Source organism: Narcine bancroftii, chromosome 6 (assembly GCF_036971445.1).
Source record: "Narcine bancroftii isolate sNarBan1 chromosome 6, sNarBan1.hap1, whole genome shotgun sequence".
Classification (NCBI taxonomy): Eukaryota; Metazoa; Chordata; class Chondrichthyes; order Torpediniformes; family Narcinidae; genus Narcine; species Narcine bancroftii.
The window spans coordinates 183,226,141-184,205,583 of NC_091474.1; the positions used below are offsets into that span (position 1 = coordinate 183,226,141).

At 40.3% G+C, this 979,443-nt stretch overlaps 4 protein-coding genes, 3 long non-coding RNA genes and 1 pseudogene across 27 annotated transcripts in view; 4 read left to right on the top strand and 4 right to left on the bottom strand.

Moving 5' to 3' along the window:
• The window catches only part of trdn (triadin), a 512,395-nt gene extending 380,017 nt beyond the window's left edge, over nt 1-132,378 (bottom strand). Inside the window, exons 1-11 of one of the 2 annotated variants that reach the window (XM_069886892.1) lie at nt 132,341-132,378; nt 118,523-118,618; nt 110,075-110,127; nt 94,842-94,945; nt 94,322-94,570; nt 28,947-29,153; nt 24,117-24,170; nt 16,669-16,722; nt 15,250-15,393; nt 6,560-6,595; nt 3,517-3,546 (exon numbers count right to left, since the gene is read on the bottom strand). In XM_069886892.1, the coding sequence (XP_069742993.1) occupies nt 3,517-3,546; nt 6,560-6,595; nt 15,250-15,393; nt 16,669-16,722; nt 24,117-24,170; nt 28,947-29,153; nt 94,322-94,343 (547 nt within the window). In that variant the 5' untranslated portion in view covers nt 94,344-94,570; nt 94,842-94,945; nt 110,075-110,127; nt 118,523-118,618; nt 132,341-132,378. Of the gene's footprint in view, nt 1-3,516; nt 3,547-6,559; nt 6,596-15,249; nt 15,394-16,668; nt 16,723-24,116; nt 24,171-28,946; nt 29,154-32,536; nt 32,633-94,321; nt 94,571-94,841; nt 94,946-110,074; nt 110,128-118,522; nt 118,619-132,340 lie in introns of those variants that run through there. The other variant, XM_069886891.1, reaches the window with a different exon arrangement.
• A 157-nt stretch (nt 132,379-132,535) lies between these two features.
• On the top strand, nt 132,536-138,751 carry LOC138737684 (uncharacterized). The gene is made up of 3 exons (XR_011341146.1): nt 132,536-132,628; nt 134,371-134,568; nt 138,545-138,751. It is a non-coding gene; the product is annotated as an uncharacterized lncRNA (long non-coding RNA).
• A 16,285-nt stretch (nt 138,752-155,036) lies between these two features.
• On the top strand, nt 155,037-700,002 carry nkain2 (sodium/potassium transporting ATPase interacting 2). Of its 8 annotated transcripts, XM_069886894.1 has the most exons (8): nt 155,037-155,541; nt 358,894-359,031; nt 376,096-376,176; nt 580,017-580,217; nt 612,208-612,381; nt 656,517-656,577; nt 683,872-683,953; nt 697,307-700,002. In XM_069886894.1, exons 1-8 carry the CDS (start codon nt 155,488-155,490, stop codon nt 697,314-697,316), a joined length of 801 nt encoding a protein of 266 aa, XP_069742995.1. In that variant the 5' UTR covers nt 155,037-155,487; the 3' UTR covers nt 697,317-700,002. The 8 variants fall into 8 exon arrangements, with proteins under 8 accessions (XP_069742995.1, XP_069742996.1, XP_069742998.1 ...); XM_069886895.1 differs by lacking the exon at nt 612,208-612,381; XM_069886898.1 differs by lacking the exons at nt 155,037-155,541; nt 358,894-359,031; nt 376,096-376,176 and adding exons at nt 487,481-487,630; nt 550,277-550,340.
• LOC138736899 (phosphoserine aminotransferase pseudogene) lies at nt 227,669-228,690 on the bottom strand (annotated as a pseudogene).
• A 7,926-nt stretch (nt 700,003-707,928) lies between the features above and the next one.
• LOC138736832 (uncharacterized) lies at nt 707,929-745,045 on the bottom strand. Its single transcript, XR_011340611.1, has 3 exons — nt 742,431-745,045; nt 736,092-736,328; nt 707,929-709,560 (listed from the first exon to the last, which is right to left on the bottom strand). It is a non-coding gene; the product is annotated as an uncharacterized lncRNA (long non-coding RNA).
• rnf217 (ring finger protein 217) lies at nt 743,859-893,128 on the top strand. Of its 4 annotated transcripts, none has more exons than XM_069886903.1 (7): nt 743,862-745,496; nt 800,112-800,345; nt 804,184-804,348; nt 806,595-806,796; nt 868,665-868,736; nt 889,030-889,089; nt 892,017-893,128. In XM_069886903.1, the coding sequence occupies exons 1-7, from the start codon at nt 744,744-744,746 to the stop codon at nt 892,079-892,081; spliced, it is 1,551 nt and encodes a 516-aa protein (XP_069743004.1). In that variant the 5' UTR covers nt 743,862-744,743; the 3' UTR covers nt 892,082-893,128. The 4 variants fall into 4 exon arrangements, 3 of the variants coding, with proteins under 3 accessions (XP_069743005.1, XP_069743007.1, XP_069743004.1); XR_011340606.1 differs by having other exon boundaries at nt 743,863-745,496; nt 889,030-889,173; nt 892,017-892,099; XM_069886906.1 differs by lacking the exon at nt 868,665-868,736 and having other exon boundaries at nt 743,861-745,496.
• On the bottom strand, nt 868,546-979,443 carry LOC138736831 (uncharacterized). 3 transcript variants are annotated; one of them, XR_011340610.1, is made up of 8 exons: nt 979,415-979,443; nt 962,805-962,857; nt 953,810-953,884; nt 935,865-935,943; nt 933,820-933,906; nt 877,867-877,940; nt 873,552-873,621; nt 868,546-870,024 (listed from the first exon to the last, which is right to left on the bottom strand). It is a non-coding gene; the product is annotated as an uncharacterized lncRNA (long non-coding RNA). The 3 variants fall into 3 exon arrangements; XR_011340609.1 differs by lacking the exons at nt 868,546-870,024; nt 873,552-873,621; nt 877,867-877,940 and adding exons at nt 927,762-927,852; nt 928,548-928,777; XR_011340608.1 differs by lacking the exons at nt 868,546-870,024; nt 873,552-873,621; nt 877,867-877,940 and adding an exon at nt 928,223-928,777.
• Nucleotides 907,614-974,955, top strand: LOC138736830 (uncharacterized). Of its 8 annotated transcripts, none has more exons than XM_069886912.1 (11): nt 907,614-907,682; nt 919,572-919,623; nt 919,901-919,993; nt 921,216-921,294; nt 922,923-923,037; nt 932,618-932,802; nt 949,920-950,074; nt 953,818-953,980; nt 958,683-958,841; nt 959,512-959,679; nt 970,295-972,681. In XM_069886912.1, exons 2-11 carry the CDS (start codon nt 919,598-919,600, stop codon nt 970,490-970,492), a joined length of 1,341 nt encoding a protein of 446 aa, XP_069743013.1. In that variant the 5' UTR covers nt 907,614-907,682; nt 919,572-919,597; the 3' UTR covers nt 970,493-972,681. The 8 variants fall into 8 exon arrangements, with proteins under 8 accessions (XP_069743013.1, XP_069743011.1, XP_069743010.1 ...); XM_069886910.1 differs by lacking the exon at nt 907,614-907,682 and adding an exon at nt 912,719-913,255; XM_069886909.1 differs by lacking the exon at nt 907,614-907,682 and adding an exon at nt 912,719-913,221.

Below are 979,443 nucleotides of genomic sequence, written 5' to 3' on the forward strand. Positions count from 1 at the left end.
TGACAATTTTGAAGAAGGGGGTGAATGTGGTGGTACACCACTGGCCTACTGCAGGGGGCAACCTCTGTACCTGCAGGAGTGTACTGCCGCCCTACTGCAGGGGGCAACCTTTGTACTTGCAGGAGTGTAAGGGGACAGGACAACACCTGGCTGTTTGTCAATCAGTTGGCGTGAATGGATCAAGCCCCACCCGGTCGGGAGTCAATCACCTCCAGGATATAAGGCTGTGCCAGCCTCCTGAGGCCTCACTCAGAGTTGCTGCAGCCACAGCCAGCCTGGCTCTGTGGAAGTCTTTGTGGATTAAAGCCTGTTGTACAATCTTTATCTTTGTGTGTGTTTGATTCTGGCTAACAGTGCACCACATTAGGCAATAGAACAGTGGAATGGAAAGCTGTTAAAACTTTGCAAACCAAAAGTACAGGCCATGAAATGACCAGGTTTACTGTGGTATTATCATCCATGGCTGAAGGGACGAAGTTAAGACATATGTGTGATTAATCTGTCATGCTGTCAGTCTTTCGCTGTGCTTAGTCTGCTCTCCTGACTTTGGATGTGCATTTTCTCTACCACTAAAGATACTCCCCTTGGTTATAACTGTGTATGCACCCATTATCATTCATTATTGTATTACTAAGTTTCTACTAATAAAAGCCATGATTTCTGGTTAACTACACAGCCTCCGGTTTCTTCATTAACTGGCACTTCAACATGATAATCTCAAAATGCAAAATTATACCAAAAATGAAAATCCCTGCAGGTATTTTTTCACATTTTCATTTAAAAAAAAAAAGGATGGATGGATGAAAATTGTATAAAACTATGGATAGACAATGTGTGGAACAAGCAGCCAGGTGATTTACGCGAAGAAGGAATTTTCTGGTCTGGGATATGTTTCGTAGAAACTTAACTGAGAACACTAAAAGTAGATTAGCACTACATAATACTTACATAGTGGTTATCCTGGGTGGTATATTGCAAGCTCTCAAATGCCTGCTTGAACAAGCCAATCAAAGATCACGTGCAGAGGAATGGAATACATGGATGTTGAATGCAGAAGTCGTTTACAAAAGGCAGGGCAATGAATGCTGCATCTCTTCATATGTTGTATAATTTTGTGCTCAAGGAATGGGACGAAGTTAAAGTAAAGACTGCGATAAAAATCAATTAAGAAGTGTGGTATCTCTTGTGCAATTGATGGCACAAAAGATGATTTATTTACTAACAATGAACCTGAAACCGCCTCATTAGATACAGACTAGGGCCCATATGATAAAATGTTTAAACAGTGAGAGTATTGACGTGCTTGTTGCCATCTTTGCTTCAGACAATATCGAGAGTGATTCGGAAGGATTCTAAATGTGCTGTTATTTTCAGGCAATGATAGTGATTTTGAAGGGTGGTAATTGGGTTGTTTTCAATAAAAATCTCAATGAAAATCTGTCACAGTCATTTTTTTTGTGGTTTTTCAAGGGTTAACTTAAATGCCGGATCAGTGTGGATTAGATTTTGAGCTGAATTTAAGGTCTCAAAAGTATATCTGGTGTATAAGTCGACCCCATTTTTTCAGAGATTTTTTGGGTTTCACGTCTCGACTTACACCAAAATATATGGTATATTGTAGATGACAATAAATTCTCATTACTTGTGACATAAAACTATGGGGAGGAAGAATGATTAATGCTTACATTTCAAGATAAAGAACTGAATAACTTGAATTCTGGAATTATAATTCCCAAATATTATCAATGTTTTGTAATAAACTCCATTCAATTGTATAGCAATTATGCCCAAAGATAAATAGAAAATGCTGGAAACACTCAGGTGGTCAGGCAGCATTTGGGGAAAGAAAAGCAGAGTTTCAGGTCAAATGCCCTTAATCAGAACTGGGGAAAAGAAAGAACAAGTTAGGTTTAAGTTGCAGATATTGTGATGACAGAGAGAGAGGGCAAAATAAATTCCTACTGCATCACCCATCAGATGAGTTCAAACATAATCGTATCCTCTGGAATTTCTGGCCAACATCTCTGGCCCAAGACAAGTCCTTTGTCTTTGGATGCCATAATGAGCTCTTCCTTCGAAGATTACCCGCAAGTAAAGTTGAACCAATTTTTTTTTCTCTTAAATATCCAAGCTATCTCAAAAGTCTAATGTCATGTTATAAGTTATGGATTTGGGTAATGAAATTGATGGCTTTGTGACAAAGTTTGCACATGATACAAATCTAGAGGAATTTCGGGCAGTGTTAAGGAAGCACAGAGTCTGCAGAAGGACCTAGGCAGGTTAGGAGATTGGGGAAGCAAACCACACATGCAATACAGTGTAGAGAAGTGTATGATCATGCACATAGATGGCAGGAATGAAAGCGTAGACTATTTTCTAAATGAGCAATGAGTTCAGAAATTGGAAGTGCAGAGAGAATTAGGATTCTGCATGCAAGATTACCCGATGGTTAACTTGCATGAGAGTCAGTGGTAAGGAAGGTAAATGCAATGCTTGCATTCATTTTGAGAGGAATAGAATATAAAAGAAGGAATGTAATGTTGAGGCACTGGTTACACCTCACAGTATTGTTGGTAGTCTGCGGCTCCTTATCTCAGGAAATGAAAGGGTTATCAATTGAAGAGCATTTGATGGGTCTGGGACAGTACTCACTGGACTTTAGAAAAATTAAGGGAATCTCATTGAAACTGTGTAAATACTGTGTAAAGTAGAAATGGAAAGGATGTTACCCATGGTGGTGGAGTCTGAACCAGACGGAACAGAATATAAACTCTTCCTGAGAATGGAGATGAGGAATTTCTTTAACCAGATGGTGTTGAATCTCTGGAATTCATTGTCAAGGGTGGCTGTGAAGGCCGAGTTATTGGGTATATTTAAGATTGAGGTAGATAGGTTCTTGATTCATAAGGGAATTAAAGGTTATGGGGAGAAGGCAGGTGAATGGGGTTGGAAAGGATAGTAAATCAGCAGACTTAATGGGCTGAGTGGGCTTATTCCACTCTTATGTTTTATGGTCTTATACAGATGTTTTTGGAAGCTCTTTCCAATAATGTTAGTGAATTAAATTTCATTTGACCAAGTTAGATATACATATTCTTGGTGAATTCATTGCAAAAAATATATATTTTTCTTGCTCAGATCATGTCAAAGTTTTAGGTCAAAGTTTAAATGATATGACTAAAGGAAGGACAATTTTTTACATTAAGAATATAAAGAAAAAAGGAGAAAAGGTACATTCCAATGTTTCACAGAAAATATCTGAACATGAGTTAGAGGTGCTGTAGTGTTATTTTGTTCTACAAATAATATTAATGTTACTTTGAATTAGTGTGCATTCACTTAAATTTAAGAAGTGACCAAAGATAGTTAAAATGGTACATTTGGCATAATTTCATCATTATTCAGTTTGTCCACATATGGCTTTCTTGTAGGAATTAATAACTAATATTTAAAATCACTCTATGTTGTAATCAAATTTTACCAATCATACAATATTTCAGCAGTGAGAATACCAACCTTTCCGTTTAACTGGGGGATGAAGAACTTCTATAATTTAAGGATTAAGGAAAAAGAGAAAAAATCCATTAAAATCACAAACAATTCTATTACATCATTACATCTTTAATAATTTCTAAAAATAAACTTTCAAAACTCTTCTATTAAACTTTATAAAGCAAAATAATTTTTACAACTGATTGCGATGTTGCAACTTGTAATTTGTGAAATTCAACTCAGGAGACTATTTTAAGGCAACTTTATTTCTAAACAAAATAAAGTTGGTAGAGGGAGCATCAAGGAATAGGATCTCAAATCAATATCAAAATAAACCCGATTTGTTCAAAAACTTTATGGAAATTGACAAGATTTAAATTAATTGTACAGTACAATCAAATTTTAATGTTAAACTTTACAAATGGAGAGCAAAAATATAAAGATGAAGACAAGCTTATATTAAGATTAATGTGCACAGTGCTGGGGATTGTACTTTTAAAAGATCTGGTACAGCAGAAATTTTTCAAGATCTCAGTACCTAGAAAATGAGAGAGAATTCAGAAGAGAGAAACAGAGGACAGAGAGAAACTAGTGACATGTTACCTAGAAAGTTAACAGATGAATCAATTATTTTTTTAGAATTTTGAGAGGAATTGAACAAGAAATGAGGAGCAACTATTTCCATTAGAAGAGCATGAGTTCAGAGAAAATTGCAAACCATGTCCTGCCTCTCAAGTGGGTACAAAACTGTCAACAACAACACACATAGGGAGGAGTCACGTGACGGAGTAGTGGCCGGACGGTGAACTCCAGCCCTCTCCAGAAAAGTCGGGAAAAACAAGAGAAAATACAAAGGCACAGAAATACAAGTTAAAGAAAAGTGAGTATAAAGGTGGAAAGAAGATGGAGACAAAAGGAGAAAAATCAAAATTAACGGAAAGAAGAGAGGAAGAGAAGACAACGGAGGAAAAAGGTGAAGGCCTTACCTGTCCGAAGAGGCCCGCTGTGGAGAGAGGAGCCCACTACCTCAGGTCGGTAGAAAAAGAACTACAACAATGGCTCACAGAGCCGAGTAAAAGTGCGCAACCGCGCATGCGCTACTCCTCGCGCATGCGCGATGCGCATGAAAAAAAACACACCGACGGGAGGGGGGACCAGCTGGGGAGTCGATCTCCACAGCCGGCAACGACAGCTGCAGAACACCTGCAGCAAGAAGAAACCACAGAAGACAATGGAAACAAGAAAGAAGAGGAGGAAAGGGCATCAAAGAAACAACAGATGGCCAACCCAGAGGAAGAAGAAGAGGAAGAATACAGTGAAATAGATAAAGGGAAAGGCAAGGTAAAGGATATATTTGCTCTTGTTAGAGGATACATGGAGTCATTTAAAGAATGGCAAACACAGGAATTCAATGATTTAAGAAGAAGAATAAACAACACAGAAAAGAAAATAAATAAAATGGATATGACCTTAACAGAAATGGGGAAAAAAATGGACAAGATGGAAGAACGGGCAATAGCAGCAGAAATGGAGGTAGAAGACTTAAAAAAGAAATTGGAGGAATCTAATAAAAAAACAACACACATAAATGCTGGAGGAACTCAGCCAGTTTCAAAGTGTCAATAGGAGGTAAAGATATATTACCAACATTTCAGGGCTGTGCCCTTCTTCAAAGAATAAGCAAAGAACAGGAATCTGTCAGAATAAAGACTAAAGACAGGCTGAGGGAGGGGTCCAAACCAACAAAAGGTGTTAATTTGAATCTGTCAGGTTGCAGATCTGACCTCCTCCAACTGGTATTTATGTGGCTAGTCCAGATTCTATTCAACAATATCCCCAGGATGTTGATGGTGGGGAACTCTACAATGCATTGGATTATTAATCCAAGGTCTCTCTTTTGTTGAAATTGGTCAGTATTTTCCCATGACTGTATGTTCTATAGACCTGCTTCTTTTGTTGAGGGATTAAGAATATAATTGTACAATTATCAATGACCAGCAAGCATGCCAACCTTCAAACTGAAGGATGAAGTAAGGTAATTGTTGAAGCAACTGGTGAAAGTTAATTCAGGACAATGTCATGATGAATTCCTACTGTCTTATCCTGACAGTACGAGTCCAACCATTGAAATATTTTCTCTCCAATGCCCATTGAATTTTTGTTTTGTTTTCATTACACTACATATGGTAAAATGTTGCCTTTATATCAAGGACCGTCATACTCACCTCATAATTCTTGGTGCCAATTCCCATTGAGCATTGTGCCATGTCCCTTTGTGTTAACTTGCAAAACCAAATCTATTTATTTAGAAAAGACTAAAAATAAGGGTTTGAAGAATTTATCTTTTTCTTCCACGCGATTCAATTGTTTGTAATTAAGGATGTATAAATAAGATTGTAACCTTTAAAAACGATTCTGGAATAGATTCCACAAACTTGAGAAAAAGTCAATAAATAATGCATGATGGGGTTGTGTTGAGGCAGTCACACCCAGCCTTAATCAAAGGCAGGATCAAGAGAATTACAAGACTCCTGTGAAAATGCCACATTTGATACCTCTATGTCTATGTTCCATCAGTGCTCATACAGACTATAGGTAATATTTTAATGAATGAGTCATAACTTTGGTATCTGCCTCTACTTTATGCAGATTGATATTTTGGCAACATTATTTTCCTATGATATAGTTGTTTTCATCTTGTCTCAGATACGAAGTATTAAAGATACAAAGACTTCAGCACCATTATTTAATATAATTAATCATATCCTGGAAATTTTCACTAACATTGCATGAAGAATATGGACTACCCATGCATTATAAAGCAGTGATTTAGGGATTCTGGGGTTTCTTCCGGCCTGTGAATGCATTATGTTTTATGGTTAGCATAGAATGAAGGACCTTTAACTAATTAATGCAAGTACAACATTGTTAAAATTGAACTGTCATATGAAGATCACAAATCACAGGCTTTGTAGAGCTGATTCTGATGTTAAAATTAAAACTGGCTGCACTAAGAATGTTCTTTACTTTTAATCAATATGTATATTTGATTCGATAAATCACTCACCTTTCTTTTTTGTCTGAGGTTCAATTTCAGCTAAACCTAAAAAATATCAAAATGAGCAGTAGAAGGCATATCGTGCAGACAGATACACACTTAAAGAACGGAATACTCTGCACAATCTACAGTATAATTATTCAACAAAATAATATTTAAAAAATAACAACTTGGAGCAGTTAAGAATAGAACACCAAGTTATTATTAAATGCTCTCCATTTTCTGTATTTCCACAGAATTGGGATGCAGCACAGAAACCCTCCTCAAAAATAATTAGTGAAAAGAATTACTTTTCCTGCCCAATTTGGATTCTTATAAAACAATAAGTTAGCTATTCTTCATAATACTATATTTTCTCCATTTTAAAAGTGGAATATATATGCACTGTGTACAACATAATTTATATCATTAATAGAACATTACATGCTCATTGTTTTAAAGTATATTTTTCCAAATATTCTAGAGTTGCAATACATAAATATGAACCAGTTAATGGATGTGGTTGTTATAATTCTCATGAATGTAATTTACATATTTTGGTCAATGCAACAGTCCAACTTGTGTGTAGTATCCCTACCTCCCTCCACAATAAACTGACAACAACCAATAGAGAGGCATCTTCAGTGGGAATCACATAAATCCTAGCCTTCCCAACTAATGTGAAGTATTTCCTGAGCACTCTTTATAAACAACATAGATGGTTCTTGAACTTTCTGGGAATTTTATACATTTGATTTAAAACCTTTTAATCTTTATTGAAAAAAAAGAATGTATGAGATATTCCATTGAAGTGCTTCTGAATTATGATGAGAGCTAATGTTGCACTCAGATACAATTGAAAGCTAATGGCTTACTGTTGAATAGAGTGGAATATAACCAGATACGAGTTCATTGTAGTCATGGGTTAACTAGTGAATAGAGTTACATCGAGTGCTATGTGAATAAGCAAGTCTGACAGAGATGATGAAACTGGTATGGTAGCAATGTCGATTATTGATGTGGAAATAAGTTTAAGAAACAATTTCCTAAATTAATATGTATTGTTAATACTAGTAAGTAGGGAGGACCATGGAAACAAAATGTTTACCAGAGTATTTAAAAAAGACAAAGTAAATTGAAATCAAAGATTAGCAGATAAAACTCCTTTCTGTTTTTTGAATTTTTCATAATCTGAGAATATGCTGCAAATGTAAACAAATCTTGTTTATCTATTTTCATTACACAGCAAAGGGATGTTCCATTTTATTTTATGGGGAAATTCAGATCAGATATTTTAAAAAATGGTGCCACTGCCGAAGCTGCTGTAACAGTAATCCTAGCCAGCTGCTGATACGCGGCTGGGCATCTGCACTCCCCCACAGGGCTCTACTGCCCAGTCTTACTGCTGATGGCTCCGTAAAAACTTTAAATAAGCCAACGGTGTTTTATTTAAAATCCTCTGACCGGGGAGTCTAGGCCCAAGATAGCAGTGCTTACTTTCAGCAGGTGGCCTCAATGGGTCACGGACCAGGGGAGCAGCAGACTGGGGAAGGGCATCAGTAACAGGAAGAACAACCCCATTGAGAAGGAGAGGCAGAGAAGATGACCCCCAAGGACAGTGACCATGGTGGAAGTCAACAAGGGGCTCTGTGGCTGAAGGACACAAAATTACAACAAGCGGTTGATGACTCGCGGGTGAGGAACTCAGACAGGCTGTGGGCAGCTGGTGACAAGGTCAAAGGATTCACATCAGGCTGTGGGCTGCAGAGACTGGCTCATGAGAACCAGGATTCAAGAAGATGCTGAGGGCAAGAAGAGCTCCCGAAGGGCCCTGGGTGCTGAAAGTTTTCTCATTGTTTCAGAGGTTTGGATCTGGGCCTGGGTTGTCAATGGTCTGAACTGAACTGGAGTCCTGTGTGGTTGCAGAGGCTGTGGGAGCACCAGAGGTGAATCCTTAGAAACTTGGTGATTTTGGGGCGTCTATGTTTTGCTTCTCTTTCTCTGACTGTAAGGGGCTCTGGCAATATTAATGGAAAATCTTTGCCTGCCTTATGGCAGACTAAAGGCAATCCATATAATATTTATCACATTTATTTTATTACATGACAATACATAGTATCTGATGTTTTCATGGTGTTTTCCATACATGTGTACACAAAGGTTATTTTTTCCATATCGATAGTGCCAGCAGCATAATTTGGAATTTCTTACAGGCAACAAATATTGGTCTAAAATGAAAATGTATTGCTAACAACAGCAAGAGAATAATATAGCTTTATGGTCTGTCTAACCACTTTTTAATGATTCCAACCTAATTAACCAATTGTGTCAGCCTCGTTCAGGCACTTTCAAATTTGGCAAAAATCCATTTATTTTTTATTGCTGATGTGGCCACAGGAATGGGAGTTACAGATATCCTGCGGCAGCAGAGCAGCAATGAGTAGTTTTACTGACTGCTTCAATCGGCTCAGTCAACCGATGCAGCTTAAACTTTCCCTTCTTTCACCGAAGCAATTAGTGATTTACAATCTCATGCTAACGTTTTGATATATTCAATAATGTCCTTCTAAGAGATCTGATCCATGTCATATTACATTTTCTACTACCAAACCCATCAAAGTGCTCTATAACAATAATCTGCAGTAATCTAAATACCAGCAGAGAAGCCAAGGGAAAATAAGGATTTTTTTTTTAAAGAGAAGGATTTTCCAGATATATGGCGTGCAGGGGTACTCATTTCTCCTGATTGAATAAACATCAAGCAGAGGGTGGTTTATGTGATACAGCTCATATTTTGCTTTTACCTTGGGAAAATTTTAACCAGAGCATAGGGTCATAGTGCCCAAAATCTTGGGGAGTGGGTCAATGGAAATAGAGACCAAAGACACATCAAATGAAGGATAGGATGGCATTGAGGGAAGGTTGGAAGATCAGGACTTAGGACCGAAGATCAAAGTGAGGGTATGCTGAGAGATTTTGGAGAGTGTAGAACTCAGCATAATGGGGAGCAAGATGGGGGTTCAAAATTTAATGAAGAGATATCCTTGGACTGGTTTCCCACAATGAATGAAGTCTTCTTCTAGGAAAGACCCCTTAAGCATACATTATTGCAGAATAGCAATGCTGTGAAAGCAGGTTTGCTCTGGGAGTTATCAGGAACAATGAGATTAAACTTCCCATTCTGGGTCCAAATTGCACAAGCAATAGGATCAATCAATGAAGGTGATCACATAATTAATATAGAGTGATTTGTGACATTTTATGCTGAGTTGAAAGTTTGCAGTAGTGTCTTTTTGATCCAGAAGTAGTTACAATTTCTTTCCACTATTTAATAGGTAACAGCCTAATATCACTAAAAACTAAGTATGAAACTCAATAAACTATTTTTTAGGCCATTGTCAGCTATGCAGAATTAATTGATCTCAGCTACACTTACAACAGGTCTTAATGGCTTTGAAATGAAGGAAAAGTCTCTGTGACTTGAAGTAAAATTCTGGATCGACCACACTTGGAATATTGTGTTCAGTTCTGGTCACCTCATTACAGGAAGGATGCAGAAGCTTTAGAGACAGTGTAGGGGTGATTTACCAGGACGTTGCCTGGATTAGAGAATGTGTCTCATGAGACAAGGTTAACAGAGTTACGGCTTTTCTCTTTGGAGTAAAGAAGGATGAGGGGTGACTTAACAGAGGTCAATAAGATTATTAGAGACATAGGTAGGGTGGACAGCTAACAACCTTTTCCTTTGACGAGAGTAACAAATATCAAAAACATCTGCTTAAGATGAGGGGAAGAAAGTTTAAAGGAGACATTAGGTGTAAGACTTTTTTTTTAAACAGTGTAGTGGGTGCCTGAAATGCATTGGATGCTGATAAAACAGAGATATTTAAAAGACTGTTAGACAGACACAAGGATGCAAGAAAAAATAGAGGGTTATGGGTGTGAGGTAGGGAAGGTTTTGATTGTTGTGTAGGCTTGTATAAGTAGGGCCGTCATCATGGGCCAAAGGACCTGTACTGGATGATGGCCTCTCCATCAAGAAGTTTGCCTATTTCCACTCCCACTCTAGCTCACCTGCACTGAAATTCTCATCTATGTTTTACTTGCATCTAGATTTGAATTTTTCAAGGCTCAACTATTTTCCATTCTCCACAACATTAGTTAATTCATGACTTTGCTGCCTATTACATATCAAATTTTCTTCTTTGCCAAAGCATTAAAATTAACTTCATTTTGTTAAAACTTATGTAAGAAGCTTTAGAATATTTTATTATTTTGGAAATTTGGAAGGGACTCTGCATATTCACTGAATCCTGTTGGAAAGAGTGAATGTATATTCATGTTCCAAATAGTAATTCTCTGTGCCAATAATAGTACAGTATTTGATTATCCAAAATATAATTCATATTGAATAATCAAATGAGCAAGTGAGGCCTTTGAATAATGCGAAATGAATGATATTATGGGGGAGAAAAACTTATTGGTGTGCTATATTTCTTCTGTGACTTTCACAATCACATCCAAAGATCTCATTTTAATTATTACACTCAGTGCAACACTTTAGCAATATTTTATTTTTTGAGGAGTTAGAATTCAAACTTCAATGTGCATGCTGCATTCACCATATAATTGTTACTGAATTTGACAAAGTATCAAAATAGACAAAATGCATTTGTTTATCATTTCCATTCAAAACACAGACAAAGCTGGCTATTGAGAAAGATCATCTGGCATTCAAAATGCAAAATGATAACTCTCATCAGCATCTTAAAAATGGCACAAATTGAGTGATTTAACCAAAAATCTATTCTCAGCATGTTTTGGATGGATTTTACTTTGCTTCCCAATTTTAAGGGATATTATGGAGGCGGGAGGGGGGGTGGGGGGAGAATAGGCTCTTGTGGTTTAAAAAAAATAGAATTATTGCTTATTTAGTATTGCAATCTCAGTAATCCAAACAAGTTAATATAAGTTTAACACAGGTGCACGTAACAGATGTGTGATTAGCCCACTGCTCTACTTACTCTATATGCATGACTATGTGGCTATGCACAATTAATATACTGTCTACACATTAGCCAAAGACACCATGGTCATTACAGGAGGGAGAGAGTTCAGCAAGTTGAGTGGTGTCACAACAACAACCTCGCACTCGATGTTAAAAACCAAGATGCTGATTGCAGACTTCAGGAGGAAATTGGGAGAAGAATCATCCTCATCGAGAGGCCAGCCGAGGAGGGGGGGTCAGCCGAGGAGGGGGGGTCAGCCGAGGAGGGGGGGTCAGCCGAGGAGGGGGGGTCAGCCGAGGAGGGGGGGTCAGCCGAGGAGGGGGGGTCAGCCGAGGAGGGGGGGTCAGCCGAGGAGGGGGGGTCAGCCGAGGAGGGGGGGTCAGCCGAGGAGGGGGGGTCAGCCGAGGAGGGGGGGTCAGCCGAGGAGGGGGGGTCAGCCGAGGAGGGGGGGTCAGCCGAGGAGGGGGGGTCAGCCGAGGAGGGGGGGTCAGCCGAGGAGGGGGGGTCAGCCGAGGAGGGGGGGTCAGCCGAGGAGGGGGGGTCAGCCGAGGAGGGGGGGTCAGCCGAGGAGGGGGGGTCAGCCGAGGAGGGGGGGTCAGCCGAGGAGGGGGGGTCAGCCGAGGAGGGGGGGTCAGCCGAGGAGGGGGGGTCAGCCGAGGAGGGGGGGTCAGCCGAGGAGGGGGGGTCAGCCGAGGAGGGGGGGTCAGCCGAGGAGGGGGGGTCAGCCGAGGAGGGGGGGTCAGCCGAGGAGGGGGGGTCAGCCGAGGAGGGGGGGTCAGCCGAGGAGGGGGGGTCAGCCGAGGAGGGGGGGTCAGCCGAGGAGGGGGGGTCAGCCGAGGAGGGGGGGTCAGCCGAGGAGGGGGGGTCAGCCGAGGAGGGGGGGTCAGCCGAGGAGGGGGGGTCAGCCGAGGAGGGGGGGTCAGCCGAGGAGGGGGGGTCAGCCGAGGAGGGGGGGTCAGCCGAGGAGGGGGGGTCAGCCGAGGAGGGGGGGTCAGCCGAGGAGGGGGGGTCAGCCGAGGAGGGGGGGTCAGCCGAGGAGGGGGGGTCAGCCGAGGAGGGGGGGTCAGCCGAGGAGGGGGGGTCAGCCGAGGAGGGGGGGTCAGCCGAGGAGGGGGGGTCAGCCGAGGAGGGGGGGTCAGCCGAGGAGGGGGGGTCAGCCGAGGAGGGGGGGTCAGCCGAGGAGGGGGGGTCAGCCGAGGAGGGGGGGTCAGCCGAGGAGGGGGGGTCAGCCGAGGAGGGGGGGTCAGCCGAGGAGGGGGGGTCAGCCGAGGAGGGGGGGTCAGCCGAGGAGGGGGGGTCAGCCGAGGAGGGGGGGTCAGCCGAGGAGGGGGGGTCAGCCGAGGAGGGGGGGTCAGCCGAGGAGGGGGGGTCAGCCGAGGAGGGGGGGTCAGCCGAGGAGGGGGGGTCAGCCGAGGAGGGGGGGTCAGCCGAGGAGGGGGGGTCAGCCGAGGAGGGGGGGTCAGCCGAGGAGGGGGGGTCAGCCGAGGAGGGGGGGTCAGCCGAGGAGGGGGGGTCAGCCGAGGAGGGGGGGTCAGCCGAGGAGGGGGGGTCAGCCGAGGAGGGGGGGTCAGCCGAGGAGGGGGGGTCAGCCGAGGAGGGGGGGTCAGCCGAGGAGGGGGGGTCAGCCGAGGAGGGGGGGTCAGCCGAGGAGGGGGGGTCAGCCGAGGAGGGGGGGTCAGCCGAGGAGGGGGGGTCAGCCGAGGAGGGGGGGTCAGCCGAGGAGGGGGGGTCAGCCGAGGAGGGGGGGTCAGCCGAGGAGGGGGGGTCAGCCGAGGAGGGGGGGTCAGCCGAGGAGGGGGGGTCAGCCGAGGAGGGGGGGTCAGCCGAGGAGGGGGGGTCAGCCGAGGAGGGGGGGTCAGCCGAGGAGGGGGGGTCAGCCGAGGAGGGGGGGTCAGCCGAGGAGGGGGGGTCAGCCGAGGAGGGGGGGTCAGCCGAGGAGGGGGGGTCAGCCGAGGAGGGGGGGTCAGCCGAGGAGGGGGGGTCAGCCGAGGAGGGGGGGTCAGCCGAGGAGGGGGGGTCAGCCACTTCAAATTCCTGGGTGTCAATATCCATGAGGATCTGTTCTGGGGCCTCCATGTCGTTAAAATCACAAAGAAGGCTCACCACCAGCTATACTTATGAGGAGTTTGAGGAGATTTGGTATGTCACCAAAAATGCTCAAAAACTTCTATAGATGTACCATGGAGAACATTTTGTTTGGTATAGAGGTGCCAATGCACAGTGCCAGATAAAACATTCGGTCAGTGACAACATGGGCACCAGTCTTCACTCCATCAAGGACATCTACATGAGTCAGTGTCTTAAGAAAGCAGCCTCTATCCTTAAGGACCCCCACTACCTAGGCCATGCCCTCTTCACACTGTTACCATCAGGAAAGAGGTGCAGGAACCTGAAGACGAGCACCCAGCAGAATAAGGACAGCGTTTACCCCTCGGTCATCAGATTTCTGAATGATCAGTGAACCACAGACACAAGCTGACTTTCTCCTATTTTCTTGCTCAATTTATTTATTTCAGAAATGTAATTTATATCAAGATTTGCTTTGCTGCTGCAAAACAATGACTTTTCATGACATGTTTGTGACAATAAATTCTGATTCTGACACTGATTCTAAACTGTCAAATTTGTTCAGGCACTTTCAGTAAATAAAGCATTGGGGGTCACTTTTTGCAAGTGTAATGGAAAGCAATTTATTAAAACATATTTTCGCAAGAACGATGTGCCGTATTCAATTTAAATTGGAACAAAACAATTAGAATTATCACATTTGGTTAATCCTGTGGCTATTTTCCACACAAAAAACGTGGCTTACCTTTATTTCAATAATCTATTACAGGCAGAAAAGGGTTGGCTAGAACTAATTAAAAATTAATGGGGCAATCTTATAAAATGTAGATTACTGACCTATACCTTTACTCATTGACAATATAAATCAAATCTCTTAATTTTTTTTTGTTGATGGAAATTAATGAATGGAAAATCATTGCAGACATTTGTCTGAATATATAAACATAGATTTGTTAGACACAGGAGAAAGGAAATTGTTTTATTTTGTATCACCCAGTTGTATCCAGGTTAAATGTTGCCTGAATGAAACACTTAATCAAGCTCACTGAAATATAATGGAACAATGTGCCAGGATTGTAGACCTTTCAGAGTCAATATTGCAAGATAAGTCATCTTCTGAACATCTGAATCAGAGTGATTGTTTGGTGTGAAATTATGGCTTTACTCTATTTAAGCTTACCAAGAGGGTTGTCATATACAAAGTAGCACAGAAGGAGAATTTCATCTCATCAGTCATCTTTGAAAATGAAAGGGCAGTTCCTAGCCCTTTGTTCCAAACAATTTATAATAATCAAAAACTGGCATTAGTGGTAGATTTTGGTATATTCAATAACAATTCAATTGGTAATTTTAAATTGTTTCTTTTACTGTAACAGTTTGTTTTAATTGAGAAAAGGACAGCCCTCCCTATACCTTGCAATACCTCGAAATGTACCACAGATTTTCAGTGCAGGGAAATTTTCATGAATAAAAGCTAAATATCTAACCAGAAAACTATAGAGTAAAAATACTGACATAATTTAAATAATGCAAAAATATGAAGTAATTGCTTTAAGCAGGTTGAAAACTGTTCTCATGCAATGTATTCATCCTAAAGTTATGCAGTGTACAATGTGAATCAGCAACTATTCAAGTTCCCAATACCTTCATCCACATCGTCATCAGGGTATTCTGTTGTTGATAATATGTCAGACAGTAAAGATATAAAGCCATAGATCCAATTTGAGGTATCCTCCACAGCCTCATCTATGACTTTCATAGGATCTGAGCTTAAATCTTTAAAGCCTCCTGAATGCATATAAGGAAAGAGCAATGAGAAATAAAGAACATGCTTCAGAGATTAAAGAGAAAAATGAAACATAAACATGATCATTTATTGTATTATTTTATAAAGAGTTGAATAATTTATTTATTTTTATCCATAAGAACTATGTACATTCTATAACTGTGCTGGGAAAATCTTTTTGAACTAGTTTACCAGATGCAATGGTAGAATTTAAAAGCATCAGGCACTTATTTTTATCTCCTATATCCAAGTATGAATATTCATTTAATATTCATAGTTTATGGTGTGAAACTTATTTAACAAGTGCAAATGTGGCACAAAATTTGAATTCTGGAAATACCAGTCATTCTCTCCAGTGCATTTTAGAAACAAATTGACTTGTATTGGAAATCAAAATAAAAACATGGAATCTCAATTGATTTGGTCACTGTTGCTTTTCACTGTGTGCTTCTCTAATTGGTTTAGTGATATTCTCAAAAAGTTTCTGGAAAATAAAAGAAGGATGAATCCTTGAATAAGAAAACAGACCCTGCAATTTGCTGCTTTAAGAATTAACACCATTTGCATTGTCCGATTTGCATTGTCACCATCTCCTGAAATTCTGTGTGAAGCCTGTACAATTTTGCCAGCAAGAAAAGGCACTGACTGCAAAGACAAAAGCAGCAGAGCAGATACCGAGATGCAATTAATTTGGAGAACAAGCGTTCGCAAAACTCAAAACATACTTGTTAGTTTCTAGATTTTTCAAAACCGGTTAGGAACAAAGCAAAAATCCCTCATCTCTCTAAAAGGAGTTTCCAACAAATTCAGCCTATTGGTTGTGTTAAATGCACTGTGAAGTAGAATCAGTGCATCATAACCTATTTTAATATTCATTATATTAATTTCATTGAATTTTTAGTTGATATAATCTGTTCCATTTCCAGTTGATGCAATTTCATGAAATGCAGGGTTATATAGTAACTTCCACACTGCCAAAATAACCATTCTGGAGAACACTTAACAATAAAATTAGACATAGATTGACAAGTAATATGCTTGCATGCCGGAATTGGCAAAACTTACATGACTTTTAATGCATATAATCCATGTTCAATCCACTACAAAAATAATTCCCTTCAAGGAATAGAAGTGTTTAGTGATATCATCCTTTTTTGTTATTAGTATGCCACAATACTTTACAGTTTACCATTTTGATTTGGGATGAATGTTGGAGTGTCAGAATTCCTTGAAGGCAATACCAAAATTCTAATGCACAACATGAAACCAGTCCTTGCCTCTTGGGCTCTGTGGTTCCTTTAGTACTTTGCCGACACCAACTTGCTGTTTTCCTGTTAGGACAAGATGTATTAAGAAATGGAGAGGAAAGAGCAATACAGACATGCACCACACAAAAAGTCAAGTGCGATCATTTAGTCTCCTCAGCACCATACATGTGGCATCAGTTACAGCAGCTGATAATGCAAAAAGTATCGAGCAAGCACATAGCCAACACTTTAGAGAAAATACTGAGTCAAAGGAAGATAAGATTCAGTTCGACTCAGTTAATCAATCATAGAGGCCTCACTCAATTATTCATTAAACTCATTCTGAGGCTTGCAAATAACTTTATTTTAAAAACATTGATAGATGCAACCATTTGTAGAACATGAGTTCTCAAGTTTAGATAGAACATGAAATTTTATTTGAGGAAGCAGATAATAAAATGTCAGATTTCACTATACATTGTCAATATTGTCTTTCAACTAAACAGTGAGATGTCAAACTTAGATTATTCATATGTTTAACTTTAATTGTAGAATAATTAGAGGATACATAGAAAATTACGTTATCACTTGCCATGTAAAATTGTTCAGTAATTTGTTAAAAATCAGTTAGTTTTCTGATGTTTATTAAAAAAAACATATAAGCATAAACAACAAGATGTAATCATGCATGGAATTGGGTTAAAATGGTGCATGTGTGATTAACACCCTTTGCTCCTAATTCTATTAGTCCAAGATGATTTTGTATACACCTAATTGTGATTTTTTTTTTTCCCAATCGTACAAACTCAAGTAATTTCAAGAATCTTGGGGATCACTAAACAAAAAAACCTATGCTAATTCCAATCTTGCTTGCATTTCTTAAAATAGAGATTAGCATTGAATCCAACCAATGCTGATGAGAGTTGAATGTTCCTGGTCAGTGAGAGGGACAGAAACACACTCAAGAGGCCAGAAAGACCTCTATTCTGTGGAAAAACAGAGGGACTTTGTGGTCCAAATCCATAGATCTCTTAAGGCCGCTGCACAGGTTGATAGGGTGGTTATGAAGGCCTATGGTAAGATGGGCTTCATTAATTGGGGGATTTAGTACAGGAATTATGAGGTAGTGATGCAGCTCTATACAGTGGCAGATTAACCATTAGACTGAGTAGGCTTAAGCCCAGGGGTCCAGAAGGTAGAGGGGTCCAAGAGCAGAAAATAAAGGGCTTAATTGAGTGTTCATGTGAGAATTTTGGATGATATTTCAGTACTTTTGCATTTTTTCATATCTGGAATATTGCAAATATTACAAATACTATTCTGTTTTCTAAATTAGGCTCCAAACATATAAACATTTAGAAGTAATGCTTTTAGCACTTTGTACTGCAGCCACGAGATTGTGTTTACCATGACGACATTATTATTTCACAAGTTGACGTTAACCTGGTTAAAAACAGGGAGCAAAGCCTGTTGGAACTTGAATGCTAGTATTATGAAATCTATAAAATATGATGGTAAACAGAAACATTACTTTAGTAAGTTCATGTTTTACTGCTCCCTTACAAATGGTGAGAAAATCAGAAGTTGGCTGTGCTATTCTTCAAGCACAGGTAAGGCATTCTATTTCAACTGAAAACTGTTTTCAAGTGAAGACAATGATTGATTACTCGACAACACCAGTCTGAATGTGATTACATGAAAGCATTTCTGGAAAGGATTATTGCTACAATTAAATTTATTGCTTTTACATATAGTATATTATACATAGTACAATGATATTATTAACATAACTTAATGTCACTTTATTCTATTCAATGAGAGTGGGGCGGGGTGGGGGGAAGGTCATGGGGGGCCTTACTAAAACTCAGCTTAGTGGTCCAGCTGGTAGTTCATCTGCTACTAACTCTATAAATCTCTGGTGAGACTTTGCAGAGTACCAGGATGTTGCCTGAATTAGAAGATATTGAGGCAAGCTTAGCAGAGTTAGTTAGGGCTTTTCTCTTTGGAGCGAAGAAGAATGAGAGGAGACTTAAATACGGTCTATAAGATTGAGAGGCATAGATAAGATAGACAGTCAGCATCTTTCCCCCAGAGTGGGAGTAGCAAACATGAGAGGACAACTGGACAAGGTGAAGGGAGGAAAGTTTAAAGGAGGCATCAGGAGTAAGTTCTTTACACAGAGAGTTGTGTGTGCCTGGATTGCATTTCCAGGGTTGGTGGTAGAAGCTGGAACAATAGGGGCATTTAAGAGACTCTTAGGCACATGGATGAAAGAAAAATAGAGGATTATAGGGTTGGGAGGATTTTGTTTTGTTTTGGTAGGTACATATGGATTGGCTGAAGATTGAAGGTTGAAGGGTCTGTAGTGTGCTGTAATGGTCTATGTTCTATGTCCTAAAAACACTGAGAGCCAAAATGAAACAACAAAAGGAAGTAGAAAAATTTTAAAATATGAATGCATATCTTCAACTTCTTTTAGAGAAGATACAGCCCTTTCTATATTTGGTCTATTTTGAGAATTTTTAAGATGAGTGAATTTTGTTCCATCAAGACGGGACTCTGAAAATTCAAGTTGGAATTCTTTGGCAAGATTGAAATGCAATAACTGGATACACAATAGCCTAGAATTTACCGGTGCTTGAAAAAGCATGCTAAACAGTTGTGGTTCAGCAGTCCATCTTTAAAGAAGTCAGTTGTGCACTACTTGAAGTGTGGTCTTTCTTTTAAGGCAATTTACTGTCACAGAAAACACAAAGGATTTGCAACACTTTGGGTCTGACCAGATTTGTCAAGTTGCAAGGGTTTGTGGGCCAGTATTTTGTGGAATCAGGCAAATTTTGTAGAGGTGTTGGACATTGTAGATTGTGGGATGGTATTGTTCCATTGGTGGGGTTGTTGATTTGGTAACAGAAAGGGGTTATGATTGGTCATTGGATAGTGGAGGCTTGTTGTAAGGGACCTAACTGTTAGAGAGGGCAACATAAATAATAGTACAAGATAAATTCTAGGCAAATCTCTCCTAAGTAATTTTGGAAATTATCCATGATCAGTTCTGATATTACCAAGTAAGATGGCTCAGATCAGAAAGAGATCAGAGGGGGGAGAAAATTGGGAGTTGGCAAATTTGAGAGCAAGTGGTGGGATAGGTAGCAAGTGAGCAAAGGAAACAAAGCTGCAATGAAAGGCCTTTAAGTCACACTGAAATAGGCTTTGCAGAGACCATTCAAATTTGCTCTTTTATAAGTAGCTCACAGAGGGAATGTAGCATGCAGGCAAAGCTGAAAATTACAGAAGAGGAATCCAGGCAAGAGCTGCACATCATTTGATTCCACTATGGATGTCCAGAGTCCTTGGTACACTTTGGTGACAAAAACATGGAAAACATGATAATATGTGGGTTTTGTCATCAACGTGGAAATAGTAATTTTCTCAGAATCTATCAACCAAATTGCTTCCCCCATTCTTTGTGATTTTTATAACTGACCTGGATGAAGAGGCGGAAGGATGGGTCAGTGGATGATATGAAGGTTGGAGGAGTTTTGAATGGATTCTGAAGGTTGACAAAAGTTACAAGAGGATATAGACAGGAGGCAGAGTTGGGTAGAAAAGTGGCAGATGGAGTTCCATCCAGATAGGTGTGAGATAATGCATTTGGAAGGACAAACCAGAAGGCTGAGTAGAGGGCTAATGGTTGGTTACTTAAGAGTGTGGATGAACGGAGGGACCTTGGGGTCCAAATCCATACATCCCTCTAGGTCACCGCACTGATTGATAGGATAGTTAAGAAGGCCTATGGGATGCTGGGCTTCATTAACAGGAAATTAAGTTTAAGAGTAGAGAGGTCCTGTTGCAAGTCTACAAATATCTGGTGAGACCACATTAGAGTATTGTATTCAGTTCTGGTCAGCTCATTATAGGAAGGATGTGGAAGCTATGGAGAGGGTGCAGAAGAGATTTACCAGGATGTTGACTGGATTGGAAAATAAGTCTTATGTGGTAAGATTAACAGAGCTGGGACTTTTTTCCTTGGAGCGCAAAAGGGTGAAGGGAGACTTGATAGAGGTCCACAAGATTATTAGAGGCATAGATAGGGTGGACAGCCAGCACCTGTTTCCCAGGGCAGAAATAGCAAAGGGCTTTGCTATGAAAGGCCTTTCATTGCAGCTTTGTTTCCTTTGCTCACTTGCTACCTATCCCACCACTTGCTCTCAAATTTGCCAACTCCCAATTTTCTCCCCCCTCTGATCTCTTTCTGATCTGAGTCATCTTGCTTGGTAATATCAGAACTGATCATGGATAATTTCCAAAATTACTTAGGAGAGATTTGCCTGGAATTTGCCTCTCATAATTTTGTAGACCTCTATCAAATCTCCTTTCACCCTTCTAGGCTCCAAGGAAAAAAGTCCCAGCTCTGCTAACCTTGCCACATAAGACTTCTTTTTCAATCCAGTCAACATCCTGGTAAATCTCCTCTGCACCCTCTCCATAGCTTCCACATCCTTCCTATAATGAGCTGACCAGAACCGAACACAATACTCTAAGTGTTGTCTTACCAAAGATTTATAGAGTTGTAACATGATCTCTCTACTCCTAAATTTAATCCCCCTATTAATGAATCCAAGCATCCCATAGACCTCCTTAATTCTCCTATCCTACAGCGTCACCCAGTATGCACTTGGTCTCACCAACATAAAGGAATCCACACTGGGTACACCGAATACAGTAGTTTTCATTTTTAACCTTTATACAACAAAATAAAGTCACTTGAAAAGATAAATAATAAGACACACAACTTTTATTTGAAATAGCTTTACTCATTTTTAATGAGAAGACTGAGTGCTTTCACACATAAGAAGAGCCGACAAAAGTTTCAAGAAACTCACAAACCATATGATTTCACGTGACTGCAAAGCACTGGACATAAATTCTGAAAACTGAATTAATTTATCTTACCACAAGGTCTGCCTAAAGGCTACCTTAAGCAATTGTATGATTTATCTCTGCCTTCCTATCTCCAATATCTGGTTTAGGTCACAAATGGGTACAAACTACATTAGTGGATTACTCAAGCAGATTATTCAAGAAGGGAGGTCTCCACAGGGAATGGTTGATGATAAAAGAGGAAAATTGGAATTAATGTCGGATTAGTGTAGGTGGGTGCTGATTGTTAGTATAATCACAGTTGGCTGTGCTGCATTTTAATTTTCTATTATATTACACTTTGATTTATATTTTTCTTATGATATTGAAGGGGACAATCAAATCTACGCCAGCTCTTAACGCAATCTCATCAGTCCCATTCCCACTACTTATTCTCCCAACAATACAGGAAGTCCCCAACTTACGACCGTAATGGGGAGCAAAGAACTGGTCATATCTCAGAATAGATAAGTCAGAATTTTGCCCATGGGCATGGAATACCAAAGTCTTAAAGCAAACTTTTTAATCAAATCATTTTTCATCATAGATTTGATGATAACAACTTAAAGCTTCCTGAATTTGTTGATCAACCTTGGTGAATCTTTCCACATTCTGGTCAATGCTTAACTTGTTAGTTGGCATTTCTGGGTTCTGGGGCTGGGCGCGGCCATCTTGATTCCTGTGTGCATTGCGAGTCTTCAGTTGGTGCATGCGTGAGCCTTCAGTGGGTTCGCATATTAGAGTTCGGTTGACACACGTGTGAGAGTTAAGTGCCCTGATGATATTGAAATTGTATCTTTAACTCTCATGCATGTGCCAACTGAACTCCAAAATGTAAACCCACACGTATGCGCCAACCAAGGTCTCACACATTTGCACAGGAATTAAGGTGGCCATGACCAGCCATGGGACCCTGGAACGCTGACTAACAAGGTAGGTATGGATAGTTTAGCTCTTACATACCCTGTATCCCTGTAATAGTTTGTGAAATACAACATAAGCCACATAAATTTCATGTTTTATATATATATTTTTTTAAATTCGATAAGATGTGTCAATGGTCGTAAGATGCATATGTTGTAAGTTGGGAACAAATTTGTACATTCTCTTTCATATACCCATAAATTCCACCTTTGATTTTCTTGCCCTCCAGGGCAATTTACAGTGATCAATTAAACGACCAACACACCTTTTGTGATGTGATAGGAAATTGGAGAAGTCAGAGGAAACCTTCACATCTACAGGAACAATTTCACACAAACAACACCAGGGTTGAGAATTGAGTACAGGTCACTAGACCTGTAAGGTAGCAGCTCTACTGGTTGCATTTCAGTGCTAAAGCAAGAGCTGCCCCATGACTCTATCAACCAATCCCTATTAAAAACTGATAATTGGAGAGAATGACACTATTTTTGCACAGGCCTGCTGGATTTGTAGACTTTTTTTTAATCAACCATTGACATTCAACATTAAATCTATAATTCTGAAATCTTATAGAAAGTCATACTTTAATAAAGAAATAATAATGTATAAATTTTTTATGCCCTGAAAACACTGATTTTCCAAGTTAGTTAAATGTATGATTCCATAGTCAATATTTTTTTTTAAACGATGATGGTTCACCTTTGACTTTGTAATACAAAAATATATAATTCTGGCAAAATCACGGCCTGAAACCTTTGAAAATGGAGCAATAGCACTTTGAAACTGTCTCTGCTTGGATTTTAGATGTGTCAGTAAGTGAATATCATTTTACTATATTTATATTCAGATGTGTAATTATTGTATCTAATGCAGATCTCTTGAACCTCCAGTATTATTTATTGTTTTAAATATTCATTTATTTTATTTACTGATGTACATTACATTATTTCAGTTCTTGGCTACATTTTATAAGCAATCTAGAACTAAATATTGATAGTTTTTAATAAAGAAACTGGGTGTTAACTACTGATATGCTGTATTTTTAAATATATACGATAAAGAGAACAGTGTTAAATATCAAAACACAATTGCCTCCACAACCTGGACAAGAAGTGACCTTTTAGCATATCATATCAATTTTTGAATGCAGTTTGCAGCATTTTGTATAATAACTTAGATACATTTAAGAAGTGATTATAATTTGACTTTTTCTCTACTTCTTCCAAATAAACTGTGGCTAAATTCAATATACAAACTATAATCAAAGTTCATGCTATGATTTGCCTTAAAAAAAACTTGGTAATTTGCTCCTTAATCTCAAGTTAAGTATGTTTCTGTGTTTCTGATTAGCCTGTTAAAGCTGTGTTGAGTTATATGTATTAACTATCTAGCCACAGGTATCTGGAGACATATTAAAAAAAACCATTCAGTACATTGCTGGCATTATACAAGTTAATTATTTATAGATCATCTCCATAATTGGTGAGGTAGAAAGGTTTGATTATTTTTGGATAAATCAAGCCTGTTGGATTAGGATCAATTCACTCTCTGAACCTAAATGTATCTTCAAACACTCCAGAATTAATGCAATCAAAGCAATTTCAACACCATCACTGCATGCAATATGTCTTTACCAGGTGGCAAACAGGGCTCGTCACAGTATAGAGAATAGGCAGGTTCTATGTCAGCTTTAGAAACCCAGAAGTCAACGAGATGAAGTGAATCATGATCAATCGAGAGAGGAGGAAAAGCATTAAAAATAATGAGGACCCAGGAATGTCTCAAATGCCAGTGGAATTCAGAGAAACAGTCATGACTTCAATAAATTACAGTAAAAATATTAGGAAGATACTGCATTGCCATGTGTCTGGAAGTGTATTCATTGTATCAAGTCATTGTCAACCTTTTTTGTTCTACTCGCATATCACTTTAAGTATTCCCTATGCCATAGGTGCTCTGTGATTAGTAAGGGATTGCTTAAGGTGGTATGTGGGTAGAAAGAAAAAGTTTGAAAACCACTGAGTTTTATTTTGCATACAAAATATGCTCAGTTGTACTTAATTGACTCGTTATGTGCACAGTTTCATAAATCCAAAGAAAATGGGCCAATGACAATTTTTCTCAAGCAAAATATTTCAGAAACAATTGGGTCTAGAGCAGTGAATCTCAACTTTCCCTTCCCACTCACATACCACCTTAAGCAATCCCTTAGTAATCACAGAGCACCGATGGCATAGGGATTACTTAAGGTGGCATGTGAGTGGGGGGGAGGGGGGAGAAAGGTTAAGAACCCCTGTACATTATTATTTACTGGTATCAGGTGTCCTTTTAGCATGTGAAGGTCTTTCTATACTACTCAGTGCAGTAATACTTTATAATCACTTGCAACTTGTTATTCTGACTAGCAACAGAAATTAAGATATTTAATATAAACTATAGATTTAGATTTAGTTTGGCAACAAGTCAAAATTTTGGATCTGGATTACTTAATGAGTAACTGAGATATACAATCTATGAATTAGTAGGCAAACCTGTGAAAACAGATAACTATAGCTATGGATTGAATTCTCTGAGCTTTTGACTCCAGTTCTGGTGATTTGGGTTCAATCCTGACCACCACTGCTGCCTGTGCAAGGGTTGTATTTTCTCTCTATGCCATGTGCGGATCCTCCAGATGCTTTACTTTCTTTCTATATCTCAATGACATACAGGTTGGCAGCCAATAGCATGTTGCTCAGGGGGTATATGGGAGACTGAATGAGAATGTGAGGAAAATAAAATGGGATTGGAAGTGAATGCTCAATGATCGGCCACTACCTGTTTTCATGCTTTACAGGTTCATGACGAAAGCATTTCAAGTGTATGCACACATTATTGAAAATGTGGGGCCTCACAATTCATCCCTGTTGTGAGTGCTACATATAATATAAAGTTGCATCTGCCAATCAAGTTCTAATTCCAAAATTAAATCCAATAACTTCAATGAATTTTAGCAGTAGTGTACAATGTCTTGATATTTCATCTTTTGTCCTTCTAACTAGCAATAAATTCCTAAGAAAAAAGAGATTAAAATATCTGATAAGTCTGCTTTCTCATTCAACTGTTTATCAATGGCAGCATTCACACGTGTGTTTGAAAAGTTGTTGTCATGGTAACAGTGATCTCCATGGTGCTCTTCTAAGCAAAATTACAAATTAAGGGGAAAATTCTTATTTTAAAAGACAAGAAAATAGGCCAGTGAAATAGAACTTCATTTGGTGTAATGAGATGGGGTTGATATAAAACTCCTTACATTAATGATAAATGAAAACAAATTTTCTTAATATGTGTTACTTTTTCAGACATATATTTTCATTCCTGCAGTATTTCAGAAGCAGTTAAAATCACCTGAGTATAGTCTAATTAGCTTAGTTTTTCAGAGTGTCTTCTAAACTCTCAAGCATAATAAATTGAAATTAAGCTCAATGTTTTCAATAAATAAATTGACTACACAGTTAATATGTAAATAGAAACATGTCAATTAGTAAGACAGCTTCCCTCAAACTCAATTATCCTATTAAGTGAAATGTGCTAATCTATTAAAGACAGTCTTATAATGAGCAGCAATGCCCTTTAAAGCATCATTGCCTGATAGCTGCATAAATTGTTAATTATACCTCCAAATCCCAGTTTGGCTCACTTCCATTTAAACATTCTCAAAAATCATTTTTCTGGGAAGACTGACACTGAATTATGCTAAAAGAAAAGACTTTCTGATTGCCATCTCTATCCCTATCAATGCTTTCAATGTATTTTCACTTATTTTAATTACAATTGATCATGTGGTACTGAAATTGACCTTGTGTACTCTGGATGTCATAAGAAAAGTACTGGTTTCTGTTAGGATTCTACATTTTCTAAATATATTCAATGAACATTGCATAATGTGTGTTCAAAATGGACCCTTTCTGACTCAGGCACAGAATCCTTCTTTTCAGCAGTATTGTTTTTGTAGATCCTGTTTTGGATAAGAAGACATTCTATCATGCATCTTAAAAAACTTTTTCTTATAAGCAGAAAAGGAGTTTCAATTTGTCATAAAATATTAATAACTCTTATTACCCTCTGTGCTGTTTTAAAATCAAAAAAAAGATAATAGTTTCAAAATTAAGATTTTTTGAGTTATAAACCCAATTTACTGATACTGAATTTTGGGTTAGGTCCCATAAATATAAATTAGAATTTGATGTGACTAAATAAACATTGATGTCACTGTACAGAATGATAGTCTTGATGTCAACCATTTTAGATAATGTTATACAACCTTAAACAAGATGGGGAGAACAATGATCTTTGACACAGAATATAGTCAAAGATGCATTTTGTTCCAAAGATTACTTCAATATGCACCAGGTACTTTCTTGTGAAATCTTGCATTTGCAATTGTTGTCTTTTTAATTAATTCTGTCTAAAATGTGATCTATCCAAGACATCTTTCCAACTATTGTAATACAAAATTTCAGAATAGTTTCAACCCTAATAAACCCATAATCTCTACTGTAGCAAGCTCCTGTTTTGGAAATAAAAGTGGATCAATTTGATTTCCTTGGAAATAGGTACAGAACTTTAAAACCAAATTATTCCTGTTTGCCAGCTAGTACAAAAGATTATTGGAAATATTTTTCTTTGCCAGACATTGCCTTGCAGTCTCTGCAGGCCTCTGCTTTTCTGACTCCTGATGTGATTGACATCAATATTTTGATTGCTATTGTTCACAGTGTGAATTTTTTTTTTAAAATTCAAAAAGAACTGATGATGATGTTGATTTCTGCATCAGATTAACATCATCCTGATGTTCATTAATTCTTAAGAAGTAAATTATAGGAAAGAGTTGAAGCCCTCTGTAAACATCTCACTAGAAGCACTTCCCAGCCAAGCAAGACAACCAGAAAGGGGGCTCAAAGTGATCCTGCAAGGTTAAAATGAGAAATGTGAAGAATCTCACTTACAGGTATATATGGTGTGTAACTCATCATGCGGGATTCAGGGTGTGCCTTTTTTGGGAGAGACAGCACCATTTTCAAATGTATTTTCTGACAGATGGGGGAATTTTTAAAAATACCTTCATGATTTCTTCTTGAATAGAGTTGGTAATCAGTAGTTCTGAACTATAGTTCAGAACTATATCAATATTGGATGCTCATTTGGTTCAACCCAGCTATAGGATATTGCTTTCAAAAATTACCAGATTGTGAACTCAATGAATGGGAAAAATAATTCCAATGCAGGGGTTTATGCAGGAAAACTCCAATTATTTTCGACTGCTTTTAGGAAATGGATGCTGTTATTAAGTACAGTAAATGTATTCTTTTGTGCAAAAACAATTTACAATGTCCGATTGAAAGTACATTGCAGGCAATGGTCACCCTATAATGATAAAAACATGTGAAAATAAGCTGCTGGTCTGTCTCATCTATCTTCTATTTGGAAAGCAGGCCCATGTGAAAGAATATTTCTGAAGCTAAGACTGAGGTTCTAGATCAAGTGAGTTTAAGAGGTCACATATCCTAACTGAACCAGATTACACCTCAGGCAATACAAGCGTCAGCAGAATACTCACCGTAAATTAAAAAAAATAGTGATGTTTCTCAATTTTATAACATGATATTCATGCAGCAAAATGTAAATTAATTTGCAGGATGAAGTTTCTATTTTTCTGCAGATATTTTGAAACATTAAAGATATTCTTTTTTTGGAATATTCATTTGCAGGTTTATTAATGGGTTAAAAGTTATAACTAATAAGTACCTATTTGCTCCAAATAAATTGAATTATGATTAAAAAAACAATGTCCATAACTGATGCTTTTGGTTCAGAGATTGGGGGGAGGGAATACATCTGCCATTGCATTAGCAAACTAGTAAAGCACAACCCAGAGTTATATGATTTGATATTCCCATTTTTATGCTTTTGAAAAAAATGTTTCAAGGATTTTCAATGAGAAAAATGTTGATTTTCCAATTTATTATTCCTGTAGAGAGACTCATCAGGCAAGAGTGCATATCATAAATATTAGCCTGAGTTTAGACTATCAATTTGAATTCCTAATATGCACTGTGGGCAAATGAGGGTCATCATCAGTACTACTGAATTGGAAAATTATCTTCTTTAATGAGCATCTGGTGAACTCCTGCACAATACTGAAAATAATCATCTCCACTACTGGGGAAAAAAAATCAATCCAAAATCTAGAATATAAATCTTGGTCTGTCAGTTTTTACCTGCTTTGGTGATATAATTGTATTCGAATTAACTCTGAATTTAAAACTATCTTTAAGAATTAAATGAACTCCCATCTTTAATAATGTTTAAAGAAATTGAAGATATTTGAACCCACCTCTGTCATAATGTGTAACCATGTTTAACAGTTTTTCCAATTTATCTGCAAATATGGTGCATTATTTCTTGTGGCTAATTTAACATACCGACTAGGCTCTTGTAGTCCATCAAATCAAACATCACAATAGCCACTGCTGACCAAGTTACAATCAAAGCCACGACCAGGAACCATGCTGCTGGAGAGCTGAAAGTTGTAGCCAGATCATCGGACACAGATTTTTTTGACATCTTTCCCATCGGTGTTGGAACAGTTCCATTCTTGTCATCATGAGTGTTGCTGTTTACTGGGTAATCTGCAAAATTAATGTTATGATCAAGATTATAGTTCATATTTTGGAATGAGATTTTACACTGTATTTTGATAACTTGAATTAAACTAAAATCCTTTAAATGTATTTCAGAATATATGCTCTTTATCATCATTCAACATCATTAATAAATGCCCAAACAAGAGATGACTCTAATCTATTCCCCATAGTGGGACTAGTGTAGAGAACCTTTTAAAAATTAATTATGGAGTCATAAAAAATAACGATACACAAGACAGTCATTCAGCCATCATGCCAAAAATGAACTATTACAGTTATTTTAATTTCCCAGCTGTGGTCTGCAACTTTATGGATTGTGATTGGTCTACTGCTCTTAAAAATACTTGTTAATTTTGGTAAAGTTTCTCCCTCCACTTTCCTTTAAGCAGAATGCAACAGATCTCACACCTCCCCACTACACCCCCACCCCCTTTCTCATTGAAAAAATATTTGCTTAACTCTTCTCATGCTATCACAAATGTCTTGCACTCAGTAACCGGAACTGCACTCAGACTTCTAGCTGTGTCCTTAACCAGTTCTCACATAATTTCTATGCTGTTGTTTTCAAAGCCTCATTGAAGAAATGCAATCTTCAAGAGTTGATGGATATGCCCTCCAACATCCCTTTAAACCCACTTCTCATGCACTACCATCTGTTGAGTTTTCCCTTGGAAAAATTATGCTGAATTTTTGCCACCATCATGTTGTTTGTGTATGCATATGGACTCCTATCAAATCGTAACGTGCGTACCTCTTTAAAAAAGTAGCAGCACAAAATCTATTACTTTGAAAGAGATTTTAGAACAAGGATTTGATATTGGAAATTCCCAAGCATTACTAAACTAAACCAAGAAAATGTCAGTCATAATATTCCCATCATGTCAGTTTATTCAGGCAAAATAAGGTGGCTTGGAAACTACTGGAGGCATTGGTAATATTAATGGATAAATACAATACCTAAACTGCTAAGCTTTTTCTTTACTTTTGAATATTTTATTTTGATTTTCATTGACTTGCAAAATTCAAACGAACAGTATAATCTTTCGACATTCTTACAATATACAGAGTCTGCGTTTATGCCCCCTCCCATCACCCCCCCCCCCACCCTTACCCGACTGAAAAAAAGTCAATTAAATTGTACCGATACAAATTCCGGTGGGTCAAAGAACCCAACAGGAGCCTAGGGAAAAAAAAAGCAACCAGGACAGCTAAATAACAAAGACTAAAGAAAATTAAAATGCAAAAAACAAACTTTAAACAAAAAAAAGCACATCGCCTGCACCATGTCCCACTTTCTTGGTCACTTTTATTTCCCTGCAAGGACAGATTGATATAGCAGTTTCATAGAAGTCCAACTCCTAACTAAATCCACACTATGGAGTGTGTGCATTCCATTCCCCTGGAGAAAATCACATACAATCTAAGGAAGAAACACGACACATTCATTAGAGTGTGGCAACCTTACTTGAAATATATTGGCACACAGATTGATTAGCCCCCTCACCCCTCCACTTTGAAATAAGGGTACAAAAGCTTTTTCTTCATTTTAACCTTAATTTCTCTTTCAGCCCATTAGGTTTTAAATACAAGAGATGGAAGATTCTGAAAACTGGAGCAAAAAAAAACAAACTGCTGAAGGTCGAGCAGCATCTGTGGTGGGAAAGGGATTGATGAGATTTTTTGGTTGAGACCCTGCATCAGGATTGGAAGTGTAGAGGGAAGATAGCTAATATAAAGGGGGGAGGAGGTGTGAGACCAGGGTTAGTGTGTGATAGATGGAATGAGAAGGGATAAAGGATGAAAGGTAAATGAAAGAAGATGGTGATGGTGGGTGAGGGTGGCCAGTTCTGCCCTTTATCTCTGCCTAATGGTTTCCATAAATACGTTTTTATTAAGATTTCAGCACCTTTATGTTACCACATCACTTTCCAGGAGCCACCTTCACATCCATCGTCCCACCATCTCCTTTTATCTGACTGTTTCCACCTGTCACCCACCTACATCTCTCTCCAAACTCCACCCCTCCTCCACCTTGCTCCATCTGGCCATCATCCTCATCCTTCCTTGCTCATCACCTGCTGACTCCTTGCTCATCCCTCACCCTCTCTTCTGTTTATACTGGCCATCTTCCCTCAGTACGTTTGATCTTCATGTAGTGTCTCAACTTGAAACATCAATAATTCCTCTCCCTCTCCCCACCCCCCCCCCCCCCACCCTCCCTTGGGGATCTTGCATGACCTTCTGAATTCTTCCATCATCAGTTTGTTTTTTTTTGGCCCAATTACATTGGCCATTTTTACTCCATCCACTACCTGCAAATGCCACTGAAGAGATTGGAATGATTTCCAGACAGGTTATGTTTCAGAGGTTGATTTAAGAGTTACGTTCCATTAGGCACAGAGAAAAAAGCCAACACAAAAAAAGTAGTAAATAGCAAATGCATTTAGGATACAAACAGTATTTGCACAGTATTTCTGCAGGGAATTGTAGATTAGAACAAAAGTTGAAGCAGGAACATAAGAAATTGAAGCAGGAACAGGCCATTTGGCCCTTTGAGCTTACTCCACCATTCATCAAAACTTTCCTCAGACCATGTTCTCACACTTTACTGATATCTCTTGATTTCCTTAATATCCAAAAATCGACTGATCTCTAGCTAAGCTTGTACAGGCATATGGTTTGAGAATTCTAATGATGTACCACCATGTATAGTGCACATCAGAGTCCGAAATGGGCTTCTCTGTTATCTGAGACTTCTGATCTTCTCAGTTAGGGGGGAAAAAATGCACCCTGCATCCAAGCTATTAACCACTCTGAAATTTTTATGACTCAGTGAGATCTCCTTTCATTATCTAAATTCTAAAAAAATGCTGACCTAATCCACTTGATGACTTTTTATGCCTCAAATGTTCAGTGAACATTATCGACAATCACATTTGAGTAACTGGACACACAATACTTCAAGAAAAGACTTAGAAACACCAAAATAATTGCTGAAAAATATCTTCACTCTGGTATTCTAATACTCTTGTAATAAAGGACAAAATACCATTTGCTGTCCTAATTGCTTGCTGCAACTAAAAAAAATTGGCTGTCACTGACATGTATAAAAAGGTCTGTTTAAACATTATTATCACACAATCTCTTGCCATATAAAAAGTACTTTGCCTTTTGAGGGGAGATACACAGAAATTCACCTATCTAGCATCCAATGCCCTAATATTATACTCTCCCAGATTCTTAATCTATTGAAATGCCCTGTACCCTTTTTAATCTCCTTTTTTAGTGAAGGACTTGCATTTCTCTGGCTTCTCTTGAAGGTTTTCTTCTGAACCCAAAATATTTGAAGCAGAAATATTTTGACTTACATAAAGTTGTCAAGGGATGCATACAGTGACATTTTTATAGCCATCTTCAATGCTTCATCTGTTAAATAGGTTCCACCATCACAGAAGACAAGCACAAAGAACATAACCAACTGCTGATCTATTTATAAATGGACATACAAGATTATTTCTGTCGATCCTACTATGGTATGTTTCCCTGGACACCAAGCACTCTGCCAGCACAAAGTTCACTGACTTCTGTAGGCTTACAGAGAAGTAACAAGATTGATATCTTTGACATTTCAGTATAGGCCATCTTTTCTTATTCTTGTGTCACTTTTCCAACAGATTTTCTTTTCCTATCAAGTTGCAGAATTAAGCTTCATTCGACAGAAGGAAACTGACTAAAATAGTGATTTCCAACTTCCTGTCAGCAAATTACAATCATATTGATGGATGTAGAGATGATGGCAGAAATGTGGGAAGATGGTTGGAGACCTCAGGATTTTCTTGGCTGGTATTTCTAGCTTTTCATTGCTTGTCATTGATTCACACATTTATTCCCTTATAGGGAGATTAGAGTCATGTGACTTTTTTTGCTCATGCATAGGTTTGTTTCCAGAATCTCTTAATACAAGCACTGCATTGTATGTTTATTTTTCTGATGCAGCATTACAATGTGAATCAATGTTATACAATAAGGAGCTACAGCCTTCACAAGGAATCTCACATCACCATGTAGCAAAGCAAGTATGAGTATTCTTTATGGTCACTGTTACCAGAACCATCTCCAATATCAAATATACAATGATTCAGGTTCCATTCGATATGAAGTGCCATAATAAATAGATGAGTTTATCTTGAAAATTGTAGTCAAAGCAATTTACGTAATATTCCAGGTGAAGAATCTGATGCTACTAGACTGAAACAAGGAAGGGATACATACTGTAATAGTATCTATTTATGGAGTGGTTCTGGTAAGTCAGCAACATAAAACATGACTGATATAAAAGAAGGTTGAACTTTCAGTATTGACGAAGAGAACTGGAAAGTGTAAACTACCCAATAAACAAGACGGGAGAAGCAGTACAAATGGAACATTGGAAAATTCATTAAATATAACAAAGTGCAAGGTACAGTTACCATGTACATTACAGATTGGATATGTTCTTCAAACAAAATTACATTAAAGGAAATACGGATGAAAATGTTGAGAAACTAATAGTGTGCTGTGAGTGAAAACTATGTCATACAATGAGTGGAAATGGGCTTGAATATTTATGGCATAGCTACAAACATTCTGGCTCAAAGAAAATGGTTGGTGTCCCAAAATACAAAATTATTCAGACATTGAAGGTGGATTTTGAACTGATTTCATCAGGTAAATCTAACTAAATACCAGTGTGGTGATACACCACTAGCCTACAGCAGGTGTCAACCTGTGTATCTGCAGAAGAGCACTGGAGGACAAGGCAACACCTCGCTGGCTGTCAATCAGCCGAACTGAATGGACAAAGCCCCACCCAGTTGGCCGCCAATCACCCTCTGGGATATAAGCTAGATCCAGACCTTCGAAGCCAGTCTCAGAGCTTGTAACAGCATTCTCACAGCCAGCTCTGTGGAAGTTTATTTTGAATAAAGCCTGTGGAAAAGACTTTATGTTTTGTGTGTTTGCTTCTCTTCGATAGCACACCACAATTTATTCAACATTAAATTAAAGCTGCTATGGAGAAGCTCCTGAGTGCCGGGAGCCTTGAAGTCGACTCACGCCATACGGAAGCGCAGGCATGGTTCGAAATCTGGAATCACACAGTCGAAGCAATTATCTAAGCACACGCCAGCAATATCCTGGACTCCGGCAGAAAAAGGCTCATTTTACTCCACTCATAGCTAGGTCCCTGAGCCTTCCAGGCACTCAAAGACTGGACCGGGTAATCACAAATGTGGTCTTCACAAGGTACCTTCTAAGTATTCATGCCCAGCTGCCCAGAGAGATGGCTGAGTCCTACTTGGGAACCCTATGTGAGTTAACCCAACTGTGTCTGGCAGAAGATTGATCAGAGACACCTACATCCAGGGTCTACGCATGAGAGCTGTCAGGCAGAAGCTGCTAGAGGACAATATATACTCCCTGGCCAAAACAATGGAGGTAGTCCGAACCTTGGAGGCAGCTGCCCTGCACACCGAAGCCTTCGTCTCCAAGCTTCCCCAAGCCTCCACATGGTCAGCACAGACAGCAGCTGTGGCCCAAGACCAGATGGTGGACAAACACATCATTGCTGTGGGCACCCAATGGCCCTGTAAGTACTGTGGGTCCCGGTGTGGGTCAGATCGTCGATCGTGCCAAAACTGCCCGACCAGAAATCAGCACTATTCTAGATGTGGCAACAAAGGCCACTTCGCCAAAGTATGTCTTTCAAAGCCTGCCGGCAGCTCGGTGGTCCTCTATGATTAGCCCCTCTTTCCCGGTCACCACCCCGTGAGATTGCCAGGCGACGCCATTGCCCCCGAAGCTATTCCAGCCTCCCCAACCTTGGCAGCCCTACTTCCAGCCTCGCTGGCCATGATCACTGCACCCGGATGAGCCCTCGCCCTCGCCAGCACCACCTCGCTAAAACATCACGTCCGCGGACTACAATGACGTCACTTCTGGTGTACGGAGTGACATGTTTTATGCCGCCTGTGATGACGTTACCAACACCGAAAGCTGATGGCGTGACATCACTTCCCCAAGCGCAACCAGCACAGATGGGGAGGAAGGCCAGCCATGCCATTGCCATGCACCCCCATGCAGTGTCGGCATCTTGGGCCGGTCAAGCGTAGGTGCCACTGCTATCTGGGCCTTCCCAGGCCTATAAGGTACACAGTACTGGCAACAATGATGACATGGCCAACATGGGTGCTGACCAGGCCACCCTACTGACGCACCCCACACCTCCAGATGCCACCGATCGCCACCCACCACACCCCACCACAGGTCAACACTCACCTCTCACGATGCATGCAGAGTATGCCGCCAGCCGCTACTAGCCTCTGCCATTGGAGAATGATGACTTGGACCCCAAGATGGTCCTAGCAGCCACCACTCTAACCAGGGACATCCCTCACAGCATCAGGCACTCCATGATGGACATCAAAATCAACGGGAAGGTAACAAAGTTCGTAATCAACTGTGGCAGCTCTGAGAGCTTTATTCACCCAAGTATGGCCTACTCACTAAAACTAAAAATCCACCGCACCATCTTCTCTATCGCCTTCACCACCAAGGACCGAACCACCAACGACCAAACTATCAATACCCTCAGGTGCTGCTCTGCTGATCTGACTGGGGGGGGAAGGGAGAGTCATACACTGGGTTCAGGCTCCTGGTCATGCCCAAGCTCTGCACCCCAGTCCTCCTGGGCTTAGACTTCCAATGTCACCTGCAGAGCATCTCCCTCACCTTCGGGGGGCCCCTACCCACACTCACGCTCCACACTGCACTGTCCAACCAGCCCCAGCCAACCTGCGGCCTCTCCATGCTATGCATCGCCCATCCTGCCCTCTTCTCACACCTCACGCTAGACTGCAAGCCGATAGCTGACAGAGTAGGCATTATTGCGCCGCAGACAGATACTTCATCAGGACAGAAATGCAGCGGCTTCTGGCGGAAGATGTCATAGAGCCCAGCAACAGCCCATGGAGAGCCCGTCCTGGTGGTCAAGGGGGGCATCAAGCCGAGGATGGTCAAGAATTACAGCCCAGACCATCAACCCATACGCCCAGATGGATGACTACTCCTTACCGAGGATAGCCGACATGGTCAATGAGATAGCCCACTATAGGGTCTTCTCCATGAATAATCTGAAGTTGGCCTATCACCAACTCCCCATCCACCCATGGGACAAGCCTTACATCACCTTTGAGGCAGATGGACGTCTTTACCATTTCCGCTGATTTACTTTCGGGATCACAAATGGGGTCTCCGTCTTCCAGCAGGAGATGGATCGCATGGTAGACCAGCACAAGCTAAAGGTGATTTTCCCGTACCTGGATAATGTCACCATCTGCGGCCACAATCAGCAGGACCATGATGCAAACCTGGAGGAATTTCTCCAGATGGCCAAGGAGCTGAACTTCACTTATAATAAAGAAAATGTGTGCTCAGCACCATCCACCTCATCATCCTGGGGTACATTGTGGCACATGGGGTCATCGGCCCAGATCCAGAATGGATGCGCCCATTAATAGAGCTGCCCTTCTCCCCCACGCTCAAAGCTTTCTGCAGGTTCCTTGGCTTATTTTCCTACTACTCACTGTGTGTCCCCTGATTTTCAGACAAGTTCTGCCAACTGGTCCAGGTCACAATTTTTTCTCTCCCACCCAAGGCACAGGCACCCTTCATGCGCATCAGGCAGGATATCACAGATGCCACGATGCATGCCGTGGACAAGAACTCCCCCTTCCAGGTGGAGAGCAATGCCTCCGATGTGGCCCTTGCCACTACCCTTAACCAGGAGGGGCATCCAGTTGCCTTCTTCTCCAGGACCCTCCACGGTTCCAAGCTAGGGCACTCTGCCATTGAAAAGGAGGCCCAGGTGATCGTGGAAGTGGTCTGCCATTGGCTCCACTACCTGGCTGGGAGGAAGTTCACCCACCTCACCGACCAGCAGGCTGTGACGTTCATGTTCAACGCCAGCCACAGAGGCAAGATCAAGGAAAATAAGGTCTTGCACTGGAGAGTCAAGCTGGCAATGTACAGCTATGACATCTGACATCCAGCATCATCCGGGGAAATTTAATGACTCCCCTGACGCCCTCTCCCGGACCTGTGTGTCACTCCACAGGGACCAACTGCAGGCACTGCACGAGTCCCTCTGCCACCCAGGTGTCACCTGCTTATACAATTTCATCAAGACTCGAAACCTCCCATAGACCGTTAGGGACAAGAGGACCATGATCGTGGTGCGCCAGGTCTGCACGGAATGCAAACCCTGCTTCTTCCACCTACCCCAGGCTCATTTCATAAAGGCCACAGCCCTTCAAGCGCCTCAGCATAGACTACAAGGGGCCCCTGCCTTGCACGAATTGGAATGTCTATTTCCTCGCAGTCATAGATGAATACTCCCGCTTCCCTTTTGCCATCCCATGCCCAGACACCTCCACAGCCACTGTCAACAAGACACTGACACAGATCTTCACCATGTTCGGCTACCCCCGCATTTATCCACAGTGACCAGGGGTTTAGCTTCATGAGTGAGGAACTGTGCCAGTACCTGACAGCAAAGAGCATCGCAACTAGTTGCACGACTAATTACAACCCAAGGGGTAATGGACAAGTGGAGTGCGAGAACGGGGAAATCTGGAAGGCAGTTCTCCTGGCCCTTAAGTCTAAGGGGTGCTACGTAAAGTACTGACAGGATGCCCTCCCCGAGCCTCCGCTTACTCTCACCGATCTGTGACCAGGAGCCAACCCTGCGATGGTCACAAAGACTCTGATGACCGCCGGATCATCTAAATTTGTAAATAATGTATGTATGTTTTGGGCCTCTGGTAGATCATAGACTGCAACCTCCCCCCGGGTAGAATTTTTAAAGAAGGGGGTGAATGTGGTGATACACCACTAGCCTACAGCAAAGGGCAACATGTGTACCTGCAGAAGAATACTGGAGGACAAGGCAACACCTGTCCAGTTGTCAATTAGCCGACCTGAATGGACCAAGCCCCACCCGGTCGGCTGCCCATTACCCTCCAGGATATAAGCTAGATCCGGCCCTTCGAAGCCAGTCTCAGAGCTTGCAACAGCATTCTCACAGTCAGCTCTGTGTAAGTTTATGTTTCATAAAGCCTGTGGAAAAGACTTTATGTTTTGTGTGTTTGCTTCTGTTCGATAGTGCACCATAACCAGTGAAAGAAATCAGTGTTAAGGGGGCTAATGAAGCCAATGGGGGAATCCCAGATTCTTCAACAGAGGGCACAGTTAGTGGCTAAATGAAGTGGTAGAGGCTGTGAGAGCAAGGTGGGGGGTGGGGGGCGGGGAAGGCTGCATGTATACTTTGTCAGATAATCCTCTTCTACAATAATTTAGAGATTACTTCTGTAAATCATAATTGAAGAACATACTGGCTTGTAAGTAACTGAAGAGTGGATTGGGTGGTTTTTAGGTACACTAGAGCTCTCTTGTTTTTCCTGGAGGAGAAGCCCAGTACCTCTTCAGTGGATTGCAGTATGGCCATTTTCAGCTGATCCCAGAGGGTTTCAGGACACGTGTCCGTGAGGCAGTTTGCATCCTCGAGCTTTGCTTGGAAGTTTGCCAAGAGGTACTGGGCTTCTCTTCCAGGAAAAACAAGGACTGGTTTAACAAAAACAACCAGGAAATCCAGGAGCTGCTGGCAAAGAAGCGATCTGCCCACCAGGTTCACCTTGCAAAGCCTTCCTGGCCAGAGAAAAAAATTAGCCTTCCGTCTCGCATGCAGCCATCTTCAGCGCAAACTCTGGGATTTCCAAAATGAGTGGTGGACTAGCCTCGCCAAACGAACCCAGCTTAGCGCCGACATTGACGACTTCAGGGGTTTTTATGAGACACTAAAGGCTGTGTACGGCCCCTCACCCCAAGTCCAAAGCCCTCTGCGCAGCTCAGATGGCGAAGTCCTCCTCAGCGACAAGATCTCCATCCTCAATCGATGGTCAGAACACTTCCAATCCCTTTTCAGTGCCAACCTTTCAGTCCAAGAATCTGCCCTGCTCCAGCTCCTTCAACAACCCTTGAGTCTAGAGCTGGATGAGGTCCTTACCCAGGAAGAGACATATAAGGCAATTGAACAACTGAGAAGTGGCAAAACAGCAGGTATGGATGGAATCCCCCCAGAGGTCTGGAAGGGTGGCGGCAAAATTCTGTATACCAAACTGCATGAGTTTTTCATGCTCTGCTGGGACCAAGCAAAGCTGCCTCAGGACCTTGTACAAAAACAAAGACAAGGAATCAGACTGCTCAAACTACAGGGAAGTCACACTGCTCTCCATTGAGGGCAAAATCTTCGCTAGGATTCTCCTTAATAGACAAATACCTAGTGTTTCCGAAAATGTCCTCCCAGAATCACAGTGTGGCTTTTGCACAAACAGAGGAACCACTGACATGGTCTTTGCCCTCAGACAGCTCCAAGAAAAGTGCAGAGAACAAAACAAAGGACTCTACATCACCTTTGTTGACCTCACCAAAGCCTTCGACACCGTGAGCAGGAAAGGGCTTTGGCAAATACTAGAATACCTCGGATGCCCCCCCAAGTTCCTCAACATGGTTATCCAACTGCACGAAAACCAACAAGGTCGGGTCAGATACAGCAATGAGCTCTCCGAACCCTTCTCCATTGACAACGGCGTGAAGCAAGGCTGCGTCCTCGCACCAACCCTCTTTACTATCTTCTTCAGCATGATGCTGAAACAAGCCATGAAAGACCTCAACATTGAAGACGCTGTTTACATCCGATACCGCACGGATGGCAGTCTCTTCAATCTGAGGCGCCTGAAAGCTCACATCAAGACACAAGAGCAACTTGTCCGTGAACTACTCTTTGCAGACGATGCCGCTTTAGTTGCCCATTCAGAGCCAGCTCTCCAGTGCTTGACATCCTGTTTTGCAGAAACTGCCAAAATGTTTGGCCTGGAAGTCAGCCTGAAGAAAACTGAGGTCCTCCATCAGCCAGCTCCCCACCATGACTACCAGCCCCCCCACATCTCCATTGGGCACACAGAACTCAAAACGGTCAACCAGTTTACCTACCTCGGCTGCACCATTTCATCTGATGCAAGGATCGACAACGAGATAGACAACAGACTCGACAAGGCAAATAGCACCTTTGGAAGACTACACAAAAGAGTCTGGAAAAACAACCACCTGAAGAAACATACAAAGATCAGCGTGTACAGAGCCATTGTCATACCCACACTTCTGTTCGTCTCCGAATCATGGGTCCTCTACCGGCATCACCTAAGGCTCCTAGAACGCTTCCATCAGCGCTGTCTCCGCTCCATTCTCAACATTCATTGGAGTGACTTCATCACCAACATCGAAGTACTCGAGCTGGCAGAGTCCACATGCATCGAATCAACGCTGCTGAAGACCTAATTGCGCTGGGTGGGTCACGTCTCCAGAATGGAGGACCATCGCCTTCCCAAGATCGTATTCTATGGCGAGCTCTCCACTGGATACCGAGACAGAGGTGCACCAAAGAAGAGGTACAAGGACTGCTTAAAGAAATCTCTTGGTGCCTGCCACATTGACCACCACCAGTGGGCTGATCTCGCCTCCAACCGTGCATCTTGGCGCCTCACAGTTCGGCGGGCAGCAACCTCCTTTGAAGAAGACCGCAGAGCTCACCTCACTGACAAAAGACAAAGGAGGAAAAACCCAACACCCATCTCCAACCAACCAATTTTCCGCTGCAACCATGCCTGCCTGTCCCGCATCGGACTTGTCAGTCACCAACGAGCCTACAGCAGACGTGGACATACCCCTCCATAAATCTTCGTCCGCGAAGCCAAGCCAAAGAAGAAAGAAGAAAGAAAGAAGAAAGAGCTCTCTTAGACAAAGCAGGATGATCGCTGATATAATTGAAATAAAACATGATAGAAAGCAAAGTAGAGGTTTCCTAAATGTAGAAGGCAACAAATTATAAAGAAAGGCATTTTCTTTACAGTATATTCTTCAATGGATCCTGGTTAAATTACCACAAAGGGCAGTTCTGGCAGGATCAGAGTAGGTCACATGGAAGGAAAGCCTGTTTTTATAATTTGATCCTAATATTATGAAGAGCTACAGAAAAATGTACACAATATATGGAACTTATGCAACAACTGTTGCTCAGTAGCTCTATCAGTACTAAATTTTCAAGTTAAAAGATTGTTATTGACACACAGCTATAGATTCCTCAATACTGAGAGGTGACACACACAAACAGAAATTTAACAATGTATTACTGGCCATAGCAACAACATATGGAAAACCCAGTCAGTTGTGGTATTGAAGACCTTGGGTGAAATAATGTGCATGGTTTTGCATGATGACAAAAGCAGTTTAGCAAACTATACACATCAAAGAACACTCCCAAATAGGGATTGGTAATGGGTACTTAAACACAATTTAGCATGCAGTGCAAAATGAATAATCTGTTAATGTCATATTTGAATTTGTTTAATAATTAACATAGTGAAATAGAACTGTAAAATATTTCAATAGAAACATATTCAATGGACAAGAGTAAGGGGAAATTATATTGAATATATACTTTTGTAACATTTTAAAATGTATATTTAAATATATAATCAAATATGCATTTGCCATGGCCTATTCCTTCAATTCATGTGCTAATATGGAAAATTCAGGATACTTAATTTGTTCAAAAGTGATATTTAGTCAGAGAACAATTGGATTTGATGCAGTGCTTAATGGAACATGTTCCAGGAAGAGGTTACACCACTGTCACATGGTTCAGGAGATTAGTAATTGTGTGGCTCTCTGAAGGAAAATGAGGACTCATGAAAAATGTGACATTTTCTCGCATCCTGTGACTTTTACTTGATTTTTTAAAAAAAACAATCTGAATGTTTAGTCAAATTGTTTGACGAGTTCTTGATATTGAGTTGGAATTTTGGTTCCATAATAAGGGAGCAGCATTGAAAGGTGCAAGAACATCTTGGCTTTTGATACCATTCAAGGGGATGCTCAAAACCAAAACATCAAAAAGCAACACATTTTATCCCTATCTCAAACCTTATGCTGATAATGCCATCAAAATTACCTTTGAAGCTTGTATTTAGATATCCCTTGGAGACTATATTGTGATTTTAAAATAAGAATCTGGGATAATGAATGGAGAACACTAATTAAAGTATTTCAAATTTCAGTCCAAAAACAATTGGAACAATGAAATTAATTTTATCTTTGTCTAACTAGCAAATCCAAGAACATAATTAGATTAAATTCCCAAATAAAGTAAAATACCCTGATTGTTAACATAGCCCACTTCTTTCAAAATATTTTCATTTGTGTTTGGTATCAGAATTAAAATCTACTGTCATGAACAAGTCATGAAATTCAGTGTTTTACAGCAGCATCCTAGTACCTTACAAAAATTAATAAAAATAGTACATCAAAAGTCAAATTAAGACACTGTTTTTGCTTTATTGATCATTCAACAACCTGAAGGCAGCAGGGAAGAAGCTGTCCTTGTGCCATTAAGTGTTCATCTTTAGGCTCCTGTACATTTTTGCCGATGGTAGCAGAGAAAAGAGGGCATGGCCTGGGAGCTGGGGATCCTTGAGGATAGAGGCTGCTTTCTTAAGACACCGCCTCTTGTCGATGTTCTCAGTAGAGTGATCTGATGCTCGTGATGTTGCAGGCTGAGTTAGCAACCCTCTAGAGATTTTTTTCTTGACCTGAGCATTGGCACCTCCGTACCAGACAATGATGCAACCAGCCAGAATGTTTACCACCGTACACCTGTATTTTTGAGTTTTCGGTGACATGCTGAATCTCCTCAAACACCTCACAAAGTATAGCTGCTAGCGAGCTTTCTTCATGATTGCATCAACATGGAGGCTCCAGGACATTTTTTTTGTCCAACATACTATAAATAATGTTTTTTTTTGTCATTCAACTATTTCACACCATTTTGCTATGAAATGTCCTTCAACAAAAAGGATAAAATGTTAATGCTGTATAATTTTGGCAACCAGTTCAACATGGAAGAACAAATCAAAAGCATCAAGTGGACCAGGCAGACTTGCTACAATGCAATAAATCTGCAACAGTTCTGTGAACAATTGCCTGTCTCTATATTCAGTCATCAACTCATTAATATCTTGCCTTCAGCTACTACAGGCAATCAGTGGCAATTATTCTTGTTAATGATTTTACTTCAACAGGTGGTGCAGAAATAAATATTTCTCACATTGCAGCTTATAAAAAGACATTAAAGTCAGAAAGAGAAAGATAATCTAGTGGGAAAAAACAGCAAATCAATGGTGCTTATAATTCCCACATCATTATCTCAAACAATGGTTTGGATGTGAGCGCGCAGCAGGTGTCCAGCAGCAACAGCCATAGTTATGTTAATTTTCTTGTCTAGAATATTTGTCAGCAAGTGAAGATTGGGAGCCTGTTAACTGTCCTTCAAGTAAAAAAAATGTCAACTTGGAAATCAGAAGAGAGCATGAGAGTACAGCAATGGTACATGGAAATGAATAAATATATTCCATTGGAAAAATTAACATATAATTTAAAAAATAAAGTCTCATTATTTGAACAAATTTGGGAACCGTTCATGGAACATAACAGAGAGGCCTTGCCTCAGACCTCCACCCCCTAAAATGATCTTGATCCAGTGTGTAAAATTAGATGACACAATTTTCTTGTTTATTTTCATTGTGTGATGACATTGTTTAATGGTTTTATTGTATTGTATATGTTAAACGTTTAATGGGTTTGGAGGGGGGTGGGAAGGGGGGAGGGATGGTGGTTGGGGGGGGGGAAGGGGAGAAAATGCCACTGTGTATATTTAAGAGAGAAATGTTTGTATGTATTTTGATTGATATGGTCCTTCTCTGTCCCTCTGAACAAATGTTGATCACAAGCAGGAAAGTAGAAAGATTTTATTTAAATGCTATCTTAGTTTTGGAGAAGTATTGGTCCCAATTTTATCAATGCATAATACTCCTGCATAACTTATGTGGCTGCTTCAAGTCCCTGCAATGAGTTTAACCAAGCCCATTCAATGAGAAAAAAAATGTGGTGAATGGCTAAGTTAATGAAGTGTTACTAATGTGCTCCATCCCACTGCACATACTAACGTGAGCATTTTGACCATCTGCCCCTCCGATGATCTTGGCACTGCTGGTGGAAAGCTGCTCATATTGAGAATCTTGGAGTTGCTTGTGGCCAGAACTTTCGAGGTACTCAGATCTGTGAGGGTTTGACTGCATGCACCTCCTGCTGTCTGAATAGTCTGACTAGCATAATGGTCAATATTAGAATGCCAGAAGAGCAGATGTGCTGAGAGAAACCAACACTCAAAGCTGCTTTAATGTCATTGCAATTTCTTCAGTGCTGCATTTTTCCACTTGCACTGCCATGCAGAAGATGAGTGAATCTTTGATAACCCCCAGCTATTTCTACTTCTGAAAGGTGTTGCCTTTTCAAGAGCCCATCATCTCCATGACAATAAGTGAAGCCTCTACCATATAAAATTATCATTGTGAGACATGGTGATACTTTGAAGTATTCTTGAAGATAGTCATTCTCTTAAGGGAAACATTTTTATTAATCAATTAAATTTAGGGCATATCCCTAAAAGGTTATTAACCCTCTTAATTTCCCTTGAGACAGTGGTCATAACCCACCTTCCTGAACCTCAGGAAATAAATTTTTTGGTGACAGTAACAGGAGCACAAACATTTAGCGCTTGTGATAATGACGGCTATATATTTCTACATAAGGGTAGTATGGAATTTGGAGGGAAACTGACCTGTAACAGAGTTCCCATATGCATGAAGCCCTTATCTTTCTTGATGTTTGGGAAGTGTTGATTGAGTAACCTTGGCAAGTAAAGATAAAGGTTCCATTATTGTCACATAATACTACATTTAGAATGCGACATACATGAATTCTTTAACTTTGTCTACTATAAGGAAGACAGAAGGTCACCACTTTGTCCAGCACCCCTCACAGAAATGAGGCCCCAGCGAGGTATGAACTCATGACTCCTGGTTACCAGTGCTCCAACACTGAGCTATCGGAGCCTATAAGTAGCTACAGTGTTCCATTTTTGTGAATGGAATTAATATTTATGGTCATGCTTAGGATAGCAATGAAGAATGTGTCAAGCTTCCTGAGCGTTTCTGCCACTGCATTCGTCTGGGCAAGTGGGAAGTTTTCCATCATACACCCAACTCATTCACAGTAGAGAGAGGAAAAGCAGGAGAGGAATCATATGCCGCAAGATATTCAACATGTGATTTACCCTTGAAGATGCAATATTGTCTGCTTTAAAGAGGTAGATTAATTGGAACAAGAAATAAAATATTGGAAAAAGATCTTCAGAAGCGAAGTTCCGAAAAAAAGTGTAGGCAATTAACTAATAAAAAAAACTTCAATATAATACATTACAAACCTATAGAACAGACAAAAATGATTACAAGAACTAAACAAATATTCTATGAATTAGGTGAGCAGGCACATAAAAGTATTTGCATGGCAATTGAAATTGGAACAGGCTTCAAGAATGATTAATGCGATTAAAAATGACTTGAATGTGATCAGTTATAAACCACGAGTAATAAATGAAACTTTAAAAAACTTTTATTCTAAACTATATAGTTCAGAGTCCTTAAAATATGATAATAAAATAGACAGATATTTATCTAGGAATAATTTACCTAGGAAGAACATATGGAATTGAGTGCATGTTTTACACAATTAGAGGTAAAGGAGGCAATAGGTTCATTACAAAGTAATAAATCTGCAGGGGGAGATGATTTCCCACCTGAAATTTTATAAAGAATTTAAAGATGAATTGATTCCTATTTTATATAGCAATGTTAGATCAAGTATCAATTACTCATATTCTTCCAGACTCATTTTCAACAGCAATAATTATTGTGATACAAAAAAAATGGAGATCCTTTAAAAGTTTCATTGTATTATCTAACTCAATATTAAATGAAGATTACAAAATACTTGCCAAAATATTGGTGAATAGATTTTCTAAGTTATTGCCCAAATTAATAAGCATGGATTGGACAGGATTTGTGAAAAAGAGACAGTGTGACTAGGTTAATTAGTATCAAACACTCAGAACAAAAAAGGAAAGATCTGAGAGAAACAGTCACCTTAATTGCAATTTTAAAAAAGTGCTTGATAGATTGGAGTGGGACTTCTTGTTTAACATGCTAACTAAATTTGGGTTTGGTCAAACTTGTATAAACTGGAGCAAGGCACTCTTTAATAAACACTAAAGCGAAAGTAGTAACTTATGGGCAAATGTCCGTCCATTTCAATTGGCGGGATCGAGCAGACAAAGCTGTCTCTTATCCCCATTTAAATTGAGAGCTACTGGCAGAAGTATTTAGGACAGACTTAGAAATTAAGGGGGGATCAAGGTTGGTCAGGAAGAATATAAAATTAGTTTATTGCAGATAACATGTTAATACATCTAATAGAACCAAAGACTTATTTATGGAAACTACACCTAAATCTTGAAGAATATAGTAAAATTTTAGGTTATAAATTTGGACAAAAATGAAATTATTCCCCTTACACAAGAAGATTATCATCTTTGTCAAAGAAATACTCAATTTAAATGGCCAAAAGAGATGATTAAATATTTAGGGATCCAGTTAGATAATAATTTAAACAATTTATATAACCTGAATTCCTCACTACTACTTCAAATTTTAAAAAAGTGGATGACCTTGCCAAAAATGTTAGGAGGAAGGGTTAATTGTATTAAGATGAATATTTTTCCATGAATACAATATATTTTTCAAACCATACCAATATTATTTCCACAATTTTTTTTCAAGAATTAAATAAGTACATAAGGACATTTCTTTGGAAAAGTAACATTTCATGAGTTTCTATAGAAAGATTAACATGGAAATATGAATTTGGAGGTTTACAGCATCCTAACTTTAAGAATTATTATCAAGTGGCTCAAATGAGATTTCTTACTTCTTTTTTTTGATGGGTCAGGAAAACCAGCATGGGCCAAAATAGAGTTGGATATTAATAGGAGAGAAAATAGCAGAGGAATTTATATACAAATGGGATTCAATGTTAATAACCAGTGTGAAAGATGCACCATTTGGAACAAGATAAATAATGAAATTGGAACAAAAGGAAGTACATGACCTAAGATACCTTTGATTCAAAATAATTTTATCCCTTTTACTAAAGATAATAATTTTTTAAATATTTGATTTAAAAAATGGCATTAAAATGTAGAAGATTATTATGAACAAGGTCAATTGATGTCATTTCAACAATTAAGGATTAAGTATGGAATAACCCGAAATACACTTTTTTGCTATCTTCAATAGAAAGGATATGTACGGGAAAAGGTAAGTCCAACAATGTTTTTAATGGCTTGTAGTGAGTTGGAAATTCTTATTAGGAGAGGTGATACTAAGAAATTTATTTCTGTAATGTACCTTTTATTACAAGCAGGCACTATTAAACAGGGAGTTCACAAATCTATACAGAAATAGGAGGCAGGTCTAAATATTACAAATGATGAGAAAAGATCATCAAAACTTTGTCGAGACTGTATGACAAACATTATAAATGTAAGGTATAGATTAATTCAATATAATTATCTGCATCAATTATATTTAATGCCGCAAAAATTGAATAAAATGAAATCAGATTTATCAGATGTTTTAGATGTGGTGAAGAGATAGGAACCTTTTTACATTCTACTTGGTTATGTTCTAAAGTAAGGTCTTTTTGGGTGGACTTAGGCAATTTTTTTTAGAATAAATTTTTGGTATTGTGTTTCCACAAATTCCAGACATTTTTATTGAGAAATATAGAAGGAACAAGACCTGAGTTAAAATGATCATTTTTTTCAAGTGAAATTTATTATAATAGCATTAGCAGTGGCAAGGAAGTGTATTGCAGTGATTTGGAAATCAGATATGGAGAGATGGAATGCAGAAATTCAAAGTTGTATACCTTTGCAGAAAATTACAGATAATTTAAGAAATAAATATGCTGCCTTTTTACAAATTTGGAGCCCATATATGCAAAGTTTAGGGATAAATATATAAAAATATACTTCTTGTCTCTTGTAATAACCTTCTTCCTGAAAACTATTGTACAAATTCTGTAGGATCCCAGTGTGCAATCTAGGAAACTATTTTTTTCTCTTTTATATATATAACTATATATCACATTTATATATATTTTTGTATAGTTTTTGAGTGGGATGGGGTTATATGGAGGGAGATAGGGGAAGGTAAGGGTGAGGAAAAACCAGAATGTAATAATTGAAATTTTAAATATAATTTAATTTAATTAAATATAATTTAAAATTTACATACTTTTGATTATGTAAAAGTTTATTAATTACATGTATGGAAAAGTTTAAGTAAAATATTCCAAAAAATTGTCTAGTTAAGTATCTTGTCAATGGTGAGCTCCAGGATGTTGATGGAGGTGAACGCCATGATGTTGATATCATGAGTATTAAAAGTAGATGTTTAGACATGTATTTGATTTCTGATAAAGTTATATTCAAAATAGTTTTCATTATTTTTAAGTCATAATTTAAAACATGGATATATTTTTTAATGCATTATCATTTTAAATTCTGCTTATTAATTTAAGCATAAACATATTGCCTTTTTTCTAATTAGAACACACATCCACTTCAAGAAGCTGGGACACTGGCTACTAAAGGGATTGCCCCAAACCTAATGGCCCCTGTCTTGGGCATAACTCTCACTCTATCTCCTACACTAACCCTATAACCCCCACAGTTCAAATGGCCTCTCTGCCATAGTTCTTCCAGAGGACAAGAGCAGGCATTACAGTGCCCTCCATAATGTTTGGGTCAAAGACATTTTTTTTAAACTTTATTTGTCCCTGTGCTCCACAGTTTTAAATTTGTAATCAAACATGTGATTAACATGCACATTTCAGATTTTATTCAAGTACATTTTTGTATGTCTTGTTTTGACCATGTAGAAATTACAGCACTTTTTATACATAGTCCCCTCATTTCTGGGCTCCATAATATTTGGGACATAGCAATGTTAGGTACGTTATAAGTAGTCATATTTAGGATGTTGTTGCATATCCCTTGCATGCAGTGACTGCTTAAAGTCTGAGATTCATAGACATCACCATGTGCTTAGTACATCCTCTGATGATGCTCTACCAGCCCTCTAATGTAGCCATCTTCAGCTCCTCCTTGTCCCCTTAAGTTTTCTTTTCAGCATGTTGAAGGCGTATTCAGTGGAATTTGACTGAGTGACTGACTTGGCCATTCAAGAATTTTCCAGTTTTTCAGCTTTAAAATACTGTTTTAGCAGTATATTTGGGATCATTGTCTTGCTGTAGGAATGAAGCGCTGACCAATGAGTTTGGAGGTATTTCCTTAAACTTGAGCAGTTAAGATTATTCTATAGACCTTCAAATTCATGTTGCTACTGCCTTCAACAGTTACATCATCAATGAAGACAAGTGCGTCAGTACCTGTGGCAGCCATATATGCCCAGTTCATAACACTCCCACCACCACGTTTCACAGATGAGGTGACATACTTTGGATCTTGGACATTTCTCCTATGCAGCCGCACTTTGCTCTTGCCATCACTTTGATACAGGTTAATTTTAATCTCATCTGTCCACAAGACCTTATTAATATTCTGCAGGCTCTTTTAAATACGTGTGGTAAAGAGTAATCTGGCCATCCTGCTTTGGTGGCTAACTTGTGGTTTGGATCTTGCAGTGTATTTCTGTTCATGAAATCTTCTGCAAACAGCCGTCATTGAACAATGTTTCTTCGTTATAAAGAGAATTCTTCTGTCATTTCCTACCTGTCCCTTTGCGATCACTGAGCTCAGGAGCACACACTTTCTTCTAAATGATGTTTTGTTAATCCTAAGGTCTTTTACTGTTTTATTCTTGTTTATCAGCCTCACAATGGCTATCTTTCCTTTCATTATCACAACTCTGGACCTCATTTTGAAAAATGGCAAATGCAGACTCCAAAGGTGATCAAAAGCTTAAAGGCAAACTGAGCTCTCTTATATCTGCAATAATGAAGCAATTAAATATATCTGAATACTCACAACACCTGTGAAGCTAAATGATGTCCTGAAATGAGGGGACTATGCACAAATAGTGCTGTGATTTCCACATGATTAAAACAAAATGTATACTAATAACCTTTCATAAAATCTGGAATGTGCCCTTTAATAAGATGTGCATTGTTTGATTACAAGTTTAAAACTGTAGAGCACTGGTCAAATAAAGAAAAAAAGGTGTTTTTGTCCCAAACATGGAGGGCACTGTATGCAGTGATCAGCTTTCAAGCAAAGGATCCTCAAGCCCAATCCTTAGATCTCCTATATCCTTTGACACTTAGTGTTATCAAAAGATTTTAACTGTTGCTGAATGTCTCTGGTAATTAAATGCATTTAAATAATCAGCAAAACTAAAAGTTATTTAAAGACTTAAATAATAAAATGAATAAATATCTTCAATAAAATAATGAACATTTTCATTGGTGGATCTTAATTTAAACCATTAATATTAAGTCAATAAATATGAATTGGAATCCTGCTACTTATGCCAGCCTTGGCTGATGCAAAGGTGTGCAGACTTTGGTAGATTGAAGAATATGTATTTTGAAGATCAAGACTCAGACAAAGCTGATGGCCTATTGGTCCATAGTAATCTGTGCCTTCCTATGTGCTTTTGAGATGTGAACTAACTATTGATAATGTTTCAATGTACTGGAGAGATACCATCAAACCCAACTCCAAAAAATCCACCAAATTCACTGGAAGAATAAGCAAAATAAAAATCTGTATCCTCTTCCAACCAACATGAAAGCCTTAATTACACTAGGTTGGCCCAATGTTTCTGGAAAAATTACCAATAAATAGTGTAAAAAGATTCAATGTGTAACAAAATCTTGCTTAATGAAATGTCTCACTTCCTCATAACTCAGTAATCCATTTGTCAGAAAATCACAGTTTGTTCTAATTTTCCTTCAGTTGACCTTAATTTTTTTTAGAATAACATCATGCAACGGGATGTAAATAAATAAATTATTTAACTGAGCTGTATGCTTTTGCTAATTTTCTTTTGCAGATCCATTATGTAACCAAAGTGTCACAGTGAACAATTTTTGCAAAGCTATCTCAAAACAATTTTTATCATTTTAATATCAATCTTAATACAATTACTATTTATTTCCATGTAATAAAACAGAAATGTAAAATTACACAAAATTGCCTTTAGTCTGCCATGAGGCAGACAAAAATTTGCCATTAGGATCACCCAGAGAAAGAGAGCAAAAGAAAGTCACCTCAGTGTTATTGAGTGTCCATGGATTCACCTCCAACGCTCCCACATACTCTGCAGCCACATGACTCAAGTTCAATTCAAACCATCAGCATCCCAGATCCAAGCCTTCAGTGCCCAGGTCCCTTTGGGAAGACCTTCTTGCTTGTCAGTATCCTCTCAAATCCCGATTCCAATCCCTGGCTCTCATGAGCCAGTCTCCAGCAGCCCACAGGCTGGTTTGAACCCTTTGACCTCAACATGCCAGCAACTTGCAACCTGTGTGAGTTCTTTGCCCACAAGTTGCTTGCTGCCTGTATGTGTCCTTCAGCTGCAGAATCCCTTGATAGTAGCTCACTGTGGTCACTATCCTTAGAGTCATTTACTCTGCTCCTCATTCTCAACGGGAGGCTGTTGCCCCATTTCCACTGCCCTGCCCCAGTCAGCAAACTCTCATGGCCACTGCCTTCTTGGGCCCAGACCCTACGGTCACAGGATTTTAAATAAAACACTGTTGTCTCCTTTAACAGTTCGTGTAAAGCTTATATGGAGTGGTCTGGGTGGTAGACCCACAGGGGTGTGCTGTGCTGTGCTCTCCCAAGGTCCGCACCAGCGGCAGCGCTGCTACTCCAGCAGCTCCAGCAGCGCCATCATTCTTAGATTTTAAAACCTTTTGGCAATATAAACCAGAGTTTTACTTTTCATACCTACAATAATGAAAGCAATGTTAAAGTATATTGACACTTTAACAAATATGTCAAACCAAGCAATTTGCAAATTGGTTTAAATTGTTGCTCAAAGAGCAGAAAAATATCATTTAATCAGGAGGGTAATTTTTTTTCGACTTCACAAAAGTTGCTGAATATGGCATCACAATGGCAGTGTGTTCGAAATTGGTCTGGGATAAGTTTCTATGTTAAAAATCAAATCTTCCACAAGTTGTGAAATAACATTTTAATCTTGATGAGAAGTTTTCATCAGGAGGCTTAACCTGAAAAGAATGAAAATATACAAATCCAGACAGACTATCAATAAACTCAGTTGAACAAAAATAGCAGGAAGGCTATAATGTAACTGCTGAGAGAAAGAGTGGAACAATTAGGATGTCCAGGCAAACAAGCTAGAAAATGACCATGTCCAAAAGACAGCCTTAATGATGAGCAGCATTTAAAGACACAAATATTCCCAAAAGATAAAATGACGGAAATGTACAATTGCTTGAGTTTGGCACAAATAAATATGACTTCTCTGATTAATTATTCTTACTTGGATAATATTTGTCATTGATCAGCCAGAATAACAAACACTCAGTGAGTGTTATCTGATGTATTTGTTCCACTTTCAAGAGGCGTCAATCAAAAGTAACTATCTGGGAACTCATTCCTGTTGAGCAGGGCTGAACGCACTACATGATAGAAACAGCGTGTTGCAGTATACCCAAAATTCAGTCTGTTATTGCACTCCTAATATAAGACAACGTTGTAGGCCAACATTTCTACTAGTATCCACTTCACAGATATTGGGGGCATATAGGATATTCAGGTGGAACAAGGGTACTGAAGTTAATATTATGGCCTGTGTCACTCAATTAATTAAAGAAGGATTTTGCATATATTCACAGAAATGCTCAGCTACTCACACAATTTCTTGTACTTTTGTCAGAATTAATAATATGTTCATTGATATTGGTTGTGAAGATTTTGTGCTATGTCGAGCAGAGAAGAATTAATTTCCCAGTTGCTGTGGCTGTCTAATAGTGGAAATTAAACTTTGTCTTCTGCTGAGATTTTCTGATGAGCATGAATGGACCTGCAATGAGACCATGTGATGGGAGAATTGTTTCCAAGGGAAAACATCTTAAACATGGAGGATGTTTCAAAAATGTAAGGACTGACACTTTAATAAGATTAGTCCTTATCTTTTGCTATTTTTGGTTTGTTCTTTTGACATCAAGACTTGGAATGGTTCCTTTTCTGGGTTTCAGCTTACTGCAGGACACCAGGGAGTCCAAAGCTCTCTGCCTGACTAGCTCTCCCAACTCTGTGAAATGTATCCCTTCTCCCAGCTCAGTCAAACTAAAACAATACAAGTGATCACATTCAGCCAGATCAAGAGAATTAAAACTTCTATTGAAGGGCAAAGATCTTTAGTCATATCATTTTAAAGTAATGTTCTTTTTTTTTTGTAAATTTTATTTTAAAATGTTTCCAATCATGTAATCATAATCAAATACAAAATACAGTAGTCAAATATTAGTATCAAATCCATTATACATGATGGCATAAAATCCCAACCCACCTCCCCCCCAAAAAAAAACCCAAGAAAAGAAAAAGCACAGAAAACCAAGAATAGAATCCTGGTTCCCAGAGGGCACCCCTCACCACACAGCTCTAACCATTTGTCTTTTAATAATACCAAGGAGTTGAACAAGGTTTGAAGCATTAAAGTAATATTTTTAATTGCAGAAAAGCTTAGAGTTAACAAATAGATGCTTCATCACCTAAAGGATAAAAATGATCAACATACTGAAAGTCAAACCTCCAACAGAATATAACTGATGACAGACCTGAAAGGTTAATCATCCCTTTTCTGTTTTGTTGACAAATTAGGTGTATTCTATTATGCACTGAAATGATGCTTTGATATTTGAGCCACCACATCAAAATGTATTTGTCACTGAGGGAGCCAGATATTTTAATGTTTGTCTCCCAAGACAAAGCTTCAGTTATTGGTAGCCTGAACATCAAGCTGTAGGGCTGTTAATGCCAAAAGAGGCACAAGGGTAGGGTTGGGGTGAGATATCAAGGAAGAGATCATACCCAAGATCAAGAAGTGGTGGGGGATTGAGGGGCACATTTGGTAGGTGAGGTTGAAGCTTGTTTTCATCAAAAAGGGATAACATCCAAGGTCAGAAGGCAGAAGCAAAAATCGTACTTTACACAGATATGCAGGTGGTGAAAGATGTGGTTAGGATGTCATCTATACATCAGGGATGAGATGAGTGGGCAACAGATTGGGAGAGCTATGTTGGATATGCTTTCCTTCTTCATTATGACCCAATGGAAATGGTCCTCTATGGATTTCCTGATGAAAAAGAAGATGGTTTGCATGTTTAGAGAGTTCAGGGATGGGGTGTGGGCCACACCTGTAGTCTCTGCCCTGCTCTTGAAGTCTCAGTAATTAAATGGCTGTTCTTAATCTACTCTTATTATTATATTTTGATAAATGAATGAATCATCCTTCTTGGATAGAAATGGAAATGATTTTTTCTTTTAAAAAGAGTCTATATTGGCAATTTTAGGTTCCTTTTTATCCTTTTCCTTTTCTAAATTGACACATAATCCAATAACAAAAAATAGGTTGAGAAAATTTAGAAAAAGTTTCTGTCTGTGTTAGACCCTGGCTTGAAGGAATGGTAATAGATTAGGTATCAAAAGTTATAAAGATCTTTTTATTCGAGATAACTTTGCCTCTTTTGAACAATTGACAGTTGCCAGCTAAATTTAATATTCCTAATGGACTTTTTTTTAGATATTCACAAGTTAGATATTTTGTTCTGTTCAAGCTTTCTGATTTTTCTCAAATCTCAGAAACAAATATTCTTGATTTACTTTTTGATTTGCAGTTCATTCACAATGGATTAATATCATGCATTTACAACAACATATTGGATTTAAGATCAGTATCAATGTTTGGGATCAACAGTGATTGGGAATATGATATGAACATAACATTTTCAGATGAAGATTGGTTCTCTACTCTCAGCTTGATTAATGATTCCTCATTTTGCGCAAGACATTGCTTATTACAATTTAAGGTGGTGCATAGAATACATGTGCCCAAACTCTATTTATCTCATGCACATGTTGATCAATGATGTGTAAAATATTTGGAGCTTCACTGATTAATATATTTTGGGAGTGCCACAATTTAGGAGGATTTTTGAAAATATTTTCCAAACTTTATCAATGATTTTTAAGATCAAAATAGGATCATGCCCTTTAATTGCTTAGTTTGTGTTTTTCTTGCAAACCAGATATACCTCTGTCTGCAACCCAAGAGAAAGTTTTAGCTTTTATTATATTGATAACCAGATGAGCAACTTTAATGAAATGGAAAGATGACTCTTCACCTACTCATACACAGTGGTTACATGATCCTATGTCTTATTTAAGTTTGAGAAAATTAGATATAACATTAAAACTAGCCCATTCATGGAATATTATCATAACTGAAAGTTTTAAGAAGCTTGGATGCTCCAGAGATTCTCTGTCTAGTGTCTGAGGGTTGCTCTTTGATCCATATCTTTACAATTTAAAAAAATTTTTACAATATAACTTGATAATAGGGAGAAAATACATTTTTTTTGTTTCCTTTTTATCTTTTTTAGATAAACTCGTTAAGTAAGGATTTAAGTATGGTTGTTATAGATTGTATTAAACATGACAAAATTTACCTTTTGTTTAGATCATTGGATTGTTTAATTTAGTCTTACTCTCTATCCAGAACTATTTTGGAACATATTAGGAGAAGACATAGATGGTTAATTACTATATTGACAGAATTTAATGTTTTAAAGGACTATTGATAATTATAAACAAATATGGATAGTTTTTATTTACATTTATATTTAATTTGTAATATGTATATGAATATGCTGTTGTTTGTTATATTAGAAGACTTTGTAGGATTTATATGTTAAACTCAATAAAAATATTATTAAAAAGAAAAAAAAGTGACTGATCCAACTGTGTTTTCTCGTGATTCCCAGAATGTCAATGCAGGATGGTTGGTTGTTTTGTGGAGGTACTCCAACACATTTACATCATGTCTTTTATCCAACACTTCATAGCCCAAGTCTGAATGTTATTTAAGTCTTATTGGATGAAAATGTGAACTACCTCTTCTGCTGAATGGTCGTGAACCATCTCCTTTGATGTAATATAAGGAAGTTTATTGATCAAACAATGGAAGGTCAGAAGCATTGTCATGAAGACATCCTATAAAATTTTGATTAACTATGTGGTACCTGTGATAAGATTTAGTGGGTTTAATTCATGCCTAGGTAAAGGGTCACAAACCAAAAAAAAAGACTGTTCATTTTCCTGCTGCCAGACCTGCCAGCTCTCCAGCTTCTAATCATTGGATCATAGATTCGATCATTTACAGTTCTTGTATTTCTCTTAATGCCTGATGTGCATGGTATGATATCATTACCAACTGTGAAATACTCTCAGCTGTGATTAAATTCCTGGTTTACATGCAAATAGCAGTTATGTCCACCATGGATTTAGAATGTGTAAGAAAACCTACAGATATTCAGTACCAGTCCTGAATGGTATGGATGCTCAATATTTCCCTTCTTTATGTGAGAAACAACCAACAAGACTGATATTGGCCTTCAGACGGAGTCACCAGCTCAATTCCTTGTCTTTACCCTCCTCTCTGCCAATTGTCTGAGAACAACCAGACTATTCATAACCCTAAATCTGAGTTGATCATCTGATTACATACTTCTCTCCCTTTCATGACACCACAAGCCACAAGCCTCATCACCTACTGAGATATTTACTTTCATTGCACTACTGACAGGTCACTTTATTCTGCTCTTTATAAATTGAAATTACCTGAAATTCTATTGCCTGCTTCCTAGCTCATGTTGCTCTTTGCCCATTATTTGAGGAATGTGCAAGCAATTGAAATACTCAAGTAAATCTTTCAGCCCTTTCATCATTGATAGGCCTTACAGAAATGTTTCTATGGAGAAATGCACTTGACCACAAATCCATCAATGAGTGGTCAGCATAAAATGTCCTGCAGGCCCTACATGAGCACAACATGGAAGATCCTGCAGGATGGAAAGTCCATATTCGTTGAAAAAATGTTTCATTGCCAATTCTCACAAACAATTGCGAAGAAGATCAAGAGCTTCAACCATAAACAAATACCACCAACTTCAAGGAATCATCTTGAAGTGGAAATGTATCACTGTCTTCATTATCTTCACAATCCAACTGTACTGCAAAGAACCTTCATTGGAGGGATAGGAATGGTTCAATCAGGTAGTTTACCACATGTAGGACCATTCAGGAAGGGCAATAAGTGCTGGAATTACAATTGATGCCAAATGCCCCAGTATGAATACTTTTCAAGAAGGATTATTTGGGTAACATGAATCCACATTGTGCAGCATTGGACACATCCCAGTCACTATTCCAAGGTCTCAAGTCAAATCAAGTCAAGTCAAGTTTATTGTCATCTGATTGTACAAGTACAACCCGAGTAAACAGCATTCTCCAGTTTTCTGGCTTGTTGTTTTCAAGTGTGAAGCTGATGTCTTGTGAACAAAGTGTTTTATGACATATCATAATAGGTTCTGAGGAGATTCAGTGCATCATGGTAGAAAGCTGTCTCCCTTACCACGGAATAGGATACTTCTCCAAGGAGAGCCACAAGATGGTCCATTTTCACTGCGTCTTGCACAACATTGTTCACTCGCATGTATGCTTCAAAACACTGGAGCCAGTGGTGAAAAATTTCTCCAGCTCGGGTGGCATCTTGATCTATCTCAAGTCTTCCAGGTTTTTGGGAAGTATCATGACTGAGAATCTATTAATAAAATTGATATGCCATAGATATGGACCAGACAAGTGTTATACTAATACAGGGCTTTTATTAACAGACTATAACCACCACTGGCTCTCCACTGGCCACCGTGACAGAGGTGCACCAAAGAAAAGGTACAAGGACTGCCTAAAGAAATCTCTTGGTGCCTGCCACATTGACCACCGCCAGTGGGCTGATATTGCCTCAAACCGTGCATCTTGGCGCCTCACAGTTTGGCGGGCAGCAACCTCCTTTGAAGAAGACCGCAGAGCCTACCTCACTGACAAAAGGCAAAGGAGGAAAAACCCAACACCCAACCCCAACCAACCAATTTTCCCTTGCAACCGCTGCAATCGTGTCTGCCTGTCCCGCATCGGACTTGTCAGCCACAAACGAGCCTGCAGCTGACGTGGACTTTTTACCCCCTCCATAAATCTTCGTCCGCGAAGCCAAGCCAAAGAAAAATAACCACCACTAAACTGGCCAGTGGGAAAGCATCTCCATCTGTTATACCAGTAGGGTGGTGTATCTCTACAGCCATGCCCAATAGCAAGCAATCAGTATAATACTCCCCCATTACATCATCACATAAAAATTATTTCCTATATATATATATGTGTGTGTGTGTGTGTGTGTGTGTGTGTGTATATATATATTTTTTTGGTGGACAGCGCTCATTTACATTCTACAGACACATATAGTTCTCTGCAGCTTCAGCACAAAGACAACACATTACATTGTAAACTCTCATAGTTCTTTGAGATGGACGATAGAGCCATTTCCTGAGACAGAATGACTGCTGATTGAAATTGAGGTCAAGAGCTGAAAGGAGTTATGATGGTTCTTGAGATATTGGAAACAATAGGTGTTATCTCACAAGCGCCTGTGTTAACACACAGTCATTTTGTGTCCATGTGGACAGACATCACGGAGGCATAAGTGGACTTAGATGCTTCCAGCACATCAGTGTCAAGAGACATTATGAACTTCAAAGAGAGAAATGATGTCACATACCATGTGACATGAGAAATTGGTAAAATATATTTTCAAATTCAGACATTTTGAATCAGTTTGGAATCACAGGAGTTAGAATCTTGTGAAAGACAAGGTTAAATTACAGTAACCAGAATAGGTGGTATTCTGTGTTACTCCTAATTAAAGGGGAATACAGAAAATAAGTGGATTTCAAAAGGGAACCCACTTTCTGACTCCTCTTTTGAAAATAAAGTGTGCAGCCTCATCGTGGAATAAAACTCTGTGATTCCTAAGAAGAAAACTGAAGAAGAAGAAAATTTGACCTCCTGGAAAGATAGGACTTGTATTATCCTATTCACAGGAGATACAACATAAATGGCTTTTAAATAAGTAAGTCCACTTTTCATTTGTGCCCAGAAAATGGTCAATCCTGTTTGAATAATATCTCTATGAAAGATAAGTGATTTGTGAGCTGAAAGAGATCTGAAGATATGATGTTTAAAAGGGCTTTATAATTATTTCTGAACTGAAAATTTAAGACCTTCAACAATACCAAAATGATGCTGAAGTTTTAAAATTGACTTTTTAGAGTTTGGGATTTGTGCTTAGTGGGGTTAAATTTAGAATTTAAGTTAAGAGTTTACATTAGAGATAAGTAAGAAATGTCATTATTATAGTTTAATAAAAACTATTATTTTGAATTAAGCAAAGTCTGATGAATTTTTGCCATTGCTGTTCCTTTGTTAGTGTTGACAAAGTCTCTTTAGTCCCTAACAAATTTAAGAGGGTTGTTAGATTGTGACACCGTACAATTCTTCTTTTGGAGCATTATCCAAGGGACATATCATAGGATGCTGTTCAAATATCATAGTGTTATGCCAAGAGAGACAATTTAACTTGCAAAAAGTAATATCTTTATTTGACCTACAACCTTCTGAGATAATTGCTTTCTTCCAATATTGGCCTCTTGAACAGCCTGAATTTAAACACTCCACTAGTGGCCACCATTGTGGAGATCCAGTCTTAAGCACTGTAATTCTCCAACATACCCACCCCACCAAACAGTCTCTGCCTCTTTCACCAAGCATCTGGTCATCTGCCTTAATATGTTCTGATGTAGCTGAATGTCAATTTGTAGTTAATTTTGTTCCTGTAATGCACATTGGAAAGCATATTTCAAACTTTAAAGGCACTGAAAAAAAAAACATAATTTCACCTAACTTTAGTATATTTTTTCTCTCACTTGTCCCTTCCATCATCTGCTGTTTATTATTTACTGGTAAATCTTCAGGCTGGGATAAATGCTTGTTCATATTCCTTGTCTTGGTGTTTAGACAAAAAGATAATTTTAACAATAACCTTTGAGGTCTACTTTATCAGTCATCTTAGTTTGTTAACACACAGATATTTTATGCTGCCCATCTGTACAGGTTTGTTCATTAAACTTTTTATTTGGCAAAGGATTACACTCAGAAGGAGATAATAATGGAATCTTTTTCTATTTTCAATGACCATCATTAAAGCTGTTGCCTGTCAACAATGGGTCAAACCTGCACATTTTTATCCATATCTCACTTAACTCACTGGTATGCTGAGATAACAATGCCCCTAGGAAGGTGTCACAATATTGCACAGTTCTCCAGTCCTGCAGACAGACAGGTTAGAGCTTATAAAGTTAATGATGGACTCAACTTTGCTTGCCCTTTGAAATAATAGCTGACCTGTGGCGTGTGACTCCACCATGCAATTCCCAAACTTCCTAACTGGAAACATTCAGTCACATTTTCTTACTTGGCAAAGATAAACATGGATGAACAGACAGGAGCAGACAATAGATTAGGATTTCTGTAGAGTTGTTTGCTGATCACAAGCACCTTTGCACACCAGCTCAACATACTCCTACACTGAGCACATATCTGACAAAAAAACTGCCTCATGGTAGCCATATCCAACCTGACTGACAAAACTCTGATCAGCCCCATTAATGAATAATTTTACAGAAATAATTTGACAGTCAGTGAAGCAAGGCTAAAACAGCTGTCAAAAAGTTGAGTATTTTTGTCACTAAATTGAAATGATAAAAAAACAATCAAGAGTTAATCAATAACTACTTATTGTAGTTACTGAGGTGAACACTGGTACACCTGTTCTTATCAACTCAGAAATGTTTTACCATGAAAAGCATATGGCAAGTAGTGTCCATGGTAATAGAGCAGATAAGACCATAAGACATAGCAGCAGAAATAGACCATTCAGCCCATCAAGCCCGGCTCACCATTTAATCATGAACTGATCCAATTTCCCACAGCCCCACTGCCCAGAGTCTTTGATGTCCTGGCTAATCAAAAACCTATAATTTTCTGCTTTAAATGCACCCAAATAATTGGCCTCCTCAACTACAGGTGGCAAAAAATTCCATAGATTTGCCACCCTCTGGCAGAAGAAATTCCTCTGCATCCCTGTTCTAAGCAGACACTCCAATCCTGAAGTTGTGCCCTCTTGTCCTCAACTCTTCCACAATGAGAAACAAATTTTCTTTTGATAGCTCTTGGCCTGTACTCGTTGGAATTTAGGAGAAAGAGGGAAGATCTAATTGAAACATTCTGAATGTTGAAAGGTATGGACAGAGTAGATACACTCCTCATATCCTTTCACAAGTAAGTAGTTGGAAGTAGGCCTATCCCATTCACATACAAGATCAACTTGTCCATTGCTGTGTGCAAGGAGACAAATTCTGATAGGAAGATTTAAATAAAAGTGGAATGAAGAAAATAGTGTTGCAACAAAATTCACATCAAAAGAACATCCTTTGTTTGAATTATAGGGGTACTGAGCAGTGCTTTACCCACAAGAATGTGGTAGAATATGTGCATAAGTCATTAAAGTATACAGTAAAGAAAATAATACTTATTTATATCTGGAGGACTGGAATATAAAGGGTAGGTTATGCTGGATCCATACATATACCTGGTTGAGCAACAGAAGAGTGTTGTGTGATTAGAAAACATCTGGATGTCACACCTTACAGCAATATTTTGGGCCAAATCCTTTGTTGCCTGGTAACCGATCACTTGCTCTTGAATTGTGCTATTTCTTCCAGGGGAGGCCAGCTCCCATCTGATCAGAGTATTTTGTATCAGTGTAGTGCTGAGCCTCCCTGAATATCGGAGGACGGATGCTCTCGCAGAATACTTTGATGCCAAATATATTGACAAATATTCTGTAAAAGTAGTGTTAATGAATCAATATTACATAAATCATTTATTTTAAAGAAGCCCTAAAACACCAGCTTGCATTTAAAACATTTAAATACACTTCAAATGTTGTCTCGTCATCATTTCTTCCCATTAAATTGTTGTTCTTATATCAGTTCTAACCTGAGTGTTGGTTTAGCAAAATTAGACCTAATTCTCTTCAATACTTGCCTGGAGACAAAAGATTTTACTGTATCTCAGCACATGTAAAAATAAACAATTCAACTCAATGTAATTCAGAATTATATTTCAAAGAAAAATTGCATATACAAGGGTCATTTTACTTAGGAGTTCAACATGTTCTGGGGTGATTGATACTAAATTGTTATGTGCAATAAAGAGGGCAGGAGAAAAGTATTCATGCTGGTAAACTATTTAGATTTGGGAATTTCTATCTAAACATCAGTCAGGCCTTTCAGAAGTAAAGATAGAGAGCGTTTCTGTGCACAAAATTTTCAGAATGTTGACACTTGCTTCCACAAATATCAACTGAAGAAATGATAAGATTTGGGTCACAGGTTAGCCACAATCTGATTGAATGTTAAAATAACTTTTAGGAGGTAAATTACTCCAGGTCCTAATCTTAACTCCAATGTTTTTTTTCTATTTGTGGCTATCTTACCAGACTGCTCCACTGGTTGTCCATGAATGAATAAAAGTTTGAATACAATAATTGGAAATAATAGTCTATCAGCTTATGGCTTTAAATTTCCTCCACTTCTTCCTATATTCCTGCCTATAATCTCAAAAATCATGTAATACATTATTAATGCCACATATTCTGTTAGTAACTAGTGACTCCTGTTCTGTACAGTTCTAATTCTACCAGAAATGGACGGGACAAATATTGAAAAGGGGACTGAGTATCAGAAATGTCAAGGTCAGTAGCTACTCAAACTGACTTCATGTACTTGCATTATTAATATCCTTATGCTGGCACAGATACTGGTATTTGTTACTTGACACATTTGACAGTTGACATGGTCAGCATTTTGATATGTCAAAATACTTGTGGCAATATAAGAACACGTACATGCATGTATATTTAAAAGGAGAATCATTTGTCTCTATTCACAGTATTTTGTATTAGTGATTGCACACAGTGCACAATGAAGAGCAAAAGATACTTGGCATGAAAACCACCTTGCTCACATGCCAGTATGCCTTGTGACTTCAAACATTATTGTCTTACTGCAGTCACTAAAATATAATGTTTCTCCCCTTCTTGCAAGTTTCTCTGTGCCTAGTCCTGTTTTTCACTTTTTAATAGCTGCTTGTGTCATAAATTTTGTTGCACACATCCTAAGTTTATTCTTAACATGCTATCAAGTTCAGCTAAAGACAACTTATAAGCATGGTGAGAAAAAAAATCAGTATAGAATACTCTGTTTATGGTTGTTTTCCCCCTCAGATTTAACCCCACATCAGCAGGCTGCATTTTTCTTCAGGAAAATCCAGCCCCTGAATATCTAGCCAGCTAATAAAATGTCCAATACTTAATTTCCAATTTAAAAAAGCACAACTTCTATACGTAATAAATATTGTGATCTCAAAATGTTATTTAGGATAAGGATTCTTTTTTTGCTGCTCTGTTGATCACTATCAATGATTGAGCGATATGTTAATGAGGTACTTTGATACTGGCAAACTCTGCATTCATAGTCAGTCAGTCGGCCAGATTCTGAGCAAGCAAATAATCAGCTGTCTAGGTGCTAGTCATTTGAGACTTGGAGGCATGAATAAACATTAATTTGGTGATGCCATCTGTATTAATGGCAATTGAAGCTATGACTGCAGTGAGATAGAAACTATATCTTCCATTAATTTAAGGAGTTTTATTTCTTATTTCAGCATTATTTTAAATACAATACAATTCTTGATTCATATGTAAATAAAGATGGAAAATAATTTAAAATGAGTGGTTAAGTGCCTTGGAAGTACCTCTGAAATGCTAAGGAATAAAAGGAATGATTATTTCCCCTGGAACTCATTCAGATTTGTTTTCATTTATCTGGGCCAAGCCCAGTATTATTGCCTGTCCCAAATTGCTATTGAGAAAATGGTCATGGCCCACCATCTCAAATGACTACAGTTCTTCTGCAGAATGTACGCCCACAGTGTTGATGAGGAAGGAGTTACGGGATTTAAACCTAGTGATAAAGGTCTAGTTAGAATCATATGCAACTTGAAGAGGAACCTTCAAGTGGTGATGTTCCCATGTGCCTGCTGCCTTTGCTCTTCCGAGTGGGAGAGGGCACATGTTTGAGCAATGCTATGGGAGTAGTCCAAGCAAGTAATTGCGATGTGTTTTGTAGATAACGCACACTGCAGTTGCTATGCATTAATGATGGATGAAAAGTATGTTGACAATGTTTGGTGGTGTATCAATCAAGTGGGCAATCTTGTCCAAGGTAGTGACAAGCTTCTTGAGATTGTTGACTCTGCCTTCCTACAGACAACTGGAGAGTATTCTATCATACTTTTCACTTGCAGCTTGTAGACAGTGAAAAGTCTTACAGTTTCAGAAGTTGAGACATTCACACCAAGATAACCAGCCTTTGATTTGCAGCCATGAAGATTATGTATCTCATCCAGTTGTAATTCTGATCAATGGTGATGTCCCAGGATTTTGATGGTGAGAATCTCAGTAATTATAAGAACACTGAATATCAAGAGTAAAGAGTTTGTTAGAAGTGGACATTGCCTGGCATTTTTGTGGTGTAAGTATTACCTGTCACTTATCAGCATATACCTGAATGGTTTCTGGGACTTATCAAGTGAAGATGTGGCCCATTTTATTTACTGAGAAATTGCAAATAAAATTGAACAATCATTAATCATCATCACTTTTATCCATACAATGGAAGGAGGCAGCTGAAATAGAATGTGCTAAGGACACTATCCAGTCCTAATTCTGGGATGATTGACTTCCAACTGTCTGACCGCTGGGTTGATTTCCCTTTGATGGCCATTGACTTTCCTTTTGATGCTCAATTTAATCAATATATCATGACTCCACATTTAGTCAAATTCTACCTTGATATCAAAACCTCACAATATACATTTTGGCAGAAAGTGCTCGAATTTCCCATGCAATTTAAACCTAATGTGATTTTAGGATGTAACTATATGATATGGAAAATATGTACTCTTTCTTTTAAATACTCCATGAGGATGTCCTCAAGAGTTTCACAGCTAAATGATAAGTATATTGTATAAAGTTTGATGAAAGTAGTACTGAAAAAAATATATTTTGAAGCTTTCAGCCAAAGCACAAGACAAAGAGTTGATTATTTTGAGCCAGTTCTATCATTTCACTAAATTGTGGCTATAAATTATCAATGAGCTGTAACATATTTATCACTGGTCAGTTATGGATATATAGTTTTTATATATTTCCCCAGCAATAGACTAATTCTGACCATATTTAAGCTGTAGAGAGTCCCCTGTAAATGTCAAATCTGATGTAACATAATGTTCTAGAAATGCTATTGCATTGAGAAATTTTGATCACAATACATGATTGAATTTCACATAGAAATCATTTATTAACTGAAATCAAGTACTTATCATCTGGAGCACGAGCTTTGTAATCTTCCATGAGGATCCTTCATAGAACTGATGGAAAGACGCACGAAGGTACCAACAATGCATAATTGTTCACATATACAGTAACTATAGCCTTTTATTGTAATCATTGGTGCAAATGTGGCATGCATGACATAAGCCACAGAACACTTAACAGAATAGATCTCAATGCATCAAATCCATCCATGATAATTGGCTTCATTGTAAAACCCAACAAAAGTGGAATTTTCCTATTGTAGTGGCTGATCAAATATAAGCCCCCCTCCTCAAATGCCCAAGCAACACGTCACACAATTCCACCTCTGTTCTCTTCTCCTATAGCATTGAAGGTGGTTTGCTTCTAATCCACCTGGGTGCAGCAATTCAACACCCAAGTTTATATCCCAGTGGTGGAATTTAAATTCAGTTCATCTGGAATTTGATAAAACAAAGGAGAAGATGGCCACAAAAACTACTGAATTATCAATAAAACCCATCTGTTTCATTGAGGAGAGGACATCTGCCATCCTTCCTTCGTCTGACCAATAATAAAATTCAAACCTACCCAATGTGATTAATAGCCCTCTGAAATCTCTGAGTGAGTTTCTCAGTTGTACTTTTTGAGAAGGCTGAAGTTGGCAAGTTATTGCCAACCTTCCACAGGAGCTCCATTGAGAGCGTCCTAACTGGCTGCATCACAATATGGTGTAGTTGCTGCAGAGAAATGGATTAGAGGTCTGTGAAAATGATTGGAATGGCAGAGAAGATTAGTCTCCCTCTCTTCCCCACCATGGACGTGAACTACTGTGGGATCGTTGTCTGAAGAGGGTGCACAAAATCATTAAGGACCCCTTCCACCCTGCCCACAGCATCTTTTAGTTGCTCCCATTGAGAGAGAGATACAGGAGAATCAAAGCCTGCATCACCAGGCTGAGGAGCAGCTTCTTCCCATGGGCAGTGAGAATGCTGAACAACCAAAGGAATTGCTCACACTAAGCATCCGAGACTCTCATATTCACAAAACAGTATTTATTCATTTATTTGTGTATATGAATACTTGTTCTGCATATGTATTGTATGTCTGTATGTGTGTGAAGTCCGGTTGTGTGTCTGCATGTTTTGCATTGAGCACCAGGGAACTTGTTTCATCAGGTTGTTCTTGTGCAATCAGATGACAATAAACTTGACTACTGCAACCACTACATTCAGCCAGAGAAGAAATAATGGGCCACTGGCATTAACCTAGCACTGAATTTAGATCCAGCAAAGTAATTTCTAGCTCATTTGTCCTGAAAAAAAATCCCTGAAAAATATCTGAGGATATTTTATATCTGTTTATATTGGGAGAGCTGACCCTTAGACTAAACAGCAGCAACTTGTCAGAATCAGACTCACAGAATCATAACTTATAAACAATATACCAAATTCCTCCATCACAATCTCTGGGTATATCCCATCCCAGCAGCAGGAGATACCCAGCAGAGATGCTGGCACAGTGGTGTCCAGAAAGAAGGTGTAGTTCTTGGGGGTCCTCAATGTTGACTCCAGATCCCATGAAGTCCCATGGTATAGTAGCGGTGCAATGGCGGCACTTCAACTCCCAGAAGGCATCAAAATGGCCATGTGACATCAGTGTATGATGATGTCAGCGTGGGTCGAGTGCACTATTTGGGCTTTTAAAAGGTTACGAGAGTGATGAAGAATAAATCTGTTTGATTCACTCTAAAAACATCTTGTGTGGTTATTTTGTCATGTCAACTGTCATTCCAGTGACCTCAATTGGTGACCCCGACATGTCCAAAAACATATTTTTGGACAAACATGGGCTCTGCAACTATTGCTGTGAAGCCATCACCATTCTGAACAGCTGAGCCTGAACTGTGGTTCCAACAGGCTGAAGCACAATTTCTCCTTCACAAAGCTGAATTGGTCACCACTTGTTATGACCATCTCATCAGTGCCCTGGACAAGGCTGTTACTAAGAGGGTTTGCAACTTCCAATGGGATCCACCACATGCCAGCACTTTAAAAGTACTTTTATTACGTGTATATGGTATGTCCCATAGGGACAGGGTAGCCAAACTACTACATTTCGATGGCTTTGGAGACAGCACCCCTTCAGAACTAGTGGATGAAATTCTGTTCCTGGCAGCTGGCAAAAGGCCCAAGCAGCTCTTTTTAGAGTGAATGCCAGATTATATTAGGCTCATGTTATTTAAGTGTTCATTGGAAAGACAAAGGTATGTGGTGGTGGAGGCAAACATTCTAAAAAACACAGCAAAGAAAGATAAGTCTGAACAGCCAACCCCTCAGATATTGACCTCGTATCACACTCTAGTGCTCTGAGCACATCAATCCCAACAAGCAGCCAATGCCTCAAGACAAGCAAGCAGCCTGTTATTACCACAGGCGTTGGGGAGTAAATGCACACAAGTGCCTTCCACCCTGCCTGTTTGCAGGAAACAGCCAGGCCAACTGCCAGTAAGGGCTGCAGTGGGTGTTGAGAAACTCACAAGTTTATTGTATGTAGGGGACCAGTTGTCCCAGCAAAAGTTTCTGGTGGACACAGGTTCAGAAGTTAGTGAATTTCCACCGGTTTTGATACATGCCTTCCTACCATGGACCTGCAAATAAGAGCAACTAACAGGTCCAACATTCTGAGCTTTTGCACCAGGAAGATGAATGTCAAGTTTGAGAATCATCTCTACACTTGGTCATTTATTACAGCAGCAGTATCCTGACCTTTGCTTGATGCAGATTTTCTTCAGACTCATTCATTCCTTGTCGACTTAAAAGGGTGTCACCTGATAGATGGCATTACTTTTCAGACTATTCCTCTGGCAGACACCTGTACCCCTGCTCTGTGCCTTCAAACATTAAGTAAACATTAAGTATCTAAGCCGTTGGAAGATTTCCCTGAGATTACTACTTGACAATTGTCTGCCTCCACCACAAAGCAGAATATTACTCACCACATTTGTACCAAGGGCCCTCCTATCCATGCTCCGCTTGCCTCCAGAGAAGTTGCTCTTAGCTAAGGAAGAGTTTGCAAGATGGAGGAACTAGGCATAATTCATAGGCCCAACAGTCCCTGGGCATCTCTGTTGCATGTGATCCCAAAACACAATGGAGGTTGGCGACCCTATGGAGATTACAGGTGACTTAACAACACCACCACCCAGAATCGTTATCTGATGCCTCATATTCAGGATTTCTCAGCTAATTTGCATGGAGCGAAGATCTTCTCCAAAATAGACTTTGTTCGTGGCCATCACCAAGTACCAGTAGTGCCAGAAGACATTCCAAAAATAGCAATTATTAACCCATTTGGGTTGTTCAATTTTTTTATGCATGGCATTCGGATTAAAGAATGCTGCTCAATCTTTTCAACAGGTGATGGATGCTTTAGGACCAATGTTTTCTTTTACCTCGTTGGCCAATGGGACTAAAGAAAAACATTTTTTACACCTTTTATTCATCTTCACAATTTTGGACTGACCATCATCCTGATAAATATGTTTTAGGACAAGAAATTATTAATTACTTGGGCCATAGGATTATTCAGGAAGGCATGACTCTACTGCCATCCAAAGTTGAGGCCATTACCAAATACTCAAGACTTGCTATGGTTAAAAGCCTGCAGAAATTCTTGGGAATGGTAAATTTTTACTGTCACTTCCTTCCGGGAGCAATTCATATCATGAAGCCTCTTTTCAATTTACTGCTCAAAACACCAGAACCATCCATTGGATTGAAGAGGAAAACAATGCCTTCTTGAAGACAAAAGATTTGCTAATTCATGACACGATGCTCAGCTATCCAGTTTTAAATGCAGCCACTGCCCTTTCTGCAGACGCTCTCAGTATGGCCATAGGAGGTGCAGTCCATCAATATGTCAATGGGCAATAGAAACCGTTAGCATTCTTCAGACGCCATCTTTATGAAGCAGAGAAGAAATACAGTGCTTTTGATTAGGAGCTTTTAGCCATTTAGTTGCCTTTTCAATGCTTCCATTATTTTTTGGAGGGCAGAGATTTTACTATGTACACTGACCATAAGCCCTTAACATTTCAATTTTCCAAGTTCGCAGATCCATGGTCAGCTCGACAACAATGGCAATTATCATTCATTTCAGGATTTTCCACAAAAATATTATATATTTCCAGAAAAGGCAATGTAGTAGCTGATGCACTTTCCCACTCTGCTCCAATTGTAGTTTCGTCTGTAGATCAATGTATTGACTACACAGCTTAGGCCACGGCCCAAGAACATGATCATGAGACAATTGCTTATTGGACTGCAATCACGAACCTGCAATTGAAAGGTGTTCAGTTTGGAGATAATGAATGGCAACTACTCCTCTGTGATATATCAACGGGACACCCACACCCAGTAGTTCTGGCATCATGGAAATGTTGAGTATTCAACTCTGTGCATGGTCTCTCACATCCACTGATTTCAGACAGGTTCATATGGCATAGTCTTAAAAAAGATGTTACACAAATAAATTTCCTTATTAATTAATTAATTTCAAATTAAGGTCCTTCATTACCTGCCAGAAAGTAAAAGTTCAGCGGCACATGAAGGCACCACTAGAGTCCTTCCCGGTAGTTAATTGGCATTTTGCTCATGTCCACGTGGACATTATTGGTCAACTTCCTGTTTCAAGAGGATACCATTACCTTTTTACAGTAATAGACAAGTTTATGCAGGGGCCTGAGGCCGTACCTATGGTAGATACTACTGCAGTCACTGGTGCTCGCGTATTCCTCAGTTCCTGAGTTTTTCGTTTTGGTTTATCGATGCATGTTACTTTGGATAGAGGACCACAATTTACTTCCTTGCTCTGGACGGCCTTGTCTCGCTTGCTCGGTACAACAATTCATCATACAAATGCCTATCATCCCAAGGCCAATGGAATGGTGGAAAGATTTCATCAGTCTTGATGGCTCGGTTAAAAGGCCCTAACTGAGCTGATGGGCTGCCCTGGGTATTATTGGGCATTAGAACAGCTCCAAAGGAGAACCTCAAGGCTTCATCTGCAGAGCTCATGTACAGTGCACCATTGGTGGTTCCAGAGTAGTTTGACCCTACCATTCCAACTCCAGCGATGATCCTAAGGAAATGTTGAGTAGGTTAAGGGTGACAGTAGGAAAATTGACTCCTATACCATCATCGTCACATGGAGAACACTCTTCCTTTGTACCTGAAGGTCTCAGAAACTGTGACGATGTCTTTATCCGAAGGGGAACACTTGCTCAACCTTTACAGATGCCCTACGAAGGACCTTATAGGATACTCAGACTAACTAGGTCAACCTGTATTTTTGACATTGGAAAGAAGCCACAGTCTTTCACTATTGACAGGCTTAAACCAGCTCATGTGCACAAGTCTTCCTCACTGCAGCAGCTAACAGTCCATCGAGAGGTCGACCACCTAAAAGACAGTCAAATCTTTCTGCCGGTTCTGGGAGGGGGGGGGGGGCATGTAGCGAGTCTACGGCGGCACTACAACTCCCAGAAGGCATCAAACGAGCCATGTGATATCAGTGCATGATGATATCAGTGTAGGTCGAGCACATGATTCAAGATTTTAAAAGATTACACGGTGATGAAATGTAAATCCGTTTGATGCACTCTAAAAACGTCTTGTGTGGTTATTTCATCATGTCCACTGCAATTCTAGTGGCCACAATATCATGTCTTACTTTACTGATGGAAATCTCCAAATTTCCATCTAGCTACTTCCCTCAACTGAAAAATCAGCACAACAGCATGTTGAATAACATTTGGAGGAATTATTGAAATTAGCAAGGAAACAGAATATGTAAGGCTTGGTCAAATCCTGAAGTTGCCAGTCTGAACATGCAGAAAACAGTAAAATAGTTAACGTGAAGCATGAGGGTTAAACCTGATTGATTATATGCCCATCAATCTTGTAATCATGACAAGATTGACTCAGATCAAATCTGGCAACTAAAAACTAGAAAATCTAATCTAAAAAGATCATATGACACAGTAGACTTCAGCAGTACCAGACATGTACACCACCACAATATGTAACTTGACAGCCCATCATATCTCTCATTCTAATGTTACTATCCAAACAGGGGCTCACTCAAATTATACAGAATCCACTTCTGCAGCAAGCAGTCATTGAACAAATCATATTCATTGCACATTTGCTGCATAGTCTTTCCAATTGCAAAATAATTTCTAGGTCAATGTTTTTCTATTTGCATCCTACATGACGGCACCTGCATTAAAGAAAAATACAACATCCATGAGAACCATCAGATTTGCTGGTGAAGTTAGAAGAACTCAGGATTCCCAGTCATCCCAACCAGGGATGGAATAGATTGGAGGTGTTGGATACAAAACATGAGAGGCAGAATTTCAATTGGAATCCATGCGAGTTATGTCTGGGAGTTTGAAAAAAAAGAGATATGGCTGTGAAGGCAAGTTTTGATAGGTACTGATCAAAAATTCAATGGAAACAGAAACTAATCAAGGTTAAAAAAAAATCTTCTTCAAGATGGAAAATTCTGTTAGAAAAGTGGCGGTAAACTTCACAAAAGTAAAACAAATCTATATGGATTGTTGCTTTTAAATTCAACCAGCAGAAATGCAAACTAGTTAAGAAAGAACTCATTAGAAGTAGGCTGTGCAAGATGCATTTTCTCGAGAGGTAGCATTTTCTGAACAACTTCATTGAAGATTTCAAATACAATAACCATTTTATTCTATGAGGAATAATCAGAGAATGATTGATGTATACCATCTTTATGTCCAACAATGTTTACACCATGCTTCAAATAAGCAAATAAATATACTGGGAAAGGAAGAAATGCCCTAATAATATTTCATTAAGTATTTTTCAATATTGTGTGGGGATCGTTAACGTCTGTTTTTATTCAAATTCAGCACGCCCCTATAAGGGCAGTATGAGCTCAGTCACCTGGTGCGTTGTGACATCATAATCACTGCCCAGGGTGCGCGCTGGAAGGGATGCTCGAGTCTGAGAGAAACCTCTGATGACGCCATTTCCCCTTGGCTGCCCCACCACATGGTGGTACAAGTGGGGCCGGTTCGGCATGAGGATGTGCGGCGACACAATTGATTCATATATAAATATATATATTATATATATATATATATATATATATACAAATATTGATATAGAAATATATGAATTTCCATGCTCTACAGTAGTGCCTCACTCATTTCTCTCTTTTTTTTAAAATTTTTTTATTTTTCACACCATAAATCACATTAGCCATGATATACACTTTTTCTTTTTCACACATATACAGTGACTTTTTCTACTGCCCCCCCCTCCCTCCTCCCAAGCCACCCCCCCACCCCCCCCCTCTCATCCATTTTAGGTATACAATCTAGGTTGCATTAAGCCAGTCAGACAATGTTGTCATTCAACAAAAATACACCAGAAATTCTACTGAGTCCATTCTTTTCTTTCCTTCTCCTTCCATCAACTTAGGTAATATTTGTCCCCGGTAGGTTTTCGCTATTGTATTTAATGTAAGGCTCCCATACTTGTTTGAATATTTCAATATTATTTCTTAAATTATATGTTATTTTTTCTAATGGAATACATTTATTCATTTCTATATACCATTGTTGTATTTTCAAATTATCTTCCAATTTCCAGGTTGACATAATACATTTTTTTGCTACGGCTAGGGCTATCTTAACAAATCTTTTTTGTGCATCCTCCAAATCAATTCCAAATTCTTTGTTTTTTATGTTGCTTAGGAGAAAGATCTCTGGATTCTTTGGTATATTGTTTTCTGTTATTTTATTTAATATCTGATTGAGATCATCCCAAAATTTTTCTACTCTCTCACATGTCCAGATTGCATGAATTGTTGTTCCCATTTCTTTTTTACATCGAAAACATCTATCAGATACTGTTGGGTCCCATTTATTTAACTTTTGCGGTGTAATGTATAGTCTGTGTAACCAATTATATTGTAGTGCCTCACTCATTTCTTGATGCTTTGGAATCCTGTATTGACTGAACATAGTGTCATTTGTTTTTTTAAAACATGATGGTATTATCTTTTCTGTTATTCATATTTTCAGGATGTGTGTCTCTAGACAGTAGCATTTATTGTTTGTGCATTATTACTTTTGAGAAATTAAGAGCAATCTTCTTAAACCACTGCTGTACATTTGAACCACAGATAGAGGCCAAGCCATGATAACAAAAGAAGTCTGCTTTATTGATCACCAGTAATCCCCAAGCAAACTTAAATTTCTAAATCAATACTTCCAGGAAATGGCTATGTATACTATATGAAATCAATTAGCTACTCACTGTTTGAAATGTGGTGATTGTATTGGAGAGAAGGTAGAGGAGTTTCACCAAAATGTTGCCTGGATTGGCACAGAAATGCCTTTGGTCACATTGGGTCCCAATACAAAATAGTTCAATCTCTAGTTTTCCTAACAATGGTAGCTTTGATTTAACAATTCAAATTCCAGTCACAAAACAAGAGCATCTTTCAGGTCTTTAGTTCCCAGTCAATTTCAAACCCTCCTTCTCCTTTATACTTTAATAAGATTTTTTTAAATTAAGGAACGTAAAAGCTATAGCATCACAGATAAATGACCTGGTCCATTTTGATAGAGTCAAAGAAAGCCTGTTGTCCTGTTCTGATCAATCTGTCTATTATATCCTGCACTGTTATAATGAGGCTCAACTTGAGAAACAGAATCTCATCTTTTCTCAGGGTACATTGCAACCTTTTAGATTCAATATTGAATTCAACATCTTTCAGTAACTCCATTTCACTGTCTGCATCAAAATGGATCAGGCCATCCATCAATGATATTGATTCAGTTTTAGTTCCACAACTTTAACATTCCTTTGTCTATGTTTACTCAACATTCACAAACTGCCTCCATTCATCAGATGCCTCAGTTACAGCTTTTATTTCAGGGCATCTTTGGCCTCAACCATCAGAGGTATTCCCTTTGTCTTATCTGTCCCCCCCCCTCCACCCCATTTACCCTCCCTGCAAGTTCATGCTAATTGCTCCCCTTTCCAATTCTAACAATAGGTCCATGATGTGGAACTTTAACTCGGTCCCTCTTTTCAGAGATTCTGCTTGACTTATTGAAAAATTTTCAGCATTTTCTGTTTTTTTTTTCCATGTTTCCATAATAGTAATGACTTAATTTTCATTCTAACAGCAAAGTCATACTGCTTTTCCCTGCATATTCTTCAAACACTACTCTTGTATTTACTTTCACTTCTATTCCAGCAGCTCTATTCCAGAGTACCTACCACTCTGTGTAAAAAAAATCTTGTCATGCACATCTTCTTTACACGCTTTGCGCTACTCCATCCTCTTAAATGCAAGGGTTTTAGTATGTGACATATTTAGCTTGCGATCAAGATTCTGACTGTCTACCCAATTAATGTCTCTCACAATTTTATCAATTTCCATTAGGTCACTACTCAGCCTCTGACACGCCAGAGAAAACAATCAAAGTTTGTCCAACCTCTCTTATAGTTCATATCCTCTAATCAAGGCAAGAATCTGGTAAACCTCTTCTGTACCATTTCCTATACTGGTGGAATCAGAACTGCACACAATACTCCAAGTACAGCCTAACCAAAGTTTTATGTAGCTGCAACATTTATACATTCAATATCTCACAAAACGATGACAAGCACCATATGCATTCTTACCACCCTTTCTCTTTGAGGGGCAACTTTCAAGAATCTATGGATGTACATCTTCAGATCCTGCTGCATATCATTGCTTTTAAGAATCATGCTCTTAACTGTATACATACCCCTTACATTTCACCTCTCAAAGTGCACTTGTCCAGATTAAATTGCATCTGCCCATAGTTGTAACTTATCTATATCCTTGGATGGTCCTTTACATTGTTCTTAGCTCTACCAATTTTAATGCCACCTACTTTTTCATCCAAGACATTCATATATAAAATTAACAACATCATTGGTCATATGCTTCCAGCCAGAATAATACTTTCACCAATACCCATTGTAAGGATTAAAACGTATTTCATGCTTGCAAGCAAATTCTGTTTGTGGCTTTCAAGATGTTGTTTACATATGGTAGAAACCAGCTAAATACATATTTTCATTTTTTCAGCAGAAAACTTGATCTGAAAATGGAAGGCATCTGATATCTAAAAAGTTCAAAGTGCTTTCTAACCCTTTCCAAACCTCACTGCTCCAGGGACCTGAATTCAACATTGACTTTGGATGCTGTCAGCACAGATGTTCCATCTTTCTCCCACATCTCAAAGATATTAAGTACCTGCAATAAATTACCCCTTACTGCAAGTTAATGACATAAGGAATCAAAGAGCTATTGACAGACATAAATGAGAGAAAACAAGTTGCAAAGATACAGGGAATTAAAATGCGGAGAAAAAAAATGAATGGGTTTGCTCCCATGGCTTGCTGACATGGTGTAGGAGCCAAAAGTGCTCTACCTACCTTTCCTGGGTTTGTTGTGGGCTTTGGCAGCACCCCGAGCTTGATGTTGCCATTTTCTAGCAACATGTTGCATCCACACATGCACAGTGGGTTTCAAGTAATAGGGCCATTTGGTGCAGATGTGGGATTTTTGTTAATGATTGCCCTCATTTGTTTGTCCACCAACTGGTGTGGCAGGTTAAAGACTAGAAGTGTGGGAGAGATTCAAATATTCACTGTTGACCGTTACCACAGATTATTACTATGCTACTACAGATGTTGTTATTTATAGATCGTTTCCACATAGAACTTTAAAGAAAATCGTTGCAACTGTCATTATTATTGGAATGTTACTTTGTTATAAATTGCTATAAGTCTTTTACATGTAACCATATAACCATATAACCATTTACAGCACGGAAACAGGCCATGTCGGCCCTTCAAGTCCGTACCGGTTCACCTGAACAACTCCACTAGCTCCTCCGCAAACTCCTGAGGAAGTAGAGGCTTTCTTCACGATGCCATTGGTGCGCTGGTTCCAGGAAAGATCCTCCGAGACAGTGACGCTGGAGGAACTCAGCCAGTCTTGCAGTGTCCATAGGAGATAACAATATATTTTTTTGGTGAGAATTAAACATTATTTTAATGCTTAAAAAGCCTTACCTTTTTGTTTAAATACTGTTACAAGTTTTTTTTTGTGTTAAACATCATATGACTAAGATTGCATTCTTCAGATCCCCTGAAGTATCATGAATCTGAATGTGAGCAGTTCCACAGGAACCTGCAGTCCTCATGCATCTGATCCAAATGGTACTAATCAAAACAAATTAATAATAATAAACCATTTAAATTAATCTGGAGGTGAATCAATTGAAACAAGACCCCCACCTAGCCTCCAAGCTACATTTAGTCAACAAAAAATATTGTTGGGGCAGAAAATAAAAAAAATAGAAGATATAAAATTATCTCTCTTTGGATCGGAGTGATAGTAAATACAATATGGTGGCCATATTGGAAATGCTGAGAGTAGGCGGCTGACAGTAATCTGCATCAATCAGTCCAAGTATTGGCCAGAGAGGGATTCAGAGCTTTTAATACTAGAGAAGAAAGTCCTATAAACACATTGGTAGAGCCATTTCCTGAGAATCGGCGATATTGTTGGTGGACGATGTGGTGAAAACTCATTTATTGACAACAGCTCATTGCAGCCATCAGAAGTGTTAGGTTTACTTTTGTGGATTCCTTCTGTGTATTTATTGCAGTTTGAACACAGTTTGAACTTGTTCATTGGGGACTATTGATTTGGCTTGTGTTGTGCATGCTTGGTGCTCAAGGTCGACGAATGGTGGATGGAGATGAGTTAAGTAGCCATTGCTGCAGTGGCGTCACCACTGAGGCATGATGTATTGAAGACATGCAAGTTGCGGATCTCAAAGCAGAACTGAAGTGATGGAATCTAGATACAAGTGGTGTCAAAAACTTTCACAGTGCGAGACTGAAGTTGGCAATAAAAGAAGAAGTGGCTTCAGTTCATGGGAATGAAGACCTTGTAAAAGCATTACAGAAGACATTGACAGAATTTGAAAACAGCAACTTGGAAATAGCTGAAAGTGCATCTCAAATGTTGGTGAAGAGGATGAAAATGCAAAGGATGTGCAATTCAGGCTGGAGAAAGAGTTAAATATTAAGGCATCATCTGACATGCAGGATGAAATAGATCCAGGTGACAGTGTGCCAATTGTTGGAAGCAGGAGAAGAAAACAAAGTTCTTCAAGATCAAGTTCCAGAGTTTCCCATTCTGCATCTACTCAATCTGCATGCAGAAGGGCTGAGGTTGAAGTTTCTGCTCTTGTTGCACAAAAAGAGTTGCTTATGAATAAGCATGCCTTAGAAGAACAGGAGCAGCTAAGGAGGAAAGAGGAACAGCTAAGAAGGCAAAAGGAGCATTTGGCTGCAAAACTAGTGAACACAGAAAATTGCACTGATGGAATTAAAGAGCATTTGGCGGCAAAACTGGTGCAACTGCCTTCAGAGAACAAAATATTAAAAAGGGATTTGAGAATATTGGATAATCACAAAAACAGAAATCAGAAGGATTTTAACTTTATACTTGGAAACAAAACTCATTTTCAGAAAAACAGGAATGAATCTAATGATTCTTCAGTTTTGAAAGGGACCAAGAGAAAAGTCCAAAGAGCAATTGACAAGAATGAAGATTTAATTGTAGATAGAATTTGCAGAGCTAAAGAGTGGAAGAAAAGAATAACTACTGAAGAAATTAATTTAGTTAGAACAGTGGTTTTCAAACTGTCGCCCTGTGGTGATACAACCACTACACTGGCTGCACTCCTACCAGCCTACTGCAGGGGGCATCCACTGTACCTATAGGTAGGCAATCTGGGAGGATGGCCCCACTTGCTGGCTGTCAATCTCCAGTCTGTATAAAGACTTGAGCCAGCCCCTTCGGGAGACAGTCAGACATATGTGGAGTCAGCAAAGATACTAAGAATGTATACACGTTTAAGCTAATTAAAGCCTGTTGTACAGTCTGTGGACTTTGCATCAGAATCATTCACATAGCAGCGCTCACACCCCTATACACACATTCCACCTTAAGCAATCCCTAGGCCACAAATGATCTGTGATTAGTAAGGGATTGCTTAAGGTGGTACGAAAGTGAGAAGGAAAGGTTGAGAAGCACTGCTCCAGACCCAATTTTTACTGAAATATTTTGTTTGAGAAAAATTGTCATTGGCCCATTTCCTTTGGAGATACAAAACCATACACATAATGAGTCAATTAAGTATGATTAAAACAGTGGTTTTCAAACTTTTTCTTTCCACTCACATACCACCTTCAGCAATCCCTTGCTTATCACAGAACACTTATGGCATAGGGATTGCTGAAGGTAGAAGGTAAGTTTCAGGGGGCATTTTGAAAACCACTGAAATAGAACCATAGAACACTAGAGCACAGAAAAGAGGCCTCTAGTCTGTGCTGAAATATTATTCCACTAATCCCATTGACCTATACCCAGTCCATAACCCTCCAGACCTCTCCCATCCATGTACCTATCCAATTTATTCTTAAAACTTAAGAGTGGGCCCACATTTACCACTTCAGATGACAGCTTGTTCCACACTCCCATCACTCTCTGAGTGAAGTTCCCCCTAATGTTCCCCATAAACCTTTCCCCTTTCACCCTAAAGCCATGCCCTCTTGTATTAATCTCTCCTAATCTAAGTGGAAAGAGCCTACTTGATTTTACTCTGTCTATACCTCTCACAATTTTGTAAACCTCTGACAAATCTTCTCTCATTCTTCTATGCTCTAAGGAATAAAGTCCTAACCTGTTTAATATTTCCCTGTAACTCAACTCCTGAAGATCCAGCAACATCCTAGTAAATCTTCCCTGCACTCTTTCAATCTTACTGATTTCTTTCTTGTAGTTAAGCGACCAGAACACACATAATACTCCAAATTTGGCCTCACCAATGTCTTAAACAATATCATCATTACATCCAAACTCCTATACTCAATACTTTGATTTATGAAAGCCAAGATGCCAAAAGCTTTCTTTACAACCCTCTCTACCTGTGATACCACTTTCAGGGAATTATGTATCTGTATTCCCAGATCCCTTTGTTTCTCCGCACTCCTCAGTGCCCTAGCATTTACTATGTATGTCTTACTTTGGTTTGTCCTTTTAAAATGCAACACTTCACACATGTCTGCATTAAATTTCATCTGCCATTTTTTGGCCCATTTTCCCAGCTGCTTTAGTTCCCTCAGCAAGCTTTGACAGCCTACCTCGCTGTCCACAACACCTTCAATCTTAGTGTCATCAGCAAACTTGCTGATCCAATTTCACACATTATCATTCAGATCATTAATATAGATAACAAACAACAATGGTCCCAGCAATAATCACAGATGGGCAGTCTGAGAAGCAATCATCCACTACCACCCTCCGTCTTCTGTAATGGATTATAAGTATTGGGAGGATTTTGGTAAGATTAGTGGGTTACATACATACACACATTTTAAAACAGATCTTATATGAAAGACTGAAGAATTCATATTCAGTAACATTGCAGAAAGAATGGAGAATACTAAGCACATTTCACAAGTAGGTGCTAATTGAAATGATGTCATGAAATTGATGGACTGGAGACACTCTGGCTGTTGGAAGCACTTTTCATGGGTTTTGACAGAGTGCACAAAAAGGTCACACCTGGGTTTTGTTTAATTAAGACAACATCTTGACTAAGGAGAAGAACTCCTGTTGTTTGCTGAAGGAGGTAAGGGTTTTGCAAGTGAGAGAGTCACATGGGCTTCCTGGCAGTTGGCAGTTGGAGAGAGAAAGAGACAAGTTAACAAGTTCTCTCAGCTAGTGTGTGTGACGCTAAAAAGCAGCTGAACAGTGCAAGCCAGGAAGCTGGTTGAAACTGATGAAAAGTTCAAGAGCAGTGGATGGCTGGGAGTGCTATCTGTCTGATGTTTCTCTTGGAATAAGAGCAACAAAAGGTACTCTGTAGTGGCCTGAAAGAAAGAAGTTACCATCTGGATAACCCTGATGGGGCAAGTTTCATCAGCGAGACATTGAGGTGACTAATGGTGGTACCTCAGTTGTGGAAATCCTGGAACAACAAATCTCTCTCTGCAAACCCCACAAGAACCTTTCTGAGCGGTAAACATTTACCTTTTGAGCACCAAAGCCTGGTGAACTTTATACATGTTAAATTCTGTGCACAGTATAAGAATTGCCTGCATCCAGAGAACTTGGAAGAAGGAGAAGTGAGATTGAACTGTGAACCAAAGAACTTTTCTTAAATTTATACACACATTACATACACGTGTGTTTAGAATTAGAAGGGGGTTAATTTGGGTTAGTTAAGTATAGAGATGTTAAAGTTTGATTCTGTTTTCATGTTTAAAGTTGATTAAGCATAACATTTGATATAGAACCACTTGCCTTGGTGAATGTCTATTGCTGCTGGGTTTTGAGGTCCTTTGGGCTTGTAATACTTCTCTCATTAGGGAATTTTGAATCCACATTGAGTAAAGGAATTCAACTTTATCAAGATGCATACAGTTGGAGGAGGAGTTTCATCTTTTGAAAGAGAATTCTTCTTTCTTTGGCTTGGCTTCACAGACGAAGATTAATGGAGGGGTAATGTCCACGTCAGCTGCAGGCTCATTTGTGGCTGACAAGTCCGATGCGGGACAGGCAGACACGGTTGCAGCGGTTGCAAGGGAAAATTGGTTGGTTGGGGTTGGGTGTTGGGTTTTTCCTCCTTTGTCTTTTGTCAGTGAGGTGGGCTCTGCGGTCTTCTTCAAAGGAGGTTGCTGCCCGCCGAACTGTGAGGCACCAAGATGCACGGTTTGAGGTGATATCAGCCCACTGGCGGTGGTCAATGTGGCAAGCACCAAGAGATTTCTTTAGGCAGTCCTTGTACCTCTTCTTTGGTGAACCTCTGTCTCGGTGGCCAGTGGAGAGCTCGCCATATAACACGATCTCGGGAAGGCGATGGTCCTCTATTCTGGAGACGTGACCTACCCAGCGCAGTTGGATCTTCAGCAGCGTGGATTCGATGCTGTCGGCCTCTGCCATCTCGAGTATTTCGATGTTGGTGATGAAATCGCTCCAATGAATGTTGAGGATGGAGTGGAGACAATGCTGGTGGAAGCGTTCTAGGAGCCGTAGGTGATGCCGGTAGAGGACCCATGATTCGGAGCCGAACAGGAGTGTGGGTATGACAACGGCTCAGTATACGCTAATCTTTGTGAGGTTTTTCAGTTGGTTGTTTTTCCAGACTCTTTTGTGTAGTCTTCCAAAGGCGCTATTTGTTTTGGTGAGTCTGTTGTCTATCTCGTTGTCGATCCTTGCATCAGATGAAATGGTACAGCCGAGATAGGTAAACTGGTTGACCGTTTTGAGTTTTGTGTGCCCGATAGAGATGTGGGGGGTTGGTAGTCATGGTGGGGAGCTGGCTGATGGAGGACCTCAGTTTTCTTCAGGCTGACTTCCAGGCCAAACATTTTGGCAGTTTCCGCAAAACAGGACGTCAAGCGCTGAAGAGCTGGCTCTGAATGGGCAACTAAAGTGGCATCGTCTGCAAAGAGTAGTTCACGGACAAGTTGCTCTTGTGTCTTGGTGTGAGCTTGCAGGCACCTCAGATTGAAGAGACTGCCATCCGTGCGGTACCAAATGTAAACAGTGTCTTCATTGTTGAGGTCTTTCATGGCTTGTTTCAGCATCATGCTGAAGAAGATTGAAAAGAGGGTTGGTGCGAGAACGCAGCCTTGCTTCACGCCATTGTTAATGGAGAAGCGTTCAGAGAGCTCATTGCTGTATCTGACCCGACCTTGTCGGTTTTCGTGCAGTTGGATAACCATGTTCAGGATCTTTGGGGGGCATCCGAGGCGCTCTACTATTTGCCAAAGCCATTTTCTACTCACGGTGTCGAAGGCTTTGGTGAGGTCAACAAAGGTGATGTAGAGTCCTTTGTTTTGTTCTCTGCACTTTTCTTGGAGCTGTCTGAGGGCAAATAACACAAGATAGATAACTACAGAAAACACTCAAGAATGTACTTTGAAGGCCCAGCTAATAATGATGCTTCAAGTTTACTAGAGCAAGGCTACAAGCTGAAGTACCAATACATCACAAGACCCTTTCACTCCACATCAAGTTACCAACTTCTCAGAAGATAACAGGAGAATTACTTTCCTAATGAAAGAATTGGAAGTTGCAAAATTGTATCTGGAATTGCAGGAAAAGGCAATAGAAGCCAGAGTGGCTGAAAAGGCTGCAGTTCTAATTGAAGAGTCTGTAGGAGCCATAAGTGAAGACAGCCTGCTTCTTTAGAGAAAGATTCTACAAATGCAATGGCTGTTGAAGAGTTTAAAGAGCCAATGTCGTTTGAATCTTACCTTATCTATGACCAACTCCAGAAAAGAAAGAAAAAGACGAGCAAGTCTGTTGCTGCGAAGGTTCAAGAGGATCAGATATAACCCGCCCCCCTCCCCCACTTCAAAATCCGGTTCTAAGATTGTTTATCTTGCAAAGATGATGTTGTTATTTGAACAGTACATTCAAATTCTTCAAAATAATGTGAACTCTATTCACGAAGTCGAATGAGTGCCTGTATTGGAGCGGTGCATCCCTGATCAGCTATATCGTATTGAGAACTGCAATTATAAACCGATGATTTGTGGTTAAGACACTGTCAGAAAGATTTTAAAACCCAGCACAGAAATGGTCTAACATCAGACACACAACAAAGTCTGCCTTTGACAGGAGACTGAGGAACCTTGACGTCCAAACTGACTTTATTTTATTGTGTTTTGTACCTTCCCACTTGACCATGACACAAACTACAGGCTTTACTGGTCCAGAGTGGTGGTAAAGATCATTCTTTTTCAAGGCTATGTGCTGGCAACCAGTGGCCTTAGGAAGAATGAAGAAGATCTACATAATATTGGAATATATTATGTTTGTTTGTTATTTAAGATTGATTGTATAATGGTGTAATTATTATTCAAGACATTTTGTCTCATTATAATAATTAGGGACTGGTATTGTAGGAGCCAAATGCACTCTACTTACTTTCTTGGGTGTGTTGTGGGCTTCGGCAGTGTGTCAAGGTCGATGCTGCTGTTTCCTTGCATCATGTTGCAGTGTGGTGGGTTTCGCATACTGGGGACGGGTTTGCGCATGCACGTGAGTTTGGGCATGATTGTTCTTAGTTCATTTGTCCACCAATTGGTGTAGTAAGTTAAAGACTAGGATGGTGAGGTAGACCTGAATATTTTTTGTTGACCACTACCACAGATCATTAACACGGATGTTGTTATTTATACATCGTTTCCACATAGGACATTAAAGAAGATTGTTACAACAGTCATTATTATTGGAATGTTACATTATTATGGGTTGCTACGTCTTTTTTATGCGTTAATAATAAACCATTTAAACTCCTCTGGACTTCGTGGTGAATCAATCGAAACGCATCACAAATAAGAGCCCCACCTCACCTCCAAGCATTTTTTATGGACAGTAGTTGCTACATATGGATTTGATGGGCTATATAGCCTCGTTCTTTACCATTAAGAGTATAAAAAGAGATGTTACAGCAAAGTTTTATTCCTTAATCACTCCACTAAATACTGCCTTGTGCTTTCTGTTCTATGTACGCAACAGAATCTGCTATTTGTACTAAAACTGCTACAATCAGGAGTTTCTTTTGGACAAAAATAAAACAGTAACTCATTATCTTACTGTGGATTGAACAACACAGTTTTAAACTTATTGATCTTTGCATATCATCAGGTTTACTATTTATTGTTTGGGCAATTTTCCTTGAGTATTTTTTTCTGTGTTTATTATGTCTAATGAGACAAACAATGCCAACTGGTCTTTAGATTTCCATTTCTGCAAACACTTTTTCCACAGAAAATGGATGAATAAAGCATTATTCCTGAATTTAGATGTATTTTCCAAAGGTATAAATTCTAAACGCTTCAAATTGATCTGTGAATTGGTCTCCCTACTCTAATTATATGTAGGAAGAAGTTAATCTTTAACAATAATTTGAGCCACGGAAATAATCTCTTTTTATTTCTTTTTCCATCAGATAGAACATGTGGAACAATATTCTATACATAAAATGTGTTGAGACACTAAAACTCTTCTACAAATTAGCACAGTAAAGTAACAAAGAGTGTACAGATGGCAAATGGATCTGAATTTTCATGGATTTTCAGTAAAATGTAACAGCATGGCACTCTAATACTGGATTAACGGAGACAGGAGATTACTCATGCACCAATAATTAAAACCATTTATTTTGTCAGATTGCCACATAAGGAATTAAGATACATTCAAAGCTTGTTCAGAGCAGTCATATACAAAATGTCATGACGCATTCTCGGCTCACACCACTCTATTTCCAAACTGTCTGCCACAAATAACTGATACAGTTTCAGGTAAATTTATTACAAATAGGAAATTGCAGTACAAATTATACAAGGTTGGCTTAGTGGTTAGCACAAGGCTTTTACAGCACAAGTGATCAGAACCAGGGTTCGAATTCCTGTGCTGTCTGTAAAGAATTTGGACATTCTCCCTGTCCCTGAGTGGGTTTTCCCTGGGGTCTCTGGTTTCTTCCCATCGTTCGAAATGTACTGGGGGTATAGGTTAATTGGGTGTAAGTTGGGTAGCATGGACTTGTGGGCCAAAATAGCCTGTTTCTATGCTGTTTGTCTATTTTTTTTTAATTGAGACCTTCTAGTAAAAACATGTCTTAAGGGCAAATATTTAATTTCATTTTCATATCTCAAGGTTTACGAACTAAAAGAATTTTGAATTCAGAACAGTTTTTGTCCAATCAATTGCCACCATATTTATAAATTTAAATATTTATGGTTTTGGTAGCATTTCTATAAAATTGTAAATTTTGAACAGCTGTCACTGAAACATCTCTCAATGAACATCCCCTAATCTGCCTTTGTTAAATGCCATGATTATGTTTGTAAGTGATAATAGATGCATTAAAGTAGGATTAGAATGTCTGAGCTGCAATTCTGAAAATTGGTAGACCAGTGGCAGATGAAAAATAGACAATTAGGTATTCAATTGAGCAAAATGTCAGCTCCCTTCAGTTCTGTCACTACCAATGTCAGTGTTCTTCTACAGCAACTTGAATGATACGCTACCAATGATTAAAGGTGTACATGCAGATAACCATGCTCTGACAATTAAACCAACTATATTCAATGGCATCAAGTTAATCTTGAACAAAAAGTTAAACATCATGGAAAAATATTGCCGGAAATTGAAGCCTGAGCCAAAGCTTCCCAAATAAATGTTGCATTTTGACAACAGGAACAATAAGCAACATTGTGCTACCTAACTCCATTTTGAATTACCAAAGAGTAAACCGGCACAAATTAACCTTTGATGGACACTTGAAAAACAGATGCAATACAGCTTATAGATGTCCAGTAGTTAGATCATAAATTGATCCCATACTAATGATACTGCTTCCCTAAAGAATAATGCTTTCAGTACAAATACAGAATGTCAACTCTGCATGCTCTGTGCTAAAGTTTCTCCCACCAAAAGAGACATAGATAGATGGATCTGTGATCCTAAATTGATGACATTGTGAGTTCTGCTCTTACGTTGGCTCAATTCCAGTGGTATCATTGGCCTACTCTTACTTCCTTCATCTAGAGCAGTGGTTTTCAAACTGGCCCCCAAACTCACATTCCACCTGAAGCAATCTATAGGCCATAAGAGCTCTGTGATTAGTAAGGGATTGTTTAAGGTGGTATGTGAGTGGGAAGGGAAGGTTGAGAATTACTGCTCTAGACCCAATTGTTACTGAAATATTTTGCTTGAGAAAAATTGTCATTAACCCACTTCCTTTGGAGTTATGATACTGTGCACATAATGAGTCAATTAAGTATGATTGAAACAGTGGTTTTCAAACTTTTTCTTTCTACTCACTTGCCACCTTCAGCAATCCCTTACTAATCACAGAACCTTAGGCCTAGGGATTGCTGAAGGTGGTATATGAGTTTGGGGGGGGCACAGTTTGAAATCCATTGATCTAGGCTATGCCTTGTGTATTTGTCACCCACAGTGCTACACTGAAGTTGTGTTCAACACGGGGAAGCGCTCTAATTGTCTTGGAAATCACAATTTTTCATTTTCAGGTTTGTAGTAATGTCATGAGACTAAACATATTTCCCCCTTTTATCCTTAAGTTGTGCCCTCTTGTCCTAGATTCCCCTACCATGGAAAACAACCTTGACACATCTACTCTATCCAGGCCTTTCAGCATTTGAAATGTCTGTGAAGTCCCCCTTATGCCTCTGTACTCCAATCAATCCAAGAGTTGACAAACCTTCCTCATATTCTAACCCTTTCATTCCTGGAATGATAATATCTTTAAACAAATTTGAAATAAAGTCAGTGTTATAATGTGACTATGAACTTTATATAGATATGAGTAACCAAACCTATCTAACCCAGTGTCACTTTAGATGAAATTGTCAATCATTTCCTAACCTTCAGGAGTCGCTGGGAAATTGGCCATTGATGAATACCTGCAAAGCACAGTTAACCTAGTGGTTAGTGCAACACTTCTACAGCACCAGCAATCGGTACTAGGGTTCGAATCCCACGCTGTCTTTTGTCTTTAAGGAATTTGTATGTTCTCCCCCATGTCTGCATGGGTTTTCGCAGGGGGCTGTGGTTTCTTCCCACCATTCAAAATGCACCAGGGGTATAGGTTAATTGGATATAAATTGGGTGGCACGGACTTGGGCTGAAATTGCCCATTACTATATTGTATGTTCTAATTTTTAATAAAACTTCAAAATCAAATGTTAATGTTCAGGATTCACGGAATCTTTCTCTCTTTAGTGTCTCCTCAAGTATGTCATGCTTTTTCTGGTGAATATGAGAATGTCACTTAGTAAGCTTCTGACAAAAATATCCAACCACTTACACAAAAAAAATTGCAGAAATTATTGTGCTTTGCAGGTATTCATCAATGGCCCACTTCTGTTCCTATATCTTGTGACCTGGTGATCATTTTTAATTCAGTTATCAAGGCATGATCTCCGACCCTAATGGATAATTAGCTTAGTGTAGTGTAAATAAAAGCTCTCACGACTGGAGGGAGAGCAAACGCTTTTATTAGCTTATAACTATGGGTAGGGTCTCACAGTAGTCTTTAGAAGGGTTCTGGGTTTAGGTGGGAAACCAGGGTTGTACATGAGCAGATGGGGGCCAGAGCCAGGAGGTGGGGCTAGCCATCAGCACAACACACAATCAGTGAATCCCAGTTCACTGCACCTAGTATCATAACCACTTTGCTACTCTGCTTTCATGATTCAACCAAGCTCGTTGAAGATACACTTCACTACTCCCAATTGCTTCAGGTTGAGCTTTTAAATGTTAAAATTTTAGTTGTTGCTCTACATTTAAATTAGCCATAGGAGAAAGAGAAATAAGGCATACAATGCACTGAGACTGATATTTTGGCAAAACTACAACTTTCTGAAACTTTCTCCAGATAGCATGACAGCTTGTTAATTTTACAATTTGGTTTGAGTAAATGGGCTTCACAATAGGAATCCACTTGCATTTTGGAACAGTAAGAAGAAGATGATGATGAGGTTAAGGACAGAACCAGATCGATAAAAATGATACTGATGCATCATCAAGTATATTAGCTCCAGCACACTGCTACCTGATCCATCGACTTTTCAAACCCATGATTTTTATGTGGATTTCTCTGTCCAGCAATGGTCCTGAGCTCTCCGAAACCTTCTCCATTGACAACGGCGTGAAGCAAGGCTGCATCCTCGCACCAACCCTCTTTGCTATCTTCTTCAGCATGATGCTAAAACAAGCCAATAAAGACCTCAACAATGAAGACGCTGTTTACATCTGGTACTGCACGGATGGCAGTCTCTTCAATCTGAGGCGCCTGCAAGCTCACATCAAGACACAAGAACAACTTGTCCATGAACTACTTTTTGCAGATGATGCCGCTTTAGTTGCCCATTCAGAGTCAGCTCTCCAGTGCATGACGTCCTGTTTTGCGGAAACTGCCAAAATGTTTGGCCTAGAAGTCAGCCTGAAGAAAACTGAAGTCCTCCATCAGCCAGCTCCCCACCATCACCACCAGCCCCCCCACATCTCCATCAGGCACACTGAACTCAAAACGGTCAACCAGTTTACCTACCTTGGCTGCACTATTTCATCTGATGCAAGGATCGACAAAGAGATAGACAACAGACTCGCCAAGGCAAATAGCGTCTTTGGAAGACTACACAAAAGAGTCTGGAAAAACAACCACCTGAAGAAACACACAAAGATCAACGTGTACAGAGCCGTTGTCATACCCACGCTCCTGTTCGGCTCCGAATCATGGGTCCTCTACCGGCATCACCTACGACTCCTAGAATGCTTCCAGCAGCGCTGTCTCCGCTCTATCCTCAACATTCATTGGAATGACTTCATCACCAACATTGAAGTACTCGAGCTGGCAGAGTCCGCAAGCATCGAATCCATGCTGCTGAAGACCCAATTGCACTGGGTGGGTCACGTCTCCAGAATGGAGGACCATCGCCTTCCCAAGATCGTGTTATATGGCGAGCTATCCATTGGCCACCGAGACAGTGGTGCACCAAAGAAGAGGTACAAGGACTGCTTAAAGAAATCTCTTGGTGCCTGCCACATTGACCACCGCCAGTGGGCTGATCTCACCTCCAACCGTGCATCTTGGTGCCTCATAGTTCGGCTGGCAGCAACCTCCTTTGAAGAAGACTGCAGAGCCTGCCTCACTGACAAAAGACAAAGGAGGAAAAAGCCAACACCCAATCCCAACCAACCAATTTTCCCTTGCAACTGCTGCAACCCTGCCTGCCTGTCCCGCATCGGACTTGTCAGTCACCAACGAGCCTGCAGCAGGCATGGAAATACCCCTCCATAAATCTTCTGTCCAAGCCAAAGAATGGTCCTGAGGACAGCACTTCTTTCACCGAGACAATTATGGCAGCACTCTCTCTAAATGGTGCAGTTCATTTCAGTAACAAATTCATTTATTTTCATCTGTGCAACTAATGCCTTAATATTTATGTCTGGAATGCTCCACACAGCCTCAGGAGATTTTTGTACAATAGCTTTATAACATTTCTCTACAATATAAACAGTTCAACTATGTTCTGGCAATTTAGTGGACCTATAAAACAAGTCAAATAATTTATTTAGGGTTTAAAATATTCACAGATCAAAGTTCACTGACAAAGGTTGTTGTGTATAAAATTATTAAGTTTCGCTCTTCCAATTCCAAGTAGATGTTTGATCTGATTGCTTCATTGAACTTAATAGTATTCCATGAATAGTCTGCTAGACCACTTCATATAGTCCTCTACACTTCCTCTACATACCCAAATATTATTCAATTCCAAATGCCCATTTGATTAACTTTTTAAGGCACTATACACAAGAGTACTGGAGGATCTCAGCAGGTCATAGAATCCTTAGCCCCAGCTGTATCCAGGCCCACAACCTTCAACATTTTGAAGACACTGATTGATTCTGCTTCCTAACCCTTAATGTCTGTAAATTCCAGATCATAACAACTCTACTTGTTTATTCCTACATTTCTTTTGTACCTTTCAAGCAAAATTTTAAATTTGTCTTCACTAATCCATGAACATCTAATATGAAAATCTTTCTTCCATCCAATCCATCACTAGCAGAGCAACTGCATCAAATCTCCTTTGAACAAAGGAGAAACACCCAGGTTCTCCACTATAATCTTATGCTAATATCCCTCATCTATGGATTCATGAGAGTAAAATTATTTCACATTCTCTCTGGGACTGGCACACTCTCCAAAAGCATCAGAGCTTAAATTGGGTGCAAAACTCCAGTTATGACATGATCATTGTTATGGGTCTAAAGTCACAAAAAGACAGCAAAGGGAAATCATTGAACAATTTTTAGTTTGTTTTTCATAAAGACTTGATCATCGTTTTTGATATTAACTTTACATTTAAGGTTAATTATAACATTAATTAGCTGATTTAAATTTCCCAGATGCCATGTTAGATATGAATTTGTCCATTGATTTATTGACTGGACCTTTGGATTTCTTATCCAAAACATATTTTTCTCTTCTGTAGTTATAGAAGGTCCATTCCCTTACTTTTTCTCATCACCAGTAGAAAACTGATACAGAGACTTTATCATTGATGTTAGTCATTAACTTTAAAGCAATTATTTTTGCGAAACAAGCTACAGCAGTTTCAGTTTAGCAGTGGTTCTCAACAATTTTCTTTCCACTCACTGACCACTTTAAGTAATTCCTATGCCACTGGTGCTCTGTGATTAGTAAGGAATTGCTTAGGGTGGTCTGTGAGTGGGAAGGGAAGTTTAAGAATCACTGCTCTAGGCCCAATTGTATTCAAAGTATTTTGCTTGATAAAAATTTTGGCCTGTTTCCTGTGGAGTTATAAAACAGTGCACATAACAAGTCAATTAGGTATGATAAAACAGTGGTTTTCAACCATTTTCTTTCCACCCACATACCATCTTCAGCAATCCCTTACTTATCACAGAGTACCTATGGGATTGGGAATACTTAAACTGGTATGTGAGTGGAAAGAAAAAGGTTGAGAATCGCTGCACAGGACTGCACTCCATATTGCCACATCAGCCTGTGAGATTACCTTGAAGTCATACCTAAGGCAAGAGAGAACCTGTTAAAGTGCAGCAATCAATTTCACTCCTATTTCCAACATTTAAATTTAATGCAATGAATAATGTGTTTCTTTTGAACCAACAGGTAACAGATGAAGCTTTCAGAAGTTCAATTTTCATAATTTATTTGGAATCACAGAGACATAAACTTTGGGCTTGGAATAAGAACATTTAGCCTAATTCATCCACGTTGATTAAGTGATCAGTCTAAGCTAATCCTATGTCCTCCAAGTGTATTTTAACTGTTGTAATTGTACTCCTCTCTACCACTTCCTCTGACAGCTTTTTCTTATGTCTTCTAATTTTATACTTTTCTTTCCTGGAGAAAAGACTTATCTATCCCCCCCCCCCCCAATGGATTTTGTACACCTCTATAACATCACCCCTCAGACTCCTATGCTCCAGTCCTGACCTACCCAGCCTCTTCTTAAAACTCAAGTCCTCCAGTCCTCCTGTATCATTCTTGTAAATCTGTTTGCATGCTTTCTAGTCTAAATGGCATCTTTTATATCACAAGGTGACCAGAACTATATATTGTATTCCAAATTTTGTCTTGTGCAGCAGTAACATAGGATCCCAATTCCATGACTTAGTACCCTGATCAATGAAGACATGCATGCCAAATGCTTTCTTCACCATTTTAAAGGAATGATGCACCTATATCTCTAGGTCCTATTTACTGTGCAAATCCTGTTTTGCTTTGACTTAACTGAATACAGCACCTTAAACTCCATCTGCCATTCCTCAACCCACTGATTCAGTTGATAGAGGTCAAAATTAGTGAACTGTTTTCATTATTCACTATACTACCAATTTTAGCATCTTTCAGATTGTCAATATATATTACATACAAGAATGGACTCAGCATAGATCACTGCAGAACAGCACTAGTCGCAAGGTTGAGAAACAACACTTCATTACCACCCTCTGGTTCCTACCACTTAAAAGCCAACTTTGTATCCAATTGCCTTACTTGCTATGGATCGTGGGCAATCTAACATTCTGAGCCAGACTATACTTTTTCAAAGCCTTGCTAAAGTCCATGTCAAAAATTTCTATCACCCTGACCTCATAATCACTCTTCTTGATCACCTCTTCAGAGACCTCAAATTCGTACGGCATGATATCTCTTGCACAAAGCCATACGGACTATTCCTGAATGGTTCTTGTCTCAGAATCTCCTCCAATAATCAGCATTGGTTTGTTCTCTTGTGGAGCAGCAGAAAACTTGGCTTCCAATGTTTATAGCCACTGCTCAGGAAAATCTGAACTTATTTTTCTGCAACTTCTATTATTAGCTTTGATATTGTGTCACTTGAGGAAACTCATCTTCATAAACCCAGATATTGAGAAAAAGCAGTTAAAAAAAACCAATAAACTGCTTTGCAAATTAGAAAACATATTTGTATCATTTCTAGAGGAACATTTGTAACAATAGAAGGTAATTATTCTCCGATCTGCTCATATATGCATTCATTATGCTGCAGAAAATTGAGCAAGGTTGAATAAATATTATAAATAGATCCAACAAACTAATGTTGTCCATTTATATGAATGAATGAAACACTAAGTGGAATCCTAGTTTGATCAACATGGTTGGTGCAGCAGTTAGCTCATGTTGTTACAGCACCAGCGATTGGGACTAGGGTCTACATGGAGTTGGAACATTCTCCCTGTGTCTGCATGGGTTTTCCCCAGGAGCTCCCACCATTTAAAACATACAAGGGGCTTGTAGACTAATGAATTTGAATTTTAAATTTAAAACATGTTACACTCAGGTGATTCTTCATGTCTCAATCTAATTTAAAGGAAATCCTGAACATAAAATTTTAGTAGATAAGTAAGGAGATTGAATTAACGGCTTTTCTTGTTTTGGAACAGAATAGTAGAATGCTTTCCATTTATGCTTATGCTGTCCAACATAATCATTTGAAGTTATACTTTGTCACATCTTGCTCTATTCAAGTACAACTCATTAATAATAAATCAGCAAAAAGCAGTTTTACTGCACTATTTACAACTATTAAAATTGCAGGAGTGCAATTTAAACAATGTTATTATTGTCAACCCTAGAGAATAGAAAAGACAAAAATTATTTGGACAATGAACTGAAGATTAAAATTAGTATTCCAGTCCAGAATACTTATTGAGTAAAAAATGATGGATTTTTTTTAATCAAAGTATCCTATATATTTCTCCAATGCTTATCAACCTGTCTCTTAGCCTTTAAAGATTTATAATAAACAAACAAATTGATAGAGTAAATATTAGCTATCTGTTTAAAGTTGCCATCCACATGAAATCTCAACAATGCTGCTGCAATCATTATTCTCTAATTAATTTGAAATTCATGCATCTTAAATTAATGCGCCATCTCCCTCATACACCAGCTATAACTCTCCTACATAATTTCTCAGACTGCGCAATCTGTGCTATTTTTAGAAAGCGATGGTAATCCAATTCTGCTGCTGACTGATGCAGGAACTTCCAACTTATACAGTAACTTGGAACATCTTTTAACAGCACCAGACAGATTTTATTTTTTCTTCAGAGCATGCAAATGCAGGATTTAAATAAGTAATAGATTAATTTTGCAGTTTTTCACAGTACCTTCAGTGGTGATTTCAGTCATAATGGTCAAGATTCCTATTTCCACTTTCCTGGCAATTCAACAAACTTCTTCAAGTATGCAGAATTTGTTTTCTTAGTACATTAATAATATTAAGAAGGGATGGGGTGAACTTTCATGCTTAGCAGTGGTACTGTGGAGATCGTCTGTGTCCTTTGCAGAGTTCTCCCCCCAGCAAGAGCCTTCACAACTGGATACTTGTTGCTGGCAATAAGGATATCAACTTCAATCTAAAATAGAAATGCCTCACAATGTATTTCTATGCTCCAGTTTTAGAATCATTAGTATCAGAAGGATTTCCACAGAAAGGGCCAACAAAGCAGGATAGGGCACTAAAATCCACAGTTATTCAGTTACAATGTTCAGTCTTTTGCAATGTTCCATCTGCTGCTGCCTAAGCTTTAAGTAAAAAATAATGAAATATTTTCTTAAAGGTAACCTTACCCATTATTACTCAATTTTATTATTAGAGCAGTTGATACTCCGTTCATTCAGTATTACCTTTTTTAGCCAGAGGAAGGTCATGACACAACTGGTGGCAGAAGCAATGAATCATGGGTACTGAGCTAAGTTTTTTTTAATGTTCCATCTGATTTAAATTCCAGCTGTCAATAAGATTTGTAGAAACAGAATATTAGTCCCATAATAAGACATTATATGCAATAAACATTCTTTTTTTTCTATCTTTGCTTTCAACATAAAGATTAATGTAAAAGTACTTGCCTGCATTTGCTTTCATTCACATAAGTGATTAATAATTTGTTCTCACTTTTCATAAGCAGTAAAATTTACCATCAAATCACACTTTCACCACAAGAAGAAATAATATATATTACACCTTCAACTTTCAAGGTTCCTTTATTGTCATGCACATAAATACCCAAAATTTGATGTTTTCTTTGCCCATAAAGGTACATAAAAATGAGAATGCCTTCAGCGATATCGAGTATCAATGGATCCCATCACCTCCTCCATTGCTAAAGTATCCTATGCTCCCGTAACCTCTGTGGCCTTGCAGCCTCCTGTCTGCATCAGCAAAGAATTCAAACTTCAGGCATCAAAGTTCAGGCTCCACAGCCTGTGGATCTGACCCTGATATAACTAGAAAGCTGTTAATGCCCAAGGCTTTTTGGAAGCCCTGCACACCATCAGCACCTTCACAAATCCCTGTCCAAATAACTGGTTCCCAAGAGTCAGTCTCTGAATGAAGCCTGGAGCCTGGTGTGAATTTTTCAGTCACTGGCCCCTTGCTGGTTTGTTCCTGTGGTCTAACCTGTAGGGTCTTCTTCGAAATTTCAGATTTCTTCTTCCCGGGGGGAGGGGGGTGGAGTGGTAAGGAGAATGTTCGCTCACTCTGACCATCTGCATTACTTCACTACTCTCCGCGAGCCCCCAACTATCATGGTCTAGGCTGCCAAGCATGGGCACCATCATTTTGGGCATGGGCATTTATGAGTTCTCTGATGTTATAAAAGACCACCATTCTACAGATGGTTTAAACCTGTAAAATGCCACTGATGTAATGACTGGGCAGTCAGACCCTGCAGAGGAGCACTGAAAGACGCGTCTCCTCTCTCCGTTCCTCTGAAGTTTGCATCAGCGTTCCTGTTACTGAGGCTGTGGCAGTGACACCATTTCACTGTAGTCATTCTTCACATTTCAAGCCCACTTCAGACCCACTTCAGTCAGATGAAGTATTTTTGAAATGTAGGCATTATTTTCAAGCAGGAGAGGCAGTGACTAATTTGAGAAGATTTTTCTTAGACAACAATTCAGATCTCTGCCAACTCTCACCCTCAGACAATTTCTGTAGGCCTGTAAAAAGTAAAATGCAAGGAGATGATAGGAGGAAGAGGGCTGAGGAAGATCCTCTCTGATAGGAGGTGAAGACTTCAATTCAATCTCTCTTACTAAAGAGGTAGTGCTGAGCACACTGGATCTAAAGGTAGATAAATTTCCTGGCCCTGATGGAATGTATCCCAGGTTACTGAAATTTTAATAGAGGTGTTTGTGATAATATACCAAAGTTCCCTAAACTCTATGCAGGTTCCAGCAGAAAGGAAGACAACAAATGTCTCACCACTGATTAAAAAATAACAGGTAGACAAAAGATGGCAGGTAGGAGTAGCCGAATCCATAGTTAGATCACCCATGATCTTATTGAATGATAGAACAGCCTACTCCTGCTCCTATTTCTCATGTTCTTGTGAATCCAGAAGAATCTACCAATCCAAAAGGAACTCAACATCATTCTTCTGCTCAACATCATTCTCCAGACAAAGGTTAGAATATTAAATTGAGCCATCAAAAAGTCACAGGGACCTCATGAAGATCAGATGCAGAAACTTCCTGGTATTAATCTTCTTTAAAGTTCATGAGCAATTATAAACTGCATTCATAATAAAATGGACACTTGTTATACAGAAGGAAAATTGAAATGTCTTAAGTGTGTGATAAAGGTCATCCAGAGAAGCAGATTGAACTAAAACTAGTTAAAAATATGAAGTAATTAACACAACAATAAACTATCCTATTTCTGAAAGGAATATCTGGTCTATCTGCCTGAATGGATATTATTCAATTTGTAGTTCAGTCAAAAGAAAGAAGAGGAAGTAAAACTTGAAGGTCTGCAGTGGTTGAAGTAAAATCACAATGCTGGAGCAACTCAGTAGGTCAAACAGTGTCCTTTATAATAGCTATGATAAAGATACATAAGCAAAGTTTCAGCCTTGAGCCCTTCAACAAGGTATTGATGATGATATAAGAAAGAGATATAGGATGGAGACTCAAGACACATGCTGGAATGTGAAGCAAAAGGCAATCTGCTGGAAAAACTCAGCAAGGTAAGGCCCATCCATGGAGTAAGTTGAAAGGAATATTATCTTGCATCTATAATTTTTAAATTTAGAGGTACAGCATGGTAACAGACCTTTCCAGCCCATGTCACTCAAATACACCCGCGTGACCAATTAATCCACTGGAATGTGGGAGGAAGCCAGAACATCCAGAGGAAGAAGGTACTAACTTCTCACAGACAGCACGGAATTCAAACCTGGGTTGATGATGCTATAATAGCATTGCATTAATGGCACACTAACCATACTGCCATGTTTTTATTTTCATTTAAAAACAGTTGCAATGTTTTTGAAGATTTACTATTTTTGCACTTTCAGAATTATGTTTTCACATGACACCAATTGTCCCCTTTGTTCAATGACCAGTTCAGCACTGGATCAGACTGTGTGGAAGAGAAAGGGAAGATCTAGATCACATCTGAGGTCAAGTTGTTCTACTTGACCTCAGGGCACTTTTGGTGTTAGAATATGGCTCTGGGTCCATGTGCCACATTGAAACAGATCACATTGAGCTACACCTTGCATTAGACAAAGTTTTTCACTTTATCTTGGTATATATGACGATTAACAGTTTGATTCAATTTAATCAACTTATCCATTCAGCCTGCAACTGTATGAAACTGTTGAAGTCACTTGCTTATCAAAGTACTGATGACATTACCATTGTCACCTTTATCTGAGACAACTGAATGGTAGCCACCAAGTTAATCTCAGATGGCAAGAACTGCCTTGACGGTCATCTTTTAAATATTCCCAAATGTCTCTGATGAGGAGGAACATTTGAAATCAGTTGAAGTATACAAGTGATAACATATAAAACTACTTGCAAATTAATTAAAAGTGTAAATGTACATTGACATACTAAAAAATAAACAAAACTCGAACAAGATCTTCCCATGAATGTGGCAGCCTTGGCAGGCATAAAGATAAGAGACCATATATGCAATGTATCCACCAAGATTGCTTAACCACTCATAGAATGGACTCAATGCCCAGGGTCTGCAGGTTTCTGACTTTTGTATTGCAATGAGCGGGCATGGAAGCCAGGATGTACTGATGCATGTCCTGTAGCTGGCTAGCAGATCTTTGCAAACTGCAAACTAGTTATCAGTACATGTTTGAGCATTATCATTTTCACATTGCAATATCTTGCCCCAGACTTTTCTTTAGTGCGTGTATCTTCTTACCAACAGGAAAATTTGAGAAGATAATGAGATATTCAAAGCGGTGACACAGTTATTGTAGCGATTAGTGTGATACTGTTACAGCACCAGCGATCAGGACGAGGGTTTGAATCCCACACTATTTGTAAGTATTTTGCATGTTCTTCCTTTGTCTGCGTGGATATCCTCCTGGGGCTTCAGTTTCCTCCCACTGTTTGAAGTGTATCGGCATTTGAAGGTTAATTTGATATAAATTGGGTAGCATGGCTCATGGGCCAAAATGTATCTCTAAATTTAATTTTAAAAAATAAAATTTAAATTTTTTAAAATTACATTTAAAAATGTTGACAGATTTTCACAGAGTTAAAAAAATACACTATATTTTGTGGCAGGATTTGGATTAATTAGTTAAAGAGTCATAAACAACATAAAGAAAAAATACTTAATTTGAGCAATGATTTGACAACTAGCACAGGTGTTGGAAACGAGAAAGAAATTAATTCTGAAATTAGAATAATCAACTGTTGATGCAACTTAAGAACACACAAATTTAAAGTTTCACCTGATTGAATATCAAATGTTACAGAAAAATATTGGTGAAAACAAATAAAATAATATATTAAGGGAATTAGATAAAATACTTAAAGGAATAAAATTATGGGTTCTATTATAAGAGCAATGAAGTGTAACTAAATAAATAGTTTTTTTTAATAAAAAGAGCCAATATAAACATGGACATTTCCAAGATGTCACGATGGAGTGGCATGTAGATTATGTTACTGTACTAGTATCTACAAAACAGGCCAAATGATCAAGATTCACAATCTTAAATCACATCATAACTGCTCGGAGAATATAAATTTGTTAATTATTAATCTGGGAAAAGCTATTATCAGTAAAAATGACCTTGATCCTACCAGACAGGTTAACTATGAAGGCACTCAATTTAAGGAAAAGCAAGGATGGACAAAGAATGTGTCCAGCGGTACCAAAATCTCTTTAAGTGAATATGAAAATTAAATATTAATTTTGTTTCTCTCTTTACAGTTGCTGCCTGACTAATTAATTTGCTGTTTTTAGTTTCAATTTTTAAAGTTAAAAGTTGTCAGAGCACAGACATGGCAACACATACAACCATGAGATTCTTTCTCCTCCAAGTGAGACAGAACTACCACTTACTGGTGGTGCAAAAAACTGTACTCAAGAAGATATGTATACATGTAAACAAATAAAGAGATATAAACAAACTGACAGAGCAATACTGAGAGAAAAAAATTACTTAAGTGCAAAGGTAAAAGTCCTTAAATGAGTCCCTGATTGAGTTTGTTGTTGAGGAGTCTGATGGTGGTGGAGGAGTAGCAGCTGTTCCTGAACCTGGTGATGCAAGTCTGGTGGCACCTCTACCTCTTTCCTGATGCGAAAACAGAGCTTACGCTGGGTGATGTGGATCCTTGATAATTGCTGCTGCTCACCGAATGTTCTCAATGGTGTGGAGGGTTTTGCCTGAGATGTCTTGGGCTGTGCCCATGACCTTTCATGGTGCTTTCCACTCAGGTTTATTGATGTTCCCATATCAGACTGTGATACAGTCAGTCAGCACACTTTCCACTACAGATCTGGAGAAATTATCCAGGATTTCTGATGTCATACCAAACTTTTGAAAACTCCTGAGGAAATGGAAGCACTGATTCGTTTTCTTCACAATTCCATTAGTGTGTTGGGTCCAGGAAAGATCCTCCAAGATACTGAGTCCAATAAACTTAAATTTTCTCACCTTCTCCATTTCTGATCCTCCAATAATAACTGGATCATACACCTCTGCTTCTCCCTTCCTGAAATCAACAATAGCTCTTTGGTTTTGGTGACATTGTGTGCATAGTTGTTGTTGGTTCATCATTCAGCCAAGTTTTCATTCTCCCTCCTCTGTGCTGACTCATTGCCCCTTTTTATACAACTCACTACCGATGTATCATTAGTAAATTTGTAGATGATATTGTTGTACTGAGCCACACAGTCAGAGATATATAGCAAGTAGAGCAGGGGGCAAAGAATGCAGTCCTGTGATGCTCCAGTACTGATGGCAATAGTAGACAATATGTTCTAACTAAACCTGATTGAATTACATGGGATCCAATTACACAGGACTTGGAATTTGATGATCAATTTTGAGGGGATGATGATGTTGAATGCCAAACTGTAGTCAATAAAGAGCATCCTGATGTATGCTTTGTGTAGAGCCAGTGAGATGGCATCCACCATAGTCCTGTTGCTATGGTAGGCAAATTGGAATGGATCCATGTCCCTGCTCAGACAGGACCTGATATGCTTCAACACCAGCCTTTCAAAATACTTCATCACTATTGATGTGAGTGCCATTGGTCAATAGTCACTTAGGCAAGTTACCACACTCTTCTTTGGCACCAGTATGATTAAGGCCAGAATGAGATATTAAAGCTATCCATTAATACATTGGCCAGTTGGTCAGCACAGATTCAGCTGGATATTCTGTCCTGACTAGATGCTTTTCTTGGATTCGCTCTCCTGAACATAGTTCCCATGTTATCTTCTGATACAGAGGGGTGAGGATCATCAGGGGACAAAGGGATGCTCCGTGGTGGTTCTTCCTTGTTCTTGTGGTTGAATCACCGATAGAAGGTAGAGTTCATCTGGAAGTGAAGCTTTGCCGTCTCCTACTGCACCAGATTTGTTTTTTTTTACAGGTTATGTCATTTAGGCCCTTCCACAGCTTTGGGTATCTCCGTTGTTTGCAATTTTGTCTGGAAACTCCACTTTTCCTAGGAGGTGGCTTTCTTTATTTCATTATAACTTACAGAACTGTTTGTGATGGCCCTTCATGTACTGGAGGAAAGCATTATATAATCATGGTGAATGCAAGTTGGAAACCTGGGAACACAGATTTCATCCTCTTTTGAATGTAGTCATTAGAAAATTACACATTTCAGAAATTGTTCCGCTCCTTTGGAAATATCAATGACTAATCTGCAAATAATATTCAATCATTTTTCCCTTTGTCATTGTAAAATGGGCCTTCAAACAGAGAGGGATTTAAGATTTGAAAGTGGCACGGTTGGCATAGTGACAACAATTGGGAAAGGGTTTCAAAACCCACGCTGTCTGTAAGGACTTTGTACATTCTACCTACGTCTGTGTAGGTTTTCCCAGAGGGCTCTGGTTTCCTCCCACCATTTGTAACATACTGGGGATGTAGGTTAATTGGACAACACTGATTTGTGGGACAAAATGGCCTGTTACCATGATGTATGTCTAAAGTTATTTTAAAAATTATACGTAATCAGTGGATTCATTATTCCTAAAGTTCAATGCAGAACATAAAGAATGATTAGTATAGCAGTTACCACAACATCATTATAGTGCCAGAAACCTGGATTTGAATCACACTGTCTGTAAGGAGTTTGAATGTTCTCCTTGTGATCTGTGTGAGTTTTCCCCAGGTGTTCCAGTTTCCTCCCGCTTTCCAAAATGTACAGATAAGTTAATAGGGTGTAATTGGGTCAAGTGTTTCCTTTGCAGGAATGAGTTTTTACAGTGCTGAATCATTAAAAAATGTACATTAAAATAAAATGAGTGCACATATTTAGAGGAGCTTCACTGATTGTTTCAGTCTAGTAAGCAATTAGTCACATGATACAAAGAGCAACCTTAAAGTAATAATTCTTGTCCATAGTCAAATTTAAATATGCTACAATTATTCACCTTAACAAGTTAGATAATGGATAAAATCATGCATTCATTTTTTTTTTATTTCTGCTTGACAAAATTTTCTTGATCCATTGATGACTTTGGGGAAGATTACCATGAAAATAAGCAAAAATAAAGATGGTCAACATAAGGGAAAATCCTCCAGTACAGTTATTGAATTAAACCTTGCCTTCCATGTAGAGTACATGCCTAAATTAAATCATCAGTCAAAGAAGGTAAATTATGTCTGTAGATGCTAGGTGATTTTGACAAATTACATGTAATGTAATTAAAATATAGCACTTGTTATCAAGTATGATTTAATTCTCAGAACCTTAAGGGCAACAAGCACTTTCAACTGTTTCTGTGAATTTTTCTTTTAAATGATGGGCAATTCACTTAAAAATTAATTTCAGGGGAATGTACATCACATACAAAAAGATCTTCTATTTTAAAAACTGCACAATTAATACAGCCAAATAAAACTGTCATCATTTGGGGTGGCATGGTTGGTATAGCAGTTAGCGCAATGCCTTTACAGTGCCAGCGATCAGGACCAGGATTCAAATCCTGCACTATTGTTAAGGAGTTTGTATGTTCTCCTTGTGTCTGCGTGGGTTTTCCCCGGGGACTCTGTTTTCCTCCCACTATTTGAAACATACCGAAGGTGTAGGTTAATTGGGTATAAATTGGGCGGCACAGACTTGTGGGCCGAAATGGCCTGTTCAGAATCAGAATCAGAATTTATTGTCATGAACAAGTCATGAAATTTGGTGTTTTGTGAAAGCATCACAGTCCAAACCTTCATATTATAACCATCTTACAACATTACTATAAATAAAATTAGCAGTGCAAGAAAAGTAAAGCAGTGTCTTTGGTTCATTGATTATTTGGGAATCTGATGGCAGCGGGGAAGAAGCTGTCCTTATGCCGTTGAGTGCTCATCTTTAGGCTTCTGTACCTTTTTCCTGATGGTAGCAGAGTGACGAGGGTGTGGCCTGGGTAGAGGGAGTCTTCCTCGATGGAGTAAAGTCTTATGCCTGTGATGTCGCAGACTGAGTTAACAACCCTCTGCAGTTTATTCTTGTCCTGAGGGTTGGTGCCTCCATACCAGCCAGAATCCTCTTCACCTGCAAATGTTTTTGAGAGTTTTCAGGGACCTACCGAATCTCCTCAGATACCTCACAAAGTATAGTCACTGGTAAGCTTTCTTTGTGATTGCATCATCATGGAGACTCCAGGACAGATCCTTGGAAATGTTGACACCCAGGAATTTGATGTTCTTGACCCACTCCTATAATGAGCCCTCAATGAGGAGTGGGTCATGTTCCCCTGACTTCCTTCTGAAGTCCACAATCATCTTCTTGTTTTTGCTAACGTAGAGCACAAATGTTGTTGTTGTTACACCATTCAATGAACTGACCTATCTCCCTCCAATACACTACCTCATTGCCGTTTGTAATTCTGTTCACAACTGTGGTGTCATCGGTAAACTTGTAGATAGCATTGGAATTGTGCCTGGTCACACAGTCGTGGGTGCATAATGAGTAGAGGAGTGAGTTAAGGATGCATCCTTGGGGTGCACCTGTATGCTACCATGCTGTATGTCTAATTTTTAAAAAAATCATAAGTAAAGAAGAAATTAGAAACTCAGTTCTGTCTGCCCCGCCTTATATTGAGTCCTTGATCAGATCACTCCTGTTGCATCTTTACGCTGGCTCACAATCCCATTTCTCTTACTTTCTTTTCTCATCCTTATCTGTTCAACACTCACTTCCACTCTACTATTTTTCCTGATTTGCTTCACTTCTGCTCATGCTTTTTTTTCCAGTCTCTTTCAATGTCTATTTTTCACAGTAAGTTCAGGGGTTACACTTTGTTTAGCTGCTCACTCATTGACTTTTGCTTTGCTCTTCTTCTATTCTGAACTATATTAGGATCACGGTAATATTCATTGGCAATGTCCTTCTGTTGCTGAAAATGAGGAGACAATTGCAGATTACAATTCCTCAGCTGCTCCCTGGCATAGCTGGCTTATATAGTGACAATGATATGGTAGTGAAGAAGACCACCTCTCCTCCAAATGATCAGGTGCTGTGTCTTATAGTGGCCAATGCAAGTATAGTGTTAGGCAAGGTCAACCCATGGAAAGCTGCTAGTCTGGGAGGAATTCCTGGTAGAGCGTCAGAGGATGTGCGGCTCAGCTGACAGATGTTATCACCAACATCTTTAACATCTCCCTGAGCAGCGTCATGGTTCCAATGTGCTTCAAGGCCACCACCATCATCCCCATGCCAAAAAAGTCATCAGTGTCCTGCCTCAATTACTACTACCCTGGCGCACTCACCTCTAATGTCATAAAGTGCTTCGAGAGTCTAGTCATGGAGCACATCATGCTCTTGCTGTCCCCTTTACTGGACCCCCTGCAGTTTGCATATAGATCCAACCACTCTACAGACAATGCCATCGCCACCACCCTCAATCTAGCCCTTACCCATCTGGAAAATAAGGACACACATGTTTGAATGCTGTTTATTGACTTCATTTTGGCATTCAACAGAATCATACCTGAGTACCTGATAGAGAAGTTGAGCCTGTTGGACCTAAACACCTCCCTCTTCAATTGGATTCTTGACTTCCTGATGGGGAGACCCCAGGCAGTCCAGATCAGAAACAGCACTTCCTAAACACATGACCTCTCAGGGCTGTGTGCTTAGTCCATTGCTGTTCACTCTGCTGATTCATGACCATACAGCAAAATACAGTTTGAACTACATCATCAAGATACGACCATGGTGGGCCTTATCAGCAAGAATGATGAGTCAGAGTACAGAGATGACGTGCAGTCGCTAACGGACTGGTGTATCTGAATGTTCGTAAAACAAAAGAGATCGTTGTCAACTTCAGGAGGGCCCAGGGATCACTCTCCACTGATGGTTCTACCGTTGAAGTCGTCAAGAGTACCAAGTTTGTTGATGTGCATGGCAGAGAATCTCAGCTGGTCCCTCAACACCAGCTCCATAGTCAAGAAAGCCCAGCAGTGCCTCTGCTTCCTGCGAAGGCTGAGGAAAGTTCATCTCCCACCCTCCATCCTCACTACATTCTAAAGAGGATGCATTGAGAGCATCCTGAGCAATTGCATCACCACCTGGTTTAGAAACTGTACCACCTTAGAACATGCAGAGGATAGTGGAGTCAGTGGAGAAGATCATTGGGGTCGCTCTTCCAACCATGACGGACATCTACAAGACATGATGAATACGGAAGGCAAATAACATTGTGAAGAACTTCACACACACTTTTGTAAACTTTTCTCCCCTTTGCCATCTGGAAGAAGGTATCGTAGCATTATGACCCACACATCCAAATTGTGCAACAGTTTTTATCTCCAATCCATCAGGCTCCTCAATTCGAAGAACATATGTTTACTAGTATATCATGATTTTTTTTATTGTATAATGACAAATTAGTTCATTTCTACTTGTAAATCTGTTTTATGGTTCTGGAGGAATGCTTCACTGTGCTATGACTGGTTATGGTATAAACGATAAATGAAGGTGACTTGACTTGGCTTGAGGTAATCAGTGAGGGAATGAGGAGGAAGCAAATGTGATGCTCTTCTGAAAGGTGAAAGTAAGTCTCTGCACCATGGCCATCATGTAAATTCAAATTCTTGCTGAGTTTGATTGTTAGTGAGTTTCTTCACTATTTCTAAGTAATCAGAGAGCAACTGTGGAGTTAGAAGCAAGCTGATAATCTCTATCATAATATGAATTACCAATAAATAACTTAAAGCATTGCAGCATGAGAGGAATGTATTGTTGAAAGGGATACCTTCTTAAGAGATATGAAACTCATACCTTTCCAGATTCCTCAGATGGACTGAAAAGCTCTTATGAGGTTGCTCTAAGAAAATGATTCCCACCTGCTATCCTGTATAGCAATAATCTCTCACCAAAAATCACTAAAACAGAATATTTAATGCTGTTTGTGATTTCTTGCTGGGTGTAAATTGGCTGCAGATTACTGCATTATAATAGTGAAACCACCAAGGAATTATTTAATTGGCTGTGAATTGCTTTTGGATACTTCGATGTGTTGAAAATTCTATCTTTGCTTTCACTTGAAAGAATGGTGCCTTTAACACAGCAAAACCAGGAAGGAAGCTGAATTTTGTTAAATAAATTTTGACCGTACACCGCATTCCAAACTACATGAGAGGTACTAAGATACATGAGCTTGGTTAAAGCTCTACAAGAGCTTGGTTAAAGTGTTTATTTTCAGGAGAGCCGAGTAAAGAAAGGAGAGGGAGGGGGTGGAGAAATTCCAGACGATAAGGTGTTGGTCCTGCTTGCATCACCAACTGATTCAGAACTGGATTGTGGAGTAAAGTTGCTCCTGAGAAATGTGCAAGTTTGAGAGGAAAATAATGGGTTTGATGCTCTGAGGAAGTTACAATCTGTCAATTCAGAATAAAGAGAAAAATTGCAAATACCGAAAATCAGAAACTAAATCAAAAGATGCTGGAATTACATAATAGATTATTCAACATCCATGAGGTGAAAAAGGTTAATTCATGATGTTTTGGAAGTATTTCCATGCTCAGAACTGAATGTATTTATCCAACTATATAAGAAAATGTTTTATTTAACATGCTAAACTCTTTTGATATCGTGTTGGTTAAATGCATCTCCTGTATAGTAATACATCATACAGCTAAGATTGAGCAAAATTCAATTCTTGATTTATTATTATCCTATTAGGTGACATTCAGGGTTTAATAGTAGATCTCTATACAAGAATAGTTAGCAATGGCATTAGTACTGACTGCTATCTCAAAATATCTATTGTAAAATGCATATAAGTGAATTTTGGTTGAGGGGAAAAAGAGAGAGAATCTGAAATGAAAATGACGATACATACGAGGTGTTCTCATCACCATTCTGTTTCCTTATTAGATTCAATGGTTACTGTTTCTAATAACATATGTTCATCTTTGATCTTTCAAAAGGATATTGTATGAAAAAATATTTCATAACTTATATTTAAATAGAAAAGGACAGAACAAACTAGCGAAAAAGGTGATAACTGAATTCAAATCACAAGTGTTTACATACTCTTCAAGACTATGTCAGTGGGCCTTCTGGTTGGGTGTGATATGGAGTAGTTGTCTCTCATGTCAGTTCAGTACTTTCAGTATTCCTTTAAAACTTTCAAAAAGGTGTTGAATTTCATGTTTGGCCTCTCATCTAAGTTAAAATGGATACAAGAAGTGGAAAGGTTGGAAAAAAATGAAAAGAAACAAGAAACTCTAACTAATCCACTGGCAAACCTGTTTACTAAGCTTGAGCAGGTCAAAGTATTTATCACTGCAGAATTTAAAGTTCTAAATGCTGGGTTTTTGGTATTGGAAAATACACAAGGCCTGTCGTTCTACAGAAGAACAAGGTGATTGTTTGACCTCAGCAGAATCTACTTTAAAGGATTTGAGCAATCAGGTTTGTCACCTGGAAGAGAATAATGAGAAGTAAATGGCGAGAATTATAAATTTAGAAAGTAAAAATAGACAGCAGAATTGTGGGCTTGGCTGAAGATACTGAAACTGGCACGCTTACTAAATTTTTCTCTGACCCGCTGCTCATGGTTTTTGGGGAAGAGATGTTCCCGACACCACTGGAGCTTGATAGAGCACATCATTCACTATTGCCTAAGCCTAAATTGCTGTCAAACAAAGGAACTGCTGATCCATGAAGCCCATCGTAAAGGTACATGGCAATATTATGGCAAACAGTTTAGAATCGCACAAGGTTACCCCCCGCCCCCCAGCAGATTGTCTACAGGGAAATTATGTCAGAGCTATTCAAGCATGGGTGTAAGCCTTCATTGCTGTTCCAAGCTGATCTTTGCATTTCTCTTCCCAGCAGAAACTAGAAATGGTTTTGTACAATGGATGACACTTGGGAATACACTCACAACCTTCACGCTCCAGGTCTTGAATGACATTTTCTTTTTCCTTTTTCTGTTGAATGGTTGTTTTGAAAGGCTTTTTCACAGAGAATGCATTGTTATTGCGAGTTGTTTTAAATTGGAGTGGTTGAAGGAAAAACTAAAAGCTTTATGAAAAGTTTTCAATCTTTTTTTGATGTGTTTTTTGATTAGTCTAAACATGATAACTTCTTTTGGTTTGGAATAAACAGCTGCAGGGGTAATGTTTATTATTTTGCTTTTGAGTGGGAACATCTAATCTCACTGGAAGAGAGTAGGTTTCTAGATTTAATTAGTACACTATTGGTCTATTTGACAGCCTTCGGGGAGTGGGAATGGAGAAGACAGGGATGGATTCCTGGGTGTTTTGTGTTGCCATGGTGCTTCATCATCATGATGTTTTTTTTAATTCTAGCTTTTGGAGTTGTACTTTCTGGTTTTACAGGGCCATCTTCAGGCTGGAGGTTGTTGCACATGCTGCACAAACTCAGATCTGCACCTGCTCACTGGAATTTTTGAAATTAATATTATTGCTATTATTTTCTTTTGATCACTGAGTAATCATGGCTAATCCTATTAAGTTCCTCAGTTGGAATGTGAAAGGCCTAAATCATCCAGTAAAATGAAGAAAATTGGCTTCACATTTAAAACAATGATTATAGCTTTACAGGAGACATATTTGTGGCAGTGATGTTTTGCACCTAATGTTGTGGCAGAAGGGGCAGCATTATCATTCTTCCTTTCAAGCTAAATCTAGAGGGGTATTGATTCTTATTCATCAGAATATTTATTTTAGTATGTATAATGTTGTTTTGAATTTTAACAGTTGCTTTGTTATTATTTCAGGAAAATATATTTAAAAGATTCTATTCCAAAGTATACTCTTTTGAATGTATGAATTGTAGCGGCGGCTACACTGCTAACTGAAGGATCACACAACCAGATGGGTTGAGTTCAGTGAGCAAAAACTGATTTATTTCAGGCTGCCTGGCTGGTCTTATACTCCCAGCCCGGACCTAACTGAGAACCATGCTGGGGGACCCCAACATCACTGGGGTGTCACGTGGGTCCCCAAGCGCAGGCTTCTGTGCCCGGTGCCGAGGTCAGGAGGAAACCCCCGAATGTGACATTTTGGCTGGCTGCCCCGCCACGTGTGTGACAAGCGGGGCTGGTTCACTTGCCTAATGGCATACTGCCAGAGAATGACGGTAATTTGATGAAGAATTTTCAAGACCAATTGAATATTCCCATGATTTCTTCAGTTAGTCAAATTTGACTGGATGAATTTATCTCACAAGAGGAAATAATGGTTGTTATTTCTTCATTACAATCTGAAAAGGCCCCTGGACTCAATGGATTTCCTGTGGATTTTTTCAAATTATTTTCTCAATTTTACACAACTTATTTGAGTTTGGTGTTTGTAGATTCATTTAAATAGGGTAAACTAGATTAATTTAGTAAGGCTTGCATGGCATTAATTATAAAGAAAGGTAAAGACACAATCAAATCTTCCTCTGAAAGACCAATTACTTTACTAAATGTTGATGCTAAATTTTGGATAAAATTTTAGCTAATGAAAACGTTCTACCATCAGTTAATTCTGAAGATCAGGTGGGATTTATTAAAAACTGATATTCTTATTTTAATATACGTCACTTAATGAATATGATGTATTTGCCCTCCGGGAAAACTCCTGAGTATATTCTTTCATCGAATGCAGAAAAATCTTTTGATTGAATAGAATGTTTACAACTCTTGAAAATTTTAATTTTGGTTCTGATTTTTTTTTTACATGGGTTAAATTATTGTATTTACGGCCATCTTACTAATTTACAACAATAGCCTTTCAATCTACAATGTTGCACTCATCAAGGATGTGTGAGAAGTCCTTTATTATCTGATCTGGCAATTAATCCATTAGCAATTGCTTTTCATGAGTCCAAAGATATCTTGGGGATACAGAGGAAAGGGATTGGATATAAAGTCTCCCTTTATGCAGATGATCTCATACCTTGACTTTTTAATTCAGATCCAGTTGCCTCCTTCCTCCATACAATGTCATTTCTTTCATAATTGAGTCAGTTTTCAGGATATAAATTGAAAAACATAAAAATTTATGAAAAATAAAACTGTTAATTTTTTGTTCCTAAATCTTTTTATGACTTACTTGATTTGGCTATATCATCTTATACATAGAAGGGTAAGCATTCTTGCCTTAATTATCTTCTACTACAGATGGTCAGCCATGATCAAAATCAATGGCAGTGTGGCTTGAAAGGCCAAATGATCTACTCCTGCACCTATTTTCTATGTTTCTCAGTATGACTCTGCCTAACTTTATATTTTACTATTGGGCAGTCAATATACGATGTCTTACATTTTGGTCTTTTTTTTTCAATAATCATTCTGACCACCCAATTATGGGTATCAATAGAGCTGAATTTAACCACCCCCAATTTTTCACCTTTCCACTTCTTGTATCCCAATTTTTTTTCCAATTTAGCACTTCTTGTCTCTTCACTTTCATTTTCAACTAAATTAATAGATAATCTCATTGTTAAACATTCTGTGAGAATTTGGGCAGTTTAGAAAACATTTGGTATTTCATAATTTTTCTCTTTCAGCCCTATCTTATCTAGTCATTTTTTAAAAACTTTCTTTGCATGATGCTATTTTTCAAAAATGGAATAGAGAGGGAATTCAAAATTTAAAGGATATGTTCATTGATGGATATTTTGCAGCTTTCTGAGAAATTTAACCTGCCCAAATCTCAATATTTTAGATATTTGCAAATCCAACATTTTCTTGAATTACAACTTTCTGATTTTCCAAGAGAGGCTGAATCAAATTTTGTAGTTGAGTTTTTTAGTTTTCTTCCTTCTTGTAAAAGTTTAATATCTACTATTTGCAAGAAATTGTTATGTTTAAAACAGACTTCTCTAGTTAAAATTAAAAATGGTTGGGAACAGGATTTAAATTTGACTATATCAGATGTGGATTGGGACACAATTGTTAAGTTGGTTAATAGTTCTTCATTATGTGCTCATTATTGTTTATTACAATTTAAGGTGGTACACAGAGCAAATATGTCTAAGGTTAAATTGTCGAATTTCTACTCTGATACGAGTCCCTGTTGTGACATGTGTAAGAATGGAGAAGCTTCATTAATTCATATGTTCTAAACTTGTCCTAGTCTAGAAAAATATTGAAAAGAGTTTTTCTGGACTTTAGTCTATAATTTTTAATATAGATTAAGTACCGAATCCTTTGGTGGCCCTCTTCTGTATAATGGGAGGGTTTGATTCTTCTTTGTCCTCAGTTCAGAGCCATGATATCTCTTTTGGTGAGTCATGCAATTTTACTTAAATGGAAGAATTCTGCCCTACCTACTCCTGATCAATGGTTGCATGTCTTCGTGTCTTATTTGAATATGGAAAAGATTCGTTATTCAGTTAATAATTTAGATACAAGATCTCAGATGCTGTGGGGTCATTTATGACTGACACTTATTTTTATAACTTCACAACAATGTAATTTATTTGCCCGACTATTATCTTTTCCATGTTGTTTTTTATTTTTTCTTTCTCCGATCGTTTTTCCTTTAATGTTAATCATACATAGCATCTGGCAACGCTGTAATGGAGGAGTATTGAATTTTTCTTTATGTTTTGTCTCCTTTTGTTATATTCCTCTTTTCTATTTTCTCTTTTTTTTAAATTTTTTCCCTTTTCCTATTATTAGTTTTCATTTTTAAAATAATTATTTGAATTATTAATATATTTTTAAATTTATATTTGCTTTTGACATACTGATTGTTTTATTAATTAAGTATAAGTATCAATATCATATTATATTGTATAAGCTCTTTATTAAAATTAATAAAAATATTAAAAGAAAGAAAGACTATGTCCACTTTCACTGTGCTATTTGTACCAGGAAAATATTCTACTTTTGAATATAAAATAATTATTTAGTAGACAATCAGATTATACCTGAGAAAATATCATACATGTTGATTTCACTGCTTCATTAAATTTCATTTATTTTGTATTCAACCACTCAAAATTCAAACCAAAGCAATGTCTCCATTCTGAAAATATGTAAGTATATTAAACCAATCATTGTCAAAGTATTCTTATGAGTAATACAATTATTGTAACAAAGTTGGTATGAATGTTGGAAGACGCAGTATTAGATTGGACAGAGTGTACATTTCTTTGGCTTGGCTTCGCGGACGAAGATTTATGGAGGGGGTAAAATGTCCACGTCAGCTGAAGGCTCGTTGGTGGCTCACAAGTCCGATGCGGGACAGGCAGACATGGTTGCAGCAGTTGCAGGGGAAAATTGGTTGGTTGGGGTTGGGTGTTGGCTTTTTCCTCCTTTGCCTTTTGTCAGTGAGGTGGGCTCTGCGGTCTTCTTCAAAGGAGGTTGCTGCCCGCCAAACTGTGAGGCGGCAAGATGCACGGTTTGAGGCGATATCAGCCCACTGGCGGTGGTCAATGTGGCAGGCACCAAGAGATTTCTTTAGGCAGTCCTTGTACCTTTTCTTTGGTGCACCTCTGTCACGGTGGCCAGTGGAGAGCTCGCCATATAACACGATCTTGGGAAGGCGATGGTCCTCCATTCTGGAGACGTGACCCACCCAGCGCACCTGGATCTTCAGCAGCGTGGACTCGATGCTGTCGACCTCTGCCATCTCGAGTACTTCGACGCTAGGGATGAAAGCGCTCCAATGAATGTTGAGGATGGAGCGGAGACAACGCTGGTGGAAGCGTTCTAGGAGCCGTAGGTGATGCCGGTAGAGGACCCATGATTCGGAGCCGAACAGGAGTGTGGGTATGACAACGGCTCTGTATACACTTATCTTTGTGAGGTTTTTCAGTTGGTTGTTTTTCCAGACTCTTTTGTGTAGTCTTCCAAAGGCGCTATTTGCCTTGGCGAGTCTGTTGTCTATCTCGTTGTCGATCCTTGCATCTGATGAAATGGTGCAGCCGAGATAGGTAAACTGGTTGACCGTTTTGAGTTTTGTGTGCCCGATGGAGATGTGGGGGGGCTGGTAGTCATGGTGGGGAGCTGGCTGATGGACACACACAAAAATAGAGTGAATTGTGTCACTATAAATAATCTGAACAAATATTTGCCAAAATAGAGGTCATAATTTGCAGAAGACTAATGTTATATTACTTACACTTCAAAGTGTTCATCTATTCAGAAGTTCATTTCAACCATCTTGTGTAGTTCTGTCATTTAAAAAAATGTTTTCTGACATCATCACATAAATAGCAAGTTTTGCAAGTGCAGAGTATACTTTTGAAAAGAGTACATTGAAAAGTAGTTATTATAACTGAATCATTCAAAACATGCACATAAGCATGCTCTAAAATGATTCCATCTTGCTCACACACGATTTTCATGCACAAATCTCAGTCATAGGCCTGAGCATTCAAGCAATGCCAATCAAAATATTTTACCTTTTTGGATAAACCAACCACAAGTAAATGCAAGGCTTCAATATTCTAACTGAAAGTGTGCTTTCAAAAAGGAAGTGATTGGCTTTATTCACTAATTACGATCAGTGTACTGCTTGTGAAAAATGTTGAGAAGAATTGTAGCACAAATTCAACAGAGGATAATCCTTTTCATTGATGCTGCTTTGCCTAAAGTGAACAAATCACTTCAATCTTGAAGAGAGCTGTCAGGCAGAACTACATGTAGAACTCTGGAGTTGCAAAAATTTTGGAATAATCTGAGCATTTTTGACATGAAGCTTTCAAAATAAAATGTGTATTTTGTAGCAGTCTCCTGGGATACCAATATTACCTGCAGTGGAAAGAAAAAGTAAACAAGTCCTCTTTTACAGAGAAGCGCACAGATGTTCAAAGGCACTTGGGTCATAGATCTGTCACCTTCTGTGGGTGGAATACCAGTTATTCACTAAGTCGGGACTGCTCTGCACCCCAGAAAATTATTTTGCATACTGACTTTCTTATTCTAAGGATCATTTACATTAGTGGAAATTACTACCTGCTACATGTCCTGGGTTGCAACTTAATTCTTTACACTAATTATACTTGAAGATCGAGGAGAAGGGAACACATCGCCTTGATTAAAGAGAAGCAACATCATGGGCAATTGGATTTTACCAGCTTGTGGGCTTCATAATGGTTCTGGGAGAGACACATTATATGCAGTTGAAGACCAGCTTTCACACAAAGCTGTCACTTTTCATCAAACAAAAAAGTAATTAGTCCTGTTTTTGTTATAGATAACATTATGACATTGCCATCACATCTTAGCTCTGATGCTGCATGATTAAGTGATTCTAGGAAGATGGACTTCATATATATTTCGAACTTGGTTATGAATGCAAGACATGATTGTGGTGGAATCATATACAATCACTATGCTTAACTGATTTTTATCCAGTTAAATAAGTAAGGTATTAAAAGATACAGCCTTAGAATGGAGTAAATAGGAATGGTGTAAATGGGAAAGAAAGTCAATTTGGATGTGGTGGGCTAAAGGACTCATTTCTATGACCATCTCCTCAATCCCCTGGGAGGTGCTGGGGATGCTCATAAGTGAGCTGCTACATTATTTTCAGCTGCATTATTCAAACTCCCACAAGCAACAGCTGTTTTAGAAGCATGGACAAGAAGAGGGAAAGTAAGAGTTGAGGACAGAGGAAAAAGAAGGAAGGAAAGAGAAAGGAGATGGAAGGGAGGAAGTGCCCTCTCTGAATGCACTTACATTATTATTTTTATTGCCCTAAGGTTATTCATGAAGACTCCATTCCACTATTTGAACTGAAATTCAACATTGCAAATTAACATCATGCCACATTCTTGAAAATATTATTCAATGAACACACGAGAGGCATTCCCCGGGTTAAATACATGTTCCATTACCTAGCTCTGTCTTTAACTCAAATTTGTATTCAAGTTTGAACAAGTACATACGGTTTTTAGTTAGCATCAGTTAGGCAATTGTTTATCTTAGTATATAGCATATTTAGGTCATATGCATAAAAACACTTACCAATACTAAAACATCTTAAACACATGTATTGGGAAGGGTTGTGGCTGTCACGTGACAGCACTGACCCTTACCTAGTCAGAGGGCACACCAGCTGCTAATCAATGTTTGATTCCGCCTCACCCACTACTGCACATCTTGTTGTTGGTCCATGTAAATTACCTGGACTGCACTCTCCAGCCTACCTGTACTTGGCCTTGGGCCATTGGCTGTTGTAATTGAATTAGCCCTCATGACACCGAGCCATTGGCCCCCGGTAAATGATGTGGAGTTGTCCCCCTAGCACTATAAAGGTGCCATGTGCTCTTTGTTCTCTCTTTTTGCCAGCTTGGGACCACCCTGCTTCACTCCAGGCCTAGAAATGTGGAAGGGTGCTGGAGAAACTGTTGGTAAGATGTGCACTGTTAAAAGAGTTGGGAGCATTTAATTAGTGTCCCTTGTAGCATAGAGCCGTGTCTGCACTGAGTCAAGGGGTGGTGGGGCATCATTAGTGATTTTTCCTTGGTAATTGTATGTACCAGTTCATTGTGTGTGTGTGTGTATTTTTCCCATGCTATTTTCCCCATGTTTTTTTTATTAATTGTCCGCTATTACTTTCCTATGGCTGTTGAAAATCCTTCCCTACAAAAACTGTGTGTCCAGAGTCCTTGCCTTTGAGACCTACCATCCCTGTTTCCTCACTTGCATAATACAGTACATAATAATACAGGTAATGACACAAGTACTGTACATAATAAAAAGTAATTCATTATCACTCCCTTCTTTGACCTGACCCGTTTCATGCATTGTAGGTAAAATGACAGTGGGAATGGCCTTTGTTGACTCACTGTGGTTTTTGTCTTCTCCATCCCACTCACTCACTTCCTCCCCTCCCCTCCCTCTCTCGGGTGTAACAAGCGAGAGGGAGGGAAGAAGGAGCAAGTGAGATGAAAGGGGGAGTGAGGATGGCTGCATCAGAGTGGACGGGGGACCTCGTTGGAGTGGGGTGACCGTGTCGGAGCAGTGGCATGGGGGACTGTGGAGTGGGCAGGGGGATTGTGTCAGAGCAAGCGGGGGGTGGCTATGATGGTGTGAGCAAGGTGGTGGCCATGATGGAGCGAGCGGGGAGGGGGGGGGGTTGCGAATCTTTTTAAAAAATAATTTAAATTATACTCAACCACATTCAAATGGGAATTTGATACCATTCTACTTGCCAGTTCAGTTCATAACTATGGGTTGTTAGTAAATTGGACATCTTCAACCAAGCGTTGTACATTATGGTGTCAATGAAAAGAAATGTTTTTGTAACCAATTGACTCCTCAATCTCTAGCTATTGTATACATGGCAAATTTGTGGTGGGATATGTTCTGGCTGTGTCATGGTCTGCTATGGGAATACCAATACCCCTGAGCGGAATGCCCTGTAAAAGGTAGTGGATACTATCAAGGACATTACAGGCAAACCCCTTCCCACCATCAAGAACATCAGTGAGGAACTGTGATGTTGGAGAGTAGCAGCAATCATCAAGGAGCCACACCACCCACCACAAGCTCTGTTCTCGCTGCTGCCATCAGGAAAGTGGTATAGGTGCCACAAGATTCGCTCCAGCAGGTTCAGCTGCTACCGCTCCACTATCAGAGTCTTTAACAACAAACTCAATCAAGGATTCATTTAAGGACTCTTACTTTTGCATGTTATTGTTTTTTTCTCCTCTGTTGTTTATTTGTTTACATGTGTACACTGTGCACAGTTTCTTTGCACTACAAATAAGTGGTAATTCTGCCTTGCCTGCAGGAAAAAGAATCTCAGGGTTGTATGTGATGTCATGTATGTACTTTGACAATAAATCTGAATCTCCTTAGATAAATGGTACTCAGTGCTGCTTGGAAAAAAAGTATTGCTTGTGTATTAAATTTAAATGGAGTGTCTCTGATAGTACATTCAATTTTGTATAATATCATTAAAAATAACTTTACCGCTCTAATGTTTCACTATTTGAATTAAAGGCCTAAATTTTGCATCCAGTTTATTTTGAAAAATTGAATAATGATGTGTACAAAAGTCTAATAACTTTCATATTTTCCGATGCTCATTGCCCTTAGGCATCAGTTCAAGAGCAATGATCCAAAGGTCAAGAGTAGTAATTATTCATTGGTGTTACAGCACTTAAAGTTGCCATGAAAAATGAAAAGTATAGATCAATAAATTGACTACAAAAAGAGCAAATCAGCTATATTTTGCTCAGATACATTACCTCTTTCTCTTGTTACCTTGTGAACATTATCACCAGCAATCAATAAGACCTCCGCCATTGGCAATAACTTAATAAGATAACCAGTTGTTTTCATATTTTCACCTTATCAGATTAAGCTGATCAATTAATCCATATTTTCCATTATCTGTAACAATCTTGGAATTATTATCTTAAATTCTAACACATGATCAGGTCATAACAATAATTTATCATCTTTGGGGGCATTAATTAAAAATAGTTTTAATGGACGTTGGTGGAAGTTTTAAATTACCAAGCTTAAAATTCAGAAGTTGAATGTTGTAGGTGAGAATGCTAATCATATTACAATAGTTGTTGGAATGATGGCAAAACTCTCAGCACTTTCTATTATCAATCTGCAAAACTGACAGTATTTTTTGGTGTCTGCATATGTGAAGATAAGCACATATAGTCAGAAGTTGATGTTGATGAAACAATAAATCACCCCAGTGTGTGCTGTTCAAGTCTTTGCAAAATCAATCAATACAAATGGGTAATAAATGCCATACGAACATATAATCCTGAACAACCTTCTTGACTGTTATAAAGTAACAAATATAAGGGTATATAAGTGTGAATATGTGTATTCCTAAAGAATAACACTTGTCAGTTTCAATTAGCTAAAATATATTTAGTTTTTGCATGTTTATGATATTTAAAGTTCTAGCATTATTATTTGCATTTCCATGAACTATTTAAAAATATTAGAACTTTAAAAATTTTTAGTATCTGCTTTTTGCAAGAATTCTTCCATCTGAATGGTTGCTTTGTCAAATTAAGAATGTCATTGTTTTTATGCCCTACTGAGGGCATCTGCTCAAAACTGTGTGTTTGTTGATTTATCAATCAATCATCAATATACAGTATCATCTCATCAACAAGCATTTGACCAGAAGAGACTGGCTCTTCATTGCACCTTACACAGAGCAATATTATAACTTTGATTGATGACTAATCTCATCCTTGGAGTTATAACATCAAAGAATATCCATCCATAAAGCAATTTTACAACTTTCCTTCAGCAAAATTAAACCCATCATCCATATCATTATAGATAAATATAGAAATGGAAAGACATCCAGCAGAGAAGACTGACTTGTTTGCCTGCATCTACATTGATTATTGAACAACTGAGCCTTTTCAAACCCAAAACATTAGTTATATATCTTTACCTCGTATGGAACGTTGTGAGGGCTGCTGAATTTGTCCAGCATTTCTGTGCTTCACAATCTCAACATCTGCAGATTTTCATGTTTCACTCCACCTAACTGAATGAACACAATTGAAAGAGATTTAAGAGTCAGTTGTGGTGGAAACAATTCACTGTTTTTTTTTCCCATCAGCAACATAACAGTGGTATATTGAGGAGCTGGTAGAACTGCTACTTTTCACTTCCAGTAATCTAAGTTTGATCTTGATCTGTAGTGTTTCCATGTTGAGATTCCATGTTCTCTCTATTACCATGTTCATTTCTTCCAAGTTCTCGCAGGAGACGTTGATACAATTGGTTATGTCTCTGTTACTTAGGAGGCTTCTTAAATAAAGTAGAGATGCAAGATTCAAATAACAAAAGAGATTTTACTTACTGGTCTTCCATCATCTTCGGAAACTGTTCACACACTCGTATACATAAGCTCCACAGTGGTGCACTACCACTACAGTTACTACAGCCGTATTCTTACGCGGTTACAAATTAGTTCAGATTATCCAGACTATATAACATCCCTCCTTCTCAAGATAAAGAAAATTTAGTGTTTTTTATCACTTTCTTTCCAGTGCAACTTAAGTAATTGAACTTGTACACTAGTTTAGTTACACAACTATTTTTAAATAATTCTTATCGATATCACACTGGCAGTAGTAGGTTGCTTTGCAATCTTGTGGATTTGTTTGCGACCGTTGTGCTCTGTGTTGCTGGTATACATGTAGGTGATGGACCTTGTTGTTCTTCACCTGACAACTGCTGTGTTGATGTTTCGGAATTAGTGGTTGTGGTCTTTTCACTTGATACCTCACTTGATATTGGTGTAGCAGACTTTGCTGGTATTAAAACTTTTTGCTTCATCACATCTTGTGTCAGCCGGATGTGAATTCTGTTCCTCCTCAGCAAATTGCCAGAGTCGGTCTCAACAATGTATATGATCGTGGTGTCTCAGCTTCTCTGATGCCCTTTGCTGGGGTCCATGTTGTCAACATCAGCTCTTGAATATGCACATGCTGCCCTTTGAAGAGTTCTGACAATGTTTGTGCATGTTTGTCATAATGCTGACGTCCTTCTTCTTGCGAGTCAGCCAGTTATCTTCTGGTTTCCTCCTGGTCTTCTGAAGGGTGTATTTTGCTTGGCAGAGTTGTTTTATGTCTCCTGCCATTTAGAAGTTCTGCCGGGGACTTCATGTCAGCCCTTAAAAGGTGTTGCTTGTAATGATGGAAGAGCTAGGTATGGGTCTTCTTTTGTTTTGCGACACTTAACTAGTGTGCGCTTCACAGTTTGCACTTGTCTTTCAATTAATGCATGTTTTTTGGGATGGTATGGGGATGATGTAGTGATAACCAACCCATACTCTGCAGCAAACTTTCTGAATTCTTGTGACGTAAACTGTTCTATTGTCACATATTACTTGCACGGGTATTCCTTGTTCAGCTAGGAGCGCTCTCATTTCTGAGTAGCATATCTAGGTAAAATAGCACCTATAGCAAGCACTGAAATTGTGTTTCTTTCCCCACCCCCTACCCTGTTTAAACAAAAAAAAACACAAAGTAGACATTTGGACAGTTTTCACATACAAATTGGGCTAGTTGTGAAGAGCAGCCACATATGTATTGGGCATTTTCTCAGATGTCATGAATTCCCATTCCCTAAATCAGCACCGTTCCTCGTAACTGAGTTCATTGTAACAGGGTTAGGAGTTGGACAGGCAAAAGTTTTTTTTAAAAAAAACGGGGAGAAGCAGTCAGTCTCGCTATCTCCTTCCCTCCCCCCTCAGCATTTCTCTGGCGCTGGCACTGAGAGAACAGTTCCAGCTGTGAGGGGGATTATGGGTAAGGAAGACAGCAATTTTTTCCATTGATCCCGCATTGGGTGAGGTGCTGGAATGGCCTAAAAATGACCCAAAAGCGGCCCAATGAGATACCAGTCCAGAGCAGCCTGGTGAGGTGCAGAGCAGTGCTCAAGTGAGCCCTGGCAGCACTGTACCCCTGGGTTGGAAATGTATTTGTGGTGGGATATGTTTTTTGTTGGGCATATTGGGCAGGCGAGGCGAGGACAGTGGCCAACCACCTGCAAGTAGTGCCCAGGGCTTAACTGCCATACCCTAGGTAAGCCTATGGATACCACATGCAGCCATATGCTGTCCTGATGTCCAGGGGAATCACTCTCTCACCCTGCAATGCAGCTCTTTGGTTCAAGTTTGGACTTGGCTGTGATGGCGCATGAAACTGAAATATCCTGGCAATACTATTTTGGTGATAATTGATAGCAGACTGACAGGTTGAAAATTAGCAGGATTGGACTTTTGAGAAAATGAACAAATTCAGGTAATTTTCCTCATTGGTTTGTATGGAATCTTACCAGAACAGCAGACAGTTTAGAAATGTAGTCTTCAGAATTACTGTTTTGATGCCATCTGATCCTATAGCCTTTTCTGCATTATGGCATTATACAGCACTGAAGTTGCCCTTGGGCCCATTTAATCCATGGCACTCTTGTTCCACTTACACACCTATTCAAATTTCTCTTAAATATTGAGATTGAATCCACATCCACCACTCATTCTACACTCTCATTACCTCTAGATAAAGAAGTTCCTCTTCATGTTCTCATCTTTCACCATTAATCTAAGTATTCCTGTTCTGGTTTTACACAACCCTGAAATCCTTTTGAAAGTAGTAAGGTGAACAGTTGAAAGTAGAGGTTTAAAAAAAGAGACTAAATGCAGTCAAAGTCCCTGTCAATTATGGAGGATGACAACTATGGTTAAGGAAGATATGAGCTCACTTTATCAAGCTCGACATGCTTTAACCCATTCCTTCCTTTCTCAACCTCTACAAGCTTTAATCCATTCCTTCCTTTCTCAACCTCTACAAGCTTTAAGCCATTCCTTCCTTTCTCAACCTCTACAAGCTTTAAGCCATTCCTTCCTTTCTCAACCTCTACAAGCTTTAAGCCATTCCTTCCTTTCTCAACCTCTACAAGCTTTAAGCCATTCCTTCCTTTCTCAACCTCTACAAGCTTTAACCCATTCCTTCCTTTCTCAACCTCTACAAGCTTTAACCCATTCCTTCCTTTCTCAACCTCTACAAGCTTTAACCCATTCCTTCCTTTCTCAACCTCTACAAGCTTTAACCCATTCCTACCTTTCTCAACCTCTACAAGCTTTAACCCATTCCTTCCTTTCTCACCTCTACAAGCTTTAACCCATTCTTTCCTTTCTCAAGCTCTACATGCTTTAACCCATTCCTTGCAAAAAGCACACTGAAATTTATCCCCAAAACAGGTTTATCAAATCATCTTCTATAATCCTTGAGAAGTAGAAAACCTTTTTCAAATTCTATTACGATAACCTGAGTCTGGACATATTCACATTGTCACTCTTTCAACAGGTACCAAGCTGAATACCGTGGAGTACATTTTGTCTGCTGAGATTATCAACTCTGCCTGAGTCAATATTTCTAATTTGGCTTTGTTCCTCCTTGAGAGTCACTGGAATGCAATTTAGTAGTACAGACAATTCCTCCTTCCTATTTAGGATTTGATAGCATTTGCAATTAAAACAGTGCTATAAGGACTCAGCAAGTCAGGGAGCATGTGTGGAAAGAGAAACAGATGCAACTTTTCAAGTCGAGAAACTGCATCTTCAGGAATTTTTTTTTTTAAATTCTCCAGATGGTATTTGTCTTGTAGTTCCACAGTTATCTGAAAAATATATCTTTATATGCATTTCTGAATTATTTGGGTAAAGTTAATGATTGCATTGAAACAATCTTCTTTACAGTGTGAAGTTATCAGTTCTATTTGCATTACTTCCAAGTATGAATATGGCATATTTCTGGACTAAAGGTAAAGGTTCCATTATTGGCACGTAAATCTACATACTACTACAATTTAAAAAGACACTACAAGTTTCTTGGCCATTTGGGTTTGCCATCTTCTGAGGAGATCTCCTGGCTGCATACAATGTAATTTTATTGTACATCAAAAACACGAAAGTCAAAGTTCTAATTTGTCGGAGCACATGTAATTTTGGCATGTCTCAAGGTTATAGCTCGTAAATAAGACACACACAACAAGGAGTGCAGTTGACACTGAATTAATGAACTGGCTGCTCTCTTATATATAGTTAGGCAGACCCTGGCTGCCATGTAACCGATGAGTGTGACCATCGTTCCTTCATGATCCGCCGTCGACAATTGGCTGGATCTTCTTGTTTTGCTGCAGTGTCATCGATGGGTGTGGTTTGTACCAGCCTGAGCACCAATTGGCCCTTTCGCAATCCATCGCTGGCGATTGGCTAGCAGTGGCCTATGGGAACAGGCCGCTGACACCATGTGCAGCCTGCTCGATTGCCATGTTTGAACGCCGTCTTCTGTGTTGGCCTGCGACGATATCATACAATATCATACACAACCCTAAAATTATTTTTCCTGCGGGCCAGGCAGAATTTATACTTAATAGTACTGCAAAAAAAAACTGTACTCATGATATATATGCAAAAGAGATAAATGTAAACAAGAAAGAAGTGCAAACAAATTGTGCAATACAGAAGAACAAATATTCAGAAATAAATAGTGCGCAAAGTAAGAGTCCTTAAATGGGTCTCTGATTCAGTTTGTTGTTTAGGAGTCTGATGGTGGAGGGGGAGAAACTGTTCCTGAACCTGGTTTTAATTTAGCGGGATTATTTGTTCCTCCACTTTCGTCTGGTTGGCCTTGCATCAACACTTTGGGATAGATAAATGAGTGAATGTTCCTTTGACAGAATTATCTTCTTTTTCCAACATTCAGCCATTCATCTCATATTTTGCAGAACTTGCTACATCCAAAGTTCCTTTTCCTATTTTACTTATTGTCCTGAATTTTCTTTCAGCTGCTGTTTGAGCATTTTAGACTTGTTAAGGATAGCTTCTCAGCTTTGCAGTCTGCATTCACTTCTCATGTTGTAGCCATCTCCTCAGGCAGGGCTCATGCATTCCACAAATAGCCTGATCTCTGATGGGCAAATCCTTCACATCTGCAGAGCTATAATTAGCTGTTAACAATCTTGGCTGCATTATGAATGTATCAAAGAATGGCTCCTACACCTGGTTGAATGTAAAGAATGGTATTGTCAACAGATTAATCTCTTGGATGGTAAAAGTCTGATTTTAATGCATTTACTGCACATTCTAGAAACCTATTTCAGTTGTGTAGTTAACTAGAATTGTCTGCCCTTTGGACAATGATTTTACACAAACAACTTCACTTCTTTCTTTTTCAATCTTTTTATTATTATTATAATTTATAAACACATACAGTTCAAAGAGATATAAAAAAATACATAGTAAGTAATGAATTAATACAGAGATATTAAACAATAATATTACAGAATAAAAATATATCATAAAAAAAATTAATCAGTTTAGGGTGTGAACTATCTCTAAAAAAAAAGAAAAAATTAATAACAATAAATGAAAAAAGAGAGAAAAAAAAACCCCAAAAAAGAAGAAAAAACAAATCTGAATTAAAAAAAACTTTTAAAAAAACTTTAAAAAAAACCTACAAATATACCTAAACCACGCCGATCACTCCGATCTCATCTTACAGCCCAATTATCATACATAACCATAGAAAGAAAACAGAGCCAGATCAACTCACCACAAATGAAAATATTGAATAAATGGTCACCAGGTTAACTCAAACTTAGAAGGGGATTCATAGACAGAGTTTCTAATTTTCTCTAAATTTAAACATAATATAGTTTGGGTAAACCATTGGAAAACAGTGGGAGGATTTACCTCTTTCCAATTTAATAGTATAGATCTTCTAGCCATTAGTGTAAGAAAAGCAATCATACGATCCGCAGGAAGAGATAAATAAGTCAAATCTATCATAGGTAATCCAAAAATTGCAGTAATGGGATGTGGTTGTAAATCAATATTCAAAACAGTAGATATAATGGAAAAAATTTCCTTCCAATAATTCTGTAAAGAGGAACAGGACCAAAACATATGTGTAAGGGAAGCTATTTCCAATTGACATTTATCACATATAGGATCGATATGAGAATAAAAGCGATGGAGTTTATCTTTAGACATATGAGCTCTATGAACAACTTTAAACTGTATTAGTGAATGTTTTGCACATAGAGAAGAGTTTACCAGTCGCAGAACTTTATTCCAATTTTCATTAGAAATATGAAGGTTGAGTTCTCTTTCCCAATCATTTTTAAACTTTTCAAAAGTCCCAGAATTTATTTTTGTAATTATATTATATAATTTAGATATCACACCTTTTGGAGGGAATTTTGAATATAGTATATCACAACTTCATTTCTGACTCATCAAAACAGACCACGCTGGAAACACTCAGTAGGGCCAGTAGCATTTATTAACAAAGAATCCGTGTCAACATTTCAGATCAAAACCTTTTTGTCAGTGTTTACTTTTATCTAGTCCGATTTGTCTGTAATACCCAGCTCAATATAAAGCACCAGCTCTTCCTTCCATTCTAGACAGTTTACCTGCCTAGAAACCCAGTGGCTTAGGCATTGTTATTTGGCTTCATTATGCATTCTATCTACTGAATCATGCAGTTCACTGATCCTTGATTTAGGCTCATGTCTTATCTTAATTAGAATGATGCTCCGTTGATGTTCAGTATGCTGATTCATGCATGGAGTCTAAATTTCATAATTTCTTCAACTTACTTATGACAGTATGTCAAAATATCTTTCCCTCATTCACGAACTAAGATATAGGAAGATAGTAGGCAAGTTAAACTAACAAAGTACTTCAAAAAAACAAGGACCCAAGTAACATTTCTTCAGCGTGCTCACTCAAATACTGCCTGGCAACATCTGCAACCTTTATAATTAATCACAGCCTTAACATCAAATAGAACAATTGGCAATTCCTAAAATGTACCAATGAATTATATAAATGATGCACTGGGCACCATGCGTTAGGAAAGATTTGATGGTTTTACTCAAATGATTCTAGGCTTGAGGGATGTTTGCATAAATCCTGAATCCAATCTTAATTTTCATGCAGACAGCTGCTAAAACCTACTTGTGACATTCATACTTAAATGCATTTTCCTCATCTATCTTCAATATTTTTCAACCTGATCAAGAATGGTCAGTTAACCTAATTAGCCATTGTAAGTAATTGTCTTGACTTTAGCCCAACACACAATCCATACATCTTGTATCCTAACAATCTCAGGGCCTTTATCCACAATTTTAAAGTGTCCCAATTCCTGTAACAGGATGTCGGAACTATCTATTACTTTATCATCACTGGCATTTAATGTGATCTCAAAGAGTAATTCCTCTATCTTTGGTTTTCCTGACTACTATCAATTTGATTTGCTATGCTCTGCTGAGCCTGCAGAGAGGGGCCCTGTATACTTGGTTGCAACAAGCAAGATGTGTTGCAGCTCTCAATTGACAAGCTAAAGATGGAAGATTTAATTGGCCATAGCAATATGGATTATTTTTTGTTATCACTATAATCAGGTATCAGTTGTGTTCACAGGACAGGATTCAATGTGGGGATGCCCACCATCTTTCCTACATTCGTCCGCACACAGTTACATAGAGTGATTGCAGAAGCAGAGGTTGTGCTGTTTAAAACTGAGGAAGTTGTAGAAAGATCTGAGAAAGGTATTTAAAATCAGGAAGGATCAAGATAGCAGCAAAAAAAAAATCTATTTTCACCGCCAAAATGGTCAAGAAACAGAAGGCATATAATGAAGCAGAATGACAAAAGAACTACAAGCAAGGAGATTTTTACTCAAGGATTAGTTAAAAGCTGAAAAGCAGTGTCAGGTGCAATGTTTCCATTTCAAATGTGTTTGAAAGGAAAAGCTTGCAGTTATAAGCCAAGAGCATTGTGTGAGATTAGCTGAACTATTCTTTCATAAAGCTTGCATCAAATTGTGGACCTAAAAGTGTCCGTCTGTGTTATGAAATACCTGAGATTCTCTTGCTTTCTGCATTGTCTACCACTTTTTTTACTTGACCATGGTAAAGCTAGACAAATTTGTTCAAATCCATATGTTAGTAGTAGCACCTTTCACACCGGTACTTGAAACGAGTAATTAACCAGCAATTTACCAGTTCACATACCAGTGTGAACGCTCCTGAACCGGTATAGGGGTCCAAATTGACCCAGGAATTAACCCCCTAGGGAGCTAGTATCACAGCTATCCATTTCGAATTGAGTCCAGTCTGAACAGGCGACTTGCTGTGCCCAGTCCCCTTAGTGACATGCTGATGACGTTCTTGCATGCATGGGAGGTTTTTAAAAAGGCAGGGAATGGAAAGGGCAAAGAGGTGAGATCACAGCTGAGAACACTGTTAACAAGCATATGGAAAGAGTGCAGAATGAGAACAACAACAGGAACTTGTCGGAATGACTACAAACAGTCCACATGCTGTTCATCAAATTGAGCATTTGTGGTATGGAGTAAAAAAAAATCCTCAATTACTTCCAGCAGATCTGATGGTTGGGTGGCAAACCACCAATTTTATGCAAGTGTTTCATTGCCAGTGTGATTTTCCCACGTTCATCCACTTTCTCACACTTGCTATAAATTGTGCATGTATGTCCTTTATTCCCAATACTACTTTCTCACACTCACTATAAACTGCATTTTTCTCACTCATTTCTCTCTCTCTCTCACACACATACACACACACACACATTCTTGCAACCCCTCCTCCCCAAACTGTACCCCTAGAAGGGCTGGAGTGAGGTATGCATAATCTCCTTCTAGAACAAAGCATTCACTGCCTGTGAGTACTCAAGAGTGTCACTGCTGGAGGTTGAGCTCCCCTTAGCTCCATGATACCAGGTTAGAAATTTGAAAGGGTGCACAGGACCGGTATTTCTTGGTACCATTTTTTTTCAAAACGGGTCATTCATATGCCAATTTAGCGGGTTGCCAATTTGAAAAGGTCTAATGATTCAGTTAAGCCTCTTTGTTGTTTCTTTGGGTGTTTAGCCTTCAAATATTTTCAATAAAGTCTGATCTCCAAATTTCCTGATTCCTCTTGCCACTTAAACAAGATCTCAATCCACTAAATTTGTCTAATAGCAAGTGTGCAATGGTTATTTCAAATTAAAAGAAGTTGCACTGTCAACTTCCACACACCCTTGCACCCCTTCACTCCTCAGTATGAACAGAAATTTGTCTTATTCTATGTTGTTGCTTCTTACTTGAACCAGGATTCATTTCTCTAATGACAAACAGAGCTACAAGACCATTAATGATTGATGTACAATTTTCTTGCTGTCATTCACAGGGCCCTTACATTGATCAGTTTTTCCAGACCCATATTTATATTTTATCTTACCTAGCTGGTGCATCATTATGGCACATCAGTTAATGCACTAACCATGGACTCAAGATTCCAAACCTAAAATTGCTGAGGTATGTGGGCATGTGTATGTCTGATCAGAACACACCTGTCCATTCTAGAGGCCTCTTATGCTTGTCTGAACACTGAAGATGGTGTAATTTGTATAGGCAGGATGGGTGTTGCATGTTCAACAGATACTGCAGCAACTTCCTTCCAAATTACTGATTGGGAATGTTAACAAGGTGACTTCCCACTCCACAGCTAAAATGGAACACTAATAGAGACTGAAGAAAACCCCTTTTCTTTATATCATCTGTTTAAATGGAGAAATCAGGTTTCTGAAGGCAGATTATCAATCTTCTCCAGATCAATGACTTTTTGTGGTAAGCCTTATGCATGGTTGGTCTTGGAGCATGCAAACTACTTTTAGTTGCCAGTAATCTATGGAGGCTTTTTAAGGGCTTTACAAAATCCTTACTGGGTGTAGACAGTCACTGCCATCAGCTGCTCTGCACCTGCTGCAATCGCATTGCAGCCACCGTACTCCCAAAAGTGCACTGTGCATGCATGAGCCCTGTGCGGGCACATTAGTTCAATTGAGTACTAGCAGGGAGCAGATTCCACATTGTAGGCTCTCTCTTTGATTGTGTACAGTTTAGTTGTTTTGTTCACCTCATTTGCCGACTCGTCTAATTATTCAGCATGCACTAATGAACATGATGTCAGAAGTGGGATCAAGAATGTCCCAAGCCTGAGGCCTTCCAATCGGTCACAGTGAGTAACCAGAATCACATTTGCAACAGTCGCCATAATGGCAGACATGTTTAGATGGCCTGACCCACTCACATTTGAAGGAAATGTAGCGGAGAACTGGTGTATTTTTGAGCAAGAGTATGACATATTTGTTGCGGCAGTGCCTAGCAACAAGCCTCCTTGCACCAGAACATACATTTTGTTAAATTTGGCTGGCCTGGAAGCCATTGAAAAGAAGAGGTAATTTGTGTTTGCAGATGAAGTGTGAGAAGAGGAACTCATTATCAGTCCAGCTGAATAGAAAGAGGACCCAGAATGTTTAAAATGAAAATTCATGGATATGTGCAATCCACAGAGAAACATGACAATGGAAAGGCACAAGTTTAATACTAGAGACCAAAAGCCTGGTGAGTCAAAGCAATTGTATGTCAGTGATTTGAAAATCAAGGCAAAGACCTGTTAACTTTGGAATACTCTATGAGGAATTAATTAAAGATAGGATGGTTTGTGGTATTTGTAATGACAGTATGCAGAAAGAACGTCTGTGTGACAGTAAGCAAAGGACATCTCTACTTATCTGATGTACGAAATTACCAAAGAAAACATCAAAAAGCTGGCCTCTCCACAACAGCAAGCCACAAGCATCGACGCAATCTAAGTGAGATCGGTGAACAGACAGTGGCTGGAGGCCAGGAGGAAAAGCTTGCCAGGCCACTCAACACCCACGTCGAGTGCAGGGTGCGCCAACTGCAAAGGTGATCACATGCCAAGAAGAGAATACGCCCAGCGTTTGGACAGCAGTGCAGAACCTGCAGGAAATGGAACCATTTCAGCAGATGCTGCAGATATCGGCATCAAACCAACACATGGACCAGACCCAGAAGGATGATCAACCAGTTGGAGCTGATGATGATGAGAACTAAGTTGATGGGCTGACCCTGCGGATAGCAGGAAACCCAGCAGAAACTTGGATCAGAGGAAACAACAAGGCATTCATATCCATGAAAGTCAATGGTAAGGCAGTGGAGATGAAGGTCGACACAGGAGCAAAGTGCAACATCATGTAACTAAAGATATTCAACCAGTTGAAAAAAGCAGAACAGGTTAAACCATGTGTCAGCACATAACGATCTGGTAGCATACAGAAGCAACAGAATCCAAACCGATGGCTACAGTGTTATGTACAGGGATGGTTACACATATTAATGGTCTTTGTGGTCCACGAGGATGTCATCCCTCTGCTAGGGCTGAGTATATACATGGAAATGGGACTCATTTCATTCAGTAGAGAGGTAACCATCGAACCCCTCTGAAGAAGACCTATCACAAAGAATATTTTTTTGCAAAAGCGGCGAGCTTTTCACAGACGAGCTGGGGATGCTGCCGGTGACATGCTCCATGCGGCTTGACCAGGAGGTAAAACCCGTGGTTAATCCTGCGCACCTCATACTGGTGGCGATGAAGGACAAGGTCAGGGCCAAGCTGGACAAAATGCAGGACTTTGGCATTATCTCTCCGGTTTTGGTACCGACCGAATGAATGTCCTCCATGGTGGCCACCAAGAAGAAAGACAGACAGGAGATCCAAATCTCCTTAAACCCACGAGACTGCAATGCAGCCCTGAAGAGACCATATCCCATGCGCAGCGTAGAAGAAGATGCTGCACAATGGTATTCTCGATTCTAGATGCGAAAAACTTGTTCTGGCATGTCTCACTTGACTATAACTCGGCACTACTGACCACATTCAGCATTGCATTTGATCAGCACAGGTTCTTGTGGATGCAATTTGGAATCATTTCAGCCAGTGAAGTATTCCAAAGATCCATGGAGCAAATTTTTCCTGTGCCATCATAGTCGATGATATACTGGCAGGCAGCAAGACTCAAGAGGAACATCATGAAAACTTAAAGAAGGTGCTCATCAAAGCACAGAAGATAAACTTGAGGTTCCACACCAGAAGTGCAGGTTCTGCCTAAACCAAATCAATTACGTAAGTCACGTGTTCACCACCAAAGGCCTGAAGGTGGACCTCTTCAAAACAAGGGCCATTAGTGAAAAGCTGGTGCCAAAGGACATGGCAGCCCTGCAAACATTCCTTGGCATGGTAAACTACCTAGGAAAATTTATCCCCAACTCGAGCGTGCTGACAGCCCCACTGAGGTAGCTGATGCACAGAGATGCAGAGTACATATGGCACGAACAGCAGCAGAATGCTTTAAAAAGATACATGTTGTGCCCACCAGACCTCTCCTACTACGACTTACAAAGACTGGTGATACTGACCTGTGACGCTTCACAATAAGGCCGAGGGGCAGCATGCCTGCAAGATGGAAAACCGGTGGCATATTCTTCAAGGTCACTCACTGACATGGAAACAAGGTATGCACAAATTGGAAAAGAACTATTAGCAGTTGTTTTTGCCTGCTCCAAGTTCAATGATTATGTCTATGGTAGGCCGATTATCATTGAAACGACCATCTACCCCTAGTGACAATACAGAACAAACCAAAACACACAGCACCAGTGAAACTACAGCGAATGATGCTCAGACTCTAGAAATACAACATCACTCTAGTGCACAAGTACGGTAATGAGATGCACTGAACCAATCTGCTATCGTTTGCCCCGAGAAAATGCACGGTCCAGCAGGTCGAAGAAGACAGTTCTGATGTTATGTCCATCATCAACATATCCTCAGCCCGGCTAGAGGAACTAAGAAAACAAATGGCAGAAGACAATACTTTAAACACCCTAGGCACTTTTATTAAGGGTGGCTGGCCAAACAAGCAGCGCAGTCTGCCACCAGTAGTACAACCCTACTTGCCTTTCATCGACAAGCTACTCATTGAAAAAGGGGTTGTGTTGAAGGGCCAAAGGCTGGTAATCCCGAATTCACTGCAGAAAACATATGTCGAAATCTTGCACAGAGGGCACCCGGATGCAGAGACGACAAAATGTAGGGACACTGTTTTCTGGACAGGCATGACAGAAAACATAGTCCAAGGGGTACAGGCCTGCTCAGTGTGCAGCAGCACCAAGCCATACCGGCAGAAAGAGCCACTGCAGCTCCACCCCATATCAGACTTACCCTGGTTGTCTGTGGCAACAGACTTTTTTTGAATGGCAGAAACAACAATACTTAGTACTAATTGACTCGTACTCAGTATGGTTCGAGATGGATCTGCTGCGCAACACAATCTGCTATGTGGTCATAACCAAGCTGAAACAACACTTCTCGGTTCATGGGGCTCCTCACACTCTGCTAAGAGACAATGGCAGCCAATGTCACCAGCAGCCACAGTCAAAGGGGTTGGCTGAGTGAGCTGTAAGAAACACAAAAGAGCTCATGGAAAAGTCTCACAGGGAAAAGACAGACATGTTCCTCAACCTGAGGAATGTCCCTTGTGACACCTCATTGGGCTTGGTGGCACAATGGTTAATGTCAAAACAGACCAGGAAGACGCTACTGGTGGCAAAAAAGCTTCCAGAGCCTCAATCAAGAAACCCGCAAGTCAAGATCCAGATGCAGAACAGAAGGCTGGCGCAAAAGAAATGTTATGACAGAACAAACCAACCACTCGAGCCATTGGTAGAAGGGCAGGACAAGAATGCAGACTCCACAGGGCTATGACCGCATGGGCATAGTCGAAAAGAGCTGCCAGCAACCTAGGTCTTACCTGGTGCGTTCAGAAGAAACAGATGGCACATCCTCCCAGTAAGGGAGCCACCCCCATCTCTCAAACAAACCCAGATGTGACTGTAATCCTGGACTTGGAATGTGAGCCTAAGATTGACGGGGGTCCCCTAGCAACCGCTAATGAGACAATGGACAGTACCCCTGAGAGAATGAACAATACACACCCTCAGAATGAGGCACCCCAAGCCTCCACCTCCACAGAGGGCTGTTACAGAACACGCGCTGGACGCATCTGTAAACCCAACCTGAAATAGCAGGACCGATCAGGGTTAGCTGTATGATATTTGAATGTTACCCATGCAATGTTTAAAATGTTAAAATTGGCGCAAACTGTGGTATGTGGAGGGTTGTTCAAGAAAGGGGACGTGGACACCCGCTGCCATCGGCTGCTCTGCACCCACTGCAATCGCATTGCAGCCACTGTACTTGCAACAGCACACTGCACATGCGCAAGTTCAATGAGGGCACATTAGTTGAATAGAGTACTAGCAGGAAGAAGACACCATGCTGTGGGTTCTCTCTCCCTCTCTCTTTGATTATGTACAGTAAAGTTGTTTGTTTCTGACAACTTGTCTAGTTATTCAGCATGCAATAACGAACACTGGGTACATTGAGAAGTGGCATAAGTATTGGTGGAGCCACTGATATCTGAAAAGCAATTCGTTATTCCATTATAATGGGACCTATTTAAGATGTATGCGACTTAGTACAAATGATTTCCTACTTTAAGTTAATTATCTTTCTCTGACCCAAGTATTTTTATCCATGTCAAGATACCTATCCATTGAACAGGTATTCATTGCCAGGGTGGGATTAGAGCACCGGTTAGAATCCAGTGGCTGTCTATAAGAAGCTTGAACATTCTCCTGTGTCAGCATGGGTTTTAACTGGATGTTTCAGTTTCCTCCTCCCCCCCTCCAAAACATATGGGGCTTAATTGGTTGTAATTGTGCAGCATGGGTTTAAATAGTTGGAATTGCCTTCTACCGTGTTGTAAATAAAATTTAAATTAAATTTATAACCCATTGTGTCATATACTTGCTGTGCAGTGAATTATTTTAGAGCTACTTTTATATATGTATTTTATTACAACCAAGAAAGAGGCCATTGCATTTATCTTTTCAGTACCTTCCTCTAGGCATTACTTATATAGCCAGACAAGCAAACAAATAAAATGGGAAGAATATATTTACTAAATATAATCAATACCAATATTATAACAAAGCACAAACTGGAATTCATCATGTATTCATGGCAAAGGCACTTGGCTATATATGTGCAATTAGGATGAGTACAGTTGGTAAAACAGATTTCTTTGTACATAATGCTCCCATTATGTTGTGAAGCTGAAGAGTACCTTGTACTAATTCAGATATATTGCTTTTCAGAGCTACCTAGATCCCATAACCAACTATGATAATGCAGAGTAAACAGATTTTGTTGAGTAATCTTCACTGTGATTCAGTCTAAAAGCCACTGTGTGATCATGTACCACAAAGCTTCATAGACAGTCAATGAGAAATAAAAATAAATAGAAGAAATGTAAATCATTTTAATGTGTTCCTCACAATATATACTCAATGTCATTGATGCTAAATCTGATTGCTAATTTCTTGCTACTGCATTTTACTTATTCATACAAAGATAAATGAAACTGTCATTATCACTGTTTAAAAACATAACATTTCAAATCCTTTTCTCCATGTTTGCCAACTGTATAGTTTTGAGTAACAAAAAGCAAAAGCAACAAACAAAGAACAAAAGTTTAAATTTTATGTCCTTAATTGTCTCAGTATGAAAGAAAACCAATTCCAACTAAAGTTGAAGTGCAAGATGCAAATTCAGGCACTAATGAGTTCACACAATAGAGCACCTTCCCTGGAGCTAGCAGATCAAAACAACTAAGAAGAAGGCATACCAATGAGGAGATTCTGAATGTAGTTGAATAGACTATAAAACTTCTACATGTACTATGGATGTATATGAACTAGCTATATTTCAAATGCCTAGGAATGCAGAAGGTTACAGAGAGAGACATACCTAGCCAAGTTTCCTATGGGGGCTGACCTCCCATCCATTGAAGACATCTATGTGAGACACTGCCTCAGAAGACAGTCAACATCATAAACGGTCTCCATCATCCTGACTACAACCTCTTCTCACTGCTACCTTCAGGCAGAAAGTACACATCTATGTCCGGAACCTAAAGTAAGTACAAGTAGGCCCTTTCCACTTAGATTAGCAGAGATAAATACAAAAGGACATGCAACTAGGATGAAAGGGGAAATGTTTAGGGGGAACGTTTTCATTCAGAGAGGTGTGGGAGTGTGGAACAAGTTGCCATATAAAGACTTTTAAAAATAAACTGTATAGACACATGGATAGGAGAGGTCTGGAGGGTTATAGAATGGAACAGGTCAGTGGGATTAGCGGTATGATGTTTTTGGCAGACTAGAAGGGCCGACTGTCATGTTTTCTGTGCTGTGTGTTCTATGGTTCAATAAAAGTTTTTATCCAATAGCTATCAGGCTCTTAAACCTCCAATACTAGCCCAACCTTAACCATGAATTAGTCTACAACCACCAAAAATCTGTTTGCACTATTAAAATATCTTGTTTCTTGCATTAACTGCAACTGTGAAGATTTATCATCTCTTTTTCTTTCTTGGAATTTTTTAGTAATTTGATGTATACTATGGTAGTTGGTATATTTTACATAGCTTTTTGACTGCAGCAAATAGGAATATTGGTGCATCTGTGTATTGCATTTCTACATATGACATTAAGATCGCATTACTCGTTATGAGAAACAATTTTGGCATTAAGTTAATTAGTACATACAGACAGAAAACCTAATGGAACAATGAGGCTGCCCATTCATACGGTTGTGCTTAGAGGAATACACAAGATTCATTTTCTTTAAATCCTTCATTATACATTCAAGTTAAATTTAAAATCAACAAGTAATGGATAAAAATTGAAACTTGTCACACCAATTTATAAGTTTGAGATGTGCTGTTGAATGGGAGAATGGAGATTTAGTGGTATCTTTATCAAGTATGAAGAATAATCTGAAAATAATTTTTAAAAAAGTTGCTGGACCTCAGAAATAAAAAAAACTAGAAACACTCAATAGTTGAGCAACATCTTTACAAGCAGAGTTCAAAGAGAAATTGAGATTTTAGGCTGGAGTCCGTTTGTCAGAACTGGGAAAGACAGAAAACAAGTTAATTTTCAGTGACAGAGAATGGGAGAAGATTAGGCAGGACTCGATGGGAGGAAAGACCCTTGGTTAGAATTGCTAAAGAATATCCTACTACCACTTTCTGCAATTTAAAACATTTTTTTCTATTTCTAACAATATGTTTTTGACATGCTACCTGACCTGCTGAAGTTTTTCAGCATTTTCTTTTTTTTATACTAAGAACATTCCAATGTATTGTAAAAGGTTTCTTTAATGAGATAATTCAATGTAGACATTTCCTTCTTTCTCATTCTATCAGTGGGTAAAACTGTGCTATTCAAATAGCTTTCCACTCCAAGTACAAGTAAGTGTGAGGCTTGTGCCAGAAAAATATAGGCTACAAGATTTTCATAAAGAAAACATTAGAAAAGGGATTACTGTCAGCTTAGTTATTTAAAATGTGATCTCAATGGATCCAGAGGAAATAAAGCAAAGAAGTTGAGGAGATTTCTCATATTTCCTTCTGATATAGAAAGAACTTATTCAGTCAATATTGCTCTCAGAGAAATCCCATCAATCCCATCCCCCTACCTATTTTCCTTTAACCTATTCTTTCTTAGGTGCCCATCAACTCCTCTTTATTCTCACCAACCACCTTTATCAGGTGTAATTAACAGTGGTCAATCACATGGAACTGCTCCTACCACAAGTAGAATCAAAACCAGATATCTGAAGCTGTGAGGCAGCAACGCAAACTGCTGCACCTCAGTGTTGCCCTTAATATATATGAACATACATTTTAAATTAAAAAAAAATGCAATAGAGCAATGGGCTAAGCACACATCCTTGAGAGGAGGAGACGTCACATATTCGCGCTGACTGTGGTCTTCAGATGTGGAAGTCAAGGATCCAGTTGCAGAGGGAGGTACAAGTTTTGAAGCTCGCTGACCAGCACTGAGGGAATGATGGTGTTGAAAGCTGAGCTGTAATTGATGAAAAGCAGCCTGATGTATGTATTGCTATTTCCAGGTGATCCAGGGCTGAGTGAAGAGCCAGTGAGATTGCATCTGCTGTGAAACCCTTGTAGCAATAGGTTAATTGCAGTGAGTCCAGGTCTTAGATGTGAGCTAATTCTGGACATGACCAATCTCATAAAGCATTTCATTACAGTAGATGTGAGTACTACTGGGCAATTAGACATCCTGCACTCCCTTCTTCCCTGTCACTTTATAACCTACTTGCTTTTTAGTTCTGATGAAGGGCTTATGAGTGCCATGAAAGGATATTGTCAAAATTTTGAACTAATTTTAATTCAGTACTTCAAAAATATATTCATGTGAAGCATAATAGGAATGTACAGCCAGAAACCAGAAGAAGTGATTGGCAGTCACATAATAACTTAAAGGACACTGGGGAAGAGGTGCAATTTGAAAACCTGTTAAGTTAAATTTAATTTTTTTTTAAATTTAAAAATATTTAGACACACAGCACAGTAACAGGCCATTTCGGCCACAAGCCTATGCTTTTTGCCCAGTTTGCACCTAATTAACCTACATCCTGTAAAAAAAAATTAGAACAGTGAGAGGAAACTGGAGCCCCTAGGGAAAACCCACACAGACTTGGGGAAAATATACAAACTCCTTACAGACAGCATGGGATTCAAACCCATCGGTGGTGCTGTAAAGGTATTGCACTAATCACTACTTCAACTGTGCCACCCCAAAATGCTGCAGAATTGATTGGTGTGGTGGTTGATGACAACATTCATTTGGAGCAGTTTGATATGGTGGCTTAATGTTCATGTGGGACAGGTGGGCTTGCCTGTATCATGAAAATCATGTTTAGAAACACGTGCTGCAATGTGGATGTCATCATGTAATAGTGAGAAACAATGGTGGGCTCCTTCTTTGTCTTCAGCATTCTATCGGGTGACAGAATATCCTTGGGTCACACAGGGTTGAAAAAGCCAGTGCTGCCATGGTGAAAGCTGCCACAAAGGGGCACTCTACAGCTGGAATATTGCAAGCAAACTCACCAGTCTCAGAAATTAATATACATTTACAGAGTTATACATAGCCTATTTACAAGTCTATAAGCAAGTAATTGCAAGATCCCTGTTAAAATAAAGGACTATTTTCTAAAGTTGGCGATTGACACAGGTCATTGATGGATCAGGTCCAACATGTTGGTGCAGTTATTTACTACAACCCCATTAAAAATTTCCAGTAATATCTCACAGGGATTTCAGAAATACTGTAGGTTCTGGGTGTGTAATTACACATCATTTTGTATAAGTGAGGACGTTCGTGAGAGTGTGCCCAATTACACAAGATGGCTGATTTTAGTGGGCAAGAACTGGCTAGAGGCACTATATATTGGTTGTTAAAAGATCTATAATTCTGCCATGATGTCAGTGGATCAACAGAAGCTCTGCAATGGGAAAATAAATTCACTAATTTGGCCTCAGTGAACGCTGATTCGCAAAGTATCAAGATAGTGTGATAACGTCTTGAACACAAGGGGAATTAACATGATGATTAAAATAGAGTAATAATTTCAAGAAACACTGGATCATCCCTTGAAAACAATAAAACTCATGTTGAAGTTGAATGTTATCTGCTGCCCGTATTGTTCATATATCAGCAGTTTCTCAATATTTTAAGGCATAAGTGTGCTGGAGAAACTCAACAGTTGACATCGCTTCCTAAGGAGCCATCGTGGATTATGGGTTGAATGACATCTTTTTATGACATTACAAGTATATGACATCCTCAAGTTGATGACGCAAAGCTTATAGGAGGAGTTAATTCATCAAAGACATTTTAGCAGTATGAGAAACACATTTCTGGTTGAAGCGATGACAGACCAATTATATAGCTTTATTAAACATACTTTTCTGAGTATATAAACATTTGAAAGATGCAAGGTTATTTTTTTTATCCTCCTGGGGATCCCCTCACTTCTGTCATTTATTGTCATTAATTTTCACTTGATTTTGTAGATTCTGCAGTGGTCAACACAAGAACCAAAGATCCTTTCACAGATGGAGGAGGAGAGTCCAAAAGAGATGACAAAAGGATACTTTGTGAGATGATGTGATTTTTGACTTCACCTTTGTTGAATGTCTGTATGCTACTGTAGAGTGTAATGCAGTTCATGTGAAAGATGTGGCCTGGCCGAAATTAAATGAAGTTTAAACTAATTTAAACTAGGTTTAATTGGGGCCTCATTGTGGTGGTGTTGTCCTGGGAGAAGAAACTGACATTGGTTTCCTAGTTCTGATATAGGCTGATCAACTGATATCATAATGTAGTGTCTATAGTCTTATCAATATTGTTGTTTATTAAACCTCATCTGTGGATGGAGTTTCTAACTAAACATCCTTTATTGAAGCATTCAACTAACTATACTGACTTGTACCAACCTACCAAAGATGCTGTACAATGTTTTTAAAGTATATGCGCACGAAAGAAATATAACACAGCTTTACTCTAAAGCAACACTCATTATCAAATAACAATTAATTAAATGCAGATAAAAAGAGAGCACTGGATCAGGAGTTTGGTGATCTTCAAATACCCTTTATCTTAAGTGATCAAAAATGGTGCTGGCACGTTGAAGATGGTAGTTAATTTTATCATTGATGTCACCCTTTGCCAAAAGGTGGCTTTCAAAATATGCGAAGAGAATTTCTAATATTTTGTGAGATGTCATACTGAGCATTTCCCAGTCAGGATAATGGATGCTGAATTAGTTAATTGGTACACCTCAGGGCACAACACAGTGTTTTCAATTGTAAGTGGTAAACTCTGATCCAGAATTGGTTTAGTCTATCCCCAGGTTTACCATCTGTTTAGATGATTGATTGGCTGTAAATGGCCTTGACATTTATTGTCATTCAAAAACTATTAGAAGAATTGTTCATCTTCCTGGTCAACTGAAATCAATAGGTTCTTTAGACCTGTGCCAGTTTACATTAGCACAAAATCAGCTGGCTTGCGTCTGATGCCAAGTTCTGGAAAATCTGTGGAAGTTTGCACTTCCCTGCTGGACTACACCAATTGCAGGGCAATCGTCCATCAGAAGCGATCATCTCAGTGAAAAGTTGGGATTTTATCTTTGCTTAAGAGTTAATTCTGTAATTTCACCCAATGAAATATGTCTGTATTACTGAACAATCAATTTATATAGAGAGAGAATCTGAAATGCTAAGATTTTACACTTGGTATCTTGTTTACAGCTTATCACAGTTCATGTAAAAGACACAGTTTTGAACCAAAATTCCACGAAAAAAAGTCTTCCTTGCTGGCATTCCAGTTTCCTTCCCCATGTTTTTTTGTTGCAGTCGAAAACTACTCCTTCTTGATCTACACTTCCCTAGTCCTTAAAGATTCTTGTCCACTTCCATATCTATTATTTCTTACCTTTTACCAATTGAACCAATCATTACTTCACTCCTGGTTGTGGTGTATTTGTTCTTTCCAGTAAACATCAGGATGATCTTTATTGACTACAGTTCAACATTCAACACCAGCATTCCCTCAAAACTGATCAGCGAACTCCAAGACCTGGAATTCAATACTCCACTGGATCCTAGATATCCTCACCTGAAGAGCACAATCAGTGAGGATTGTTAAGAACATCTCCTCCACAATCTCCATCAGTACTGGAGCATCCCCCTGTTCTACTCACTTTACACATGGCACATTACAATAACACCATTTACAAATGTGCTGATGATACCACAGTAGTGGGCTGTAGAAAAAGGAGTGATGAGTCAGCTTACAGGAGAGAGATTAAAAATTACTGAATGGTGTACTAACAAAAAGCTCTCACACCATGTCACCAAAACCAAGGAAAAGTTTGTAGACTTCAGGAAGCAAAAAACTAGTGGTGAACAATCCAGTGATCATTGGGCAACCAGAGGTGGAGAAGGTGAGCAAATTTAAAAATTTTTGAGTGATCTTGAAGGATCTTTCCTGGTCCCAACATATTAATGATGTAGTGAAAAAAGCACATCAGTTGTTCTACTTCCTCAGGAGTTTGTGGAGGTTCAGTATGATATTCAAAACAAAGGTAAACTTCTACAGATGTGTAGCGCAAAGTGTGCTGACCAGCTATATCATAGTTTATGTCTGTATTACTTGGGAGGCTTCTTAAATAACTTAGAGATGCAAGATTCAAATAACAGAAGAGACTTTTACTTACTGATGTCTTCCACCATCTCAGGAAACTGTTCACACACACCTATACATATACCCCACAGTATCGCACTACAGTTACTACAGCAAGAAGGGTGTATTCTTATGTGGTTACAAAGTAGTTTACATTATTATGACTATATAACATCCCTCCTTCTCAAGATAAAGAAAAAATTAGTGTTCTTTATCATTTTCTTTCCAGTGCAACTTAAGTAACTGAACTTCTATACTAATTTATTTACACAACTACTTTTAAATAGTTCTTAAAAAGTCTCTTCTGTTATTTGAATCTTGTGGATTTGGCTGTGACCTTTGGGCTCTGAGTTGCTGATACACATGTAGGTGATGTAGCTTGTTGTGCTTCACCTGACAACTGCTTTGTTAATGTTTCGGTATTAGTGGTTGTGGCTTCTTCACTTGATATTGGTGTTGCAGGCTTTGCAGATATTAAAGCTTTCTGCTTCATCACACCTTGCGTCAGCCGGATGTGAAATCTGTTCCTCCTCAGCAGATTGCCAGAGCTGGTCTCGACAATGTACAATCTTGGTGTCTCATCTTCTCTGATGACCTTTGCTGGGGTCCATGTTTTCAACATTGGGTCTTGAATATGCATATGCTGCCCTTTGAAGAGTTTTTGGCAAAGTTTGTGCATATTTGTTATAATGTTGGCGTCCTTCTTCTTGTGTGTCAGCTAGTCTTCTTCTGGTTTTCTCCTGGTCTTCTGGAGGGTGTATTTTGCTTAGCAGATTTGTTTTGTATCTCCTGCCATTTAGAAGTTCTGCCGGGGACTTCATGTCAGCACTTAAAGGTGTTGCTCGTAATGATAGAAGAGCTAGGTATGGGACACTTAACTAGTGTGCGTTCCACAGTTTGCACTTGTCTTTCAAATGAACCCATGACTTTTGTGGTAGTAGGGGATGATGTAGTAATAACAACCTCATACTCTGCAGCCAGCTTTCTGAATTCTCGTGACATGAACGGTGTTCCATTGTCATATATTACTTGCTTGGGTATTCCGTTTTCAGTTTCGAGGTGATAGTTGACACTATCAGGTCTTTCACCCTTTTGATGAATGTAAACTTAATAGTAACAGGCTTAATAGTAACATTAAATACCATTCTTGATTCTCGGTGAACATGTCTGCTCCCTCTGTGCCATGGCTTGGGAGGTACTTCTGTGGAAATTATTTCATCTTTTTTTCTTCTGTGTTTCTGTACTTTTGGCATGTCTTCTTTGTCTGGATCTCATAATTGACAGAGATCAACTGCAATTCCTGGCAGCTATCCAGACCTAGAACTGCTGGTCCATCTGCGTCTACCATGTAGAATGTACAAAGGATTTTCTTTTCCTTATGGCAGCCATTGATCTTATCTGTCCTTAGCTGATTCATCATGGGTCCACCATAGGCCGATAATGTGACACTTGCTGTTTCCAATGCACTGTCTTTTGGATATCCTTTTATTATGTTCTCTGGGAACATCTGGTGGTGGAGTCTGAGTGGAAGGATGTTGCTTTGTGATCCAGAATTCAGATTAATCTTTGGGTTAAACATGGTAGGCTTGTTCTGGATTGTCCTCTATGTGGATCCTTGTGTGCAACTTGCTTCCTTCTTTCATCTCACCCAACATCACGTGAAGGTGTATGTATTCTATGTCCAGAGTCTGGGTGTCAGAGTTCTCATTGTTGTTTCCTTTTATATGGTGGATCTTCTTCACTGGTATTACTGTTTTCTTCATACCATTCTTCACCCAGTGGTTTTCGTTACCACAAGCTCTACATCAATGGTTCTCAAACTTTTTCTTTCCACTCTCATACCACTTGGTGCTCTGTGATTACTAATGAATTGCTTAAGGTGGTATGCTGGTGGAAAGAGAAAGCTTGAAAACCACTGTTTTAATCATACCCAATTGACTTGTTATATGCATTGTTTCATAACTCCAAAGGGAAAGGGCCAATGACAATTTTTCTCAAGCAAAGTATTTCAGTAACAATTGGGTCTAGAGCAATGATTCTCAACCTCCCCTTCCCACTCATATTCCATCTTAAGCAATCCTTTACTAACCACAGAGCACCAATGGCATAGGGATTACTTAAAGTGGCATGTGAGTGGAAAGAAAAAGGTTAAGAACCACTGTTCTAAATTCAGAAATATATGTGGGGCATTTGTTTCAGTCATCGAAAGGGTGTTATCTGCCGTACTTCCTCAAGGACTTGGGGGTTTTAACTTTTCTGATTGTGTTCTTTATAGCATCAATCCTTCCTTCTCTTTGCTGTGCATAAATAGGGATTTCATTTGCATCCTCATGGCTTTGAAGGCTCTGGCTGTGTCTGTAGCTTTGGCCAGCTTCAAGCTATTCTTCCCTATAAGAGACTTTTGCACTTCAGGATGGGCACACCCCCATATTAGTTGATCACCTAATCTTTCCTCTATATCCTTAAATCTGCCTTTTGCAGCAACAACTTTTAGTCTAGAGAGGAAGTTATCAACAATTTCATCAGTCTCTTGCATTAAGCCTTGAAGTTCATAGCATTTCATTCTTTGATTAGACTTGGGTTCAAGGTGAGAAACAAACTTTTCAAATATCTGTTCTGCATCATTTTTTTCCACCTCTGTAAGCTCCCATCTATTAAACAAGTCAATGCCTCACTCACTTCCCTGTCCAGAGAAATCTATAACTGACTTTTTCCTCTGCTGTTGCATTTTTCAAATAGCTTTTGAATGATAATTTGCACTTCTGCTGAAACTTTTTTAAATCGATTCAACAATGTCTTCAGCCTCCCAGTCCATCAATGGGTGAACTGCTGTTCTCCAGCCATTTTTTTTTCAGTAATTTTTTTTTCTCTTCTTCCCTTCATACTTCAGTGACTTACAATCAATTGTATGGCTTTATTCCTGTTCTTTTGTACCAGTGCCGCCATGTTATGTCCCTGGAGTTACTTGGGAGGCTTCTCAAATAGCTTAGAGATGAAAGATTCAAGTAACAGAAGAGACATTACTTACTGATGTCTTCCACCATCTCAGGAAACTGTTCACACACACACTATACATATGCCCCACAGTGGTGCACTACAATGAGAAGGGTGTATTCTTCAGTGGTTACAAAATAGTTCACATTATCCTGAATATATAGCATCATGGTCTGTTATGGGGGCACCAATTCCTCTGAGCCAAAAGCCCTACAAAAGTTAGTAGACTTAGACCAGTCCATCACAGGTAAAACTCTTCCCATCATTGAGAAAATCTATGTGGAATGTGGCCATCAGAGAGCAGCATCAATCATCAAGGATGCATATCACCCAGGACATGCTCTGTTCTCACTGCTGCCATCAGGAAAGAGGTACAGGTGCCACATGACTCATTCCAACAGATTTAGGAACAGTTGCTACCTCTCCACCATCAGACCCCTAAACAACAGACTCAATCAGAGGCTCAATTAAGGACTCTTACTTTTCACATTATTAAATACTGCATATTATTTTTCTGTATTTGCACAGTTTGTTCACATTTCTTTCTTCATTTACATTTCTCTTTTGTATATGTATCTTTTTCTTAAATACATTTTGTGCTACTAATGATTAGAAATCTTGCCTGAACCACAGCAAAACAAAAAAGAATCTAAGGGTTGTATGTGATTTCATACATGTACTCTGACAATAAATTTCAACATGCTTTCATTTTACCTGAAATAAATGAGGAAGGCCTCAGTTATTTAGACTTAAATATTTGTAAACACTTGCTTAAAAGCTCCCATCTTTGTTTCCAGCTTTAAAAAGCTTTTTTTTGACTATTTTTTTCTACCCATGTCCTAACTTGCAGACCAAAATTCAGAATCTGATCTTTACTTCCTTTATGCAATATTTTTTCCAAAATAATGTACTACGGGGTATGTGTTTTTGCTAAAAGAAGTGTTTGATTGCATTGTCTTTTTCTGGTTGACAATTGGAAATGCTGTATGCTTTATCATGAGTATAATTCACAGTGTGTAAAGTGACAGTATATAGATAAGTTTTTGTGAGATAAATTGGGGCAGGTTTGTTAGTGTAGGTCACATACAAACACTTTAAAACAGATCTTATTTAAAATCTAGAGCTCTGTTAATGCTAGACATGTTGGCAGCAGAGCCTTTGCAAAAGGTTTGGAGAGTGCCCAAGAGACTTCACTAATGAATTGTTGTTTACAAAAAGGCAACAGATAAAAGAACATCGGAGCCACATTCTGTCTGGAGTGGAACTTGCTGTTCTAGGAGGGTCATGTGGTTTTGCAAGCAGAGAAAGGAGTCAAACAGGCTTTCTTGCTGAGAGAGAGAGAGAGAGAGAGAGAGAGAGAGATCAGTTCTACAGTGTTACAGCAGTAGTAGCAGCTAGGACTGGTATGGGATAAGCTGGCAAGCTTGTGGAAAGCCCCATTTGGAAGACAGGTTGTGAGAACTTGGTTCAGCCTAGTCAAAGCCCTTGTGGTTCATGCAAGAGAAGAGGACTGGCTGTCTAATGTTTCACTTGAAATAAGTGAAACAAAAAGGAACTCTGTGGTGACCTGAAAGAAAGAGGTTATCATCTGGAAATCCCCGAGAGAGCAAGTTTCATCTGCAAGACACTGAAGTGGCTGATGGAAGTAAATCAGTTGTGGGTGTCCAGCATACAACAAATCTCTTTCTGAAAACTGACAAGAACCTTCCTGAGTGGTAACCTTTCAAGCACCAAAGCATGATAATTTTATAAATGTTAAATTCTGTGCACAGTATAAGAATTGCATGCAACCAGTGAACTTGGAGGAATGAGAAGTGAGATTGGTCTGTGAATCAAAGAACTTTTCTGAACTGACACACACATTACATACACGTGCACTTAGAATTAGAAGGGGGTTAAGTTAGGTTAGTTAAGTCAATAGTGGTAAGTTAAAATGTGATTCTGTTTTCCTGTTTAAAAATAATTAAAAGCAACTTTTGTTTAAGTAACCATTTATCTTGGTGAATATCTATTGCTGCTGGGTTTTGGGGTCCTCTGGGCTCGTAACAGTGAGATGTCGCCCCAAGAAACAGAAAACATCACAAACGATCCCCACAACCCTGATCATAACCTCTTCACACTGCTACTTTAAAACAAAAGTTACAGAAGCTTGAGATCCTGTACCTCTAGGTTCAAGAAGAGGTTTTTTTAAATAGTTATCAGATTTTTGAACCTGCCTGTACTTTCAAAGCATTAGCAAAAGCTCTGTCTGAATTAATGAAATTTCAATTTTTCTTGCACTAACTAGAATAATGAATATATTTTATGTTCATTATCTCTCTCGGCACATTATTCATTTATTTCGACAATAACAGGCCCTTCCATGAGCCCATGCCACCCAACACCCAATTAAGCTACAACTCTCATACATTTAAAAGATCGGAGGAAACCAGTGCACCTAGAGGAAACCCATCATGCTAAATGCTATGCCATCCATAATACCCAGATGTATCTTCATTTATATTTTTTCAGCTGGTGTATCTTATGTATCTGTTTGCCTGTGGCAAGTAAGAATTTTGGTGCGTCTGTACATTATATTAATCTACATGACAATAAAATCTCATCTCATCTCCAAATTACACGTGCAATGCAAATTTCATTTTTAAATGCTCTTGGGCAATATTAACATACATACAAGAATGGCACTTAATTGAACACAACTTTACACCAACCTTTTGCCCATTTTGTCACTATACATTCACTTAAATTACACTTTATGCACTGTTTCACAAAATGAATGACTAGATTAATTGAGAAACAGAGCTAATGCTTAAGTTTTTTAACTGTTAATGTAACTGCTTTTTTCTCAACTGACTGGTCAAAATTTTCAGCATTTGCGATTACCTTTATCTACTGTAAATATTGCAGTGTGTCCCATAGGCAATTTCACAACAGTCAATGCATGAAGCTTATTTTAAGCTGACAAAACCAAACTTTTTATAAATGTCAGTAATGCTAAGTGCCTGATAAGCTTACATAACAGTGACTTAAGAAACAAGCCTGAAAATTTCAACACGGTGGCACAATATTTTCATGCTATTTTAATTGAGATGTTAATCTATTTTAAAAAAACTTAGTTATAAATATCTTTATAACTGAATATGGAGGAGCATTTTAGAAGTCCACACTATATTGGGGCAAAATTTCAAAATGATGATTTTATTCACCAGACAATTGCTCTTCAAGGTGCAGTGAGAAAAATATAGTTCAGTATTTTATATGAAGCAATCTAACTAATGGATTCTCATTAATACAGTAGCATATATTAAAATACATCTAATATTTCCTATCTCAAATTTTCAAGACAAAAATGCATTCATTTATTAAATACCATAAGACCAGAAGACATACAAGTATAAAAGGGCAATTCAGCCCATTGAGTCTGTCCTGCTATTGAATCATGAGCTGATCTATTCTTTCATTCTCCACACACCCAGGACTTATCCCCAAACCTTTGATACTTAGGCTAATCAAGAACCTATCAATTTCTACCTCAAATAGACCCAATAACTTGGCCTCCACAACTGCCTGTTGCAATATTGAGGGTGGCACAGTTAGCGAGGTAGTTAGAGCAATTTCTGTTACAGCACCAGCGATTGGGACTAGGGTTCGAATCCTGCACTGTCTGTAAGGAGTTTATACATTTTCTCCATGTCTGCATGGGTATTCCCTGGGGACTCTGGTTTCCTCCCAGCATTCAAAATTTGGATGTAATTGGGTGGTGTAAAGGAACTGCCCAAGATCCAAAGCATACCACCTTTGCCATGATTTGCACCTAGCTGTGTAGCCTCTATATTTCTGTTCATCGTGTCTTCTGCGGACAGTTGTCATTGACATATCCACATCAATGAGGCAGTTAAACATACCCGAGTACTCATAAACACCTGTGAAGCCAAATGTCCCAAACATTATGGTGCCCTGAAATGAGGGGACAAAGTATAAAAAGTGCTGTAATTTCTACATTGTCAAACTGAATTGTATACAAATAATCTTGAATAAAATCTGGAATATGCACTTTAATGACGTGAATTGTTTGATTACAAATTTAAAACTGTGGAACACAGGGGTAAATAAAGGAAAAAAGTGTTTTCATCCCAACCATTATGGAGGGCACTGTACATCTCCAATTATCTGCGTATCCTCTGCAAACCTGACCATAAACCATTTATTCTTCAATCAAAATCATGGATAGACAACATGAAAAGAACTGGCTCCAACACCAACCCCTGTGGAACATCACTAGTGACTGGCAGCCAACTAGAATACGATTCCTGTGTTCTGACTGCTTCCTGCCAATCAGCCAATGCCCTACCAACACGAGTATTCTTCCTGCACGAGTATTCTTCCTGTTATGCCATGGTGTCTTATCTGATGAAGTAGCCTCATGTGCAGCACCATGTCAAAGGCCTTTTGAAAATCCAAATACACCATATCTTCTGCCTCTCCTTCATCTAGCCTCTTGTTATTTCTTCAAAAAATTTGAATTGTTACGTCAAACATGATTTTCCCTTAAGGAAACTACGCTGACTTTGGCCCATCTTGTCATGTGCCTCCAAGTACTCCGTAACCTCATCTTTGACAATCAATTCCAACACCTTCCCTACCACTGATGTCAGGCTAACCGGTCTAATCCAGGCAACCAGTGTCAGGAGCTGTGCTTTGTTGCAGGGGGTTTTAAAGTGAAGTAGAACTAGGACTTGGCAACTGGTGAGTGTTGGAAGCTGTGCTTTGTTTCAGGGGAGCTTAAAAGTGGTGGAGTGGCAATTGGTGGGAGTCTGTGCTACAGATAGAGCCACTAGAAAATCAAATGAAGGGAAGCTCAAGTGGAGCAGCCAGTGAAGAACAGACAAGTGTCAGAATGGAGAATTAGAGGCTTTGGCTCAAGACGCTTTGGTGAACTGAGGCTGAGTAGGTGCTACAGGTACAGTTAAGGCAAGGCAAGATATTTTCATAGCAACCCAGAGGGGCAGAAATGGCAGTTAGGGTAGTGGAATGCGCCTCCTGCCAGATGTGGGAATTCAAGGAATGTGATGGTTTTCCTGATGACTATACCTGCGGTAAATGCAGAGAACCCTAGCTCCTAAAAGATCATGTTAAGGGATGGGAGCTGGAGTTGGATGAACTGAGGATCATCCAGGATGCTGAGTAAGTGATACATAAAACTTTTGAGCAGGTGTTTGCATCCAGAGTCCAGGATTCAACTGGTAGATGGGTGAACACCAAGAGAAGTAAGGAGAGAAAGCAGTCAGTGCAGGGTCACCCTATGGACATTCTCCTTTGGATACTGCTGAGAGGGATGACCCCTCTGGGCAAGGCAGCAGCCAGACCAACAGCACTTTGGTCAAGTCTGATTCTTAGAAGGGAAGGGTGAATTCAGGTACAGTGATAGTCACAGGGGACTCAATATTTAGGGGAACATGGAAAATGTTCTGCAGCTGCAAAAGAGAATCTAATGATAGTATGCTGACTCCCGAGTACTTGGATCCAGAATATCTCTAAGCTGATGCAGAACATTTTCCAAGGGGAGGGTGAACAGCCAGAGGTCATTGGTACCAATGTCATAGGCAGGAGTGGGATAGAGGTCCTGAAAATTAACTGTAGGGAGTTAGAAAAGAGGCTGAAGAGCTGGTCTTCCAAGGTGGTAATTTCTGGATTACTCCAGATGCCATGAGCTACAGAAGGTCCGAACAGAAGTTAGAACAGACAAATAAGTGGCTGAGGAGATGGTCCATGGGGCAGGGTTTCATGTACTTGGATCATTGGTCATCCCTTTTCTGGGGAAGTGAGATGGGGACAAGAGTGAAGAGGCAGAGGAAGAGGTGGATGCCACACAAGTAGGGACAGATGGTAAGGAGTTCGTGAAAGACAAGCAAATAGCGCAAAATTGCAACCAAAAAACACTTCAGGAGGGACAAAATAAAATTAGGCTAACAAATAATATCAAAGAGGATACAAAAAGCTTCTTCAAGGAAATAAAGAGTAAAAGACAGAAGAGAGTACAATATAGGACCACTAGAAAATAGCACCTGAGAAATAATAATGGCAGATGAGAAGATGGCAGACAAGCTACATTAGTATTTTGCTTCATTTTTTACTGTGGAAGATATTAGTAGTGTGCTGGATGTCCAAGGGCATCAGGGTAGGGAACTGTGTGCAGTTACTATTTCAACAGAAAACTGAATGGTTTCTAAGTGTAGATAACTCTCCCAGAGTAGATGGATCACACCCTCAGTTTCTGAATAAACTTGCAGTAGAGATTGTGGAGGCATTAGAAATTATCTTTCAGTCACCAATGGATTCTGGCATGTTCCCAGAAGATTGGAAAATCACAAATTTCACCCTACTATTAAAGAAGAGAGGGAAGCAGCAGAAATGAAATTATGGACTGATTAGCCTAACGTCAATAGTTGGAAAAATGAGACCCTCCACATGACCTGACACTACATCAAGTCATCAGCTCTCCTGCAAACAGTAACAAGTTGACTGAATAGATGAGATGCAGTTGATGTTGTATATTTGAATCTTTAGAAGCCACTTGATAAGGTGCCACACATTATTGAATGAAGATCTACCGGGACCAATGCCTGAAGAGGGCGCACAAAATCAGTGAACCAGTGCGGACTCGAAAGGCCAACATGGCCTGTTTCCGCTCCGTAAATGGTTATATGAAGCTACTTAACAAGATATGGCATAAAATGGAATAATAGGAAAAATACTAGCATGGGTAGTGATTTGGCTGATTGGCCAGAAGCAGAGAGCTGTAATACAGGGATCATATTTTAGTTGGCTGCTACTTGTTAGTGGTGTTCCACAATGGTTGATGTTAGAGCCAATTCTTTTAACCTTGTATATCAATTATATAGATTATAGAATGAATGGGTTTGTGGCCAAGTTTACAGATGATCAAAGGTAAGTGGAGGAGCAGTTAGTGTTGAGGAAACAAGGAGGCTGCTGAAGGTCTTAGACAGATTTGGAGAAAGGATGGAGAAGTGGTCATTGAAATATAATGTTGGAAAGTGTATGGTCATGAACTTTGGTGGTAAATGGGCAGAATTTATATTTTTTTAAATGGGGAGAAAATTGAAAATTCCCAGATCCAAAGGGACCTAGGAGTGCAGTGTAGCCGGAATACAGACTTGCTATTGAATCAGTGGTGAAGAAGGCAACGACAAATAGCATTTATTTCAAGAGGAATAGAAGGAATAGACTTTAAGAGCAGGGAGGCTTTAAGGCAATGGTTAGGCTTCACTTGGAGTATTGTGAGCAGTTTTAAGCTCCTCATTTAAGAAAGGGTGTGCTGACACTAGAGAGTGTTCAGAGGAGGTTCACGAGGATGATTCTGGGAATGAAAGGGTTATCATTTGATGAGTGTTTGACAGGTCTTGACCTGTATTCATTGGAATTTAGGTGAACAAAGAAGGATCTAATTGAATCATATTGAATAGATGTAGAAAAGCTGTTTCCCCATGGTGGGAGAGTCTAGGACAAAATGGCACAGCCTCAGGATTGAAGGGTGTACACTTGGGACAGAGGGGCAGAGGAACTTCTTTCATCAGAGATTTTGAATATATGGAATTTGTTGCCACAGGCAGTTGTGGGGGTGTATTTAAGAGAGAGATTGACAGGTTCTTGATTAGCCAGGGCATCAAAGGTTGAAGGCTGAGTGGGAAATTTGATCAGCTCATAATTGAATGCCGGGGCAGCCTCGATAAGATGAAAAGCTATTCCTGCTGTTATATCTTATGGTTTTATAATTTCCTTTCTGCTTCCCCCCTCCCTCCCTTCTTGAATTTCCAATCCTCCAGAATCATTCGAGAATCTATTGATTCCTGAAAGATCATTACCAATCCTTTCATAATCCCTGCAGCTACTTCTTTCAGGGTAAAATTCATCTGGTCTGGGAGATGTATTTACTATTAGACCATTCAGCCTTCTGAGCACCTTCTTTCTTGTAATTGTAAATGCATTCACTTCCCTTCCCTGATAACCTTAGACACACTGCTAATGTCTTCCACAGTGAAGAACAATGCAAAATGCTAATTTATCTCATCTGCCATCTCCTTGTCTCCCATTAATATTTCTCCAGTGTCATTTTCTAGTGGTCCTATATTTACTCTCACCTCTCTTTCTCTTTATGTACTTGAAGAAGTATTTTGATATTAAATTTAGAAGTCCATTTCAGCTGACAAGTTCGTGTCGGCCAATTTTCACCGAATTGACCTACACCCCTGGCACACTTTGAACAGTGGGAGGAAACAGGAGCCTCCATGAAAAACCCATGCAGACACAGAGAGATCACACAAACTCCTTCGAGATTTGAAACCCAGTCCCAATTTCTGGTGCCGTAAAGGTATCATGGTCACCACTTGGCCAACCATATTTGGTAGCCCACTTTCATACTTGAGTCTTTCCCCTCCTTATGCATTTTTAATTGCCTTTGACAAGTTGTTTTAAAACTTCTCATTCCTCTATGTTCTCACTCCACCCCCCCCCCCATCCATTTGCTTTCTTTTTTGCATTTTACGATGGTTTTGATTTTCCTTGTCAGCCAAAGTTGTGACATTTTACCGTCCAAATCTTTCCACTCTTTTGGGATGTATCTATCTCACTCCTTCATCATGTCTTGCAGAAATTGTATCCATTACTGATTTGCCATCTTCCCATCTAGTGCTCCCTTACAATCACTTTGGCCAGTTCTTCCCTCATGCCATTGTAATTCCCTTCACTCCATTTAATTATCAACACATCTGTCTTTAGTTTCTCCTTGTTAAATTTCAAACTGAACTCAATCATACTGTTAATCTTGATGGGCTCATCAACAAGCTGATCTAAAAAACAATTTTGTAGGCATTCTACAAATTCTCTCTCAAGATCCAGTCCCAAACCAATTTTCCCAATCCACTTGCATGTTAAAATCCACTATGACATTGCCCTTCTGACATACCCTTTCTCTTTGCTGTTGAAATTTGTGGTCCACATCCTGAAAACAGTTTAGTGGACTGCATAGAAATGGCAACTGTCATTTTACCCATGCCATTTTTAAAAATCTCAATTCACCGTGATTCTATATCTTCCGATCCTATGTCACCTCTTTATTATAATATCACCTCAAACCGTGCATCTTGGCACCTCACAGTTCGGCGGGCAGCAACCTCCTTTGAAGAAGACCGCAGAGCCCACCTCACTGACAAAAGAGGAAAAACCCAACACCCAACCCCAACCAACTGCTGCAACCGTGTCTGCCTGTCCCGCATCGGACTTGTCAGCCACAAAAGAGCCTGCAGCTGACGTGGACATTACCCCTTCATAAATCTTCATCCGTGAAACCAAGCCAAAGAGAAAGAGAAGATAATGATTTCATGTTATTCCTTACCAAAAGAGCCATGCCACCCTCCTCTGCTTTCCCGCCTCTCCTTTTGATAGCACTGTACTTTGAACATTCAACCCCCCAAGGTGGGGGGGGAGGTCTAAAAGACTTTGGATAAAAAATATTGATGGGATTTTTTTTTTCATTTACTAGTGTATAACCTTCAAATCTGTCTCAGTATGGTAATACTATCGCTTGATTGTTATTTTAGTGACAGCTAATTATCAAGCACTCACTATGGGTTTATGATCTTGTGTGGATTTGGGCGTAATTATTACCAGCAGTGATATTTTATTCACCACTGAACACCATCTTCCAAGAAATTGCGAATCCGATTAGAAGAAATTTGCATGACTAAACAACCATTTCTAGACCTCCACGATGAAGTTATCCATCAGAGTTTTTTTTAAACTATTAATTAAGCTGAAGTTCAAACTGCACCTGACCTGAGTGTAACTCCTACTTTAAAAAGGTTGTTCTTTATTACATTAGTTGATTTGCATTGCTTGATTTAAAATACAGTTGTAACAATGACATTGTCTGGTTTCCAGCCGCCATGATAAAAGGAGGGACTGTCCTGGAAATATGCGTGATGTTGACACATTGCAAAATAAAGTATTGAAAGGATGATACAATGAATTTAAAGAAGGTCCGGCGCCTTTGCTATTTACTGTACAGATTATGAATGAACTACATTGGGGAAGGGCGAGTAGACTGCAGACTCAACAGCAGCGTTTCCCATCATTGCCGGTGTCCAAACGGCCGTAAGAGGTCGCCGACAAAATCACAAATAACCCTCGGCTTCGACTAACAAATAGTTTCAACCTGAACCAATCGATATCTACAATTTTCATTCTTTGTGTCCAAATAAAAGTATTTTAACTAACGGATATCAATTGCAATTCCCTGCATTGCATTAGAATCGCGAAACAAATAGTGTACAGGTTGGGAAGTGCCCGATTTCTGCAGAGCTCGACTGGAAGGCAAGGTCCAATTTATATTTCGTTTAGTCATGAAGAGGCTGGAATGTATCAAATAATGTAATGATATTTAACAAGAAATACAGACGCCCTGTGATGGCAAGAAATGCATTGTTGGGATAGGGGAAAGACTCCTTCCCGCGCCGTCAAAGTGAAACTCCGCACGTTGGTCAATCGTCATGGAATGAGGTCGGCGCTAGGATCATTTCAAACGTTGATTTTTGTTCTTTCGAACTGAAAGATGGTGGAATACGAATTCGACAATTCACCAATACAGTATTAAAACGCAGGAATTAATGTCAGCTTACAGTTGATAAAAGTAGTACAACTTTTCAGCTGGGGCTTTCGAAATGTGGCAGGAATTTCTACATTGGGACTTAATGACTCAAGACAACAAAAATCACAAATATAATTACTAGATAAGCGGTTATTAAAATGTGGCCACAGGTTCCTCTCGAACATCTGCAAATGTTCTTCGATTGACATTCTGTCAATTATGGTGGAATGGCAGGCACAAGCGTGGAAAATATTGCACGAGGAGCTCACTCTTGAAAACTGAAGGCATTTTTAAAAAACCTTTCCTTTGAAATTCGAGCTATAATGCCAAGACTCCCATTTCCAGCATGTGCTCATGGCAGACGGTATATCTGCAGTTACTCCACGATACTCACTGATGCTTTCTCGATTCGGGCGAGAGCCAAGGGGAAATAACTGGAAGACAGCGGAGCGGCAGCTCCAACGGCGCAAGCAGCTTCGCGCCTGTCTGTCACCTCGGCAGGAGCGAGGCGGCAGCACCGAGCTCCATTTCAGCGCTCGCACCAAGCGAGTCCAACGCGGCCAGAGACCTGCAGCTGCGATCCGGGTTCGTTCAATCATCTCGCATCAGTCGTCCCACCCCCCCCCCCCCCCCCCAATCGCCTCCCTCTCCCGCCACCCCGAGTCGCGGCGTCAGCAAAGCTGTGAGCTGGGGAATTATTCACCTCACAACAACTGCCAGAGGATAGGATCAGAGATTTTTTTAATATTAAAAAAAAGGCCAGTCTTCTCACCAGTAAATGATCGAGTGGCGGCTCGGAAACCAGCATGGACGCTTAAACAACAACAGAAAGAGTTTGCACATCCCAACCGCCAGCCCCCTTTCCTCTTCGCCGTGGCAGAGGGTGCAAGATTGTCTGGCTGACTTGACACAGCGATGGTGAGCCGGGACTGCTGCGTGCCATAAGCGCGGAGAACGCCGGGCGCTGCCCAGTCCGGCTCTCGCTCACGGCCGTCAGGTGTTGCGGCGCTCAGCAATCAAAGCGGCGGGGAAGGTGCAGAGAGGAGAGAGCGAGGCACCGTCAGAGCGCGAGGGGATCAGGGGCTCCGGATCGGATCACAGCCCCTGCGAACCATGGGTTGCTGCAGCGGCAGGTGCACCCTCGTCGTCATCTCCAGCCTGCAACTAGTAAGTGGAACCAAAAACTTTTTTAAACAAAAATACACAAGCATTGGTGTCTGTACATTTGAAAGGAACGTCCGGGCTTTTATAGTCTAACAACATAATTGTTTATATCTGGTTCCAGGAAAGTGGATGGAATAAACATTGGAAACTTTTACGATTTATTTCTCACGAATTAAATGCCAGTAAATATGACATCGTTGTCACAAGCGATGGTCCGCATGTTTAGTGCATTTTGTGGGGTTTTTTTGTAATCAATCATGAACTCAAAGTAGGTGTGCAACAAAAAAAACTATGGCGTTTACAATCATTACAAATCAAACGTGAGATATCGTGTTCATGGCTCGAAGAGTTTTCTTGGGAGGCGAGTTTTTAATCCTTGATGTTCATGGTTTTTCTTAGGGCTATTTTATTTGCGCGAACCGCGATGTTATTCTTGTATAATAGTATGAATGATTTAGGAGTGGTCTTTTCATGGGTCACATTTTAAATGACAATATTCAGTTGTATAATGATAAGGTCGTAGAAATGGATCAATACTGGCAGTTATGCTGGCTTTTCAGTAGTATGTGTTTCAGAAATTCCCCAATTGTTTCAGTTTTGACTGGGGCAAGTTAACAGTCACATTGAACATCGTACACACTATCTTCAGCTTCAGTTTTCTGTCAACTGCAACGGTCCCATTGTGTTTGCTGAATGATGATGATGTCAAGTTGTACACAGCATTATATACCAACAAAGAATAACATGTCTCCAGCCATAGACTGGTCATGTTCAATCAGCTCTAGAGGGTACCCTGCATCATCTGCATGCCTGAGACCAAATTCTTGAAGCATGCAAGCTCCATCATGAGAAGAAGTGCCTCCATAAAGTAATATTCTTATGAACTCGTATGACTTTTTAAGCTTCCAATCACTTCAAATATCTACTTAGGAAGGAGCTGAACCACTTTTCAGGAACACATGCAAACAACAGGAGTGAACAACATCCCAAACTAGTCCACCCATCTGGAGTGCCAACCATCACCTGCTCTGTGGATTGTACATTGGAATCCTCAGTCACCACAAAACTAGAGCAGAAATCCGCATCCTTGACCTTGGTGGGCTGCTTAAGGAGGAGGAGAATAAAATGATGCAATCACAAGTAGTCTCATTTAATTTGGCCCTTCCTACATTAATTACATCATCTCTTATCTCTGAGGAAGATGATGTGCGTGAGGCCAGAAAGTTTTAATGGTCCTTTAAATTAGTTTGCATGTTGCTGACTGTTGAAATGGAAGATACACTCTGACAATTGAATCAAAACAGTGACAATGGATATTCATGTTCAGTGCCAGGATGCAATTGCTTATGCCAAAGGGGACCTGAATTGTTAAAAGCACTTACAGTTATATCGAAATACCCATCATCGTAAATCTAGACTTAAGTAGATGACCAGAAGTGCAATTTTCTTTTAAGCTGTCATTTGCTCACTGAACAAATTTATTCATCTAACTAGGCCTTGTTTTCTGTCAAAAGTTATTGCAATGGTGTCCTCTACGTTTAAAACAGCAGAAGCAGTATTCATGTTGAGCCACAGGGGGCCACTTTTGCTTTAAAACCTCTTCACCTGGAGTCTCCTGTAACAAGAGCACAATGGATAGCTGAGTGCACACATTCAATGTCTAAAATGTCTCAAGCCATCTTGCAAAAATGTCTGTACATAAAATCCTGCCAAATATTAAAAGTAGTTGTGTGAAACTATTGTTATTTATTGCAGATATGTTTGAATATGCCATTATGCCAAACTTTGCAATGTTTTGTGGTGAAATATTATTGCATCAAATGAAAGTTGAAGCAAAGCTGTTCTAGTTTATGTTCATCATATCGGACTTTTTATTCCAAGCTTTTTAAAAAAAAAACCCATGCTGCTGGAAAGAACTCATCCATAACATGTGTAAGAGGAAAGGAATTATCCATGTATCAAGTCTTAGAGTTGGGGAGGGAAGATGGTCAGTCTAAAGAGGAGAGGGGAGGCTTGAGCAGGGTGATTGGAGGTCTGAGATGAGGTGAAAAATGATGGACAGATGGAACAAGGAGGGGAGGGATGGAGTTGGGAGACAGGCAGATGGGTGATAGGTCGAAGTAGAGAAAAAGGACATATGGGGTTGACAAGAGGGTTAAAGGTGGAAGATAGCTGGTAGAGGCAGATAAGTGGGAACACAAGAGGGAGCTATTAGGTGAAAAGTGAAGGGCAAATGCAAGTGATGTTAATCATAAATAGAGAATTTTTTGAAGTTTCAAAAATTAAGATTAGAACCGAAGAAAACCATCAAAGAGAACCATAGAAAAACAATCTATGGTAACAATCTTAATATGTGGGATCAATTTTATTTTGGCAAAACTCACTGTGGATTGAATGGAATAGAGGTGAAGAAATTTTAAGTTACCTGAAATAAGAATGGCAGTGAAACTTCCAGAAAATGTGTACATTCAGTAGTGAAAATGAGAAACAAGCTGCTAGGAGATGCACAGAATATGTGATGCAGTGTAATTCTGTTACTGATGTCAGGAACAAAAATCTACATTAGCTTTGTGTCAAGTATTTTGTTGGGGCTATATATAGACATTTACATGCTGCATGGATTGTGTTCCCCATAAACAAATAGCATCTTTCTTCTGAAGGAATCCCTTGGGATTGACAATGATTTACTTCCATTCTCGATTTGTGACTTTTCTTGGGTGACGCTCAAGTTCATGTTCATTGTCACATGTACAATGATATGATGAGAACATTTGATTTGTGTACACAGCAATAAAAACACAGTGCAGAGAGTATAGTTACAGATAGAATATCGTTAGAGCAGGGAAGGCACCATTATTTCATTCAGGAGTTTCTAACGGCAGGAAATAAACTGTCCTTAAATTTGGTGGCACGTAATGTCACACTCATGAATTTTCTTTCTGATGGAAAGAGGGAGAAGTGAGTCTGGCCAGGGTGGGAGGCTACCCTTCCGAGGCAATGAGTAGTGTACATGGAGTTGGTGAGGAGGAAGGGGGTGCATGTGATGGTCTGAACTGCATTCACAACTCTGCATTTTCTCATTGTCTTGGGTGGGACAGTTCCCTGTGCCACACAATGCTTTCACAGGTGCTGTCACTGGTAGCTCCTGCGGTGGGTATGCAGGTCGTTTGCTCCTTCAGCTATTTGCACAGTGTCTCTATGGATACCCCAGTCATGGCCTTGAAGTTCTCAATGTGTTCCCAATTTTTTATCTCTCCCCCCCCCCCCCCCCCCCCTTTGTGTACCTGGGCCACAGATTTCCGGAATCAATGGCAAAATTATGTTTCTTCAAAAAGGCTCTGAACACAACTTCTTTTTTCTGTCTAGTAATCTCATGGGATTTGGTGTCAGGAATATGAATGATTTATGATTTGGCCTGTCTATTAGAGGCAACTGACTGCACCTACAACCTTGGTTCTGTGGATGTTGACCTGAGAAAGAATGCTGTCATTTGTTTATTTTTGCTCACCGTGAATTTCGAGGACTCTGTTCAGATAACTGGTGATAATTATATCTAGTCCAGATCCCAGTCATGGAGGTATTATATGTGGATTGTGAAGAAACATGTGGGCTTCTGCCTGGATGGAATATTGTGGATTGCAGGTGGTCACATGTCCTCCCAGTCTTAAACTTACTCAGAAGTCACATCACCTGTCAATCAAGGTTGGACTCTGGCCACCCATTCGTGCACACCTTGCCATTGGCTCATATATATTACCCAAGGTTGTTATTGGCTAGGTGCCCAGATTAGAACTGTAAATAGCACCAATGCATAGTACATTCTTTCTCTCTGCCTTGTGGACATCTCACCCTCGCTGGTACAGGGAATGTGTTTGAAAGTCCCTGTTTGTAGAGTGTGTACACATGCATAAGTGCAGTGAACTGAGATTCACTGGTGGTGTGTTATACTGATGACTGGCTCTGCCCCCAACTAACCATATTTAACCCCAGTTTCCCACCTAAACCCTGAGCCCTTCTGAAGACGACTTTAAGACCCTATCCTTAGTTTATAAGCTAATAAAAGCATATGTTCTCCTTCCAGTCATGAGAGCTTTTATTCACACAACAATTTTATTCGCTTATTCCCCAGAAGATGGAAGCACTGCTCAAGCTAGGTATGTTGCTGATAGACCCTCTGTCCCCCAATGCAGCTGACTGGCTAGACTGCTTTCAGGTCTACCTGAATGCAACCAGAGATATCTTCCATACCAATAAACTCAGGAGATCCACACTCATTTCGAGGGTAGGAATGAAAGGGTATGCATTCATCAAGGACTGCTTTACATATGATGCTGCTATTATGGCATTGAAGACTAGGTACCTGAAGTAGCAAAATGAGGTCCTAGCGAGGCACTGACACACTCTATGTTGCCAGTGTCCAGGAGAGACAATCGATATCTACCTGCTGGATCTGTGGACACTCACCAAGAAGTGCAAGTACGAAGTGGCTAAGGGTCGCATTTGTGAGGAAGAACAGACGGGGACATTCTAGTTGCGGATTTCCGCTTGAGGTATGTGAGGCTGCAACTGCTCAAGTCAGTTAAGAAGGACCTGGCTAGCCTCATTGAACTCGCCAAGTCGCTGGAATAGTCCAAGCACGAGAATAACGACCTTGAAGCTAGTGAGCACACTCACCAAGGTGAATCCTTCCAAGGACTGGCTGCTCCTGCTACCCCTGCCCTAATGGCTGCTGCTTTCCATGCAAGAGAGGGCTCCCATACAAGGGAATGCTTTTTCTGTGGCAAGAGCCAGCATCCCCGATCTTGTTGCCCGGCTAAAGACATGCTTTTCTCCAGCGATGGCAAGGGTTTGCCATGTGAGGGGAATCCTGGGGATGTTCACGGCCTGCACCACTCCTGGATCTGATTCCAGCCCCAAGTTATCGGCCTTGAATTTACCTGAACCTATTTGCAGCGCCACATGCTGGAGGAGGGTGGTTGTGAGAAAACAGCGCAAAAAGGCTCGGCGGCCATCTTGCCATGACTCAAAATCAAATTACGCCATCATTGTCAGATGAAGAAGGATTGTGGCCATCTTGCCACACCACAAGGTTGACGCCATCGTGCCCTTGTGCAACCCAGGATGGTGGGGGCCACTCAAGGAGTACGGAGCCTCCAGGGTCCTAGCCTCGATGGTCCTAGATCAGGACAGACCTCACCAGCTCAGCAACTCCATAATGACTGTGAAAGCAAATGGACATTCCACTAAATGTCGAATCGACACAGGCTCTACTGAAAGCTTCATAGACTCACGAACTGTGCATGAATACAATCTAAAGATGTATCCTTCTAATTATCGCATATTCCTCGTGTCTCATTTGCATTCTGTGCGTATTCAACAACATTGTATAGTACATTTGTCGTTTGAAGGGGGGACTTCTGTAAGATTCGACTTTATGTACTTGATGAATTGTGTGCTCTGGTTTTGTTGGGTCTGGACTTCCTGTGTCACCTTAAAAGCATGATTATGGAGTATTCTGGTCCCCTCCCCCTGTAATGGTTCGGAATGGAGGGCCACTAAAATCAGAACCCACATCATTGGAGAGTACAAGTGGTGGTGGTAAAAGTGGAAAATAGGTCCAGGCTGGTAATTGACTATAGCCAAACCATTAATCGGTACACTATCCTGGATGCATACCCCCTCCCTTGAATTGTGGACATGTATCAGGTTGATTGAACTATTGACCTGAAAGCTGCTTATCACCAGCTGCCAATCCGTTCCAAGGATTATCCATACACGGCATTTGAGGTATCATTTCCAGAGGGTCACTAACGAGTTTCTATCTTCCAGAGGCAAATGGACAGAATGGTTGATGAGCATGGATTGAAGGCTACCTTCTCCTACCTCAATAATATCACCATCAGTGGCCATACCCTGGAGGACTATGATGCCAACCTTCAGAGTTTTCTCCACAAAGCGAAAGCCCTAAACCTCACTTATAACTTGTGTGTGTTCAGAACTAAACGTTTGGCTATCCTTGGCTACGTGGTGGAGAATGGCATCATTGGCCCTGACCCCAATAGGATGCCTCCCCTGTTAGAGCTCCCCATTCCCCGGACCACAAAGGATTTGAGGAGATACCTGTGGTTTTTCTCATATTATGCCCAGTGGATCCTTCCATGTGCTGATAAGGTTCAACCTCTCTTAAAAGCCACTTCTCGTCCCCTCTCGGCTGAAGCCCAAACAGCTCTTAATTACCTCCAAAACCACATTGTGAAAGCTGCCATGCACGCGCTGGATAGAAATCTACCTTTCCAAGTGGAAAGTGACGCTTTGGACATGGACCTGGCCACTACCCTCAACCAGGCGGACAGGCCGGTTGCATTTTTTTCTCGGACATTGCACAGCCACGAGCTCCAAAATCCCTCTGTGGAAAAGGAGGCTCAAGCCATTGTAGAAGCTGTGAGACACTACCTGGCTGGTAAGAAATTTATGCTCCTCACTGACCAGCGCTCGGTTGCATTCATGTTTAATAACGTCAAGAGGGGAAAAATCAAAAATGACAAAATTGCTAGGTGGAGGATCAAGCTCCACACCTACAATTATGACATTGCCTATCGGCCAGGAGCCCTTAATGACCCTCCAGCTTCCTTATCCAGAGGAAGCTGTGCCTCTGCACATACCATTCATCTGCAGTCTCTACATAATGAGCTCTGCCATCCAGGGGTTACCTGCATGGCTTATTTTGTCATGGTGCACAATCTGCCCTACTCCATTGGAAGATGTCAGGGAAATGACCAGGTCTTGCCAGGTTTGCGCGGAGTGCAAGCCACACTTCTACCGCCCCACCAAAGCGCACCTGATTAAGTCATCCAGGCCCTTCAAACAGCTTAGTGTCAATTTTAAGGGATCTCTTCCCTCCACGAACTGGAACACTTTCTTCCTCTCTGTCATTGATGAGTACTCCCACTTCCTGTTTGCCATCCCATGTCCAGACATGTCCACTTTGTCACTCATAAAGTCCTAGATTCCATTTTCGCCCTGTTCAGGTATCTCAGCTATATACATAGCGACCGGGGCTCATCCTTTATGTGTGATGAGTTACGTCATTACCTGCTGGTAAGGGGCATCACGTCCAGCAGGACGACTAGCTACAACCCCTGGGGGAATGGGCAGGTTGAAAAGGAAAATGTCTGGAAGGCTGTCAAACTGGCCCTCAAATCAAGAGGCCTTCCAGACTCACGCTGGCAATAAGTTCTTCCTATGGCACTCCATTCCATCTGGACGCTACTATGTACACCGACCAATGCCATGAGCTCATGAGCTCCTATTCAATTTCAAGAGAAGGTCGGCACTGGGAACTACACTCCCAAACTGGCTCACCACTCCTGGTCCGGTCCTTCTCAGGAAGCACGTGAAGAGAAGCAAGACTGACCCCCTGGTGGAAAGGGTGAAACTGCTCCATCCCAGTCCCACATACGCCTATTAGAGTATCCGAATGACAGGGAGGACACTGTCTCCATCAGGGACCTTGCACCTGCCAGAACAAAGAGTCCGTTGCCTCAAGTGCCCTACAAGCCATGAAACTTATTCTTGCCACTCCCAGTCAGGGCCTCAGGTAATCCGGTTCAAGAGGAAAGTGCATCCCCCTCTACTGTAAAGCTGGAGACCCCATCTGCCACTCCTCCCTCACAAGGGGACCAAGAGACCCAAGGAGCCCAAGGCCCTCCCATGCTTATGCACTCCACCAGGATCTCCAGACCCCCGGACTGCTTAAATCTGTAAATTTGTAAATACCTGTATATTTTTTTGAATTTCTTTTTTAATCAGTGCTCTCTCTCTTCATTCATAGACCCTAAATTCTGCTGGAAGGGGTGAATGCAGTGAACTGAGATTCACTGGATGTGTTATACTGATGGCTGGCTCTGCCCCCATCTACCCATATATAACCCTGGTTTCCCACCTAAACCCTGAGCCCTTCTGAAAACCACTGTAAGACCCTATCCTTAGTTATAAGCTAATAAAAGCCTGTTCTCCTTCCAGTCTGAGGGCTTTTATTCATGTCACAATGCGTGTGTAGAAGATAGTCAGCCACTGGTATCTGAGTCAAACCTGGATCTGATGTGATTGTCTATATAGTTATTTAGTAGTAGAGTAATTAAGAAACATTTGATGTTCTCCACCTTTGTGTGTTCAATAAAGTTACCTATAATTGGAACACTTGGGTCCAATCTCACCTCTCTGTGAACCCACCGGACCTGATATATTCTTCCAAACACAATAGGAGGGCAAGTGCCCAGTGGACTATGTGTTTTGTGTTGGGTTTTCAGTCTTGATCTTGATACTCTTTTCCTCAATCAGTTAAAGGATGTGCTGGTTTCTTGTCGGCAGTGGGAAATTTCTTCACTGATGTGTAGCTTCCAAAGTATGCTAAGTGTTTGGATGATAATTTAGTTAGTATAATTAGTAGCTTTATGAATTATACTAATATAGGTTGAAAAGTGTACACTGAAGAAGATTATTGAGATTACAACAGGATCTATATTTAGTTGGGATTGGGAAAGAGGTCATAACAAATAGCAGATGGAAATCAAGGTGGATATATGCGAGGTGTTGATTTTTTGTAAATTAATTCAGGGCAGAATTTACATAGTAAATGGTAGGCCTTAAAAAAAAAAGTGCTGGAGAACAGAAAGACCCAAGGGTACATGTACATATTTCTATGAAAGCAATGACACCGGTAGACAGGAGTGACAGGATGGTTTGGCTCGCTTGTTAAACTATTAAGTTAAACTATTGAGTTAAAGTATTGTTTACAGGAGCTAGAATGTCATTAAACAAATGCACAAGATGTTGGTGAGAACATATTTGGAGCATTATGTGCAATTCTGGTTGCCCACTGATCAAAAATAGGATATTAAGGTGGAAAGGATTCAGTTCAGTTTCATGAAGATGCTACCAGAGAGTTTGAGTTATAAGGAGATACAGTGTAGGCTGAAGGATGACCTTGTATTGAGGTATACAAAAAGGCCATAGATAAGGTAAATGGTCACAGTCTTTTTCCCCTGGATAGGAGAGTTTAAAATTGGAGGCTAAAAATAAGGTGAGAGATACTTGAGGGGCAACTTTATCTACCTTATGGTGGATATGTGGAACAAGCTGCCAGAGAAATTAGCGAAGGTGGGTACAATTATAATGTTTAAAAGACATTGAGACACACACATGGAGAGGAAAGGTTTAAAGGTACCAGAAATAGGTTTAGATGGTAATTCTCCCAATTAAGGATCAAAAATAAAGCAGCTTTCAGAGAGAGAGGACTAGTTGGTTCAGTTCTCTGTGCCTTCTCTTTGTGGGAAGAATCACGCTAAGTGCATCATCAATAAATATGCACAGTGTCTTGTAAGCTGTGCATCCACTATAGCCTCTGGCAAAATTTTCAGTGTTCTAATAGCTCTCCAAAAAGAAATGACTTCTATCTTTTCTCATTGGTCTCTAATGGATAATTTGAATTTGATAATTGTTCATCTCTGACTTCAGGGAGAGTGGGAAAATGTATCAGTTCATGATTAAATGGCAGGGAAGACTCAATGGGCTGAATAACTGATTTCTGTTCCTGTCTTACGGTTACTTCAGTGCATTGTATATGTAATATCTCCACTCTTTCAGTTATTGGTATTTACAATAGAAGTTACCTGATCCAGGAAAGATTAAACTTTTAAGTTTTTTTTACATTGCTGTATCTGACCTGACCTTGTTGGTTTTGGTGCAGTTGGATAACCATGTTGAGGAACTCCATTGCCTCCAAACTCGTAAACCTCCCGACAGGCCACTCGGACTGGATCATGTCCATGCGACTCCCCCTTCAAAACAAGCGTTGCATCACCCTCATCAGTGTCTATGCTCCAACCCTCCAGGCGGAGCCAGCAGAAAAGGACAAGTTCTACACTGATCTGCGCAACCTCATTTAATGCACCCCTACAGCAGACAAGGTTGTCATCCTTGGCGACTTCAACGCTCGCGTCGTCAAAGACTCAGAAACCTGGCCAGGAATCCTGGGCAAGCATGGTGTCGGCAAGTTCAACGACAACGGGCGCCTCCTGTTGGAGCTCTGCGCAGAACAGCAGCTTGTCATTGCAAACACCCTTTCTCAGCAGAGGGACGGCCTGAAGACTACCTGGATGCATCCCCGATCCAAACACTGGCACCTCCTGGACTACTTCCTGGTGCGAGAAAGAGACAAATGAGATGTGCTCCACACCAGAGTCATGCCCAGCGCGGAATGCCACACTGACCACTGGCTGGTTCGCTGCTAGCTCGACCTTCACTTCAAGCCAAAGTCCAGGAACAGTAAAGCCCCCAGAAAGAGGTTCAATGTTGGAAACTTGCAGTCAGTCGAAGTGTGAGGAAACTTCCAGGTAAACCTCAAAGCAAAGCTCTAGGATGAAATCCGCCTCACAGACTCGTCCCCTGAAACCCTTTGGGATCAGCTGAAGACTGCCATACTGCAATCCACTGAAGAGGTACTGGGCTTCTCCTCCAGGAAAAACAAGGACTGGTTTGATGAAAACAACCAGGAAATCCAGGAGCTGCTGGCAAAGAAGCGAGCTGCCCACCAGGCTCACCTTGCAAAGCTGTCCTGGCCAAAGAAGAAACGAGCCTTCCGTCGTGCATGCAGCCATCTTCAGCGCAAACTCTGGGAGATCCAAAATGAGTGGTGGACTAGCCTTGCCAAATGAACCCAGCTCAGCGCGGACATTGGCGACTTCAGGGGTTTTTACGAGGCTCTAAAGGCTGTGTACGGCCCCTCACCCCAAGTCCAAAGGCTGCTGCGCAGCTCAGACGGCAAAGTCCTCCTCAGCGACAAGATCTCCATCCTCAACCGATGGTCAGAACACTTCCAATCTCTTTTCAGTGCCAACTGCTCAGTCCAAGAATCCGCCCTGCTCCAGCTCCCTCAACAGCCCTTAAGGCAAGAGCTGGATGAGGTCCTCACCCAGGAAGAGACATATAAGGCAATTGAACAACTGAAAAGTGGCAAAGCAGCAGGTATGGATGGAATCCCCCCAGATGTCTGGAAGGCTGGCGGCAAAACTCTGCATGCCAAACTGCAGGAGTTTTTCAAGCTCTGCTGGGACCAAGGAAAGCTGCCTCACGACCTTCGTGATGCCATCATCATCACCCTGTACAAAAACAAAGGCGAGAAATCAGACTGCTCAAACTACAGGAGAATCACGCTGCTCTCCATTGCAAGCAAAATCTTCACTAGGATTCTCCTAAATAGAATAATACCTAGTGTCGCCAAAAATGTTCTCCCAGCATCACAGTGCGGCTTTCGTGCAAACAGAGGAACCACTGACGTGGTCTTTGCCCTCAGACAGCTCCAAGAAAAGTTCAGAGAACAAAACAAAGGACTCTACATCACCTTTGTTGACCTCACCAAAGCCTTTGACACCATGGGTAGGTAAGGGCTTTGGCAAATACTAGAGTGCCACGGATGCCCCCCAAATTTCCTCAACAGTGTACTTTATATAGCAAAGGTGAAAAGCATAACCAACATTTTGGGCTTAAGTCCTTCATCAAGGCTCAAGCAATTGGTTAGGTATCTTTCCTATTGTTATTTAAAGGTTCCATTATTGTCACGTAATGCTACATTTAGAATGTAACATGACTTTTGTCTATTGTAAGGCAGACAGAGAGATTCCACTTTGTCCAGCACCCCTCACAGAAACCTACAGCACCTGGTATTCCTAGGTGGTCTTCCCTCCAAATACTGATGAGGCCTGAGTCTGCTTAACTTCTGAGATCAGACATTCTTATGTATATTCAGGCTATTACGCTTATAAAGTACTCTGTTTGACCTGCTGAGTTTCTCCAGCATTGTGTTTATACTTCAGCCATGATGTTTGCAGACCTTCGTGTTTTAATGCCGCCTACTTTAGTTTCCCCACAAATTTTTACATAGTATTGACTTGGCCTTGTATTGCTGTTCCTTTGCCTTTTGCAAAGTGTAGATCCTGGAATTTCCTCCTCAGGATGTGGAATACTTTGAACAGGTAGATCCTGGAATTTCCTCCTTCTCAGGATGTGGAATACTTTGAACAGGTACATCCTGGAATTTCCTCCTCCTCAGGATGTGGAATACTTTGAACAGAAATGCTCCAGTGCATCAAGAAAATAAGTCAATTTCATCTTCTCAAGGGCATTTAAGGAAAGGGGGACTAAATACTGACCTTTCCAGTGACACCCAAAGCATGAATGCTGAGCATATTCAGGACTATTGTATAATTCATAACAACACCAAAATAAGTGAGAAAATTGTAGATGGGATGATGAACATTGAATACTCATGTTATTTTGGCATTTGTTGCTACTCAGAGCAAAGCAAATGTTCATTGGATTTGCACTAATTTTCATGGATCTTCCATAATTACATAAAATGAGACTCTAATCTTGCAAAAGTTCATTTTCAGAAGCAGAGATGTTATTTAACTTTAGAATTGTCACATATTAACAGACTGCAATCTTGCTGAATTGTGTTTGTATCTACAGGGTGATAGCAAAACTTTACATTGTCAAACGTGCTTAAGGATGAGCAAACTGGTGAAGTGCAATTTAGGAGGAATTCTATGAGCAGTGAGCATGTCCATGGATTTCTGGATTAAACTACTGAATGTAATAACCCAACTTCTACACAGCAAATTGGGGCACTTTTTGCCTCCTACTGACACTTGCCAAAATATGGCCAATAAGTCAGATCCATATTAGTGTCATTCCAAAATGATAAATGTGACAGCAATTACTCATGTATCTTTTGACATCCTTCATCTTTTTAACTCAGAAATTTGACAGAACTGCGCTATGTCCATGTTTGTCTGGGTGCTTTCTGCTTTCATCTCGATCAAATGCTTGCTCACAATCCCATTGGAATTTTTTTCTTTTTCTTTAACTGCAGGCTGCCAGTTATGAGTGACAAACCAGAGAGTGAACTGTGCTGTTATTCATGTTGGCATTCAAACATAAAGAAATTTTACTGGAGTTGATTTTAAATTCTGAGAACAGTCAGAAAAAGCAACTTGTTGCCAATTACCGTAGAAAGATGTATAGTTCCAATATTATTTAAGTATGGATTGTACGATGCTTGATGAGTTGGTGAGTGAGTTTGGTGAATTTCATTGAGGAAGAAATGGGTCTTGGGACGATAAATAAAAGGGTTTAAACAAAGTTGGCACAAGAATGGGGACAAGAGTTTTAGGTCAGATAATGGAGCAGCTGGACAGGATGTTACCTTAGATTATACTATGGGTAGCAAGGAAATAGATTGCTCGGGTCTTTGCATCCTCATTGGTCACAGGAGGGATACCAGAGGACTGGAGAATAATAAATTCTAAGGACAGGATTTATGAGCATTTGGAGAGACGTAGTCTAATTCAGGATAATCAGCATAGCTTTGTGATAGGCAGGTCATTCCTCATTAACCAAAATTGAGCTTTTTGAGAAAGTGATAAAACAAGTTGATGAAGATATAGAAGTAGATGTGATGTATATGGATATTTTTTTCTTTTTAAATATTTTATTGATTTTCACAAATAAGCATGCATATATACAAAACATTAATGCATACTATTAATGACAAATTAAATAACTCACCAAATTATAAAACACATACAGTGCAAACATAATTCAAAATTACATCAAAAATAGAATTTCCACCTAAAGCATAATTCTAAACCCTATCCCCTAACCCAAGGTGTATGATTAAAAAAAAATCTACTTTGTTCATGAAATAAAACTACAAATAGTAACATTCAAAAATAATATTATGCCCAGAGGTTAAGAGGGTATTTCAGGAATGGTCCCCACAGCATTTGAAACCATATACTTGAATTATTAATAGATTAATAATTGATCTTTTCTAAATTTAAACAGGGCATAATGTCCCTCAGTCATTGAGCATGAGTGGGTGGGGAACCATCTAAACAGTATCGCATGTCTTGCCAAGAGAGAAGCAAAAGACAGAGTACAATCTTTAATTGGTGTGATAGATTATGTGATATTTTATATTGTATATAGATATGTTTTAAAGGAGACAAATTGTGGCAGGTTTTTTTCATGTAGGTCACAAACAAATACAAACAAATTCAAAACAGATCTCATTCAAAATGCCAGAGCTCTGCTCAAGCCAGAGGGTGCCTTTGAAGAATGCCTATAGAGACTTCACAAGTAGGTGTTAATTGCACATGCTGTGGAGTAATGGACTATTGTTTTGGAAAGGAACAGATGAATGGACTTGAAGATTAGATCTGGAGCCGCAGTCTGTCTGAATGAAGTTTGTTGTTTGAGGAAAGTCGAGCAGTGTGTTAAACAGGCTTTTCTCTGTGTGCTACCTTCGGTTCTACAGTTCAGTAGCAGCTGGGACTGGAACATTACCAAAGCCAGGTGAAATTCATAAATGTAAAATTTTGTGTACAGCTTAAGAATTGTTTGATAATGGTAAACTTGGAGGAGTGAGAAGTGAGATTTGACTGTGAATGAAATAATTTTTCTGAACTTATACACATATTACATATACATGCACTTAGAATTAGAAGGGGGATTAAGTTAATAGGAATAAGTTAAACTTTGATCCTGTTTTTATGTTTAAAAAAGATAATTAAAGCAAATTTTGTTTAAGTAACCGTTTGTTTTAATGAATTTCTATTTCTGCTGGGGTTTGGGGTCCTCTAGGCCCATTACATTGAAGTTAAAAGAATATCACCCTCTTCAGTTGTACCAAAAAAAGCAACAAAAGGATTAGGCTATAAATTTACATTAAGAATTAAAGATAAAGTTTGAAAAACCTCCCTCCAATATTTTCAAGGCTAGGACACAACCAAATCATACGAATTAAAGAAGTCGCTTCTCTCTTGCATTGATCACAACAAGAATTTTCATCTGCTTAGATTCAAGATCATTTAACTTAGATTTGTGGGCCCTATGTACAACTTTAAATTGTAACAAACAATGATGGGCACATAAGGATATAGTATTAACCATCTTAAGAATTAGATCCTAAACTCTGTCAATTAATTTTAACTAGAGGGGCATTTCTCAAACCCACCAACTTATCATAAATAGTGGATATTAAACCGATGCGAGAATGTTGGAGACAAAATAACGCATCAACAATGTTCTCATCAGATGCCTGAGGAAAATCAGCTATCTGAGATTTGAGAAAATGTCTGATTTGCAGATATCTGAAAAAAATTAGTATTTGGTAAATTGAACTTACCAGAAAGCTGTTCAAATGATGCAGAACTATTATCAATAAAAAGATCTTTGAAGCATTCAATACCTAATCTAAACCAGAAAAACAGGACTGTGTAAAGGTTGAAAAAGATGATTGAATAAAACAAGACTTGAAAGAAAAAAAACCATGAAGTCCAAAGTTTGTTTTTTATAAACTGCACCCAGACTCTTACAGTGTGCCTAACAACAGGATTATCAATTGATGCATTTAAAGAGAAAGGAAGTGAAGATCCAAAAAATGGAAACTTTTTTTGCAGAATTCAACTCCATTGCTACCCATGCTGATTATGAAAATGTAACCAAAAGATAAGGTTAGGTTATGTTACATTATGTTGACTGCCCAGTAATACAATCTGAAATTAGGTAGAGCCATGCCTCCGTTCCTTTTAGGTTTTTGAAGATGAACTTTGTTTAGACAAGGGCGCTTACCCTTCCACATTACAAGATGATATAATCAAATCAAGAGATCAAAAAAAACAATTTGGGAATGAAAATTGATGTAGACTGGAAAAAGGTATAAAAATCTAGGTAAGATATTCATTTTCATAGAATTAATACAACTGACCAGGGTTAAAGACAGGGGTGAACATTGTGTTTAAAAACTGTTTCACATGCTTTAATAACATTATATATGCAATACTTTATACATGATTTCCACCATAATAGTTTTTCCGCTCTCGCTCGTGGGCACTCTATCTCTCGCTCTTGATCACTCTCTCTCTCTCAAGCGCGCTCTCTCTTTCTCATCTCATCAATGATGGCATGAAGACGTTGATGGTCTAAAATGTTTGGGGACCCACTGATGTAGAGCGACTGTCAATCTGATTTCTAATTAGGAGCTCCTCATCATTTTTCAAGAGTTAGACAAATTGGAATAAAGAATGCATTATTATTATGTCAACGACATCATGATACAAGCAAGCAATAAATAACTGATGTAATAGAGGCTGCTTTAATGCTGATATTGTCTGCACAATGTTTACTGTTTGCAATTTTTTTTACAATGTGCCATTACACAGTCACAACAGAATAGGCTTTGTGTCTTTTGGCAAAGGCCAAAAGCAATGTCTGGAGCAAAATGGAGATAAATCTGCAGAAAAAGCTTCCAAGGGGATGCAAAAATTAGAGAGTCTGAGAAAATAAATATACAGAGGATCAAAGGAATTAATTTGATTTATTTATTTTAATTTAGCCATCCATCGTGATAACAAGCCCTTCTGGCCCTCCTGCCCATGTAGCCCAAATACGTTTTGAAGGGTGGGAGGAAATCGGAACAAGTGGAGGAAAACCATGCAGAGATGGGAAGAAGGTACAAACTCCTTACAGGCAGTGCCAGATTCAAACCTGGATTGCTGGTGTGACACTAACCATGCCACCCAATAGGAATAGAAGGATTTGAGGATATCAGTCAACTTTGGAATCTTGAGAGAAGACAACCAAACTAAAAGTGATAGATAAAGTTCACCCTGTAAATTGGGAGAGGTTTGTTATCCAAAATTAGCTGAGAAGATCAATAAATGTGTAACAGATGTGGCTCTGGATCACAATCAACTGCAAGATTTAGAGCAGTGAGAGATATGAGACAAAGAGTCAGCATGAACAGGTCACAGAAGAATAAGGGAACTGTAATGTCCTTTAATTTTTATTTATGTACTGTATACCAAGTTTATCATTTGGTGAAAACAGTAGGTCAAGCAGTGTCCTTTATATAGCAAAGGTAAAAATGCATAACCGACATTTCGAGCTAGAGCCCTTCATCAAAGTATGGAACAATGTCTGCAGGTGTGCCTGCAGATTTTTGTGCTTTACTTTTGCATTATGCCTAGGTTGTGTGTTTTGCATGTTTTTGCACAAAGGAAGGGAGGAGGATGTTTCGTTGGGTTTTAATTGTATAATCAGATGATAATAAGCTTGGAACTTAAGTTGTGGGTATGTAAATCTTGAATATCAGGAAGATCACAAGTGAAGTTTTTGAATCTAAGCATTCAGATGTAGTAGTTGACCTTTGTTTATCAGTGTATGTAATCCACCAATGTAAATATTCTTATTAACTATTTTTCAAACAAAGTTGGAGGGAGTTTATTAGCTGATAAGGAAACTGCTGCCTTATCAAACTTCAAAACAAAATCTGCAGTACTTTGGTACCACAATAAATATTTAATTGTTTTACTTGATTGGCCCGATAGTACAATTGATTATTGAATGACTCCACAAGTGAGTTGAAGCCACACTCAATTATACCTGTCCAGAACAAACCACAGTACTTGCAAGAGATAAAGCAACCAGGAATAATAACATGTATTCTGGGAAATTAGTTTTCATTACTATCCAATCATCAGTAATGTTGGAAAAAAGATCAGGAGCAAGCTGATCCCTCTCACAATGTCGCTATTTGTTGTAAATGAGGATTCAGTCTTTCGACAAGCATTTTTGATTCCGAGAAGCAGATGAAAATATTTGAGTACCGATGGTTAAGAGAATCAATCCAATTTATGGGTTGCAACAGAAAATTCTGAAGTTGTACAAATTCCAAAGTAAAAGTGGGCATGATGTGATTGTTTTTAGTTTATGAGCATTTAATAATTACCAACAAGATTTCGCCCTCTCTTTGGTTTTATTGCACAGCAGCAAAACATCAGAAATTTCCAATTCACTATCTGGGACACAATGAAAGCCTACTTATGTGGTCAAATTATATACAGCTAGTATAAACAAAAAGTCCAGGATAGAAAGAATGGATTTGATTAAACAGATTGATCTACAATTTGCCCAAAATAAAGACTCAGAATTATTTAAGAGAAGTACTGAACTCAAAACTAAATTTGATCTACTTTCCATCGTCCAATTGAACAACAAATATTGAGAACTAGATTTTACATCCATGGAGAATAATCTGATAAATTGCTAGCCAAACAATTGAAAGATACTTCAGTTTATTTTTAAAAAAAAAGCAAATTAACAGGATATGTCTCCCTGACGGTGCAACAGCCATCCATCACTCTAACATAAATTAAGTTTTTAGAGATTACTATTTCAAACTTTACTCTTCTGAATTTAACAATGAATATGATCTGATGAATAATTTCTTAGATCATTTAGATATACCGACGATATCTCAGAAAAAAACAACAAAGCTTGGACACATTATTACAGGGAAAACAGAGACAAAAGTGTCAAGGTGTGAGACCAGATCTAGCATCTGGCACCAAAATGCAACTCACAAAAGTACTGGAAAAACTCAGAAGGTTGCACAGGAAATAAAGTGTAACCAATGTTTTGGGCCTGAGCCCTTCATCAAGGAATGAGCATAAAGCTGACAGGCACCTCAATTAAAACGTGAGGAGAGGAGGGGGGGGGGGGAAGAGCACAGGCTAACTGTCCTAATTGGAATAGGTGGGTGGGTGAAAGAGAAAAAAGCTGAGAAGTGATGGGGAGAGGATAGCTCTGAATGGAGAAGGAAGGGGTGGGGCAGGAGGACGGGAAACAGAGGGATAGGGAAAGAGAAAAACTCAGGAGAGGAGCTTAACAGAAACTGGAGAAGTTTAGGTTCCAAATTGATTTAACTGCCACCAGTAGTAGTTTGTCCAGTGCTCTTTGTTGTGAAGAATTATATTTGTTTGTCATTGGGGTGGAAATGCTTTCATGAAACCTGCATTGATCTCTACACGATTGTTCCTTGGATGGTTTTAATGCTTAAACAACTTTATTTCTTGATCTGCTTGAACCAACAATGCACTTCTGTCTTGGTGACCATTTTGTTCCCATGTCAACTGTGCATATTTCCTACTGGGAAGTGTATTTATTTTAATTCACGCATAATAACACATCTTTCCCTTTTTAATCATGAAAAAAAAAACAAAGATATCTACATTCCATAACCAGCAGCTTTCAATTAGTCAGTCCTTTTTGGTCTGGTACGTGTTTCCACCAGTGTATTGCCTGCATTTGCTGCTTTAGTATTTGTCTCTTTCTGTGAACTCTGAACAAAATGTTCCTTTTCTACATGTGCTGGCGTCTTTTGTGTACTGATAGTGACAGGTCACAACTGGGGGTTGGAGCTTGTGGTCGTGGAGCCATGTGGTTCCTTCTCAGAGGTGTCCCTCCCTCTGTCTGGATCTGGTAGGAATGTGGATCTATTTCCTCTTGCATATATTGCTGCATGGACCATGTGCCAGAATTGTGATCACATTTGAACTCCAGGCTTCAGGACTAGTCGGCTTTTCGCAGTCTTATCATGATACTGTTTCTGTTTTACTTTCTCTTCCACTTTAGCCTGTTTGACCTTGTGTGCTCCTTTAGGTGTCCACAGATTTTCATGCATTGGAAGGTTGGTACATACTGTATGTGTCGACCCATCAGCATTTGGGCAGGAGAAAGTCCGTTCTGTAGTAGCGCACTTCTGTGCATCATTAGGGTTCAGTGGAAATCTCTCACCCATCATGCACTTTCTTCATGAGGCTCTTCACCACCTTGACAGAACTCTCTAGTAGACCATTAAACTTGGATGATGTGGGCTTGAAGTTACATGCCTAAACCCCCCCAAGTATTGGCAAAGGACTCCAAATTCACTGCTAGAGAATTGTGGACCATTGTCTGATACTACTTCACAAGGAACTCCATGCCTCTCAACAGACATTTTTCATGAACGTGACAACTGCTTTGTTGGATTTTGACCGCAGTGTTGCTACCTCTGGGTAATTGGAAAAAAAATTCTGTTACTACTCTATCACTCTTTCCATAACAGTCATACAAATCTACTTCATCTTTGAAATATAGCTTCTCTGGTACAGGATGTGGTGTAAGCGGTTCTGTTTGCTGCTTTGGTCTATAGGTAAGGCATATTTCGCATGAAGCAGTGGTCCGGTTTGTGTCTTGGTTCATTCTTGGTCAGTCCATCCCATCTCGAGCTCCATGTTTGCATTTTCCACACGAAGATGCCCTTTGTTTGTCTTCTGGAGCATTTCCTGGAATCACAAACCTGTTCCCTTTGAACACCATATCTTTCACAACTGACAGTTCATCTCTGCATGCCCAATAATCCCGAATACCTATTGGACAGTCATTCTTGGCTGTTGGCCATCTTTTCAGTATTATACCTTTGAGCTTTTTCATTGTTTCATCTGTCTCTATTGCTTTCCTGGTTGACCGTTTTTGAGTTTTGTGTGCCCGATGGAGATGTGGGGGGGCTGGTAGTCATGGTGGGGAGCTGGCTGATGGAGGACCTCAGTTTTCTTCAGGCTGACTTCCAGGCCAAACATTTTGGCAGTTTCTGCAAAATAGGACGTCAAGTGCTGAAGAGCTGGCTCTGAATGGGCAACTAAAGTGGCATCATCTGCAAAGAGTAGTTCACGGACAAGTTGAACCCCAACCAACAAATTTTCCCTTGCAACCGCTGCGACCGTGTCTGCCTGTCCCGTATCGGACTTGTCAGCCACAAACGAGTCTGCAGCTGACGTGGACATTACCCCTCCATAAATCTTCGTCCGCGAAGCCAAGCCAAAGAAGAAAGAAGATTGCTTTCCTGATCTGCTCTGTTCTATCCTGGGTTACTGGAAATGAGGTGATAATCATGTGATCATCAGTTTGTATCTCTGCATGAACCCCTTGGTCACTCTTTTCTTTCTTGACAACTGCTTAAGACCATGCAACAGGTGCAAATATATTTTCCTGGCATGTAGATTATTTTCATATTGTATTTCTGCAGCCTTATCCACATGTGCTGTACTCTCATGGGGCAGTTATTCAGTGATTTGGACATAATTGAGACCAGTTGTTTATGGTCTGTTTCCACTTCAAGAGCTTGTCCATAAATGCATTGATGGAACCTTTCACATTGCATAAGTCCTGGCAAGAAGCTCTTTCTCTATCTGTGCATAATTGGCTTCTGCACTTCTGATGCATAGGCCACAGGTTGCTATGTGTCCTCATGTTGCTGCAGTAGTACTGCTCCAAGGCCAAGTTGGGATGTATCAGCCGAGATCCTGGTGGAACACCTATCTGGATCATACAATTCTAGTAAAGACTCTTCTGTTCTGACTTTTTTGTGTTCCTGGTCATGCGACCAGATCCACTATTCTTTCTGCTCAAGGAGTGACCTAAGTGGAGCTGATACAGTCGACAGGTGAGGGATGAACTTAGCCAGGTAAGGCACAATTCCCAAGAAACCTCAGGTCAGTGTCTTTACACCAAACTCCCATTTCTCTTCATTAAATTTCAAATTGACATTCTTTGTCATGCTAAGCATTTGCCTTAGTCCCATATCATGTTCTTCCTTGGTGGACCCCCATGCAATGGTGTCATCAATCATGGTCTCAACTCCAGGTATATTTTCAAGAATTATGTGGATGGTTTTATGGTAGACTTCTAGTGGGGACAAGATCCATATGGGAGCCGAAGAAGACAGTTTCTTCTTTATGGTGTATTGAAAGTGCATAGTCTCGAACTTACCTCATCAAGCTTTATCTGTCAAAACCCCGATGACGCATCGAGCTTGCTAAACCACTTGGCACATGAAAATCAGGACATGATTTCCTCCCATTGCTGACAATTTAAAATGTTCCCTCTTGATAGCTTTATTGATATCTCTTGGATCCAAACAAAAAAAAACACAAGGCTCCATTTTTCTTTTGCATGATGACCAGTGAGCTGAACAATCTGTAGGTTCTTCAGTTTTCTGCATGACTTTCATCCATTCCATGCATGCTAGTTCTTATTTAAGTTAATCTCTAAGTGGAACAGAACTTTCCTGCATGCATGGGCAACAGGAGCCATTGTCTCATCTGTGTGGATCTTAAATCAACCAGGTAAACATCTAAGCCCCTCAAAGACATCTGCGTACTCTTCCATGAGTGTTGTGTGCTCATCTTTGCTCTGTGAAGCCACTATGAAAACTATTTTCACCAGTTTGAGTTCTTCACATGGACTCAGACCTAATATTAGCTGAACTCTTTTTCTGCAATTAGTAGCTGTGATGTTAGATGCTGCCCTTTGTGTTTGAAGATCACCATACAGCCGCCTTTTATTGGAACATTCTCTTCCATGTAGCCTGTCACTTTTAATTTCACTGGATAAATCCAGTGAGGGTTTTGTAATTGTCCATAGAAAACAGATTCACCTGGCTCTGGTGTCAAGCTTAAATGGAATTACTGTTTCATTCAGTCACTGGAATAATCCATTCCATTTTCCTAGCAGCAGTCTGTAGTGAATCCACGAAGAATTCCTCCATCTCCATTCACTGAGTGAACCTTTCTCTTGGCATCCCCTGCTTTGCAGCACTATGCAAAATAATTGTTCTTCCCACATCTATTGCATAATTTTCCATAGGCAGGGCACATCATGAAATATGTCTACCTCTGCACGTGCAGCATTTGCTGTTTGAGCTTACCTCTTTGCTTTGCTGTAGCTTTGGGAAACTCCTGGTGCTCTGCTTCTCTGTTTTCACCACATGCATTGTTGTGTCTATCCTATGCAATTCCTTAGCTTGTGCTCATTTGGTCACTGCTTCCCTACACTTGCATCCTTTTCCAGTGTCAAATCTTTTTCACGCAAGTTTTCCTCTAAGTCTATTATCTGGGATTCCGCGAATGTCTCTAATGAGTGAGTTTTTCCAATCTCCAAATTCACAGGACTTACTCAGCTAAGTATTGGTGGAACTTTGTACCTTGTTTCTGGTCACAGGAGAAGAAACTTGTATCTCTCAAGAATGTCCAAGGCATCTTCACCATTACATGTAGAAATATAGACATTTTTAATGTCTCTTCCGCTCCACCAGCCTCTAAATAAATGTTGAATTGCTATTTGAAGTGTTTCCAATTATTGGTTAGATTGCTGGTAAATTACATTAACTTATCCATGATGGGAACTATTGTCTTTTTTTTAAACTTATTCACACACTTCTGACACCTTGCGCGGTTTTCACGCTTCAGCAACTTTATTTCTTGATCTGCTTGAACCAACAATACACTTGACTTCTGTAATGATTTCCATTTTCTTCCCCTGCCAACTGCATACATTGCCTTCTGGGAAATGTAGTTCTTTTTTAATTTTTTTTATTTTTCACACTATAAACCACATTGATCAAGATACATACAGTTTCCTTTTCAAATATATACAGTGTCGTTTTCTCCCCTCCCCTCCCTCTTCCCATCCCACCCTCCTTACCTCCCCTCCCATTCATTTAAAGTTCAGAATCTAAGATCCATTAAACCTGTCAAACGATGTTGTCACTCAATAAAAATAAACAAGAAATTCCACTGAGTCAATTCTTTTCATTCCCTTCTCCTTCTGTCATTTTAGGTGGTAGATGTCCCCAGTAGGTTTTCTCTATTGTGTTTCATGTATGGCTCCCATATTTGTTCAAATATTGTAATATTATTTCTTAAATTATATGTTATTTTTTCTAATGGAATACATTTATTCATTTCTATATACCATTGTTGTATTCTCAAGTTATCTTATAATTTCCAGGCTGACATAATACATTTTTTTGCTACAGCTAGGGCTATCCTAACAAATCTTTTTTGTGCACCATCCAAATCAAGTCCAAATTCTTTGTTTTTTTATGTTACTTAGGAGGAAGATCTCTAGGTTTTTTGGTATATTGCTTTTTGTGATTTTTATTTAATATCTGGTTTAGATCTTCCCAAAATTTTTTCACTTTCTCACACGTCCAGATTGCATGAATTGTTGTTCCCATTTCCTTTTTACAGCGAAAACATCTGTCAGATACTGTTGGGCCCCATTTATTTAACTTTTGAGGTGTAATATATAGCCTGTGTATCCAGTTATATTGTATCATGCGTAACCTCGTATTTATTGTATTTCTCATAGTTCCTGAGCATAACTTCTCCCATGTTTCCTTCTTTATCTTTGTTTAAATCTTGTTCCCATTTTTGTTTAGTTTTACGATTTGTTTCCTCATTCTCCTTTTCTTGCAGTTTAATATACATGTTTGTTATAAATTTTTTGATTATCATTGTGTCTGTAATCACATATTCAAAATTACTTCCCTCTGATAACCTCAGACTGCTTCCCAATTTGTCCTTCAAGTAGGATTTCAGTTGGTAGTATGCCAACACTGTATCGTGAGTTGTATTATATTTATCCTTCATTTGTTCAAAGGATAATAGTTTATTTCCTGAAAAGCAATTTTCTATTCTTTTGATCCCTTTTTTCTCCCATTCTCAAAAGGAAAGGTTATCTATTGTAAAAGGGATTAGCTGATTTTGCGTCAGTATTAGTTTTGGTAGTTGGTAATTTGTTTTATTTCTTTCTACATGAATCTTCTTCCAAATATTGAGCAGATGATGTAATACTGGAGAATTTCTACGTTGTACCAATTTTTCATCCCATTTATATAATATATGTTCGGGTATCTTCTCCCCTATTTTATCTAGTTCTAATCTAGTCCAATCTGGCTTTTCCCTTGTTTGATAAAAATCTGATAGATATCTTAATTGTGCGGCTCTATAATAATTTTTAAAGTTTGGCAGTTGTAAGCCTCCTTGTTTATACCATTCTGTTAATTTATCTAGTGCTATCCTCGGTTTCCCCCCTTTCCATAAAAATTTCCTTATTATTTTCTTTAACTTCTTGAAGAATTTCTGCATCAAGTGTATTGGTAATGCCTGAAATAGGTATTGTATCCTTGGGAAAATGTTCATTTTAATACAGTTTATTCTTCCTATTAGTGTTAGAGGTAAGTCTTTCCAATGCTCTAAGTCGTCCTGTAATTTTTTCATTAGTGGATAATAATTGAGTTTATATAGATGGCCGAGGTTTTTATTTATTTGTATACCTAGGTATCGTATTGCTTGCATTTTCCATCTGAATGGTTATTCTTTCTTAAATTTTGAGAAATCCGCATTATTCATTGGCATTGCTTCACTTTTATTTGCATTAATCTTGTATCCCGACACTTCTCCATATTCCTTGAATTTCTTATGTAATTCTTTTATTGATATTTCTGGTTCTGTTAAGTATACTATAGCGTCATCTGCAAATAAACTGATTTTATATTCCTTGTCTTTTATTTTTATCCCTTTTATTTTATTTTCTGTTCTTATCAATTCTGCTAGTGGTTCTATGGCTAACGCGAACAATAAGGGCGATAGTGGGCATCCCTGCCTTGTTGATCTGCTTAAGTTAAATTGTTTTGATATATATCCATTTACTGTCACTTTTGCCAATGGCCCCTTATACAATGCTTTAATCCAATTAATATATTTCTCTGGTAAACTGAATTTTTGTAGTACTTTGAATAAATAATTCCTTTCTACTCTGTCAAAGGCCTTCTCTGCGTCTAAAGCAACCGCTACTGTTGGAGCTTTATTTCCTTCTACTGCATAAATTAAGTTAATAAATTTACAAATATTGTCTGTTGTTAGTCTTTTTTTAATAAATCCAGTTTGGTCTAGATTTATTATTTTTGGTACATAGTCGGCTAATCTGTTTGCTAATAGTTTAGCTATTATCTTATAATCTGTGTTAAGTAAAGATATTGGTCTATATGAAGCTGGTGCGAGTGGATTTTTCCCTGTCTTTGGTATTACTGTAATTATTGCTGTTTTGCATGAATCTGGTAAGCTTTGTGCTTTATCAATCTGGTTGATTACTTCCAGGAGGGGAGGAATTAATAAATCTTTAAATGTTTTATAGAATTCTATTGGGAATCCATCCTCTCCTGGTGTTTTATTATTCGGTAGTTTTTTTATTATCCCTTGTATTTCTACTATTTCAAATGGTTCTGTTAATTTATTTTGTTCCTCTATTTGTAATTTTGGTAGTTCAATTTTAGCTAAAAATTCATCTATTTTGTCTTCTTTCCCTTCGTTTTCAATTTGGTATAATTGTTCGTAGAATTCTCTGAAGTTTTACTTAATCTCTGTTGGATTATATGTGATTTGTTTGTCTTTTTTCCTTGATGCCAATACCATTCTCTTAGTTTGTTCTGTCTTAAGCTGCCATGCAAGAATTTTGTGTTTTTTCTCCTAGTTCATAATATTTCTGTTTTGTCTTCATTATGTTCTTCTCCACCTTATATGTTTGTAGTGTTTCATATTTTATTTTTTTATCTGCTAATTCTCTTCTTTTAGTTGTGTCTTCCTTCATTGCTAATTCTTTTTCTATATTTGCTATTTGCCTTTCCAACTGCTCTGTTTCCTGATTGTAGTCCTTCTTCATCTTGGTTACATAACTTATTATTTGCCCTCTGATGAACACTTTCATTGCGTCCCATAGTATAAACTTATCTTTCACTGATTCCGTATTTATTTCAAAGTACATTTTAATTTGTCTTTCAATTAATTCTCTAAAATCCTGCCTTTTAAGTAGCATGGAGTTTAATCTCCATTTATACATTCTTGGAGGGATGTCCTCTAACTCTATTGTCAATATGAAGGGGGAATGGTCCGATAATATTCTAGCTTTAGAGTTTTTCTTATTCTATCTTGCATACGAGTTGATAACAGAAATAGGTCTATTCTTGAGTATGTTTTATGTCTACCCGAATAATATGAATATTCCTTTTCCTGTTTCCTCCATATATCCAAAAGTTGCATTTCTTGCATCGATTTAATTATAAATTTGGTTACTTTGTTCTTTCTGTTAATTTTTTTCCCAGTTTTATCCATGTTTGAATCCAAATTAAGGTTGAAATCTCCTCCTATTAGTATGTTCCCTTGCGTGTCTGCTATCTTCAAAAAAATATCTTGCATAAATTTTTGATCTTCTTCATTAGGTGAATATACATTGAGTAAATTCCAAAACTCCGAATATATCTGACATTTTATCATTACATATCTCCCTGCTGGATCTATTATTTCCTCTTCTATTTTAATTGGTACATTTTTACTGATTAATATAGCTACTCCTCTAGCTTTTGAATTATATGACACTGCTGTTACATGTCCTATCCAATCTCTCTTTAATTTCTTGTGCTCCATTTCAGTTAAATGTGTTTCTTGCACGAATGCTATATCAATTTTTTCTTTTTTCAGTAAATTTAGAAGTTTCTTCCTTTTGATTTGGATATGTATTCCGTTAATATTTAAAGTCATATAGTTCAACATAGCCATTTCATACTTTGTTTACCTTTCCTTTCCGTTTCCTCATCATCACCTTTCCTTCTTATCCATTTCTGCTTTCTTGCTTTGAACACTTTCTAAGACAACATTTCTAAAACATCAAACATTTCCCTTATTCTCCTATCTAAAATTTCTTTAACCCCACTATCCCCTCCCCTTCCTGAGTTGCCCTCTATCCCTTGTCGGGCAACCACATCTCCCCTCTCCATTTGGATTTGCAAATTCACTCGCAAGCCTCAACTGATTTTGCAGTGACCGTAACTCCTCCCCTCCCAGCCCCCCCCAGAAAAGATTTCAATTTTCATATATAACAAAGGTCACTCTCTTAATTCCCCCTTACTTCCTCTCTTCCCTTTCTTTCCCTTATTAATTCTTATCTATACTCTATATATTTTCTTTTAAATACGGATACATTCATGTACACACATATATACATACACACACATACATACATGTATATGTATGTATATGTATGTATATGTATGTATATGTATGTATATGTATGTATATGTATGTATATGTATGTATATGTATGTATATGTATGTATATGTATGTATATGTATGTATATGTATATGTATGTATATGTATGTATATGTGTATATATGTATATGTATATGTATATGTATGTATATGTATATGTATATGTATGTATATGTATATATGTATATGTATATGTATGTGTATATGTATATGTGTATATGTATGTGTATGTGTATATGTATATGTGTATGTGTATATGTATATGTGTATATGTATATGTGTATATATATGTATATGTGTATATATATGTATATGTGTATATATGTATATGTGTATATGTGTATGTGTATATATGTGTATGTGTATATATGTGTATGTGTATATATGTGTATGTGTATATATGTGTATGTGTATATATGTGTATGTGTATGCGTATGTATGTGTATGCGTATGTATGTGTATGCGTATGTATGTGTATGCGTATGTATGTGTATGCGTATGTATGTGTATGCGTATGTATGTGTATGCGTGTGTATGTGTATGCGTGTGTATGTGTATGCGTGTGTATGTGTATGCGTGTGTATGTGTATGCGTGTGTATGTGTATGCGTGTGTATGTGTATGCGTGTGTATGTGTATGCGTGTGTATGTGTATGCGTGTGTATGTGTATGCGTGTGTATGTGTATGCGTGTGTATGTGTATGCGTGTGTATGTGTATGCGTGTGTATGTGTATGCGTGTGTATGTGTATGCGTGTGTATGTGTATGCGTGTGTATGTGTATGCGTGTGTATGTGTATGCGTGTGTATGTGTATGCGTGTGTATGTGTATGCGTGTGTATGTGTGTGTGTGTGTATGTATGTGTATGTATGTGTGTGTATGTATGTGTGTGTATGTATGTGTGTGTGTGTGTGTGTGTGTGTGTGTGTGTGTGTGTGTGTGTGTGTGTATGTATGTGTATACCCATATGCACACATACATATAGTTCATGGTCATTTTTGCTCTCGTTACATGTCTTCATCTCTCTGTCTGTTTTGTAGTTGTTCTGCAAATTTTCGTGCTTCCTCCGGATCCGAGAATAGTCTGTTTTGCTGCCCTGGAATAACTATTTTAAGTACCGCTGGGTACTTTACCATAAATTTATATCCTTTTTTCCATAGGATCGCTTTTGCTGTATTAAACTCCTTTCTCTTCTTCAGGAGTTCAAAACTTATGTCTGGATAGAAAAAAATTTTTTGACCTTTGTATTCCAGTGGCTTTTTGTCTTCTCTTATTCTCTTTATTGCTTTCTCCAATATATTTTCTCTTTTTGTATATCTTAGGAATTTTACTAAAATGGATCTTGGTTTTTGTTGTGGCTGTGGTTTAGGGGCTAGTGTTCTATGTGCCCTTTCTATTTCCATTTCTTCCTGTAATTCTGGTCTTCCTAGGACCCTGGGGATCCAATCTTTTATAAATTCTCTCATATTCTTGCCTTCTTCATCTTCCTTAAGGCCCACTATCTTTATATTATTTCTTCTATTATCATTTTCCATTATATCTACTGAGCTAACAGCTCTTGTGTCTCTTTAACTTTTTTATTAGATTCTTCTAATTTCTTTTTTAAGTCCTCTACTTCCATTTCTACGGCTGTTTCTCGTTCTTCCACCTTGTCCACTCTTTTTCCTATATCTGACATGACCATCTCTAATCTATTCATTTTTTCTTCTGTACTTTTAATTCTTCTTTTTATTTCACTAAATTCTTGTGATTGCCATTTTTTTACTGATTCCATATATTCTTTAAAAAAAAATATCCATTGTCTTGCCCTTCCCTTCTTCTTCCATTTCTCTATGTTCTTCTTCTTCTTCTTCCTCTAGGTTGGTCATCTGTTGTTTCCTTGATTTCTTTTTACTCTCTTTCTTGTTCTCGTTGTTTTCTATGTTCTCTTGTTGTTTTGTTGTAGCTGTCATTCTCAGCTGTGGAGATCGACTCCTTAGCTGGTCCCCCCTCCCGTCAGTGTTTTTTTTGTCATGCGCGGTTGCGCACTTTTGCTTGGCTCCACGAACCATTTTTGTAGTCCCGAGCTCGGGACTTCGACTGACCTGAGGGAGCGGGCTTCTCTCTCCGCGGCGGGCCCTCCTCGGACAGGTAAGGCCTTCACCTTCTTCTTCCGATGTCTTTTCTTCTTCTCTTCTTTCTGTTGCTGTCGACTTTTCTTTCTTCGCTGCCATTTTCTTCCCACCTTTACTTTCACTTTATTTTAATTTTTGTGTTTGTGCCTTTGTGTTTTCTGTGTTTTTTTTTAAACTTTTCCGGAGAGGGCTGGAGTTCCCCGACCGGCCACTACTCCATCACGTGACTCTTTAGTTCTTTATGATGCACACAGTCATAGTTTGTCCATTGCTCTTAGTCGTGGGGAATATGATATTTATTGTTCATCATTGGGGTGGTCATGCTCTCATGAAAACTTACATTGACTAAATACGATGACCTGACATGCATTACCATTCCTTTTAAGAGATGATGATCAATGCAAACATTTGGAGACATTCGCTCTATTCCAGATATATATAACAAGGAAGCTTCTTAATCCTTAGTTTTTTTTTGTAATCTACAGGAACCATTTTAGCAAAGGGAGTGACAGGAGTAAAGATTGGTTTGCAATCCACTGAAGGAAAGAGCACACTTTTTGTCAGAAAACACATCATTCCAAAATACTGCAAGATCTTAATTATATTTAAAATATCAATTTCCCTTTTGGAATTAAATTATTTCATCAAGATTGAAGTTGGAGAATTTTGTATCATCACAGCATTTATTACTGAGGGAGATGGTAAAGATTGGATTTCTTTGTTTGGCACCTTCTTGGTCACATTAAATTAATTTAATTGAATAAAATCAAGACAATCTTTTCAAAGGAATTAACTCATCAAATTAAAAGTGAAATATAACTATTATATGTGATGGTTTTACATATATATTATTAAAGCTCTCATCAATTAAGCAAATTAAAGTATCATGGGATTTTGTTTGGCCTTGAGCAGGAGGGTATTAAAATATATCAAAGCAACTTGCTGTACTGGATGTTCAATGAATTTTGAGGGCCAAATCTTGTTTATGTTAGGCTCTTTTCAAATCCTGCTCATTGACCTTTCAGCTACCTCTGGGTCATGCTGAAGGGCAGAGAGCAGGGAACTAACATAGCTAGACCAGTGACCCAGGTTTAGTTTGTGGAATTTTGGAGAACTCTCCTGTTTGTGCTCCCATAGTAAATGGAAGTAAATTTCACTTTTCTTTCCTCTTTGGCCATTAACTACTTGTATTAGCCAAATGATTCTCACCACATACTACATCCAAATCTATGCATTTTCCATGAGGGCAGCTGGTCTTCAAATATTTTTGTCAATTATATTCCAATATGCTTTTTAGAGAGCAAGTATTCACTTTTGGAAAAGAGAATGTAGGGGAACAAATGGTTAACGGTGAAAATATTCAAACCAATAAGCTTTTTTGCCTAAACAATTCTACCACACTGCATGATTAGTATGCTATGTCCATATTTATAAGATTAGCTGTTGATGTCAAGTTTCCTTGGTATTCATCATGCAGAAGTTAAAAAGCACCGTGAAAGGTAGGTGTTTGTCTGTTTCTTGTCGGGAACTGTGAGAGTGAGACTTGGAATGAGAAGTGTTTAAAAAGCATTGGGAAAGGTGGGTGCTTGTTTAAATTTCCCCATTGGCTAATTAGCTCTATCCAACAAAGGGAAGGGGAGCTTAAGTACAGCGACAGAATATGTGAACAGACTTTTTTTAAAATTGGTGAGAGGTGTATGTGGAGCAGACATCTTGTGAGTGGGCCAGAGATGGAGTAGGGAGTTGAGGTTTTGACCAAGAGCCTTTGGGGAGATGGGGCTGAGGCTAATGAAGCAGGTAAGAGGGGTAAACTTTACCTTTTGTTATTGCTGATTTGGTCTTGGTTGTCGGTAGTACAGTGTGGCATGTTGGCAGATCTGGAAGTGGAAATCTCCTCCTGTAGTATGTGAGAATTCATGGAATCTGATGGTTTCCCTGATGCCTACACATGAGGATAGTGTAGCCAATCTCTGCTCCTGAATTGGATCTGGAGTTAGATGAACTGAGGATCATCGGAGATGCTGAGCAAGTCCTAGATAACATACTGTATTTGGGTACAGAGTGCAGGATTCAGCTAGTAGATGGGTGAACACTGAGAGGTAAGGGAAGAAATAAATCAGTGGAGAGTCATCCTGTGGCCATTTCCCCAAGATGCTGTTGAGGGAGATGACTTATCTGAGCAAGGAAGTAATAAGACCAACAGCACTGTGGTTGGCTCTGAGCCTCAGAAGGAAAAGGTGCAGTTAGGTAAAGTGTTTGTCATAGGGGACAATAGTTAGGGGAACAAATAGGCCACAAGAGACTCCAGGATACTGAGTTGAGTCCAGGATGTTTCTGATCGATTACAGAATATTCTTAAAGGGGAGGGTGAAGAGCCAGAGGTCATGGTACATGTTGGTACCAATAACTCAGGCAGGAGTGGGGAAGAGGTCCTGCAAAATAATTTATAGAGTAAGCAAAGAGACTGAAGAGCAGGAGCTCCAAGGTGGTGATCTCTGGATTACTCCTGGTGCCACGAGGTACAGAAGGTCAGAAAAGGATAGTACAGCAGACAAATGAGTGGCTGAGGAGATGCTGCAGGGAGCAGAGTTTCAACATCAATGGAAAATTTTCGAGGGAATGGGTGACTTGTGCAAGTGGGATGGGTTTCACCTCAGCTGAAGAACTAATATCCTAGCAGGGAGATTTGCTAATGCTGCTTTTTTTTGTGGGGGGGGCGGGTGGTGGAACCAATGTGAAATGACAGAGGAATAGGCAGTTGGTGCACAAGAAGAGACCGCTTGTAGGAAGGACAGTTAGGGCAAAATTGGAGCATTGGGACGAGAGACAATTCCACAGTGATCCCCTCAAAAAAAAGTAACAAATGCAGGGCTAAAGGTTTTATATTTAAATGCATGGAGCAGAAGAAATAAAGTGGATGACTTTGAAGTACAGCTGCACATTGGCAGGTTTGATGTTGTGACATCATGGAGTTGTGACTAAAGGATCAATGTCATTGGGAGCTGACTATCCAAGGATACACAGTATAGTGAAGGATAGGCATCAAAGCAGAGGGGGAAAGGCTGTGTTGCTAAGGAATAACATTAAATTGTTAGAAAAAGGTGAAAGAGGATCAAAAGGTGTGTACTCATTCTGGGTTGAGTTAAGAAATGGCAAGGGTAACAGAAGACTGTTAGCAGTTATACACCAACATCCAAACAACAGTGGACAGCAAATAGAAGAGGCCTATCAGAAGGGTAATGTTATGGTAGTCATGGGGATATCAATATGCAAGTAGATTGGGAAAACCAGATTGGGACTGGATCTCAGAACAGAATTTGTAGAATGTCTACAAGATGGCTTTTTAGAGCAGCTTGTTGATGAGCCCACTAGGGGATCGGGTGTACCCAGATTGAATGTTGTGTCATGCACCAGAGGTGATTAGGGAACTAAAGGTAATGGAACCATTAGGAGCAGTGATCACAATATGATTGAGTTCAATTTGAAACTTAACAAGGGGAAACAAAAGTTAGATGGGTCAGTATTGAGCAAAGGGAATTGCAGTGGCATGAGAGAAACTGGCCACAGTAGATTGGAAGGTGTCACTATTAGGGACATGGCAGAGCAGTAATGGATCAAGTTACTGTAAGAAGTAAATCACAAAATTCTGAAGTAAAAGTACAAAATGCTGGAGAAGCTCAGCAGGTCAAACTGTGTCCTTTATGTAGCAAAAACAAAAATACATAACTGACATTTCAGGCTTGAGTCCTTTATCAAGGTATGAAAAAATGCCGGCATGCATCCGAACAAAAGAGTATGAGGGGGGGAAAGGATTTGGGGGGGGTGTGGGGTGTGGCAAAGGCAGGAGATGATGTTGCAGAACAGAAAAATCCCATAAAAGAGGAAATATTTGAATGATAAAATGTCACAACTGTAGCTATACATCAAAGCCAATGTAAAAGCAAAAGAGAGGGTATACAAGGAAGCAAAAATTAGTGGGAAGATAGAGGATTTGGAAGTTTTTATAAAGTTGCAGAAAGCAATTCAAAAAACTCATAAGGAGGAAAAAGATGAAGAATGAAAGTAGGCTAGCAAATAATGTTTAAAAAAAAAAGTGGTGTTGTTGCTACTGGTGTCGACTCGGGAAAAGCAGGACAAGGAGTCACCAAGAATGAATGCCAATGGCTCTGCACAGGTTTTAAATGGCCTGCTATAAAGGAGTTGATGTTTTATTTAAAATCTGTCTACCACGAGGTCTGGGCCCAAGATAGTGGGGCCTGGTGGATTGGAGGATAAACATAGGCAATAAGCTGTTGGTGACTTAAGTGTGAGAAGCCCACACAGGCTGTGGGCTGCTGGAGACTGGCTCATGAGAACCAGGTGTCGGAACTGGGATTCATGAGGATCCTGAGGGCAAGAAAACCTGCTGAAGGTGCCTGGGCACCACTGAAGGCTTCCTCATCATGTCAGAGGTTTGGGTGTGGGCTCAGGATGCTGATAATTTGAACTGAAGTCTTGTGCACTTGCAGTGGCTCCAGGAGTGCTGGAAGGAAGTATATGGACATTTGGTGACTCTAAGAGACTTCTTTTGCTTCACTTTCCTTGATTGTAAGGTGTGCTGGGCAAAGGTAATGGTGTATCTTTTTTCTGCCTTATGACAGACGAAAGGGAATTTTGTGTAATATATTTCTGTTTTATTACATGACAATAACTGATCTTAAAAAGTTTCAAGTATATAAAGAGTAAAAGAGAGGTCAGAATCCATATAGGATCACGAGAAAATGATGTTGAAGAAATAATAATGGGTGACGAGGTGATGGCAGAGGTACTAAATGACTATTTTGCATTAGTCTTCACAGTGGAAGAAGTTAGCAGGGTGCAGGATGGCCACGAGTATCAGAGTAAGGAAGTGAGTGCCGTTACTATTTCAAGGGCGAAGGTGCTCAGAAATCTGAATGATCTCATGCTAGATAAGTTTCCTGGACCAAGTAGATTGCACCCTTGGGTTCTGGAAGGAGCATCTGTAGAGATTGTCGAGGCATTGGTAATGATTTTTCAGGAATCAATAGATTCTCGTCTGGCAACAATGCAAATGTTACCCCCTATTCAAGAAGGAAGGGAGGCAGCAGAAAGGAAATTATAGGACCAGTTAGCCCCTAGTCAGTATTTGGGAAGATGTTGGAATCAATTGTCAAGGATGAGGTTACAGAGTACTTGGAGGCTCTTGACAAGATGAGCCAAAATCCAAAATGAGTATTGTTTCCTTGTTTGACAACCCTATTGGAATTCTTTGAAGAAGAGACAAGCAGGCTAGATTAAGGAGATGCTTTGGATGTTGTGCATTTGGATTTTCAGAAGGCTTTTGACATGGTGCCCCACATAAGGCAACTAAAAAGATGAGAGCCCATGGTATTTTAAATGTAGACCTATAAGCACAGTAACAGGCTATTTTGGCACGAGTCTGTCCTGCTCAATTTACATCAAATTAACATACACCACTGGTACACTTTGAATGGTGGAGGAAACTGGGGCCCATGGGGAAAACCCACACAGACACACAGAGAATGTACAAACTCCTTATAGCCAACATGGGATTTGAACCCTAGTCTTGATCACTGGCACTGTAAAGGTGTTGCGCTGCTACATCAACTGTGCCATATTACAGGAAACTTACCAGTGTGGGTAGAGCATTGGCAGGAAGTAAAGAATTAGAATACAGGGATCATAATCTGGTTGGCTGCTAATTACTTGTGGTGTTCCACAGGGGTCAGTGTTGGGGCCACTTCTGTTATGTTGTATATTATTTATTTAGATTAGGTAATGAATGACTTAGTGGCCAAGTTTATAGATGATTACAAAGGTAGGTGGAGGAGCAGGTAGTGTTGAGGAAACTAAGAGGTTGCAGAAGGACTTGGATAGATTAGGTAGATGTGTGGTCATGCACTTTGTTTAAAAAAAAACTAAATGGACAGATTATTTTCTAAATGGGGAGAAAATTGAAAATACCTAGATGCAAAGAGACCCGAGAGTGCTCGTGCAGGATAGTCTGAAGGCAAACTTGCATGATGAGTCAGTGAAGAAGGCATTCATTTCGAGAGGAATGGAATATCAAAGCAGGGATGTGATGTTGAGGCTTCATTTTGCACTCATGAGACCTCACTTGGAGTATTATGAGCAATTTTGGGCTTCTTAGTTAAGAAAGGACGTGGTGACTTTTGAGAGCATTCAGAGGAGGTTCACATGAAAGATTCTGGGAATCAAATGGTTATCAATGAGGTGTGTTTGATATCTCTAGGGCTGTATTTGTGGAATTTTAGAGAATGAGGGAGGATCTCATTGAAAGATTTTGAATGTTGAAAGGCATGTGCAGAGTTTCCCATGGTGGGAGATTCTTGGGCAAGAGGGCACAATTTCAGCATTGAAGGTTGTTGACGTTGAACAATTTCTTTTGTTGGTAGTGAATTTGTTGGTACTGTGGAGGCCAAATCATTAAGCCAAAGATTGATTCATTATTTATTAGCCAGTGAATCAAAAGTTATGGGGAGAAGGCTGGGCAGTGGGGCTGAGTGGGAAAACGGATTCGCTCATGTTTGAATGATGGGATAGATTCAATAGGCTGAATAGCCTATGTCTTATGATCTTAAAATCCTACTGCTGTACATGATCGATAGAAGATGTGTAATTCATTCTGTCTTCGGCAATTGTTTGAGCCAGTGCTGCTTGGCATTGCTGGTATTAAATGAACTAGCTTGTGCTAAGTAAGTTTAATGCCAATTCTCGGGGCTTTTGCAATCTTTATACCAGATTGTTGAAGAAATTTAAAGCCCTACAAGTAAATAGATTGGACAAAGAACACAACAAATAGAGATGCCCCATTCCAATTATCTGCCTGATTTTAGCATTTGAAATCTTGGCTGCAAATACTTGATTCTTGACAAATTGCATCTAACTTATTTCACCTGTGCAAGTTGGATGACCTTGGGAAATTGTTCCATATTTCTTGAGCATATTTTTCAATGGTTTGAATTGAATAAGATGCAAATCAGGAAAGACTTCAAATGTGTCTGAAGACGGCTCACCAAAAGGAGTACACTGTAAATGCATACTTTCAATTGTTTTTACAAGTGGTTCTGTGTCAATGAAGTCACCTGAGCTACTTCATTATCATTCTGCAGAGATAAGAATTGTGCCATCAAATAAAATAGAATTAAGAAAAATAAAAATCTGCACCATTCTTTATTGAAAGGTCAACATGAAAATGTGGGTTTTCTTTGGGTTGTATTTCTTAAAACTAATCTTGCAGCTTCTATTAACCAATTAAGCAAAATATTTAATAGTTACGTAATGCAACCTAATAAGTTGAGAAATGCAAACCACATTATTACAGGTGTATCGGCATTGGCTGCTTTGTCCTTTTATTGTTTGTGGTTTCTCATTGTAGACGTAACTTTGAAATTTGCACTCCCAAATTTAGTTTGGGTTTTTGTTTTCTAAAAGAGTTAATTAACTTGATTTGCTGAAGAAAAGGATATAGGCCCTTAGCAATTAAAAATTGTAAATGAGAATTTGTTTCCATCATTTCACCCTTGATAATTGAGCTAATTTACTCTTACCAGCTCTGGCAGTGGTCATTACTGTCAGTTATTCGACTGAATAGTACCCTGAACTAGCAGTAAATACCCTGTATAACATTTTACTGCATAGTGAAGATTATCACCAGTGAAATGCATTTGGATATGATTAATGTTAACAAAATTTGAGGTGGGTAAGTTCTGAATCATAATACCCCAAAATAATTATTAATTCCTGTCATCAAGTAGTTGGTTATTTTCTTTTGTTTAATTTACTTTTTGTATACACTGTATCAAGGATATTCATGGCTTTTTGAACACCTCTGTCAATTTTCATGCAAAGTACAATTTCAGCTTGTCTCCATTGTATTGAAATCCCTCATCATTAGCCTTGTTCTTGTTAACCCCTTCTGCCCTACTCGAATTTATATCATATTTGTGGTGTCAGAATTGCACAGAATACTCCAACTGCAGTTAGAAATAACAGAGCATGTAAAGGAATGTTTTAATTGATAATGAGTTTATTGTCATACGTGTAAGTACATATGCACCAAAATTCTTGCTTGCTGCAGCCAAAGGGACACTTTGTAAAGAAAAAAAATTACAGTAGTACACATTAAATAAAAACCATGATTTTCATTTGTGTAACACTGAACGGGAAGATTTTTTTTTAAAAAAAAGGACCAATCAAAAGCATTTTTCTGACAGAATGACTGAGTAAATTATAAACATCATTCCATTAACAATTCTACTGCAGCTCCCATCTTTCCTTATTTCAGGATCTCTTTAATCTTAATAATTAAAAACGTTAGCATTCCAAACCATAGTTACATGATTAACCAGGTCAAAATGGAGCAAAAGCCATGCACTCTAATAATTATTAGGCTTCTTTGAACCTTATGTCAAAGCTATCCTGGCAGTGTTCTCTTCCGTTGCTGTAATGTGGTTGGTGGAAGGATGTGTTACAGGAGAAGAGGCTGTAGGTATGAATGAGCACCCTCTTGCTATCTGTGACAGTCGGCTAGTTGGATAACAGGCTACACCACTAGCCAAGTGATGATAGTCAGATAGCAAATGCTGACAATCAAAGAAAGAGCAACAGCTTTGTATTCCCTAGAGCAGCTGCATCACATGCATACTTATCACCCCCCCAAATCCCTGTAACCTGTCAGAGGGCAGATTGTTCTGTGACACTATATTTGAACATAGGGGCCCAGAGCCACAATACCAGTGGTGTGATATCCACCCATGCTCTGTCATTTGATGATTTCCACTTGCACTTCAAAAGAAACTGAGAAATCAGTGGATGCAGTTCTATGGGTTCCGAGTGTTGAACTGGCCATTAACGGGTGAAATTCTTGGTCTAAGGTTAACTTGGAAATTTTATATACAAGCTTATCCTTCACAAATTTCATTCTTCTCAAAATGGATGTGCTGTTTAAAATACTTTAAGATCGTCAGTCTGTAACCCAAACTAGTACATCTTAAAAATGTGCCCATTACGACCAATAGGTTGGCCAAATCACTCTCCTAGCCTACTGACATTAGATCAGGCTAGGCTCAAGGAAGTTTGGGTCTAGAAATTATTGTAAAGCCTCTGCACCAACAAAATAGCATGCATTGCTAAGTGCTGAATTGTCTTCTCTGTGTATCTTGGGCTCGGTGGAAAGGAAGAACATTGTACATGTCCTTGCACAAGTGGCAGCTGTTATGCCACATACCCAAGACAATCATAGCAAATGTGATAAAGCTCTTCAGATGTTGTTTGCAATAGAACCATAAGATTTTAGCAAATAAACTGCTGGAGATACTCAATGTGTCAAGCAGTTTCTTTGCTGGGAGGGGAAGAATTATTGATGTTTCGAATTGAGACTCTACGTCAGGGCCCCAGCACCAGATTCTGTAAGCGTGACACGTTATTTTCTGAATATTTGGGAGAAATGTCATGGGAAATTTCAAATATTAGCACAAAATATTAAGCTTGTATTTGGTCACAGTTTGTCACAAGAACAACTAATTACCGGGTAGCTTAATTAATTTTATAAAAGAGAAATAAATCTCATTTGACCAGAGTGGGTATGAACCAATCAAAATCATCAGAATTTAGAATACCAATTACTGGTGTCTAAATGGTCACTGGTAATGGAGATCATGTGGGACTTGATGGAAATCAAGTTGGACTAGACGGAAATCAAGTTGGACTTGATGGAAGTCATGTTGGACTTGATGGAAGTCATGTTGGACTTGATGGAAATCATGTTGGACTTGATGGAAATCATGTTGGACTTGATGGAAATCATGTTGGACTTGATGGAAATCATGTGGGACGATGGAAATCATGTTGGACTTGATGGAAATCATGTTGGACTTGATGGAAATCATGTTGGACTTGATGGAAATCATGTTGGACTTGATGGAAATCATGTTGGACTTGATGGAAATCAAGTTGGACGATGGAAATCAAGTTAGTCTTGATGGAGATCTTGTTGGACTTGATGGAGATCTTGTTGGACTTGATGGAGATCTTGTTGGACTTGATGGAGATCTTGTTGGACTTGATGGAGATCTTGTTGGACTTGATGGAAATCTTGTTGGACTTGATGGAGATCTTGTTGGACTTGATGGAGATCTTGTTGGACTTGATGGAGATCTTGTTGGACTTGATGGAGATCTTGTTGGACTTGATGGAGATCTTGTTGGACTTGATGGAGATCTTGTTGGACTTGATGGAGATCTTGTTGGACGTGATGGAGATCTTGTTGGACGTGATGGAGATCTTGTTGGACGTGATGGAGATCTTGTTGGACGTGATGGAGATCTTGTTGGACGTGATGGAGATCTTGTTGGACGTGATGGAGATCTTGTTGGACGTGATGGAGATCTTGTTGGACGTGATGGAGATCTTGTTGGACGTGATGGAGATCTTGTTGGACGTGATGGAGATCTTGTTGGACGTGATGGAGATCTTGTTGGACGTGATGGAGATCTTGTTGGACGTGATGGAGATCTTGTTGGACGTGATGGAGATCTTGTTGGACGTGATGGAGATCTTGTTGGACGTGATGGAGATCTTGTTGGACGTGATGGAGATCTTGTTGGACGTGATGGAGATCTTGTTGGACGTGATGGAGATCTTGTTGGACGTGATGGAGATCTTGTTGGACGTGATGGAGATCTTGTTGGACGTGATGGAGATCTTGTTGGACGTGATGGAGATCTTGTTGGACGTGATGGAGATCTTGTTGGACGTGATGGAGATCTTGTTGGACGTGATGGAGATCTTGTTGGACGTGATGGAGATCTTGTTGGACGTGATGGAGATCTTGTTGGACGTGATGGAGATCTTGTTGGACGTGATGGAGATCTTGTTGGACGTGATGGAGATCATGTTGGACTTGGAGATCGAGTTGGACTTGGAGATCGAGTTGGACTCGGAGATCGAGTTGGACTCGGAGATCGAGTTGGACTCGGAGATCGAGTTGGACTCGGAGATCGAGTTGGACTCGGAGATCGAGTTGGACTCGGAGATCGAGTTGGACTCGGAGATCGAGTTGGGCTTGACGGAGATCGAGTTGGGCTTGACGGAGATCGAGTTGGGCTTGACGGAGATCGAGTTGGGCTTGACGGAGATCGAGTTGGGCTTGACGGAGATCGAGTTGGGCTTGACGGAGATCGAGTTGGGCTTGACGGAGATCGAGTTGGGCTTGACGGAGATCGAGTTGGGCTTGACGGAGATCGAGTTGGGCTTGACGGAGATCGAGTTGGGCTTGACGGAGATCGAGTTGGGCTTGACGGAGATCGAGTTGGGCTTGACGGAGATCGAGTTGGGCTTGACGGAGATCGAGTTGGGCTTGACGGAGATCGAGTTGGGCTTGAATCGCAGTTGCATTTTAAAACTAAAGGAATAAAGGAATGCGTAATTCTCTCCTCAAGGCATCATTAGCTCACAAATGAACCCTCTTTTCTTACTTTCCTGACAGATGATTAGACTTACATGGAGGCAAATTTTCAATCACAATTTCAGGGAGCTCAAATTCCATTGAAATGTGGCACAAGGTACAATGCAAGAAAATTGGTGGGTGTTATGATTTGGACAAAGAAGTTTATGCCTAAAATGAATGTTACTGATTACACAAGCAGTGTTTGAATTCCACCCATTTTCTTGAGCTGATAACTTTCAGAGTGTTCTTTGAATAAAGTTGGGATCTTAGTACATCCTAACATTTCTTTTTCATTCTGTTTGCTGTCTCTGATAATTGGAAGGCTGACAAATACTGCAGTGTTTTCACAACTTCTGGGAGTCCGAGTTTCCAATATGTGCTGCTTGGTTTCCACCTGGAGTGTAAAGTTGTGAAACCACTACTTCTATTTCCAGCAGGTCAGTGGTGCTAGTTCATCATGATTGTATTGAAATGCTTACAAATAAAAATTTAGAAATTTTGTTTCACTTTGAGTATTAATATAATACTTTAAGTGATTTTTTTTGTTCATTTTTGATTCTGCATTTCTTGCATTTGAGTTTAAGAAAATAATTAGATGTTTTAACTGCCTGGTGCACCACAAAGAAACTCTTGTACCCTGACCAATTCTACCCACTTTGCTTTCCATAAGTCTTCAGTATTGCTTTTAATTACAAATATAAATGTCACCTGGTTTTTCTCATAATGAGTCATATATTTCATATTATAAGATTTTACATTATTGAGACTCAAATACTGGCTCAAATAGTGATAACTCATTCTATTTTTATTATATTTTCTGTGTTATGCTGGTGGCCATTTGGGACTTGAATTCTGCCTGCAATCTGCTATTATTCTATGTTAACTGCAAAGGTTTGACCTTTATATTTTATGTACAGTCCCCATTGCTTATAATTGGTGCGTTGGTGTTGATATGAATTACTCACCATAGGAGGGGAATTGTGTAGCAAGTAGTAGGGAGGCAAGAGGTAGCTCTGAGACATCGTCAGCTCCTGGCAGCTGTGCAAATAGTTAGACCAGCCTGCTTGAATAATTCCACATAATAGATCCAAGTTTTTCCCTTCTTCACATCAAGAGTCTGTTCCAAGCAAACACTTGTTCAGGTATTGTTATTGGGGGAACATGGGTGAAGATTTTCATGTGTTTTCACCACAATTTCAAATGTACAAATGAATATGATGGTAAATTTCTGTTGATGATGTTTGTTGCTCTTACAAAAATTGAAGAATGTGAAATTATAGTGAGACTGTTTGGAGGAAATGGGAAGACTTCAAATACCTTTGCAATAGTTGAAGTATTGTCTAAAATTACAGTTAGAGATTTGGAGAATCCCACTAAGATCTGATATTTGCTACTAGTGGGAGAGGCATTACATATTTTGGCACCAATGAGATATTTCTTGGCTTTGATAGCATTAAGAAATATTCTGAAGTTTGTCTGAATCATGGAAGGGTTCTGGTGTCTGATGCTACTGCATTAATGATGTTAGATTTTCAGTAGTTTGGTGACAAAGGAAGTAGGAACAGAAGTTGGCCGAATGTTGCCTATTTTGGCAAAATGATGGAACCACAAGCCAACTCCATGTACTATTCTTTTCTCAAAGTTCAAATTTGTTGTCATAGGAACATAGGAAGTAGGAACAGGAGTAGGCCAAAAATGGCCCATCGAGTCTGCTCGCCATTCAATACGATCATGGCTGATCTAATTTATGACCTAACTCCACCTATCTGCCTTCTCATATCCCCTAATTCCTCTATCATGTAAAAATTTATCTAACCGAATTTTAAATATGTTTAATGAGGCAGCCTCAACCACTTCCCTGGTTAGAGAATTCCAAACATTCACTACTCTCTGGGAAAAACTATTTTTCCTCATCTCTGTCCTAAATCTACTCTCCCGAATCTTGAGACTGTGTCCTCTCATTTAAGTTTCCCTGGCCAGCTCAAAAAACCTTCCTACATCTATCCTATCCCTACCCTTCATAATCCTATATGTTTCTATAAGATCTCCTCTCATTCTTCTGAACTCGAGCGAATACAATCCTAGATGATTTAATCTTTCATCATAAGTCAACCCCTTCATCCCAGGGATCAACCTAGTAAACCTCCTCTGGACCGTATCCAAAGCCCCAGTATATCCTTCCTCAAATATGGAGACCAGAACTGGACACAGTACTCCAGGTGTGGTCTCACCAGTACCTTATACAGTTGCAACATTCCCTCCCTACTCCTGAATTCAATTCCTCTAGCGATGAAGGCCAACATTCCATTTGCCTTCTTAATAACCTGCTGCACCTGCAACCTAACCTTTTGCGATTCATGCACAAACCCTCCCAAGTCCCTCTTCACAACAGCATGCTGTAGTTTTTCACCCTTTAAATAATATTCAGCTCTTTTATTTTTCTTGCCAAAGTGGATAACCTCACACTTACTAACATTGTACTCCATCTGCTAGACCTTTGCCCTCTCATCCAGCGCATGCATGACATCAAATACAACCCTGAGATTTTTTTCCCTGTGGGCCAGGCAGAATTTCTACTTAATGGTAACTGTAAACTGTACTCAAGAAGAAAGACACAGACAGAGGAGAGAGAAACGCAAACAAAAAAAAGTAAGCTAACGGACTGTGAAAATATAGAAAAAATAAATATTCAATAATAAAGTACAAAGGAAGAGTCCTTCAATGAGTCTCTGATTGAGTTTTGTTATGGAGTCTTATGGTGGAGGGGTGGCAACTGTTCCTGAACCTGGTGGTGCCAGTCTTGGGGTACCTCTCCCTCTTTCCTTTTTAAAATTTTTTTTGAGTTTAATTATAAAATACACATACATAAATCCAATACATCAGCTGGAATATAAGAAAAGACAGATAATTTGTACATTTCAAATAAAACCTTGATCATATATAGTGCAAATTGTGGATACCCTTCCCAATCAAACCCATTATATCAAAATAGTAAAAAAATGAATTTTCTTTTTAAAAAAGGACCTCTACCTCTTTCTTCATGGCAACAGCAAGAACAGAGCATGATCTGGGTGGTGTGGATCCTTGATTGCTGCTGCTTTCCAGTAGTTTTGCCTTTGATGCACTGGGCTGAGTCCACTACCTTTTGCAGGGTTTTCCATTCAACGGTATTTGAGCCCCAAAACCAGGCCATGATGCAGCCAGTCAGCATTCTTTCTATTGCCATATCTGCAGAAGTTTGCCAAGGTGTCTGATGTCATACTGAACCTCTGCAAACTCCCTCACGAGAGGCGCTAATGTGTCTTATTCACTATGACATTGGCATATTGGGTCCAGGAAATGTTCTGCAAGATGGTAATTTCCAGGAATTTAAATTTGCACACCCTCTCCATCTCAAGTATGGATTTGGTGACATTGAGTGAAAGGTTAGTGTTAGTACACTATTCAACCAAGTTTTCTATCTCCCTCCTGTATGCTGACTCATTTGCAGCTTTTTTTTTCAGCCCACAACTGTAGGATAGTCACAAAATGTATAAATGGTGTCATTGTTATACCGAGTCACACAGTCATAGGTGTAAAGTGAGTAGAGCAGGGGGCTAAGTAAACAGCCCTGCGGTACTCCAGTTCTGATGGAGATTGTGGAGAAGATATTTCTGTCTGGAGGTGAGGGAATTCAGGATTCATTTGCACAATGGGGTGTTGAGGACCAGGTCTTGGAGGTCACTAATTACATTTGAGGAAATTATGATTTTGAATGTAGAGCATCCTGATTTGTGCATCTCCATATCAGTTATTCCATTGAATGCTGCAACATACTTTTAAATCATATTGTTTACAATCTTATACAGTACAGGTGCACAATATAATTTTCCGTAAACTGTTAAGTTTCAAAAGATTATAGGAAATAAGGCCCTGGTGACTTTAAAGGGAGCATAGGAATCTGAGTACCAGTGTGCAAGGGAAATTGTGGGATCCATGACCCTGGTGTGTGTTTGAGGGAGTAGATATACTAGGGCCACAGTATGATGGAGAGAGTGAGTGTGCAAGTAAGCCAGATTACAAGCAACTGAGATTTCTGAATGTTTTCTAGCCATTTTTCTTGTACTTTGAAACGTATTTGACCCAAAAAGTTAATTCTGTTTCTATCTCCATACAAGCTGTCTGACCTTTTGACTGTTTCCAGCATTCTCTGTTTTAATTTTCTACTATCAATGATTTGGTTTAATCTAACCAAGGCTTTGTGTCACTGTTGTCTAACATCTACCATGTGTTCTCCAGCCTTGCTGATTGTTTTCTATAGCTTTCTCTTAAACTTTAATTGTATATCTGCAAGGAACAACAAGCCCATCATTGTTTTGTCCTTCCTACCAGTGTGCTAGTTTTGGATCTAATAAGCCATTGTTCCATATTACACTTTATTAGCTTGCCACATGCAACCTTGTCAATAAACCTTTACTTTTGTGTTTGGTTGATCAGTGCATGAAATGGCTTGTTTAATGTAAATTTTTGGGTAGTGATTTGTGAATTCTGTAATACAGATTTCTGTTACCTGAATAATTTGAAAGAGGTTGGTTGTCAAGTCAAATAACAGAATGCATTTGAATTTTTATGTCTATTTTGAACTTGCTAGTTTTCAATTCTATTCTGGAGTCAAATGGACTGTATATTTAGCAATTTTCATCAATGAAAATTAAAAATCCATCTGTTTGATTCCAGTAATACAGTCTGTGAAATTTAAAGAGCACAAAAGCTACCAGAGGGGTGTGAAAAACATTTTATCAAACACATCCACCTATACCTAATTATCCATGTGTGTTTTTCAAAATACACAGGACCCATTTAGGCCACTGTATTTGTATGGCAATCCTGAGCTTCCAAATTATTAGAAGGATTAGTAGCTCTTTGATCAGTTTTCTATTGTGATATTGAAAGCTGTTAAAATAATTCCATTCAATTTATTACACAAAAACCTAATATATAAATGCCTGAATAACTAAATGTAGGAACTATATATAGACTTAATTTGATTGGTATCAATCTCACTTTGGTTTTCTGATTTATCAGTGAGTTCTGAAATCACAGATGGGTTTATCTAGTTCCTCGCTTAAATGCCAATCTGATCCTTATTGTGTGTTCATTTGAATCTAAAATCTCAGATTATGGAAGAGAAACAAAGTGCAAGAAATACAGGTCAGACCTCATCTGTGGAAAAAGATAGAATGAGCTAGAATGAGCATTTCATGCCAAAGGGACAAAAAAAAAATTAAAATTTGGGATTTCTGTAACTTAGTGAGGAACATGTATTTAGTGATGTTCCATGCAATTATTGTTCATGTCATTCAAGGAGGCAGTGTTCACACTTTTGGGAAGTGCACTCTTGGAAAAGCATCTCATGGAAGATGCACAGTTGATATACAATAAAACTCTGATATCCGTTCATTCAGAAATCCACATGGTTCAACATGTGGCTCACCAAATAATGTTTCCTCCCTTCCCCATCCACTCACCAGGGCTCTTATTCCCATGCTACCTTTCTACTCACCAGGGCCCAATTCCTGCATACCCTTCCACTCATTGTGCAGTCGTTCCAGCATTCCCACTCACTGCCCCTCTACTTAAGACTATGGCTCCTGAACTCCATTCAGACTCACCTAGTCCAATTGACCATGCAACACAGAAACATGCCTATTTGTTTCACAATCTCTTTTTAATGTCATTGGGTTCACTAAAATGCAATGGTATGATATCTTTTTATTAAAAAGTGAATGATAAATGTAATATTTAAGATAACATTTGATGTTTCAGAAAATATGCCACATCAACATCAGCAAAGTTCCGAGCACTGAATTTTATTGTCCAACTCTTCTCTTTGGCTTGGCTTCGCGGACGAAGATTTATGGAGGGGGTAAAATGTCCACGTCAGCTGCAGGCTCGTTGGTGGCTGACAAGTCCGATGCAGGACAGGCAGACACGGTTGCAGCAGTTGCAGGAGAAAATTGGTTGGTTGGGGTTGGGTGTTGGGTTTTTCCTCCTTTGCCTTTTGTCAGTGAGGTGGGCTCTGCGGTCTTCTTCAAAGGAGGTTGCTGCCCGCCAAAGTGTGAGGCGCCAAGATGCACGGTTTGAGGCGATATCAGCCCACTGGCGGTGGTCAATGTGGCCGGCACCAAGAGATTTCTTTAGGCAGTCCTTGTACCTTTTCTTTGGTGCACCTCTGTCACGGTGGCCAGTGGAGAGCTCGCCATATAACACGATGTTGGGAAGGCGATGGTCCTCCATTCTGGAGACGTGACCCACCCAGCGCAGCTGGATCTTCAGCAGCGTGGACTCGATGCTGTCGACCTCTGCCATCTCGAGTACTTCGACGTTAGGGATGAAAGCGGTCCAATGAATGTTGAGGATGGAGCGGAGACAACGCTGGTGGAAGCGTTCTAGGAGCCGTAGGTGATGTCGGTAGAGGACCCATAATTCGGAGCCGAACAGGAGTGTGGGTATGACAATGGCTCTGTATACGCTTATCTTTGTGAGGTTTTTCAGTTGGTTGTTTTTGTGGTAAAATACATTGAATGTTTAAGGTGATGGAATTCAGATTAAATGAAATCCTTTATTATTGGATGATATTCAGTTTCTTAAATATTAGTTTAATCTGCTTACATATAGACAAGTGCAGAGCGCTCTACTGAATTCACAACTTGTATCTTGTAGATGCTGGAAAAGCTATGGGGAATTGAAAATCATTTGTTACAATACCCAACCTTTGGCCTGTATGTAGGCACATTATTATAATGTCTAATCTAGTTAAGTCTCTTGTCACTGAGTGCATTGTTAATGATTTAGGAGTTTGGTGTTGGCAGTTTAAATGGAACCATACATTCCTAGTTCCATATCTCCATTTGTAACAAATGCCAAAGAGTCACCTGTCATGTTGATACTTCCTTTCTGATGATGTACCCCTTGACTCTTATCCCTAGCTATCTCCTATTGTTCATTTACATCCTGATCCTGAAAACAGAATGTCAATTTCTTTATGTAAACAACACCCATTTCTATCTCACCAGCCCATTTAAACCATGCGGTGTCTTTAAATGTTCAAATGATTGTCAGATATACAGTAAGGGATGAACATCTCTTTTTATTTGCTAAAATTGGGAAGACAAAAGCTATTGTTTTCTGCCTCCACTTACACACATTGCACCCTGTCGCCCTGACTCCATCTTTATTCCCAGAAAATCTTTGAGGTTGAAGTAGATTGTCACATTTGAGGTGTCGTATTTGAACTAGATTTGAGCATCTGATTGCAGAAAGGCTGCTTACAACTGAAATGTTACTTATACAAATGTCATGATTTCTGCTGAAACTCCTACAAATACTTTGATGCTCGTGACGTGATCTCCTCTATGTGATGTTTCTTTCTTTGTTATAAAGAAACTTGGGTTCTTTTGTATTAACAATATTTTATTAACAACTCCCAACTTCGTGGGACGTGCACTTTGCATCTAACCCAAAATGGAACATTCATCTCTGACTCCCTGTAGTATTCAGGAGGATCACCAACTTCCAATCAACACATCCCCTTTACTTAAAATGCTCAGCCTAGCAACATTACATGGTAATATGGTACTGTATTCATTTCGATTTAAAGTCACACACAAACATCAGCAACACAAACTTTTTAAGTGTGCAGTTCATTTTTCTTTTAGAGATTCAGCCTGTCAGGTGCTTTGATAATGCATGTGGATTTTCTCCACACAGGTACATGTGTAGCTCCACTGGTCCAGTACTGACTAGCACTGGTGGTGTTTCCTTTGTTGCGGTACAGGCTGGATCTTCTGCAGTTGTCTGTTTGTGTTGCATCACTTGAGTTTTCAGCAGATTCTTTCAAATCCTCCTCAGTATAGGACCAACATCTGTTCTGACAGTGTAGGATCTTGGATTTACTTTATCCAGAACAGTGACCTTCTTGTTCCATATGTTAGAATCTCCAAGTCTTACTGTGTCGTGTTGTGCCAGTGGCCGTAAGCTTCTTGTTGACGTGTCATAGTTTGCTTTTTGTCTGCTTTGCAGCTGCTTTTTCCATTTAACATCTCTGTTCTTGTTTGGGTCTGCAGACTAGGGAAGAGTGGTGCGCACTCTACTTCCGATCAAGAGCTCAGTAAGTGACATGCCAGGTTCAAGTGGTCAAGTTTGGTAACTCTACAGAGCTAGATAAAGATCTAAGCCACTGTCTCTTGCTTTCTTGAGCAGCTGTTTAACTATTGAACTCCTTTCTCTGCTTTACCATTTGACTGGAGAATGCAAAGGACTTGAAGTCAATATTGAAAATCATATTCTTCTGCAAAGTTCTGGAATTCTCTACAACTGTAGCATGGTCCATTGTCGCTGTAGACAATTTGAGGAATTCTATGTCTTGCAAATATCAATTTCATACATGTGGTCACACAGGCTGCAGACATATTAGGAAGCAGCACAATCTCAGGATAGTTCGATAGTCAATAACCAGCAGGTTATTTTTTTTCCATCCAGTTGAAACAGATCAGTCCCAACTTTTTGCTTTGGTAAGTCAGTTATAATCATGCATTCCTTTGCTTGGTTTCTGTAATATTTCAGACAGGTCTCACAGCTTGAGATCATTCTGTCAATTATAGCGTTTATCCCTGGCCAATAAACAGCAGTTCTGGCCCTCCTCTTGTACTTTTCCATTCCAAGGTGCCCCTCATGTAACCATTTCATCATCTCTTGTCGCAGTGTTTGAGGAATGATAATTCTGCTCTGTCTGAGTAGAAGCCCATTGACAACACTCAGCTCAGCTCTGGTGTTGCAGTATGGCTGACATTTACTTCTAGGCCATTCTTCATTCAAATTCTTGATGACCTTCTGTAGAACTGTGTCCTTTTCCATTTCAGCAGCAGTCTTTTAGGATTTCATGTCAGATACGCGAAGAGATTCAAGGATCAGGTTGACGTGGAGGTTCACATCAGCACCCTGTGGAACTCTCATTGTGTGCTTCACTCTGCATCGTTGCCCTGGACCAGCCAGCACAATAAGTTTCCCTGGTGTGCACACCAATTCAAAGTCATAATGTATCTTCGTCAATCTTTGGATTTGTGGTGACATCTCATTGAGAATTTTCTGGATTATGCCCATTAATGGCTGTCTCTTTCACAAATGTTGGTAGACAATACACATAGCTGTGGAATTTCTCGATTCCATAGACGAGACCTAGATGCCCTTTCTCTTTCTCCGCATATTGACATTCAGATGTTGTCATCATCCTTGAAGTGTATGCAACTGGCCTCCAATCATCTCCCACATCCTGAAGTAGTATGGCACCTATTCCATCTTTTGAAGCACCCTGTCGATATTTTTGTCCTTCTGAATGGGTCAAAGAATGACATAAGCACTGTTTCTGAAGTTAGAATGGTCTTCAGTCATGGTTGGCCGTCCACTTGAATTCACATTTGTCATGTTACAACTTCTTCAGGTACATTATATTTGAAGACAGATTTAGTATTAATTTACAAATTGATAATTTCCAGCACTCTCAATATTCCCTTTTTGTCTGTGGGTCTGGGCATTCCTAGAATTGCTTTCACCTTGCTCTTGTTTGGCTTCACATCTGCCTCTGAAAGCTGAAAAAATACACAAATGCTGGAGAAACTTATCAGGTCAAACACGCAGGTATTGCACCTTCCACTGTGGTCATAGGAGGTGCAATACTTGTGCCCACACCTCATCCCTCACTACAGTCTGAGGTCCCAAGCATCACTTCACCTGTACCTCAAAAGTACTAATTTACTGCATCTGGTGCACCCTCTACATCAGAGAGACCGGTTGCAGATTAGGAGAGAGCTTCCCCCCCAACACCTCCTTTCTGTCTGCAAAAAATGCGACCTCTCCATAGCCATCTATTTCAATTCTGAGTCACACTCTCAAGCTCACGTGTCTCTCCATGGCCTTTCATGCTACCCCACCCTGACCACCCTCAGATTGGAGGAACAACATCTAATTTTTCGTCTGGGCACACTCCAACCCCAGGGCATGAACATTGAGTTCACTGCATTCCACTGATCAGCTTGCCTCTTCCCTCCCCCCACCCCGTTAACTAGTTATTCCATTTCCTACTTCCTTTATCGCTCCACCCAGACCAGACTACTCTTCCCCCCTCCCCCTTCCTGTGGTCCTCCACCACCCCCCACCTATCATGTTCCACTCTCACCATCCCCTCTTCCCTACTTTTGTTTGGACATCTCTCCTCTTCCCCCACTCCTTGATGAAGAGGTCAAGCCTGAAATGTTGGTGATGTATCTTTACCTTTGCTACATAAAGGCAGTTCTTGACCTGTTGAGTTTCTCCAGCATTTGTGTGTTTTTTCACTTAATCATGGTATCAACAGAATCCTGTGTTTTACCTGCTTCTGACATCTTATCACTTAGAAAGGTGATTTCCTTCAGACTAAACTGACAGTTTGCTCAACTTTAATCATACTTTTGGATGCATTATAGACAACACTCTCCTTCTAAAATATCCTAATTTAAAAGTATTATCTTACAAAGCATGACCTGCGATATCCCAAATTTCAATCTCTTTACTCTAACAAATCAAACTCAGTGGCTGTTACTTTATGTAGTTTTAATTCATTGATAAAATGGATAAACATTTTGCATATCCTCGTGTTAAGACTTTCATAATAATGAATAATAAAGTATTTACTGTATAATAGAGATACAAAAGATATAAAAAGCTTTGAAAGAGATACAAAATGGTATTTAAAGTGATACAAAATCTCAAAGATAATTTCTCATCCTCACGCTTCCTTCACATCATGTTGAATAATAGCAAGCGGTTAGCCTGGGTGGATATTACAACATATTACATCATAGTCACTATGGTAACACTACAAACAATAATTCTCTTAAAATTAACTATGAGTTTAAAAATACAAGGTTTTAACCTTTACATGCACTGTAACATTTTGATGATCCTCTTGTTAGTTTCCTCCTGTGAGGATCCCCATAGGATCATGTCATCCATCCACAAACGTACCCCATTTATGCCTTCTATGTGAAGCACTTCAGGATCTGAGGAAATTCCAAAAGGCATCCTTAAACAGGAGTATCAGCCAAATGATGTATTTTGATGTGTCTCATGCAGTTTTAATTGCTAGAAATGCGATACATCCAGTTTGCACCAGCCATGACACTTGTAATTTTATCCCTGATTGGAATCTGATAATGTTCCCTCTTTATATTGGCATTCAAGTCTTTTGGGTCCATGCACATGTGTTGGTCACCATTATTCTTTTTAACACACACCATTGAATTCATCCATTCTGAGGGCTCCTCCACTTTCTTTGAATCCCAGAGACATTATTCAATCAAGTTCATACTTGAGCTTTTCTTTTAGTGTCACTAGAACCTGCCTTGGGGCATGCACTACTGCCTGTGTATCCTCCTTTAACTGTATCTTATTGGTGAATGTTAGAACACCAACTGCTTGAAGATGTCTACAAATTGATCCAGTATTTCTTCTATGCTGTTCTGTGCATTGGTGCTGTTAATACGGAACACTCTTTTGATTAGGGCTAAGTTTTCACATTCTTCGGTCACCAAGCAGTGAGTCATGTCCATTTAGGACTACTGCAAATGTGAGGTGGTGCTCTTTAACTTTCACCTTGAGGCTACAAGTGCTATTCGCGTCAATTCACTGTCTATTTTATGCCTTGGGCTGAACAGAATGTGGAAGGATGTATGGCTGTACCTTCATTGCACTGATGTTGTGCTCACAGATCAAATTGACTTTTCCCCTGCGTCCAGCTTGAAAGGAATATCTGCTCCATCTGCAAGCAATGGCATCGTCCACTTGTCCTGCTCAACTCTATTCACACTTGGCTGTTCAGTTTCTGTTTGTTTGAAACCTTACTGCTCTACTGTGCAAATGAAAAGTGTATCACTGAGGGCAGTTTCTATGCTATGCACAATTTCACTTCTGTTTGTTTTCCTTTGGAAAAATATTATTTTGCATTGTGTTTTTGCCATTTGTACTTGTTACAGATTGTTCAATAGTCTGGGCATTGTTTACATTATTTGCATAATTTTGTTCTTTCCTATGTCTCATTCTCTGTTTTTGTGTACGTCCAGACACTGTGGCTATGGCTGTGCCTTAATTTTCACCAGTCCTTGCACTCTCACTTAACTTTTTCATGTGCTGCAGATTCACTGGTGTGGCATATCTTCACAGCTCCAGTGAAGGCAAGCTCTGTCTCTTGCAGCAATCTCTCTCTCACTTTCTTGTCAGTAATTCCGAACCCAATTTGATCACAGATCCAAAATTGCATGTTCTTGCTTTCAATTCAAAGTCCATTTATATAAATAAGTATCAACGCTCTCTCCCTGCAGCTGCACGCTCAAGTGAAACGTGTACCTCATGAATGTTTCATTTTTTTATGAACAGTGTTCATTAAACATATTGATAACCTTGATGAACTTGACTTGAACATTCAACCTTGGAGAAACCAAGTGCATTTTGGGTGACTGTTTTGTGGAGAGCCTATGTTCAGTCAACCACAGAGATCCTAAGGTTCCATTGGTTAATGATATTAAGTTTCAGTTCAAACCCTTCGTATCTGTTGTGGCTTACTGCACGGTGCAACAAAGCCCAAGGTAAGCTTGGTGGACAGCGGCTCATCTTCTGTTTGGCATGCCACGTCCTTAAGATCCAGTGATCATTAGGGTATTAGAAGTGGAAAGAGTGAGCAAATTTAACTTCCTGGGAGTCACTATCTTGGAGGACCTTGCCTGGACCCAACACACAATTGTTATTGGGGGGAAAAAAAAACATGTCAGTGCCTCCACTTCCTCAGGTGTTTGCAGAAGTTTGCTATGACACGTCTCATGGAAAATGTGCTGACTGGTTGCATCATGGCCTGATATGGGGGTACCAATACCTCTGAGCAGAAAGCCCTTCAAAATGTAGTGGACATAGCTCAGTGCATCAGAGGCAAAAATCTCCCATCATCGAGAAAATCTACATGACATGTTGCCGATGAAGAGCAAAAACAATCATCAAGGATCCATACCACCCAGGGCATGCTCTGTTCTCACTGCTGCCATCAGGAAAGAGGAATAGCTGCCATGAAACTTGCACCACCAGGTTCAGGAACATTTGGCACCCCTGCACCATCAGACTCCAAAACAACAAACTCAATCAGAAACTTATTTAAGAATTTCTATTTTGTACATTTTTTTTATTACTGAATATTTATTTTTTTCTATATTTGCAGTCAGTCTGTTTACATTTCTACCTTTTGTATATCTATCTCTTCCTGGATATAGTGTTTTATATTTCTGTTAAGTAGAAATTCTGCCTAGCCCACAGGAAAAAGAATCTCAGGGTTGCATGTGATGTCATGCATGTACTCTGACAATAAATTTGAACTTTCAACAACATGGCAATTCTTGCCTTACCAATCAAAGATATTCCCTTTTTTTCCATCCTTTACCACCCTTTCTTCAACTTGAAGCTAATTTAGTTTCTCTTTCCCAGTTTGAATGATGGGATCTATACTGAAACATAAACACAGTTTTTTTCTTATGCAGGTGCTGTCTACAGTGTTGAGTGTTTACAGCATTTCTGGTTTGATTTATTTCTGATTTTTATTTTCACTTTTTTATAATTCTAGAATTAATGACTCCAATACACAACGACATGTCTCTCTTGAAGTGTGAGGTCTTTCACAGGTTTTCTCTATGAAGTTTAGTTATTACTGAATGATGATTAATAGCATAATGGCACACAACAGTCTGAGCCAATGCTGTCCGTCAAGCGAGAGAGACTAACCACCTACATTTAATGTGATGTTACTGTTGCAAAGTCCCCATAATTAATATTCTCGTCTCGCCATTGACTGGAAGCTCAAATGATTCAGCCATATTAATAGTAGGGCTTTGTGAGAAGGTCAGAAGCTAAGTACATTGCAATGAGTGGCTCACCTCGTGATATGCCAAAGCTTTTCAATCATCTACAAGAATATGATAAATACTCTCCACATCCATGGGTGAATGTTTTTTTTTATATTTTTAAATTCCACACATGTATTAATCCAAATACAGAATATATAAATCATATACCATATAATTATAATATGTCCTTTATATGTATAATCCTCCCCCCATATACCCTCCCTGATATGAGCCCAAAGGATGCCAAGAGACATTCACCAAGACATGAAATTACTTAAACAAAAGTTGTTTTTAATCAACTTTAAACATGAAAACAGAATCAAACTTTAACTTAATTCTATACTTAACTAACCCAACTTAACCCCCTTCAAATTTTAAATGCACATGTATGTAATGTGTGTGTAAATTTAAGAAAAGTTCTTTGGTTCACAGTTCAGTCTCACTTCTCATTCTTCCAAGTTCACTTGTTGTAGGCAGGCAATTCTTATACTGTGCACAGAATTTAACATTTATAAAAATCACCAGGCTTTGGTGCTCAAAAGATGAATGGCTACCACTCAGGAAGGTTCTTGTTGGTTTCAGAGAGAGATTAATTGTATGCTGGACACCCACAACTGATTTACTTCCATCAGCCACTTCAGTGTCTTGCTGATGAAACTTGCCCCCTCAGGGTTCTCCAGATGATAACCTCTTTCATTCAGACTATCACAGAGTTCCTTTCAGTTCCACTTATTCCAAGAGAAACATCAGACAGATGCCTCTCTGGAGCTTTTCTGTTTCCAACCAGCTTCTCCTGGCTAGCACTGTTCAGATGTGACTGTTCAGTCTCTTTCAGTGTCGTACACACTGGCTGAGAGAGCTTGTTGAGCTTATCTTCTCTCTTCAACTGCTAGAAAGCCCATGTGACTCTCTCACTTGCAAAAACCCCCACCTTCTTCAGCAAACAACAGGAGTTATCCTTTTGTGCCCATCTGTTGACTTAGATAAACAAAACCCAGGTGTGACCTTTCTGTGAGCATTCTGTCAGTACTTGCAAACAGCCAGTTTGTCTCCCTCTTCCAAACAATGGTCTATTCATTTCATGAAGTCATTTCAATTAGCACTTACTTGTGAAATGTACATAGCATTCTCCATAGTTTTTGCAATGTTACTGAATATGAATCCTTCAGTATTTCAAATAAGATCTGTTTTGAAATGTGTCAATGTATGTAACCTACTCTAATTTTACCAAATTCTCCCAAATATATATACTCCATTACACAGGCTACCACAGAGTTCCTTACTGTTCCTCTTATTCCAAGAGAAACATCAGACAGATAGTACTTCCAGCCATCTGCCACTCTCGAGCTTCTGTTTCAGTTCCAACAAGATTCTCCTGCTGACCCTGTTCATCTGTCTCTCTCTCTCTATCCATCTCTGAGATTCAAAATGCCAGCCACATGTCCTTCTCTCTCTTACTTGCAAAACCCCCTCCTTCTCCAGCAAACAATAGGAGCCAGTCTTCTGTTCCCATCTGTTGTTTTAGGTAAAAAAAATCCTCTCATTCACTTTTGAGTGAGCACTTTGCAGAGAGGTCAGAAATGTTCAACACAGCCGACCTGACTCACGTCCAAGACAATGGTCTATTCATTTCATGACTTCATTTCAATTAGCACCTACTAGTAAAACGTGCATATCATTCTTCATAATTTCTGTAAAGCCACTGAATATGAATTCTTCAGCATTTCAAATAAGATCTGTTTTAATTTGTGTATGTATGTAACCTACTCTAATTTTACTAATTTACCTCCCAAAAATATTCCCAAATATTACATCACACCCCCAAATAATAAACCCAAAAAGAAAGAAATTAAAAAGTAGAAAAGGATGAAAAACTAAAAAAAAGTAAGAAAATAAACATAGAAAACCTGGTTATTAAAATTTCCATAATTTCATTGAACTTGTACCTTGATATTTCAATCATACATTAATCAATTTACTCCAAGGAGCTGATAAGGTTCTCAGAGGATTAGGGATAGGTTTTATAAATTAATACCTACAGTTTGTAAGTATGGACACCAAATTTTCAAAATGAATCATATCTATTTCTTAAATTATATGTAATCTTCGAGAGGTATACAACTACTCATTTCAGCATGCCATCTTTCCAATCCTAAATGTGAATCAAATTTCTGTGTTACAGCTATATATTTTATTGCAACTGCTGATGCAATTTTCACAAATTCTTTTTAAAATAAATTTAGTATTTGGATTTATCCCAGATACATTACCTAATAGGAAATGCATTGGATCTTGAGGGAATTTAACTTTTGTAAATGTTCTAAAAATGCTCCTAGTTTCATCCCAAACTGTCTTAATTGTGAACATGATCATGAGGTGTATATTTTTTTGAAAAACTACCTGACTCCAAAACACATAACTGATAAATCTGATTTCAGTCTATGTAATTTCTGTGTAAGAAATTATACTGTACTAATATATATCTAACATTTATTGTACTTGTCATACTATTATGAAGAGCAGAAATAATTTTTTTAACAAATTTATTACCAATCAAAATTTCTATATCACTCCTTTCAGGGAATAAAATGGCTGAACCTAATTTATCACGTAAATATTCCTTTATTTGATTATAACAAAATATTATATTCTGTATTGCATACTTCTTCTTTGGCTTGGCTTCGCGGACGAAGATTTATGGAGGGGGTAAAAAGTCCACGTCAGCTGCAGGCTCGTTTGTGGCTGACAAGTCCGATGTGGGACAGGCAGCCACGGTTGCAGCGGTTGCAGGGGAAAATTGGTTGGTGGGGGTTGGGTGTTGGGTTTTTCCTCCTTTGCCTTTTGTCAGTGAGGTGGGCATACTTATTTTTAATTGATCAAATGCCATTAATTTTCCCTTTTCAAAATAGTCCATTATTTCTTTAATGTCTTTAGAAAACCAAAATGTCATACAACTGCTTATTCATTGTAAATGGTAAAAGTTTATTCTGTGCCAATGGAATTTTATGAATTAGATTATTCCTCGTTCCCATTTCAACATTTATTTTATCCCATACTGTAATCAAATGTTTCAGCACTGGAGTCTCCCTATTGCCGGTTATTACTCTTGCTTCCTATTTATAAATAAAATCTTCACATATTGTATCTCCTATTATATCTATCTCTGTTTTAATCCACGCTGTTTTCTCTCCTTCCTCAAAGAAAGATGAGAGAAATCTCATTTGTGTCTCTATATAATTTTAACATTTGGAAATTGTAACCCTCCCAATTTAAATTTCCATGATAATTTATCTAATGAAACCCTCTCTATTTTTCCCTTCCAAAGAAACTTTCTTATGTATTTATTCAATATTTATTAAAAAAAACTTTTTTTGGGACAGATGTTGGTAATGATTGAAAGAGATATTGTAACCTTGTAAAAATATTCATCTTGATACAATTAACTCTTCCTGGTAAAGTTATAGATAAATCCATCTTTTTTCAAATCCTCATCAATTTTCTTAAGTAAAGGATTTAATTCAAATTAAATGTTATTCAAATTATTATCTGTTTGAATCCCTAGATATTTTATTCCATTCTGTGGCCACTTAAATTGAGTAATTCTTTTGCATTGTGTAAGAGGCATAATCTTACTTTTATCTCAATTCACTTTATAACCAGATACTATACCATATTCTTTCAATCTAGAGTACAATTTTTGGAATGAATTTTCTGGTTCGGTTACATCATTGGCAAATAAATAAATGTTCTCTCTACCAATTCTGAACCCCTTAATTTCAGAATCTTACCTAATCAATTCCACTAATGATTCTGTTGGTAAAATAAACAAAGATGGAGACGATGGTTAATTTTTTCTACTAGATCTGGTTAATTGAAAAGAATCAGCAACTTGACCATTTGTTATTACTATAGCCCTCGGTCCATTATATGAGGCTTTAATCCAATTTATACATGTTTGTCCCAGAGCACATTTTTCAGGAACTTTAAATAAGAAATCCAATTCTAATCTTTCAAACACCTTTTCCACATCTAAAGCCACTGCTGCACTTAAATCTCCTCTTTTCTGTGGCAAATGAATGATGCTTAATAATATGCTAACATTATCTGCCAACTTTCTTTTCTTAACAAAACCAGTTTGATCCATATTTATTAACTTTGGTAAATATTTTGCCAACCAATTCATGAATATTTTTGATAATATTTTATAATCAATATTTAATAAAGATGTAGGCCTATATATTGGCATAAATGGGACAGTTAATATTGTTGTTTTAAAAGATTGGGGTAAAGTATGTATTTCCTCTGCCTGTCTTAACACTTCCATAAATTGAAGAATCAATAAATCTTTAAAATCTTTGTAAAATTCAGGAGGGAAGCCATCCTCTCCTAGAGATTTATTACTTTGTAATGAATTCAATACTTCTCTAACATCTTAGAGTGAAAGGAGCATCTACTTCTCTCTTGATCTTCCAAATTCAATTTAGGTCAACTAATTTGAGGTAGAAAATTGTCTATTATCATCTTTGACAGATTCTGACTGATATAATTTTGTATAAAATTGCTTAAATTTTCATGAGATTTATGAAAGTACATTTCAATCATTTTTAATTGAAGTAATTGTTCTGTTGCAGTAATTGTTCTGTCCTGTTTTTCACTGCCAAAGCAAGAACCTTATGTGCCCTTTCACCCAATTCATAGTACCTCTGCTTTGTTCTCATCATCGGATTCTCTATTCTGTTTATAAAGTATTGTATTGAAGTTCTTTATTAATAAGAGATCTTCATTTATCCTCATTAACTTGCCTCTGTAAATCCTTTTCCAAACCTGTTAGGTCCATCTCCAATTATCCTATTTCCTTTATATAATCCTTCTTAATTTTATTATTATTTGGCCATGTAAATACACCTTCATTGTATCCCATAAGCTAAACTTATTCATAACTAAATTAGAATTAGTTTCAAAAAAATTCTTGACTTTTAATAAATTCACAAAAATCATTCCTTTTTAAACCTCCATCTATAAATTGATTCTTCTCTATCCACTAATATTACCATCAATAGAGGAGAATAAGCAGATAAAATTCTTGCTTTAGGTTCTGATTGTTGGATTCTACTCTGAAGCTGTGCAGATACCAAAAAATAAATTGATCTTAGAATAGTAATCAAGTCAACAAATAATCTTAATATTGTTTCTTCTGCTAAAATTCTTTAATAAATCCACTTTATCAGATAATCATTTATTTTCAATAGCAAGTGCATCAGTTTTCAATTTTCTCTATTCTATCTTGCATCATTTCTACACTAAATGCCAAATTTTTAACTCTATCTTCCATATCTTCAAATCTTGTACATTCTATTTACAATTTCATAATATCACTTAATTTTCTCCTCTGATTTAAAAAAAAATATCCAATCAAATTTGTTTAAGCTCTTTCATTATGATAAATATCTCAGGACTTGCTCTTTGAGTTTCCATTCTGCTCTAAACTTTAATGCCTCCCCTAGCAACAGCTGTATCTTCTTCATCTTCTTCACTTTCTTCTTTATGTAGAATCTGTTTTTGGTTTAATTTGAAATCCAGCAAGAAATTCACCTTCAAAGACAGCAATTGAGTGTGTGTTTGTATGTGTACATGTATGTATACATACTATATATATATGATACATGTGTAATTTTTTTCTCTTGTAGTTTTACTGAATATGTTTACATGGATGTGGTTTTAAAATTCTTAAATAAAACTTAGAAAAAGACCCTCACCACCCAGCACACACTTTCTTGATGCTGCAATCAGGAAAGAGGAATAGGTGACACAAGACTCACACCACCAGGACCAGGAACAGCTGCTACCCCTCCACCATCAGACTCCTCAACTCAAACTCAGAGACTTGTTTAAGGATTCTTAGTTGTGCACTTTATTTATTTTCTTTTTGTTCTCTGTGAATGGCGCAGTCAGTTTGTTAACATTTGTTATCTGTTACAATTCTTTGTTTACATTTTACAGTGTGTACAGTTTTTTTTTCACTACCAATTCGTACTGATTCTGCTGTGCCCGCAGGAGAAAAGAATCTCAGGGTTGTATGTGATGTCATGTATTTACTCTGATAATAAATAAATCTGAAATCACTGTCCATATTATAAAGTGGTATTCTTTGGCTTGGCTTCGCGGATGAAGATTTATGGAGGGGGTAAAAAGTCCACGTTAGCTGCAAGCTCGTTTGTGGCTGACAAGTCCGATGCGGGACAGGCAGACACGATTGCAGCGGTTGCAAGGGAAAATTGGTTGGTTGGGGTTGGGTGTTGGGTTTTTCCTCCTTTGCCTTTTGTCAGTGAGGTGACCTCACTGACAATAAAGTGGTATTATTATAAAGCAAAAATGTTAGAGTCCTGAGGACCCCAAAAACCAGCAGCAATAGATATTGTTACAGAGTTCTGTGTTGTGTATTGGCCTATGTGATGTGTGGTTTTATGTTTAAAAAATGACAGTTTGCCTTAGAAAGCCAAGGTGAAGGTGGACTGCTGAGAGAGTGGGAGACAGACTGAGCATGTACACAAAATGATCTAAAAACTTCTGGACTTGGATGATGAACCACCACTGGGGGTGATCTGAAGTGGAAGAAAGTCCAGTGCATGTGTCATGGTCTTGAGAACAGTTTAGAATGTTGGGATTTCAAAAAGGATGAACATTCCGAAGGTAGCCAGAAGGATTCGGTCAAAGCCAATTGTTCCTCTCTCTGCAAGCAACACAAGAAGACCACTTTGAATTTTGTGCTCTCTCTCTCTCAAAGATCTTTTGGCTTCAGTTTACTAAACAAACTGAATTTTGTTTATGATCTTTTCTTCAGTTGAGATTGAATTCCACTTGAGAAAATAACTTCTAATTTATGTAATAATCATCAACATTTTTCAATGTGTGTTGTGGAGTCTTGTGTGTTTTGTGTTTATTTTGTGTCTAATTTTGTCTGTGGGCTGGTTGGAAATATAACTTAGACTTTAATTACATATGTTGTATTTAGGCTAGGGAATTTATTAGTTTTACACTTTTGTAGAAATTTGCATAGTAACCAGTGGGCATTGTTGTAAAAGTTGGGAGGGGGGGGGAGAATTTTGAATTAAAGTTCGAAGGTGAATTTTTTGTTAATAAAGTAATTGTTCATTTTTACCCCTGTGTGATATGCCTTCTTTGTGGTTGCTGGTTTGATCTTATAACAATATGCACCACAACACAGGGTTACTTGAATAAAAGTTGTTTTTAATTATATTTGAAGAAGAAAACAGAATTAAACTTTAATTTATTACTTAATCTACCTAACTACTTAATTTCCCCCCCCCCCCACTCTAATACTAAGTGCAGATGTGTGTAATGTATACTTAAGATTAGAAAAGTTATTTGTATCACAGGCAATTCTTGTACTGTGCATAGAAGTTAGCATTAATAAAGTTCACCAGTCTTTGGTGCTTAACAGGCAAACGGTTACCACTCAGGAAGGTTTTTGTTGGTTTTCAGAGAGAGATTTCTTTTCCAGGACATCCGCAACTGATTCTTCTCAATCAGTCTTGCTGACCAAACTTGCCCCCTTCAGTGTTCTCCAGATGATCCTCTTTCTTTCAGGTCACCTTTCACATCACCAGTCTTCTCCTTTGACCAGGCAGCCTTCTAAAGTTTGCCAGCTTGTCCCTCTGGAATGGATTTCTGTCTCTCTCTCCTCTCTGTTTCACACCCTCCCTCTCTGAGTGCAAAACTCTTCTCTTCTGCCTTCAAAGATCACATGCTCTCCTAGGCAAGCTGCTGTCGATACTTTGTTGCCTCCTGCAAAAAAGCATTCTGCAAAAGTCCTGCAAATATTTTGTGTGTGTGTGTGTGTGTGTGTGTGTGTGTGTGTGTGTGTGTGTGTGTGTGTGTGTGTGTGTGTGTGTGTGTGTGTGTGTGTGTGTGTGTGTGTGTGTGTGTGTGTGTGTGTGTGTGCAAGCCACTCTAACAATTCCTCCCAAACCACCTCTAAATACTCTGTCACAAAAAAGCTGCAGATGCTCACAATCAGAGCTAAAATCAGAAGCTACTGAAAAGATCAGCCAATATCTGTGGAAAAACAGAATTGACATTTTAGTGACTGTAGATGCTATCTAGTCTGCTGAGTATATCCAGCAGTTTAATTTATTAAAAGATGGCATGATTTTTCTTTGTGTTGTGTGGTGGGTTGGTTCTGGTGTTGTTTTATATATTTTTTTCTCATCTTTCATTGTGTTAATTTTAACTTCAGATGGTGGTGTAAAAAATACTTCAATTTGTTTTCTTATGAATGACAGTACAACATTCTGATATCACCCATTTTACCTCACGATTGTAAACTTAACTTTGCCCTCTATCTTCCCCTCTGGTTCTTGAGATTCAGATTTGTGTTCCTTAATCCTGTAGTAAGACTCTGCAAAATTCATGAGATTTTTTTTTTGTTTATAGAGCATGATCCACTTTGCTGCCCCAAAAATCAATTGATAGGATTTCCAATTTAATTTCTATCATGTTGTCACTGATAGGGACCTGCCTTTAGGAGTTGAGGATGAGTGAGTAGATTAAATACTGTAGAGCTTGTTTGGAAAAAAAATATTTGTTGTGGTTTTGTAGCTAAAGCAGCATGAAAAGCAAATGCATTTCCTTGGGCCCTGATGAAAACTTGGATTAGGATTTAAATTCTGATCCTTCTTGAAATTAAATTTCAACTTTTTTATAGAATATGGACATAGTTACAAGATTTTGTATTCTTCTATAGCTTCAGAAAACGCTCATTGTTTAACATACTAGTCCAGGGCTTTTGATCAATACCGTACATGTTTGGCATTTAAATGGATATTAATTTTGATTTCATTCATTGGAATGACCATCACCAACATCGAAGTACTCGATGCAGAGTCCGCAAGCATCGAATCCATGCTGCCGAAGACCCAACTGTGCTGGGTGGGTCACGTCTCCAGAATGGAGGACTATCGCCTTCCCAAGATCGTATTATATGGCGAGCTCTCCACTGGCCACCGAGACAGAGGTGCACCAAAGAAGAGGTACAAGGACTGCTTAAAGAATTCTCTTGGTGCCTGCCACATTAACCACCGCCAGTGCGCTGATATCGCCTCCAACTGTGCATCTTGGCGCCTCACAGTTCGGCGGGCAGCAACCTCCTTTGAAGAAGACCGCAGAGCCCACCTCACTGACAAAAGACAAAGGAGGAAAAACCCAACACCCAACCCCAACCCACCAATTTTCCCTTGCAACCGCTGCAACTGTGCCTGCCTGTCCCGCATCGGACTTGTCAGTCACCAACGAGCCTGCAGCAGATGTGGACATACCCTTCCATAAATCTTCGTCCGCGAAGCCAAGCCAAAGAAAGAATTTTGATTTTTACATTAGAATGGTAATTATCATTATGTTACCTGTTAGACTGTACAAATTGTTTTAACTATTATATGATCTGGATGCATGATCCCGTACCTCCTTCCTGATGGTAGCATTGTGAAGAGGGTGGTGAGGATCCTTGAGGATAGCGGCTGCTCTCTTGAGATCACAACTCATTGTAGTTTTTTTTTCCTGTCCCTGTGCATTGCCACCTCCATACCAGACAGTGATGCAACAAATCAGAATGTTCTCCACAGTATAGCTGTAGAAATTTGAAAGAGTATTTGGTGACATTCCAAATCTCCTCAAACTTGTCATGAAATATGTTGTTAAGAATGATGGAAGGCTACTGGGGAGTATCTCCTCTTGACATTTTTAGCTGAAAACCTTATAAACACTTAACGTTGCTTGTGCCTAGCACTGTGGAGCATTGGGAAGCTATGGAAAAGCTTGCTTTGTTTTTTTTCTGATTGTACGTGGGCATTGGCATCATAATCAATATTTTCTCTTGATTAAAGGTGGAAGGTTTGGTAAATATTTCGGAAGCATAGAGCCATTCTGGAATCTGGAAAGAATATTGCAGATAAACAGTGGGCAGCACTGTTGGTGAAGCTTAGTACAACACGTTTTCAATGCCAATGATTGGGACCTGGGTTCAAATCCCGCGCTGCCTGCAAGGAGTTTGTATGTCCTCAGATTTCCTCACACCCTTCAAAAATGTACTGTGGTGTAGCTTAATGGGGTGTAAATTGGGCAGCATGGACTTGTAGGGCTGAATTGGCTTGTTATATGTCTAAAGTTTTTAAGAAAAGCCAGGTGACTGATGAAATTGAAAGTAAGCAAGATGGGAAGTTAAATAATTTAGCAGGTTAAACAAGAAGTGGTTTTGAGTGAAGAGCAATAAATGTAAAGGCAAATAGCCAATGGAATTCTGGATGATAGATCAGATTAGTTTTACTTTCAAGGGATATTTGAGACAGTCTCTTTTAAGCGACTCTTCTGTCTGTATGTTGGATCTCCGCTTTTCTTCTTCTTTTGCTGGAATCACCCATTCAGATTTGAATGGAGTTTGTCAATTCTTCCTGTGACCACAGTGGTTTCTCCCAGGTGTGTTGGTTTTCTCCTACGCTTCAAATTCATGGAAGTTGTATAGTTAATTGCCTGTTACTTGTGGTAGAAAATGAGGGAAGTTATTGAGAATGTTGGAAAAATGGGATTAATCTAGGATTATATATTGGTGGTTGAAGATCAAGAAGAACTCAGACCAAAGGGCCTGTTTTGTGCTGTATCTTCTTATAACTTTGATCTTGATAATGGTAACATTGAAGGGAATATTATTGTGCACAATGTCTCCTTATATTATTCAGAATACTGTAATTTACATTGCTAAGATTTACAATCTCTAAGGATTGCAGGGGAGATGACATTTATACCTGTCATCCAATTACTGCACCGAGATTGTCAAGAAAAGTGGAAGTTAAATCTCATGTATTTAGTTCAGCCTGCCACTTGATTGTCAGTACTGGTGAGTCAGAATCAAAATCAGAATTGAACCCACATTTCAAAATAAATAAAATATAGGTAGTGCAAGAAAAAGACAAAGTGAGGTTGTGTCTGTAGTTCATTGTCATTCAGAAATTTGATGGTAGAGGGAGAAGAAGCTGTTCTTGTGCCACTGAGTGCTCATCCTCAGGTTCCTGTGGTATGTTTGGTGTAGCGGTTAGTGTAACACTGTTACAGCGCCAGTGATTGGAACCAGGGTTCGAATCCCGCGGTGTCTGGAAGGAGTTTGTATTTCTTCCCGCTCTGTGTGGGTTTTCCCTGGGCGTGGGGGTCTGGTTTCCTCCCACTGTTCAAAAACGTACCAGGGTGTAGGTTAATTGGTTGTAAATTGAACGTCATCGTCTTGTGGGCCAAAATGGCTTGTTATTGTGCTGTATGTCTAAAATCAGGAAACTATGGAACATAAATATTTGGCAGTTCAGTATGAGAATTAATATTGTCATGAAATTTGGTGTTTTGTAGCAGAATAATAGTGAAAACATTCATATTATAACCATTTTTCAACATTACTATAAATTAAAAAAATTAAAACAGTAGTGCACGAAAAGTAAGGAAGTGTCTTTAGTTCATTGATTATTCAGGAATCTGATGGCAGTGGAGAAGAAGCTGTCCTCGTGCCATTGAGTGCTCATCTTTAAGCTCCTGTACCTTTTTTCCCTATGGTAGCAGTGTGAAGAGGGCATGGCTTGGGTAGTGGGAGTTTTTGAGGATAGAGGCTGCTTTTTTAAGACACTGTCTCATGTAGATGTCCTCAATGGCCGAGCTAGCAACCCTCTGGAGTTTATTCTTGTCCTAAGAGTTGGCACCTCCATAAAAGGCAGTGATGCAACCAGCCAGAATCCTCTCCACAGTACACCTGTAGAAGCTTACAAGAGTTTTCAGTGATATATTGAATCTCGCAGACACCTCATCTTTATCTGTGATTGTATCAACATGGAGGCTCCAGGACAGATCCTTGGAGATGTTGACAACCAGGAATTTGAAGTTCATGATCCTCTCCACTTTTACTCCTCGTGAAGTCCACAATCATTCCCTTGGTTTTACTGACATTGAGCACAAGGTTTTGTCGTTACACCATTCAACGAGCTGACCTATCTCCCTCCTCCCTGCCCTTTGTCAGTCTGCCGACAACTGTGGTGTCGTCGGCAGACTTGTAGATAGCATTGGAATTGTGTCTGGCATACAGTCATGGATGTATAATGAATAGAGTTGAGTTAATGCCCAACAGTAAGTGAAGGAGTTTAGATTCAAAAATCATTCTACACAATCCTTGCTAAGCTGTTCAATATTATTTTCAGAACATGCTTGCATTACAAATAATGTCCATTGCCCTCAAACAATACATCACTGCAGTGTTAAAATCAGGGTGTGTAAATTCTCATGATTCTGAAGTTTTGCTATGTTATGTCATCCATTACTTTTAGATAAATGCAGTCATCGCAGTAGGACAAAATGAAGCTACAGCAAAACACTTCAGATACTGGAAATTGAAGCCAATAAGAAAATGATGTTCATACTCAGAATGCAAAATAGCATTTGTGGAGAAAGAAAAACAGTATTAACATTTTGGAACAATTACTTTTAATTATAATTATGTCCTGAAATATTTACCCATTTTTTAAGTATCTCCAACATTTTTTGTTTTTATGTCAAAACTTCTGTAAAGATATGGAATGTTACTGGCCCCCATCATAACAACCTTTTAAAAGTGCACAATTATGAGTGTTCCATCTGGCTGCGCCATTGTGTGGAATGGTAGCTGTGAAGCATCAGACCTAAAATAGAGAGAGAGAAAATCATTAAAACAGCCAAGAGGATCAACGGGGTCCCCTTTCCTCTATTTATAACATGTACTAGGAGCATTGTTTAAATAGGGATAACCCTTTCCATCTGGCACATAGTATCTTCAACCCAATACTATCAAGACAAAGGTACAGGAGCATCAACATCAGGGCTGGCCAAACTTTGTAATAGCTTCCTTCCACAGGCTGTGAGGCTGATGAATAATGAAACTATGAAAATTGTCTGAAATTTTTTTTAAATTTTGATTATGTGATCATTATGTATAATGTATTGTGTGTTTTTGTGTGTGCACCGTAGTCTGGAAAAATGCTGTATATTTGGGTTGTGTATGTGACAAAGTGGTGACTCTCTTGTCTTCTGTGCAGTAGATAAAGTTAAAGAATGTCATGTATGTTACATTCTAAAAAATGTAGTATTACATGACAATAATGGAATCTTTTTATCTTTCCAATTAGATTACAAAAAACTTGAAGTTGAAATCTGTTTGATATCAAAAACTTAATTAAAAGAAAGTGAATTTTTGAATGATTGATAGAAAGGCGCAATAAATCTAATTAAAATTTATTTGCTGTTATTTGGTCATTTAAATTTAATGCAAAAAGATACTGACTACATTATTATAGATTGTATTTTTCCCCACTAAATTTGGACCATTTTCCTTGGTGTAGTCAATGCATGGTAACATTTGTGATATCAGCTATGATATCTGATTTAAATAACATTTTTAAATGCAAGAAAGGTTAATTATTCAAACCAGAAATACGTATCTCCTTTTGTCCACAAGGAATTGAGTTGAAAGCTATTTGAGTATGTTCTCAGATGAGTACTTCACCAATCAGTTCAAAAGGATGTAAAATTAGCTGAATAATTGTATGTTTTACGGGCAAGGGAATTGGAAGTAATTTGCATTTGTTAATTGGTTCATTTTCTGTTTTCAAGTAAGCAAAGAATAGATTTATCAGCAGCTCTGAAATTTGATGATCTTTACAAGTTATGGTCAACACTTGTTGAAAATGTAAATGCATTGTGCCAAAATCTTATGATATTTGACCCTTTATGTACAGGGAAGAAATTAAGTAGTATGCAGTCCCAGACATGAATGCAATTCAGCAAAGTCCCTGCTTGCAAATTGTTTCTAGCTCCTAATTAATTATGCACAATGAGGTTGAGTCTGCACAGATGCTAGGAAGTCGTAAACATAAAAGCATTTCAAAACATTAATGCAGTAATATAAGGAATGGAGAACTGAAAATTTGATTGCCTAGCCACTCTATCATCATGTTAAAGTGCACTTGTACTTGTCTTTAAAACAATGAATTGTTGTAATTCTGGAACTGTAATGTTAGAGAATGGAGAATCTCAAAGATAATTTCTGAATTATTATTTCAGCCAGACATAAATTAGCATGGGATAAATAAGATTAGAGTAAAGAATATTTGGCTCATATTGTTAGTGAGACAGAAATTAAATCCACTTCATGGTCGCCAGTTCTGGGAAAACGAGAAGCTAAACTGTTGAGGCAGTTTATAAATGCATATGCTGAGACCATTGTTCCAACAAGCCATGAAGGTCAGGAATAAAACTACATTTTTTTACTTAAGTAGTTGGACTCGTGCATTTATAGTTCTCAAAATGTGGTAAGTAAATGATTAGAAACAAGGCAAGATGCAAATGTGGTAAATTTCCTGTGACAGGAAAATATGGAGCCTTCTGATGTACTTTCAAATTATCTGAATGCATTGAAAGTGCAGGAAAAAAAATCAGTGATCTGATAGTTATAACAGAGATGGCTGTAGCGTGATGGGACGTCACTATTGAAGGGAACATGAAATTTTGGAAAGACATGAAGTAAAAATCATATGAAGGAACAGCTTTGTGAACTTAAAGTAGTAAAAAAGGATGCCCTGTCTAGAAACCCAGATCCAGAAGCTTATTGAGTGGAGATAAGAAAAAATAAAGGCAAGAAGTCACTTTTGGGAATGATGTAAAATCACCTTTCCAGTAACCATGTGAAAGGACAGAGTATAAAAGGAAAAAAATCAAAAGAGGTTGTTTGAAAGATATGGTAATAAGCATAGGGAGGTTTGATTTGTGTATAGATTTAAAAAAGTTGGATGTGCAAAGGATGTGTCGCTGATGAGCATTATTAAAGCTAACCAAAGATCAAGCAATATTAGACCTGGCATAATGCAACAAGATAGGATTACTTAATGACCTCATCATAAAGGGAGAGATCATAACATTATTGATTTTTACATTCACTTAGATGAGTGAAGAATAGGTTCAAGGATAATAATTTAAACTTAAATAAGGGCAATTATGAGGTTACTAAAACAGCTAATTAAAATAAATTAGCTTAATTTTCGAATGTCTGTTAAAAAATGTTGCTATTAACGATATGATAGCAGGGCACTAAAAGATAGAGGCAATCGGGCAAAGTCAGCGTGATTTTGTGAAAGGAATATCATATTTGAGCAATTTATTGATGTTCTCAAACATATTCCTTGTATAAAAGATATATATCAGACAAGTGAGAACTGGTGTATGTACTGCTCATCTTTGAAAGAGATGTCATAATGTATCACATCAAAAGTTATGCAAAATAAAAGCTCAGGATGTAAGAGATAACATTTTGGCCTGGGTAGAAGATTAGCTGACTGATGTGAAACAAATGATAGATATAAAAAGATCATTTTGCAGTTGGCAAGTGTGAATAAATGTGCCATGGGGATTGGTGCTAGCACATAAACATTTTACTATTCATATTAACTACTTGAATAAAAGAATATGTGGTTGCTAAATTTATTAATGACACAAAAATAGGTTGGAAAGCAAATTGTGAAGAGACTAAATGAGTAGGCAAAGATCAAACAAATGGAATATTATGAGGAAAAATGTGAACTTGCTCATGTAGGCTTGAAAATGTTAAAAATGCTCCTCTGAATGGTAATGAGGAATATTTTGATTTATTTGTCTAATCCAAAAAAAAATTCTTTTTTTTGTGCTTGTATAGCTATTATACCTTTTCAAAAAGAATTTAAAAACAGCCAGCAATTGGGGCCAGGATTCGAATCCCACACTGTCTGTAAGGAGTTTGTATGTTCTCCCCATGTCTGCGTGGGTTTTCCCAGGGGCTCTGGTTTCCTCCCACCTTTTGAAATGAACTGGATGTAAATAGGATGGTATGGACTTCTGAGCTGAAATAGTCTGTTACCGTGCTGTATGTCTAAATTTATAGAACTTTGTGCCAAAAAGATATCTGGGTGCTTATGTGCATAATTCACAAAAAGCTAGGATGCAGGCAAAACAGAAAATTAGGAAAGCTAATAGAATGTATGAATGTTGTTGTCTATTATGGTATTTGTATTCAAATGCAGGGCAATTATCTTTCAATTACACTAGGTTTGAAGCACATCAGAAGTGTTATATAAAATCTAGCGACTACTATCCATTAAAAAAAAATCCACTCGGAGGGTACGTGAGCTTTTTACTGTGATGCATTCGAATAAATTCTTAACAAAGTCTAGATGAGTTTCAAATGGTTTATTAATTAACACAAAAAGACTTGTAACATCTGTTGTAATGTTCTTGAACGGGGTAACATTCGTGAACTTGGTAACTGTAACGTGTAATGATCAATCTTCTCAGTAACAATCAACAGAAAATATTGGAGCCTCACTCACCCTCCGTCTATCCTGCCTTATCAGTCAACATGCCCAAAACCCTTGCACACACGCCAACCCCCAGTGAATAGCACATGCGCACAAACAAATTGTGCAGCCTCCGGACCCTGGGACGCCACCAACGGCTACAGCCAAACGGACAACAGTAAACAATGAGCTCTTACACCGGCCCCTAATTATTATGTCTCAAATAATAATTGTACAATTATAAATAACAATCAAATACAGTAAATTCCAATATTATGTAGATCTTCTTTCTTCATTCTTTGTAGGCCAGAGGTTATCAGCACATATCCTTGAAAAGATTGATCTTTACCACCACTCTGGACCAGTAAAGTCTGTAGTGTGTGTACTGGGCAAGGAGCAAGGTCCAAAAAAAACCAACAAAATAAAGTTAGCCAGTTTTTGGGTTTCTTCCACTGTCACAGCATTAAATAAGGACATTTGAATTCCACTGACAGACCTGTGGCCCTTTAATGATATTATGTTACTTTTAGCAGCTTTGTCAAGAAACTCCCTTTCAAGAATACTGTCCCAATTTGCATTCCCAATGTGCACTGGAATATTCATTGTGCTTCTGCAGGTTGAAGCAGCCAGATACACATAGAATCCATTTTGATCTATCAATTTTGTGATAAATCAACTTTGATTTCACTGCACTGTTTTGGCCCATTGCTTCAGCACCCCAGAAATTTTGATCTATTGCAAGACCAATCCCATAATTTAAATACTGGAGGTTGCTGGAGTGTTGTACATAGAAGTGACTGGACATTCTTTCAGTGCATATCCCATAAAATCCTCTGTGATTAGTACCACAGTTATTCCAGCACATCTAATAATTTTCTGAGGACCAGCAAAATTCAAACCAACCCAAGTTTTGAAAGAAAACTTGAAGATCTGTCACAGACTGGCACAGTTCCCTTTATGTCTGGGATAAAGGGGAATTCCAGACCATAAACAGTCTTTTTGGCACAATAGAAAACATAGGAGGAATTTGGGTTCAAATTCCAATTGCTTGGATTAGGAATAGTTCTGTAAGTGTCAAGCTTGGGGTGCACAATATTACTTTTCCATATCTTTCTGCTTCACCGGTAGACTGGGCTCCAGTAACCACATAACCTGCTTTTAATCCAATAAAATTTAGTTCACCACTGAACTGTCCAGTTCCATCTCTCTGGAGAAAGATCACTGTAGTTTTCAGGAATTTTTAGTCGTTCTTGCAGGCCATTTTCTGCAGTGTTGACAATTTTGATGAAGGCTGCTGATCTGTGGCTCATTTCCAAAACATTAATTCCAAGCCCTTTGTAATGCAATAGCTCTTTCTGTGCTTGAAGCAGGACCGGTCACTGGAGATTTCCAGGACCAGCAGCAAAATTAAGTATTTGCTTCCTGCTACTTTCTATTGCAGCTGTGATTAACTTCCGATAAGTTAACATGTTTTCAAAAACAAGGACAACTTTCTCCATGTTCAGCCTCATGCAAGTCCTGATAAGATGTGTTGCTTCTGAAACTAGTTTGACTTTTTGGATATAGATTGCCTTTACCTTCACATTAGTTTCTTCTTCCTTCTTTTGAAGATTGATGGTATCCATCTCCATATTCTTGGGATTGTCATTCTTTGTACTGTCTTTATGTCATGGACCTCCATGATTTGGAAATTTATTTTTTTAGCATATTGATTTTTTTTTTCATTTCTGCACTCTGTGCAAGGCTTTCTTTATGCTTCTGTTTCCATTTCAAAGTTATACCATCTTGGGCAGCAAGCTCTTGTTTTACAGCTCACTTTGCAGAATCCATGTCTTTCTGGCTGTATTTTAAACTCCAATGATAACACCTTCAGCAGGAAAAGTAGATGCAAAACTGGCTTTTGGATCATTGAGGATAGATTGAGCATCAGGGATTAAGGGAGCCACATCCACCATTTCATGTTTAGGATGATGAAGAATAGATCCAGCTTTAAGATCCATAATGGTTCTAGTTGTTGGAACTTCCAGATCAGACTTTGGGTCCAAGGGGTTAACCAACTCCTTCACAGGGCTTTCCTTTAAAGAAATGCATAAGGATGCATTGTTGCATTTCCCTTCCTGGCCTTGACTTATACAGCACTATTGAGAGTTTGCAGTTCTTTTCACTGGCCCCAGTAAGACCACTTGTGAGAACAGAGGCTAAAGTACTGTTTTCAGCTGGTTCCTCTCTTTCTGCTTGCTCCTTTTCCATTGCCTTTCTTTGGTGGACATACAGCATTCTGGGATGCTTTAAACCACACGAGTTGCAGCTGAGCTGCTTCCTGTAATCTTCGCTGATGTGTGCTTTACAAAGACTGTGAAAACATGCACCATTTTCTCCTTATGTTCCCTCTATTCCAACTGTGGACACATCTTCAAAGCATGTTCTCCTCCACAGAACAAACAGCTCCTCACAGCAGACAAACTCTTATTTTCCTTAGTTCCTTCATTGTTTTCCTTATCTGCAACTGTCACGGTGGTGGTAAAGATGCTTCCTTTTATTCTTGGATAAGGCTCTGACTTGGACCTCCCCACATCTCTGCTCACTGTTGGAGCATCTTTGATATCGCTAAATACTGGCTCTGTTGCAATCCTCACTTTCCTTTCAAGGAAATCCACCATATCCTTAATGGCATTTAAATGGATTGTGTTTTTCCTGGAAATCAGAGGCCACAGTTCTCCATATATCCATCCCTCAGCTGGTAGGTCAACTCCTTATGATGACCAGCATATTAGCAGGCATGTCAAGTTCCTGGATGTAGTTGATATCTTCCATAGCATTACAACATCCTCTTAGAAAGAGGGTGTATGCTTGTAGAGCCTTTGGTGACATCTGGTTTTATTGTCGACCATGAAGGAGCTTTCATCATACAAGCTGTAGCAATTTTATGCTTGTCGCTAAAATGCTCCTGTAGTAAATACTTAGCCTTCCTGAATCCTTTGTCCAAGGCCATGTGTAGGCAACTCCTTACAAGTTTTCCTGGCTGTTTCATTGTGTATTTTTCTAGATAATAAAGACAATCTCTGGAGACTTTGTTCTTGCTGTCAGTACTGTGTTCAAAGGATTTAATGAACATTTGGTACAGAAGTGAGAACTTGAATCTCCTTCTTGGGCATGGCAGAGAGACACTGTAGCTGAATTAATGATGCAATGATTTTGTTTTGCCTTTCCATGACTGAGAATATGTTTTTCTAGTCACTGTTGCTGGTAGCTGGAGATGTCACATATGCATGTTCATTGGATTTCTGATGCTTGTCTGGAGTATCGAGGGAGCTGTGGTGAAAGATTTGATTTTAGCTACAGCTCTGTCTGTAGTTATTATTGGTGTTTGTGGATTGGTAACACTGCTCTGGAAGGATATGTCCAAGTGTATGGATGCCTTGTAATTGAGGTACAAAAGGATCTGCCTTAACATTAAATGTTTTCTTTTGCTGTCGACCTTTCTCAAGATATGACTCCATCCCATCAGACACCTCAGATAAGTTACTTTGAACACCGGATCCCTTTGAGGCTCCGAGTACCATCACTTTGGCCCCAGTAGCAGCAATGTTTGCTGCTGATCCTCTTTAGCTGCTCTTCCTGGCTCCTCCTGCTCTTCCAAAGCATGTTTATCCTTAGGCAATTTTTGTCGTATAACAAGGGCACCCATTTCAGCCTCGGCCTTTATACATGTAGATACAGTACTGGAAACTCTGGAGCTTGATCCAAAAGAACTTTGTTTTCTTCTCCTGCTTCCAACATTTGACACACTGTCACCTGGTTCTATTTCATCATGCATGTCAGATGTTGCCTTAACACCAGTTGGAATTGCGCATCCTTTGCATCCTCATCACCACCATTTTGTGACACTTCTTCAGCCATTTACAAGTTGCTGACTTTAAATTCAGTCTATGTCTTCTGCAGTGGTTTGAATTGCTCCTCAGTGATGTCGACAGCAGCACTGGCAGACATTTTTAAAAAAACTTTATTTATTCGTTCAAAAGACAAATAATATATGACATATACAGCAATTAAACAGAATATGAGCATTTATATAAATATATATATATATATATATATATATATATATATATATATATATTAAAAAAAGAACCTCCCCCCCTTCAGCCAACTCTCCTAAGGAGAGCCATAAAAGAAGAAAAAAGAAAGAATATTAAAGAAAAAGTTAAATATACATATTAAAATCTAATCAATATAAATTGAAATTAAATATTCTGAGTATAACAGCCACTTATTAATAAAAAATTATAATTATCATGTAAAACATACATAATTTTTTCCATTATTAAATAATATTTCATCTCATTATGCCATCTATTAATATCAATCATATTTGTATCTTTCGATGTACTAGCAATACATTTTTTCACTACGAATAAAGCTAAATATACAAAAGCAAGCTGGAACTTATCTAATCCCAAACCTTTCAAAGGTTGCAAACTACCCAATAAAAATACTGTTGGATCTAAAACTATTTTAATTTTATACAGGTATTCTAAAAAAGATTGAATTTTCTTCCAAAAAGATTGTATGTATATATATATATATATACATAATCAAATAGCATGAAAAAAAGTTCCAACCGTATCACCACATCTAAAACACAAATCTGATTCATTAAAACCATATTTTTAAAATTTTTCAGGTGTCAAATATAATTGATGTAAAAAAATTGTAATTCTTTTTTTCTTTGGCTTGGCTTTGCAGATGAAGATTTACGGAGGGGTATGTCCATGTCTGCTGCAGGCTCGTTGGTGACTGACAAGTCCGATGCGGGACAGGCAGGCACGATTGCAGTGGTTGCAAGGGAAAATTGGTTGGTTGGGGTTGGATGTTGGGTTTTTCCTCCTTTGTCTTTTGTCAGTGAGGTGGGCTCTGAGGTCTTCTTCAAAGGAGGTTGCTAACACCAAACTGTAAGGCGCCAAGATGCACGGTTGGAGGCAATATCAGACCACTGGAGGTGGTCAATGTGGCAGGCACCAAGAGATTTCTTTAAGCAGTCCTTGTACCTCTTCTTTGGTGCACCTCTGTCTCAGTATCCAGTGGAGAGCTCACCGTAGAACACAATCTTGGGAAGGCGATGGTCCTCCATTCTTGAGATGTGACCCACCCAGCGCAGTTGGGTCTTCAGCAGCATGGATTCGATGCTTGCGGACTCTGCCAGCTCGAGTACTTCGATGTTGGTGATGAAGTCATCCCAATGAATGTTGAGGATGGAGCGGAGACAGCGCTGATGGAAGCGTTCTAGGAGCTGTAGGTGATGCCGGTAGAGGACCCATGATTCTGAGCCGAACAGGAGCGTGGGTATGACAACGGCTCTGTACACTCTGATCTTTGTGTGTTTCTTCAGGTGGTTGTTTTTCCAGACTCTTTTGTGTAGTCTTCCAAAGGCACTATTTGCCTTGGCGAGTCTGTTGTCTATCTCTTTGTTGATCCTTGCATCAGATGAAATGGTGCAGCCGAGGTAGGTAAACTGGTTGACCTTTTTGAGTTCTGTGTGCCCGATGGAGATGTGGGGGGGCTGGTGGTCATGGTGGGGAGCTGGCTGATGGAGGACCTCAGTTTTCTTCAGGCTGACTTCCAGGCCAAACATTTTGGCAGTTTCCGCAAAACAGGACGTCATGCGCTGGAGAGCTGGCTCTGAATGGGCAACTAAAGCGGCATCATCTGCAAAGAGTAGTTCACGGACAAGTTGCTCTTGTGTCTTGGTGTGAGCTTGCAGGCGCCTCAGATTGAAGAGACTGCCATCCGTGCGGTACCGGATGTAAACAGCGATTTCATTGTTGAGGTCTTTCATGGCTTGTTTCAGCATCATGCTGAAGAAGATAGTAAAGAGGGTTGGTGCGAGGACGCAGCCTTGCTTCACGCCGTTGTCAATGGAGAAGGGTTTGGAGAGCTCATTGCTGTATCTGACCCGACCTTGTTGGTTTTCGTGCTGTTGGATAACCAAGTTGAGGAACTTGGGGGGGCATCCGAGGCACTCTAGTATTTGCCAAAGCCCTTTCCTGCTCACATTGTCAAAGACTTTGGTGAGATCAACAAAGGTGATGTAGAGTCCTTTGTTTTGTTCTCTGAACTTTTCTTGGAGCTGTCTGAGGGCAAAGACCATGTCAGTCGTTCCTCTGTTTGCGCGAAAGCCACACTGTGATTCTGGGAGGACATTTTCGGCAACACTAGGTATTAGTCTATTAAGGAGAATCCTAGCGAAGATTTTGCCTGCAATGGAGAGCAGCGTGATTCCCCTGTAGTTTGAGCAGTCTGATTTCTCGCCTTTGTTTTTGTACAGGGTGATGATGATGGCATCACGAAGGTCCTGAGGCATCTTTGCTTGGTCCCAGCAGAGCATGAAAAACTCATGCAGTTTGGTATGCAGAGCTTTTCCGCCAGCCTTCCAGACCTCTGGGTGGGTGGGGGGGGGTTCCATCCATACCTGCTGCTTTGCCACTTTTCAGTTGTTCAATTGCCTTATATGTCTCTTTCCGGTTAAGGACCTCATCCAGCTCTAGCCTCAAGGGTTGTTGAAGGAGCTGGAGCAGGGCGGATTCTTGGACTGAGCAGTTGGCACTGAAAAGGGATTGGAAGTGTTCTGACCATCGATTGAGGATGGAGATCTTGTCGCTGAGGAGGACTTCGCCATCTGAGCTGCGCAGAGGGCTTTGGACTTGGGGTGAGGGGCCGTACACAGCCTTTAGAGCCTCATAAAAACCCCTGACGTCGCCAATGTCAGTACTAAGCTGGGTTCGTTTGGCAAGGCTAGTCCACCACTCATTTTGGAATTTTGCAAAATATTTACATTTTGAAAAATTGTAATTAATCATTGCATAATGTGCATTTATCAATCTAGTTTCACTATCATAACAGATATCTAACCAATCATCTTCAGAAAAAATAAAACCAATATCCGCTTCCCATTTAATTTTAGATCTATCACAACCCTTTTTATCCATACCATCCTGTAATATTTGATACATAAATGAAATATAACTCTTCTCTGGTACCTTCATAAGAAAAGTCTCAAATTTAGTCATTTTAGGTAAAATCATATCTCTACCAAACATACATTTTACCAAAGATCGAATTTGATAATAAAGAAATAAAGAATTCTTATCAATACCAAAATCTTCCCTCATTTGATTAAAAGATACAAACTTACCTTCTTTAAAACAATCTCCCAAATTTTTCACACCTTTAAATCTCCAATGCAATAAACTTTGATTATGTATTGAAAAAGAAATGTTGATTATTATACAACAGAGTCAAATCCAATAATTTACCCCAAGAGCCTATCATTTTATTTTTCTTTATCCATAACTTCATTAAATGTTTTAGTATAGGCACATTATATTGTTGTAACAAATTTATATTCCACCTAAACAAAAATTGATGTATTTCAAATTCAGAAATACTTGCCATGTCAATTTTAGCCCAACTAGGAGGCCGTACCAAATCTATCAATGAACTAATATATTTAAGTTGGGCTGCCTCATAATAATTTTGAAAATGTGGTAAATGTAGCTTACCACATTTATGTGGCTAACTCATATTTCCAAGTTAATTTATTCAAAGCTACTCTAGAAACTTTACCCCTCCATAAAGACTCCCTAACCATTTTATTTAAATTTCAAAAAAAATTTTAACAAGTAAATACGGAATAGATTGAAACAAATATTGTATACGCGGAAAGATATTTATCTTATTCATATTTATCCTTCCCATTAAATTAATAGGTAAATCTTTCCATTTAATCAAATCAGTTTTAATTCTTTTCATCAACGGAGCATAATTTAATTTATATAAAGATTGATAATTAACATTCAAAATTATACCCAGATATTTAATTTGATCAGTCCACTTCAAATTAATAATATTCTTATAAACTGAATAATCTCCTTCACTTACCAGTAATATTTAACTTTTTCCCCAATTAACTTTATATCTAGAAAGACTTCCATATTGTATTAAAAATTCGTTCAAATGCAAAAGTGACTGAGCTGGGTTTATTAAATACACCAATACATCATCGGCAAATAAATTAATTTTATACTCCTCATCTAAAACTTTCATACCTTATATCTGTGTATTTTGTCTTATCAACTGTGCTAAAGGTTATTGAACCTAACGCAAACAAAGCTGGTGATGAAGGACAACCTTGACGAGTTGATCGAGTTAACTTAAAAGATTACGAAATCAAACCATTCATCAATTCTCTAGCTACCAGTTTACTATAGAGAGCCCTAATCCAACCAATAAAAGAAGGACCAAACTTAAATTTCTCCAAAACATTAAACAAAATTTCCATTTAACTCTACCAAATGCTTTTTCTGCATCTAAAGATGTCACCATTGGGTGATCTAAAGATTGTCAAAATCTATTAATCAAACTAATCACATGCAAAATGTTATGTGAAGCATGTCTATTCTTTAAAAAACCTGTTTGATCAATATGAATCAACTTTGGTAAAAATTTAGCCAATCTATTCGCTAATATTTTAGCTATTATTTTATAATCTATATTTAACAATGAAATTGGTCTATATGAAGATATTTTCAAAGGATCTATCTGTTTTAGGAATTACTGTAATTAAAGCACTAGAACAAGACTCAGGTAATTCATAATGTTCTCCAACTTGACATAATACATCCCCAAACATTGTAGATAAATCATCATAAAAAAATTTATAAAATTCAACCGAAAATCCATCATCACTAGGCGATTTACCATTTGGCATTTCCAGCATAACCATTTTAATTTCAGAATCAGTAAATGGTTCTTCTAACTCCTGTATATCTCCATCCTCTAATATCGGTAAATTCAACTGTGATTTTAATAAAAAAAGATCAATCGATCCAGTTTCCTGTTTTCCTTCAGATGTATAGAACTTTTTATAAAGTGAATAAAATTCATCATTAGTCTAATGAGGTTTATAAGTAATAAGAGAATTCCATCTAACAGCATTAATAGTCCTTGATATCTGTTCTTTCTTTAATTGCCATGCCAATACCTTATGTACTTTCTCACCCCATTCATAATACCGTTGTTTACTCCTATTTAATCACACATTCAAATTGATAAGATTGCAAAGTATTACATTTCAATTTCAGCCTAGATAATTCTATTTTCTGATCTTCTGTAGCATCTTTCTGAAATTCTTTTTCTAACTCATCGATCTGTTTCTTTAATTCAAGACTCTGATTTAATCGATTCTTTTTCTATTTTAGAAGTATAACTAATTATCTGTCCTCTCAAATAGGCTTTCATAGCATCCCATAATACAAACTTACTTTGAACAGAATTAGAATTTTCTTTAAAAAAAATTAATTTGTTTTTCAAAAAATCAATAAATTCAATATTTTTAACAACATTGTATTAAATCTCCAACGATAACGTATTTGAATTTTCTCAAGTTTCATATGTAAAATATAAAAGAGAATGATCTGAAATCACCCTACTTTTATATTCCACTTGTTGTATTTTCCATTGTAAATGTGCCAATACTAAAAAGAAGTCAATCCTTGAAAACGATTCATGTCTAGATGAATAAAAGGAAAAATCTTTCTCTGTCAGATTAAGACATCTTCAAATATCTACTAAATTAAGATCTTTCATTAACATTTGGACCTGAATTGCCATCTTGGATTTTTTAACTTTCTTCATAGATTTATCAAATAAAGGTTCCAAAACACAATTAAAATCACCACCAACTAAAATATTATCATTAGCCTGACCCAAAGATAAAAATGCATCCGAAATAAATATTTCATCATCTGCATTTGGGGCATAAATATTAAGTAAAGTCCAAAATTCACTAAAAATCTTACAATTCAATTAAAGAATACATCCTGCCTTTTCCTCCATTGATTGTAATCAAAAGATAAATTTTTATGTAACAAAATTGCTACACCTTTAGCTCTAGAATTAAATGAAGAAGAATATACATGTCCAACCCAGTCCCTTTTTAATTTCACACTTTCCTTCACATTCAAATGTGTTTCTTGTAAAAAGGCAATATCAATTTTCATTTTCTTAATATACGCCAAGACTCGCTTAGTTTAATCGTACTATTTAATCCTCAAACATTAAAAGTAGCAAACCTCAACTTTGACATATCTACTATTATTAAAACTAAAAAAAATAAAAATAAAAAATTAATAAAGAAAAAAAAGAAACCCCCCCTTCAAAAAAAAACTACCAAAAGGTAGTAATCCCCTAAACAAAAATTGGGTGTGGGTCACCTACCAGTGGCTGATGACTAGTAAAGAACTTAGTGCAGATCTCCTCCTCCCCAGCCAAACAGTCAGTAACATAATAACAAAAAAAATAGAATACAAAAATTCTTCTTTTCATCCAGAAGATTCCAATCTCGAAGATCCCATTTCAGAAGGAGGTGGACTCTTCCCATTCCGGTTTTTCCCATTTCTGCCATTTCTTCCGTTTCCAGAGCAACTAGATTTTTCTTTAGGAGATAATGGTGGACTACGTCTATGTCCTCTTATATCTGGAAATGAATCAGCAAAAATCATTGCTTCACGATCAGTTTCAAAAAACCGAAATTGATAGTCTCCATAAAACATCTTCAACACTGCAAGGTAACAAAAAGTAGACTTATAACCTTTACACCACAAAACTTCTTTAACTGGATTGAATCTTATCAATTTGAGCTGGCCAGGGAAACTAAAACGAGAGGACACAGTCTCAAGATTCGGGGGAGTAGATTTAGGACAGAGATGAGGAAAAATAGTTTTTTCCAGAGAGTAGTGAATGTTTGGAATTCTCTGACCAGGGAAGTGGTTGAGGCTGCCTCATTAAACATATTTAAAATTCAGTTAGATAAATTTTTACATGATAGAGGAATTAGGGGATATGGCGAGAAGGCAGGTAGGTGGAGTTAGGTCATAAATGAGATCAGCCATGATCGTATTGAATGGCGGAGCAGGCTCGATGGGCCATTTTTGGCCTACTCCTGTTCCTACTTCCTATGTTCCTATGAATCGACATGGATGTTGAATGACCTCTTGACTCAAATCAGGATTTAAAAAAAAGACTCCGCTATTCTGAATCAATAATGGGGTTTGTTGTTGTCTCGCATTTTGTACTGCAAGTGGAAGTATTGCTTCTCTGTCCAAATAACTCAAACATCGAATTATTACCAGTCTCGGTGGTTGACCAGCTGAGGGTGTTCTTCTTAAAGCTCTATGGGCTCTTTCCAGTGCCAATCCCCCAGAAAAATTCTTGCCCTAATATTTGCAGAATCCACTGGGAGCTGCATGGAATATGGTCACTGGGAGCTGCATCGAATATGGTCAATGGGAGCTGCATGGAATATGGTCAATGGGAGCTGCATGGAATATGGTCAATGGGAGCTGCATGGAATATGGTCAATGGGAGCTGCTTGGAATATGGTAACTCGGAGCTGCATGGAATATGGTCACTGGGAGCTGCATGGAATATGGTCACTGGGAGCTGCATGGAATATGGTCACTGGGAGCTGCATGGAATATGGTCAATGGGAGCTGCTTGGAATATGGTCACTGGGAGCTGCATGGAATATGGTCAATGGGAGCTGCATGGAATATGGTCACTGGGAGCTGCATGGAATATGGTCACTGGGAGCTGCATGGAATATGGTCACTGGGAGCTGCATGGAATATGGTCACTGGGAGCTGCATGGAATATGGTCACTGGGAGCTGCATGGAATATGGTCACTGGGAGCTGCATGGAATATGGTCACTGGGAGCTGCATGGAATATGGTCACTGGGAGCTGCATGGAATATGGTCAATGGGAACCTTCCCAGCTCATCGGTGAAAAAACTGCTCCTAAAAAATCATCTTCAGCCAGACTTGGCCTTGATGGACATCGGGGCCAAAGTAAACAAGTCCATGCACCCAGTGAGGCCAAGCAGGGCCTTGACATCCTTCTCCATTACAAAGAAAAGTAGTGCATGAGAATTCCCTTGTATCCGGCATTGCAACTGTACAGTGCCAGTGGAAGGAACTTTACTGCCTCCATAAGGCAGATTTGGCACATGGTTGTACTAGTTCCTTGACTTTTAGTTGTTGGAAAGTTTTTACTGTCATGACGTTGCACTTTGCACCGGTGTCTATTTTAATCTTGGCCATTTTTCCATTTACCTCCATGGACATAAATGCCTCATTATTGCTTCTGATGTGGGCCGTCGTTCCTCCTGACATGCCATTGACCTGGTATTCGTCATCTGGGTCACCCTCTCTGTCTCTGTAGCCTGGCTCCAGTAGATTGACCACCCTCCTGGGCCTGGTCCATGCAGAGGCTCGCTGCCTGGACCTACAACACCTGCTATAGTGGTTTCGTCTTCCGCAGTTTCGACGCAGCTGGCTACTCTGGGCACATCTCCCATTTTGGAAAGTGGTCTCCCCTGCAGTGGCCACACCCATTCCTGGGTCTGGAGCGGCCTGTCTGGGGAACTGAGCATCCTCTTTGATCCTCTGGCCACTGTCTGTTCGCCAGTCTGGCTTGTACCGTGTCAATACTTGCAGTAGGGTACTGTAAAGCAGTCAGTTTTCTGCTGTTCTCCTCAGTAGCTTCATAGGTAAAGCATGTTACAATGGCCATCTGCAAAGTTAGGTTGCCCTCTCGCAATAAGGTCATCACAGATTCCGCATATTATATGGTCTCTAATCAGTTCATCAATAAGCGTGCCAAAGTCGCAGGTTTTGGCTTTAATTTTTTAGGTTGCTCACATATGAGCATATGGACTCGTCAGGGTTCTGGTCCCTTTTATTAAATTTGTGTCTCTCCAATGTTACATTCTTCTGGGGGTTGCACATCTCCCTAAACCTTCGTTTAAGGCATTCGTGGTCCTCCCTCATTTCGGCTGCACGGATCATGAGATTCCCTTCACGCATTTCACCTGCGTAGACAAAGGGCCTCTCCCTTTCAATGGCTTCCGTGCCTGCCAAATTTAACAAGATGTATGCCCTGGTACTTGCAGGCTTGTCATTGTGCGCTGTTGCTATAAAAATATCATATTCCTGTTTGAATGTGCGTCAGTTCTCGCCATGTTTCCTTCGAACACCATGGGGTCAGGCCATCTAAACACGCCGGCCATATTGAGGTTTCACAAATGTGGTTTGAATTACTCACTGTGGTCCTGCTTCAGTAATGAGTAGAGTCAGTGGATGCAATGAACCACAACAAATGCTTTACTGAGCAAGGTAAACTTATTTACATTACTGGGAAGGGGGGAGAGTTTGCAGCTTGTGTCTACAGCCTTCTGTATACTCCCTACTTAGCAACCCAGTACTCTGCACATGCTCAGTACACCACTGTAAATACGGAGGCTGCAGCGTGATTGCAGCAGGAGTAGAACAGCCATAACAACAGCTGCCTACAACTAGGAGCTGTTCCATCAGTTGTTGAGTACGGAAGACCATTCCAAATTTTTACCACCCTCTGTGTGGAGGGAATGCTCCTTATCTTCAACTTCTCAAACAGCAGAGATTAGTTTATCATTGACAATTCCTCTTGAAATCATGAAAACCAATCTGATTATTCTTTTGGATTCAAAAATCTTGGAAGTATAACTTTAAATTTTGAAGTACCTTCTTGTGTCTAAATTTGTACTTCTTCAAATTTATTACAAAGGGTTCTTTCTCTATGCACCTTCCATTGGAGTCCTGCATTTATTACAAAGGGTTCTCTATGCAACTTCCATTGGAGTTCTGCATTTATTACAAAGGGTTCTCTATGCACCTTCCATTGGAGTCCTGCATTTATTACAAAGGGTTCTCTATGCACCTTCCATTGGAGTCCTGCATTTATTACAAAGGGTTCTCTATGCAACTTCCATTGGAGTTCTGCATTTATTACAAAGGGTTCTCTATGCACCTTCCATTGGAGTCCTGCATTTATTACAAAGGGTTCTCTATGCAACTTCCATTGGAGTCCTGCATTTATTACAAAGGGTTCTCTATGCAACTTCCATTGGAGTCCTGCATTTATTACAAAGGGTTCTCTGTGCAACTTCCATTGGAGTCCTCCACCTATTTCTTTTTTTTTAAATTCATCCCATTAAATTTCTTCCATATGCTTCAGGTGCATGGTGAGAAAAAAACTAGTGCCCATGACTAGAGTGCACAAAATAAATGAATACTCTAAGTTAGTTAATGTTTTTACTGCTTGTCCCTTTTCATGGTGATTTGCAGCTATCTGATATCATGGTACACAAACTTACATTTGGATTATGAATAATATTCTAGAATTGTACAGTCATTTACTGAATTACTGAATTCAATTACTGAACTCAGTGAGATTTGTAGGAACAGAACCATTGAGCAACTTCATTGTTTCATGTGATGAAAATAGGTAATCACTTCAGTGCTGTCACTCTTCAGTGTGTCGATGGATCAAGCAGTCATTACATTGAAATGCAAACCAACCATTGAGCACAATGGTTTGAAACTATTGAAGTCTCTTTTTTCCACTAGGAAAATACTAAAGATTTAAAATTTCACAGAACATGTGGACTTGATTGACAGGATGAGCGATTATGAAGGATCCTCAAATTTGGCTGTCCTAAAAAAAAATGTCATTGTTCTCTGAATCAACAATTGAATGAAATTAATTATGGAATTGTGGGACATTTTATTTTGAGAAATGCATTAATCATTGGAAATGTCAAGTCAATTGAAATATGTGTCTGACATCATCACTCTGCATCATTCTCTATCTAATCTATGATGACATACAAGTATGGTCCTCAACAATGGTTTCACCACAGATTTCATCCCCGTTCAGTTGATAGCAGTCTACCAACTCTCTTACTCTTCCTTGATGCAGTACTTCACCTTACATTTAATAAATCTGCTGGAGTGAAATAAATTTACATTGGGTCCTATCTTAATCTCTGCCCAGAACCAAAATCATTGCAATCTTAGTTATTTAGTTACAGTTTAAAGATAATAATTCAAACAATTCTTGGTTCATTCACTGAGGAAATGGGCATAAAACTACATATCGTGAAGAGGAAGGCCCTCCACTGACCAGCCTGTAGGACATGATCTACAATGAGGTTCTGTACAATGTGGTTCACTTCCCATATCTTGAGAACACCTTGCATTGGGGACAGAGATAAATAATAAAACCCAGCACCATCACCAATATTCAAGGTCAAAGAACTCAAATACAACTCCAAGCTCATTGTGTAGTGAACTGTACAAGTTCAAGTAATGCTACTCCAGGAATACTTTCTAAATTTACTGGATTACTAAATGAACCATTGTCAATTATCTTTCCCTGAAAAAATGAGTGTGTTTTGGAGCTTTCATACTCCTTTAACCAAGCTCTTCCAAAAGAAGTTACAATATAACACTGACCATCGCTGGGTGCTGCTGTACCTGCTCCTACCTGGTTCCCTGAGGTCACTATTGCTGCTCCTGCTTGGTAGGCATAGGTTCCTGCTCCTCCTGGGAGCTCGGTGTCGGCACTCCAACTCCATGGGCTGTCGCCTCTGCTGCCTCGTAGGCCAAGATTTCTGCTCTCGCCTGGAATATGGTGTCATTGTTCCAGCTCAGTGGGGCGTTGCTGCTCCTGCCTGGTAGGGCAAGGTTTTTTTTACTTACTGTCCTGGGTAAACTTGTACCTCTCACTTTGTTCGTTTTAGATTGGTCACAGTGTTTGAGCTACCGAAATAAAACAAAGACACACGCCAAGAGCACTTCAATTTATACAAATCTTTATTACTAAATCTAAAGCTGATTTCAAACTACAATATGCAAGCCCTTCCCAATTATACTTATCAATGCCTGGACTGGTCCCAACTGCCGAAGCAAGGCAACGACCGCACACTTGTAGTAGGTTGCCGGGGCGCCGATAGCAGCTTCTCCACCTCCCCCGACTGGGATGTTGGTTGGACTCTAGAAGTTGTTCTTCTTACTGAGAGATGTTGCCACTCCTCAGAGAGTCTGAAACTTCAGCAGCAGGACCATGGCTTATATTACCCAAAAGCTGCTTTCCCAAGCACCTATTCCCAGCACAAAAAAAAGATAACCAAGCAGCCTAGGCTTCTATCAAATACCACAACTTTCTAGCTTATCACTTTGAATACAATGATTTACTTAGCTTAAAGACATCTAGCTTATCACTTCGAATACAATGATCTACTTAGCTGCAAGGTCTCGCTTGACAGTCTGGGACCAACAAAATCCCATAAATCTCAAACAGCAACCGGCTAACAAGCAGGAAGATTAAACATTCTTGGTACCAGATGTCTTTTTGTCAGATAACTGCATCTCTGGGCCCCATGGTGGAATTTAGCTTATGTCTGTTGATTCTTACATTATTCCCAAAGTAGGTTACTAATACTCAGCCTTGCATAAGCAAAACCATGGTTTAAATCCTCCATTACACTTACTTAATTTGCAGCTTTGTTACTTGTGATTGGGGTGTTTTAAAATATTTTGAGTTGTTCCTGGGAGGCCTGGACAGCCCAAAAAATGGGTGTTGATTATAAGCTGGATATTCCATAAAACCTTTAAAATTAGGCTTACAAATGGGGTTGATGTATGCCGAAATATACAGCACCTTAAATGCTCTCTGAAGTGTCTGACCAAGCCACTCAGTTCAAAGGCAATTAGGAAAATCAATGAAAGCGAACCTTACCAAGAATCCTGAACAATGAATAATAAAACAGTTTGGGATGACAGCATTTAGATACTGGTCTGAAAATATTTACATAAGTGAATCTATTATAATCACCTGCAAAAGAAATTACCAGAGTATAAATCTGTAAGATCAATGGCTCTTTGGGGACACAGACAATACTGGTTTGTACACTTTTGATATTGCGGCTGCTTGACACAAAAAAAACTGGTGACTTTTTGTGTTCAAACTTGTAATCTCTTCCAACTAAGAATACTTTTTCTTCGTAACAATTGTTTGGTTTTCATGATTCTTCAAAAGAGAAGAAAACTGAAAGCCTTAATATCAGGGAAAATGTTAGAATTGCAAGACCAGGACAACTAGAAAAAGTCAAGGTAATTAAGCAAAGTGGTGAAATGAAAGGAAAATCACATATGTCTAAATTATTGGAATCGTTAGAGGAAATAACACCCACTGCATAAAAGAAAACTGATGGATTTATTAAATTGATGGACAAGTTTCAAGAGTAAACTTCTACCTGTAGTAGATGAATAATAGTTGTGTGATTTCTTATCAACTGGGTTTTCAAACAAGAAACCATAATAACATGGTTGAGCTTTTCACATTTGTTTTTTCTTAGCAGCATATTCCACTTTATGGCAATAACTGCCATAATAGCACTTCTAAAAGTTTTTATTATTTTAATGATGCTAATTATTTATCATATCCTGGTATTTAACTCTTCCTCTAATTCTGCTCACAGCAGTATCTTGTGTTCTTTCTGCACTTATTAGTCATGGAGTTTGAACAGCATTGATGCAAGTCCTTTGACCCACCGTATCAAAATTGACCATCACACCTAATTTCACTTGACTACATTAATTCCATATTCCTCTGTGCTCTGCTTGCTTTGAAAGTGAAAATGAACCAAGCAGCAGCTCATTTGATTTCACTCTCAAAGGCATTGAGGAAGCTTTGATCGGCAGTTGGCAGAGAGGCACAACAGTTAGTGCAGCTGCTTCACAACTCCAGAGACTTAGGTTTGATCCTGAACTTGGGTGCTACCTGTGTTCACTTTGGTATTTCTTCCCATGACTGTATGGTTTTCCACCATGTGCTTTAGTTTCTTTCACTTCTCAAAGTTAATTGACATTTATTTTATTTAGTGACTTTTGTTTTGAGCCCTGTCTTGATGCTCCTATAACAAATATGAGGTTCTGTGACCTTTTGTTTATGAATTATGGGGCAAAGAGGAGGTGTTTGGAGTCTCAAAGTGCATAAAGATGGATAAATCCTTGAGATCTTGACCAAATATATTTAAGGACACATGAAAAGCAAAATATTGAAAGATATTGATGGGGCTCTCGCAGAGATTTTTGTACCTTCCTCAGCCATGGGTGTGCAACAGGAATACTGGAGAGTAGCTAATGTGGTGCCTTTATTTGAGAAGGACTGCAATAACAAGACAGGGACATAAAAAGTAAGCCTAAAATCAGTGGTGGGAAAGTTACTGGAGGGGATTCGTTGAAATTGGTTCTATCTATATTTGGAAAGCAAGAACTGATTAGAGATGGTCAGCATGGCTTAATATGTGGGGAATTGTGTCTCACAAATTTAATTTAGTTATTTTGACCAAGAGGATTGACGAGGGCAGAGTGATAGACATTGTCTACATTAGAGGTTGCCGAACTACAGCCTCTGGGCCAACTGTCGCCCTTTGCCCATTTTTAAGTGGCCCGTTAGAATGTAGACTCTAACAATAAATTGCTCTGCATGTATATTACATTTCTTCAAAACCAGATGTCGCTGCCATTTGGAACAACGATGAGACAAACCATTGCAATGTTACTTGTCGATGAAAACATAAATCTCAGTTTAAAAAGGGGTTTACATCAGTTGATTTAACTGAAAAGACAGAAAATAGACATGGTAGGAAAATAAATATTTTTTCACAGAAGTCGAGAAGAGTGTTTGATTTACAAGGAATCTGTTACTCTTAATAGCCTGTTTTTAAGGGCCCATCTACAGATTTACACATTGCATCATAATCATTAAGGAGGACACTTGGACCATGAACTGCACTTGCTGAGAGTTGTGGAGGAATGTTGGAGACGGCCTTGTTCCTTTCTTGATCTTTTCTCCTGTTCTTATTTTGCATCCAGCTTTTTATTTTACACTGCATTTTGAATGAAAGTTTTTTTTTTGTTTTATTGTATTCATTTAAATTAAATTCAAGAGCAGCAGAAACAGAAATGCCTACTGTAATATGTGTGTACATCAATAAACTACTGTAATGTCAATAGTTAAACTGTTCAGTCATGTCATACAGTTAATTTGATAGAAAATGATTTTTCGATAGCACAGGGGTTTTTGATCTAAAAATACTATTTTTCTTGGAGTGTTACTGGTTGAAAACTGCTGAGCTTAATATTATTTGGCCCTTAACCCCTTATATTTTTCTGTATGTGGCCCACCACCAAAAATGTTTGATCACCCCTGGTCTACCTTGACTGCACCAAGACCTTTGACAATGTCCCACATGGTAGGCTGGTCTGGAATGTTAGATCACATGGGATCCAGTGTCAGCTGTCCAATTAGATATAAAATTAGATCAGCAGAAGGAGGAGGCAGAGGGTTGTTTACTGGAGTGATCAGTGATGAGTCCATGATTGTTTGTCATCTGTATTAACAGCAATAATGAAATTGAAGGTGCAATGATTGGCGAGTTTATGGATGACATAGGAAGTGGATAGTTAAGAAGGTGGTTTGAGGCTGCAGCAAGATTTGGATCAACTTGTAAAATGGTACAGAATGGCAGAAGGAATTTGAATGCTAGCTTTGCATTTTGGGAAGCTAAAGCAGAGCAGAACATACACAATGAATTCCAGGACTCTTGAGAAATTTGTGGAAGAAAGAGAACTATGGCTACAAGTACATAGTACTTTGAAAGTTGGGATACAGGCAAAGAAGGTAGCGGAGAACATAAATGGTATGCTTACCTTTATTTGGCAGGGAACTGAGTACAAGAGTTGGGATTTTGTTAAACCTGAACAAGCTGTTGGTGAAACTGCATTGTGAATATTATGTGCAATTCTTGTCATCTGTAGGAAGAATGTGATTAAGATGGAGAAAAGATTCACAAGCATGTCACTTGGATTAGTGGGCTCCAGTCATAAAGAGAGACTGGGCAGTCTGGGACAAATTTCTCCAGGGCACAAGAGGCTGAGGAACAATCATCAATGTTTATAAAGTCGTGAGTGGCATGGGTAAGGTGGATAAACATAGTTTTTTTTTCTCCTAGCGTCAGGGTGCTAAAAATACTAAAAGACATATGTAAAAGATGAGGGGGAAATAATTGAAGGGGAGTAGACGTGAGGGTCAAGAGATTAGTCAATATATGGAATGAGCTGCCAGAGGAAGTAGTAGAGGCAGGCACAATTCTTGTATTCAAAAGACATTTGGAGAGGTTTATGGATAGGATTTGTTTAGAGGAATATGGGTCAAATGCTGGCCAGTGTGACTAACTCAGATCTAAAATGAGTGGTGGGAAAGTCATCTTGGTTGGCACAGACTAGGTGGGCTGAAGAGCCTGCTTCCAAGCTGTTGAACTATGCCTCTCTCTTTGGCTTGGCTTCGCGGACGAAGATTTATGGAGGGGTAAATGTCCACGTCAGCTGCAGGCTCGTTTGTGGCTGACAAGTCCGATGCGGGACAGGCAGACATGGTTGCAGCGGTTGCAGGGGAAAATTTGTTGGTTGGGATTGGGTGTTGGGTTTTTCCTCCTTTGTCTTTTGTCAGTGAGGTGGGCTCTGTGGTCTTCTTCAAAGGAGGTTGCAGCCCGCCGAACTGTGAGGCGCCAAGATGCACGGTTTGAGGCGATATCAGCCCACTGGCGGTGGTCAATGGGGCAGGCACCAAGAGATTTCTTTAGGCAGTCTTTGTACCTCTTCTTTGGTGCACCTCGGACACGATGGCCAGTGGAGAGCTCGCCATATAACACGATGTTGGGAAGGCGATGGTCCTCCATTCTGGAGACGTGACCTACCCAGCGCAGTTGGATCTTCAACAGCGTGGATTTGATGCTGTCGGCCTCTGCCATCTCGAGTACTTCGATGTTAGGGATGAAGTTGCTCCAATGAATGTTGAGGATGGAGCGGAGACAACGCTGGTGGAAGCGTTCTAGGAGCCGTAGATGATGCCGGTAGAGGACTCATGATTCGGAGCCAAACAGGAGTGTGGGTATGACAACGGCTCTGTATACGCTTATTTTTGTGAGGTTTTTCAGTTGGTTGTTTTTCCAGACGCTTTTGTGTAGTCTTCCAAAGACGCTATTTGCCTTGGGGAGTCTGTTGTCTATCTCGTTGTCGATCCTTGCATCTGATGAAATGGTGCAGCCGAGATAGGTAAACTGGTTGACCGTTTTGAGTTTTGTGTGCCTGATGGAGATGTGGGGGGCTGGTAGTCATGGTGGGGAGCTGGCTGATGGAGGACCTCAGTTTTCTTCAGGCTGACTTCCAGGTCAAACATTTTGGCAGTTTCCGCAAAACAGGACGTCAAGAGCTGAAGGATTCTGTAAAATACCCCTTTGTGCATCAAAGTGGTAAAAGAATTAAAATGGTAGGTCATGTCCACATGATGGATGAAGTTTTATGGCTGCAGGAATTTCTAATTTTTGGGAAAGCTGACTTAAAATTTCTATAAATGATAAGTTGTTTTTTTTGCTTCATGCTTTGTGTAATTTTGAGTTGATGAGAATGTGGGAGGGAAAAATATGGGATTAAGTAATACACAAAAGTCTGCAGAGGCAGTGACTGAAGTAAAAACACAATGCTGGAAAAACAGCAGGTCAAACAGTGTACTTTACAGAGCAAAGAGAAAGATACATAAGTATCACTTCAGGCTTGAGCCCTTCATCAAGGTATGAGCAAAATGTAGACAGGTGCCTGAATAAAATGGTGGGATCAGGGGTAGGGGGATGCAGGCAAGAGGTTATAAGTGAATAAGAGAAAACTGGGATGGGGTAGCTCTGTAAATGGAAAGGGAAGGGGTTGGAGAGCTGGCAAAAAGAAAAAGGATATGGAAGAGAGGGAGAACAAGAAGTGGTCTAGCAGAAATCGGAGAAATCATTTTTAATGTCATCTGGTTGGAGAGTGCCCAGACAGAATAATAGGTGTTGCTCCCCAATTTATTGGTGACTTTGATTTGGCAGTGCATGAGGCCATGGACAGACATGTTGGCGCAGTGGGGCTCAGAACTGAAATGGTTGTTGTTATATAGTCAGGATAATGTGAACTATTTTGTGACTGTGTAAGAATACACCCTTCTCACTGTAGTGCCCCACTGTGGGGCATATGTATGAGTGTGTGAACAATTTCCTGAGAAGGTGGAAGACATCAGTAAGTAAAATCTCTTCTGTTATTTGAATCTTGCATCTCTAAGTTATTTAAGAAGCCTCCCAAGTAACACAGAGAAATAACATGGTGGCAGTGATATAAGAGAACAAGAATAATGTCAGACAATTGATTACAAGTCCCTGAAATACGAAGGGGAAGAAGAGAAAAAACATACTGAAAAAATTGGTTGGAGCAACAGCAGTTCACCCAGTGATGGACAGGGAGGCTGACAACATTGTTGAAACATTTAAAAAGTTTCATTAGAAGTGGAACTTAGTATTCAAGAGCTGTTTTAAAAATGCAACAGCAGAAGAGAAGGTCAGTTTTATACTTCTCTGGACAGGGGAGCGTGGCCTTGACTTATTTAATAGCTGGGAGCTTACAGAGGTGGAGAAAAATGATCTAGAGCAGATATTTGCAAAGTATGCTTCTCACCTTGAACCCAGGTCTAATCATAGAATTAAACACTATGAATGTCAAGAGACTGATGAAACTGTTGATAACTTCTTTTTGGGACTAAAATTTATTTAAGGATATAGAGGAAAAATTAGTTCATCAACTAATATGGGGAAGAGCCTATCCCGATGCAAAACTCTCTTATAGTCAAGGATAGGTGGAAGCTGGCCAGAGCTATAGACACAGCCAGAGCCTTTGAAGCCATGAGAACACAAATGAAATCCCTAGCTATGCAGACCCACCCACAGCAAAGAGAAGGAAGGGTTGATGCTATAAAGAACACAATCAGAAAAGTGCAAACTCCCAAGACCTGCAGGAGGAGCAGCAGATGCCCCTCATATGGTTCTGAATGCCCTTTTGATGACCAAAACAAATGCCCCTCATATGGTTCTGAATGTAGAGCCTGTAGTAAAGCAAACCACTGGGCGAAGATGTGCAAGGCTGGTATGAAGAAAACAGTGAAGAAAGAAGACAAGAAGAAGATTCATTACATAAAAGGAAGCTACAATGAGGATGCCGACTCCCAGATACTGGACATAGAATCCATGCACCTTCATAAGATGTTGGGTGAGATGAAAGAAGGAAACTAGTTGCACACAGGATCCAAATACAGAGGACAGTACAGAATAAGCCTATGATATTTAACCTAAAGATGAATCTGAATCACAAAGCAACATTCTTCTACTCGGACACTACTGCCAGATATTCCAAGAGAACATAATAAAAGGGTATCCAAAAGACAATACATTGGAAACAGCAAATGTCACATTAATGGCCTATGGTGGGAGAGGAATTAAATCCTTTGGCCTGGTGAATCTGCCCTGCCATTCCATCATGTTTTACCATCTTTTTCAACCCTATTTTCCTGTCTTCCCTGCATAACCCTTGATTCCCTTCCTGGTCAAGAATTTACCTACCTCTGACTTAAATATCCCCAATGTCTTGGCCTCCACAGCCATCCGTAGCAATGAATTCCACAAATTTGCCACCCTCAGCATAAAGAAATTCCTCCTCATCGCTGTTCGGAAGGGATTTTCTTGTATTCTGAAGCTGTGCCATCTGGTCTCACTCCTCCACCATCTTACCCTGTGTGTATTTGATTAATTTCAACAAAAACTGTAATTTTCAATGAGATCACTTCTCATTCTTCTGAAATAAATATTGTACCTGTCCCCTCAGTATCATGTGTAATAAATCTGCCATTCCAGCAAACAGTCTGGTGGATCCTTGTGACACTTCCCTTGTGACAAGTGTACCTTTTTGTCATATTGGCACACAAAACCTACACAATATTCATGTACTTTACCCAAATTTTCTTGTCCAAAGGCTAATATAAAAGTTGCCTTTCTAACCACTTGCTGCAATTGCACGTTAGTTTTCAGAGCCTTGTGCATAACATGTACGTTCCTCTGAACATCAAGATTTCCCAATCTTTCACCTTTTTGAAATCTGCTTCCTGTTATTTGCACTAGAGTGAATGACCTCACATTTTTTTTTCAATTTTGTTTTTAATTTTTAATTTGGGGATACAGCACAGTAATAAGCCCTTCTGGCCTACAAGCCTGCTCTTCCCAAATTCATCCAATTAACCTACCAACCCTGTACATCTTTGGAAAATAGGAGGAATCTGGAGCACCCCAGGAAAACCCATGTAGACAAGAGAAGAATATACAAATTTATTACAGACAATGCCAGATTTGAACCTGGGTCGCCGGGGCTCTAATAGTTTTGCAATCATTTTATGCTCAATCTACAATATTTTTACCTCTATTCATCTGTTGAATTCATCATTCCTACTCAAAAGCCCACCTCATTTTGTATTATCAGAGAGCTACAAAATGTGAATCTTTGTTCCCAAGCCTGATCTTTGATGTAAATTGTGAATAGTTTGTGATTAAGCATCATCTTGGAGAATGTCAAATCACAGTGTGCAAGCCTGAATGAAAGTTATCTATTTCCACTCAGTATCCATTCAATACCTCCAGTGCTCTAGTCTGGCAATAATTTTGTGTTTTCTGTGAAGACAAAGTATTTGCTCCTTTTCTCTGAAATTTCTTTATTCCCCTTTGAAACCTTCTAATTCTGTCTATGAAGTATCTTAAAGGTCTTGCACTTCATTTTTATTTTCCTCGTTGATTTAATTTTATATTCCAACTTCCCTGCCTTTTTCAATTCTTAGGTTTTTCCTTTATTCAGTTTTAAAATATTTTCAATGTTTAAGCCTATTGCTATTTCTGGTCCCTTCACAAGCCTCTTGTTTTAATTTTTATACAATCTTTAATCTCTCCTTTTTGGCCACATGCAGTATATTCCCTGTTGCATTTTATGTGCTTATAAAAAATTTTATTTGAAAATGGAGGAATATTTTTAAAATGCTCATCACTGCTTGACCATTATCATATATTTTTATGCATCAACTGCACCCCAATTTGACCCTTTAACATTCATAGTTTATGGTGCATTTTAAAGCAATTGGGTTATTGTTAAATATTATCTGGCTCTCTCATGTTCTTCTCCAGGGAAGAACATCTTCCATCCCTACCGTGTCAAGCTATGTAGGATCCCTGTCAGCCGATGTGGCTGACTCTTTGCTACCTTCTGAAGTAACCTAACAAGCCTCCTCTTTAAGAGGGTTTTTAAGCTTGAACAATAGAGTTGACCGTGCATGAATGAATAAATAAGAAAACACTGTTCCTTATTTTTTTTCCATTCCAACATAGAATAAGGGATTTCTCTAAAACTGCCAAACACTCCAATGCCAACCAACATTGGAAGTTAATTGATTTCATAGGAGATACAAGACAGAAAACACACCACCAAAGATAATTAGACTGACCTAGGAAATTTAAGACTTGCAGTGTGAGACCCACAAAATTAACCTGAGAGTTCAGAATTAAATGAACTGAGACAGAAGACATCAAGAATATGAGCAACTTATTGACAATAGGCCCTGCGTGCTATTGTTACTCTTTCAGCCATTTACTGGATGAAGGGATTATTACTTAGACCTCTTCCTCATTAATGCAGAGAATTGCACTGTTTCCTCAGGCCTGACAACACAATTTATGGGTGCACATCAGGCACATCCACAAAAGAAGCTAATAGACAAGAAATGGCCACTGGAATTTGCATGTAGCTGGTGGAATGTAGCAGCTGACAGTGCACCTAGGAGTGGGAGGAGCAGGGAAATTTGAAACCTGCTTCAATTTCCACCACTACTCAAATCAATTTTGCTGTTGTAATCTGTTGTAATAGGTTATTTGTGTAACCTACTCTATTTGGAGATTGAGTTGCAATTATTATTATTTTTGTCAGTGTGATACACAGTTTTTAATGTTTCCAGCTATTGCATTTCTTTGAACATTTTTACTGTGCACTTCATGCCTTGGAACGAGCCAATCAATTGTCTATATCACCATACTTATGGTGATGTCATTCTTTGAGCAATGTTCCTCCGAGTCAAAGAGTTGTGCACCACAGAAACAGGCATTTAGTCCATAACAACCATGGAGTCTTATAAATCTTTCCCATTCATGAACCTAACTAAATCTCATAAATGTTGTCATTGTATCTGCCTCTACACACCTCATCTGGCAGCTCATTCCAAATACCTTTCTTCCTCTGGCTGAAAAATGTACCTCTTAAGCCCCCTTCAGAATTTTCCTCACCTGTGTCTTCCAGTTGTATACTGTTAGGTCTGCTTTGTTCATGAATGAGTGAGACAAACACCAGGCTGAGTCGAAATCAGGGTTCTTTGTTCTTTATTACCGGATTGTAACACTTGCGACTAACAAGTTAGTCGGAGAATGCATTCTGCCGTTATCAGCAAAATGGTGATTTTTTATACCCTTGGATACATGCTTAGAACATCATCATATCATTACTTGTCCAATGACTAAAACTGTTGCTATCCTTTCCCTGCTAGCTTCCTGCCTCTCAATCCATCAATGTCTCTCACATCTTGTAAGTACAAGGATGCATTTACATCTTGTTACAGCCCTGTACATTCCCATCTCATGATGTTTTACCTAACAGGAGTACAAGGACACCTCCCCTTCTTGTTACTGCCCTGTACAGGGTAACTCCCTACACATTCCCATCTCATGATGTTTTACCTTACAATCCCTCCTTTGTCCTCTTTAGAGGACAATCTCGCCCTGACTATGCTACCACCGCGTTACATTAGTTCGCCTATTATTGCCAAGCTCTATACGGGTTCTGTTCACAGGGTAGTTCGGCTGGTGGGCGAGGGCTCCCCCAACCCTCCTTTGCGTACACCCCCCATCCGTCACCCCGATCCCATTGCCCGTTTACAAGTTTCATCCCATTTGCCCCCAAGCAAAAAACTAGCTAACCCCCCGTACATTAGTAAATTCCCAAGTTAACATATGGTCTACAATCTAATTCATAATACTTGTTCTACAATCTGATTAATAATGTTTGTGTTACAATCAATGTTATAATATTTAGGTTACAAGCAAGGTTAAAATTATATGTGTAACAATCTAATTCACAATCCCTCCTTTCCATCACATTCCCCTTCAGACTCCAGATCGATCTCAGCAACTTTCTCCGTCTCCTGTAATGTGAGATAGTCTTGCTCCACAGCCTGCACAGCTTGATATTTCGGAGGCAGTTCATCACGGTCAGCAAGGGCTGTCTCTATGGTCCTCGTGACCAGCGTTCGAATGCATGGAATACAACAACAGCCACAAGTGATAAAAATTGATACAGAAATGAACAAACCCAGCAAAAGTTGTCCTAACAATGTGCTCCATCTCCCAAACACTCCCTGTAATCAGGATAAAACAGGATTGGAGACTCCAGACTGGGCTTTTAATTCTTTCGCCAATGCCCTAAGTTTCGTTAACCCCTTAGTGAGTGATCCATCTGGCCCTGTGTTATTAGAGATAGAAGTGCAGCATAGATCTCCAAACATAGCACACACTCCACCTTTCTCTGCCAGGACCATATCAATCGCTATCCTATTCTGAAGTGTCATAAGGGAAGTTTCTGACAGTTGTTGATGTATTGCCTCAACAACGTCCCTGGTCAAATTTGCAAGGCGCTGGACATTATAGTGAATAAGGTTGATCCTATTAACATTCTTATTTACAGTGATGGGAAAAATTGCACTAAAAACAGGAAAGCTTTCAAACCCAGCTGCAATCTCATCGGCTAATTTAAATTCGTCCGGAATATTCCGGGCTTGGCCAATGGCATCAATCCATACCCCATCAGGGTTCCTTCCTCGCGGCCCCAAGAGTCCAACACTCCTCCTTTTTCTCCACAGCCAACTCTCTGTGTGGCACAATTCTAGGGAATCCTCGTCTCCCTCCTGCCTTTTGACAATCAGCACTGGCGCATTAAGGGTTACTAGAGCACACCGACCATCCCAGTTAGCAGGGAGCCAGTTGTACAGCACTCTTCCTCCACAAAACTCATCTGTGTAGTCATTCAATCTGCTACAAGTCTCCTTAGTTTCAGATTCATTTTTTTTGTTATGGGACCTCAAAATCATCTCCTGTATATGTTCATGATAACCAGTAACCTGTTTGGCTGCCCTGTCAGGCACCCATGTGGCGTTTTCCCTGCTAATAGTAGGTCGTCTACATACTGAATCAGTGTAACATCTTCCGGGAGCTTTAATTTCATTAGGATTTCGCTAAGGGCCTGATTGAACAGTCCTGGACTGTCCTTATAACCCTGAGGTAATCTAGTGTATGTGTACCGATGTGCTTGGTAAGTGAAAGTTAACCAGTCTTGCCATTCCTCAGCTAAATTCAAGCAGAAGAATGCGTTTGCCAGATCAATGACAGTATAGTATTCGTGCTCCGGACTCAGAGCCCTAAGTGCTACATATGGGTCTGGGACTGGTCTCCCGATGGTCTTGGTAGCCAAGTTAATCTCCCGGAGGTCGTGTACCATCCTCCAGTCTTTTCTACCCTGTTTGGGAACAGGCATGATGGGCGTGTTCCACATACTGTCAGGTGCCGCCCTTAAAACCCCTGACTCCATTAACCCTTCTATCGTTCCTTTAATACCCTCCTCCTGACTGGGCGACAAGCGGTATTGTTTTCTCCATATTGGTTTCTGCCCGGGGTTGGCCAATTCTAGAAATACCTCTCCTTTTATTACTCCCACATCATAGGGCCCCGTTGTCCATATATGTGGACTCAGATTAGAAAGATATTTGTCTGAGTCTCTGTGATCAATATTTTCTCCTTCTATGGCTCGGTCTCTTTCTACTTTCTCATTCACAACCTGGTCCCATGCTTCAATATTCAGTCTGACAAATTTTCCTCCCTCCGAGGTGGAATATCCCGGGATTTCTGTCTGCCTGTATTCACACCCTATCGCTTCCTTTACCATCGGACCCAGCTGTTGAGCGTGATGATCTTTGTCAATACCCAAGGTCACATGAGGCACACTTTCTACTCCTAAGCAGAACCACTCCATTTGTTCTTCTGTCATGACAACCATAGCAGCTATTCCCTCCTTACCTACAAAGATAAATGGACAATGTATCGTTTCTGTCTTCCCTTCTTTTAGAGAGTCCCACCTCTCCTCATATTCCTGGTCCGGGTGGATGGTGTAGTTTAATGTAACATGCATAGGATCTAGTGGATAATGGTAATCCCCATACCGAGGAATACTGGCCCTCCACTCAAAAAACTGTTTAATCAGCCCTGGGCCTGGTTCATCATACAGTAGCCGACTCCAGAAAATACTAACCTCCACAGAGTCTTCTGAAGCGTTAGATGGGGTCATTACTATAAACTGTCCTCCAATTGACTTCAGACTGTCCTGTATACTCTGATTGCTCGTTTTCCACTCTCTGTTTTCCCAAAGGGGTCTGAAAGTTAAATTACAACTAGAAAACCAAATATTTGGGCTATACTTTTGTCCTGTTTCCCTGTACCAATCTATGAATTTACGTAACTTTATCTCCTTGGTGATGTTGGGAATACCCTCATTTAACTTATCAAAAGTATTTCGAATAAACTGGATGTCTCTTAGGAGTTTGTCAACTTTTTCATTAATATCTCCTACCTGATCCGGACACAGCTGTCGCAGCCTTCTGTCGTCGTTCTTGTTCACCAGGCAGGCGTCCCTGAGTACTTTTTTTGTTGTCTCAAGGTCTCTAGTGTCTGCTGTGGTATTCCACCACGGCGAATTGGGGAAATAAATTCTTAACTTCTCAAGTGTACAGACATTATCATACCTACCGGACATTTATAAGTCAGTCTCTCAGATACAATTGAGGCCAATAAGCCTGAACCTTTGTTTTCTTTCAAAGCCCAACCTTCACGTGGGAGATTTCTCCTCTTAATAACCAGTTTAGGGCAGAAAACTCAGGTCCTCAATTGTTTATAGACCACCTTCTCACTCTATTGGACTTTGCAACGACACAATAAAGACTTTTAAACTCTAGTAGTTTCTTGCGAAGCACTTAATAAATGTCATTCAAACACCTTAAGGACTTTTATCTTGTCTGTAATCACTTACGTGTTACAATCCTGGCATGCGACCTTCAATTGTGGTCGTCTAATTTGTCCGATCTCCAGTTCTTACTGACAATCATAAAGATTTTTAAAAAAAAAAAAAAGAGAATTTTGTTAAAACAGGCTTCTCTGGACCTTTTTATCAGCCGGCTGAGATGATTGTCAGAAAAAACAGAAACCGTCGTCCAGTGTTCACTCACCCATCACGTCGGGGTCACCAAATTGTTAGGTCTGCTTTGTTCATGAATGAGTGAGACAAACACCAGGCTGAGTCGAAATCAGGGTTCTTTGTTCTTTATTACCGGATTGTAACACTTGCGACTAACAAGTTAGTCGGAGAATGCATTCTGCCGTTATCAGCAAAATGGTGATTTTTTATACCCTTGGATACATGCTTAGAACATCATCATATCATTACTTGTCCAATGACTAAAACTGTTGCTATCCTTTCCCTGCTAGCTTCCTGCCTCTCAATCCATCAATGTCTCTCTTATCTTGTAAGTACAAGGATGCATTTACATCTTGTTACAGCCCTGTACATTCCCATCTCATGATGTTTTACCTAACAGGAGTACAAGGACACCTCCCCTTCTTGTTACTGCCCTGTACAGGGTAACTCCCTACACATTCCCATCTCATGATGTTTTACCTTACAATACTCCCTACCCTGGGAAGAAGACTGTGACTATCCACTTATCTATGCCCTCATAATTTTAAAAACATCTATAAAATCACCCCTTAGACTCCTTTTACTTTAGGGAAAACAGTCTCCACTGACCCAGTATCTCCTCATAACTTAAGCCTGCCAGTCTCTGAAACATGATTGTGAATTCTTTCTGAACTCCTTCCAGCTTAATCACACCATTTCTATAATATGGAGAGTTGAATGGCATATGATATTTCAGGTGTGTATTTTGTAGAAGTTGGAGATGTTGATCTGAGTGTGGCTTTTGTTGGGCGCTTCCTCGAAAACTGTACATTGTCAATCCAAATCTCACCTCCATTGCAACTGCCCATTCTCTTAACCTAATCCTTGATGAATGACACTAATGTTCTTGCCCATCCTCTTTCCAAAAGCTGAGATCTTGTGCTGTCTTCCACCCTGGCCAAAGGTCTCCAAATCTTTGAACAGCCTCCTTAGTAAGGTTCAAGGTTCCTTTTATTGTCACGTAATAAGACATAAAAATGTAATATACCTGAGCATTGCCCAGAGCCCATAACAATAAGAGAAAGGGAAGCAAAGGAGAGTGCCTTCATAGACACTATGTGTCACCCTCAGCCCTCCCACAGCCTCTGTTTTCGCACAGATTTCTGTTCAAACCATTGGTAACCTGAGCTCCAGGTTCAAACATTTGATATGATCAGGAAGCCTTCAGCATCCGAGGCCCTTCAAGAGCCCTTCTTGCTCTCAGCACCATCTTGAATCCCATTTCTGATACCCATGAGCCAGTCTCCAACGGTCCACAGCTGTGTGGATCCTTCAGCCACTGCCCTGGTCACCTTCCCTCTCGGCCACACTAAGACCACAGTATGGACTCGGCAAAATATTTTCAACTTTGGTGCATTAGAATTTCTAGATGCAGTAAAACCCTTGGTATGTGGCACCTATGAGGATTGGTAAGATGCCGGATAAGTTAATTTTCTAGAAATTGCAAATGGGGAGGTGTGCCAATTTTAAACTCGTATGTTTTACCTATTTAGTTTCCATAATTATTTTTTTGCCTGTTGCTTGAATTCTGGATAGCAGGGATCTTACTGTACATGTATAGAAATTGTCAGAAAGTTTTTAAAAAATTTGATTTTAAAAAGTTAGAACAGTGGTTTTCAATCTTTCTTCATCCACAGACCACTTTGTATTCCTTTATTTATTGCAGACCACGTATAACAAACTCCAACCCCACCAATTGTAATGTGACTTGTGAGCTCAAGCCTTTTCCCAGATATTTAGATGCAGTAAAGGCCATCAATTTAATTTTTGTTTTTTAGTGGTGTAATTATTTTTAGAATTTCATTTTTTGTCATCAAATTTGCAACCTTATAATAAACATATTTTTGGGGTTATTTTATCAGTAATATTTGTCTTTATTGCATTGCAACAGAGCATCTATAACCAAACCAGAGACCACGAGAAGATTGAGAAATACTGATTTAGAGAATACTTTGCTTCAGTGATTTATGGGATGAGCTTCTGTGTTTCTTTTGTCTAGGAGAGTTTTATTGCACTAGTTTACCATGGTAAATTTCCTCATGCTGTCGAAATATAATGTGAAATGTTTCTTTTCATAGCTCTCTATCAAGGTTATTCTTCCTCAGTTGACCAATGTTCCAAAAGAATTATCATGCATTTATGCCAATTAGATATGAGGCTACATTTTCAGATGTTCACTGGCACAAATTCCTTTTTTAGGCTGCTACATTTAAGAAAGACTGAAATTTACTGCCTCTAAATGTCAGCACCTGCTGCATATGTGAGGTCTGTGGTTAACTAAATAATTTTAGGATGATATAATACTAAAAGATTTTATTGGAGTAAGTCAACCAGCTGTGAGACCTGGATTTCATCAATTTGATGGAAAGCTTTTTCTGTCTCTGAGCAGAATATTGGCTTCATGTGAGTTTATATTCATTAGCATTGCATTTTTAAAGTCTTGAACTTCATTTAAAAAATGTTTGCTGGCCAATATGATAAAATACAGTGGAACCTCAATAAAACATATGTATTTGAGGACAGTGTTAATACCTGCATTACAAATGTATTATGCACATGCACATAGACAGTTTGAACAACGTTTACCCCAATTTTCTCCATTAGATCTCCACTACTGTAGTCTACAGCTATAATGTGTGGAACAAATAACCAGCTTTGGATTGGTGATTATTTTCCAGAATATGCTGCTTCTTCTTCAATACTGTTGCTGTCAGAGGAATGTTCACAAATAAAGGTCTATTACAACCTTGGAAATATTACTGCTTCCTTGTGATCTGGAAAGAACTTAGATCAGTGGTTCTCAACCTTTTTCTTTCCACTCACATGCCACTTTAAGTAATCATGTGCTATAAGAGCACTGTGATTAGTAAGGGATTGCTTAAGGTGGAATATGAGTGGGAAAGGAAGGTTGAGAATCGCTGCTCTAGATCCAATTGTTACTGAAATGTTTTGCTTGAGAAAAATTGTCATTGGCCCATTTCCTTTGGAGTTATGAAACCATGCACATAGCAAGTCAATTAGGTATGATTAAATCAGTGGTTTTCGAACATTTTCTTTCTACACACATACCACCTTAAGCAATGCCTTACTAATCACAGAGCACCATTGGCATAGGGAATACTTAAAGTGGTAAGTGAATGGAAAGAAAAAGGTTGAGAACCACTGACTTGGATGCAGTGGAGTATAGAGATCACACTGAGAACATTGAAGCCCTAAAAGTTCATATATTAGAAAGACAGATCCAATTTATAGTTTTCCCTTGGGATAACAGGCCCCAGGTACAGTGCGTCTCCTGGGAAAATGCATTGAATACTACTGCGGTATGGATGTCACAGATACTGACTCTTACGGGAGTGCAGTTTCACATACTAAGATTTAATGACTGGTCCACAAATATCAACTCACTGGGATATGGGTTCCACAAACACTTCATGACATGAATGCACATTTGCTCTTTTGTTCTGCAACTCTGCACAGTCATTTAATCATATTCCCTTTGTGCTGCAACTATTTGCATTTTTTTAACCTAAATAACAATTTTTACTTTGATTCTTCCCTCCAAAAAGATCAACATATTTCCGAATTATACTCCATTTATTTGATTTATTCAAGGGATGTTGAATTCACAGGCTGAGCCAGCATTCAATTACTCTTCTTTTATTGCATGAGAAGGTGGTGATGAGTTGCCTTCTTGAACTGCTGAGGTGTGTGTATAAGCCACAATGCTGATGGGGGAGGGAGGGTGGCAGGTAGCTCCTGTTATGGCAAAGAAATAGTAATATATATCCAAGTCAAGATGATATGTGTCTTGATGAGCAACTACCAGGTGGTGCTGCTCCCATGGTTTTGCCATCCTTGTCCTTCAAGAGGTAATGATTTCATTGGTGCTACCCAAGGAGTCTTGGGTGAGTTGTCATAATGCATCCTGCTGAAGCTACAATACCACAGTTGTGAGCTGTATAAAAGGATTGATGAGTCAGCAAGAAGGAACAAGACTGAAAACTTGGCTGAATAGTGTACTAATAGAAACCTCAAACTCAATGTCACCAAGATCAAGGAGAAGATTGTAGACTTTAGGCAAGGAAAACCAGCAGTGTATGATCCAATGATCACATTGAGAGTGAGCATATTTAAATTCCTGGAAGTACCTATCTTTCCTGGACTTATCATTCTAATGCACATTAGCATCCCGACCTCCTCACGAGTTGCTGCGGTTCAGCAGGACACAGGAAACCTTGGTAAATATATATAGATTTAGAGTGGAAAGTGCACTGACCAGTTTCATCACAGCCTGAATTGGGGGCTCTAATACCCTTGACCATAAAGCCCTGCAAAAAGAAGTGGACACAGCCCAGTACAACCCTGCTCTCAATGGCAGCGTTCCATTTGATGTTGGAGCTCCTCCAGCAGGATGTGGAAATTAGGGGAATCAAGGAAAATTAATTCCCTGTTCATTATACCTGTCAGCTGCAGCACCAGACTGACCGCATTGAGTGCTTGGAGCTGCAGTTGAACTAGCTTGAGAACATCTGTAATGCTGAGAACATTGAAGACATAAGCTTTAGTGAGGGGATCAAGCTGAAGGTCCAGACAGTATGTACAGTATAACCCCCGTATCTGGCACCTATGGCAATTGTGGATGCTGGATATGTGTGTGGTGATATGTAATTACACCACTAGGTCACCAGGGGTCATCCTGGTGGCCTTGTATATAAAGCAGTCCAGAGCTACAGTCTCGCCTTCCAAGTTTGTCTTGCAGAGAGACAAGACCTCTTAGTGTACATGTTAGTTTATTAATACTCGCACTGCTGTTGTGGTTATTGTCAGTACAATGTGAATTTTCCCATTGTCGGAGACTCACTCTTACAATGCCTAACTAATGCACCTGCATTAAGTATCAAAACAATTTTTAAAAAAAACAAAAGTGTGCAAAATGTCAAGTAATTTGAAAAAAAAATCAATATAGTTGTCCTCAATGATGTAAAGTTCACATTAATTAGGTAATTCTCGCAACTAACAAAATGTAAATTTAAATTTGAACCCAGATCGCTCGTGCTGAAACAGTGTTGCGCTAACCATACCACTGTTATAATTAACCCTCTCCCCCAAGTTTCAGATCAAGTCTTTCTAATATACTTAATGATGAACTAATAAAGATAAAGGCTCTTACTAGGCAGGGAAAGGGAGACACAGTGAGCAGCATCAGCTGGCTCTTCATCTTGGGCAACACCAGTTTATTCAAACATGACCTGAAACTTTATTCAAATAACTGTGCGGGATGGGGATGACCGGGACTCTCCACTGGCTGAATGTTTGCTCCTGTCTTCACCAATGGGATGCGTGTTGTTTCGGCAAACATTTGCTTTTATAACTTTAAATTTATTTTAATTTACTTTATTTATTTCCTCCTTTTTTTTGGCTGGTTGCCAGTTGCTTGAATTCCAGATGATGCGAGATTTTACTGTAGTTGGTAACCACCAGAAGAGGTTGAGGGAGTAGTCAGGAAGTGCAAAATTCCACTGGATCATTATTATCCAAGACAAATATATTATTTAGGTACTATTGATGATGGATGGCTTTCCAGAAGAGAGCAGTGGCAACAGCCAGGTCTGTAGTATAATTGGCTATGAGGCAGGGAAAGGGTAGTCAAGGAAAACTGTAGTGATAGGACATATGATAGTTGGGGTACAGACAAAAATACAACTCCAGTTTGAATGTTGCTAGGGTTAGAAGCATTCTAAGGGTGGGGGGGGGGGGGGGTGGTGGGGGAAGGGGAAACAACCTGATGTTGTGTATCTTGATCCCAACGACATAGGTAGATAAAGGCATGAGGTCCTTCAGAGTGAAAAGGAGGCTAAGCAGCGCTTAAAAATCAAGACTTCAAATGTTTAATTTCTGAAGTACTCTGAGTGCCATGTGCTAGTGAAGGTAGGAATAGGAGGATTAGGTAGATGACTGCATGGGGAAGGAGCTGGAGCAGGAGGGAGTGATTAAGACTCTTGGACCAAAGTGATTCTTCTCAGCAGAGGTGATCTATACAAGAGGGACTGGCTGAAACTGAACTGGAGTGGGACACCAATATCCTGACAGGGATATTTGCTGGAGCTACTCAGGAGGATTAACTAGTTTGACAAGAGTGTTGGTCACCAAGTAGTAGTGCTCAGGTGAGAAACTTGAAGCAATGATAAAAATTATAACAGAAAGTCCAGTAGGCAAGACAGATGAAACAAGTAAGGTCTGATAGGCCGAATTACATTTATTTTAATGCAAGAAGGTAAGGTAGATGAGTTTAGGGCATGAAAATGCACATAGGATTGTGACTTTGCAGCTATTGCAGAAAAATGGTTGAGCAATGGACAGGAAATGTTTCGGGGTACAGATGCAACAGGTGTGATAGAGGTGAAGGTGAAAGAGCAGAGGGGGTGGTGCTTTTGATTAGTGAGAACATTATCAATGTACTTAGAGAGGATATTCCTGGGAAATGCCCAGTGAAGCTGTATGGGTAAAGCTTGGAAATAAGTGGGTTATTATTTTGATGGAACTATACATGATAATTTGGTTGTTAAACATACTTTAGAAAATCTTTTGGATATCTTTTTGGACATCATTGATTTTCACTTGCTAGCCCAATATTAATGGCTTTTAATGAAGGGTTTAAGTTGGGTATCCAGTCCTTTCAAGATTTATTTATTGATAAAAAATTTAGCTTCATTCGAACAACTATCTTCTAAATTCAAATTACCCAAGTACCACTACTTTCGATACCTTCAAATTAGGAATTTTTGAATTCTTTATTGTTAAGACTTCCTCAGAACATTTATAGAAATATTATAGGGATGATCTGTAAATTTAAACCAAATCAAAAAAAATGATATCAACTATATATAATTTTATTATTAAAGTCTAGTGACAATTCGCAAGACAAGATTAAAAAGCTATTGGAGCAAGATCTTCAGCTTTCATTTTCAGATATTGCATGGGATTCTAATTTATAAATTAGTAAACTCTTTTTGTGCCTGTCACTCACTTTTACAATTTGAGATAGTACATTGAGCCTACTTTTCTAAAGTTCTATTGGCTAAATTTTACTCCAATGTTTCTTCACAAGGTGACAGGTGCAGGACTGAAGAGGCGATACATGTTCTGGTTTTGAACTCTTTCCCTTTTTTTGGGAAGATATTTTTTGTACCTTATCTTTAATCCTTAATGTAAATTTGAGTCCTTAATTGCCATATTTAGATTAACTAAAACAACTGACTTGAATTTAGCAGTCTCTCAATCCCGTGTAATCTCCTTTACTTCCCTTATTGCTGGACATTCAAAGCTAATGAAATGGAAAGATGCTGTCCCTCCTACTCATACTCAATGGTTATCCAATATGATGGCATGTTTAACTTTGGAAAAAAATCAGATGCTCTACCAATGTAACAGGTTTGGTTTTTTTAAATTTATGGGGCCCTTTTATTAATTAATTTCATAATTTATAAGATTACTCTGATACCTAAATCTCTATAAAGTAGTAATTTATGTGCAGCTACCAACAACTTTGGAAGGGAAGGGGTAGATTTTGTAGAATAGTAATAGCTTTTTTTTTGTCTTTTCAATTAGCTATTTTATATTTGTTTCAGCATGATGCTGAAACAAGCCATGAAAGACCTCAGCAATGAAGACACTGTTTACATCCGGTACCGCACGGATGGCAGTCTCTTCAATCTGAGGCGCCTGCAAGCTCACACCAAGACACAAGAGCAACTCGTCCGTGAACTACTCTTTGCAGACGATGCCGCTTTAGTTGCCCATTCTGAGCCAGCTCTTCAGCGCTTGACGTCCTGTTTTGCGGAAACTGCCAAAATGTTTGGCCTGGAAGTCACCCTGAAGAAAACTGAAGTCCTCCATCAGCCAGCTCCCCACCATGACTACCAGCCCCCCCCACATCTCCATCGGGCACACAAAACTCAAAACGGTCAACCAGTTTACCTATCTCGGCTGCACCATTTCATCGGATGCAAGGATCGACAACGAGATAGACAACAGACTCGCCAAGGCAAATAGCGCCTTTGGAAGACTACACAAAAGAGTCTGGAAAAACAACCAACTGAAAAACCTCACAAAGATTAGCGTATACAGAGCTGATGTCATACCCATACTCCTGTTCGGCTCCGAATCATTGGTCCTCTACCGGCATCACCTATGGTTCCTAGAACGCTTCCACCAGCGTTGTCTCCGCTCCATCCTCAACATTCATTGGAGCGACTTCACACCAACATCGAAGTACTCGAGATGGCAGAGGCCAACAGCATCAAATCCACGCTGCTGAAGATCCAACTGTGCTGGGTAGGTCACGTCTCCAGAATGGAGGACCATTGCCTTCCCAAGATTGTGTTATATGGCAAGCTCTCCACTGGCCACCGAGACAGAGGTGCACCAAAGAAGAGGTACAAGAACTGCCTAAAGAAAGCTCTTGGTGCCTGCCACATTGACCACTGCCAGTGGGCTGATATCGCCTCAAACTGTGCATCTTGGCGCCTCGCAGTTCGGCGGGCAGCAACCTCCTTTGAAGAAGACCGCAGAGCCCACCTCACTGACAAAAGACAAAGGAGGAAAAACCCAACATCCAACCCCAACCAACTAATTTTCCCTTGTAACCGCTGCAACTGTGTCTGCCTGTTCCGCATCGGACTTGTCAGCCACAAACGAGCCTGCAGCTGACGTGGACATTACCCCTCCATAAATCTTCATCCGCGAACCGAAGCCAAAGAAAGAAGAAATGTGTAATATACTTTTTTGCCTTTCTTCTAGTCTGTTAAAGTACTTTGTTTATATATGATAGTTTTTTTTCTACATATAATTACTATACCTGTATAATTCTTTTTATGTGCTGACTTTGTTTAATGACTTTTACTTGTTTATTTTTATTGAAACTTGATAAAAAATATTGAAAGAGGAACTATACATGGGTCCACAAATTGTCAGAAGAGCAATTTCGCAGCGAGATCACAGATTGCTGTTGGAATTGTTAGCATGTAATAGATGGGTTTAGCTTCTTTAATCTTGTCCAGGTCAGACATAGTAATAAGGCATTACACAAGCCAGAAGGTATGTGTCCAGGAAAGTTTTCTCAAGCAACATGTCTTGATATTCCTATTAAAGAAGAAATACACTTAATCTCTTGGTACATGAAGCAGGGTAAATGACTAAGATGTCAGTGGGGACAGCACTTTGGAGCAGAGACCTTGATGTTTTTCGTTAAAATTAAATTTAAAAAAGTTCACAAATTAAAGTCTTAATTTGGGACAGGGTTGATTTAATGGCAAGAGACAGAAAAGGTTAATTGGGAGAAAGTGACATATGAAGTGGGAAGCTTTTCAAAAATGAAATAGAAGGAGTTCAAGGTCATGATGGACTTGATAGAGTGAAGAGCGAGGTTGGCAGAGTTAAGGAATCTTGGCTAATGAGGGATATTGAGGTCTCAGTTAGGAAAAGGAGGTGCATGCCATGTGTAGCTATGATCATACAGGAGTACAAGAGATGAAAGAGTACACTTAAAAAGGAAGTCATGAGACCAAAAAGGGAACATCTGATATCTTTGCCAGATGAGATAAAGGAGAATCCTTAGATATTCTGTAAGTATATGAAGAGCAAAAAGGAGAGAATAGGTCACCTTAAATTCAGAGTGGTTGCATAGGAGATTAGCAAGATCTTAAATTTATGTCTCATCTGTATTTACAATGGAGAAGGTTATTGAAACTATCGACATGAGGGAAGAGGACAGAGATATCCTTAAACATTACAAAAGAGGTGTTGGGATCCTTGAGGCACATTGAGGTGAATAAGGCAGATAAATCCATAGGCCCTTGACTCAGTGCATACTGTGAAGTTGTGGAAAGCAAGAAAAATAAATTACTGGAGAAATGGCAGAATTTTTTGATCTTCCATAACCACAGCTGAGCTACCGGAAGACTGGTGAGTACCTAATGTGCTTTAATTTAATGAGGAATGCAAGAGCAAGCCAGGGAACTTCAGGCCAATGAGACTAACATCAGTGTTGGGAAAATTACTGGGGAGGGTTCCAACAGATAAGATTTAAGTACTGATTAGGGATATATAACATAGCTTTATGAATCAGAAGTTATGTCTCATGAATTTGGGGAAGTAACCAAGAGGATTGACCATGTAAGGTGGTAGATATTGCCTGTATGGACTTTAGCAAGGCCATGATCATTTTGATGGTTAGTTCTAACTTTTATCACATTTCAAGCTGGTCATTTGAGGAGCTGGTCAATTTGAGACCCTGAAAATGTTGGTAGATGTAATGTGGAATGGAATATGGAAGAGAGTGAGTTCAGAGAAGAGATGACAATGTCCTGAAGTATCTCACTATTTCAAAAGATGAGGTGTTGGTGTTCTTGAAGTGCATTAAGTTGAATCAATCCCTGGGGCTTGACTAGATGTATCCTATGGCACTGTGGGAAGCAGTGAAGAAATTTTTGTATCTTTCTTAGCCGTGGGTAAGAACTGGAAGACTGGAAGGTGACTAATGTTACTTTATTTAAGAAGGGCTGCAAGAACAAACTAGGGAACTGCAAGCTAGTGAGCCTAACTTTAGTGATGGGAATATAACTGGAGAGGATTCCGAGAGGTAGGCAGGGATTGATGAGGGTTTCTCATCTCAGCAAATGGAAGATATAAAAGCCAGTCTTCAAACTCTGAATCCCTCTCTCCCATTCACCTTTCTGTCAGTGGTGGAATTGCTATTTGCCTAGGTTGTACTTACTGTAACTACACACCAACTTTTGCTTTCTTGTATTTAAAAGTTTTCTGAAATGCAAATCTTTCACATCATGCCTCCTTATTTAATTTCAGATAGATGTATCATGGTTCTACATTAATGTCCCCCAAACATTGGATTTCATTTGTTCTTTGGATGCAAGAGAAAGGAAAAATGTTCACTGATTCTTTGCGCTGATTTGTTTCCAAAGAGCAATCTAACCTTTTCCATAACATTTTGGCTTGGCTTGGCTTCGCGGACGAAGATTTATGGAGGGGGTAAAAAGTCCACGTCAGCTGCAGGCTCGTTTGTGGCTGACAAGTCCGATGCGGGACAGGCAGACACGATTGCAGCGGTTGCAGGGGAAAATTGGTGGGTTGGGGTTGGGTGTTGGGTTTTTCCTCCTTTGCCTTTTGTCAGTGAGGTAGGCTCTGCGGTCTTCTTCAAAGGAGGTTGCTGCCCGCCAAACTGTGAGGCGCCAAGATGCACGGTTTGAGGCGATATCAGCCCACTGGCAGTGGTCAATGTGGCAGGCACCAAGAGATTTCTTTAGGCAGTCCTTGTACCTTTTCTTTGGTGCACCTCTGTCACGGTGGCCAGTGGAGAGCTCGCCATATAACACGATCTTGGGAAGGCGATGGTCCTCCATTCTGGAGACGTGACCCATCCAGCGCAGCTGGATCTTCAGCAGCGTGGACTCGATGCTGTCGACCTCTGCCATCTCGAGTACTTCGACGTTAGGGATGTAAGCGCTCCAATGGATGTTGAGGATGGAGCGGAGACAACGCTGGTGGAAGCGTTCTAGGAGCCGTAGGTGGTGCCGGTAGAGGACCCATGATTCGGAGCCGAACAGGAGTGTGGGTATGACAACGGCTCTGTATACGCTTATCTTTGTGAGGTTTTTCAGTTGGTTGTTTTTCCAGACTCTTTTGTGTAGTCTTCCAAAGGCGCTATTTGCCTTGGCGAGTCTGTTGTCTATCTCATTGTCGATCCTTGCATCTGATGAAATGGTGCAGCCGAGATAGGTAAACTGGTTGACCGTTTTGAGTTTTGTGTGCCTGATGGAGATGTGGGGGGGCTGGTAATCATGGTGGGGAGCTGGCTGATGGAGGACCTCAGTTTTCTTCAGGCTGACTTCCAGGCCAAACATTTTGGCAGTTTCCGCAAAGCAGGACGTCAAGCGCTGAAGAGCTGGCTCTGAATGGGCAACTAAAGCGGCATCGTCTGCAAAGAGTAGTTCACGGACAAGTTTCTCTTGTGTCTTGGTGTGAGCTTGCAGGCGCTTCAGATTGAAGAGACTGCCATCCGTGCGGTACCGGATGTAAACAGCGTCTTCATTGTTGGGGTCTTTCATGGCTTGGTTCAGCATCATGCTGAAGAAGATTGAAAAGAGGGTTGGTGCCAGAATACAGCCTTGCTTCACGCCATTGTTAATGGAGAAGGGTTCAGAGAGCTCATTGCTGTATCTGACCTGACCTTGTTGGTTTTCGTGCAGTTGGATAATCATGTTGAGGAACTTTGGGGGACATCCGATGCGCTCTAGTATTTGCCAAAGCCCTTTCCTGCTCACGGTGTCGAAGGCTTTGGTGAGGTCAACAAAGGTGATGTAGAGTCCTTTGTTTTGTTCTCTGCATTTTTCTTGGAGCTGTCTGAGGGCAAAGACCATGTCAGTAGTTCCTCTGTTTGCGCGAAAGCCGCACTGTGATTCTGGGAGAATATTCTCGGCGACACTAGGTATTATTCTATTTAGTAGAATCCTAGCGAAGATTTTGCCTGCAATGGAGAGCAACGTGATTCCCCTGTAGTTTGAGCAGTCTGATTTCTCGCCTTTGTTTTTGTACAGGGTGATGATGGTGGCATCACGAAGATCCTGAGGCAGTTTACCTTGGTCCCAACAAAGCTTGAAAAACTCATGCAGTTTGGCATGCAGAGTTTTGCCGCCAGCCTTCCAGACTTCTGGGGGGATTCCATCCATACCTGCTGCTTTGCCACTTTTCAGTTGTTCGATTGCCTTATATGTCTCATCCAGGGTGGGAACCTCATCCAGCTCTAGCCTTAGGGGCTGTTGAGGGAGCTGGAGCAGGGCGGAATCTTGGACTGAGCGGTTGGCACTGAAAAGAGATTGGAAGTGTTCTGACCATCGGTTGAGGATGGAGATCTTGTCGCTGAGGAGGACTTTGCCGTCTGAGCTGCGCAGCGGGCTTTGGACTTGGGGTGAGGGGCCGTACACAGCCTTTAGAGCCTCGTAGAAACCCCTGAAGTCGCCAATGTCCACGCTGAGCTGGGTTCGTTTGGCGAGGCTAGTCCACCACTCGTTTTGGATCTCCCGGAGTTTGCGCTGAAGATGGCTACATGCGCGACGGAAGGCTTGTTTCTTCTCTGGACAGGACGGCTTTGTAAGGTGAGCCTGGTGGGCAGCTCGCTTCTTTGCCAGCAGCTCCTGGATTTCCTGGCTGTTTTCGTCAAACCAGTCCTTGTTTTTCCTGGAGGAGAAGCAATCAGTGGATTGCAGTATGGTAGTCTTCTACTGATCCCAGAGGATTTCAGGGGACGGGTCCGTGAGGCGGATTGCATCGTCGAGCTTTGCTTTGAGGTTTGCCTGGAAGTTTCTTCTCGCTTCGTCTGACTGCAGGTTTCCAACATTGAACCTCTTTCTGGGGGCTTTATTGTTCCTGGGCTTTGGTTTGAAGTGAAGGTTGAGCTTGCAGCGAACCAGCCGGTGGTCAGTGTGGCATTCCGCGCTAGGCATGACCCTGGTGTGGAGCACATTTCGTTTGTCACTTTCTCGCACCAGGATGTAGTCCAGGAGGTGCCAGTGTTTGGATCGGGGATGCATCCAGGTGGTCTTAAGGCTGTCCCTCTGCTGAAAAAGGGTGTTTGTAATGACAAGCCGCTGTTCTGCGCAGAGCTCCAACAGGAGGCGCCCGTTGTCGTTGCACTTGCCGACGCCATGCTTGCCCAGGATTCCTGGCCAGGTTTCTGAGTCTTTGCCGACACGAGCGTTGAAGTCGCCCAGGATGACAACCTTGTCGGCTGTAGGGGTGCGTTGGATGAGGTTGCGCAGTTCGGTGTAGAACTTGTCCTTTTCTGCTGGTTCCGCCTGGAGGGTTGGAGCATAGACACTGATGAGGGTGATGTGACGCTTGTTCTGAAGGGGGAGTCGCATGGACATGATTCGGTCCGAGAGGCCTGTCGGAAGGTTTTCGAGTTTGGAGGCAATGAAGCTCTTGACCATGAAGCCTACACCAGATAGGCATCGTTCATCCGAAGGCTTGCCAGACCAGTAGAGTGTGTAGCCCGCGCCGCGTTCTTGGAGGCTGCCTACATCTGCCAGGCGGACTTCACTGAGAGCGGCTATGTCGATGTCAAGTCTGAGGAGTTGATGTGCAATGAGGGCAGACCGACGTTCAGGTCGGTGGCTGTCAGCCTTGTCTAGCATGGTTCTGATGTTCCAGCATGCTAGCTTGAGTTTGTGAGCATCTTTTGAGGGGGAAGGCGTGGAGGGAGAGGACGTGGAGGGGAAGGACGTGGAGGGGGAGGACGTGGAGGGGGAGAACGTGGAGGGGGAGGACGTGGAGGGGGAGGACGTGGAGGGGGAGGACGTGGAGGGGGAGGACGTGGAGGGGGAGGACGTGGAGGGGGAGGACGTGGAGGGGGAGGACGTGGAGGGGGAGGACGTGGAGGGGGAGGACGTGGAGGGGGAGGACGTGGAGGGGGAGGACGTGGAGGGGGAGGACGTGGAGGGGGAGGACGTGGAGGGGGAGGACGTGGAGGGGGAGGACGTGGAGGGGGAGGACGTGGAGGGGGAGGACGTGGAGGGGGAGGACGTGGAGGGGGAGGACGTGGAGGGGGAGGACGTGGAGGGGGAGGACGTGGAGGGGGGAGGACGTGGACCTGTCCTCGGGCCTGCGCAAAGGAGCTTTTAGGTGGAGTGCAGTGCGCGCAGTACTGGCCCCACCCTTTACACCCATGGTGTACACCCAGTCCGGGCACAGGGAGAGCAGCAGCGGCCCCGGCCCCGGTCCGGGCGAAGGGTAGACGGCGGCGGCCCCGATACGGGCAGGAGCAAGGGGGAGACGGCGGCCCCGGCCTCGGTCGAGTGAGACAGGCGGAGGCCCCGGTCCGGACAGGGAGTGGGAGGCGGCGGCCCCAGTCCAGGCACAGGGAGAGCAGCAGCGGCCCCGGCCCCAGTCCGGGCGAAGGGTAGACGGCGGCGGCCTCGATCTGGGCAGGAGCAAGGGGGAGACGGCGGCCCCGGCCTCGGTCGAGTGGGGCAGGGGGAGGCCCTGATCCGGGCAGAGAGTGGGAGGCGGCGGCCCCAGTCCAGGCACAGGGTGAGCTGCGGCGGCCTCGGCCCCGGTCCGGGCAGTATGGACCGACCTAGGAGGGGAGGCAGGCCCCTCCAGCCCGGGTAAGAAACCTGCATAGGAGAAGGCCACTCCGATATAAAACCTACGACCCAAGGACCTCGCTGCCACGTCCCAGCTTGCTTGACCACGGCACACGAACCATAACATTTACAAGGAGACTAATTCAACATGTCTTTTCAATGAAAAATCACAATTGAAGGTCAGAATTTCTCTATAATATGTCCAACATCAGATTTTCATGGAAATGTGTTGTTTGCCATGTTGATTCAGGCAAAGCTTAGAGGTCACCTGTAACCACAGAAGGCTTTAAAATATTAAAATATGGCTGCATAGTGTGATCATTTTCAAACTGAAGCTTCTGACTGCTGTTTTTGTAAATTTTCAAACGTGTCTAAAAGTCATGGCATATTATTTAAAAACAAGGCTTCATTAATTATAGTTAAGGGGTACATGGCACTACTCAACTGTATTTGCCTAACTTGCTAGTTCTATATTTATGGTATTTTGGATTGGAAAGCTTGGGATCTTGGACTTTGTGAGCAGAACTTATGCTGGACATTTACAGAGTCCTGGTTAGGCCACAAAAAGTGTATTAAATCCAGATCTGGTCAGCAAGATTCAGTTTGGATGTAATGATCCTCAAGGGAAGATAAAGGAAATATACAACCTGATTAAGAGTATGATGGATTTTAGCTGAATGTTTAGTTAAGTGCAGCTGGGATTTAGTGTCATAGGTTGATAGTTTTGGGAGAAAGATGTGAATGGATGACATTAGCAATAAAGATCAAGCATATTTCCATTGAAGCTTATCACCAGCTTTCTCATGATTGGCCCTGTTGCAGTGATCATAGATCTAACAATAGGAGCAATGTTTTAATGGATTGCTTCCCTTCCATAAATACTTTACCTAAAGGGAATCATCTTGCGGTACCTAGCAGGGGTTGAGCAGGAGCAGAGGAACAGCAGTTCAAAGTAGCATCAATTTGTTGTGTTATCATAGAGATTCAAGTCAGGTGGTCAAATTCTATGCAGTATTTTTACCCTAGTTTTATTGTTTTTTTAATATGTGCATAACCACATCATCCCCAGAATATCTCTTGCTGCTTGATCTAATAGTCAGTGAGTCACCAATTTAAAACTACTTGTTTTGGATGTATAGACAGATGTCCTGCAAACATGCAGGTAAAAATAAAGTATATTAAGTTGGATCTTGGTGAAAAAGTTTCATAAAGTTTGTTGGAATGGTGAAAGATACCACAGTAGAAGGAAATGATGGTAGTCACTTTAAGTCAGGAGCAGGAATAGAATGCTGGTAGACGAAGTGTACTTGGAGAAACAGTAATTGGAAGAAAAGGTTTGTATGTGTAAGACTAAGAATAAAATAAGAGATGCTAGCAGGAATAGCACCACAGGATTTGGTCATTTATTTGAATTCCAGCCAAATTTAGTACTTTTGCATTGAAAGGTGATGACAGCTCCATTCACCTAGATATCTCCTTCATCTTTTCCAATACAGTTCCAGATCAACTGCAGAAAAGCAGAGGTCACAGCCTCTGAGCTTGTCATTTTGTTTGTACAAATTCAATTCAGTTGATATGAATCAAACTGTTCTTTTCAAAGGTGAATCACCACAGACAAATTATGAAGACAGAGTTTTTTTCTCCATCAATTGCGAATTCAGTGTTTAGGCAATGTTTTCACATACACTGGCATGATATTCCTTTCATCGATTTCATTGTGATTTTATTTGAAGCTAAACAATTTATCAATTATCAATAAAATATCATTCTGAAATACCTCACTCCTATATAACATAGGAGCATATGGTCTGAATCCAAAGTTTCAAATGTACCAAATACGTAAGTACTGAGAAATAATTTCATGTCAGGATCCACTCTGATTAAAAACAGACTTCAGCTTTGATAATGATCAAATTATTATCCATGGGGACAAAAGGCAACAATGATGTATGTGAATAAGTTCTTGAATAAGCTGATGCTGAGGAGTAGGTCACAATAAAGCTCTTTTGCCACTTTATTCATGATGAAAATAATTCTTTTTTAAATAAATGTTTTTAATTGAAAATCAATATAATTGTTGTACATGTTCACAGGAGTTTTCTGTACTCATAGACTATAAATTTTGCCATATAATCCAATAATTTTGTGTATTAGGTGATTGAATTTTAACAAAAGTCCATGATACATAAATCATAATCCAGCACTTTATGTGCCAGTAGCAGAGGTTGCAGTTTTGTGTTCAGATTTCTCTGCTTGTTCTTGACAAGCACATGACATCGACTTCTGAATGCAAATCCTTCCCTTTCCCCCTACAAAACCTATTCCTGGCTCCAACTGCTCTATTACTTTCCCTATGCCCTGCTCAAACTTGTGAGTGGGAATATGTGGAGAAACAAAAAAAATGACTATGTTCTTTTGGGATTTTCCAGCCTGGGTTTTCGGGCCAAATATGAAACCCAGTGCCAGTTATTTGTGTAAATTCTAGGTGTGCCATTATTCTGAACTCTTCATAATTATAAATATCACTAATAAACATCCATTTTCTAGAAAGATGACTCAGGTGGTCAAGCTTTTTCTCAAAAAAATACTCAGATCAACCATGTGATGATACAATGAACTTTTTAGTTGAAATAGCAACACAGTTAGATTATTCCACATAAGAACTTGCTGGATAAATGTATTTTAAAATTAATTTTCCTCTGTTTTTATGTGGTACTCTATGCATGTGTTGTAATAGTTTGAGGTCATTATAGTAATGCTTTCAGTAGTTTCCATGAAAGCCCTTTCTTGATCAGATTCACATTCACCAGAATGTTAATTATGCTTTTGTCAAATGTGTATTTTCTAGTATTAAATTGTGTTAGAAATTTCACAGCTGATTGCCACCTTAGAATTAGAATTATGAGAGACTGAAGTTCTTTCATTTTTTTTCAAAGACTTTTTCAGAGATTTTTAGAAGGGTAAGATTAATTGCTTATCCACAATTGACCTTGAAAAGTTAATGGTCTATCACTGCCTTGAAATACTGCCATCCTTCAAGTGAAGGCACACTGATAATCCCATTAGGGAGGAAGTTCCAAAATTCAAAGCAAACGATGATGACAGAAAAGCAATGTACAGTGTACTTCCAAGGCAGAATGGTGGTTGATTTGGAGGGAAACACATAAGTGGTGGTGTCCCTATGCACCTGAAGGCTTTGCCATTCTTTTTGGTAGTGGTTTTGGCAGGCGATCTTGGAAGAATCAAGACATGTAACTGGTATGTCATAGTATCTTGAACTTACTGCAGTCAGAGTAGACCAGTGATGGAGGGAATGAATATTTAGGGTGGTAAATTAAGTACCAGCATTACAGGTTGCTTTGACCTGGATGTGGTCATTTTTTTAAGTATTATTGGTTTGGCACACTTCTAGTCCAGTGGATATTTATTCCATTATTCTCTTAATTTGTACCTTGTAATTGCAAGAAAGGGTTTGGTGTAAAATGAGATGAGGCATTTACCACAGACCTACCCAGCCTCTGACCAGCTCTTGTAGCCACTATATTTATTTATTTGACTGACATGATTGGTTTTCTGGTCAGTAATATACCCCAGAATGTTGATGAATCTCTGCAAATAATGTGGTTAGAATCTTTTTCATCAGTGATGATCAGTGCCTGCTGTTATTTCATACAAATGTCCCTTGTCACCTAGCAGCCCATCTTAAAATTGCATTAAAGTTTTTAATTGATGCACAAGTCCTGAATCATTTGGAGAAATTGAATCTTTCATTATTTCATACCTTTTCTTTTCTAAATATTCAGACATCAAAGTCTGATAGGCTCTGCTCTCCTATCAAGAAAGAGAACATTAAAGATTCCCCTGGACTTAATTAGAACAAACCCTTCCTCCCACCCTTCAAAACATTTGGGAATTGTAGGTTAATTAGGGTATTTGGGTGGTCGGAAGGGCCTGTTACCATGCTTTGTATCTAAATTTTTAAATTTTAATCATTTTAAAATTTAAAAACTTATGAACAATCAAAATTAAGGAAACCCAATCTTGAATGGGAGGTATTGGTTTTCATAGAGCAAAAGTTCTAAATTTTGGTAAGATCAATTAATTCAATGGAAATTACATTGAATTAGAATATCCCAGGTCTGTCACAGTAAGCTTTAAACTATAGTATTACCTCATACATTTAAAATCGAAATTTTCATAACAACTCCAATGAGCTATATTAGAGTAGTAAAATTTTCTAATTTAACCTTGGCCTTATTGTGATAGTACAGATCTATCACCAATGTACATAGTGTATATAGTTACTGTATCTAGACTGTGCTTACAGCGATTGGCTGAGAGCTAAGCCACACCTATTGTCTGGGCCTTAAAGGGTTGTGTCCCTAGCCAGGTCGGATCATTCCGGACTGGTCGGCCACCTGTGAAGAGCTCCGGTCTTTTGCTAATAAAAGCCTTGGTTTGGATCAACAAGTCTTTGGTTCTTTCGACGAGCTCTACACTTATGAAACTACAAGCATTAATATGGATTATCTTTCCAGTTGATCTTTATCTAAATTCTTTTTTTTCTGTTTATAGAACAGTAAAATTCATGTTGTCCAGAATTCAAGCAATTGGCAACCCAATTAACCGGCCAAAAAAAAAAAAGAAATAATAAATAAATAAAATAAAAATAAATAAAAATGTAAATAATAGCTTAAAATCATAAAAGTAAATGCTCTCCGAAGCAACACACAACCCTTTGGTGAAGATGTGAGCAAACCTTCAACCAGTGGAGCACCCCGGTCGTGCTCAGCCTACAGCAGCTCTTTGTATAAAGTTTGAATAAAATTGTGTTTGAATAAAATGGTGATGCCCAGGATTAACAGCTGACTGATGCCACTTGCTGTTGGGGGTTAATTATGACGGTGGCATGCTTAGTGTAGCAGTTAACACAATGCTGTTACAGTACCAGCAACCCAGGTTCGAATTTAAATTTTGTAAGTTATTGGAATTATCTGATTAAAGTGAACTTTACATAATTAAGGAATAAAATTCTGATATTTTTCAAATTAATTTATATTTTACATGGTCTTTTGTCTTTTAAACTGCTTATTCTTAATGCAGGTGTATTAGTTAGACACTGTGTCTCTCAGGCACCAGAAAATTTGCATAGCCGGCATCCGCAGTCCCCTTAGATGATGGATACTGGGGATTTTACTGTATTTGTAATGCACAATGTGAATTATATACACTATTGGTTGACATTGAGGATCTGTGAAAATGGGGGAGGGGGTGAGATTTTATTTATTGATTATTTAATCACTGGTTGGAAAATTGAGAGTTGTAACCACCCAAATTTTGGATGTATATTCAGGTTATTGAAGTTCTTTGCTGGGAAAATAAATTTGATAGCTTATTTACAAATAAATATTTGCTCGTGGTCTTACCCTATTTATATTTTACTCTCTTCTCTCCCCTAATTTCACATTAACCTAATCTCACCCTGGTGATTGAAATTATATAAATTTTGCAAGGATAAATTTATCTGATGTAATATATTGCCTAAGCTCTACTTGCAGCAACAAAGACTGGATTATCTGGAAATAACTGAGCAAAATTTCCTTAAATCGTTAAAAACATAGAAGCACCATTGACACGGCTGTCAATAAAACGTGTTGGATTTGGCAAGATTATCTCAAAGATAGTGCAGACATGTAATCAAAAATAGAAAAGTAAATTATTTCAAATACTCAGAATCTGAAAGGAAGGAGAAAAGACTGGAAATGTACTGCAAATCGAGCAATCTGTCCGAAGAAGTAATATTTCAGGCCAGTGACCATAGGTAACAAAGCTTTTCCTGTTTGGGGAGAGGTAAAGGACTTGACAGCAAAGAGTACACCAATGGAAGTGCAGTCTTATTGTTGGCTTTAAAGAAAACAGGCTCCACCATACCAGATTTCTGATTTTAGTTATCCAGTTATTTAGTCTTTTTTACCTGACTCCAAACAAATATTGCGGTGAGGTCAAAAAGTGAACACTACAACTGTGCTCTTCACCATTGAGCAGAATTGTAGAAACTGAACTTGAGATCCAGCATGTATCTTGTGAACAGCCTTGTAGATATTTGGATACATTGCAAAATTTCATGTCCGCTGATAAGGCGGAAAACCAAATACATACTCGTGCTTCTCACCAAAAACTGACTCTGCTCTTTGGGTTCCACATGGGAACAGGTGCATTGAGGCAAACAATATCTGTGTTCCGAATGTGGTATCTCACAAACTATTGTTTTAAGGGATCTCTGTGGTCTTGCTATTGCTTGCATGATGACTTTTGAATGTTACCTAAATAATGGCACCTGCACAGTAATGTAATTATAGCATGGGTTAATTCATTTAACATAGACCGTAGATTTGAGATGTGAAATCCTGGAACGTGCATTGGTTCTGTTGTAACACCTAGTAGTCGGTCTGTGCCCTATCACCCAGTGAAAGCCCTCATTAGATAATGCCACCTTTCCACAAGAAAAGTAAATTAGATGTCATCTTTATTAAAACTGTCACTTATTTGACAATTCAATGCATGGTAAACTGTCATTACCCCCTTTTCCTGATTGTAGCTTGGAAATATATGATGCTATTATTGTTCAAAAGCTACCATAGAACCATAGATTATTACAGCTCAGGCCTTTCAGCCCTTCTTGTCCAAGCCAAACTATTATTCTGCCAAATCCCACTGACCTGCACCCATTCAATATCCCTCCATGTATCTGTCCAAATTTCATCACTTCAGCTGACAGCTCGTTCCACATTTTCATCATTCTCTGCGTGAAAAAATTCCCCTAATGTTCACCCTAAACCTCTGCTTTCACCATTAACGCATGCCTTCTGGTTTGTATCTTGCCTTACCTCAGTGAAAAAAGCCTTCTTGCATTTACTTGATCTATAGCCATCATATACTACTATTAAATCTCTCCTCATTCTTCTGTGCTCCGGGGAATAAAGTCTTAACCTGTTTAAGCATTCCCTGAAACTCAGTTACTTATGTCCCAACAACATCCTAATAAATCTTCTCTGCACTCTTTCAATTTTATTGATCCTTCCTGTAGTTAGGTGGCCAAAGCTCCAAATACTCCAAATTTGACCACTCTAAGGTCTTCTACAACTTCACTATAACATTCCAACTCCGATATTCAATGTTTTGATTTATGAAGACTATGTGCCAGCTTCACAGAGTAAATACAAATGTTAAAAAAAATTAAGATTTTTCCCATCTTTGTGGCTCCATACAAAGCCGACCACTTTGATCTTCAGATGACCACTTTGATCTTCAGATGACCAATTTTGTCCCTTACTATCCTTTTGCTCCTAGTATACCTGAAGAAGCCCTTATGGCTTCCTTCATATTGTCTGCTAAAGCAACCTCATGTCTTCTTTTAGCCCTCCTGATTTCCTTCTTAAATCATGTCTCAGATGTCTACAGATTATCAAGCAGAAGAGAGCGGATTAACATGACAACTTATTTTGTGAAATAGAAGTACTGAAAGCAGATCAAATCTGATGTGTCAGGGAAAATAAGATGGGGTCAATAAATGCATGTCCCAGGGCCGAAAGTATGTGCCTGTGGAGTCAAAGCACACACATTTATCTGGTCATTATGAACTGCTTCTTCTTTGACAGATTCAGTGGATTAATAAATGAAGAAATAGGATTTTTTTTTTGTTGAGAGTTTATTTGATACCATTGAAGAGCCTGCAGCAACTGGGAAAGGAAAACACTGAGTGTGTGAAATTGGCAGAGTTCCCAGCATAAATCTATTCAGAAAACAGAAGATACTGTCTGACCACAACTGTTGTTGGCCTATTGGGAACCTGTTTTACAAGTCCAGATCCAGAATTCCTGATAAATCCTTTTCAAACAGACAAAACAATACAGCAAGTTAATCTACCTATTCTTTCAGATGTTTGATGTGAATTCATATGCCTGTAATTCATTACTTCAAAAGCATCTTAATTTTAGCTTCTGAAATTAGTCCGCATGAAAAGAGGCATGTCTTGGATTGGATGCATGTGACTGGTTTTGATAATTTGTTTTGTGCTTGGAGGGACTCTTCTGCCATCTTTCTCTAATGAAAAAAATCAACACCTTTGCCTTCAGTTTGCATACAAACCTGGGTGATGGGAGGCGAGGGTGTGAAAAGGGAAGTCACCACAACACAGAAATTTCAATTTTTTTTGTACATAGGAAATGTGCATTGAACAACTTATGTTCCATTTGGAACCGGTGGCTTTTAAAATACAGAAAGTCCCCAAGTTACAAACGAGATCTGTCCCTAAGTCTGCTTTTAAGTCGAATTTGTAAGCAAGTCAGAACAAGTATATATGGTTCTTCTTTAGCGTCAGTTAGTCAAATGTTTATTTCAGTATATAATATATATTTGACCTTTCTAGGCATATAAAACTACTGGAGTCAATTTCTTGAAGTAGGTGTCAAAGGAGGTTTGTACAGAGCTTTTCTTTTTCTCGTCATAAAAGGCCTTGTAGCAGCTGAGGCCCTCGATAACTGTACAGTAAATGTTGGTGAACTTCTCAGTATTAGGATCTTGCTCCTCTAACTTTGCCATCCCTGCTTCAATGAGAGAAAAGGCTTCAGCTAACTCTTTCATCAAAAACCTTTACAATTCTAGAGTTTTTAGGTCCCAGTCTTCTTCCTCAAATGCTATCACTGACCAACTGTAGCCTAATGCTTTTCCACTGATTGATGGCATTTCCCCTCCCGATCATTTTTATTATTTCCACTTTATTTTCATTTGTGATCATTTTCCTTTTCTTTGATGTATCACCAGCACTTGCATCAGATTTATGCTTTGAAGGCATGGTTATGAGGATAAATAAAATAAAAATTTAAGCCAAATACAAAGTTACACATTCAACACAGTGTTAATAGCAGCGTGATCTGACTTAAAATGGCAGACAATGTTCTCCTTCCTTGAGATGATGAACCACTGAAGCCCCGTGTAGTCTGTTCGTAAGAACAAGTTGTCGAAGTTGGACTTTATAACCTGGGGACTGCCTATTCAGCAAAACACACAAACTGGACATAAGCCATCTGTAGCTTAAATGGATGGGCTCTCCTAAGTGTGCTTTTGGGAGGGAATCTGGAATTGGATTAAACTGTTCTGCACAGACATCTGCAGTGCAGTTCAAATCAATGGGTGGGGAACAGATAGCTTCCCCATCAAGTCAGGCAAGGCTGTCCACTGTCTCCACCTTTATTTGTGTGCTACATAGAGCCCTTTGCTGAATCCATCAAAAAGGATGAGGGCATAGGAGGAGTGATGTTGCCAGGCAATGGAAGCTCTCTGGTCAAAGTTGGCATCTTCTATACAGACACAGATTTTGAGTTCACATCAGGCATCAGGGTAAACCAGAATAGCAAGTCAATGCTCTTCGGTAGCTGGGTGATCCAGCCCTCCATCCCCGTCACTGTCAGTCTGATTGGCTGAAGGTGCTGGGGATCTGGTTTGGAGGGGCTGAGGTGTGCAACAAGAATTGGTTGGAGCAGATCGCAAAGGTCCACCAGAAATTTAGGTCTGTGGGCACATTGACCCCTCTCAATAATGAGGAAGAACCTGGACATCAGGTGCGAGGTGTTTTCGGTACTGCTGTATGTGACACAGGAATGGCCCATCCTCCACATCTTTGTCCTGGCAGTTTTCAGGATCATTTGGTGGTGCAAAATGGATAGGATCAGAAGGAGAGCAATGTGCAAGCCGGCAGACAGTGGGGAAAGGGCATACCCAATGTGTCCCTCATCCTGATGACCACCCTCATATGGCTGCATCAGTCTGTGTGTGGGAAAAAAAAAGTACGAGGGCACCAAGTGCCACAATGTGCTAAGTTTCTACCTGTCCCAGGTCTGGCCACCGAGCTGCATCATGTCCCAGTTAGCTGAACTTTGCCACATCACCTATCCTTCATAGAAAAGTTTTTCCAGAACAGCATCTTCAACCACAAGATCAGCACAGTGGTCAGCACAGAACATCCTGCAGAACCTGAGAGAGGAGGACTCGATAGATCAGGTGGGATAGTTCCCTGAGCAGACTGTCCAGGTCATCTGTCAGAATGCCTCATCCCCATGGCTCACAAACAAGAACCAGACTTGGCCTGGCTGGCAGTGAGAGGAGAGTTCCTATTGAGTTCCTTCCTGTACAACCAGAACATCACCCTCCTAACACATTGTACTCAGGATGGCTGTAGTGGAGTGGAGATTTGCAAAGAATATGTGGAGAAGGATGCAGGGGTCTTTGTCATGCTTCATCCCCTGTGGCAGCGTGAGAGAGGACCCTCTGATCTACAGGCTGTTCCCAGGGACAGACTCTGAGTCAGACATCCAGAACTACTGGAAAACTATCAACTTGGTGAAAGACACTGTTTGGTCTGCCTGAAGCCAGTCGGTCTTTCAGCATACTGAGATGTCAGTCCAGGAATGCTGTTAACTGGCATATTACTGGACAATGAGGGTCTGAGACTGAGGGAAGTCCCTCAACCAACAGAGGGGGGAGAAAAGACAAAATGTCACAATGTTGGTTACTGGGTATTGAGAGAACAAATGTAACAATGTATATTTGTTAAGAATATATAGATATGACTGACATTATGAGTGTAAAAAGAGACGTACACTTGTATGTAAATATTTTTTCTAGAAAAGGTATGTCTAATAAAAATGTGCCACAGTGGTGATAACGATGTTTTGAGAGAACAAAGTAAAATGTATATTGATGAGAATGCATAGACATGACTGACAATGTGAATGTAAGAAGTCTTGAATGGATTTCTTGTTTTGTAAATAATTTATTATGAATAAAGTATATTTTTGGAAAAAATATATAGCTTAAATTTATCTGTGATTTAAAATCTGAACACATGAAGCAATCTTTTCTATAAAAGACGCATGTTAAATTGGATTTGAAAGCATCTGTGAATTAGATAACGTCCCACACCATAAATAATATATGTTACCATTGAAAATGGGTATTTCCATCAATAAATTAACTAAATTCCAAATTTAATTTGTTAAAATATCCTTAGCAGTGGCTAAGAAATTATTGCAATTACTTGGAAACCCAACTCTCCTCTACATAGAGCATGATGGACTGCTGAGGTTAATAGTTGTATACCTACGGAAAAAATGACATATAACTTAAATATGACACATTTATCAAGATTTAGCAGCCATATTTTAATGATTTAGGGACCCAATTGTAATTATAAATACAATAATAAAAAGGACAATAAGAGATGGTGCTGTAGTTATAATTGCAATTGACTTCTCCATATGGAATTTTTATGGTCAATATAAATGTGAGGCCTGACAGTGTGTATATGGACACACACACACACACACACACTATGTATATTTACGGAAAAAAAAAACCCCAAAAAATAAAATGGATATTTCCAAAGCAATCTGGTAAGTGCAGAGCAGATTAAAAAAAAAGTAATGTAATTCAAACCATTCTCTGAGGTAGAATTGCAGCCAAATCTCAGTAAAAGGTGAAAATTAGTAGGATTTCATAATGGCACATACTCATTTCTAACACGAGTATTTTAATATGAGGTGTTTGATAATTAAATAATTCTGATCCAATATGGAAGTTCAACTGGGTGCTTCCACCTTAAATTGTACTCCATTCCTGATGCAATTTCTGTGGCTGATGTCTTTCAATTTAGTTCATTTCCCAATCATGTGTGCAAAATCGACCATGTTGTTCCAATGAGCCAAATCCATTCCCAGACTATTTTCAGTATGTTACATCTGGCTACGAACTCACAAAGTCCCATTACACATCTGCTTTAATTTGCCCTCCCCAATTCTGTGCTAGTATCATAATTTCTCTCCAACTCACAAATGCATGATCTCAGCTTGTCCTCAATTGAATGAGACCCCCCTAACCTGTCCTTTTCTGTCTATTGTTTATTTGTAATTGTTAACTTTCTCAGTCCTATCCCCTCCATGTCCCTTCATCTCTTTGCAGACCCCAATTGGGCCACTGATGACTTCACTTCTTTCAAACCTTCAATATCTCTGTCACCCATTCTCCCCACCACCACTGCCTCTGGGCTCCAATTGTCATCACTTTTCTCCGCCACCTTTCCTGCTCCCACCCCCTGCTCCCACCCTTACTCAGCCACTGGTCTGGACCGGTATTCTGGGCACTGGGTGTCACCAATATTTCATTCACCAGGCTAACAACAGAAGTGATCAAGGGTCACTGTACATTGATGGAAATAAGCATTTTCTTTAACTATTTCCAGGATTTCACCACTGGGTTCAAATCCTTTAGAGCCTGACATTCACTGGCTACTTTCATTAGGTGGTTTCCTTAAAGTTGAGTTATAAATTATTGAAGTCATTAAATTATAAAAAGATAACCAGAATGCCATTTAAGTAAATCAATGCAATTTGATGCTTTACCTTTTAAATAATGCATTAAATAAATAAAGGTATTTGACATGCAGAAACATCTTTTTAGTTTGGGAAATCATTTTTATTTTTTCTGAGCTAGCTCCATCCATCTTAGATTTTGGAAGAATGTTCATTTAACTATATGTTCATTCATTGTAATTGAGTGTTCGCTATAAGGAGCTATATTTCTGTTTCTCCCTTTTGTTAATTAACGAACAACATAAATTATATTAAATTCAACGTATTCACTTTGCATCAGGCTAGGATTTCCAGAAAACATTGCTGTACTGAATGTCAAAACATTATTGAGCAGCAGGGTTCAGAGCTGTGGGAGGAACAAAGCACAGATCTTAAATTAGCTGCTCATAATTTCAAGGAGAATAATGATAAGAGAATGAAGTTTTGTCTGCTTGCAGCAGTGGGATGCCAGAATTGCCATTATTAATGCAAAATTCACATGAGGTTACGCCTATCGAGCTATTTCAGAACCATTGTTAATAACCACAGTGAGCATCTCCAATGTCACTGTTACAAATGCAATCCTGCAAACAAGCACCCACTTCTACATGAAGTAAAACACAAAAATTTACAGACACTGTGGTTGAAGTAAAAACACTAAAGCTGGAGGAACTCAGCAAGTCAAGCAATGTCCTTTATAGAGCAAAGATAAAAATACAAAACCACGAGCCTAAAACACTGGAGTTTCTCCATCTTTGTGTTTTTACTTCTTGCATCCTGCAAAGTCGTGTGTACCCATTCATCATTATACATTGATTTACCACTTAACCTAAGAATGAAAAACAGGCAAGACAAGAACATTGCACAAACTAATACTTCCCTCTATTCTTTAAAAGAAAGGAAACTGTGATGTGTGGTGATACACCACTAGCCTACTGCAGTGTACCTGCAGGAAGAACACCGAAGGATAGACCACACCTGGCCAGCTGTCAATCAGCCGACCTGAATAGACCAAACTCCACCCGACCGGCCGTCAATCAACTGCCCGGGATATAATCCTGAGCCAGCCCCTCTCGAGGCAGTCACTCAGGAGTCACCAGTACAGCAACCACTGTAGCAGAGACTTTTAACTGAATAAAGCCTTTTGTAGTCTTTCTCAAGTTTTGTGTCTGCTTACTGCTGCAGCAGTGCATTACATGATGATATTAACTTACTACATGTTCTTTGCCTGAATTCCATGTATCTGCACGGCCCATTCATGCCACTTTCGTACAGCCACCTAATTATCCTGTGCTCATGTATATAATCACTGCTTCAGTTACCATCTTTTTAAGGTATTATATTTTAGGATGTGGCTAATATTTTTTTTAGGATCAGTGAGTTTATTTGATTAATGCAGCTCTGAATGACTGTATTTATCATGTTACTAATGATTGAGAATGGACTCACATTTGTCTTACCTTTTTAGCAAAGGATGTTCCTGGACCATTTTCCATTGCTGGGTTGATGACAGTTTTATAACTGAAATGGAATGGTTTGACTATGGATTCAACTAGTTCCAGAGTATGTCTTTTGTGGATTTCACAATCTCACTTGCAAATGTGAAATTGTTTTGCTTTAGTTGCATACCTGTCCTAGGTTTTGTTCATAAAGATAATTATCATGAAACAGGAACAAAGTAAATTAAAAACTGACATGCATTTCTAACATTAATCAATGCAAATTATTCTTGTCATGGAGGTCCACTTTGGATTAATGTTTTATTAACATTTAACATTCATATTTTCATAAAATTTCAACAGCATTTATTAATAATTATTGCATTTTACTTGTCTGTGGCATCAAATGATATTAGAAATAATAGTAAAAGAAGATATGGCTTCACTCTCTGTCGCAGTTTTCAGATATAGGAAAATGGTTTGTTATTTAAACTGAGAGCGAAGGTATTTCAATTAAATTATAGGAAATAAATTGTGACAGAAAGGCTCTCTAGCAAATTCCAGACTAAAGCAAAGTTTCAAAATCAATGAGAACACTTTCTCATACAATGCAGTTACAGTAGTTTAGTGGTACTAATATTAAAAATATTCCACTGTTTGAAATAATAGTTTATATCAAATAATTTTCAACAATAGATTCAAATGATAGATGCTAGCTATTAAAAATTTCCTATGAAGAAAAGCATTCACTCACTTTTTTAAAATTAAATTTTGACTAATTTCATAGAGTATTTATTTTATTTTGTGTTGAGATTAAAAAGAGTGCACTTATTAAGAGAGCTGAAAATATTCATCTGACTCCTTTTACAAGATGACAATGAATGTTTGAAGTTATGTGTGCGTCAGGTAAATTAGATTTTTCTCATTATTGTCAAGTCTTTTCATACATAATGAATGCTCAGTCTTTGTAAATGGTTTATGAAGGCCCAGGTATGACTAAAATAATTATTACAAAACTGTGTGTGTCCTCACTATGTACTTTTTTTGTCATCTGCCTATGAAATCAGATTTGTACAAAAGCACTCGTTTAATAAATGACTGAATTAAGCATTTTATTAGCAAGCTATGAATAATGCAGTAGAATAATGGATGATCAATGAATTTGAAGTAAAGATACGTAGGGGGTACTTTGAGATATAGCGCTGCAAGCCATAGTTGTTCACACAGGTATCAAATTTCACGATGTTACAGGTGCAACCCCATGATTTTCTGTCCATTAAAATTAATGGATAGAAAATTACAGAGTACGTGCATATATTTTCCTGATGTTTACTCACACAGCACTACTCCCTGTAAGTAATATTAAATTAATCATTGATTCTAACTGTTCATAAAAAAGATGCAGCATCAATCAGTTAAAAAGCATTCCACCAAGTTTCTTTGGCTGGTAACAGCATCCTTCTCTGGGGCATGGAGTAAAATACGAAAGTCTTCAGACACTGTGACTGAAGTAAAAACACAACACTGGAGAAACTCAGCATATCAAACTGTGTAAATATACAAAATTATACATTGATGAAGGGCTCGTCTGAAATTTTGGTTATGTATCTTTACCTTTGCTATATACATCACCTTTGTTGACCTCACCAAAGCCTTCGACACCGTGAGCAGGAAAGGGCTTTGGCAAATACTACAGCGCATCGGATGTCCCCCAAAGTTCCTCAACATGATTATCCAACTGCACGAAAACCAACAAGGTTGGGTCAGATACAGCAATGAGCTCTCTGAACCCTTCTCCATTAACAATGGCGTGAAGCAAGGCTGTGTTCTCGCACCAACCCTCTTTTCAATCTTCTTCAGCATGATGCTGAACCAAGCCATGAAAGACCCCAACAATGAAGACGCTGTTTACATCCGGTACCGCACGGATGGCAGTCTCTTCAATCTGAGGCGCCTGCAAGCTCACACCAAGACACAAGAGAAACTTGTCCGTGAACTACTCTTTGGAGACGATGCCGCTTTAGTTGCCCATTCAGAGCCAGCTCTTCAGCACTTGACGTCCTGCTTTGCGGAAACTGCCAAAATGTTTGGCCTGGAAGTCAACCTGAAGAAAACTGAGGTCCTCCATCAGCCAGCTCCCCACCATGACTACCAGCCCCCCCACATCTCCATCGGGCACACAAAACTCAAAACGGTCAACCAGTTTACCTATCTCGGCTGCACCATTTCATCAGATGCAAGGATCGACAATGATATAGACAACAGACTCGCCAAGGCAAATAGCGCCTTTGGAAGACTACACAAAAGAGTCTGGAAAAACAACCAACTGAAAAACCTCACAAAGATAAGCGTATACAGAGCCGTTGTCATACCCACACTCCTGTTCGGCTCCGAATCATGGGTCCTCTACCGGCACCACCTACGGCTCCTAGAACGCTTCCACCAGCGTTGTCTCCGCTCCATCCTCAACATCCATTGGAGCGCTTTCATCCCTAGCGTCGAGGTGCTCAAGATGGCAGAGGTCGACAGCATCGAGTCCACGCTGCTGAAGATCCAGCTGCGCTGGATGGGTCACGTCTCCAGAATGGAGGACCATCGCCTTCCCAAGATCGTGTTATATGGCGAGCTCTCCACTGGCCACCGTGACAGAGGTGCACCAAAGAAAAGGTACAAGGACTGCCTAAAGAAATCTCTTGGTGCCTGCCACATTGACCACCGCCAGTGGGCTGATAATGCCTCAAACCGTGCATCTTGGCACCTCACAGTTTGGCGGGCAGCAACCTCCTTTGAAGAAGACCGCAGAGCCCACCTCACTGACAAAAGGCAAAGGAGGAAAAACCCAACACCCAACCCCAACCAACCAACTTTCCCCTGCAACCGTGTCTGCCTGTCCCGCATCGGACTTGTCAGCCACAAACGAGCCTGCAGCTGACGTGGACTTTTTACCCCCTCCATAAATCTTCGTCCGCGAAGCCAAGCCAAAGAAGAAGAAGATAAAGTACACTGTTTGACCTGCTGAGTTTCTCAGTGGTGCCTGGCTGAAAATAATAAATCAATTCAGACTACTCTTGAGTTCACTATATTTTGGATATTTGTTCTTATTCAAGGGTTCGCTTGGGGTTGATTGGCACAGTTGCTGAAAGGAACAAGAGATCTCCACTTATGAGAGAATCAAAATGAATCAATTGTCAGAACCAGAGAGGGATGAACCTTCATGATTTTGTCCTTGGCCCACTCTTATTGCTGCTGATACATTTATCCATCGTTGATATTGTTACTACCACATCAACCATGTTCATAGGTCACATTTTCACTAAAGAGAGCTCTCCATGCTGTGTAGCAATACTGCTATGCAAAACACAATGAATTTATAACACATTTGACTGCTCAAAGTCCGACCATTCATGAGGCTCCATGGACCATCAGCAGTACAATTTATTCCAGTGAGTCTTATGAAATTGGTGGGCAAACGATTGAGGAGGATGTTTAGGGGCAGAATTTGCGAGTATAGAGAGAAGTATAGTCTTCTTAGGGATAGTCTGCATGCCTTTGTGAGGCGTGGGTCATTCCTCACAAGCCTAAATGAGTTTTTTGAGGAATTAAAAGAGAAACAGATGAAGGTTGGGAGGTATATGGATTTTAGTAAGGCATTCGACAAAGTCCCCCATGGTAGACATTTAGAAAGTCATGATGCATGGGATCCACGGAAAGAAAAGTTTTGAAAACCACTGTATTAATCGTACCTCATCGACTCGTTATGTGCACAGGTTCATAACTCCAAAGGAAATGGGCCAATGACAATTTTTCTCAAGCAAAATGTTTCAGTAACAATTAGGTCTAGAGTAGTGGTTCTCAACATTTTTCCCCCACTCACATTCTACCTGAAGTAATCCCTACACCTTAGGTGCTCTGTAATTAGTAAGGGATTGCTTCAGGTGGGATGTGAGTGGAAAGAAAAAGTTTGAAAGCCACTGGTTTAAATTGATAGACAATGTGCTCAAAATGATAGGCATGAATAATAAAATTTAGAAGCAGGAGTTAAAACCTTGCAAATTTTAACTAACATGCATGTGAAATAATACAGTATAGTATTTATGTTACAGGATAAGAAATGCAAGTTGCCTTATTTATTATATTATGTCAATTCACCAACTATAATACAGTGGACAGAAGTCATGGCAGCTGCCATATTAAATGCTGATACCACTCCATATTTTAAATAAATCACTGGTCTAGATCATGCAGGCACAAAAACATTGAAGCTATGAGAAGTAGGGATCTCTATTCCTTTGAGTCTGCTCTGTCATTCAATGTAATCACAGCTGGACATATGTCTCGATACCACACTCCTGCTTTCTTTGATGCCTTTGTGCTCCTTCCAATTTGTTTTAATTCATCTATAGTTTTATTCTACAAGAGAAAAGAAATAATATTAGCAGATGTCGTTCAGTCTTTTAGATGATATGACCTTCATTACTGCAGATTTGGCACTGTAAGATGTGTGTTTGAGTCTTGCACTAGTGGTCTAGGTGTGATGTGATTGAGCATGTCAATAGAGATTTTATTGTAGAGTTTCTGGGATGGGTGAATTGAATAATATTTGAAGCTAATGTTTGTTAGTGGGTAAATGCACGAAAAGATGTGTTTACTGTCCTCGAGGTTCATGAGAAAGTATTCAATTTTTAAAAAATTTATACATATAGCACAGTAACAGGCCATTTTGGCCTATGAGTCCCTGTCCCCCAATTTACACCCAATTAACCTACACCCCTGGTAGATTTTGAATGGTGGGAGGAAACCAGAGTCCTCCGAGAAAACCCACTCAGACAAGGGAAGAACATACAAATTCCTTACAGGGAGCAGAGGATTTGAACCCCAATCCCAATCGCTGGCACTGTAAAAGCATTGAGTTAACCATTATGCCAACTGTAGAGCATCCAGATTCTTTAGACTTAACTGTCTGGAAATGATTGTTGCAGCTATTTGCTTTTATTACCTCTTTTCCATGGTTCTGGTGAACATCCAATTGAAGAAATATCTCTCCCATTATCTACCTTTCCTACCATACACATGTTGATGCTAATTTCTCTGTACCAGTGTGACAAGTCAGATTCACTTCCTGCCAGACGACAATCACCTGCTCCAGTTGTATGAGCTTTTTTTTTGAGATATAGGTTAGCATTCAGCTATGGAGACCACACACATGCACCCCCACATGCACACACCCTTACCCATAAATGAAACTTCTAGCAGCAAAGTCATCTTACTTGCTCGAAAATGTGTATAGATATTATTCTGGCCCAATGATCAAATGAACTCTTTCAATAGAAGTAGGCTTGTATTAATTTCTGCACTTTCCATTTACAACACCAATTTCTGCAGAACACCTCTTGCCTCGAGTCCTCAACCAGAATAACATATTTTCACCTCACCTTCTGTCTTCCATGGGGCAGCCAATTTCAAATCCTAGCTATCAATTCACTATCAAAGGATCTATACGCCTGTATCTTTTGGATCAGACTGCCATGAGGATATCAATAAGTTTAAAGGATGCAGAGGAATTTCATCTGGATGTTTCTCTAGATTTTAGGAGGCTGACGGGCTGACCTTAGAGGTTTATATAATCTTGAGGGTCATGGGTAAAGTGAATATTCACAAACTTTTTCCAAGTGTAGACAATACTAGAACTTGAAGGTTTAAAATGAGAGCAGAGAGATTTAAGAGGGAAGTGATGGGCAAAAATTTAACTCAGAGATTCATCTGTATCTGGAACAAGCTGCCAGAAAACTATAAAAACAGGTGTAATTACATTGTTCAAAAGGAATTTGGACAGATAAATGGATGACTCTGCGATTCTTTTACATGCCATACTCCCAGTGGATAGTGGTTTTACAGCAGTATGATTGTTGAGTTCTTGTAATCCAAGTGCAACCAGTTCAATATGCAGGTAATAACCCATCCCACTGTGCCTGAATTATTGGCATTACGGATACATTTTGGTTCCCAATTCTTGAGGCTTATGTATGTCCTTTAAGAGGACTCTGAGCAATTTCTAACTTGTACTTCCATGAACTTTGTTCAACAAAGTTATATGACCAAGAAGGCTGTCCCTGTTTGGTTGAATAAACTTAATATCTTCCATATATCAATATTGATCTCAAATTGTTAAGACTGAGAAATGAACATATGTGAGCTGAGAGATGATGACAAAATAGGATATTGGCCATATTGTTAGGTTTTAGGTATGGGATTGGAATCAAAAAGTATACATGACATTTTGCAAGATTCCTGTGAGGTATAATTTTTGTCTATTGCATTATGAACTCTTCAGACTACTGTACCATTTATTCATATTTTTAATGCATATATTTGAGATTTTAACAATAGTTAGAAAACAAATGTGAACATAGAAAGCCATTCACTGTAATAGGCATTATTACTCCAAAAAAGCTCTCTGAAAAAAGGTTCCACCCCCCCCCCCCCCCCCCCACCCCCAGCAGTCTTTATTGAATGTCAGGAACTGAGAAATTAGTATCTTAATGGTTGGTGACAATGATCTTGAAAACTCGCTGGGAATGAGTGCAAAAATTGGTAATTCAGCAGTGAGTATTCGTGCTTATATTGACTGAGCCTTTGATATATTTGCTTTCTTTTCAATACTATTTTATTCATTGCATATTTTAAAGCAGTGCCATTGTAAATGCCTTATCAACTCACATTTTCTGTTTATTTAAGATTGCAATAATATTTTACCGCAATACGTTTGAGAATTTATTTCACAAGCGAGAGTACGTTTTTTTATTAAAAATATCCTTTGATACTGTGATTTGATTTGCCTTTCCATTTGCCTGGCCCCTTTAGTATTTTGATGGATGAGTGCAATTACAATGTAAACATTTGACCCAGCCTTTGTCCTGCACAACCTGGGCTTATCCAATGATGCACTCCACTGGTCAAGCTTTTGGTCTTCAGTTAGTTCTTCTCAACTACAAAAAGTCCAAATAATTATTCTTTTTTTCAGAACTGATACTCCAAATGCACTTTCCACTAGAGAAATGTGTGCCAGCTGTTCAAAGCTCAGTTGAAAAGTCCATAATAAAGTCTTGCATCACTACCAGAAATGATAAGAAACTGAGTGACAGAAAAATTCAGAACGGAGACATACTTTCATGTTCTGGTGAAATTTAACTGTTGGAAGATGATATAGAATGAGATACACTCTTCTCAACTGTCACATCCAGGTTGCAATTGACCTCTAAGTCAATGACTTATTTCCTTACAACTTATTCATGCTGAGAACTTGCTTGGAATCTGACCTGCAAAACCATTTTGAATTAAACGTTTTAGTTGTGTGTTTGATTACATTCAAAATGCTGTTTAACTGGACTGCGCTGGGCAGGTCACGTCTCTAGAATGGAGGACCACCGCCTTCCCAAGATCGTGTTATATGGCGAGCTCTCCACTGGCCACCGTGACAGAGGTGCACCAAAGAAGAGGTACAAGGACTGCCTAAAGAAATCTCTTGGTGCCTGCCACATTGACCATCGCCAGTGGGCTGATATCGCCTCAAACCGTGCATCTTGGCACTTCACAGTTCGGCGGGCAGCAACCTCCTTTGAAGAAGACCGCAGAGCCCACCTCACTGACAAAAGACAAAGGAGGAAAAACCCAACACCCAACCCCAACCAACCAATTTTCCCTTGCAACCGCTGCAACCGTGTCTGCCTGTCCGCATCGGACTTGTCAGCCACAAATGAGCCTGCAGCTGACGTGGACATTACCCCTCCATAAATCTTTGTCCGCGAAGCCAAGCCAAAGAAGATAATAATCAGAGTTATCAATTTGCCTGAAATAAATTTAGTGAAAGGACATATTTAAAATATATTCTAAACATCCATGACCTTTCAAATTTACAAGGTTTATGTTCTCTGTTCCACTATTAACATTGTGTTAACAATTTATATTGAAAATCATTGAAAAAAATAACAACCGAAGCAGAAGAACTAAGAGCAGGAGTAGGCCATCTGACACTTTGCATCATCAAGATCACAGCTAATCTTTTACCTCAGTTTCACTTTCATGGGCTATCTCTATTTCCCTTGATTCCATTAATATGGAGAAATCTATGGAATCTAGTTAAATTAATTCAATGGTTAAACCTCCACAAGCACCTAGGAAAGACAACTTTAAATATCCACATTACCTCAATCCTATCTGTCTTTTCCTTCATTCTGAAATTGTGATCCTTAATTCTAGAGTCCTCACACAGAGGAGGTTTCTTTCTCTGTCCAGGCATTTCTCTGATAAGGCATTTACAATGTTCACAACCTTTGTCTTTCCACTCACATACCACTTTAAATGACCCCATGCCATCGGTGCTCTGTGATTAGTAAGGTGGTCTGTGAGTGTGAAGGGAAGGTTGAGAATCACTGTTGCCTCAGTTCATTTTTTGAAGAAGTTCTACAGATGGAAATTTTCAAAGAACTTCCTTGAAACAAATTGGATAAACACACGCTTTTCATTTTTGTTCCTATTGTTCAAATACTAATTCTCTATGAAGAATAGATAGGGTGGTGAAGAAGGCTTTTAGAATGATGGCCTTTCTAAATCAAGGCATAGAATACAGGAGTTGGGAAGTGATGTTGAAACTGTTCAAGGCATTGGTGAGGCCAAATTTGGAATACTGTGTGCAGTTCGGGTCAGTAAATTACAGGAAGGATATCAACAAGGTCGAGAGAATGCAGAGAAGATTTACGAAAATGTTCCTGGGTTTCAGAATCTAGATTACAAAGAAAGATTGAGCAGATTAGGTCTTTATTCTTTGGATCATAGAAGGTTGAGAGGGGATTTGATAGAGGTATTTAAGATTATGAGGGTGGTAGATAGAGTTGATGTAGATAGGCTTTTTCCTTTGAGGTTAGGAGGGATTGAAACAAGAGGTCATGAGTTGAGAGTTAAGGGGCAAAAGTTCAGAAGTAACATGAGGGGGAACTTCTTCACTCTTGTGGCTTGTGTGGAATGAGCTTCCGGGAGAAGTAGTGGTAGCAGGGTCCATTTTTTCATTTAAGGAAAAATTGGATACTTATATGGATGGGAGGGGAATGGGCAAGGTGCAGGTTGGTGGGACTAGAGGAGAGTTCGGTGCAGACGAGAATGGCTAAAATGGCCTGTTTCTGTGCTGCAATTGTTATATGGTTATATAAAAATAATAAATAATAAAGTAGTTGTGATCTATCTATGCAAAAGCTTCTATGTCTCAAATATAAAGAAGTGATTCCTGTGTTCTCTAAATTGCTTTGATGTCATTATGAATGGAGTCACAATGAAACCTTGTATTATAAAGTGAAAGGTAGATTTTATGTATCTTTCGAACAGTGGTAGGAAACCAGAGCTCCCAGGGAAACCAATGCAGACGTGGGGAGAATATGCAAACACCTAACTGACAGCATGGGATTCGAACCCCAGTCCCAATTGCTGGTGCTATAAAGCCATTGTGCTAACCGCTACGACAATTGTGCCATCCATATGAAGAGATCATTGTAAATCTAGAAGCTGTGTTGCTTGTCAGCAGGGGACTGATGAGGTATATCAAAGTGATTTGGGGTAAAATTCATTAGGCTCTAATTTCACATAGTCAGCTGATATTGGATGTGTAATTTGAATATTAAATATAATATAACTTTACTGCTATGTTTTAAGTAAAAATCAACAAAGTGTATTATCTCATTATTCATTAATTTTCATGTACACCAATAAGATAAACAAAAATTGATGTCCCTTGCCTAAGAATGCTTGTACATGGAAATATTCACATTATCCTTGAGATACGGTCAAATTTGTTAGGTAATCAGCAATTATGCTCTAGCATAACATGATGAGAATGTTGATCTCTGAATACTGAGTTAATACTTAATTAGACTTGATCCTGATGGGAGAGATGGTGTAAGAACTTATGTGTTAATCCATCATTTTTATTCAATAATCTATTTGTAGTCTGGGCATCATTATCAAGACCAAATGTTATTGTTCATCCCAAATTGTTATTGAAAGGTGGTAAAATTTGATTTACAATAGAATACAGAACAAAGAAATTTATAGATTATAGGGCCTCAGCTCATAATATTGTGCTGATCTATATAAATCCACTCAACAAACTAAACCTTTCCTAGCTCACAACCATAACCCTCTATTTGTCTTACATCTGTGTGACTAAGAGTCTTTAAAATGTCCCTATTGTTACAGCAATCACCACTATCACTGGCAATGCATTCTCAGTGTCCACAATTCTCTGTGTTTTTAAAAAAAAATACCTTACCCTTATAATCTTCTCTAAACTTACCTTCCCTCATCTTGTACAGATTTCATCTGGTGTTTGCGTCTCTCACCTCGGGAAAAAGGGTCTGGCTATCCACCCTATCTATGCCTTTAATAACCTATTAAGTCACATCTCAAAGAGAAAATCCCTAGCTCTGTTAACCTTGCCTCATAAGACATATTTTCCAATTAAACACTTTAACATTTTGTCTACTCCTGCCCTTCCCAATAGCTATGCTGAAGTTCAGGGAGTTGTGGTCACTTTTACCGAAATACTCCTGACCAGGTTCATTACCCAGTACTAGATCCAGTATGGCCTCTCCTCTAGTTGGCTTGTCCATGTACTGTGTCAGGAATCCTTCTTGGACACACCTAACAAATTCTGCCCCATCTATCTCTCTTCCTGTAAGAATGTGCCAGTCAATATTTAGATTCGGTGATGATGAATAGCCAGCAATCTATTTTCAAGTCAGGATAGAAGGTCTCTTGCCCTTTTGATTGAAGATTGGGTTTTGGAGGAGTTAGCAATATAGCCCAAGTGAGTAAGCGAAGTGAATTTTGAGGATGCTACCTACTGCGTTCGCTCTGTGCCAGAGGTGGGGAAATGGAAAATTATGGTCATTGACGGACTGCAGTACTTAGGGGTGTCACGGTTGGTGTAGCAATTAGCACAATGCCTTTACAGCTCTAGTGATTGGGACCGGGGTTCAAATCCTGCACTGTCTGTGAGGAGTCTGTATGTTCTCCCCGTGACTGCGTGGGTTTTCCTGGGGGGCTCCGTTTCCTCCCACAGTTCAAAACATACCATGGGTATAGGTTAATTGGGTATAAATTGGCCTGTTACTGTGCTGTATTTCTAATTTTTTTTTAAAGTGAGCTCTTGTGTCCTGGATGCTGCTGAGCTTCCATCACTTGTCCACTTGTACTTTGCAGTTAGTGAAAATTGGATATTGGGAGGTGAATTACTCACCACAGGATATCTTGCCTCGAATCTATTTTGTGGTTTGAGTGTTTTTATGTGGCTAGTCCTGATGAGCTTCCAGTCAAACAATAACCCTGAGGATATTGATGATCAGGGATTCAATGATGGTCATGCCACTGAATGCTAAGAGCAATCGGTCAGTTTCCCTGGCACTACCTGGCACTTCTGTGGTTTGAATGTTACTTCACACTTATCACCCCATGCCTAAATATTGTTTAGTTTACTACATGCAGGTTTATTCATTTACTAAGCAGTTGTGAACAGAATTGTGGATGTCTAGGCTAAGCACCCCCAATGGCTGAATGCTATTCTGGACATACAAGGTACCTGTTTCTTCCATGACCGATCTTCTTCCTTTCTCGTCCTACCATTTAGTCTTAATTATACAATGCTAAATACAACATGGCGGCCACCAAGGCCGAGTCTCGCAAGGCTTCCTTGTTGCCGTTTTTGGTGAGCTCCGACACCTAAAAAAATTAGCACTGCACCCCTGGATGTGATGTGGTGGGGTTGAAATGATTGACCTCAACGAAAACCATAATCATTATGTATGCAAGATGTGATTTCAACAATTGGTCAGTTAACCCTTTGTGGCCATTAACATCTTACCCAAGATCTTTCGAAGCCGTGATTCATAAAAAAAACTGCCTTAATATCAAAGGCAGTTACTCTCACTTCACTTCTGGAATTCAGCTTTATTCCATATTTGGAGCTTGGCTGTGATGAGAACTAGAATGTAGAGGTCCAAGTTAGGCATCAATGAACAGGTTATTGGCAAATAAATGCCACTTAAAAGCACTCTCAATAAATCCTTCCATCATTTTACCAGATTAAATTTGTCCAGCTGTTTGTGAGCAGAGCATATCTGTACCTAAGCAATTTTCCATCCTGTCGGATAGATTCCAGTATTCTAACTGCACTGCAATAGCTTGGCTGTTCCAAAGTATTGATCTTCAGTACTAAGTCTACAAATTTGTCTGATCCCTTTGTATGTTCTAAGTTCCATTGCTCTTAGTTATTTCCTAACATCATGTGGAGTGAATCAGATTGGCTGAAGACCATCTTCTGTGATATTATACTGAAACATTTTAGTGTCCACACACCAAGGATACATTGATAGTGTTACTTTGTGCCTTATGCATAAAGAACAAGAGGAGCAATGGTCTTGCAAAAACCAGCAACTTCACATTCCATTTCTAACTTTCTCACCTTCTTGATTTAACCTCATACTGCTGTTCCCTCATTAAATGAGTTTCCTTGAAGACAAAATAGCCTTCAAGATCTTTAATGATTTTGTTAAGCTTGTTGGCTATTTTCACTTTTTAGTGCAAACCTTGTTCACATAAGAATCATATGCAAAGAAATCAAGTTTTATCACTCTTCATTTTCACACTAAAATCAGAAATGACAGATTAATTAAATTACTCATTGCCAATTATTTCACCTGAATTTGTTAACTGTGATTAAAAAGTAAGCTAATTTATTATGATTTTGCTTCTCTAAGCACGAAACCGATATTTTAAAAATTAATTTTATTTTACCATCCTGAGAATTTATACTTAATTGAAAATTTACTGCATCTGGCAGTGTTTCTAAGTAGCATTGTGTTTCAGTTGATAAAAAAGGAGTTGATATTATCTGTGTAGGTTTTCATTGTTCAAAAATTGATTAATTACATTTCATAACCCTTCATCAAAATGGTGTTTGATAAATGACCAATTTCATAGCATATATTTCAGCATAAAAGTCGAGTCATGAAACCCTGAAATTTTCTCAGAAAGTGTGGGTCAGCTTATAAATTGGATAAGCTTCTGAGACCACTGCTCATGGACCATGGCATTCATGTTTAACAACAAGCAGCAGGGTAAGATAAAGAATGACAAGATCCTGATAACAAGGGGAAGGTTTAGTTTGTTGAGTGGATCAAACTCTACACCTATAACTATGACATCTTGTACCGGCTGGGGAGCTCAAGAGCTCCCGGACAACCTGTCCCAAGGAACTTGTGCCAATGCACAGATGGACCACCTCAAAACCCTCCACAATGACCTCTGCCACCCTGGCGTCACGATATTTTTCCATTTCATTAGGGATGCCAGAGACTGACTTGGGACTGCCGAGACTGTGCAGAGTGCAAACCACATTTCTACCAACCAGATAGGGCACATCTGGTAAGGACCACACAGCCTTTCGAATGCCTGAGCATGGACTTCAAGGGCTCCATCCTTCCACCAACCATAACATGTATTTCCTCACGATTGTTGATGAGTACTCATGTTTCGCCTTTGCCACCCCAACACAGACGTGCCTGCCACCACAGTCATCAGGGCACTGCGCAAACTTTTCCCCCATTTGGGAATCTGTCATATATCCATAGTGACTCGGGGTCCTCGTTCATGAGCGAAGATCTGTTCCGATACCTGCTGGCCAGAGGTATAGCCACCAGCAGGACCACAAGTTATAACCCTGGAGGGAACGGGCAGGTGGAGAGGGAGAATGCCATCATGTGAAACACCATCCTCCTCGCCCTTAAGTCCAGATGATTACTGGTCTCTCACTGGCAGGAGATTCTCCCTGAAGCACTCCATTTGATCAGGTCACTTCTATGTACCGCCACCAATGCAATTCCTCATGAAAGAATTTTCTCCTTCCCCAGGAAGTCTGTGTTGGGGACCACCCTAGTTGACATCCCCAGGCCTGGTCCTGCCACGGAATCACACGAGGGGCCATAAAATTGACCCACTAATCAAAAGGGTCCAGCTCCTCCATGCAAACTGCCAATATGCATACATGGCCTACCTGGATGGGCTCAAGGACACTGTCTCCATCTGGGACCTTGCGCATGTGGGGGCCCTGAGGAGTTTGACCACCAAACAGCACCCTTTACCATCCCCACTCATGGACACATACTACCTACTATGGCACTCTAGCCCCACCCCACTCTGGTCAAGCCACCATGCATCCAGCAAGTCGATGCAGTGCTGGAGGTCCAGGACTCAACAGCGGTCCCAGCAACAGCCCAACAATCAATTCTCCGATGGTTGCAGCACAAAACGAGGCCACGTGGAAGACTTAACTTATAAGAACCTCTGCCTGACTTCACCTCGCTGGACAAATTTTAAAAAACTAGGGGTGAATGTGGTGATCTGTTGTTTACTCATTTATCTGGCTCCTCCCTTGCTGTGATTGTACCCATTGCTCTACCCACTTGACCTGATGTAAAGGATTCAATGCCTTAACCTCTCCCCAAAACTCAGGATCACAGCATGGGATACACTTCAGTATATATTAAGGCATTTGACTCATTCAAAAAGTCAGGAGGCACGGGAAATCTTGGCTGTGTAGATTCAGAATTGGCTTGCCTATAGAAAGAAGAGAGTGGTAATGGACAGATAATAATCTGCCTAGAGGTCATTCACTAATGGAGCGCCACAGGGATCTGTTCTGGGACCCCTGCTCTTTGTGATTTTTATAAATGACCTTGATGAAGAGGTAGAAGGATGAGTCAGTAAATATGGGGATCAGATGAAAGTTGTAGGTGTTATGCATAGTGTCGAAAGTTGTCATAGGTTATCAAAGGATATAGACAGGATGCAGAGTTGAGTGGAAAAGTGGCAGGTAGAGTTCAATCCAGATAAATGTGAGCTGATGCATTTGGACTTGAAGGCAATGTACAGAGTTAATGATAGGATGCTTAACTGTGGAAGATCAGAGGGGCCTTGGGGTCCAAATCCATAGATCTCTCAAGGTTACCGCGCAAGTTGATAGGATAGTTAAGAAGATCTACAGAATATTGGGCTTCATTAGTCGGGGGATTGAGTTAATGAGTCATGAGGTCATGTTGAGTTCTTTAAATCTTTGGTGAGACACACTTAGAATATTGAGTTCAGTTCTGGTCATCTCATTGCAGGAAAGATAGGGAAGGCCTTGAGAGGGTGCAGAGGAGATTTACTGGGATGATGCCTGGATTGGAAAATATATCTTATAAGGCAAGTTTAGCAGAGCTAGGGATTTTCTCTTTGAAGGATGAGAGGTGACTTAATAGAGATGTACAAGATTATGAGAAGCATAGAAAAGGTTGGCAGCCAGTACTTTTTTTCCCAGGGCAGAAGTAGCAAACAACAGAGTAAATCTGTACAAAGTGAAGGGAGGAAAGTTTGTGGAGATATTAGGGGTACATATGTTACACAGAGTTGAGGGACTCAAATGCATTGCCAGGGGTAGTGCTGAAGGCTGGAACAATGAGGGTGTTTAAGAGATTCAGGCACATGAATGAAAGAAAAATAGGGAGGTTTTTTCTTGGTAGGTCTCTATAGGTTAGCACAACATCATGGGCCGAAGGCCCTTTAATTTGCTGTAATATTCTAAGTTGTGAAGCTAGTTTCTAATCATAATTAATAGATAATTTAGGCATGGAAGATGTATGCTGTCACCTCCGGGCTTTCTTTAAATCAGCACTCTGGGAGAGCATGAGGGCAACCCAAGTGGAACTGAAAGGTATATGGTGTCTTGCTGCTCAACCAGACCAGAAGTTTGAGGGCAGCATAAGTGGATCTGAAACGGTCAAGGCAGCTTGATGCACAAGTGGACCTGAAAGAGTCAGCAAACTCAAAGGTAATACAGGAGCTTGATGACTCAGCAAACTTAAAGGGGTGAGTATAGTGCAAGCAGACCAGAGATGGTGAGGCCAGAGCAGGCTGGCCTGAAAGGAAAAGGCAGGTTGATGTGTCAGCTAACTTGTAAGGGTGAGTGCAGCGTAAGTGGATCTGAAAGGACACTGGTAGTTTGATGTTTAAGCAGACCTGAAAGGGCGAGTGCCGAGCCAGTAAACTTGGAAGTAATACTGGAGAGGTGTTGATGCAGACTTGAAAGGGAGAAAGGGCAACATAAGTGGACATTAAGGGATGACAGCAACATGATGTTTAAGAGGACCTGATCTTAGAGCCATTAGGAATTGCATTTTGAGAATGTGGTGAGATTTCAAGGATTTGTAGAAAGGGAATTGAACATAAAGTCTCACTGTATGCAGATAATCTTTTGCTTTATTTATCAAACCCAGACACTTGTTTTTTTTTCAAATCCACATTGTTAATACTTTCCCAATTTAGTAAGCTTTCAGGATATAGATTAAATCTGCATGAAAGTGAACTTTTCCTTTCAAAAACACACCTGCATCAGTGTGCACCAATTTCCTTTTCAAGATTATGGAAAAACAATTTAAATATCTTGGTATTATAGTTACAAACAATCATAAATACCCTTTTAAAAAAAACTTTATTATATTAACAAAACAAGTGCAACAGCCATTAACAAAATGGTCACCCCTCTCTGTATCCCTATTAATTCTGTTAAAATGAATATCTTACATAAATGTTTTTATACATTTTTCAGTCTATATCAATTTTTAATTTCTAAATCATTTTTTTGATTCACTTGATTCAATTATATTGTCTTGTATATTGAAGAGGTAAGCACCCTTGTCTAAACATGGTTCATCTTCAAAAACCTAAAAGGATCGGAGGTGCGGCTATACCTAATTTTAGATTTTATTACTGGGCAGTCAACATACATAACCTTGTGTTTTAGTTACACTTTGATAATCAGGTGGACAGTCCAGCATGGGTACAATGAAGTTGAATTCTGCAAAAGACATTTTCATTCTATCACTTCTTGGATCCTCACTTCTTTAAATAAATCATGTGATAATCTTATTATCAGGCAGGCCATTGGAATTTGATTGCCGTTTAGAAAACATTTTAGACTGTATTGCTTTAACAGGACACTTTAAGCCTTTCTGGTGATGTATCTTACCGGACAGAGATGCCAGGAAAGTGCAGAACCAGTGTTCAGGTCCTTGACTACCTCCCTGACGGGTAGGTTTGCTACTGCAGCCATCCTCATAAGACTCATATTTTGGGCCTGAGCTCTTTGTTGAGTTAAAGATATATAACTGACGTTTCAGCCCTGAGCCCTTCATAAAGATACATAACTAACAATTCAAGCCTGAGCCCTTTGTCAAGGTAACTCTTATGTCAAATTGACATTGTGCACTGACAGCACTTTCTTCTTGTTCTGAGTGTTGTGTACAGTCATGAATACAAACTCCTTCAGCAGTGGAGCAATGAAGTCCAATTTGCAAACCCACTTTGCTTTTCAGTTTTTTTTTTCTTTGCAATTTTAATTCCTGAAAAGTTAAGGAAGATAGGAAATGTGATATAATATTTTACAGCCTCAAATATTGATTTCATTTAAATTTTGTGTTTTTAGTCAATGAATATACAGTAAGCATGCACAAGGAAGTCCATTTCTCCATAAATAGTGAAATTAATTACAAACGCTGCTGTAATGGCAGCGCTGCCACCAGTGCGAACCTGCGGAGAGAGAGGAGCAGAAACACAGCACTCCTCCACAGGGTTCTACCACCCAATCCAACTATGAGAGAGGGGAGCAGAGACACAGCACTCCTCCACAGGGTTCTACCACCCAATCCAACTATGAGAGAGGGGAGCAGAAACACAGCACTCCTCCACAGGGTTCTACCATCCAATCCAACTATGAGAGAGGGGAGCAGAGACACAGCACTCCTCCACAGGGTTCTGCCGCCCAATCCAACTACGAGAGAGGGGAGTAGAGACACAGCACTCCTCTGCAGGGTTCTACCACCCAATCCAACTACCAATGACTCCAGACAGGCTGAAGAGGTAAAACACAGGATTTTGTTGACACAGTGGTTAAGTGAAAAAAACACACAAATGCTGGGGAAACTCAGCAGATCAAGCAGTGCCTTTATGTAGTAAAGGTGAAGATACATCACCAGAAAGGCTTAAAGTGTCCTGTTAAAGGAGCTAAAGGTGGTTTATTTTAAAATCTACAACAGTGGGATCTGGGACCAAGATGGTGGCACCTATGTTTGCCAGCAACCTTGAGAGGTTGAAGACTCCAGGGAAGCAGAGGATTGGCAGAAAATGGGGAGGCTACCCCTGTTTGAAAAAAGAGAAGCAGAGAAAGAGACCCTATGGGACGGTGACCACGGTGGTGGACCAGCGAATGTGTGGTAGACCAGCGAAGGGCTCTGCGGCTGAAGAACACACAGGAGACAGACGATTGGAGACTGCAGTGAGGAGACCACACAGGCTGCAGGCTGCTGGTGACCGTGGTCAAGGGACTCACACTAGGCTATGGTCTGCTGGAGACTAGCTCAACACTACTGAAGGGGTACCAGGTATCGGAACTGAGATGTGAGAGGGTTCCGGGGGTGCTGAGGGCTTTCTGATTGTATCAAAGGTTTGGATGTGGAGCTCAGATACAGCAGCACCAGAGGTGAATCCATGTACACCCAGTGACTCTGGGGTACTCTCTTTTGCTTCTTTTTCTTTAGCTGTGAGGGGTGCTGGATATTTTCTGCTGATAGTAAATCTTTGTCTGCCTTATATTAGACAAAATGAAATTTTATATTCTCTGTTTTATTACATGACAATTGTTATGAGCCCAGAGGACCCCAAAACCTAGCAGCAATAGATATTCACCAAGACAAATGGTTACATAAACAAAAGTTGTTTTTAATTATCTTTAAACATGAAAATAGAATCACACTTTAACTTATCATTATTGACTTAACTAACCTAACTTAACCCCCCTCTAATTCTAAGTGCACATATATGTAATGTGTATGTAAGTTCAGAAAAGTTCTTTGGTTTACAGTCCAATCTCACTTCTCATTCTTCCATGTTCACTGGTTGCAGGGAATTCTTTTACTGTGCACAGAATTTAACATTTATAAATTTCACCAGGCTTTGGTCCTTGAGAGGTAAATGATTACCTCTCAGGAAGGTTCTTGTTGGTTTTCAGCGAGAGATTTGTTGTATGCTGACACCTACAACTGATTCTTTTTTTAATCAGCCATTTCAATGTCTTGCCGAAGAAATTTGCCCTCTCAGGGTTCTCCAAATTATAATCTCTTTATTTCAGGTCACCACAGAGTGCCTTTTTGTTTCTCTTATTTCAGATAAAGCATTAGACAGCCAGTCCTCTCCACTTTAATGAACCACAAGGGCCTTGACCAGGCTGAACTAAGCACTCAGACCCATCTTCCAAATGGGGTTTTCCACAAGCTTGCCAGTTTGTCCTGTTCCAGTCCCACTCAGTTGCTGCTGCTGACTGTAATACTGCAGAACTGATCTCTCTCTCTCTCTCTCTCTGAGAAAGCTTATTTGACTCTCTCTGCTTGCAAAACCACATGACCCTCTTAGAACAGCAAGTTCCCCTCCAGACAGAAGGCAGCTCCTACAAGCTCTTTCATCTGTTGCCTTTTTGTAAAAAACAATCCATTAGTGAAGTCTCTTGAGCAATCTCCAAAGCTCTTGCAAAAGCTGTGGGGCCTTTATGTCTAGCATTAGCAGAGTTCCAGTATTTCAAATAAGATCTGTTTTAAAATGTTTATATGTGACCTACTCTAACAAACCTTTCCCAATTTGTCTCTCAAACACATATCTATATACTTTGTCACGCAATAAAAAAATCTTGAATCTTAAAATTCTATGAACTATTTCAAGCTACTAATATAAGCTTCTGTCTTTTCAATTATTTTAGGAAACAAATAATTTGCAACAAAATCTAGCACAATAAATCTGAATGAATTGTTCAGTTAATACTTTAATATAGTTTAATTATAAAATTTAGACAATTATAAAATGAGTATGGCAGAAAACTGTATCATTAAACTTAGCAGGCGAATGATATTTCATCCACTTATGTTTTTGATATCTGTTTGTATGTTATTTCAAAAACATATAGGAATATCAATGTTAAGAATATTTTAAATAATAAAGCTACCTTGGTACTCTACACAAAGAACCCAATCATGAGAATGGCTGCTTCTCAATTAAATTATCACATGTTCCAGGATTTTTTTTAATGTTTGAGTATGCCTGTCAGACTCAAGAAACAGAATCAGAGAGAGAATAGAAAACAGGACATATTTTCTCAGGGAGTGGAAAGCTGGGACAAAGTTGAAGGGTTATAACGTTGTGGAGAGTTCTGACCAAAAACCCCAAACAGAATGAAGGGTGATGCATTACAATGAGAAGAATAATTCTTTGGAAATGTACATGATAAAAGCAACCTGTTGCAATGAAAATCCATATCTAACAGGTTAAATATTGATGATCTATTATTTGTCTTTCTGTAGGGAGCGCAATGGTTTTTGTGGTGGGCCTAGGGGACAGCGAATCATGGTTGATGTGTTATTATATGAATATTTGGGGTTAGACAGTGAAATATTTCTGCAGGAGATGAGATGAGTGATGTGAGGGAAGATGTTTTGAATGTACTCTGAAAAAGGAGTGATTCTGTTGAGCCAGATGACATACAAAACAAAATAAAGTGGAATTTGAGAACTAGAAGCTATTTTGCCTTATTAGAGCTGTGAAATTTTTTAAATGTATTGAATGTGACTATGCCTTTAATCGTCTGAGGTAGGTTGATGAGGTCGGAACTCTAATTCTGAAACCATGTCATTGTTTTAAAAAATGGAGTAAAATTATTGATGAGCAGAGTGAATACTAAACTATGGATGATTTTAAGTATGAAGGATGTATGGCACGCAGTCTAAACAACGAGACATAATTGCTTTCAGCTTCATTTACTTTTCATAGCCCGCCAAGGATCAGATTCGATATTAAAACTCTATTGGATTTGAAGGATTGTATTAAAGTTGATTCAAATCAGAGTACTTAATGACTTTTGCTTACTGTCCAGGATGTTTTACTTAGCCAATTAATGAAGAATCTGGAGCAGTTTCTGTTCTGTAGACAAGCATCCACTGGGACCTAAGTGGAGTCTCTCACACTGATTTCACTTCCATCCCATCTGTCTGTTTTTTTATTCAAACTACCATCCCAGAGGTAAAAGGACAGTTCCTAATGGCATATTTGGCTAATCATTTTGCTAATTACATTTCTGAAAAGGTTAATCAATGCTGTCTGCTGAATATCTATTTAAATAGGACACATGTACATATTTTTGTTGAGTTTCAAGAAAGCTGGTAACCATAAAATAGGTCTAGAATGTGCACTACTAATTGCTTTTCCTTATCCCAGCCGATGATTAACATTTCTTTCCAAAAGACCAACAATATTGGGAAAAGGGAGACAGATTTATTGTATGGAATCATTTTAAAAATGCGAGACATCTAAAAATCTTAGAGAAAACAGTAGTAGGTTAAATAGGATCATGACACAAGCCAAATTGTCCACATATTTTGTTTCAGTGTCACTGGGTGGGTTGTAATATGTTTTGTTGCAAAAAAAACCTCTAATTTGAAGTTGTTCAAGGATGTTAAGGAACCAAAAACAGAGGAGTCCCTTCAGAAGTATAGGAACTGCAGGGAGAGTTACTTAAAAAGAGAAACTAGAAACCCAAAGAAAAAATTAAAGAAAATCCAAATCAATTTAAGGGCAAAAGGATAGCCAGAGAATGATTGAGGATCAAAATGATAAGCTGTGAATGAAACTAGAACACAGACGAGATCTGAAATGAACATAAGACCATAAGATATAGGAGCAGAAAGAGACTATTCAGCCATCAAGTCTTCCCCGTCACTTAATCATGAGCTGATCCTCTGCCCAGACTTCGCTCCATAACCTTTGATGCCCTGGCTAATCAAGAATCTCTCCATCTGTCTTAACTACACCAAATGACCTGGCCTCCTCAAGTAAATATTCCAAAGATTTACCACCTCTGCCTGAAGAAATTGCTATGCATTTCTGTCCTAAACTGACACCCTTCAATCCTGAAGTTGTGCTCTCTTGTCCTTGACTTTCCAACCATCTGTCTGCCTTTCCACATTCAAAATGTTTCAATGCAATCCCCATTCATTCTCCTAACTTCCAATGAATTCAGACCAAGAGCTGTCAAATGCTCCTCAAATGTGTGATAACCCTAATTCCCGAAATCATCCTAGTGAAGCTCCTTTGAAGCTTCTCCAATGTTAGCATAACTTTTCTTAGAAGAACCTAAAACTGCTCAAAATACTCCTCGTGAGATCTCCCCAGTGCCTTAGCTCAGAAAGGAAGGAGGAAAAAGAGGAGAGCAGTCATGATAGGGGATTCGATAGTTAGGGGGACAGATGAGAAATTCTGTGGGAGACATCGGGAATCCCGGATTATCTGTTGCCTCCCTGGTGCCAGTGAGCAGCCAGATTTTGTGATCCACATAGGGACCAATGATGTGGGTAGGAAGAATGAAGAGGTGGTGCAAAGAAAGTTTAGGGAGTTAGGTGCAAAATTCCAACAGTCAGAGAGAATTTGAGGTGCAAATCTGTGGAAAGATAGAAAGTTGTGATAGTAGGAAATTTTAATTTTCCACATATTGACTGGAACTCTCAGACAGTAAAAGGGCTGAATGGCTTTATGTTTGTCAAATATGTTCAGGAAAGTTTTCTAAATCAATATTTAGAGGTACCAACAAGAGAGAATGTAATACTTTTTAAAAATTATTTTAGTTATGAATTTTAAACCACAATAATAATTGCAATACATTTAATTCAAAAATTATTTCAAAAAATTATACATGCGGTACATAACCCCCATCCCTCAGACGATGCAATATTTGATCTCTTCTTAGGAAACCAGACAGATCAGGTGACAATAGTATGTACAGGCGAACATTTTGGGTCCAGTGACCATAATGTTATTGGTTTAATTATGGAGTTGAGTAAATATTCTAAATAGGAGAAAGGCAAATTTTGTGGAAATGAGAAAGGATCTAGAAAGTGTGGTTTTCTGACATGGGTGGGTTTGGGAAGTGGGGGGCCTTCAAAGGTGAAATGTTGAGAGTGTAGAGTCTGCATGTTCTTGTCAGGATTAAATGCAATGTTACCAGCTGTAGGGATATTAGCAATCTGGTAAAGAGGAAGAGAGGAGTGTATAGGCAAAAAGGAGCAAATGAGGTATTAGAGTATAGAAAATGTACGAAAATACTGAAGAAGGAGATCAGGAAGGCAAAAAAAAAAGACATGCGGTTGCATTGGCAGAAACCTGAAAGGTTTTTACAAATATATTAAGAATAGTAAGGGACAAATAGACAAGTATCTCATTAGTGAGGGCATCAGGGGATATGGGGAAAAGGCCAGAAATTGGAACTAGTTTAGAGTAGCTTAGTGAAGATTTATGGAACAGACTCAATGTGCCTAGTGGCCTGCTTCTGTTCCTTTACCTTGTGATCTTGTGAAAATTGGTCCCCTCGAAGATCAGAGCAGCCATCTATGTGTGGAGCCTCACAAAGTGGGGGAGATCTTAAACAGTTTTGTTTTTGCATCAGTATTTAATCAGGAAACTGGCATAGTGTATAAGGAAGGAAGGGAAACAAGCAGAGGTGGCATAAAACATAGAGATTGAAGAAGAGGAGATGTTTGCTGCCTTACAGCGAATTAAGGTAAATAAATTCCCTGCGTCTGACATGATATTCCCTCAGATCTTGAGGGATACTAGTGTAGAAATTACAGGGGCCCTGGCAGAAATATTTAAAATGTCCTTAGCCATGGGTGAGGTGCCAGAGGATTGGAGGGTAGCTCATTTTGTTCCATTGTTTAAAAAGGGCTCCAAAAGTAAACCAGGAAATTACAGGCAGGTGAGTCTGATGTTAGTGGTAAGTAAATTATTGAGGGAGTTCTGAGAGATGGGATATACAAGTATTTTGACAGCCAAGACTGATTAAGGATAGTCAGCATGGCTTTGTGCATAGCAGGTTGTGTTTAACAAATCTTATAGAGTTTTTCGAGGAGGTTACCAAGAAAGTAAATTAAAGAAAGGCTGTGGATATTGTCTACGTTGACTTTGACAATATGGGAGGTTAGTTCAGAAGTATCAAACACTAGGTATCCATGGAGAGGTTGTAAAGTGGATTCAAAATTGGCTGAATGGGAGAAGACAGAATGGTACTGGATGATTGATTCTTAGACTGGAGGCCTGTGACTAGTGGTGTGCCTCAGGGATTTGTATTGGGACCATTGTTGTTTGTTGTCTATATCAAATGATATAGATAATGTGGGAAATCAGATCACAAGTTTACAGATGACACTAAGATTGGAGGTGTTGTGAAATGCAAGGCAAGTTTTCAAAGCTTGCAGAGGGATCTGGACCAACTGGAAAAATGGTAATTAAAATGGCAGATGGAATTTAATGCAGACAAGTGCGAGGCATTGCATTTTGGAAGGACAAACCAAGGTCGAACATACATAGTAAAAGGTGGGGCACTGAGGAATGTGGAGGAACAAAGGGATGCATAATTCCCTGAAAATGGCATCTCAAGTAAACAGGGTTGTAAAGGAAGCTTTTAGCATCTTGGCCTTCATAAATCAAAGTATTGAGTATAGGAGTTGGGATGTTGAGGTGAAATTGATTAAGACATTTGTGAGGCCAAATTTGGAATATTGTGTGCAGTTCTGGTCACCAAACTACAGGAAGGATATCAATAAGATTGAAAGAATGCCAAGAATATTTACTAGGATGTTGCTGTCTCTTCCGGAGTTGAATTATAGGGAAAGATTAAACGGGATAGGACTTTATTCCCTGGAGCATAGAAGAATGAGGAGAGATTTGACAGAGGTTTACAAAATCATGAGGGGTTTAAATGCAAGTTGGCTCTTTCCATTTAAATTAGGAGAGATAAATATGGGAGAACGTGGCTTTATGGTGAAATTGAAAAAGTTTAGGGGGAACTTCTTCACTCAGAGAGTGATGGGAGTGGGTAATAAGCTGCTATCTGACATAAATGTGGGCTCATACATAAATCTTAAGAAAGAAATTGGATAGATACATGGATGGGAGAGGTCTGAAGGGTTATGGAATGGATGAAGGTCAGTGGGGCTAGCAGAATGATGTTTCAGCACACATTAGAAGGGCCAAATGCCTGCTTTCTGTGCTTTAGTCTTCAGTTATTCTAAGCCTCATGTGTGGTACCTTGTCCAATGCCATCTGAAAATCCAAATACACAACATCCACTACACCTCCAGCCTGTTTGTCACTTCGTCAGAATTTCATGAGGATTGTCAAGCAAGATTTTCTTCAAGGAAACCTTGTGGGCTTTGGCCTATCCTGTCATGTGCCTCCAAGTACTTCATCCTTTACAATCGACTCCAACAGCTTCCCAACCAGTCAGGCTAACCAGCCTACAATTTACTTTCTGCTGCCTTCTCCCTTCTTGAATAGTAGGTGAAATTTGTGATGTTCCATTCCTCCAGGACCATGCCATAAAATGTTTTATATGTATTTACTGAGAAGGAATTAACTGTTTGTAAATTAAGAGAGAGGGAATTAAGAAATTCTAAAACCTGTTATCATTAAAAAGGAGGTATTAAAAAAGAATCTCAGGGTTGTATGTGATGTCATGTATGTATTCATGACAATAAATTTGAACTTCGTATTAGATGTCTCAGAAGGCTTAAAGATAGACAAATATTTTGTGCATAATGAGATGTAACCCATGTGGTATGGGAGGTAAGGAAGGTGATTGTTGGGGTCTTGGCTTTTTTAACTAAGTGGCTGCAGGTGAAGGGTGAGCAAATGTGGTCATTTTCTTTTCAAAAAAGCAAATGGGATGTTATGAAATTGCAAGCCAATGAATCTAATGTCAGTCGGAGCATTATTGGATAAAAATTGAGAGAGAGGATTATTATGCAGTTAAGAATGGAGAGATTAATCAAGGATAGAATGTTTTTATTAGGGAAAATCATGTCTGACCATATTGATTTAAATTGTGTAAGTCCCATAGGGGAAAGGTCAAAAAATGAGATCACATGGGTTCCAGAGCAAGTTGACAATGGAATATAAACTGGGCTTGGTATTAGGAAGCAGAAAATGATGATGGGGGTTGTTTTTGTCATTGGAAGCTTGTTACTAATAATGTACCACAGGGTTCAGTGTTAGGATTCTTCCTGATTTTATATAGATTAATGGATGCAGTTTTTTTGTAATTAACAAAAAATGGCATTGATTGTGAAGAGGATTATCTTTAACTGCAGGATGATTTTGATTATTTGGTGAATGGTTAAATCAAAGGCATTTGGAATTTAATTCCGTTAAGTATGAAGTGACACATTTTGTGGGATTAATACATAGAGAAACACAAAATCAGCAGACAGTGAAATCTTAAGTAAACAAAGAGAAGTGGGAGGGACTAAGGTAAGGCAGTATCCAAGGTCAGCATAGTCAGTCAATGTTTCGAGCTGGGACTTTTGGTGGAGACTAAAGTGGGAAGGCACGTAGCAAGCTAAAGAAGGTGGGGTGAATGTTTGGAGAGGAAGCAGAAGGTGATAATACCCTGAACAAATGAAGGTGGAAGAGGGGGAAAGACAGGGGAGCAGGCCATTAGGGATGGGATTGACAAAAGTAGAATGGTCACTGATGAATGTACAGATGGAAACAGTGGAACCAGATTGAGATGAGAATAATTTTATCTTGGAAAACCCAACCTTCAAGCCAGGGTTATATCAAACATAAACTTGATGAATAACATGTTAGATTCTTTTAAATGATCCCCCCTTGATCTTGATCTTATGTCCTCTATCTTACACTCTCCCATCCTTGGGGAAAAATTGTGACTCCTTGCAGTGAACTGGGATTCACTGTCTATGTATAGATTAGATGGCTGACCCCTCCACTTGGCTCCGCCCCTGTTGGTCCCGATATAAACCCTGTTTTCCCACCTTACCTCCGATTTATCTGAAGACCATTGTAGATACCGGCCATTAGTTGTAAGCTAATAAAAGCATGTTTGTGCTCCACGCAAGTCTCCGAGTATTTTGATCACGTTACAATTTTATTAGCTTACTTTTGAAGACTGGATGGAAGCCCTATTGAAGCCAGGCATGCTCCCGGAAGACCCTCTGTCCCCAGAGGCCCCAGAACAATTCAGCTACTGGTTGGAGTGCTTCCAGTCCTACGTAGCGGCTGTACTGACAATAACCACACCAGCAGTGCGAGTATAAGACAACTTTAATAAACTAATATGTACACCAAGAGGTCTTGTCTCTCTGCAAGATGAACTTGGAAGGCTAGACTGTAGCTCTGGACTGCTTTATAAAGGTGACCCCTGGTGACCTAGTGGTGTAATTACATATCACCACATTCATCCCCCCTTAAAAAAATTATTTCCCCGCCCACCCCACCCCGCCCCCGTCCTCCTTCCCTTGTTTGTATGTTCATAAGTCCAAAATTTTTCATGGCTTCCATTGCCTTCTGGACCTCCTCGGTAGTGGTATAGGGGTGGGGAGTGCAGTCTGCCTTTCAGTCTTTCTTGGTGGAGGTGTGTGAGTGGGAAGTACTAGATGGCCGTGTGGACTGGGGAACCTCTTGTATGGGATTAGGTACTGCCATCAAGTCTAGGGTGGTGATATTTTGTGGGGCGGGCGTACCCAGGGTCCTGATTTCCGGAGTGGGTGGTATAGTCCTCTGGGGTGACTCGATGGACGACTGTTCTAGTGACTGCTGCTGCGCTCCTTGTTGATCCGTAGACATCTGTGTTTCCTCCGTGTTGTTCACACATCCGGCCGACGCGAGATCTCTGGTGGCCACCGAGTCTTCTCTTCCATCTAGGAATGAGACAAAGGCATACTGAGGGTTCGCTTGCCTCAACTCCACTTGATCCACCAGCGGGTCCGCTTTGTGGGGTCTGCAGTGCTTACGGAGGAGAACAGGTCCCGGTGTCATCATCCATTTAGGCAGCACTGTGCCCGTCGTGGCTTTCCTTGTGAAAGAAAAGATATGGTTATGTGGGGTCATGTTAGTGGCAGTACACAACAAAGAACGTATAGAGTGTAGGACTTCTGGCAACACTTCTTGCCATCTAGTAACAGGCAGGTCTATTGCTTTTAAGGTCAAGAGGACCATTTTCCAGATAGTGGCATTTTCCTTTTCGACTTGTCCATTCCTCCTGGGATTGAAACTTGTAGTGCGGCTGGTACCAATCCCTCTCTTGTGCAGGTACTGCTGTACATCTGCACTCATGAATGCAGCACCCCTGTCTGTGTGTATGTAGTTCAGGTACCCAAATATGCTGAAGATGGGTTGGAGGCATTTTATAACAGTGGCTGCTGATACATCAGGACACAGGAATGCGAAGGGGAAATGGGAGTATTTATCTATTACGCTTAGGAAATAGACATTTCTATTATTGGACAGGAGCGGGCCTTTAAAATCGAGGCTGAGGCGCTCAAAGGGTTTGGTAGTTTTTATCAGAGTGGCTTTATCTTGCCGGTAAAATTGCGGTTTGCATTCCGCACAGATGGGGCAGCTCTTGTTCACTGACCTCACTTCCTCTACCGAAAATGGGAGGTTTTGGGTTTTAATTAAGTGAAACATTCTAGCATCCCCCGGGTGGCCCAGCTCATTGTGCAAGCTCTGCAACTGGGACGTGTGGTTAAGAATGGCACAAATGCCTCTAGACAGTGCATCCAGAGGCTCGTTGAGTCTCCCAGGGCAGTATAGAATGTCGTAGTTAATGTCGTAGTTAAATGTAGACAATTCTATCTGCCAGCGCAGGATTTTGTCGTTCTTAATTCTCCCCCTGTTCTGGTTATCGAACATAAAAGCCACAGACTGTTGGTCCATGACGAGGGTGAAGTGTTTGCACACCAGATAATGTCACCAGTGCCTTACTACTTCCACAATGGCTAGGACCTCCTTCTCTACTGTTGAGTGTCTTACCTCGGACCCCTGTAAGGTTCACGAGAAAAAGGGCACCGGTTGTCCGTCTTGGTTTAGGGTGGCTGCCAGAGCCACATCGGATGCATCCATTTCTACTTGAAACGGGATCGACTCATCTATTGACTGCATGGTAGCTTTAGCGATATGGTCCCTAATGTCCCTGAATGCTCTAGTGGCTGCTGGGCACAGTGGGAAAACTGAGGCTTCTATAAGTGGGCAGGCCCTGTCGGCATAGTTGGGGACCCATTGGGCGTAGTAAATGAACAGTGCATGTGTGGCACTGGGAGGTCTAGAAGAAGGTGCATACGGGCTGGGTCTAGGCTGATTTCCCCGTCCTTCAGTATGTAGCCCAGGATTGGTAACTTCCTGACGCTAAAGACGCATTTGTCCCTGTTGTATGTTAGGTTCCTTTCTCAGCTGCCTGGAAGAAGTGTTTTAAATTCATGTCATGATCCTCCTGACTGTGGTCACAGATTGTCACGTTATCTAAGTAGTGGAACACCACTTTTAGTTGGAACTCATCTACTATTCGGTCCATTTCTCTCTGAAACAGGGACACTCCATTGGTGACACCGAAGGGGAGTTGCAGAAATTGATACAGCCTGCTGTCTGCCTCAAATGCCGTGTAAATGCGATCGCTGTTTCTAATGGGCAGTTGGTGGTATGCTGCCTTCAGGTCAATGGGGGAGAACACCTTATACTGCACAATGTTGTTGACCGTGTCTGCTATGCGTAGTAGGGGTAGGCATCCAGTTGTGTAAATCAGTAATCCACTACCATGTGCAGTTTTTCTCCTGACTTTACTACAACCACCTGTGCTCTCCAGGGGCTGGTGCTCTGCTCTATGATGCCCTCCTGTAGTAGCCTGCGGACCTCTGTCCTAATGAAGGCTCTGTCCCTCGGGCTGTACCTCCTGCTCTTTGTGGCTATTGGTGTGCATTCTGGGGTCAAGTGTATGAAGAGCGGAGGGACCTATGTTCAGGACAGATAGGCTGCAGTGTTGTTTCTTCGTAAGGCGTAGTGGGGGGTGAGGCCCGTTTGCATTATTGTAATGCTTTCTAACTGGCACTGAAAATCTAACCCCAATAGTACCGGGGCACAGAGGTGAGGGAGTATTAGTAATTTGAACCCTTCATATTTTGTGCCCTGGTTTTCTAGAGTAACCCTGCAAAACTGTTTTACCTCAGCCACAAGGCTGCTGGCTGCTAAAAGGATCCAGTGCTCACTTGGGCATGTGGGGAGGGCAAGGCGGTTGACTAACCCCTGGTCAATAAAACTTTCAGTACTTCCATTATCTATTAAGCAATTTACCCTCACATCATTAATTTTGATTCACACAGTGGCATAAGATAAATTGTGTGGATTCGCCTGATTCATGCATGGGGAAGCAATTCTGGCGTGTCTTTCGTGGCCTTCCATCCTATAGTACTCGGCGTCATATTCATCTCCTGAAGGCTGTGTCCTCTGCTCTGTAGCATTCGTCCAAGATGGCCGGCTGCACATGGCATTCTTCTTCTTCTTCTTCTGTTTGTCTGTGGAGAAAGAAGAGCTTTCCCGCCTCTCATTAGCATGAGAATGGGCCTTGGCTGTGGCCTTGGGGCTTCTGCAGACTTTTGCATAATGCCCACGTTTTCCACAGTTGGAACAGACATTTTCTCTGGCAGGGCAGAGGGCTCTGGGGTGCTTTCTTCGTCCACAGAAAAAGCACTTGGGACCCTCAAGGTGCTGCTGCTGCTGTGAATTCCTGTGAGGCAGCAAACTTTTCTTTTCGTGGGGCTAGAGAGTCCAACAGTGCGACGTTTGTCTCAGCCCCAGGGTCCTGTGAGTACTCCAATTCTTTCCTGGTGCTTTCTAAAGCTTCTGCAATAGTCTCTGCCTCATCTAGCCCCACCATTCCTTTCTCCAGCAATCAATGTGGACTGTATGCCTGCAACAATTATGTCCCTAATAAGGTCCTCCACATGCTCCTAAGCTGATACTGCTTTAAAGTTGCAGCCTTTCGCCAGGTCTTTCATAGAGAGTATAAAGTCTCTGGCAGACTCCCCTACTTGTTGTGGCCTGGTCATGAGCCTGTACCGGGAGTGGAGTTCGCTATGCCCCTTATTGTAATGCCTCTGTAAAGTACTTATTGCCTCTTGGCATCCTGTATAAGGGAGTAAGGGTGGTCTCCTAGCTGTGCTAATAGCAACATTAATAGCTCTTTATCCGATGCCTCAGCACCCTCCACTTAATTCAGAAAGCATCTCTGCCAACGGCTAAAGTGCGTGCTGGCTCCGGGATTTCTGGGGTCGAGCTCCAGCCTGTCTGGTTGCAGCACATGGCTAAGCCACAGTCTCTGGTCCCTTAGGTAATGTGGGAGCACCCCAGGGGTTATTTCCGGTTTCCACGTGGTCTCTGGGTCTAGGTGTAGCAAGGGTGGAACCTGGGGTACTGGGAGCTGCTGGTAGAGCCTCTGTGGGGCTTGTGACTTCTGGAGGAGTAACCTGGGTTTGGGATGTTTTCAGCGGGCTTAGGGGGATCCCAGCGGTAGTGTCAGGTCTCCGTGGTACTGTGGAAACTGCTGCTGGGGTAATGACGATAGCGGTGTCTGCTTTCCCTGGCTCTGGAGTGGTTGGGAATTCTGCACATATGTGGCGATCGGGAGCACGACTTGTGGAGATCCTTCGACCTGCGCTTGTAGTGGCCCATTTCTGATCAAACCGGGGTTTAGGGTTGGCAGCGCCTGTACCAGTGAACCCACAGGTAGGCAGGGCTCTTGGCCATTTCTTACCTGCCCTATCATACTTCTGTGGTCTTCCCCGCATTCCACCACGATTCCAGTACAGCGGTCCCTCACCGTCTCTGTCCTCGGATGCACGTGCGTGCTGGTCATCCCCGAATTCCATTCCTCAGGAAGAGTCTCCAGGTGGTCGGGAATACACGTTGGAGCAGAAGCAGCTTCCATCCTAGTGGCTATGATATTAGTTTATTAAATTGTACTGACAATAACCACACCAGCAGTGCGAGTATAAGCCAGCCTTAATAAACTAATATGTACACTAAGAGATCTTGTCTCTGCAAGATGAACCTGGAAGGCTAGACTGTAGCCCTGGATTGGTTTATATACAAGGTCACCGGGATAACCCCTGGTGACCTAGTGGTGTAATTATATATCACTACAGCAGCCACCCAAGAAGTTTCCCACACCGACAGCCTCCGGAGATTGGGCCTCCTTTCTCGAGTCGGCCCTAAGGGATATGCGGTCATTAGGGACTGCATGATGTACGAGACGGCCATTGAAGGCCTGAAGGCCCACTACATGAGGTGCCAGAATGATGTGCTGGTGAGACACTAACTCTCACAACGTCAGCAACGACCGGGTGAATCAGTAGATGGGTATATCCTGGAACTATGGATGCTGACAAGAAAGTGCCACTAGGAAATAGTCTCAGCCTTGGTGAGGGAAGAAGAAGTCTGGGATACACTCATGGTTGGAGTGAGTTCAAGGTACGTGAGACAGCGACTACTAGAATTGGAGAAGAAGGACCTTGCCAGTACCCTCGATCTGGCAAAATTCATTAAACAGGGCCAAATGGGAGTGGACCACCTCGTAAATGAAAGCAGTTCCTTCTCGGAAAGCCAGGCCTGCGGAGCACAGCTGTCCCAGGTACCGACTACCACAGCCACACGTGACTGGGAGTGCTACTTCTGTGGACAAGCCAAACACCCTCGCACCAGATGCCCTGCAAAAGTCTCTGTGTGTTCAGGATGTGATAAGAGGGGACGCTGGGTGTAAGTCTGCCAGGCAATGGGAAACCCCAGGAAGGCTACCGCGTGCACACCCACCCCCACAACAGTCATACACCCCATGCTCAAGCCCCTAGCTCTCCATGCTGTTCGCTGCTGCCATCTTGCTGCACCTCGTGGCAGGAACCAATATTGGAAGAGTCAAAACGGCAGGAACTGCGGCCGTCACCGCTACCAGAAGAGAAGTGTCGGGAACGACAGCCATCTTGTTGCTCCTCATGGTCAGTGCTGCCTTTCCAGCCTTCGGATCAAGACGACATCAACAGAGGGAGCAATGCAGCTTCCAGAGAGCTAGCATCAGTCATCCTTGACCAAGTGAAACTTAATGATGGAGGTGAGGGTAAACACATATCTGATGGACTGTTTAATAGATACTGGCTGAATGGAGAGTATATAAACTCTATGATGGCTTGGTGGTACAACTTAAACGTTTACCCCACAGACTACTGTTTCTATCAAGCACCCCAATCAGGGGTTTTGTACTGTTCAATTAACTGTAAAAGGGAGGGGAGTTTTGCAAGTTCCGACTGTATGTATTGAAACGTTTGTGTGCTTCTGTGTTGCTGAGCCTAGACTTCCTGTGTCACCTTAAAAGCGTGACCATGGAGAACTCAGGCTCACTTCCCCCAATCATGGTGCGGAACGGAAGGTCCCAAAATCCAGACACTACATGCGGTCCCTTCGCGTTGAATATCAACCCCCCCCCCTCCATTTCAGAACCTAACCCCCAACCGTAAGCCAATAGCCAGAAAGAGCAGGCGAGACAGTGCAGAGGACCAAGAATTTATTAGAGCTCAAACACAGTTGCTACTTAAGAAAAAAAATAATTGAACCAAGCAACAGCCCATGGAGAGCCCAGGTGGTAGTTGTGAGAGGGGGAGGAAAGCTCAGGCTAGTGATTGAACGATAGCCAAACTATTATTAATCACTTCACACTCCTGGACGCATAACCCCTTCCCCCGAATCTCAGACGTGGTGAATGAAATTGCGCAGTACCGGTCTATTCGAGCATTGACCTGAAAGCTGGATATCACCAGTTACCAATCATTCTGAGGACTGTCCCTACACTGTATTCAAGGCAGATGAAAATAATACTAATGGAAATTTGGTAATTAAGAGTAATGAAAGCCCAAATTTAGAAAATTCATTCTGGCCAAAACAGGCAGTAATTCATTTGTCAGAAAGTTGATAGCATGCAGATTTTAAAAGGTTCATTTTGTTCAGGAAATAACTTTGCTTGGCCAAAATCCCTATTTTATTGGAAGGTTCGAAATTGCATGTGTTAGTTTTATTATACAGTTAACCATGCATATGAGGATACAGTAGCACTGGTTATTTTACTGGTCTAACAACTTAGAGATCAGATCAGTCATCCAAAAACACTGGTTTGATTAACTATAGAAGAAATAAGAAAATAGTATTAGTGAATGCTTTTTGTGAAGTTAGTAAATTGTGTTTTATACAAAAAAACCTTCTAGTTCACCAACGTCCTTCAGATGAGAAAATGTGTTGTCCGATGTGTGATTAGGGACCCAGCAAAATGTGGTAAATTCTTAATTGCACTCTTGAATGCCTTAACAAGTCACTAAATTTAGAATCAACTAGGGATGAGAAATAATTGTTGATCTTGTGAGCTGTGTTTCATCCTGTAAATAAAGATAAATTGTTGGAACATCTCTGGACTCTCTGCCCTTTCATCAGCTTAAACTGAAGCTTATTAAGATAGATTGAAATTGAAACTCATTAAGATGGGTTGACAAAGAGCTAAGAAGAGGCTATAAATGTCATACAAACATCCTATCATCTCTGTACCCTTTCTCCCCACCATCTAAATTGCCATATACATATTGCCTCTTCCAGACAGGAAGGTTTAAAAGCAGGCTTGTGACAGATAAAAGGCTAAGTATAAAATGTTAGTCAATTTGAAGCTTTAACAAAATCTCAATTAAATTATTAAACTAGTATTTAACTCCAGAAAATACAAATTGTTAGAATTCTGTCTGACATGGAACTGCAGATATGAGAGATTAAATATCTTTGGATAATATTGTAAGTTGTTGTAAAGCATGATGGGGAAGGGCTTTCAGGCGAATGAGTCTACATCATATCTTACATGAAGATAGGGTGGTGAAGGAGACATCAAGCATGTTTGCCTTCAATGGTGAAGACTAAATTGGGACATCTTGTTGGTCCTGTACATTATATTTGTTAGGCTTTACATGTGTGCAGTTCTAATCGCACAATTACAGAAATGATGTGATTAAGCTTGAGAGGTTGCAGAAAATTTTCACAAGGATGTTGTCTTGATTGAAGGGCTTGAGTTATCAGGAATAATTAAATAGGCTGAAGCTATTTCCCTGGAGCGAAGGAGACTGAGATTAGTTATGACAGAGATATCATTATGAAAGATGTAGATAAGGTCCATTTCCCCAAAGCCCCGTATGATAGGTATGATGGCTTACATAGATGTGAAAGGCCAAACTGCCTGCTTCTATTCTTTACAAAACTATGACTTTATTTCATACCATTTGTTCCACTCTCTCAGCTTCTCTACATCTCTGCTATTTCAAATCTTCAACTATTTATTATTTTAATTTGAAAGCTCTATTAAGTCCCTTTGTCACCCTAAGTTCATCATGCCATATAAGATCATAAGAAATATAAGCAGCAATCAGCCATCCAGCCAGTGCTTAGTTTGATGGTGATCGATGTTCTTTTCCTGATCTGGACAGACTGTGGTCTTTCCTTTAGGAAGTTCAGAAACCAGTTCTAGTGAATGGTATTGAGTCCCAGTGAGGACAGCTTCTCCACCAGCCTCTGAGGAGTGATCATTTTAAATGCCGAGCAGTGGTCCATAAATGGCAGCTTGGCTTAAGAAGCATCATTCTCCAGGAGGGTCAGGATGGAATGGAGGGACAAGGCTAAAGCAACATCAGTGGAATGGTTCCATCTTTCGGCAAATTGAAATGGGTCTTGTATCTCTGGGAGGTGTGCTTTGATGTGTTCCAAAACCAGATGCTCAAAGCTTTTCATAATGGTTGAAGTCAGTGCCAGTGGTCGGTAATCATTGCCTCTTGTTACTGTCACCCTCTTTGGTATCAGGATGATGGTGGCTATTTTTAAATCTACAGGGACAGTGGACTGGTGCAGTGATGTGTTGAAGATGTCCGTAAGGACCTCTGTCAGTTGCCCTGTGCAGTCCTTCAGTACCCGACCAGGTATGTTGTCTGATCTCGCTGCCTTGTGTGGGTTCACTTTGATCACAAGATCACAGGATGAGGGGACAGAAGCAGGCCACTAGGCCCATTGGGTCTGTTCTGTGACTATGCACTGAGCTAAACTAAACTCACTCCTAGTTCCAATGACCAGCCTTTTCACCATATCTCTTGATGCCCTTACTAATGAGATACCTATCCATTTCCTGTTTAAATGCTCCCAGTGAACTGGCCTCCAATGCTTTGTGCAGCAGTAAGTTCCACAGATCCACGACCTACTGACTATAGAAGTTCTTCCTCATCTCTGTTTTGATTGGATAACATCTAATTTTAAGACTATAGTCCCTTGTCCTCAACTCAATCATCAAGGGAAACATCCACATTCACTCTGTCAAAACCTTTCAATATTCAAAATGTCTCTGAGATCCCCCCTCACTCTCCTCTACTCCAGTGAGTACAACCCCAGAGCTGCAAAACACCAGCCCCTGCATTCCAAGAATCATCCTGGTAAATCTTGTCTGCACCCTTTCCAACAACATCACATCTTTTCTAAGATAGGAGGCCCAAAACTGTACACAATACTCCAAATGGGGTCTCACTAGTGCCCCATCAAGCCTCATTAACACCTTTCTACTCTTAAACACTATACCTCTTGAAATGAATGCTAGCATAGCATTTGCCTTCATTACCAATCTTACCTGGGCATTAACTTTTAGATTACTCTGCACAAGGATGCCCAGGTCTCTTTGCACCTCCAAGAATTGAATTTTCTTCCCATCCAGATAGTACTCTGCAATTTTATTTCCACTGCCAAAATATAGAACCAAAGACTTCTCAACTTTGCACTTTGGATAAGGTTCTCCTCACTTTTGCTGCAGCTATACAGGGGGCCTGTTGATCAGGGTCCATCAATGTGGTACAAAGAGGAAGTAGGTGGATCTGATGGGGGATGGAGGGAAGAGCAGAAGAATCCAGATTGGAGAGGGGATGGAGGAAGATGAATATAATCAAGAGGAGGCAGGATGAGAAGTGGTACATTTCTGGATGGATGGGAAAGAGGCCAAAATAGGTGGTGGGGAAAGAGGACACATTCACTCTTCTCTCTTCATATTGTTAATTGCTACCAAAATACATGAATTAAGATTGCAAGCCTGGGACAGGTATATACTTCTTGAGAGAAATTAAGCACTGACAAATCTCTCCTAATGAAATATGAATTTAATCCATGACTAATGGGGAAAAAAAGCATTCACACACAGCCTGTTAAGTGGTTTCTGCTTCAGGGCCATCACATCTCAAGATGTCGTTTTCAGAATGTCACACCTCAGTTTATGACACATCTGTGCAACAAAAATTAATGGGTTGCTGAAATAATTGTATCATTTTTAAGTTAAAAAATCTAATTAATCAAATATGAACAGTCCAAAATGTTACAAAACATACTGAAAAAGGATGAATAGCCAGCAGAAAATAAAATAATCAAATCTTTAATTTCTTTCAGACCCACTGCTCAATGATTAACTAATTTTGAAGGCTCAAACAATCCACAGAATCTATGCTGACCATTCCTTCTTCACACAATTAAAAGATTACACTGAAAAAAAGATAATTCTTGCAACAAACTAAAGTGGCCAAAGGAAACTGCATCCAAAATTACACCCGTTTATGTGCATTTTCTCTTTGAGATAACAATTACTCTTTATGAATTGTAATACATTAATAGCTTTTATGAAGCAAAATCTTTATATTATATAAAAGAGCATAAACATGACTGCACTTATTTCTATTAGTTGCCATGGTCACATTTAAATCTTATACCAGCAACTACAAAATATATTCTTATGTTTTGATATCTTGAAAGGATTTCTGCAAAACGATGGTGCATACAATCTCAACTCGTTTTAAATTTGATGCATTTCAAATCACAAGGACACAATAGAATTTAATAATTGAGATAACTAAAAGTATATGAAGTAATTCCTAGCTTAATTTACATATGGGGATCTTTAACCTTGGATCTTTCAGGAATGCATTCAGAAGGGAACCAAATGTTTCCTGTTGAGTCGACTGTCCCTTTTCCTAGTTGTTATTTAAATACCTGGGAGAATATTCTCGGCGACACTAGGTATTATTCTATTTAGTAGAATCCTAGCGAAGATTTTGCCTGCAATGGAGAGCAACGTGATTCCCCTGTAGTTTGAGCAGTCTGATTTCTCGCCTTTGTTTTTGTACAGGGTGATGATGGTGGCATCACGAAGATCCTGATCAGAATCACAGTGCGGCTTTCGCGCAAACAGAGGAACTACTGACATGGTCTTTGCCCTCAGACAGCTCCAAGAAAAATGCAGAGAACAAAACAAAGGACTCTACATCACCTTTGTTGACCTCACCAAAGCCTTCGACACCGTGAGCAGGAAAGGGCTTTGGCAAATACTAGAGCGCATCGGATGTCCCCCAAAGTTCCTCAACATGATTATCCAACTGCACGAAAACCAACAAGGTCGGGTCAGATACAGCAATGAGCTCTCTGAACCCTTCTCCATTAACAATGGCGTGAAGCAAGGCTGTGTTCTGGCACCAACCCTCTTTTCAATCTTCTTCAGCATGATGCTGAACCAAGCCATGAAAGACCCCAACAATGAAGACGCTGTTTACATCCGGTACCGCACGGATGGCAGTCTCTTCAATCTGAGGCGCCTGCAAGCTCACACAAAGACACAAGAGAAACTTGTCCGTGAACTACTCTTTGCAGACGATGCCGCTTTAGTTGCCCATTCAGAGCCAGCTCTTCAGCGCTTGACGTCCTGCTTTGCGGAAACTGCCAAAATGTTTGGCCTGGAAGTCAGCCTGAAGAAAACTGAGGTCCTCCATCAGCCAGCTCCCCACCATGATTACCAGCCCCCCCACATCTCCATCGGGCACACAAAACTCAAAACGGTCAAGCAGTTTACCTATCTCGGCTGCACCATTTCATCAGATGCAAGGATCGACAATGAGATAGACAACAGACTCGCCAAGGCAAATAGCGCCTTTGGAAGACTACACAAAAGAGTCTGGAAAAACAACCAACTGAAAAACCTCACAAAGATAAGCGTATACAGAGCCGTTGTCATACCCACACTCCTGTTCGGCTCCGAATCATGGGTCCTCTACCGGCACCACCTACGGCTCCTAGAACGCTTCCACCAGCGTTGTCTCCGCTCCATCCTCAACATCCATTGGAGCGCTTACATCCCTAACGTCGAAGTACTCGAGATGGCAGAGGTCGACAGCATCGAGTCCACGCTGCTGAAGATCCAGCTGCGCTGGATGGGTCACGTCTCCAGAATGGAGGACCATCGCCTTCCCAAGATCGTGTTATATGGCGAGCTCTCCACTGGCCACCGTGACAGAGGTGCACCAAAGAAAAGGTACAAGGACTGCCTAAAGAAATCTCTTGGTGCCTGCCACATTGACCACCGCCAGTGGGCTGATATCGCCTCAAACCGTGCATCTTGGCGCCTCACAGTTTGGCGGGCAGCAACCTCCTTTGAAGAAGACCGCAGAGCCTACCTCACTGACAAAAGGCAAAGGAGGAAAAACCCAACACCCATCCCCAACCAACCAATTTTCCCCTGCAACCGCTGCAATCGTGTCTGCCTGTCCCGCATCGGACTTGTCAGCCACAAACAAGTCTGCAGCTGACGTGGACTTTTTACCCCCTCCATAAATCTTCGTCCGCGAAGCCAAGCCAAAGAAAAATTTAAATACCAATAATGGTTTGCATAAGAGAACAGCACAAGTGGATTTGCAGACTAATTAGGTAATCTCTAGTCAAAAGAAATACCTGTCATTGAAATAAATTTAAATTCTAATTAACTTGCACAGAATATCAAATATTCCTTTCTCATTCAGCTGATCAGTAGCCTTCAGCTTTCAATTGTGAAATTTAACATCAACAATATTGAAGAAACAAAGGTGCTTAACAGAAATATATGTGTTAATAGATTCTACATAGAAATGAAAAGGGAAGCATACAGACATAGACTATTCATTGGCGCACTTTATGCTCAATGGACTTTGGTGTGCAAGTCAGTACTGAGGCAAGAGGATAGTGAAGTTAGTATAAAATGTGGCAGTCGGAATGTTGACAGCTAATTTTCAATAACTGAGCATAAACTAGTTTCAATCCCATGATAATTGGAGAATGTAATTCTTACAGGAGTGCAAATGATCACATCAGACTTCCAACAGCAATACACAACAACAATTTACATTAATTCAATAAGATATGATAATATTCTCTACTGAAACTGGTGTTGCTTACTAGGTGTGTAGGTTGTTTGGAATGTTGTACAGTTGTTTTCATGTAATTGCCATGTGCTCCTCCGGTCTTTCAGATGCAATCTCCTCACACTTCTACCTTACTTTGAAAGATCATGGGATGGGGAATTCCTATTAGTCAGTGAGGAGTCTGTATATTTCAAGAAGAATTTGAAAGTGTATTTGAAGTATTTACTGTCTTTTTGGAAATGTTTTGGCATGTTGGAACTCAGTGCTTGTTTCAGGACTCTGATGTTGAATGTGCACATTATAAGAGCTGGCTGTGACTGATAGCTTGATGTGAACCTAGGAAATGACCCTAAACTTAATTTAGCTGTATTGCCAATGGATTTGCAGAATTTGGCAGTGACTGTATTGGTGGTGCTTTTCTAGTGATTAGCAGTATGAAACAAGTAAGTCTGCAGACCCTGTGATTGTATAGGAGTTAATATCGGAGCCGAACAGGAGTGTGGGTGACAACGGCTCTGTATACGCTTATCTTTGTGAGGTTTTTCAGTTGGTTGTTTTTCCAGACTCTTTTGTGTAGTCTTCCAAAGGCGCTATTTGCCTTGGCGAGTCTGTTGTCTATCTCGTTGTCGATCCTTGCATCTGATGAAATGGTGCAGCCGAGATAGGTAAACTGCTTGACCGTTTTCAGTTTTGTGTGCCCGATGGAGATGTGGGGGGGCTGGTAGTCATGGTGGGGAGCTGGCTGATGGAGGACTCAGTTTTCTTCAGGCTGACTTCCAGGCCAAACATTTTGGCAGTTTCCGCAAAACAGGACGTCAAGTGCTGAAGAGCTGGCTCTGAATGGGCAACTAAAGCGGCATTGTCTGCAAAGAGTTGCTCTTGTGTCTTGGTGTGAGCTTGCAGGCGCCTCAGATTGAAGAGACTGCCATCCGTGCGGTACCGGATGTAAACAGCGTCTTCATTGTTGAGGTCTTTCATGGCTTGGTTCAGCATCATGCTGAAGAAAATTGAAAAGAGGGTTGGTGCGAGAACGCAGCCTTGCTTCATGCCATTGTTAATGGAGAAGGGTTCAGAGAGCTCATTGCTGTATCTGACCCAACCTTGTTGGTTTTCGTGCAGTTGGATAACCATGTTGAGGAACTTTGGGGGGCATCCAAGGCGCTCTAGTATTTGCCAAAGCCCTTTCCTGCTCACGGTGTCGAAGGCTTTGGTGAGGTCAACAAAGGTGATGTAGAGTCCTTTGTTTTGTTCTCTGCACTTCTCTTGGAGCTGTCTGAGGGCAAAGACCATGTCAGTAGTTCCACTGTTTGCGTGAAAGCTGCACTGTGATTCTGGGAGAATATTCTCGGCGACACTAGGTATTATTCTATTACCAAATAATACCAAAATAGGAGTCAATATAGTACATAAAAGAGTAATACACTTTTGTGTATTAACTGGTGATTAGAGATGGCTACTTTGGGATCTCCTTGTCTCTAAGTTACAGGAAGGATGCCAGTTGTTGCTGATGAATCAATCATGAGTTTAAGCTGATGGCCTTCAATTTTGAGCGCACTTTTTCTCAATCATCTGAAGGTTGAGCAAGTACTTGAGAGGTGATGGTGAAAATGAAAAATAACATATCTCTCAGTTCCCATTGTGAATGTTGAATAGGAAAACACTATTATGCAAGATCGTGTTCTATGGCAAGCTCTCCACTGGCCACCGTGACAGAGGTGCACCAAAGAAGAGGTACAAGGACTGCCTAAAGAAATCTCTTGGTGCCTGCCACATTGACCACCGCCAGTGGGCTGATATCGCCTCAAACCGTGCATCTTGGCACCTCACAGTTTGGCGGGCAGCAACCTCCTTTGAAGAAGACTGCAGAGCCCACCTCACTGACAAAAGGCAAAGGAGGAAAAACCCAACACCCAACCTCAACCCACCAATTTTCCCTTGCGACCGCTGCAACCGTGCCTGCCTGTCCCGCATCGGACTTGTCAGTCACCAACGAGCCTGCAGCAGACGTGGACATTACCCCTCCATAAATCTTCGTCCGCGAAGCCAAGCCAAAGATTGTGCATATTGTTAGATTATCTTTGCCCTAGATCTTTAGTGATAGGGTTGTTCTCTCATATGTCCTTCAGAATTCCCTTGAAGAAGTTTGTCTGTATCCTCCTCAAAGCCCATTTTTTCCCATCTTTGTATCGTCAGCAAACTTGTATATACAATAAATCCCCATTTTCTGACACATACGGGAATCACGGATGCTGAAAATGCATATTTTCCAGTTGACTGAGACTCATTCTTACAACTAATACACCTGCATTAAGAATACACCGTGTAAAAGACAATAGACAGTGCAAAATATAAAGTTATTTGAACGATATCTCAATATTATGTTCTTTAATTGTGTAAAGTTCACTTAAATTTTGTAAGTTATGGAAATTACTTGATTAAAATTTAAATTTGAACCCCAGTCGCTGGCGCTATAACGCTCTTGGGCTAGCCACAAGCGAACATTGATGTCATCATAATTAGCCTCCTCTCTTAAGTTTACAGAAATACTAATATATCTTATTAGGCAAAGATAGGGAGAAGCTTTAGGAGAGACGCCTCAGTGGCAAGTGGCATTAACCAGCTCTTTATTTTCGTGTCCTGGTCAGAACCTTGCTGCAACTCAACTCACCTCCACACCAGTGTCCAGATCAGGCCCTTGGCACACCTTCCTTTGAATTCAAACTCCATTCATGAACACTGTAACAGCATTGCACTAGCTGCAACACTATCTGTGCCGCCATCATAATTAACTACCCCCCCCCCCCACAAGTTTACAGATAAAGCCTTACTAATATACAAGATTGAATTCATTTTCATCTAATCAAACAGTGTCATATTACACATAATTGCTTTTGCCTGCTGTAAGGCAGACAGATTTGTCATCAGCAGAAATTGCCTGAAGTGTCTCCTACAGAAAGAGAAGCAAAAGAGTTTTTCTCCCATAGTCACCAAGAATCCATAGATTCGGCTCCAGGCACTTCCGCAGAGTCCAGTCCAAACCATTGGCAACCCGAGACACCTAATAATAGACTAATAAAGATAAAGACTCTTACCAGGCAGGGAAAGGAAGACATTTGGGAGAGTCGCCCCAACAGCAAGAAGCATTGGCATCCTGTGCACTGCCATTTTGTTTAAACAAAACTTTATTGAAACTTTATTCATGCATGGCATGACCAGCATGGTCTGCTGACTGAATGATTGCTCCCAAGGGGTTGTGTGTTGCATCCGAGAACATTTACTTTTACAATTTTAAACTTTTATTTAAACTTTGTTTATACTTATTTATTTTTCAAAAAAAAAAATTCCTTAATTTTTCTTACTGGTTGGTTGAGTTTCTGGTTGACTGAATGCCAGATAATGGGATTTACACTGTAGTACCTAATCCCAACATCTTAATCATTGATGTAAACCAATAAGAGTGACCTTCACTCCACCTACTCATAGCATTTCTACTTGAAAATGATTCATTCATTTCTACTTTGTCTGATAACCAGTCTTCAATCCACACCAATACATTAGGCCAAATACCACTCCCCATTAGTCTCTTGTTTGGCACTTGATAAAAGACCATCTGAAAGTCCAAATGAATCATATTAATTTGTCATCCATATCCATTAGTTACAACCTCAAAAAATTTCAATCGATTTGTCAATCATGACTTCCCTTTCATTCATTCATATTGACATTGTCCAGAGGTTATTGTTATTTTGCTATGCACCAGTTACATTGGGGTTTTTTTTTCTAAAGGTTTGCTTCCTGAACAAATATGGGGATTATGACAAATAACTTCTTGCTGAACGCAAAGATAATTTCAGATTTGCTGTATTACATAGGAAGTTGCAATTTATCAAATTTAACGTTTAAACGCATAATGAGTTAGTTCTGACATAATGAGTTAGTTCAACTGACCTAAAAATGTTTGACACTGATTTTCATTGTACTCAGCATCTGATGCCTCACATGTCAGTGTCCAATAATAGTCAACTAGCTTTGATGGATTCCAGTTGCCCTTTTCTATGGTCAAAATTTCCTGGTTAGATTTTTCACCATGTTGGTCACTGACTGCATCAAGATCATCAGGGAAGAAGTCCAAGTGCAAATGCAGACAATGAATTTTCAATAACATGTTGCATTTCATGGTTTTGTATGCTTGAATTGAACTTAAAATATGATAAAAAATCACAAAAATAGGTTATATCTAAAATTGGTACGTAATGGGAAAAATTTTAGGTTATTTTCATGATCAGCACCCAAAATCTATAAAATATATCCAAAGTGTTCAAGAAGAAAAATCTTCATTGTCCATTGTTATCTCTTGATTAATAGTTTCAACATTTTCCCTATGAATAATATCAGGCTAACTACTTTGTCATTCAATGTTTTTTTCTCTTTCCCTTCTTCCTTAAAAAGTATGATTTAGATTTCTACCAACCAGTCTTTTGGAACTGTAAAAGAATTCATTAAATTTTGAGAAATGTTAACCATTCCACAGCCAACTTGGTCCAAAGCATCACAAGACCTTAAAGATTTTTAAATTTTCAGTTTCACAAATGTCTAATGCAAAATTTTTAAAGATACTTTTTTTTACTCTAGATCAGTCACCTCCATGATTTCCAGGAAAATATCCATGACTTCATGTGTAAAATATTTGTGAAATTTCTTTTCCATCTCATGTCCCAATCTAATTTCTCCTTGAATACATACAGGTACTAATATTTGTGTTCTTTTTTCAAGTTCATCTCTTGAAAGAGTGTCTTTTGAATTTCCTGCTGGCCTCATTTTTTTAGTTTTTATTTCCTTAACTGGCATACACCTTTTATTTGGAAACATTATATACCTTTTCCTTTGATCTAATACTATGTTTATTACCTTTAACCTTGGTTGGCCAGTTTTCCTGCTAAATTTGATAAATCTTAGCTATTACTGATTTATAACTTTAATTGTAGCTTCCCAATCTATCATATTTAACTGGCGTCACATATTTTTATAGTTTACTTTATTTTGAATTATGGTGTTCGTTCCAGATTAAATTAAAGAATTTTCAAACATTGGACAAAATTCCAACATATGATTGTATCTTAAAGGCCCTTTAACCAACTGATTGTCAATTAACTTCCCTCATTGCACAGTTCCAGCTTGTTCCCTCAATAGTTTTTCAACATATTTAGTGGAAAACCCATCTCTGTGAATTTATCCTTCATTTAATCATTGCTCATTTGGTTTGCCCAGTGTACAAGTAAATTAAGTCTCCCATGATTATTTTATTATCCTCGTTACATGTAATACCAATTTCCTACCGGTCATTTATATGATATGTGGCGTGCTATTACTGTTTAACGGCCACATGTTAATTTCACAGATATTTTCTGTACCTTGCTATATCATGTTTCTACCTAAAATGATGCCATTTTGCATTTTCTGAGTTAAGATCCTTCTGCTTCATTGTTTTAATATCTTGTGTCTATTAGATTGGAGACATTAATTCATTTCTCAATTTATCTACCTTGCTAATAATGCTATTAATATTCAGACAAGGACTCTTCAATTTTGTCTTTATACCTGATTTGATTAATTATAAGTATAGTTTCATGTTGGTATGCCTTATCCTTTGTTAACAGAATCTAGTTTTTGTGACCCTGCACTTTTGCTTTGTTCTCTCTTTAACTTTCTTGATTTTCTCTTATCAAAATCTTATATTGATTTGCCATTTAATCATGTTTACTAGGACTCTTGTCCCAGTTCAGTTCAATGGAACAACTCTCTCTTCCCCCAATATCTGTTTGTTGCATGAATTGAAGCTCATTTCTGCCACAGCGGTTTTGAGCCATCTATTAAATTCAATGGAATTGTTTACCTTTTGTCTGGGAGCTTGCTGATTTAGTCATCCAGGAATTATTGTGTATGGCATGTAATTGTGCCTGATCATTTAGTTCTTAACTGTTGTGTTTCCTTTAGCAGAATATCCTCCTTTAGCATGTCAATGGCAATCATCCACAGCAACTAGATCTTTCCCCTCTCACTTAAATTTCTGGTCCAATCCCAAGGAAATGTCGATGGCTCTGCACCAGGAAGGTAACATGACCTTCATGGATCAAGCACATGATTGCAGAGAACAGCATCTCCACATCTAATGTACTACAGCTTCTTATCACCATATTCCTTTTCATACCTTAATTGTACCTGCACCACCTACCATAATGCTAAGGTCATTTTATTCAGAAGTAAAACTTAAATACAAAAATTTCATCAGTTTGAAGTAAGACACGAAAGAACAGATTAATAACATATGGCATAATTCCCTTATTTGTAAATTACAATGAATTTCCATGTTTGAGCAGATATACTGCATGTACAATACCACTTTTGGAAACAGCAGTAAGCTGTCAGTTACCCTTGTGCTTTTAAATTTATTTTATGTTGAATTTCAACAATAGCCTGATTTGCAGAATTGTTACAACTCAGACAATGTAGGATTACTGCAGCCAAACCTCTTTTAGTTATTTTTATTACCCATTATTTTCTGGCTTCCACCTGGAAATAGGACAAAAGATAATTTCCATCTTTATTGAAATTTAGCTGGTAGAAAAGGAATTTCTCATTAATCTACAATGTACATTCCAACTTTAATGCTGTATATTCTAATACCAATTAACAAAACAGTTTTTGCATTTGATCTCAGAAATAGATAGCTTTCTCACACACTGTTTTATGGGTTCAATGCTTAAAGACCAAAAATGTAAGATCTGTTATGCCAAATCATTTTCAAAATATTGTTCTCATGACCTTCGTTCATTTTCTGATCAGACTCTAGAAGCAGATAACTTTATCACACATTAAAATAGGTAGTTTCACAAATTGAAATCCTAAATCTTTCAGACTTTAAGGAATTTAATTATTTTTGCAGAAGCGCCAATAATTTGAGGCTGTTGTTGCTTTGCATCTAGTTACACTGCATTAAGCTCTGGCTCAATTTTAAAAAATGTGCTATTTCAATCAGACTCGGGACTGAAGCATATAATTCTCATTGACAATCAACCAGATAGCCATATCTAACATCTAGATAATGTGTATGTTGTAACTAATCATTGTTATCAATAAGAAATAACAGTGCACGTTATAGATTGAAGTTAAAATTATAAATTCTTCGGCAATTTTTCACCTGTAAGAATATGACTGACTTCTCTAAAGATTGCTTAAACATTGATAATAAATTCAATAGAATACAAGAGTAATTGGTTAATAGGCACGTTCATTTCCTTTGAGACAGTGAATCAAGTAAATTATTGTAATCATTGTAGATAAACTGCATATAACTGAGGGAAAATATAGTGTAGTCAGTGATGTCTTTTTATTTTGTGTATCCACACTTCCTGTCACCTCTCCTGGCATGGCTTCCAACATTATTGTTTCCCAACCTCATACCAACTGTTCCTACCTTCTACCCAAGATCCATAAACCCAATTGTCTTGGCAGACCCATCGTGTTCGCGTGCTCTACCCCACTAAATTAGTCTCCTCTTACCTCGACTCTGTTTTGTCCCCCCTGGTCCAGTCCATCCCCACCTACACCAGAATATTTCACAAGCCCTCCATCACTTCAACAACTTCCAGTTCCCTGAACTTGATTGCCTCATGTTTACCATGGACATCCAATCCCTATATCTTCCCTCCCTTGTACTGAAGGCCTCAAAGCCCTTTGATTCTTGCTCGACAATAAACACAACCAGTCCCCCCTCCAACACCACACTCCTCTGGCTGGCAGAACATGTCTTCACCCTCAATAATTTCTCCTTTGCTTCATCCCACTTTCTCCATGTTAAAGGGGTAGCCATGGGTACCTGCATGAGCCCTATCTATGCCTGCCTTTTTGTTGACTACATGGAGCAATCTATGCTACAAGCCTACACAGGCAAGGACCCTCAACTCTTCCTCTGCATTCTCCTCTGCCATTTCCGCCACCTACTACGTGATCCACAGGGACTTCCACAGGGATTGCTCCCTCCACTCCTCCTTCCCCACTAATTGTCCCCTTGATACCAACCTCAGTGACTGCAGCAGATGCTCTACCTGTGCCAACACCTCTTCCCTCACCACCAGTCAAGGCCCTAAACAGTTATTCCAAGTGAAGCAACATTTCACATAAATCTGTAGGGGTTATCTACTGCAACCAGTGCTCCTGTTGTGGTCTGCTTCATCAGAGAGACTGGATGCAGATTGGGAGATTGCTTTGTTGAGCGCCTCAGCTCTGTCCACTGCTAAAGTGTGGATTTCCCAGTGGATATCCATTTCAATTCTCCATCCCATTCCCTTGCTGATATGTCTGTCCATGGTCTCATGCACTGCCAGACTGAGACCACTCACAAATTAGAGGAAAAACAACTGATCTACCCTCTGGGTACTCACCAACCATATGGGATTAATATCAACTTCTCTGGCTTTCATTAAAACTCCCCCCTCACTTCTTTCCCCCATCACCTTCCCTCAGCTCTGAATTTCCCTTACCTGTCTCCTTTCGCACAGACATGATTAATTCATACTTCTCCCCGTACCATTTCAAATTAATACCTTTAATTGATCCAAATTCCTCCCCCAGCCGGCATTTCTGAATTCTGAGACTTTCTAAGATTTCCTGTTTCTGGCTCATTCTGCTTATTCCTTGAAGAAGGGCTCAGGCTCAAAACATCAGCAATATATCTTTGCTATTTTTATGGATGCTGAACAGACTGGCTGAGTTCCTCCAGCATTTCAGTGTGTTTTTACTGCAATCTCAGCACCTGCAGACTTTGGAGTTCTACTTATTTTGAAGCTTTTACTTTTTTAAAGACATTGAAGTCCAAGATTACTAATAAATCATCAAAAATATTCATTATGTATATTTTTCTTTATTCTGTTCACAATGGGGTTTGTTTATGTTTTACTTTACGTGTGAATCTCTCATTGCTACAGTCAGAGGTTCCTACCTGCTTCAAAGGGTATTAAATAATCCCAGTGCGCAAGAAGAGATGCCTCAATGGCTATTGCCCAGTACCACTAACATCTACTGTGATGAAATGCTATGAGAGGTTGGTCATGGCCTGAATTAACACGTACCTAGGCAAATGACTGGACCCACTGCAATTCGCTTATCATCACAACTGCTCCACAGCAGACACAATATCTCTGACTCTCCTCTCAGCTCTGGATCACTTAGAAAACAGCAATTCATATATATAGCTGTTCTTCATAGACTACAGCTCAGCCTTCAACACCATTATTTCATCAGTGCTGGTCAATAAGCTCCAATACCTGGGCCTCTGCAACTGGATCCTTGTCTTCTTTATCAGAAGAGGCAGTGCCTTTAGAAAGCAGCATCTCTCCTCACCACCCAAGCCATGCCCTCTTCACTCTGCTATGACTGAGAAAAAGGTGCAGGAGCCTAAAGACAAACACTCAGCGGTACAAGGACGGCTTTTTCCCCGCTGCCATCAGATTTCTGAATGATCAATCAACCAAAGACACTGCCTCACTTTCACTTTCTGTGCACTATTTTTCTTTCTTCTTGTACGGTGGTTTATATATATGAATGTTTGTACTGTGATGCTGCCACAAAACAACAAATTTTGTGACTCGTTCCTGTCAATAGATTCTGATTCTAAATGACAATACACAATTTTTTTAAATCGCTCTTTCTATGCTGCATTTGATGCTTATCTATGCTTATCCTTTCACTCCTTTTCCAACAACTCAGTGCATCCCAAAGATTTATAGTTCACATAGTCATTGATATGATGAAAGAAGACAATCTTCACTTATTTTCTTGTCCAATCTATTATTTTACTGATGGTTACCCTTGTCATCAACTTTTTCTGACTGCATGCCCTTAGTTGTATAAATCTCCATTTGTTTTGCATTGCTGTGACTGATTGTTACAAGTTATCTTTTGCATGCTCTTTTCACAATTCCAACCAAGCAAGATGAGTTCTTATTTTGATGACTCTGTGCTTAGTACTTCCTTTACTGGCACCCTGTCCCAAGAATTTACTGAAACAGGTCCAGTGAAAAAGGAACACTGTCCGAACGCCGGCATCAAATGACATCATTTCAGGCCAGGGATTAACTGCCTTTACCTCTACTCATATCCCCAGTGTTTTCAGGCGTGCTGATAAAACCTGTGGAAAAGGTCAGCAGAAAGTCACCCGTTTCCAGTTGAAGGTAGAACACTGATCCCCAGGGATGAGTGTATTCAGTGGAAAAGCAATTAGTGTCCCAGTTAAGGGTGGCCTAATGGAAACGGTATAAAGGGCTTCCTATCCCAGGACACTGCACAGCCATTTAACTGGGATGCCAGTGGAAAAGGGGCTTTAGACTCTCACACCATGTTCTCTGATTTAACTTTCTTTTTTTTTGTCCAGTTGTCACTTTTTCTCTCTCTTAATTCCGAACTTTTAGATAAAACCTGCATCTGCCCTTCATTCAAAGATTGCTCCCAATCTTCAGAATTCTCCACAAGAAAATACATTATTTGAAAGGCAATCTTGATCAATTATGGCTACAACTTCTTTTAAAATTATCTTTATATAATTTTTCAGAGTATTCTTGACTGAATCTAACTCCAAATGCAGTGAAACTGTGATCAGTTAACAGGCTGTGAACAAAAACATAGTGGAAAAGGGGCTTTAGACTCTCACACCATGTTCTCTGATTTAACTTTCTTTTTTTTGTCCAGTTGTCACTTTTTCTCTCTCAAACATCTGGTACTTTATGTAGCAAAGATAAAGATACTTGACCAATATTTCAGGCTTGAGGCTTTCATCAAGGTATGAACAACTATAGGCAGGCGCCCAAAAAGAATGGTGTTGGGGGGAGGGAGGGGTGGGGTAGGAGCACAATCCCAAAGACAGCAGGTAATAGGTAGATAAGGGAGAGAGGGCAGACCAGCAAGTGGTGGAAGAGGGATGTCTCTGTGAAAGGACAAGAAAGAGGTTGGAGAGCTGGAGGAAAGAAGGGAAAGGGAAGGGTGGGAGAACGGAGAGTAGGCTAGCAGAAACTGGAGAAGTCAATGTTAATACCATCCAGTTGGATAGTACCCAGACAGAAGATCAAGTGTTGTTTCTCCAATTTACCGGTGGGATAGTGCATGACACCATGGACAGACATGTGGGGTGTGGAATTGAAATGGTTGGCTATTGGGAGATCTCTGTCACTGATGCAGACAGAGCGAAGGAGCTTAGCAAAGCAATCTCCCAGTCTGCGACCAGTCTCTCCAATGTAGAGAAAGCCACAAAGGGAGCACTGGATGTCATCAGATTCCTAAATGATCAATGAAGCAAAAACACTGCCTTTGATATTTTCATACACAATTTTAATTTATTTTTGTAAGATGTTTTATGATTGTTTGCACTGTGATACTGTCACAAAACAATTAATTTCGTGATTTTTCATGACAGTAAATTCTGATTCTGATTCAGTAGATAATTCCCACTGATACATTATCCCCCTACACTTCTCTCTTCTTCTTTCTTTGGCTTGGCTTCGCGGACGAAGATTTATGGAGGGGGTAAAAAGTCCACGTCAGCTGCAGGCTCGTTTGTGGCTGACCAGTCCGATGCGGGACAGGCAGACACGATTGCAGCGGTTGCAAGGGAAAATTGGTTGGTTGGGGTTGGGTGTTGGGTTTTTCCTCCTTTGCCTTTTGTCAGTGAGGTGGGCTCTGCGGTCTTCTTCAAAGGAGGCTGCTGCCCGCCAAACTGTGAGGCGCCAAGATGCACGGTTTGAGGCGTTATCAGCCCACTGGCGGTGGTCAATGTGGCAGGCACCAAGAGATTTCTTTAGGCAGTCCTTGTACCTTTTCTTTGGTGCACCTCTGTCACGGTGGCCAGTGGAGAGCTCGCCATATAATACGATCTTGGGAAGGCGATGGTCCTCCATTCTGGAGACGTGACCCATCCAGCGCAGCTGGATCTTCAGCAGCGTGGACTCGATGCTGTCGACCTCTGCCATCTCGAGTACCTCGACGTTAGGGGTGTGAGCGCTCCAATGGATGTTGAGGATGGAGCGGAGACAACGCTGGTGGAAGCGTTCTAGGAGCCGTAGGTGGTGCCGGTAGAGGACCCATGATTCGGAGCCGAACAGGAGTGTGGGTATGACAACGGCTCTGTATACGCTTATCTTTGTGAGGTTTTTCAGTTGGTTGTTTTTCCAGACTCTTTTGTGTAGTCTTCCAAAGGCGCTATTTGCCTTGGCGAGTCTGTTGTCTATCTCATTGTCGATCCTTGCATCTGATGAAATGGTGCAGCCGAGATAGGTAAACTGGTTGACCGTTTTGAGTTTTGTGTGCCCGATGGAGATGTGGGGGGGCTGGTAGTCATGGTGGGGAGCTGGCTGATGGAGGACCTCAGTTTTCTTCAGGCTGACTTCCAGGCCAAACATTTTGGCTGTTTCCGCAAAGCAGGACGTCAAGCGCTGAAGAGCTGGCTCTGAATGGGCAACTAAAGCGGCATCATCTGCAAAGAGTAGTTCACGGACAAGTTTCTCTTGTGTCTTGGTGTGAGCTTGCAGGCGCCTCAGATTGAAGAGACTGCCATCCGTGCGGTACCGGATGTAAACAGCGTCTTCATTGTTGGGATCTTTCATGGCTTGGTTCAGCATCATGCTGAAGAAGATTGAAAAGAGGGTTGGTGCGAGAACACAGCCTTGCTTCACGCCATTGTTAATGGAGAAGGGTTCAGAGAGCTCATTGCTGTATCTGACCCGACCTTGTTGGTTTTCGTGCAGTTGGATAATCATGTTGAGGAACTTCGGGGGACATCCGATGCGCTCTAGTATTTGCCAAAGCCCTTTCCTGCTCACGGTGTCGAAGGCTTTGGTGAGGTCAACAAAGGTGATGTAGAGTCCTTTGTTTTGTTCTCTGCACTTTTCTTGGAGCTGTCTGAGGGCAAAGACCATGTCAGTGGTTCCTCTGTTTGCGCGAAAGCCGCACTGTGATTCTGGGAGAATATTCTCGGCGACACTAGGTATTATTCTATTTAGTAGAACCCTGCTCCAGCTCCCTCAACAGCCCCTAAGGCTAGAGCTGGATGAGGTTCCCACCCTGGATGAGACATATAAGGCAATCGAACAACTGAAAAGTGGCAAAGCAGCAGGTATGGATGGAATCCCCCCAGAAGTCTGGAAGGCTGGCGGCAAAACTCTGCATGCCAAACTGCATGAGTTTTTCAAGCTTTGTTGGGACCAAGGTAAACTGCCTCAGGATCTTCGTGATGCCACCATCATCACCCTGTACAAAAACAAAGGCGAGAAATCAGACTGCTCAAACTACAGGGGAATCACGTTGCTCTCCATTGCAGGCAAAATCTTCGCTAGGATTCTAAAAATACACTTCTCTCTACTCTACCCTCATCTCCCCTTCTGAGATCCCCATTTCTTTCCAACCCCAATGCTCAGACACTCACCTGAATCTCCTCCATTTCTCGCTCATCTGCCCTGGACCCCCTCCGCCCCCAGATGCAACAAACACAGGATTTCCCTTGTCCTTACCTACTACTCCACTAGCCTCCGCATCCAACACATTTCCTTCTATAATTTCTGTCACCTACAACATGATCTCACTACTAGACACATCTTTCCTTATCCTCTCCGCCTTCCATATAGGGACCACTCCCTTTGTGACTCCCTCAACCACTCATCCCTCCCCAATAATCCCCCCCCGACACCTTCCATCATGGCCGCAGGAAGTGCCACACGTGCGGTCACACCTCCTCCATCACCACCATTTTGGGCCCCAAACAGTCCTTTCTAGTGAAGCAACACTCCGCTTGTGTGTCTGTGGGACCTATCAATTGCATCCAGTACTCCCTTTATTGGAGAGAATGGGCACAGAGTGGGAAATTGCTTTGCTGAGCTTCTTCGCTCTGTCTGGATCAATGACAGGGATTTCTCAGTGACCAACCACTTTACTTCAGCGCCCTAATCCCCTAGTCACATGTCTGTCCATAGTCTCATGTCCTGTCCCACCAAGATCACCCGAGAATTGGAGGAACAACACTTGATTTCCCATCTGGGCATTCTTCAACCAGATAACATTGACTTTGACTTTTGCAGTTTTTGCTAGCCTACTTTCCATTCTCCTTCCCTTCCCTTTCCGTTTGTCTTTTTTCCTCCAGCCTTCTACCCCCTTCCCTCTCGATTCACAAAGACATCCCTCTTTTCCATGCTTACTCATCCAACTATTACTTCCTGCCTTTGGGACCGTGCTTTTCCTCCAGCCCCTCCCCCCTCCCCCCACCAAACATCTATTTCAAGCATCTACCTATGGCTTTCCGTACCTTGATGAAGGGCTCAAGCCTGAAACGTTGGTTATGCACCTTTATCTTTGCTATAAAAGTTCACTGTTTAACCAGCCGAGTTTCTCCAGCATTCTGTTTTTACTTCAACCACGATGTCTTCAGAATTTCGTGTTTTACTTCTAATAGGCTTTGAACAATCAGTCTACTGAATACATTGTTAAATGTAAATAGCTTATAAATTTCTGGGTGCAATTTGCTGCCTGTGTTTGCTGCTGTTCTGTGTTTTAATAATGCACATGCCTTGTTTTAAACTTCACGCAGCAATGTCATTTCTGAAATTGGATAACAAGCCTGATCAATGAGGCTATGGACTATGTTGGGCCTTCCAACACCAAAAGATGATGAGAGGCATTGAGTGTGAGAGATGGCCAGAAGCTTTATCTAAGTGATGAAATGACTAACACTAGCAGGCATAGTTTTAAGGTGCTTGGAAGTAAGTACAGGGGAGATGTAAGAGTTACGTTCTTCACACAGAATGTGGCGGGAGCATGGAATGTGCAATGGTGGTGGAGGCAGGTACAATAGTATCAATTAAGAGATTGTTAGATAGATACAGTACATGGAACCAAGAAAAATGAAAAGTTAAGTGGTGGGGGAATTCTGGGCAATTGGTAGGTTATTATATTGGCATAACGCTTTGGGCCAAAAGGCTTGTATTGTGCTATAGATTTCTATGTTCCCTGTTCTAACTATTATGGAGGGGAGATAATTCAGAAGCACTGCTGTGGAAGGGTCATCATTAGAATAAATATAAGAGAGCAGGGGAATCTTTCACCATTCCCCTGACATGGAGTGGCAAAATCAAGATTTAGAAATGGACCAAGTGAAGTTAAGAACACAGGGGAATTTGGCAGCAAGGATGTTAATACTTTAGATTTTTTTACGAGAGTAGGAATTGGATCAAATAGAAGAGAGATTAGCAGAGGAATTTATTCATAAATGGGATTCAAAATCATTAACTGCTGTTAAAGAAGCAACATTGTTAAAGCATTTGATTACTATTTGGAACAAGATAGATGATGAAATTGGAACAAAAGGAATAATATTGCCTAAGATGCCTTTGAATCAAAATCATTTTGTTATGAAACTTTAGTGATCTGTTTAACTCTCCAAAGATACTGACAGACCTGATAAGTATTTCCAGCACTCTCTGTTTTTATTGCAAGATGAGAAAAATCTACTGTTGTGAGTACACAATTGTTAAAGGTGACAGGTGAATTGAAAATGCTGAAATAGTGCTTTAGAAGCATAGGAAGTTTAAAAATAGCAGTTTATTCTGAACCTTTGTAAATCGTTTATTTGATGCAAGCAAGAGAATTGTGCTCAGTTTTAGAGTGCCTATTTTAAGAGGATGGAGATAAGATTTACTGAATAGTCCAATCAAAGTGGGATTTTAATCATGTGTAGAAACTGAATGAAATTAAATTGTTCTCATTTGAGCAGAGAATAGCTAATAGAATTTCAAAGTCAGATGGAGTATCTCGGTGTCATTTTAAAATTTAGACAAACTGCACTGTAACAGGCCAATTCGGCCCTATGAGTCAGTGCTGCCAAATCTATACCCCATTAACCTAATCCCCGGTACATTTTTGAAGGATCGGAGGAAACCAGAGCCTCCGGAGAAAACCCATGCAGACACAGAGAGAACATATAAACTCCTTACAGACAGTGTGGGTTTCAAACCCAGCTTCGATCTCAAACCCAGCTTCGATCCTGATCGCTGGCGCTGTAAAGGCATTGGGCTAACAGCTATATCATTGTGCATGTACTCTCACAATAAATCTAAAATCTAAGTTTGGATGGTGTGTAAAAAAAAAGGAGAATAAGTTTTCAATGGCAGATGGTTCCCCCACCAGGAGATGAAGATTTGAGGCATTTCACACACACACACACACAAAATGGGAGTTGAGGAGCAATGGTTTATGCATTGCTCATACCAGAAGTCTATCGCATCAAGTGTCAATGTAAGCAGATACAATGACAGTATTTATCAATGAATTGAAAGAGAACATTTGGAAGGCAATAGAGGAAGAGGGATAATTAGTAACTCCTAAGAGAAAGCAGAGACAAAATGTTCCAACTTGCTGCCATTTGTGCTGAATCATTCTGTAATTCTTTTGACCCTTTGAGTTTTAGGCTTACAGTCAGATTTCTAGGCTTCAAGTGAAACACATGGGATTTGGTTCCATCCAATTATATCTGCTTTCCCAGTTCAGAATATGTTTCTCTTCTTTCAGATATGTAATTATATGCCTATCTTTGACCTGTGGAGTCCTTAATGTTTTCTGATCTGGAATTTTCAATTACTTTTGATTTTTTTTCAGCTTTTGTATTATTTTCCTGTCTTTTGTTTTCTCTTAATTGTGATTCACAAATAGGATAATTTGGTCATACTAAAACTACTGAGCTGTGGACAATGTAGAAGGCTATCCAGAACATTGAAGGATAGAGATATGGCTAGAAAAATGGGAGATGGAGTTTAATCAGACAAGTGTGAAGTGTTGCATTTTGGGAGGCCAAGTGTAAGGGGAACAGATTTGTTTATAGCAAAAATCCTAGATGTACAGAGGGATCTGGCGGTTCAGGTCCTTAGATCCTTTGAAGTAGCCATGCAAGTCGATTGGCTGGTAATGATGGTGTATGTTATGCTGTGTTTCATTGGCCAAGCTTTGAGTATGAAAGGAAAGTTCAGCCACAATTGGATTAATATGTGCAAATAGCATCCACGCATTACAGGAAAGTGTACAGGAGACATTTACTAGGGTTGCCTGGATTAGAGCTTGTGTGTTATGAGGAGAGGTTGGGTAAACTTATGTTCTTTCATCTGGAGCATCAGAAGCTGAAAGGAGACCTGATGCAACTTTATACACTTTTGAGAGCACTAATAGCATGTATTGTCAGAATCTTTTTCCCAAGATAAAAATGTCAAGAGGACAAATTTAAGATGAGGAGGTGAAAATTTAAGGGATGGCTAGGGAGGAAAGTTTTGCAGAGTGGTGGATGCTGCAGTGGAAGCAGATACAATAGTAGCATTTAAGAGGCTTCTAGATAGATACATGAAAATGCAGGGAATAGAAGGATATGTATCACATGCAAGCAGTAGAGTTTTACTTTAGCTTGGGCACCATGTTTGGTGCTTACACTTTGATCACTCGTAAAATAGACACAATTGTAAAACAATGCTTGACCTAGAATTTACAAAGGGGTCACAATAGAATGTCCAAATCCACTAATGGGAACCAAACTCAAAGGCCTTCTTTGATATTTTTAAATGTATCAGTTCTCGTTGAGCCTCCAAATCAGATCTACAACTTTTTGGATCTCCATCCTGCCAGCAACATATCATAGGATATTCCCAAGCTCTGTACTTTGGCCTCCATCTCCACTCACCTCTCCTTTCCATATACTGTCAACACTCATCCCTTCCATCATCCACTTTGGAATCCAATCAGATTCCAAGTCTCTGACATTCTGAATCTCTCAAACCTGACCTTTGCCTCAGACTCACCTTCTTTTCATTTTCATTGTCTGTTGTGGACAAAGTTAAAAAAATTCCACGTATGTTACATTCTCAATGTTGTATTACGCGACAATAATGGAACCTTTACCTTTTTTTAGTTAGTGATCAGATGCTCTTACAATCTTGCCAAATATTTTATTAAATTGGGAGACATTCAGCAAACAATACATTTCTTCATAGTCTATCATCAGCCAGTGACACATTGCAATAATGCACATTAATTCTCCTTCAATGGTCTGGAAATGGGCATTGTATACATAGTATAAAATATTCCTGTGTTTCCACAGATGAGAAATTACAGAGTCTTTTGAAACCCATTCTGGCAGTTGTCCCATTATTAAACTTTGGAAGTTCTGACCTGCTAAAATGTTGCCTCTGTTGTACTCATCCCAATATGTTTGTTGTATTTAAAGATACTCAGAAATATCAAGATAAATTTAAACCATTAATCTTTTCTGGTGTTGCCATTTCCAGGCACCAAGCATAGTTAATGAAATACTGAGGACTTTACCATGTTACTTGTGAAGTCCACATAAGAACACATATGGGTTTAGTACTTGAGGGTGAGTCTATTATTAATAAGTAGATCCCAAACAAGTGCTTAGAATCATATCTCTTCAGTTGCTTTCAATTATTTAGGAAACAGATGGAGGAACATTCATTTGCCTTATGTTTGTTGAAAGCAAGTGAAGACACAGGACTTGGACTATTAATTAGAGAAGGAGTAATATTAGTGACAGATTTAATTTCTAATTCTTTGGAAATTACTTGCATTGTGCTTTATTTGCAATTCAAATCTGTGGAGATTTTATGGTGGTTTTCATTTTAGATACAAAATCATACTGTGTGCAACAATCTATTTCGTCAAATTATGGCAATTTTTGCTAAGCTAATGAATGGATGAACAGACAAAGCAGCTGGTCTCATGCAATTAGTGTCCTCTTGAGCAGCCTGCGAAAATGGCACAAATATAATAGTGTGGCGGCCCACCGCCGCAGCAATCGAGCCGGTGCTCTGGGCAGTGAGCCCAACCAAAGGCCAGCAGCCCACGCACCAGCACTGGCCTCAATAAGCGAATTGGCAGGTGAACGGCAAGGGCAGCTTAAAGGCCAGTGACCCCAAAATGGTGCTGGTCTTGCTGCGCAGCCAACAGACAGGCATAGTGCGGGGGGGAGAAGGGCCTTATTATGCAGGAAAGTACTCGCATGCGGAAAACTTGCTTTTGTTATGCATGATGTGACGTCAGCCAAGGGAGGCCATGCCAGGAATGATGCAAGTATAAAAGTCGGGCCTGAACCCTAATAAAATTCAGAGCTTAACCTGACTACACTGCCTGTGTGTGTGTGTCTTCTTTTGAGTAGCACAGTTGGTGACCCCAACAGTTTAGACAGCATCTAAACCTAGCAATGAGCAAACAGGCAGCAGTCAACTTGATCACTGTCAAGCTACCGACCTTCTGGTTTGACCAGTCTGAGGCACAGTTCCAGATCTGGCAGATCACAGCAGAATTCACCTGGTACTACCACGTGGTGAGCGCTCTGGACCAGGGCACAGCAGGCCAGATGGCCTACTTTATCCAGGAGCCCCCATCGGAAGGTGTATACACAGCCTTCAAGGACTTCCTGATCAAGATCTTTGGACTCTCACAGCATGAGAGAGGGGCACGCTTGATCCACTTGGATGGGCTAGGGGACAGGCCGCCATTAGTCCATATGATCAATATGCTGACCCTCCTGGGCAAACACCAGTCTTGGATCATGTCCAAGGACATTCAACTGCTCCTAGCTGACACGGATTTCAGTGACCCATGGAAAGTCGCAGCACAACAAGCTAATGTTCTGTGGAAACAGAAGAGAGAGTGCTCGGCATCCGTGGGGCTCGTAACTAAACCCCACAACCAGACCCATGAAGAGCCACCGAGAGAACAACAGTATCCCAGAGGAGGTGATCCAGATGACCAGTGATGTTTCTACCACCAGAAATGAGGTGCCGGAGCCTGCTGGTTCAGGTCGCCATGCACGTTTCAGGGAAACACCTGGGCCAGTCGTTACTGATGGCCATGACGGTTGGCCACCAAGACAGCCTCCTGTACGTTTGGGACTGACATTCCAGACAATGCTTCCTTGTAGACACAGGGGCAGAAGTCAGCATCCTGCCCCCATTGGGACAGGACACCAGGAACAGGCAGCCAGGCCCTGCAGTGAGGGCTGCCAACAACAGAATGATTCAGACCTATAGTATCCGCAAGGTCCAACTGCAGTTGGAAGACAGCCTCTTCTCGTGGGTGTTCATGTTGGCTACAGTGGAACATCGTTCCTCGGGGCAGTCATCCTGCATGCCCACAGTCTGCTAGTGGATCTCAAGGGAAGGAGATTAGTCCATTCCAAGATTTTTCAAACCTTCCCCCTCAAAGACGCTAGGCTCCCAGCACTCCATCTGGACTCTGTACGAGATAGGACAACGAGTACGCAAGGTTCCTGGCTGAGTTCCCTGCAGAGGTCACCCCCCCCAATTTACCACTGTAATGCCCTGACATGGAATACAGCACCACATCCTGACCCAGGTCCCTTCATTCCACACAAGGGCAAGACGCCTTCCTCCAGGGAAGCTTCAGCTGGTGAAGGAGGAATTCAGGAAGCTGGAGGAGCTTGGCATTGTGCAGCAGTCAGACAGCCCATGGGCTTCTTCCTACATATGGTAGCCAAAGCAGCTGGGGGCTGGAGACCATGCGACAACTACTGATGGCTCAACAAGGCCACAACACTGGATTGGTACCCCATGCCACACATCCAGAACTTTGCGGCTAATGTGCAAGAGCAAGGATCTTCTCCAAGGTGGACCTCATGCCGGGATATCATCAGATATTGGTACACCATGATGATATCCCCAAGACCACCATCATCACCCCATTTGGCCTCTTTGAATTCCTCTGAATGCAGTTCGGGCTAAAGAACGCCACACAGATCTTCCAGCGACGCAGTGGGCCAAGACCTGGATGACACTTTTGTGTACCTGGACGACATCCTAGTGGTGAGTAGGAACCAACATGAACATACGGTGCACCTCCGCAACCTCTTTACCTGACTGAGCAAGTTCTGCCTGACGATCAACCTAGCTAAATGACAGTTCAGATAAGAGGCTATAGGATAACCAGAGAAGGAGCCACACCACTACCCAGTAGAGTAGAGGCCATTCAGAAGTTCCCCAGACCCAACACAAGGGACTACATGAGTTCATGGGGATGATCAATTTCTATCACAGGTTCTTCCCCTCAGCTGCCCAGATCATGCTGCCCTTGTTCACCCAGATGGCAAGCAAGGTGAAGGACATCACCTGGTACGAGGAGTCAGTGGAAACCTTTATGAAGGCCAAGGAAGCCCTGGACACCACTCTCCTGGCACATCCCAGGTAGATGCTCCAATGTCCCTGATGGTGGATGCCTCAGGAACGGCGATCGGTGGAGTTCTGGAGCAGTAGATCAAAAGAAGTTGCCAGCCGCTGGCTTTCTTCAGCAAACATCTGTTGCTTTCAGAACTGAATAACAGCGCTTTTGACAGAGAGCTACTTAGCCATCTGCCACTTCAGGTATTTCTTAGCAGGCAAGTCCTTCTCAGCTTTCACAAATCACAAGCCCCTTACTTTTTCCTTGGCTAAAATCTCACACCCTTAGCTGGCCCACCAGCAATGATACCTGCCTTACATCTCAGAGTACACCACAGATGTAATGCATGTCTCCGGCAAGGGCAATGTGGTGGCCGATGCACTGTGCAGGCAAAGTATCCACGCACTATCAAGGAGAGTGGACTTTGTGGCACTGGCAGAGGCACAGCAGAAAGATGAGAAGATGCCCCAATACAGGACTGCCATATCGGGACTGCAGTTCCAAGATATCCCAGTTGGTATAGGTAACACCACCCTCCTGGGCAACGTGGCCACTGGTCAGATCAGACCCATCGTCCCGTGGCTTGGAGATGACAGGTTTTAGACTCAGCTATCCATCAGGCCCATAGTCTGGCTGGTGGCCAGCAAATATGTGTGGCATGGATTGCGGAATCAGGTCAGCGGGTAGGCGAAGGAATGCACACAATGCCAAGGTCCAGCAACAGACCAAGTCCTTACTTCAGCACTTTGAGCCCGTGGAACGAAGGTCAATCACATCCACGTGGACATAGTAGGACCCTTGACAGTATCCCAGGGTTTTCGCTATCTGTTCATGATGGTCGACCGCTTCACCAGATTGCCAAAATCAGTCCTGCTGGCAGACATGTCCACAACCTCGTACACCAGGGTCCTCATCTCGTCCTGGGTGAAATGGTTCAGGTTACCATCCCATATCACATCCGACAGAGGGGCCCAGTTCATCTCCAGTCTGTGGTCTGACCTCGCCAGCCTGTGAGGTGCGCAGTTGCACCACACAACAGCTTACCACCCACAGGCCACAGGCACCTCAAAACTGTGCTCATGACCAAACTACAAGTACCCACTGGGCAGACAAGCTGCCATGGATGCTGTTGGGCATCTGCACGGCACCCAAAGAGGACCTCAATGCCTCATTGGCCGAATTCTACAGAGCTTCACTGGTGATCTTGGGAGAAATCATACCATCCCCAGGCAGACAGCAGGATGACTCATCAGTGTTCCTCAACAGGCCAAGGGAAAGAGTCGGCATCCTGGACCCGATTCCACCTTGCAGGCACAGACACAAGAGGACCAACATACCCAAAGAGTATGTTTTCATTTGCAGGGGTCCACATCATCCACCGCTTAAGAGGTCATACGAGGGTCTGTTCTGCATCACCTGCAACAATGGGGACATGTTCAAGCTGGAGGTTGGAGGCAAGATGGAGGTCATGCAGGGAACTACCCGCACGCAGGAAACCCGCTTTTGTTATGTATGTTGTGACATCAGCCAAGGGGGCCCCAGCGGGAATAGTGCAAATATAAAAGTTGGGCCTGAGCCCTAATAAAACTCAGAGCTTAAACTGACTACACTATGTGTGTGTCTTCTTTTGAGTGATGTGCGGCTACAATAATAAAATAAAATATAATATATAATATTTGTTAATTATTTTATAAAAATTTAAATTTGTTCTTTGTTCCATGCACATACATAAATATGAAAACCTTGAGAAAGTGTTGCATCTGCTTCAAAGAAATACTTCTTTACTCACTGATATAAGGGAAATCCTGAAATGGGACAAAAGATTTACTGTCAGAAACTTGGTTTCCAAATTACAGTTACTTCAGTAGCTTTGATACTAGATATATTACAGTATATTAAATTATTGATATTATTGTTTTGTTGAAATATGCAAGAAAATACAAATATTGTAATATGACCGAGCTGAACTTTGAAAATTTAACAAGTTTTTAGTAATGTTTTTAACAGCAATATTCAATACAGTATCCAAACATAAAATATACTAAGTTAAAATGCATTTTCCTGTCAATTAAATGACTCGCCTTGGTTCATCAAGTGTCAGGCTCATAGGCAGTGAGTTGCAGATGATAATTACTCCGTGGATGATTTTTCTGAAATAGGTTTTACTTACACACCCACCATCACAGCATTTTCACTTCTCCTTTGTATTTTTTGCCCAAACTTACAGGTTGATGCTTGTCTGTCTGCTTATTGGGATGTCTTGCATCTAATTAACCTAACTAAACAAATTATTATCTAATACACCTCTATCAAGTCTCCCTTCAACCTTGTCCAGTAGAAGCCTCTAGTCCTTTATTCTTGGGACTATTCAAGTAAATCTTCTCTTCATCCTGTTCAACACATTCATATCCACTCTAAATAATTGGATGCAGTTTCAAGTTGCAGTCTAACTACAGGTTCATCTGGTAGCTGTGGTTGAACCAAATTTTTAATGAACATTATCTGCAGTCCAAAGGGCAGTGCAGGGCATTTACTAGAAACATTAGAAATTTGCCCTGGACACCTTCCAGGATGCACTGCATCAGGTTTTTTTCTGCAGAAACTGAAAAGGAGAATCTTTCTTCTACTTACTTTTGGAAATTCCAAGCAAGAGCATCACCAAAACCTTAAACACAACAGACACAAGCGAGTGAGCTAATGTAATTGTCCCAAGTTTGTGAAAATGAAAAGATAGAGAAAAGCAAATAATTTTGAATTTTATTTTTACTTTAACTCTCATCACAGATGCAATTGTCCACTGCCACTCTGCAAAGGCTCCAGGCAATGTCCTTTATTCCAGTCAGAGCAAATGAATGAGCAATCTAATAATAACCCTCACTTGTACAATTTTAGAAATGTTTTTGCAAATTGTTTGATGATTGCCTTTGAACTTTTTCATATTCCTCATCTTAAGAGAAAATGAAACTGATTGATATTTGTCCATTGCTTATTATTTGGAAAAAAGATGAAAGTTATGAATATCACGTCATCTTCAGGTCATTAAGGGATCAAAGCTCAATGGCCTGGAATGATCTTTATGTTTACAACCTGACAGTGCATTGGATGGAAGCTAATAGTAGGCAGACTCAGTTAATTACAAGTTGAATATTATCAAGATTCATTGAAGAATTGTACAGATTTAGCTAATTGGCCTGGAAATGTTAAAGTGTGGTATAGGCTGGAAAGGAGCCAAAAAGACCATCTATCTTCATGGTACTTGTTAAAAGATTGGAGGCTCTAGTACAAACCAGAGAAAGGACTTCATGGGTGAAATAGGGCCTACAGACCATATGTTGTGCACTAGGTCACAGATCAATGTTTCTGAGCAAGTACTTGGAATATTACATCAATGGGCAGTATTCCATAAATTCAAAAGCCGAGAACATCCTTTTTCAGTGAAAATTGCTATGTTAATCCATAGCAGAATGTAATGGTGAGCAATTTCAAGTCAAACTGCCCCACTCCAGAAATTTGAATGAGCCATGCAAGCAGAAAATCACACTTGTCTTAATAAAGTTTGTCTCCTATCAGATATGCTCATAGTGGGATTGTTCATCAGGCCTGGAATATTAGTCCATGTTATTCTTATAATTGATGGACACTATCAAAGCAAGTTTTATTATCTTAACTATATCTGTGACAGTGCCATTTCCTGACATATATATGAGGCCCTGAAGAGGAAGTTAGGAAGGAAGCTTAAAAGCTGGACCATTGAGGGTAGGAATAGGAATTTGTGACAGATGAATGTGAGGCTAAAGAATTTGTGTTGGGGCCAGGGATTCAGAATTATGAATTATTGAGATATCTTCTGGGGAGGATATGACCTGTACAAAAAGGACAGGCTGCACCTGAGCTAGAGAATATCTTGGTGAGCAAGTTTGCTAGAGCTCTTGGGGAGGGTTTAAACTAGTTTGGCAGGCAGATGGGAATCAGAATGTGAGTGCAGAAATAAATCAAAAGAGGGAAATGCTGATGCAGTGTGTTAGGAAGGACAGGCAGGGGAGAAAGCATAAATGTAGTCAGCTGGAGGGTTTGAAATGTGTCTATTTCAATGCAAGTTATATGAGGAATAAAAGAGATGAACTTAGAGCATAGATTAGTTCAAGGAATTCAGATGTGGCCAATACAGAGACATGGCTGGAACAAGGACAGGTTTGCCTGATGCAGTTATGGGGTTTTAAATGTTTTAGATGTAAAAGAAGGGGTGGGGGGGGTGTCACATTATAGATCTGGATAATATCACTGCTGGAGAAAGAAAGGACAATATAGAGGGAGTTAATGTGGGTGGAAGTCAAAAATAGGAAGGGAGCAATCCTATTTGGGAGTAGTGTATAGGCTTCCAGAGCTCTTAGGACACTGAGGAACAGATAAGTAGACAGATTTTGGAATGGTACAGAAATAACAGGGTTGATGTTATGGGAAATTTCAGCTTCCCTAATATTGACTGGCACCTCCGTACTGCTAGAGGGTTAGATGGGGAAGAATTTGTTAGCTGAGTCCAAGAAGGATACCTGACACAGTATATGGACCAGGTGACTAGGAGAGAGGCTGTATGCATCAGGAACTGGTTAATGAACATGGTCAGGTGACAGACCTCTCAGTGGGGGAGCATTTGGGTGATAGTGACCACAACTCCCTAAGCTTTAGCATAGCTATGGACAAGGATAAAAGCAGATAAAATGCAGAATGGCTAATTATAATGGGATGAGGAAGAAACAAGAGAAAATAAAATAGGAACAGATATTCTTAGGAGAAAGCACAGGAGGAATGTGGAGAATGTTTAGGAATGACTTGCACAGGAGTCTGGATATGTGTGTCCCACTGAGATGGAAAAGATGGTAAGAAATGGGAACCCGTGGTTGACAATACAAGTGAGGCAATTAATTAAGAAGAAGATGGAAGCAAAAAAAAAACAGTAAGGGCTCATGACAATTATACGGTAGCCAGGAAAGTACCTAAGAAAGGACTTAAGAGAGCCAGAAAGCGGCAGGAGATGATAGGATTAAGGAAACCTCAAAGGTGTTCTATGCATAGGTAAAAAGGATGATGAGAGTGAAGGTAGGGCAACTTAAAGATAAAGGAAGCAATATGTGCCTGGAGGTGGCAAGTGTGGGCAAGGGGAATCCTAAATTAATACTTTGCTTCAATATTCACTGTACAAAAGGACCTTGGTCAAGGTGAGGTCAGAATAGAACAAGCTTATGTGTTGGACCATGTTGAGATGAAGAAAGAGGAAGTGCTGGACCTTCTTAAAAACATTATGATAAGTTCCCAGGCCTGGGTGAGATATACCCTAGGTTGCTATAGGAAGGGAGGGAAGATATAAATGGGACATTTGCCATGGTTTTTGGCCACAGGGGAAGTGCCATAGGATTGGAGAATAGCAAATGTGGTCTCCTTGTTTTTAAAAAAGGCATTCCTGGGAATTATAGACCAGTGAGTCTTACACCAGTGGTGGACAAATTATTGGAGAGGATTGTTTAGGACAGGATTTATGAGCATTTAGAAAAGTACAGCCTTCTCAGGGATAGTCAGCATGGCTTTGTGAGGGGAAGGTCATGTCTCATGAGCCTAAATGAATTTTTTCAGGAAGCAACAAAACAAATTGATGAAGGTAGGGCAGTAGATGTGGTGTATATGGCATTTGACAAGGTCCCCCCAGGAGACTCAACTCAGAAAGTTTTGAGGCATGGAATCTTGGCTATGTGGATTCAGAACTGCCTTACCTGTAGAAATCATAGTGTAGTAGTGGACAGAAAGTATTCTGTCTGTAGGTCAGTGGCTAATGAAGCTCCTCAGAGACTCACCTGCTCTTTGTGATTTTTATAAATTACCTGGATGAAGTAAAAGGATGAGTCTGTAAATTTGCAGATTATATGAATGTTGGAAGTGTTGTGGATAATGTTGAAGGTTACAACAGGATAGAGTCTGGATGCAGCTTTGGGTGGAAAAGCGGCAGATGGACATCAATCTGGATAAGTATGAGCTGTTGCATTTTGGAAAATCAAACTTGAAGACAGAGTACTATTTAATGGTCAGATACTTAACAATGTGGGTGAGCAGAGGGACTTTGGGGTTCCAAATGCATAGATCCCTCAAGATTGCCTTGCAGGTTGATAGGATAATTACAAGGCCTATAGAATGCTGGATGTCATTAGTCAGGGGTGGAGTGGGGGAGGAATTGACTTCAGTGGTCATGAAATAATGTTGCAGCTCTATAAATCTCTGGTGAGACTACACTTAGAATATTGAGTTTGTTTTGGTCACCATATTGAATGAAAGATGTGGAAGCTATGGAGGGAGCGATGTTACTTGGATTGAAAAATATGTTTTATGAGCAAGATTAGCAGAGCTATGGCTTTTATCTATGTAGTGAAGAAGAATGAGAGGAGATTTAATAGAGATCTACATGACTATGAGAGGTTTAGATACAGTAGGCAGCCAGCATATTTTTCCTAGTGCAGGAGTAGTGAACACCAGAGGGCATCTGTATAAAGTAAAGGGAGGTAAGTTTGGGGTAGACAACAGTGATGTTTCTTTTACACACAGAAAATTGTAGGTGGCTGGAATGCCTTGCCAGGGATGGTGGAGGCTGATACAATAGAGGCATTTAAGAGACTCTTAGACAGGGACAGGGGTGAAAGAAAAATAGAGGGTTATGAAGTAGGGAAGGTTAATCTTTTTTGGTATGTATATATAGGTCAGCACCACATCATGGACTGAAGGGCCTGTACTGTGCTGTAATGTTCTATGTTCTGAATAGAACCAAGCCTGCCAGTTTAGACCTGCACAACTCTCCCCCATCCTCTTGTTGAATTCACCCTTGGGTCTCACAACATGATCCTTTTAATCTCTCAGGCCACAATATAACAATGAACATCCATAAGATAGCTGAGAAATTCAGTAGCACCCTACACTGTGGGCCAGTACAGAATTTTTAAGGGTTTGCCCACAATTAAAATGTTTGAGGGTGCATTGCATAAGTGATTAATGTGTAACACTGGCCTGCACTGTGATGCCTTGATCTTCATGTATCTTTTGCTCTTCTCCCAAGCACTTGCCAAGTTCTGGTTCTTTGCAATCTGAAAGAAGAAAAGCACAAAGAAAGAGTTGTGGTGTGGAGTGTAAGTGAGGAGTTGGGAGGAAATGGATAGTACATATTTATACTATCTCCAGTTTGTGAATCAAAAAAGATTGTGGGATAAGACAAGAATTTGGTTTGGGGATATGATCCCAGCCTTCTGCTGGGTGCACACTCTAATAAAGACTTCGGACAGGGTCATTAGCACGTTTTCCACAGTAGCCTGGTGTTGTAGCTACATTTGTTCCTTATTCTTGTCCTGTTACTGATCCTAGTTTTATGCCACCAGTTCTGCAAGAGAGAAGTATGTCAATAAGTACCTTACAATGTTGTCTTGGTGATCTATCTTTAATGACTGAATATTTGACAGGGCAGCAAGTTGAATTTTAGAAATCAGAAAATTTTGTAACAATTGCATGGGATGTTGTTGAGGCCATACCTGGAGGTATTTTTGATCCACTTAACTAAAAGAATCACAGTAGCATTGGAGACTGGCCAAAGGAGATTTATCAAGCTAATTCCTGGGATGAGAGCAGTGTCCCATCAAGGGAGGCTATGAGGTTATATGGCCTGTGTCCATATAACCAAGTCATGGCTGATACATGTCACAACATATTGTTGCCAATTCCATATATCCTTACCACTACTGATTACCAAAAATTATCGATCTCGGAATAAAATTAGCAGTCGACCTGGTATCAGTTGCTGTTATTAAGGGACAATGCAAAGTATCTATCATTCTGTGCTTGACTCCTGAAAGGCCTGAACTCAGATTTTGACTGTACTGCTCCTTATCGCAAAAACTAGTAAAAATAGTTTATCTACCTTTCAATTTCTTTCACCAACTTTTATCTTAACCCTGGAAGTCCCAGGAATGATAACCTTGATTGTAATTTAATCCTTGGTATCCAGGAAAAAATCTGCAGAAACTGCAGGGTCCAGAATATTCTAAGAATCCTTAGCCACAGCTGAGATGCCAAAGGACTGGAGAGTACCCAATGTTCTGTTGCTTAAGAATTATTCTCAGAATAATCTGGGAAATTATGAGCCTGTGAACCTGACATCAGTGGAGGGGGGGAGTTACTGGAAGGTATATTAAGAGATGAGATATGTAAGCATTTGGACAGACAGGAACTGAATGGGGATAGTCAACATCACTTTGTATGAGGAAGGTCATATCTTGAGAGAGGTTGTAGATGATTGCCTCTCTGACTGGAGACCTGTGAATAGTGGTGTGCCTCAGGAATCAATGCCAGGTCCATAGTTGTTTTTTTATCTACATCAATGATCTGGACAATAATGGATCAACAAATTTACAGATGATACAGATTGGAGGTGTAGTGGATAGTGAGGATAGTTTTTGAAGCTTGCAGTGGGATCTGGACCAGCTGGAAAAATGGGCTGCAAAATGGCAGATGGAATTTAATGTGGGTAAGTAAGGAGTTGCAGTTTGAGAGACAAACCAGGGTAGGACCTGCACAGTAAAAGTAGGGCACTGCAAAGTATGATAAAACAGAGTGATCTAGAAATACAGATACATAATTCCTTTAAAATGGCATTATATGTAAATAGAATAGTTTAAAAAAAAAGAGTTGTTAGCACATTGGCCTTCATAAAGCAAAGTATTGAGAATAGGAGTAGGATATTTTGTTGAAGTTGCACACATTAATGAGACCAAATTTGGAGTATTGCGTGCAGTTTTGGTCACCTACTGTGCCTCAAAGAAGGACATGTATAAGATTGAAAGAGTACAGAGGATATTTATAAAGATGTTTCCAGCACTTGGGGAGCTGAACTAATGGGAAAATTGAGTGGGTTATGACTTTATTCCCTGGAGCATCAGAGAATGAGGGGAGATTTGATAGAGATGAACAAAATTATGAGGGTAATAACAAATAGACTGTTTCCACTGAAGTTGAATAAGACAAGAATGGGGGGACATGGGTGAGGGGTAAAACATAAAATGTTTAAAGGGAACTTTGGGGTGAACCTCACTCAGAGGGTGGTGAGAGTGTTGAACAAATTGCAGCGGAAGTGGTGGATGTGGATTCATTTTCAACACTTAAGAGAAAATTGGATGGGTACAATAATGGGAGGAGTATGGAGGGCTGTGGTCTATGTTCAGGTAAATGGACGGTGGAAAATAGTTAGGCATGAACAAGATAGCCTGCAAGGCCTGCTTCTGTGGTGTACTGTTCTATAGTTCTACAAGTCAAAGACGCACACACTCCATAGCCATTAAATCATTCCTAAAGTATGGGTATTAGAACTGCTCACAGTACTCAAGAGTTGGGCATTATCTAATCAGGGCATTATTTAACTATAACAAAAACTGCACCTCTTTTTATATTTTACTGTCCAGGAATAAAGTTAAATGGAACATAATGTGATAAATTTTCAAAATAGTGGTTAGATTGCACAGAATATTGTGAGCAGTTCTGGTCACCACATTGAAAGAAGGGTGTGGTTGCATTGGAGACAGTGCAGAGGAGGTTCACCAATATGTTTTCTGGATTGGAGGACTTTAGTTATTGAGAGAGATTGGATAGGGTGGGCTTGTTTTCCCTGGAACAGAAGAGGCTAATGGTTATAAAAGGAATATAAATTACAAGTGACATTGGTGGAAGATACAATCAGAATCTTTTGGCATGCTAGAGAAACTTAAAAAGAGAACCAAGATTTGAGGGGTAAGTTATTTCATGGACAGAACAGTTGATATCTGGAATTCACTGACAGAGTAGGTGATGGTGTTAGATATAATCATTATTATTAAGAGGCATTTATTCAAGGTTATTATATTGTCATGTAATATAACAGAGAATGTAATATTACTCAAAATTTCCTTTAGTCTGAAGATGAAGAGTTGCCATTAGTATTTCCCATTACCTCTTACAGTAAGAGAAATATAAGCAAAAGAGAGTCCCTTCGGAGTCACTGAGTTTCCATAGATTTGCCTCCAGTGCTCCCGCGGCCTCTGCAGCTACAGAGACCCCTGCTCTATCTTTTGGCAACCTGCGCTCCAAATCCAACCTCCAATATGATCAGGAAGCTTTCATCACCCAAGGCCCTTGGTGAGCTCTTCTTTCTCTCAGCACCCTCTTGAATCCTGATTCCAATACCTAGTTCCCATGAGCCAGTCGTCAGCATCCTGCAGCCTATGTGGGCACTTCAGTCACTGTGCCCCTTCTTGGTCCGCTGTCATGTTCACCATCCTGTTTGGTTGTATCTCCAGGCTTCTTCTCAATGGGGAATTGGGGTGTGTGTGTGGGGGTGGGGGGGCGGGGGGTGTTTCTTCATGTTTCTGGTGCCCTGCACCATTCTGCTGCTCTCCTCAAGTCTGCAACCTCTCAAAGATGCTGCCAGCACAGGCGTCGCCATCTTGGACATAGACCCTGTGGCTGCAGGATTTTAAATAAAAACACCATCAGCTCCTTTAGCAGGCTGTTTAAAGCCTGTATGGAGCCATCAGCATTAGGACTGGGCAGTTGGACACAGCAACTCTGCCAGCTGCTGTTATAGTCAACTCTGTCATTTTTTTTTTAAGACAGGTGAATAAAGTGTAGAAATATTCAGAAACAATGTAGGCAAATGAGATTATAGTGGCCTGAATAGGTAAATGGACCTTTTTGTACTGTACATCTCTTATGATATTCTGTAACTATTACGTCATGTTTCTTTTCTATGTTTTTTAAACAGGTGTTTGTGTTGGAGAGACAGATCTTTGATTTCCTTGGCTATCAATGGGCACCCATCCTGGCTAATTTTTTGCACATTATCACAATCATTTTTGGCCTATTTGGGACAATCCAGTTCAGACAGCGATATGTAATCAGGGTGAGTAGAGCATTTAAAGTTTTAAAGACTGTGAACTTGTCAAGAAATATAAAGGGAAATGTGTTTTATACAGATTTTTCATGCTACTTAATGAATGACTGAATCTTTAAACAAAAGCAGAGCATCACAAGTCGCTTGGTCATATTTGACATTTGAGCTAATCTTTTGAATTATTTTAAAGGTTTAATTTTCCATTATTTTAGTTTGAAAAGTACAGTAATTTAAATGTTAGTTACTTTCATAGATTAATTATCTTCATTTTTAAAGATTTGAATTACTGTATTATACCAGTCCATGAGATTACAAGTAAATGACAAATTGTTAATATAGAAACGTGTAATTTATAGTATCTGTCTAAACTTGCTAGAACTTGATACCTTGATTCAGTTAAGGAGAGGAGGGGGAAGGAGAGGTTGGAAGATGTGAATAGAAGTCCAACATCTGGAAATAATAGCAAGGTAGCACTTCATTAATGCAAGTGAATCATATTCAGTTAAGTGATTTGAAATAATTTCTCAGTAAATTAAATCAATTAATTCAAAGTCTAATAGATTAATTAGTCTGTAATGACATGGCTAAACTATATTTTTAATGTGATGTTCTTTTGACAGGAGAGGTAGAGTGAGGCAAGGATACCATTCATCCTATCATGCTATGCCTCAAAAAATCCATATTAGTTTATTTATCATTTCACATTTTTAAACATACATGTAGAATGAAACAATTTTAAGGAAATTTATTCAATATTTTTTGACATGTGGTGGGCTGGGGTAATCCATGTTCAATTTTGCTATTCTAATTTTGTGACAAATTGTACAACTAATTTTATTTTAACTAATTTTGCTTATTTCAGAATCAGAATTTCTTGTCATGAACAAGTCACAAAATTTGATGTTTCTAATTTACGTGTAAATAAAGATAGACACATACCAAAATAAGTTTATAAAAAATGAAGTATTTTTTTAAAAATTCATTAAAATTAGATCTGCTTTCATGATCTGAGGCCAACAAAATCTAGTAATGCATGGAGTTTGATTTACGTATTTTTGGTTTGACTTCACTGCAAAATGTTGACATTTTGTAAAGAATAAGTGAATAAAAAAGAATCAAACATTTCCATTCCCATGTGATTCTGTCCCTACTGCTAATCTTTCAACAATGGACCAAGACAACACAACTAAACAGAGGTACTGGGATCCACACCCATATCACCTCTTTCCACCTATTGGATTGTCACATCAAAGAGTAACTCTGAATGGTCAAGCCAATGTCTGTTATAGTTAAGTCAGGAATACACAAAAACAGGCGCTGAAATGTACAAGTCCCAGAATTGTTTGGAACCCTTAGCCCCTCCTGGCGAATAAACACAGGTGATCAAGAAAGTAGTCACCCAATCTGCATTTTGTTTCTCCAATGTAGAGGAGACTATATAGTGAATACTGAATGCAATCCAAATATACCACTTCACATGGAAGGATGTTTTTTTGTCTCTGGAAAGGGAAAAGATAAAGCAAGAGATTAACTATTTGGTTTGAGTCAGATCTCCATAAAAAGGAACTGTTCTCTTGCTCAGAGTTGCATAAGCACAGATCGATTTTAATTTTATGTCAGACCTGACTTCTAATTAAAACTGGACAGACTCCCACTGGACATATATAATACTTAATTCCTGGATGATGGCAACATGATTTTTGTTCACAGATTTCTAATTTTTTGCATTCTATATTCTTCACTTTCACTTTTTTTTTAATTTTGGTCTCGCGATAACATAAAGCAGTGATTAAAAAGACACAGGTTTCTCTTGTTCACCTGTGAATTGTATGCATTGCCAATTCGGCCAACTCCAATAACCATTGAAATATGCCGAAAAGTTGCACTTTGATTCACAATGGTTTGAGTGATGAAGACACAACTGAATAGGAAATATTTGGACCCAGAGATGAAAGAGGAGCAGTAATATATGTCTAAGTCTGAAAGTCTGGATGAATAGTTCACCAGAATGCTTCCAGGATGGCAGGTTCATTGAGGAAAGGTTAAGCAAACTATGCATGTATTCAGGAGAAGGTGAGGTGGCATCATTGATACCAAAATTTATTGTCATGCAACTTGTGTTTTTGCAGCTACATCACAGGGAAAACATTTGAATAAACCAAAGGTTCCCAACCTTTTTCTTCCCACCCACATCCCACTGTATTTCCTGTCCCATCGGTGCTCTGTGATTAGTAAGGGATTGCTTAAGGTGGTATACAGGTGGAAAAAAAAAGGTTTGAAAACCACTGTTTTAATCGTCCCTAATTGACTCGTTATGTGCATGTTTTCCTAACTCCAAAGGAAATGGACCAATGGCAATTGTTCTCAGCAAAATATTTCAGTAACAATTGGGTCTAGAACAGTGATTCTCAACCTTCCCTTCCCACTCACATCCCACCTTAAGCAATCCCTGACTAATCACAGAGCACCGATGGCATAAGGATTACTTAAGGTGGTATGTGAGTGGAAAGAGAAAGGATAAGGACACTGGTGTAAACCATCTTAAAAAATAAATAAAAATAGTGCAAGAGATAGAAAAAGACAAGTAAGGCAGTGTCTATAATTTATTGATTATTCAGGAATTTGATGGCAGTGGGGAAGAAGCTGCCCTTATGCTGCTGAGTGGTTGTCTTCAGGCTCATCTACCTTTTCCCCAATGGTAGCAGAGTGAAGATGCATGGCCTGAGTGGTGGGGGTCTTTGAAGATAGAGGCTGCTTTCTTAAGATACTACCTCTTGTAGATGTCCTTGATGTAGTGAAGACTGGTGCCCATGATGTTGCATATTATGTTAACAACCCTCTGGAGTTTTTTCTTGTCCTGAGTGTTGGAACTTTCATGCCAGTGATGCAACCACCAGAATGCTTTCCACAGTACACCTGTAGATGTTTCCCGGAGTCTTTGGTGACATGCCAAATCTCCTTGAACTCCTTACAAATTAAAGACAATGATGAATCTTCTTCGACAGAGGATCCAAGACATATCCTCAAAGATATTGACAGCCTGGAATTTGACCTTCCACTGCTGACCCCTCGATGAGGGCTATAAAATTTCTAAAGGATTAGATACTATTGGTGTATTTGATATTTTCCCCTGCTTGCAATATCTAGAATGAGGGGTTAGTTATTCAGGGCAGAATTAAAAAGCAATGCCTGCACTCAGAAATCAGGGAAACTATTAAGTTCACCACCAAGAAAGGCAATGGAAGCTCAGTTGAAGAGAATATTAAGACAGAGATTGATTTTTTTTATGTATTATGGAAATTGTTGATATGGAATTGGAGTAGGAAAGTGGAGTGAAAAATCAGTTATGATCTTATTGAATGGTGGAACATTCATGAAGTGTTTATTCGGCTACTGTTGCTTCTATTTTCTATGCTCTTGTGTAATTGTGCTCTCATAGATTAATTTTTATAATGCAAGCCATTTAAATACTAATGTTACATACAAGTTGAATGAAATATTTGAATCTAAAAGGGTTGTGTTGATTCAGGTTCAATTTGTTTGAATGAACTGTACTCTTTCCAATCTTGTGGAAGTCATGTCTATGGTGAGCATTGAATCTTCAGTTACACTCTTATCAATAAGAATCCTTTTGCACAACACTCTTGTCCAGGATGGGGTTAGTGTGAGAAGTTTGGTGGTTACAGAACTCTTCCTGTAGCTAAAAGGCAGGTAATCGATGCAGATTTAATACAGAGATCAACTGGATCAGCGTGGATCAGGGCTGACAGAAAACCAGTGTTCTACATGAACTGATGTTCCCCACTGTCAATTCTGCACAACTCCAGTGTTTCTGCCAGACCAGATAGTGTAGGTTGTACTAAAATTAGTGCTTCACAATTTACAAATGAGATTCAGAAGCACCTTGTTAAAAGGTTCCCAACTTTATAATCTATACCTCATTACATACACTATTGATTCTAAAATTTTGATAAATTCAAGCAATTAATTGTATTTGTTGTCGGTGTTTTTTTCTTTTTTCTGTGTATCTATGTTTCTTTTTTGACAAATGGCAGCAGCAATAAAGTAACTTAGAAAATTATTCATTTTAAAGGATGATTCCACTGATATTCTTAGCAGGTGATCTATTGACTACTTACAGTATTTTCCATTTTTATTAGAAGAGTTTTAAGTTGAACTAGGGATGACATTGGACAGACTCACAGCAGACTAAAGGTGCTGCATGTCCTCTTACACATAAATATTCCATCCAATTAACAGCCTGTGATTTAAAATAAAGAAACCAAAGATAATAGTGAGTTAATTTTTACATTGCAGCTCACTGGCTGAAGGAAACTAAATTATTTGCTAAATGCTTTGTTGATCTAAACAAACTTAATTTCCGTATATGTTTCTATGAACCCTCCACAGTTATTCTGTGTTATAACAATAACAGCAGGGGGAAGTGGAATAAAGTAATTGTAGGTTCTATATACCATTTATTTGAACTGATGACAGCAGTCCCTGAGCTGTCATACATTTCCACCTCTGCTGGATTATTTTTCTTCAGTGTGATTTCAGAAAGCTCAGCCTTGCAGGTTAATTCCCCATGGACATCCTATATCATTTATGGCTGGTACTTATGCTGATCTGCTTAATTATATAACTACATTGTTAGTGATGTTTTAAACATGCGTTATAGTAGAATATTAAATACATTTTTGATTCCATGATTGAAACTTAAATATAGATTTTAAAATAGTACTCCCTCCAACTATTTAGTTTAAAGTCTTCATTTTACACAGTTGTGGTACTACAGCCCTTTTAGTGTTTAGATACACACATGGTTTATTGATAAAATTCAGGGATAGTTGGTAAATTAATATAAGATTTGCTTATTTTAAGACATATCTTATAGACAACATTATTACAATTTGTAATTTTAAGAGATAAGACCATCAGTAGTAATTTTTATTGGCTTCTAAAATGGGAAGAGAGGCTTATGATCAAATGACGTGGTGAGGTTGGGGGATAGAGTGAGATAGGTTCATTGAGGTCATGATTTGGAAGGTGAAGGATGGTTATAGGCAATGGTGTTGCAGGTCCAAAAGAATGATCAATATTTTACTGAGAGGACACTTGGATTCAAAGTACTGGAATTCCACACGCTAAGAACAGCTTGGATAGATCCCCTTTCATATTTCTAAAGCAGATCTCACAGTGGCAGGGAATTCTGCTTGTGGTTGAGTTGACCACATCGTCCACAGGTTATTATGTTCCACTGAGTATCCCAGAAGTTGCATCAAAACACTTACTATATATTGTGCAGATCACTGCACGTCTTTCTTGCAGACAGATGGGGTTAGTTTACATTGACATCATGGTTAAACAGGTATCATGGGCTAATCTTCTCTGCCATATGTCCAAAGTCATCCATGTATTCCTCCTTCCCCAGTCGGTTTGGTAGAAACAATGGGACAGATGGCAATGCTCTGCTGCCTCTTAGATCCAGATATCTGAATTCAATCACAATCTTGGGCACTGTCTGCATGGTTTGCATTTTCTCATTGTGATGATGTGGATTTCACCCAAGTATTTGGTTTCCTCCATATTTTAAAGATGTGTTGATTGCCTCCTGATGGAAGTGGGTGGCTGGATGATCAGGGGAGAGCTGAAGGGATTTGTGAGAATGAATTAACTGCAAGGAGGAAGTGAGGGGATGGGATTTTAGGGAATGTTCCGAGATCTGGCACATCTGTGTGATAAATGACAAGACACAAGAGAAACTTGTCCGTGAACTACTCTTTGCAGATGATGCCGCTTTAGTTGCCCATTCAGAGCCAGCTCTTCAGCGCTTGACGTCCTGTTTTGCGGAAACTGCCAAAATGCTTGGCCTGGAAGTCAGCCTGAAGAAAACTGAGGTCCTCCATCAGCCAGCTCCCCACCATGACTACCAGCACCCCCACATCTCCATCGGGCACACAAAACTCAAAACGGTCAACCAGTTTACCTATCTCGGCTGCACCATTTCATCAGATGCAAGGATCGACAACGAGATAGACAACAGACTCGCCAAGGCAAATAGCGCCTTTGGAAGACTACACAAAAGAGTCTGGAAAAACAACCAACTGAAAAACCTCACAAAGATAAGCGTATACAGAGCCGTTGTCATACCCACACTCCTGTTCAGCTCCGAATCATGGGTCCTCTACCGGCATCACCTACGGCTCCTAGAACGCTTCCACCAGCGTTGTCTCTGCTCCATCCTCAACATTCATTGGAGCGCTTTCATCACTATCGTTGAAGTACTCGAGATGGCAGAGGTCGACAGCATCGAGTCCACGCTGCTGAAGATCAGCTGCGCTGGGTGGGTCACGTCTCCAGAATGGAGGACCATCGCCTTCCCAAGATCGTGTTATATGGCGAGCTCTCCACTGGCCACCGTGACAGAGGTGCACCAAAGAAGAGGTACAAGGACTGCCTAAAGAAATCTCTTGGTGCCTGCCACATTGACCACCGCCAGTGGGCTGATATCGCCTCAAACCGTGCATCTTGTTACCTCACAGTTCGGCGGGCAGCAACCTCCTTTGAAGAAGACCGCAGAGCCCACCTCACTGACAAAAGGCAAAGGAGAAAAAACCCAACACCCAACCCCAACCAACCAATTTTCCCCTGCAACCGCTGCAACCATGTCTGCCTGTCCCGCATCGGACTTGTCAGCCACAAACGAGCCTGCAGCTGACGTGGACATTTACCCCCTCCATAAATCTTCGTCCGCGAAGCCAAGCCAAAGAGAAGACAGTATAAATAAGAAATCAGAAATAATTTGTGAATTTTGGTTATAATGATTTATGTCTAAATGCAGTTAGTTTTTCCCTATACAATTGTCATGTCATACAAGCAAATGTAATGCAATAGAATTGGATAGTACAGATCTATCACCAATGTACATAGTGTATATAGCTACTGTATCTAGACTGTGCTTACAGCGATTGGCTGAGAGCTAAGCCACGCCTATTGTCTGGGCCTTAAAGGGTTGTGTCCCTAGCCAGGTCGGATCATTCCGGACTGGTCGGCCACCTGTGAAGAGCTCCTGTCTTTTGCTAATATAGCCTTGGTTTGGATCAACAAGTCTTTGGTTCTTTCGACGAGCTCTACAAGAATATCTCAGTAAAGCTATTTATTGACACCAATAATGAAAACAAGAGGGTCAGAATTACTCAGTAAGTCAGGCACCAGTTGTGAAGAGAAAAACAAATAACATTTCAAGTTAATGACCCCTCATCTGTTTATCTCTCCGCAATTGCTGCTTGGCCTATAGTGTTTCCAGCCCTTTTGGAGCATCTTTCCAATATCTCTTACATCCTCGTGTCAGTGAATAAATGGCAGAATGTGCAAAACAAGATTGATTTGATGCAAGAAGTCTATATTGCAGCACACTGCTTAACAAGTGGTCTATTTATGCAACAAGCAGGGATATAAATAGCAGGCTTTAAAACACAGAGCATGTGGATGTAAACTACAGTAATATCCTAATAACAGCAGAGTGATTCTGCATCAAAATATAGTTAATGGAAGATTAGTTACATAATGTAAATTCTGTGTGTAAAATCAATCTCTGGAGTTTAAGCCTCATGGATTTTAGATGTAATTTGCAGAGATTTATCTACATTAGCCATGAAGTCAGATATCACTATATTAGGTGTGAAATTATTTGGTTACAGATACTTTAAGAGGAAGGCATGCAGATGTTTATTCATTAATCCTACACCTGTTCACCCAGGAAATATTATCCCATAAATAACAGGTTGGGAAGATATCAAATGTTAAAGTGGATTGTGAAAGAGTGAAAATCTTCAAGATTTCTCAACACAGCAAATAGTATGGATAGTATCGTTTTGAAATTGTAGTAATTAACAACGTTTAAGATTCAGTTTATCGTTAAGTAGTCAAATGCACAAATATCTCTTTCTTGTTTTCCCTGCAAAGGCAAACAAAAAGTCCCCAATTAATCCGGCACAATTACTAAAACAAGAACAAGAAGCATAAGAGGGTCCCTTCTGAGACACTGAGCGGCCAGCGATCCTCTGATGCCATTGCCTCAAGCATCCTTGTAACCTACCCTGCTGCATAGCCTATGCTCAGCAATGAACCCAGGCTCAAGGTTCACTGCCATAAACTCTAGTTCCGAATCCCTGAAATATTAGAACTTAAGTCTTTTCAGGAGTCCTGTTTACATCGCACCCTCCTTAATCCTGAACCCAATTTGTGGTCTTCAAAAGCCAATCACAGTCAGTCTGCTGCTTGGCATGAAGCCTTCGCCTGCTAAACTTGAGCTTGCGCCTACCACTGCAGCCATATTTAGCTGTGTGCTCTAATGGAGCAACCCAATGTGGCTGCCAGATGTATTCCTATTCCACTGATCTGATCTGCTGCTTTGTTTTCATTCTCTTTTGGGTTCTCTTCTGAATTGCTCCTCTGACACAAGTGTGTGTGCATTAATCTTTTAATTACTGTCAGCAAGTCATCTAAATTGTAATGGAGAGGAACTGCCCTCATATATGCCAGACTTAAAATAATATGAATAGAACACCCATGTATCATAACATTATATTAAAGCTTTTTGAAGCATATAAAATGCCAGTCAAATGAGGAGTATATACAATTTGCAAAAAAGTTCAAAACAAAATATTAAATTCTAAAATAAATAATTTCTTTTTTTTCCCTTAAAGATGGCATGGATTGTATTAATGACTACTCAAGTCAGAAATACTATGTACTGTAAGAATAACAGATGCTTTGCAAAGTTCACAGTTCAAGTTATTGCCAGACTACATACATGATATCACATGCAATCCTGAGATTCATTTTCCTGCAGGCCAGGCAGAATCATTGGTAACTGTAAAGAAAGAAATGCAAACAAACTGCGCAAATACAGAAAGTAAATATTCAGTAATAAATAATACACAAAGAAAGCATCCTTGAATGAGACACTGACTGAATCTGCTGTTCAGGAGTATGGTGCCTGGGGGGGCAGCAACTTTTGCTGAACCTGGAGGTTCAAGTCCTGTGACACCTGTGCCTCCTTCCTGATGGCAGCAGTGAGAAGAGATCATGACCTGGGTGGTGTGGATCATTGTTGATTCCTACTGCTCCTAACATGTTCAATCTTTCCTGCAGTCCAGGCAACTTCCTTGTAAATATTCTCTGTGCTCTATCTTTCTTATTGATATCTTTCCTGTAGTTAGGTAACCAAAACTGCATATATCAAATTTTGCCTCACCAATGCCTTATACAATTTTACCATAAAATCCCAACTCCTATAATCAATACTTTGATTTATGAAGGCATATATGTCAAATGCTCTTTTTACAACCCTATCCACCTGTGAAGCCACTTTCAGGAATGATGTATCTGCATTCCCAGATCCCTCTGCTCTACCACACTCCTTAGTGCTCTACCATTTACCATGTTGATTTTGTCCTTCCAAAATGCAACACCTCACACTTGTCTGCATTAAATTCCATCTGCCATTTTTACAGCTGGTCCACAAGCTTTGAAAACCTTCTTTGCTGTCAACAACACCTCCAATCTGCAAACTTGCTGATCCAATTTACCACATTATCATCCAGATCATTGATACAGATGGCAAACAACAATAGTCCCAGCTCCAATCCATGAGGCACACCACTAGTCACAGGCCTCCAGTCTGAGAAGCAATCATCCACCACTTCTCTTTGGCTTCTCCCAACCAGCCATTGTCAAATTCAGTTTACTACTTCAGCATGAAAATCAATCATCTGAACCTTCCTGACTAACCTCCCACGTGGGACCCTGTCAGAAGCCATACTAAAGTTATTTAGACAACATTCATACCCTTTCCTTTTGAACCATAGAACACTACAACACTGCTGCAAAAGGCCCCTTTGGCCCTTCTAGTCTGTGCTGAACCTTTTTTCTCCTAATCCCACGGACATGACCATACCTCTCCCATCCATGTACCTGTACAAATTCTTCTTAAATGTTATAATTGAGCCTGCATTCACCACTTGAGATGGAACCTCATTCCACACTCCTACCACTCTCTGTGTGGAAGTTCCCCCTAAACTTTTCCCCTTTCACTCTTAACCCATGTTCTCTGGTTTGTGTCTCACCTATACTGAATGAAAAAAAACGATCTATATTTACTTGCCTTTCCCCCTCATATCTTTAAATACCTCTATCAAATGTCCCCTCATTCTTCTATGCTCCAGGGAATAAAGTCCTAACATCTTTAACCTTTCCTTGTAACTCAGTTTCTGAAGTCCGGGCAACATCCTAGTAAATCTTCTCTGCACTTTTTCTATCTTATTGATACCTTTCCTGCAATTATGTGACCAAAACTGCACACTATACTCCAAATTTGGCATTACCAATGTCCTATACAAATTTAAGATATCATCTGAGCTCCGAAACTCAATACTTTGATTTATAAAGGCCAATATGTCAAAAGCTCTCTTTACAAACCAATCCACTGTGACACCACTTTCAGGGAATTATGTATGTGCATTCTTAGGTCCTTCTGTTCTGCCAGACTCCTCAGTACCCGACCATTCATTGCGTCCTTCATCAACTTTCCTGGTAACTTCCTCAAAAACCTCCATAAGATTGGATAAACAAGACTACCATGCACAAAGCCATGTTGACTATCCCTAATCAGTCCATGGTGATTCAAATAATTGTATATCTGATCTCTTAGAACATCTTCCAATAATTTACCTACTACTGACAACAGGCTCACCAGCCTATAATTTCCAGGGTTACTTTTGAGCTTTTTTTTTTAACAACGGAACAATTTGAGCTACCTTCCATGTTCCATGTAGATGTTTTTGATGGTGGGGAGAGTTTTGCTTGTGATCTACTAGGCTGTGTACACTACCTTTCGCAGGGATTTCAGCTCAGTGGTATTGGTGTCCCCATACCAGGCCGTGACGCAATGGTCAGCACACTTTCCAATACACATCCGTAGAAGTTTGCCAAGGTTTCCATTGACATACCAAACCTCGCAAACTCCTGAGGAAATACAGAAATACTTTCTTCATGATGGCATTAGTACAATGATGGGTCTGAAATAGTGACTCTCAGAGCTATCCAGTCGCAGGTGTAAATCGAGTAGAGCAGGGGCATAAGTATGCAGCCCTGTGGTGCTCTGGTGTTGATGGAAATTGTGGAGGATATGTTCTTGCCAATCCACAATGATTGGAGTCTGGAGGTGAGGAAAGCAATGATCCATTTGCATAGTGCAGTACTGAGTCCCAGGTCCTGGAGTTTGTTGATTATCCCAGAGGGGGTGCTGGTGTGGAATGCCGAACTGTACATATATAAAAAAAAACACCCTGATTTGTGTAACTTCATTGTCAAGGTGTTCCAGGATTTCGTGTAGAACATTGAGATGGTATTCACTACAGACCAGTTGCTGTTTTAGGCAATTTGAAATGAACCCATGTGCATCATTTGCACTTCTAAATTTTGAATTTTTTCCACATATAAATAGTCTGCCCTTTTATTTGTTCTACCATATACTTGCAAACATTGTGTTTCATTTGCCACCTCTTTGCCCATTCTCCTAATCTAAAGCGCCTTTTACACAGCCTCTTCAAGACAGGAATATTGTGTGTTTATTGTGCCACGCTGTTCTGTGTAAAAGGTATGAACACAGAATGGGGTTCATTGTAGTCCTGCCTTTAAGCCAGATTGGAGGTATTCACAGCTCCAAATCTGCATCTGTATAAAAAGGTCAAGCTGTAACACAATACACTGACACCGTTACATTACACGTCATGCCTCTTTTGCTTCCGGAATGCCGGCATGCTTTGTAAAATGACACACTGGGGCAGCATTATGCTGAAGTTGTTTGGTTCAATGCAAAAAAGCAAAGCCAGCTTATTGACAGGTCTTCTTTACGGCAGTATTGTGGGATCTCTTGTAAAAAGAACTTGCATCTCTCTACAGCCTCTTCATTTCCTCATCACTACCTGCCCCTCCATATATCTTTGTATCATCTGCAAACTTAGCAAGAAAGCCATTTATTCCACAATCCAAATCATCAACATACAGCATAAAATAAAATGGCCCTCACACTGATCCCTGGGGAACAACAGAATAGGATTTCTTTATTCCCACTCTCTGATTCATACCGATCAGCAAATGCTATTCCAGTAACTCTTGATCCTCCAAAATCTTGAATCTTTTTAACTCAGTTTTTGTTAACAATTGATGCATCCAAAACTTTCAGGATGCCATGAACCTGCAAATGCTGGAAATTTGAAAAACAAAGTAATTCTTGAAACACTTTGCAAGTTACCAGAGAAACTGATTTAATGTTTTAAATTTTGAGACCTTTCATCAGATATGGGAAAAAGAAAAAAGAAGTTACTTTTCAGAGACAGTGAAAATGGCAGAGGAATTATAGAGTGTACAATTGAAAGTGGAGGAGATTAATTAAAATTGTCTCCTCTTCATTGTGGTCTCCTTCTTTTAGAGAAACTATCTGATGTAAGGAAATAGATGCTAGTATATGGTGAATGACAGTGACTCAAATTTTGAAAGTTGTATGCCTTCTTTCATTGGGTGTGCAGTATTTTTTGACTTCAGAAGCAGGACAGCTTGGATTCAATGTTCAAGATTCCTTTATTTCCATGTAATAGTAATGAACATGTAATATTACATAAAATTGCCTTCTTCCTGCCGCAAGAGTTGCTATTATTATTGTTACAGTAAGAGGGAAAGAGAAGCTTCAGAGTCGCTTCAGAGTCACTGAGTTCCCGTGGATTTTCCTCCAGTGCTCCTGCAGCCTCTGCAGGCACCCAAACTTCTGCTAAGATGTTTCTATACACATCAGAATTTTTTGGCTACTGCCACCAGCAGTTAAATAAGATAAGTGTGGTAATCCCTGTGTCAGTCAGACATGCCAAAGCCATAACACCCACACCATGTTTCACAGATAAGGTAGTATGATTTGGATCTTGGGCAGTTCCTTTATGCCTCCATGCTTTGCTCTTGCCATCACTCTGATCAGGGTTAATTTGGTCTCATCTGTCCACTAGACCTTTTTTTCCAGAATTCAGTAGGCTCTTTTAAATACTGTTTGGTAAACTGTAATCTGACCCTTCTGGTTCTGTGGCTATCTTGTGGTTTACATCTTGAAATGTAACCTCTGTATTTGTGTTCATGAAGTCTTCTGTGGACAGTGGTCATTGACACATCCATATGTGGCCCCAGAATAGTTTTTCTGATCTGTTGGACAAGTTTTGGGGATTTTTCTTCATTGCAATGCAAATTCTTCTGTCATCTGCAGTGGAGGACTTCTTTGGGACCAGTCCCTTTGTGATTACTGAGCTCATCAGTACACCTTTTCTTTTTAATGATGTTCCAATTGATTTTGGTAAAACTTTGGGCAATGTCTCTTATTCTTGGTTTTTTTTAGTCTCATAATGGCTTCTTTGACTTTTATTGGCACATCTCTGATTGTCATGTTGAAACCTGGCAACTTCATACTCCAAAGGTGATCAAAAGCTTAGAAGCAAGCCTAGCTCTCTTAAACCTGCACTATTGTAGTAATTAATCATACCTGAGCAACAAACACCTGTGAAGCCAAATGTCGCAAATATTCTGGTGCCCTAAAACGAGGGAACTATGTGTAAAAAGTGTTGGAATTACTAAATGGTCAAACCAAAATATATACAAATAACCTTTAATAACATCTGGAATGTGCACTTTAATCACATATGATCACAAATTTCAAACAGTGGAGAACAGGAGAAAATAAAGGAAAAATAAATGTGTCTGACCCAAACATTGTCCCAAACATATTATCCAGCTATTTATAATTCCTCCCAAAATTATTGTTGTCAGTGAATCCATAACTTTCTTGTTTATGTGCATAACAAAACATTGTATTTTGTCCAGGGCATTATTAACATGTCATCAGGATTATCAACAGACCCATTTCAGATTTCAGATTTATTTCATATTTGAAACTCTTTGATTAAGTATTTATTTGGTACATAACTGAGGATGATATAAATATGTTTTATTGATGGAAAATTATTTCTTCTGGTGCAGATAATTCTTTGTATATCTTAGTAAGATTTTAGAAGTTATCCAAATAGTTTAAAATTATATATTTTTTAACTGAAGTGGACAAAGCTATTCAATTCAAAACTGCTAATGTTACTGTAGGTCAAGTCCATATCAAAAAGGTTTTTAGTTTTAAAGCTGCTCATAACTATTTAAGAAATATATTTTTTGTATCCTTAAACTTCAAATGAATTGGAAAAATAAATTTCAGATAACTTTTTTTTCCCTCCAATTCATGAGTTTCAAGGCTATGGGAGAGAACGGGAAACCATAGACCTCATAAAAAGTCACAAAATGTATCAAAGGCAAAGCTTTGTAGATGATGGTGTCCTGGGTAAACTTGTACCTCTCACTTTGTTCGTTTTAGATTGGTCACAGTGTTTGAGCTACCGAAAGAAAATAGACACACACGCCGAGAGCACTTCAGTTTATACAAATCTTTATTATAAATTCTAAAGCTGGTATCAAACTACAATATGCAAGCCTTTCCCAGTTATACTTATCAATGCCCGGACAGGTCCCAACTGCTGAAGCGAGGCAACGACTGCATACTTGTAGTAGGTTGTTGCGGCGCCAGTAACAGCTTCTCCACTTCCCCCGACCGGGACGTTGGCTGGACTCTTGAAGTTCTGCTGAGAGATGTTGCCACCTCTCAGAGAGTCTTCCATTTCAGCAGCGGGACCATGGCTTATATTACCCAAAAATTGCTTACTCATAGCTTATCACTTCAAATAAATGGTTTATTTTGCGTCAAGGCTAGGCCTCTGACAGTCTGTGACCAAAACATTGCGTCAAGGTTAGGCCTCTGACAGTCTGTGACCAAAACAGGAAATGTTCTTGGTACACACATGTTCTTTTGTCAGATAACTTTATCTCTGGCCCCTCGGTGGAATTTAGCTTATGTCTGCTGATTCTAAAAAACAAGCAAAAGTAAAAGAACATGGTTTAAATCTGAAGCAAAAAGCATGGTTTAAATCCTCCAATACAGATGGAAATCTGAAAAAAATAACAATAACTGCAGGAAACACTGAATAGGTCAGGCACTGTCTGTGGCAAAAAACAAGAGTTAACATTTGAGATTGATGACCTTTCATCATAACTTAGAGGTTAGAGGACAGACAGTTTATGATAGTATTTTCAGAAAGAGAGGAAATGTGGACATGAGGGTAGGAAAACATAATAAAGGGGTAACTTTGTAATTGATTGACCAGCTTGAAAGATTAAATTACAAGCAGGGTTATAATGGAAGGCAAAAAGGAGAGGCAGTAAAGGAAATTAATTAAATTGGCTCAATAAAAAGTAGAATTGGCATCAGTAGAACTATTACCTGCATCTGCTCCAATGAAGTCACTGATAAAATTCTGAAGTTGTTGAAATGAAATAAAACAAAAATTTCTGCAAAATATTCAGCATGTCGGGCCGAAGTGACAAAATTAGATTAATGCACAGTGAATATTATAAAGTGTAGCTGGCAGGTGAAAATATGAGAAGACAGACAAAAGTCGAAATTAAGGTAAATTATAATGTTAAATATGGAGAGAATTTATTTTTAAAATTTAGACAGTACAGTAACAGGCCATTTCAGCCCACAAGTCCATGCCATCCAATTTACACCCAAGTAACCTTCACCCCCAATATGTTTTGGATGGTGAAAAGAAACTGGAGCCCTCAAGGAAAACCCACTCAGACATGCATCAACTCCTTACAGACAGCGTGGGATTTGAGTCCCTGTCCTGACTATGTCGACCATGCCACACTTAATACTTAATGCTCAACTGTACCAAGATTTGAAATTGAGGCAAAAATTCTTCAAAATTCACCTTCAATCTTTGTTATTTTTATGGACCTCATTATTGATAAATACACATACCTTTTTGCTACAATTTCCAAAGGTAGTATTTATTCCACTTCTTTTTCAATTCTATCAATTCCTACTAAAACATGATGTACACAGTCATTTAAGATTTTGATTAGAGTTTTCTATTTAACTGTTGATATTTGCACAGTTAAAATATTAGACAATTAGAATTAAGATGTTATTCTTCCAATATTTGTTAGTGTCCACAGTTTCTTAGTTTTATCTAATCCAAGTTTCCATTTTCACAATGGGATGTTTAAAGGTGATCATAACATCTGTAAAGTGTGAACTTAAAAAAGTAATAAAATTTCCAACATTCATAAATGCCAGTTCTGCAAGGAATTTGTTCTGCTGTGAAAAATACACTTTAAACCTGTGATGAGACGCTGCCAACACATTGCATGCAGAGGCCATCACCACCAATGTCCTATTGTGCATATGGCACAAAGTCTGGCAGGGAATATGTGCACAAGGCCTTTCCATTACTAGCTCAGTGTTTGTGGATCCAATGAAGGAACTTGGATAATTAAAGATCTTGGAATTTAGCTTGAGACTGTATTTTGGAGGAATTTTGTAAAGAAGTATCATAGTGGAGGGAAGAATTTCACTAAGAAGGAATTAGGAATACGCATATTGAATTGGGGCAGTGGGGTGAGAGAATCAGGAGTACTCTTGTGACTGGTCAGGGTGGTGGGTGTGGTTAGTGATGCTATTAAACCAGTGACCAGGAATATTAGTAGAAAGGATATTGTAGCAAGGGATATAAGGGACAAGCACAAATCTTAAAGGGGACCTACCTGTAGCAGGATAAATGTGCTGGATTTCATAGCAAAGACTGATCTTGTGGAGGCTAACTCTATACAAATGATCCACATATGTCACATGTTCCAATGCCTCCTTATGTACGCATATCACATACAAAGTAGACCTGAAGAAATTTAGCATTTTGTGTGATAACTGCATTTAACTGTTGGTTTCTGATTAATTTCTTTCTTGTTCAATAGCAGCTATTTTAGATCATTACACTTGTAAGCAGCATAATCTATTGTGTTCAATACAAGGCATCTTCAAATCAATGACTATATTTTCTTTCTCTCATTTTGTCCCCTTCCCCAAAGTATGCCATCTGGATGGTCCTCTGGGTCACATGGAATGTGTTTGTTATTTGCTTCTACTTGGAAGTTGGAGGCCTTGCAAAGGTAATTTACCACCCAATGTTTCAAAGCTGTTCACACTTGGTAATAATGGGAGCTATTAAATGCAATTTTTGATTTCTGTCAAACATTCTTTCTCCTGGGGTATTTCTAAAGATGATCATATCATTCTGAGTAGTTTATACAACTGTGCCTGGATGTGCTCTGTGCAGATTTTATTATGACAAGCAGTTATAAGATTTTGTAGGCCTGTTCCTGTATATGAGCCTGGAGGTGAACATTTGCCTTTAATGTCATTTGATGACTTGAATTCTCAATATCTCACTGTCATTCAATTGGAATTGTATGCATGCTCTTTCTTGACAGGGCAAAGGAATTCCTTTGGTTGCTCCATGTAAAGCTTCTATGTCATACTGGTAGATTAATGCTAGAGTAGGAACTGCCACAAGCAGTTGTGAGATATCGATGATGAAAACACAAGCCAGTACAAATGGGCAATGCAATTTTTCATTTAGTTCAAATGAGATGTTCATGAATAGATTGCAACATAAAGCAAGAAATTTGGAAAAAAAATCCACACAATTTAAATTTAGGTTCAGGGATATGATCTAGTGATGTGTTTTATGAAATTGATTGCCATAATGAAGACCATATTCTTTCAGACTGTGCATTTCTACTGGGGAGGTTAAGAATTTGATAAACTCACCCTGCTCCATACATTTCTTCTATTGCCAATAAAAAGAGTGCCCAAAAACTGAGGTCCTCCAATACTTCTGCAACTGGCAGAGTCATGGCTGATGACTGTGACTTAATACTAATTCAAAATGATTAAGCTGCAGTGGTCAATATTAAAGCTGATCGTTCACAGCATTTGGTTCTAAGACCTGCACATATAGACAAGTACAGCTCCAATGCAATCTATAAATTTGCTGATGTCGCCATCATGTGTGTTCCACTGACAATTGGAAATGATAAGTCAGAATACATGAGATCAAGAACCTGGTTGGGTGGTGTCAGGAGAGCAATCTTGCTCTCAATATTACCAACGTCAGGGAGCTTATTGGTGATTTGGGGAAATGGAGGCCAAGGAAGCATGCATCTGTCAACATTGATGAGATGGGGATGGAGAGGGTTGGAAACTTCAAGCTCCTGAACATCCATATTTCAGAAGACCTCTCCTGGTCTTAGCACATCAAATCAAGGGTATACTTACTATCGAAAGGACAGACAAGTGGGCAGAAGGTGTGGAGTGGCTATGTTGATGAGGAATGAAATTCAGTCCCTTGCAAGGAGTAACATAGAATCAAGAGCGGTAGAGTCAGTATGGATAGAGCTGAGAAATTGTAAGGGCAAAAAGACCCTAAAGAGAGTACCACATAATGAAAGCAAAGCAAAAGTATTACGAACTGGGAGAAAAAAACACATAAAATATTAGCCTGGCAACTTAAAACAGAACAAGCTAAAAGAACGATACTGGCATCAAGGGAAAAGGACAAACAAATTACATATAATCCAACAGAGATTAATGAAAATTTTAAGGAATTTTATGAACAATTGTATCAAACTGAGAACGAGGGGAAAGATGATAAAATAGAGGAATTTTTAGCTAAAATTGAACTGCCGAAATTGCAAGAAGAGGGACAAAACAAACTAATAAAACCATTTGAAATAGAGGAAGTACAGGATATATTAAAAAAAGCTGCCGAAAAATAAAACACCAGGAGAAGATGGATTTCCAATAGAATTTTATAAAACATTTAAAGAGTTATTAATTCCTCCTCTCCTGGAAGTAATGAACCAGAAAGAAGAAACATAAACCTTGCCAGATTCATGTAAGACAACAATAATTACAGTAATACCAAAGACAGGGAAGGATCCATTAACACCAGCATCATATAGACCAATACCTCTACGTAACTCAGACTATAAGATAATAGCAAAATTATTAGCAAACAGATTGGCTGATTATGTACCTAAAATAGTAAAAACAAGATCAAACTGGATTTATTAAGAAAAGACGAATGGCGGACAATGTCTGCAAACTTATTAATCTAATCCATGCAGTTCGAGGAAATAAGAAACCAACAGTGGCTGTTGCTCTAGATGCCGAAAAAGCCTTTGACAGAGTAGAGTGGAATTACTTATTTAAAGTATTAGAGAAGTTCAATCTACCAGAAAAATATATAAATTGGATTAAAGCATTATTAAGTAGGTCAACTAGACAGGGATGTCCACTATCCCCCTCATTGTTTACCTTAGCAATAGAACCTTTGGCAGAACTGATAAAAATAGAAAATAAAATAAAAGGGATAAAAATAAAGGAGGAGCATATAATCAGCTTATTTGCAGATGATATCATAGTATACCTAACAAAACCAAAGGTATCAGTAAAAGAATTACATACGAAATTAAAGGAATATGGAGAAATATTGGGGTACAAGATCAACGCAAATAAAAGTGAAGTGATGCCAATGAATAACGCAGACTATACAGAATTTTAAAAAGAATCACCATTTAAATGGCAGGCACAAGCAATCCAATACCTAGGGATCAGGTTAGATAATAACTTAAGCCACTTGTACAAACTAAATGATCAGCCACTAATAAAGAAATTGCAGGAAGACTTAGAACATTGGAAAGAATTACCGCTAATGTTGATAGGGAGGGTAAACTGCATTAAAATGAACGTGTTCCCAAGGATACAATACTTATTTCAAACATAAGGGTAGTGTTAGATAAATTAGCAGAGAGGTATAATCAAGGTGGTTTGCAGTTACCAACTTTTAGAAATTATTATAGAGCCGCACAATTAAAGTATTTATCAGATTTTTACCAGACAAGGGAAAAACCAAACTGGACTAAGATAGAACTAGATAAATTAGGGGAAAATGTACCAGAACATATACTTTATAAGTGGGATGAAAAGCTGGTACAATATTAAAACTCACCAGTACTACATCATTTACTTAATACATGTATCTTAGAAAGGAAAAAAATGAATGATCAAATACCAAAATTACTATTGACGCAAAATCCGCTCATCCCTTTAACAATAGACAACCTTTCCTTTAGAGAATGGGAGAGAAAAGAAATCAAAAGAATAGAAAATTGTTGTTTGGGAAATAATTTATTAACAATGTTTGCATATCATCAATTGAAAGCTTATTTAAAGGATAAATTTGGAAACAGCTTGAGATTACCTGAAGGAAGCAGCTTTGAATACATGATTACAGACACAATGATAATTAAAATATTTATAACCAATATGTCATTAAGCTGCAAGATAAGGAAAATGAAATAAACTATAAACCTAAGCAGAAGTGGGGAAAGGATCTAAAAAATGAAGTATGGGAAAAGTTATGTTCTGGAACTATGAAGAATACAATAAACACAAGGTTACGCATGATACAGTATAATTGGTTACACAAGGTATATATTACTCCTCAAAAATTAAAATAAATGGGATTCAACATTATAGGATAGATGTTTTCGCTGTAAGAAGGAAATGGGGACAACATTACATGCAACTTGGGCATGTACAAAAGTAAATACGTTTTGGAAAGAATTAAATCAGATACTAAATAAAATTACAAAAAATAACATAACCAAAAAATCCAGAGATATTTCTTTTAAGTAACATAAGAAGTAGTGAATTAGGCCTCAAATTGGATAAAATGCAAAAAAAAATTCATTATGATAGCCTTAGTGATAGCAAAAAATTGTATAATGTCAACTTGGAAAATGGAAGAGAGCATGAGTATACAGCAATGGTACATGGAAATGAATAAATGTATTCCATTGGGAAAAATAACATATAATTAAAAAAAATAAAGTCACAATGTTTGAACAAATTTGGGAACCAGACATGGAACATATCAGAGAGAGCTTGCCTATGACCTCCATCCCCTAAAATGAGAATGAAAATTATAAGACAAAACAACTAGATTCAGTGTGTAATAAATAGATGATGCATTTTTCCTGTTTATTTTCCTTTGTGTGATGATATTGTTTTATGGTTTTGTTGTATTGTATATGTTGAATGTTTATGGGTTTTGGAGGTGGGTGGGTAGAGGGGAGGGAGGGAGGGAAAGGGGAAAAAAGGGGTAGAAAAGACCACTGTGTAAATTTAATGAGAAATGTTTGAACATATTTTGCTTGATATGCTTCATAGTGTGAAAAATAAAAAAAATATTTAAAAAAAGTTATTTTGTCTGAAGGGCTCAGCCCAAAGCATTGGTTATGTAGCTTTAAATAAAGGACTATTTGACCTGCAAAAATAAAAGGGAGTTACCAAGAAATTGTAAGAACAAAAAGACCCTAAAGGGAGTTACCTAGAAATTGTAAGTACAAAAAGACCCTAAAGGGAGTTACCTAGAAATTGTAAGTACAAAAAGACCCTAAAGGGAGTTACCTGCAGAGCCTCAAATAGTAGCCTAAATATATAGGGTGCAAATTGAATCAAGAGTTAAAATTGGCATGTCGCAAAGGTAATACTACAGTTGTTATGGGGGATTTGAACATGGAGGTAGACTGGGAAAATCAAGTTGGTACTGGATCCCAAAAAAGGGAGTTTGTGGAGTACCTCCAACATGGATACTTAGAGCAGCTTATACTAGAGTTTACCAGGGAGAAGGCAATTCTGGATTTAGTGTTGTGTAATGAACCAGATTTGATAAGGGAACTCAAGGTAAAGGAGCCATTAGGAGGTAGTGACCATAATATGATGTTTTAATTTACAATTTGAGAAGGAGAAGGGAAAATCAGAAGTGTCAATATTACAGTTGAATAAAGGGGACTATGGAGCCATGAGGGAGGAGCTGGCCAAAGTTGACTGGAATGATACCCTAGCAGGGATGACAGTGGAACAACAATGGCAGGTATTTCTGGGAATAATACAGAAGTTGCAGGATTCATTTATTCCAAAGAGGAGGAAATATTCTAAGGGGAGTAAGGGGTGACAGAGGCTGAAAAGGGAAAGTCAAGGACAGTGTAAAAATAAAAGAGAAGAAGTAAAACATCGCAAAGATGAGCAAGAAACTGGAAGATTGGGAAACTTTTAAAGAGCAACAGAAGATAATTTAAAAGGCAACACGGGGAGAAAAGATGAGGTACAAAGGTAAACTAGCTAAGAACATAAAGGACCAGGAAAGTAAAAGCTTCTTTAGGTATGTGAAGAGGAAAAAAATAGTTAAATTCAAAGTTAAGTCCTTGAAGACAGAAGAGTTGAACAGGTACTTTGGATCTGTCTTCACTAGGGAAGACACAAACAATGTCTCAGATGTAATTGTGGACAGAGGACCAAGGGTAATGGAGGCAGAAAATGGCATTGGGTAGACTGATGGGATTGAAGGCTGGATCCCAGTGTACTTTTGTAACAACTGATTTTTTGCATGAAAGTGTAGAGGGTCCTTCTGTGGTGTCAGACCAATGATTAACAAGGGGAAGTTCAAAAGCAAGATAGCCATTGGGGAAAAAAAACTGCTCTTGAACTTGTTTTTTTTTAATTATCCATCTTTTGAGTTCATTATATATTTTTAACTTAATGTATACTATTGGAGTTGTTTATCTTCATGAAGTACCTGTTCAGCTGCAGCTATTAAGAATTTTGGGGCACACTTACATTGTACAATGTATATGACACTAGGTTGGTAATGATACTCTTGACCACTAGAGAAAGTCAGAGGTGAATGTTGCAGTTTGGGTTAGATGAAGAAAATCGTTGCACCACGAGGTTGTGAGTTGTTAACAAATATTTTTAATATCAAAAGAACCCAAGTTTCTTTATTACTTAAAGTAAACATCACATGTTACCAGGAGTGTGCATTAATAGGTATTAGTAGAAAACATGGGAAGTGTGAAGGCTCCTGACACTGTGAATTGGTCTGGGAACGTCGACCATGAATGGCAGTTGTTCAAGCAATGAATCACACTGTATCTGCAAGCCATTGGACTCAATAGCAAACCAATGCACAGAAGATTGCATTACTACTTACCGTGGTTGGACCTCAAGCAATGGAAATTTTCAATACATTTGTCTTTGCCGAGGCAGATGACCAGGGCAAGTTCGACTAGGTTATCTAGATACTTGATGAACGCTGCTCGCCAAAGAAAAATAAAACGTTCAAGATGTATGTGTTTCGTACTTGCACACAGATCCGGGCAGAGAGCTTTGATACTTTCTTAACAGACTCGAACATGCAATTTTGGATCGCTGCAAGATTCAGTTGATCTGTGATCAAATTGTGTTTGGAATTATTGATAAGAAAGTAAGAGAGAGGTCACTACGAGAGACAGAACTTACCTTAGCTGGAGATGTGATGATATACCACACCAGTGAATTAGTTCTTCAACACGCGTAAAAGTTCAGTGAGAGTGCAAAAATGGTTAAAATGAAGACATAGCCATAACCACAGTGTCTGGATGCACATATAAACAGAGAATGAGATACAGGAAACAACAAAAAGATGGAGAGACATTCAATTGTAAATGATGTGGCACTCAACATGAACCAAAACAATGCCCAGCCTATGGAAAAGTCTGTAATAAGTGCAAAAGGCAGAATCACTGTGCCACACAATATTTTTCCAAAGGGAAGCAAAACAGAAGTGAAACTACACACTATAAAAGAAATTGCCCTCGGTGATGCACTATTTGTTTCGGCATGGTAGTGCAGGAAGATTTTAAACCCACAGACAGTGAATAGCCAAGCATGAACAGAGGAGCAAGACAAGTGGATGGTGTCATTGCATGCAAATGGAGCAGATGTTCCTTTCAAGCTGTATATAGGGGCAAAGGCCAATTTGATCTGTGAGCATGAAATCAAAGCAATGAAGATAAAGTCATACATCCATTCAAATTCTATTTAACTTAAAGCCTACAATGGACAGTGTATTGACACGAAAGGTACACGTAGACTAAAAGTGAAAGTAAAAGATAACGAGCACCACTTTATGTTTGCAGGATCTCAACAAAATGACATCACTAGAGGTCAGAAAGAAAGTGGAGGAGTCACAAAATGGGTGAATTCAATGGCGTGTGTCAAAAACAAAAACTGTGACCGACATGTGTGCATGGACCCAAAAGACTTGAAAGCCAATATAAAGAGGGAACATTATCAGATTCCAAGCAGGGATGAAATGGCTGGTGCAAAGTTTTTTCCTAAATTTGATGCATCCCAGGGCTTCTGGCAAATAAAACTGCATGAAGATAGCACAAAATACTGTACATTTAATACACTGTTTGGCCAATACTCCTGTCTGAGGATACCTTTTAGAATTTCCTCAGCTCTGGAAATGTTCCCCAGGACAATGGAGCACATCATTCAAGGCATAAATGGGGTACGAATGTACATGGATGATATGATCCTATGAAGATCCACACAGGAACAACGCAGTGAGAGGCTCTTCAAAGTGTTACAATGCATCCAGAAGTACGAATTAAAGATAAATCAAAATAAATGTTAGTTTGGTGTAAAGGAAATCACATTTCTGGGAAATCACCTTTCTCGGAGGCAGGAATGGAGCAAGAGCAAAATGAAAACAATTCCAGAGATGCCCAGATCCACTGACAAAAAAGGTATATTGAGAATGCTGGGAATGATCAATTTCAATGGTAAATTCATACCAACCAGTCTTCCAAAACAATGTTCCTGAGGAAGTTGTTACATGACAAATGTGAATTCAAGTGGACAGACAACTACGAGGAAGAATGGGGCTACTGAAGACCATTTTAACTACAGAACCAATGCTTTTGACATTCTTTTACTCATCTACAAGGACAAAAATATCTACGGACGCTTCTAAAGATGGAATAGATGCTGTACTACTTCAGGCTGTGGGAGAAGATTGGAGGCCAGTTGCATATGCATCAAGGACAATGACCATATTTGAATGTCGATATGCACAGATTGAGAAAGAGTTTTTAGGTCTGGTCTATGGACTCAAGAAATTCCACAGTATGGTCTACCAACGTTCATGGCAAACCAGAACACAAGCCATTAATAGCCATAATCAAGAAAAATCTCAGTTCTGTAAATCCAATCCAAAGACTGATGAAGCTACAACGTTATGACTTTGAATTGGCATTAGCTAAGGCATTATCCAGGGCCACAACGCAGAGTGAAGCACACAATGAGAATTCCAGTAACAGATGTGAATCTCCACGTGAATCTGATCACTGAAACTCTTCCCGTATCTGACATGAAATCTAAGTAAATTGCAGCTGAAACAGAAATGGACATAGTTCTACAGAAGATCATCAAGAATCTGAATGAAAGATGGCCTAGAGGTGAATGTCAGCCATACTATTATCAGAGCTGAGCTGAGTGTTGTCAATGGGCTTCTACTCAGAGCAGAATTGTCATTCCTCAATCACTGCGGCAAGAGATGCTGAAAAGGTTGCATGAGGGGCACCTTGGAATGGAAAAACACAAGAGGAGGGCCAGAACTGCTGTTTATTGGCCAGGGATAAATGCTGACATTGACAGGATGGTTTCAGGCTGTGAGAACTGTTTGAAATATCACACAAAGCAGACAAAGGAATCCATGATCATAACTGATTTACCACCAGAACGTGGCAGACATTGGGAACTGATCTGTTCCACATGGAAGGAAAAAACATTACTTGCTGGTTATTGACTATCCATCCAATTATCCTGAAATTGTGCTGCTTCCTAACATGTCTGCTGCTAGTGTGATCAAATATATGAAATCGATCTTTGCAAGACATGGAATTTCTCAAATTGTCTACAGTGACACTGGGCCATGCTACAGTTGTAGAGAATTCCAGAACTTTGCAGTATGATTTTGACATGTGACCTCAAGGCCTATGCATCCCCAGTCAAATGATAAAGCAGAGAAAGGAGTTCATATACTTAAACAGCTGCTCAAGAAACCACAAGATAGTGGCTCAGATCCTTATCTAGCTCTGTTGAATTACCAAGCTTCACCTCTTGAACATGGCATCTCACTCACTGAGCTTCTGATGAGATGTAGACTATGCCCAACAGTTCCTTACTCAGCAGACCCAAATAAGAACAGAAATGTCTTATGGAAACAAAAGTATGCAAATCAGACATAAAGCAAACTATGACAAGTCATCAAGAAGCTTAGGGCCACTGGCCCAACACGACACAGTGAGACTCAGAGATTCCAATACCTGGGACAAGAAGGCCACTGTTCTGGAGGATGTAAATCCAAGATCCTACACGGTCAGAACAGAGGACAGTCAAATACTGATGAGGAATTGAAAGAGCCTGCTGAAAATGCAAGTGACGCTATAAGAACAGACAACTGCAGAAAATCCAGCCTGCACCACAACAGAGGAAACCCCACCAGTGCTAGACAGTAGTGGACCAGCAGTGCCAACACATGCGCCTGTGTTGAGAAGATCCACACACGTTATCAAAGTACCCGATAGTTGAATCTCTAAAAGAAAAAGAACTGCACACTTAAAAAGTTTGTGCTTTTAATGTTTGTATTTATGTTTGTGTTTAATACTGTCTAGATAGAGCATCTTAAGGAAAGGGTATGTGGTGATTGGGATTTGGTGATCCTTTTGACCACTAGAGGGAGTCAGATGAATGATGGAGTTTGGGGAAGATGAAGAAAATGGCTGCACCATGAGGTTGTGAGTTGTTAATAAAATATTGTTAATACCAAAAGAACACAAGTTTATTTATTACTTAAAAGAAACATCACAGAGAAAGGCTGATGGAGTTTAGATTGGACACTGGAGCTTGGCTTGGTTGAAGTCTCTGGCAGTAATTAATGTAATCTTTAGGTTAATTTGTTTTGAGGTTGTTTTTGGAGGTGAAACAGTTTCCTGTTTGCCTGGGGTGTGCAGTCGGTATAACTGATGTGAATATTCATGGTGAGTAGTAAGGGTGGCCCTTCATCATCAGGTATGTGTGCAGAAGCTTGCCAGGGCCACCAGATCTGAACACCATATAGTGGTGATCACCCAACAAAGACTTCATACAGCACAGTCAGAAGTGAACAAATTGAGCCATGCCTCAGTGAAGCAGAGCCTGATAATTTCATGACATGAGTGTTACTTGCCACTTATTAGCTATGCTTTCTACAGACTCATTCATTTGGTGAAGAGTTATGAAGGGGATTAAAGATTATGCCATTATCAGCAAGCATGTCCATTTGTGATGTTTTGAAAGAAGGAAAGTCATTAATCAAAGAAATCGAAGGTGATTGGCCCTAGGCCATTGCCCTTGAAGGACTCCTGTTGTGACTGGAATGATTGGTATCCAACAACCTCTTCCTTTGTGCAAGGCACCAATCCAATTAATGGAATCTTTTCTCTTTGATGTCCATTGACTAGTTTACCAATGCTCCTTGATCCCTTACTCCGTTATAAACAATTTTGATTCCAAGAATAATTGTATTCACCTCATCAATGATGGTCAACTTTTAAGACCACATTTGAATCAAGGCTGAGACAACAAGTCATACAGGTAAAATCCACACTGGGAATCAGAGAAAGTTAGTGGTGAGTATATGGTATGTGATGTCATTGTCACTGGGACCTGTTTCACTTATTAATGTCTTAGAGGCTTGGTTGGTAATGTGCATGATTTTATTTATCCTGCTTTTATGTGAACAGTATATACTTAGACACCAAGTCAATAGATGCAACGTTGAACCTGAGTTGGAATAGTTCAGTTAGAGACATGACTAGTTCTGAAGTCTTAGTTAGACAAAGAAGATATTGTATTCATTCCTAACGTCCAATATTGTTATTGGAAAGAGAATATGGCTTTCTAGAACAAAGAACATTATAGCACAGTGTGGGCCATTAGCCACAATGTTGTGCCAACCTATAGAAACCCACTCAGTAATCTAAAGCTTCCCTACCTCACACTCATAACCCTCCATTTATCTTGCTTCCATGTCCTAAGAGTTTTCAAATGTCCCTATTCTATCAGCCTCCACAATCACTCCTGGCATTGCATTCCAGATACCCAGTAAACTCAGTGGAAAAAAAATCATTTACCTCTGACATCTCATCTAAACTTTCCTCCCCTTAGCTTAAACATTGTCCTCTGGCATTTGTTACTATCGCCCCAGGAAAAGGGTGTTGACTGTCTAACCTATCTTTACCTCTTGCAATCTTGTGGACCTTTATTAAGTCACCTCTCATCCTTTTATGCTTCAAAGAGAAAAGCCCTAGCTCTGTTAAACTTGCCTCATGACACATTCCCCAGTCCAGGCACCCTTCCCAAAGCTTCCACATCCACATCCTTCCTGTAATGTAACCAGAACTGAACACAATATTCCAATATGGTCTAACCATTGTTTTATAGAACTGCTTCATTACTTTATGGCTCTTCAACTCGATTCTCCTAATAATGTAGGCCAGCATACCAGAAGCCTTCTTAACTGCCCTGTCATAATGCGAGGCAACCTTGAGAGATCTATGGATTTGGAGTCTATGTTCCCGCTGTTCTTCCACAATGTTAAGAATCCTGCTATTAGCCATGTACTCCCCCTTCAACTTTTCAAAATGCATCACCTCATACTTATCCGGATTGAACTCATCTACCACTTTTCTGCTCAACACTGCATTCTGTCAATAGCCTATGTAACAAACAACAACCTTCTCCACTATCCACACAACCCCCAACCTTCATGTAATCTGCAAACTACTGACTCAACCCTCTACTACTTTGTTCCAGTCATTGAAAAAAATCACGAAGAACTGGGGTCCCAGAACAGATACCTGCTTTTACCAATAATCACTAACCATCAGTCAGGAGAAACGCACAAAGTATTGGAGGAACTCAGCAGGTTAGGCAGCATTTTGAGTATTTCTCCAGTTTCCTGGTATCTGCAGTCTCCATAACCATTGTATTTGCTCAGTGGTAATTGCCTTTCAGCTGATCTAGTAGTCCTCTCAGCTGTAAAGTTTCTCTACTATTACTTCCTTGGAAACATTAAAGCTGCAGAATATGAAGCCTTGCCAATATTTATCGCATCCTGAGTTCCTCAAAAACTTTAGTCAGTATCATTTTATCTTTGTCATTATTTCCAGAACAGGTTTTAATGTCTATTTGAAGTGAGAAAAAAAGTCTGCAGACACTGTGTTTGTAGTTAATATTCAAAAGTGCTAGAGAAACTCAGCAGGTCCAGCAATGTCCATAGGAGGCAAAAATATATCACCAATATTTCAGGCCTGAGCCCTTAGTCAAGGTATAAGCAAAAGAAAACAGGCAAGGGCCTGAATAAAAAGGAGCAGGTAGGAGGGAAGAGGGTGCTTGGGGAAGAGCACAGGCCAACAGCCAAGAGGTCATCGGTGGACATGGATAGGAGGGCAGGAGAGAAAAGCTACGAGTTGATCAGAGGAGGAAGATATCTCCGTGAAGGCAGAGCTAAAGAAAAAACAGAGAGATAGGGAAATGGGAGACCGGGATTGGGCCTAATAGGAACCTGAGATTAATGCAATCTGGTTGAAGAATGTCTAAACTGAACATGAGGTGTTGCTCCTCCACTTAGTGGTGATCTCAATTTGGAAATGTATGAGACGATAGACGGACATGCTGGCCATTGGAAGATTCCAGTGAACAGAATGAAGGTGCAAAATGAAGCAATCCCACAGTCTGCATCCAGTTCCTCTCATGTAGTAGATGCCACAATGGGAGCACCGGATGCAGTAGATGACCCCTGTAGATTCACAAGTGACATGTCGCTTCACTTGGAAGGACTGTTTGGGGCCACAAATGGCGGTGACGGAAATGGTGAGGGCGCAAGTATAGCTTTTCCAGCAGTCACAGGGGTAGGTGCCAAGGGGGTGATTAGTGGGAAGGGAGGACTGGACAACGCAATCATGGAGGGAGAGGCCCCAGCAGAAGGCAGAGAGGAGAGAGCAGAGGAAGAAGTGCCTAGTGGTGGGATCTCATTGTAGGTGGTGGAAATTGCAGAAAATATGTTAAATGTGGAGACTGGTAGGGTGGTAGGTAAGGCAAGGGGAATCCTGTCCTAGTTACGTTTTGAGACAGAGGGGTCAGGGAACATGTGTGGAAAATGGAGGATATATGGGTGAGAACCAAGTTGATAGTACTAGAGGGGAAGCCAAGTTTTTTTTTAGTGAATTTGGATAACTTTGATGATCTCGCATGGAAGAGCTGGAGGAATTTGAAAAAAAGAATTGGATTTCACAGGCAACAGGATGTGAAGAGATATAGTTGAGGTATCTGTGGGAGTTGGGAGATTTGTAGAAACTGTCTGTGCCAAATTCGTCTCCTGAGATGGAGACAGAAAGGGGAGAGTGTTGCTAGGATGAACCAAATGAATTTGGGTCAGGGTAGAAGTTGGCAGCAAAGTAGATAAAGTTGATGAGCTCATCTTGGGCAGCACCAAAGTAGTCATCAATGTAGAGTTGAGAATCCTTGCTTGTATAGGCTTGCAACATGGAGTGCTCCATACAACCAACGAAAAGGCAGGCATAACTGTGGCCCACACTGATATTCATGATAAATTAGAATGAGTCAAAAGAGAAGTTATTGAAGCTGAAGGCAAGTGCTGCCAACTGGAGAAAGGTGATGGTAGAGGGGGACTGATTGGGTCTGTTGTTGAGAAAGAACTACTTTATAAACATAAAATGTGGTGTTCAAGGGCTCTCTTTTTGTTGCTTTTCATAAAGTAACTAGGATGGAACTACCAAGAGCTCACCTATTGTACAGCCATGTCAATCATATACAGCCCTGCAGCATACAAATTAGAACAGATCCTTGTTGCCAGTTAGACAGGAGCTGAAACACTTCCACACAAGCCTCTGAATCACTTCATCATTATGGATGTGAGTGCCACTCATTGCTAATCATTTATGCAGCTTACCACACTCTCTTTGGTCACTGGTACAAGTGAAGACTTTTTGAAACAAACTATGTGGCACTGTTGTAAAACATTAGTTAATAACAATGTTGTTTGATTTAATCAACATTCAAGAAAAGAGTTTCATAACACAGTTTACAATATTCTACATTTCACACCCCTTCTACTATCTCTGGCAAAAGTAAATGTAAGAGTCTTCATTAGACCTTAACTCTATTCAACTCGGGCTAGAATTGGAAGGCAAACTCTGCTCAATCAAACGGTTCTCCAAAGAAAACTGAAGAATGTTTTCATATCCCTTCTTCTGTTGCAAAAGCACAGCAACAGAACATGAAATCCTATCTTTTACGTCTGGTCCTTGGACACCACTCACATTCCAGTACAGTACATTTCTGGCTCTCTGAAAGCCACTTAATGGAAATTCTCAGTTATCCAAAATTTTGAAAGTTGAAAAAAATTATCTTTTCTTATGCATTTATCTTATTATTTATTTCTTATGCATTTATCTTATTTAGTCAGCATTGGTCACGCTTTTTGTTAAGAAACCAACATTGTTTCATGATTGGAAAATCTTCCATTGTTTCTTTCTTGTTGTTTAACCGCTGATACATTATTCCGCCGATGCTACTGGGCTGCTTAAAGCAATTTCACAGTTATCTGAAAAATATCCAGTTAACCGAAAAATGTCTGGACCCAAGCATTTCAGATAATCAGTAATGTACTGTACAAAGAAGTTCTGTTTTATTGTCATCTGATTGTAATTATACAAGCAGTCAAAACAGTTTTTCTCTGGAGCATGGGGCACACACATATATACACACACAGTACATAGCACATAATTATTACGTGTGTGTGTCTCTCTCTCTCTCTCTCACTCACTCACACACACGTAAAATAAAAATGATATTTTGGAATGATTCACTCAGTTTGACAATATCACAGCCTATGGGGATAAGCTATTTCTCAGCCTGGCATCTTGATATTGATGCTTCTGTACCTCTGTTCTATTGGTAGTGTTAGGTCTGCTTTGTTCATGAATGAGTGAGACAAACACCAGACTGAGTCGAAATCAGGGTTCTTTGTTCTTTATTACCGGATTGTAACACTTGCGACTAACAATGTTAGTCGGAGAATGCATTCTGCCGTTATCAGCAAAATGGTGATTTTTTATACCCTTGGATACATGCTTAGAACATCATCATATCATTACTTGTCCAATGACTAAAACTGTTGCTATCCTTTCCCTGCTAGCTTCCTGCCTCTCAATCCATCAATGTCTCTCTTATCTTGTAAGTACAAGGATGCATTCACATCTTGTTACAGCCCTGTACAGGGTAACTCCTTACACATTCCCATCTCATGATGTTTTACCTTACAGTAGTCAGTAAAAGATACTGTATGCTGAATAGATAGGGTCCTCAAAAATTATTTGAGGCCAATTTAAGCAACCAGTGAATGTCGTCAACGGAGGAAAAGAAGACCCTATAGTACATCGAATGACTCAAAGATTTATTGACTCCAACCAAGGCTTTTATTAACAAAAGTTGAAAGGGGTGTTTGGTTCGGTGTGGACTAGAAGGGCCTAATGGCCTGTTTCCGTGCTGTAATTGTTATGTTAAAAGACTGGAGTGTAGTACATTGAGGTCGACCAGTCCAGACTGACCTGGGTCTGGTTAGGAGCAGCCCTTTATGACCTGCCAGTAGGTGTGGCTACGGTCTCAGCCAATCACTATCGCTATATGCAAATATAGTGGTGAAAGGATCCCATACTATCACGGACCCCAGTAATGATCTCGGTTATTTGGACTACCACACCACACAATGATGCAGTTAGACAAGACACTTTTAATTATGCTCCTGTAAAATGTTGTCAAGATGCAGGCCAGTAGCCTTGTCCTCCTCAAACTCTTTTGGGAGTGTAGATGCTGCAGTGCCTTTCTGACTAATGTAGAGGTATTGTGGGTCCAGGATGGATCTCCTTTATATGCACATTTAAGAACTTTGTGGTCTTTCCATGACAGAACCATTAATGTGCAATGCACAGTCAACCTTCATCCTCCTGAAGTCCATTATTATGAACTTAGTCTCATGCACGTTGAGGCTCAGGTTGTTGGTCCCACACCTCCAACCTCCTTTCTGTAAACCAACTCATCCTTGTTGATGATGAGGCCAACGACTGTTGCGTAATCCACAAACTTGATGAATCTGTTTAAACTAAATCTCTCAGGGCAGTTGTGAGTCAGTGGCATGAACAGTAATGGGCTGAGCACATAGTCCTGAGGTGCACCCATGCTCAGCCTGATGGGACTTAAGATTTTGCTCCCTATCTGGACTGACTTTAGTCAAGAATTCCAAAATCCAGTTGCAGAGAGGAATGTTGAACCCCAGTGATCATGTATGACATGCCAAGCTGAAGTCAATGAACAAGAGCTAGGCATATGAGGCCTCATTCTCTTAGTATTTTAGGATGGAGTGAGGGGTCAAGGCTATAGAATTATCTGTGGGCTGGTTTGGATGGTAGGCAAAATTGAACAGGTCTAATACTTCTGGAAGGTGTGATTTGATGTATTCCATTAGCAGTCGCTCAAAGCACTTATTGATCGTATATGTCAATACCACTGGATGGTATAGTCATTTAGTCCAATTACTGTCATTCTCTTAGGCAGTAAGATGATGGTGGCTGCATTGAATTCTATGGGGACATTAGACTGTAGCAGTGAGATGTTGAAGATGAGGAAGGGGCACTGAGTGCAATAGAGGAAGGTTATTTTTAGTTATATAGGCATTGTTAAGCTATATATACTTCTATAAACACAAAGTTCTGGAGGAAATCATGGAAAGGCCATTGTTATTTCAGGCTTTAAACCCTTCATCCTTCAATAACAATATATTTTGTGTCCTTATCTGAAGAAGGGTGTTGTGTTGGAATCAGTTCAGACGAGATTAATACATGGAATAGATGGAATGTTTTATCATAAAAGGTTGGATTGTGACCATTCGAGTTGAGAAGAATGATAGGTAATGATTGAAAGATATCCAAACATATCTTGAGAGGGCAGAATCTATATATCAGGTCACTGTTTAACAATTAGTAGTCATCCATTTAAGACAGATGAGATTATTTTTTCCCCAAAGCGATGTGTAACTTTGGAACTCCTCGTCAAAGGACAATGGAAATGAGGTCTTTGAATAATTTTTTTTAATGAAGAGATGGATAGGTACTCGTCAAGCAAGAAAATGAAAGATTAATACAAGTAGATGGGAATGCAGAGTAAATCTTATCAGTCAGCACAACTTCATGGGCTGAAGGGCCTGTACTGTGCTGTAATATTCTATGTTAAGCAGAGGAGTAGATTTGGGAGGCTAAGTCATCAAATCCTGCTTCCCTTTTGTAATGTCGATATGGAAATTCAAGCACAAGAAGTAACATGAGGAAATCCTTTGTCAGAGGTTCAAGTCAGGAATTGTAGTTAGGAAAAAAATAATCACTCAGAATGAGGCCAGATATGTATGTAAATGGTAAACAATTCTCCGATTATGGGGAGAACATAGTAGATGGGTCAAGTTTGGTCTTACATTGAGCTAATTTGCACTCAATGTGATTTTAATGACCTCATTCTGCACTAACTGTTCTGTGATTCCATGCGTGTTGATGAGTCCTCATCTGGAGTACTGTGTGTAGTTTGGGTCAACTTGTATAAGGAGGCATGTACTTGTCTTAGAGGTAATTGGGAAATGGTATGTGAGATAGAAGGTGTCACACGGTCAGAGTAGCAGTTAGCACAACGCCTTACAGTGCCAGCGATCAGGACCAGTGTTTGAATCCCACGCTGTCTGTAAGGAGTTTGTACGTTCTCCCCATGTCTGCATGGGTTTCCCTCGGGGGCTCTGGTTTTCTCCCACTTTTTGAAACGTACTGGAGGTTGTGTTAATTGGGTGTAATTGGGCAGCACGGACTCATGGACCGAAATAGCCTGTTACCGTGCTATGTGTCTAAATTTTAAAGAAAATTTAAGAAGAAAGAAAGAGCATGTTGGATTAAAACTCTTTATACTTCAAATGAATGAGAGGTGATCCTCTGAGAGGTTCTGAAGATCGATAAGGCAGATGCTGCGAGGAAGTTTCCTAGCATGCTTGAATCTAGCACTATGGGACATTTTTTTTCACATGAGGAGGCTGAGTCATTGAATCTACTTAAGAGAGAGTGAGAGAATTTTGGTCTGAAAGAATCAGTTATGGAGAACAGATTGGAAAGTGAATTAAAGGTCAAAATAAGATCAGTTATTATCTCATTGAATGAGGTTTAAGGTTCTATATGGCTTCTCCTGAATTGAATTAAATTGTGTATTAGTAAGTGTCCCAAGATGCAGTGAAAAGCTTTGTTATAACGCTACCCAAGGCAAGTCAACTTACACAGCAAATAATCCAATAATAACAACTAAACAACAAATAAAAAATAAAATGACAGCAGTGTAGAGAGTACCACTGCAATCAGTTGAATAATATGGGATACAGAAAAAACTACAAAACATAGCGCAGGATGTAGAATAAAGTACAGTTACTACACAAGGAGCAGGTACGTTCTATGGAGAGTCATTTCTTGGGTGGTGGAGATTCCGGACAAGATTATGAACAACAAAGGTTACCTGGGAGCTGTGCCAGGTCCTAAATGGCATAACCTACTACAAAGCCACGCAATCTCTGATAGGATGTGGTACACACCTGTTTTATACAGGCGGCAATTGTACTGGTGCCCAAAAAGAATGTGGTAACCTGTCCAAATGGCTACCAACCAGTGGCACTCACATCTACAGTGAAATGTTTTGAGAGGCTGGTGTTGAAGTGTATCAGCTCCTGTCTGAGTGGTGACATGATTTTACCTACTGTAGCAACAGGTCTACAATAGATACCATCTTACTGGCTCTACACAAAGCACTGGAACACTTGAAAAGCAAAGATGCATACATCAGGATACTCTTTATTGACTACACTTTGGCATTCAATACCATCATCTGCTCAAAATTAATCTTCAGTTCCAAGATCTGAGCCTCAAAGCACCATTGTGCAATTAGATCCTGGATTTCCTCATCTCCAGACCCCAATCAGTGAGGACTGGCAAGAACATCTCCACAATCTCCATTGGCACCAGAGCACCATAGGGATGTGTACTCAGTCGTCTGCTATTTACACATATGACTGTGTGGCTTGGTACAACAACAATAGTATTTACAAATTTTTAGATGATACCACAGTGGTCTTTGGCTTGGCTTCGCGGACGAAGATTTTTGGAGGGGGTAAAAAGTCCACGTCAGCTGCAGGCTCGTTTGTGGCTGACAAGTCCGATGCGGGACAGGCAGACACGATTGCAGCGGTTGCAGGGGAAAATTGGTGGGTTGGGGTTGGGTGTTGGGTTTTTCCTCCTTTGCCTTTTGTCAGTGAGGTAGGCTCTGCGGTCTTCTTCAAAGGAGGTTGCTGCCCGCCAAACTGTGAGGCGCCAAGATGCACGGTTTGAGGCGATATCAGCCCACTTGCGGTGGTCAATGTGGCAGGCACCAAGAGATTTCTTTAGGCAGTCCTTGTACCTTTTCTTTGGTGCACCTCTGTCACGGTGGCCAGTGGAGAGCTCGCCATATAACACGATCTTGGGAAGGCGATGGTCCTCCATTCTGGAGACGTGACCCATCCAGCGCAGCTGGATCTTCAGCAGCGTGGACTCGATGCTGTCGACCTCTGCCATCTCGAGTACTTCGACGTTAGGGATGTAAGCGCTCCAATGGATGTTGAGGATGGAGCGGAGACAACGCTGGTGGAAGCGTTCTAGGAGCCGTAGGTGGTGCCGGTAGAGGACCCATGATTCGGAGCCGAACAGGAGTGTGGGTATGACAGCGGCTCTGTATACGCTTATCTTTGTGAGGTTTTTCAGTTGGTTGTTTTTCCAGACTCTTTTGTGTAGTCTTCCAAAGGCGCTATTTGCCTTGGCGAGTCTGTTGTCTATCTCATTGTCGATCCTTGCATCTGATGAAATGGTGCAGCCGAGATAGGTAAACTGGTTGACCGTTTTGAGTTTTGTGTGCCCGATGGAGATGTGGGGGGGCTGGTAATCATGGTGGGGAGCTGGCTGATGGAGGACCTCAGTTTTCTTCAGGCTGACTTCCAGGCCAAACATTTTGGCAGTTTCCGCAAAGCAGGACGTCAAGCGCTGAAGAGCTGGCTCTGAATGGGCAACTAAAGCGGCATAACACAGTGGTAGGCAGTATAAAAAGGGATGATGAATCAGCATTCAGGAGGGAGATTGAAAATCTGACTGAAAGGTGTACAAACACCAACTTCAGAGGTGGAGTGGGTCAACAAATTTAAATTCCTAGTATCACTATGTCAGAGGACCTCTCCTCAGCCCATCTTACATCGTGAATGCAGTCGTGAAGGAAGCACTTCCTCAGGTGTTTGCAAGGTGTTGCTATGACATTGGAAACCTCTACAGATGCATACTAGAAGGTGTGCTGACACAGGGACACCAATACCTCTGAGTGAAAAGCCCTGAAAAAGGTAGTGGACACAGCCCAGAACAAACCTTAGACTTCCTGGGGTTCCCCTTTGCCCAATAGACCTGCCCAATATCTCCTCTTACCACATCATGAGCACACGGAGTCTTTTGTGGGGTATTTAGTGTAGGGTTGTTTGGCCTGTCTAGAAGTAGCACTCCCAGTTGCATGTGACCATGGTAGTTGGTACCTGGGGCAGCTGTGCTCTGCAGGCATGGCTTTTCGAGAAGGCGCCGCTTTTGTTAATGAGGTGGTCCACTCCCAGTTGGGCCTGTTCAAGGGATTCTGCCAGGTCAAGGGTACTGGCAAGGTCCTTCTTCCCCAATTCTAGTTGTTGCTCTCTCACGTACCTCGAACTCACTCCAGCCATGAGTGTATCCTTGTCTTGTTCTTCTTCCCTCACCCAGGCTGAGACCGCCTCATAGTGGCACTTTCTCATCAACATCCATAGTTCCAAGATATAGTCATCCAGTGATTCACCTGGTCATTGCCGATGTTGTGAGAGTCACCAGCACATCATTCTGGGGCCTCATGTAGTGGTCCTACAGGCCTTCAGTGGCTGTCTCGTATGATGCGCAGTCCCTGATGACCTTGGGGCCAACTCGAGAGAGGATGGATGATCTCCAGAGGCCATTGTAGTGGAAGACTTCTGGAAGCACTCCAACCAGTAAATGAATTCCTCTGGGGCCTCTGGGGTCAGAGGGTCAACCTGTAGCTTCAAGATGGCTTCTATCCCCTCTTTAAAAGTATGCCAATAAAATTGTAACGTGGTCGATAGTACACTTTTATTGGCTTACAAACTAACGGCCAGTATTTTACAGAGGTTTTCAGGTAAATCTGAGGTAAATCAGGAAAATAGGGTTTATATTGGGACCAATGGAGGTGGAGCCAAGAGGAGGGGTTGGCTGTCCAGTTCACTGCACAGAGTCAGGGAGATGCTTTCAGCCCTGAACCTATTGTGACAGTAGGCAAATTGTAGTAGATCAAGGCTGGCTGGTAGATTGGAGTTAGTTGAGCATGACTAACATTTCAAAGCACTTCTTAATAAAGAACCTCAGAGCCAACAGTAATAATCGTGGAGTCATATAGTATTGCTTTGGAACTGAGATAATAGTGGAGTTCATTAAGTAGATAAGAACTTCAGCATGTGACAGGGAGAGGTTAAAGATGTCAGTGAATACTCCCATTAACAGGTTTGTTCAAGTTCTCACGATATGGCCAGTGACTCCATCTGGACCAAATATTTTGCATAGGTTCGTTCTCATTAAAACCAATCTGATGGCTACACAGATGACCTTGGGTACAGATACAGATGCACATGAGGCTGTCAAGAGCAATTTTGACATGGTGACTTTCTGTTAAAAGGAAGCATAGAATGCACTGAGCTCGATCGGGAGGGATATGTTGTTACCTGCAATTCTTCCTGACTTGGATTGTAACCCAACATAGTAGGCATATTTTACCACAGTCAGCAGCCCTGTTCCTATTTCTTATGTTCTTAATTTCTCCATGCAACTATAAAAAATTATATTTGAAAAAAAATAACATTTTCAGTGTAGACCAGATGGAGAGAATTTTTGTCTGATTGATGTGTGACATCAGCTGCTGTGGAGGCTCAAAGCAGACTGATGGATTTTTGTTGATGTTAAGGCGATCAAGGAAAATGGGGTTAGTACAGGAAAGTACTATGGATGTAAGAGCCATTATCTCATTGATTAGTGGGAAAGAACAAGGAGCTGTTGTCCTACTCCAGCTTCTACTTCTTAGGTTCTTAAAGTGGCAAGGCAGTGGTAACAAATGCACAGAATTCTGTAAAACCAGCAAATTATATTTTTTTTTCAGGTTTAGCATCAATATCCTTAGATAAATATTTATTCCTTGATGATTTTACTATGCTAAAGTACGTTGACATTTTTTATGTGGCTGTACACAAATGTCAGAGATGTCCTGAGGTCAGATTCATGCACATCTGGCTGTCCATGCTGTCATTAGACTCCCCACTGATCTACTGAAGAGAGGAGTGGGGCACGCTTTGCATTAGGCCCACAGTTGACAAGATTGGCATCAAACAGTAGCCCCATTCATTTAAAAAGTTACGTTCACCACCATGAAAAAAATCTCTCCTATTTTATTTTAGTTGAATGGTTATAATTATGATTTTTTGGATTGTGATTTAATCACAATTTTGGTAAATTTTTGTAAAGATTTTTATTTATCTTCAAGTACATTCATATATTTCCATTGCTTTTGAATACCTTTGATTATCATCAACATTTAAAACTGTTTTAAGGAATTTTATACCTGTCTTGGTGTTCTGGGAGCAGTGCCTTAGGATATATTGCCCAAAGCCTGATCACAGCTTCCCATCTCCTCCACCTCTTCTGACACTTTTAATATGCTAGAGGGCAGATCATCTTTGCACTTGAAAAATATGAGTGCTTGCAGGCAGATGGTTAGGACCATAGGAGGTGAGTCTGGGCAGATGTCAGTATTATAATGATCTGGTCCTCTTTTCAAATGAGAAGATAATTTTTTGACATGATATTAATTAACATAGAACAGAACATTACAGCACAGTACAAGCCCTTTGGCCCTTGAAGTTGTGGTGACCTATATATTCCTACCAAAAAACAAGTAAATCCTTCCTACCTTGTAACCCTCTATTTTTCATTCATCCATGTGCCTGTTTAAGAGTCTATTAAATGCCCCAAATGTTTTAGCCTCTACCACCATCCCTGCAAGGCATTCCAGGCACCCACAACTCTGTGTTTAAAAAAAACTTACCCCTGATGTCTCCCCTAAACTTCCCTCCCCTAAACTTCTCTCCACTTTGTAGAGATATCCCCTGGTGTTTGCTATTTCTCCCTTGGCTGCCGACCTTCGTTATGCCTCTCAGAATATTTTTTTTAAATTTTATTTATGACTTTTCCAATAAATCTCAGTACAACAATCACGTTCATCAAATATATTTACATTTCTTCTACTGAGTCTCTTTTATTTCCCCCCCCCCCGCCATAACACAAAATAACAAAATAGAACACATGAACCATTTAAATAAAGAACTTAACTTTCATGAAAAGGCAAAAATGCTTATTTAACATAAAAAAAGACCCACTGACCGAGGACAAATAACAAATTGAAATAGAAAAAAATAAACACATTAACCACAGGGTCTGTCAGAGCTCAACACTTGTCTTCCAGGTCTCTTACATTCATCTCGACTTAGACTGATTGGAAGGGACTCATCCAATCCCAGGAGAGGAAGGACAAGTGGGGGGAGGGGGCTGGGCAGGGTCCAGGCAGCGAAGCACAGGGAACTGCACTATATCCTTGCACCAATGTAGCGCAGGTAGGGTTGCCAGATTTTAAGAGAAGTTTCATATTTTTTTCCTTAGATTATAAGTAACTTTCTCCAAGGGACCGCAGCTCTGCATTTCCATATTCCAATACGCAATGCCCAGATGAGAGTCTGACTTCCAGGTACCTGCTATGCACTTCCTGGCCACTGCCAGAACAATGAATATAAATTGGATTTGAAACTTTGACAGCTTCATTGTAAGCCTTATGTTCATGATGTTTCCCAACAGGAATAATTCTGGATCCAATGGAAACTCTTTACCTGTGATTTTCTCTAGGGCTTGACCTAGCTCGATGGCTCTCAAAATCTTGTTGACCTCTGTTAAATTTCCTTTCATCCTTCTTCACTCCAAAGAGAAAAGTCCTAGCTCTGCTAACCTTGCTTCAGAAAACCAATTTTCCAATCCAGGCAAAATTCTGGTAAATCTCCTCTGCACTCTCTCCATCGCTACCACATACTTCCTATAATGAGGTGACCAGAACTGAACACAATACTCTAAGTGTGGTCCCACCAGAGATTTGTACAGTTGCAACATTACCTCCCTACTGCCAAACTCAATCCCCCTATTAATGAAGCCCAGTGTTCCACAGACCTTCTTAACTATCCTATCAACCTGTCCGACAACCTTGAGAGATGTATGGATTTGGATCCCAAGGTCCCTCTGATCCTCCACACTATTAAGTTTCCAACCATTAACCCTGTACTCAGCCTTCTGGTTTAACCTTCCAAAATGCATCACCTCACACTTAGACTCCATCTGCTACTTTTCTGCCCAACTCTACATCCTGTTTATACCCTTTTGAAACCTATAACAACCTTCAGTACCATCCACAACTCCTCCAAACTTGGTATCATCTGCAAACTTACTGTCCCATCCTTCGAAGGCAGATCCCTGCAGAACTCCAGTAGTCACTGACCTCCAGGCAGAATATTTTCTGTCCACTAATACTCTCTGCTTTCTACATGGAAGCCTATTTTTAATCCACATAGCCATGGTTCTGTGGATCCCATGCCTCATGACATTATGAACAAGACTCTCATGGGGGACTTTGTCAAATACCTTACTAAAATCCCAAATACACCACATATAACACCTTACCTTCATCAATTTCTGTTGTTACCTCCTCAAAAAACACAATTAGGCTTGTGAGGCATGACCTCCTTTCACAAAGCCATGCTGGTTATCCTTGAGTAGACGGTACTTTTCCAAATGCTCATAAATTCTATCCTTAAGAATTCTCTGCAATAGTTTGCTCACCACTAAAGTTAAACTCACCGGTCTATAATTCTCTATTTCCTTCTTTAAATAAGGGGTCCAATTCTCCAATCCTCTGGCACCTCCCCTGTGGCCAAGGAGAACTCAAAAATCTTAGCCAATGCCAATCTATCCCTTTTCTCCCTTCCCACAGCAACCTGGAGTATATTGCATCATTGAAAGGAACTTGTTATAACATGAATTTACAATAACACAAATCAGTAGCCCATTTCACAATCACAAAACAAAATTTCCTCTTCGTCATGAACATACTGAACCACCATTTCTGATCCAATGGCGGTCTGACTCTAAGTAACAATCAATTAAATTGTAGCTAAGACCACTTCAAATCTATATATTTTAAAATGAAAAGTCGCTTCAGGAGAATCAAGTGTGTTCCAATAGAGAATGAAGTAAAAGTCAAATGATGTCAGTTCTGATGATGGAGTCAAATATTCTCATTTTTCAAAAGTGTAAAACATCATACTTAAGAGTCACTTATTTCCAGTAAGAGCATTGGATATTGCCCTTCAAGTTCATGTTTAGAATCATCTGACTGTACAAATACAAGACAAAACAGTGTTTCTCCAGACCACAGTGCGAACACATATACAAAAATAAACCACACATAATTATCACATATAAATATATAATTAAAAATAAATATATAGAAATATTTTGGGATGATGTTTTCGGTCACCGGAGACTGTTCATCGATCTCACTGCCTGCGGGAAGAAGCTCTCTCCCAGCCTGGCAGTCCTGATTTTGATGCTCCTGTACCACCTCCTTCATATCAGTTGGCCAAAAATACTGTGTGCTGGATGGAAAGGGTCTTCTATTATTCTTTGAGTCCTATTTAAGCAATGCTCCCCGTGAATATTGTCAGTAGAGGAAAGGGAGGCTCCAATGATACCCTTGGCCATTTTGAGTGAGACTGCTCTTATGAGTCAACAGCTATCTATGATTCAAGGAACCCTTGAGCATGTGAATGATTCAACAGGACTCCAGGTTCAGGCTTCCCTAAGAATGAATATTGAGAACATAAGTAGAGCTGGTAATTAGATCCCTTAGTAAACTTGAGGAGGTACATAATTAAATTTGTAGCTTTGTCTCATACGTTCTCTGGCTTCCCACCAGATAGCCGCTGACCTATTTGGATTTGAGAACAAAATAATGTATCCAGCATGTATTAATTCAGCCTAGTTGGGTCACCCAAAAATTGTTCAGTGGAACCCCATTATAACTTGATAGTTGGGGTCCTAAAAAATTGCATTGCGACAAAAGCAGGGTCGCCCGAAATCGGGGTTCACTATGTACAACATCGATTGCGGCAGGATCTTTTTTCCCTCTCCCACATTCGCAGAAGCACACCCCCACCATTTGTAGCAACACACCACCCACCTCCCATTCGCAGCACACACTCCGTTGTTCACGGCAGCACTCACACCCCCTCCTTGTTCGTGGCAGCAATCACTCCCCCATCCCTCCCCATTTGTGGCTCCACTCACCCCCCACCTTGTCCACGGCGGACCCCCCCACCGCACCCCATTTGTGGCTCAACTCACCCCCCTTGTTCCGTGGCAGCACTCACCCCATCCCCGTTTGCGGCAGCCCTCACCATCCCCCCATCCCCCCCATTCACAGCACACTCAAGCCCCACTGTTCATGGCAGCACTCACCTCCTCCCCATTTGTGGCAGCCCGCATCGTCCCCCCCTCCCCATTTGCGGCAGCCCTCACCATCCCACCATCCCCCCCATTCACAGCACACTCATGCCCCACTGTTCATGGCAGCACTCACCTCCTCCCCATTTGTGGCAGCCCTCATCGTCCCCCCCTCCCCATTTGTGGTAGCCCTCATCATCCCACCATCCCCCCATTCACAGCACACTCATGCCCCACTGTTCATGGCAGCACTCACCTCCTCCCCATTTGTGGCAGCCCTCATCATCCCCCCCTCCCCATTTGTGGTAGCCCTCACTATCCCACCATCCCCCCTATTCGCAGCACACTCATGCCCCACTGTTCATGGCAACACTCACCTCCTCCCCATTTGTGGCAGCCCTCATTGTCCCCCCCTCCCCATTTGTGGTAGCCCTCACCATCCCACCATCCCCCCTATTCGCAGCACCCACGCCCCACTGTTTGTGGCAGCACTCACCCCCCCCACTCCGACAATGGCAGGACACCTCCTCCCCCCCCCATGAATGCGATGAATTCCCCACCAAGATAAACATTACTGTACTTACCTTAATCATTGAGATGTGTCATTTCTAAACATCCACTGCATCACAGGGTGGCCATCCCTGGTCCTGCATCTTTTAAAATAGGCTCACTTAATGTTCCATCTCAAAGAACGGAATGCAGACATTAAGCAGCACTTACCTTGTATATATATCGGGGTCCAATGACTTATCGTGTTATATCCGAATTTGTGTTAAATCAGGGTTCCACTGTATTCAGAGGGGATTAAGGCTGATGACAAAAAACTATCATAAAAACATTGAATGCCCAGATCCAGCTGCTTACTTTGATATAATCCCAGGGAATCGACCAATCGTAAGAGTCAAACCAAAGCAGAACTATCCTATAGCTGAAGAACACTGATTCTCCCAAACCAAGTCAGAGGAAAGTGAAGCCGAACAAATTTATCACTTTAAATGTTAACGAATTCACAAAAGATCCAAAAGGATGTACCGTTAAATTACTGAATTAGCAAATTTAGAATGTTATGTTGAAGAAACTGGGAAGGTCTGGTCTACATGAATTAAGTTTTCAGAAGAGAATGGGCTCATAATTCTAAAATGCAAATTACATACCGTATTTTGAAGGAATCATTAAAATTGATTTTATCGTTTTTTGTCGAAACAAAATAAATATTGTAATTTATTCCACCACCATCCATCCTCACATAATAATAACAGCATTTACCCTAGATCAGTTGTGCATACACACATTAGAAACAGGTTTTAGCTATTTTAACTGGACCTTTTTGTTTGTGATAGCTGACAGTTTGATACATTTGAGGTTGTGGAATGTATCTGTCAGGAATCTTCCAGGGTGTTTATCTGCCTGGATATGTAATGTCTGGGGCAGAGCTGTCAAATGATACTTTGCTTATTCTGAAAGTAAAATATGATTAGCGTGAAAGGAAACCTCAGGGGCCACAGCAACAGCAATATCCCCTCAGCTGTTTTCAGGTTTCAGCATGCATCAACGAATGAGACAGACATCAGAATATAGCTCTGTCGTTGAATCATGAAATTGGGCACATAGGGATTTAAGATTTAATAAAAACAGATTGTACCAAGATTTTATATTAGAAAATAAACTCCAGATTATTTATTGTAGTGGTAAATATATCACAAGTATTTTCTTTAAATTCCTTTTTTATTATTATTGATATACTTATTCTTAAGACTACATGTAGTGAAATATAATTAAGTTAGTTTAGTGACAAAATTAATGGTTTGAAAGCTAATTTCAAATGGTTAAAGTTCTGGTTCTCTGCCAGTTATGAAGAGTTTTGTAAGATCATCCTCCTAACAATATGTTGTATTAAATATTTTTAGATATATTTAATTAAATATGCAGGGAAAAAAGATACACCACTGCTCCACAGGGTCTTACCGCCTGGTCCTAATGCCGATAGCTCCGTACAGGCTTTCAACTGCCTGTCAAAGGAGCCAACAATTATTTTTAAAAATTCTGCCACTACTGGGTCTGTGCCCAACATGCCAGTATCTTTGCTTGGCAGCGCACCATAGGGTTTGCAGACTTGGCAGAGCAGTGGTCCAGCGCAGGGCCAAACTGGTATGGCGAGAACACCACCCATCTCACACAAGCCTCCCCCTGTTGAGAAAGAGAAGCATAAGTGGCAGTGGACCAATAAGGTGCTCAGTAGTTGAAGGACCTACACAGGCTGTGACTTGTATCAAAAGACCCACAAAAACTATGTGCTGCTTGAAACTGGCTCGTTAGAACCAGTATTCTGAGCGAGGGCAGAAAGTTTTCCTGAAAGGTCTCAGGAGCTGAAGACTTGCTGGGCATATTAGAGATTTGATTCTGGAGCTCAGGTTGCCAATCAGAGGTTTGGATTGGGTTGCCAGTGGTTTGAACCTCTGTGTTGCTGCAGAGGCTGTGAGAATTTTGGAGGCAAATCCATGGATACTCAGTGTCACTGAGGGCACTCTCTTTTGCTTCTCTTTCTCTTGTTGTTAGGGGCTTGTGGTGACTTTTTGTTTGCTTTATAGATAAAAGTTGAGGAATATCATGGATATTGCACCTTTAATGTATTATTACATTATACCTTTAATTTTTTAAATTTTATTTAATTTTTCATACATGTATTATCCAACTGCACGAAAACCAACAAGGTCGGGTCAGATACAGCAATGAGCTCTCTGAACCCTTCTCCATTAACAATGGCGTGAAGCAAGGCTGTGTTCTCGCACCAACCCTCTTTTCAATCTTCTTCAGCATGATGCTGAACCAAGCCATGAAAGACCTCAACAATGAAGACGCTGTTTACATCCGGTACCGCACGGATGGCAGTCTCTTCAATCTGAGGCGCCTGGAAGCTCACACCAAGACACAAGAGAAACTTGTCCGTGAACTACTCTTTGCAGACAATGCCACTTTAGTTGCCCATTCAGAGCCAGCTCTTCAGCGCTTGACGTCCTGTTTTGCGGAAACTGCCAAAATGTTTGGCCTGGAAGTCAGCCTGAAGAAAACGGAGGTCCTCCATCAGCCAGCTCCCCACCATGACTACCAGCCCCCCCACATCTCCATCGGGCACACAAAACTCAAAACAGTCAACCAGTTTACCTATCTCGGCTGCACCATTTCATCAGATGCAAGGATCGACAACGAGATAGACAACAGACTCTCCAAGGCAAATAGCACCTTTGGAAGACTACTCAAAAGAGTCTGGAAAAACAACCAACTGAAAAACCTCACAAAGATTAGCGTAAACAGAGCCGTTGTCATACCCACACTCCTGTTCGGCTCCGAATCGTGGGTCCTCTACCGGCATCAGCTACGGCTCCTAGAATGCTTCCACCAGCGTTGTCTCCGCTCCATCCTCAAAATTCATTGGAGCGACTTAATCCCTAACATCGAAGTACTCGAGATGGCAGAGGCCGACAGCATCGAGTCCACGCTGCTGAAGATCCAGCTGCGCTGGGTGGGTCACGTCTCCAGAATGGAGGACCATCGCCTTCCCAAGATCGTGTTATATGGCGAGCTCTCCACTGGCCACCGTGACAGAGGTGCACCAAAGAAGAGGTACAAGGACTGCCTAAAGAAATCTCTTGGTGCCTGACACATTGACCACCGCCAGTGGGCTGATATCGCCTCAAACCGTGCATCTTGGCGCCTCACAGTTCGGCGGGCAGCAACCTCCTTTGAAGAAGACCGCAGAGCCCACCTCACTGACAAAAGACAAAGGAGGAAAAACCCAACACCCAACCCCAACCAACCAATTTTCCCCTGCAACCGTGTCTGCCTGTCCCGCATCGGACTTGTCAGCCACAATCGAGCCTGCAGCTGACGTGGACCTTTACCCCCTCCATAAATCTTTGTCCGCGAAGCCAAGCCAAAGAAAGAAAAGAGATTAATATCAAGATACAAGATATAATCATATAACCATATCAAATCCATTATACCTGATGTATTATAGACCCCACAAAAAGCAAAAGAAAGAAAAAAGAAAATGAAAAGATGGAAGAAAAACAAATTATAACAAGAAGAAAAAAAAGAAAAAGAAAGAAAGATACCTGGTTACCAAAGTGTCACCACCATTCACTCATTTTTAGCCTTTTTAGTATTATTTATTTGTTTCAGGGAGTTAACGAGGTTTCTCAAGGTTTAGGGAAGATCCTTTATTTATTTGTACCTACAATATGCAAATATGGGTACAAAATTTTCAAAAAATATCTTATTTATTCCTTAAATTATATGTAATCTCAAGAGGTACACAACTACGTATTTCCACATGCCATCTTTCCATTCCCAAATGCGAATTTGATTTCCACGTCACTGCTATACATTTTCTTTCAACTACTAATACAATTTTTACAAATTCGTTTTGATAAAATTCAATTTCAATCTTGGTCTTATCGCTGAAATATTGCCCAGCAAAAATAACATTGGATCCTATGTCTTGCCCCCAATTCTATCCAAAATGGTCTCAATTTTGAACATGACCATGTAAAATGTAAAAAAGTACCAATCTCTTGGCTACATCTAAAACATTGATCTGAACGATCTAACTTCAATCGATTTAATTTTTGTGGAGTAAGATAGAGTTGATGTAAAAAGTTATGCTGAACCAATCAATATCTAACATTTATTGTATTTGTCATACTATGATGACATAATTCCAACCAATTTTTCTCCACAATAATTTCTTTCCCTATAACTCAGCTCTTCAAATCCCAGCAACATCCTTTTCTCTGCACTCTTTCAATGTTATTTATATTTTTCCTGGAGGTAGGTGATCAACTTCAAGATAACATCCCAACTTCTGTACTCAATACTTTGATTTATGAAGGGCAATGTGCCAAAATGTTTATTTACATCCCTATCTATTTGTGATGCCACTTTCAAGGAATTATGTATCTGGATTCCCTCTGTTCTGCTGCACTCCACAGTTCATAATTCACTCCACAGACCATAATGTCCACAGGGCCAGATGGTCTGCATCCCAGAGTGCTAAAGGAAGTAGCCCATGAAATAGTGGATGAATTGTTGATAATTTTTCAAAACTCTTTAGGTTCTGGAGTAGTTCCTGAGGACTGGAGGGTGGCTAACGTAACTCCACTTTTTAAAAAGGGAGGGAAAGAGAAATCAGGGAATTATAGACCGGTTAGCTTGACATCGGTAGTGGGGAAAATGTTAGAGTCAGTTATTAAAGATGTGATTGCGGCACATCTGGAAAGTGGTGAATTCATTGGTCAGAGCCAGCGTGGTTTTATGAAGGGAAAATCGTGTCTGACTAATCTTATTGAATTTTTTGAGGATGTAACTACTAGAGTGGATAGGGGAGAACCAGTAGATGTGGTTAACCTGGATTTTCAGAAGACTTTTGAGAAGGTCCCACACAGGAGATTACTATACAAACTTAAGGCACACGGTATTGGGGATATGGTATTGAGGTGGATAGGGAATTGGTTGACAGATAAGAAGCAAAGAGTAGGAATAAACAGGTACTTTTTGGAATGGCCATCAGTTACTAGTAGGGTACCACAAGGCTCAGTGCTGGGACCCCAGTTATTTACGATATATATTAATGATTTAGATGAGGAAATAGAAAACAGCACTTCCAAGTTTGCAGACGACACGAAGCTGGGTGGGATTGTAAGCTGTGTAGAGGCTGTTAAGAGTGTGCAGGGTGACTTGGACAGGTTGGGTGAGTGGGCAAATGCATGGCAGATGCAATATAATGTGGATAAGTGTGTGGTTGTCCACTTTAGAGGAAAGAATGGGAGGGCTGAATACTATCTTAATGGTATCCAATTAGGAAAAGGGGAGATGCAAAGAGACCTGTGCATCAGTCATTAAAAGTGGGCATGCAAGTGCAGCAAGCAGTAAAAAAGGTGAATGGTACGTTTGTGTTCATATCAAGAGGATTCGAGTACAGGAGGAAAGAGGTATTGATGCAGTTGTATAGGGCCTTGGTGAGACCTCACCTGGAGTATTGTGTTCAGTTTTGGTCTCCTTATCTGAGGAAGGACATCATTGCCATGGAGAGAGTGCAGAAAAGGTTTACCAGATTGATACCAGGGATGGTGGGACTTGCATATGAAGAAAGGCTAGAAACACTGGGCTTGTACTCGCTGGAGTTTAGACGATTAAGAGGAGATTTAATAGAAACGTTCAACATTTTTAAGGGATTTGACAGACTAGAAGCAGGAAGATTGTTCCCAACGTTGAGCAAGTCTAGAACCAGGGATCACAGTTTAAGGATAAAGGGGAAGTCCTTTAGGACTGAGATGAGGAAGAATTTTTTCACTCAGAGGGTGGTGAATTTATGGAATTCTCTGCCACAGGAAGTGATTGAGGCCGGTTCCATAGTACTTGTGACTCGGGGGATCAGGGGATATGGAGAGAGAGCTGGAACAGGGTACTGAGTGGATGATCAGCCATGATCAAAATGAATGGCGGTGTAGGCTTGAAGGGCCAAATGGCCTACTCCTACACCTATTTTCTATGTTTCTGTATTTCCCTACCATTTACCCTGGTATATCCGCTCAAGTTGCAACACCTCACGATTGACCGCATTAAATTCCACCTGCCTGGTCCAGATGCCATTGCAAGCATTGAGAGACTTCCTCACTGTCCAAGACTCCCCCAATCATAGTATTATCTGCAAATTTGCTGATCCAATTTACCACATTATCATCCATAGAACACTACAGCACAGAAAGAGACACTTTAGCCCATTTAATCTGTTTTGTGCCATTATTCTGCATGGCCCTAATGACCTACACCCAGACTATAGCCATCCATACCCCTCCCATTCTTATGTGTCAAAAGATCATTTGTCAAAAAATAGATGACAACCAGCAATAAACCAAACAGTACCAATTTCTGAGGCACACCATGAGACGCAGGCTTTCAGTCAGAGAGGTAATCCTCTACTACTGGCTTCTCCTGCAAGCTCTCAGTAACTTCTGAGGGGATAATTTGTTGACTACAGTCTATGACTGTGAAGGGGAAAAAATCTACTTTGAAAATGATAAGCTCTATTGTAGTAGAAACACATTTATCCAAGCTTATTCACTCACCAACTTGCATTCAGTTGTAATGTCAAACCTTGAAAAATCTTCGGATAGACAGAGATTTAATATTCTTCCAGTTTTACCAGAATACTGTAATTGAAAAATGCCCAAACATTTTATCAGTCTTTTGAAAATATTCAGTGACTTATGTACACTCTTCTTTATTATGCATATTTTTCTAGGTGTAGAATTCTAAAATCAGCCCAGCTGAATCTTAGAGCATTATCTGCCATTCAGATAATGCCATTCTGATGATGTGCCTCAACTCTATATACAATCCTTTTATCATCCGATTCACTTTGATTCCAAAAATTGATCAATCTCAGCATGAATATTCTTAACTAATGAGCATTCTTAGCCTCTGAAGTAGAGAATTTAAAGGATATGAGTCCAGTGCTTCACATCTTAAATGTCAGTTAATTATCCTTGGACAATGTCTTCTAATTAATGGCAACATGGATACATTCCAGTTAGCCTACCATAGCAACAGATCTATGGTGGATGCCATCTCACTGGCTTTACACAAAGGCCTAGTACACCGGGACAGCAAAGATATATACATTAGGATACACTTTATCGACTACAGTTTGGCGTTTAATACCATCATCCCCTCAAAATTTATCAGCAAACTCCAAGACCTGGGACTTAACACTGCCTGTGTAATTGGATCCTGTATTTCTTCACCTCCAGGATTAGTAAGAACATCTCCTCCACAATAACCATCAATACCAGAGCACCACAGGGTTGCATTCTTATTCCCCCTGCGCTTCTCACTTTAAACCAGTGGTTCTCAACATTTTTCATTCCACCCATGTAGTTGTATGTGATGTCATGTACGTTTTCTGACGATAAATCTGAAATCTAATTCTTTGCTCTTTTTATTTCCACTCACAAACAACTTTAAGTATTCCCTATGCCATTGGTGCTCTGTGATTAGTAAGGGGTTGCTTAAGGTGGTATGTGAGTGGGAAGGGAATGTTGTGAATCACTGCTCTCGACCCAATTGTTACTGAAATATTTTGCTTGAGAAAAATTATCCTTGGCCCATTTCCTTAGGAGTTATGAAACTGTGCACATAACAAGTCATTTTTAGATATGATTAAAACAGTGATTTTCAAACTTTTTCTTTCCATTCAGATACCACCTTAAGCAATCCCTTACTAATCACAGAGCACCTATGGCAAAGGGAATACTTAAAGTTGTTTGTGAGTGGAAATAAAAAGAGCAAAGAATTAGATTTCAGATTTATCGTCAGAAAACGTACATGACATCACATACAACTACACGGGTAGAGTTACCACTTATTGGTATGGAAAAAAATGTACACAATGAACACGTAAACAAATAAAGAAATGTAAACAGACAACAAATGTGAAGAAACTGACGGAGCAATATAGAGAGAATAAACCTACGATTGTGTGTCTCGGTACAACAATAAAACCATCTACAAATTTGTTGATGATACCATGGTAGTGGGTTGTATAAAGACAGCATTCAAGAGGGAGATGAAAACTTGGCCAAATGGTGCATCAACAACCACCTTGCAATCAATGTCACCAGCTGATTGTTTACTTCAGAAAGGGAAAAGCAGAGGTATACGATCCAGTGATCAGAGGTGGAGAGGGTGAGCAAATTTAAATTCTTGGGAGTCACTATCTTGGAGGATCATTCCTGGACCCACCACATTAATTGCATTGTGAAGAAAACACGAGACCGCTTCTTCTTCCTCAAGAGTTTGTGGAGGTTTGGCTTGATATCAGAAACCCTGGCAAATTTCTATAGAAGTGCAATGTAAAGTGTGCTGACTGGGTGCATCACAGTCAAATACCCCTGAGCGTAAAGCCTTCCAGAAGGAAATGGACACAGCCAAGGACATCACAAGCAAAAGCCTTCCCTCTGTTGAGAACATCTACAGGGAATGCTGCCATCGAAGAGCAGCAGCAATCATCATGGATCCACACCATCCTGTACCCACTCTGTTCTCACTAATGCCATCAGAAATTAGGTATAAATACCATAAGACTTGCACGACCGGGTTTAGGAACAGCTGCTACCCCTCCACCAACAGACCCCTCAACAACAAACTCAATTAGGGACTCATTTAAAGATTCTTACTTGTGCACTTTATTGATTTCTTTTATTCTCTCTATATTGCACCGTCAGTTTCTTCACATTTGTTATCTGTTTACATTTCTTTATTTGTTTACGTGTTCATTGTGTACATTTTTTTCCATACCAATAAGTGGTAACTCCACCCGTGTAGTTGTATGTGATGTCATGTATGTTTTCTGACAATAAATCTGAAATCTAATTCTTTGCTCTTTTCTAAGCAGAAACAGGCTCTTAACAACTACTCTATCTTTCAATGCTGTGTGTATACTTCAATAGATTATTGTTCATTCTTCTAAATTCTAATGAAAATTCAGTCTTATAAAATTCTGGTTAGACCACACTTGGAATATTGTGTTCAGTTCTAGTCATCTCACTATAGAAAGTATATAGAAGCTTTAGAGAGGGTACAGAGGAGATTTACTAGGATGCTGTCTGGTTTAGAAAACTTGTCTTATGAGGAAAGATTGAACATTTGGAGTGAGGAAGGATGAGAGGCAACTTAATAGAGGTGTATATGATTATGAGGATTATAATCTTGGCTAGTCACATAGACCTAAAGAGACTTGGATAATCACATGGAACAAGAAAAATGGATGCCTTACACTTGTGCCTCAAACCACTTGCAGTGTAGGGTTGCCAATAAACATTAATTTGGTTCCATATTGCTTGCTGACTCAGCATGTTAAATTTCTCTGCCTGAGAAACCAGTGCATAATTAATAAATATTTATCAGGTTCTTATTTTTGAATAAAATGGCTTTTTCTCACATGAAGCTCAACATTCCCATGTCATTCTCTATTCGCTATTTTCTTTCCATGTGGTGTGACCTTGTGTCCTCACAGATCTCTTTCCCTCTGAGTTTTGAATCGTAAGCAATCTTGCATAGGTTCCAAGCTGCCATGTCACCCACTTAATTTGTGTTGATTGTCAACTGCTGAAGGTACCTCTCTTTAATGAAGAATAACAGTTTTAACTGGCTAGATTTTTATGTACAGTTGCACAGCAACATGGGTAGTGGATTTTACTGTGCATAATTTCTTGCAAAACCATGTCAGCTGTTACTTCAATGCCTGTGATGCAGGACCAATAACTGTCACAGAATGTTTAATGCAGCCACTGTTATAACATGAAATTTATATTTTTTCTGACCAATAATTTGGCATCAGTGCATTTGATACAATTTCAGCTATTTAAGCAGATCTCAAACATTGAAGGCGATTTGAAGGTGGTCATGTGATATTTGCACTTCAGGAAGAGAAAGAAGTGGTGTCAAGATCAAATGTTGTGCCTTCCTCAGCTGTCAATCCTTGGATCTGCTACTGGGAGTGTTGAGGACTCAAGAGATAAAGTTGTTGCATTGAAACAAGATGAAGAAGTGAGTAGAGACACCTAGAAAGTATAACTGAAGTTTACGTAAAATGAGCACAGAAGGAGGTGTTTGAACTCTATGCAATAAGCAGTTCAAGGTGGGAAGGCAAAGTAGGAGTAGAGTGGCATTCATCTGCATCCTGATGTATGGACTGCAGTAAAGCAGTGGTTCTTAACCTTTTTCTTTCCACTCACATACCACTTTAAGTAATCCCTATGCCATCAGTGCTCTGTGATTAGTAAGGGATTACTTAAGGTGGTATGTAAGTGGGTCAACCAGTTTACCTACCTCGGCTGCACCATTTCATCTGATGCAAGGATCGACAAAGAGATAGACAACAGACTCGCCAAGGCAAATAGCGCCTTTGGAAGACTACACAAAAGAGTCTGGAAAAACAACCAACTGAAAAACCTCACAAAGATAAGCGTATACAGAGCCGTTGTCATACCCACACTCCTGTTCGGCTCCGAATCATGGGTCCTCTACCGGCATCACCTACGGCTCCTAGAACGCTTCCACCAGCGTTGTCTCCGCTCCATCCTCAACATTCATTGGAATGACTTCATCACCAACATCGAAGTACTCGAGCTGGCAGAGTCTGCAAGCATCGAATCCATGCTGCTGAAGACCCAACTGCGCTGGGTGGGTCACGTCTCCAGAATGGAGGACCATCGCCTTCCCAAGATCGTATTCTATGGTGAGCTCTCCACTGGCCACTGAGACAGAGGTGCACCAAAGAAGAGGTACAAGGACTGCTTAAAGAAATCTTTTGGTGCCTGCCACATTGACCACCGCCAGTGGGCTGATTTCGCCTCCAACTGTGCATCTTGGCGCCTCACAGTCCGGCGGGCAGCAACCTCCTTTGAAGAAGACCGCAGAGCCCACCTCACTGACAAAAGACAAAGGAGGAAAAACCCAATACCCAACCCCACCAACCAATTTTCCCTTGCAACCGCTGCCACCATGCCTGCCTGTCCCGCATTGGACTTGTCAGTCACCAACGAGCCTGCAGCAGACGTGGACATACCCCTCCAAAAATCTTTGTCCGTGAAGCCAAGCCAAAGAAAATAAAAAAATGTAGGTGGGAAGGGAAGGTTTTGAATCACTGCTCTAGACCCAATTGTTACTGAAATATTTTGCTTGAGAAAAATTCTCATTGGCCCATTTCCTTTGGAGTTATTAAACCATGCACATAACAAGTCAATTAGATATGATTAAAACAGTGGTTTCCACCCATATACCATGTTAAGCAATCCCTTACTAATCACAGAGCACATAAAGCATAGGGAATACTTAAAGTGGTATGTGAGTAGAAAGAAAAAGGTTGAGAACCATTGCACTGAAAGCTTGCTAAAAGTGAATCAGAGGAGGAGGAGCTTGCTGAAAGTGAGGAGAAGGTAAGCTATTAAAGTCGGGGGCTTACCAGGGCTTGCGCCTACTTGGTTCAGCTGGGAGTCGGAGGAGGAGCTTGGAGAGAGTTGGGCTGTGAATCAGAGGAGTAGGAGCTTGCTGAAAGTGACAGGGTTAATTGGTCAAGGGCCCAATAAAGGGAGTGAAAGGGGGAGGGAGTGGAGCAGTGAAGGAGTGGAGCAGTGAAGGAGTGGAGCAGTGAAGGAGTGGAGCAGTGAAGGAGTGGAGCAGTGAAGGAGTGGAGCAGTGAAGGAGTGGAGCAGTGAAGGAGTGGAGCAGTGGAGGAGTGGAGCAGTGAAGGAGTGGAGCAGTGAAGGAGTGGAGCAGTGAAGGAGTGGAGCAGTGAAGGAGTGGAGCAGTGAAGGAGTGGAGCAGTGAAGGAGTGGAGCAGTGAAGGAGTGGAGCAGTGAAGGAGTGGAGCAGTGAAGGAGTGGAGCAGTGAAGGAGTGGAGCAGTGAAGGAGTGGAGCAGTGAAGGAGTGGAGCAGTGAAGGAGTGGAGCAGTGAAGGAGTGGAGCAGTGAAGGAGTGGAGCAGTGAAGGAGTGGAGCAGTGAAGGAGTGGAGCAGTGAAGGAGTGGAGCAGTGAAGGAGTGGAGCAGTGAAGGAGTGGAGCAGTGAAGGAGTGGAGCAGTGAAGGAGTGGAGCAGTGAAGGAGTGGAGCAGTGAAGGAGTGGAGCAGTGAAGGAGTGGAGCAGTGAAGGAGTGGAGCAGTGAAGGAGTGGAGCAGTGAAGGAGTGGAGCAGTGAAGGAGTGGAGCAGTGAAGGAGTGGAGCAGTGAAGGAGTGAGACTTCCTGGCTTTGGCTTCTCAGGCTTCGGCAAAAGCAGGCAAGGAGAAAAGGTAAGCTGAGTTATTTGCCTTCATATTCAGAGTCATGCCAACAGGGTTAGTGCTCTGTACTGGGTGTCAGATGTGGGAACAATGGGTGACCTCCACCCTTCCAAATGGCCACATCTGCACCAGGTGTACCGAGATGCAGTTACTAAGGGAGCGAATTAGGGATATGGAGGTGCAGATTGATGACCTGCGGCTTGTAAGGGAGAGTGAGGAGTTAATCGACTCAAATTTCCGGGCGATAAATACTCCAGAACCCATGTCAGGTAAGTGGGAAAACGTCAGGGGGGGAAAGAAAAAAGCGAGAAAAATGGAGAGCACACCAGTGATTATCCCACTCAGCAACAGTTATGTTGTGTTGGATTCTGTTGAGTGAGATGACCAGACAGAAGATGGCCACGGGCACCAGGTCAATGGCAATGAGCCTGGCAGAGTGGTGCAAAAGAAAAGGAAAAGAAAGGAGAAATGCAGTAGTTATTGGGGACTCCATTGTCAGGGGTACAGACAGGAGGTTCTGTGAGCCAGATAAGTATACCCACATGGTGTGCTGCCTCCCTGGTGCAAAGGAACAAGATATCACAAATCGGGTCCAAAATATTCTGAGAGGAGAGGGAGAGCAGCCTGATGTCTTGGTACATGTGGGTACAAATGACATTGACAAGAAAAGGGAGGAGGTAATGAAAAGGGATTACAGTGAGCTGGGACGAAAGCTGAAAGATAGGAACGTTAGGGTGATGATCTCGGGATTACTACCTGTTCCAAATGCAAGTAATGAAAAGAATGTAAGGATAAGGAAAATGAATGTGTGGCTGAGGTGCTGGTGTACAAAGCAAGGATTTAGCTTCTTGGATCATTGGGATCTCTTTTGGGGAAGGCATGATCTTTACAAGAGGGACATTGTACCTAAATCCAAAAGGTGTCAACATTTTGGCAAGTATGTTTGGTACAGCAGTGAGGCAAGGTTTAAACTAATTTTCCAGGGGTATGGGAACCAGAGTGATAGGGAAAAGGGTAGGGAAGATAAAGTAATGGCCAGGAAAAGGAAAATAAGAAAAGTAATGTCGGGAGGAGAAAGTAAAAAATCAGATGGTGCAGTGAGTTTTCGGGTCAATGATGGTCTTAAGAAAATTACAAAGGAAAATAGTGGGCTGAAAAATCAAAAGAAAAGGTTACAGAAGTCACTAGATATTAAAAGGACAAAGAGGATAAGGGCACTTTATCTGAATGCCCGCAGTATTAGAAATGAGGTTAGTGAACTTGAGGCGCAAATCGGTACCCATGCCTATGATTTTGTAGCCATCATGGAAACATGGCTACAATGTGACCCTAAATGGGAATTAAACTTTCAAGGGTATCAGGTGGTGCAAAGAGATAGACAGGATGGTAAGGGAGGTGGTGTTACACTCTTAATCAAAGATGAGTTCCAGGCAGTAGTGAGGAATGATATAAGATCTAAAGAGCATAATGTTGAGTCCATTTGGGTAGAGATAAACAATAACAAAGGGAAAAAATTATTGGTGGGTGTTATCTATTGCACACCAAATAACAATAGTTTAGTGGCACAGGAAATAAATAGAGAGATAAGTGAGGCATGTAATAATGATACGGCAGTAGTCATGGGGGACTTTAACTTCCACATAGATTGGGAAAACCAAGTTGGTCGTGGGAGTCTAGAAGAGGACTTCATAGAATGCATCCGCGATAGCTTTCTTGAGCAGCATGTTAAGGAACCCACAAGAGAAAATGCTCTCCTGGATCTAATGTTGTGCAATGAGATAGGTAGAGTAAATGATGTAATAGTCAGAGACCATCTGGGAAATAGCGATCATAGTATGATTGAATTTCTCATTCAGATGGAAGGGGAAATAGTTAGATCTAAAACTAATATACTATGCTTAAACAGGGGTGACTACCATAGGATGAGGGAGGAATTGGGCAGAGTGTACTGGGAGCACAGGCTAATTGATGAAACAATTGAGGAACAGTGGAAGATTTTCAAAGAAATATTTTGTAATGATCAACAAAAATATATTCCGGTCAGGAAAAAGAGCAGCAAGAGAGGGAAAAATCAACCGTGGTTAACAAAGGAAATAAAGGAGAGTGTACAAAGCTGCAAAGAGCAGTGGGAAACTGGAAGATTGGGAAAACTTTAAGAGACAACAAGGGGTTACAAAGCGGGTAATAAGAAATGGGGAAAAAGGATTATGAAAGTAAATTGGCACAAAATATAAAAACAGAAAGCAAAAAATTTTATAAATATATAAAACGGAAGAGGGTGGCTAGAGTTAACATAGGACCCTTGGAGGATGAGAAAAGAAAACTGGTAGGAAAAAAATGAGGAAATGGCCGAGGCATTAAACAAATATTTTGTGTCAGTCTTCACGGTGGAAGACACGTCCAACATGCCCAAGTGCGGAGTTAAGGATGCGAATGTTGGGAAGGGCCTTGATAAAATAGTTGTTACAAAGGAAGTAGTGATGGAGAAACTAATGGAACTAAAGCCAGACAAATCACCTAGTCCTGATGATATGCATCCAAGGGTACTGAAGGAAATGGCAAAAGTTATAGTTGATGCATTGGTGGTCATATACCAAAATTCCTTGGATTCTGGGCAGGTCTCGGCAGACTGGAAGACAGCAAATGTCACGCCACTTTTTAAGAAGGGTTGTAGGCAGAAGACTGGAAATTATCGGCCAATTAGCATGACGTCTGTAGTTGGAAAAATGCTTGATGCTGTCATTAAAGATGAATAGTGAAACTTTTTGAACGTAAGGGTTCAATCAGGCAGACGCAGCATGGTTTTAGAAAGGGAAGATCTTGTTTGACAAACTTGTTAGGATTCTTTGAGGATATAATAGGTGCGGTGGATAGAGGGGAACAGGTTGATGTTGTATATTTGGATTTCAGAAAGTGTTTGATAAGGTGCTGCACAAGAGACTTATCAGTAAGTTACAGGAAAGTGGAGTCCGGGGAAGTATATTGGCCTGGATTGAAAATTGGTTGTCTGACAGGAGGGAGAGAGTCGGGATAAGTGGCAGTTTTTCAAGTTGGCAGAGAGTGGTAAGTGGGGTGTCGCAGGGGTCAGTGTTAGGCCTACAATTGTTCATCATTTACATTGATGACTTGGAGGAGGGGACAAAATGTGGTGTAGCCAAGTTTGCGGATGACACCAAATTGAGTGGAAGAGCAAATTGTAATGAGGATGTGGAGAGTCTGCAGAGGGATATAGTTAAGCTGGATGAGTGGGCAAAGGTCTGGCAGATGGAGTACAATGTTAGTAAGTGTGAGGTTATCCACTTTGGCAAGAAAAATAAAAGAGCTGAATATTATTTAAAGGGTGAAAAACTACAGCATGCTGTTGTGCAGAGGGACTTGGGAGTGCTTGTGCATGAATCGCAAAAAGTTAGGTTGCAGGTGCAGCAGGTTATTAAGAAGGCAACTGGAATGTTGGTCTTCATCGCTAGAGGAATTGAATTCAGGAGTAGGGAGGTAATGTTGCAACTGTATAAGGTACTGGTGAGTCCGCACCTGGAGTACTGTGTCCAGTTCTGGTCTCCATATTTGAGGAAGGATATACTGGCTTTGGAGACGGTCAAGAGGAGGTTTACTAGGTTGATCCCTGGGATGAAGTGGTTGACTTATGATGAAAGATTAAATCATCTAGGATTGTATTCGCTCGAGTTCAGAAGAATGAGAGGAGATCTTATAGAAACATATAGGATTATGAAGGGTAGGGATAGGATAGATGTAGGAAGGTGTTTTGAGCTGGCCAGGAAAACTAAAACCAGAGGACACAGTCTCAAGATTCGGGGGAGTAGATTTAGCACAGAGATGAGAAAAAATAGTTTTTCCCAGAGAGTAGTGAATGTTTGGAATTCTCTAACCAGGGAAGTGGTTGAGGCTGCCTCATTAAACATATTTAAAATTCAGTTAGATAAATTTTTACATGATAGAGGAATTATGGAGGGAGAAGGCAGGTAGGTCATAAATTAGATCATCCATGATCGTATTGAATGGCAGAGCAGGCTCGATGGGCCATTTTTGGCCTACTCCTGTTCCTACTTCCTATGTTCCTATGCACTAAATCTCTAATCCACATTCTGAAATCTAACCTGGAGGATCACTCCTCACTTTATGGTTCCACACATCCCTCTCATTCTATGCACTTCCTCACATTGCTATCTATCCACTTCTTCCCATTCCTATTTATCCAGTCACCACTGGCATCCACACTCATCCTTGTGCATTTTTACGGATCTTCTTTATTATCAACCTCAGCATATGCTCTCCATTCATCTAGTCAGCACATTACTTCACGTATTCATCAGTACCATCTTTTCCTTCTTACAGGAGAGCATTGAACATCATTAGAGTTGACAGTTGGCCTTGTTTCACCAGGTTGCAAATGTCTGCCAATACCTAACTTCATAACCTCAACTTTCTGATATTTTACATTCCACTTGTTCAACAGAGGTAGAAGAAGGCTTTTTAGGTCCTGCGCTGACTAGCATGATGGCCTTGGCCTTGGTCAATATCCTTTGAGACATTTGAAGTCTTTTTATGGACTTTTGTACCTGTAGTATGTTAAAACTGGTGGCTGAATATGGAATGTTGATTGGGAATGGGATTGGGAGCAACAGATTGGATGTGGGAAAACTGTGCCAGGAATGGCCTTCAGTGAATAGGACCTCTCTGCTGCACCATAAAACTGCAGGTCTATGATGACTGCAGCTGGTGTGGCTGCTTGTCATCTTACTCCAAAATAGCGCAGCATATCTTGCACCTGATTGAACCATATCCCGATCCAACCTGCAAACTTCTAAAATGTGATTGAAAACTGTAACCAAAAGTACATTAAGCATCTAGTCAGCACATAAACAGTGAACAAAATTTGTTGGTAAAAATATGCAAACAAGTGTGCTCAGTATTTCTGACATCATTTTCTGTGCTAATTTTAGTTCCATTCGGTTGCCCTGGTATTTCCACCTTATCTTCTCTGGTCACTTACAGGATCCCCAGAAGATACAGAAAGCTGATTTTAAATTTTAGCATCAACATCAATTTTGGACACATTGAGTGATATTGATACTGAAATTGACAACCTTCCTGTCTTGAGAGGTTGTGATAGGCAAACAGGAGTGAAACATGGAGGTTGAGAGTTAAAACGAGGCTTCTTGATGCTTTCATATTTTTCCAGGATTTTAACCCTCACCTACAACCAAACTCACAAGCCCACCCACAATTAGATTGTACCTGGTGAGTCAGAACCAAAAACCAATTAGATTTGTACAGCGTAGAACAGAAGTCCTTAGTATGCACGTTGTCCAGCCTGATATCTGAAATACATTTACTCAGGCCCTGGCATTGCCTAATCGGGTGTTTTTTGTGTGTCTTACAGAACAGCACATCAAGTTTATAAAGTGCATAATTATTTACTGATTTTCTGACTGTTTAAAAAAAATGTTTCTGTTCTTCCTTCCAAAGTGCATATTTTCTCAAACCACACTCCCATCTGCCAATTTCTTGCCAATGTGCTTGACTTACTAATAACTCTAATAACTAATAACTCTTGATTTTGCATGGTCTTTTCACCTATTTTCCCACATAGCATTGTATGGTCAACAAACTCTGTCTTTTGTACTAAAGTGTTAGCTGATAGAAAATGAAAGCTAAATTCTAGTGCGATTTGATCATTCGTTTTTGAAGTTGATGTTGAGAGCAATTCTATTTTCCAGTAAGATTAGCATTTATTTCAATTGATGCTTTCTTTATCTTTACTATGCAGTTGAATTTAAAAAAAAACAGCCAGGAGGTACTAAAAAGGGGTGGGGTAAAATAATTTGCAAGAGATATCCAAATCAATATTTTTTTTTTCTAATTTTGAAAGAATATGTCAGGACCAAAATGTGCCCCACAGTGACTGAATTCTGGATAGAAGTGAGGAAACAGCAGGAATGTTGCCGACTATGGAGGAAAAAAATAGTGTGTTAAATATTCCTTTTTCTAAATCAGTCAAAGAGCAAACGCAAGAGCACTGTGAAGAAGGACCACAGTCTAGAGTCTTCCCATTATCCGGCATTGAGGGCTAAACACTGAGGGGAAGACCCTCAAAGAAATGGGAAGTTGCCACAGTAGTGGTAACAGGGTATTAAAATGTACAATGGTGAGAATGATATGATTGAGAACAATGAATGTGAAAAGTCTTGAACAGTTTTCTTGTAGTAAATAACTTATTGTGAATAAAGTATACTTTGGCAAAATAAAATCAGTGAAAGAGATTCACCAAAATTACAGGGAAAATCATGACATTTTTGAGTATTATTTGCCAGGACATGCAAGTAATTAAGTAAGAATTTTGGAAGTTTTCTTGACAAAAGAACTCTTCTCCATGATTGAAAAGTTGAATTTGTCATTCTACTTTTGAAAGACATGAAAGAAAATACATGTTGAGAGAAATGTAGATCAGTTCAGATTTCAGATTTATTGTCAGAGCACATAAATAACATCACATACCACCCTGAGATTCTTTTTCCCTGTGGGCCAGGCAGAATTACCACTTATTGGTAGTGCAAAAAAAAACTGTACATAGCATATACATGCAAACAAATAAAGAACTGTAAACAAATTGTTTGTGCAATACAAAGAGGGAAAATAAACAAACAATAGGGTGCAAAAGTAAGAGTTTTCAAATGAACCCTTGATTGAGTTTGCTGTTGAGGAGTCTGATGGTAGAGGGGTGGCAGGGATGGTGGTGTGAATCTTGTGGCACCTATACTCTTCCCTGATGGTAACAGCAAGAATAGCACATGTGGTGGGTGATGTGGATCCTTGATAATTGCTGCTGCTCTCCATAGCAGCATTCCCTGTAGATGTTCTTGATGGTGAACAGGGTTTTGCCTGTGATGTCTTGGGCTGTGTCCACTACATTTGCTGGGCTTTACGCTGAGGGTATTGGTGTCCATATACCATACATCTGTAGAAATTTAGCCTTACATCTATATAACCATATAACCACTTACAGCACAGAACAGGCCAGTTCAGCCCTACTAGTTCATGCCGTAACAAATCCCCACCCTCCTAGTCCCACTGACCAGCACCCGGTCCATTCCCCTCCAGTCCTCTCCTCTCCATGTAACTATCCAGTCTATCCTTAAATGTAACCAATGATCCCGCCTCAACCACGTCTGCCGGAACCTCATTCCACATCCCTACCACCCTTTGCGTAAAGAAATTTCCCCTCATGTTCCCCTTATAATTTTCCCCCTTCAATCTTAAACCATGCCCTTTAGTTTGAATCTCCCCCACTCTTAATTGAAAAAGCCTATCCACATTTACTCTGTCTGTCCCTTTTAAAATCTTAAAGACCTCTATCAAGTCCCTCCTCAATCTTCTACGCTCCAGAGAAAAAAGCCCTAGTCTGCACAACCTTTCCATCTAACTCAAACCTTGAAATCCTGTCAACATTCTCGTGAACCTTCTCTGCACTCTCTCTATTTTGTTTATATCTTTCCTATAATTTGGTGACCAAAACTGTACACAGTACTCCAAATTTGGCCTCACCAATTTCATCATAACCTCCCTACTCTTGAATTCAATACTTCGATTTATGAAGGCCAACATTCCAAATGCCTTCTTCACCACACCATCTACCTGAGTATCAGCCTTGAGGGTACTATTTACCATCACTCCTAAATCCCTTTGTTGCTCTGTACATCTACCATTTCTGTTTAAAGGAAACTTTGGTTAGGCCGTACTTAGGAGTAATGTGTATGATTCTTGTTGCCCCATTACAGGAAGGATGTGAAGGCTTTGAAAAGAGTATAGAAGAGGTTGACCAGTGTGTTGACAGGATTAGAGAGTATAAGCTATAAGGAGAGTTTGTACAAACTTGGGTTGTTTTCTCTGCAGTGTTGGAAGCTATGAGGTAACCTGATGAAAGTTTGTAAAATTCTGAGAAGTATGGACAGGATGAACTGTTGGTATCTTTATACCAGGGTAAAAATATCATGTACTGAAGGACATGCATTTAAGATTTGGAGGGGGTGGGGTTAAAGGAGATGTGCAGGTCCAAATTTTTATACAGAGTGATAGGTGCATGGAATTGTTTGTCAGAGTGTCTTGGTGAAAGCAGATGCAATAGTGGTATTTAAGAAGCTTCTGAAAGATATGTGAATATGCAGGGAATAAAAGGACATACATCATGAACAAGCAGCAAAATTTCAGTGCAAGTAGGCATCATGTTCTGAGCAGATATATTAGTTGAAGAGTCTGTTCCTGTGCTGTGTTATATATTCTATTTTCTGTTTTTTCTTTGATTAAATACAAGATGCCAAGAAAGTTTAAATAGACTGAAGAATCTGTGTATGCAGCTCCCCACCATGACTACCGGCCCCCCCACATCTCCATCGGGCACACAAAACTCAAAACGGTCAACCAGTTTACCTATCTCGGCTGCACCATTTCATCAGATGCAAGGATCGACAATGAGATAGACAACAGACTCGCCAAGGCAAATAGCGCCTTTGGAAGACTACACAAAAGAGTCTGGAAAAACAACCAACTGAAAAACCTCACAAAGATAAGCGTATACAGAGCCGTTGTCATACCCACACTCCTGTTCGGCTCCGAATCATGGGTCCTCTACCGGCACCACCTACGGCTCCTAGAACGCTTCCACCAGCGTTGTCTCCGCTCCATCCTCAACATCCATTGGAGCGACTTCATCTCCAACATCGAAGTACTCGAGATGGCAGAGGCCGACAGCATCGAATCCATGCTGCTGAAGATTCAACTGCGTTGAGTTGGTCACGTCTCCAGAATGGAGGACCATCGCCTTCCCAAGATCGTGTTATATGGCGAGCTCTCCACTGGCCACCGTGACAGAGGTGCACCAAAGAAAAGGTACAAGGACTGCCTAAAGAAATCTCTTGGTGCCTGCCACATTGACCACCGCCAGTGGGCTGATAACGCCTCAAACCATGCATCTTGGCGCCTCACAGTTTGGCGGGCAGCAACCTCCTTTGAAGAAGACCGCAGAGCCCACCTCACTGACAAAAGGCAAAGGAGGAAAAACCCAACACCCAACCCCAACCAACCAATTTTCCCCTGCAACTGCTGCAATCGTGTCTGCCTGTCCCGCATCGGACTTGTCAGCCACAAACGAGCCTGCAGCTGACGTGGACTTTTTACCCCCTCCATAAATCTTCGTCCGCGAAGCCAAGCCAAAGAAAAGAAAGAATATTGAACAATACATAAACTAATCAACAAGGCTGGATTATAAATGGGTTGGAGTACAGCTCTCATTCTGCAAACACTAGTTGACCACTTCTGGGCACCACATTTTTGAGGGAGGTGAAGTGTGGAATGATGTCTGGGCTTCAGAGGTTAATTTATAAGTGAATTACATAAATTTACCCCCTCCATAAATCTTCGTCCGCGAAGCCAAGCCAAAGAAGAAGAACATAAACTATTGTAAAGAATTTATAAAATTTCATATGGGAATGACAAACATTAAGGAAAGGAACCACTGCCTTGTGTAGACTGATAAAAGATTTGCTAGCCTTGCTGATAGACAATTACCATTAAAGCTATTAATATCACACAGGAATGTCAAACATTAAGGGAAGTTTTCCCTGCTTTGTATGTGTGATAAAGATTTGATTAGCTCTGCAGTAAAGAATTAGCATTAGGCAATAAGACTCAAGGCTACATAAACACAAAGGTGTCTGATATATCTTAGAAACAAAACCTCAAGACATCACCTTAAATATGCAAGAACCAAAATTAAACAAGATTAACTGTTGATGTGAGTTAGTTTGACGTAATTAAATTTTCATTCCTAAGGAAAAAAACACAGACAGATGCTAATGAGAAACAGGAACAATCCACATCAAAATGACCTGTGTAAGAAACTTATGAAAAATGCACCACCAAAAAAAACATACAAGGTGTGTCAAAATACTGTGTACTGTGACAGAATATAGACATGTTTTGGGGAGATAAATTGGGGCAGGTATTGTTAGTGTAGGTCATATACAAACATTTTAAAACAGATCTTATTTAAAATACTGGAGCTCTGCTAATGCTAGACATATTGGGGACTCAGGGGCTTTGCAAAAGCTTTGGAGGGTGCCCAAGATTATTGTTTACAAAAAGGCAACAGATGAAAGAGCTTGTAGGAGCCACCTTTTGACTGGAGGGGAACTTGCTGTTCTAAGAGAGTCATGTGGTTTTGCATGCAGAGTGTCACACGGGCTTGCTCTCAGAGAGAGAGAGAGAGAGAGAGAGAGAGAGAGAGAGAGAGATCACTTCTACAGTGTTACAGTCAGTAATAGCAGCTGTGACAGGAACAGGACAAGTTGGCATGCTTGTTGAAAACCCCATTTGGAAGATGGGTTGTGAATTCTTATTTCAGCCTGTTCAAATCCCTTGTGGTTCATGCAAGAGGAGAGGACTGGCTATCTAATGTTTCACTTGGAATAAGAGAAACAAAAAGGCATTCTGTGGTGGCCTGAAAGAAAGAGGTTATCATCTGGAGAACCTTGAGGGGGGGGGGGGGGGGTCAAGTTTTGTCAGCAAGACAATGAAGTGGCTGATGGAAGTAAATGTACAACAAATCTCTCTCTGAAAACCGACAAGAACCTTCCTAAGCAGTAACCATTTACCTTTCAAGCACCAAAGATTGATGAACTTTATAAATGTTAAATTCTGTGCACAGTATAAGAATTGCCTACATCCAGTGAACTTGGAGGAAAGAGAAGTGAGATTGGACTGTGAAACAAAGAACTTTTCTGAACTTACACACACATTACATACACGGGCACTTAGAATTAGGGGGTTAAATTAGGTTAGTTAAGTCATTAGTGATAAGTTAAAGTGTGATTCTGTTTTCTGAGGACCCCAAAACCCAGCAGCAATAGCTATTCACCTAGACAAATAGTTACTTAAACAAAAGTTGTTTTTAATTTTCTTTAAACATGAAAATAGAATCAAGTTTTAACTTATCACTATTGAGTTACTTAACCTAACTTAACTTCACTGGTTGCAAGCAATTCTTATACTGTGCACAGAATTTAACATTTATAAAGTTCTCCAGGCTTGCTTGAAAAGTAAATGGTTACCGCTCAGGAAGGTTCTTGTCAGTTTTCAGAGAGAGATTTGTTTTACGATGGACATCCAGCCACCTCAGTATCTTACTGATGAAACTTGCCCCCTTCAGGGTTCTCCAGATGATAACCTCTTTCTTTCAGGTCACCACAGAGTCCCTTTTTATTTCACTTACTCTAAGTGAAACATTAGACAGCCAGTTCTCTCCTCTTGCATCAACCATAAGGGCTTTGACCAGGCTGAACTAAGCATTCACAACCCGTCTTCCAAAATGGGGTTTTCCACAAGCTTGCCAGCTTGTCCTGTTCCAATTCCAGTTGCTGCTGCTGACTGTAAAACTGTAGAACTGATCTCTGTCTGTCTGTCTGTCTGTCTGTCTGTCTGTCTGTCTGTCTGTGTCTCTCTCTCTCTCTCTCTCTCTCTCTCTGAGAAAGCTTGTTTGACTCTCTATTCTTGCAAAACCACACGACCCTCTTAGAACATCTCCAGACAATCTGCAGCTCCAACAAGATCTTTAATCTGTTTCCTTTTGTAAACAACAATTCATTAGTAAAGTCTCTTGAGCACTCTCCAAAGCATTGCAAAGGCTGTGGAGGCAATGTGTCTAGCTTTAGCAGAGCTCCAGTATTTTAAATAAGATCTGTTTTAAAGTGTTTGTATGTGACCTACTCTAACAAACCTTTCCCAATTTATCTCCCAAAAACATATCTATATACTCTGTCACAAGGGTAATATCTAAAATTTTAAAGAAAACTTTCAAGTGTGTGGTTGCTTCATATTATGACAAACTGATAAATATTTAGAATGTTCTTCCAAAAGAAACAACTGATGATGTCCATCGGTACTTATAAGAATGTGATATTTGGATATTTAATCAAAGCAGCTTTTGAGTGTGGGGTAATAACTGATGTATGAAATTCAGTCATTGTTGAGTGATAATCTCACTGAATTGCAGACCAACTCATGGTGATAAGTGATCTATTCCTAGTCCATAATCTTGTAATATATCCCTGGTCACCCACAAGAAAATTTTCTCCAGTAGCTTCATTAATACACTGGCAGTTTATTTGGAGTGCCTCCAATATTAGAAAAGTGAGTAGACATTATGATTTATTGAATGCTGAGAATAATGATGATGAATTAAAGTACACCTTAACAACTCTTTTGACTTGATCTTTTCTTCAGAGCTTTTATTTTTAGATATGCCTTCATGTAAAACTGTGTTATGTAATGTGAAAGGTCTTTTATGTTTAATTTAGGAATAAATAGACATGTGAAAGGGCTGTCCTATTTTAAATAATGATTAAAGCAAAGCAGTTCTATGTATGACTTTGTAGTTGTGTAGGTCACAAATCTTGGTGTTTTAGTGAGATTAAAATAACAAAAATTTAAAAATAGATGATATTTTAAAAAAGGAATAATATTGCAATTAACCATCTGCACCACATATATTTCTTGGAATAATTTAAATACATCTCCATCTGCCCTGAGAATTTAAATCAGGGACAATTATGTGAAACCAACTATTAGATATACTATTGTGTTGAATAGCGCCTGAATTTTAAAGCACCATAACTTGTAGCAATTAACTTATTATTGGTTTAATTGAAAATAATTTCGTGTATGAAGTGCCATTTTATTATTTATATTTTGAACAACTTTGCAATATAAATGTTGTTGTGCATTACTGTATTTCTTATTTTGCAATACGTACAACTGCTGGACAAAGTCAGCAGGTCAGGCAGCATCTGCAGGAAGTAAAAGGCAATCAACATTTCAGGCCTGAGCTGATTACTTCCAATGGATGCAATGTTTCTCCAGCACTTTTGTGTACTGCAATAGATATCGTGCTGGCTAGCATTTGCAGATTTTCTGGTTTACCTCTCTTTAAAATGTTGCTACGTTTTTCAGGCCTGATCCCTTCTTCAAGGTATAATTTTTTTAAAAAAGCAGACAGGTGCCCGAATGCTTTTTACTCATACATTGGAGAAGGGCTGAGGCCTGAAATGTTGGCTATATATCTTTACCTCCCATGGATGCTACAAGACCTGCCGAGTTCCTCCAGCATTTCTGTGTCTGACATTATGACAACAGGAAGTCCAGTGAATGACCAATCTTATGTACAATATCTTCATTTTACTTTTGTTCCTGAAATGTAGGAAATTAGGAAAACATTTTAATTTTAATGTTTACTTATCATTAATTAAGAATGTAAAACATGACTGGTGATGATATTATTCTCAGAATAACCATGCTTCTTTTATATATTGGATGCAATGACCTTCTATGGAAAAAGTTTCATGGTCATTTCCCAGTTTGCAAATAAGCTTCAAACAGAAATGTGCAGGAAATATATGACAAATAAAGTAGTTCAAATGTTAATATAAAACAAGTAAGATGAAGAAATAATGAATAACACTTGCCAATCTGATTTTAAATGCTGAAAATTATATGAAGGAATAAGAAAACAATAAATGTTAACAAACATTAATTGATGAAAAGGCTTTGTTTTCAGTGGCTGACACCTAGAATTGTCAAGAAAATAATAAAAATTCAATTCCTTGACTCATGACTATTACTTTCCACTACATGAGATTAAGTATACTTGATATTGGCAGCCATGCTCTCCTACTGGAAACATACAGTACTTGATTTGTCTCATGTTGTGAATTCTGACAGCTCAAATACCAGACTGCAATACCTGTCAAAAAAGCACATTCCCTTCAATATTCAATGCAGATATTGCAGTGTTTACAAGAGGTAATGATGTTGCGGAGGACTTGATTTAGGCAAGACAGCAGTGAATAATCCGGTAAAAATAGCATGCTATTTATTTTATTTGTAACTGATGTATAACTACTTGTTTGCAAGCAAATGCTGATCTACAACTGACTATAGGAAAGGTATTCAATGTGTTTCCCTGCATTCTTGCTACTTTTCATTAACATGTCACATACTCTGGCCTTCGAATTAGTTGGGAACACACATGACTCCATGTGATGACCTTGGATGTGAACAATGACCTGAAGGTAGTGGGAAGTACTGTTTAGAGTTTATTAATGGTCACTATGCTGGTGTTGACCTTACAATAACCACTTTATTAATATTGAGCTGGTTGCTTTGCAGTGGCTTTTAGGTTGCTTCATGAATGGAGAATTGTGTGGATGAGGGTTAAGATGGATGAGGTTTCCTTAAGCAAACTAAAGGACCACCATAATGTTTCTTTTTATCATATTTTATCACTTATATGTTGGTTATAATAGAGTCATGTTGCTCTTACTCCAAAGGCTTGAATGTAAAGACTGTAAGAAGATGAAGGTGCTATCTTTACAAGAACAGACATTTTTCTTCAAAGTTCACTGCCACTAAGTGTATAAAATGTATATTTGTAGAGTAATCATTGTTGAAATTGTAAAAGTTCTACAAAAGAATCATATGTATAATTTTCTCTATATTATGCCAGAAATCATAAAATTGAATTTTGCTAGCATCTTTTATAATATCAGAATGAGGCACATGGTGGATATAAAAGGTACCATATCAACATTTTAAAGAAGATTATCGAAGCTATGGTTGAATCACTCCATCACTCATGGGATCATACAGTATAGAAACAGGAACTTTGATCAATTGGATTCAAGCTGAACATCTGATATCCATTTACAGGTATCCCATTATCTTTTTTCACATCCCAATCAACCTCACCCCACCGATTTTTCTGTCACTGATTTACACCAAGGGAAGTTTATTGTAGCTAATCAATATACCAGCCAATCACTATCTCTATAACAAACTTTCTAATCATTATATGCTACTATTTTTGAAAATTTACTGTGTGTGATTTGGGACCCGTGTTTTTCACATGAGAACAATTACTAAATTTGAGAACATATTGCCTACAAAGCATTCTGCAAATATCTGATACTATGAAAGGTACTACCGAATTTCAGCATTTTTGACATAAATATATACACAATTTTTCCATTGTTCATATCATAATTTATCATAATTTCTGACATAAAATAATGAAGAAAATTATGCATCTCATGATAGAATTTTTATAATTTCAACCCATGAGTACACAAAAAATATAAATTTCACACTCTCATTGTAACAGCAAACTCTAAATAAAAACGTCCATTCTTGTAAAAATAGAACTCATCTGTAAAATTAACCAATAAATCCAGAAAGTTAAGTTTGATATGCAGATTTTGTAGGTTCTGCAATTTCAAAATTTAGTTTGTTTTGTACTAGTAAGGCAAAAGATCACTGAAATTTATAAAGATGATTCAATATTAACATTCTTTTATCATTTAACCATAGGTTACCATTTTTTTCACTGTATACAATTCTTTAAATGGCAATAGATACATATAGTGGTCATTTAGTTTGAACTAAATTTAAAGAAAATTCAAAGAACATTTGTGTTATTTTAGGATGAGCCAGCTGGATCTTTAAGGCTTTACAAGAGACATCCATCTTCTGTCAAATTTTTATTAAGTTGGGCATAGCTTGTATGTGGTCTGAGTCTTGATACTGAGCTTACAGAATTTGTTAATGTATACATTGAGAATTTTGGACAGTTAAATCCATTTGAGTGGTGTGACAATTGATCGGGTCAAGATCTTCTCTTGCTGGAAGGCTTTGATCAAACAAAGAGCAGGTCTGGAACTAGATTTACAAAGTTAAACTTCAATTGTTTCTGGACTTTTGAATTCTAATCATGAAGTTACTGAATGAGAATAATGGTTGTCTATCACATAACTGCAGAGCTGACATTTTGTTGCCTCAACACTAAATCTCACTGCACTGTGAAATAACGTATGTTTACATTGCTGTAATATGGTTTGATTCATTGAAGTGAATAATGTGCTATCCTCCTGGTAAAGGAAAGTAATTTAACTCCTGTAATTTTATTATGAATTGGATCAGCAATAACAAGTTTTCCTTCTACTATAGTTTGGAATGACTGGTAACCTTTTCTCATTAATGATTTAAAGGCAAGAATAAAACTGGACACAGGAATACTCGATAAGTTTAATGTTACAGATAAATGTTGTGAAGTTATACAGATGCAAATATAAAAGCTGTAAAAATGTAATATTCCACAAAAAATGTTTGCGACTCCTTGACAATCTAAGACTTTTTCCTGTTTTCCATTATTTAATTTGAATCTCTTGGAGTGGTGAGGGGGGGAGGGGGGAATGTAATTTTACAAAGGATAAAATTAAACAGCCAGTGAATAAATAGAAAGTTTCACCTCCATGAGAAATATTTAACTGAACACTCCCTCTGGCTTCATATTTGATGGCCAAATCCATCATCCCTATTTGATATCAAAATCAACATCGACGTATGCATTGTAATGGAGATATATTGTATCTCCATGATCAACATTTCTCACCATCATTATAATCAAAAATGAAATTCGGCACCCAGCCCTTTCTGAAACAAATAGAAAGCCTTCACACTTCAAATAAATAGTCTAATGCAATGATGAGACCTTATAAGGCACTTGTGAGGCTTCACAGAGTACGGGGTATAGTTTTGGGCTCATTATTTTAGAAAGGATGGCATTGGAGTGGGTTCAGATAATATTTACAAGAATAATTCCTGGAATGAAGGGATTAGCATATAAAGAACAATTGATGGCTCTTTGACTCTACCTCTTGGAGTTCAAAAGACTGAGAGGGGAACCTCATCGAAGCATTTTGAATGTTGAAAAGCCTGTACAGAGTAGATGTGGCAAAGTTGTTTCCCATGGTAGAGGAGTCAAGGACAAGATGGTACAAGTTCAGGATTGAAGGGTGCCCATTTAAAACAGAGATGTGAAGAAATCTCTTTAGCCAGAGACTGGTAAACCTCTGGAACCTATGGAGACCAGGTCGTTGGGTGTATTTAAGGTGGAGATCTGAAGAGTGAGGGTATCAAAGGTTATGGGGAGAAGGCAGGTGAGTGGGGCTGAGTGGGAGAATGGATCAGCTCATGATGGAATGGCAGAACAGACTTGATGGGCCAAATAGCCTATTTCTACTCCTATATCTTCTGGTCTGAAACACAAAATGGAGAGTTCTACAGCAATTCTGCTTGCCTTGACTCCAGTGTGATTAATTTATTTCCTTCACCAATTAAGTTTACCTGTCAGTCCTCCCTGTGGAGTCAAAACGTTATAACACTTGAGGAATCTTAAACTGCCAGGTTCCCTGACAAAAACTCTCACGTCAGTGACTTCGCCCATTCTTCCATTACATTTCATCCTGTCAGCAGAGTTTAGATCTGGTTTCCTAGCGCCATGATATTTTATTGGTTTTAATTTCCCACCTGCACTCATAACAATAGATTAACATTTATCTTCTTGATACTAATAATATTGTCCCTGTTATTGCATTCTGTTTATCCATGGAGTTTTCAAAACATTATTAACTAATGGGTTCTGCCAGGCATTTTGAGATTTCTGTTACAGCCTAATGCCCAGAACAAAACATTCTACTGTAAAAGATTGCTGCTCATCCTCCAAGGGGTAGAAATATTTTGTTTACCTGACTATAGAGAAATAAATACTTTGACCTTGAAAGAAAATCCACCTTGGAAATAATTCCATAAACATTATGAATTTTTCATGCACCTCCAGTTCTCTGCTTTGAGTGACTCTTCCCATGTTGAGGTGGTTTTAACACATCAATGATGCGAAGTTTCATCTAAATCAGCTAAAGAATTCGGGAAAGTTGCATTGAATTTTTGTTTCACTTTTAGCATATGTATTAAATAAGTCATGTGCTGCCCTGTGAGTTTCATATCTTTTATTTCTGTCCAACCATTTCACATGCCATGTTTCTTTTCTTTGGCTTGGCTTCGCGGACAAAGATTTATGGAGGGGGTAAATGTCCACGTCAGCTGCAGGCTCGTTTGTGGCTGACAAGTTCGATGCGAGACAGGCAGACACGGTTGCAGCGGTTGCAGGGGAAAATTGGTTGGTTGGGGTTGGGTGTTGGGTGTTTCCTCCTTTGTCTTTTGTCAGTGAGGTGGGCTCTGTGGTCTTCTTCAAAGGAGGTTGCTGCCCGCCGAACTGTGAGGTGCCAAGTTGTACGGTTTAAGGCAATATCAGCCCACTGGCAGTGGTCAATGTGGCAGGCACCAAGAGATTTCTTTAGGCAGTCCTTGTACCTCTTCTTTGGTGCACTTCTGTCACGGTGGCCAGTGGAGAGCTCGATCTTGGGAAGGCGATGGTCCTCCATTCTGGAGATGTGACCCACCCAGCGCAGCTGGATCTTCAGCAGCGTGGACTCGATGCTGTCGGCCTCTGCCATCTCGAGTACTTCGATGTTAGGGATGAAGGCGCTCCAATGAATGTTGAGGATGGAGCGGAGACAACGCTGGTGGAAGCGTTCTAGGAGCCGTAGGTGATGCCAGTAGAGGACCCATGATTCGGAGCCGAACAGGAGTGTGGGTATGACAACGGCTCTGTATACGCTAATCTTTGTGAGGTTTTTCAGTTGGTTGTTTTTCCAGACTCTTTTGTGTAGTCTTCCAAAGGCGCTATTTGCCTTGGCGAGTCTGTTGTCTATCTCGTTCTCGATCCTTGCATCTGATGAAATGGTGCAGCCGAGATAGGTAAACTGGTTGACCGTTTTGAGTTTTATGTGCCTGATAGAGATGTGGGGGGTGCTGGTAGTCAAGGTGGGGAGCTGGCTGATGGAGGACCTCCGTTTTCTTCAGGCTGACTTCCAGGCCAAACAATTTGGCAGTTTCCGCATAACAGGACGTCAAGTGCTGAAGAGCTGACTCTGAATGGGCAACTAAAGTGGCATCGTCTGCAAAGAGTAGTTCACGGACAAGTTTCTCTTGTGTCTTGGTGTGAGCTTGCAGGCGCCTCAGATTGAAGAGACTGCCATCCGTGCGGTACTGGATGTAAACAGCGTCTTCATTGTTGAGATCTTTCATGGCTTGTTTCAGCATCATGCTGAAGAAGATTGAAAAGAGGGTTGGTGCGAGAACACAGCCTTGCTTCATGCCATTGTTAATGGAGAAGGGTTCAGAGAGCTCATTGCTGTATCTGACCCGACCTTGTTGGTTTTCGTGCAGTTGGATAACCAATGTTGAGGAACTTTGGGGGGCATCCGATGCGCTCTAGTATTTGCCAAAGCCCTTTCCTGCTCACGGTGTCGAAGGCTTTGGTGAGGTCAACAAAGGTGATGTAGAGTCCTTTGTTTTGTTCTCTGCACTTTTCTTGGAGCTGTCTGAGGGCAAAGACCATGTCAATAGTTCCTCTGTTTACGCGAAAGCCGCACTGTTATTCTGGAAGAATATTCTCGGCGACACTAGGTATTATTCTATTTAGGAGAATCCTAGCAAAGATTTTGCCTGCAATGGAGAGCAGCGTGATTCCCCTGTAGTTTGAGCAATCAGATTTCTCGTCTTTGTTTTTGTACAGGGTGATGATGATGGCATCACGAAGGTCCTGAGGCAGTTTTCCTTGGTCCCAACAAAGCTTGAAAAACTCATGTAGTTTGACATGCAGAGTTTTGCCGCCAGCCTTCCAGACCTCTGGGGGGATTCCATCCATACCTGCTGCTTTGCCACTTTTCAGTTGTTCAATTGCCTTATATGTCTCATCCCGGGTGAGGACCTCATCCAGCTCTAGCCTTAGGGGCTGTTGAGGGAGCTGCAGCAGGGCGGAATCTTGGACTGAGCGGTTGGCACTGAAAAGAGATTGGAAGTGTTCTGACCATCGGTTGAGGATGGAGATCCTGTCGCTGAGGAGGACTTTGCCGTCTGAGCTGCGCAGCGGGCTTTGGACTTGGGGTGAGGGGCCGTACACAGCCTTTAGAGCCTCATAGAAACCCCTGAAGTCGCCAATGTCTGCGCTGAGCTGGGTTCGCTTGGCGAGGCTAGTCCACCACTCATTTTGGATCTCCCGGAGTTTGCACTGAAGATGGCTGCATGTGCGACGGTAGGCTTGTTTCTTCTCTGGACAGGACGGCTTTGTAAGGTGAGCCTGGTGGGCAGCTCGCTTCTTTGCCAGCAGCTCCTGCCATGTAGTAGCGGATTAACCACCACCTGGGTCCTAGGCTGAGCTTTCGTAAGGACCCCCGACCTTGCCCTGCCATGGGCCCAGGCTACCCCTGGTGCCCCTCCTCCCCAATAGGCCTGGCTATCCCTGCCGCCCTTTGGTCCCTACTGTGGCCCAGGCTGCCCCCACCGATCATCACTTCCTGCTGCGGACCAGGTCGCCTCTGTGCCCCAGCGTGGGCCCAGCCACCTGGCGCCACTCACTATTGGCCTCTCAATTAGCAGTACTGGCCACCGGTCAGTCACCGCTGGTCACACAGCCTTCCTATTGTTCACTTACTACCGCAGGTGACAGGCTGGAGACTGGTATTTCGGAGCCCCCCTCCTTGCTCACGCCACCAATCTTCATGCCACCGCTGCCAGTTCCCAGAAACAACCGCATGCATCACCCTGGCAGTGGTGTGGCGCCAACTCTGGCCCACAGACATCAGCTTCACCCATGCAAAGTCGGGATGTTAGAGAACATCACACATGCTGCTTAAGTCACTTCTAAGTCGCAACTGTGTCCTTGGCTCCTTCAGCAGAGATAAGGTGTATTCTCACGAGGGGGTTTCTGGGTATTTCTGGTGGCCATGAAACTGGCTGTTGCACTGTTTGGTGTCCTGTGATGTTTGCCCCAATCATTTTTCAAAAGACCAAGCTCCCCAGGTTTCCTTAGTTTTGTTTGGCATTTTGGAGCCTCGATTGACAGGTGGACCCAGGACTAACACAAGCCCGTATAAACAAGTAGTTACTTTGCTGTACCAGTGGTTATGACAGGTTCCCTTACCTTCTGGGCACCTAGACTTTAGCCTACTCAGCTTAATGGTTAATCCATCACTGGCTGCTGTAATTGGGAAAGTATCAGGTTCAGTGGGTTCACAGAAAGATGAGACTGGACACAAGTGTTACAATCAAAGGTACTTTATTGAACACATGAGAGACAAACAGGGGAAAATGTTCAATGATACTAAATTACTAAATAACTATATAGATATTCACATCAGACCCAGGTTAAACTCTGATACCAGTGGTTGTCTATCTTCTACTTGGTAGGAGACAAAAACTATAATGGTGCAAGCAGGCACATCAGACACAAGGAACTCCGAAGACAAAGCAAATCAAGTGGAACAACATATCACAAGTGCCTTCCTTATGATAGTTAAGCTGGAATTTCTTGTGATAATGTGGCCATGGCAACAGCTCTTGCCTGTCTCCTAAAGGTTTTCTGCATAGTTCATTACAACAGTTCTTTGCTGCTTAAACGAGCTGGTGCTGATAGCTGGAATCAGGGATTGCAGCAGTCTGTTTTGATGAGTGTTTTATAGACCCTCACATCAAGAAGAAGTCCAGCTTGAAATGTAGTCTTCTCCTCGATGGGGGGTGTGGGGATTCTTTGGGACAGCTCACAAGATAGATTAGCCAGGTGCCACTTCTGGTGGGGAGGACCGGAGGGGAGGCTGGTCCAAGTTAGAGTGGGTAGCACATAACCATACACAATCCACAATGTGCTAGACAGGGAAGCCACTTGTTCTCCACAGTCCACATATAACACATGCACACATTCACTTTATACTGTGTCAGGCCAATTATTATTTAGTGGAAGAAGAACAAGAAACATCACACAAGGCCTCTAATACAATGGAAAATAATCAATGTTAATTCAAGCAAATGATATTATGCAATTTTTCTACATTGGTGATGGGAGTCTACTTATGAATTAAGCATTTTTTCCTGTGAGAACAGTCAGAACATTAGAAGAAATACCATTTATTGTATGTACATCAAATCTAAAACACATTCTCACATTTACTTATGAAAGGTTCTTTGGTTCATTTAGTTGAATCTTGACTGTGTATGCAGGGTCGGAGAGGGAAAATGCTTGGAGTAAGATTTTTAGAATGTTAACAATTCTGACAGTTTAGGTTTCCATACATGTCATAAAATTTTATCTTCATGGCATGTGTACTTGTGGTTTGACAGATTCACTGCTTGATACTCAGTTTGATTGATGGTGTTAACTTCGGAAAAGGCCACAGCCAAAGGATAGGTACTTGTTGGGGGTGTTTGGGAAGAGAAGGGGAAGGGGTTGGGGACGTGGCCATGCTAAGGACCGAGGCAGGCGTGAGTTGGATAAGCTCTCCATGAGGATTGATTAGAAGCCTGATTTAAAGACATCAAATCAAAACTTTTACGTGTTTTAAAACAAAAGATTGTTGAGTAAGTAGAACAAGACCCAGAAAAATAAAACTGAAGAAGCTCAAAAGTTGCCGAGATCGTCGCCAGAAAGTCCACAAGGGAGTGGCGAAGAAGGTGCAACCACGAGGTCACTACAAACCCAAGGAGTTTGGGGATCGATGCAGGATTTCCAAAAATGATGGAATACATGGAGGTTCTGAGTGAATGATTCTCCAAGGTGGAAAATGTACTAAGAGAAGTGGCAGAAAAAAATAACAGTGATGGCAACAGCTATTGAAGTCCTGACTTCTCGGGTAGGTCAGGTTAAAAACTATCAGATAATGACTCAAAAACAATCGAAAGCCCTGGAGGAAAATACAAAGTGGGAATTGGATAAACAACTGCTGCTGGACAAAATTGACCACATGGAAAACTTCAGCAGAAGAAATAATGTCCAAATCGTCGGGCTAAGTAAGGGGACTGAGGGGAATGATCAGGTGAATTTCTTTGAAGAGTGGATCCCATGAGCACTGGGAGAGGGAAAATTTAAGGAAAAATTACTTGTAGAAAGAGCACATCAGATCTTCAGCCTCAGGAGAGCAGATGACCAAAGAATGCAACCAGTCCTGGTAAGGTTTTTGAGTTACCAGGATCGGGAGGCAATATTACAAGCAGCAGTGGAGTATGCCAGGAAAAACAGTGGCCCAGTTGAGAAGGAAGGAGGAAAGGCACTATTCTTTCAAGACTTGTTGGTAAAACATAATAAAAGAATTTGACAATGTTAAAAGATAATTAATAACATGTAATATAAAATATCCAATGCAGTACCCAGCAATGCTCAGGACGGATGTAACAAAGGGACCCTGAAGATTCTATAAAACAGTAAAAGAAATAGAGATATTTCTGCAAGAACTATAAAGGGGACCCAAGAATAGATGCCAGAAAGAAGAAAAGAAAAAAAGATAAAGAGAACTGTAAAAGTTGGATAAAAAGTAAAATTGAATATATGGAGAGCTAAACAGAAAGTGCATATTTAGCAAAATAGTAGCAGGGTAGATAGTCCGATTTAAGTGGGTTAATGGTGCCAAAGAGGGAGATATTTTTCAAAAATGACGCTGAAGCTAAGGGGAGGGGCTTTTCCTCAGACAGTACTATGTGGTTTTATCGCGAGTTTCTGGATTTTCTTGATTACGTTACTGTCAGAGCAGGGACAATACATGTGTTTGTCAATGGGAAAATCTCTTTACTGTATAAATCGGCAAAAGGGTCTAATGATAGAGCTGAATAAGTGCAAATGTAAAAACGAATAGAACGTTAAAATTTATCAGTTATAATAGTATCAGGTAAAATGAACCTATAAAGAGGAAAAGAGTTCCGGCTGCACCTGAACTGGAGGGGGAACCAATATTCCTGGCAGGCAGGTTTGCTAGATCTGTTGGACAGGGTTTAAACTAGTTTGGCAGTGGGGTGGGAATCAGAATGAGAGTACAGAGATTAGGGTAGAAGGACGACTAGATTTGAAGAATCAGATTGTTAAAATTAATGAAGAAGAGGGGATAGTCAAAGTAGATGGTAATCAAAGGTGTGAATGTGGGGGACATTCTCTCAAGTGTGTGTATATATCAATGCAAGGAGCATGGTGAATAAGCTTAGAGTATGGATTGATACATGGAATTATGATATTGTCATCAACAATGAAACTTAGTTGCAGGAAGGGCATAATTGGATGTTAATGTTCCAGGATTCTGATGCTTTAGGTGTGATAGAACAGGGGTGATAAAAGGTGGAGGAGTTGCATTGCTTGTTAAAGATAACATTACAGCAATGCTATGGTAGGATAGATTGGAGGACTCATCCAGTGAGACTATTTGGGTGGAAATGAGGAATGGGAAAGGCACAATAACACTATTGGGGGTGTATTATAGACCCCCTAATGGATAGAGCAAACTAGAAGAGTAAATTTGTAAGGAGATAAGATATATGTGTAGTAAACTAAGGTGGTGATTGTAGGACATTTTAACTTTCCACACATTGACTGGGACGCCTATACTGTAAAAGGGTTGGATGGATTTGTAGCTGGCTGAGCGACTGTGCAGTTAGCCAGGCCGAATCATCGCTCCATTTGTTCGACTCAAAATGGCGCGGGTTCCCCATCACTCCCGATATGTGTTGCCCAAGGGACATCGCCAAATCCAGGTAGTGTGCCACCAGTCAGGGAGTGACACCACGACGCGCTGATGTCACTTCTGGAAGACAGCACACACCTCACCGGAAGTGGGTGTTTCCCTGTGCACAGTGTGAGGAATTCCAACAATGAAGTCAGTTACTAGTTTACCCTCACACCAGGTGGATGTCTCTTGATTTTGTAGTGCTGCCGTAGCAGGCGCTACGTTGGTGACCTCGATGGATCCAATGTTTTTGGAACCCACCTCAAACATGACAGAATGCAGGATGCTGCTTCTGCTACATTTGCACAGCAGCCCAGGAATTGGCTGCAACTGGCCAAGTCATAGTTCCACATCAGAGGCATTGTCTCAGAGGACACCGAGTTCTGGCATGTCATCAGCGCCTTAGACGCCACCACCACAGCCAAAGTAAGCTCCTTCGTGGAGCTTAAAGACACACTTCTGGATGGTGCACCACTAGTCAGGGAGTGATCCTGTGACCCGCTGACATTGGAAACTGACGCACACATCACCGGAAATGTGTGTTTCCCTGCGTGCAGCACAAGGAATTCAAACAATAAAGTCAGTTACTCGTTCACCCTCACACCGTGTGGATGTCTCTTGACGCTACAGTTTGGAGTTTGTCAAATGTGAACAGCAAGGTTTTCTAAATCAATACATAGAACAACATAGAAGTATTGGATCTCCTATTAGGGAACAAGATATGTCAGGTGACAGTGGTTTGCGCTGGGGAACACTTTCGGTCTAGTGATCATATTACTTTTTTATGTTAATTATGGAGAAGGATAGGGCTGGGCCTAAGATTGAGATTCTTGTTTGGAACAAGGCTAATTTCGAGGAGATGTGAAGGGATTTAGAAGGTGAGAATTGAGATAATTTATTTTCAGTGATGGATACAAGGGATAAATGGAGCACATTCAAAGGGGAAATTTTGAGATTACACAGTTGGTATGTCACTGTGAGGATTAGAGGAAAGGTTAGAAAATATAGGGAGCCTTGGTTTTCAAGGGATATTGGGAGTTTGGTTCTGGGGAAGAGGGATGTGTACAATAGGTATAGACATATAGGAATAAATGTGGTGCTTGAGGAATATAAAGAGTGCAAAGAAAATCTTAAGGAAGAAATTAGAAAGGCTAAAAGGAGATATGAGGCTGCTTTGGCAGACAAGGTATAAAAAAAACATTCAAAGGGTTTCTACAGGTATATTAAAAATAAAAGAATAGTGAGAGAAAAATTGGGCCCCTGAGGATCAGAGGGGTAGTCGATGTGAGAACTCAGAAGAGATGGTGGAGATTTTAAATGATTTTCTTTCTTCAGTATTCACTAACGATAGAGTCAGGTGAAGTAAGAAAAATTAGTAGTGAGGTCATGGAAAATATATAGATTAATAAGGAAGTAGTACTGGCTATTTTAAAGAGAATCAAGATGGATAAATCTCCTCACCCTGACAAGATATTCCCTAGGACTTTGAGGGAGGTTAATGTAGAAATAGCGGGTGCTCTGACAAAGATATTTAAATGTCATTAGCCATGGGGGAGGTGAAGAAGGATTGGAGGGTAGCTCATGTTGTTCTATTGTTTAAAAAATATTCTAAAAGTAAACCAGGTAATTATAGGCCTGTGAGTCTGACGTCGGTGGTAGGTAAATTAATTGAGAGTGTTTCTTAGAGATGGAATATACAATTATTTGGATAGACAGGGACTGATTAGGAGTAGTCAACATGGTTTTGTGTGCTGTAGATCATGTTTAACAAATCTTATAGAATTTTTCAAGGAGGTTAATAAGAAGGTTGACGAAGGGAAGTCTGTGGATGTCACCTACATGGACTATAGTAAGCCCTTTGACAAGGTTCCACATAAAAGGTTGGTTAGGAAGGTTCAATCATTAGGCATTAATGTTATAGTAGTGAAGTGGATACATCAATGGTTGGATGGGAGATGCCAGGGAGTATTGGTGGAAAATATTTGGTCAAATAGGAGGCCGATGACTAGGGGAGTGCCTCAGGGATTGGTCCTGGGTCCATTGTTGTTTGTCATATATATTAATGATCTGGATGATGGGGTTGTAAATTGGATTAATAAGTATGCAGACGATATTAAGATTGATGGTATTGTGGACAATGAAGAAAGTTTTCAAAGCTTGCAGAGTGATATAGGCCAGTTAGAAAAGTGGCCTGAAAGATGGCAGATGGAGTTTAATGCTGATATGTTTGAGTTGCTACATTTTGGTAGGACTAATCAGCAAAGGTTATACACATTAAATCAGTGGTTTTCAACCTTTTCCTTTCCACTCACATATCACTTTAAGTAACCATATGCCATAAGTGCTCTGTGATTAGTAAGTGTCTTTGGTAATCTTGTGGCCCAGGAAATCACTGACATTTGGCCAGGTTGATCATGAAGCCGAACTCACTCAGGTGGGTATAGGGTTTGTGGAGGTGGGATAAATGTTCCTGGCGACTTTTGCTGGCTATCAGGATATCATCCATATAGATGAACGTAAAGTCCCAGTTGCGGCCTACCACATCCATTAGGTGCTAGAATGTCTGTGTGGCATTCTTCAAGCCGAACAGCATGCAGAGGAACTCAAATAAGCCAAATGGGGTAATGATGGCTGTCTTCAGGGTCTACCAGGATCTGATGGTATCCCCGGATGAGGTCTACTTTGGAAAAAATGCTTGCCCCATTCAGGTTCATTCCGAAATCCTGTAGGTGCGGCACGGAGTAGCGGTCTGGAGTTGTAGCCTCGTTCAGCTGGCGATAGTCCCCACATGATCTCCAGCCCTGGCTGCCTTAGGCACCATGTGCAGGGGGGAGGCCCATGGGCTGTTGGTTTGCCATATAATCACTAATTCCTCCATCCACTTGAACTCCTCTTTTGCTGTGCAGAGCTTGTCTGGCGGAAGACTCTGGCATGGAGTGGTGGTCCCTGTATCAACATGTGATGCTGCACTGAATGCTTGGGCATGGTTGTCGTGAACTGTGGGGCCAGCACCAATGGGAATTCTGCAAGAATCCTGGTGAAGTTGTCTTCTGCAAGTGTGATGGAGCCCAGATGTGGGACTGGTAACCTGGCTTCACCCATGGAGAATGTCTTGGCATGGTCGAGTCTTCTCCCCTGTAGATCGACCAGCAGGCTGTGCTGACCCCAGGAGTGGTTGGGCCACAGCAGCCAGTGTGAAATCCTTCATGAATTTGCTGTTGCCAAACTGCAGCTGGACTCTGAGGGTGTCATATGTCTGTATCGCACACTGTTTGCCACCTTCAGAGTTGATCCGGTCTTCCTGCTGCAGGTGTTGTGCCCTATCGGGGGAAGGATGATGGTCTCCGCTCCTGTATCGACCAGAAAGTGGTGTCTGGACTGTCCCAGACGTATGGGAGGCTGCTATAGCCATCAGCGACAGCCAGTCCTGGCATTTTCCTGGAGCGTGCAGGATGGGCGACAATGGTGACCTTCTGTGTCCCATCGCTCACTTGGTTGTGAGCGTTCTGTTGCTTGGCCCGATCTGGCCTATTGCTGCTTGTGGGGTCTCATAACTTGCCCAATGGCCACCGTGCTCTCCTTCTTGGCCCTCCACAGCACATTTCCCGGCTGCCACTTTCCGAGGGTTGCTGAAATCAGCATCAGCCAGTAGTAGATGTGTGTCTTCTGGTAGCTGCTCCAAGAACACCTGCTTGAACATGATACAGGACGTGTGTCCTTCAGCCAGGGTCAGCATCACATTCATCGATGCTGACAAGGGTCTCTCCCCCCAAGTATCCAAGTGGAGCAGGCATGCACCTTGCTCAAGCCGTGAGAGGCTGAAGGTCCTAATGAGCAGCTCTTTAAATGTTGCACATTTGCCCTCTTTTGGAGGTGATTGCATAATGTCTGCAACTTGGATTGCTATCTCCTGGTCCAGGGAGCTTACTACATAATAGTAGTGCGTCGAGTCTGAGGTTATTTGCTGGATTTAAACTGAGCTTCAGTTTGGTTGAACCACACACATGGCCGCAATGTCCAGAAGGTCAGTAGTTTCAACACGTCTGCATGTATAGATGAGACAGGTCATCATTGGTCCAAATAGCATCTGGACCATCGAGGTCTCCAATTGTAGCGACGTGCTACACACAGCGCTGAAATAACAACAATGTGCATCTTTGGAGTCATACTCAAGAATACTTTATATGGGCTGGCAGTTCAAAGTTTATACGCACTTCTGTTTCCACCGTTGCCAGCGGAAGTTATGTCACCGGCAAACACAAAGGGTTCTTTTCACTCATGGACCTTCTCTCCTCGATGAAGGAAACCCTGCACCATCTTGGAAGCTGCCTCTTTGCCAATGTATGGCTGCCATTTTGGGAGCCAAATCGCATTCATAGTGAGTGGGCCACGATGCAGTTGCCATCTACTGAAGACCACTTGTGACATTTCAGAGGGTAGTATGAAAATTGCACAATCTTGCTTATTGGCACCAAGACCCTGAGCTGAACTACAAATTGCATCCAGTTATTTACTGAAGCTATTTATTTTCACCTTCCAGATAATCTTTTCTAAACCAACTGCCTCTCTGAAAAGAGAAACTTGCACTCATACAGAACATCTCACAAACTGATATAAAGCCAAAAGAGAGATACAGCCAATGAAATAAATTGCAAATTTAGTCAGAGGTGTGAAAGGCATACAGTTAAATCACTCTGAAGAAAATCTCACAAACAGCAGGATGTCCCAAAGTGATACAATGGAATAATTTGGAAATTTAGTAATTGAAGCATAAAAGCTAATTTACTCAAAAGAAAACCCCATAAACAGCTGATTAATAGTGACCAGACAATCTTTAAAGTAATATTAATTGATTAATTATTGCCCAGGACATGTGGGAATTGCCCCTCCATGCTTCAGAAATTTTGTCTTGGATTATTTTTCTCCTTAGAAAGCAGTCAGGCTTCCGTTTAGCACAGTGGTTCTCAACCATTTTCTTTCCACTAACATACCACTTTAAGTAATCCCTATGCCATCAGTGCTCTGTGATTAGTAAGGGATTGCTTAAGGTGGTATATGAGTGGGAAGGTTGAAAATCACTGCTCTAGACCCAATTGTTAATGAAATATTTTGCTTGAGAAAAATTGTCATTGGCCCATTTCCTTTGGAGTTGTGAAATCGTGACCATAACGAGTCAATTAAGTATGATTAAAACAGTGGTTTTCAAACTTTTTCTTTCCACCCACATACCACCTTAAGCAATCCCTTACTAATCACAGAGCACCTATGGCATAGGAATACTTAAGCTGGTATGTGAGTGGAAAGAAATAGGTTGAGAACCACTGGTTTAGCATCTCATCTAAAAAAAATACTTTTTCAAAACAATACTTTTTCAAAATACTCCACAACCATATTGCGTTTCAAGTCCATTGAGTGGGACATTCCAGAACCATTTGATTTTTATATGAAAGTGTTACCAAATATGTTTGTAATGGGTAATTTTCCTACAATTTGGCATACTTGGTCTGCATTTACATTGATATGGATTTCCCCATGAGAACATTTTGGACATCCTAATCTTCAATGACAAGATTGTATTTAGCTATAGAAACTTCCAAGGAATAAATCTATAAAATCTATAAATGAGCACTGACTGCTAAAAAGCTCAGGAACAGAAGTTGGATTCTTCTAGTTAGAATTTCAGAAATTGTCAAAAATTTGAGCTGGAATATAATTGTAAAGGGGGAGGGGCAAAAGATATTCATCATAAACAAACCCAGTGATAATTTTACCTAGGTATTGCTAAAAGATGTGTTCTCTCATTATTCTTCACATCCTCGATATATGGTGATTGTCATATAAGTACTTGAGATACCAACTGCAATAATAACAATTAAATGACCACAATAAAGCTAGAAAAAGGGATAATAAATATATAATGTAATATTTCAATAGTGCAGACAGATATGTTGATGGTCCTAGAAAAATGGTTAAGATATCACCTGGAGGTTTTAAGAACCTGATGTTTGATGGAAAAGATGTGCTTAACTTTATGCTTCTTTACCTTCTCCCTGAAGATAACAGATTGTTACCAGAGTGATGTGGTTCCTTTACAATGTCACTGGTGTGATGGTGTTAAACAGCAACCTGTAATCAATGAATGGTAGCCTGACATAGATGTTCTTGTGGTCAATGGCAGTATGTAGCACAGCAAGATGGCATCTATCATAGATATGCTGTGACAATCGGTGGATGTACTTGAGGCCCAATTCTTCTTGAGACATTTTCCCAGATATTCAGTAGCAAATATAGCTTTCAGGTTTTTGATGAAATCCTTCATATAGTACACAAAAAATGATTTTGTATATAGAAGGATTTATAGGATGTAATCTTTCATTTCTCCTTAAAGTTTAGCCAAATTGGACCTGGAGGGTCACCAAAGGAGAAAACTCATGCATTTAGTGACCCAACACTATAAATGCCTTTAGGCTCTTCACCCTAATATTTGCAAATTAATTCAAATATTGAAAGTTACAATGGAATGTACACGTGTTTAAGGTAATAAGAATGCACTCACTCAACCAGAGCTTGAATCCTACAGTGGCAATTAGGGAACTTAAATAAACATCATTAGATAAATTCTGGAATAGTCCATAACAGTTCTGGAGACAGTCCAAAAATATTCACTCAGCTACTGGAATGAGAGTATTGTCCTCTCACAGATCATTAAAGAAGTTGAATCTATTTTCTGCTGGATTCAGAGGGGGTGATCTTATGAAAACATGATAGGATGGATGTTGAGATATTTTCAGTAGTGGGAGAGTGTCAAAAAAAGACTGATAAGAGTGGTAATTTAAGATTGAGCTGCATAGGAAGTTCTTCTCTCAGAAGACAGCGAACCTCTAGAATTCTCTACCCTCGAGTACTGTGTAGGCTAGATCTATGGTAGTAAAAGAGACAATAAGATTTTAAAAGATTGGGGAATTAACAGCTGACTAGAATAAGCACAGAAAAGGCAATACCATTGGGGCAGGTTAGCCATCATATTGCTTAGCAGGACAGGAATGAGGGGGCCTGGTGGTTTTATCCTACATCCATTTTCTGATGTTCTTGTGCACCATCCTGTTGTGGAAGAGCCATCTGTAATATTAATGTCCTTCAGGGAAGAGAATTAGCAATCCTTACTTATTTTTGTCCTGCAAGTGAAGCCACACCCACATCATTGTGGTTGACTTTAAACCACTTCCACATTTCAGTAGCTGTTTGGAGTAAACAATAAATGCTGTCATTGACAGTGCATCCTCATTCTGTGAACAAAGAAAGACATTTTAAAAAATCCCAGTTATTTACTTAATAAGTAGATTTTGTCAGCTAGCTGCAGTCAAGCAAAACCCATCATTAAAGCTCCAACATGAGTTGGTCCAATTGCCTGCTTTTACATTTATAAGAAAATTAACATTGTTTTGGCTAATGAGATTACCATCATTAAAGACTCTGGAGTTGATGAAGGCTTCAGACCCAAAACACTGACCTTTCCTGTTCTCCCACGAATGCTGCTCAACCTGCTGTGTTACTCCCGCAGAGTGTGTTTTGATCCAGATTGCAACATCTGCAGTCTCCTGTTTGTCTCCAGTCATTAAAAGATGATTAATGATAGAGATTGCAAAATAAAGGAATGAAGAGGCACCTCAGTTCATAGAGTGGACTGCCAATACATTAAAAATATATTTTTTTTTAATTTCTGGCAATTTGTAGAGTAGTAAAGCAAATTAAGGCAAATCTCTACCAATGGTATAGTGCATCTGTTTAAAGGTAAAATTCCCTATCATTTATTAATTAAAACCTTCTCTAAATTCAAGTGATTAAATCAAAGAAATAATTAAATTTAGGACAAAGCTGAACTCAATAATCCCTGTATCCTCATTAAATGCATTCCAGCTGTGACAAACTAAATTACAGTGAGATAATAAATTGCTTTATTTAAGTGGAGTCCACAAGCAAAAAGAATGATCTAAAACCTGACATTTTATGAGAGAAATTTTCAGAGTTGTTGCTTCGAGCTTGGATTTTCACCTATCAGATGTGATCATTGGAATCACGAGGTGGACACAAGACAGATGCTGCACAGAACTTTGGAACCATTAAGACAAAGATGCCTCCAAGAGTAGAAACGCAGAGCATTTATCCTGTTTCTGCTAATCTTAAAACAATAAATATATTGCAGACCAATTTGAAATGTTATGCCTCTGAACATATCCAGTGCTCCAGTAAATCACAAAAAATTGTTGACAAACTGAGGAAAAGAAAATGCCAATTTAACTCAACATAACAAATTGTAAAGGAGCAAAGTAAATATTTTTAGAAGGTCTTTGAACCCATCAAAATTCATACCCGAGTCTTGTGCATCAGAATGTACATGTCCTCACCGTCCAAACAAAATGAAATCTGCACTTTCCCTTCTTTCTACCTCAGTGCAGCCATATGTAAAAATTTAAATCAGCCTCTGTTTATCTTACCTCTAAGCCAATTTTTAAATGATGAACAGGGTCAGAATTTGAGCACATGGTTGGGAGAGTTAAATCAAGTGGCAGTGTGTGGTGCACTGTTAGACAGAATCAGACACACGCAAGGTAAAGACTGAACAACATGGTTTAATCTACAAAAACCTCCACACAGCCAGGCTGGCTGTGGCTGCAGCAACTCACTGTGAGGCCTCAGGAGGCCGGCACAAGCTTATATCCCGGAGGGTGATTGACACCTGACCAGGTGGGGCTTGATCCATTCAGGCCAACTGATTGGCAGGTGTCCTGTCCCTTTACACTCCTGCAGGTACAGAGGTTGCCCCCTGCAGTAGGCTGGTGGTGTACCACCACACAGTGACCCTTTGTTTTCATTCACCCCTTGCTCTTCATCACCTCCTGAGTATGTTGTCATTCACAGTGATCTCAAAGAGGAAAGGGACAAGTGTTGGGGTGAGAGGAGGTGGTCGCATTTCAATTCATCAAGCTCCAATTGTTTACCCACCAGCACCTCAGTCAATTAGGACATGGTTAATCTTGATGCATTTGAATAAACCATGCACACAGAAGCCCTGTAAGTTTCTCATCCCATTTGATAAACACTAACAGAGAGTCAGCCTAGACAGAAATATTTTATCAAAGCATATTGCGTGAAACTCACTGCTACCCATGCATTCTTCCTGCTTGACAAGGTATCACAGTGGCACATATTTCACAGTAACACAAATATGGGACTAACACTGACCTCCAGTGCTGTCTTTATGGAGTTTGCAGATTCTCTTCATGACTGCATGAATTTTCTCCCAGTTCTTAAAGACGTGTGGGTATAACTTAATTGGCCACTATTAGTTGCCCTGAATGAGCAAGTGAGTGGTAGAGTCTGGCGAGCTATGGGTATGTGGAGAGAGTAAAATAGCATTTGTGCACATGGGTTCTCAATGGTCGGCATGAACATTATGCCTAAAGGCCAGTTTCTGCTGGAGGAACTGAGTGGGTCAAGCAGCATCAGTGGGAGAAATAGAAGAATCAATGTTTTAACCTGAAATCCATAATCTCAATACAAGACCAAGCATCTTATTGTTGATTTTAGGAAGTAGAGCTCCATGAACCATGCAACTGTTTGCATTGATGGAATAGAAGTGGAGAGGGTTAGAACCCTCAAGTTACTGGGAGTCCATATTTTCAGAAGACCTCTGCTGGAGGTCACATCAAACAAACATGCAGAAGGCACACCAATGCTTCTACTTTTCAAGAGTCTGTGGAGATTTGGGATGATGTTGAATATTATTTTAAACTTCGACAGGTGCACTGTGGTAACTATACTGACTGGTTGAAAAAAAAGCCTGATTTGGGAATTCGACTGCCCAGGAATGCATAAGGTCACAAACATAGCCAGGTGTTTCACAAGCTCCAACTTTCTATCCATTGGACAGAAGGTACAGAAGCCTGAAGGCCTAGGTTAAAAAAACATTTTATTTCGAACCGTTATCAAAATCTTGAACCTCCTCTTGTTACACTAATCAGGGACTGCTCCAAGCACAAAAGAACTGTCTTCCCAATTGCTAAGTCACTCTTTTTGCATTAAGCTAACTTAATATTTATAATCTATATCTATTTTCATGTGTGTTCAGCTACAGCAAGTAAAAATTGTACAATGTACATGACAATAAATATTATCATTAAAGATGGCTAACTGATGTATGATCGTCTAGCTGAAACATGAATTTAGTTTTGCTCTCTCAAAAAGTTGACTTGATCTGCTGAATATTTTCAATATTGTCTTTTATTTCAGGTTTCTTCTGTGTTCTACGTCTCACAGTTCAATTATTGATTTTCCCTCAGTCCCTTCATCATTGATCTCCTATTACTCTTCTCCAGACAGCTGAGCGATGTTAACAAACATTCACCAGCCTCTCTTAGGTAATACTAACATCATTTGTGTCACCTGCACACTCATTCTTTTTGTTTTCTCCACTACTCCATTTTTACAACTTCAAGTTTCTCACTTCTCCTATCCGAATGAAACTTTATTGACCTGAAGCTTTACTTTTGCCGATGTTTCTGCCAAACCTGCTGAATATCTCCAACATTCCTTTTTTTAAAAAAAATCGTATTTGAAAGCAATTCTGATGATTAATGTTACTTTTAAGTCTGAAAGTGAATTTGAACAGCATTTTCTTTAATTAATTTTCAAGATTTTTTTCTGCCCCATGGTGGTGGAAATGCAGAAGTATTCATTACATTGAATTTTCAATCTTCAGTCAGTTGGTTTTGCAAGAACACTTAAGTGTTCTAAATGGCAAATCTACCTGTATATTAATTATGCTTTCAATTATATACCTTTGCTGCAAGCTAAATTTTTGAAGACTTTTGCCTGGACTACTGTAAAGTCAGGCCATCCTATGAGACATATTCAGTTTACTTTCTCATTTATTTTAAAACAGCATGAATACCACTTTATTTAATTTGATTCTCTCATCTCATGCTTAAAAATCAATTGATATAGTCCCACTCCAAGAGTTGTAGCCTGTCAAAAATTTATACAGGGTCACTGGGAAGGAAGCTTCTCCAAAGATAGCATGTCATGTTATTCTCCATAAGAGTTAATACAATGGGTTTCTCTTTCCCATAAGCTGACCGCACTTTAATTTCTTGGATGTACATTTACCAACTTTAACCAGTGATTCTACAATTTAAAAAAATATCTAATGTCCTATCTATTTAATTGCCTATCCTTCTTTATTTGTAAAAGAAAAAGTTTTTTTGTCATTTTTTGAAATATTGCAGCAACAACTGTTCTATTTAAATTGCGGTTGCCAAAGATTCCAAATGTTTAGTTCTTTATATGATAACCTGTGCCTATGATGTGACCTATTTGAGGCAAAATAAAATTAAGTCCCTATTTATTGGATGTAGAGAAAACTTCCCCTTAAATTTCCTTTTGCATTATGTGCAACATATCAACCAAACATATTTGTATGTAGATTCAGTTTGCATTATTTTTGTTTTGGTGGTTGAGCTGGATCTGTGTGAGCATGGTCGCAGCTGAACATAAATTTATCAAATAATTACATGACATTATAATGGGAACACATCATTAAAGTGCTATACAATGTTTTGCTTTCTGTCAAATCCTTTCATTACTCTATGTTGTATGAACCCTTGAATAAAGAGGTTTGGTGTGGAATAAGCTTGAAGCTGGAACAGTATGGCTTGACATTTAGACAGTTCTTAACTTGGTAGTTTGACAAACTAGCTTTGTAGCCAAAAAAAAATCAGGTTAACGATTCAAGGCAGCATTAATGCCATAAAGCACTCAAAAAAAGAAATTGCTATCTGTCTTCTCAAGACATCCTTTGTTTTCTGTACAATGTGTTTCTTAGATGACAGCCAAATAATAAATCACTGTTGCGTCCTTCAAATTTATATTATGGTGAAAATGAAAATGCATCTGGGGATGGCTATAAGATTTATTAAAATGTAAAAATATTAGTAACAGAAAATTGATATTGATTGTATACAACTTTAATCTAGAACTGTAACTAATTCTATTGTTATGGAATTATTGGATATATTTCAAAATAATGTCGGTGTCCAGCCAAGTTTTCATTTGTCTCTTTTACTGAACAATTGCAACTCAACAAAGAGCAGATGAAAAAGCAATTTCTATTTTAGTGGAGGAATGCATCATATATTCTTCAGGGACTGAGGATTATCCAGGCATCTTAGTTGAACTGCGAATCTGTCAGAAATCTTAAAGTAACCAGAGTCAACACAATACATACCAAAGAGACTAGTGGTAGCAATGGTTGCAGACTGCTCATGATGCAGCAATTTCCATAGGTATATAAAAGATGGCTAATGATCAAGCTATAATGAACCAAAAATATGAAAAAAAACTGTTTTATGTTGCCAATTAAATGCAGCACATGATAAAAACACACCAGGCATTCGTCAGGACATTGAGTACAAGAGAAAGGATGTCATGTTACAACTGCACAAGATGTGATGAGACCACACTTGTTGAATATTGTGGGCCACCTTGCTATTGCAGAAAAATTTTATTACAATATTATCAGGACTGGCAGACTTGAATTAGGAGAGGCTGGGACCTTTCTCCCTGTAGCACAGAAGGCTGAAAGAGATTTATAAACTCCATGAAGGCAATAGGCATCATTTTTTTTTATCCCAGGGTAGCAGAATCTAAAACTGAAGGATGTAAAATTAAGGTGAGGGGAAAGCTTTAAAAATAACCTGAGGAGCATCCTTTTCATACAAAGGGTGGTGGGTGCTTGGAATGAGTGTAATAGAGTAGAATTAGAATGTTTAAGACATTTAAATCAGTACATGGATGGCTATGGTTGAGGGATATGGGCTGAATGCAGCCAAATGGGACTAGGTCCAGAAGACAACTTGGGCAGAGACAATTCAAGCTAAAGGCCAATTTCCATAGAATATTACAAGACAGTGCAATCGATAAATATTGGGGGGATTTTGGTAAAATTAGAGTAGGTTACATACATACACACATTTTAAAACAGAACTTATTTGTTCCGACCAGATTCGAGACAGAGGGATTACATGACCCTCCACAATCCACACTACCGCTCCCTTCCTATTTGATTTCCACCCACACCAACTCAGTATACACTCACTTCATAGCAACTTCCCTTTCTGGAGCTATGATTCTATCCATGACAAGTAAGGCTACTTTTCCCCTTCACTCACCCCCCTGTAGCATTCTGGACTGGACCAAGAGGCAGAGAGAGAGAAATGTGGCATGTGTGGATATTTATACTGTTCTGAGCTGGGCGTCTGGCCAATGATGGCTCTGAGTCATTTAAATGAGCCAATGGTAAGGTGTGCACTAATGCCGGAGTCCAACTTTGATTGGCAGGTGATGTGACTTTCGAATAGATTTTAGACAATGAGGACACATGATCTTCTGGAATCCACAGTGTTCCAGACAGAAAGGCCATGTGTTCCTCCACAATCACATATAACAAATGTGTAGAATTTAAGTCATTTCTCAAGGAATAATTTAAATTTCTCATCCATTTTAATTAAAATATAAAAATGGATATATAAAAATTAGAAGCTAGGTCAGTGGTTCTCCACCTTTTTCTTTCCATCACATACCACTTAAAGCAATCCCTCTCCCATAGGTGCTCTGTGATTAGCAAGGGATTGCTTCAGGTGGCATGTGGGTGGAAAGAAAAAGGTTGAGAACCACTGAGCTAGGTGGTTGTCATTTCCACCCCATTATTCGACTTTCAAAACACATACTCTGTATCTACTCTCTAAAATTCAAATGCCACTTTAAAGAATTTTCAAATTCAGAAAAATGTGATCAGTTGTGCAATGTAGCTTGATCGATTTCTCCAGCCACATGCATACCATTGTAAAACTAGTCTCAGCAGTTCCAGTTTCAAGCTTCAGTACACCACTGCTCATGGAATAGTTTGATTCTGGCTGCTGTCCTGGAGTGTCTGGAAGTTTGGTAAGATGGGTCCCATTCATCTCATCCATACAAGAAACTGATGTTGGTGATTCCAAGTGCCAAGCTTGATCAAGCACAATTTCCTTCCTCAGGTACAGGGCGCAGAATGGAACATGATTCTCCTTTGACTTTATCTCTGCAGAACGGAAGATTACTTAGACCAGTGGTTCTCAACCTTTTTCTTTCCACTCACATACCACTTTAAGTAATCCCTATGCTCTGTAATTAGTAAGGGATTGCTTAAGGTGATATGTGGGTGGAAAGCAAAAGTTTGAAAACCATTGTTTTAATCGTACCTAATTGACTTGTTATTTGCACAGTTTCATAACTCCAAAGGAAATGGGCCAATGACAATTTTCCTCAATCAAAATATTTCAGTAACAATTGACTCTACAGCAATGGTCTCAGCCTTCCCTTCCCACTCACATACCACCTTAAGCAATCCCTTACTAATCACAGAGCACCGATGGCATAGGATTACTTAAAGTGGTATGTGAGTGGAAAAAAAAGATTGCAAACCACTAACTTCGACACACCACATTGCCATAAGAGTATATTCACTTTCTTTCCATTCTGCCGTTGTTCAACTGATTTCAAACTCATGAATTGGTGATCATCCAATTCAGTTCTGTAGGATCCTTCTTCAGAACTGGGGAAAGAAAGGATAGAAATTAGTGTTAAGTAGCAGAGTATTTGGAGAAGAATAGGTAGGACAAAGGGGACATTTTTTTTAGGCTGAAACCAGGATGAAGGGCCTTTGACGTAAAATATTGACTCTGTTTCTCTTCCCATACCTGCTGCCTGATATCTGCTGAGTGTTTCTAACACTTTCAGTTTATCTTTCAGATTGGAGTATTAATGTTTTTAGATCTTCACCTCTTTAAGAAGTAGAGAATCCTTATCCTTTGCTTCCTACTTACATTGATGCAATGTTCATTTTACTTCATGGTGACAACAGCCTTCAGCTGAGAGCATCAATCCCATTCCTTGAGACAGGTGTCTACTCTGTAAGCCTACTCTTTTGTTTCCTTTTCACAATGACACAACTAAAACAGCCAGGGAAGTCCCACTGAAACTAGAAAACAACTGCACACACTTAACATCAATTAAATTAAATTAAACTGTATTTATCCTAAATTAATTCAATCAAATAGAAAGCTCAATTTGACTTACCCTGGCAGTTCATTTATCCCATTATTTTGAATGGAACTGTTGCATTTCTATCAGCTCTAACTTGGTTCAGGTTCATTTGGCAAATTTTCCACTCAGACCTGGGAAGTCTGTGGAATTTTTGCTTTTGCAGTAAAGTCTCTGAAGTGCCATGCAGAGATAGCTAATGCCACAGGCTATACGAAGAAATATGTTGTCACCAATGTAGGCTATGTCAATGAGTAGATGGTAATTTCTGTTATTAATGCTGCTATCCCATAAGTTTTGGAAACCTTATCAAATAAACTTTATCCTCTGTGGTCCAAAGAAAAAATGTACAGTATTGTGTTCAAAGCCATCATACTGTATTACTGAAATTTATGAACATGATTGAAGGTGCAAATTATAAATGCCTTCCTCAGAATTGATCTATTTAACTGGAAAACCTAGCCTTCCTTGAAGCTAAATCTTGTATTACATAGAATTTGCAAAGTTGAAATGAGGCATTTAGTTCAACTGATTTCTGTCATTGCTCCACATGGTTCTTCTTCATAATCAATTATCTATTGTTATTCAATCTCGTATTTTGGTCTTCTCCTGTGTGCATTTCAATTATCTGCTTTAAATCTCCAGAACTTCAACTTCAGCTACTTTATGTATTTGCAATTTCTATGTTGTCATCTTTATATGAAAACAAATATTTTTTTAATCTGTCGGTCAACATTTTACTTATTCATTCTCATTTCTTGAACTATATAATTGCCATTTAATTGATATAATTTGTTGGTTTTTTTAAGATCCACCACAGTCTTCAATGTGATTAAACTAATTTTGAATACACCACAATTGCAGAACTGAATTTAACAATAATGTCTGGATTTATAATCTCAAACCTCAAATTGCGCACAGTAGTCCATTAGATTTATGAATGACTTCATGTTAATCAAATGCTTTCAGAGTTTGAAAGTGGATTGCTCACAAATTCTTTGAGACACAAGAGACTGCAGATGCTAGAATCGGAACCAAAAAAAATACAAACTGCTGGAGGAACTCGGCAGGTGAAGCAGCAGCTGTGGAGCTTCCAGAGGAGCTGCTTGACCTGCTAAGTTCCTTCAGCAGTTTGTTTATATTCTTTTCCTTTTTTACACCTCTGCCAACAGTATTTCAAAGCAGGATGTTAACCTTGAATAGATGAGAGTGTAAAGCTACTAATGGTGTTCACACTAGGATTTGCTGAATACTGCTGGTGTTTAACTGTTAAAACTATAGCTGATCTGGATTTCCCTGTATTTGCTGTCAAACATGCAAGATTTGCTCTTGCAGACACATGTGGAAGTCATAACCATTGATTCAGTCCACCACTTGCCATGTAATTCTGTGCTGGAACCTTATCATGCTTGGATTTGCTTAGATTTATTTCCTTGATCTTTTCTTCTGATCCAGGCTCCAAAATCATATTAATTTTAATGGAGAATAGAAGGCAGATATTTAGGAATCAAGGAGAAAGTCATTTACCTTACAGCACAATGCGGGCTCTTCAACCAAGGATGTTGTGCCATCTTGACAGCCATAACTCTCTATTTTACTTTTAAATGCCCATATAATACAAGCCTTCACCACACCACCTCCAGCAATACAATTCAGGCACCAATCGCTCTCTTTTGACGTTTTCCTCTCAACTTTCCTTCACTCACCTTGAACAGATGTCCACTAGTATTGGCTATTACCACCTTGATAATAAAAATTCTGGCTCTCCACCCAATCTATATCTCTCATAATCTTATACATCTCTATTAACTTGCCTCTCATCCTCCATTGCTGTAAAGAGAAAAGACCAAGCTCGGTTATCCTTTCTTCATATGATGCTCTCCAATTCAGACAACATCCAAGTAAATCCCCCTGCATCCTCTCTAAAGCTTTCACATCTTTCTTATAATAAGAGGACAAGAATTGAACACAATATTCTGTGGTCTAACTAGAGTTTTATAGAGATGCAACATTATGTCATGGATTTTGAAATCAATCCCCTGATTAATGATAGTCAGCATACCATACCTTCTTGACCACCTGTGAACTTGTGTGGCAATCTTGAAGAGTCTATGAACTTGGAGTTTCTTTTTATATATTTTGTGTTTAATAGTTTATAGATGTCCATAAATGTAAGAACATTAAGAAGTAATTAAAAATTAAAACACAGATTTTACAGTTGGCTCTGCACCATCCCCAGTTTGGCTGATGATCAAAGGGTCCCAGAGGCAATTGGGGGTGGACGGCTGAGATGTAACCACGCCATGTGAAGTCTAGCTATCACATGGATTACATTGTTGGATCTAGGATATGGAGACTATCAAGTTAATCATCCACATTCTAATTTGGATAAGGCCAGGGATGGATGGACTGTGGTGAACTGATCTAATCAACGCATTCAGTTCCACTGAAGTCACTAAGCTCAATGTTCAGAAGAAAAATAAACTAGCAACTGGTTTTTCTTTTACTGCTGATGAACTTCTGACCCCACAACTCTAAATTTTAAATCTTTTCCACTTGTCACTTATCTACAATAAATGTAAGCAAAATGCACTACTATAGCCTTGCGATACGTTCACTGATTGAATAAGTGGTATTTGCACACATATTCTCATGAGCATTTTTGTTTCCTTACTCCCAGAAAATAATTCCTCTTTCCACTTTCTGCTTTTGTTGCTAAGCACCTCTTCATTCTATTGTAACATTTTCTCCCCTGTTTTATGAGCATTGTCTTTTACTTCTCAACTTAATACAGTACAATGAACCAAAAAACCGATCAACTGAAATTCTGAATATCCGAAAGATTTTTTTGGGTGAGACATGACATCACAATTTGAAAATAACTTGCAAAACATTTACCCACCGTGCTCAAGTGGGGCTACAGGGAATCAGTTTTACAAAGGAGACATTTGTCCACATTGAAGGAAAGGATAGCACTGATTATTTATTTATAAATTTGTAGTGAGCGTGCTACAGTGAGTATGGAAGGAAGACACACACACATACAAGAAATTGAAATTAGAAGACTAATTTATTGCTCTTCTTATATGGGTCCCTGGCACTGACGTCAGGGCCCCGCATCATCGGAGCACTGACCTCGGGTTGACAGGCGTTCCCGCCAGAGTTCCCTGTCTTCCTTCTGTGACGAGGGTACCTGGGATGACAGCCAGTATCACCCGCAGGTCTGCACGGTCACCGTGTTCGTCGGCCATTTTGCAGGCCAGTTCATGTCTCTGTGTGTAGGCCGGTACACAACCACCCCCCCCCCACCCCCACCGAACTGACGACCAGACAATTGTTTGTAGCCTTGGGTGGTCTGCCCCTGAATCGCAGGGGTGGAGTGCAGACTGGCTCATTACAGTCCAAAAATGCTGGTTTCAGGCAATTGACGGTAAAGGTTTCCTCCTTTACCACCAACATCAAGGACGAAGGTGGAACCATTGTTTTTGATTACCTTGTAGGGCTCCTGATAGGGTCGTTGTAATGGTGGTCTGTGTGCATCACTCCTCTCAAACATGTACCGGCAAGTCCTTAGGTCATTCAGTGCACTTTGTTTGGTTTGGCTGTGTGGTGGGGGTTGCTGTGGGACCAAGGACTCCAACTTCCACGCAGGTTCTCAAAGTTCACCACACGGTCTTCTGGGCATTTATCAGGGGGCAGGAATTCGCCGGCGATGATTAAAGGCACAACTTAAACCATGCCTGCTGCCGAGGCATTGAAGTTCTCTTTCGCCACAATGCAGATTCCCAGCAGGACCCAAGGCAGTTCATCCACCCAGTTGGGACCCTTGAGCTGGGTCATCAAGGCAGCTCTGAGGTGCCTGTGGAAGTAGTCCACCAACCTGTTGGCCTGTGGGTGATATGCCATGGTATAGTGGAGTTGCATCCTCAGAAAGTTAGCCAGAGCCTGAAGGTAAATTGTGCCCCCTGTGCGAGGTGAAGTGCTCCGGGACCCCTAATCTGGACACCCACATGTCAACGAGTACCCTGGCACAGGTTTCTGTGGTGGTATCAACCAACAAGACTTTCTCTGGCCACCACGTGGAGCGGTCTACCATGGTCAAGAAGTGTCTTGCCCCACAGGATATAGGTAATGGCCCCACGAAGTCTATGTGCACATGGCTGAACCTGTGCTATTCCAGCTCAAATATCTGTGTGGGCGCTCTGAAGTGAGCCTGTACCTTGGAGGACTGACAGCTCATGCAGATCTTGGCCCACTGGCGGACCTGTTTATGGAGGCCATGCCAAACAAACTTGTTGGCCACCATTTTTACCATGGCATGGATGACAGGGTGCGCCAGGTGGTGGATAGCCTCGAAAACCTGGCACCTCCATGCAGCCAGGTCGATGGGGTGTGGCTACCAGTAGAAATGTCACACAGCAGGGTCAGATTACTTGGGCCGACAGGGATGTCCTCCACCCTGAGACCAGAAATGGCTGTTTTGTAACTGGGGATCTCAAGGTCTTGTTGCTATGCTTTGACGAGGGCCACGTAATTGACACCTTTGGACAGGTCGTGTACTGAATCGATCACAGGCGTGTTTTTCCCTGCAGTATGTTGAATGTTCATGATAAATTCAAACACATAGGACAAGTGGCTCTGTAGTCAGGCCAACCACGGGTCTGAGACCTTATGGAAAATGAAAATCAGTGGCTTGTGGTCGGTGAATATCCTGAATTATTGGATTTCTAAAAAGTTACAGCGCTAACAGCTCCCAGTTGAAAGTGCTGTATTTGAATTTTGATGGGCGGAGGTGCCCTCTGAAAAAAGTCCAGGGATTGCCACTGGCCTTCACTGAGTTGTTCTAGCACACCCCCTACCACTGTGCTGGAGGCATCAACTGTTAGAGTGGTAGGTGCCTCCGGACTGGGCTGGACCGGGAGAGTGGCATTGGCCAGCACATCTTTGGCACTCTGGAACGCCCTGGAGGATTCCTCATCCAAAGCAATGCCTTTTGCCTTGCTGGTAACCAGCACGAAGAGGGGCGCATGTGCAGGCCACTCCCTATATGAACCTGTGGTAAAAGTTTATCATACTAGAGAATTCCTGCAGTCCTTTTACCATGCATGACTTAGCAAGGAGCCAGACTGCCTCAACCTTCTCGAGAATGGTTCTGGCCCTGTGCCTGTTAATCCTGTGCCCCAGGAGCTCGATGGCATCCAGACTGTAGGGTGGATGGTCAGCCCAAACTCACTCAGTCGGGCACACAATTGTCTCAGGTGGATGGCATGGTCTTTGCGGGTGCTGCTGGCGATGAGGATATCATCCAAGTAGATGAATGCAAATGGAAGACCCGGCCCACTGCATCCATCAGCCTCTGGAAAGTTTGTTCTGCATTCTTCAAACTGAAGGGCATGTGGAGGAATTCAAACAAACAAAAGGGGGTTATGATTGCAGTCTTGGGATGTCCTGGGGGTGAACTGGGATTTGGTGATACCGCTGGATGAGGACCACCTAAGAGAACACCCTATGCAGGCTGGCAGCAAAGTCTTGGATATAGGGTATGGGATATCTGTCAGGTGTGGTGGCCTCATTGAGGCAATGGTGGTCCCCGCATGGTCTCCAACCCCCTGCTGATTTGGGCACCATGTGGAGGGAAGAGGCCCATGGACTGTCAGAGCGTTGCACAATCCCAAGCTCCTCCATCTTTTTGAACTCCTCCTTCGCCAGGCTCAGTTTCTTGGGCGCTAGTCGACGTGCCTGTCTTGGGTAAACTTATACCTCTCATTTTGTTCATTTAGATTGGTCACAGTGTTTGAGCTACCGAAAGAAAATAGACACACACACCGAGAGCAGTTCAGTTTATACAAATGTTTATTACTAATTCAAAAGCTGATTTCACACTACAATATGCAAGCCCTTCCCAACTATACTTATCAACGCTTGGACTGGTCCCAACTGCCGAAGCGAGGCAACGACTGCACACTTGTAGTAGGTTGTCAGGGCGCTGGTAGCAGCTTCTCCACCTCCCCCGACCGGGACGTTGCTCGGACTCTGGCTGTTCTTCCTTCTTGACAAGGGGTGTTCCCACCCCTCGGAGAGTCTAAACTTCAGCAGCAGGACCACAGGCTTATATACCCCAAAAACAATTAATCATGTGCCTACTCCTTCTAATATTTGTCAGTCAAAATCAAAACTGAACATTACATTCTACAATTTAGAAGATTAATTATTATGGAACCAGGATGTTATAACTTCCTGGTTTATCTCGTAGATACAAAGACTTATTAAAACTTCTCGAGCAAGACAGGTTGTGACCAATTCGTCAATTTCAGAGTGTTGCATTTGACAACTGCTTTCCCTGGGCCTCACAGTGGAATTCCATTTCAAAGTGTATCTTCAGATAAGTCCCCATGGCTGAGTTTAATTACATCTGCTAGTTCTGAAAGTAAGGTGACCTGCGTGTGGACCCAGTGTCGTCAGTTCCACATAAGCAAAAAGCATCTGGGTACATGGTTTTAATCCTCCATTACATTCCACCCCTTGGTCACAATCTGTCATTTGCGAGGCCTAACCAGTATTTGAGTACAGAGGGAGCGAAAAAAGAGAAATCAAAACAACAATTACAAAGATAAGCAATGACGCGAGCAACCAACGGAGGATAGTGTGGCCCACTCCCCCAAATGTAGCAGTTAGCCATGAGAAAGGATTCCAACCAAGGCTCAAATTATCCTTGTTGGCCACAATACCCAGATACTGGAGCTCACGAACAGATTTTGAAACATGCTGAACAATAACATATTTATATAAGCTGCACTTGAGGCTGGTGACTGAGGACTTCCTTGGTGTAATGCATCGGACCGTGTTTCCCACGGGGAACTCCCTTGGAACGTCCTCGACATTACAAATCCAATTGCTGGCATCAAAGCAGCTGTTAAGCCAGATCACCAGGAGTGTAAAATGGAGAACCTGGAACAAAGAAGCCTGACACATGTCACTCACGATACCATAAGCGTTCAGTGTTTAAACAGACTAAATCATCCTGTCCCTCAATAGCTACCCACCGAGTGTTACCCTGGGCAGGTGTCACTATTTCCCCTTTTACAGGAGGGCCACTACCTGGTGGTGCCACCCATACCTTTTGTCCAACATTCTCTAGTTCGGGGATGGGGGGGCAATGACTGTTATTCCTCTGGAATAGGCTGTAATTCAGGAGCGTGAAGAAGTCGGTGGAAAGGTGTACCTCCTTTTAAAGGGCGATGATTCAAATTGTCGACTGCCTGCTGCAGCACATGGCACCATCCCTTCTGGGTCCCCAGTGATGTTAACAAACGAATTTGTTCCTTCAGTAAGCCGTTCATTTGTTCAACTAACCCGGCAGCCTGCAGGTAATAAGGAATATGGTGGACCCATAAAATACTGTTGTCATTTGCCCAATCACAGATTGCTTTCCCGGAGAAGTGCGAGCCATTATCAGAGTGAATCTCCTCTGGAACATCATAACGATAAATCAAATGGTTTAATCCTTGGATAGTGCTAGCTTGGTCAGCTGTCTTGGTGGGAAAAGTAAAAACCAGGCCCGAAAAGGTGTCAACCATTACTAGGACGTAATAGTCTAGCATGGGGCCTATGTAATCAATTTGCCAGACCGCAGCTGAGTGAGCACCCCGTTTTATTTGGCCATACGGACCAGGTGGAACGGTATGGAACTTCACAAGCTGACATTCTGGGCATGTACGTACGACCATGCGGACATCATCCTGATGGACGGATAAAGCATGTGTACGGGACCACATAGCTGATCCCTTCTCCCCCAAATGACCACTCTGTTCATGTGCCCATCGAGCCAGGGGGACGGTATCAGCACAGCTGATAGTGGCAAGCTGATCTGCTACTGCATTATGTTGAGCCATGTTAGTCGCCATATTGGTATGGGCATCAACGTGATAAACGGTTATCTCACGATGGTGGGAAGCATCCCACAACAGCTGCCACAACTCTTTGCCCCATACTGGGCGGTCATGTATCATCCAGTTGTTCTTTTGCAAATCAGGCATCCATACCACAAGTCCATTAGCCAAAGCCCAGGAATCAGTAAACAGGCGAAGAGGGTGATCATGGGGATCTAGTGGTAAAGTGACTGCCTTCAACTCATCATACTGACTGGAGCCACCATCCCCCTCCTCCGATAAGTGAGTTCCTGACCTGGGATGGTAAGCCACCTGTTCGTGTACGCGGCCCACCCCTTCAGGCCCTCTGGTCGCACGACTCTGAATATACCACTTCCATTTAACAATAGAAGACTGCTGAGCCCGCCCGATCTTTAGATTAGCATCATTAGCCAGGACCCAATTCATTATAGGAAGTGCAGGTCGCAATTGAACATCTGCATCACCTGTCATTCTTTCAGTCTCTAGCAGGGCCCAGTAACAGGCTAGTAACTGTTGTTCAAAAGCAGAATAACGAGCGGCAGCCTCGGGCATGGTATGTGACCAGAATCCCAGTGGGACTCGGCGACCCTCTTGTTTCTGCCAGAGGCTCCAGGAGGCCACATCATCAATATAATGGTGAATTGAGAGGGAAGGCGATACTGGAAGGTGGGTGAAGGTATACTGGTGCCCCTTCCAGGTAAAGGCGAACTGATCCTGTGAGTCCTCAGCTATAAGAATACTGAAGAAGGTGTTAGCGAGATCAATGACAGCATACCATGTTCCTGAGTTCCCAGTAGCAATGTTTTCAATAAGGGTAACAATGTCCGGAACTGCTGAAGCAAGTGGTGGGGCATGTTTGTTCAAAAAACAATAATCAACTGTCATTCTCCAGGAGCCGTCCGGCTTCTGGACCGGCCAAACGGGGCTATTAAAGGGCGACGTTACGGGCCTCACTACCCCTTCTTCTTGCAGAGCATCGATGGTGGCAGTAATCTCTTCCTGCCCCCCAGGGAGACGATATTGTGGAATGCACACTGGTTTCATGGGGGCTGGCACCATCACAGGATCCCACTTAGCCTGACCCACTACTAGTTTTTTTGTAATAGTTCGAATTCCAAATTCAAATCCCCCTTGGCTAGTATTAAGGGCCATACCGGCCAACATATTAATACCCAGGATACACTCGTCAGTAGCAGCCACCAGGGCATGTAACCAGACAGGGGAAGGGCTATCACCCACCATGGCACAGACTTTTATTTCCTTTGCCAGGGTGACCGCTCCTCCCAACCCCTCTATTCGAAAGGCCGGTCCAGTCCAGAGGTCGGGATTACCAGGAATCACCGAGTGCTCTGCACCGGTGTGGACCAAAGCCAAGTATTGGCGATCATTACCCCCACCCCAGTGGATTGTTAACGGTATGTAGGGCCGCGGATCCCCGTGTGTGCGCCGTGTCTCGATGGAGTAGACACGGGAATCCTGCCCACACCTTCAGGCTTCAGAAGGGTTCGGGGGCTTCCAGGACCACATGCTATTGTTATCTTTAAGAGCCTGTTTAACCCATTGTTTTACCTCATCATGAGTAACTGGAGCAGGAGAAGCCAGCTCGATAGAAGCAGCAGTGGGAGCAGAAAGCACAGCTGGGCCAGGAGGACTCAGCAGCTGGGGATGATGTTCCCCTGCTTTTTGCCTAAATCGATCTCCAATGGCAGCCAGCTCTTTTACAGAGAAATCACGGATCATTGACTCCTTCTGACCCCTGTTCCCACTTTGGCTCACAGGGTCCTCCACCCAGTCTAGGGGAGGAGGTGGAGGCCATCCAACAGAGGGAGTAGGCCATAGAGCATAAGCAGGGGTTTGGGTATTTTCCCCTGGGTCCACATGGGAAACCGGGGTATCTATCCCTTCCATCTCTACCCTTACATCATCCCCCCTTCTGTCTGTTTGGGAAATCTGCTGCCTTATAGGGCGGGCGTGAACAGCAGATGGAGAGGGTAGTATGTTAGACACATGCTGAGGAGTATCTGCATTATTACCATTGTCATTCCAGATATTCCCATCCCAATCCTCAATTACATCAGGATCGTCACCATTCCTTATCATGGCATGAATACGATATGGATCGGGTTCTACTCCATGCCTTTCCTTATCTGCACAGAGCTGCTGCTGGAGTTTAATATTACGGCAAATCATTTGGACATGCTTATCTTCCCATTCTTTGGCTCTGTCCTGACTGGTGCGAACAATCTCGCTCATCATGGAACAGCATTGTCGCAGGACTTGTAGCTCCTCCTCTAATTGCTTTCTTTTGCACTGAGATTCTACTTCTCTTTGAATTAATTCTGCTTCACGCTGAACGGAGTGGCGTAATGCTGTGGCCAGCAACCAAAAACCATTCGACAGCGTTCCCTTTTTATCAGGAAATTTACTTTGTCGAAGGAGAGTGGCAACCCGCTCTCCCAGAGGTGCACTTGATGAGTCTAACTTCTCATCCCAACTAATGGGTGGTCCCAACAAAGACAGGGTATTGGCCAACATGCCAAACCCATCGTCTTTGGAAGTCCATCCAGGAATCAAGAACTGCTCAGGGCTCATCTGTTTCTTTCGGCGAAACATCTTGAGACCAACCCTGCTCGCAGCGCCAATTGTCTTGGGTAAACTTATACCTCTCATTTTGTTCATTTAGATTGGTCACAGTGTTTGAGCTACCGAAAGAAAATAGACACACACACCGAGAGCAGTTCAGTTTATACAAATGTTTATTACTAATTCAAAAGCTGATTTCACACTACAATATGCAAGCCCTTCCCAACTATACTTATCAACGCTTGGACTGGTCCCAACTGCCGAAGCGAGGCAACGACTGCACACTTGTAGTAGGTTGTCAGGGCGCTGGTAGCAGCTTCTCCACCTCCCCCGACCGGGACGTTGCTCGGACTCTGGCTGTTCTTCCTTCTTGACAAGGGGTGTTCCCACCCCTCGGAGAGTCTAAACTTCAGCAGCAGGACCACAGGCTTATATACCCCAAAAACAATTAATCATGTGCCTACTCCTTCTAATATTTGTCAGTCAAAATCAAAACTGAACATTACATTCTACAATTTAGAAGATTAATTATTATGGAACCAGGATGTTATAACTTCCTGGTTTATCTCGTAGATACAAAGACTTATTAAAACTTCTCGAGCAAGACAGGTTGTGACCAATTCGTCAATTTCAGAGTGTTGCATTTGACAACTGCTTTCCCTGGGCCTCACAGTGGAATTCCATTTCAAAGTGTATCTTCAGATAAGTCCCCATGGCTGAGTTTAATTACATCTGCTAGTTCTGAAAGTAAGGTGACCTGCGTGTGGACCCAGTGTCGTCAGTTCCACATAAGCAAAAAGCATCTGGGTACATGGTTTTAATCCTCCATTACAGTGCCCGAGCGTGGAGTGGGGAGTCCTCAGTCAGTATGCGATGCCTTATCCCATGCTTTGGCTCAGCCATGGAGAACAGTGGAGCCACTATCAAGGGGAACTCCACCAGGATGTGGGCGAACTTATTGTCCAAGAGTGTTATAGAGTCCAGGTGGGGAGCAGGTAGCTTGGCATTCCCCCAGAGGTAGAGTCTGTAAATTTCTCCCATGCACCAAGCGCCATCCCTTGAGGTCAACCAGAAAACAGTGGGCCCAAAGGAAGTCAGCCCCCCAGGGGAGGTTGCACCACTGCCACATCCATGTAAAGCAGCTGTTGCCAAAATAAAGGAGGGTAGTACAGGTCCCAAAAATTTAAATGTAGGAGCTATTGGCTGCCCTCATTGTTAGGCCCTGTTTGCTGCAATGGGTGTTGACCCTGCAAGGGGTAGGAGACTTATCTTGGTGCCTGTGTCGACCAGGGAATGACTGCCTGACAGTGAGTCCCGGACGTGAAGGAGGCTATCACATGGCCCGACCGCTGCATCTATCAATGACAATTAGCCAGGGCATTTCCCAAAAACCCACAGGGTGGGCAGCATTGATGGGCCTCCGTACCCCAGGGTGTTCACTTGCCTCTCCACTGGCCTTGATCTTGCTGGGTGCTGTTTGTGGGGCTTGCTGATGTGGTCTATGACAGCGCTGGCATCCTTTTTTGCTATCCAGAGCATGTCCGCCCTAGGGTCACTGATGTCCTTATTTGTAGCAAGAGCCATATGTCCTCAGACAGCTGCTCCAAGAAGATCTGCTCAAAGAGCAGGCAAGGCTTATGGCCCTTGGTTAACGCAAGCATCTCACTCATTAGAGCGGACGGGGCCCTGTCCTCCCAGTCCGTCCTTATGCAGCAATTGGGTGGCTCGGTCACATCAGGAAAGCTGAAAGTGCAGGTTAGCAGCTCTTTGAGGCCCAAGTATTTGCCTTGCTTCGGTGGCTGCTGTAGGAAATCTACAACCCTTGCCATTGTGTACTGATCAAGGGTGCTCACAACATAGAAGTAGCAAGTGTCATCGGCAGTGATGCAGCAAAGCTGGAACTGGGCCTCGGCCTGCAGCTCAGAGCATCGGGAGCCTGAGGGGGGCCACGTGGATGGTCGCTGGCTCCACTTGATGTGTCATCTTTGGATCTATCTGCTGGTTTGACCTGTTGGGGTCACCAAAGTAGCGTATGGGCTATGGTAAGTGTGGAAAGAAGCCACATACACAAGGAGTTGAAATTGAAGACTGATTTATTGCACCAGCAGCTCTACTTATATGGGCCCTGATGCTGATATCAGGGGACCGTGTCATCAAAGCACAGACCTCGGGTTGGCCGGTATTCCCACCAGAGTTTCCCATCTTTCTGCTGTGCGGAGGCCACGACAGCCGGTGTCATTCCCAGGTCTGCACAGTTATCACATTCATCGGACATTTTGCGGGTTGATTCGTGTCTCTGTGTGTGGGCTCCTACAATTTGTCATTTTTTTTGCCATGAGTTACTGCAACTATGTGATAAATTGCAGTATGGGATTCTCAGAATTTGAATTGAATACTACACTCTCTTCGTGCTCGCTCTCCAAGTCGTACTCTCTCCCCATTCACCCGCCTGAACCGCGCTCTCTCCCTGCTCTCTCGCCTGAACCATGCTCTCTCCCCACTCATCCGAGTTGATCTTTCTGTTAATACCCTTTATACCCTTTCAGTGGGGTCACTGAAATTCTGCTGGAGGACAATTCCTGTGCAATATCTTACCACTTACACGTGAAGTGAGACCTTAGGCTCCCAGGCAAGAGTGGGGACCTTGGGCTTCCGGGCAGGATTGGCAATTGTATGGGGAGGTGTCAGGGATTGGTGATTTGTGGGGATTGGCAACTGCCGATACAAGTATTCTCTGGATACTACTTAGCTGCTTTAGGGAAAATTCCCGAATATCCGAAAAATCCACTTAACCAAAATAGGTCCTGTCCCAAGCATTTCAGATTATCATTGTATGAATCATTATTGTTTGTATCATCACACCATATTCGTCCCAGACATGAGTTCAACATTCTATTAACATTTCTTTTGGCACAGTTAACAACTCAGTAAATAGATGGCAATGGAGCAGATGGTGCATAGTTTGCAACTCATCAGGTTTGCACATCAGTGACTTACTGCCACTGTAACTTAATTCCTGCTTCATTGCTTATCAACCACCACCACCAGTGTAAAAGTGATTTGAAGTATTTTCAGACACACCATGGTTCAAAGGCTCCAACTAAACAGTGTACAACCAGGCAGTGTGAATTACAATATAAAAGTATTCTTCACTATTTTATACACGAGATGAGTTGGTTCCTGGAGTATAAAAAGCTAAGTCATAACCAGTCAGCACTAGGCTGGATGGTACAGGAACAATAACTGGTGAACAATGTAATTACATCTGAAACATTGCACATGGACAATTTTCGAGGTTTGTGTTTTTCACTATAATGAACTGACTTCTCATTGCTTATGTTATAGTATTTCTGAATACACCTAAGGATATTTGGTTCTGTCATGTTTGACTCCATTGTTATTAGAAATCTGAAAAATATTAATAATATCTTTAATTTAATCCTTCAAATTTTAGAATCCGTTCCCACAAGTTCTAAAAGCAAGTTACTATTTTTATCATTCTGCATGTGTGGCAAAGATAAAAGCTCACACTCGACTGGAGGTAGAGCTAACGCTTTTATTAACTTACAGAACAGGTAGGGTTCATGAACAGGCTTCAGAGGGGTTCAGGGTTTAGGCAGGAAACCAGGGTTATAGACGGACCCCCGAGGGAGGAGTGGGAGGTGGGTCCAGTCATCAGTACAGGATACTTCTAGTGAATCCCAGTTCACTACACTCACCCCTTCCTTCAGAATTAAGGGTCTGTGGATGAAGAGAACAAGGATCAGAAGCCAGTAATTGACACAGAAGAGAAATATTTACAATACTATTTAGAGATTCAGGCAGTCCGGAGATCTGGAGATCCTGGTGGAGCGCCTTAGCACAGGGGGAGGGAGGAGCCTTGAGCCTCCTGGTCCACCTGTAGGGCTCTGGCTCGACATTAGAGGGGGGTTCACTCTCCTCCTGGATCGGGTCCCCCGAGGCCTTGGGCAGCAGTGGGGAAAAAGAGCTCGGTAGCTCGTGGGGAACCTGAGGCAACAGATCCTCAGTTCCAGGTCCCTGTTGGAGATAGTGTCCTCCCTGCCATCCGGGTACTCCACCTAGGCGTACGTGGGGTTGGCTTGGAGCAATTTCTCTTTTCCACTAGGGGGTCGGTCTTGCTTCTCCTCACTTGCTTCTTGAGAAGGTCCAGACCAGGACTAGTGAGCCAGGCTGGGAGTATAATCCCTGATGCCGACTTTCTGTCAAATGCAAACATGATCTCTTGAGGAGTGGCATTGGTCGCAGTGCAAAGTAGCGACCGAATTGACTGAAGCATGATCCGGAGGACATTCTGCCAGCACGAGTCTGGAAAGCTTCTGCTTCACAGCAAGTTTGACAGCCTTCCAGATCGTGACATTTTCTTTTTCAATCTGCCCGTTCCCCCGGCGATTGTAACTGGTAGTCCTGCTGGATGAGATGCCCCTCACCAGCAGGTACTGATGCAGCTTGTCACTCATGAAGGCTGAGCCCTGGTCACTTTGAATACAGCTGGGATACCTGAACAGGGTGAAAATAGGGTGTAGGGCCTTCATAGCAGTCTAGTGAACATGTCTGGGCAGGGGATGCCGAACGGGAAGCGGGAATACTCATCGATGACCGAGAGAAAGTAGGTTCCCATTCATGGAGGGGGAGAGGTCCCTTAAAATCGACGCTGAGCCATTCAAAGAGCCTGGATGATTTAATGAGGTGCACTTTCGCAGGAAGGAAAATGTGTGGCTTGCACTCACTGCAGACCTGGCATGACCTGGTTATTTCCCTGACGTCTTCTATTGAGAGGGGCATATTGTGGGACTTGACAATGTGAGCCATGCAGGTGACCCCTGGATAGCAGAGCTCATTGTGTATGGTCCGCAGTTGACCAGTGTGTGCGGAGGCACAGCATCCCCTGGACAAAGTATCTGGAGGGTTGTTAAGGGCTCCTAGCAGGTAGGCGTCAAAACTGTAGGTGGAGAGTTCGATCCTCCATCTTGTAATTTTGTCATTCTTGATTTTGTCCCTCTTAGCGTTGCTGAACATGAATGTGATGTCCATGAGGAATGTAAATCTTCTACCAGCCAGGTAGACCCTCCAGTGTTTTACAGCTTCTATAATGGCCTGAGCCTCCTTTTCCATGGACAGGTTCCGGAGCTTGTGGTCTTGAAGCGCACATAAGAAAAAGGCCATCGACCTGCCCACCTGATTGAGGGTGGCAGCCAGGGCTACGTTCAAAGCATCACTTCCCACTTGGAAAGGTACATTCTTGTCTGCTGCATGCATGGCGGCTTTCAGAATGTAACTTTGGAGATAATGAAAAAGCCGTCTGGGCTTCGGCCGAAAGGTAGAAAGTGATGACCTTTAAGATGGCATGAACCTTGTCGGCATATTGAGAGACCCACTGGGCATAATATGAGAAAAGCCCAAGGCATCTCCTCAAAGCCTTTGTGGTTCCGGGGAGGTGAAGCTCTAACAGGGGGCGCATCCTATCAGGGTCGGGGCCAATTATGGCATTCTCCACCATGTAGTCAAGGATAGCCAGTCATGTAGTCCTGAATACACATTTGTCATAATTGAAGGTAAGATTCAGGGCTCTCGCTGCATGGAAAAAACTCTGGAGATTAGCATCATGGTCTTCCACAGTCTGGCCATAGATGGCGATATTGTCGAGGAAGGAGAAGATAACCTTCAACCCACACTCATCCATCATCTTGTCCATCTGCTGCTGGAAAATAGACACCCCATTGGTAATATCGAAAGGGACCCTCCAGAACTGATAGAATCGACTGTTAGCCTCAAATGCTGTGTATGGACGGTCCTTGGAATGGATTGGCAGCTGATGATAGGCAGCTTTCAGGTCATTTAGTCAAATAGATCTGATACTGTGTGATATCGTTCACCATGACCGAAATGCGAGGGAGGGGGTATGCGTCCAGGAGTGTGAATCTGTTAATTGTTTGGCTATAGTCAATCACTAACTTGGACTTGTTTTCCCCCTTTACTACCACCACTTGCGCTCTCCACGGGCTGGTGCTGGGTTTGATGATCCCCTCCTCCAGCAGGCGCTAGGTCTCCATTTTTATGAACTCCCTGTCTGCCGCACTGTACCTCCTGTTCTTGGTGATGATGGAGGTACAGTGCGGCAGACAGGTTTGGGAGCAGAGGCAAGTGGGTCGTCGTTTTGAGGGCCATCTCGTTTGGAGCATTCATGTATCGGGCCTTGAGCCCCTTGATGGCGGCCACATAACTTATTACCAGGGGAAGGGGAGCAGAAAACTCCAAGGTCACACTTTTAAGGCGACACAGGAAGTCCAGACCAAACAATACTGGAGCATACAATTCATTTAAAATGTACATGCTAAATTTACAAAATTTTCCCCTTCAAATGACAGACGAATTATTCAATGTTTTTTGTACACACGCTGAATGGGACTGGGACTCTAGGAAGATTCGATAATTAGGGGGGTACATTCTTAATTTATATTTTTGCACAGTCCGTGAGTCTATCGAACTTTCCGTGGAGCTTGTGTCAGTCAGGCACTTGGTCAAATGTCCGTTTACCTTCACCACCACCATCGAGTTGCTGAGCTGGTGAGGTCTATTCTGGTCAAGGACCAGCCCGATGCCAGGTTGCCAAAAAAGCCGTGCTCTTCCCTTGTGTGGCCCCCTCCATCCTGAGTTGACTTGTGCAGGTAAGATGGTGCAGACCTTGTCGTGCAGCAAGATGGCCGCCCTCTTTCCACCTCTGATGATGATAATGGTGCTGAATTCAAAGTCAGACCACTGCAAGATGGCCGCTGAGCAATTTTTTGCCATTTCTGTAGGTGGCGGGTTGTGCAGCGGGTGATCTTGGGCAAGTCTGGTGCAGACGACGTGGCTGGAATCGAATCCAGGAGCGGTACAGGCCATGGACTTCACCTGACCTCCCTTTGTGTGGCAGACCCTCGCCCCATGTCCCTTTTTCCCACAGCTGGAGCACGCCAAGTCTTTTGCCGGGCAGCGGGCATGAAGGTGCTGTCCTTTCCCACAGTAAAAGTACTTCCGGGCTAGGGAAGCAGCAGCCATCAGACTGGGGGCTGCCGTAATGGGAGCAGCTGGTCCTTGGAGGTGCTCACTCGAGACTGCGTGTTTGCTGGCCTCCAGTTTGTCAGTGTCGAGATTGGCCTGCTCCAGTGATTTAGCCAGCTCAATGTTGCTAACGAGGTCCTTCCTTCCCAACTCGAGCAGTCGCTACCTCACATACCTCGAGCGAACCCTGCAACTAAGGCGTCCCAGATCTGTTCATCTTCCTGGACACGGCTTGAAGCAGCTTCATACCTGCCCTTCTTACGCAGATCCAGCAGGTAGTCGTCGATCGACTTTCTGGGCTGTTGGGAGCATAGGGCAAGCTGGTACCTTGCTAGGACCTCGTTTGGAGCCTTCATGTATCGGGCCTTGAGCCCCTTGATGGCGGCCACATAACTCAGGCAGTATCAGATGACTGCATACCCCTTCATCCCTACTCTTGTGATGAACACCAACCTTCGGAGCTCGTCTGTGTTGAAGATGTCCCTGGTCACGTTCAGGTAGGCCTGGAAGCCATCTAGCCAATATGCGAACTCAGCTGCGTTGGGGGACTGGGGGTCTATTAACAGTATGCTGGGCTTGAGCAATGCCTCCATCCTTACTTCTAAGCTAATAAAATTGTAGCATTGATTAAAAACTCACACTTGACTGGAGGGAGAACTAACGCTTTTATTAGCTTACAACACAGGTAGCATTCATGAACAGGCTTCGGAGGGGTTCAGGCAGGAAACCAGGGTTATAGACGGGCACCCAGGGGAGGAGCCGGGAGGTGGGATCAGTCGTCAGTACAGAACACTTCTAGTGAATCCCAGTTAAACTCTATGACCAATTTAGTCCATGATCTGTCCTTGTAATTTATCTCACAAATTGCATTAGCAAACAATTTCTGGTGATCTCCTTTGGTACAGTGACTCAGGTATTTCTAGTCAGGAAATCCTATCAACCTTGCACAGCAGATGCAATAAACTATTACTTTCCTTCTCATACGCAGTATGATTTTATTGTTTATTATTTATTTGATTTAAATTATCAAGTTATAAAGATTTTTATCAGAGAAATAAAATTCAAATTTGACAGGGATACAAAATGCATTGGTGAAAGATCTCTCACTTTTTTTTTAACTTCCTGTCTGATTTTCTTTCCTGTTACTTCAATTCTTAAAAAACATCTAAAACATGCAAATTGATTCATTACTTTTTATTTTGTACCTGGGGAAGAGTTGCTACCATCAGCTTTTGAGATACATTGTTAGTATCGTATCATTGCCATTATCATCTGAGGAATGCATGTATTTTTATTACTGTCATATTTAATTTCCTTTCTTTAAACCATTACAATGCAACTAGGGGGATAATAAAATTTCCTAAAAGCACCATTACGAGGCTCTTTACTCTTTTCTGGCATACAGCCAGCACTTAGACAAGCATAAGTGAATACTGACTCATTGGCATATGGGTGACAGTAAATCATTTTGAAATGGGAAGTGTGTTTACTTATTAGAAATGTTTAATGAAGTTTCAGAGCTCAAATCTTTCTCTATTTTATCAAAGCTACAGGTGTTTCTCTGCATGGCTATTGTCCTATTGATTTGTAATTGGCTGATGTAAATTTATATTACATAAGTTTTAATGTCATTGCAAGAAAATGTATATTTTATTTTCACCAAGTCTTTACATTGATTTTCTCCCTTTTTGTTCTCTCTTAAGACCATAGTTTCTTGTTGATTAAGGGGGCCTTCCCCACATCTAGAAAACTAAGAAAATAAGAGTACTTATAAGAGAGGGATGGAGAAAGCAAAGGGATTGTTTTTAGTTCCACCCAAAAGGTGAAGCTGATTTGTCTGGAGAAATTTCTATGAGGCAGTAAAGAGAGAAAGGAAAGCAGACAGTAGGTTTCTTTACTCAGAAATCCCACAAAAAATAACTTCCGTAAAGAAAACCCATCATTAAGCCAGCTTTGATCGTTTACACTAAACCAAACAACGCCAGCATCATGCCGGGCCTGTGTGTCATTTTGCAAGCCAGTATTCCAGGAGCAAATGAGGCGGGACGTGTAAAACAACATCATCGGCGTTGGCATAGAGTGTAAGGTATAGCATAGCGTATTGGATGGCATATAAGACCCTCTTTTTTTCCCCAAAAATATCTCAAAAATATCCACCGAGTCTTATATGCGAAGTTGAAATAGCTTGATAATGGTGAGTAACACCAACAGTGATTATAGTCACTGTGTGGCTCACAGGCATCACTACTATCATTGGGGACCGGTGGTGGGATCAATAGGAGAGCTGGTGGCGGGCTGGCAGGAGACTCTCCCGGCAACCTGCTGTTGGTCCTCACACTGGTCATTGTTGTGTTGAGAAAGTGTCAGGTTCAAAAGCAATGAGTCTCGACACAAGGGTTTGCAATCAAACGTAAATTTTATTAACACACAACAATTAATAGACAGGCATGGGAAAATTGTAACAGGAATAAAACACGTACAATTTATAACAGCGCATTGGAAAATATGCACACAATTTAATAAAACATACGCACATAATTTATAAAAGAGCATGGGAAAATCATAACGGGAAACAAACGAGAGAACGTTAAACAGTACATGCCTCTTACAATATTTCATTGTGTAGCAGATAGTTACACCCCAATTTTTCACAATCTTCCAGTTGCAAGTTAATCCGAAATTTCATGGGAATCCAATGCGCACACTTTGAGAAACAAAACATGATAAAGCAAAATGGAAATTAACAATGGATACCAGAAAACAGGATAGGAACTGCATAAGTTTTTCACTTTTTAATGCAAATTAATTGGATGGTGGCATCCACATGAAGATTCAAATAATACATTACAATATCAGCAAAGAGAAATGAAAATGAGTTCTTAAGCTAGACTATTAATTTAATTTGACCATAAGTAGCTTCAATGAAGGAAGTGATACAGTTTTGTACTTCATAAAATTCATGGAATATGGGACTAGTGCAAGAAATTGACACCAAGATATTGGCAACCACAGCTACATTGAATGGTGAAGCAGGCAAATGACAGACTCTGAGTTTTGCAAAATCATGTACCCTTGTGAGATAAAGTTGGGATTCCTATATATTTTATATAGATCTATTTATCTATATAAGTTGCTTTCAAACTTTTTCTTTCCACTCACATAAGTGGTGCTCTGTGATTGGTAAACAGATTGCTTAAGGTGGTATGCGAGAGGGGTAAAAAGGTTGAGAACCACTGTTCTAGACCCAATTGTTACTGAAATATTTTGCTTGAGAAAAATTGTCATTGGCCCATTTTCTTTGGAGTTATGAAACCATGCACATAACGAGTCAATTAGGCATAATTAAAACAGTGGTTTTCAACCTTTTTCATTCCACTCACATATCACCTTAAGTAATCCCTTACTAATCACAGAGGACCTATGGCATAGGGATTGCTTGAAGTGGAATGTGAGTGGAAAGAAAAAGGTTGAAAACCACTGATCTATAGCAATTTGATTTATACCAATATGTGATGGAATATTTGGAACTGTTTTTGGAAGATAAATTAGTAAAATTAGAGTAGGTTACATAGACTTTAAAATAGATCTTATTTGAAATACTGAAGAATTTATCTTCAATGCCTTTACAGGAACTGTGAGGAATGCTATGCACATTTCACAAGTAGGTGCTAATTGAAATGATGTCATGAAATGAATGGATTATTGACTTGAAGAACAACCAGAGCCAGGTTGTCTGTTTTGGACCTTTTTGCAAGGCTTTTGACCTCTCTGCAAACTCCTCACTCAGAGGTCATTGACAGGCTATTGTTTACCTAAAACAACAGATGGGAGCAGAAGTCTAACTCCTATTGTTTGCTAGACAAGGTCAGGCGTTTTGCAAGTGAGAGAGAGAAGGACATGCTGCTGGGAATTTGAATCTCAGATAGAGAGAGAGAGACAGAAGGGATATTAGCCTGTGTGTGAGACAGAAAACTGTTACAAGCCAGAAGAAGCTTGTTGGAACTGAAACAGAAGCTCCAGAGTGGCAGATGGCTGGACTCTGTGATAGCCTGAAAGAAAGAGGTTACCATCTGGTGAACCCTGATGGGGCAAGTTTCATCAGCAAGACATTGAGGTGGCTAATGGTGGTACCTCAGTTGTGGAAATCCTGGAACAACAAATCTCTCTCTGAGCACCAAAGCCTAGTGAACTTTATACATGTTAAATGCTGTTCACAGTATAAGAATTGCCTGCAACAGGTGAACTTGGAAGAATGAAAAATGAGATTGAACTATGAACCAAAGAACTTTTCTTAAATTTACACACACATTACATACATGTGTGCTTAAAATTAGAAGGGGGTTAAAATGTGTTTAGTTACGTTAATAGTGTTAAGTTAAAGTTTGATTCTGTTTTCATGTTTAAAGATGATTAAAAACAACTTTTGTTTAAGTAACCGTTTGTTGTGGTGAATATCTATTGCTGCTGGGTTTTTGGATCCTTTGGGCTCGTAACAAATACTACAGCTCAGCTTCAGTGCAGTGCACACCTTACCCGCGACCCTTCCAAGCAACGTCCACAGTAGCAAATTGGCATAGGGTGGTGTCCAGGGCTATCAACATGGGGGGGGGGAGGGGAGGTTTTTTATAAGCCTGTGGATCTTATATGCTTTCAAATCAGAACACTTACACATCCTTTCCTGTCCTGATCCCGGCTTGCCGGATCACCCTTTTTATACAGATGTCGATTTGGAACTATGCCAGCTTAAAGGCAGGACTGCAATGACTCCCCCCCCCCCCCCACACACACACACCATTCCATGTTTGTACCATTTACACAGAAGGTGTAGCGCAGTAAAAGTGCAACATTTCCATATTGAATGTCAGCTGTTTGACCTTACATTGGACCTGGGCCATTTATTCATCTCTTCCCACCATCTAGGAACCCAAACTGTCCTTTCAGGGGAAGCAGCAATTCATTTGTGCTGATAGTAATACAATGCATGTGATACTCATTAAATGGTTTCTTCTATACTGAACAAATCAAAGATTGGGTGACCACTTTGCAAGCATGTTCACAAGGGAGGCCCTGATCTTTTGGTCATTTTAATTCTCTATCTAACTCCCTCTCTCACCTCTCCATCTTTGATATCCTATATAGTTCAAACAAAGCCAAATGTAATTCCAAAAAGCACTGCCTCATCTACCATCTGGCCACTTCACATGTCACATTATTACGGTTTACATATCTCCATGATACTATTCAATGTTTTTTATCATTCTTGTTTAATTCAGGTTTCCAGAAACTTTTTTTGTATCTCACAGTTCCAGCATAATTTCTCTTTTTTTGTTTATTGCCTTCATTCATCTGGCTATACTGGGAACATCAACATGCATGCTAAGGCTTGAGGGTGGAATGTGTAAAATTAAGCAAGGTTGAGAATTTAAATATTACTGCATTGGATAATGGACAGCCAATGAAGATAGTCAACATCAAGGAGAACAAGTGAATAGTATGGTTGCAATAGGATGCATGTGATGGAAATCTTGATTAATTGTCCTAATGAAAGATGGAATTAAGAAGGCCAGCAAGAGAAACTTAGTATAGAGATGAAATAAAGCCTGGAGAGAGGTGAGCGATAAAGAAGTGCAATATTTTGGATGGGAATAATTGAGGACTGGAGGTCTCAAGGTGAGCCGTATCCCAATATCAAGTGTCCATTGAGTTTACTTTGTTTTTCAACTGCCTCTTTAAACTGTTTTACAACGTCAATATGGTCTTAGATTTAAACATTTACTCCAGTTATGTGTTCCACAGCCAAGTAAAACAGTTCTTCATCTTAACCATTTTAAGTGTTTTGTATTTAATCTTGTATTTATGTTCCCACATTCACTGTTCAGAATTACTAAGAAAAGTTTGCCTTTATCAACACATTTCCATCCATTATTATTTTAAACATTTTTATCAAATAATACCTGCTCCACTCCAACATTCAATATTAAAAACAAGCTAGTTCATACTGCTTAGCCTTCACACAGAAGACTTTGTGATTGCTGCCATGAATTTAAAAAAAGATGAGCCAATTGATCCAGTATCCAGCCTGGAATTTAGAACCAGTGACCACAGTTATTGAATTGCATCAGTGAAGACCCCATTCATTTCAAGCATTTATATTTTCCCAAGGGTAGGGTGTGCAGAATCAGAAACTGGAGGGGTTAATTTTTTTTTAGGATTGGAAATAAAACACGATCTTGACATTGCAATCGCTTAGGCACAGGATATGTGTAACATATTCAGAATCTGCAATTCTAATTATGTACATCTATTACCACTTCATCTTCACATTGAAATCAGCTTCTGTTCCACTTTCGGTATGGTTCAGTCAAAACAATTTAGCAGTCTTCTATTTACACTACTAATAAATATATTCCTGACACTGTTGTAAATTTTTCTGATACATTAGGCTAAAATGACATTTAGAGATTAATGTGGTTAGCCAAGAAATTCAATGGTGCAGTGTTGTATTTTTTTCAACACTGATGACCCAAGGGGAGCCTTACAGGGGTTTCCAAGATGGATCACCCACTCCAGAAATTCAACCTGGCATTTTCTCTTCTGAACTGCACTTGGCTCAGGCATTCTTTTTGCATATTAGGCGTGCTTGTAAATATGCCATTTCCGCAGGAAATCACTTCAATCCAGATAAGTGTGAGGTGATGCATTTTGGAAGGACAAACCAAAAGGCTGAGTACAGAGTTAATGGTCGGTTATTAAGAATGTGAATGAGCAGAGGGTCCTCGAGGTCCAAATCCATGCATCCCTCAAGGTCACTGCACAGGTTGATAGGATATTTAAGAAGGCTTATGAGATGCTGGGCTTCATTAATAGAGGGAATGAGTTCAAGAGAGGTCATGTTGCAACTCTACAAACCTCTTCAACCCATATTCATCCAACATCCTGTCCATCTGCCACTTGAAAATAGACATCCCATTGGTAATACTGAAAGGGACCCTCCAGAACTGATAGTCGACCGTTAGCCTCAAATGCTGTATAGGGGCGGTCCTCGGAACAGATTGGCAGCTGGTGATAGGCAGCTTTCAGGTCAATGGTCGAATAGACTCGACACTGCATGATATTGTTCACCATATCCGAAATGTGAGGGAGGGGGTATGTGTCCAGGAATGTGTATCTGTTAATTGTTTGGCTATAGTAATCACTTCACCACTTGCGCTCTCCATGGGCTGTTGCTGGGTTCGATGATGTGGATTGGCACCAATAGCTTGGTTATTGGGTGGGGGTGTGGGGTAAAGATAAACTGGGAGGGGGAAATATTGAGGTAATTTAATTGATGGTACTTTCATTTGTACGGGGGTAGGGGGTGGGGGGAGTGATAAATACAAACTGTATGTTATGTGAATGTTTAAAAAATATATAATGTTTGTTTCATGAGTCTATGAAAAATATTCAAAAAAACTGCCCCTATGTATCTTATTTTAAATGTATCCACCTATTATTAACTTTGATGCTTTTGAAGGAATTGGTGAATCATGTGATCAAATTGATCTTACACAGCTTTTAACCTTTAGCTTGCTTGGCAAACATCATTTTTGTTGAGCTCATATTGCAAAAAAAGTGAATAGTATTTAACTGTAAAACAAAATACATGAAATAAAGTTTTATACCTGTGAAATTACTCCATTATCTTAAAGCAACAGTAACAGTTTCTTTCAGATGGAAAACACTTGAACTAAAGCAGAAAATGTAGTGCAGTATTTTCACTGTTCAAACAAATGTAATTCATGCCACCACATTATTTTTATTGCCAAAATCAACACTTAAATACATCAGTAAACTAACCAGAGACCAAATATTCAAAGTGTGAAATCCAAATGGAAAAAAAATTGAAGCTTCACAGAGAGGAAACATATTTTTCTAAGGTTGACCAAGTTGGGATTCATTTTTTGCTTGAACCATCCTAAGTCCTTAATTTCATAATCACCAGTGGTCTGAGTACATGCATGTAATGGACTGATAATACATGCTGCCTTGGTTTACAGAGAAAACAATGAATGTCCTTGAGAATGAGGTTGCAGTCTGCAGTGCATGTTAGATATTAAAAAAAAACAAGTTTTCCACAAACTCATTTCATTTTAACCTCATTTACAGCAGATCCAAGCAGTACAGTAATTATGTAAAATGCTGAAAATACTCAGCAGATCAGGTTGCATTTATGGGAAGAGAAAAGGGGTGTTAACCTTTTTTTCTTGTTGGTTATAAAGTTCTTGATATTAAAAGTTGTTATTTTGATACTTTAATGTTGGGAGATTAGTCACTGATAAGCCTAATCTAATTTGGCAAAAGAAATATCAATGCTCAGTATTTGTAAGAGAAGTTTTTTTGTATGTATCCTGCTGCATTTTAACCAATTTAATAATGCATTTTCTATATATTTCAGATAAATCTATAATAAACCATGCAAATCTTAAATGGATATGAAAATAATTGGACAGACATCATTTTTAATGTTTGCTGATAATAAGAAATATAGAGAGTAGTAAATGGAGTAGATGGTAACAAAGTTCAGGAAGATGTGAGCAAATTAAGAGGTGCAAAGCACATAGCCCCTTTCACACATTCATCCCAGAGTTCTGGGATAGGAATGGGGGTTTGGTTTTTCACACTCGACCACTCCTAACTGGAACACTGAATGCTTTCACATTTGCAAGGACCCATTGCAGTGTTAGAACTGTTCTACCTTGTGATGGTGGACCTGCCCTAAATCCTGATCAATGTATTATGATCTTATATTTGAACAAAATTAATCAGTGACAGATGTGGTTCCAATTACAACATTTCAAAGACATTTGAACTGATACATGGATAGAAAAAGTATGTGGGATATGGCCAAACACAGGCGAATGAGACTAGCACAGGTAGACAACTCGGTAGGTATTGACAAGTTGGTCTGAAGGGCCTGTTTCTGTGCTGTAACATTCTGTGTCTCTAATACTCTCATTATACAATTCACCTCGATTTAGTCTCTCCTCAGACTCCTCAAAAAAACTTGAATCTTACGGCCTTGAGACTTTCTCATGACACCTATTTTGCACACTGTCTCCTGTGCAGAAACAAATTTGCACATGAGAGGCTCATTCCTTTCAGAGGTCACGCATGTTAAATCCAAATCCACAGGCAGCCCACTTGTATAGATTACATTGTTAATCCCCATATTCTCCTTCATTTATGGACTCCAAGATATTACATTAAAATTCAATGTCATAATGCTCAAAAATATGGTATTAGGTGATCTAATTTCTAGGTTCAGAAGTTGCCATCAATCTACAATCAGTTAGAATGTGAGTGCTGTAAATTGCAGCTCAATGTAATTTCTAGCAATAATGTTATTCTTCATTATCTGATATAATCATCTTTCCTTATATTACTCAGTTTTGTCTACCAGTCACATGGTATTCAAATTCATGAGAAGGAATATTAAGAGCACAGAATAAAGCAGTTCATAATAAATGAAGTACTCACCATGGCTCAGATAGTAACACTCTTATCTCATAAGTACAATGCTTGTGAGATCAAATCCAACTCTAGAGGTGAAGCATTAAAATAGAGGTGGATTCTGCAATGCGGTACTGAGAAGGTATGGGAGGGAGGTACCAATTTTTCTGAGAGAACAATAAGCTAAAGGTTTATCTGCACCTCTCAGATAAGGCTGTAGCTGATGTCCTTTGTGGCATTGAATACCCCATTGAAAGGAATTACCCCAGTGTTGCGGTTGGAGTCAAGGACAAAAGGGCACAACTTCAGGATGAAGGGTGCCCATTTAAAACAGAGATAAAGAGCAATTTCTTTAGCCAGAGAGTGATAACCCTCTGGAAATTGCTGTCACAAGTAGATGCCAGGTCGTTGGCTTTTTTTTGGCAGCAATTGATAGATATCTGAATAGTCAGTGTATCAAATGTTATGGGGAGAAGGCAGTGGAGTGGGGGAATGGATCAGCTCATAATGGAATAGGAAGCAGACTCAATGGGCCAAATGGCCTCCCGCTCCTATAGCATCTGATGTTATTGATTTTTATTCATCCCTAAATGGTGGCACAGTTAGTGCTACACTATTAATGCACCAGTGACCTGGGTTCAATTCCACCACTGTCTGCTAGTAGGTTGTATGTTCTCTTTATGACCATATGGGTTTTCTCTAGGTGCTCTGGTTTCCATCCAACCACCAAATCATACAGAATTTGTAGGATAATTGAGTGTAACTAGGTAGTGCAATTTTCATGGGCCAGTACGTCATCTATAGTGTTGTATCATTAAAACAAAATCAAAACAATTCAATGTAAAAAAAAAACTGATTGTCTGGTCACCTACAAGACTTTGCTGTGAATAAATTGATTTAGGACCAGATCATTCTATGGCTTGCCTATTTAAGTCTCCATCTAAGTACTGCTTAAACATCATAACTGTATCAATTTCACCACTTCTTCTGGGGGCATGTACCAGTTATTAACCACTCAATTGTAAAAATGTTTACCTTCAAATTTCCTTTAAACTTCCTTCCACTCACATTCAACCTACGTTCTCTAGTTTTTGATACCCACATCATGGGGAAAAGATTTTGTTTACCATGTCTGTTCCTCTCATGATCTTTAAAGTGGGGTAAGCAGATTGGTACATGAATTGAAAGGCTAGTCAACACTTACTGACTGATTGAGTCTATATTAAGGAGGTGCGTGTCGTGAGTTGCAACCAGTTTGCATAGGGAGGGCCCAAGAGAGAGTTATCCCAGTAGTAAGTATGAAACTTAAAGAAGATCTGCCCAAGCAGAAATACTAGTATCAGACTCTGGTCTTGCATCTGTTTAATACTGCATTGACGCAAGCACTGTGAAGATCTGCTCAAATTTAAGTGATCTTTATATATCATCCAAAACTGCAGAAGAGACATTCAAGGGTGCAGTACTTGCTATATGATGTTGATATCACAGTGTATGTCTAGTCATCTTTATGCATTCATATCCCAGACACACATTGTGTTTGGAGATATCACAATTAGTTTACAATTTTCTTCTATAATTTAATGTTCATAAAAATTGAATCACATGCCATATATAATGCATGGCATTGCACAAACCAATTTCTCAGTAAGTTTTGAAAGAAAACTAAATTGGAGAATCCTCACAGAGATGTAAAGAATCTGAAGCAGAATACTTAATTATCAGAAAAATCATGTACTAAAAGCAAATAAAGAGAGAAAGGAAGGAAGAATTGAGGAAGATCAGCAGTTTGACCCCCTCTGATTCAGAAGCAGATGTAAACAATTATTCTCAATTTTAAGTTCAGAATTGCTCCTTTAATAATAGTGAAAGCTTCAAAGTGATTTTTACATTGTGAGCTGCACCAATAATGGCTGTAAATTTTACTTGTGCTTGTAATCCCCTTCTGTGTAAAATAATACATAAACATGAAAAATCCTTCAAATGTAAAGAAAAAATAATTACGAATGTCTTTGTGCTTAATAATTCAGCAAGTTACACGTGGGCAGGTTGTTGTGCCACCACTACTACCTGATATATATGGTAGCCCAATCTGGTTCAAGACAAAATGCTGGTTACAGAGACATTTAAACATCACGGAACTGCTGAATTGGACATGAAGAGATAACAAAACCTGTTCATTATGTTGTAATGTCTTTGTGGGTGAGGGTTATGGAGCAGGAACAGGATAGGAAATCTTTGGAAAAATATTGAAACCTTGAATTAGAATTAATGAAACATTTTAGATTTCTCCTTGTGGCGGGTTCTTATTAGATGTACAGTTAATAAACTGAAATAGCCTCTTTGAGTACTTGAAATTATGTAGTCTTCTCATGATATCATGCCATCAAGCACTTTGTTTCCTATGAAATATTTTGCAGTATAACCATTATCATACTGAAAGTAATTTCCACAGACAATTAGTGTAATGCACACTCCCACAATATGCAATTAAGTTCCCATCTGATTTATTGATACAGGTTGGTTGTGGAGCCAAATTGTTGGCCAGATCACAAGGCAAGATCCCCTGCTTAATTTTGAAAACTGTCCAAAGAGGTTTGCATAAATAGTGCTCTGCTTTGATACTTCATTCAAACTGATTTCTGACAATGCTGCACTCTTTAAGTAGTATACATTCCTTGATTAATTTTATAAATTACAGATGTTTTGTTACGTCTGAAATAATGTGTAAGTTTTCATTTGTGGGTTAGAACAAAACAAGGTTAAGCATGTTTGTCAAAAAAAATGAAATGGGGGATTCAGAAGGAGCATCTTAACCAGAGAATGGTGAAAAATCAAGAGGCTGAGGAATCCTAGAAAATTAAAGGGATGCTGGAAAAGCACTGAGGAGACAAGAGACAAATTGGTAAGGCAAGATGATAAAAACAAATTGGCTGGTGAACCATTAACCAAACTGTGGTCTCGTCGGGATACATGGCATGCTTCTGTGTTGTATATTTTATTTGATATTGAAACGTCAGTCTAGATGATGTTCTCATGCTTCTAAGTGATGCCAGACTCCACAATCCACTGGTTCAGAGGTAATTTTGGGACTATTAATCCAAAGCTGAAGGCAATGAAATCAAATATGTGCCCCTGCAACTAACACATTTGCCCTACTGATAAGGAATCACATTAATGAAAACAACTGAAGATGTAATACCACTTAGTGCATACATTTTTTTGAAAAAACTTTATAGAAGAGACACAGCTGATGCTGCTTTCATTTCTTCCAATGGGACTTTTTTTTTCAGGTTCTCCTCAGGTGAGTAAATGGCAAAATTATAATTGTTGCCCATGACAAGTTGCCCTAAGGAGTTTGTATTGACTTTTCTCCAATCACTATGATGTTTGTGGTCAGGATAATTGTGATAGAGAATGATGAAGGAACTCCATCAAATCTCAAAGATAAAGTGGTTTAAAATTTAGAATAAATTTCATGATGCTTGTATTTGTGAGGAATATCTGCTCATTGTTCTTGTGGGTGGATAATGTGGCTACATTCCTCATCTTACTCAGTACAATGCAATGAAGAAGCAACTTTAAAACTCTTTTAAACTTTCAACTACCATCATTGTACACAAAATCTGACCAAGGAACTTCATTCCAGCTCTGATATTTCTTTAAAGGTTTCATATAGTGATATCACCATAGTCAATTAAAGAGTAGATGTTTGAGTAATTCTTCTATCATTTTAACTAGGTGATCACACATCTTGTAAATCATTGAGATTGATTTTAGTTCAAAGTTCAAATTTATTGTCAGAGTACATACATGACATCACATGCAACCCTGAGGTTCATTTTTCCTGCAGGCAAGGCGGAATTTCTACTTATCAATAACTAAACTGTACTGAAGAATAAAGCTATGTATACTAAAGAGAGAAATAGAAAAAAGAAAGAAATGTAAACAAACTGCAGTAGGGAAAAATAAATATTCATTTCTAGATAATAAGCAAAATAAATGTCCTTAAATGAGTCTCTGAATTTGTTGTTTAGGAGTCTAATGGTTAAGAGGTACCAACTTTTCCTGAGCCTTGTGATAGGAGTCCTGTGGGACCTCTTTCCTGATGGATAGTGAGAACAGAGCAGGTCCTGGGTGATGTGGATTCTTGATGATTGTTGCTGCTCTCTGACTGCCACATTCCATGCAGATTTTCTCAATGGTGAGGAGAGTTTTGCCTGTGATGTACTGTGTTGTGTCCTCTACTTTTTGCAGAGGTCGTTGTCAGTACACCTTTCAAGCAAGTTTTTAATCTCTTTCCTGTATGCTGACTATTGCCCCTTTTTATACACCCCACAGCGGTGGTATCGTCTGCAAATTTGTAAATTATGTTGTTGTACTGAGCCACATAGTCATCAGTGTAAAGCAGGGAGCGAAGTATACAACTCTGGGATGCTCTGGTGCTAATTGAGATTGTGGATGAGATATATAATTGATGTGTAATAAACCTCCACTCACTATATTTTTTCCAGAGAGGATTTTCTACGTTTTTGGAGCACAATGCCAATACACCATGTGTTGCCTTGTCCCCCACTTCATCTTCCAACTCATTTGCTGATGCATTGTTCTTTTATATAAGTTGCCCAGTGTGCACTTTATCTGCAGCTGTTGTGCTGCCTTTCAACATACAGTTTCTTTTGCTGCTATTTACATGGTATCTGGACTGCTAATTTTGAATAGAGATGCACTCTATGGTGCTGCTCTTTGAAAAGCATTTCAGTTATTTTTACATCAGTTCTATGCTGACCTTTGCAATTATTCTATGAGATGTGCCACAAATGATTGCCTACCTTTTATCAAACTTAGACATGGAATAATGGAACTGAACTACTTCCTTTTATAGTTCAGTTTAATCTCTTCAGAAAGAAATTCAGCCAAAAAGTGAAATAACCACTCCCATTGCACTAAGTAGTTATGACTTTCACAGCAGCATTGCAACATATTTGTTCTCAATCCCTCTGTCTCTGATGTCATGGTAACTTACCACTGATCCTTATTTTCCTTGACCTCGCTCGTGATGCAGCTCAGTCATTTAGCAACCAAAAATGGCACTTTGGCCCCGCTGGTTGATACTTTCCAGAGTTATTAATGGGAGAGGTTCAGATTTTAATGTCAGTTTGGATTTCCCTACCAGAAATCATAGTGTGAACAGAATCCAAATAGGTTTTACTGAATGGAAATACAGTTGGATAACTGAAAAGGACTATTTTAATGATATCGGGGAAGAGCAGGGTCTGATTAGATTGCTATTTCAGAAAGCTAGTGCTGGTCTAAGGGGGTGAGTAACCTATTTCTGTGCTGTAAAATTCACTGATTCTTTAAAAGTTCAGGTCATCAAGTGAATTGGCAAAGTGAAGACCAATAAATAAATAAGCTTTTAACTCTGAAACTGGCAACTTGATCACAGAGGCCTTGCAAAAGCTTTTTAGTGATCATTATATATTTCTGGTTACTTATCAGTTTGATGTTGAAGGAAAAAATGTCATTTTAAGCAGGTAATAAATACAAAAACTGTGATAAACAGTTACAATGGTTTTAATCTTGTGTAAGTTTTATTTGGTTGCAGTCCATTGATGAGTCGTTATCTTGCATGAATTGTTTTAAATTGTCTTCAGTCTAATTTGGCAAGAATATTATTCAGTGCTTTTGCTAAACAGCCAAAAGGATTAGATGGAATTCCCCTCAGAATTCAACCTTCTGCATAGAACATCCCTGACGTGCCTCGTTCATCAGTTGCCATGGTCACATTTGCAAGTGGTTGAATTAGAGATTTTCTGTTTCGAAGAACATTTGCTTGCAGAATATATTAACATATTTAGGTTTATACACAGTAAATAAATCAAATTAGACCTTTGTATCAGTAAGTTGATTGTTCTGCCGAGAACTGCAGATCCTTTCCTCACCAGAACTGTGGCCTATTGTACTCACAGGTTAAAAACTTTTCAGGATTATCCATTCTTGTACCTCAAGCAAAGGATAAGAATAAACACTGAAATACATAAAGATTTATTGTCTAACTGTTGGATGTCTGGTATTTTGAAAGAAATGGCATCAAAGATAGTGGATGCATTGGTTGTAATCATTCGATAGAATTTGATAAATTCTCGAAAGGTTCCAGTCAGTGAAAACTTGACAAATGTATCACCATTACTGAAAAAGAAGGGTGAGAAAAAGCAGAGAGCGACATCTCTGATATGAAAAATGCTGGAATCCATTATTAAATATTGAGCAATAGTACACTTGGAAAATCATAATACAGTTTGGCAAAATCAATGATTTATGAAAAGGATATTATGTTTGAAATGCCTGAGCTTTTAAATAGCAGGATTGGTAAAAGGGAACCAAAGGATATTCCAAGTTCAATTTTATTATCATCTGACTGTACAAATAGAATCCAACGAAACTGAATTTTCCTAAAACAGGTTGCACATTAAGTATCCATAAAGATATAATTTTATAATAAATATATATAATTTGGAACGAAGTATTCAGTTACAGGATACAATTCATCAATCTCACAGCCTGTGGGGAAAAAACTATTTCCCAGCCTGACAGTCCTAATTTTGATGCTCCTGGACCTCCCTCTTGATGGTCGTAGGTCAAAGGGTCTGTGTGCTGGATCTTTGATATTCTTTGAGCCCTATTTAAGCAATGCCCCCAGTAAATGGAGAAAAGGGAGATCCCAGTGATCCTCATGGGTTTTTTGATGATTCTCTGTATTGACTTCCGGACCAAGACTGTGCAGCTACCATTTCACACATTGATGCAGCCAGACAGGGCACTCTCAATTGTGGTCCTGTAAATGTGGTCAAGATGGGGTCCAGCAGCCTTGCCTTGTCAACCTTCCTGAGAAGTGTAGGTGTCTCTGCACATTCCTGACTAATGAGGGGGTGCTGTGAATCCAGGATAGGTTGTTCTTTATCTGCATATCAAGGAGCTCTTCACTCTCTCCAGAGCAGAACTATTGATATGTAATGGAGAATGGTCAACCTTCATCCAGCTGAAGTTCACAATTATCTACTTTGTCTTGTCTTGTCGATGTTGAAACTAAAATTGTTTTTCTCCCACCATTTTACAAGCCTTCCCCTCCCCCACTACCCCCAACCTCCTCTCTGTAAGTCGAAATATCATTGTTGCAGATGAAGCAACTACTGTTGTATCATCTGTAAACTTGATGACTCTGTTTGAATTGATCAAGCAAAGCAGTTGTGAGTCATTAGCCATGTGAACTTTAGCGAGCTGGGCACAATCCTGAGGCACATCATGGTGGGACATGAGATTTTGCTCCCAACCCTGACTGACTCTGCTCTTCCAGTCAACGAGTTCAGAATTCAATTGCAAAGGAAGATGTTGAGTCCCAGTAAGGACAGTTTATCCACCATCCTGCGTTGAATGCTGAACTGAAATCAATGAACAACAACAAACAGCCTGGTGTAGGAGGCATCGTTCCATAGGTGAGTCAGGAGTCTCAGGACAGAGGAGAGGGTCAAGGCCATAGCATCATCAGTGGAATGATTTGGATAGTAGGCAAACTGGATGTGTCCAATGTTTATGGAAGGGGTGAATTTAATGAATTCCATTACTAGTCAAACAAAGCACTTCATAATTGTAGACGTCAGTACCAATTCAAGTCAAATGTATTTATTATATTGTGGCCTTCACTACATGGGAGAGATTGGGCACAAATTGGGAGATCACTTTGTTCCATCCGCTACAGTAACAGAGACCTCTCAGTACCCAACCATTTCAGTTCTGTGTCACACTCCCACACTCGCATGTCTGTCCATGGCTGTTTGCATTGTCCCACAAGAATACCCAGATATTGAAGGAACGACACCTTTTTTTCCCATCTGGGCAGTCTCCAGCCAGATGGCGTTAACCAACTTTTCCGGTATCTGCTTCCCCTTCCTCCTTTTCTTCCCCTTTCTGGTTCTCCTCCCTCACTTTCCCCTCCCTTCACCTAGCCATCCCTCCTCCGCTCGATCTCTGCTGTTCCCTTCTCCACCCATCACCATCTGCCTTCTAACCACCCCTTCATCCCCCCTACTCTTCTGTTCAGATGCCTACCGACATTTTCCCTTGCCTTGGTGAAGGGCTCAAGCCCGAAACCTCAGTTATGTATTTTTACTTTTGCTGCACAATTGCTCAGCAAAAGGAGGTGTAAGGCTCTCCTTCTGTCCGATAGCCTACAGGTTACCCTTGGGCAAGTTGTAGTACCTGTTTAGCCTCCCAATCAGGGGGTCACGTGAAGCCATGGATTGCAGATAGTGAATGGTTTTTACAAGCAGATTCTACAAATGGGAATTTATAGTTGTAAAACTAAAAACTCAAAGCAGATGAATCTACTGATCAATGGCCAGGGTTACCCATCCAGTATGAACACTACAACTGAAAAAGGCAACAGTAAACCACTTTTCCTTTGAACTCAACATCTCAGCTCAAAAATGGAGCCTTCACCTAAGGAGAAGAGGCAACAACTACAATTTAGAGGGTCAGAGATCATGATGGATGGAGAAACTGGCCACTTACACCGAACGGCAAGGTACTGAATGAATGAATATAAAAGATACTCCTTGACCTGCTGCATTTCTCCATCTTTATGTGTTTTTACTTCAACACAGTGTCTACAGATTTTTGTGTTTTACTTCAAATTTATTATCATCTGATTGTACAAGTACAACCCAACAAAACAGCATTCTCCGGTCCTCAGTACAAAGCATGCAGAAATACAACCTGACATAACACACATACATACAAACAAACAATACATATGCAGGGGAAGTATTTCATCCATAGAAATAAATAAATATATGTTGTTTCATGAATATGACCATCTCGAATGGTTAGTGTGACAGTTCCTTTGGTTGCTCAGCATCTCACTGCCCATGGGAAGAAGCTGTTCCTCAGCCTGCTGGTATAATCTTGTATCTCTATCCCGTCGGGAGCAGCTAAAGGATGCCAGCCATGTGTAGGGTGGAAGGGGCCCTCAATTATGTTGCATGTCCTCTTCAGGCATCGATCCTGGTAGATCACGTTGATAGGGGGAGGGAGACTCCAGTGATCCTCTCTGATACTTTTATGGATCTGTGAATTGACCTGTGATCCATTTCTCTGCAGCAACCATACCACACTTTGATGCATCTGGCCAGGACGCTCTCGATTGAGCTCCTATAGAAGGTTGACATAATGGTGTCAGGTAGCCTTGCCCACTTCAGTCTTCTCAGGAAGTGCATTTGCTGTTGTGCTTTCTTGACAAGTGAGGAGACATCGAGATAGGTCATTACTTAACTGAACTCCAAGGAACTTTGTGTTCTCCACTCTCTCCACGACAGAGTTGTTGATGTGTAGTGGAGTGTGGTTGTTCCTGGTGCAATTCATCATTGTTGCAGATGAGGCCAACTACTGTTGCATCAACTTCACAACACTGTTGGAGCTGGGTCTGATGATGCAGTTGTGGGGTCAGTAGCATGAATTGGAGCAGGCAGAGCATAGAGCCCTAAGGTGTTCTGGTGCTCAGCGTGACAGTGCTTGAACTTTTGCTACCACAGATAGACTGTGGTCTTTCCATTGGGAAGTCCATAATCCAGTTACAGAGAGGGTTGTTGAGTCCCAGCAAGGACAACTTCTCCACCAGTCTCTGGGGAATGGTTGTATTAAATGCCAACCTGTAGCAATGAACAGAAGCCTGGCATATGAGGATTCGTTCTCCAGGTGGGGTCAGGGCGAAGTGAAGAGACAAGGCTTATAGTATCATCAGTGGAACTTTCTTCTCCTAGTGAATTGAAATATGCCAGGTGTCTGGGTGATATGCTTTATTTAACACGTTCCATCACCAGACCCTTGAAGCATTTCATACTGGTAGAGGTCAGTGCTACAGAGTAGTAGTCATTGAGGCCTGTTCTTGTCACCCTCTTGGATGCTGAGATGATGATGGCTCTCCTAATGGACTGCTGCAGAGAGATGTTGAAGTTGTCTGTAAACACCTCCGTCAGTTGGTCAACCATTGGGTGGTGGTCACTTTGTCCAGTTAACGTCATTGTCTTGATCACCAGGATGATGGTGATTGCCTTGAATCATGTAGGGACAATGGACAGTGCACAGTCCTTCAGCTCCTGACCAGATATGCTGCCTGGTCATGCAATTTTGAGTGGGTTCACCCTAGATAGGATGCTCCTCACCTCAGCCGTAGCTTTATAGGATATCCATTCTTCAGGGGGAGTTGAGGCTTTCATTAGTGTCGCATTCTTTTTCTCATCAAATTGTGTGTTGAAGGTATTCAACTTGTTAGGAAGGGAGGTATTATTGTCACTGACTCTTCGGGGTTGTCTTATGATCAGACTTGGTCCAGTAGCACTTACATCTACTGTAATGAAAAGCTTTGAGAGGTTGACCATGGACAGAATTAACATGTACCAAAGTAAAGATCTGGACCCATACCACCACAACTCCTCCACAGCAGATGCCATCTCACGGGCTCCCCACTCAGCTCTGGATCACTTCGTCAACACCAGCATGTACATCAGTCTACTTTTTATCAACTTCATTTCAGATTTCAACACTGTCAGATTCAGATTCCAGATTTATTGTCAGAGTACATACATGACATCAAATACAACCCTGTGGGTGAGGCAGAATTAACACTTATTGGTAGTGGAAAAAAAACTGTACATTCTGTATGCATGTAAACAAATAAAGAACTGTAAACAGATAACGAATGGAAACAGACTGTGCAATAAAGAGAAAATTTTTTTAAAAACTATAAAATGCACAATAGTGCATTATGATCCTCTGTCTGAGTTTGTTGTTGAGGAGTCTGATAGTGGAGGGGTAGCAGCTGTTTCTGAACTTGGTCATGCAAGTCTTGTGGCACCTCTACCTCTTTTCTGATGACAGCAGAGTGAACAGAGCAGGTGCTTGGTGGTGTGATGATTGCTGATGCTCTCCGACAGCAGCGTTCCCTGTAAATGTTCTCAATAGTTGGGAGGGTGCTGGCCATCATGTCCTGGGCTGTGTGTACTATATTTTGGTGGACTTTAAGCTCAGAGATATTGGTGTCCCCATACCAGACCATGATGCAGCCGGTCAGCACACTTTCCACCATACATCTGTAGAAATTTGCCATGGTTTCTGGTGTCTTACCAAACCTCCTGAGGAATAGTGATGCTGACGTGTTTTCTTCACAATGCCATTAGTGTGTTGGTCTATACCCTCAGTATAGGCCAACAAGCTTCAAATCTTGGGCCTCTGCCTCTCCCTGTGCAACTGGATCCTTAACTTCCTCAACGGAAGACCACAGTCAGTATAAATCGGAAACGTCTTCTCCTCACTGACAATCTACACAGATGCACCTCAAAGATGATTGGTGTTAGGGCTTGCTGCCGTCATTAAGTCATATTCACACACGTGATGATCTGGTCTCTGCCTATCGATAATTCCATACAATTCTTCTTTAATGTTAGTCCACAAGATGTGCCCTCATGGTTTACTAGCGATGCAAGAATACATAGTTGCTGAAATCTGGAGTGAAAAGCAAACTGCTGGAGGAACTCAGTGGGTAAAGAGTCAACTGTAGAAGCAGAAGGATGGTTGACATTTAGGGTCAAAACCCAGTGTCAAGATTCATGGTAATATATTATCATATATTAGAGCAGTGACAAGGGGAAATTTCTTCATTCAGTGGGTGGTGAAGCTGTTTGTTGCTAAAGATGGCTGTAAAGGTCAAGTCATTGGGAATATTTAAAGCAAAGGTTTGATAGGTTCTTGATTCATAAGGGCACCAACGGTTATGGGAGAAGGCTGGAAGAATGAGGTTGAAAGGGAAAAATACATCAGCCATGATTTGAATGGCAGACCAGATTCAACAGGCTGAATGGCTTAATTCTGTTCCAAAGTCTTATGGTCTTGACATAGATATTGTTTAACCAATGGACAAATGAGAAGTAAAACATTGATTATTTTTAGATTGACAAGCAATAAGTAGTGAGAAGTGACACTGCAGCTTTAACTTCTTGCAGTATTTATTTATGACTCAGATGAAAGAACCCGAGTATACTCTATCAACTTTGCTGATGAAATAAATATGCATGGAAATGGAAATTATGGGAAAGACACAACATTTGCAGAAGGATATTGATGGGCAAGTGAGTAGGAAAAATCATTCATGGTTGAGTAATTTATTTTGGAATGAAGACTAGAGAAATGTAGTGTTGTTGAATGGAAGAAACCATCACACATCATCACAATCGCTCCACAGCAGGCTCAGTATCACTGGCTCTCCACTCAGCTCTGGATCACCACAAAAACAGTAGCCTATACATACGGCTGCTCTTCATAGACTACAACTCAGCCTTCAACACCATTATTCCCTCAGCACTGGTCAAGAAGCTCCAAACCATGGGCCTCTGCAACTGGATTCTTGACTTCCTAATTGGAAGACCACAGTCAGTGTGAATTGGAAACAACGTCTTCTCCTCACTGACTATCATCACAGGTGCTCCTCAAGGATGCATGCTTAGCCCACTGCTCTACTCACTATACACCCACGACTGTGTGGCTGGGCACAATTCCAAATTTGTTGATGACACCACAATTTTTGGCAGAATCACAAACGGCAATAAGGAAAGGTACAGGAGGGAGATAGATCAGCTTGTTGAGTGGTGTGGCACTCAACAAGAGCAAAACCAAGGTGATGATTGTGGACTCAGGAGGAAGTATTGAGAACACGACTCAGTCCTCACCAAGGGCTCACAACTGGACAGGGTCAAGAACTTCAAATTCCTGGGTGTCAACATCTCAGATGGTCTGTCCTGGAGCCTCCATGTCAATGCAATCACAAAGAAGGCTCAGCAGCAGCTGTATTTTGTGAGGTGTTTGAGGAGATTCAGTATGTCACCGAAGACTCTCAGAAACTTCTACAGATGTACCGTGAAGAGCATTCTGGCTGGTTGCATCACTGTCTGGTATAGAGGTGCCAAAACTCAGAACAAGAAACAACTCCAGAGGTTAACTCAGCCTGCAATATCAAAGGCACCAGACTTCACTCCATTGAGGACATCAACAAGAGCCAAGGCCTTAAGGAAGCAGCCTCTATCCTCAAGGAACACCACAACCCAGACCATGGCATCTTCACTCTGCTACTATCAGGGAAAAGGTACAGGAGCCTAAAGACAAGCGCTCAGCAGCACAAGGACATCTTCTTTCCCGCTGCCATTAAATTGCTGAATGATCAATGAACCAAAGACACTGCCTTACTTTGACGTTTCGTGCATTATTTTTACTTATTTTTGTAAGGTGGTTTATGTAAATGTTTGCCCTGTGATGCAGATTCGAAACAATGAATTTTGTGACTTGCTCATTCAATAAATTCTGATTCTGCTGATCTGGGTATCTAAATATATATATTAAACACAAATTTCAAATGTGGGTACAACAATTAATTTAAAAGTCAAAATGAATGCTGCATCATTGCAAAGGGGATTATGTACAATTGGGGAGGGCTTGCTTCTAGTGTTCTAGGATAGGGTGTGATTACACTCTGCATAGTTCTTGTCTCCTCACTTCAGCATTTCTGCCTTTGAGATCTTGCACAATCTATGAAGTAGATTTAATCTTTCACCAGATAAATCTTCATCGAAAAGTCAGTGGATACAACCTATACTGTGGATTTTATAATAATAAAATGTGATCACATTGAAACATAAAAATCAGAGAATGGTTGATAAGTAAATATTGTGAGGATGGTTTTCATACGGAGGATTCTAGAAATCCTGATTTAACATGGACAGAATGAGGATTTTTTTTTCTCAGAGTTTGCGTATCTTTAGAATTTTCTGCACCTGATGTGGATGTTAATTTGGTATGTTTTAGATATATTTTGAGATTATTCTGGAAAAAAAGGTTGTAGGGATCAAACATGAGGTAAGCCCATGATTAAATGAACCCTGACTTATTAAATGGTTGGTTAAGTGCAAGGCATATCTCTTTTCAATTTCTTCCAGTCATCATTTCTCAGAAACAGCTTGAACCTTTGATTTTTTTCTGTAACTGATCCTATTTCCAAAAGTGAAGTTTCTATTGTACTCAGTTGCAAATGACTGCTCATTAGTAGAAATGTCTCAATAATCATTATGTCATGCCTCCTCAGAATGTTAAATGTTCCAGTAAGACTGCTTTTCATTCTTCTAAACACTAAAGACCACTGATGCCTTGCACAATTTAACTGTACCTTTTCTCTTTAACATTATATCCTGCCCTTTTGTTTTATGTGATAATATGCCTTGCATTTTTGGGGTTTTTTTTAAACACTATCCCCTGCACCTTTTATTTATTCTTACACTACCAACTATAGTATCTATAGGTTGACATTCCTGGATAACATGCAAGCAAAGAGTTTCACTGTATCTTGGTACACATGAAAAGAAATCAGTTTTGTAGATGTTTGTGGTAGGACAAGAATTAGCCTTGTGAATCTCTTTGAACTGGCTAGAATGCAAATCCATCCTTTTTCTATCAGGGAACCGAAACTGCACAGAACATCCAGTACAAATGTTACAATCTGTTCCTATTTCTCAACTCCAATGTCTGTGCAATAATGGTCAAGGTGCAATTTGCCTTCTTACCATTTGCAGCATTTTCCTGCTAACTTTGGATTCATTCACAAGAACAGTTAAATCTCTCTGAATTTGCAATCTCTTTCCATTCACCATCTCACTTTCTTTTGATTCCTCTTACCTCATTTGTTCCCTCATTGAACTTCATTTGCCAAGTTTTACCATTTCAATTAACCTATCCATAATCTGCTGCAGAGTCCAAATGCCACCATTGCAATTTGCCCTCCCACCTGATGTTGTGTCTTCAATAAGTTTGGATGCATCACACTATGCATCTCCCGTTCAGGTCATTAATAGAAATAGTAAATAATTAACGGCCATAAACTGAGTCCTGGAGCACTCTACTAGATAAATCCCTTCAATAAGAAATAGATTGTTTATTCTGACTTTGTCCCATGCGCTAATCAACCTCAAATCCATGCTAACACCTTTCTTGCAAGACTGTGAGCACTTATCTTGAACACCAGCCTTTTATGTGGTAGCCTGTCAAGTGCTAAAGAAAGAGATGGCAGCCCAGACATTTATATGATTACATTCCTGGCATTTGGGAATGGATTGAAAATGACAAATGAAACTTTCTACCTCCATGTTTATAAGACAAACATATTTGTAAAAATTGATCCATAATTCTATTTTTAACCATGTTGAAATATGTATATAACAACTTTTATTATTTCAGTCCTGTTACTTCTTGAAATACAACAAAAATTCTATTAATTCCATCAACCGGCATGAAGCCTCTACCTGCTTCTCTGCTGGCAAAGTCCTCTTCCTCCACCAGTAAGCCTTCAAACTGTCCCATAATGTTGGGACAGGGTTTTAACACACTTGGGTTGGATACTTCCAGTCTATTCACATCATGGATAATTAATGCTTCACTGACACACCCAAATTGTCTCTCTGGATTAATCCATCCTTTTTCCTTAGAGCCTTATCTATGACCATAAATATCCTAAGTGCAAATCTGCAAAGTAGAAATGCTTGTCCTTACCTCAGTGGCAGTGGAAAGCATTTTCCTGCAACTATTAAAATAATCAGCTGTCTGTCTCCAAGGTTGAATTTTGTCATCACCTTCCTAGTTATAGATGGAGTGGTCTGGATGGATGAAGTTTGTGAAGTCTGCATTTGAAAGAAAAGCTATATTACAGTTCAGATTAAACATATTTGTGTAGTTCAGATCTCCTCAGTAATGCTTTCATCTTTTGCTTGATTATTTTTCGGAAGTAAGAGATGCTTCATAAATCATGCCCCGTTCTCCTTGCTTTCATCATCTCCTGCTGCTCCAGCAACTGTGCACTTATGGACCAGATCATGGTGGATCCATGTACTATATAGATATGAAATCTTCTCACACAGGGTAACCTTTTCCAGAAGTAGAAGGACAAACAAACTCTTCTCCACACAAAGGAAAGAAGTCAAACAGGTTCCAAGAGGAAGATGGCTTCAAATGGCACACTGCTGAAATCTCACTTCCAGAACATCAAATTATAGGAAGTTGATGATTTTGATTTATGATTATTAAGCATAAGGAGACTCAGTGGCCAGATCTTTAGAAATATAGTCACTGCTGTTACAGAGTTCTGTGTGGTGTGGTTTTATATTAAAAAGTGACAGTTTGCCTTTAAGAGCCAAGGTGAAGGTGGACTGCTGAGAGAGTGGGAGATGGACTGAGGATGTGCAGAAAATGATCTAAAAATTTCTGGACTTGGTTGATAAACCACCACTAGGGGTGTTGTAAAGTGGAAGAAGGCCCAGAGCATGAGTCATGGTCTGGAAGACAGTTTAGAATGTTGGGATTTCAAAAAGGGATGAACATTCCAAAGGCAGCCAGAAGGATCCAGACCAAGCCATTGTTCCTCTCTCTGCAAGTAACACAAGAAGACAACTTCGAATTTTGTGCTATCTCACTCTCTCTCTCTCCCTCTCTCTCTCTCTCAAAGATCTTTTGGCTTCAGTTTACCAAACAAACTGAATTTTGTTTATGATCTTTGCTTCGGTTGAGATCAAAGTTTTGTGAGTCTTGTGTGTTTTGTGTTTGTTTTGTGTCTAAGTTTTTCTGTGGGCTGATTGGAAATATAACTTAGACTTTAATTACATATGTTATATTTAGGCTGGGGAATTTATTAGTTTTACACTGTTATAGAAATTTGCATAGTAACCAGTGGGCATTGTTATTAATTGTTATTAAAGTTTGAAGGTGAATTTTTGTTAATAAAGTAATTGTTCATCTTTACCCCTCAGTGCCTTCCTTGTGGTTGCTGGTTTGATCTTATAGCACTGCTAATGCAATAGAAACTGATGGCTCCGTCCCATGACTCTTTTAAGGGAATGGCCATGTCACAAAATAATCAAATTTTCATGCCTACTGGAGGAGCAGTAAAAAAAGGAAATGACACCAAGGTGTAACCTGGAAAAATCATGAAAAAAATCATGCACCAAATTTTGATTTAAAGGAGTTGTTGCAAAAGTTGCAGTTAGGTCCCCTCGTGAATAGCATTATTCCATTGAGTATTATTACCCATTACTCTTTATTTGTTTTTTTTTGTGCACCAGCCTTGAAACTCTGTGACAGTTCTGTCATTTCTAACTTCAGTGAGATTAAACAAGAACTACAAGGAACTACTAAAAATGTCAGTTTTCAGTCATTTATTTGACTTCCAGGAATGTTTCCAGATCCCTGCTGCAATTTTTGGCAGAAATGTGCTGGTATGAAAATGAAGAAGGCTCATAATTCCTTCTTACAATGTATGAAAAGAGTTGTGTCATTGAAATTTGGCCTCTGCCTATGTTCAACATTTGTTGTGAAAGTCAGAAAAATATATAGATGCTGAAAAGATCAACTAAAAACTGAAAATGCTGAAACTCCTCAGTATGTCAATCATCATCTCTGAAAATAAAAGTAGAGTTAATGTTTCAGAAGACCTTAAGACTTAGGAACAGAATTAGGTCATTTGGCCCATACACTCTGCTCCACCATTTAAATCATGGCTGATATATTTTCCCTTTCAAGCTCATTTTTCTGCCTTCTCCCCATAAATTTTGATTCTCTTACTAAACCTTTGCTTTAAATATAGCCAATGAGTTGGACTCCACAGCCATCTGTGGAAATGATCCACAACTCTTTGACTAAAGAACAGATTCACAACTCTCTGACTGAAGAAATTTCTCTTCATTACTGTTCAAATGGTCATACTTGTGGTGATATGTAATTACACCACTTGGTCACCAGGGGTCATCCCGGTGACCTTGTATATAAAGCAGTCCACAGCTATAGTCTCGCCTTCCAGGTTTGTCTTGCAGAGAGACAAGACCTTTTAGTGTACATATTAGTTTATTAAATTGTACTGACAATAACCCCAACAGCAGTGCGAGTATAAGACAGCTTTAATAAACTAATATGTACGCTAAGAGGGACCACACTCTCCTTGATGTCCTGGTCCACATATTCCTCCCTGCCGACCCCTTTCTGGTACTTTCCCCTGTAGGAAGTGCAACCTTGTTCCTACATTTCTCACACCACCATCCAGTGGTATGAACACCCTTCCTGGTGAGGCAGAGACTCATGGGAAACTTATTCCAACCTAGTCTGCATTCACTTTGACTTCATCAGTTACTCTAAGCACAGACTATATGATTTGTTGGCAGAGTATCTCATTTTGTTTATGGTGGTTGCACAAGGAATGCCCTTTCAACACCTTTTCCTATTCTACACCGACCTGGCCATCCTCAGCCTTCACAGCTTCCAGGGAGAGGGTGTATGTAAACACATTCCACCTTGGTAGTCTTCAACTCAATTGCATTAACATTAAATGTTCCTATTTCAATTAATCCTTATCTCCTGTTTTCCCCTCTCTCTTTATTTCTGATCCATCTCCTGAGTTCCCATTTTTGCTTCTTTTCCAATACTAACCCTCCAGTCTCTCATCACCCACTTTCATTTGTGTCCTCCCTTCTATTCTATCCTCCAACCCAGATATTTCACCCATTGGATCCCTTCCCTCATCAGCTCCATCTGCCCTTTATTTCTCTTCTAATATTTCCCATTGACCTCCTTAATTATCATATTCCAGCACTAGTAGTCTTATTGGCCTTGAGCAACTGTCTCTTCCTCCTTTCTTCTCCCCACCTTGCTCAATATGCCTTATTTATTGTTGTCACCTGGAAGCACACAAGGAACTGCAGGGTGAGTACCTCTGTAAGTCTGGTTCAAAAAACAATGGTGGAGGAACAACATTATTAGGAACAAAAGAATGGTTGATGCTTTGGATCTGAACCCTTTATCAACATCCAATAATCACCGGCCTGGATCTATCAACTAATCCTACCCTTCCACCTCCATTTGTCCATCATCTCTCACTCCTCAATTGACCACTCACCAACCCAGACACTGTCTCACCACTCCCTCTCTCCTCTTCTGGCTTGCTTCTTGCTTCCTTTTGCACTCTCAGTCACGATGCATCAATTTTTTCCACTCCACAGATACTGCCAAAGCCCCCACTGAGATCCTCAAGTGGTTTTTTTTTTGCTCCGTTCCAGCATTTGCAATCTCTTGTGTCTGTCACGTACACCAGTCATTACCTCATAGTTATTGATTGCTCCAACATGCACTTAAGAAGGCCTGCATTAATTTCAAAGTGATTTGTGATGTCCTTAAAAGAATGTGTCAAAGGAAAGAGCTGATAAAAGTGACTTTAATAGATGAGCTATGTGGTGTACCACCATTGCAAGCTTCCTCTTTGTAATGTGACGTGTATATGGATTTGTGCTGCTGGGCCAGGTGCCTGTTTTGGAGGGGAGCAAACCAGGGGTACATAGAGTTGGTTGTTGAAGACCCATCTGAGTTTCAAGGTAATCTTTAGTGGGAAAGATACTTGGCTAGGATGGGCATCAGGTGATTGAATATGAGAGAATCCATGAACATCAGTCTCCACTTGCAACATCAGAAGTTTGGGTGAGAAGGGCTATTGCAACATCAGAAAGTTGGATTCTTGTAGCCATCTTAAAGTCGGGGGATCAAAATCCTGGAAGATTTGAGATTTGGAGCCTCAAAGGGACCGGGGCATCAGAGGATTGAATCATTGATCTTATGGGAAATCACGGCATTGGAGGAGCATGAAAACAGAACTATTAAGATATTAAAGGATTAATTGGGATGTTTGGAGATTGAGCGTATTATTTTTATTGCATAAATGTTGCTTTTGGGGAATAAGACCATTGGAAGCTCAGGAAATTGAACCCAAGGCTTGGATAATCAGGGTCATTGAGACATCAATAGTAGTCATATCATCTAAGCTTTTGGAACAGTTAGATTTACCTTCATATTCATGAAGCAAATTGGTGGTTAACAAAATAATAAATGTTTTCTCTATCTATTTTTTCATATATTTTAGGATACAAATTCCTTCATGTTTCACTCCTGCTTTTTAACCATTTCTCACAGTGACATAGGCAGTATTTTAAATGAAAAGACATACCATTATTTTTTATCATTTGTCATCTTGTAAAGATTCAATTTTTCTATTAACATACAAGACATATTTGAAATTAGTATGTAACAGGTTTATGGATGAAGAAAAGATGATTTTTGGTTTAATCATATTGAAATAAAACCCAATTTATACAAGAGTATAGCAGATTCCCTTTTGATAATTCCTCACATGAAATGAGTAAAATAAATAGTTACATCGATAGATGCAGAACTGATGCTTTTTGTCTGTCAAATTTTGTCTTGAATCCTTGTTAAATTGAATATGAATTGTTTCCTAAATCAGTACTGCTCATGAAATCAAGAAGTAATCTGAACCTTGATAATATTTGAAAGTATCCATATATTTCTGGAAAATTGAAATGTTCTTTGTGCCAAACAGCATAAATGCAATTAAGTCACATGTTCAATCTGCTACTCCCAATTGTTCAAATGCAGTTTCTTTCATTGGGCCTAAAATTATGGCAGTGGAATACACCATTGTCTTAATGTGTGTGCTGTAATGATTTCCCCCACTTGCAACAATTAGTTTTCCAATACTAATTATCTCTATTAACATAAAACTGTTAACTAAATTAATGTTCCAATATGTTTCTAAACATGCATAGAAGCAGGAGCTGAAAGAGAGAAGTATTGAATAAATGAGCCAAACAATTTGGCTGAAAAGATGGATTTTTTAAATGGTGAGGCAGAGGATTTGAGAGGATCTACTGAGAGAAGAATTGAGGTTAAAGACTCTGCCATGAGCTGTGGTATGAGGTCTGGAGGATGCACAGAAAACTTGAATTGAAAGATCAAAGGTCAACCAGGAATAGAATAGTCACAATTTTAATTAAAAACAGAGAAAGACAAGTGAGCCAGTGAAAAATCAGCAGGGACAAGTATAATAGGCAAGAAGAACATGCTGCAGGAAAGAAAAGGAGGAACTGTGTTTTGAACATAGTGAGATATTTGGCAGTGAGGAATAAAAGGAGACAAAGGCTGGGATGGAACTAAGCTAGAACATATTTCCACTTATTTGAGATGTATTAAAATTCCAAGCGATTAAGACATGAATTCCACTCATTGATCTACCCCAATATCAATTAGGAGCTACATCACCAATCTTGCCAGAGAAATTAGTTTAAAGTTTAGGAAGGAGTGAAGTGAGCCTTCTGTTAAATAAATTGATTGATTTAATTCAAACTCTATCAGTGACACATTTAACATAAAACATTGCACATCTGCTTTTTGATCTGATCTGTTACAAAAACATAGAATATGAAGCCCATGCTGTTGTGCTGACTGATAGAAACTTACTCAACAAACTAAACCTTCCCTACCTTACACCCATGACCCTCTATTTTTCGTATCCATGTGCCTGTCTAAGTGTCTTTTGAAAGTCCTTATTTTATTAGCCTCTAGCTCCACCCCTACCAATGCATTCCAAACACCACTACTCTCTGTGTAAAAGAGTTACCCCTCTTGTCTCCACTAAATGTTCCTCCTCTCACCTTGTACAGATATCATCTGGTGTTTGCTACTCTTGCCCCAGGAAAGAGGTGCTTGTTGCCTCTTATAACCTTGTCAATCTCTATTAAATCACCCCTCATCCTTCTTCGCTCCAAATGTCTTCCAATGTGTAGAGCTCGTCGAAAGAACCAAAGACTTGTTGATCCAAACCAAGGCTTTTATTAGCAAAAGACAGGAGCTCTTCACAGGTGGCCGACCAGTCCGGAATGATCCGACCTGGCTAGGGACACAACCCTTTAAGGCCCAGACAATAGGTGTGGCTTAGCTCTCAGCCAATCGCTGTAAGCACAGTCTAGATACAGTAACTATATACACTATGTACATTGGTGATAGATCTGTACTATCACACATTGTGGGTAAAGCACTTTCCACTGGTGTTCATGTTTATATTGTTACATATCCTGACTCAAGGCCAATTCACATTAAACACAAAATTGTACCTTAACCAAACCAGTCCTGTCATATCAAAATAATTGTTTTCACGAAATGAGTCATTTGATCTTGATCAAAGACATATGAGTGATTTTGCAAGTATACACTCTGACTAGGGAACCTTTCAAGTAGGGACCACATGTTGGGAAGTAATGGGTGTGTTTCCCATGGTGTTCTGTCAATTACAGGTAGAAAATTCTGCAGTGCAGATATGATTCCTTGATGTGTTTTATTAGGCAAACCTCCCTGTGGGATTATACATTCATAAAAATTACCCTGTAAAGCAGTTAAAATAATTGAAAGAAAAATCCAAAGCTTACAATTCATGTGCCATATGTCAACATCTAATTTCCCTTAAAAACAACCTTGACAGTTTAAAACAAAACCAGAAAAATTTAGAAATACTCAGCAGATCAGACTGCTTTGGTGGGAGGAGAAACAGAATCAACATTACATCTTGGAGTGCCTACACTGGAACTGAAAAGGAGACTAAAATAACTTCTTGACTGCAGGGAGAGTGGGGAAGATATGACTTTGACTTTGTAAACCCAGGTGACCATAGGGATACAGGTTATCTGGTCAGTGTAGAGAGTGAGAAGATAGATAGACGCTCTAGCCTTCTGGCCTCAATAATGAATTCTATAACTTCAGGTAATTTGATTTCTCGAACTGTGTCAGTCATACCCCTGTAATATAAACTACCATAAGATTTCCCCCCCTTCCTTTTTTTCCTCTCTAGGAGTGGAGAACACCCTTAATGGGACCTGCTGGGCTTATCCTTTTCTGCATTTCACTACCCCCACCTTCTTTTCTTCAGGAAGAAAAGGAAACAGGTCTTTCATCCCATCCTGTGCTAAAGCTATCTAACTGCTGAATACGAGAAGCTAGGAAACAGATTTTAAGAGATAGTTTGAAGGTTGTTGTCCCAATGACCAGACAATATTTCCCTGGAATACAGAAGATTAAGCAGCTATTTGAATGAAAATATGAAGATAGAAGGGAATTAACAGGGTAGAAGCAGCAAAACCTTACCTGCTAGTTGAAAAGTCCAGCACTTCAGTGTTACCTTTCAAAAAGTAAGGCATGGTCTTTCTGGAGTGATGTTTGTGAACACTTCTAATTACCAAAGTGTTAAAGTTTGGGCTTCTATTAGGGTACAAAAGACACAGCAGAACCAAAAAGATACAAGACTCAGTTTTAGACCTCACTGATACCAGAGAACCTCATTCGAAGATACAAGGCAAAGTGTACAGTTCATAAGGTATTCTTTTGCATAATTATCAAATACAAATTTCCACTGACTCTTTGTTACAGGTAAAGATTAGCATTATACATTTGTTCATTTCAAAAGACAGGAAAAAGGGGGTTACTTCAGTCGGAGGTAACAAATGCATGTGGAAATTCATAAGTTGTACAGTGTTGATGGCTGTCTGGAAATGTTCGCATTAAATATACATTGATATCTGTTGTAGCCAATGGAATTGACAAGCTTATGGGCCAACAATAGTGACTGAAACTACCTGCGCAGGGAGAGTATCTGGCGCCGGTTTCTGGCAGCCTCCTTTGACAGTAGAGGCTGTGTCTATCACGTAATAGAACAGCACAGCTGAGTTTTGAGTGGCAAGCCTTCATGAATGGACTTACTTTGTCATGTGGATATGTTTAGCTGTTGATGGTTATGATCAACTGCAAAATGAAGGGCACCCTTCATGGGCATCAATTCTAATCAGTTGCATTAATTGTTTCTGGGAAGGGAGGAAGATGTTGCTAATGGCTTGGTGTGGAAGGTTCTCTGAGTATGTGGGATGTAGCTTCTGCTTGCTTTTTGGGTCTTTGAGCTACAGGCTGGAATTTGTCATTTTTCCAAGCCTGTGATATTTTCCTATATTTTTACTCTCTGGGCCCCCTAAAATCTCAAACTTCTATATTCAAAGCTTGTGGAAATGTTGGTGTTACGAGCTCAAAGTACCCCAAAACCCAGCAGCAATAGACATTCACTAAGACAGTAGTTACTTAAACAAAAGTTGTTTTTAATTATCTTTAACCATGAAAACAGAATCAAACTTTAACTTATCTCTGTACTTAACTAACCCAAATTAACCCCCTTCTAATTCTAAGTGCACATGTATGATGTGTGTGTAAATTTAAGAAAAGCTCTTTGATTCACAGTTCAATCTCACTTTTCCTTCTTCCAAGTTCTCTTGTTGCAGGCAATTCTTATACTGTGCACAGAATTTAACATGTATAAAGTTCACCAGGCTTTTGTGCTCAAAAGGCAAATGGTTACTGCTCAAGAAGGTTCTTGTGGGGTTTGTAGAGAGAGATTTGTTGTTCCAGGATGTCCACAACTGAGGTACCACCATTAGTCACTTCAGTGTCTCACTGATTAAACTTGCCCCATCAGGGTTTTCCAGATGGTAACCTCTTTCTTTCAGGCTATGTTCCTTTCTGTTCCACTTATTCGAAGAGAAAACCAGACAGATAGCACTTCCAACCATCTGCAACTCTGGAGTTTTCTGTTTCCCACCAGCTTTTCCTGGCTTGTTTCAGCCGTGACTGTTCAGTCTCTTTCAGTGTCGCACACACACTGGCTGAGAGAGCTTGTTGAGCTTGTCTTTTCTCTCTCTCTCTCTCTCTCTCTCTCTCTCTCTCTCTCTCTCTCTCTCTCTCTCTCTCTCTCTCTCTCTCTCTCTCTCTCTGTCTCCAACTGTCAACTGCCAGAAAGCCCATGTGAATCACTCCCTTGCAAAAAAACCCACCTTCTTCAGCAAACCACAGGAGTTCTCCCTCTTGGTCAAGCTGTTGTCTTCAGTAAACAAAACCCAGGAGTGACCTTTTTGTGAGCACTCTGTAGGGACTTGCAAACAGCCAGTTTGTCTCCTCCAAGACAATGGTCTATTCATTTCACGACATTATTTCATTTAGCACCTACTTGTGAAATGTGCATATCATTCTCCAAAGTTTCTGCAATGTTACTGAATATGAATTCAAATAAGATCTATTTTAAAATGTGTGTATGTATGTAACCCATTCTAATCTTACCAAATCCCTCCCAATATTTATCCATTACAGTCGGACACTTTTCTGCAAATGTAGAAAAGAAGCTAACATTTCAGAACATTTGAGAGTAGTCTTAAGCCAGTTTCATATTGATACAGATTCACAGCACAAACATGTTCCTGAATTGAATCATGTCATTCAGAAAAAAAAATCTGCATGATTACTGGGCCTGGATGCTCAGGTGTATCATTCTTGCATCCAAGGTGACATATGGGAGTTAAGCTGTGTTTACAGAGAATCATTTGGGCCGTGCTGAATCTGATATTGTACTGTCATAATTGAGGTGAAATCTGTTTTCTTGTACTGCAAAATTCTGTTAAATAGACTGCTGATGTGTTATGGCCAAAAGAAAGTGTTTCCATCATGTCTTAAGATCACCTACTCCAGCAGAAAAATATATACTTCAAGATCAATATCTCTCCAGTTCCAGGATGCATATTATGCTAAACCTATCTTTTACCCTCACTTCTAAATTACTGTATTGAGCAGCTGATGAAACTAGTTCATACAGTATCTGGCAAATTTCGACAGCTGTGTGGTGACTGGCGGCTTCACGGTCTGGTTTGGAACACCAATATCCCTGAGCATAAAGCCCTCCAAAAGGTAGTGGGCACACCCCAGGACATCACAGGAAAAACCCTCCATACTATCGAGAACATCTACAGGGAACACTGCTGTTGGAGAGCAGCAACAATCATCAAGGATCCACACCACCCAACGCACGCTCGGTTCTCACTGCTGCCATCAAGTAAGAGGTATAGATGCCACAAGACTCACATCACCAGATTCAGGAACAGCTGCTACTCCTCCACCATCAGACCCCTCAACAACAAATTCAATCAGGGTCTCATTTAAGGACTCTTACTGTGCACTTTGTTGATATTTTTTATTCTCTCTGTATTGCACAATTTGTTTACATTCATTATCTGTATATAGTTCTTTATCTGTTTATATGTATATACCTCATACAGTTTTTTAATTTATTTTGCACTACCTCGACCTGCAGAAAAAAAGAATCTCAGGGTTCTATGTAATGTCATGTATGTTCTCTGACCACAAATCTGAAATCTGAATCTATTTAAATAATATACCCTCTTAAGTACAGTATAGCTATTTTGAGCCCATGCATACAATTACATTACAGAACAATGTTAATAATGTGCTGAACTACTATGTTCTAATTTTAATGAAAATGAAAAGATCATGGACTATATTAGAGGACTTAATAACATGATTCATATGAGAGTGCTTCAGACCCTCTGGACTATAATTTCTCATTTTATATTTTACAAACAGTAATTATAACTGACCCCTCCTAGTATTTGATAATTACTACTGTGCTCTCTTTTCCCTTTACATGGACTCAAATTGTTGTAGAGAAACTCTAAGACATAACATTCAAGTCACTAAAAACAGACAATTTTTCAATGGTGAACTGACCTTGTGAGTGCTTCATGAATTTACATAAGGAAAGTGATTAATCCTGTCAGTTGTGACTTGGATTCCAACACCACTCTTTTTATCTGTCTTGACCTTATTCAGATGAAAGGAAATTCAACTGCTTTTGCAGAATCTATATATGGTGTTTATTGTACTCTCTCTTTGTCACCATTGGAAGTATAGATTAGTTTGTCACTTTGCAGCATCATATATTACAATCTCAAATTGGAAAGAGTTTTTTTTTAAAAATACTGTGGCAAGTTAGATTAAAACTTTAAATTTAGTTTTATTCATCACATTATAACACTTAAGGTTGGTGAGCTTTCAAAATTATTGACCTGAATTGCTTGCTTCTTTTCTATATAATTGGAAGAGTGTCTAACATTTCCCCAAGCTTTTACTTATAAAAGTGTTTATAAATTTTACTCCTGTGAGTCCAGTCTAATTTCTGAATGGTAACACTAAAGTGCTAAACTTCTCAACCATGATATGTGACAGATTATAGATACGTTTTTGGGAGATAAATTGGTGCAGGGTTTTTAGTGTAGGTCACAAACAAACACTTTAAAACAGATCTTATTTAAAATACTGGAGCTCTGCTAATGCTAGACATATTGGCCCCAGAGCCTTTCCAAAAGCTTTGGAGTGTGCCCAAGAGACTTCACAAATTGATATTGTTGTTTATGAAAAGGCAGCAGATGAAAGAACTTGTCGGAGCCACAGATTGTCTGCTGTGGAACTTGCTGTTCTAAGAGGGTCATGTGGTTTTGCAAGCATAGAGAGTCAAATAGGTTTTTTCTCTGCGAGAGACAGACAGACAGACAGAATTCAGTTCTGCAGTTTCACAATCAGCAGCAGCAGCTGGGACTGGAACAGGACAAGCTGGCAAGCTTATGGAAAACCCCATTTGGAAGACAGGTTGTGAGTGCTTGGTTCAGCCTGGTCAAAGCCCTTGTGGTTGATGCAAGATGAGAGGACTGGCTGTCTAATGTTTCACTTGAAATAAGAGAAACAAAAAGGAATTCTGTGGTGAGCTGAAAGAAAGAGGTTATCATCTGGAGAACCCTAAGGGAGCAAGTTTCTTCAGCAAGATGCTGAAGTGGCTGATTAAAAAGGAATCAGTTGTGGGTGTCCAACGTACAACAAATCTCTCTCTGAAAACCGACAAGAACCTTCCTGAGTGGTAACCATTTACCTTTCAAGCACCAAAGCCTGGTGAACTTTATAAATGTTAAATTTTGTGCACAGTATAAGAATTGCCTGTAACAGTGAACTTGGAGGAATGAGTAGTGAGATTGGACTGTGAACCAAATAACTTTTCTGAACTTACATATATGTGGACTTAGAATTAGAAGGGAGTTAAGTTAGATTAGTTAAGTCAATAGTGATAAGTTAAAGCGTGATTCTGTTTTCATGTTTAAAGATAATTAAAAGCAACTTTTGTTTAAGTAACCATTTGTCTTGGTGAATATCTATTGCTGCTGGGTTTTGGAGTCCTCTGGGCTCGTAACAATTAAAATTTTAATTTAAAAAAATTCTTTGCTTTCCATATTCCAGGAAAATTTTCCAGCAATCAATTGTGCACTCCTTCCGTTGATCATATTTATCTTCCTTTGCTTTGTGGCAAAATGTGTACTCTTTTTCCTTTTGTACTCTGTCACTTGGCTCACATTATATTGGTGTGTGGTCATTTATTATTGCTGTATTGCACCCACTGTTCCCTTTATATTGAATAAATATTTACAATAAAGTTTCCAGAAATCCTCTTTTGCTATGCATAGCAACTGCCTGCATGCCTCTATGTAGTAGGCACACGATGAAATAAAATATTAAAATAAAATACCGTTTTAGTATAACTTAATTCCTATCTTCCAGTTAAAATTTATATATTTCTATTTAATACCTAAAAATGCCTAAAAATTGAGAATCACTGAGAGATGGTAAATAATATGATTCAAATGCAATACTACAGCATGGAGCATGCATGACCTGCTGAATTTTCAGGAACCAACCTGCCCAAAGAATAAAAACAATGAAGAAAATTGCATGACAAACCAGAACAGAATTTTTTCCCCTTTTATTGGGCAAAAATTGTACCATATCGTGAAACACTTGAGAAATTGGGAGAATTAATTGTCCTACGCATACACTGCAATCTGTCTAGAAATAAAATCTAGGAACATGAAAATATGTAAGTAGGCCCATCGACCATTCATACCTGCTCCACCATTCGATAAGATCATGGTTCAGCATTACTTTTCTTCTGTAGCACAAAGCCCTTGGTTTATGTGGCAGCTGAACTTCACCAGTTCCTCACTCTCATTTGGAAGCAGGGAGCAGAACTTGACCACAGAAATTGAATTATTTGTGGAATCAAGTGTCCAGCCTGAGAGTATGAATTGGAATTTATGGTGGAAATCTGTGTGCAGAGAGGGAAAGCTAGGGGCATGGCGTGATGGCATGGGGAGAAGACGTGGGAAGACACCTCCCCCTGACGGAACTATTCAAAACCCATTTTAAAGTTTTAAAAATATTTTTAGAAACTGTTGATTATAATGTTGAAGTATTCTACAAGCAGCTATGAGAAAACGTCCATTAAACTGTTAACAACTACTGAAGAATCTCGGCCTACCTTGCAAGTGGAGTTTCCGGACTCAATTTTTTCTCAGCTTCGACCACAATGTCAGTCCTTGTGTAGGGTTCACACTACACCAGCACTGACTTCATGCATAGCTGTGGAAGATGGTGCCGGTGCCCGACGTCGGCCTCCTCCCGATCAAGACGAACAATTGCACATGGCAAAACTTCGAGCATGCATGTTACACTCGATATGGCCCAGGCTGTGGGGGGGACCCGATTCCCCCTTGGTCCAGTGAACCTGGACGGATGGTGGGGGTGAGGAGAGTCCGTACACGTAGTCGGGTCGAGGCGACCTCTGTATCGATGGAGGAGGAAGATGTGGACATCGCTGGATTGGAAGAAGAGGAGGAACAAGCTATGGAGGAGAAGGATACAATTATATATAAGGGTAGGCCCATGGTGAAGCAGACTTTAAAATTCAGGATAAATGTAAGAAGATTGAAGAAGAATTTATTGATTGTAAAGATGATGTGGACCAATGTAAAGAAAGGATGGGGCAGAGCAGATGGAAGATTCATTTACTGGCTGGGAAATCCAGAAAAGTGATTTGTTGAAGAAGATTGACGCTTTGGAAAATCAACTTCAGCAAAATATATTAAAATTGTTGTCCTTCCAGAAGATATTGAAGGTCCGGACCCGGATCAGATTTTTTCAGAAGTGGACACCCGAGGTTTTGGGAATAGCATATTTCCTGAATGGCCTGGAATTTGATAGAGCTCACCCAAGCAATAAGAAGGAAGCCGCTTCCTGGTCAAGCTCCACGTTCTATTTTGATTAGATGTTGCATTACCAGGACAGAGAATTGATTTTAAGACTTGCAGTTCAAGGGCCCTTTATTTGTTAAAAATAATAAGAGTATTTTTTAATGCTGATTTGAGTCAAACTGCAATTAAACATCGTAAAGAATTTAATTCAGCTGAAGCTGTTTTGTGGAAGAAAGGATATAAGTTTGCTTTTCATTATCCTGCTGTGCTTAAAGCCTTTTATGTAGATTATCAATCTCAGATTTTTACTGATTATGCTGAAGCTCTTACGTTTGCTAATTCTTTATGTGACAATAAGCAGGTGCAAAGCCAAGAAAGGTTTCCTCCACACCCTGTTTTGGTTCCGAAAGGGAAGAATAGGAAGCGAGAGAAGGAATCTCAAGAGTTGATTGATATTGGAATTGATGATGATCAGGTTTATCAAAATTTGGAAGAAGCATTTCATACTTGAAATGGTTTTTATGCATTATTTTTTGTTGTTCTGTTCGGGGGAGGTGGTTCAACTACCGATCCTACCAAAGTCATCGGCCACTTTGTGGTATTTGTCACTCCTGTAAAATTGAGGGGGGGGGGGGCAATACCATAATAGTTTTTTTTAGGGTTTTTAATGGTTTTTTTTATTTCTTCCTTTCTTTTCTCTGAGGAGATCTTTGGTTTTGTTTATGCTGGATCCGTGGGGAGATGCTTTGTCATTTCTGGTGGGGTGTTTATAGATATGACAATGGCTAATTTAAAATTTGCTACTTATAATGGTAACAGACTTAATAATCTGATTAAGAGAAAAAGCATGTATTAACACATTCAAGGTTGAGGTCGCTTTTTTACAAGAGACACATTTGACTGAAAAAGAATATCAGAAATTAAAAAGAAATTGGGTTGGACAAGCTATAACATCTTCTTTAGATTTTAAAACTAGACAAGTCACTATTTTGATTAATAAAATGTTATTTTTTTTTAAATTGGACTCAGTTTTTGAGTTAGCTGGTAGGCTCTTGATTTTTAATTGCAAATTATTTACTGAATCTTGCACTTTAATGAATGTTTACGCTCCTAATATAGATGATGAGCAATTTATGTTGGACCCTTTTTTTAATTTAAATCAGGCATATGATAAAATTATGGTAGGGGGTGATTTTAATTGTTGCTTAGATCCATTATTAGATAAATCTCCAAAATCGGTAATTAGAACTAAAATGCCTAAACAGTTAATGGTGTTAATAAAAGATATGAATTTGGTAGATATATGGAGAAAGCTAAATCCTAAGGAGAAAGATTTTTTCATTTTATTCATTTTGTCATGATTCTTATTTGAGAATAGATTTATTTTTAGTATCAGCACAATTACAAGGTCAAGTTTTGAAGGCTGAATATAAGAGTAGGATTTTATCTGATCATTCTTTATTATTAATTACTTACGCAGGTTCGGAGAGAGTGAAGAATGTTTATCATTGGAGATTTAATTCTTTATTGTTAAAATATCCTGAATTTAGTAAATTTATATGGAATCAAATACAGCTTTTTTTGAAAATAAATATAGGTTCTGTTAATAGTAAATTTGTTTTATGGGATGCTTTGAAAGCTTATTTACGGGGACAAATTATTAGTTACACAACTAAAATTAAGAAATAACATACGGCTAGATTAATAAATTAGAGAAGGAGATAGAGATTTTGGAAAAAGATTTACAATGAAATTCCATTAAAGTTAAGAAAGCACATTTAGTTAATATGAAATTACAGTATAATTTGTTACTGACTTATTAAGTTTAAGGAATTATTACAGAGAACTAAACAGCAATATTATGAGTTGGGTGAGAGAGTTCATGAAGTTTTAGCTTGGCAGTTAAAAATAGAGCAATCTTTTAGAACAATAAATGCTATTAGACATGATTTAATTATTACATATAAACCTCAGGAAATTAATGAGTTTCGTACATTTTATGAAAATTTGTATACTTCTGAAGTATTGGAAAATGAAGCTAAAATTATAACTTTTTGTCTAATTTAGTCTTACCTTCTTTGAAGGATATGGATATTAAGGATCTAGATGCTTCTTTTACCGTTAAAGAAGTGATGGAAGTACTTCAATCTATGCCTGGGGGGAAGTCTCCAGGAGATGATGGTTTTACATCTGAACTTTATAAAGAATTTCAAGATTTATTCATTCCTTTACTGATGAATGTATTGAAACTGGCGACGGAGTCTGGTTCTTACCCAGATTCTTTTTCTAATGCAATTATTACAGGTATTCTTAAGAAGGACAGGGACCCATTAAAAACAGGATCTTATAAACCTATTTCTTTATTGAATGTAAATTATAAAATTGTTGCCAAGGTTCTGGCTAATTGACTAGCTAAATATTTACCAGATTTAATTCACGTAGATCAACCGGATTTTATTAAAAATGATATTCAGTAGACAATATTTTAAAGTTTATTTCTTTAATTAATATTTCTCAGGAGCAATCTAACCAACTAATTGTAATTTCTCTCAATGCAGAGAAGGCCTTTGATAGAGTGGAATTGAGTTTTTTGTTTAAAGTTTTGGAGAAATTTAATTTTTGGCCATTTTTTATTGGTTGGATTAAGGCTTTATGTAAAATTCCCACTGCTAGAGTTCTGACAAATGGACAAGTATCTTCACCTTTTATGTTATCTAGATCAACAAGGCAAGGCTGTCCTTTGTCACCAGCTCTAATTGCATTGGTCATTGAACCTTTGGCTCAGATGATTAGACAAGACATTACATTTAAAGGTATTAAGGTGAAAGATGATGAATATAAAAATAAATTTGTTTGCAGGTGATGTTTTGATATATTTAATACAACCTTTGAAATCTTTGGGGAGTCTGCATAATAGATTGGAGCAGTATGGTGAAGTATCGGGATATAAAATTAACAGGGAAAAGAGTGAAATTATGCCTTTGGCTGAAATGGATTATTCACTTTGTAGGAATATTGTTAAACTTAAGTGATCGGATCAGATTAAGTACTTAGGTATTATGATAGATAGTAAGTATAATTGCTTATATGAATTGAATTATCTATCTTTAGTGTCTAAAATTAAATGTGATTTTCAATCGGTGGAAAGATTTACCTATAACATTAATAGGACTTTAATTGTATTAAAATGAATATATTTCCTTGAATTCAAAAACTTTTTCAATTTATTCACTGCAAGATTCCTCAAAAAAATGTTAAGGATTTGAATGCTTTGGTGAGGAGGTTTCTGTGGAAAGGTAAAATGTTAAGGGTATCATTACAGAAATGAACTTGGAAGTATGCATTAGAAGGTTTGCAACTTACTAATTTTCAGAATTATTATGAATCAGCACAGTTGAAATTTATTATGTTTGAAGTGGATAAACCTTTGATATGGGCTGATATTGAATAATCTCAGATTGGTGAGAAGAAGATTGATCAGTTTTTTTATAGATGGAACTCTAAGTTATTCAACAATTATAATTTGTCTGTGTTGAAACATTTGATGGAATTATGAAATTAAAAAATGAAATTATAGGCACTCAAGGTAAAATTTCAGCTAAAACTACTGTTTCAAAATAAGCTTTTCCCTTTTACACTTAATAATCAACTTCTGAAGTTGTGAGATCAGAAAGGAATTAAATTAGTAGAAGATTGTTATGAAGCAGGATATTTTATTTCATTCCAAAGAATGAAAGAGAAATATGACATATCTATGAATACTCTTTTTCCTTATTATCAAATTAAAGCCTTAATGTTGGATAATTTTGTACGTACATTACGGTTACCAAGTCGGTCTAAATTTGAAATTTTACTTACTGATGGTGGTAAGAAAGGATTTATATCTGAGATGTATTCTTTATTGCAAAATAAAATGCTTAAAACGGATGTTTATAAATCTAGATTGAAATGGGAAAAAGATTTGTCCAGATCTATTTCTCAGGATGATTGGATGAATTTGTGTGAGAATAGTGTAGTGGTACACCACCGGCCTACTGCAGGGTGCAACCTCTGTACCTGCAGGAGTGTACTGCTGGCCTACTGCAGGGGGCAACCTCTGTACCTGCAGGAGTGTAAGGGGACAGGACAAAACTTGTCCGGCTATCAATCAGTCGGCCTGAATGGATCAAGCCCCACTCGGTCAGGTGTCAATCACCCTCTGGGATTATAAGCCTGTGCCGGCCTCACTCAGAGTTGCTGCAGCTACAGCCAGCCTGGCTCTGTGGAAGTCTTTGTGGATTAAAGCCTGTTGTACAGTCTTTACCTTGTGTGTGTTTGATTCTGGCTTACAGCGCACCACAGATAGTATGACTAAAATTGTAAATGTAAGGTTCATTATAATTTTCTTCATCAGTTATACTTAACTCCAGAGAAATTAAGGAAATATAAGTTTATCTCTTCAGATTTATGTTTCAAATGTCATAAGGAAGTTGGTTCTTTTCTACATTCTACTTGGTTATGTGAGACGGTGAAACCTTCATGGGATAGATTTAAGGAACTATTAGAAGCTATTTTTAAATTTAAAATTTCACTTGATCTTTTGGTATTTTTATTGGGTTATATTAAGAAATTGAGCTTGGTGTTAAAATTAAATGAGTTTCAAATTGATTTTTTGAGATTGGCTTTAGCTGTGGCTAGAAAATGTTTGGCAATTACCTGGAAAAAGGAGACGAATTTGAGTATTCAGAAATGAGATCTTGTATTCCATTGGAAAAGATAACATAACTTCCATGATAATTATTCTTTTTTTGTTAAAACCTGGAGCCCCTATTTAGAATATATGGGGTTGAATTATTAAGTTTTTGCCCATGTACTGTTGTTGTTGCTCCGAACCATGGCAAATAATTGAAAAGTGATATGTTATCTGATCTCCTCTTCTTTCTTTCTTCTTTTTCTTTCCTTTTTTTCTTTTGGGGTAGTTTAGAAGGAGGGGTTGGGAGGGGGGGATGGATCAGGGTGGGGGATTGTAAGGGGTAAAATATCATGTATATAATACGATTTACTTGTTTTTATTTTTATTGTATGATTTATCATGATTAATAAATAAAATTTTCAAAGAAAAACAGAGATGCAAAACCAGGCTAGAAACATTGAATGAAACAGAGGGAAAGTTCATATGGTGAATCAGAAGATAAAACGCAGATTCAGTAAAGCACAAATAAAATATTTACGATGACATACACCCACCTACAATTTACTCATACCTTGATGAAGGCCTCAAGACTAAAACTTTGGTTATATGTCTTTACTTTATAAAGTATGCTGTTTGACTTGCTGAGTTTCTCCAGCATTGTGCTTTAATTTTAGATGACAGTCTGGTGTGGGAATTTGAATTTTCAGGAATGCAAAAGGCTCCAAAAGGTAACAAACGTAGTCAGGACCATCACAGGTTTCAACCTCCAATTCATTAAATATACCTATGTGATGTGCTGTCTCAAGAAGGCATCAACATCATACAGGACCCATCATCTTAGTCACAACCTTTTCTTTCTGCAGTATAATTTTCAGGCAGTAGGTACAAAAGCTTCAACTGTAAATATCTCTTCCCTGCCCCCAATGTCTAAAGTGAATGTCTTGCCTGAGTGCTTCAGGACTTTGTAGGGCCCCTCGAAGGGGTGCTGCAGGGGCAGGGGTGTGGGTCTCGCCAGACAAAAACGAAGTCAGTTGTGGTCAGTTCTTTGGGGATGCAGGACGGGCAGCTGCCATGGTGAGTCGGTGGTGGGGGCACTAGTGAGGCAAGCAAGGTCTGATTCTCGGTCTCAGAACCAATGCTTGGGCTGAAGAACTCCCTGGGTAGCGACAATGATGTGCCATAGACCAACTTCATGGACAATACCTGTAGGTCTTCTTTTGGAGCCGTTCTGATGCCGAGCAGGACCCAGGGCAATTTATCCATCCAGTTGGGGCCGGTGAGGCGAGCCATGAGAGCTGACTTGAGGTGCCAGTGGAAGCACTCCACTAGACGGCCAGCTTGGGGATGGTATGCAGTGGTATGATGGAGCTTGATCCCCAAGTGTTTTGCCAGCTGTGACCAGAGGGCGGATGTGAACTGGGCACCTTTGTCACTCGTCATGTGTTCCAGGAGTCCAAACCTGGCAATCCAGTGGCTGAGTAGGTTCCTGGCGCAGGACTTGGCAGAAGTGTCTCTCAGCGGGATGGCTTCCGGCCACCTTGTCGTGTGGTCGACTATCGTCAAAAAGTAGCAAACATCCCTAGACACCAGTAGGGGGGTCAACAATGTTGATGTGTATGTGTTCAAACCTCTTGGCCAGGGAGTCAAACTGCTGTACCGGGGCCTTTACATAGCACATGGAGGCCTGGCACTGCTTGCAGTTTCCGGCTACCTGTATCTTCAAGCCATGCCACATGAAACGTTCTGCCACCATGTGAACTGAGGTCTTGACTGAGGGTTGAGCCAAGTCGTGGACCATGCTGAAGGCCTGTGGTGTCCACAGCGGTGGGACTACTGGGTGTGGCGAGCTGGTGGAGACGTCGCAGAGCAGCGTGCCGTGACTGTTTAATAAAACACTCAAAGTCCTCGACTCGGAGGCCCGTGATAACAGTGTGGAAAGCTGGTGTTTCTGCGTCCTCCTTCCGCACCTGTGCTAGCTGGGTGTAGTCCAGGTCGAGGGATAGGCTGTGGATGATGGGCCTTGAGAGCACGTCTGCAACGACATTGTCCATACCCGTTCAGTGTCGGATGTCAGTGGCAAACTCCAATACGTAGGACAGATGCAGTTGCTGGCGGGCCGACCAGGGATCCTTTCACATGGAGAGGGCCTGAGTGAGCAGTTTGTGGTCAGTGAAAACGGTGAATGGCCTGCCCTCCAGGAAGTACCGGAAATGTCTGATGGCCAGTTACAGGGCCAGAAGCTCCTTGTCGAAGGTGTTGTAATTTAGTTCCGGGGGCGGAGGTGCTTGCTGAAGAACACAAGTGGGCATCACTGGCCGTTGACTGATTGTTCCAGGACACCCCCGACGGCCATAGCTGAAGTGTCCACTGAGAATGTGGTATGGGCGTCAGACTGCAGGTGGGCCATTAGAGTGGTGCTCACCAGGGCATCCTTCGTTGTGGTGAAAGCGTTCTCGGCCTGTTCCGTCCATTCCAGGGTCTTGTTCTTGGCGGCGATCAGTGCAAAAATTGGCTGCATGATGCGAGCCACCCCCGGGATGAAGCAGTGGTAAAAGTTGACCATCCCAGTGAATTCCTGTAGACCTTTGAGGGTGTCAGGCTTCAGGAACTGATGTACAGCTGCGACCTTCTCAGGTGCTGGGGCGGCCCCATCTGCGGAGATAGTATGGACTAGGAACTGCAGGGACTCCTTGCTGAACTGGCACTTGCCACGTTGACAGTGAGACTGAACTCTGCCAGACGGGTGAAGAGTGCATGGAAATGGAGCTCGTTTTCATCGTGGTCCCGACTGGCAATGAGGATGTCGTCGAGATAGATAAACACAAATTCGAGGTCTCTGCCCACTACACCCATCAGCCGTTGAAATGTCTGGGCCACGTTTTTAACACCAAAAGGCATCCTCAGGAACTTGAACAGGCCAAAGGTGGTGATGATGGCTGGCTTACCAATGTCGTCGGGGTGTACTGGGATTTGATGGTAACCCCGAACCAGGTCGACCTTCGAGAAAACTTGGGTGCCATGCAAGTTGACCATAAAGTCCTGTATATGCAGGATGGGGTATTGGTCTGGCATTTTCACATCATTGAGGCGATGGTATATCTCCTTTTTTTTAAATTAAGCGGTTTTGTTTCCATATGTTTTATTGATGTGCTTCATTCTTCCAGTTAAAAATGCCAGAATTTCATTTGCCTTTTTTTTAAGTAACTTTCTTCACTTATCTTTGAGTTCTTAATTATCCATATCTCAAAGTAAATTTTATTTAGAATTGCATTACTGTTTCACCATTTTGGAAGTATTGTATTCTGTTCTGTTCTTTTCAAGCCTAGGTTATGTGCTTACACTTGCCTACATTAACTTCCTCCAATTTTCTCCATTTACTCATTCTATTAGCTCCTCTGTGTAATCTAATTCTGCCATAAATTACTCCCAATGCTACCTACATTTGTGTCGTCATCAAATTTAGAAGTTAGGGCTTTTGATCTCCTGCCAAGAATGTCTATCTGCCAGCACTCCTGTCTCCTGTCACTCAGTTTCCTCGTCAGGCCATTAATTTAAAGCTGAAATTCAGTTACACAAGCTTCAGCTTTAAATAGCAGTCTTTTATGAAATCTGTCATCAGCTGCCTTGATATACATCTTTTCATCCAATAACTTTAAAAATGTATTGCTCATGACTATCCATTATAAATTCATGCTGGCATTCCATGATCAACTAAATTTCTTCAAGGTACACTGCCACTTCATCCAAAAAAATAGCCCTTGATCATTTCCGAACAGCAAGTGTGAGGTTCAGTGGCCTATAATTCTTTGTTTTACCTCTCGCACCTTTCTTGAATAGCAGAGCAATATGCAAATTTTCAAACTTTCAAATTGCTCTCAAGTCATGAGATCTTTGCTGGCATCTAGTCTCTTGCATTTCACTTTAATAAATGCTGGGTCTGAAAATAACTGGCTCTGAAACTTTGACTCCAGTCAGTATCATTGTTTTCTTGAATGCTGTTACACTATTTATGTTGATTTTAGCTCGTCCTTGTCCTCAATTCAAAGTTTGTTGTTTCTTGATTTTCGGCATGCTACTTTCTTTGATTATAAATACTTATGTTACATCATTCAGAATGTCTGCAGTTTCCTTGTTTTCATTCATATTATTCCTGCCATCCAATTTTGAAGAACCTTCATTTCTCCTATTCATACTGTTTCCTTTAGTCAATTTTGAAATGCTCAGTCATGAATGCAGTTTGCTAAAATATTTAAAGAAGGAATTACAAACCAGAGCCAAAACATTGTGCTCATTTTTAAAAGCATTTACTTGTATGATGCACTTGGTTTTTTAGATGTTTAATCATATATTTTGTATACTTTTGTCATATATTCTTTAAATAGGCCAAAAGCAAAGACAGGAATTTTCTGCTTAGATTCACTAAGCTGCAACGCAATCATTAAATTTGCACGTAAAGCATTGACCGAGATTTTCATTTAATTTTCAACTAATCAACACCACTTAAGTTACTCACACGCATCCTTACATTATACTGCGTCAATTTCAGGCCTGCCAATCTCAGAGTATTAAATATATAGATAAAATAGTTTCACTTCCCAAGCTCCAGGATTCTTGAACAAAATGCATCAGTATACTTTAGAAGAAGCAGGGTATTCAAATAACTTGATACATTCCTAGTGTTGTATAATTTATCTTCATCAAAGGAGTCCTGCCGTGTTATTATTCCTTCTTAACAGAACAACATTCAGCCATTCATATCAAGTACACAGCATGCCTAAATTTCCCCAGGGCTTGGATTCTGCTACATTTCCATTTCATTAAAAATGCCTCACTTTCTCTCTCTTACCCCTTAAGACTTCTGTTTAAACCTTATCAGCAAACAAAATCTGATTATTCTGTTTAGTAAAACACTCAAATTTAAAAAAAAAGTTGTTTAACATTGAAAACAGGAACATAAATCTTAAGTAGAAAAATTATACATAGAGAGGGAAAAACAGATTGAACAAACTATTTCCACGAGTGAAAGTGATTTGGTTCAGGTCAGCACGGTGTACCAGTAAGAAAGTGGCCAACTCATTGGTCACAAGTAGGGTAAAGCAGTAATGTTAGTAATACAACTGTATTGACAATAGCATTGATTCAAATAACAAATTCCAAATGGTATGAGTTTCGATTATGGACTACTATGATAACCTTATGAGTTAGTGTTGATTTGGGATTTTGTCTTGGTGTTTTCTTTCTCCAAGATTATGCCACTTGAATTTTTTTTTTACTATCACCCTTCAACCTTGCTTAGGGAACGGGTTTAAAATTTATCTTTTTTATGTTTTTATTTTTTTTTGTTAGGTTTTATTGTGTCATTATGTTTGTGCTATTGTACTTCTGAATTTCTATATATGATCATTATTTTAACTTTTTTTTACTAGTTCTGTAACATTATTCATTTGTTTTCTTTTTTGAAAAATTTATTTATTAATCATGATAAATCATACAATAAAAATACAACTGAAGGAAAAACAAAATACATACATGATATTTTTGTAAATAATACCCCCTACAACATCCCCACCCTCCTACCCTAACCCACCCCTCCCCACCCCCCTCTAAAATACCCCCAAAAGAAAGAAGAGGAGATCACATAATTAGATATATTTCTTCAGTATAAGGGTATTAAAGGTTACAGAGAGAAGGCAGGGACGGGGTACTGAACTTTAAGATCAGCCATGATCTCGTTGAATGGCGGAGCAGGCTCGAAGGGTCGAATGACCTACTCCTGCTCCTATCTTCTATGTTTCTATAACATAAAACTCTCAATCAATTATTTGCCATGGTTCAGAGCAACACCATCAATGCGTGGAGAGAAAATTAATAATTCAGCCCCATATATTCCAAATACAAGTTGTAACAAAAAAGGAATAATTATTACATAAATTATTTGTTATGTTTTCCAATGGAATACAGGATCTCATTTTCAAAAGCCATCGCTGATACTCAAATTAGTCTCATTTTTCCAGGTAATTGCCAAACATTTGAGAGCCACAGCTAAAGCCAATCTCAGAAAAGCAATTTGAAATTTATTTTTTAACTCCAAACTCAATTTCTTAATATAACCCAACAAAAATACTAAAGGATCAAGTGGAATTTTCAATTTAAAAATTGCTTCTAAAAGTTCTTTAAATCTGTTCCAAAAAGGTTTCACTGTCTCACATAACCAAGTAGAATGTAAAAAGGAACCAACTTCCTTAAGGCATCTAAAACATAAAACCGAAGAAATAAACTTATATTTCCTTAATTTCTCCGGGGTTAAATATAATTGATGAAGAAAATTATAGTGAACTAATCAGTACCTTACATTTACAATTTTAGTCATACTGTCCTCTCATAAATTCATCCAATTATCTTGAGAAATAGGTATAGACAATTTTTTTTTCCCCATTTTAATCTAGATTTATAAACATCCATCTTAAGCATTTTATTCTGTAATAAAGTATACGTCTCAGACACAAATCCTTTCTTGCCACCTTCAGAAAGTAAAATTTCAAATTTAGACTGTCTAGGTAACCGTAACATATGCCCAAAATTATCCAACAATACGGTTTTAATTTTATAATAAGAGAAAAGAGTATTCTAAGATATGTCATATTTCTCTTTTCATTATTTGAAATGAAAAAAAAATCCTGCTTCATAACAATTTTCTACCAATTTAATTCCTTTCTGATCCCACAGCTTCAAAAGTTGATTATTAAGTGTAAAAGTAAAAACCTTATTTTGAAACAAAGGGGTTACCCAAAACTTTACCTTGAGCACCTATAATTTCTTTTTTTTTAAACTTCATAAATAAATTAAAAGTTTCAACGCAGGTAAATTATAATTACTTATTAATTTACAGTTCTATCTATAAACAAATTGAACCATCTTCTTCTCACCAGTCTGAGATAATTCAACATTAACCCATTGTAGCCAGCTGCTACAAACCATGGCTCTGCAGAGCCTATAGTGCAAGAGAGATTATAGCTACATGCAGATTAGCTCAGAATGAACACATTGTTCCTAGAAAGAACAACACGAGCCCCAGTTGAGTATAGTTAACACTCTGAGCTTTATTGGGATCAAAGCCCTGCTTTTATTCTTAAGTTGAGGGGTGTGGTCAAAACCCTCTCAGCATTGATTGGTGTGTTTGTGATCCGCTTTCGATGATAGACCAGTTAAGATCTTTTGGTTGTTGCCAATTGGAGAACAGTGTACTGGATAGTTGCGTTTGTCCTTCATTTTGTGAGGCCCCATGGGGTAGCTGCAAAGGGCCACCACACCATATCAAATGTTTATCCACTTCAAACATCCTATTAATAAATTTCAACTGTGCTGATTCATAATAATTTTGAAAATTAGGAAGTTGCAAACCTCCTAATGCATACTTCTAAGTTAATTTCTGTAATGACACCCTTACCATTTTATCTTTTCACAACAAAGCATTTTGGTCTTTTAAATTTTTTGAGGAATCTTGCAAGGAATAGATAGAAAAAATATTGAATTTGAGGAAAGATATTCATTTTAATACAATTAGCATGTCCTATTAATGTTATCGATAAATCTTTTCACTGATTCAAATCATTTTTAATTTTAGACAGTAAAGGTAGGTAATTCAATTCATATAAATTCTTCTTCTTTCTTCTTTTCTTTGGCTTGGCTTCGCGGACGAAGATTTATGGAGGGGGTAAAAGTCCACGTCAGCTGCAGGCTCGTTTGTGGCTGACAAGTCCGATGCGGGACAGGCAGACACGGTTGCAGCGGCTGCAGGGGAAAATTGGTTGGTTGGCGTTGGATGTTGGGTTTTTCCTCCTTTGCCTTTTGTCAGTGAGGTGGGCTCTGCGGTCTTCTTCAAAGGAGGTTGCTGCCCGCCAAACTGTGAGGCGCCAAGATGCACGGTTTGAGGCGTTATCAGCCCACTGGCGGTGGTCAATGTGGCAGGCACCAAGAGATTTCTTTAGGCAGTCCTTGTACCTTTTCTTTGGTGCACCTCTGTCACGGTGGCCAGTGGAGAGCTCGCCATATAACACGATCTTGGGAAGGCGATGGTCCTCCATTCTGGAGACCTGACCCATCCAGCACAGCTGGATCTTCAGCAGCGTGGACTCGATGCTGTCGACCTCTGCCATCTCAAGTACTTCGACGTTAGGGATGAAAGCGCTCCAATGGATGTTGAGGATGGAGCGGAGACAACGCTGGTGGAAGCGGTCTAGGAGCCATAGGTGATGCCAGTAGAGGACCCATGATTCGGAGCCGAACAGGAGTGTGGGTATGACAACGGCTCTGTATACGCTTATCTTTGTGAGGTTTTTCAGTTGGTTGTTTTTCCAGACTCTTTTGTGTAGTCTTCCAAAGGCGCTATTTGCCTTGGCGAGTCTGTTGTCTATCTCATTGTCGATCCTTGCATCTGATGAAATGGTGCAGCCGAGATAGGTAAACTGGTTGACCGTTTTGAGTTTTGTGTGCCCGATGGAGATGTGGGGGGGCTGGTAGTCATGGTGGGGAGCTGGCTGATGGAGGACCTCAGTTTTCTTCAGGCTGACTTCCAGGCCAAACATTTTGGCAGTTTCCGCAAAGCAGGACGTCAAGCGCTGAAGAGCTGGCTCTGAATGGGCAACTAAAGCGGCATCGTCTGCAAAGAGTAGTTCACGGACAAGTTTCTCTTGTGTCTTGGTGTGAGCTTGCAGGCGCCTCAGATTGAAGAGACTGCCATCCGTGCGGTACCGGATGTAAACAGTGTCTTCATTGTTGGGGTCTTTCATGGCTTGGTTCAGCATCATGCTGAAGAAGATTGAAAAGAGGGTTGGTGCGAGAACACAGCCTTGCTTCACGCCATTGTTAATGGAGAAGGGTTCAGAGAGCTCATTGCTGTATCTGACCCGGCCTTGTTGGTTTTCATGCAGTTGGATAATCATGTTGAGGAACTTTGGGGGACATCCGATGCGCTCTAGTATTTGCCAAAGCCCTTTCCTGCTCACGGTGTCGAAGGCTTTGGTGAGGTCAACAAAGGTGATGTAGAGTCCTTTGTTTTGTTCTCTGCACTTTTCTTGGAGTTATCTGAGGGCAAAGACCATGTCAGTAGTTCCTCTGTTTGCACGAAAGCCGCACTGTGATTCTGGGAGAATATTCTCGGCGACACTAGGTATTATTCTATTTAGTAGAATCCTAGCGAAGATTTTGCCTGCAATGGAGAGCAACGTGATTCCCCTGTAGTTTGAGCAGTCTGATTTCTCGCCTTTGTTTTTGTCCTATTAATGTCCTATTAATGTTATCGATAAATCTTTTCACTGATTCAAATCATTTTTAATTTTAGACAGTAAAGGTAGGTAATTCAATTCATATAAATTACTATCTATCTTAATACCTAAATACTATATCCGATCCGACCATTTAAATTTCACAATATGCCTACACAAAGAATAATCCATTTCAGCTAAAGGCGTAAGCTCACTCTTTTCCCAATTAATTTTATAACCCAATATTTCACCATACTGCTCCTATCATGCAAATTCCTCAAAGATTCCAAAGATTGTGTTAAATATATCAAAACATCATATGCAAACAAATTCATTTTAAATTAATCAGATTTCACCTTAATACCTTTAATATTACTATGTTGTCTAATTATTTTAGCCAAAGGTTCAGTAACCAATGAAAATAGAGCTGGTGACAAAGGGCAGCCTTGTCTAGTCAATCTAGTTAATGTAAAAGGTGAAGATACTTATCCATTTGACACAACTCTAGCAGTAGGACTTCTATATAAAGCCTTAATCCAATCTGTAAAAGAAAGCCCAAAATTGAATTTCTCTAAAACTTTCAATTAAAAACTCCAATCTACTCTATCGAAGGCCTTCTCTGCATCGAGAAAAATAACCATTGCTTGGTTCGATTGCTCCTGAGAAACATTAATTAAAGAAATCAACTTGACAATATTATCTGCTGAATATCATGTTTTAATAAAACCTGCTTGATCTACAAGGATTAAATATTTAGCTAACTTATTAGCTGGAACCTTTGCAACAATTTTATAATCAACATTCAATAAGGAAATTGGTCTATAAGACCCTGCTTTTAATGAGTCCCTATCCTTCTTAAGAATAACTGTAATAATTGCTTTAGAAAAAGAATCCAGAAAAGAACAAACCTCTGTCACCTGTTTTAGTACATGCATCAGTCAAGTCATTAATAAGTCCTGATATTCTTTATAAAATTCAGAAGTAAAACCATCATCTCCTGGAGACTTACCACTAGGCATTGATCGAAGTTCATCTGTTACTTCTTTAACAGTAAATGAATTATCCAAATCCTTAATATCCTTATCATTCAAAAAAGATAAATCCAAATCTGATTTTAAAAATTATCAATTTTGTCTTCATCTTCCGATACTTCAGAAGTATACAATTTTTCATAAAATTTACAAAACACATCATTAATTTTCTGAGGTTCATATATAAAAATTGAATCGTATCTAATAGAATTTATTGTTCCAGAAGCTTGCTCCATTTTTAACTGTCAAGCTAATACTTTGTGAGCTCTTTCACCCAATTCATAATATCACTGTCTAGTTTTCTGTAATAATTTCTCAAATGTATTTGTAATGAATTATATCATAATTTCATATTAACTAAATGTACTTTCTTAGCTTCTGTAGAATTCTGTTGTAGATCCTTTACCAAAGTTTCTATCTCCTGCTCCAATTTACTAACCTCAGCCATATGCTGTTTCTTAATTTTAACAATATAACTAATAATTTGTCCCTGTAAATAAGCTTTTAAGGCATCCCATAAAACAAGTTTACTATCAACTGAACCTATATTTATTTTCAAAAAAAGATGTATTTAATCCCTTATAAATTTACAGAATTCAGCATTTTTCAACACTAAAGAATTAAATCTCCAACGATAAACATTTTCAATTCACTCTGAACCATTAAACATTATTAATAACAATGAATGATCAGACAAAATCCTACTCTTATATTCAGTCTTCAAACTCAACCTTGTAATTGTGCTGATACTAAAAATAGATATATTCTAGAATAAGAATCATGACAAGATGAATAAAATGAAAAATCTTACTGTTCAGGATTTAATCTTCTCCATATATCTACCAAATTCATATATTTCATTAATGCCATTAACTGTTTAGTCATTTTGGTTCTAATTACCGATTTTGGAGATTTATCAAATAATGGATCCAGACAATTAAAATCACCTCCTTCCATAATATGATCATATTCCTGATTTAAATTAAGAAAAGAGTAAAAAAATTAATTGCACATCATCTATATTAGGAGCATAAATATTCATTAAAGTCCAACACTCAGAAAAAATTTTGCAATTAACAATCAAAAGCCTACTGACTAATTCAAAAACTGATTCCAATTTAAAAGATAACTTTTATTAATCAAAATATCAACTCCTCTTGCTTTTGAATTAAAAGAAAATGCTATAACGTGCCCAACACAATCTCTTTTTAATTTCTGATGTTCCTTTTCAGTCAAATGTATCCCTGGCAAAAAAAGTTAAATCAACCTTGATTTTTTTAATGTATGCTTCTACCATTTTTCTCTTAATTGGATTATTAAGCCTGTTAATGTTAAAAGTAGTAAATTTTAAATTAGCCATTAAGACATATCTATAAACACCCCACCATAAATGGCAAAGCACCTCGCCATGGCAACAACACTAACAAAACCAAAGATCTCCTCAAAGAAAAAAGAAAACCCCCATTAAAAAAACAACCCAAAAAAAATTATAATATTATTACCCCGCTCAATTATACGGGAGTGACGAATGCCACAAAGTTGCCGATGACTTCCCAAGGATTGGGAGCTGAACCACCTAGCCTGAACAGAAACACAAAAAAATATAAAAATAATTTCAAGTATGGAATGTTTCTTCCAAATTTCAATTAACCTGGTCATCATCAATTTCAATATCAATCAACTGTTGAGATTCCATCTGTCTCTTCCCATTCTTCCTTTATGGAACCAAAACAGACTGTTGAGGAAACCTTTCTTGACTTTGCACCTGCTTATTATCAGGTAAACAATTAGCAAATGTAAGGGCTTCAGCATCGTCACTAAAGAATGAGATTGATAATCTCCATTAAAAAACTTTTAAGTCTAGCAGGGTACTAAAAAGCAAATTTGTATTGTTATGAGCCCAGAGGACCCCAAAACCCAGCAGCAATATATAATCACCAAGACAAATGGTTACTTAAATAAAAGTTGCTTTTAATTATCTTTAAACATGAAAACAGAATCACACTTTAACTAAATAAATTAACTTAATCCCCTAAGTGAATGTGTGTATAATTTCAGAAAAGTTCTTTGATTCACTGTCCAATCTCACTTCTCATTCCTCCAAGTTCACTGGTTGCAGGCAATTCTTATACTGTGCACAGAATGTAACATTTACAAAGTTCACCAGGCTTTGGTGCTTGAAAAGTAAATGGTTGCTGCTCAGGAAGGTTTTTGTCAGTTTTCAAAGAGAGATTTGTTTTATGCTGACTCCCACATCTGATTCCTTTTTTAATTGGCCACTTCAGTGTCTTGCCGAAGAAACTTGCCCCATCAGGGTTCTCCAGATGATGACCTCTTTCTTTCAGATCATCACAGAGTTCCTTCTTGCTTCTCTTATTTCAATTGAAGCATTAGACAGCCAGTCCTCCCCTCTTGCATGAACCACAAGGGCTTTGACCAGGCTGAACTAAGCACTCACAACTGTCTTCCAAATGGCGTTTTCCATACGCTTTCCAGCTTGTCCTGTTCCAGTCCCAGCTGCAGTTGCTGACTGTATCACTGCAGAACTGATCTCTCTCTCTCTCTCTCTCTCTCTCTCTCTCTCTCTCTCTCTCTCTCTGTCCTCTGTCTCTTTCTCATTCTCAGAGAAATCCCATTTGACTCTCTTTGCTTGCAAAATCACATGACCCTCTTAGAACAGCAAGTTCCCCTCCAAGGCAATCTGCGGCTTCGACAAGTTCTTTCATCTGTTGCCTTTTTCTAAACAACAATCCATTAGTGAAGTCTCTTGGGCACACTCCAAAGCTTTTGCAAAGGCTATGGAGCCGATATGCCTAGTATTAGCAGATCTCAGTATTTTAAATAATAATTGTTTAAAAGTATTTTTGTGTGACCTACACTAAAAAAAACTTGCCCCAATTTATTTCCCAAAAACATCTATATTCTGTCACAGTATCCTTTATTTCACAAAACAGCCTGAGTCAAATTTAATTCTCTGTGGTGTTTAATTACAGCTTGACTCAAATCAGCATTTAAAAAAAAGACCACTAAAGGGCCCTGATTACTTCTCACATTTTGTACAGCAAGTCTTAAAATCAACTCTTTCTTGATAACGCAGGCATCTAAACAAAATAGAACATGGAGCTTGACCAAGAAGTGGCTTCCTTTTTATTGCTCTATGAGTTCTGTCCAATTCCAGACCATTTGGAAAATATTCTGTTCCCAAAGTCTCAGGAACCCACTTCTTAAAAAACTGAACCAGGTCTAGACCTTCAAAATCTTCCGGCAGACTGTCAATTTTAACATTATTTCTCCGTCATTGATTCTCCAAAGCATCAATCTTCTTCAATAAATCACTTTTCTAAATTTCCCAGCCAGTAAACCAATCCTCTATCTGCCCCATCTTTTCTTTACATTGATCCACATCATCTTTACAATCAATAAATTCTTCTTCAATCTTCTTAAATTTATTATAGACCTTATCCACTGCTTTCAAATATTTGGCCACATCCAGTTTAATAGAGGATATTTCCCCATTCATATCAACAAGCTGTTCCTTCATAGATCTAAACCCTTGACTCATCTTGATAGCCAAATTCTCCATCTGCTTGGATAAGTCAATATGGAAAGTCAGGGCCTTCCTGATTCTAGTAAGTGAAATTACACTTTACATACATTATTTCTGCTTTATATAGGCTGTGTAACATATTTACTATATGTTAGTGTTATTTTAGTTTTTATGTGTGATTTGGTGGGTCATTTTTGGGTCTGGTAAAGCTCAAAAGTTTTTCCCATAGAAATCAATGATAATCGCTTCTTCACTTTACGCCATTTTGGCATACAAAAGGTTCCATAGGAACATTCTAGTTTTGTAAAGTGGGGTATAGCTGTATTATGAGTTCTTCTCATGCCAGAATTAGGATGAACTTAAGAGTTCACTGCTGGAGTAACCATTGCCTTGGAAGAAGTCATCCAAGTAAGGTTATAATTGAAAAACAAATTTCTGGAGGAACAGAAAGACTGCAGATGTTGGAATGTGAGTAGTAGAGATCATTGTGATCTCAGAGCCAAGAAGATGCAGGAGTTTGGGGTGGGGGGTAGGTTAGGTGCAATTAGGGATCAAATAGATGGGCTATGAGGGATGATGGCACCAATGCACAAGTGCAGGGTGAGGCATGAGGTCTGAGAGGGAATATCAAAGAATTGAGGTAGGCAATGGGATTTGATTGCAGCCAGGTGTAATATCATTGAAACCTAGTTGCTCAGGTGCACCCAATGTCAAAATTGAAATGGCAATATCTGGCAAAATTTCAAGTGGTGCCATTTGACTCAGGATTGATTGTATCCATGGTCTAATCCAGAAATGAAAATGAACTTGCAGATGTATTGCACTGAATAAAAACAAACCTTTGATTAGATTGTCAGAAAGACTAGAGCTTTTGATGGGCTTTCTAATGAAATCAGTTGTGAACTTTATCTTTTTTATTTCATCATTATTAGGGTAGGTGTAAACAAGAGCTGTGCCCTTCCATCCCAGTCCTCTGTGTGCCATACTTCATCACATTTAGAGTTTCTCTTGCATGTCTATCTGCAAAATCTAGTCGGTTGACCAAGGACATTGCACAATGATCACCCAGGGGGAAGAAATTTTAGTCCTCATTCTTTTCAGTATTAGTATAGGAAAATGTCAGCTACCCATTCAGAGAGAGTTTCACATGACACTCACCTCAGAAGCAAGACATTTCCAAGAGACGATCACTGGGGGTCTCTCTCCTTCCCCCATCGATGTGATTTACTGGCATCGTTGTTTAAAGAGGGTTCGTAAAATTAGGGAGGACCCCTAATACCCTACAAGTAGTATCTTCCAGCTTTTCCCATCAGGAAAAGATACAGAAGTCTCAGAGCTAGAAACACCAGGCTGAGGAAGAGCTTTGTAGAAACTGCTATATCTCACCACAGTCATAATGTGCTTAAACACTATTTAAGCTCAGTAATTGTGTCTTCTTTATTTAACACGATCCCATTAAAGTCTCATTCTTCTCTCCACCCCATGCCGCTGCTCTCCCCTCATTGGCCCACGCAAGTGCATTTGGATTCCCGAGCGTTGCTTCCAGTGAGTCACCAATGACAACCGACCCTACACAAAACACATGTAGTCGTGCAGCCATGACAGTTCCCTCTCCCTTACCATCTAGTCATGCGAGTTTGCAACTATCTGGATCTGTCCCACCACATTCCGGTTTGGCAGGTTGATTGTCCAGCCTGATCTTATCTGGTACTGAAAAGCTTGGATGATGGTTGACAGGATGGGCTGGAGTCTTGTGCCTTCATTGGTTTGGTGAATGGCATAGTTGGCTGCTTCTCAACATATGCTGGTAATAAACACTTGACAGATACAGTGTCAGTCATTCTATCCTGATGGATCACAAAATATTTGGGCTGCTGTTGGATGACTTGGTAAGGGCTATCATATGCTTGCTGAAGCGAATGGGGAATGGTGTTGTGTCGAACCAAGACATATTCAACATAATAAGTTGGCTGGCACGTAGACTGTAGTAGCTCCTTGGCGTGTTGGCTTTGGCCTGAGTAACTGCATGGATTGTCATAGTCGGCCAATGTAATTGGCAGAATCAAATGGTCTAGTAGTAGGAGCAGTTTGACATATTCCTCAGGAAGTGCAGAGTGGTGTCACAAACCATTTCCACCACTGAAAAACCTAGGTCTGCTTTTATCATCATACGAAATGCCGAGCAGTACCATGGGCAACCATTCACTCCACTGGGATGCCTTACCCCCCAGCTGTCAATGCTGCTTTTAGCTGATGGTGGAAACATTCAAAGCAATAATCTGGGACAGGGAAATCTTCAAGCAGGATTTTGGTGTGTCTGTAGACTGGGAATACTGACATGGCAAGTAGGTCTTTGACCAGAGTCCGGCATCGTCCTTAATTTGTGGCCAGGTGAAACATTCAGAAACCAGCTTGATCGTGCTTTCTTGTCTGGTGAGAGAGGTTGTAGAGCAGACTGAAGATTTCCTGGAGCATTGTTATGGGCACAAAGGGACTTGGCTTGCCTGCAGATATATCATATGCTATTGTCCCACCTGAATTGCCAGTGTGCAAGTCTTCAAGTCTGAGGCCTTTATCATTCTGGTAGTTCAGGATCAATACATTGTGCATGAGCCATTGAAATGAAATCGACAATTGCTGCTGAGTGAAAGCCTCCACTTCCAATCTGGATAGGTCATTGGCAACTGGATTCAATTTTCCTTGAAATCTACATCAGTTTTCTCAGTACTGATGAAGTTATTTATATGAACCACAATGCAGACCTTCTCCATTCATAGAATGTTAACAAACCTACAAACTCAGCATTTGATTGGAGTGGCAGCTCAGTTTGGAGACAAGCTTGGAATGTGACCACAAAGCACAATAAATATATAATCTCCAGCCTTGTAGTAAGTCTGTTAAAGTCGGCCCGGGCTGTAATAAAACAAGCAGCAAAAAACAACAGAACCAATTAAGCATATAACAGTTTCTTTACTTCACCTTGGTAACACTAGCAGGAGTAAGGGGGAGATAAGAGCATGAATTTAGTAACTTGTTCTCTACTTGAACCCCAACTCAAAGCATCAGAGTGTTCATCATAGATTTATCTGCAATTTGAGCAGGGGTCTGCATGAGACCCTTACAAGTTTCACGTAAGTTTCATGCATCTGGCAACTTTGTGTTTACCATAATATGTTACCTTGTGATGTCTAAAAGTATCTGAGAAAATGTCAGAGTGTCTTGCACCCAAGGTTTATTGACATTCTTGTGAAGTTAGCAACTATCTCAGTACAGCACAGATGTTAAGAAGGCAGTTATATTCCCACCATTGCACAAGCAGCTATTCTACTTTCTTACCTAATCCATTAACCCTTTGTTAAACATATTCATTAAATTTATTCTTTCACATTCCCTCCTTTTTATCATTTCATGATAACTAATATGTGTTAGAATATAGTTTATTTTCCCTTTATATACCCTACTATTGAAGAAAAAAGTAAATAAAGCAAAATTAAACTATACTATGATCTTTCATGATAATCACTTATAACAAGTTATCTTAAGACATGAATGAATCAAACAAGAGAATCACAAAAGCAGTACTAAAAATAGGACGATAGACAACATAATCCCTGGATCAGTTTAGTCCACCTCCCTTAAATGGCCACCAAAATGGTCTTGGGGGATTATAATTGTAATTGTGAAATTGTCACCCCATTGTTATTTCTCCAGCATCATTTTCTACTGATCTTATATCTACTCTCACCTTTTATTCTTAATATCCTCTTTTTTATCCTGCACCTTCTTCATTTCTTGCAGAAACTCCATCCATTGCTGCTCTGCTATCTTCGCTACTAGTGCTTCCTTCCATTCAACTTTGGCCAGTTCCTCTCTCACACCACTGTAATTCTCTTTACTCTATTGAAATACTGACACATCTGACATTTGCTTCTCCTTATTGAATAATAATATCAAATTGAATTCATATTGTGATCACTGTCCCCAAATGATTTTTTTACTCCAAGCTCTCTAATCACCTGTGGTCTCCAATCCAGTACAGCTGATCCCCTTGTGGCCTCATCAACAAGCTACTCGAAAAAGTCATCTTGTAAGTTTTCTTACAAATTCTCTCTCTTGAGATCCAGTCCCAACCTGGTTTTCTCAAACTACTTGCATGTTAAAATCCCCCACGACAACTATAATATTAAGCTTCTGACACCGTTTCAATCTGTTGTTGTAGTTTGTTGTCCACATCCCAGCTACTGCATGGAGATCAGCTCCAAACAAAACCTCAGATAAATGAGGATTTATGATTTGTTTTGGATACCCTCATTTATTTAATATTTTAAAAATTTTGAATAAATGAGCATTTTGAAGAATCCAACTCGGATAATCGGAGTTGTAGTGTAATAGCAAGTAGCAATAGCATAACAATTTTGTATTTGCCTTGTATCACTGGTTGTTTTCTTCATTCATGGAGAACTCTATACCTTTATTCAGGTTTGTACATTCACAAAGTGGATATAAATAAGAATATAAATTTGCCTCAAATTTTTTCCAAGACAGATCAATATTTGAGGTAGATTAATAATAACAAGACAATACTTATAGCTACATACTTTATAAATATCGATCTACATACACTGTTATGCCTCACCAGCAGCAATTGAGAAACACATAAACAGATGGGTTAAGTTAAACTCAATATTTATTAACAATTGTTAATAAAAGAATTAACTTAATAAACTTAACACCCAAACATAAGCCTTTATGGCAACTCTATACTAACAACAGATATTCAGAATGTATATGTGGAAAAAAAAACACAGACCATTACAGTCCAAGCCCAAAATGCCCCAAAATAAAATTCCCAAAGCAAAACCTCAAGTCAGTCATGTCAAGTCAGTCAATCAAAAGAACAGTCCACAGAATCTGGTCTCCTGGCGTCGATTTCTCCTTTTAGTTGGACGTGGAGAGAGATGACTGTTATCACTGCAGACTTATGACCTTGGCAGGGGAATACGAGAGACTTTCCTGAGTTTTTAATGTGGTAACGACCCCTATAATTTCTTCACAAGGGAATTTTCACACCGTGACCTCCTGGTCACTAGCACGAAGTCCACACCTCTGAAGCCCTTTTTGGGGTTGCCAAGTGACCTTCAATCAGATGAGTCTTCTCCTCTAAAACCCTGACTTGGGTTGTCAAGTGACTTCTGCCACTCAATGTTCTCCTCTTGAAAGGGGACTGGAGAAGCATAGGTCAGGCACACACATTCTGGGAGTCAGAGTGACACAAACTGCTGTCAGGACAACAATCTGGCACCCGCAGATAAAGCAGCTCAATCTCTTTTCTTCTAACTGAAGCTGCTGGATGAGCACACTGACAGACAGTTCCTCACAGCAGTGCTGGCACCTGTGTGTGAAACAACTCAGCCTTCTGCCTGCTGAAGCTGTCGGGTGAGCACCTACACACAGACCGACCATCTAACTAACTACCGTCTGACTGACTGTCGTCTGACTAACCATTCAAACTGAGCACACTGGGCTCTTCAGCACAGGCCTTCAGTTCTCCTGATTGGCAGAGAAGGATTGACAAAAGTGGGCGCGATCTCCATGAGCCCAGTGGCTTCAGCTTGGGATTCTTGCGCTCCTGTCAATTTTCCCAGCACATGGCTCTCACACTCCAAGCAGCTGTTCACTTTCTCACCATGCTGGTACAGCACTTCTCTCAGAGTGCACTCCTCTCTCTCCCTCTGCATATTCAGTCATATCCTGCACTCCTTTCTCTCCCTCTGCATATTCATTCATATCCCTGGTTCAAAAATAAAGCTGTCCAGGGTCCATAACAACACTCAAATGATAGGCATTCATGTCCTACCCAGAGGGCACTTAATTGCTTTACCTGGATTATTTTGCTAACATATAATACATTCCTGTGCCTTTCTTTGTGCCTCTTTTCTCAAATTAGTGTGACACTCCTACCATTCCCTTACCAAAATGTGTTATTGCATGTTTATAATTAACCAGTACAGATAAAAAATGCATTAGGTACATAAATTGTCCAGCAGAGATGGTCCATAATTCAGTTTCTCGATCTCTGGCACACCCCCCACTGCTTCCAGAGCTTAATCAAATTTGAAGGGGCATCCCCCTGAAGCTATACTACATCCCCCATATCAGGCAAGACCATTCTATTTACAAGGAGTTTATTGCTTTCTGAATAAATGGTGAAGGGACCATTTATAGCAGCAGCTTTTGCAATGGCATCTCTGAAAGCATTTCCAAGGTTCTTGTTTGGGCATAAATATTAAATGACATTCCTTTCCCTATTATGCAGGCTCTAATTAGGGTGAACAATTTAGATTGCTGGGACAGACTGGATGGTGGAATGTAGCCACCTTTATTACATCATCTGTATTTTGAACAATGGCATAACATGAACGCTATTGACTTGTATCATCAACAAACTAAGTCATAGCTCCATCACTGGGACTGTCTACTAAATCTCATCGTCCTAGAAGTCAAAAGATGATCATGTTGCAAACAATCATAAATGGTTCTTCAAATTTATCTGAAGGCGGTGTTAAAAAGGCTGATGGGTTAGCAGTAATGAGTTGTCGAAGGTCAGATATGGGTTTGCTAAAAGAGAGAAAGTTCATAGTGGCTCAAATGTGCTTGAGTCATGTGGCCTGTTTGATTGGACGTTAGGAGAGGTGCCACTGAACACTGGATGTAAACTTGTATTGATTGATGTAAAGTGGTATGAAAGGTAATTGAGCTGGTTTATCCTGCCTTATAAGGTGATGCTGACCATACCTCCTCCTATAACAATTGCATCATAGAAACAGGCCAACCTGGTCCTTTTAGTCCAAGCCAAACACTTTCTCCCACCTAACCTCACTGACCTACACACAACACGTAATCCTCCATTCCTTTCCCATCCATATACTTCTCCTTAAATGCTAATGTTGAGCCTGCCTACACCACTTCGTCTAGAAGCTCGTTCCACACACCCACTCCTCTCTGAGAAAAAGAAGTTCCCCCCTCATGTTTCCTCTAAACTTTTGCTCCCTAACTCTCAACTCATGTCCTCTCATTTGTATCTCCCCCTTTCTTAAAGGAAGAAGCCTCTCCATGTCAACTCTATTTATACCCCTAAAAAATTTTAATAGTTCAATCAAATCTCCTCTCAACCTTCACCATTCCAAAGAATAAAGACCTAACTTATTTGACCTTTCCCTATAACTTAGACCCTTTAACCCCGGCAACATTCTAATAAATCTTCTCTGCACTCTCTCCAATTTGTTGATATCTTTCCTATAATTTGGTGTCCAAAACTGTACACATTACTCCAGGTTTGGCCTTCACCAATGCCCTGTACAATTTTAACATAACATCCCAGCTCCTATACTCAGTGCTCTGATTTATAAAGGCCAACATACCATAAGTTTTCTTCATCACCCTATCCACATGTGACTTCACCTTCAGGGAACTATGTATCATTATTCCTAGATCCCTCTGTTCTACCGCACTCTTCAATGCCCTACCATTTACCATGTATGTCCTATTTTGATTAGCCCTATGAAAATGTAACACTTCACACTTATCTGCATTAAACTCTATCTTCCATCTTTCAGTCCACTCTTCTAACTGGTCTAAATCCCTCTGCAAGCTTTGAAACCCTTCTTCACTATTCACAGTTCCACCTATCTTAGTATCATCCACATACTTACTAATCCAATTTACCACTCCATCATCCAGATCATTAATGTATATGAAAAATAGTAATGGACCCAATACTGAACCCTGAGGCATACCACCAGTCACCGGCTTCCAATCTGACAAACAGTTATCTACCACTACTCTCTGGGATCTCCCATTCAACCATTGTTAAATTCATTTTACTACTTTAATGTTAATACCCAATGATTGAACCTTCCTAACTTACCTTCCCTGAGGAACCTTTTTTTAAAACTTTATTTATTTGAAGAATCATTAATAGTAATACAAAATACATTCCATAAAGAAAATGTTATATGAATATATATTTCAAAAATAGAAATAAAAAAACCCAAAAAATAAAAAAAAGAAAGAAAAAAAAACAAGAAAAAGAATTAAATTAAATCCCCACCCCACCCCTCCCACCCCATCAGCCAGCTTTCCTAAGGAGAGCTAAAAATATATAAACAGAAACTAAAAGTATATAATAAATCAAAATATATCTAAATGCATATATTCCAAATATAGTAACCACTTATTAACAAAAAAAAATAATTGTCATGTAGATTATATGTAATTTTTTCCATAACAATACAAGCTTTCAATTCATTATGCCATCGTATTATATTAATTACTATATTATCTTTCCAAATACTTGCTAAACATTTTCGAGCTACAGACAATGCTAAGTAGATAAATGCAAATTGAAATTTATCCAACCCTAATCCCCTTAAAGGAATCATATAATCCATTAAAAATATAGATGGATCTAATGGTAACTTAAAATTATATATTTTTTCCAAAATTAACAATTTCATCCCAGAATGGTTGTACTTGCACAGAAGACCAAACAGCATGTAAAAAAGTTCCAGTACATATACCACATCTAAAACAAGAATCCAAATTACTGAAACCATATTTTTTCAATTTCTCTGGGGTTAAATACAACTGATGTAGAAAATTATAATTAACCATTCCATACCGTACATTTGTCAATTTAGTAACACTATCATGACACGTATCTGACCAATAGTCTTCAGGAAAAACAAAAGCTAAGTCATTTTCCCATTTAAGCTTAGATTTCTCCCATTCCAACTTATCCATATTGTCTTGTAATACTTGGTACATAACAGAAATATAACCCCTTTTTGGTATAGAAGAAATCAAAGACTTGAATTCCATCAATTCAGGTAAAATCATCTCTCTACCATACATATTTTTCACCAAAAATCAAAGTTGATAATAAACAAATAAAGAATTTTCAGCAATATCAAAATGCTCCCTGAGGAACCTTATCAAAGGCTTTACTAAAGTCCATATATACAATATCCACTGCCTTACCCTCACCAACTTTCCTGGTAACCTCCTCAAAAAATGCGATAAGCTTTGTTGAACATGATCTTCCCCTCACAAATCCATTCTGACTGTTCCTAATCAAACCCTGCCTATCCAAATATTTATCTATACCATCTCATAGAATACTTTATATTAACTTACCCATCACTGATGTCAAGCATACAGGCATATAATTATTAGATTTACTCCTAGCACCTTTTTAAAACAATGGTACTACATGAGTTACCCTCCAATCCTCCGGCACCATTCCCATTACTAATGATATTTTAAATATCTCCATCAAAGCCCCTACTATTTCTACACCAAGCTCCCTCAAGGTCCTAAGGAATATCTTGTCAGGACCTAGAGACATCCACCTTTATTTTACTTAAAAGTGCCAGTACTTCATTATTTCCATAACTTCCCTACTTATTTCCCTTACTTTACACAGATCAATATCCTTCTTAGTTAATACTGAAGAAAATAACTGTTCAAAATCTCCCCTATCCCTTTTGGCTCCATGCATAGCCATTCACTTTCATCCTCTAAGGCACACATGTCAAACTCTAGCCCGCGGGCCAAAATATAATTATATTTGGCCCGCAAGATCATATCAAAAATGTATTAGAGGTGGCCCGCTGGCCGCCGCGCCAGTATAGTGCATGCACAGTAACCGCTGTGTCCCAGGGTGAGAGAGAGAGAGAAAAATCCTGGTCCTTGAAAAATAGTGGTGGGTGGTTTTATAAACACGCTGTCGTGTCCCCCTCCCACCCCCCCCCCCCACCGCAGCGTGGCCTAGCCGGTGTCAGGGGAAGCCAAGGCCGCTTCACAGCGCCCGGAACCCCAGTGGCACAGCGTTTCTTGGAGCTGCAGATGGAGTCGGGACGCCGGAGGGAAGATTGGGGCTCCCCGCCGGGCGATGGGGGCGCCGGCCGCCGGCCACCCTGCGCCTTCCCACCAGACCAGCGGCGGGTGCCCGGAGTACACGTGGAGAGCGAGGCTGGTCGGGCAGGTAGGGTGGAACCCCCCGCCAATCTCGGGAGAGGCGTGGGCTGGATCGGGATTAGCCGCGCTCACCTGCTCCTCCACCGCTGACCGGGATCCCAGCGCGGTCCTGAGCGCGGAGACTGCCCTGGAAAGGTCCTGGGACTCCGGCACGGAAAGAAGAGCAGGGTCCGTAGAACATTACAGATCAGAAACAGGCCCTTCGGCCCTTTGACTCTACCTCGTGAAAACCCAACACTGGAGAAATTCAGCGGGTTAAACCGCATCCTTTATCCAGCAGAGAGGTACCTGACAATGTTTGGCCCTTGATCCCCCTCATCAATGTATGAGCGAAAGTCTGTGGTTCTTGTAAAAACACCAGAAGGGAGAAACTCAGCAGGTCAAAGGGGGTCCGGGAGAAACTCAGCAGGTCAAAGGGGGATCCGGGAGAAACTCAGCAGGTCAAAGGGGGGTCCGAGAGAAACTCAGCAGGTCAAGGGGGAGGGGTCCAGGAGAAACTCAGAAGGTCAAGGGGAGGGGGTCCGGGAGAAACTCAGCAGGTCAAGGGGGGTCCAGGAGAAACTCAGCAGGTCAAGGGAGGTCCGGGAGAAACTCAGCAGGTTAAGGGGGGTCCGGGAGAAACTCAACAGGTCAAGGGGGGTCCGGCAGAAACTCAGCAGGTCAAGGGGGGTCCGGGAGAAACTCAGCAGGTCAAGGGGGGTCCGGCAGAAACTCAGGGGGGGCCTGACCTCGCCAGGACCGTTGCCCACTCCCCGTCCCTGCCGCAGGACGACCCGCGACTCACGGTGATGGGGCCGCTGATCCGCCGAGATGCCGCCCTGCAGCGAGAGCCGATGCCCCCGCACTGTTGTTGTCCAACCCGATCGCCCGCAAACCCCGCCCTCCCGCACACAGGCCTGAGTAAGGATTATGAACTTTAATCTCAGGATAAAACGATCTTCCAATAGTTTCATGTCACAGTGATAAATATATTCCTGGTTAAAAATGGTCCTGCACCTGGATACAAGCTCATTAGGCATAAAACTTGAAAAGTGTGTCAATCAAAGGATATCTGTACCAATGGAAAAAGGGCATGGGAAATAACCCTGCTAGAGTTCATGCCCACAATCAGTCACCCATTTGATTGTTTCAGGAATCATGTTATTCTCCCACATTCTCAATAGCCCTCAGATTTTACTATTCGACAGCACACTAGCAACATTTGACAAATCCTCTATAGAGAAATATTATTTATTGAATATTTTATTTCTCATTTGTTAATGCTTCTGGAAAGAGTTTATCCAAAACTATTATTAAACATTTATTTTAATAAGAAAAAGTTTAACATTACATATGTTGAAAGAAGAGAAAACATGCAGATGTTGTTGAAAATTTTCAATAAATATTTAGTTCGGCCCTCGACTTAGTCCAAGTTTTTAATTTTGGCCCTCCGTGAATTTGAGTTTGACACCTCTGCTCTAAGGGATCAATTTTATCCCTCATTATCCTTTTGCTCCTAATATATCTATAGAAACCCTTTGCATTTATTTGACAAAGCAACCTCATAACTACTTTTAGCCTTTCTAATTTCCTTCTTAAGATTCTTTTTACATTCTTTATATTCCTCTAACACCTCATTTACTTCATCATGTCTATACTTTTTGTACATTTCTCTCTTTTTCTGAACCATATTTCCAATAACCCTTGAAATCCTCCCTAAAACTTTTAACCTTTCCTTTCATCCTAAATGGAGCATACCATCTCTGTACCCTTAAAATTTCACCATTGAATGCCCTTCATTTTCTTTCTCCATCCTTCCCATAAAACAAGTTATCCTGGTCTACACCTTCCAAATCCATTCTCATCACCTCAAAATTAGCCTTTCTCCAATCAAAAATCTCAACCTTGGGTCCAGACCTCTTTCTCCATAATTATTTTGAAACCAATAGATTTGTGATCACTTGTCCCAAAGTGCTCCCCAACACACACCACCGACACTTGAACTATCTCATTTCCTATTAGCAGATCCAACCCTGCCCATTCGCTAGTTGGTACCTTTAGATATTGATGTAGAAAACTATCCTGCACACAATGAACAAACTCCAAACCATCCAGCCCATTTAAAATATGGGTGTCCCAGTATTTTTCAGACGATGGTGTCACAAGGTGCCATGGATTTCTTGAGGGGTTGATCAATGCATCAATGCTGCCTGTAAGAATTCTTGTAAAGTTGCTCCTGTATCAATCAAAAATGGAAGAAAGACACCCTGCACCTTCATTGTAATAATAGGTTCCTCATTAATTCCTTGTATTACAAAGGGGAAGGCGAAGAGGATCTCCGGCCCCTTCTTAGATCATTGATGGAAGGAATTTTTAGTAGTAAAAGATGCCTGATGTCGATTGACCTCTCCAAAGGCGGGACACTCCCAGCACCAATGTCTTTCTCCACCATTCCCAAACCAGACATTTCAGCAAGGTGGTAGTCCACGAGAGAGTGGTGGTCAAGTATAATTATTAGATGTACTCTGGGTGTTGTTCAGAATCAGTCTCAACCCTGAGGCAGGTAAGAGCACTGAAAAGAACCTGTGTTCATCCGCCGTGATATGGCCAATCATCTCTTTTATCATCATCTCTCATCAGTTTCCTTAAGAGAAATTTGTAGCCACGCACTCGAATTAAAAACACACACACACACAAGTGTAGTCAGGATAGCTCTGTTTTACTGGGGCTGAAAGCTCGACTTTTATATCATTCGTGTTCCTACTGTTTGCCCCTGTTTACTAATGTCATCGCTCGCCTCCCGTGCACAGGTACATACTTACATGACAATGCCTTCTTCCCAATGCGCTTGTCCCTCTCTGTTGGCTGGGCAACAGGGCCAGCACCATTTTAATGATGCTGGCCCTAATGCTGCTTTAGCCTCCCGATTGCCAGTTCGTTTGCTGGGGGCAGTGCCGCTGCGCGGTCTGCTGGCCCCAGGTTGCGCTCGCTGCCCAGAGTGCCAGCCCAATTGCTGTGGTGGCGTGCCGCTACATGACCCCTCCCCCCAGAATTAGTGGTATTGTCTTGGGTGCCCACAGGCAATGTCTCTGTAGGCTTTGGTGGTGTGCCTCTCCTGCTTGGTGCTGCCATCTCAACTAGGCAAGCTGGGTCCAGGTGTGCTGGCTTTAATCTAACCATAGTGAAGACCTCCATCTTGACTCCAACCTCTGGTTCGAACATGGCGCCGTTGTTGCGTTAACCCAGAATGGACCCTCATAAGGCCTCTGTAGTGGTGGACGGTGTGAAGCCCTGTGAATAAAATCATACTCACAGTCCTTCAGGTCTTTGGGTATATTGATCCTCACTTGACTGTGCCTGGTTGTTCTTGTAGCTTACAGAAGAGTGCTGCAATGTCATCTGGTTGCTTGTCCGGGGATAGTGTGAATTCCCCAGGGATCACCATTGGGGTTCCGAAGACAAGCTCGGCAGAGGAGGTGTTGAGGTCCTCGTTGTGTGCCATGCAGATTCCTGGCAGTGCCCATGGTAGCTCATCTACCTAGTTGTGTCCTTGTAGTCGCACCATGAGTGGGAACTTGAGCTGCCTGTGGAAATGCTCCACCAGTCCATTTGATTGCAGGTGATAGGCCATGGTGTGGTGTAGCTGAGTGCCCCACAGGCTGGCAAGGTCGGACCATAAGTTGGAGGTGAATTGGACCCCTCTGTCTGATGTAATGAGGGAGGGTATGCCAAACCATGCCACCTAGAAGGAGATGAGGACCCTGGTGCACGAGGTCATGGAGGTGTCCGCCATTGGGACTGCTTCTGGCCACCTGTTGAAACTATCAAGCATTGTAAACAGATAGTGGAACCCCTGGGATACTGGTAGGGGTCCCACGATTTCCACATGGCGGTTGTCAAACCTTCGCTCCATGGGCTTAAAATGCTGTGGTGGGATTCTGGTATACCACTGCACCTTGACTGTTTGGCACTGCTTGCATGCTTTCACCCACCCACTGACCTGTTTCCGGAGACCATGCCATACGTATTTGCTGGCCACCAGTCGGACCATGGTGAGCCAGCCCGTGAATGTAATTGAAAACCTGTTGTCTCTAAGCCACTGGAATGATAGGTCTGAGCTCTCCGGTGGCCACATCGCATAGGAGGGTAGTGTTACCTGTGCCGACCAGGATGTCCTGTAGTTGCAGTCCTGAGGTGGCCATCCTGTACTGGGAAATCTGTGGCCTCTTGCTGTGCCTTCACCAGCGCCACAAAGTTCACTCCCTTCAATAGCGCATGGATGTTCTGTCTGAATAAGGCATCCACCACCACATTCTCCTTGCCCAAGACGTGTCGCATATCTGTGATATACTCAGAGATGTATGATAGATATCGCTTTTGGCGAGCTGACCAGGGGTCCAAGATTTTGCCCAGGGCAAAGGTTAAGGGTCTGTGTTCATTGAAGGCTGGGAATTTCCTGTATTTGAGGAAGTACCGGAAGTGGCAAATGGCTAAGTACAGTGCCGGTAACTATCTGTCAAAAGTGCTGCACTTCAACTCTGGAGGGTGCAGATGCTTGCTGAAGAAAGTCAGCAGACACCAGGTCCCTTCAATCTATGCTCCAGAACACTGCCAATTGCCATGCCTGAGGCATCAACCATTAGAGCATCTTCCCTGGGTTGTTCCAAAATAGCGCCACCTGCCAGGGGTTCCTTGACCTTCATGAAGGCTTCTACTGACTCTTTGTCCCATGTTACGTCCTTGACCTTACTTGCCATCCAGGAAAACAAGGGTCGCATGATTCCGGCAGCCGAGGGGATGAACCAGCAATAAAAGTTGACCATCACAACGAACTCTTGCAGCCCCTTGGTTGTGCTGGGCATAGCAAATGTTTGGATGGCCTCCACCTTGCTGGGCAATGGTGTGGCCCCTTCCTTGGTTATCCTATGGTCCAGGAAGTCAATGGTCTCCAACCTGAACTGGCATTTGGTTGGGTTGATCGTCAGTCCAAACTTACTCAGCCAGGTGTAGAGGTTGTGGAGGTGCACTGTGTTTTTGCCAGTCTTTGCTTGCCATGAGGATGCTATCCAGATAGATGAAGGTACCATCCAGGTCTCAGCCCACCATGTCCATCAGCTGCTGGAAGGTTTGTGCAGCATTCTTCAGCCTGAATAATATGTGCAAGAACTCAAACAGGCTGAATGAGATGATGATGGTTGTCTTGGGGATGTCGTCAGAGTGTACTGGGATCTGATGGTATCTCTGCACAAGGTCCACTTTTGAGAAGATCTTTGTCCCATGCAGATTGGCTACAAAGTCCTGGATGAGCAGCACAGGATAACAACCTGGTGTGGTGGCCTCGATGAGATGGCGGTCATCATCGCATGGTCTCTAACCCCCCAGTGGCTTTGGGCACCATGTGCAGGGGAGAAGCCCAGGGGCTTCCATCTTATTGAACTCCTCCTTTGCTAGTTGGGTAAGGATGTGGTGACTCATCCTGTGCTGAGGCATTTCTGTGGTGAACTGGGGGGTAATCACTGCCAAGAACTCTGTGAGGATCTTGGTGTATTTGTCTGTGGATTGTTGCACAAAGCCAAGGTGGGGACCCGGGAACCTGGCGTCCTTGAGGGGGTCAGTTTGGAAAGTCTGTGTGTGGACCAGTCTCTGACCTTTCAGGTTCACCAGAAGGCTGTTGTTGTGGAGGAAGTCTGTCCTGAGGGGCAGCTGCTCCACTGTTTCCAGTGTGAACACCCATAAAAAGAAGCTGTCTCCCAACCGTAGTTGGACCTTGCATTTGCCATAGGTCCTGATTGTGCTGTTGTTGGCAGCCAAGACCGACGGGCCCACTTGTCTGGTGTCCTGCCCTGATGGGGAAGGACACTGACCTCTGTCCCTGTCTCCACGAGGAACCACCATCCAGATTGACAGTCCCTCACATACAGGAGCCTGTCCTGCTGGCCAGCCGTTGTGGTCATCAGCAATGGCTGGCTCTGGCATTTCTCTGGAACATGCACAGGCGTCGGCATCAGCGGGCTCCAATGTCCCATCACTGGCGGTGAAAGCACACTGGTCATTGGGCTCACATCCCTTGTGGGATTGCTCTTCTCTCAGTCAATCCGGTTCTGGCCACGGGGTTTGGCGATGAGCCCCACAGATGCCGAGCACTCTCTTTTCTGCTTCCAGAGGATGTCCGCTCATACTGTGACCTTCCGGGGGTCACTGAAGTCAGCGTCCACCAGGAGCAGTTGGATGTCTTCATGTAGTTGTTCTAAGAACGCCTGCTCGAACATTATGCAGGATTCAAGCTTCCCATTGAGGGCTAGCATGTCATTCATTAGGGCCGATAGGGGCCTGTTCCTCAGGCCGTCCAAGTGGAGCAGACGTGCTCCTCCCTTATGCCTTGAGAGCCCGAAGGTTCCGATGAGAAGGGCCTTGAAAGTAGTGTAGGCACCTTCCAACGGGGGCTTTTGGATGAAATTGGCCACCTGGCTCATCGTGTCCTGGTCCAGGCCACTCACCACGTGGTAGTACCGGGTTGACTCTGCCGTGATCTGGCAGATGTGAAACTGTGCCTCAGCCTAATCAAAGCCCCTGGTTGCACTTGCTGCCTGGAGCGCTGCCCAATTGCCGCCGCGGCGTGTCACTACAAATTCTTATTTCACCCAAGGCTTTGGAGGGACCTCAGCTCTCTCCTTATTACTCAGCCAAAAGGCCATCACACCACTCTTCTAGATTGTTCTTTGGTATTATCTGACCAATTTAAATTAGTCTTAACCAATGATGCAGTTTTTTTTTCTGGTAAGTATGGCATAAGGATTATAGGGATTACGTTAAATTAAGATGAGGGCTGGCCATGGTTAAATACCTGATCTCCAGCACAAGTCTGGTATGCTCTAATGAAGTTCTCCCAAAATACCTGCGCAGTTTTTTTGGGGAGGGGCTTACATTCCAGGACTTTACTCATGTCAACGGGTCACTTTAAGCTATCAGCTAGCGCTGTGAACATGGTATTTATCTGATCTGGAGCCAGTGCTGTCTGACTTATTCATACAATATGGGATCTTGTGATATTTGCATTGTCTTCCCCCCCATTTCGAACTTTCCTCAGGAATCAAAATTTAATGGCACAGTGAGACCAAGTCTTGAGGTTGAGTCCCACACATGTTTTGAGTTGATCTGATACAAAACACAAAGCCCAATGGATTTTTATTTCTGTCGGGAGCATGATGAGCTATTAACAACATTTTTTAACTGCCACTCTAATATCCAATAGCTGTGAAGCCACTGCATGAATTGGCTTTTATGTTGAATTAATAGTCGACCTGTGAACTGTGTCTGCTAATTTAATTCTACAAAGCACTAGTGAAGCCGATCTCATCTTTGTTTCGGACACAATGCAGCACATTCGGAAAAGAGGAGATTCATTCCATTACGAGCATCATTCAAATTGCTGCCTGATGATACATTCAGCTCGAGTTTCTGCCTTCTTTCTCACACCCTGCACAGTGTCATCACACAAACTAAAGTGCTCGAGGTGCCTGGAAGGTGGGAGGCAAGCTTCTTCAAATTTCTTTTTCCAATATGAGCAACGATTCTCCTTCAAAACTGAGTCTGAAACCTCGTTTCCTCCTCCTTCTTCATCATAATTGGCGAGATATGGGGCTGGTGACTGTGGCAGGGGTTGTGGCTGCTGGGGTACATATGGGGGTGGTCTTGCCAACAATGAATCATTCAATTTCTCATCCTCTTCATTCTGAAAGAATAGAGCCATCATCCCTGACACCAGGTCCTCGGAGTCTTCTTTTATCACCTTCTGTTTGTTAACTATCTGGCACCTGCTCTCTGATTTTTATCCTAATTGTCACCCACTCACACTCACCCTGCAGGACTACCAGTTTTAAGGTGCACTATCCATTGTACATAACATTATCCTTCTAATACTTGTATTTTCTCTCCAACTTCATTCTTTAGATTGTTGCTTTTCTTTCTGTCCCTGTTCCTTCCATTCTTACATATGTTTTTTCCATTTCTTTCCTACTTTTTTTTCATAGAAATTATTCTGTCTTTTCAATATCCCGTATGGACCACCTTCCCCCAACTGGCCATGCTACAATACCCAGTTGATTTGTTAATGCTGCTTGACACCTATCAAAATCCTTAACTATGTTTCAGATACAGATAACACATTTGATGTACTGGGGTGCCCCCATCAATCTTATCCATAATCTCCTACCTGACTTACAAATTAATCTTTTATCTGGGCCTTTCTGGCTAACTGATTGAATTAAAATTTAACCTCAGGCAATTCTGTATCCTCTTATCCATATAGGCTCTGTATAGGCTCTGCAGTCACACATAACTTTAAACCTTATATATTATTTAAACCTTATATAATACTATATATATTCCACACACCTGTAATGCTTTGTCTAAGAACCAGATCAGACTCGGACGAGGGACCACAGTGTTCCTAGAAAAACAAGAAAGGGAGGCAAATACAATGGATCTGAATGCCCCTTTTTATCCTCCCTCCTGCATCCCAAATGCTGATAGCCTCTTATTCAGTCCAAAGTGACTTCTGTCCAGTGAGATTCTGCTGATTATGCCAATTTTAAAGTCAGGCTTTAAAAACAGCAAAAAAAACACACAGCAGAACCAATTAAGCATACAACAGTTTCTTTATTTCACTTTGGTAACACTAGCAGGAATAAGAGAATGAATTTAGTAACTTGTTCTCTGTACTGAACCCCAACTCACACCATTGGTGTATTTATCATAATTTTATACACAATTTTGGCAGGTGTCTGCATGAAACGCTTAAAAGGTTTCACACAAGTTTCACACACCTGGCAATTTTTGTTTACCTTAGTACCTTAGTGTCTGGGAAAATGTCAGAGTGCTTTGTACCCAGGGTTTATTGACATTTTTGTGAAGTTAGCTACTATCTCACTGTCGCACAAATGTTAAGAAGGCAGTTGTAGTCCCACCATTGCACAAACGGCTACTCTATTTTCTTACCTAATCCATTAATCCTTTGTTAAGTATATTTGTAAAACTTATTCTTTCACAAGCCCTGTTAGTTTTGACTCAAGTCGCATAATAAGAAATCTGCAGAATATAACTGTAATAGTTTATTAAAATATAAACTACATATCAACTCATTGCCACTTTTATAAATTTGGTTGGGACAATGCACAGAGATATTCATACTCTTCAATAGTATCTGACTGGCTAAGAAAATCTAAACTGAATGTTAATAGCTACTCTGTCAGTCATACAAAAGAAGAACTGAATATCACTTCAAATTCAGTCTGGAGTATTGGCTGAGACAGTCCTTTACATAAATGTGCAAAAAAAAAAGAATGAAATGAATTTGAGGCAAATATAAATCATCTCCAAATTCTCTGCCTGCTTCAAGCAGAAACTCCTTCTAATTTGGCATTAAGTGACCAATCTTACAGAATAGTACCAATAAGAATGTCTGCTAGAGTAAGTGGAAATTTAACACCATTGCTTTCTGTAACAATCCTCAGGGATCTGAGTTTAAGCAGAAAATAAGAGCTGCACTCTATCAAGCCTGAAAATCACTGAATGATGGTAATGTAGAAATACTTGAGCTCTTTGTAATAAATTTGAACAAAAGCAACAGTTGTGTATTTTAACTAAATGAACACCAATGTTATAATTGTAGGGGAATCCAACAGCTTCCATATGGTAACAAGGCTGATCACAACATATAGACTTGTGCAACAGCATAATCAATGATTTGGAATTACTTGATGTTAAAATGGATTTTCTGATTGAGTCTCCCAACTGGCTTCTGTATTATTAACTGAATAGTATTTACCCTTTACCAGCTATTATCATATGAATTTGCCTTAAATATAATTTATATGATGCAAGGAGCTGTCAATCACAGTGGGAAAATCTCCCAAGTTGAATGAAGAACATACATTTTTATTGAGGAGTGTTGGATCAGGAAAACATGTGGAAAATGCAGTATTTTGGAGTTTGGAAGTGTCATCATTTGCATGAAGTTGAATTGAGGCACTGATTGCCCTCTCAAATTGATAGGAAAATTCATGTCATGTCATCATCATTAAATCCGATTACTCGAGGGATAACATGTATGACTTTGTAGCTACATTTCTTGTACAAACTCTGCAGAAATGCTCAGATTGTGAAAGACTGAAACTAAATACCTGTAATCTTCTTTACCAACTTGAATCAGTGCTACTAGCCATGGGAGTGTAGGGTGTTTACAATGTGCGATGTACATTGTGACTGGGTGTGGTGAAATTGATGGAAGTGTAGATGCAGGGGTGCAGTGCTGCCGGAGCTCACTGGAGTGCCACTCCAGCACATCAAGGGGCAGCTCTGGCACCTCATGGGGCCGCTCCAGGCACCTCATAGGGTGGCTCCGGCACTTCCTTGTCACCGTTTTTGGTGAGCTCCGACACCTAAAAAATTAGAACTGCACACCTACAACACCAGAAAACAAGTATGAATTTGGCGTAAAACTATGTCAATTTGTCTGTGCTGAACATAAAGGCACCCAAATTCAGTGCCATTTCTAGCACAGTATTGCCTGATTTCCTATTTTCTGCAATTTGTACAGATTGTAGCAACTATTATCCATAAAAAAGCCACTCGGAGGCCAAGTTGGCTCTTTATTTTGACATGTTCAAGGAATTCACAACAAAGTCCAGATGAGTTTTAAAATGGTTTTATTATTTAACACAAAAGGACTCATAACATCCATGGTGACATTCTTAAACTTGGTAATGGGAACCTGTAACATCAATCCCCTCAGTAGCAGTCAACTGAAAATATCGGAGCCTCATTCGCCCACCATCTATTCTGCCATTACAGTCAACGCCAACCACTTGAAACCCCAGCGCATGTGCCAAACCCCAGTGAATAGCGTGTGCACACCAGAACAAACAAAAACTCACGCAGCCTCCAGACCCCAGAACGCCACTGATGACTGCAGCCAAACCAACAACGGTAAACAAAGAGCCTTTGGCTCTTAAAACAGCCCCTAATTATTACGTCTCAAATAATAATCACAATTATAAATAACAATCAAATACAGTAAATTCCATATTATGTAGATCTTTTTTTCATTCTTCATCGGCCAGAGGTTACTAGTACTTAGCCTTGAAAAGAGTGAGCTTTACCACCACTCTGGACCAGTAAAGTCTGTAGTCTGTGCATGGGCAAGGGGCAAGAGCCATAAAACAACAAAATAGCCAATTTTGGGTTTGCAAATTTCTTCTGGCTCCAAAAGAAGGCAGACTTTGTTGATGGTCTGTTCAGAAAGCCGGTTTTGGTCTTGATCTGAACATGACATGGATTTTCTTGTAATATAACACCGTCTTGCCTTTTTTCCAGCCTCAGTAATCTTGACATTGACAGTCGCACAGATTGGGCCCAAAGATGAAGTATCAGCATCTGAGGTGCCTTTCACAAGAGTCAAATCAAGATTCAAGCCTTTCAACTGTGTTCTTTCTTATATGATCACTTCAACAGAATTTGTTACAGGATAGGGCTTCAGAGAGGCTTCTTCTGTTCCCAAAATAAAATAAATTCTTAATAACGTTATTCAAATATGCTTCCCGTGGATGTGAACTGTAATAAATTGTGATCTTATCTGAGGACTCAGTTGGGCCTTTTTCTGAAGCTTTAGGATACAAATTATCACCTCTCGTGCAACTCCTTCATCCAACATTGTTTTGTCAGGTGTAATAAACGTGGACTTTTTACCCCCTCCATAAATCTTCGTCCGCGAAGCCAAGCCAAAGAATATCTAAAAGAACCAAAGCTTAGACGTCAAAATGGACTTTATTCTGGGCACTTTTGCTTGTACTTGCATCAAATGTATAAATAATTGTTATATGGTTGTTATATGTTATATAAGATGCAGATCTTCCTCAAGACTTTCATGTCCCTCCATGACTATGGTGCCTGTCTTTTGGAAGTCCTGCAACTAGAAATTCTGAAGTCCCTTGATAGCTGCAGTAATGGACTTAAATGCTCCCTTCAGGCACTTTCCCAACACCTTGTGATCAGGTTCTGTCCTAAGCTGAATACCATACTTGTCTTTGTCTGAATAATGTCAGCTGATGACCATTTAATTCCTCAATATGTTTATCAATAACAGATTCCCTTATTTGTTCCTTACATTCTAGGACATAAGTTCAGTGATAGATGGTGTAAAGGATGTCATCAGCCACCACGTGTCAAATAAAACAGCAAACAAAATTTCCAAAGCTCTTTCAGAATTCTCATTACCATTTTCACCCTTTAACTTTCTATGATTCATTCGCACATACCAGTTCAAGAGTATGCCCACAAATTTGACTAGTCTGGGCACCACAGTGTAGCGTCTGTATGCTTCCATTTCTGCTTTGAAAAATTGGATGATGGATTGTGTAAATGAAAGCATCAGTTTATCCATGATGTTGTCACTGTCCTCAACTGTACTTTAATTGAAAAGAAATTGAATACCCTCTTCCTTCTGCACTCTCTGTATGCATTGTTCCAAGGTAGAAAGATATCCTTGAAAATATCTCTCACTTCTTCTGTAAACCTTAAATTTACCACTCTTATAAGAGGGGAATTAATAAGGTGCAGTCTCAATGCATGTGAATTGTATCTGGGTAATTTTTCTTACGTTTGCTTATTTTCTGACCATGATTATTATGCAGTAAAAGGTAACCAACGGTGCCGTTACTGCCTTCACACACATCAGCAAAATTATGCAGTTGAGCAGATGTTCCAAAGTTTGTGGGTTTGAAGCATCTGTCAACCTTAAAGTCTTCCAACTTATGAAGATTCAGAATCCAGCACATCCATTCCTGGACTTCCCTTAGTTTCTCAAGTCATTTGAACAACTCAGGAAACAATGTTTTAATTGAATTGGTCTCCTTTAAGACTTGCTGTTGTTCTTTTGTTACTTTCCATAGCTCTGCCTTGACCTCTTCATTCTTTATGTTACAGACCTCCATCATTTGAAAACCTACTTTAGCAAATTCATCAACAACCGTTTTCATCCCTGCACTCTATGCAAGGCTTTCCTTATGCTTCAGATTCCATTCCAAAGTTATACCTTCCTGGACAGCAAGCTCTTGTTTTACCGCTCACATTGCAGAATCCATGTCTTTCTGGCTGTATTTTAAACTCCAATGATAACACCTTCAGCAGGAAAAGTAGATGCAAAACTGGCTTTTGGATCATTGAGGATAGATTGCGCATCAGGGATTAAGGGAGCCACATCCACCATTTCATGTTTAGGATGCTGAAGAATAGATCCAGCTTTAAGATCCATAATGGTTCTAGATGTTGGAACTTCCAGATCAGACTTTGGATCCCTTAACCAACTCCTTCATAGGACTTTCCTTTAAAGGTAATCCAATCAAATAATGGCCATCGATTAACTTGGCAGATTTTGAGATTAAATCCAAGAACTGCGTATCTTCTCTTGAAGGTTCTTGGTTGTCACTGAGGCCCTCAGGAAAGTCCGTCCAGAACTGCTGTTCTCACAGCTCATCAAGTTGAGCATTATCATTTTTTTCCTCCTAATGGCTCATTAATCATCCAACCAAGTATGGTTTTGACAGTGTAAGGTCGATTTCCCACACTCCGTATTACATCTTGTAGTTCCAGAGCCTTTGGTACATCTGAGTCAATCAGCAACTCTGTCTCAGAGCCAATTTCAGGTAGATGAACATTCCTCAGATGAGGAATGTGGGATGTTTCCTTTGTGCACAGGCATGATCACAAAAATCACTGCTCTTCATCCCAGCAACCTCTAAGCCTGAAACAATTCTGGTTTCTACAACCCTCCTTTGACCCATAGTTCTCAATAGAATCCTTGACCTTCTTCCCTGAAGATTAAGCTTATTCATTAGCCCCACTGTGCAAAATGATGCACTGCTGCCTGGGTCAAGAAATGAATAAGTATTCACTGCTGTGTTCCCCTTCCTGGCCTTGACATGTACAGGCACTATTGAGAGTTTACAATTATCTTCACCAGGACAGTAAAACCACTTGCTGTTATTAAAAATGCACCGATGAGGTGAATAAGCATGCTTCATTATTCAACAGGGAGAATCAGAGATGCAAAATGCAACTGTCAGATCTTTCACAACAGAAAAGGATGTTTTTTGATGGAACTAGAAGATGCGCAAGGAATCAATAAGGAAGGAAACTATGATAAAAGGATTAAAAGTAAAAGAGAAAGAAAATAAAATCAACCTATTTGCAGATGACATCATAGTATATTTAACAGAGCCAGACAGATCAATAAAAAAGCTATATATGAAACAGAAAGAGTATGGAGAGATATCAGGGTACAAGGTTAATATTAATAAAAGTGAAGTGATGCCAATGAACAAAGTTGATTATTCAGAATTTAAAAATGAAATCCCGTTTTAAAATCACAAGCTGGTATCAGAATAGATAACAACATAAAACATTTATACAAATTAAACTTTGAACCATTAATAAAAAAAAAAACAAGAAGATTTAGAGAATTGGAAAGAGCTACTGTTAACTTTAATAGGGAGAGTAAACTGTATTAAGATGAATGTGTTTCCACAGGTGCAATCTCCATTTGAAATTTTACCAATTCCCCTGAGGGAATAGTGTGCCATGGACATTTATGTATACATCTTAATTCCTAATTCAATGTGTTAACTGCTTTCCTTACTTATATCTTTGTAAATATGCTCCTTGATCCTGGAGAAATGCTAAGTCATCCTACCATATGAGCATGGTATGAACAATAAAGTTGACTTAACTTGACACTGCTGCCTTCAGCCATTCTTGGCTGCAACATATTAAAAGGCTTTCACTGGACTGATGGCTCTTAATGAGCCATCTTCAAAGTCTCTTCCAAGAAAACTGCCAGATATCAGTGATATAGACAGAAATACCAATTTAATGTCTTATCAAATGCCAATTATCAAATGTAGGTTATCAAATGCATAAACAAGCAATAGAAGTTTTGTCATACACGGTCACATTCATTGATTGCTTCCAACATCTTTCATTGCTTGCTTTATCATTTTGCTTTCATCTTCCCTACACATGTTGCAGCCAAGCCGCTTCCTGCAGTTTTTGCTAATGTGTACTTTACAAAGACTGCAAAAATCTTCCCTGTAGTTCAGCACAAACAAAATATTTATGATCTTTGGGTGAAATGCAATAAATGAATTCCGTCTATGTATTTAGTCCTAAACTGTCATTAAGTCATTTTTATAAACCCAGTGGTATTTTGCTACTGGGAATATGGTTACACCAGAATTAATTTTGCAGATTTTATTTGTTTCCCTTAATTTGCACATGGCCCTCCTGCAAACCCTGTAGCTACATTAACACTTGCATGGCCTCCAGTCTAAGCAAGCTCCTAGGCCTCACCTTACTGTAATGGACAGCACACAAAGTGGAGCAGTACATACAAAGCAACTTGGCCTCAAGAGGCGGGTCCTGAGTTCCCACCCTTGGACCACTGGAATGGTACATGATAGCTCACTGCTTACAAAGACCATTGAAGTGTTTTTTTTTCAGTGGTGATCAGAATGATTGGAAAAGATTCCTAAAGGAATAAAATAATTAATATTAAAACTATTAAACAAAATTATACATTTAAAAACATGTTATCTGAATTAAAATATCAATTTTAACCGTTTGGACCGGCCATTTTTAATCTTTCATAATATAACCATACTCCAGACTGAGTCCATGAGTAAACCTTTACAGTATGAACATCAGTACAAACCAGCTGGTAGTTAGCTATAAAACCAGTCCTGGAAAACCAAGTTCAATTATAAAATTAACTTATTTGCATAGATTTACAATCCATGCCAAAGGTTGGCATAAATTTAAGACACTAGCCCTGACCTCCAGACTCAAATCAGTGCAGATTGGGAAGAACATCTCCTTCACAATGTCCAGCAGTACCAGAGCTCCACATGGCTGTATGGCTGTGCACTTAGCCTGCTGCTCTACTCAACCTACACCTATGACTATGTGGCTCAGTATGACAACAGCACCAGGACACCATTTACAAATTTGTGGGTGATACTGTTAGGATTGTTCATTCAAGAAGACCAATTTTACATGCGTTTAAAACTTAACCAAGTTTATTTTCCTTGAACTTTTTCATCTGACTTCCAACCGCAACCCCTGTCATTTGCATCAATAACAAACATAGCATACTTTGCATAATCATACAAAATAATAAAATGATGTAAAATGATAAATAATATTATATTTTCTCCCCCTACCCTCCCCAAAAAAGTAGGAAAAAAGAAAAAAAGCCAACCTGAATTTATCATATATCATTTATTAATTAATTAAATTTCAAATTTTCAAATATTATCTTCCAACTCTAAGTTAGCTAGGGTGAGTTGGAGTGGGAGTAGCAAACGCTGAGGATGAGCTTTTACCAATGAAATCCATATATGGTTTCCAAATCTTACAAAATATTTCTGGTTGATTCCTTAAATTATATTTTCTCTAAAGGTATACAATTTTGTAATTCCACTTGCCATCTACTCAACCCCACATTATTGCCTAATTTCCACGTTACCACCATACATTTCTTTGCTACTACTATTGCTACACTTAGAAATTTCCTGTGGTAAACAAATAATAAATATCACTTAACAAAAATATTCTTGGATCTTTCGGTACTTATTTCTTCATGATTTGTCCCAGTAAAATACTCATACCTTCCCAAAATTTTCTAACTTTTTCACACTGCCATACTGCATGTAAGAAAGTTCCTACTTCATTATTACATCTAAAACATTGATCAGAGCTATTTGACATATTGTGGAATATGTCACTTAATATTTTCACCCAACCGCTCACATTGCATGTTGGGAAATGTAGTTCTTATTTACACATATAATAGCACATCTTTCCCCTTTAAAAGAAACACAAACACAATACTATGTAGACAGAACAAAAGTATCTACATTTTGTCAGTCTCTTTTCATGAGTTGCATCTGCAAATGTGATAGTCAGCCTGAGCTGTTAAGATAGAAAAATACACAGCATAACCAGAGAACATACAATACAGTTTTATTAAATTATGCTAGCAGGAGTGAGAAATATTAAGTTCAGGTAGACAATGTCACTTTAGTCAATATCGACCCTCATTTAAAGATCACAGTGAAATGGCACAGTATTTAAGGCATTTTTGCAGCATATCCCTTACAAGTTGATAATCATATCTCTTTGAATTTGTTTGAGGTATATTGTTACAGTTCCATGTTAACATTTGTCATTGTGTTCTCTCTTAAGAAACGTAATGGCCAGAAGTTTTGCCTTTAATATATATCAAACATTAGTGTCTTGTGTAAATTTACTGCAAGTTTTAATTATGAAATGATAATTATTAGTCTAGAGAATTAATTGAATCTTTAAGACACAAAACAAAGGAAGCTTTTTGTTAACACACGTAATTTGAAGAAACTTCCATGGTGCTTGACAGAAAGGTGCGAGTTCTCTGCCTTCTATGGTAGAACAGGTTCTGACAGCAGGTTAACAATGTGCAATTTGAAGTGGCTTTGACTGTTTTTGTTTAAATGCTGTCTGGGAAAAACCAATGAGTCTGCTTTCAGTAAACAAAACTGGGGTTTTTTTAACACTGGTGTTAAGGCTAGGGAATTCTGTATTTTATAAAGACAAAAATCAATGGTGCTTTTCCTTAATATTTTCTTATTTTAAACAAGACATAATGTTTCTGAGCGATTGAGCATGAGTGGGTGGGGCAGCATCTTTCCATCTAAACAATATCGCATGTCTGGCCAAAAGAAAGGCAAAAGACAGAATATGACATTTAATTGGAGTTAAAAGAATATCATTCTCTCCAGTTGTGCCAAAAAGAACCACCAAAGGATTAGGCTCTAAATTTACATGAAAAACATTATTTCTTGTTTAAAATAAGAAAATATTTGTTACTCAATTAATAATTCAAGTATAAGGTTTAAAATGTTGTGGGGACCACTCCTGAAATACTTTCCTAACCTCTAGGCATAATATTATTTCTGAATTTTAATACTTACCATTTTACTTCGGGAACAAAGTATATTTTTCTTTAATCATACAACGTAGGTTAGGGGGATGGGGGGGGTTAGAGTCATACTTTACGAGATTTTATTTTTCTATTTGATGTTTTTTTAAATATTTTGGTTGCATTGTATGTATCTTACAGTTTGTTGTTATTTAATGAGTCATTATTGCTATAAATTCTTGGGAAGGCGATGGTCCTCCATTCTGGAGACGTGACCCATCCAGCGCAGCTGGATATGGCGAGTTCCATATGGCGTGTTATATGGCGAGCTCTCCACTGGCCACCGTGACAGAGGTGCACCAAAGAAAAGGTACAAGGACTGCCTAAAGAAATCTCTTGGTGCCTGCCACATTGACCACCGCCAGTGGGCTGATAACGCCTCAAACCGTGCATCTTGGCGCCTCACAGTTTGGCGGGCAGCAACCTCCTTTGAAGAAGACTGCAGAGCCCACCTCACTGACAAAAGGCAAAGGAGGAAAAACCCAACACCCAACCCCAACCAACCAATTTTCCCCTGCAACCGCTGCAATCGTGTCTGCCTGTCCCGCATCGGACTTGTCAGCCACAAACGAGCCTGCAGCTGACGTGGACTTTTTACCCCCTCCATAAATCTTCGTCCGCGAAGCCAAGCCAAAGAAGATTGCTATAAATTCCATAATTTTTTTGTATATGCATGTTTATATGTGAAAAATCTATAAATATTTTACAAGAGAAGAGGAACTGTCCCTACAGCAAATGTGGCCAAGATTGTGAAGCCTGGAATGAAGTTTGCAGAGTTGTATAATGGATATGTTGAAGCCCAAGATCAATTGCTATTGGCAAAACAGGAATATAAGAGAGTGAAATAATATTTGGATGAAATTGTGAAAGAAGTGGAAATAAAAGCTCTGCTTCTGAAGTGCAAGCGTGAAGAATAAGAATGTGTGCAAAAATCTGTGGCAAATCTCTCATTTAAATTAAAAGATGGCCATGAAGGAAATTTGCTGTTATTAAAAATGCACCGATGAGGTGAATAAGCATGCTTCATTATTCAACAGGGAGAATCAGAGATGCAAAATGCAACTGTCAGATCTTTCACAACAGAAAAGGATGTTTTTTGATGGAACTAGAAGATGCGCAAGGAATCAATAAGGAAGGAAACTATGATAAAAGGATTAAAAGTAAAAGAGAAAGAAAATAAAATCAACCTATTTGCAGATGACATCATAGTATATTTAACAGAGCCAGACAGATCAATAAAAAAGCTATATATGAAACAGAAAGAGTATGGAGAGATATCAGGGTACAAGGTTAATATTAATAAAAGTGAAGTGATGCCAATGAACAAAGTTGATTATTCAGAATTTAAAAATGAAATCCCGTTTTAAAATCACAAGCTGGTATCAGAATAGATAACAACCTAAAACATTTATACAAATTAAACTTTGAACCATTAATAAAAAAAAAAACAAGAAGATTTAGAGAATTGGAAAGAGCTACTGTTAACTTTAATAGGGAGAGTAAACTGTATTAAGATGAATGTGTTTCCACAGGTGCAATCTCCATTTGAAATGTTACCAATTCCCCTGAGGGAAAAATCTTTTGCAAAACTGAAGAAGATAATAAGGAAATTTTTATGCAAGGGTAAGAAATCAAGAATAGCACTAGAAAAATAACATGGAGATACAAACAAGGGGGACTGCAGCAACCAAACTTCAATAATTGCACTACCCTGCAGGTATTTATCAGATTTTTATCAGAGAGGAGATAAACCGGACTGGACTAAGATAGAATTAGACAAATTGGGAGAAAATGACCCGGAACATATACTTTATAAATGGGATGAAAAGTTGGTGCATTACAACAATTCACCAGTACAACATCATATACTTAAATTATGGAAAAGAATACACCTGAAAGAAAAAAGATAAATTATCAAATACCAAAAATGTTATCGACACAAAACCCATTAATCCTCTTTACAATAGATAATTTATTTTTCAAGGAATGGGCTAGAAAAGGAATCAAGAAAATAGAATATTGCTTTTTGGGTAATAATTTATTAACATTTGAGCAATTAAAAGATAAATATGGAATAACACAAGGTACAATGTTTGCATATTACCAGTTGAAAACTTATTTAAAAGATAAACTGGAAAATTACCAGAAAGTAGTAGCTGTGAATATTTACTCGCAGACACAAAGATAGTTAAAAAATTTATAACCAACATGTACATCAAACTGCAATATAAGGAAGAGGATGAAACAAAGTATAAACTGAAACAAAGTTGGGGAAAAGATTTAAACAGAGATAAAGAATGAAAAATGGGAGGAGTTATGTATCGGAACAATGAGGAACACGATAAATACTAGATTACGTACGATAACTGGCTACATATATATACTCCTCAGAAATTAAAAGAGTGGGACCCAACAGCATCGGATCGATGCTTCCATTGTAAACAAGAGACTGGAACAACATTACATGCAATTTGGACATGTTCAAAAGTGAAAACTTTCTGGGAAGATCTAAACCTAATATTAAACAAAATCACAAAAATAATATACCAAAAGATCCAAAAATGTTTCTGTTAAATAATATAAAAGACATAAAATTAGGACTAAAATTAGACAGAGCCCAAATAAGATTTATTATGATAGGGCAAGCGGTAGCAAGAAAGTGTATTATGGCAACCTGGAAAATGGAAACAAGTCTTAAAATACAACAGTGGTACAGAAATGAACAAGTGTATTCCATTAGAAAAAATTACATACAATCTGAAAGACAAGTATACATTATTCAAACAAATTTGAGAACCATACATAAAATATGTAAGATTTAAATATGTAAAAGTGGACGATACGACTTCTTTGCTTTTTGTTATTTCTTTGTTTTATGTGTTGTATTATTTATTGGTTTTTGAAGGGATGGGAGGGATGAAAGGGGGAAAAGGAGGGAAAAAGAGGAAATGTCACTGTGTATATATTAGTGATGATCATTTGTAAATTTTGTTATTGATATGATTCATGGTGCAAGAAATTTTTAAAAGTTAAAAATCATGGTCAACATGGAAAAAAAAAGAATTAAACATAAAATTTGAAATACCTCTCTCCAGTATTTTTCAAGGCTACAAGTTCCTCTTCTGACAGTATGGCAGCTCCTTTAAGCTTTATAGTTGAAAGAAGATGGTTTTCATTTCCAATTCCTTGTCATGAAGAGACTTTTCAAGTTGTTTTCTTAAGAGATCAGATTATTGTATTGATATATTCTTATCGTCAAATGCTGCCATTCTTTCTTTTAGATGCAGCTGAAGTCACTCATTAGACTCTGTCAACAATCTGTCCACTTTGTCTGAAAGTCATTTATTGTAGTCTTCATTCATTTCTTCAAGCTGAGTCTCTAAATATCTGAAACTTCTTTGCTGCCATGCTGCTCTTCAGCTGATGTCAGAGCTGCAATTTGCTGGGCAAGTTCACCTTCTACTTCTAGTAACATTTCTTCCATGAGTGTTGTGTGCTTATCTTCGGTTAGTGAAGCCACTATGAAAACTCTTCACCAGGTCGAGCTCTTCACATGAACAGTCATAATATTGGCTGAACTCTCCTTTATACAATCAGTAGCTGTGACTTTAGATACCACCCATTGTGTTTAAACGTCACAACACAGCCACCTTTTACTGGAAGGTTCTCTCCAGTGTAGCCTGTCACTTTTAATTTCACAGGATAAATATTGCTGTTTATGGTGAGGGTCTTGTAATCGTCCATAGATAACAGATTCACCTGGGCTCTGTTGTCGAGCTTAAATGGAATTATTGTCTCATTCACAGTCACTGGAATGATTCATTCCATTTTACCAGCAAATGCTTATAGTAAATCCACAAATAATTATTTCTTCCATTTCTTCATCCACCTTGTATACCTTTCTCTTGGTATCCCCCACTTCGCAGCAATTTGCAAAATGATTTTTCCTCCCACATTTATAGCAAGATTTTCCATAGGCAGGACACATCTTTGGACTATGTTTACCTCTGCACCTGCTGCATTTGCTGTTTGAGCTTTGTTTTGTTGTTGCTTTGGAAAACTCCTCATGCTCTGCTTATTTGTTTTAATCACATGTGTCTATTGTGTCTATCTTGAGCAGCTCCTTAACTTGTGCTCGTGTGGTCTCTGATGTCCAACACTTATTCACAGCCTTTTCCAGAGTCAAATCTTTTTCATGCAAATGTTTCTTCTCTAAGTCCATTATCTGGGATTCTGTAACTATTCCGTCTTTAATGAGTGAATTTTTCATATCTCCAAATTAACAGGACTTACTCCATATGTGAAGCTTCTGGTCACAGGAGAAAAACTTGAATCTCTCCAACGTGACATTTTTACTTTGTCATCAGAGTGTCCATTGTGAAAACTGTCTTATCAATTTGAAAACTGTTATAGATGTTCAAAGCTTCTTCAGCCATCACGTGCAGAAACATAAACGCTTTCCATTTTCAATCAATCCCTAACATTCCACTAGCTTCTAAATACCAAAGCATTCCCAATTATCAACTAGATTGCTGGTAAGCTGCATAGTCCATGCTTACGACTATTGTCTTCTCTTACTCAGACACTTCTGACACCATGTTATGCTTATTCTTCCAGGAAGAATGTGTTTAACACTTAACTGTCTTTATTTTTCTTGAGTGGCTTCAACCAACATCCAACTGCAACCCCCATCATATTTCGCTTCCAGTTTCTGCCCAAAAACATGCATTGTATTCTAGGAAATGTAGTTCTTATTTACACACGTAATAGCACAGATCCCATGGTAGTGGTGTCAGCATCCTGTAGGGAGATTGAAAACTTGGCTGAATGGTGCTCTAACAACAACCTCTCACTCAATGTCTCCAAAACCAAGGAGCTGACTATAGACTTTAGGAAGGGAAAGCCAGAGATGCATAAATCAGTGATCATTTAGGGATCAGAGATGGAGAGGATGAGAAATTTCTAATTTCTGGAAGTTAATATCTTGGTGAACCAACAAGCTAATCTCATCATGAAGAAAGTATATTAGCTCTTCTACTTCCTCAGGAGTTTGCAAAAGTTCGGTATGACATCAGAAACCTTGGCAAACTTCCACAGATGTGTAGTAGAAAGTTTGCTGACTGGCTGTATCATGGCCTAGCATAGGGACACCAATACCTTTTAGCAGAAAGCCCTGCAAAAGGTAGGGGGACACAGCCCAGTATAGGGTGATGATGATGGCATCACGAAGGTCCTGAGGCAGCTTTCCTTCGTCCCAGCAGAGCTTGAAAAACTCATGCAGTTTGGCATGCAGAGTTTTGCCGCCAGCCTTCCAGACCTCTGGGGAGATTCCATTCATACCTGCTGCTTTGCCACTTTTCAGTTGTTCAATTGCCTTATATGTCTCTTCCCGGGTGAGGACCTCATCCGGCTCTAGCCTTAAGGGCTGTTGAGGGAGCTGGAGCAGGACGGATTCTTGGACTGAGCGGTTGGCACTGAAAAGAGATTGGAAGTGTTCTGACCATCGGTTGAGGATGGAGATCTTGTCGCTGAGGAGGGCTTTGCCGTCTGAGCTGCGCAGCGGGCTTTGGACTTGGGTTGAGGGGCCGTACACAGCCTTTAGAGCCTCGTAAAAACCCCTGAAGTCACCAATGTCCGCGCTGAGCTGGGTTCATTTGGCGAGGCTAGTCCACCACTCATTTTGGATCTCCCGGAGTTTGCGCTGAAGATGGCTGCAAACGCAACGGAAGGCTCATTTCTTCTCTGGCCAGGATGGCTTTGCAAGGTGAGCCTGGTGGGCAGCTCGCTTCTTTGCAGCAGCTCCTGGATTTCCTGGTTGTTTTCGTCGAACCAGTCCTTGTTTTTCCTGGAGGAGAAGCCCAGTACCTCTTCAGTGGATTGCAGTATGGCAGTCTTCAGTTGATCCCAGAGGGTTTCAGGAGACGAGTCCGTGAGATGGATTGCATCCTCGAGCTGTGCTTTGAGGTTTGCCTGGAAGTTTCCTCTCACTTCGTCTGACTGCAAGTTTCCAACATTGAACCTCTTTCTGGGGGCTTTACTGTTCCTGGACTTTGGCTTGAAGTGAAGGTTGAGCTTGGAGCGAACCAGCCGGTGGTCAGTGTGACATTCCACGCTGGGCATGACCCTGGTGTGGAGCACATCTCCTTTGTCGCTTTCTCGCACCAGGACGTAGTCCAGGAGGTGCCAGTGTTTGGATCGGGGATGCATCCAGGTAGTCTTCAGGCTGTCCCTCTGCTGAAAAAGGGAGTTTGTAATGACAAGCCGCTGTTCTGCGCAGAGCTCCAACAGGAGGCGCCCGTTGTCGTTGCACTTGCCGACACCATGCTTGCCCAGGATTCCTGGCCAGGTTTCTGAGTCTTTGCCGACGCGAGCGTTGAAGTCGCCAAGGATGACAACCTTGTCGGCTGTAGGGTTGCGTTGAATGAGGTTGCGCAGATCAGTGTAGAACTTGTCCTTTTCTGCTGGTTCCGCCTGTACATCACATCACAAGCAAAACTCTGCCCACCATCAAGAAAATCTACATGGAACGCTGCTGACAGAGAGCATCAACAATTATCAAGAATGCACACCACCCAGAACATGTTCTATCCTCACTGCTGCCATAGGAAAGAGGTATAGGTGCCTTCGGACTTGTAGCACCATGTTCAGGAATCCCCTCCCCCCCGAGGCGCAAGCAGCTTTTGCTCACATCAGACAGGACATCACCGAAGCCACGATGCATGCTCTGGGCAAGGACACCCCATTCCATGTAGAGTGAGATGCCTCTGATGTTGCTCCTGCTGCCACCCTTAACCAAGGGGGCAGACCCATGGCTTTCTTCTCCAGGATCCTCAATGGTTCAGAGCTTGGGCACTCAGCCATTGAAAAGAAGGCACAGGTGGTTGTGGAAGCGGTCTGCCATTGGTGCCACTACCTGGCAGGCAGGAGGTTCACCTTCCTCACTGGCCAACATTCAGTGGCTTTCATGTTCAGCACCACCCATAAGGGCAAGATCAAGAATGATAAGATCTTGTGCTGGAGAGTCGAGCTGGCCACATTCAGCTATGACATCCAGTATAGACCTGGGATTTCAATGACCCCCCCCCCACCCCATGCCCTGACCCAGACCTGTGCCAGTGTGCAGTGCAGTTCGGCCAACTGCGGGCACTACACAACACGCCTGTACCATTTCATCAAGTCCCAGAACCCCCCCCCCACCTTCCAAGATGTCAGGACCATGACCAAGTCATGCAAGGTCTGTGTGGAGTGCAAACTGCGCTTCTTCCACCCGCCACAGGCCCATGTCATCAAGGCCACTCAGCCCTTCGAAGGGCTTAGCATCGAGTTCAAGGGTTCCCTGCCTTCCACAAACCTCCAAAACCACCGTTATCAGGGCACTGACGCAGATCTTCACCATGTTTGGATACCTGGCATTCATCCACAGTGATCGGGGGTCGAGCTTCATGAGTGAATAGCTGCGCCAGTACCTGGTAGCATGAGGCGTTGTGACTAGTCGCATGACTAACTACAACCAGAGGGGCAATGGGCAGGTGGAGTGCGAAAACAGGGTGATCTGGAAGTCAGTCCTCCTGGCCCTGAGATCCAAAGGCTGGTCCATTGACTTCTGGCAAGGGGCCCTCTCCAAGGCACTCAATGCCATTAGGTCACTCGTGCATGGCTACTAATCAGACCCATCATGAGCGCCTTTTCTCTCTCCCCAGGAAATCGGCGACTGGAGTCTCCCTCCCAACCTGGCTCCCATCTCCAGGGCTGGTGCGGGCCCACAAGTCCAACCCGTTGGTTGAGCAGGTGCTCCTCCTCCACGCCAACCAGAACTATGCCTATGTCAGATTCCCCAATGGCCATGAGGACACCGTCCCGACCAGGGATCTGGAACCAGCAGGAGCCCCACCCCCAGAATCATGACTACTCAGCCCAACTTTGGATACCCTTGGCCAACCCAAGATTTGGGGGCCGACCTCCTCCCTCCACCCCTTCAGAAGGCCTCACTCCTAGCAGACCACACCCCCCCCCTTGCAGATAGACACCATGCTGCCCACACTGACGCCCGCCATGGCTACGCCGACACAGCCAACCCTCAGGCAATCCCGTCCTTGCCGACATTTGACGAGGATCCAACCCTGTGACAGTCCCAGAGACTCTGACAGCAGCTGGAACATCTGAATACAACCCGCCACCATTTACACCCCCCACCCCAGGGCTTAATGTTAAGAAGAGGATGAACGTGGTGATACAACCACCAGCCTACTGTAGGGGACGATCTCTGTACCTGCAGGAAGACCAACTAAGGGGCTGACCCCAACTGGCCGGCTGTCAATCAGCTGACCTGAATATAAACCTGAGCTGGACCCTGCTAAGCCAGTCACATGGGGAGCCACCAAGGCATAAACTGGTGTTCAGAATTTTACTGGAATAAAGCCTATTGTTCAGTCTTTTGAGTTTGTACTTGCTTGCTGCTACCTCAGTGCACCACAGGATGTTGGTTATATGTTGGGCTGACCCCACCCCACCCCAGCTCAGCCGGTCCTAAGGCCCCTCCTGAGTCGCTCCTAATCGGGCTTCCACTTGATGTTCCTGGCTGAACTGTTGTTTTTTCAGTTTTTTCTTTTGGTTGCCTTGGTTGATTGGCACTGGTTTTATCCATTTTTTCATGCTAAAATATTGGTTTTGAGCTTTCTGACTGTCTTTTTAATATGTTTTATGGAGAGCTCTTTTAAAGGACGTCTGCTCAGCTCTTTAGCATGGCCACGCCCCTCCACCCCCCCATAATGTTCTTTGTTTTTAAAAATCACCTGTGGCAGTATGAGCTTCCCAATAGGATTTCACTGTGGTTCCTCTGAAGAGAAGTCCCAATCCCAAGTTAACATTAGCACACAGAATTTATAATGGAGTTAAATAACTGCAGATGCTGGTACAGTAATTCAAAGCAACAGATGAAAATTCGAAAGGCAGTTTGAAAGCCTAAAGACCACCCCATGGGGAAATAAACACGATGAATATTTCAGGTCAAGGACTCTTCATCCAAACTTGAAAGTGATGAAAAAAGTATGTTTTGTCACAGAAAGGGGAATGGGAGAAGAAGACAGGGAAAAATACCTGTGAAAACATACAGACTGAAATTGTCTAAGCAACGGTTACTTTAGCAAGCAGTGAATAGAGATCAATGAAAAACAAAAAGAAAATAAAACAAAAAGGTCCAGCTACATCTGTGGAGAGAGGAAGAAAAGGCCTGTTACTTCAATATGGAGGTAAGTGAAGGGGCATGAATAGAACAAAAATATGGAAGGTCAAATGCAAATTCAAACAATAGTACCTCATCTTCCATCCTGGCACAGTGAGGCTATGAATTGAACAATTCTACCTGATCTCTCCATCTCTTCTCCTCTCTATAATGTTAAGCACATTTGTTAAATCACTTTGCCCATTCTGGTGAAAAGTCCTTGACCTGAAACACCAACTCTCTTTTTATCCCCATGAATGCTATTTGAGCTGCTGAATGTCTCCAGATTTATTTTTGTCATAGAATCTGCATTCTGAGTGTGAATGATTTGTAAATCAAAATCTCAGTGCTTATAAAGGGCAAGGGGCTTGAAACTCAGAATGTAAAGGTCTGCGAAATGTTGATATGATCGTTTTAAGAATACTAAGAGACAAAAATAATGGAGTGTAGAAATGTCACATGAATAGGAATTGTGACAGATTGTTATATTTTATATTGTGTATAGATATGTTTTAAAGGAGATAAATTGAGGGGATTTTAGTATAGGTCACAAACAAACACAAACACTTCACAACACAGATCTCATTTAAAATGCTAGAACTCTGCTCAAGCCAGACAGTCCAGGCTCTCAGTGTATTTATAAAGACAATGGAAACAGCTTTGCTGAAGGACTTCACTAGTAAGTGTTAATAGGACATGCTGTGGAGTAATGGATTATTGTTTTGAAAGCAACAGATGAATGGACTCAGAAGATTGGGTCAGGTGCCACAATCTACCTGAAGGCAGTTTGCTGTTCCAGGAAGGTCATGTGGTTTTGCATGCAGAGAGAATCAAACAGGTTTTTGCTCTAAGTGTGACAGAAAGAGAGAGAGAGGGAGTGAGACTGTTGGTTTTCTGCAGTGGCTTTTGGATGCTGGTTTTGAAATCCCATCTTGAAGACATGTTGTGAGTTCTGAGGTCAATCTGTTCAAATCCCTTGTGATCCATAAAAGAGAAGATGGCTGTCTGTATAATGTTTCACCTGAGATAAGGAATACAGAAAATAAACTCTGTGGTGACCTGAAAGAAAGAGGTTATTGTCACATTTGTGGCCCAAAATATGAAGTTAATAAAACATTAAACACAAGTTTTATCAGGTAAACTTCTCAGGGTCTTTATTTTTCCAGTTTCCTTTGTTCTCCTGCTTGTGCTCTTAACTCCCTCTCCTACCACGTGACTTCCGGTACATCTCATACATATTCATTATCATGACATCCCTCCTTTAATCAGAAATAAACTTTACCTTCACTTTCCAATATCCCTCAGAAACATACAAACATCGTAACTAATGGTAATACTATAACTCCATTACGTAAAATTTACTTCCTACAGCACTCATACATGCACTTTATGATGTAAGATTAAATACTGTCCCAAAGTTCTTATTAAAACTATGGCACAAAGTCTTTGTATCGTTTGGGCGCTTTCCGGTTTCGGCCTGCCTGCGATATTGTCGTCGCTTCTCGGTTGTTCACTCTCAGCGTCGGACATACTGCTCGCCACAGCTTCGGGTGTTTCTGGCGCTCTAGTCACTTCATCAGAAGTGCTGGTAACTGCCTCTGGAACATCATCAGGTCTCTCAGTTTCAGCATCTCGTATTGGCCTTTCAACCTCTTCGCTCAATGTATCTCTGGACTTGTACCTTTTTACACTTGATACATTTCTCTTATACAGGACTCCAGTCAGAGACTTGACTGTTACCATACTGCCACTTCTGGATACGACAGTACAGGGTTGATAGTAATAAGGTGTGTCTAGCTTACCACCAGTTTCATGCCTCACTAGAACATTATCTCCTGGCATGATGTCTGAGTACTTGGCTCACGTTTCGAATCTGTGTACAGCTTTGCTGCACCTTTCTTTTCAGCATCGTGGTCCCTCATCTCCTGGTCGTCTCGGATTTCCTTTATTTCTGGCATTTTTGTGCGGATTTTTCTCCCAAAAAATGTTTCTGCAGGACTTTTTCCAGTGGTTGCATGAGGCGTTGCTCGATAGACAGCCACATAAGATAGCAATGCTTCTCGCCAATTTTGTCCTTCTGCGTGTGCAATCCTCAATCGTTTTTCAATGGATTGATTTTGTCTCTCTACTTCTCCGTTGGCTTGCGGCCATTTAGGAGTTACTTTATGATGGTGGATACCTGTGGTCCTCATGTATTCCGCAAATGTCTCTGAAATGAATTGTGGACCATTGTCAGAGCATAATGTAACAGGTAATCCATATCTTGCGAATATCTCTGCTAATGCTTGTATTGTTTTTTCAGTGGTTGTGGACTTCAACACCACGTACTCATAGTATCTGCTGTAGTAATCTATCACTACCATAATTGATTCACCCGTCGGTAAAGGTCCAAGAAAATCAACAGCTACGTCGATCCATGGTCCTGTCGGGAGTTGCGTACTCCGGATCGGTTCTGGCGGATTACTCCTACTTGTGATTTGACATCCGTGACAAGTTTTAACAAATTTCTCTGCGTCTTTATCACAACCTTGCCACCATACCTTGGTCCTGAGGTTTTGCTTGGTACCAACAATACCTAAGTGTCCTTCATGCGCTAAGGATTCGATCTTCGGTCTCAATCTTTGTGGTATCACCAATCTGCAACCTCTTAATACACACTGTCCGATGCAACAAAGTTCGTCTCTAATGGAAATGTAAGCCTTGTGAGTACACTTGTCCCATTGTCCACTCTGTATGCATTCTCTTACTTCCATAAGTTCTGGATCACGTTCGGATTCTCTCTCGACTTCGTTCGTAGTCACAGCTTTCGGTGTCGACTGAATAGCTACGAAGCGTACAAAGCTCTCTGTTTCTGTTCCCAATTCTGACTTGGATTGTGGACCACCATCCTTCACCAAGCTGGACAGCGGATCTGCAATGTTTGTTTTCCCTGCAATGTGGATTACTTTATATTTGTAGGGTTGTAGTCTGAGTACCCATCTCTCTATTCTGGCACATGGTTTGGATCTAGGTGCATAGATCACCTCTAATGGCTTATGATCTGTGATGAGTTCAAATTCAATGCCGTATAAATATGCATGGAACCTCTCACAGGCCCATACAAGTCCGAGTGCTTCTTTCTCTGTCTGAGAGTATCTTCTTTCCACATCTGATAACGATCTGCTGGCATAGGCAATGATTCTTGGTCCTCCATCATGCATCTGAACCAACACGGCTCCTAAACCAACCGGGCTGGCATCCGCTATGACTTTGGTTGATGCCGCCGGATCGTAATATCCAAGAGTTTTTGCATCTGTCAGGCTTTGCTTCAGCGCTGTGAACGCTTTCTTCTGCTCAGATCCAAAATGAAATGGTACACCTTTCCTGGTTAGTTTCCTTAGTGGTTCTGCCACTGTAGCGAAATTAGGAATGAACTTTGCACAAAAATTGACCAATCCCAGGAAACTCCTCACCTCTGTTGCGTTCTGAGGTGCACGTGCCTCTTCAATAGCTTTCACCTTGGCCTCTGCAGGGCTTAGTCTGTGTCCCATGAAGTCCATTTCTGACACACCAAACTGGCACTTGTTTCCATTCACGGTAAGACCTGCCTCCTGTAGTCTAGATAGTACACGCCCCAACCGTTTGTCATGCTCTTCCTTCGTTGGTGCATGGACTATGATGTCGTCAGAAATGTTGGCAACTCCAGGAATGCCTTGAATCACTCGATGGATTTCATACTGGTAGATCTCCGAAGCTGCATTAATTCCAAATGATAGTCTCTTGTAACGATACAATCCACAGTGAGTCAAAAATGTTGTTACATCTCGGGAACCTGGATCCAGCTCTAATTGATGATAGCCCCATTTCAGATCAATTTTTGAGAATATCTTACTGGTAGTTAGTTCTTGAAGTATTTCCTCCACTGTTGGTATAGGGTGTTGTTCTCTAATTATAGCTTCATTGGCCATTCTCATGTCAACACATAGTCTTATGTCACCCTTTGGTTTGGGCACAATCACTACGGGACTGACCCATTGTGTCGAATGTTCCACCGGTTCAATAATGTCTTGTTCCATCAATTCTTTAATTTTGGCTTCGACTTTCCCACGAAGTCCAAACAGAGTTCGGCGCATTGGTTGTGCCTTGGGTTTGACCGTTTCATCTACCGCTAGCTTCAATTGTCGACCTTTCAGCTTTCCTACTCCTTGGAAGACTGCGGGGAATTCTTGCTTCATATCCTCGTATGACTGAATTGAATTGACACAAGCTCCAATATGAAGTATTGCCAGGTCTTGCACTGTGCTTCTACACAGCAATGGTTCTCCCCTCTCTTCTATGACCATAAACTCTGCTTCGGTGTACTTATCTCCAGCTTCAACAGTTGCAGTAAAACATCCAATGGTCTGCAATGGCTTGGTTGCTGTGTATGGATACAGTTTCTTGGAACACTTCTTTGAGGTACAGATGATCTTTTTCCTTTTCAACTTCTCCCATAAATGTCGATCAATCACATTACTGTCACTGCCTGAGTCTACAATGACCTGCACCGTCACTCCACCAATGATCACTGGGACCTTCTCATGATATACTTCATTCAACGTAAATTGGTAACAACTCTGTTCCTCCTGGGTATCATCATCGTCACCGTCTATCTGGCGAATGGTATCTTTCTTTCCAGGATACTTTCCTTTCCCCCAGGCTTTGCCTTTGGAAGTTGTACTCTTCCTCTTCTGGTCTGCATTGGACTTGCTTTTGCACTTCTTTGCAAAGTGGTCCTTACCTCCACACTTTCTGCAAACTTTGCCTTTGGCCGGGCAATATGGGTCTTTTCCAAAGTGACCTCGGTTTCCACATCGATAACACTCCACGTCCTGTGTCGACGTATATCTTGGCTGATTATGGCGATGTCATAATGAGAGCCTCTTAATTTGCTGGCTTGAGTTGTCTTTCAGGGTCATGGTATGAAATTGCCCTTCAACAGCCTCTAATGCAGCAGCAATGTTTAAAGCATCGGTGAGTTCCAACTCATTCCCTCTTTCTAGTAGACGTCTTCTGAGTTTATCTGATCTGCAGTGCTGTACGACTTGATCCAATAATTGGTTGTCCAAATCAGCTGGCATGTAATTGCATCCAACAGCTAGCTGGCGTAGTCTCGTCACGTACTGAGCAATTGTCTGGCCATCTTCTTGTCTCGTTCTCCGAAACAAATGGCGTTGAAATGTAGCATTCGGTGTCACTACATAGTGTGCATTTAATGCATCTACCGCTTTCCAGTACTCATCCTTTCTTCCAGTATTCAAAAGTGTCTTAAATGTTTCCCGAACTGCGGGTCCAGCAGTGAAAAGAAGTAACGCCCTTCTCTGCGCTTTTTGTTCAACTGTACCGGTATCTAGAAATAGGCCACGACTGTCGGCGTAGGATTCAAATTCTTCCAGCCATGCTTTCCACTTCACACTTACAGTGCTTGCATCACCCGTTGGGTCAAAATGAGCAATTCCACTATGTGTTAGAAAGTCACCGTCTGCCCCAGCCATGAAGAAATATTCCAGCCCCAAAAGTACTGAGTCAAAGAGAAAATTCTTATCACCTTGAAGTTCTCTGTAATCCTCTGTAATCTTGTTTAGTCTTTAATTTTCTTCAAGCTTCTTTCATCCTCGTCGCCAATGTCACATTTGTGGCCCGAAATGTGAAGTTAATAAAACATTAAACACAAGTTTTATCAGGTAAACTTCTCAGGGTCTTTATTTTTCCATTTCCTTTGTTCTCCTGCTTGTGCTCTTATCTCCCTCTCCTACCACGTGACTTCTGGTACATCTCATACATATTCATTATCATGACAGTTATCATCTGGAAAACCTTGATGGGGCAAGTTTGTTCAGCAAGACACTGAAGTGGCTGATCAAAAGGAATCAGTTTGTGTGTGTCCAACAAACAACAAATCTCTCTCTCTGAAAACCAACAAGAACTTTTCTGAGTGATAACCATTTACCTTTCAAGCATCAAAGCCTGGTGAAGATTGAGAAATGTTAAATTCTATGCACAGTATAAGAATTGCCTGATACCAGTGAACTTGGAGGAATGAGAAGTGAGATTGGACTCTGAATCAAAGAACTTTACTGAACTTATACACACACATTACATATACATGTGCTTAGAATTAGAAAGTGATTAATTTATGTTAAGTTAATAGTAATAAGTTAATGTTTGATGCTGCTTTTATGTTTAAAGAAAATTAAAAGTAACTTTTTAAGTAACCATTTTTCTTAGTGAATTTATATTGTTGCTGGGTTTTGGGGTCCTCTGGGCACATAACAGAATAAAATCTATTCTCTTGTTTCACCAAGGTCCATGGATATACAGTATTGGCAACTTTTCAATTGCATAACCTAGAAATTCACTGGCTATGGTCTGCTATTATTGCCTCTGCCAATGGCACTGGATTTCTAGGGCAATGTACAATATAACTTATGATTTTGTTTTGAGCCCTTCAATGTCTGTGGGGATTTCAGGAGTACTGCAACAAAATTCATTCATTTGTGATACCAGAGCTGGGACCTTGTTTAAGGGTTTCAGTTAGGAATTGATTTGGGGCCTTCGTCAGGGAGCAGTTTCAGTGAAGAGTCAAGTTAAGGCCTCAGTCACACGTTGGATCTAGGCCTTGGAATGGAACTTTGTTCTGGGGGGTGATCAAGGGACCTGAGGAATTTCTTTGACAATACCAGAACCTGCCGTCTTTCGTGTACTTTCTTCTCTTTCACTTAGTGAGAATGGAGAAAGGTTTGCACTCCCTAGATGTGAGGGTAGTTTTCAGATATCAGCAAAAAACATTTGTGAAAGTTTCCATATGGCTAAGTGATTAGGATGTTGGCACTGGGCATGTGACTTGTCATAGGTATTTGTGACAAATCAGGCAGCTGGTCTCCAGACTCGTTTGATGGGAGTAGTGATTTTGTTTGTTTATGCAGCTACTGTGTATTCCAAATGTGGTCTGACAGAGTTGAATTGCCTTGGAAGTTGTGTCTCAGGAAACAAATCCCAGTTTATGCTCTCCACATTCACATCAATCCCAGCTACATTCTACCACACATTGGGGGAAGGGGGATTGATAGTGGCCAATTAACCAGCAGCATGAATGCTTTTGCTTGTGGGAGGAAACTGGAGCACCTAAAATAAGTTCATGAAGCCATAGGGGGATGCGCAAATTGCACATGCACTGGAACTCACACCAACTACAATGGAGCTCAAGATTGAACTGTGCAGAATTTCTACAGTGTAGAAGGCACAAGGAGATTAGAATCATCAGGTCGTAGAGTACTGAACAAGCCCTTCAACCTAAATTGTCCATGCTGACCAAGTTCATTTTCTGGGCTAGAGCCATTTGCCTGAATTTTCCCCATATCATGCTAAATCTCTAAATAGATATCAAACAATAGTAGATCCAGCACTAACCCCTGCACCACTGGCCACAGGCCTTTAATCAAAAAACCAATCCTCCATTAAAACCCTCTGCCTCTTTCCTCCAAGTCAGTTGTGAATACAATTGGCCAGCTCACCTTGGATCCCATGCAATGTAATCTTCCAGACTTACCTGCCATGCAGCAGCTTGCTAAAGTCCACTACCCTGCCGTCATCAATCTTCTGGGTCACCTCTTCAAAAATTCATGACACACAATTTCCCATGCACAATGCCATGCTATCTTCAAGATTAGCAATCTTTTTATTCATTCTCAGAATGAGGGCTGCACTGTGCACTCTAGTGCCCAATGTCACAGAATTTCTTCACCATTTTATATTTACTCCATCTTCCTTTTATTTTTACAAGCAATTTCTGAATGTATGATCAAATGCTGACAAGTTATTGCAGATTTCAAATTAACTATTTATTAAAGAAATGTCTAAATTTGTTCTTTTTCTCTCAAAGATGTTCAAAATACTATTCAAAACTGAAAACTTGTCTTCACTAATATATGATCTTCATTAACCTATGACTGTGTGGCTCAGTATGATAACACAATGTACAAATTTTCTGATGATGTCACAGTAGTGAGATATACTGTATAAAAAGGGGTGATAGCTCAGCGTACAGGAGGGAGATTGAAAACTTAGCTGAATGGTGTACTAACAACAATCTCTCCCTCAATGTCACCAATACCAAGGAGATAATTGTAAACTTTAGGAATGGAAAACCAGAGGTGTGCTATGCCATGATCATTGGGGATTCAGAGGTGGAGATGATGAGCAAATTGAAATTCCTGGGAGTCACTATCTCAGAGGATCTTTCCTGGACCCTACACATTAATGGCATCATGAAGAAAGCATGCTGAATGGCTGCATTATAGCCTGGTATGGGGGAACAATATCTTTGAGTGGAAAGTCCTTCAAAACTTAGTAAATACAGCCCAGTACATCACAGGGAAAACTCTCCCACCATCCAGTAAATCTACATGGAAAGGTGACGTCAGAGAGCAGCTGCATTCATCAAGGTTCCACACCACCCAGGACATGCTCTGTTTTCATGGCTACCATCAGGCAAGAGTTATAGGTGCCACAAGACTTATATCATCAGGTTCAGGAACAGTTGCTAATCACCAACGGACTGACTTAGTCAGAGACTCATTTAAGAATTCTTACTTTGCACATTATATATTACTGGATTTTTTTTTTGTATTGCACAGTCAGTTTGTTTGTATTTCTTTCTCGTTTATATTTCTCTCTTTTTTATAAATATCTTTCTTCTTGTGTACCATATAAGCATAAAACTATTACAGCATAGAAACAGGCCAACTTGACCCTTCTAGTCCGTGCTGAACATGTTCTCCCAGTTTATAGTTACTGATAAGTAGAAATTCTGTCTGGCCCATCGGAAAAAGAATCTCAGGGTTGTATTTGATGTCATCTATGTACACTGACAATAAATTTGAACTTTTAACTTTATTATATTGAAGTTTATTTGTCACAAAATATCAAGTTCAGTGAGAAAAGTTCTTTGATAAATACACTGACAGATTATGTCTAACATTCATACAGCCATGCAGAGCACAGTTAACAGTGCAAAGGATTGCAATGAACAGGAGGCTTAATGAGCACCAAGCAAGAACAAAATGATAACACTCTTGTGGGGTTCCTTCATGAGCCTGATGGTCGCAAGAAAGAAACGTTCATTAAACCTCTCAGTGCATGCTTTCACTCTTAAGCTTTGTCCCCAATGGGAAGAGAGAGAAGAAAGTATCTCTGGGGTGTGATGGGTCTTTCAGAATGTTGGCTGTCTTTTCTAGGCGGTGGGAGATATAGATGATGAGTATGGAAGGGACGCTGTTTACATCCGGTACCGCACGGATGGCAGTCTCTTCAATCTGAGGCGCCTGCAAGCTCACACCAAGACACAAGAGAAACTTGTCTGTGAACTACTCTTTGCAGACGATGCCGCTTTAGTTGCCCATTCAGAGCCAGCTCTTCAGCGCTTGACGTCCTGCTTTGCGGAAACTGCCAAAATGTTTGGCCTGGAAGTCAGCCTGAAGAAAACTGAGGTCCTCCATCAGCCAGCTCCCCACCATGACTACCAGCCCCTCCACATCTCCATCGGGCACACAAAACTCAAAACGGTCAACCAGTTTACCTATCTCGGCTGCACCATTTCATCAGATGCAAGGATCGACAATGAGATAGACAACAGACTCGCCAAGGCAAATAGCGCCTTTGGAAGACTACACAAAAGAGTCTGGAAAAACAACAAACTGAAAAACCTCACAAAGATAAGCGTATACAGAGCCATTGTCATACCCACACTCCTGTTCGGCTCTGAATCATGGGTCCTCTACCGGCACCACCTACGGCTCCTAGAACGCTTCCACCAGCGTTGTCTCCGCTCCATCCTCAACATCCATTGGAGCGCTTACATCCCTAACGTCGAAGTACTCGAGATGGCAGAGGTCGACAGCATCGAGTCCACGCTGCTGAAGATCCAGCTGCGCTGGATGGGTCACGTCTCCAGAATGGAGGACCATCGCCTTCCCAAGATCGTGTTATATGGCGAGCTCTCCACTGGCCACCGTGACAGAGGTGCACCAAAGAAAAGGTACAAGGACTGCCTAAAGAAATCTCTTGGTGCCTGCCACATTGACCACCGCCAGTGGGCTGATCTCGCCTCAAACCGTGCATCTTGGCGCCTCACAGTTTGGTGGGCAGCAACCTCCTTTGAAGAAGACCGCAGAGCCCACCTCACTGACAAAAGGCAAAGGAGGAAAAACCCAACACCCAATCCCAACCCACCAATTTTCCCCTGCAACCGCTGCAATCGTGTCTGCCTGTCCCGCATCGGACTTGTCAGCCACAAACGAGCCTGCAGCTGACGTGGACTTTTTACCCCCTCCATAAATCTTCGTCCGCGAAGCCAAGCCAAAGAAAAAATGGAAGGGATTGAAGTTTTCATTATATTCTCAGCTGCATTCACAACCTTTTGTGCCTTATTTCATTCTTGACCATAGCAGCTCCCATACCACACTGTGAAACATCCAGTAAATATGCTTTCAATGGTTCACCTGTAGAAGTTGTTGTGGGACAAGGGGGACATGCCAAATGTCCTTTGCCTTTCTAAGAAGGCAGAGGCACCGTTGTGCTTTTTTGCTTGTCGCATCAAAATGCTTGTTCCAGGTCAAGTAATTGGAGGAATTTATTCTGGTGAGCTTGAAGCTATTTGCTCTTTTGACTTCAGTGCTATTATCATGGTCAGAGGTGTACTCTCTTCCCTCACTCCTGAAATCAATGGTCACCTTCTTTGTCTTATTTACATGGAGAGGTTGTTATCTTGGCATCATGCTACTAGTTTCAAGCTCTTTCTTGTATTATGTCTTGTTGTTTGATGCCCAGTCGATTACAGTGCTGTTATTTGACAGATTTGAAGATGGATCTTGAACAGTATTTAGCTGTACAGTCGTGGGTGTAGATGGAGCACAGTAGGGGACTGAGAACACATCTTTGAGGAGCATCAGTATTGGGTGTGATTGTGAAGGAGATGCTATTACCCATCTTCACTGATTCTGGTCAAATGAATGACATTGAAGTCAATGGAGTGTAAGGCATAGGAGCAGAAATAGGCTATTTAGCCCATCGAGTCTGCCCTACCATTCAATGCTATATTGCATATTCCTGATACATGAATGAGTGTAAATTTCTACACCCAGCCTCAATGGATTCTGGCCAAACATCTTTCTTTATATCGTGTGAAAACATGACTGGGATTGTGATTATTTTACTGTTAGACTTTATTAATCTACTATCTGCTGAACATTCGCCCACTTCTTGATCCTCCTCTGAGCCTTCTGCTTTAAGTTGCTCAACACAATGCTTACAGACCCAAAGTCTCCCTCTGCATGTCGCACTGTGTCTATTAGTACCATCAGCTGTCAGTTCCAGCATTGTGCTGAAACAAGACTCGCCTGTTTCTGCTGCTGCGACTGGAGTTAGAAAATGTGGCCTTTGATGTGCCAATTCTTGTGCAACAGTAAATGTACAAGCAATACTTCGCACTTTACAAGGTTCAAGTAAAGAGTTATTCTTGTTGCTACTTCATTGTACTTCTTGAGAATAATTGCTCAGAATCAAAGTAACCTCAACCTATTTGGTGCTCATTGAAGAACAAAAGAATTTCTCAACCTGAGTAGTTGTGTTACACAATGAATACAAGAGCAGTGATAATGCTAAATTTGCCATGAAAATTTTAAATAGGCCACAAATGGTTCTGCCTCAAACTTTGAGTTGGAAAATAATCAGATTGGGAAAAGTTATGGTACATATTAGAGAAACTTTTCAGAAATTTCAATGATTTACATAACGTATTGTCATGACAGATATGTTGAATCTGTTATACCTTTGATTGTTGCTGATGTCTATTTGCATCCAATCCTCCAATGGTCGATGGATCTCATTGGAATAATAGTGATCACATGATTCAACAACTGCTTAAACCCATTATACTTTTCTGCTGCAGGATACCAACCTGATTATGACGTTTAACATATCCAAGCATCGTTCTTGGTGGATGGAGAATGGACCAGGATGTGTGGTGGTGACAATAACTGACACTCCAGAATGGGTACCAGAAGATCATCGTTACATTTATGTCAGAGGGTGCTTGCTAGGATACGAGTATATAGAAGTGGCCCACAGTTCACTACAGGTTATCCTTGCAGTAAGTACTTCTTGTCTTTCAGTAATACATGTAATATACTTTATATGGTGCAGAAGACTCATCCATTCATCTGCTGCAACTTTGGCAGAAGAGCCACAGGCATTGTTCAAAAATAATTTAATAGTTTTTACTCTATTTTCTGGGGATTGATCCCACAATTTCCTCATCAAGGTTACAGCGGTCAAGTGGGAGAATGGACTCCCATTCCACCAGAAATTCAGTTCCATGCCTAGAAGCTTAATTTGTGGAGCAAAACTGGAAGGAAATAATTAGGAGTTGTTTTTTTAGCTTAACAAACCAAGCTGAGGATCTGGTATCATTGTTGTAAGCCATTTTGCCAGAGTTTAAAAAAAATAAGGTTGAAAAGATTAACACATTTTGCAAATCAGCAAAAGTGATTACGTAACATTATAGCTGAGCTATTAAAAAAGGAAATACCTTTTGGTTCCATCATCTTGAAAATTATGTCAGATACAGAAAAACCCCTGGTTTCCCGGACCTATGGGGATTGGTAGATGCCAGTTAAGTGTATTTTCCGATTGCTTGAGACTTACTCAAGCAACTTTATTCAAACAGCTGCTATGAGCAAAGCATATCCAAGACACTCCGCTGGCTGAATATTTGCTCCCATCTTCATCAAAGGTTTATGTGTACTTCAGAGAAATTTTACTTTTACAATTTTAAACTTGTGCATTTTTTAACTGTTGTCTTATTCTTATTTATTTTCATTTTTAAATTTATTTTCCTCAATGTTTTTGCTGCTTGCTTGAGGCTGCCGGTTGCTTGAATTCCGGATATCACTGCACTGGGATTGTCATTTCTGCAGTGAAAGTCTAGCTGAGCCAAATTACAAATTCCTGGAATCCTGGTGAGATTGCTGCCATCAATAGCAAACCTGCCATGAGCAGAATATTGATTGCATTTTAGCAGAATAGAATATCATACCAGAGGCATAGGTGACTGATCTTAAAATCAATAGACCAGATACCAGTAATATCCTCAGATTCAAACTGCAAGGCTACTACTATATCCTGAGGATTATTATCATCCTTCATGTTGGGGCTCAATGAATGAATGGTAACACTGGCATCAAGGAGAAAAATCCAGTTCCAGTGTCTCCAGTTGTTATTTCTATGTCAAGGAGAATTGAGAGGCCAGCAACATTCCTACTAGAGGCAGAGAAGTACAAGCTTAGGTTTTTTTTTTCACATTCCCTGTGATCACATTTAATTTTGAACAGGGCAATTGAACAGAATCCCAGTCTTGGACAAATTACAGGTTTAGAGAATGGTTGGAGTGTGCAGGAGGGTGTGTTTGAAGCTTAGACTGAAAATGAAATGACCAAAGTAAAGTTGTATCAGCTGGAGAAGGACATTGGATGATTCAAAATATACAAGGACAACAATCAGATTACAAGAGGATTGAAGAACTCTACATACTAATTCTAGAGGAACTACTGCAACGGTTGGTCAATTTTAAATTCACACATACAGCATGGTAACAGGCCATGCCACCCAATTACACTCAATTGACCTACAACCCTGGTACATTTTGAATGATGGGAGGAAACTGGAGCACCCAAAGGAAACCCACACAGACATGGGGAGAACATACAAACTCCTTATAGACAGTGCTGAATTCAAACCCCAGCCACTGGAGCTAACTGCTGTGCTAACTGTGCCGCCAATTTGGTCAGAATTTAATTTAGGTTATGCTGGGCTTGTTGAAGGGCAGAACCTTGCATCAACTTTAAAGTGCTTCAGAAGGCAAGGCCAGAGGCTCCATAAATTAAGAATTTCTGCAACACCCAAGAAGATGTGAGGTCCTTAATAGTTCAGTCCAAGGACTGGAAGCTCCTAAGGCAAAGCAGAAAATGTTTTTTTCAGAGAGGACTTGCCAAAGAAATCACTGTGGATATGGTAGGAAATACACTGTGGCGGACATCAGCCTATGCCTTGGTACATGTGTTTTACATAAGCTGGGTTCCCTGGTTATTGAAACACATCTGGGACCTGTTACAGATTATGTTGTCTTTATATTGTACATAGATATGACTTTGGGAGATAAAGTGTGGCAGGTTTTTTTTAGTGTAGGTCACACAGAAACACTTCAAAACAGATCTCATTTAAAATATTAGAACTCTGCTCAAGCCAGACAGGACGGCTCCTGGGGGCCTTTGCAAAAATTGTGGGGAGTGCCCAAGAGACTTCACTTATGGATTGTTGTTTTGAAAAGCAACAGATGAAAGAGATTGGAGGAGTAGTTCGGAGCCGCAGGCTGTCTGGAGTACGGCTTGCTGTTCTAAGGGGTCATGTGGCTTTTGCAAAGTTGAACAGCTTTTTCTTTGAGAGAGAGAGGTCAGTTCTGCAGTTCTACAGTTCAGCAGCAGCAGCTAGGACTGGAACAGGACAAGCTGGTAAGCTTGTGGAAAAGCCCCATTTGGAAGACTGTTTGTGAGTGCTTACTTCAGCCTGGTCAAAGTGATTCATGGAAGAGGAAAGGACTGGCTGCCTTATGTTTCACTTGAAGTAAGAGAAACAAAAAGGAACTTTGTGGTGACCTGGAAAACCCCGATGGGGCAAGTTTCTTCAGCAAGACACAGATGTGGCTGATTAAAAGGGATCAGTTTGTGTCCAGGAACAACAAATCTCTCTCTGAAAACTGACAAGAACTTTCCTGAGTGGTAACCATTTACCTTTCAAGCACCAAAGCCTGGTGAGCTTCATAAATGTTAAATTCTGTGCACAGTATAAGAATTCCCTGACACCAGTAAACTTGGAGGAATGAGAAGTGAGATTGGACTGTGAATCAAAGAACTTTTCTAAACTTACACACACATTACATATACATGCACTTAAAATTAGAAGGGGGTTGTTAGGTTAGTTAAGTCAATAGTGATAAGTTAAAGTGTAATTTTGTTTTCATGTTTAAAGATAATTAAAAGCAACTTTTGTTTAAGTAACATTTGTCTTGGTGAATATCTATTGCTGCTGGGTTTTGGGGTCCTCTGGGCACGTAACAGACCCACCCCCACAGAAATTTGATCACTCTTAAGCTAGCATATCCTGCGAGAGAAAGTATCAGGTGGATACCATCCCAGTGAATTTGTTCATGTGTTTGTTGGGCTGCTCTTCCTTGTATCTTCTTCGGGAATGGCAGAAAATAGCCTATTGAAGAATTATTAAGGAAAGCATGACCAATAATTTCCAATGGATAAAACCCAGAAGAATTAAATGCCAGTACTAAAAGGGTTAAATTATGAAAAATGTAAATAAACAGATGCCTCATTCATTGGCTCCATCTGAATGCAATGAGTTGGAACTTCTTCCAGCAAGAGAATTTTATCTTGTGTTATATTTAGGTTTAAAGGTCATTTCAATTTCAGGGATGAGTAAATAGTTTTGTAAATATTTTAAACAAGCTCCTTGGTTGATATACTTTGATTATCTTATGACTGAATGCATTCGTTTTTCTGATTCATTCATTTTGAAGCATACCTGCTCCCCCATTCTTTATAGCTTCCATTTTACCAGTTATCACATTAAGCATTGCCAGGGAGATGTACGTTCTGTGACTCAGTACCTTCTCTCATTTATTCTAAGAACTTAGGAGAGCTCGAAGAGCACATGAGAAGGTCTTGGCTTGTAGAATTAAGGAGAACCCCAAAGCATTCTATGCGTAAGTGAAGAACAGAAAGATGATGAGAATGAAGGTGGGGCCGCTAAAGGATAAAGGAGGCAAGATGTGCTGCCTGGAGGCAGAGGAGGTTGGAGAGGACTTAAATGATTTGCATCAGTATTCACAAGAGAAAAGGGCCTTGATCACAGTGAGGTCTATATTGAACAGGTCTGTCTACTGGACAATGTGGAGATTAAGTTAGCAGAAGTGTTGGATCTTCTTAAAAACATCAGGATTGATATGTCCCCAGGGCTGGATGCGATATATTATGATATTTCAATCCTCTTTGGACACAGAGAGGTGCAGGAGGATTGGGGAATGCAGTATTCTTGTTTAAAGAGATAATAGGGAGAATCCTGGAAATTATAGACCAGTGAGTCTCACATCAGTGGTATGCAAACTTATGGAGAGGATTCTTAAGGATAAGATCTGTGAGCATTTGGAGAAGTGCAAACTACCCAAAGATTGTGAAGGGAAGGTCGTGCCTCATGAGTCTAATTGAGTTTTTTGAGGAGGTAACAAAAGAAATTAATGAGGGTAGGGCAGTAGATGTGGTCTTCAAGAATTTTTTGCAAAGCATTTTTTCAAGGTCCTCCATGAGAGACTCATCCAGAAAATCATGAGGCTTTGGATCAGTGGAGCCTTGGTGTGTGGATAAAAAAATTGGGTTGGAGGAAGAAAGCAAAGAGTAGTAGTGGAAGGGAAATATTCTACCTGGAGGTCAATGACAAATGGAGTGCCACAAGGATCTGTTCTGAGACCCCTGCTCTTTATAATTTTTATAAATGACTTGGATGAAGAGGCAGAAGGATGGGTCAGTAAGTTTGCAGATGAGACAAAGGCTGGAGGATTAGTGGATAGAGGTGAAGGAGGATATAGACAGGTTGCAGAGTTGGACAGAAAAGTGGCAGATGGACTTCAATCCAGATAAGTGTGAGGTGATGCATTTTGGAAGGACAAAGCAGAAGGATGAGAATTTGGTTAATGGTTGGTTACTTAAGAGTGTGGATCAACAGAGGAACCTTGGGACTCAAGTCCATAGATCCCTCAAGGCTGCTGCACAGGTTGGTAGGATAGCTAAGAAGGCCTATGGAATACTGGGCTTCATTAATAAAGGGAATAGAAATGTCATGTTGCAACACTACAATTCTCTGGTACAAACACACATAGTGTTTTGTGTTCAATTCTGGTCACTTCATTATAGGAAGGATGTGGAAGCTGTAAAGGTTAAAACCTTGTGTTTTTTTAAATTCTTAGTTAATTTTGTGCCCACCGCTTTAAGAGACCATTGTTTGTGGTGTTACCATAATAACTATGATGTAATATGTAGTAATATTTGCCCAGATTAACAGCTTGTTCATTATTCAACAACGTGAAGAAGCGTGAGCACGAGAAATGTTTCTTTGAATTTTTCTGTGTATCTCTTTAAAGTTTGAGCTTCTTTATATTGTTACAAGATCATACCAGCAACCACAAAGAAGGCATGTCACACAGGGGTAAAGATGAACAATTACTTTATTAATAAAAATTCACCTTCAAACTTTAATTCAAAATCCCCCCTTTTATAACAATGCCCACTGGTTACTATGCAAATCTCTATAACAGTGTAAAACTAATAAATACCCCAGCCTAAATATAACATAAATAATTAAAGTCTAAGCTACACTTCCAACCAGCCCACAAAAAAACTTAGACACAAAAAAAAACACAAAACACACAAGACTCAGTCGATCTCAACTGAAGCAAAGATCATAAACAAAATTCAATTTGTTTGGTAAACTGAAGCCAAAAGATCTTTGAGAGAGAGAGAGAGAGAGAGAGAGAGAGCACAAAATTCAAAGTTATCTTGTGTTGCTTGCAGAGAGAGGAACCACTGGCTTGGCCCGGATCCTTCTGGCTGCCTTCGGAATGTTCATCCTTTTTGAAATCCCAACATTCTAAACTGTCCTCCAGACCACGACTCATGATCTTGGCCTTCTTCCATTCCACAGCACCCCCAGTGGTGGTTTAACATCCAAGTCCAGAATTTTTTAGATCATTTTCTGCACATGCTCAGTATGTCTTCCACTCTCTCAGCAGTCCACCTTCACCTTGACTCTCTAAGGCAAACTGTCACTTTTTAACATAAAACCACACAGCACATAGGCCAATACACAACACAGAACTCTGTAACACCTCCCCTGCTAAAAAGAATTTGGTCAAGAACACATTTTTAACAATTAATGGAAGTATTACATAAACAAAATAAAATAAACACTCCATTTTTTTACAATAAGCATGTGATTAGATTCATATCTACCCAGATTAACATTTTGACAAACAATCTGCTATATATTATCTGTCCCCTTTATGTGTGTAATAATTAAATCATACTCTTGTAATATTAAGCTCCAGTTCACTAACCGACTGTTCTTATTTTTCATTTTAGACAGAAAAACTAATGGATTATGATCAGTATATATTATTAACGATTTTTGAGCAGTACAAATATACACATCAAAATGTTGCAATGCTAAAACAAGCGCTAATAACTCCTTCTCAGTGGTTGAATAATTTTGTTGATGGTTGTTACTTTTTCGAGAAGTACAAAATAGGATGTTCTACTCCATCACCATCCTTCTTCTGTAACAGTACAGCACCAACCACTTCGTCACTGGCATCCATGGCTAAAGAGAATGGCTTTTCAAAGTTAGGGGACAGAAGTACAGGATGATGGCATAAAATGACCTTTAATTTGAAACGCTTCCTGGCATGCATCTGACCAGATAAATATTTCTTTCTTTCCAAGTAGTTTTGTTAATGGGAGTGCAATTTCTGCAAAGTTTTTACAAAATCTACGATAGTAGCCAATCATACCTAGAAATCTCCAAAGAGCATTCTTATTACCGGGGATAGAGAACACAGTAATAGCCAATACTTTTGCTCCAACCGGTGCCACCTGTCCCTGTCCTACCACATAACCCAGATAAATTACAGTGGCATGTCCAAACTCACTCTTATGCCAATTCACTGTGAGGTGTACTTCCACCAGTCTCTGAAATAACTGCTCTAATTCAAGCATGTGTTCTTCCCATGTATCCGTACTAATTACTAAATCATCGATATAGGTTCCTGTGTGCTCTAAACCCTGAATTACTGCATTAATCATTCTCTGAAATGTGCCAGGTGCATTTTTCATCCTGAAAGGCATAACATTATACTCATCCAATCCTGAAGGTGTAACAAATGCAGAAATCTTCCTGCCTTTCCCTGTCAAAGGAACACACCAGTATCCTTTTAAGAGATTAATCTTTGTAAGAAATTTAGCTTTCCCCATCTTATCTATACAATCATCTATTCTGGGGATAGAAAACACTTCAGTCTTTGTCACCGTGTTTACCTTTCGATAATCTGTACAAAACCTAATTGAGCCATCTGGTTTAGGCACCAGAACACAGAGTGAAGCAAACTCACTTTTTAACGTAAAACCACGCAGCTCATAGGCCAATACACAACGCAGAACTCTGTAACAATATACATTTTATATCTAAAAAATTATGCAAAATGTTTATCCATTTTATCAGCAAATCAAAACTACATAAAGAAGCAACCACAGAGATGGATTTATTGGATTAAAAAGATCAAAATTCAGAATATCATAACTCATGCTTTTGGAAGATGATACTTTGAAATTGGTATATATTAGAATAAGCAAAGTGTCATCTACAGAAGCTATGGAGAAGGTGCAGAGGAGATTTACCAGGACGTTACCTGGATTACAAGTCTTATGAGGCAAGGTTAGCAGAGCTGGAACTTTTTTCTTTGGACTGTAGAAGGATGAGAGGAGACTTGATAGAGTTCCACAAAATTATGAGAGGCATAAATAGGGTGAACAGCCAGCACCTGTTTCCCAAGGCAGGATCAGCAAATACCAGAGGACACATGTACAAAGTTAAAGGCGGGAAGTTTAGGGGAGACATCAGGACTAAGATTTTTTACCCAGAGTTATGGGTTCCAGGAATCCCTTGCCATGGATGGTGGTGGAGGCTGAAACATTGGGGGCATTTAGAGACTCTTAGACAGACACATGGGTGGAAGAAAAATAGAGGGTTAAGGGGTAGGCAGGGTTTAATACCTTTTTTTAAAGAAGGAATATATGGGTCGGCACAACATCAAAGGTCAAAGGCCTGTACTGTGTTGTGCTGTTCTATGTTTTATTGTTGTGACTCACCTAAGTCCATGCCAAATCAAAAGTCGTGAGTGAGACACAGTGGTCAGGCATTGGGAGGACGCTGACTGCAGGGAAAACAGCTGTCTGGAAGATGACGTCACTTCCGCCCCATTGTGTGCAAGGTTTCCCAGGAGTGGGGTTTAAAAATGCATGTGAATAACCAGTAAAGCTTTTCCAACTAGACGCCTTTCAAATAAGACTTCTTCTTTCTCTCATTGTGACACAGCATGACTACATTGGTGACCCTGACGGGCCCAACAGATTTTGGACCTGACATGGACATCACGGCCTTCCAGAATGCAGTCTCTCTCAAACTGCCTTCTTTTTGGACGGTTCAGCCAGAGGTCTGGTTTGAGCAAGCTGTGATCTACAATGCAGGATTGCTTATATATAGTTCTATTAACTTAAGGAACTTTAAAAGAACCCAGGAAACACTTCTTCACTGCGCCTACTCTGCAGGTGGCTAATCTCTGGCAAGTTCACAGAAAGTAATTAGTCATTTGCTGTGAGTGATTTAATGTTAACACAAGTTTACATGGAATAATTGACTTACATTTCAGATCTGTTCCTCCACCTATTCCATTGACATAGATACCCTTCTCCATTATGACCTTGTGATCTAGGTGAAACACGATAGGGTATAGATGCTGTGATTGTAGTAAACACGTGGAAGTGCTGGAGGAACTCAGAAAGCCAGAGAAACTCCCCCCACCCCCAAACCCCCTACTTGCCCGTTCGTCTCTCCATTCCATCTCCTTTTGCACATACATGATAAATTCTACATAGTCCCTTATCATATCCAATTAACGCCTTTTATTGGTCTGGATTCTTCCCCATTGTTTGAATTCTGAGACTTTCTGATGTATCCTGTTTCTGCCTTTTCTGGTTTTTCCTTGAGGAAGGGCTCAGGCCTGAAACATTGGCAGTATATCTTTGTCTCCTATAGTCACTGAAAAGACCAGCTGAGTTCCTAGAGCATTTCAGTGTGTTTACCTAACATGTGATCTAGGCAGCCATTCTCAACCTGCATTTTGGCTATGGCTCCCTTAAAACTCTGCTCAGTTTCTGGGCCCCCTTCCCTGTGAAAAGGTCATTTAGTTAGTTTCTTCCATACTTCTTTCATATCAACTACTTAAAAAAAAGTAAAAGATATTCCATGATTTCAGTCCATGCACCTCTTAAATGTGCTTTGGCCCCCAGGGAGAGGGGGAGGGTTGGTGCGGGCTTATGACCCCCATTGAGAATGGCTGATCTAGGGTGTGATGTGTTAGGTCTTCCGTCACATCTGGCATCAGATTGGTGTGAATGTTGTCTTTTCCTTTTTTTCCCCTCTCAATCCTTAGCCTTGGCAAGTCTTTGGGATCTCTGTAGGAGCAGCCCGTCTGCCTTCTTTTGACCATGTCCATTTATACTCATGAATTATTTTGCACTCCTGGTTTACCTGTTCTATGAACAACATCTGTGAATTCATCTGTAAAATGTGCAGCCAAATTTGTAGCTTGTATGGTGGATCTTTATCAGTGCCATCTGCTGTCCTGGAGACACACAGAAGACTGCAGATGTTGGAATCTGGAGCAAAAAAATAATCTGCTAGAGGAACTCAGTAGATCAACAGCATCAGTGGGAGAAAAAGAATCGTTGATGTTTCGGGTCTGAATCTTTCATCTAAATGTGATGAAAGATTCCAGTCAAAAAATACAACCTTGCTATTTTTCTCCCGCTGGATGCCTCTTGACCTGCAGATTTCCTACACCGCATTGATTTTTCTCCATCTGCTATTCTGTACTAATTGTTGGGTGATTATTACCCTGGTCTACCATGATTAACTCCACCTTTAGAGTCTTTGGGAGATTACAAATTTCAAAGAATATAACCCAGCAGACTTTAGTGCATTTTTGTTTTGCATTGGCAGTATATGGCTCATTAGTTTTAACTGCACAGTCTCAGAGTTGATGTCCTTTTTTAAGGAGGACATTGTTCTTTGCTTCCATGCCATGCAGGAAAGATATTGGCTGTGTATATAGAATGGGTTCCCGTCAATGTTTCAATTCTAGCAGGTTGCAATATGGCATGATGTGAGATTAAAGAATACCTCTTGAGGACTAATATACTTTGGTTCACTTCTCTCCTTTTGACAAAGAAAATACAATCATTTACCTTTCTCTACTTTGACTGTCATTGCTTGATGTTACCTATATTCGAATAGTTTAATTGCCTTTTTTACCTCAATTAAAATAGTTTAATTACCTTGAAATCCTTCAGCTTGGGTATCTTTCATGGGCTTCAATATCCATTACTTCAAGTGAATCATACAACTTTGTGTTTTTCAGTATGTATCTACCTGTTATTTGAAGGATTCACATCTGCCATTTGATACTCCCATTAAGACACAACAAGAAGACAGAATTTTGTCACAATGTCACAGTACCTTCTCCCTTTCACCATCTAAATTACTACAGCTCTTCATTTTAGACTAGAAACCACAGATAGTTTATTTAAAGAATTCTTATTGAGCCACACAATATACCTCTGTGATGTACCCACTCCAGTTTCCCAGCAATTTCTCCACTAAAATAATGGTTCACGTGCTGCAATTCTTAAATTTGCTCCAAATAGGAAAACACATGAGAAACAAAGATCTCAGAGCACTCTGTGACTTCTTCATTCAAGGGTTCTTCTCAGATTGCCATTCTGGCAGCTAATGTGATTGCTTACATTGAAGCAATCTTCATAGTACTGGGATGGATGAGCCTTTATCAACTCCCTCAGAGTCCAGTACTGTTTCCAATTAATGGCAAATAAACATTGCGGCTCAGAGACCAATTACCATATGAGGAGGAACTGCTTTTCCCAGAAGGTGGTGAATCATTGAAGCCATGGAGGCTCCCTCAGTAAATATAGTTTAGTCAAGGTTGGATAGATTTTTACATAGTAGGGGAATTAAGGCATATGGGAAAAGGCAGGTCAGCATGATCTCATTGAATGGTAGAGCTGGCTTGACAGGCCGAATGGCCTGCACCTGCTCCTATTTCTTATGTTTTTATAACTCTTCAAGAATGAGCAACTATTTAGCAAAGTTATTGTTCACCACCGGTAGTACATACAAAATAGGTAGAAACTATGAAATTATGCCAAGCAAACACCAGAGGATATCCTCACAAGGTGAGGAGAGGGAATTTTAGGAGTGATGTCAGAGATCATTTTTTTTATATACAGAGTAGTGGGTGCCTGGAATGCATTGCCAAGGATGGTGGTGGAGGCTAGTACAATAGGGACATCTAAGACAGGGACCTGGATACAAGAAAGATAGAGGGTTTTAGGTGTGAGGTGGGGAAGGTTTAGTTTGTGGAGTAATGTTCTATGCTAAGTGACACTTTGGTATTTTCCTAAGCAATTTTACCAAAGAAAAGATTAAACAAATTCCATGTGTAATGCTAAGGCATATTCCATAACTATGTGCAGCTGTCATGGAATCATTCCATTGTTACAGGAATAATATCATCCTCTTCTTTGGCTTGGCTTCGCGGACGAAGATTTATGGAGGGGGTAAAAAGTCCACGTCAGCTGCAGGCTCGTTTGTGGCTGACAAGTCCGATGCGGGACAGGCAGACACGATTGCAGCGGTTGCAGGGGAAAATTGGTGGGTTGGGGTTGGGTGTTGGGTTTTTCCTCCTTTGCCTTTTGTCAGTGAGGTAGGCTCTGCGGTCTTCTTCAAAGGAGGTTGCTGCCCGCCAAACTGTGAGGCGCCAAGATGCACGGTTTGAGGCGATATCAGCCCACTGGCGGTGGTCAATGTGGCAGGCACCAAGAGATTTCTTTAGGCAGTCCTTGTACCTTTTCTTTGGTGCACCTCTGTCACGGTGGCCAGTGGAGAGCTCGCCATATAACACGATCTTGGGAAGGTGATGGTCCTCCATTCTGGAGACGTGACCCATCCAGCGCAGCTGGATCTTCAGCAGCGTGGACTCGATGCTGTCGACCTCTGCCATCTCGAGTACTTCGACGTTAGGGATGTAAGCGCTCCAATGGATGTTGAGGATGGAGCGGAGACAACGCTGGTGGAAGCGTTCTAGGAGCCGTAGGTGGTGCCGGTAGAGGACCCATGATTCGGAGCCGAACAGGAGTGTGGGTATGACAACGGCTCTGTATACGCTTATCTTTGTGAGGTTTTTCAGTTTGTTGTTTTTCCAGACTCTTTTGTGTAGTCTTCCAAAGGCGCTATTTGCCTTGGCGAGTCTGTTGTCTATCTCATTGTCGATCCTTGCATCTGATGAAATGGTTCAGCCGAGATAGGTAAACTGGTTGACCGTTTTGAGTTTTGTGTGCCCGATGGAGATGTGGGGGGGCTGGTAATCATGGTGGGGAGCTGGCTGATGGAGGACCTCAGTTTTCTTCAGGCTGACTTCCAGGCCAAACATTTTGGCAGTTTCCGCAAAGCAGGACGTCAAGCGCTGAAGAGCTGGCTCTGAATGGGCAACTAAAGCGGCATCGTCTGCAAAGAGTAGTTCACGGACAAGTTTCTCTTGTGTCTTGGTGTGAGCTTGCAGGCGCCTCAGATTGAAGAGACTGCCATCCGTGCGGTACCGGATGTAAACAGCGTCTTCATTGTTGGGGTCTTTCATGGCTTGGTTCAGCATCATGCTGAAGAAGATTGAAAAGAGGGTTGGTGCCAGAACACAGCCTTGCTTCACGCCATTGTTAATGGAGAAGGGTTCAGAGAGCTCATTGCTGTATCTGACCCGACCTTGTTGGTTTTCGTGCAGTTGGATAATCATGTTGAGGAACTTTGGGGGACATCCGATGCGCTCTAGTATTTGCCAAAGCCCTTTCCTGCTCACGGTGTCGAATGCTTTGGTGAGGTCAACAAAGGTGATGTAGAGTCCTTTGTTTTGTTCTCTGCATTTTTCTAATAATGTGGAAAATTGCATGGGTATTGCCAGCCCACATAAAGTCAGTCAAATACAAACCACCCAATAGATCTACTCCCAGTCATTACCAAAGCTGTGGAAACTGTCATTTGTGATGCTATCAAGAGGCACTCACTCATAATTTTTTAGATGTTTATATTTAGACATACAGCACAGTGACAGGCCCTTCCAACCCACGAGCCCCTGCTTTCCAATTTGACCTACAAATCAGTGTTTCCTTTAAGCTGCGCGCATGCACACGGTCTGTTTTGTGCGCGTGTGCATTTGCACACCGAATGTTTGTGCCCCTGCACAGCTTAAAGGGAACACTGCTACAAAATCCATACATTTGGTTGGGTGGAAGGAAACCGGAGCTCCCAGAGAAACACACACAGACATGGGGAGAATATACAAGTTCCTTATAGACAGCACTGGGTTTGAACCCAAGTTGCTGATGCTTTAATACTGTTGTGGTAACTGCTCTGCTATCCTTGCTCACCATCTCCAGCCTTGGTTCAAACATGCACTAAAGTATTGCATTAAAAAAATTGAGGTGAGGGTAAGGGGTGAAAAAAAACATCAAGAGCAGAACTCTTGATTTGCTGGTCACAGCTCACAAAAGATAAATGATTTTGGCTCTTAGAGGTCATTCATCTCAGGTCCAAGACATTTCTTCAGGAATTCCTCAAGGGAATATCATTGACCCCAACTTTTTTCAGCTGAATTATCTCTAATCTTCATTGACTGATGATTCATTCCCAACTACTTAGGGAATGGACCAGCCAATCCATGCCCGCATCAAGACTTAAACAAAAGGCACAGTTTGAAAAGTTGAAGTAATATGTCACAATATACTATCTCCAGCAAGAATGTCCACCCATAGCAATTTATGTTATTAATCTTACAGAATATTAACTCCCTCCCATCCCCAAAGAACCATAAAACACTACAGCACGGAAACAGGCCACTACCCATGGTAAACATTGTAGGGTCTCCTTCGATGAGATACTCAACTGAATTAGCCCTTGAATGCGATGCCAACACGTGTAGGTCAGAGGCTTGGTATACTATGGTGACTAATACACATCTAGACCCATCAAAACCCATCCATCATTCATTCTTCACGTATTCATGGATATCTTGAACATCTCACTCCAGCAGGGCATGGTACCCATTTGTTTCAAACAGGCTTCAATCATACAGGTGCCTAAGAAGAGTGTGGAAACCTAGCATTACTGACCAGTTCACTCACATCCACAGGTTTGAAGTGTTTTGAGAGGCTAATGTTGAAGCATATCAGTTGCGACATGGATCCATTATAATTTGCCAACCACAAGTCTACAGCAGATTACATCTCACTGGCTCTACACAAAGCCACAGGAAATCTAGACAGCAAAGGTGCATGCATCTGGATCCCCTTTAATGAGTACAGTTCAGCATTAAATATCATCATCCCCTCAAAACTAATCACCAAACTCCAAGACATGGGCCTCAATGTGCCACTATGCAATTAGGTTTTGGATTTCCTCACCTCTGGACCCCAATCTCTGAGGATTAGTAAAAACATCTCCACAATCTCCATCAGTACTGAACCACCACAGGAGTGCATTCTTAGTCCCCTGCTGTACTTGATTTACATCTATGACTGTGTGGCTTGTTATAACAATGATACTGTCTACAAATTTGCTGAAGGTACTATGGTGGTAGCTTGTAAAAGGGGGGGGTGGGGGACGATGAGTCAGCATACAGGAGGGTGATTGAAAATTTGGCTGAATGGTGTATGAACAACATTCAATGTCACTAAAACCTGATTATGGACTTTAGGAAGGGGAAACCAGTGATCATTGGAGAATAAAGGTGGAGAGGTGAGCAAATTTTAATTCCTGGGAGTTATTATCTCAGTCGTCCTTTTCTGAACCCAACACATAAACATTATTGTGAAGAAAGCATGTCAACACCTCTACATTTTCAGGAGTATGCAGAGATTTGGAATAACATCAAAAATTTTGGCAAACTTCGACAGATGTGTAGTGGAAAGTGTGCTCATGAGCCACATCACAACCTGGTATGCTTGCACCAATATCTTTGAGCGGAAAGCTCTGCAAAAGCTAGTGGACACAGCTTAGCACATCACAGACATAACTCTCCCAGAGCAGCAGGAATTATCAAGGATCCACACAACCCAGGACATGCTCTGTTCTCACTGCTGCCATCAGGTAAGAAGTATAGGTGCCACAAGCCTAATACCACCAGGTTCAGGAACTATCCGTCCACTATCATGCTCCAAAACAACAAACTCTTTCAAAGACTCATTTAATGACTCTTAATTTGCACAATATTTATTACTGAATATTTTTTCTGTATTGCACAGTGAGCTTCTTTACATTCCTTTGTTTTGTATACATCTCTTTTCTCAAGTCCATTTTTTGTGCTATTGTAGTGGGAGCCCCACGCATACATCAGAATCGCGCACAGCCACAGCAGTTTAGCAAGTGCATTACCAGAGTGCGTAGCCTCCAACGACGTCCCAGTCCTCCAGCTACAAGCCAGGCACCAGCAGTTAGAAAAAGCGTGCAAATAAGAGCCCGCACTTTTTACGGCACCCAACACCCGAGGCTGGAAGGTGATGTCACTATCGCATCCCAGAAGGCTCAGCGTGAAATGCACAGAGGGAACTATAAAAGCTGTGATTAAGCACAATAAAGGAATTTATTCCTGACTCTACTGTCTCCAGTGTCAATTATTTCCACTTGCCTAAGGTAGTGCCATCAGGTAGGCCACTACATATTTTGGTGACCACGACGGGCCTTAGTTACACTGAGTCCCACATGTCAGTCATGGACGAGCAACCAACAACTTTGAAGGTGGAGGTCAATGCAGCCTCGCTGGCTGCAGCACTGGTGGTGATTAATGCAGTACCAGTTCACCTGCCTCCATTCTGGTTGGATCAGCCACAAAGGTGGCTGCAGTTGGCCGAAGCGAAATTTGAGCTTCAGAACGTTACATCTGAGGACACGAGATATTGGCACGTTGTGAGTGCATTAGACATTATGACCGCAGCAAGGGTGAGTTCATTCATCAATAACCCGCCGGTGGACCAGAAGTACACAAAATTCCTGGACTTTTTGATGAGCTATAAGGATTTTGAATACAAAGAACTGGGGGACCGTAGTCCATCCCAGTTAATGCAAGAGCTGGTATCACTAGATGCAGACCATACGGATTGCTTTATTTTTGAAGCAATGTTTTTATCGAAATTACCAGTGCATGTGGCGGTGGGAGTGGCGCACATGAGTTTTGCAGAGCCACAAGCAAGAGAAGCTGACTGACTTTATGGCCCTCCACAAGCTAACAGAATGCAGGTGCAGCCCATCTGAGCAGCTGAGTTGTCCGAGCCCCTTGAAATGCCAAGACCACCGGTAGGTGCAGCAGTACAGCGACCACATCCTGATCAAGGAAACAAAAGTTCCAGATACTGTTTTTATCATCGGTGATGGGGTTGCTATGCCTATAGATGTAAGAGTCCTTGCACTTACCCAGGTCCACCACCACGTCAGGCAAACAGTCCTGCCAACCGGCATTAGTGGCCTCAGCGGTTGGCACAGAACAAGGTCTATTTTATTTGCATGACGTTATTTCGGGGGTGGATTACTTGATACCAGGGCTGAGTTCAGTATTGTTCCCCGACACAGTTTGAGTTGGCACAAGGTGCACGTACTCCACCTCTTTCAGCAGTTAATGGTACCACGATTCCTACTTTCGGAATGAGGAAACTCACGATACATACGAGTTCAGCGGTATTCTACTGGAAATGCCCTTTAGGTTTTTCCCTGTTAGGCGCGGATTTTTTGAGAGAACCTGGTCTCCTGGGTGATGTACATAAATGCCATCTGATAAACACGGCTAACTTTCAAAGTTTGCCCCTTAAAAGAATGTGTCGTTCTTTCCAACCGGTAAGAGTTCAGGCAATTCAGCAGAATGCATATGCCTCAATACTTAAAGAGTTCCCAGGAATGTTGACGACTAATTTTTCAGGATAATAAGCCGCGGTCTGGAGTATATCATTATATTGATAAAACAGGTCCACCTGTTTATGCTAGGGCTCGTAGGCTAGCAAAAGACAAACTTACAATTGCAAGAGCAGAATCCACAGTGATGGAGGAATTAGGGGTGGTATGCAGGTCCAAAAGTCCATGGGCTTCATCCCTTCACATGGTGCCCAAAAGCTGTGGTGGTTGGCGGCCATGTCTGGACTACAGGCGGTTGAACGATATAACCATCCCTGGCCGCTATCCAATCCCTCATATTCAGGATTTCTCAGCGTGGTTGGCTAACACTACTATATTTTCCAAAGTAGATTTAGTAAAGGGATTCCAGTTCATCCTGAGGATGTTCCAAAGACAGCTATTATAACCCACTTTGGTCTCTTTGAATTTATCAGAATGCCGTTTGGTTTGAAGAACGCAGCCCAGACGTTTCAAAGATTGATGGACATTATCACTAGGGAATTAAAGGGAACCTTCATATATTTGGATGACATACTCATAGTGAGCCTCGATGAGGAATTGCATAAGCGACACCTCTGTCTCCTGTTCGCTAGATTACAGGATTTTGGCTTTTCAGTCAACCCAGCAAAATGCCAATTCGGTTCAGCTGCAATTGATTTTCTCAGCCACAGGATTTCTCGTACTGGGACTATACCATTGCCGGACAAAGTGATTGCCATACACAAGTTTCCCCGGCCTCTTACTCAGAAGGATTTGCAACGATTCATAGGAATGGTTACCTTTTACCATCATTTCATCAGAGGAGCGGCAGCCGTGATGCGCCCACTGTTTGACCTATTAAATTTTTTTAAATCAAATATATTGCATTGGGATGAGGAAGCAGATATGGCTTTCAAAAGAACCAAGGATTCTTTGGCATCTGCGGCAAGTCTTGCCCACCCAGATCATGAAGCGCCCCTCTCGCTAACTACAGACGCATCTGACCATGCAATTGGTGAAGTGTTGCAACATGTAAAAGAACAATGGATGCCACTTGCATTTTATAAGAGACATCTTCGACCTACAGAGATGAGATATAGCACATTCGACCGAGAATTACTGTCGTTGTATTTGGCAGTGCACCATTTCAGATACAAGTGGGAGGATCGAGTGTTTAAGGCCTTTACTGATCATAAACCCCTCGTGCAGGCCATGAGTATGATATCTGACCCATGGTCCACGAGACAGCAACGCCAATTGTGATTCATCTCTGAATTCATGACTGACATTCGGTATGTTGCCGGTTTTTCCAATACAGTGACAGATGCCTTATCGAGACCAACTGTCTCTGCAGTCCAAGGTGGAATCGACACGGCATAGTTGGCGGAAGACCAGCAACGGGATGAGGAGGTACAAGCCTACAAAACTGCCGTTACAAGTCTCCAGGTTGAGGAAATCACTATTGAGGCAAGCGATCCCACAGTCCTTTGCGACATTTCCACAGGACACCCTAGACCCATTCTACCGGTTAGCTGGTGCAGGAAGATCTTCGATGATATACATAATCTTTCGCATCCTTCCATTAGATCTTCCGTTAAACTAGTGTCAAATCGTTATGTGTGGCACGGTTTAAAGAGAGATGCCACCTTGTGGGCCAAAACTTGCCTTCAATGCCAAAATGCTAAAATTCACAGACACATGCTTGTACCGCCTGAAAGATTCTCCTCTGTGGATGCAAAATTTCACCATGTCCACGTGGTCTGTCAGGGGATGAGATATTTATTTACTGTTTTACTGTTATTGACCGTTTTAGTCGTTGGCGGGAAGCAATCCCTATGCAGGCAACAGACATGGACCTTTATTTTTAATTGGGTTGCACGATTTGGTGTAACTAATCACATCACTTCAGATAGAGTTATGCAGTTTACTTCCCACCTGTGGACACAGATTTCAAACTTCTGTGGAAGTAAATTACACCACACAAGCACCTATCATCCTCAATCAAATGGACATTTAAAGTCGGCACTTAAGGCGAGACTGCAGGGGCCGAACTGGATAGATGAATTACCGTGGGTGCTATTGGGAATACATACAGCACCAAAGGAAGGATTGCCAGTTTCGACTGCTGAGATGATCTATGGAACTTCACTATCCAATCCAGGTGACATACATTTTGGTAAATGGCATAAATCAGACAGCTGACTTAGATATTTTACATTTTGTGAGAGATAGCAAGACGGAAAAACAACCCTAACCAATGGTTTTTCACGGGAGCTCCAAACATTAGGTGCCACATGACCTACTGACTGCAGAATTTGTGATGGTTAGGAAAGGTCAGAAATGCTCAGCATTTCAATGCCCATATGAGGGACCCTTTAGGGTAATCAGGCGAGATGGTGTAGTATTTACATTGGACGTAGGGGGCCAAGAGTCTATGTTCACAATTGAACGACTGAAACCAGCACACACTGACCTTCAAGACCGATCTCGTCACCACTGAAACATCCCAGAGGACGCCCTAGGCTGAACTACCAGCACGGACCTGTGTCTGGCAGCCACGTTTCTGGGGGTGGGGGGGGGCTGTAGCGGGAGCCCCACGTGTACAACAGAATCCCACTCAGCCACAGCAGTTTAGCAAGTGCATTACCAGAACGCATAGCCTCCAACGATGTCCCAGTCCTCCAGATACAAGCCAGGCACCAGCAATTAGGAAAAGCCCGCACTTTTTATGACATCCGACACCCAAGGCTGGAAAGTGATGTCACTACCACATCCCAGAAGGCTCAGCATGAAACGCGCAGTGAGAACTATAAAAGCTGTGGCTAAGCACAATAAAGGAACTGATTCCTGACTCTACTGTCTCCAGTAGGTAAGGTAGTGCCGTCAGGTAGGCCACTACACTATCAATAAGTAGCAGTAATGCTTGGGCGATGGGAAAATGAATCTCAGGTTGTATGTGATGTCATGTACATACTCTGACAATAAATTTGAACTCTGAACTTCTAATGACTGTGTCATTGACCTGAATATTAAATTTATTCCTCTGTCTGCAGATGCTATCCAGTTTCAGTTTGGTAGCTGAGAAACACATTTCCTTTAATCTATCCATTATCCCCAATAAAATATATAGTGTCCAAGCTAGTTCTTGCTTAAGGCTATCCGAGGTGTATAGCAGCCTTCTACAAATTTAGCGAAGAATACAAAGGTTATTTTTGGGTACAAAATTTTTCAAGTTAAAACATTGACATCATTGACTCAGTTGTTTAATTTAAGGTATAAAATATGTCAAATGAACGGCTGCAGTAATGCAAGAGAAAACCAAATGGGTTAAATTAAATAAATTGGAAGACAGATGCACAAATAATGATATGGATTTAACCTTATTCTTTTGATTGATTTGCAGGTAGGATGTCAATTTCAGATTAGTCATTTGCTAGTTAAAATTATAGCTATAAATCAGTAAAACTTCCACAATGTTCACTGATAGCATGCAATATGTGGGATCCCAATGTCAGAGTTTCACATTCTATGTAGTGCCAACTTTCACTTTTTAAAGGGGAGGCACATTGTGGTCATGGCATTATTGCATCCTTTGGAAAATTCATCCATGGTTTACTGTGGGAGAGTATAAACAATTAAGTTTATAGACACTTCACTGTAAATCTTGAGTGGAGAGGTGGAATAAAGGAGAGATATTATTTAATATTAAAGGTTGTCCAGACAAATGCTCAAGTCACAGTGTCATGAGATAGAGGGGAATATCAACCCCAAGAGAATATCTCATCAAAGATGAATACAGTGCAAGAAATTAGAGCCTCACATAAATTGTAAAGATGAGTGAATGCATTTTTATATGACATTCCCCACCATCTGCACCACTAGACGTATCAATTGCACTATTTATCCCATCAATTCATGACCTATTTTCCAACAATCTGTATGAATTAGTATTGGCAAAGAACTTGCATGTTCTCAGTCTCATACACTAGCTTCAAACACATATCTCACAGCTTGCAATGACAGCTACTGACAAGGCATTCCTCAGAAATTAGTGCCCAATGGAAGGCAAGAGGGAATAATGAGATGAGGAGACCTGTACTTGCATTTTCTTTACCTCATTGGGAAGATGGGACATTTTTACAGGTCAAGGCATTGGGAAGTCCCTGGAGCCAAATGGAAATAATAATATTGCCTTAATTATGGCAGACTTCACGATCTGGATCTTGATCTTGGAAGTCTGCCAATTAAATTAATACCCACAGAGAGATATTGGCTTCCCAACCACAAACTCGATATTAGTTTGATAAAAATGATCAAAAAATTCAGGAATTAATATTAATCGCAAACCTGAAGCAATTTTAAATGGAAATGTTATCATACATCTCAGAAATAAAAATAGCTACAAAAGCACCTAAAAGCTAAGGTCCCACAAAGAACTCGTGACCTAAAAAGCAGGTGGTGGGTGGAAACTGCAGGGAAAATCCAGAAACTCACTATTACATATAATATGAGCATATTTCAATGCTAAAGAAAATCCACTGCCCAAACACCTTATTAAGGATAGAAAATCAGTCAATGTCTATTGGAAGGAACACTTTGAAGAACTCAACTGAAACCCCGGGCACTAATTTCTGAGGAATGCTTGTCAGTAGCTGTCTCCCTGGTATAACCATCACTCTCTTTACTCCAGTATTACCATGACTCAGACTGACAAGAAGTAGAATCAGATCCAGGTTTATTGTAATGAACATGTCATGTAATTTGTTGTTTTGCGGCAGTGGTATTGTGCATTACAGGTGCAGAAATTGCTATAAATTATATTTCTGTAAATTCACTATTTAAAAAAATAATTTGTACAAAAGAAGAGAAAAAATAAGGTGGTGTCTGTGGTTCATTGTCCATTTAGAAATCTAATGGGGAAAGGAAGAAACTTCCTTCCTGATGGTAGAACAGTGAGAAGAGGGCATGGCCTGGGTAGTGGGAGTCCTTGATGATAGAGGCTGCTTTCTTGAGACACTACCTCTTTTAGATGTCCTTAATGGAGTGAAGACTGATGCCCATGATGGCACAAGGTCAGTTTACAACTTTCTGTTCCTTTTTCCTGTCCTATGCATTGACACCTCCATGCTAGACCATGATGCAACCAGTTAAAATGTATAGAAATTTGCAAGAGTCTTTGATGACATGTCAAATCTCCTCAAACTCCTGACGAATTATAACAACTGGCGAGCCTTCTTCATGATTGCATCAACATGATGGCCCCAGGATAGATCTTCAGAGAGATTAAAATTCAAGAATTTGAAGTTCTTTACCCTTTCCAATGCTAACTCCTCGATGAAGACTGGTAGTGTTCTCTTAGTTTCCCCTTCCTGAAGTCCACAATCAATTCCTTAGTTTTACCAACATTTGAGTACAAGGCTGTTGTTATGACACTAGTCAACTAGCTGATCTATCTCTCTCCTGTGTGCTTCGTCATTGCCATTTGTGATTCTGCTGACAACCATGATGTCATCGGCAAATTTGTAGATAGCATTTGAATTGTGCCTAGAGAGTAGAGCAGTGGGCTAAGCATACATCCTTAGGGTGTGCCAGTGCTTATTGTCAGTGACGAGGAAACGTTGTCATCAATCCACACTAACTGTAGTCTTCCAATGAGGAACTCAAGGATCCAGGTACAGAGGGAGGAGCAGACCCCCAGGTTTTGAAGCTTGCTGACCAGTACTGAGGGGATGATGTGGTGTTAAAAGTTGATCTGTAATCAATTAAAACCAACCTGTATTAATATTGCTGTTGTCAGGTGATCCCGGGCTGAGTGGAGGGCCAGTGAGATTGCATCTGCTCTGGAATAATTGTGATGGTAGGCAAATTGCAGTGGGTACAGATCTTTATTTAGGTACAAGATAATTCTGGCCATGCCTGACCTCTCAAAGCATTTCATCACAGTAGATGTGAGAGCTACTGGGTGATGATCATTGAGGCAGCTCACACTACTCTTCTTGGGCACCTTGATGATTGATGCCCCTTTAAAGCAGGTGACTTCAGCAATGAGAGATTGAAAATGTCCATGAACATTTCATTGGCACAGATTTTCAGTAGAAAGGACAATATGTAAACAGGGAAATAAGACATTTAAAGTGTATGGAATCCCACGTGAATTTCTAAAATTTATCTGAGAGCAACTTGGATACAATTCATAGCTTCATCTGTAACATCTGGGAACAGGAGGACATGTGAGTGGATGTCAAAAGTGTAAGAAAAAAGAAAGATAACCTTACTATCTGCTACAGGGAAAGCCATCGCAACAGCAATCCACATCCCACTGGTGGAAAAGCTGTTAACCTGAATTCTAGCATAATAACCCACTGCAAAACTGCAGTGGAAGCTAGTCTTATAAAAGCCAGAGGGAATGCCTAAGATTGAGACCTGAGGATAATTTTAGCTGGCTTCCATTTATTGCTTTTCTTTCAGTTTCACTTGCCTAATCATATCTCAATGGACTAACATTTTTCTGCAAGGATAAGGATTCATCTGCTTTACAATAATCTGTGCATTACTGATGCTAATGAAAGAAACCTGCTACAAATGTAATTAGCTTTTCAAGCCAAATGTAACATGTTGCAATATAAATAAGCCCCAAGTATCAGAAAATAACTGGACTTCCGACTGGCTACTGCATGGGTTAGCAGCAGTAGTTAGGTCCTCCTGTTTTCTTTAAATATTTCTTCCATTCATTCATTTCTAACATTTCAACCAAAGTGCTTTATACTTTACTCCCTTTTTACTTATCATCACAAATTATTTTAAAATGTCCACAAAGTGTGCAAAAGCTGGAAAAAATGGCAAAAAGGAGGAAAAGACAGCTAATTTGACTATGGGCTTCATTTCTGGTCTTTTAAGCAAGCTTACATGGGAGATAACTGAAACCATAAAAGAAAGTTAACGTGAAGTTAAATCTATACTTGAAAAATTTTTGGAGTTGTTATCAAATATTGATGTACATCTGGGAGCAAGACTTGGAAACAGTCAATGATCATATGGGCAAATTAGAGGAACTTTCGTTGGAATTGTCTGCTAACAATTTTAACTTAAAAGTTATCAACGGAGAGGAGAAGCAGAAAACAGAATATACAAATTTTGGGCTTTGAAAATACTGAAATTGGGCAACTGACCATCTTCTTTTCAGAGATGCTTTTGGAAGTTTTTGGAAAGGAGTTCTTTCCTTCTAGCCCTGAGCTCAACAGAGCACATTGTTCTTTGGTTCCCAAGCCAGCTCCAGGATGCCACCCATGTTCGGTTATTCTGCAGTTTCATTGCTACCAAATTTTTAAAATCTCATAATTCGTGAAACCCATTGGAAAGAAATTCTTCAATATCATGAACAAAAGATCAAATTTGTAGATGATTTTTGTCCTGAATCTATGCAAAGAATATAAAGTCATGGCTGAACTATTCAAGAAAGGTTTCAAGTCTGCTTTATAATACCCAGCACCCCTCCGAATTATACCCTTCGATGGTCACAAGATGTTTTTGAATTGGGTAAAAGAAGCATGAATATTCTTGGAAGATTCGCCTTCAACATCATGAACTATTATTTGGTGTCTGAAGCTTTTTGTTTTCTTTTCTTGATTGGTTGAAGTTTGGCTGCTCTCTCCCTTTTGTTAGTTGGAAGGGGTTATGTAAGTTTGTTTCACTTTCTATTAATCTTACTACACTATAACTACTTTCTCATAGATAAGAGTACTAAGTTGAATACATTAATTTTATCTTTTAAAAATGACTTGAATTCACTACTTTAGTTAGTCTCTTATTAATAGCACATGAAATATTATATGTACTGATGCACTCAGGTTATTAGATGACCGTGGCAAATAAGGCTAACGATTATAATAATATACATGCATATAATCCCAGTTATGTGTGGGAAACTCTACAGTTTGCCATGTATGTGTTTTGGCTATTTGTTCTTCTGAGACTGCAAATCTAAATTGGGAGTAGGTGGAGATTTAGGCATTCATTGCTCCTTTAGTATTAATGGCAGACTTTTTTGTTATTTTGGATACATATTGCTTAGAAATACTTGAGACATTAATGCATTAAGCGTGCATTTTATTCTTAGCTGACTGTGGTAAAAAGTGCATGAATACAACATTCACGCGCCTGAGTGCGAATCTTTAATGTAATTTTTTTTGTTTTTCACTTTGGCTGTAGCTTCAAATACAGGTTTATATTGTTTGGAAACATTATTTTTGAAAAATTTTTGAAAAAGGAGTTATAATTAGATTTACAGCAGAAGAATTTTGGGGTTTAAATTTCTTTTTGTGAGCTTGTTGCAACTTTCTGATTTTGATTGCTTGGGAAGGAGAGTGAGTATCTTGGTTTATGGTGTCAGGTTCACAAGGTTATTATGGCTTTAAGTTCTGTGTAAGCTGTGTTACTGCACAGCTTCAAGGTGGCCACCTGGAGTTTAGTGATAACTTGTGCCTGGTTTTATTCATAACATTAATTAAAAATCATGAATAATCTTATCAAAGTTATTACTTGGAATGTGACAGGTTTAAACAACCCAAATAAGTGAAAGAAAGTATTTGCATATGTAAACGATTGAGATCTGAGATTGTTTTCTTACAAGAAACCCATATTTGTAGCTGTGATTACTCTTTCATTCCTCCTTTAATGCTAAAACTGGGGGGAGGGTCTCTAATTTCCTTGTGAGAGGGACATTGGGAGGGTTAATCACACTTGCACCTGAATGCTTCGCAAATATGGATGCCTCACCTTAATGAATGTGTTGTGCCTCCCTCTCAAGTTATATATATATATGGATTGGTTATTTTTAATAGATAATCACTTGATTTAATTGACCCGATCATGTAAATATCAGAGTAATAGTGTTATTTTGTCTATGAATTTTCCAGATCTCCTTCCTACAAAGAGGCACTGGTGTTTTAACTCTACTTTCAGATAATGAATTTTTGAAATTTATGGAGGAGCAGATAACTTTTTTTCTTTAACACAAATTCCTCTGCAACAATTTAGTTTGATTGTTTGGGTCATTTTGAAAGCTTATCTTAGTGGGCAAATTATTCCTTATATTGCTAATATAAAGAAGACTAATAAAGAAAGATTAGATGTAGTTAATCAGATCAAACAAATAGACCAACAATATGCATGTTAAAAATCTTGAATTATATAAAAGGAGAGTTGAACTCAAAACTAAATCTGTTCTTTCAACCTACCCCATTGAACATCAATTTTTAAAGAACAAAAGTCAATTTTATATTCATGGTGAAAAATCTGACAAGCTCTTGGCCATTCAATTGAAGGGAATTGCTGCTAAGAGACAAATTACTAAGATGCAATTGGATGACAGTAATATTACCAGACATCATTCTAAAATATTATGATACATTCAGGAAATTCTATTCTAGGCTTTATACCTCTGAGTCTATTAATAATAAAAGTTTAATAATCAGTTTTTAGACTGCTTAAATATTCTCATGCTTTCTCTGAATAATTGTTTGAGTTTGGAAGAGCCTATTTCACAAGATGAATTAATTTTTGCTATCTCTTCATTACAGTCAGGTAAAACTCCACAGGGTATCCTGTAGTAGAGTTTTTTTCAATCATTTTCTAAATTGCTCGTACCCCAATTAAGTCCTGTGTTAACTGATTCATTTAAATGAAGCTTATGTATCCCTCATAGTGAAAAAGGGAAAAGATCCAGCTGAATGCACCTCCTACAGGCCAATTTCTTTATTGAATGTTAATATGAAGATTTTGGCTAAAGTTTTGGCTTAAAGGCTGAAGAACATTTTACCGTCAATCATTTTGGAAGATCAAACTGGTTTTATTAAATGTCACTATTCTTATATTAATATACATCATTTATTGGATATCTATTCACCTCCCACTGCAGTCCTGGAATGTGTTCTCCCATTAGATGCAGAAAAAGCAATCGACTGAGTGGAGTGAGGATATCTATTTACGATCTTAGAAAAATATAATATTAGATGATGTTTTATTACATGGATTAAATTATTATATTCAATCCTATTGCTTCAATTCTTACTAACTTACAACAATCAAAACCTTTCACTCTCCCAACGGGATACCCATTAAGGCTGTTCTTAAGGCCATACTTTTTGATTTGGCCTGAGAGCATCTAGCCATTGCACTTCACTAGTGCAGAGATATTTTGGAGATCAAGACGAAGGAAACTATTCCCCTTTATGCAGATGACCTTTTGCTTCTCATATCAAACGCTGATACTTTTTTACCTTCCATATTACCTTTACTTTCTCAATTTAGTCAGTTTTCACGGTATAAATTAAATCTGCATAAAATTGAACTTTTCCCTTTAAACTCTCCTGTACTAACATATTCTAATTTTCCTTTTAAGATTGTGAAGGATCAATTTACTTATTTTGACATTACAATTACAAAGAATCATAAACATCTTTTTAGGGAAAATGTTTCTACATAAGCATGTGAAACTATCTTTAACAAAATGGTCTCTTTTATCTACCTCTTTGATGGGTCATCTTCATTCTATTTAAAATGAACATTTTACATAATGTTTGCATCTCTTTCCTCTATACCATTTTTTAATTCCTATATCATTTTTTGACACTCAATTTGCTGATATCCTCTTATAAATGGCAAGGAAAGCTCCTCTATTTAAATAAAGCTCATCTTCAAAGGTCTAAAAGGAATGGTGGTTTGGAGCTTCCTAATTCTCAGATTTTATTACTGAGTGGTCAATAGATGTAACCTTATGTTCTTGTTACAGTATCATAATTGAGTTGACCATCCTGGTTGGTTAGAAATGGAATTAAATTCCACCAAAAATGTTTCTATATCAGCACTTCTTGGGTCCTCATTTTCTTTTGCTTCATATAAACTGACTGACGATCCGGTTGTTAAATACAGTTTGAGAATATGGGTGCAGTTTAGAAGATATTTTGGATTTCAGGGCTTTTCTCTTGCAAGCCTCATTTTGTCCAATTACCTTTTTCAGCCCTCCTTGCAGGACTCTGCTTTTAATGATTGATATAGATTGGGTATTAAATATTTTAAAGACCTTTTTATTGATAACGGTTTTGCAGCTTTTGAACATTTTTTTTCAGATATTTATTGTGCCCACCACTCTCTCCTACGTTAACATAGTCCAAAGGTCTGACGTGTCCAAAGTCAAACTACCTCATTTTTATGCAGATATATCTCCTCATTGTGATAAATGCAACAATGCAGATGTTTCATTAATTCATGTGTTCTGGATGTGCCAGAGTCTTGAGAAATATTGGAATGAAGTATTAACTTAAATTTTAAACCTAATCCCTTAACTGCCTTATTTTCTATTGTTGGAGTGAATGGCATAACTTTAACAGCATCTGATCTGCATGTATTAGCTTTTATTTCTATTATGGTAAGGCTCAGATGTAGGGACATTGCTCTGCCTATTCATGTTCAATGGCTACATGACAACATGCCATATTTAAATTTAGAGAAAATTAGATGCTCAATTTCTGTTTTGAATTCAATTTTTTAACACTGCAGGTACCCTTTTTGAATTACTTTCTTAAGCTTTGATTTAATATGAAGGTAGAGGTAATTTATCACTCTGATAATAATTCTGTCTTCTTTCTTTTTGGTTAAACAACTTTTTTGGTAGTGGGTTTAGATATTTTTTAATAATAAAATATTAATACAATGTACTGTATATATCGGTGTATAAGTCAACTAGTAGATAGCTCAACTCCCCTTTTTTTTGCCTCATTTAATGGTTTTATGTTATATCTAGCTTATTAGATAACCCCCATTTTTCAGGCTGTCTGAGCCCCTCCCAGCCACAACCAATCACAAATAACAAAGCTGTAAATTAAGTAAGTTAAAAAAAACTCAGCCTCCCAGACAGCAACATCGATAGCCCACGGAGCTGGAACGGTGACATCGTGCTCCCAGTGGAAGCAGAAACCTCAGCCTACCAGGTAGGAGTGATGATGGTGACCTCAGGGACCAGAGTATATAAGTCGATCCCCTTTTTGAGAAATATTTTAGCATTTCACGACTCGACCTATACGCTGACTTAAAGGGTAATTTGTTTGATTGAGAATGTGGGGCACCTTGGATGAAATTATATGATTTAAGTGTACAGGGGAATCACGTTGCTCTCCATTGCAGGCAAAATCTTCGCTAGGATTCTACTAAATAGAATAATACCTAGTGTCGCTGAGAATACTCTCCCAGAATCACAGTGCGGCTTTCGCGCAAACAGAGGAACCACTGACATGGTCTTTGCCCTCAGACAGCTCCAAGAAAAGTGCAGAGAACAAAACAAAGGACTCTACATCACCTTTGTTGACCTCACCAAAGCCTTCGACACCGTGAGCAGGAAAGGGCTTTGGCAAATACTAGAGCGCATCGGATGTCCCCCAAAGTTCCTCAACATGATTATCCAACTGCACGAAAACCAACAAGGTCGGGTCAGATACAGCAATGAGCTCTCTGAACCCTTCTCCATTAACAATGGCGTGAAGCAAGGCTGTGTTCTCGCACCAACCCTCTTTTCAAACTTCTTCAGCATGATGCTGAACCAAGCCATGAAAGACCCCAACAATGAAGACGCTGTTTACATCCGGTACCGCACGGATGGCAGTCTCTTCAATCTGAGGCGCCTGCAAGCTCACACCAAGACACAAGAGAAACTTGTCCGTGAACTACTCTTTGCAGACGATGCCGCTTTAGTTGCCCATTCAGAGCCAGCTCTTCAGCGCTTGACGTCCTGCTTTGCGGAAACTGCCAAAATGTTTGGCCTGGAAGTCAGCCTGAAGAAAACTGAGGTCCTCCATCAGCCAGCTCCCCACCATGACTACCAGCCCCCCCACATCTCCATCGGGCACACAAAACTCAAAACGGTCAACCAGTTTACCTATCTCGTCTGCACCATTTCATCAGATGCAAGGATCGACAATGAGATAGACAACAGACTCGCCAAGGCAAATAGCGCCTTTGGAAGACTACACAAAAGAGTCTGGAAAAACAACCAACTGAAAAACCTCACAAAGATAAGCGTATACAGAGCCGTTGTCATACCCACACTCCTGTTCGGCTCCGAATCATGGGTCCTCTACCGGCACCACCTACGGCTCCTAGAACGCTTCCACCAGCGTTGTCTCCGCTCCATCCTCAACATCCATTGGAGCGCTCACACCCCTAACGTCGAGGTACTCGAGATGGCAGAGGTCGACAGCATCGAGTCCACGCTGCTGAAGATCCAGCTGTGCTGGATGGGTCACGTCTCCAGAATGGAGGACCATCGCCTTCCCAAGATCGTATTATATGGCGAGCTCTCCACTGGCCACCGTGACAGAGGTGCACCAAAGAAAAGGTACAAGGACTGCCTAAAGAAATCTCTTGGTGCCTGCCACATTGACCACCGCCAGTGGGCTGATAACGCCTCAAACCGTGCATCTTGGCGCCTCACAGTTTGGCGGGCAGCAGCCTCCTTTGAAGAAGACCGCAGAGCCCACCTCACTGACAAAAGGCAAAGGAGGAAAAACCCAACACCCAACCCCAACCAACCAATTTTCCCTTGCAACCGCTGCAATCGTGTCTGCCTGTCCCGCATCGGACTGGTCAGCCACAAACGAGCCTGCAGCTGACGTGGACTTTTTACCCCCTCCGTAAATCTTCGTCCGCGAAGCCAAGCCAAAGAAAAATCTTTTTGATTTTTAACATATATCCTTATGAACTCTGTATTTTTTGACATTAAATTTCAATGTTAATAAAAATATTGAATAAGAAAATATATTTACAAATCAGGCATTTTATTCAATCTCAAATTCCTGATTTTCCTAGAACACCTGAGGTGAATATTCTTGATGCAATTTTTGGAATACAGCCTTCCGGTAAATGGTTAATATCTGTTATTTGTGACAAATTGACTGGTCTAAGACATGTCCCTTTAGTCCAGATTAAGAAGGCCTGGCAGCAGGATTTGAACCTTTCACTATCCAATGAGGTTTGGGTATCTTCAAACTGATTAACACTACATCTCTGTCCGCTCACTACTGTCTGATGCAATTCAAAGTGGTACATGTATAAACTCAAATTTTCTCATTTTTACTCAGATGTAATTATTCTCGTTTTTACTCAGATGTGATTCCTTGTTAGGATAAGTGCAAAATAAGTGATGCTTCCTTAATCCATAGGAAAAAAATAGATACACAATTAATGATTTAAACATTAGATTCCAAATATCATGGGGCCCGTTCATGGACTATTACCATAATCTTAGGTTCAATGTTAATATAGAATTTTTGGCACTGTGTTGTCCCACTTCAGAGTGAGCTACCTTGTTTCATCAACATTAACTTTCAACCTTGTTTGGGATCAGGGGTTTGAAATTTTTACATTTATTACATCCATTCTTTATTATTGTGGCTGTGCCTTGGGAATTTATGATTATTCTCACAGTGTTTTTTTTTTCTGTAGCACATTCCATAATTGTACTGTACAAACTTATTATTACTGAAAATCAATAAAAATATAAAAGAAAATAAAAAATAAAATAGCCAGTAACTATCACATGGATTTTCCACAGAAAATAATAATAAATTGACTTATTCTTTAATTGTTATGGTAGAGAAATAAAATAGTTTTATTTTAAGCAAATAATATAGATAATACATAAAAATGAGAATGACACACCGAAGTGTACTTGTATCACAACAATTTTCTAATTAAAATGAGGAAATGTGTGCCAAAATCTACTGGAATTAGTTGATTGTCCAAATATTTATTGCCGACACCTTATGATATTAATAGTTTGAATTCACACCTTCTACCTCATTGAACTAAGATTACGGCACAGTTAATATAGTGGTTAGGCAAGGCTATTTACAAAATCAATGATTCGGGTTCGAATCCAGTGCTGTCTCAGGAGTTTGTACATGATACCCATATCTATATGGGTTTTCTCTGATTTCCTCACACATTCCAAAGATGTACAGGGTTAGTAAGTTAATTGGTCACATGAGTGTATTTGGGTGACAGGGGCTTGTGACCCAGAAGGGTCTGTTTAAAAAAATAACAATTAAATTAAAATGAATTAATTTGAGGAAAATGAATTTAACTTTGTTTCATGTGTATATTCAGCACCAATTAATACAATTTAGTCTGAGAATTTTAAATTTTAAATTTATTTACAGCATGATAGAAGCCTATTCTGGACATTTAAACACATGCTGCCCAATTATATTGTGACGAACCACACCACTCCATTATCAAACCTGCGTCCGTCCATAGCTGTGGGCCCCCACAGGATCATGAATTCCCAGTGGCTGGAGGGCACAAAGAACTCTGGGAGGTGCGTGACTTCAGAGGTCAGATGATTGTGATAGCGCACCAACTGCAATTATTTAAACTTCTGCAAAGATTTCATTAACTGTTCTGTTGCTTCAACTGACAGACATCTTCTGTTGTGCTTTATTCACTGCACCACTCTCTATACTGGTGACCCTGATGGTCCAAATGATATTTTGGACCTCACTATGGATGCACAGAATGCTGTTACGCTCAAACTTCCAGTATTTTGGACCTCGTAGCCACAAGTCTGTTTTGAGCAGGCCGAGGCCCAGTTCCATCTATGCCAGATTACAGCTGACATAACAAAGTATTACTATGTCATTGCATCGCTGGACCAAGACACCACATTGTTAATTTATTATGCTAGCCTCCAGGCAATAACAGGTATGAAGCCATATCATAAGTATTTTCAGCCTTTCTTGACACAACAGGGCAGCACAACTACTCTATATGGATGGTCTGGGCAACATGCACTCTTTCCAAACTAATTAAGGCGATGCTGGCACTCATGGACAGACACAATCCCTGTCTGCTTTTAGAGCAACTTTGTCTCGAGCAAATGCCAGAAGACATCCACTTGATGATTATAGATGAAGACTTTAATGACCCCCCATTGCTTAGCAGCCCGTGCTGATGAGATGTAGCATACTACACAGCATGGTAGACTTTTGGTTGGATGCATAGCGGTATCTCAGCAAAGGACATGAACCCTGCCCACTCTGGATAATAGTGCAGTGTCAGACTTTCCGGACGCAACCCAGACAGAGAGCAGTGGTGCTCTTACCATCAGAAATGCCAAGGCCAGCCAGCGGTAGTGGCTGCGATGCCCAGCCAGAAGAACAACCTCCTTTTCCTCTGGGATTGACACTCAGGCCATCGGTTCTTGGTCAACACTGGAGCAGAGGTTAGCGTGTTTCCCGCCTCCAGCCCAGGAAAGATGAGCCCTCCTCTCACATCTGCCAACAACAGCAGCATCCGGACGTACAGGTCATAGACAATACCACTCAATTTCAGCTCATCATGATTCAGCTAGGCCTTCATCATTGCTGATGTATCACAGCCACTCCTGGGAGCTGACGTTTTTGTGATCACAGTCCCTTCTAGTAGATCTCAAAGGTCGCCGCCTTGTTAATTCAAAGACTTTTCAGTCTTTCGCCTTGCACCCCACAGCATTGCCCGCACCTCACTTAACTCGGTGATTCTCTCAGACAATAAATACACAAGAATCCTAGTGGAATTTCCCAGCATTATTACTCCGCATTTCTCAACATGGAGTACAGCACCACATGCCAAATCATGGACGTCCCCTGCATGCTCAAGCGTGCAGGATACCTCTGGATAAATTGTGATTGGCTAAAGACAAATTCCAACATTTGGAGGAAATGGGGATTGGTCACCACTCTGGCAGCCCTTGGGCATCACCACTGCATATGGTACCTAAGATGTCTAGAGAGTGAAGACCTTGTGGGGACTATTGGCGTCTGAATAACATCACTACAGCAGATTGCTACCCAGTTCCCCATATACAGGATTTCTCTGTGATCCTTCAAGGTGCTAAGATTTTCTCCAAAATCAACCAGGTATATGGGTACCATCAGATCCCAGTTCACCTGGACAACATTCCTAAGACTGCCTTAATTGCCCCATTTGGACCATTTTAATTCCTCCCTATGCCTTTCAATTTAAAAAAATGTGGCCTAGACATTTCAAATTCTAGTGAACATAGTTATCCAGGGCCTGGATTTCATATTAATTTATTTGGACAACATCCTTATCACCAGGTCTCATCTCCATCAACTATGTCAGCGAACAGATGACCACAGATTAGCGATCAACCAAATGATTTTCTCGGCCACCGCATCAGTCAACATGAAGCGGTTCCACTTCCTTCCTGGGTCAAAGTCATTTGCCAATTTCCAAAACCCTCTACCATTAAAGGCCTGAGGAGTTCGTTGGCATGATTAACTTTTACCATCATTTCATGCCAGGTGCACCCAAAGTTATGCAGCCACTTTTCAAACTCTTGTCCAGACATCCCAAGGAACTGAAATTGAATGATGAGGCCGCAGCCGCATTCGAGGCTGCCAAAGAAGCGCTAGCGAGGGCCGGTATGCTCATGCATTCGAGGGTTGATGTGCCAACAGCTCTGATGGTAGATGCATCAGGCACTGCAGTAGGCAGGGTCCTGGAGCAGCTCATCAACGGCATCTTGAAATCACTAGCATTCTTTAATCATCATTTGAGACAACTGGAGCAAAGGTATAGTGTTTTTGACAGGGTACTCGTTGTGCTCTTCTTGGCCATGTGGCATTTTCAGTTTCCTAGAGAGCACAGGATTCATGGATCACAAGCCATTGAGTTTCACCTTCACCATGAAGTCAGATCTGTGTTCAGCACGACAACAACAACAACTCTCCTACATTTCAGAGTTTATGATGACGATAAAATACATAGCTGGGAAGAACAATCTAGTCACTGACACGTTGTCCCACACCACCATCACTCGCCTCCATTCACCTGCTCCTGCTATAGACTACACGGCTTTGGCAGCAGCTTAGCAGGAAGATGAAGAGATGTTCATGTATTGCACTGCCATATCAGGACTGAACTTGGAGGACATACATTTTGATCCAGCAAATGCCTCCCTATTTTGTGACGTATCCACTGGCCAACCATTTTACCTGCTGCGTTGCGATGTCGGGTGTTTGATGTCATACACAGTTTGGCTCACCCTTCATTTAGGTTGACAATAAGGCTCATGGCTGGCAAATTGATGTGGCATCGCCTGCATAAGCAAGTCAGCATTTGGGCAAGGATATGCATCCAGTGCCAGACGCAAAAAGTTCAGCACCACACCAAACCCCATGACAGGTTTTTGCACCCATTTAGTGCAGGTTTAATCACATCCACATGGATATTGTCGGCCCATTGTCCTCGCCCAAGGGCACTACTCACCCGTTCACAATAGTAGACAGGTTCATGAGATGGCTAGAGTTTGTCCCACTCTCTGACACCTCCGCCTCAGCTTGTGCAAGAGCCATCATCGTGTTTTCGACTACCTATGCTTATCTCCTCTGACAGAGGAGCTCAGTTTATGTCCAAGTTATGGTCCATAATTGCACAGTTGTGGGCACACAACTGCAATGGTCAGCCACCTATCATCCCCAGTCCAGTGGCTTAGTGGAAAGTTTTCACTGTCATATGAAAACACCTCTCATTGGCACATCTTAAGGCACCAGATTGGATAAATGAACTGCCTTGGGTACTTTTAGGTATCTTTTACCACACTGAAGGAAGATGTAGCTATGTCCTCCACAGAATTGGTTTACAGAAGCCCCCTAATAGTCCCAGGGGATTTCATTTCAGCAAGATGTAGATAGCAGGAATCTCCCACTTTGGTACTCACACTCTTTTTTTAAAACTTTATTTATAATTTTAAAAATACAAAAAAAATCCCCTTTTACAAAAGTACATTAGTAAAATACAAAATCATAAATTAGTGAATTAATAAACAACCCATCCCCCACCCCTCTACCCCCTAAAAAAGACCTAAACTGCCCCTACTTCTACATAATAATGGAGCCTTTTACAAAAATAAGTTCCTTAATAATACATATATAAAAATAATTAATGTATGTAAATTAACAGATACTAGGACCCATACATTTTAAATATGAATAACAAATTCAAGCTATTTCAACAATGCAATATTAAATCTCCATATATAACTAGTTTGAACCATATCAGAGCTAGTACATGAAATTAATGAACATGAATGATCTGACAACATTTGACTTTTATAATCAGCATTAATTATTCTCCCTTGCAATTGGGCAGGTATTTTAAAAAATCAATTCTTGAAAAAGATTCATGTCTAGCTGAATAAAACGAAAAATCTTTTTCAATCGGATTCAACCTTCTCCAAATTTCCACCAAATTTAAATCTTTCATAACCTCCGCCAAATGCTCACCCATCTTTAATTTTTTTACAGGCTTTGGGGATTTATCCAACAAAGGTTCCAAACAACAATTATAATATCCTCCCACCAATATATTATCATTCGTTTGATTCAATGCCAAAAAAGTTTCAGTAATAAACTTTTCCTCATCTACATTAGGAGCATAAACATTTAACAACGTCCATGCTTCAGCAAAAATCTTACAATTAACCATCAATACCCTACCCTTCTTTTCCGACATTAAATCTAATGTAAAAGGCAAATTTTTAGGAATTAAAATTGCCACTCCACAAGCTTTAGAATTAAAAGAAGATGAAATAACTTGGCCATCCCAGTCCCTTTTTAATTTTGAATGTTCTTTTTCAGTCAAATGAGTTTCTTGTAAAAAAGCAATGTCCACTTTCATTTTCTTAATATAAGCTAATACATGCTTCCTTTTTATCGGATTATTCAAACGCCTAACATTAAAAGTTGCAAAATTTAAGTTAGACATTTTAACTACAATAAATCAGGCACACAATAAAAATACAAATTCAAGAAAGGCTCCAAACTACTTTTAAGTATATATAAACCCCCCCCCCAAAAAAAAACTCTTAAACTAAAACAGAAATATCCACCCTCAAAATAACTGCAAGTGTAGTACCACCCCCCCCCCCACCCTCTATTAACCAGGTGTGGTTAATACCAACAGTGGCTGATGGCTTCATACTCACACTCTTAAGGTGGGTTCACTGGTACCTATCCTAGCCACCTGAACTCAAGGACTACCTTTATGTATTCCTGTGCAGGGATGCACACAGGGCATATGAAGGTCCTTTCAAGGTGGTTCAGAATGACACCTCCACATTTTTTAGACATTGGCGGCAGGCAAGAAATGGTTTCAGTAGATTGACTAAAGATGGCACATGCGGACCTAGGTCAGCCAGTACAGTTGGGATGTCCCTGGCGCAGGATGCATCCGCCAGCCAGTTCTAGCTGTATAGGTGAGACTGTGGTTTCACCTCCAAACTCCGGATCTTGGGGGGTGGGGGTGATGTGGCGAACCGTGCCACTCCATTATCAAACCAGCATCCGTAGTTGCGGGCCCCCACAGGATCGGGAGTTCCCGGTTTTTACCCATGAATCAGACTATGCTGATAAGAGAAGTAAGGATTATGCTGTCTGATATATGGCATGTCCTTTTTGATGAAGGGAACATGCCATGCTCTCAATATTCTTCCCACTCATTCACACAACTGTGCACTATAGTCAATGCTTTCATTTTCCAATTGCCTCAGGACATAATTAATGAAAAATGTTATTGATATGAAGGCAGAAATTCAGAACATTAGAAGAGAGGACAAAGGAGATGGAATTTTTAAGTTAATCTAAAATAAACCCATCTGCTTAAACTTGAATAAGCATCAAACCCACATGGCATATGTATATTTCATGATTTATGCTGTATTAATTTCTTAATGTCCCCTGGATATGAACTGTTAGAGCATGGTTTCTGGTCTGATATTCTTTCAGAGCAATGGTCTATTATACTTGCTGACATAAGTAAGATAATATCTGCTCTTTTTAATTAGACTGATGGGAATTAAATTTACTTGCTTTGTTGGTAATAATGTTAGTATAAGGAAAACATCTGTATTAATATGCAAACCAAGATCCAAACTACAGATCTATCAATTGCACAGATAGGAACTGTTGTTTGGATCTTAGCTAGATAAGTAAAGAAAGGTTGATAAATAAAGAGAGGTGATGAGTCAGCATTCAGGAGGAAGATTGAAAACTTGGCTGAATGGTGCACCAACAACAACCTTGCTCTCAATGTCACCAAAACTAAGGAGCTAATTGCTGACTTCAGGAAGGGAAATCCAGAGGTGTACAAACCAGTGATCATTGGGGGATCAGAGGTAGAGAGGATGAGCAAATTTAAGTTCTTGGGAGTCACTATCTTAGAGGAACTTTCCTGGACTCATCACACTAATGGTATCACAAAGAAAGCATGTCAGTGCCTTTACTTCCACAGGAGTTTGCAGAGGTTTGGTATGACACCAAAAACCCCTCGAAAATTTCTACAGATTTGTGGTGGAAAGTGTGCTGACCGACTGCATCATAATCTGGTATGGGGACACCAATGCCCTAGCATAAAAGTTAGTTGACACAACTCAGGACATCACAGGCAAAATGCTCCCCACTATCAAGATCATCTATAGAGGACACTGCCATTGGAGAGCAGCAGCAATCATCAAAGATCCTCACCACCCAGCACATGCTCTGTTCTCACTGCTACCATCATGAAAGAGGTATGGGTGTCACATGAATCACACCACCAGGTTCAGGAACAACTGCTACCCCTCCAGCATTAGACTCCTCAACAACAAACTCAATCAGAGACTTATTTAAGGACGCTTATTTTGTGCTTTGTTAATTTTTTTAATTCTCTCTGCATTGCACAATTTGATTACATTTTTCTATTTGTTTATGTCTGTACGTTGAGTCATTTTTTGCTCTGCCATTAAGTGGTAATTCTCCCTCGCCTGCAGGAAAAAAGAATATCAGGGTTGTATCTGATGTCATGTCTGTACTCTGACAATAAATCTAAAATCTGAAAAAAATACATCTGAAATTAAAAAAAAACAAATATGGTAGAAAGCATGGACGATTTAAGATTCCTTTATTGTCACATAACAGTGCAGAACATGTAATATTTCACAAAATTCCCCTCTGCCTGCTGAAAGGCAAAGAAAGAGTTGCCATTAGTGTCGCCCAGCATCCCTTACAGTAAGAGAGGAAAAGAAACAAAAGACAGTCCCTTCAGAGTCAGTCATTTCCCAGCCAGTTTTTTTCCCCCAATTATATTGACATTAGTCAAATTGAAAGGAGAATCAAATCCAAATTTGTTTCAAGACTCATACTGGCATTTATGAATCTGCTGAGAATTCCCCGAGCACATTTTGAGTAGACATTGTGTTTATTGCACATAAAATAAGGGTTTCCTCCAAAGCGCTGCCCAACTCTCTTCCTATAACGTATGAAGAAAACTTAAACTTCCGTACGTGATGCTGCTAAATCAGGAGAATATCCCAAGCAATTCCTGAGATTTGAAACATGATAAGAAAGTCACCTGACTTGCCCAATGCAGCTCAGCAGTTATAGGAAGGCAAGAAATGGAGCAACCCAACAGTTCAGGTTGGTAATGCAGGAAAGGGGAGCAATCTCAGTGCACAAGCCATTACACCACAATTAAAATGATTTGTGTGAGCAGTTGTCATAAATGGTTTCAAAATACATTTGCACCAATTTTAGGGCAACAAAACATTGTTGCATGGCTTTCTCGTGCTATTTTAAAATGTTCTGAGAAGATTGTGATGTATAACCACTATTTAAACTCTGTGTGGCCGGGCTGTCTTGTGCAATGCTGTTCAGAACAGCATGTTTTTCTATGAAGTTCCAAATTAATTTCTCGCAGTTGCTGACATAGCCATGAACTTGGAGTTGTACAATTTATTATTGAGGGCTAGGAATATGAGATCTCCAGAAACTGATGGATTACATCACCCACACAAGTACACAAGGGAGCCAGGGAGAACCTCAGTCTACCTGGAGGTGATACTGGAAGGAGAGTGCAGCATTCCCCAATACTGCATACCAGTGGTATGAAAAATACCATGAACGAATGAAAGTAGTCATGGGGAGTTGCTGCAACTTATACATTATCATCCTTTTCTGGGTCTTGATTTAACAGCTTGCCGACACCTTTGCTTGCACATGTACAACCTATTTCTGCCTCCATTCTCTTTTCTGTTTTTTCCCCCTGCTGCTCACCCATCCCATTCCCTGCTGCTCTGCCTCTCTCTCTCTCTCTCTCTCTCTCTCTCTCTCTCTCTCTCTCTCTCTCTCTCTTATTCCCAACAATTCTGCCTCTCCCCCATTCCCAACTGGTCTGTCTCTCTCTTCCCAAACCTTACTGCTTTGTTTCTCTCTATATATTATTCCCTGCTGCTCTGCCTCTCTCCCTCTCTCTCTCTCTCTCTCTCTCTCTCTCTCTTATTCCCAACAATTCTGCCTCTCCCCCATTCCCAACTGCTCTGTCTCTCTCTTCCCAAACCTTACTGCTTTGTTTCTCTCTATATATTATTCCCTGCTGCTCTGCCTCTCTCTCTCTCATTCACTCACTATCTCTCTCTCACTTCCTCCCTCTCCCTCTCTTTCCCATTCCCTGCTGCTCTGCTAAGTTTTCCAATTTGAAAGTCTTATTTTCTTCTCTCCACAATGAGAATGATAGAATTATACAGCACAGAAGAGCTCCGGCCCAATTTGTCCATGCCAAGCAAGTGTCATTCTGAGCGAATTCCACGGGCCTGCATTTGGATAATGTCCTTCTAAAACCTTCCTATCCATTTATCCATAGAGTCATACAGCACAGAACAATTCTGGCACTGGACTAGCATAGTCACTCACACACTGACCTAGCAGACCAAATTATTAAGTTCAAGGTCAACTTTATTTGTTGCTTTAAAATCATCCTGCAAACCAGTGCCACCATTAAAAAAAAGCAAGACAATGTTTCTCCAAGACCACGGTGCTACATAAAAACAGCACAAACTACAAAAAACAGCGGATGTACAGTAGCACCAGGTCCGAAGAGGCCACTGCAAGAGACTGCCGTGCCACCATCTTGGACCTTAGCCGCCACTATATCCTCCGCAGGACACAAAAACATCACCGAAGTAATCTATTTTTCTTTCACTGAAACTACAATTTACACCAAATTACTCTAAATAGCTAAAGAAATACAGTACTACAATATATTAATTATCAAAATCTAGATAGGCACAGTAAATACAGGTTGCAATATCAGTAGGTGTTAAAATGTTTGCTAGCTTGAGTGAAGAAAGCGTTTGCTCGGTCCGGTGAGGCTGGTGCCATCTTAGGCCAAGTTTACCAGAATCTGCTAGACTCTAGATGTAAAAAGTCTGCCAGCTTCAGAGGTAACCACCACACAGTTCTCTATCCCTTGGAGTCCAAAGCCTCAGCATCATCCACCACAAGCTCCCCGCGATCCAGGATGACTCATCCTCCAGGACCCCTGCACTGGACCCACAACTCCACTGCTCTGGACACCATGGAACACCTCCTCCTCATACTCCTCCACATCTCCACTGCTGGCTGGATGGTAAGGGTCTTTGATGATTCTCTGAGCCCCCTTTAAGCAACAATCCCTGTAGATATCGCAGATAGAGAGGAAGGAGACCCCAGTGATCGTCTCAGCAGTTTTAATTGCACTCCATACTGACGTCCAATCTGATGCTTTGCAGCTCCCATACCACAATAAAAGAGAGTGAGGACATTCTCTATTGTGCTCCTATAGAACATTGTTAGAATGGTGGCCGGTAGCCCAGCCCTCCTCAACCTCCCTAGGCAATGTAGGTACTGCTCCACAAACTCATGAGGAAGTGTTGTAGGACCAGGATACATCGTCTTTAAATGGACGCCAAGGAACTTTGTTCCCTACACTCTCTCAATAGTGCCATTCATATAATAGGCACATTCAATTACCAAGAACGAGTCAAGATGCCTTTTGGAAATTTAACATAATTACAACTTTGAATTGCTCCTATAGGTTACATTCAGCAGCAAAGTCATATCTCATCTCCTTCTGTTACGAATTGTTCTTTATTGAAAATCATTGTTGTTTGAATAATCACAAAGGACGATGTCTGAAGCTTTAATATCATGCTTCCTTTGAAGATAGTTTGTTAAAAACACACTTTTTTGAGTATGGATCCCAAACTATTAAGTTACAGATGCAAAATAATGATTGATATCTCATATAGACTGCAAGGTGAGAGATTTGGTTGTAGTTTCTAACAAGGCCATGTATATCGTAATTAACTGAAATAGCAATATCCATAGCTGCTGCTCAAATATTAAATTTAAATTGTATTTTTAACCTCAGTGAGTATTCCACATTTCATTATCTGTATAGTACTGTATTAAACATGTACTATCATTCCATACATACAAGTTTTCTAAGGGGCCATTTGATGAGCAACTGTAAAATTTGCAAATGAGAGAAGCTGCCTGCCATGACGATATTCTGCCCCTGAGGTTAATTCTTGATGTGGCGGATGCTCGGATGGAAAAGGCACTGTGACCATTCATATGTTGGCCTGTGAATGATGATAACAGTTCAACTTATTTAATTAATAGTGTTGTTCTGAAAATGTCTGTCACGGTCGCATACTTGGGAGGAGAGTGAGAGGGTCAGGATCACACTTGTGGCAGTGAGCCAATGAGAAGGTCAGAGGAGTTTCACTGGGTGGTGTTTGGGGAGTTGAAGAATGTTGTGTCTTGTGAATGAAAGAAAGCCGACTTCATGGTGTGTTGAAAGGAACGAGTGAGTTTATTCCTTATTTGTTTGTAAGCTGTGATAAATCAGTGACCCCATGTGTTCACAGTACCTTCTAATTTAAAATGGATACTGATGAGGATAAACCCAACAGGTGCAGTTCAAACTGAAGATTCCCCTCTTTTTTTATTAATAATACACCAGCATGGTTCATTATCCTTGAAGCGTGTTTCTCTGCCTTCAGTGTGACAAGTCAGAAGACGAAGTACAGTTTACTTGTTGAATATCTTCCAGAGCAGATTGCCAGTGAAGTGGAGGATGCCTTAGTGGATCTACTCAGCAATCTCCCATACGAAATGCATAAGGTGCTATTCTGTGGCATACTCAGCTATGAAGGGAATTGAGGGAGACTCTTATTGCCCAATTACTAGCTAACGACAGCCTAGACAATAGGGAACCGTCACGGATGTTGAGGAGGTGGCGCAGGCTAAGGGAACAGACCCTGTCAAAGATGATTTTTGGAAACAGAGGTTCCTCCGATGTTTACCTTGTCATTTTCAAGAGCATTTGGTGAATGCTTTTTGAATGTCCACCCTCAATCAGTTGGTGATTCAGGGGAGTAAATTTAAGATGGAGATGAGGAAAAACTTTTTCCCAGAGAGTAGTGAATCTGTGGAATTCTCTACCCAGGGAAGTGGTTGAGGCTACATCATTAAACATATTTAAAGTTTAGTTAGATAGATTTTTACAAAAATAAAAGAATAAGGGATTTGGGGGAAAGGCGGGAAGGTGGAGTTGAGTCAATGATCAGCCATGATCTTATTGAATGGCAGAGCAGGCTCGATGGGCCGGATAGCCGACTCCTGCTCCTATTTCTTATGTTCTTATGTCCACAGCCTCTGCATTGAGGATAGAAGGACTGGCTTCTTCCCCTAGTCAACAGGAGCAAATGGAACTGGAACAGCTGCTTACTGCACCTTGTGAAATGCCAGCACCTTCACAATCAAAGATAGCGCCAGCATCATATCAATTGAAGATAACTTGTTGGAGCAGAAAATAGGAGCACTGACTATGCAGGTCCAGGCTTTGAGCATGCAATGGAATTCCTTCCTTCAACTTGGTTGGAATTGTGATGGTTGAGGACATGGTAGAGGTGAAAGACGGTGTTTTTTTTATTGGAAGCACCAGAGATTTGGTGCTGTTACCTGGTCATATCAGCCACCTTGTGACTTCTACAAATGGCAGCCGGGAAATGATTAGGCCTGGCAGTAGAGGCAACTGCTGCCCATGGGCACATCAGCTGCCATCTTTTCCTCAAAGACCATCTCTCAAGTGTTCAGTTTCTTGTTGATTCCGATGCAGAGATTTCAGTGGTCCCTCCAACCACAGAGGAATGCAGGCATCCCAAAATGTCATGAGTTTTTTTCAGCCATGAATGATTCTCATATTCAAACATATGGCCAGAGGTAATTCATGTTGGATTTCAGTCTCAAGAAACATTTTTGATGGGTTTTCACAGTTGCAAATGTGACTAATTCCATTTTGGATGCAGATTTCTTGCCACATTTTTCTTTGTTGGTGGATTTGAAAATTCACTGTGTCGTGGACCACAGCTCTTGTATGCAAGTGAACTGCATCTGTCATCCCTCCAATGTCATCAGGTGCCTGATGATCCCTCAACCTGTCTCCTGCCCTTTCCAACCTTTGCTCAAGTGAGCCCATCGTATTGTCATATAGAGACTTAGGGGGTAGTGCAGACTTGTAGATTACCCCCAGACCATCTTAAAATCACAAAATTGGAATTCAACCACATGAAAGAGTTGGATATAGTCTGCAGATCTGACAGCTGCTGGGCTTCACCATTGTATATGGTTCCAAAAAAATCTCCCAGGGATTGGCAGTTGTAATGAATCTGTGTTAATATTAATATTTAGGTTAATGTTAAGCTATATTTCTTGAAATTATGTATTAGGTTAGTTGTGGTTTGGTTACAGGGTTACACACTCAGATCACAATACATTTACAGAGCACCATTGTACTCAGAGAAGAGAGTTCATTCTCAGAGTCGATGCATCTGGAAAGCAGAGCCATAATGGAACAGAAGTGTTCTTAATTGAAACTCAAGTACCAGGTGTGGTTCTTAAAAGCAATTAAGCATCTTGAACAGAGATGAGGTCATTGAGAAATATTAAATTCAGATATTTTTGGATTAGTTTTCAGAAGTCAAGACTGTGTGACACATACACAGGAGTTGGAACCATGAGGAAATCAGGGTTGATTACAGTAACCATAATAAGTGCTGTTCTGTGTTACTTCTTACAAAAGGGAAATACAGAAAATAAGTGGATTTCAAAAGGGAAACCACTTTTCTGACTGCTCTTTTGAAAATAAAGAGTGCAGCCTCATCGTGGAAGAAAACTCTGTGAAGCTTAAGAAGAAGAAAATTTGTCCTGGAAAGACAGGGTTTGTATTATCCTATTCACAGGAGATACAACATAAATGGCTTTTAAATAAGTAAATCACTTCTCATTTGTGCCTAGAAAATGCCACTCCTTTATGAAGGAAAATCTTTGAAGGACAATTCATCAAAATAAGTGTGAGTTTCAAAGGGCCTGATGATTAAAAGCTCTTTATAATTATTTCTGAAATGAAAATTTAAGACCTTCATGCAAGACGAAAATGATGCTGAAGTTTTAAAAATTGACTTTACACTTTTGGGATGTTAACACACACACTTATTTACATTTGCACTTAGTAGGGTTTAAATTTAGAGTTGAAGTTAGAGATAATTAAGAAGTGTCATGTTATTATAGTTTAATAAAACTATTATTTGAATTTACCATTGTCAAGTGAATTTGCCATTACTGTTGCGTTGTGTGTGCTATCAAAGTCTCTCTAGTCCCCAACAAAATTAAAGGGGTTATTAGTTTGTAACAGAGGCCTTGTGGTGATTATCGTGCCCTGAACATACTTGACCGATACACCATTCCCAATTTCAAGATTTCTCAGCAAATCTCCATGGCAAACATGTATTTTCAAAACTAGATCCAGTATGAGCTTACTATCAGATTCCAGTTGAGACTCCTGATGTCGCAAAGACAGCAGTAATTACCCCTTTCAGCACATCTGAGTTTCTGCGAATACCATTCAGTTTATGGAATGCAGCTCAGACATTCCAGTGGTTTATGAACCTTGTACTTGCCGGCCTCAATTTTGTGTTTGTTTACATCGACGATATTCTGATCGCAAGTGTAGATGAAGAGAAGCACAAGCGCCAACTTATATCATTGTTTCAGAGGTTTGATGAGTTTGGCCTTGTGATCAATCCCAGTAAATGCATTTTTGGCACTGCTGATCTTATATTTTTGGAATGTAGAATTATGCCACATAGTATTTTGCCCAAAGAATCGAAAGTGCAAGAATTTCAAGAATTTTATACACCCATTATGTATGGTCAGTTGTGACATATTTTTAGGCATGATGAATTTTTATTGTCCATTCCAGCCAAATATTGCAGCATCTCTCTTACCCCTCATTGAACTACTAAAAGGATCCAATAATTCCATGTCCAAAATACCATTAACTTTGGGAGATAATGCTGTGTGGGCTTTCAGCGATTTGAAGACTGCTCTTGCTAATGCTACGATGCTTGTACATCAAAAGCCCAACCATCTTGATCTCTCTTATCATAGGTGCATCTGTCAGTGCTGTGGGAGCAGCCTTAGGACAACGAGTCCGTGGGCAATTGGAACCTCTGGCAATTTTTTTCAGCCAAGCTTTGTCACCGGCTCAGAAAAAATATATTACCTTTGGTTGAAAACTCTTGGCCATTTATCTCGCAGTGAAACATTTCCACTTTTTATTGGAAGCTCATCCTTTCTCCACTTGTACAGACCTTGTGCATTCTACAAGTACAAGCACACATCTCTACTCACCCAGAGGGATTAAGCACTTGGACTCAATCCTACAATATTCATTGGACATACAGCACATCCGAAGAAGAGCAAATGCCATAGCTGACACTCTGACCACACACAACATTGACACCTTACATACAATTACTTCCATCAATTTCAATGCCATGGCTCGTGCTCAGCACACCCATCCTGATCTCATCCGGTATCTCCAGATCATTTCTGATCTCCATCTTCAAGATGTGATCCTGAATGAATCATATGAAAAGTTAGTCTGCAGTTTTTCCACAGGAAGTCCTAGGCTTTTTTTGCCAGTGCCTATGAGGTGGGAGATTGTTGACTCTCTTCACAATCTATCACATTCTGATAGAAGACCATCAATCAAACTAGTTACAGAATATTTTATCTCACCTCATATTAAATGGTATGTTGGATTATGGTCAAGGACCTGCTTGCCGTGTCAATGCTCTAAAGTCTCCAGACACTTGAAGTCCAAGCTGGGGGATTTTGTGTTCCGGATTCCCTTTTCCAGCATGTGCATCTAGACTTAGCTAGCCTGCTTCCACCATCTTGAGGATATACTTATCTGCCATGTGTGAAGACCAGATTACCGGGTGGCGGGAGTCCAATCCTATTACTGACATCTCTGTGGAGATGGTCGCTAGGGCTTTCGTGGATCGTTGAATTCCATCTTTTGGTGTTTTGGTCACTATTACAATAGATCGAGGGTTTCAGTTTGAGTCCCATTGTTCCGAATTCTCTGTGATCTGGGCACTACCTGTATTTGCCCTATGGCGACTATCCGCAGGCCCACAGCCTCTTTGAGTGTTTCCATCAACAATTGAAGGCAACATTAACAGCAGGTGGTGATGCATCTACATAGAGTGAAAGTTTACCCATGGTTCTCCTTGGAGTGCGTACTGCTGTTAAGGCAGATCATGGATGCTCAGCAGCAAAGCTAGTATATGGCACTACATTTGGCAAATTTGTGTATCCAAGTCCAAGCAAAACACTCTATGATCCAGCATGATTTACAACATTGTACTCATGTGTTCCTCCAGCATGATGCTGTTCACAAACCTCTTCAGCCTATTTATGATGGTCCTTTTCAGGTCTTACAACATCCAAAGACTTTTATGATCAGCAGGAATGGAAAACCTGACACGGTTTCCATCGACAGGTTGAAGCCAGCATGTATTGATGGTCCATGTTCTGCGTCGGAACCAGAGTCAGAGGCCCAATCGCACCCTTGCCAGTCGGACCATGCATCTATTGTATGAGATAGGGTCGAATTGTCAGCTCAACGAAACATTATGTTGCAGGACATTTCCAATCAGTCACCTCCTCAGAGGCTTGGTAGCGGGGTGTGGGGGGGGGGGGGGGAGGTTCGTTGTTGTGCTTTTGTACTCCTCCGTTGGGAGGAGAGTGAGAGTATCAGGATCACTTGTGTGGCAGTCAGCCTATGAGAAGGTTTAGCTGGGTGATGTTTGTGGAGTTGAAGAATGCAATGTTGTGTCTAGTGAATAATAAAAAGAAAGTTGATTTCTTGTGCTGAAAGAAACTAGTGCGTATATTCTTTATTTATTTGTAAGTTATGTCAAATCAGTGACGTTACAAGCCCTTGATGTTTGCTGAGACAAAGAACAAAAGAGGTAGCTTTAGCTTGCTGGTTATGGAAGGAGAATATCTGTGATTTAAGAAAATTCCTGGAAATCATTATTTGTTGCACTGTGGCTAAAATGTAAGGTGGTAATATTATTTCTCTTACAAAAGATGGTTTGTAAAATATTCCTGCAGAGAAGAAAGTCTGCTGATGCTGGAGTGGTTGAAATTACTTTGCATTTTGTGTGTGATTTGAGAATGAGTTGACAGCAAGGGATTGATGTTATCAATCAGTAAGAAGCTTTTGTGGATCAAGCAATGCCTCCCAGCATCTCCATAAAGGTGATCTCTTTGGCAGCTTTGATGCTGAAGATTTGGACTGAGTGACTCTGTGCCTGCGTTTTCTTCCCCTGATTCCTTTGGTCTTCTTGGTATTGTTGTTCACTTCCTGCTATGATGTTTGGCTGCTGGTCTGCCTTTTGTTCCATCTAAGCAAACTTATATGATGAGCAACTTAGACATATCAGTGTGGCAATGTCTCTCCATGGCCTCAATCTGGTCAAATGAGGCTACCCGCAATTTGAAGGAACCACGTGAAGGAACCAGATGGCAATAATATCAACCTACAATTTCCCTTAACCCCTCATCCCCTGGTCTCTCATGTTCCCTATACCTGTGTCTCCTTTCCTCCAGCTCCTCACCCCCTTCCTTTCCTTCTATGATTAATGAGCTAACCTTAGCCCTCTCAGATTCTTTCTCTCTACCCTCCCACCTGTATCCACCTATGGCCTCTTATCTCTTTACCTGTGCTCCACCCCCTTTCCCTTCCATCACTCCTCTTCTCTTCCCCCTCCCTCCACCATTTTTTTCAGGCCTCTATTTGTTTTTATAGATTCCTGATAAAGGCCTCAGGCCTCAAATCTTGGTTATCTTTTACTTAATATGATCATTCCCCAGAAGCTGGTGCTTGCTGGAACTCAACACCCCTCTCTGTAACACAGAGTCAGTGTCAGAACGTTTAATCAGAGGGCATTAAGGCATTATGATAACCGCTGGGGTGGGGGGACACAAACTGCCGTTCGAGAACTCAGTCAGCTGGGGGATTTTGTGCAGGTGCTATACCTGTGATGAACCACCTCCATACGCCACCATCACACATCCCCACCCCCCCAAAGTAACAGACATAGGCACATGATTATAGTGCATGCCAATGAAACCATGTGATTCATTACGGTGACACTCACTCTGATGATGTCACTCGGTGATACTAATGCTGTGGTGGATTGAGAGAACAGTAACGCGAGGGGGGCATGGCCCACGGATGCCTCCCCCATGAAACTAGCCCTGCTGTAACTGGATTTTGGACATCCTAATGGAAAGACCATAGTCTGTCTGGTCAGTAGCAAAATGTTGAGCACCATCACATTCAGCATTGGCGTGCCTCAGAACTGTGTGCTCAGTCTGCTCCTGTTCACTCTACTGACCCTTGACTGCAGATTCAGCTCCAACAGAGACATCAAGTTTGCAGATGACACTGTCCTGGGTAAACTTGTACCTCTCACTTTGTTCGTTTTAGATTGGTCACTGTGTTTGAGCTACCGAAAGAAAATAGAGACACACGCCAAGAGCACTTCAGTTTATACAAATCTTTATTACAAAATCTTAAGCTGATTTCAAACTACAATATGCAAGCCCTTCCCAATTATACTTATCAACACCTGGACTGGTCCCAACTGCCGAAGCAAGGCAACGATCGCACACTTGTAGTAGGTTGTCTGGGCGCCGGTAGCAGCTTCTCCACCTCCCCTGACCGGGACGTCGGTTGGACTCTAGAAGTTCTTCTTCTTGCTGAGAGACGTTTCCACCCCTCAGAGAATCTGAAACTTCAGCAGCGGGACCATGGCTTATATTACCCAAAAATTGTTTACTCATAGTTTATCACTTTGAATAAATGGTTTACTTATCTTCAAGGTCTCCTGACAGTCTGCGACCAACAAAAGACAACTGCATCTCTGGGCCTCATGGTGTAAATTAGATTATGTCTGCTGATTCACATGCATCTCTGGGCCCCATGGTGGAATTTAGATTATGCATACATTATTCTCAAATAGTAGGTTACTGATACTCAGCCTTGCATAAGCAAAAGCATGGTTTAAATCCTCCATTACCGACACAACAGTCATTGGCCTCATCAGCAAGAATGATGAGTCACACTACAGAGAAAAGGTAGAAAATCTCGTGATATGGTGAGAGAATAACATCCTGAGTCTTTAACATGGACAAGATGATGATGGTGGGCTTCAGGAGGACCAGAAATGACCACCCTCCACTACACATCAATAACTCTGGAGTGGCAATAGTAGAGAGCACCAGCTTCATGAGTTCACTTAATTAGTGACCTCAAATCTCCTCATTTGTCTCGAAAGGTCCAACGGCAACTACATTTGCTGAGAAGAATGAAACAGGCAAGGCTACTGGCCACCATTATGTCAACCTTCTATAGGAGCTCTATCGAGAGTGTCCTAGCCAACTGCATCACAGTGTGGTATGATTGCTGCAGAGAAATGGATCACAGATCAATCCACAGGAACATGAGTGGCAGAGAAAATCACTGTATTCTCCCTCCCCCCATCAACATGATCTACCAGGATTGTTGTCTGAAGAGGGTGGCACAGTTGGTGTAGTGATTAGCACATTGCCTTTACAGCGACAGTGATTAGGAATGGAACTAGGTACAAACCTCACACTTTCAGTAAGGAGTTTTATTAAATTTTATTTATAAATTTAAAACCACAAAAAAATCATATATTTTACAATAATACAAATTAATTTCAAATACATGTGGTATATATAAGAAAAATAAAAATGAATAAGAATCCCTCCCCCATAAACCCCCGCGCTCCCCATTCTAACCCTCCACAAAGCAAAAAAAGAGTAGGACAAGAGACCTTCAACAGGAGCACTCTTTATTAAGCACTTCTTCTAATAAACTCTGGAGTGGCGATAGTAGAGAGCACCAGCTTCATGAGTTAATTAGTAACCTCAAATCTCCTCATTTGTCTCGAAAGGTCCAACGGCAACTACATTTGCATGAGACCTTTAGGAGAAAGGGAATGTCTGAGTTTCATTTAAATATTCATACCCACCCTTTGTAAATATGGGCACCATATTTTCCAAAATATGTGATGTCTTTCTCTTAAATTATGTAATTTTCTCAAGTGGTATAGAACTCCTAACTTCCACATGCCATCTCTCCATTCCCAAATCTGTATCAGACTTCCAAGTCATAGCAGTACATTTTCTAGCTATTGCTAAAGCAGTTTGAACAAACTTCAATTGATTCGTATTCAGTTTTAATTTAGGTTTAAACCCTCTAATAACTCCCAATAAATATAACATTGGATCCTGTGGGAATTTAACCTCCAATATTCGTTCTAATAAATTACCTAATTCCAACCAAAAAGATTTAATTTTAGGACACTGCCAAGTAGAATGCAGAAATGTACCAACTTCCTGTCCACATCTAAAATATAAATCCGAAAAGATCTGTTTCAATTTATTTAGCTTTTGTGGTGTCAAAAATAACTGATGAATAAAATTATATTGTACCAACCTATCTTCACATTTATTGTGCTTTTCATATTTTCTCTCCACAACTAATCCAATTACACTCATCTATTTGCTTATTCAAATCTTTGTTTTGAATTATGAACCCCTACTTTCTGAGCTTTCTTTTGTAACAACCTATACATTACTGAAATAAATTTCTTTATATCTCTATTATAGAACAATAACTCCACATCTGTCCCTGCTGGAAATAACAAATCTTGACTAAAATTTCACGTAAATATCTATTAACCTGGTAATAACAAAGTCTGGTATTCTCAGATACCTTGAAATTCTACTTCATTCTACTAAAAGTAATGAATTTGCCCACTTCAAAACAGTCCTCAATCTTGTTAATACAGTGATGTTGCCAAATCTTTAAAAATTGATTTCCCTTAGAAAATAGAATGTCTATTTTGAAGTAAGGGTGCTCTTCATGACGTTAAACCTCCTCCTCCAATCGCTTTATCAACCTTATTCCAAAGCTCAATTAAATGTTTCAATATAAAAGTTTCTCTATTCACTATTGACCATCTTGAATTCCATTTATAAATTAAGTTTTGTGATTTTTTTTCCCCTTATTTTACTTACATTATACACAATGTAAGAGAGTAATTGATTGTAGATGGCCAGATACTGGAATAAAATATTTACGTATTTGTGTGGAACCAGAATTTAAAAACTTATTTAAATTAAATTATTCATTATTATTAAAGAAAATAAGAGATCTGGAAAGATGGAATATGTTACCTATCACCTTAATAGGAAAATTGTGTTAAGATCAATGTTTTTCCTAGAATACAATATATTTTTAATCAATTCCGATTGCAATTTCTCAAAAAATTTTTAAAGGAATTAAGTGTTCGTGTTAGGAATTTTTTTCTGGAAAGGGAAAATGGCAAGGGTTTCTTTAGAAAAAATGAATGTGGAAATAAGATTTAGGAGGTTTGCAGCTCCCCATTTTTTGAACTATTATAAAACAGCACAGTTGCATTTTATTAATGTAGTGTATGACTTAGTTAAAACATCAGTTTGGGTGAATATGGAACTTAGTCTGTAAGGAGTTTGTACCTTCTCCCCATGTCTGCATGGATTTTCTCTGGGGGCTCCTATTTCCTCCTACCCTTCAAAAAATGTACCAGGGTAGAGGTTAATGGGTTGTAAATTGGGTTTCATGGACTCGTAGGTCCAAATTGGCCTGTTTCAATGCTTTATTTTAAAAAAAGATAAAAAGAGGGTGCGCAAAATCATTGAGGACCCCTTCCACCAGCATCTTTCAGATGCTCCTGTCAGGAAAGAGATACAGGGTATCAAGATTCAAGTTTCAAGATTCCCTTTATTGTCATGTAATAAAGAGTGCAATATTATATGGAATTTGCTTTTGTTTGCTGTAATGCAGACAGATTCACCATCGGAAGAAATTGTCTGAAGCACATCTTACAGAGAAAGAGAAGCAAAAGTCCCAGAGTGTTTGTGGATTCACCTTCAGCACAGCCACACAGAGTCCAGTCCAAATCATTGGGAACCCGAGCTCCAGATCTGAACCTCAATATGATCAGGAAACCTTCAACACCCTTAGCACCTTCTCCCATTCCTGCTCCAATGCTTGGTACCCATTCAGACAGCCTCGATCCAGTGGTCCGCAACCTGATGTGAATTCTCGACCACAGTTGCCAGAACAAAGTACAGTATAGCACAATACAGACCATTCAACCCATGCTATGGTACTGACCTACATGATCCTACCCCTCTAAGACAAGCACAAGGATGAAAGAAAATTAGAGAGAGCTTAATGAGGTAGGAAGGGTTTAGTATTTGGAGGGAGGGAATATAGAGGTCAGCACAACATCAAGGGCCAAAGTGCCTGTATTCTGCTGTAATGTTCTATGTTCTATTATCTTGTGGTTCTTGAACTCAAACACCTGACTGAAGAAGGCCATGCCTTCTTCAACACCTAATCAACTTGCGCAACAACCTTAAGGAATCTATGGACTTAGAACCCAAAATCCCTCCACATTGCTTAGAACCCTGCTATCAACCATATACTCTGCCCTCAAGTTTGATCTTCCAAAGTTTTTCATTTTTCTGTATTGAACTCTATCTCCCACTTTTTCACCCAGTTCTGCATCCTGTCTCTCTCATGTTGTAACCTATGGCAACATTCTCCACTATCCACAGGGTCTAGGACATTTAGGCACCCACGTTTTGGCACCAGACATTTTGGCCTCCAAAGTTTGGCTTCCACAATTTGGCACATTTTGCTGCCCACAATTTGGCATTGGACATTTTGGTGCTAACAGTTAGGTGGATGTCACTGCGGGGTGAGGGGAGTGCAGAGATGTACCACGGGATGAAGGGAGTGCAGAGATGTTACCATGGGGTGAGAAGAATGCAGAGATGTTACTGCAGGGTGAGAGAAGTGCAGATATGTCACTGCGAAGTTAGGAGAATGCAGAAATATTACTGTTTTGGCTGGTGCCAAAATGTCCTAGGGCTACAAAAGTTTGTTTTTTTTCACCAAAATGTCCGGCAGCCAAATGTCCATTGCCATAATGTCAGCGTGAAAATACTTGATGCCAAACAGTTGTCGCCAAAATGTCTGATTCTGCCATCCGCAACACCTTCAACATTTGTGCAATCTGCAAACTTACTAGCCCACCCCTCCACATCTTCAACCATCATTTATAAAGATTACAAAGGGCATAAATCTCAGAACAGATCCCTGCAGAACCCCTCTAATCACTGATCTCCAGGCAGAATATGCTCCATCTATTTCTCTCTGCTATCTACAGAAAAGTCAATTCCATAATCCACATACCCAAGCACCATGCCTCATAACTTTCTGGATGAGCTTACTATGTGGAGCCGTGTTAAGCACCTTACTAAAAGCTATATACTGCATATTCACTGCCCTACCTTCATCAATTTCTTTCTTCACCTCTCCAAAAAACTCAATTAGGCTCATGAGGCACCATCAGTCATTCACAAAGCCATGCCAACAATCCCCAATAAGACTATGTGTCTCCAAATGCTTGTAAATCCTGTCACTAAGAATCATCTGCCCACCATTGATGTAAGACTCACTGGTGAATAATTCCCTGGATTCAATGTATCACCTTTCTTGGACAAAGGAACTACATTTGCCATCCACAAAATTTCTGGTACCACTCCTCTAGCCAGGGAGGATGCAAAGATCATTGTCAATGCCCCAGCAATTACATTCCTTGATTCCTATAGTAACCTAGACTCTATCTTGTCCAGTTCTGGGGACTGATCTATCCGAATGTTTTTCAAAAGCTCCAAAACTAACTTTCTTAACCTCAACATGCTGCAGCATATTTGCCTGCTTTATGCTGACATCACATCCATCAAAGACCCTCCCTCTGGGAGGTAAGGCAACATCTGCAGAGAATGAAATGGTTACTAGTTCAAGACAATTATCATTTATGCAGATGATTGAGGAAAATAAAAACAGAAAATGTTGGAAATGCTCAGCAGGCTTTGTGGAAGGAGAAACAGGGTTAATGTTTCAAGTCAAAGATCGCGAGAACCCACGGAAAAGAGAGGAAAGGTAGAAAAGATAATCTTGATTGGTAAAGGATTCAATAGTAATGGAGAGAAGGCATGAGAATGGATTGAGAGGAAAAAAATACATTGATAGGCCGAATGGCCTAAATCTGCTCTGGCATCTTATGGTCTAATGGTGTGAAAAGTGTATGATAGGATTGATGGCAGGAATGAGCAAAGAGAAGCTGGGGGGCTCAGCAGCACAGTTCCCTTTAAGCTGTGTGTGTGTACGCACACTCACATTTTGCAACTAGCGCACAAAGGAAATTAAGGTGTGCACAAAAGGTTAGTTACTTAAAATAATGTAGTTATATATAATATGTTACTTCATAAAATGCAATCATATTTATATTAAAACATGCCAAAACTGTTTTATTAGCAATGAGAGATATGCTATTCCAAAATTATCTGGGAACATTTTCAAGTTTACACTTGCACAAGCATTCAGTGCGCACATACTTTTGTCACAGGGGAAAAAAAAATTGCCCAACATAGAATTTTTGTGCACACTGACTACTTAAAATTAGAAGGAGCATTGCTCAGCGGGCTAGGCAGCATCTATGGGGAGAAATTGCCAACATTTCAGTTTGGAACATTTGTCAAGACTGATTAAATGAGAAAAGAGGAAGGCAAGGCATGACAAACAAGAAAGACTGCAAATGCTGGAGAAACTCAATGTGTCAGGTAGCATTTATTGAAGGCAATGGATAGTCAACATTTCATGCCGTAAATCAGGAGTAGCAGGAAAGAGGGAAGAAACCTAAATAAAAGGGCGAAGAGGGGAGGAGAAGCATGAGCTGGCAAGAGATAGATGAATACAGGTGGGAGGGAGAAGAAGGTGGATGGAGAAAGAAATGGGAATAATGTAAGAAACTTGGAGGTGGTAGGAAGAAGAGGCAAGAGAGCTAAGTAAAGTACATTCTGATTGGAGAGAGCAGCAGATGATTGAAATGAGGAGGGGAGCTAGAAGAAGGAATGTGTGATAGGTTGAGAAATGAAGGAAAAAGAAGGAGGAAAGTGGTGAGATGGATCAGGGAAAGTTGGAAGGGGGTAGCAAACAAAATGATGTTACTGGAAATTGAAGTTGATTGTTGATGTCATCCAGTTGGAGACTTCCAAGATATTGCATTATTCTCCTAGTTTATGTGTAGCCTCAACTTGGCAGTAAAGTAGGCCATGGAGAGACATATCAGTATGCGAATGGGAAGTGGTATTACATGGCTAAAATGGCTGGGAGACCCTGGCTGTTGTGCCGGATGGAGCTCAACGATGTGATCCCCAATCTGTGTATTAGGAGCACCAGATGTAGTAAAAGACCCTAACGATTCACAGATGAAGTATTGCCTCACTTGGAAGGACTGTTTGGGGCCTGAGATGGTCGTGGCGGAGGAGGTGTAAGTACAGGTGAAACACTTAAAACACTTCATAGTCACAGGGAAGTTCCAAGGGGCAAATTAGTGAGAAGGGACATGGACAAGGGATCACAGAAAGACCAACCCCTGCAGAAATTGGAGAGGAAAGCAGAAGATGCATCTGGTGGTGAGTTCCCATTGGATGTGACAGAAATTGCAGAGAATAATATGTTGGATGCTGTGTCTAGGAGGATGGTAGGTGAGAACAAAGATGAGCTCTGCATTGAGGCAAGAGGATGAATTCGGACTAGTATAGAGACAAGTATAAAGTTGGGTACTGAGTTGCTTTAAATGGCTTCAGCAGAATTGCACAGAGAAGGGAGATAAAAGAAAAATATTGCTAAAAGGAGATATCTTTTTCTATCCAGAATAGGTTCAGAAAAGGTAAATTAACTGCATCACAAGGTCAGATATAAATATGGTATCCACTAATTATAAGTTTCTTACTTGTGAAACATTGCAGGAATTTACAATTCAGAAATATTATTGTTGTTGCAAGAAGTTTAATGATTTTTTTTTTATTTCAACTTATTAAAGTCAGATGCTTCTGACCTCATATACCCTAAATTTACTGAGGCTGTCAAATCCATACTTAAGGTACAGGAAATCAGAAGCATCTGTTATTTGTTATTTTACTAATGAAAATTTCCCTTGTAGCATTTAGATGGAGATTAAGTTTGGATTAGTCAAACAGATCCGCTAAAACAGACAAATCACACTCAACAAATGCAAATTAATTTCTTACAAGAATGTATGTTGAAAAATTGAATATACCCTAAATTCACTGAAGTAATCAATTCTACATTTAGTGCAGAGGAAAACAGAAGGACTTACTCAAAAGTGAAAGCCACGCTCATCTTTAATATATTTTACTCCATTGTTTGGCTTGAATTAATATGAGAATTAATATTTGGTGTTAAACTTTAAACTGTGACTTATGGCAAATCAGCTGCGCAATATCTATCAAAGGATTCTGTCAATGTCATCAAATGGGAGGATTTTTATTTATTGTAAATACTGATGCTTCTGTTTGCATGTCAATGCACGCTTACTCTTAAAGTAGTAATGATCCTTTTTGTTTGGAGGCTATTTGATATATATGTGCTGCTTAACCAAAAGCTCTCTGTTTAAAAGGCAGTTAGGAGATCAGGTCCCTCTGATTCTATTCTGTCTTGATGACATAATCATTCAAAGGCAGAGGCCAATTTCTAGTAAATTGAAGCGCCGAGTATTACATAAAAACTGGTGGGCTGACAATAGAATCTTCTGATTTGTCTGATAGAGCAACTCAGCAAGTCATTATGAATTGTAGCATTTTCCTGTATACTTCAAAAATTGCCAGATAAGAAGCTATTGAAACTCCTTGCAACAAAAGGAGGAAAATGTCAAAGATAACCAAACTGTAAAGTATAACTTAGAATGGGCAATAAATGGTGGCCATGATTACGACAATGATGTTCAAGAGAGGTTCTTGTTGCAACCACTTTAATAATGATTCAAATGATCACTAAGATGGAAACGGTGCAGAAGAGATATACTAGAATCCACAACGCCTATACATTGATCGGCAAGGTACTGCAGCTCCTACACTTCCTAAGGAGGTTGAGGAGGGCAAGGTTAGTAGCCCCCATCTTAACAACGTTTTATAGGATCAGAATTAAGAGTGTCCTGTCTGGCTACATCACTGTGTTGTATAGTAGTTATCAAAGCATCAGACCTGATGTCAATAGGGAGGATCATTAAAATGGCCATGAAGATGACTGGGCCTCCCTTTCCTCTATTGATGACATTTACTGGGATTGTTACTTCAATAGGGCTCAAAGAATTATTGAGTACTCTTACTGTATGTATGCATATACATATATATGTGTGTGTGTGTCTGTGTGTGTGTGTGTGTGTGTGTGCGTGTGTGTGCGTGTGTGTGTGTGTGTGTGTGTGTGTGTGTGTGTGTGTGTGTGTGTGTGTGGTATATATTATAGAGAGAAAGCGATGTAGATATATGTAAATACATAGATAGATATTTAAATAATATCTTCGCTTATATATGTGATTATTATATACTGTGTATTGTTTGTTTGTGCACCATGGTGCAGAGAAATGTTTTTAGTTGATTTATATCTGTGCAGTCAGATGATAATAAACTTAAACTTGATATTATTGGGACTTGAGTTATAAGGGTGTCTTTCTTTACCTGGAGTGACCTTATAGAGATTTATAAAATTATGAGAGTCATGAATAAATTGACTGCTCACAGTCAAAAGATTCATTCTTTATAAATTCCAGATTTGTAACCGTAAATTTTACGTCTGTAATGGTGGGATTATAACTTAGGTCTCCGAATTGTTTGTCCAAGCACCTACCAGCTATTCATTTCTTCTACTCTTGACAAATGGTTGTTAATTAATATTATCAGAGCACGTTCACACCTTTTTATTAATGATCTACATGGAGCCACTGCTACGTATTGTAGCTTTTTCCATACCTGGAGCGGTACTTTTAGAGATTGTTCTCTCTAATCCTGGCATACTGTTACTCTATTGGCAGCTCTTTGCTTATGCCAGACAAACAAATAGATAATTGAGCCACTGCATTTATATTTCCTTTGCCCAAATTTTCTACATAGAATTGTTTCATTATCTTGCTTTGCAATTCCTTTGATATCACTACTGCACATCACCATTTTATGCATGCTTGTTTGGTAAATAGTGAATACCAGCTGTGATGAAATATCTTCATACCTTCATTGAGACCTATGATTCAATGAATTCACCCACTTGCCTCAAAATCGGGTTATTTTGCATTGCTCTAGCTGTTTTCATTGCATGGACAGTTTTCAACATCTGTTTAGCCTCAATTCATCTTTTCACAGTAAAACTAATTTTCGATTACAGAAAGGGAGTTTCAAAGACCTAATTACTGGAAAGGTAAAGGTTGATTACAGAATAGGATGCTTAATTATCCAGGTTTATCTGCTACAACAATGGGTGCATGCTAAATTGTAATTTGATTTGCAATAAATCCTATTACACTTTACAACTATGGTTGCATTTTATTACATATTTAATAGTTCCTGAAACCTGGATGTAGTCACTGATGTATTTATTCCATGGCTCTACTCCGAGGGCTGTCTGTGTTCCATATTATCATATTAGCAGAATCCATATCATATCTACTAATTATTAGCCCTCATTATTCTTTCCCCAATAACTTAACTAAAGGCATCCTCCTAATTAACCTCTGGTAAAAACAAATCATTTCCAATGATTGAACATCCCAACGTCATACCTCTATTTAAAATAATATTTTTATGGCTGTTGGACATCAATCATCCAGCCCTAAAATATCATTTCAGGAATGTTTCAGGGTAATAGCCTAGAGCCAACCATTTTCAGCTGAATTCATCTCTGAGCTTCCTTCCCTTATAAGGTAGAGGAATCTTATCAAGGCTTATTTAATTTCCAATATATCATCATATCCATTGATAAAGAGATCTTCTTGCAATTATATAGAGTCCTTGTGAAAATGCATCTGAAATATTATTCATAGTTTTAATCTTCCTCATCAAGCAAGGATATATTTGTAATAATGAGGTTCTAATAAAGTTTTGCCACATTGATTTCTAATGCGGCAATTTGTTCCATGAAGAGGCAAAAAGCAAACCAGAACGATACTCTATAGAGGATAGAGGAAACATACAACATTCATAAAAAGCTTGATAGATGAATGCAAAGATGATGTTTCCATTGGCTCAGATATCGAGAAACATTGATCACACCCTCAAAATAAGGAGTTAGTTATTCAGGGATGAAATTTAAAAATAATCTTGTTTATCTTCTTCGGAGTTCAATGAACTTTTAGAATTTTTAATCCAAGAGAAATGTGAATATATATGAGACAGAGGTTTAAAGATTATTGCATATTAAGGAAGTCAAGGGAGAGATGGTGGTTATGTAAAAGAGCAGCCATGATATTATTGAATAATAGAATACTTTATGTAGTGGTTCTCAACCTTTTTCTTTCCACTCACATACAACTTTAAGTTTTCCCTATGCCATAGGAGCTCTGTGATTAGAAAGTGATTGCTTAAGGTGGTATGTGGTTGGAAAGAAAATGTTTGAAAACCTCACTGTTTTAATTGTATCCATCTCATTTTGTGCAGTTTCATAACTCCAAAGGAAAAGGGGCAATGACAATTTTTCTCAAGCAAAATATTTCAGTAATAATTGGGTCTAGAGCAGTGATTTTCAATGTTCCCTTCCCACTCACAGACCATCTTAAGGAATCTTTTACTAATCACAGAGCACCAATGGCATCGGGATTATTTAAAGTGGTCTGTGAGTAGAAAGAAAAAGGTTGAGAACCACTGTGTTATACAGTAAAACCACTGGAATCTGAAACCTATGGTGATGCCAGAAATTGATATTTTCCAGTTGCTTGAGACTTATTCTTAAAATGCCTAATTATTACACTTGCATTAAGAATAAACAGTTTAATTACAAAAATACTATACCGTAGTTACACTGAACAAACTTCAATTGCATTAATATATAAACCTTAAAGCATTTTACTCTATTTTCAGTCACATTCCTTGAAAATATTTAACCATCACTGCAGGTTCTTTCCCCTCCACAAAGCCACATGAAAAATAATTAAATCTCCCCTCCCCAAAGTATCCAGACGAAGCCTCTGACCGGGACAACTTTTACTAACCAGGAATAAGAAAACACTTTAAGAGAGTCACACCAACAGCAAACAAAATCAACCTGTTCTTCATCCAAAGCAATGCGATTGCTATTTCACACAACTTTATTTAAGAAGCTGCTACAAGGAAAGCTGGCTGAATATTTACTCCCATTTCACCAAAGGTTTATATGTTACTTCAGAGATCATTTACTTTTACAATTTTAAACTTACATATGTTTTACCTATAGTTTTTATAAATTTATTTTCCACAGTTTTTTTTGCCAGTTGCTTGAGGCTGTCAGTTGCTTGAATTCTGGATACCAGAGGTTTCTCTGTATTCCAATTTACACAGTACAACTCCGATTATACAAAATGGTTGGGACCAGGCCTATGTTGGATAAACATATTTTCAGAGAACTGGTCATTTTTTTAAAAAACAGTCCAGTAACAACAACCAATCACTTGTATCAGTGTTTAAAATGCAACAAACAACAAGGATTTTTAAACATTAAAATAATGTTTAATTCTCACAAAAAAAAACTGGCCACCACTGATCACCAACATCTCCCCACCCAGGCCCCGCACCTGCCCAGGAGCCCAAGGTCCCCGCTGCCACCGGCAGCCCAATTTCCCCACTACTGCTGGCAGCCAAACTTTCTCGGTCAGTTCGGCTCTGAAATTTTTTTGGATAAATGAGGAATTCTGATTTGTTTCGGATAACCTCGATTATCCAAATTTTTTTTTAAATTTCAGATAAATGAGGATTTTGGAGAATCCGATTTGGATAATCAAAGTGGTACTGTACTTACTGTTTTCTTATGTTCCCCATTATTTGTTCTATTTGTTGTGGACTCATAAAATTATTTTTTTAAACAGGATTTCTCTTCCATAAAATAAAATTGGCTATTCCAAATCTTATTACAACAGAAATCCCATTATCCGGAAATCAATCAATCAAACTGGCAAAATGAAAAAAAATCAAGCAAATAAATAAATAAATGTTCAGATAAATAAGACTAGGTGGATGGACCCCACGGGAAAGTGCTGAGACTTTGTTGGACATGCATAGGCTGAAATAGCAATGGCTCTCAACGCACATGCATTCTTTTTTTCTGTCGCCACTTCCATAGAGCAGAGCCTTGAGGAAGGTGTGCCGAGGGCTTGACCAAGACAATTGAGTTGGTGCAAGTGGGATTGGGATAGGATTGGAGGGGGGATGGGGAAGATGGCAGCGGTGTTGCGATTTCACTGTCCATGTTCAAATTTTAGACCCAATGTACAAAACAACCCAAATTTTAAGGCAGAATTTTTATGCTTCCACTATCGTTCTATGCGCCGGCATAGTAAAAAATCTCCAAGTTTTATAATTGGTAAGGGTTAATTATGATAGCAGCACAGTTAATGCAAGGGTTAGTGCAACACTGTTAAAGTGCCAGCAATTGGGATTCAAACTTAAATTTTGTAAGTTACGGGTATTACCTGATTAAAGTGAACTTTAGCTAATCAAAGACTACAAGACTTTTTTTTTCAAATTACTTTACATTTTGCACTGTTTTTTTGTTTTTTTTTTAAATGGTGTTTTCTTAATGCAGGTGTATTAGGCATTGAATGAGTGAGTGTCAGTCAACCTGAAAATTTACATAGTTGACATGTGCAATCCCTGTAGGTGCTGGATAATAGGAATTCTACTGTATTATCCTCCAGGTGTCTAGTAACCATTTTCCTCATTGATTCTAGAATTCTCCCTGCTACTAATGTCAGGCTTAACTGTTGTGATGGTTCCTGTTTTTTCTCTCTTTCCTGAAAAATTGATTTATATTTGTTATCTTCTTATCTGAGGGTGCATTTGCTTTTTTTTAGGGGTTTTTTCATATCTATAAAAGCTTTTACAATTTTTTATTATATTTCTTGCTAAATTGCCCCCATATCCTACTTTCTCTTTTGTAATGAATTTCATGGTTTGTCCTTTATTGAAAAATGAAATTCTCCTAGTACTACTCGTTTTTCAAAATTATTTTCCTTTTCCTTTGATCTTGTTATCCACAGCTTGACAGCATTTCCACATGGGTTTTGTTATATATATTTGTTGAAAATTATGTCTTAATTCTTTAAATGTTAGTCATTGCCTGTTAACTGTCATGCCTTGTAATGTTTTCCAATCTACCATAACCAGCTGGGAGACATATGTATAGATATTTGAATGTGGCAAGACATTAAGAAAGTAATTAGCAAAGCAATGGGATGTTAGGCTTCATAAATAGAGGTACTGAGTATACTCAATCCGAACAAAACTCTGGTTTGAGGAACAAATATGTACGCAAATTTCAGAAAGGCATAAAACTGGGATTACAAGTAGTGAAAGATGTTAACTCTTCTAATTCTATCTAGGATTAATTTTTTTAATTTAGACTAAGGGTTCCCAACCTTTTTAGACCATCGACCCCTTCATGGAATCCATGATCCCTCATAGATCCCCAGACATGTACAAAAAAATAATTAATAGACGTGCAGTTTCCATGTGCATTACATACCATATGCAGTGTCCAGGCCTTCCAACAACAATCCAAACTTTGTTTCAGCGCCCCAATTGCCAATTAACAAATCTGTAAATTAAGCAAACAAGTAATGACAATAACAGTAAAAAAAAACATGGCCGGGAAGAAGCCAAACGGAGCTGGGTCAAAATCTTCATCATCGGCAACGGCAATTCCATTCTCAACATCAAATGTTGTGCCATCCACATTGAAGAAGTCGCCTCGGGCTCCCGGCAGGAGTGGGAAACTCGAGCTCTACAATTCTTTCAACCCCTAAAGTTTCATCAATCCCCACCACCCCCATATATCAACACCCCCCCCCCCACCCCCAGTATTTTTCATTCCCTTGGATGGTCCCATTGACCCTTAAGGGTTGATATCAACCAGTTTGGAGACCCTTAATTTAGACATACAGCACGGTAACTGGTCCTTTCAGCTCATGAGCCTGCGTCGCTCAATTACACCCAAATGACCTACAACCCATGGTATGTTTTGAAGTGGCTTCAGTGAAATGGTGAGATTAGATACACTGGGCTTGTTTTTCTTAGAGTTAAGGAGGCCATGAGGTGATATGATGTAAGTACAAAATATTATAAGGTAAATAGTCAAAATCTTTCTCCCATGGTGAGGGTGTCAGAAACAAGAGGCCATTGATTAAAGGTGAGAGGAAGGAATTTTAAAGGGAAAGGGAGAGTGCCAGAAGAGGTGATAGTATCGCATACAATTACAACATTATAAAGACCTAATGCAGGCAAATGAGATTAGATTGGGTGAGTTTAATTAATTTATTTGGCACCAAATACCTAGTATATTAAAAGGGTCCTTCTCAGAGCAGACTGACATGTTATCTCTAATATTCATACAACAATGTAAAGAGCACAATGTGAATGTAGGATTGAAATGAAAATGAAGTTCAATTTAGCACCAAGCCAGGTCAACATGAAATTACTTTTATGGGGTTCATTCAAAAGCTTGATGATTAAAGTGAAGAAAATATCTTTAAGCCTCTTTATGCATGTTTTCACACTCATAAGCCTTCTCCCCAATGGGAAGGAGGTGACAAGAGTGTGTTCTGGATGTGATGGGTACTTCAGTATGTTGGCTGCCTTTCCTTGGCAACAGGAGATATAGATAGAGTATAAAAAGAGGAAGGTAGTTTTTGTTATGTTTTCAGCTGCCTTTTATAGCTTCTTCTATCTTTAGCTGAGCAGCTCCCATTCCCCGCTGTGATTTGTCAGGCAACAATGCTTTTGATGAAACACCTGTGGAAGTTGTTGATGGACAAGGGGAGCATGCCAAACTTCTTTGTCTTGTAATTGGTGTAATTTGTTGACTATCAGTTCAATATGTTTGTCTCAGGTCACAGCAGATGTTTATTCCTAAGAACTTGAGACAAACTACTTTTTTTGCCTTCAGAGCCAGTAATATTGATAACGATAATGTGTGTATTGTCATAGACATTGTACAATTTATATATGCAGCAAAATTCTTGCAAAAACTGATCAGGTTCTTCACAAAAATAATTGCATTAGTGTACATTATATTAAACTAAAAGAGAAAATAATTTCATAAAATATAATCAATACTCACAGCTTCCATAGTTCAAGAAAAAATGGCAGTGCAATAGTTCACAAAGTCCTTTTTGTGGTTGAAGTAGTCCATGATTAGTGTAACGATGGGAGATTCAAAAGCCTGGCAGCAATTGGAAAGGAGCTGTTCTTGAGCCAAGAGGTGCTAGTCCTCAGGTTTATGTACCTTCTAGTCAAAGGTAACACTGAGGAAGTTGTCACCAGGGCAATGTGATCTTTTACAATGTGAGCTGCTTTCTTGAGGCAGCACTTCACATAATATCTTCAGTGAATGGGAGGCCAGAAACTGTGATGTTTGCTACCTTCTGAAGCTTCTACATTCCTCGGCATCCAAACCAAGCTGTGATGTAAGCAGTCAGTATACTTTCCACAGAGAACCTGTAGAAGCTTGATACTGTATTTGACAACATGCCAAATCTCCTCAGACATCTTAGAAGGTAGAGGTATCGATGTACCTTCTTCACAGTTGTATCAATATATGGAGTCTAGGTGAGGTCTTTATAAATATGTACTCCCAGGAACTTGAATGTACAACTCTCTCCACTGCCATCCCCTCAATGTGGAAAGTTGTGTTGACATTTGACCTTCCCTTCCTAAAATTGACAATAAAGTCCTTAGTCTTGGTGATGTTGTTGTGGCACCCAACCAGATTCTCAATCTCAATCTGTTTTCTGACTTATCATTTCCAATATATCAGTCATCAGTGAATTTTTAGATTGCATTAGAATCAAACCTGAGTATTACAGTCATGAGTGTAAAGGAAATAGAACATAGAATAAGTACATAACCTTGGGGTTCCCCTGTGTTGATGGTCAGTGAGGAGAAGGTGATGTTGCTGATCTGCACTGATTGTGGCCTGCCAATGAACAAGTTGAGAATCCAGTTGCAGAGCGGCAGAGTCCCACATCCTTTAATTTGGTCATACATTTTGCTGGTTTGATGGTGTATTTTAAATTCTGGAAAGGACCCACCATTGCAGTTTTATAAATTGGTTGCAGGACTAGAAGGAAAAGTACATCAACAAATCTCAAGTGATTTTTTTTACTCTCCATCGAACAGCGAATATACAGAAAAGACTCCCAGCAGATGCTGATATTGTAACTTTAATTACCTTCTTTCATAAATGCTTGATAAATATCCAGCCAAGAATGAGATTAATTTTTTTTATTATAAGTAGCACCACACTGGTAGTTGCACCTCTAAAATAAGTCCTTTGGGGCAAGTACCTGGGTTAATTTAAATAAAGTAAGAGATTGATATCTCAGAATTTCATTAATTATATGAACATTGCAGTGAGAAAATTTCCCATTATATGTGACCATTTAATTTCCCTCAGCAAAATAAACTAAAGCATATGTCGTGTGTAAAGCTCTGCAACAGCAACTTTGGTGGTACCAGCCAAACCAGCAGAATTTCCAGAACATATTACCCAGCATATTTTAATTTTTTTTTATGTTGCACAGTAACATCTGCCAGTGTACTCAGTTTGTTTAAAAGGAGTTTGGGAAACAGGACCCTAGTTGACTTAAACAGCATAAGAATTGGGGCCTCACTGAGCAGAATTGGGACAAAGGACCTAAGACTGCAGAATTGGAAAGGAACACTGAAATCGGTGCTTTGGTAAGTCACAAGAGAGAACTGCAACAGAGGCCCTATTGAAAAAACATTACCGAGTTAGCCAGATGCTGCACTGTCAGGATTGCCAACTAGTTGGATAATAGATGATTGGAGTTTTGCTGCTTACATTCCATTGTTCATGATTAGAGAAAAATTTTCTATCAAACACTTTTTATCAAATTATGTATTTTCTGGAAGTTCTCTTGGTGATCAGCTGGCTGGGAGTTTTAAAATTTCAGGCACAGTTCAGTGTAAGTAGTTTATTTGAGTGAAGGCACAAGGATTATTTGTGAGGAAATTTCCTCCACTTATCCCACAGGTCAAGGTTTCTCTGTCATTTATGGTTTAGATTCAGCATTGCGCTTCGCTTATGATTCAAAGTAAAAATCACATTGAGTTCTAAAATGCTTCATAAAACCCCAAAATATGCATTCATAAAGCTCTTATTTGACCATTGCAGACACTCTTGTAATCCAAAAAGAAACATCAAGTAAATTCATAGCAGACAGAAACATATCAGAACAGGACCACTTCAAGGACAGAGAGGTATGCAGTTACCAACATTTTTCGATCTCACTCCAGTTCTGAAATGGTTTTAGTCGGGAATAGTGGTTGACAAATTTAAAATCACAATCCAACTAAAGAGATTGTAAGTCAAGTGGCCTGGTGCCAAGATAACAACCTTTCTCTCAAGTCAAGAAGACAAAGGAGCTGATTATTGATTTCAGGATAGGGGCAAAGTCCACCCTCCTGTCCACATTAATGGCCCTGAAAGAGTGGATTGATTCAGGTTCTTAGAAATAAGTATCTCCAATTACCTCACGTGGCACAAATGCATGAACACAACAATCAAGAAAGTGCACCAGCCCCTCTTCTTTCTTCGCCGAAAGGAAACTCAGTGTGTACCTCCTGTTCTTCAATAAATTCTACAGATGCACCTTCAAAAGAATACTTACTGGATACATCAGGATCAGAAGAAGATATAGATTGCAACTCAGAATGTACTGAAAATTTTCCTATCAACCTTTATCCACATCTCCTGTTGCCTCAGAAAGGTATCCAACATACTGAAGGACCCATCACACCTAGAATGCACTCTCTTCTTCCTCTGCTCATCAGGAAGAAAGCTTCAGAGAAGGCATGCACCAACAGTTTTAAAGACAGTTTCTTCCTTACAGCCATCATGCTCTTCAGTGAATCCCATAACAGAGCTCTCACACTACCCATGCTTGGTGCTAATTGATCTTTCTTTTCATTGTAATCCTATACTCTGGAAATTGTGCTCTTTGCGTTGCTGTATGAAATCTTGGTCTCCTCCCAAAGAACCCTTCTGCCTGTACCAAATATTTTTTGACAAAAAAAAACTGAATCTTAGAGTAAATCATCTTGCTTTGTATTCAACTGTTAATTTATTAAAATTAAATCTATGTTCTCATAGGGTGAGAAAATTATGTTTATGTAAAGTTGGCTGTGAAGATCATTTGCCCACAAAATGTGATAGCTTTTTAATTAAATTTGTTTAATCACAAAGTAAATAGAACCCACGTAACATCAGCTACAAGCAACCGTCAAAGTTCACAGGTTTCTGAAAGTGAAAAAAATTCTGCTGGAAAGTGTGGGAATGTTGTGAAAGAAGCTAGGCTACGATTGCTGTTCACAAAATACTACTCAAACCAAGTTGCTGCTTTAAATTCTGTTGGGGTATCATGAGTAATCATCCACCTCTGGCCCCTCCATCTTGACATATGGTCTGGGAAGAAGCTATCAGTTATCTTTTCCTGCAATGGAAAAAAAGAGCAGATTTAACAGTGCTAATGTAGAATATTTTTTCTCCTTTATTTTTATCAATTGTAAAGATAGGAGAAGGCATGTCAATGTAATTAACCTATTATGATAAAAAGCCTTCTGTAAACATCTGAGCATGTTGCCTCATGAGATCCTTTTAGATTTTTGATGAGTTTTTTCATTGCCAGGTGAGCATCATCACTTGGACATCACCTTTATCTCTAGGTCTTATCTCTTAATGAGTGGATTTACTTCCATATTTACATTAACTAAATTACATTAACTCCATTGAGGAGGAATGGAGTCCCTGCATCCCATGATGCTCCCATGTACTTGGGTAATCTCTGGTGAAATTTTAAAAATCATGAACTGATAGTGGTAAAAAGATGAAATCTCATGACTTTGGCCTTGATTTGTTGCTTGGGCAATTTTAAATATCAATGTGTTAATGCCAGATTATTTTCTTTCAATTTCTTGTTCCTTTTTGTCTCTAGCCTTTTACACTTTGACAATGTTTATTTGACATTGAACTCACATGCTTCTTTTGCCTGTTTCTCATTCTTTTAGTCTCCTATTATTTTGGGAGATCTGCTCTGGGGTCTAGGTGGGGCCCATGATCCAGCAATGGACAAACAGAGTGGGGAAGTAAGGGAAGAATGAGTGACAATTGCAGAATAAATTGGGACCCATTCTGGAAACAGATGGGGTGAGGTCATTAGCTGCAGAATCAACCAGAGATGGGTGATGGAGACCACCTGAAAGCAATCTGGATCATTGGCCTTGCAGAAGATGATCAGGTGCTGAGATGTTCAGATGTTAGAGAGTGAAAAATGAAGAGAATTTGAGGAATTGACCCAAATAAAGAACTGATTGTTGAAAGAGAAATTGACAGAGATTATCAGATTACTTGAGCCCAGAAATAACTGGTTGCCAGGCCTAAGAATATGAGCAATAAACCTATGTGGTCTAAATTTTGGTAATTATGAAAACTGAAAGAAGAACTTAACTGAAGTATAATAGACCCTAACTCCTCAGAAAAAGACCAGGTTGTGAAATATAAAGTGTTCACAATCACGACTCTGGAGACAAAGTCTTGGAGAACAGGTTCAGCTTTACTTTGAGTCTGCAGAGTCGGGTGTCCCTGGTCTAGAGACACTCTGGAGGTTCAGAATCATCACTCTTTTGTACAGTCCTGCACTCAACATCACCCCACGTTCATTTACCTTCTTCCAATAAGAATCCCAATACATTACAACAATCTCCTTCTCCCTTCCATCAATCCAGGTATCACTCAGTTCCTCCCTCTTCATACATCGTCTGTTATGTTAATTAGTTCATTCCCTCCTAAGGGGTGTCTAAGTTAATATTCATATTAAGCAAGCGCAGTACTAGCTATAGACTACCTTAGGTCACTGTACCAGCCTGAACCAGAACCTTGCATCCTTGGGGCTCGAGATAGAAGGGGCCCACTAGCTAGTACTGTCTACTCTCAAGCTCTAATCTACATACTTTGCATTCCATCACTTTTCACAGAATGGAGCGAGTTTAATCACTTTCACCATTTTTCACAAGGTGAAGAAATATCCTTTGAAATGTTCCATTTCAGACTTGCTGCAATGTTGTCACTATGGGCTTTGTAAAGGTACAAAGTTGCAGGTGACATTACAATAAGTACTCCAATTCATCTAATGATACTGGAATATGTATTGGCCATGATTTATATGTGTGCCATGTCATTTGCCCATAGTTGTCGATTAAGACCCACACCATAGTCACTTTAAGGTTGGATGCGGTGCATCTGAAGATGATTGGTCAAGCCAGTTTGGGCACAGGATGTCCTGGTATATGTTAGGCAGACATGTGTAGGCACTGAAGTTTTTACCCTGATGTATCTGGACTTGCGCAAATTGCGCTTATGTTGTACTTCAGCAATAGGCTTTGCTTCGTAAGCTTGACAGCCCGTGTGGATAAGGCCACACTATGTAGGCAGTTTTGTGCCAGTGTTTCCCAGGTGGTCATGAGCATGTCAAGTGATTTCAGGGAGGCTTTTAGTGTGACTTTGTAATGTTTCTTCTGCCCTCCATGTATGTCATAATAATAAGAGGACCTGAATCTAATTCCTGAAGTGCCTGAGCAATGTACAATATGGTATTTTTTTAATTGCATATTGCCATTTTGCCAAACAATATCATCTATTGCCCAGTCTCTATGGTGACAAAAGCCATTTGTTGATTTTTATGATCTTAAACCTGAAGTAGATCAGAATTTTGCCATCCCACTTCTCTTGTGAAATAAATGACTGTTCTTGACAGTTTAATAATTTTGTTAAAATTGATTCAATAAATCTGCTACTTGTGAAATTCAAAATGTATGTTTCCTTTATCCTTTTATCCATTTAAAATGTTTATATTGTGTCAGCTTGTCTTCTAAAATGCTCTCATACAGGAAATGCATAACATAATTTATTTTGATTAAAACTAGTAATGGTTTCTAACACCAATCAAGAATATTGGAAATGACAAGTAATTTTATGTTATGGAGTGTTGCATCCATCACCTCACTGATGTTTCTTAGTGATGAAATCGATTGACTATTGTGCTTTGACAAAGGCGAGTTCAACATTCATATCCGACTTGACAGTAAATGAAGTCTTATAATCCTTCATCTGGATACTTCAGGTTCATTTCAATGAATTAATTAATTGAAGTCAGTCCATGCGTTTAATAAATAGGGCACCTCATGAGCAAAGATAAATTAGGAATATTGAAAAAGGATTAAATGCAGAAAAATTTTCAGAATGCTCTCACCTTCCAGCTTCCTTCATTATCATTGTGCCATCTGGAACAGAAATCCTAGAGACTTAATGTATTCTGTAAAAATGTCACAAAATGGTAAACCAGTTCAAAATATGAGTTCAAGAGTATAACAGAGATAGGATTTTAACACAATTTTGAGAATTTAAAATACGTTGATTTGCTTGAGAGGTCAACAGGAGTATAGTAGAAAATAAGATGATGAGAGATAGGATCTGGAAGTAAGGTTAGGGATGAGCTGGTTTACATGTGTTAAAGGATAGAAGATTAGCCAGGAATAGACAATCCATAGATGAGATTTTTTGGAGCAAATTACTAAGGTGGGCTGGAGCTGAATTACACTCTGAGTACACTCTAGAAATTGGCTTGGCTGAAGTCCCCAGCTATTATGAATATGGGGTACTTCATTTCAAGACTGTGGTTGGAGGTGAATTGTTTGTCTCATGCAAGCTTTACATTCATCTGAGGTGTTATGTAGACTGTAGATACAGACTGTAGATACCATTTCATCAGATGCAAGGATTGACAACGAGATAGACAACAGACTCGCCAAGGCAAATAGCGCCTTTGGAAGACTACACAAAAGAGTCTGGAAAAACAACCAACTGAAAAACCTCACAAAGATAAGCGTATACAGAGCCGTTGTCATACCCACACTCCTGTTCAGCTCCGAATCATGGGTCCTCTATCGGCATCACCTACGGCTCCTAGAACGCTTCCACCAGCGTTGTCTCCGCTCCATCCTCAACATTCATTGGAGCGCTTTCATCCCTAACGTCGAAGTACTCGAGATGGCAGAAGTCGACAGCATCGAGTCCACGCTGCTGAAGATCCAGCTGCGCTGGGTGGGTCACGTCTCCAGAATGGAGGACCATCGCCTTCCCAAGATCGTGTTATATGGCAAGCTCTCCACTGGCCACCGTGACAGAGGTGCACCAAAGAAAAGGTACAAGGACTGCCTAAAGAAATCTCTTGGTGCCTGCCACATTGACCACCGCCAGTGGGCTGATATTGCCTCAAACCGTGCATCTTGGCGCCTCACAGTTCGGCGGGCAGCAACCTCCTTTGAAGAAGACTGCAGAGCCCACCTCACTGACAAAAGGCAAAGGAGGAAAAACCCAACACCCAACCCCAACCAACCAATTTTCCCCTGCAACTGCTGCAACCGTGTCTGCCTGTCCCGCATCGGACTTGTCAGCCACAAACGAGCCTGCAGCTGACGTGGACATTTACCCCCTCCATAAATCTTCGTCCGCGAAGCCAAGCCAAAGAAAAAGAGATACAGTAACTAATGCAAATTCTGGTGCCAGGTAGTAGTGACAGCATTTCACAGTTAGCTGTTTCAGGTCTAGCCAGGACTGCCAGGTTCAAGCATCACAGAGAGTGATGAGGAAGAAGGTACCGCCACCTCTTGCTCTTCCTGTGCTTTTCTAGTGGATTGAGAAGTGCTCCAGTTGTACTGCACAGTCAGCAAGCTACTGAGATAGTCAATGAGAGGAAGACATTGGATTGTTGATGAATAGAACACTACCACAGCATATTCACAAAAGTTATCTTCCACAAGAGTTTGCAAAAAATGTTAATACAACTAGCTTTTCTTCTGTCCTGAAACCTCTGTATGTTTTTCTTTAATCCATTGTGCACAAGAGGTCCTTGAAATAATTCCACCATGAAGCATCCAGCTTTTGCAATAGAATCTAGCTACTCTTGAGTTCTGACAGCACCTCATTATGCATGTGCCAGAGTGGGCTCTTGGAAAATCACAGAACTGTTATTAGCAGCGACAATAAAGTTTATTCTTGACAGTCCCGGAACCACTCTGGGATATTGTTGTTTTATTGAACTGCTTTGAATTAAACAATAAATGTTCCTGTTAATTTGTGAACTATTGACAGAACTGTATTTCAGTCTCCTGATTTAGGATTCACAAAATCACAAGGTATAGGAACAGAAGTAGACCCATTAGTCCATCAAGTCTACTCCCACCATTCTGATCATGAGCTGATCCATCTACCAACTCAGCCCCACTCCCCAGCTTTTTCCCTATAACCCTTGATGCCTTAATAAAATACCAGTCAAACTCTGCTTTAAATACACCCACTTCCATAGCCACCTGTGGCAACAAGTTCCACAGACTCATGACCCTCTGACTAAAGAAATGTTTCCATATCTCTGTTTTAAATTGATGGCCTTTTATCCTGAGATTATGCTCTCTTGTCCTAGAACCCCATATCAGGGGAAATAACCTTGCTGCATCTACTCTGTCCAGGTCTTTCAGCATTCAAAATGCCTCTAAGAGGTCCCCCCTCACCTTTCTGTACTCCGTGTACAGTTCAAGAGCCGACATTCATTCCTCATTTACCAACCCTTTCATTCCTGGTATCATTCTAGTAAATCTTCTATGAACCTTCTCCAATGCCAGCATGCCCTTTCTCAAATATGGATCCCAAAAACTGTACACAGTACTCTAAGTGAAGTCTTCACTAGGGCTTTATAGAGTCTCAGTATTGCATCTTGTATGCCCTCCCTCAAGAAATCAATACCAAATTTACATTTGCCTTCTTCACCACCAACTCAACCTGTAGGTCAGTCTTTAGGGTATTCTGCACAAAGACTCAAAAGTCCCTTTGCACCCAGAATTTTGAATTTTCTTCCCATCTAAATAATAGTCTGCCTGTCTATTTCTTGTACCAAAGTGCATGACCATACACTTTCCAAAATTATATTTCATCTGCCACCTCTTTTCCCAGTCTCCTAATCTACCCAAATCTCTCTGAGGCCTTTCAGTATCCTCAGCGTCACCTCCCCCACCGCCTATTTTGGTATTGTCTGCAAATTTAGATACAAAGTTATCTATTCCATAATCTAAATCATTGAAATACAACGTAAAAGAAGCAGCCCCATCACCAACCCCATGGAACATCACTGGTATCCTGTAGCCAACCAGAATAGGATCCCTTTATTCCTACTCTCTATTTCCTGCTGACTAGCCAATGCTCTAGCCATGCTAGTAACCTTCCTGTAATTCCATGGGCTCTCATCTTTTTTAGCAGCCTTATGTGTGCCACCTTGTCAAAGGCCTTTTGAACATCAAAATCCACAACATCCACTGCATCTCCCCTGTCTACCCTACTTGTTTTAAGGAAACCATGCTGACTTTGGCCTATCTTTTCATGTACTCCAAGGTATTCCGTAATCTCATCCTTGGCAATCAATTCCAATAGCTTCCCAACCACTGACGTCAGGCTAAAATGCCTATAATTTCCTTTCTGCTGAGTTGTTCCCTTCTTAAACAGTGGAGTGACATTTGTTCCTGGAAAGTTATTACCAATGCCTCCACAAGTACCTCCTTCAGAACTAGAGGGTGCATTCCATCTGGTCCGGGGGCCTTATCTACACTTAGACCATTTAGCTTCCCAAGTACCTTCTCTCTTGAGAGCTTGGCCACACTAACTTCACTTCTGAGCGGGCCATGAGAGTCCAATATGTCTTTAATATCTTCCGCAGTGAAGACTGAACCAAAATACTCATTCAGTTCCTCTGCCATCCCATTGTCTCTGACTACAATTTCTCCAGCATCATTTCTATTGGTCCTATGTCTATGTTAGTCACTCTTTTACTCTTTATATATTTAAAAAAGATTTTAGTGTCCTCTTTGATATTACTTGCTAACCTCATTCCATAATTTTTCTTCTTAGTTGTCCTGTCCGAATTTTTAAGTTTCACAGTCCTTTATCTTCCCACTTACTTTGGCTTCCTTCTATGCCCTCTCTTTTGCTTTTACTTTGGCTTTAATCTCCCTTGTCAGCCACAATTTTCTCATTTTTCCATTCACAATTTTCATTCATTTTGGTATGTACCTGTCCTACACTTTCCTCATATCGCACATAAACTCCACCCATTGCTGATTGGTTGTCTTCCACATTAGTGTGCTTTTCCAATCAACTGTGGCCAGTTCCTTTCACATGTGACTGTAATTTCCTTTGTTCCACTGAAATACTGACGCATCAAACTCTAGCCTCTCATTTTAAAGTTTCAAAGTGAACTCAATCATACTGTGATCGCTGCCTCCTAAGGGTTCCTTTATCTTTAGCTTTCTCATTGCACAGCAATCAAGCCAGAACAGCCAATTTCCCGGTGGCCTCATCAACAAAATGCTCCAAAAAGCCACAAATGGTGGAGAAGCATTGAGACAGTTCCAAGCCTACAGACCCACGTTATGAAAAAGCAAACCAAATGAAATGATGTATGGTGACTAGTTATTAGATCTAAGTTACCCGCATTCTGAGTTCTGGATTGTCAGGTCTCACACAAAAATTTATACATTCCTGAGTGAAATATCTTCAAATTAGAATAAATTATTCTATTTTTAAAATATTAAGAGTGATTGGTGAAGTGCCTGATAGGCCATAGAATAATGAGTACAAGGAAGGGAACCTCACAAATTGAATGCCTATCAGGGGAGGAAAGGAGAATGAGAATGCTGACAAAAACTTTGCTTGTATCTTTATTAAAGGCTTCTAATGAGACAAACAGTGTCATGGCTGCATGTTTACCTGGATTTTTATTGCTTAGAAACGATACTTATTTTGTACTCTAAATTTAGCAATCCAAGCTGAACAAACAGCTTTTGCTGAGGGCAGTACTGTATTGTAATTAACTGTTCCATCTCACTTTTGTTTCATTTTGTGGCTGTTGTGGGTAATGAATATTTTGTTTCCTTTCCAGCTTCTCGGTTTTATCTATGCCTGTTATGTCATCAAAATTGTTGCTGAGGAGGAAGACAGCTGTAAGTACATCAAATGGCAAAGATACTGAAAAGCTAAGAACTAAATAAAGAAGTATATATAAACATTTATAAAGTAGATCAACTTTCTGACTGAAATAAAGGACGAGAACAAGTTCTATTCATTTTGCATTAAAATGTTCATTGGTCATTGATAAATATGCCTGTATAAGAAAAAAAAAGTAATGTTACTGCAAAGCTGTCATATATCAACATGCAATGAAAAAAAAGCATTCAGTAAGTAAACTGACTTGAATGGTGAGGTGGTGAGGAGCAGTCAACATGTACTAATGTTTAATAATTGTTCCAAATGCTTATTGAAGGTTAGGGATATTAATAAGAATGGGTCTGCTTTAGATGACATGGGTGGCACAGTTAGCATAGCAGTTAGCGCAATGGTTTTTACAGTGCCAGTGATCGGGACCAAGGTTTGAATCCTGTGTTGTCTGTAAGGAGTTTGTACATTCTCCGTGTGTCTGTGTGGGTTTCCTCCAGGTGCTCTGGTTTCCACCCACCATTTAAAATGTACCAGGCATTGTAGGTTAATTGGGCATAAGTGAGCGGCACAGGCTAATGAGCTGAAAGGGCTGTTACTGTGCTGTATGTCTAAATTTTAAATTTAAATAGTCAACCAAGATGCATTTAAAAGGAATAGTGATAAATATTATCTCTTTCATTGGTTGAACATCCAAACTAAGTCTTGAGGGCAAACATAATGTGATCAACCAAGTTTGGGGTGACCTTTCCAGCCTGATACAGGTTCACTATGGCAAATTGAGTTTTAATTTTATGACTCTTTTCAAAAGTACACACAATGTTTGAACATTGCACTTTCAATGGAATAAAACAGGATGTCATTATACAACCCTGAATTTCTACATCTCAGTATCTTGGTGCCTCTCCTTGGGAGCTGCAAATGTTTATCATGACATCAGAGTGTTACAATGGAATCAGATATACAATATTCCATGTAAAAGTTATTCCCTCTTTGAGCCTTGTATTGGATATCTCATATCCTCATCATGAATTCAAGATTCCTTTATTGACATGTAATAGTATATGACATAATATTACATGAAATTGCCTTCTTATGTGGGTCCTTCAGGAAGCCATCGGCGCCCAAGACCCTTCGGAGCCTTTCTTGCCCTCAGTACCCTCTCAAATCCTTGTTCCAATATCTGATTCTCATGAGCCAGTCTGCAGCAGCCCTCAGCCCAAGCAAGTCCCCCCAGCTGCAAGTCACTCACAGTCTGTGTGGGTCCTTCAGCCTCTGAGCCCTTCGATGGTTCATTGCTGTGGTCACCTTTCTGATGGGTTGTCTCCTCTGCTCAAAGGAGAGATGTTCTTCCCATTTCTGGTGCCCTGCACCAGTCCACTGCCACCCAGATTCTGCAACTCCTCATGACTGTTGCCGAGCATCTGGCGCCACCAACTTGAAGAATACCTACTTCATTCATCCTTTAATGGTGTTAAACTTCTGGGAAGCTCAACTGTAATAGATTAATAAAGATGAAGCATCAAAAACATTGGAGCTTCTTCAGGTTCTCATGGATAAGCAACAAAGTTGCTGGTCCATTTAATATCAATCAAATATTCCAAGTGCTCCAGGCACTCCATGAACAATATCACGAGATTAACCAAAGAAAATGATTAACTACTTTAAAATTGTAATGATTTTCTTTCCTTTAGCTTTATAAAACTTGAGAAGGATAATTTAAAAATTCAAGCCTTAAAATAACCAGTTATTTTATTTTCTGTATATTCTGCCCCAAAATCACCCCCAACAGACCCTATTTATTTGCACAGCACAGAACCTAGACATAGATATTTACTGAAATTTTGGCTGTGAAAATAAAGCATAATACATGTTGTGAAGGAGGCTATATTCACTTCAGGAGTTTTATTAAGGTTCCAAGGAAGTACTCTCAATCATCAGTTAGTTCAACAAATCCATTATAGAAAATGCCTAAAAATAATAAAATGTGTATTTTAACATGCTTTTCATGAACATTTTCAATTCTTCTGTCAAAATTACAAAAATTACAGGATTCAATTGCCTCTGCACTCCCCATCCCTTGAAACTATTATTTTTGAAGCTTATCCAGCTACAAATAAATTTGCAATTTGTGGTTTGGACAGATTTCAAGCAGTAAAAATAAGTACTTCACCCACATAAGTACATCATCAGAGAATTACACCATTAATATTAATTAACTGTTAAATCTGTGGTTTTGTAAGATGTCTTTGAGTCATTTTCCAACAACATAAACGAGGATGTTTCTGACAGTATGAAATGTGACTGGTAATTTGATTCCATTGTCACAAGGAAATTAAATTTTGTTTAAAAAATAAATTTATACTGAGTTTGTAAAATAAAAAAAAAGATTTAAAAAAGCTAGGTTACATTTTCAATTAATTTATATTTATAAGTAAACCATAATTTTCAACCTGGGAAATCTTGCTTCAGTCAATTTTGACAGAGGCGAATTGGTTATGATTTGCTTCTTTCATAAATAATAAAGCTACTGCAAAATGCTCTCAAGTGGCAATGGCATGCAGTTTTATTGCAAACATTAGGGTAGCAGTATCTTGGTGGCTTCTACATTTCAATTTTACTTCTTCAGGATTTTGCTTAATTTTTTTTAGGGCAGTGAGACAATGAAATTCAAATCTCCAAATGACAGAAGTCTTTTGGGGGAGGATTAAGTTAACTTAATGCTTTCAGGTGCTATTCAAGATTGGCTATCTGAGCCTGAATGAAGGAGGTTTGATTAAATTTATCAAATTTTCTCAGTAAAAACTTTATTTCAGATTTTCAAAATACATAAAGACAATACATAAAAATAATATCAAATAATCTAAAACATAAACCCACCCCACCCTCCCCCCAACCCTCAGCATACCCCACAAGGGGAGCAAAAAAATATATAACCACCAAATAGAGAAATAAGCTATATAGTACCTGAGGATATTTCTAAATCCATACATTTCAAATAAGATGATGTAGAAGTAAATACAGTTAATTGGCACAGTGAATTGAGATCCTGTATTTATATGGAAAAAACAACATATAATTTATATAATTATACTTTTTTTGTTCAAATGTGCCCTCAGTACCCTCTCAAATCCTTGTTCCAATATCTGATTCTCATGAGCCAGTCTGCAGCAGCCCTCAGCCCAAGCAAGTCCCCCCAGCTGCAAGTCACTCACAGTCTGTGTGGGTCCTTCAGCCTCTGAGCCCTTCGATGGTTCATTGCTGTGGTCACCTTCCTGATGGGTTGTCTCCTCTGCTCAAAGGAGAGATGTTCTTCCCATTTCTGGTGCCCTGCAAGGAACAAGGATTTGAGAGGGTACTGAGGGCACATTTGAACAAAAATGTATAATTATATAAATTATATGTTGTTTTTTCCATATAAATACAGGATCTCAATTCACTGTGCCAATTAACTGTATTTACTTCTACATCATCTTACTGACAAAAGGCAAAGGAGGAAAAACCCAACACCCAACCCCAACCAACCAATTTTCCCCTGCAACCGCTGCAACCGTGTCTGCCTGTCCCGCATCGGACTTGTCAGCCACAAACGAGCCTGCAGCTGACGTGGACTTTTTACCCCCTCCATAAATCTTCGTCCGCGAAGCCAAGCCAAAGAAGATCTTTCCAAGTAATTGCAATACACTTCTGCACTACCACCAATGTAAGATGAACAAAAGCTATCTGAAACTTATCCAACCCCAAACCAGTCAACGATACAATATAACCCAATAAAAAATTTCTGGATCTAATGGCAACTTAATCTTTAATAATTTTTCAAAAAATACTCTAATTTTTTTTCCCCAATATGGTTGGACATTATCACAAAGCCAGATTTAATGCAAAAATGTTCCCATATGTTGTCCACAATTAAAACATAAATCCAAATTATTAAATCCATATTTTTTCAATTTCTTAGGGATCAAATACAACTGATGCAAAAAATTATAATTAACCATACTATAAGTACTTAAGTCACCCCATCTTGGCACATAGTTTCCCAGTCTTCCTGAGGTATATCATAAGATAAAACCCCTTCCCATTTATTTCTAGATTTATTTAAAGTTGGCTTATCCATACTATCCTGCAACAAAGCATACATATCAGAAGTAAAAATTTTATTTAATGAGTGCGAAATCAAAAATTCAAATTTTGTTAATTTAGTTATTTTCATTTCTCTTCCAAAATTATCCCTTACCAATGCTCTAACTTGATAATACACAAATAAAGAATTTGCTGATATTCCAAATTGTTCTCTAAGTTGGTTAAAAAAAAGAAATCATCCTTCTTCAAAACAATCCTCCATCACCTTTAGACCTACAAATTCCCATTCCTTTAAATACCTATTATTCAACGAAAAACGAATGCCTATTTTGATATAATGGAGTTTGAATTTATATCTTACCTTTCGTACCTATAATAGTCCAAATCCCTAATAAATGATTTAAAACTGGAACATTATATCCCTGTAGTAAACTAGAATTCCACTTAAATATAAACTGATGAACCTGAGACTCAGAAATACTAGCTAATTCCACTTTAGTCCAACTGGGGGGCTGTGTAATATCCTATTAATAAATTTTAATTGTGTGGCTTCATAATAATTTTGAAAATGAGGCAATTGTAGTCCTCCTAAAGCATACCGCCACGCCCATTTCTGCAGTGCTATTCTTGTTAACTTCCCCTTCCATAAAAATTTCTGTACTGCCGTATTCAAATCTTGAAAAAATACTTTTGGAAGTAAGCAAGGAATTGACTGAAAAAGATATTGAATACGAGGAAAAATATTAATCTTGATACAATTTACCCAACCTATTAATGACAATGGTAAATCTTTCCATTTAATAAAATCCACCTTAATCTTTTTTATTAATGGTACATAATTTAATTTATAAAGTGATTGATATTTTGCATTAACCATTACTCCTAAGTATTTAATTTTATCAGACCATCGTAATTTAGTAATCTGCCTACACTCACTATAATCCCCATGTGAAATTGGCAATATTTCACTTTTATTCCAATTTACTTTATACCCAGATAATACGCCATACTGCTCCAAACATTCTTGCAAATGTTTTAAAGATTGGTCTGGATGTGTCAAATATATCAATACATCATCAGCAAACAAATGAATCTTATATTCATCATCTACAATCTTTATCCCTTTAATATTATCATTTTATCTTATTGCTTGAGCTAATGGTTCTATGACCAATGGAAACAGGTCTAGGGTGGTGACGAATGGCCAAACCTCTTCACCATTTAAATTAACACTACCAACATGTCATGTACTACCATTTTTTTTTGCATTTTATATAATTCTTCCAAAACTTTATAACACCACACAACTTTTGCTCCTAACTTCTCTCCATGAAAATTTTCCTGCTAAGGAATCAGATTAGGTTAAATTAAGATTGATTTTCTCCGATGTACCAACTGAGATAATGTTTTAGCTGCTCACCCTATTTTATGTTGGAATAAAGGAGCAAAGAACTGGAGAAACCATTCAGCCTCTCAAGACTTTTCTACAATTCATTAAGATTCTAGTTGATTAAGCACAAACTTAAAAAGCTGATAGTTGATGAAAGATCTTGGATTTTAAAATTAACAATTAATTGAGCATCAATTGCCATTTGCAGAATGGAATTCCATACTCCTATGTCTCTATGTTGCTATGGAATGAAGCCCCACCACGAGTCCACCAGAGTATGGTATCATCATGTACATTTTCATTCATGAAATTTTTGGTCAAATAAACTACCAACTGTCTCAGACCACTGCTCATCCCAGCCAGTCAAAAGACCAACTCCATCTACTTTATCAGTCCCCACTGGTGCCTTGAGAACTTTCATCAAATTGCCTTACTTTACAAGGAGCAGAACCCAAAGGTGCTGTTTCTCTTCAAAAGAAACAATTGAAAGCTTGGTAACATTCTAGTCAATCAAAATCACATTCTGTCTAAATCCTGTGTATCTTTCCAGTTTTTGGGGTCAAAGGATCACTTTCACTGTTTGGTCTTTACATCAAACAAAATTACTAATTCACCTAGTTACACAAGTCCATATAGTGTCTCTAGTTGTGCAAAGCACAGCCTTATATTGACGTAGTTATCAGCACTAGGAAAATCAGGTACACATGAGCTTGTGATCAATCATTTCTGACATCATTAACTCTGCAAGGCCAATGCATCTGATGACCCAATACTCTGATGGTCTTATGATGTGGTTTCATTCCTTAGATATGTATTCCCCCTATCAGGCCTCAGATGATCCTGGTGTCATCCTTGGAACCCTTCTAGAGCTAACTCTGCTGCACCTCTTGAACTATCCCCATTTTCTCAAGTACAAGTTTATTATCATCAGATTGTACATATACAACCAGATGAAACAGCATCTCTCTTGACCAAGGTGCACACACAATAGACAGAACATATTGATCATATAAATAATCAAAGTAAATATATATAAATATTTGGGATGACTTACACAGTTGCAGGATACACAGCCTGCAGGACTGAATTTGATGCTGCTTTATCATCTCCTTGACAGTAGTGCACTGGATGGAAAGGATCTTGTATAATGCCTTGAGCTCTATTTAAACAATGCTCCCAGTAAATGTGGTCTATAGAGGAAATTGAGGCCCCAGTGATACTCTTAGCTATTTTAATGATTCTCTGAATAGATTTCTGGTCTGATGCCTTGCAGCTACCATACAACATAAAGATGCAATCAAACAGGACACTCTCAATAGAGCTCCTATAAATAATTATCAAAATGGGGGCCGGTAGCATTGCGCTCCTCAGCCTCCTGAGGAAGTTTAGATGCTGCTACACCTTCCTAACTAATGAGTAGGTGTTGTGAGCCCAAGATAGGTCATCCTTTGTATGCATGCCAATGAACTTTTCTCCTCTCATGTAAAGACAGTGCTACTTCTTTGGTGTAAAGAGGATGTTAAATGGTTCCATAATTGCTTTAGTGCTTCTCAAAACAACCTTTACTACCATACAATACTGACTGGAAAGCAAGGAGTAGATGATATATTAGATACACAAAGCCACTGTTACACCATATCTGAAGCACCCACTCAAGAGGAAGTTTGGATGGCAAATGGTAATAGGACAACAAAAGAATTAGTACAAGGCATCATCCATTTGCACAGAGACAGTGAGAGCATATACACATACTGTCTAGTTAGTCATCAGGGGATAAGGGAATCTTTAATTGTTAAACTTTTTGTGGTAACAATTATATGACCTATTCAACATATGTGCTGGCGGCACAAGATTTAAGAAAAAAGGGGAAAATTAATTCAACTGCATAAATTTCAGTGGTAGCCGCACATCGATAAAGTGTCCTTTGCGAGATTATTAGAGTGATGCCCATTAAGCAGTATCCATTGTTTGTGTACATGACTACAGCCCATTGGCACTGATGACTATGATCATGAAGTGCTTTGAATGGCTGGTGATAGAACACATTGGACCTATTTCAGTTTGCCTACCACCCAAACCAGTCCATAGATGATGCAATAGCCTTTACCCTCAATTCCGTTCTGACTCTCCAAGATAATGATGCCTCATATGCCAGGCTGTTGGGTAGAACCATAAACTTTACAGCACAGGAAACGGGCTCTTCAGCCCTTCTAGTCTGTGCCATACTATTATTCTGTCTGGTCCCACTGACCTAAATCCATCCCATATCCCTCCATACCCATCTCATCCAAATTGTTTTTAAATGATAACATTGGACCACTTCATCTGGCAGCTCATTCCACACTCCCACCACTCTCTGTGTGAAGAAATTCCCCTAATGTTCTCCTAAAACATTTCCCCTTTCATCTTCAACCCATGTCCTCTGGTTTGTATCTCACCTAACCTTAGTGGAAAAGGCCAAATTGCATTTACTCTGTCTATACCCATCAAATCTCCCCTCATTCTTCTATACTCCAGGGAATAAAGTTCTAATCTGTTTAAACTTTCCCTGTAACTCAGTTCCTCAAGTTCCCCACCAACATCGAAGTAGATCTTCTCTGCACTCTTTCCATTTTATCCTTCATGTAGTTAGATTATCGTAACTGTATACAATACCTCAAATTTGAAGAGAGGCCCCATAGCTTAGAGTTTAGCTTCCTGAAATTTATGTTAATTTGATTAAAGTTACTGATATGAATTGACAAGATAGACAGACCATTTCCATGAGGACTGGTTGGTCTCAGAAGAGAGAGTAATGACTATGGCAACCAGGCATTTAGTAATTTACAATTTTTGTCAAGCAAAATATTTCAGAAACAATTGGGTCTAGAGCAGTGGTTCTCAACCTTCCCTTCCCACTCATATATCACCTTAAGCAATCCCTTACTAATCACAGAGCACCGATGGCATAGGGATTACTTAAAGTGGTATGTGAGTGGAAAGAAAAAGGTTGAGAACCACTGCTCTAGGTACTGATGCAGTTCCTCACTCATAAAAGAGGGCCCCCAGTCGCTATGGATATAACAGGGGTACTTGAACAAGGTGAAAAGATTGGACAGGGCCCTGATGACTGTGACAGTCGTCATGTCCAGGCAGGGAATGACAAATGTGAAATATGAGTACTCGTCAATGATATTGAGGAAGTACACGTTGTGGTCAGAGGAGGGGAGGAACCCGTTGAAATCAATTCTCAGGCGTTCAAAGCAATAGGAAGCCTTTATCAGGTGTGCTCTGTTTGGTCAATAAAAGTGCAGTTTGCACTCCGCACAGATCTGGCAGTTTCTGTCATGGTCCTGATCTCCTCAATGGAGTAAGGCAGATTGCGGGCTTTGATAAAGTGGAAGAACCTGGTGATCCTGGAGTAGCAGAGGTCACTGTGGAGGGCTATTTATGTGCTGGCAAATGTTCCACAGGATAGAGCATCTGGAGGGTCATTGAGTTTTCCAGGTCAGGACAAGATATTGTAATTGTAGGTGGAAAGTTCGATTCTCTACCTCATTATCTTATCATTTTTAATTTTACCTCACTGCTGGCTGTTGTACATGAAGGCAACTGAACATTAGTCGGTCAGCAAAGTAAATTGTTTGCTAGCAAGGTAGTGTCTCCAGTGCTGTACCACCTCGATAATGGCCTGAGCCTCCTTCTCAACAGAGAAGTGTCGAATTTCGGAGCTCTAGAGGATGCAGGAAAAGAAGCTACAGGTCTGCCCACCTGCTTAAAGATGGCAGTCAAGGCAAAGTCAAATGAATTGCTCTCCACCTGGAACGGGGTGGATTCATCTACAGCGTGCATTACAACCTTGACAATGTCCACCTTGATGTGGCTGAAGGCCGCAAGGGCCTTTGACATCAGGAGAAAAGAGGTAGATTTGACAAGGGGGTGGGCCTTGTCCACATAATTGGGGACCCACTGGGCATAGTAGGAGAAGAAACCCTGGCATCTTTTCAGAGCTTTGGGGCTGTGGGGAAGAGGGAGTTCCAAAAGAGGATGCATACGGTTGGAATCGGGGCCAATGACTTCATTCATTATGACGCAGCCAAAGACAGCAAGGCGAATTGTGTGAAACACATACTTATCCTTATTTTGTGTAAGGTTAAGGAGTTTAGGGGTCTTGAGAAATTTTTGGAGATTGCCGTCAGGATCCTGCATGTCATGGCCACAAATGGTGATGTTGTCCAGATACGGGAATGTGCCTTGCAGCTCGCACTGGTCTACCATTTGATCCATCTCCCGCTGGAAGACCAAGAACCCGTTGGTGATGCCAAAGGGAACTCTCAGAAATGGTAGAGACGGGTATCTGCTTCAAAGGCAGTATATTGGCAGTCCTCCAGACGAATAGGGAGCTGATGGTATGACGACTTTGAATCAATAATGAAGAATACCCAATATTAAGCAATTTTATTTACCACGTCAGATATGCAGGGAGGAGAGTACGTGTCCATCTGTGTATATCTATTAATGGTCTTACTGTAGTCAATGACCATTCTGTATTTCTCCCCATTCTTTACTACCACCAGTTAGGCTCTCCAGAGGCTAGTGCTGGCTTCAATGATCACCTCATTCAGTAGCCACCGCCCTAATAAAGGCACTGTCTCCAACACTGCATTGTCTACTTTTGGTGGCAATGGGTTTACAGTCAGGGGTGAGGTTAGTAAACAGCAGAGAAGGGGCAATCTTGAGCATTGAAAGGCCACAAGGCATGCACGGTGGACAATTTGCAGGTTGTTGGCTGGAAACGATGGGAGGCAAGGCTGGGGGGGTGGTTTCAGCAAGTGAAGTGCAGTGGGCAGTTTAAAAACTGCTGGTTACAGACAATCAGGGAGGGATGAGGCCCGTTGTACTCCATTGTCACATTTTTAAGGTGGCATTGAAAGTCAAGCCCCAACAGCACAGGGGTGAAAAGTTGTGGCATCTCGAGGAGTTTAAAGTCTGTGTCCCGTACTATCAGGGTCACTACACTGTAGCCGCAGACATCTGCTGTTTGGGACTTCGAGGCCAAAGAGACTTTGTGGTTTATTGTCCTTACTGTGAAGGAGTAACGCTGCACCACAGCTCTCTGTGCTCCCACTATCGAACAGGCAGCTCCTCACATGACTGTTTACATTGATGTCCTTCATAGATCTGGTGAGTTGGTGAGGGCTACCTTGATCTAGTGTGATGGAGGCCAGTGTTGAGTCGTTGTCAGGCTCTATAGATGTGGTGGAGTGTTTGGGTTTTTGGTTCCAAGGTGGCGGCATCCAAGATGGCAGACCCCACAGCCCGCATTCAGTGCTGCTGGATTGAGAAGATGGCAGCATCCAAGATGGCAGCCCCCACGGTCCACATGCAGTGCTGCTGGGTTGAGAGGGGAACTCAGATTTATACAACTTTTTGTAATGCCCTTTCTTTCCACAGCTAGAGCAAACCACATCTTTCACCAGGCAGCATTTTCTAGGGTGATTGTGCAGGCCACAGAAGTAGGACTTTGGGTGTTCGCAGACAGTGGCTGTGGTCGGGTTGCTGGTGGGACATAGCAGTGTTCCACAGGCTTGCAGCCCTCTCACGTCCAAAGATGGCAGTGCCCGCGGTAACCATGAGGTAGTCACGTCGGCTGGGTAGTGTAAGGTAAAACATCATGAGATGGGAATGTGTAAGGAGTTACCCTGTACAGGGCTGTAACAAGATGTGAATGCATCCTTGTACTTACAAGATAAGAGAGACATTGATGGATTGAGAGGCAGGAAGCTAGCAGGGAAAGGATAGCAACAGTTTTAGTCATTGGACAAGTAATGATATGATGATGTTCTAAGCATGTATCCAAGGGTATAAAAAATCACCATTTTGCTGATAACGGCAGAATGCATTCTCCGACTAACATTGTTAGTCGCAAGTGTTACAATCCGGTAATAAAGAACAAAGAACCCTGATTTCGACTCAGTCTGGTGTTTGTCTCACTCATTCATGAACAAAGCAGACCTAACAGTAGGCATCCATATTTTGGAGGCTATGATGTTGAGGAAGTACACATTGCGGTCAGAGGAGGAGAGAGAGCCCTTGAAATCAATGCTCAGGCGTTCAAAACAGCAGGAAACCTTTATCAGGTGTTCTCTGTGATGGGCACTACCAGTTGCCCCAGTAATATCAGAGACAAAGACTGAGGGGATTGATAGGCTTTATTATACAAGAGTCTGCTGGCCCGGGTCAAGGCTAGAGAAAATGAGGAGAGGAAGAAAGGACTCAACCTTTATGGCCTGTGTCACATGGGAGGAGACCAGGGAGGAGTCAAGGAGAATGTCATCAGGAGGGCAACCATATAATTATATTCATCCCCTCTTTTTAAATAGAAACCACCAGGAACGAACAGAGAACCTGGGGAGAGAACAATAAACAACAAGAAAAAAAAACAGATGGAAAAGTGGACACTCCCTCCAACTAGAGGTTTAGTCACATGGGCGACTTCCTCCTTCTGCCGGACTGCCGAGGGGCCGGCGAGTCTGTGCGGCACTCCTCTGGAGAGGAGGCCATCGGGGGAGAGTTCGAGGCAGGAACCTTTGGGGTCGGGATGCTGGCAGGGGACTCCTAGGGTGATGGGGCGTCCGCTGCCTCCTGGGGGGTAGATTCCTGGACGTCCGGCGGTGAGGCAGGCGGCTCAGACTCCAGGGTAGTGCTCTGGTGCAGCACGATCAGATCCACGGTGTGGTCGATGGCTGGCAAGGCAGTTTTGGGATCTCCAGCCCTCGACAGGTCTCGTATCGGCACAGTGTCCTCATGATCATCAGGGTACCTCACAAATGCATATTGGGGGTTGGCATGTATGAGGTGCACCGCTTCAACCGGTGAGTCCGTCTATGGCCCCCTGACTTGCTTCCATAGCAGAACCAGCCCTGGGGTTTCCAGCCAGGGAGAGATGGATGAACTATTTGCCGATCTCCTAGGGAAAGCAAAGAGGCATTCATGCAGGGTGGTGTTAGTAGTGGTGCATAGCCACTCCTACGACTGGATGGCATGGAGAACCTCGGGCAAAATGTCCTGCCAGGGGAAACTGGCATGTTTTTAGACTTGAGGGCCAGGAGCACCGCCTTCCAGACGGTGCTGATCTCCCTTTCCACCTGGCCATTACCCTTGGGGTTATAGCTGGTGGTCCTGCTGGTGGCGATGCTTCTGGCAAGGAAGTACTGTCACAGCTCTTCACTCATGAACGAGGATCCCCAGTCACTATGAATATAGTCGGGGTACCCGAACAGGGTGAAGATGCTGTGCAGTGCCTTAATAACCGTCATCGAGGTCGTATCCGGGCAGGGGATAGCAAAGGGGAACCTGGAGAATTAGTCCACCACCATCAGGAAGTAGGCGTTCCTATTGGAGGTTGGGAGGAGGCACTTGAAACCGACACTGAGTCGTTCAAAGGGGTGGGTGGCCTTGATGAGGTGTCCTTTTTCTGGCGGGTAGAACTGTGGCATACACTTGGCGCAAATCTGGCAGCATCTGGTCGTGAACCGGATGTCCTCAACGGAGTACAGAAGGTTCCGAGTCCTAACAAAATGGTACAGCCTCGTGACTCCAGGATGGCACAGATTATCATGCAGGGTCTGGAGATGGTCGAGATGTGTGCTGGGCACGTCTCTCGGGATAAGGCATCTGGGGGATCATTGAGTTTACCCGACCAATGCAAGATATCATAATTATAGGTGGATAACTCGATCCTCAACCTCAGAAACTTGTCATTTTTGACCTTACTCCGCTGTTTAGTATTGAACATGGCCACTGCCTTCTGGTCAGTCAGCAGGGAAACCTCTTACCGGCCAGGTAATGCCGCCAACGGCGCACCGCCTCAATGATTGCTTGTGCCTCCTTCTCGATGGAGGAGTGCCGAACTTCGGGACTGTGCAGGAGAAAAACATTACCGGCCTGCCTGCCTGATTAAGTGTGGCGGCCAGTGCAAAGTTGAAGGCATCGATCTCCATCTGTAAGGGGATGGATTCATCCACGGCATGCATCGTGGCCTTTGCGATGTCTCCTCTGATCTGGTGAAACAGAGCCTGGGCTTCCGCCGATAATAGGAAAGTTGTGGACTTAATCAGGGGGGTGGGCTTTATCGGCGTAATTGGGCACTCATTGTGCTTGTAGAAAAACAGCCCCAGACACCTCTTCAGTGCCTTTAGGATGTTTGGAACTGGGAGCTCCATGAGTGGTCGCATGCGGTCGGGGTCCGGGACAAGGAACCCTTGTGCTAAGACGCATCCAAGAAGGGCCAGGTGATCTATATTGAACACGCACTTGTCCTTATTGTATGTCAAGTTGAGGGACTTGGCCATATTTAACAACTTGGCGAGATTAGCGTCGTGGTCCTGCTGGTCATGGCCACAGATGGTGACATTGTCGAGATATGGGAACGTTGCCGTCAGCTTGTGCTCCTCCACCATCTGGTCCATTACCCTCTGAAAAGCAGAGACACTATTAGTAACATCGAAAGGCACCCGCAGGAAGTGGAATAGTTTTCCGTTGGCCTCAAATCCCATGTAGATTCAATCGCTCAGACGGAGGTGGAGTTAACGGTAAGCCGACTTGAGGTCATTGGTCAAAAAAATTCAGTGTTATGCGACCTTATTGACCAAATTGGCTCTCCGGGATAGTGGATACGCGTCCAACTGGGTGAAGCAGTTGATGGTTTGACTATAGTCGATCACCATCTGGGGCTTGCCTGCCTCTCTGACCAGGGACCGGTGCTAGGAGCTATGATGCCCTCCACTAAGAGTCACTGAACCTCAGCCCGGATGAACTGCATTTTCTCTGTGCTATAGCACCTACTCTTGGTGGCGATCAGTTTGCAGTCCAGGGTGAGGTTAGTGAATAATGATGAAAGGGCCACCCGTAAGGTGGTGAGACCACAGGACGGTGCCAGAGACTGGGTGCTTGGTTGGGGGTGGGAGTCCAAGAACTGGGGGTTGTGGTCTGTCAGCGGCGGTTAGCGCCTCCAAATGCCAATGTCACACTCCTGAACTGACTCTGGAAGTCAAGGCCCAGGAGGATCAGCGCACAGAGCTGGGGCATAATCAACAATGCAAAGTCATTGTAACGTTGTTCCCCCCCCCCCACCAACCATTAGAGACGCTACACAATACCCCCAGATACAAGTCTGTTGGTCCTTCACTACCATCGATAACGATCCGGTCATCGTCCTGACATGAGGGGAGAGTCTGCGGACCACGTCCGGGTGGACAAACTTTCAGTACTGCCGCTATTGAAAAGGCAATTTGTCTTTTACCCATTCACCTCGATCTGCATCATGGAGTTCGAGATCGGGTGAGGGGTGGCTTGGTTCAGCGTTACTGATGTCAGGACAGGCATCTCTCCGTCGTCGTCATCGGTGAGGAGGCCCTCCTAAGATGGCAACCTCCATATTGATCTCGCTGCCCTCGTTGGAGAAGGAGGAAGTGGAGTCGTGGTGGGCGGAAGTGATGTCATCAGTGTAGTAGGCCGCGGGGTAGAGATTGGAGTGGTAGCAGATAAGATGGCACCCGTCTAACCATGCATGTGGTTGACACTGGAAGTTCCTCTGACACATACACCGCACTGCTCTTGGACAGTGGTCTGGATCTGCAGACTTTCTGGTAATGGCCCTTTATCCCGCAGCCTGAGCATGTGGCTCTTCGCGGGGCAGAGGCATCTCTTGTGCCTGGCCTGCCCGCAGAAGTTGCATCGTGACGATGCAGATGGCGTTATTGCAGCCGCAGTTGGATCGGTAACCCCCGATGCTGAGTCCCAGGATGGCGGCCCTCATGGCGGAACGTACGTGGGAGGCTAGCTTCTGCCTGCGGTCGACACTACGTGGCAATGGGCCGAGTCTAGACTCCTGATCAGACTGATCACCTTTTTTAGTGGGAGTTGATCCTCCTCGAGGAGTCATAGTCGGATATAATCTGACCTCAATCCCGACATATAGGCATCTCGGATCAGATCTTCCATGCACTGGGTCAACAATATCGTGGCCATGGGATTCCCCAAACGAACTCTTCAGCAGACTCATCAGGCTGTTGTTTTCGGGAAGCCAGCAGGTAACGGGAGTAGACCTTGTTCACCTTCGGCTTGTACATCGCCCGCAGCTCGGCCATCACCTCAACGTAGGTCGCACTGCCTTGAATGGCCAGGAAGGCCCTCTGGCCAACTTGTGTCTGTAGAATCTTCAACTTCTTTTCGTCAAAATCAACCACTTCAGAAGCAGCGTGGAGGAAATTATTAAAACAGTTCACCCACTGTTCGAAGAGTACTGATGCACCCGGGACTTGGGGGTCTACCTCTAGCCGTTCAGGATGCAGCAACTTCTCCATTACCGGAGACCTTCAAATTCTTGTATAATAAATTGTTGGGTGCTACCAGTTGCCCCAATAATTACAGAGACAAAACCTGAGGGGAACGATAGGCTTTATTATACAAGAGACTGCTGGCCCAGGTCAAGGCTAAGGAAAATGAGGAGAAAAAGAGGGGATTCGACCTTTATGGCCTGGGTCACATGGGAAGAGACCAAGGAGGAGAGAATGTCATCAGGAGGGCAGGCCAGCCTGTACACACAGCCATATCACTACACTCTATTTGTTCAATAGAAGTGCGGGTTGCACTCCACACAGATCTGGCAGTTTCTGACATGGTCCTACTCCTCAATGGAGTAAAGTGGGTTGCGGGCTTTGATAAAATGGAAGAACCTGGTGATCCCAGGGTGGAAAAGGTTGATGTGGAGGGCTTGAAACTTGTCTATTTGTGTTATTTGTGTTCTGGCACATGTTCCACAGGATAGGGCATCTGGAGTGTCTGCTAGTTCGACTGCCTTCTGTAAGTTGAGCTCACCCTGCTCCAACAGTCTCTGCCAGATGTAGTTGCATCTTATGCCTGGAACATAAGTATCTCTGATCAAGTCCTCCATGTTCACCGCAGCTATCATGGCCTTGCAGCCGCAGGCCCAACCAAGAGCTCACAGGGCCCAAAGGTAATCGATTCCCCACGTCTCTGTTTTCAGGTAGCCAGAAGGTGCCTAGTACTCCAGTACTGGCTTTTCAGAATTTTCATCGCTTCTGGGTACAGCTCGGAGTCCATGATCATCTAATATACCAGGGGCCTGACCCAGGTATACAAATCCTTGCAGTCTGTCGTCCTCTGATCAAACAATAGCAGAGGAGGCCTGCAGGAACCCTTCAAAGCAACGTAGCCAGAGGATGCATCAGGTGATTGTGGGTCAAGGTCCAGCTTTTTGGCTTCAGAATCTGCTCTATTATCAAAAACCTGTTATCAATAAAATTGAAGCACGATCAATTTCTTCAAAAACTAGAAGTTATAGAGAAACTGATAGGTTTTGATTGACAACAGACTGGATGCACATCCATGCTGGTTGATTGTCCTGGACTAAGGAGAGAGCTGTGGCATAGTGTGATAGTACAGATCTATCACCAATGTATATAGTGTATATAGTTACAGTATCTAGACTGTGCTTACAGCGATTGGCTGAGAGCTAAGCCACGCCTACTGTCTGGGCCTTAAAGGGTTGTGTCCCTAGCCAGGTCGGATCATTCTGGACTGGTCGGCCACCTGTGAAGAGCTCCTGTCTTTTGCTAATAAAAGCCTTGGTTTGGATCAACAAGTCTTTGGTTCTTTTGACGAGCTCTACACACAGTCACCCAAATGCAGGGGTCAGTGGGAGGGGCCTCAGGCGCAGTCAGAAAGGGGCCTGTCCTAAAACAGCCAAACATTTACACAATAGTTTACCACACCCTGGTCAATGTCTCAAGAGAAAAAAAACACCCATGAACGTTCATGGACAAAAAACATTCATGTTCATGTTTAATTGCTGTATATGTCATATATTATGTTTTTTGAACGAATAAATAAAGTTTAAAAAAAACATCTAAATGGTGGTCATAAGGTTGATTATTGTGGTTGAGAGAAATCAGTCATCCCACCCCCGGCGCATCACTAGAGACATTCCTCGTGGTAAGGCCCTAAATTCAACACTCTTCATCAATTCTTGCTGATCGTCATAAGGTCACAAGTGGAGATGTTCACTGGAGCCTACACAATATTTAATTCAATTTTCAGTTGCTCCGCAAATGAAGCAGCACAGGTATGCTAAAATAATATTCAGGCTTGGACAGATAAGAAGTAAGAGCACTTAAGCCATAAAAGTACCATGCAATGAATGATCTGCCATCAAGAGAGTCCAGACACCTACCACTGATATTTAATGGTATTAGCATCACCAAATCTACACTGTCATTATCTTGGAGGTGCCATGAATTGAAAGCTCAGCAGTGGCTGCCACATTAATGCAGTACACAGTACATCCTGGCATTCATTCACTCCACCACTGCTGCACAATGATCACAGTGTAATTGCAGAAACCATGACATACCCTGGCATCTCCAACAGCATGTTTTAACCTCAAACTTCATCAAATAGCACTGGGCTAGCAGGAGAATGGGAACATCAACACCTGCAGTTCAGCTTCATGTACAACATGATGGCTTAATAATTGTTGCTTGGTGAATATTCTGGAATTCCCCACCATCAGCATCCACCAGCAGGAATGCTCTGATTCAAGAAGTCTGGGATGAGTCTTTCCACAAATAATTATGGATTTGCAATAAATGTTGGCCTAGTCAGTGATGCTTATGTTCCAAGTACATTTTTTTTTTAAACTCCTTTGGTATATTTTATAAAACTATCCATGACATTTTAAAAATGTATGGACCCAAGCTGTCTTTGAACTTAATAAAACATAGTTTTTCATGACTTGGAATTCTAAGATAACAATTAAATTGAAAGATGCCATTTTTAAATCTATGTAGGGGAGTAATAGATGCAGCATATTGGTTCACAAGGGCGTATGTAGTGGGTTTCAGTTCTACCATTTATTAAGATGATAGTTAATCTTTCACATTCACTTTACTGCCTTGTCTCAATATCTTTTTAGTGACCAAAATTCAACTGATATCATCTTGAAGGTACCTCCATGATTATCCACAAAGGCATTTAATTCTAAAGTTTCATGATCCTCCAAGTGAAAGAAGTGTCTGCATCTCCATTCTAAATGGCTGACTCCTTGTCCTGAGAAAATGGCCTCTGTCTCAAGACTCCCGAGCCGAGGAAAATATCCTGTCAATATCTTTTGATTTTCAGTGACTACCATACTCTTTCTTGTAAAGTCTCTTCAAAATTTCAGGGTCTGGGGTTTCCATTGTAATAGTATTCGAACTGTCAAATTACACCATCTTTATTTCACGAAAGTCAAAGCTTCTTTTGGGTGAACATACTTCTGCACCAATTCTACACAATAAAATGAAATCAGAGAATTGGAAAGACATTTCCAAACTATTCACACTGCAAAGTATCCTGTAAATTAGCTTTTTTTTTGTTGCAGGATGTGCAAATGAGTATTTAATAGTATACAAGCCATAATTAGTTTAGTGAACTGTTGGCACCAAAAAAAATATATATATATGTGAATAAAGTTCCCTCATGTGAATATGTTAAAATGTAATTATTTTTTATAATTATTTTTTGGATAATTTAGCTTTTGCCTCAATATTCACAAAAATAAAGTTTTTTAAAAATTGGAGAATAAAAAAAAGTGTAGGAAGATTGCAGGGCTGCTGCCCCTGTGGACCCTGGAGAGTGGAGAGCAGAGACACAGCACTCCTCTGCAGGTTCTTCTGCCCAGTCTGTGGTGCGCTGTTAGCTAGAATCAGACACACACAAGGTAAAGACTGTACAACAGGTTTTAATCCACAAAAACCTCCACAGAGCCAGGCTGGCTGTGGCTGCAGCAACTCAGAGTGAGGCCTCGGGAGGCCGGCGCAGGCTTATATCCCGGAGGGTGATTGACACACGACCGGGTGGGGTTTGATCCCTTCAGGCCGACTGATTGGCAGCCAGCCAGGTGTTGTCCTGTCCCCTTACACTCCTGCAGGTATGGAGGTTTCCCCCTACAGTAGGCCGGTGGTGTACCACCACATTCACCCCCTTCTTTAAAATTGTCCCGGGGGTGGGGGCAATAACAAGAAATCACACCAACTATGTACACACAATATTTACAGATTGACATGATTTGGTGGCCACCGGGGTCTCTGTGACCGTTGTAGGACTGGCTCCTGGTCACTGGTCAGAGGGGAATTGGCGGTCTGGCGGCAGGGGTGTGTGTGGCTGGTGTGGTGCCGTGCGGAGGGGCGGTCAGGGTGGCTAAGATCAACGTATTCGGGTCGTATTGGATGAGTGGGGGGGGAACAGGTTTGTCTCTTAAGGCTGAAGTGGGGACCCTGGTGGTCAAGGAGGCCCTGCGTGCCCCATAGCTGCATGGGGACAGGGGTGTATGCCCGGTCAGCGTCGTCCTGGGTTGGAGGGTGGCGAGGTGTGCTGGATGCTCCTGCTGCTGCCAGGTCCCTGGTTGAGACGGTGTCCTCCCTGCCACTGCCAAACCTAATGTAAGTGTAGTTAAGGTTTGCATGAAGGAGGAACACCTGCTCCACCAGGGCTTCAGTCTTGTGTGTCCTTACATGCTGACACAAAAGCACCAGTCCCGGGGACGTGAACCATGCTGGGAGTGACATTCCGGTCGCCGACCTCCTAGGGAATGAGAACAGACGTTCAAGAGGGGTCTCATTGGTAGCTGTGCACAGCAGTGACCAAATGGCATGGAGCGCCTCGGGCAGGGCATCCTGCCAGAATTCAACGGCCCACCCTTTTGACCTGAGAGCCAGGAAGACTGCCTTCCAGAAGACTGGCTTCCAGACCACCCCATTCTCGCGTTCCACTTGCCCGTTGCCTCTTGGGTTATCACTTGTTGTGCGACTTGTCGCGATACCCCTCTCCATCAGCTTGTCGCTCATGAAACTTGACCCCCGGTTGCTGTGGATGAAGGCGGGGTAGGCAAACATGGTGAAGATCTGCCCCAGGGCCCTGATGACGTTGGCCGTGGAGGTGTCTGGACAAGGGATGGCGAAAGGGAAGCGTGAGTACTCGTCCACTCAATGGGGAAGTAGACATTTCGGTTTGTGGAAGGCAGGAGCCCTTTGAAGTCCATGACAACGTGGGCCGGGGGGGGCGGAAGAAGCGGGGTTTACACTCCGCACAGACCAGACAGGCCTCGGTCATGTCCCTGACGTCCCTGATGGTGCACAGCAGATTTCAGGACTTAATGAAATGGTACAACCAGGTGATGCCCGGATGGCAGAGGGACTCATGCAATACCTGCAAACTGTCATCATGCATAGACGCGCAGGTGAGAGAGAGGGCATCAGGGGAGTCGTTAAACTTCCCGGGGCGGTACTGGATGTCATAGCTGTAGGTTGCCAGCTTGACTCTCCAGCGCAGGATCTTGTCATTCTTTATCTTACTCTTGTGGGAAGTGTTAAACATGAATGCCACGGCCCACTGGTCCTTAAGGAGCATGAATCTCCTGCTGTCCAAGTAGTGGCGCCAGTCGCGGACCACTTCAACAATCGCCTGGGCCTCCTTTTCAATGGCGGAGTGCCCTAGCTCGGAGCCACGGAGGGTCCTGGAAAAGAAGGCGACCGGGCAACCCCTTGGTTGTGGGTAGCAGTGAGGGCCACCTCGGAGGTATCGCTCTCCTCCTGGAAGGGGAAGTCCTCATCCACAGCCTGCATCATTGTGTCTGCGATGTCTTGCCTGATGTGGGTGAAGGCTGCCTGTGCCTCAGGTGGAAGGGGAAAAGTTGTGGCTTGGGCCAGTGGGTGGACCTTGTCCAAGAAATGAGGGACCCACTGCGAGTAAAAAGAGAACAGGCCCAGGCTCCTGCAGAGGGCCTTTAGCATAGGGGGGGAGAGGTAACTCCATTAATGGGCGCATGCTTTCTGGATCTGGGCCGATGACTCCATGGGCCACGATGTACCCCAGGATGGTGGGGCGGGTAGTGCTGAACACACACTTCTTCTTGTTGTAAGTAAGGTTCAGCTCCAAGGCCGTCTGGAGGAATTTTTCCAGGTTAGCATCGTGGTCCTGCTGGTCACGGCCGCAGGTAGTGACATTATCCAGATATGGAAACATCGCTTCAGCTTATGCTGGTCTACCATGTGATCCATCTCCCACTGGAAGACCCTGTTTGTGACCTCAAAAGGAACCCAGCAGAACTGGTACAGGCGCCCGTCTGCCTCAAAGATGGAATAGGGCTTGTCCTTTGGGTAGATAGGAATTTTGTGGTACGACGACTTCAGGTCAATCGTGGAGAAAACCCGGTAGCAGGCAATCTCATTGACCATGTTGCCGATCCTTGGCAGGGTGTAGGCATCCATCTGGGTGTACCGATTAATGGTCAGGCTGTAATCCAAGACCATCCTCGGCTTACTTCCCCCTTTGACCAGCAGGACTTGGGCTCTCCAAGGGCTGTTACTGGGCTCTATAACGCCTTCCGCCAGGTGTCACCGCACCTTCGCCTTGATGAAGTCCCTGTCTGCAGCGCAATAACGCCTACTTCTGATGGCGATTGGCTTGCAGCCTAGCGCAAGATGTGGGAAGAGCACTGGTGGGTGATGCACAGTGTGGAGAGGCAGCAGGTTGGCCGGGACTGGTAGGTTGGCGTGCTGTGCAATGTGAGTGGAGGTTGGGGCCCCCCGAAGGTAAGGGTGACACTCTGCAGGTGGCTCTGGAAATCCAGGCCCAGAAGGAGTGGTGCGCAGAGTTTGGGCATGACCAGGAGTCTGAATCCTGTGTAAGTCTCCCCCCCCCCCACAGTTATATTGACCGAGCAGTGCCCAAGGGTACCAACAGTCTTATCCTTGGTGGCGAGGGCGATTGAGCAGGTGGTGGGGTGGACCTTTAACCTTAGGGAGTGGGCCATACTTGGGTGAATGAAGCTCTTGGTGCTGTCACTGTCCCACAGGCACTTCGTTACTTGCCCGTTAACTTGCACATCCATCATCAAGCACCCAAGATCGTGAGGAATGTCCCTGGTCAGCGTGGTGGCGGCCAGAACCATCTCAGAGTCGGAGTCGTCACTATCCAGAGGGATGGGGAGCGTCGATAGGGCGGCCTGGTCATCGCCCATGTTGACCACATTGACATCATTCGTAAGGTGCAACATGCAGTAGCCGACGGTCTCCGGAGGCATAGGGAGCATCGGAAGGGCGGCCTGGTCATCGCCCATGTTGACCACATTGCCATCGGTCGCTGGGTGTGGCATGCGGCAGCTGATGGCACCTGGAGGCGTGAGGAGCGTCAGTAAGGTGGCCTTGTCATCGCCCATGTTGACCACGTCATTCTCAACATCGTCGGGGGCCCTTAGTGTCGGGTGCTGCCTGGCCCAAGATGGAGGCGGCATGTGGGGAGCCGCTACGTGGCTGGCCTCCTTCCCCAGCCGTGTCCACTGCGCCAGGGGAAGTGACATCATCCTGAAGTGATGTCACGCCATGAGCCGGAAGTGATGTCACTGTAGTTCTCAGCGAGGGCTGGTGCAGATGTTCGGGGTACATGCTGCAACGTTTGCTGGCAGGGCCGGATGTAGGGGAAGACGGAAGTCGTCGTGGGGACAATGGCACCATCCGGCACATGCACATGGAGGGGTCCGCAAGGGAAGTAGGGAGGTCATAGAGGGCCGCTGAGCTGCTGGCAGGTTTAGAGAGGCACACTTTTGCAAAGTGGCCTTTCTTGCCGCATCGGGAATAATACAGGTTCTTAGCTCGGCAGTTTTGGCATGATCGTCGATCTGACCCACACCAGGACCCACAGTACTTACAGGGGCGCCAGGCACCTGCCGCAGTGACATTCTCCTTCCCAGCTCGGCCTGGGGCTGCAGCTGCAGTGCGAGAGGGCCATGAGGGAGCCTGGGGAAAACCGGAATTGAAGGCTTCGACATGCAGGGCTGCTGCTTCCAGGGTTTGGACTACTTCCACAGTCCTGGTTAGGGCATATATGTTGTCCTCCAGCAGCTTCTGCTGAATGGCCCTCGGACGAAGGCATCCCGGATCAGCCTCTTGACCTCCTCTACACCTACACCGGGTTCAGCCAGACATGGTCAGGCCAACTCTCGCAAATGACCCAGGTAAGACTCAGCCGTGTCCCCGGGTTGCTGGGCTCGGGTGTTGAGGAGGTATCTTGCACAGACCACATTCATGGGAGGCTTGTTCAAGTTCTCAAGAGTTTCCATTGCGCTCTTGTACGTGGTGCAGCCTTTGGTTACCTGGAAGGCTTGGGGACCCAGTTTTGACTGGAGTAGGACCAACCTCTTCCGATCGGAGTCCAGGATGTCGCCCTCGTGTGCCTCGATGATGCCTCGACCGCGTGCTGCCAGATCTCGAAGTGTGTCTGAGCATCCGGGTGGTGTGGGTCGACCTTGAGGCTCCCTGCACACAGGAGTTTTTCCATGGCAGCCTTGGGAAAATATTGTGGATTAAATTGTGGTGCGCTGTTAGACAGAATCAGACACACACAAGGTAAAGACTAAACAGCAGGCTTTAATCTACAAAAACCTCCACAGAGCCAGGCTGGCTGTGGCTGCAGCCAGTGTGAGGCCTCAGGAGTCCGGCGCAGGCTTAGATCCTGGAGGATGATTGACACCCGATCGGGTGGGGCTTGATCCATTCAGGCCGACTGATTGGCAGATGGCCAGGTGTTGACCTGTCCCCTTACACTTCTGTAGGTACAGAGGTTGCCCCCTGCAGTAGGTTGGTGGTGTACCATCACACAGTTATTATGCTGATTGCCATGTACAAGCTTTAAACAACCCATTAAAGGGGTCAACAGTGCTTTACTTTCATATCACCTTGAAATCACAGAGGTTAATGCTCAGGATGTGTGATAGTACAGACCTATCACCAATGTATATAGTTACAGTATCTAGAGTATGTAATGACTGTGCTTACAGTGATTGGCTGAGAGCTTAGCCACGCCTACTGTCTGGGCCTTAAAGGGTTGTGTCCCTAGCCAGGTTGGATCATTCTGGACTGGTCGGCCACCTGTGAAGAGCTCCTGTCTTTTCCTAATAAAAGCCTTGGTTTAGATCAACAAGTCTTTGGTTCTTTCGATGAGCTCTACAGGATGTCAGTGCCCATGTTTGGCAGTGAACCACAAAGGGTCACAGACTTCAGGGACCATTGAATTGGCTCAGGGCACCAGGAGCTGGAGAACTACCCCCTCCACCCCACACCCCTCACCATCCTACTGCTGAGGAGAAGCCTGGAGAGATCCCAACAGGAAAGGTGACCAAGGCAGTGAACCAGTGAGGGGCCAAGCAGCTGAAGGGCCTGCACAGGCCATGAACTGCAAGAGACTGGCTTGTAGAAACCAGGCATCGCGACCAAAGTAGAGGGCATGAAGGGCTCCTGAAGGGACCTTGTGCATTGAAAATTTCCTGATTGCATCAGAGGTTTGGATCACGGAGCTGGGGTTTGCCAATGGATTGAACAGGAAGTTGTGAAACTGTAGAGGCTGCAGGACCACTGGAAAAAAATCCACAGACACTCAGTGTTTCTGGACTCGGGAGTTTCTCTTTTGCTTCCCATTCTCTTCCTGTCTGCCTTTACAGCAGACAAAAGTTGTTAATTTTGGTGTATTATTACGTTATGTATTAGTACAAGACAATAAAGGAATCTTGGATCAGCATTCTTTGGAATTTCAAAGAATGTGCTGTGATTTTTTTTAAATATGTAAGATTCTAAGGGGCATGCCAAGGTAGTTTTTGAGACAGGAAACACAAGAGTTGGCATGTAATGTGGAGCAAAGAAAAAATTACTGAAAGATTGCAAGTCAGTCAGCCAACATCTGTAGAGGCAAAGGATGATTAATTCTTCAGGCTAGTACCTTGCATCAGGATACCTGCAGAGTCTTGATCTGAAACATCCTGATGCAAGATTTCAATCTGAAGAATCAGTCATCCCTTTGCCTTTATAGATGCTGAGTTATCACTGCTGATGCGAGAAGCTTGAAAAATAGGATATAATTACAAGAAAAGGAACCATCATGCACAGGAATTTCTTCTTGCAGAAGTTGGTGTATTACTGGAATATCCTACGTCAGAAATATGTGTATGTGTTAGATCAATGGAAGTGATCAGTTTAAAGAGAAGATAAAAAAATTGGAAAGAGGGGAGATTTAAAAGCTACATGGAGGGTGGAATAGGCTTGAGAGGCATTCTTTCTCGTCTTCTTCTACATTGTGAAATATTTAATCAATTGGTGTAAAATTTTGTATTTTCCTTTCTGTTCTGTAAAAGCTCATCATTGGGAGCATGGCTCATCAAAACTTTTGACCTCAAAGATGTTGTTTGCCAAGGATCCTGTTGTAGTAATTGATGCAATATGGAGTACTGCGACTCATTTCAGCATTATATAATTGAAAATATACTTACCATGAAGTAAAATGTGATAATGACAATTTTCAAGTTATTTAATGGCACTGGAGATTCTACTGGGCCCTCCCCGGTGTGTGTAATATGGGATTTTCATATCAGACATGGATCACAGTATTTAATTTCTCAGCTCTGCTTGTCTTTTATATGATGTAAATATTAATCCATTTTGTTTCAAGAACAACTTGATAAATTTTTGTCTGAGATTAGTTTACCTGTTCAGGATGCTCCATTTACGTTAAGAGAAATTATTGAGGCTCTTAATTCTTTGCAAATTGGTAAGTCTCCAGGAAAGGATGGTTTCCCACCTGAATTTTACAAGAAATTTAAAGATTTATTAATACCTCCTTTTATAGAGTTGTTGAAACATGCAATGGAAACTCATTCTCTACCAGAATCTTTTTCAAATGCAATTATAACTGTGATACCTAAGAAAGATAAAGATTTATTGAAAACTAAATCATATAGGCCAATATCTTTATTAAATGTTGATTATAAAATTATAGCTAAAGTTTTGCCAAATAAAATGGCTAGATATTTACCAAATTTAATTCAATTTGGAGCAAACTGGTTTTGATAAAAAATGTCATTTGGCTGATAATGTTGCTAGATTGATTTATTACATATATCTCAAAAGAAGGCTGATTTAGCGAGTGCAGTAACTTTAGATGAAAAAAATAACTATTGTTGATAATTGCCTTGACAATCAAGTCTTCTCTTCACCATGCCAAATTGGGATATATCTAGACATGTCAAGTACTTAACTCTGTCCTTAACATCCTCCCTACTCATTGTTCTTTCCCCTGACCTTCTGTTCTTCCGCATCACCCTGCAACCTCTAGGACATCCTCCTGCTGAGCCACCTGGTTCCTCATTCCCTTTGGCTCGTACCTGATTGTTGATGCTCTATTCATGCCTGCCATTCATTGCCTGTCTTATCCCATCAAGTAAAAATGTTCCATTAACATGTTTTAGAAAAAAAATCTAGACAATTAAAGGTCCTGTTGTAATAAATGTCCTGCTGGTATTTCAACATGTTAAATTAGTCACCATTCAGAAAATGCTTCTTAGCTTTGTTGAACAATATATATTTATATGCTTGAAGCAATTTTGCAAGCTACTCTGAAAATATATTTGCATTCATTCTATCTTTATTTAAAAAGCATAAATATGAAAAGAAAATAAATAAAGGAAATATAATGGATTTCATCTGGGAAACATTTATTCTCCCATTGTGCAAAATTCCATTATCTTGCAGGATAAAAATCAGGCAGACAAATTATGTCTACCTATTTACAACCAAAGTAACCCTAGAAGACAGAAATCAAAGTTCGATATGGATTGCTTCTGCTTGTGGCTTGCGTGAATTCTTTTATAATTGAAAATAGCTTTTTATTATTAAACACAAGCAGGGATTAGATAACTAATGCATCCACTGGAATATAATGGCATTTCTGTTTTCTCTGACAGTTGATTTTATTGGAGGATTTGACTCATATGGCTACCAGGGCCCACAGAAAACATCTCATTTACAGCTGCAGCCCATGTACATGTAAGTAGATCTTTTAGCTGAATTTGCTTTAGAGTTTATTATTCCATAATACCTTCTTAAATATTTTATTAGAATTGATTGCAGACTCTGCAAAGGCTGTATTAAACTTCTGCATTCTTCTCCGAGAGGGGGAGTTACTATTCTTTTAACTTTCTGCATAAGCATCTCTGTGGGTTTCTCCTAATTCCTTTAAACTCAACAAAAATTCAGAGGAACTGCAGTGAAATTAATGTCATTCCAGTTGCACTTCCATGGTTTATAAGCACTCCTACACATTAACATGACATACTAACTCGCCAGAATGGTTGTAATCACACTCTTCCAATTGAGGGTCGAACCAAGCTGACTAATGTATGATAGTTATAAAGGAAATCAACATCTATCAGCCATCCAGGCTTCAGAAAATATCATCGTCCTATGCATACCAATTGAAGGACTGAAATGCAAGATAGAACATAGAGCAGAACAGGACCTCCAGCCCACACGTCTGCAACAAATGTGATCCTCAAATTAAGGCTCTGCAGCTTGCACATAATACACATTACTCTATTTCCTACATATTTGTGTGTCTTTCCAGAAGCTCCTTAAACACTACTATTGTATCTTCAAGTACTCCTGGAAGCCTGTTCCAGCCACCTACCACTCACTGTGTTAAAACCCTGCCAGCCACATTTCTTTTAAACTTTCCACACATCCCCACCCCCAACCTTAAACACATGACTTCTGGCATGTGACACTTTTACCCATGGAAAAATGATTCTGACTCTCTACCCTGTTAATGACCATCATCATTTCTCTCCAATGCTCTTGGGAGAACAATCCAAGTTTATCCAACCTCTCCCAAGAGCTCAAACCATCTAATCGAGACATCATTCGACGAAAGAAACACAGATGCTGGAATCTTGAGCAGACAAAGAGTTTCTGGTTTCTAAAGGAACATAATAGGTCAAACAACATCCAGGGAGAGTAATGGTCAGTCCACATTTTAAATCTAAAAATAGAATGAAATGCTGGAGCAAATCAGCTGGTCATGTCGGCATTTCTGGCCTGAGCCCTTCTTCAAGTTTTGCTTATTCCTTGAAGAAGGACTCAGGCCTGAAAGATCAGCAGAATATCTATCTCCTATGAACACTGCAAGACCAGCTGAGATACTCCAGCATTTCAGTGTGTGTTTACTACAATACTACAATCACAACATCTGCAGACTTTAGTATTTCACTCAACATTTTTGATCTTAATACTTTTCCTGCACTAATGCTACCAGATTTACACACAATACTTTTAAGTGTGGCCCAACTAAAGTTGTATATAGCTGCAACATGACAAGGACTTTACTCAATGCCCCACCCAATGAAAGCAAGCATACCACGCACCTTCTTTGTTATTTGACCATGAGCTCTGGAACCCATCTGTGGAAAAGGAGGCTCAAGCCATTGCAGAAGCCATAAGGTACTGGAAGCACTACCTGGCTGGTAGAAGATTTACACTCCTCACTGACCAGCGCTCTGCCACATTCAAGTTCAGCAATGTCAAGAGGGACAAAGTCAAGAATGACAAAATTGCTAGGTGGAGAATCCAACTCTCCACCTACAATTATGACATCGCCTATCAGCCAAGAGCCCTTAATGACCCCCCCAGATGCCTTGTCTAGGGGATGCTGTGCCTCTGCACACACCGGCCAACTGCAGATCATACACAATGAGCTCTGCCATCCAGGGGTCACCCGCATGGCTCATTTTGTCAAGATCCACAATTTGCCGTACTCGGTAGAAGATGTCAGGGAGATGACCAAGTCATGTCAGGTCTGTGCTGAGTGCAAGCCTCACTTTTATCACCCTGCAAAAGTGCACCTGATCAAGTCACCCAGGCCCTTTAAATGGATCAGCATTGATTTTAAGGGACCTCTCCCCTCCATGAACGGGAATATCTTCTTTCTCTCAGTCATCGATGAGTACTCCCGCTTCCCATTCACCATTCCATGCTCAGACACGTCCGCCTCATCGGTTATGAAAGCCCTAGACTTTATTTTCACCCTGTTGGGCTATCCCGGCTATATTCATAACGACCAGGGCTCATCCTTCATGAGCAACGAGCTGCATCAGTATCTGTTGGTGAGGGGCATCGTGTCCAACAGGACTACTACTTACAACCCCTGGAGGAACGGGCAGGTTGAAAAAGAGAGTGCAATAATCTGAAAGGCTGTCAAACTTTGAATCAAAAATGCCTTCCAGACTCACGTTGATAGGATGTCCTCCCCATCGTGCTCCATTCTATTCGGTCACTACTTTTTACTGCGACCAATGCTATTCTTCATGAGCTACTGTTCACATTCGATAGAAGGTCGGCATTGGGGACTACACTCCCAGCCTGGCTCACTAGTCCTGGTCCGGTCCTTCTTAAGAAGCACATGAGGAGAAGCAAGACCGACCCCCTGGTGGAAAGGGTGAAATTGCTCCATGCCAACCCCATGTATGCCTATGTGGAATACTTGGATGGCAGGAAGGACAGCATTTCCATCAGGGTCTGTTGTCTTAGGTGACCCACGAGCTACTGAGCTCTTTCTCTCCGCCCCCACTCAGGGCCTCAGGGGATCTGGTTCAGGAGGAGAGCGAACCCACTCCATCATCAAGCCGGAGCCCCAGCCCACTACCTTCTATCTCAGGGGAACCAGGAGACCCAAGGTGCCCAAGGACCCCAGTGCTAAGGTGCTTCACCAGGATCTCCAGACCCCCCGGTCTGCCTAAATTTGTAAATAATGTATGTACTGTATATTCTTATTTTTCAGTCTTCTGCTGGCTTCTGATCCTATGTTCTCTTTATCCACAAACCCTTAATTCTGCAGGAAGGGGTGAATGCAATGAACTGGGGTTCACTGGGGGATGCTGTATTGATGACTGGCCCTGCCTCCCAGCTCCTCTAAAGCCTACTTGTGAACCCTACCCAATGTTGAAAGCTAATAAAACTGTTTGTTCTCCCTCCAGTCGTGTGAGAGCTTTTATCTACGCTACACTGTGCTGAAGGCGTCTGTTGTGAGGGCGGTCGGGATGTCTCTCTGCGAGTGCACGAGGAGAGTGGCATTGGCCAGGGCATTTTTGGTTGCTTGGAAGGCCTCAGTCACATCCTGAGTCCATTGTATGTTTTTAATGAGTCCTGCCATGAGGGAAAAGAATGGGGGCTGCATGTATGAAGCGATGATAAATGTTGAACATACCTGCAAAATCTTGTAGTCTCTTCATCATTGATGGCATATGGGAAAAGAGAGAATAACATCCACCTTGATGGATAATGGCCTGGCTCTATGCTGGTCAATACAATGGCCCAGGAAGCCAATAGGCTCTCGGCCAAATTGTGACTTCGACAGGTTGATGGTTAGGCCGAAATCGCTCAGCCTGGAGAATAATTGTTTTAAGTGGGCAGCCTGCTCAGTGTGGGTGTGGCTGGTGATTAAAATGTCATCAAGGTAGATGAAGACAAAATGCAGATCCTGGCCCATTGCATCCATCAGCCTCTGTAAAGTCTGAACCGCGTTTTTTAACCCAAAGGGCATGTGGAGAAATTCAAACAATCCAAAGGGGGTTATGATGGCAGTTTTTAGGATATCTTCAGATTGTACTGGGATCTGGTGATAGCCTCTGTTGAGGTCCACCTTTGAGAATATCAATGCTCCTTACAGATTAACAGTAAAGACTTGGATATGGGGCACAAGATATCTGTCTGGTATGGTGGCCTCGTTGAGGCAGTGGTAGTCTCTGCACGGCGTCCAGCCACCTGCTGCCTTGGGGAGCATGTAGAGAGGGGAGACCCAAGGATTATTGGAGTGCTGCAAAATGCCAAATTCCTCCATCTTTTTGAATTCATCCCTGGCTAGGTTGAGTTTCTTGGAGGGGGAGACACTGTGCCCTGGCATGGAGAGGAGGGCAAATTGTTTTATCTGTAACAATTTGGTGCTTCACCCCATGTTTGGGTTCGGCTGAGTGGAAGTTACATGTGGTGATGGAGGGGAATTCTGCTAGGACCCGAGCAAATTTGTTGACAGCAGTACTCACTGAATTCAGGTGGGGGCTGCTGAGTTCAGTGCCCTTGAGCGAGAGTGACTGAAATGTCTGGGCGTGCACTAGCTGGTGGCCCTTGATATCCACCAAGAGTGAGTTGGCCCACAGGAAATCTGCACCCAGTAATGGTTGTTGCACAGCCACCACTGTAAACTTCCAAGTGAATTGTCTGTCCTCAAAACAGGGGAATGGTGCAATTGCTGAATGTTCAGATGTTGGAGCCATTTGCCGCTCGAATCTTCCAGCCCTCTTTGCCACAGCGGGCCTCCAGGCTGGTCAGGGGAACGATGCTGCATTGTGCCCCAGTGTCCACCAAGAAACATCAGCCTGGTAGGGAGTATTGAATGTGTAGCAAGTGTTACAAGCCCAGAGGGCCCCAAAACCCAGCAGCAATAGATATTTACCAAGCCAAATGGTTACTTAATCAAAAGTTGCTTTTAATTATCTTTAAACAAGAAAACAGAATCATACTTTAAATTATCACTACTAACTTAACCCCCTTATAATTCTAAGTGCATGTGTGTGTAAGTTCAAAAAAGTTCTTTGATTCACAGTCCAATCTCACTTCTCACTTCTTACTCCTCCAAGTTCACTGGTTGTAGCCAATTCTTATACTGTGCACAGAATTTAACATTTATAAAGTTCACCAGACTTTGATGCTTGAAGGGTAAATGGTTACTGCTCAGGAAGGTTCTTGTCGGGTTTCAGAGAGAGATTTGTTGTTCATGGACACAAACTAATCCCTTTTAATCAGCCACGTTAGTGTCATGCCGAAGAAACTTGCCCCATCAGGGTTTTCCAGGTCACCACAAAGTTCTTTTATATTTCACTTATTCCAAGTGAAACATTAGACATGAACCACAAGGGCTTTGACCAGGCTTTAAGCATTCATAACCCATCTTCCAAAATTGGGTTTTCCACAAGCTTGCCAGCTTGTCCTGTTCCAGTTCCAGTTGCTGCTGCTGATCGTAAAACTGATCAGTATCTCTGTCTCTGTCTCTCTCTCTGAGAGAAAGCCTGTTTGACTCTCTCTGCTTGCAAAACCACATGACCCTCCTAGAACAGCAAGTTCCACTCCAGACAGAATGTGGCTCCAACAAGTTCTTTCATCTGTTGCCTTTTTGTAAACAATAATCCATTAGAGAAATCTCTTGGGCACTCTCCAAAGCTTTTACAAAGACAGTTGGCCCCAACTTGTCTAGCATGAGAAGAGCTCCAGTATTTTAAATAAGATCTGTTTTAAAGTGTTTGTATATGACCTACACCAAAAACCCTGCCCCAATTTATCTCCCAAAAACATGTCTATATTCTGTCACACAGGCTATGCAGTTGGCTGGTCGTCGCAACCATTAACGGCGGCTAGCCTGAGCATTTCCCTGGAACGTGCGGGGGAGCAGCATCAACGGGCCTCGGAACCCCACTGTCGGTGATAAAAACAGTACTGCTCACTGGTGAGGTGTTGTGTTCCGGTGATCAGTTGGTCAGACAGTTGGTCAGAAGGTCGGTCAGTGGTCTTCCTGGCCAAATGCTGATGACGCGGTGCTGTCACCTGCTCAAGCCAAGCCCAGGCATCCCTCTTTGCCACCCATAGCAGGTCTGCTCGGACAGCCACCTTCCTGACCTTCCTGGGGTCATCAAAGTCTTCCTCCGCAATGAGCAGCCAGATGTCCTCAGGCAGCCTCTCCAGGAAGATCTGCTGGAACAGTGGGCAGGAGCTGTGGCCATCATTGAGAGCGAGCATGTCGCTCATGAGAGCAGAAGGGGCCCTGTCCCCCAAACTTTTGATATGCAACAGTTGGGCAGTGTGCTAGCATTTTGAGAGCCCGAAAGTGTGGGTTAACAGCTCTTTGATGGCCACATACCTTCCTTGTTCCGGGGGCTGCTGGATGAAGTTAATAATGTGGGCTGCAGTGTCCTGATTGAGAGCCCTGACCACGTGATGGTAGTGTGAGTCATCGGCAGAGATCCGTCGAATGGTGAACAGCACCTCATCTTGCTGGAACCACACCCATAGCTGTGACATCCAGAAGCCAGCCAGCTTCAGTGCTACAACGTTGATCGTAGGTTGCTCCTCCATTTTCTGGTCCAAAGTGCCATTTGGACTGGTTGGGTCACCACTGTAGTGAGGTTGGTACAGCTACAGCTAGGTTATAGCTCTCAGTCATAGCCCCAAGGCTGTAGCTTGAATCCGCAGGAGAAGAAAGACACATTCAACAATAGAGTGTATTCGACACTGAGTTTAATCAGTGGTAGCTCTGCCTTTTATAGACATCTTGGCCATGTCACCACTGGGGCGTAGCTTGAGTGGGCCGGCTGCCGATTGGTTACCTCAGATGCCCAGGCCCCAATTGGCTCCCTATGATCTACCGGCGGTGATTGGCCAGTTTTACTGCTGTATTAGCGGCCTATGGAAATGGGCGGTTCAGCCCGCACAATGTTTTGCCAGTCGCCATGTTCGATGGCCATTTCCTGTGTCGGCCCAAGGCACGGGCCACTATATAACCAGGAAGGGCCATGTCAAATACCTTAGTAAGGTCCCTGTAGACAACATCAACTACCCTGCATTCCGAAAAAGACTGGTGACACAAAATCAACTGGGCAATGGTTTGGATCCAGGATAGCCGAGCCCAATGTTTCACAATAGGTAGGCAGTTGTAGCATCAGAGGGTCTTTAATGGTTTTGGTGATGAACAGGTAAACTTCAGCATTGAAAATGAGACATGGAGAACCAAGGTTAAAAGAGTTTATTTACTTTCCCCTGCAATAATAAATATTACCAATTCCCTATGTTTGCACACCTATGGCTTAATTACATGTTAGGATAATGTTGAAGATTATAAAAACTGTTCAATTATAAGGATATAAAGGTACAAAGTGATTCCACTTCTAAAAATTCTTTCAGTGATAATGGCGTGCACCAATATCAGTGCCTTGAAAGATCACAGTGTTTAAAAAGGATCCAAAACAACAATTAATTTAGGAGTAATCTTGCATGACAATCTGAATAACATACAGATATGTCTTTTCATTGGAATATTACCCACTATTTATTAGATAAGAAATTGAAAGTGCTTCATGAAAAATACTTATCATTTATTGTTGATATCTCTACAATTGAATTTTTTTTTCTAATTTTCCATGATTGTTTTCATGTTATCAATAAATAGTCACATTCAATATGAGGATATTTATTCACCTTAAAGAAGCTGTCTTTTTAACATTTGTTCCATTAAATGCATTGAAATCTACCATAAAATTGGGAATCCAGGAGTTCACACAATTTAAATTTTTAACTTTTCATCCAATTATATCAACTGCTTGCATTTATATTATGTCTTTAAAGTTCAATAGGGTGCTTAAAAGAGGAATTTAAAAGAAGGATTCTGAAATGCATGTACTGGTGTCTGTGCTAAAAAGTCTATGGGGTCAAGAGCTGAATTATGGATGGAATTGATGTCAATATTTGTTAGTAGTCTGGTCAACCCATGGAAGGAGAATGGAATTTGTAATCATCAGGTAGTGTTTATCATATGGGCAAAAATAATTGCTGCAATCTTTGCAATGTTTATCTGGGGGAACTAATTCAAAGAGCAGATTGATATGATGGAATCATTGAAAGGGTTTGGAGATGTTAGAAAGTGGGATGTCAACATCACCCCTGTGAAAGCATGGTACTGCAGGTTCTGTTGTCTAGGGGTAGCAATTAGAAAAAGAAAAATAGATTGGGGGTGGATGCTTGGGGGACTCCATTGGTGGTAAAGCTGGTACAGGGAGAAAATAATTTTTTGGTTTTTCTTTGGCTATGATGGATAGAGCCAATTAATGCAGGACCTTTGAGGTAAAGCATTGAAGGAGGACCTCATGCTAGTTTGTCTCACAGTCTGCAGATAAAGCAAGGGAACTAACAGGGGGAATTTTTACAAGGACAGCCAGAAGGAATGTGGAACTACTAACTTTGCAGGAATTGTCAAGTGAGTAGATGGTGAGATTTGTGGACAAGATGAAAACACAAAAGAAATGATGTAAGATAGATAAACTTGGGAAAAGCTAAGAGATATTTAAAACTGTAAAACACCAACTGGAACTCAAAAGAATATAGTCTGACAGGAATAATGGAAAGAAAATAGGCATTTTATTGTCAAAGTTTGAATCGCGATTAGCATGAATTTAAAATCAAAGACATATTGAAATGGCACCACATAAAACACTGGAATCTGTGTATATTATATAATTTTGTATGGCATCAGCCTGGACAGTGGAGAGTAGTACAAACATTTAAAAGGTATCTTGTATAAAATTAACAATGCAGATATAATTCCAGGTAAGTAGTGCAATCTAATACAAGAGTAAAAGGGTTATGATGAATATTTATGTTAATAGTTCATCCACATTTAGAGCAATACATGATGTGTTATTCCCTTATTGTAGAAATAACATTAACGCCACCTAGAACATGATTTAAATTCTGCAATGTGATTATAAGGGATGATAAGATATGTAGATTAAATAAAGATCTTTTCCTTTTGCGGCTATCCAGTTGCAATTTCCCTTCTCTAAAGTATAAATGCATCATTGAGTAATCTAGAGTTATTGTTAGCCAACACACTTTGAAAGGTTGGCAGATAATTCACCACTTCTGACATTTACCATAGAGCAATTCTAAATCATGCCACAATGAAAAATTATTCTTCTACATTTAGAATTAACATTTGAGAGGATTGTACAAAGAATACATACTATTGCTAAAACAGATGAGGCATCACATAAAAGCCATTGTCTAATTTGGGCCTCACCCGAGGCACATTGACATAGCAGAATACAGTGTGAGGTCGGCACAATTGGAAAAACAGTTGGGCAATCCTGCACATTTCTGCTTCATACAGTTATAGAGCCTTTTTGTGAGGAAGATTTTCGGCTTGTCTGCAGTCCACATGTAGCCATTAGGGTTTTAGTTTGGCATCCCATCCCACTAACCCAGTTCTATTCATCAAACCACCTTCATATAAGAAAACAGAACAGTCTCTCTTTCTTCTCTTTGGCTTGGTTCGCAGACGAAGATTTATGGAGGGGTAAATGTCCACATCAGCTGCAGGCTCGTTTGTGGCTGACAAGTCCGATGCGGGACAGGCAGACACGGTTGCAGCGGTTGCAGGGGAAAATTGGTTGGTTGGGGTTGGGTTTTGGGTTTTTCCTCCTTTGTCTTTTGTCAGTGAGGTGGGCTCTGTGGTCTTCTTCAAAGGAAGTTGCTGCCCGCCGAACTGTGAGGCGCCAAGATGCACGGTTTGAGGCGATATCAGCCCACTGGCGATGGTCAATGTGGCAGGCACCAAGAGATTTCTTTAGGCAGTCCTTTTACTCTTCTTTGGTGCACCTCCGTCACGGTGTCCAGTGGAGAGCTTGCCATATAACACGATCTTGGGAAGGCGATGGTCCTCCATTCTGGAGACGTGACCTACCCAGCGCAGTTGGATCTTCAGCAGCGTGGATTCGATGCTGTCGGCCTCTGCCATCTCGAGAACTTCGATGTTAGGGATGAAGTCACTCCAATAAATGTTGAGGATGGAGCGGAGACAACGCTGGTGGAAGCGTTCTAGGAGCCGTAGGTGGTGCCGGTAGAGGACCCATGATTCGGAGCCGAACAGGAGTGTGGGTATGACAACGGCTCTGTATACGCTTATCTTTGTGAGGTTTTTCAGTTGGTTGTTTTTCCAGACTCTTTTGTGTAGTCTTCCAAAGGCGCTATTTGCCTTGGCGAGTCTGTTGTCTATATCATTGTCGATCCTTGCATCTGATGAAATGGTGCAGCCGAGATAGGTAAACTGGTTGACCGTTTTGAGTTTTGTGTGCCCGATGGAGATGTGGAGGGGCTGGTAGTCATGGTGGGGAGCTGGCTGATGGAGGACCTCAGTTTTCTTCAGGCTGACTTCCAGGCCAAACATTTTGGCAGTTTCCGCAAAACAGGACGTCAAGCGCTGAAGAGCTGGCTCTGAATGGGCAACTAAAGCGGCATCGTCTGCAAAGAGTAGTTCACACACAAGTTGCTTTTGTGTCTTGGTGTGAGCTTGCAGGCGCCTCAGATTGAAGAGACTGCCATCCGTGAGGTACCGGATCTACTGTTTGATTAAATGTATTTATATTTTGAAAATTGTTGTTATTGCATGGTTTTCAGAAATTAAAGAAAACTGCACTGAGACAAAATATAAATATTTTATGGCCGTTGCTTAATTATATCCAGTTAAAATATTAATTTCTACTGGAAACTAAAGATTAAATTAACTTGTAATAAATATCTTTTGAATCACCAGTGTAAAATATGCATGATCACCATAAATATTCCTCTATGTCGATTTTTCAAGTTTTATGTGATTATTGGAATATTGGATAGAACCTTCAGCATGGCTAAGCACTTCTATAATTTTCTACTGAATTTGATTTGTTTTGGGGACAATATTTTTGCCACATGAGCACATCAAAGTGTTCAGAAATTGGTCTATCTTCCATGCATGTGTTGCAGAAGCATTCATTCAGAATGTATCATTGCACTTACGGTACACAATGGAAAATTAGCTTGTAGCAGAAATTAAGAGACAGGTATAAATTCAAATTTTTCCCATATTTGTAACCAGAATGTTACTATTTAATTGTTACATCAATCACAACAATTTAAGAAAGTTTACGTTGTATATAATCCACAAACCATGCAACTATAAAAGCATTGGAGAAGCAAAGTCACTTGGTGGATTTAACAAATATTTAAATGGGGTAAAGTAGATGAAATTGCTTTCACAAAGACATTGGGAACTTTTGCTTCATTAATACGATACAGCTACAGAGCAAAAATAAAAAATAAAATTATGATAAACCTGTACAAATTGCTGGTTAGGCCTCATATAAGGTAATGTGCAGATCCCGTGAATGGATAAACCAAGCAACATAGCTTTAGCCTTTTGATGTAATTGAAAGCCATCATAATTCAAGCAAATCTCTTTTACATCCTCTTCAACCTCTTGAATGAACATAATACCATTAATTTCTGTGGGTTTACTGAAAGTTCTTATCTATATTAAGCTGTTGTTTTGAAATAACAAACTTTTCAATTTGATCTGTAATTTCAAAATGTTATTTACTTAAACCTAAGTGACCTATTCCAGCACCCTCTTGGTGTACCTTTTGGTTCTTATTGGCTCTCCTTGTTTTTCATACCAGAATGATTCATTACAGATTAATGAGAGTGAAATGTCACCTTTTTACGGTTCTAAAATCAAGTATCCATAGCATTTACTACATTTCCAGGTTAGATTTAATTTGCACACTTTGAAAAGAATCTATGTGCATCTAAGACCAGGTCCTCAATATACATTATATCTAATCCATCAGTGGGCCCATTAGAGTCATCTGGGAATTTTCCCTGCAGTATGTTAATTTTTTAAAAAATTTTAGACATACAGTATGGTAACAGGTTATTTTCAGCCCACGTGTCCATGCCGCCGAATTTACACCCAATTAACCTACATCCCCAGTATGTTTCAAAAGGTGGGAAGAAACTGGAGCCCCTGGGGAGTATGTAAAAACTCCTTACAGACAGCGCGGGATTCAAACCCTGGTCCCGATCGCTGACACTGTAAAAGCGTTGCGCTAACTGCTGCGCCAATCGTGTTGATCAGTAAGTTGCCATTACTCTCTGGTTTCTGTCCTTCTGTCAACATACACAATGACACATCCTTTCATTCTTGTTCCCTTTTTTCCAAAGTTAATCGGATAGTTGTCTTAGTGCACCCTGCGCTTCTTCTGATCTCTATACAGGTCTCTAATGAAGAAGTCAATTGACATCCAAGTATCAGATGATCATTCCTTCTGTCTCCATTCACTTAGATTGTGGAAGATTTATACCCTAATTTCATCGACAATCTGTACAGCAATCCTCAGTACTCATGTTTTAGATGATTCTAAATTTCATTTACAGTGCACTGCATATTTTTGTTGTACATTCACACATGAAAAAGTCACAGTCATAAAGTTCTATAAGCATGGAAAAATGCCCTTTGGCATATGGAAGTAATTCACAGGAAATTCCTGGCACATTTCAACATTTATTTAATGTATTGGATAAGTAGCAAAAAAGAAAAACAAAGGGCCTCGTCATTCGTCAGCACTCAGCTCCTTTAAGCCACAACCCAGACACATGCAGTCCTGCTATAAACCCAGGACGTGTGTGACTGATGTTGATGACTGATATCACTCTGCGCTGTGGCTGGATTCCATTTTGAATCAAACAACTGTGATTCCCCAGCATTTCCACACTTCCTAATTGATTCTGCAGCTTATCACTTATCAGCTCTGACTGTAACTGCAGTTCTTGACCAGTTCGGTTTTTTTTTAATACGTTAGATGTATTTTTTCTAGTTATTTGTGGCCACTTGAAATATTAATCTAATTCTCCAGCATTGTAAATTTGAATCTCTTCCAATCACCCTTGGAGGAAAAAAAAGTCTCAAAGCAGCAACAGGTTTATTTTTAGGAATTCAATTTTCATTGAAATAGAAAAGATTACTAAATTTAAACTAGTGCACATGCCCATTACATGAATTCTGGATTTAACAGTCTGACTCTGAATCACACTGAGCATTGTCTTGCTAATTCCTGTGGACTGTACCAAGTGCATATGCATCCAAAACCTGTATTTGCATCTGAAATATGATTTTACCAGATTTGGTTAGTAAGAACATAGACTATACAACATCACAGCTCAATAGAGGCCTTTCAGATCATGATGTTGTGCCGACCTATATAAACCTTCTTTACCTCACACCCATAATCTTCTATTTTTCATGCATCCATGTGCTTGTCTTAAGGGTCTTTTGTATCAGCCTCCATCACCACCCTTGGCAATGCATTCCAGGCATCCACTACTCTTTGTGTAAAAAAAAAACTTATCTCTGATATCTCCCTGAAACTTTCTTCCCTTCACCTTGTTCTCTGGTGTTGGCTGGTCTCGCCCCAAGAAAACAGGTGCTGGCAGACCACTCTTCCTATACCTCTCATAATCTTGTAGACCACTATTAAGTCCTGTAGATCTTTATCAAGTCAAAGTTGGGCCCTAAAAAGCACTCTGATTTCTGTTATCCTTCAGTCTGCTTGCATGTGTTGACAATGGAAGCAGAGTTTAGAGTCCAATCCCTCATGGAGTTGTCTGGATTTTATCAAGTGCACTGACATGCAATACTTATTAAATCTCTTTAAAAGTTCAAAAATACTTAAAACTTTATATTATAATTGATTGATATCACTTTTATCATTTTAGGTCAAAATAAGCTGGAAACTGGATGCCTTAAAATTCTCCTGACTTCAAACTTTTCATATCTTAATTTACAAGAATCTGCTGGTGCTGACTTTTATATTGTTCAGTGTAGATCACTGAGCATGTTTGAAGTGATGTCCTAGCTCTGAGGTTTGGAATAATGGAAGACCCAACTAAAATGCAAGCAAATGAAAGACTTCAACATTTTAAAACTCCACATATTAACCAGAAAACGTTCTGCTCTGTGTTTCAACATGCGGAATTAAACAAGTGGAAGTTTGGTGCCTAAAGATCGAACTTAAGTATTGGTGCCCTCTGGAGGGCAATGTGAAAATGTTACTGTACAGTTCTCTTGAATGATTCCGGATTGTCAATTTTAATTGCAACTGTTCATCAACAAATTGGATTAACAGTTTATATTTAGAGGTCATTGTTAAATAAGCATTTCTGCTGCATAAGATGCAAATGGTGAATTGAACCAGTGCCATGATTTTACTAAGGATTGGGTGATTCTACCAAATGTGAGCTAGTTCTTGTACTAGAACCACATTTGCCTTAATACATGCAGATCCAAACATCCCTGAGTGAAATAAAAATGTTTGGAAGAATGGGAGAGGGGATATGAAATGGTGGAATTATTTCCTTGACTGACTACTGATGGAGTCAGTGCTCTACGATAACATTGCTCCCATAGCTTTCCGGGAGATGCTTTGAATTCCCCTGGCTCTTCAGTAAGTAGTCCATCTCATCTTTTAGTGTCCCTATACAAGAATAAATATGAAGCTATGAAAGAAATGGGCAGCCCTGTTATATGAATAGTTGAAAGCCTTTATAGGTCACATGAAAAATAGATGAAAGGCAAGAATCAAACAAAAGTTGGTAGTAGGGTGTAGTCAAGACACATTTGTTTCTTTGTTCCACTCCTTCCACTGTAATCTACTAAAGCTGTCTACATTTTTCTATCTTCATGTATATGGCAGCTATTATGTTTTTACACAGGGATACATGTACATTTATGTTTATTGATACAGATTAAAGACTAGAAATTGTATTTACTGTTATTTTTTAATGCACAGGTCTGTTGAAGTACTTTGTGATGATCATATTTGTTATTATCTGTATAAAAGATACACAATTTTATTATCTGTATCAACATTCTGTTGGTCCCATGGTGTTTTTAGAAACCAAATCTGCTATAGGCTATGTCTTATACATTATATCTTAGTATATTTGTGGCTCATGGTTGTACTTTGTTAGGTAGTTGGACGGTGCTATAACAAACTAAACTATAGTAAAATATGCTTGCATTAATGTTCTATACTTGCCTGTTCAAATGCCTTTTCTTGCCGAGTTCTTGCATTTGATCCAAATGTTACAGATTGGAGTTACATTTCAGTTTATTTATCTCTGCTTGTAATACTAAAGGGAACAGTGATTGTTTCATTATTTTACATGTCATCAGAACAGTTCAATTTTACCATTTTTCTTTAAGCTGGAGGTTGGATGAAATGGTGAGTAAAAACATGTTTTTAATTATTGTTGATTATGTTGGGAACAGGTCCAAAAGCTGGCGGAAATGTTGGCTGACACAGAATCTACCATCTGTGCAATTAAGATGTGGTTCCCCAAGGCCAGTTAATGTCCAAATTGAGATCTTTATTAATACAAATAAAATTAATAGTTTATTAGGTACTTAGAAAACTGCATTCAATGTCAGATTTTGTTGGTTATGCTTGTAAAATAGAAACCTGGGCAGATTCATTTGATTTGTTTTTCGTTGTCATGTCAGAAACTGGGATGGTGCATGAAACATTCATGCCCAGAAATTCAAATACAGTTGGAATTGGTAAATTTAATAAAACATTACATTTGTGCATTGTACTCTGGAAAGCATTTTAGAGGCAGTGTGTAATTCAGCGAAGTGACCACTTCGTCACAAACTGTTTCTCAATTTTGAGACAATCGTAATCCTATGACTTCTTATGATGTGGTCAGCTTGATAATAAATTGAGTTCAATGGAATAAAATATGGTGCAACTCCCACTCGAGGAGAATTTCTACTCCAAAGGATAGAAATATGGCACCATCAAAGGTTTCTGAGAAATATTAAAAATTATTTATTTTTACTTATTTCACAATTTCTAAGGATTTTAAAGATCATTCCTAGAAATATGTCACTAAAATAATAACTTTGCCCTACACTATTAACCCACACACAGGTTAGCAGTAGGAACAGACAGCTTTTCATCTGAACATAGCGGTATGAAAACCTAGCAGGCCTTGAAAGGGAGAATTTATTTTCTCCATGGAAGTGGCCAGTTGATGGAAATAGAAAGCTACCCATTGGTGTTAAATATTTTAATGAGATATTTATTTTTATAGTTATAGATAATGCTGAGGAAAGTTTATTTCTCATATTCAATTATAAAACTAAATTAGAGCACTGGTGAATTTACATCAGTGAGAAAATAAGTGACTGGAGTCAGAATTACCACTATTATTTACCTCCTAATGTCTGATTTTTATTATTGAATTTCTTCCTTGAAGAGGAGCATGGTCCTTATTTACTTGGACACCCTTGTGCTGTAAGCACATTTGGAAAAGCCTTTTTATTTGAAAGAAATAAATTTTTCAGGATTAACATATTGCTGTGAGTTTAATACGCTATTACAGTAATGTATAAGAAAATGTGTTTACCTTTAACTGTACCAATATTTTATTTCATCAACATCGCTATCAAGTATGAGAACTGATCATTTGCTCCTTTTGTCATCATCTTCAAACATCAATTCACAGGTAATTATGAAGTCGACATGAATTAATTAATTTAAATTTGGAAAAGCAGCGATAACAGGCCCTTCAGGAAGGAAGAGATGGAGGGAGGGAGGAAGGAAGGAAGGACAGACATAAATTTACCATTTATTTGTTTCAGAGATGCATCTTGACAACGATTTGAATTTCTATTTCCATGCAAATCATCTTACGATGCTAGTGTTTAAAACAATGATTTGGTCCAGTCAGTAGCTGAATTATACTCTTCATTTTATAAAGAAGGGCAGCACGATTAGCCCGATGCCTTTACAGCAGTAGCGATCGGGACCAGGGTTCCAATCCCATGCTGTCTGTTAGGAGTTTGTACATTCTCCTTTTGTCTGCATGGGTTTTCTCCCTGAGCTCTGGTTTCCTCCCACTGTTCAGAATGTACTGGTGGTGAAAGTTAATTGGGTGGCATGTACTTGTGGGCCGAAACAGTCTGTTACTGTGCTGTATGTCTACATTTTTTTTAATTAAAAAGAATGTAAGAGGTGCCTTTTTTACTTCAGAATCATAACACATATAATGTTAAAGGTGATTCATTCCATTTTAACATTAATCCAGATATAAAAATGTGAGAACATTTGTGTTTAAGCATACAGATTGACTTGAGTACCACCTGAATATTGTGAGGCAGGGAAAATGATACATGTAAATAATGCCTGCTGAGCATTTTTTCCCCCATTTGCTTCAGAGGATGGTAGTTGCATAATGCATTTGGTATTCCCCTACTGAGATTCTGGATTTCTTGCTTCTAGCTCATTCTGTTTATTCCTTGAAGAGCTCAGGTCTGAAATGTCAGCAATATATCTTTGCTTTTTATGGACGCTAAAAAATTGGCTGAATTCCTCCAGCATTTTGGTGTGCTTTTACTACAATAACAATGAATGCAAACTTTCACATTTCACTTCCTGCACTTAGCTGTCCACACACCACTTCTATGGTCCTTGGCAGCCGATATTAAGAACAGGAAATATTCCCCAAGTACTTGATTCACAAAATAAAATTTTCCAGTGAAAGGAAGTGCTCTAATTAATATTTCACTGTATTATTCTGTTTTTGTTATTGTAAGCAATAGTTTATTTAAGTGAAGCAGTATTATTTTCATATTGAGACATTTGTAACTAATGCAATATCATAAGTTACTTTAACTTTCCATCATCCACAAAATACTATTTTTCAATGGAATACTGTGTTAATTAACATTCAATTGTTGGAGGTATACTGCAATTGTGCTCCCAAGCATTCTGGCAAAAAAAAAATGTTTAGCAGGGATATTCTTTCTGGTGTACATGTTTATAGGAATTCTCTGTCAAGTTTCAATATCCAAGTTTACTCATCAGTTTAATTTCACGTTTAACGTTCTGGATTTATTGGGAAACCACTCTACTACTAGCTACAAAAGACAAACTCCATCTAGTGCCAGTTGAGGCAGGGTTTCCTCTTAAATCATGGGAATGGTCAACAAAAATAGCTCTGAAGCACACAGTCAGACAGGTTTTTTTAGGGGGTATGGGGGCGAGGTTAAGGCAATATCAACTATAATATTAATTTACAAAAATATTGCAGAATCCAGTTCTCATTGAATGTGAAAAGGGCTCGACTATTTTTCTCAGCAGGCCCCAGCTAAGGAAATGTAAAACTGATGTAAAAGTGCCCACTCTTATTTAACATATGAAAGTATCAGAAGGGAGTAAAATTAAGTTTGCTTGTATTTCACCTCACGAGAAAATGGCTCATGAATATTAATGATAATGAGTTTATTGTCATATACATTATACAATGTATGTATGCACCAAAATTCTTATTTGCTGCAGCTAAACGGGTACTTTGTAAAAGAAAATAACTAAAAACAACTACATTAAGAATTTATTGAATTAAAAAGACAATAAATATATAAAATATTCAGATAGCCTCATGCAAAAAGTGACTTTGCTATTGTGCAGACAATCTTCTATGATATCAGAATAGTCCCTGATTAGTAAACAAGGGGAAATTCAAGAGCTTGATAACTGTTAGAAGGAAACTGTTCTTGAACCTAGAGGTGCTGGTCTTCAGGCTTTTTTTATTTACTGCCTGAAGTTAACAGTGACAAAAGGTTGTGACCAGGGTGATGAGGTTGGCTACTTTCTTGAGGCAGTACCTCATATAAATGTATTCAAAATGGAGAGATATGCAGTAGGGAAATTCTAGCCAGTTGTTAGAGTAGGTATTAGGTCAACAGAAAGCTGTGGATCAAAAGGCCTCTATTATGCTGTAGATTTCTATGAAATTGGATCATGTAGTACACCAAAGGCAATAATTCCAATTCTGGCCATTTAGTTCCTTGGAGTCACATACATGAGTCATACAGCAAAAAAACAGGCCCTTCAGCCCAACTTATAGATGCCATTCCACCTTCCTCCAAACCATTCTATCTCTATATCTGACCAAATGTCTTTTTAATGTCATAATTATAGCTGCATCAATAGCTTCTTCTGGAAACTCATCCAGATATGTAATTCCCCTTGGGTATTAAAGTTGTCCTTAAATTCCTCTTCACCTTAAACCTATGCCCTCTCTTTCTAAAATTATCTGTCCTGGGGGAAATAAACTGTGGGCATTCACTCTTGACTATATAGAAAGACTTGAATTAACCTTGTATTGATACATTGAAATGCAGTTAATGCTACTTCAGTGGTTCTCAACCTTTTCTTTTCATTCACATACCACCTTAAGTAATCCCTTACAAACCAGAGAGCAACTATGGCACTGATTCTTTTAAATACTTATACCCAAACTTTAAAAAAATCTAAGCAAATTGAAATGAACATAGTGGAAATGATAGACTGCAAGAGATTTTTTTATCTCAAATAGCAGCTGCAATTATTTTTATATTCATGACAGAATGGCAGGAAATAAAAATTCATCTTAAGTGGAAGAAACACAGAAAATTAAATAGCAAAATTATTGGAATAGGGGTATAGCCCTTCCATTCTTTTTTTTGAAATTTTTATTTAATATTTTCAAATGACATAAAGAAAAATCAAATACATATATTTTTAAAAACTATAAACTACATCCCTTCCCTCCCTTACTAACACAAAAAATTCCCCCCCAAAAGAACAACATCCCCAACCCCAATTCCCCCCAGAGACTTATAAAAAAGTATTGAATATTCCCTGATTGGTGTGCCAACTTTATAGCATTCATTTAATTTCTATAGACAAATTTCAAATATAAACCCCACATATCAATAAAAAAAGAGTAATTATTCCTTAGCCCTTCCATTCTTCATATAAAATAATCCAAAACGTTATACAGGGAATGGCATTCCTTCTGTGATTGATGTTGAAATCACATACAGTGCACAAGAGTAAATTAGTACAGTAAAACCCCTGATATCTGACACCTATGGGGATTGGTAGGTGCTGGATAAGGGTATTTTCTAGTTGCTTGAGACTTATTCTTGCATTAAAAAACAGTTTAAAAGACAAAAATACTACACTGTACTTACACGGAACAAACTTCATTGCATGAATATAGAATTGATTTTTCATAAAATCAGGACATCACATAACAAATAAAGTACTTTTGATTTGCAGTTGGTATTCCAATAAATGATATACAAGAGACAATTTTTGCGGAGTAAAATCTTACAGCTATGAAACAATTGATTCATTGAAATATGTTCCTGCTTAAGCTACTGCTTAGAACTCCCCATTGCTGTTTTCAGTTCCAGTGCAATATTACACAAAGAAGCCCCAAAAATGCTCTTCTGTGAACTATGCAATTGAATTTCATGCTCATTAAGCAATTTGCACAACTGCTTTAGGTAATGCCAAGACAAGACATGAAGCAATTTATGAGGCCAGAGAAACTGGAAGAGGGGAGATATCCAATTGATTAGCAATACTCTTGCAACATTAGGGAGAAAAGATAGCTAACAAAATGCTTTCAGTATCTTTGTACATTTTTGTACTTTATAATATTGCAGGAAACTATTTGACCCATCGACTCCAAGCTGACTCTCAGAACAATCCCATTAATTCCATTCCTCCTGTTGTCTCCTTCTAACCTCTTGCCTCTCACAAACTCATTATCTCAACATTGGAATTATTTGCACTAAATTTAACTAAATTGTGTTTTTGGGATGTGGTAAGAAACTCAGCACCCAAAAGAAACCCATGTGGTCACAGGAAGAACATGCAAGCACCACACAAACAACACCAGATGCCAGGATCAAGGATCAATCTGGGTCACTGCGAGGCAGAAGCAATGACACTCATTTGAAACTCCACGATTAGAACATATTAATAAAAGAACTTAAATGGCTTGTAATTAATATTAATTAAGTGGAAGAGTGAATTTATTCAGAGATTACAGGGCTTATTCCAAAAGCCAAGCTATCTCAAAAATACTTTGAAGACCAACATGAGAGCAGGGCACAGTAGATTTACTCATGGGTAATGCATAGTTAACAAACTAACAGGGAAATTTTACCTACATTATGATCAAGTTTAACACTATGCTTATGAAAAAAGAAATGATCTAGATGTTGCTAATGCTCTCTTAAAAGGGATGAAGCAATGAACAATAACTAATCACTACTGCTTAAAATTAAAATACTGCAGATGAATGAAATTGGAAATAAAAACAAATGCTGGAAACTCTCAGCATCTATGGGAACAGTGGCCAAAACCATTACTTACAAAATTAAGATAAACATTGAGAAATTAGGAAGATGTTCCACTTAGAAAGCTACAAATGAAATGATGTTAAATGTGATTAAGTAGATGGTCATTTCTATTTGGCATGAATAAGGTGGCAAGATAGTTTGTTTCTGTCCTGTATAATGAAATCTTTCCACAGCAAGAACCTGTGCACTGAATCTGCCTCCTGTATTATAATTGCATCATGTGAAGCCAGCCAGAACATGACCACAAAAAAAATTGAACTCCCTACACAAAAGCCTACCCGTTGAAGGATGCCACATTGCAGTGTGGGGTGTAGATGGGGGGGGGGGGGGGGGGGGGCAATGTTTTCACAGCTCCCATAGTAAACTCCATAAAGAATCCTGATTGAGGGAGCTGTTGGCAAAAACAGCTGAAATAAATGATCATATGTAAAGGTGTATGAATTGAAACCTTAAAGTTGTTGATAATTACACAGGGAAATGTCAGCAGTACTGCAGATATTTCCACATAAAATCCAGCATGTTTACTATTTTTTAAAAATTCTACGCCCAATATTTTCTTCATCGTCTTTCTTTATTTTGTTTTTGGACTCGTTCCGGTGTCTCCTTTCTTAAGATGAGCAATTAATGCAGCTGACTTTTAAACTTGTAATGTTTAAAGAGCTTCAGTCACTAGAGGGTGATATTACATTCAGGAAAGTTGTTTTACTGGAAACTATTAATTCCAATTTGAACCAGAAGTCTTAGGATGTGATTTTAAGTCATGGAGTTTTATGAGAGTTTATTGTCATATGCATAACCTCAATCGGGCAGTGGGGCTGAGTGGGGAAATGGATCAGCTCATGATTAAATGGCAGGGCAGATTCAAAGGTCTACATAGTCTATTTCTGAGCCAATGTCTTATGGCCTTATAGTCTTATAATGTACAGATGCACTGAAATTCTTACTTGTTCCAGTCACAGGCACATAAGTTGCAGCAAGTAAGAATTTCAGTCTCCACAAAATCTAAATTATTCTCCGCTGTAAATTTACAAATATAATTGTACTATTGTTGAATATATTATATATTTTCATCCTAATTTTGGTTGCAATCAGCTAATTATTGATGCAGGAGAACAAACTTCCACAGTGGGAAACACTCAGGAAAGACTCACCTTAAAATTAATTTATTTTACATGCAGATCATTTAATGCCAAGTTTTAAGTATACAATTGCTAAGAAGTGACATACAAAAAAAATTATTGGGTTGTAGCAGCAGCTACACTGCTCCTGCAATAACACACACAACCAGACCGGTTGAGCTCAGTGAGCAGTCTAGTTTATTGCAGGCTGCTGGGCTGCACTTATACTCTCAGCCCGGACCTGGCTGAGAACCACGCTGGGGGGGGGAATGATGTCACCCAGGCGTGACGTGGTCCCCCAGCACGGGCTTCTGAGCCCCGTGCTGGAAGGGAAAACCCCTGATGCGCCATTTTGGCCGGCTGCCCCGCCGCGTGGCTTACACGTGGTGCCGGTTCGCCTGCCTAGTGGTGAGCCGCCACAGGGTATACAAAAATTATGTGAACCTCGTGGGAAACGGCAACATCAAATATCCACATATTTACTCATGCCTATTATTCAGTTGTTATCTTTGTATAAATGCTTATTTACATCCTTTCAGCCTTTGTAATACTAGTATTCCCATTTGCCAGACTACATTTTAATTATTTTGTTGTCTAGTATTTTTGTTCTTACATATGAAAGTAACTTTATTTAATTGAACATAGGATGAATAGCGGTCTAGCTCTTACAGTTTTAAAAGAATACCTTATGTATTGTCGTCAAGTCTGGTTTGAACCTGGTAAGATGACACATAGATGTTGTTTATTCAGGCTGCTCTATAATAGATTTATCCCATCCCCACTTTCAATTCAAAAAAATCAAGAGGTCAATCCATTATCTATAACCACATTGAGGAACAAGTAGAAGCTGGGACTGACTCAAAAATGTGAAAAATGTATGTTGCAATGCAAATTATTTCACATCAATCATGCAGTAGATTGCAATGTTCAAGATATTGGACACATGTAATCAAACAGATTGATGAAGGAGGCAAATGGTGGTTATATTTTGTCCAAATCAGCCATCCATCTGTTCATTTAGTGGTATCAGAATGTATCAAAATCATTGACTTTCATCCCAATTTGTTCACTGACAAGATTCAATTTGAAACTAACCTCAAAAATTAAGATCAGAATGAAAGAAAATGGAAAGTTGTGTGGTTAAAATTTGGTTGGTAGAAATAAGCAACAGTAAATAACAAAAGGAGATTGAAACAAACAATGACCTACTATGTTGGTGATTCTGTGGTTACATAAATGGGCAAACAATTCAGACACCTGGGTTGACAATCCAGACACCACATTTGAACTCCCATCATGACAGCTGTGGAATATAAATGCAATTAATAAGATGGTATTATATTGTAATTCTTAATGATGACTAGAGTAAAACCTTTTTTATGATGAAACCCCATCCAAGAGAAGCATCAGAACCTGATTTGGCCTATATCTGACTCCAGATTACCACCTATGGTAGATGCCAGATATATGTATTTTCCAGTTATTTACTCTTGAGACTTACTCTTACAACACCTACATTAAAAAATAAATACTTTAAAAGACAAAAATGCTATACTTACACTGAACAAACTTCATTTGCATGAATATATAAACCTTAAAGCATTTTACTTTCAGTCACATTCCTTGAAAACGTTTAGCCATCGCTGCATCTGCAGGAAGTTGCCTGAAAAGTCAAACAATAACATAATAGATAATTAAATCTCCCTCTGCAAAGTTGACAGATCAAGCCTCTGACTGGGGCATCTTTTACTAAGCAGGGATAAGGAAACGATTTAAGAGAGTCATCCCAACAGTGAGCAGAATCAATCTGTTCTTCGTCCGGAGCAATGCCATTGCTGTTTCACACAAGTTTATTCAAACAGCTGCTACAAGGAAAGCAAGACCAAGGCACTCGCTGGCTGAATATTTGCTCCCATCTTCACCAAAGGTTTATGTGTTACTTCAGAGAACATTTACTTATACAATTTGAAACTGATGTATTTTACCAATTATTATTTATTTTAATTTTTCCTTGATTCTTTTTTTGCCAGTTGATTGAGGCTGTCAGATGCTTGAATTCTGGATACCAGGGGTTTTATTGTAATTGACTGAAATGGCCATGCAAGCCTCTCAATTCGTAAGCAATTAGGAATGGGCTACATACAGTACCTTCCATATTGTTTGGGACAAAGATAGTTTTTCCTTTATTTGCCAGTTTTAAATTTGTCATCAAGCAATTCAAATGTGCACATTCCAGATTTTACTAAAGGTTATTTATATACATTTTGTTCAGACCATGCAAAAATTACAGCATTTTTTATTCATAGTCCTCTCATTTCAGGGGACAATAATGTTTGGGAAATTTGGCTTCACGGGTGTTTTGATTACTCAGGTGCATTTAATTACTTCAGATTCCAGATTTATTGTCAGAGTGACATCATGACTCTGAGATTCTTTTTTTTTCTGCAGGCAAGGCAAAATTACTACTTAATGGTAGTGCATAAAGAAGCTGTACACCACATATACATTTAAACAAATAAAGAATTGTGAACAGATAACAAATGTAAACAAACTGCAATACAGAGAGAATTTTAAAAATCAATAAAGTGCACAAGAGTCCTTAAATGAGTCCCTGATTGAGTTTGTTGTTGAGGAGTCTGATGGTGGAGGGGTAGCAGCTGTTCCTGAACCTGGTGGTGCGAGTCTTGTGACACCTCTACCTCTTTCCCGATGGCAGCAGCGAGAACAGACCGCGTGCTGAATGGTTCGGATCCTTGATGATTGGTGCTGCTCTCTGACAGCAGCATTCCCTGTAAATGTTCTCAGTAGTGGTGTGGGTTTTGCCCGTGATGTCCTGGGCTGTGCCCACTACCTTTTTGAGGGCTTTACGCTCGGGGGTATTGGTGTCCCCAAGCTAGACCATGATGCAAACGATCAGCACACTTTCCACCACACATCTGTAGCAATTTCCCAAGGTTGATGTCATACCAACCCTCCGCAAACTCCTGAGGAAGTAGAGGTTCTGACGTGCTTTCTTCACGATACCATTAATGTGATGGGTCCAGGAAAGATCCTCTGAGATAGTAGCTCTCAAAAACTTAAATGTGCTCATCCTCTGCACCTTTGATCCCCCAATGATCACTGGATTGTATACATCTGGCTTTCCCTTCCTGAAGTCGACAGTCAGCTCCTTAGTTTTGGTGACCTTGAGTATTGTTAATGTAATGTTCAGCCACATCTTCAATCTCCCTCCTTAATGCTGACTCATCCCCTTTCTTTATACAACCTACTCTCATTGTATCATCAGATGGTGTTAATGTCATAGGTGTCAAGTGAATAGAGCAGGGGGCTCTGCTACTGATGGAGATTGTGAAGATGTGCTTACCAATCCTCACAGATTGTGGCCTGGAGGTCAAGAAATCCATGATCCAATTACACGGTGGAGTGTTGAGTCCCAGGTCTTGGAGTTTGAGGGGATGATGGTGTTAAATGCCAAACTATAGTCGATAAAGTGTATCCTGAAGAATGCATCTTTACTATCCATTGGTGCAGGTATAAAAGAGCTAGGCTTGCTTCTAAGCTTTTGACCATGTTTGGAGTCTGTAGTTCCATTTTTCAACATGAAGACCAGAGTTGTGCCAATGAAAGGCAAATAGACCGTCTTGAGGCTGAAAAGCAAGAATAAAACAGTAAGAGACATCACCTAAACCTTAGAATTACAAAAATCAATGGTTTCTAACATCATTATGAAGAAAGAGCATGCTGGTGAGTTCAGTAACCACAAAGGGACTAGTTGGCCCAGGAAAAACTCCACTGCTGATCACAGAAGAATATTTATCATAATGAAGAAAAATCCCTAAAGACCCGATTGACAGATTAGCAACACTCTTCAGGAGGCAAGTGTGGATGTATCAATGACTACTGTTAAAAAGGTCTTGTGAACAGATGAGACCAGGTTTAACCTGTATGAGTGTGATGAAAAGAACAAAGTGTGAAGGCATAAAGGAACTGCCCAAGATCTAAAGTATACCACCTCATCTGTAAAACATGCTGGAAGAGGTGTTATGGCCTGAGCATGTACGGCTGCCCCAAGTACTGGCGCCCTCATCTTCATTGATGACGTAACTGCTGATGGCAGTAGCAAAATGAATTCTGAGATGTATAGAAACATCTTATCCGCTCAGATATGAGCAAATGCCTCCAAACTTATTGGTCGACACTTCATCCTACAAGTTAATGATCCCAAGCATACTGCTGAAAAAGCAAAAAAGGAGTTTTTCAAAGCTAAAAACTGGAAAATTCTTGAATGGCCAAGCCAATCACCCAATCTAAACCAGTTGAGCATGCCTTCCATATGCTGAAGAGAAAACATTAAGGGGACAAGCCCCCGATACAAACAGGAGCTGAAAGTGGCTGCAGTAGAGGCCTGGCAGAGCATCACCAGAAAAGGTACACAGCACCTGGTGAGGTCTATGAATCACAGACTTCAAGTAATCATTGCCTGCAAGGGATACATTACTACTTCAATATACATATCATTGCTATGTCCCAAATATTATGGCGCCCTGAAATGAGGGGACAATGTATAAAAGTGTTGTAATTTCTACATGGTCAAACCAAAATAACCTTGAATAAAATTTGGAATATGCACTTTAATCTTCTGATTGTTTGATTACAAATTTAAAACTGGAGCACAAGGGCAAATAAAAGAAAAAAAATCTCTTTGTCCCCCAACATTATGGAGACAATGGAGTATGTTGATTTTAATAGCCCGATTTCTGAAAAATAAAAAATAAAGAAAATTACAAAGGTTAGGAAGTGGGCAAACTATGTTCCCAAGAGCTAATTTCTGAACCTTGTTGACATGAAAGACAGAATGGGGCACAAATAGGAAATATAAACAATGAGGAATTTCTGTGCTCAAGGGATTCTGCTCAAATTGGTCATTTATTAAAATTTCAATTTCTACAGGATTTCCACTTTAAAACTATTTTAAAGGTTTTGGAAAATGGTTGTTTGCTGAATGCTGTTTGCATCTTCTGCTCCCTGGACCTGGAATATTTAACAGTAGAATGCAACGAGATAGACAACAGACTTGCCAAGGCAAATAGCGCCTTTGGAAGACTACACAAAAGAGTCTGGATTTTGGAGGGGTCAGAAACACCCCAGGGCAGGTAATGAGCGGCAGAGAGCCATACCTGTTCACGAACTCACCGAGAGCAGGATCAGCCATGCAGCACGTGGGGATCCTGGGGCAAGTAACGAGCAGCAGAGTGCCCTACCTATTCGTGAACTCACTGGGGCAGCATGCGGGGTACCTGGTGTGTGACCAGGAGTCATGCCAGACACGGGTGAAGGGCATACGGCAAGTCGCCTTGCTGATCGCAGTTTACCGGCAGGATCAAGGGGGACGGGCTGTTACCCCAGAGCCACCCCCAACCATCCCTGATTCCCCGGAGGGGGCCCGAGTCTCTACAGGTGCGAGCAACCTCATGCGAGAAGGATCAGGCCCAGCCCGCACCTACCCCCAGCTGAGGCTCAGTCAGGTTATGCGGCCAGAGAAACTTGAGCTGGATCCCAGAACCCCCCATGCAAGCATGCATTTCGGCCGGTGGTATAGGTGCTTTTTAAATTACGTGGGGGGAGGAAATGCTGATGCTACTGCTGGCTCAGCTGGGAGATCGTCCATATTCATTAATTCAGGATGCCAAGTCATACCAGGAAGCAACAGACGCTCTGCAAAGACATTATAATAGGGGGCACAGTGAGCTGCATTCCAGGCACAGACTCATGACCTGGTCGCTGCAAGTCTGTTAGAGACTTTATACTTGCGCTAAAAGATTTGGCGAGTGTGGTGCACTGTTAGCCAGAATTAGACACACAAGGTAAAGACTGTACAATAGGCTTTAATCCACAAAGACTTCCACAGAGCCAGGCTGGATGTAGCTGCAGCAACTCTGAGTGAGGCCTCGGGAGGCTGGCGCAGGCCTATATCCCGGAGGGTGATTGACACCTGACCGGGTGGGGCTTGATCCATTCAGACTGACTGATTGACAGCTGGACAGGTGTTGTGCTGTCCCCTTGTACAGAGGTTTCCCCCTGCAGTAGGCTGGCAGTACACTCCTGCAGGTACAGAGTTTGCCCCCCGCAGTAGGCCGGTGGTGTACCACCACAGCAAGGGCTGCAATTTTAAGACAGTATCTGCCCAAATGGTGACCTGGTGAGGGACAGAATCGTAGCTGGGGTTAGGTCAACAGAGATAAGACAGAAGCTGTTGGAAAAGGGGAGAGTGAGGCTAGATGAGGCTGAAACCATTGCAGAGGCTCTGGAGGACTCTAGAAGGGAGCTAGAGGAGTACACTGAGACGGATTGTGGACCACTTACAGAGAGAGGTGCACGGGTGAACAAGGGCAACATTCCACAGCAACTGCCTCACTAGACTGTTCCAAGTGCGTTTTTTGCAGGCAGCTAAAGCACCCCAGAGCCCACTGTCCAGCTAAGGAGACAGACTGCTCGAGGTGTGGAAAGAAGGGATATTATGCGAAAGTCTGCAGAAGCCTCAAGGCTCCCACCAAAGCCCTCTCTCATGCAAATGAGAGGCGGGAAAGATCTTCTCCTTCCCCCCCCCCCCCCCCACCACAGGCAAGACTAAGCAGTGTCATGTGCAGTCGGCCATCTTGGGACACCGGGCAGAGGACGTCTTTGGTACCGAGTACTATGATTGAGGTTGGGATGAAAGCTTCTATCAGAATGGAGGAAGTGCCAGGCTGGCTTCATTACAACTGAATCAGGTGAGTCCGCACGACCTATTGGACGCGACTGTTAGTATTAAGGTTAACGGGGCTACTGTAAATTGTTGGTGGATAGTGGGAGTACAGAGAGCTTTATAGACCAAGGGTGGTAGAACACCTCGTGTTTAAAAATGTACCCCAGTGACCATCAGATCCTAGTGGCATCTAATAACCATGTGACTAAGGTCAACCACTACTGCAGGGTCACTCTGGAGATCCAGGGTACGGTGTATGAGGAGTTTAAATTGCTGGTGCTCCCACGCCTCTGTGCTCCTGTGCTGCTGGGGTGCTGGGGTTGGATTTTCAGTGCCAACTGAAAAGCATCACAATGGTGCATGATGGGCCGCTTCCCCTATTAATCCTTAGAAGGAAGCGTTACTGCAACCTCACGTCCCTGAACATAGAGCCCCCCCCCCTTTATTCATGCACCTCACACCTGACTGCACCCCTGTGGCCACTAAGAACAGGAGGTACAGCCCAAAAGACAGGGAGTTTATCGGTGCAGAAGTCTGTAGACTACTGCAGGAGAACATTATAGAAAAGAGTTCCAGCCTCTGGAGAGCACAAGTAGTGGTAGTGAAGTCCAGGGAGAAGATACATATAGTCGTAGACTACAGTCAGACCATCAAAAAATTCACGCAGTTGGATGCATACCCGCTTCCACGTATCGCAGACATGGTAAACAGCATTGACCAGTACAAAGTGTTCTCCACTATCGACCTCAAGGTAGTATACCAAAAGTTGCCCATTAGAAAGAGTGATAGGATATACATGGCGTCGAATCAAATGGCAGGTTGTATCAGTCCTCCATTGGTATCACCATCGGGGTATCCGTGTTCCACCGGGAGATGGACCACATAGTGGACAAGTACCACTTAAAGGTGGTGTTCCCGTACCTGGACAATGTTATGATCTGCAGCCACTCACAAGCTGACCATGATGCTAACCTTCAACATTTTTTTCAGGCAGCAAAGGGCCGCAATCTAACGTACAATAAGGATAAATGTGTCTTTAGCACCAGGAAGTTAGTGATCCTGGGCTACGTGATGCAAAACGGGGAAATTAGCCCAGACCCGGCCCGCATGTGCCTGCTGCTATACCTCCCCATCCCTCATTCTCAAAAGACATTAAAGAGGTGTCTGGGGCTGTTTGCATACTATGTGCAGTGGGTCCCCAATTACGCCGACAGGGCCCGCCCACTCATAAAGGCCTCAACTTTTCCCCTCTGCCCTGCTGCTATCAAAGCCTTCAAAGAGATCAGGGATCTGATCGTGAAGGAAACTCTGCGATCCATTGACGAGACGGTCCCTTTTCAGGTAAAGACCGACGCCTCAGACAGGGACCTTCCAGGGATCCAAGATAAGACACTTGGCAGTGGAGAAGGAGGCCCAGGCCATTGTGGAAGCAGTGCAGCATTGGAGACATTTTCTGGCCTGTAAACGCTTCACATTTGTCACGGACCAACGAACCGTGGCATTCATGTTTGATAACCAGAACAGGGGAAGATAAAGAACGATAAAATCTTGCGCTGGAGGATAGAAATGTCGATGTACAGCTATGACATCCTATACTGTCCAGGGAGGCTCAATGAGCCCTCAGACGCATTGTCCAGGGGACTTGTGCGGCTCTTAATCACATGTTCCAGCTGCAGAGCTTGCACAACGTGCTGGGCCACCCAAGAGTCGCAAGGCTCTTCCACTTTGTCAGGGCCAAAAACTTCCCGTTCTCAGTGGAGGAGGTATGGATGGTAAGCAGGGGTTGCCCCATCTGTGTGGAATGTAAACCACAGTTCCACCAGCCAGACAGCTTCCCCTTAATAAAAGCTACCAGGCCTTTCAAGCGGCTTAGCCTTGACTTCAAAGGCCTGTTCCCGTCATATGATAGGAACATCTATTTCCTAAATGCTATCAACGAGTACTCACAGTTCCCCTTTGCTATCCCATGTCCCGATGTCACCGCAGCCACAGTAATAAAGTGCCTGCAATCTATATTCAGTTTGTGTGGGTACCCTATCTATATACACACAGACAGGGATGCTGCCTTCATGAGCACTGAGGTCCAATAGTACCTCAGGGATAGAGGCATTGTGACCAGTTGCACTTTGAGTTATAACCCTAGGGGGAACGGGCAGGTAGAAAGAGAGAACACCACTATCTGGAAGACGGTTCTGCTAACCCTCAAAGCAAAGGACCTACCAGTAGCAAAATGGCAAGACGTGTTACCGGAGGCTCTGCACTCCATACACTCTTTATTGTGTACCGCCACTAATGTGACACCACATGACTGTATCTTTTATTTCCCAAGGAAAGCCATGACAGGCACCATGCTGCCTTGATGGCTGATGTCGCAGGACAGACCTGTCGGTGGAACCTGTGGAAGTGAGGCACACGAATCCTCACTACGCCTACATCGCATTCGAGGATGGACGGGAAGACTCGGTGGCCACCAGGGACCTCGTACTGGCAGATGTGGGTGGCACAGAAGAACTACAGACCCCTACAGATCAGCAGGACGAGACGGCAGACGATGCAGGAGCACCACAGGCTCCAGAGGATCAGCAGGAAGGAACGACTGTCAACGCAGGAGGGTCGTGGAACCCCAAGGAGCAGCATTAAGAGCAGCAGACGAACACACCCCCACGGGCGGAAAGCCCTACACCCATGCACCATACCCTCGCCCAGGGCCAAGACCTCCAGACCCTGGCACCCCCTCCCCCCACCTTCTCCACCCCGGTCCCCCGAAAGTCCAGAAGGAAGAGGAAACTGTGTCAAATACTGGACTTATGAACAGGTCCAAAGAGACAGAGGGGATGGGGGTGGGGAGGGTCAGTCACAATTTTTTAAGGAGGGGTGAATATGGTGGTATGTCATGCATGATGTCATTACACCACTAGGTCACCAGGTGGCTCACCTGGTGACCTTGTATATAAGCCTGGGGTGGGATCCCTTTCCCCCTCATTCTGGCCTAGGCTTGTACAGAGGCAAGACCAAGGCTTCAAAGCCTAGCTGTATACCAGTCTATTAAAACTAGTGTTTTCCCTGCTCTCTGCCTTGTGTGGTTTGATGCTAGTAGCCTACACACTGTAAATGATAGGCCACTGAGGAGTGTAGTAGAACAGAGGGAACTGGGGAGGGGAAAAAAATGCATAATTCCCTGAAAGTGGTGTCTGGTGGTTAGGGTAGTAAAGTGCTTTTGGCATATTGGCCTTAATAAATCAAAGTACTGAGTATAGGAATTTAGATGTTATAGTAAAGTTGTATAATACATTGGTGAAGCCAAATTTGGAGTATTGTGTGCTGTTTTGGTCACCTAACTACAGGAAATATATCAATAAGAGTATAGAGAAGATTTATTAGAATGATGCATGGACCTCAGGATCTGAGTTACAGGGAAATCTTAAACAGGTTAAGACTTTCTTCCCTGGAGTGTCGAAGAACGAAGGGAGATTTGATAGTTATTTGAAATTGAGGAGGATAGACAGAGTAATTGTGAATAGGCTTTTCTCAGAGGGTGGGTGAGATACAAAACCAGAGGACATGGGATAAGAGTGAAAGGGGAAAATTTAGGAGAACGAGGGGGTGAGAGTGAGGAATGAGCTGGCAGCTGAGGTGGTGAATACAGGCTCAATTTTAACATTCAAAAATTTGGACAGGTACCTGGACTGGGTGCAGGTCTGTGAGATTAGGCAAAAAATGTTCTATGGTTCTTATCATAGACTGCTTCAATACTGCGAAAGGATTGTCTGCATTGAAATGGTACTAGTTTTTATTTTTCACAATGAAAACTGAATATTAATTATTTATGGGCTGAAATGGCCTGTTAACATGCTGTATGTCTAAATTTTTTTTTTAAAGTACATTGCTAATGAGCTTATTGTCACATACATTGTGCATTGTTGCTTTTCCCCATTCGGAAAGTGCCACACGCAGTGCGTTTATGTTGAGGGGAAGGAAGTTTAGGGAGATGTACAGGGCAACTATTTTATACTGTGGTAGGTGTCTGGAATGGGTAGCCTGGGGTAGGTGGAACCTGATACACTGGTAACATTTGAGGCTTCTAGATAGATACACATCTATGAAAGGGATAGAAGGATATGTATCAAATATAAGCAGCTGAGTTTAAGTTGATTTGGACATAAGTTGAAGGGCCTTTTCCTGTGCTCAACTGTTTGATGTTCTATCCAAATGCACAAAATGCAGGCAAACTAGAAGAACCAGATTTTATTTTCTAATAAAGAATATTACTCAATGACTGCTGGTTGGGAAAATGATTAATATTATAGGCTCACAGATCTTGATTTTGAATCTATTTGTTAATGGACTGAAATATCATGGTTGAATCCATCCATGCATTTTCCCCAATGAGCCACTCCCTGCTTAAGCCACCTTCAACAAAAAAGTAGAGCTGCCAGAGCTTCTGCTGCAGGTGGTGTGGAACCAGGGAGAGGAGAGACAGCACTTCCCACAGGGTCTTACTGCCCAATTTGACTAATCTGTACAGGCTTTAAATTGCTTGTTAATGGAGCCCATGGTGCTTTATTTAAAATGTTGTCTGGGCACAGGTTTTGCAACAGCTTTAATAGGTTTCAGAATCCAAGGAAGCAGTGGACTGGTGCAGGGCATCAGTAACAGGGAGAACGCTCTTCATTGAGGAGATGATCCTAAGGACTGTGAGCACAGTGGAGGACCAGCAAGGGGCTCTGTGGCTGAAGGACACCACATAGGTGGAGAGCTGTTGGAGACTTGAAGATGTGGAATTCACACCAGGCTGTGGGCAGCTGAAGGAATCAGAACCAGGATTCAAAAGGATGCTGAGGGCTCCTACAGGGCCCCTGGCACCGAAGGAGTCATTGAGTTAGAGGTTTAGATCTGGGCTTGGGTTGTTGGTGGCTTGAACTGAACTGGAGTATTTTGTGGGAGTGCTGGAGGTGAATCCATAAACACATCTGGGGACTTACTTTTTCTGACTGTAAGGGGTGCAGGGCAATGCTGATGGTAAATCTTTGCCTTATGGCAGACTAAAGGAATTTTCATGTACTATTATGTTTGACAATAAATATGATCTGATATGAACTTGAGCCATATTCAAATGAAAGTTGCTACCTTAAAGCTCAGTCTGAGGAAAATACTGAAAATTACTAAGTGAATGACTTCAATCTTCTTTCTATATTCAATCTTTCACATTTTTATTAGATTAACCTGATATTAAAGAATCACAAAGCTGAAAAAAATGGTAAATTGCTGTAAATAAGGCCTGCTTTAGCTTTTAAATGAGTTTTTCATTACCATGCACATAAATATTCAGTATGTTCTTGCTCAAATTGTCAAAAGACATTTATTATGCACTTTAAATTATCCCAGGATATCTGTTTTTCCACTCAATAATGGATCATTGTTTACTGAATTGAACAGCATACGAGACCCCCATTCCCAATAATCACTCCAAACACCCCACCCCGGGCCTGGTCTTGTATGCAAATTTGATGCTGCCATTTTGGGGTCTGAAATATAAATGTCTGCAAGATGCTGACAGGAGGAAAGTGTTCAAGCTGCACTATTGCATGCAAACGAAAAGTTGGAATCTATGCTAAGGAGCACAGTAATAGAGCAGCAGCTGAAGTTTTTGGAGTTAAAATGGTATATGCATGGGGAAAGCAAGAAAAATGGCTAGAGGCTGCTAAAAAAGGTAAACATAACCTTTGTTGTCCTACCCCATGTTGCCCACAACTTGAGTTTTTTTTTAAAACTGGATAATAAATGAAAGGGAATTGGGGAAATGCATTTTTACCAAGATGATAATTAAGGAGGCCAGGAGATTAGGAGAACAACAATAGGATAAGGAATTTGCTGGAACAGAAGGTTGGTGTGCTGGTTCATGAAAGGTTTATCAATGCATACAAAAACATGAATTGCACAGAAAATGCCAACGAATTATGAAGTCCAAATGTTAGCATTTCATAAGTTTGTAATAAATGCATGAAAAAGAACTTGTTTTGAACTGAGTCAAATAGGGAACATGGATGAAGTTCCAGTAACATTCAGTGTATCATCCAACAAAATGGCGTGTTAAAGGAGATAAAACTGTCATAGTGAAAACCATTGGTCATGAAAAGATGCTAATCTGTAGTTCTGGCCTGTTGAGCTGATGGCACAAAACTTGCACTGTTTGTTCTTTGGCTTGGCTTCGCGGACGAAGATTTATGGAGGGGGTAAAAAGTCCACGTCAGCTGCAGGCTCGTTTGTGGCTGACCAGTCCGATGCGGGACAGGCAGACACGATTGCAGCGGTTGCAAGGGAAAATTGGTTGGTTGGGGTTGGGTGTTGGGTTTTTCCTCCTTTGCCTTTTGTCAGTGAGGTGGGCTCTGCGGTCTTCTTCAAAGGAGGCTGCTGCCCGCCAAACTGTGAGGCGCCAAGATGCACGGTTTGAGGCGTTATCAGCCCACTGGCGGTGGTCAATGTGGCAGGCACCAAGAGATTTCTTTAGGCAGTCCTTGTACCTTTTCTTTGGTGCACCTCTGTCACGGTGGCCAGTGGAGAGCTCGCCATATAATACGATCTTGTAATATTGAAGAAACTCACCCCAAAGAAGAAAAAAATCACCACATGGTGTGTTTGTTTATCCAAAAGGCTGGATGAACAAAATGGGACTTCTGGTCTGGGATCAGTTCAGGGCACACAGAACTGAAGTATTTTTTGTAAAAAGGAGCAAGAACTGAAAATACAGGTGGCTATTATTCCTAGCCCGAGGGCTCTTCAGAAGAATTCAGTTTAACACCTAAATTATCTTTAAACTAGCTGAACAGCTAGAGCAAGAAACAAAGAATTAAACAAAGAAATGTTGCCAGAATTTAACCTTGATAGTGAAATTTGTCCCAGCAATGGGATGTTGGCAAGGTGGCAGCAGTTTAAAACAATGGAAAACACTTAAAATAGCCTTGAAACTAACTACATAGCTAGAGCATAAGCAAGAAATGAGGAACTAAACAAAGTTATTAACCAGAATTCAGCCTTGACTGTGGAATCCATCTCAGCAGCAGGATGTCAACAAAACAGTAAGATGGCAGCCACAAAAGCCCCGGTCTGTGGGGAGATCTATCCCTGGAACAGGGCCAGCTCTCAAGCAACTACTGAAGGAGAGGGATTTGCATCTCCTTCAGGAGATTCAAAGGGGTAATGAAGCCCTCTTTAATAAATTAGATGTAATATCCTAGAAGATTAGTCAGTCCATCTCAGGACTTGGTCATGTTCAGCCAGTTGACCTCCCAAATGGCTGCTGTAGATAAGTGTGTTGGGACTGTAGAGGACCAACTAACAGATGGAATCCCTCAATGCTAAGGAAGGAAAATTACTTTCTGCTGGGATATATGGACCAGCTACAAAATTACAGCAGGTATAATAATAACCTAAAGGAAGGCTCTAAAGGAAAGGATCCATAGAATTATTTTTAAAGGCTGGATCCCAGACATTCTGGGACAAGAACAATTTAATGAACCAATAGTGATTGAAAGGGCTCATTGAGTCTCTGCACCTGGCACATCTGAGGGCCAGAGACACAAGTCCTGATAAGTCTGAGGTATCAGGACCAGAATAAAATCTTGCACACTGCCATGAACGAGAGAGAACAAGGGCCCATTATGTATGACAACAGGCCAGTGTTATTTTTCCTGACCTAAGTGTAGGTCTAATGAAGAGGGAGTTTGACCAGGTAAAGGAGCTCTGGTCTAAGAATATCCCATTTCACCTGTTAACACTCAGGATCCTATTCCCTAATGGAATGAAGAAATTCTTCAAGGCACCTGGGGAAGCAATGTCTCTTGCATAATTGGCCAAGAGGAAAATAAAATGGTGAGCAAGAGCAGGTGGAGGAAAATTAGATAGGCAATCATGGTCCTCACAAACTGCCTTAAACTAGTCACTTTTTCCACCTATAATAGGTGCATTCCAATCTAAACCAATTGAAACTGACTAGTTTTTTTATGGTGACTGATTTTTTTTTCCCCCCACAGTAATTGTTTGAGTTGAGTGATTTTTTTTTAAAATGTACTCAAAGTTGAATAATATATAATAGTTTTTTTTGATAGGAGCCCTGGGCTAGCAAAATGTTTGAGTTAGTTAGACATGGTGCAGGATGCACATACAATGCCATATGTTCAGAGGTCGGCATTGGGAGAGAGGGCTTTTATAGTTGTTTATTCTTTAAATTTGACAACCTGCTGCCAACCTGTTGCTACTTTATCATAGGAGATACACATGTACAGTATTCCATTTTTAAATTAATACAGGAGTCAAAACACTTCAGTGTGTGTATGGATATTTCTTAGCTTTAATGTGAATGGGCTAGATGGATAAGTTAAAAGGAAATTAGTCTTGGCATACCTGAAAAAATGAAAACTGGTATTACCTTTACACAAGAAACCCACCTAACTATGCAGGAACATAAATTAAGAGTGGGTAGGACCTGTAATGTAATCTTTTAAATACAAAGATCGGATAACCATCATGATAAACAAAGACATACCAGTAATGATTGGAGATACTATCATTAGGCCCTTTCAAGCTACCATGTAAAATGGGGTTAACTGGGCAATTTGCCCAGTTAGTACCCCACTCGTGTGGCAGCTTGAAAAGGTCCGACTCAGTCAGCATGGACCAAATCCAAATGGATCCCTGACCTACCTCAGAGATATTCACCGGCGGCTTGAAAATGAAAATGGCTAACCTGGTTGTTCTGATTAAATCAACGCTTGTGTGCATGTGTCACTGGGCTGCATCTACTGAAATGTGCAGTGCTTGTATCCTGCTGCTCCTCCAGTGACTGCAGCATTCGCCTGACAGTAGTGGTCACAACAGTGTTGATTAGCCAGTATCTGAAGATTGCTCCCATTTGCCATTTGGACTTCAATTTGTTACTACATTCATTCATCATTCATCACAGGAGTGGGAACCCCCTTAAATCACTGGGTTGGTGATTTAATGGGTCGATTTTCCCACTGCAGCTTAAAAGATGCTGGAAACACCCTTTCCCCACTAATCACACCTGGGTCCCAGGAGGACTACCCAGGTGCTGCGACTTAGCAACCCATCAGGTTGATTTTTATCAGTTAATTGTCAGTTTGTAGTGTCAGCTAATGGCACCACTACCAAAATGAGGGACATCTACACAGCACAAGGTGAAGTAGTAACTGAACTTTATTTTTGAATTCCCCGCACTGCTCGGAGCCTGCCCATTTCCTGTGAGGGGCGTGCTGGCCTTAGGAAGTGATGTCAGTGCATTGCAGCATCACTCCCCATCCAGTGGCATGTAAAAACGGAAGCAGTACTGTCCCCAGGCAATGTGTCGCCAATTGTGGCTTCTCAGAAAGGAAGGGGGCCTGCATCATGTGTTAGACGACTGGGGCAGTGATTCGGCCTGTCTAACCACGTGGTTGCTCGGCCTGCTACACAACTTCCCCCACCCAAACTTCCCCACCCAAACTTCCCCCCCCCCTCCCCCCCCCACCAATTTCTGCAACCCTTTAAGCAAGTTACTGTATTGTCTTTGGCCTGGGGATCCGGGGCAAGCTGGTTTGACCAGATGCGCTCCCTTGAGGTTGTCAATGTGAAAGGCAAAAATGACACTGTCATGCTGCAATGCCTTCATAGGGACATTGTAGGGGTTTCCCTTGCTGTCCTCCAAAAACTAATTTGGTAGACTGCAGATTTGCTGGGATGTGACAAGTTGGAGAGCTATGTTGGGAAGGTGGCGGAGGCTTCTGTTTACCTGTTTGATCCCTCAATCTATGGAGTATGTTTAGAGCACTGGGTTGTGGGCCTGGAGGGATGAAGTGAATGTCCCCTGGGATGGTAAGTGGGGAGCCATACACCATTTTGGCTGATGACGTTGTTCGGACTTTTTGTACTGTGCAAATTCCTAATAGCTCCCATGGGAGTTTGTCCATCCAATTAGGGCCCTGTAGTGGAGCTTTCAGGGATACTTTCAGATGGTGGAGGAAACATTTGAGGCAGTTTGCCTGAGGATGGTAGGCTGTGATGTAACTGGTCCAAGGTGAAGTGGGTCAGGAATCCAAAACATGTGATCCAAATGGACAAGAAAGCTCTGGCGCAAGTCTGTGTTGCATGTGGGCATGGGGGATTGCTTCTGGCCAATGGGTAAAATGGCCAATTACTATGAATACCACAAATCTTGGCTCACAGGGAGCGGGCTGATAATGTCCACATGCACATGGTCAAAACAGCGCTGTGCCAGGTTGAAGCTCTGGAGCAGGGCCTTGGTTTGTCTGTGCACTTTAGTGGATTGGCAGTTCAAACAAGTCTTAGCCCATAGGGTTACATTGTGGTGGAGGGCATGCCACACAAACTTGTCAGACAGCAGGCAGTCTGTGGACCTTGTGGAAGGATGTGACAGACTGTGTATTTGGTTGAACACATGCTGTCGCCAGGTCACGGGTAGGATGGGTCTGGGTAAACCTGTGGGCATGGCCCCCAATAAAGTTGGGCTCCCCGGTAAAGGACAAATCGCTAACTGGCTGGTGATGCCGGTCCAGTAGGCCTGGATGTCCACATCGTCTGCTTGGTCTTTGACTAGCTGAGCGATATCGAACCCCTTGTGAGGTAGCAACGATGGCCAGTCTGGACAGCGCATTGGCCACCACATTGGATTTGCCTGCAACATGGCGAATGTCTGTTGTATACACAAATGTAGGAGAGGTGTTGCCTCGCTGACCACATGTCTGAAACCTTGCTGAGTGCATGGGTGAGTGGTTTGTGGTCCTTGCAGGTGACAAAAACCCTTCCTTCTAACATACCAGAAATGTCATATTGCCAGTTACATGGCCAACAATTCACAGTTGAACACATTGTACTTGAATTCTGGTGTCTGGAGATGTTTGGGGCAAAAAAAACCCCACTGCTCCTCTGTCCGATGCGTCTGTTGAAAGGGTTGGGGGGGGAAGAAAGAGTCTGGATGGGCCAAAAATGTGGCCTCTGCCAGTGCCGCTTTTGTTGCCTGGAATGCTTCCATGGTTTCATGTGTTCACTGAAGAGCCTTGTCGCTGAGTTTGAGGTCAAATAGGGGTAGCATGAGGATAGCCGCTTCCCGAAGGAAGCGATGATAGAAGTTCGCCATCCCTAGGAATTCTTGTAGGGTTTTGTGCTTGGCCTGGGAAAACATTGGATGGCTTCCACCTTATCTGGCAGAAGTGTGGCTGCCTCTTGGGTGATACGGTGTCCCAAGAAATCGATAGTTTCCAGGCACTTAGCTGGTTTCACCGTGAGTCTGAACTCCCTCAACCTATCAAAGGTGAGCCAGGTGCATCATGTGTGTGCTGGTGATGAGAATGTCATCCAGGTAGATGAAGATGAAATCTAGGTCCCTGCCAACCACATCCATGAGACGCTGAAACATCTGTATTCTTTAGACCGAAAGGCATCTGAAGGAACTCAAAGGTCAAAAGGTGTAATAATTGCTGTTTTTGGGACGTCGTTAGTATGCACTGGAATCTGATGGCACCCTTTGACAAGGTGCACCTTGTCAAAGATCCGACAGCCCTGGAGCCTCGTGATGATATCCGGGATATGTGGAATAGGGTATCTGGCTGGGACAGTTGTGTTGAGTCATCTATAGTCACCAAATGGACGCCAATCACCGTAGTTGTTCTGGACCATGTGCAGCGGGATGCCTGGGGCTGTTTGAGTGGTGGATGATGCCCAACTCCTCAATGGCAGCAAACTCTGTTTTGGATTGGAGTTTGTCCTGCAGGAGGTGCAGTACCTGTGTATACACAGGAGGCCCCGTGGTCTCGATGTGCTACTCCACACCATGTGCTGGTTTAGTATCATGGAAATTGGGCACCAACAGTGACAGGTACCTGGCCAGTTGGAGGGCATATTCATTACAGTCCAGAGTGTGGCAGAAAGGAACATTGCTGTAGACTGAGGGGTTATGACTAGAACATGTTAGCATTGACCAAACGGAATCTGTTTATGTCCACCAGGAGCTCCTGTGCCTGGAGTAAGTCTGCTCAGTAGGGCTTTCCCCATGGATGCAATTGTACACTTCCAGTGGAAAACAGTGTCTGCAGCATGGATTGTGACCAGGTGAGTGCTGAAACTCTGAATGGAGGAACTGTTGGCTGCCTGTAGGGAAGGCCCTTGAGATTGTTTGAGTTCGAAATGCATCGGCAGAATGAGGCTTATCAGAGCCCATGTTGACTAGGAAATCCCTCTTTGTTTGCTGGTCCCTGAGGTAGAGTAGGCCTATGTGTGATAACTGCTGAGGGCACTATTAGCAACTAGTCTGTCAGTTTCCCACTGCTGCGCTTCACTTGGCGTTGGGGTATAAGCATGGAGGGATGCACTGCTAGGTGTTAAGGCCCCATCTGTGGTGGGTATAAACAGTAATCGCTCTGAGTGCTTGTTACATTGTGGCTGGCCTTCGGCTACTGCTGGGGGGCTCATTGGGGGTCTGAACTGGCAGCACTGCCAGCGTCGATCGGTTGCACATATATGGAGCTCTTTTACAGGGTGTGGAAGAGTCTGTATGCTTCTTTGGCTACCAGGTGTGGGGTGCTGAAATCCAAGTCAGTTATTGCTGAGGAAACTTACACCAGTAGTCTGTGTGTCTGATGCATGATGCAGATGGCATGTTTGTGTCCGCTGGGTTCCAGGGAATTGAGGAGGAAATGCTGGAATTGTTCGTACTTGTGCTCCATAGGATTTTCTATGAAGGAACTTGCTTTTGCTGAGGTAGCGGCATCCAGGATGCTGACAACGTGCCAGAACTTGGTATCCTCCGAGATTATGCCTCTGATCTGGAACTGTGACTCAGCCGTTTGCAACCAATTCCTGGGCCGATTTGCCCAGAAGGGCGGAAAATGCACGCCCACGACATTAGACGCTGCTATTGTGACTGTAGTGGTAGTAGCATCCTGCATTTTGTTGCGTTTGAGATGGGTTCCAAAGACATGAGAACTGTTGGGATCACCACTGTTAACAGCAGTGCTACTGAAATGAGAGACGTCCACACAGCATGAGGTGAACCAGTAACTGAACATTATTTTTTAATTCCTCGTGCTGCTTGAGGAGCTTGCCCACTGTCTGTGAGGGGCACACTGGCCTTAAGAAGTGCTGTACCCTGGGAAACACGTGTTGCCAACCATGGGCTTCTCCTTAGAAGGGAGAGGGCCTGTGCCATCTTGTGTTGGATGACTGGGGTGGCAATTTGGCCCATCTAACTGTGCGATCGCTCAGCCTGCTACAAGTTTACTCAGAGTCCTGGACATTTAAATCTATACGCACCTAACTGATGATGAATCCTTTATTCAAGATATCATTTTGAAGGTGTCAGGGGATGACGGGGGTGACTTCAATTTTTGTTTGGATCCTATCTTGGAGAAATCCACACATCCAAAATAAAAGTAGCCAAAACCAGCTTGGCTTTTATGAAAGATCTATATTTGACAGATGTGTGGAGGTAAACACACCCTCAAACCAGGGACTACTCCTTTTATTCTGCATATCCTGGCTCCCATACTAGGATTGACCTTTGTTATTAACACAGTTAATTTGCAGACATTAGGATCTGAATACCTATCTAGAACCTTGTTGGATCATTTGCTCTATTTTGTTGCCAGAAAAATAAACTAACTCCTACAGATGGCATCTGAATCTACCCTACCCAAAAAAACAGAATTTTCCAAATTCATTATTCTATGGGACACACAATCTTGTAAACATAGAAGAACTGGAAACAGAAATTCTGCATTTGGGTGGGGAGAAGGAGTTTCAACAGTCCAACTCCAAAGAGACACACAAAGTGCTTTTAAACAAAATAAATCCTCAAATATAATATACTGCACACTTATAAAATTGAAAAAAAAATCATTCTAAGCATTAAAAGATATTAGGAACTGGGAGAAAAAGCATAGTCTTGCCCTGGCTATTGAGAGTAGAGGAGAGTTGTAGAATACTAAATTCAATCCAGAAGGAAATGGGCTCAGTTTCACATAACCCAATAGAAATCGATGATACATTAAAATAATTTTATACAAACTTATATAAATCAGTCCCCAGAAGACCTGACTAAGATTGATGACTTTTTATCCACGGTTGAACTATCCAAACTTGGCAAAGATCAAGCAAATTTGTACCTACCCTATATTTCAAAAGCCTTTGGATCACTCCAGTCTATTAAATCACCAGGGGAAGGTGGTTTATGGAAATTTTAAGGATCTACATATACCCTTCATCATGGATATAATTAACTTGGTATCTAAAACCAAAATGCTCCCTGAATCATTTTCAACTGCCATATTAACTGTGATTTTGTTTTTTGTTTTGTTTTATAAAAAAAATACAGAGATCCACTTCATTACAAAACTCCGATTACAAACTGATTTCTAAGGGCCTGGTTAGCAGCCTTGGCCAATACTTGCCAAAATTAATAAATCCAGACCAGAGCAGTTTTATTTTGAAACAGGTCACCCAACAACCTATATAGGCTCTTCAATGTTATCTACTATACAAAGTCGAAGGCTGAACTGAGTGTCGCTGTGGCTTGGATGCTGAAAAAGCCTTTGACAGGCCAGGATGGCTATTTATTTAGAGTCTTGGCCAAGCTTTGATTTGGGCAACTGTTCATTAATTGGGTTAAGTCCGAAAGCTAGGGCCACCACTAATGGACAGATTTTGGCAGCATTCCCTTTTGAGCAGATCAAGTTGACAGAGTTGTCCCTTGTCTCCAGGACTTTTTGTCTTCACTATTGAGCCTTTGGCAGAGGCAATTAGACAAGACCTGGAGATAAAGGGTTTTATGGTGGATCAGACAAGCCACAAAATTAATCTTATGGCAGACAATGTAATTCTGTATTTAACTGATCTGATCAATTCCCTTACTAAATTACAGATTCTATTAAAATCTTATGGTGAAGTTTCAGAATACAAGGTAAACTGGGGGGGGAAAAATCATCCCACTAACAAATTTTGATCACACTGAGTACCAATGAATAAGTCCATTCAAATGGCTCTCAGATGACCAAATACCTTGGAATAATGGTGGAGGATGTCGTTCAGAATTTGTACAAATTCAATTACCTCCTGCTACTTCATAAAATTGAAGACTTGAGTAGGTGGATGAATTTGTCCATCACTCCAATTGGCAGGGTCAACTGTGTAAAGATGAATAAAGATCTGTGTAAAGATTGCAGTATATTATCTAGTCCTTGCCCATTCCACTACCTCAAACCTTTTTTAAAACCCTTAGTAAGCATGTTAGGCAATTTATTTGGAACTGCAAGGAACCTAGAATATCCATAGAAAAGTTAACATGGAATTACAGGTTAGGAGGCATCTGGTTGCCTAGTTTCAAAAAGTATTTGGTGGCCCAAATGAGATTAATTTCTTCATTTTTTTTTTGAGAGGGATATGCTCTCTACTGGGTACAATTTGGATTGCACTCTCAAAGAGAGTGCATAATGATTTCATGTATAAATGGAATTCCTGAATTATAGCCAGCAAGACAGAAAACCCCATTTTAAAAACACTTGGTTAAAATATGGTGCGAGACCTGTAGAGGCTCTGGACTGAAAAGAGGATTGTTATAGAGGACACCTTTAAGACAAAATGTACCCATGACTTTGAACAATAACAAGTTGAAAACCTGTATCATCAGGGGATACAATGTCTGGAAGATTATTATGAAAAGGTCTTTTCATGTCATTTGAACAGCTGAAGAAGAAATATGACTTGTCCAATAAGACATTTTTAATCTTTAGTTACAATCCTTCCTTATGGTCAATTTGGGCCCTGAAAAGGCTCTACCAGGACTCAATGAAAAGGAGAAACTACCCCATGAAAGAAATGTATACGTTTATTTCAAGAATGTACTTTTTTATTGATAAGTGAGAGCCCAAAGCCAGGTTTGCATAAATCTAGGATGAGGTGGGAGTCTGACTTGGACACAACAATTGACAAACAACTCTGGTCAGGTCCTATGTTGGGGAAGTTTGTTGGCTACTATTAATGCCAGGTATAGATTGGTCCATTATATTTCTCCTCCATCAACTGTACCTCACCCCACAAATTACACCAATATAAACCTGAATTATCAGGTGTGTTTTGGGTGTGGTGTAGAGGTTAGTTCCTTTTAACATTTTACCTAGCTTTGCATAAAGGTGAGGCCCTTCTGGTATGACCTCTTACACCCTAACCAAGATCATGGGAGTCACCTTCCCAGTAGACAGAGAGCTTTGTCTTCTGGGAAACTTTAATATGCTTGGTGAATTACTAACTAATTCTCAAATTAAATTCACAGAAATTCCTTTGTGTGGCCAGGAAATGCATAGCAGTAACATGGAAGTCTGACTCCCATCTATTCATGGCTAGGTGGTCTTCGGAAATGAGTAGTTGTATCCCACCTGAAAAGGTCACATACAATCTCAGGAAGCGATATAACACCTTCCTAAAAATCTGGCATCCTTATTTAGAGCATATAGGTACCTCACTGGTGCTAATATAAGGTTATGATTGCTACTGGCTACTCAGTAGACCTCTAAAGATTTTGACACTGTGGTATCATCGTGTCTCCATATGTTTTACTGTACGCACTAACAATGGGATGCTTTTTTGTGTTTGTTTCTTTTTCTGTTTAATAGGATGTACAGAGAAGGTTGGAGAGATGGGTTCTCTTGATGTTTTATTTGGTATTGTGAGAAGCAGAGGTGCCTTCACAGATTTCACTCGAGACAAAAATTGAGAACAAAGAACATTTATTTTACAACAGTGCAAAGTTGGGTGCTTCCCCTTACCCTGGGAATACACACATGTACTGGGGCTTACCCAACTTTTTATACATTCTATTTCAGTACAGAGGTACCTCCCCCTTTAACATTCTTCTGCCTCCTGGATTGGTTTGGCATTAGGTAATTCTGCCTACGTGCAATTTGTGTGCCTTTCTGTGTGTATACTTGTTTACCAGGAAGTGTCATGTCTTTGTTCTTATTCATAAATCTCAACCCCCAGGACTTGCTAAATCTATCTACTTGCTATAAGACCCCTATTCTATTATACTTGCTTAACCCTTCCTCACACTCCATTCTTACTCCACCCTTTTTCAACCCATCATAATTCATTCCTATTTAGCACTTGCTTGACTTCCCTTATTCCATTATCCCTTCACCCCATCCTAATTCATTCCTATTTAGCAATTGATTAACTTCCCATATTCCATTATCTCTCACAATGGTTGAATTTTCCACAAACGCCGCCCTCAACAGCCAACAAGTAATCAAGGGCCAGGCAATTTTGATAAACTGTAGCACGTATCTGTCGTTCTTCAGCCAATAAATCCAAGGCCGTCGCTGTCTGATGGTGATAATTTCCAAAACTGCCTGGAGTCTGATCAAATGATTTAGTATATAAATGGGGGTTCGATATCCCCATGATCCATCCTGAGCCCAAGTAGCAGGGCCATAATATGAAATAATACGTTCAGGGGGCCAATCTTCACCCCAATTTCCAATTTTAAATTCTCTCTTTGGATGAGTATCTTGAGGAGATTGTGGGATTAGGCACATATATAGCTTGGTAGAAAGGTGATGGTCGGCATGCAAAGGCAGTAAGACAAATTGAGGTTGAATGATTCCAATACAACAAGTGCCGCTCCAATCGGGTTCTAGAAAGGTATAAGCCATATTCCCACAAATCCAATATAAACCCTCTGGGGCATATCCATGTGGGATATTCTGGTTCCAAATCTGCTGGAGCGAGGGGATGCCCCAGTAAGGATTTTCACCTGAACAGTTCCATATGTCACTGGTGTCATTGATCTTCTCATAAAGTACACAATCCGAATCTTTTTTCCATTGAGAAATACCAGGTAAGGGTTGCAGGGTGCCAAACAGCTGTAGTATTCTTGAGCAGCTTAAGCCGTTTACAACTGGAATCCCCCTTATAGTGACGGCCTTCAGCCTTCCGAACGCATTAGTGACCCAGTGGGTGATTTACAAGATGCCAAGTTTGGGGGGGCGTTCAATTTCATTTGTTGTAGCATTAAAGTGTAGAAGTTCCCATATATCCAAAGGCTCACCTTGCCAGGGTCAGGTACTGTCCTTAGTTGGCCCTCCGCAAATCCAACAATTCTTCAACCCCAGCAAGTCAGCTGTTCGTTGACTTAAATCTACCCATTTATCGTCACCTAACTGGTGAGTAGCAGCTTGTCTGCGAGCATTAGCATATATATCCCCTTTATTCCTACTCCAGGTATAGCCCTGACTAATATTTTGCTTATAATTCTCCCACCATCTTCTTTGTACCATATTTTTGGCACTTGTCTTTTTTAATACCCATAGAGGCTGGGACGCAAACCCAATCCACTCCCCTAGGACAGTTCTGCTTCCCTGGTCCATGTTGGGATCCTAAATTAGTCCAGAGGTGGGTTTTCAGCTAATAAACCCTTCTGTCTTAAGTCATATAAAGAAGTGGAAAGTCCCTGTAAACATTTAGATATATATTGGTCATTAGCTTCAGGGGTATGGGAATCGGTGTGGAATCCCATATAAGGAAGACCGAACATCATCTCATATGGTGAGACTGCAAGGTCCTTACGGGGAGCTGTGTGGATCCTGATTAAAGCTAAGAGTAAGCATTTAATCCAGGAGAGGCCAGTTTCCTCATGAGTGAGTTCGTTTTTCAGGGTCTGATTTATCCGCTCAGCTCGGCCTGAACTCTGGGGGTGCCATGGGGTATGTAACTGCCAATCTATTCCCAAGATTTTACACACCCTCTGGAGTACCTGAGAGGTAAAATGTGTACCTCGATCTGAATCAATAGTTTGCACAATACCATAACGTGGAATAATAGCCTCTAGTAATATCCGAATAACGGTGTTAGCACGATCATTAGGGGTCGGAAAAGCCTAAACCCATCGAGTAAAATGATCCACCATTACTAGGAGATATTTATAGACCCCTATCTTGGGCAATTCCATGAAGTCAATCTGTATTCGTTGAAACGGGCGTACGGCTATATCACGACCCCCAGGCCTTACATAGCGCATTACTTTCTTATTCACTCGCTTTATACTCTGTTTGGCTAAGAACAATTAAAGGACCGTACAAAGGCGTCAACAAGTGCCTGCTTTCCCCAGTGTGTCTGCTGGTGGAGCTGATCAATAATCTGACGAGACAAGGCTTTATTCAGGACTTGACGTCCCTCTGCCGTCCACCATAACCCATCTGCAGTTTGACGCATTCCCTGGTCTTTCATATAAATCTCCTCCTCCTGTGAGAAGATGGGAGTCTTTTGAATCTCATGTGGGATGGGGAGTAACAGCTGCATCTCTATTATTTTTGTTAGTGCAGCCTGTTTGGCAGCTTCATCTGCCCATCTGTTACCCTGGGCTTCAGGACTGTCAATAATTTGATGGCCTCGTACATGAACTACAGCTATCTCCTCAGGTAACATAAGAGCATCTAAGGATTGAACAATTAAGTTCTCATGGATCAACTTTTGTCCTTTCCCGGTTATCATTCCCCGCTCTTTCCAAATCTTTCCGAAGGTGTGTACTACACCAAAAGCATACTTGGAGTCAGTATAGATTGTGCCCACCTTACCCTCTAGACCCCGGAGAGCTCTACAGAGGGCATACAATTCACAGGATTGTATTGGAATCATTCACAAGACGACCGGCCTCAATCTCAGCTCCTTCATTCCCATCCACTACACTATACCTGCTGTAACGAATACCATCAATGCAGCAGGAAGATCCATCAATAAACCATCTTTCACTCTCTCGTAAAGGTTCATCGCTTAAATCATCTCTAATTTTTATCTGTAAATCTATCACTTCTAAGCATACATGCTCTAAATCATTGGGGACAGTATCAGAATCTGGAGAAACCAAGAAGGCGGCTGGATTCTGTTCTTTGTTTATAATCAGTGTCAAATCATCCCTATCCATAAGAATCGCTTCATACTTTAAAATTCTGGAATCGGTAAGCCACCTTCCGGCACGTTGTAAAAGAATGGTGCGGACTGTGTGAGGGGTGTGAACTGTCATCGGGGCACCAAATGTAATTTTTCGTCCTTCCTCTACTAGAATGGCAGTGGCCGCAATTGCTTGCACACATTCTGGCCAACCATGACAAACAGGATCTAAAATCTTTGATAGAAAGGCAACTAGTTGTCTAAAACCTGCTAGCTCTTGTGTTAAAACTCCCATGGTCACACCGTCTTTCGCATTGGTATATAGGGCAAATGGCTTACTTAGGTAGGGTAAGGCCAAAACTGGGGCATTAGTAAAACGCTGTTTCACCATATCAAAATCTTTAATCTCCCCCTCCGCCCAGACAACAGTTTCACCCCCTAGAGTCGCAAGTTTATCATAAAGACATTTGACCAGGCTGGAATAATTCTCAATCCAAATCCTACAGTATCCCACCAAACCAAGGAATTTCCTAAGTTCTTGAGCATTTTTTGGAAGCGGGATCTGCGTAATACCGCGTATTCTCTCTGGACTTATCTTCCTAATTCCTTGACTAACCAAATGACCTAAGTATTTAACCTCGGATTGAACAAATTGCAACTTCGATTCACTCACTCTAAGACCCTTATTCCCTAGAAAATTCAAAAAATCAACAGTGCATTGTTTAACCGAATCATACATTTCCCGTTTGATTAATAAATCATCCACATATTGTAATAATTGACAATCCTCTCTCCGAGGGGCCTCATATAGTACCTGTTCCAAAACTTGGCCAAACAAATTTGGTGATTCTGTAAAACCCTGGGGAAGGACCATCCACCGGTATTGATTTTTCCGTCCTGTAAAGGGATTTTTCCACTCAAATGCAAACATGTCCCTACTGTCCATTGCCAAAGGGCAGGTACAGAAGGCATCTTTGAGATCAATTACACTGAACCACTTACTATGGGGGTCAATCTTACCCATCAAAGTATAGGGGTTAGGTACAACCGGATAACGGGTGAAAATAATTTTGTTTAACTCTCTCAAATCCTGTACTAATCGGTATGTGCCGTCTGGTTTTTGGACAGGTAAAATTGGAGTATTAAAAGGTGACATGCAGGGTTCGAGTATACCATCTTTCACCAATTGGTCAATTACTGGCTGCAGCTCCTTTCGGCCAGCCATAGGAACCGGCTACTGTTTTCGTCGAACTACCTGGTTGGGGTCTTTTAGAGTAACTTGCAGGGGAGGAACATCTAACCCTCCTCTATTGCCTCTTTTCGCCCATACCCTAGGATTTATTAGTCCCCGATCCTCCTCCGTCAGCACATAAAATTGAACCCTGATCCCAGATTCCTGTGGTCTGGTACCGATAGCCAATTGGTCCTGTAAATCACGTCCCAACACGCAAACCCCAGCTTGGGGAACTAGTAAATGATCCTCTGTAACTATCTTTCCTCCCATTTGTATCTTTACATTCTTTAATTTAGGGACTGCAAAATCTCTCCCCCCCACCTCCAAAATCATCACCGTCCCTTCTGTTTTAACACCCTCGGGTCGTCGTAAAATACTGACCGGGCTGCCCCGGAATCTACTAGAAAAGTCATTTTGTCACCGTGGGGTCCTATGCTTAAATTTACCAATGGTTCTCCATGCAGCCCCACGGTATGCATTAGCTGAGCACCGTGACCCCCCTATTCATAATCTGCCTCCATCAATGCGTAAGATCGCATCTCCCTGGCCCGCATCGGGCATTCCCTCTTAAAATGTCCCTCCTTTTTACAATAATAGCATACCAATGCTCCTGTTTCCCAATTTATGCCAGGGTCTCCATGGGGTCCCGGGAACGGTCGGCATCCCCGGAATCCTCTTACCTCTGTCCTGGTCATTACTTCCCCCCTCCTGGCGCTCCTCCCAACATCCAGGAGCCGACACACAGTTCCTAACACTTCCTTGCTTTCCATCCACATCTTCCTTTACTGCCTGCATCAAAATCTTAGCCTTTCCTTTCTGTTTTTCTTCAAACCTCTGGACGTATGCCCTTTGTGCGATATACAAAAGCTGTGATAGTCCCTGTTCATGCCAATTCTCTGTCTTTTGTAATTTCTTCCTGATATCTAAAGCTGAATTAGTAACAAAACCCATCAATACCAAATGTTCACCTGCTGGGGATTCTATATCCAACCCCCCATATTGCTGGATGGCCGCACGTAATCTAGTCAGAAATGCAGAGGGGGTCTCCTCGGGACCTTGGGGAACCTCAAATGCCTTCTTAAAGTTCTGTCCTTTTGGAACAGACTCCTTCAATCCTTTTACTAGATTAACCCTGTACTCATCCATTTGTGTGCGACCATCATTGCTAGTCTTATCCCAATTTGGGTTTACCAGGGGAAATTTAGCTTCTCCAGGTATCGCCTCTGGACCCCCTGGTGTTCCCTAACCCAGACTCTGATCCCTGCCTGGCGGATCATTCCACGCTCATCCAAAGTAAATAGAGTCTTAAAGATAGACATTAATTCATCCCAGGTATATTAGGTCCCAAAAATTGATCTAATTGTTCTGCACATCCCTGAGGGTCTTCTATCAGAGAGGTAATTTCCTTCTTAAAATTGCACACCTCAGTACTAGTCAAAGGCACATTCACAAATCCGAGACCCCCTGCATCCCCTCCCAAGGAAATCTCTCGTAAAGGTCTCATCCAGTTAGTTTCTGGCTTATCTCCTCCTCTATGATGGTTAAGTTCCTGCCTTCTGGGAGACAAATCAAAGAGTCCTACCCCTTCCTCCCGAAGGGTCTCATACTGTTCTTCCGAATGACCCTCACAGTCAAAGTCTCCTCCCTCTCGTGTCAATTGAGGTGGTAATCTTGCACTCTGTAAGCAAGTCATCATACCACTCCTACTTTCTCCTTCTTTCTTTAACAGTGGAGGAGGAGGGGAAGGTGAAGAAGGGTAAAGCGTAGGGGAGAGGGAGGGGATGGGAGCTGGCACAGGGGAAACATAAGGTGGAGGAAGGGAATGTAACACATCCCATCCCTTTATTTCGGGAGCAGAAGGTTCCTCATCTTTCTTATTTGTAAATTTATTCTCGTCCAATATCATCTGATTAAACGATTCACTAAGCCAACAGGCTGCATATTCCCTACTCCCGGTATTGTCTCCTTGATTTTGGTAGAGCCAGATGTTCAATGCCTGACACATCCAGTCCTCGTCGGATCCGAACTTTGGCCAATATACTGAACTCCCTTTTATCGGATTCTTAACCCATTCCTGACAACAATACCTGACCATGGTCTGCTTATCCTTCCCATGGGTTTTCCCCGCACTCCAATTGGATAACATTAGTCCTAACAGACTATGTTTCAGTATTTTATCCTCCCATCCTTCTTTAGGACTTTTTCCCTTGCTACTTCCTCCTCCCATATAGGCAGGAAAATGAAATTCCTCTTACCGGAATCCAGTAGCTATTCCTAGCGCACTTCCTTAACGTCCTCCCGTCGTTTGTTCTCAATGCCTCTTCTCGGATATCACTCGCTTCGTCCACTGACCAGCTACCCATCATCTTGGAGTCCAGCTGAATCAGCCGGGGTGCAGCTACCCCCATCGTCAGGCGCTCTGTCAGTGGAGGGAGTGCGATCCTGGACGAGCCCCGAAGTTATGAGAAGCAGAGGTGCCTTCACAAATTTCACTCGAGACAAAAATTGAGAACAAAGAACATTTATTTTACAACAATGCAAAGTTAGGCATTTCCCCTTACTCTGGGAATACACACACGTACTGGGGCTTACCCAACTTTTTATACATTCTATTTCAGTACAGAGGTACCTCCCCCTTTAACATTCTTCTGCCTCCTGGATTGGTTTGGCATTAGGTAATTCTGCCTACGTGCAATTTGTGTGCCTTTCTGTGTGTATACTTGTTTACCAGGAAGTGTCATGTCTTTGTTCTTATTCATAAATCTCAACCCCCAGGACTTGCTAAATCTATCTACTTGCTATAAGACCCCTATTCTATTATACTTGCTTAACCCTTCCTCACACTCCATTCTTACTCCACCCTTATTCAACCCATCATAATTCATTCCTATTTAGCACTTGCTTGACTTCCCTTATTTCATTATCCCTTCACCCCATCCTAATTCATTCCTATTTAGCAATTGATTAACTTCCCATATTCCATTATCTCTCACAGTATGATTTTTGATTGTTGAATTTAAAATGATAAATAAAATATTTTTAAAAAAATTAAGCTTGAGGAAAGCTGGAACAAATGGATGGGAGAAGAGGACCATGCGTTAACATGAGCAGGAAGAGTGAAACATCCCCCCATTACACAGGTGTGTGAGTGGGTACAGACTTCTTGGGGAAACTAAGAGCTGGAATTGTTAAGGCTTTTAAGTGTGGAATTAGTAATCCTAATTGGCACTGAGGACGATGCATCATTTGAAGACAGTGATATCAGCAGTAGTATTGATGAGTTTTTGGGCTTTGATAGCTAGGATGCTGATGAATATTCAGGCAATGAAGATGATTAAAGTTTTTGTTGCAGAACATTGTTTTATTTTTATTTATGATAGTTTTAATGTCCTCTTATAAAAGGTTTTCTCTTGTAATTACAGCAGTATTATTAAAACAATTTTTACTGTTGTCCTAGTTGCATGTTCCGTCCAATTTTGTAAATGCACTAAAACAAATTTTTCTTAAAATTTCCTGCTAAAATGGGGGGGGGGGGGGGGGGGGCGGCGGCTTGTATGCTAATGGGTCCTATATGCTGTAAAATATGGTACTTTTTGTTTTGCTAGGTTGCAAAAAATTATACCATGAATCTAAATGCAAGTGCTGTGTGAGACTAAAAGGTTGTCCTAGCACTTTCCTGCCTGGCTGCACAATTCATTATTAGTCTATTCATGTGAAGTCTGAAGAATTTATTTATTTTTTAAAAAATGCCACTTTTCCAGTCTCTCCTTCCCAAGCAATATCATGTGAAGTCTGGATTGCACCCTCTCCAATGCAATCATATCACTATGGTGACCAGAAATGCACACAATAATTCAGCTGTGGACTTGCTTGTTTTTGCAGGAGGGACTTAAACAATGCAGTGGCCTTTTTATATTGGGTCTTAAAATTTGTTGTGTAAAGAATGCCAGAAAGACTACAAATGCAGCAATCTCACATCAGTGGTGCTCTTCATACAAGTCTTTTCTATCATTCTTATGATGTAGAGTATATCGGCTATTGGGTGGTAAAGCTATCAGATCAGCCATTGTTATTACTCAAATGTTAGTCTTTTAACATTAAAGTCTGTAGCATTAAATCAAAAAGTTAACTGCTATTAGTTAAGCCATTGGTTCTAAACATTTGACAGCTCACAAAATTATATGTCAATGCCACTTCTTCAGTTTCTTTTGCATTTTGACAGAACTGTCACTTGAATACCCACCTGCTATAAGGACGTTTAATCTTTTCAGGTTATTTGTTACTCAGTAGATATGGAAACAAATTAGAGAACAACCCATTAGTCACACACAAATCTGACTCTCCTTGCTTAAGTTTTCTCAATTGTTCAGTAAGATTATTAAACACTAATGGAAGCACTAATGCCAAGGTATCTGTGGAAGCAACGCTGATTATATCGATGAGTCAGATGCTAAAAAGGATCAGTCCCATCATGACATTCTGCACAAGAGCCTTGATCATGATGTGTCTGACTTGTTCCTCTTTTGAGGATGGAATATTTAACAATCTTGTGCTTGAAGGTTATTACAATTCCAGCTCCTTCTGGGTTCACAATCACCTCTTGCCTTGTCTAAAGATAGGGTAGTTAGCTGACAGATGTACAAAAGTAACATTCAGATAACCAAATATTGTCATGTTCATGCTGGAAAATATTTTTTTGAAAACTGATTTCAATTGCGTATTTCTACCCAATGCCAAAATCTTTGGTGTGAAAGATTCTATTTTTAAGTAATCCAGAAATGGCAAAACATTACTGATTTGTCTTTATTAATACAGAATTCCCTAGCCTTGTGGATAGACCAGTGATAGAAACAAACCACAATTCATGTTTACTGAAAGCAGAGTCACTAGCCTTTTCAGACAAGCTAAATTAGCATTTATATTAACAGAACAAGTCCACTTTGAAATGCACATTGATAAACAGGCTGTCAGAACTTGTTTCCATCCATAAACGGCTCAGTAATCTGTCCGAGTTACGACAGCAGGCTGAAACATCACACATCCGTGTCGGTCGCCAAAGGAAGCTTTTTGCTTTTCATGGCTAAAGAGAATTTTCCATTGCTGTGTGTGTTACTGTGTTAGTGTGTTAAAGATTTGATTAACTCTCCAGACTAAATTAGCATTTGATAATTAAGTCAAAACCCAAAAGTATACAGAACATGAATGTTTGATTATATTTTGGAGGCAAAACATTACCTCCAATGTGTAAAAACCTAAAACTCAAATGGGATTAACTGTTAAAGTGTGCAACTATTTGATGTTAGTAATTTATATTTCTTAAAGATCCACAATGACAAATGCTGACAAGGAACTGGAACAATTTACCTCAAACAAATTCAAAGGACTTGTTTATCACCTTGTGAGAAATATGCCATAAATGCTGTACCAAATCACTTGTGATCCTTGAGTGAGGGTTGATATTGACTAAGGTGACATTCTCTACCTGACTTAATATTCCTCAATCCCACTAACATAATTTAATAAACCTGTATTGGATGCTCCGTGGTTCTCTCATGTGTTTTCTGCTTGACGGCTTGGGCCAACTATTATTGGTTCTTCTACAGCCCAATAATCTAGCTACTTAAGCCTTGAACATTCTTTTTCCCCTCAAAATCTACAGCCTTCTATGACAAGATACCTGATGGTTCACAACCCCCTGAGGCTTCCAAGCCATTATTGATTTAACTTCATGAAGTACACAAGGATGGCCCATAAACCAGATATAGAGAAGTCGAGTGTCTTTTATCAATTTACCCCTACTATTGAATTGTTTTCACAATAATCAAGATCCATAATGAAACTTTAGCCAAAATAGATTACTTTCCACATCTCAAAAACCACTTTTCAATGAAGACAGGTATCAATAATGAAAGGCATCACTGAACACTTCAAAAACAGACTCTCAAGCCCAGCAATAACATATCTATTGAACAATGGACACCCATTGGGGTCATAGGGAATATATCATGGATGTAAACCGAGAACAGGGCAATACTAATAAATCTGCTAATGCAAGATCCTCTAGATTCCCTAGCAGGATTGGCAGAGGAATGAATGATGTCCCCGCCTCAGCATTTCCAGCATTGTTGCTATGATCACATTCAGTGCATTCTGATAAACATTCATGCCCTGTAAAAGGGTTCAGGCCTGAAGTGTATCTTTACCTTCTATGGATGCTGTGAGATTGGCTGAGTTCCTCCAGAATTTTTGTGTTTTACTACATTTTGAAGCTCTAGTAACATTGTCCACATGACAGATTTCCATTCAGGTGGCACAGAAAGCACTTCAAGGATGATTTTCCATGCCTCCTTGGAAAAAAAACATTCTCATTGACTCATGAGAATCCTTGGTTCATGACTGATCAAACTGAAGAGAAGCATCAAGTAATTTGTGTCACTTCTTTAAAAACATATGGAGGCAAAATTTAACAAGGAGCTTGAAAAAGTCTAACAAACCCACTCAAAGACCTTGTCAAGTTTCATTGTCCCACCTGTGGCAGAATCTACAGATTCTACTTTGGTCTAATCAATCGCCCCGGAACCCAAAAACTGGAGTAAAAGCAATAGATGCTTGATCCCAAGAAATTGTCCAAAAAGAAGTAGTCTCAAAGCCAAATAAATTTTGCCTTAAAAAGGATACAAGAATGCCATTTCAGTGTCATATCACTATTCTCTCAAGTTTGGCTTTAATTTTTTTTTGCAATTTTTTTTATTGTGTAGTGGCTCACTGGAAGCTTAATTGAACAGGCTCGAGAGGTTCCAAGTGATGTCGCAACGCAATGATGTCATTTGGAATGTGCAGGATTTTAAAAAGCTGTTTGTGATGGTTTCAGGAAATGACTTTTACTGAACTCTGACTTGAATACGTCTGATCATTTTCTCGTTCTTCATTTTGCACTGCAACACAGTTGCTACATTGGTGACCCCAACAGGCCCAAATGGGTTTTGGACCGAACATGGACAACGCAGTGGTTTTGCTCAAACTGCCTGTCTTTTGGACCACTTAACCTGAAGTTTGGTTTGGGCAGTCTGAAGCTCAGTTACATGTTTGCAAGATAGAAGAGTACTATCATGTGGTAAGCACCCTTGACCAGGCCACAGCCAGTCCAGTAGTGGATTTCCTTCTGGACCCACCAGTTCTCAGCAAGTACAAAGCACTAAAAGCCCTCCTTCTCCAGATTTGCGGTCTCTTACGGTGTGAGTGAGCTGCACACCTCCTCCATATCGATGGGCTGGGGGACCATGCCTATTTAGAGTTAATGAACAATATGTTGGCACTGGCAGACAGCCATAGGCCTTGCTTGCTCTTCAAGCAATTGTTTTTGGAGTATATGCCAGAAGACATCCACCTCATTTTGGCTGACGAGGACTTTGATAACCCTTGAACAATGGCCGCCCATGCAGACATTCTGTGGCATGCAAAACAGCAAGGCCCACAAAAATTAGGGCTGCTTTACACCTAAAAGCCCAGGCTCCATGAGTACCAGTGATGAGGGTGCACGTTTCCCCGACAAGCATAGCTCCGTGACAACCACTTGGTGCTTTTAGCATCAACGTTGGGGTTCTGGAGCTCGCCACTGCCGATCTTCCTTGCACTTTTCTGGGAAAACGCTATGGTCAGTTGTCCCAATGTCTATGGCAGTTGGCCACCGTAATGGCTTACTCTATGTCTGGGATGAACTCTCCTAGCGCAAATTTCTAATTGACATGGATGTGGAGGTTAGTGTCCTTCCTTCTTTGGGCTTTAACACCGGTACCAGGAGTGGAGGTCTGGCACTCACTACAGTGAATAACGGTTCAATTCATATGTACGGCATTTGGACTATACCCCTGAAATTCGGCAACAACAAGTTTACAAGGAAGTTCATTCTTGTTGCTGTGTCCTGGCTGTTGCTGGGTGCCAACTTCTTCAGAGCCCACTCACTGATGGTGGACTTAAGGGCGCCAGTTGGTGAACACCACAACTTTCCAGCCTTTCTGCCTTGGAAAAGCCATTCTACCCACCCTGAACCTAGATGCTATGGAGTATTTAAAGAACGAATTTGCCAAACATCTTGCAGAGTTACTGGACATTGTCACTCCCGAGTTCTCCGCTGCCATACCCAAACATGGCGTCACATATCGCCCAAGCCCAACACCTGTCGCCCGACAAGCTGCGGCTTGCAAAACAAGAGTTCCACAAAATGGAGGAATTTAGCATCATATACAGGTCTCATAGCCCATGGGCTTCCCCACTACATATGGTGCCCAAAGCCACCTGAGGCTGGAGACCTTGCAGGGATCACCAGCATCTCAACAACGCTACCATTGCAGACCACTACCCTGTGGCCCATATATAGGACTTTACAGCTGATCTTCATGGGGCCAGGATATTTTCTAAAATTGACTTGGTGTGTGGGTACCACCAAATACCTGTAAACCCAGAGGATGTGCCCAAAACCGCCATCATAACACCATTTGGACTCTTCAAATTTTTGAGAACGACTTTTGGGCTCAAAAATGCTGCATAAACATTCCAGCAACTAATGGATGCAGTGGAGCATAGTATGGACTTACTTTTTGTATACTTCATGTACTGGTCACCAGCCACTCCCACAAAGAGCACCTGCAGCATCTGCATTTACTCTGCTGCCACCTACAGGAGTTCAGGCTAACTGTGAATCCTGCCAAGTGCAAATTTGAGCAGTCCTCTATGGAGTTCTTGGGACATCAGATCAACAGCCAGGGTGTTGTTCCATTGCCTAGCAAAGTGGAAGCTATCCTCAAATTCTCAAGGCCTGTTATGATCAAAGGACTCCAGAAAATTGTGGGGATGTTCAATTTCTATCGTTGCTTTCTACTTTCTGCAGCTCATATTATGAAACCCCTCTTCGACTCCGTGTCCAGTGATGTCAAAGAACTCAAGTGGACAAAGGAGACAACAGTAGCAATCCAGCAGACCAAAGATACCCCAGCGAAGGCAACCGCCTTGACGATAGATGTATCTGACGTGGCAGCAGGCGGGGTCTTGGAACAGTGCACCAATGAACAATAGAAACCTCTAGCATCTTTTAGTAGGCTCCTCCAACCTCTGGAAATGAAATACAGCACATTTGATAGGGAACTGCTGGCACTGTACCTAGTGGCCGGACACTTCCACTATTTTTTGGAAGGCAGGGACTTCACAGTTTTTACTGACCACAAACTGCTAACGTTTGCCTTTGTGAAGGCATCAGATCCCTGGTCAGCCTGCCAACAATGCCACCTATATTACGTATCCAGACCTTTACTCGGGTATGAGTTAATTCTGGGCATGACCAACTTCTCAAAACATTTCATTGCAATCGATGTGAGTGCCACTGGGTGATATTCATTGAGGTAGCTAACTCAGCTCTTTATGGGCACCAGTATGATTGATGCCCTTTTGAAGCAAATGGTAAACTTCAGATTGATAATCCATTGCTATTCAGTGAGCAAATGACACATCATTGAAAGAAGGCAGAGAAAAACATTAGTTAGTATGAGTGATTTGAAGGGGCCATGGAAAATCATATGTCTGAATAAGAGTCAGGGCATGGATACCAGTCCATTCGAGTAAGAGAAAGGTATATAGTTCAGGCTGTCGACAAAGTGCTCATCTTATCACTTTGGAAATTGTTCTATGATGTCTTTATCAGCAGGTCATTTTTGCAATAATTATCGAGATGTGGTCTGCTGAATGGAAAACCTCCTGGGCTTGGTAAAATTTGCTCTCCATGTATCTTGTCTCTTCACGTCAAGAACCTTTTAGAATGAGATAGCTCCGAAGATTTAACTAATAATTCTCATTATGTTTATCAATATTATTACCCGATGTTCTGGCTCTAAAGGTCATAGCAGAAGGGTGGTAGTGGGGACGAGCTCTCCTTGCCACTCAAATGCTCTTCATGGTGTGCTTCTCAATCAGCTTCTGGCAACCAAGTCCAACAACTGGGCTTCACGGGTTGCGTAGTTCCTATGCCTGCTGGGTGGAGCTGTTCTCACTGACAGGAGAAGGGGCAAAGGCGCCTTGAAACCAGTTGCTCTGGGCGGGTGGGACTTGTCAACCCAGGAGAGGGAAAACTGATTTCCAACCTCTGCCGCCTTGTGCTATACCTGCTCCCAGGAAAGTCTTTGGGAGTAAACCCCGAGGGGAAAAGTCCAGAGTCGAAGTCCCGAGCACCGGCACGGCAACTCCTGGCACCAAACTGTATCGACTTTCGTCGTTCCTTTGGACCTGTCATCAGTGGAGAGAGAGAGGGGGTCCCATTGCATGGAGAACATACAGATCTTCAGATCAACTCTGCCCTGGCTTGCGACCTGGAGAGGCCACTCCGGCTTCACTTTCGGCACATGGTCATCATTTCCGTATTCGTTGGGGAACACATCAGTTTCCTTTTCCAATGCATCTGCAAAATGCTCGTGTCGTCCACAAGACTTTTTGACCGGTCGAGCAACCAATTGTCCAGTAACTCATTGACTTCACTGGTGATCGGAAGACCTGGTTCTTTCGAATATTTACGGGCAGGAAGATTTGCCCATTTATCAGGATAATTACGGCGAGCCCGACCCGCTGAATCGAACCGACTTTATTGTGAAAGTCTGGATCGAGGACACATCGTGATTCCAGGGGAGCTCCGGGTGCGTGAGACGGTGCCGAATCGGACCTTTGCACGTCGGAATTCGAGCGTGTTCGAAGCATGAATATGCCGGGAAGAGGAAAAGTCTTGCTGTTCAAAGGGCTCGATTCCCGGGCCTTCCTCCCGGGGGATAAAAAGTGAACGGGTGAATGTTTGCAGTGGCGATCGTGAGAAAAGGGGGGAGTGGGACCCGGAAGCAGATGCAGGACTCAGTTTGTTTCGAGCTGTGCCGATGGGATTAGAGTCAGGGATGGAAGACGAAAGGGTAAGAGATGGGGGCAGCGAGGAGGAAGCCGCGGCCGAGAGCGGCCCGGCCACGGACGGTCCAGTCCATCGAATGGGAAGCCCCGATGTCGGGGAGCATTGCACCCGGCTCGCCCCCGCCGGACTTGGGTCCTGCCCTCCGGCCGCCGGCCACGAGGAGCGCGCCGGCGGGCTCGAGCCTTGCCGCCCGCTCGCTGACCAGAACCGCGCCGAGCGAGGCGGCCGGCTCGAGCCTTGGCCAGCGCCCCCCCCGCGCGAGCCCGAACTCGGCTCCTGCCCGCCGCCCGGCAGCGAGCGCAGCGGCGAGAAGTGCCCTCCGGCGGCCGCCCCGCGCGGGCAGCTGCAGCCCGCCACGGACCTTTCGCAGCACGTTTACTGCACCGTGTATTGCGTGGAAAAGGAGAAGAGCCAGAGCTCGGCGCTGCACGAGGGAGGTGAACAGACCAATCACCCTTTGGACTCGGGCCGCTCCACGCCGACCGCCCTCCGAGGTCAGACGCATCCCCAGGCGCCCGGAGCTCCGCGCCTTTCAATGACCGAGCCCTATAACATCTCCGGACAGATCGATATTAATTCACTGGGAAGCCTTTACGTTGGAGAGTATAAACAGTTGGTTATTTTGACCTGTCGAGTTTGCCTGGATGACAAACCCATCCAACCACTTCCTTGTTGCAAGAAAGCTGTGTGCGAAGAGTGTTTGAAGAGGTACTTTAGCAATCAGGTAATCCTCATCCATTACACTTCGAGAATGGGACGTTCAGAGGTTTCTTTGAAGAGCAGGTTGTCCATGAAACCGTAATCCACCGAATACTGGACAATCCTGAAATCCAGACGACGACACGAGGCATTAGAACCACAGAAAACATGCCCTTCTCGTCTCACTGACCTGCACCCAGTCTACAGCCCTCCCATCCATGTACTAAAATTGAGCCCGCATTCAGCTGGCAGCTCATCCCCCACACTCACTAATGTGAGGAAAAAGTTCCCTGTAAACCTTTCCTCTTTCAACCTTAACCCATGTCCTCAGGTTCATATCTCATCTAACCTCAGTGGTGGTGGGGGGGGGGGGGGGAAGATAGAGTACTTGAATTTACTCTGTCTATACCGCTCATAATTTTGTTCACTTCCATCAAATCTCACCCCATTCTTCTACACCCCATGGAATAAAAGCCTAACCTGTTTAACCTTTCCCTGTAACTCAGTTCCTGAAGTCCATGCACCATTCTAATAAATCTTCTCTACACTCTTATTGATATATTTCCTGTAGTTAGGTGGCCAAAACTGCAGACAATACTCTAAATTTGGTCCCCCCAATGTCTTTACTATAACTTCCAAACTCTGATACTCAGTATTATGATTAATTAAGACCTATATGTCAAAAGCTCTCTTTACTACCTGATCTACTACCTCTGATGTCAGTTTCAGGGATTTATGTATTTTTTTTCCCCAAAACCCTCAATGCCCTAACATTTACAGTGTATATCCTATCTTGTTTTGCCCTTCCAAAATGCAACATCTCACACATGTCTGCATTAAATTCCATCTGTTATTTTTCATCCCATTTTCCCAACTGGTCCAGATCCCTCTGCAGGCTTTGAAAACCTTCCTTGCTGCCCACAACACCTGCAAACTTGCTTATCCCATTTAGACATTATCATCCAGATCATTGATATTGATGACAAACAACTATGGTCCCAGCATTGATCCCTGAGTCATAGGCCTGCAGACTGAGAAGCAATCATCCACTACCATTCTTTGCCATCTCCAGTATAGCCAATGTTCAATCCAGTTTACTACCTCATCATGAATACCAAGCACCTGAATTTCCTGGCTAATTTTCCACATGGAACCTTGTCAGAGGCCTTGCTAAAGTCCATGTAGACAACATCCATAGCCTTTTCTTCATCAACTTTCCTGGTAACCTCCTCAAAATACTCTATAAGATTGTTTTAACATGGCCTACCACTCACAAAGCCATGTTAACTATCCATAATCAGTTCCTAGCTATCCAAATACTTGTATCTCCGATCTCCTAGAACACTTTCCTACTACTGATGTCAGGCTCACCGGCTTATAATTTCCTGGGTGACTTTTGAACTGAACAACATGAGCTATCCTCCAATCCTCTAGCTCCTCACTTGTGCCTAGGGATATTTTAAATATTTATGCCAGGGCCCCTGCAATTTCCCCACTAGCCTCCCTCAAAGCCTAAGGGAATATCTTGTCAGGCCCTGCAGATTTATCTACCCTTATCTGCTTTAAGACACCAAGCACCTCTTCCTCTAATATATATGGGTTCCATGACATTGCTGCTTGTTTTCCTTCTTTTTGTAGTTAGTTCTCAAAATCTATGCAAGGGATCTTGTGTCATGGCTACTCCTTCAGTCAATTGGCATTCTTGACACAATTAAAATCCATTGTTATTGGCTTTGATATTTAATATAATGTAAAATTCCTTTAAAACTATAATGGAAAGTTATGATACTTGTGGTGTTATAGCTATCAAAATTAGTCTCACTTTCCAGGAATTGGTCTGTAGTCCTGCAGCTCATTGCCAACTATTATTTCAATGTTTCAGTCAGTAAGCTCCAGACTGCTGCCATTCTGAATGAAGTAAAAATCTTCAATCCCGCCAATCCAATCAGTAACTTAAAATGTGTGACCTTGGCTTTTGAGCATTTGGCCAAGGAAAATAGTAGTTTCCTATTTTATCCAACTGTTCTTCAATTGTGTTTCCTCCCTCTGCTGTTCCAAAGAAAACATTCATGCCTATCTATCAAAAGATGGTGATGAAATGTCATCAACTTCAAAGGTTAACTCTGATTCTCTCTCCAGATACATTGACTGATTAGCCAAGTATTCACAGTATTTTGTTTAATTTCAGATTTCTTACATCTATACATTTTTAACTTTACAAATCTCTGCAGCTTCTCCAATGTTGCCATATTTTTCCTATGACATGCTGAGCAGAACTGTGAATGGTACCAAAGTGCACAACTATTTTATATATTGTATTTTGCAATTAATGTTTAAAAGCTACTGCACAGGTAGATAAGGTAGTGAAAAAGACATATGGCAGGCTTTCTTTCATAAGCCCTGCCATTTTCCTTATCTGTCTGTGCAGTAGCTTTTATCAATTAATGACCAAGTACTCCAAAGACTCTCTGTTCCTGAACATTTCTCAATATCCTCCTATTGGTTTCTTCCATAACATCATAGTTTTCTGGATTACATGCATTGTGCCATCTTTTTACCCAGCTCTATCCTGATGATGTCTTCCTGTCAATCCTATATTAATTCATTACTTTAACTTGTGTCAATTTTTAAAAAAACTTAATTTATTATTGCAAAATAAATACTACAGATGCTGATAATTTGAAATTAAAAAAAAAAGCAAGTTCCAAAGAATTAAGGAAAGTTTTGTCTGCATTTTCTATTTTTAAACTACCTATTTTGTTTGCACAATTTTGGCAAAATAATTTTGGTGCTATTGTAACTAGTGAAACCAGCAAGTGTGTTTTCTTGGTTTACATTTGTTTTAAACAAACACTATTACTGACATCAGTCAACAAAGAGTGGTGTATCTATTTTCAAAATGAGAGTATAATCATGATGTTCACTTATAGTTTTGAATGTTAGTAGAAACAATTTGCAATATTTTTTTTTAAATCAATGTCTTTGTGCCTTTGAGTACATTGGAATTTGGATTATGCTGTTTAAGACACCAGAAATATAAAGGCAAACAATGTTTTCATCCAAAATTATTTATGCAGGTTTAATTTTATTGAAAACAAATTAATTTTGATTTTTGGATGAATTAGACAATTAATTTACTCAGATGTATATATTAAAAGGTTGAGAAGAACTGCAAAAGACATAGGGTTCATTAATTCCAGCACTTGCATTTGCAAAGGTAAATTCTCTGCTACCTATTTGTGTCAGAAACTTCGAGTCACAAAATAAATTCAGATCGGGCAATTGGGCAATTGTTTCTCGGGAGTATTGTGCATTTCTGTCTTGGTCAGACATGTTATCATATCAAGTGTCTACTTGTGATGTATTAAGGTCCTGGAAACTATAAGTGGCGATATAAATTTAAATATGAGAGTCAGGCAAACAGCTTATCCATAATTACAGGAGTTTACATTTGAATTTTACAAATGATATCCTTTTTTTACATTATCATTTTTCCTTTCATTATAATTCGTGATCGATTTGATTTCCAGGGTGTCTCAAAGATCAAAGTCAGAAAAATCTGCTTTTCATAAACAAAAGTGATTTTCTCTGGAACCCTGAAGATAACCAATTTATTATAATCATATAATTTCAAACCTATCAAAAGAATATTGTTTGTCTCATGGGATCACTGCAGCACAAACGTAGGTCCTTTGGCCCATCAAATCCATATCATGAATCTGCATGGTAATGCAATGAGTACCATTTCCCCTACTGTTCTTGTAGTCCTGCAAGTTTATTTTTCCCACGTTTCTCTCCAAATTTTTATCAATATGATGCCCTCCCATCAGCTTCACTTTTACTAACCCACCTTTTTGTGTGGTGAATTGTAAATATATTTATAAAATTCTTGTAGACTTTATCTTCTACATTCTCTTCACCCAAAATATATTTGGTTTAGTATGGTCAATCCTGTCTTTTAATTAACTCTAAATACAAGTGCTTGTATTTTTTCCCCCACCCTATTTAGAGAAAATTGCCAATGCCTTCTACTATCTCCATTCACATTGCCCACAGCAAAGCAGATAGGCAGCTCATACATTGGAGGCAAAGCAGCCTTTTTATTGTCTCCTTTCTGTCAATCCATTGCTCTACTAGCTCCTCTTGTTCAGAAAACCTCTAGTAGATACCTTGCTAGTGTAAGGGTAAGTGTTCAACCCTCAGAAGTACGAAGGGGGCATCATCGCTACTTGATAGGCAATAAGTTTTGTATAAGTTTAAGTAATCTTGGACCATATGTGTTCCTTGCCAGTGCTACATTTAGTTGATGTAAATTCTAACATTGATTTCTATCCTTGCTGAAAGGAAGTTCTCAATATGTGGAAAGTGATTCATGTTTTCTAAGATCTCTGTGGACCTGTTTTGCTGAAGGAAGTGTGCACAGTGGGAGCATGTTTATGAAGAACCTTTGCTTTATGATTGTTGAGCAGAAGACTGATGCTTTTGTACACTTTACTAAATGAATTAGGATAACAGGCAGATAAGCCAACAGATACACGCGTGTAAGCACAATCTGTATGATGCAGTTCAATCACTGAATTTGCGAAAGCTTGGTTCTAGAATGGATGATGTAAATTGAATGGTTTTCCATTTGTTCTGTAGATTACTTCTGCTTCTGTGAGAAAGTGATGTTCAACATAATAGTGAGAAAAATAAAGTTTTAGGACAATGACACAGCTTTGCTTGAAATCGTATTGTGTACCATTTTCCCGAATGAGATCAGATTGGCCCATTGGTTTGGATAAACAAGCAAATATCAGTGTTCTCTTCCAGCCCAACATTCCCAGCATTGAGGTTCTAATTACACACAATCACTGAACAGTCCATGTCATTTGTTCACATACCTCAATCAGACACTCCAATGAGTTCTGTCACAAAAGAGATTATTAGGAAGATGGAGAAAATGATTAATTGATGGGAATGTCCTGGATCTTGCAAAGTGGCGCAACTTTTGGGATGGCAATGAAAATTTGAAGACTAAAGTAAATGACAGAAGGAGCATATCACCTACCAAATTATCTATCTGTCCGTTCCACCAAATCCCTTCTCTCCAACTTGTGGCAAAATCTATAGTTCCCACATTAGTCTCAACAGTCAACAGGTAACCTAAAATTTGAGTGAAAGCAAATCATCCTTGTTCCTGAGTATCGCTGACATAAAGTGCTCAGTAAACCTTGCTCTTTGTCTCACCCTGATTCTTATTATTTATATACTGGTAAAAGATTTTTGGATTCAAGTTCAAGTTTATTATCATTTGATTGTAAACATTCAGCCTGACGAAACAGCTTTTCTCTATACCATAGTATCGACACACATAATGCCCTACACAAACGACATACAGTATAAACATGGCGATCCAAAATAAATACATGTATATCAAAATAATTTATGGGTTTCCAAAATCTTTCAACAGTCTTTCGGCCTGAGAGAAGACATTTCCCAGCCTGGCAGTCCTGTTTTTAATGTTTCTGCACTTCCTTGAAGGTAGTGTCTCAAAGATACTGAGAGCTGGATGGTATGGGTCCATCAGGATTCTCTGAGCCCTCTTTAATCACTGCTCCTTGTAGATATTGCTGATAGAGGGAAGGAAGAGATTTCATTGATCTCAGCAGTTTTAATTATCCTCCATACTGACCTCTGCAATGAGTCCAAAAAAAGTCGGTGGGGGGGGAGAGGAGGGAGTTTCACTGCCACAGAGCTGATCACTGTCGAATCCATAGCCGGAGTTCAGATAAATGTCTGGGCTCTGTGGGGGTCACCAATGTAGCAGTAGCTACACACAGAAACATTCCACAGGACTCGGTGGGGTTTCAGTTGAACTGCTTTATTTGAATTTCGCGCGCACCCCTTTAGGGCCAACAGGAGTTCTACCCTGTGTGGCAGACATCATCACCTTGCCTGGGGTGCGAGCTGTGGCCTAAGCCATGAGATAATCAGCAAGCCCCGATGGCGCCATCTTCCTGCAGCTGCCCCGCCAGTGCAGCGATACAAGTGGGGGAAGTTCACTACAAGAGATGTGTGCCGCCACAGGGTTAAAGATAGCAGAACTTGGATAGAAAGAGAGATCAACATGTCCTAGAGCATGAATCACAAAATAATGGAATGCTAGTATAGTAAATAATTCAAAAATCTAGAAGAATATTTCACTTATTACAAAGTAAATTGAATGAAACAGGAGGTTATGCTCCTGTTATTTCTCTTCAGATTAGGATGATGTACCATACCTCCATGTTGGTTTGGTGAGTTCTTGGGTGGATAATGATACCAATGTGGGAAATGCACACTGTTTCACAGATGGGGATGATGGCAGCCAATCATATATGTGGTTTATGAGGTGGTATACAGCTTCTATCACATTTGCAGATCCTTTCTGTATTGCCGTGATCTAGCCATGAGGTTCTCTGATCTCTTTTGCCATCTCAAATGGACAAAAGATTTTCAGGGTTTTGTGGAAAACTGCAATTTTTCAAGGAGCATGTACACACGCATGTAAACAGCATGGCCTGTCGAACATCAGCAAGTGCAATATGATGTCAACTATTTGGTTGTTGGGTTGGGAAAATACACTTATCCTTCCAGTGAATTTGGAAGATTTTGTGGAGATAGTATTGATGTTTTTTCATGTGATTTGAGATGCTTGTTTTGATGGCCCTCGTCTCAGGATTTTATAGGATGCCTTGAAGTCGAGGTATTTTGTGCCATATCTTGTCTTACTTTTCAAATGCCCTTTTCCACGGGAGGTAGTGGTGCATTGAAAGCAATGGTGAATTTCATCAGTAGCCCCTTTTCTACTGGCACCTTGTCCCAGGAATTAATGGGGAATTAACCGATTAAAGGTCAAGTGGAAAAGGAAAACAATCTGCATGCCGGCGTCAAACGACATCAAATTACGTCAGGGATTGACGGCTTCTTCCTATATTTATATTCCCGGCACCAGCTGATTCCTGTGTGCTGATTATATCAGTGGAAAAAGGACAAACTTCCATCCATTTCATTCAAAGGTAGACTCTCCGACCCCTGGGATGAGTTGTGTTCAGTGGAAAAGCAGGTTAAAGGTGGCCCAGTGGAAACAGCCCAAATGACTTCCTATCCCGAGACACTGCAAGGTCAATTAACTGGGGTGCCAGTGAAAGAAGGGAAACTGTAAAGATTTATTGTTGGTGGGAAGTTTGGTGAAACAGGCAGATTGGCATCTTTGTCTTACTGATCTTTAGTATTTCAGTGAAAGTGTCAGTTATATAGGATATTGATGAAAGCATGTTTGGTGCATCATGTGCAGTATTGGTGCATAGTGGATTGTTTTTTTTTGGGGGGGATGACCTAATAGAGTGTGAAAAAAGATGAATTTGGTATTAACAATATGGAGAAGTTCCCAACTGTGTGTTTCTAAATTAAGGATAAAAATTATTCAGGATTACCTTTAAAATATTTCAAGAAAAAAACCATTTACTCCAAAATTTCTAATAAAATGGAGTTCACAACCAAAAGATAGCATGGGCAAATTGCATTGTTGCAATAAGGGAACTTTTCTATCAGGGATAAAGAATATTTATTGCTCAGATTTGATATGTTGAGCCCATGTGAAGCATCAAATTTGTTCAATTAGTTGTAACAAATAGTTGGTTTCTGTGCTGGAAATTGTGTGTAATTCACAGTGATGTACAGAATTCACAAAACAAACTTTAATTAAATGACATAATTATAACCCAGAATTATGGTTTCAGTTGTGAATTGAAATTAAATGATTTGATTATTGTAGCTTCTAAATGAATAGTAATTGTATCTCCTTTTTCAATTTATATCCCTAAATTTGGAATCTGTTTGCTTATATTGTAATCCGGTGACTGATTTGCTTGTCACTTTATGTAGATGTCTAGAAATAAATTTAAATTGCTATTGAATTTGAAACCAAATTCAAAAACATATTTAACTGAAGTTCATTTTGTTAACATTCCAGTTGTTGAATAAACACAATCTACCAGCAAAACAAAGGTCTCGGTTTTGATTAGAGTAAATTATTATTTATATAAAGTTAATGAATAGTGTATTGTGGTTAGAAATTATTGGATGTTTAAGTGAAATCAATTATGTGTATAAATGACAGCCACGTGCTTAAAGATTTTGTTATGAGAATATGGATGGATTTATCATTTATCTGCCTCTGATGTTTCTCGTGGAGGAGGACTGTGTTTAGAGTTTAGATTTCAGGACAACAAAATATGTATGACCTCAAAATCTTGCAAGTAAGTGCAGCTAATAAATTATTAACTGATGTGAACTACTAAATTACCAATTGGTTTTTGCAAAATATTCAAAGGCATGCATATTCTCAAACCTTCTTGATCATGAAGTGTGCAAAGGCCTTTGACATGTGCTCTTCAATTTTAATTTGTAACAAATTGCTTCAAATGCCTCCCAACTTGACAGCAATACTCTCTTCAGAATAGCAGTCAGCATCAAGCTGTAATGCCTAACTTCTAATTTTCTGAAGTGAGATGTTGCAAATGGTTTTTAAATTTGTCTAGCATCTTGCTCCTGGGCTTTTGACAGCTGAAGATGAACATAATCCCAGGGGGAGAAAAAAGGACTGAATAACACTCACTGAATAAAAATTTAAAAATAACTGCAGATGCTGCAGATCTGAAATAAAGACAAAAATGCAACTTTAAGCGCCAACTTCAAGCACTAACTTTAGAAAGAGAAACAGTTAATATTTTAGTTCTGCAAATTTTTATCAGTTTATTCTGAATAAGCTACCAGTTATCATTAAAATTCACGCTGACAGTATATTTTTTTAAATGATTTTTTATTTGAATTTTTAAAAATATTTCAATATATTAGACACAGCTTGTATACCCTGGGTATATAGTTGAAATTATGTTCGAAGTGGTTTTGCACCTAATATAAAATGATGAAATATCTTCTGCCCATGTGATAGCACATCATGTCTTTGCATTTGCAGTGTCCTGCATTATATGCAATTGCTCCAGACATAATCAGAAATCAGGTGTTGCATGTGAAATAAAGCAGAATTAGGAGGGTTTTTGTTGGACACAAATTTTGAGGTTGTGATGAAGGATCATGTTTGTTTAATTAGTTAATTGTTTATTTGTCTTAAAATATGTAGAACATTGAGAACGGTTTAGTGGAAGTTCATACAGCTATGTAAAGGAATAACAGAGTGAGGGATTGCAATGTAAAGAAATATCAATTAGCACCAATCAAGGGCAGCGTGATCACTGTATTATGGAGTTAATTCAGGCTCTGGGAAATAAACTGTCTTCAAGGCTGTTGATTCATGCTTTCACAATTTTAAATCTCCCCAATGGGATGAGGGACAAGAGCGTATGTTGGGAGTATGATGAGCCTTTCAATTTATATGCTACCTTTCCTTGGCAGTGAGAGAAGCAGGTGAAGTCCATGGCAGGGTGCAAAATTTGCATCATGTTTTGAGCTGCATTTACTTCTGGGAACAGAACAGGTCCTATATTATGCTGTGATGCATCCAACTAGTGCGCTTTCAGTGATGCACCTTTAGAAGTTATTGAAGGTCGAGAGGGACATATATTAACTTCCTTGGTCTTCTTGAAAAATAGAGATGTTGGTGCGCCTTCTCGACTGTCAGGTCAACTTATTTTTCCAGGTCAACTTAGTGGAAATATTTATTCCTAAGAACTTGAAACTATCTATTCTTTTGACAATAAAATAAATTTTAGGACATGGTTCCAAGCCTTTTAAATGCATGGGAAGAAATTAGCTTGCACAGAGGTCAAACTATTCCTGACAGTATTTTTTTTTCTCTCTTGCAACTCAAGGTATTCATGATTTGTGCAAGTGTTGGGAAAATCTCATTTATATTTCATCACCTTTGCAAGAGATACAGCTCAACTGCATTTTCAATTCCACAATTTATACCAATGGTGCATCACAATTACCTTGAAGTTTTGGATGTTAATTGATAGCCAAATTCTTCAATGTGCTGACGAGAAGCACATGGTTACAAGATACAAGTGTGCCACCAAGAAAATGAGTAAAGTCAAGATTATTGCCATATAATGATGATTATGTGAATAATAAAGCTTCTGTTTATTTTGTGGCCCACTTTTGCAGGACTGGGTTGTCCTGAAGCAGCTAGTTCTCACTGCATTCATGAAATTCTCATCTGCATTGTTCCTAATCAGAGGTTTGCTACATACAAAGCATCTTGACTGAATGCAGAACTGGCAGAGCATCTCTTGACCTCACCCACAAACCGAGAGTGGAATCGAATGGAAGCTTGCTGTAAATTTATGAACCAAATAGTTGAGCAGTCTGATAGGTTCCCTATCACAGACCCAAAGTATGGTGGAAAAGGGCACCTTGTATATATACTGGCAATATTAGAACCATAGAAAGCTACATCACAGGAAAAAAGACAGGCCATTCGGTCATTCCTGTCTGTGGCGACCATCATTTTACAAGACCCACTGACCTGCTCCCATTCCATAACCCACTAGACCTCTCTCATCCATGTATCTATCCAATTTATTCTTAAAACACAAGATAGTCTGCTTTCACCACATCAGACGGCAGCTCATTCTACACTCTCACCAGTCTCTGAGTGAAGCACTTTCCCCTAATGTTCCCCCTATACCTTTCCCCTTTCAGCTTAAAACTATGACCTCTCGTATTTATCTCCCCACCCCCCCTCCCCCATCTAAGTGGAAGAAGCCTATTCGCATCACTCTGTCTATTCCTCTCAGGCTTTGAGAGGTTGGTCTTGGCCAGAATTAACATGTACCTAAGCAAAGATCTGGACCCACTGCAATTCGCCTTTCATCACAATCGCTCCACAGCAGATACAATATTGCTGGCTCTCCACTTAGCTCTGGATCACCTCGAAAACAGCAATTCATACATATGGCTGCTCTTCATCGACTACAGCTCTGCCTTTAGTACCATTATTCCCTCAGTGCTGGTCAAGAACCTACAAACTCTAAGCCTCTTGTACCCCTGCTCTGTAACTGGATCCTTGACTATCGCATTGGAAGACCACAGCCAGTATGAATTGGAAACATTGTGTCTTCAGTGATTAACAACACAGGTGCTCCCAAGGATCTGTGCTGAGCCTACTGCTCTACTCATTATACACCCATTACTGTGTGGCCAGACTCACTTTCAGTGCCAATGACACCACATTCATCAGCAAAATCACAAATGTCAATGAGGAAGCATACAGAGGGAGATGGATCAGCTCGTTGAATAGTGTAATGACAACAACCTTGAGTTTATTGTCAGCAAAACCAAGGAGATGATTGTGGACTTCAGGAGAAAGTCAGGGGAACCCAGTCCTCATCAAGGGCTCTGAAGTGGAGAGGGTCAAGAACTTCAACTTCCAGAGTGTCAACATCTCTCAGGATCTGTCCCAGAGCCTCTACATTGATGCAATTACAAAGAAGGCTCGCCAGCGGCTATATTTTGTGAGGTGTCTGAGGAGATTCGGTCTGTCACCAAAGACTTGCAAACTTCTACAGATGTACTGTGGAGAGCATTCTGGCTGGTTGCATCATGCCTGATATGGAGGCGCCAACTCTCAGGACAAGAATTAACACAGCCTACAATATCACAGGCACCAGGCTTCATTCCATCGAAGACATCTACATGAGGTCGTGTCTTAAGCAGCTTCTATCCTCAAAGAACAGGCCATGCCGCCACCCAGGTCATGCCCTCTTCACTCTGCTACCATCAGGGAAAAGGTACAGGAGTCTAAAGATGAGCACTCATCGGCACAAGGACAGCTTCTTCCTCACTGCCATCAGGTTTCTGAATAATTAATGATCCATAGACACCGCCTTACTTTTCATGTACTATTATTTTAATTTTTTTATAGTAAACATAGAAACATAGAAGATAGGAGCAGGAGTAGGTCATTCAGCCCTTCGAGCCTGCTCCGCCATTCAATGGCTGATCTTAAAGTTCAGTACCCCATCCCCGCCTTCTCTCCGTAACCCCTAATTCCCTTATACTGAAGAAATATATCTAATTCCCTCTTAAGTATATTCAATGAACCTGCCTCTACTGCTCTCTGTGGCAATGAATTCCACAGATTCACCACCCTCTGGGTAAAGAAATTCCTCGTCATCTCGGTTCTAAATGGTTTGCCTATTCTCGAACCATGGCCCCGGGTTCTGGACTCCCCCACCATTGGAAACATCCCTTCCACATCCATTCTGTCCAGTCCTGCCAGAATTTTATATGTCTCTATGAGATCCCCTCTCAATCTTCTAAACTCCAGCGAATACAATCCCAAATTGCACATTCTTTCCTCAAGTTATTTTTGCCATTCCAGGTATCAGCCTGATGAATCGCCTTTACACTCCCTCCATTGCAAGAACATCCTTCCTCAGATAAGGCGACCAAAACTGCACACAATACTCCAGGTATTGTCATAAGATTGTCATAATATGAACATTTGCACTAAGATCCTGCTGCCGCAAAACACCAAATTTCATGACTTGTTCATGACAATAAATCCTGATAATCTTGTAAACCTCTATCAAATTTCCCCTCATTCTTCTTTCCCTGTAACTCAACTCCTGAAGTCCCAGCATCATCCTGGTAAATCTTCTCTGGACTCTTTCAATCTTATTGGCATAATTCCTGTAGTTAGGCAAGCAGAACTGCACACAATATTCCAAATGTTGCCTCACCAATGTCTTAAACAACTTCAACATGACATCGCCAATTTGTTCACCACAATGAGCCTAACTTATTTTCCCACATTGTTGGTGTGCCAGCTGAAGTGACACAGCAAAGATAACTGGATGTATGAGATTTAGTGAACCATGGGGCCTTCAAAGGTTTTAAACAATTTGAGAAATAAGCAGGAGAAATTTGTAGGAGAAATTTCACTGTCAAGTCAGGTATGGGAAAATAAATAGATTGTATTAATAGAGAGGAAAAAGAAGAAAGGGAAGAAAATTAATTAAAATGTGTAAGATGAAACATGTTTTAAAATCTTAAACAATAATGCACAAGCTAAAATGATAAGATTCAATGTTACAAACTATTTTCCGTACTTCCATGTATAGGGAGTACTATAAACTAAATTTGTCTTCAGAAATTCAATGGGAGATTAATCTGGAAGTTCAGTTACTCAGGAAATTTAAGACCTGATTAAGAACACACTAATATTTTGCAAAGCTAGATGAGAAACAGTGAAAACTGGCAACCTAATATATAGGTTCTGCTTCCTTTGTAAAACTTTGGCAGCATTTGGATCATTTATTACACAATAACGTTCTAAACAGACAAGGCTTTTTAAAAATCAATTATTTGGTCAGTTTTTTTTATCCAATGGCTCAATAAGTTAGTGTGTGTTTAAACTAATTGCATTGGTTAACTTCGCAACAGAGGCTGCATATTTGATAGAGGGGAGCATTGGTTGACCATGCTCTCTGAACAGTTTTCCACTGGGCTCCTACCCTGCTGGAAAATGTGTATGTATGTAGCAAGAAAAAGCACATTGTTGTCTGATAACACTGGCTGTCAGATGAAATAGAGAAAGGCTGATAGATCACCAAGAAAGTGATGAACATCTTCAGCAGGTGAAAATTGGTGGAAAACAGAGACAATTCATTTGGGATTTTGTGAAATAAGATCTCTTGCGTGGAAAAGCAATGCTTTAGGGAATATGACTAACTAATAGAACTGAGAGGACACAAAAGAACAGTTTGAAAATTTGGTTTTACAGCACAACTTGAGAATACAGGATCAGTAACATGTTTCAAAGCTGTGGAGGGAAATTTCATGAAATGTGACCAGGTAGTTAAATCAGGTAGCTGAATTAATTACAGCTTGTCAGAAATAAGAATGATCACCCACCAAACCTATTCTCTCTGATCTTTGATATCTCACATTCAGTAGATTCCCCATATGTCTGCCTTTCATAATTCTGTAGAACTCTTATCGGGTTCCTCTCAGCCTCTTTTGCTCCAAGGAAAACAAACCCAGCAGACTGGTCTCTCTCAATTGAAACACCCCTCCCAAGTAACATCCTGGTACATCACCTTTGCACTGTCTACAGTGTGATCATATTCTTCTTATAGTTAAAGTTGTGCCATGCCCTCTATTTAAAAGCGATTAAAATGCCATGCAGATTTTGTAGCTGCAGAATTCCACTCTCCAAGCTTTCTATCACCAATCAGGCATGTTTGGCAGTGAAACTCTCTTCTTTAATGCCTTCCATGTAATTCAGTATGCCCAATTAGCATCTGCAACTGGCCCAGATAAATGCAGGCATGTGGAGCCTACAGACAGCAGAGCTCAGTCCAGTATGATCCAGGTCATAGTTTCAGCTTTATTTAATTTCTGAAGTGAAATATGATCCAAAGCAGGTTATAGAATGACATATCATTAAATGAGACCTTTTCCTGAAATTAATCCTTTTTCACTTGGTTTTTTAAAAAGCTCTGCAATATATTTTGCTTCATAATTATTATTAATCTAAGGATACTTTTTCTATCTTGTTAACTTTTCTTGCCCATAAAATTCACCAACATCTCTTAATATCACAAAATGATCCAAGGAATGTTTTCAAACAAAATTGATGCCAAGCCATTTGAGTAGGTTTCTGGGTAGATGACTAAGCAGTGTTTAAGGAGGAAAGAAAAATAGTGAGATAAACAGATTGAGAGAAAAATAATAATGCTTTGACAGGTTAATTCTGGTCTCGAACAGGCAAGGGACCAGCATTTGTAAGATGATGAATATTTAAACACTAAATATTTAAATACTAAGATGAGGTGATGGAAGAAGAGGGCATGTGCAATGGATCAAAGGTAACCTTGAGTTTACAGAAAATTGAAAGAGGATGAGAAACACAAGACAATAGATGCTGGAATATGGAGTAAATGGAGGGACTCAGTGCATCAGTCAGAATTCATGAAGATAATTATTCAGTTGATGTTTTGCATGTGGACCTTTTACCTTGACTAAAGTTGGAAAGGGAAATATCAAATATATAAAAAAGGAATCCAGGAGGGGCTAAGAGATGATGGGGTATTGGTCAGAAGAATGTGGGAGAAATGGGAAGGAAGGAAAGAGACCATTGTAGAGGCGGGTGGGGTGAAAAAATTGGATAGATAAAAAAGTGAGAATGGCAGTAGGAGAAGAAAAGATGGGAATAATGGGACCAGATAGAGATGAGTGTTATCTGAAACTGGGGAGGAACAAAATCAATGTTCATATTGGTGAGTTCAAGACTGTCCTAATGAAATGTGTTGTTCCTTGAGTTTACCTTGACCTCACCCTGGTAACAGATGAGACCATGGACATACCCGTTGGCGTGGAAATGGATGGGGGGATTAAAATGGCTGGAAACCTGGAGTTCTGGTGTGGACTCTCAGAGAACAGGTGCTTGGCAATGATGTAGAGGTGGGTGCACCAAATATAATGGATTAGGTTGGACAAGATCCCCGTGTCTGCTCTGGTTTCTTTCCACCCTTCAAAAACGTACCAGGGTGTAGGCTGATGGGGTGTAAATTGGGCAGCATGGACTTGTGGGGCTGAATTGGCCTGTTACAGTGCTGCATGTCTAAATTTAAAATTTAAGATGCTTGTGAAACTGAGTCACTTCTAAGGTTTGTTTGTGGCCCTGGTTCCAGTTGAGAGGGGAGATGCTGTGACACATTTTACACTTTCTGAGACTACACCTGGAACTGCCGAAGGGGATGGATGAATAGGTGCAAAGGGAAGAGCAGAGAGGTAATACATGTAAAAGGTGGATAGGGTGGGGAGGGGAAGATGTGGCTCATGTTAGGATCACATTGAAGTTGGCAGAAGTGTTGGAGGATGATGTGTCGACATAGAAGAGGACTGAAATATTGGATCATGAATTGAGAAAGATGTTAGATAAGGTTACCGCTGAAGTTGTGGCAAAGTCTTACAATATTATGGAAGTTGTTCGAGTCTCAGTAATAATCTGAACATTAGCTTTTGGTGAGGTGTAACACCAAAATTTCAATAAATCTGATATAGCATCTTGAAAATTCCCAGGGGTGGATGGAGTAGATAGTTAGGGAGCAGAGTTTGAGTGATCAATGAACACTATTGCATTGGTATTTAAGTTTATTGTCATATACATAAGTACAATATACTGCAGCTGACGTGGACATTTACCCCCTCCATAAATCTTCGTCCGCGAAGCCAAGCCAAAGATATACAGATGTAATGAAAGTCTTATTTGCTGCAGATTCCCAGATACATAAAGCACATAAAACCATAACAACACACCAGATTAAAAAGACAAAACTATAAGACCTTAAGAAATAGTAGCAGAAATAGGTTATTCAGCCCATCTAGTTCCCCTTTAATGAGGTGATCCATTTTCCCATTCAGTCCCACTGCCTAGCCTTCTTCCCATAACATTTCATGCCTTGGCTAATCAAGAACCTATCAATCTCTGCCTTAAAGACACCCAATGACCTGGCCTCCACAATTGCCTATTGGCAACAAATTCTACAGATTTTCCACTCTCTGGCTAAAGAAATTCTTCTGCATCTCTGTTATATGTAGGCACCCTTCAATTCTGAAGTTGTGCCCTCTTTTCCCAGATTCTCCCACCGTGGGGAAACAACCTTTCTACATCTCTTCTGTCCATGCCTTACAACATTCAAAATGTTTCAATGAGATCCCCCAATTTTTCTAGATTTCAATGAGTACAGGCCAAGAGCTGTCAAACTCTCCTCATTTGATAACCCTTTCATTCCCAGAATCATCTTTGTGAACATTTTCTGAACCTTGTCCTTTCTTAAATGAGGTACCCAAAACTGCTCACAGTACATCAGTTAAGGTTTCATAGAAGGAAGATGACAAATAAATAAATAATAAATATCCACCGTTGGATGTACTGCAAAAAATTATTAGTCAGTTGTGCAGACAGAATTTTGGTGGAGGAAAATGTGTTACATTGAGGGTAGTGTGGAAGATTCAACAACCTGATAGCGGTTGGAAAGACAATATTCTTGAATCTGGAAAAGAGAGTGTGCCAGTGTGATGTACTCGTTTATGGTGGCAGTCTTCTTAAAACAGGACTTGCACGGATATCTTCAGTAGTTAGAGGTCGATGCCTGTCATGGACTGGGCTTGATCTGCTCCATTCTGCAGCCTTCTGCATTTGTGCTTCCAAACCAGGCCATGATGAAGCCAGTCAGTATACCTGTTAACAGTATGCCTGTATACAAATAATATTCGACAACATGCCAAATCTCCTCAAGCTCCTTAGAAAATAGAGGTGTTGGTGTGCCACTTTCACGGTTGCCTAGATTTGGGAGAGGCCCTCTGATTGAAGGCATCAACCCTTTCCACTATTGTCAGTTAAGGCAGATAATTGATCCCTCAGCTATTTTCTCCTCCATTCCTTCCTAAAGTCCTTAATCAGTTCTTTGGTCTTGCTGTTGTGGTGAGCAAGATTGTTGTCCTGGCTTCTCAATCTCCTTCTGTTTTCTGACACAGCATTACCCACCATTCAGCCATTATTCAGTCAACAACAATGATGAAATGTAGCAGGGCACTAAGCATATTCCTTTGAGGTGCCTCTGTGATGGTGACCAACAAGGAGGAGGCAATGTTGCCAATCCCTACTGATTGGGGTCTCCCAGTGAATAAGTCGAGGATTCAATTGCAAAATGAGGAAAAGAATGCCAGTTCCTTGAGCTTGGTTATGTTCAGAAGGTAGGATGGCCCACAATGTTATTGAGACCTGTATAAACGTACTCCATGATCAATCTAACCCTTCCCTCCCTCACAGTCTATATATCTCCCATTTTTTGTACATCCTTCTGCCTGTCTAAAAGACTGAATTAATGGTGCTTTGTTCATTAATATTGAAATAGATTAGTTGTTTTTAATATCTGTAAGTTTTTCTTTTCTGTGTGCAAGATATTATTGCATTTGGGGAGGATGGTTTGTCATTCAGGAATTATCATTTCGAGTAGTGTTTCAGAAAATTATCAAGGAAGTTAACAAAACTGATTCAATAAATAACAATAATGGAACATTTGGATTCAGTGTATGTAAATGAAGGAAACTTTTGAGACAACAGAATGTGTTCTTAAAGTGATGTGTAGATGAAAAAAACAATCAACTTTTTATGCTTAATAATCTGTTAATAAAAATTGTTATTCTAACTGAATGGAATTTTATCTCTGGCATAACTTTACCCATAAAAAGAACAGTGCCTCGTAATTTCAGTTTTATACTAACATAATTAGGTCAGCATCAGAATTGAACTTCGAATTTGTGTTCAAAATATTCATACAGTCTGTTGAACTGTGTTTGTTTTTTAAAGTTACTAAACCTAAGACATTTTTCTTCCAACAAGATTGTAAATATAGCTCATGAAAGGAGGAGAGCCAGCTCTATGCAGTTAAGGACATCCTTGTACAGCTTTTTTACAACTGATAAGAATATGATACAAGGCAGAGGAAACTATTTGCTGACTTCTCCTTCAAAGTACAGATTCCGGTACAAATTATTCTCTTAACTCTGATATATTTTGTTAGTTGCAGAGATATGGTTACTTAAAAAATGTGGGCCAGGAAAGACCTGTTGGCCAGGTTCCAGTAGATCACCTCTCATCAGGACAACCAATTCTACTTTAAAAGTCTTTGTTCCTTTTTTTTTGGTTATTCCATAATGAAATTCATTTATTATGAAAAAATAATTATTTTCTTCATTTTATATGTCCACTTGTGGATGTTTGAATTATTTCTTGGAGCTAAATCTTGTTTAACCTTGCACTTGTTAGAGGTGAATTCCATTTGCCATTCATTAGCCCACCTACCCAACTGATCTCAATCCTGCTGTAAACTTGGATATCTTTCCTCACTGTCCATCCCATCACCAATTTCAGTGTCATCTGCAAATTCATTACCTGCAGTATACCACTGGTCACAGGCCCCCAATTAGAAAAACATTCTCCCTCTACTAACCCCTACCTCCTTCCACTCAGCCAATTTTGAATCCAACAGGCCAGTTCATCTTGGATCCATGTGATTTAACCTGGTGTAATCTGCCATGCATGGGCTTATCAAAAGCCTTGCTAATATACATGTGTGTGCATACACAAATCATTAGGTGTCCTTAAAGTGGAGGTTAATAGGTTCTTGATTAGTAAGGGTGTCAAAGGTTATGGGGAGAAGGCAAAAGAATGGGGTTGAAAGGAAAAATACATCAGCCATGATTTGAATGGCAGAGCTCCAATATATTATGGTTTTATCTGTGTTTCTTTTGAACATCAACTTTCAAAACCTTAAGCAGAATTTTCACACATCAATTCTTTTTAGTCTTAACTTGCAACCATGTATGGTATATGAGAAAATTACTCATGCTTCATTCTGGTTCTTTTATAATTTACATCCAAAAGTACATTTTTGTAATCATCAAATAGTTGATAATGTGATTCAGTAGCTACAGGATCCCTCCATCTTGCTTTCATTCCCTGAATTTCTGTTCCATCTTTTTTAAAACCAGTTTATTATATCCATTAACCAAATGACATGCCTATGATCAATTATTTTGTATCTGTTAGCATGAAAAGAAACAATTTAAATTGCAGTTTATTATATCTGCAATATATCTAAAGTGCCTAGAACAATGATTTGCATTGGAACCCTTTTAGTTCCAATATCATCTGGTGAATCTATGGTTGCCATGGACACCTTCCATTCATTCTTCCCAGAGCAGTGCTTACTTCCTAAAATGCAGGCCTTGCAGGTGAGTAGCTCACTAGTGCAGCTAACTATGGCATATCCCCTCTATTGCAACTTCTATCAAGTGAGGAATTTCCAAAAAAACTGTACTTCATATATGCACGTAAACAAATAACTAAACAGATGACGAATGTAAACAAACTGCAATAGAGAATTTAAAAAAAACAAAGTTCATAAGTAAATGAATTTAATTGGGTCTCTGATTGAGTTTGTCATTGAGGAGTCTGATGGTGGAGGGATAGTAGTCATTCCTGAATCTGGTGGTGGGAGTCTTGTGGCACCTCTACCTCTTTCCTGATGGCAACGGTAAGAACAGAGCGTGTGCTGGGTGGTGTGGATCCTTGATGATTGCTGCTGTTTTCTGATGGCAGTGTTCCTTGTAGATGTTCTCAATAGTGAGGATTTTGCCTGTGATGTCCTGGGCTTTGTCCATTACCTTTTGTCGTGCCAAACCTCCGCAAACTCCTGAGGAAGTGGAGGTGTGTTGGGTCCAGGAAAGATCCTCCAAGATAGTGACTCCTAAGAACTTAAATTTGCTCACCCTCTTCATCTCTGATCCCCCAATGATCACTGGATTGTATACCGCTAGCTTTCCCTTCCTGAAGTCAACAATCAGCTCCTTAGTTTTGGTGACGTTGAGTACAAGTTTGTTGTTGGTGCACCATTCAGCCAAATTTTCAATATCCCTCCTGTATACAATCCACTACAGTGGTATTGTCAGCAAATTTGTAAATGGTGTTATTGTCATACCAAGCCACACAGTTGTAAGTGTAAAGTGAATTTAGCAGAGGGTTAAGAATGCAGCCCTGCGATGCTCTGGTACTGATGGAGATTGTGGAGGAGATGTTCTTGCCTATCCTCACTGATTATGGTCTGGAGGTGTTGAGTCCCAGGTCTTGGAGTTTGCTGATCTGTTTTGAGGAGATGATAATGTTAAATGCCGAATTGTAGTCGATAAAGAGCATCCTGATAAATGCATCTTTATTGTCCAGGTGTTCTAGAGCTTTGTGTAGAGGCAGTGGGATAGCATTCCATATAGACTTGTTGCTATGATAAGCAAACTGTCACCATGTCACCACTCAGACAGGAGCTGATATGCTTCAACACCAGCCTTTCAAAACACTTCATCACTGTTGAAGTAAGTGGTGCTGACTGATATTCATTAAGGCAAGTTACTACACCTGTTTGAAACAGATCGGTACCACATCCTGATGGAGAGTGATATTAAAGATATCCGAGAATACAGGGCAGATTTTTAATACTCGGCCAGGTACTCTGTCCAGGCTGGATTCTTTTACTTTCCTGAAGACAGCATGCACATTATCCTCAGATATGGACAGGATGAGATCATCAGGGGACTGGTTTTTCACTGTTATTGTCATCAAATTTGTCAAAAAAGGCATTGAGTTCCTCTGGGACTGAAGCTTTGCATCTGGAATCTCCACTTCACCTGGGAGATAGCTTTTTGTGGGTCATACCTGCTCTTTGTATATTGATCTGGATCTCCAGACTTAAATGCCTGTGATCTGGCTCTCAGCAGATATAGCTCTGTCTTGTGTGGATCCATGGTGGATAACCTGGTGCATTATATCAACAATCTTTGTGAGGTTTTTCAGTTGGTTGTTTTTCCAGACTCTTTTGTGTAGTCTTCCAAAGGCGCTATTTGCCTTGGCGAGTCTGTTGTCTATCTCATTGTCGATCCTTGCATCCGATGAAATGGTGCAGCCGAGATAGGTAAACTGGTTGACCGTTTTGAGTTTTGTGTGCCCGATGGAGATGTGGGGGGGCTGGTAGTCATACCCACACTCCTGTTCGGCTCCGAATCTTGGGTCCTCTACCGGCATCACCTACGGCTCCTAGAACGCTTCCGCCAGCGTTGTCTCCGCTCCATCCTCAACATTCATTGGAGCGATTTCATCCCTAACATCAAAGTACTCGAGATGGCAGAGGCCGACAGCATTGAATCCACGCTGCTGAAGATCCAACTGCGCTGGGTAGGTCACGGCTCCATAATGGAGGACCATCGCCTTCCCAAGATCGTGTTATATGGCGAGCTCTCCACTGGCCACTGAGACAGAGGTGCACCAAAGAAGAGGTACATGGACTGCCTAAAGAAAGCTCTTGGTGCCTGCCACATTTACCACCGCCAATGGGCTGATATCGCCTCAAACCGTGCATCTTGGCGCCTCACAGTTCGGCAGGCAGCAACCTCCTTGGAAGAAGACCGCAGAACCCACCTCACTGTCAAAAGACAAAGGAGGAAAAACCCAACACCCAACCCCAACCAACCAATTTTCCCCTGCAACCGCTGCAACCGTGTCTGCCTGTTCTGCATCGGACTTGTCAGCCACAAACGAGCCTGCAGCTGACGTGGACTTTTTACCCCCTCCATAAATCTTCGTCCGCGAAGCCAAGCCAAAGAAAGAATCTTCGTCCACGAAGCCAAGCCAAAGAAGATCAACAATGTAATCAGGCAGCTTTTGCTCACTGATGGTCCTTTCGGGTTCCATTTGGAATTACCGATGTCTTGAAATTAAGGCAGCATTTACCCATTTGTTGCCTCAAGGACTATGGTAAGATTAAGGCATTTACTGTGACAATTCTTTTAATGATTGACAAGCATGCTTCTTTAGTTTTCTATTCTTTTATCTAATTCATTATGATATAATGAAAATTAAGTCTCCATTGTTGATCCCTTGGAGATACATAATTTGCATCCTGAGAATTTGATATTATTCCTACTCTAACTTTCACAACTTAGTCATATCACTACTTCTGTAATTCATTACCACTCAATTGTGTGGGGTCTTCTGCGGAATTCCATTTAAATAATATTGAAGGTGTTCTGTGATCTACTATATTCATTAACTTCTCCAAAAAAAAAGACAGGTTCTTGGACATGAATAACCCTTCATAAATCCATGCTATATCTGACCTTAAGTACTATATCACCCAGCCCTGTAGTGAATCCACTTTGCCACCTTGCATTCAAATCCAGCAAATTCCACCTTGCCATATCAACTTGTATGCAAACAACAAACACTATTATAAGAATAAAGGCAAATACATGATGTCGGCAGATTGCAGGATAAAATGGTGGATAAATGGACAGATAAGAAGCAGAATTAATTTAATGGGTCTAATTGTGAAATGAAGCATTATTGACTGTCACTCAGTTATCTGGAGGAAGCACATCGCAAGCACCAAATACAGTAAACCAGTTTGGAAGAGGTGCAGGTGGATCTGCCTCTTCTGGAAGTGTTGCTCAGGTGCTGGTGAGGAAGAGGTGAAGGGAAAGGTGTTACACCTTCAGTTGCATTGGGAAATGTCAGAGAACAAGCAGGGTGGGCAAGAGGATTGAGCAAATCAGGGAGTTATGAAGAGGAAGATGTGATGGGTGATAATGTTTACACAGGCAAATAAGCTTAATCTTGTTTTAACTACTCCATTATATCACTCAATCAGAAAAATTCCCTATGTTGCATCCTTCACCCTCCCCCAGCTTCTCTGCTACCTAGATTAACTTGTATCTCTCTGAAACTTTTGCTCTTTCTCTTTTTACAGATGCTGCCTGACCTCTGAGCTTTTTCCATATTTTCAGTTTTTATTTCCGATTTCAATATTTGCAGGATGTTATTTTCCCCCAATATTTGCCTTCCTGAGTACTTATTACACCTGGGTGTTTGCTTCCAGTTCAATCTGTCACCATTTTGAAAGGTACTCTGCTTTTCAGTTTTATGTGATGACTTCACATTTTTCATAAAGTATTCCTTCTGCACTCTTCTCACTGAGTCACTCACCTTGTCTAAGTTCCCTTTGAGTTTCTTATCACTTTTCTCTATTATCTCAATCACAAGTCATTTATTATTAACAGCAAATTTGAAAATGTGACATTTCTTTCTCAACAGAATTATTGATGTAGAGCTGGGGCCCAAGCATCAGTTGTAATAATGCCCCACAAGTTACAGACTGCCTACTTAAAAAGGATGCTTTTATTTTTGCTGCTTGTTTCCTGTTCAGGAAGTAGAGGCAGGTTAGTCGATACAGGCCACAGGTTTTGTTGTCCATTTTGTCCATGATAACATTTCTTCAAATGTTTTTCTTTTTGCATTGGAGCAATATCAATTTTAGTTTATACAAAAAAAAAGATTTGAAGACTTATCTCAACATTTTAATATTGTCAGTTTATTATCCTATTTCTGAACTAGACTGGATAATTTGTACCATCTCCTGTAACTATACTGGAAGGATCCCTAACAATATTTTAATTGGATTGTAGGTGATCATGTAGTGAAGAATCAAATGTGTTTTATTTTTAAAGATTGTATTAAAATGGATAAACTTCCTCCAATGAAATTTATCTGACATTGACATTTCCCACTCTAATTCCTGTCTACTGTTCTATGTTGGTGGAACTCTGTCTAAAACCAGTGTTTCATGTTTATTAATAGTGGTCCTAAATCAGTAGTCAGACCTGTAATAGTAGTTCTTGGCTTTGACCAGTTAGCACAAGCTAACACTCTCTCTCTCAAAAAAAATTGTTGTTCGGTGTAGCTGCATTGAGTTCTGGTCACCACGTCATTAGATATATTAATATCAGAGAGTTCAAGGACATTCACCAGGATTTTGACTGGGGTGGAGCATTTTACTGATCAGGAGAGACTGGAGAAGCCCGGTCTGTTTTCCCATTAACAGAAGAAGTGAAGAGGGGATATGATTGAGGTATATAAAATTCTGAATGGTATGGACGGGTAAAATGCAGGATTTTTTTCCCCTTATCGATTATGAATAAACTAGGCAACTTTGATTTAGGATAAGGGTAAGAGATTTAGAGGGGAATCAGAAGGGGTCCTTTTTCATTAAGGAGTGGTGAATACGAGGAATGTCGTAGAGAATAGTAGAAGCAGAGTTACAGCATTTAAGTGGTGCCGAAACAAGCAGGTGATTTACCCAGGCATTGAGAGCTGTAAATTGATTGCTGGAAGATGGGTGCTCATTGATTGGTGTGGGTAAGGTTGGGGGCAACTCACAAAAGGACCATTTTTACTGTCTGGCTCTTTTAATTCATCTGTTCCCAACAATAAATTAGGAAAATAATACCATGAGTACCATTTGTAGCAGGAGTTAAAGAATAGGTAGGGTCACCTGAGACATAAGGATGTGATGTCTGCTGCTGACCTATGTGCTGTTTTGCTGAGATAGGATAGACTCAAAGGCACGTTGTGAAACCTAAGAAAACATTCCTCTCCTGGCTACTGACGTATGCATGCCAAAATAACGTTTTCTTTTACTTTTTATCTCTGCAGCTTTTGCTACAGTCTCAATTGGGCCTTTGTGGATTTTCTTAACCACAAAATTGCAATTTGTGTATGAGACTATTTTATGACAGTGTTAGTCTTAAATTAGCCTTTCTTTTGCTGTTGGATCCTCCTTTAGTTGGTGGAGTTAAAATGACAATCAAAAAACTGCAGAGAAACCTAAAAGCTGCTGGAATCTTGAGCAAACAAAGAATTGCTGGAAGAAATCAGCAGGTCAGCCAGTACCCATGGGTTGAAATGGTTAGTCAATGTTTTGGGGTTCCGACTCTTCAGCAAGACAAAGATGAAAAGGTGAAATTACAGAAATAAAGGGGGGATTAAGCTGGGGCGGAGGACCAGAGTTGATAATAAGTTAGAAAGTGTGAGAGGTGGAGAGACCACTGGGGAAGAGGGCAGAGAGTTAGTCTGAAGGCCCTTTCATGCCAGGCCTCCACTTAAGTGTGGAGGGAAAACATAAACTCACCTTTCATGGAGCAGCCCTAAAAGGCTTCTCCTGTGTCGCATCCATGTTGAACGCCGCCTCGTAGCACCCTCCAGAGCCGATAGAGGCGAGTGGTGCCATAGCGCCACCCGTCATAAATACACGGCAGAGCAATGGCTGTCTTCCCAACCCATAATCCCCCATGCAGCTGGAACCGGTCTGTTTCCTCGAGCAATTCCAGCTGTGTGGGGAATTATGGATCAGGAAGACGGCCATTGTTCTGCCACATTTTGAGCTGCTGATGAGCAGCCCCAGAGGCCGGTAGCCCAGTAAAATGCCAGAGCAGCCAGCAGGGTTGTCACAGCCCACTCCAGCTGCTGCCTGACGGCCCCGCCCCCCCCCCCCGCCCCCCCCCCGACAATCCCTGCCGGTCATGCCTACCCTGACAGCCCATGACATGACAGCTCCCACTGGTTGCCCTTGCCATGAGGGGGCCATGGAGGAAGAGGGGAGATGAGTCACTGGCTGATGGCATCATTGTGACATCATCAGGCCACCCCAGCCAGCCACTTGCAGTAGCCGCAGCGCTCCGCCAATTATCCTTCCCCAAGACTGGTTGCAGTCAACGCCTTGGAGCCGGCCAAAGCACATTCATAGAGGTAAGTCTTTCGAATAAAGGGCAGAAAATCTCTGCCTTTACAGTCAGGCTTTTTCACTGCATGAGGGCCTTGAGAGAATGGAGAAAAGTAAGTACAGGAGAAGATGTAGCAGAGGTGGAAACAGTGGAACTTGAGTCGAGATGACCAAAATATGCCTAGGTTTAAAGCTGTCCAAGAGGAACATGGTGCGTTGTTCCTCAAGTTTCTGTTTGACTTCATCCTGACAATGGATGAGGCTAAGGCCAGATATATTTGAGTTGGAATGGTTGGGGGAGCTGAAATGATTTTTAAATAAAACAGCAGATATTGGAAATCGGAAGTAAAACCAAAACTATCTGGAAACATTCTGCAGGTCTGGAAAAAAAACTGAGTTTATAGGCCCTTTCATCCCAGGCCTCTACCTATAAGTGCAGAGGGAAAATGTAAACTTACCTTTCATGGATTAGCCCTAAATATCTGCTCTGTGTCACATTCACGTTGAATGGCTCGTAGCACCCTCCGGAGCAGATGGAGGTGGACGACTGGTGCCATAGCATCACTTATCATAAATATTTGGCAGACCAATGGCAATCTTCCCTACCCATAATCTCCCATGCAGCTGGAACATCTCTGTCTTTCCCAGAACAATTTGAGCTGCATGGGGGAATTATGGGTAGAGAAAACTCTAATGATAGTGATCGTGGTTGCAATGCAACTAGCAATGCCTTACTGTTTGATTAGACTTAGCTGCCAGCAGGGGGCAACACACTGCATGCAATATTTGTAATGAAGACTTGCAGCCTCATGGCATGCCTCTTGGTGCTGTTTACAGCAACTTTAAAGTAAAGAACCTTTACCTTCATCCATGTGTTGTCTAAGAACACACGTACAAATACAAAATGAAACATGGTGTCAGAAGTGGGATGAAGAAAATTAGAAGGAAATACTTTAAAAAGTAAAATGTAAAGTTAGCAACTGGTCAGTGAAGAGAAGATAACACAGTGAAAAATGTGAGGATTACATCCACCAGTGAAACTTTAGTTGACAGATAATGTGGCTGAAAATTGGAACAGATTTAAACAGCATTTTGGATTGTATTTAGTGGCAAGAAAAGTGATAAAGTGAAAGCATCAGTTTTCTTACATGCCATGGGTGATGAAGCTATGGAGATATAAAATAACTTCACATTTGCTGCTGAAGGAGACAAAAAGAAACTGGAAAAAATAATGGAACAGTTTGAGGCATACTGCATACCTAAATGTAATGTGACATTTGAAAGGCACAGATTTTTCACGTGAACAGAAATCAATAAATTATTTATCAGTATGCGACTGAATTGAGAAACAGAAGCAAAATGTGTGAATTTGGTGGACTGATTGACTCACTGATAAAAGACCAATTTGTGTGTGGTATTCCAGATAATAGTCTAAGGGAAAGACTGCTAAGAGAGAGAAATCTAGACCTTGTAAAAGCCATAGCACTCTGTAGGGCTACAGAAACTGTAAAATTGCAGGCAAAAGAGCTGTTCAGTGAAACTAGCCGCAACGTGGATGCAGTGAGCAAGAACAGACATAAACCGTTCAACAAAAAGCGTGCCAAAGTGGAAAGAGAGGTGTAGCCAGCAAATAAAAATGAAAGGGACAATTGAAAGCCTTGTCGTTGATGCGGTACGCAACACCTAAGAAAAAAGTGTCCAGCATATGGTAAAACATGCAATATGTGCAACTAATGCAACCATTATGCCCATTGCTGTAGGAACCAAGTGCAACAAAGCAAGGTTCATGCAGTAGATGAAAGGGAGATAGGGATTCTATGTAGATGTTGTGATTGAAAACAAGAAAGAAAACAGACTGGATGTTGAGATTAAAAGTGAATCACATATACATTTCAGTCAAATTGGATACTGGAGCACAAATTAATGTAATATCAGAGACTGATTTTAAGAAAATTAGACCCAGACCAAAGATGTATGGAACAAAAGTGAAGGTGACCGGATATTCAGGTACCAATATACCAGTGCAAGGAGAATGCACGGTCAAAGTGAAACACAAGGTCAGAGAGCATATGCTAGCATTCATCATGGTATCAAACGATGTACAGGCCATATTAGGTTTAACAGCCTGTGAGAAACTGATAAAAAAGAGTCCTCGTTGTGGAAAGCGAAGGAGAGACCATCTATGATGAGCTCATGAAAGAGTACAATAAGCTATTTCAGGGTCATGGCTACCTTCCAGGAGAACACACAATCTGAGTGGATAAATGCAACTAAAAGCTGAATTGGACAGGATGGAAAGCCTGAACGTGATTCAGAAAATAGATGAACCAACGGAGTGGTTGAGTTCATTTGTTATTGTGAACAGAAAGAATGGAAAGCTTAGAATTTGCCTGGATCCAAGAGACTCTAAACAGAGCAATAAAGAGAGAACACTAAGCTTCCGATGTGTGAAGAAATCATGTCACAGTTTGTAAATGCAAAGTTTTTTTTAGCAAGTTAGATGAATCATCAGGATTTTGGCAGTTAAAATTGGATGAAGCAAGTTCAAGACCATTCATGTTCAATATCCATTTGGCAGATACAGATTTCTAAGGTTACCATTCGGAATTGCCTCAGCTCCTGAAGTGTATCACAAAACTATCCATTTGGTCTATGAGCACCTGAACGGAGTTGATACCTGAATGGATGACATAATTGTATGGGGAATCATGAGAATGGAACATGATGAGAGACTCTGGAAGCAAACCTGAAGCTGAATAGAGAGAAATGCCAGCTCGGGGTGACAGAACTAACATTTGTAGGAGATATTATTGGCAGTGAGAGCATCAGACCAGATCCCAGAAAGGTGTCCGCCATTGGGAACATGCCAAGGCTACAATGCAAAAAGGACGTACAGATGTTTAATGTAATGTTCAACTATATGTGTAAATTCATATCCAACCTCTCAGAAAAGATGGCTTCATTGAGAAGACGAACAGAAAAGAACATTGAATGGGAGTGGGATCATGACCATGAAAAGTCATGGAGGGAACTAAAGAAACTGCTCACAGAGGAACCAGTTCTGAGATTTTACGACCCAGTGAGACCCCCTCAAGATATCATCAGATGCATCACATAGTGGGCTTGGTGCAGTTCTTCTGTAAAAATATGATGACTGGCAACCCATTGCGTATGCATCATGTTCAGTGACAAACGTGGAGATGCGATACGCTCAAATTGAAAAGGAGCTGCTCAGCATCAGATACGCCTGTGAAAGATTTCATCAGTTTGTGTCAGGACAAGCAATCAGTGGAGAGACTTGACCATAAACCCTTGATTGCATTGTTCCAAAAGCCATTAAATGAATGTTGACTGAGAATACAAAGAATGATGATTAGGCTGCAATGCTGTACGCTGAATGTGGCGTACACTCCTGGTAAGCTAATGAATACAGCAGACACGTCTATAGCTGTTGACACGAGAGAGCCTGCAAACACCAAAATGGATGAAAACATTAATGCCTTCATGGACATGATCACAAGTGCATGCCCATATCATATGCAAAAATGGAACTCAAAGTCAGAGACAAACAAAGATGAAACACTGAGACAACTGAGAAAAAACCATTTTGGATGGATGGCCCAACATGAAGCAGGACTGCTCACCTGATGTTTCTGAGTACCGGAACTGCAGGGCGGAACAATCAGTGGTTGAAGACATCATCTACAAAGGAAGTAAAATCCTTATCCCAAAGAGTCTGAGAAAAGAGATGCTAAAAAGGATGATGGAGGACATCTTGGAATCGAGAAGTGTAAGAAAAGAGCACGAGAGGTGATGTACTGGCAAGAACCAACAATGATATAACAAATGAAGTGTCAGACTGTACAATATGCCAGAAATATCAAGCAAGCAATCCTGCAGAACCACTAAAGCCACATCTAGCACCATACAGACCTTACCAGAAGGTAGGCACTGACATATTTGAATGTCAAGGGAAGGACTATTTGGTAGTCACAGACTATTACTCCCTCTATCCAGAGGTATGTAAAACTGAACACCACCACTGCAGATGCTGTAATAATAGGTATGAAAGCCATATTCTCCAAACATGGCTTGGTGAGGTCTTTACAGATAATGGACCCCAGTTTTGCAATTTAAAGTTCCAACAGTTTGCCAAAGAGTGGGACTTTGTACACACCACGTCAAGTCCTAATTTTCCACAGTCCAATGATCTAGAGGAAAAATTGGTACAGACAGTGAAAAGACTGATGTACAAGGCAAAAGACAGTGGAATGGACTTCTACCAGAGCATGCTAGTATACCACACAAGTGTGGTATGTTACCAGCACAACTCCTTATGGGATGTAGGCTAAGATCAAACCTATCCATTCAGGAGAACCTCCTAAAAATGATGAAGAGGGGGAGAAGGTGAGAAAATTCAAAGATCAACAGAAAGTAAAGCAAAAGTATTACTTAGAGAGGAACTCTACACTGGTGACCAAGTAAGGCTAAAAGACAAAACAAATTTATGGACTCAGAAGGGAACTGTCCTTAGTGAAGTCCAACCAAGATCATACACCATTCAGGCAGATGAAGGTGCTGTTCTGCGAAGAAATCATTGCAATCTTCAAAGGGTATCAGCCACAATAGATGGAACAACCTGAATATACATCTGAGAAAGACATCATCTGAGGCAACAACTCAGATTCAAGGACAATCAATCAGGAGATTGTCAAGACACGTGAATCTTCCCAAGAGACTCATTGAGCAAATTTAAAGACTCCTGTTATAGAATGAAGTAATGCTATCTTATTCGCTCTTCAAGTTTTAATGTATATAAATGTGAACACACAAAACAAGTTCAAAAAATGTTAATGTTGATAATAATGAAAATGTAAATTCTTGGTGTGAAAGTTAAAATTGTAGAGTTATATAAAGAAAACATGTTAGTTAAAAGTTAGCTACTTTTGTTTTAAGAAAGGGAGATGTAATTTTTTTTGAAAACTTTATTTATAATTTTAGAATCATATAAAAACAAATAACAAGACAAACTAAAATAAACAAAACCACCCTCCCTACCCTCCCACCCCCCCACCCACATCAGACCCCCCCAAGGGGAGCAAAAGAAAACATATATCAGTTAATTACTTACATACACTGTGTGATGTTTCAAACTTTCAATAAAAAAAATTAAGATACTTCTAAACCCATAAATTCCAAATAGGGTGACCACATCTGAACAAAAAAATGAATAATTATCATGCAAATTATATGTTATTTTCTCCATATAGATACAAGATCTCAACTCATTATGCCAGCAGGCTATATTTAATTCCACATTATCTTTCCATGTAATCGCAATACATTTCCGTGCTACCACCAATGCTAAACGAACAAATGCCATCTGAAACTTGTTCAACCCTAAACCAGTTCAAGATACGGTATAACCCAACAAAAAATTTAATGGACCCAATGATAATTTAATCTTAAATAATTTTTCCAAAAAGACTTTAATTTTTTTTCCCAAAATGGTTGAACCTTATCACAAAACCAAACTGTATGTACAAATGTTCCAGTATAAAGTCCACACCTGAAGCATAAATCTGAACTACTAAAGCCTTATCTTTTTAACTTCTCGGGAGTCAAATACAACTGATGTAAAAAAAATTATAGTTAACTAGACTATACCTTACATTAAGTAATTTAGTCACACTATCTTGACACATAACTTCCCATTCCTCCTGAGATATATCAAAAGATAAATCTTCTTCCTATTTAATTCTAGATTTACTTAAATCTGGTTTATTCATCTTATCTTGTATCAAAGCATACATGTCTGAAATAAATCCCTTTTTTAATGTATCTAAAATCAAAAGCTCAAACTTAGTTAATTTAGGTAGCATCATTTTTCTTCCAAAATTGTCTATCACCAAAGCTCGCACTTGATAATATACAAATAAAGAATTAAGTGGTATCCCAAATTTTTCCTGAAGTCTTGTAAAAGAAAGAAACTGTCCGTCTTCAAAACAATCATCGACCACCTTTATACCTTTAGAATACAAAATCTTTAAATACAGATTATTTATCGAAAAAGGAATAACTCTATTTTGATATAACGGAGTTTGGGCCATAATCTTACCCCCAGAACCTATAACAGAATTTTTTTTGTCCAAATCACTAATAACTGTTTTAAAACCAGCATATTATATCCCTGTAACAAACAACAATTCCACTTGAATATAAATTGATGAACCTGAAACTCAGAAATACAAACCAATTCAACTTTAGCCCCACCAGGAACTAACAAACTTTAATTGTGCAGCCTCATAATAATTCTGAAAATGAGGCAGTTGAAGTCCACCTAAAGCATATTTCTAAGTCAATTTCTGCAATGCTACCCTAGCTAATTTATCTTTCCACAAATACCTCCTCACCGCAGTATTCAATTCCTGAAAAAATTATTTTGGAAGTGGACATGAGATTGATTGAAAAAGATATTGAATATGTGGAAAGATATTCATCTCAATACAATTCACCTGACCTCTTAATGTTAAAGAAAGATCTTTCCACTTATTCAAGTCCACTTTAATCATTTTTAATAATGGTACAATAATTTAATTTATATAAAGATTGATAATTTACATCAACAATTACCCCTAAATAAATACTTAATTTTATTAGACCATCACAATTTTGTAATCTGTTTACACTTAATATAATCATCATCTGAAACTGGTAGTATTTCACTTTTGTCCCAATTTACGTTATACCCAGTCAGTACTCCATATTGCTCCAAACACTTTTGCAAACGTTTCAAAGATTGTTCCGGATGTGCTAAATATATTAACACATTGTCAGCAAATAGATTCATCTTATATTCATGTTTTGTAATTTTTATTCCTTTAATATTCTCATTTTGTCTAATTGCTTGAGCTAATGGTTCTATGACCAATGAAAATAAGGCTGGTGATAATGGACAACCTTGATGCATTGATCTCGATAATTTAAATCACACATGTCAAACTCTGGCCCGCGGGCCAAATTTGGCCCGCGATATAATTGTATTTGGCCCGCAAGATCATATCAAAAATGTATTAGAGGTGGCCCGCTGGCCGCCGCACCAGTATAGCGCATGCACAGTAACCGCTATGTCCCAGGGTGCGAGAGAGAGAGAAAAATCCTGGTCCTTGAAAAGTAGTGGTGGGTGGTTTTATAAACACGCTGTCGTGTCCCCCCGCCCACCCCCCCACCACAGCGCAGCCTGGCCAGTGTCAGGGGAAGCCAAGGCCGCTTCCCAGCGCCCGGAACCCCAGTGGCACAGTGATTCTTGGAGCTGCAGATGGAGTCGGGACGCCGGAGGGAAGATTGGTGCTCCCCGCCGGGCGATGGGGGCGCCGGCCGCCCTGCGCCTTCCCACCGGACCAGCGGCGGGTGCCTGGAGTACACATGGAGAGCAAGGCTGGTCGGGCAGGTAGGGTGGAACCCCCCGCCAATCTCGGGAGTGGCGTGGGCTGGATCGGGATTAGCCGCGCTCACCTGCTCCTCCACCGCTGACCGGGGTCCCAGCGCGGTCCTGAGCGCGGAGACTGCCCTGGAAAGGTCCTGGGACACCGGCACGGAAAGAAGAGCAGGGTCCGTAGAACATTACAGATCAGAAACAGGCCCTTCGGCCCTTTGACTCTACCTCGTGAAAACCCAACACTGGAGAAACTCAGCGGGTTAAACCGTATCCTTTATCCAGCAGAGAGATACCTGACAATGTTTGGCCCTTGATCCCCTTCATCAATGTATGAGTGAAAGTCTGTGGTTCTCGTAAAAACACCAGAAGGGAGAAACTCAGCAGGTCAAAGGGGGGTCCGAGAGAAACTCAGCAGGTCAAGGGGGAGGGGTCCGGGAGAAACTCAGAAGGTCAAGGGGAGGGGGTCCGGGAGAAACTCAGCAGGTCAAGGGGGGTCCAGGAGAAACTCAGCAGGTCAAGGGGGGTCCGGCAGAAACTCAGGGGGGGGGCCTGACCTCGCCAGGACCGTTTCCCACTCCCCCTCCCTGCCGCAGGCCGACCCGCGACTCACGGTGATGGGGCCGCTGATCCGCCGAGATGGCGCCCTGCAGCGAGAGCCGATGCCCCCGCACTGTCGTTGTCCAACCCGATCGCCCGCAAACCCCGCCCTCCCGCACACAGGCCTGAGTAAGTATTATGAACTTTAATCTCAGGATAAAACGATCTTCCAATAGTTTCATGTCACAGTGATAAATATATTCCTGGTTAAAAATGGTCCTGCACCTGGATACAAGCTCATTAGGCATAAAACTTGAAAAGTGTGTAAATCAAAGAATATCTGTACCAATGGAAAAAGGGCATGGCAAATAACCCTGCTAGAGTTCATGCCCACAATCAGTCACCCATTTGATTGTTTCAGGAATCATGTTATTCTCCCACATTCTCAATAGCCCTCAGATTTTACTATTCGACAGCACACTAGCAACATTTGACAAATCCTCTATAGAGAAATATTATTTATTGAATATTTTATTTCTCATTTGTTAATGCTCTGGAAAGAGTTTATCCAAAACTATTATTAAACATTTATTTTAATAAGAAAAAGTTTAACATTACATATGTTGAAAGAAGAGAAAACATGCAGATGTTGTTGAAAATTTTCAATAAATATTTAGTTCGGCCCTCGACTTAGTCCAAGTTTTTAATTTTGGCCCTCCGTGAATTTGAGTTTGACACCCCTGATTTAAATGATGAAGAAGTTTGGCCATTTGTCACCACCTTGGCAACTGGATTTTTATATAATGCTTTAACCCAACCAGTAGGAAAGGGAGATGCAATGATAGTGATTGTAGTTCCATGCAACTAGCAATGCCTTACTGTTTGATTAGACTTGACTGCTATCAGGGGGCTGAACATAGCATGCTATATCTGTAATGGAGACTTGCAGTCTCATGGCATGCCTCTTGGTGCTGTTTACAACAACTTTAAAGTAAAGAACCTTTTCCTTTATCCATGTATTGTCTAAGAACTCACACATACAAATACAATATGAAACAAAGACGGCCATTTCTCTGTTGTGTTTTGAGCCACTAATGAGTGGCCCCAAAGGCCAAAGTGGCCCAATGAGGTGCCGGAGTGGCTTGCGGGGTTGTCACAACTCACCCTGTCGGCCCACACCATGATGGCCATCACCAGCTGTCCCCGCATTGAGTGAGTTATGGAGGGAGAGCAGTGAGTGGGTGAAGGAGAGAGAGGGAAGATGGATCGCTGGCTGAAGGCGTCATCAGCCCACCCCTAACCAGCCACTTGCAACAGCTGTACATTCATGTGAGATGGTGGATATCAGTGCTCCGCCAATTAGCCTTCTCTGTGAGGGATTGTAGTCGGCACCTTGGGAGCTGGCCACAGTGCATTCATAGAGGTAAGTCTTCTGATGTAAGGGCGAAGAATCTCCGCCTTTACAGTCGGGCTTTTTCACTGCATGGAAGGGCCTAATGTTTCAGGCCAAAGAACCTTCAGAACAGGAGATTATAATGTTGCTAAGAGCGGGCATCATTCATTACCAGTTAGTGGGTGTGAATAATTTTAAAATGCTTGGCTAGTGCTCATCCTGCTTGTTGAGTATAAAGGGTATGAGGGTGTGGTTGCTGCTGATGAGGTCTGATGTACTTGAAATCAGTTCAATTGTATGTTGAGTCCTTGGGATGATCCTGAGTGTCATGTTAATCTGATGCTTGGAAATTCCACAGGAGCTATGTGTATCACACCACATTGTTTTTCTGCATGCCCTGAAATGTAAACAAGCTGGTTTTACAGCATTAACAACCAAATTTTTTTCAACAATTCCTTGCAGATCCATCACTCACAATTGATGTAACAATGGCTATGTTATTTATATTTGAAAGTAATGTGAGTTAGTAAAGTTCACATGGAACTATATAATCATTGAACATTACATCACAGAAACAGGCCCCTTTGGCCCTTCTTGTCTGTGCCGAACAATTATTCTGCCTCGTCCCGCTGACCTGCACCCAGTCCGTAGTCCTTCATGACCCTCCCATCCATATTCCTGTCCAAATTCTTCTTAAATAATAAAAATTAATCCTACATTTACTACTTCAGATGGCCGCTCATTCCACACTCCTACTGCTGTGTTTCCCTAATTTTTCCCCTAGACTTTGTGTTTCAGATTCAGATTTATTGTCAGAGTACGTACATGACATCACATACAACCCTGAAATTCTTTTTCCTGCAAGCGAGTCAGAATTACCAATATTGCTAGTGCAAAATAATTGGAATCAATGTACACGTGTAAACAAATTTAAAAAAATGTAATTGAACTGTGCAATACAATGATAGGGAAAAAAATCAATTTAAAGTGCAAAATTAAGAGTCCTTAAATAAGTCCCTGATTGAGTTTGTTGTCAAGGAGTCTGAGGGGTAGCAGCTGTTCCTGATCTTGGTGGCATGAGTCTTGTGGCGCCATGGTAGTAGTGAGAGCAGAATGCATGTATCCTTGAAAAACGCTGCTGCTCTCTGAAATGGAGCATTCCATGTAGATATTCTTAATGGTGGGGAAGGTTTATCACACGCATTAAAAGCATTCATTATTTATAACGTAATTTGGCCAATTATTATTGATACTAGGTTTAGCCTGATTGACTTCATGCATAAAGACATCTGGTGGCAATTTCATGCTATCCTTTGGGTTGAGAACCAACTCATGAAAATCAAGCATTTGTTTGCACTAACAAGTCAAAACCTGTGGTGCAGTCAATTAATGTTATAATGGTTCAGATTTTGACAGTGATATCGCACTCCCTGACGACCATGAAGAAAATGGTGGCATGCACGCTCCCTGTGCTGGAGTTGGTGGCTATTGGGTATAATTTCCATGGATTAACTATGATGTTGCCAAACTAGCTGAGCTGCCAATTAGATTTCAGATTTATTGTCAGAGTACATGCATGACATCACATAACCCTGATATTCCTTTTACCTGCGGGTATGGCAGCATTACCACTTGTACATTTGCAAGAATCATCTATGCATTTGGGGCTCCTCTCGTGCCCTCCTCTACACCGGAGAAGCTGGTCACAGACTATGACATAGCTTTGTTCACCACCTTCACTCTGTCTGCTGTAATATCTGGGATCTCTCAGTAGCCATAAATTTTATTTCCCACCCCATTCCCATGCTGACATGTCTGACCATGGACGCATGCACTTCCTCACCAGAACACCAGCAAATTGGAGGAACAACTCCTCATTTTCCATCTGGGCACTCTCAAACTAGACGGCATTAAAATATTTAGATTCTCCAGTTTCCATTAGCCCTCTCCCCTGACTCTCTCTCTTGCTCCTTAGCCTCATGTCTCCTTTTCCAGCTTCCCTCTCCTTGACTCTGACTCTCTCTTTTCTGTTTCCTTTCAGCTCTGAATTCACAGAGTCCACCACCTCCCCCAATCAATTTTCAGCTTTTCTCTCCTCCTCCTGTCCTTGTCCACCTGTGACCTCTTGACTATTGGCCTATGCTCCTCATCCTGCATCTTCTTCCCTCCTGCCTGTATCTTTTTTATTCTGCCAGCTCTTTGCTCACATTGACACAAAGAGCTTAGGCCCAAAATGTCTTTTCTCCGCTGAATGTTGAGGGGTCGACTTAGATTCTCCAGCAGTTTTGTATATTTAAAGCTGCTGGAGCTTTAAACCCAACATCCTTCTGGGTTATATTCAGATTTCAGTTTCAGATTTATTGTCAGAGCTCTCCACTGGCCACCGAGACAGAGGTGCATCAAAGAAGAGGTACAAGGACTGCCTAAAGAAAGCTCTTGGTGCCTGTCACATTGACCATCACCAGTGGGCTGATATCGCCTCAAACCGTGTATCTTGGTGCCTCACAGTTCGGCGGGCAGCAACCTCCTTTGAAGAAGACCGCAGAGCCCACCTCACCGTCAAAAGACAAAGGAGGAAAAACCCAACACCCAACCCCAACCAACCAATTTTCCCTTGCAACCACTGCAACCGTGTCTGCCTGTCCCGCATCGGACTTGTCAGCCACCAACGAGCCTGCAGCTGACGTGGACATTACCCCTCCATAAATCTTCGTCCGCGAAGCCAAGCCAAAGAGAAGATATAAAATTCTTTTTCCTGCGGGGTAGGCAGAATTGTCACTTATTGGTAATGCAAAGAAAACACAATGTACAAATGTAACAACTGTGCAATACAAGAGGGGGAAAAAAACCAATAAAGTGCAAAAGTAAGAGTCACTGACTGAGATTGTTGTTGAGGAGTCTGATGGTAGAGGGGTAGCAGCTGTTCCTGAACCTGGTCATGCAAGCCTTGTGGCACCTATACTTTCCTGATGGTAGCAGTGAAAACTGAGCATGTGCTGGGTGGTGTGGATCCTTGATGATTGCTGCTACTCTCTGACGGCAACATTCCCCACATGCTCTTTAATCTTATTAAGTGATGAGGCAGCGTTATTGACAAAAATTAATATATTGTCTATTGGGATTAAGAACATGAGTGAAATAGGAAATACTGCTTTTGCTGTTCCATAGATTTGATATGTCATATAGCTTGTTTCACTATTGTAACATTCTGTGAATGGAAAGATAGTTACAATGAGTGATTGTTTGTTAATACCTGAATGATTGTCAGAAATTGTTGAAAACATTCGTACTCTTGGGTACCTTCATTTTATCTTACATCAGGAAGTGTCACTCTTAAAATTAAAACATTTTATTCACGTAGATCAAAAAGATCAGGATAGTTGCCAATTTATACAGAAACATGATTTGGGAATTCCAATTTGAAAGTTAATGCCAAGATTAGCAGCATGTAAATAGAACGCTACAGCACAGAAAACAGGCCATTTGGCCCTTCTAGTCTGTGGTGACTGTTATTCCGCTAGTCCCAATAACCTGCTCCCATTCCATAACTCTCCAGACCTCTCCCATCCTTGTATATATCCAATTTATTCTTAAGATCAAGCCCGCATTCACCACATCAGATGGCAGCTCGTTCCATACTCCCACCTCTCTCTGAGTGAAGACGTTCCCCCTCATATTCCCCCTAAACCTTTCTCCTTTCACCATTAACTCGTGTCCTCTCGTACTTATTTCCCCAATCAAAGTGGAAAAAGCCTATTTCATTCACTCTGTCTACACCTCTCATAATCATGTAAACCTCTATCAAATTTTTCCTCATTCTTCTTCATTCCAGGGAATAAAGTCCTAACCTGTTTAATTTTTCCCTGTAACTTAACTCCTGAAGACCTGGCAACATCTTAGTAAATCTTTTCTGCACTCTTTCAATCTCATTGATATCTTTCCTGTAGTTAGGTGACCAGAACTGCACACAATATTCCAAATTTGGCCCACCAATATCTTACAAACTTCAACATAACATCCCAATTCCTATACTCATTACTTGGATTTTTAAAGGCTATGATGTCAGAAGCTTTCTTTACAACCCTGTGTCCACCTACAACACCATCTTCAGGGAACAATGTATCTGTATTCCCAGATCTTTTTGCTCCTCTGCATTCTCCAGTGTCCTACCATTGACTATGCATGTCCTACCTTGGTTTGCTCTTCCAAAATGCAATAATAAAGGGCTCAAAGGACAACCTTGTGTAGTACCTCAAAAAAACCTTTAAAAAAAGGGGGATCCTTGATTACTCTAAATATTGTTTTGTAAATATGAGAGTCTTGGTTGGTTAGTGTGAGCTGTTCATTTGATTGTTCACCATTCTCACTCCCCATAGGAGGAAGTTGATTCTTAGCCTGGTGGTGTTGGCTCTTATACTCCTGTACCTCTTTACTGACAGGAGTAGCTGAAAGATGTGTGCAGAGTGATAGGGGTCCTCAACCATTTTTCAAGCCCTCTTCAGACCACAATCCCAGTAGATTATATCATTGGAGGGGAGGGAGACTCCAGTGATCCTCTCTGCCATTCTAATGGTCCTGTGGCCGAACCTCTGATCTATTTCTCTAAAGCAACCATAGCACACTATGATACAGCCGGCCAGGACACTATCAATAGAGCTCCTACAAAAAGTTGTAATTATGGTAGCTTTACCCGCTTCAGTCTTCTCAGGAAGGTTGCGCCTTTCTGACAAGTGAGAAGATGTGTGTCCACACTAGGTCTTTAGTTAAGTGGACTCCAAGGAACTTGGTGCTGTCTACTCTCTCTACCACAGAGTTATTGATGTGTAGTGGAGGGTTGTCATTCCTGGTCCTCCTAAAATCCATGATCATTTCCTTTGACTTGTCCACGTTGGGATTCAGGTTGTTACTCTTGCACCATATCACAAGATTTTCCAACTCTTCTATGTCGTATGACTCATCGTTGTTGCTCATGAGGCCAATGGCTGTTGTGTCATCTCCAAACGATGACTCTGTTGGAGCTGGATCTGCAGTTGTGTGAATAGGAGCAGGCTGAACACAGCCCTGAGGTGTGCCAGTGCTTTCTGCTACTGACCTGGACAGACTGTGGTCTTTCCGTTAGAAATCCATTTAGACGGGGGTAATAACTGTATTAAACGCCAATGAACAGTAGTCTGGTTTATGAGCCGTTGTTCTCCAGGTGGGTCAGGATGGAGTGAAGAGTCAAGGCTATAGCATCGTCAATGGAATGGTTTCTTCTATAGGCAAATTGAAATATACCCAGCGTCTCTGGGAGGTGTGCTTTCGGATAGGTTTGCTGGAGCTTTTGGGGAGGGTTTAAACGAGCTAGACAGGGGGATGGGAACTAGAGGGTTGAATCAGATGATGAAACAGTTGGTAGAAAAGTATATGAATGAAAGTGTGAGCAAGGACAGGCAGCGGATGAAGCATAAATGCAGTCAGTTGAATGGGTTGAAATATCTTTACATCAAAATGAGAAGTATTAAGAATAATGGCGATTAACTTGGAACATGGATTAGTACATGGTTTCCGATGTTGTAGCCATTACAGAGACATTGCAGATGCAAGTATGCAAGTTCCGAATTTAGATGTTTTAAAAGGAATTAGTGGGGGGGTGGGGGGGGGGGGATGAATGGGGGGAAAGGAGAAACTCAGCAGGTCTAACAGTGTACTTGAAATAGCAAAGATAAAGATAAATATCAAACATTTCGGGTTTTAGCCCTTCATCAAGGTATGACAAAATCTTGGTCAGCTAATTGACTTCGGTGAGCATTTCGGAGATGGTAGCCTCTGTTAAACTGCAGTATCTGGGTAGCCCTCCTGGGACCCTGGTGCAATTACTGGAACAAAGGTGCTGGAAGCACATTTTAAACTGCAGGGGGATCTACCCATTAAATTACCAACCTAGCAATTTAAGGGGGATCCCACCCCCACAATGATTCATCACACACTCACTGGAAGCACTGCTGGATGTACAGATGCTGGCTGCCCGGTGACGCATGCACACAAGCACTCTCGTCGCTAGAATAAGCAGGTCAACCATTTTCCTGTTCAAATCGCCTGTGGACATGACCTAGGAAAGTTTAACTGGCTTCCCTGACTACCTGTCAGGTAGGTCAGGGAACCAGATGGATTCCGACCAGGTTGAACCCTTTCTAACTGCCGCGCAACTGGGGTACTAACTGGGCAAATTGCCTGGTTAACCCCATTTTACACGGCAGTTTGAAAGGGCCTGCTAGTGACTCGAACTACCTGATCCCTGATCTTTAGCATAGGTGTTGACTTTAAGAAAAGTAAGAGGGAGAATCCTGGGAATGACAGCAAATGTGTCTTGTGTCAGTGGTTTGCAAACAATTAGAGAGAATTCTTACGGACAGGATAATACGAGCATTTGGAGAACCATAGTCTTCTCAGGAATAGTCAGCATTGCTTGTGAGGGAAAGGTTGTACCTCTTGTGCCTAAAAGAAATTAATGAAAGTCGGGCAGCATATACAGATTTTAGTAAGGAATTTGACAAGATCTGCTTTGTAGGATTATTGAGAAAGTTATGGAGCATGGAATTCATAAGTCCTTGGCTGTGTGGCTTCAATATTGGCTTTCTTGCAGAAGGCAGAGGGTAGATGACATGTATTCTGCCTGGAAATCAGTGACTACTGGCATTCCACAGGGATCTGTTTTGGGAGCACTGCTCTTTGTGATTTATAAGACTTGAACAGTGAAGTGGATGGGTAGGTCAGTAAATTAGCAGATGAAGGTTGGAGGTGTTGTGGGTTGAGTAGATGATGGTTGTAGGTTACAGCAGGATAAAGACAGGATGCAAAGTTGGGTGGAAAAGGGGCAGATGGAGTACAATCTGAATAACTTAAGTGACATACTTTAGAATGTCGAACCTGAACACAGAGTATGCAATTAATGGCAGGATTCTTGGTATAATGGAGTGTGACAGAGTATATAGAGATGTTTGGGAGAGAAATTGGGAAAGATTTGTTAGAGCAGATAACAGACAAACACTTTAAAACACAGAATTTGCAGGAGTTTTGCAGGGCTTACAGACTCATGACGGAGTGCTGTTTGCAAAAGGCAACAATGAAGCAACATACAGCAGCAGCTTTATCTGAAAAACAGTTTACTGTCTGAAAGAGCATGTGATCTTTGCAGGCAGAGGCAGAACAGCTTTGCTCTCAGAGTGTGAGGGAGTGAGAGAGAGGAGAGACACAGACTTCGGTTCCTGAGGGACAAGATGGCAAGCCTTGGAAGACTGCCTGGTCAAAGGAGAGGACTGGCTGTCTGGTGTTTCCCTTTGAATAGGAGAAACAGAAAGGAACTCTGCGATGATCTGAAAGAAAGAGATTATCATCTGGAGAGCCCTGAAAGGGGGCAAGTTTTGCCAGCAAGAGACTGGAGTGGCTTTCCTGGAGCAAGAAAACTCTCTCTCTGAAAACCAACAAAGCCTAGTGAACTTTATTAATGCTAATTTCTGTGCACAGTACAAGAATTGCCTGCAACCAGTGAGATTGAACTGTGATCCAAAGAACTTTTCTAAACTTATATACACATTACACACATGTGCGCTTAGAATTAGAGGGGGGTTAGGTAAGTCGATAGAGATAAGTTAAAGTTTGTTTCTGTTTTCATGTTCAAAGATAATTAAAAGCAACTTTTATTTAAGTAACCCTTTGTTGTGGTGCATATCTATTGCTGCTGGGTTTTGGGGTCTTCTGGATTCGTAACAGGAGGAACAAAGGGATTTTGGGTCCAATTCCTCAAAGTTGCTGCACAAGTTGATTGGGTGATTAAGAACGCATATGTTGTGCTGGCCTTCATTAGTCGTGAGATTCAATTTAAGAGCCGTGAGGTCATGTTACAGCTCTACAAAACCCATTAGTCCACACAAAATGTTGTGTTTAGATATGGTTGCTGCATTATGGGAAGGATGGAGAAGCTTTGGAGAGGGTGCAGGGGAAGTTTACTGGGATGTTGCCTGGAAAGGAGAACATGTCTTGTGAATGACAAAGGTGTATAAATTATGAGATGCAGAGATAGGGTGGACAGCTAGCAATTTTTTCCTGGGATGTCAATAGCAAATATCAGAAAATATCTGTTTTAGGGCACTGGTGCAAAATTTAAGGGATATGTTAGGGATAAGCTTATTTTACACACAGAGTGGTGAGTTTCCTGCATTTTTCAAATTATTCCCATAAAATCCCAACATTGGTCTTTTCTGCTGGGGTCCCCTTCCAATCAATTTTGGCCAGCTCCTCTCTCATGCCGCCATAGTTTCCTTTACTCAATTTTAATAACGACAGGTCTGATTTAAGTTTCTCCCTCTCAAAATGCAGAATAAATTCCATCATATTATGATCACTACCCCCTCAAGGTTCTTTTACCTTCAGCTCCCAAATCAAATCCGATTCATTATGCAGCACCAAATTCGGAATTATGCTTCCCCTCAAGGGCTTGACCACAAGATGTTCTAAAAATCCATTTTCTTGGCATTCCACAAATTCCTTTTCATGGGATCCAGCACTAACCTGGTTTTCCCAATCTACCTGGATATTGAAACCACTGATGACCACCGCAACATTGTCGTTTTCATGTACATTCTCTAACTGCTGTTGTAATTTGCATTCTATGTTCTGGTTGCTATTCAGAGGCCTGTATGTAACTTCATTCAGGATCTGTTTTTTTACCTTTGCAGTTTTTCAACTCTGTCCACTTGGATCATCTGATTCTATGTCCTTTCTTTTGAATATTTTAAAAAGACTCTTGCGAATATATACAAACAGTATAAGGCACAATATAATATCCATATTTTCACCCGTTCCCAGATGTTAAATAAACTATTAAAAAAATTAAAACATCATCTGTACCACAACTTTAATTTAGTCTCTATTTATGTGTCAGGACGGTTTGTATCTTATTTCTTAAAGAGGGGGTGGTATAGATTATATCTATGCACCTATGTGCCTTAGGTATCACTGCCACACTTCAATGAACGTGTCATACTTCTTACTCAAGTTATAAGTAATTTTCTCTAGGGGAATGCAACTTGGCATTTCCATACTCCATTGTGTAATACTAAGTTGAGAGTTGGACTTCCATGTAACCACTGAACACTTTTGATCTTCACAAATTGAATTTGGTGTTTGGATAATCTAAACTTTACTTCACTGAAAAAATAATTCTGGGTCTTGTAATTTTTTGTATTTTTTTTTAAGATGTCCCCCAGGTCTATCCAGAATGATCTCACCTTTGTACATAGCCAGGTGGAGTGGATAAAGGTTCCAACCTCTGCACTGCATCTGAAACACATATCCTAAATTTCTGACTTTGATTTATGTAATTTTTGTGGTGTGAAGTACAACTAATGCAGTATTGCAACAGCATGTATCTAGCATTAATAATCCCTGTCATGCTGTTTAAACACAAGTCTTCCCACCAATTTTCATTAATCATTTTACCCAAGTCTCACTCCCATCTCTCCCTAGACCAGTGTAATCCTGGTTTCGGACCCTGACTTTGGAGTATGAAATAAATTCTAGAAATAAATTTATATCTCCAATATCTCCCATATCCTTTCTTGCTAAGGATTTGATTACATTTTTTACTAACAGCCACTTGATTGACTTTTTGATGGGATGTGTATCGTTGAATGTTAAGCTCCCAACCGTAATCCTCCTTCAACTACACCTCCATTAGGTCCACATTGTTGTACCTGCAAATTTCTAACTGTGCCTTAAGCTCATGTCCCTTGTTTTGTACATTGCTTACATTCAAATTCAACACCTTAAGTCACATGTTTACCACCCTTCTCACATATGTCTCATGTTGCCTCAGTTTAAATTTTTATCCTTCTCTAAACTTTCTGGCTTATTCTTTATTCTGGAGACTTCAATATTCTGACCTGTGCTCTCCTTCCTTTTAGATTTACTTTTCCTATCATTTGCATCCACCTTCCCCTAAATTAGTTTAAAGCCTTGTCTGCAGTCCAAGTTATGCAATTCACCAGGACCCTGGTCCCAGCATCATGATTCAGGTGAAGCCCATCCCATCAGGACAGCTCACTGCCTCCTCAATCCTGTTGCCAATGTCCCACTAATTCAACCCACTTCTTCCATACCAGTCTTTGAGCGATGTGTTTGACTCTCTAATCTTATCAATCCTGTGCCTAAAATAGCAATCCTGAGATTAATACCTTTTTGGTTCTGCTTTTTAAAAGTAGTCCCTAGCTGCTTAAATTTCCTCAGCAGAACCTAGTTCTCAGTTCTACCCATGTCATTTGTACCTTTATTGACCTCGACAACTGTATCTTTACCACACTTCCCCCATCCCCACAACAAATTCCTCTGCAAGCAGATGCGATTGTCTCGGTCCTAGGCACAGGGCAGGCAATACAGCCTTTGGCACTCTCGAGACAGTCACTGATTTCCTCACTGCGGAGTATAGTGTCTATTCCCCTGAGAATCACTACTTTTATCACAACTTTTCTCTTGAATAGCTCCCTGAACCATGGTGTCATGGTTAAGTCGGTTATCCCTCCTGCAGCTCCTACTCTCACCTGCACAGGAGCAAGAATTTTTAACCTGTTGGACAAGCTTAAGAGCTGAGGCTCTTCCAGCACTACTTTTAAGATTCCTCTTTGTGGCCCACTTGCAGTCAAACCATCTTAACCCTGATCACAGACTGAATTTGAAGCTATTAATCAAATGGGCATGTCTCCTGAAGCACAGTGTCCAAGTAATTTTCGCCCTCCCTGATGTGCCACAGTATTTGAAGCGTTAAAGGTCATCAACTTTGAGCCTGAATTCCTTGAGCAACCAATAGTTGACTCAGAACATCAACGGGCTTCACCAGCTTCCACATGATGCAGCTACAGTACATCACCTGACCCTGCATCCCTATTTCATTAATAAGTGTGTTTTAATGTTGTTTATTAGTCACTTTATTGCCAGAAGCCTCATTTAGCCTTAAGTGCAAGTCCTCTTGACAATTAGCAAGTCTGAGTGGTTTCAAGAGAGAAGTAAGGGTATTGGCTTATTCCGTATGAACCCTTGCTCACCCAAGCCAATTACCTTCCTTTAATTGGCTGCAGGTAATTAATCAAGCTCAGTGCCTCCTTGATGGTCTCTTTTCAAGTCCCCGCTCTCGTTCCAATTGCTGCCTCAAAATGATATTTCCTTCTGTTCCTTCAAGAACTGAATCAAATCATAAATCTGCCTTAAACAATATTTTTTTTGGTGCCTTTCTCCACCTTACTTTAACATCTGTGGAGAATTTTTGTTACTAAATTGGACAAAATTCTAGTGACTCGTTCCCATCTCAAGATAGCTTAAATAATTATTAAAAGATCAACTTAATTAATTTTTAAAAATTATTAAAACAACCAAAGTTCATACATTGTTGTGGAAACCCTTATAACATTGACTCTCGGTGTGAAGTTTTGTGGTTAATAGGAAAGACTTGTTGATCATGCCCTTCCTCAGCAACTGAAATACTGTATATGCTCATGTAAAAGTTAAATTTTGTATACCATTTTTTAATATTAAATTTATGGGTCGATTCTTACATGGGTTCTAATTTTGAGGGGCTGAAATTCACACTAGAATCCAAAATATCATATCAGTAGCAGAAGTCCAGATGATTTCTAAATGAATAAAGAACAAAACACAATGAATCACAGTAATAATAAGCCCTTATTATGAACAACACTGCTGAATTAGGAAAAAAAAAGTGGACTTACCTTTTATGGAAAAGGCCTATAAGGCTGCTCCAGCATTTCTTTTGTGGAGAGCAGTGTCGGGAGCCATCCTCCGGAGCTGAGGGAGGTGGGACGAGTGGTGCAGTAGTGCTGCCTGTCATCGTGAGGTTGAACATAAGCGCCGAGGAATGACCATCTTTGTTATCCATAATCCCCCACGCAGCTGGAACTGCTCTGGGAAACACAGAGCAGTTCCAGCTGCATGGGAGTTTATGGATAACGAAGACAGGCATTAATCCCACGTTAAAACAAAAAGAGGCTCGCCCCCGCCAGGCTCTGCTGCACCCTCGTCTGCCTCCTTCCAGTGCAGCTTGGTGAAGGAGTGAGGAGTGGAGTGGGAATGGGAAAAGGACATATCTGGGTGGCAGGATGGAGAACTAACTCCAGCACTAATCACCGTGGGAGCCCTAATGCACTGATGGTGGGTCCTGAGTCCATGATATCAGCCCGGCCCAAAGCAGCTGCAGTCAGCGGCAATGCCTTTGCCTCGCTCCACCTCTGAAACTACCCCTGGAGAGATCAGAGTCTGCATCCAGCATCCGCCGTTGGCGCTTTTATAAAGGTAGGTGCAGTGATGTCAAGGCAGAGAATATCCGCCTTTACATTCCTTTTTATTTTAACGGCTATAAAAAGGCCTATACAGAAACTGTGCATAAATATATGTGTCCTAACATGGGGGAGGTCAGAACCACAGTTAGTATCTGGATTGTCGGGAGCGCCAATCAGCAGGCGGCTGGTGCCGAGGCGAGAGTCTGCGTTTGAGGTGTCTGGAGCTCTCCCAGCAGGCACCTGAAATCGAGACAAGAGTTTGCATTTTAGGCGTTGGGAGCTGCATTGGGCAGGTGACTGGGATTAAGACATGTCCACATTCGAGGCATCATGATCTCCCATATGTGGGCAGCCGGGTTGAGGGTCCACGTCTGAGGTGTCGGGAACTCCAATGGATGGGGGTGGTGGGGTGGTCGAGGCATGAGTCCACGTTATGGGCGTCGAGAGCTCTAGCCTGCAGGTGGCTGGTGCTAAGGGGAGAGACTGGGTCAACTTTTACATAAGATGTATGGAAAATTCGAGATTTTGGCATAAAATAGGGAGTTGACTTTAACATGTGATTGACTTTCACGAGAGTATATGCAGTAATGCTTCTCCATATTAACATTGTTTCCAAATTGTGGTGGATAGCAGTGATAGAAAATGTACCCCAAATGGGAAACTTCAGTATTTCTCACCAAGGAGGATAATGTAGCACCGCAATTAACCAGGCTGTTGAAGTATGCCTGTACCTATGCAACAGGTGAAAGAACCACCTTGATTTTGGACTCGCCTGTCAGCCTATTTTGGATGCACACTGTCCATGATGGCGATTAACATACAATCCTTGAAGATAATTATTCATGGTTCAAGTTTCCTTTTTTATTGTGTACATCATACACAACATTTGTCTAGTTTTGTTTGCCTGTAAAGACACTCAGAGATGCCACTAGTCAGTGATCATGTTGTGTGGATTGTGGAGGGTCATGTGACAACTCCTAGAATCTGGTGGAAATGTGGATTGCAGTGGGTCATGTGACTTTTATGGCTGGAGTCAAATCAGAAGTCACTTCACCTGCCGATTAAGGGTTAGATCTGCCCACCTGTGAGGCTGATGCATGATTGGTCCTCCAGGTGCCAGTGAATGGTTAGGTGAGGCTGACACATTTCCTTGCAGGTCACATGGATGGGTCTTGCATTGAAAAAGCTGAGCATGTATGCATGTTCTCTCTCTCTCTCACTCGCTCTCTCTTGTTAGTTGTAATTGATTTACTGTTTGTTAGTGTACTATGCCTGCTAGGGATAGAGATTGCGGTGGGTCCTGTGTTTTTAACTAGTAGTGATTTATTCACACCCGATGTGTTATTTGTGTATTATTGCTATGTATGTGTTCATTAGTTATGATCATTGCTGAACTCCAGGTTAGGAGTATTGGCAGTTCCAGAGGGCCGACTGCAACGGGTCTGTCCCAGATCCTGAGCAGTAGCAACACTGGAGTTCAGGTTCCTGTGGATGGTGGGTGTTGAAGAAGTTAAACCCTTGTTTCTTAGGATACCGTGCCTGTGCACTGTGTACATTAGTGTGTCAGTGTGTACCCTTTTGTGAACTCCCCTGTATGTAAATGAAGACCCCTGTTTGCTCATAACACAAGCTATAAATTCTGGGCCTCTGCAGCTGGATCCTTGACTTCCTCATCAGAAGACCACAGTCAGTATGAATTGAAAACAATGTCTCCCCTTCACTGATTATCAACACAGGGGCACCTCAACGATGCATCCTTAATGCACTGCTCTACTCATTGTACACCCATTACTGCGTGGCCAGACACAGTTCCAATGCTATCCACAAATTTGTTGTTGGCAAAATCACAAACGGCAATGATGAAAAAAACAGGACGGAGGTACATCAGCTCATTGAATGGTGTCACGCCAATAACCTTGTGCTCAATGTTCGCAAAACCAAGGAGTTTATTTTGGACTTCAGGAGGAAGTCAATGTAACATGACCCAGTCCTCATTGAGAGCTCAGTAGTGGAGAGGGTCAAGAACTTCAAATTCCTGGGTGTTAACATCTTCAGGGATCAGTCCTGGAGCCTCCATGTTGATGCAATCACGAAGAAGGCTCGCTAGCAGCTATATTTTGTGAGGTGTTTGAGGAGATTCGGTCTGTCACTGAAGACTCTCAAACTTCTACAGGTGTACTGTGGAGAGATTTCTGGCTGGTTGCATCACTGTCTGGTATGGAGGCAACAATTCTCAGGGCAAGAAAAACTCCAGAGGGTTGTTAACTCATCCTGTGACATCACAGGCACAAGGCTTTCACTCCATTAAGGACATCTTAAAAAAGCAACCTCTATCCACAAGGACCCCCCACCACCCAGGGCATACCCTCTTCACTCTGCTACCATTGGGGGAAAAAGGTACAGGAGCCTAAAGACAAGCACTCAGTGGCACAAGGACAGCTTCTTCCTTGACATGAGTTTCCTGAATAACCAGTGAACCAAAGACTCTGCCTTACCTTTCTTGCACTATTTTTAAATTTTTTGTTCTTTTATATGAATGTTTGCTCTATGACCCTACTGCAAAACAACAAATTTCATGACTTGTTCATGATAATAAATTCTGATTCTGATGTCCATCCTTGATTCTCTTTGAACCCATCGAACCTATTCTGAACACAACCCACCACTACGTAGAAGAGAAAGAGAAGCAAAAAAGAGAGTCCCTTCAGAGACATTAGGTGTCTGTGGATCCCTCCCCTCTTCCATTGCCACTGCCTCCAGCACTCCCATGACTTCTATAACTGCACAGTCTGTTCCAGTAGTGAACCTGAACTTCAGGCATATAAATCATTTTACTCAGCTCCTGGTTCCGAATCCCTGACACGATTAAGAAGCTGTTAACTCCAGAGGCACTTCAGGAGCCCTGCGTGCTTTTGGCATCCTCACCAATCCTGGTTCTGATGGCTGGTTCTCATGAGCCAGTTTTCAGCAGATTCGTGGTAGCCCTCAACTTGGTGTGAACTCTGCCTTCATACTGAGTACATCCATGGCTCTGTGGCACTCGTGTCTTAAGATAGATCTACTGAATGGATGATCTAAGCTTTTTACTGAAATTTCCATTCTCACATTAGTATTCATCTTCTCTGACTTCACATGAAAGGATCTGTATTACCTGTTACAAAAAAGATTGTGGGCCCCAAGTTCTTCCTGAAAGTGTGTGCTTTAGACCTAGCTCTGCCCTTAGTCAAGCTGTTTTAGTGTACCTTAAGGACAATGTGGAATGTTCCATACATGTATCCTGTCACCAAATAAGATGTACCTCCTTTCAAGCAATAAAGCAATAGCCTTTATCAGTTTGGGTTTAACCAGATAAGTTATCCCCAAATTTTGTGCTAGTAATCTTACTTCTATCAAAAGATCCAAAAAGGGGATGATCATTTGAACTTTGTTAGGTTCTACTCACAATTCCTGAGATAATATGATAAATGATGTCTGCATAAATCATGATTTGGAAAACAGTGATTAGATTCATTAAAAGAAAGTCTGTCGGTGTGATTAGATTCATTAAAAGAAAATCTAATAATTTTTCCTTAACATTAAACAGAATAATCATTGCTGAATTTCTAGAATTTGCCATAAAGGCAACTGGAGTTAGGCACATCCCTGCTTATGGCTACAATAGGGATGATGGTAGCAAGAGTAGCAGAGCTAGGGCTTTTAACTTTGGAGCAAAGGATGATGAGAGGTGATTTAATAGAGGCCTATAAGATTATGAGAGCCATAGATAGGGTGGACAGCCAGCAAGCACCTTTTGTGAGGGAGAATAGTTTTGGGGAGATGTCGGGGGTAAGTCGTTTTTAAACGCCGAGAGAGGTGAGTGTCTGGGAATCCATTACCCAGGGTGAAGGTGGAGGCTAGTACAATAGGGACATTTAAAGTCCTTTAGATAGGCATATGGATGAATGAAAAATAGGGGGTTATGAGGTGGGGAAGGTTTAGTTTTTTGAGTAGGTTTATGTAGATTGGCACAACTTCATGTGCTGTAATGTTCTATGACTTTACCATTAAGGTGTGTGGCGAGAGAATGTGGTATCAGTTGATGCCCTCTGATATTTTCCACAGCTTCTTCAATATACATCCCCCACTGAGTACATTCCCATTTGAATCCAAGAAGGGGTGGGGGGGGGGGGTGTCTTTCACAAAGAAGGGTGCGAGAAATCTAGCTTCTATAGGAGGTGGTATTTTTTAAAATCTAGAAATCTAAATCCTCCCAGCCCATAGTTGGAGGATGCTGTTACGAGTCCAGAGGACCACAAAACCCAGCAGCAATAGAAATTCAGCAAGACAAATGATTACTTAAACAAATGTTGCATTTAATTTTCTTTAAACATAAAAACAAGATCAAATTTTAACTTATTACTATTAACTTAACCCCCTTCTAATTCTAAGCACATGTGTATGTAATATGTACAAGTTATTTGATTCATAGTCCAATCTCACTTCTCACTCCTCTAAGTTCACTGGAATCAGGCAATTTTTATACTATGCACAGAATTTAACATTTATGAATCTTCTCCAGGCTCTGGTGCTGAAAGGTAAATGGTACTGCTCAGGAAGGTTCTCGTTGGTTTCAGAGAGATTTGTTGCATGCTGGATATGCACACAAACTGATTTCCTCCGATCAGCCACTTCAGTGTCTTGCCAAAGAAACTTGCCCCATCATGGATTTTCCAAATGATAACCTCTTCTTCCAGGTCACCACAGAGTTCCTCTTGTTTCCCATATTTCAGGAGAAATTCTCTAGCCAGCTATTTCCTCTTGTAAGGACCACAAGGGTTTTCAACAGGCTGAACTCAGAATTCACAACCCATCTTCAAAATTGGGTTTTCAACAAGCTGCCAGCTTGCCATGTGGCAGCCTTAAAAGCTACTGAAGAACTGTAGTACTCAGTTTCTCTCTCTCTCTTTCTCTCTCTCTCTCCAAAGAATCACATGTTTTTTTCCCTCTGTTTGCAAAACCATATGACCCCTCTTAGAACACCAAACTGCAACCAGTCAGATTATTGGCATTCCAATTCCCACCCCCATTCCCTTGCTGACATGTTTGTCCATGGTCTCATGCACTGCCAGAATGAGACCACCCACAAATTGGAGAAACATCACCTCATTTTCCAGTAACATCTGTTGCTTTAAAGACAATAATCCATTTACTCCACAACATCAGTCCAATTAACACCTATTTGTAAAGTCTCCATAGGCATTCTTCAAAGTTTCTGTAAAGTCACTGTGGACATGAAGTCTCAACTTATGCATAGCTCTTGCATTTTAAATGAGATGTCTTTTGTGAAGTGTTACTCTGTTTGTGAAGTGACTTATACATCAAACACCCACAATCTATCTCTTTTAAAGATATTAATATAAAATATAATATACCCCGTAACAGTGCCCAGATGGAAAATGAGGTGATGTTTCTCCAATTTGTGGGTGGTCTCATTCTGGCAGTGCATGAGACCATGGACAAACATGTCAGCAAGGGAATGGGGGAGGGAATTGGAATAGGTTGCCGCTGGGAGATCATGTTAAACCAGATTATTTTCTGAAACAATTCCAAAATTAATTTGAGCTTTTCATAGACTAATGAGAGGGTGATCAAATTTAAGTTCTTCAGAGTCACTATCTCACAGGATATTTCCTAGAACAACACTCTAATGGTATCATGAAGAAAGAACGTTAACACCTCGACTTCTTCAGGAGTTTGCGGAGGTTTGGTATGACACCAGAAATCCTGGCAAATTTCTACAGATGTGTGGTGGGAAGTGTGATGACTGGCTGCATCACAGTCTGTTATGGGGACACCAATACCCCTGAACTTACTGAGATAAAAGTGCATATGAGGAATGCTGCTGTCAGAGAATAGCAGCAATCATTAAGGATCAACACCACTCAGCACACTCGCTATTCTCACTGCTGCTATCAGCAAAGAGATATAGGTGCCACAAGACTCGCACCACCAGCTACCCTTCCACCATCATACACCTCATCAACAAACTCAATCAGAGACTCATTTAAGAACTCTTATTTGTGCACTTCATTTTTTTCAAATTCTCTCTGCATTGCACATTTGTTATCTGTTTACAGTTCTTTATTTGTTTACATGTATACGCTGTGTAAAGTTTTTTTTGCACTACCAATAAGTGGTAATTCTGCAGAAAAAAAGAATCTGTGGTATGTTATGTCATGTATGTACTCTGACAATAAATATGAAATCTAATTCTATATGTTTAAAGTTGATACAGCAGAGATTTTTTGTTTGTAAACATTCCAAATACATTGGGAAAGAGTATTTAAGGTATTGAGGAGTCTAGTAACCCCTTTTAAGAAAAGTTTCTTCTGATTTTATGCACATTCTTCTTTTTCCTGAGGATTTCCTCAGTTTGTTTCCATGAAAACATTTGTGATTTCAATATATAAACTGTTCTGAGTTAAGCCAATAACAACCTGTTCATAAATAAAATTAAATTCCTCATCTTTAACCAATGCTAACAAGTTTGACAAGGGTGTCTCCTCTCAATTAACATCGAGAGATTTGCAATTGAAGTATTTGGACAGTTGATCATAGCAAATTTTGAACTGGTGCAGTTGAACCCTGCCTTTACTCAAGTTATCTGACTTATCATTCCTAATCAAACAAATGCTGATGCAAAAGCAAAACTATTTTCTGCTGCTACAGTATGTTGTGTAACTGGTCTGAGTCATTGAATCTGCTATACACCTAACTTTTCTGAACTATTGTCTTATTTGTACAGGTGCAACTAGGTAGAGCGGAGATAAAATGCCCTATTACTGAATGCAGCAAATATATGGATGAAAGTACTGTCATCTCCAATCTGCCTCGAGATGATATTGTCAAGTACAGTTACTTTCTAGAGCTCAGCAGGGTGGATTCAAGCACAAAACCCTGTCCTCATTGTAAGCATTTCACTACTTTCAAACGGAAGAACAACATTCAAAACCCCACAAAATCAGAGAACAAGTTCAAAGTGAGTACCGTTCTGTCAAATTCTATTTTCGTGCTGCTTAGCACTAGAATCAAGGATTTAGTGATTAAATGGTAATAACTTCGCCCTAAATTCCTGGTGCTTATAGTTTAAATATTTCACTAAATGTTAATGTACCACAGAACTGGACCAGAGGCAAGGGATACTGGACTGATCTTGGGAGCAGTAAACATAATGTGCAGCATATGTTTGAATCCATTGATTTACTTTCTTGCATTTTTTCTTAAATGGCTATTGTGCTTTAGACATTTCTTTGTGTACCACTTAAATGGGAAATCAAGTGATAGCAGTGGTAGCTTTTATGGAAATGCTTTGTGCTGTGACACCTTGCCCATCCTGCCAAGAGGGGTAGCGGACCCCACAAGCAAGGACGCACAAGAAACTATTGCAAATAAAGTGTTACTGACTAGAAAAATCCAAGTGGTCATTTAAGATAATTTGCAGTTGCAGAAAGTGATAAGTCCAATAGCTTAAGAATTTTGATAAGCTATAAGGTGTCATATAGTGTTACAGCACAGAAGCAGTCCTTTAGCTCATCACTTCCTTGCCAACCATGTTGCCCATCTGCCCAAATCTCCATTTACCCAATTTAGGACGAGATCCTTCTCTGCCTTGCCTTTTTTAGTGTCTCCATAAGTGTCTATTAAACATTGTCATTCTATCTGATTCCACCAACCCCTAGGACAGCATTTTCCATATTCCACTTTGTGTAAAACAAAATTGCTCCGAAGAATCCCTTTAAATTTGTTACCTCTTACCTTGAATTTCTGTCCTTTTGCTTTTGGTACTCCAACCATGAGAAGCAGATTTTGACTACCTACCTTATTTATGCTTATCATAGTCTTGTATATGTCCATCAGGTCACCTTTCGGCTCATTCACCTGAGGGAAAAAGCAGCCTATCCAATGTCATCCCAAATCTTATAATCCACCAAGATCCTGTTAAACATTCTCTACGGTCGGTCTCTCCAGATAAATCATATTCTTCTTGTAATTCAGCAACCAGAAATGCACACATTACTCCAAGTGAGGTCTTATCAGTGTTTTAAGTTTTAATGTAATGTCTCAACATTTATATTATACACCTGATGTATGAAGCTAAGCAGGTCATCTGCTCTCTTCAACATTCTATCTATCTGGGTTTTCAACTTTCAGGAACGTTGAAATATCATATTGAAGACAATTTTTTGCACATTGTATGAATGTTTAGAGTTTTAGGACAGGAAATTGAACCAAACTTCCTGTTAGATTGATGGGAACCAAAAGATGTTTTGACATCCAGAAATGAGTGCAGCATTGCTCCTTGCTAGATTCAACAGTTTTCACTTATGGTGTTTATTTTAGCCATGCATATCAGTTTCAAAGCCTTTATATCAACTTAGTAAAGCATGAAGGCAATTTGTTTATTTGAGGTAGCGAAAAGGCCTCCATTGCAGAGGATGTCCAAATAATTTCCTGAGTACAATATGGACTGAATGACTAATTCAGTAGCTGAGCTACTTGGCTAAATGAGTCTTGAATGACTGCCACGTATTCTTAATTTACATAGGAAAACAAGTTTATTTACAGCTGAATCAGCAGGTGCTGTTCTCCAGCTCTCAGTTGTCAATTACCTTCCATTTACTTGGTTAGATCTTCCAAGGTTGCAAAGTTGTACATGATATGGGAGACTATAGTGTTTTGGACATTGTGTTATAGTGCAGCTCCCATGTACATCTAGACATTTGAGGCTTCACTTTAAGTACTCAATAAATCATAGCTATTACAGCAAACTATAATTTGGTCCATCATCCTGTACTATTGAACAAATAGTTTCAAGAGTCTTGTCTGTTGAACTCAATGATTGTCTCAAGAGTGCAATTCCATTTGAACGTGTTTAGCCGAACCAAAGTATTATTTTCTTTTTACCACATGTTCTTTTAGAGCTTTTGTTGGCAGCCTGTGAGGTGAGCCTGTGCTGTCTTGTCCAGGTATTCAGTGCTGTGTGTTGTAGGACACTGATCTCCATGCTGATGTCTACAAGGAAATGGCATCGAGAAATTCTGTCCCAAACTGTCTAGTTGGCCAGCCACCAAAGCCATCACTGGCATCTGGCCCTGGTGTTTTCTTGGAACGAACAGGGCCATCGGCAGTGACAGGCATCGGCCGCCCACCTCTGGTGGTAGAAGCACCATTGGTTTTAAGTATCCTCTGCCCTCCGGGGCTGCTGGAGGTATAGTGATGTATTGGGCTTAGTCTGTGGCGTGGTCCGGGGTCTGGTCAGCTGACTGACGGTGGACTTGTTCTCCCTCCTGGTTCACTAGAGGGTGTCTGCTTTGGCCGCGACCTTCCTGGGGTCACTAAAGTCCTTGTCTGCCAGTAATAGCTGTATATTGTCAGATAGCTGCTCAAGGAACACCTTCTCGAGCATGAGACGGGACTTGTGTCCCTCTGCCAGCGCCAACATCTCATCCATCAGGGCAGACAGGGTCCTGCCCCCTAGGCTGTCCAGGTGCATTAGCCTGGCTGTCCTCTCATGTCTGGAGGGTCTGAACTTACTAATTAGTAGCGTTTTCAGCACAGTGTATTTGCCGCCTTCTGGTGGGGTCTGATGAAGTTGTCTACACAGGCCACGGTCTCTTGGTCCAAAGAGCTCACCACGTCAAGGCTATGTAAGTGCACGGTCTGTGCGCATGTGGACTCCTTGCTATTAACAGAAGAGAAGGACGCACGGTGCCATCTTTGGTGCGGCTGCTCCGATGGGGCACGCAATACACTCGAAGGCAGTTCGCCTGACCACTAAGCGTGTGAGTCACCACAGTGTGATATAAATTACAGGCCAATGGTGTAATAATAGACCGGAACTCCTTGTTCATCATTTCAAGGCCATTGAACTATATGTGCTGATGATGGTTTTACAAGTATCATTTTTTATCCTTGTACTTTGTAAAATTCAATAACATAATAAAATATTATATTTTTTATCATTCACACTGTTGCTGCTGTTTAGTGGAAATGAAGATAAAAATGTTAGCCATGTCAAAGAAAGGCATCAAAATTGGAATTGCTGCTGGTGGTGCTATCCCACTGTAGTGATTTGTACCTTACCATAATTACTTGCTGAAACAAAGTCTGAAGTGATGCTGTTTTTAAAATCATTCTTTATCCAGTTTCTCATTTCATTTCCTTTCCTATCTGTTTTCAGTTTCTGATATGATTTATTTTTCAACCATGACTCCAGTTGTACTTTTCACAAAATCACAAAGTTTTCTTGTTGTCTATCCCAAAATGTTATCTTTGGTTTTGTACTTGTATTTGTCCATTTCTCCTTCCCCTCCTCTCATTCCATTGTTAAATCCTAGTCTTTGGAAACTATCTGTTTTCGTCTCTCCATTTCCATGCTTAGAATAGCTTTAATATTTCCAAGAATTGTTCCAAAATTTCCTTTATTCTAACAAAATCAGCTCCAGTGACCACATCATATTCACAGAGTCCCTCCCTGTAGACTACATCAAGACAGATTTAGTCCCAAGATGCTAGGAGGTTTATAGTTTTAACTCAGCAAATTTCTGTTCATCTAGCACCGGTGGCCAACCTTTTAGTTTTTCATTTAGACATGCGGCATGGTAACAGGCCATTTTGGCCCATGAGTCTGTGCTGCTCAATTAACCTACACCCCCCAGTACACAATCGTGGGCTGAAATGACCTGTTTCCATGTTGTATGTCTAAATTAAAAATTAAAAGGTTGGCTACCCCAATCTAAAGAATTCTACTTTTCAGTCTTTCCTTTCCCTTCATGACTGTGTGATTGTAGTCATTTTTTTGTCCCTTGATCTTACAGATTCAGTGTCCTGTGTGCCAATTTGTGTGGTGCTTTAAGTGCCACTCTCCTTGGCACGAAGGCTTAAACTGCAAAGAGTACAGAAAGGGTGATAAAATGTTACGTCACTGGGCCAGTGAGATTGAACATGGGCAAAGAAATGCTCAGAAGTGCCCAAAATGCAAGGTAGGTTCACACATGTCTGATCCTTAATGTGTTTTGAACCTCAGCATAGAATATAGGTGTACTCCTTAATTGTGCTTCTCACAAGCTAATTTATGCATGTGTGTGTTTTGTACAAAACATTAAAAGAGAAAATTATTATTGTAGATTGAAAACAGGGGTTTGATGATGTCAGGAGTTGTTGGATGAAGTTCACTCACCTCTTTGGAAATGTGGTGCTTATGGCTGGGTCAATTGTTTAGGTTTGTATTCATACAGGGGGTGCATTTATTCTGCTACTTGTGTAGTAAGTAACCACATCTTGATACTTAATGTGGATTCAGGTCTGTCCAATCTTAGGCTGGAAGTCAAATGTCTGGACCACTTTTGTTGATTCCCAGACATGTATCAGTCTCAAATATCATTATGTGGGGTACATGATTCCTTCCAATTAGTTATTAGAGAATTACCCTGTGAGTCAAGACTTTTTACAGTAGACTAGTGGAGTCAGCAGAATTTGTTTGGAAGACGTTTTTACCTCCTCATTAATTGGTAGCACTTGATAGGCTGCCAGTTCAAGGTGCAAAATAATTCTATTGTCATGTTATAAACAGAAAATGAGATATCACGAAATTTCCTTTAGTCTGTCGTAAGGCAGACAAAGAGTAGCCATTAGTATTGCCCAGCACCTCTTAGAGTAAGAGAAAGAGAAGCAAAATAGAGTCCCTTTGGAGTCACTGAGTGTCCGTGGATTTGCCTCCAGTGCTCCCGCGGCCTCTGCAGCTGCATAGACTCCTGTTCTATCCATTGGCAACCTGGGTTCCAGGTCCAAATCACCGATATGATCAGGAATCCTTCAGCGCCTGAGGCCCTTCAGGAACCCTCCTTGCCCTCAGCACCCTCTCAAATCCCATTTCCAATACCTGGTTCCCATTAGTCAGTCTCCTGCAGTCCACAGTCTGTGTAGGTACTTTGACTGCATTGCCATCAGCCACAGTCAATGTGGGCTTTCAGTGCTGAGTCCCTTACTGCTCATCTTTCATTATCACTGTTCTGTTTCTCAATGGAGAGTGTTTCTCCTAGTTTCTGGTGCCCTAATTGATCTGTTGCTCCCCTGGAGTCTGTAGCCCCTTGGCCACTGCCTGCACAGGTGCTGCCACCTTGGGCACAGACCTCACAGTTGCAGGATTTTGAATAAAAGCACTGTTGGTTCTTTTAACAGGTCATTTAAAGCCTGTATAGAGCCATTGTCATTAGGACTGGGTAGTTAGTTGGACCCTCAGAGGAGCACTGTCTCCACTCCCTGCTCTGCCCTAGGCCCACACCAGCGGCTGCATGCCATTACAGTACTGTTCAATAATATTCTGTTTGTGCGGAGTTAATGCAGATCTATATGCACAAAGAAAGGGAGCACTTATTCTGCATCAGTTTAAAGGCTTCAGTCACTACTTACTGAGTTGATCTCAAATAGACATCAATGGTTCATTCATGTAATTGTTTACCCAATCAAACAGAGCTGACAAGTTAACTAATAACGTATGTGGAGCTGGTTTCGGGACCAAAGTTTACATTTAAGTGTGGGGTTTTTTTTGTTGTAAATGTCAAATTCAGTAGAACCAGTTCAAAAGATTTTGGATTTTTTTTTGTAACTTGCATTTGGTTTCCATTTGGAACCAGTTTTAAGAGCAAAACTGGCATGGTACAACATTGTCTATGTCCCCAGAATGAATTAATTATTACTGATATTTTACATCAATGGTGGTTATTTGGAGGAACCATTATTCCCCAATATTGCATAAAATAGTTTCTGTATATTTGAAAAAATATTTAAAATAAGGATATTGTCTGGTCTCATTCTCTTTAATTTAAAATCTTTCGATCAGCCTATTTTCAGCTGCATTAACAAAAAGGCACCTTGCAGCACCCTAATTATATGGTATATTTTTCATTTAAAAGCAATAAAAAAAACATCCCCACTTGAGATGGGTCTTGGGTGATCAAGTGATCTGCTGTTAAAAATAAATAATAAAACAGTACTTCATATGTCAATATGAAATTCAATAGAAGAAACAACAACAAATTGTCTCAATGCATATAATAATGTTAATGAACTCACCAAACTGGAGAACAACATTATTATAAGCTGCATATTCAGAGCCTTAAGTTTTTTTCTGATTTCTGTAATGATTATTAAAAATTAAGCATCTGCATTGAATTTTTCCTAATTCTGCAATTTTAAAATAACAATTTTAATTTCTTATAATTTAAAGATTCATATCCAGAGGACAGAAGGCTGTGATCACATGAATTGTTCACAATGCAACACTAACTTTTGCTATCGTTGTGGGGAGACATACCGACAGTTTCGTTTCTTCGGTGACCATACTTCAAATTTAAGCATTTTTGGATGCAAGTATCGCTATCTCCCTGACAGGCCACATTTACGAAGATTTGTTCGTGGTTCTGTCTGTGGTAAGCAAATCATTTTAATAACTAGATTATATGGGAAATATGGAATGAAATTTTATTTCATCCCTGAGGTGTTGCTGCTATTTTGCAGCTCCACAAGACAAATTAAATTCTGCCAATGGTAATTGATTGTTTTTAAATAAATGAATGCCACAATTGACATGAAGATGAGGCATTTAGAAACTATTAGAAAGGCGCATGGATGGGAGAAATAAGGAGGGTTTAATACATTTATTTTTTAAGGAATATAGGATCGGCACAACATGGAGGGCCGAAGGACCTGTACTGTGCAGTAGTGTTCTATCTGTATCTGCTCCATCCTTCAACTTGAAGGAACAGAAGATTAAAGGCCCCAGCACAATCCTGACCTTCTGTTCTCGTCCATTCTCCACATGTCTTAGTTAAAAAAAAACATCTGTATTGCAGTGGACAATGTGCAGAAGTAAGGAAAGAGTTGGCTCATTATCATTACAATACTAAATCACCATAGAAATTAGGTATAATTTGGCCCAATGCAATTTCCAAGAGTTATCTGTATTATCTGCTATATATATTTTAAAATATTTTGTTCAAGTTTGCATTTATTGTGGTAGCTAATTAAATGGTAAATTTCTTTCAAAGTATTAGGTTCCATTTAGGCCTCAACAAGATAGTCATTTGTTTTACGGTATGTTAAGATTATAGCAATTTGGTAAGTGATAGTAAATTAATTGATTTGCTATATTCTGTGGATATAATAGTATGTAACGGCCGTGTAGCAGGCCGAGGTGGGCGCACAGTGTGGTATCACGAACTCGTCAGCGTGGTTCTGCGGGCATGCAGAATCATAATATGGACGGCTGCATACTCACCTAATGGACCGCACGCAAGAGATAATGAGTGTCAAGGAAAGGCACGTTGAGCTGTTGAGTCTCCTGCTGGAAGGCGCGGGACACTCAGAAGGCTAAATTTAAACCTGTCAGTTCTGTGAATCAGCAGCAATCTCGTAATGGCATCCCACCTTGTCCCGTGGAGCCCGGGACATGCAAAATATAAAAGAAGCTTGTAAACTCTGAATAAATCAGTCTTGAGTTGACTAATCTGGCGTGTGTTCTTGTATTACTTCAGTAGCTCTACCATAGTAGCCACTACAAGTACATATTTTTGTCCTTCGGCCATGTGTTGAATACAAATGGTTGGCATATCAGAGGAAACTGATAGCAAGGAGGACATGAGTAATGAAATTCTTCTCCAATGACTGCTAAAGAGTTGGCAATGAATCACGTTGGATAGACTCATTAATTTTCCATACACCAGCTTTTCTCATTGCTTTTGACCAATCGTACGGAGCATCAATGTCTCCCTTTCACCAGGCATGGATATGTTTTCAGTTGTTTTACCATTCTGAAATTGAGGCCTTTGGGATGCTATCAGGGCAACCAGATGATTTGCAAAAAAAAGGTCCAAAGGAGACAACACAGTTTAGATGGAGATTGCAGATGCCGGAATCTGGAGCAAAACACAATCTGCTGGAGGAGCTCAGTGGGATGAGCACCATCAGTGGGAGGAAAAAAAAAATTAATGCCACTTCAGGCCAGAGCCCTTCATATGCTCAACCCACTGAGTTTCTCTAACAGATTGTGTTTTGAACATAAGCTAGGTACCTTTCTGATTCCGATCTCCTCACATGCATCCTCACATTCAGCAAGATTACAGCACTGGAACACACTGTCATGTTTTGAAAGACACAGAGCCACATTTAAGGAGGGTATAGCAAGTATGATAATAGAGTGAAAGAACAAGGCCAGCAGTCAGTGAGTTCATTGGGACTCGTGAGCTTTATTTTTGACTAGCATGCTGCCACTTTTAAGGCGTTCGAAGATCTTGCCATCTGCGCGCCAGAAACTACGTCATCGTGATGTAAGCATGCTACCTGTATGCATGTGGGCCCCGAGTTTCTACCAGAAAAGAAGACCGCATGACGCCATTGTTGATGCGGCTGCTCCGATGCCATGCACTGAACTCGGAGCCAGTTTGCCTGGCCATCAAATATGTACATCACCACATTTCCCCCACCCCTCCCTCAAAAGAACCAGTGCTAGTGTCTGCCTCGCTCAAAGTTTGTACAGTCTTTCATGTAGGAGGTCTACCTCGGCGCTTGGCTGGCTGGCTTAAGTCCAAGTGCGCTGGCTTCAAGCGGTTGATGGTGAAAAATATCTCCTTTCCCCCAATGCCCAGAGTGAAAGTTGAACCGTTGTTCTGCACATTTTGTAAGGACACTTGTATGGTGCGTGCCTGGCCTACGAACACAAACTTGCAATTTTTTAAGTCTTTCGGGATGGAGGAGGGAGTTTGTCCATGGTCAGTGGTCTGAGTGTGAGGTTACCTAATTTCTTGCGGAGTATCTGTAGCACTGCAGTGTTCTTTGCCTCCTGGTCATGGGTTGCAGGCAGGAATTCGCCATGGACTGTCAGGGATGTGCCGTAAACCATTTCAGCTGATGACATGTGTAGGTCTTCCTTTGGGGCTATGCAGATCCTGAGAAGGACCCAAGGGACCTCATCTACCCAGTTGGGGTTCGTCAGCCGAGCTATGAGCGCTGACTTGAGGTGCCTGTGGAAACGCTCAACCAGGCCGTTGGATTTGTGTGGTAGATGGTGGTGTGGTATCGCTGCATGCCAAGGAGGCTGGCCAATTCAGACCCAAGGGCAGAGGTGAGCTGGGCTCCCTGGTCTGTGGTTATATGAACTGGGATGCCAAAAAAGGATACTCATATTGACAGCAGGACCCTGGCGCAGGAGTCAGTTGTGGTTTTGGTGATTGGGACAGTCTCAGGCCACCTGGTGAAGCAGTCTACTATGGCAATAAGGAACTGGTAGCCATGCAATAGTGGCTGGGGCCCCACAATATCAACGTGTATATGGGCAAACCTGTGGGTTGGCATTTCGAACTGCTGGAGGGGGGCTTTAGTGCATCTGTGGACCTTGGTGGTTTGACACTGCGTGCATGTCTGCCCCTTCATTGACCTGTTTCCACAAACTGCCACATGAAATGAGAGGAAACCATATGGACTGTGTTTCTGATCGAGGGATGTGAAAGGCCATGAACTGAGTCAAATGCCCTCTTTCTCCAAGGTGCTGGAACAATGGGGCGGGGGTGTCCTGTCACCTTGGCCTAGTGGTATATCCTGCAGCTGTAAGCTGGTGATTGTAGTGCGGAAGCTGCAGGTCTCGACATCCACCTCTTGGGCTTTTGCCAGGTCCAAGTAATCAACACCTTGTGACAACGTCTGAAGTGAGGGCCTAGACAGGGCACCTCCCACTACATTGTCTCTCCCCGAGAGACAACTTGGAGATGTAGGAAATGTGGCACTGTTGTCAGGCTGACCAGGGCTATGAAACTTTTGAGAATGCAGAAGTTAAAGTTTGTGGTCTGTTAAAAAAAAAAACGATGATGGCCTCCCCTCCAGGAAGTATTGAAAATGTCATATGGCAAGGTAGAGTGCTAACAGCTCTTTGTCAAAAACACTGTATGTCAGCTGTGGTGGTCCTAAGTGTCTGCTGTAAATGCCAGGTGTCTCCAGTTGCTGTCTACAAACTGCTCTAGTACTCCCCTGATTGCGGTCCTCAATGTGTTGACAGTTATGGTGGTGGGGACGTCCGTTCTTGGGTGTACAAGGATAGTGATGTTGGCTAGAGCCTTCTTAGTCTGTTGGAAAGCTGCAGCGGCTTTGAAATTCCATGCCAAGTCTTTCTTTGTTGCTGCCATCATGGTGAACAGTGGGCGCATAATGCTGGAGGCCACTGAGATGAAACGGTTGTAAAAGTTAACCATCCCTATGAATTCCTGCATTTACTATGGTAGGTCTGCTGAACTGGCAGATAGCCTCCACTTTGTTTGGAAGGGGTGTTGCATTGTCCCTGGTGATCCTATGGTCCAAGAAGTTGAACTGCCACTTGACATGGTTGATGGTGAGTCCGAACTTGCTGAGGCGGGTGTACTGGCGATTTCTGCTTGCAATGAGAACATCATCCAGATAGAAGAACAGGAAGTCCATGTCCCTGCCGACTGTGTCCATGAGGCTCTGGAACATTCATGCTGCATTCTTAAGGCTGAATGGCATCCACAGGAATTCAAAGAGGCCAAAAGGGGTAATTAAGGCTGCCTTCTGGATGTTGTCAGGGTGTACGGGGATCTGGTGGTAACCATGCACCATGTCAACCTTGGAGAAGATGCGAGCTCTGTGTAGGTTAGCGGCAAAATCCAGATTATGGGGAACACGGTAGCAGTCTGGAGTGATGGCATTGTTCAGACGTCTGTAGTCTTCACATGGTCTCCAGCCACTGGTGGCCTTTGGGGCCATGTGTAATGGTGAGGCCCAGGGGCTATCATCTACATACGATGCCTAGTTTCTCCATGTGTTTAAATTCTTCTTTTGTCACAGTTGCAGTTTATGTGGTGGCAGCCATTGGGCACGTGTATGGATGGGTAGTCATTGGGTGGTTATGTGGAGTTGCACCCCATGCTTCAGCATGGTAGAGGTAAATTGAGGCCTGAGGATGGACGGGCACTCAGCCAGGATGTGCCTGTATATGTCGGTGGAAGACGCAACCGAGGCAAGTTGAGGGGCTGCCATTCTGGCCTCGCTGAGAGGAAATGTTTCAACTGTCTCGGCATGGACCAGTCTTTTGGCTTTGAGATCAACCAGCAGGCTATGTGCACTCAAGAAATCTGCCCCCAGGAGTGATTTTTCCACTGAGGCAAGTGTGAAAACCCAGTTGAATGTCTCACTTCCTAACCGAACCACTACCCATCGCTTTCCAAAGGTCCTTTTAGAGCTGTTGTTGGCAGCTCGCAGGGTTGGGCTGTCTTATATGAGTTTCGAGTGATGTTGGCGGAATATCGCTGATTTCTGCGCCAGTGTCAATGAGAAACCTGCAGCCCAAGATCTTATTGCAAACATGAAGTAGGCTGTCTGGTCATGGTGTTTCCTGGAAATGAGCAGAGTTGTTGACATTTGAGAGTGTCTGCTCCCCACCTTTGATGGTAGAAACACTATTTTCCGTCTGTTCCCTCAGTCATTTTCTAGAGCCGTTGTTGGTCTTAGGATAGGCAGGGCTTGGTTTGTGGCTCAGTATGAAATTTGGTCAGCTGACTGACGGCGGACTCGTTTTCTCGTTTGGCACAGCAGAGGATGTCTGCTTTGGCTACGACTTTTCTGAGGTCGCTGAAATCTGCATCAGCCTGGAACAGTTGAATGTCGTCGGGCAGCTGCTCTTGAAAAGCCTGTTTGAACCTGAGGCAGATTTTGTGTCCTTCCACCAGCACGAGAATCTCATCTATGAGGGTGAATGGCATTCTGTCCCCCATCCTGTCCAGGTGCATGAGCCTGGCTGCCCTTTTGTGTCTAGAGAGCCCATACATGCTGATGAATAATGTTTTCAGCTGCATTGTATTTACCTTCCTCCGATGGGTCCTGGATGAGGTTGTCTACCCTGGCTGTGGTCTCCTGGTCCAAGGAGTTGATCATGTGGTAATACATGGTAGAGTCAGAAGTGATTTATTTAATCTGGAACTGTGCCTCCGCTTGTCCAAACTATGTGTAGGGTTGTCGTGTCCTGAAGGTGTGCAGTTTCAATTCAGTGGCATTTACTGCTGCGGCATTCATGTTGAGTAGTTTAAAAAAAAATCGAATTCGTCGGGGTCACCAATGAAGCGAGCATGCTAATCAAGTGAAGGAACGAGGCCAACAGTTGGTGGGCCCATTGGAACTCGTGAGTTCGTGTGCTGTTGCTTTTAAGGCATTCATAGCTCCTGCCCCTGCGTGCCTGAAACTTCTTCAATGTGATGTAACCACACTACCTGTGTGCATGCAGTCCCTGAACTTCTGCAGAAAAGAAGGCCGCACGACGCCATCTTTAATATGGCTGTTCTGATGGCACGTGTGTAAACACATGGACCCGGTTTGCCTGGCCATCAAATATGTGCATCGCCACAAGGGAAAATTAAATTGGAGATAAAAAGCAGCCTCTCACACCTCTTTCAGACTTTGCTGGCCTCCTATGACAGATGATTCTGACTTTCATCATTCTGCCAATGAGGCCCAGGAACCTTTCAAGATAATAGAGATGGGGATCTTTATTGCTTGATTTTTGTCTCTGGGAAATGGGTGTTTTGGGAGAGTTATCTGTTGGGCAGCCTAATAGTGTTGCTTCTTGAACACAATTATGTTTCTGTCACCAGAAAGTGATATGTTTGAGATAAGAATCTTCAGATCAGCAGATGATAAAAGCCATTATGAAATAGTAACCAATTTTGATATTGAATGAGAGACACATAGGAGACTGCAGATGCTGTAATTCCTCTGCTGGAGGGATCTGGCCGGTTGAGCAGCATTAATGGGAGAAGAAGAATGGTCAACATTTCAAGCTGGAGTCATTCATTAATACTTCATTGGCAAAGAAGGGCTCCAGTCCGAAACATTGACTTTTTTCCCCATTAATGCTGTTCAACCCATTGAGTTCAACCAACAGATAGTGTTTTGACACTCAACAAATTGATTTTGAGATGAAAATACCAAGATTACCAAACCTTTAGACTGATTATTAAATTAGATTCAACTTTCTTGTCATTGTGCCAAGTAAAATACAAAGCCAATGAAATAGAATTAGTGTCCAACCAGGTTAAAAAATAGTGCAATATACAAATAACAATGTTCAAATAATATTCAGCAAGGAAACAATTATAAAAATACTGACAGTACAATGCGAGTGCAGTACCACTCAGCGCTGTGATTTAAGGTCCAACAGGGACACAGCCTTGGGGGGAAATAAAGTTCTTCTTCGGACTGCTTGTTCGAGAGCGAAGGCTTCTGAAGCACTGACTGGATGGAAGAAGAGTCCAAAGTCCATAGTTAGGCTAATATTTATCCTTGATGATGCTCTTCACCTTGCCCAGACGGCATTCCTGATAGATGCTCTCAATGGTAGACAATTGGATAAAGTACTTTACAGTCTGAAATGAGACAATTGCCATACCACACTGAGATGCCATAGGTAAATATGCTCTCAATGGTACAGTGGTAAAAATCCATAAATATCCTGCGACAAAGGTGTACTTTCTTCATGCTCCACAGGAAATAAAGGTGCTGTAGCACATTTTTGATCAGGATGGAGAAGATCAGGGACAAGGTGAGATCATCAGAAATGTGGATGCCAAGGAATTTCACCACTACTCCATTGGATGAAAATAGGGACATGAGTGTGGTTTCCAGCATGCCTGAAGTCCACAATGATCTCCTTGGTCTTCTGGGTGTTAAGTGCCAAGTTATTGTTGGCACACCACACACCCAGGTGCTGAACCTTGTCCCTATAGGCCAGGGGTGTCAAACTCAAATTCACGGAGGGCCAAAATTAAAAACTTGGACTAAGTCGAGTGCCGAACTAAATATTTATTGAAAATTTTCAACAACATCTGCATGTTTTCTCTTCTTTCAACATATGTAATGTTAAACTTTTTCTTATTAAAATAAATGTTTAATAATAGTTTTGGATAAACTCTTTCATTGTCATTGGCCCATTTCCTTTAGCGTCTGAAACCGTGCACATGACGAGTCAATGAGGGATGATTAAAGCAGTGGTCTTCAAACTTTTTCTTCCCACCCACAGACCACCTTAAGCAATCCCTTACTAATCACAGAGCCCCAATGGCACAGGGACGCGAGTGGAAAGAAAAAGGTTGAGAACTGTTGTATTGTGGTAACACCACATCTGATTAGGTTAATTGTTAGGCAAGTGGTCAGAGAAGGACCCCCCCCCCCACCCCAAGAAAGGCTTAAATCACAGGAACAAAATAAGCTTCCGTCTCACTGCTCCAAATCTTACACACAGTCCTGATGTGGAATGTGGGGTCGCAGCTCCACGTTCACCCGAGTTCAGGTGCTGTCTGTGTGGAGTTTGTACGCTCTCCCCTTGTCTTGGACCAACAGGTCGGTCGCCTGACGAAGGCACCCGAACCCCCGTTGAAATGCCGGCGTCCGGGGCGGTGGAGGAATTGGCTGAGAAGAGCGCATTGCTCCCACCCCCCTCCCATGGTTGGAGAGGGATTAAACTGCGATCTCACGGCGCCGGGCTCGTCTCCAACAAAAGGAGCGGGAGGCAGGGTCCGCCGCGCTCGGAGCGAGGGGGAAGGCATCACCAACGAGACGTTCGGTCCGGCGTCGCCGCTAAAGCGCAGACCCAGCGAGGATGGTCCCCAACTCCAGCCGCGTCTGTGTGTCCGGGAGCCGGGCGGGCTGAGTGCGGCGCTCCGATCCCCGGGATTCAGGACTCTGAGATCCGGAGTCTTCATTTTCACCTTCAGTGTGCATGCGCTATACTGGTGCGGCGGCCAGCGGGCCAACTCTAATATATATTTAATATGATCTTGCGGGCCAAATATAATTATATCGCGGGCCAAATTTGGCCCGCAGGCCAGAGTTTGACATGTGTGCTATAGGCCATCTCATCATCCCCTCTGATCAGGCCAACCACCATGGTGTCATCTGCAAACTTGATGATGGAATTAGAACCATATACAGGAATGCAATTATAGGTAAATATGGAATACAGGAGAGGGCTCAGCACACATTTCTGTTCTAATTCAACTACACAGCCCTGGGGCATGCTGGTGCTCAACATGAGAATGGAAGAGAAGAGATTGTCTAACTTAACAGATTGGGGTCTGTTGGTCAGAGAGTTCAAGGTCCAATTGCAGAGGGATGAGCTTATTGCAAGATGGCAATAAGATCAGTTTGGAGGGACTTACTTCTGAACCACGATTTAAAAAGGATCCTCAAAGTTCAACAAGATGTTTGAAATTGGACTTTAAAATTGACTTTTTTCAGAATCCAGCTTAAACTGTATTGGTTTTGGAGCCCCTATTTGGACTGTATGGGTTTAAAATTTTGAAGTCCCTGAAGCTCGTTGTGGTGGTGTTGCTTTGATCCATGGTGGTTTACCATTTTTTGATATTAAATCTCCATTTACTTTTTTCTTTCTTTGGAGTTTTTGGGGGTGAGATGTGGGTGGGTATGGGGAAGGGGGAGGGAGAGTTATACATTGTACATTTAAAATTTTAAATAAAGTATTCAAAAAAATAGATTTGCTTTGAACGCAAGAAATCAGAGCAGGAATGGGAAATCTGGTCTGTCAAGCCTCCTCTGCCATTCATTGAGATCATGGCTGATCTGATGATGGGCTCATCTCCACCTATGTGCCTTTTCGACATATCCTTTAATTCTCTTGCTATGTAAAAATCTACCCAACCTTGTCTTAAATATATTTATTGAGGTCACCTCCACTGCTTCAATGCAGTGAATTCCACGGATTCACCTCTCACTGGGAAAAGCAGTTCCTCCTTATTTCTGTTCTAATTCAACTACCATGAATGTTGGAGGCTATGTCTCCTAATTCTGGTCTCCCCCACCAATGGAAAAAACTTGCCTATCTCTATCTTATCTATGCCTTTCATAATTTTATATGTTTCTATAAGATCCTCTCTCATTCTTCTAAATTCCAGCAAGTACAGCCCCAGATGACTCAATCTCTTCTCATAGGCTAACCCCCCTTCATCTCTGGAATCAACCAGTTCTTTGATTCAAGAATAGTATTCTCTTACAAGACAGCAATTATATTTTTTAAAATCAGTTAAATTTTGCTGTCATATCATCTTCAAACCTAATTTATTGATAAAGGAAGATAAATAATACAGGAATTTGTTCGTAGTGTAGCAATATAAAACATTGACATTAATATTTAATTATTGCATCATGGCCTACCTAGCACAATTAATTTTAAACTATGTGTAAACATAACAAGGTGCATACTTTAATTAAATGCCTAGTTCCAATCTTGAATTCAGTGCTGGATTACTTGAAATAGAGGTTTAAAATTTTGCAGATTTGAGTTATAGGTTATTAATACTGTATTTATAAATTTCTTTATGGTTGTCCTATTTCTGATTTGCTGCACGATTTGGTAATTAGTTGGACAAAAGTAGAAATTGTGAAGTTTTAGTGGGGGGAAAAAAAGGCATTTTGTTTAAATACCTGATACTTTCTGTATGTATCAGATATAGCACACCAATTTTATTTTAATGCTGTGTGATATTATTTGCATAAATAAGGATACTTTATAGGCAAATGGATCAAGGTTAGGAAAACTAGCCAGCCCAATAATCGTTGCATGTTAAGGATGTAATTTTACCATTTATTTATTTTCCCATGAACTCGTACAGCATAGTTATGGTATCTAGGACCCATTATGTTCATCAAGTTATTTCCTTTTATCAGTATTTTATCTGAAGCTTTCTATGCCTTAGCAATTCAAGTTCTCATTGAGTTATTTCTTAAGTGTTACAAGAGTACCACTTTCAGCACCATTTCAAGCAGTTCATTGCAGATTCTTGCTAAATGAAAAAGGTTCTTCCTCATATTCATTCCAAATGCTGCATTCCTATATTTTCCACTTAAATTTTTGCATACGCACATCAGGTTTCCCTTCAGCCTCATCTGATCTAGAGGAAAGAAATCCTGCTTCTCCTCCTGACGAAAAGCTGCTTTACTTGCAAACTCCAGGTGAGTTTCCTCTGCAGATTTTCAAGTGTAATCATGTTCTTCCTCTGCAATCTGAAATGTACACAGTACTCCCTTTATGGACAAGCCAATGTTTTAAAATTTTATATCATTATCTCCTGCCATGATATTATATGCCCCAGCTAATGTTTCTACTTCACCGCCTCAACTACTAGTGCTTCATGCACACTAAGGACCCTCTGTTCTCAAATCCTTAAAGGGCCCTACCATTCATAATGTATGCCCTACCCATATTAATCCTCCAAAATGTTCCATCTTGTACTTATCAAGATTGAGTTCCACCTGCCATTGCTCTGCCCGTATTTCAAATCGTTCAATATCATCATGTAGCCACCACTATTTTCTTTGCTGTCAATGATGTTAACAATGTTCACATCTTCAAGCTAACTACTGCAAACTTTGGCATATAAGTGAAGTCTTCAAATCTTCAAAAATCTTTTTTAAAAGAAAAAAAATGGGGGCTGACTTGTACGCCAGATATACCTTTGAGACCTTAAATGCAACTAAAAAAACCCACTGGACACAGATTCAGCAAATAAGTCAACTCTTGAAAACCAATTCGGCGTATAAGTCAACAATTGAAATGACAAAAAAAACCCAGACTACAACAAATTTTCATGCTACCAGTATATTTGAACTATTTTTTTATTTAAAAAAAAATTTAGAATCTTTCAAAATCACGCTCATTGTCATCGTCTGAGGCAAAGATGGCAGCGAGCACATCCATACTCTCAATGTTTAAACAGTCATTATCTTCAAGTCTGTATATGATGAGGTGGCTTCTGCTTCACCATCAGTGTCCCTCAATAAATCATCTTCCACACTATCAATTGCACAAGAAATACTGTAATTTTGAAATGATTTAATTAGTCTCTACTTTCACTTTATCCCATGCATTGAGCACATAGTTGTGCAGCACACATTGCCCGGCCTTTTGTAAACTATTTTTCTGCAATTGTCATCCATGTCTTCCTTCCTTTTTTAAAAAAAATATTTTATTTAATAGTAAATGCATTTCTTTCAATAATGTATTTTCAAAAATTATACATGCGGTATAAAAATAATTCTCCATCCATCACTCCTTCCCTCCCAACCCCACTCCCAAAACTTAAAAAAAAAGATAGAAAAAGAAATAAAGACTGGAGAATGTCAAGAAAGTAAATTATATAACATTAATTTTTTAATAATGTAATGAGAGGGAGTCTACAGAGAGCTTATTAAACATTCATACCTACATTATGTAAATATGGGTGCCATATCTTCCAAAAAACCTGATATCTATTTCATAAATTCTGGGTAATTTTGTCAAGTAGTATGCAACAATGGCTTTCATGGCCTTTCATGGCTTTCATGAAAGACCCCAACAATGAAGACGCTGTTTACATCCGGTACCGCACGGATGGCAGTCTCTTCAATCTGAGGCGCCTGCAAGCTCACACCAAGACACAAGAGAAACTTGTCCGTGAACTACTCTTTGCAGACGATGCCGCTTTAGTTGCCCATTCAGAGCCAGCTCTTCAGCGCTTGACGTCCTGCTTTGCGGAAACTGCCAAAATGTTTGGCCTGGAAGTCAGCCTGAAGAAAACTGAGGTCCTCCATCAGCCAGCTCCCCACCATGATTACCAGCCCCCCCACATCTCCATCGGGCACACAAAACTCAAAACGGTCAACCAGTTTACCTATCTCGGCTGCACCATTTCATCAGATGCAAGGATCGACAATGAGATAGACAACAGACTCGCCAAGGCAAATAGCGCCTTTGGAAGACTACACAAAAGAGTCTGGAAAAACAACCAACTGAAAAACCTCACAAAGATAAGCGTATACAGAGCTGTTGTCATACCCACACTCCTGTTCGGCTCCGAATCATGGGTCCTCTACCGGCACCACCTACGGCTCCTAGAACGCTTCCACCAGCGTTGTCTCCGCTCCATCCTCAACATCCATTGGAGCGCTTACATCCCTAACGTCGAAGTACTCGAGATGGCAGAGGTCGACAGCATCGAGTCCACGCTGCTGAAGATCCAGCTGCGCTGGATGGGTCACGTCTCCAGAATGGAGGACCATCGCCTTCCCAAGATCGTGTTATATGGCGAGCTCTCCACTGGCCACCGTGACGGAGGTGCACCAAAGAAAAGGTACAAGGACTGCCTAAAGAAATTTCTTGGTGCCTGCCACATTGACCACCGCCAGTGGGCTGATAACGCCTCAAACCGTGCATCTTGGCGCCTCACAGTTTGGCGGGCAGCAACCTCCTTTGAAGAAGTCCGCAGAGCCCACCTCACTGACAAAAGGCAAAGGAGGAAAAACCCAACACCCAACCCCAACCAACCAATTTTCCCCTGCAACCGCTGCAATCGTGTCTGCCTGTCCCGCATCGGACTTGTCAGCCACAAACGAGCCTGCAGCTGACGTGAACTTTTTACCCCCTCCATAAATCTTCGTCCGCGAAGCCAAGCCAAAGAAAAGAGAAAGAAAAATGCAACAATGTAACCCTGCTTGCCATCTTTCCATTACTATATCTGATTTCCAAGTAATATCTATACACTTTATAGAAACTGCCAAAGCAATTCATACAAATTCAATTTGACACATATTTAATTTAAATTTAGGTCTAATAATCTTAATATTGCCTATCAAAAACTACATCGGGTCCTGAGAAACTTAATTCCTATTCAGAATATTTGTTACTTTTGAATGAATGAAGAATAAATTTAATGTACATAATAATATTTTCTTTTGTTATTACCAAGTTAAGGCCTTTTTGATTAATAAGATAGGTCTCAAAGTGAATTGGAATTATTGATGCGCAATACTAAGGTAAATAAATTTATTTCTGTAATGTACAATTTACTTCAAAGAGAAGCCTCTAAAATACAAGATGGGAAAGAGATTTAAATAGACAAATAGATGAAAAGGGTTGGATGCAATTATGTTGGGATAATATGACAAAAATCATTAATGTTTGATACCGACTACTTCAATATAATTTTTTTGCTTCAGTTATACTTAACTCCTCAAAAATTAAAGAAATTGAACCCTATATTATCAGACTTATGTTTTTGATGTGGTCAAGAAGTTGGATCTTTTTTGTTTTCTAATGTCGTAAAGTTAAACAATTTTTGTTGGCAGTTGGGAATTTTGCAACATGTATTTTATTATTCATGCACTTGGTCTTTGAATGGCTTGTTCAAGCAGACATTGAGAGGTTGCAATAGAGACATCAAACCACCCAGGATAAATGACAAGTATTATTTAATCTACTTTTAGTCTTCTCAGTTAAATGGTTATGAAACATATCCCAGACCAGCAAACTCCATTCCTTGAGCAAATCGCCTGGCCACCTGTTCCACAAATTGTCTATCCATAGATTTACACCATTTTCATCCATCCATCCATCCTTTTTAATGAAATGTACAAAAATACCTGCTGGGAATTTTATTTTAGGTTTAAGTTTGCTCTTGAAGATTACCATGGGTCTTAACTTCGTCCTGTTAGCGATAAAACTGGTCCTTTCATGGCCTGTACTTCTGATTTGCACAGTTTTCACACCTTTACATTCCACTGTTCTTTTGCCTATCATGTCAAAATTCATGGGGTTTTGTCCATGTTTCCAATATTTGCCAATGCAAGCTGGTGTTTCTGCTGGTTATGTATAATAAACTGGTGAAAACTTACAACTTTATGATCAAGATCTTTTGGTAATTTCTGAGCAATTTTTTAAAATATAGTAATACCAGATTTTTCCTGTTCATGAAATGGTTGCACCAGCCTACTGTAGCCTCAAAATCTGGGTACGACTTTTGCCCACTTCAATGCAAATGCATTTATTTTATTTCGGGTAACTATGTCGCAATCTCACTTCTGTTCACATACCTATTCTGCAATGTGATTTTCCAACTCTGGCCAACAAGTGATTCCTCTTCTTACTGGCATTTTTCTTAGTCTCTTCTTTCTTTCTCCAATCTCTTACCAACTTCTCATATACATCAAATTTTCTTGCAGCAGCGCAGTTGTTAGTTTTCTTGGCCATTTCTATTACTTCTAACTTAAAACTCACTTCATACTTTTGTTGTTTTGCTGGAGCTTTCATGATAATGCCCAACAGCTCAGTCATCGACTTATATGCCTGATATATGATAAAACCATTAAAATGAGGCTGAAAGAGGAGACATAGCTTATCCGCTGGACAATGTATGCCGAAATATACAGGAATCATGACTCTGACATTCATCCAAATTATTTGATGTATATTATGTAGTCCATAGTACACCACAGGTCACAGGATTCCAATCACAAAAACATGACTCTATATCTGAGATCTGGGAGTTCCTGGCAACGTCTGCTTTTGTTGCCCATTTGTCATTGCTCTTGAGGAGGCAGTTGTGAATTACATTTTAAAATACTAATTGCTCTTGTGAAGATATCCCTCAATGCTATTGGGTTTTATGACTCAGTGACAAGAATGTCCAGCAACATATTTCTAGATCAGAATCCAACACGGAGGAAAATTTGCAGGTAATCGCTGTTCCTGTGTGCCTGCTGTTTTTGTCCTTCATTGTGTGAAAAGGTTGCAAGTTTAGGATCTACCACTGTAGAAGCTGAGATACGTGTATTTTATAGATGGTACTCTCTGTCTTGGACCTGTCCTCGGGCCTGCGCAAAGTAGCTTTTAGGTGGAGTGCAGTGCGCGCAGTACTGGCCCCACCCTTTACACCCATGGTTCGTGTGCCGTGGCCGAGCAAGCTGGGACGTGGCAGCGAGGTCCTTGGGTCGTAGGTTTTATATCGGAGTGGCCTTCTCCTATGCAGGTTTCTTACCCGGGCTGGAGGGGCCTGCCTCCCCTCCTAGGTCGGTCCATACTGCCCGGACCTGGGCCGAGGCCGCCGCAGTTCACCCTGTGCCTAATGGACCGCACGCGAGAGATACTGACTGCCGAGGAATGACACGTTGAGTCTCCTACTGGAAGGCGGGGGACACTCACGAGGCTAAATTTAAACCTGCCGGAATGTTGACCTCACCAAAGCCTTCGACACCGTGAGCAGGAAAGGGCTTTGGCAAATACTAGAGCGCATCGGATGTCCCCCAAAGTTCCTCAACATGATTATCCAACTGCACGAAAACCAACAAGGTCGGGTCAGATACAGCAATGAGCTCTCTGAACCCTTCTCCATTAACAATGGCGTGAAGCAAGGCTGTGTTCTGGCACCAACCCTCTTTTCAATCTTCTTCAGCATGATGCTGAACCAAGCCATGAAAGACCCCAACAATGAAGACGCTGTTTACATCCGGTACCGCACGGATGGCAGTCTCTTCAATCTGAGGCGCCTGCAAGCTCACACCAAGACACAAGAGAAACTTGTCCATGAACTACTCTTTGCAGATGATGCCGCTTTAGTTGCCCATTCAGAGCCAGCTCTTCAGCGCTTGACGTCCTGCTTTGCGGAAACTGCCAAAATGTTTGGCCTGGAAGTCAGCCTGAAGAAAACTGAGGTCCTCCATCAGCCAGCTCCCCACCATGACTACCAGCCCCCCCACATCTCCATCGGGCACACAAAACTCAAAACGGTCAACCAGTTTACCTATCTCGGCTGCACCATTTCATCAGATGCAAGGATCGACAATGAGATAGACAACAGACTCGCCAAGGCAAATAGCGCCTTTGGAAGACTACACAAAAGAGTCTGGAAAAACAACCAACTGAAAAACCTCACAAAGATAAGCGTATACAGAGCCGTTGTCATACCCACACTCCTGTTCGGCTCCGAATCATGGGTCCTCTACCGGCACCACCTACGGCTCCTAGAACGCTTCCACCAGCGTTGTCTCCGCTCCATCCTCAACATCCATTGGAGCGCTTACACCCCTAACGTCGAAGTACTCGAGATGGCAGAGGTCGACAGCATCGAGTCCACGCTGCTGAAGATCCAGCTGCGCTGGATGGGTCACGTCTCCAGAATGGAGGACCATCGCCTTCCCAAGATCGTATTATATGGCGAGCTCTCCACTGGCCACCGTGACAGAGGTGCACCAAAGAAAAGGTACAAGGACTGCCTAAAGAAATCTCTTGGTGCCTGCCACATTGACCACCGCCAGTGGGCTGATAACGCCTCAAACCGTGCATCTTGGCGCCTCACAGTTTGGCGGGCAGCAACCTCCTTTGAAGAAGACCGCAGAGCCCACCTCACTGACAAAAGGCAAAGGAGGAAAAACCCAACACCCAACCCCAACCAACCAATTTTCCCTTGCAACCGCTGCAATCGTGTCTGCCTGTCCCGCATCGGACTTGTCAGCCACAAACGAGCCTGCAGCTGACGTGGACTTTTTTTACCCCCTCCATAAATCTTCGTCCGCGAAGCCAAGCCAAAGAGAAGAAAAAAAAACTCTCTGTAGTTACTGTGTGCCAATGGGGAGAAAATGAATGTTGAGGTTAGTTGATGAGCAGATGAACCTGTTGGCTGCTTTGAAAGTTGAGCTTCCTGAGAGTTGTTGGTTCTACGATTATCCAGAGAAGTAATCGGGTGACATCATGTGATGGGAGCAGTGGATGGTCAATTGAAACCAGCCCTCTCTAGAGAATAATTCAAAAGTGGGAAAAAAACAGTTACAATTTTAAAAAATACAGGAAACAAGACATAAACATTAAAAGAAAATAAAGAAAATGGCTCCGAAGAAAGAAAGAGTCATGACAAATAACAAAGAACATCCGAAGAAATCACCAGAAAACAAAAAAAGAAGGCCTTACCTACACGCCGGAACTGTGAGCTCTCCTGGGTAAGGTGACCCAAGCTGTGAACCTATAGATGAGCAGCATTGGTGTGAGAGATCAAGGGTGGGCTCCAGCGATGGCTGTCTGAAAAAGAAAGTGGAACGCTAATGCACATGTGCAAGGAGTCGCACTTGCACAGAATACATTCCAATCAGGACACTGAAGAGAACTGTCACCAACAGCAAGTTCCTGCAAGCACAACAACAAGTAAAGCAAGAGACATGGCCCTGGAAATGGACTCAGAGCATGAGATCGAAAACTTGGAAGAGACAAGAAAGATACAGAAGAAAACTAAAGGTAAAAAACAAAAACAAACAGTCGACATAAGAACTGTGACAATCATATGAAACTGATGATGGAAACATTAATGTCAGAAATCAGACTTAATAGAGAATGTGTACTAGAAACAGATATAAAAATACAACGTATGGAAAATGTAATAAGAGATGTGAAAAAACAATGTGAAGAAGTAGAAGAGAGGGAGAAAGGTGTAGAAATGAAAATGATTGTCTTAAAGAAAAAAGCAGAAACAAGGAGATAGTGGGCCTGAAAGAAGGTGTACAAGGTACGGAGATAAAAAGAATTTTGAAAACAATGAATCCCTCAAATTGTGGAGATGGAAGAACTTCAGGAAGAAATAGAAATTGAAAGAGCCTATAGGACATTGGCGCCACAGCCGCAGGCACAGCAAAACCGTGCTCCATCTTGGTTAAGTTATTAAGGTATTCAACTAGGGAAAAAAATGTTAAGACTGGAGGCAAGAAGAACGGAAGAAATTAAAGATCCATTGAAATATATTGAGAATAAAATATTTTCCTACCAGGATATAAGTTTTGAATTTTTAAAGAAATGCAAGGAATTTAACCCAATAAAAGACACATTATGGAGAAAAGGTTACAATTTTGTCTTGCAGCACCTGACAGTGTTAAAAATATTTATCCTGGGTGCACAAAATAAACTGTTTGATGACCCAAGAAAAGCTCGAGACTTTGTTAAACAACTGACAAATATTCAACAAGGAAGAAAGTAATTGACAGAACTAAGAGACTGTTAAAGACAATATATATGTAAATATGTTTGGAGGTTAACCAATTGATTAATAGTTGTATTATATGAGAGCTTTGTTGAAATATTTAGAAAATATGTTATAAATTCTCCGGGAGAGGCCTGGGACTAAGGAGGGACAGTCTGCTACAAAGTCAGTTGACAATTCTGGTTTATACCACACCCATAAAGTTAAGGTTGTTGTGGTTGTCCTGCAGGTCAACAAGGGCAACTCGATAAGGGGAGTTCTCTATGTTTTCCTTTTTACGGTTTCTTAGTCTTTTTTCTTTGGTTCTTAATTTTTCAGAGTGTCTGTGTCAACGTGTATGGAAAGATATGTTAATTTTTGAGATGTGGTTGGAGAAAGGGAGTTTGAGGATCTGAGAGGGTGATGTGTAAAAAACACAAGCTAACAAAATGAATATATTGAAGTTTATTAATATTAATGGAATACACAACCAAATCAAGAGAAAAAGATTATTGACTTCACTAAAAATGGAAAAAATCGACATAGCATTTGTACAGGAAACTCATTTAACAGAAGAAAAGCATCTTAAATTGAAAAGAGACTGTGGTAGTGTCATCTTACAACTCAAAGGCTAGAGGGGTAGCTATCTTAATTAATAAAAATTTGCCTATTAAAATAGAAAAAAATACTTACAGACCCGGCTGGGAGATATGCTATGATAGTATGCCAGATTTACTCGAAATCATGGAACTTATTCACTGTATGTGTGCCCAATGAGGACAATCAGAAATTTATGCAAAATATTCTTTTTACAATCGGCGGATACACAAAGATATATCTTATTAGGTGGAGATTTTAATTTTAGCTTTGATCCATTATTATATAAAACTGGTAAAAATATTAAAAAAAATAAAGCAGCTAAATTTACATTAAGTTCAATGCAAGATATGAAAATAATAGACATATGGAGAAAACAACACCCAAAAGATAGAGATTACTTATCTTATTCTAACAGTCATATGACCTACTCCAGGATTGATATGTTTTTACATTCAGCACAAATACAAGGGAGAGTCCAAGATGTTGAATATAAAGCAAGATTGTTATCAGGTCACTCACCCTTACGGCTATCAAATGGACTGGAGGATACTCCATTAAAGGATATAGATGAAGGCTTAACCCCATCTTGCTAAAAAGACAAGATTTTTGGCAATTTTTAGAACAACAAAATATATTTTGATATGAATGCAAATTCTGTAACAGATAAATTTATATTATGGGATGCAATTAAATACTTTATTAGAGGGAAAATAATAAGTTATACAACTAAAATTAAATAAGAATATTACCAAGAAATTTAAACTAAAATAGAAAAAGATATAGGAAGTCTAGAGAAAGATTTAATGAAAGGAGAAAATATAGAGAAAAAAAGATAATTGACAGAGAAAAAAAATTGAAATATTATTCCTTACAAACATATCAAGTGGGAAAAAAATGGAAACAAAACAAAGGTGCTATGAATTAGGAGAGAAAAACCACAAAATCTTGGCTTGGCAATTAAAGACAGAGCAAGTAGCAATAACTATTGTAACAACAAGGAAAGGAAATAATCAGATTTCATACACAGTGAAAATTTCAGGAGATTTTATAAGCAATTATACCAATCAGAAGTCTTAGAGAAGAATAAGGAAATAGATAATATTTTTATTAAATATCGAGTTACTCCAGTTAGATTCAGAGGAACAAAGTAAATTAGCAAATCCCCTAATGGTCACAGAAATATACGACACATTAATGATTATACGAAATAATATAGCACCAGGTGAAGATGGATTCCTCATGAAATTTTACAAAACTTTCAATAACTTATTAATTCCACCCTTTTCAGATGTAATAAAATAGGTGGAAGAAACTCTGAACCTTGTAAGATGGCAATAATCACAGTAATTCCGAAAACAGGGAAAGACCCGTTGTCACCATCTTCGTACAGATCAATTTCCTTATTAAATACTGATTATAAATTAATCGCAGAATTACTAGCAAATTGTTTACTGCAGTTGGAGAAATCAGATCAATTGAGATTTATTAGGAATAGAAGGACAGCAGATAATGTATGTAAATTTATCAATCTGATACATACAGCACAAGAAAATAAAGAACCAACAGTGGCAGTAGCTCTAGATACAGAGAAGGCTTTTGATAGGCTGGAATGGAGCTTTGTCTTTAAAGTACTACAAAAATTCAAACTACCAAAAAAATGTATTAATTGGATATAATTGGATATAATAATCCCAAGGCAAGAATGCTAACCAGTCGTTATATTTGAGATGATTTCAAATTGAGTAGGTCAACAAGAAAAGAAAGCCCACTATCACCTTCCCTTTTTGCCTTGGGAATAGAACCATTGGCGGAAATGATAAGAACAGATAGAATAATAAAGGAAATAAGGATTAAAGAGGAAGAATTTAAAATTACTTCATTCGCAGATGACATTATAGTATATTTAACACATCCCAAAGAATCAATAAAGAGGTTACATACCAAATTGAAAGAATATGGAGCGATTTCAGGGTACAAAGTTAACACTGATAAAAGTGAAGTAGTTTGCCATGAACATGGCAATGTAAAAAAGAATACCCTTTGAAATGGCAGATACAGGCAATATGTTATTTAAGCATCAGAATAAATAATAATGTAAATCATCTGTTTAAACTAAATTATCAATCATTAATGGAAAAAATGCAAAAAGACTTGCCGATAACTCTAACAGGGAGAGTAAACTATCAAGATGAATATATTTCCACAATTACAATATTTATTTCAAATGCCACCTTTTCTTTGGCTTGGCTTCGCGGACGAAGATTTATGGAGGGGGTAAAAAGTCCACGTCAGCTGCAGGCTCGTTTGTGGCTGACAAGTCCGATGCAGGACAGGCAGACACGATTGCAGCGGTTGCAAGGGAAAATTGGTTGGTTGGGGTTGGGTGTTGGGTTTTTCCTCCTTTGCCTTTTGTCAGTGAGGTGGGCTCTGCGGTCTTCTTCAAAGGAGGTTGCTGCCCGCCAAACTGTGAGGCGCCAAGATGCAGGGTTTGAGGCGTTATCAGCCCACTGGCGGTGGTCAATGTGGCAGGCACCAAGAGATTTCTTTAGGCAGTCCTTGTACCTTTTCTTTGGTGCACCTCCGTCACGGTGGCCAGTGGAGAGCTCGCCATATAACACGATCTTGGGAAGGCGATGGTCCTCCATTCTGGAGACGTGACCCATCCAGCGCAGCTGGATCTTCAGCAGCGTGGACTCGATGCTGTTGACCTCTGCCATCTCGAGTACTTCGACGTTAGGGGTGTAAGCGCTCCAATGGATGTTGAGGATGGAGCGGAGACAACGCTGGTGGAAGCGTTCTAGGAGCCGTAGGTGGTGCCGGTAGAGGACCCATGATTCGGAGCCGAACAGGAGTGTGGGTATGACAACGGCTCTGTATACGCTTATCTTTGTGAGGTTTTTCAGTTGGTTGTTTTTCCAGACTCTTTTGTGTAGTCTTCCAAAGGCGCTATTTGCCTTGGCGAGTCTGTTGTCTATCTCATTGTCGATCCTTGCATCTGATGAAATGGTGCAGCCGAGATAGGTAAACTGGTTGACCGTTTTGAGTTTTGTGTGCCCGATGGAGATGTGGGGGGGCTGGTAGTCATGGTGGGGAGCTGGCTGATGGAGGACCTCAGAGATGCCACCTATTCTCATAACAAAGGATTTTTTTCAAAAATTGAATAAATTGATAAGAAAATTTTTATGAAAAGGAAAGAAACCAAGAATAGCCTTGGAAAAGCTGATAGGGACATATAAACAAGGGGAATTGCAGTTCCCAAATTTTAAAAACTACTATAGGGCTGCCCAATTAAGATTCTTATCAGATTTTTATAAGGTAGGAGAAAAAACAGCGTGGCTTAGGATGGAACTATATAAACTAGAGGAAAATATTCCAGAACATATACTTTATAAGTTGAATGAGAAATTAGTGCAACATAATAATTTACCAATACTACACCATAATATTAAAAATATGGAATAGAATACTTTTAGAGTGAAAATTAATAAACTATGAAATACCAAATATGTTGCTAAAACAAAACCAATTAGTACCTTTCACAATGAATGATATATTTTAAGGAATGGTCAAGAAAAGGAATTACAAGAATTTTTTTAAAAATTGTTTTCTGGGCAATAATCTACTGACATTTGAACAGCTAAAAGATAAATATGGAAGATCGCATGGCTCAATATTTTCATACTATCAATTAAAAACATTTTTAAAAATGGGAAATTATCTAAGGCTACCGGAACTTTGAATATATAATCCCGAACACCATGATAATTTTTAAAAAATTATTACGAATATGAATATTAAATTACAAGACAAAGGAAAAGATGAAGCAATATACGAACCCAAATGCCATTAGGAAAATGTTTTAAACATACAAATAAATAATGAAACTTGGAAGGAATTATGTGCGGGCACCATGACAAATACAATAAATGCTCAGTATCGAATGATACAATATAATTGGCTTCACAGACTATATGTTACACTTCAAAAATTAAAAAAATGGAACCTGATATTATCTAATAAAGGCTTTTGCTGTAAACAAAAAATTGGTACATTGATACATTCAGTTTGGACATGTGCAAAAGTGAAACCATTTTGGGAGGATTTAAATTCAATACTAGATCAAATTACAAAAAAACAAGATATCAAAAGATTTTCTGTTAAGCAATATAAAAGACAAAGATAAAATTAAATTTAAACAGATTCCAAAAATAATTTATTAAGATTGTATTAGCGGCAGCAAAAAATGCATAATGATAACTTGTAAAATGGAAACACCTCTGAAAATACAGTAGTGGCTCACAGAAATGAACAAATGTATTTCATTAAAGAAAATTAAATATTTTAAGAGACAATTATGCACAATATGAACAAATTTGGGATGCATATATAAACTTTATTGGTAACCACAACCTCTGGCCTCCAGTTCTTAACTCTTAATGAGAAAAGTAAATGTAAGAAAAAAATGAATCACATAATATTTAAATGACACACTTCCTCTTCTTGTTTTTTATTTTCTCTTTCGATTCTGTTTTCTCTTCTCTCTATAATTATGTTGGAGGGGTGTTGGTAGGGAGGGGGTTTGGGGAAAAAATGGGAAAAGTCACTATGTATATATACGTGCCAAGTTTGTGTAAATATTGTTAGAGATTGGTTATATTGTGATGTATTAAATAAAAAATAAACTATCATGGAAAATAAACCACATTAACTACCTAAAAAAAAAATCCAGACAAGTAATCCATTGTGCTACTGATGTACATCTTTTGGATGTGAGAAAGGGTTTTTGATATCAAGCGATGAGTTGCTTGCTGCAGAATGCCAATCTCTGGTCTGCACTTATCACCATGTTGTTTTATGTGGCTTGTCCAGTTGAGTTAAAGAATTTTGATAATGAGCAACTTAGTAATAATAAAGTCATTGAAGTCAAGAGAAGATTCAATTTTCTTGTTGGATGTGGTCATTGCCTGCTATTATCTTGGTACAAATATTAGTTACTGCTAATCAGGACATATCTAAATGTTGCCATATTCAAATATGAAAGATTCTAAGAGGGCAGGGAAGGATAGATGTTGAGATATTTTCCTTAGTGGGAGAGTCACAAACAAGGGGACATAGCAAGAAAATAAAGGGCTGGTAATTTAAAACTGAGATGTTTAAAAATTTCCTCTCTCTCAGGCAGTAATGACTCTGTGGAATTCTTTGCCCTGTGCATGATGGAGGCTAGATTGTTGGATAAATATTTGAAAGATTGAAGAATTGAGGGTTATATGGAGTTGGCACAGAAGAGCAGTTGAGGGCAGCATGGATCACATTGAATGATCATGCTTGCAGAGCCTGGAGTTCCACTTGTCCTTGTTTTCTAAAATCTCATTTATCTTGCACCACATAGATATAGTTTGGCTTGTTTGCCTAGATTTGGGCATGGAATTAAACATTGTGCAATCATTGGTGAACATTCCTGCTTCTGACCTTACTTTTGATGGAGCAGATAAAGCGGCTGAAGATGCTGGCTTAGACCACCACATTAAGGAACTCCTACATTGATGCCCTAGGGCTGGTATGGTTGACCTCCAACAACCACAACCATCTTCCATTGTTTGAGGTGTGACTTCTTTGATATTATTTTTTACCAGGTTGTCTTGATGCCACATTTACTCAAATGATGATTTGATGTTAAGGATAGTCAATCTCACCTCACTTGTAGGATACAGTTGTTTGGTTCATTTTGTACCAAGATTTAAATAATATGTTATGGCAAAAGCCATACTGGACACTAGTGAGCAGATTATTAGTGAATAAATGGTGCATAATGCTGATCATGAAGAGTGAATTTGTAATTTGCTGGTTTGGATTTGTCCTGCTCCTTGTGGAAAAAGTTGGTTTTTGGGCAGCTTTCAATAATAGTTCTGAAGCTTGCATGTTATTTTGACCCATATTATTTGTTGTCTATCCAGTGCAGCTATTTCGAATGATCACACACAGTTAATCAAATGTACTTAAATCAAAAAATGAGCTTCTGAGATAGTGGGAATTTCAGGAGGAAGCTGAGATTGGTCATCTATTTGTCTTTGCTGCTTGCACATGGTGTTTTTTTTTAACCATGTCCTGAGTCCCACCATCTCTGAGGGTGGGGATGTTCTAGGAGCTGTTCAACTCTCTGCCACCTTTCATGATTAAATGCAATTAGACAACTGTCTTTCAAATTTTATCTGTTCTATGATTACTGAACAATGTCTATTGCGTACAGCTTTTCTGTTTAACCTAAACATAGCCCTGAGTTGCAGCTTCACTCTGCTGGCACTTCATTATTTCAGTGTATATCTGGTGCTCCACATACCTTTCCCTCTGGCACTTCCCAATGGGCTGGACTTGATTGATTATGGTTTGCTCCAGTATACAGTGAGAAACCTGCTGGCCTATGAGGAAGTAGATTGTGGCAGTTTAGATTTCTGCCACTGCTGATAATCTACAGCACCTTATTGATGCCCTGTTTTATTCTTCTATTGCCCTGTAATAAAAAGGTGTAATATTATACAAAATTGTATTTAATCTGCCATAAGACAGATAAAGATACGCCATCGACAGTAATTACCAGCATCCTTTGCAGTCCGAGAAAGAAGGAAAAGAAAGTCCCTTCAGAATCACTGAGTATCCGTGGATTCACCTCCAATGCTCCAGCAGTCTTTGCAGCCACACAGACTTAAGTCCAAACCATCAGCCACCCAAGCTCAATATATAAATCTCCGACATGATCAGCTAGCCTTCAGCGCCCTTAGCACCCTCTCGCATCCCAGTGCCGATACCTTGTTTCCCTTCATCCAGTCTCAAGCTAGTCTTCAATAGTCCACAGCCAACACCCTGCAGTCTGAGTGAGTTCCTTGCCTTGAGTCACAATCAGCCTGCCACCTATGTGTTCTACAGCTACAGCCCCTCATTGATCTGTCATCATCCTATAAGGTTGTCTCCTCTGCATTGGTTCTCTCCTTCCCCGGAGTCTGCTGCCAGCATAGGCATCACTATCTTGGGCCCAGATCGAGGGATTGCAGAATTTTAAAATAAAACACCATCAGCTCCTTTAACGGGCTATTTAAAGTCTGTATCAAGCTGTCAGTAGCGGACTGGAACCCAGCAGCAGCATCATTGCCCATTCCGCCCAATAAAAGTGCCACACCTCAGCCTTGTCCCTAACAGGAGTGTGTGTGTAGTGATTATTTTTGCAAGTACTATCACAGACTGATGCATTTAGGTAGTTAGTTCAGTGAGGATAATGAAGTTAATTTATTCTTGTGTTATTTTGCACCATCAACAGGCTCAGACTGGTAGTTAAGACCTTCAAGTCTCAGCAGGTAAGTTTGTGGAGGTGTAAGCAAGCCATATGATGATGGCCTTTTAAGTTTCTTATTCAGGGTACCTTCTCTGCTTTTACTACTCTCAGTGCTGATTAACTTGGAAAACCAACTTTTAAAAAAAGAGGTTTCCTTCCCCACGTTTGACCTACGGCTATGAGACTTGATAGGGTCTGGAGTTGATGTTGGGAACTCCAAATTTTCTTGCTTGCCCCCACTGTATTGTCATCTCTGATGGATCTGAACTGCTGCTAGCTCAGGATATACTTGGGTATTGTGAAGGAGGAGGCTGGCAGGTTGTCTGCAAGGAATGATTCCATGCTTTTCTATGTTTTTCCCAATGTGTATCACTTCTCATGAACCTGCACTGTTGCATTTTTCAGGTGTGTGCCAATTTCATACCTTGTCAATGTCTTTCTTGAAGTCATTTCTTAATGCTTTTTTAACAATTTTGCCAAGATACCCAAGGTTTCAAAACTATCCTCACAAAAACAAAGTAACAATAACAAAACCAGCAATGATCTCAAAAGTGACACTGGAGCCTTCCTATACTCTCCAGCCAGACAACATTGCTCACCACTACTCTCTGCCTCCTGTCCTCAGTCAAAGTTGTACCATTATTTTTAAAATGCTTTCTTTACCAATTCATTCTGCTGAATCTTGCTATATAAAAAGCTTTCAGAAAGTTAATTTAATGTCTACTGCACCATCTTCATTACCTGTGTTATTTCATTTAAAATAAATCATATCAGTTTAGTCAGCATTATTTTCCTTCAACAAATTAGTTCTCTCTTTGTTTCCAATTGATTCATGCATGTTCAAGTGAAAGTCAGTTTTGTCTTTTTTTGTACTTGCAATTGAGAATGATCTGATTGGAAAGTTTTGGTAGATTTATCCTTTTCCTCTTTTTATGAAGAACTGTACATTTTCAATTTGTTCATAGTTTTTCACCATCACTGTATTTAGTGAGGATTGACAGTGAGCAGAATAACATACAGGGGTTAATGTAAATTAATTAATGAAAATAGATGGTTGTGAATGTCGACTCGCTGGCTGAAGGGCCTGTTTCTATTGCTGTATTGCATTCAGAGCCAGCTCTTCAGCGCTTGACGTCCTGTTTTGCGGAAACTGCCAAAATGTTTGGCCTGGAAGTCAGCCTGAAGAAAACTGAGGTCTTCCATCAGCCAGCTCCCCACCATGACTACCAACCCCCCCACATCTCCATCGGGCACACAAAACTCAAAACGGTCAACCAGTTTACCTATCTCGGCTGCACCATTTCATCAGATGCAAGGATCAACAACGAGATAGACAACAGACTCGCCAAGGCAAATAGCGTCTTTGCAAGACTACACAAAAGAGTCTGGAAAAACAACCAACTGAAAAACCTCACAAAGATTAGCGTATACAGAGCCGTTGTCATACCCACACTCCTGTCTGGCTCCGAATCATGGGTCCTCTACCGGCATCACCTACAGCTCCTAGAACGCTTCCACCAGCATTGTCTCCACTCCATCTTCAACATTCATTGGAGCGACTTCATCTCCAACATCGAAGTACTCGAGATGACAGAGGCCGACAGCATCGAATCCGCGCTGCTGAAGATCAAACTGCGCTGGGTAGGTTACGTCTCCAGAATGGAGGACCATCGCCTTCCCAAGATCATGTTATATGGCGAGCTCTCCACTGGCCACCGAGGTGCACCAAAGAAGAGGTACAAGGACTGCCTAAAGAAAGCTCTTGGTGCTCTTGGTGCCTGCCACATTGACCAAAGAAGAGGTACAAGGACTGCCTAAAGAAAGCTCTTGGTGCCTGCCAGTGGGTTGATATCGCCTCAAACCGTGCATCTTGGCACCTCACAGTTCGGCGGGCAGCAACCTCCTTTGAAGAAGACCGCAGAGCCCACCTCACTGTCAAAAGACAAAGGAGGAAGAACCCAACACCCAACCCCAACCCACCAATATTCCCTTGCAACCGCTGCAACCGTGTCTGCCTGTCCCGCATCGGACTTGTCAGCCACAAACAAGCCTGCAGCTGATGTGGACATTACCCCTCCATAAATCTTCGTCCGCGAAGCCAAGCCAAAGATTCCTCAAAGACAAAGGCTCTCTGTTTGTAAAACTGTGTTCAGAATTCTTTTCACCATCTCACATTTGTTAATAACCTGGACTTCATATGTTGTTAATTCTGAGTGATATAAAATTGTCTAGTAACTTCTTTTATTCCATCAATTAACTTTTATTCATTTAGGGCGGCCCGCAACCATGGAGATCAGGCTGGCACAATGCATGATAATAAACATCGGCTTAACTCACTAATGCAACCCCTAGCATAGCGAACTGGCGTGGTTGGAAGCTGGGGCAGTACAAGACCAGCAGCCCTAAAATGGCGCTGGCCAGGCTGCCCAGCTAACAGAGCAATACCAGACTGTGGACGAAGGATATTCATATGCAAGAAAGTTCCTGCAGACGGAAATCCCATTTTTGTTATTCATGCGGCTGATGTCAGCCAATCAACCAAATGGCAGGAACTCCAACTGTATAAAGGGGGAGCATTTCCAGCCTCAATAAATCAGAGCTTAACCTTCCACACTGGGAGTGTATGTGTGTTTCTTCGTTGCAGACAGCTACATCCTCTTCTTTCCCCCATGTTCAAGAAAAAGAATCATTCCACAGCTGCAACACTAATTTTATCCTCTTTCTGTTTGAAAACTAATGCAAAATATTCTCTGGAACCATCGAGCTGCACGTTTATAGCATTTGCAGTTCTTTGATCAGTATTTTTACTCCACTGGATCATGCTCTCTGCCTTTTTATCCCTAATTACCCGCATCCTATTTTTTAATTTTCATGTGTTTATGAAATAAACTCTTTCCTGCTCAGTTATTTCGTTGACCTTCAGTAATCATGGCCCAAAAGTCTACAGGTCTGATGTTTAACAAAAGTTTGTTGTCCTCATTGGAAATCTTTCTTGTCAGTCAATGGTGTTTTCATGATCAAATTTTAGAACCATAGAACATAACAGCACAGAAGCAGGGCCATTCAGCCCTTCTAGTCTGTGCTGAAGCATTTTTTTTGTTGCTTAGTCCCAATGATCTTCATCCGAGCCATAGCCCTCCATACCTCTCCTGTCCAAATTCTTCTTAAATGTTGAGCCAGCATTCACCTCCTCAACTGGCAGCTTGTTCCCACTACTCTCTGTGTGAAGAAATTCCCCCCCATGTTCCCCCTAAACTTTTCCCTTTTCACTCTTAGCCCATCCCCTCTGATTTATATCTCGCCTATCCTCAGTGGAAAAAGCCTATCTACATTTGCACTGTCTATCCCCCTCAAAATTTTAACTACCTCTATCAAATCTCCCCTCAATTTTCTACGTTCCATGGAATAAAGTCTTAACCTGTTTAACCTTACCCTGGAATTCAATTTGTTACGAGCCCAGAGGACCCCAAAACCCAGCAGCAATAGATATTCACCAAAACAAATGGTTACTTACAAAAGTTGCTTTTAATTATCTTTATACATGAAAATGGAATCAAACTTTAACTTATCGCTATTGACTTACTTTACGTAACTTAACCCCCCTCTAAATCTAAGCACACATGTATGTAATGTGTGTGTAAGTTTGGAAAAGTTCTTTGGTTCATAGTCCAATCACACTTCTCATTCCTCCAAGTTCACTGGTGCAGGCAATTCTTTTACCGAGCTCAGAATTTAACATTTATAAAGTTCACCAGGCTTTGGTGCTTGAAAGGTAAATGGTTACTGCTCAGGAAGGTTCTTGTTGATTTTCAGAGAGAGATTTATTGTTCCCGGACATCCACAACTGATTTCTTTTTAATCAGCCATGCCAGTGTCTTCATGACGAAACTTGCCCACTCAGGGTTCTCCAGATGATAACCTCTTTCTTTCAGGTCACCACAGAGTTCCTTTTTGTTTCCCTTATTCCAAGTGAAACATTAGGCAGCCAGTCTTCCCTTCTTGCATGCACCACAAGGGCTTTACCAGGCTGAACCAAGCACTTACAAACCTGTCTTCCAAATGGGGCTTTCCACAAGCTTGCCAGCTTGTCCTGTTCCAGTCCCAGCTGCTGTTGCTAGCTGTAACAGTGTAGAATTGATCTCTCTCTTTCTGAGAAAAAAGCCTGTTTGACTCTCTCTGCTTGCAAAACCACATGACCCTTTTAGAACATCTCCAGACAATCCAGCTCCAATAATATCTTTATCTGTTACCTTTTGTAAACAACAACTCATTAGTGAAGTCTCATGGACACTCTCCAAAGCTCTTGCTGAGTCTAGCATCAGCAGAGCTCCAGTATTTCAAATAAGATCTGATTTGAAGTGTTTGTATGTAAGCCTATTCTAACAAACCTTTCCCAATTTATCTCCCAAAAACATCTATATACTCTTGTCACAAGTTCCAGAAGTTCAGGCAACATCCTAGTAAATCTTCTTTGCACTCTTTCTATCTTACTAATATCTTTCCTATAGTTAGGTGACCAAAATTGCACACAATACTCTAAGTTTGGCCTCACCAATATCTTATACAACTTTACCATTACATCCCAATACCAATACTCATTTATGAAGGCCAATATGCCAAAAGTTCTCTTTAGAAACTTATCCACCTGTGAAGCCGCTTTCAGGGAATTATATATCTGTATTCCAAAATCCCTCTGTTCAACTGCACTCTTCAGTGCCCTACCATTTACTGTGTCTAACCTTTCTTTTGTTCTTCCAAAATGCAACACCTCACAAGCGCCTGCATTAAATTCCATCTTCCAATTTTTAAACCCATTTTAACCAGCTAGTCCAGATCTCTCTGTAAGATTTGAAAACTTTCTTTGCTGTCCACAATGCCTCCGATCTCAGTGCCATCTGAAAACTTGCTGATCCAATTTACCACATTATCATCCAGATCATTGATATAGATGTCAAACAATAATGGTCCCAGCACCGAACCTGAGGCACACCACAAGTCACAGGCCTCCAGTGTGAGAAGCACTCATCACTATTACTCTCTGGCTTCTCCCATCCAGCCATTGCAAATCCTGTTCACTATTTCACCTAGCGTCTGAACCTTCCTGTCCAACCTCCCATGTGGGACCTAGTCAAGGCCTTACCACAGCCTTTCCTTCTATCATTAATTTCATTTTATCATTAATATTTAAATTATAGGTGCTGGTATCACATGGATATATATTAAGCATCTGTTTCAAACCGTATTGGTGGTGAGGAGGAAAAGGCTTAATTGATGTTGGCCCTTAGTGTAAAGGCTGAATTTTTTTTTAAAGCATGCCCACCTTTTCTTATTCATTATACTCCTTTGATGATAGAAAAGCCATTTTCAATAAAATGTAACACCAAAAATTTAGAGTCATTTTATGAGGCTTTTACATGTCAAGAACATGTCCATTTCCTGCCCTCAACAGAGGAAAATCAATAAGCAGTCAATGCTAAATACTTCAGAGAGAAAAAAAGCATGAGATAAGAAAATCAGAGGATTGGAGATTTGAATCCACAAGAAAATTACTGTTTTGCTCTGAAGTACTCCCTAACCTAATCTCAATTTTGAATAGATAATCAGTGGTTCAATGAAGTTTTTTTTAAACCTCTTCCTTCTAGAAGGTAATTCAATATTTGCATTATGTGTTGGTTTTCTGAGTGGAACACCCACGTGCATGTATTTAAAATAATGAAAATTTTCTCAGGAAATTACATTTCAGTAGTTATGCAGTCATAGCTTGATATTGCTTGAGGAAGATAAATCGTATTCACAGTGAAAGTGACTCCCAAGCTGCACGTCTATAGCATTTGGGGTTATCTTCAGTTACCATTATTTCACACTACTAACACCATGGCTGCTGATCTCCTAAGTTTTGGGATATTTCATCGATCAATTCAGTAAGCACGGATTTCAGTTATGCATTCTTGACAGATCCTGTCTTCCACAACAATTTTCCAACGGGGCAGAATTTGTCACATGTGTTCAAGAATGATTCCTGACACAGTATGTAAACCAGCCAACCAGAGGAGAGACTGTACTAGATCTAGTACTGGGTAATGAACCTCATTAGCTGACAATCCTTTCAGAAGGGGAACATTTTGGTGACGGTGAACACAACTCCTTGAGCTTTAGCATAGCTGTGGACAAGGATAAAAGCAGATAACGTTCAAATGCTCATTTGGGGAAGGGATAATTATGAAAGGATGAGGCAGGAATTAGGGAGAGTAAATTGGGGCCCAGAAGTAATGTGGAGAATGTTTCGAGACCACTTGCATGGGATAGGATTGTCCCTTTGAGACAGAGAAGAGATGGTAGGAAAAGGGAACCATGGTTGACCAAACAGGTGTCGAGAGGAAGAAGGAAGCATATATTAGATTCAGGAAGCAAAAAACAGGAAGGGTTTATGAGAATTATATGGTAACCAGAAAGGACTTGGGAGAACTAGAAAAGGGTGTGAGAAGGCGTTGGCAAGTAGGATAAATGAAACTCCTAAGGAATTCTCTGCATACATGTAGAACAGAAGGATGATGATAGTGAAGGTAGGGCCACGTAAGAATAGAGGAGACAAAATGTGCCTGGAGATGGAGAGGGTAGGGGATGTCCTAAATGAATACTTTGCTTCAGTATTAACCGGACCTTGGTAAAGGTGAGGTCAGAATAGAACAACTTTGTGTTCTGGATCATGTTGAGATTAACAAAAACGAAGTATTGGATCTTCTCAAAAGCATTAGGATTGATAAATCCCCAGGACAAGATGTGATATACCCCAGGTTGCATTGTGAAGGGAGCGAAGATATTGCCTAGGTCTTGGCTATGATCTTTGCATTCTCCTTGGCCGTAGAGGAGATATTTAAAGATTGGAGAATGGCAAATGTGGTCCTCTTATTTAAAAAAGGTAATAGGGAGAATCCTGGGGATTACAGACAACTGAGCCTTATGTTAGTGGTGTGCAAAATATTGGAGAGATTCTTAAGGACAGGATTTATGAGCATTTAGAGAAGTACGTTCTACTCAGGAATAATCAGCTTGGCTTTCTGAGGGAAAAGTCATGCCTCAAGAGTCTAATTGAGGTTTTTGAGGAGCTAACAAAAAAATTGATGAAGGTAGGATAGTGGATGTGGTAAACAAGTAGTCCCTGACTTATGACCGTAATTGGGACCAAAGGATCGGTCGCATCTTGAAATGGATGTAAGTCGGAATTTTGCCCCCATGCATGGAGTACCAAAGTCTTAAAACAAACTTTTTAATCAAATCTTTTTTCATCATAGATTCAACAATAACCAATTTAAAGCTTCCTGAATTTGTTGATCAACCTTGGCGAATCTTTCCACATTCTGGTCCATGCTTACCTTGTTATTTGGCATTCTGAGGTCCATAGGCTGCGCACAGGAATCAAGATGGCAGCATCCAGCCTATGGACCCCAGGAAGCTGAATAATACATTAAGTATGCACATTTTTTGCTCTTGCATGCCCTGTATCCCTGTTATTGTTTGTCAAATACAACATAATCCATGTAAATTTTATATTTTTTCTTTTTATTTTTAACATTTTCAGACACAAGTTGCATAGGTCGCAAGTCGGGGAGTATTTAGATTTTAGTAGGGCATTGGAGAAGGTCCCCCATGGGAGACTCACTGAAAAAGTCATAAGGCATGAGTTCGGTTGTGTGGATTCAGAATTGGCTTGCCTGGAGAAAGCAGAGGGTAGTAGTGGACAGAAAGTATTCTGCCTGGAGATCAGTGACTAGTAGAGTTCCATGGGGATCTGTTCAGGAACCCCTTCTCTTTGTGATGTTTATAAATGACCTAGATGAAGAAGCACTTGCAGGTAATGCGAAGGATGGAGAAGTTGTGGATAGTGTTGAAGGTCATCATAGTTTTCAACAGGGTGCAGAGTTGGACAGAAAGTGGCAGATGGAGTTCAGTCCAGATAAGTGTGAAGTGATGCATTTTGGAAAGTCAAACTTGAAAGTAGAGTGAATGGTTAATGGTAGGATACTTAACAATGTGGAAGAACAGAGGGGTCCAAATCCATTGATCTCTCCAGGTTGTTGCACAGGTTGATCAGAAGACTTATGACATACTGGGCTTCTTTAGTTGGGGGATTAAGTTCAGAAGTTGTGATGTAATGTTGTAGCTCAATAGATCTTTGGTGAGACCACACTTCAAATATTGTGTTCATTTCTGGTCACCTCATTACAGGAAGGATGTGGAAGTTATGGAGAGGATGGAGGATGTTGCCTTGGTTGAAAAATACCATACGTCTTATAGTAAGCACAAGGTGCTTAGAATGCATTGCCAGGGGGTCGTGGTGGAGGTTGGAACAATAGGGGCATTTAAGAGACTTGTAGAGGTACATAGATGAAAGAAAAATAGAGTTATGGGGTAAGGAGGGCTTCAGTATTTCTTCAGTAGGTGTATATATAGGTGGTTTTTCAGTTGGTTGTTTTTCCAGACTCTTTTGTGTAGTCTTCCAAAGGCGCTATTTGCCTTGGCGAGTCTGTTGTCTATCTCATTGTCGATCCTTGCATCTGATGAAATGGTGCAGCCGAGATAGGTAAACTGGTTGACCGTTTTGAGTTTTGTGTGCCCGATGGAGATGTGGGGGGGCTGGTAGTCATGGTGGGGAGCTGGCTGATACACAAAAGAGTCTGGAAAAACAACCAACTGAAAAACCTCACAAAGATAAGCGTATACAGAGCTGTTGTCATACCCACACTCCTATTCGGCTCCGATTCATGGGTCCTCTACCGGCACCACCTACGGCTCCTAGAACGCTTCCACCAGCGTTGTCTCCGCTCCATCCTCAACATCCATTGGAGCGCTTACACCCCTAACGTCGAAGTACTCGAGATGGCAGAGGTCGACAGCATCGAGTCCACGCTGCTGAAGATCCAGCTGCGCTGGGTGGGTCACGTCTCCAGAATGGAGGACCATCGCCTTCCCAAGATCGTGTTATATGGCGAGCTCTCCACTGGCCACCGTGACAGAGGTGCACCAAAGAAAAGGTACAAGGACTGCCTAAAGAAATCGCTTGGTGCCTGCCACATTGACCACCGCCAGTGGGCTGATAACGCCTCAAACCGTGCATCTTGGCGCCTCACAGTTTGGCGGGCAGCAACCTCCTTTGAAGAAGACCGCAGAGCCCACCTCACTGACAAAAGGCAAAGGAGGAAAAACCCAACACCCAACCCCAACCAACCAATTTTCCCTTGCAACCGCTGCAATCGTGTCTGCCTGTCCCGCATTGGACTTGTCAGCCACAAACGAGCCTGCAGCTGACGTGGACTTTTTACCCCCTCCATAAATCTTCGTCCGCGAAGCCAAGCCAAAGAAAAAAAAAAGTATATAACATCATGGGCCAAAGGCACTAGACTGTTCTGTAGTTTTCCATGTTCTATCACCATAGTCTGAGGAGGAACAATCATGTGGCCATACCTACTCCTGCAATAGCTCTCATCCCTTTTATCATCAGAGACTGTATGTGTTCTTTCAACATTCACATGCTTGTGACCTGCTGCAAAAAAAATCAATGCTCAGAATCCTGGGAATCTTGAATAATTTAAATCTTATATATGATACAATAGGTAGCTGGCCTAAATGGATTAAAGAATATGGTCTATCTACCATTGATGGGACCATTTATGAAATTCTTCAGACTGCACATGAATAGACTAATAATGAATTTGTATCTTTGGCTTGGCTTCGCGGACGAAGATTTATGGAGGGGGTAAATGTCCACGTCAGCTGCAGGCTCGTTTGTGGCTGACAAATCCGATGCGGGACAGGCAGACACGGTTGCAGCGGTTGCAGGGGAAAATTGGTTGGTTGGGCTTGGGTGTTGGGTTTTTCCTCCTTTGTCTTTTGTCAGTGAGGTGGGCTCTGCGGTCGTCTTCAAAGGAGGTTGCTGCCCGCCGAACTGTGAGGCGCCAAGATGCACGGTTTAAGGCGATATCAGCCCACTGGCGGTAGTCAATATGGCAGGCACCAAGAGATTTCTTTAGACAGTCCTTGTACCTTTTCTTTGGTGCACCTCTGTCATGGTGGCCAGTGGAGAGCTCGCCATATAACACGATCTTGGGAAGGCGATGGTCCTCCATTCTGGAGATGTGACCCACCCAGCGCAGCTGGATCTTCAGCAGCGTGGACTCGATGCTGTCGACCTCTGCCATCTCGAGTACTTCGACGTTAGGGACGAAAGCGCTCCAATGAATGTTGAGGATGGAGCGGAGACAACGCTGGTGGAAGCGTTCTAGGAGCCGTAGGTGATGCCGGTAGAGAACCCATGATTCGGAGCCGAGCAGGAGTGTGGATATGACAACGGCTCTGTATACGCTTATCTTTGTGAGGTTTTTCAGTTGGTTGTTTTTCCAGACTCTTTTGTGTAGTCTTCCAAAGGCGCTATTTGCCTTGGCGTGTCTGTTGTCTATCTCGTTGTCGATGCTTGCATCTGATGAAATGGTGCAGCCGAGATAGGTAAACTGGTTGACCGTTTTGAGTTTTGTGTGCCCGATGGAGATGTGGGGGGGCTGGTAGTCATGGTGGGGAGCTGGCTGATGGAGGACCTCAGTTTTCTTCAGGCTGACTTCCAGGCCAAACATTTTGGCAGTTTACGCAAAACAGGACGTCAAGCGCTGAAGAGCTGGCTCTGAATGGGCAACTAAAGCGGCATCGTCTGCAAAGAGTAGTTCACGGACAGGTTTCTCTTGTGTCTTGGTGTGAGCTTGCAGGCGCCTCAGATTGAAGAGACTGCCATCCGTGCGGTACCGGATGTAAACAGCGTCTTCATTGTTGAGGTCTTTCATGGCTTGGTTCAGCATCGTGCTGAAGAAGATTGAAAAGCGGGTTGGTGCGAGAACACAGCCTTGCTTCACGCCATTGTTAATGGAGAAGGGTTCAGAGAGCTCATTGCTGTATCTGACCTGACCTTGTTGGTTTTCGTGCAGTTGGATAACCATGTTGAGGAACTTTGGGGGGCATCCGATGCGCTCTAGTATTTGCCAAAGCCCTTTCCTGCTCACGGTGTCGAAGGCTTTGGTGAGGTCAACAAAGGTGATGTAGAGTCCTTTGTTTTGTTCTCTGCACTTTTCTTGGAGCTGTCTGAGGGCAAAGACCATGTCAGTAGTTCCTCTGTTTGCGCGAAAGCCGCACTGTGATTCTGGGAGAATATTCTCGGCGACACTAGGTATTATTCTATTTAGGAGAATCCTAGCGAAGATTTTGCCTGCAATGGAGAGCAGCGTGATTCCCCTGTAGTTTGAGCAGTCTGATTTCTCGCCTTTGTTTTTGTACAGGGTGATGATGGTGGCATCATGAAGGTCCTGAGGCAGTTTTCCGTGGTCCCAACAAAGCTTGAAAAACTCATGCAGTTTGACATGCAGAGTTTTGCCGCCAGCCTTCCAGACCTCTGGGGGGATTCCATCCATACCTGCTGCTTTGCCACTTTTCAGTTGTTCGATTGCCTTATATGTCTCATCCTGGGTGAGGACCTCATCCAGCTCTAGCCTTAGGGGCTGTTTGGGGAGCTGGAGCAGGGCGGAATCTTGGACTGAGCGGTTGGCACTGAAAAGAGATTGGAAGTGTTCTGACCATCGGTTGAGGATGGAGATCTTGTCGCTGAGGAGGACTTTGCCGTCTCAGCTGCGCAGCGGGCTTTGGACTTGGGGTGAGGGCCCGTACACAACCTTTAGAGCCTCGTAGAAACCCCTGAAGTCGCCAATGTCCGCGCTGACTTGGGTTCGCTTGGCGAGGCTAGTCCACCACTCATTTTGGATCTCCCGGAGTTTGCGCTGAAGATGGCTGCATGCGCGACGGAAGGCTTGTTTCTTCTCTGGACAGGACGGCTTTGTAAGGTGAGCCTGGTGGGCAGCTCGCTTCTTTGCCAGCAGCTCCTGGATTTCCTGGCTGTTTTCGTCGAACCAGTCCTTGTTTTTCCTGGAGGAGAAGCCTAGTACCTCTTCAGTGGATTGCAGTATCATAGTCTTCAGCTGATTCCAGAGGGTTTCAGGGGACGGGTCCGTGAGGCGGATTGCATCGTCGAGCTTAGCTTTGAGGTTTGCCTGGAAGTTTCCTCTCACTTCGTCTGACTGCAGGTTTCCAACATTGAACCTCTTTCTGGGGTCTTTACTGTTCCTGGGCTTTGGCTTGAAGTGAAGGTTGAGCTTGCAGCGAACCAGCCAGTGGTCAGTGTGGCATTCCGCGCTGGGCATGACCCTGGTGTGGAGCACATCTCGTTTGTCACTTTCTCGCACCAGGATGTAGTCCAGGAGGTGCCAGTGTTTGGATCGGAGATGCATCCAGGTAGTCTTAAGGCTGTCCCTCTGCTGAAAAAGGGTGTTTGTAATTACAAGCCGCTGTTCTGCGCAGAGCTCCAACAGGAGGCGCCCATTGTCGTTGCACTTGCCGACGCCATGCTTGCCCAGGATTCCTGGCCAGGTTTCTGAGTCTTTGCCGACGCGAGTGTTGAAGTCGCCAAGGATGACAACCTAGTCGGCTGTAGGGGTGCGTTGGATGAGGTTGCGCAAGTCAGTGTAGAACTTGTCCTTTTCTGCTGGTTCCGCCTGGAGGGTTGGAGCATAGACACTGATGAGGGTGATGCGACGCTTGTTTTGAAGGGGGAGTCGCATGGACATAATTCGGTCCGAGTGGCCTGTCGGAAGGTTTTCGAGTTTGGAGGCAATGAAGTTCTTGACCATGAAGCCTACACCAGATAGGCGCCGTTCATCCAAAGGCTTGCCAGACCAGTAGAATGTGTAGCCCGCGCCGCGTTCTTGGAGGCTGCCTACATCTGCCAGGCGGACTTCACTGAGAGCGGCTATGTCGATGTCAAATCTGAGGAGTTCATTTGCAATGAGGACAGACCGACGTTCAGGTCGGTGGCTGTCAGCCTTGTCTAGCATGGTTCTGATGTTCCAGCTAGCTTGAGTTTGTGAGCATCTTTTGAGGGGGAGGATGTGGACCTGTCCTCGGGCCTGCGCAAAGGAGCTTTTAGGTGGAGTGCAGTGTGCGCAGTACTGGCCCCACCCTTTACACCCATGGTTCGTGTGCCATGGCCAAGCAAGCTGGGACGTGGCAGCGAGGTCCTTGGGTCGTAGGTTTTATATCGGAGTGGCCTTCTCCTATGCAGGTTTCTTACCCGTGCTGTAGGGGTCTGCCTCCCCTCCTAGGTCGGTCCGTACTGCCGGGACCGGGGCCGGGGCCGCCGCTGCTCTCCCTGTGCCCGGCCTGGGGCATGTATAGCCAGACAGGAAAGAGCAAGGACAACCTTTTAGTCTGACACAGCACTTGCATTTAGATGCATGCTATAACTTCTTGCAACATAGCAAAACAAAAAGTGAACAATGATTCTGCTTTAACATCCATTATTGAGTGAAAAACATTGAAAAATCCTGGGTTTATGGAAAGTGCAAAATTAATGTGTCTTTTGATAATTTGAGTAAGAACATACTGAATATTTATGAGCATGGTAATGAAAGAAAATCTCATTTAAAAGCTAAAACGGGTCTTGTTTAAAGCCCACCTCACTGACAAAAGGCAAAGGAGGAAAAACCCAACACCCAACCCCAACCAACCAATTTTCCCCTGCAACCGCTGCAACCGTGTCTGCCTGTCCCGCATCGGACTTGTCAGCCACAAACGAGCCTGCAGCTGACGTGGACATTTACCTCCTCCTTAAATCTTCGTCCGCGAAGCCAAGCCAAAGAAAGAAGAATGAAAGAAAATCTCATTTAAAAGCTAAAACGGGTCTTGTTTAAAGTAATTTACCATATTTTTCACTTTGTGATTCTTCAGTATCTGATCAATAATTTTTAAAAATGTTAAAGATTGAACTCATTCACTTGGTAATTTTCAGTATTTTTTCAGACCGAGCCTTAAGGTAGCAACTTTCATTTGAATATGGCTCGTTCAGATCAGATAATATTTATTTTCATGTAATAAAACAAAAATTTAATAGTACACAAAATTTCCTTTAGTCTAGATTTCCCATTAGCATTGCCTGACACCCCTTGCAGTCAGAGAAAGATAAACAAAAGAGAATCCCCCAGACTCATCAAGTGTCTATGGATTTACCTCCAGCCTCCTGCAAAATACTCCAGTTCAGTTCAAGCCACTGGCAACCCAGATCCAAACCTCCAATGCGATGATGAACTCTTCAGTGCCCAGGGCTCTGCTGGAGCCCTTGTCCCCAGTATCCTATTGAATCCTAGGTTCTGATGCCTAATTCTCAGCCCTTAGCCTGGTGAGTAATTTGACCTCTAGGCTGCGGCCTCTGTGGATTTCTAATCCGCAAATCACCAACAGCTCAACACCTACGTGTGTCCTTCAGCTGCAGAGGCTCACTGGTCTGCCAATGTGCTCACAGTCCTTGGGATTGCCTCCTTTGCTTTTCCTCAATGGGGAGTGTTCTCCCTGTTACTGATGCCCTGTGCCAGTCCACTGCTCCCCTGGATTCTACCACCCCTCGAGGTCGCTGCCAAACATGGGCCCAGACGCAATTTTAAATAAACCATTGCGGGCTCCATTAACGAGTGATTTAAAGCTTGTACAGATTGTTGAACTGAGCGGAAGGACCCTGCAGAGGAGCGCTGTGTCTCCTCTCCCTGGCTCCACACCAGTTGCAGTGCTGCCCTTACAGCAGAAGCTCTGGCAGCACTGTCATTTTTTTTTGTTGAAGGTGGCTTAAGCAGGGAGTGGCTCATTGGGAAAATACATGGATCCAACCTTGATATTTCAGTCCATTAACATAAATAGATTCAAAATCAAGATCTGTGAGCCTGTAATGATGCAATCATTTTCCCAACCAGCAGTCACTATGAGTAGTATTCTTTACTAGAAACTAAAATCCAGTTCTTCTAGTTTGCCTGCATTGTATGCATTTGAATAGAACATCTAACAGTGGAGAACAGGAAAAAGCCCTTCAGCTCACATGTCCAAATCAATGTAAAACTCAGCTGCTTGCATTTGATACATATCCTTCTATCCCCTTCATAGATGTGTATCTATCTAGAAGCTTCAAATGCAAGCAGTGCATCTGCTTCCACCACTACCCCAGGCTGCCCATTCCAGACATCTACCACTCTCGATGTAAAATAGTTGCCCTGTATATCTCCCTTCCAGGCCAAACATTTTGGTAGTTTCCGCAAAACAGGACGTCAAGCGCTGAAGAGCTGGCTCTGAATGGGCAACTAAAGCGGCATCGTCTGCAAAGAGTAGTTCACTGACAAAAGACAAAGGAGGAAAAACCCAACACCCAACCCCAACCAACAAATTTTCCCCTGCAACCGCGTCTGCCTGTCCCGCTTCGGACTTGTCAGCCACAAACGAGCCTGCAGCTGACGTGGACATTTACCCCTCCATAAATCTTCGTCCGCGAAGCCAAGCCAAAGAAGATATCTCCCTAAAACTTCCTCCCCCTCATCTTAAATGCACATCCACTACAGCGTGTGGGGTGTTTAGCCTGGGGAAAACAAAAATGATAATAAGCTTATTGACACATGCATTATACAATATACTATGTTCCGAAATTCCTGTTGCAGCCGAATAAGTACTTCATGAAAAAGCTACAATTATGTACATTAAATTAAAAATACATAATAAATACAAAAGATAGATAATTAATAAATATTTAGTTTTCATTGTGAAGAATAGAAACAAGTGCCATTTCAATGAAGCAGTCCATGATTAAAACCAATAATTTATCTACTACTGATGTCAGGGTTATCTTTGGAGCTTTTTTTAAACAACAGAACAACATGAGCTACCCTTCAATCCTGCAGCACATTTTAAGTATTTCAGCCAGAGCCCCTGCAATTTCTTCACTAGCCTTCCTCAAGGAGGTGGTGCTTTAAGGTGTCAAACACCTCCTCCTCTTTAATCTGTATAGATTCCAAGACCTCTGCTTTTTTTCTTTACTTCCCATGACTCTGTGCCTGTTTCCTGAGTGAATACTGATGAAAAACAAAGTTAAAATCTCCCCATCTCTCTTGGCTCCATACAAAGCAGACCACTCTGATCTTCAAGAGGACCAATTTTGTCCCTTACTATCCTTTTGCTCTTAATATACCTGTAGAAACTCTTAGGATTTTCTTTCACATTGTCTGCCAAAGCACCCTCCTCTTTTTTTTTTGAGTCTTCAAGATTTCTTTCTTGAGGTTTTTCTTGCATTTTTTACATGCTTCAAGTATCTCATTAACTTCATGTTGCCTATACCTGCTATACACTTCTCTCCTCTTCTGAACCATATCCCTCTCAAACCAAGGTTTCCTATGCCTGTGAACCTTGCCTTTTAACCTGATGGAAACCTACAGACTCCATATACTCAAAATTTCACCTTTGAAGGTCATCCACTTACCTTGCATATCCATGCCAGAAAACAACTTACCCCAATCCACATATTCTAGATCCTTTCTCTTTTCCTCAAAATTAGCTTTTCTCCAATTTAAAATCTCAACATGAAACCCATACCTATCCTTCTCCATAATTAACTTGATTGAGTAAATTAGGTCTTTATTCATTGGAGCGTAGAAGGTCGAGGGGGGAATTGATCGAGGTATTTAAAATTATGAGGGGGATCGATAGAGTAGATGTGAATAGTCTCTTTCGCTTGAGGGTAGGTGAGATTCAAACAAGAGGTCATGAGTTAAGAGTTGGGGAACAAAAGTTTAGAAGTAACACGAGAGGGAACTTCTTCACTCAGAGAGTGGTGGCTGAGTGAAATGACCTTCCGGAAGAGGTGGTCATAGCAAAGTCAATTTGATCATTTAAGGAAAAGTTGGATAGGTGTATGGATTGAAGAGTTATGGGCAAAGGGCAGGTAGAGATCACTAAGATCGGTACGGACAAGAGGGGCCGAGATGGCCTGTTTCCATACTATAATTGTTATATGGTTATATGATCTCTGTACCCAATATCAGTGGTTTTCTGTGGTTTTCACTTCCATGTGTGTTCTGTGATTAGTAAGGGATTGGTACGCAAGTGGGAAGGGATGGTTGAGAATCACTGTTCTAGACCCAATTGTTACTGAAATATTTTGTTTGAGAGAAATTGCCATTGACTCATTTCCTTTGGAATAATGAAACCATACACATAATGAGTCAATTAGGTATGATTAAAACAGTGGTTTTCAAACTTTTCCTTCCACTCACATACCACCTGAAGTCTTTGGCTTGGCTTCGCGGACGAAGATTTATGGAGGGGGTAAAAAGTCCACGTCAGCTGCAGGCTCGTTTGTGGCTGACAAGTCCAATGCGGGACAGGCAGACACGATTGCAGCGGTTGCAGGGGAAAATTGGTTGGTTGGGGTTGGGTGTTGGGTTTTTCCTCCTTTGCCTTTTGTCAGTGAGGTGGGCTCTGCGGTCTTCTTCAAAGGAGGTTGCTGCCCGCCAAACTGTGAGGCGCCAAGATGCACGGTTTGAGGCGTTATCAGCCCACTGGCGGTGGTCAATGTGGCAGGCACCAAGAGATTTCTTTAGGCAGTCCTTGTACCTTTTCTTTGGTGCACCTCTGTCACGGTGGCCAGTGGAGAGCTCGCCATATAACACGATCTTGGGAAGGCGATGGTCCTCCATTCTGGAGACGTGGCCCATCCAGCGCAGCTGGATCTTCAGCAGCGTGGACTCGATGCTGTCGACCTCTGCCATCTCGAGTACTTCGACGTTAGGGATGTAAGCGCTCCAATGGATGTTGAGGATGGAGCGGAGACAACGCTGGTGGAAGCGTTCTAGGAGCCGTAGGTGGTGCCGGTAGAGGACCCATGATTCGGAGCCGAACAGGAGTGTGGGTATGACAATGGCTCTGTATACGCTTATCTTTGTGAGGTTTTTCAGTTGGTTGTTTTTCCAGACTCTTTTGTGTAGTCTTCCAAAGGCGCTATTTGCCTTGGCGAGTCTGTTGTCTATCTCATTGTCGATCCTTGCATCTGATGAAATGGTGCAGCCGAGATAGGTAAACTGGTTGACCGTTTTGAGTTTTGTGTGCCCGATGGAGATGTGGGGGGGCTGGTAGTCATGGTGGGGAGCTGGCTGATGGAAGACCTCAGTTTTCTTCAGGCTGACTTCCAGCCCAAACATTTTGGCAGTTTCCGCAAAGCAGGACGTCAAGCGCTGAAGAGCTGGCTCTGAATGGGCAACTAAAGCGGCATCGTCTGCAAAGAGTAGTTCACGGACAAGTTTCTCTTGTGTCTTGGTGTGAGCTTGCAGGCGCCTCAGATTGAAGAGACTGCCATCCGTGCGGTACCGGATGTAAACAGCGTCTTCATTGTTGGGGTCTTTCATGGCTTGGTTCAGCATCATGCTGAAGAAGATTGAAAAGAGGGTTGGTGCCAGAACACAGCCTTGCTTCACGCCATTGTTAATGGAGAAGGGTTCAGAGAGCTCATTGCTGTCTCTGACCCGACCTTGTTGGTTTTCGTGCAGTTGGATAATCATGTTGAGGAACTTTGGGGGACATCCGATGCGCTCTAGTATTTGCCAAAGCCCTTTCCTGCTCACGGTGTCGAAGGCTTTGGTGAGGTCAACAAAGGTGATGTAGAGTCCTTTGTTTTGTTCTCTGCACTTTTCTTGGAGCTGTCTGTTTTCAAACTTTTTCAAACTTTTCAAAGTTTTCAAACTTTTCCTTCCACTCACATACCACCTGAAGTAATCCCGTACTAATCACAGAGCACTTATGGCATAGGGATTACTTCAGGTGGAATGTGAGTTTGGGGGGGGGGGGGGGGGCAGTTTAAAAACCTCTGCCCTGCACGTACTTCTGTCACCTGTCCTGTCTCGTTCCCAATAAGAGATCCAATATTGCATTCTCTCTCATTGGTACCTTTATATGTTGATTTAGAAAACTTTTCTGAACACTCTTTATCAAGCCATCCAGCCCTTTTACACTATGGGAGTCCCAGTCAATATGTGGAAAATTAAAATCCCCTACTATCAAAACCTGCCCACTAGATTCCGCGAAGGCTAGGCTCATACACTCACCTAACTCACACGAAGTTATACTATCTCTTATGCCTCAAATCTACTCAAACTTACAACGAGGCAACGTATCATCCGATATTTCCCGATCTCTTCTACGGAACCTCTTATCTGTCCCCCTAACAGTGGCATCCCCTATCACTACAGCTCGCCTTTTCTGTTCCCTTTCCTTCTTAGCCACAGGAGTAGACTCTGTGCCAAAGGCCTGATCACTGTGGCTTGTCCCTGCTAGGCCCTTCCCTCTCCCCCACCAACAATGTTCAAAATGGTATTCTTGTTGTTGAGGGGAATGGTCCCAGGGATGCCCTGCACTGCCTGCTTGTTCCCTTTTCTCTCCTGACTGTCACCCATCTACCCTCCTCCTGCAAACTAGGTGTGATAATATCCCCTGAGATTCATATCTATCATCCCCTCTATCTCCCAAATGATCCAGAGTTCATCCAATTCTAGCTCCAATTGCATAACTTGGCTTTTTAAGAGCTGCAAATGGATGCACTTCCCTCAGATGAAGACATCAGGGATACTGCTGGCTTCCCTGATGACCTACATTCCCTTGCCTTGGCTGCCATTCCCACTGTTTAAGACTTGAGGAACAAAATGTATTCCACAGGTAGTCCTCAACATATGATCATAATTGGGACCGAAGGATTGGTCATAACTAGGATTGTAAGTCTGAACTGGGAGATATTTGAAGAGAGACTGGAAATGGAAAGATTGCAGTTGGGGATGTATAATGAAATGATGTAAGTTTTAGGAGGAGTTTGAGGTATACAAAATTATCAAGGGGATAGACAGGGTGAAGTCGGATTACTTGTTCCCAGTGATGGGGGAGACGAGGACTAGAGGGCATAGTTTAAGAATACAGGGTAGGCCCTTTAGGACAGAGATGAGAAAACATTTTTTTACCCAGAGAAGTGTGAATCTGTGGAATGCTCTGCCACAGAGGGTGGTAGAGGCAGATTTGCTGATTATGTTCAAAAGAGAGTTAGATAAGACTCTAGTGGGCAAAGGAGTTAAGGGTTATGGGGATAAGGCTGGAAAGGGGTACTGATAGTAGTGATCAGCCATGATCTGTAAAATGGCGGTGCTGGCTCGACGGGCCGAAGGGCCTACTCCAGCTCCTATTGTCTATTGTCTATGGAGAGGACAGTTTTTACCCGATAGATCTATGTAAAAAAAAATGAATTGATCTATGTAAGTTTGAGTAGATTTGAGACATAAGAGATAGTATAATTTCAGGGGAGTGAGGTGAGAGTATGAGCCTAGCCTTATCGGAATCTCGTGGATGGGTGTGGTTTGCGATCACAGCTCCTATAGATCAGGGGTATAAAGACACCCTGTTAATAATGTATGGTAGGATTTCTGTTCTTTTCTTTGTTTCCTTTCATTTTTTCTCTTTAATACACCAAATTTAATAATTGTATTAAGAAATATTTAGTTAATATTTTGGATGTAGGAGGAGTAGAGATGGAAAGTTGGATGGTTATTGGATTTTATGTGTTTAGATGGCTGATAAATTGAATTTTATTAGTATTAATATTAGGATTCAGAATCAAGTAAAGTAGAAAAAAATTATTAGTTTATTTGAAAAAAATTAAAACAGACATAGCTTTTGTTTTGCAGGAAACACATTTGACGGAAAAAGTACATCAAAAGTTAAAAAGAGATTGGGTAGGAAGAGTGATAGCATCATTTTTTAAATCCAAGGCTAGAGCTACAGCAATATTAATTAATAAAAATTTACCAATTAGATTATTGGATTTTAATATAGATGTAGCAAGGAGATACGTTATGGTTAATTGTCAAATTTATTCAGAAAAATGGATCTTAATGAATGTATATGTACCAAATGTAGGTGATGGCAAATTTATGCAAGATGTCTTTATTAATTTATCAAATGCCAAGGGAAAAGTTATATTGGGAGGGGATGTTAATTTTGCTTTAGTCCCTAAATTAGATAGATTGGGAGATAGAATGATAAAAAAATAAGATAGCAAAAATGGTAACCGATTTGATGAAAGATATGGATTTAGTGGATATATGGAGAAAAATCCACCCAAATGAAAGAGATTATTCCTTTTATTCTTTTCAATTTAAAACATATTCACAGATAGATATGTTTTTAATTTCTGCAAAACTTCAATATAGAGTACAAAGCGTGGGTTTTATCAGATCATTCACCTTTAATTTTGTCTATTTCATTGGAAGAAGAAGAAAAGGTAGATTAAATACTATTTTGTTGAAGAAAAGGAAATTTTGTGATTTTTATGAGGCAACAGATAAAAAATTTTCTAGATACTAATAAGGATTCAGTTGCGAGTAAGTTTGTATTATGAGATTCAATGAAGTCATATTTGAGAGGTCAAATAATAACTTATACTTCAAAAATAATGAAAGAATATATGAAATAAGTAACTCAGTTAGATAAAGAAATAATGAAATTGGAGAAGGAAATTCAAGTATATAAAGATGAGGAGAAGAAAAAATTGTTAAGAGTTGAAGAAATTAAGATTTAATGCTGTACAGACTTATAGAGTGGACAGCGGAAGATAATGAGAACACAACAAAAATATTACAAGTTGAGTGAAAGGGCTCATAAATTTTAGCATGGCAATTAAAAACAACAGATTTCTAGAACAATAATATCTACAAAGAAATTATCAGAACAGATAACTTATGAAATGCAGGAAATAAATTATAATTTTAAAGACTTTTATGCTAAACTTTATTGTTCAGAGTCTAAGAGAGATGATAATAAAATAAGAGATTATTTGAGACAAATTAAATTATATGTGTTAAAGGAGGACAAAAAAAGACTGCCCGGGAATTTTTCAGAAAAAGAAGTTTGAAACTAATGTCTCTACAGAATAATAAGGTGCCAGGTGAAGACACTTTCCTACTAGAATTTTATAAAGAGTTTAAGGAGCTATAAATACCTGCATTGATGATGGTATTAGGTCAAACGAAAGAGGTTTATGATCTATCTGAATCTTTTAAAACAGAATTAATAACTGTAATTCCAAAAAAAGGGAAAGATTGTTTACAGCCTTCTTCATATAGGCCTAGATCATTATTGAATACAGATCATAAAATTGTATAGAAATTGTTAGCTAATATGCTAGTTGAATTTTTACCAAAATTAATAAACTTATATCAAACTGGTTTCAATAGAAAAGCAGCAGATAGCATAGTTAAATTTTTAAGTTTGGTAAATATACCACAAAATAGGAAGATACCCATGGTAGCAGTAGCATTAGATGCAGAGAAAGCATTTGATCAATTGGAATGGGATGTTTTATTTGAGACACTTAATGCTTTTGGGATTCCAAATACATTTATAAACTGGATAAAGGCATTGTATGATCAACCAAAAGCAAAAGTGATTACAAATAAACAAATCTCACAACCATTTTTGCTTGAAAGGTCTTCTAGATAAGGTTGCCTATTATCACTCTTTGTTTGCATTAGCGATTGAACCATTGGCAGAAGTAATTAGAACTGATAATGAAATTAAAGGAATTTAAGTAGGTAATAAAGAACATAAAATTAGTTTATTTGCTGATGATGTTATAGTATATTTAACGAGACCAGAAATATCTTTAAATAAGTTGAATGAGAGATTAAAAGAGTATAGCTTAGTATCAGGTTAAAAAGTAAATGTTGATAAAAGTGGTTATGGATTACTCTCGATGTAAAAGATTGACAAAATTTAAATGGAAAAAATGAAGCAATTAAATACTTAGGAATTAAAATTAGTAGAAATATAAGTAATTTGTTTAAACTAAATTATTTGCCATTGTTAAAAAAAATTGGAAGAGGATTTGAAAAGATGGAACGATTTACCAATAATGTTAATAAGATGAGTGAATTGTATTAAAATGAATATTTTTTCCAAGAATACAATATTTGTTTCAATCATTGCCAATTCAAGTACCAGAATTTTTCTTTCGAACCTTGAATAAAATAATATGTGAATTTCTTTTGAAAGGTAAAATGTCAAGAATTGGTTTAGAAAAATTAATGTGGAAATTTGATCAGGGTGGACAACCAAATTTTAAGAATTATTTTAAAGCAGCTCAATTGAGATTTTTGTCCTCCTGTTAACAATGGGGTGAAAAACCAGCTTGGATTCAAATAGAAATGAATAAAATTGGTGAAATTATTCCGGAATTAATTTTGTATAAATGGAATTGTGAGTTTTTTAAAGAAACTAAAGATTTTTCTGTATTGAAACATATTTTAAACATATGGAATAGAATTCATATTGAGAGAGGAATTAAAAATGAACAATTACCAAAAATGTTGTTAAAACAGTATCAACCTCTTTTACTTTGAATAATTCTTTATTTGATGATTAGTACAGTAAAGATTTACAGAGAGTAAAAGATTGTTTCTTAGGATCTTTTTTCTTAACTTTTGATCAATTAAAAAATAAATAGAAATTACATATAATGCAATTTTTGCATATTATCAATTAAAAGTGTATTTGAAAAAGAGACTGGGGGCAGATTTGAGACTCCCTAAACAAAGTCAATTTGAAGATATAATAACATACATTTGTTGTTAACAAATGTATTACTAATATGTATATAAAATTACAAGAGACTGTAAAGAAAGAAGATATACATAAATCAAAAATCCAATGGGAGGAAGATTTAAATGTACAAATTCAGGAGCAGGATTTGGTCAAAATTATGTTATGAAAGTGTTACAAATACAGTAAATGTTAGATATCAAATGGTTCCAATATAATTTTCTTCATCAGTTGTATGATACTTCACATAAGTTAAATAAACCTAATCCTAATTATTCAAATAAGAGTTTTCGATGAGCGAAAGAAATAGGGACTTTTTTGCATTCAGTGTGTCCTGTGAAAAAGTGGAAAAGTTTTGGAATGAACTGAGTTTATTATTAGGGGCAAATTATGAAGATAAAGATACCAAAGATTCCAAGAATATTTTTACTTGGAGATATTTATGAAAAGGATATAAAATTGAAATTGAACAAACACCAAGAAAATTTTTTTAAGTGTTGCAATAGCAACTGCAATGTATCGCGATATCACGGAAAGATGATAGAGAAGTGTTATTAAGTAGATGGTATAATGAGATGTGAAATTTGGGGAAAAAAATTAAGTATAGTTTAAGGAATCAAGTTGAAAATTTTTATAGTATTTGGAAACATAGTTGGATTTTACGGATAATTTACTATCCGCTCCTCTTAATTAATAATTTTTAATAACAATTAATGATTTTCTATGTTAATATTATTGAATACTAAATGGTAGGTGTTTCTTTCTTTTCTTTCCTTTTCTTACTTTTGGGTGGTGGGGGGGTGGATTGGGAAAAATATGCAAAAGTTTTTTTTTGTATCATTGGCGATGGATATTTCATTAATGCTTTATTCAATTTTTTTCCTGTAATGATGAAAACAATTAAATATTTTTTTTAAAAAAGGATCTCAGCATATATACAGTATTTAAAAAAAAAATTTGGTCATATGTGTGGGTGGACATAATTCACTTAGGTTGTAAGTTGAAGACTACCTGTATATAAATTCTGTGCTTGCCTGTACCTACCTGCTGAACCTGTTTTGTTCCTTGAAAAGGGTGGCCCTTTCTTACTTCAACCCCTACTATCTTTTGCCTCTTGCCTGTTTTTGCTGAACCCTGTTGAGTCACAGCCTTGCCACTCTGACTCAGCCCACTCTGACGATGATAGCTCCTTCAATAATGTAACAAGGGAGATTCAAGAGCTTGATAGCCATTGGAAAGAAACTGTTCCTGAACCTAGAAGTGCTGGGCTTCAGGTTTCTGTACCTTCTACCAAAAGGTAGCAGCGAGAAGAGATTGTGATCTGTGGTCCTTTATAATGTTGTGGCTGCCTTCTTGAAGATGTCTGTAATGGAAGGGATGTTAGAGCCTCTGATGGAGCTGACTATATTTGCTACCTTCTGCAGCCTTCTTCATTCCTAGCACTCAAATTACCAAACCAGACTGTGATGAAACCAGTCAGTACCCTATCCACCTATAGAAGTTTGATCCTGTTCTTTTTTTTTTAAATTAAATTTTTTATTTTTCACACCATAAATCACAATAGCCATGATATACACTTTTTCTTTTCCACACATTTACAGTGAATTTTTCTCCCCCCCCCCTCCCTCCTCCCAAGCCACCCCCACACCCCCCCCTCTCATCCATCTCTCATCCATTTTAGGTATACAATCTAGGTTGCATTAATTCAGTCAGACAATGTTGTCATTCAACAAAAATACACCAGAAATTCTACTGAGTCCATTCTTTTCTTTTCTTCTCCTTCCATCAACTTAGGTAATGTTTGTTCCCGGTAGGTTTTCGCTATTGTATTTAATGTAAGGCTCCCATACTTGTTCGAATATTTCAATATTATTTCTTAAACTATATGTTATTTTTTCTAATGGAATACATTTATTCATTTCTATATACCATTGTTGTATTTTCAAATTATCTTCCAATTTCCAGGTTGACATAATACATTTTTTTGCTACGGCTAGGGCTATCTTGACAAATCTTTTTTGTGCATCTTCCAAGTCAATTCCAAATTCTTTATTTTTTATGTTACTTAGGAGAAAGATCTCTGGATTCTTTGGTATATTGTTTTCTGTTATTTTATTTAATATCTGATTGAGATCATCCCAAAATTTTTCTACTCTCTCACATGTCCAGATTGCATGAATTGTTGTTCCCCTTTCTTTTTTACATCGAAAACATCTATCAGATACTGTTGGGTCCCATTTATTTAACTTTTGCGGTGTAATGTATAGTCTGTGTAACCAATTATATTGTATCATACGCAGCCTCGTATTTATTGTATTTCTCATCGTTCCAGAACATAATTTCTCCCATGTTTCCTTCTTTATCTTTATATTTAAATCTTGTTCCCATTTTTGTTTAGTTTTACCATTTGTTTCCTCATTCTCCTTTTCTTGCAGTTTGATATACATATTTGTTATAAATCTTTTGATTAACATTGTATCTGTAATCACATATTCAAGGTTACTTCCCTCTGGTAAACTCAAATTGCTTCCTAATTTATCTTTCAAGTAGGATCTCAGTTGGTAATATGCCAGTGCTGTATCTCCAGTTATATTGTACTTATCTCTCATTTGTTCAAAGGATAAGAATCTACTTCCTGAAAAACAATTTTCTATTCTTTTAATCCCTTTTTTTTCCCATTTTCTAAAGGAAAGGTTGTCTATTGTAAAAGGGAGTAGCTTATTTTGCGTCAATATTAGTTTTGGTATTTGATAATTTATTTTATTTCTTTCTACATGAATCTTCTTCCATATATTGAGGAGATGGTGTAATACTGGAGAAGTTCTATGTTGTACCAATTTTTCGTCCCATTTATATAATATGTGTTCAGGTATCTTTTCCCCTATTTTATCTAATTCTAGTCTCGTCCAGTCTGGTTTTTCCCTTGTTTGATAAAAATCTGATAGGTACCTTAATTGTGCGGCTCTATAATAATTTTTGAAGTTTGGCAATTGTAAGCCTCCTTGTTTATACCATTCTGTTAATTTATCTAGTGCTATCCTCGGTTTCCCCCCTCTCCATAAAAATCTCCTTATTATTTTCTTTAACTCTTTGAAGAATTTTTCTGTCAGTTGTATTGGCAATGCCTGAAATAAGTATAGTATCCTTGGAAAAATGTTCATTTTAATACAGTTTATCCTTCCTATCAGTGTTAGTGGTAGCTCTTTCCAATGCTCTAAATCGTCCTGTAATTTTTTCATTAGTGGATTGTAATTGAGTTTATATAATTGGCCTAGATTTTTGTTTATTTGCACACCTAGGTATCTTATTGCCTGCGTTTGCCATCTGAATGGGGATTCCTCCTTAAATTTTGAGAAATCCGCGTTATTCATAGGCATTGCTTCACTTTTATTTACGTTTATCTTGTATCCCGACACTTCTCCATATTCCTTCAATTTCTTATATAGTTCTTTTATTGATAGTTCTGGTTCTGTTAAGTACACTATCACATCATCCGCAAATAGACTGATTTTATATTCCCTGTCTTTTATTTTTATTCCTTTTATATTATTATCTATTCTTATCGATTCTGCTAGTGGTTCTATAGCTAGCGCAAACAATAATGGTGATAGTGGGCATCCCTGCCGCGTTGACCTGCTTAAGTTAAATTGCTTTGATACATGTCCATTTACTGTCACTTTTGCTAACGGTCCCTCATATAATGCTTTAATCCAATTAATATACTTCTCCGGTAAACTGAATTTTTGCAATACTTTGAACAAGTAATTCCATTCTACTCTGTCGAAGGCCTTCTCTGCGTCTAAAGCAACTGCTACTGCCGGTGTTTTATTTCCTTCTACTGCATGAATTAAGTTAATAAATTTACAAATATTGTCTGTTGTGCGTCTTTTTTTGATAAATCCAGTTTGGTCTAAATTTACCATTTTCGGTACCTGTTCTGCTAATCTGTTTGCTAATAGTTTAGCTATTATCTTATAATCTGTGTTTAGCAGAGATATTGGTCTATATGACGCTGGTGAGAGTGGATCTTTCCCTTGTTTTAGTATCACTGTAATTATTGCTGTTTTACATGAATCTGGTAAGTTTTGTGTCTCATCGATCTGGTTGATTACATCCAGGAGGGGCGGTATTATTAGATCTTTAAATGTTTTGTAGAATTCTATTGGGAGTCCATCCTCTCCTGGTGTCTTATTATTTGGTAAATTTTTTATTATCTCTTGTATTTCTACTGTTCCAAATGGTTCTGTTAATTTATTTTGTTCCTCTATTTGTAGTTTTGGTAGTTCAATTTTAGTCAAAAATTCATCTATTTTCCCTTCTTTCCCTTCGTTTTCAGTTCGGTATAATTGTTCATAGAATTCTCTGAAGTTTTCCTTAATTTCTTTTGGATTATATGTAATTTGTTTGTCTTTTTTCCTTGTTGCCAATACCATTTTCTTAGTTTGCTCTGTCTTAAGCTGCCATGCTAAGATTTTGTGTGTTTTTTCACCTAGTTCATAATATTTCTGTTTTGTCTTCATTATATTCTTCTCCACCTTATATGTTTGTAATGTTTCATATTTTATTTTTTTATCCGCCAATTCTCTTCTTTTGGTTGTATCTTCCTTTTTTGCTAATTTTTTTTCTATGTTTATTATTTCCCTTTCCAACTGCTCTGTTTCCTGATTATAGTCCTTCTTCATCTTGGTTGCATAACTTATTATTTGTCCTCTAATGAATGCTTTCATTGCGTCCCATAGTATAAACTTATCTTCCACTGATTCCGTATTTACTTCAAAGTACATTTTTAATTGTTTTTCAATAAATTCTCTAAAATCCTGTCTTTTAAGTAGCATGGGGTTTAATCTCCATCTATACATTCTTGGAGGGATGTCCTCTAGCTCTATTGCCAATAACAGGGGTGAGTGGTCCGATAATAGTCTAGCTTTATATTCCGTTTTCCTAACTCTCCCTTGAATGTGGGCTGATAACAGGAATAGGTCTATCCTTGAGTATGTTTTATGTCTAGTCGAGTAGTATGAGTATTCCTTTTCTTTTGGGTTTTGTTTCCTCCATATGTCCACAAGTTTCATTTCTTGCATTGATTTAATTATAAATTTGGTTACTTTGTTCTTCCTGTTAATTTTTTTCCCCGTTTTATCCATATTTGGATCCAAATTCAGGTTGAAATCCCCTCCTATTAGTATGTTCCCTTGTGTATTAGCTACCTTCAAAAAGATATCTTGCATAAACTTTTGATCTTCTTCATTAGGTGAATATATATTAAGTAGATTCCAAAGCTCCGAATATATCTGACATTTTATCATAACATATCTCCCTGCTGGATCTATTATTTCCTCTTCTATTTTAAATGGCACATTTTTGCTAATTAATATAGCCACTCCTCTTGCTTTTGAATTATACGATGCTGCTGTTACATGTCCTACCCAATCTCTCTTTAATTTCTTGTGCTCCAATTCAGTTAAGTGTGTTTCTTGGAAAAATGCTATATCTATTTTTTCCTTTTTCAGTAAATTTAGTAGTTTCTTCCTTTTAATTTGGTTATGTATTCCATTAATATTTAGAGTCATATACTTCAGCGTAGCCATTTTATATTTTGTTTATCTTCTCTTTCCGTTTTTCCATCATTACCTTTCCTCCTTTTCCATTTCTGTTTTCTTATTTTCAACTCTTTACCAGACAACATTCTTACAACATCCAACATTTTCCTTATTCTCCTATTTCTATCTTCTTTATCCCCAATCTCCCCTTCCCCTCCTGAGTTGTCCTTTATCCCTTGTCGGACAACCACATCTCCCTTCTCCATTTGGATTTGCGAATCCACTCGCAAGCGTCAACTGATTTTGCAGTGACCGCTCTTTTCCCCCACCCAGCCCCCCCCAGAAAAGATTTCACTTTTTATATGTCACAAAGGTCACTCTTTTAATTCCCTCCTTATTCTCTCTATTCCCTTACCTTCCCTTATTAATTCTTATCTATACTATCTATGTTTTCCTCTAATTACAGATACTTTCACGTATGCCCATTGTCTCTATTCACTCTTATACCTCTTTACCCGCATACATATCAATTGTGGTCATTTTTACCCTCATTACCCGTCTTCATCCCTCAGTCTATTTTTGTCTTTACCCACATACATATCAATCGTGATCATTTTTGCTCTCATTACCCGTCTTCATCCCTCAGTCTATTTTTGTAATTGTTCTGCAAATTTTCGTGCTTCTTCTGGATCCGAGAACAGTCTGTTTTGTTGTCCTGGAATAAATATTTTCAATACCGCAGGATGCTTCAGTGTAAATTTATATCCTTTCTTCCATAAAATCGCTTTTGCTGTATTGAACTCTTTTCTCTTCTTTAGGAGTTCAAAGCTTATATCTGGATAAATGAAGATTTTTTGCCCTTTATACTCCAGTGGTTTGTTGCCCTCTCTTACTTTTTCCATTGTCTTCTCCAGTACCTTTTCTCTTGTAGTATATCTTAGGAATTTTACTACAATAGATCTTGGTTTTTGTTGTGGTTGTGGTTTAGGGGCCAATGCTCTATGTGCCCTTTCTATTTCCATTTCTTGCTGTAGTTCTGGACATCCTAGGGCCTTAGGGATCCATTCTTTTATAAACTCCCTCATATTCTTGCCTTCTTCATCTTCCTTAAGGCCCACTATCTTTATGTTATTTCTTCTGTTATAATTTTCCATTATATCTATTTTTTGGGCTAGTAATTCTTGTGTCTCTTTAGTTTTTTTATTAGATTCCTCCAATTTCTTTTTTAAGTCTTCTACCTCCATTTCTGCTGCTATTGTCCGTTCTTCCATCTTGTCCATTTTTTTCCCCATTTCTGTTAAGGTCATATCCATTTTATTTATTTTCTTTTCTGTGTTGTTTATTCTTTTTCTTAAATCATTGAATTCCTGTGTTTGCCATTCTTTAAATGACTCCATGTATCCTCTAACAAGATCAAGTATATCCTTTACCTTGCCTTTCCCTTTATCTATTTCACTGTATTCTTCCTCTTCTTCTTCCTCTGGGTTGGCCATCTGTTGTTTCTTTGATGCCCTTTCCTCTTCTTCTTTCTTGTTTCCATTGTCTTCTGTGGTCTCTTCTTGCTGCAGGTGTTCTGCAGCTGTCGTTGCCGGCTGTGGAGATCGACTCCCCAGCTGGTCCCCCCTCCCGTCGGTGTGTTTTTTTGCATGCGCGGTTGCGCACTTTTACTCGGCTCTGTGATCCATTGTTGTAGTTCTTTTTCTACCGACCTGAGGTAGTGGGGTCCTCTCTCCACAGCGGGCCTCTTCGGACAGGTAAGGCCTTCACCTTTTTCCTCCGTTGTCTTCTCTTCCTCTCTTCTTTCCGTTGATTTTGATTTTTCTCCTTTTGTCTCCATCTTCTTTCCACCTTTATACTCACTTTTCTTTAACTTGTATTTCTGTGCCTTTGTGTTTTTCTTTGTTTTTCCCGACTTTTCTGGAGAGGGCTGGAGTTCGCCGTCCGGCCACTACTCCATCACGTGACTCCTCCCCAAGTTTGATCCTGTTCGATGATATTTCAAATCTTCTTATAGTTCTTAAAAGTAGAGGTGATGATGTACTTTCTTCACATTTGCCTCAATCTGCTGGCTCCAGGTGAAATTTTCTAAAATATGGACTCCCGGAAATTAAAGGTACTAATCCTCTCCACCTCTGTCCCATCAATGTGCACAGGTGGGCAATCCTTCAACCTCCCTTTCCTACAATGTGCTCCTTGATCTTGGTGATATTGAGATCGAGATTGTTGTTCCGGCATCACCCAGTCTATTTCTTGATTTCCATCCTGAATTCTGGCTCATCATTTCCAGGTATTTGGCCAACAATAGTCGTGTCATTTGCAAATTTTTAGATTGTGTTGGAGCAAAACTATTCTGTAATTAATAAGGGATTGCTTAAGGTGGTATGTGAGTTGGAAGGGAAGGTTGAGAATCACTGCTCTAGACCCAATTGTTACTGAAATATTTTGCTTGAGAAAAATTGTCATTGGCCCATTTCCTTTGGAGTAATGAAACCAATGAGTCAATTATGTACAATTAAAATAGTGGTTTTCAAAAACCTTTTCTTTCCACTCACTTACCACCTTAAGCAATACCTTACAAATAACAGAGCATTTACGGCATAGAGATTGCTTAAAGTGGAATGTGAGTTTAGGGGGACAGTTTGCAAACTACTGATCACTGTTTTTAAAATATGGGGTCGCCCTTACTGCCCTTAAGGAAGAGAGTTTCAAAGGCTCCTTACACTTTCAGATTAATATCTATCTCTGAGAGTGATGCGTCATTTGAAATCCCTTCAAGGATGTCTCAGTTAATGCAATGCTATCACAGTGCCAGCAACTCAGGTTCAAATCTAGCTCTGCCTATCAAGAGTTTGTACATTCACTCCATATTCATGCAGGTTTCCTCCCACGTTCAAAAGGCATTGGGGGTGGTATATTGATTGGTCATAGGGGTATATTTGGGCAGCGCCTGCTCATGGGCCAGAAGAGTCTGTTACCTTGTTGTATCTTATAAAAATCGCAGAAGAAATGGTCACTGAATATTTTTAAGGCTGAGGTTCATAACTTTTCATCCCATGCTATCAAACATAGGCAGTAATGTGAGTTGAGATAACTGTCAGATTAAGCTAATTATTGAAGCAGATCATATTGTAATGGATTATAAATATTTGGGAATTTGGTAAGATTTAGACACATTTAAAAACAAACCGTATTTGAAAGACTGAAGAATTCATATTCAATAACATTACAGGATATCTGGAGAATGTGATGCACATTTCACAAGTAGGTGTTAATTGAACTGACATCATAAAATGAAAGACCATTGTTTTGGGGGAGACAAACTGGCTACAAGTACCTTTCTGCAAAGTGCTCACAGGTCACTCCTGGGTTTTGTTTATCTAAGACAACATCTTGACTAAGGAGAAGAACTGTTGTTTGCTGAAGAAGGTGGGGGGTTTTGCAAGTGAGAGAGTCACATGGGCTTTCTGGCAGTCTCAGTTGGAGAGAGAGAGGGAGAGAAGAGAAGCCCTCTCAGCTTGTGTGTGTGTGTGTGTGTGTGTGTGTGACACTAAAGGAGCTGTACAGTGCAAGTCAGGAAGAGCTGGTTGGAAACAAAGTTCTAAAGCAGTGGAAGGCTGGAAGTGCTATCTGTCTGATGTTTCTCTGAAACATCTGTGGTGGCCTGAAAGAAAGAGGTTACCATCTGGAAAACCCTAATGGGACAAGTTTCATCAATGAGACCTTGAGGTGATGGTGGTACCTCAGTTGTGGAAATCCTGGAACAACAAATCTCCCTCTTCAAACCCTACAAGAACCTTCCTGAGCAGTAAACATTTACCTTTCAAGCGCCAAAGCCTGGTGAACTTTATATATTTTAAATTCTGTGCACAGTATAAGAATTGTCTGCATCCGGAGAACTTGGAAGAAGGAGAAGTGAGATTGAACTGTGAACCAAATAACTTTTCTTAAATTTACACACACACTACATACACGTGTGCTTAGAATTAGAAAGGGGTTAATTTGGGTTAGTTAAGTATAGAGATAAGTTAAAGTTTGATTCTGTTTTCATGTTTAAAGTTGATTAAAAATAACTTCTGTTATAAAAACCACCTGTGTTGGTGAATGTCTATTGCTGTTGGGTTTTGGGGTCCTTTGAGCTCGTAACAATGTTCATTGATTTAAATAAACCAAGTAGATTTCAAAAATTCTTACACTCCATTTTTCCTTATCTTATGTTAGGATTAGGTGATGTATTTGTAAAGTTTTTGCCATGATCAAGTGGTAACTTTACTAATACATAATAGGCAAGATATCAGATGATAATCTAAATGGCTTCTGTTTTCATTTAATGACTAATACAATGTAAATTCATTAGAAAATAATATTGTGAATGCCTTTATCAAGTATGAAAATTTTGATGAAATAATTTCCAATTAAAAATATTTTTCTTCACTTCTATAAAAGAGGTGTATGTGGAATTATGCGCAAACAATAGTTCAGGCAAAAATGGGGAAAAAGTTTATGGTACAATTGGTTTTTATGAAGCTCTAAACTATAAGAGTACAATTTGTGATATTCACATGTCTTTTTTCCACTTGTTTATTCATTCTCTGCAATTTTTAACTTTATTATTCTAATTTCAGAGATTTTACAATTGCTTAATGGAAGTCAATTACTTCAAAAAAATAATTCTTCTTGCCACTCAATGTAATTGCTGAAAATTGCAGAAGTTTCGCCTTGTGGACTTTTGTCAGCTGGCCATTGGATTGAGGTGACATGGTGACCTCACTCTGCAATGGACTCATCCAATTGAAGTAGCCATAGTAACTGTTGCTCTGCCGCCTCCAGAAACCATGGCTTGGTTGGTAGTCTCCCTTTTGAAGTTGGCAGATGCTAACATCCAAGTCCTGTCAATATAGGTAAACCAGCCCTAAGATGGCTGCAGTTGAACTTTTTATAACATCTAAATGGAATTGCGACCAGGCTTGTTTGTGTTCACTGCTTGTTCTTTGAAATCTGGTGTTTGTAGCACTTTTGTTTATTTGAAATTGGTAAGTTGTTCATTGCTGCGATTGGGAGAAATGGGTTGGTTTAAATAATTAATCTTCTAAGTTGGATGGTCCATGTAAAAAGATGGCTGCATCAGTGTATTTTGACTGCCTGTCATCATTTAGGTAGTAACCAATTTATTCCTAATTATATGTTGAGCACTTTGGATCAACGTGTGTTGTGTTAAATGTGCTATATAAATAAACTACCTCATTCTGTAATGGACACATCTGATTGAAAGCAACATGAAATTGATATAGCACTCTGAGGAATCACCAGCTTTTAAACTGCAGTCACACTGAATAGCTCGTCATGACTGTAGTGACCAGCAACTCCTAATTTCTGTCCTGCTGGAAAATGCGGATTTCTAATTTTTCCCTTTCTCTCTCTTTTAAGCAGTGATTCTCAACCTTTTTCTTTCCACTTACTTTAAGTAATCCCTATATCATCGGAGCTCTGTGATTACTTAAGGTGGTATGTGAGTGGAGAGGGAATGTTGAGAATCACTGCTCTAGACCCAATCATTAATGAAATATTTTGCTTGAGAAAAATTGTCATTGGCCCATTTCTTTTGGAGTTATGAAACTATGCACAAAACAAGTCAATTAGGTACAATTAAAACTGTGCTTTTTAACTTTTTTCTTTTTACCCATATACCATTATACCACCTTAAGCAATCCCTTACTAATCACAGAGCACCTATGGCGTAGAAAATACGTATGTGAATGGAAAGGAAAAGGTTGAGAACCACTGATATAGGTTCTTACTCCCTAGGTTTATGAGTTAATTGTGGACGCTGTGAGAAACACATACCTCTGATACATAATATATAGTATACAGGTAGACTTCAACTTATGACTGTAATTGAAACCAAAGGATTGGTCATAACTCTCATTGTTTGTAAGTCGGATTCGCACTTCTTAACATTAAAGCAATTTTTCAAAAAAATGTATCAACAAATGAACCTTTAATGAAGAATCTCAGTATATGTACAGTTTTTTTAAATTTTGGTCGTATGTGCGGGCGGACATAACTCACATAGGTCATAAGTTGAAGATTACCTGTAATATAATAAAAAAAATAGAATAAGAAAAATGTGAAGGTAATTGCCAGGAAAAAAAGAAAGTAAATTGAGATGATTCAGATTGTTTCAAATAGAATGCTTGTAAAATGCTTTATAAAGAAGACCATGTTAATCTTTATAAGTTAAACTTCCTCCCTCTCCAAACCACTTCACAGGATGCAGATTGATGATAATTTCTTTTTAAACAGGCAAATTCACTTTCAAATGTCAAAAATTCACATTGCTGCAGGAATAATGTTTTTTTTAAATTTTGGCTTTTATTATCTTTGACCCTTACACTGAACAGAAATATAATGCCAATCATGTAGTGTACTTTTAACCATGTACACCTGTGATCTAATAATGCCTAGTCATTGTAACAGTCATTTTTATTTTACAGCTGGAAAGTTACTAATTGCTCCCTTGATGCTGGTTTTGGTTGTGGTAGTAGGAGCCATAGCATTTGTAGTAGGTAAGCACTGATAGATTTTTTGATTTAATTTTTGTAGTTAATTGTGAACTAAAATTTTAATAAATAAATCTTTTGAATTGTTTTCACTTTAGATGAAAAGTTTCCACCAAATGTGTATATGATGTTTACTGTATGTGTTTGCTGTGCAAATTATTTCATTCAAGGACATCATAATTTGGTTGGCAGAAAAGATGATAAAGTGAAAATCCCAGCAGTTCCTCTGAACATTCTGAAAGATTCAGAAACATTCAATATTTTTTAACAGCTATGACAATAGGTGAAGCCAATGAAACCGTTGCTTGACCTTCTGTTCATCTTTTCAGGAAAATCCTTAAAAGAGGCTTGTCCTACATGTCATCCCACTCGCCTCACCTCCCCCACTTGACTGGATTTGTTGCGACAGCTTTACAGCTGATATCAAGCCCAGCATCATCCACCAAATTGCCCTCTAGAGAATAGACGAGGGAAACACTGACAGCTTTTAATCCACAAAACTTGGGCAGTCAGTGGTGCTGCTAATCAAGCGATGCTGATATCTTCACCCACTCAGATTGAGTCGAGGCAGTCTGGCCATTTTTTTTCCATTTTCCCCCTATTTTGCATTTAGAATATGATAAAGCCTTATTTCTCTCGCTGGTTTAAAGAGTTTAGGGATTTCACATGCAGTGGTGCTGCAAGCAGAGTCAATGCCATGCAGCTCTAGAGACCCAAGTTCAGTCTTGACCTTGGGTGCAGACTGTGTGATGTTTGTATATTCTCCCTCTGTTTGGGAATCGGGGAAATTGAAGAGATTTGGGATTAATCCAGGATTCGTGTAAATGGGTGATTGATATTCAGGGCAGATTTGCTCATCAATAGGGCTTATCCCCTTGCAATATCTCCATGACTATTTTTGTTATCATTTACTAGATGGTAGTTTTCAAATACTTATTGAGAAACTTCTTTTGTTTGAAATTAGTATGGGATAGAACAGAGCAGCAGAAGGCAAGTTATTCACACCTCCAGCATCAAGGAAAATATTTACTTCAGGCCCTGACAGTTATCAGTTATTCTGCAATAGATTGGTGCGCAGAGGAGGAGGGAAATCACCAGAGCTATCATGTTAGGGGATGCATTCCAATTCTTCTTGACTCTGCAAGAAAATTCAGTTGATGCCACAGGTACTTTCAGGAGTCCTCAAAAATCAGTATCAGTGACAACATTTTCTTGGCAGACATTTTCATCATCTGAGCCCACTCGAGCATATTCTTGAGGTGCCCAATCCCTGCTTCAGGATACTGGTCAGGAGCTGAAGAATAATCAACAAAAATTTATCAGTAATATCTTCACAAATTGAGAAGAAATCTGGCCACTAAACTTCTGCACTTTGCACCTATTTTATGTTCAGAAAGTGTTCAAGCCACATTTCTATATCAATCTCTAAAGAGTTGAAGGATATCACATTCCTCACATAATAAGTTTCATTTAAATTGAACAAAACACTAGTTATTCTGAAATTCCAAAAGGTTCCATAGTACTACAAGATTGGTAGGGGTTATGCAAAGCAATTGATGTTTTATTCTTTATATTTTCAACTATTCTGAATGTCTTGTGGAAGCTTGGGTAAATCATTTAAACAAATTATATTCTTGCAATAAACCATGGGGTGGGAGGGGCAAGAAAATATGAGTAACTAATGTCCAGTAAGTATCTGGAAGAAATAACAAACTGCTGAAGAAATTAAGTGGATCAGGCAGCATCTGTGGATGCAGAAGGATAGTCAACATTTTGATTTATTTTTCTGATTACTGTATCAGCCGGCCTCTTTTGTGTCCAATAAAACCTGATATTTTCCCCCAGGAAGGGATAGAAAAATAAGTGATGTACACTTTCTGATATATTTCCATCAAAAACAAGTTATGAAGTGAATGCAACTTAACTTTTCCAACTTTTGAAGAATGACTTCCTGGTATTCATAACAAGTTTCAATTAAAGCTATATTTTTAAAGGAGATGTGCTTTTTTTAAAAAAAAAATTGCTTCATGGTATATCCCACATTGATGATGGGTTGATGCATTTCGTCAATTTGTGCATATTCTTGGAAATTTGTTGGCCAGCAAATGAATTTAGTAAACTATGACAGATTTCTGAGAAGGAACTTATGCCCATCAGAATGTGGGAAATAGGATCAGAAGCAAGACAATCAGCTCCTGGAGCTGCCTTTGTTATTTAGTAAGTTCATGGCTGATCTAATCTTTTCAGCCACCCACTCTCTCCAAATTCATTTTGATTCATGTCCTTTAAATGTCTGTCAGTCTTCAGCTTCTATATACAATCAATGGTTTGCCTCCTGTAGTCCTCTGGGATTGACCACACAGATGTATGATTTCCTTAAGAGAAGAAATTCCTTCTCATTGTCATCAAAATAGATCTTATTCTAAAGTGACGCTCCTAGTTCTAGATTGTGGGAAAGGTGCACTTAGCGTCCTCCTTGCCAATTCCTGTCAAAGTTTTAAAATGTTTTGATAAAATTGTCTCTCATTTTGTATTCCAATGAGTACGGGCCCAATCTGCTCAATCCTTCTTCATACTTCAGTACCCTCATCCCAGGAATCAACATTAAATTTACCCCCATATTGCCTCCAATGCAAGTATCTTGTTCTTTCAATTTAAAGACCAAAGTTGTGTGTAGGATTCTCAGTACAATCTCATGAGCAAAGTTGACTACCATTAGCTTCTCAAACTGATTTCTGTACTTACAGATTAATTAAATTTTCCAGTTATGATTCCCACAGATTTATTATGGCAGTATTTTGTAAACTCACTCCATTTAAATAATTACTTCTTCATTCTTCCTTCCAAAGGGGATAATTTCATTGTTTCCTATTTTATACTCCCATCTTCTTCCCCAGCCGTTTAATGTTTCAATAATGGTTTCTAAACTGTTTGTGGGCCAAATTACTTGTTTCTGTGAAGTAAATCTATGATTTTGCAACCAACCATTAACCTCTAGAAGTGAGCTACTTTAACACATTTTGTCCCTGCAGACTTTCACCATCCTTTCATTGCTGTATTTGCTGTGCCACAAAATTGACAGTAATGCTGTTGGAGAAAATATTTGTAGACCTCTATTTTTAATTTTCAAATCAAACCCTAAAACTGAATGTTTGAATACCATTTTGCTGTTCGTGATGTGAGTGAAAACTGTTGCTCCCTCTACAAATTAGAGATTAAATATGCCCTCTCAAGTAATTGGCAACACTGAAGTGATCAGAGCTGTCATCCCTTGCAATACTCTAAAATGGGTATTTTTTACCAATTAAATATTGCATGGACAGAAGCATAGGAAACAGTTCTTAAAGACACCTTTTTAAAAATCTAGTCATGTAAAAGTCTGAAGGTGGCAAATGAGGGGTGATGATGAAGAATTTAAAATGGGTAAGACATTAGACACGAGCCCTTTGGACAATGACACTGCTATGTGCCCAGAGGACTCCAAAACCCAGCAGCAATAGAAATTCACTAAGACAATGGTTACTTAAACAAAAGTTGTTTTTAATTTTCTTTAAACATAATAACAAGATCAATCTTTAACTTATTACTATTAACTTAACCTAATTTAACCCCCCTTCTAATTCTAAGCACACGTGTATATAGGTTCAGGAAAATTCTTTGCTTTAATAGTCCAGTAATTCACTTCAGTGTCAGGTCATTCTTATACTGTGCACAGAATTTAATATTTATGTATCTTCACCAGGCTCTGGTCCTTAAAGTTAAATGGTTACTGCTCAGGAAGGTTCTTGTTGGTTTCAGAGAGAAATATGTTGCTTGTTGGACACACACAAACTGATTTCCTCCAATCAGTCTCTTCAGTGTCTTGCCTAAGAAACTCGCCATATCATGAGTTTAATGAATGATAACTTCTTCTTCCAGGTCACCACCAAGTTCCTAGTTTCCCCTATTTCAGGAGCCAGCCAGCCATTTCCTCTTGTAAGGACTACAAGGTTTTTCAACAGGCTGAACTCAGAACTCACTACCTGTCTTCAAAATGGAGTTTTTCAACAAGCCTGCCAGCTTGCCATTTTTCAGCATCAACTGCTACTGTAGAACTGACCTCTCTCTCCAAAAGAGAAATCACCTGTTTGTTTTTTCCTCTCTCTGCTTGTAAAAACCAATTGACTTCTTACCAATTGGCTCCAAACCCAATCTTTGAAAGATCTTATCAGTATCTCTAAGCCTCAACTTTATTGCCCATACACAAAATCAACCGGACCCTCAACGTCTAGCTTCAGCAAAGGTGCTTACATTTTAAATGTGATTTCTTTTGTGAAGTGTTACTCTGTGTGTGAAGTATAACCTACACTAAACTCCCACAATCTATCTCTTTTAAAGTTATTTTACCCTTAACTATTCTAACATAACACAGTAACAACACCATCTCATTGTAATTTTACCCTGACCTGTTAGCTTTTTTTATTACATTCTGTTTTCTCTGATCTTCACAGAACATCTTGGATATTTTTGCTGATTAAAATTTAAATAACCAATTAGAAGCACAAGCTGTGAATCAAGTGTGCATATACCAGAGAGTTTTGTCAAAAGAGAGAGAGACTAGTTCTGGCTCATTTGTGGCAGGGTGGAATAACTTGTTCTTCTGATGGAATCATTTAAATACAGTAAGAGCAAAACATAACTCAGTCTAGTTGTGAAAGTCAAACACAATGGCTTGAAAGGCTAAAGAGCGTCATCTTTTGGATGCAAACCTCCGTCTCCTGTACATTATAAGTGTGCAATTTTCCATTACTGCTGATCAAAGTGACCTCAATTGATACTCACCAGCATGTGAAAAGTCCAACTCAATTGCCATAAATCCTTTTGAGTGGCTTGTTAATGAATGTGAGTGGGTCTGAAATATTCACCGCAATATATTAACCACAAGCAAAGGAATTGAGTATTAGCAGTTTAATTAAGAAGAAAAAAACCTCAGAATAATTAAAACTTCTCAGATTACATTCTCATGTTTATCTGCTGTATATTTTTGAATGACTAAAGACAGTTGTAGAATTAACTCATGTTGCCCTATTTGGATAATGTATAATTGTTGCTAAATTATTATAGTCTTTAATGGCTTTGGAAGCAGAGAGCTAATAGCAGATAATTTAAATTAATTTTTTTCTTCATTTAGACATGCAACATGATAATAGGCCATTTCAGCCCACGAGCCCATGCCACCAATTCATCTACATTCCCTTGGTACTTTTTGAACAGTGGGAGGAAACCTTTGCAGACACAGGGGGATCATACACAGTCATTACAGACAGCACGGGATTCAAACCCCGGTCCCAATTGCAGGCATCGTAAAAACTTTGTGGTAACAGTGTCGCCCCATAGAGATTGATCAACTCAGCAAGTCTGCCCATTTTACAGTAGAGAAATCCATTAATTCCAAATCACTTTCTCTTTTACTGTAGCCCTGATAATTAGTACCCCTCAGTTACCTTTCTAATTTCATTTTGATATCTCCAAGTGATGTTGTTGCAATATAGGGTTTTTTTCCTCACATACTCCATATCTTTAACCTGTCATTCCAAATCTGTAACCCATTCCTAAAACTATTTGTTAATTAAAATCTTACACATATTTTCAGATAACCATCTGTTCACCAAGAAGTACAATCCTAACTGCTCTAGTCTAAATTTGTGCCTAAAATACTTCCTTCACTGCTACCACTTTAGTAAATCCATATTTATTGTGTTTTATCTATGTTCTCAGTCCTGTTAAGGTGCATAACAACGAAAAGACTGTGGTTCTCCCTCCTGCACCATGTCTCTGGCCATGTAATAATCAGATTTGTTTTTGTATTTTGACTCTTTCTGGCAATAACCTCGCCTATCAGCTACATGACCTAACTCACTGCCTGACTAGTGACCCTCAACACCTGCCCCTCTGGCTCATTCCCTTCTCCTCCTCCTCCTCCTGCCCCCCACATCATAGCCAATTCCACTTGGTCTGTTGTGCCCTTTATTTTGAAACAAGGAGGTAAGCCATCATACAAAGTTCAAGTCATCAATTTTCTTATGAGAAGTTAGGCCAAAGGGGTTTAATACATGAGTCATTACACGTTGTTCCTCATGATTACACTTGGAAATGCACATCGATGTATTTGCTTGTTCCTGTACAAGTATTCGTTTCCTACTCTTACAGATACCTCATTGCTGGGAGCATGGACTTGCTATGTTTGTTATCATATTTACTCTGTCCCTTTTCCTGTAGGAAACATCCATTGTTTGCTCGGCAATAACCCAAAGTGACATAATTATTCTCTGATTTTTATGGGGATTGTGACTGTAATGTTCAGACAACACATCCAAGCAAGCCATGTTCTGGCTATTGCATTCAAATAGTCCTTTTAATCTCATGTTACTTATTTGTCTCTTTCCATCTAACATCACTGTATTTTAGATTTCTTCTATTTAAAATGGAAATAGTAAGGAGAAATACAGTTTATGGCTGTTTTAGGCATGTATTTTCAACAATAAAATTATCCAGCATTATTAATGCCTCATATCAGAGTAATTGACAAACCTTCTCATAGCTACTGAGTGCATATCAACTGTTGCACTATTTTCCTATCATTTTAATAGAATCTTTGAAAAATACTAAAATTCTGTCCTTTTTTATAGCCCCCAAATCCACATTCCAGCTGAACCGTAGGATCTCTCATTAACTCTTAACTGATATAACTTTCAAAATAAAATACATTTATACATAATATACATTTTTATATTTGCTGTGCAATCCAGGTGTCATTTTTTTGGCAATTTTAAAAAGTTTTTTATCTGATGCTTTTTAAATTATTATCCATAATTTATATAATGGATTCCAGGTTCCGTAATTAAAATACTTAAGACCAAGTAGATTTTGCAAAAGGGATTTTGGTTTTCAAGATTAACATTATATCAGACAAGTTAGCCTTGGTTTGTGTTGGGGTGGGGGGTGGAAGCAATGTTGGTCACTTTTAGAACCTGCAAAACATGACACAGCTTGCTTTATAATACATCTCTCTGTCTCAAAGTTTAAGCCATTTTCCAAATTTCAAGCACATTCTTTTCCCTGAAAATAACTTGAATTTAGTTTGTATTGAGGGCAAGTTGCACTCTTGAAGGTGCTATCTTTCAGATAATATATTAAATGGAACCCCATCTGTTATTCTATATCTATGTTAATGATTGCAGGCAATTATTTAAAGAATATGAAAGTTTCCAAAATATCCAGGCCAATGTTAATTCCACAGCAAACACCTAAAAACAATAACATGGTTACGTTTTCATAGCTGCTTGTAGAATCTTGCCATGTCTAAATTTACTACTATATTTTATTTGAAGAACTCTCTTGGCTGTATTTTGCAGTGCTTTGAGATCATGAAGGGACAGAGATGAATAATTTTATGTCATGCAAAAAAAAAGAATGGCTGAAATATATTGCTTGTGTGCTTAGTACCAAATGTAGGATTGAAACTATTAGAATCTTTCAGTTGAGATCATCAAAAACAAGACCATTATAAATCCCAAATGAGGAAAATTTTATTTTTATTTTTAAGGATGTGGGCATGCCTGGCTATAACCATAATTCATTGCTGATATCTGACTGATGAACCACAATAATCCTTTTATTGAAAGGGTTGGGCAGGGAATTCCAGGATTTAGGGCCTCAGGTGATAAAGGATACATTCTGAGTCATAATGGTTTGTGTCTTGGGTGACTTTACCAATTAATTCAGTTCCATTGTGTGTATTGCACTTATTCTTCTTGATAATGATGGTCACTGGATTGGAGGATTATTGGAGAAGTAACTGCAGAGGATTTTCTGGATGATGCATGGAGCAGCCATTTTGAGGCAATTAATGTTTAATGTGGTCAAGCAACATGCTTTGCCGGAGGCAGTGTTATGTTTCTAGCGAGTTGTTGCCACATCATTCTGAGAAATGGAGTGTGTCAGTAGGTGAATTGCTTACTACGGGATACTCTTTCTCTGACCTGTTCCTATGGAGGCAGTATTTACGTGGCAGGTGCAGCTGAGATTCTTGTCAAAGACCAATTTGTTGGGGATGTTGAAGACTTGGCATATAGTGTTAAGGAACAGCAATTGGACATTCTATTGATGGTGATGGTCATTGCAAGGGCACACTTGTGCTGCAAATGGTACTTTCACTTATCAGCCCATTTCTGAATATTGTTCAGGTCTCACTGCATGCAAGTAAGGAATGTCTCACTTACTGAGGAATTATGAAAGGAATGAATATTGGGAATCTTCATTAAACATTTCCTATTCTGAACTTAATGATGAAAAGGAAGCCACTGATGAAGAAACTGAACACTCTTGGGCCTCAGGAACTCCAAGTGGTATCCTGTGGCTGGGATGGATAATTGACCTCAAAAAACAGAACCATCTTTCTTTTTGTGAGATGTAACTCCAACCAGTGGAGCTTTTTTACCTTTTGATGCCAGTGCATCACAGTCCAATACCCTGTCACATGTTGTCTGGTTGCTAGTCTCACCTCTCCGCTGATATTCATCTCTTTGGTCCAGGTTTGGGCATGTTTATGAATGTATGACGGCCTTGTCACTTGCACCTGCATGCTGGGGTCACCATTGCTGTGGTCGTTTTTACAACCATTATATCTTGTCTGCTATTTTGTTGCCACAACTAATATGGCATTATTGCAAGGGATTGATCCCATCTATCGATGTGGGATTGTTTGTCTCTGTTTATTGCCTGTTGTTGCTGTTAAATGTGCTTTGTTTGGTGTTAGCAGGTTGGCATTTTATTTTTAGATAAGCCTGGTGTTGTTCCCAGCAAGCCATCCTGCACTCATTGAATCAAGGTAGCTTGGTATATGGTATAGGGGGAGATGGTACTGGTCCATGACATTAGGGATTATTGTAATTTACATTTTTATTGAGAAAATAAGGTTCAAGTTGAGAAACTGTGACTTTTGAAGATAAAGAAGCAAATTCAATGGGCCAAAAGCCAATCTTCATGCTCCTACTTTGCATAGATGATGCATGATTTGACAAATAATTGATTGCTTAATTGTTATTTTTTAAATTCTTAAGATTATGCAAAAAAAATGAGAGTACACAGTTCTTACCTTTTGAGGCTCAACTATGGCGTTCTATGCAATAACCACTCTAATCATTCAAAAGACCCTTGAGTTCTTCTGGCCTGCAAAATCATGGAGTTCTATATTGCAACAACATCACTTGGAGATGTCAAAATGAAATTAGAAAGGTAACTCAGGGGAACTAATTATCTGGGCTACAGTAAAAGAGAAGGTGATTTGGAACTGAGATCTTTGAGTACTTTTGTGTCATTTTCAAAACCTAACCTGAACAACAATGCATTTCAATACATTATTAACATCGCAGAGCTTCATCTAATAGAAATGCTGCTTCGTGGCTCAAGCAGTCCAGATTCAATCCTCTCATCCAATGCTATCTATATGGAGTTTCTACATTTTCCCTGTGACCACCTGGTTTCTGCCTAGTGTTGTGCTTGGTAGTTAGTACTGTCCTTAGTGTGGTGGATAAGAATTAGAATATGAGGGCGTTGAAGGAAATATGGAGCTAATAAAATGGGATGGGTATAAATGGGTGTTTGATGATTAGAATCAATGATACTCAGTTTCCATGCTTTATTAATCCATGGCTCAGTTAACCCCTTTTCCCACTTTTACCTTAAATAACTAACACAATAATTTCGTTTGCATTCCAATGGGTTATATTTCTTTTTATATTCCTCAATATAAAAAAACTTGCAAGACAAATCTCTACCGCCCTACCAAATTGATGAGAGTAGAGCATATATAGTCTATATGGATTTAAGTAAGTCATTTGACAAGTTCCTCCATCAGAGGTTCATTCAGAAAGTCATGAGGCATGGGATCCATGGAACCTTGGCTGTGTAGATTTTAAAAAATTGCCTTGCAGGTAGAAAGCAGTAATGGAAGGAAAGTATTCTGCCTGGAGGTCAGTGACTTGCAGAGTACCTCAAGGATCTGTTCTGGGACCCCTGCTCTGTGATTTTTATAAATAACTTGGATGAAGGAGCAGAGCATGTGACAGTAGGTTTGTGGATGATATGAACGTTGGAGAAGTTGTGGATGGAGTTGAAGGTTGTTGAAGGTTACAGGAGGGTATAGACAGAATGCAGAGTTGGGTGGAGAAGTGGCAGATGGAGTTCAATCCAGATAAGTGTGAGGTGATGCATTTTGGAAGGACAAACCAGAAGGCTGAGTACAAGGTTAATGGTTGGTTGTTTAAGAAAGTGGATGAACAGAGGGACGTTGAGATCCAAATCCATATATTCTTCAAGGTCTCCACATAGGTTGATAGGATAGTTAAAAAGGTCTATGGGATGCTGGGCTTCATTAATCGGGGGATTGAGTTCAAGAGTAGAGAGAGTTGGAACACAAAATATCTGGTGAGACCACTCTTAAGAGTATTCTGTTCAGTTCTGGTCACCTCATTATAGATATGGAAGCTATGGAGAAGGTGCAGAGGAGATTTACCAGGATGTTATCTAGATTGGAAAATAAGTCTTATGAGGCAAGGTTAGCAGAGCTAAGACTTTTCTCTTTGGAGCGTAGAAGGATGAGAGGAGACTTAATAGAGGTCTACAAGATTATGAGAGGCATAGATAGGGTGGACATCCAGTGCATATTTCCCAGGGCAGGAATAGCAAACACCAGAGGACATATGTACGAAGTGAAGAGAGTAAAGTTTAAGGGAGACATCAGGGATAAGTTTTTTATGCAGAGTTGAGGGTGCCTGGAATGCCTTGCCAGGGATGGTGGTGGAGGTGGAAATGTTAGGGGCATTTAAGAGTCCCTTAGAAAGGCACATGAATGGAAGAAAAATAGGTTATGGAGTAGGGAGGGTTTAGTACATTTTTTAAGGAATATATGGTTCAGCACAACATTGAGGACCAAAGGGCCTGCACTGTACTGTAATGTTCTATGTTTACTCCACCCTCTCATGCTATTAAAGTGCGGAGATAGAATATTACATTTATTCAAATATCAATTTAGTATCACAGACAAATTTAATAATTACACATTCTATGTTTAAATGTGGATTATTAATGAACATAATTGATGGATTCAAATTTTTGAAACCTGAACCCAATTAACAATTGGATTCATGAATAAGCATTTAATTTCAAATCTTGTACTTTTTGAAAATTGTATTTAGTCATTTTCTGTACCACTAATGATGATTGTTAATGAATCTTACAAACCATATTCACATATCATCATATCAAATGCTTCCCTGGAAATTCAAGTGACTATTACTTATTGGATCCTGCTAATCTATTGTTCTTGTGATTCATACAAAAATATCAGGTTGTTTTGATGTTCTGAATGTGCAATGGGTATTCCTGATAATCACATGCATTTTCACTGTTCATCAATAACTTCAATACTTCTACAATACAACAGGACATTACTTCCCAAGTTATTTTGAACTGCAAAAAAAATTATCGTATTAAGATTCCACAAATAATTTAGTTCATGTATCATTCTCAGTAAATGTCTCCAATTTCAATGAAGTTCTAAACACAACTTCTCTAGGTCGCACAATTTCAGTCATTTCCTTCAGTATTCCAGAATTAGTGGTTAAGTCATTTTAATTGACTTTGCATTAGAGCTTTTGATTTTTGGGTTCATTCACCCTATACTCTGCTATTTTTAAAATTATCTGTTTCTTTAGACAAATCCTTGCACTTAATTGTAACCATGCTCGAGAAGCTTGCAAGCTTATGGAGAACCTCGGCTCTGTCCGCTGCAATAGCATGGATTACCAGTGGCCACTCATTTAAATTCCCCATCCCATTCCCTTGCTGACATGTCTGTCCATGGTCTCATGTACTGCCAGACTTAGACTACCCACAAATTGGAAGAACAACACCTCATCTTCCAACTGGATGGCATTAATATCGACTTCTCTGGCTTTGGTTTAAACTTCCCCCATCCCTCACTTCGTCTCCCAGCTCTGTCTCTCCCTTCTCTGTTTCCTTTTGCAGAAACATGATAAATTCTTACCTCGTTCCATATTGTATCCAATTAACACCTTTAGTTGGTCTGGATTCCTCCCCGTGCTGGCATTGTCTGAATTCTGAGATGTCCTGCTTCTGGCTCATTCTGCTTATTCCTTGAAGAAGGGCTCAGGTGCGAAACATGTATATAAAATACCAATTTATCTTTGCTTTTTATGGACGCTGACAAGATTGACTGAGTTCCTCCAGTATTTTGGTGTCTTTTTACTATGCTCGAGAAGACCAGCTATGATTCTGTTTGTGCACCAAATGGCACGTTACTGAGTACAGCTGCTCCTTTAACTTGATTAATATTAGCTTAACTTATTTTGGCTTTGCATTGCATGTATGAATCAATTTATTGGCACAAGATGTTTTTGTTAGGAGATGTATGGCATTTGAAAGTGTGTGGTCTTTCAATATGTTTCTCATTCTCATTTCCATTCATATCCCATGTCTGTAAATTATACTGGGCTAAATTTTATTCTCTCTGATAAATGCCAGCCCATGCCTCCAAAATAAACCCCAAAGTTCATGCATAATTTCTAACTTTATTCTAAATGCTAATAGGTTATTAAAGGAGAGAAAATGAATAGGCAAGAAAACTACTCACAATTTATGACATGTGATGGTCTTCCTATCATATTATCATGATAATATTTCAATTTTACTTTATTCTATCAAATAATCAAAGATAATGCCACAGTATTCATTCTTATTTTATACAGGAAGAGTAAATTAGATGTATGTTGATGATGATCATGTAAAAGTTTTGAAAGGAATATGCATATAAATATGACCATATAACAATTGTAGCACAGAAACAGACCAGTTCGGCCCTTCTAGTCACCTTCTTCCATCTAGTCCCATTGACCCGCACCTAGCCAAAACCCTCCATACCTCTCTTGTCCATATACTTATCCAACTTTCCTTAAACATTAAAATCGAGCCCGCATCTACCAATTCGGCCAGAAGCTCATTCCGCACTCCCACTACCCTCTGAGTGAAGAAATTCCCCCTCATGTTTTCCCTAAACTTTTCCCCCTTCAATCTCAATTCAAGTCCTCTTGTTTGAATCTCCCCCACTCTCAATGGAAAAAGCCTGTGTACATTGACCCTATCTGTCCCCCTCATAATTTTAAATACCTCTATCAAATCACCCCTCAATCTTCTACACTCCAGGGAATAAAGTCCCAGCCTGCTCAACCTGTCCCTGAAACTCAAACCCTGAAACCCAGCCAACATTCTTGTAAATCTCATCTGCACTCTCTCTATTCTGTTTATATCCTTCCTACAATTTGGCAACCAAAACTGTACACAATATTCCAAATTTGGCCTCATGAATGCCTTGTAGAACTTCAACATAACATCCCAACTCCTGTATTCAATACTTTGATTTATGAAGGCCAACGTACCAAATGCTTTCTTCACCACCATATCTACATGTGACTCAACTTTCAGGTAATTATGTTCCAGAATTCCTAAATCCCTTTGTTTTACTGTACTCAATTGTCTACCATTTACCATTTATTACCATTGCTGATTAGTCCTACCAAAATGTAACACCTCACATTTATCAGTATTAAACTCCATTTGCCATCTTTCAGCCCACTCTTCTAACTATCCTATACCTTGATAACTTTCTTCACTGTCCACAACACAACCAATCTTTGTATCATCTGCATACTTACTAATCCAATTTACCACCCTATCATCTAGGTCATTAATATATATGGCAAATAACAATGGACCCAGTACTGATCCCTGAGGCACTCCCCTAGTCACCAGCTTCTAATATGACAAACAATTTTCCACTACTGCTCTCTGGCATCTCCCATCCAACCATTGTTGAATCCACTTCACTACTTCAAAATTAATACCTAATGCTTGAACCTTCCTAACTAACCCCTTAAGCGGAACCTTCTCAAAGGCCTTATTAAAGTCCATATAGACAACATCCACAGCCTTCCCCACATCAACTTTCTTAGAAACCTCTTTGATAAACTCTATAAGATTTGTTAAACATGATCTATCACATACAAAACTGTGTTGACTACTCCTAATCAATCCCTGTCTTTCTAAATAATATATATACCATATATATACCATCTCTAGGAACACTCTCCATTAATTTACCCACCACTGACGTCAGACTTTTAGGCCTATAATTACCAGGTTTACCTTTGGAGCCTTTTTTAAATGGCGGAAAAACATTGGCTACCCTTCAATCCTCCAGCACCTCCCCCATGGCCAGTAACATTTCTGTCAGAGCCCCCACTATTTGAACACTAACCTCCTTCAGAGTACGAGGGAATATCTTGTCAGAACCCAGAGATTTATCATCCTTTATTCTCTTTAAAATAGCCAATACTACTTCCTCATTAATCTGTATATTATTCATGACCTCACTACCAGATTTCCTTACTTACCCTCCTCAATATTCCTTTCCTTAGTGAATACTGAAAAAAAATCATTTAAAATTTCCTCTGTCTCTTCTGACTTCTCACATAACCTACCCCTGTGTTCCTCAAGGGGCACAATTTTATCCCTCACTATTCTTTTATTTTTAATGTACCTGTAGAAACTCTTTGGATTTATTTTTACCATGCCTGCCAAAGCAGCCTCATATCTCCTTTTAGCCTTTCTAATTTATTTCTTGTTTTTTTTAATACCCTTATATTTCTCATCTATTCCCTGTTGTCTGTATCTGTTGTACACATCCCTCTTCCTCCAAACCAAATTTCCAATATCCTTTGAAAACCAAAGTTTCCTATATTTTCTACCCCTTCCTTTAATCCTCATAGGTACATACTGACTCTACTCTCAAAATTTTCCCTTTGAATAGCCTCCATTTATCTGTTACATCCTTCCCTGAAAATAATTTATCCCAATCCACGCCCTCTAAATCCTTTTGCATCTCCTCAAAATTTTCCATACAAATCAAGAATCTCAGCCTTAGGCCTAGCCTATCGTTCTCCATTATTAACCTAAACCTAATAGTATTATGATCACTAGACCCAGTGTTCTCCAACACAAACCTCTCACCTGACCTAACTTGTTCCCTAATAGGAGATCCAATACTGTCCATTCTCTCGTCAGTTGTTCTATGTATTGATTTAGAAAACTTTCCTGAACACATTTGACAAACTTGTACTGAATTTTGCAGACAAGAAAATATAATGTTTGTGTAATGGAGTATTTTATTGGTCTCAGTAAACATTTACAGTGGTCCATTTGCCTATCATTTTAGAAGTATGTACTGGAATACGATGGAAGCTGTTAAACATGTTACCAGAAGGGAATCTCTGGACTGGGGAGAGCTAAGCAGAAAAACAGGTTTCCATCACTTCCAAAAGGACATGGTGAGAAAACCTGTAAAAGTTGAGGCAGTCAGTCGACAGATGAAGTAGATGCAGTCAAACGCAGGCCATCCCATCCTAGTTCCAGCCTCAGGTTGCTTCCATATACTGAGCCATAAAAGTAACTTGGGGCAGAATCAACAGCAGAAGAGGTTAGGCATATGTATCATGTTCCTGGCAAAGAATGGGGAAGACATACTTCAAGTGGGATAGATAGGGTTGAAATTGTCAGTTGTCCAAGAAGGATTCCTGACACAGTATGTGGACAAGCTAACTGGAGGAGAGACCATGTTGCATCTATGGTCATATGACAGACCTCTTGATGGGGGAGCATTTCAGTGATTGTAACGACAACTCTCTGAGCTTTAGCATAGCTATGGATGAGGATAGGAGTAGACAAAATGGTAAACTGTTTAATTGGGGAAGGGTTAATTATGATGGGATTAGGGAGGAACTGTGAAATGTAAATTAGGAACAGGTGTTCTGGGGGGTGGGGGGGGAAGTTATGTGGAGGATGTCTGGAGACCACTTGAGCGGGTTCTTTATTTCTTTGTTTCACTAAGACGAGGAAAATATAGTAGGATAAAGGAACCACGTTTGACAAAAGAGGTAAGATAGCAAGCAAAGAGGAAGAAGGAACACACATAAGGTTTAGGAAACAAAGATCAGGAAGGGCTCATGAGATTATACGATAGCTGGGAATTAATTTAAGAAAGGACTTGTGAGAGGTGGAAGGGGCATAAGAAATCCTTGGGAAGTAAAATTGAGGAAAACCATAAGGTCTTCTATGCATAACATGAAAAACAGAGAGAAGGTAGGGCCACTTAAGGATAAAGGAGGGAACGTATCTGGAGGCAGAGGTAGGGTAAGTCCTAAATGAATACTTTGCTCAGTGTTCACCAGAGAGAGAGAGAGAGAGAGAGAGAGAGATCAGTATGACATAGGCTTGTGTGTGGAGCATATTGGGGTTAAGAAAGAGGAAGTGCTGTATCTTCTTGAAAGCATTCGGATTGATGAACCCGGGACTGGATGAGATGTATGCCAGGTTATTACAGAAGGCAAGTCAAAAGATTATTGGGCCATTGGCAATGATCTTTGCATCCTCTCTGGCCATAGGGGAGGTGCTGGAGGATGAAGAATGGCATATGTAGTCCCCTTGTTTTAAAAATGGTAATAGGGAGACTCCTGGGAATTATAGACCAGTGAGTCTTGCGTCAGTGCTGGGAAAATTATTGGAGAAGATTCTTAGGGACAGGATTTATGGGCATTTAGAGAAGCATAGTCTTCTCAGGGATAGCCAGCGTGGCTTTATGAGGGGCAGGTTGTGTCTCAGGAGCCTAATTGAGTTTTATAAGAAAGTGATTAAGGTAGGGCAGTTGATGCAGTGTAGATGGATTTTAGTAAGACATTTGACAAGGGCTCCCATGGTAGACTCATGCAGAAAGTCATGGGGCATGGAACCTTGGCTGTGTGGCTTCAGATTGGCTTGCCAACAGAAAGCAGATGGTAATTTTAGATATAGCATATTCTGCCTGGAGGTCAGTAAGTCGTGGAGTTCCACAGATCTGTTTTGAGATTCCTGCCCTTTGTGATTTTTATAAATGACCTGAACGAAGAAGTAGAGAGATTAATCAGTAAGTTTGTAGATGAACGAACGTTGGAAGCATTGTGGGTAATGTAGAAGGTTGTCATGGGCTCCAGCAGGATATAGACAGGATCCAGAGTTGGGCAGAGAAGTGGCAGATAGCGTTCAATCCGGATAAGTGTGAAGTGATGTATTTTGTTAAGTTGACAAGGTTCATGCCAGGAATTTGAACAGTGAAAGAACAGAGGGGCCTTGGGATCCAAATCCATAGAATTCTCAAGGTTGCTGCACAGGTTGATAGGGTAGTTTTAAAGGCATGGTATGCTGGTCCTTATTAGTCATGGGATTGATTTCAAGAAGCTTGAGGTAATGTTGGAGCTCTATAAAACTCTGGTTGGACCACACTTGGAATATTGTGTTCAGTTCTGGGCTCCTCATTACAGGGAGGATGTGGAAGCTTTGGAGAGGGTGTAGAGGAGATTTACCAGGATGTTGCTTGGATTGGAGAATGTGTTTTTTGAGGCAAGGGCAACAGATACAGGCTTTTCTCTGGGGTGAAGCAGAATGAGAGGTGACTTGATAGAGGTTTACAAGATTATGAGAGGCATAGATACAGTGGGCAGCCAGCACTTTTTTTTCCTTTAAGGCGATAGTATTAAATATCAGAGGATATTATTTAAAGTGAGGGGAGGAAAGTTTAGGAGAGACGGTAAGATTTTTTGCACAGAATAATGGATACCTGGAATGCATTTAAAAGACTGAGGCATATGGATGCAAGAAAAATAGATGATTATGGGTGTGAGATAGGGAAGGTTTAGATTGCTGAGTACGTTTAGATTGGTTGGCCAAAGGGCCTGTCCTGTGCTATAATGTTCTATATTCTAAGGTTGGGAATTATTCCAGGCTCCTGGCACAGGAGCGCACAGGCCAAGTGGAAAGTATGGAATGGGGTATGTTCTGGATTGGCACCAGGGAATATAAATTTATTGATGCAGATACATTTCAAAAATAGTGAAAACAAGAACTCTCATCTTTTCCGAGAAAACATGATTTACAGTACTATCATAAGATTTTTTTGTATGTTGCCAACAATATCAGCACTTGTTGCCTATTCATTCTGGCCTTCTATCCTATAGGATGATGATGATGGTTTCTTTCAGTCAGTTTGCGGGTTTTAATATGAGGATGCCCCACTCCTCAGAAAGAAATAGTGTTTACAATAATGGATTTAGATGAGTTGGGGTTGCGCAGGTCCAGACCCACTCTCTCAACATCCCCTCCCAGATCCAGTGGCATGGTGAGGTCCAAGACGACTGGGGGTGGGGGAGTTCTGTTGTAGTGAATGGCCAAACCAAGCTTTGATGCAAGGGATTCCCTTTCCATGCTTCACAGCATGTGTTTGCTAGATGGCTATTAATCCTACAAGAGGGTTCATCTGCCCTTTCATATTTATTTGCTAATTGTATGGCTTGATAGTCATTTAAAAGTGAATTGCATTTCACCTGAAGTCACATCAGATGGCATGTTTTTCTTCCCAGATATTTATTTAAGGCAATCGATTCATAGTTATCATTACCAAAATTAGCTTTTAAATTCCAGATTTGATTTAATTTATTCCCCTTTCCACCCCACCTCCTCACCAGCTGCAATGGTGAAATTTGCACTCCTGTTTCCAAGTCATTCATCTCTGGATTGTTAGCCCAATGGCGGGGGTGGGGTGGGGGTTGGCGAAAGTACTTCAAATACGTCATAGCCTTATGAAACATACCAGAAAACCTCTTCTCAGTTCAGTTAATAAATATATGAAGAAAATGTTTAAATCTTCAATTCTGCAGAAGTTACAATAGTTGATAGCAATAAGTTATGAGAAGTATCTCGGTTTGCGTGCAAATTCATTGCATCTGGCAATAAATTTACCCTCATCGGGCCACTGTTCTGTTCGTGTACCTAAAATACATTTGGATTTCACTTTTTTTTCTTTTCAGCACAGAAATTTGTACGGCATGTCATGAAATGGCAATTATTGCAAATATACAAATATTGGAAAGAAGCACAAAGAACAGAAAAATTAATGTTTCACTTGCCTTTGTTTGGCAATTTCTCATGAAGGACTTCACATGAAACATTGACCTTTTCCCCCCACAGAAAAATGCAGGTTTCTATCAGCGGCAGTTCTTTTGCTTTTTGGCTTTCTGTCATTGAGATCATGGGTCAATTGGACTTGAGGGAATTTTCCAGTCTGGTTTATCAAGCAAGTTCACCCAAAAGGACAGAGGATCAAAAAAAAATCCTGCAATATTTGTATACCTCTCTTCAGGTTACAGTATGGAATTAGGGAAAAAAATAGTTAGTGGAACATGTACAGTCCTCCTTGGATGAATTCTGTGTTACATCAAAATCAATGACTTTGGATCTCAATTGTTTTAGAAGTTTACAAGATTTTCTCTCCAAACTCACTTCCTTATTTCAGTTTCTCTCAAAAATTGTAAAATTCAGCATATGACCCTGTCCAATGGTTCACAAAATGAATTATTAAGCATTTTTCATTTGTTTCTCTCGAATACTGTCTCAATCTTACACACACTATTCCTTAAAGAGGTGGTGTATGGTATTTTTATTGCATTTATTTATCACTGCAAACCTTTTGTATTAAATTAGTGATTATCAGATACTGAACTGTGAGCTGGACTCAATATGCAAATAGCATTTCTCTCCTTTTCTTTCACGTACTTTGTTAATTTGGTTAAAACTTACAAATCGAAAGATATTATTTTGTAAAGTATATGTTTTGTAATTTTTTTTCCTTTGTGATAGTCGTCCCATTGTATTAACTCACCACATAGAATGCACAATGTGGGGAGAATAATATGGGATTAATGTAAATAGGTACTTGATGGTTAGTGCAGACTCGGTGGGTCAAAGGGCCTATTTACATGCTATGGCTCTGAGGAAAAAGTAGTCTCCACTATTTAATTTAATAGGGTAAGTATTAAATGGCATTGAACAATAACAGGAACAAAAATAATATTGTAACAATATAACTATCTAATGGAAACTATTTTGTGTTTGTGCTTTGTGGCTAATTTCATGTGCATTTTAAATTAGTTGCTTCTGCAATCATTAATTGAATGGTTGAAAAAACTTGACAGTTTAAATTTTTATCATGACATTGTTATCACAGGATTTTGTTAACAATGGTTTTATGAATTGTTTTATTAAATTTCAAAATTATGTTAATAAATGTCTTCTAACACATTTTTCTTTTTATTATTAGGTTTGTTTATCTTTCCTATCTATTACATTTGTAAGAAGCAGAGGAAACGGTCACAGACTGGTATGTTTACATAAAAAAAGTCTCGTTTACACGGGTAAAGACGGATGTGTCAGGGTCCTCAGAGCTCCACAGTGAGAAGCAATAGTACGTAATTAACAACTAGAATTCAAACAAATGTGAAACTTGGAATGTTGCCATGAATTTACCATTCTCAGAATACTTCCAAAGACCTGGCCTCAAGCATTGTGATATGCAACTCAAGAAAGAAGAAAATATCCATTGAAAGCTGATTGCATCAGGAATCAAAGATAACAGTGCTGTATAAGGGGCTGTTTTACCATTTTGCACATGTTAGCTATAATCATGGATGGTGTGAGCCTTTAGCAATGTTTGCACTTCCTGTGTTGTCCTAACACTGTCTTAATATCTCAATTTCTGAAGAGCACTTTCCTCTGCACTATGTGACATTTCTGTTCCTTCTGTTATGAAAAACAACATCTCAAGGAATATTCGTGTGCTATGTGCTCTGCTTCATTCAGGTCTCATCTATTTAGATATTTCATCAATTGTTTTCTTTCAACAGCCATCATTTGTAGAATTGTAATTCAGATAGATCCACCAAAGTTAAACTAGGGTGTTTTAGAAAGCAACCCAAGTTGACTCCACTATTTAATCCAAAGAACAAGCAGACCGGATCACTATAACATTTAAGGAGCATGAATTTTAGCCAAAACAATGTATATAGTATTATTTTTTTTCGTCAGTGAAGACCATCCTTGATTTATTTTAGTCGTTGGAATTATTGGAAACTGATTGAAGCTACCAGTTTGCTGAAATGTGAATACCAGTGATCTTAAGTAAAGCAAATTTTTAATTATTTGCCAATTAAATGAGCAGTGTCAACAATATTTAGAAGATAGCTATTGGGAATGAGAAGCAGCTATGTAAATAATTTAAAATGTAAAAGAAAATTGAAATTAAAATTTGGCTTTATGTTTTAGTGGTCCATTTCTGGAAATTGTGGTTTCCAGTTATGGAAGGTCTCAAGTGTACCGATGAGCACTACATGCTTTCCCCTTTTAGGACACCCAGGCACGGAGAAACCTGCTGAAGAGACCTGATGTGCCAAGTGTACTCTCCTCATTTGAGTGAAAATATGAGATCATGGTAACCTGGGATTTTTCCACATAGCTAAATTTTCTCGTGCCATTTGTGACTAATTGCCAGGAGAGTGAAAGATAAGAAAGTTCTTGCTCCAACCACTTGTATTCCATTTAAATTCATAAAATGAGGCCATCATAAGGTGACTTTTTGTGCCTTATTAACTTTTTTTTAATAAAGAGCTCTCTCTGCTGCTGATAGCCATGCTCTACTGAAGATACATATGAACTCTGAGCTGAGTTTCTTGATTATTATATCATTCATTTTAAAATAAGAAAACAATATTGGCTTTCGCAGAGAACTGCAAAGAAGTAAGTTTGGTTTTGCTGGAAATGTTTCTTAATAGTTTTATTCTAACTACCCAAGAAATTGATTGAACATCCAGTACTTCCTTTAAACTAGCTGATCTCGTAAAATAATCAAAAAAAATAGTTAGTGCAATACCTTGTAGTCAGTAGCTATTTAGTATTTTTTCCTTTAAACCAATTAAAAGGCTGGAACTTTATATTATTTCATCAGATCTCTATGCTTTGGTGTTTAAAAAGTAAATGTTTTCTAAATTCTCAGTTTCTGTTAATTTGTCATGGGTTATTTTTAAATCCAGTTAATAAGATGCTCAAGATAAAATTACCAGTCATATCCTCTGCACTTGGCATAATTGGCATTTTTACATATATCCAAAAATGGCTTGTGATAATGGACATTTTTATATCTTCTAAAAGACCAATTCAGTACTTGATTAAGTCGGGGAATAACATCTCTTTACACCACATAAACTTGAAAGGAATAAGTCCATCGTTATTCAGAGATGTAGTAAAAAATATTTGTCAATCCTGTTATATAATTATTCACATAGTCAAAACAATCTTCTCCTGAATGTGATCTCGTGGAACTTTGCAATTCAATTTTTTTTTAAACTTTGGCCTCCACCATGCTTGAGTTGTCGAGCTGTGCACTTTAAAATTTTGAAATAAAAATTGACCTAATTTTATATCAGACAGTAATCATTTCCTGATTTACTGTCAAAGCATAGAACCTGAAAATTTATCTCAGACTAAAATGAGAAACAATTCATTTTCAGTTTGCATATTCTTTTATTCTTGCTTGTATCAATCAAGATGTCCATCCATTGCACAGTCAACATCCATATCTTAAGTGATATCTTTCCTTTTCATTGTCTTTCTTTCCATTTGCTCCCCTTAATCTGAAAGCCCCTCTGATCACAGTCTTAAGTACATTTATGCCTTATTAATGTATCATGTAACATCGCAAATAAGTTTCCACAGAATTTTTTTTTAATTTGATTGTTCAAATAAGTTTATTTACTCAGGGAATGAGTTAATTTTAGTTTGGGCAATGGTAGTGAAAAGGCACAGAAATGCTGGAGGAACTGAGCAGGTGTCACAGCATCCATGGGAGGTCAAGATATATTATCGACATTTTGGGCTTGAATCCTTCTCTATACCTTGAGGAAGGGCTCAAGCTTGAATTGTCAGTAATGTATTTTTACCTCCTGTGGACGATGTAAAACCTGTTGAGTTCCTCCAGCATTTCTGTGCTTTTACTGTAATGACAGCATCTGCAGACTTTTATTTTCCTCCTCCATTCCCCCACCCTGCCGGGCTATGGTAGAATCCAGCTATTGGTGGAGAAAAATTCAACCTTCATGTATTTTTTTAATTGCTGGAACATAACAACAGTTTGTATTTTTGGCCACACTAGATATCAATAGAAGACAGCAAAATCCTCAAGGATTTTCCTGGTTGACTTCATAACCACATTTTTTGATTCTGTTCATGAAAAGATGTCTCATCATGTCGTTGCAGCCAATCAGGAGAACTCCAAAGCAAAATACTTAACAGTACAGTCTCTGGCCCGTTTGAAAAGGTGAGGCTGGCTTATGTTAGCTGGTACAAGACTGGCAGGAGAAATTAAGTAAAATATTGAATTACTGAAAGGTACATATTTTAATCTATTAAGGGACTAATTTAGCAAAACCACAGCCCACGAAGACATTTAGAACAGCACTTCCACTTTCAATCTGTAATGTTTTCTCAGGTCACCTTTTATTCATTCCATTTCCTTTTGTGAGTATATTCTAACAATATAATTAATTTTCCAAAACATGTTACAAGGTTAACTGCAATATTAAACTTAGTGACTGAACAATTACAGATTTTATTATTTAAATGATTTTTAATGGAGGCAGTATTTTTTGGTTTCTAAATAGCTGCATAAAAATAAAAACTGCATAGTGCCCTTAAATGAGATGTTTTTTGTTTATATTAATACATAATTCGTTATCAAAAAATGTGCCTTTGTAATTGGACATAATTTTGTCAAAACTCATCTGAGGATGTGATTTAAAATACAAACAAGTAAAAATGTTTATATTTCAATGCCAATTTAAATGTTGTTTTTTTCCTCACCATCACATTCCGCCATAAGAAAGCAGAGAAAAACATGAGGTTAGAGGTACTTTGCACTTGTTTGTTGGTCTTGCTGTCAATTATAGGATCCTGCTGGCCAGGATCAGGGAAAAACTCAAAAAAAGTTTTACTTTTGCAATGATTTATTTGGATTCTGCTGAGAAAGTATATTTAAGCTTATTCACATTAATTTTGTTTAGTTTTTAAAAAGGGAAATGTAGTTGTTAAACCAGTTCAATTAAAAACCACTACATAAATCAGATAATGAAAGTTATTCTGTATAAATTTGATGTAAATGTGTCTTGATTAATGGCTCATCTGCATTCAACAATTAAAAATAATAGCCTGGGTCGATCACATTGAAATGACAGCAGCAGAAACAACTACTTGTACGACTTCTTATACATTTTTTTGTCTAAAACGATAGCTAAAATAATGTGATTAAGTATCTCAAATGTACTATTCCAGAGAAAAAAATAAAATGGAATTACACTGTGCTGTGTTTTTAATTTTAAGTCAAAACTTGTGTTTTTATTTCTTTGTTTTGCATCATTTTGAGCTTTAATTGAATGTAAATTTAGGAAAATAATATTCATTTCTTGCTTGTGACACAAATTTCCCACCAATGTTCTTTTTTTTTTAATTTCGGCATTTTTCTACATTATAAAGTCCAGATTTTTTAAATTAACTTAATTGCTTCTGTTGTAGCTTTTACCCATTAGGTGTCCATCTTGGAGATCTGCTCTAGATTAATAGAATGAGCAACAGTTTCGATGAGGATGGAAGGTGGGATGCTGGTAAGGAGAGCATTGGACCAGTAGTCTTTGGAGGTCATAACCAAAAATGATGAAAATAAATTCCCAGTGCTCTAATTTTATTTAATGATCTCTAATGTGATCATTTATCAGGAGCTTTTTGAAACTCATATGCATTACACCTGTTTTTTTTTCATCTGTTCTGGTTGTTAGTCTCAAAATCTAAACAATTTGTTAAGTATAATTTTCTTTTCATAAATCCATAAATAGTTGACTATTCACTGGACGGCAGTGAAACTTTGAATTCTCAAATGAAGAAGGTTGCAGTGGCTTAGACACTGCATAATAAAGACCGTGCAGCTCCTGTAGTTCCCCTTTATGAATAATGGTCAATTAAATAGTTGATAAGAGAAATCTCCATGAACATTGCCATCTTCAGGAACAATGTGACTAAGAATGTGAGTACAAAAGGCAAAGCTAAAGCTTTTGTAGGCACATTCTGTGTGCATGATTAACTGCTATTTAAGTTCCCACTCATCTCAGTAGTTAACAACTAATTTCATTCAGTAACAACTAACTGTATTTATGCTTTGAATTTGTGCTCCATAACTAATCATTTCTCAGTCTAAGTTATTCAATTACATTACTGGCTTCTTTCTGACCATATGGAAAATTGATGATGTGACTTGACCACAAAAAAGCAGGATAAATTCAGTAAAATTGATTACCACTTGATCTTTTTGATCAGTCATCAACAAAATGAATGATGAGGGAAAATTTCATTACTACTGTTACAAGATCAAACCAGCAACCACAAAGAAGTTATACCACACAGGGGTAAAGATGAACAATTACTTTATTAACAAAAAAATTCACCTTCAAACTTCAATTCAAAAATCCCCCCTTTGATAACAATGCCCACTGGTTACTATGCAAAACTCTATAACAGTGTAAAACTAATAAATTCCCCAGCCTAAATATAACATTTGTAATTAAAGTCTAAGTTATATTTCCAACCAGCCCACAGACAAACTTAGACACAAAACACACAAGACTCACAAAACTTTGATCTCAACCGAAGCAAAGATCATAAACAAAATTCAGGTTGTTTGGTAAACTGAAGCCAAAAGATCTTAGAGAAAGAGAGCACAAAATTCGAAGTCGTCTTGTGTTGCTTGCAGAGAGAGGAACAACTGGCTTGGTCCGGATCCTTCTGGCTGCCTTCGGAATGTTCATCCTTTTTGAAATCCCAACATTATAAACTGTCCTCCAGACCATGACTCATGCTCTGGGCCGCCTTCCACTCCACAGCACCACCCCGTGGTGATTTATCATCCAAGTCCAGACATTTTTAGATCATTTTCTGCACATGCTCAGTCCATCTCCCACTCTCTCAGCAGCCCACCTTCACCGTGGCTCTCTAAGGCAAACTGTCACTTTTTAACATAAAACCACACAACACATAGGCCAATACACAACACAGAATTCTGTAACACTACCATTACCAAACTCATCTCACCTGTTTACTGATGCCCAGTCGGGTTCCTGCAAGACTGCAGGATGCCAGATCTTATTATAATAATATAATGGACAAAAGGAGAGATGCCAGAATGACTTCTCTTGACATTAAGGAAGCATTTGACCATGCATGATGTCAGGGATTCTCACTTCAATATCCAAGGACCAGCTACATTCAACAACTTTATCAGTGACCATTCCTTCAACATAAGGTCAGAAGTGTGGGTGTTTACAAATAATTGAACAGTCCTCAGTTCTATTTCTAACTCCTCAGGTAAAGCAATCGGTGGTTGTGCAATTTAACAATCTTAAGTTACAAGCCTATACTGAACATTTATAATTTTTGTCATACCATCATTACAAATAATTTTCCAATGGTCTCTATCAAAATCATCTCCCAAATCTTTCTCCCATTCAAGTCTTGATTTATGCAGATCAATTTTAGACATTTTCTATTGCAATAATTTATACATTTTAGAAATAAAATCTTTCTTCCCTCCATCATGAATCAACATTTCAAATTATGATTATTTAGGTAAAAACATTCTTCCCAAAAAAATCGTATATTATTGATTTAATTTGATAATAGCAAAAAAGAGTCTGAATTGGTATTTGTAATATTTATTTCATTCTTTCAAATGAAAGAAACCAACTTAATTCATAATTATTTATCATCTTAATCCCTTTCTGATCCCAAATCTTAAGAAGATAATTATTAACCATTAAAGAAAAAAGTTTATTTTGATACAAAGGAGTATATCTAGATATTTTTACCTTGAGTACCAATTTCTTTATTTATCTCATCCCAAATCCCCTTCAAATTAAATAAAATTGCCAATTTATAAAAACTCAATAATTTAACATTCCATTTATAAACAAATTGATCTCTTTTATCTTCACCAATTCTATTTAATTCTGTATCTGCCCAAATCAAAGGACTATCCAAATCAAACATTCTATTAATAAATTTTAATTGAGCAGCCTTATCATAGTTTAAAAAATTTGGAAGTTGTAATCCTCCTAATTCATATTTCCATGTTAATTTATGAATAGAAACTCTTGCTAATTTACCCTTCCCTTCCATAAAAATTTCCTAACTACTGTATTCAAATCTTTAAAAAAAAACCCTTTTAGGAATATTACAAGGAATAGTTTGAAAAAGGTACTGAAGTCTCTGAAATATATTCATTTTTATACAGTTCACCCTACCAACTAAAGTTAACAGTAAATCTTTCCATTTATTTAAATCCTCTTTAATTACAGAAATTAACAGACTAATTGCCAATAGATTTTAAAGAGATTATGTTGGTTCTTAATTCAATGCCAAATGGTAAATCTCTAGGAGAGGATGGATTTACTGTGGAATTTTATAAGAAATTTCAAAAAATTATTGTTTCCATTGTTTGTTGAAGTTCTACAGCAAGTTAGAGATACACAATCAGTACCGGAATCTTTTTCCCAGGCTATTATAACAGTAATACTTAAAAAAAGATAAAGACCCTTTGAATCCTGGGTATTATAGGCCAATTTCATTATTAAATGTTGACTATAAGCTTTTGACTAAAGATTTTGTCTAATAGATTAGCACAATATTTATCCTAAGTTGATTGATATTGATCAAATGTGTTTTATTAAGGGAAGATATTCTGCTGATAATGTACTTGAATTAATTAGTTTAATTAATATTTCACAGGAGAAATTCAACTTACCAATGGTCTTACCATTGGATGCTGAAAAGGCATTTAACAGTATTAAACTGTTGGAAAATTGCTGTTTGGATCAATGTTTATAAGTTGGATTAAGACAATATATAAACAACCAAAAGCGAGAGTTATGACAAATTGGCTTTTATCTGATTCTTTTAGAGAGATCTACTTGGCAGGCTTGCCCTTTCACCTGCATTATTTGCATTGGTAGTTGAACCATCAGCTCAATTAATAAGTCAGGAAAGGAATATAAAAGGTATTAAAACAGGATTGGATGAATTTAAGATTAGTTTATTTGCAGATGATGTGTTGATTTACTTAACTGAACCACAGTAATTGAAATTGTTACAGAAAAAGTTAATACAATATGGAGAATTATTGGGGTATAAAGTGAATTGGAATAAAAGTGGACTTACGCCATTGTCTGAAGCTTATTATTCTGTTTGTAAAGGAGTTGTTCGTTTTAAATGGACTGATCAAATTAAGTATTTAGGTATTAAAATAGATAGACATCTAGATCATTTATATGATATAAATTATTTGCAATTTAACAATCTTCATGTTATTACAGCTGTATATTGGATGTTCCAATCAACCACTTAAACATGCAACCAATGTAATTACAATGTACACCATATATAAGATGCAATGCATCAATGTTCCAAGACATGTACCATGCAACACACCATCTGCACATATACCTTCAAGTTCCATGCCAGTGTTTGATATTTAATTGTAATGAGGGCAAGAATTTCTTGTCTAAAAAATATATTTGGAAGTCTTCACCAAAAGAAATATATCATTCAAGAAAACTGATCAATATCATCTTAAGTGTATTTAAGAATGGGGATTAAATGCTGGCACATACACATCAGATTTCTGGTGAATAGTGATGGGCTGGGAGATATGAGGTGATGGATATTGGGACTGCATTAGCATTTGAATTTGATGCAAATCCGTCATTAAACCATTAAAGTGGAGCAAATTACTGACAAGAAGAGAAGGGTGGATAGGATATAACAAGAGAATGCTTTGACTGTGAGACACTATTGAATGATTCTAACACTTGGCAATGCATCAGCAACTGTCATGTTCATTGGGGTTCCTTGCTCATATTGGTTGCCTTGCTACTTGGTGCTTTGTTGAAAATCAAACGTGGAACATATTGCAAAGGACATTTTGGCTCATTGTACACAAGTTTGTTTTCTAATATTTTCAATAATTTTGGAAGAAATATCATTATTCAAAAAGGTTATGTAATATTTTGATGCTAAAAAGGAGTGAGATCTTGGAAAATGTGCCTGCTTGAAGAGTTGTTTAAATGCCCCTAAAGTTTCAGCCTCCACCACAACCCCTGGCAGGGTGATCCACAACTCTGTACATTTAACTTTGTACAAATATCCTAAGGTGTTTGCCCTGTGAAAAAAGTGCTGGTTTTCTACCCTATGCCTCTCAGAATCTTATAGATCTCTATTATGTCACCTCTCATCCTTCTTCGCTTCAAAGAGAAAAGTCCTAGTTCTGCTAACTTTGCCTCATGAGACTTATTTTCCGAACAAGTCAACATCATGGTAAATCTCTGAATCCTCTCCATAGCTTTGACATCCTGTAATGAGGTGAAGAGAACTGAACACAGTTTGTAAAATTGCAACCTGACCTCTTGACTCTTGAACTCAATCCCCTGATTAATGAAGCCCAGCATCCCATAGGCCTTCTTAACTATCCTATATCCAACTATTCCTACACGGTAACCCTCTATTTTTCTTCCATCCATGTACCTGTGTAAGTCTCTTAAAAATACCTCTAATGTTTCAAACTCCACCACCATCCCTGACTAGGCATTCCAGGCATCCACAATTTTCTGCATAACAAAATTTAACCCTGATGTCTCCCCTAAACTTCCCTCCCTTCATTTTTGTCCTCTGGTGTTTGCTATTCCTGCCCTGGGAAACAGGTGCTGGCTCTCCACCCTATCTATGCCTCTTATAATCTTGTAGACTTCTATTGTTTCCTCTCATTCTTCTATGCTCCAAAGAGAAAAGTCCTAGCTCTGCTAACCTTGCTTCGTAAGACTTATTTTCCAATCTAGATAACATACTTGTAAATCTCCTCTGCACCCTCTCCATAGCTATAATGAGGTGACCGGAACTGAACACAATACTGTAAGTGTAATCTCACTAGAGATTTGTAGAGTTGCAACATGACCTCTTTACTCTTGAACTAACCCCCCCCCCACCCCCCCCCCCGATTAATGAAGCTCAGCATCCCATAGGCTTTTTTATCTATCATATCAACGTAAATAGCAAACTTTAGAGATGTATGCATTTGATCCCTAAGGTCCTTCTGTTCCTCCACACTGTTAAGTATCTGACCATTAACCCTGTACTCAGACTTCAGGTTTGACCTTCTAAAATGCATTACCTCACATTTATTTAGATTGAACCACATCTGCCACTTTTCTACCCAACTCTGCATCCTGTCTATATCCTTTTGTAACCTAAGACATACTTCAGCACTATATACCACTCCTCCAACTTTTGTATCATCTGCAAATGAATCCATCCTTCAGCTTATTCATCTAGGTCATTTATAAAAACCACAAAGAGCAGGGGTTCCAGAACAGATCCCTGTGGAACTTCAATAGTCACTGACTCCGGGCAGAATACTTTCTGTCCACAACTACGCTCTGCTTTATACACCAAGCCAATTTAAACAAAGTATAGATTTACCTTCCAAAACTTGGGTAAAATTATAGGTTGGGCTGGTGCTGCATCTTTAATTATTTACATTCTCCTCCTATGCTTGTTCTTTCAAGCTTGTCGTATCAAAAACTCAAAATGTAGGTAAAAAGGTTCAGGTTGGAGGATTTTTTGTTCTTCATCCTGCAGGTGGTTGGAATTTGGAGTTCATTGCCAAAATGGATGGTGAAGGCAGATAGTCTTAGAACGTTTATCTTGATGAGCACTTAAATTGCCAATGCACAGAATGCTACAGAACAAGTGCCAGCAAATAGATTCATGTTGATGGTCAGCATGCATATGGTTGTCTGAGGGGTCTATTTTTATGCTGTATAATTCTATCTCATTGAATTAATTACATTTTATACACTTTAAAACTTACACACTTTGTACAAATATCCTATGGTGTTTGCCCTGTGAAAAAAGTGCTGGTTTTCTACCCTATGCCTCTCAGAATCTTATAGATCTCTATTATGTCACCTCTCATCCTTCTTCGCTTCAAAGAGAAAAGTCCTAGTTCTGCTAACTTTGCCTCATGAGACTTATTTTCCGAACAAGTCAACATCATGGTAAATCTCTGAATCCTCTCCATAGCTTTGACATCCTGTAATGAGGTGAAGAGAACTGAACACAGTTTGTAAAATTGCAACCTGACCTCTTGACTCTTGAACTCAATCCCCTGATTAATGAAGCCCAGCATCCCATAGGCCTTCTTAACTATCCTATATCCAACTATTCCTACACAGTAACCCTCTATTTTTCTTCCATCCATGTACCTGTGTAAGTCTCTTAAAAATACCTCTAATGTTTCAAACTCCACCACCATCCCTGGCTAGGCATTCTATATTTATAACTTCCAGTAATGCTCTGTCCTTTTTTTCTCCATGGAGACAAATGCAAAATATTTATACAGTTCATCTTCAAACATAGGTTACCATTTTGTTCTTTAATATAAGCTGCACTTGTCTTTGTTATTCTCTCTTGCTTGTTATTCTCTTTCCATGAAAAGATTTATAAAATATTCTTCAGACTTTCCATGACTTTATTCCCCCAACATTTCTTTTTGTATTCTCTTTGTCTCCCTTGTTTACTTTTTTTAAAACTTCATCCCTGCACCTTCCATTCTGATCTAGATGTTCTGCAGTACTGGACATGTATTATTGTATTATATGTTTTTGTTCTGCATGTTCATCATTGAGATTCTCCCACTTCCTTTCTGGGAAAAATATTTAATGTGAACCCTCATTTCCTCTGAGTGCTTCTGACTGCTTTAAAACTGATTTCTCCTCAGGGAACAATTTCCAGTCCACTTTTGCTGAATCATATCTCAGCATTTTAAAACTAACTTACCCTAATTTAACTATATTGCTCTTGGTCATTCCTTGTTAATTTCTTTAACTTTAGAAGACCAGATCTAAAAGAATTCCAAAAAATTAAATAGGACTATTATTGTACCTATTTTTTATCTGTACATTTACAAATCCTTTCTTTCCTGTAAGCCCTGATATAGCATTCATATTCCCATCAGGGAAATATGGGGATACAGCATCCAGAAAACTTGATCTGAGCTATCTCAGTATGACTTCATTGCTGGCAGCACAGAAAAGCTCCCCTTTTAATCTTGAACTTTCTTTGCTAGCATTATGATCACAAATTGAACTTTTTAAGCATGAACATCAAAATGGAATACATTACAAGATTTACCTGCAACCTGAGTGCTTGCAGCAAAAATAGTGATGTACGTAGCCAATTATATCTGAAATCACCAAATCTTAATTGGCTGAAGTTTTTAAAGATTATGTTGATTTTACAATAGATTATATATTTAAAACAAGGATAAATATTCATTATCATCTGTTTGCTCAAGTACAACCTGACAAAACAGCATTCTCTGGTCCTTGGTGCAAAACAACCAGACACACAACCAGACATTACACACATACAGACAAACAATACATATGCAGGACAAGTATAGTATTCATATGTACATATAAATAAATATTGTTTCCTCAACACATTTGTGTACTCCCTTCTGGAAGATCACATAGCTGGGGGGGGGGGGGGGGGGAGATTTCATTGATCCTCTCTGTCATTCTTATGGTCCTGTGGGTTGACCTCTGATCCATTTCTCTGTGATGCACGAAAAATCCCTGGTTAAGTGGACTACAAGGAACGTGGTCCCTCCACTCCCTCTACCACAAAGTCATTGATGTGTAGTGGAGCGTGGTCAACCCTAGTCCTCTGAAGTCATGATTATCTTGTCCATGTTGAGACTCGGGTTGTTAAATTCACACCAAATCATGGGATATTCCATCTCTTCTCTTTAGTGCAACTCTTTGTTACTGATGAGGCCAACTACTGTTGTGTCATCTGCAAACTTGGTTCTTCTTTTGGAGCTGTATCTGGCACAGCTCTGAAGTGTGAAAGTGCTCAGCGTGACAGTGCTCAATGTTCTGCTACCAACCTGGACAGATTGGTCTTTCCGTTAGTAAGTCCAGAATCCAGTCCCAGTGAGAACAGTTTCTTTACCAGACTCTGGGTAATGATTGTATTAAACATCTCGCTGAAGTCTTCAATATGAGGTATATTTGATGTATGTGTTCATTAATGAACAAACATGTTTTTTTATACCTGTGTAATTCATTTTTAATGAATGTGATCAGCAATTTTAAATAGTCTGCAAATGTTGACCATTTATTTCTGTGTGTCAATGAAGTTAAGCAAACTTCAAAATTATGGTCAGATGGGGAGGGGAAAGAAGTGGAACTGTCCAGTATAACTTTTCTGTTCCCTCTCAAAGGTCTATAAATGTTGTGACGCACATTTACAAGTAACAATGCAAAGCGACATCAATGGAACTATAAGTAAAAGGAAGATATTTCAGTTTATTCCACATTTTCACTGCTGAGATCAGAAATTAATTTAAAAATGCTGAAAAATTATTTTATGTTCACTTGAATGAATATATAGTTTCTATTTCAAGATAGGAGGCATAAAGATTTTTGTTAAACTTTTCCCTAATTATTATTTCTGATAATGATTTTCAAAAAAGAGGGTAGAGATTTGAGTAGAAGTTTGCCTTGGACAGTAGTGGTAAATGAATGCTTCAATCTTCGAATTCTTAGTTTCACTGGAGTTGCTTTAACTGAACATTGCTGGGAAATGTAATGGAATATTAATGTGAAAATGTCTGTTTTGATTGAGCTAACATGAATTACCTCCTCTCAATTTGCATGTATAAGATGCCTGGAGGGTCAGTATTAAAACCTTCACTAATTAGAATAAACATCAGTGACTTTAGTTAAAATAATGAACATTGATTTGTTAGTGCTATAAATTTGAAAATAAAAGGAGAAGCAAGAAGTTGCAGAAAGAGTTTGAATAAATTTGTGAGCAATACAATGGAAGGTGAAATTTAGTGAACCCTTCTCCATTAACAATGGCGTGAAGCAAGGCTGTGTTCTCGCACCAACCCTCTTTTCAATCTTCTTCAGCATGATGCTGAACCAAGCCATGAAAGACCTCAACAATGAAGACGCTGTTTACATCCGGTACCGCACGGATGGCAGTCTCTTCAATCTGAGGCGCCTGCAAGCTCACACCAAGACACAAGAGAAACTTGTCCGTGAACTACTCTTTGCTGACGATGCCGCTTTAGTTGCCCATTCAGAGCCAGCTCTTCAGCGCTTGACGTCCTGTTTTGCGGAAACTGCCAAAATGTTTGGCCTGGAAGTCAGCCTGAAGAAAACGGAGGTCCTCCATCAGCCAGCTCCCCACCATGACTACCAGCCCCCCCACATCTCCATCGAGCACACAAAAATCAAAACGGTCAACCAGTTTACCTATCTCGGCTGCACAATTTCATCAGATGCAAGGATCGACAACGAGATAGACAACAGGCTCTCCAAGGCAAATAGTGCCTTTGGAAGACTACACAAAAGAGTCTGGAAAAACGACCAACTGAAAAACCTCACAAAGATTAGCATATACAGAGCCGTTGTCATACCCACACTCCTGTTCGGCTCCGAATCATGGGTCCTCTACCGGCATCACCTACGGCTCCTAGAACGCTTCCACCAGCGTTGTCTCCACTCCATCCTCAAAATTCATTGGAGCAACTTCATCCCTAACATCGAAGTACTCGAGATGGCAGAGGCCGACAGCATCGAGTCCACGCTGATGAAGATCCAGCTGCGCTGGGTGGGTCACGTCTCCAGAATGGAGGACCATCGCCTTCCCAAGATCATGTTATATGGCGAGCTCTCCACTGGCCACCGTGACAGAGGTGCACCAAAGAAGAGGTACAAGGACTGCCTAAAAAAATCTCTTGGTGCCTGCCACATTGACCACCGCCAGTGGGCTGATATCGCCTCAAACCGTGCATCTTGGCGCCTCACAGTTTGGCGGGCAGCAACCTCCTTTGAAGAAGACCGCAGAGCCCACCTCACTGACAAAAGACAAAGGAGGAAAAACCCAGCACCCAACCCCAACCAACCAATTTTCCCCTGCAACCGCTGCAACCGTGTCTGCCTGTCCCGCATCGGACTTGTCAGCCACAATCGAGCCTGCAGCTGACGTGGACTTTTACCCCCTCCATAAATCTTCGTCCGCGAAGCCAAGCCAAAGAGATATAAAATGTAGATTGGATGAAAAAAGTGGTCACACACTTTCTTTAGAAAGTTGTTGAAATACGGAAAAATTAAACTGTAAAGGAGCTCGGATTTTTAGTAGATTACACAACCAACAAAACTAAAGTTGAAATCAGCAATGCCCTTTGCATACAATTAATAAAAAATTGTGATCTGGTATATAGAATCTCTGTTCAGATTACACCTTTTAACACTAGCTAATCGTATTCACAAAAGAATATGATTAGCTATTGAATAAATTGAGAGTGCTGAGAAATATATTGTAAATTGAAATATGCAATCTGTCCACACTGAGCTGTAGTAATACAAGTATACCAGCAATTAACCAGCAGGGGGTGTTGGAAGGGGAAAAATAAAATAGGTTTGCAGATTTTGCCTCCCTTTGTGAATTATTATAACTAAGGTTATTGGAGTGATGAGATAAAACATATTAAACTGGGTATTGCGAATATTATTTACATTGTTTGGGTCATATTAATATCATCTTATTACAATTAAACCTCAAGTGAAAAACAAAATCTGCAGATATTAAAGTGGCAACAAATGACTGATGCCACAATAGAGGGATGAAAAGAGAACCTTCATTCTAATATGGAATGTTTTGAATGGTGCTTGGTCTTAAATTATTTTACAGATGACATAAAAAGGCAGATATTCCTCCATTTCATCACCATGTTCTCAGAAACCCATCTCAAACAAGTGCTACCTTAGCATTGCAATGGAAACCACAAACAATTTGTTTTTGTAAATCTTATCAGGAAAGTTGTAAAGTTGTCAGCAATTGTAGAAAAATAGGTGGCTTACAGAAAGTATGCAAAAAAAAAATCCTAAACACAATATGTGAGGGGGAAAAAAACCACATGAAGACACTAAACCAAAGGAAGAGCAGTTTAGATTAGCTATCCATCAACTTGTGTAAGTGGCAATGGAATTTATCACCTGATAAACCCAGCAGGAAAATATCAACCTCCAATTTCCATTAACTGCCTCTCCTGAGTCTCTCTCTTTACCTATCCCTATCTCCTTTCCTCCAGCTCTCCAGCCCCTTCCCTTCCTCATTTCATCAGAGAGCCACATTCAGCTTTCTTCCCCTATCATTTTTTTTTCTCTTCTACCCTTCCACCTAGGACCTTTTACCAGTTAGTCTGTACTCTGCTTTCTTTCCTCTCCCTCCCCCCACCTTTTTATTCACTGTCTTGGGTAAACTTACACCTCCCATTTTGTTCGTTTTAGATTGGTCATAATGTTTGAGTACGGAAAGAAAATAGACACACACACCGAGAGCAGTTCAGTTTATACAAATGTTTATTACTGATTCAAAAGCTGATTTCACACTACAATATGCAAGCCCTTCCCAACTATACTTATCAACGCTTGGACTGGTCCCAACTGCCGAAGCGAGGCAACGACTGCACACTTGTAATAGGTTGTCAGGTCGCTGGTAGCAGCTTCTCCACCTCCACCGACCGGGACATTGCTTGGACTCTGGCTGTTCTTCCTTCTTGACAAGGGGTGTTCCCACCCCTCGGAGAGTCTAAACTTCAGCAGCAGGACCACAGGCTTATATACCCCAAAAACAATTAATCATGCGCCTACTCCTTCTAACATTTGTCAGTCAAAATCAAAACTGAACATACTATTCTACAATTTAGAAGATTAATTATTATGGAACCAGGATGTTATGATTTCCTGGTTTATCTCGTAGATACAAAGACTTATTAAAACTTCTCGAGCAAGACAGGTTGTGACCAATTCGTCAATTTCAGTGTTCCATTTGACAACTGCTTTCCCTGGGCCTCACAGTGGAATTCCATTTTAAAATGTATCTTCAGATAAATCCCCATGGCTGAGTTTAATTTCATCTGCTAGTTCTGAAAGTAAGGTGACCTGCGTGTGGACCCAGTGTCATCAGTTCCACATAAGCAAAAAGCATCTGGGCACATGGTTTTAATCCTCCATTACATTCACGCACTGGCCTGTTTTCTGCTGGCACCTGATGAAGGGCCTCGGCCTAAAACATTGGTTACCCTTTCCTGGGGTACAAGTTCATAGTTGCTGCAAAGTTATGACATAGGAAGGTAGTGAAAAAGAATTGGCAAACTTGTCTTCAATGGTAAGGGCACTAGTTACAGAAATTGGAATGCCACGTTACAACTATAAAACATTTGCAGCAGTATATGTAGTTCTAATTACCTGAATTGTTGGAAAGATCTGCATAAGATGGAAAGCATGCAGAACATTTTTACAAGTATGTTGCAGGAGTCTGGAGGCCTTGAACTATCAGAGGAGGATGGATATGAGAAAGGAAGGGTTAACAGCTAGTGATAGTGTAGCTAGGTTTTGCAGCATTCTAGCATGGCAATTCAAAAGGACCAATTAGCACGACGACCAACTGTAGAAATTTACTTGAATCAATCAAGCAAGCAGGTCTGATAAGAGGCTGTCAATCATCTGTAGCAATGGAATTTGCACTTAGTAGGAATTGCATTGGGTAAGAATGTATTGTGTGAATTTTTGATTGGGTCAAATGTAACTCCGCCCATGTTTGAACCAGACAAAGGGAAAGCTTTGAAACACATGTCCAGTTTTCTCTACCAGCTTTCACAGAGAGAGCATCTCTGAGAGCCTCCGTGCAGATAACTCACAATTCTGCAGAATAAAGGAAGTCTGACCAAGACGAAAGTTTCGGTAACATCATTTCGTAGAGTCCACCGAAAAAAACGGAATCCACAGATACTCCTTGAAGGGGTAATGTTATCGAGGTATGTAAAATCATAAGGAGCATAGATATCGTAAATAGCTGTTGTATTTTTTCCTAGCGTAAAGGAATAGAAAACTAAAAAGCAAAGGTTTATACTGAGAGGGGAAGGATTTAAAAGAGGCCTGAGCTGTACCTTTTCATCCAGAGGTTGTTTGGTCCATAAGGAGCTGCAACTTGATGGACCTCGTATGGAAGTAGCTATCTCACAAGATGAATAACCCTGAAGCTATTCTCTCTGGGCGCTGTTATAGAGTTATACGGAATGAGGTTGTTATAGATAGAGAATTTAGGTTAAAAAGGGCTTAAGTTAAAATGTGATGATTAATCATAAAAGGGGAAGCCAGAATAGACAGGGAGCTTACCATAAAAGTTCAGCTGGACAATGTTATAACAAACAGAGATCTTTCATGGTCACAAAGAGACATGTAGGAGCCAAAGATTGATAAAAGAGTGAAAAACAGAATTTAGTGTGTGCAGAGTTCGTAGTGTACGTAACTAACATGATAATTACAAATGCAAGTGTACTTAGAATGATTTTGCACAAACTAACCAATTAAAACAGTGTTAAAGAGGAGGGGAAGGACAAGCAAAAAGGTATAAACATCAATGCACTGTATGTATCGGGGCTTGACTTGGCGAGAAGCCAGTTGAGTCCAACTCTGCAGACTTGTTAATAAAGCTTGTCGTGTCACCGACTTTAAAGAGACTCATGTGTGAGAATTTGTACTTCTGACAAATGGGGGTTTGTCCGGGATCTACACTCCAGCCGTGGGAGGAGGCGAGAAAGGGGGACATCGGAGGTGGTGCACCCCGCTGAGTTCAGCGGCTCCTAGTCCCTTGCTCGTCGCCTCGGGCTTGAGCGAGTGGTATCCGGACAAGGTGACACGACAAGACGTAAAGGAGAGGGATGATGGTTCAATCCCCAGGAAGACACCGGTAAGTGACGACTTACGATTGTGGTGTGGGGATTGACGGACGAGACCACCCAGGTAACGGTCATGACGGGGGAAAAAAAATGATAAATCAGGTGTAGAGCCTTTGTCGTGGCGTGAGGACCCTGTCGTGGGACCTTAGGATAGACCCCAGGGAAACCTCGGCGGGAACCGGCGGAGGGATAGTACCTCCGACGAGGCGTCCGAGATGAAAGGGAGTAGGGTCCCGAACGGGGGGTCCTCAGCAACGATAAACGGATCTAGGCGGGAAAATGGGAGGATCAAAATCTAAGGGCTCGTCTGAAAGATCAGGTCTTTTCCGGGGGGCTCCCCTTGACAGCCCTTTGGGGAAAATGTTTGAAAATTGGGATAGTAAACGATGTCGAGACAAAGACAAGAAAAAGATGGTTCAATATTGTCTTCTTTGGTCGAAACAGCCTATCAAAGATTCCTCGGTCTGGTGGCCGAAATTTGGATCTGATGAGGATTGGGTTAGACAAGCATTAAACATATATGTAAACTCGAGACAAAAGGTGAATCAAGAAGAGTCGGCGTATGCATTTTGTTGGGTTCCCTGGCCAGGATCCTTAACAAAATGTTTTAAATTGAGGGTAGCGGGAGAAAAGAAGTGGGAACCTTTGGACAACCTCCCCCCTCCTTATGTTCCCCCGGTGCCCACTGTGCCCGAGGGAAGCTCGCTGCTGGAGTGGAAAGGTGATGAATCTGATTGTCCCGGAAGGGGCCGGGAACGAAGGGATGAATTAAGGGAGTCGGACCCTAAACTTCCACCGGTAAACCGACCCTGGACCAGATCCCAGACTGGTCCAGGACCATCAAAGGCTCCAGTAAGCCTAAATCCCCTGAGGGAAGTTTCTATGGGAGGACCGGGAGGGGGAACGGGATATGTAAATGTTCCCCTAACCAGTACTGAGGTGTGGGGATCTAAGAAGGAAATGAAAAGTCTATTGGAAGATCCCATGGGACTGGCCGAACAGTTCGACCAGTTCCTGGGACCAAATACATATACCTAGGAAGAGATGCACGCAATAATGGTAACATTATTCTCACCCCAGGAGAGGCAGATGATTCGACAGGCTGCCCTCCTCATGTGGGAACGTGAACAACCTGGGGACCCCAGACCCCATGAACAAAAATATCCCCTGAATGAACCCAGGTGGGACAAACGAACACCCGAGAGATTGGCAAGAGACAATACAGAGAGTGGACGATTAAAGGAATACGGGAAGCTGTGCCAAAGGGTCACAATTTCGCCAAGGCATTTGGGAACCACCAGGGGAAAGATGAATCCCCTACTGATTTCTTGGAGAGGGTGAGAAAGAATGTCCAACAGTATGCGGTGTAGACCCTAGTACACCAATGGGTGAACAGCTTATTCGAATCGAATTTGTGTCCAAATCGTGGCAGGACATTAGGAAGAAACTAGAAAAGGAGGAGGACTGGAATGAAAAAACCCTTGAGCGACCTGTTAAAAAAGGCGCAAAGAGTATATGTGCAGAGGGAAGAGGAAGGTCAAAAGAGGGCAGTGAAGATTATGGTACAGACTATCCGACAGATAAATGCCGAGTCCAGAGGGGAAAGGAAACAAAACCCTTACTCAGCGTTGGTGAAGTTTATGAATGAAAAGCTGACAAATGAAGATGAATATCCATTGAAATGGACCCAGGAGGAGAAGGGATGGCTTGAGGACTTGAAGCATCGCCTGACGCGGGCCCCGGTACACACTCTGCCCTCTTTAAAACAACCCTTCCAGCAATTTGTCACTCATAACCAAGGAACAGCTGTGGGAGTTTTGACGCAGGAAAAAGGCGGTCAGCGACACCCAGTGGCTTTCCTGTCCAAAATGATGGACCCAGTGTCTCGCAGATGGCCGACGTGTATCCAGGGAGTAGCGGCTGCTGCTCTGTTGGTGGAGGAGGCACGCAAACTCACTTTTGGAGGAAAGATGACTGTGTACACCTCCCATTCTGTGACTGTTCTATTAGCACAAACCACCCATCGATGGCTGACTGATTCCCGCATATTAAAGTACGAGATCATTTTAATGGTCGGAGAAGACCTACAGTTTGCTAAGAATAATAGTTGCAACCCAGCTCAGTTTTTATACGACGGTGAAACAGGGGAAGAAGTGGAGCACAACTGTGTCGAGTTGACGGATCTCCAGACCAAGACCCGAGAGGACATTTGCGATATTCCCCTGGGAGAGGGATATGAATTCTACATTGACGGCTCCGCCAGATGTGTTGACGGAATAAGGAGAAGCGGGTATGCCATAATAGAAGGAGATGCTTGGGAAGTGGTAGAATTCGCGAGGCTACCCGGAAGCTGGTCGGCACAGTCCTGTGAACTATATGCCTTGCAGAGAGCCCTCAGAGTACTGGCAGAGAAAACTGGAACAATTTACACTGACTCCAAATACGCATACGGGGTAGTGCATACCTTTGGTAAGATCTGGAAGGAGCGCGGTCTGATTACATCAAGAGGAAAGGAATTGGCACACGAACAGATGATTACTCTGACTTTGGAAGCCCTGACATTACCCCGGGAAATAGCAGTGGTCTACATACCAGGCCATCAGAGGGAAGATACCCCGGCCGCAATTGGGAACAGACTGGCTGATGAAGAGGCCAAAAGGGCGGCCATGCAACAGGAAGTCCGTTTGCTGACCTTAATCCCAATAAGACAAGGTATAAAAAAGCTCCCATTTTCACTGCTAAGGAAGAAACGGACATGGCTCAGTTGGGCGCAAGCCAGCTGCCTGATAGAACCCTAAAGACGCAATTGACAAAATTAATGATGGAGACTAAAATGCCTTGGATAAAGTGTCTGCCCCTGGCCTTATTGAGAATTTGTACTTCTGACAAATGGGGGCTCGTCCGGGATTTGAACCCGGGACCTCTCGCACCCGAAGCGAGAATCATACCCCTAGGTGGGACACCCCTCAACTATACTCCAGAAGGGAAACCCAAACATCATCTCATAAGGGGACACCCCCACATCCCTGCGTGGGGCAGTACGAATTCTCAATAAGGCCATGAAAGTTTCGGCCACGCAATTGGGGGAGACAACCTTTTTGTTGATCTTGCAACTAGAATTGCAGGAACTTTTAATGTAACCAATTGTTGGGTCTGCGGAGGTCCACGGATGTCAGAGCAATGGCCTTGGTGGGGGGAGTCCCTCGACTCATGGACCATGATCTCCCGGGTTTGGACCACTAACCGAACAAGGTCAAGGGAGAATTGGTCTCTTTCCAACGTCCCCTCCGGTTTTTATTGCATCTCACGAGCCGACAAGTACCCGGTAGGAAAAAGTCCCTGCAAGGCTGTATGGATCCGCATTTCGCCTGGTAATTTCACTTGGTTTCCTAAACCCCTGACTTGGTTCCTATCCACTCTTTTTAAGACTGAATGCCTACCCCTGTCTAATAGCAGTTTTCAGCTTTGGAATTGTAGCAGCTCCACCATCACAGGACCATACCAATCAAACCCCACCCTTAAAAGGGTTTGGGAACGGGGATATGGAGTTATTCTGGGTGTGTGGTGATAAAGCGTATACCCGCCTCCCCTTGCAGTGGAGTGGAACTTGTTTCCTGGGAATAATTCGCCCAGAATTTTTCCTCCTACCCCACGATCACGGTCATAGATTGGGAGTGAAGGTTTTTGATGCATTACACCGTCGACCCCGCTCTAGCACGGTGCATTTGGGACAGTGGGGAGATGACTGGCCTCCGGGACGAATAATTGAATATTATGGTCCCGCTACATGGGCCCAAGATTATTCACTTGCAGGCGGTCCTTAAGATTGTTACAAACCAAACGGCTCTAGCCCTGCAATTGCTTGCATCCCAGCAGGGTCAGATGCGCTCTGCTATCTATCAGAACCGTCTGGCCCTGGACTATTTGCTGGCCACAGAAGGGGGTGTGTGTGGAAAGCTTAATTTGACTAACTGCTGCTTAAAGATTGATGATAATGGCCAAGCCGTTCGCAAAATCGCTGATAATATTCGCACTTTGTCCCATGTACCAGTCCAGACCTGGCATCCTTTCGCAAAATTAAATTGGTTGGACAAATGGTTTGGAGGAACCTGGTGGCGCACCTTATTGTGGGTCATCGGGGGTGTTTTGTTCCTCCTGCTTGTTTTACCCTGTCTTATTCCCTGTCTGTGCAGCCTAGTGATTTCGATGGTCCAGCAGACCATGCAGCCAGGGGGCCTGGGAGACCCAGTTAGAATTTTACTTCAGCACGAAATTGATTTATCAGAAGATGGTTCTCTTCCCTGGGTTAAGGCCCCCATTCAGAAATAGTACACACATTTTAAAGAAAGAAAGGGGTGGATTGTTATAGATAGAGAATTTAGGTTAAAAAGGGCTTAAGTTAAAATGTGATGATTAATCATAAAAGGGGAAGCCAGAATAGACAGGGAGCTTACCATAAAAGTTCAGCTGGACAATGTTATAACAAACAGAGATCTTTCATGGTCACAAAGAGACATGTAGGAGCCAAAGATTGATAAAAGAGTGAAAAACAGAATTTAGTGTGTGCAGAGTTCGTAGTGTACATAACTAACATGATAATTACAAATGCAAGTGTACTTAGAATGATTTTGCACAAACTAACCAATTAAAACAGTGTTAAAGAGGAGGGGAAGGACAAGCAAAAAGGTATAAAAATCAATGCACTGTATGTATCGGGGCTTGACTTGGCGAGAAGCCAGTTGAGTCCAACTTTGCAGACTTGTTAATAAAGCTTGTCGTGTCACCGACTTTAAAGAGACTCATGTGTGAGAATTTGTACTTCTGACAAGGTGGTAGAGGCGAGTGCAATTACAATCTTCAAAATATATTTAGGCACAAATAGGGAACGTTTAGAGGGATATGGTCGAACACAAGCAAACTGGGCGAGCTTAGGTCGACAAATCGTTTTGCAAGTTTTCGGAATGGAGGGGGGGGGGGCAAAAAAAAGAATCATTTGCTATTTTCCCTCTCCCCTGTCCCAAGTCTCTTGATCTAAGCTCATCTGCAGGACAACCCCGAGGGTTTATATCAGAAACGAGCAGAACTAAGGAGCAATCGGTCTGTAACGAAAATAGCTGATATCTTTTAAACAGCTGAAACAGAGCCACGAAAAGTGAAACCAGTATGAAATGTTCAAACTTTGAACGAGAGCTTCTTTATCGATTCGCGCCGTGTCTGAGAGACACGAGGACACATTAGATCAAAGCAGAATCTCGGCAAAGGCGACCAGACTCGGACACTGAGCTCGAACATTCACAAAACGAGTGGGAACGACGAGCAAATCCACCCGCACGGGTTCCTCGGCCACACGGAAGTTACTGTTTGTCTTGGTAACGAGACGCTTTAACCAGGGAAGCCAAACCTGCGGGCGGCCCCGCGTTCATTTTCTGAACACTGCTAAGAAATGCGGTTTATTCCAGTAACGGCGGGGACTCGACACGGCAAAAAGCTGCTATAACTTACTTGTGTTCATCTTGCCCAGCGAACAGGAGCTGGGGACAGCCCAGGAAGGTGAGAGGAGGGGCAAGAAGAAGCAGGGACTGAGGTCAGACTCAGCTGAGAGTTTATTATCATTTCTTCTTTACCCTTAGTGTTCTGTTATGTCTCTGTGTTACTTACAAAATAGTTCCCATTATTCTGACTCTATAACAGCGCCCAGAGAGAATAGTCAGAAAGGCTTCAGGGTTATTCATCTTGTGAGATAGCTACTTCCATACGAGGTCCTTCTGGACCACATTAGGGAACTGGAGCTGTAGCTCAATGACCTTCAGCTCATACTGGAGTCCCACCAAAGCTGTAGGGGGCAGGTAGCTAGGTGACTGTTGAGAGAGGGGAAGCAAAGGCAGACCGCTTTAGAGACTATGGGGTGGGGGGTGGGGGGGGGGGAGGAAGGAGGGAAGAAGAGGACGGGAGAAGAGGAAGGGAGAGAACAACCTACTAGATCAAAGTTTCCAGCACTGAGCCTGGCTCAGAAGGAAAGGAGAGCAATGGTGAGAGAGGATTCTGTGGACACAAAAGAGACACCCAGATGGTTTGCTGCCTCCCATTTCTAGGGCCTGGGATGTCTCAGATCAGGTCCATGGCATTCCAAAAAGGGAGAGTTAGCAGGCAGAAGTTGTGGTACATATTGGTATCAATGACATAGTATGAAAAGAGATGAGGTCCTGGAAAGAGAATAGTGTTGTGAATGCAGTCATGCAATTAAAACTCGGAGATGTGATGCTTTCTTATCCTTTACTTCTATTAGACTAACATGGATGGCTACTGGCACACAGGGTTTATCTATGGAAGGGTGACATCATGATGTCCAGCAGAGGGCGGGCTTATACCCAACATTCTTTCTTCCCCGTGTGATAAATGCTGACTGGGCCCCTTTGAATTAATAGGATTACATTGGGCCCAGGACTACAAGTGAGAATTAGAATACATCTCATGAATAATTATAATTATAAAAGTGAAAGTATTCAATAATAATCAGGGCACATAGTGCTTAACACATTCTGGTGATCTTCTTTCTCTTTTGTACTACCTCGGTTTGCTGTGACGGTCTTTGACGGGACCTTAGATAGTCGGGTCGGCAGTGAATTGTCTCGCCCACTTCCAATGTTCTAGGTGAGGTTTGTGGCGATGCTGTTTTTTTTGCAATCGGAGACCCAAATCTGGATGAACTGTGGACAGCCTGATCCGCAGGTTGCGACAAACATTAGTTCTGCTGGGGTGCGTTTTATGGTAGAATGTGGCGTATTTCTGTACCCCAATAGGAAATCTGTGAATTTGTGTGTCCAGGAGCCATTTAAAAGTTTCATGGTTTTTTGAATATTTGTACAAAACATTCTGCCTCCTCATTAGTACTTGGGTGATAGGGTGCGGACAAAATATGTCTGATATTGTTGGTCGCACATAAATTTAAAAATGTTCTGATGCAAATTGAGGCCCATTGTCCATAACTAATTCATGAAGCAATCGTAAGTGGCAAAGATAGCTCGTAGACAGTCAATCGTTGGATCAGCTTTGGTGTTTTACAGCTGTGAAACGACTGGCCATTTGGAGTGTGTGTCCACAGCCATTAGGGAAGTCTCACCCATGAATGGTACAGGGCGAAGTCGACATGAATCTGATGCCATTTCCATGGGTTAGCTTCGGCTTGCAGCATTTTTGGCTGCATTGACTAACATACTTTGCATTCTCTTACTGTTGTTTCAATGTCTCTGTCTCTGGAGGGCCACCAGACGTGCATCCAGGCTAGTGCCTTCATTCATACCATTCCTGGATGGTTGTGGTGCAGTTCTGATAACATGGTAATTTGCTATTTGGCTGGAATAATTGTACGGGTACCCAATAGTAAACATCCTTCTTCAACTGATCGTTCATGTCAGCATGTGTGATAAGGCTTTAGATCTTCTGGAATGACTTCAGATTTGAGCCACCCATTAAGGGTGAAGTATAGGATCTTGCTTAATGTTGCCTCTTTTCGGGTTTCCTTTGCAATCATCTGGGCTGTAATGGGCAGTTGTTGAAGTTGTTCTTAGTTGATGTCTGCTGTCTCTGCTGTCCATTTATTAATTTCTTCTCATTGTTCTGTCTCGGGTAACAGCATGCGTGATAAGGCATCTGCATGGCTGTTCAGTGTTCCTGGTTTATTTTTTACATCATAGTTATACACCGCTAGTAGTATGTTCCATCTTTGAATTCTGGCCGCAGCTAATACTGTATACCTTTGTGTGGCCCCAGGATTAAACTAAAGCCGCTTTCAGATGGCCACAAAGCTTGACTGTAAAGCCGCATAGAATACACCTGTGTGGCTGTCGGGTGGCCATCTGAAACCATAAAAGCCAGCCAGGAGGGTTACTCACCTAACCCTTCTCCGAGAGATATAACTATCCTGCTCAGAGTATCGATTCTGGCAGCTGAAAGCAGCCAGACTGCCAGGGGGCGGGCTGATGACGTCGCGATGATGTCGTCAGCCATGGACTCCTGAGACAAGGAAGCCAGACTAAAGTAGATTTCTTCAAATTTTATTTCGTACCCTCTCCCGCTGCCGGTCTCCACCCCCCACCCTCACCTGCCTGACTCCCGCTGCCGCTGCTGGTCTTCCCCCTTGCCCGCACAACTCCCGCTGCCGCTTTGGGGGTGGATGGGGGAGACCGGCAACAGGAGTCGGGCGAGTGAGGGGGGAGGGGGAAACCGGCAACAGGAGTCGGGTGGACGAGGGTGGGGGGGGGAGACCAGCAGCAGGAGTCGGGTGGGCAAGGGTGGGGTCTGAAACTGGCAGCAGGAGTCAGGTGGGCAAAGGGGTGGGAGGGAGACCAGCAGCGGCAGCAGTAGTCGGGCGGACAAGGGTGGGAGGGAGACCAGCAGCGGAAGTCAAGACGTGCCTGAGTTGTTTGTCAGACATGTCTTGACGCGCTGCTATGACGGCAGGGTTTCAGGTTTCTGAATCATTGGGATCTCTCTGGGGAAAGGACAACCTGTACAAAAAGGACAGGTTACACCTGAATTGGAAGGGAACCTGTATCCAGGTGGAGAGATTTGCTATAGTTGTTGGGAAGGGTTTAAATCAGTTTGGCAGGGGCATGATGAAAGGGCAGAGAAAAGAGCAGATGCTGGAAATGTTGATGCAATGAGCAGTGAGATTGTGCGGAAGGACAGGCAATGGAGGGATCATAAAGATGATCATTTGGAAGGATTGAAATGTGTTTACTTCAATGCAGTATTAGGAATAAGGGAGATAAACTTGGATCAGTACGTGGAATTATGATGCTGTGGTTGTTACAAAGATTTAGCTATTGCAAAGACAGGATTGGCTGATGCAGCTACAAGGATTTAGATGTTCAAAAGGAGGTAAAAGAGGAGGTGGAATTGTATTACTCATCAGGGATAGTATTCTCAGCTTCAGATATGGAGGAAGTTGTGAAAGGATTGTCTACTGCGTCAGTGTGGGTGGAAGTCAGAAACAGGAAGGAAACAGTTGACTATGGGCGAGATTAAGAAAGAGGGATTGCTGGATCTTCTTAAAGGGATTTGGATTGATAAATTCCTGGGACCTGATTATATATTTTATGACCGGAAATTATGGAAGAGATGCATTGGCAATGATATTTGCATCCTTCCTAGCCATGGGGGAGGGAGTAGAGGTTTGAGCGATAGCAAATATAGTCTCCTTGCTTAAAAACAATGTATTGAAGAGAACCCTGGGAATTACAGACCAGATCAGAGAGACCTGCATCAGTGATGGCAAATTATTGAAGAGGATTCTAAGAGAGGATTTATGAGCATTTAGAGAAGTACAGTCTTCTCAGGGATAATCAGCGAGGCTTTGTGAGGGGCAGGTCATTCATCACGAGCCTAATTGAATTTTTAGAGGAAGTGAGAAAATAAATGAATGAAGATAAGATTGTGGATGTGGTATACAGTATATATGTATTTATGTTAGGCCAATGTCCCCCATCGTTGACTCATTCAGAAAGTCCTGAAGCATGAGATCCATGGAACCTTGCAGTGTGGATTCAGAATTAGCTTCCCTGCAGAAAGCAGAGGGTAGTAGTAAGTGGAATTTATTCTGTCTGGAGATCGGCAACTAGCAGAGTTTTGCAGGGTTCTGTTCTGGGACTCCTACTCTTTGTGACTTTTATAAATCACCTGGATGAACAAGTAGTAGGATGCGTCAGTAAGTTTGCAGATGACATGAAACTTGGAAGTGTTGTGGATAGTGTCGAAGGTTGCTGTAGTTTACAACAGGAAGAAGACAGCATGTAAAGTTGGGTGGCAAATTGGCCGATGAAGTTCAATCCACATAAGTCTGAAGGAACAGAGATTTTGTGGTCCACATCCATTGATCTCTCAAGGTCACCACGCAGATTTTTAAAATTCTTACTTTGTATTAAAAAAAAATCATTTGAGGCAGATTCTGACTATTGAGACCCATGCTGCCCAATTAGACCCAATGAACCTACAACCCCATGCCTTTTGAAGGGTAGGAGGAAAGTGGAACACCTAGAGGTCAAGGGGCAAATGTACAAATTCCTTACATTCAGCGGCAGATTCAAAGCCGGGTTTCTGGCACTGTAATAGCATTGCACTAACCTGCCACACTAACCGTATCATTGATAGGGTAGTTAAGAAGTCTTGTGTTCTGCTAGCCCTCATTTTAAGAGCCATGAGATAATGTTGCAGCTCTATTAAACTCTGGTTGGACCACATTTAGAATATTGTGCTCAGTTCTGGTCGCCTCATTACAGGAAGGATGTGGAACCCTTGGAGAGGGTGCATCTGGATTGGGGGAAGTGTCTTATGAGGCAAGGTTAACAGAGCTGGAGCTTTTCTTTTTGAGTGAAGAAGGATGAGAGGTGACTTAATAGAGGTCTACAAGATTATGAGAAGCATAGATAACACCTTTCAGATAACAGATAACACCTTTCTCACAGAGTAACAGTAGCAAATACCAGAGGACATCTGTTGAAGATGAGGGGAGGAAAGTTTAGGGAAGACATCAGGTGTATGTTTTTTTTTACAGAGAATGCATTGCCAGAGGTGTTGAAGGCTAATACAATAGGGACATGAAAGAAAACATAGGTAGGCACATGGATCCAAGAAAAATAGAGGGTATGGATGCAAGTAGGGAAGTTTTAGATGGTAGAATAGGTTTATATTGGTCAGCTTAACAATATTTGCCAAAGGTCCTGTACTGTGCTGTAATGTTCTATGTTCTTTAAAAGAGATTGATACTTGGTAATGAAAGTCTGTAGGTGCCATTAATGTAGTGCAGTAGACAAAAGTGCTGGAGTATTCAGCCGGTCACAGAGCATTCATCGGAAGCAAAGGCAATAACCAGCATTTCGGGCCTGAGCCTTTGTTAATGCTTGAGCAGAAAGCAGGCAGGTGCCTGAATTTAAAAAAAAAAAAAAGCTTTTCAAAAAAGCTGTTCAAGCCCAAAATATTAGTTGCAATACTTGGCAACTGGTTTTAATATTGATTTTAAATATTTCATGTATCAGCAATCATATGTTTCTGATCAAATTAACATGAGTGTTGCCTTAGAAACTTGCAAACCTGGAAAATATGTTTAAATAGATGAGAAAAGCAAGTTATGGAATTTAGCAATACAGGTTAATATGTGCATAAATAAGTAAAGTATTAGTGTCCATTCCTTGAATAGAATTTAAAGCACAGAAATTATCAGTTTGTGTGGGAAGTGTTTATAAGGTCACACAACATGTTCTGCAAAGGGATTTGTATGAAGAGAGCCTTGTGTACAGTTCTAATTTCCATATGATAAAAGGAATCTATCATGACATATGAAAATGATTAACCTGCAAGATATGGGTATCATTATGAAAGCAAACATTTATTGTCAGAACCTTGTGCTAAACTGTTTTCTCCGAGGTCATTTCAAAAAGCAGATGAATATATCACAAATATTCCAGGATTCTCTCAAGAAACAAAAGGATGGGACGTGTTTAAGTAGAAGGTTTTTATTTAGACCCATCTGGTATCATTTTCTCTTAGTTTGTCATTTGCTTTGCTCTTTTATTTCTGATCCCAAGATAGCTCTATTGTTAGACAGCAATTTTTCTTAGTCATTGAAATTGTTGCTTGGGTTTAGCAATGATAACTCCCTAAGATTTTTTTAGTGGAGTGTTTGATAATAGTGGTGATGTTAAAACTGAAATTTATGGCTGGGATATCTTTTTGGTGTTAATAATTGCTGAGTGAATTATAAGGCGTGAATTTTACTTGACATTTTTCGGGCTAACCCATGCTATTGTTCAGGTAATCAATTATCATTAAAAAATTGTGGTTAACAGTACTTTGTACCAGTCCAATTTCTAACCGAATATTATTTTATTTCTGTTCTTCCATAGGTAGAAAATAAATTGACCCACTCAACATGAGCACTTTTTCAAAAGAGTTCAAGTAAGATTACAGAAAATAAATTTTAGTTTTTTCTTTTGGTAGGTATATATGTTCCAGAAGTGCTTGGTGAATGCTCATTTAGTGAGGTTGATTGTATTACCCACCCACCATAGACAGTGCTTCAAAAGGGATCCTGTTTGCCTTAATAATAGAAATAAAATCGTTATTTAATGAATGTTCCATCAGCTGTTCTTAATTTTGACAAAATAATACTCTTTTTGTTTTGTGATGTGTTAACATAATTCAGACATTTCATGAATTAGTTCCTCTCTTCTAGTTCTGCAGAAAGCCCTTTAGTTTGTGTTGAAGCTGAATTTATTAGGAATCTCCAGCAACAGATCTACTATCTGGAACTTGAAGCCAACTTTCTATATCCTTTTCTCAGTATGATTGTTGCATTATTGCTTGGATAATATGACATAAAATATTCAAATGTCATCCAATGACCCATATGCATTTATTTCTTGAATGAAAAGTGCCTCAATAATTCATGGCCTTAATTTCACTTCTTTTAATGCTGCTTTGAAAAGGGTAATTTCTCTACTTTTCTGATAATCCCATCATATCTGTAATTGCCCGTTCCTTGGAGAAGATTTACCAGAATGAGTCAGGTCTTGAATCAAAAAGATGATTTATGCACAATAAAGTTATCAGAGAAATTTAAGTTAGAAGAATAGTGGGTAATTGAAGTTTGTTAATCGATGAATTAGGAGCAAGAATAACTAATTTGGCCCTATCAGTCTGCTTCCCATTCCGTCAAAACATTGATTGTAACCTCAAACCTGCCTTCTGCCTGTTCACCAGTGAACATTCATGTCCCCTGTGTTACTGAAAATCTATCTAGTCTATTAGTCATAGATTCTGTTCCACCATCCTTTACAACTCTGAGAAAACCAATGTCTCATCTCTGTCTTGAGTGGGTGGCCTGCAGTTATTTAGAGAAGGGTGAAATAGCAGGTAGAAAGAAAACATTTCTGTTGGTCATTGAATCAAGGACTGGGGGAAGGTTCATGCTGTTAAAGTGAAGACTTTCAGAGGTCAACTTGAAAAGCAAATATACGTGCAAACATAGTAGAAATTGGAACTCCCTTCTTCCACATGCAGTTGAATCCTATTCTTAAATTTCTGATTGATGTTTGCTAACTAAAGATAATAAGTTATATGGATATGGATCACTGATCAGCCTCAAATAGACTGTGTGAAGAAGCAGTTTCAAGACATAAGATGTCTTCTCCAGTCCAATACACTTATGTGCATGATGAAGCCTAGTTAAATTTTGTAGATTTCCTCAACTACTGATCATGAAACCAACTTCAGCTTGGGATACTATATGCAGACCTAATGAAGTTTTATTTAAGAGCAAATAGATCAGACAACGCTGACCCTAATTAAGCCCAGAGTTGTGAAATACAAATTTGCAACATTCACAGCTAGAGAGTGGCCAGAGAGGATGGCCTTTGATCATTGGGGCTTCATTCAACAAGGTTTCAATTTCTGTCAAAAATGTGAATCAAATGGTAACAAACTTCATGTAAAAGAAATGAAATTAAAATAAAGTTGTATTAAGTTTTAATACCTTAACCAAAATATACTCGTGAGCAAACAAAAAAGTCCATTATGCTTCAGCCAAAGGTGGAATCAGAAGCAGAGAGATTGTCACAGAAACTACGGGTAGTTTTTAACTTGCTTTAAACGTACTTAAATCATTGTTGCTTTGCCTAATTTCAAATCTGATTACGCAAGAAAACTGCAGAGAGAAAGACTGATAAAACTAATACACTTAGAAATATGATATCCTGTCACTCCCATCCACTTTCTCACTGCAGCTCACCTTTAAAGATGCTTAATTGGTTTATCTGTACAGACCAGGATGTCTTGGCTATGTTTTGAGCGAGCTGGGAAACTACTAGGAGTGCTTTCAAAGTTCCATTGTGAAATAAGTTTAAAAATAAATCTGCAGTCATAACAGAAGGAACGGAGCTAAAAGGGTTTTGAATCACAATCCACTTTCTAAAGCCACCCATGCAGTGGGGTTTGGGGGGCAAGGTTACGACCGCTCGAGGAGATGGATCGAAATATAGAAATTAAGACTAATTGTAAACCATTCTGCCCTTCCACTGTTTAATAAAATCATAACTAATCATCTTAATTTAGTGCTTTGATCCTGTTGTCTCTTGATTTCTTTATCCTTTCAAATTTTGAATATACTTCAAAATTTTACCTTTGCCCCTTCTGTGGTTGATAATTCCAAAGGTTCACACTCTTGGTGAAGAAATTTATCCTCCTTTCAGCCCTATTTTCTTAAGCAATGATCCCTAATACTTAATTTCCCACTATTAAGAAAGTTCTTCCTGGATCTAGTCTATCCAGTCCTGTCAGGATTTTGTAAGTTTCAGTGAGGTTTCCTCTCATTGTCAAAAGTTCTGGCAAATAGAAGTCCAATTCCAATACCAATCTTTCAGTATTAGTGTCCTGCCTTCTAAAAATCAGTCTGGTAAATCTTCACTGCATTCCCTCAGTAGTTGAATATGAGCAAAACTCATGGTGTAGTCTCACTTGCAATAAGACCATTCATCTTTGCTTTATTTAAAATAAAACCACAGTTTATCTTATTTTTAATCACATCAGAAGAATTGTTTTTGCTATTCTTAAAACCTTTATTGGAGAGCAGAGAATACTTTGTAAAGGTTCAAATTATTGAACAGTAAAGCATAACTTTGAATATGACCTGAATGTTTTATAAATATAAAGAAATATCTGGTACCTAGGGGACTTACACTGAAGTTGCATATTGTGCCTTCCAGTGCAAGTATTTGGCTTACTGGCAAAGGTTTACCTTTGAATTGGAAGAGTAGTCATTCAAGTCAGAACCTGGCTATTTACAACACACTGATGCTTAAGATTCCTACACTTTGAGCAGAACAAGCCAATCTTTGAATGAGACTTTCAGTCCCATCCCCTGCCTCCAATGGGCATGAAGGAATTCAGCCCACATTGATGATCAGTATATAGGATTTTTACAGTCGCTGGCCAACTATTATTCTCAAATAAGGCAATGAAGAGCAGCATCAATGAGAAAAACTAATGTTTGACGTTTTGGTGAAGGGCTCAGACCTGAAACGTTGACCATTCTTCCCCCTCCCCCCCCTCCCCTCCCCCCACCACTGACTCTGCTCGACCTGCTGAGTTCATCCAGCAGGTTGCTTAGTGAATACAATATTTTTTCATCAGAAAAACAGGGTGGAAATGGTACATAAGTATTTACTACTGCTCCTCATCTCTTGTTTGTCCTTTATCAGGAGCTACATTCTCGAGTTGATGATTTGCACATAGAATTGAAGCGAAAAGAAGCCTATTTAAACACATTGGAGTTTGAAAAAGAAAGACTCAGCAACCAGCTTAAACTATCAGATGGCAAGTTCTGTGATTGACGCATGTGTACATAAATGCCATTTTATAGGGGTGATTGTTTATTATGCATGATCAGAGGCTCTAATAAATATGCAGCTGTTAAGTTCTGGTTAATATCAAAATTACTTTCATTTTCAATCCTTCAAATTACAGCCTTTTTATTCTGCACCTTTACCTGCAGTGGAAAGTCATGCTCTTCTCAGAGTGTGAAGACCGTAAATGCACGTAGTACACCAGTTGGGACCTAACCAATATTTTATGTCTATCCCATAACCGCTATGCTCTTATATTCTGTGCCCTGGATAATGAAAGTAAGGACCTCGTATGCCTTCTTCACCAACCTATCTACCTTTGCTGCCACTTTCAAGGATCCTTGTACTTCAAGATCCTACTGTTCCTCCATAATCCACAGTGCTCTACCATTCATTGTGCATGAATCACTGTTGTTATTTATCCCAAAATGAATCACTTCTCACTTGCCAGGATTAAATTCTATTTGCCATTGTTCTGCCTATTTTGCCACCTCATCAATAACTTTCTGTAATTTAAGACCATTTTCCTCACTAACAACAATTTTCATGTCCCCCGCAGAATTACTGAATACATATGTTCATATTCAAATTATTTATGTATATTACAGACAGTCAGTCATAGAGCTCTACAGCACAGAAACCGTCTCTTTGGCCCAACTGTCACTGCTGTCCAGTCTAGTCCCATTTGCCTGCATTTGGCTCATATCCCCCTGAACCTTTCCAATCCAAGTACCTGTGTAAATGTCTTTTAAATGTTGCTGTTGTGTCTGCCTTTACCATTTCCTCTGGATAAGGCTCCTACAACATCACTGTGGTATTCAATGAACAGTAGAGCTGAATGGAATATTGAGAAACATTGGTGTAGAAGTCCGAGGATCCAGGAAGGTGGCAGCACGTCCTTTCCTGCAATTGGTCTGCCCATTATTCCTGTTAACTAATTAAGACAGACAGAATCTGCTTACATCTGAGTCCTCATTTACTCCTGGTAATTCTGAGATGTATCCAGTGAGATCCTGTTGAGTTAGGCCACAAATGGAGTATTACATCACCACACTATAGCAAGGATGTGATTTTCCCAGGGGTGATGAAATGGCAAAATGGACAAAGCAATAAGTCCTAGGCTTCCATTCACAAAAATAATTCTCCACCATCACCTCTGCCTCCTATCACTCTCAATCACTTCCAGGTCAAATTTGCCAACTTCCCTTGGATCCGATGGGTTCTTTCTTTTCTTTTCCAATCTTTTTATTATTATTATAATTTATAAACACATACAGTTCAAAGAGATATGAAAAATACATAGTTTAGGTGGTGGATCTTACCTTAATATTAGGAGTTGCTGTCTGAAGACATGGGGGTAGGTTTATTGTTATTTCTTCTTTTTTCTCTGATCGCTCTCTGGTCAGATGGGGGGCTTTTTGGGTGGGGGGTGGGTTTTGTTTTTCTTTCAGGGGTTTTTATGTTTCATTTTCTTTTGTTTTTTCTTGATTTTTTTTTTAGAACTACAGATATGGCTGACACGTCGTCATTTCCGGTCCTTCTTTATATCTTAATTCTTCTTCCGGGCGCATGGGTCCCTGCTTTGGTTAACCCTTTATACACTGGAGGGTTGACCTAAGTAATGGATCAAAACATTAATTTTGTCTCTTGGAATGCTAATGGTTTAAACCACCTGTTTAAAAGGAGGAAGGTCTTTAAAGTATTCCAGAGACTGAAAGCACAGATTATTTTTTTTTACAGGAGACTCATGTGAGGAAGGAGGATAATCTGCGTTTTTTAAAATCTTGGAAAGGCCCACAATTTCATGCCAACTCATGCTCTAAGACTCGAGATGTATCTATTTTTATTGATCCCTCTATTACATTTGTTCAACATGACATCACTGTAGACCCTAACGGCAGATTTTTATTGGTTACTGGGTTATTATTCAATATTAAGATTGTCATGGTTAATGTTTATGCCCCGAATGTAGATCACCCTGAGTTTTTTAGATCTTTGTTTACTATTTTACCCAATCTAAATGAATATCATTTAATAATGGGTGGGGATTTTAACTGTTGTTTGAATCCCCTGCTAGATAGGTCGAAACCTTCACAGTTCCTACTGAATAAATCAGCTACATATATTAACTCTTTCCTTACTAACTCCGGAGCTGTTGATATTTGGAGATTTCTTCACCCGACAGATAAAGAGTTTTCCTTTTTTTCTCATGTATACCACTCATACTCGAGAATTGATCACTTTTTTATTGATTCACGTTTTATTTCACTTGTAACTGCTTGTAAGTATGACATTATAGCCATTTCGGATCACTCTCCATTACAACTCTCTCTTAAATTCAAAGACTCTGTTTCTACTATTAAGCACTGGCGTTTTGATGTTACATTATTGCAAGATTTAGACTTTGTTAAATTTATGAAAGAACAAATTAACTTTTTTTTCAACAAATTACACTACGGAAATTTCTTATGGAATATTGTGGGATACATTCAAGGCTTATATTCGTGGTCAAATTATTTCTTACTCAGTAGCTTAGAAGAAATGCATCAAAAACAAGATTCATCTATTGGTTGAGAAGATTAAAGACATTGACAAGAAATATGTGACTGATCCTACTGAAGAACTTTACAAACAAAGAATTGAACTGCAGATGGAATATAATTTGTTACTTACATCTTCGATTGAAAACCAGTTAATTAGATCTAAATCTGATTTTTATGTGCATAGTGAGAAATCGGGTAAACTGTTGGCTAATCAACTGAAGAATATTTCAGTTAGACGCCAAATTGTGGAGATTCGCAAACAGAATGGAGAACTGACTGTTAACCAGGAAGAGATAAATCAATCTTTCCAAAATTTTTATACTTCCTTATATAGTTCAGAATCCCCTCAAGACCTTAGTAATATGTTTAATTTTTTAGAACATTTGAAACTCCCAAAAGTATTACCTCAAGATAACTTAGAATTAAGTAAACCCATTACAGATTCTGAGATCAATAATACTATTTCCTCACTGAACTCGGGGAAAGCACCAGGTCCTGATGGATATTCTGTGGAATTTTATAAAGCTTTTTCTTCTACTCTCTCTCCCTGGCTTATTAAGATGTTTGATGAATCTATCACATTGGGTAAACTACCACAATCATTTTACAGAGCTATGATTTCTCTAATCTTGAAAAAAAATAAAGACCTGACCGAATGTTCTTCTTATAGACCAATTTCTTTGTTGAATGTTGATTCTAAGATCTTCTCTAAAATTCTAGCGACAAGGCTAGAGAAGATATTACCATATATTATCTCTGAAGACCAGACTGGATTCATTAAAAATCGTTATTCCTCCTTTAATATTAGAAGATTGATGAATATTATTTACACCCCTTCACATAAGTCCTCAGAATGTGTTATTTCATTAGATGCTGAGAAGGCCTTCGATAGAGTAGAATGGCCTTATTTATTTACAGTTCTTGAAAAATTTAATTTTAGTCCAATATTTATATCTTGGATTAAACTTCTTGATAATTCCCCAGTTGCCTCGGTTTTTACTAATACCCAAAGATCGCCATATTTTCGATTATTTCGGGGTACCAGGCAAGGGTGCCCCCTTAGCCCTTTATTATTTAACTTAGCTTTAGAACCTTTGGCAATTGCTATCAGAGAAGCACCCAATATTACTGGTATTATTCATTGCAGGGATATTCATAAAGTATCACTATATGCAGATGATTTATTGCTATATATTTCCAATCCTGAAAATTCTATTCCTGCAGTTTTATCTTTATTAGCCCAATTTAGTAATTTTTCGGGATATAAACTGAACTTAAATAAAAGTGAATTATTCCCTTTTAATGGATGGGTTCCTATTTATGATAGTTTGCCTTTTAAAATAGCTAGAGACTATTTTATATATTTAGGGATTAAGATTACTAAAAAACATAAAGATTTGTTTAGGACTAATTTTTTCCCTCTATTGGACCTGATCGGTAGTTTACTTACCAATTGGTCACCATTATCCCTATCTATGATAGGCCGAATTAATGCTATTAAGATGATGATCTTACCTAAATTTTTATATATATTCCAAGCTATACCTATTTTTGTTCCTAAATCTTTTTTTGATAAGGTCGATTCTAAATTGTCTTCATATATCTGGCAAAACAAGAATCCTAGATTGGGAAAAAAATATTTACAGAAATCTAAACTGGAGGGAGGATTGGCATTACCCAACTTTAGAATTTATTATTGGGCAATTAATATTAGTTACTTAAGGTATTGGTTGAATTATTCAGAATTATCTCTAAATCCCCATTGGGTAAATTTAGAAATTAAACTGGTACAAAATTTCTCAATTAGTTCTATTTTGGGAGCTGCTCTCCCTTTTACTCTTACTAAACTATATAAACTAATTGATAATCCAATGGCTAAACATACACTACGTATATGGTTTCAATTCCGGAGATTTTTTGGCCTAAGTCATTTTATCTTGGAAACCCCTATTGTACTAAATTTCTTTTTTCATCCCTCTCTAATTGATCAAGCTTATTTACGATGGGTTCTAACATTTGAATCATATGCAACTTTACTGAAGTTCATATAGACTTCATTAACCCCTCTGAAAAATTCTTTCAAACTGGTCTGATAGGATCTACCCCGGCAAAGATATGCTGATTTGCATTGATAAGTCCTTGCCTTTCCATTGTTGATTAATACTGTCCTCTGAATTTTATCCCATTGACTTCCTTGTCACTGATGTCAGATGTACCTTCTGATGAATAGCTGAAGGTCAACCCTGTCAATCAGAGTGATACCTCAGTAAGAACCTTGGCAAAGAAGAGGGATTCACTGTGTAGAGTTTAAAATCCTTGGCCTGCAGGGAAAGTCCAAACACAATTGAGGGGTGAATTTAATTAAGACATTTGGCAGGTATATGGGCAGGAAAGATCTGAAGGGTTATGGGCCAAATGCAGACTAAGGGGACTAGCTTAGATGACTTTGTCAGCATGGTCAATTTTGGGGAAAATAGCTTTTTTTTCTCCATTTTGTACAGCTCTATGACTAATATCAAGGGCAGGGAGTTAAGATAAACAGCAGCTTTTAGACTAAATGCACTTGGAGGATGGAACATTATTAACTGGAGTCAGACTGCAACAATGCAGCTGTTAGTTTAAAAGTCATGCACTTTATTCTTGGAGAGGCAGAATGTGTTGGGTATCAGTTTGGTGTTTTGGAAAATGCAGGAAAAAGGCATATAATGAGTGTGATGCTCTTTCACTTTGGTTCTGGACTGCTGACTGCTGATTGCTGAGGTAGGTTAGCCATGATTGTATGGAATGGCAGGGTAGGATTGAGAGGCCAGGTGCCCTACTCCAACCCCTATTTTCTTGTGTACTTGTGTAATTTGAAATTACCGGGCAGTGTTAAAAAGGTACTTTCCAGGTTAGTGCTCAAGTGCAAATGAAGGGGGTGTGGTGTTCAAACGCCCACCTCTGCTGACAGTATTGATTGTATAGGCTCAACAATCAAAGCAGAAATGCAGAGAGGACTAAATCCACAACTTGCCACAGCTGTTCTGCTCAGTCTGGTCTCATCCACTTCCCGATATTCCTGTTAACTCCAGAAGACATCCAGAAATCTGCTTATAATTCAGTCCTCCATTTTTTTCCCCCTGTGAAGCATCCAGTGAGATCCTATTGGGTGAAATGCTTATTGAATTTCTGGAACAAAATTTGGGAGAGAGATGATGTGGAGAAATAGAACTGTAAAGTTGTTGCTGCATTTTAGTTCACAGACTCTTCAGAACATCAATTTTCCACTAACATCAGGTACCTATTTTTACTAATTCCACTTTCCACACATTGCTTGCTCATTTAAATATTTCTTCAATATTGTGAAAACATATCCCTCTTCCACCCCTTCAGTCAGTGCTATCCATATTTTGGCCACCCTGCAGGTGAAAAGAAAATCTTCAGCATCAGCCAATGACCACTTACTTCTATTGAAGGAAAAAAAACTTTTAGAATCTACTGTGACTATGTGCCTCATAATTTTGTATATCTAAGTCAGATCTCCCCTTGACCTTCTCATTTCAAAGTAAATAAACCAAACCCACCAAATAGTGAAACGGAAATGCTTGAATTTTGAGCTGAAGTTGACAGAGGTGCCAGAGTTCTCACAGTTATCTAGATTATATCTCTTTCCACCCTGTCACTTGTAAGGACATCATCCCCTTCTCACAATTACTTCACATCTGCCACATTTGTTCCCAAGATGAGACCTTCTATTCCTAACCATGCAAAATCTCTTTTTTTTAATTTAATGAAATTGAATCTACCTTACTGTCGCCTCTATTTACTTCCATCCTTACCCCTCCTCTTCCCATACAGAGCAAGGGCAGAGTCCTTCTCATCCTCACTTTCGACACCACTTCTATCTGCATTTTGTAGGGAGAAGTCTTTCCCAGTCTTCCTCCTCTGCTCTGTGCTTCCCATCAACCCTCTTAGATACTGGTGGCTGTAATCATAGGAAGTGTAAAACTTGCCCCTACCTTACCTCCATCCAGGGCCACAAACATACCTTCTAGTTGAGGCACGTCTTTACATGCACATTGTCCAAACTAATCTACTGCATTCAGAGTACTTAGTGTGGTCTCTACATCAGTGAATCAAACACCACTTGGATGACAGCTTTACTCTATTTATGAGTCTAAACTTGACTGCATGAGCCTGCTCTTGTACTCACAGTTCTCTCTGCTTATTCTTTCTTCCACTTCCCCCACAGTTGTATTTTTTCCCTCTACCAGTCTTTGCATTTCTCATACCTTTGTCCAATATCATTTCACCTCTGCTCCTTCTTCTTTCCTCCTTTATATACATAATCATCTCTCCTTCCCTTTAGTCTTGATAAAGGGTTCAGTCCTGAAACATTGACTGACCATTTCTACCCATGTCTGACCTGCTAAGTTCCTGCAGCCATTCTTTGTTAACTTTAGCCCAGTCATTCTCCCTGGGTGGGGGGGTGGTGGGTGGGGGGGGGGGGCAGGCACAGCCTGAAATCATAAATATTTATATGTTTTCATGTAGTTGGTAGGAAAGAAGTAAGGAGGAAGCCAACTAAACAACTACTTCACAGGGAAGAGGGTCCATGAATTTAGCAGAATCCTAAGGGACCCAGAGCCAAAATAAGGTTGAGAATAGCTGCTCTAGCACATCCAATTTGAAATGCTTCTTCCCAGGCAATGGTCCTGATGAATTATTCTGATGTTTCACATTCCACTTTGCGCCATGTGGATGGAAGATGAACGTCATGTTTGAAATATTCTGAAACAACTTGTTTATCACTTGTAGCTGATTGCATTGGGAAAGGGTGTTAGCCATCAAATAGCATGCACCCTTTTCTAATAAGTGTTTTAATTAGCAGTCAGGATATTAACAATCTTCTTGACAATTGTTCCTAGTGGTAGCATCTACTCCATAATCAAAGTGCAATGATTAGTGCAACTCTGTTACCACGCCAGCAATGAGGACCGGAGTTTGAATCCCATGCTCTCTGTCAGGAGTTTGTGTGTTCTCCCATGTCTGCATGTGTTCTCCCCGGGGGCTCCAGTGTCCTCCCATCGGTCATTTGGGTGCATGGGCTCGTGGGCTGAAAAGGCCTTTTATCGTGCTGTAAGTTTAATTTTTTTTAAATTAAAATGGTGTTTTGTTGGGTTTGCCTGTGTTTAGAACATTGCAACTCACGTTAGAATTTGTTTGTAATGCAGGTAGAGGAGGTTGGTAATATTAGGATAACATTTAGTCAACTGAACCTTAGAAAAGTGTGCTCGATGGGTGTGATGGTACACCACTGGCCTACTGCAGGAGGGAACCTCTGTACCTGCAGAAGAGCATGGGGACAAGACAACACCTGGCTGGGTGTCAATCAGCCGACCTCAATGGATCAAGCCCCACCTGGTCGGGTGTCAATCACCCTCCAGGATATAAGCCTGAACCACCCCTTCGAAGTCAATCTCACAGCTGGCTCTGTGGAGTTTTACGTCGAATAAAGCCTGTTGTACAGTCTTTTGGTTTTGTGTGTTTGCCTCTGACCAGCAGTGCACCACAATGGGCTACCTTAAAATGAATTAATGAGTGCCTAGCACAAAGGGAAGATGAGTGAACACATTCCAAATTAAAATCCCATGTAGTTTTGGCAAATGGTTGTTGAAAGTCTTGTTCCCATAATTTATTTATACCACCCAGGGAACTATCCCTTGATTTTAAGAGCAGTTTTTAAAGGGCAAAAAGCCATTTTTTTATAATTAGGTTTCAAATTATTTACTTTCCAAATAAGGTTAACATCTAAATCCTATGGGAGCCTCAATGTTAAAGAATTGAAAAAGGTCCTAATCTGTAAATAACTTGATAAAAAAAAATTAAGTTTAGGTATTTTAAATTGATACATAATTGTTCAAAAGAAGCCAAGTTTTGGTTAATATATAGATCTAGAAAAGATTGGATACCCAAGCTTAGCCACAGAGTGTAACCAATATCTTGGACCGAAGGTAGAAAAAAAAGAATTATGTAGAATAAGGCTAATTGATAAAATCCTATGGGTAACCAAAATTAAAACCAAATTCTTAAGGTGTATCTGACTACCAAATTATCAAGTTAACTTGGAAACCAAAAAAGTCAAGGGTGCTCCAAGTCTCGAAATGAGAGAGTATCATTTAGTAGACCATCTCTCGGTCAATCCATCTTGAAGCACCTTGGAATTCATTATGATTAATCCAAATAGTAATATATCTAAATTCTAAAATTAGGTAATGCCAAACCTCCATTTATTTTAGTTGAGGAGGTGGGAAATGGAAAAATCTAGCCCAATTATTAGCAGGACCATGTAATCCAAGAGTTCACAATTAAAAGATTTATAGAGGCAATGTGAATGTAGGAATTTACAGTAGAAATATTTCCAAAAGGTGGAGGAAAATGCAGCCATTTTTGTAAGGTGAAGGACCAGATAGGAAAGAATTAGAATTATGAGGATTACTGATAATAAAAAGGTAAGTGTTATCACAGGAGTGATGGTCTTCTAACAATGTCACTCCTATCAACAGTCCTTCAACTCTGACATTTCAGACATCATTAATTTTCAACAAATAACAAATTTAATCAAGAACATTGTAAACTTTTAGAATTTAATTAAAATATCAACAATGAGTAAAATAATGAATAGTAAATAGACCAATTTTTAAAAACATTTTACTTAGTGGAAGTAACCCCACTCTGGCTCCTTATCTATGTGTCAGTCACTGCTGCCTCAGCAGTGATGATGTGGGCGATTTAGTGCATCTGAACTCTCATTCACCTCTGTCATCCACATTTCAATGTACAGAAGTCAGTGACAAAAAAAACAGTAGGTTCCTATGCAAGAGGTGAGCATGATTCAGGTCATTATATGGTATATAGACTTCAGTAACATAAATTATTGCTGGAGGTGCGTTAAGATGGTTCAAATTTTATTCTGCAACATTCTCTCATAAGTAGTATTCATTAATATTGTTTATTTACAAACTGCAGATTCTCATTCAAAGGAAAAGCTGTCCCTCTTGGAAGAGATAAGGCAGCTCAAGGAGACGAAATTTCTGACAGACAGGGAGCTCTCAGACAAAGAAATGGAATTACTACAGAGCAAACAGGAACTGGATCGACAGATCACCAACCTAAAGAATACTGAACAAATGGTCATCACAATAAAGGAACAAGTAAGTTCTGTGTGGTTGCAATAAATGATCACTGATGGTTCAAATTAAAGGGCAAGGTGTTTGAGTGGAGTTGAACACTCCTGTAAATAGGTAAGTGGTATATCTGCTAATTTCCATTTACAGATAAATTTGTAGGATCCTGAGTCCAGCTTTGCCATGCTCATGAACTTAATCTGGACAGTGCCCTTTAAAGTTCTCTTAAGGAATCTACCTAGAGAAATTCTGACCTCTTGCAGGCATGTTTGAGGGCACCCCATTGTTCAGTCTTCCTCTGTCCACCAAAGCACACATTTAAATGAGGCATGAACCAAAATAATTCAAATTTGTCAGGACTGGGAATGTTTGACAATGTGAATGATATAGAAAATCCTCTACATAAGTGAGGAAACCCAGCAATAGTACAGATAATTCTTTTAGGATAAATCTTTTTTTTAAATTTTATTCTTGTTCTTTTTCCATAAATATACATATTAAAATTTACCATTTTCAAAATATAAATAAATAATTTTATATATAAACTTTTTCTAACAAAACAAAACACAAAAAGTCTTTCCCTCCCACCCCATTCACAGCATAAATCCGTACACGTCAAGCCTTACAGTTTGGATTTTTTTTAAAAAGTAAGTCTTCATTGGGGAGGTCACTTATATTTTTATAATAGTAGAACCTTTTTTTATTATATTTGGGCCCCTATATAGTCCAAATATGGATGTCATATTTTTTTATAAATACGTCGTATTATGCGATTTATTTAAAAAAAATTCCTTTCTTTTTCTTCCCCCCTCCCCCCCCCATAAGTATACAACTGTTCATCTGTCTTCCATCATGCCATCTGTAGAGGGGAGTTGGATTTCCAAATAATCACCATACATTTCTTAGCTACAGCTAAAGCTACTTTAACAAATGGCATTTGGAATTTAGTTCGTTTATTACTTATTTCAATAAAATTGTCCAAAAGAAGGCCATCCCTGTTATCCTTGTTAATATTTCAGCAATATCATGCCAGAAAGGACTCACCTTCACACAGGACCACGTAGCATCTACAAACATTCCTATTTCTATTCCACATCTAAAACACCTCTCCGATATTTCAGATTTTGATTTCTGTGGTGTGAGATATAATTGGTGTAGAAAATTATATTGCACTAATCTGTATCTTGCATTTATAATTGATGTCATGCTATCCAAACACCAATCAGACCAGCATCTTTCCATTATTGCAATTCCTAAATCTGACTCCCATCTCTCTCTCTTGACTTCTGTAAACCTGGTTTTTTGCTTTCATTTTGGACAGCAAAGTACATTTTAGATATAAATTTGGGTGTGTTCCCCAGCCAAATCAATTCATTCCATGTCACTAATTTCAGATGGGGCCAAGTTTGGTCCCCATCTTTCTCTTAAGAACAATCTTAACTGGAGAAAGCAAAAGAATGTCCCACTAGCTACCCCATACTTATTTCTTAATTGTTCAGAAGACATGAGATATCCTTCCATTTAGCAATCATCAACATATCTTATTCCTTGATCATACCATGAATTCAATATTTTGTTACCTAGATCCGTAGGAAGAAGTACATTTTTTACATAATGGTATCCTCAGTGACATACTTGTTTTTTTTTTCCTGATGCATTAATTTATTTCTTACCATATTCTAATCATTTATTTTAACATAGGACTTTTTATTTGTTATTGACTTAACATTCGACCTATAAATAAAGTCTTTCCATGTATCCTCTTTTATTGAATTCAGTCCCATTCGAATCCACGAAGGGGGAACTGTATTCTTCAAAGAAAGATGATAGATTTTGTATAAAGATGTTGTTTTATTGTATTTTATTAGTTCAATATTTACTGTTTTTGGAGGGGGGTGGGAAGGTGGGAGGGAGGGATGGGGAAAAAAAAAGAAAATGTCACTTTATATTTCAAGAGATGCATTTGTAAATATTTTGGTTGATATGGTTCATAGTGCGATAAATAAAGAATTACAAAAAAAATGATAGAAATCTTGCTTGTGCTGATCGATAATACTTAAAATCAGGGAGTCTAAGTCCTCCCAATTTATAGTCCCATGTTAATGTTCCTAGTGCAATTCTTGGTACTTTGTTATTCCAAAGGAATTGTCTTAATACAATTATGTATTAATTTAAAGATTTTTTTGTTAGTACAATAGACAACAATTGAAAGAGATACTGTTGTTATGGGATTACCTTCATTTTTATACAGTTTACACCTCCTGTTAATGTAATTGGCAGATATTTCCATTTCTGTAAATCTTTTTCTTTTTTCTAATAGAGGGGTATAATTAAGCTTATATAAATTCTGTGAATTATTACCTGTCATTATTCCTAAGTATTTAAGTCCATCCATCTACATCTACCATTTAAATCTGCTACATTTTTATCTTTCATAATCAAAATATTGCAATGGCATTATATCCATATTTATTTTATATCCTGATATTCTTCCATATTTTTCTAATATTATTTGTAATCTTATCAGTGATTTGCTTGGGTCATACATAAACAACAGCACATCATCAGCAAATAAACTAATTTTATGTTCTTCCTGTCTAACTGAAGCCCTTAATATCTTGATCTCTTCTTATAATCTGAGGTTCAATAGCTATTATAAATAATGCTGGTGATAAGGCACCCCTGTCTACTCAATCTACTCAAGGGAAAAATAGATGACATTTGGTTATTTTTATAATTTTAGCTTGTGGCTTATGATAGAGTTTTTATCCAATATATAAATTTTCTACCTACACCAAATTTTTCCAATGTTTTATATAAGAAAGGCCATTCTAGTTGGCCAAATGCCTTTTCTGCATCTAAAGTAATAGTTATGTGTGAATACAACCTTGGTTTTGCCATATGTATTATATTGAATAATCTACCTAGACCATTTGAAGAATGCCTTCCTTTAACAAATCCCACCGGATCTGGATGTATTAATTTTGGTAAATACTCACCCAGTCTGTTGGCTAGTGCCTTTGCTAGAATTTTATAATCTGCATTCAGAAGTGATATTGGTCTATATAAGATTTTTAATGGATCTCTACCTTTCTTCAGTGGCTCTGTGATTATAGCGGTTGAAAACGTTTCTGAGAGGGTTTTTCTCCACCACCTGGTCCAACACATCTATCCAAAGAGGCATCAACAAATGTTTAAATTGCCTATAGCAGTCAGAAGGGAACCCATCTTCCCCCAGGGACTTATTAGCTTATAAAGTACCCAGAGGTTTCTCCATTTCTTCCCTTGTAAAAGGTGGATCTAAATCATCTTTTTCTCTCCCTTCTAGTTTAGAAAGTTCAACATTTATTCAAAATTCTTCCATCTCGTTTTCATCTCCTACAGATTCTGATTTATATAAAATTATATAGTATGTTCCAAACATTATTTATTTCTTTTTGATTATATGTTATAATATCAGCTTCTGTTTCTATGGCATTTATCATTCTGGATGACTTCTCTGCTTTCACCTGCTTTGTTGCTTGTTCTCCTAGTTCATAATATTTTTGTTTAGTTTATAATATCATTTTTTTCAGTTCTATATATTTGTAGTGTATTATATTGTAACTTTTTATTCTCTAATGTTCTATATTTTTATTGTGTTCCTGATACTTGATATCTTTTTTCCAATTTTGTTATATCCTTCTCTAGACTTTCTAAATCTCTTGCATATTTTCTCAAGATTTTTAGTATAAGAAATAATTTGTCCCCTCAAATAAGCTTTAAGTATATCCCATATTAGAAAACTGTTGTCAGTTTCCTAATATGGGAAGATTGTTTTCACAAAATATTTCTGTTTTGTAATAAATTCACAATAATCCTTTTTTAATAATGTAGCATTTAAGCACCATCTATACATACTTTCTTGCTTTTTCATTATCATAATAGTTAATGATAAAAGTCTTGCCAAATATACCATTTTACTTTGTAACTGGGCAGTCATTAAAAATTGGTCAATCCTGTATGTGAATCATGTACCCTTGAGTAGACCATATAGTGTCTTTCTAAGGGATTGAGCTGTATCAATTAAATTTAAATCTTTCTTAAATGATAATGTATTTTTGCAGCTTTCGCCCTTGTTATTTTTCTTGCTGATTTGTCCAATATCAGATCTAAACAAAAATTAAAATCTCCTCCAATCAATATATTTTATCTTCCCCCTGTGGTTTTTAAAAAGATATCCTTCATAAAGACTTCGTCATAATTTCGGGTGTAAATATTCATAAACATCCATGATCCTGCATAAATTTTGCAGTGTGCCATAACAAATCTTCCAGTTTAATCCATTTACGTCCCTTCTATTATTGTTGGTATATTTGTATTAATTAAAATTGCTACACCTCTTACTTTTGATCCAAATGAAGACACTATTACTTGTCTCACTCATCCACTTTTTAATTTTGTTTGTTCCAATTTGGTAAGATGTGTTTCTTGTAAAACGACTACATCTACCTTTAATTTTCTTTTGGGTATGCCAAGACCCACTCTCTCTTCACTGACCCATTAATTCCATTGACATTAAAACTAATGTTCTATCCATATTTTTCTTTAAAACAATTTTTTTAGCAATAAAATCTCTTTGGCTCTTTAAATGGTAAAGTGATCCTTTAAGAAAAACACACAATGTCCCTGCCCCAATGTTGACATATGTGCAGAGCCCCTGAATGTCTTTGAAAAAAGCCCACGGAATCTCTCGAGGAAGAAGAGCCCCTCCCTTTAATGCTATTTTTTTTTTTGCTACTCCTTTCCAGGTGCCATTCTGATCCTTAGACTGGAGTTTCTACCCTGCTACCACCTTTTCCCAGATTTTTTTTCTTTTACTGAGCTCTCCATGAGCATTTCTATACACTTTTAAACAATAAATACAAGACGGTTTAGTAAAAACATTTTTTTTAAAATACAGCTTTTACTGGCAACCTGGATCTCTTTTTTTCTACAAACTTTGCAGAAAGTCTTCCACCTCATTTTTGGTCTTGAAAAATTGCTGATTCCCTTCTGCTACTTTGACCCTCAAAGTCATGGAATATATCAATGAGTATTTCAAGTTTTTAACACATAGTCATCTTTTCACATCTTCTTCAAATTATTTTCTTTATTTAATCAAGGTCACGCTAATGTCTTGAAAAAAAAGTACCTCTTCATGATCAACCTCAGGTGGGCCATTATTCTGCTTAGAGTAATCATGTGCTGCTCCCAGAATTATCTCCTGTTCACAGTAGCTTAAAGATCTTGGCCTTGGTCTCTGGTCGCTGTCTCTTCTGCATCCGAGTGTTCGATGAGCTCTCTTGATGGGCAGTTTTCTCCAAATTTGTCTTCGCCTAACACTTGTGGGATCCATTTTTGAAAAATGTTCACTGGGTCTCTTCCCTTGATTCCTTCCTTTAGTCCAATAATTCAGACATTGTTCCATCGACTAAAGTTCTCCACATAGTCAATTTTGTCAAAGCAGTCCTTGTTTATCCGACTTCCATTCCATTCTTTGGCTTTTTTTCCCCAAAGCCTCATTTTTAAGGCGTTTTCGTCAATTCAATCTCAGCTCAACCCATTCTCTCCATCAGGCCTTCAACAATCTCTTTTATTTCGGTCATTTTCTCTCTCGTATCTCTCATCTCCATTTTAAACTCTCCATTTTTTCCAGGATGATGCTCAATTCTTGACCGACTCCCCAGTTTTACTTGGTTCTGCCATTCCCATTGCCATTTTTGCACTGCTCGCTTTCAGGCTTTCACCCAATGTTCCCAGTTGATTAAAAACTTCTATCTTTGTTCTCGGCTGCCTTGGCTTCTTCATGCTAGCTTTATCCATTTTTGATGAATGTTGTTCTTCTTTCAAGTTTTGACCATCTATTTGGTACTCTTCATGAAGAGCTCAAACAAAACGCATCTGTCTAAGTCCTTTGCATGGCCACGCCCCTCCTTTAAGGATTAACCTTAACATTAATAATCAGTTCATTCCAAAGAACCTTATTGAAGCTGCAAAGACCCAAAAGCAAACAGCGAAGCAGCTGGTAAAGCAGGAAATGGTGACAAGCAAAAGGCAACAAACAATTTTATTCTACTTTCATCTTCATTATCCCTTCCTTTCAAGACTGTTTGACTCCTCATCCCTCTTCTTGTCATGCCACCCAAATTTCCCACCACCAGAACTATTAGCAATCCATTAGTAATAAGAAGAAATAATTTGAAAATAGAAAATTAATGTGGAAAATAAATGCATATGTACACTATTTGAATGGAATGACCTATATTTTCCTTTTGGTTTCAAGATTTCCATACAATCTCTTTAGTAATATTATCTATTTCATTCAAATACCAAGGCTAATGTTTCAGAGATTTCAGATCCCAGAAACACCCTCACTATGGTCATCCTCAGTTGGACAGTAATGAAACTCTCCTTGGCCCACCAACTCTGTGCCAACAATCAAGCGACCATTGCCACCATTCTGCACTCAGCATGTGTCTTTATTCTCTTAACGTTTACATCGACTTCCCACCAGATCTACCATTTGTTTTGACACAAAAGGCAATTTGCAATGGTCAATTAACCTTCCAACCTGCATTTCTTTTTGATGTGGTGGGAAACTGGCCGTGGAGCAAATGTGCAAACTCCATGTACCTACCACTAAAGAGCAAGCATGAGTTGCAGGAGAAGTGAGGCAGCAGCTCTTCTATCTGCACCACCCATCTGATATTCTCTTTCACTCTAAACCTACACAAAGATTGCTTGATGCGGAAATGCTTCCCAATACTATGAGATGATTGGTGTAGAGTCTTAGAGCATGGAATTTGTCTGTGCCAATCAATTTGTCAATCCACTTTTGTCATATTTTCCTGCATTTAGCCCACATCTCTCAAAACCTTTCCGATCCATGAACCTGTCTAAATGTTTTTTAGACGTTATCTTTGTACACTCTTCTATCACTTCCCCTGGAAATAAAAGAGGTGCTTAAATCCCTTTTAAATCTTTCTTCTCTCCAAATCTATGTCCTCTCATTTTGGATGAACATACTTTTGGAAAGGGATCTTGTCTGTGGCCATTATGATTTTATAAACTTCTAAAAGAACATTCCTCTGTCTCCTGCCCTTCAGGGAAAAATGTACCAGACTCTGTAGCCCTCTCCTTAAAACTCATCCTCCAGTCCCAATAACATTTGTATAAATCTTTTCTGCACCCTTTCCAGCTTAAGGAGATCTTTCCTAAAGCTGGTTCAGCAGGATTGCACACAATACTCCAAGTATGTTCTCGCCGATGCCTTGTACATCCCAATTCCTGTATTCAGTGCCCTGGCCAATGAAGGCAAACATTCTAAACACCTTCATCCCTTTTCTCACCTTCAAGGAACCTAGATCTCTCTGTTCTACAACACTCTCCCATGGATTAATTTAATAAAATACCTCACACTTGTCTGAGTTAAATTGCATCTGCCATCTTCTAGCTGTCTAGGCCTGTTGTAATCTCAGCTAACTCTTCCACTCAGTGGTGTAGTTAGGGTGGGGTGCAGGGTGAGCATATTCTTTTGAAAGTGAGGCCTCTTTCTCCCCCCCACTTCCCTCACACTGCTCAAAGGCCACTGCTGCCCCCTCTAAATGCTCCAGTCAGACGCCTCCATCGTTAAACGTGATCAATGCTACTCTGAGATTTGTGTGGAGCACAAGCATGTTTTTATTAGCTTACAGTTAACGGCCGGTATCTACAATTGTCTTCAGGTATATTGGAGGTAAGGCGGGAAAACAAAGTTTATATCGGGATCGACAAGGGCAGAGCCAAGTGGAGGGGTTAGCTATCTAATCTGTTAATTCAAGTTCACTGCATTCACCCCTTCAGAAAAGACCCTACGGGTGAAAACAGAGACCATGTTCAGCAACACAATTTTTTTTCAACCATTTACAAGTTAAATTTGTCAGGGGTCCTGGTTATTCTGGTCAAGCACCTTAGTTCTGGTGGACTTTGCTCTTCCAGGACTTCCTGTGGTTCTTGGTTAGTGGGACTCGAAGGGGGACTTGGGGGCCTCAGATCTAATGGTAGCTCCATTGGAACCCTGCGTGGGGTATTTGGAGGTTCCAAGCCTATTATGGGCATCAGGACCTCAGTTCCTGAAGGTGGTAGATCTCTGATCGAGAACGTGTCCTCTCTACCACATAGGCATACGTCGGGTTTGCGGGCAGTATGTGCACTCCCTCGACCAGAGGGTCCGTTTTGCTTCTCCTCAACTGGACCGATCCTCGTGTCGTTAGCCATGCTGGAAGAATGATACCTGACGTGGATTTCCTACAGAATGCAAACATTAGTTTGTGAAGAGTCGCATTGGTCACGGTGCGGAGAAGTGACCTTATGGAGTGGAGTGCGATGGGCAGAACCTCTTGCCAGCGTGAGTCTGGAAGGCCTTTTGACTGGAGAGCCTATTTTACAGCCTTCCAAACTGTTGCATTCTTCTTTTCAACTTGTCCGTTTCCCCGGGGTTGAAGCTAGTCGTCCTGCTCGACGCGATGACTCTTGCAAACAGTTACTGGTGTAGCTCTTCGCTCATAAACGATGAGCCCCAGTCTCTATGACTATAGCTGGGATACCTGAACGTGGTTAAAATGGAGTGCAGAGCTCTGATGATTGTGGTGGTGGTGATGTCTGGACAGGAGATGCGAATGGAAAAGGTAAGTACAAGTTTCTATTGGTGGTGGGTAGGAGCCCCTTGAATTCGGCGCTGAGTCATTCAAAAGGGCAGGAAGCTTTTATCAGGTGCGCTTTGTCAGGGCAGTAGAAGTGCAGTTTCCACTCAGCATAGACCTGGCATAACCCAGTCATCTCCCTGATGCCTTCAAAAGAGAAGGGCAGGTATGTGCCTTGATGAAGTGGGCCATGCGGGTGATGTTCAAGTGGTAGAGCTCATGGTGAAGTGACCCCCAGCTGGCAGCCGCACAATTTCCTCGGGATAGAGCATCTGGAGGTTCATTGAGCGTACCTGGCCTATCTCATAGTTATAGATGGAGAGTTTGATCCTCCACCTCGTGATCTTGTTCTTTAAAATTATTTGTATTATTGAACATGAATGCTACAGATCACTGATCAGTGAGCAGAGTGAATTTCCTGCCGGCCAGGTAGTGCCTGCAGTGCCTGATGGCCTCCACAATGGCTTGATCCTCCTTCTCCACAGATGGGTTTCAGAGCTCATGGCCTTAAAGGATGTGGGAAAAGAAAGCTACCGGCCTGCCCGCCTAGTTAAGGCATTGCTCTCCACCTTAGATGGTGCGTTTTCATCCACCGCACACATGGTGGCTTTCGCAATGTAGCTCCTGACATAGTTAAAAGCTGCCTGGACTTCAGCCAGCAATGGAAAGGAATTGGATTTTAAGAGGGGGCAGACCTTGTCAGCATAATGAGGTACTCACTGGGCTTAGTATGAAAAGAATCCCAGGCACCTCCTTAGTACTTTCATGGCCCTTGGGATAGGGAGGACTAAGAGGGGGCGCATATGCTTAGGGTCTAGGCCAATGATGCCATTCTCCACCACATAACCCAGGATAGCTAGACGTTTGGTCCTGAACATGCACTTACTGACATTGTACGTGAGGTTCAGGTATTTCACTGTGTGGAGAAATTTCTAGAAATTGGAGTCGTGGTCCTCCAGGTTGTCCACAAATGGTGACGTTGTCGAGATGGTGGAAAGTAGCCCTTAGCCCGTATGTCTACCATTTTGTCCATCTGCCTCTTGAAGACCAAGACCCGATTCGTAATACCGAAAGGGACCCTCAGGAACTAATGAAGCCATCCATCTGCCTCGAATGCTGTGAAGGGACAGTCCTCAGAATGAATTGGTAATTGGTTATATCTAGCTTTCAGGTTGATGGTCGAATATACCTGGTACTGCGCAATTTCATTCACTGTGTCTGAGATTCAGGGGAGAGGGTATGTGTCCAGCAGTGTGAAGTGATTAGAGTTTGGCTATAGTCAATCACTAGCCTGGGCTTTTCTCCCCCTCTCATGACTACCACCTGGGCTCTCCAGCGACTGTTGCTAGGTTCAATGATTTTTTTCCTTAAGCAGCCGCTGTGTTTCAGCTCTAATACATTCTTGGTACCCTGCAATATATTGGCTGCTCTTTGTGGCTATCGGCTTACAGTCAGGGGTTAGGTTCTGAAACCAAGTGGGTGGGGGGTTGATATTCTGCGTGGAGAGACGGCATGTAATGTCTGGATTTTTGGACCTTCCATTCTGCACCGTGACTGGGGGAAGTGGGCCTGAGTACTCCATGGTCACGCTTTTCAGGTGACACAATAAGTCCAGGCCCAGCAATGCAGAAGCGCACAAACCTTTCAATACATACAATCAGAACTTGAAAAATTCTCCTCCCTTTTACAGTTAAGTGCACAGTATAATATCCCTGAATAATCACCAAATACAATTCTGATGCTAGGTAGATACTGTAGGCCGTGGGGTAAACCTTTAAGTTGTACCACTGAGCGATTGTAGAGATTATAAAGCTTTCAGTTGAGCCAATGTCTATTAAACAATCCATCAGATGTCCATTTACCCTCACCTCCATTATTGAGTTGTTCAGCTGGTGGGGTTTCGCTTGCTCAAGGATGACTGATGCCATCACACCAGAGGCTGCATCACTCCCCCGCCAATGTCATCTTGATCCAAAGACCGGAAAAGTGGCATCGACTATAAGGAGTCGCGAGATGGCTGCCATTCCTTCTCTTCTGGTAGTGGCAACGGCCACTGTTCCCGCCATTGCTTCTCTTCCAGTAGTGGCGACAGCTGCCGTTCCCATCGTTGCTTTTCTTGTATCAATTCCCGCCGCGAGGTGCAGCAAGATGGCGGTGGCGAGCAGCATGGAGAGGCGAGGGCCCACATCTCTGGGCTTGGGCTCAGGGTGTACAATTGTTCAGGGACTGCACACACAGTAGCATTCCTGAGGTTCCCCTTTGCTGACAGACTTTCACCCTGTGTTCCCTTTTATCGCATCCTGAACACACGGAGTCTTTCGTGGGGCATCTGGTGTGGGGGTGTTTGGTCTGTCCACAGAAGTAGCACTCCTGGTCACATGTGGCTGTGGTAGTCGGTACTTGGGACAGCTGTGCTCCGCAGGCTTGGCATACTGAGAAGGTGCTGGTTTCGTTAGCGAAGTGATCTGCTCCCAGTTGGGCCTGTTCGAGGGATTTCGCCAGATCAGGGATACTGGCAAGGCCCTTCTTCCGCAACTCTAATAGTCGCTGCCTCACGTACCTCGAACTCACTCCAGCCACGAATATATCCCGGACTTGTTTTTCTTCCCTCACCAGGGCTGAGACTGCTTCATAGTGTCACTTTCTCATCAGCGTCCATAGTTCAGGATATAGTTATCCAGCACATTGTTCTGGGGCCTCATGTAGTGGGCCTTCAGGCCTTCAATGGCCATCTCATATATTGCACAGTCCCTGATGACTGCATATCCCTTGGGCTGACTCGGGAGAGGAGGGCCGATATCCAGAGGCTGTCGGAGTGGAAGACATCTTGGGTAGCCGTTATGTAGAACTGGAAGCACTCCAACCAGTTGTCAAATTCTTCCGGGGACTTTGGGGACAGAGGGTTGACCTGGACCATCCCTGGCTTCAATAGGGCTTCCATCCTGTCTTCAAAAGTAAGCTAATAAATTGTAATGTGTGCAATGGTTCTCAGAAACTTGCAAAGAGCACAAATATGCTCTTATTAGCTTACAATTAACGGTTGGTATCTACAAAAGTCTTCAGGTAAATCTGAGGTAAGGCGGGAAAACAGGGTTTATATCAGGACCAACAGGGGCGGAACTAAGAGGAGTCGTCGACCGTCTACTCTTCCCACAGACAGTGAATTCCAGTTCACTGCACAGGGTCAGGGAGATGATATCAGCTCTTGTTCTGTTGTGACAGTAGGCAAATTGTGGTAGATCAAGGCTGGCTGGTAGATGTAAACAGTGAATTCCAATTCACTGCAAAGTAAAACCCAGTACTTCAGAGGCAATCCATTTCAGGAACAAGTGTGGACTCTGTTTGAAATGAAATCAATCACATTAGAGTAAAGCCAGTTTTGTAAAAAAAATATGTGGGCAGTGTTTGAAGTGAAATCAGCTTTGACTGCCAATTTAAGCACAGTTTCTTGGTCATGGTAGCTTTTTTATGTGCTCTCATTCCCCCTAACACAGTGGTTCTCAACTTTTTTTCTTTCCACTCACTGAAGTGCCAGTTGATGAAGTAGACAAAGACGATGTGGTCAAACAATAATCATGGCTTTTATTAGCAGAAACTCATGGTACAATAATGAAAGACAATAGATGCATATACAGTTATACCCAAGGGGAGTGTCCTTAACAGTAGAGATAATGCACAGCCAATGTTAGTACAGCAAGGCTCGCCAGAGGGGAAGCAGGCAGCTTGGCAGACATTCACCACAGTCTCCCCCGGCAGAAGAAGGGTTAAAATCAAAAGGACAGCTGCTAGGAAAGACTGAAGCAAGCGATACATGGATACCACATTTGACCTGGAGATACTCTAACAGCCAAAATACGCCAGTATCTAGCAAGCAATCGAAGTATAATGAGATGTTTTATGAATATGTCAGCCTATCAGGTTGTTTACGAATTCTGGTGCTTCATCTCAAAACAGGTGGCTCCTTTGCAACCTTGGGAATTGGTACAAGTCCTGGGTCTGTAGTGTGGGAAGGACTGGCTTCTGGACCCGCTCCAGAATCGCCAGCGTGAGGCAGTGAAGCCTCAGCATGGCCATCTGAAAGCTTACTAGGGGTCATGGGGTGGGGGGTGAGTCCAACCTCTCAGACTCACGCTGAGTAGGGGTGCGAGGAAGGGGCCAACCAGGCGAGGACAGATCTCTTAGGGGTACAGTGTCAGTACTCCTGTCTGGGAATTTAACATGAGTGTAGTTGGGGTTAATTTGCAGTAACTGAACTGGTTGGACTGTGGGGGGGAGGGGGGGGGTCTGTTTTAAGCGCCTGAGCGTGACTCTTCAGCAGCACGGTTCCAGGCTCAGATAAACTGGCTGGCCAGTCCATCACAGTTCCTGATTTCCTAGGAAAGGCAAACATACGTTCATGAGGTGTTTGATTTGTTGCAGTACGCAATAAAGACTGAATAGAATGTAATGCCTCAGGCAGCACCTCCTGCCACTGGGTAACCATGTGTTTTTAAAGCAAGATTAACAGTCTTCCAGACTTGTGGTATGGCTGGTGGCAATCAATCCTCTCTCGTAGTGGGGCTCGCCGCAGTTTAGCGCTCATGAATGCTGAGCCTCTATCAGTATGAATGTAATTGGATAAAACCAAAAATGCTGAAAATTCTGACAAGTGACTTAATGACAGATGCTGACGAGACTTCAGGGCAGGGTATCGCAAAGGGAAACCTGGAATATTCGTCAATTACAGTAAGGAAATATACATTTTTGTTGTTGGAAGGTAACGGCCCTTTAAAATCTAAGCTAATCCTCTCAAAAGGTCAGGTTGCCTTGATGCGTGTGGCCTCTGGAGCTTTGAAGTATTGTGGTTTGCATTCTGCGCAAACAGGACAGCTTTTAGTCAGTTTCCTGACTTCTTCCAGAGAGTAAGGAAGGTTGTTAGCCCTTATGTAGTGGAAGAATCTCGTGACTCCCGGAAGGCACGGTCTGCTATGGATCTCTTTTAGCCCCTCCAGCTGAGCACCAGCAGCAGATCGCGACAATGCATCAGAGGGATCATTTAACCTGCCCGGTCTGTACTCGATCTCATAATTATAAGTTGAGAGTTCTATTCGCCAGCGAATATCGTTCTTGATTTTACTTTTGTGTTTAGTACTAAACTTGAAGGCTACAGATTTCTGATCAGTGACAAGAGTAAATTTTCTGCCGGCTAGAAAGTGTCTCCAGTAGCGAACAGCTTCAATAATAGCCTGGGCTTCTTTTTCAATGGCAGGATGATTAAGTTCAGGTCCGCGTAACGTGCAGGAGAAGAATGTCACAGGTCTACCTTTTGATTAAGGGTTCCTGCCAAGGCACAATCTGAGGCATCAGTTTCCACTTGGAATAGGACATCCTCATCAATGGACAAGAGTGCAGCTTTGGCAATATCAGCTTTAATTCTCTCGAAAGCCTTCAAGGCCATTGGAAAGAGAGGAAAAGATTTAGTGTCAAACAGAGGGCAGGCCTTCATGGCATAGTCCCGAACCCATTTGCAGTAGTAGGAAAAGAATCCCATACACCATTTAAGGGGTTTTGCTGAGTTTGGGGGTGGTAATTTCTTGAGGGGGGCCATTCTTTCTGGGTTGGGGCGCATTTTGCCCTTGCGGACAATGTAGCCCAGAATGGGTAGCTCTGTCACGTTGAACACACATTTGCCCTCGTTAAATATTAAGTTGAATTCTTTAGCTGTTGCTAAGAATTTCTTTAAGCTGTTGTCATGCTCAGCCTGTGTTTTCCCACAGATAGTGACATTATCCAGATAGGGAAATGTACCATTTAACACATACATCCTAACAATCTTATCCATTTCCCTCTGAAACACTGACACGCCATTAGTGACTCCAAAAGGTACCCTTTTAAACTGGTATAACCCCCCCATCAGCCTCAAAGGCTGTATAGGGTCATTCCTTTTTTTTAAATGGGGATTTGGTGGTAAGCTGCTTTGAGGTCAATAGTGGAGTACACTTTGTATTGCGCTATCTGATTAATCATTTCATTGATGCGTGGCAGGAGGTAGGCATCCAGGTTAGTGTAATGGTTGATTGTCTGGGAGTTATCAATAGCCAGTCGTTTCTTAGTGATTTTTCACAACTACCACCTGGGCTCGCCACAGACTCTTACTGCATTCAATTACTCCTTCTTTATGCAATCTCTGGGTCTCAGCTTTGATAAACTCACAATCTTCTTTGCTATAAGAACGGCTCTTTGTGGCAATCTGCCGACACTCAGGGGATAAATCACTGAAAAGGGAGGGAGGTTTGCTCTTTAATGTGGACAGACCGCAGTAACTAGCGCGGGGGCTGGTAAGTGTGGGTAGTGGCCCACCGAAATTTAACATTACACTGTTCATCTGAGATTGAATATCTAACCCCAGTAACACAGGGCGCAGAGCTCCAGAATAATAAAGAGCCACACATCAGCTAGGCAATGTCCCTGCAAATTTAAAGCAACTTTACACTTGTCACATACAGTTTTTGTAAGTTCACTACAAGCCATCAATATCTTTCGGTTCGCTGGATAACTCCACAAATTTAAGGCTCTAGCAACTCTCTCGTGGATGTAGCTGTCAGCACTCCCCGAGTCTATTAGACAATCAAGAGTCTCACCATTCACCTCCCCCTTCATAGTTGACCGTTCTAGTCCATAACATCCCCCAAGCTTTGGAGTCAATTGAGCTATCACAGGGGATCTCACCTCGCCGTCACTTGAAGTCGATTCAGCCTGCTCATCTGAAGATTCCCCCTTTTCACAGTTGTCTTCCATTCCTACAGCTCTGGGACACATTTTCTTGGTGCTTCTCTTCTTCTTATCAGTGGGAGTACTTTTTGCCTTGCACACTTAAGCAAAATGGCCAAGTTTCCCACAATAGCTGCAGGTAGCAAATTGAGCGAGTCACTTCTGTCTGGGGTGCCAGCTCTTATCACAGAAGTAGCATTTTTCAGGAGTTTGCCTTTTTCTTTCCTTCGGGGTTCCAGCACTCCTGGATGTTTCCTTTTCAGTTTCTAGCATTTCACTGGACCGCATGGCACTTCTCAGTGTTTAGGCTAGAGTGACTGCCCGGTCGTAGGTTAAGGGCTCCATCTCTAGCAGCCTCTGTCGGATGTAACTGGAGTCAATCCTGTTGACTAAAGCATCCAGCTTCAAGGCTTTGTGGTGTTGTTGCACATCGACTGCCCTGACATCACATTAATTTGCCAGTGAGTCGAGAGCCAGTGCATAGGCAGCATCACTTTCCCCGGGTTTCTGGCATTTAGTCAGCAACTGGTGTGGAGCAAGCACAACGTTCCGTGGCCCTGCACAGTAAGCAGTCAGACATTCCCAGGCCATAGCCAGAGTGGTAGCTCCTTGCGTTACGGCGAAAGGAACCTCACCCAGCAGAGAGTTCAGGTGGCTCCACTATATCGCCTCATCAACCACGTTGTTTCGAGCCACATAGTAATCGAAACAAGCAATCCAGTGGTTGAAATTTTCTCTGGCCCTCGGGGCAGACTGATCGATTAATAGCCGCTCTGGCTTGAGTGCTGCATCCATTTCTGCTAATAAAATTAAAGTGCCAATTAATGAAGTAGACAAAGATGTTGTGGTCAAACAATAATCATGGCTTTTATTAGCTGAAACTCGTGGTACAATAATGAAAGACAATAGATGCATATACAGTTATACCCAAGGGGAATGTTCTTAACAGTAGAGATAATCCACAGCCAATGTTAGTACAGCAAGGTTCGCCAGAGGGGAAACAGGCAGCTTGGCAGACATTCACCACACTCACATACCACTTTAAGTATTTCCTTTGCCATAGTAGCTCTGTGATTAGTGAGGGATTACATAAGGTGGTGTGTGGGTGGAAAGAAAAAGTTTGAAAACCACTGTTTTAATCATACCTAACTGTCTTGTTATGTGCAAGTTTCATAACTCCAAAGAAAATGGGCCAATGACAATTTTTCCCAAGCAAAATATTTCAGTAACAATTGGGTCTAGAGCAATGGTTCTCAACTTTCCCTTCCCACTCACATACCACCTTAAGCAATCCCTTACTAATCATAGAGCACCGATTGCATAGGGATTGCTTAAAATGGCATGCGAGCGAAAAAAAAATGGTGAAAACCACTGCTCAAACGTTAAATCCACTCCCTAAACCAGGGAAACTACATCCCTGCTTCCACAATATCATAATTTTTTTCCAATTCCAGACTCCAAGGTCAGTCCCAAAGATAATAAATGAGTGTTCCTCATCATATTAATTAGTCCAACAGAATGCAGGTCAAGCCTATAAGGGCTTGGTGTGAGTAACACCAAAATGTGTTCATCAAAAGCTAAAGCAGCATTTTCCTAAATTTCCAAAATCAAATGTCGAAAACCTTCTGATTTTTGTGTCAAAATTGAAACTATGTTCATCATTGTTCATTTGTTTATATTGGCTGAATTCAGATTGGACAAAGGTCGGAGCAAGAGAAAGTGATTCTGAAGCAACTTGAGGAAAAGTGTCTGAAGCTTTTAAAACTGCAGTCAACTATCCATGAAATGGAAGATGAACACTATTCCAACACGGCTGCCATGCAGGATAAAATCACATGTGATTACAGGTACTGTCCCCGAGAGAGAAGATTGGTGTGCTCGGAGATGGCTGGCCAAAGATGATGGATTTCAAAATAATATTTTTATTATCTTTGCTGCCTTCAAACCAATGTGTTAATGGCAAAATATTCTTAGAAAAAAATACTATTGAACATGCATTCTACAGAGAGAGCACATACAGAGCCTCATTAATGGAAAATGTAGAGGCATCAAGTCCCTAAAGAACAGCTTTTGGGTATTAAATAACAGAGTGCAAAGGATTTTAAACAAGAATAATTAATACAAATCAACAGACAGTTCAGTCCAAACTTGCTGCAGCTTATTTGCCCTATTTACGTCATCAAATGCATCTCCTCACTCTCTTTACCAGCAAAGGTTCCCTTTATTGTCATATAATACGATATTTAGAATGTAAGATGCATGAAATTCTTTAACTTTTGTCTACCGTAAGGCAGGCAGAGAGTCACCACCTTGTCCAACACTCCTCACAGAAACCTACAGGACCAGGTGTTCTTAGGTCATCTCCCCTCCACCAATCCTAAGCCTGCTAATTCCCTTAATATAAAAGATGATGTCCTAATTTTCTGTATATTGCTGTTGTCAAAGTGGTGAATCAAAAATAGCCTGCTACTGTATCTTCCTTTCAGTCCTACAACTGTGTGTTCTTTTAAATATATAATTTGTTCTACAAAGTTTTCTATTTATTTATTGACACAAAACAGCAAAGAATAGCACCAAGGCGAGTTAGCATAAAGCTATTACAGCATCAGCGATCCAGGCTCGAGTCCGGTGCTGTCCGTATGGAGTTTGTACCTTTGCCCCTAGTCTGCGTGGGCTTCCTTCAGGTACTCCTGTTTTCTCCCACCTTTCAAAACATGCAGGCTGCCAGTTAATTGGGCAGCATGGCCTATTACCATGCTGTATGTTTAAATTTGATTTTTTAAATTAAAACTTACATTTAAAGTAGGACCAACAACAACGTACTGTACTTAGAACCATAGAATAATTTTAGCATAGACAGGCCATCTTGGCCCCTCTAGTCTGTGCCAATCCATTTTTTTGCCTACTCCCACTGACCTGCATCCTGCCCATAGCCCTCCATACCTCTTCCATCCACATAGTGTCCAAATTCTTCTTAAAATTGAGCCCACATTTATCACATTATGTGGAAGCTCTTTCCACATTCCCATCACTCTCAGTGTTAAGAAGTTCCCTCTCATGTTTCCCCTAAACATTTCCCCTTTCACCCTTAACCCATGTCTTCTGGTTTGTATCTTACCTTTTTCTTCTTTGGCTTGGCTTCGCGGACGAAGATTTATGGAGGGGTATGTCCACGTCTGCTGCAGGCTCATTGATGATTGACAAGTCCAATGGGCGACAGGCAGGCAGGGTTGCAGCGATTGCAAAGGAAAATTGGTTGGTTGGGGTTGGGTGTTGGGTTTTTCCTCCTTTGTCTTTTGTCAGTGAGGTGGGCTCAGTGGTCTTCTTCAAAGGAGGTTGCAACCCGTCAAACTGTGAGGCACCAAGATGCATGGTTGGATGCAAGAGATTTCTTTAAGCAGTCCTTGTACCTCTTCTTTGGTGCACCTCTGTCTCGGTGGCCGGTGGAGAGCTCGCCATATAACACGATCTTGTTGGGAAGGCGATGGTCCTCCATTCTGGAGACGTGACCCACCCAGCGCAGTTGGGTCTTCAGCAGCATGGATTCGATGCTTGCGGACTCTGCCAGCTCGAGTACTTCGATGTTGGTGATGAAGTCATTCCAATGAATGTTGAGGATGGAGCGGAGACAGGGTTGATGGAAGCGTTCTCGGAGCCGTAGGTGATGCCGGTAGAGGACCCATGATTCGGAGCCGAACAGGAGCGTGGGTATGACAATGGCTCTGTACACATTGATCTTTGTGTGTTTCTTCAGGTGGTTGTTTTTCCAGACTCTTTTGTGTAGTCTTCCAAAGGCGCTATTTGCCTTGGCGAGTCTGTTGTCTATCTCTTTGTCGATCCTTGCATTAGATGAAATGGTGCAGCCGAGGTAGGTAAACTGGTTGACCGTTTGAGTTCTGTGTGCCCGATGGAGAGGTGGGGGGGCTGGTGGTCATGGTGGGGAGCTGGCTGATGGAGGACCTCAGTTTTCTTCAGGCTGACTTCCAGGCCAAACATTTTGGCAGTTTCCGCAAAACAGGACGTCATGCGCTGGAAGAGCTAGCTCTGAATGGGCAACTAAAGCGGCATTGTCTGCAAAGAGTAGTTCATGGACAAGTTGCTCTTGTGTCTTTGTGTGAGCTTGCAGGCGCCTCAGATTGAAGAAACTGCCATCTGTGCGGTACTGGATGTAAACAGCGTCTTCATTGTTGAGGTCTTTCATGGCTTATTTCAGGATCATGCTGAAAAAGATAGTAAAGAGGGTTGGTGCGAGGATGCAGCCTTGCTTCATGCTGTTGTCAATGGAGAAGGGTTCGGAGAGCTCATTGCTGTATCTGACCTGACCTTGTTGGTTTTCGTGCAGTTGGATAACCATGTTGAGGAACTTGTTGGGGCATCCGAGGCGCTCTAGTATTTGCCAAAGCCCTTTCCTGCTCACGGTGTCAAAGGCTTTGGTGAGGTCAACAAAGGTGATGTCGAGTCCTTTGTTTTGTTCTCTGCATTTTTCTTGGAGCTGTCTCTCAGTGGAAAAAGCCTATCGACATTGACTCTGTCTATCCTCCTCATAATTTTAAACACCTCTATCAAATCTCCCTTCATTCTTCTATGCTCCATGGAATAAAGTCCTAACCTGTTTAACCTTTCCCTGTAATTCAGTTCCTGAAGTCCAGGCAACATCCTGGTAAATATTCTCTGTACTCTTTCCATCTTATTGATATCTTTCCTGTAGTTAGGTGACCAAAACTGCACACAATACCCCAAATTTGGCCTCACCAATGTCTTGTGCATCTTTATCATAACATCCCAACTCCTGCACTCAATACATTGATTTATGAAGGCCAATATAGTAAGAGCTCCCTTTACAACCCTATTCATGCGTGATGCCACTTTCAGGGAATTGTGAATTTGTATTCCCAGGTCCCTCTGTACTACCACATCCCTCCATGCCCTACCATTTACCGTGTACAACCTTTCTTGGTTTGTTCTTCCAAAATGCAGCACCTCACACTTGTCTGCATTAAACTCCATTTGCCATTTTTCAGTCCATTTTACCATCTGGTCCAGATCCAAGCTTTGAAAGCCTTCACTGTCCACAACCCCTCCAATCTTAGTGTCATCTGCAAATATGCTGATCCAATTTACTGCATTGTCATCTATCAATGATCTGGATGATAAACAATGGCCCCAGTACCAATCCCTGAGGCACACCACTAGTCACAGGCCTCCAATCTGAGAAGCAATCTTCCACCTCTTCTCTCTGGCTTCTCCCATCCAGCCATCATTAAATCCAGTTCACTACTTCACCAAAGAAAAAGAAAATCCTTGATTTGGAAAGTGGGTACAACTTCATTTCCACCTGTGCAATGAAATTAATGATCCAGGGTGAAATTCTGTATACCAACCCCTCCTCCTACATCTCATTATCCCTCACTATTTTCACCCTTCTCCTCACCCACCATCTTCCGTACCCCATTCATAAAAGGCATCATTCTCTCCGATTAGGATTCAACATAATTTGCAGTTTAGAAACCAACATTTTGTAATGGATATTAAGAGCTTGGAGAAGGGACAGTGCAGCATAAAATATTGTAATGTCCTCTTACCCCAACAGAGATGAAATCTGCCTCCTGAATCAACAACTGCGTGAGAAAGCCATGATGAGGGAACAGGACCGTTTCCTAAGAAGTAAAATGACAGATGATTGTGCCATTTTGATCAAGGAAAATGCTGAGCTACATTCACAGATTCTTGAGCTCAAAAAACAATTGGACAGAGTATGTAGAAACTCCTCCCGTATTTAAAACTTAAGTTGAATAGTTGGATTTATATATTCCAAGAATAATATTTTTTGTTTACTGGCAGACTAGCATTTATTGTCTATCCCTAATTATAAGACCATAAGAGCAGAAATAGGCAAGTCAACCTATTGATTCTGCCCTGCCATTTAATCATGGCGGATCCATTTTCCCACTCAGACCCATTGCCTGGCCTTTTCTCTATAACCTTTGATGCCCTGGCTAATCAAGAATATATCCATCTCTGTCTTAAATACACCCAATGACCTGGCCCCCACAACCTCTTGTGGCAACAAATTCCACAGATTTACCACCCTCTGGCTAAAAAATATCCTGTGCATTTCTATTCTACGTGGATGCCCTTCAATCCTGAAGTTGTGCCCTCTTGTCCAAGACTTTCCCACCATGGGAACAACCTTTCTACATCTATTTTGTCCATGCTTTTCAACATTCGAAATGTTTCAGTGAGATCCTTGTCATTCTCCTGAATTCCAACGAATACAGGCCAAGAGTAGACAAAATTCCTCCTATTACCCTTTCAATCCTGGAACCCTCTCCAACATCAGCACTTTTCTAAAATTAGGTGCCCAAAGATGCTCACAATACACTAAGTGAGGTCTCATCCATGCCTTATAAAGTCTCAATATAACATCTCTGCTTTTATATTCTATTCCTCTTGAAATGAATGGCAATATTGCATTTTCTTCTTCACCACTGTCTCCACATGCAAGTTTACCTTCAGGCTATCCTGTACAAGGATTCTCAGGTCCCTTTGTATCTGGATATTTTCAATTTTCTCACCATTTAGAAAATGAGTGCACCCATTTATTTTTTTCTACCAAGGTGCATGACCGTACACTTTCTGACATTTGCCACTTTTCTGTCTATTCTCCTTATCTGTCTAAGTCCTTCTGCAGTTTCAGTGTTTCCTCCACACTATGTGCTCCTCCACCTACCTTTGTATCATATGCAAACATGGCCACATAGCCATTTATTCCATAATCCAAATCATTAATATGCAACATAAAAAGAAGTTCCCCCACAATGACCCTTGTGGAACATCACGAGCAACTGGGGGCCAATCCGAATATGATCCCTGTGTACCAATACTCTGCTTCCTGCCAATCAGCCAATGCTTTACCCATGTTACCCCATGGGCTCTTGTTAAGTAGCCTGATGTAGCACCTTGACAAAGGCCTCCTGAAAATCCAAATATACAACATCCACTGCATCTCCCTTATCCAACCTGCTTGTCACTTCCTCAAAGAATTCCAATAGGTTTATCAAGCATGAGTTTCCCTTAAGGAAACCATGCTGGCATGTCCTGTCATGTGCCTTTAAGTACTCATCTTTGACAATCAACCAACATTTTCCCAACCACTGATGTCAAGATAACCCATCTATAATTTCCTTTCTGCTGCCTCCCTCTCTTCATGAATAGTGGGGTGACATTTATGATTTTTCCAGTCCCCTGGGACCATGCCAGAATCTATTGAATCCTGAAAAATCATTACCAATGCCTCCACAATCTCTACCGCTGCCTCTTTCAGCACTTGAGGGTACTATCCATCCGGTCCAGGAGAATTGTCCAACCTTATACCATTCAGCTTTCTGAGCACCTTCTCCCTTGAAATAGTAACTGCACTCACTGCCTTTCCCTGATGACTTTCAACATCTAACACACTGCTAGTGTCTTCCACAGTGAAGACTGATCTAAATACTCCTTTAGTTCCTCCATCATCATCATTAATGCTTCCATTATTTCTAATCCAGCATCATTTTCTAGTGGGCCTATATCTACTCTCGCCTATCTTTTATTCTTTGTGTGCTTGAATAAGCTTTTCAAAAAGAAGCTCTTTAATTTTATTTGCAAGCTACATTCCTACTTCATCTTTTCCCTCCTTATGAGTTCTGTCACATTTTGAAGTTGTTAAAAACTTCCAATCCTCTATCTTCCCACTAATTTTTGCTTCCTTATATGCTCTCTCTTGCTTTCATATTGGTTTTGACTTCCCTCGTCAGTCACAGTTGTAACATTTTCCATTTGAATATTTCCTCTTTTTGTTATTTATTTGTATTACATCTTCCAAAATCTTTTGCAGAAACTCCATCCATTGCTGCTCTGCTGTCTTTCATACTAGTGTCCCCTTCAAATCTACTTTGGCCAGTTCTTCTCTCGTGCTACTGTGATTCCCTTTACTCCACTGAAATCCTGATACATCTAATTTTATTTTCTTCTTGTTAAATCTTAAATTGAACTCAATCATTACATGATCACTGCCCTGTTCCTTTACCATAAGTTCTCTAATTGCTTCTGGTGCAATATTCAACACCAAATCCAGCATGGCTGAGCCCCGATCTTAAAAACCAACTTGTAGGCTTTCTACAAATTCTCTCTTGAGATCCAGTCCCAACTTAGTTTTTCCAATCTACTTGCATGTTAAAATCTCCCATGACCAACATAACATTGCCCTTCTGACCCCCCTTTTCTATTTGCTGTTACAAATTGTTGTCCACATCCCAGCAACTGTTTGGAGGTCTGTATATAACAGTCAAACAGGGTCTTTTTACTCTTGTCATTTCTTAACTCAATCCACAATGATTCTGTATCTTCTGATCCTATTGTCACCTCTTTCTAATGATAGGATGTTTTCCCTTACCAATTGTGCTATGCTGCTCCCTCTGCTTATCAGCCTATCCTTTTGATACATTGTGTATCCTGGGACATTCAGCTCCCAGAGACATCCATCCTCTAGTCATGACTCCATGATGACCATGACATCATACCTGCCAATCTATAGCTGTACTGCAAGATCATCCACTTTATTTCTTATGCTGTGAACATTCAAATACAAAACCTTTCGCTCTTTACTTGTTACATTTGACTTTGTGTCCCTGTGGCATTGCAACACATCTTCTTGGCTACAACTTTGCCCTATCTACCTGTCCTTCCACACAAACTCCCTGCCAACGATCCCTACTAGTGCACCAACCACCTCTTCCTCTGCTTCTTCACTTTGGTTCCAACCCCCCTGAAGATCTAGTTTGAGCATTCGCAAACTTCCCTGCCAGGATATTGGCTCCCCTCAAGTTCAAGCGCAACCTGTCTCTCTTGTACAGGTTCCAATCTCCAAGAACTTGAAACCCTGCTCTATGTTCTAATTCACTTCAGAAGACAATTAAAAGTAAACCATGTTGTTTAGTTTGGCCTTGGACATGGGCCAGAGAAGTTAAAAATGGAAGATTTTCTTTTCTGATGGACATTGGAGAACTATATTAAGTATTTACAAGAATTGGGTAGTTTCATGGTTCCAATTACTGGATTTTTATTGCAGATTTTTAAAAGATTATCTGACCCAGTCAATCATCCAGGCCTCGAGATACTAATCCAGTGACACCAATGTGTTTCTGTACTAAATATTATAAAATTTTGTGGCCAAGATATGGACCAGAATCTCACTGACAACTGACTATTGGTGATCGGGGAGTCAGAGGATGATAGTTGAATTGAGGAGAAGTGCCAACAAGAGTTCTAATCATTTTTTTAAAAAAAAACCCTCTGGCATAATTCCAAAAGAGAACCAAATGACGGTTTCCAGAAGCGTAATGCAAATGTAAGGTAGAGAACTGATAAATTCAGTAGGATGTGCCACGTTGTCAAAATGACAGAGACCTCCCGTGGAAGGAATTTAATGATCCTAAAAATACAGCAATGATAAGGTAATGCAGCTAACTGTTTTTGTGAACTGCTTACAGGCAAAATATTGCTCCATACCTGCATTGCATTTCTAGTTTATAATTCAGAGACACTTGCAACTGTGTTTTGGAAGCCTATGATTATGTCAAATTCATGGTCCAGGTCCTTGATAAAACTCAGTGTGTTGCATTAGTGAAATTACGCCAGCAAATGAACTCATTGTAATTGTCTCTTGTTCCCACTCTAACTAAGCTTTTACTTGTGCTGACCTCTCTTTCAAAGAAGGATTCAAGGATACATTGGTTCTCAGTGTTATGTCCAAATTAGGAGACTGTTTTCAGCATGAACTGCTGAGCCTAAGCCATTTCCATAATTTGACTAGCTCCAACAGAATTAGGGTTTAAAAATGCTCAGCCCAAGATTACAGAAGGAAAATGTTGCCTTCGTTGAATACAATCTACTAGAGGATCTTGGCAGGTCAAGCAGCATGAATGGAAGATAAAGAATGGTTCACGTCAGAAACATTTCCTTGGGGCTGAGGGTAGTACAGAAGGCAGGCAAAGAGGACAGGATGAAGGGGGTAAGATGGGGCCAAGGATGATTCACACCCCTCTCAACTTGTCCTCTTTACATTGCTTCCTACTAGCTTTCCTCAGTACCGATGAAGAATTTTGGCTCAAAATGTCCACTATTTTTTCTCCAACTGATGCTGTGTGCCCTGCTGAGTTTCTCCAGCAGATTGTGTTTGGTATCAAATTCCAGCATCTGCAGTCTACTATGTGTCTGTTTCTTTAGTTAAGGTTGACCAAATCAAACAATCAAATCGCATCACTTATGAGGTATTTCCAAATGAATGGATTTTTTTTGATTAGTTGGAGTCTCTTCCTGTATGGTGAGCAACAATAATAATAATAATTTATGAAAGGGATTTTTCTGTTTTACTGCTACTTTTTATGAATGATATTGCCACATGATGCACTGCAGGAGAGGATAGTAAAAGAAGAGACTGACCCTTGCCGTACTTCAAGTGCAATCCAGCTAATTACTGCAAAAGACCATAAGCAGCAACTGAAGTATGAGGTGAAGAGGCACAAGGACCTCCTGATAATCGAGAAAAATAAATTCAGAGAAGTTATGGATAAGGTAATTAATGGAAAATAATCATTGAAATATTTCAGTGTAAACCAAGTAAATGCATTAGATTTTTGATTTTGCTGCTATATTGATTATAACTGTATAACCATAGAACACTACAGCATAGAAAATGCCCTTCAGCCCATCAAATGCATGGGAACTATAATTCTACCTCATCCCAATGACCTGCACCTGGACTATTGTCCTTCATACCCTCCCATCCATGTATCTATTTAATTTTTTTCTTAGATGTCGCACTTGAGCCTGCACCTACCACTTCAGTTACCAGCTAGTTCCACACTCTCACCATTCCTTGTGTGAAGTTCACCTGTCACCCTTATCCTATGGCCTCGTTCTTGTCTCACCTACCTTCAGTGGAAAAAGCCTGTTTGCATTTACTCTACCTATGCCGCTCATAATGTTGTATACCTTATTGTTATACTTAGAAGATCTGGGAAATTCTGCACTATATTTATTGCTATTCCTCTTTAACATTAATCTTCGGATGAAACATTCATGAAATGCAATTAGAAAGTTTTGCTTTCTCTGGGCTTATTGAGGCAATTTTGCTTTCTGAAGGCTTATTGAAGAGGAAATCTTCAACCATCTACTGAAATTTTCAGTATGATGAATAGATTTTTCAACTAATTTTAACTTTGTTTTAAATAACTTCCCACAGATTCTCCTCATTGAACAAGGGAAGACTTCACTGGAATTGAACAAAGACATAGTGCAGAGCCGTGTAGCTGAGATACAAAATCATATTACGAACACTGAAGAAGAGAACATGCAGTTGCAAAGAGACAAGGCTTTGCTGACTGACCTCATTACTGATTTACAGAAGCAGGTATCTTATTCGCAACCATAGTTACTGATAATATCTGTCTTCCTTTAGGTTAGTGGCCTATTGCATTCTTCAGCTTGTGAAATTATTTTATTAACCAGTTGATACCTCCTATCTTTACTGGCAGTTGGAAATGTTAAAAAATAGCCATGAAAATGCACAGTTGTAGACTGTCTGAATACAGGTCACGAAGATTTTGTTTGGTTTTGGCTAATTAACCTACTAGTGCAATTTTGAGATCTCAACCAATAACATTTTCAACTTATGGATACTCTGGGTTACAGATGGTTCTTTCAACCACCAGCTTCCATCTTCCTACAATTCTTACTTAGAGGAAATCAATTGGGGGACTTGTTTGTGGTCAGATCCCAAGGGTGCCAGACAATAGTTTCAACCTGTAGTGCTAATGGAGCTAATCTCTAATGGGAGCTCGTTACCTGTATTATTTCACATCATCGCTATCCAACTACTTATCCAGTGCTATCTTAAATTATGTTAAAGCCTGTCCTTCAGCTGCAATATGTAATGCACCAAGTTATCCTCATTTGCTGTCATTTGCTTTTTAATCTAATTTCATTACTTAAAAATTCGGTAATTTTAACCCTCCCGATTTATAATCCAAGGTCAATTTATCCATGGAAATTCTAGAAACATTACCTGACTAAAGGAATGAATGAATATGTCTATTAAGAATTTTCAAAAAAATATTAGGTAGTAGGATAGGTAAAGATTTGAAAAAAAAGTATTGAAGTCTTGATCCTGTTTTTACATATTCCTTCACAACTTGTACAGTGATGCCTTTATTATTTTTAAAACATCAGTTTAGATCCATTTTCACCATTCATTATCTTCAGTGAAAGGAGTTTTGGGTTATTCTCAGCCATTTGAGTGGATTCTGTGCTCTTGACATAAAACTGATTTGTGCAATTCAACACCATTTAGTTTTTGAACTCATTGTTCCTTTTCCATAATAGTCAGATGTTAACTTATCATGTCAATTCTAAGAATTTAAGTATGAGTAAAAGTGGTTGAAAAGTGAAGATGCATATATTGTAGAAAGCTTTGTTTTGCGTGTCATTCAAGCACTGGGGGAAAAAAAGTCTCCATTCTCTGTGGCAGAATGAAAAATTCACAAATAAATAAAATAATAAGATTAAACTTGACAATGGTCAAACTGACTTCCAGCATTTTAATAGAACAAGTGCAGTAAATCTGATTAATTCTCAGTGGCATTTTGCCATTCCAGGAGCCGCTCAATCATTGGTTATTGGGTGGGAGTCCCTCTGTGACATCAAGTCATGGTCCCATCAAAATTGACCTCCATGGCTGCAGTAACTGTTTCGGCTTTGGTACCACCTAATAGCTATTGTGCTCTTCCAGTTTGTAATAGCCTCTACCTCCATTGCCAATTATTTCATTGTTGCTTACAGAATCAGACAATTGACTGCCATGTTTTCTAAACTAGAATACTGACAACGCTTCAATGGCTCTAAAGTTCTGAGTGTAGTGAGATATAAAAATAATAAATTGGTTATGCTGGTTGAAGTATAAAAATTTGCCTGATCACCTGAAAAACCTCCCCTCCTCTTGAAATAGAACTGAGATCCCTTTTTGCAGCTGAGAAACCTGGTGCCTCAGGGTCAGGTAATTAAACAGAGAGAATTTCACCATTTCCTCCTCCGCTAATCTAATTCTGTCTTTTGTATACATTGGCTGGTGTTTCAAACATTGTTCCTCTTCTGACAGCCTTTAAATTACTTGGGTAAATGTAAGAAAGGGGTTCCAACAGTTATTAATTTGAACAAAATATATTATCCATATTTGGGGAGCACAAATCAAAATAATTTCATAATGTTCTTTTAATAGCATGTGCCTTGATTTTCTTAACATCTTTGTTTACCTTGTCAAACATCTAAAATTGAAAAATTCATGCATTGCATCTCTGCTTTAGACTTTCAATATATCTTAATAAAATTTGAATCAATTAATAAAGTCTCAGTGACATCTACTGTCCCTGACAATCTTGCAACTTTCTGCAATTACCATTTCCAACTTGTTGTGATGAGAGCCCTTCACTCAACCAATTGTATGTATTGGACCTTTTTTCCAATGTGTTTACAGCTTTCTGTCAGAAATAGCTCAGCCAATCAGAAGGTATTCCTATTATCTTCATAATTTCCCAAATTGTCTCTTTATTCTCCCTGAAGTGGAAGTGTAACAATTAACATTATTTCTGGTCCAATCCTCCTTTTAAAAGAATTTTGGAAAAATTAGAGTCTTTGGTATCTCTTCCACATCTTATTCAATGTTCCAGGATGCAAATATATGGTCTGTCAATCTTCAAATTTCATCCTTGAAATTTATCAATTCTCCCAAGAGTGCATTAATCTAGTGGATTGAAAATCGTGCCGATTGTGGCCTACATCATCAGGTGCTATTGAATGGGTGAAACAATTTATTTAGTTTTTTTTGTGGTTGCAGAGTGCGCAAAGGAATATAGCTGGAATTTTCCTGTGTATAATATTATAAAGGGTCAGGTCATCAGAATGGGGCCTACATGCTCAATGAGGGCTGTGGACTGGGACCTGGGGTATAATGGGTCTTGGATCAAAGTCTACAGAATAATCATTGTCTTGGATCAGGAACTGGCAAAAAGTGATAGGCCCTGTGGATTGGAGCCTGGAGGCTGAGGTCAGTGACTGGGTGAGATTTGGACTGTGGCTAGGAAATTGGTGTATGAGAGGGTAACCAATGATCAAAAGATGGAAGTCCAAAGGAATTTGTAAATAAGTGATTAAAGTGAATGTATCTGAGTCCATTTCCTGTTTCAGGTCTGAGACACTTTCAGAAAACACCTCTTTAATGCTAATTCTGATTAACTAATGTTACTAAATATTTGCTGTTCAAAGAGCTCTTCATAGTCATCTTCATGTGGACAAATTTTCTAGACACAGTGCAACATGAGCTCTCAAGTAGGTACTTGTCTGATGCAAAAGATGCAGTTTATGATCAGAAGTGGCTGATAGCTATTCCACTTGGTTAAGAAAAAAGTCACTATTTGTGCAAAAAATCAACAGTTTGTGTCCATTAATTTTGTTTTAATTTTCTTAATGATATTAATTTCTTACAATAATTATTTCCATGTCCTTTGTGGTTAATTCTCAGCTGCTTCCACTTCATTCTGCAAACAAAAATTTACAAATAAATGTCTGTTATTAATGCCCATCTTTAATCACTATTTCTCCATCTATTCTCCATCCTATATCAGAAAAGCTTAACCAAGTGCCATATGGGTGATGGATGATTTGGATCCAAAACTGTCATGACAACAGGTGCCAGAGGATGATGGAAAGGGATTGTTCTTGTGATTAGAAGCCTGTGATCAGTGGTGTTCCATTGCAATTGTTGTGGGGTGAATAGGGTTGGTAGCATGTATGAAATATCTAAGCAAGCACTTGAATTGCTATTGGTCTGGAAAATGGGATTAATATGTACGGATACTAGACAACCAGCATGGAAAAATGTGGGCCAAAGAGCCTGTCTTTATATTATTTGACTCCATGACAATATGGCCCTTCCTCATATAAAAGGTCATGAACCTGAATGGTTAATTCTACTCCCTTCTCCTTAGTTACTGCTTGACATTAGTTTCCAGAATTCGCACTTTTGTCAACAATCATGGCTTAGACCGTTTTGAATGCAGTTTTCCACTTTGTCTTGGATCGATGGGCTTTAGGTTTATTGTCCATTCTGTCATGTGGGGGCCCTTTAAAACCTTGCTTAAAATCCATGCAAATATAAATAATATATTTTAAGTGTTGGCATATATAGTAAAATCCCTGGTATCCAGCACTTGTGGGGATTGGTACTTTACTGCCAGGTATCTGGTACCTATGTGCTGGATAAGTGTATTTTCTGATTGCTGGAGACTTACTCTTACAAAATCTAACTAACACAGCTTAATATGTTTAAGAATAAACAGTTTAAAAGACAAAAGACAAAAATACTATACTGTACTTGTACTGAACAATCTTCATTTGCATGAATGTACCTTAAAGCACTTTATTTACAATTCCAGTCTTTGAAAACATTTGACTGTTGCTGCAACTACAGGTTCCTCCCCTCCATGGAGCCGCCCCGATAAACAAACAATAACATTATAGTTAATTAACCTCCATCCACCACCACACCCCTCTCCCCACAAGAACAATCCTTTTCCGTCATCCTCAGGCACCTATTGCCAAGACAATTTTCAATCCAAGTTTACAGATAAAACCTCTGACCAAGATGACTCTTACTAAGCTGGGAGGAGACACTCTCAGAGAGTCACTGCAGTGGCAAGTGTGGACCCGAGGTACGAGGGCACCAAGTTCCGCTGCGTGCTGAGGTTCTACCTGTCTCAGGTATTGCAAAAGATGGGCCTGGTCCCATTGCCATGCAACGTCTCAGCTAGCTGGACTGTGCTGCACTACCTATCCTTCATGGAAAAGTTCTTCCAGGACAACACCTTCGACCACTAGGCCATTAGTCAGTGGTCAGCACAGAATGTCCAGCAGAAACTGAGAGAGGAAGACTCAATGGATCCAATGGGATGGTTCCTGGAGCAGACTGTCCAGATCATCTGGCAGAACACCTCATCGCCAGGGCTCACTAACAAACACCGAGACTTGGCCTGGCTGGTGGTGAGAGAAGACCTTCCAGTGAGATCCTTCCAGTACACCAGAATATTGCCCTCAAGGCACACTGTCCTTGGGACAGCTGCAGTGGGGTGGAGACTGTTGCCCACCTCTTTGCTAAATGCAGATTCACAAGGAGGGTGTGGAGAGGGATGCAAGGGTTCTGTCACAGTTCTGAATCCAGAACTGCTGGAAGACCATCAACTCAGTAAAGGACTCCCTTTGGTTGTACCACTATTGAGTTGTCGGTCCAGGAATGCTGCCGCCTGGCACAATGAGCTTAACTGTCCTCTATAATTTTGTTCCACCCTCTATTTTAGAATACATTAAATGGTATAGCTGCCTGTACCTGATGCAAGCAGTCCTCTCCCTGGAATTTGACACTGCTTCAATGTCAGGGCAGAATTGTGGCTTAATGTCTGCCCTACATCATTATTAAGTGATTTTTAAACAGATAAAAAAATCCAATAACCTACTTGTAAAGAAGCTGACAGCAAAGCTTCTCTCCCAGAGGAACTCAATGCCTTCTACACTAAATTTGATGACAGTAACCGTGAAGCACCACTCCTCTGCACCCCCACGTCTCCTGATGATCCCACCCTGTCCATATATGAGGATGATGTGCCTGGTGCCTTCAGGAGAGTGAATCCGAGGAAAGCATCCAGCCTGGATGGAGTTCCTGCCTGAGTACTAAGGATCTGTGCTGATCAACTTACAAAGGTATTCACTGATAACTTCAATATCTCACTCCAGCAGGGCGTGCTACCCACCTGTTTCAAACAGGTGTCAATCATACTGGTACCCAAGAAGAATGCAGTAAACTGCCTTAACAATTACCGACCAGCAACACTTACATCAACAGTGATGAAGTGTTTTGAAAGGATGCTGTTGAAGCATATCAGCTCCTGTCTGAGCGGTGACATGGATCCATTCCAGTTTGCCTATCATGGCATCTCACTGTCCCTACACAAACTCCTGGAACATCTGGACAGCAAAGATGCATGCATCAGGATGCTCTTTATCGAATACAGTTCGGTATTTAACTGATCAGCAAACTCCAAAACCTGGGAGTTAACACACCACTGTATAATTGGATCATGGATTTTCTCACCTCCAGACCACAATCAGTAAGAACTTCTCCTCCACAATTTCCATCAATACTGGAGCATCACATGGCTGTGTTCTTAGTCCCCTGCTCTACTCACTTTACACCTACAACTGTGTAAATCAGTATGACAATAACACTATCTACAAATTTGCCGATAATACCTCAGTAGTGGATTGTATAAAGGAAGGTGACGAGTCATACAGGAGGGAGATTGAAAACTTGGGTGAATGGTGCACCAATGTCACCAAAACTAAGGAGCTGATTGTTGACTTCAGGAAGGAAAAGCTAGTGATCATTGGGGGATCAAAGGAGGAGAAGGTGAGCACATTCAGGTTCTTGGGAGTTACTATCTCAGAGGATCCTTCCTGGACCCAACGCACCAGTGGCATCGTGAAGAAAGCATGTCAGTGTCTCTACTTCCTCAGGAGTTTGTGGAGGTTTGATATGACATCAAAAACTCTGGAAAATTTCTACAGATGAGTGGTGGAAAGTGCGCTGACTGGCTGCATCACAATCTGGTATGAGAACACCAATACCCCTGAGCATAAAGCCCTCCTAAAGATAGTTGGCATAGCCCAGGACATCACAGGCAAAACCCTCCCCACTATTGAGTATATCTACAGGGCACACTGCTGTCAGAGGGCACCAATAACCATCAAAGACCCTCACCACCCAGCACATGTTCTGTTCTCACTGCTGCATCAGGAAGAGGTAGAGGTGCCACAAGACTCACACCACCAGGTTCAGGAACAGCTGCTACCTCTCCACCATCAGAATCCATAACAACAAACTCAATTAGGGATTTATTTAAGGACTCTTACTTGTGCAATTTATTGATTTATTTGCTCTCGCTGTATTACACAGTCAGTTTGTTTACATTTGTTTTCTGTTTACAATTCTTTTGATTGTTTAGATGTCCACACTGTTTACAGTTTATATTTTTCACTACCAATTTAGTGGTAATTCTGCCACGTCTGCAGGAAAAAGGAATCTCAGCGTTGTATGTGATTTTTGTGTACGTACTCTGACAATAAATCTGAAATCTAATTCATTAATGAATATAATATCAAATTCTGTGAAGTCGAGAAATGTTGATTTTGCACACTGGGAGTAATTTCAACTTTGCCATCAATGTGAAATGGGAGCCATCAGATTGGCAGCACTTGTACACCTCTTTCAATTTAATCAATCTGCTGCAAGAGATTTTCTTTCTCGTAATGTTTACATTAGAACACATTGTACTTTACAAGGCCAGAAACAGTTATCATTATTTCTATTTTAATGCGAGGATTAAAATGTTTTAAGGAACAATGTTTTTTCATCTGAAAATACTCTCTGTTTTGCATGTAAATATGCCAACGATTCAAAAATAGTTGTGGATAGTGAGGATGTTTTTTGTGGGCTGCAGAAGGATTTGGACTGCTTGGAAGAGTGGGCTGAAAGGTGTCAGATGGAGTTTAATGTAAAAAAGTGTGAGGTGCTTCATTTTGGGAAGAATAACCAAAACAGGACATATGCAGTGAAGGGGAGAGTGTTGAGGAATGCTGAGGAACTGAGGGATCTTGGAATAACGGTTCATCATTCCCTGAAGGCAGAGTCCCATGTAGACAGGGTGGTAAAGAAGGCTTTTCATATGTTGGCCTTTATAAATCATAGCATAGAATATAGGAGTTAGGAGGTGATGTTGAAACTGTTCAAGGCATTGGTAAGGCCAAATTTGGAATATTGTGCACAGTTCTAGTCTCCAAATTATAGAAAAGATATAAATAAGGTTGAGAGGGTGCAAAGAAGGTTTACTAAAATTCTGCCTGGATTGCAGTATCTAGAATATGGAGAAAGATTGAGTAGACTGGGACTTTAATCATTGGAGCATAGAAGGTTGAGAGGGGATTTGATAGAGGTATTTAAAATTATGAAGGGAATAGATAAAGTAGATGTGAATAGGCTCTTTTCCCTGAGGGTAGGGGAGATTGGAACAAGGGGTCATAAGTTAAGGGTTAGGGGGCAAAACTTTAGAAGTAATATAAGAGGATGCTTCTTCACTCAGAGCGGAATGAATGGAATGACCTTCTGGGAGAGGTAATTGCAGCAGGGTCAATTCTGTCATTTAAGAAGAGGTTAGATGAGCACATGGATGTGAGGGGGTTGGAGGGTTATGGGCAGGAAAGTGGGTAGGTGGAACTAGTTGGAGTTTTACGTAAATCAGTGCGGACTAGAAGGGCCGATATGTCCTGTTTCCTTAATGTAAAATGTTATATGGTTATATGTGAAATGACTTCTCTTTTAACTATCAGGATCTGTTTAACCATTAGTTTTGGTCATGAATTTGTCAGTAACAGCACTACCATTGAGGGGTCTAGGCCCAAAATATTGTTGACCTTTTATTCCTATGGAAGTGCCGAGTTTCTCCAGCATTTTTGTGTATTGCACAGAAGTCAATTAAGTCAGTGTTTGTAACATCAGAAACATTAGTGGGTATCTATAAGCCAATCACCTGCTTGAAGTGCGCTGAAATTGCAGTCATATTATACCATGACTACCAGCCCCCCCACATCTCCATCGGGCACACAAAACTCAAAACGGTCAACCAGTTTACCTATCTCGGCTGCACCATTTCATCAGATGCAAGGATCGACAATGAGATAGACAACAGACTCGCAAAGGCAAATAGCGCCTTTGGAAGACTACACAAAAGAGTCTGGAAAAACAACCAACTGAAAAACCTCACAAAGATAAGCGTATACAGAGCCGTTGTCATACCCACACTCCTGTTCGGCTCCGAATCATGGGTCCTCTACCGGCACCACCTACGGCTCCTAGAACGCTTCCACCAGCGTTGTCTCCGCTCCATCCTCAACATCCATTGGAGCGCTCACACCCCTAACGTCGAGGTACTCGAGATGGCAGAGGTCGACAGCGTCGAGTCCACGCTGCTGAAGATCCAGCTGCGCTGGATGGGTCACGTCTCCAGAATGGAGGACCATCGCCTTCCCAAGATCGTATTATATGGCGAGCTCTCCACTGGCCACCGTGACAGAGGTGCACCAAAGAAAAGGTACAAGGACTGCCTAAAGAAATCTCTTGGTGCCTGCCACATTGACCACCGCCAGTGGGCTGATAACGCCTCAAACCGTGCATCTTGGCGCCTCACAGTTTGGCGGGCAGCAGCCTCCTTTGAAGAAGACCGCAGAGCCCACCTCACTGACAAAAGGCAAAGGAGGAAAAACCCAACACCCAACCCCAACCAACCAATTTTCCCTTGCAACCGCTGCAATCGTGTCTGCCTGTCCCGCATCGGACTGGTCAGTCACAAACGAGCCTGCAGCTGACGTGGACTTTTTACCCCCTCCATAAATCTTCGTCCACGAAGCCAAGCCAAAGATTATAGAATACCATGAAGCATTCTCTCTTAATTAATGTCCTTTTATCTGTACCTTGAGCTTTAAGAATATATTTTAAAAATTTAAACATACAGCACAGTAACAAGCCCTTCTGGCTCATGACACCCAAATAGCCCAATTAAACGACAAACCCTGTACATTTTGAAGAGTGGGAGGAAACTGAATGAAACCCACGCAGACATGGGAAAGACATACCAACTCTTTACAGACAGCACCGGACTTGAACCTGAGTTACTGGTGCTGTCATCTTCTTTGGCTTGGCTTCGCGGACGAAGATTTATGGAGGGGGTAAAAGTCCACGTCAGCTGCAGGCTCGTTTGTGGCTGACAAGTCCGATGCGGGACAGGCAGACACGGTTGCAGCGGTTGCAGGGGAAAATTGGTGGGTTGGGGTTGGGTGTTGGGTTTTTCCTCCTTTGCCTTTTGTCAGTGAGGTGGGCTCTGCGGTCTTCTTCAAAGGAGGTTGCTGCCCGCCAAACTGTGAGGCGCCAAGATGCCCACTGGCGGTGGTCAATGGGGCAGGCACCAAGAGATTTCTTTAGGCAGTCCTTGTACCTTTTCTTTGGTGCACCTCTGTCACGGTGGCCAGTGGAGAGCTCGCCATATAACACGATCTTGGGAAGGCGATGGTCCTCCATTCTGGAGACGTGACCCATCCAGCGCAGCTGGATCTTCAGCAGCGTGGACTCGATGCTGTCATAGTGTTGCGCTAAATCACTGCATGAACTGGGCCACCCTAAACTATAACTAAAGCCCAATTATAATATGTGCCTGTCACACTAGTTTGGCTAGATGGTAGCATTCGTGCCTCTTGGTCGTTGGGATATGAGCACACTGTCTGAGGTGAAACTTCAGGGGAGTGCTGGATTCTGTGCCAGGTGCATAATTTGTATTGTTAAGATCAGGCATTGGGTTGAAAATGTAATCTTTAATATATTCTTAAAGCTTTGGTATATTGTCTTCTTATTGATGTATTCTGGATGAAATTTTATTTACTTTAATAAAGATGCAAGAGACGACAGATGTTTCAATCTAGAAAATAAAACAAAATGTTGGGAGAACTCGATGGATAAAGCATCTGTGGAAGCAAAAGAGCAGTCAACATGTCAGGTCAATACCCTGCAAGAGAATAGAGTGTAGAGGGAAGAAAGACAGTATGTAGGAGTGAGAGAGAGAAGTGAGACAAAAGATGATAGGTGGAACAGATAAGGGAGAGATGATTGGCAGATGAAGCAGGTGGCTAGACAGATGGGCAGCAAGGGAGGGCAAAGTAATGAGATGGATGGTGGGGGGTGTTGGATGGATGGAAAAGGTGAATAAAGAGAGAGAAGGGTTCTGGATAAAATTATGAATTGGAATTTTTATTCTTGATTAGACATATTGATTTAAGTTGTGTAAGCAAACCTAAAAGTACAATCAATTCCTTTCTCACAGCTGTCAAGTAAGGAAGAGGAGCTTTCTCGAATCTACTCAGAGATATATTTATTTGATGAAGACATTTCCACTCTGAAATCCCAGAATGCGCTGAAACAGTCTGTTCAGTCTGAAAAATGGCACAAACTTTCAAGACTGTCCAGTTTGGCAAAATTAACTGGACCAATGAGTAGGAATAGTAGAAAAGATGTTCACTAAAGTTTTAGTTGATGCACAATATCACTTACAACTTTATTTAAATAACCCAAAATCCTGATCATTCAAAAGTATCATGACAAGAACTTTTCTTTGATAAATCACTTCAAAATGTAATTTTTAACATGTCTGTATTTTGTTTGTATAATACAGTAATTGTTAATTTGTAACAAATACTGTAAACAAGAAGCAGCTATATGCCTGTTTCCTTGGACAAAATCAAGTCCATTTAGCACCCATCATCTTATCAGGACTGACCACAAATATTTTGGAAATTAAAAAAATTTTTAATAACCTCCCCCCCCCCCCCCAGAAAATAAGACAATCCCACTCTACTCTTTTGTTCAGACGCCTGCTGACATTTTTCCAAACTTTGATGAAGGGCTCCAGCCTGAAACGTCGGTTATGTATTTTTACCTTTGCTATATAAAGGACACTGTTTGACATTCTCCAGCTTTGTGCTTTTATGACAATCCACTCTCAGCTCAATTCACCCTCAATTTTTCACTGATAAACCTCTTTGATTTTTTTTTCTGCCACCAAGTTAATATTACCTCTTTTGCTCTCTCTCTCTCTCTCTCTCTCTCTCTCTCTCTCTCTTGCCTTCCATTGTACCCAACCGCTGCTAACTGAAAGGCCTCATGCCTTTTTTACCTTATTCTCTCTGCAGGCATGGCATCCACTGATAGGGGTAAATCATATGTTGGTTACAGCTGTCAAATTTAAGTCATCAGTCCTATTATCCCACTTTTTCTCTGTGGCCCTGCAAATTGTTTTCTCTGTCCAATTTCCAGTTCAAGGCATTGATTGATTCTCTCCTCTTTTAGAGTGAGAGTAAATTCTAGATGCTAACCACAATTATATATTTTAATATTTTAGCTAACTCCTTGAACCATCCCTTAATGGGTCTAGGAATGGCAGATAGAATTTAACTCTGACAAGTGCAAGGAGTTGTCCTTTGATAGGTTGAATACATGGCGAATGGTGAAGCCCTGGATAGTGTTGTAAAACAGAAAGGGGATCAGGTTTATGGCTCCAGTTCCATGAAAGTGGCAATACAGGTTAACAGGCTGGTGAAGTTGGTGTTTGGCATGATTGCTTTCACCAGTCAGGACATTGAATCCTTAGTGTTTTATTTTAGAGATAGAGGACAGTAACAGGGAGAGAGGGAAAGATTTAAGAGACCTTAGGTGCACCACTTCCACACACAGTATGGTGAGTGTATGGAATGTACAGCCAAGAGGAAGTGGTAGAAGTGGGTGCAAACGTGATGTTTGAAAGGTATTTTGACAGGTACATAGATAGGAAAGGTTTAAAAGGACTTGGGCCAACACAGGTAAATGGGATGAGCTTAGTCATTTTTGACAATTTAAGCTGAAGGGCCTGTTTCCATGCTGTAAATTTCTATGACCCTATCTGGAACAGCCTTCCTCCGTTTCTCTATCTAACTAAACCAGCCATGATATTGTTATTATTTGTTCACCTTTCATCATACTGTGTCACTTGTAATCCATTTCTGTAGAATTCTTCAAATTTAAGTCATTTTTGTTTCTTCTCTGCCCATTGTAAGTGTGCCTGCACATTGGGGTGAGTTTGTAGCCTTTTCATATCACACGGCTACCTGCTTACTTGATCTTTCACCAAAATCTTGTTTTAGAAATGTAATCTTTTTGCTGTGTTGTGCAAATAGCGAAAATGTGTTGAAACATTCAAATTTAAAATGATAATTAATGAAATTTTTAGATGTAAATACTTTTGTGGTTAATTTAAAATGAGCACATTTGCATAACCTTTCATCTTGTGGATAATTTAATTAAACGTGTATTTTGTGCATTGCATCTATTGCACCAGGCAGTAAAAATAAAATTGGTAAAATAGATCAGATGTGGAAGCAAGTTCTCTTCTGCACATTTGTAAAGATGTGAAAGATCTGATGGTGCTTATTCAGGGAAAGGAACAGGTAATAAGCAATTCTTTGGGAGGAAAAGAACTAATAAAAGGGAGTAAAACACCAAAGTCTGCAGACACCGTGACTGAAGTGAAAACACACTGCTGGAGAAACTCTGCAGGTCAACACCACACGCACCACACTCCTACCCTCCTCTCACCACCAATGACCCTTTCTCTGCAAAATAGGGGGGGAGGGCCTGACTTTTACACGAGTCCTACAGAAAACATGCAGTGTTTGGGCCAAATAAGGTGGTGGGGGGGGGGTTAACTATTATGTGGGATTGACTATTATACAAGAATATACAGTATTTAATTTTTGGAACAAAAATAAGATTTAAATATGTATAATTGTTTGATTATGTTTTCAGAATTTTAGAACATCATGGCAGTTGGCTACAGAAGGAGACGAGGGAGATAACTTCTGACTTGCTTTGAGCATGTATTAAAGTGTTTAAATGTAGACATACAGCAAGGTAACAGGCCCTTTTGATCCACGAGCCCTGCCACCCAATTACACCCAATTGATGTACAATCCTGGTATGTATTTGAATGGTGGAAGGAAAATGGAGCTCCCACAGACATGGGGAGAGCATACAAACTCCTTAAAGGTAGTGCTGAATTCAAACCCCAGCCACAGGCCCTGTGACAGTGCTGTGCTCACAGCTACGTCAACTGTGCCATCATATTGTGCAAGGACTTCCTCAGAAGCAGGATTTATGCCCATGAGGCACAAGGAGGATGAAGCCTCTTTCACCTGGCAAGCTGCCCTTGGGAAAACGACAGAAGTGGGATCTTTTCCCAGTCTAAATCTAAAGCAAATGTAGGAGCTCACTGTTGACTACAAATTCTGGATCATTATTGTAAGTGTCGTTAGTACTTCAGCAAACAATGTGGTTAGTGTTCACTGCTTTTCAAATGATATTCTTTGCCAGAATCTGAGTAGTCCTGCGAGTCGAGCATAATCTGTGGGGGAAAGGGATAGCCAATATTTTGAGTCAAGACCTTGCTCAAGTTGCATGCCAGCTCATCATTGGTTGCTGGCTGTAAAAGATGATAATGTCTTTAAACTCTATACATTCAGTTCCTTCGGCATTAGTGAAATCAATTATCCAGTGAGTAAGTACAACCAGAATCCAGTATTCACAAACATCCAGCACACTTGACTCTGAAGTGATTGTATATAATTCAAATGTTATTTAAAAGACCGAACACAGAGTACTTTTTGAGGCTGAACATTGAAGAGGATGATATTATCTTAGGCAACATTGTAAATTGAAGAGTCATGAATCAGCCAAATCATCTAAATTCTAATCTGTTACATTCCACTCCTTTCCACAGTGATCAGACAGGCTGACGATTCATCTGTTTTGTGATACAGCCAAGATCATTCAGTTTATGAACTGACCATTCACATGACTTTGCTCACAAAGAATTTGAATAACCACTGAGCTAATTTGCAAAACAGATTGAATTTTTTTTTTTTACATACTCAGTATAGAAAAGCATTTTGCAAATAGACATTTTGTTCAATGAAAGATCCCTGATTTTCCACAAATTCCTGAGGCAAACATTATTGAGTTACTTTTTGAATTACAGCTTTCCCATAAAGGTTCAATATCTATTATTTATAATAACTTGCTGGATTTAAGAATAGCCTCACTAGCTAAGATCAAGAACGATTGGGAACAGGATTTGAATTTATAATTTTTGGGTGTCGTTTGGGACTCCAAATGTAATTTGATGAATACTACCTCCTTTTGTGCACGGCACTGTTTGTTGCAATTAACGTGGTCCATAGAGTACATATGTCCAAAGTTAAATTATGTCATTTTTTAATCAGATATAAATTCTCTATGCGATAAATGCAAAATTGCTGCTTGCTAGTTCAGAAAAATTTTGTAAAGAAATTTTTCAAACATTATTGGTGATTCTTAAGGTCACATTAGAAACTTGGCCTTTAATTGCTCTATACGGATTATCTCAAGAAGATGAAGTCTTACTGACTCCAATTCAAAGTCGAATTTTATCTTTTACTTCTTTGATAGCCAGATGGGCAATTCTGATTACATGGAAAGACCTTACTCCACCTTCACACACACACAATGGCTAAATGGTATCATGTCTTATATAGGTTTGGAAAAAAAATAGATATTGCAGCCACTGAAAACGCAGTGGTGGCTGATGAATGTGAAATAACAACACACACAGTTGCAGGTAAATCAACACATTTACTCGAGTCATGCACGTATTCTTTTAAAACTCTGAACCACATGCGCCATGTCATAATGTTCTGATGTCCCACGCCAGTTTACTAGACTTCTGGGACATGTAGTCTAACAATAGCGCCACTACAAAGTGCTATTAAAGATTCAAAAATTAACTTAAAAAAGACGTGGGGCCCATTTATGGACTATGACCATAATCTAAAGAGTTAGGGTGGTCAAAGTGCTTTGGTGCTGTGCTGTCAAATTCCAGGTTAATGTCACTTGATTTCCATGTATCATTCCTGATCTTGCTTAGTGGTCAGGGTTTTGAGCTATGGGGGGGAGGGGGGGGATGGGGGGGGGGGGGGGATGGGGGGGAGGGGGGGATGGGGGGGAGGGGGGGGAGGGGGGAGAAAGAGGAAGAGTCTTTTATTTCTTTTTTAGTTCATCTAGGTTTCCTTTTTTCTTCCTTTTTAAATTGGTTAATATAACAGACAATGGCTTTGCTCAACTGAATAATACAGCATTTGATTTAAAAAAAAAGTTTACAGAATGAGAAGAGGAAGAAAGACAATTAAAATTAAGATAATGCTGAGACTTCAATACTTTTTTTAAATCTTTACCTAACCTACTAACTAATATTTTTTGAAAATTCTTAATAGACATATTCATTCATTCCTTTAGTCAGGAAATGTTTCTAGAATTTCCATGGATAAATTGGCCTTGGATTATAAATTGGGAGGGTTAAAATTACCGAATTTTTAAAAATAGTATTTAGCTGGGCAAATTCATTTTGTTGATGCTTTTTTTTTAATGAGTTGATTCCTTCCTGGGCTTTAATTGGCTTGCATATTGTTGGAGAGATGGCAGAAGAATTTATTTATAAATGGAATTTTAAATTAATTAAAAGGAAAACAAATAAACCATTATTGAAACATGTAATTTATATTTGGTATAAAATTAAATAATTTGTGGGTTTAAAAGAGGGATTATCCTTAAAGACACCGCTATCTCAAAACAGTTTAATACTTATGACTTCAGATAATGGAATCTTCGCGACCTGGTACCAACATGGTATCAGATGCATTGAACATTGTTATGATCAACAGAGGTAATTTATGTCTTTTGAGGGACTTAAAAATAAATATAATTTATCTAAACAACACATTCTTCAGCTATCTCCAATTGCAATCTTTTTTGAAGGAAATGTGGGGTCCATTAATAGTCCTACCAATGTGCTCAAACATGGAAATTCTAATTCGAAAGGGGAATGTAACCAAATTTATCTCTAAGATATATGCTCTGATCCAAGATCAAAGCCCAAAATCTAGACTACATAGATTGAAGGAGAGATGGGATTCAGATTTGTGCATTGTAATCGATCCACAATGCTGGTCAGATCTATGTGTAGATAGTATGACTACCTTAATTAATTGTAGATATAGACTGATCCATTATAATTTTTGCTCCAATTATATCTCACACCTCAAAAAATACATAAAAATGAACCAGAATTTTCTGATAGGTGTTTTAGGTGTGGTATAGATGTTGGTATCTTTTTACATTCCACCTGGTTAAACCCAAAATTAAGACCCTTTTAGATAAAATTGGAGGAAGTGTTGACAAAAATTGTGGGGATAAACTTCCCTCTAGACCCAGAATTGTTTCTTCTGGAGAATTTGGCAGTTCTAAAAGTTAACTTCTCTAGAAGTAAATCTAAATTTATTAAAATTGTGTTGTCAATAGCCAGTAAATTTATAGCGGTTACATGGAAATACAACTGACCTCACATTGATCGTTAAAACTTGGAAGTGCAAAGTTGTATTCCCCTTGAAAAGATTACTTAGTCTTAGGAATAGATATAGTATGTTTGTCAAAATTTGGCAACCTTTAGATTGCTTCAGTGCTCAGATTGTTTTGATATTTGTCAATTAGAATACTCCTTATCAGAAATTTATTACTTTTAAAATGATGTGACTCTGAGATGTCGAACCTTGCTCCTGTTGCTTTTTCTTTTCTATTTTCTTTCTTTTTATCTCCATCTATTCCCTGCTGTTTGTCCCCTTTTCTTTTGAATCTGGAGTGAGGGCGCTGGGAGAAGAGGGACTCTCCTTTTTATTTTTTTCAGACTTTATGAATGTTTTCTATGATTTATATTCAATGTATTATTGTTATTTTATTAATTGAGTCCTATACTCTGTATTTTCTTAAAACATAAAATATTCAAAAAAAGGAAAAGACAATTGTAAACCTTTTCCTTTATTTTTTTTTTAAAGAAATTTATAATTCATTTGAAAAGAACATAACCTTTTTTCCTTTCTTTCCTCTATTTCTCTTTCTTTTGGTTTGTGTTTTTTCTTTTTGTTTCAGGTTATGCTTTATTACACTATTACCAATGTGCGTTGGTCTTTGGAATTATGTTCATATTTAAAGTCATTTTTTCCTATATTTTAAATGTATTGCACATTATATAATTGTATTGTTCAATTGTTTATATATTAAATAGCAAAGTGGAGGTAATAAAGCTATTTTTATAAAACAGATATAATATTTCCTCTCCATCTAAGGTTTTTCAATTAACTTTGTAACTCAGTGTTACCTGTGCCATAAGAAATTGTGCACCAGATTATCTTTTGCCAACAATGGACAATTTCCATCTGATAATCACTTTTAGTTTATATATTATATTTAATCTTGCACTGTTGAAAGTAAATTTGCACTGAACAGTTGCAGCCTCATTGGAATCTTGTGCTCTCATTTGGCTCAATTGCGCAAAGCTGTTCTCATTCTAATTTGCCTCATTGCAAGTGCTATGCAGATGTTGTCTTTGGCCTGGGCATGGTTAGTCAAGGTAGATGCAGGAAGGCTATAAAGGCATCTCATATCTAGAAGCAGGTAGAGGCTGAACCCTGAGGACGAGGGATGACTTGCTCAAATGATTGTTTCTGACGATCGTCTTGGCAGGTGTCTAACCTTCTCTTTGACTAAATCATATATGTGACACATCAAGCCTAATGCAGGGTCTCGGACCAAAACACTGATAGTTCCTTTCCACACACACCCTCCCCCAACCCCCACCCTGCTCGACCCAAGTTCCTCCAGAAGTTTGGTTTTTGTTACACACATCCTGTGCCTCCATTAACAGCTCAACTTTTAGGTTCCTATTAATTCCAACTTTTGACTTTTAGATTCATTCCTGCACTTCCCAGACTCGGCTTAGCTTTCTTCAGTACCATATTTGGAGTTTTCTTTAGTATGAACCTTCAGGTGAGGAAAACTTTTTTTTTGCCTTCACCTTTGGTAGTTCCACTGTTTCATGGTGGGAACAGTGTTCACTCAACTCATTGAATCATATTTATGAATGCCTCCCATTTCTGGGGTGCCAATTTACCCTTGTGATCGAATCTGTACTATCACCTATGTATATGTACATATGTACAGATGGTAGTGTAGGATGACTGTGATTGGCTGAGAGTGTAGCCACACCTACTGACAGGTCTTAAAGGATTGCTCCTAGCCAGACCAGGTCATTCTGGACTGGTCAACCTACTTGTGATATGCTCCAGTCTTTTAGTTAATAAAAGCCTTGGTTTGGATCAACAAGTTTTTGGTTCTTTCGACGCACATTACTATTTTATTAACTAAAAATAAATTTTGAAGGGATGAAGCGTATGCTACGGCTGGAATGCCTCGACATCGACCCACAGTCAGCTACAGCCTCGAATGACTTTAAGCACTGGTTGAAATGCTTCGAAACATACTTACAGCTCTCTGATCCTGCCGTGATAGAGGACAGCCATCGACTACTAATATTGATGACTATGGTGTCCCCAAGAGTCTACCAGAGTGTCCAGGATGCAACCACTTGTGCTGTAGCCATGAAGGTGCTGAAAGAGCTCTATGAGCGACCAGTGAACAGGGTCTGTGCTCGGTACAAACTTGCTACAAGGAGACAACAGCCTGGTGAGTCCTGTAAAGCTTATATTCAGGCACTAAGGACAATGGGCAGGGACTGTGCCTGCACAGACAGAACTGCTGCGGAGACCACAGACGATCTGATTCGGGATGCCTATGTGTCTGGGGTTCAATCGAATGAGGTGAGGCAGCACCTGCTAGAGCACAGGGGAGAAAACCTAGAGGACGTGATCTGGATCGCAGAGACAATGAAGGCTGCGGTGTTAAGTATGAACATGAACTCTCGGGGCACTCTGATGTAAGTAGGATGCCCTCCATCTACCCTACTACTGCCGCTACGCTGCCCGATGCAACTCCAAAGTGTTATTTCTGCGGGAGGAACAAGCACAGCAGGTCCCAGTGCCCAGGAAGAAAAGCCAGGTGCCAGAAGTGCCTTAAAAACGGCCACTTTGCTGCAGTCTGTCACTCCAAAATGGCCGCTGTCAAACACAGTGCCTTGTGTGAAGCCAAATTGCCACACTCCATTTCAAACACTTCTTCCTCAGAGCTCTCATCCAATGAGAGCGAGGACTCCACCACGCGGCAGCGCCTGACGTCACGGGGCAGACGCCGAGCGCACAAGGTACAATCCACCCTCGCCGCAATGACATTCACCCTAACGTCCGACCAGGTCCCAGCCCCGACCTCAATGCCCGCAGCCGACCAAGGACTCGCTGCCGCTAACCAGAGACCCGCCACTGCCGACCGGGGATCTGCTGCCGCCGCTGCCGACCCAGTACCCACCAACGCTGCCATCCTGATCTGCCACCACTGACCTCCCCACCACCGACATCAAATAGCGATCCCCAACACTTACCTTTGGCTTCAGGCAGCAACACCACCTCC

Coding starts and splice junctions, on each gene's coding strand:
- nkain2 (XM_069886894.1), top strand. CDS start 155,488: ATGGGTTGCTGCAGCGGCAGGTGCACCCTCGTCGTCATCTCCAGCCTG. Junction 376,177..580,016: donor AAGTTGGAGGCCTTGCAAAG/GTAATTTACCAC, acceptor TTTCTGCTGCAG/GATACCAACCTGATTATGAC. Junction 612,382..656,516: donor GGAGGTGCGTGACTTCAGAG/GTCAGATGATTG, acceptor TTTCCTTTCCAG/CTTCTCGGTTTTATCTATGC.
- rnf217 (XM_069886903.1), top strand. CDS start 744,744: ATGGGATTAGAGTCAGGGATGGAAGACGAAAGGGTAAGAGATGGGGGC. Junction 800,346..804,183: donor AATCAGAGAACAAGTTCAAA/GTGAGTACCGTT, acceptor TTGATCTTACAG/ATTCAGTGTCCTGTGTGCCA. Junction 889,090..892,016: donor GAGGAAACGGTCACAGACTG/GTATGTTTACAT, acceptor ATGTCGTTGCAG/CCAATCAGGAGAACTCCAAA.
- LOC138736830 (XM_069886912.1), top strand. CDS start 919,598: ATGAGCACTTTTTCAAAAGAGTTCAA. Junction 921,295..922,922: donor GATTGTCACAGAAACTACGG/GTAGTTTTTAAC, acceptor GTCCTTTATCAG/GAGCTACATTCTCGAGTTGA. Junction 953,981..958,682: donor TCAAAAAACAATTGGACAGA/GTATGTAGAAAC, acceptor GATGCACTGCAG/GAGAGGATAGTAAAAGAAGA.